Source organism: Oreochromis niloticus, linkage group LG18, assembly GCF_001858045.2.
Source record: "Oreochromis niloticus isolate F11D_XX linkage group LG18, O_niloticus_UMD_NMBU, whole genome shotgun sequence".
NCBI lineage: Eukaryota > Metazoa > Chordata > Actinopteri > Cichliformes > Cichlidae > Oreochromis > Oreochromis niloticus.
In genome coordinates, this window is record NC_031982.2 from 11472822 (window position 1) to 12538052 (window position 1065231).

Consider the following 1065231-nt stretch of genomic DNA (forward strand, 5'->3'; position numbering starts at 1 on the left):
ACTGGTTATTTTCTCTTTCAGACCCAGAGATGGTTGTGTGGGAAAATCCCTGCAGATCAGCAGTTTCTAAAATACTCAGATCAGCCTGTCTGGCACCACCAACCATACCACATTCAAAGAGTTGCCGCCATGTGATTGGCCGATTAGATATTTGGATTAATGAGCCATTATACATAGAGTGGCCATTGAGTCAGTCTTAATTCAAACACACACAAAAAAAAGCAGCATAGTCCAATACCAAATTTTATTCAATTACAAGGTACAAAACAGCCTCCATTCAAAAAAAAGAAAAAACAAAAAAAAAAAAACCAATCACAAATATGTATAAATAATAATCTTACATGATCAAATATATGATTGGTTTGCATATCAACCAATATCTAATAAGTCACTGAAACATTGTTCACTGAAACAAAGAAGAATCCAGTATTCTTGATTGGAATGTTCAAAACTTCACTTGAGTATCATTTTATCCACTCCACTGTCCAAAGAAAACAAGCCTCTCTCCAGTCAGATTGGTTATGCAAACAGAGGAAATATTTCCTCTGTTAAAGAGTGAAATAAAGAAGTGAGAGAAATAGCAGAATTTAAAGAAAACTGGTTTGTTCTAACAAATCCATTTTGTTCCCTCATCTGTCAGAAAAACCAACCCGGACGATTACCGCGGTTCAATACTGAAAGGATGAAGAAGATACTGAAGTAACAACTAACACGAAATAGGTTTACATTCTCATTCACAGGAATTTTTTTTCCTTTTAAAAACACAGATGATACAGCTATTACAGGAAAATAAGCGCTGGTGGTGTCATGGAAACATGCATTTTCTCATAAGCATTTATTGTTAACAAAAAAAATAAAATAAAATAATAATCCCTAAGGTTTCGCTTTTTGTTTATGTTGCCCTTAAAGAAAATCTTGGGATCCCTCAATGAAACTAATGAGTTAGCAAAGCCACAGGAGGACAAAAACACAAAAAAACAACCAAAAAACCAAAACTTTGGCACATGGACAAAAATCCCTGGGATATCTAGCCAAGCCAAGTGATTGGCTTTTGTGGTCACTTCAAATATATAAAGAAATTACAGAAATACAGCTCATCATGATATGTGTAGAGATGGGTTTGTACAAACAGGGGTAAGAAGACATTTTCGTACAATACTAAGAGGATATGACCTACAAAAAAAAAAAAAAAAAAAAAAAAAAAAAAAAAAAAAAAGGTGCAACATCCTACTGATATAAAAAAAAAAGATAAACCACCTTTTCTGTCTCGCAGAACTTGCCAGCCTTACACAATCACACTTTCCCTTCCTCAGCTCCCTCGAATCTTTTAATAATCTGTTCCGTCATCTTGGTACACCTGCTCCTCTTCCTGGTAGCCTTGGTATCCCTCGTCTTGGTAATCTGGGATGTAGTCACGGACGACACCTGCTCCATTTTCATCACCTGGAATCTCAGTGGCTTTGGGACAGTACTTGGCATCGTAGATCTGCCGTCCCAAGCCAAAGTTCTGCCCGCTCTGGTTAGCCCCTTCTCTGTATCCCATCTGTAGAGACATGGTGCTGTTGTCACACTTCTCTGTGCCCAGCTTCTGGTCGTAAATGGCACGCCTCGTTCCTGGAGCCGTCATCCCAGCCTGAAGTGGAGACAGGAAAAGGAAAACTGTCAGATTTAGTGGAATTCTCCCCAGCTTTCTTTCCCCCCCCTTCCTCTCCTCCTGCCTGACAAACACGAGACTGGCCCCAGACATTTGGCCACTGGGCTAAAGAATACATGTCATTCATCTAGAAAAGATCAGCAACACATTAGAGGATCTGTTGGGGAAATCAAATGCTACCCGGCAACCATTTATTTCCACTCTAACAACAGCTGCCATGGTTTCAACAAACACAGAGCCACAATGTCATTAATGTACTCACTGTAACAAAATGACCATTTTTATAAACTGAGAATATATATTGATGTCAATCTATCCTTAATCTGGTATTCTGCTGATGTGTTCAAATTGTTTCCTTAGTCTGTGTCGTAATTTGTTATGGCAAAAATATAACAAAAGACTTCGCTCAGACAGAGACTGAGCGTGAGCTTTGCCTTTTAGATAATACAGGAGTTTACAGCTTTCTACAAGACCAAACATGACCGTAGTTTACAGCAGGCAAAGAACGCCAAGGACAAGCCATAACCAGTGTCCTGAAGCTCATTTCTACTGCAGTCCTTTAAGAATGCATACCTGACTCGCCCCTTTGTTGGTTCCCATCTGCAGACTGATGGTGGTGTTGTCCATGGGGGCCTGGACTGGAGCTTTGGGATCATATAAATGCCTCCTGGTGCCATAAGCACTCATACCTGCCTGACTGGCACACTTATTGGTCCCCATCTGAAAAATAGAACAATCACTTGTTGTATATAAATGATCAACAGTCATAAAAGACCAATAAAGAGTTTTGGTGTAAACTGTTGCACAACATCACTACATTTCTTGCATTTTATTGTTTTAAGCAAGCGTGGGACTGTTGATACTGGTGCAACACTAACCAAACGTGTTTTTAAAAGTTTTGAGTAAGCTGTTCCTCATATTTACACCGCTCTCAAATTGCAGTCAAAGTATTTCTTCATTGCTTGAGAAGTGCTTGTGTTTACTCGATACCCTTCCAGGTAATGGAGGGGGAAGGAAAGAGAAAGCAGGGAGGTTTAAGCATCAGCGACAATGTGCAGCTCTCGCACAGAAGAATGCTACTCAACATGAGATCATCATGACAAAGCCTTGTTTCACAAGAGTTTCGCCACTTGCAGCAGTGAGCTCAGCTTTGCGAGCACGTAGCCCGCCTGTCAAAAAGCAGCCAGAATGATCAGATCATTTAAAAAAAAAAAAATGAAAATATAAAAGAAATTCTAATTTTTAAGTTTCTGATCTTTAAATTTGAGGAAAAACAAAAAAAACCCAAGTTTAGTCCCTTGACTGCATTTCCTTTTAAAGCCCTGGCCCCGAGTTTCACTCTGAGAGCATCAGTCCTGTGATATTACTGACACTGAAAACTGTACCTGTAGGCCAATGACACACTGTCCAGCCTTCATCTTCTCCTCGTCAAACATCCTCTGCTGCTTGTCCGCATACTTCACGCCAATGTCAACCCGCGACTGGCAGCCCTTGGTCTTGGCCTGAGAGAAAAGGCGTTGTAGAAGATTTCTCATTAAACTGCGATCACTGCCCACAAAAAACAACCACTACCGTTTGTGATGTGACATTTTTAGAGACTCACCATGCTGGCGAGGGCAAGCAGAGTCGTCTGGACCTGTGTCATGTTGCCATTCTCAAACAGATCGTTGGCCTCGAAGATATCATGGGGCTTCAAGCCGTACACTGTGAGAGCTTTGATGAAGTTTGTCAGGTTCTCCAGCTAAAGCCACACCAAAGTAAACAAGAGCGACAGGTTTTAAGCCGAAGTCGGGCGATTATTTCTCTGCCTGTATCCTCTCATTAACAAGTTGCAGTCAAATATTTTTATAAGCACTAACTATTAAGAAACCAGTTTCAGATAAAAGCAGAAGCAACACTGCTAATGTCCAAGTATAGCCATGACGTAGCATGATTCAGTGCACTGACATCCTCAGTACAATGCAGGGAAGAGGCAAGTCCAACAGCTTGCTGCACTTCTAGCGTCACTGAAGTGCTCCTGCTCACAAGTCTGCCGCGCCCTCAGTTAGCTAAACTAAGTGTCAGACAAACTCACCTGGTGCCAGTTCAGTGCCGACTGGTTGATCTTTTTCACAGAGCCTGGCTGCAGTCTGTTAATAAGTCTGCAAAGAAGAAGAAAGAACGGGGAAGAAAGAAAAAAAGAAAGTGAGCTTTCCAGATCTGTGTGCATATTAAAAACAGATGATCGAGGCCCTGGTGGTTTAGCGTGACAGAACTTTGATGTAGGCTCCGCTTACTCGCACAGGATGACTCCGTTTTTCAGGCCTTTCTGGAAGTCTGGGCCGATGGAACTGCCGGTGATGTCTTCGATCCAGATCCTGAGCTCCTCTTCCTTTTGAGGGTCGTACTTCTGTGCAATCTAGTTGGTAACAAAGGTCAGAGGTCACATGTGTGTTCTGCAACCAAGTGGGTGGCTCTTTTGAAAAACAGTAGATGCATTCACACCAGCTTCTTTTGTCAGCAGTGGAATAGCTCGCCCTGTCCTCAATGACCTCCCACTTCAACACTCTTAAGATATAAGAATTCTATTTTTCTCCAGCTGCTGATAATGGAGCCGCGCAAACACCAAGGACCGAGGTGATGATAACCAAAACACACACCACGAAGATTTCAGTTTTAGTTGTTCGTTTTAAAAGGTTCATTGTGACTGCATGAGGCCAGGCTTCATGGTCATCCCCACATTTTCACTTTGACCGACTCCTACAGACAGAGTTTGTCAGATTTCATTCTCATAAATGGCGACTCCACCATGACCACACACACACACACACACACACACACACACACACACACACGGATATCCTGTTTGGTAAACTGTAACAAAGTCACCGGAGGCACAGGAAGGGAGCTGCTGTAGAAAGAACAGGGAGCGTCAGTTTTTAAGGGGCTTAACGTGGTCTGCTGAGGGCGTCACGGTTGAGGCGTTACTCTGATTTAAAAGCTTTACCGACCGATGCAGAGCATGAGAAAGAGGCCATTCAGGAGAAGAACCGGGGTCATGTAAACAAACAGCAGTTTCATGAGCCAATTCTGAAAGGCGGACAAATGGAGAAAAGTGACCTAAGAGTTAAACAGAAAAAAAAAGAAAAGAAAAGAAAAAAAAAAAAAAAGTTCTGCGTGCAAACTCACAACCAGCCAACAATTTTTCCCTGTCCCCGAAGGCAATGGGAAACTAAACCGCAAAAGTAACCTACTATTTACATAGAAGCAGGCCGCACACAGCTCACAGCTGGCTGTGCTCTTCAGGAATGCCTGTCTTCTAATTAAATTCCCTTCATCCAGTTATCCGCATATTAAAAGACAACACTGACCATTTTAATTGCCCGCAAGGAATCCGACACAGATGTAATTTCCAGCGACAAGCTGAACGCGAGGAATTCAGCCCGCAGCGCTGGGATAAAGGGAGCTGAATGAAGCGAGAAGGGCGCCGGATTGTGTCTGTGTGCCGAGCCGATGAATGAATGTGCACAGAGATAAATAAATAAAACCGTTATTGCAGTGTATCAGTGTGAGTTTGCGGATTAATCTTACAAGCAAAGACTGTCTGTGTTCATCAGTTTGTAAGGAGGAGGGGGGAATAGGTGGAATTTAAAAGCCTTAAATGCCTCACATTTTAAGGGTGAGCTACGTCACTGACGGCAGGAAATACCACTCTTTAGTAGCCCCCCCCCTCTCTCCTCCTTCAAGGACGCCTGTGGTAACAGACAGAGGAAATCTGCATGCTTTCTTTACGTCAGCCACATGTTGTTCTGCGGAGATCTGGGGAGGGGATACGACCCTTTCTTTCTCCCTCTCCCCCATACAAGGGTACATCCAAAGAATGCAGAAGGGGAGGGGGGTGAGGTAGAGGTAAGTTAAAGTGCCCTTATATGCGGGTGTCAAGAGAATGAACAGAAGGCTAAGGACAGATCTCCAGGACGGATCAGCTGTAACACTTGAGAAAAAAAAAAAAAAAAAAAAAAAAAAAAAAAAAAAAGGAACAAAGTTAGAAAGATTACCAAAAAAAGAACAAAGTAACAGTCTGCTTCCCAATAACAACGAAATGGACAGTAAGACACATTTAAAGTACTTTTAAAGAAGGGGGGGGGCAGTTGGCGAAAAGTGATGTGCCAACGTGATCAGGCTTGTCACCTCTGAGGTTTTAACTCGATCCGGCTGTGTCCAAATAAACGAGCTGCTTTCCTCATGAAGGTCCAATCAATAAAGTTACACATTACCCAGAACTTGCGGAGGGGGTATCAGTCAACACCTTGATTTTTCACAGAGTGAGAGGCTGAGGAGGAGAGGGGCTTTGTCCCTGCACTGATCTGGCACGGTGTGGAGAGCAAAGTTAAAGCACGAAGAGCAGCGTTACACCTTACCGCACGAGGGGAAGTGGGGAAACTATTCTTGCAGAAACCACGAGAGCACAGAGAAGCAATGAGAACGGTGGCATCCAATCCGAGGGCTAACAGGTCAATTACATTATCTCCTAATGCAGGTCACAACGCAGGGCAGAGAGCTGCACGGGCGGAGGAAAATGCTGGAAACGGGTAACTTTTTTTTTTTTTTGCCACAACGACATGCTTGTTTGCCAAGAGGGACAACGCCCATGGTGTGATTTTAAGTTAAGTCTCCTGCACGAGGAGAGGGACTAAGGAGGTCCAAGGTGTCTAACTAGACCGCAATTTATTTCTTTGCAAACTACTCACACTCGACCAGAGTTTAAACATTTATTTATTTATTCATTTTGCGACTTAAATATGTATAAAATATAGTTTTAAATCTTTTTATTCAAACTCCCTTTCTATCCCCGCTGATTACCTTTTAACCTGAGCGCCATATTAAAATGGAGGCCAGGTGATTCTCGCGTTACGAGAGAAGCGCAATGATGAAGACGAGAAAAGTTCAATGCGACTTAACTTTATATCGGAGAGAAAAGTATGGCCACCTACCTTGTTTTTCACTTCTGCGGATAACCCATAAGCCGGACCTTTGTTAAAGGAAGACATTGTCAAAGTGTTGAGATTTTTCCTTTGAGAGTGGCAAACAATAATAAAAGAAAGAGACTTCGACTTGAGGATAAAAACTGCGCTAAAATATCTTCGAGTTTGTCTTCCAATGAAACCTCGGAGTGAACTAAATACTTCCTTTCTCTTTTACGGCCGCCAATTAGAGCGCTCCCACGGTTTCTGTCAAAGAGTCTTGATTCAAGAGTCAAGATAGTTCACCCCCTGAACGGTTCGTCCCGGAAATGACCCTCCGAAGTTTCTAGGTGTTTTTTGTTTGTTTTGTTTTGTTTTAATCGCAAACTAGCTTAAAAAAAGTGATTATTGAATATTTAGCACAATTTCATACAGGTGAAGAAGGAGTTCAGTTTCGTGTGCTCTTGGTTACGTAACACAGTCGTATTTTTTGTTTATCTTGTTTTTATTTTATTTTATGTGTTTTGTTGTTTGTAACTGCAACGTGTCTGGGTTAGCCGGCATTAAATTGCTTGAGCTTGCAGAAAGACTTTTAGGATTTTAGCATTTTTTGTAGTAACTAAATACATTAAATATGGGGGGATTAACTTTGGATTTCCAGTTTCATTTCGTTGTTCTTATCTTGCAAAGTGGCTTTACATATTTTAGTATAGCTCAGATTCTCTAAACACGATCAGGTTTCAGTTTCATTTCATTAGCCGTGCTGTTAGTTTTAGTTTCTTTCATGGCTGCTGTTTTCACAGGTGATATTTGGAATAAATATCATTATAAAACACTTTACTCAAAGTCAGGTACATGTCCAAATCTCAGTAAACATACACACCAAATACTCTTCAAGCTGGTTATGCCAACAAATTTGGCCAGGCTGACAAAGATTGAAACTGAAGATATTTCCTGTATACTTTTTTTTAACTTTAGTTTTGCAAGTATACAGCATTGTTTCAGTTCACTTTTTATTTATTTTACTGTATCTCATACCCAAAAAATACCTTTTTTCCTGAAACCAGTAGTCTTTTTTAAAAATCTTGGCCACCTTGTATGCACATCAGATTTTTTTCTATGTGAATAGACATTTTATAAGCATGTGTCCTACACTTAGAAAACTGTGTTATGTGTTATAATTATGATATTTATTTATTATAAATTTGTATTTAAAAAAAAAAAAGTTTCTTGTAATCCTCTTAAGATAGATAATCCTTATAACAGAAACATCTATCAATTTTGTTCCACTTATCCAGTTGAGGTTCATGGGGACTGGAGGCTGTCATGACTGTCGTGGGGTGAGAGGCAGGGTATAACCTGGACAGGACAGTGATATGTGGCATGGGTTGAAGCTAGAGTACGCAAAGAAAACCCACAAAGAAAAGGAAGCTACACACAAAAAGGCCTCAGACCCTCTTGCTATGAAGTGACAGTGCCAGCTGCATGAAACAGTTTTCAACTAATATGTAAAAACAACCCATTAGATAAAGAGCACATATATAAATAATTAAGCAATGCCTGTCATGAGTTTAGAACATTACATACTAAATGTATTTTTAGGCCTCCATTCAAAACGCACTACTGCACTACTCAGTAAAAAAAAAAATGATTTAAGCAACAAAGCGAGAGAGGGGACTTCTCTTGATAGTCCTGTATACTCTTCGTTCCACGCTTCGTTAATCGATCCTAAGCTCCACCTTTCCCCTTCTCTTCCTTAGGTCGCGATTTATATCAAAAACTCCTTATATGGAAGGAAACTTCCCAAATTCCTGAATAGTGGGAGTGAACCTCTGGTCCCACCCTGCATACCAGACGTGGAGAGAGGACGAGACAAATTGTCGCACTTTTTTGAGTCATGGTCAGGGGGGAGAAAAAAGTTATTTGGGAATGAGCTACTGGGCTGACGTAATGTCGGTGGTGTGAGGTTTTCAGATAACAAAACTTCTCCTGGCATGTCAGCATGTGTGAAAGTCCAGGATGTTATGTAAGACGTATCTAAGACAATGTATTAGTGGCGCATGGTATAATTTAAGCTGGCAGTGAGCTGGACAGGTCAGGGGGTTTCTTTCTTTATCTTATAAAGACCAAAATACCCACAGAGCAGAACAGAAACTCGTCTGAGTCTTTCTGGGAAATAGATGAGCTCTAAGAGAAGCTCATGTAAGAGAGAAAAACGTATTTTACTGCACAATAGGCCGCTTTATGACAGTGGTACATCAGATTATTATTGACTCCATGTGACACCGACGGTTCCTCCCGACATGAAGACATGCTGGAGCCCATCAGTGTTACTACCTTTACTCATCGGATACATCTTCACTTTCTTTCTTCTTCAGCTGATGTCTTTGGCAGCCCCTTGAAAAGTTTGTCCAACATATACTGTAATAAATATTGTAATAAATAAGTTTTGAAATCTGGCCCACCGACTGGGGACAATTGCACTGACACTATTTTCCATCTTTCCCAACTATCCATCCAGTATCAAACTACTTCCTTTCAGAGAGCACTTAGCAAGAGTGGGAAGGAAAAACTCCCTTTTAACAGGAAAAAGCTCCAGCAGAACCAGGCTCAGAGAGGGGCAGCCAACTGCTGCAACGGTGAGGGAGAGAGGACAAATGACACACTGTGGAAGACAGCATTGATTTATAAGTATGAATATGCGGCCCAGGGACCCAAATTAATCCACCAAAGCTTTACTCTTGTGAAAACTGCAGTTAAATTATTAATACCTGAAATATTTCAATAATATGCACCACTGCGGGTGGATTATAAAAAAAAGTTTCATTCCTAAAAACTCCTTTCCACTGTGATCCATAAATATTAATGTGCTTGCAATGACAGTAGACTGAATGTGGAAAAAATAGAGATATTGTTGAAAGTACAAATATTTTTAAGATGTGCCTCCTAATAATTTGTGCTGTAAACAGATGTTTGATTAACTTTTAGAATGCATATGTGATTGAAGATGAAGATCTGTGAGTTATAGTTATAAAGGTTTTCATTGAAATTGTGTCATATGTAGCCTGTGAACTACAATGACTTTCACAAAATAAAAATAAATACTTTGGATTTTTTTTACATTCTAATCCAAGTGAGATTGGTTGGGAACCAAGCAATCCTCAGTTGGTCACTTGGATCAATTATTTGGATATTTGATGAGACAAGTTTCTTGTATTCTGTTATATTTTTCTGCAGTTCCCATTTTCAGAGGCTCAAACGTAATTGGACGGTTGACTGAAAAGGAGTTTCAGGCCAGACCTTTTTTTCTCATCATTTCATGGCAAATTGAACAGATAAAAGATCTGGAGTTGATTTGTTGATCTTTCATTTTGCAAGCCTGAAAAACCCAACAAACCAGTCAGAGATAGCAGAAAATTTAGGAGTGGCCAAATAAACAGAGCGCTTCTTAAAAAGAAGGAATTCATTGTCGGAAGACCGCAGGAGACATCTAAAGTGCATGATAAGATAATTATTTCCATGGTTAAAAAAAACCCAACTACAACATTTAGACACGTGAAAACACTCTCGAGGAAGTAGGTCTGTCATTATCCAAGTAATGTAAATGCACAGGGTGCAAACATCTGGTTACACTCAAGAACAGGGAGGACTTTGCCCAAAAAAGCCTTCACCGTTGTTTGGATTCACCTTTTATGATGGGTGAAGTATGCTGAAAGAAAGAACAGCCCATGATCCAAAGTACACCATGTGTTGAACACGGTGGAGGCAGGGTTAGCGCACGGGCAAATATGTCTGCCAATGGAAGTGGGTTGCTAGTGTGTACTGATGATGTGACTGTTGACAGCAGTAGCAGGGTGAAATGTACAGGGCTATGGTCTCAGTTGCAAAACTGTTTGGGCAGCACTTTACAGTGTGAATGGATAAGCCAAGGAAATAGGATAGTCTTCAATGTTCAAATCAGTAACCTGATCTCAACCCAACAGTGCGTGCTTTCAGGTATTAAGCACAAAACTGAATGCAGAGACCCACAAACAAGCTACAACTGAACGCGGCTGGTTTAAAGGCAGTAATGAACATCTCTGGGGAGGAAACATAAGATTTGGTGATATCCATGGCTTCTAGACTTCAGACAGTCATTCCCTGCAAACAGTTTTCACCCACATATTAAAAACTATCCTGATATTTAAAATTATTTAGTTGTCCAATTAATTTTGAACCTGAGAAATTTGGGGAGAGGGTATATAAATGGCTGTAACTCTTCAACATTTAATGCAAAATTGTTCTAGAATCCACACTGAAACTATCCTATTTTAACCTGAGCAGAAGAAAGCCCCATAAAATATCAGTGATCTAAGCCCAGGTGTATCTCCTCAGTGTCTGAGCATCCTCCTGGTCATAAATACAGCTGGATTTCTTTGTACATGTAACAGATGATTACGTCATACAGGTGTGTGGCGAGCTTATTGAGTGCGAGGGTAACTGCACCAGAGGGCACTTACTCATCCTGCTGTCTGATGTGACTACATCAGCTGCCTGAGTCATAGGAGGAGTGACGTAGGCAAAACATTCTTTAGCCTATTGAACATGTTGCAACCCAAAGGCAATCAGAATTACAACCGGTAGGTGCCGAAAAACTGTTGCTTTAAAACACATATGGCCAGTTTAAAAGGGCTGGATTATAATTTTAGACTAGCAAAATGTACTGTTTAATAACAGAGGACCTTTTGTAGCGTGGGCCCAGTAAAATTATAAGAATGATTGATGAATTTGAACCAATATTACTCTCGTCATCTTACATCTCTGATGCAGACAAAGAACACACATGGACAATGTGCACCCCCACATGGACAACATGTGTAAATGCACCAATTAAAAGTCCACTTTCAAACAAAAGGCACAAACAGTTTAGATTAACTTTTTTTCTCCCCAATGCACGCGACCATAAAAGACCTGACGGCAGCCAAGATTTAGATCTTTTTATTTTTCAAACAACTGAGAGATGTTAAACACTGAACAAATAAAGATGCCCCCGTCAAAACTCCAGAAAAAAACAGATTCTTTTCAACCAGTTGTAGCACTTTTCCATTATTGCCAGCGGTGTTGTTGATGACGATGTGCAGTTTCTCGTTGTCTGCAGCTTCACCCCCTCACTAGATCAGCGCGTAGAAAAAGTAACAGAAAACGGTGCATATACCAGCGTCAGATTGATCGTGGGGATTTGGGATTCTTACGTACAAATCCAGCTCCAGGCAGGCGTGTTTTAGGCGGAAGCAAATCCAGATTTACCATTTTGTTTTTAAACCAAGGCACATTGGTAGGTAGGAATGAATGACCAAAAAGAATGCATGGACAGAGAGGCTGCACAGAAGCCAATCTTCAGTTAAATCATATGAGAATTGTGGTAGCGATCAAAAAGGGAGTTGAACTGAAGTACTGTCACATGGAAAACGCCAAGAAGATCTGATGCGCACAGCAGACGATCTGTATTTCTCTCTTAAATGTTTGAATCACTATTTTGAATGGGAGCAAAAGAAATGCCACCCTCAATCTGCAACTTAAATGATTTCTAAAGCCTTGAAAAAGCAGCTTCAAGAGCCGTAAATGTGTCTGAAATTCGTATTAATCCATGGGCACATTGTGGGAGAATCAGTCAGTTCACACTCGAATGAATGAATCAGTAAAGAAAATGACCAGCAAGTCGTCAACTTATGTACAAGTGCATAAGAGGTCTCAATTCTGTACATTCACTAAGGCGGTATAAACTCAGAAAAAAAATATATTAGCAAGGAATTTCAGAAGGCAAACGATATCTAAAGAAACAGAAAAAGTTCCAGCATTCAAACATGTCCTTGCTTTTGTCACTGAACAACACCAGCAGCTGGGACATTCTTTAATATTTCAGAGAGAATTAGTGGATGGAAACATTTGACTGCACTATGTTTTTTTCCTTTTTGCATTAGCACCACACTACTTTGATTTGAAACAGTTACATTTCCAGAAGAATCTTCATGACCTGGAACCTTTTAGGAGCTGAGCTGATGAGACGAGACAGAGAGAGCGGAAGTTGGTTGAAGGGTGGAGTCTGGAATGTAAATAACCAAAACAACTAAACAAATCTGCACCGGCCAGTCTTAAAGAAAGGACGGCACGTGGGCCTCCTTTAACATTTAAGATTCAGCTGAGAGCACAGTGACGCAAACAGAAGAGAAAACAAAAAGAATCTATAGTTGTTGTCGTCTTTTTTTTTTAAACATTTGTTTTGATGAACATCCCATAAATGAACTGGTCAAAAATAAATAGATGTATATATGATAAGAAGTTTATAATTTACTCTTTTATATCTCACATAAAGCTTCTTGTAACTGCCAAATATGTTCCAGTAACTTCAAACCCTGGACATGTTTGGCTCTAACTGTGCTAGATGAACTCTTATCAATATCTTTCTGGGCACCAACATGGTGGTCTGTGCAGGACAGCTAAACCCCAGCCTTCCCTCAGGTTTAACCCTAGTTCAAAACTTCTTGTTAGAAACTAAACAGGTTAAAAAAAAACAAAACAGCATCATCCCAGTGTGCCTCAAAGAGGGGTACAATTCATAACATTTAAAAAAGAAAAATCTCACATTGTTACACCTGTTTGGCGGATCTGGGATAATTCTGTCTTCTTTTTTTGCCTTTATGGTTAGCAGCAGTACTCTGCAATACGGGCCTAATTCCTGTGGCTTTCAGTTTGAAAAATAAAACAGAAACAGCCCTTGATATTACAAACTCAACTAGTCTTTTAATTTTTACACTTCTTTTATACCAAAATCTTAATAGATTATCACAGAAAGAGGAAGAGGCATGGGGGAGTGGAGTTTAGCAGGCCTGATTTTTGCCAAACTCACAGTGAACAAAAAAAAATTAAATCACAAAGTATCTCGTCTCTGTGACGAGATGAGGAAAGGAGTGGAAAAGTACTGCAACCTTCCCGTACCCCCTCAGTCTAGGCAAACGTATGGCAGGATGTTCAATTTGCTTTCATCCCCGTGAGGGTCCAGTGATATGCAATCTGTCCAATCGTACCAGGTGCCCTTGGTGTCAAAAACGCCATTCACCCCCTGCCAGTGCTGTGTGTGTATCCTGTCCAAGTCCTCATCTGTCACGTCCCGGCTCACGCCCGGTAAATCCCCTGTCAAATTGTCCGTTTGGAGAACGTGCATCTTCCGTGACTCCTTAATTTCCTGTTCTTCCCTTTTCAGATATTCCGACATGAAAAAGTGTGCACTAGGGGCCTGAACCCCCGAGGAGTTGAGGACATTGCTCTGAAGGTTCAAGTAGGACTGGATGATTTCATTTCTAGACAGCTCCTTCCAGTTTGTGTGGTGGAAGGGGTTAGGGCTAGGACCTGGGACTGCGGTGGTGGCAGTGCACTGTTGTACAGTGCTTTCAGTTCTCTGCCTAGACTCAGGGGGGTCAGGAGTGGGTGCTTCATCTGTTTGAGAAGGTTCTTTATGCACCAGAGGTTTAATCTGACCTGTGACCGGGTCAAACGTTAATCTGCGTTCTTTTAACCGAACGGGTTTAGTGGTGTCCTCCATTTTCTGGCCATCTAAGTTGACAGAGTAATCTCTAGACCTGTACTTCCTCCTTTTATGTTCCGAATTTGGTACCGTTGTCCCATCTGCGTCATCAGACACAACCATAGCTCCCTCAGACATCTGTCTGTGTGGTTCTGAGTTCTGCTGGGAGAGAGAAGGTGAGGGGGAGACTGATGGGGATTCCAGTGTTGCAGATATGTCTTGTGATGGGCAAAGAGAGGAGGCTTCTGAACTGCTGGCCCAGTGCATTGAAGACCTATTAGAAGAATGTGGCAGCTTGTCAGCATAAGATGAGGCCGGGGATGACACAGTGTGGGAAAAAGATAAGGGAGAGTCCCTGGAGGAAGGGCTTGGGACCGGCGTTCCTTTTGGTGCATATGCTGAAGAGCGCTTGGTCATTGTATCTTGCTTCGTACTCCTTGGGCTGGTAGTGAGACCACGAGGACTTCTGGCTTGATAATAGCCCCCGCCTCCTTCATCCAATCTGGCCTGTTGCTGCATCACAGCAACTTTAATCAAAGAGGAAGTGCTGGGTAGTTTGGCCACCCCGGGAGAGCTGGGGCGAGGCTTGACAGCATTAACAGGAATTCTGTTCATTTTATCATTATCAAGGTGCTCAACTCGAGATCTGTCAGGAGACGGGACAACCTCCTGGTCAGGGAGGGCATCCGGACTGCCTGCGATCCCATTGGTGGGTGGTGTTGAAACAGAGTTATCATATGGGGACATTTTGGAGATTTTTTCTTGCAAGTACACTCCACTGTCTCTGTGCTCTGCCCGCCGCTTGCGGCTGCTTGATTTCTCAGCTTTTGGTGAGTACGTGTTGTGAACGTCATTTCTGATTTTGACTTCAGGGACACCTTTCCCTGGCACAGAAATGTCAGAAGGAGAGGCATCGGTTCTACAGGGATGAGAACTGCCGTTGGTAGAGCCAGGAACACTTGCAGCCACAGGTGGCCCAGGTTCAATCAGCTTTTGCCAGTTCCTCAAGAGTTTCTTAGCTCGTTTAGCCAGGTCTTCATCCTTCGTCTTCTTCCTCACATCGTTGATCAACTTTCCTAGTCGAGTTTCCTACGTTAAAAAACAAGCACTAGGATTAGAAACACCATTCAGTTAAACAGTCTGATATAAAACAATAGCTAAGTTCAGTCAACTGTCTTACCTCAAGTGCTTCTTTGGTGATAGGATACTTTTCAAGGCAGGCAATTACTTCCAGTACAACCACCATATTGCATATCTGCAAGGATGATATATAGAGCTTCTAAAACATCACAGTCACACAAAGTGTATATTACCCAAAAATTACTGCTTACTTAAGCAACAACAAAAGAAGCTGTTAATGAGAATTACAATCACATTTATAATATTCTAGAAAGGCCAATGCTGGTGACAATTCAGTGATTAGCCAAGAACCCTGCACTAATGCTAATCGTGGAAACTCCCCAGAAATTAGACAAACTCCAGGGAACTGAATCGTGCCTGCAACGTGTTTGAGGGGCAAGTTAGCTTAGAAGTTAGCAAGGGGAGGGAGGGGGGCATTAGCTTGTCTGACTACTGCAAAAGCGACAAAACGACGTTGCAAAGTAAAGATGGAAGTGTCAACTCACAAAACCTTCCCCTTTGTAATCATTATAACAATAGGGTAGCATATAGACCAAAAGGGAGAGCACAAAATAATTAACTTTACGCGAGTTTCTAATCTTGTTGACAAAGTCAAGCGGAGCTCAAGTGTCTGTGAATCTGCCTGTGCTAGCCGATTTAGCCGCGGCTAGCATTTCAGCTGAGAAGGAAGGGTGGACTGTTTCCTACAACGTAGCTTTAGCCGCTGGAGCTAAGAGTTTGCTAGCTCCCGTCCATGGCTTAGTAACACGAGATTTTTATTAAGATGAAACAGTTTAGGGTGAGAACCAAGTACGAGTTGAAAATAAATTCAGAGTGGAATAGGAATTTGGGAGGAAATTAAACAGATATTTTTCTTTTTAACGTATACGCCAAACCCGCTGTGGCTAAGTTAGCCGCTAGCATGCTACACGCCAGATTACGGTCTGTCCAGGGTAACGCTGGTAGCTAAATTAGCTTTCAAGCTGTCAACTCAAGTACCCCCGCCTCTAATTCCAACCTAAAATATACAATAAGAATTTTGAGCACAGGAATATAATTATTTAAGAGTTGTCGGGCGAATTCTCATGTCGAATTGCCCCTGAGTGCAGGGAAACAAGCTAACTTCAGCTAGGTAGCCTGCTCGCTTTAGCGCACTCACATTGCTCTGACTGTCGATGGCCTGCAGCAGCCGTTCCCTCATCTGCTGCGGGGTTGCTGAGACCGTTGTCATTGCCTGTTCGGTGCGATCCGGAGGATGGAGGGAGGAATCCTCCAAAATGAAAACCGGGTGACAATGATGACTCAAAAGCCGCTTCGGGAACACGTCAGGCGTCCGTACAGCATATTTTCTGTCGCCTGTAAGGTAACGGCTCGGCTTATCTCACATGGAGTGGGGAAATGTGTGAGCTATGTTGCCCGTTTGCTGCTGCCTCCTCGGCGCTCTCGCAACTCACTACCAGCTGCAGGATCGTTCCACGGCCTCCTGCTGCATGCCGGGATACGTTGTGTGCGCTTTGACGTCTGCACGTCCTCAAGTAAACATACCTGATACACTCAGGGATGTGCAACACTGCAGGACTCCATCTACTTGTGGTTACACAATAAACACTATACAGCAGATCATGTAGTATGTAAACGAATTACCCACTGCCCTTTAGGTGACCCCTAAATAACAAATAATGATACTTTTATAAAAGAGATTTGTATCGCAAAATCTAATGGTTTTCCAACAGGTTCTTGCTTTGTTCAAAATTGTTCGCTAGTGTCAGAAGCTTGACAGCAGCTAGCCGCATCCCCAAAATACCAAAGCTCCCCCACGTTAACATCTCCAAGACAGATTTAATCACAACCACTTAGTATCCTCTTTTAAAGTGTCAAATTTTTTGTTTTGTTTTTTTTGTTTGTTTTGAGCATTAGTTACGCACTGTGTCGTCAAAGCTCACCCTCTGTCAGGCATTCAAATAAAAGAAACGTGTGTGTGTTTATCGCAGCGAAGTACAGTAGTTACTCATGCCTAAAATCTATCCTTCTATATTACAGCATTTCACCAGTAGATGGAGTCCTGCAGTTTCTAAAACAAAGGATACATCAAAGAGCACAGCCTGTCCCTGTCCATGGGAGCAAACCAGGGCAGGCATGGCTAGATTGATGGGGGCATCAGATATGATGCAAGAATGACTTTGCTTTAAATGTGAACCACTTCCTTAGGTAGACCTTGCTAGAACCAGGTCAGGCCCCTTTTTACATTCAGAGTTGTCGTATTTCATCACGGCACAGATTCAACAAGGTTTCTCAGAGATTTTGATCCATATTGACATGATAGCATTACACAGCTGCTGCAGATTTGTCTACAGCACATCCATGATGTCGATCACGGCAGCAGAATTTCAAGACATATTAGACCCGACAGCATTTTTCCAATATGCTATTATAGAATTTTGGGGATTCTGTGTGAATCATAGCCTCAGTCTCCTGTTCTTAGCTGGGGTGGCACCCGGTGTGATCTTCTGCTGCTGTCGCCCATCTGCTTCAAGGTTTGATGTGCTGTGCGTTCAGAAATGCTCTTCTGCATACTTTGGCTTCAGTGAGTGGTTATCTGAGTTACTGTTGTCTTCCTGTCATCCTGAAGATGGTCTGGTCATTCTCCTCTAACCTTTGACACCAACAAGGCATTTTAGCATTTGGGCATTTTAAAAATGTTTTTAGTTAGTTTTAATATTTTTAAGTAATATTATATGAAGGGCATGTCCCAGAGACAAAATTTAGGATAATCAGTATAGGTATTATAATTTTTAAAAATGCACTTTTACACAGCAGTTGACTCAGTTTTATAGACTGTAGGCAAGTTAGGATAACAAAGCTTATCCAATAAACAAATAGGAAGGGCATTTCTTCTGTATTTAGTTTTTATTTTTAATGAACATTTTATTTCACATCTAGTTTTAGTTTTTAGTTTAGTTTTAGTTAAGGATAATCAACAATAAGAGGAGACACATTTAGGGTTGTCTGTTGTAACAAAATAGAATTAAAACATTTCATCTCAAACTAATTTCTTGACAACCACAGCATAATCCAATCCACGCAAAGCCCTTTAAACAGAACACATTTAACTCATAGAAAAGACTGTCCTCTCACCACCAGTCTTAGCTTTAGTATCCATCCCACATAAAAAAAGAAGAAGTAGAAACTCATTAAAACTGTTCGTGCGGAAAGAGTGGGAGAGGCAGGGCAACTGAAGTCCTGGAGTGGGTGAGAAAGTCTTAGTTATGCCAGTTATGGGGGCTGCAAATACCATGAAACTACTGCTGCACGTCTTTGTTTTCTAGTATTTTTTGGAGTCAAGCTAATGAGAAAAAAAGACACAATACGAGAAATCAAGTGTCTTGGCTTATTCAGATATATTTATTTTCATCTCATTTACAAATAATAATGCAAAGATACAAAGACAGAAGCCTTCACACGAGAAAAATACATCAGGTACAGTTCAAACGGAAAGCCCCGCCCCAAATCTATAACGTCGCTCACATTTACAGCCAACTTGGATTATTTTGGTCCAATTTTAACAGTTAAAATAGAAGAACAAGGTTTGAACCAGTCGCTTTTAAAGGGTTAGCTCAAAAAGAAAAAAGTACAGACCCGCCAAGCTCTGCTGCAGAATGCTAGTTTTGCATATTATACGAGCATAATGTTTCCTGTTGCTGCGAGTGCACTACAGAAACATAGTGCACCTCTTCACGGCAGTAAAATGCATTTGCAGTGTGTGGAATAGTTTCACTCAACTTAAAATACATTGTAGAACGTTTTAGCTGCCATTGTGTGAGGCTTGAACCAGCACTGGGCCGTCCTCGAAATGCACTCACAGGATTCATAGCTGTGGGCAACACACTGAGTGACCTTACATGACCATGACTCTGTTTCATCTTCCTGATTCAGCTTGTGTTTTAACAGCTTGTGTCACAGAGCCACTATTAGTCTGACTGTACAGTATTTGTATGTGGTTTTTCTTACTAGTGTTATTTCTCGTCGTGTCCATGTTATGTCTCAGTGGTTTTTTTTCACTACAAAATACGATTTCACCACAAATTTATAAAACATAGGCAAAAATAAATGGTTAGTTTAAAGCAAAATACGATATGTCAAGATACTTTGAAATTCGGCATCATGCAGAAAATAGATTTCTCATCTAGTGGACAGGATATATCAGTCATTTTTTTAAAGGGGACCTGTTATGCTCATTTCCAGCACCACATTTAAAAAAAACAAAAACACTGCTGACTCTTCTAGAGTAGACGTGCAGGATTCACAGTACAGAATAACCCCCACGTATCTCATAGAGGGCCCTGGTGCAGCTTCTCGGGTCATCTTTTGTCTATGCAACAGGCTGTTTTAGCTCTTCTTAAACATACTGAACAGGAATCTGTCACATACAGAAGGTTTGAACGAAAGGTGGGTGGAGTTCAGGCCTAGTAGTTGGTGCATTGTATTGTAAACTCTCTTTGGACAAGTCACACACACAAAAAAAACAAGCAGGCATGCAGGCGTCTGCACGGGCCTTCACACTCACTGTCTGATGATGAAAGTTGCGTCACTGGGACCCAAGCGGCCCGAGTGACATCAAGTATAAAACCCACAGACACGTTTTAGAAATCAATTTCATAGTGATTTCACTTCCCAAACAATCTGTAGGCCTATGCCGCTGGGGACTTTGATGAGCATATTAAGAATATCCACTCTCAGTGACATCATACAGAGCCAAGAGTAGAAAAAAACTAAGCATTTAGGACAGGCTTTAGATTACTTCAACACGCAATAAAGTAATTACTTTGGTCTTGTTTATAATTAGTGTCTCCCATTCTAAGAGCAAATATAACTGGAAGGAGATGCATAACAGGTGCCCCTTTAATTCATGTTGTAGAAATCAGTAATTGTGTCCAACCTAAAAAATGACTTTGTAGATAAATATGAAATAATTTGAACTATAATAGGATCATTTGAGGGAAAAAGAAGATGTTTTATAACAGTTTAAAATTTATTCTCTTACTTATGGCTATCTTCTTTTTTTTTTTACCTTTGGTTCAACTGTTGATTTTACTTTAAAAAGAAGGAGAAAAAAGATACAGTGCTGTAGACAAATCTAGTCTGAAGTAAAGACCAATAGAATCTAAATAGTCTAATATGTAACAGGAAGTGGAATTCCTGCAGAATAAAAGTTTTTCAAGTAAATGAAAAGTGCTTCAGGGGCCTTGAAATGCATATGGACGAGGTCCAAAAGAAATGTCAGATAACTCTGAATTAATAAATAATAATATTGAAATAACTGTTCAACATTACTGATTCACTGTTTAAACCACAAAATTGTTTAGCTAATCTACACTGCAAGTGGTTCTACATGCATGTAGTCTGTTTTTCCAGATACAGTATTTAACTCAGCTGAAACATTTTAAGGTAGAGGAAAACAAACGTTGCTCTGCTGTAAACTCTTGTCTCTGTAAACACTGGTGCGATACCTGAACGTTACTGCTTAAAAAAGGTGGCAGTAACAGGTGACACATCAGTCAGCGCTTATCTACATGAGCACAAAAAGTGTTAAAAAAACAACAAAAAACAAACAGAAATAAAGAACCCACAAAAGATGTCAGGCTCACTATAAAGTCTGGAGGTCCAGCAGAGAATATAGAGCCACAATGACATATTGCAGCACAGTATTTCTCAGTGCATTTTCTTACTTTGACATCATATCACATAAAGCACGAAAAACATTGTTCCTACCATACAGCAATATACAAAGCTAGTCTATAGATTTACCATGACATAATCAAAACTCTGTGTGGGTGTTCCACAGGAAATAAGCGCATACTGGATATTGCGGTATAAAACACAGTATCGTACGACGGCTTCTACATGTGCATGAAAGGCTGATTACCACATATCTGATGCTTTTAGGCTTCACTTAGCAGTTACGTAGCCTATACACGATGCAGAATCAAAGAGAGACAAAAGACGAGTTTAACAAACAAAGGGGAACAAAACAACACGCTGCTCAGACAAACAAAACTGACCTAACCCTTAAAAAAAAATAAAAATAAAATAAATTTTTAAAAACAAGCCATAAAGAGAAAACACTTAAGGAGATTCGTGCAGTCACAAAATTATTAAAATAGAAAAAACAACCACCCCACTTTCCCACAGTGATAACTAGAACGCAGGATCACTGACAAACATGATGCATCTGAAATATTAGAGTTTTGTTGTTGTGTTTTTTTAAGGAAAAAGCTTAAAAATCTAATTTTAAGATTCAATCATAGTTTTGTGTTGCATGACAATAAATATGCTGGCACAGGGGTCCTCAACACACATCGACAGACACAATGTTTCAGGAACATAACAGCCGTTTTCATAGTGTGGAATAGTGTCCTGGGAATGAATCTATATCTATTTTAAGAGCCTTTTGCATTTTATTCTACCTGCACTGAACTGCAATATTAATTCTGCAAAATACTTTTCAGGGACTGACTCATCCCATCTGGCACAGTATTACAATAACACTTACTGCAAATGTCCAATGCACTATTTTTGTAACTTGAACCGTGGTTTGTTTGTTTTTTTGTGCTAATTAATAATTTATTACAAACATCTTCGAGCATTGTTTGGTTTTCTTTATTCTGACATGATGCAGTCAGAGCTGCAGTGACACGACAGACACACCTGTGTGCAAAAAATTTAGGAAAGAAAAATGTGTAACAGTATAACAAAATACTCACTGACTGAGTAAAAACTCAGCTTTCTTCAATAGATTTTTTTATAGAAGTTTTCAAAAATAACTATAATTCAATTTAATTTTTCAATTCTTTTTTCTTCTCCTTCTTCTTCTTCTTATTTTTTTTTTTTTTACAAGAAGGCAAGTTTTTATCAAAGACAGGACAGACAGGTCCAGTGCACATAACAGTCACGAGGGTAGGTGGGGACGGGGGGTTTGGTATATACACTCTGAGAAATCAGTGTTTTAAATAAATGCATAAAGTGCAATAATGAGACACGTTTCTGAATGAACTCAAAGGACCCATCTACTGAAACACGCACTGATTTCACGGAGGAGTTTTAAAGCACGAAAGCATACGACTACGAGAGCGACCAGAGCGATACGGAACGAACCGATAAAGGGCACGGACAACACGAGCGCTACGAGAAAACGGATACATAGAGTCGCTGTAGCGCCAGGGAAACGAGCAAAGTAACACATAAAACTTAAAGCAGGATGTCATATCCGCTTTGGGGAAACAATATGTGTCCTTAAGGACATAAAGGCTAGTTATGAGAGGCAATGAGGATGACAGGATGGCAACAACATGGTTGTACAGATGTGACCTAAATACATTCTCTTTGTATCAACAATTCTGTTCTATTATAGAGGCAGTTCAATTGTCTGGAAAAATATATATATTTCAACTACGCTGAGGTCACATCTTTGGGAGTAATCCTGTGTGCCTTTTTTCCCCCACCATCTCTACACCTCACTAGTCTGAAAGAACAGAAACAGTTTCAAAAGTAACATGGCACGGTCACCGTGCGTCCTCTCAGAATCCTGCACGCTGCCTTCCTGCGTATAAGGGTTCGATGTGTGTGTTTCATTTTACAGTCCCAAATCGATCACTGTAGTTTTGCATAGATACCGTTACGCAAACTCTAATCACATTCTGTACATGTAAAATATAAAACGAAGCCTGTAAACATCTAGCTCGTATTCCTCATTTATCCGTTTAGGTGCGATAAATGAAGGTGAAAAATGATATGGTAGTGACGACACAACGGCGGATTACGTAGGCCAAACCACCTGTAAAAATTACTCCATCCCTAAAATGCTTCTTTGTTTTTTTTCCTTTCTTCTTCATCTACATAAGAGTCATCTTTGCATGAAAACCAAAATGTAGACGCTATTAAGGCAAAACAAGTATGCACAGTGATTTGTGATTTCATGCATAAACTGATGACCGCCACTGACTATGATAAAAATCAAAATTCAGCATTCCCTAAAAATAAATGAGCTTGCAAAAAAAGGGTGACTCATCGCCTCACCGGGGCTTCCATTACAGCTTGGCACAGAGAGAGGTTAAGCTCAACAGGTGTTTCCTCTGAGTCATCAAGCTACTCTATGTTAACAGCCGTGCGATCGCTATAGTGTGATTTATTACGGGTTTGCTCTACAGACATAGTTTAGTCAGTCATTGATGGAGAATTAGAGACCGGGCCGTTTATGCCCTCAAATTTTCATTACGCTTCCTCGAATAAAAACCGGGTATATCATCTAAATCGCAACAGGATCCATCAGTCACAAAAGGTAGTGAGAGAACCATTAAAGGGAAGCTGGCAGCAGTCTTTAGAAACATTTTAAGAGCTCATTTGTGGGAGTCGATTGGGTTGGTTGGTGTTGAATTGATGCTCAGCCCAGATGAGGCCCTTGATCAGCCTGATTCTAGATATCTTCTCCTCGGAGACCCTCGGCTTTAGGTAGCAGAGTTCACACACCTGTTACACCCGCTGCTTTTGTTACAGCCTGTCAAGGCGAAATGCGTCCTCGGTGGCGGGATCGGTGAGGACCATGTCCGGGTCATTCAGCATGTGCAGGCCATCGAGCGTCAGCGGGTCGATTTTCAGATCGTCCAGCGGGAACTGAGAGTCCACATCAAAGCTGACATCTGTGGGCAGCGAGCCAGTCAGGTCCTTGGGCAGGCTGGGTGGAGACTCTCCACTCACTGTGGAAAGACAACAAGAAATTTAAAAAAAAATAAAAAATCAAATACTATTCATCTCACTGAGGTTTCTGAGGGAGAGAAGGAAGGCTAAAATTAGAGACGACTTCAATGAAAACAAAAGAGGAATGCAGAGGAGTGTGGGTTATGATTTGATAACAACTTAAGGGGACATCTTGGCATCTTAATTACATATCTAAGTGAAGCTGATTATTAGGAGGGCTAATTTTTTAAAAACTATTAAAGGCAAAGCTCAAGAGGATGGTTATCTTTGAATCTACATGCAGATAAGTGTTATACCTCTGTGCAGCATGTTTAACAAGAGGTATCATTCTAGTGATTGTATGTCAGTTTGGTAGCCCGCTACTTTCATACTGCTCAGAGCATAAATAATCAAGTTGGACTTTCATTTTTTATCCTATGATTTATGCCCGATTTAGACTTCTGTGGGAAATCTACATCGCAACTTCCATCATAACGGCAACCACCTTTTTATCCTTGATGTGCAACTCGTGAGAAATGTAACAACACGTCGACTGAATGACGTGGCAAATGACAAAAAAGACATATTTACTGTTTCATGAAAAATATATAGCATTTTGAATTTGATCGTAGCAACATATCACAAAAGACCTTGTATGGGAGAGAAAAAAAGAGAGGATGCAGAGTTTCTCAGCAGTAGAGTGGGGCAGAGGTTCACTAATCTGCAAAAAAATGGCTCAGGAAATTGTCAAACTATTTCAGAATAACGTTCCTCAGTGTCAAATTGTGAAGACCTTGAATATCTCATCATGTACAGTGCATAAAATCATCAAAAGATTACAAGAATTTTGTGCGTTTGTGTGTTTGGTAGAATGAATAATGAACGCCAAAATTAATGCCATTCTCATCATCCCAAGCTCTTTCTCTTTACTGCCTATTAAATTGGGAGCAGCTGAAAGTTTTTTCTCCTTAGCGTGTTATTATTCACATGCTTCATTTTAGCATTTTAATTCAAATTGCTGTTGCTTCCAACCAGTTTGATGCATTAAAACAATCCGGTAATCAACAAAATCTTTGTGAAGCTTCTTCTGTTCAGACCCACAAGAAAACATGAATGACAAGCGTTCCTCCAGACTTGGATCTAACAGTTCTACACTTTAGAGTCTGGGTTTCTGCCTTAACAGGCCACTTGCTGCATGACTTGAGGAGCCGTGTGAAGTGTCGAAACAGCACCTGTGAGAATGATGTTGGGGATGTTGCCATGGTTACTGTATCCGAGCTGCTGCGAGTCCTGAGGGTTGCAGTGGCCAGTCAAACCCATCATAAGAGCCTGGGAGTAATTGAGGGTGGAGTTCTGGTTGTACAGGCTGTCAGAGCTGATGGGGGTCTCCATCATGTTGAACTGCTCCAACTGGCAATCCCAAAAGAAAGAAATAATGCAACAAGTCCCTGAAGTAGGAGAAAGGTAAATGCAGGAAAAACATGCAAAGATGATTGGTTTCTATCTGACACAGACAGAGCGTGTACCTGCTGTGAGAGCACACTGGCTTGAATGGAAGGCAGCTGCTGGTCGTAGAAGTCTGCAAACACGCTGCCCAGTATGGAGTTATGCTGCAACAACAAACAAGCAGTGATCTGTTTATTATAGATGCAGGTCAAAATTACAAGTGCGCACCATCAATATGAGCATATATATATATATATATATATATATGCTGCATCAAGGCTTCAGACATAATACATTAAACATAAAACACGGGATATACAAAACAAGACAGTCAAAGCAGCTAGAACACTGCAACATATCACAACATCTGAAAATGTGTGTGTGGGGTTTTTAAGTGTACAAATGCCCACCCAGTTTGCATATGCCAACACATTTAGTGTTTTTATGTGAATGATGCACCATCAGTGTATTTATTTTTGCTTTTGTGTTTAAAAAAAATAATCTCAGAATTACAGGACTGTCTAGGCAATAAACTACCAGATGTTTTACTGGAATTTTACACATTTATCATGTAGTTTCACTGGTCTGACCCACTAACGATCAAAGTGGGCTGCATGTTTGACACCTCGGGTCTAAGCAACCAGATACAAAGGCTTAGAATAATTAGCATTTTTTATATGCCTCTATAAAATGCTTAATAGCTGATTTTTTTTCTTGAGGAGGCCATTACAAGTCTTTGAGCATCTGCCATGAAGTTTTGCACATTTGTGTGACATTACTGCAGCACAAACCTTCCTTTAACACAGGTTGCACGTGTTCTTATTTACAGAATTAATTTTATTTGCACAAAAAAGATTTAAAATCTGCAAAAAATAAAAGAAAAAAACAGTTGTAGTAATCTGCAGATATGTAAATAAATATATTATATGATAAAAGAAATAAACAAATGGCTTAATTAATCACACGACAAAATCCTTCAATATCAGCTGCCGATATCTTACAGCTCTCTGTATACATAATACACTGAAATGCAAACCTGCCAAACGCCCAAAATCGTCTACGTAAGGACAACAAAAGGAAAGCCTTACATGAAAAAGGAGCATCCTCTCCTGCCTTCTGGCTTCCACGTTTTAATTAACACAAACCAAACAGGATGCAATGTGCATTAAAATAAAGGGAATCACTGAAAATGTAATCCCCTCTGTGGCTTTAATCTCCCCACCACCGACTCATCCAGCGCAAGCTAATTCTCTCGAAATTCCACATTTGCATGTCCTCATCGAATCAGCAGCAGGAATTCTCCCGTTTCATTGTGGCCTCTTAATGTATAAGTAATTGGATCATATTCTCAGTCTGTGCTCCTCCTAGTTCGAAACCACATTATCTGTGTGCGCTGCACAAGTCCCCACGGGGCAGACCAGGATAACAAGAGAACACAGACTGTCAGTTGTGGTTTGGCCTGTGGATAACCTCGGGCGGGACTACGAGCGAGCCACTTCAGCTCTGGAAAGACCCGAGTTGGGAAAGCAAACATATAGAAATGCACACACAGCATGAATCAACTCGGTCACTCACCACTCTCTCTCCACATCTCAAACACACAAGGGCACGTTTAAAATTCAGAAACTACGACTTTAATCTTTGGCCCAGTAAAGGCCTACTAGATGGCACTTTTAAACGTGTGATTCAAGACAATACTTAAGAAAAACACTTAGCAATAGGCGATTAAAAGATTATCAGCACTACCTCTTGCAAATCTGACATGCTTTTACTAAGTCTCACACACATCACTGACAGCCCTAATCCATGTTTGCCTTGGGCATGTTCAGTTTATCTTAACGCAGTACGCTGCAAGGAAGGTTCAGTTTGCACAGATTAAACCCCGATCAGCAGCTTCTCCTCAAAAATCCTTCGAAGGGGATTAATATCTCCCTTGATGCTCACCCATTCCCCCCCCGTGCTGGTGCAAACCCACAATAAACACAGAGATCTGACAAACATAGGAAAGAACAAAACAAACTCCAGTTCACAGTCTAATAAGCAAGACTGGGAGGGAAACGGTGGAGTTGCGATGCAAATACCACAAAAAGCAGCAGAGGAGGAGGAAGGTCAGGGACACGGCTACATCACAAAACACATCAATGACACTAAGAGACTGCTTAAAGAGACTGGTGGTCAGATCTGGGCAAAACAAGAGCTGCTCAGGGTTCACAGTTTGTCAGCGCTTAATGTGATCATTCAGATCAGGAATATAACAAACTTTTTAATGCACATTTTCTATGTGTATATTATTAACTTTAAGTACACACAGACAGCTTTCTCCCAGAGTATTTCCTTCACTGCACTGTTTCACTTCCTCTTATGTCAAGCATGGAAAACGCATCAGTGATTCATAAGGTTAATGATGCTGCTGTGCATGTCGGTAGGCTCAGACTCAAAGAAACCCCAGGATTTCCTGCTATTGCTCGTAAAAATGTCAACTAATAGAGGCTGCACTGTGTTTTATCTACTTATTAGATACTAATAGATATTATTCTTTTATTGGCTTAAAAAACACAGAAAGTAATCGTGTGTAACTACGTAAATAATGACAATACAATTAACTTAAGGGGGGAAAAATGCTTGTTTTGATGTTATGGGTCTTGCTGAAGGGCTCGCTTTTTATTTTATCTTTTTGCCCAGATCTGTATCAACAAGAAAAAGCTGCACGGAGTCCTACTCAGCAGAGATAACCACAGCACTACGATGCAAGGGACGGTGACGTTTATACAAAGCGAGCCAGCAGCTCGTTCAGTCCACACGCCCTTACTTGAGGCGAGCCTCCGGGTGAGAAGCCTTGATTGGAGACGGGAGAGGTTGGAGATTGATTGGCAGAGGATCCAACCCTACTGCGGTACTGTTGAAGGGACGAGGCCTGATACAAGAGGATACATTTGAGTTATTCACACTGGAGGCCGTCTTTTTGTTTCCCCCCATCGTTCGTTGTGTGTAACTCTTCTCCTATTGGACAAGGAGCTTTGGTTAACCATGTCTGTGGTGTTTTTCTTGCAGGAGACTGGGGATCAGAGGAATATTGAACCTGTATATACTTGTAGCTAATGCTGAAATGTAATTAATATGATCACAATATGTGACGAGTGATGTGTAGACCTCACATCAGTGGAGTAGTAGCAAAAAAAAAGGTGAAAGACTGAAAACTACAGGGGATTAATTAGTAAGAATATCGCTGGAAATTAAACCTGAGCAAGTGAATATTTTAAAAATAGTGACCAGGGAAAACCCACTCTGCTATCTCTTGTTCTCTCCTATCATCAGATGTTTTTTTATACTATCTAACAAAATAAAAAAACATCTAAAAAGTACTATAAAACCTTCCAAGTAAGCAACAGATACGCCATCAAGTAATTAAGATTTATCAAATGAGACTGATAATGTGTAATCATTTACAAGTCAACGAGGAGTTCAAACCTTTAAACTCCTACCACAATAATGGTAGCATGAGATGAGAGCGATAAAAAGGAGTTCAAGGTCTGTGGATAGAGCTATAAACCGGTGACCTGGTCAGTGGTGTCGAGTAAACCTGTTTGAACTCGCCTGAAAATGAAAGAAGGTGATGTTTTCCGTGACATTACTTTGACTGTAAAATGATCAAACATTTCCTTATTAGCGGTTTAATAACAAGAATACAAGTCTAAGATCCAGATCCCAGCGAGCTTCCTCTGCGTTTTCCGTGACCTCACACTGCACAGTCTTTTACGGAGATGAGGAGAATGTAGGCCACTTCATTTCTGGAGTAATCCAAACACATTCCCATCGCAACAGTGGAGCGAAGCAGCGAGAGCCAAGATCTGAAGGAAAAGCAGCGCCTTACAGAAGCTTTCACATTCACTGATGTTTTGCGAATCTCTTTGTGCATTTTTTACATTCTGCTTTAGTGATTTTTGGGGGGGACTTGAACTCTGCAGAGAAACAAAGAAATTCTGGGACTGCAAAATTATGGTTTTGTATCATAGTTAAAATAACAAAGAAAGAACAATTGCACTGTCACACACGGTCCTATTTTAATGTCTTTTTTTGTCCCCCAAGCGAAACGTCTGTTACAAAACACACTCTTGGACAACTTCACGTCACAGCTGAATCTCTACGATATCAGTTCTGATTGCTTCGACGTGGCAGTGTGTTTGCGAAACCCCGAGCCCAACACGTTAACACCGTCTGAAAACTGTTCTTCGGGAAAACTGGGAACCAGCCAAGGAGAACCAGTCATCGCTGGGTTGTTGTTACAGCAAATCAGCGAGACACAGACTGCTCACCGCGTTCATGTCGATGGTCATGTTGGTTTGCGAGGACGCCTGGTTGTCTGATGGGGAGCAGGAGTTCACCGAGGACGGCAGCTGGACCAGACCCGCCTGCTGGAAAATAAGCAGTGGACTCATAAATAGATAACTAATCTTTAAGCACCACTGTATAATTTTAATGCTTGCTTATCACACACGCATTATATTCATATCTTATTTTATTACATCTTGGCAGATATGAAAACACATCAAAAGAAAAAAAAAATCACATAAAAGGCTACAAGTTGCCTTTTAGGTGATATCTTTAAGAGTTTAGATTTTAGAGTTTTATATGTTTTTGTTGAATTTTATTGTCAAAGTTCATGCCAAAATGTAAAAAAGAACACATATAAACTTTCTAGGCAAAGGTGAAGAGTCTGACCTGACTATGCACAAGGACTGCTGTACTGACATTCTCCTGTAAAATTTCTTTTTTCCCAGACCCTGAGGCAGCAGGGATATGGTTTTACTTTTGGCATCCGGTGCCTTTTGACCCTCTAAGTAAATCGTTGTGTATTTTTTGTCAAACTGTTATACTTGCGTCTCATCTGTTGTTCTGGGAGTTGAGACACACGAACAAAGATTTTAGCAAGTTAGCGAGATCTCTGCAGGTGTTTTGCAGTTAGCCTTGGGTTCTTTGTACCTTCTTCAGGACCGCGTGTATTCGCACTTGCCGTGATCCCAATAGCCCCACGTCACTATCTCCTCTGTTTATTTCATTGTGGACCGATGAACGCCTAGATTCTTAGAAATGTGTCTGTAGCTTTTAAGAGGTTTGTGCAAAAGCCCTAGCGAGAAAGCTCTTGTGACTGAGTCATAGTTATCACAAGAGCAAACTCTCTATGGCTTTCTTACTGAGAACAACCTCAACAACCCACACTTCTAGTCTCATCTTCATAATTGGAACACCTGAATCCAAACAGCTTTTGGAGAAGCAATTAGCAGAGATTCATTTATTTTTTTTACAGCCTCTGTGATGATAACTCAGTATGTTGAATAAAGACGTGGAAAGCACAGTTGTTGGGTGTGTTTCTATTTTTAGTCAACTGTGGCAAAAATGAAGATCTGCTCAAAATGTAACCAAAGTAAATGAAATAAAAGCAGACGTGACAGGAATATCAGAGGGTTTGCAAAGTTTTCTTCCAACTAACTGGTAACTGAAATCATCATAGGCTTTATTATTTATTTGTAACCTTATTAAAAAAATATGGTTATAATAATTCATTTATGAACTGCTGCTGCTATAACTCTGGTGTGGTTAGTCTCTAATTCCATCTCATTAAACATCTCAACAATAGAGAGGTGACTGACAGAATCACAGACAAGTAAAAGTAAGTAAGTCAAAGTAAGTCGAATATTCCCATGAGAGCCAAAAGGCATCATCGTCATTAAATGCAGTTTATCTATTTTCCCCTCATTTTTCATCTTACTCACTCATTCACAATCTGCCACATCTGGATGCTATCAATCTAATTAAAAAGGAGCAGCAGCTGCAGATAAACATTAAGTCTGAGATCTTAAAGTCTGGCTAACGTCAAAGTTTTGTAATATTCTTTTTTTTTAATGGGCTGTGGAACAAAAATTTTCATTTCAGTTAAACATGAATGGCTTCATGATTACAGTTTGTTAGGACACATGTTCAGTAACATTTAACATAAAGCTATAGTTTCAAATGGTTTAGCATTCATGTGATAAACAGAGATAATATGTATGAACATTCTTAGAATGAAAAGAATGAAAACATTCATAAATCCAAAATTATTGGAAGAAGTTGGAAAGACTTGGAGATTAGCTGTACTTGCATTAATAAACATAATCCCGAGATTGGAGGCTTAGGGAGCTGACAGACTGATGAAATAGAAAGCAGACCACAACGCCAGAGTCACAAACTGAAACACAGCAACAGGTCTGTAAAGGAATGGACTCGATCCTAACTTCCAGTGAAACTTCCTGAGGTCTATGCCACGGCCACTGAAAATTCAGGACTCTGATTGGCTGGAAGACCCAGATTAACTTTTACTAAGTAAATTATTTCATCAATTCCAAAATTTAGACTTAACTTCAGATGATAATGACTCATTCTCTACTACTACCAATAACAAACATGATCAGACGCTTCTCTGTATGTTGTACATGACTACAATTTTAAAAGCGTGACAAGTTCGAGAGTGTGATTCGAGTGTGAATCCACTGCAGCTACTATAGCGGACCCAAGAAATATAATTCCTTATAAGGAAAAGTTTGAGGAACGGTTGCGGCAGAAAAGAGAAAACCGGAGAGGAAATGCAACCAAAACTGCGAAGAAAATGAAAAGATGTCCACAAACCCCGGGTAAAAGCGAGGGAGTGCGAGAGAAAGTGAGTCAGCGCCAGGGGGAGGGGGCAGCGATATGCAACATCTGCACTGGCAGCATGTTGTGTAGGAGAGCACATTGCTTTGTGTTGTGCTGAAAGTTTCCCTTTATCTCTTCGGCTTCAAATAACTCTGACCTAAGGTGATAGACATTCTAAGAGGAAGTGACTAGCAGTGATGTGGCTTTAGCTGTGAGCAGAAACCAAGTTAAACTGCTCTCAACTCTGAGGTGATTGTTTGAAGTAACTAACAACAGGGCAGGGCGACCAACTGTCAGCTGTAAAGCGGCAGTCGGTGAGCGAATTGCTTCATATGCAGATGGACTAACGCTCAGCCATCCTCTGGATGTTTAAAACGGGTAAATGAAAACAAAAGGAGCCACACGTGTGAGTTAAAAAACTGCTGTTGACTCATTCACTGATTTTTTTGGCAAGTGGTCATAATACTATATAAAACTGGATGTTCGTACATATGAATGAGATGAAGTATATTATGTTTTGAGCTGTGGCTTTGGATAGAAACTCACTTGCTGGTTTGGGTGTGTCTGGGACGACGGCTGCTGGCTGAAGAAGGCGTACTGGGACAGCTGCTGCTCCAGGTTCATGGCATTAATGGCCGCCTGTTGGGAGCACAGCACTTTATATGACAGAAACCTCAAAAAGCATTCATTTCACTATTTGTAGTCTGCCTTATTATAAATCATGACACTGTTTATATGTCTATTAACGTACAACGTTTTCCTCTTGAGTACCTGGGAGAGAGTGAGAGGTGGAGTTGTTGGGGAGAGCTGCAGGTTCTGGTGCTGGTGGGAGTCTCCTGCGTTCAGGATCATAGGAACCACATTATCCTGCCCGGCCTGGATTTCCATGGCTACTGTGGGTTGAGAGGTGTTCACTCCTACCCAGCACAAGAAAACAGTTTCCTTAAAGACTCAACCTTACACCAAACAAGTGGCAAATGCTGAAATGCAAGATTCTTCATATCCTGCGCATAACTGTAAGATATGTCCAGAGAGAACAGAGCAGAGAGTGCTTATTACCACCTTGTGTGTTACCCAGAGCCTGCGTGCTGCTCTGGGAGCCGAACGAGGCGGCAGCTGGGTCGTCGTGGTCGAGCGGGGTGGGCAGCGGAGGAGGGAACTGGATGTTGGTCAGATCGGGAAGAGAGCCGCCAGTGTTGTGGGCTGCTGGTTTCATCGAAGCGGTCAGCTGCTGTTCTGGAGACGGGAAAATGCTGCAGAAAAACAGATGGGTGCCGTAAACTCTCCAGTGATGACATGCTCGATGTACTCGGTGATGAAATAGCAGAACCGCCAACACCAAGTAGCTTATTCAGATTACTTGGAAATGTCTCTCAAGGCAAACAAGTCCAGAGATATTTGGACTTCATGCATTTGGCCCATGGTATTTTTGCAAATCTTTTGGCTCCACACTCTCATTCCTTTGGCAGTTGAGAGAGTCAAAATGAAAATGTTGAACTACTGTCAGATGCTTTCAGTTCAAAACTATGCTTTATTCACACCCATTCATCAGATTTGTGTAAATACGTACCTAGCCGAAGCTTCCTTTCTGGATTTAAACACTATATCGTAACAGTGAGACCAAAGTGCCCCCCCCAAAATATTTACACCGAAACATAATTTCATTGTGTTACTCAGACTATAGAGGAAGGTATCCTTAGACAACCTAAGACAGTAAAACTCACTGGATTCCAGGAACTTTGCAGGGCTTGGATCTTGAAATGTTCTAAAGTGGGAGAAAAAAGACAACTAGTGTATCATGAAGACCGGTGAGATACTCAAGTGAAAAACATTTTGTGTGAAGATTTACTTTTTTGCTGTCCCAGATATGTTTCTGTCCATCTTCATCCACCTCTTGTTTAATTGCTTCAGACCCCGGTACAGTGAGTAGGAGGACTGGAGAGAGAGAGACAGAGAGAGACACAGAGAGAGAGAGAAATGGAGAAATTAAAAAATAAATCTCCTCAATCTCTTGGATCTACAGATGTCCCGCCTGTTGAAGCTCATAATAACTGCCTTCATTTAATGAGATCAAGTGAGTAAGTGCAGTCGTTAATTTATGTAGCGTCAAGTCACAACATATATATACATAAATTTATATATATCCAAGCACTATTGCATTGTAAGATACAAACAAGGTACCCAGCAATTCCCTTTGAGTAAGCACTTGGTGACAGTGAGAAGAAAAAGGTTCCTTTAAAAAAGAGGAAAAACAAAACCAAAAAAAAAAGAAAGTAGACAAGAAGTGTGACATTAGTAAAAGAAAAAAGAATTCTGAATGGAAATAATGGGTAAAAGCACAAACACTTCTCCAAGATGATACATACAAATTCAACCAAAGTGCTTCTAAAATTGACATAATTCCCCTCACATGGCCATTAGGAGCGAAATTCACATGGTACTTGAATGCACCCCATCTTCACAGCAATCAATTTTCCTCCTCTTGCCTTCAAAGCCGCATTCAAACCCTTTCATCATACACTGGAGGGCGCTTCCACTGAGTCGTCAGGAGAAAGCAACAAAATACCACAAAAACTAAACAGGATCACAAAAAACAAAAACAAAAAAAACCCCCAAATAACACTGAATACTGCAGATAATGCAAAAAAACACTCATTTAAAAAGCACAAATAGACTAATTCAAGGCAGAGCTAACAGCTCATTTCATGCAGGGTGTCTGTATGAAGTGAGCTGACACACACCACACTAATGAACATGTCTCTCACGCTACATGGCGAGAACATCTTTGAAATCTTGCGTACCTCGTTTTGGCTGCAGCTCCTGTGATCCTCCAGTGAAGGAGGCCTGCTGGGCAGGAGTTAGTGTGCTCTGATGCAGTGCTGAGTCAGAGTTTGTCCTGCAGCACAAGAATTTTAAACTCACATAAGGCGATCAACCCGAACAGCACAAAAAAGTACATAGTGGGCAACTACAGCACTGCGCGACAACAACATTACGTGCAGCAGTCAGTTATTTTTAAATGTTAACACTGGAATACGGACAATCTCATAGTTTGCAGTGTAAATATAAACATTTTAATATTTTTTCTCAATGACAGAAATCTGTGAAAGTCATTAAATATGTGACAATGCAGAAGGATTTCACAGTCAGAGTGTTAGTCTTGTGGGTCTTTCCACTCTGAATGTGTCTTGCGTTATTATCTGAACACGCTTCTTCATGACAGGTGAAAAAGAAAATGTATTTAGTTGCAAGAAGGCCATGCCGATACATTGTGTCATTATCAGAGACTGTCTTACCTCCTCCAACTAGTATCAGGTGGCGGCGAGAGATATACTGAGCCATATGGACAGCTGTCAATGTGACATCGCAGGTTAAGAAATAACAGCTGGAGAATGAAAGCCTTGGCAGAATCAGTGTACTCTCTTCTGCGAATTCAAAAAATAAATAAATAAATAAAGCACTGTGCTTGGTGATCTTCTACAATACAGGGTACACTTTCATTATCTGCAGGCTGAAGTCTTTTACAAAAATGCCCACAAACAGTTTGATTAAGATCTAAAAATCTGAAATCAAGAAGTGCTTCCACTTCAAAACCTGGCTGAATACAACAGCATTATTAATAGGAAGGTGTCAATAATTGCTTGTTCGGCACTGTATATTTTCCAATAATGCTACCATGGAGGAGCATTTAAACACAAATGCATATATTAAGCTTTAAAAAAACAATAATACAGTTTAAAGATTTGCATTGACTTCTGCTGGAGAATGATGAGAGCCCGCAGGTGGTTTCACTTATACTGTGTGATTAGTCCTGCTCTCAGAACTGTGTGGGTGTGTGCAGACTATGGTTTATTAACATCTCCACGATGCTAATGTTCAGCTGTTGACACCATGTTATTCCCAGCCAAACTCCTCCCAATGAATATTTATCATAATACATGAAATCTCTGTCTGTCTGTGCGTTGGTTTCTTTGTCCACCAACTCCTCCGAGACCATTAGAAGATGAACAACCAAACCTTTGCACACAAGTTCATCTTAGGCCCCGGAAGGTTCTTATCTATATCAGATACTGCGGCATCATCGCACTGCCTAGCAACCACCTAGCCACAGTTTAAAATGATCCATTTTTTAGCACTTATGCACCTTATAAAAGCACTGTATCGTTTGTATTTCACAACAGTAACATTTAATTTGTATTCGCAAAAGCTAAATTATGCATGATACATTATGATGGCATCATGTTGCCCCGCAACCACCTAGCGACAGGCTAAAATGACCTGTTTTTAGGCTTCATGCGCCTACAGCAGTTTATGAGAGATTCCTATCGTTTTTCATTTCAAAGCTACTTCTCATTCGAATCCACAAAAAGCTGAAATATTCATGCCTAGTAAGCACCTAGGAATGGGTTAAACTGACCCATTTTTAGGATATAAACATGTTTGTTTGTTTTTTCTCAGTGTGATTAAGTATATAAGGCTTCCAACAGCATGAACAGGCCAAAAAATACGGTAGCATGGGGCATGTATTGGTAGGATAACATGGTGTAAATTCCTAATAATCTGCAGAAATGCCACCCTACTGCTCCTAAAGAAAATTTGACCAAGTCAAGTTCTGACCAAGCACTCTGATTTAAACTGAAGCTCAGAAACCAGATAAAACCAACATTAAACAACACTTCACCCAACAGGCGGCACAAAAGGATATCTGCCGTCCGTGTTTGTCAACAGACAGGGGTTTCCGGTGGGGCGATGTGATGCGGTTCCGGTCGCGGTAGACTCTTTCCACCAAGCCGTGGTGTCGTGTCGACCTGTTCATGTCGAGCCCTGAATTCTGACAAACAACGACAAGAAAAAAAAATGTGTAACGAACTGGTCAAATTGCAAACATCACCTTCCAGCTCCTCACCAGCCTGCAGTATTAGACAGAGCTGAATGTGTAGCAATAACAAGAGAGTTTCTGAGGTCATTAATCTACAAAAAGCACTGCGGCAGCCAAGGTAGTCAGCACTTTACCTCAGTTACACTGCTCTTGGCCAGCAGAGAATAAACATTTCCTCTGAGCATGTAGCACAGGAATGAAAGGTAAAGTGGCCCGGGGTGAAAAGGACCACGGAAGACTGGAAAAAGAAAATCTGAAATGTGTGCATTATGTTCTACGCATGTTCTTCAGCTTGTTTGTTTGTTGTTTTTTTGTAGGTTGTTATTTCATTGGCAAAGAAAATTAAAGCTACAAAACTGCATTACATTTTAGGTTTTTGTTTATCATTCCATTTGTCTGATAGGAAAACTATTCCGTGGAAATTTCAAGGACAAGAGCTTTTTAGCCCACATGTCAGATGTTTTCTGTCTTGGTGTGCAGCTTCAGTGCCTTTCAAGCAAGAGACTGTTTCCAGCGCTGGCTGAGAGAATGAAAGATGGAGCAGCTCTTCTTTCTCATATACACAGACTGACACACTAAGCAACACAGCAGTCGCGTGGCAGATAGCACTGATGAGTTTTTCTTTTTTTTCCCCCCAAATAAAATGAAACCTATTATTCAGAACAAATTACACACAACCTCCTGACCCTTTTCCCCTTCAATTTCTAACATTCATTATTATGCAATATCAGTTTTAAGGCTTTCACTGACGACTGACATTTCTTTTATGTTTCTTTCGACAATTAATGCAAATCCTTTCCTGCCACCTTTGAAGCTGCTCCTGAAAACAATTTAAAGCAATAAAAAAACTTCTGCTTCTGTTCACGTTGTTGCCGAGTGCACTGAACCCCAGCACGAAGCTGTGGCTCCCTGCACATAAAACACACAATTCAAATTTGGTGTGACAGACGTGGCTTCGAGAACGTTCTTATTACGCTGCGGCAGCAACACATAAACTTCAAAGTTATTGCAGGATTGTGTACACAGTGTTTATTGGACAGAGCTCTGTGACTGCGTCGAGCCACGCTACAACCGTATACAAACCTAATGTAGGCTGTGGCCTTGGATACTCACACTGCCTTCTACACTTTACTCTAAATAAAGTATTATTTTTGTTCATATACTGCTTACATAAGTGACTTACACAAAGTATGTGACTTCCTGCACAAGAATATTTAGTCCAGGGAAAAAAGAACCTCAGGATGTCCAAAAAAAGCAACCAGTCAATACTGCAGGATATTACTTACCCATAGAGATTGGAAAAAAGGGGGGGTATTTATTTATTTATATCACACATTATATTTTTGCTGTTCAGGCCACAGATTTAATTAACCAACACCAGGAATATTTCAGTTGATATGTGAAAGGCAAAGGAAAGATAAGCAATCCTGTACCTGAAAAGGCACGTCGATAGTGCTGTTTCCAATCTGATTGACGTTTGGCAAGGATCCTCCATAGTACTGCCCACGGTTCTGCCCCAGCTGCAAATACTTGGTCTTCTGCAGCTGCAACTGCAAGCAGAACAACATCAGGTAAATCAACAGGCATTTATGGGAAATTTAGAAAAGAAATAAAAGGGTTTCTCGCTCGCATTAAGTCCACACTCCAGTTACAGCGACGTAATAAATTAGCTATTAACACCCCACACACCTAAAAACAAGACCAGGCCCGTGATATTGTTAATAACGAGAGCTGAATATGATATCCTGCTAGAACATTTTCTTTTTAAGTTGAATGATTGTTTAATTTAAATTAAAGGACTGTTTCTGGATTTTTCTTAATTTTTTTGAAGTGCTAAAAGTGAGACTTGCTGATTTTAGCAGTAAAGGAAAGGAAGATCGAAGTGATGGACAACTAAAAGCTGTTTAATTTTTTGACAAATTTTGTTGCAATTTTGTTGCTAATTTAGTGTCAAATTTAACGGATTCTGTTTTATTTAGTGTGAATAGATTATGAATGCCATGGTGGAAGCAAAGCAGTATAGATATAATTCAATATGCGCCTGTCTTCATTTCAAAGGAAAACCCTCCAAACTGTCACTCCAGTGTTTATTTCAAAACAGCCTCCTTTTCCGTATCCAATCAGAGAACCCATGACCAGTCAATTAAATTGGCTTATGCAAGCCCACTGCTTACTGTTGGCAGGGCAGAAAATCTAATAATAACAATTACTATGCCTGCATCAGTGGTGTATTTTGATAAGCCTCCAACCTCAGAGTATATTTCTTTAACTACATGACCGCGGTGTCTGATGCAACGGATTAGATACTGTAACAACAGAATAGGAAGTCTGGGTCACTTTAATCACAAGACGCCATGTACGGAGAGAAGCACAAAAGAAAAATCAGAGTAAGAGTTGAGCACAAAGGGAGGCAACAGTGTGAAAGGGTGAAACTCTAAACCGAGGCATCCTTCCAGCATGTCTAACTCTGGCTCAAACAAGAGCTACCTAATGTTTGTCTTTCCATTAATGACTGGAAAAGTGCATCCTCCACCAGTTTCACTGCCCCATCTCGCAGTTTTGAAGAAAGCGATCCGGCTTCACTCTGTTTAATGGGTTTGCTCATACTCCACCTCTCCACTGGGTTTTAATGATATTCAGCTTCAAGTTTTTTGCATAATCTTACTGACAGCCAAACACACAAACAACTGATTGCATACTTAATGAAATCTTGATTTTAAAAAACGAGGCCACAGGCCTCCACTCAAAGGGGACCAACCTGTCTAGACATACCATCTAAAAATATGGAACTATAATAATAAAGTCATAACTCTGACGCAACTTATTCTATTAGTTTCCAGATAAGGACGTGTTTAAAGGTGAAGCGTAGGGAGGCCATTTTTCTTAACATGTTTTCCCAAACTGATGGTTTTTGGTCATTTGGTTACATGTAAATTTTCCATGTTGCATAAGTGCAATGTAAAACATTACATTTAAGTTACCTGTTGAAATGAAATGTACTTGATTGGTATATATTCAGTTAAAACCAAGCGATTTTTAAGTGTGCCCTCACTGGCCACTTGTTTAAGGTACACCTTCTTAGCTGGTTGTTCATGCAAAAATCTAATCAGCCAGTCACAATGCAGCAACTCAGTGCATTTATGCATGTAGACCTGTCAAGTCAAGATCCTTAAATTCAAACCAAATGGGGAAGAAAGGTGATTTAAGTGATTTTGAACGTGGTATGGTCATCAGGACCAAGGGAGCTGGTATTTCAAGCTGAGATAGAAGATACAATAACCCTGAAAAAAGAATTATTAAAACCAAACTGTGCAGAAGAGCATCTCTGAATACAACATCTTTGAATCTTGAAGCAGATGGGCTACAGCAGCAGAAGACCACATTAGGTGCCAGTCCTGTCAGCTAAAAACTGGAAACTGCGGTGACAAATCACACAGAGGAATTAATGGTCCAACCCAGCACCAGTAAGGTGTACCTAACAAAGTGTCGGGTGAGTACGTATTCCTAATAATATTTTTTTTTTTAAGCAATACACATGTTTAGAAGTTTTTAAGTCACTACAGTCTGCCATTGCTGTGTGACTGTGAACCAGCATCTACGATATCTACTGTTACATTTTATTATCGATACTTCTGCTTTTCTGAATGCTTTTTTGATTCTAGAAAGACCTTTAAGTTGCTCTTTATCGTCTGCTTAGCAGAGGCACACACACAGATTCAGAGAAACAGAGCTTAGATAGGATCCCGTTTGTGGTTGATGCTTGCGATGATGTTAAGTCCATCATATTTCCACTCAGCAGCGGTCTCCACTGAAGCCCTGCCTCCATAGGATTTATTCTGGAGGCCCGTGCTGTATGTGGCTTAAATTCCACATAATCTGCTGGCCTTCATCTTTGGCGTAAATGTCACTCATGTTGCAGTGCACACAGGCCTGAGGACCCGTCAGACAAGTTTACCGCGGTGTATATGCACACAAACACACACACACCTTAACATATATCCCTGTATGCGCCACGATTTTTTAATTCATTTTTTAAAAAATATGTCAATGTCTACGTTCACGGATCATATCATATGCTTTAGGTTAATCGCTTCTTATCTAAGCCCACGAGATGAAGGGAAAATCGCGGTGCTGGACGCGCGCTGTCAAACACGCATGCACGCCCCTTTGCTTTACACTTGCGTGGGACAAAAATTGTAGCCAATAACTTTTAGGAAAGATGGACCCGCAGTACGCATCTACATTTGAGGACCGCTACATCGTGTCCGCTCAGCTGGCCGTCCACCGACAGGAGAAAATCGGCCACAGCTGGCAGGAAGCGTCGTTTGTTATTGTTTACCTGTTCTGCGTGCAGCCGCCGCGCTACAAATGCCTATTTGACAGCTCGCTGAAAACAAACGGAGCGCAGACAGGAGGGAGGGAAGGAAAAGGCAAGAACCGGTGTCATTACCCTCGCTGCTCGGGTTATGCTCAGGTCTTTCATCACTTCTTCAAACGCCGCCGTCTCCTCCGCCTGCTTCTGGTTATGTAAAGCGATTTTCTCGCTGAATTTCCGCGGATTGTTCGAAGTCGCCATGTTTCGCTCTTCTGCTCCGTTTTCCTTCAATGGTCAGCGTCAAGTAACACGGAGGGAGGACGCACAGCTTCCGGTTAGAGAGGCGGACACAACGCAGAGCGTAAAAGCGGAATACTCAACCTTTTTTTTTAAATAAGGCAACGTTTACCTGCTGTGCCTTTATCCTGAATGAAATGACTTTAAAATTATTTTTAAAAAGGTTTTTACAGTGTCGTGCAGGCCAAGTGGGCTTCCCATATTTGAATTTACTGAGCACAGGTGATAGGTGGACTGACTCTAACTAAAAAAAAAGAAAAAAAAAAAAAGCAGGACCCAGTATGTGACTTATTATTACAGGAGAGCCACAGGTGCAGGATCCCATGAAGCCTCTCCAGCGTCCTAACAAAGCGCTGTCTGATCTTGCTGACACTTATCAAACATGTTAGTGTGTGGGGAGTGAAGTCCGCACTGGGACTCTGGGACTACCTAAATCAAATACAGCCATTAGTGTTAAAAGCTTCAAACACCCTAAAACCGTCGTTACTAACCTGCCGAGGTAAGAAAGGGACGGCATGTGAGCCTAAAATCAACTTCCGGCCACCGTGTTTTTAGTTTATTACCTATTAAGCCGTGCTGCCAGATAACTTAACAAACATTTACTTTTACTTGATTAAAACCAAACGGTTTACACATCTTTTATTATGAAATCTGCTGGTTTCCGGTGTCCTCGGGGAAGGGAACGGCAAACTTGACACTTCTCCCTGGTAGGCTTTGCGTGGTCACGTCGCCGCGCGGGGGTGTTGTGGAGGCGCACCGCACATCTGGACTGCGGAACCCCCGCAAAAATACACTATTTAAGAAGACATCACTCTGCGCGTGTCCCTTTAGATTTCTGACAGTGTACTCTACAGAATTATTATTATTATTATTATTATTATTATTATTATTATTATTGTGTCATTACTAGAAACTGCAGCTGTCTCACCTTATTTGTGGAGAAAGAATTTGTAGTTTGGGTTGACTTTAATGTTCATGACTTGAGCCTTGAGTGAGAATGTGGAAGTCTCTGAATCCCCCCTGGGAGATCCTCTCCTTCTCGTTTTCCCACTGAGCCGATACAAAAGCTGTACGGACTACACAGTCGCTGAAGACAAACGAGCTTTTTGTGAAAAACAGAGGTGGTATTTGTGCCATCGATGACAAACGAATCAGTCTGCAGGGGAAAGAGAAAAAGAAAAGGTCTTTGCGTGTCCGTACCTGTTTCTTGGCTGCATTGGGAATTTTAATTTCACTTGCACTGCTGCAGCAGCAGCTTTTCATCCCCTCTAACAAAAAACCCCCCAAAAAACCAAACAAAGAACACCTCTGAGTTTCATTTATGACTCCGTATGGAGTGCAGTGAAACTACCTCACTTGCAGATTGAAATTCGCACGAAACTCAAAACATCTGGAGCATTAGTTTTGTTTTAAGGATAAACCCTCCTAATTATTGTTTCTTGTTCTCAGGCACTAAAGACACAGTGGAGCTGTTTCACCTGCCATTAAGAGGAGTGTAATTTGGTTGTAATGTAACCATGGTAACATAGGAAAAGAAGTGACTCCAGGGCAGGTGGAGGATAGGAGTCTGAGCACAGGATTATTATTATTTATTTATTTTTATTGCTCAATAAGCCTCCAAGGGGCAAGAGGCTTTAAGTTGGGCCTGTTTGTAATTCCCTTTTAAAATAGGGGGGAAATGCATGTGGAGGATTTCTGTATCCAGCTGTCCTTTGTCAGATATTGTTAATGTTTATCTAATGCAAACATGCTGCGATGACAATAACAGCCCAGCATGCAGCGACATCTCAGCTTTAGTGCACAGCTGAAAGAACGTTTCACTTCACTTTATCGGGCAGAGCTCAAAGTCTGAAAGTAATTTTAAACATCTACACCAAATTTCTCACTCTGGCTCCGTGTTGTTCACAGAACGCTGATGAGATGGTAACAGATATAAATGATATAGAGTTTAGTGAATCCCATAGTCTTTGATAAGTAACATTTTTCTGTCTTTCGTGCTTTGCTCCTTTAATGTAGTTAGACCTGTCCTGAAGCATAATGCTGACCCAACAGAGTGTACTAAGGAGGCAAATATTAATTATCAATAAAATAAGAAATGTTTTCTTCTTTTTTTTTTTCCAGGTATGCCAAGCCTGTTTAAATGTTACCAAATCTGCCTCTGAAACACCTCCAAAAACCTTAATCTTTTAACGAGATATAAAACATATGAAGACCATATGAACTAATGACCCTGGTCATATGAACTAGTGACCCTGGTCATATGAACTAGTGACCCTGGTCGGGTCACTAGTTCATAACTGGGTCTTGGTGGACAAATGGATTAAACTTTTGACTATAATAATATTCTATATCTGAACTCAGTCCATCTAGTAGATGAAGAGTTACAATGCCAATGCCACACTGCCTGTTCTCTATCAAGATGATCCCACACGCTTTTAATAAACTTGAGGTCCGGGCTCTGAGGAAGCCAGCCCATGACTGATAGTGTTGCATTGTGTGTTTTTCTATACAGATATGCTTTTACTGCAATGACTGGGTTTGGGGTCATTGTTCTGCTGAAAAATGAAATCATTGCCATTCAGAAGTTTTACAGATGGTATTGTATGGTACATCAAAATTTGATGGCAATTTTTTCCCTTCATAGGCTATTTCTAACCAAGATCGTTGGTTGACATTGACTGAAATTCAGCCCCAAACCATGACAGAGGCTCCACCGTGTTTTATAGATGGCTGTAGACACTGTTGCGCCTCTATCCTGTCGATGATTTAAACTAAAAATGTTACATTTGAATTCATTGATCAGACCTGTTGACTCTGATTGTCAGCTCAGGTGTTGTAAAATTTGGCTTTCTCTCTGTTTCCCTTCCTTAAGAATGGCTTCTTGACAGTTGCCCTTTCTAAAGAGGTTTTAATGAACCGTAGATGGATCCTCTGGACTGGACTGCCAAGGACCAGCTGTATCTATCAGTTCCTGTGTCAGGTCATTGTTGGATTTTTTTTTTTTAACTGTTTCGTAAGGTCATGACTTTCGGATACTGCTTATCTGCTGTAGATATTTTTGTTTTGCCTTTTTAAATTCCTGCTACTTCTTCTTTCGTCTTCCACTCGCCCAGTTTCCTCAAATTTTTTAAGGAAGCACTACACGACGTGTTGAGATATGCCATTTTTGGCTGATAGTGTTTTGGGAATCACTTTGTTGGAGCAAAATATTATTTTATCTTTATCAAACTGTGTTATCTTCGATATTTTACAGAGATTCAACAAAAGAAATGAGAAAAAAAATGGTTTTGTAACAGGCTGCTTGTAACAAATTGCCCAATTATTTAATTTAAAAGTGGTTCCTTGTTTTGTTGGCTGTTATGTATAGACACAACACTGGTTAATCCCTTCAGTTAGATGGTTTTTTGTGCTTGAATGACATCATCATGAATGATGTCACTGCTAAATGGCGTTAAAAGGATCTCCAAAAATACTACTGGACTAAAAAAGCAGCCAATTACCAGAGAAAAACTTTAAGACTTTCTTTCTGAAGAACTATCGCTCAAGACCACTTTAAAACTACAAGAACGTCTGGCTCCTTGGAAAGAAAATGTAAAGATAAAGTGAAAGCATCTTTTTGTTTTCACATAAAAAGTCAGGTCACCAAGGTGCAAAAGTAAAGACATTCTGTGCTTAAGTAGAAGTACAGATACCAGTGTTGAAAAATACTCCGGTAAATGTTGAAGTACTGATTCAAATTCTTCACTCAACTAAAAATGACAAATTACAGGCTGTGAAATGTACTCAAAGTAAGAAAGTAAAAGTAGCTCTTTTTCTACCAGCTATTTTTTGTTTTTTGCAAAGCTAACTGAACCTTGTGCTGTATTAATCTAATACTAAAATACTATCAGAAGATGGGAATAAAAACTTAGCTTGAATTAATTAATTAGAACAACAAAAACTGGGAAAACAAGTAAAATTTTGCTTCTAAACAGGAACATTGGTACGGTCAGGGGTTAAAGTGAGATTCAGTGGGTGGAGGAACTCGAAGAATCGGAATTAATGACTCAACATGGGAAAAAAAGAAGACAACTTGCAATAATTTCTACTGAGAGCACCAATAGATTTTCTTAACGAACATGCTGTGTCCAGCTGACCTGCTGCTCTTTGTAGATTTATACACCTGAATTAATCAGATGTCAGCAGATGTTTTTTAAGTTTCCCTGGCTGACTTCCATCCTCTACCACTGACAGGATACTGTCTATACTAACTTTTTACTAGACGCCCAATGTGCACCAGTCACACACACTTTAAACCCATCACAGTGCAGCAAACTAACCTGTTTATCCTGCACTAATCTGCAGAGGATGTTCATGCAACCTTTAGATAACACAGTTAGCCTACCTCAGTTTGTTTTGCACAATGTTTCACAATATGAAAAACCGTAATGTCACATATCCAGACCCAAGATCTGATTTAAAAACATGAGGACCTACATTTAAGCTTTAACGTTCCAGTTTATCAAAGACCACTGAGCTTGTTACCTTTAAATATAACCTCTCTTCTTCCTCTCCTGTCTTTCTTATCTTTCTCCATCTCTGAGTGCGGTTAGCTCTTTCTTTTCTCTCCCTGTCAAAAACAACAGCTGGACCTTTAGCTAGCAGATAAACTGCTAAAAAATGTTACTGCCTTTATGCTCACTTGTCTTCTGTGGGAGTAGTCAGATGCTGAAGTACCACAACTTATGGACATCTGCAGTCGTCCCGGTGCTGTACCAAAACAAAAGAAAAACAGAAAAAGAAAATACAACTCACTTTCACCACTCACTTTGGCACACGATTGTGCCTCTTTGGTCTTTTTATCCTCTGGTGACTAATAAGCGAACAAGATTTTCATGTGTTACTGTTTAGGCTTAGATTTGACGTTTGAAGGCCAGTGACCCCCTTAAATGCCTTAAAACCAAAAGTAACGAGTGTGTTTTGAAAATGTAAGGAGTAGAAAGTACAGATATTTGTTTAAAATTGTAGGAAGTAAAAGTAAAAAAAAAAACTACTGAAGTACAGATACCTGAAAATTTAACTTAAGTACACCAATAAAGTATTTGTACTTTGTTACTTCCCTCCTCTGCAGGTCACAAATGTCAATAGGGTTCTTCCTCTGGGTAACACAAAAGTAATCGAACAGTTATTGAGACTGACTCAGATAAACATTTTTAAAGCCTTGTCACAAGCTTGCACCCTTAAAGAGAGTAAATTGTCATGTAAGGCACTGCAGGCAAAGGCAAAGCAATGAACACTGTGTCCCAAGTGTTTGTGTTGATTCAAGAACGCAAATTTAAACTTGTGAGTGGTGTGCGGAGGTGTTTCAACAGAGCTTTTTAAGGCAGCGTGACCTTTGTTGGTCGAGAGAGACAAATAAAGGGTCTTCCAGTTGAGTTGGTTCAGATAGTGGCAAAGTAGCAGCAGAAGCTTAACGTAGCGTCATTAATTTACAAGTTATTAAGGTGTATGGTCAAAGATCCAGAGTCAGAATTAAAGTGCAGAGGTTATGAAGCATGAGCGTGTTCTGTATGTGGAGTCTAAGACTGACAGCAGGGGGAGGCAAAGGTCCTGTTGAACCAAGTGGCAGTTTTATATCTGGTCCAGTTTATGTCTGTTAGAGAGTGTGCTGGTAGCACAGTTTCACTTTAACGGCATCATGAGAATCCCTTATCAACACACCTTGAAGGGTTTACATCTGAGAGAAAAGGGAGCAAAAGAGTTAAAGTTGTTTTTTTCTGATAAGTTGAATCACACAAAAAAACGACTTTTCTGTTGGGTGAATTTGAGACTTTTTGGAAAGAGAAAGAAAGAAGTATCAATTTAACCTAAATTCTCTGCTGTTCAAAAGACAATATTCGTCATAATCAACCAAGTGAAGCTAAAGATGAAGGTACTTCAGTAGTCAGGAAGCAGGAAGAGTGTACGCCTGTTGAGTCACAAAGTTTACTATCACACTTTTTTTAAGCTCTTGTCAGCAGCTATCTATTTTCAGCCTGAGCTTTTACAGGAAATATTCTAGTTTCGTCTGTTTTGCTCAGTTCCATGATTTCAATAAAGGGAACTTCGACAAAGCTAGCGAACGGTGCTTATGATAAGCTACATGATTTCGCTCACGACGCAGACCTTGACCCACAACACTGAAGCAGCACTTCAAGGTAATATGAGTGTTTTTATTGACTTAACCTCTGCTGCTTGACTTGGCTTACATAATCATATTGATTTAACATGTCAACTTTGACTGTTTTGTTCATTTTAATTCATTTTTATTGTGTTTTTTAAACTTGTATTCTTAATCATATATTTAGAATGTTACATTTTAACAGTGCAAGGTCTTTAGTTTAGAATCAACCTTTAACTTTCCATCTCAGCTACACTGCTAAACACTGTCTTGTGCTGTAGTTTGACAGATTATCACATTATCGTTTTAGCCATGCTTTTTGAGCCATTTTGTTTCTTTATCCATAATTGCAGACCATGTCTACCAATGGCACAAACGGAACAGTCGGTGGCAGTTCCTCCAACTCTTCTACAAATCTAGGAGTCGGGCTTGGGGTCTTCTTTTTGCTGCTTGCGATCATAGTTGGTGTGATCATTTATAAATTCTACGGTATAATCGCCAATGTGATGCCGTTTAGACAAAGAACAGTGCAAGAAAAGGAGGATCACTCAGAGACCCCACAAGCAGATCCCCATGAATATACTGGTATGATTCGAGAGCAGTCAATAGGACAATCTCCTATCTATGAAAACCTGAAAACTCAAACTGGTGGCTACAACATGGCAGCTTCAAACCAAAGCAGGTGAGCTGCATTAACTGTTCTTTTGTCGTGTAGTTTTTTATAAAATGTATTTCTTGGAACACTTATGAAACTGCAGAAGCTCAAAAGCAACGGACGGAAGTGGATTAAGAAACGGTGTGTTTGTGTGTGTGTGTGTGTGTGTGTGTGTGTGTGTGTGTGTGTGTGTGTGTGTGGTGTGTCAGTTTCCCCATTTTGCACAATCCTGTTGTAATATAGACAAATACAGAAACCCAAAGACTCTTACAGTTTGGTTTCTATTTTGTTTCTCAGCGATTTTGCCTAACGAGACTGTTTTCCGTCACATTTACTGTTTTTTTCAAAGGTTCCCAGTCGAACCCGATGACGACGTGTACCTGCAGTGCGACGTCATAGATGAGGGAATATACAGCAATGACCTCATTCTCACAGACTGTCAAGAAGAAGACGTGTACGTTGTGCCAGATTAATCACGGGACACATTTGTAGAAAGGCCTGCGTATTTTGCTCCAGTTGTTGTATGCAGCAAGCTGTCTCGTTTGATTTCTGTCTCTGTTTTTGTATAACGATATACAGCTAAAAGTCAGCGTACTGCTACTGCTGCTTTTTGATACAGACTGACTGTAAACAGAACTTACTGGATGGTAGCAACATGTCAGTGTTATCTGTTATCTCCCATTTTGGAGGAGAGTAACAGAACTTTTTTTTTTTATTATTTAATCCACTCCCTCCTGGTACGATTATCTATGTTACACATCTTTGATTGCTACTATTATTGGCACATCTCATATTACAACCATGCTGGAAAACACTGTACAAATTTTGACAGCAGTCCAAGGTAATCAACTTTGTGATTAGATTAGATTGGTTTATGGCGTTCTCTTGTAGTTACAGATGAGGCTTTACTTTGACCTTTGGAGAGAAGTGTGGGCAGTCTATCTGAGTCATGTGTGTTCAGTATTGTCCTTTTTCTCTCACTGGAGATTCTTCACTTGGTCCTAAATCAAATCTAGAAACATTTAACTTGTGTTATGTTCTCAGTATTTTGCTAAGCCATGAGTCAGATGGCTACAGATACAGCAACCGGACCCTTGAAATTCCCCTTTCTGTGCAAAAAAGTGTAACTGCACACTGAATCCTTCAAATATCTTCATATGAGAAAAAAAGAAGTGCAGTTTCAACAGTTTTTCATCAGTTTTTCTGCCGGAGTAACAAAAAAATAATACTAACGTGAAGAAATAAACGTGTAAAATTACTGAAAATGTTCGGGCAGATTATTGCAAAGACTGTCCTGCAATAATAAAGCAAAGTCATTTTATTTTTTAGTTTTGTTGTTTTTGTTTGTTTGTTTTTTATTGTGGACTCGCTATAAAAATGCTCTCAATTTCTATCAATTAATTGTTTTTCTATAACTTAATTACTTTAGTGCAGTCTAAATGGCCATGGGGGAGGTCTTTATCGGTAGTTAAAGCTGTAAAACCAACAAAAATACAGCGAGAAGTCCAAAATCAATGCTCTCCTTCACATTTTCCAGTGGGGCCGGATTGGAGTCTTTGGCGTTCCAATTCTGGCCCCCAGGCCTTCTGTTTGACACCCCTGGCCAAACACAGGCTGCAGTGGTTTCTCTGAATTTTTTTGTGTTTGAATAAGGAAAACTATTTTGCTGACCAAGTCATCATAAAATTCAGCAGCAATTTAAACTAAAGGTCATCTTGTTATGGAATAGCAACCAGCGGCAACACCAATCATTTTTCATATCACGAACATGATATCATACTATATTTACCCTAGATAAAGAAATATGGGTGCTTTTAAACATGTTACCACGGACGGGCAGACACACACGGCACCCAAACTTTTCTCTGTGGTTGTTGTTGCTAAAGCAGATGACTCAACAGTTTGTTGCAGTTACACACAGACACAACTCTGCATGGTGAAAACATTACATGCTTTAGACCTGATAAACTTAAATAATGTTTCAATATACTAAAACTTTTATTTAAATTAACAATTAAAAAAGGACAAGAGCGTTAAGTGAGAAGCTCGATGGCTCCCACATGATATATTTCTGGGATTTACTCTGGCGTAGGAGTGTATAGGCAACCGAACAGATGTGTGGGATTTATTACTCCAGTTCATGCTATCACACTACTGAGATAAGTTCATGGAGATAAGATGCAAAGAGCAGAATTAAAAAAAAAATTCTTATCACTTTCCTTTAAAATGATAAGCCAATATGAGGCTTTACAAACAATATATTAGAAACCAAAAAACTCATGATTAGTAGTAACTGCTACAAAAAAAAACACGTTCAAACACTAAAAAAGCAGAAAACATGTGGTTTATGCAAAGGCAGGAAAAGATGCAATGGTCAGCACTATTTTATCTAGTCTGTGGGTTGTCGGCTTTTTCGGACGGGAGGTCCAGAGAGGATGTGAAAATCTGTCGTTCTTTTTACAGCTCGAGCCCAGATCTGCATGGATTTCAGAGAGCAATTGAAAAATGAAAGCCACAGAATAACAAGTGAGGTTTGTGATTGTGTTTGGAGCGGTAATGTGTGAAAATAGACTGGGATGATTATTTTTAGCTTTGGTTCCAGTTATTCTGGCGTTAATTTCGCTGATTGTTTTCCAGGTAGGCTATTTGAGGATCCGAAGGAAGGGAAAGCCCAGACAAAAGCCTGTGTGTCTCAGGCCACGCACACACACAGAGCACGGTTTAGTAAATGCTCTGCTTGCTTGTATCGTTTGGGTGGAATGCAGCTCAAAACCTTTCAGCACATAAGAATGAATGGCTTTCCATCCATTCACACACGACTGTGTAGCAACCCTGAAGATGTCATCTTTGAAACAAAGCGTTAACAGGACAAAAGCAAAGAAAAGAATGAGCAGTGACTCGATCGAGAGGCCTCACAGATGTTCCAGTAGATCTGCTTAATCATCTATTAACTCAATGAGCTCAGTATGTCCCACTTTTTTAAAAAGCTCAGTCTATCGATCGCAAAGCAGCATGTGCTCCTGTTTAACTGACCTTTATCCCTTTCGAGATAAAAAAAAAAAACTATAAAGCACTTATTACAGCCAGTTGTGTCATTTCTTGGAATAATTAAACTATAAATACTTCAGAGCTTACTACAGATGTCAGTTTGCTCACTTTTTACCACAGCCTCTGTTAATATTTCTTTTTCACCCTAAACCTTGAGCTGTAATTATTAATTCAGGGTTTTTTAAGCTTCTTTTAAGTTATTTTTCAAGTTATTTTTCTTGTTTCGATCATCATACTTGGCTCTGCGTCTCTCGCGTCCCCATTAAATCTTTTACTAAAAGGAAAAACTCATCTCAGCAGCATTTTATTACCAAATATTGCAGGTAGAAAGCTTGATAAACTGATGATTTGACTCCTCTTCACTCGTTCACATGCTGAACAAAAAAAAAAAAAAATCAATTTAAAAAATGGAAAATGTTTGTTTTTCTATCAAGACATTATCCATTTTTTAACAGATTTTTTTATATAAATATCTATAAAATGCATTTTCCTTGTCAAAGCAAACTGGATTTTATATTAAGTTTATCCCTTATGTTGTTTAACAAGATGACACTAAACAGAGCGCCAAGGTCATTAAGGAGAGCTCAACACTATCTCTTCTTTACAGCCTGATTTCTCTGGCACGCCTTGACCTGACTAACCTGAAGTGGCTGATAGTGTTTCTCTACAACTCCTTCTGCCAAAAAAAAAAAAGTTTTGCTGCAGTTTGAAACGTAAATAAAAAACATAATCCACTGACCTCCAGATCATTAAGTTAATGGACAACATATGACTAAACGGTAGTTTTCCATAGTTTCCACTTAAACTGAATAGTGATTACATTACTTGTGTGGTTATTCAATCACTTCAAACGCTTTTTTTGATATTTTGATGTTGAGACTGTCAACACCTTTGGCCTATAAAAGAAAAGAGATGATGTCTTTTTTTAATATTATCTTTCTATTTCATCTTTTATCTTTTCTAATGTAAATACACCTCTTTGACAAGCCCTGCTCCCTTTTCTTTCATCCTGACCGCTGTGAAGACAAGCCTAGACAAAAGCCTTCAGTCAGGCAGCCCCCGCACACTTGTGTGGTGCGGGTGCCAAAGGGCGGCCCTTGCTCAGTGCTAACAGAGTGACATCATCGTGGCTGAACCTTGTGAGCCTAAGGAGGGATTACGAGTGACTAGCTCCGCTGACAAAACCCTTTGAATTTTACCCGTGAGCTATCCGAGCCAAGGCTGATTTAGAAAGCTTTTGTTGGTATTTTTTTTTTTTTGTATTATACTTTGTTATTTGTACGACTTGCATAGTACATTATCAGTTTGACATTTTGTAGCAGGGGCATGTTTGCCCCCGTGTTGCATCAGTTCTTTAAACAGGTGGCTGGGAACTGAGACACCCAGCCGCCTTACTTTCCAAATGCCAAGTATTTTCTCCTAGGATTTCAACTTTTTATTTTTTTTTTTTCATTTCATAACTTGCCAACTGCCTTCGCTAGATGAGAGATCTGGACTTCAGGCAGGCTGGTTAAGTAGTTGCACTCTTTTACAGTGGAGGCAAGGTGTTACAGTGTGCGTTTAAAGGCTCATAGACAATGAAATGTAAGAAAACATACTTTTATTATCACAACTTTAAGTGCAGCAGTTCAGCATAAGCAACATTCATTTTGGTATTTCCATATGAACTGAAATGTATAAGACATCAAACAAAATACAAAAAAAAAAACTCACAAAATCAGAGAATCCGGTGCAATTAAATATTAAATAGTACTAAACAATAATGTAACAAATCAAAAACAAGGCAACACAAACAGTACCATAAATAGACTTAAATAAATAACTAATAGAAAATGTTTACAGGCACACGTCTATCCGCTTTTTAAACTAATGGATAACTCTGATTTTAAATGTAATTGCTTCGTTAATACTCATTGAAGACCTCCGTTTTTTGTGTTTTTTTGTATGTAACGCTTTAAAAAAAAAAAAAAAAAAAAGACAACACACTCCAGAAAATACACTTCTTTAAATTTTGAAGAAGTGGTTAGTTGCATTTTGTTCTCAGGCACAGTAACATTTACTGACAATAAAGTCAGTGAAAGTAGTCAGTGTCAGTTTTCCCCTGCTGTCGTAGTGCATGAGGACCATGGGCTCGTAGGCTGCTGGCACACAACAGGGGTGAGGTGTCCCTCCTTTGGTGATCTGGTGCAGCCGAGACTTGACCTGAGTGTGCATGCTTGCCGGCTTGTAGTTGTGGGGGCAGGTGCCATCGCAAAAATGCATGGTGTATTCGACTGGGGCTACAACCCAGTCTGTCCAGCCGATGTCTTTGAAGGACACCGTGACTGACTTCCGGCAGCACCATCCTGGTTCATCGCAGTCATCTTGCTTGTTGGAGCGACGCTGCCTCGTCCTCTGGTTGGCTTGCGTGAGGTCTAATTCCAGAGAAAAGGTCGGCTTGAGGGCCTCTCTGTTAGCCAACCGTACATCCACAACCAGTGGCTTCCCATTAGTCCCGAACCACTTCTCTACCTCTGGGATGATGTCCAGGTAAACATCTTGAATGTTTGAGATATTAGTTTGGGCTACAGAGTCAGTCCAGGCAGCTGGCCACACCGCTGGCTTTCCCCCATTGACTTTAATTTTAATCTCCTCCCTTGCTTCAGGCCTCACTGAAGTGAGTTTACCCAGAACCTGTCTGGAAATCTTCAGCTTTGCTCGAGCTACAGTCAAGTCATTCTGAATATTCGTATTCTTTTGGAAAACAGCTCTGTACCACCGCATGCTTGGACCTGAGTGTGGACCCCTCCGAAGCGCTTTTACTGGTGAAACTAAAGAAAAACACACACACAAAAAAAACAACAAAGAAAATTAGAAACAAAGTTGTTAATATTCTTTGATTATTACATTGTGTCATAGAATAATTGGGAAGGGGGAAATAAAAGAAATTCTTTACGAAACTCTCCTGTAATTGGTTGTTATTGATGACACTAATAAAATGTCCTCAAAGTATAGCATTGTGTACAAGGTGTGCCTGTCACGCTCATGATTTCTAAAAGCTTGGAGGAATGTGTTTGCTTTTTTACACCACTGTTTCATGGCTATAGATTCTATTTTAAGCTACATCAGCCTTTATCAGGAATGTGAACTATTAGGAAAGATATTATTCATAGTATTCGTAACCACATTACTATAGCAGGTTTTGCAAGTACACAGTGTTAAACCTAACTATAATAAAGCCTCATTGTCTTCTTCTTGTAATCAAACTTTCTAACCTGGCTTTTCACATCACTATTACAGCGACTATATAAGGCTCAAGTGGGCGGCCCCGTCTAACAGAGTTCTCATCTGTACCTGGAAAGAGCACAGTGGACATGGTGGATTGCGAGTTTTCCCCCATTGGCTGGCTGGAATTTCCTCTTATCTCCCTTATTTTTCTCCTGTAGAGCTGATACATCTTCCTGAGCTCCTTTTTCGAGGCCTTTTGGGTCGGTCTGGGCTCCACGTCCATACCCAAAGAGCTGAGGATCCCTGTCTTCACAGCCTCCAGAAGCAGAACTGCCTGGCTGTCCATCCTCTCCGTATCAGGTGTGTTTTCGTGGGCCTCGTGAAGCTGGCCTTCGCCTGAGGTGGAGGCGAGGAGCAGCAGCGTGCAGGTGACGAGTGGGAGAATCGTGTGGGAGATGCACATGGTGAGCCAGCCGGGTAGGTCTGATTTGTGAGAGCAGCAGCAGTGAATGGATAAGGTTTGCCTATGCTATGAACTAAATTCCTGGCATGCCTTCATTTATAGTGCTCCTGTGTTGCCACACCCCTGTTTGGTCAGGTGAGCCTGTGATGGGCTCATCGAGAGCCATATGTCATAATATGGTAGCGTTTTGTCTTATGTGATAACAAGATGTCAACTATAATATCAGAAATGTAAGAAAGACAATTTTTAATCGTTTGCATGGTTTTTTGTTTTATCAACACACAAAGGGAGGCGACAGCAGAAATGGGATGAAGAGATTTTGGGATAAGATTTGGTTACGTCCACCTCAGCATGATGAAGCATTTGAATTTCCAGTTATTCATTACTTTTCACAAATAAATGATCCACGCGAACCACTTCGAAGAAGTCCAACAGAGTTATGCATGTGATAGTTTAATGACCCTCGCCAGTCTGTGTCTAAATGTTTTCAATGCAGCTGTGCCCAGTACAGTCAAAGGTCAAAAGCAAGTTCCAGCTGATGAGAGATTCACCTAACACGGAGCTCAAAACCTCAGCTGTCCGAGCTGCTGGCCATTATCTGGCAAAGCCGATTACACATTTTCAACAGACCACATGCAATTAACAAAGGGATACAGTTTATTACGTCTATATCAAGGCTCTTAATGTCGAGCACCCTAGAGAGTAAATGTCTCAAGGTTAGATCGAAGACAGATAAAAGAACAAAGAAGCAATCAATGTCAAAACAGGGAACTTTCTTAATCTGCCATGACAGCAATCATGTGGTCACACAATAGACATAAGCTTAAATGTGTATTTTTAGCACGAAATGGATCTGCATATCTGATCTCAGCCTCTTCTGTCCCCTGCGTTGAACAAGAGAGCAAAAATGCTGCAGTTTCCGTCGCTGGTGATTGATAGGACAGACCAAAGAAGTAAACAAATACATCATGGAGCTCTGCCAAGACCTTATCAGCATGTATAATTCTCACTTCGGTCAGTAATAAGGGTCAGTGCACTGCCAAGCATTCTCCCCACCCTTATAATTGCGGAGATGTGTGCGACTCTCTAAACAGTGAGTCACCAAGGTGATGAAACAATCATGTGCTTTCCCAGGTGAGTTTTTTCCGGATGAAAGCGAGTGAAAGGTGTAAAGTGACTCACGCTGAACTGACACCCTGGTTTAATCTGTCATTAAATGTTTACGGTCTTCTCTGTCTGTCTTCATCTATTGTTAAGTGAGATAGAAAAAAAACCCTCTGACTCATTTTGTCAGCATGACTGAGGAGTTTCAGAGTACTGACAGTGAATTTCATGTCACACACTGCCCAGACCTGATGCAAAGTGTCATCAGACAAGACCAAAATGATGTAAAAGTATGTGTGTCCTTCTGTGTGATATATATACACACACACACATATGTGTCTGATGACACGTTGCATCAGGTCTGGGCATCAGGTTCGAGCTGTGTGTGCGTACGATGAAATTCACTCTCAGTACTATATATAGCTATATTTTACATAGCTACATATATATAAATACATAAAATGTATTTGTATATGTTTTACAAACCCTCCAGGCACAGAAAAGTTTAATTCAGCAGTAATTTCGACGGAACTGCACCCATCTCTCTTTTTGTTTGAAAAAGTTTTCACAAACAATGTGACAGTGGATCATACATGTATAGATAGATAGATAGATAGATAGATAGATAGATAGATAGATAGATAGATAGATAGATAGATAGATAGATAGATAGATTTTAATTTAAAAAATAAATAAATCATGTTAATATTTCATAACATGATTTATGACAGTAACCCTTGTGGTGTCCTCTGGTCAAAAATGGTCCCTAGGTGAATGGCAAACAAGTATATGGGAATCCCGAGGACACCACACGGGTATTAATAATCATATCTGTAACTGAAACCAGTCCCATAAGAAAACGTGGTGAAGTTTTCAACTTCTGACAGCTTGCGTATTGACTTACTGCACCGTGGCGCCCCCTCGTGATCGTAAAGCTACACTACAGAATTTAATTAGCTAAGTGAGACTGGATTTGGTCAGGAGAAGGAAGTAATTGTTAGCATAAACCTGAACCCAAAGTTGAGCCAGACCAGTATTACAGAAATGCTTTCTGTTCCAGATGTGAAATGTTTGCTTTATCTAACATGTCTGGGATTTTTATCTCTAAACTGAGAAGCAAAAACCAAACTTCACAAATAGTTTTATAGACAAACTTCAGTCACCTTTTCTTTTTCATTTTTTTTGTTTGGTGATAGTTGTTCCGTGTGATTCCCAAACTCCTGAGTGTACGGGAAGTTTTATCTCTTCCTCTTTACCTTTCCTTTGCAGTGAACAAAAATAAACTGAGACTGAGTAAAAAGAGATACGGATGACTGGTGCAGTACAAAGATGACTTCGACGGAGCTCCAAACGCTTTCACGGTCAGTTTGGACAACAGGCCAATGCGCAAGAGGAATTCTGTGTGTTTCCAGTTAAATTAGATTCAAAGAAAAATGAATCAGGTGAATACAACAGCAGGCCGAGCGTCACAGGGAGAATCCACCCATCTTCAGTGTCTCATGGTTGGAAATCACTTCCTTGTAGGATTATGGTGTGCTTAGGCTGTAGTCTTGTTTGCCGAAGAGAACAGATTTAAAGAAAGGCAAACAGAAAACCCAAACACATTACTGTTTGTCTGTGATCACCATGGCTGACTGGCCGCAGAGGTTTAAAGTCAAAGACTTATAGAACACGAGGAAACAATTTCAAAATATTTAATTCAAAGGTCTAATGCTTTAAATCTGCCACAAAAATTCTGAAGCACATTTAATTTTAAATAAAAAGCTGTTTCGAACAAATATGAAAAAAAAAAAAATGTGAATATGTTTTAGTCAGGTTTTCACACCTTGCCTCCGTGAAGCAATCACACAAAGACAAAACAACACACCATAGTGTCAGTCACTGTATTCAGTCACTCAGCTGAAAAAAACCCCAAACTTCATTCTGACACAGTAAGTTTTCACTTTTAGCTGTTTCAAATCAACAGTGAACTTCACGGGAGAACAAGGAAGGGTTCACATCCCCTCCCCTTATGTAAACTCATGTGTTACATCACAGGAGAAAAGATCGACCATTGTTTTCTATGAAAAAAACAAAAAACCCCAAAACAAAAACATCATAGTGTCACTGTGTGACAGGCACAGATCAGTCCCCGCTGTTCAGCTTGACTTGAGAGCTCAGTTGTTGCGCATCCTCTCACTATTAAAGCATGATTCCTCCAGGCACAAGCTGTTATTTGGCATGATGGTGTTTTTTTTCCTTTTTCACAAGCTCACGAGAAACATCCTGCGTGGATGGCAGCATGCGGAAATGAATGGAGTGCTCGTGTTTCATGGGAATTTTGGTGGCAATAAAGAAACGTGTCTGTTTCACACCTGTGTTGAATATTCATAAATTGTTTTTATTTTTATTTATTTATTTATGGGGGGTGGGGGGGTCTTGGGTTCTTATGGGTTAAAAAAAAAAGGCCATTTAGCTGCAGACAGTAAGGCGGTCAGCTTTTTGACAACTAGATGACAGAACGTCGATAACAGGGTCAAAGCGCCAACCCCTCTCTTCATTAATAAGGTTAACAGGCTGCATCTCTTCCCGGTCGGGTGATCAGCTGACTGGAGGACTGGTGGTGGCCACCTTTTGTGGTAGGTCGTGCAGCTCTCCCAGGGGAGGAGAAGGAGGAGGAGCAGGAGGAGGTGTTGATGGTGGTGCAGTAGAAGCAGCAGCAGCGGGAGGGAGGAGGACTGTATCCAACGCTCCCGGGGAGAGGACGGAGCGCAAGAATGGGCTGACTGACCGGGGATCCGCCGTGTGCTTTCGTTGTCTTCAGTGATGGATGAGCCGAATATCCTGAGACGCCGCGGTCTACAGGTAAACGGAGGCTGGCTGTCATGACAGCGCGCGGTTGTGGTCGTTTCTGGGGAAACGAGATTAGATCAAAGTGATGAGCCATTTGCCGACAATGCAAAGCATTGATGTCAGCTTGGCTTATGTGGCGTGAGCTTATTTTCCATTAAAAAAACAACTTTCACCGTTCCTCTTTAGATCTGTGCTTTATCGATTAGGTTATGTGGCATCGTTAGAAATTATTATGTGCACTGAGCATCTTCCCCATGCCCCGTGGGCATCCTTTCAGAAAAGGTGGAGTCCCACGAACCGTAGCAACGGGGACACATAATAAATTTTATAAATGTAAGGTGTGTATATCTGACCTGACCTCACTACTACTTAGCTGTGTGTTTATTTTGGAGCTCTTTCTGTGTGCTTTGGACAATCTGGTTGCCTTGGTGATCTGGAGCACAAAAGCCAATGGTTCCTGGAAGACTGTCAGAAACATCTTCTCCTGGGTGCCATGTTCATTTGAGATGTTCACGGCTAGAATAATTAAGTGTTTGTTTTTGCTCCATTCATGTCTGTATTTTCTGAATTCATTTAGTAGGCAAAGCTGCATTGTGTCCACCCAGGGTCTGATGAAGCAGTAACACTGATCATCAGTCCAAACTGGGTGTTTCCATTCCCTTGTCTCTGTTTATAGTAACTGGCCTTTTCCCACCTTGCATTCATTGAATTTCGATGAAGTGAAGCCATGCAGCTACAATGAAAATAATGGTCATGGTGGAAATGCTGTTTCAGTGCACAGTTCTCCCTTTTTTAAAACCGTCTTTATAGTCACTTTCTCAATTTTCAGACCGTTGGAGGTAATGAAAAAAGTGCAGGTAGTCTCAAATTCTGTGCACAGACTCTCTCAGTGTGACACGGTGCCACCCTGTCCTTCAAATCCTGACTGGCAAGAGCAGTTTTACAGTTTTAGCTGAAACTCACGGGCCGAGGATTTGCAATTAAATGGCTACAAGGCCCACTTGTCATTGCCAGAAACTAGGCCATTCAGCAGCTAATGATATTTACATAGTGCCGATGAAAAAATAAATAGGAGTGACACAAAACAAGGCCACCAGGAAAAACAGCGTTATTATTAGCACCTTGTGACTGTAAGAATGAAATGTACTCCATACCAGTGTATTCAAAATGATAGGTGTCCTCCTTGACAGGAAAAGAAGACCTTTAAGATGGTGATAACTGCATTTCAAGCCAGTGGTTTCAGAGCAAAGGTGGAAGATGGCCCCACCATCACCATCACATTTTTCTCAATTCAACCTTTCCCTCTTCTCTTATAGAAAGAACTGAGTCTTCCTCGCAGGGGAAATCTGTAAGTATGTCATCTGGGCAATTCTGTGCATCTTTCCCTCTTTGTCCCCCTTTTGCACCTTTTTTTGTACCTCAAACCAGACCAGTCAGTTGTCTGTCACATGTGGGCTTTATTGTGCATGCATGCTGCTTTTCCTGACGGTAAACATTTACTTCTTCAGATCCTGAAGTGCAGGAACTTCTTAAAGCACCTAAGAAATTTGGCTGAAAGATAGAGCAGGCTCACCGCCCAGACTGGTTTTATATAAATGTTAGGAGGGGGGAAACAGAGGAGGAGAGTGGGAGACATTGTAGGTCTCAGTGTGAGAGAATCAATTAAGCCACTTCTTCTTTTACTGAAAGAATCCAGGCTTTGAATCTGTTTTTAGTTGATTTAACATCCTAGTGCCTATATCATTGTATATTATTAGCTGAACTGAGCAAGCAAGCTGAGCAAGTTCTAACAGGTAACTGCTTAGTTGTGACTGTTTATTTATTTTTTGGCAAATGTTTGACCTGCACAAAATTCATAGGTTATTACATCATCGTTACAGCTCATTTCAGACATTACGAGTAGAGCAGCAGTGACACATTGGCGTGCATGAAGGAAGTTACCTGTGAATTTGCTGCCAAACAGAAGCCGTTCTGGTTAAAAATGAATAAATAAATACATGTGACTCCAACTTGTCCAGGGACTTTCCCTGGAATGGGCTAGAGCTGAAGCCAAGATAGTTTCAATAGCTGGGAATGAAAGGAAATATCAGAATCACTGAATAATATATATTCATCCCAGCTGACAGTTTCAAAGATCTTTAGGAGCTAGATGTGTTTGTGCTGCTTACCTACACTTGTCCCACTGCCAGTATGGTGTTTTGAGACAAAGTGATGTTTTTGAAATAAAATCCTTTGTATCCCATTGTCTCTGATATCTGTTGGCCAAGTCAGGTGATTTCATTAAGGCTTTTCTGTTTTCTAATATACATCTATATGCATATATTGCTGTATTAACCTTATACAGGACAAAAATGAGCACCATATAAGTCCTGACATGGGGCAGTCTGTGTGTGTGTGTGTATAAAGAAGTTAATTTAATATATTTATCACAGGTAATACCTGTATTTTAAAATTTAAGAAAAAAGACTTAAACTCTCCGAACCATTGTTTTATATAGGCTTTGAAATCAATAAAAGTCGCGAGGGTCCCAATAATCGCTATTGAAAAAATGTTACCTTCAAGACTATCGGACGCTCTGAAAATAGTCTTTCTAATTTTGATATAACTTGTTGTCAAATGTTATATTTATTGTTTCTCTTAAAAAAAATTAAAGAGAAAAATTAAAAATAAAATAAAATAAAAGATTTATCGTTGAAAACGCGTAATTCCTTAGATTTTTGGACCGGATGGATTATTTGTGTCATAACGTTTTTAAAACAGTATTTCCGACAGGACGTGAAAGCATCAGAAGTCCCTCCTCCTGCTGGCGCGCGGCGATGCGGCTGCGCGTTGCAGCAGAGACGTTGCTGTGGTTGAAAGTTTCTGTCCCCAGAATAACACTTCACGTTTTGTCGAAGCTAGTTATCGGTCGATAATGTTGCACCTCGTGGGAGACGGGCTGTCTCGGAAATTTTACTGGTGACATTGAAAAGGAGCAGCGTGACCATGGCCGTCGCAGTCGCTAGCACCACCGAGCTGCCCTGCCCGGGGTCTGGGGTCAGTCTGTATCGAAGAAGCAGAAAGGAGTTTGTGCCTTTGGAGTCGACGTACTAGCCTAACGGCGACTATAATACCAAATCGACAGGGGAGACTGTTTACCGCGATGCCCCCTCTTTAACGACAGGATACTAATTCTCATATCGGATCGGATTTAGCGGTCACCTCCAACATGTCTGATCAAAACTACTACTGGACCGTGCTGCCGAGCTACAAAACTAGTTTTGTGACCGGGGCCATGATGAAAAGATCGAAAAGGTAACAAAATCTAAAGCCTGTTTTTAACTAGAAAAATCTCCTTGAATATGGAGAGGAATGTTAATTAGCCTCGACCAAACTGCTGCAAAACGTCTGGGGTTTGTGTGTTTGTCATCGGCTGTGCCGTTCAGTCTCTGAGAAACAGCAATTTGTTGAACGTCGTAATTTCGACCTATTTGATTCAAGGCGCTTAATGGCAACCTCCACACTGTCTGCTAATATAGCCGCTTCACAGCTCAGACATCTGATCCCTCCGGAGGGTCTGTGATAGCCCCTCAGCATGGCACTGTATGTGTCGGTTCCATCCGCCCTAGTTTTTGTTTCCGACAGAGAAACGTGGCCATTGTAGACTGTTGTGTGTATGTGTGCGGGCAGGCTGCATTGTCTGCTGCCAGCTGTCGCATAAAGCGACACCAGGGCCCACTGCTGATCGGTGCACTGATGCGGTTAGTGGGACAGTAGTGTTGTAAACGTGCTCTCATCAATCAGATAAATCCAATCAGCTCTTAAGGTGTCTTAGCCCGTAATGCACTCAAGATGTCTTTGGCAGTCAGTGAGTTCATAGTGATCTTAAATTGTGGCGTCTCTACCTCTCATCTCTTTGTCATAATCTGAACACATAATTGTTGGTTTGCTGGCACAATTTGCCTTTGTTACAGTGGTGTAAACCGCAAAAGCTGCAGTTTATATTGCAGGATTTTAAAATGTAAATGTACTGCTATTGAGTGAAGCTTCAGAAGACCGCCATTAGCACACTGAAAACATAGGCTGTCTGTGGAATGTCAAACTATCCTTTCATACAGCTGGGAGGTCATGCATCAATCAGTGATGTGGCCGATCCACCACAGTGTGAGCTGATGAAATTGGCTTCAGTTAACAAATGCAGCAGACATAGTTAACACGCAGCCCTGTGTTTCAGTGGCCTACATTCATCATGTTTCATGTCTTCCTGCAAGATCCCTACAAACCATTATTGTTAGTCCCAAATATCAGTCGTCTTATGACTGCTAGCTGTTGATGAAGCGCTCACGTGGTGTGCCAGTGTGATACAGTGGTGCTCTCATATTTTTTTCTGCACAGGTTCTGGAGTGTTTTTGCTTATATTTATTGTTTTTAACAGGAGCAAAATGGAGAACCTTCACAGTGTTTCTGTGGTTGGAGGTGTACTGTAGACAATTTGAAGCCCAACTCTTGGCACACGTCGACCCTCTCATCCCTCTGTTGCTGTGGCACTTTGAGTCTTTTTGGGTTGAGGGGCCATATAGTCTGTGAATCTGCCTTTGCACCGACCCAGAAATGTCAGGCTCTGTTGTCGTCTCAGCCCCTCAATTATTTTAGGTCACTGCCAGAAGGAAAGGGAGACAGGATCTACTTCACCGATATGAAACAGAAAGCATTGAGATCACAAACGGGGGGGAAAAAACCAAAGTAAACTGAAAAGAAGCCAAAACTATAATCTTAATGAAAACCTGGAGTTAACACCTGCGTGCAGAAACCTGCAGGCACCAAATACAAACGTACAGGAAATGGACAAGATAACACTGGTACTCTAAAGTAATGTCATACTTGGACTGGTAAGCCAAAAAGGCATTAGGTTGTTTGCTTTACTCCAAAAGCTGCATCAAAAGAGCATTTTAAACTCTACAAATATATGCGAATTTGAAGAAAACCAGCCCAATGAGCAGGAACACTGTTTGTAAATTGAAACCAAAAAACCAATCAGGACAAACAACACGGACCAGCTTCAAAAGTACCAGCAGAAGTGAAACAACACTTCACAGCTCACACAGACCGAAGTACAAACATGTGGACGGTGTGTCATGGCCTGCTCAATTATATCAGGGGTCACTTGGACCATTTTATTTATTTCCATCATGATAAAACAGCTTTCCAAAGTTCTTATTGTCTAATCAGGCTGTGCCAGTGGTACTGATAAGTAATATATATCCCTTATCTCACATGACAATACTCTCAGACGTCATTGGATCGTACCACACTGCTCAATCCAGACTTCACATTATTTACTGATTAGAAGTGGCTAAAAGAAAAAGAAAAAAAAAAAGTTTAATTCCTCTAAAAATTAGAGCAGGTAATGTGTAGTTAGCGCTAATGCATAAGGAAGAAGTTGCACTCAAGTTGCTTTGTTTATATATTTACATGCAAACATGTTTGTTGTCATGCATGCATGTGTATGTTTGTATGTATATACATAATTACAGTGGCATTACTAATGTCAGCACATCAAAAAATATAAATTCAGAGGCTGATCGAGTTTGATTTTTTTTTTTTTTTTTCCACAGATAAGATTGATAAACAAAGTGTGCTTGGATCATGTTTGTTACCACACTGCATAAAACAGATGTTCACTCTCTTCTGTTTGCCGCTTTCCACTCACAGTTCCCGTAACAACAAGAGAAGGAGTTTGGCGGTCGGGACCCCATCGCCCACGCTGTCACGACCGCTTTCACCTCTCCCACTCGCCACAGGTACTTGTGTTTCGGTTTTACCCGTTTGTCTGCTCGCCTCAGTGCGGGGTTGATTGGATTGGCTCATCAGAATTCCTGCATTTAGCCACCGCTGATTGCGTGTGAAGCAGAGAAGTTACAGAGGGTGGAGTGGTGAGGAGAGCACAGGATTGGCTGTCTTATGTAGGATCATCAGTCTCAAGTTTGTTTTGATGCTGTATGTTGTGAAGCAATCACTAGTTTACCTCTAGTGTTTTGTTTTTTTCCTTCTTTCTCATAATGTGCCCACAGTAGAGTGCAAAAGCCATACAATGCTTTTCCTTGTGGTAATTTTTAATGTAGCCCCCTCTAGCTTTCCTCATCATTTGATCTCTCCACTTAAAAAGTGCCATTCCGTGTATCCCCCTTTTTTTGTGATTTGTCCTCAGGGACAATGGAAGTCCTTTAATGACCTTTTTAGCAGTATGCAATATGGTGTGATTGTACCACATACCCCCTGCTGTCTGTTGACACAATCCTTCTTTGATTAGGACAGGACAGGAAGGGCCCTAGATAACTTGTGTATATGCATCACTGTCATTAAAAGATTTGATTGTTTCACTTTGAACTTGTGAAGGAAAACCATCTGCAAAGTTGACTGTTGCACACTGATGGTGTAAAACATTAGGAAGCCAGTCCAGTTATTCTGCATTTAGTAATATGCTTGGTTTCCTTCAGCTTCCTCTCAATTTTAAAAAATTTTGTTTTGTTTTGTTTCCTCAGCTGGTAGCAGTCCTTCAGAAAGCCCCAGAAATGTCTCTGCTAGCTCTTCTGCCAACTTCCAGTTTGCCCGCAGGTAAGAATTAAATGAAATGCTTTTTAATATAGTCTTGGTTTAAACCACTCAAGCTCAGACACATCATTGCAGTAGTTTCTTTCCCATAAAAACGTCAACTGGAAAATGACTAAAACAGACATTGCAATGAAAAGTACTATAATGGACTGAAATGGCAGCAAATTAGATACAAAAATAAGATATGCATGTCAGTGGAAGTTTATTTTCATTCTTGGCCCACTTCAACTAAAAATGAAATCAGAAAAAATAACCAAGGGATCTTTGGTTTGGTGGAAACTGTGTGCACACAAAATGAACATGCCCTGGCTTGTTCCCTTTGCCCCTCAAATCGAGGCAGTGGAGAACCATGTCTGACCAGCTGAAAGCCCCCAGGGTCACTCACTTACTGGACGTGGGTCTTGGCATTTGTCAACCCAATTAGGAAGGCGATTTGGTGCGCGCACTCATTACTCAGGGCTGCTGTGATTATGGAGGAAAACTGCAGAGCTTGCCTTCTCATCACGCCTGCCGTTTATAGACTCGCTGGGATTTAGAGGAACATTAGCTGCAACCGGCTTCCTCAGTCAGCAGCGGAAAATAGTGTGGTAGCCTGTCTCTAAGAAGACTTTAGTAAGGAACAGCAACATGTATACTTGAATGTAGGATTTTCAAGAACACTGTAGTTTAAATGTATGTGATGACCGAGTGTCTCAGATGTCACGAGTTAAACTGCAGTGCAGTATGCCATATTGCACCATAGAGCTCAGGGACGCAGAGGGGAAGTCTTCTTAGAGGACTGCCTTGTGCAGCTCATCTAAATTTATTGACATTTTTAAGCTGCCAGAGTGTAGACAGATGCTGTGACTGCACTTTTGACAGCTCCACTGGGTTTATTTGTTATTCACAAAAGCTGTGTAGCTCTGCTTTTGGTGCAGTTATTTTTTCATGTGAACATGGAGTAGCCTTGAAGAGTAAGGACGACCAGCGCTCTGGTCCACTCTGATTTATTTATTTTGTTCCTTTCACAACTAACCCATTGATTCCAGTATTGATTTGAAACCTTTGCCTTTATTAGTGGCTTCTTATAGCAACATGATACAACATGTTTTGGCACATATCAGATAGGGACTAGATGAGAAACTATACATGTAACACTGCTCGCTAACCCTCAGATCCCTTCGTTTTCGCTGTCACCTCTAATTTAGCTACATGTCCCCAAGAGCTGGTTTCTCAGAGAAACTTCATTCGACCATCTTTTGTTGCCACAGATAGACTCCTTGAAGGAAACTGGGCCACTTCCTCAGAGTGTATAGGATGGAAAACTATTGGGACAGTGGAGATTTATTTATTTATTTGGTAGAGAAAGGTTCAGGGTTTCTGCAGTGTTAATGAGTGCATTGTGTGTCTGTGTGCATAGTGAGAAACTGTCTGTAGGTCTCAATGCTGCAGTATGATAGCAGCTTGGCAGGTGTTCAGAAACAGCAAACAACCACTGGCGGGGAGTTCTGTCAGACTAACAGGACTGTGACTTTGACAGGCAGACTTAATCTGTCACTGTCATTAAACAGTGTTTATTTTCTCTCTCACTTCATGCCTCCATTCGCCCCTTCTTTCTCTCTGCATCTCTCGCCTCCATTCCCTTTTTTTGCATTTGTGTAGTCAACTGGCCCGGACTGAAAGGTAAGAAAATAACTAATTGCTGTTTCTTCTTCTTGCTAAGACTCAAACATCAAATGTTGTCTGTTGGCCTTTTTAGGCTTTGAAGATTGGAATGAGTCAACAGGATGTAAAGGTTTTCATATGAGCCTTCACTGAGCAGCTTGTTATTTGTGTGTGCTTGTTTGTGTGTGTGTTTTTTAGCAGGGCGGATGGGCGAAGGTGGTCGGTGGCATCTGTTCCCTCCTCTGGATACTGCACAAACGCACCGAGTTCATCAGTATCTGTAAGCGGAGAAGTATCTCTTACTGTCTGTCACCTCTTTCCATCATTACACATTCAACCTCTCTCTAAACCACTACCTTGGGGGCATTTAGTTCTCCACTTTACAGGACTGTGGTGTCTTGCAAACTTCCGATGCTGACTGAGCTGTAAAGCCCATCAGGTTACGCAGTGTCATAAATCTGCCTATAAATGATTGTTGATTTTACAGTAGACCAGGGATGTCAAACTCATTTTACATCATGACCTACATACACATCTAAAGCTGGCTGGACCAGTGAAACTCCCCATTCTGTTAATATAAAGAAGTTAACCTACACATTTAATCTCAGAAAATAAAAAAGGGGGCAATTTCAACTGTATTCCTCTTTTTCTACATGATAACGAAATGCTCTTGTAGTACATGAAATAAATGTGGTGGGATGACTCTTTGGCCTTAAATTGTAAGAAACAAATAGTGATTTTACATATAGTCTAAAATTACAGGGGGAAAAAAACTGTCCAGGCTATCCTGTGATTATAAAAACAAAGATTTTATTAATTCACAAAAAACGTGGACCCATTGTTTAAAATGAAAGAAATCTCTGTAGTAAATAGTGGAAAAACAAACAAAACAGTAAAATATCTGACATTTAATTGTTTGTCTGTTACTTAATTACTTTGGTGTGGTATGACACAGGGTAGGTCTTTATTGTTAGCTAAAGCTGTAAAACTTGTGAAAATAAAGTTTTAAAATTTATGCCATCCTTCACATTTTCCAAAGCCATCCTGTGGATGGGATTGGAGTTTTTGCTAGTCCACTTCTAGCCCCCGGTCTTATGTTTGAGACCCCTGCAGTAGACCCATATAGAGAGCAAAAAAGGCCCTTTCCTAAAATGCTCCACATCTTGACCATATTTTATGATTTTGATGCAGTGTAGCACATAAAGTCATAGTTAAAATGTTTTGCAGTGGTACAAATTATGCGTCTCAGACACTTTTGCAGCTTTGGGTTTTATTTGCATTATTTTGTAGCTGTTTCTTTGATATAGTGATGAACAATCATAAGTACAAGAATTGACCATACTAAAAATGTCATAAGACCTTCCAGCAGTCCTGGAGCAATTTGGTGACAGTATGTGCATCGTTCAGCATAATGAAGCGCCATGTCACAAGGTCAAAAGTGATATCCAAGTGTGGGAATCAGAATCCAATTAAAAATCTCTGGTCTTTAAAAAGCAGATAGACAAACAGAAACTGTGCTCATCTTCGTGCACTGAAGCAGGAACGGTTTGCCATCGATGAGGATTTTGGCCTAGAAGAAGATTACAGGCCATTTCTGTAACTCCACCGAAAATTGTAGAAGTTATGAAAAAGAATGGTCAACACTGTAAATATAGAATCTGTGCACACAACCCTTTTTAAAGTTATATAATACATTTATTAATTTAAATTAATTAAAAAAAGTGTATGAATAATAAAATTGGTGCAACTGCCAAAACGTTTGGCTAGGTCTGTAAAGATTTGCTCATCACTCTGTAGCTGACAGCTGGTCGCTGGACACTGCAGGCTTTGGTTATGTAGATAACGTCCTCCCCTTTTACGTCAGTGTCCTCGCTCCCACTGAATGGCACTTCAACAGTTTGTTTCAGAGTTGAGTAGTTTAAGTCTGTGGGACAGTCTGCTAACTGTCCTACTTTTGTCTTCTCCCTTATTAGGAAGGCGTCGCCACATAGCGGGTATCTCGCATGTTTGATTGGAGTTTTTATCCTGAGGCAACCACAAGGGGAATTTTTCACGGATCTTTCACGTGAAAAGCAAAAAGTGCTGTTCCACTGAACCAATCTTACCACTGCTACCTGTAATTTTTTACCTTTTTTAAAAATTTATATATTGTGGTTACTGGTCACAAAATCAGTGCTAGTCTCTCGTGAACACCACTTTAAAGCAGTAATTAGCCAAAAATATGAATATTAATAGAATTGGCTTGTGTTATTTATTGGCTAGTTTTGCACATACAGTATAAGGAAGGAATAATGAACAAAACTGCCACAGTGGTTGTGAGATATTTTAGAAGTAGCATCACTATTACATAGCTCGTCAGAGTGACTTCAGTGTATCTTGTTCATAGAAAAGGAATGTTTGCTGTGTTTTAGCATTTAAAGAAAAAAAATCTTACTGACTCACAGTTTAGAACTTGAACTTCACTTTAAACTTTCACTCGGCATAAACAGCAGTAGAGAAAAGTTTTGTGGTTGTAGTCTTTGGTTGTTTTGTTTTTTTGCCATTTCCTTTGTGAGAGCTTGTCTTTCTCGGATTGAGTTGCAGTCGACATAAATCCAGACTAACTGCGATCTCCTTGGCAAGGAAGCAGACTGCCAACTTCTTACAACTAGCTTTTAAGTCTACGGGGGGTTGGATGATTGTTTTCGTTACATCTGCAGAGCATTATTGCCGCTTTAAAGTTATTATCGCTACAAATTTATGTGACATTTTTGATTATAATTAGTTTCACTGATACAGTAAAGTGGTTGGAAAACTCCACACTTACAGCTTCGGGCACCGGTTGGTTTATAAAGCAGCTGACTGGAGATGGATGCTGGTATCCTTTTTAATGACTCAGGCAGCCATAACAGGATACGTCCAAGGATGATGAATCCCTCCATCATCGACCATGTGTAATATTTTCCACCTTGGAGAGGAAATGAGAATGAATCCTCAGATGTCTTTTTCCCAAAGTTTTCCTGGAATTATTGAAACAGTATTAAATGTGGTAAAAAGTAAACTTCTTTTTTTTTTTTTAAGAGAAAAGACAAAAGTTTTCTCATAATGGTATATTTCTCTACCTCCTATTCAACAACAACAACAAAAAAAACTTGGGGAAAGGGGAAACCAAAACACAGGAGGTTGTGTGAATTATTTACCATGTGTCCATCATTAAATGAATGACGTCACACCGAGACAAACTGAATTGATCTCAGCTTGTCCTCTTTTGACTGAGGGGAAAGTACGGGAATAATAAAGCTTATCATTACAATAATACCGGTCCTGTTGAAATTTGCCGTTTCTTTTTCCTGGATGACATCACAAACGAGCAGTGGCTGTACCACATCATTTCCCTACTCAGCTTTTCCTTTCAGGAATACTGCAAGCACACTTTGTGCTGCCCAGCTATACCTGTCAGCTGTTTGCCGATGTTTTCTATGGTGATTATTAGGATTTTATCTCGAAAGCCATCACCGAATTTGCAGTTGGCTCAAAAGGAAAACAATACCCAGCTCCTGCGTCTCTGCTGAAATTCTGTATGGCCAACCACATGGCTTTGAGACGGTGAAGTCAGCCCTCCCTGTACAATGCCTCTTTCAGGCCTGCTGTCAGTGAGGTCTTTATGCAGCTCTTAGTCGATTCTGACAAGTCTCTAGTTTCCTGCTCAGCGTAGCCCCTCCACCCCACCCCCACCTTCCTATCACTGCTCTGTCACGTCCTTGCTCTGTTGCTTTCTTTTCTTTCTTTCTTTCTTTTTTTAAGTGTCTCACTGTCTTGCTCTGCTTTTCTTTCTTGTTGGCTCTTCTGTTTTTCCTCTGGCCAATGAGCCACTCTTCTCTGCTCTTCCTGGGATACACAAGATCCTAGCCAAATGGGAGTTCTCATAAATTCCAGGCAGTGTGTCACACATCCTGACTTGAAGAGGAAAAAAAACAAAGCAAAACATTCACACATGCGTGGACGCCATGGCAGTAGATGCTGCCTGTCTCCATGTGTGCTGCGTGAAAAGGGCAAAATCCTACTGAAAAATGCTTTGGGGTATCTGTAAAGTTCACTGAGTCTTTCTTTTCATGTAGGAAGGGATTCATGATGTTTTTTGCATCACAAATCAACTCTGCATGTCCATATAAGGTGGTGCATCTAATTCAGATCTGTAGTGGAACATGAAAGTCTTTAAGACTTTGGGTATTAACAGGATAAAGAGTGAGTCTGAGAGAGCAGACGTGTGACTCTTAGCAGAGGAAGCCTTTTAACACAGGATGTTATATAATCAAAGCACAGCCCCACCTACGTATGAATATTTAAATAAAAATAGATAAGCGTGATAGTGGCAGTGGTTGATTGCTTGTTTTGGTTTTTATTTCTTTAATTTAAAAAAGAATCAATAACTGTAACTTAACCATTGACCCTACTTCCCTGTTGTCCCCCGTCCCCCCCCCCCCCCCCTTCTCCACTTTTCCCTCCCAGTCCTCTTCTTCCCAGGAGTTGTTGCACCAGTTGCCCTTTCAGCCCACGCAGGAGGATCTTCACTTCCTCTTCAAACATTTTCCAAGCCCAGAAAGTGTGGCAGATGAAGAAGGAGCCCACCCCACGCCCCCTGTCAGGGTCCGCTCACGCAGTCTCAGGTAGCTTTCCTATACTATATGCTGATGCAGCATATAGACTGTCTCTGTTACACAAACATTTCTGTCATACTTCACTGGGCCGTTTGTTTTGAAAGGGTGGAACCGAAATCCCCCCTGACTGGCTTCAGTCTCGTACAGATTTAATTATGTGCTGCAGTAGCAGTTGTATACAGCAGCTCACCACACACACCATTTAAGCACAAAGATAAAACTGTTGCGCTATTAAAGGCTTGTTATACTAACTGTACATTCTATATACCCTTACTTTTCAATTCATTAGATACACCTTAATAGTACTTCATTGGACCCTCTTTTGACTTCACAACTCCCTTAAACGTTTCATCGTTTAGAGTCAACAAGGTGCTGGAAACTGCTCAGAGAATTTGGTCCATATTGACACGACAGCATCACTCGGTTGCTGCAAAATTGTCAGCTGTGCATCCATGATACAAATCTCATATTCCACCTCATCGCGAAGGAGCTCCATTGGGTTGAGATCTGGTGATTATAGAGGCCATTTGAATACAGCGAACTCTTTATCATGTTCGCACCAGAAATCGAAACTCATCAGATTGGCATCATTTTTCATCTGCTGATGTTGAGCTTATTTGAATTGTAGCTTTAGTTTCCTGATCTTAGTTGAAAAGAGTGCCACTTGTTGTGGTCTTGTGCTGCTAAATTGTAGTTTCATCGAGGTTCCTCTTCACTGGTGTGATCATATGTGCCATATTTAAACAGTAGTACAGCGAATGTGGGAAGACTGTGCTAAGGTTTAGTTTGCACCTTAAGTAGTTGTAGTTGCTCTTTTTACAACACTGTAAACATGTATGTGAATGAGCACTGCCCTGTTTGGTAAGGCTGCCACTCCACCCCAGTCTAACAAAAGTAGGCTTAATGGTTTTTCAGGAGATATTTTGCACATGATTATAAAAAGATAAATTAAATACTGTCTGGAAAGAATATGGTGGGTTAATTATTTAATGTGGCTCTGGAAAAACCCTCTGTGCCATTTATGCGTGATCCCCTGGATTAGAATAAAACATTTCCTCATCATTTGGCATTGCTGGACCCATCCCTCTGAATAGCTGCAATGGCAGGCTGTTTTGAGGTTGCTGTAGAGTTTTTATGACAGGCTGGGGAGGATTTTGGCAGCATGTTGATGTGGTTGCTTTTTTGGTGACGTGTCCATGCCTGTGCCACATGCAGTAATTCGCACTGCATGTGTGCACTAATACTCTATAAATACATCTGGGTAACTCTCTAGCAATTACACCGAGGAGAAAACTCCCCCTTGGGTTTCACCTGACCTTTGCATAGTTGTTAATGATGCATCTAAATCAACAGCAGCTGATATACAGGTGTCATAGTTGTTCTAAATTCGCTCTACAAGTTGTGTAAAAGGATTTCTTGCCGCCCCAAAGTAGTTCCGAGTGGTCTGAGCAGTTGCCATTACCCTGAAATAAATTCATACCGCGTGTGCAACTGTTGTGGTTACCCAGAACGAGTTCATGTCGCATATTGACATTATTGTCATTTTTAGTATGCAACGTAGTGTAAGGGAGCACCCAGGACTGTTATTTTTAACATTTGTGCTGACAGTATATTGATTTGGAAAGTGTAAGGAGGGTTTAAAAAGACCCCCACGTGTAACCGAAACCCTCTGGGTGCGACACGTGTGGCCGTGGATGGTGCACATGAGAACCTGATCTGAATTGTGTCAAACACGCTGTTTGTATGACCTAGAATGTTAGTAAACATTTTCATTATTAATGTACTCATAAAATGTTATAGCTTGTTGTGTGTATGGCTGTTCAGTAAAGCTATAAATGTTGATTTTTAATCTAATGCTTCTCATCTGTTCAGTTTGTCACTTAATTCTGTTGTTTTTCATTTTATTTTAGTTTGGTCTCCATTATTTGTTAATGGCATTTGTGCAAAAAAATATTGACATTTGTAATATTTTTATCTGTTGTTTTTTTTGTTTGTTTGTTTGTTTTTTTGTGAAGCCCTGGACGGACCTGTGGGGTGTTTGACAATGAGATTGTCATGATGAATCACGTCTACAAAGAACGTTTTCCTAAGGTAGCTCCCTTTCTGTATGAAAGTTTCATAATCAAAGTTAAAATCTTCAGCTGCTCACTAAATGGGTTAGAAATGAATGCAGTACTGGTTTAAACGAAGGCTTTCATTTTTGTTTCCCAGGCGACGGCCCAGATGGAGGGTCGGCTGCTCGACATCATTGCAGAGTGTTCCCCGGACACCGCTCTGCCCCTGGCTGATGGTGTGCTTGGATTCATTCAGCACCAGCTGGTGGAGCTCGCCAGAGACTGTCTGGACAAGTCCCAGAATGGCCTGGTGACCTCCAGGTACTTCATGGAGCTGCAGGAGAAATTGGAGAAGCTGTTGCATGAGGTGGGTGTCTCTCATCTTTAGTAAATGATTTTTCATCTTTTTCATACAGAGAATTTTTTTCCCTCTTCTTTTCTTTTTCTAAACAGTCAGGGAGTGTTGGTTCTTTCTAAGATGTTTCTAGCTGGTGTTGTTGTTGGTAGCTCAGATTGCCCTCTGGGACATTGCATGCTGTACTGTAGCAGCACGGAGGACACTGAACATTGAAATGAAAATGCCCATTTCCTTTGCTCTTATTCTGCCGATTCCACTCCATCAGTCAGTAATGTTCTGTCATTTTGTGTTATTACATAGGGGTGTGCAGTGGTCAAGTGTTCAGTTGTGTAATGATTGTGTATTCCACAGCAAAACAGTGGTGTAAATTGTTATTTTCTCATATAATACTTCTTTAATTAGTATATTCTTTGTGGCCACAGAAATTGTTTTGACCCTCCTCCACATGCTAAAATGCATATGTTGAGTTGCTTGCTAGTGTTGCTTTTTCATAAAGGTGTTTACAATCTTTTAAAATGGATTTTTCTATGTTTAGCAGGGCAAGAGTTTGTTTTAAACTGACTGCTGACTAATCGCACCTCTGACTGTTTCACCACCTCTATCATACACTTTCTGAACCTGCTGTTTGATCAAGGCAAGGCGCTGTTGGACTTAGATAAGCGAGAATGAGTGTTAAAAAGTCAAATGTTTTTCCATTATTTATAAGCCTGGCAGAGCATGCAGTGAGTATTGATGCAACATGTTGAAATACCAGCCCTTGAGCCTTTGAATCACCACCAGACAATGTAAGGGGATGAAATGGATGCTAAAAATATCAGCCGACAAGTGCAGACAGCTCCTTTGGATGAGTTGTGGTGGCTCATGGCTTGTGTCAAATGGATTAGGTCACTATAATAATCCATCACTATTTGTCCTGTTCAGGCGTATGAGCGCTCAGAGAGTGAGGAGGTGACCATCATCACCAAATTGGTCAAGAAGATTCTCATCATCATCTCCAGGCCTGCCAGGCTGTTGGAGTGTCTGGTAAGACTCAATGACAGACGCAGTAATAATCACAGGTTCACGAGTGACGTAATAACACTATGTCCATCAGCTTAGATGCATGTGTAAAAGTTGACTCATACTTGATGATGACATCTTGTAGTAGCGATTAGTTTGTGCAGTAATAATAACCCAGCTTACCATTTACTAAGCCAATACCAAGTTCACCTTGCTAGCCAGGGTCTGTTGTTAATAAGGTGCCAGTGATGCTCCAGCTTTACAGGCCAGAAAAAAAAAAGCCCAGATTGGAACAGAAACATTTTTCTGTCATTTTTCAGCATTTTTTATTGTAGTGCAATGTTTGATTCTTCTTTTCCCGATGTAATAGTTGAAGCTTTTCTACACATTAGGTCAACAAAGTAATGTATATTTGAGTGAAACCTAAACTATGTCTTTCCTTTATTTTTATTTTTATTTTTATTTAATCCAGGAGTTTGATCCAGAGGAGTTTTACCAACGTTTGGAGGCTGCAGAGGGTCAAGCCAAAGTAGGACAAGGCATCAAAACTGATATTCCCAGATACATAATCAGCCAGCTGGGTCTTACCAGAGACCCCCTGGAAGGTGCAGATTTAATTTTTTTTTTTTTTTTTTTTTTTAATACTTTCTACCTCATTGTTGCTTACTTCAGATAAATTGGAAAACCTTTATGCGGTTAGCTTAAATGAATCATTGTGAACTAATCTCGTAATATACAGTGACAGTTTTGTGATTTAACTTGATTCTCACTGGCATTTAATGAAGTTGGATCTGTTTTGTCTGCTGCCGTTACAGAGATGGTTCATTTGGAGCATACTAGCCCGATTCACAGATCAGCGAGCAGAGAGTCTGATGACACTGGAGAGGCAACATCTGCACAGGTATAAGCTTACATTAAACGGTTATCAAATACATACAGTGAACTCTAAAGTGACCCAGGAAGAACAGATGGCGCTCATGTCTCACCTATTTTAAAAATATTCCGCATCCTTTAGAACAGATTTATTTGCTTTAAGATTCTCTTACTAGTTTTTAAGTCACCGAGTGGCATGCTAACAGTTCGACTCTCAGGCAACCTTTGTTGATACGGTGTTGATTTCTTAGGGTTTTTTTTCCATATCTGTCACACATAAATGGCTCAATTTACCATAAATGATCATCAAACAAATTTTATTACTGAACACTTCTAAACCTACCTATCCCTGTGTGAAAAAGTAATTGCCCCCCTTAAATAACAAATTAACTGATTAACCACATTTTTTGAAAAACTGAATTTCATTTCACAAGCTACACTCAGGCCTGGTTACGGCCAGACCTGCTGAAACAAAAAAATCACTTAAATAGAAGCTGTCCACCAAAATGAGACAGGCTGAAAGATCTCAAGAAGCAACACATCATGTCACGATTTAAAGAAACAGCCGAGGGGAAAAAAAGTCACTGACATCTGCTAGTTTGGAAAGTTTGCCAAAGTGAACCACAGTGTGAGCCATTATCCACAATGGAGAAAACTTGGAACAATGGTGACTGTTCCCAGGAGTGACCTGCATTGAGGACTTATCACAAAAAAAACTAAAACATCATCTAAAGACATGCAGTCCTCGGTTGCCTCAGTTAAGGTCAGAGGTTATGATTCAACAATAAGAAAGAGATTCTACCAGAAAATCCTGAAGGAGGATGTCCGGCCATTAGTTCATGGCCTGAACTAAAGATCACCTGGGTTATGTACCAGCACAATGATTCAAAACACCCCAGCAAGTCCACCTCTGAATGGCTCAATAAAACTAGGGCTGCCACGATTAGTCGACTAGTCACGATTACGTCGACTATTAAAATCGTCGACGACTAATTTAATAGTCGACGCGTCGTTTGAAGCTTTGTAAGATCCCAAAAGACGCAGGAATAAGTAGTAGTATTTAAGAGTGTAATAACGGACTGAAACAGAAGATGGCAGCACTGCATGTACAAGGATGCCAGCTGCCGTTAAACCCCGAAGAAGAAGAAACTGTGTTCCAGAATTCATAGCGCGGCCCAGCGCAGTTGTCAACAATGGCGGCAGCTAGTTAGTTTTAATATTACAATTATTATTCTTTCTGGGTCACAAAATAAACGTTTAACATATTTTCAGGTGTACATTTTACGTCCAATGGATGCATGATCTGATTAGTCGACTAATCGCAAAAATAATCGGTGACTAGTCGACTATCAAAATAATCGTTTGTGGCAGCCCTAAATAAAACCAAAACAAAATAATAAACAGAGCAGATACAATAGCACCTTTGCACTTGTAGTGCTTGAATCCTAATAAAAGCTCCGGAGTGGCTTAGTCAAAGTTTGGGCTTCAATCAGATTGAGATACTTTGGTATGACCTTTAACAGGCCGTTCATTGGATGGTTCATGCTCAAACCCTCCAATCTGGCTGAAATAAAACAATTCTGCAAAGAAGAGTGGGCCAGAATTCCTCCACAGCAATGTGAAAGACTCTTTGCCACTTATAGCAAACACTTGATTGCAGTTCTTGCTGCCAGGGGTGGCACAACCAGTTATTAGGTTTAGGGAGCAAGTGGTGCTTGGTTTTTTGTTTGTTTGGGGGGGGGGGGGGGGGGGGGGGCTTTTTTCTTTTTCTTTTTTTAAATACAGGGCCAGGCAAGTTTCGATACTTTTTTTTCTTCTTAATGAATGAATGAATGAATGAAATCATAATTAAGAAAATTTGGGTTGTCTTTGTTTAATATTAAAATTTGTTTGATGTGAAACATTGAAGGTGTGACGCATATGTGAAAAACCTAAGAAGTTCGGAATGGGTAAATACCTTTCCACAGCACTGGATGTATTAGCAGGTTCCCAAAATCCCAGCCTTCAGCCTTTCACTGTGTGGATTTGGTGTACTCTTTGCATCATTCTTGTTGTTGTTTTTTTGTTTTTTAAATCCCTTTTCTCTAGCACTTTAGGTTGCATGCATGCATAAAAGATGCTCCAGTTGATAAAACAGAGCTGAATTGTGTCTGTGACAGGATAAACTGTGGTGGGTGACGGACGTGAAGGCTGTGGCATATGCACCGAAGAAATGTTAAATGCCATTTGGCAGAGCATGCAGATTATTCTTGATTCAATGCTATTTAAGTGGTGAATGAAGCTCTCGTTAATACGAAAAAAAGTCCTCCAAAAGTAATGCAGCAGCTGTAATTTTTTTCCTCCCCTCCTTTCTCTTTCTCTCTCTTTGGGATTTGCGTGATTCAGAGCCGTGCAGCCTGCACCCCTCCTCGTAGGAAACCACTGGAGAGCGACTTTGAGACTATAAAGCTCATTAGCAACGGCGCCTATGGGTGAGTAAGACAGACTTTTTTGTTTGCGTTTGACTGAGTCAGTCGCACCGAGAACCACAGAGATCTAAATAAAAGCGGAAACTAAAATGTGGATGTGTTTTTGTGGTATTTTTGTGTTCAGGCTGGAATTAGTCAGGGCAGTTTCATTTCCAGTCTGAACTGATATTTACCACTATGTGATTCCCACAATTGATTTTTTATTTTTTTAAATTATCTCCCTGCTTTCTTCGTTGATGATTTCTGATTGCTGATTATTTATTCTGTCTCTCTTTGTGTTGTCATTGCCTCTCCCCTTCCTTTTGCCTCTCGTCTCTCACACAGGGCCGTATTTCTGGTGCGCCACAAAGAGACACGTCAGCGTTTTGCTATGAAGAAGATCTACAGGCAGAATCTGATCCTTAGAAATCAAATCCAACAGGTGTTCGTAGAGCGAGACATCCTCACCTTTGCTGAAAACCCATTTGTGGTTTCCATGTTCTGCTCTTTTGAGACACGGAGGCACCTGTGCATGGTTATGGAATATGTGGAAGGTACAGTTGGCTCAGACTGTAGACACATAGAGACACATGCACACCAAGCTCTTATATATCTACCATACGAGGTACACCTTTAAGTCTAAATCATCTGACCTGACAGCCTCATTTGTGTTTTTTAAGGTGGAGATTGTGCCAATCTGTTGAAGAATATCGGTGGACCTCTGCCTGTGGACATGGCCAGGATGTATTTTGCTGAGACTGTCCTGGCTTTAGAGTACCTTCACAACTACGGCATTGTACACAGAGACCTCAAACCTGACAAGTGAGTCAGGCAAACGGATGAACAAGGAGAATATTCTCATTCCTTTTTTCCCCACCATATTTCTTATGAATGCCTTCAGGCAGCACTAAATAACTTAAAAGCTTTCATCATTTTTAAACTTGCAGTGATCTGTAGGGAGATGGAATCTTTCTGAAGATAGAGCAGAATATTCTTACACTTTGAGTCTTTGATATATTTTTTTTCTCTAAAGATGAAATTCCAGTGCTTTGAGGACGAGCATTTGATGTAACATGAAACATTTCTGTGCTTCCTTCCTTTGTAGTTTGCTGATCACCTCCATGGGACATATTAAACTGACAGACTTTGGACTTTCAAAGATTGGCCTTATGAACATGACAACCAACTTGTATGAAGGACACATTGAAAAGGATACTAGAGAATTCATTGACAAGCAGGTTTGTCTCTTCTCGCTTGTCTTTTTTTTCATGCCTTCTGATTTTGAGCTTATCTAAAATCCACCTTTCCTCTTTAACTCTTTTTCTTTCTTTCTTTTTAACCTGTCTACAGGTGTGTGGTACTCCAGAATATATCGCTCCAGAGGTGATCCTGAGGCAGGGCTATGGGAAGCCTGTGGACTGGTGGGCCATGGGGATCATCCTTTATGAGTTCCTAGTGGGCTGTGTGCCTTTCTTTGGAGACACACCAGAGCAGCTCTTTGGTCAAGTGGTTAATGGTAGGAAATCTTTAAATTGAACTCATAGTTATTTATTTTTATACACATAAATCCAATCCATTTGTCTTCCTCTCGAAATTCTGCAATAGATCTCCGTATTTTGGCACATCAGTCCCCTGAGCTTTGTAGATACATTTAATCCCCTTCGTTGCATTCACTCCTGTGTTCAGATGATATTATCTGGCCGGATGGAGAGGATGCCCTGCCAGCTGATGCTCAGGACCTTATCACCAGACTTTTGAGGCAGAACCCTCTGGAGCGCCTAGGAACAGGTTGGTGACAGCATGATTGCTGATGGATGAAAAACCTTCTCTGGGGCTCGGGACGCACCATGGTGTGACTCTGAGGTGGCCAGGAAAAGGCGCAAACATGCTTTTTGTGACAGATGTGTCACCGGGTGTCTTACGAGGAGGTCATAGTCTGCACAAAGCCTCATGTGGAGGAATTTAATGTTAAGAATTTACATAAAGTTGGCACAGGAGTAAGGATTGATTTGAGGTCTTCTATGTGTTTATTTGACAGATTATTCATTAATAGAGTTTTACATTAACCAGACTTGATAAAATTGTTTCCCATAGAGACAGAGAGGTCGACGAGTTCACAGTAATCAATAAGCTCTCCGGAGCTTTCTGACTTGAATATTTTAGACTTAGACATATTTCCTCTGTTTTGACTTCTTTACACTTTACACTTTGTTTGTGTTTAGGTCGCTGTATGGGTTAGCACCTCTTTACTTTTCAAGCCTTTTAATTATGCACACTTTCAAAAGATCATTAAGGTCACCTGACCAGATGCTTTTGGTTGTACCAGGAAGCTAGTTAAAGCACAGATCAGGCCTTTGCTGTAACTGCAGCTAAACTTTGAAGCAGTCTGCTACACTTCAGTTATTTTACAACTCATTTTTACTCTTGACATTTAATGTCTTATTGCATCCCATGTTGCACACCACTACAGCACTAAATGCTTGTTTTTAAATTTTCGTATTAATTAACTTGAATTAATGGAAAATAGCAGCAAAATAGTTTTACAATAAGCTTAAACCCAGAGACCAGGAGAATGGAATGAAATTCAGTTCAGTTTTATTTATATAGCACCAAATCATGACAACAGATGCCTCAAGGCGCCTCAGTGCAACAAAGAGTCTGGCTGGGGATCAGACAAGCTCAGACTCAAGTCTGGGGACCTCGATGCCCATATTTGAGTTTTATAACTTCTTTCTCCAGGTGGGGCCACTGAGGTAAAGATGCACAATTTCTTCCTTGGCCTGGACTGGAACGGTCTCCTGAGGCAGAAAGCTGAATTCATCCCGCAACTAGAGAGCGAGGAGGACACCAGCTACTTTGACAGTATGTGGATTTACTGACTGTGAGCCTTTTATGAAGTAGACGCACTGCATTGTTAAAAACCTGTGAGGAGACGCTCATTTGGAAATGAGCTCTCAGAAAATGGATGCTTTTATGAGCTAAATTTGTAGCAATGCAGCATGGTGGTACTTTTAATTTGGATAGGAAACTGCTCCCAGTTTGTGATCATTTATTGCATGCCACCATGTTTCCCTCCAGCCCGATCAGAGCGCTACTGTCATCTGGGCTCAGATGACGATGAAACCAATGATGATGAATCATCTCTGGAGCTACGACAGTTCTCCTCTGTAGCCCACCGCTTCAGCAAGGTACTCATTACTACTCATGAGTTATAATCAATATTAATACCTGGTTCATGGAACAAAGCGAGACTCTTTGTTTTGGTGTTGTCCTTTGCTTAATGAAATGGCTCTGGTTGTTTGTAGGATAAAAAAATCCCCTCTTCTTTAATCCATGCCACCTTTTTCCTCTTAAACTTCAGGTATACAGCAGCACAGAGCACCTGTCCACCTCCACTCCATCCAACCTGAGCCTGTCGTCATCAGACCGAAGCCACAGCGAGGAGAAGGAGGACCGATGGGAGGGCAGGGGAGTCCTTTCCCCTGGCGACGGACACAAACATTTGGCGAGTGGAGACAAGAGGGCAGATGGACACAGGGGGAGGTGAGAGCATGGAACGAGGGAGAGTGATGTCCTTATTATGAGAACAAAACTATCACAGCCCTCTCGGTATTCACAAAATGTAATATTCTCTCATATTGGGTTGAAGCGTTACCTATTTCAAAAGGGCAATTTTTATAGACGTCTTTTCAGTCGTTTTGTATTAAACCAATGAGCCATTCTAAAGTTCCCCCAGTTGGATGTTTCCTTGCATGCATGTCAGATGGAGGCCTTTACATTGCCCACGGGTGTGAACGCAAGTGATATATCCATTCAGCATGTACTGAAGCCTCCCTGTGTGGTGCTGAATGGAGCGAACCATTAAACCATAAAAGAGAAACAGGATGTCTGAGAAGAAAATTGATAAAAACCCACAAAATACCAAATAAGCTCATTTTGCTGCAGTTTTCGAATAAAACATTTAGGGCTGCAGCTATTGATTATTTTATTAATTTATTAATTTAGTAATTAGGGCTGTGCGATATGACCAAAATCTCATATCCCGATATTAAGACATCTATCGTCCGATAACGATATAAATCACAAAAATGTAACATTTTCTGTAAATTCTGTGAATGTCGAGCAGCTCGACTTGCGTGAAGTGTTTCCAGCTGAGCGTCGCGTACCTGGAGTCGAGTGTTTTAACTGATGCATGAAACGATACATTTTTAGACATAAGTTGTAACAGCCGCCGTTTTCTTTGTGAGTATTTATCACACAGCGTGCTGCGGGGAAAAGCCTGTTCTAACGTTTGAGTCTAAGGTTTATTTTTTAGCACCTGACAGCTCTTTTTTGCTTCTCATCCGTAAATACTCTGCATCTTTCACGTGATTCAGTTTATTTTGAAGTCTCAACAGGATCTTGAGCTTTATTGTGAAAGGTTTATGTGGAAAATAAACAAGCAGACATGCGGTGGTTTTACCGTGGTTGTTGCTAACGACAACGCATAAAAACAAGCGCTTCTCCGTCTGTAGTGTGGTTATATAAAATATAAGAGAAAGAGAGAACTTTAGGAAATTAATATAGCCACTACAGTGACCATCAAAATAATGAAAAAATATTGCCGTAAACAGTTTATTTTGCGACACCACGAAACAAACGATAGCGTAAAATGAAACGATAGACGTTTTTATATCGTCATCCGATATATATCGTTATATCGAACAGCCCTATTAGTAATCTATCAATTATTCACAAAAGCTTTGACATAAGGACACCCCATGCCCCCCTTTAGATTTGCCGATGTTTACTGCTTCCATATAAAAAGGACAGCACGAGTCACCCTTCAGCAAGCTGTATAGTTTAAACATGCTATCAGTTAAGTTAACAGTTCATCTGCCTATTTTAATGTAGCTTTACTTCTGTAGCTTTTCTGCAGCAGATTTTTTGCTGTGTAAAATAAATGGTGGTGGATGAAGCGGCCTTTCTTAATGTCTGAGTTTGTTGATCAGGTGCTTCGATGAAGGACTCTCGCTAGCTGTTTCCCAGTAATGGTTTTAGTGGTGATTACAGGAACAGAGCTGCTGTTTTGGACACTAGAAACACTTTTGTCTTTCACTAAACCTGAGCTCAACATCTCGGTATCAGCCTGTTAAACTGAGTCAGCGTCATCATCACTATTGTTGTTGTGTTATCAGTCTTTTTGTTGAAAAACGGCGCCCTGTGTTGGCTTAATGTTAAACGCTTTTGTTAAATGTTAAATCATTTACCACAGAGCCGTGTGCATCGAAGCAAAGAGAGTGCATCGAGGATTTTTTTATTTTATTTTTTAAATAATTGAGTCATTCACATTACTCAGTGACTTGTTGCAGCATTAAAAGTAATGCACTTTTTTTTTTAAATAGTGGCAGTTCTTCTTGTTTTTATTGTTGAAAGACATTTATTGTGTAGTCAGGAAGAAACTGTTGCTTACTGCCCAATTTCTAAAAGAGAAACTTAACTAAAATCTGCATTTTTATTGGACCTGCATTTTACCTTTACCTTTCTCAGTCTCCGTCCACGTGCGTCATCCAGCTCCTCACAGTCAGAACGCAGCACCAGCCCACTGGTAATGAACAACACCCAGAGCTTTGACATCATGCCTCGAGTTGCCATCCCTGCTGATGAGGAGGGTAAGAGTATAATAGAGTATAATAAATGCAGAAACTATCTGGTCTACTTTTTTTTTTTTTTTTTTTGCTGTTGTGAAACACCAGTACTCACACACTGTACCCACTATTGTAGATGGAATGGTTTCCAACCTGCGCCGCATCCGTCTCCGGAGCAACAGCACAGGTACGAGGCCGTCCTTCAGGAGGGGGGCATCTCGACGCATCGCACATCAGTTAGAGACCCCAGAGAAACCCAGGTCCCCCTCTGGAAAAGTCCCCAAGTCTGCGTCAGTCTCCGGCCTCTCACTCATCATTACCCCAGGTATCTTTACATGATGAATGCATTATAGAAAGTGTTTGGAATTAAAAGAAAATGGTGACAAGAAACGAGTGTTCATGTGTTCACAGTGCCCTCTACAGCCTAATATTGTGTAATTTACACACACACAAAAAGCCAAACACATTATTTATATTGAAGTCAAGATTAGAACAGTGTTTGTTTGGTTTTAATTACTGGATACAGCATTTTAAAAAACGGTAGTCCTTACACCTTATAAAGACTCAGCTTCTTCCTGCTTCTCTTTTGCTCCTCAACTAGATGACTCAGGAGGTCCTCCTACGAGCCCCAAATCTTCTTTGTCCCTATCATCCAACCCCTCGTCCAGAGACTCGTCTCCCAGCCGCGATCTGTCCGTCAATGTCAGCTGCCTCAGGCCTCCGGTGGTTATCCACAGCTCTGGGAAAAGGTTTGGGTTTGCGCTGCGAGCCATCAGAGTCTACATGGGAGACAGTGACGTCTACACCGTTCATCACATGGTCTGGGTATGTGATCTTATCTGGTACTGACTGACTAGATTTAGACTATATTGGGAATCAGAAGCATAGATGTTTAAATAACTTTATGGCCTGGTCCTAAAAGTGAGTGAAATCAGCATCACCAAACTCTGCAACATGCAAACACTGAGAGACTGTTTACTAGTTTTTAGGTATGCTTAGGAAATAGTTTCCAGCACATGGCAAAGAAATTGTGCCATCTGCTGGTTTCCTGTTGGAATATGTCAAACTTTGCTTTTTTCTTTCACTGAACTGAGGTTTTAAACAAAGCTTATGCAATTTGGTATGATTCGTTTTACATTTTTGTGATTTGACAAATGCAACAGCTGCTTCACTCAACCAGAAAGCCAATAGTCAGACTCATAGAACCCAAAAAATTGACCCTCCTCACCCTTTTTAAAAAAAAGCCTTTTTAAAAGCCTCTTCATAGCCTTTCACTTTATAGGAAAATGTGTGCTCGCTGGTCATAATTTGATGGACATGGGCAACAACAATACTCAGACAGGCTGCTGCATGTAAATGATACTTAGTCTGTACTAAGAGGCCCAAGCAGCCAAAAAAATATTCCCCACACCATTACACCACACTGAACCATTATTACAAGGCATGATGGATCCATGCTTTGTTGCGGCCATATTCTGACCCTACCATCTGAACGTTGCAGCAGAAATTGAGACTCATCACCCAACATTTTTCCAATCTTCTGTTGTCCAGTTTTGGTAAACCTGTGTGAATTGTAGCTTCAGTTTTCTGTTCAGGAATAGGAGTGGCACCCACTGTGGTCTGCTTCAAGGTTCAGAGATGCTCTAATTAGTTTCATATGAGTCTGTATATACCTTAACACTCACAAATGCTTGACTCTCATCTGGTCCTGAGGTGGGGTTGAAAATTGTAGGTGCATTCACTGTCAGAGCCCTGAAGCTGTAGGACAAGCTGCCTGATGAAATCAAGTCAGCAGAGTCAGCGACCTCTCTTAAATTTCTTCAAGAAGCATACCTTTATTCATGAAACCTTTATGCTGCCGTGATACTTTGTTGCTATACGTGGCATTTTTTTTCACACAACAAGTTTAAACTAAGTAAACCAAAAACACTAGTTTTACTAATTGCATAGGTGAAACACAGCAACAGCCATTTAGATTGTTGCTTTACCAGTAATTGTGAGGTTGTGTGTGTTTGGGTCTAGTGCGTTGAGGAGGGCAGTCCTGCACACGAGGCAGGATTGAGGGCAGGTGACCTCATCACTCACGTCAACGGAGAGTCGGTCCAGGGTCTCGTTCACACTGAGGTGGTGGAACTTTTGCTTAAGGTATGTGGATAACTTGATACTTTGATAATCTTTCCGTGCATATGTTGCTTTTTTAAAATGATCATTAAAACTGTCAAATTAAAGAAAGAATTTAAATAGAAATTTCAATTTTTTATTTTATTTTATTTTTCTGTGACAGAGTGGCAACAAGGTGACCCTTCAAACCACTGCTCTGGAGAACACGTCTATCAAGGTTGGACCTGCTAGAAAAGCGAGCTACAAGGCCAAGATGGCCCGGCGGAGCAAAAAGAGCAAGAGAAAGGACGGACAAGACAGGTACACGAGGCGAGAATGAAATCATACTGAAGAATCTGACATGTTTTACTCCTGCTTGAAGCCTCGTGCTAGATCTCAGATAAATAACAGAGTTCCTATTTGCTGATTTTGCAATTATAAAGTTGGCAAATGGAAAAAAATTTGAGATTTTTTTCATTCTGCAAGTCTGATTCTTGCATTAAAAACCTTAAAGCCTCCGAAAAGCTTTTTGTAGGACAGACAGAGTGATGCTCCTAGAGAAGCTTTGTTTAGCATTACAGTAACACTAGTTGGCTCCTGTCTCAGATTGAAATGATGTAAATTTGCTTTTTTGGGTTTTTTTTTTATTAATTTACTTTTGTAGCAGACGACGCAGCATCTTGAAGAAGCTGTCTAAGCATACACCGCCTCCACCCATGCAGAGCAGTCGCAGCTTCTCTTCGGGGTTCCACCAGTCATCTAGTGACAGCCTCTCTGGCTCACCAACACAAAGCCTCTCTCCTGGGCCTTCAACACCTTGTCGCTCCCCAGCCCCTGACCACTCTGGAGGTGAGAGAAGAGGATGATAGTTCTTGTAGTGATGTAGTTGTCTCTTTCTGGAGAAAGTGTATCCACTAAATCTAAACTCTTTTTTTCTGTTAGATTCAAGTTCTTCTCCTTGCTCCAGCTCTCCAAACTCGCCCGTACCGCAGGCTCGTCCCAGTTCTCTTCACGTCTTGGGTCGCTACACAAAAGCTGGTCGTTGCAAGTCCACCAGCAGCATCCCTCCTTCGCCTCTGGCCTGTATCCCACCACCCCAATCTCTTTCTCCCCAATGCTCGCCATCTAGCCTCCCAAGTCACCCCAAGTCCCTGCACAGTTTTCACGGCAAGACTTTGTCACCTCCTACAATCGCTCGTCATTCTGTGCGTCCTCGCAGCGCAGAACCCCCTCGCTCACCGCTGCTCAAGAGAGTTCAGTCAGCAGAGAAACTGACTGGTGACAAGATGACTGGGGGTTACCACGGAGATAGGAAGGCTTACAGCACCCGACGTCACACTATGGAGGTGCCCTTGTCTGAGGGAGAGGGGCTGGAGGACCTAGACGGAGACACCGCTACAGGGTTTGTTTGCGTAGGCGAGCACGGCCGCCAGGGCCTGCACATTGGAGGGCAGAGAGGCCACCAGGACACAGCCAGCGGAGGCATCGATCACCACCGCTCTGCTGCCTTGCCACAACACCGCAGCACCAACAACCACTCAAAAGAGATGGTGGTGATGAGGAAGCTGGCTCTATCAGAGCGCAGAGACTCCTTCAAGAAACAGGAGGCGGTCCAGGAAGTGAACTTTGACGACTTGGAGGAGGCGGCTCTAAGCCCCACGCTTCCTGTCACACAGTCAAAGGCGTTCAAGGCATCCTGGATCAACTCGTCACAGTCGGAACCCAGCGGCAAGCTGGGATCACAGGGTACCACACCGCAGAAAACCAAGTCAAAAGACAAAGAAGGGCGTTAGTTGTTCTGTTTTATTTTGCAGGGATCGCAGGTCAGAGAAGATGAGGCTTTGACCTGCTATCGTACTTGCATTTAAAGGCCTTGCATGTGTCCAGAAAACTGTGACCAAGTCCCACATCATCACAGAAACAAAGAACAGTCTGCATTTCTCAGTACTACATGCATCCTCCAACACTGTTAACAGATTAATGACTGCCAAACAATGTTTACTTCAGAGTTGCTCGATTTCTCTCTCGGTTCTCAAATCACTGTGGCGCCTCTAACGGATGTAATTGTAAATATTTGTTGTTTTAAATGAAGAAACTTATTTATGACTTTTTAATGATTATTTGTTTTTGTTTTGTTGTTTTTTAGTTTGTTTTTTTTTTGTTTTTTTTTTAAGTTGCTAAAAATGCCTCGGACGCTTCAGCTGTTCTAATTTTAGGAAGTGCACAGGAGAAAAGCCAGGCAACAACTTCTCAGTGTGGTCTTAGTAGGTGGGGAGGGAAAACAAAGATAATATTAGTCAATATTGCAATATTCATATGATTCATTTTTTTTATACTGTTGTGCGTGTGTGCGTGTATGTGTGTAACGGGGTGTTGTTTCATATACAGACTGTAGTGTTCATCCTGCACTGTATATGGTAAAAAGTTCCATAACACGTTTTTTGCTGCCTCTCTGAAGAAATCTATCATGCGGATTGTGATCGTGACGATTCGGAGTCATTGTTCCCAAATGCAGGGCATGTACAAATCGGGACAAAAGACAAAAAAAAAGAAAAATGACAACATTGCAGCAGTTGTCAGCTAAGCTGTGGCGCCAAAGCATGGTTTAGCTTAATAATAGGTACTGTAGTTGTACGTAAGAAGCCTCATGTATGCATGGGCTCTACCGCCACTGGCTGTCCTGTTTTTTTTGTTTTGTTTTTGTATCAGTGCTGCCACTCATCTGTAAGTTGTTTAAATTATAACCTGATCAACACGCAGGTGTGTAGATAAAGCTTTGTGGCTACCTTCCCGGCTGCTGCATCCGACCTCCGATACCTTTGTGAATCTAACCTCCGTCCAGCTCCTTACAAGCATAGTCTAGCAGAAGTGTTTGCACAAGTCGTAGCTGCCGTGTAACAGTGAGAGTACATTTATCTTTCAGGGTGATCTCTTTCTCTGTGGGATTCAGAAATTGTACAGTGGATGCAACAAACAAATCTGGGTCACTTGGCTGTTGTTTTTTTGTTTTTTATGTGTTTTATGGATGAATGTTTACATTTCAATGCAAATATCTGCGTGGACTTGAGTGGAATCTGTTAAATTATTGTATGGGGGGAAAAAAGAGAGGGAAGGCGCGGGAGAGGCAGACCTGAGGCCCTGGGTGGATGAAGGAATGAGTCAGTGGTAATCTCCTTTTTGTATATTTTGATATGGAAACAGTCTTGTTGCAGTACTAATTACCTATGCTGTTGTATATCATATAAACAATGGTGGACCTTATAACAGCTATCAGTAAAATGTAAGGGTGGATGGACTCGTGTAAGATGTGAGTTAAGTGGCATGGCTTTAATCCCAAGTTGCGATTGACTTTAAAGAGCTGTGCGTCTTTTACATCCCATTAAATCTCCACGGTTTTACTCTAGATTTTGAGAGCTTGGAAGTTTTGTTGGATAGGCCTTGAATTCTTGAGTTTGAGGCTTTCAGCTTTAAAACTTGTTTTTTATGGTGAGATATAAACAAATGGTATTTGGTTTTCCATTATGTACTCTTTAACTAGTTTTTACTTTAAAAAACATCTAATCCTGTTCCTGTTTTTGTTTTTTTATTAGTAGTATTGTTTTACTCCAAGAGCTGTTTGGATTAGCAACTAAAAAAAATCAAACGGAGTGGTTAGAGAAAAGGAATTTGTTGATTGTTCCTCTTTTTGTGAAGGCTCACATCTATGTTTTGCAGTCAAGGGAGATTTAAATAAGGGATTTCTCAAAGAATTTCAGCATATTGAACCATGAATAAAGGTTATGAGGTGTGAATGAAAACGTAGACCTTTTTTCACTGTACTTTAGGAAGAAATGCGTGTGTATGTGGGTTTTATCACTAAATTTCTGATGCAATATACATTTTAATATGTTCTTAGTGTTGAATCGTTTTATTTTTCATTGTAGTATCCCATGATGTTTGTTGGGTCACCCTGTTAAACTTTTATAAATCAGGCGCAGGTCTCAGCAGCAGCCCATCTTGCATCAAATGAAGCATCAGAGTGAACTCCTTGTCTCTGATCAGCTTGTGTGTTCATGTGTATGACAAATTCACTGTAACAGCCCCCACCCTTCACATTTTTCACTTGTGTTTTTGTATTGGTGTGCCCCACCACCATCACCACTCAACCCCCTTGTCTCTACGTGGCAAACTGCCCTTTGTGAAATGCCTACCATGTGGGTATCTGGTTCAGACTGGTGTGACATTGTCTGTTGTTCTCTTGTCTCAACAGTGCTTGAAATAAATGAATTTCCAGAGGACTGGAAAGTCCAAGACGACAAGACGTTGCACTTGTCATTTGTCCTCATATAATAATATTTGCACATTTACAGTACTGTATCAAAAAAAAATTTCTTACTTCGTGCACACATTTCTTTATTATTTGCTTCCAAGGAGACAAACTTTCTTGTAATTCTTTAAGTGCTCTGGAGCAATAGTTCTCCTGGATTTCTGAAGGTCTTTTCAATGTTTTTCTTTGGGCGTTGGCTCCTTTTTTTTTTTTTTTTTAAATCATTTTCAGTCCAGTCCTTGTACCCGACCATTTTAAAAGGATTTTTTTCTTTTTCCAGTAAAAAAAAAAGACATCTAACCAGTGTTGTGAAGCTAAAAACTTCGTACATCTCAGCAGGTCCTTATAACATTTGAGGAAACTGGAAAGTGGGAGACAAAATAAGAAGCAGCAAATCTAAAAACTACACTAGATGAACCTGAAAATCATGTCCTTAAAAATGGGAAAAAGTTCCTCAAGGCCTGACACAGGACTCAGATACCTCTATCCCTATCCCACTTCCCTTTTAGTTGATCCATCAACTGTTCACTGAAACCTCATCAGAGGCCAGCGAGTTGAGTTGAATCCCCTTGATTAACACAAATCTATAAAAGACTCCTCCACAGTCATGGCAGCATGTTGGCAATCTGTCTGTATTTATAAATTAGAAGTTTTTTGCAAACCTCCAACAACCTTCCTTTAGTGATTGCAGTCTGTCCAAGACAGACTGCAACTGTTTGTGGAAAGGTTGCCTCCTATAAGGTGAGATGAGCCCTCTTGTTCATAGTATTCCCAGAGTATTTTCATTTATTTAATAAAATAGCAATATTTGGTGTTCCTGTATGCAAGTTGTTGCGATACCATACTGTACAGATTTTTCCTCCACCCCTACTGCCAATGCAAAGTGAAAGTATCCCTGGGAAGAAAAGCTAACAGTGGAACACTATCAGTCATGGAGCCTGGACCTCAACATTATTGAAGCAGTGTGGGATAATCTAGACAGCCAACATCCAAAGAAGAGCTCTGAATCCCGGAGAACTATTCCTAAAGACTACTTCAAGAATTTACAAGAAAGTAGCTCAAGAGAGTCAATGCTGTGCTGAGGAATAATTTATATTTGATGATGGTCAAGTATTACAGCACTTCTATAACGCAGTATTTTCTGCAGCAGTAGGCACGATTGATTGGACTCATTTTTGGCCCTGAATTCAATATAAACTAGTCACAAAGCTACAAATGTTTAAGCAAGCAGATGAGCTGAAAAGGAAAGCTTTGAGAAAAAGTGAGATGTGGTTTGCAAAAACAGGGGGAATATGTCCCTATTTAATCCCCCGTGGGATTAGACATGGATTTAGCGCGTGGTTCACCGCTTTCTTTTTTCACATGAACACATTTCTTTAGTTTAAATACAGCTCAAAACACACGGTTTGGACACTGTCTGCTTCAAATTTCCGTTTTTTTGTTTGTTTCTTTTTTTCGTCTCCGAGCCTGTTCGGTGACCCCCTCACTGATGGTTCGGACGTTTCCGCTCACGTTCGTCACTTTCCGCGCACTCTTATATAGTTCCCACGCGCCCTCCTTCCCTGCACCGTACTGAGCTGGAAAATGGCTGTGTGTTGGAGCAGGGAGTTATGAACGGGAAAAGAAAGAAAGAGCGAAAAGAAAGACGCCGAATTAAGAAGTGAACCAAAGGCTTGCTGGAAGTTTAGAGCTCACCGAGAAGCCGTCGTCTGCAGACAAGCCACCACTCGGACTCTTGTGTGCGACTTTTGCTCCGAAGCCAAAAGTGCGAAGAGTCAAGAAATATCCGCGGTGAGTTTTTCCAAGTTATTGCACATTTCCAGTACGGCAGCCACTGTACTGGAAAATGGTGGAAGCGCTGCAAGTGTGCTCCGCGCACGCAGCTCCACGTTGGTGACTTGTGTCCTACTTTTAAAGTTTAAAGGAGACTTACTGTTTTTTTGTCGCGCTCGTGTGCGTTTCTGTGCTCTTTGCGGTGAAATGTTAACTTTAATTCGCCCTCGCGCTGCGCTGCTCGGTGCTCGCGCTCGCTGACGTACAAATGCCGAGCAAGTTTTTTAAGCTGCTTCAAAGTTTAAACTGTTTTTCCTGGCTTATTTGTTGACGTGAAAACGATTAAAAATGACTTTAAAGTTGTCAAGTTTGCCAGAATTGGTGCTAAAATTTTCTCTAATGTCAGTGGCTCATTAGTACTGTTTAGTTGTATTTCAACGCTACTAAAAAGACCCATTTGCAGTATATTTGCAGTGTACTCCCTGTGTATACCATTGCTAGTATGTGTTACTAGTGTCTTTACCTTGGCTGCAGACTATGGGAGGTCTAAAGTAGCTGAAGGCCTGACTAGATGCGTCTCTTACATCCCTGGTTTAAGGATTTGGCATCCATCGAGGAGTTAATGGAAATTGTGCCACTTGCATAATGAGACAAGCCACTCAACTGTGCTGAGACCCCGCACCCCCCTGTCTTGTAATTATGAATCGAGCATTATGCAACCAAATGTCAGTCCTCCATTTTATGCTTTATCGGTGTGATGCATGACTTGTGGCAAAGCTTTCATTCTTCTCTCAAATGTCTTGAAATGCTCTGAGTGACTGGCAGGGCTGTTGTATTTAAATGCCCCCCCCACCCACACACACACGCGCACACACACGCGCACACACACACACACAAAATAAAAAGAGAGAGGAAAAAGTGGAGCTTCTTGAAATGCCAAGTGACACCTCTCAGAGGGGGTGAAGAAAACCTAAACTAACCTCAAGTTCCAGCAGAGGCACTAAAGCTGTGGTTATATTTGTTTGATGTCAAAGTTAAACTGAAATGGTCCTGTTTGATCAAAATAGCAGCAGAGTTCGTCTTTAAGGACAGTTTAGTCATGCCTCGCCTGGAAATACTGCATATTCTGTGCCTTGCGGGGTTGTGATTTTTTTTCTAACTTCCCAGAGACATTCATGAGTCTACTTTAAGTCCTAATCTATCACCCTCCCGACCACAACACACCGGACACAAATCTTATTGGTCACTTGCAATTATCTGGGACTTATCTTGTGCTTTCTCCTGCAATCCAGCAATAACTTGCATTATCAAAACTTCTTTATTGTATCAGATTAAACAATGATAGTCGAATAACTGCACTCCCTCACCGCAAAGTCAATTTGCTAAAGGTGGAGTTTGGCGAGTTATTGCATCAGCAACCAAATAAAAATGGCTCCTTTTAGAATTTGATTAGATTTGTTGTCATAAATGTAGGCTGCAGTATGCTACCTGCATATTACCAATTTTCGATCAAATGGAGTTGGTTATGAAAGGGTTTGGGAGCTTCTTTTTTTTTTTTTTTTTTTCTTTGAGGAGTAATTCATGTAGGTGAAAGGCACGCATTATCTTGTTTGTGTCTGGTGTTTTCAAGTGATGCAGACTTTGCAGGTTTATCAGATTTGATTTCTTTGGTGAAGTGGAAATGTTTAAATCCATAATCTTGACCAGATGGATTGAAGTTATCGCTTCTGATAAATAGACCGTGTCCTCTTTAACTGTGGAGCCTTGCAGCATAGTTGACTTCCCTGAACAGTGCAGTCTTGGTGCTAAATAATCTAGCAGATGTTTCTATTTAGCAAAGTGAGCTTTTCGGCTTCATTTGCAACAGATAGAATTCAGGTGAACGAAACTGGAATCATAAAATTCGTAAGAACCAATTTTATTCTGAAAAGTTAGTCCTCGCAGGCTCCAGTGTTGTTGGCCCGTCCTATCTGCCTGTGGCGCAGCAGATTTTTCAGATCCATGTGGACAGATGGCCTGCGGCCAGACTGCATGCATGGTGGTTCTGTAGTCAGTACTTCCCCAGCAGGGCCATGAATTGCCAAAACATGCATACACAAATACACTGTTTGTGCCCACATAAATGTCTGAACTTTTGGTTGCACTGTTGTGATTATAAAAGTTTTAAAGAGAAGAAATGATAGTAATGCTTATGAATAAAAAAAATCCCAGAATTTTGTCTGTGGAGCAGGGAGCGATCTGTAATGTGACGTGTTAATCAATTGTTTTGTTTTTTTAAGCTTAGGGTGCATTCTTAAAATCCTAAACTCCTCACCTGTTTTTAAAGAATAATTATTTGGTCAGACGGGTTTCCCTTGCCACTCTCAGATGCGGTAGTAACTACTTTCTTTCTGGCCTATATGGATGTAATCAGTGTTTCCTTATTTTGGTGACATGGAGATGTGAGGGATCTTGCCAATTAGCAATCTCTCTAGTAGTTTTAGATGGTTGTCACCTTTTGAGGAGCTTTTATTGCACTGCTCATTAAATTTCCTTTTTGTTTTCATTCTCTCAAGAAGATTAATACTACAAAAAATCATAATCAGCACACTGCAGGTGAAACTAAATGCAACATGGTGTTATACATTCGGTGTAACAGCTTAAAATGTCACACTGCACGTCTGTTTGAGGGGGACTAAACCAGCTAAAGGACATGGACATGTGCACATCCAGTATAAAAGCACTGTGTCCACCGTGGAAGTGTTTAAATGTTCAAAAAGATGCACCTTCTAAAAGTAAAGCTTCTTGAATGTAATACACTTTCTCAGACATGACCACTGAGCTGTTCAGGTGAAAGTAGTAAACTAAAAATGGCATATGGCAATGTTAGCCTCATGTGTCTGTTATTTACCACAACTGAAATAACCTGATTACCTATTACATACATTTATTTACTGCGTTAAATAAAAAAGGTCTTAATCATCATGAAATCATCATTCGCTATGACTGAAGTGATCAAAATTTGCATTTTGAGTGTAAAGAAGCTCCCCAGCATCTAGATCTACATGGAAACTAATCTACCAGTTACAAACAGTGTAATTACTAATAATCTAACAATTATTATATATATTTAAATCACCATCATGGATTGGTCCTAAGGAAAAGTTGGCTACAGTGATGCTCTACATGAACATTTCTATTCTAAATGTCATCCTCAAAAACACTATATGGGCAAAGGTGCTGGGCCAGCTACACGTTACATCTACAGGAGCTACTCAGCCTGGAAATCCTTCCCATGAAGCTCGCGGCGCACAGTTTCTGTGCTGATATTAACAGTAGAGGAGGTTTGGAGTTCTGATGATTTATTTTATACATGTGTGGTAATGGGACTAATAAAAACCTGAATCCAAAGATTGGATGTGGCCCAACACTTTTAGTCCTTGTGTTGTGTATTGACAAGTCGCGGCTGTTCTCTCCTCTGTCTCTCACTCTCTCTGAGTGGAAGTTGTAAACAAAGGGGTTGGGATGTAAACAGATGACAGCAGATGATGATGCTCACACTGTTCTGCAGTACTTGGGTTTCGGGTAAAAAAAATAAAAGGGGCAGCTTTGTCAGATTAAACTGGAATATAACCAAACAACGAAGCAATGTGTGACCACAATCTTCGCTGGGAGGTGAACCCTAGCAAGGAAGAAACGAGGGCTACTGATGGTTGGATCACCTAAACTCTTCAAATTGATCTGATATTGACTGTGTTTGCAGTTTCAGACATGTGTAAAGTGCTGCACATTTAAAGAATCGTTTCATTAATGAGCAATCGATTGACGATTTCATATGGCACCTAAAATACGCCCGAAATATTTGTTTAACTTTGCCTGTTCAAAGTGCGCACAGTTTATACAATTATCTGAAGACTTTCTTTAGTTAGACTAGTCAACTAGTCAATTTTCTTTCGCTTTATTGGCAAATTAGTCATCATGAACATCAAGTTTGTTTACTTTTTGTTAAAACCGATGACCAAAAAAAACACAAAACAATGATAATAACATGAAAAAAATAAATATTTGTTCACATTTGAGTTTTAGCACATGCCTCTGTACTTGTATATAAACATTAGAAAAATTAGAAAAAACAACCAGTAAATAAATAAAAGATTACATCTGTTTAAAATCCACTGATTCGGTTACACAAACCGATTTTACAAGTAATGGTGATGTAAGGATGTGTGGCATTTTGATCCTCGAGCAGTATCAGTGATGCCTTTAATAGCTTATTTGGCATTTTATATACGCGTGCTGGTGCAATAAACAGGTCAGCACTGTGCTGGCTGACTAAACACATCATTTGATTTCTTTAGAAAGCAGACTTCAGTTTGTAGGTCTCGATTTAATCACACCAAGAATAAATACAATATATAAAACGTCAGTTACTGTTTAAAAAAAAAAAAAACAAACCACACAGTGAAAGACTAATAAATTATTAGTGATTTGTTTTTAGTAAGTATTTTGTATTATTTATTATTTTCTTTTTCACTGTATCCCTCTCCCTGTGAACTCAGAAAAACAAACATCATCTCCTTTCATCCCATTGCACAATTTCACTGTGACTCACAGAGTTTTCTCCAATCACACTTAGCCTTGAGTTTTTCCATGTTTTCTTTTACATCTTTCTCCCAGGGTAGCTGCGCTTGATTTAAATCATCACTTCAATAAATATTACAAACAGTCATCACAGTTGCAAAAATGAAAAAAGTCAAAGGTGCTAGAAAAGGTGGAGTTGTTTAGGTCAGATGTTTTATCACTGCCTAGATACATTTTCTAATATTAGAACATTTCCTTGATTTGCCCGGTTTCTCTGGTGACTGGGGAGCACATGGCCAGAGCAGCAGCCAATCAGAGGCCGGGATTAGCTTTCCCTCTCTCTAGCAACAGTGAGTTACTTGCTGCCTATTCATTAATTATTTTCCTGTGGTCTCCCTCAGCCGTTTGGACTCTGCTGATAGCAAACTGCTCCGTCTCTCACTCTCTTTTCTCGCTGCTTTTTGCCGCTGTCTGCTCAGACTAAACGCAGAGTCTTAAAAAAACAAATGGATCCACAGACACTGAGCTTTCCAGCCGCTGCTGCTGTGCTGAACTGTGAGCTACTACAACACTGCCAGAGTAGGACGGGAACAGAGATGACTCCTCTCTCACCTTGTGCGACTTTTTCTTCTCTGGAACTAAATACTAAAAGAGGACTGGTGAATAAGAGTGCTCTGCCTTTTCCTCTACCTCCTTTTCTTCTTGTTTTTGCCGCTTTACTGCAGCCGCACTCGGACTATAAAGAACTAAAACATTATAGCAACTGGAAAAACGGCTGGACTTTTTCGCTGGCTGAGGATCGGGAGGGGGGGGTCAGTTGGAGGCAGGACTCTTGTGTGTTTGGGGGGAGTGGAGAGCAGGTGGAGAGAAGAGGGAGGGAGTTTAGGGTTTTGGGGGGGGGGGGGGGGGGGGTAATGGTGGTGTGAGGATTGCGGGCTGTGGTTGGGTATGCCAGTGCCACGTGTCTAGCCTGGCACCTCTTGCTTCTCGACTCGAAGGATGTTGGACCGAGAGTCTGGCTGAGCCTGTCCGGCTTCCCTCTGAACCTAAAGTGGGGTGAGTTTTGCACTGTGCAGCGTTCTGTTATCACAGTAACTCTTGAACCTTTTTTATTAAAAAGACAATGTCCTTATTCACAAAGCTTTGCAGTGAATGTGCGTTCGCTTTCGGAATGTCGAGGGGGGGTGGAGAGGATAATCTAGACTAAGGTTCAAAAGCATGCACTTTGGCATTCAAGGCTGCAAACTGGACGTTTCGGTGAATTTTTTATGCTTTTACCCAACTGTATTTAAGCGTCTGCAGTGCATTACTCAAAATACTGTCCATTTATGGACATTTATGAAACGCTGGTATAACATCGGGCCTCGCAAACCAGGCCTGTGGTTATTGAGATTTGGACGTTTTGGAAAATTGCCCCAAATGCCTTGTTACTGCCATACCACGATGAAACTTCCATCAGTCGTTGTGCCACTTTCACCTTCACTCTCCACCTGCTTCTTTTCCTCTTTGACATCACGTCCAGGGAGGTTAGTAGGACCATTGTCCTTGATTGGTCCACAGACCACAGATGTCGTACTTGATCTGGAAAACATAATCTCTCTTTCTCGCCCGCCCCGTCTCATCTCCCAGCATAGTTGCAGTTTAGCATTTAGCATTTTTAAATTTCAGCCGCTCGAAACTCGGCCAAAATTGCCCATTAATTTTTCCACGATTTACTGTGGATTTTATAATCAAGTGTTTCCAACGTTTACTCCCAAAAAATGTAGATTTTTTTTTTTTTTAAATTTTTGGTTGATTGGCCGACAGATTTCATTTATTTACTTTAATCAAACCTTTAATACTGATAATATTTAGCATTTTAAGACTGTTGTGTCGCTTTTATAGGATATATATTGCGCACTTGCGCTTGGCATTTAATTGGGCCTTGCAATCGGCTTTATCAGAGGACGTTCGTTACATTTCCATGGACTGACCTTTTTGCTATATGTGGAAGCTATGAGATAAGTGACTTTAAGGGGTGTAATATGAATTGTGATGGTTCACTGTGGTTTCTCAGTTGGCTGTCCATTCAACGTTCCCATCTGAAGCAGGCTTGGTACAGTAGATTTGACAGAAGTCGAAATATTTCTTAGGCAACACAGAGCTACCTTTTTTCTCTCTGATGGAGAGTGAACTGTTGCAGAGGGTTCTGCACGTTTTAGAAAATTCCGGTCGCCCTACAGTCGAGGTGCAGTCCTTATTTTCCTTTGCATGCCAGTTCAGCTAAAACCCCTTTTTTGGGGTTCTGTTAATCGTACGTGCTGTTGTGTGAGTTGAAGGGACGTTTATTTCACAGGAAAACTTATTGTTCCTGTGGAAACTGTGACGAGTCAGTTAAGGCTGTGAGTGTGTGAATGTAGAGTGGAGGGAATGGAGGCTCCTGTCCAGGGACCCAGTCTGCTGTTGGTTATGACGCAGCAGCATCATCCGAGCTCTCTGTCCTAACCGAAGACTGCACAAATGCATGGAGCTGTCGCAGTTCGCCATTTTCATGCACCGCTTTAGGCTTCGTTTCACATAGATATAAGCCGCTTTAATTATCGCCATTTATCGAATAGATTTGACCTTTAATCCCATTTTTGAATAGTTTTTTTTAAAATAATTTTATTTACTTTAATTTTTTTCGAAGTCTTTTTCCTAATTTTTTTCTTAATTTTTGCCCTTTTTATTTCCTACAGGTCGGTCATTATTCCTGCCCCCAAACATGTGGGATATCTGAAAGAGCCAGAGAGGATTAGAGACCTTCCCACCCTGGCACTCGTCCGCCAATCAGGCCACTTGATTTGACCGTGGAGAGCCAACGACACGGGGCCCGTCACTGGGAAAACCCTTTTCCAGGCTGTTCCAGTAGCACCCAGCCAGCAGGTTTTTGCTGCTTGAAAAAGCATGTTGCCAACGATCTCCCTCTGCTCCATCATCTGGCTCAACCGGGGTATCAAGCTGAGGAAAGTGCACCAGTCCACCAACACCGGTCAGGTGTAAAGCCGCTGCCACTGCAGACACAAAAGCAGCAGAGCTCCTCGTTATTAACTTTTAAAAATGCTGCTGAGCTTCGGCTGACTTCCCCTCCTTTCATCCCCCCGACCCTCTAAGCCACTGTACCAACACCAGACTTTAGTAACTCAGCCACAATTTTGGTTTCGGAGGTGGATTTCTGTCTAGCCTAACCCTGTTGTTACAGCGGGACTCAGGCCGATCCTAAATCCTCGAAGCGGTGGCCATTTTACTTTTTGCCTCTGTCACAAAATGGCGGCGGAAGGTTTCCAGTATCGTGCCCTCTACACGTTCACCAAGGACCAGGACGAGGACTTGGATCTGCAGCCTGGAGACATCCTTACAGTTAGCAAGGCCTCTCTGATGTCCATGGAGAACTACCAGGAGGGTTGCGTGGAGCACCCCGAGCGTCTGGGCTGGCTCCTCGGGTACAACGAGCGCACTAAGCAGAGAGGCGACTTCCCAGGGACGTATGTTGAGTATGTGGGCCCCATCAAGATGGCACTCCCATCGAGTCAGCCAAGGTCCCAGCGGCCCCTGCCTGCAGCTCCCAGATCAGAGTCGACTCAAGGTAGGGGGCACTATTTAGATCATTTTCTTTTTTTTGCTTTTTTGCTTTTTTGTTTGTTTTTAGCAGCCAGTGGTGAGACGCTCACGGCACATCACTACTGTAAACTAAAGGTGGCCTTTAAAGTGAAAAAGATAATATAATAACAATGAGAAAAGAGTGAGATGTCATTAAATTTTACTTTGTGGCATTTTTTAAATATCAGAATAATTTAACTTGCACTTAGGGGGATGTGAGCGCCTAGTCGGGTAGGCGTTTAATCACTGATCCCCTTGCTCGTGAGTGCCAGACATGCTAGCTGATTAATAAAATAAGAATAATTTATTTAATGTACAAAAGAAACTGTTTCAGAGATGTTACAATGCTGCTGACCCTGACACACAGTTACTGCTGCATCCTGCGCAGTTGTGAACGAGTAAAGGTGGAACGTAAACAGATGATGCTAACGAGCGCTGTTCTGCAGTAGTTTGATGTAAAAACCAGTGGCTGTATTTTGGGCGCACAATTTGGCGACATTTAAAATATGATTTAATTAATGAGGAAATGATAAATGGTTTCATTAAGCTCCTAAAATATAGAACAATTTTTTTGGCCTTTGTTTAAATGTGTCCATTTAAAGTAGTTTTAAGTGTTTCCTGAGGGTTTTCTGCCTCTTAGTCAGCTAGTCTCATTTTTTTCTCGTTTAAATGTCTAGCCAATTAGTTGACAAAATATTCAGTGTTAGTTTGTTAGTTGGCCTTAAATGTGCAGAAAATATTGATGCAGGAATTTGCAAAATAATAGTTTGTTTATTTTGCTTGCTGTTACCTTTTAAGACATGTTTGGTAATTTTGAGCTTTCTGCATTTGTTTTTGTTTTTTGAGGTGGGAGCTTTTTGGTCTTTGTTTGATAAGACAGTGGGGAGAAGACAGGGAAACTGGGAGAAAGACCAGGGGGAGACGCACAAACCTGGTGCTCCTTCATTAGCCTTACAGTGTAGAGATTTCTTGATTATTTTTTTTTTCTTTTTTTTACGTCTAACATTTAAAATCGTCTAAAAGTTTTCCTCACAAAGTTTTAAAAGAAAAACACAACTTCTCGCATGCCCAGCTGTTAACAGCGGCTAGTTTGGTGTACTTGATGTTTTGATAAGGCTCTCACATTTGGCAGTGACCGCCAGTTGACCCTTTAATCTATACTAAGTAAGCTTTACCTCTTTGTAAGCGTAGCCAACTTAAGTCTGCGTTGAATAATAAAGGGCTAATCCATCGACTGACAAGACTCTGTCAGACTCTACTGGTCTGGTATTGATTGTGTCTGTCTTTGCGGCTCTTGACGCAGGAAAACTTGTCTCTGCAGTGCACAAAAATGCATGCCTCTCTTTTGCTGTGACCCCTCCAAGTGTAATCAAGAATCACAAAGGCTGGAGGGCCTGTTGATGCTGTTTTCAACTGGACGTGCCTGGGTTAAGGATACTGGGAGGATTTTTGGCACTTTGGACAAACTGATGTTTTTATAGGTGTGTTTTTAGTTTGTACAAATGAGGAGTTATTCAACAGTAAAAGGAATACAATAGCCTTTTTTTACTCAGGGATAATGCTCTGCTCTGTCACACTCCTCTTCACTCCCATGGCTTTTATTAAAATGCTGACATTTATTAATAATGCTAAGAATCTGCTCTGAGCTGCAGCAGCTTCCAAGTCAAACATTGACTTGGCATGCACTGGTCTACCTTAGCAAGCTCAAGTTCAAGTAAAACTTTGATTTGTGACCAAAGTTCCTCCACACTCCCAAGATTTCCATCAATTTCTTCTAATTTGCACTTCATTGCTTTTGGCTTCAGCTGGTTAATTTATTGCTTCCTTGCATGGGACGCCAGAGAGAAAGGTGTACACAGCCAAAATAGATAAATAAAAATTTTATATCATTCTCCACATAAAACCACACATTCCTCTCCTTATTCTCTGTAATTCCTTTTTGCTCTCTTTTTTTTTTTATGACAGATGTGCTAGTACCACTCTGAGCACGTAGGCTGTGAACTCTGAATTACCTCTGGTGTATCCAATTGGCTGATCATGGTGTATGGCAAAATACACAGGGCGTCATTCAACTAGTCTGATTTTATTTCTCATTTTTCCTGAAAATGTTTTTAAAAATTATATCATAGCTATAGCACAAATGTCTGCAGAATTATCAAATTAGATTTTTTCATGCAGATAGTTAAATAAAAGCCGAGTGAAGGACATGAATTGGGGAATAAGCAGGTAAGGACATACTGTAAGTATCCCCGTGCTTTGACTGACAGTGAGACAAACCAGTTGGGCAGCTGGCGCTTGTGTCTGTGATTGGGAGAGACAGGGGCAGAAGAAGCAAGTGAAATAGGGGGAGAGAAAGGGGGGAGGTGTGGGTGAGAGGGAGGCAGGGCAGTGACTGAAGGAATGGTACTTTGGCTCAGCACCAAAAGTGCATTGTACATTAGAAATGGCCAACTTTACAAATATCATCTTCATTTCCCTGAAAGAACAGAGGCCCTAGAGTTGCTGTGAATAGAGCTATTGTTGCTGTGGCACCATTTGCTATTCACAGAGATGGTAACATTACCAGTACCAGGCCTGGTGGTTAGGGGAGTTGACTGTTTTACAGGCTTGAATGCAACTAAGAACAATTCAACCTCACTACAAGCCGTTAAACTATAATTTATTTGTGTAGAGCACAACAAGAGAGGTCATGGCTTAAGTGAAAATTATTATATGCGATACACTCACCTCTTCTCTGTAATCCCTACTTTTACAGCTGTTTACTTACTATAGTGGCTAGCTAGTCATTTTTGAGCATAATTTTAGACTATAAAACAGGGGTGTCAAACTTAAGGCCCGGGGCCAGAATCGGCACGGCAAAGACTCCAGTCCAGCTCACTGGATGTTTTTGGAAAATGTTAACAAGGGCATAAATTAATGGACTTTAAATTGTGTTTTCATAAGTTTTCCAACTTATCCTACTAATAAAGACCTCCCCCACGGTCATTCATGCTACATCAAAGGAATTAAATAATAGGTAAGCAAATAATTTAGTGAAAAAACAGGAACTTTTATCTATCTAGTATAGAATGCATGTTTTCACAATGTATCCACACTAAAATAAATAAGATTTTTTGACTGGGAAATTTCTGTGAATTAACAAAAGCTTTCTGCTTTTTAATTAAAGGGCAGTAATTTTACACATTAATTTCCTACAAATTAAGCCCAAAGATTCATGCTGTTGATGTCTTTCATTTACTACATCATCATTTGTTTATGGTGTAGAAAACCTGAGATGTGCTGTTGTAATTGCTCTACTATTTCCTGTATTATAAATGGGATTAAATATGCAGTTAAACTATGTTACAGCGACAGAAAGGAGATTTTTCACTGGTCTGGCTCACTTAAGATCAAATTGGCCTGTATGTGATCCACAATATAAAGTGAGTTTGGCTCCCCTGCTCTAAAAGCTATGTTTGTATTTATATGCATTTATTTTTTTAGGACTAAGTCTGTAATATGTGTCCCTTGCTCTCCTCATGTGTGTACAAAGTGGTTCATTTACACTTGTATGGTATTTTTTTGTTTGGTTTTATTCAGATATTTGGATTTAATTAATTTGAACACTGCACACGGCAGCTGGAGAGGAAATGTTTCAGCCTCATGCAAAAGCTTGTAAAATTCTCAGAACCCAAGTGTATTTCTTTTATCAGAAGTCCTCCTGTTAACCATTATTTTCATCTCCATCTGGTGAAGGAAACCAGGTTACGCATTTGCATTCGAGAAACTGGGTTACCGTAGAATGTCGACAACAACTTGGCTTAAGTACATGCAAAAACTGCGTCATTGTTTTTCAGCAGTAGCGAGTGAAATGCAAAACGGAGATTTCTTGCTGGCTAAAATATGCAAACAGCTTTTCTGCTTTTTAAAGTGACATTGCGAGGGTAGGCTTAGCAGATGGTGTCATATAGAGTGCAAGCATTTTGTACCCAAAAAGAAACAGGGGGACTTCGATAGACTAACTGACTCACACTCCAGATGTTCTGCTCTGCATTTTGTTGTTGAGTTTATAGAAATTAAATGTAAACAGAGAAAAAATGGACTCAAGATATTTCTCAACCTGCGACGGTAATGAGTCTGAAAAAAGATTTTTTTTTTTTTTTTCCGCCTCTTTGCCTTGCTTCTCTCCTCTCCCTGGCCTCACTTTAACTGCCTGCTGAAGTGAACCATGGCTTGGCATTTTTGCAAACTCCTCCCTTGTTCTTTTACTCGCACCCCCACCCCTCTCTCCTCCCTCGTCCTCCTTCCATTTCTGCAGCCCTGATTCACATACTCGTCTGATAGTGTCTCTGGGCGGCTATAAACCATGTTCACGAAGCCAGTTCTCTGAAAGGAGAGGCCTCTCCTCCTCACTTTCTCTGCGCCTTACCAGGAAAACACTTTCAAAGAACCCACACGAGAAGGGTGGGAGGGGGGTTGAGACAGTAGAAAAAGACAATGGGAAAGTTATGAAGAGGCTGGAAAGGGAGGGAGGCACGGGTTATAGGGTAAGCCAAGGCCACCCTATCCAACTGCAGATATAGAAAACCAGCTGTACTTTCTTTTCTTTGCCGATCGTTGTGGTATTCTGCAGCTAGAGAAATTGTTACTGCCGTACAGGAGAACTCATTTAGGTGTGAAATTGTGTTATTGACAGATTAATAGCTTCAGTGGCTTCAGTAAACCAGAAACAAAGTTGGTAACTGTAGGAAAGAGTAAAAGAATTTCACACCGTTTATTTTACAAGAACTCAACAAAAGCATCCACAGTTTACTTTGTGGGGATTTTATTTCCTTTTTAACAAACGTTAATCGTATTCATTTGAAGGAAAAAGGAATTAAATGTTAATTTAATTATTCAGTGCAGGGCCTCCGTGTATTTTGTAGCATGTATTGATTGACCTTGTTGACTGGTGAAAGCACAGAAAGATACTAAAGTCGTTCGAATTGGGGTAATGTGTTTGTAAATGACTGAAAAAGTCACTCAAGATGCTGTGGGAAAAATAAAAAAACGGAAAAGGAAAAAGAGAACCTGACGAGCTGTGCCCACTCTTTATATCGATGGTGGCTGCAAATGGATTGACATAGAAAGTTTAAAAAAAATTCTGCGTATTTGTAGTCGATTCTAGCAGTTGTTTTTAAATTTGTTAATAGTGATAAATGATTTGGTATCTTTGATCTGTTTGATTGTATCTTTAGGAATTAACAGCCATACAATAATAAATGATCTTGCAAAAGCATTAAATATAATTTTCAGTTTTAGAAACTGTAGCAGTGTGCACTTATGAGAAATTTGACGTTACCCAATAATAGTGTCTCTTTTCTCTTAGTACATGATGATGTACTCTGTTTGACCACGTTCTCCAAAACTGACTCAGTCCTCAGACTCCCATTTTCAAATGTCCAACTTTAGAGCATTAAAAATCGTGTTTACAGCCTGGTGCAAGACATGGTCTTAGAAAGTTTCCCTCTTTTATAAAAACTCTGGATGAAGATTTGTTTTGTAAATAAATTAGCCTCTTGCTTACTGTTTGCGGCGTTGCCAATTGGATTTACAGGTATCATGATACAAGCAGCACATCAGAGTTTTTCATTTTTGAATTTTTCATTTTCATTTTTGAGCATTTTATTATTATTATCATCATTATTATTATTATTATTATTATTATTATTATTTCAGTATTTTAGTCTTAAATTACTGATATCTGTGCCCAAGGCTGCGTGATTATGGCCAAAGTAATAATCATGATTATTATATTTGAGATTAAGATCAGTTATTTCCAATGATTATACATTGAGTGACATGGATATGAATAAATTACATACCACGAAGTATTTCACAGCTGTGAGACCCCTCTTTTTTTTTTTTTTTTTCCCCACTGCGACATTTTGCGTGCAGTGCAGGTGATGCCCCTTTGGAAAAATACTTGTGTAAGGTGATAAGAATTTTTTTTTTGGTCCAATAAGTTGAAGATTTCCCTGAAACATTCGTTACACACCGTGTTTAGTGGGCACGCATATTTAGCCAAATTGAGTGTGAGTGGTTGGTGATTTCGGTGCGTCTTTGTGAGCTGGATGGATACAGCTTTTTATGGTCATCCGAGTCAAACTTAGCATTGCATTGCTTTTCTTGGCCTTCGTGCATTAATTATACTGCAGTTTGTGGTGTGTTTCATGTGCTTGATTAAGTTAGTTATGTTCCTTTGCGGCACAGACACACAGCACTCTTTGAATATGATTTTTCTTGATTAAACTTACTTGCCCAGTACTAACATTACTACCAAGCTCTTTACCTTCTGCTGTGCCAGACGTTTGAATATTGTTGTACATTTGTCTTTTGCGGTAGTGTCAGACTACAAACTTCAAGCTGCCCTGTAGCTTGCTCAGCATGCATTGTAAATATTGCACAGTCATGCTCATTTAGTTGTGAAAAAACAAAATTGTGATTGAGATTAAAATTTGAATAACTGTGCAGGCCTATCTGTGCTGTTGCAGTACACCTGTAAAGGTTATAAGCAGCTTGCTAACAAATCTAGCTGGCGTTAGCTGATAACTCCATCCTCTTATCTAAATATGGTAACGTCTAGCTCCAAATGAACATTGTGGTCCTAACATTGAAGCTACAACGTGCATCACATCCAAGATTATTAAGTGGTGAGAAGGTGGCTGTGTTCATCTTTTATGCTATTTGTGTTGCACGAAACAACTCCCAGTCAGCCTACTCTTATGGATTTCACAGAAAGTGTCTTTAGTGCCATTTGTGCTTCTTCCCAGTATTTCCTGGAGGCCAGTAAAACCAGACTGAGCAATGAGAACAGATCACCTTCATTTGTTGAGTTTTCAGGGGCTCACTACTACACGTGTAGCTTTGAAATATGTTGTGACAGAGGAGTGGATGGTGTGCCCAGTCATGATGCATTGCCTGTCAACATAGTTGGAGTGCAGTGAAGACATGTAGCGGTGAAACCCGACCAGCAACTTACACAGTGTTACCCACCATCTGTGAGCCAGACGCCAACTGGCCCTGTCACCACTGCACATAATATACGCATTCATGGTATCACTGCCATGGTTCAAAATGCGAGCAAAGGCTATCCCAAAGTTGTTGTTTTTTCATTTTAGCCTCAAATATTAAGTCCATTTGGAAGCAAATCAAACCTTTTATAGGAATGGAAACATTTAAGTTAGGCTTCGATACCGACCAATGGCAAGTGTTTATCTGGGGTTTGAAGTTTACTAATGTTGGGAAACTCAGACGGGCAGAGTTAGTCTTTCGACGGCTAATTGAAACCAGCAGTTTTACTTTATTGAAACCAATAAGCAAGGATGAAGCAGTTCAACCTTTTTTTTTTACTTGCAGGTCGATAGCGATAGTAGGTGTAGTTGCAAAGTCAACAACGCTCTTCTGGCTCAATAACTGCAGAGCTCCAAATCTCCTCTGACATTAAGATCAGCACAAGAGCTGTGCACTGGGAACTTCGCAGTCGTGTGGGTGGCCCAGTGCTTTTGTCCATTTTAGGTTTAATGTAAATAAATTAGGCTCTCTGATGAATTTAAAAGTGAACTTACAGTATGAATAAAATATATTTAGTTTTGCTCTACGTTTCAAAAGCACATTTACTCTTCATCACTTTGGTTGTGGTATTATAAAATGACATTTGTTTTAAAAAAAAAAATAATGAATGCTTTTCTCTCTTTCTTTTTTTCTTGTGAAGCTTATCACATATTATTGTTGCTGTTGGACTTGAAAGCCACACCCTAACTTAAGCACTGTTCAAGAAGACATTAACCTGAAACCAGCATGAAGTGTTTTGCATGAGTGTTAGGCTAAAGCGAGGAAATTCCAGAGGTTTAATTCGACCTGGGAATTCATGCTGTACACGGAGAAATCTCAGCTTCTGACACTGAGCTCTGAGAGGAAGAACGCAGCACAGCCAGCTACATATTACATAAGCACACTGATCGAGAAGATATCAAGCAAATATTATGCTTCACATAGCTTTGCTTTCTCCAGCCTACTCTTGCCTGTCTTAGGCTTACCTCGGACTGAGCGAGTGAGTCAGTGCAAACATCCAAATACAGGATTTGCAACACTGATCTGACCTTCAAATTGTCAGCTTTGTGTATAGAAAGGTGGTTACATTACACACAACACTGTTTTTGTTTTTTTTCTTACTTGCACACATCTAAACCCGACTGCAAACCAGATTAAAAAAAAGAGCGAGCTCGATGAGAGGGGGACAAGGCTGCAATCCAAAATGGCCAACAAGTATAAAGAAGACGAAGCGCTGTCGGTGCCTGCGAGAGAGCTGGAGACACCGTTAGGCAGAGTTTCCACGTTTAAGCCGACATGGTGGCACAGAGCGTGAAAGAAACGGCGAGAAAGAAAAAAACAAGAAAGAGAAAAGTCAAATAAAAAGTTAACTTAAAGAGGCCTAAAGGGGGTTAAAAGAAAAAGGAGTAAGAGGGAAAAAAATCCACTAAGAGGAAGAATCTAGGAGAGCAAATGAGAGAGAGTGAGTGAGACCAAGAGACATCGAGGAGCGGGAGAGAGAGCAAGGAATGTGCTGACGCGGCGTTTCTTGTCTGAACTCCCCAAATTAATAATCAGCAGCGGTTTAGCCGAGCCGTGCCAGGAACAGGAGACTACTGCCAAGCCCCAGCCAGGCCAGGCCCTCCCTGCTCCCAGACCCCCCTCCACTACCCCTCCTTTAAAAAAAAAGGAAGAAAGAGAAGGGGGGAAAAAAGAGAGACCCAGCTCACAGGCCTGTTCTGGGGCCGAATAAGAGGCGCTGCCTGCCTGTTCTAGCTGGGCCGAGCCTGGCACACTGCCACAGGGCTTTTGCTTGTTCAGGAGTTTTGATTAAATCCTTTATTGTGCTCCACTCACGCAAAGAGCTAAGGCGAAACACTGAGCAGGACGGAGTGAAGGGGAGGAGAGAGAACGAGAGCGGGGAAAAGAAAAGGGAGAAAAAAAGAGGGGGAGGGAGGGAAATGGGATCTCCCTTTTTTTTTCTCCCTCTAGCTTTCTCCTTTCCTCTTTCTCTCCAACTGAAAAGATGTTTGATTTAGTCTGTGGGGAATTGTAAAGTAGATAAAGTTTTTTTGTTTTTTTGTTTTTCTCGCTGCCTCTTTTTTTCTGGTGACCCCTTTTACTTTCACTCCTGCATGAAATCCCCTTTCTTCCTTTAGTACAGTCAGTAAATTGTTCTGGAGTTATTGTCATATCTCATCATTCAGATTTGAGGAGGACAATGTGTCCCAGCCTTTGACATTTCTGTCCATTTTTAATTATTTATAAGAAGTGTTTTATTTTGTTTATTAAATACTGTGCAAACAAATGCAAAATAAATAAATCCCACGGGGCTTTTGAAAATGGCTGAGCTTGTGAAATAAATACCCAGTGTAAACTCCCATTATGTTTTATTGTGTTCCTCATAAGTTTTGTATATATTATGAGCATATTTCGTGCTCTGCTTCTCTAAGCACTCGTACTTAACAGCGGGGTTTGTCACTGTAGCAGTGTGACTGAGATTTGTGTTGTTTCAGCTGTTCCCGTGCCGGACCTGAGCGAGCAGTTCACACCACCAGAGACGGCTCCCCCGGCCCTCGTCGGCCTCATACAAGCCATAGAAAAGAGAGGTATATTCATACAAACCAGCCAAGATATTCATCTGTTGTCTGTCACGCTGCCTCTGCTGTCTTTTCATCTACGTGCGACTGTCTCCCTCTCGCCATCTGCTTCTTGCTTTCATGCCAGCGTTTGCACATGTGCAGACATGCAGACAGTCGCACAGAGGTACAAGTGCTCTCACAAGCTCATGCGCATTCACATTCAGTACATATAAGTTCAGTGTGGTTTAACTGAAAGCAGACCCGCTAAGAGTCCTGCGCAGTGGGTTTGATTCACACCGTGTTATTAACAAATAGAGCTCGGTGGGACTCCATTCACAGTTTTGCCTTTTTTTTCTCTCCCTTCCTTCTAACTTTCTGTGTCATTCACACCAATTCACAAACTCTTTCATGTACAGAATGTTAAAAAAGTTGTGAAAAAACTGCTTCACAGCTTCTTACGGCTTTTTGTTGTCCAAGATGAGCCGTTTACCCTCATGTAAGACAAAGAAAAGGAAAATTGTAACGGCGGAGGTGCAGGAACAAATCAGACATTTTGTCTGTGAATTGAGTTACATAGTGTTGGATAACCAGACAGCTGCATTTAATTTACTCAACATTTACGTGTATGCTTGGAAAAAAATCCAGCATACTGGTTATAATAATATAATAAGTAGACCGAAATACATAATATACAATTTTATGCAGAAATACTGGGACTTGAGAGCGAAACGGCTAATTAAAAGTCAAACTAATATTTATTTTCTTGGCTAGATAAATAAAATAAAACATACTTGTCTCACATGTAATTTTAAACAATGTATCAATACACACAATACAGTCAGTACTAAGCTTCGTTGTACCATATTTACTCTTATCAGCGGGCTTGTTGTTCTGTTTTTAAAAAGTATCAGAGTATAGAGAAGAGTATATTTTATACCTAGTCTAATATGTTTAGAATTGGGATATATCCTTTGCGAGTTATTATCACTAACGAAAAATATAAATTTAATTTTTTTTCATCATCAGAGCAAGAAAACCGCAAAATCCTGGGGGAGAGCACGATTTTCTACTCACAGGGCTCTACAATAAGCTGTTTGTCCAAAAAGAAATTTTATTTTGGCAAAAATGAGTTGAACTGAAACGTGATGATTAGTGCTGAGAGTGAAATAGATGAGATGACCACAGTTTGGAAAGAAAAAAAGTCCCTGAATCCCCAAAATTAAGAAAGCAATGGATAACTTGAAAAGTTAAGTCCACCACTACAAACATGTGAGCCCTTCTTCGGTCTTTAAGATGTTGCTTTTGAACTTTGTGGGCCAGTCACATTCTCTGTGTTGTTGGATACAGTACTGAACTGTCACGTATTTACAGACATTCAGCTAGTAATGACACACATTATCATTATTATTTTTAATTGTTGTTCTTGTTGTTGTTACTTCTAGATTTCATAGTTACATTGCGCTGCCTTTTCCTTCTTTTTCCATTTCCAGCTTGTTGCACTGCGTTAAATTATCTAGTGCAAGTCCACAGCCATAGAGTCAGAAAACTATCTGTTACTACTTCTCTGTTTTCCGTCTAAATGTGTCCTCTTTGCTTCTTTGTTCCTTCTGAACACATCTACTAAAATTGCTCTTTCTGTCTGTCTCAGGTCTGGATTGCAAGACGTTGTACAGGACACCTAGCTCCTCGGGTTCAGATAGTCCAGTGTACAGCCTGTGCTCTGGTGAGTTACATTTGTCATTTATCTGTTTTAGTCATTATTTGATCCTTTTCTTTAACAGAACTTGGGTATATTTGGGATGGTTTCTCAGCCTGCATGCTCTTCAGCAGGTCCAATTCAGTGATTTAAATAAGAAAATCCACTCCAGAAAATAACTGAAACAACACAAAAAGTCAGAACAAATTAAAAATAAAAGATAATTGGAAAACACCAAACTAATATAACTTTTTACCTCCAAAAAAATCCTTTTGTTGGTCTCCAGAAAATACAGTTGGTGTTAGGCTTCGGGGCTCGTTTCATAACGGAGAAGTGGAAAAAACACCAAACACTGACATGATATGTTCTTGTGTACTTTCCTTGATTAAACTGCCTTTTTATTCCTTAAACTTCTCCCCGATGCTTGGTTGAGTTTTTTTATTCTAACAAACTGCACCTTTTGGTCTTTTGCTTTATGTATTGATCATCCAGAGAGTGACGTGGTTCAGAGGGATCTAGGTTTCCTGTCTGAGGGCGTCCTGCAGTACCTGAGAGACCTTCCATCACCTGTCATCCCTGTCTGTATCTACCCTCACCTACAAACTGCTCTCATGCAGCAGCAGGTCCTACAGCAGTCAGCAGGTACATCAAATCACAGATCGAAAATCTTAAAGTTGCCGCTTGTATTGACTGAGCATGTAGTTTTTCCAACAGGGACAGCGTGTCCTCTTTTGTGCATTTTTTTTCTTTTTACAATAATGTTAACAGTACAAATTAAATATTGTGCAGCTGCCTGCTAAGGGGAGTGAAGTTTATGCAGGTGCAGTATGAAAAGCAACCCTAGGACCCGTTTGAAACAGTCACTGGTGTCTGCGTGATGAATTAGGCGTTTCAAGAGAAAGTCAAGTTTGCACAAGTTGACGTTCAAACATTGACAGCATGACTTAAAATGAGTGTTGCCTTAAGCTTTAAAAAATGAATCTAAAATCCCGGAGTATTCACCGGAAAATCTGCAGCACACACAGTTCGCACTTAATGGGCTTAAACGTGAACAAAAGAGCTGCATTCAGGACCTTATTGTGCCAAATCTCTTTCTATTATCAGCGAAAGAACATAATTAATAAAAGGTGAAACCATCTCACACTGGGGTATATTCTTGTTTGTTTTATTGAAATGGGCTTACATGTAACTATAGGAAAAACATACGCAGAATGACTGATTAAGATGGAGATTTTAATGGGTGTAGACAAAATGGCAGTACAGTGTTACAGAACAGCACACGCACAAATGAGCTGCTGCTGCCGTTGTTTTTGTGGACATAAAGGCACCTTTCAGTGCTTCAGTGACTATAATTTAAGCGAAAGAATTGCACAAGGACTAAACTCAGCCTTGTGCGCTGCTGTTTGAGTTCAATCTGATGTCAGCATTGAGAGAATGGAAGCAGGAGGGGAAGCTCCCTGAGGCATGTTAGATATGCTTCAGCTGATTCTCCTCCGCACAAAGGACTCTCTGATTTCATTTTTGATATATATGTTTGTCCTGTTTTCAGAGACATGCACTAACCACATGCATTTTAACTACCAAATACAATCAAATGCACTTCTTATATTCAGTCAGCTGTAATAAAGCTACACAACTGAAGCCTGCACAGTTATTCACGACGTTCATGCCCCACAGATGGTGCGGTAGCTGGAAGCCACAACAGAGAAGTCAGCCTGGTCCTTGAGAACTCTACCACCGTCCCTCTCCATCACCGTCTCACCCTGCAGTACCTCCTCACACACCTGGCTAAGGTCACTCAGGCACAGGCCAGCAATGGCCTGGATACAAACACGCTGGGAAAGATCTTTGGCCCCCTGCTTATCTGGACCAGCCCCTCTACTGCTTGGTAAGTAGGGTTTTTTTTTTAACTTTCATGAAACAAATGTGTAACACATATGTAAAGGTGAAATGATGATAAAGAGTTAGCAAATCTAAATCTACATGTTGGAAATTTGAACTGTTGAATGGCAGGTTTCCAGTGGATGAGGAGTTCCCCGCCTTGGTGGTGGAGAAACTGCTGATAGAGAGAACTACAGGTCAAGACCTCACTCCTCCAGGTAAGTCATGTTGTTTTAAGACTGCTTGGATCCATTCCTTTATTATAAAATACTGCTGAAGGAGGTCCGGGTTTCTGATGTGTTTGTGTCTGTTTGCAGTTCTCCCAGCGAAGCCTGTGAAGTCAAAAATGACACCATCAGCCATGACAGACACGAGCAGCCTGCTGAATGATGCCGAGTGGTACTGGGGCGAAATATCCAGGCAAGTTCTGGGCTCATAATATTGATTTTGTTTGATGTATTATTTAAAGAAATGTCTGATTAAATGGACACTTGTGACAGATCCATAAAGATTTCGATGTTATTGAAAATACTTAAAATTAGTGAAATCATGTTAGTATTTTGCTCTTAAATAAGAGGCAAGGCCTCTTTTCTTAAAAAGCAACACACATTTAATGTTTCAAACGTTTTTACATACATCTAAAAACTTAGCACAAACAGTAAGTTAATTTGTGTTTGGTCTATTATTGCTTTGTTGTAATGATGCTTCTGGGCAATAAATATTACACCATTGGAAACTTATTTATTTTCCCTTAAATGGTGCCACATTTTTAATGAAAAATTATTTGTGGGTCGAGCAGCAGAGTTGAGCATGTGGCAAACTTGCTTAATCTTCTCTGCCATTTGCAAACAGCTTATTCTGCTACTGCCTCTTGTTTGAGGTTGTCTAGAAAAAACTGGTGAAGAAACATATTAGTAATTCAAGAATTTATTGGTTTAACAAACAGGGTCCTCAGTATCATGTTGAACACCCATACACAGCCACAGCTGCCTGGTACCCCTCCTCTGGCTGGTCACCAGCTTGGTCACACACTGCTGCAGGATGACATCACACAGCAGTCGTGGCTTTGTGTAATTAGTATTGTTACAACAAAGAAATAGTCGACCATAGACAAATTTGTCAGTTTATGTACAGTCTGCAGCAGCTCCTATAAGCTTATAGTGAAAAGTAACTAGTGAAAGTGTCAGCTGCTGATGTGTCTGCTAATGGTCTTTCATTTCAGTAACAAAGTATCTGTCTTTTTTCCCCTAACCTTATGTTCTTTGTGACTTTGTGTGATATTCTTAGCTGAGGGAGAATATTTAGCAAAAAAGCCAGACTCACCTTCTACAAGCTTCACTCATAGTCTTCCAGACTTTGTTATACCTTTTCTTTTCTTTGCAGTAGTTGCTTAACCTGTACTTTTGATGATGACAGTATTTAAAGTATCTGTTCTGCAGTGTTAACTTTCAAAAACTAGAGTCAATCAAAATGCTGAAAAAAGTGGGACATCTGATCAGCCTAGAAAATAGTATGACCACTGGGGGGTGCTGCAACACACAGAACCCAGTTCTTGCTTTGCCTCTTGCAGCTATCTTGATATGCTGCTGTATTTGCAGAGAGGAGGTGAATGAGAAAATGCGAGACACTCCAGACGGCACCTTTCTGGTCCGAGATGCTTCAAGTAAACTGGAGGGCGAGTACACTCTTACACTCAGGTAAAGTAACAGCTGTTCTTTAATACTGACTTCAGATTCAGTATAGCAATAAGAAAGTGATATATAGTAGAAACAAACCAGGCCTACTTGACAGACAACATGTATTAGTATATGTCGTCTTATTTACTACCCCATTCTCTTGGCTCCTGTCTCCGTCTGCAGGAAGGGGGGGAACAACAAGCTTATAAAGATTTATCACAGAGACGGGCGGTACGGTTTCTCAGAGCCTCTGACCTTCCTGTCTGTAGTGGAGCTCATCAATCACTACCGCCACGAGTCACTGGCCCAGTACAACGCCAAGTTGGACACAAAGCTTCTGTATCCCATCTCCAAATACCAGCAGGTGGGTGAAGCTGCACATTACAATAAAATAAATCAGCTGTCATCACAAGATGTGGATCATCCAGCTCATAATTTTCCCTCATTCCATTTACAAATCGAGAAAGATATTAATTAATAACACGCAAATGTAGTTGGTCTGAATCTTCAGTAAGTGGTGATCTTGCTGTCATCTGTTTTTCATGTGGTACAAAATCAGCTGGTGAAGGAGAACAGCATAGAGGAGGTGGGGGAGCAACTGAAGATCTATCATGAGCAGTACCAGGAGAAGAGTCGCGAGTACGACTCTCTGTACGAGGAGTACACACGCACCTCGCAGGTTTGAATAGCACACATACTGACACAAACAAGGGATGTGTTTCGGAGTATTATAAATGCTAAACTAGCATAGTGCATAGTGTTTGTTGATGTGATCAGTAACAATATGCAGTTTATCCTGAAGATAAAGTTGAACTGGATTGAAACGTCTCTCTCTGTCTCAGGAGCTGCAGATGAAGCGCACAGCCATTGAAGCCTTCAACGAGACCATCAAGATCTTTGAAGAGCAGTTTGAGACTCAGGAGCGGTACAGCAAAGAGTCTTTGGAGAGATTCCAGCGTGAGGGCAACGAAAAGGAAATACAAAAGTACGTTTGTATGTGTAATCCTATTTCTAGCGTGGCACAGATGCAAACAAAGCTTATATATTTAAACAACATTTTGGTGATTTGAAGGTATAATGTTGTGATTCTTGCAAATTAGAATCCAGAGCAACTCGGAGCGTTTGCAGTCTCGTGTGAAGGAGATCCACGACAGCAAGCGTAAGCTGGAGCAGGACCTGAGAGAGCAGGTGTCTGATAACAGAGAGATTGACAAGAAGATGAACAGCCTCAAGCCAGATCTCATGCAGCTTCGCAAGATCAGGGACCAGTACTTAATGTCAGTAAACTTTTATCCATGCATGAAATTGAACTTTACACATTCATATATTTGTTCTGTATACAGTTGTGAGAACCTTAATGTTGTGCACAGGAAGTAACCTGTAGGTCAGCATTAATTCTGTTGTCCTCTGGTTTTTCAGATGGTTGATGCAGAAGGGGACGAGGCAGAAGAAGATCAATGAATGGCTGGGCATAAAGAACGATGCTGATGAGTAAGTGACGGCTCGGCAGCTTGTGCTGTCATGAATGGAGGCAGCTGCACCTCTGAGAGTAATGAAGGCAGTAGTTAAGCTTATTGTTCTGTCCGGAGTTTCTTTCCTGCTTGATAGTTTTTGTTCATTGCATCTTCAGGTCCTTCTCACTGGAAGAAGATGAGGGCTCACCCCACCATGACGAGTGTACCTGGTACGTGGGCGACATCAAGCGCACCCAGGCTGAGGAAATGCTGAGAGGCAAATGCGATGGAACCTTTCTCATCCGTGAGAGCCAGTCACAGAAGGGCTCTTACGCCTGCTCCGTAGTGTAAGTTTGTGTTTAACTCTGTGAGGTCTAAAGGGCTTTTTCACACGTGTACTTTGTTTATGCTGGTCCGAATCATTCAAGTTTGTAAACTTGTAGCCTTTCCCCGTGATTTGGTTTGTTTTCACACAGAGAAGAATACAAGTGAACCAAAATGCGTCACTACCAACTACGTGAGAATGTTCAGTCTGCTCATTTTTTTAAGCTCAAACCTGCATCGTACACCTGGTATAGTTCGAATAGAGGTCAGATCACATTCACACCATAAACAAAGCGCTCTGGAGTTCATTTGAAACCGCACCGATATCACCTCCTCCGAAGGGTCTCAGTGTTGTTTTGATTCTCCCCCGAGTGCTTTTACTGTGATCTTATCTGCACAAACGAGCAGCACAGAGGGGGAAAATGAACCAGTTTGATTTAAATGGACTAAACAGCACAGGTGTGAAAACATGCAGTTAAAACATTTTTATTTATAATTGAAAATGTTTGGTTGTACCAAAAAATGTGGATGGAAATCACTTCTTCTTCTTCACACTTCTTTTCGCCACGTGGTCAGGAAATTATGTGAGAATAATTATTCTGTCACTATTGCAAATACAGGGCTAAGTTCACTAGTGTAGCTCTTTCTGAAGATAAGAGAATAAGTTAAGAGCAGTACCTCTAAAGGTGAATTATTTAGAAATTTGAATTCATACACAACCCAAAGTGTTTTAAGGTAAGAAAAATCTATTTTAAGATTAATCCAATCTCATAAAACCGAAATGCAGAAATTCAATTCAAATACATTAAGTTATAAAATAAAATTTAAAAGGAGGAATAACTCAAGTAAATTTTCTACAGACACTGAAGTTAACAGTTACATTACTGTTGGGTTTATGAAAGACTTTTGAGACTAAGATCACCTCTAAAATGATCTCTGTTCTTGTTTCTAGTGTGGACGGTGACTCCAAACACTGCGTCATCTACAAGACAGCCACGGGGTATGGATTCGCCGAGCCCTACAATCTGTATTCGTCCCTCAAAGACCTGGTGCTCCACTACAAAAATGTCTCCTTGGTCCAACACAACGACCAGCTGAATGTAAATCTAGCTTGCCCAGTCCTGGCCCGCTCCCAGAATCAGAACCAGCACCCCAGATGAATTATTCACCAGCAGCATAGGACACCAGCCAGAGTGGGAAAATTAGACATATGCATTGGGGGGGGGAAATGAACTCTGGACAATGCTTGTTCCTGTGGCAGGTAAAACAGACTCAATAGCCAGGATTAAAAAAAAGAAAAAACAATGTATTTTTGGCCAGAAGCTGATGCTAATTTCCCACACTGACCCCAGTCCAGCAAAGAGCACTCCTTGCTAACAGCATGGCTTCATAATAAGCACACTACTACTGATAACGAAGCACTGTACAGTTAGCCTGGCTGATGCAGTCAGTTAAAAGCTGATGAGAGTGGTGCATTAGCCAGCCACACTGTCCAGTGTCGGTTACGGAAAAAAGTGAGAAATTCACAAGAACATTCATTTATTCAGGAAAAAAGACTAAAATACATCAAAGGAAGGCACACACAATGGGGGGTTTTTCTAAATCTTTGAAAAGCGGAGAGACCAGATGGTGGGATGATGGTAGAAATTACAGGAGCCACATTTGGTTTTTTGGGTTTGTTGGTTTTGGGGGGTTTTTTTTGCCTTTAATGCGAGATAAATGTCCACAGACAAAGGCCCGATCTGTCATTCCCAGACTGCCTGCAAACTCTCCATAGACAAAAGCCTGAGCTGTCATCCGAGGAAATTACTGGCTTGCCTAAACCAGGCTGCTCGTTTCACACCTAAAGGCGGCTGAGAAAAAACAATGGGCTGGGAGTGTAGTCACTGGAGACTGGGGGGGGAGGGGGTGAAGAGGGTTGCTGTTTCAGGGTTTTTTGTTTTTTTTTTTAAAGAAAAAGATTGATTCAGTTAAAAGCTTGCTCAAGTGCCATAGTAATAGCTTTGAATGACCACAAGCCTGTGTCACTAGAATAAGGGGGCACGTCGAGGTTACAAACCGAAAGAGAAGGGGGGGAGTAAACGGTTGTCGACATAGACAAAGCTACAGCTTTAAACAAAATAAATACATACACATAGGTATATTTTTATGAAATGATCTCTATTTCCAACAGCTTTGGCTTGTTGCTCTCTTTCTCAGTGGGTGTCCTTTTGATCTGACGAGGTACAACGTACAGTGATTGCTGTATAACAGGATAAAAATGCATGGTACATATTTGGTATATTGTGAATATAGAATTGCTTTTTAATCACAATACACTAGATGGAGAGGTACATTGATAAATGCAGTTCCACGTGATTCAGGTTTCCTTTTAAAATGGAAATGGTGGAAATACTCCTGCGTCTCTTCGTTTCAGACTTCTTTCTTCATCCTCTGTAATACTGTAGCACCTGTAGCCATTGACTTAAGGCACTGTTAGTGCTCCTCCTATGTGTCTTGTTTCTATATGCTAAAGACACTTGCAGAGCATCGACCTATGTGATTATTGTATCTCGTGTACTGTATTTGCTTCATCTCTAGTTAGATTAGACTGTTTCCGTGGTACAGTGTCCTTGCAGATGTTTATTGTTTTGGAGGGTGTTTTTTTTTTGTTTGTTTGTTTGTTTGTTTGTTTGTTTTTTTATATGCAGATTTACTCACGGTACTTCTTCTCCCTTGCGCTCGACTGTTCATTTCATCACAAGCTTGACTCACAGAGCTGTAGAACATTTATGTACAAAAAGATAAAAGAAAGAAAGAAAGCAGTAATATAAATCATGTACAGTATATTTCAGACACACATGCAGCCTGTGTATGTGACTTTATACGGTTCCTTCACGGAAGATTTGCTATGCTTTTAGATTCTGTTTAAGGATGCAAATTATCCATTTTAATGTGAGCCAAATGAAGGATGTCTTTTCATGTAGCAAGAATGAAAAAAGAAACAGTCCTTTTTGCCATTTAGCATGACCTTGGCGGTCTGAGAGATTATCCGGTATGTTATGCATGGAGTCCTTCATTTGGGTTGTTGTTTATCTTTGTTTGTTTTAACTTGGATTAGTGGTTGAAAATTGTGCTTTTTGTAGTGAATATACAGTATTCACTGGCGTGTGGTCTTACTATGCACAACACGGTTGTATGCGTATAATATGTTTTAGACTTGGGTTCAGTTCCCTCCCGGTGATGTGGCAATGAATTTCTCCTATTTGTTTCTCCGTGTTGGCTCGAGGTGTAGATAGTACCGCCTCCGTTCAATGTCACGTTCAAAGCACAGCGGCGTAGATGCAGGGTTACTCAGTTATTATGTTCTCAATGAAAATGTGGAGCTGAAAAGAGGCGTCAAATGATGCTGCTTTTAAACTTGATTCATGTAGTTGGTGTTTTTTTTCCAGATGAACAAATATTAATATGAATCTTTCACATTTTTACATTTAGTAATCTGAGAAAGCCAAAAAGAAGAAAAACTATTTTTGTAGTGGGGTATAGAAGAGTCAGGGGTCATTAACAATAGAAAATGGGGAAAAATGCTTTTAAAATCTTGGTCTTATTTTGGTTCCTTTTTGTTGAGAGAGAGAGAGAGAAAAATTGACACGTTCTTCTTAAATTAGATATTCCTCTACTCTGCTGGTGATTAGTTAAAAGTCATCTCAAACAAACAGTGCTTGTCTATTTCTGAAATGTTCAGTTTCAGACATCAGGTAGCAACATTTTTTTCCCAGACATACCAACCCAGTCTTCTGATCAAACCTACCTTGACCTGAAAAGTTTTAATCATTTTGATTTCAGTCAGGACGAATCTATTGTACTGTACTTTGCACAGTTCTTGGCAAGTAAAGGACCCCAAGAATTAAAGTGGAGGTGACAGAGGTGCTTCTGATTAGAGGGCTATTAAAAAAATAAATAAACGTACGAGTGAGAAAGATTAGAAGTGCCTTTAGTCGTTGCGATGAGCTGGTCGTCTCCCTGTTGTCGTTGGAGCGTTGCTGCGTAAGACGATGCCACAACCACAACCACATGTTGTGCCCCACCGTTCACACATTTGTCGTTTATCAAAACAGAGGGGTATCTGGCAAACGAGCGTAGTTGTTGTGTGTGATTGTGCGTGTCTGTGTGTGCGTGTTAGAGCAAATCTGAGCATGTTATAGATAAGAGAGTGGCAGATATTAGCCGTGCCTCTTTGGTATTGCATTTATAGTTGTTACATATTCCTTCTTTCTGTAGTGGGGCCTGTACAGTAGCTTGGTGCACCCAGGCTAGCCTACTTCAGTGTTTTTGTTGGTTGTTTGTTTGTTTGGTTGTTTGTGTGTCTGGTTTGTTTGAATAAAACTCAGAAAAGATATAGAAATGTGAACAGTACACATCCGTGGCCCAGACCAGTTGTTTAAAGCTCATTTGGTAAGCTCTAAAGCTAATGCATGCAGCAGTTCTCAGTGTTTTGTATTAAGTTAGTGAACAGGTGATCTGATTAAATCATCCACCGTTATTCAGTTTGTTGGACCAACACTTTTGTGACTGCACTTTTTTTTTTGTTTTGTTTTTGTTTTTGTTTCACACACTCAGACTAGGGTGTCGCCCAACTACCGAAAACTAACAGACAATGGTGATGCTGAGTTGTTTATAGTGTTTTTAGTTGATAGTTATTCATTCAGTATATCAGGAATGATTGACATTTTCATTATGATATCAGAGTATACAGTGTACAGTATATGCTTTTGTTGTTTCGCAGTCAACAACTGTCTTGTAAATCTGATGCTTTTGACTGATTGCAATGTTTTCATTATAGAATTAGTTTTACTATGTGGACTGTGTAAACTCTGTAGTACTTTTCAAAGCTACTTTTAGGAGAGCTGCTAGCTCATTATGCAATTCTCATCTGCACAGCAGAAGTGTCCAGCTAAACATGAAAAACATAAATCTTCCTTAAAAAAGAAGAAGCTTCAGTTCATCCAGGTTTTCACTTATTCCTTGTGGTATTTAAACATGCAAATAATTGCAAGGTCACTCTTTCTACCTTTCTACAAGTGTATTGCACAACACCACAGGTGTTTTCAGTCTCATTGACACAGGTGTATAAAATCAACCAACCAATCAGTGTGCCTTTGCAAACATTTGTGAAAGAATGGGTTGTTCTAATAAGCTCACTGAATATGGTCATGGTGCCAAAAGAGGATATCACTGTTACAACACCAACAACCTTTGTGAAATTTCTTCCGTCCATGATATTCAGCCGTAAGTGTTTTTATTCCAAAGTTAAAGTGTCAGATCACGCAAAGTTACAGAGTCACATGGAGTGCATAAGTCACCGAGACTCTGCTGACTCAGTTACTGCGGTGCTCCAAACCTCCACAGGCATTAACATCAGCACAAACTCAGTGTATTTCAGTTTGCAGTGACTCTATACATTATCCAGAGTACCCACAACTTTCTTTTTTTAAAAAGTGATCCTATTTAATGTTCTTTGAGCACTACAAATGAGGTATTTTCAAACCTCCTTAAACCATTTTTCTCCAAAGCATGGGTCAGGAAAACATTACATTGTGGACCAGATATGGAAAAGGTGGCCAACTGTAGCGTTTCCTAACGAATACAATGGAACATTGTTTCCATTTGGTTGAGGACATAAAAGTGAAACTACATGCATGGCTTGATACCACAAGGAGTCAGTGAAAGCAGTGTCGGGGATTTTCAAGGTGATTTTGTGTAAAGCATTTCTAGGGAAAGTCATGCTAGTGGAGTCAAACTTTAACCCACAACTGGTTAGCGTGACACAAGTTAATGAAAAAGGTGGTCAACTTTTTAGTGTCTGAAAGAAAAATAGAAATGTAGAAGTGAACAGCTTCCAGCATCACTTGTTATGATGTACATTTTTGCAGTGTGCTTAAACACTTTGGTACGCCATGTTATTTACACGTTTATTGGCTAGCTGCAGTGAAAAGTGGTCGCACAGTGAGACTGGCATGAGAAGAGCAGGAGATGAAGACTTTATTGCGCTTTGACATGGAGTTGAAACTCTCAAACTCAAAGCTTTCATCCCGCTTCTCTATTAGATATGCATCTTGGAGCTTCTTGAAAAGAAAAAAACAACAAAAAAAAATTTCTATATGAGACATATTCATTCAAGGAATTAAATATTTTTTCATCATTCTTTGGTACACTGTAAATGATAAACCTTGAAACGGCCTCATACACAAAGCACATCTTTCACTGACTACAAAGAAACACATATTTGTTGTCTATTAAGGTTTGAAGAATGAGAGATACTAGAGAATAAATATTTTCAAATATATACTTAGATATCTATATTTTTGGATGATTTAATTCTGATTTGGTTGGCGCTTGAAACGAATCAGAACGAGGCTTTGATGTGAACACTTTTAGCTCCGTGGCTGCTTTGCGATCGAGCAGTTGTTGAAATGCAGACATATTTACTTACCCGCTGCAGCGAGCTTCATCAGGATCACCAGTTAAAACTTTGTGGTTACAGTCGATCGACATTCATGATTTTTACGCATGATTATCAGGTGTGTTCGGAGGATGAAGCAAGCTCATGTACATGTGTTAATATTTACAGAGCTGAGTCTATATGTTAAATGCAGTCCTGGCTGCTTTGCATTTTATTAAATATTAGTTGTTGGTTGTTTTTTTTTTTTTGTTTGTTTTTTTTTTCTTGTTTTGTCTTTTGGAAGACAGTTTTTGTTTGTTTGTTTGTTTGTTTGTTTTTGATTCTTTTTGTTTGTTTGTTTTTGTGAGTAGAGGCAGTGTTAAAAAGTTGCACCACAAAAGATGCACTCGATGCTGCTGCAGAGATCTGGCACAGATTGGACACTGATGCTGTAACAAAGTGATCCATCTTACCACTCGGTCTTACTGCGCCAGATCTCAGTGGCTGCTGAAGGTTTTTTGGGGGTGGGGGGTGGATGTGTGCTTACAGCCAGGAAAGAAAAAAAGAAGAAAAAAAACTAAACCTGATGCTGAGGAAGGTACACGACTCAATGGTTCACGATTGCTCCTCTACTTGGAACAATGATGGCATTAGAAAGTGATCTTTTATGGTGCCTTAGTATATTTCTTTCTATTTTGGCTTTTTAAAAAAGCTGATAGATTTGTCTGTCCAAGTGTTCTTTGTTTTGTTTGTTTGTTTATATCTTTAATGATAACCTTACAGAGCCTATAAAGAAAAAATAAGCTAGCTTGAATTTTTTTTCCTCTATACAGAAAACACAAATACAAATGTTTACAATATGTAATTAACCAAATAGTAAATATGCGTTTGAGAATCAGTCTGTCCCTCAAAGCGGCTGTGATAGATTGATTTGTATTTCTTTATTTCTTCTGTCATTTTAAACTTGAAAATGTTATGACTGCTTGTTCTGTTCCCCCCACATTTCACTTTGTTCCTCTTTTTTTAAATTTCCTGTGAACAGTGCTCCCTCTATTGCAAAATAGTTACTCAGCAATGTAGTTGAACTATTTGTCTGTCAGTCTTTCTTTACCTGCTGATTTCTTCACCTTACACTGAGCCTTGTATGTGCTGAATCCTAACTTGAGACCCTGTTGCATCTTTTGCTGTTTCTGCACAGTACGGTGAATTCGACTATGAATCTGACTGATGTATCTGCGGTAAAGGATTCAAAGAATTTCATATTGTGTATTAGTAAAAAAAAAGAGGAAAAACAAAAGCGCCACTTGGTAAAAATACTTGAGTACAGATTAGTACATAAGCGAAGATTAGAATTCAGGAATAACTATCTAAAGGCATCCTATTGTTGTTTTTTGCACTACGCAGCAAATGATAGTTGAATAAAAAGCTGAAACGATTGCTCTTTTGGTTAAGTAGTTTTTAAGACCAAAATTCAGCCAATATAGTCGCAGCTTGTTCAGCCTATGTGTCATTTCACTTAAAAAAAAAATAAAAAAAAAAATCTATCTATATATGCTAAGAGCAGCACTTTCATTTCCCTTTGTTTTTTAAATCTTCTCACATTGTCACTCCTCCGTGTGGAAAGTTGGCATTTGTTTGATTAACCTGATGTGAATGTTGTAGTATCGTTCACTGGTGTACAGTAGTTTATATTGCCTCACACTCGTCATGTTGGAGGCAACATTGACGGTGGTCCACGTTGCAACAGGCTGGGCAATGTTACACAGCAGCAACAATTTAAGAGGCATCACCACATCTTTACCCTAATCAGAGCACACATTGCATTGCAGCGTTGCCCACCGAGTTGCCTCTTGAGTCACCGCTTCAGCAGACATACAGCTAAAAGTTATAGTTAGTAAAGATGTGGCCGTCTCTCTCACTCAAAGGCAGTGAACAGATGGACTGTCAGATAAAGCTACTCTACACCAAAGTGCAATTGAAGGCAGAGGGAGCACTGTTGTTTCAGCCAGTAGGGGCCTACTGGTTGCAATGTGCCCGACCCAGATGCATGAAAAGATGGTTATTCTTCTTCTCTTGTGTTATCCTCCCTCCGTTTATCTGTCTTAACTCAGATGCGGCATTTCTTTCTTTCTCTCTCATGTACGGCTTGCTTCAGAGTGGTATGTCCTCAGACAGGTACTCTTTGATCTGTACGGTTATTTCTTTAGGTTAATGCAATGATTTTAAAAAGACAATAAAAGATATCTAAAATGCCATATGTTGTCCTCTTCTTTTTTCCCTGCCCATTTTATCCTGGTACATTTTTACATGTCTGTGTCCTGATTCAGCTTGGCATAAAACGTGATGGCACTGCATATTTGTAGAAGTACCAAGTATGCTATTCATGACATATCTATATAAATGTCATGAACTGGCTTGCTCAATCATCCAGGTATGGAAATGCCAAAAAAGTTAATTATTAACTATTATTAAAACACAAGAGTTTATCATTTTTTTGAGGGATGCAGAGTTCAAATTGGTGAAAATTGATGTGTGTCACAATGCTGTGTTTGATCTGTGTTGGATCAAATATGGTGGGCTTGATTTTTAGAATCAGTTTTGTTGTTATAAGTCAGTTGTTTAGTATTATATGCTATAATTCAGTGACAGCAACGAAGTGAAGTTCCACATCCTCTGGCTAATTGTTCATCTGATGATGGATGCGCTCCTGGATTTGCTGGGCTTCAAGTTCATGTGTTAAAGATTTTCCAGCAGGTGCATGGCAATATCCTCCATCCTCCTCTGAAAAAACTTTACCATCAGTTTAACTATAGGTTTAATCTTTTCTAGCCCAAATATGTTTTGCTACTAACCATCCACAGCAGTACATTTAGCTCCCATATTAGCCGCATGTTATGACACTCCACTTAGCATTACCGAGGAAAAAGTCAGAACCAGTAGTTCAGTTCCTATTGGTTGCCTACTTCCTACATAGAAAGAGAATAGAATCTTTGCTGGTTTTTAAAAGTGGTAGTTGGTCTTAATTTAAGAGTCGAACCCAAACAACTTAGCAATGAACGAATTTTAAATTGGATCTTAACGTTATTTAACATTACTAGCTTGTCACAAACTGTTCACATCAGCCTTGTCATCTCAGTGGCTGTCAAGAAGCGATTCTTAAGGAAAGGAAAGAGAAAAGACTGAGGCATGCCAAATGCATAAGAACCGGACTGAAAATCAGTGGAAACAGGTCTGATAGAGACATCCAAATGTTAAATTTAAACTTTACTGAAGCAGTGTGGGATCATTATGACAGAGAACGGAACAAAAAGCAGAAACAAAAGAGCTAAATGTCATTCAAGAGACCTGGACAACTATTCCTGAAGACTACTTAAAGAAATAAACAGAAAGCTGCCTAAGAGATTTAAGACCATGTTGAAAGATAAAGTGGTCATACCAAAAGTGGACTTGCAAGCTGTATTTCCATGCATGTTTGCACATTTTTTTTTTTTTTAAATAATTTGCTGCACTTAACTTCCATTTACCTGGCAAAATGTTGATGACATTTGTACTCTACTGTAGAAATGTGGGCATTTAAATTTGGGCAATTTGAAAGATGACACCATATAGAAGCGAGAAACTATGAGTTCTGTAATGTTGGTACAACCTGCAGGGATTCTGTTACTTCCTTTTTCATATGTTTGTATTTTATTTAAGTTAATTTATCAGTTTTACATCCACTGTTCTATTTCCTGCCAGCTTTTAATACCAGCTACTCACTGTGTCTATTGAGGAACTCCAACCTCCATATGCTTTCCCCTTAATTTTGGTGTAAGACCGCAGCCTTAAACGGACTTCTGTTTTGCCTCAGTTTCTGTATGCCTTGTGTGGACTTTTGATTCACACAAAGAATATTTGATTTTTTGCCACTCTAATGTGTGCTCTGCCTCCCCTGCCTGGGTATTTGGCCCTGGGCCTTCAGGCCGAGCCTCGTAACACAAACCACATTTCACAGTAAATATGGGAAAGGAAAGAAAATTTGGAATTCCCCTCCACAAAAAAAAGTTTGATTTTCAATGAAGTGAGGTGCTTTGGTTTTGCCAGCTACACCCAACACAAAATACAGCGCAGAGTGTCAGGAAGTTGAGTGAATCACACAGTCATGGCTCACTTCCCTGGTTTCAGACGAAAGCTGTAAGAGATCATGTGAGAATCACCAGGTAATCCTTATATAGTGCCAAAGGTTTGTGATGATTTTCTGCATGTCAACTCTTCTTGAGCAAGACCTTTGGACCGCCTCTGTTTTATAATGAGACAAAACAAGAATGACAACAATAGACAGGAAACTTCCCCATTCATCTGTTGGAAAAAAAACCCCTAACATATCTTAAGAGGGAACTTCTTAACCTTTACAGAACATGATAAGATTTAAAATTGGGATGTTGCATCGTCTTAAAATGCCCTTTTGAATCCTTATTGTAAAGTAAACATTTTCCAGTATTAGGTTTTAATTGTAGAGATACAATTTATGTCACACAAGTTACGGAATGTTCTTAAATTATACCTTGAAAACCTTTGTGAATAAAATAAATAATAAATAACTCATATATATATATATATATGTTTATTTCCTTTTAAAAACGTGTGAGCTATTGTGCCTGTACACCACGTTATTTTTTTATTGATAGACTTGAAATGTCCACGTAGTTAAATCATTGCGAACATCACGAACTTTAGGATGTGTAAACTTACTACACACTTGCATGCAAATCACATGGCACTTCTATTTCCTCAGAACAGCAGCAGAGACTTCGCTCTCTTTGGATGGATGTCTCCTAGTTACAAGTGACGCTTAAGACCACAGCCAATCAAAAAACAGCCAACCTGCACGAGGAAGCGCGGTCGAGTATTAAAGACTGGACCCGCACAGTTGTTTGTAGGTTAGTGTTGTGGTGCTAGCGATAGTTAGAAACAGTGACTTGGTTGTAGGTAAGGATGAAGGTACTACTGCTGCTGTTTTTGGCTTTTGGGTACGTCGGCTCCTCCGTGTACTCCTCATGCTCCCAGTCGCCATTAAACTGGTGTTCATCTGTTGGCTCGGCTGTTGAGTGTGGGGTAAGAACTTTATATACACATAACTTTTTATCAAGAGCTAATTTTGAATGGCTAGTTAGTGTCGACAACGTTAGCCACTTTCATAGGTACGACAATAGCTAAATAAAAGTTTCTATATTTATGAGAGAAAAAAAAACGCAGTGAGAGAAAGCGTAGCAGCACCAATGAGTGCGTCGCTGTAATGTGATATGCGGTCAGTTTTCAGGTAAACCCAGTAAACCGACCTGACCGCAAATAATGGTTTCCTCTGATAAAGACTTCAAAATTATAGTCTGAATGTGAAGAGGTGAAAAATTATCATGCACATGGAGTTAGCGGAGCCAGTCGCTTACAAAAAAATCAGTGTCATCCTTAAGTGTTGCCCTTTTCTTCATATTTTAATGACGTCACTGGTGTTATTAAGTAATTATTTGTAGCTAATGTTCGGTGTTCGCTAACAAATACTCGCTGAAACTCTGTAACCTTTTTTTGTCTTTGTCTGTTAACTGAACTTCGAAAGAACCTGTTATTTTTAGGTTTTAAGGAACTAGGAAGTAAAACTTTCAAATTTGCCAGTCTTTTCCCAGCTGTACGCTCTTTACATGCACCACTAAGCAGCCAGTTTAGCTGGTCTTACCATAGTTGGCATACAGTGAATAAAAGATATAGTCATGTAAAGGGTGATAGATTTATTAACAATATTACAATCACAATTAGACTACAATAAACAATATAAATATAATTCAAACTTTTAAAAACAATCTCTGCAACAACTTGATAGGTAATCTGTGTATGCTGTTTTTAAGTCATAAAAAAGGACCAGCAAATGCACATTTTCAACCTTTCTATAGCATTTTCAGCTGAAATTGGCGTGATCACAAGTAATTACAACCACATGCTATTGATGAAAAGTCATAGTATAACTCTCACTGATGCTGAGCTTCCTTTGGAGTCTTGAACGTGGTGGCGTTTTGAAGAAGCTGACCTCCCTGTTTTGCTCTTTGCTGTAGGTTTTGAAGTCGTGCCTTCATTCCAACTACACCAAGTCCCGACAGACAGACAATCCCATTGAGGTGGGGCTTTACTACGAGAGTCTGTGTCCTGGGTGCAGACAGTTTCTCGTTCTGATGCTCTTCCCCACGTGGGTCCTCCTGAGTGATATCATGGTTGTTAACCTGGTGCCTTTCGGCAATGCCCAGGTAAGCAGTCGGCCAAGCAGCTTGGTTGCAGGCTGGGATTGTAAATCTACCTTAAATATTTGAGTAGTGCATAGAAAAATCCTGTGCAAAAGCATTTATGGTCAAAGGCAACCCAAGAGTTGTCATCACTATATCTAACAAAAATAAAAAAATTAATGCAAGTACATCATTAGCAACTGTGTTCCATTCCAGGAGGTCAAAAAGGATGAAAAGTACGTCTTTACTTGCCAGCATGGAGAACAGGAGTGTCTGGGCAACATGATTGAGGTAACGTTCCACCCCAGACACACACCAACGGCTCAAACTGCTGAATAATGTGTCATGTCAGGTGTCAAAAGCATCTTGCTGTGTTGCTTTAAAATGCTTATTTTTTTTAAATGAATGAAATATTTGCTGCTTCTTTTTTTTTTTCTGTAGACTTGTTTGATGAACATGTCCAAGATGGCTTTTCCAATCATCTTCTGTATGGAGTCCTCCTCTGATGTCATCAATTCAGCCCAAGCTGTAAGTGTGTGTGTGTGTGTGTGTGTGTGTGTGTGTGTGTGTGTGTGTGTGTGTGTGTGTTTGATTTATGGAGACAATTGACTGGTCTAGACCACTTCAGTCCATGTCTTTTTTTTCTTTTTTTTTTTGGTCACTAATAAATTGCCGTTTCATGTCCCACCATGTTTGGTTGTAGTGTACTGGAGTCTATGACCCCAGTTTGAGCTGGGACAAAGTCATGAGCTGCGTCAATGGTCCTCAAGGAAACCAACTGATGCATGAAAATGCCTTGAAGACAGCTGGCCTGAAACCTCCGCACGAGTATGTGCCCTGGATCACCATTAATGGGGTAAGACTTTACTGCAGTAACAGCCTATCCGGCAAATACCATGGTGTTGAGTTTTACTTATATAGTGCCAAATCACAACACAGGCACGTAAAGGCACTTTATCTCATAGGGTAAAGACCCTACGACGTAAGCAAACCCCAACAATCAGACAACCTGCAATGAGCAGCACTTGGTGACAGTGTAAAGGAATAACTCCCCTTTAACAGGGGGGAAAAAAAAAACCTCCTCCTCTCTGACTGTTAGCTATTTGCCGCAACCAACTGGGGCGTGAGCAGAAAGGAAAAGGGAGACAGGACACAATACAAACTATAGAACAGAGAAGACAGAATTGAATGACATACAGCATGGAAGTGGACATTTTTCCTTTACTGTGTAAAAACATAATGAAGAGGTGACAAACTGTAAGACATCAGACTGGAATAGAGAAAGTGATTTGAAATGATCCAGATCTGATGTTGACTCTGTCCTTCAAAAGAAGCGCTGTTACTTTTTCAGTGATGAGTTTGACACTTGATCTGCCTCAAAGCCCAAATCTGTAAGTGAAAGAAAGCTGGGACTGATACATGTGAAGCTGTAGCTTTACAGGACCTCCAAAGCTTAAAGGGACATGCTGCGTCTTTTTCATGTGACATCATATAGTACCCTAACATAAAAATTGAAGTTTTGTCTAAAGCAAGTCACATGTGGATTGCAGGCGCGCCCACTTAAACCCCTCTTCTTTATTAGAGGTGTTAGTATTGGAATGTTAAACACTGTTTTTGCTGTTAGGAGTTTTACTATGTACCATACTTCCTGGACCAACTTAAGGTCTTCTTTTTGTATTTAGATTTCCAAAATCCATATGGCAATAGGTGCATAGTAAGTGTGCCTCACCTGATTACAATTTTGCTAAGATCACATGACCCAAGACTGACGGCAATCCTATTTATTTGGGATTCCTGTGAAAAGCAAATCAAATGCTAAATTCAGATCATCCACAATATGAGGCTGCTCAGCTCTATCTGTTGCATTTGCCTGTCCCTTTTTGGATATGGTCTCTCTCAGCCTTTGCACTTACCACTTTAGTCATTCACACCTTTCTTCCTTACAGTTATATGACATTGCTGTGACCTGCAATCATCTGCAAGTCATGCACCTAGCAATCTAACAAGAGGTCAATCAGATGATCTGTCTGTGACGGCCTCTTATTGCTATTTTACATTCCAGTATCACCAGGTTTAAGACCTAAAGTGTACTGCTAAGTGTCTGTTGCCTTAATAAACCATTCAAACTGTATAACTGAGGTATGAGAAGTTACTTATTTTTAAATGTTGGGAATATTAATTTTCATTGATTTGTAGGAGCATACAGACGACCTGCAGGACAAAGCCATGAATTCTCTCATCACTCTCGTCTGCAGCATGTACAAGGTACAGTCATCAATGTCTACTAGATATCTGCCTTGTAATTTACTTGAACTTAAGTTTTTATTTTGTTTTTTCAGGGCACTAAGCCTGCGGCCTGTGGGGGGAGCCAGATGCACTACAAAACTTACTGCCAGAATGTGTGAAGGAGCAATTCTGCACATGCCTGTTTACTAGCCAGGTGAAACCTGGCTAGTAAACAGGCATAGTAAACTAAAGGCTAGTACTAAAGGCTAGTAAACTAAAGAAGAAACACTGAGGAATGTCATCAAAGATTTTCTTTTTCTTTTTGTGTTTTTGCACTTTGTTTTGAATTTGATCACTTCACTTTTGTAATTCCAAAATATAAAAACACACGTTACCTTCTTAAGAGACTGTGTTGTCATTGAATTGATATCTATGGAAGCCATAAAATCATAAATGGCTTTTGTAGCACTTTGGTATTTGCCCTATTTAAAGTGTTTTTTGCTAAACTTTTTAAAAAACAGTTTAGATGGAGGTACACAAACACAAATCGTCATTTGTTAGAGGTAATAAACACACACACACACAGTAGGGTATTAATATCTTGTGGGGACATCTAATTGACATAATGCTTTACTTAGCCCCTAACCCTAACCATTGAAAATGAATGCCTAAACCTAATCATAACCAATTGTAACTCTGTGACTAAAACCACATTCTGAGTCTCAAAATTTCCTTCAAACTTGTGGGAACCAGGATTTTGGTCCCCAAAAGGGCCGTTGGTCCCCACAAATATAGTAAACTTCCAAGTTTTGGTCCCCACAAAGATATGAATACATGCTTACACACACACACACACACACAGTGTTGTCACAGTGCTGTATTAAAACTGATATTTTGAGTTTATTTACTAGATTCTTTGTCTTTGTAGTCTCCCACAGCGTCAGATTTAATGTTTAATGTAAATAGTAGGATAATGGGTAATCTAAAGCTCATGCCTAATGGCCTTGAAAACATGTGTCACAGTTGACCTTATACTTCACGTTCTGTTTGTTTTTTAAACCTGAGTTAATGTGGGTTTAGCATCAGGAGGCACAGGTTCATTAAAGTTCACAAAATCTCCTGAATCTTTAACACAGACTCACCTACAACTACAAATTTAAATCGTGTTCATGGAGTAAGAAAAAAAGCTTAAATGAGAAGATTTTAGGCAACAGCTTGATCAAACCCAGAGTTTTGCTGCACTGACTGGCAGGTCTGGGTATGCAAGGTCCACAGATTCTGCAGACAGATAGACTCACATGACTAATGGCCTGCCACGCAGCCTGTTCCACCGCCTCAATCTCTCTACCAGCATCTGCAGCCTCCACATACTTTCTGTTTTGGCGACTAATTGTCATTTTCCAAAACATCGGTTTACTACTACTACTAAGAAAGTTTGCTGTTTATCACCGATGTGATGACAGCTGAGGGTTTTGAAGAGGCGGGGAGACAGTTTGGTCTGTACTGAGTGACATCCCAGCTAAATGCTGGTGCCACAGACAACTTCATATCTCATCTCAACTATAGTTCCTGTATCCTCCTCGTTGGTATTTCCTTCTCATTTGTCTGGTTCCCAGTAGCTGAAAGTATGAGGAGAAATAACTCAAAAATTTTCAACTTCACAGAGGTAAGAGTAATAATTTCACGTTTAAGAAATTCGGCAACATCTATTACGCTTGGATTGGTTATTTATTTCATTTGCTTTCTTTTATGAACTCAAAAGAAAGTGAACTGGTTACACATTAGCAAAAACTAAATGGAAAGCTATGATGTGTGATTAATGTGGATTATGTAATTGCACTGCTCCGTGTTTTGTTTTCCTTTCTTGTTCCTGTTGCCAAGTAGTTGTGGGAACTTTAATGGGAGCTTGTGAATGAAAATAAGCAACAGCATTAAAGTATAAAATTGTGTCATTTAGGAAGGAAATCATTTGGTGGCAAAGACAAAGTTAATGTGTTGCAGCATAGCTTTCTCTTGATTGATCCAACTCATAATCCATGAAGTTGACACATCGGCCCCTCTTGTGGTGATCTTGGATAGAGACGGTCAACAATAAAACTCCAGAGTCTGTTGACATTTGTTTATGGAAAGGTGAAACTCCCAAGCAGAAGGAGAGATAGGGTCACGGGATACAGCGGCAAACAAGGACTCTTATCTGTTTCCCCTCAACGCTGACGCTGAAACAGAGAAGCCCTGAGAGCGAAATCCCAAACACTGTCTCCCTGTAAGAACCGTCTATTGTGTCCAAGGTGATAGTGTGTTTGGTCTCAGGACCTGAAATCAGATAAACCTTCCAAAAATAATGCCCGAGTTGGCTTTTGTGAGGCTTGTCACATTTTTAGTAGCGTCATAAAAACAGCCCTGTGCATGGCTTACCTTTAGATCTCAGCAGATGGTCTTTTTTTTTTTTACTTCACAGAGACTTTTCAAGAAGCTCGGGAAATATAAAAACTTCTCTCTGCTGGAAAACATGCAGCTTTCCTTTACGTATGGTTTCTGTGATATCCCTGCTAAAATGCTGCGTCTGTATTGTTGCTCTGTCACCAGTTCATGCAGTGCTTGTAATTATTGCAGGCCATAAACTATTAAAAATGCTTTTTAAGTCAACGAAAAGGCAAATCCAGTCTCTGAACATAATTTTCATTTTTCAAAGTAATAGCCCAGAAAGCTGCACATAAGCTAAATTATAGGATGAATGAATGCCAAGTACTTTTGAGTCAGGGTTTGCTGCTGAAAAGCACAGAGCTGCTGATTGTTGTGATGCATAGCAATCAATCTTGTTAGCGCCACAGCACATGCACATCCCTTTCATTTCAGTAAGAAAGACGAGCTGACATGCAAAGCATATGAAAGAAAATCAAGTTAACCAAGCAGTTTCCATTTCACAAAAATCTCATTTCTTGTCTGCAGTAAACTATAAATTTATGAGTTCAGTGCAAAAAGGCGAACAAGTTAAAAAGCTGGCCCCCCTTTATGTCTCCAATCTAGTCTTTATTAATGCAGATTTATCCTGTCTTTTTACCATCACACTCTTCTTTTTCTAGCTTACAGTTAGACGTGTATGCATATATCATCTCAGTAAAAAAAACAAAAAACAAATCGCCTGCCTTTTGTCTGCCTTACAGAGACAGTGGGATTCCTTAGACCAAACCTCTGTAGAGCCTCTCCAGGACTGTGATATCAGATGGGCTGTGAAGAGGCTCTTCTCGGGAAACCTGCAGCTGCCCAAGCTTTCCTGCAGACCCTCTGCTCAGGATGGCCCTCCGCCCGTCGCCCCATCGGGCCCTGCAACCTACAGGATCAAACACTCGAGAAGTTACGGGACTCTGACCAGCTGCATGTCCAGAGGCCTGTAAGTCACTGATGTTGAACATGTTTAGTGGCATTTTGCTAAATGAATTTAAATGCGCATACCCCAACATCACACATCCTGCCTCAAAAGCATGTTTGGGAACACATGATACTTCGGGTATCTCACACATGTTAAATTCAGTCTTTAAATATCCTCTGATTTCCTCTAGAAAGAACTCTGGAGTTTAAGTGTTCCCAAAACCAGCGCTCTGTGTGGAAAGGAGTTAATCTTTTCCTAGTTTCCCAACAGCTGGGCCCCTTCTCAAGCTTAATGATTAAAAATATATGTGTTCAGTGTGAAACCAGCCCCTGTGAAGCAAGCTGTGGTCTTGTAAATCAACACAGATTAACGAGTACTTAATGATCATCCGTTTTTTAGGTGGGTGGGTGGGGCTAATTGTTTATTTAGGTTGAAAAAAGCTGAGTTGCTTCTCGAGCATATGATTGAACAAAGTGTCCCGCTTAAGGCGTTGCGCTCCCCTCTGTCACACTGCTGAACAATTATCACCATAAAAGATCAGACAAACAAGGCTCTTATTATTGTTTCCACAACAACATTCAAGCTGCTTCAGCAATACATCTGTAGCAATTTCGGCCTCTCTAAACTTCGTGTGTGGGTGTGTACGTGTCTGCGTGTGCGTGTGTCGGCGTGTGTGAACGTGTGCCATCATTACGTCTCTTTTTCCACCTGTTGATGGAATCCGGACACATCTGTTTGATGTTGTTATTAGTTTTTGTGAACCTCACAGGTGATCAGCTGAACCCCTATTGGCTTCTTCTTTGTCATGTGATTCATTGTTGAGTAGCACCTCTGCAAACACTGGATAAGCTGTAGGTGGTGGTGGTTCAATGCCTGACTGCTCCAGTCTCCATGCTTAGGCATCCTTAGGCAAGATACTAACCCCAAGTTGCTCTACGATGCATCCATCAGAGTATGAATGTGTGTGAATGTTAGATAGAAAGCACTTGAGCAGAGAAAAAAGAGCTTGTGGGAATGGGTGTGAATGGGTATGAGGCATGTTGTATAAAGTGCTTTGAGTGCTCGGGTAGATTAGAAAAGCACTATATAAGAACCAGTCCATTTACCATTAATGAAGTAGATGTGCCACAGCAGCATAAGAGCACAGTGGGTGTTGCTGCTACATAAGAACAAGTTTTGCTTGGGCTTTCCAAAATTGGACAGTAGAAGTGCCGAGACATTCTGAGGTTATGGTCAGAATTTGGTGTAAACAGCTTGAAGGCATGATCCATCCAGCCTTGTATCAATGATTCAGGCTGGTGTCGGTGTATTTTAGAGTTTTAGAAAATTAATTTTGAAGTTTAGAGTCCGTCTAAAAACAGTGGGATACATGGAGGATCTTTAAAGGAGATGGATGATGCCAGCTGTTTTAAAGTAATCTGTGCAAACAGATGAATGACTGACTGATAATAGAGAGAAACCAAGGGGAAATGACAGGTAGAGTCTCTTGAAGAAATTTGTGAGAAACAGTGTCAACTGGGCAGAAAGAAGTGCACATATTAGAAACTATATCAAGGAGATCATTCCATCCATTCCTTTTTCTTTCAGGTTATTCAATTCAGGGTCGTGGGGGGCTGAAGCCTATCCCAGCTGCCATAAGGCCAGCTGGAATAGGCTTCAGTAGATAGGCATACTTCAGGTATCTCACACATGTTAAGGATCCGAGCGTGAACTGTGACCTGACACCATAGATCAGGGGTGTCAAACTTCAGGCCTCGGGGGCTGGTGTCCTGCAGGTTTTAGATCTCACCCTGGGTCAACACACCTGAATCATATGATTAGTTCATTACCAGGCATCTGGAGAACTTCAAGACATGTTGAGGAGGTCCTTTAGTCCTTTAAATCGGCTGTGTTGGATCAAGGACACATCTAAAACCTGCAGGACACTGGTCCTCGAGGCCTGGAGTTCGACACCTGTGCCATAGATCTTACTACCAAAAAATAAATAAATAATAATATAATAATTTAAAAAATTCACACTCAACGGAGCCAGTGAAGTAGGACGATTTTCCGGTTGACCGTGGTTAATAACTTCTTCATGTGAATAAAGTGAAAAGGAAGATCTGTATTTTCCCATCTCTGTTCATCTTTTTTGATGAATATAATCATTGATCCAAAGAGGAGGGATTAATCTGGATTTTACAGAGGCTGTGTTATCAGGATCTGATGTACACAGATTACTGATATTTGAACACAGCTGCAATGTTGAGATGGAGATATAAGAGAACTGGGAACCATGCTGCCAAGTTCTCATTAGGTGAATCCCATAGGCATTCAACCTATTGATTTCCTGTTTCTTGAGAGAGCGGGCGCAGGTTCGAATCCTACCTGTGGCGGTTGTCGCATGTCTTCCCTGCTCTCGCTCCCTCTGCTTTCTTGACACTCTTTAGTGTACCCTTTCAAATAAAGCCATCTTCATCACACAGTTCAGTGAAATGATTCATTCATTAATCCCTGGCTTCTTCCGTTGGCATGTCAATTCGTCCTTTTCATGCCGAACCACAAAAAAACCTCCGCTTAATGCAGTGTATCCATCTCTCTGTGTGTGTGTGTCTGTGTGTGTGTGTGTGTGTGTGTGATAGGAATAGCGATGTATGTACTGAGTAGAAAAAGTACTTTATGATGTTTGCATGTGGATCGATGAGTGGCCTATCATGCGAAACACTTTCAGTGGTCAATAAGAGCACTACATAAATGCATTCTGTGGGTCATCTCCGGTAACAGTTCTCAGTATTACAGTCACATTTGGATACAATTGATTGCAGCACGAGACTTTGCAAGCTGGAAAAGATACTCATTGTTTTCTGGTAAATTGAATTCTTTTGACACATATTATGCAACTATAAAAGGTCATAAGTTTTTTTTTTTTTTACTTTATAGCATGCTCTGCTGCAACAACACAACTGTAACTGTCTCTATCCTAGACTCATCAAACATTTTCTTGTAGGAGGTCAGGTCAGCTTGTAGTCAGTCTAAGCCCGGTAACACGTCCCATCAAAGGTGCTCTAGAACTTCGCCGTGAAGTTCTCACCACTTCTTGACTCACTCTCCTGCAGACTCTGCCGCTGTGCTGCAATCCCCACCCAGCGGGTAGAGCCTGGGGAAGTTGCACACAGTTGCTGCACACTCTCCTGCCAAAGACACTCTTTCAAAAGAGATTCTTAATGTCAAGATTTTTACTTCCAGGTTAAGTAAAAAGGAACTTCAGCTTTAACAGCTTTTTCACTGATAGATATTTTATTCACAATTGAACAACATGGCAAATATTAGCTCATTTTGGAATTTCATTCCAACAGCACATCTAAAAACATTGGAACGAGGGCAACAATTGGGTGGAGAAACATTTTACAGCTAATGAGGTTAACTGCCAGCAGGTCAGTGACATGATTGGGTATAAAAAGAGCATCCTAGAGAGGCAGAGGTTCACCAAGCTGCAAAAAACTGTGTCTACAAATTGTGGAACAACTGCAGAATAATGATCCTCAATGTAAAATTGCAAAGACTTTGAATATCTCATCATCTGCAGTACATAATGTCCTCAAAAGATTCAGAAAATTGGGAGAAATCTCTTTGTGCAGGGGACAAGGCTGAAAATCAATATTGGATGGCTATGATCTTTTGGCCCTCGGGCGGCACTGCATTAAAAACAGGAACAATTCTGTCATGGAACTGTGAGCACAGTTCACCGTGCCATCTGCAAATGCAGGTTAAAGCTCTATCATGAAAAGAAGAAGCCGTAATTGGACATGATCCACGAACGCTGCTGTCTTCTCTGAGCCGAAGATCGTTTAAAATGGACTTCTGTGGTCAGACGAATCAAAATGTGAAATTCTTTTGGAAAAACACAGACACCACATCTCATAGACGAAAGGGCAGAGGGACCGTCCAGCATGTTATCAGTGCTCAGTTCCCAATCCTGCACTTTGAACAGTGCTTAACAGTTTCCAGATGTGCAAGCTGCCCATTCCATAAGCATGTGAGTGCATTAGTGCCCACAGACCATCAATGCTGAAAGGTATATACAAGTTTTAGAGCGACATCGGCTCCCATCCAGACGACATATTTACAATAGCATTATATATTTTAGCCCGGCTAAACCACATACTTCATCTATTACATCTGCATGACTTTGTATTAGAAGAGTCAATTTGCTGAACTAACCTGTCTGCAGTCCAGACCTTTCACCAACTGAAAACATTTACAGCATCATGAAGTGAAAACTTCAACAAAGAAGAGCCAGGACTGATGAGCAGCTAGAATCATATATCAGACAAGAAAGAGACAACAAAAGACCAGCAGCTGGTCTCCTCAGTTCCCAGATGTTTAAAAGAAGAGGGGATTGGTGCACAGTGGTAAACATCGCCCTGTCCCGACTTTTTCAAACACGTCGCTGCCATCAAATTCAAACATTAGATGCGCTTTCTGCGTTCTGTTGTGAATAAAATACGTGTTTATGATATTTGCAAATCATTTCGTTCTCCTTTTATTGACATTTTACGCAGCATCCCACCTTTTTCAGCATTGTGTTTGCAAATTAAAACTTTGCAAAAACACTATCTTGCCAGCCTCTTTGTGCACGTACGGGGCCCTAAAATGCAGAAAAAAAACTTCAGATGCACTATAAACATCACATCTAGATTTATACTAACAGATTACTGCTATAACGCAGCACATAAAAAATAGGTGCAAGTACTGTGATGTTTCACTTTTATTTACTTCATAAATGTTTATATGACAGCAGGTATAAAGTAGCACGGCTACAAACATGACAGCAGGGATATCGAAGGACTAGAAAGCCTTTCATTATGTTCCCTTTCTTTGAAGAGAGCCATGTGCTCTCCTGTTTACCAGTTGGTAGTGCAGTTTTGATGGGATGCCAGAGAAAGTGTTTATAGAGAAGTCTTAGGATGCTTTATGGCTGACAATGCTGCAAATCTTAGGATAACCTTTCCCCTTTCCTTTCCTACATCATAGACATCAAATTTGCATTAAATAACTCCAGAACGGACCTCAGCAGCTTGGGAGGGATGTGGCTTTTTATGAAACATCTGAGGAAGAATGTTCTCAAAAGACAAACCATTTCCTACCCGGAATAAAACAGATGGTTTACAAACAAAGTGGATCTGGTGTGAGCTTTTTCTCCAAGTGTGTCATACTCGATGTCTGAAAGTGTCTGACGCACGCTTCCTGCTGGCAGCTGAGGCCTAAAAACCTGGAATTACAACGTCACTCTGAAAGAGAAGGTTGTAAGCATGCTCTGCCCACAGCAGATGGGATCTCCAGATGGATGTTTGGAGACAGTGAGTCAGCGTAATGTTTTCTATGAGCCCTGTTTTTTCTGGGTTTTTCTTTTTGTTCTTTCTGTCTTTGGCTTGCTTCATTGCGGGATAAACTTTCGGGTGAATCTCGTATCGAGAAACAAGCAGAAAGCCTTTTTCCAAACTAACAGTCATCCCATCCCAGACACTACTCAGTGTCAGTTATCATAGACGCAGTCACATGAGAGGCTGCGAGTCTGAGCCACTCTTGAAAAGTTGTAAGCAAACTTTATGCTGACAGAAGCATCCAGCTGATGGTGCTGCCTCGATGTCTGATTCTGTAAAAAGTGGGAATATCTCGAAACACACGAATGGGCTCAGTGTGAGGAACTCCGCTCCAGATGTGCCTCAGGAATACTTAAATCTGAATCTGATTGGGCACTGGGTAGCTCTTAAGCCTCTGCGGCTCTGAGAGTTGATGACAACGATAATAAGCCAATAATTTGGCTTTATTCATCTATTTATTTTGCTCTCACGATTGCACATCTCCAAGTGAAATAGTATTATTTCCATATTCCTCAGGGTAATGTCACAGTCCTCTTGGCTCCGGCTGGCTGTGCTGTAGCTCCGTCCACTTGCAGAAACACCAGAAATGTTTTGTTTCTGTGCTCGCTGATATCGTCGCATAGAAAAAAAACAAAACTTTAAGATGCCAGACAAATTGTGTTTGTGCTTTAATCTGCTGTTGCTTAGCCTGGTTCCAGTGACTGCTTAAAAAAAACATGTTTCTTTGGATGTTAAATGTTAACTAACTTTGGCTGGCGTGTGCTGAACAGGTGGGGTACAGAGTTAATAAAGGTGTGCCTGAAGGTCGGGTTAATGAGCAAAGTGAGAGTGAACCGAGACAAAACGACAGTAAATCACATTCTGAGATGAGCTGCAAAAGATTATTTGTCTCATTTCTAGATATAAAGATGGATAAGCAGAAATAACAGCACCAAATTTAATGCAGTGCAGTGCTAATGAGTGTATGCACACACAGACACACACAAAAGCTCTCAAGCAAACAATTCTTATTTCCTGCTTTCCCTAAACAGCTGTTGGTCATAGGTTCAGTCCTGTGTCAGATGTTCCACCTCCCTAGGTTATTTTAGTTACTCTAGACAGCGCCGGTGTTTAGTTATGAGTCCTTAATCACAGGAGGACCTTTTCTCACTCTCCGGCGATAAACAGAGAGATTGGGTGAGGGAGAAGATGTTGTTGCCTCTGGTCACAGATAGAGAGTGCCATCGTGACAGCACCCATGCTCTCTATAGCTTTTATCTACCTCTGCTTTTTATAGTCAGAGGCACTTCATGTGATTCTTCCTGGTGCGCTCAGAGCATGTGAAAGGCAAAGAAGCTGTCTCTGAGGAAATAGGCAACTTCACAACAGACACCTCGGGGAGTGCAGGGGGGGGAAAAAAAAAGCCTGAGTATGCAAAGTTGGGAGTGAGAGTAAGTAAGGTGAGCTCGAAGGCCAAGCCAGGCGACGGCTTAATGTTTATACACAGGCGGAATTTGGAAAGGAAGTAATTATGAAGCACAGTTTGAAGTTGATGAACAATATGTTCCTTAGGATTGCAAGGGAGAGAAGAGGGGGGAAGTAGAGGGATGGAAAGAGGGATAGAGGAGCAGAAGGAGGTAATCTGTCATGCTTCCACTCCCTGTAAATCAGACGTCCATATTTAGTTGGAAAGAGGGAAGGCCTAACAGTAATGTAAACAAAGCCTGGGGGAGGGAAGAAGGCAGGGAGAGTTTATCATCAACACTAATGTTTGAACGGCCAGCACGGCAGTCAGCATGGTCTTTAGGAAGAGACAAGAGACAACGGAGCTGATAGAGCACAGCTAAAGGTAGAGAGGTAGCTTTGTCAATATTCTGAGCAGTCTTGTCTCTTCCATTTTGGATTTTGAAAGCAGGTTTTTATTCTTGAGATCTCTGAGAGAATTTCGGAGTAATGATGAGCAGGCCCAGATCCGCACCCGTTTCATATGTCATGTCACAAAAAAGTCTTTAAACAAACCAGACGACAACATTTTTCAAAGGGAGAGCAAGCAAAGAGGGAGCGATCACCTGACCACTGACCGTCTATCTATTCATCATGAACGACCTGTGCTCCGAGAGCTCAGAGGAAGAACAGTCTGAAGTCGATGAGACCCCCCGGGAACAAAAGCTGTCCCGGCTTCCCGTGATTCAGCTCATGTCCAGGACCGTAGGGGGTTCCACGGGAGGATCTCCAAAGGTTTCACCCAAGGATTCGCCGCGCGGGTCTCCTCGAAATTCCCCGCTGCTCTTCAGGAAGCTGCTGATGAACCGCAGCATCAACCTCCAGAGGCGCCGCTTCACCCTGGCCCACACCCCCAGGTAGAGTTTATGACTGCGGCCAAGATGGCATAGATGACCGTTGTTGCACTTTGCATTATTCTCACTCAAAATAATTAAAAAAAGGTTATTTTTCTGCAGATTTTGAAGATGTGTTAATGTTAATGCAAGTTGTGCTCCAAATCCACCTCATTATACAAACTAGGATTCTCATCATTCAAAAGCCATCTATTCTTATCGAAAGTTCACATTTAGCACATCGTTTAGCCATGGATGATGCATATAGAGGGGGGTGGGAGGCTATATAAGAGTTGTTTGGTGCTCTTTGCTGTTCCTGTTGGTATTTGGTAAAGAAGAACAGTCTTATGGCCATCTTTACTCCACTTGGTTGGAGATGTTGATGCGTTTCAGTGTATTTTTGTCCAAGTGTTTCACACCACAAAACTGGTTGCCCTGAAGCTTATCTTATGAAAGTAAGACTGACCACAAGATGTGCTTATATTCATGCGTTTCAGTCATGCCTGCTCTCCTCTGCCAGGATAAAACTAGCCTTTGTTTTTGATAAGATCTAATCCAAATTTTGTTCTCATAATGTGCTTTTTTTTTTTTTTTAAGTTTCATTTCCATAAATAGACCTGCCCTTATTTACTGACTGCACATAGGTGCGTGGTTCCTGCTTGTGTTTAGCTTTTTCTTTTTTCTATGAAATCTGCTAATTATGGAATTCATTCACAGCATACCTGCTGATGAGCGTTGAGTTTATATTAAGAAACGCTTTTCCAAACCCGCTGTCAGCTTTAGTGCTGAATTACCTGCAGCCAGGAGTGTTTTTCCTAAGCTTTGTTCACCTTTTGCTTTCCATCATGTCAGTAAACACAGCTCAGCGACATCCTTGTTGTCACAGGATCAGCAGTTTGTTGTTCCACTTGTTAAGGACACGCTTCAATCTTTCAGCAACGTCTTCTTGTTTAACAGCCGCACTTTTTAATCGCTGCACTCGCTGCGAAAGCACACCTCAAACAACTGGATATTTCCTGCCAAGTTTCAAACACCTTAAATTTATTCTTCCGTTGCAGCGGTCATAAATCTCTTTGGAAACAACGCAGCAGTCTCTCTATCAGGCAGCGCTGCTCTGGTACCTGTTGATAGCTTTAGTTTTATGATCCGTTATTGAATCACGTCAGGCTCATGATTTTATTCTTTTCAGTGCAATTTAAACATTTACCTAGTCCCCAATTAGATTGCATTTGACCATAACTTCTCGAGATAGGGAGAATAAACAGGACTCTGACGGGACTGTGTATTTCTCTTCCCTCACACCTGTTGGTGTCTTCAAAACAAGAGCCTGTTGTGGAAAATTGTAAAGCACTTTAAAAAGCAAATGTCTCCAGTGTGTACTCTGAGCATATAAACACTCAGATGTAGGCACCATGCAAATTGGTGCTGTTGCACGCTGTCTCCAGCTTGTTGCACCGATGTCAGGCACATCCACCTCAGTGAAATCAGATTAAAAGCTCGAGAGAAACTCTAGCTGGTGCTGTAAATTCCTGCCTTACTTTTATTGGCAGGAGCATGCCTACGAGAGCCCGGTGCCCAGTAGGAAATCTAAACATGCAGCGTTTAAACGGTGGTGTATTTGACATTGGTGGATATGTTTCTATTTCAGAGTTTATTGTAAACTGTTTAATTGAGCTCAGGGTGTCTGTTAAAAATCTAAATATTAGAGGAAAAGAAGTCAAGTGGACTTCAAGGCTCAGTCTTGATTGTCAGATATCTGGAGGGCAGCGCAGATACTCAACATGTCAGGCTTTATTTTACACAGCTCTGAGGCCAGGCCATTGAGGAAGTTTCCGCCTGCAGTGTCACAGCTCAAATAAATGGATGGACATGAGTTATTGCAGGATGACTGGCAAGCAGGAAGAATTAAACAAACTGGGGGTCCGGCGGAAAATTAATGTCGCAGGCCGCTCAAATATAGAACGTACGCGCAAATTTATTTTCACTTTGTGTCTAAGTTGATGAAGTCTCTTTTTCCCCTCCAGAGACACCGAGTCAAAAGGATTTTTTTTTCCGTGAAAAACTTTTAAACATTCAATAAACTTTTTTTTGTCAAGCCAGCTCTGTGATGACAGGTTTTTTTTTCCATTCAGTGTTTCAGTCACGTTATCATAATGGAAACTAAAACTGTCCAGAAAACACAAACACGCGAATTATTGCTTTATTTATTGGGTGTATTCATTTCTCGAGCAATGTAATCAGTCAGGAGTTTTTAAAATAAATAAAGCAGCGTTATCATTTGCAACTAAAGTGGTTACAGTTTGCAGATCGCCGACTGTATTTCTTTTTAGACAACTGGCTGTGTAGACAGGTGACAAATTAAAGGGAAAAAAAACCCCTACAAAGTAAATCCTAGCACGGTGTTGTGCCAACATGATCTGCAAGAGCATTGTTCAACTCTCTGGAACTGATCCCTCCTTTGGCGCTTTGTTTTGATGATAGTACTGGAAAGCTTTGAACTCTCCCACAGGTGCTAAACTGCACTGAGATCCGGTATGAAAGGAATAGGATGTGATTGTTTTCATATTCAATAAACTGTTCAGGGATCCCTCAAGCCCTGCAGATGAGAGCACTTTCATCATGGAAGAGATTACTCCGCTCAGAATACACATTTTCATTTGTCACCCATTTATAGGTGATGATCCTGACTTATTCCTTTCAATTTGAGCCACTGAAGTAATAATCCTGGGTCACTACTTCCATTAAAACATGGGCACATTGTTTATTTAAACTTTGGGCTTCTGCTTTAGTCTTATGGCATATGGCTGCTCAACCTAGTGAGCTGCACTCGCAGTCCGGACATAGGTCTATGTTAAAATAGCAGAAGAAAAACGTGTGGCGACGTTGAGGATGCTCAACATGCATTTCCGCTTCTCTTCCACTAGAGGACATTAAGTTGTGAGATGTGGGCAGAGAGCCTCTCCGGAGGATGCGTTTGTGTTTCTCTGATGGATCTGTGTCGGGGAAAGAGACATTTCCTTTGCTGGAGTTTGACTCTGTGGGGACTCAAATATTTTTAGGGGGGAAATGAGATGAAAGATGTTTTTCTTGCCTGATGCTGTTGAGAAATGTTGTTACTGGATCAGAGAATTTTTCTTTTCTTTCTTTCCTCTCAGTCTTGGACTGATAAGTATTAAGAGTAATGGATGGATTACAAACAGTCTTAAGTTTATTGATGTTCCGGCAGAAAGTTTAGCAGCCTCTAGTTGTTTAAGTTTTGCATTTTGATTGTTTCTTTGTTTCTCACCTCTTGGCTTTCCCTGAGCAAGAATTCTTCACTTCCAAGTCGCTTCTTAATTAATTAGTTATTGGAGTAATGACCCCAAAAATGTTTCCTTCTCATTAGGAAATGTTTCCTCTTTTACTAGAAAACTTCTCTGAAATATTTCCACAATTACATGTTTCAGTGTACCCCCCAAAATAAAATTAAATAAATAAAAAAAGATGGATTTATATTTATGATTTTAAAACCATAAGAGCTCAATATTGGAAAAGGAAACCCATTTTTATTTTTTATTTTTGCTGCTGGAATGGAGGCAGGTCAATTTCACAAAAGGAAAAATGATGCACTCTTAAAATTCTTCTTTTTTTTACTCAAAGGCATCACTTTAAAAATTAAAAAAATACATTTTTAACACAAACTACCTTTAATATTAGTCCACTTTCTCAGGCAGTGACCATCATTGTCCGCACCCTCTCTCTCTGTGCAAGTTGCTCTCACTATCTCTCTCCCTCTTTACCACACAGCACCCTACCCACCCCTCTCTCTCTCTCTCTCCCTCTCTCCCTCTCTCTCTCGCTCTCTCAGGGGAGACAGTGTTGTTGTTTGTTGTTTTAAGCCCCGGTTTGGTCCCACCACTCTCAGGAGAGAAGAGAAGAGAGAGCAGAAGTCTGTTATGGCCCACTGACGGGGACTACATGGGACAGCCCACTCCAGGGAGCATCTGATGGGATTATAACACTCTTTCCAGCTTTTTTTTTTCTTTCTCCAACCAAGAATAACTCTGCTCATTCTGTTGGTAGTCCACTTTCACAGAGGCAAAACTGTGTTCAATGGGACAAGTTTGCGTTGAGGTTGTCGGACCTGACTTTTAAAGATAAAGAATACCTGGAGGTTGTTGGTGAGGAATTCGACTTTGACAGTTTGAAGCTCACTTGGACGAATTCAAGCTTGGTGTTTCCTATTTAGGAGTACGAAAGAGAGAGAAAAAAAAATACAAGAGAAGCGTTTATCTTGGCACATCTGTGGTGAGCCGAAAGGAGAACCAGTGAGGAATTAGTCCCAGATGAGCACTGACAGCTGACACCATCCTCAGTTTCATTAGATTTGATTTGGCCCCATACTTTCACATACAGTGAGGCGATATGCTAACTCGCTGTGGAATAGGTCTTTAACAGCCAAGACTCTTTGCCTTTTTAGGCTGTTCACGTGCACACACTCGCACACACTCTGAGTTGAACCTTTCTGATTTTCCTTACAAATAAATGGACATATCCGTTCAGGTGGGACTCAAACCAGAACAGCCAATCAATTTTTTTATGCACTTTGGTTCATGGATTTTGCACTGAGCTGGAAGTGAATCATTTCTAACAATTAGGTTTTAAGTGATAAACGCAGACTCAACAGGCCTGGCTTATTGTTGCTCACACTCCCATTCTTGCTCCTGTCAGGTGCAGCTGATGAGTTTTGCTGTTTTGCATGTTGCAGTTGTTTTGCATTCGTCCTTCTTGGATCTGTTTTTCCTGCTGCGTCTAATCAAGGGAACCTGCCTCCCGATGCCATAACTTGTGACGGCAGTCGACATAAAGGAATTTGTGCAGACTCTCTTTCTGATTCAGGACAGTATGGGGGTTTTGCTCGCACCGCAGAAGTTATTTTTCTTTATTGACGCAGAAGCTGCTGCTTTGACGATTCTCTAAACTCAGCCAAACTTTTTTTGAACCCGCCAATAAAATGATGAACAAGGATTCTCGCTTTTCAAGGAAGATGCACAGCAACTTCTCCACCCGCAGGCACTCATGCATTGGGTAAGTATCCAGTTGTGCGTCAGGGGTACTGTGATTGCGATGATCTTTACCGATGGGCAGTGAAGGCAACACGAGTTTGCAGACATTCAGGAAGTATTGGAAGCTGGCTTGTTTCTGTTTCTGGCTGTATATAAATATAAAACACAAGCTGATGGGTAACAATTAGACACCTCGTCTCTGTCATCGCATCATGTCGATCTGCTCATTTTTTGTGTGTATTTTTTCCAGTATTTACCATAGTTCATGCTTTAGGGTAAAATGTATTTGACTCAGTGCATGTAATGCTCAATCTGCACCTGTGTGCTGTTTAAAACTCTGGATTAACTTTAATCCAGTCTAATGCCTGTTAAAACTAACGCAAGTGGTTGTGTGTGTGCCAGAGCCAGGGGCTGTTGCTGTTGGGGTGCAGGCCTAGGGTGGCATGCTGGATCAATGTCTCTGTTCTCTGACGTCTCTCTTTGTCGGGGGACTCAAGCCAAGCCGTGCAGTCTGCGTTAGGCACGGTATCATCATCATGTGGTGCAAGACTTTTGTGTTTTATAAGAGCAAAGAAAGAAATATCGTTGTACTCTGGAAATTTGTCCATAAGAGTGGCAGATTTGGGAAACTTCATCTGTGTTTGTTATGTAGTCCTTTAAGAAGCCAGAGGAAGCAAATAATCTGTCAAATCTTACAGTACAATCGTGATAACTTGCTGGGGAGACTGATGATGAGAAAACACGGCGTAATTGGAGATGTGTGTAATCAGGAAAAATGTCACATCTACAAAATCTGTGAAAAAGACCATGGAGGACACTTTGTTATTCAATTTACAGACATAAAAAAAGCAAAAGAAAACAAAACAGAAATTTTAAATTGTTAAAATAAAAACTTTGATGCACACCGTGGGGAACCTGGGGACCTAAATGACTCCAGATGCAGTGGGGAGGGTTAATCTTCTTACTAAAAACACCCATTTTGGAGCTGTTGTGGACTTTTTTTTTACAGTGCAGTGTGCAGTGCAGCAAACTTTTCTGAACTCTGGGCATAAGGCATGTGCCTCGCGAGTGTCATCCGAACTCCTCCAGCTGTGAGCCTGTTTGGATCATATGAGGAGATCAAAGCAGGAGATTTAAGACCACAGCCAGAAATACAGAAGCACAGAAGGGAACAGAACAAGCCTCTATTCTCTTATTACCTGATTTGTACATTGAACTTTCTGATTGAAAAAAAAGAAACCCTGAAAGCATTTATGAAGTTTCTCTTTTTAAGCACAAGTAAAGACGGCGACGACTTTATTTATTGCGCGATGATGAGAAGAAGCCATTGCGACAGGAGTCATAGTTCTGAAATTAATTTAGATAGATATTTGAAATCTTTAGGAAAAATAATATATCTGCCCTCTTGCCCCACACACACACACACACACACACACACACACACACACAAACGCTGAGACAAAGGAGTCTGTGTTATCCAAATGTGACCATCACAATAATCACACTCTCATCGTCTTTTGTACTGACAGTACCAGGACACTATTCATCTTCCCCCCCTCCCCTTCACTCCTTATAACTTTCTCCACAACACACAACACATTTTTATGGCTTCTCTGGTCGTGTGTTGCATAAAAAAACCCCCCATCGTGTCGCTGCATTAAGCGAACATAGCCGGAGACGAGAGCTCTCAGACGGTATCATGAGAAGATAGTTTGAGGAGATGCCATTAATGTGAAGCAGGGAATGATGGGGAGAGACAGCGTGAGGTGAAAGTAATGGCTGACCGAGTGGAAAAAGAAATAATCTAAAGAAATGGGAGGAAAGGCACAAACGAGAGGGTGGTGAAGGAGCGATGGGGTGCCTGGGTGGAGATAGGGCGGCTTTTAGCGCACAGATAATGAGCGCAGTAGTAGGCTGAGAGACACCAGGCTCCCAGGCTGAAAACACGATATAACGATACTCTGTAGACATGCTTAGAAATGTTGGAAAGAATAAAAAGGAAAACAGAAAGTGCCATGTAAGGTCACTCAACCAAAGGTTAACAGTGTCAATGTCAGAGGTCCCAATATAGCTGCTCGTTCACCCCCCCCTCCACAAAAAACACACGCCCAGATTAGTCAATAGGGCCTGTGTGAAGCTGTGGCGGGCCGGCTGCTCTGTGCGTCACTGCTGTACTCCATATTTTCAGCATGACTGATTTCCCCAATCGCCTCCAGAGCCTCATCGATTCCCGAGCAGCGGCCTGGGACAGCACTAACGCTGCCGAAACTCAGAACCAGCTACTCTACTGTATTCACAGTGTGAGAGGACGTAACAGGCCTTTCTTTTATCCAAAGTTCAGAGAGGATCATTCGGCAAATAAAAACTAAGAATAAAAAAAAAAACAAAACAAAAAAAACTTACATGATTGTTTTTTAAGAGATTTATATCCCAGACAGAATAAGTGTAACTGTAGTTGTATCGGTACTCTTTGTGGCTGTCAGCACGTGTCATTAAGCTGAAAAGATGGAGTCATCAACAGTAAACAGTAAATACATATAACAGAAAGTTTAGATAATTACTGATGAATATTTGCATTTCTAAAAACACACAAACTGTTTTTTCCAACAGAAATCTGTGTGTCAACAATGCCAGGCCGAATGGTTTGCTACCACTAGAGGGGGAAACCGACTAAGTTATACTGAGACGAGCTGCAGAACGAGCGAGTTCAATGAAAGATTGGAAGCTGTGCTCATTTGATGGATTATAACTGTGTTTCTAGGCTTTTGTAGTTTCACTAAACAGACTCCGTGTTGTGATAGTGTAGTGTAGTGATGCTGTATTCACTATGTTAAATTACACATTGCTCTGTGTGACAAGCTTTTATTCTTTCAAATTCACTATTTTACTAATTTTACTACTTTTACTTCTGAAGCTCCAGACGAGTCGTTACACATCGAGGCCCATCGCTTTTATTCTTACTCAGTTTGAAGGTTTTAAGAGTCTAAAATAGTGCCAGACAAAACAAAACTGATCCTCACATGGACGCTTTTTACTAAGTGGCTGCTTTCCAAACAAAGGTCTAACAGTGTAGTTACAGGATGATCGGCTGCAGAATACCAAAGCTGAGATTTATTTATTTTTTAGTTTCTAAAAAAAGTACGTTTATTGTTCAGTAAGCCATTAATTTGCTGTATGTATGTGTATAACTATTTTTATTATTATTTTTTTACTGCAACAATTGTACCCACTAACAAACATGGACTTACTTATTGAATATGAGGGCCACATAGTCAGCCAGAGCGATGACGCTCTCCTTTCTGTCTGTGTAAAGATGTTTAACTACACATTTAATCCTTGTAAAGCGATCTTATTATTATTAAGAAACAGGAGTGCATTTCCAACAATATGTTTCAGAGATTCCACGTCATATATAAATGCTGCTGTAGGAAATGAAAGAAATGTGTCAGCACGACTGTTTGGACTGTAGGAAATAGATATGTAAAGTTACAGGAGAGAGTTCTGGTAACTCATTGGTTGACTGACTTGTAATTAGAAAACTAACACAAGGTCTCTATTAGCAGAAAAAGCTGTAAAACGTGTGAAAATACAGTTAAAAGTCCACATGTTTGAACCCTCGTTCACATTTCCTAAAGCCATGGAGTGGGCCAGACTTGAGTCTTTAATGGGCCAATTTTAGTCCCCAGGGCTTATGTTTGACATCCATCTCTTAGGGTGTATGCAAAGTTCATTTTTTTCTTATTTTATTTTATTTTTTAAAATGTATACAAAATTTTATTTTTTTATTTCACATCATATATTTCCCATATTTTTTATTCCATGATCACATCCTTGGTAAAGCAGCATTCACCTGAGTGTGCACACAAGCCCATGTGTGTATTAGTGTGAGTGTTGTGTGTATGCATTTCTGGGTTTTTCATATGTGTGCGGGACTTTGTTTGCGCAAGTTTGTCATCCGCCCAATCCTCAAATGAAATGAGCCTCAAAAGCCGGCCATCGTGCTAGCAGATGGCAGCCTAATGAATCATGAGGTGACACACTAGCCTTTACTACAGTACATGGTGTAGCATGACGCTGACATCACAGAGACGCCGATAGTTAAATATAGGCCACAAGCAACAGCCAAAGCCTGACACCTGGTGCTGCTTCTTTGTTACATGCTCAATATTTTCGATGACATTTAGGCTGTGAAGAAATAAGTTGAACTGCCTGTTTTTTGGGGAGGGGTGGAGTCAGTTTTGCAGTTCAGGTAGCTGTGAAGATGCATAATTGATCAGCAGCATGTAACTCCTTTAAAGGAAGCAGTTACTTTTGTGAATATTCCTTCCCGGTGATCCTGTTACATGCCATGTGTGTATGTTTGTGTGCAGCTGCTGTAATAACACTGCTAAACTTTGCTGTGCCAATCTCAGCCAACACATTTAATTTACGACAAAAAACTGTATAAAAGCTTTATTTAGAACATTTCCACTTGTTTTGACATAAAGTCTAGGTGTGAAGGTGTGTTCACACCCAGATGTTCTCCACCGGCAAATTTAGGAGGACAGCATGTGACTTCTAACATCTGCCTGATGCGATCGGCGCAGTTTACTTACAGAGCATTTCCTTGCTTCTACAGCGCAAGATATAGAAGAACAAACTGTTTGCAACCCTCGTGGCATCTGTTTTAATTTTGTTGGAATGAGATCATGATAAGCATTGAGCAATGAGAGGGCATTACTTAATTGCTTCTAAATCTTTTTTTGGAAACAGTGTGGCTTCCACACATACCACACTTGTTTGAATTTTCAATTTGAAGGTCATTTTTCACTTGATTGAAGCTTCTATCGTCTATTTGGACTAGATGTTATGCAGGTGTGTAGATCTGTAATCTCTGGATGACAAAGGCAAATGAAATGTACATTTCTTTGAGAATTGTGTCCTACAGATACTGCAATTTAAATATGTCCTTTTTTTGCATTCATTTAAACATAACTGGTTAGTTTTTTACAAATCAGAGACGGTGTGTTCACTGACAGTCGGCTACTTTGACACACAGTACTCCTTGATGACTTCAAAACAGCTCGTTATTCAAGAATGTTAACCATTCGTTCATGCGTCCAACACATGATGTCATGTGGCTTGCTTTGCAAATAGTGGACTATTAAATCCACCACTGAAAGTTCAGCCAGAATCTACCATTTTGCGAGTTCCAAAAGTGACCTTGTAACATCGATTCGGCCTTGGCATCCAAGCGCTTCGGAGCTCGACTCTCTTAAGTGGGGATGTGAAGACACTGAGCAGAACCAAACATTTAATGTCTGTCTTTCTTCAGACATCAAGTCTCTTCCACCACCAGTGACGCAGATTCATGAAACACTCTGAAATCCTCTGGTATGCTGCCAACCAGCAAGTGTGTGTGTGTGTGTGTGTGTGTGTGTGTCTGTGTGTTCATGTCCACTCTACATTACAAAGAACAATGCTCTTGCACCGTGTTGTATAAGCACTTTCAATTCTTCTAACTGCACATGAAAACAATTTTCCTGTCATGAAAACGTGTCAGAAAGTGCAGAGCCTGTAAAGTTTAATTCATAGCACAGCTTCATCCCGCTTGCATCAGGACACCGTTCATCCCACAGGGGATCGAGTCTTCCCTTCCATAAGCCTGGCTTGGACGCTAGTACAATATTTGTAGTGTATAAATTCACAAAGGATATTTGTGAATACAAGCAGGAAACTAGACCTAGATTAGTGACTCCTTCATCAAATAATGATGGATCTGATTCTAATACTCTTCCACAGTCGTTCCTGCTCACGGCTAAATTTTAATTCACCGTAGTCGGTGTGATTGGATTTATAAGCTGTGACCGTTCCTAGTTCAGTCTCGACGCAGCTGTAATGCAAAGCAGTATTGTATGTCTGTTCAGATTGTGGTTACGATTGGTCCTTTTTGTGTGCACCTCTTCAGATTTCCTTAAATGGAAGTTTTTCTTGACTACCGCAGACACAGAACCTTTGTATTATAGTAAAGGGTCATATCAAATACTTTGACTGAGCAAACACCGCAGTTGTAATTTGTCTGTGCTGTGTGTGTCTCAACCAATGGAAATATAAAGTTGTAATATAAAACCAAGGCGTATGAAAAAAAATGAAACGACCTTTCTGCATTTAGGGTAATAAGATTTTCATATGTATGTAGCAGAGCAGTGGTCCTGTGATGCATTTTAAACCCTCTGGCCTCTGAAAGGAGCCTGGTTCATATTAAAGGAAACTATTGAGTCTATATTGTGATACTTTTATTTCATTGCTTTTTCTTTTCCATTCTCACCTATTCTGTCCGTGCTAACGGTTGTGAATTCCATGATGATGAAGTGATGCTATTGATTAATTTGCCAATTTAATTGAAGCAAATCATAGCGCAGAATGAAGTGCAACGCCATTTATGGACATGTGTTTTGCGTAGCTTGACAGTAAGTCGTCATTCCTCGGGTCATTCTATGTCTGTCGGGCTTTTTGCTCGTCCGGGTTGTAACTGAGTTTTTTTGCTCACGATTCTTGCATTTTAAACAACAAAGTTATAGGCAAACACATTTCTAGCTAGCAGCAGGTGGTTTTGCAAAGATTCAAGTAGCTTGAAGATGTTATCAGCAGTGTCTGTTATCACACTTTTTAATATGTCATGTTGACTTGTTTTAAAATGAAAATATTGAAAAAAAAAGATTGACATAATTTCATTAACATGAATTCATTCTAATCTTAAAATAGCCTCTTTTGGTCATTTAGCTTATGTGCTTTCATTGAACTTAACAATGCAGTGCTGTCTTGTGCAACAGCGACCGTGGTTATTCAACTTTAAGATTTCATAAACACAAAGAGCAGGTGATCAATAGTGTAAACTAACCTCTTCTAAGGCTGGGGGCTACACAGTGGGGAAATGTTACACAGGTGCGTATGCAACAACCATATACACGGTGTGCAGCATTGCGAAAAGGGATTTTCTGAATGTCTTGACATAATGCTACAACCTTGCAGGATCGGATAGCCCAGAAAATTCAGCCCAAGGTCAGATTGTGTAATCATCAGAGAAACTTAAAAAAAAAACACCTTTGACCTACATTTGAGACTCTACCGTTAGCATGTTACATGTTAAAGTTCATGACAGCATGATTAGAAAAACAGACATGTCCTTTGGACAGATGAAGCCATAATGCACAATGTAGTGTTTGGCAAAAATTAAACACGGCATATCAGCACAAACATACCAACTGTCAGGCACGGTGGTGGAGGGGTGATGATTTGGGCTCATTTTGCAGACCTTTGCAACTTTGCAATCACTGAGGCAACCATGAATTCCTCTATATAAGTATTTTAGACTCAAATGTGATGCCATCTCTCTGTGAGCTAAAGCTTAGCTGAATTGAGTTACACAACAGGACAATAATCCAGAGCACAAGTGGTAAATCTACAACAGAATGGCTAAAAGAGAAAAGAGTTGAGATGGACCTCAACCTGATTAAAATGTTGTGGTGGGATCTTAAGTGAGCTGTGCAAAACTCCATGAGCTGAAACAGCAAAGAAAAGTGGGTCAAATTATTGTTGTGGAGGAATTTGATGAAGTCATATAGAAAGCAGTTACCTCAAATTATTGCAGATAAATGTGACGCTGAATCATGGGGTGTAAGTTTTTAAAAGGAGTGCATACATTCCTGTGAAGACTTCCTTTTTCACATGACTGCTGCAAACAGCAGTTTGGGGCGATCGTGGCTCAAGAGTTTGGCCTTCGCCTTGTAATCGGAAGGTTGCCGGTTCGAGCCCTGGCTTGGATAGTCTTGGTCGTTGTGTCCTTGGGCAAGACACTTCACCCGTTGCCTACTGGTGGTGGTCAGAGGGCCCGGTGGCGCCAGTGTCCGGCAGCCTCGCCTCTGTCAGTGCGCCCCAGGGTGGCTGTGGCTGCAATGTAGCTTGCCATCACCAGTGTGTGAATGTGTGTGTGAATGGGTGGATGACTGGATATGTAAAGCGCTATATAAATACAGGCCATTTACCATAATATTAATACTACAAGCATATAGTTAATGATAAGCTCCTTGGTTTACAAATAACACATGTTCAGTAATTAGCTGGACATGCTAAGAACTGCAGTTTGTGTTAGAGCAGATTAGAGGCTGATCGATTTATCAGCGGAACGACGTTATCAGCAAATATTCTCTATTTTATTTATTATGGCTCATAAATGCAAATGTAATGATTTATGGTATGACGATAACATCTTATGAGTGTTGATATTCTATAGTTTGTCCACCAGAGGGCACTCTGCAAAATTCCCTGTTGGCACCAACCTGCTGATCCAAGCAGAGTCGGCAGAACATAAATAAGTAAATGAAAAACTACACAAAACAACTCTGCTTTTGTTTTTGTGTCTGAAAAAACAGAAAATATCAGCTGATATATTGGAATATCAGATATTTAAATCACCAAATATCTGTATTGGTCCTAAATATCTTGTATCTGTTAGGCTCTAGAGCAGATACACATGTTGTCCATGAATTGCTTTCACTTCTTTCCTTGCAGTTTTAGTTAGTTTAAAAAAATATACTTATTAAAAAAAACACCACAGTTCATATCTTCAGGCTGCAATGCCCTATAGTCCAGCTTTAGCACCTGGTCAGTGGATACTATTACAATTAAAACTGATATTCAGTACCAAATACTCTCTAAATTGTAACAAGGAATTATCAAATTATTAATTTTTTTTACAAAGCTGTTTGTCCTCAAAGAAAAACACCAGATTTAATCTGTCTCTGTCTCTAAAATAGCTGCCTCGTGTCTCATTTTGCTGATTTCTTGTTAAACATTCTTTTATGAAAGTTTTCGTTTGGAGACAGAAAGTTAACCTAAGCTAAGGCTTCATATTTACTTTTCACATTTATGCTCTTCAAATACACAATCTGTTTAGGTCATGGGTGACCTTGCGTGTGCCTAAGCCTGTGCATGAGTACATATTGTGTGTGTGTGTGTGTGTGTGTGTGTGTGTGTGTGTGTGTTCTTCGTTCTCAGCAGTCTGTGTCCCAAGAGCTACTTATTGTAATACCGTATCACACTCATCCTGCCATCAATCTCTTTACCTAACACATACATGGCCTCCCCAACACACACACACACTGTGCCCAACGATCCTGCAGTGGTATTAAGATTGTGTAAGAGAGAGAGCAGGAAGGGGTTAAAATGTCTATAACATTTAGGGAAGGCAGGGACCGTGCTGGCTCTTCTCCCGCCTCTTTTCTCAGCTCTGACCTCACTCTGAAACTTGCTCCCCTTTAAGTCTAATGCATACACACACACACACACACGCAGGCACGCATGCACACACACACACACACACACACACACCTAGAGACACTTGTTGAGTCACATGCCTGCATACACACTTGTTCAGCAGTGCACATGCTCACTAACACACACATTTACACAACCAGCTTGTACAGCTCTGTGCACATTCTGTGGCACGTCTGAACAAAAAGTACACACACACACACGCAGATGACAGGACTACTGTGACAGACTGGAGCAGGAGAGCAAGTTTGTCCAGGGAAAGGAAATAAGTCTGTTTGTTCGGTGATTAAAGGTGTAGCAGCCAAAGGGGGTAGGAGGAAGCGCAGGGAGAGAAACAGAAGACGAGTGTGAGAGAGAGAGAGAGCAGACAGACAGAAAGGGAGAGGGGGAAGAGGGCAACAGTGTTGCGTTACATTTAGACCCAGAGCAAAGACAAGATGTACATGGGGGACCGATTAATGGAGCTCTGCTGAGAGTGATGAAAAGCTTTTTCTACAGCCTGCAAGGCAGACAGACGTGCAGCTGGGAGAGTGCAGCCTGGAGGAATTCAGGTGCTCAGGACAGATTACACTCAAACATTTATACGTATCATCCCAGAGAAAGCAACACTTCACCAGAATACAGGAGCGACAGCTTCGCCCGGGGCGGCAGATTCCATCGTGCCATTCATCCTGGCACTCCTCTGGAGCCGCTGGTCATAGAGCTGGTGTCCACTCCTGCCAGAGGTAATGCCACCTCCCGGGAAGCCGTGGAGAGCTGGACAGCCTGATCGAGCGAGACAGACGAGGAAGCGGGACGGACTTTACAGAGATGAGAGCGGCCACAAGCTGAGGAGAACCAAGAGAGGGAGACAAGCGGAGTCGCCGAGAAGAGGAGGGTGAGGACGAGTTACAGAGAGTAGGCTAAAGAAAAGATGAGTGTGCCAACGAACTGTGGGTTCTTTTACTCTGTGGAACGGAGTATCACAGTGCGGAGTGGGAACATTTGGGGATCACCGTGTGCTGTCAACAGGCCTATTGACATCATGCAGAAACGCAGGCGGTAATTAAGAGCTATGTTATTTACTCTCGGTGCTTTTGTCTTCCTTTTCTTCATGTCTTCTTTCATCTCTTAAACACACAGACATACACAGCGAATGTGTCATTATGCAGATGTGCATGAAGTTGGGGAGCATGGGTCTACTGGTAAAACTGGCTTTTATTGAAACCAAAGTTTATTTCCAAGTACCTAAAACACTGCATCGCTCGTAGGGTATCACTGTCTATTTCTTTCTTTTCGATCCTTATAGTTAAAACAGGAACATACAGGAGTGACTCTAATGGGATTAAAAAAACAATCACAAACCTCTTTTTTTTTACTGTATATCTGAATATGGAAGTGTTTAGACTGCAAACTGTTTTTATCAGCTGCGATATTTACAAAAACATTTTTTCTTTATCAGTTATTTTGGTCCAAATCAGCATTTCCTTAAATAAATTTTTTTTTTTATCACATTTCCTCTTCAGCCCTTTTCAGGCACTGTTCCAGATGAGAACAGTGCCCGCTGTCGTATCTTTTTTTTCATTATGAAGACATCTTGCAGCTTTCAACAAGAGTCAAACTAAGAGAGGAGAAAGGGCGTGTGAAAGTAATAGCTTTTGGATCATTTGAATATTGCAGTATATCCTGGTTGGGGGAAAAAAAAACAAAAATTCTGGTTGCCGTCCAGATATTTTTTAAATTCATAATTACCACCGTGGCTTAGAAAGCAGTACACAAGTCCAACTGTAATTTCAAATGTGTGTGAGAGATTTAATGCAGACTATACAGTGATGGAGTAGTGAAGTGGAGCAATTATGTAACAGATTTATATTAATACCTTTAAAACAAAAATGGCAAAATCGGAGAAAACACATCTAAACACTCTTCATTTTTCTGATGTCGCTGCTTTACAGAAAACCTGCTGCCCTTCAGAGATGCAGGTTTTGCATGGTGGCTTACTTAATTCATGATTTTTGCTGCTGTAGCAGTGAGCCGGCCTGTTTCTGTTACACATTAACAAAGTTTTCATGTGAAGGAAAAACGTCAGGATGTTTTTTCTGTGTGTCTCGCACATCGGTTTGAGAAATCCTGTTTCGTAACGCGATACTTTTTTCTCATTAAGGCTTATCTATCTGACATGCAGCTTGAATGCTGCTGTCCTTCTCATAGGAAAAATTCCTGCAGAACTTTTGTAATTTCACACATAATCCTCAGTGCCAGCAGGGAGGCTCTGAAGGAGGACTCGGAGATAAAGCCGTGTTTACATTACTGTCCTCTGTCCTGTTTCTCAGGCTGGGTCTTTGTTTATCAGATGTAACGCAGAACATTTGTGAGCAGTGGGGATTTTAAAGGGCAGTTGCCCCATATGATTTTATTGCTCTTGGGGGCCCATGCCAGGAAAAGCAACTGACTTCTACTCTTAAACAAGCAAAATTACCTAAAAATGTCAAACTGTGGAGACACTGGACGTTTGCTCATTACGTTACTGCTCGAATTACTTCCACCCGTGGATCTAAAAAGGTCAGAGCTTTACGAGCAGCCGTCTTTGCTGGAGTAGATCGGTAAATGTGCCCAAAGAGGGGAATCAGAAACCGGGAGGTAGAGATCTTTATTTGGATTGAGTTATTTTATCTGGGAGGTTGTACCGGTGATGCTGATGGAAGAACTGACTCTTGCTGGAGCCTGAGTTCCAATAAACGGCCTGTTTTTTTTTTCAGTAATTTGTTACAGGAAGTCCAAGCAGAGTAGAAACACATGAGATTATCAGAGACAGCCTTATGAAGTATATGCATTTATTTTATAATTGGTAGTATAAACCATTTTTATGCTCTTTATATCTTTTTTCATACCTCCCCTCTTTTTTTTATCCTCCCTTTTGTTATTTGTCAGCCAGTCCACATAAAGTAGATCACAGCTGATATCTATGGAGCCACTGTAGACACTGATGTCAGCCTCGGCTCCTTTTGTCTATAAAATATAGTCATGCATGAGTAGATCCCCACATAGGCATGAGATGAACTGACAAATTAAACCTGCATGGGGAGGAAGGATATAAATCTGCAGCGTTTGACATCAGACACCAAACTTAGAGCGTCTCATGTGGCCACAGTGCGTGATTTAAAGGCCAATTATCTCACTTAACTGCAGAAGAAAACATGAAAGTAGGCCTTCTACTTAGATGGATATGTGCTGAGGTTATGCATGTTTTTACATGTCTGTGAGCGCAGCAGATAGAAGGGTTGGTGCTTTTATGCATGCCATGCTATTTTCTTTAAGTTGGTGGGTGAGTGCTGACGATATTTTTGCGCCCAGTGGTGGTTACTGGTTTCTCCTTTCAGCTGTTTTAAACTTTTCTGAAACTTGGATAGATAAATTCTCACGCAATTCATGGGACAGTAGCAGCTCATCGGCGTGTAAAGCTTTTTTTATTTGAATGTTGTGGAAGTAATATTTGCCTTAAGGTATTAAAATAGCCTGTTAGGCACGTCTAATTTAACTATATTTGCTTCTATTTTGCTGAGATCAACATGATGGAGAGGGGGCCACTAAAGCTGTGAAGGTTAGCACCAACACCTCACATCAAGAAGGTCCTGTGTTTGAATCCGCCTGGATGGCTTCCTCCCATGGTCCAGAACTTCCATGTTAGCTTAACTGGTGATTTCAAAGTGGCTGTAGGTGTGAGTGGTTGTGTGTCCCTGTTTGTTAGCCCTGCAACAGATCGACGACATGTCCAGAGAGTACCGCGCCTCTTGCTCTGTGATAGCTGAGATAGGCTCCAGCCCCACGCTGACCCTGAGTTGAAGTGGAAAAAGATGGAAGAATTGGGTAGATTTATAAAAATAATAAGACCAAATATAAAAACTGGCAGACAGAGACTGCAACAAACTATTTTAATAATACAGAATTTCATCTTCAACCTTTCAGCATGCTGGGGCCCAGCTGGGAGCTTCACTTTTACTCCCTAGTCAAACTTAAAGCCAAACAGTTTTGGAACTTGCATGCAAGTCAAGCTATAGTAAAATAAATGCAACACTGTGGTAACTGTAGTTGCATTGTATGGCATGGTAACAATATTTCTGAGTCGGTAAAAGTGGTGTGACTTCATCCCTTATTATGGAAAAATAGATGATGGTGGTAATTCTTTTGCAGTGGGTCACAGTTAGTTCCTTTTTTACATTCATGGTGATCTCAGGGTGAATCCCTCACAGCAAACTTTAAAAGCAAACTTTTAAACTGGCCAGCGGAAATACCTGCAAAGTTAACCCGTCCTCAGCAGGACGTCTATGGCTCTTTTCCTTTGTACCTCTCGTGGGTAAAAGGTTTACGTTGTTATTTTTTGCATAACAAATCACAGAGCCCGCTCTTGTTGTCGGGTCGAAAATTAAAAGCTGGGTGATTAGCTCCATCGATTTGAGCCGTTTCTCTTCTCCCCCCCTCTCTCGAGCCCATTTGCAGGCAGCTGTGTGTCCACAGGCTGTTGATCTAATTTACCTCAGCCATGTCAGCAGAGGGCTGCGCACAAAATTAACAGTGACACGGAATATCATGCAGGTTTGACAGTGATGGAAGGGATGGAAAAATCCTAAAGATTATTTCTAAATAAACCACTGATGGCAAATACAAGTGTGGGCTTTGTTAGGTGTTTGGGAGTTATGCTCAGGGTAATTTAATATAAATTAAGTGCGTTACAATGCTGACAGTTTTGGCAGTAAAGCTGAGCTTTAGACGTGCGTTTTTAGAAACCCAATACTCTCCCCTGTCAATTCAACCTGGGAGGAGAGGAGGAGGAAAGAGAAATCTTCATCTGCCTAATTTATCAACGTCTCTAAGTGTGAATGTTGGATCCACACTAACGCTTTAGATGCCAACTCCTGTTAAGTAGTTTCTAGATAGATGTTCCTTGTTACTGCTTCATTTACGTACACAGACTCTTGTCTTTGAGATAATCGCACAACACTTGTGCCGGGGTCAAATATTATCTGACTTTGCCAGGTCACTGCGGGCTTGATAAATGAATCCAAGCTTTCAGTCGCCGCGCTCATTTGCAGAAGTGATTAACTCATCTTGTGCCCACTACGCTTCATAACTCTCACAGGTCCTGGCAAAGTAGAGGAGGTGTCTCAGCCAAAAGCCACTTTGTCGTAATAAATGTCTCCTGAAAGTGTTTCCAAAGCATTTCTTAATTCATCAATGCTTCCTAGTGATGGTGTGGCCCACGGGGAGTGAAGCGACATGGACCATCTGTCTCAGACGGAGGCAGCAGGTCCGCTGATGGGTTGCAGGCCCGAGGCGCACGGACGAGCATGGCTGTGAAACCGCTCTCTCACCTGTGTTTTTAAATGGACGCATGAGTTGCAGACTACTTAGTTTCAGTAGCCGGTGATGACCTCACAGGAAGATTCATCATGCATAGGTTACTTATATTTAAAGATGTGGCCTGTATGTGCACTTCAGTTTGTTACAAAGCATGAAAACCACACAGGGTTATGAAATTGTGTCATTTTCTCCAGGTTGCTTAATACAGGCTTGAAAATGTGGGCTTTATGACTGACTTGTGTTAAATAAATTATTTTTATTGGAAAAAAAGAAGCTTAAACTTTTTTGTCTTTACTGTCACGTCTATTTTATTTATAGCCTATAGTTATACCCAAAGTGCTTTAGAGACAGGAACATTTACATTCCAGGTCTCCAAAAAACACAGTTTCAAAATACATGAAAAGCTGAGAGGTGTATATTGTTGTGTTAGCAAACGGAGGGATTTGTTGGTCATTAAAATACGTTCAGAATTTACAAACTAATGATGATATTTTTAAGTACCTTATTTTTATATTTTTATCCAGCAGTCTGTTGACACTGTAACTGCAGAGACTGTGGATGCACATCCATGCAGCCCCGTACTGATTGTGTGCCTTGTAGGGCCTCTCTGCCTAACAATTACGCGACCAGGTTAGGTCCTTCCGGGTAAACGAGTCCCCTACAGTCTTTTGCAAACCTTAAGCTGGATCTTCTTTCCTCTTTTCTTATTTGTGCAACTCCAGACCTGCCCCCTGCACTTCACCCCAGCTGCCATTTTCAGTTTGTAGGTCGCTTGATGTCATCCTACATTTGTGACATTCGACATTCGAATGAGCTGTGAGTCGTCCCTGTCCCCGAGGGTTGTTTTCACCCTCCTCTGGTCTGAGGTTTGTTGTTAGCGATATTGCTTGTTGTTGTTGTTTTAATGAATCATTTTAATGTGGAAGCAATTACGTCTATGAGTAAAGCTGGAATTTAACGCTTTGTTGCCTGACTTAAAACTGTTTGTTTCCAACACTTGGCGTGATTAATAGTATTTTTTTTAATTCTTTTTTCTTTTGAGGTGCTCCTATCACTGTTCATTGCAGTCAAGTTTGTTTTTTAGAGGAGCGATGGCCACAGCAGCAGTTTTTAGACTTTTCCTCATTAAATGAAATTTGGTTGAAGTTAATACCATGAGGTGGACTTGCATTGAAGTGGCTTTTAACTGCATTGAGATACTGATTTATTTATTATTTAAAATCTGGAGTTGAAGTTAGAGGTTTTCCAATGCAAGGAGTCCTTTATGTATATGTATGACCCACTGTTCACTTGCAATTTAAACAACAGTTCGCACTGAAATAGAGGTCAGCTTCATATCTATCTTTTGTCAGCAAGATATCCACACGTCATTCTACAGCTTGTCGCTCTAACAGCGAGTTTCTCTTTTGGGGTTCATTCAAGGAAAGGCAAAGAGGAACATTTGAAGAAAAAGGAATGTGTTTGCAGTGACAGATTCGTTATGCAAGTTCATTTTCATAGATTAGGCACAAAATATGCAAAAAAAAAAAAATATCTGGGCAATTTGGCTGCACTGAAATTCTTGGAATTCTTGCAGCTGATAGCGCTTGTGTAACTGTAACTTAAAACCATTTGTTGGAAAAATGAGTATTTCCTTCTTCCACTGCAACTCTGATTGTGACACCTCACCACTGCTTACACTGTATCAGCTAACTGATGACTGACAGCAAGATTGTCCTCGGCAGTCATTTCACATTGTAAACGGAATCAGAGCTCCACATCTAGACTTTATATTGTTTTTCAAAGGAAGAAAAAAATTTGAGAAAGACAGCTGGGTGTGACTCAAGCCATCAGAGGGAAAGTCCTGAGGAACCTGCAGTGTTTTACCTCTGACACTCATTTTCTCTAAGTTAAATAAATGCTGTTTGACAAATGTAATGTAATACTGCACGAGTGTTATATATATATATGTATAAATCCTGTTATTTATTCACCTTGACCGTAATGAGGAGGGAATCCATCCTTCCAGACTTTGCACACAGTCATTTCCGAGCAATCAGTACTGGACCTACCAGAAAATAAGGTTGCAGCTATGTGACTTATGATACTAGATAGACTACTAGATAGTCACCTTCCAAGAATTTTTCCTTGCCTGCAAGAACCGTTCAGATTTTCCTTACAGAGATAACAAGAATAATCTAACAACATGCTAACTATATACTTACCGATACTGACTTCTAAACCCTTTTGTTGCTTGAAGTTAGCTGATGGTAAGAGTTAATTATAGTGCTAACAGATAGATTATTTGAAAGTTCCTCTACAGGACTATCTAGGATTGCCTCTTTAGAAAGCATGCATTGTTTTAGGTTAATAGTTAATCACATTAAACGTGAAGTCTTCTGTTTCCTTAACCAGAATAGTAACTTCTTACAGTATGTCTATACAAAAGCTTTTACATCATCTAGGAAATTGTAAGTTTACCTCTTCTAAGCCAAATGTTAATTGTTCAGCTGTTAATAATCTAAGTATAGGTTGGGTCTTCATTTTTTAAGGCAATGATAAGATAAGGCAAATGATTCTGAGTCCCTGTCTTTGTAGTGTGTCTTCTACATTGGGTTACACACTTTTAAAACCAGTTTTTACTGGTTCGCTTAATTCTGAACAGTGGTTAGACATCAGTAGTACCAATGCACGATGTCTATAATTAGCTCTCCTCTGTCGCTCAGAGGCTGACCTGCTGGGCCTGTTTTTGTTGGCTGTAAAGTGTGAAAATAGCTAAACGGTTATTGTTTGTGTTGCTATTCACAACTACTTTCTTAAGCAGTCACAGCTGCACTCTGGTTTAGATGTCTGTGCTGCTTTGCTGTATGGTTTGAGAAAGATCTACAGCTTATATAGCAAAACTGCTCTGTGTGTATGTTTTAGGAGGATTATTCAGAAACAGAGAAACAAATTCTTACATATTTAGCTTATTCAGCTAAATGCTAATTTGGCTTTTTGAGAAATACACGTTTGCTTTGTTGTTGAACGTTAGCTCAGAAGCTAACTTTGCTTTGTGTAAGGGGCACAAAATCTACTTATAAGCTCCTGTAAAACTCACTAATAAACATGTCCTATCAACTAAAACATGAGCCTCGAATGAGATTAAATACTTGTTTTGTTTGTTTTCATGCCAAGCTAAGTTTAGCTAGGCTAATTGTCATAAGGCTGTTCCTTTTTTGAGTTAATGGTGCACAAGTCAGTTGTCAGTGACACAACAGACAAGACGGCCGATAAGTTTCTTTCTCTTAAATCTGTTGTGAGTGCTTTTATTATACAGTCATGTGAAATGAGGAACATTTGATCCTCTGTGAAACACCACAAGCTTTTTTCAGTCAATATCAAAATCTCAATAGATTTAGTGTTCTCCTGTAGAAAATGTACACCCATAGACTCAGAAGCTTATTTTGGGCCAACTGAGATAGAAATAACTTACAGGCTTTTTGCATAATTTGTCAGACCAGTGTCTGATATTTATTTCACCACTCTTCCATGCAACATTCATTTAGTGATCTGACAAGTCAAAGAGTTTTTTTGTTTGTTTTTTCTGTTTGAAATCCACATTTCGCAGCATTTAAGTCCAGTCCTCTCCACGACCCCCTTTTCTTTTTGAGCCATTACTTGGTGGATTTTCTTGGGTGTTAGAATTTTTATCATCTTCAATTCAAGGCAAATGTCCTTGCATGATGTTCAAACACACTACTTTAACTGCGCCATATTTCAGAGCATGGTTGGGAAGGTGAATTGATAAGATGCACTCATGGAAAAAGGAAACATTTTCCATGAGACGTGCTTATTGTTTTACCATACTTCATTTAAGCCACCCACAGTGTATAACATAATCAGATTTATAAAATAATCGTGACATTGCTTTTAGAAAATATTTAGAAGATGCAAGAAACCAATGAAAATATAAGTGTACTTTCAGAGATGGATTACAGCTGGTGCTCCGGGAAAAAGGATAAGGCGATTGTGAATTAATCTAGCTACACTGTCGACATGTAAACACATACCACCTCCATCGGGTTTCTTCACAGCCAGATTCAGTAACGTGATGTTACAGAATAGAAGAAGAAGACGTGCAAGACAAACAACAGGGTGGTCCTGGCTGTGTGTGTGAAGGGCCACACAAGCGTCAGGAGAAAAAAAACACAACATTTATCCCAGAGCACAAACTGATGACTTATGTAATTCATACTCAAAATCGCCTCTGTGGATTTCTACTGTGGCCACTTTTACCACATCTGTTCTCCCTTTGTTCCCATTGTTCTGTGTGCTGAGCTACAGCGTGTGGACTCTCAGTTGCTGGTGTGAACTTTGTGGTCTCACTCAAGCCGGGCGGAGAATGTCTCTCGTGCCTCTAGTGCAGGCGAACCACGGTGTCATAATTTGACAGCATTGCTGCTTTTGTTTCACACTGACACATCGTCGCATACTAGAAATCATTTCAGATTATCTCCCAAGTATTACAAAAGATTTTCTCTTGCACGAAGCGAATGCTCTGTGCATCAGTTTATACGGCGTTTGAATAAATGTCCCAGCTCGTCGCGCAGCTCGGCTTTGGTGTAACTAATTCTACCTCTGGCTGTGTCACAGCAAAGGCCTGGGAGTGATGAATGAAGGTTCAGATGACAGCTTGCCCTGGTTTACAGGCCTATCTCGCCCTCGCTCTCTCCCTCTCTCGCTCGCTCTGCCCCGTTGCTCCTGTATTTTAATGCTCCCCAGATGGGATTGACGTTGCCATGACAGGCGGTGACGCAGGCGGGGTGTCAAGTGTCAGGGCCACTGACAGGTTGCCATCAATCACACTTGTTACCAGCCAGCCACTTAAATAACAAACATGGTAACACCTCTCTCTTTACACCTTTTTTTTTTTTTTTGACTAAAAGTCTTTGCCTTGTCCAGGAATGCTGGCTTCATTTGGTCTTTAGACAAGAGAAGTAATTAAGTGTGCAAGTGCATGTGCATGCATATCCACCTTTGAAGCCTGGTGTGCGACTGCAGATGCCAAATTAGGATGGTTCTATTTAACCATATCCAATCTCAAACAGGTGGCACATTACGCGTTTCAGCTGGCTTTTTAGCTTTTATATGAGATTTTATTTTCACCGTCTCTGCACGTAGAAAAACATTTCATGTTTCTTTTACAGTGTGGCAATAATTAAGAATAAAAGTAGCTCAAGTTTTTCTTCAGTGATTAATTTGATTTATCTGCAGAAAACTTCGTCTCTACCTCATTATTTTACAATGCATACAATGTGCAAGTTCAAAGACCCGGCCCAAAATCGTCAGAATGCATGTTTTGTCTGTGGTAAAGCTACAGTGATACAAATATCTGAATAATAAATTATTAAATGAATAACATGCCTCAGTTTTCTCTGTTCAGACATGCACATTGACCGGCTGTAGCACTTTCACTAAGGCCCAGCAGAGGGACTCTGTCCTCAGAGTGGATGAATAGATTATTTTAATTCGGCAGGAAGAACCTAAAATACACGTTAGCTATCACTCATCACCAGTTTTATCCGGACTATAATTAACACCTTCCCACACTAACAGGGATATTTTTTAAAAATCCCTTTTTTTAAATTCTTGGAGCAGAGAAGAGTGGAGAGTGGGAAGGGTGCCGGAGAAGGAGGAGAGGTGGGCAGGCGGGTGGGTGGGTGCCAGTTGTGAAAAACAAAAAGACAATGGAGGAGTCATTTCTGAAGACCAACCAGCCACAGAGCTTCTGTGGGAGCTTCCTGTTCAGACGATGTGCACACTGAGCCTGAACCTTGACCTTTGACCTCAGAATGCCTCAGCTGACAGATTTAATGCACATTTTGTTAACTGTATAGTTAAAGATCGTGCACATCGGAGGTGTGCAGAAAATACTGGAATATTCTGGTTTCACTGTTCTTAGTGTGAAACGACATTACAAGAAAAACTGTAAACAGCTTTTTTCATTTTTTCCAAATATAGAAAATCACAATTCAGCTGTTTAGAAAATTATAAAATCCGTAACTCACAACTTTACAGCCTCAACAGCAACTATTTTTTTCAAAAATAGCTGTTTTTGAGTTATTGTTTTACTTTATCACTTATTTAGATCTCCATCGCTTGTTTCCATGGTAACAGCTACTTTCCCCTTTTTTCTTTTTTTTGCTACATAAATTAAAGAATTTGTTATAAAACTGTATGAACCACAACTAGAAGATTGTGATTTCACAATGCAAAAATACTACGTGTTTTGTCTGCTGGGGTGCTTGAGTACGAGGTGAGCAGTGAAGTGTCACGAGTGAGTCAGGATTCCCTTCCCTGCACTGAGCTCACAACAGCTCAGCGAGAGATAAAGAGAGAAAAACTGGAAGTGAAAAAAAAAAGCGGTGGGGGAATGGCGTAGGCGGTATTTTGATCCGCGGTCTAATTTTAGCTCGGTATCGGCTTCAAATAGAAACTCCTCCATAAATATTCATGAATGGAGGGAAGAATCTGCTGCTCTGTGAGGCAGAGACGGCAAACAGAGAGCGAAAGAGAGAGAGGAGGGCTCTGAATTCTACCTGAAGGTTATTTTTAGCTGCAGTGTTGCCTTTCTCGATTCACATGCGAGCGGAGGTTAATTTTAGCTGCACAGACAGAGACGTGCGGAAATACAAACAGATTCATAATCAGAGCACGCGAGGAGAGCAGCGGGCGCAGCATTAATACAGAGGACACGATGAGAGAGATGGGTTAAATTGGAAAGATGAAAAGGTGAGGAGAGCGTGACCATCTCCCCACCTCAGTAATTTGAGATTAAAATACACACATTGTAGGCGTACATCATTGGGACTCATTGTTTGTATTATTTACACATAAAATTATGATTTATTTTTACCCCTTGCACACACAGCCAGTCTGTCATTCGTGCACGCTCACTCTAGCAGCCACGCTGGCACAGTCCCACTGTACTGTGTCTGACATTTTAGTCACTCGCACTTTCTTGGCCTTATTATCTGAGTCCCTGGACTTCTGTGATGCAGTCAGTGTGTCTGAATCTGTCACATGAACGGAGGGAAATCAGCTTCTGCTGTTATGTAATAGCCGGTAACACACCAACGTCTTGGGGGGGAGAGTACTGCAGAACGCAGCAGGCATGAGAGGAATGAATGCAGTGTTTTTATGCATGCCAACTGTAAAGGCTGGATTGTAGCAGCACAACTCTGCAAATGCCAAAGTTGGTCAATAGCTCATGGATTGGAGTAAAAGGTAGTCATTCATGGGGGCAGCAGATAGCTGTGGTTTTGCTCAAGTTGTGTCAAATGTCAAAAATGTTGACCATGTGAAAAACACATTATTACTCCCCACCTTCTATACTGTGCACTCACTGACCGCCGACTTTGTTAGCTACACCTCTTTAACTGTTTGTTAATGGAAACATCTGCCAGTCGAATGGCAACAACTTGGTGCAGGTAGGCATGTAGCCATGGTCACTTTGAAGCTGAACATTTAAATGGAGCATCAACTGCTGTATGCAACACAGTGTGCAGCGACTATATATGTTGTTAACGTCTTTCAATGTGTGCATTTTGTTACACTCTAGACCCCACACAGCTGCACAAGAATCTGATTTAGTGGTAATTTTATCACTGACATTTTGGGTTTGTGTGTTATTATTCTCTAACACTTTGGAACCCATACCTGCACCATGAGATTTTTATTTTGAAATATTGGTTTCCCTGTTCTGTTTATTTGAAAGGGATCAAATGTGTCTCAGCATCTGCCCTTGCAAAATCCTCCATGTTCTGCTAATGGTTGTTTTACTAAAGTGTGGATTTCTATTCTGGAGCTCCTCACGCTGTTCAGCAAAAGGAGATGCGTTGCCAAACGGAGCTGCTGGCCGAAAGTCTCCGAGGCTCAGAGCAACGCTGTGAGAAAGTAGAAATGTGGATCACGGGAGAAACATGCTTAGACTGTGAAGAAGGACCTTGCCGTGCCTTCGTTTGTTGTTTTCCTCTAGTCAGACGGTGTTTTTCAGGAGGAACTCCTCTTCACCTGACGCGGTGCTATTTTTAGGCTCGCCTCTCTCGTGTAACCCACGTCAGCACTGTGCTGCTATTTTTATCTCTGCTGTTCGCTCACAGTCGGGATTCATCTGTATGTACACGCGCGCACACAGACACACACACATACTTGTATCACGAGACCATCACATTATCTAAACAAAATTCGTGCCTTTACTATTGTTTCTCTGCATGATGATTGTGTAGCTGTGGAGTTCAAGTACGTCCAGGCTGGCTGCCTGACAGTCTCAGGTTTTGCTTGATTCGCTGTTTCAAATGCTATAATATCTTTTAATGTTCAATATATTAATAATGAAAAATGGGTCCATCCTGCCCATTAGCTGCTCTTTTTTGTATCACTCTAATGACACACTTAATGGATTTTAGCGGTTAGTTTTCCTGTTTATAAATCAGCTATAGCATTACACACAGCCACCAGTGCTGAGAGCTATTCTTCCTCTTTGGATCTCATCACCTCCTCATTTTGGTTTCAGTCTGACTTGGATGTGTTTTCTTATCCACCATTGTTGTTCAGCTTGAATTGTGGTGCTGATTTTAGCTTACTTCCTGAGCTGAGCTGAGCTCATATATGTCACAATGTCTTATCCTTTTTGTCACCCTTCTAAATTTGAATTTTGAGTTCTTATTGTGGTCTTTACTTCTATGTTACACTATTTCCTCTTCAAGAAAGGACAATATCAGAGTGAAAGCTTGTGTGATAGAAGTCCTTATAAGGTCTGTAGCGATGTTTTAGACATGGAATATTGCATCTTTTAGTAACTGTGTCCATGTTATTGTCACCAGAGGAGCACCAGTCTGGTTTACTTGTAACTGGAATTTTGTAAAAAGTTTGTCTGTCAATTTGGTCTGAAGGGAAATGCTTATTTCCACATTTATTCTCCCTTATTCTTTTTATTTTATGGCTGTTGCTTTTATACTGCCTGCAGCTCTTAATGGAGCTCGTTTTCTCACCTCAGTGCATGCTGACCCACTTGACCAGCCACTCGGTGTATTTCCAATAACGCTGTTGACAGCTGGTTTTCAGTTGCTCCTGCCTGATGCTGTAAGCAGTCACAAAGTGCTGAACTGTATTTGTGTGACAGACTCAGGGATAGATTCATATACAACAGCTGTTGTACACATGAATGCACAAATTGCAGATATTCTATGGGAGATATTTTATGGCACTGTGTGTCTAACAATGGAAAAACAAGCTTTCCAGGAAGCATGGACAGTTTGGATGGATTCATTTCTTCTATTTCCTTTCCTGAGCAAATCTACAAGCTGGTAAATTCCTAAATGGCCTCTTAAGCCATCTAACCTTAATAAATTCTCTTTGCATTTATGTCTTCTTAGTTTTGATGTGGAGAATGGATTGTCTGTGGGACGCAGCCCCCTGGACCCTCAGGCCAGCCCTAACTCTGGTCTGGCCCGACCGACCAATTTCCCTCACAGCCAGCGGAGGGAATCTTTCCTCTACCGCTCTGACTCCGACTTCGACCTTTCACCCAAAGGTCCCTCCAGAAACTCCTCCACTGCCAGTGACCTGTAAGTCTGCCAGTTGAAACTGTTAATCCTCTGTCTCTATGTATTGAGAGTGGCTTAAAACAATCCCTTTGGATAAATCCAATGCCCCGCCTAGGAATGTTGTTGCTTTAAATTTAGTAATCTGCTGATATCAAGTTCTCTAAAAGTAAAAAAAAGAGCTTTTTACATCACGGATAAAGGTTGTCAAAGTATCAACCGCCATTCCTGACGCTGTGCTTTTTATCCTAAAGGGATACCACTAGGATCACATGGATCATATTTGCATTTCTGCTTTTCTGTTCTTCTCTATCTGTTTGAGCTCAGAGGTTTCCGGGCTGGGGAAGCAGTATTGTGCCTCGATTTACGGGCTGGCTTCTTTACCTGTTTGCAGTTTGAGTTCTGAAGCCAAATGGCCTCGCAGTTTAACTATTTTACTTGTTTTTCATAGAGTGAAGAGGACTGATAAGAAAGATCCACCTTGAGAAGATTTAGCTTTCTCAAAGACTTTATTAGGACATGCTATGTATTGCTCGCAGCTGTTTTCCCATCACAAAGTGCTTGAATGTCAAATCTATTCCACTGGGATTCTAAAGAAAGGAATATTTTGTTTGTTTTTCTGTGTGTCTCAGTTACATCCCCAAGCAAGACATTATAGATTTCATGCTATCTAAAAAAAAAAAGAAAGAAAGAAAAACTTTGGTTTTGTAATTGAAGCAGTCACAGATCTCTTCAACCTCTTGCCTATCTGTTTTTAAAGGGAAGAAAGCTTGAAGCATTGGGAAGTCAACTGGTTGTCATCTCGGTGAGAAGAACATGATAAACAAAATAAATTAGGGCGAAAATAAACCCACACTGGCTCTGTCCCCTGAAGGCCTCTTCTGCATTCCCTCTGGATGGCTTCATGATCATTTCCCTCCTTTCTCCTGATGACTAAATATCAAAAACCTCTCTTGTGACCCATGTCAGGCTCTCTAAAACACCCCGTTCTCTTTTGTTTGTTCTTGCATGCGACGCTCAATTGGAGCGACAGTCAAGTATAATAACACACTTTTGTTTTATTTACTCATATTTAACTGTTCATAACGTGTCGCCCACCCTTTCCACCTCACCCAGACTGTTTCCTCACCGGCCTCACTAGATGCAGTGCATGTCTTTAATAACTTAGAATAAACTATAATAGATACGAGGAAGGTTTCTTTTTATCACTCTTTGGTATCACAGTTTAGGGATTTATAGTTGAGCTTCTCAGTATTTTGTGTTTCTTCATGCTTTTTTCCTCTTGTGTGTCTTTTCTGCAGACATACAGAAGACATGATAGTCACACCGTTTGCACAGGTGAGTCCTCTGAAATCTTTCCCAGTCAGCCTGTTTTACGTATTGTGTTATTTGAAAATTTGGCAGACGGTCAAATTAAGAAAAAAAAAAAAAAAACAGCCTCCAGATGGTATGAGACTGGGCTTTAGTGCTCTACCGGAACATCCCCTCAGGATCATGTTGGCCCTGCGACAGGATCAGCATCCCGCTGGTGTTGCCTAGCTCTTGCGTGGGATGTGCGTCACTCCTGTGCTCACTTTACACAGTGAAAGGAGCTGAGAATCCAATACTGCTGGATCATGCTGTTTAAGATATGCATGGTGGCAGATAAGGCTCATGCATGGATCAAGTCTGGACATCTGATACTCTGTGGGCTTTCTCCTCATGCTGAGTCAGTGTTTGGTGACAGATGCAGTGGCAGACGTGACCTAGAGGAGTGTCAGTGATGCTATGAAAACATCAGAAAGGGAGTGGGGGATGCCTTCGGGTAGCACATCTGCCAAGAGTGGAGAGCCACAGTATCAAATGATAGTCAGTGATTTGTGTTGAGAAGCTCTTGTTTAATGAAAGTGGAAGCTTTTATGAGCATTTAAAGCTACACTTCATCACATTACAAATGTGTCATTTGATGAACTCGTACATTCACTCCTTTGTTCCTGTCATAGGTCCTCGCCAGCCTGAGGACAGTTCGAAGTAACTTCGCCGTCATAACCGGCCAGCAAGATCGCACGGCCAGCAAGTAGGCTTTTTGGAGACTTCCTAAGTCTTTTTGCTCTTTCACCATCACACCTGACAAACACGCTGTGCTTAATCTTTAATATGCTCACTTTGGATGGTCTCTGTCTACAGAACACGATCTTCAGGCAGCAACCCACCATCCATGTGCAAGACCAGCCTCGCAGGTCGGTAGCGGTTTTGGAACGAGCTATTTACTTATTAGCCCAAAATACACACTGGTTAAAAAAAAAAACCTCACACACAAACACACACACACAGATGGCAAGGATATTAACACGATTAAATCTGTCAATTGGGAAATCTGGGTTACTGGAAACACATCACAGCTGTGTAATTAGTAAGTGAATGTTGTTCACCAACACATGAAATCCAGTGGTGGGCAAGTGTTCCAGCCATGTGCCTGTAATGATGAAAATATCAACACAGCAATGTAGGAATAATCTTTATTCTTTCACTGAGTGCTTCTAACTTTCTTTTAACTGCTTTTCATGTATTAAAGAGGATGAAATTATGTCTTAGTTACCTGCTTTGCAACACTTTGGTCAAAGTTTGTTGTATTTAAATGTGCTATAAATGAAATGACTTGACAACTTTGAAACTTTGAAAATGAAAGTTTGATTTTATTATCACAAATGCATTTATTTGTACCTCCTTTACAATGCACTATTTTTTAATGCTTAATGTAAGGCATGTGTAGCCTCATCCCATGGATACAATTACTATGAAACAAAATGCAGCTCGATATTTGAGAGGGAAATACAGACTTTCCTTCTCAAATATAGAAAATAAAAGTTTAGGAACAGTATTTGGGTACTTTTTTTTTTTTTTTTACATGTCCCCCCGAATGAAATGTAATATATACATATATATGTGATATACATACAGAGGAGCCTCATCAGCAGCTGGCCATAGAGACTCTAGATGAGCTGGACTGGTGTCTGGAGCAACTAGAGACGCTGAAAACCCGACACTCTGTCAGTGAGATGGCTTCCAACAAGGTACTTCAACAAAACACTAACACACTACTAATAGCCTGCTGGGTTAGACATTTAGAAGCTGGTAATCTAGTCAACTGAAAGACTGAATGAAAGTTTGTTGCTCTTTTGGACATTTCACACACACACACACACACATACACACACACATGAGTGAAGCCTGTTTGCATATTTTGTGGAAAACTGTGGTATGTGTGGCATATTCAGAAACACAGTGGGTACGTAACCAACAGGTTTTCCACATGATGGACACGACATGGTCCAATGAAAAATCTTGCAGTTGGAGAAAATGGATTAAGTGCAAGGTTGGGAGCTTAAACATCTGCTGTAGTTGTTTAAAAGACGTAAGAGGGTCAGAGAGATGGAGTTTTGAAGACAGGGTCCTCTGGTCCTGCTCTAAATGCAAGTTGGAAGCTTATTGGACTGTCCTTGTATATTTTGGAGGGCTTTTGGTATAGAAAGCACCAGAGAACAAACCTTGGAGGCTGATTATGCCGTTATTCCTGTATATGTCTATTTTTAGACCCCACCGCTGGGAAAGGTGCTCAATCTGCAGCCGTGCGGTCATTTTCTTCCAGCTTACTAGTGTCATTTCCCCTTTTTGAGATGAAATGCATCCGATTTCTTTTTAGAATGGATAATATAGACAGTACATGAGGCATGTTCATTTTCCTGCTTTATGAATGGATGTATTCTTTGGCTGTGCTTTTTTCCTGCCCAAATTAGAAAAGGCCCCAAGTACAACACTAAACCCAAGGATTGTGTGTGGCCTACTGTAAATACAATTACCTTCACAGATGCTTTAACCAAGCTGAAAGCTCATTAACACAAAGAATCCATCATAAATATATGAATAGAAGCCCCCATCTGTCCGCAGATGGAAGAAGCTTACATGCATATGATGATTCCCGGCATGCAGATAGGGACTAGAAACAGGGAAACACCCTTTTCCTTGAATCATATGCAGAAAAATGTGAATGAGTAGTGGGAGTGGGAGTGGAAGTGGAAGAGATGTTGCACTGGATGAAATGGAATCCTCACCGTGCATGCTTCCTCCATCCATCCCACTCCTCTCCCCAGCCCCCACAATTGCTGCAGATCAGTCAATGAGCTGCTTCAGTCACTGGGGAAGAATTATCCATGCCGGCCCTTGGGAACAAAGACAGGTGCATGGGAGGCTGAAGCGAACAATGTTTCTGCATCCCTGACGACCTTATCGAACCGCTTTGTTAAACTGGATCTTTACTGACCCTAGAAAGGGTCTTTGAGTAATCATGCAACCTCTTTTAATAACTCAGTTATTTATATGTGAGTAGGGTACTTAAGAAAGAGCTTTTTACATGCCGCATAGGCAGTTTTTTCCTCCTCTGATGGTAATTACTACCAAGTTTGAATTTTGTATAAAAGTGAATAAATCATCTTAACAGTAAGGCCACCATAATTATCCTTTAATATTTTCTGTCTGCTTCAGAGCACGATTCAGCTGTGAGTGAACTTTTGGAGCCTGCTTTAAGCATTTCTGTGTCAAAGCATTTTGTCTTTTGTTCCTCTGATTGTGTTAGTGGTCAGGGTAACCAAGTCTCTGTGGTGCGTGATGTACTATTTTTATTTTTGGCTACAAGAATGAACCCTCCTCCCCATCCATTCAAAGCTTTTCCTTCATACCTTCAAACTTGGTGCACATGGTGTGTCTCACAACCTCACTCTGCCCTGCCTACTGTGTACGTCTCCTGGCCAATGACGGCTCTCTGTTTCGCCACACGCTGCTGCAGCGGGTGTCTGATTGGCTGCTATTCTTAGGCATTTTTGAAAGGAGGTGGAGATTAGAGTACCCCATTCTCCCTCTGTTTACACACATAGTGAGCAGGCAGTAACTGAGTGAATGAGGGAGAGTCAGGGAGAGTCTGCCTTCTCTGCCTTGCATCCTGGCATCCAGCAGCATTCCCACATACATATGCTTCGATTCTCCTGTTCTTCCACAGATTTATAATCAAAGCTTCCGCAGCACTCGCTGGTGGATTTTTCTGAGACAGGCAGCTCTGTCGAACAGGCGTGTTAAACCTGAGAGCTCACTCGTTTTATTTTTGCTCCCATGCTTGACTTTACGCTGAAATGCCAGAAGTGACTTATTTCATCTCCATCTCGTTGATGTTCATTCAGGTGAGGAGAGGGGAGGAGACGGATGAACTGGGTGGGAGGGTAGGAGACTCCCAGGGGTTCACGTGTTGCTTGTTTTCTGACTTTCTCTGAGACTCAACACATCTTATATCAGTATGATCTGTGGCATCTGCTACCTTGTATTTGACTGAACCGTTTGCAGGTTTTGAAAGAGAGTGATTTTCTTGTAAAGTATTTCTTTTCTATGTTGTTGTTAAGAGATAACTGTTGTTCCAGCAGGCGGCTGAGTTGATCTGACCTAGTCTGTCCACAGTTTAGCAAACAGAGTGTTTGATCAAGCTCACTGATGCTTGCATGTGTTTGTCCTCAGTTCAAGAGGATGCTGAACCGAGAGCTCAGCCAGCTGTCAGAAACCAGCCGTTCAGGGAACCAGGTGTCTGAATTCATCTCCAGCACCTTTCTGGGTAAATATGCCGTCTTTGTATGCTACACACTGCTGCACATATATGTAAATATGCATGTAAATCACACTACAGTGCTCAGACAGGAGTAGTTGAAATGCATGACAGCAAGAAAGTTAGTGTTAGTGGTGCATGTCTGTTTTCACTACTGTTAACTGGATGACTTTCACTGGCAGAGAAACAACATGACATGGACATCATGTCTCCCCCGACCAAGGAGAAAGACAAGAAAAAGCGTCCTATGTCCCAGATCAGCGGTGTGAAGAAGGCCACCCACAGTCCCAGCCTCGCTCCTTCAACCATTCCTCGATTTGGGGTCAATGCTAGCCAGGAAGGACTCCTAGCTAAGGTGTGAGGACTAGTTCATTTGTTATTTCCCTGAGGCTAATTCTCTATTTCCTCCCGCATACTGAATGTTGTTTAATATACGTATTTATACTTTCTCACTGACAGGAACTCGAGGATATAAATCGATGGGGTATTGACATCTTTAAGGTCTCTGAGTATTCTGGGAATCGCCCACTGACAGTCACCATGTACACCATTTTCCAGGTACTACATCACAGCACACAGCGTACTGTATGGCTCCTGTACTTTATAGCCTCAAACACAGCACAGCAAACAAGTGTATAATGAATTTACTGAAGTCAATGAAGTCAATGAAGTCAATGAATCAATGACTTAGCAAACAATTGGTAATCAGTCATTTATCTTTACCTTGCATGACCCATCCTCTCCTCTGCTGCTGCAGGAACGTGATCTGCTAAAGTCCTTTAAGATTCCAGTGGATACTTTCATTACCTTCATGATGACTTTGGAGGACCATTATCATGCTGATGTGGCCTACCACAACAACATCCATGCTGCAGACGTGGTCCAATCAACACACGTGCTGCTGTCCACACCTGCGCTGGAGGTAATCGCTCAAACACACAGTCCAGGTTGATACCCTCACATACACACACACATACACACAAAACTAACTGTCTCTCTTTGTGTGTCATCCAAGGCTGTGTTTACTGATCTGGAGATCCTCGCTGCGCTGTTCGCCAGCGCCATCCACGACGTGGATCACCCCGGAGTTTCCAATCAGTTTCTCATCAACACCAGTGAGTTTGCTCGTAGCTCTGCGGGGATTATCTGAATGTGTGTGGGTGCTGAGTGTATTTAACTATGTAGCTGACGAGATCGTGATTTATTTTACATTCAGAGTGCTGAAGTTTTTTATGCCTTTTTGTCTTCAGACTCAGAGCTGGCCCTGATGTACAATGACTTGTCAGTGCTAGAGAATCACCACCTGGCTGTAGGCTTTAAGCTTCTGCAGGAAGACAACTGTGATATTTTTCAGAATCTCAACAAAAAGCAGCGTCAGTCGCTTCGCAAAATGGTCATCGACATGGTGAGTCAAGATCGTAAACGTGCAGTAGCTCTATCTCAGCTTAAGTTGTTTTTTTTTCCAAGGACTTCTGTTTGGTTTAATGTGATTGTTGTTCTTGCAGGTGCTCGCCACAGATATGTCCAAACACATGAACCTGTTAGCAGACCTGAAGACCATGGTGGAGACTAAGAAAGTGACCAGCCTGGGAGTCCTGCTTTTAGACAACTATTCAGATCGCATACAGGTGAGAACTCTTTTTTATACAAAGATAGAATCAATCTAATCTAATCTATATATTTGACATGTGACAACACCTGTTTAATTTGCCACTGCAGGTTCTTCAGAACATGGTACACTGTGCAGACCTGAGTAACCCGACCAAACCTCTCGAGCTGTACCGCCAGTGGACAGACCGCATCATGGTGGAGTTCTTCACACAGGGAGACAGAGAGAGAGAGAAAGGCATGGAGATCAGCCCCATGTGCGACAAGCACAATGCCTCAGTAGAAAAGAACCAGGTGGGGAATAACCTAAACCGCAAGCTTTCCCTCAAAATCAAATTCATTTATTTTTCCTCTTGATGCTGTTCGTCAGTCTAGATTTAGATTGTTCTGCTGTGAGGTGAATTTGGAGATCCCCTCTCTTTTATATAATGGGACTAAAAGGCACTGAAGTGGTCCTCAAAATACGTTTTATGATGAGAGCCTTATGTTAATGATAGGGAGACAGCATGTAAACATTAGCCGTATCTAGCTTCATGCTTCCTGTGGTTGATGGATGTAGACGTCAGGAAGAAAACTAGTTCGGATACAAAACTGCTCATGCTCACGGAAAGATGGACTTCTTTGATTAAGTCAAAGCATTACTGCTGAGTTTGTTATTCGCAGTCTTAAACATTGCCTTCTCTTTCAGGTGGGTTTCATCGACTACATCGTTCATCCTCTGTGGGAAACATGGGCCGACCTGGTGCACCCTGATGCGCAGGACATCCTGGACACGCTGGAGGATAACAGAGAGTGGTATCAGAGCATGATCCCCCACAGCCCATCACCTCACCCAGAGGGCCAGGAGGAGGAGGAGGAGGAGGAAGATACCTTTGCAGGGGAAGCTTCGGCACACTGTCGGGGTAGCGGGTCTGCTTCTGCTGACAAGTTTCAGTTTAAGCTGACCTTAGAAGAAGAGGGGGAGTCTGACACAGAGAGTCCACCTGAGGAAGAGGAGGGCCAGAGCAGCAGCAGGAGGCATGAAATCTATAGATCCGATTCGGCCTCTCCTGCATCGCGAAGGCTTCCCAAAATGCTTACAAGTGACTCGGGCAGGACGTTTTCTTTAGACTCGGAGAAAGATATGGCAGAAGAAAGAGAAACGGACGAAGGCGTCTCTGGAGTTCCACGCTTTCGAATTGGCACATAGCACCAGTCAATAGTTTCGACTCTTTCGACTTTCTTTCGTTTAATTATTCTTCATTTCAGTGCCTCGCCCTCTGTCACACCCCACCTTCCACTTCGAGCAAACGCCACCACCTCTGTTTTTCTGCAGATGGGGTTTAAGAGCAGGACTCAAGGTGGGGAGTACGGGAGTGCGGGAGGCTGTGGGGGAGGACTGAGAAAGTCTGCAGTTTTACACAGCAGTCACTTGCACTGGAGAGAGACAGATAGGCCCAGTCGCTGTTCCAGTAAGGACAGGAAATCTGTGTCTCTCGCTCAGACAAATTGTGGCTGAAGTTCCACAGAGACGATAAGAGGTTAGAAAAATACATGCTTTTCTACCAGCTAGCCTAAAGTGCGCTACGACTAAAGACAGACCTGTCTTCCTCTAACGGAGTATTTTTTGTGTGAAGGAAGCGAGGAAGTGATGAATGACCGCGAAAACACAACAAAGTCTTTTAAGACTTCTTGCCAAACTTGCAAATGCTGGTTTGCCTGCCTTTTGTTTTATTTTTGGTTTTTCATTTTTAGTAAGTTTTTTTTTAAAATTCAGTTGTCTGTTATTTAGATTCACACACAGTAAATTGAAGCTACAGCTAAGAGCAAACTTGAAAGAAGTGTAAGCAAATTCATAGCACAAAAAGAAGAGCTATGAAAGATTTTTTTTTTTTTGCAAGACACCTTAAATGTAGCAGATATTTGAAGTGACTCTATCACTGTGTTTGTATACATGCAGTGGCACTCCTTTCAGCTGGTGTTGCACAGCCGATTTAATTGTACTCAGCAGGCAAGTTGCTTTAATGATTATAACGACTGAGCTGGCACCGCATATTATTTTTCATGTTTTCAGATGTATTATTTCCATTTTTAATAATCTTTATGAGATATAGTCAGCAACAAAACTGAGCCAGGGTCAGTGTAGCGTTAGGCGCTCTAGGAGTTCCATCCAGAGCGATGTGGGCTGTGCTTATGGTGCCTCCCAGTGTCCACATGTGGAACTGAAGTTCTGGTACTGCGGTAAATGATTTGCAAGTTTTTACATTGAAAACATATTTAACTGTAGGACTACCCCCAAAAATGTCGGTTATTTTTCTGTTTTTGTTGCTTTATTGTTTGGATTATTTGTATTTGACTTGATGTTTGGCACCCATTTTATCAGTTTGCCTTCAAGTTTTAGCACTTTGCAGTTTTGTTCATAGGTAGCCTTCGTTTTTGTCTGTTTTTAAGGGCTCGAGCCAAAACATGAACTCATTGGAGGCTTTTGACTGAGAAACACTAACTAGCACAGACATCATGCAAAAAGAAAAAAAAAACATAAAAAGAAAAGAGAAAAAAACTCAGTGTCACAGTAGAGTTACGAGTACATTAAGCTATTAGAGTTCCATTATACTTACTACACAGCATCTACCTACTGAAATAGTGTTTTTGGTAACATCCACTAGCATAGATTACTGCACTAATGAGGGCAGTGTCTTGATGAGGTTGTAATGACAGATGTTAGCATCGCTGTAACTGTAAAAACCCAGGAGGTTACAAAGAGCCAGTTCCCTGTGCCTGAATCTCCCCTCTTTTTTTCCCTCTCATTGATCAATACTTTGCTCTCCACAGGGACACGCCGGTAGTCAATGACAAAACAAGTGCCAAGCAAGCATGACACAACCCGTACTGTAATTTCCATTTTGCCACTGGCTACTTTCCATCAGTGACTGATAAAGTTGGTTGATTGTAGCACCCAGTGTGCCAATCTGACCTCAGTGTCTCTGCTCCTTTTTCTCTCTCTCTCTCTTCAGTTGTTTCTCTGAACTCCTGTTCAAACCGTAACAGTAACTGATATTGTCTTAAAACAGTGACGTGTTTGTTGTCTGGGTGAATGAGTTTTCTTTCGCATTTTTTTCTTTTTCTTTTCTTTCTTTTTTTTTGAAGTATTTGCTAAAAAGAAGAAAAAAACTCAAAGCACTTTGTACGGTTCTCTCACACTTCTGCACTTTTCTGTTGACGGACGGCCTGGTAGTTTAATTGAATTGGATGAGCTGGACCATTGACGCTCAGAAGGGCTGAAGTTCCTTGTCTTTTCTTTTCTTTTCTTTTTTTTTTTGGTCCTTTTTATAATGAACTAATTGACTGTGCAAAAGAAGTGTTTTGTTGAGATGCGTGACATTAGCTGCTGGATTCAAACACTATGAAAGTAATGCAGAGAACTTACCAAACTCATCCTGTCGAGAAACTTTTTTATTACCATGAAACAGTGTAACTTATGTTTTAAATGTGTGACTGAGTTTTCTTTCTTCCTTTTTTTTGTTTTTTTGAAGCCTTATTTTTAACTTGGGATTTTTTTCTGGTCACTGACATGCTGGAGTAAAACATGTGCAATCCTTTCTGTAGCCGACGACTCAACTCTCAAGGATGCCTTCAACACTAAAGGACTATTTAACAACATTATAACCAGCACAACATGCAAAGAGTCAGTGTGTGTGTCTCTGCGTGTCACTAATTCATTGTGTTCTTTTTCCTCACAGTACTTTGTGTACAGTTTATTTATTGCTTCTGTATTACCTGTCAGCAACGATGTGACGGAGAAGTAGCTTTTTTTTTTAGTCTAAGGTTTTAATACTCACACGTAGTTTCATGTGTGAGAAACTTTTCCTTTTCACTTCTAATATAACATTATACATAAGCAAATACTCACTTTCACTTTTCTCTTGGTGTAAAAATTGCTGAGTGACAGATTTCCGTCTGGGTTTTCTGGATCACGTCCTATCGCCTGTCTTCCTCTGTCATCACTGATCTGATCGCATCACGTGTTCATAAAGGATCTCGGAGTACGTGCGCTCATCTGAAAGCTCTTTGACTCTTAGTGAAGATGTCACGTTGTCGAACAGTCTCAACAGCCAACCAAGACCAGTATTTCTGTGCGTGGAGATTTTTAGGAATGTGTGTCATAAACTGAAACTCTGCAGCTTTGACAATCCAACTCTGCTGTTTAACTGTGGGTGCGTTAGCCCTCTGTCCAACTAGAACTGTATGCCTTGCCAATAAAGGAAAAGCTCTTCACTCTGTGATGTCCCGTTTTCTCCTTTTATGAGAAAAGCAAGTCATAAAGATGCATTTATCACTTAAAGGAAATGAGTATTGATTACTGCTTTTTTTAAAAGCAGCTCCAAAGAGAATCCATTTCTACATGACACTGCAGACAAACATTGTTCAATGCTAATTTTATTTTCAGTTCTAATTTCCAAAGGGTGGATCTCGCTCTGTGAAAGCTCCAGGCTCCTGTCACCTTAAGTGGATAACAGATTAAGATGATAAATGGTTGTATTTAAAGACATCGTATCTTAAAGACCTTATAGTATCATATCACCCCAACAGAGCACTTCACTCTTGGACTGCTTGCTTACTTCTTAATATATTTAAAAGTAGTTTGAGAGGCAGAACCTTCACTTTCAGGCACCTCTTCTGTGGAAACAGCTCCCAGTTTGTAATGTATTTAGGTGATTCACAGACACCCTCTCGACATTTAAGATTAGGCTTCAAACTTTCCTTTATGATAAAGTTTATGGTTAGGGGGTGGATCAGGTGACCCTGAATAGTCCCTACCACTTTGCATTTATCATTAATTATTATTCATCTCTAGCTTTCTTTCACAACCTTTCTTTTGTCCTGTCTCCCTTCACTCAGCCATACCGCTGGCTTCCCCTCCCGGAACCTGGCCCTGCTCGAGGTTTCTTCCTGTTAAAAGGAAGTTTTTCATTCCCACTGTCACCAAGTGCTTGGTCATCGGGGGTTGTTTGGTTGTTGTGGTTTTCTCTCTTTTATTGTAAGCTTGCTGAATTACAACATAAAGCGCCACAAGATAACTATTTTTGTGATTTGGTGTCATATAAATAAAGCTAAATTGAATAAAATTTAATTGAATGTATTGAACTGAATGCTGAGTTTTGGAGATTCGTGCAAAATATGTATTATACAATGTAATAAAAATGTAGTAATAAAAACATTTTAAGAAACACAATTCTATACATCAAGGAGTGATAAGAAGAATATTTACTTGTGTATTTTATCCTACCTAAGTACTGCACCAAACTTTAATCAGTTCGAGACAGAATACCCAGTGGTACTTAGAGTTTTACTTAACTTTATTAAGCTACAGCATGATTTATGCATGTATGTTAACTCTCGGGTAACTCTCAAATTCTCGGAGTTTGTTTTATTAGAGCCTGTCCTCTCTTTTGGCCAGTTTAAGAAAGAAAACGCATCCAGCGCTGTATGGTCACTCTGGCAATGTTGAAGTCTTTTCTCTTCTCTGATTGGTCAAGTCTCATGCCAATCATTCTTACACTTAGCAACTGCTTATGCCGGAGGCAGCCAATCAAGAAGCGTAAGAGCTACTGCAGGTGCAAAGCAGGGCTAGCCGCTGCAGTGAAGCCGAGGAGAAAACACATTTCATGGTAAATCCCTGCGATTTTTGTTATTTTTAGACCTTGTCAAGTGTGACAGTAGCAGCAGAAAGCATGTGGGTTATAAATCGGTTATATAGTCTGAGATTTTGATAGCGTGTTTAGCCGTAAATTAAGAGGAGTAACCTTCATTTGACATAGCTGGGATGCTTAGCTAGCCCCTGCTGCCACATATAAATACTAGTAACAGTGGCTGTTGTGTTAGCATTAAAGGTAGGGATGCTAGCCGAATTCAGATTATTTATAGAGGCTAAACACCTCCGTTTTATCCGCAATGCGTTAATTTCGTTTAATCCCCTTTGTTACCTTTCGTGGTGGCTAAGGTGCATGAAAACGCGTTATAGTGTTACCATGTATTTCTCTAGCTAAAGTGAACCAACCTGTCAATTTCAGGCTTATTCTCAGCAGAGCTAAGATCCGGTGTTAATTGGCGGTGTGGTTCAGGCCATTTAAATTAGCGACGTGATATGAGAGGGCACTATTGTTTGTGCCGTTTCCAAAATACAATGCCCTACGAAGCACATTCTGGCCCACCATACGGGCATCCATAATTGGCTGTTCAGCCTAGGGCTTCACGCAGGTCCCAGCCCTCCCTGGATGGGAAAGGGTAGTCAGTTTAGCTGACGCTTAGCCTGCTAAGCCCTAGTACTTCCGCCCTCTTATCTGTGTGGAGTGGAGGTGTGCATTTCTTATCCAACCTGTGTTGATATGACGTAGAAACACTCGTGTCTGTGATCTGTTTTTGGCTGGATGTGACGCAGCATCTGGGCGAAACGGCATCAGTTTTCATTCATGTCCTGATACATCCAAGGCAGTAGCTTAATATCTCACGCAACAGACCGTAATGCCATTATCTAGCCCCATCAGGGGTATGCATGAGGCTGTTTTTAGTTATGATCTCATGTAAGATTGCAGTAATACCCTCTATCAGACCATCCTTGTAGCGCTGGAACCTTACACAAGTTTACAGATATATTTTTAGACTATTTCCTTTTCAGAACATATTTGTCTGCTGTAAGGCTCACTTGATACACAAGATCTGCCCTAAAAGAGATGTCAGCATGCGATGAAATGAGGCACATCTTATTGAGTTCATTACTGAAACTTTATGATGCTGTAATTGTTTCATCATATTATTTTCAGAGTTCAGGTACCTTCTCCAATAGAGTTGATCTCTGTGTGGTACATGCATTTCAGAGCTCTGTGCCTCAGAGTTGTTGACTTCCTTACTCAGACAAATGTTGGTTTAGAAAAAAAGAGGCTTCAAAGGATGTTTGTGGGTAATATAGATTGATTTGGCTTTTCTCTGCGTATGTAGTTTTCTTCTGATGCTTTTCCTGTCTGTTTGATCTGGTTAAAGTTTAGCCAGTAAACTGTGAAATATTTCACCACCTGAAGACTAACTGGAAAATGCATGAAAATTATTTAATTCAACATGTTAATTAATCAGTTATACTTTATCTTAACTAGAATATTAAGATAGTGGTGAGGCCTCTGCACCACAGGATCCATCAGAACAGTAGCTTGATGGAAGTGCTTGCTGGCCATGTTGATTGGCCTGCTGCTGACCTGTTTGGCCCAGTGACAGGGTTTCAATCGGCTGAGTTCACCTGAATCCTCGCTAATTTGTAGTTTTTCTTACAGTCAGTATTTTCACATTTAAATACCATCAGAAGTCTTTCACCAGACCATCTGATCACATAGTTTAAGGGTTTTACGCAGTGATCTGAATGAAAAAAGTAAAGTAAAAGCTCTTTAATGTGCCAGCATATTTCAGTTTGACAGATTTCTACTAATTTTTGCTGAAGGCTGGTAGAAACTATCCTCTTTCTCTTTCTAGCAGCACTGCCTACAGCTTGCAGGAGAGAGTCCTTAAAGCATGGATGTCAGACTCATTTTACATCGGAGGCCACATACAGCTCGCTTTTATGTGGGCAGTGAAACGTGTCTTTCAGTGTACCGAAAGAGATATGTTAATATAATCAGATATGTTAATATAAGAAAAAGCAGCACCATTTCAGATGTATGTTTCAGTTTTTCTGCATGACAAAGAAATGCTGCTATAGTAAATGAAAGAAATCTGCCAGTGTGACTCTTTGAGCTTAAATTATAAGAAGTTAACTTGTAAAACTACAGAAATCTATAACTTCATTACTTTGGTGTAGTATGAACGGCCCTGGGGGAGCTCTTTATTTGTAGAAAAAGCTGTAAAACTTGTGAAAATACAGTTAAAAGTCTTTAATTTATATCCGGCTTCACATTTTTGAAAGCCATCCAATGGGCCAGGCCTTATGTTTGACACTCCTGGTCTAAAGAGTGGACACAGTATTTATTTCACTACAAAAAAAATATATAGTTACTAATTAGTTTTCTGATATAGATTTACAGTAAATATAATACAAAATAAATGTGCTAATAAATAATTTTCTACTCTTGTAGATAGTCCTAGGAGTATATAAAGCAATTAAACTGGCTTTTTGTGGGTTAGTAAAGCTCTGATCTGCTGGCTCAGGGAATAGTGGGTGGAAAAATGTTCTGATGGGTACTGCACCAACCATAAAGTTTCTCAGCCACCAGCAGAGGAATTGTTTATTTAATTAAGGAGTTATTGTCATGAATACATGCCCTGCAAATTTGCTGGAAGTAAATATAACAAATACAACACATCTGCAACAAATTTGTTGGCGTTTTTTCAGGTTGCACAAATGTAGTTTGTAGTATTTTAAGTTGTTGTACTGTGCATACTGTAATGTGTTTCTGCTGTTTCGTGCAAAGTAACATTGCATGCTGTTTCCTCAAGCTTTTGTTCTTTATAACTTACTTATCCTTATCCTTGCGTAGATGGCGTCTGCAAATGCCACATACGGGCAGAAGGAGTCTACGGACCAAAACTTTGATTACATGTTTAAAATCCTCATCATTGGCAACAGCAGCGTAGGAAAGACTTCCTTCCTTTTCCGCTATGCAGATGACTCATTCACGCCGGCCTTTGTCAGCACTGTGGGCATCGACTTTAAGGTCAAGACCATCTACAGGAATGACAAGAGGATAAAGCTGCAGATATGGGTGAGAATGTAACTAATAGCACAAAAATAGTACTTGTATGTCTTTATGGAACACACTTAATTAACTCCTGTCAGTGTTTGATGGAAAATACAAGCAAATTTTATAATGGAATTGAGTTATGAATGTATGCGTGATAGGGTGAGTGAGACTTGCAGTAGGCACTAAGGCATAAGTTCCAGTACATTACATAATTTTTAAATGTTCAAACTGACATCAAGATTTTCTTATGCTGCAGAGCACACAGAGCAGTGGAGTTGGACAGCTGGAGAGCTAATTAAATTTAACCAAATGCAGCCTGCAGTGCGTACACGTTTATGATTTTTTTTTTAATGGTTTAAGTCCATATGACTGCTGCACACACTTGTCATTATATTTTTACATGATTGTTATTCTATATAAAATAACAGCAGATTGCAAATCCAGTTTCACAAAGTCAAGGTAGTCTATTTATCTGACTAATTATACTCATGGACAGATGGAGACGGCACTTACCGTAATCGTACTTGTTATACTTGTTTGAAGTCCGCCTGAAGGGCTCACACATAGTTGGTTCATTATTATGTAGTTTCAGTATAATTAGGAGAACGTTGACACCTGAGCGGGAGCTCACACTCACTGCCTGATCCAGTCAGATCCTAGCATGATCGTGGATGCCTAAACTATAACACACCTTTAACTGAAACTGAAACAAACCTCACAGTGATGTAAAAACGGGGATAAAAAACAGATCCTCACATGCAGCTTGATACTTTGTTTGAAATGTGTAAAATGATAAATCGATTTTGGGAATGTTGCCAGCTAACACTAAACATGAATTCCTCCAGCTTTTCAAACTGGCAAACAAATTAGATTTCATCATATTCAGCGTTATCATGAATTTCCTTTTTACCTGCTGACTGCATCCTATTAAAATACTGATTTTTCCTGCCCATCGTATTAGTGACAGTGGAGTCTGTCTTATCGTGTGTCGCTAATCAGTACCAGAACTGGCCTCTTCTGTGCCTAGATTCATTTTATTTGTTGTGTAAACCCTTGAAGCGTACTTAATACGAGCCATAAAGCCTGACACTGGAACCAAGTACTCATTACATGAAACACCACAAGAATGTGTAATGCTCATGGGAGTTTGGAGGCTCTTGCACAGCCACAAATCCATTGCAGGTGCCTCGTCAGTGTTCTTTGTCCTCTGCTGACAATAATCATGCATATTCTCAAAAATGTCTCTGAATGTAGGACACTGCTGGGCAGGAGCGCTACAGGACAATCACCACAGCCTACTACAGGGGTGCCATGGGCTTCATCCTCATGTATGACATTACCAACGAGGAATCCTTCAACGCTGTGCAAGACTGGTGAGGGACGGCTGATTGTCTGTGAGAGTGGTGACTCATTAAGCTGCAATCTTATTTTCTCTTAATTTGGCCCAGCTTTCCTTTTGAGTTCAGCGTATCCTCCATCTAAATTTCTGAGACGTACAGCTGTGGTTCCACTACATGGAGATAGTCTAATGATCTATTAGACTACAGTAGGTCATTATTTAAATCAGCAAACAAATGCAGGGATCAACTGTGATGTTAAAAATAACCGTTGGTTTTTCTAACTCCGTGTTTGCAACGCAGATGGAAGAAGTGTATGTCACCGCTGAACGAGAAAGAAACGCAGCAGATCGTATGTTAGATAGTTTTTCTTAACATGTTCGAAACCTTGTTACAAATGGCCAGTTACAGCCATGGTAGCGGATCCACACAGTTCTGTGTTGAAGGGATGTGTCAAAATATTTTCTGATTAAATTGCTTTAATGTCCAAAAAATGCTTGTGAGATTCAGTGAGTCAGAACATTAAACCATCCTATATTTGCAAACAGGTCGACCCAGATCAAGACATACTCGTGGGACAACGCTCAGGTGCTGTTGGTGGGGAACAAGTGTGATATGGAAGACGAGCGAGTGGTGGCTGCAGAGAGGGGCCGGCAGCTGTCAGAACAGCTGGGTAAGTCAGAATGAAAACTGGACTGTGTGTGGTGTTGTATCACTCTGGGTGTGTATCTCCCGTTCCCAAGAATATTTAAGTGTATTCCGATGGCCAAGTTTTGATTAGACTGTTTGTTTGTGAGGCTGTCGTTATGGGAGCAAACATAATGCTTCATATCTGTTTAATGTCCTCTTCAGCTTTGCTGCACTGCATCATTTCATTTGTGTGTGAAACTGATGTTTGCAGGAGGTTAAAGCTGCAGCAGCTCTGGCAAAGAAATGTTATTGTTTGATGTGTGTTTGGGCTTGTGGCCTTCATCACGGCCATCATAAAACATTACAGACAATGTTTTAAGCAGGATGAGAGGTTGTAAGAGTAGTAGTATAATACAGTGCTGTGCAAAAGTCTTGAGCCACTCCTCACTTGTTTATACAAAGAGCCAGACTTTCTTATAATGTTTAGAGTGCTCTTGAACAACAGTTCTCAAGGCTTTGTGAGTTTTTCTTTGGACAGGCACTTTGTTACTAGTAGGCTGTTGCAGAAACACATCATTTTTCACCATTTCTTCAGCTGAATCTATGAAAACTGCAAATGTTAACAGTTTGACAGACATAAAATAGTTTTTTCCACCAACAAGGTGATTTCCAGCAAGGTGATGTACAGTGTGTCAAAAAATGTTTTGAGAAAAGTGGACAAGTGGAGACCAAAGAAGATGTGGCAGGCCTAAAATGTCTGCAGCAGGTAAATCATATCCTTGATTATGTTGTTAAAAATAGGAAAATCAACACAGGTATGACACAGGACTTAAGAGATGCATCTGACCTTCCAGTTGATCGAGCTACCTTTTATTAAAAGCCTCATCAGAAATGGTCTCAGTGGAAGGGTAGCTGTCAAGAAGCCATTCTTAAGGAAGGAAAAAATGTTAGAAAATGCCAAGGTGTGCCAAAATAGACAAGAACATGTACACCGTTGGTCATTGATTGACCTCCCCAGAGCCCAGACCTTGAAAATACTGAAGCATTGTGGGATCATCTTGACAGATAACAGAACAAAAGCAGCCAACATCCAAAGATAAGCTCTGAATGTCCTTCAAGAAGCCTGGAGAACACTGTTTTTGCCTTTTTATATACTTTTTTCTGTGTATTTTTGCATGTTTCCCACTATCCTTGCAAAACATAAAGAAGTGAGGGGTGGCTCAAGACTTGTGCACACTACTGTAACTCTAAATTAAAGGCAATTAAGCAAAGGTATCTGCTGATAGTTTAACAGATCAGATCATCAGAGCTTAAGAAATTACAAACATGGAAATACACAAAGAAGCTAAGTAGCTGCAGCTGTGAGAAGGATGTTTTTTAGACTCTTAGACTATGAGGGTCAATCTCAATCCACCAGTCAAAGGGAGACAGGTTTTAGAGAAATGGTTTTAAAATCTCTTCAGTCTTCTGATATAAAGGAAAATGTCATCAGACTTGAGCTGCCTGCCTGACTAGTCTTGATATGTCCTGCCACGATGAGATCACTGGGTTAAGAGGATAAGCTGCACATTGAAACAATAAGTGTAACCACAGCGCGTCTGTCTCTGTCACCCCTTCTGCCAGGTTTTGAGTTCTTTGAGGCAAGCGCTAAAGACAACATTAACGTGAAGCAGACGTTCGAGCGGCTCGTGGACATCATCTGTGAGAGGATGGCAGAGAGTCTGGATAACAACGACCCCACCATCACCGGAGCTAAACAGGGCCCACAGCTCAGCGAGCAGCCTCAGAGGTCCCATCAGGATTGTGCTTGTTGAACACAGCTACACACACGTCTGCTGTCATGAGATCCACACACCTTGTTAGTTTTTTTTTTTTTTTTTTTGAGTTTTGCTTTCTTTTTGTTTGTTTTCATACCACACAGAGAAACTGCCATACATAGAGACACATGCAAGTTGGCTCTTCAGTTCTTCACCCCTCTCACTACACCACAGCTACTGTCCACATCAGCCAGTTCTCCCCGAAGATGTGGTTATTTTGTTGTCAGTAGTAAAGAAATTATGAGATTATGCATATTTGGTCAGAGAGGTAAAGAACATTTAACATGGTTACCATCGTAAAAAGTCTTCAATAGCTGCACACGCACTATAACAGAACTGCAAAAGGCCAGTTAGGCTAAGACTACATCATTCCTTATTTTTAATGTCTGTGATTGGGTTGAACTCTAAAAGGTTGTGAAGGAGCAGTATTCTCCTGCAGCCTCCACTCCCATTCAGCACCAATGCCTCAGACCTAAATAGATACCAATCATTTGGCAATTCTTCTACATTTATTTCCACTGAAAATATGTTTGTTGCTGTGTTGGTTGATGTTTTTTTTTATGTTTTTGAATTGGTCAGCTGTGGTTTTGAGCATGTGAAATCATCTTGTCATAGTTGTGTTTTAGTTTGGTGTCCTTACAGGGTTGTTTGAGAGCTCGTTTCTCTCTTTACTTTAGAGATTAGTGGAAAAATAGCAAGTTGTGCATATCACTCAACCAATCAAGACATCTGTGCTCATGGAGTCTAAAAATGCACTGCTCCTGTTGTTTAGGGAGGTTTTATACTAAATCAGATCAGAATCAGAAAGACTTCATTTATCCCCAAGGGGCAATGTAATTCATAACAAAACAAAAGTCAACAGAAAAGGTATGACTAATTTACTTTGATAACATTTTGCATCCAAAAGATTAACAAGATGCCTAATCTGGTTGAAATTCATACATCACTTAAGAGAACCTGTGCATTCCACCTTAAAAGATGCAGGTATAGGCATTTCTGAATTTGATCATATGGTCAGGTATAGCTGACTAATGTAGAAGATGCACATCCCACCATAGGAACCGTGGTTGTACAACTTCAAAAAACAAGCCCATGACTTAAGCTAGTGTGCACATGTGTCTGCCATATTTACTCTCCTGTCCTTAAAGAAATGGCACTGCACTCTGACCTTCTTACTGCTCTGTAATAACTCGCGGCTGGCTTATACTCAGCACCATGACAGAGAATCAGGAGCCTATTGTTCTCCTACCAAGTCTTTACCACTTCACCATTACAACACTGGAAACACCTGGGTGCAAACTTTTCATAGACATACAGTGTGTCAGTTTTAGTTTTGTTATGAAATATGTTAACTTTGAAAATAAGTGATTGTAATAGAAGTGCATTTCTTTATTCTATGAGTGTAGATATATAATTACTTTGAGGCCTGTCTCAGAAATTTTAAACAAATGTTTATTAGCAGACTCAGAGAGTACATTAATGCGGTGTTTAAAAAAAAACAAACTTTTTTGTTACTGCTTTTTAACACATGGGACAAAATAAAAGGATACAGGATCTATTTCGCTAACTGAAGAGTGTATAAATGTTTTAAAGGTGAAATGCATATATAATATATTAAAGTGAGAATGATTTTGGATATTGGATTCATTCCTGTGCCGTAGTAAGAGGTGCATGTCATTGATGTTTTTAATGGATTCTGGTTGACTGGATGGTTATCTGTATGAGCGGTTGTCTGATTTGAAAACCCATCTGTCATGCAGTTAAGGTACTTGGAGGTACCCGGTGGGGCTAAAGGTTTCAGATGTTAAGCCCACAGCCCCCTTCACATTGTATTACTTTCATTCAATGCGTACAATGTGCAACGTGCACTCACTAGAAAGGCATGTGATTCAGTGTGAGCACTGGTGCAGCACAGTCCCGCCATCTCCACCAACCCCCAGGTAGCCTCTTATGTCTTTGTAGATGATATTTATGTCTTTACGTATTTATTTTTGACAGAATATGATGTTTTTGAGCATGTTAAATGTTAAATTGTGACTCTTATTTCTTCCTCTCTTTCCGTGAGGCTCAAGTTAAGGGATTTGTTTGCTTGTGTATGCAGTACAAACCTGTAAGTCATGCATTCAGACATACGCTGAGGCATGCGAAGACATAGCTTCATCACATGAATTATTTATTTTGTATTATTTATAACTTAATTTATTTTTAGTGTTCTTCCTAGATTATGCATTGCATTCTGCACTCAACTTTTTAAGAGATGTTCAGTAGTATTCAATCGCTAAACTGTCCCAGCTTTTAGATGACAGTGTGTTTACAGTGCACAGTGTACAAAGCTTAAGATGATTCCTCGAGAGGAAAGTTAAACATTCCAGTGTAAAACCTCTGCTCATGTCCACATGACTTTGGTGGGAAGTTTGTTTGTCTTTTGATATCAGTTATGTAACTTTTAAGGCTAGGCTGAGCATAGAACAGTTTTGTTTTGTTTTGTTGACCATCATCAGCGCAGTGAAGTCTCGCTGAAAGTTTTTGAGCACTGTACTCGGGCGTTTGAATGTACAGTTTCTATGAAGAAGGTCTTGATGAGATGTTTAAAGCCAAAAACATTGCTTGTTGGACTTGTGCTATCAAACCTGTCTGGTAGTTTTTCTACTCTGTGCAGCAGCTCCAAACATCAAAAGTGTTTTGGGAATAAAGTGAATATGCTGAACACTTGATTAAAAAGTGATTCTTACCACATTTGTCCTTTTTTTTTGTTACTTTGCTTATTGTATCTTACTGCAGCTGTAAACATGCTAATAACTTAGGAACACACATCCTCCCGTTCAGCCGTCCTGCTCCTCCTCTTTCTTCACCCTGTTACATTTAACCTGTGTAAATACAAATTTCTGCCTGTCAGGCATTAGGAATGTGAATTGTGCTGTAACTGTGTAATGCCAGGTTTACTAAAAATAAGGAATCAATAAACAACTTCTCAAAGCTGGAGTTCTGTGTGGATTCAACAGCCTCTCCCAAAGTGCGGGTGATTTACAAGAAGTGCACATGTGATAGCTCAGAAATGGTTTAAAGTTGTACTGTGCCCAGCAGAGGGCACAATGCTACAGTGATGTCTTCATTTCTGCCCTTTGAGTTGTTTGACCATCTATGGCTTGATTCAGCTTCTCTACAGCACTTAATACAACACCCACAGTGTCAACTGTGCAAAAAGAGATATGTAGAAAAGATGTCGTGTAAGTTTAAACTGTAATCAGCAGGCTGTCTTCTTATTAAGAAACAAAACGTTTGAGCTGTAGTAATGTAGTGAATTTAATAATGTCTGGTAGACTCGTTCATTACACATGATACATGGAGTTTCTCAGCACATACACATACATTCATGGAAGTTTGGCAAGTAGAAGTACAAGAGTAGCCATCATAAAGGAAAGTACAAAGGTTACTGTACACAGAAGCGACAAGACATGCAGTGTTCATTTTTCCAAAAAAACAAAACAATGAAATAAGACCATATGTAAAATAAGAAATGTTTCAGTAAATAAAATATAGATATTTGTCATTTCTAAGTGCTTGTAAACAAGTAAGGCATTATATTACACAGTGGATGACAGCACTTGGTGACACCCCGGTGTTTTGGTTGCGCCCACGTTGAGATTGTCCAGCTTACACACAAATAAGTGCCACACCAGTTCAGTGGATTGCACTTTGCTACATGGCTTTCCCAGAATAAGGACATCAAAGTCAGTCTGTTTGCTGCAAAACACTGCAAGCTGTAGTCCCCACCAGCTTTCGTTTTCCAGTTGACCTGCAGCTCTTATCGAGGCCTGTTCACTTCCGTGTAAACGTCTCTGTTTATGTTTCCCAACCATAGCCGGGAGGATGCATCCACACTGGCTTCGCATTAAGCGTCTCATGAAAGGGATTTTCTGTTACACGGGGCACAAATGTTCTTTATAATGCAGGCCTGTATCCTCGGGCCACATTTGTAGCTGTAATAAACATCAATTAAAGAGCACCATTATTGGAATTAATAAGCCTGGACCTGGTTTGGTAAAAGCTGGCACCCGCTGCTAACATGGTTCATCACCTTCTGCTTCAGCTGGGCCACTTGCTCCCTGAGCACGCTGGCTGTGGAGGCCAGCTCGGTGTTCTGCGTTTTCAGGGTCTTGACCTTGTCCTCAAGCCGAGAGATCCTCTCCAGCTTTCTCTTGCGACATTTGGAGGCGGCTATCCTGTTGCGCAGCTTCTTTCTCTCCGCCTTGATGCGCTCTTGGTTGTCCATGTCGATGGGGGACAGAGGAGGACTCTCCCCGAAGCTCTGCATGTCCGGCACGGTCTGAGGTTCGTCCTTCAAAGTGCCGACAGACTGGAGTCGTGACAGAGCGGCCGCAGCGACCGCCTGTTGCTGCGCGGTAGCCAAATGAGACGGCGGCGGCGGGAAGGGAATGGTGTCCGTGGAATAGTTGATGGTGGTGGCTCCGAGCGGACTGGCCGCGTAGCCGTTCAGCGTAGTGTACACAGGGAGGTCTGATGCCTGAAGGCTGGCAGAGCCGGCTGCGCTGGATGATCCGAGGAGCTCCAGTCTGTCCACAGAGACGCACCCCGTCTCGCTCAGCTGGTTCTGCTTGTGAAGATCCTCCAGCGCCTTGACGAAACCTTCCGCGAATTCCTGCTCGTCACTGGCTGACTTCGGGTAAAGGAACTGGGAAGTCGGGTTGGTGGTGGTGGCGGTGGTGACTAGACCGTTGGACTGGATAATAAGTCGCTCTAGGTCCGGAGAGGTTAGTTTCAGGAGTCCTAAGTCTGAGGAGTTGAGAAGTCCGTCTGCGTCCCGGAGCGGGTTAGATTTGAGTTCGGAGTTCTGATTGTCTAGGTTCAGATTAATCTCCTTCTTCATCATCGTGTTCTGGGAATAGATACCGGAGACCGTCGAAGTATTCACCACGGTGCCTGTGTAGAGGCTTGTTTCCATTCTACACCCTCATAAGAGGGAGTGTTGAGCGTTAGGCATTAACGTTTGTTCAACAGTCACATCCAAACATGAGGAAATCAGCTGACTCTTACTTGGTGTAATCCGGTCTCCTTATCTCCTTTCTCGTCTTATCACTCAGTCGACCACTTCAGCTAAGCTGTTGTGCCTGTTGGGGCTCTGATGTGCCTCTATATGATATGGTCTTTTCCCGATGGCACGACTGCTATGCGCAGCGCCAGACCTCGCTCGCTTTCTAGCCCTAAAAATTCCATTATGTCACTCCAGAGCGCGGAGATTGGCCCAAAATGACGTTGGTTTCCGGTTCAATTTGAATAAGGGGCAGAGCCGGCCTTTATCGCCATGGAGACATTAGGTAAACTCCAAACAGTGCAATGCATTGTGGTTTGATGTCATAGCATAAAAAAGCTCAGGGTCGCCAGAAGTGAGCAGAGACTGGGCGGGGAAGGTGTGAGGGGCGAAGGCCAAGGAAAGGGAGAAGAGCGCAGCAGGCTCTGCTGAAAATGTTCCTCCAGCTCAGTCAAAAGAAGGTTTTTAATAGATAAAAATTAATAGAAAAGTGGAAGCAGAGCAGGCTTGCTATCTCGTTGTGTTGGTTAAAGCTTAAATTCAGATTACAACGTTATTTATTAATCAGACTGTGATTAGACCTGATTAGAGGCTCGGAGATCACGGTTAACTTTCATGCAAACCAGACTTAAGATGAGGTATTATGTCTCATGGTGTTCTTGGTTAAACTGAGCATAAACGAGAAAGGGGAAGGAAACGTTGAAAGTAAATGGAGGAAACCAGTGTGCACTGTGATTGAAAGTAACTTGTGGAAAGGTTAATGCCCTTACATGTCCATCAGTGGCTGCTGGAAAACAAACTCTATGTAGGGTGTTTTGCTGAGGTCTCCAAAGCCGCCTGTATTTGTTCAACAAAAATGCGTGCAGCTACTTTGCAATTATAATACTATTTTTTTTTAACCCACATGAAATGACTCATATGGCTGGCGAATGTACTTCAGCCCCCCCAGCCTCATAGAACAGAGGGGGATAAATAGGGAGACGTATGAGAGACAAATACAGCATCCTTGCAGTACAGTATATCAGCGAGTTGAGACCCTGCTGTCGAGCAAAACATTGTTATTCCGCCCACCCCTCAGCGGTGACGTCAACAGCCCGTCTGCATCAGCACCAGAGCAGAGAGGGCATCGTTAGTTTCCGTGGCAACAGAGACACGGTGAGTGACGCAGGCAAGACTGAAAGAAAGGTGAATGAGTTGAGGCGGGAGAAAAAGAGAGGGAGGGGCGGGGTAGCGACTGCAGTGCAGGTTGTGTAGGGGGTCCGTGGATTTGTCCTGTGCGTGTGGGTGTTTGATATGGAGATCAGTACTGTAGCCACAGCGCCAGTAACATGAATGAGATACATCTTGTGAAGCATTCACTTTATAATGTTTCCAACACCTATGGAGAGCGCATTTTCTTCATTGTGCCAGCCACACAGGATGCAGTGTCCAGAATGTGTGAGTCATTTCACAACCCAGGGGTGTGGACCGCACAGTGTAGCGAGAATGAAAAAAGAAGGGCTGTTCCTGCAAGGCAAAATTAGATTAGCCGTGACTTTCTAACAACAAACTGAGAAGAAAGCTTGTCCTCTACACTCAGGTAACCGACTGTGTCAGAGGTTGTGTAAGTCACGGAGAAGTGTCCTTTGACTTTGACTCTCTGGGGAGAAAGGCTCTGCAACACCCTGTGCCACTCACCGTGCGTCTGAGCAGCTCCACCGGAGCCGCTGGTTGGGGGTTAAATGTTCACTTTGGGGCTGGCAAGAAACCCTCCCTCTCTCCAAAAAAATAGACAGGGTGTTCATGTTTGTTATTCCCTTCAACTGAAACTTCTCTAACTTTAAATCTATAAATAGAAAACAGATGCTTGGCTTTCATTTTCAGTATTCCCGTGGCTCGAATTGCACTGTCTTTCATTAAAACGCATTAAAAAATGATTGTTGTCAGCTCCCTCCTGTCTCTGATTTATTTCCCGATTAAAGGGAGGAAAAATAATCCACAAATCCCCCCTTTTATGTCTAGTATGAGCTGCTGCGGAGAGAGTGAGATGCATGTCCAAACAATAGATGGCAGTATTATCCATACACGTCTTGTGTGCCGTTTCCTTTCAGCTGTGAATAAGAAGAAGACAGTACAAAGCGCAGACAATCCTGGGGTCCTTGTTAGTGCTCATTTAACACAGCTCCAGTCACATTAACCGAGGACAATGGCCAGTAAGAAGAAAATAGTAGTCACAGGTGAGAGCTCTTGATTGGTCAGAGGACTCGAGATGTGCACAGTGTGTCTGCAAGTCTTTTTTTTTTTTTGCAGTGCTGTTATATCTCAGAGTTCTTTATGTCTGAGGTGCACAGTTACTATTGCACTTGAGCTGTTGTAAATACATCATGAATGGATGATGGCTCTGCTTTCAAAGTTAACGCGCTGCAGAGAGTAATGTCGCTGTCGGGGATAAAAGATTTTGTCTCCTGGCTTTGATAATGTCAAAGAAATCACTCCGTTTCTCTTCACTGTGTCACGTGCTTGTACTGCAATTAATTTTTAACTTGAAGTAACCTTTACACTTTAAATGAAGAGTCCCCTTTTTAACATCGGTCCTGTACCTGCTCTCCATTAAAGATAAGCACTCTAGCTGTCTCTGTTGTTTGCCTCGCCACAGATGTGGTTAATTAGTTGGGGGTTTTTTTATTTGTTTTTTCTGCAGGGTTTGGGCCATTTGCTGAGCATGCCGTGAACGCCAGCTGGGTTGCAGTACAGGTAATCAGAGATTAATGATTAAGATAACGGTTTAATTTATCTCCAAAGTTGGGGAAGTCCTGCACTGAAGCACCGGATGCCTCAATAAAATGCAACAAATGAATACAAAAGAACACCATATACACTGGCCAATTAAATCTAAAAAGGGCCAGATCAGAGGCTATAATAGCCTGGCTCCAGCTTGACCAGGACCCTGAATTGAATAAGTGTAAATTTGTAATGAATGTATACGGTAAAATGGTTCAGTAAATTCACCAAAGGGCTTGTTATACATACAGCACGAAGCTGTGGATGAAAGGGTCTGTCACTTTGTGCTCATGTTGGTTTATTGCCTGTAAAGCAAATTGCAATTATCTTGTACATAAACATTGGGTGTGTTCACAGGAGCTGGAGCAGTTAGGACTGGGCGAGGCAGTAGATCTGTATGTGTGTGAGGTGCCTGTTGAATACCAGGCTGTTAAGCTCCTACTACCATCTCTGTGGAAAGGGCGTAAGCCACAGGTATTCAAAGAAATACACACTATTTTACAGATGGAGTTTTGTATGCATGTAGTACTATGCAAAAGTCTTGAGCCACTCCTCATTTCTTTACATTTTGCTAGGAAAACTGGAAATGAGTGTAGTGATTTAATTGAAACATGTGAAAGCACAGTATGCAAGGCAAAAACACTGTTTGTGTAGTTTTAACGTGACTACCTTTATTCTTCAACACAGCCTGAACTCTCCTAGGCAAGTGTTCTTGTTGGTTATTTCTTCAGGAATAGTTTTCCAAGCATTTTCTTTGAATGTTGGCTGCCTTTTGTTCCAGTCTTTATCAAGATGATCACACACTGTTTCAATAATGTTGCGGGCTCTGCGGAGGCCAGTCCATGACTGTGGCCATACGCTTTCCAGATGGTATTGAAATTTTGATTAGACTTGAATCATAGCAGAGCGTCCACCTTTTTACAGGCTGTAGACTCTCACTGTTGAACCTCTCTCCTGGCCTTCTCCATACTGACAATGATTTGAACCAAACATTTCAAAGAATGGTTTCTTGACAGCTATTTCTGATGCGGCTTCAGTAACAGTATATGGATCATTTCAATCAATTTTTTTTTGCCCTGCTGCTTTGAGCCTCCCCTTCTCTGCTGTCCTCAAAATTTGCACACCATGCAGAGAACTAGTGGGTTTTTTGTTTTTGGCTAATAGCTCTGTGGGAATCACCTTGTTGGTGCAAAAGTGCTTTTTATGCCTGTCAGCTGTCATCATTGGTGCATATACAGAAATCGAAACAGTAGTTCTTGTGACAGGCCTCTAGTAAATAAAGTGCCAAAATTTAAAATTTGGTGCTTTGCCAAGTGGTCTGAGTTAGTTCATCAGGAAATGGTCAGTGAAAAAGCAGTCAATGTTCAAAGAAAGTCTGGAGAACTATTACTCAAGGGGACTTTAAAATATGAGAAGTTTCCTTGCTGGAAGCAAAAGACTTTTGCAAAGTATGCAGTAAATGCCCTAATGAACCAGTGTCTCCTGTTTGATTTCCTGTGAACAGTTGGTGGTGCATGTCGGTGTTTCCGGATTAGCCACCACAGTCACTCTTGAACAGTGCGCTCATAATAAGGGCTACACACGTCCAGACAACTGCAGCTTCTGCCCGTACTCCCAGTGCTGCGTGGTGAACGGCCCGGATTGCATAAAATCAATCCTAGACATGGATACAATCTGTAAAAGGGTCAATGACGCTGGCATTGGCATCACTGTGTCCACTTCTGAGGATGCCGGAAGGTTCGTGATGCTTTTGAAAATGTTTCATAAATAACTCAGCTGCACACCCGTATATGGGTGGCTGCCTTTTGTAGCAAAGGAACACAATAAGATATCTTTCAAAGTAAATGGTACCATACAGTTAGCAAACATACAGTGTGTTTGCACAGCTTTTGTTTACACGTCTGTTCTAAATGCTGCAGTCGGGCCCAACAGACAGAATCCATAGCTGATAACAAGGTCTGATAAGTGTGTGTGCTTTGTCTCCTCTCAAAATAAAGGCACATGCAGACATTAATCTATTTAAATGCTTAAAGCCGATGTTGAAAACTGCAGTCGGGGATACCTCCATTACTGCAGAGTTGGCACACAGCCTTTGAGTGTATCTCCCATCAGTTCCTCCTCTTGACTTTTGCTACAGAGTGCAATTATTTCTAACATCCATCTACTTTGGCCCCTGGCAGGTACCTGTGTGACTACACTTACTACACATCTCTGCACCTGGGGAAGGGCCGTGCTGCTTTTGTCCATGTGCCTCCTCTAGGAAGGCCCTACAGCGGCAAGGAACTGGGTAGGGGCCTCCAGGCTGTCATACAGGAAATGCTGAAACTGCTGGAGGGGAGTCCCAGTGAGGAGGCGCAAAAAGGCACTAAGGACAGCAGTGATAAGCCTTAACAAAAGCTTGACCACTTTTGACTGACTTACAATATGAGGGCACGCACAACTGTCCAAGATGGGCCACTGGCTTGTAATGTTTTCATCTAAGGGAAGCTGTGTGGCTCCCAAACCTGCGACATCCAGTGCCAGCTGTGGACCTGGAGCTGCAGAAAATGAGGGCTTGATATTGACATTTGTTTGTCACATTTGTGCCTCACCTGGGTGTGGTGTCTTAGAAATATTATGGCTCTAACACTCCCGACTAGGTTGGTGTCTGGAAATTGTCATTCCCCTGTCGCTTTGCACTTCACCCACAGAAATGTGATGACTTTCAAAATGTGAACCTGGAAAAAATTGTTAATCTCAGGGAATATATTGCAAATGCAATTAGTAATAACTAATGTGATTAACTTAATTTGTCTGTCCTGTGTATGTATGGTAGGATTGCAAAGGAAAACGAATGGAACACTGTGTATAATTAAAAAAGGCTTCATACAGACTTGGTCTTGTCCTTGTTGATCTGAAATCTTTGGTCAGATTATTTATGAACTTGAAATGTCTCTTTTATTCTCACTTGCAAACTTTTAGACAGATCTTGATGTCAGTCATTAAATTCGCCATTTCCCTTATGCCGTTCCTCAACAACTGTTCATCCGTCTCTGTACAGCCACTTGAAATTCCGAAAAGTTTTAGGCCTGCAGTTTATCTTGAGACAGTGAAGTGTACTCGGTGAAACGATTAACTACTTCGTCACCTGTGCTGTCACGCTGAATTCTTTCATAGCTGACGTAGTCTCGGATTCCTGTGATGCTCGGCTGAGTTACGGTAATGCTGGGCGTGATTAAACAGACCTGCTGAACTTGTTCTGACCTGATGGATTGGGGGAAGGTGGAGAAAGCTCATGATTACAAACAACCTGCTCCTAGAATTCTTACTAATGCACTTTAAAAAAAAAAAAAAAAACCCAAAAAACCTGTTACTGATGTAAAACAGGTGTCAAACATGAGGCACGAGGGCCAGAATCAGCCTGGCAAGGGCTCCAGTACAGTCTACTGGGCATTTTACAGCTTGTCCTACTGATGAAGACATCACTTACAGCTGTTCATTTCACACAAAAGTAATAATTAAATGACAGAATTTCCTTTTTGTCACCATCTACAGCAGAAAGTTCGTTCTTTTACAATGTGTCCATAGTAAAAATCAATAAATAGGACATTTTTTGATAATTAAAACTTTTCTGCTTTATATTTACAGGACAGTGTGGGCAATAAGCAACCATAATTTGTTTTGGGGCTTTAATTTCCTACAATTAAAGCCCAAAGAGTCATGCTGACTAATTTATTTTGTTAAACAGAGCTGCATTTCTTTATCATGTTGTAAAACTGAGACATACTGTTAAAATTGCTCTCGTTTTCCTTATATTGAGATAACACAGGGATTAAATGTATGGTTGAACTTATTTACACTGAGTTTTCACAGTTGGCACTATTATGACAAAAGTGGACTGCATGTAGCCCCCAATGTAAAATCGTTAAAATACCACAGCACGAGAAAGTGCAAGGATTTATGTGAACCTCATGAATGCCATAACCTGGTTGGACCTCATAGCAATATATTAGTAACTGATAAAGTACAACAGTGTGTATTAAAACCCTATATTTAATTTAATATAGAAAAAAAAAACTATCTGATGTTGCAAATGACACGTTTTTATTGTTGCTTGAAAAATACTCACCTGGTGGAGGAACTACAAACTGTGTTATTTGGTAAAATGAAATGGTTCAAACAATTCAAGAATCATTCCTGATGTAAAACAGCAAACATTATACCTACCTCAGCATTTTGCCTGCTTCCTTTTTTAAAGAATGGCTGTTTGACAACTGATACCATTTCTGATGAGGCTTCAGTGAACAACAGATGGATCAGCTAAAAGGTCAGATACATCTCCCAGATCCTGTGTAAGGTCTTCACTGAATCTCTTCCTGTTTCTTAAGGACGTGACTTTCAGATAATGTTCATTTGCTGTAGGTACTGTTTTAGGCCTGCCACCTTTTTCCTCCACATGCTCAGTTTTCCCAGGCTTTTTTAAGGAAACACTGCACCCCAGGCAGAAACTGTGCCAAGTTTTTAGCTTATGGCTCTCTGGGAATCTCCTTGATGCAAGAGGATTTTATGCCCGTCAAACTATGCTGTTGACATGTTTATAGATTAAACTACAGGAATGGGAACAAATGATGTGTTTTTGCAACAGGCTGCAATTGACAAAGAGTCTAAAGACACAATTTAAAACTGGTTCTTTACCAAGTTGTCTGTTATGTACAGACAACACAGGTCTATCCTTAGATTAGAATCATTCTTTTGTTTGAATGGTTAATGTGTAGCTTAAAACAGAAAAAAACATCCTGTGAAAATGGTCAGGTACAATGACGAGACTGAAAATGAGCGAAAAAGCAGCAAATGTCCAAAGGAAAACTTTCTAAGACCTTCAAAAAACTGGAGAACTGTTACTCTAGAGCACTTTAAACATTACAAGAAACTCTGGTTCATTCAAAGCAGAACATAAAGAAATGAGGAGTGGCTCAAGACTTTTGCACAGCACTGTACTATACCAGTACTCTTACAACGTCTCATCCTGTTTAAAACAATGCAATGTTTTATGATGGCCGTGATGAAGGCCACAAGCCCAAACACACATCAAACAATAACATTTCTCTGTAAGAGCTGCTGCAGCTTTAACCTCCTGCAAACATCAGTTTCACACACAAATGAAATGATGCAGTGCAGCAAAGCTGAAGAGGACATTAAACAGATATGAAGCATTATGTTTGCTCCCATAACGACAGCCTCACAAACAAACAGTCTAATCAAAACTTGGCCATCGGAATAAACTTAAATATTCTTGGAAACGGGAGATACACACCCAGAGTGATACAACACCACACACAGTGTCCAGTTTTCATTCTGACTTACCCAGCTGTTCTGACAGCTGCCGGCCCCTCTCTGCAGCCACCACTCGCTCGTTTTCCATATCACACTTGTTCCCTTTAGATATTAAAGCATTTGAGAGCAGGTTCACCATGAGCACATGTGACAGACGTGGAAAGGTCTGGAGAAGCTGTGGAGAACATTTTGCTGCCAGTATCATTGTTCAGCACAACCAATTTAGTGGTGGGTCCTGGGTTCCTCCTGGTGCTCAACAATACCCCGCCTCATGTAGTGAGAGTATGCAGGCAGTTCCTGGAAGATAAAGGAATTGATACCACTGACTGATCTGACATAAATCCAATAGAACATCTCTGGAACATTATGTTTCAGTTCATCCAACGCTACCAGATTGCAGTAATGCCCTGGTCCAGATCTGGAAGGAGAGATCTCTCTCTAAAAGCATGGGATTTGTCAGGCATGCATACAAAGACGTGAGGGTTATACAACCTACTGAGTACCATTCTGAGTTTCTGCAGTGAAAATTTGGGCAAAATGCATTATCCTGCTGCATCATCACTGGGTCTTAAACACAAATGCTTTGCTGTTTTTACATTTTACACAGCATCCCAACTTTTTGGGAAAGAAACTTTAGTATGATCATAGTACTACCTAAAACAAACCAAGCCTACAAAAGATTGAATCTATACCTGATGTGTCTTTGCATGTTTTTGTAATAATCATTAGTAAAGTGTCCACTGTATTTTATTGTGTAAATGTATTGTTTTGTACATGGTTTTGTATGGCATTTTTTTTCCCATGAGTGTGAACGGTTCTCTGTCTCTCTGTGTTAGCCCTGCAATAGACTGCCAGGATGTACGCTGCCTCTCACCCTATGGCAGCTGGAATAGGCTCCAGCATCCCTGCGACCCTGAATTGGATAAACGGAAGAGAATGGATGGATGGATGAAGGTATCACAGATGCAGATGTTTCTGACAGAACAACGCTGTTTCGTTAGTGTTAACTAATAAGGACAAACAAATAAATTTTTAAATAAATAAAACCAAAACCTTTTATTTTGAAGGCATTTTCATGGGGCCTGCTGAAACTGGCAAACCAGTCCTGATGGGTTTTTCCCCTTTAAGGTCCTCCTGCTAGATACATTCAAAATATAATAAAAGTTGTGATAATGCAAATGTGCTTCGTGCATTCTTGATTTATCTTTAATTTTGAACATTTAATTTTAACGGTTAAATGTAGTGTAAGACAGTTTGTGGAGTCATAAAGTAAAGTTTGACAGTGCATAATAATAAACTTTTTGTCAAAGAGTATATATATTTATATCTGTAGATATATAGATATTTGAGCGATCAGTTGACACCTGTCCCTATTCTGTCGGCACCTGTCTTCTTGTCTCCTTCCCTTCTCTCGCTTCCTACAGGTGACTTCCTATAGGAGACAAGTGGTACTGAGGGATGAGAGGAAAGGAGCGGGGGTGGAGAAGACGAACGGAACGCCGCCGCGATCAAGGCTCCCCCTGTCTTTCTCTCTTGCCACCACTGTTTGTCATTTTCTCATTATTAGCTTGTCTCCGTTGTTCGGTTTGATCTGAAGCAGCAACAGTTTGTGGAATATTGTAGCAACAGCCAAAATACCGCTGACAAAAGGGTGAAAAACATGAGTGTCGAGGCGTACGGGCCGAGCTCGCAGACTCTAACGTTCCTGGACACCGAGGAAGCCGAGCTGCTGGGAGCGGACACTCAGGGCTCCGAATACGACTTCACCGATTTTACCCTGCCGAGCCAGACCCAGACTCAAGGCCAAACCCAGAGTCAGCTAGACGGCCAGGTTCGTGTGGTTATTCACGCCGTTTCTGTGCATGAATGAGGGTCCTGCTGTGTTGACAAAACGTGAATCAGCTAACGCTGGCTAACAACATCGTTAGCATCTGACGCCTTGCCTCCGTTACCATGCTTTTATTCCGCTAATGGCTAGCACGGCAGCTAGCCAGCTTAGCTCACGGCTAACATAGCTAGCATGCCAATATAACTAGCATGTAAAGCTACTGGACTTTATTGCTATATGAACTAAGACTGAATTTCCTGCGTGGTAGACCAGCAAAAATGCCCATACATATGTGCACCGGCAGTTATTTCTTTCTCTTACTAGTAGTTATATGCACTGAATACATTGTCACTGAAAAATAACAATCACTGGTCAGTAGAGGCAATTATTCTAATACTGTCAACAGTCCGTTTAATGATGGGACAGTATGACTGCTGCTGTGGAAAAATTACATTACATAAGACTTCATCGGTCTGGTTGACTGCCCAGTTTGGCGCCCATCTTTTCCAGTATCAGTTGACGATGTGTGATCCTGTGGCATATAATGCATAATGTCGACAATGAGTTTCATTTCATGACCCTTAAATTCGTTTGTCTCCTCAGGTCAATGGCCCTGATGGTGTGTTACAGAATGGAGACGACCCTGTTGTGAAGGCCAGCCAATTACTGGCAGAGTTGAACTTTGAGGAAGATGAGGAGGACACTTACTATACCAAGGACCTTCCTGTGCATGCTTGCAGGTAAAGGACCAGACTAATGTTTCTGAATTGCCTGTCAACATGTGCTTGTGTCATTTTATTTCGTTGCTTTATGGTCTCTGTTTGCAGTTTGGAATTATTGTGCATGCATTGTTGCTTTACACAGCTGTAAAAGGCTACAGCCATTTGATTTTTGGTTTTAATATGTCGGTTTGCCACACCAGAGGTCTTGCAGGAGTATAATTAGATTTCAGTTGTGAATCAAGTTGGGGAAGTGCAAGCAATTTCCCTGTTTTCTGGCTCTGTTCTGTGTGGTCTTTTATATAAAAATGCTGTGCATTTCTTGTTTAATTTTGACTCTTCTTCAGTTATTGTGGGATTCACGATCCAGCCTGTGTGGTCTACTGCAACACCAGCAAGAAGTGGTTTTGTAATGGCCGTGGAAACACTTCTGGCAGGTAAGATGCACTCACTTACCAGCCTCTTTTTGCTCTGTCCTGTGTTGGGTCTTAACTAAATAACTCTTAAGGGGATCATTTTACAGGTGTGCTATCCTTTAGTTAGACGAGTACAGTGACTGTAATAATGAGTTTCTGTTTTGTTGTGAAACAGCTATTAAAAATGGATGACTATAGTTTCATTGTTGACTTAAGGCAGAAGTCAAAGAAGATTGTTTGACTGTCAAAGGCCACTTAGGCTAATGTTTAATTTTGAAATCCAAAGTAAAGAACTGTTTAACCTAGTACTGTATTATTTCCTGAACTGCTACAGTTCAAACCAGACTATTGTGGATCAGCTCTGTCATACAAAGCGTTCCCTATTCATTCAGCTCTTTTAGTAAACACACACAGTGTATTTGCTTTGACAGTATAGGCAAATCAGGTTTCATAATTTCTGTCACTGCACAGTGGGGTTTTGTGATGACAATTACATGGTTAGAACATGTTGAGCTGAGACTTGGAAAGTAAGAATTATTAGTGTACTGAATGCACAGTCTTGCTTTTCTTCCAGCTAGTGCCTTAATTGCTATTCTACTCACTTGTAGCCACATTGTTAACCACCTGGTGAGGGCAAAGTCCAAGGAGGTGACCCTGCATAAAGATGGCCCCCTGGGGGAAACAGTTTTGGAGTGCTACAACTGTGGCTGTCGCAACGTCTTCTTGCTTGGCTTCATTCCTGCCAAGGCTGACTCAGTTGTGGTGTTACTGTGCAGGTAAGGGCAAAACCTGAGCAGCTCACTGTTCACCCATAGGGGTCATTTAAACAAATTATGTTTGACTTTTTGTTTTGATTTTAACACAGGCAACCGTGTGCTAGCCAGAGTAGCCTGAAAGACATCAACTGGGACAGCTCACAGTGGCAGCCTTTAATCCAGGACCGCTGCTTTCTTTCCTGGTTGGTCAAAATTCCCTCAGAGCAGGAGCAGCTCCGGGCACGCCAGATCACTGCCCAGCAGATCAACAAGCTGGAGGAGCTGTGGAAGGTACTGTCACACCACCTTTACTATGTAAATATTCCAAACCCACGGCACGAATTTGAGTGTGGATCAGACTTATCTATATGGTTACACTTAACCAGATGAATTTATACAGTTGTCTGTTATGCAAATAATGTAACGGAAATGTCTGCACTGTCTGTTTCATGTGCCTGCTAGAACATTAATCGTTTTTCCTCCAGATGTTTCTGACTTGTTATATTTGCAAATGTATAACTGTACTAAATACTGGCTTTGGTTCTATTCATGTGTTCAAATAAACTGACATTAAGGTAGTGAGCCAGCACACTTAATACAGGAAACTGAAGCAGCAAAATGGTAACGATCTATCATAAGATTTATGGAGTCCACTGTGCTTACATACCAAATTATCTGGATGTTTCTTAGTTTGTGGTGAAAAATACTAGATTCAAAGGAACCTGCCCATCTCTAAATATTTTTCGCTTTTCTATCCACATTTTTAATCTTATCATGCACGATCTGACGTGTGGGTGGGTGGGTTTGTTTTTTCTACTTGGTTTTTTTATTCCTTGGTAGGAAAATCCCACAGCAACCTTGGAGGACCTGGAAAAGCCTGGAGTAGATGAGGAGCCCCAACATGTCCTGCTTCGCTATGAGGATGCCTACCAGTACCAAAACATTTTTGGTCCTCTTGTGAAGCTGGAAGCTGACTATGATAAGAAACTCAAAGAGTCACAGGTAACAAACAACTTGATTACAGTGATTACAGTTTGTATGATTTCTTGTCACAGTACTTGGTGATTGCTGGTCACACAACAAGTTAGCTATTTGTTTTGTTTGTAAGTGAATTCTTTTATTTTTAATAATAGAGTTTCTTTCTTTTTTTACTGTACTACTTAAAAGCTTAGATTCATAGCCAGGGGGTTTCTGGATTTACTTCTTGAGGATTTTGTAACCAAAACGTCCTCATAGTTTTTATTGTCTATGATAATTTTGAAATTGGGATGAGCGTCATTGCTGTTTCTGTTGTTTACATTTAATATTTTTATAATAATATTTATATATTTATATATTCATTATAAATTTATTATTAATTTATTTCTCAACAGACACAAGACAACATCACAGTAAGATGGGACTTGGGCCTGAATAAGAAGAGGATTGCTTATTTCACCCTTCCCAAGACAGACTCAGGTATGTAGCAGTAGTTTCACTGTTAAGTTTACAGCCATCATTTCATACTATGTGACTTTGTAATTTGTGTGTGCACTCCTTAAACTTATTCAGTTGTATGATTTTATGATTCCTTGCATTCATTTTGAATATTTTTTTCCTTAATGTGCATTTAAAAAATATTTTGTCTCATCAACCGTTCTTTAGATATGCGGCTGATGCAGGGAGATGAAATTTGCCTGAGATACAAAGGAGACCTGGCCCCTCCTTGGAAAGGCATTGGACATGTCATCAAAGTCCCTGACAGTATCCTTATGACTTTGAATAGGCATACCATCCCCAAGCTACACACTACAGTTTAACCATATAATCTGTAATTTACACATTTAAAACCTACAGGTAAGGCGATGTGTGGATCTTTAGGAACACCTAGTGGCGGCTGTGTGAAACTACAACCATATAAACAAACTTGGCTTCCTTCATGCTCCAGTGTATTTTGGAAACATTTTCTATATTTAGACCTTGTTTATACAGGATCATTTCTTAATTTCTAGTTAACACTACATCACAAGTACAATCCAAGGCTGTGGATCGTTGCATTTTTAGTGACTCTCCTCCACAGTTTTAACATTTAGTGTTAATGAAACTAACACGAAGTAGAGACGGAATCACTTTTAGGTGTTTTAACCAGAAATTTAAAGCAGTGTTTGCATGACTTGCATTCAAAAATGAATTGCAGAAAGGCACAAGTTATACAAAACTTTCATGCAGACCTTTTTATTCACTTCTTCCAAATCCAAAACATTTCACGTTTTCAGCCATGCACTGTTGTGCAGCTGGGTTTTCATTTCATTAAAGTACAGAGTAGCTGCTGCTTACAATTTTACATGCAGAAGAAGACTTTGATTGTCCCTCAGTACTTGTGAGAGACCACTTATAAATTATTGGAATTTTGGACTTTGGGATGGATGTACGTTGAAAATGGAAAGTTATTCCTAATGGTACATTTTAGGTATCTATGAGTCCAATTGGGGAATAATCTAGGTAAGACATAGTGTCAGAAATTATATGTTTGCGTTACTACAGTACATATTGAAGCGTTAGCTGTTTCCTTGACCTTCTGTCTCAGATTATGGTGATGAAATAGCCATCGAGTTAAGGAGCAGTGCCGGGGCTCCAGTGGAGATCCCTCACATCTTTCAGGTGGACTTTGTGTGGAAGTCCACTTCATTTGATAGGTATTTCAAAGCTGTGCACTTTTGTATTTGATGTGATTAGTGCAATAAAGACCTGAAGCCTAAAGTTCTGTATCAGTTACAATAACAATGTTTTGTTAAAATGAAAAATACCTCTTTTTTCTCTTTTCAGGATGCAGAGTGCTCTGAAGACATTTGCTGTGGATGAGACTTCAGTGTCTGGTTACATCTACCACAAACTGCTGGGACATGAGGTAGAGGATGTGGTCATCAAGTGCCAGCTGCCCAAACGCTTCACCGCTCAAGGCCTGCCTGACCTTAACCACTCCCAGGTGAGTCGGAGAGAAGACGTGTTACATGACTGAAACGAGTTTTGCTTACTACCTGGCCTCTTGGACTTTGTCCCTGTCAGAGATCGCATGGATTTTTTTGTTTTGTGATGCAGGTGTACGCTGTGAAAACAGTGCTGCAGCGCCCCCTCAGTCTGATCCAGGGCCCACCTGGCACAGGAAAGACGGTCACCTCTGCCACCATTGTGTACCACCTGGCCAGACAAGGAAATGGGTACGAAACTTTACTGTAGTCTTTTTTGTAATGCCACCCCTCTGTTTTATTCTTTATTTACTCTACATTTAACTTTATGGAATATTGTAAAAAAATAACATAAAGTCTTTATGACCTTAATCCTGGCTGAAATAAATAATTAGAAAAAAGACCATTGATACAGTTTAACATTTGTCTTCCCAGGCCTGTGCTGGTTTGTGCTCCCAGTAATATTGCAGTTGATCAGCTCACTGAGAAGATTCACCAAACGGGGCTCAAGGTGGTGAGACTCTGTGCCAAGAGCAGAGAGGCCATAGACTCACCAGTGTCATTTCTGGCTCTGCACAACCAGACCCGTAATATGGACAGGTAACACACATCTATCATTTTTGTGCATTTGTGATTATCCTGTCTTTGCTTCTTTTTAAAGAGTTGGACTAGCCGTTATCGGTCTGTGCTTTAGTTTTACACAGTCAGTCTAAAACTGTTCAAGGGAACCACAATTAAGATTATAATGTTGCATTATAACAGTTTCTGTCAGAGCAGCACAAAATCTTTGCACACAAACACAACACTGATCTCACACTCTGATAAATGTGTTCATGCCTGCAGTATGCCAGAGCTTCAGAAACTCCAACAGCTGAAGGATGAGACTGGAGAGCTGTCCTCCTCAGATGAGAAGCGCTACAGAGCTCTGAGGCGCACTGCTGAGAGAGAGTTGCTTATGGTGTGTCATTTGGACTTGCTGAACAATAAATATGTCCTGTTTATGACAGTGCTAGGCACAGTAATGTGTATTCATCTATATTTCTTTTTTTGTTATAGTTGAGTTTGTATGATGAGACTTTCCATTAACTTTATACTAAAATATTAATTATCATTGTGATGGGTTATTAAGGAAAAAAAAACAAAAGTAAGTGATACTTCATCATAATGAAACTCAACTTTCTCTCTTTTCTCTTTGCCAGAATGCTGACGTGATCTGCTGTACCTGCGTTGGGGCAGGAGATCCTCGTCTGGCAAAGATGCAGTTCAGATCCATCCTGATCGATGAGAGCACCCAGGCCACCGAGCCAGAGTGCATGGTGCCTGTAGTCCTTGGAGCCAAGCAGGTAGGAGCTCCATAAGTGAAAATAACACTTGATCAGTAATCTGCAGTATTAGTCATCAGTTTAAACTGCTGTAATTTGTAATGATGTGTTTATTTTCTTTGTAGTTGATTCTTGTGGGTGATCACTGCCAGCTGGGACCTGTGGTGATGTGTAAGAAGGCAGCTAAAGCAGGTCTGTCCCAGTCTCTGTTTGAGCGTCTTGTAGTTTTGGGGATCCGACCAATCCGTCTGCAGGTCCAGTACCGCATGCACCCGGCCCTCAGTGCCTTCCCCTCCAACATCTTTTATGAGGGTTCTCTGCAGAACGGAGTCACTGCCGGTGAGATGGAAAGAAAGACATACAACCTTACATTTCCTCATTTCTTACCAATACAGAAAACTTAAAAAAAGTAAATAAATAAAGAGCTTTACCGTCTGTACATGCTGCTTTATGTGACACTTTGTGTTGGATATTTCTTTAAAGGCTCTAGGCTGTAAAACATTTGCATTTGTTTTTATGCTCTTCTGAAATGTAGTCATCTGGCAGCTGACTCATAGATGTAACACAGCCTGTCGCTAATCATATCAAGCTTATTAATATGATTATTAAGTGTACCAGACTGCACACCATAATCTGCGTTTGTTCCTTCTGCAGCGGACCGTGTGAAAAAAGGCTTCGACTTCCAGTGGCCCCAACCAGACAAGCCCATGTTCTTCTATGTCACCCAAGGCCAAGAGGAAATTGCTAGCTCTGGAACATCTTATTTGAATAGGTGCCAACTTTCTTGGACTCTGTTGCCTGTGTCTCCCTTTTAGTGTCTGAATGATGCCTGAAAATAGCAAATATTTGACAGACATAATTTTTCTGAATCACTTCGAACAATCCTGATATAAAGTAGATGACTTAGGTGTTCAGAAACATTGTATGCTTGAAGTGATGTCTCATCCGTTTATAGTCAAGGTTAATAGATTCCTGTGTTACTTCAGATTTTCTATATTCAAAAGAAAAATCATTTTACTCACTCTACTTGTTCATGCAGGACTGAGGCAGCCAATGTGGAGAAAATAACAACGAGGTTGCTGAAGGCTGGAGCAAAACCTGATCAGATTGGTATCATCACTCCCTACGAGGGCCAGAGGTCCTATCTGGTCCAGTACATGCAGTTCAGTGGCTCCCTCCACACCAAACTCTACCAGGTAGACTGAGAAATGTTTCATTCAAACTTCAAGTGAATGTTAAATTAATTCAGTCTAAACTAATGAAACACCTGAATCCTTAAAGGAGAGGCCAAGCACTTGTAGTAGCACCTACGCAGGACACAGGACCAAATGATTTCAGGCACTTGTGTTTAGTGTTGGAATAAAATATAAAATGCCTCACCCAAGAATGTCTTCATACTTTGTGCAGGAGGTGGAAATAGCCAGTGTTGATGCTTTCCAAGGGAGAGAGAAAGACTTCATCATCCTCTCCTGCGTGAGGGCCAACGAGCACCAGGGCATCGGCTTCCTCAATGATCCCAGACGTCTTAACGTGGCACTCACCAGGGCCAGGTGATGCAAGAAACCTCACCAGCTTTTTGACTCTAAACATTTAAAACCATCACTGTGAGGACAATGTACCCTAATTTGTTGTCTTTTGCTCTGTCGCAGATATGGCGTGATCATTGTGGGAAACCCCAAAGCCCTGTCCAAGCAGCCTCTGTGGAACCACCTGCTCAATTACTACAAGGAGCAGAAGGTCCTGGTTGAAGGCCCGCTCAACAACCTGAGGGAGAGCCTCATGCAATTCAGCAAGCCCCGCAAGCTGGTGAACACCATCAACCCTGTGAGTTTAGTGAGTGTGTGTGTGTGTGTGTGTGTGTGTGTGTGTGTGTGTGTGTGTGTTAGTTACATACACAGTTTTGTGTTTGTTGTTTTTCCGATTATGAATATTTGTTGCTTTGGTCCATGAAAAACTGGATGTGCACTTTAAAGTTTGCTCATCTCATAAACTGAGGACTAAAAATAAACCAGTCTAATACATCACTGCAAAGACACAAAGATGAGCTTTCTTATTCTTTTCTTTTGTAGGGTGGCCGATTCATGAGCACAGCTATGTATGATGCCAGGGAGGCCCTCATTCCTGGATCTGTTTATGATCGTAGCAGCAACGGTGCGATGTCTTTCTTACAGCATACACACCTTTTTCCCCCCAAATGAAAAAGTATAATTAACTAAGTGCATTTAACATGTGTTCTACTGCAGGGCGTTCGTCCAACATGTATTTCCAGACGCATGACCAGATCGGTATGATTGGCACAGGGCCCAGTCCCATGTCCTCCATGAACATCCCGATCCCCTTCAACCTTGTGATGCCTCCGATTCCTCCACCAGGGTACTTGGGACAGGTGAATGGACCTACAGCAGGTGAGAAAGTCATACATTTGTCATGCTACCTCCAGTTTCCTTTTAAGGCAGCTAGGAATTGTTTGATGGAATTTTGTTACCCGACTTGATCTACGAACAGGTCGCGGTGGCGGTCTAAAGGGCAAATCGGGCAGCGGAGGAGGTGGGGGAACTCGAGGTGGCCGTCAAAGAAACCGTGGAAACCACAGCGGTGGAACAGACCGCGGACAGCATGGAGGTCAAATGACTACAAGCCAGACTAGCCAGGACCAGGGCTCCCAGCCGTTCTCCCAGGGCCCTCTGACGCAGGGCTACATCAGCATGAGCCAGCCATCACAGATGAGCCAGCCTGGGCTCTCACAGCCTGAACTCTCCCAGGTTGGTTTGTTTATCTGAAAAACTGTTTCTGACCTAGTCCAACATTTGCCCAGATTTTCTCTTAAAAACATGTCCAAGATTTCTCTACTGCACGGAAGGAAATGAAGGAATAACTGTTGACTGATCTCTTTTTGTTTGTCCTGTTATAGGACAGTTACCTTGGAGACGAGTTCAAGTCCCAGATTGATGTGGCTTTGTCCCAGGATTCCACGTACCAGGGGGAGCGGGCCTACCATGGTGGTGTGACTGGACTGTCCCAGTACTAGACTGTAAGAAATTCCACTGTGGGCTAAGATGACTCACTAAAATGAAAGGAGTAGTTCAACTTTTTTGATTCATGAGCTTTTAACACATAGGTTAGCACTAACTTTAACTCTTAACACACATGCCAGAGCTAAATGTGCTGTTGTGTGGGTTTTGTTGCCCTTGCACATCAGGCAAGCTGTTTTTATCTTTATGTTAAGCTGAACTTACTAACTGGTTTCTCCAACTTTTTATTTAACATTTAAGAGACTTGGATTAATTTCAGAGTCTGCTACAATGTGTATGTTATAGTGCATTGAAAAGCTAAATGAATATTCTCTGAAACAAGTGTGTTTGTCTTGCAGGTTGCAGGAAAGGAGCTAGGCCTGTGTGAAGCTTAGTTCATTGGTATTTTAATCTGGGTAATAACAAAAAAGAACAAACATGGATACCCGTTTTCCACTGCTACAACCGAAGCACCACTGTGTGAAAGTAACAGGAGAGAGACCGTGAGAAACCAACCAATCACAAGAGTGAGAGCAAAAATGGGAGTAGAGCTGGACAGGACGAGAGCAAGACGGAAAGAGTGGGAGACTGGTGGAGAAGAGAAGGCACTGCTGCTCACACGCGAAGACATAGCAAAGGAGAAAGCTGTTGTCCTCGGAGCGGCGCAGTTGGGAAAGGTGAGACCTTCAACAGGTCGAGGAGGGCGAAAAGATCTGAGGCATTCTGGAGGGGAGAAAGGGGCCGACTGCGTCATCTTGTCCCTCGCGTGCCCCCCCAACCCTCGGATCTCCAGGCGGTGTGGTTGGGATTCTTGCTCCAAAAGCTGAGAAAGATGGAGAAGAGGTGTCTCACACAAGTCCTCCAAGCTAACAACAGGACGTCCACTGTGACTTGGAGTGAGCGAGAAAAATAAATGGAGACGCAGCTCTTGAAGCAGTTGACATGGCAACTTTTTTAAACTCAAAGCTTGAATCGAGGTTCTGCATTTGATCACATTTTTAAGCAACCGGGAGAAACGTTTGGCATCTCAACAGAACTCAGAACTCAGAAATGCTTGTGGTGCTGTGCCTCAGAGGTTTAAAAGAAATTTGAGGACTAACCAGTTATGGGTCATTTGCTTTGCTTTCTCAGCTTTGAGTTGGAAAGTTTTCTAAATAAAGGCTGTTTTCATTGAGGGTTTTCAGTGACGCAAGCTAGTGTAGTTGGCTGTCTTTCAAGACAGGTCTTTCCCTAGGTGGTCTGCAAAGAACAAAGTGGTGGAAGAAGCTCTTAAATGTGTAAACGTAAAAAAGAAAAACATTTTTGTCTCCAAGTCTGAGCTCCAAAGACCCGCGGATCGTGAGATAATTTTGTTTTTGTTTTTTTGTTTTTGTTTTGTTGTTGTTCTTTGTCTTTTTAATAGTGCAAAAGGACGAGTGAGGGCACTGTAACCAGCTTGTAACTGAGTAAAGCTGTCATTCTTTTCTGCTGACCCCTCCCCCAAAGCTGCTAAAGCTAGCAGATAGCAGTCGCCAAGCACATATAGCTGAAAGCGCCTGATAAGCCGATTCAAGAGGGCAGAACTTCCCAAAGAGCTTTGCCCTGAAGTCAGACGTCATAAAACATGCAGACGGTGAGACAGAGGTGTAAATGGTACACGTGGTGGAGTACTTGACATGAATGCTCACTGAAAAGGAGGGTGAAAACATGTAAGGCTCAACTGTACAACGGACAACTTGGTTTCACCACGTTGGACACAGAGATGTTTTGATGATGCATTTGAGAAGTCGACTGATGACACATAGAGGTTGCGCATCTTAGGTGAAGTTGCCTTCAAATTACAAACACATGTAACCCAAGTTTAACATTGATGTAGATAAACACCCCCAACCCCCCATTCCTCTTGATTTTCTTTGCTTTTTGTTAGTGTTTAACCTATAGAAGAGTGAAACTGTTAAAGCAGTAGTACAATCATGTTGAGGACAGAGCAGTTAGTTTGGTCTATGATGAACTTTGTATCTGTGTTTCAGTGTTGCAAGTTCTCGTTTCGCACTAGTGAAGCTTACATCAGTGTCTTTCACCACCTCATGTTGTCCATGTGATGCTAAAAGCTTTCCTTTTTATGTTGTTGTATCCACGATACTGAAGAACTTTGTCATCTTCTGAGTGGTAATGGCTTTGGATTGGCCACTCTGAGCCAAAGCCTCTTTTAATAATTTTAACATCCTGTTGTGGATGCTAAGAGGGCAGAGCGTGTGGTGAAGAGTGCTCAGGCTGCCAAAGAGAAAAGGCATCCACAGGAATGAAACCTACGAAGTGTGAATTATTTCTTTTTCTTTAATGCTACAATAGTCGAGTTACTAAGTAGGTGTGTCTTTATGCTGTGTAGGACATCAAATTAGTAGTCTCACCCCATTTATATATCTGTAGGTTTGCTCTAAATTATTCTTAGACTCCACATCTTCAAACTTTGAAAACTGCTCTGCTTTACCTTTTACATTAAAAATCACCAACATATAAAACATCTCAAACCTACACATGGTTTTTGCATGTTTTATGAGCTGAGGCTAACTTTTGAGTTCTTCCTCTGTACTTTTGCTGTGACCTTGTTTGGCTTATTGCTGTTTAAAAGCTGAAGTGAACAGTGTTTTTATGTTTGCTGCACTGTTTTTTGTTTTTGTTTTCTTCCCACTAACTGATCTTGGTACTTAAAAAGTGTGCTCACAAAAAAAAAATCTCATGTTAATAATCTTGGAAAATTAAAGTTTGCTTCTTTTTGCTCATTCAGCTTGATTTGAGTCTTATTTCTCCTGTGAGCTGAATCACTAGCATGTGAAGTTCTCTTTAATCTGCTTAAGAGGGCAAAACAACAGGAGGATTCTCATATTGCAAAATCTCATTACATCAATGGGTCCTAAATGGGCTGTTGTACGACTCTTCACTTTTTTTCTTTTTTTAGGTCAAGGCAGACCTTAAAGCTCCGGTTTGCAGTGCACACATGCAGGTAGGTGGGTTGACATAGTTACCATACCTGACTGTCACACACAGCTGGAGCGGGTGTTTGGAGGCTGCAGAGCCAGCAGGTGGTACTATACTGCCGGCTGTTGAATGCGAACAGCCGGCCGGATGAAGAGCCAAAAACTGAAGGGGAGAACAGAGAGGTCTGGCCGTACAGGCTAAGCAGTGAAAGAGGAGGAAACGGAGAGGTCCCGTGTTCTGTGGCAGGACGAAGATGGACTCGGAGCAGCCCGCGGTCACTTCAGTCATCGCAGTCCGCAGCAGCTCTGCTCTCCCCGGCTTCTGACTCTGCGGGCTGCTCGGAGCTGCTCGGGGCAGGACGGTGCCACTTGGCGGGCTGCAGCAGGCGGAGTGCAGCGCCTTGCGGTGAAACCTCCCCCCCTGGAGAATAAAGCATCTGGTAGCTGTGACTGAAAGGAAGAGGAGACCAAGTGGGACAGCAGCAGCAGTTTCAGGACGCAAAATATTGTTAGATAACAGACTCGACGAGGTTTTACACCGAAATGGGGTAAGCGCTTCTCTACCCATGACGGATTTAACTGGACTTTAAGTAAGAATTAAGAGCGGGGAAAAATGTTAAAGTACGGAGACAAACTTTCATGATTATTCCGGGGTTTTTTTCTGGTATAATTTTTATTAAAGTAATTAACGTTAACAGTTGTCTAACCAATCCTCAGCCTTTTCTTTAACAGAAAAGAAGTCTCGGTGATCTTCTAAGATGTTTCCTCACCACAGAGAAAGGTATGGCCATTTACCAGCTTGTCCTTTTCTATTTCTTCATTTTTTTTCACCCAGGCATTTAGATTTCTTGTACTTGCATGTGACCTTGGGATGGCAGACACTTTACATAAATGTGACACAAATACTTTGAGATCTTGTTATCAGATCAGGGGGACTTAAGCTTTGACTTAAAGCAATCATTTGTAGTGAGTTTAAAACTGTAGTAGTAAGGCTGCAGATGAACATTTATCACTGCTCTGCTGATGTCGGCTGTGGAGCACATCTGGAGCAGCGCTCTGGTTTCATTTCAGACTTAATGAATCTGTTAAATTAAGACATATTGTTATGTAGTCCCATGTGGCCCCAGCTTAGTTTATTTAAAACCATTTTCAGCTGATTGGGAGGAGAAGCATAGATTCTGGGGCCATCCTAGGGGAGCAGGTGTTACCATGAGAAAATCCTACTTTCACTCACATTAATGTAGATATTTCCTATTGCTGCCCCTGCTCCCTTTTTTATTAATCAGACTGTGTAGTGTTTAACATTTCTCTTAGAAGATTTAGATCAAAGGGTGTTAAAAGAAACCAGGTGAAACAGATTTTAGATATTGTAGTTAGTGACAGAGGTCAGAGCTACGCCTCAGGATGAACACACTAATTCCTGTCTAATCACTCCCAGGCTTTGTTATCATGCTTAGAGACCTCCATTAAGTAGGCCACCCCCCTCTACTGAGGATGAAGGTCAAGTAATTGAATTGTTCTGCTGTTCAGTTAACAGAATATACAGAGGGGGAAATAATTATTCGATCCCCTGTTGAATCACTTCATTCAACAAGAAAAATAAACATCACATAAAAGTTAAAATTGATTTGCAGATCAGTGAGTAAAACTCTTGACTGCTGCTATGCAGCTCGATGCTTCAGCTCCCTCCAACCGTTTTCTATAAGCTTGAGGTCTGGAGCCTGGCTACACCACTTTATGACCTCTTCTTTAACCACTCCTTTGGTGGTTTGGCAGTATCCACAGTTCATCTTCACTCTTCTGGCTGAGGGAACTAGGTTCTCATGTAAGATTTCATCTGTTTAGTCTGTTTCCACCTCTGTGCTTGTCTGTAGAGGATGGTGTTCTTTTGGTGAAACTCAGCATTTCTCTTCCAAAGAGCTCGATATCGGTTTTCTCTCAAACCTTCCCTAAATCGAGATTGTCACTGGCAAACTGAAGACAGAGGTGTACATGTGCTTTTTTGAGAAGGGGAACTTGCAGGTGCTGCAACATTTCAATGTATTTCAGCATCCTGTGTTACCAATGGTGTTCTTGGTGACTGCAGTTCCAACTGCCTTCAGAACATTAACACTCTCTTCCCGTGAAGCTTTGGGCTGATCCACCACCTTCCTCAACAATCATCCTCACCCCATTTGTCAAAATCATGCATGCAGCTCCAGACATAAAAACCTTATGTCTCCATTAAAATGCAACTACCATCAAAACTACACAGTTCATTTCTTTCAGCATACACATACATATACTAGTTTGACCACCTTTGCGTTTCAAATGTTTTCTGAGAGAGGAAACTAAACATGTTGACACAAACACTTTTGCAGCCTCTCAGCCTGTGTTTGTCCTTTTGGTTGATTCCCGGTTCGTTCTGTTTGCAAAGCGGTCCGTGTTGTTCGGTCGGATGCCAGATATTATGTGGCAGAGCTCGTCACCTCAGGCAAGGTGAAAGTGTGGCAGTGATGGGACGATATTAGAGTTAATAGCAGGTCCACCTTCACTCTTACCCATTTTATGTTCTGTGTAAGACTAACACTTTATGACTGTTTGACGTCAATGACCTTATTGACTGACTCATGGGCTTCATGGAAAATAAACAATAACATAAATATGACAGATTATTTAATAGTCCATTGACTTTCTGATAACTGGTTAGTAGCTTTATTCCCCTTGGGCTTAAATAATGACCTGTGTTTACCCTTTTCTGCAGAGGTCACAGCAGGCTGACCTTTTTGCTGTTTCCTGTCTTAATGAGGAAGCATAAAAGCCTCTGGCAGCAGAGGGTTAATGTGACTGAAAAGCAGAATTACAGCATGGCCTATTATCAGACTGGAACATGGTTGAAAGGGTTAGGCTTCTGCTGCTGTAGCCCATCTGCTTCAAGGTTAGATGTGTTATGCATTCAGAGATGCTCTTCTGCATAACTTGGTTGTAATAAGTGATTATTTGAATTAATGTTGCCTTCCAATCAGGGTCAGAATTGAAGCAGGCTGGCCATTCTCCTCTGACCTTGGCATCAACAAGCTTAGTGGATATTTTCAGACCATTCTCTGTAAACCCTAGAAATGATTGTGTGGGAAAATCCCAGTAGATCAACAGTTTCCGAAATACTCAGACCAGCCTGTCTGGCACCAACAGCCCCATTTTAAAAGCACCTTTCTTTTCCATTCTGATGGTCAGTGTGAACTATAGCAGGTTATCTCAACCATGTCTACATGAAATGCATCCAGAGAAACCATTGTTGGTTTTTGTATTTGCAATGAGGTCAGGTGTGACTGACTACCATGAGTAGCCAAAATAATGCAGTTCTATTGGAAATAGCTATAGGTATTAACACACATGCATTAAAGAATAAATGTCCTTTTTTGAACTATTTCATAATTTTTACCACATAGCAGCTATTCTAATTTGCATTTCTATACCAGTGACTGACAGCAGCGTCTTCTTGTGATACTCACTTTCACCCCTGCTGAGGAGAAAGGAGGGGTTAGCAGTGCTGCTGTTCACACCACAGGGCAGTGGCTAAACCACCTCCCGGCACCACTGACTGTGTTGCTTTGATATATTTACCTCGTATCCAGGATACATCGGAGCAAAACCTGCCAGGCGCAGATCAGAGCGTGGAGGGTGACGACTCGGGAGAGGGTTCAGAGAGTTCTAGTCAACATGCTCTGCCAGCTAACCCTGTTTGACTGGTGGATGACGCAGGAAAAATAGTGGGAGATAGCCAAAGGATGATTCCACATCTGTCCCTGGATGACACGGGAGACAGAGATGTCCTGTTATGAAAAAAAAAGAAAAAAAAAAAAGACGGATTTGTGTTTTTCACGCAAACAAGAAAGGATTTTTAAGCAAAACTGTTTTATTTGGGGGGGTTTAATGGAACATATTTTAATGGTTTGATGCTCATTTTATACATTTAGACTTTACATTCAGTTTCTTCAGTGCCAGTGCACATTACTGCAGGTCTGCAGAGACTTTGACATTCCCTTCTCACAGCATCTAATCATCATCCCTCTGTGACTCCTCCTTCAGGGAGCAGCCGATCTTCAGCGCCCGGGCCCATGTTTTCCAAATCGACCCCACCACCAAGAGGAACTGGATACCAGCCAGCAAGCATGCTGTCACAGTGTCCTTCTTCTACGATGCTACCCGCAACGTGTATCGCATCATTAGTGTGGGCGGGACAAAGGTGAGTGCGTGGGAAATTGGTGAAGACTAAATTTTAGATTCAGCAAAGAAGACAGATTAAAGATGGACAGGGGGAGAAACGATAATAAACAAATACAGATCTGCTGTCTAGAAGTAATAAATAAAAGATGATGGCTTTGGAATCAAAAGGGGCTTTTGAGGCTTTGAAATAATGCCACAGGTCTAAAAAAGCAAGACAAACAGCAGCTTCAGATTGAATTTTTACTCATCAACCACACTCCCACCAGAAGTCCTGTGAGGTGAAGAATTATATAACAAACTAAACCAAATCGAAGCTCAACACATCAGCAGCCAGAGCATCTTTGGTCCGGGCTTGTGGATTTAGATTAGGCGGGTGGGGAGGGGACCCATCTGATCTCATCTTAGCACCTCTAGTGTGACCCACATTTCTGCCTCCCAGAAGGCAGCGCGGGGCAGCAGTTGGCCGTTCAGTAGCCCAATCCTGCCAGGGCTGGTGTCTGCCTCCACAGTAATCTTCTCTGCCGCTGCTCCTGCTGCTAGAATCCAGCATGTTATGTCAAGCACGTCGGCACACAAACGCAGAGTTCATGTAATCATTGGTTGGAGGGGAAAGGGGTGGGAGGATGGGGTGGGGGATGCTTCTTCTTAAGCTGCCTGCAGTTCTAGTATTTTCAGTTCCATTACTCTAACACTGGAGATGACGTAAAATAAAAAAGGTTTATAAATAGGTCTGTTTTAGGTCATGTGTTAGGAAGGACAGAGCCAGCTTTGGCAGCTTCCCACAGAATGATGTGATAAACCTGGTAGATATGTTTTGATTGTGCAGCTGCTGCCCTTTTGGCAGAAGTGTGAGCAATTGCCGAAACAGGTCTCAAGGGAGAACGTGTGAAAATGGCATCCTGGTAACCTCCTATTAATGTTCATGCCAAACCAACCACTGATTTTAACAAACCCTGTTCAGTAATACAAATACAGTGGCTCAATACTCCAGTTTATGGCCTTGCTACTATATAATCTATAGCTGTGGTGAGGCTCTGATGAGGCCTATTTTCGATTTAAATGCTCCAGCAACAGTCTCTAATGTTGGTGCGCAAAGATTTACTATGAAATGTGAACCAAATGTAACAGCAACATATCCAGATGCTTGTGGAAGCATTAAAACTCTCAACCTCACTGATGGGAATAAACAAAGTGAGTAGGGACCGTGAGTGTCAGTGCTAAATTCCTAGACCGCCCCTTTCATACTGTGGCTGATGAAACACTTAACTTTGGAACACAGAGTTAAATGCCAAGCTGGACGCCACATCCCTGACATAGCTAAAATGCAAACCCTGTTACAACAACTGCACACATCCTTTAAAACATTCTGTTTATACACCAGTAAACAGTCTTCATATGGGGAGTTACATGTGCATTGAACATTCAGAAGAAGGTGTGATGGGGACGTAAAGAGAGTGTGTATGGTTTGGTGGGGCACACTCGACCTTCATTTTGATCCTGGTATGCTTCAGTTACTAATATCGATCTCGCTCTGCTGTGACTCCATCGGTGTGACTAAATTTGACCACAAACAAACACGTTAACACCTGCTGGGCGTCACTCCCAACCATGTCCCGCTTTATACATTCAGACATTACATTCAGTTCCTTCAGTGCCAGTACACCTTACTGTAAGCCTGCAGAGGGATTTTCCCTTTGACATGCTGCATTTTCTGTTTTACTTTAAATGGAAATGTAGTTTACAAAGGTAATATCATGCTGTATTTATTAGGATGGGAAAAATAGTGGAATTCAGTAGGAAAATGCATATTGAGGTGTTGTCCAGTTATTAAATAATAGATGGACTGGTACTTACTCTCTCCAAGTTTTCTCAAGGCTGTGAGGATATAAATTTTCTGCTGCGTGTATACATCTGGTAACAGTTTCCCCATCATCACATCCGGGTCCATCTCTGCCTGTCTGATTCTCAGTCGTTCCAGGCTGCTTCAAAGCAGAGAGTTGTATCAACTCCCAGGTTTGGAGGCATCAGCCAAGCCTCAGCCACTGAGTTCATCCACAGTTATCTCATCTCCTGACATAAGTCATTTAATTCATCCAATTGCTCCAAAGTTTCCTGCTTTGTCTCTTCATGTTGTTCATCATCCGGTTCTTCTCAGCATTCCTCCCGGTCCATAAGTTGATGCATTAGTTTATCGAGTTGTTCCTCCATATTCTGCCTCAATTTGTGGAGAGGTCATCTACGGTTAAAACTGCATTTTGATAAATTTTTAGTAAAGTAAGAGTAAAATGTTACCATTCACTGGTCAAATTTGTCATAAGTTATCATAAGAAATAAAAATAATAACTTGCAGTGCCTCAGTTAGAGCATGAAGTATGCTGAGAAGATGGTATATTGCCATAGTGTAAGAATGAAGACAGAGGCGCAGGCTGATGGAAAAATACTGATTCTGCTGAATTATTTAGTTTCGTCTGGATTCACGCGTCTGCTCCCAGAGACATCCGCTCTCTTCACCTGCACCTAAGGGGACGACCTCTGTTATCTCTTTATCTGCAGGCAATTATCAACTGCACTGTTACGCCCAGCATGACATTTACTAAGACGTCTCAGAAGTTTGGTCAGTGGGCTGACAGCCGCGCCAACACGGTCTACGGTCTGGGTTTTGCCACAGAGCAGCAACTGCATCAGGTAGGCCAAAGTACAGTACTTTTAAAAATGTGCCATCCATTTCTTGTAGAGGGTTTGTGCTGCATTGTCTAGGTCACGACTTGCCCTCTCCTGTAAAGTTTGCAGAGAAGTTTAAGGAGGTGAAAGATGCAGCTCGTCTGGCGCGAGAAAAGTCACAAGACAAAGAACTGGCCAACACTGCGCTCACCATTGCTGCTCCTCAGGTGAGCACCGTGCTTTCAGAAAGCATGAGCATGAAAGAAGAGCAAAGGTTTGTGAGTGTCACCGAGAAGCTGTAAATGCGAAACCTCTGTCATTCATGCAGTGACACATTTTTGGCATTTCAAGACTGAAATTAGATGATTAGATGAATGCACCTGTATTACTTGCTGCAGCTCAGCTATTAGACAGGGCCGCTGTGACTAAATCAAAGGAGGGACGGGGAGAGAGGGGAACGAAAAGCAAAAGAAATGCGAGCTGGGTCAGTTGTCTCAGAGGGAAGTGAAAGTGAGGAAAACTAGGACGATGGTAAAATTATCCCATGCTGCTCAGCAGTACACCACATTCACAATTTCTCCCCACAGCTACCCAGAAGCCTCTGTCTTGAAACACTTCTAATGATGAAAACGTAGTCAGCTCAGGGCCCTTTTTCATCAATAAAGAATAATCAGCCTTCAGTTACATCTGCCTGATCTTGAGGAACATGCCTATTTCCTTTTTAATTCTACGGCTGAGCAGGTTCCAAGTGACGTCCCTCATTCCCGATCGATTTAACGAACACATTGGAAGAGCCAAAGCTCCAGAAAATTGCCAACTGCTTCAATTCATTGTACTTGCTAAGTGGCACTGCACTGCATAACCGATCAGTCCGCAAAGCACGCTTTCTGACTGTGATGTGTTGAAAAGGTCGTTTCGTGTTGTGTGCTTCGTGGTGATATGTTCTTCTTTTCCGTTTTTTCCACCTCACGGATTTCCTCTGCAGTTCTCACAGGTGAGTCATTATTTAGAGGAAATGTAAAACACAAGAAATACGTGTGCAGGAAGCATCTTTATTTTTTCTTCTTGCCTCTGAATTTTATACATTTTATACCTTCTCTGATGGGCAGACAGCTCTAAGCTTCTCATTTATCAGACCAAAGCGGACGCTAAAACTATCGTGTTACAGCAGTCAGCCCATCGAGAACAAGACCGCAAAGAGAGTCATTTATTATTGTTATCACGAGCTGTATGGCTTTGCTTGATTTTATATGCAGACTTTGACCTGAATGGGATTTTAACATCTAAAAGCAGGCGGTCTCTCTTCACTTTGAATAAATCCATTTAATGCAGAGTCTGTTTTTTTATTTCTTAATAATTCTGCATTAGTTATTATGAGAGTCCATTTACTGATGTGTTTCTCAGGACCTCTCGGATGAACTCCAGTCTCCACCGGTGATGTGCGTGAATGGACCGGAGGACAAGCTGTTTCGCAGCCAGAGCGCAGACATCACCCTGTCTTCTGAGAAGGAGCGCATTAAAAAGATGCTCTCTGAGGGGTAACTGCACGCACACGCACACACACACGCGCACACATAGAAATGAAACCAAGGAAGCCTTGAAGTTTCATTACTGAGAGCTGAAACAGCCTGATTTCAAACACACCTCATGACCTTCTTCAGTGAAAAAGTTTTTCTAGGTAAATCTCGCAACTCGACAGCCATGCTGGTAATGCCAGGTCTTTGCAGCTCCACTATACCTGCGTTTGCATCAGTGCAACATGGCTAGTTTGATGTTTTTGCATTTAGCCATTATGAAGAGGAAGACTGGTTTTTTTAGAATATGAACAGACTGTATTTACAGATGCATACAGTCATGTGAGAATTGAATTTTTGGAAGTGCAGTAACTTAATTTGTCATCTCTCACATCATCGCGGTGGAATTCAGGCCCACTTTTCCTGATACCGCTGCTTCAGCTCATTAAGGCCTACAGGCCTGTTATGGTCTCACCTCAGCATTTTAATCAGGTTGAAGGTGGACTTTGACTGGGCCTCATGATTCTTTTCTTTTGCGTCCATACTGTTGTATATTTGCTGCTGTGCTTAGGATCAAGTTTTAGCTGTCAGCCTCACGTTTGACTCTAGAGTACTTTAATATAGAGAGCAATTCATGGTCGACTCATTAGCTGTAAGGTGTCCAGGCCTTGTAGGTGCAAAACAAGCCCAAATCATCACCCCTAACAGTTGGTATGAGGTGTTTGTGCTGACATGCTGTGTTTGGTTTCCTCCAAATATGGTGCTGTGTATTAGGCCTAACTTCTCCGCTTTGGCCTCGTCTATCTAAAACACCTTGTCCCAGTCTGCTGTCATGAACATCAGCATTTACCATCTAACCTCTAATGAGTCTGAGATGTAACTCTTGGTGTTTTTGAACAGTTTTGCACATTGTGATCTTGGGTTTCATTTTCTTGAGCATCCACACCTTAACACACACCTGAATGGTTCAAGGACATCCAGCATCTACTTGAGCGTTTGGACTTATAGGGGTCAGAGATTGAGCCACTGACATTCTGATTGGTCGATGACCCGCTCTACGTGGCGAACCCCAACGGAAAAATACAGTATAACAATCTAGTAGTTGCTGTAACCACGCACTGTGTTCTACAAACGGTCTTTGTAACATCATGAGGGTTTTTCAAATTTCAAGTGGACTGTGCTTCTGGCTGCACTTAACCAGGCAATCCATTACCTTTTGGTTCCTGAGTGTTATCATGGTTTTCATTTTTTCTGTGTTAATTAACGTCGCTGACGTCATTCAGTTTGTTAAGCTACTAAGGAAATGAACAGGCCATTATCAAAGTGTTGACTCATACATAACACTGAATGAGGCTTGGAAGCATCCCTCCATTCAGCCCTTTGAGCCACCCACAATGCTTTTATACCCTATAGTCCAATTACCACGAAGAAAGCTGCTCCTGAACGGTTACCATGGCAAAGTGTGGCCAGTTTACAACATCAAGCTTTGGAGATGTAGGACAGAGCAAAGGAAAAGGATCAAAGATGAAGAGAGCATATCAAATTCAATCATCTCATATGTCTTCTGTGCAGGTGGCGTAAAAGTGGACTCATGGAGTGGGAACAGGCTTGTCTTACTCGCTTACAAGTCATGCATTCATCAAATGTGCAGGAAATTCACTTTAAAGTCACAGAAATAAAGAAGTTTCAAGGTCACATCATTTTAAACTGGAACGAACGTCAGTGGGGACTGAAGAACTGTGATGGAAAGATGTGAAAAAATACACAAATCTTTATCTGTCATCATCATCTGTCATCTTCCGTTTGTCTTTTTCCTGATGGAAACAAACGTCAGCCTCAGTTGTTTTTTGAAGAACCTTTTCAACGTCACTTTCAGTCTCTTGATGCAGTCGGTCAGTTTCATCTCTGCTCTCCGGGTCGTGTTTCTTTGCTTTGTCACCAGACCTGTGAAATAAGTTTCAGTCTGCCCTTTAGGTGTGCGGCTGCAGGCTACAGCCTCCTTAACACTTGTGTTGTGGCTCTGTGATTGTGTTAACCAGGCCATCAGTGTTTCATCATGTTCCAGACTCTCGGCAGCAGTACAGCTTGTTTGTTACTCCACAACCAGCTATTGTGTTTAGCCTCATGTTGCAGTGCTTGACACAAGACTCGGTTTTAATATTGAAGTCATCAACATGTGGCAGTTTTGTTTATTACTAACACTGCATAAGCTTTTTTTACCCATAAAGGTTCCATATTTGTAAGTCCCCGAATCATAATCAGCTAAATTTAGCACCGCATTGTTTGTCATACAATAGATTAGTTTTCTCAATTTTATAAAGCGGGATACAGACTCAGATTTGACTCCACGTAATGAAATCTAAAATCTAAAAAGCGTTGTTGCTTTTGTTTTAATAAGTGACAGATTTTCTTCTTTGTAAGGAATTTTAACATTTTTTTTAAACTCTGATTGAAGGTTAAGGTCCAGCTCCCTGAAACAGCAACTGATGAAACGGGTCTGGAGCCTATCCCAGCTGCCATAGGGCGAGAGGCAGGGTGCGTAGTGTTGGATTTGACGTAGATGTGTATTGGTATTTGTGTTTTTCAGGTCTATTTGTGAGATGAACCTGGAAGCTGAGCTCTTCACTTTACAGGACAGCAACTCTAAGCTGGTGGCAGCTTTGCATGAAGCGAATGCTAACGTGGAGCAGTGGAAGAAACAGCTGACAGCATATCAGGAGGAGACCGAAAGACTCAGAGACCAGGTGAGCCTCAAGGAGTTTGAGGATGCTCTGATGAAGTGTGTTCACCCTGAAGTCACACCTATTAAATTATAGAAACATATGAAATACAGGATTTTTTTTTTTTCTTGTTAAAAGCGCTTCAATCCTCCGTCCCCGTGTTTGCTAATAGTAATTATTGGATTGCTGGTTTTGTGTCTTTATCTTTATGACTGCAACAAATCAAACTCCTTGCATCTGAACTGGAAAAACCCCCACTAAGAGTATACGTCACTACTACTTCATCAGTGATAAATAACCATGAGATCAATTACTAAGCTTTATGCCAATAATATCCAAAATTGTCTGGCACATGCTGGCCACAGATACATTTAAAAAAGCTGGGGAAAAAGTGTTGTTTTGCTGAGCTCATGCAGCAGGAGATCTGGATTAACTCTGGGACTCCTCCTGCGTGTCACGCCCCCATCTCTCCCCATGTACCTGTCTAAAACTTTCAGAATCTAATGAAGGCATAATGACCTAAAATAAACTTAAAATAAGCTCAACAGAGTACATGTTTTAATTTTGAGTACACCTACACACTGCAGTCTAAATTCTTCTTCCTCATTCCCAGGACTTTTTAACCTCCCACATTTTTATTGTGTATAGTAGCTTTTGTCTTCATAGCTTCTTTGTATCCCTGCACTCCAACTTTTATGTGAGACTATAACATCCCACATGTGAGTTTTACTTTGGATGCTTAAAGCAGAAAGTCACCTTGTAAACGAAGTCATTTTAAAGCAGATGGTTTGAAACTGCGTTGTAAAAAGAGTCATTTTTGTATGATGGAAGCTTTACTTTAAAGTGAGTATAGCAATGCAAACATCACCTTTCCTATAAATCCTGTTAATGCTTCCTAAAGAGTGCTGGAGTCGGACGCTCAAATTGGCTGAATTATCTTATTGTTTTATTTTATAATAATTTGTTTTCAATAGCAAAAAAGCAGATTAAAATATCTCTGTACTCTGGGTTTTCACTTTTCTCCAGTGGTCCAAAGACAAACTCAGAATTTCTCACTGCCTCACATCACCTCTTGTCTAACTGGCTGAGAAGACTACATCCACCAACTATAAGCACAATAAGGAGTTTAAAAACGGAGGGATTAGTTAATCATGATAACGTACCATCTGTGACCGCCTCAAAGTTGAGACATACGGTTAACAAAAAGTTAAAATTCTGAGTCTAAAAGCTGAGAAGTAGCTGTTTTCTCCTCTGGCCTCTGAAGCTCTTACACAGCTCTGCAGTAACCTGTGGAGTAGAAACTAATGGTTAAGGTCACACCTAATTATCATTTCTGGAGGTGTAACGCTATGTAACATGAACACAAGTAAGATTGCACAAGCAACAGAGAGATATTGCTGCAAGACTCGTCCGGGGTTGTGGGCCTGAGCGTCCTGCTGCTTTTGATTGGGTCGTCCTTTGCAGACACTTCATTTCCTTGTTTTGAAACTGGTTGTTCGGAAAAAGGAAGCTTTGCTGGTAACACACTCCATCAATCTCTGACTTGTGCTGCAGGCTTTTTCCCTCAGAAGCTTTAATCAAGGCGTTCTCTGCGCTGGTTGAAGCGGTTCACTAAGTACACGCCAAATTTCACGTTTCGCCACGAGGGAGTTCGGTCTAAACACCGAGAGCCTCACGAGGGTTTTACACTTGAATTACTTTTCAGGCTCCGGTGGATGCAGATGCTTCTGCCCTCCCTGTCCTCGCTCATCAATAAAAGGTATTTCCATGTTTGCTGGGAGCTGATTCCTCTGGGAACGACCTCGCCTCAGGCTGACATTTACAAACCTCTCTGATTCGATGCTTTAACACCTCAATCCCTTTCCATTATAGCCCAGCCTTACAGTATCGATCACTACTGTTTAATTCGTAAGCGCTCCCCTGGTATTTCAGCAAGAAACAGCTTTCACTATTTTGGTCCACATCGACTGATTAAATCATACAAGTGAGAACCCCGTCTCCTTTGGACCGAGCTAGTTCCTACTGTCTGAGGAAGGGGACCAGGTGGCTGAAAATGGTTCATGTCTCCGGGGTGGTGTGTGTGTGTGTGAGAGAGAGGGAGAGGGGGGTTTGTAGGACAGCAATATCCTACTTTCAATGCCCCAGTTAGGAAAAAATGAAAAATCACCAGAGGGAGTTGGCATCCACTTGTTTCTCTCTTTTTTTTCCCCTCCTTTCTTCTCCTCAGTCTAAAGCATACGCGGTTTAAAATAATCCAACGGGGCATTCGGGTGTTTTTAGAGGTGTCCTTCTGTTTTTCTTTCTAATTCATGGAGCTCAGATGAAATGCAATTCATTCGTAAAAGTGGCGATGTGCTGCTCTTCTCCGACTTTGTTATAATAGTAGAAATAGCCGCTTATTGTTGCAGATGAAGGCTGTGAAAGCAAACTGAGTTGACTGCTCTCTATGATAAGTTTCATTCTGTCTGCTGACGAGCTCTTTAGCTTTGATAAGAGTTATACACATTAAAAGATTCTTAATCTATGAGTTTTCCTGTTATTCACCTTTGCGTTTTATGTTGTTGTTAAAATCTTTAGGCACTTTATGTCTGGTGCAGTGAATGGGGCCTTTCAGTGTAGAGGGTTCTCCCTGGCTTCCTCCCACAGTGCAAACACATGCATGTTACTGTAGGTTAACTGGTGATTTTGACTGGCCATAGGCGTGAAAGTAAGCATGAATGGCTGTCTCTGTGTGTTATCTCTGTGATGGGCTGGTGACCTGTCCAGAGTGCATCCCATCTCTTGCCCTGGCACAGCTGGGATTGGCTTCAGCAGCCCTGCTTATCCCTAAATTGGATAAGCCGATAAGAAAATAGATGGATGTCCAAACTGAGTGCATCATCAAAACGTTCTGACGAATGCTAGAATAAAAGTCCTTTTAATGTTTTTAGCTGTGCTTCAGCTATTTTGGTTGTGTGTTTTACCTTAATCCAGACTGTAAAATTCAGTGGGATGGGTAACCATGTTTACATTTATTCCTGGTGAATTCCAATGTTTATGCAGATACTATATTAGAGCCACGCTTTGGTTTATATTTATAGCTTGACGTAGCAATAGTCATCAATGATTTGGATCAAATTTGGCAAAGCTATTCCCTTAGGATGGAGTGTCATAACTTTAGTGATCGCAGTGACATCATCAGGTCAGAAATCAGTTTATTTAGCTGATTATTAAGTACGTCACAGACTAATCAGCACATGATGAACACGGTAAACATTACACTTATATAATATCAAGTGCTAACACTGCACGTTAGCATGCTATTCTAAAGTTTGATCTCAGAGATAGCAGTGTGTCCACAGATTCTTGCTTAGCTGTATTAAATAATGTTATATCAGCTGTGATCAAGCCATAACCTCCACCTTAGACTGTGTGTATGTGTATTTCAGCTCTTAGACTGAATGGCATGGTGCAAAAATGTGTAACTTTAGTGCTCAGGGCTTCCTTTTCAGTGCATAGAAAGCAGTGCTGCTGTTTGTGTTTGCCCACCAAAGCTATTTCTGGATTGTACACATGGTGAAGTGCCAGCCTGCGTGCGAATTCGTCTTTGTGGCATTTTGTCCTCTTCCACAGCACTCTTACGAAACCAAGGCAGATGGAGAAAGAGGCGGATTGTGTTGGAGAAAAGCTGCACAGGATAGAGTGTTAAACTAGGCTGGATGGGCCGGCTGGAGCCTTTCTGTGTGGAGTTTTCGTGCTCTCTCTGTGCCTGCAAAGATGTCGAAAAACATCCATGTAAGGTTAATTTTAAGCTGGTCAGAGGTGTGTTTGTGAGCATGAATGGCTGACCAAGGTGCTCCCTACATCTCAACCAATCTGAGAAACCCAACCAAACATGAGGTCACTCTGATCTGCATTTCACATTGTCTTTGTTCTCATTATAGTTCAATTGTTTTAAGTAGACCAGGGACAAATTTGAATGAGACCAGTAATAGTTTAGACCAAATGAAAGCTTTTTAAAACGTTGTCCTGCATACACATCATTTCAATTCGTGTGTTTTGTAAGGTGGCTGACCTTGAAGCCCACGGTGGCCAAGGCCCCAGTGATCTGTTGAAGGATGAGCTGACCCAGTCCCTGGAGGAGCTGGAGGCCCTACTGAAGGCCAAAGATGAGGTTGGATATCTGCTAAATTACAAGGAATGACATGGCACATCACCAAAAACTGACTTTTTGATGAGTACCTTTCATTCATTCTCTAGGAAATTCACATTTTGCAAAGCAAAAAAGCAGAGTACCACGAAATGGAGCATCAGCGTGACGAGGCCATCCACAGATTACGGGTAGGAGTGACGTTTTTACAGTAACTCAGCATTTTTTCATTGCTTATTCGGTTCTGGTAAACCTTCTAATATTTCCCTGTGCCTTTTCTGTGTTTACCGTTCACTTCAGGAGATGGAGATGCGAAACTCAGAGCTGGAACGTCGCATCCAGAACACGGAGCAGAACCTGAGTAACTCTCTGGAGGACCGGGATCGATTGGATAGTGAGATCCAGAGGGCCATAGAAATTCTGGACATCAAGATCTTTGACCTTAACGACCTCCGCCAGAGCCTTGTTAAACTTATTGACAAATAGTAAGGGTGGGTGAAACATGGCAGAGTGCAACCTGTGAGAGAAATGGAAGAGAGGACAGGGGTCCCGGCAGGAAGCAGCAAACAAAATAAGAAGGAGCTGGTCCCGGTCCTCTTCAAGCACAAAACTCACCTCGGCTGCAGGAAGGTCTGTGTCACAGCAGTGACGGCAACATCGCGCAGGCGCTGACTCTGAGCAGCAGCATATATACGGTAGAGCTTGTCCCAACTTAACGTAACGCTTCATGTTGCTTTCGAGGGTAACACTCAGTGCAATAAACCAACTTATAAGGTAAGTGCTTAACAATGCTAGTCATTTAGGATTTAGAACTGGTGCTTCTGGTCTTTCATAAGGATCACCTTTGTACCCAAAATCACAATGCAGTGTCAATATGAACGATAAGAGGCCTTGTTTTTCATCTTTACAACAAAATGAGTCCATGCTTAGACACAAAGGAACTGAAAAGTGAATGCACAAGACAAAAAAAAAGAGTTTAGCTTATTTAAGAGCCCGCATACACCATATTTATTACTGGGTTAACAGTTCACACAGGTATTGTAGTTACCCATACGTAATCTAGCAGCTATATTGTGTAATGTGAAGGACCAGTGTTAGTTTTTCAACAGGAATATTCAAGGATAGTGAAGGCGTGTGCTTGTAGTTGTCGATAATATGGCTAATCTAGGACATGTAACTTGAATAGCAACAGCATCTAAACATTGACACCAAAGATCAAATGTTAAGAGCAGAGGGGGGAAAAAGTTTTCCGTGGCTCATCTTTTATCACATTTAATTTCTTGCATTAGGAAACTTTTGATTCCTCAGTAAGCTACTTAAGTACATGGTAGTAAATAGGAAATATTAAGCAATTAAAGTTAGCATAACAATGGTTTTCCAAATGATATAAATCAATAAGCTACACTTAAGAAGTAACCATAGGAAATTAAAATGCATCACTTAGTCTTACAGGTAAATATAAGTGACTTTTGAGCTTGTCCAGTCTGAATGATATGCTGTGCATCATCTACTAATAAAGCACTAACTTAGTAACTTATTTACAATAGCTCCGCATCTTAATGAACACGTTTCTCTCATCGGTGTGATGCATCTGAAGAAATGTAAGATGTTTTCTGCCTTCTGTTACTTTTGAGCACATTACCTTTAGCTGTGGACCGTATGCCATAGGCCTTGAGATTGTGGCCGTGCTGTATGAATAATTAAATATGTACAAAAAAGAAAAACTGAATGTCTACTTCAGAGTCTTTTCATCACACAGACTGTATCGTATGACATTTTTTAAGCCTTACTGTACGGAGGATGAATGTGAACAGTGATGTCGGCTCTCTGAGCCGCGTCATGGTGGTTTGAAAATAAAAGCAAACATTATGATCACTTTATGCAGCATTTAGTCTTTTTCTTTCTCGGGTTTGTTTGTTTTTCTTTGGTGAATATTGGATAGAAAATACTTGGACACTGAAAAATATGCTTGTATGAAAGGTTGAAAGAGATGTTTTGGAAGTGCTCTGAGTACTTAAGGAGAGTATAAGAACCAGCCGATGAGACTAACTGACCCAAAACCCAAACTCTAATCTAATACCGTTACCTGCGTTCAATAATGCTTTGTTATTTAAGTGACTCAGGTTCTTAGACAGCCTTCATCAGACTGTACCATGCATCAAACACATTAAAGCGCGCAGATGTTGAAGTACGAGTATAACTTCTGAGCACCCAAAAAGCTTTCGGTGTACTCTGACACACCCAGCAGTATAAATGACTAATTACTAAACATTACATTAACACAAAGCTGCAGGTAGGCATGCTGAAAAGCTGTAAGTTAATGTAGCCACTGCTCTATCCCTGAGCTAATGCAGTCGCACAATCAGATTGTTTTTTGACAGCACTGGTTACAGAATCCAGCCGTTTACTTCAGCTTCTTCTTGGGTCTGACGTTGTCGGTGTGTCCACACTTTGGAGTTGATGGCACGAGGATGCGGACGAGCATAGCACCTACGACAGATGGAGAAATGTTTAGGTTAATGAGATGAGCAATGACATCACTCAGCAGTAGATCGCTGCTTTCCTGAGGGCTGTGATATGTATCTGCTAACACACAACTTGGAGCCATCAAAGCTCTTTAAGCTCTCCCAGTCGACCTAAAATGTGCCAGATTTTGACCTAAAATCAGATTTTTTTTCTGCCAATTTTTCTTTGAAAGAACAAAATGATTTAATCAGCCACTCAGTAATAATTTAGCATTGCTAATATTGCATTTTTCCCTAAGATCAAACGTCATGTGTTTAAGGAACAACTAAAGTTTTTACTTCTTCAGACCTTTCCCATGCACCCTGCACAAAGATGAAATTGAGTGGAATCAATTTTTAAGCAATCCGCTCAAAACATTTTCATATTTTTATATCTTTTGCTTTATCCCCTGAACTCTGAGAATGAGTTCAGTCTCACTAATATTTGTGTGTGCTGGATTAGTATACACTGAGGCAGATCATCTTGTCGCAGTTGTACTTCTGAGCCAGCTGCTTCAGTGATGGCTCAATGATGCCCCCTCTCAGACGCAGGAGAAGGTGAGGGGTGAACTGAGAGAGAGAACGAAATGGGCAAATAAAAATTTATAGAATAGATTTACGCTAAATAGAAAAGTAGAAGTCCCGTTCTTAGTAGCATTGAAAATATGGGAATTAAGTCATCTATTTAAACACTATTGACTAATAAAATACAAGTCATCTACTGACCATGAGAAGCAATAAAAGAGAGAAGCTGAACTTTTTCTTGTGAACAAACTGGATGGATGTACTCACCTGAGTGAATCTTTCCATCCACCCATCAGGAGCTACGGACATTTTATTCCAAAACAAAGTGACCATGGAAAGACTTTCGCCACAGACCATAATACTTTTCGTCTCTTCTTCTGCTGGAACATTTGTAACTACGGGTGCTTGAAAAATCCTTCACAAGAAAGAGGTCTCACATAAAAGTGATATTATGGTCAATGAACCTTTTTGCAATTCAAGTCTGTGGAACTAATTAGTGTGGTTGTGGAACTCCGCCAGCAGATGGCGATGCACAACAGCGGTGAGACTGTTTACTCTACAGTACTGTGCAGAACTCTCTAGCCACCCTTATTTGTTTAAAGTGATCCTGGGAAAAAAACAAACAGTTCTCCGAGATTTCAAAGTTTGTTTGTTTATTTACAAATATTTTATTACTCATTAAATCATTAAAAAGGCACCTAACCTAATGATGAATCAGTGACTGTATAAGATTTGATTTTGTTTTTTGTTTTTTTGGGATGAACTAGTGTCGTGTCTACACAACTTGCCAACAAAGTAGTTTTTAATTGTATTTTTAGCCTCTTAAACACATCATTTGTTCCAATTTCTTTTATTGAATCTAAGAAAAATACATCTGGCCCTTTAGCTGATCCATCTGCTGTTCACATTAGATGGGGTCAAATCATTAATATGTATGATGAGCGTTATAGAGGGAGTTACTACAGGGTCTACAGGGAAACACAACTTCTGGCTGCTTTTCAGCCAGTGTTTTGGATCTTGTCAAGATGGAAAAGTCAGAATGACCTAATTTTTCAGAATGACAATGATCCCCAAAACACCATCAATGCATAAAAATGATGAATGATGGATCGCCCTCCCCAGCGCGTGGACCTCAACATTATTCAAGCAGTGTGGGATCATCTCGACAGAGAACAGTACAAAAAGCAGCGAACATCCAAAGAAGAGCTTTGAATGTCCTTCAAGAAGTTTCGAGCTGTAAACTTTTTCCTTACATTAATTTTTTCCACTTATGCGTGAACACATTTGACTAAATCGCTGCACCTCGTTCCCATTTTCCTCGCAAATGATAAAGAAATGAGGGCTGGCTCGAGACTTTTGCACAGCACTTTAATTCTACAGAATCACATATTGAAATATTTTTTTAAATCTTAAACAAAAAAAAGAAACAGAGGTAGAAAGACTAAATGATCATTTTATTTTCAGCATTTAAATGTAACAGTAATTTACAATATTTAAAGAGCACTTCTATCTATGCGTGAACATACATCAACCTGCTCTTTTGTTAGTAATCTCTGTTGCTTCGTGAGCCTAATAAATAAAAAGCAAACCGTGTGCAGTGAAGGCTACAGTGGACATTAGCAAGCACAAAACATTTCACATGAAGGCTGCCGTCCCTCTTCAAAGAGAGTGAATCATTAAGGATCGTTGTGCAGTGTTACTGAGGCTGAGCCGTGACTGCAGCTCAGGATTGTGCTTCCTGTGTGCTATGACACCTGTGTCATGAGACCAGCATTAAAGAGAATGTTTTCTGCTTTTATTTCTCACAGTTAAAAGTGAAGGACAGTAGAATCACCCGACTCGCAGACAACGCTCTGACTGAGCGTGCCCCGTTCACATTAGCAAAGGAAAACAACAGACGGAGAACATTTTTACTGAGCTTTACGCATTCTGTCCACCACAGACGACCTGTGGTTGGCCAGGTTGTTAAGGACACAGCTGTTGGTCAGCATAGACAGTTTGGAGTTCAGAGAGTCTTTACTTTTCTCCCAGTAACAGTCTCCTCCTTGGTCCTTGTTTTCCTCTCCCCCTTTATCCTCCTCTTCCTCTTCAACCTCACTTTCTTCATCACTACGTTCATCTTTTTCCAGCTGAGGAAGAAAACAGAAGGTTTCACATGACAAAGCGATGAAGAAGGTCCAAAAACATTTATTTTCTCGTGACCACAGGGCTGTGAATGAGGACATTAAGCTGATTGTGGTTCAGTTTTCTGGATGCTCCCTGTCGGCTGTTTTCATTGGACTCTTTGCTTGTTTGCATCAAGTGGTATCACATAAGAAATATAAATGCACAACAATTGAAAACATGTCAGAGAAATCCAGTGATGCACTATAGCTTCACTGCTCGTTCTCACCTTGCCTTTCAGGAACTTATAGACCATGCGCAAGATCAAGCCGGCCCAGAAGATGTGCAGAGCTTGCAGCACCATCAGCAGGATGTTAAAAAAGTAGTAGCCAGCAAAAGGCTCAAACACCTCCATGGACAGTACCAGGGTGGTGTGAATGATTCTGCAAGTAATCGAATAGCTAGAGTCAAGTTGCTGATGAGAGAGTTATCAAGCAATTTAATGACAAAAAAAGGAGATACAATTATCTCTTACTTGCTGGGAAAAATCACCAGCCGAGTCACGAGGAAGACCACAGCGAACACAACAAACAGGGTGTCACACGATTTCCTCCAGCCAGCGCCGTAGTTGAACATCTTTGCAGACTGCAGAAATAATAACCGTGTAATAAAGTCACATAGCAAATCCCAACAATAGTGCTATGTGGATATGAGGATTTAGATCATCGAACAAACTAAATGTTTTCAGAACGGGGAAAAACAACTCAGTCTTTAAGTCAAGCAGAGAGCAGAACACTAAGACTAACACTAAGCCTGCTGTTTTCTCATATTCAGTGCAAAAATAAAAAGCATCAAGCAGCTCAGGTTTAGAAGCACCTTATGTTGTTCACAATTATGTCTTTTGCTCAGGTTAACAAAGGTCAGTCAGCACTGCTAGCTATCATGGCACAATCACAGGATCCTTCTGCTTCCTGCAGGCTATGCAGAGGTCTTAGATAAATATTTTCTAAGAATAGCCTAAAGTGCAGTTTGAACTTCTGATTGTAGTTTGCACAGCCAGTTTTTCTCCTTTCTTTCAATTTTCTACATTAATGTAGGAGGACTGGCCAACGTGCATATTATATTTTTCAATATTCCTAAAAGGTTTTTTCCTGCACATGTGAAAAATGACCATTCACACACTGTAAATGACCTTTATTTAATTTTTAGAGCATAAATAAAAGGATCTGCAGGTTACCTCTAGCAGGATGTCAGAGGAGTCATGGAGCAACATGACCAAGGTGCCGATGCGAATGTAGTTGGCACAGTAGGAGAAACTGAGCAGGAAGATGGTAGCCAAGTGGTGGATGACCTGCTCCTTAAAATCCTGGTAAGGCAAACATACAGTGAGCAAAACAAAAGAACCATCAGATGTCAGCAGAAGACAGTCACTCATTAACCACGTGCTGGTCAGGTTTCTCATTAAAGCAGAAGTGAAGTGAGTGAAACATGAAATATGACCACATTTAGACCAACATCATCCTAACACCTAACTTCTGTAAAGGGCATCTGCTGTGTGAGGCAAGAGGAAATCTGGCAACACATGCAACTCAGTCAGCAGCAACTCTGGCACATCTAAAAGGGCAGTGCACGCAGTGAATCAGCTGCTTTCAATGCAATGCTTGCGTAACAAAACGGGGCGTTCAATGCACAAGCGCTTCTGTTTAAATAAACACTTTGCTACGTGTCGCCGGGCCTGAACGCAGCCTGTTGTGTAACATCCTCACCTTCCTCTTCACATCCACAGAGATCCGAAGAAGCAGAGAGCCATAAAATCCCAACTCCAGCATGTAGTACCAGTAGTGAGTTCCCTCCATGGGCTGAGGAGGACAAATATAAAGATGATTTTTTTAAAAACAAGTGGACTTTTAATACTGGCAGAACAGTAGGGAGCACTGCAGCCTACACAGGAACACCTAGAGGATTTGAAATGTATTTATAAGCTTTTCTGTTTATGAAAGGAAGGGAAACTATAATGAATGATTCAGGCGTGTAACTATCCTTACGCTTGCCTCCAAAGCCTAAGAAACTGAGCAACTCATTTTTTTTAGTCCCACTAGGCAGCATAATGGATCATTCTTTGCCTATAAACTACAATTTGATGGATTGAAACTATTCTCAGCCAAGACGATATTTTTATTTATTTTTTCATATATATATTTATCATCATTGTCATTTACAAAATAGGATTTTTTTAAAGAGTATAAAAAGTGCATCGGATGCCTACAGAGTGTGAAATTTCTTGTATGTGTGAGACGATGTGCGTTTTACTTTCCATTTCTCGAGATTTTTATGCTTACTTTTAGAAAATTGTACATGTATTTATCATAGACTTTTTATACACATAAGTCAATATGTATTATTATTAGTAGTATTAGTAGTACTAGTTCTAGTAGTAAATATGAATAGAAAATAGTCTAATTTTTCTAAATATAGAACCAGGATGGGTTAAATATCAAACTAATACAGTTTCATTGCCAAAGTTAACGATCAAGCGAAATCAGTAACCGGGTAAATGTGTGATTCTTTATAATAAGCCATTAATTATCAGGGCCTCCAATTCTTGGCTTGTTTAGATTTATTTAACCCCATCTTGAGTAACTGAATCTAATCAAAGTTACACATGCTTACACATTAGCGTGTTTTAGCACATTTTCTAACTTCATTTTCATTTCTGACATCCTGGTACTATAAAAGTAAATTGACTTAATCTCTGCAGTATGAATGGCCGTGCATGAATTTACTGTATTGTGCTTGTTTTACAGCTCCTCTGTAAAACAGGTTTAATTGGATTACCTACACAGGTTACACTTTCCACATAAATGATGAGATTTTCATAACGATTGTTTTAATGGATCGCACTCTGTAATGGAATTTTTGTAATGTAATGTTTTCACCTGAAGTGGATACTGCCTCCAACATTCCCTGAGGTCCCAGAACCACGGTTTCTGCACAGACAGGGAAAAATTTAGAATAAACCTGAAGAGGTGGAAACGTATGAAAGGACAGAAATAATGCCAACTTTCAGATTATATTAATTTGTTTTCACTTACTTATAATTTATGGTTTTAGCATTAATAGTAGGAATAAAATGTCAGTGCTGTAAAATGTTTTCACTCACATCAACCAGGCAGGACAATCCAGCCATGAAAGCTGTGAGATAGAAGAAGAACCTCCAACTGAAAGACAGCGACTGAGGTGAGAAACTCTGACCAATCAAAAAACATTTTAAAAATGTAACCAGACAAAGCTTTCGATGGTGTCTCTATTTAGAAAAGAAACTTGTGCAAAATTAGCAGAGTGAGCTTCTTGTGAGCTATTCCAGGATCGGTCATTGTGGAGTGTGGTGGAGGATGAAGGAACTCAGCTGTAACTGGACAAAGACGGAGGTGTGGAGTGGAAACACTTACGCAGCTTCACCAAACTTCTTGGTTTGACACGGCCTGTCTTGGTTCCTGCGACGCCTGAACCACGTCTCTATTTGTCTCTGCGTTTTGCCGCACAAAAGCATCAAGCTGACAATTTCACTCTGAAACAAAAAACAGCAAAGAATGAGGTGAGGTGGAGCAAGCGAAGCTCGAATGCAACGTAAAAACGAGAAGCACCACGAGAGCACAAACCTCCACCAGAGAGCAGGGCAGACTCTGGCCAGTGTTTACTTTCTTATTGTTCTTTTAAAACATACTTTAAGAAGTTTGTAGTGCAGTAAAAGTGCAACATGCAGGCTTCTATTTATTTGTCCTGTTCCCATTTTAATATATTTCACATCATTTTTGAGTATAATTATTTTATTATTTCTTATTAATGTTTACATATGTAGCATTCATTTCATTGTTTAGTGAAATCTGTTTAAATAATCTTGATCACATATTTATTTTGCTTTCCAAAAACAAAATAAACTCAGTCAGAAACTTTGTATATGTATGTAAACAGTATTTAAAAAGTTATAACCTGTTACTATATTGTACATAAAAATAATGTGATATTTAGAATAACCACATATCATTCCTTATATGTCTATATGTCGTCAGTGAAAACAATGGCAGCAAGAAACAGTTTTAAATAGCTCTATATAGCATTATTAACATGCTGACCTTCAGATCAATCTACAGAGGTCAGAGGTCAAATGTGACCTGATATTTCAAATCTTTATCTATATGTTGAAAGAATGTAACACTTGTAAGAATCGTAGTTTCGAAGTTACGAGTCCACGGCACTCGCTCTGCCCGACAGTACCCCACCAGCCTTTTACTGTTGCCGGGTAAAAATGGTGGACATAAATGAAGAAATGAGAGAAAGAATAAACAAATGAGAGCTGTGGAAGTTTTTCTTTCATTAAGCTTAAATCAACCTAGAATGGACCAAAATCTCACAGTGAGCTGAATAAGTGAGCCTATCTTTGTCCCTTATGGTGTTTTTATGTCTTTTTAAACCAATCAATGACCTTCTGTGGTCTTTAAAGAAACAGGAATGCTAGATTTAAAACCAATATTTTTCAGTATTTAGAGCAAAAGCAACTCTCTGTAATCTGCTGGACTCATTTCTATTTTATCGAAAAGATGGAGAACAAAGCGTGTGTATGACTCCACATGTGAGGTGGGTTTCCCACTCGAAGCATGGTTTTCCAGGAACATGCTTGTGTAACTATCCTGCCACTTGTGTTTTCTGCTCTGATCCCAGTGGCAACTAACAGGAGGAAGTAAAAGATATGAATGAATATTCAAGCAGCTTGAAAACCCATAAACCTCAGGGCAAAAAAAGGAAATTATCTGCTATTTATTGAGATTTATACAACAAACTAGCTGGTAGCTGGTTGAGGTAGAGCTAGTTTTGACTGCTTGGGGTTTGAATCAAGTAGTAGCCAGAAGCCCGTGAAAGGTCACAAGATGAACTTGTGGGGTTGTGAGGTGTTTAATGCTGTGGGGGAAAGGGAAAACAAAGTGCCTTTACAGACAAATTTAAATTTCAAATGAAAACACTTGGGCGGAAACATGTCTTTGGGTGACCTAATGAAGACCAAATGAAAGTGATGAGAAGTAAACGATGTTTTAATGAAGGTTTAATAACCGGTTTAATCATTTGAAACACACCTGATTTTCAAATTCAAAGACTAAACTGCGTGTGTGCATGCGTGCAGAGCCCTGCTCAGGCTCACCTGTGATGGCTGTCTGCTCCTCTGGGTGTAAAACGACTCCAGCTTCGGCGATGGGGCAGCAGTCACTTGTAATCTATTCTTCACCCCAAGACACCTGGCCATGGGTGGGGCAACAAACCTGAGGGCAGAGAGAACAAAAGGAAGCTTAGACAGAGGACGGGGGATACTCTGGTAGCCGGTCTGCAGTCACTGTTTAGCTGTAAATACAGCGCTGGGTGACCAAGTGTGACTGCACTTGCGTATGAATGCACTGTATTACCACTCACAACACAACAGTTAAAAATACATTAGGTTAAAGCATTGTTACAAACCTGCAGACAAGGCTGCTTTTATTAGTTAATCATAGCCATGCATGTTTTTTTTCCACTCCAGGAACATTAATATGAGATAATTTGACAATCTTAAGTATGATTAACAAGCAATTTGAGTCTCCTGACCCGTCTTCTGCTTGTTTGCTCACAGCTAATATGTTTAATTACCTTCATTTAGGTTTGAACATCTCTCATTTTCTCCCTCACTTCATTTCTGTTTATCTTCCTCTCTAGTTTCCAGAGTCTTTCTCCCCCCATGCTAACAATACCAGCTCCGCTCTCCAAAAACACAAAAACACCTGCTCACTGTCCCACAGCTCGGATCCTCTTACAAAGTCCTCTCTATTGATACTGTGGATGCTTGGCCATAGCCAGCAAATGCGGTGCCACTATTTTTTTTTCCAGTGGTGATAACGACTGATAACCTCAGATGAAAGGACTTGTAAGTACTGTTTCAGCTTCAGTGGAGTGAAATGTTTGTGTGCTCTGCTGCAGACCCTTCACTATCTCAAACACTCACTCACCCTTATCAGAACAAAGAAGGCTTGTGTGCTACCTTTCAAACATGTAGCGGAGGGCTACAAAGCCGAGGGCGAGGGGCAGAGCGATGAGAAGGTCCTGGGGTCTGGGGCGGTTGGAGTCCCCCAGCTGCTCCATGTCTCTCCAGGTCACGCCAGGAGGAAGCCAGTAGTCCTCCTTCCAAAAATCAGGCAGCAGCTCCATTTTTTCTGACGAAGAAAAAGTGAACATGGTGGACATGACAAAAGAAAAAGACTAGATTAGATTTACTGTCATTGAAAAGTATATAACTCAAACTGTGAAATTAAGTTTGGCATCTAATCTGAAGGGCAAATAGTATACAATATACAACAGACACGCACACACATATACACAAATACACAAATACACAAACCAATTACAATATGTACACTACAGATTAGAGGTCTCCACATAGTTAAGCTTGAGCCAAAACAAACATGAATTCATCCAGGTAAAACAGCAGGTGAGGGGTCACGTGAGAGAGACAGCAGATACAACAAGAAGAGCAGTATGTTGGTACATCCTAAGCATCCTATGATGCTATGATCCTACAACATCTGTCACCTCAACTATAATATTTTATCAACAAATCTATATTAATATTAATAATAATAATAGATATCATTCTTAAATACATAAAAATGCCCCACAATATGAGAATTCTTGTCCTACAAGATCAGAATAAATGATCCTATCAACTATAAAGCACGAGTCAGGAATAATCTAAGTGAATAACGATCTCTTTTAAATAAAGTGCAGAGAAATAGCCCACTGCACTTTAGTGGGTTATTTCCACGGATAAACGCAGTAAGCTGCAGTGAAGACCACCGAAAGAAACGGGATCCAGAGCATAAACCTACCGGCCAGGACCTCCGTGCGAATTGCAAACCGATTTAATGAGGCAGGAATCTGAAAGAAAATCCAGCTCAAACCGAGATTTCAGGCTGAGACCTGCGTGGCTGACGATGCGCGGCGGTGCTGCTGTGTCCTGAAGACGACGGCAGAAAATCCGAGCCGCTCGGTCATCATCGATCTGCAACGGCTGTTAAGTTAGACAGAGTTAAAAAAAAACATGAAGAGGGAAAAGGAAGCTGTGGGACAACCTTCAAAAGTAAAAGCCATCTGAAGAGCATGTTGTACCTTTTAGTGGTTTATTTACTTAGTTTTAGTTTTTCCCCGAGAAATTTATATAAATATAATTTTTAATTAATGTAAGCATATGTTATTAACATCTCATGCCTTTTAACCTATAGACAGCCAAATACTGTCTGGTCATGGTAGGTTTAAAAATGTAGCAGTGAACCTTTATTGTGAAGACTTCCGGTCTGCTCTGTCTGTCTGAATGATTGATAGCTGTGGGGGCACTGACGCACCAGGGGCGTCTCCGGCTCAGGGGGAATGATTCACGGTGTGAAGTGGGCTCTGTGGTTACCTTTTAGGTTATAGTCGGCGGGCAGACTATTGCTGAATGCTTGCTACAATTTAACCAGAAGGATAACTGGATAATAGCTGGGAAAGCAGGGATAGGGCTATTCTCAGTGCGCATGGTCTTTAACATATCAGGCCTTATAGTTGTTAACCTCTCATGATGTTCCACTAAATAACCATCATATGAGTAACACAAACTGGGGCACTATTCCATCTCATTGCACTTTGTTTTATTGTAAAAACTGTTTGATTAAATCCTTGATTGAATATCATGGATGGGAAACACGCCTGATTACATTTCCCTCTACTCCTTAGTAGATTATCCTCAAGGCAGGCTTCTCCCGGGTCACCAGCTCTCTCTGGGAAAGCAGCTCCAGAAACCCATAGCAACGAGCTTCGGAGGTGAGCACACCTCTCTGCACAGGCTGGCAGGCAAACCTTTTGAACTTTTACCCTTAACAAATACTGCCACTATGAGTTCAGGCCAACTTTAAATGGTTCACTTCTTCCAAAGCCACACTGCGGTCCTCCTCACATTATCCTCCTCCTCATTCAAGCACTGCAGACAACACTCCTCATCTCCCAAGATTAACAGATAACATCAGCACTGTTATGCAAATGTGCCGATCTTTATTGCCAAACAGCTCAGCCGGGGCGGTGTTGTGCACGTCACGCCTCAGGCATTAAGGTGCATTATTCGGTCACATACAGGTAAAAGGTGTTTAAATGATTTTGTGTGTTCGAGCAGTACGGGGAGAGTTTGTGTACATTATGCAGCAGACAAATTACTATGATTTGCATGTGGCTGGGTGTGGGCTGTCCTTCACTGAAGTGTATGTGTGTATGTATAACACCAGTGTACTTGTGTTACTTGTGTTAATGCAATATTAATAATATCTCTTTTTGGAGCTGCACTGCAAAGACTTGATTCCCCCTTTTTACGAGTCCAAATATTTCCATTATGTAAATATTCAAAAGTTAAGCTTTAGGTGTCAGCTGTCAAACAAAGAAATGAATGTAAATCAGTGGGATTCTGGGTACGTGCAGGTGTGTTTTTCTGTGTATTTAATGTTTGCATATTCAGGAAGGTTTAATCCCATCTGCATTTAGTTGGTATGTTCTTGAGCTGGAAAGAAAGGACCGCCGTTAAAAGGTCAGACGTGAAATATATTAAAATGAGAGTCACCTGAGCCAGATCTGAGGCAATGTTTTGTGTGTGTGATCCAGACGTATTTGCATGTTTGTGTGCAAGTGCATGTGTGTTTTTCTGCAGACTGTCTGTGGGGGGGTGAAGGGAACTGAATGCCTTTTTTGTGTTGGCAAGGAAGTAAATTATCAGAACTCAGTGAAGCAAAATCTGTCGAGCTCAGTTCGACACTAATGAGGTGGGGGTTGTTATACAGTGTTTCCAACCATCTGTTGGACTGCACCGGACTGTTTTGGTCAGGTTAGAGAAGTCTGGCTGCACTCTTTGTGCTAAATCTCTAACAAGTTCCCCACTGAGTAATTAAGGCTCTGTGTGCAGTTATATTGACTAATAAATTGCTGTGAGCAGTTCAGTTCAGGGAGATTCCAGCTGCACATCTCAGCTCTGTTCTCTGGATTTGGCTCAGTGGACTTTGAACTAAAAGCTAAAAGCACTGGATGAGATCATATATGCAGTAGCCTCTTAGTTTAATGTTTCCAAGGTGATGTTAGTAACCTTTCCGATGTTTTCACTCTGCAAAAGACATGGGACCAAATTTAATGATGACCCCAGCAGTTCCCATTATTGTATTGTATGTTCTTTACCTTATAATATAAAGTGCTCTGAGGTGATGGTTGCTGATGGATTGAACTGTCATAGAACAAGAGGCAAGGTAGACCCTTGACAGGTCACCAGTTAACCTAACATGCTGGGAGGAAGCCAGAGTGCCCAGAGAGGACATACAACCTCCACAGCAAAAGGCCCCAGCTATCCTATAGTTTCAAACCCAGGACCTTGTCACTGTGGTGCAACAGTGCTAACCAGCACTCCACTGTGCCGCCCTGGGGATCACAGTAGTCATTAGGATTAATCCTCTAGACACCCTGGTTGTCAGCAGTTCATCTAATGCTCACTCAAAGTGGTGGACCAGAGGCAGACAAACCCTAGATTAGTGCTGCTTTTTTATCTATACAGTACTATACAGATTTTCTATATTCTTTGAAGAGAGCACGGGCAAAATGAAGTCCACAGAGAGAGTCTATCATTTATCCTTCTGAATAAAGGATTGTAGATGACCATGTGGTGTTTCTGAAAGTTACACGTTTCTTATTTTCCATTTTATCCAAAGCGTTTCTGTGTGTGCGTTTGTTTGTGTGCTTCCTTGGTGCTGCAAAGCTGTTTGAACACATATTGTTGTTCTCAAAGTAACCAGGAGAGGTCAGAAACTGAAGCAGAAAATCTGACAGGAAGGGGAAAGCTGGAAGTAAAAGGACACCTTGGGGAAATAAATGGCATTGCCTTCAGGAAATACTTTTTAACAATTGTTCCACCTCAACTGAAATGGAGTCTTTTTAACCCATGGAAGGAATACTACTAAATTTCATCACGAGTCCAGCCGTCTCCCTGTAACCGAATCACACACTGAATGTCCTAAAACTCTTTGTTATAGCCACAATACAAGAAGGCAGTTTATTTTAAATTTTATACACACTACATGATCAGTTTCTAGCTGTTGCATAAGAAGAACATGACATATATAGATATGCACATGTGTATTTGACTGGTTGTTAATTATGTTAGCAGGATGGAGAGCTGTATTAGGCATGGGTGCATGCAGTGTTTCTACTGAGTGATGATGTCATTTTGATCATTTCAAAGTAAGAGTTTTAAAACTAAACCACATCTCCTGTCATACATGTCAGAGCTACGTTACTGTGCAAGCAGCTCAAAAGTGGTTTGTTTAGAAACTTAGAAAGAACGCCGCTGCAAATACATTTCATTTGGAGGTTCATCTGATACTATTAGGTTCCACCCTTGTGAATTAACCCTGTGTATCTCTTTGCAAGCCCCTAACTGATTATTCGATTGATGTCTCTCCCACTAAATCTTTCTGCTATCGATTTTAGCACAGCAACAAGGACGGCCTTTGCACAGGAAAAGTTCATGTGTATGAGTTAGTAGCTGACATGGATTTGTGTGCATGTAGTTAAGTGCAGTTTGCAGATCTGTAAATGAATTAGTGTTTCTAAAAGCAGGGCAAAACGAAAGCTTTTATTTCATTTTAAAAAGAAATTCCACTTTCATTCTTTCTTCTTCTTTTTTTTAACGAGCGAGTGTGCACGTCCAGTTAGTTTGATCACAAACAGCAGTTTGATATTTCATTAAACAGTCTTTAATCATTATGGAAACAGAAAAATCAGTGAAATATCAATACTAGCTGTTATTTATAAAGTCTTTCAGAGCCACGTTTCAAAGGGCTTTACAGTATAACACGGACAGAAACAATATAAAACAAGTAGCCAAAGGAGCAGAAACATTATTAGTATGAAATAGATCTATTTTTACAGGTACTGTTGAACAGATTTGGCTGGTGTTTCATTGGACGGGGCCTAAAGGCAAAAAGGATTAGCGGGAGGACATTGGTGCACTTGCATTTCATAATCAGAACTTTATATGACACACATTCAGTCAGAGCTGTGAGCCTCATAAGCCTTTTAAAGGGATGGTGAGGTGAAACAGCAAAACCTCAAAGAAAATTTAGTGATGTTTATTCATTCTAAATGTAGCTTTTATAGACATTGAATTTAGGACAAAGTCAATTTGAAAAGAAAAAGATATAAATAGAAGCTAAAGCTCAATTTCAGAAGGAAATCTAAATTATATCTTTAAAAACAGGAGCTTTGGTTAACTGGTCGATAACTTTACCTGAGGGTCATCGGAGTGGTGGCACAAATGCCACCAAATATCCAGCATGAGTCAAAGCTGATTTAGAAAAAAATCAAGTTTACAGTTTCAAGAAACTTAGACCTTCTTTCCCGATCTTTTCATTTAAACTAATCCAGCATTTTACCTAATAATCATAGAAAGGATATGGTTCTTTTTTCTAAAGCTCTTGCAAGTGAGGTTGTGTCTAAATGATTTCCATGTCTATCCTAAACTCATTTAGTTTCTCTCTTATTTGATCAGGACATCTCCTGCGGAGATCTGCTTTCTGGAATTTGTAAAAGAAAAAAAAAACATTATAGAATTATAAAATGACATGATGAGCACGAGTCATGAAGAAATGCGGAGATATGGATCATTCTCTTCCTGCAGCGTCTGTCACTGAAAGCACTGTACATAACACACTCAGATAATACATTAATGTCTGTAAAGTGAAATGGAAACAGGGCTTCTGGTGTTTCTGCTCGTTCTCTCTGCTGTGCTGCATTTTGCCCTCATACAGTTTCTGTTCAGTGCTTTCATATTGTTATGCAATAAGGACTGAGAGCTTCCTTTTACACCAGGAACCGAGCTTTTCACTGGGCATGGGTCGAACATCATTAGAACCTCCAAAAGATATTTCTCTCATCCCTAGCTGCTTGGACTGTTACACAATGGCGTAATCAAACTGTGCTCTGTCGAGACCTTCCTTGTGGTCTGTCCACGATGACGATGGCATGCTGCTGTAAGGATCTAAAATGATGCGGACACAACGAACCACGAGGAAGAGCAGCAGCAGCACGAGGAGGCCAACAAAACACAGGGCTGATCCTTGTTCTGGGTGCCCCGGCACGGGCTGCAGCACGGTGGGGCCCCGGGGATACCCCGGCGGAGCTGGAGAGGAAACATCATAGTCCATGAGCCAGTAGTTTGTGTTGCTCATCTCGGAAGTGAGGGAATGTTTTTGGAGATTATAATCACTTAACTAAATGACTGTTTCTTTGCAGTCAGAAGCTCTGAGGAGTGGCACTGCTCCACATGGTCGTCTTTGTTAATGTTTGTAGTTTCTAAACATGGAGGGAGCTCATGTAGTGAAATCTGGCAGCTATCAGCTGGCTGAGCTCAAATGCAGCGTTTTCCACAAGCCACAGGGCAACAGAAATAACACAGCACAAATTAGCAGTGCAAATTAATCAGTCCTCTGGTAAATGGTGTGGCAAGCTGGGGCATGCTCAGCGTGGTCAAATTAGACTGAACTGGCTGGTGTTCGCATGATCTCTTTTCTCCTACACACACTCATTTGTTCTCAAGAGATCTAAACAATACAAAACTAGAGGTCCCTGATTTAATTTATTGTGTGTAATCCTCCATTTATTGGTCAATATTTTAACCGTCATCCAATAGCAGCTCTCTGGAGGCCTTTATTGTAATTACAAAGTGAGTATAAATCTCAGCTGAGTGACTGAAGATGTCCCATGGATCAATCAAAGTGCCTGCCGGCTGGAAATGATGTGTGTCGTGCTGCTTCACAGAATTTTTTTTCAAATTGTTTTGACTGTGTCGCCCTGGTTACTGAGCAAAGCTTGTATTTTTGTGTCTACATCTTCATCCCGAGTCACAAGGAGCTTTTTCGTTTGGGGTTTCAGTCATCAGGATACCTAAGAGGAAAAAAGAAGCAATAAAACCTCAGTAAATTTCCAGTATGCACTTCCTGGATGTAGAGAAAACCCATTGATTCAGGATTCAACCAGGTTTAAATTTCATTTGTTTGTTTCTGGGCACCAAGTGAATATTTTTGGGGTTTTCCTGGCAGCACAAAAAAAAGAGAAAAAAGTTCATGTCAGAAAAGCAATCTCTCCTGAATTCAGATATAGCTTAGTAGAAGATAAATAAATCAGGCACTGATGAGGGGAAAGAAAAAGAAATATGGAGAAAACCCTCAGGGAGCTGCTGCACTCTTGCATGGATACACCCTGCAGAGCTTTAATGGAGAGACATTTTCCTGCGATAGGTGAATTCCCCCGTCAGCAGATTCTATTCCAGGAGGTTTCCTCTTCCTCCTTAAGACCCTGCTGATTCTCACAAAGACACGCTGATAACACTCTTGCTCACCCAATGATGGGACTTAAGGGCATAGTGAAGGTTTAATAGGAGACCTTTGGACACAATGGAAGAAAGTTCCTGCCTCAGTATCAATTATCAAATGGCCTGTGGTTGGATCAGGTCTGGACAGCATGGATTAGCCGTGTGTAGAAGAAGAAGAAAGGAGGCTAAATAGGCAGGACGGGCTCGGCAGTCAATAGAACACACATAAAGTTTACACGGCAGGACAGAAATCACTTTGAAAAAAGGCTGATAATGAAAACAGGGATTGCAGTTTTTCACCTTTCCCATTTTTTTAAGGATTCGATTGATTTTTAGCAGCTGGCTATAAACACAAAAGAAGATTAACTGGATTTAAAAGTTAAAGATTTGCTTTCTCTTAAATCCTTTTGAGCAGTTGCCCTGACAAAATATACTTTAACCAGTAGTTATGCAACACAACCAAAGTTATGGCTGTCTGGAGCTCAGCTTTACCAGTTTCCTAAATGCTATACTGACTATTTGCACAGCAGAGGCAGAAAGATGCATGAAGTAGGAATCACCCTGCACTTTGCATCCTTTCCCCACCTTTATTTAAATCAAGTCGTGAGACAAAGCACTGATTATCATATATGTGGGTCTGTTGCAGGTCTGAGGTTTCAAAGGGGTGACCAGAGAAGTCATGTTTTATGTTTTTAGGTCATTCCACAGCTCTGCAGATTAGCCAAGGTCATAATGACAAACAAACAGCAACAGATCCAAGAGCAAAGGTGAAAATTCATTTTCACTGAGAATCAAAGAAAACACAAAAGCTTTAAAGAATATAAAAGAATAAGCCACATCAATTTCATGGCTCACTGATCTTCATTGCGAGATCTGCTTTGGTTCCTAAACAGCACATAAATCACACTTTATTGCCTGACCATCTGATTTACGCAAAACGGCGAAATGAAAGCCTGGCGTGGACAGTTCAGGGCTCCAGATTTGTAATAAAATCTGAAGATTTTTTTTTTAAAAAGCAATAAAGCAAAAAAAGAGATTGATGAAAGCACTAAGCAGCTGTGCCAGTGAAATCTGACGACACACTGAGTGACATATGGCATTCCTCGTGCCTTTAATACCTGTAATACCTCCAATTTAGGCCTCTGGATTATGACAGCAGCTTTGAAAATGTCAAGGACTTCTACAAATGAAACGGATATTGTCTGAAAACTGAAGTAAATCCTTAAAGTGGGACTGTCAGACTGTGAAAAAGGGAAACAATCTCCATCCAGCAATGAGCACATTGCTGCTAAATCTGTGTTTGGTGTCATTAAGATGATTAAAGCCCTAAAACATCTTCATATTCAGCCTCTTATGCAATTACTTTTTTTGTTCTCCATCAAAAGGTAACAATTTTTAATGGATATTAAAACACAAATTATTTAAATGAATTTAAAAATGTGCAATTTTCCCACTCTTTTATTATAAAACAGAGTGAAATTAGAAGTTTTTAACTGAATTTCAGTGAAGGATTTTTTGAATGTAACTTCTTTTAAAACTTCTTACTTCACCGTAACTTTTAAACACTTCACAGATTTTAAAAATCAAAGACATCAGATGAACATTGCAGTGGTTTAAAAAGCTCTAATTTTCCAGGATTGTTGAGAAGTGAAAGAATTAACTTCCTTCGTATATATATTTTTATATATGTTTTTGTAGAATATATCACAAGATGAAAATCGCCTGGAAAATCGCCGTATTGTTTGCATCTTTGTATGACGTGTGAGGGGTTAAGGTGACCCCCTCCCCCATTAATAGTTCCTTTAAAACATTATTGATATAAGTAGCACAGAGAGGATTGAACATGTTTTAAAGGGTGTCATAAAGTTACACAAGAACTCACAAATCACCCCTCCTACTGTTTCTGACAGCTCACAGACGTTGCAATTTAAAAAGTTAGGCATGCAGGGCCACAGTAACTCCTACAAATAAAAGTTTAACGAAGCAAGCACAGTCACCATTGTCATGAAACACAAACTGGAGGACGATCAGAAGAGATTAGAACTTACCTTGAGGTGAGAACTGTGTAATAATGATGATGATGATGATGATGCAGCAGTAGCCGTTCAGCACCTTGGACAGCTCTGTGCTCACTCACGCTGCACGCACAGATTCAAGACTGAACTCTGCTTTCTCTGAGGGCTTTAAGGTCTCTTCAGTTTCACGGATCCGCCCCACCTCCCTCCCTCTCGGCCCACCAATGACTGCCCTTGTGCCATACACACACACACACACACACACAGACACACACATACACACTGTTTTCGTTTGGATGAGTAAATCACAACATGTGGCTTTTGAATTATATAAGAGGAGTGCGTGACGTGGGGACAGTCAGGGAGCCTAATAGCCACACAGCCATTATGGAACAAATGTATTGTTCTGTTGTTGTTTTGCTCTACATTTAAATGATCAAATTACCTCAGTGCTCCATGCCATGCCATTAAAAGGAGCTGCACAGAGAAGACTTGTGTTAGACAGCTGAAAGCAAATATTTCACTTTCATAGATTTGCATGTCGTTTTTTCTTTTTCTTAACAACTAAAAATGCACCTGAGACAAGTGCATCTGGCTGAACCACCAACAAACACGATGACATTTTGTTGAACGTTATCCTCCGGGGAATAAGAGGAGTAAAGACAAACATAGATCCACCACTGACCACATACCATCTGTGGATTTTGTGGGAATTTTGGTGTTTTAGCAACCTCAGAGAAACTTTTAATTATGACTTTTAGTTTTCTTCCACTGGGATGTCAGGAGGCTCAACTCCTGTAAATCAGCAAAAAACATTCAGTCATTTTAAGTGCAACAGCTATTCCTTGGGGTATATCTTCCATTTAAATGCTATTATCCCCTCATTGTGTGAGTGTGCGTGTCTCCCCGTTTCTGTTTTAATGTTGTTCACTGTACAGAACAGTTGACCAAATCTAATGATATATTTCTTATATTTCTCAACATCACAATAAATGCTTCATATTCCTGTCTGTTCTTTTCTATTCTATTCTTTATGTCTAATATTCTGATTAAAGCTCTTATGAAACAAAACATGGGTTATGAAGCTAGATTAGATTTCTTTTAGGTGATGTTAAGAGATCTGGGCAAATGTACAAAAACTGCAGATGAACACTTTTGTCTGTTTTGGACAATAAGACTATAAGTAGGGTTTGCCTCATGGATGACTGGTATTCCTTCTTTAAAAAATATGTTTCCTGTATTAAAATATTAGCGTTGACAGAGTTTTGTTTTTTTTAAATTCAGGGTGTATTCATTAATACCCATTCCTTTGTTATATTGTATAAGACGACATTTAAATTTGATGTCAGGTTGCGCTCCAGGTTTTGCTGACCTGCAAAAAATTACATGATCAAGAAGTGGAGCAAAACAAGCGGAGCTACCTGATTGTGCCTGTGGCTATAAGCTCCGAACTCACTGTGAGAAGTAATTAATTGACACAATTAAAACTCTACAAACACTGCTGCAGACTGTAGTCCATACACAGCCACATCTCCCCTGCCTGAGGCTGCATGGGATCTCCCAGTAGGTTTAATTAATAGTCGGTGGATTGTAACACTGCCCTGAAGGGGATCATAATCTCATAACAATGAGCAGTGCTCCAGCAGTGCACCCACTGTGGTCATAAATGGTAAGAGTCTCCAACCCACAAGATGATGAAATTCAGTGTTCATACTTTGCTACCCTTTCTTTCTATACAACTCAAAATCTATGCACCAGAATGCAAATCTCACAAACACGTATTTTGTAAAACACAGAAAACTTATCAAATGTTCAAACAGAGTCATTTTTTTTTACATTACCGTATATATATATATTTACATAAGATATTTTTTATTGCAATTTTCTATTACAAATATTAGCTCATTTGAAATTTGATGTCAGTATCTTTTTTTCTTTTTTTTTAGTTGGAAGGGGGCAACGAGATCTTTTGGCCCTCAGGCGGCACCGCATTAAAAACAGACATGACTCTGATATGAAAATCGCAGCATGGGCTCAGGAACATGTCCAGAAATCACTCTCTGTAAACACACTTCACCGTGCCATCCTCGAATCCAGGTTAAAGCTCTATCATGCAAAGAAGAAGCTATATGCTAACACTAAAAAAAACTGCCTTTGTCTCTGTGCTGGCGCTCATTTAAAATGGACTGGCAAACCAAAATGTGTAATTCCTGAGAAAGTTGAGTTTGTTTATCTGAAAAGAGTGTTTTCAGAAATGTTACACATTTCTGGGCTTTTCTTACATAAACATGACTCAATCTGGATTCTGATTTTATTTACGTTTTACACAGCATCCAAAGTTTCTTGGAATCTGGGCTGTACATGAAACACTGGGTCAATCAGTGTCTTAAGAAGAAAACACAGGCCACTGGTGCAGTATACCTTTAGCAGTTAGTCTGGGAATGGGTGGGACCCATCTCAATTTGAGGTCAAACCATATAAACGCCCTCAATAACGTAGCTTGAAGGGACTTTTCCCAGTAAGATACTCTCAGTATAGTCAGGGCTTTACTCTTCACTCATGCTCCACATTGAAAGAAAGTGCATGTCATACAGTTAATTCCAAGTATTTGGAGAATGACAGTTTTTCCAATTTTGCCTCTGTAGACCAACACCGTGGATTTTAAGTTAAACAATCGAGCTGTGACTGATGTGTAGACTTTCAGCTTTAACTCATGGGGCTCAACAAAAGTACTTCACACAGTCTATTTTCAGAGGCTCAAACGTATGAGGACAATAAGGACGAGCAGTTTCATGACCAGGTGTGGCCTTTCCCCTTCTTACTGATAAATCTGGCAGGTGAAAGATCTGGGTCGTTTTCCAAGAGTTCAACTTAGAAAATGACCCAGATCTGTCAATATGAGGCCCAAAGGTGATGCAAGGAAGCCAAAATAAACCTCAGAGAGAGCAAAGAGTGGCCAAATCTACAATCTGGTTCATTCTTAAAAAGATGGAATAAACTGCAACACAAACAGGCCTGAAAGATGACAGGAGACGACTAAAGTGTGTGATAATGTAATTTCCATGGGTAAGAAAAACAACTTCACATCATCTAGCCAAGTCAAGAACTCTCTCAAGAAGGTATGCATAGCATCGTTAAACGACGCCTCCATGAATGAAGGAATGTTGGCATGTATGGCTGCCAGAGTCACATAAACACTTTATGTGACTGCTGATAGAAGCAGCAGGATGAACTGCAACGTGTGCAAGGCTATACTCACTTCTCAGATCCAGGCAGACTTCAGTTAATCATGGATGAAAATCAAAGTCAAAGTTAAATACTTTCCAGTATTAGAAACAGTCCATATATTTAAGATAGTTTGTCCAGTTAATTTTGAGCCTCTGAAAATTTGGGTCTGTGTATGAAAGTGGCTTCAGATCCTAAACAGTTCATGAAAGATGTTTGTTTTTATTTTGCACTTCAGTCACACGTAGGTTTAAAAGAGTGACAAAAAAACTTACAAACCTATCTGTAGGAACATAATAAACCTGATAATGGCACCATAATAATTCTGACGTTTCGTGTATGGTTATTGGAGCTTGCGGAGTTCTCTCATAGGCTTCAGCTGCAGTCAGACAACCAAGGAGTCTCCAAAGAACTGAAAGAGGTTAGTTGGTATGAGGACATCCATACTCGTACATCACAACAGACAGCTGAGGGATCAGCCCCCGCCCGCCCGATATATTGACCCCGGGGTAGAACCTAATCTATCAGCCCCGTATTACCAAATCTATAGGTTTACCAACCAGTGTCAATAGGCATCTATCAAAGCAGGTCAGTTTTTAAAATGAGAAAGCAGACACACATAATGCGCAGACTTTAATTTACTCATTCGAGCACAAACACGCAGTATTCAGATGTGCTGACTCGGGGAGAGGCTGGATGAAACAAATCATAATACAGCGCTCTTTATTCTGCTGACTGACACAGAGAAATAAAGGAACTCTGAATACGTCGTGGGTCAGCTGTCATTTGCTGTAAAGCAATCTAGTCTGACTTGAACTATTAGAATTTCTCTTTATTCTGACAAAATAAAAACAGTATGTACAAGGACAGTTTTTACAGCAACACAACATGACTGAAACTGAGGTCCTGCCTGTGGCGCCTCTAACCTTGAGTGATCATTACTGCCAATATGCAAACATCACTATCTCTGAGGCAAAAAATACGTTTCTCCAAAGTGTGGATATTAAATCACAGAAACTTCACCCCTCTGACATTTTGGCATTTAATGTGGGATCATGAGAAACAGTTGTGTCTTGTTGTAATCACATTTTGACTGCTGGTGGCAGCAGAGAGTCCAAAACAGCATGGTTCCAGTTCAGAAAGAAAGACACATGCTCAATAAAACAATATAAAAAAATAATGTTTAAATATGAGTCCTCTCAACTGTCGTCTTCATAAATAAAAGTGCATGTTTTATGGCGAGTGTGTTTTTTTAATCACCAGGAATGACTCCAACACAATTGTCACATGTTTCTTTCAACACTATCACAACCATGTGATGGATTACACAACCAAGACTCATGAGAAGCAGAAGGCGAGCACGGTGTGGCCATCAGACACATCCATGACTTTCGGCCATCTGCAATAAACCGCCTCGTGCACTTTAACCTTTAATGGAAAGTGCTGTGCTTAAAAAACGCACACATCCACAAACTCAGAGCGTCTTTACAGACGAGGTACAACATGAAGCTTAAAGACATTCATTATGAACTGAATGAAGCTGGAACGCTACAGTACGATCAGAATGTGTGTAATCTTTACTTACATGAACAACGATATCTATACGTGTCAATCTACATTCAAGTTCAAGTTCTCATCGTCATCACTTATGTCTCGCAAAGCGACGTAAATGTAAACCAAACAGTTCAGCTGAAAAATGTGCAACGATTCCTCAAACATCAAAGCTGCCTCAATGACTGGAAAAAGTAAGGCGGTCCCATTTCGGCTCACAAGCACGACGACGCTGAATATAAGCTTACACTAATAAGTAAATACTTTAGCTTCATCACCTCAATTTCTCAATTTGATTTCAAGTCCCAGTAAACTGTAGTCTTGTCTCGGCATGACAGGGTGGACGTCGTTTGTTTTATCCTTGTTTTACTTTTTAGTTTGACCGTTACTCTTATGTAAAAACCAGCAGGAGCAAAGCAGAAACCAACACAGTGAGCACTGAAGGATCTGAGAATTTTGTTTAAATTTTCTGGTCGTCAGTAGACCTTCAAACACTGACACTGAAGAACATTAAAGCTCTTGCAGCTCTCATCCGTTCTTTCATGGTGATTTTGAGAATTCATATTTTAATATTAGGCCCTAAAAAAAAAGCATTCCTTAAAGGCCGGTTTGCTTTGACTGAGAAAAAATACTCTCTCTGTTAAACTCAGCTCAGTTGATCGCTGCTTGTTCAATGCTGTTGATGCTGTCTACACAGGAGGCAGCTGTGGTTCATCCACTGCAAAAACTGAAGCATATTTTTATGCTTTTAACATGCACTACAGTACCCATAATGCACTAGTCTCAACATTGCGCCCAAATCCATTCACTGAGGACACAAAAGTAAAACTGAAGCTGCTCTATTAAAGTGTCTCCTGTGCACAGATGATTCGAAGGTCCCCATCACAGTCAACAATTTCATCTTCCAGCTCCATTATTTAACCAGGATTAATGTAATTTAGGTATAAAACATCCCCCTAAAGACCAACAGATATCACAGACTGCATGTCCATTTTTCTCCACTGTCATAACAGGATTATTTACAATCAGCCCACACAGCCGTCCAGTATTGATGAGCTATGCAGCTTAGATGAAACAATGCAGGCTCCTGGCAGGTGGTGAAGACGCAGGTCCATCCACGCTGAAATTATTAGTTATGCAGTATATTCATACTCCAGTCAATCCAAAACACTGAGCATACCAGTACAGAAGACTGCACAGACAAACTTAACTGAATGTGTCATAAACTATCTCCAAAGTTAATTGGATCTACATGCCAGAGGGTGATCAATATGCACGCCTGCACATAAATCCTCTGGGTACAAATGGGGAAATGGTACTCTTTCACACAGCAGCAGGGTTTCCCTCTTCTCACTTTGTTCAACTTAATGTATAAAGGATGTGCAGCTATTCCAGGTATGTGTTTTTATCTCAGTTTGTGTCCCCCAGATGAGCCACTGTGCTCCTGCTCCTCCTCCTCTTAGAGGACCTGCTCAGTGCTGGAGGCAGAGATGTCCAGGAGCCTCCAGGCAGCACTGGGGTTCAGCTCCTCTTGGTCCCGACACAACGCCCACACGTACATCATCCTCATCACCTTCTCCTGTTGAGGGAGAAGAGAAGAAACAGTGAATTCCAAAGAGTTTTGCAGACTTCAAACTTTAAATGTAGTGAGTTAATAAATGATCTGGCTTATGATGATATATTTGAGGCCTCTAACACTGCTAACAGCTGAAATCCGATGATATCAGACGAGTTAATATTGCTGCATCAAACCCATAAATTTGAAAGACGTTTAAAAATGGGCCTCTGTTATAGCCCACTGATCTGATTTCAGCCTCTTAGTGTTGTTTACTTCCTAGAGGAAGCTTTGATGGTATCCATTAGATTCCCTATTCTAGCACGGTGATCGTGAGTTGACTGACCGGATCTCCTTCCACAATATCTCCTTTGGGGCTGCGAATCACCATGACAACCTGAGCCTGGAAGGTGATGATCAGCACAGGGCCCTGATCCATCATCTTACCCATCGCCAGCTGAAACACAGGGTGACAAAATGAACAGACAAATGAAAGGAGAAAGGGAAAAGCAGAAAACAGGGAAAAAGCTTTGTAATAAAAGCTGCATGATGGTTACCGAGCATCAGGGAGAGCACTTACATCTATGTTATCGATGTCGAGTACTTTAGACTGGAAGAGAAGCCCCAGAGCTCGGGCCTGCTGGATGGGGTGGGCAAGCTGACTGTAGGTCTGAGTACAAATACACATAACACACATCTAGCATTAAAACATGCTTCCCACATACTGTATGCCAGCTAAAATGCAATTACTGAAAAAAAGGATTATGTGTATTTGTAGACATCACAACTTAATAACTTCTTCTTCACATATGTCCCCTGTATTATGGCAACACCTGTAGAAACTGCTTTTGTTACTGCGTGGTGTTTAATAACTCACAGCTTCATAGCACCAGTCCTTTAATACCTCAAGCTCGCCACGGATGATCGCCTGCAGAAAGGACAAAGATACCGAATTATAGCTTTAAAACATAAAAAATAAAAATCTCACAGGTATGCTCAAATTATTTTAGCAAATCCCACATCTCATACTTAAATGAGCACAGTAAACTTTAGTGAATTCATTCAAAATCAGAACATGCTGAGATCATTTTCTGCTAATCTAAATCAAGACTTCAACTACACTCAGTGCTCTCCTCCTGATATAATCATAAACAGCATTTTATTTATTTATTTTTTTTACATAACAAGCATGTAAGACTTACAAAACTGTATCATAAGCTCTTGGATCCCCTCAGTTATCTGAATGATGTATTTAGCTGCTGAACTTGCTTTAAACTCAGTAATCTAACAGCTGAACTCAAACAGAGGACAGGAAATTCATTACTGGATCTGATCCAAACTAGAGTGAAAACTCAGGCTAAATGAACCAAGACTTTCATCAATTAGTCTCTTCCTAACCTCCTCTTTAAAATACCCCTCCGAGAAAAGCATTAAGGGAAACAGCGAGAGTGAAGACAGACACAGCCAGAGGCTGGAGGAACCCGTTTACCTCCAGTATGTTGGGGATGATGTCTTTCTCACACTGTTTGAGGAAAGAATCTTTGTCAAAGCTGGGGTCTGCCTTCAGGATCTCTGTCAGCACCTCGGACATTTCCGTCTTAGAGAAGAGACCACCTAGGAAACAAAGGCTAAAATCAGAAGCAGCAACAAAAATCACTCAGTACCACAAATTAAATGTGTAACGTCGAAGCTGGTGAATATCATCAAATATCTAGAAGATCTGTCAGCACCATGAAGCATGTAAAAAGGATTTTTTTTTTTTTTAATAAGGAGAACAAGATTTGAGGTCTGGCGAGAACAATCAGATAAAAGGCTTTTACAGAGAAAAGGAACTCCAAATTCAGGATTGAATGTGGTGGAGCATTACCTAGGAAGTCAGTGACTCTGTCAGTTAGAGCTCTGGATGCTCTGATGAGGGCATTGTCACTTTCGTCATATTTCATCTTCATCTCGAAGATTCCTGAATGAAACAAAAATGGAGGTTGAACAGATTAGACATGCCTCCACTGATTACGGCAGGTACATTCTGCACCTGTGCAAACACGCAGATCACTGTGCAAACACCTCATGACTGCACTTCATTATTAGCTGATCATTGAATCTACAGTCAACATTCTACTGCCCCCTGCTGCCATAAAGAGAAATTACATATAAAGACATCACACAAAGCGGAAAAAAACAGACGAATTTCTTACTGTTAAAAACTACGTTGTTGTCCTTGAAGTCCTTCCATTGCTGGGACCACTTTGAATCCTTGTGAAGGACGACACCCATGGCCTCTCTGAGATTTAAAAATGGAGATAATTCACCGCATCAGAGAGGTGGGTGTACAACAGCTGATGTCATTGGACTGGTTTTGAGATCTAACATTTACTCACTCGTTGGCCTCGAACACTCTGGTGTTGTCATCTGCACTTTTAGACGAGAAATCGCTCCTCTTCCTCAGGTGAGAAGGAGCCCTGTAAGGGCCGGCGTCACCGACATCTATCTCCTTCTTCATGGATTCTACACCCTGCAGAGAGTTTGCAGTTTTTAATTATAAACATAATCAGAGTCTAAACCAAAATTTTAATAAAATCCAAAAGTAAATTCAAAGTTTAAGCTGCTTCTAAAGAAACAGTTTCTAAAGAAAGCAGTAACAAAAAGCAGCTGAGGAAGGCTTTTGTAAACATTTTCTAGCCCAGAACGTAACAACTATTTGCCAAATATGACCTGAATTAACCAACAACTGACTGGTGTCTGAAATCTGCACGTATGTTCCCGTGAAGAAAGATGTGTGAACGACTAAATGCTAATATTCCAAAATCTCCCATTTTCTCCCCTGCTGTAGTCAAAACATCTATAAAGTCTGGCAGACACCTGGATACCAACAACAATGTACAAAAGATGAAGATGAGAGGCTTTAATTTGGACATCTATAGACGTCTCGTTTTGTTTTCTGACCTGTGAGATGGCCTTGAACGCGTTGGTCCGGCCCAGTTTTTCTCCACCCTTGGATAAAGACTCAGCAGAGCCTCTGGCTGTCTTGGTGGCCTCCTCCACACCTTCCTTGATCTTCTTCCCGATGTCACTACGACTCACTTCCTCGAGACTCTTTGATCCAAATGACACGCAAGCACACAGCAAGTTTCATTTTATTAACGATGTCCACGTAATGTTTTTTTTAATTGGAAAGCATTTTTAACAACATTATAACTTAATGTGAACTCTTAGTGTGCGATTCCAAATTAAATTATTATATTTTCATGTCGGGGCTGTCAATCGGGTTGGCCTTACCTCCTTAACGGTCTCTGATAGGGAGCCCAAGGTCTTCTTAAACACCTCTGATGTCTTCACTGTCTCTGCCTCTATCGATTTCTGATGAGAAATTTTTAAAAAACAACATTAAAATTCTAGAAAACTAATTAAATATAATAAGCTTGATTATGTTTATCTTTATATATAATATAAATCAAACCGGCTAATGTTCTTACATATTTTCTGCGGGCCTGCTGAAGGGCGTCGGACTCCTCGAGCCTTTTGGCCTCTTCTCTGAACTTCTTTATGTTTTCCTTCATCTCCTGATTCTTACTGAACTCCTGACGAAGGTTATCGACAAACTCTCCCAGAAAACCTTTCCGTCCTGAAGCATATCGCACCTGATGACAAACACAGAGAAGGACTTTAGCTGGACAAATATGTGCACCAATAGAGTGAACAGATTAAGCACATGCTGCGACTGGAACAATGAAAAAAGAGAAAAAAACCCAAACAGAATCTATGCATTGCTTTTCATAAAACCTTAAACTAAAAAAGGGCATAAAGATAAGTAAACCCAGGACTTTAAGTTAAAAGAACTGTTTAAATTAACAGGCACAACTCTACATTAGCAGTGATTTAATAAGTGAGTCTCTTGAGGGTGAATGGGAGGTGTTGTTGGGTACCTGCACAGCTGCACCTGGGCTCCTGTGCAACCTGTAATGATCTCCCCTCCACACTGAGGAGACCAGGGTCCGGGAGCTGAGAGCCAAGGCATTTCTGCCAATCAGCTGCAACAGACACACAGAATCAGTCAGTCATAGTTAGCTGGGAGCTAAACCGGCACGTAATACCATACTTCTAAAATATATCCCTTCATTTGGTGAAGCTCTAACATGTTCCATGAGTGCGGTTAAAACCTGGTGACTGAGACTAATGCAGCACATCATCATCCTGTCAATAAATAAATAAATGTCTTCCGCCCTAAGTGAGATATTTTCATCCTGACAAGGACAAATTCAATCATTCATGATCCAGTCTTAATAGATTTCCCCTCTAATTGCTAACATCTGTCCGTTATTTTATAACTTATTTTGATGGGTGTACATTTAAACATGAGAAATTAGGTGAAACATGCTGTGGCAGCAATGATCTGTTTTGGTGCGTTTTATCCTCTGCCTATAACAACGGCATACACACGCTATTACAATTTTCGACCCTTTCTAAAAACCACGAACGCACCATATTCGCTGTCTGTGTAAATGAAGCGTGATCAAGTCATTTATATTGAAAGGGTGGTTCGGTTATTTGTCAGGAGACCGAAGCTAAAACGAGTGGTCACCGCTGCTCTAATTAAAACTGTAACAGCTTTCGTGGTTTTATGGCAGCGAGGTCACTGATCATCTTTGCTCTAGTACCTGACTGCATGCAGGCTTCTAAAAGTCGCATTTTCAATGAAATGTGCCACTCAGGCACAGACACACAGAGTCAAAACCTGAATCAGTACAATGGGATGATTTTAAGACCCCAGCAGTTAAATAACATTAGTAAACCTCTGCCGTGTGTCTGATGAAACAAGGCCCTTTCTAACGGACATCTCGCGATCAACTCGCGTAAAACACACCAGAGTGCACACACTCTAAAGCGCGTTCACGTCACTGGGCATAAAGAGACTGATGGCAAAGCCTTGCGAGTTTATTCCCTTAACCAGAGAGTGGGCCCGAGGCTCGGCGACTGCAACGAAGGACATGAATCTCACTAACCTCGTAGCACCGACATACGGAGGCTGCCATCTTGATCTTGAAATGCGCGGAGAAGCACGTGCGTTCCTGCTGCGGCAGCTGACGCTGTGCTCGACCAATTGGAGCAGAGTTGGTGGGCGGGGGGCGGGGCGGGGCCAAGTGTCAGAAGGACATTAAAGGGAAAAGCCACCCAAAAAATACCCCCCCCCCAAACTATTATGTTTTTAAAGAAAAATCAAATAATTTATGTTTTTTAAAGATACATTTTACTGGTAGTTAAAACTAAAAATATTTGCCACGGCCTCATAGGGTCTAAATGGGTTTAAGGCGAAAGCACACTAACGTATGTGACGTGTAATCACCACTGAAGAATATGTGCAGATGTCTATAAAAATATCTAAAGACATAGAACATAACAATAATAAACAATTACATAAAATAAACATTTTATTTAAAAAAATACACTTCTTATCACATTTCTCTTTTATGCAAAAGAGATATCATATTATCTACAATATCTAATTTATCTACATTGACTTTTAGGTTATTTTATGTAAATGCACAGTCCCCAATTTCTCACTTTTTTCTCTCTCCATGCAGCATAACGTTTTCTAAAATTTAGCTTTCGAATCTCCTAAAATATTTCAGTAGCCAGTAATGTATTGTTGGTCTTAATTATATTATTGTGTGCTGTGAATAGTACGCCTGTTTTGCACACACACTCTCACACGCGCCACATAATGTTAGCATAATGTCTAAAGATAATTTAAGGTGCCTTGACCTTGTTATTCATTCAGAATTAAACACTCCTCTGAATGTGGGGACCAGATGAATGGTAGATATCTGCTGGCATGCCAGTAAAGCTCGCCCCCCGGAGGAAACTATGCGAACTGCAGGGACTCCTCCCCTCCCTCTGCAGAGTTGGGAGCTCTCCCCTTCTGCGGCCAGCTCGCCTTGACAGCCAACACTGGCGCAGAGTCTGAGTACAAACCTTTACCATATTTTTCTGGCATATAGCGAAAATTCATACCCATACTTTCCACACATCTTCTTCCGGAGACAAGCGCTGCAGCGGCCTCGTCTAGAATGGGGAACCGAGACGATGAATACGATTTCTTGTTCAAAGGTAAAAAAAAAAAAAAAAAAAAAAGAAAGAAAGAAAGAAAGAAAAGAAAAAGAAAAGAAAGAAAAAAAGATGACTGCATTCCCCTTTACACGGGCTCACATCGACTAAGCAGAGCTTTATGAATGCTTTATGTCTTACTGTGTCTGTGCTGTGAGCAGCTGTGTGCATTTATTTAAAGGAAACGGAGTTTTTTCTGGGAAACTGCCCGGATGATAGTCGGTTCGTGTTATTACAATATAATGCTGTCATTGTAACATTACAACGCCCGCAGTTATATTTATAGGTAAAGGACGCAACACCCTGCGCGTGCTCAGCTTTTTAAAAAATATAAATAACCGAGCATAGCATGATTGCACGTTGGAGAATTTCCACCTTTATTGGATCATATTTGATTTTTTTTCTCAATCCTGTTCATGAGGCTGATTGAAGGCCTATTAGCCTCTACCTCTTACTGATCAATACGCTTCATCGCCAGATCAGGATGGTCCTCAGACAGTCTTATTGACACTGTAAATGCAGAAGCTTAATGTCTTTTGTTGTCATGTCAGGCAGTGGGCCTGGTGGATTGTCTGAAGCGGTACCAGACTCCAGACTCGGGTCAGTGTTTATCTTCTCAGATGGATCCAGAATGCCTTTCTTTGATCGTGATATCAGCTCCTGTGGCACATTAACATCCCAGGCCTGTATAAGCCAAAAGGCCATTTAGATGTAACAAAGTATCCTCTGTGGGATGAATAGGGCATCTGCCGGAGGCGAGGGCTCTCTCTCTCTCTCTCTCTCCCTCTCTCTCTCTCTCTCTCTATGCTCCAACCATCTTCTGTGTACACGGCCGAAACAGGAAGGGCAAGGCGGCCTTAAACTGTCGATTCAGGTTTTGATGAAGCCTGTTATCAGCTTCCTGCAGCCCGGAGCAGCGTGATGTCGTCAGGGACAAAGTTCGGCTCTTTTTTCCGTTTGTCGAAGGAGAAGGAAAACAGAAAGGCTCCACCTCTGCTGCTCTGCTGTGCAGCTGACACCAGCTCAGTCCCCGTCCTCGAGCCTAACCAACCATGCACCTTAAAACAATGCGTGAACAATGTCTTCTCTGAGCTTCACGTCGTGCTATCGGTTTATACTCTACGGCTGAACTCAGGGGGCATCTGGTATCAACTTCCAGTAAACTTAAGGTGTTTGCAGCAGCTGCTTTAACGCACGTTTGTAATCCCTCTCCTGCAGATCCTGATGGAGGCTATTTGAAGATCAAGTTTTAAATCAGGGGAGATAAACCGAGTAAAGCCTGGTTACCTCAGTGCTCTCAGCGGTTTATTTCATATCACAGCCCTGGCTGTGTTTTACCCCGACTAACCTCTGGATTGGTGAAAAGTCACAATCATTTCAAAGGTGTGATAATGAGCAGTTTATTTTGTTTAGCAGATGTTTAGTATTTTCATCAGTGTAAAAAAAGGCTCTTATAAAGACTCCCATCATATCATGATAGTATTGTTTAGTTTCCTGGTGGTTTTATATAGAATCTTCACGCAGCACAACATCATTGTTTACAGTGGACCTCCCCTCAGGAAGTACAAGACCTGCAATCTTTTGTGTGGATGATTTTTTTGTCTGTACACAAGCTTTGCAGTTGTTTTGTTGCTACATGTGGCAGAGAACCCAGTCATATTACAGAGGCTCTAAAAAAAGAGTTACATAGAACTGCTGCACACTGCACCCTGGTACATTTATCAGGTATATGAAGGCAAAAAATTGATATTTTTGTGTTTAAATGTGTGATGAAGATAAACGAATCAGACACATTTTTAAACACTATTGAGTTATAACACTCTAAGCATCTTGACTTCAGTGTTTTATTATGTCATTTCTTTCATTATTCACAAATGATTTTTGGCCTTACAAAAAATAGAAAGCCCCAGGCTTCCACTGACACCATGATTTAGAGTCATTGCCTTATATCCATCCATCTTCTTCCACTTATCCACTTCAGGGTCACGGGGGAGCTGGAGCCTATCCCAGCAATCATAGGGTGAGAGGGAGGGTACACCCTGGAGAGGTTGCCAATCTGTCACAGGGCCTAACACATAGAGACAGACAGCTGTTCACACTCATACCTACAGAATCAAAATGAACCTCTTTGGACTGTGGGAGGAAGCCAGAGTACCCAGAGAGAACTCAGACAGGGAGAACATTAAACTTGGATTTGAACCCAGGACCTTGTTTTGAGGCAAAAGTGCTAACCACCACATCGCTGTGCCGCCCATTGCTTTGTAACATTTCCTGGATTTGACAACACAGGGCCCATCCCCTGCCTCTCCCATCCCACACTCCTACAATCATCGTCTCCTCTTTCTCTTCACAGTTGTGTTAATTGGAGACTCGGGCGTGGGGAAGAGCAACCTGCTCTCTCGATTCACACGAAATGAGTTCAACCTCGAGAGCAAGAGCACCATTGGGGTGGAGTTCGCCACGCGCAGCATCCAGGTGGACGGCAAGACGATAAAGGCTCAGATCTGGGATACAGCAGGACAGGAGCGCTACAGGGCCATCACCTCAGCGTGAGTCCGATGTAGTGTTGTGCACATGCATCCGCACGTCGCCTCTGCGTTGCAATCAACGAAGACACCATAAACTATACAGACAAGAAGACTTTTGTACAACAGTAACAGAAAGATCACTATTGTTGAGAATGTGTTTTTTTTTTTAATTAATACAAAAAAGAGTGGGGTGAAAAAAGTGTCTTTTTGTGGGCCAACAGGCAGCCTGGGAATTCACTCTTAACATCCATCTTGGGTCCTTCTACAGATACTACAGAGGAGCGGTGGGAGCGCTGCTAGTGTATGACATAGCCAAACACCTGACGTATGAAAATGTGGAACGCTGGCTGAAGGAGCTGCGAGACCACGCCGACAACAACATCGTCATCATGCTGGTTGGCAACAAGAGTGATCTGCGCCACCTCAGAGCCGTGCCCACAGACGAAGCCCGCGCCTTTGCAGGTACTGCTTCAGATCTTTACTGGGGTTTTTTAAAATAAACATTTGCATCACCATAGAGACTATCACAGGAACTAAATTTGAAATGATATGCATGATATGCTGCTTTGTTGTGGTGAAATGTTTCACTGTAAACAGACTGACACCAGAGTGTGCCTGCTGCAGAAAGGTTATTGGTACAGTGATGTTTTACTCTTACTAAATCTGTTTTCTTTCCCATTCCACAGAAAAGAACAATCTGTCTTTCATAGAAACTTCAGCCTTGGACTCAACAAATGTTGAAGAAGCCTTCAAAAATATCCTTACAGGTAGGTGTGCTTGTGAATGGAGGTTGAATGCCAGAGCTCCACACGTCACTAGAATATTAAAAAAAGATAAAATCACACACACAATGAGGCATGAAATATTTGGTTGATATGCAGTAGATTCAGAGAGGATGGTTATTTTTGGTAGGTTAACTTTTTTATTCTTTATAAAGGTTTTTTTTTTAATAATAAACTGTATTAGTCGGGTATTGAGTGAGGAGCTGTAAAACTACCTCCTCACATCTCACATTAGCACATTAGTGGTTGTAAAGGTAAATTATGCAAGCTTTTAGACAGAGAGAAAGCTGATGTTTTCCATTTCATCTTTTCGAAAAACAGAAATTTACCGCATCGTATCGCAGAAGCAGATTGCCGAGCGGTCTGCCCATGACGAGTCCCCGGGAAACAACGTGGTGGACATCAGCGTGCCGCCGACCACAGATGGCCAGAGAGGAAGCAAACTGCAGTGCTGTCAGAACCTGTAACCCATTGCAACGGTCCCCTCCTTACCTGGGTCAGTTATTAATTGAAATCGACAGTGTTGACATGCTTCCATCTGCTCGGGATGCAACGTTGTCTGAATCTGCACTTTTTAGAAATCAGTGGAAGCAGTTCCTTTATGCCACTAACGATCAGTCTCAGAGAGAAGTGTTTGAATTGATTTCAAGTTGTAATCTGACCCAGGAACAGTCTGCTACATTCGAGTGCAAAAACAGGACTGAAGGTACCACCTAAGCAGCTGCCACAGTTAACCCCGACGACGTAGCAGAATAGCCTTTCCTGACACCTTAGAAGCCTAGTCATCTGCCTGTTTGACAGTTAATGCAACACACTTGGAGGTCTGGGTTTCCAATCCTGTTTGATCTGTATCAGCAGTCCTGTTTTTGGGCTTCTCTCCTCCTCCTTCAGTCATCATCTCAAAAGTGGTTGTGACGCTGCTGGCGCTTATTTCATTTGTGTAAAATATATTCTTTTTCGGTTTTGATTTTGATAGCTTGTCTGCTCACACACATTATATTAATGCCATGAAATTAAATTTTACAATATTATTTACTGTCTCTTCTGTTTTTTTTTTTAGCAATATACACAAAGTGACATGTTGAATGTCTAGACCACTATCTCACTCCACAGTAGTGACTGCTGATGCATCAGTAGCCTTTGTCAGCAGGGTTTAACTTCTGCTTTGGGTAAAATTGAAGCTACTCTTTGTACATTCATTGGCCATTTATTACGTATACTTGGTCAACTGCTCGTTAAACACAATTATGCAATCACATGGCAGTTCATGGCAGCATTTAGAGCAGAGGTAGGCAACTCCAGGCCTCAACTGCCGGTGTCCTGCACGTTTTAGATATCACCCTGTGTCAACACACCTGAATCAAATGATTAGTTCATTCCCAGGCCTCTGGAGAACTTCAAGACATGTTGAGGAGGTCATTTAGCCATTTGAATCAGCTGTGTTGGCTCAAGGACACATCTAAAACCTGCAGGACACCGGCATGCGAGACCTGGAGTTGCCTACCTCTGATTTAGAGAATTGTCAGGATGACCTGCTGAAATCCAACCTAAGCATCAGAATTAGTGAAGAAAGGTCATTTTTGGTGCCAAACAGGCCAGCCTGAGTATTTCAGAATCTGCTGATCTACTGGGATTCTCCCACACAACTATCTGTCTCTACATAGATATCCAATAAGTGGCAGTTCTCTGGAAGAAAATGTCATGTTGAGGTCAGAGGAAAATAGCCAGAAGGCAACAGTAACTCAAATAAACATATCTTACAAAGTATGCAGAGGAGCATTTCTAAACACGCAGCATTTCCAACCTAGTAGCGGCAGACGAGCCCACCAGATGCCATTGCTGTCAACTAAAAACAGGAAATTTAGGTTACAATTAGGACAAGCTCACCAAAATTGGACAACAGCAGACACGGAAAATGTTGTACGGTCTGATAACTTTCAATTTGTGCTGTGATATTAGGATGCCAGGGAAAACAACATGGAAAAAATGGATCCATCTTGCCTCAGATCAACAGTTTAGGTTGGTGTTGTAGCTGTAATGGTGTGGGGATATTTTCTTGGGACACTTGAGGCCTTAGTACCAAATGATTAACAAAATGAGCTACATGTTGACTTTATGCCATTAAGAGTTAACACAGAATTAACACAGTTCTAAAGGCAAAGGGAAATAAAAGTGATCCAAGATGGTCGGGTATTATTGTAAGGTCTTGGCTGTACAATATAAAAGGCTTTGGTACTATATACGTAAATAAAATTGAACTGAATTAAAAATAAGTGTACACAGGTCTGAAAGAGTTATTTAAATTGTGTCATCTGAGTAGCTAAAAGAGGAAATCACTATTTAAGGTAAGCACTTTAACTCATTTTCAATCTGAAAAACAGCTAAACACATCTTTATTTGGTGGTGGTGAGGGGTGTCTAAAGACAGGTTGGGAACCACGACTGTATTACTTAGCAAATAAATATATTTAAAAGCATGTGTTTAAGGTCAAACCCTAACTATGGCATGAAAAACAGGTTCAGTGAACTTCCTTTCTGAAATATGGTGAAGTACAATATAGCCTAAAAAGGAAGTATAAATGCTTCAGACAGTACTTGAGTGAATGTACTTTCGATCATTGGTTACATTCACTGTACAAAGTGCACATGCAAAATTTCCCAACACAAACGTATTAAACAGGAGATCGGTTCACTTTTAGATTATGGTACAACTCACAGTTTATTCAGTCATCTTCTCTGTGGAATAAGAAAAAGAAAAGAAAAGAGCACAAAGATCACCCACATCCGAGTCCAGGAGTCCCTCATGTTTTATTGCACAATAACCCAATTTTCCAGGGGATTGCAGCAGGAAGACTACAATAACACAAAATACTTTGTCTAACAGATGCTGCATATATCGTTTGACATCTCAGAACACGTTTGCCTTTTTGGCCCTTTACGAAGCACCAGTCTGCTCTGATACACCTGTGTTTTTACGTTTCCCAAAGCTGTATTCTGCTCTTTTTAAAACTGCATCACTTATGATGTAAGACATTACTACTGGTCGTTGCTAGGCAGCTCAATTGATGAATGGTGCATTTACAAGTGGAGCAGGGCTGTTTGCTAATGCACTTTTATGACAGTAGAAGAAACATAATCCGATTAAAATGTAAACATGTTTCCACACCTTCAACACTCGTGTCCTGTATGTTACTGCACTGCCATCCACCAGCTGGAGTTAGTGTTATCCCATATACTACAATGCCCACTGGCCCCCGTGACAAGTGTGATTAATACACGAGACCTGCATCAACAGGAAAGTGATTTGGTTTGCACTCTTCAGACAGCAATGGAAAAAAAAAGAACAAAGAAAAAAAGCTTTTCCTGGAAAAATGAAGAAGGGTTCAGATTATAGACAAGGACAGTGGTATGAGCGAATGTCGCCCCCTACTTGTCAAAAGGAGAACAAAAGAAAAGATTATTCACAGAGACTTTGTCAAACATTTTTTTTTTTAGATTATTATCCTCCGCCGGGCTACTGCTTGCCCATTGTTGCAAAACAGCTAAATACGTAGTGAAGGGGCTTGGGGGAATTATAGGTAGTGAATATGTTTCATATTATACTGTAGTAGCATGCTGAATCAGTTATATCCTGCTACATTAGCTTGTGTCTTAGTATTTCATAAGTTTGTGACAATGACTTGAAGTCCGGCTGATTAGTCCATTATCCATGTGTCCAGGCATTCGCATCCTGGCACTGATGACAAGTTTGTTTTCATCAACAAGGACTCCTGAATGAGTTCAAAAAGTTCAAAACCACTTTTGTGGCTAGCCAATACCATAGTAGTTTACATCAAGTGCTTTAATAAAGAAAACAGAAGGGGGGAGAAATAAAAAGCAGTTCTTCCCTCAGAATGGTCCATATGAAGTGCAAAAGTTCATTAATATGATTAAATTTGTTTTTAGAGAGTGCTTCAGCGGGCTCTATTTTAAATATTCCACTTGCCCCTGCTCAGCACTCATACGATGGTCTCGTCAGTCATTTTCTTGGTCGACTTGGTTGGCACTGAGCGTTGGGTAGTGTGTGCCCCTTTCATGTCGGGCATTAGCAGGCGCACTTTCTGATTGGTCCTCCTCCACTCCGAGTACAACTGACAGTGATACCGAAATGACACCTGAGAGTGAATGAAACGAAATAGGGAGGGGGCGAGACAAGAGGTAACAAAGGACAAAAAGACAGACATCAATAAAACTGGCACAAAGATATGTGAGAGAGTAGTACAGATGCAGCACAGCAACTACTGCACGACAGGGAACTGAAACCTGAGTAGAAAGGCCGAGCTTTCAGTCAGTTTGACATTTTCAATAATGCTTTTGCTGAAGATGAAAGGAAAATGCTTCAAAAAAAGCCATTTAGATTACCAAAGCCTAGTTTTAGACCCTGTTAAAAACTCCAGTTAACGAAAGGTAGAGTAAAGCCAACTTATTGTCAGTATTCGCAATCAGCTATGCATGTATGTGCAGGCGTTCTGTTTCTGTTCCAACACTCAAATAAACTGCTCCAGGCCACAATATATTCCACATGCCTTCACATGTCTCCACATCTGACTGAAGCTGTACCCAGAAACAGTACTGTAATGTCTACAATAATCAAGGTAAGAGCAATGACCTGGACGTGTGCTCGACTTGGTATCATATCTGAAAATCTAAGCTCATTTTTTTTTTTTTTAAATATGTATATCTAAACTACCTTAAAAACACTAGGATCTACTTATGGGCAAAAGCCAGAGAGGGAAAAAAAACCCCAACAAAAACATTCTGCAGCTGGTTACCAGTGTCCAGAGGATGTAGATAGTGAAGAGGGCGATGGTGAGGGCAATAAGGCCAACAGCTTCAAGTCTGCTCTTCAGCTGCAGGTGGTCCTGTGCGCCCCTCAGACACAGCCAACCGGAGATAGCTGCCAGGGGTGTGATAAGAAGGAAGCAGGCCATGTCGCAGAGCAGAGTGCGCTTCTCACTGCGAGGCCCCGGGTCCTTCAGCCACTGCAAAAGACCAAATTGGGAGGGTCATTTATGCGACTGAATCAAGCACATTAAAGGATTAACTGATGTGTCTTAGATTATAAAAACAAATGTTAGCTTTAAAGAGGAGTGAGCTGCCTGCATGACGTAATTAATAAAGCCACTGAAAATGGTATTCTAACCGAACGCTATTCACATAAGGTCAAGCAAAACAATCCTCAGTACACGCAAATGATCCCACTTGCTAAACATGTTACTTGTTGGCACAGATACTTGATGGCTTAAATTAAATCTTCCATATGCTTACAAAGCTGAAAGTATCAGTACAAGGCAAACGAAGAAATAATCTCCTTGCTTTAGACAAAGCTCACTGGCATCCATCTCCTTAACCTCTTATTGAACCGAGGTTGGAGCCTATCCCACCTGACATTAGGGGAGAGGTGGGATACACCCAGTCAATCACAGGTCTCATAAACAGAAACAGACAGCCATTCATGCTCCCACTGAGCCATACAGTCAATTCAGAATCACCAATTAACCTAACAAGCGTTTGTGGACTGTGGGAGGCAACCGGAGTGCCCAGGAATAAACCCACACACTGACCGCTTTTTATAAAAAACCATAAAGAAGAGAAATGAATTCACACAGTAAAACTTTTCTAACCTGAGTGAGTGGCTGTGGTCGCCTTTCAATAGTGAACTCGGTGTGACAAAGTTCACAGTAGCTGGTGTTGGAGGATGACAGCCACTTCTCCAAGCAGCTTTTATGCACTTTACCCAGAGTGCCAGTGCAGTCGCAGGGCGAGAGCAGCGTTTCCCCTCCAGCTCCCTCGTGACAAATCCGACACATACCCACGTCACTGTGCGAGAGACAGCAGAGCATTGAAGACAGAAAAGTAACAATAACATATATAAAGTTTAATTACAGTACATTTATTTGGCTACCATGCGCGTTTCTCACTCCCTTACCTCTGTGAGCTCACCGCTTTGACCACGGTGGAAAGTGGGCGGCCATCTTTAGCCGTAACCTTGGCAATGTACTGGGCCTGCGCGGTGGAGTCAGTCTCCTCTGAATCCTTGGAGGCATCGGATTCGGCAGTGCCAGAATAATCACAAAGGGAGCCAGGTAGGTGACAGCAGCCTGACGAAGACATAGTCAGCTGAAGGTGACAGCGACGCAGATGAAGGCGGAGGCGAATTTGAAAGGAGCTCTGATCCAAAAGGTGATGTTCAACTCCACTTCTTCTCCTCCACCTACAAAGCTATCGCCTAGTGAATGCTGGAAAAGATGAAGACACAAAGTATGGTTGGCTTAGAGTATTACTTTATGCTCTTAATTTTCCTGAATATGAATAGTGATGGTTAGCATGGATACGTGCACATATATATGCACATAAATGTCTGGCCATAGGTCCCCCTAGCCCCTAGCTTTAAAAAAAAATGTCGCAGAGGAAAACAGAGAATTTAATAGTGAGTGGTTAGATTTGTCTGCTTTCACTGCCAACACTGCTAGCTCACTGGTATGCTTGATCTGCAGCTGGACTTTAGTCAAAATTTCATAAAAACATAAAAACCTTTTAAAAAAAATAAACGAATAACATAAACGCTTGTACTATATTTAAAGCTATTAGACTGCTGTATACTTTATTTATGACCAAGGTTGGCTACTTTTAATTCAATTCATCTGCACAATCACAGGCAGGATTTAAAGTGGCCTGCAAAGCTTTACAGCTATTCTGATTCAAAGCAGGCCTAGTGATATTATCCCATCAATTATTGATAACAAAAATGATTCTAAAAAGTATTTCCTTGGTTTTGCTTTTTAGTATTAAAACTTCATAAATACAAAAACATGTTGTAATAGTGTAATAAAATGCAATGTTAAAATACAGAATAATCAGAAAGACTGTAATAACCTGTCACTTTTTCTCATGGACAATAACACAGCATACCACAAACCACCACCCTATGTACACATTTAAACTGAAAATTGTTTTCATATTTATGACTTTTTGAAATGTGTATTTCTCTATATATACTTTTTGGTAGTTTTGAAACTTGTTAATATTGTTACATTTTCAGATGTTTAGTGATTCGTTTGTTTTTTCTCATCAAACGAATATTAACCCAGCCTCAACTTACATATAACAAATGTCATATGGTTTTCAAAAAGTGCCAAACGTGACATATTAGGTATTGGTGTGAGTTGCAGCCCTGAAAAAACGTTTGAATATTTTAGTCCAAAAAAATGATGTCTCTTAATAACTAGTATCTGGCTTCAACAAACTCTGAGGGCAGCACACTGCGGTGTAGATATACATTTCAGATAGACCTTAAGGACACTAGGAGTGGGATCAGGGTGGCCGTGTGTTTACCCATACCTGTCCCTGCAATCCCTGCAATGTGATTTGGTCAATAACGCAATCTTATGTAGCTGCCTTGAAAAAAACTAAAGATAAATCACAAAAGACAGTGTGCCAATATACTCGTGTATTTAAAGGTGCATAAAGCAAGCTTGCTGATGTTACCGTGATGACTTAGTACTGTTATCGACATGTTACACATCAAAGGCCAGATCAAAATCCGACTCTATTCCTGGTACATGACCGAGTTGCTTAAAATTTCCCAGCTGACATTAATTATGCCGTACATGTCCATATCCCCGATACAGTAACGCTAACATGCAGCGCCGACGAAAGCTAATTTATTTAATAAAGCAACGTACGTGTACAGAACATAACCAGAGGCCAGCGAACAAGCTGAAATATGATACTTGTATAGAAAGTCCCATCGCTGTGGTCAAAATCACAAACAGGCTGTAACGTAAATATACTCACCCGACGGCCTGCCTTTTCTCGGCTGGCCTTGGCCTTGGCCCTGCGTTGGCCAGACACAAGCTAGCTGAGCTAACTGGACAGCTCTAGCTACAAACTATGACATTGACGTCTAAACAGAAGCTGACGATAGAAGGGGATACAGAAGACGATCGTGTGCGCTGCATCCTCTCCATGTCTGGTAGTGCAAATCACTGGGGTAATTTTCTCTTTTTTTAGTGCGGAAAATACACGGCTGCCAGGATTACTGGAGTCAGCTAACGAGGCTAACTGACTAGCAACGGGCAAGCCTACCTCGGTATCCCTCAGCTGTGGACTGGTCACGTGACACAATGGTGCCTTCATCGTCATTAGCAATGTTTTAGTGCTACATGTTTACATACATGTTCGGGATAATAGGGATAGATGGAATATGTTGTCAGAGTGAGTGAGTAAAAGTGGGACTGCTGAAAAAATTGACGATAAAGGAAGTGTATATAATCACTTTTGTTTATTAACTCAAAGTCACTCAGCAGCACAAAGAAACTTAAAACGAAAGGGACAGATATTCCCAGCATTTTGTTGTGGCACAAACACCGTTTTATCGATTAGAAAATCAATCTAAATGCCCTACAGTTCCAACAATACAAGTTCTGAATGTACTTTTGATTAAAGTGTTTCAGTTTATTTTCCCTCTCGTTTTTCTTTTAAACTATCATTACTTGCTTGATTTCAATGACGGAACAGTTATTAATCTCGTCCTGGAAACATCTGTATTAAGCTATGTCAGAAAAAAACCGTTAGGTGGCAGCATTTAGTTAACCCTCTCAGATTGTTCCCTAGTCCACCGGTGGTGGCGCTGTTATTCCAAAATTTCGTTCCACGGAAATTTTAAAGGTTCGTCAGGGGTTTTGAGGAGGCCCTTGGAAAAACATGGGTAACGTTGATTTATGGACTCTAGGCTTGAGTGAAATGATAAAATATATGCGTAACAGTCAAAATGGCTTGTTCAGTTTTGCAGCTGAATCTTGAAAGCTAAACCAACCTGTGGAAACAGGATGAAGATGTGGTGCAACCAAAGAAATTCAACACTTGTTCCAGAAACAACACATAAAAATAGCCATTTGACACTTGCAAAAAATAATTCTGAGGTAGACTACTTTTATTGTTAAGTATCTAAAATTTGTGCTGCTCCTTCTACTTTTATAAAGAAAAAGTTGTTTTCTCCACTTCCCTATATTCATTCTCAAGTTAGTGCTTTGGAAAACCTAAGTGAGCATATAAATACCAGTATGATGCAAAATTGCTGAGCCACCACTCATTTCTTTATAGTTTGCTTGAAAGGAGTCAGATTTTCTGGCACATTTTAGATGGTCTTGAGCAATACTTTTTCAGGCTTTATGACTTTAAAAGGTTTTCTTTAGACTGGCTGGTTTTTGGTTGGTTTTTTTTTTTTGCTCTTTCTCAATTTATTCCTTGTCGCTGACTATCTTCAGAGGAATGTATTTGTTTATTAAGTCACTTACTACTGACCTATGAATCTTTCAAGCATACAAAAGTACATAGCTCAAGGGATGGACCAGTGTTGTGTCTACACATAAAAGAAAGCTAACCAAAGATCCAATTTTAAACTGTATCTCTAGGTGTTTCTTTTTCTGTAGTTGAATCTATGAAAAAGCCAAATGTAACCCAAAATTCCACAGACATGAAATAGAAATAAATATACATTTGTACACCAACAAGGTGCAAAAATACAATTTCAAGGTATTTGCCAAAAGCTTGACATGACAAATGACAGGAATTGCTGTGGTCACACCAAATGTTGTTTTAATTGTCAAAACTCTGTTTCTGCGTCATATACTCTATTTCCAGGTATGATTGCACATTTTTGATTGCTGCACGTATTTCCCATTTTCCTCGCAAAATATGAAGAAATGAGGCTTGGCTCAAGACTTTTGAACAACAATGTAATTTTAATATTGTGTATATAAAATTTGTGCATGACTTTAAAATACGGTCCATCTACTTTAGATAGTGTTTTAGGCCCGCTACTGGTTCTTTGTTTATTATGTTTGATTCATTCAATTCAATTGTATTTATATAGCGCCAAATCACAACAGCAGTTGCCTCAAGGTGGTTTATATTGTAAGGCAAACACTCTACAATAATAGAGAGAAAACCCCAAAAATCAGATGATCCCCTATGAGCAAACACTTGGCGACAGTGGGAAGGAAAAACTCCCTTTTAACAGGAAGAAACCTCCGGCAGAGCCAGGTTCAAAGAGGGGCAGCCATCTCCTGTAACCGGTTGGACGTGAGGAAAGGAAGACAGGACCAAAGACATGTGGAAGAGATCAAGAGATTAATAATACCTATGCTTAAATTCAGAGTTGTGTAAAAAGTTCATAGGTCAATGTTAAGTGGCTTAACAAACTAATCCTTTAAATCTTGACCTGCTACTCTTTTTGATTTTATATTGTTGACTATTTCATTTGATGATGTTTTACTTCTCTTAATTTATGGATGCTGTGATTTTTATATTTAATTGCTTTTAAGATGTCATTGAGTGCCTCGAAAGGAGCCTGAAAATAAAATGTTTTATTTTTTATTTATAAAAAAAGGTCAGGTACAAGGACTGGTGAGGACTGAATACCAGTGAAAAAACATTCAATGTCAAAATATGAGGAAATTAAAACATAAAGAAAGAGTAGCTTTCTTTATGTTGGTCCACTCTTGATATGTTTTGTTGTATTGAAACTATTATTCTTAATGTAATTCTGCATTGTAGCAAATTTCAAGACTGATACTCTGATTTTTCAATTTCCCAATATGGTGTAACCTAAAATAGCAGTGTCCAAATGTAATTTTTAACCTTTCTTTAAACAGAATCTATTTTTGTCACATCACCCTGTCTAATCCTCTCGATCGTTGCCTCTTCTTTTGAAACCAAACACTGATAGTGAAAGGGGTCTGTCGCGGTGATAGTGATGTCTAAGCATTAATGAGAGCGGGGGTTGTAACACATACGCACACACGCGTGCACACAACTCAGAGCCTTTCTATCATTTCCCACCCATCCATTTGGTCAAAGTTCAGCACAGATCATGAGATGCTACAGTACCTCTGTGCATGCATGGGATGTCATGAGACATGCATCAGTGGACTTTAACCCAGACCGACACACAAATGGGGTTGCAACTCATTTACTTAACATAGTTTGGTTGTCAAGTTAATTAGCTTTAGAAATTGGGTAGCCATGATGCTAAATTGTGTGAAAGTAACAGTTATATAACTTATCAGTATTTCTGAAATATGTATAAGTTATTAGTAAAAAGCTACTTTCAGCTGCTCCCTTGTCACAAGGGGTCGTCACAGCAGGTAGCTTTGCATGTTTGACTTGGCAGAGTTGTCCACCAGATCCTGACAGAGCCTCAAAGGGGAAGCTATTACTATCATTAAAATAATGTGTGTTGGTTCTCCTTGAGTTTTTGCAATAGTTGCTTGATTTATGACTCATTTCTGCTGTCATAAATAAAATGTATGCTCTGAAACAACTCTGAAGCATTTTATATTACACAGCAGAGATTTAATTTGTGACTTTATCTCAGCCATCAGAGAGAGAAGTGAGGTGTGACAGTCAGCCAGGGAGAGACAGACTGGTTGCATAACTTATTCACAGCGATTTGCCTTCAATAACAGTATAATTCAGTTGCTGCACTTCATTCTCGTGATCCCTTAAACTGCAGGCGTCCTCGTGAGTGCTAATGGAACGTAGTAATTTAGTTTCTCTCATTTTCTAATACGCTCTTGTCCTAATGAAAGGTCACTTGACTGCGCTGCCTTACTCACCATGCAAATCTATATTCGGCACCCAGGGAACCTGGGGGAATAGGTTCATTTTATGTTTGTTGACCAATTGTTGACATTTCTGCTGACCATTTAAGATCCTACAGTATTTTAGCAGTCTGACAGAATGGATTACGAGTTTGTGTCCAGAAGACAGGCTGCTTCCTGCAGTGCTGACAGGCCTTGGGATCACCTATGAAAACTTGCATAATTCCATATTCTTACAGGGTTTGTGTCCTTTAATTGAGGGCATTTTGTGGCTTTTAAGTTTTTTGCTTCTCTCTAACTATCGCTTACTTCTTCTATACTCAAGAAACATGACTGCTGTGGAACTTCACTGTACGCCATGTTTATCAGTGCATCAGAGTGATTTTGATGCTTTGTACTTTGTACTGCAAATATCGATTTAAAGAAGCAAATAGTTCTGGAGCAAATAAACAAAACATCATCCTGAAGCACGTTTGATCCTCGCACTAATTACAACTAAGACAGATCAAATAAACCTTCTGTGTTAATGTGCTTAAAGACAGAGTGGTTGATAATGCAGTAAATAAAAAAAACACACAACACCATTTACCACTGAAGTACATGATTTTAAAATAAGAAAAAAAAACCTTCCTGAAGTAAGTGATGAATGATAATTACAAAAAACATGGAATACTACAGATACATCTTTGTGTATGATTTGTACACTTGAATGCCCTTCCAAATTAAGGTCAAAGGTCATGAGAGAAAGACCTTGTTATTAATAAATATACACATTATTCTTAAAGAGATTCTGTTTACAAAGTGCTTTTTTCATCAAAATATTCTTTAAATATATAAATTTGAAGGCATTTATTGGACCTTAATGTTGTTTAATGAGATAAGAGGCAGACACTAAATCATTCTAAATGCCATTGGAAAGGTTACTCCATATAACCTTCCTAATGCAGAACATGACATTATTGGTTTTAATGTTTCCAGTGTGAATGCTGCACATGACTCCAACTTATCATACTGTACATCTGATTACAAAGCTATGTAGATAATGCCATTATTAAATCACCAGCTGGCTTTCAACACCATGCAGTTTTGGTTAAGACCTTCTGATAGAGAAAAGACTTCCCAGCTCATTTGAAAAAGACAAAACATGACTGCAAGTTAGAGCTGGATTGTTTGCTGCTCTGTAGCCAGCACTCTAAGACTGTGATTGAACTAGCCAATTTGTGTAAACAGATGGACATGCATGGCTGGAAATTAATATACCTAAACTTTACATATTAAATGTTACAAGTCAAATATGGAGTCTTATTAATAAAAGATTTAGGTCACCCAACTGGCATGCAGAGCTATACCACTATGAATTAATACACTGAACAATAATAAAGTATAGCTACCTTGGTATCATTGGTGTAGGACCCTCCATTACTATATATGGATTCATAAACAGTGCGGGAATATGACTGTTGTTTTTTTGTTTGTTTTTTTGGTAGTAAACATTATTATAAAACTGTTTGCATGTAGGTTGTCTGGTGGGTTTTTATGCTGATAATTGTGTTTGTCTGTCATATTTTGGTCTCGTGTCTGACTTTGAAGAGGTTCAATGAGACAAAAGCAAAAGCAGATACGTCTGAAATGTTTAGAGAACAAACTGTGAAAACGATCTCTTTTGGATGGCTGCACTTCAGCAACACGCAGTCCAGATTCATTCAGTGTTGAGCATGTGACCAGTGCATGATCAAGGCGGAGACAATGTGACGTTAAGTGCAGGGTGGCCAATGGCAGCGTGTGCTTCCAGCCTATGGTCGTACAGTACACACTATGAGCTCTGCCTCCTTCCTCTTGGTGCAGCGATGAAAGGAGATGAGACCGCGGATGTACTATAAAACCGTTTGTTAGACCTGAGACATTTCACCGCCAGCAGGAAGCCTGGTGAACCCGCACCTCCCCGCTGTTTTTGTCGAAGATAGAAAATATCTGCGTCAGAGGGGGACCTGAGTTAGCTGAGGGAGAGAGAGAGGGGGGTTTGTCGGCCCGCTGCAGTCTGAATCACCGGAGACTCGCCCCACCGCTGGTTAGTCGTCGACGTCGTTTGTCTGTGGACTTGCGCATCCTCTCAGAGGCAAAGAGCACCGGGAGGGGACGGGGAAAGAGCCGTTGTTTGACTACCCTGCGCTGCTTGGCAGGGTATGCTAAAGAATGAGCCAAAGGGACACACTGGTTCATTTGTTCGCTGGAGGGTAAGGCACATCAGTTTCCTCTATACATTTTACCTAATTTGAAATATATATTTTGAAACATGACCCCTGTCTGCTTTATCTAGCTAACTGGCCATTTATTTTTATTTTTTTAAGGCAGCGCGTGCGTGCCCTTCCAACCTTGGCGGTTGTGCGCACGCGACTGTCAAAAACGGTTCTAGTTGAACTTCCGGTTAACCTTTAAAATATGACCAGTGTTGCTGAAAGCATTCATGTAAATATGCCAGAAAGCACATTCGAGCTCGTTATTCCCAGACAGCACAGAGCAGCTCGCCTTTTATTTCATCGTCCTTTAAATGCCGGCTGTTTCTGCACAAGTGAGAGCCTTTTATTTTGATGACAAGTGGAATTCATTTCCGGGCTCGCTGTAGCTTTCTCTGAATGACTTGACCAAATGCATCTGCAACAACAGCCATTGACGCTTATTTTTCTGCTACTATTTTGTAATTTAAGAAGTAGTTGCATAATGCTTTATTTATTCATTTAATTTCTTTATTGTATTCCCCTTTAAATGAACATTTACATCTAATGCATACTGAGACATTTCTCGTAAACCCCCCCACAAATTTTCTGTCGGGCTCAGTTAAAGCATTAGATTACAGTCTTGCAGATATCCGTCTAATCAAAAAAGGCTTAATTTTTAATTTAAAATTTAATTTAAAAAAACAAAACAAAACACTTTGAAGTTTGTGTTGTGTAACTACTGGCTCTGGGTGGAAGTATGGTTTAAAGAGAATCTTACTGGAGAAATTCAGTTTCTCTACTGCTTTTGAATTTTTTGTACTTCAAATCTTAAAGTTGAAGCTCACACAGTAGTAAAGCAATGCTTCTGATTCATAGCTGCTTCTGATTCATAGTTCTGTAAAGAGGCCTGACAACCAGTTCATCAAGGACAATGAAAGCGCAAATGTGACATTTAAGTGGATTGGCCCAGTATAGATTTTTGTTTTAATCCATTGTCTTTAGTTTTAGTTCACTTGTTAATTTTTTTAATCTTCCCATTTAGTCTGTGACCTTCAGAATGGGTGATCCCACCATACCACAGCACTTCTACTTTATATCTCTTGTTATTGCTTTTAAATCTGAGAACTACCCAAGAGACTTTGAATCAGCTTTACCCAAAAACTTGAGCTGGAGGCCTCAGCCTAGTGCTGCCTCCCACAGCCTCGCATTAGAGAGGCACACATGCAACAGCCAGTGTTGCCGAGAAAGTAGGCCAAGGGTCACCGCTGCCTCTGAGCATGAATGTGGGTCGGTCTTTTGAAAGGTAAATATAGCTGGTGCTGCTCAAAAGAGACAGCAGCAAGAGGAATTCACTGCCAGGATGTCAACATATACTACCATACTGCCATGGCTTCTGTAACCTTTAGCCGAGTTATATAACTTGCAACTGCGATCACCAGGAAGCACTTTTCAGCTGTGCGGTGGTTTGGTTTTGAAGCTTTGTCTACATGTGGAAAGCACTGAGCCTTTGGTGAATGCAGAGGGGATCAACAAAAATGACACTATAACTTATGAATTATCAAATAATACACTAATTTATATCACATGAGGGTTTTCCTGGTTTTGTGTGCACATAAACACAATTTATCCCCATGGTTAGTGCAAAAAGGTGTCTGTAAATTAATTAATTAATTAATTAATTTCAAACCCATTTGATGGCTAAAAATAGGTTAAGTTTGACTAAATTAAACCTCACGCTAAAAAAAATAGTGTTTATTTAAATACTTTGAGAGGCCTGGTGATTTTCCTTTGGGGGAAGGCCAAAACCTGTTTGGTGGGCGCCAAAAATTTTTGTATGATGGAAAAAAACAGTCGTGATGCAGTTATATTTGCACACCTTGATGTGTTATGATATAAAGTGGATATATGTTTTTGTATTTGTGACCAACTTGGTTTTTGTTTATGTTTATCAAGTGAGCTAAACAACGATCTAATTTGATGACTTCTTATTCTGGCCTTCTCAGGTGGCAAAACTCAGCAAATGAGCTGCGGTCAGTTTCTTCTGAAATGAATCATGAAACCAGCTGTTTGTTTTCATATGTCAGTATCTTGGATATCACAAAACCAGGTCATGGTGTGTGTATGTGCCCATGCTCATAGATAATTTGGGAACAACAGATTGTGTTTCTGTTGATTAGTGTGTGAAGTGACTCTGCTCATGTCAGTAGAACTTGATTTTGCTGTTTTGTTTTTTTTTGTTTGTTTTTTTTTGGCATATTTGGTGCCACAGCAAACTTTTTTCCTGGTCTTGCTTCTGTTCTATTTTCTCACTTTTTTCTCAATACTTGCTGCTTCTTTTCTAGATGCGGTGGTACAGTGGGCGCCATTTTAACTTGTCCTCTGGAAGTGGTGAAGACCAGGCTGCAGTCCTCTTCCATTACACTCTACGTCTCTGAGGTTCAGCTCAGCACAGTCAACGGAGCCAGTGTTGCCCGTGTTTCTCCGCCGGGGCCTCTGCACTGCCTCAAGTAAGGAGAAAGATTAGCTGTGCCTAATTGGTATCCACTGAAATTAACATTATAAACAGTTATGATGCAGCTTCAATTTTTTCTTTTCTTGGTTTAAGTATTATTTTGTCCATTAGCTGGCTGCTTACATTTAAAAGGTCTGTGTAGGGCTGTTCGATATAACGATATATATCGGATAACGATATAAAAACGTCTATCGTTTCATTTTAAGCTATCGTTTGTTTCGTGGTGTCGCAAAATAAACTGTTTACGGCAATATTTTTTCATTATTTTGATGGTCACTGTAGTGGCTATATTAATTTCCTAAAGTTCTCTCTTTCTCTTATATTTAATATAACCACACTACAGACGGACAAGCGCTTGTTTTTATGCGTTGTCGTTAGCAACAACGACGGTAAAACCACCTCGTGTCCGCTTGTTTATTTTCCACATAAACCTTTCACAATAAAGCTCAAGATCCTGTTGAGACTTTTCAAAATAAACTGAATCACGTGAAAGATGCAGAGTATTTACGGATGAGAAGCAAAAAAGAGCCGTCAGGTGCTAAAAAAGACTCAAACGTTAGAACAGGCTTTTCCCCGCAGCACGCCGTGTAATAAATACTCACAAAGAAAACGGCGGCCGTTACAACCTATGTCTAAAAATGTATTGTTTCATGCATCAGTTAAAACACTCGACTCCAGGTACGCGACGCCCAGCTGGAAACACTTCACGCAAGTTGAGCTGCTTGACATTCACAGAATTTACAGAAAATGTTACATTTTTGTGATTTATATCGTTATCGGACGATAGATGTCTTAATATCGGGATATGAGATTTTGGTCATATCGCACAGCCCTAGGTCTGTGTGTGCATCTCATCTTATTGTAACTTTAATGTAGTGAGTTATTTTCTTCCAATAAAATGACTCCTTACTGGAACGTTGCATCACCGCAATAACAAACAAAACTGTGAAATGACTCAAACACTGATAACAGATTTATCTTGTTGCACAGTTCCTTTAATGTATGCACTGTGAGTTGCAAACTGATGTCAAATTGCTCCAAATTGAAAATATTTTCTTCAGGAATGCTTGGGCTTTCCTGGGGAGTGCGTTTATTTGGATTGCCAATGTGCTTCTTTTTCTTTCTTATTTTAATAGATGTTATTGTTGTTATTAGTGTCTTTTTTGCTTTTTGGTGGATTGATTGTTTGTTTGTTTGTTTGTTTGTTTATTTTAGAGAGCAACTCTAACCGAGACAAGAAGATAAACATTTAGGTTTCAGTGGTTATTTTCTTTGACATCTGTAGACAAAATCAATAATTTAAACCTCATGTTGACCTTATAGCTCTTTGGTTGTTTTTGATACTTTCTCCCTGAAACTTATGTAAGATATCCTCAAAGAATGGTTCCTGTTTTTTAGGGGGGGGTTTAAGTTGTTGTTTTTTTTAATATAAATCTAAGGCATCTTGTCATTGGGCATAGCGGAATTTTGTCAGAAAGATGAAGTGAGAGTGAGAGTAGAGGGGAATTCAGCATTTGCTTAGAACCTGCTGGAAGCTGATGTGGCTACTTGTAATTACCATTAACCACTGCAGGATTAGCAAGTAAATGTTCAGCTTGCCTTTATAAATATGGAGCTCTACTATTGTACCCTGGCAAGCTGCTATATGAGAGCATGTCAGAGAGCCTGTCACTCTTACGTACTGCATAATGCATAAGCGGCTGTGTGTGGAATTTTCCACTGCTGAATGGTGCGGTTAGTTATTTTGTAAATACTTTTATATTTGACAAGCCTCTTATGTTTGGTTCTGTATCACAGAAATATAAAATGCTTTTTATATTTAGAATATTTAGAATTGGCAGGCTACACAGGCAACATGCTGATCTTGCACTTTTGCACTTCCCTAGGTTTTGTTTTGTCACTAGTGGGGTTAGCTATAACGTTCTTTAACAACGAGCCTAAAAATGTATTTGTTCTGACTATAAGTCTGGGTTGTTAGTCAGCTGTCAGGCAGTGCTCTTTTCAGGATTTTGTTTAATAACAGTTGACTAATACTTCATTTGGAGAGATTGCAGCTCATGTGGCCATTGTTTTGGGCTCTGTATCGGTGTTGTGGCAACATAAGTCAACTTCTTGTGTTGTCTTCAAAATAAGCAGCCTCTTGCAGCAAAAATACAGCAACACTATTTCATGGTACAGAGTGGAGAAGGATAGAAGCACGAACTGCAGCATAGCTAACGAGAGGGGTGGGAGGACACACGTCAAAGTGGGTCAACGTGCAGTGTGGTGCATGCCAAGATCCCTTTTAGGGCGGAGGACACCTTCACTCCAAATCACGTGTGTTGTCTGGTTTTAGACCCGTTTCTTTCTTGAGGATGTGCCATTTGCTATAAATAATGAAGAATCAGATAACATAATGAATAATAATGAAATAATAAAATGAGGAAATCACATAAGTGGGGCAGAAAGGCAAAGTCTATAAATAGAAAAAAAAAAGTAGCTTATTAACTTCTTCCAGAAGGATCCGAGCTATGTCTTTTTTTCCTATGTTTAAATTAACTTCATGAAACAAATGTGCTTAATCTGATTTGTGGTAATTATGAATTCATAACTTTTATTAAACGTGAAAACAATTTAGATTACGAGTTATCTTTAAACCATTCACTGTATAATATACTCCAGTGTTTAAATAATGTACATGTTGTGTTTTGACTATAAAGTGAAATATTTCCTTATGTGTTTGCTCTTTCAACAGGTTAATTCTAGAGAGAGAGGGACCCCGCTCACTCTTCAGAGGACTGGGTCCTAACCTTGTAGGTGTGGCACCTTCCAGGTATGTGCAGTATTATCTGCAATAATGTGGGAGTGTTGTGTGTTAAAACTGCTTTATGATTTCTTTAGCAATAACACAGGAACAGAAACAGAGCCCAAAGTAAGGGAAATATCCTTCACTTCCATATCTTGCGTGTCATAACAGCATGAATGAGTAATTCACTTTTTTTTCTTTTTTTTTTCTTTTTTGCATAAGAAGCAGTTAGCTAGCAGCAGTATCATCTGCACTAGCACTACCCTGCTATTGGAATAAAGGCATGCCTGTGTAATTTATTTTGACATGTTTAATCAAACCCTATGAGACAATTATTTGGGGGAAAGTCTTCAGGCTGTGTTATGGGCAGCAGCTGAGCGGTTAAATTTAACTCGTGTGCTTTCCTATTTACTGCTGAAATACAGATAGTAAGTGCCTCAATCATTTGATCTGACTACTGAGAATAGGTTGCCAGTCAACCAGTAGTATTAGTAGCATCACAAATATTTCAGGCTGATGTTGTTCTTCAGCAGCATCACATAAATTCAAGTCTCCGAATCCAAAAGACAAATAAGGTTTAAAGTGAAATTGTTGATTTATTAAAAAGTTACAGTGTTATCAGCCGTAATAAACTCATTATGACCAAGTCAAAAACTGAAGTACAACTTTGTTCAAAATGATGTATTGAAATATCATTCAACAGCAGTCATTTATTTTCTTTAAAGATTTCTTTTTAGTATTTACAGACTTTATTTGACAGTACAGTGTAGAGGAGACAGAAAAGCAAAGAGAGAGTGGGGGGAATGACACAGGAAATAGTCTGGAGTGGACTCCAACCTGAGCCACTGCAGTGCCCTTCAGCATATTTCGCCTGGTTGGTCAGGTGAGCTGTAGTGTTGCCCAGTTGTGTGAACATTAAATACAGTGACCTGATATTTATTTTTTTTTATTCAGGCTTGCATTTTACACAGTGTAAAACAGCTCATATAAAATCTGCAGCCTTTATAACAAATACTGAATGAACAGGCTCAGGCTGAAGTGGCACTTGGATATGCCTGGCCTATGTTGTTATCAGTAAAGCTGCCCTCATTTCCAAGTAGAAGAAGAAAACGACAACAAACAAACCACAATGTTCTCAAATATAACCCTCAAACATATTTGTAGAGCATTTGTTTTAAACCAAGAAATGACTTAGGCATTTTTATTGCTTTAAGCATTATTTGCTTTTTTTTTTTAAATAAACAGAATGATTTAATTACATAATGTGGGACCTTAGACACTGTGATTAAGTGTGGTCATAGTAACCAGACTTGCTAATAAGCCGTATTGCTCTTTTTCTGTAACATAACTGTTGAATTTACTCTCATTTAAGTCAATCCTCAACGTTCCACACAGTAAGAAAAGTAAGGAAGTATAAATGAAGAATAAATTATGTTGCAGGGCATTAGAAATGAATACATCACTTGTTTTATAAAGAATTACTGACTGATTTGAATTTTTTTCTTTTAATATAAGCAGTGTGTTGTTTCCATGTTAATTTGTGATCAGTCACAATATTGAGAAAGTTGGCTTCATCAGCCTTGAATCTTTAGTTCAGTATGTTCTACAGTTTGTTCTATTTGCTTAAACCACAAAGTCTTAACACATTCAGGCTTAAATACAACAACAACAACAATCTTTATTTATAGAGCACATTTAAAAACCAACGGTATACCAAAGTGCTTAACAAAGAGCAAGGAAATAACACAAGTATTATAAGGCCTTAATAAAAGTGTGAAATTATGTTCACAGGAAAATGCCACAAATACACAATGGTAATATAACATACACAGCACAAATAAAAGCATAATAAAACACCAGTCAAAGAATGAGTAGGAAATTTAAAAGAATAAATCTATGCAACAACTGCAAGCATTAACAGGTAGAAAAGGCAAGATTAAACAAATACGTTTTAAGCCGTGATTTAAAAGATTGAATAGAATCAGACGCCCGGATCCCAATCGGAAGGTTGTTCCACAACTCTGGTGCAGCCAGGGCAAACGCCCGGTCACCTCTAGACTTCAGCCGAGATCTAGGCTGCACCAATAGTAACTGAGTAGATGATTTCAGAGCCCTGGCAGGAACATATGAGTTAAGGAGTTCCTTAAGGTAGCTCGGTGCTGTATTGTTAGTGATTTTAAAAGTAAGCAGCAAAATTTTAAATTGGATACGGTATTTCACAGGCAGCCAGTGCAAATCAGCTAGGACGGGAGTGATGTGGGCAAACTTCCTAGTTTTGGTTAGAATGCGTGCTGCAGCATTTTGGACTGTCTGCAATCTATGAAGGAGGGCAGAATGGAGACCAAAATAGAGTGAGTTGCAGTAGTTCAGCCTCGAGGTCACAAAGGCATGGATGAGCTTTTCCAGGTCTTTATGCGGGATATACTGCCTAGCCTTAGAAATAAGGCGGAGTTGGTAAAAACTGGATCTAACAACAGCAGACACTTGTTTATCAAGTTTAAACGAGCTGTCAAGTAACACGTCCAGATTCCTAGCAGTGTCAGAAAAGGAGCTAGTAAGAAAACCAAAAGCATCACGAAGTTGGCCACGAGGAACGTTACTGCCAAAGACCACAATTTCAGTTTTCTTATCATTAAGGATACAAAGAATACAATAACAGAAAGGAGCAGTGGGATTAATTGTGCATGTATAATATTAAAAACTCTCAAAAGTAGCATTCAGATTTACGAATTCTGACCTCACAGATGTTAGATGAATGTTACCTTCTGTTTTATTTTAGTTGACTAAAACTACAGAAATAAAAATAAAAACTAGACTGAATGAGAACTGAAGTGGTTTGAGTGCTCATAGAGCGAACTAAAGTGGACTAAAACATACAGAATGTACCTTTTTATTTTTAGGCTTTAAAAATGTGGTCACATTTGTCAACACAACTGGTCTCATGAGGCTTTGGTGCCTCTATTTATTGAGACTTAGGATGCCTACACAACTTTAAATTAGCTGCCTGCACAAAGTGTTGTTTATGTTGTGCTGACATTTTGCTCCTGACCCACATTATTCACATTATTGGTTTTAAGGAAACTAAACACTGATGCAAATAAAAACTAAAGCTACATATTTTCAGTCAATATAAACGGAAACATGAAAACCTAGAAACTAACTGAAAAAAGCAATATGAAAAACTTAAAATGGACAAAAAGTAAAAAAGCTATTCATCAAATATAATATTATAATTACTCTAGCATCAGATTTATGTTACTGAGGTATTTGTGGTCCTATGAATGCAAGTGCTGATGCACGTGGATGCAAGGTGCTCATTTCCTGTGTATATAAATGCACACTGTACGCATGCTGTAAATGAGGTTGAGCTGCCGCTCCTTATAAGGGTTCATTTGACTGAAATGTTGCAATTTAATAAATACGTAAGCAGTAAGTGAGACAAAGAGTGCAGGACTGTAATTCAGTTGCTTTCACACTGAGGAATGTCTGAAATAATGGAAGACCAGGAATGTGCATGTAAACCTCTCTCAATCACAGCAGCAGCACAATGGAAATCTGTGCTTCAAATCTGTGCGGAAATGAGAAGGTTCCCTAATTCTTAGCTTATCTGCCCTAACGTCTGGATGCAGTCAATCAAATTCCCATGAAGCAGCAGCAGCAGACGCCGGCCAGCTGTTATGCTTTCATCATGTGACAGCCACTGCTGTTGTTAAAATGAAGTTTCTAAATTAAGGCAGTTGTGTTTGTGTATAATCCCTCTGCCTCCCTGATCGTTCTAGTTCTCTGTAGTTACCGCTGTGTCACCTCCGACATCTTCTTCCTTTTCTGGTTAGTTTTGCGTATCGTCTGTATCATGATTTCATGATACTCTTTCTCTTCTCGTGGGTCTTTCACTCTTTGTCTGCCCTTTGGGTCCATCCACTGCATCTGTGTCTGTCAGTCCTGTGTTGTTGTTGTACTGAATGGCTGGCCATGACAGCTATAGGAAGTGCTATAGGAGGACGTTATTACATAAGAAGTGAACCTGATGAACTCGCTGGCAAATATGTGGTTTTCCACTGACTTATAGACAGGATATGACAACAGGAAACATGGTGGTTAATAGTTAACCCATAACCCATATATAAAAATAAATAAAACAACCTCAAGAAACCATTTTTTAGGGTTCCACTGCTTTGTGTTTTGTTGGAATAAAGAATAGCTTTTAAATAATTTTATTCAGTTTGTTTTATTTCATAACCATTAATGTAGAGAAGCATATTAGAATGCAGTTTAAAACAAATTACATTGGCTGTAACTTGGTGAAATGTTAGTATAAATAATTTAAAATGGATTTATGAGCTACTCTCATTATTCAGAGCAGCCAGATTCATTAGTGCTCACAGTACAAACAATACACTGATCAAAATGCCACCATTAGTGTCTGACAAAATAATTGTATACGCAGAATTGTAACAAGCAGCATTTTTTCGACTTTAGTATAATTGAATGAAACATCTTATTACTTTATTTATCAGCAGGCGGAGGTGTGAACTCCAGAGCTGTTGTCTGCTGTGATATTTAGGAAACGGCACTCTGATGCTGCAAAGCCTCTGACACTCAACAGTCCACCGGGCATGCTGCTGGCGTTCATTAACAACACACTCGACCCGATTTCTACACAGCTTGCACCACGAAAATCTCTCTTTGCTCATGAGCTGCATACATGCTTTCAGAGCCAATCATATCATTCGTCTACAAAGCGGCGTGATTACATTTTTGCATGCATACTCTCAAATCCAGAACGAGGGCTGAGAGCAGAGGTCACAGAGTTTAATTCCAGTCAGTGTTGACTAAATCCTATGATTTCATTTATAGAAGAGCAGCTAGAATCATGGGAGGAAAAACCTGTTTCTGAAGCACGACATCTGTGCATGTGCACACTAGAGAGGCACGTATTTATCAGCCGAACATCAGTACTGATGTGTATTTGACTTGTTGGCTGTTATTGGCCTGTCAGCAAAGAAAATAAGAAATGCCATTTACCGACAGCAGTGGCCAATGTGCATCTTTTTGTTCTGTGGTTTTTATGTGCGAGAACTAGCTTCATAAATGTGTATAATGACATTTTAAATGGCGAACAAGAATTTAAAACGCTGATTTTATTTATAGTGTTGTATAGTTTTAAAATTAGCTGAATTTACTGTATGTTCCCCATGTTCAGTTTGGGCAGTATTTAATCTTGTACAACTGAAATTATGTGTTTGTACTCAATATAGCTAACTTGTTAATCATTCACACATTAAATAGCTCTGCACTTACAGTCACAGCTAGTATGCTTTTATTTTATATTTACTTCCTGGACACGTCATTAACTTCTTTCCTTTCCTGAGTCTTTTGGTAATTAAAGTTCTCTCTCTTCCTTTTTAATCGTCACACAGGGCGATATACTTTGCGGCCTACTCAACAGCCAAGGAGAAGCTTAATGGAGTGCTGGAGCCAGACTCTACCCAGGTGCATATGGTGTCGGCTGGGATGGCAGGTAATGATTGCTCCTTCCCCTCCCCCTTTCTGTCTGTCTGTCTGTTTTATCTGCCTGTCCGACTGTTTGTCAGTCTGCCTGGGCAGTGTTTCTTACTGATGGGTTTTATTTAAAGAAAAAAAAAGAATTATTAAAGAATTATTCAGTTTTTCTCTATCAAACAACTTTCATTATTTTTTTTATTTTGTACAATTTAAGTGTCCCAGACACCACCCTTCCCCCAGACCTGACGCATGCTAATGCTAACTGATAATGTCTGTTTTTAAGTCGGCATTACTTAGCTATTTCTTGTATAGAAATATTAATATAAACAATCATTGATTTATCAGAAAGCACAATTTAAGCCTCTTGGGATCGAACTGACCTTGATTATTGTGTATGTCGAGATAAGTTATTCATGTCTTAAATAGTAGCAGTTTCTACAATATTTCAGAGTTCATCCTTTACTTTAAGGGGACCTTGAATCTGTAAGAGTTTAAAAGTTCTTATCACATTTTTTATTACATACCAGCTTCTTTAGTTACAGAAAGGAATTGTTTGCAAACTGGGCCGATAATGTAGTATCTTATCTCTCCATGGTAGTCTTGATAGTCCCCGAATAGTTGAGGAGACAAATCCTGATATCAGCAGTGCCAGAATTTCATGTACCCATACCAGATGAAACATTTCAGGCTGTAATTCCCCCACTGCTGATCTGTATTTGGCTTTATCTGTTATACAAAAGAGAAAAATGTTACGGTCCTCAAAGTTTGGGTTGTGCTTTCCTCTTCTCTTAGCCCCGCTGTCCCTCATGTACTTCGTTAAATTTTTTTGATTTTAATCCCCTCCTCGCCCTTCTTTCCTCTTTTTTTTTGTTTTCTGTTTTTTAAATTCTTTAATTTTGAGGCCTCTCCAGAGGACACTGTAAATGGTTTAACATCCCAGTTGTTACTTAAACAGTGTGGTCTGGGCCCCCCTCCCCTTTGCTCTGTGTGTGTATAGAGAAGAGAACACGGCCCCCAAAGGTCAACCGGGGCCCCTGGCACTCGGGCGGACACGTCAGGTAGCACCCCATTTCTTTACACTGGTATGATGAAAACCATGGTGATTTTTCTAATTAAATTCATAATGGTTATTCATTTTTAATGATATTAGCATTGCTTACAGCAGTGTGTTTGCTGCTGGTGTGTAGTTTTAGATTCATGATGAAGTTTATTATTCCTTAGTCTTAACACACACCTCCCCCTCCCCCTTTAACGTGTTTCATCAATACATTAAAGGTAAAGTAATGACAGTTTATTTTGTTGTCAGCACAAACGAAATGCTAACCTTGTCACTGCCACAGAAGGCTGCACTCGGTGTGTTTTTCATTTTGTGTTTTGTCATCATTCATCGACACTGAGTGCTTCAGTCATTTCTTTCCAAGGAGAACTGGACTGACGGTATTTTCACATTTCATGTGTTCACTTGTTAAATTAGTTGAATTTCCTGAAGACAGTTAATTACCTTAGCAGTTTAACCCCATCAGTATTGGCACCACTTAAAGATAAATTCATTATTGTTGATAAAATGCAGTGAAAACATACACATGTAAGTGATAAAAAGGGAACACATCAACACACATAGAAAGAGATGGAGCTTGGTGTTTAGTCTTTGTTTCATACTTATAACAGTTGCATAAATTTCTCTTGTAAATCTCAAAGAAATGCAGGTAAGGATATAAATACAGTCTGACTGTTACCACGCAAGTGCTTAAAAACTAGCTTTAAAAATTTCAGATATTTTAATGATGTTGTGGACATATTGTTGTGTTACTGCACAAATGTTTTGCTATGATACTAAATGTATCCCTTTCTCGCTTTTTCATCTTTATTGTCTCTAAGATTATCAGTGCTTATCAGTAACAGATTTAATGCGGTGGTCAATGCCAAAACCTCAGGGACAGTTAAAATTGATACTGATGCTGTAAATTCGTGCTCCGTTTTATAAACTAACTTTGTGAAGTCGATGTCTTTTATAGCTTCACTGCTCCTGCAATGGGAACTTTTCGTATGGATTCAAATCCCATTTCTTTACTTAAGCTATTATGACATATGAACTCACATGATCTGCTTCAGAAGCACTCTCACTACTGTAATTCTTAGTGTGGTCTACTTGATGTTTGTGGGAGTCGACTGTGATATTTTTGTTCCACAAAACTTCACGGCTGCAGTGCATGTGTGGAAGAACAGCTTTAGACTTAGGTTTCGTTTCAGCAGTTAATCTAAAGCATGCTGCTGTCCCTGAATGTAGGTCAAACCCCTCAGGAGAAATTGCACAGGGATTATTTGACTATTGAAGGATCATAATATACAACATGCGGCAGCGTTTCCATGTGCCTGGTGGCCTGCTGAGCCCAAGCACACACTTTTTGTTTTTAAATTTACATAAAATATAAGCGTTATTATGTTATTAGAAATTTAAAATTTGAACAAATAGTCAAATATTGATACTGATACTGATATTGATACTGTTTTAGACTAAACATTAACTGCTCTGTGTCATTGAAGTAAATGGTGACTTAATGCACTCCTGCTGGTATAGCATGCGCCGTTTCCTCATCAAGATAAAAGCTGGAAATAAAGTCCTGGTGGTCTTTCTCCTGTCACCCATATTCATGCACACATTCTGCATTGTGGTTGAAATATCGAGTGGATTATGCTAGCGCACCACATCCGTAAGTTAAGGATCATCCTTTTGATTTTCATACATTATTTCATTGTCATCAGTCACTTCATTCTTATCACATATTCATACAAAGTTTCTTCATTCCCTTTATCCCTGTCACATAAAGTTTTGAGTCTGTTACACAGAACGGCAAGGTTAGCATTTCCATCGGCCTCTCTTATTTTCAGACAATCAGTTTTAGGTTAGAAACTGATATTGGCTCAATGGTTATAAGGAATACCTCGTCAGTTTATTTATTTTTTTTATGTCTTTGTGTTCTTGTGATTTTTAGCTTGCTCTCATGAGATAGAGCTGGAGGCTTGGATTGGTTTGGGCCTCTGATTAGTCGTCTTATTTACTGCAAAAAATGGGGATAAAGTAAAAGTAATAAAAATGTAACACAAATTAAAGCAGTTTAAAGATGGGTAAATTATACGGGTTGGGGCACAGGGTTGGGATCATAGTTTGGTGAAAGATGGGGGGTGGTATGAGTCCTTCACCCCCCATCTCTTCTCCATCTACTTCAGAAAGTGGGTTGATGTGGGTGGTTGGTGGGATTTGGGGTGGATGTGACTGCTGCTTGTGTGTGACTGTGGTACAGAAAAGCCTGTGTCTATTTTAGGGCTTTACTGTAAAGCTTTCACCCCTGCGTGATTGGGTGGGACATCCCCGCCATCTGAGCCCCCCATATCTGCAGGCTACTAGCTGCAGCGGGGAGGAGCTGGAGGAGCTTTGCCCCTCCCTCGTGAGTACACGCCATAGAAGCTACTTCATTCTACTTCCTCCTTTTTTCTTCTTCCTCTTTTTGTTCTCCTCTTCTCTTCAACAGACCTGTGTAATCCTTTCTTCTTCATGCAGTTGCCTTAACATAGGTCTCTGCTGCATCGATACACTAGACGTGACTGAGGTCTCTTCATAGCCTTGCCCTGGTCTTAGCTGTTTTCTGCAAAAGGCCATGTTTTACTTCTCACTGGTACATCCGTTTACCACAGACTTTTAAAGAGACTTGGTGTCATTTCCTAATGATACAAAGTGCAGATTAATTAGCTTTATACCATACAAAGCAGGCTTTGCATTACTGTACATTATCTAGCATTTCTACTAATCAAGAATAGTTGCGATCAGTTACAAATTAAGCTAACATCTACCAAGTGTGTTGGCAGGCAGATAGTGAAACAGGGTTTCTCACCATGATTAAAAAGTAACGGCTACACTTTAGGCTTCCTAGCAGTGACTTTCCACTAGTAAATAATTAAAGAATCTCCTTTAGATAAGATTTTTCTTCACTATGCTGTAGTTGTGCTAGCTGTACTAGTATATGGCCTACAACCTGTCTGTAGTGTCCAGTCAAGTTAACCACTGGTTCATATTAGAATAAATATAAAGAACATGTGTTTTTAGGGACCAAGACTAAATGAGCATTGCTAACCATTATAGAAAATCTAGAGACTAATCAAAACTAAGGGTCAAACCTATTGTGTTGTGATGTTTATTTCTGTATGGGTAGATTTGTTTGTAAACACTGATTAAGGTGATGTGTACAATGCTATGTTAATAAAAACGTATGAGAATAAGTTCTAATTACAAACTCTTATTCATTTATCACCCACATGTAAAGGCCTAAAATGAGTTTGCTGCTTGCCTACATTTGCTGCTGTTTGCAGTTAGACTTTTTATCCAGATCCATACATTAAAAAAAAAAAAAAAAAAAAAAATATATATATATATATATAGACAGTCATAGCTGAAAGCTGCTGCCTTCATGCACTGTTATCTGAGATCTTTTACTTCAAAAGGAGAACTGTTTACCTGTTGTTTATATGCACTTGAGTAGCATTTCATATGAAGAGGATCAATAAGTTAACAGAGTAGATTTTTTTTGTGTCTGTAACTCTAAATATTTTTTAAAAAAATTCAGATTTCATTGTTATACTGTTGTCTGAATTAATGATATCAATATACTTTATGTAAGACTTGTAATGAGATTAAGTTAAACACCTCAGCCAGTTGATCCTGTTTCCTGAAGTGCTTTCTCTCTGTATTTGTACCATGTAGCTTAATCTAGTTAATTTTAATGTGTTCTTACAATGAGTGTCTCTGCCTGTGTCTGAACCTCTGACCTCTTCTAAATTTGCCAGGGTTCACCGCCATCACAGCCACCAATCCCATCTGGCTGATTAAAACCCGTCTGCAGCTGGACTCCAGGTGAGGAACCTCAAACCATTTTTCTGATAAGTCTAACAATGATGGAAAAATGCATGAAAATCTTTTATTAAACTAATGAGAGTAAATTATTCTGAAAGTTGTTATTGAATTTTAATTGAATGTGTCTGTGTGATGGCAGGAATCGCGGCGAGCGGCGTATGAGTGCTTTTGAGTGCATACGACGAGTGTACCAGATGGATGGCTTACGAGGTTTCTACAGAGGTATGTCAGCCTCATACGCTGGCATCTCTGAGACTGTTATCCATTTTGTCATCTATGAAACTATCAAGCGAAAATTGCTCGAGTACAAGGCTCAGGCCAGCATGGACGAGGAGGAGGAATCTGTCAAAGATGCCTCTGACTTTGTGGGGATGATGCTTGCAGCAGCCACCTCCAAGACCTGTGCCACCTCCATCGCCTATCCTCATGGTAATCTTCTCACTCACTTTCATATGTTGTAGTCAAAGGATAAGGGTCATAATATTTAATATTTCTATTGTACCCTTCCTCATACTAGCTGTGTCCCAAAACGTAGGCTGCATCCTCCTGAGGCCACATTTTTAGACTGATTATGTCACAGCAACGCAACGAAGGCTGTCCCAATTCGTAGACTCCTCCGAATGCGGCCGACAAATGCGTCCTCCTTTTCCCTAGATTTGAAGGATGGGTCGGGTGTATCCTCCGCTCGTAGCACGGCCCAGCCAATTCCAGTTTCCAAATGTGGCGGCAGCTACTTAGTTTTAACATTACTCTTATTAATTTTTCTGGGTCACAAAATAAACTTTTAACATATTTTCAGGCAAGAATGTAGCTGTGTAAACTTCAAATATCTGCTTGGTTTATCAAGACATCGCATATTTGCAAAAGTGCTCCGACATATTCGGAGACGTCTGTTACCCACCAGGTCGATAGCTAGCCGGGGGTTAAATAAAACTTATAAAAACGTATAAACTTTATTAACTCCTCGGGTTTCTCTGGGGTTTTCACACAGCTGAATAAACGTCAAACAGAAAACTGATTAAACAGAAGTATGAGATGGTCAAGAATTTACGGCAGTGTCCTGTTATATTTTAGATGGCAAGGAGCAGACGGCTGAGTTTATTAAACTCCACCGAGATAGCGGTGACGCAGATCTGAAGGCTACACCGTCCCATTTCACAGCCTCGCACTTCCGGCCTTCTCGGTCTTCGAAGGACCCGGCCCACGTACACCGCAAAGGCCGGGTCCCCTGAAGGATGCGGCCTAGGTTTTGCGACACAGCTACTGTTCAGCCTTAAGCATATTTATTCCCAGCAAAGAAGTAATCTTTACAAATGGATCCCGAGGGAAGACTTTTAGTTCAGTAAATTTCAGCACTTACAACTGAGGCGGATGTGTAAATAACAAATGCATAAAGTTAATTATCTATTTATGTGTTTAGTTCTTTTATTTTAAATAGTTTCCAGTTGTTGGAACCAAAATAAGAACCCTGTTTTTAACATGCTGTAAATTAAACATGCAGTCTGTACCATCACTCAAACAGGGGGCAATGAAAGCTGTGGTCACTGGGAACTATTTTCAGTCTTGGACTAATATTGGATGGTTATATACAGCACCAGGGACTGATTCAGAAAAAACATGTGATGCCTAAGCTGAGTGCAATGTTGTGGATTATTTATATTTTGTAATTGTTGCAGAATAAACATCAAGCTCTATGGCAAAATGTAGAAATAAATATAAGGCTTTTCTGTACTTGGACAAGATTTAGACTGTAGTTAGTCTGATAACTTAAACACTGGTTTTGGTTTTTCTTGCCATTTGTTGGTACAAATGGAATATTTATTAGTATTATATTTTTAAAGGACAGGTGAACCGTATTAGATTGGAAATCATTAGTATCCTGTATTAACTTAAAAATGTTTATAGATAATCTTATAATAGTAAGATTGTGATAATTGTGCTGAATAAGCCAGAATGCAATGCAATGTGAATAATATGTTTAGTTTTGAGTTAGTTTAGGTCGACTCACCACTTGTGAGTGGAGAGGAAAGGGGTAAAAATGCTCTACTTGTATTTAAAAATACTGCTATGACTCTCCACCTACATGTACAACCTACAGCTTAATTCCTGTTTGGATTGTCTGAAGTCAACCTGGGACAAAATCTGTATCTATCATATTGAGGGTAGTGAGTATGCCAAAAATGAATCATTTGGAGAAATTCTACTTGGTGTGTCTCATGAATGGGAAATTACACAACACTCACAGGCAAAGTCTGACATAGCCAGTGGCCAGTAGAATATGTAACCCAAATTTCTTCCTCTTCTCTAATTGCAGAGGTGATCCGCACACGACTACGAGAGGAAGGCAGCAAGTACCGTTCCTTCTTCCACACTCTGCTCACAGTACCCAAGGAAGAGGGATACCGGGCGCTGTACCGCGGCCTAACCACTCATCTCGTCAGACAGATTCCCAACACGGCCATCATGATGTGCACATATGAGGTGGTGGTCTATCTACTTGGCTGTTAGCCTATCATGAATGTCTCTGCTCTGTTTAAACATGGAGACCGTTAAGTGACTGAGAAAGATGACCTTTTGCTGGAAACGGTGGCTATGAAACGTCAAAATGAAGATTAAAGGAAACCTGAAGACACTCGTGTGGACCACAAAATGACAAATGGAAAAAAGATGAAGAAAGAGACAGGACCATATCGGCATCATCCCCACCAGCTCCCTTTGTTAGACTCCTGAAACGGATATAGAGTAAAGTTGGCAGAGGAGGTAACATGGCCAGAAGTGAGGAGGCACTGACAGGGAAGCCACAGAAACAGTTGGGCACCTTTTAAAGCTGTCAACTCAAAGTTTATGCAGTGTTCAGTGGCCTTAACAGAAAGGATTTAGCTGGCATCCTTCTCTTTAGACAGAAGAAACTTTTTTTCTTTTCTTTTTTTAAAACTTTTGTAGAGATACCGTGCGAGGAGAATGCTTGGAGGCAACTCAACTTGACAAGACAGATGAAAACTAAATGTAGGTCGCTTTGAGTAATCCAAAAATCTCTGTTTGGTATGTTTAGTCTGCACTTGCCTTAGTGCTGTGATACCCCGGTACGATTAACTGACTAGCAACTGAGGCAGGATGTTAAAAGGAAAGTTCGTGTGACGCAAAGACGTCCCCTGAGCCACACACCGTTGCACTACAGAGAGCGTGGCTTCAAGCATTCTCCTCCTATGTCCCCTAGAGGGGCTGAATCTCATACACAGCCATGCACAAACTGGCCAAATACAATGAAACACAATGATGAGCTTGTGATAGTGACTGTCACTTGAGCACATGCCTGTGACACTAGTCAGTGTTGATGAAGACTGTCAAAACGCTGGCCTCCATTCAGTGTTTTATTCCTCTGTGACGCAGTGCCTGGTGGTGACATGTTTTTGCTGAAGTTGGCCTTCACCGTTTCAGTGTAGCTTGTTTGTATCTTCGTTGTTCACAACAACCACCCAGCTGAAATTATTTAACTTGTTAGGAGCATGAAGCATGGGCAAAGGTATAAACACGATAAAACTTGGGTGTAGATTGGGATCACTTTCTTTGAAATCGCGAGTTTTTAGTCTTAGGCGGTCTTACTAGTGCACTATTTGGTAAAAATTGAAATCCGATCGTTTCCAAGGCCAGCTTTTGTCTCCAGTCATTGCTTAGGGCTTAAAAATCTTGGATAAAGACACGAGACCAACACGTCCTGTTTCTGATGTGAAGCATGCAACGAAACAAAAGGTACCAAGTATCTTCTATTAGTGTTGCAACTTGAATATAATGTGACGGTTCGGGGAAATATTGGAGTCGGAGCAGAGTGATGGAGTTTTATCACCCCATAGCCTGTTTGTATGTGAGTGTGTCTTTGTTTGTGTGTGTGTGTGTGTGTGTGTGTGCTTGAACAATTTACATGATCTGTGTGTCCGTGCATTTGCAGACCTTTGAGCCTGCATGTATAATAAATAATAACTACTCCAGATCTCCCTCCACTAACTATTAATCCTGCAAGACACTGGTTTGGAGTACGGAGAATCTCCTTTATGATACTGGGAGCTTTCATTCCCACTCTCATGCCAGTGCTTGCTTCCAGTGGCTTCCAACTGACCCGATAACATGCACTTTTGTGGCCTTTTAGGCTTGTGCTTTGCATTTTTATTGTGTGGACAGGTTAAACTTGTACATTGTAAAGGAAAAAAAAGTATTACTGTATATCAAAATGGTATTTTGCGCAACTGTTCCTAGAGCAGATCTATTGTACAGTTTAGAGTTGTCAGTAGTTGTGAAGGATGTCCACATGTTTGTAAATAATATAGATACTGTGTATGTATATCAAATGTTTTTTCTTTTCTTTTTTTCCCCACCCTTATGCCCGTTTCTGATCATGCTGTAGTTTGCATTAGCAAATGATTGTTTTCATGGCTTTGACATGAATATTGATGTTGCTTGACTGATTTTTCTTGTGTTTGTGTGTTGCTGTAAGCTGTCGCGCTATCACGTGCTTACACGTAGCTTGCAAAAGCTGCTCAGCCAATACAAAATGTAAGCATATGAGCCACAGTATTGGTTTGTCGTCCATCAAAGTGTTCCAGTTTGCAACGTTTGGATGTTTCTGTCATTTGGTCTGTTTACATTGTTTCGTACCTTCTATCAGATTTTGTTTGGTTTTCCTCAGTTTTTTTAAGAATATAAAAATGGAAGTTAATTTATTGTGAGCTTAAAAACTGGAATCATCTTTCTGTGATGGTACCGTTGCTGCGTAGGATGGTTACAAATCTGTTACGGGAAAGGTTTATTGGTGAAACTGTGAAGTTACCCGTTTAACTGACCACTTGAAGAGGTTCACGTAAAGATTACGTTTTGGTAAAATTTGGCAGTTATTATCTTTCAAATTGTGTTTAAGCTTTAATCAGAATTTCCCTTGAATACAGAATTATGTCATCTTTAACAAAGCACTGTGCTTTTCTCCAAAGTATTTTTCTCCAGTTAAAAGAAAAAAAAAATCTAATAATCGATGCATTGCTTTCTTGAACATTCATTTCCCTCATTTGCGTTGCAGCATCATTTCAGAGGCAAACTGAAGTGTTGTAACTTGTAATAGTTATTGATATTTAGTCTCCACTTAGTTGCAGCCCCTCCCCCTAAATAAACAAAACTAAACAAAACATGCTAACCAATTTTAACATCCCATGTTTTTCCTAAAAACACTAACTAGCTGTTTTTCTTCAGCTCTGTTGCAGTAATACCTGAGGTCATATTACCAAAGTGTGACATAAACAGACAACTGGACAAACAGTGCAAACATTTACATTTTGTTACCTCTCATTTCAAAGGCTGTATGCAATTTATTGTCTCTAGCCTGTGTGCTCGGTCAGGATGCAGACTCAAGCTGGGTTTACTGAAAACCCAGCTTGAAGCTTGTTCTTTTCCAGCTCAGTCATGAAAATGTTTGTTTTTGTTTTTTAAAGCAAAATTAAATAAAAATGCATTTGCAACTAAACCTGTATCTATTGGTTTGTTTTGTTTTTGTTGAATTTCTTGCCCTAGCTCCAAAAAGCAGCCGTCATGGGATGCTTTCATTCATGTGGATGTTTCTGTTGTCTTTGGATTATATTGTCCTGGAAAAACAGGCCCCCAGAGGTCCATGCTGTGATAGGTCAGAACTCTTTGGGCCTCTTGAAGGGAAAACTACATGATATTAGGCAGGTGACTATATGCACCATTTCAAAAATATTAGCTTAAAAATATTCCCATTCTTCTTTGAATGTCTTGTTTTGGAAAAAAAAAAGGAAACGTTCAGTTTTGTAAACAAAAATATCTAATTGGCCAATCACATGGCAAATTAATGTATTTAGGTATGTAGACATGATCAAGACTTCCTGCTGAAGTTCAAACTGAGCATGCGAATGGAGAAGGAAGGTGATTTAAGTGACTTTGATCTGAGTATTTCAGAAACTGCTGATCCACTAGGGTCTTCCCACACACCCATCTCTCGAGTTCACAGAGAATTCTCTGGAAAAAGAAAATATCCAGTGAGCGGTGGTTCTCTGGGAGAAAATGCCTTGTTGATGTCAGAGGAGAATGGCCAGACTGCAGGGGGGCAAAAATAACTCAAGCACTTTTTACCACCACTCCTGAAAACTGAGGCTACAGTTCACAAGGACTCATCAAAACTGGACGTTATGAGGATTGTAAAAAACATTCAGATGGCACTGTAAGAATTTGGCAAAAAAAACATGAAAGCATGGATCAGTTCTGCTTTGTATGGATGTAATGTAATCCCATGTAAAGCTGTGGGGGATATTTTCTGGGTGACTTTAGCACCAGTTCAGCATTATTTAAACACCACAGCCTGAGTATTTTTACTGATCATGTCCATCCCTTTATGATCACAGTGTACCCATGTTCTGATGGCTGCAGGACAATACACCATGTCACAAAGTTCAGATCACCTCAAACTGGTTTCTGGGGAAAATAGATCAAAGTCTCTGAGGAATGTTTCCAGCACCTTGTTGAATCTGTGCAATGACGAATTAAGGCAGTCCAATGCCAGCAAGGTGTACTCAATGAAGAGGTCGCTGAGTGTATAACTTTTATAGAAAAAGGATCATGAATGCACTGGGGAATACTCCGTCAACTGTTTGCATTTACCTATTTGCACGGCCAGGGGGAGCCAAATTTCTTCCGATGGAACTGATCTTTAATATTAAATTTCTGTTATTTCTGTTTTCATGTCATGAATAATATATAATTTAAGTAATTTAATCCCACGGTGTAAAATAAAAACAACATAATCTCTTCTATCCATCATGCTGAGGTAGATTCGACGTCGCACATATCCTGACAGTATACAGCACAAAGTGTCTATAAAATGTTCGTAAACGATGATTGAAATAATCCATCTTCGCGCTCGCTGGACGGAATAAAAAATGTCCCAAAGACATTAGTTTCTATTGATTCTGTACCGTTGTTCTATTTGGGCTATTCAGCACAACTAGCACAAGCACACGTGGCCCCTTTTTATGAGTGGGTGCAGATCAATCAGCCCTCCTCTGATTTACTTACACAAAATAATGTGACTCGACGTTACAGCAGCCGACCACATCACTTACTCTTGAGGTGAAATATCTTAATTGACTTCCAGTTAACAGCCTGCTGACCTGTTTGGTAATAAACATTCAGATGGAAACCACAATACAAGAAATCACATGAACCATGGGGGTAGCGATGCCTTCACGAACTGTGAGAAATTTAGAGAATATGTTAGCAAATTTATCTGCAAAGACAGTGTGTTCCGGAGATTTCATAGCACATATATAATGCTTTTTCACATTCTGTGTCATATATGTATGTAAACTATATATACTACATTACAGTATAATACATATATTAAAAGTGGATAAGGTTTCACACAGTGAGTGGGTCTGTGTAAAGCTTCAGAATTTTTTTCCTTTCTAAGATATCACCATGTCATACAACCTGAAACTGACAAGGCGGCAGTTAATACGTGAACTAAGTGACTCGCTTTTCTAAACACTGAAGTGGCAGCAGGTATCTGTTTACTTAAAGAGATGAGCTCAAATGGCTTTAACAGCATTTGAAATTTCAGTACAAGCAGAAGGTCAGTTTACAGGCTGAGTGGCGTAATTATTTCGAAGGACACGTCACAGATACGATTTAAACTGTTTTATAAGTGACACATTGAACTGTGTCAGTAGTGGGGTTTGCCATCGTTTTGTATAATATCATGTACTGCCACTTCGGGATTCCCAATTTACGAGCAGCACTTGAAAGCACCGTCTTGACCCAATCGCGACAAAGCAGAAAGCTGCGTTGTGGCTGAAGCGACCAATCGGCGCTCCTTCTGTGGAGTAAGCGGACTCCGGGTGCTTGGCTACCTTGATGTGTCGAGCTCCTGTTTACTACAACAAAGAAACCGTCGCTTAATCGCCAAAACATTATTAACAGCGCTGGAATAACGTTGTTGTCGTCAGCGGAGGAGGAGAGGTACTTCGTTTCTTCGTATCCCGCGGAGATTTCGCCCGGGAAAACTATCATTTGTGGACTGACTGAGGACTGGTCGGTGAGTGTTATCCCCGTGTATCCTGGACCGCCCGCAGGATTTGGGTTTCCTGCATGCGAGCAAAATGTGAGATTTTCTTTATTACGTGTCATCAGCCCTCTTTGTACTGTTGACTGATTGCACAAGTTTACATAACAGTACCCCAATTTAAACTTATAGTCATTGCTGTAGTTCAGTCGTGTGATAAAGTTTCCTCTGTTACTCTGCAGTGCAGTGACATCTCAGGGTGCATGAGTTCACCTGAGTGTCCACATCTTGACATCTCACCTCCTTTGACATCATCGCAGAGTACTCAGATGGAAAAAGTGACATAGATGATATCTGTGTTGCCTGTTTGTGCCTGTCTGTGTGTGACAGAGGGAGAGATTAGTGTAGGTCATTAAATGAGTACATGCACATGGTTGAAATGACAATAAAAGCCTCTTGACCTGACTTGACTTGACTTGACTTGAGTGATCGACATTTATATTAACGCACTAGGTTATTGTTTCAAAATTCTATATATAACCCCCAACTTTGAAAACATCCCAATAAAAATGCTGTTTTGATAGCGAATTTTAAGTGTCAGTTAGATTAATTCATCTTGTTAAAGTAACACCGCCTTTCCTCGCTACACTCTGATTTATCTGTGTTTTCACACCTTGACATTTATTAAGTTGGGTAAGGTGACAAGGACATGGAAGATGGAGAGCAGATGGTGGGAGGGGAGGAGAGAAAAGAAGGGTAGATGATGAAGGGTGAGAGGAGAGTGAAGGAGAGAGGAGAAGGCCCTGGAAACTTGACAAGACCAGAGTGCAAGGACACGTGTGCCTGGTGCAGTGTGTCTGCATATGGCTTTCCAACAAGTAATGCGCAAAAGTGTTGGTGTGGAAAGGTGGTCGGTGGAGTGTGCTTGTTGATGGATGACCTGTCTAAATAAGGGAGGGTGGGGGCTTGCGGAGGAGAGGAGGGAGGATAGAGAGATGAAGCAGAAGGAGGAGACAGAGCTTTGTAAGAATGACAGGGGGTCATTTATCTGTCTGCTGGATCTCACCAGCTGGTCACTACAGGAGATCAGACTGTTTACCAGCATTTTCCTTCACTAACTTCTTCCCTTCTGTTTCCTTTTCATCTCATATCCTCACTTCCCATCTCCTGCACTTTTCTTCTTTTCTTGCCACAGTTTTTTTCCTCCTGCCTGTTATCCTATTCTGCTTATTGAATTATGGACACTTGAGCTGTTTACACTTTCTGTGTATCTATCTATCTTGAAGCCTTGAAGCGGATGGGCTACAGCAGCAGTAGAGTCCACCGGGTGCCCTTCCTATTAGTTAAGAACAGAAAACTGACGCTACAACTGGCTCACCAAAACTGGACAATAGAAGACTGGGAAAACCCATCCATCTAGGCTGGTGGTGATGTAATGGAACTGGGGATATTTTCTTGGCATAATGGGATAATCCTTGGGATAATGCAGCATGTCACAAAACAAAATCATCTCAAACTGGTTTCTTGATGAGTTTACTGTTCTCAAATGTCCTTCACAGTCACCAGTTCTCAATCATGTAGAGCACAGGTGTCAAACTCCAGGCCTCAAGGGCCAGTGTCCTGCAGGTTTTAGATGTGTCCTTGATCCAACACAGCTGATTTAAATGGCTAAATTACCTCCTCAACATGTCTTGAACTTCTCCAGATGCCTGCTAATGAACTAACCATTTGATTCAGGTGTGTTGACCCAGGGTGAGATCTAAAACCTGCAGGACACCGGCCCTCGAGGCCTGGAGTTCGACACCCCTGATGTAGAGCACCTTTGGGATGCGGTGGAACTATAGATTCACATCATGGATGTGTAGCCGACAAATCTGCAGCAACTGATTGATGGTATCCTGTTAATATGGACCAAAGTTTCTGAGGAATGTTTCCAGCACCTTGTTGAATCTGTGCCACAAAGAACTGGGGTAGTTCTGGAGGTAAAAGGAGGTCCAACTCAGTACTAGCAAAGTTGTACCCTCGGTGAGTGTGTGCACGGAAATTCAAAGAGAGGTGCTTGGACAATTTAAACATTGTGCTAACATATGTGTCTATTGAATTCTTCAGTGACTTTTGAAAAAGTTTATTTTTTCCATTTAGTTACATAAAGGATTGGTGTTGCCTGAAATAGCTGCCTAGAGGGTTTTAGATTTACTTTTCTATCATGCAGGCTGATATGTACCATCCATCTTATTCTAGCGTTTGCTACAGACAGGAGAGATCACCATTTAACCTCACATTCACACCTTCAACCATCTCCAGGCTTCACCTGCACAAATCTAGAGATCGGTCGGTGATTCTCCAGTTGTTAAGAAAACTGTGTATTGCCTGACCGGTTGGTGAGTGATTTCTGGATGAAATCAGTTGCAGAAGTTGGCAAGGTGTCTTTGTCATTGCTTTGGTTGCTAGCAGATTGCTGCAGTCTACTGTAGTTTGCTTGGAAGATGCAGACTTGACTGCAAACACTTGGCAACTACTCACTGAACAGTAGAGGACCTCGGAAAAAGTGTGGCACAACTTTTACTTTGAAGGCAATTTTTTTTTTTTCCAATTCTGTTTAGTTCAATTCAGTTTTTTGACTTTCTAAAGTATGGTAGTCAATATTGAATGGGCTTTAATCAAAAGAAGTATGAAGAAAGGTGTACTTAAACTGTTTCCTGGTGCTTTCAGCTCTCAGGTGATTTTACTTGTTTACACCTGCACTTTAGGTTGCATTCAGAAGAATTTAATCCTGTACTTCCTATACATTTTCTCTCTCCTCCTTTGCTCATTCAGCTCTCTTACTTTTAATCTGTTTTTGTTTTTTGTTTTCTGTTTTATTCCCTGTTTTTCTCCTGGCTCAAAAAAGCTCCTTTTTATCCATCCAGAGGGACTAATAAGCTGTGTTATGAGTCAGTGTAAGGAGAGAGGCAGATGGGATTCAGCTTGTAGGCCCGATAAGGATTTTTTAACTTGGCTGTTTCTCATCACTCCCTGTCTTTGGTGTTTAAGCAGAACAGATAGTGTCTAGAATTATGGATGTAGTGGTAAAAATCACCCAGATTGAGATAGTGAAAGTTCGCTGTGAATCAAGATGTCAGAGTAGTCGCTTACTGACGGGTGACTTTGTCTAACTCATAAAAGCAACAACAGCCTTATTGCTCATTAATTAATCAACATCTTGGTCACAGAAGCAAATATTAAATCTGATTTTAGCTCATTTCTTTTGACAGTTGTTGAACATATTGCTCATCTGCATTCTGCACAGCCCCCAATGTGTCACTGTGCTCATTATTCGGTGAGACACAAGGCGATTTGGTGACAAGATAGACAACATTTTGTAGTCAGTATGAGCGGCTTTCCATCAGCCATCATTATTTTTAATTACTTTGTTTCCCCGCCTCTCCCACTGAGGTTGTTTTGTACCACAGCAGAGTACCACAGGAAGCAGGCTCTGACAGGAAGCAGACTCAAAGATGTGAACCTGTGAAGTCTCAAATTAAACTAAATCAAGGTTGAAAATAGATCACAGGACATAGCACAGAAGGTTGCGGCTCTAATGCAGAGAGTCGTGTTTTGGCAAACATGAGCAAGTGGTAAAAATTACGTGTTCTGAAATTATTTTTAACTTGCCTTTCTATGTACTGTTGCATGGAAAAGAATGTTGTATTTCTAATTGTACCTAAATGTCACATGTCCAAACTAAAAAGTTGGCCTGTTCGCAATGAATTATGTTATATTTTGAAGTCTCTAGTTTGGTGTTTTGGCTATCAAAACCAACCGGATGGGGAATGCACATCTTTCCCTAGCAACAGATAGGTAACCGTGTGGCCTCAGCGAAACGGGAAGCCATAGTATTACTTGGGTAACTCTAAACTGCTCAAAAAAATAAGGGAATAGTCAATCATCACACTATAAGCAAGTTTAACTTCAGGAATGCCAAACTAGCCAATCGGGCAAGAACAAGATGACTCCCAAAAAGGGAATGGTTTTATAGGTGGTGACCACAGATCATTGCTCTCTATCCCACCTGTTTTTTCTCCAGTTTTGCTTTTTGATAGTGTCTTTGTCACTTTGGTAGTGTAGCCTCGGCGAGGTTAAAGTAGCATGTTATGGATACCTTAGACATTATTAAATATAGACATAGTTTCTGTTTTGAAAAATAAAAATGAAGCCAATGTGTAAGTTCCCAAAAAAATAAACTTAAAATAAAATAAAACAATCTAGCTAAAGGCCAGCCGAAAGGCTGTCTGACTCGACCTCTTTAAAGTGTGTCATGGTCATGCCATGTTTCAAAAAGGATCATCTGTGGTGTGAAACTGCACGCACATTGGCCAACAAGCTTTCACTCACAAGTCATAGCCAACCAATGTGGTTTCAACCATATCTGCCCTTCCTCCCAACATTGATCTGTGTTTTTGCAACCAAGATAATGATGGAGGAAACGCTCAATAAAAGGCTTTAAAACACGACTTCAGAAACTGCTGAGTGGCATCACTGTACCTACATCCATCTTTTATACTGTCTGTGGATGGTACCAGCAGCCCATTTGTGCTGCACTGGTAGCACAGATGTTCCTGGATGGCACGTCCATGCGTGCTGTCAGAAAAACGTTTGCTGTTACTCCCCGAACCGTCTCAGGAGTGTTGAGGCGATACCAGGAGACGGACTGTTGCACAAGGACATCTAGACAGTCCTGTAGAAGGGCATCAATCTAGCAGCAGGACTGGTATCTGCTCCTAGAGAATGACCTCCAACAGTCACTTTTATTTTCATGAGCAAACTATCTGAAACAGACTGGATGAGGGCCAGATGACCTTTAATGGGACCTCTGGTCACACAGCACCATGCAGCTTGCCTGGCATTGCTACCAGAAAGGCTGGTTTGTCACTAGTGCTGTTTTTGTCACGAGCAAGTTCACACTGAGCACATGACAGACATTAAGGACACTGGAGATGCAGTGGGGAAGGTTATGCTCTGTACAACACTATACATTACTCATGCAGCAAGAGTAGTTTGGCAGTGGGTCAGTGATGATCTGGAGAGGTGTATCCATAGAGGGTCACAAAGACCTCCACCTATTAGCCAATAGTACATTGACTGAAGTCCTCAGACCCACTGTCAGACCTTATACTGGTGTGGAAGGCCCTGGATTCCAGCTCGTCCAGATTGACACTAACTTCAAGTGGTCATGGTGTGTAAGCAGTTCCTTGATGAAAGTTCCCCAGACCCAATCCAACTAAAAACCTCTTGGACACTGTGAATCAGCGCATGGAACGTTACCAAATCGTGCCACACACTGTCCTGGAGTTCACTGGGAGGAGATCCACTAATTCCCACATCCACTGCCTCATCAGGAGCATGCCGAGACATCGTTGGGAAGCACGTGGAGGCCATGCAGACTAATGAGTCACATTATTGCAAAAGCTGGATCAGCCTTCAATTTTTAGCTTTGACTTTTGACGTGATTTCGAAGGGTTGGCGATTTTAATTTAACAGCTGACCGTTGTTACACTATTTTGCTGCCAAGAAATTACACAGTGCGTGTCAGTTAAAATTTTCAACTTGAATATTTTATTCATAAAGTTCAGATGTGCGATTTACGTGTTCTCCTAATTTTATTTGAGAGTGGCATCATTTTTCTGCCAGGGAGCTTTCTGCTCGGCTAATTCATAGCTGTTAAGAGTCCTAATAGTATTGTGAACCTTTTATCTCTCTGCCTGTCTTTGGACAGCAATGTAAATATGTGCCTTTTTTACCCTGCCAGATGGAGAGGGAATAGATTTATATTCAGCAGCCTTTTGTTAAGTCACTCTTGGATTGCTGAGCTTACAAAAATGCTTACACACAGACACACAAGCCTATACTTTAACACACAGACATCACTCAAGTAAAAAAACTGCACTCTCATGCAGGGCTGCACTCTAAAGTCGGTGACATTAACCGCTGCAGTGAGAAGCAGACAGGAAGATGGTGTGTTCCTCCTGCCCTTGGCGTGTGCTTAGTGTTTAAATGCAGCAGTGTGTATGCACATTCACCTGTGTGTTCGCGCCTGTCTGTGCGTGTGTGTGTGGGTGGGTGGTATTTTGTGTCGCAAAAGTACTTGTGACTCACAGAGGCCATTACAGTGACAGGGTAACTCCAGTAATGGTGCACTTTACAGTCATATTGGCAGATTTCCTCCTTGTAGGGAATGTCAGGGATGCAGTCACAGTGCCTTATTTTCCTAAAACCATTGTGTGCATCTTTACCACAAACTGCACCTTAGTTGAATCACCAGTTTATCAGGATGCACACAGTCGATGCTTCTTGTCATTTTATTGTCATTTCAGGTGATTTGTGTCTGTTTAAGGGAGTTTGCTCTAATAAGTGGTCAACATACAGCCCTGACGAGCCACCCATAATTTCAGAGTCCTTGGGAAGAAAACGGGGAAACTTGCAGTCATTAGTGCTGTGACAAATACCTCGGTTTTCAGTTAATGCCCGCTCCTCGTAAACCCTGTCATTTTATCTCATTTCACCTCATCATGCCCTGTCTTGTCACGCATCATTTGGCTTCCTGTCACTTACAATCATCTTGTCTGACATCTTGTCTGATCTGATTGAAAGTTTGCTCCGTCTTGTGGTTTCTTGAGAGCCAAGATTGCTGCGTGGAGGAGAGTAGCAGTGTGCTCATTTACATATAAATGACGACAGCGTCTGAGATTCTGTCCTCCTGCTTATTTGTCATTTTAAGGTGATTTAGTGTCCGCGGGTTTGCCTGTGTGCGTTTCTGCTCAGGACAAATGTTTCCTTGTGTTGTTGTGTGTGTATGTGTCAGCTGAGCTTCAGTTTGCATCGGTGCGAGGACAATCGGCTCTGGATCATTTGCCTCATGCTTTTGTCTGACTGTGATTTCATGTCTTCCACGGCACTATCTGATGGCTTTTCCAGGAGGATAAAATCAATTTACTCATCCTGGAATGTGAAGATGGCATGTGATTGTTTTGTCTAGAGCCCCAAAACATCAGATAGCTGTGAAGAAAATGAAATGGAAAGAAAATCTAGAGGGCCTACTTACTAATGTTGGCTTCGATGACAGGTGATGTTTTGTTTTACTAAAAAGGGAAACGAAAGAATTTCCTGTCAGCGCCTTTCTTTAAAATCCTGGAAGGGTTCTCACATATCATCTCTGAGTGGTGTTGTAACTGGAATCCTTGCTGGCTTTGCCAACTATTTACTTTATAAAGTAAAAATAGACCAGACAGAATCATAAGGCCTAGTTACAACACATCACATTTGCACAAATATTGAAGTTAGATTTGTCCTGAGGCTTTAAAAGGAATGCGATTTATATAAAAAAAAAAAAAAAAAAAAAAAAAAAGTGCTGAGACACTTGTGGGAAATTCAGCCAATGACATGTTTTATTGTTAGTCTGTGAGGCTGTGGAATATAACTGAACCATGTGTGACAAAACAAGCGTAAAGGTTTGCATTTCTTATCAATAAAATGCACACGGCACTCAAGGAATCTGAAGGAGATTTCTGTGTTTGTCCCACCTCTGCTGCCAATGAGCCAGTCGCCAGTCAAACCAGGAAATACAGTCCTCACCCCTCGTTTCTAATTCACTTCCAAGGAACCAGACATGCCTCTAGTTTCTGTTTTTTAAGTGGTCTTGTGTAATAGTTCTCCACGCTTTCGGCTGCTTATTCACCCATCTTCAGTCCAGTCCTTACACCCGACCATTTTCAGAGGAATGCTTTTTTGTGTGTGTCTTTAAGCCACTTAAAACTGACCTAAGGAATCAATTACAAAGGCACCTGACTAGGGCGATGAACCAGTGTTGTGTCTACACGTAACAACAAATTGGCAAAGAACCAGTTTTTAATTGTATCTGTAGACACTGTGTTACTAACAGCCTGTTTCAAAAACATATAAAACTTTGACTGGCATAAAGCGAAATGTGATTCTGGAAGAGCTATTAGCCAAAAAACCTGGCTTATCTGAGTGTGGTGTGCACTGTGTGAGGAAACTAAAAAGTGGAGAACAAAAGAAGAAGAGGCAGGTCTGAAACTCTAGCCCAAGCAAGATGAATTGTGTTTGAAAGGCATGTCCTTAAGAAAAATCCAGCAAAGACCTGACACAGAGCCTGATGGATGCATCAGCCAGATCTACTGTTCACTGAAGCCTCATCGGAAATGATCTCAGTGGAAGAGTGAAGAAACCATTCTTAAGAAAGTCTGAAGTTGACAAGAATTTGACTGGAAATCTGTGGCAACACGCCTGAGGGAGTCATGAAGTAAAATTTGCCATCAGTATGTCTGGAGGAGGTCAGGAGAGCGGTACACTTTCAAACACAGTGGAGGCTCTGTCATGGTTTGGGGCTGCATTTCAGTCAGTGGTGTTGGAGATCTTTGCAAAATTGATAGAATTGTAAATGCATTTTGATCCACCATACAATAACATCTGGAAAGCATCTGATTTGTTTACTTTGTTTTGTTATTTTTAATATCTATATAATTTACTGATCACTTCATGCGTTTATATACCTGCAACACCAGAAATAAAACACTGTCCACAAGCGAGCACTGTTTTCCAATTTCACTACCTTTCCACAACCATTTGAAAGCAATATAAACACTTTTGATGTTACACATAGTTGAATGACAGCAATAACTAAAACGCATGCTGTTTTGAGGCTTGCGTCTAGAGAGCAAAGAGGTCGCTGGCATATCCAGGGAAAAGCTTTTAGTGAACATACTTGCATGATTCAAATTAGATGAATCACATCTAGGTCGACTCTTCATGTGAGCCTCTGTACATATTTGGGTTATTGCCCAAGTCTGCTTGGCAGATATTCTAACCTAAGAGGGAATAAACTGAGAGAATCTGCTTTTCAAATAATCACAAAAACTAATGATCATTGATTGTGACTGCTTAGAGTACAAGAAACATCTCTTAATGACTGCAGTATCTGTTAAATTAAAAATTAATTAACAAATTAAATTATCAGCTCATGCACTTAAATAGCAATGGGTAAAGTGATAAACCTCTCTCTATCAAATCAAGAGCTCTTAATGATGTAAACTCACATAACGAGATACCAAAATGATCTACAATCACTGCAAATTTTATTAAAAAAATAACAAGAATCAGGAGATATCTCCGTAAACCTTCTCCTTAAACATTACTTGTCCTTTCCGGTGTGTCAGCAGGTCATTGGCTTTGGTCGCAAAACTGCACAAAAGTATTGATCGTATCTGTAAATACTGCTGGTCAGCCTTTTTCTTTTTTTTTCTTTTTAATTTAAGGGCATTTCTGACTCTGCCTCCCACTTTCTCCCTTTTTCTCTCTTTGGCTCTCTCTGACTATTTTCTGTCCATAATTACAGAGCTCATGAAAGCGTTTAGAGTCTCATGAATATTTAAATCTTGGAGGGGAAGTGTCAGGGGAGACCCATGTGTGGCTGGTCTGCCCTAATTATGGAGATGGGCCTACACACAGACACGCACGCACACACACACACACACACACACATACGAAGACAAAAGCCAGAAAATGATTAAAAGCTCCCAATTTGAAAAAAAGTTAATATAGGCTTAAACAAAGCCTGCATTATACATTTAAACAAAGGTAATTCAGAAAAATGGATGTATGTGTACACACACGCGCACAGACACACACAAAGAGACATGTACACCCAGCAGGGAGATGATAATGGCACAGCTGGTTGTAGCTTTGAGCTGGCTCTTTTTGCTCACTGTGTTGTTTAACAGTAAGCTAATGATGGGCATGGGCATTGAAGAGTACTAAATGGGACTCTGTCATTGTGTATATTTGTAGCCAGCAGTCTGGGGACCGGGATGTTTTTTTTGTGCCGTGTCAAGTCATGACAAGGATGAACAGAAGTGTGACTCACTGAATGTGTGATGGACACTACTGAGTCAGGGGGAAGAAGGAGGAGGCAGTCACGTTTTTTGAGTGGAGAAAGCTTGAGGAGAATTGAGGAATGCACTGACAGACCTATACAGCAACACAAGAGAAAGGATGAAGGTGGAAAGTTAAAGTCTTTTATTTATTGTCTTAATTTTCCTGTTTTTATTGTAAAGCACTTTGGTGTACCGTTGGTCTTTTAAACGTGCTATACAAATAAAGTTGTATTGTTAATGGTGGTGTAAGGGGGAAGGATAGAGGGAGCGAGGAAATGAGGGGCTGGGTGGTGGATTGAGATATGCAAAAGGAAGTAAAGAGGGAGAAAGGAGGAAGGTGAATAGTGCGAGAAGGAGCTGAATAAGAAGGCTGTGAAGGTGAGAGGAAGACAGGTTTGCGTTTAAAAGAAAGAGGCTTGTATTGTGAGTCATTACAGAGTGGCAGAATGGTGAGGGATGGAGGTGACTGGTGAGAAGAGAGGTGTAAGGAAATGTGGGAGAAATATGAGAGACTTAAATGGCACACGAGGAGGGTAGGTGAACTGGAAATACACTGGAGTGTGTCATTGCCGATGGTGATGTATGGGTAAGAGTGAGAAGTGAGGGTGGTGAATTTAAGCACAAGTACAGCTTTGGTTTCAGTTCTGAAGTATAAGTAGGCAGGCAGATATGTACAGAACTGCATTCATTTAGGAAGCTCAGATACTGCCAGAGGATTGAGATCACGAGTTAAAAATGGTCTCTTAGGTCTCAGTTACACAGACCTACAGACTAATCGGCAACCATCTGGCAACAACAAGTCTTGAGGGCAAAATGAGTATTCACTGACTATTTGCAAGTGGTTGCCATAGGTTGCTGGCAGTCTCTGCAAAATTGATTGCTAAAGCCCCATTCACTTAGCCCTAGGTACTGGTCGGTGACACCTGGTATCCACCGGTCATTAGAGAATGTGTGTATTCCACAACCAGTTGGTGAGTAGTTGCTGGTAGTATGACATTGGTCACCTCTGTAAGCCTCTACGACTGCTTTGGTTGCTCGCAGGTTCCTACGGTTACCAGTAGTTTGCATCAAGATGCTGACTTGTCTACATATACTTGCAAACTACTTGCCAAACGGTAGTGAAACTAGAAATGGAGAACAACTGCCTTCAAAATAAAAGTTGCACCTTTTGAAATGTGTTGGTTTCACGAGTAACGCATGACTTTCACTTCTCTATTCCTGGTTTACCATGGCACAGTGGCATTTGGTGAGTGTCTGATTCACCCTGCAATAGCCAGGAATCTCCAGTAACCTCTTGCCAACCAGTCAGGGAATGCACATTTTTCCCTAGCGATCAGACGTTGCTATGGGCTCACTAGGCCTAAATCTAGTCTACAGTGATATCAGCCCGCTAGCCTCAGCTACTCTATAAGTGTTACATAACCTCCCAGATGGGCGACAGATTAAAAGACGGACTGAGATTAGGTGATAGCAGATCTCCAGCTCAGCTTTGGTGCTCCAGAGTCTCTTGACTTTGTGAGGAGAGATATCCAAAAAATATTCTCTCATACAGTGCATGTCACTTCTAAATCACGTACACCCATTCAGTCAGGTTGAGATCTGTGATTATGAAAAAAACTGCATACAATCCTGATTATTTTTCATGAAACTATTCAGTCAGCCATTCTCCAGTATATGATAACATCAGAGCCAAGACCCATTAGTATACTTAATATGGTTATGTATCTTGCTGTTGCAAGCTAGACCCACCTCCCAAATTTAGCATACTTATAAATGCCTTCTATATGACCTTTTTATGTATCATCATGCTTTAAATTATGTTTTGTTTTTTCTTTTTACAGTATTAGAGTTTGGCATTTTAAAGCTTTCGGTACCTCCAGTGATTTTTATTAAAGAATGTGCTTTAGCAATGCAGACCTTCCCTTCCACCACTAATCCATCCTGAGGATAAAAATGAAATAAGAACAACAAAGTGAATAGATTTTAATCAGCGGAGACTTAGTGAAAAAGAAGCTTAGAGCATAATCGCATTCATTTATATGAAATAGTGTTCACAGCAGGAAAAGTTAAAAAGATATGTAAGAATGCCGTGGTAGTTATACCCCATTGTGACATTACAGTCTTACTTGGGCAGTCACATGACGAGGTGTGAAAGAGTGGACAGTGAGTTTTGCTGATTTGTGCAGATGGGATGCGGAGTACAGCTCCAGAATGAGCTCAGTGGAAGGTTTCATGGAGGTGGACTGAAATGACACCTGACAGCAGGGATTTGACAATGCGATTGGCATGGGGCATGGCAAAACCTGATTGGTTGACCTGAAAAGTGTATGTGTCCTCTGTCAGCCAGCTGAGTTGGTAATAGGAGACTGAAGACTGGGGGGAAAAAACTAGACCTTTCCCTATGGCAACATCTGGGATGAAAGCCGAGCAAATTTTCTTGACAACTTACTAAAGTTCTCTTTCCTTTCTCATCACTGTTAAACATCTGCGGCAGACCGGGAGGATTTGACGTCCAGTCTTTTGAGCTCTGTGGTGACGACGGGAGATCGGGGCTCTTCTCACCGCCACCATGTGTGAGCTTTCATCAGGCCACTTCACAGCCCTCTGAGCGGAAACCGGACCACCGCCGGCGCATACTGTGAAAGCACGCTGCCGCCGCACAGACAGTGACGCACACGCGGGTATGATTATGAACGCAGGCAGACACACACAGACACAAACACACGTGTCAGCACCACTTATAACAGACCACAGTTTGATGAGGTGTGTCACCAGTCTGAGAGGAGTGGAGCCCACTCTGCATATGTGTGTGTGTGAGTGAGAGAGCGTTGGTTAGCAGTTAGTAATCACTTTATCACATAATTGCAATCACTGATCATCATCCGACTACAGACAGTCACTGCATTAGACGGGTTTGTGATGTCGTTCAGCATCTGTTTCACTCCCAGTGGAAGGCAGAAAACTACTGTGGAAACAATATCTTTCAGTGTGGTCCGCAGTCCCTGGCAGAGCCTTTATAAGTGTTCTTAAGTCTCCTCAGGCTTGGTTTCTGAGATTCCTGTTTTAATTTGGTGCTTTTAAATTTGAAGGAAGGTTTGTGCCTCTGGTTTCCATTTTTAAACCTGAGTTGGTGGACATATGTGAACCCAGAGAGGGGAAAAGTAGGGGTTACATTTGTCAAACAGTACATGTCATGTCAAATACATGCCACTCATTTCTCCCTTCTCAACAGTTTCAGCCATTAGTACAGTTCAGAAAAAAGGGAAACTAGTGAATTGTCTCTAAAGGTGTCACCAGAACCAATACTTAACCTTGCTGGGTACACTGTATCATTTAATATCAAAATAGATACTATTTTGGTATTAGTGTTGTCAGAAAAAATGATACCTGGATACTAATTGACACAAAAAACTACATTTAGATCAAACGCAACAGTGTCAATACCAGTGAGGTCTCTGCTGCCTCCTGCTGATGCAGAACTTCAAACCGCACTGCTGCATACAGGCACACAGCCCCTCCCCTCACTAGCAGCTGAACACATGAACAGCAGCACTTTAAATGTGCCAAAGCATTTTAAAGACTGAACCCCCGGTCTTTATGAAGAATTCTGAGAGGTCAATAAAGCTCCCGTTTCAAACACAATGAAGTATTAAACAGTTAATATAAATGATAACCTGGCCAGCACCCACGTTAACTATTAGTAGTTACCAGTGATGGGAATAACGGCGTTACAAGTAACGGCGTTACTAACGGCGTTACTTTTGTCAGTAACGAGTAATCTAACTAATTACTATTCCTATCGTTACAACGCCGTTACAGTTACTAACAAGAAAACGCGGTCCGTTACTATTTTTCAACAAACAGACGGTTGAAGCTGTGTTCAGCTTACCGCATCTTATATCAGTTGCACGGAAGTAGCTGTAAGTAATCTGGGCACTACAGCTTTAAGTAGCTGCGCGCTCCCGCGGACGGCAATCACGATCACTGTCTAGCACAACACCTGGAGCTCAGGGGGCAAAACAATCGCATGAGTGCTGCTGTTTGACTGAGGAAGAATAAAGTAGTCGTGGTAAGTTAATCACATGACCACTTAAAGACGAAGCAACACGGTGATATATACCAGTTTATAAATTGTGTCGATAGGCCACGTAAAACCAGAGTCATGATAAACAATATATACGCGTGTTTTTCCTCAATAGTTTCGCCACGTTAGCGCTAGCAAGCACCCTCTGCTTATGAGCAAAAAAACAAAACAGTAACGCAATAGTTACTTTTCAAGTAATTAATTACTTTTAGAATACTGTAACTCAGTTACTAACTCAGTTACTTTTTTGAAGTAGTAACTAGTAACTATAATTGAATTACTTTTTCAAAGTAACTTGCCCAACACTGGTAGTTACCCACATTAAGGTAATGGATTGCAGCTATGGATAATAATGTCTGTAATGTTAACGGACAGTGTTCATTTAATAGGATAACACAGGTGCTTGTGTTGCGTTTCTCTTAAAGTCCTTAACTGAAGCAGAGGAAATCCTTCCAGCTAGACTGAAATGGTAGCAGTCTACTTTAACAGCTATATGCTCAGCAATGACAATGTGGTGCCAAAACATCAGACGGAGAGGAACTAAATGGGGCTTTAGCTAAATAGATTTGCCCAAACCAGTTTGTTCGTAATTTTCCCAAAAAATGCATTCAAGTATTGAGTATTTTCATGGGTATGAGTATTACATTTGAAATTCTTGCATTTTGACTGGGTTAAATCTCACAGGTAAGGGTGAAGAAAAACCTGCACTGCACTATTTAAATATAAAATGTGTGATCATCGCTCTTTTGTACCTGTGTGCTGTTCTTAACTTAGGTCAGTAAATTTGCAAGGTATGGAACAGATGTACGTTTTTTTTGTTTTTTATTGAAACTGCCCAAAGAACATTTGATAAAAGCATTTCTAAAAGAAAGTTGGGAAACTGTTTCAGTAAAAACAGAATGCAATGGTTTGTAAATCATTTTAAAATCTATATTTATTGAAAATGTCTTTACATTTATTATTTATCATTATTATTATTTAAAATATTGAATATTGAACCTTACAAAACATTTTAAATTTGATACCAGTAACACACCAGTGCACGGTTAATGGTATCAGATATGATAGTATGGGTGTGAATTCTTGCACGTGTGTGGGTACCATGTTAACATATGATGACATGTACAGGTGTCGGGGTAACTTGCATTCAGAAACCATCTCTTATAAGGAAGTTCTGGACTCTTTTGGCAAGACGATGTTTAACCACAGTCTGCGTGTGTTGCAACAGAAAGGCTCTGTAGTAACAGTCCCAGCACTAAACTGGCATGCCTGCAGTCTAAACCGTTTACCCACATTTGGCAATAAAAGCATTTGGCCTGGCCTATAAAACAAAAAGTAGAACAAAGGGGGCCCTGAAATGCGGAGCAGATGAAATCCTGAATCAATGAAGAGAAAGAGAACATTTTACTTTTAAAACTTCAACATTTGGTCTCCTTAGTCCCAGGCGCCTACCAGTCCCTTTAGAGGTTTTAGAATCTGTTGAAGAGATTATCTCCCCTGGCCTGGGAATACCTGTGGATCCCCCACAGGGAATTGGAAAATGTTGCCGGGGAGAGGAACATATACACTGCTCAGTCTACTGCCACTGCCACCCAACTTTGATAAGCAGAAGATAAGAGATGGGTGCATGGATATGAATTCATGCCTTTAAGAAAGGAGACGTGCACCCCTTTTTATACACTCACATGTCTGCACATGTGCACCCAGCTTCCTCTACCAGTAGAATCGAATTCTCTGGGAAACATTTATTATGTATATATTGGGATTTTTTTTATGTTTTGCAAAACTATGACAAAAGATAAGAGTGGCTCAGGTTCACATCGAGCAGATATGGACCAAAAGTATCGATTGGAGTTTTGTCTGTTTGCACTTCTGTGATTTGTAAGATCTAAAACGGGTTATTTAACCATTTCCCTCAGAATAGGTGCCTGCTGTGACTAAATTGAAAGCTGTCTGAATGAATCGAAACATTAATGTTGCATTACCGAAAACCACATTGCTGAGCTGAGAGACACTAAAACGCTCCACAACTTTAGAGTTGGGTGATAATTCGGGGGTCCATTACTAACAGCAATCCATTTCACACGAATGTAATCAGTGCATAAACAACGATAATGGTTGAACATTGTACATGGTACATTGCTCGCTGGGGGACAAGCAGTGTAATTACGACAGTGTTTCTAAATGACCTCAAATATAACTTTGTCATTTTTGCCTGAAATGTGTCAGAATTCATGGTAATTAAGTTTAGCATTTACATAGACCTGTTATTTTCATATATTTAGGTTAAAACAACCAATATGAAGAATAAATAGACCTCAATTTAGCTTTTGAAATATGTTTTTCACACACTGACACAAATTTCAACAGTATAAAAGAAAGATTTTCACTTTGGTTGATCAGGACCAGTTGATGGCTCCATGAGTCGTATTTTAAACATTTGCCTAACAACCAAAAGATCCCCAGTTCAATCCATGGAGGAGACTCAGAACCCTTGCATCAGAAAGAGCATAAAAAAAAAAGCCAACTCAAACATGCAAAGCTACCCGCTGTGGCGAGCCCTTGTGAATAGGGGAGCAGCTGAAAGTAGCTTTCATAACCAGCTGGCAGAGTGTTACATCCTCAATCTTAGTTCTTATCTGTTCTTATAGACCTGCGATCTCTTTCCCTGCTATCTTCTGATTTGTTTAAGGGAAAAGAACGTACAGTTTCCTTGTCCAGTGTCCTTGCTATAAAATCGGTACTAGATAGGTTCTTCCTTCATGTGTTGTTAGCTGTCAGGTTCATCCGGAGCCTTGTGTTGTCTTTATTTTAGAGTTTGTAGAGTCACTGTTGTTTCTATTTTTTTTCTCTTTGTTCACCTTGTTGCTCAAGGGAAAAAACATCAGCGTGGTATTTTCACTCATCTTTTTTTATTTTTTTATTTTTTTATAAAAGCATTCAAGCACACACTAGACTCCATTTCATAACGAGTGTACTGCAGCTCTTGGAGAACACTCAGGACAGAAACAGTATGTCATCCTGTCAGCACTTTGTGTTTTACTGCTGACATTATTCTGGGTAAAACAAAGTTTGTGTGTTCAGAGAGCAAAAAAGGTTAAGAAAAACAAAGTAAAACGAGAAGAGGGAAAAATACCACTGCTGAGGACTCTGTGAAGCCAATAAATGTGCAGAAAGAATGGACAAATGGAGGGCAGATGCAAGGCATGAAGCAGGTACAGAGATATTGAGACAGACGGCCATTCAGCGATACAGACAGTTGTGAACCAGCTGTTTGTCAGCTGTTCCTCATCATCTTTCCCACGATGCAACAGGTGGTTGTATTCGGCCGACAGATGCTGGCAATTTGTGGCGGCGGGATGCAGTAAGTGCCAGTTCGTTTTTGGTTTTCTGGCTGATTTGTCTGCATCTGTAACGCATCAGAGCAATTAATTAATCAAGCATTTACTTTGAACCCATTTTAGGCAAAAAGAAGTTAAATGCAAGTTTCTGACAGTGTCTCAAGATTTGCTTCTTTGTTTTTTGAGCAAGCAAACTGGATATTTGGGGGTTTTGTTCTGTTGGTTGGCGAAGGCATATAACCTTGAAAACTTATCCTGGTTTCTAGACAAAATTATTGCTTTATGATTAAGAAAATAGTTCATTTTATAAAGACAGGAAAAATAATCCTTGCGTGCAGTCTTGTGGGGGTTGAGAGGTTTTGAGGATGTTTGTGCACACCTTCCATAATCCAGTCTGTCCTTTGTGTGGTTAAAGGATTGGTAGCTATTTGAAATGTTGGGTTATCCCATGCTTGAGATGGGAAAATTTTCCAATATGTTTTCGCTACCTTTTTAAAGAGACATTTTTTTTCCCCTTACAGTCGTCACATAAAAGAAAAACTCTGGTGTAATGCATCTTTTGTATACAGATGAGTGGCCTTAGGGAAATATTTGGCCCTGTCGAAGCTAAAGGAGAGGAGGGATAAATGACAGGGAGCTGGAGCGTTGAGGAAGGCAGAGGAGATATGGAAACGATGGAGCAGTTGATAGGGAGCTCATTATTCTGTTCCTATATTTGGCTCTCTATATTCTCCTCTCTTATTCTTACAGTGGAGACATCCTCTGTGTAGGCCTACAGCCTACTGAAATCTGTCGCCGGCGTGCTTGTATCTGTGCGCGTGCCTCCTCAGTACTTCTGTAGTTGTCATGGCAACATTACATCTTCTGGCATATGGTGGTGGTGGGGGGGGTTAAGTGGGTTTGATGTAAAAGGAGCCAAGGTGTTTTGTTTTCAGAAGGATATATTCATCAGTTTGACCTTTCCCCTCACCAGATCAGCAGTGTGAATGTTTGAGGTGGTTTCATTTAGAATTTTTTTATTTTTTGGTCTCATCTGGTTGCAGTGAGCCCCGCCTTCATTTGACTTGCCAGCACAAAACTAAACATTCACTTGGAGCTTGTAGTGTTTGAATGTTTACTGACACACTAATCCTCCACTGCCGCTCAGCGTTTTCTTTCTTTGTTTCTCGTTCTTGCCTGTGGAGTGAGAGGAGAGAGTCGATGCATACTGTCACCTGGTCGTTTTTCATTTTTACATTTTATTTAATTTATTAAATTTTCTCTTTAATTCCAGTGTTCTCAAATCAAAGTAAGCAATTGGTAACATTTTAACCAGTCTGTGTGTGTGACAAGGAAAGAAAGCTTTCCTGTGCTTTTCATTCATTCACAGTTTGTGTCATATTATGATATAGCAGCCTAGAAAGAGACAAAGAGCGGCATGAGTAATGTTTAAAAAGAATGTAAACCACAATTACCAATACTGATACAGACTGTCGAGAACTTTGAGCCCTGTCATCTCTCATCTTCCTTTAGCAGCCACAACCTTGAAACACAAACATTAGGGGTGCTCAACAGGATCTTGTATAGAAACTAGACTCTGAGTGTGCAAAAAGCAGGACACACATTCTTTCAAAACATGTATTCATTGCTGTAAGGAAATAGTAGTAGAAAGGTTAGGTATCAATACTTTCTCCAAAACCCAACGATAAAGAATGATAAAGAAAATCAGACAAAATGTTTTGCTATCGCTAAAAATGTTGACCTTCATGTTGACTGACTAATGAGTTAATTTTTTAGCACTTGAGTTGCACGTAGAAGAGCACGACTACTACTGTCCTTAACACAGAATGGACATATTTGACAGCCTTCCAACAGAGCACATAGTGCTGATCGGTTTTGCAACAATTTCCATTTTGCACGTTAATTGGAAATGGAAAAGGAATTAAAAAGGTTTACCCAGACAGCCCCATTGCACTGATGAGCAGCTAGATAAATCAGAATTTGTATAACCAGCGAGCAAGTTATGAACATGTGTGATAACCGTGTTTTAAAAGACTTGTCTAATACTTTGATTTGCTCATGAGATTGTCATTTGTCTCAATAGAATAATGGTTACATAATTATTATAATTATACAAAACCATTTTTTAAAAACTCAGTGGAATAGTAAAAAAAATCGATGGACTGCATAAATTTATATTAATTTAGTAAGCCTTTGGGAAACACTGAGAATTAAACGTTCCCAAACATTTGTGGTTTGGGTTTTTCCTGGCAGAATCAAGTATAATTTGAGCGTAATATCACTACCTTGGTTTCAATGCAATGGTAAAGATAGGAGCAGAGAAAACTGAATGAGTTGTAGAGTGATGAAGATTATTAGAGAGGTCAAAAATGGAGATGGACAGAGTGACACCTGCAGAGAGATGCTAATCCCAGAGTAAAGTGGATTACCGTAGCAGCCTGGTGCTCCCTCCCACTCTGTCTGGAGGAAATGGAGCTGCCGTAAGCTGCTAAGTTGCTGTGGGCTGAAAAACTGCTGTCTGTGCTGCTGTGTTCACCAGAATGCTGCTCGATAGCACTCAACACTAAAACTCTTCTTTAATCGTTCTGACGTCGCCTACGTGTCGATATAGTATCTGACTGTGTGGCTGCTGCCTCTCGAGTCTGTACCGCGCATGAGTTCACAGACACATTTATTCAAGTACCTTAGCAGAGAGTTATTGAACAACCTGTGTTATTGTCATGACTGAATATTGAGTCATGACAATACTGAATTTGACCCTTTAAAGCCTGAGCTATGAAATAATTGCCAGAAAATTAACATTTTTTTTGAAAATGGAGTGTTTAGTGAACCTTCTAACTCAGAGAAATCACCCTGATGATGTAGAAGTCTCAAAAACATACAAAAATTCATTGACCAAATATGATGCACTTGACTTTAAAGAAAAGCAGCAACATTTCTTAGCTTCAACAGTTCAGTTAATTTGCAGTGATTTTCTGTCTTTAGGTACAGTTTATGAAGCCTTTCAAAGACTATTTTTTAATGTTTGGTTGAAGAACCCTGTTTTTCCTGCTGTTTTCATATTAACTCTTTGCTTTTACTTGTATTTGCACACTTGCTGCTAGCTGCAGTACCTCGGTGTCTCCACTAATAGCAGTATTGAGTTAAATTTTGACTAGCTTGTCCCCATGCACATCACCACAGAGTACCCGTTTGTGTTAATAATGCACCAGGACACAGGGAAAGACATGGAAGGAGAAGATGACTGAGAGACATGAAAGCAAACTACACATACACATAACTTTGTGTATAAGAAAACTCAACAGGCTACAATTAATCCTTATAAATTATGAACAGTTTTTTAAAATCTTTTTGATCCCTGCAGTATTTTATAATTTTTTAAAATTATTATATGAATTAAAAACATCTTGTAGATCTTGCTAGTACTGCCTTGGACCAGGTTGTTCAGAGATGCTCTTCTGCCTAAAAGTTGTGGTTATTTGAGTTTCTGTTTCCTGCTTATCAGCTCGAAGCAGTCTGGCCATTTTCCTCTGACCTCTGATATTAACAACGCGTTTTCATTCAGAGAAGTGCTACTCATGGGATTTTTTTTTTCCACGCCATTCTCTGTAAACCCTAGATATGGTTGTGTGGGAAAATCCCAGTAGATCAGCAGTTTCTGAAATACTCAGACCGACTCGTCAGGCACCAACAACCATGGCATGTTCAAAGTCACTCGGATGACCTTTCTTAATTTTTAAGCTCAACAGGTCGTCTTGACCTGCACGTCTAAATATGTTGAATTGCTGCCATTATATTTGTATTAACGAACAGGTGTAACTAATAAAGTGGCTGGTGAGCATATATTACGGTGATGAACAGCAGTTGGCAGTCTTCAGTTGTCTTCAGTCCTGTGACCTTGAATCCTACAGTTGCACGTAAATATGTAAAAACATTGAGCGACAAAGGTGAAAACAACACGCACACCAAACTTGGGAGGGGGAAAAAAAAGACCCGTCTGTGGATGCTAACACTGCGGTTATCACAGAGTATGACAAGAACAGAGTGCGTGTCACCTGTTGTGACAGGGCTAATATCGCATTTTGTAAATGGGTCCCTTTGCTCAGTGTGACATGTGGTAAATGGAAAATATGGAACTCTGGGTTTGATGGAAGCTTTAATGGTGCTCTGACAGATTATATGACCTAGTGCGACACAGGTTTTGAATGCAGAACACAAAGATGAAAGACAAGGCACTTAGGAAAACTCAACATGCTGTAGTCTGTGTATATAAATATATTATTTATACTTGCTCAGATCAGTCCTGATAACTTTGTATCTGCGTCTCTGGTTTATTGATGAACGTCAACCTTGACGTTTGTGCTGGGCCTGACCTCGTCAGTTCCACGTTGAATACAGAGTCGATGTACGCTGAACACAGAGTATGTGCACTGTGACCTGGATTTCGTTTTACTGAAAGTCAGCATGTGGGAACTTGTGAACTCACCAGCCTCCATTTGAATAATTGTGCCACGTTTTATTTTACAGGAATGTTTTTCCATAACTTAGTGAAAAACTGCTTTGAAAGGTAGAGACTTTCCACAGTTTGAATTGATGTTAAAGTTCAGTAACGTAGTGAAGGAGATGCACTAAAGCCTGCGTGCCATTGGATTAGCTGTGTGTGTGTGTGTGTGTGTGTGTGTGTGTGTGTGTGTGTGTGTCCACTGATTACTTCTGTCTCACCTTTTGTTTTTATCTGATTGTCTGCCATTACTCAGAATTTGAAACAGCAGTTAAGTCAATGGAAAATAAAATGACTAGTGTAGGTTTTTTGTGGATTTCCCACTGACCACATCCATGTGCAGGTGGCACACACGGGTGACACGAAGACAAGCGTGAGACTGCAAACATCCCGTTGTAGCATCTCCAGCGCTGTCAAACCTTAATGCGATAAGAAAGATAAGATTATTCCACATATGACATGTTCATATGGCTGCAACACTCTGGAGATGACAAGTAGTCTAGAACTGTGGTAGTCTTAAAAACACATGCTTATCTTTGAGACACAGCAGTGTGATAAACAGTTTGATGTTGTGGACACAACCCTGTTGTTTTTAACAAGGTGCCGCATGCAGTAATACAGCTCTGATGTTCTTGACGTTGTAGCCTGAGCACACGCTGAATGTCCAAAGCCGTCTTAAGGTGACACTTAATGACTTCTTCCTTCAAAAGACTTGGTTTTCATAAGACATTTAATTGACTGGCAATACTGAAGTGTACTGAGGGCCTGCAGTCACAGATGAGTGTGATTTTTCTAGCTCTCTGTGGGCAGGAGACAGCCACCAATCAGACGCGGATCTGTGCATGTATATGCATGCGCATAAGTTAATGATTTAGGGTCTCTGTGGGATATAGAGACGGCACGTGGCAATGAGGGGTCAGCGGTGACAGACGCAGGCCAGCAGCTGTTAAAGAAAGGGAAGGAGGGAGGGTGCAGAGGGGAGGAATAAAGGCAAGTATAAAAGGAGGAGTGGCAAGAGGAAGTGCTGGAGTGATGAATGGCTGGGCAGAGCTAGAGGGTGAAAAGGGTTGTGATGAAGGGTTTGGAGAGCAAAACGACAATGAGGAAAAGGCCAGTGGGTGGAGAGAGGAAGAGACGGTATCAACTGAAAGGATCTGAAATATTTTGTCAGTCTTAGTTCAAACACATTAAGAAGGCAATTATAGAGGTGAAATGAGACCGTGCAGTCGTGCTGCATATGTTTGCAAACGTTCGTGTAATGGAAACAAGTGTTCACACATGTGATTGCCTGTGATGGTCTTAAGCCACCTATTATCCCAGGAGCAACCTCGGGGGATGAAGCTAAAATCTGTAGTTCTCCAAAAAAACCGGTTAAGGCAGCTTCAGGTGAAAATGGCCGGCTCTTCAGCGAATGTGGGGAGGGGCATGTTATAACTGACCCTTTTAAATTTGCACATTAATGAGAATGTGGCTGCTTTAAATGAAAAATGGGTGGAGACACGATAGTTATAGACGTTAGCTGTCTACTCCTGACTGTGGTGTTGGTGCCCCTTGGTGCATTTTAATGCAGTTAATTAACATAATACGGCTTACTGTGCAGCAAATTGTAGAAACAGAGCATCCAAGAAGCCTTTTTTTTTTTTTTTTTTTTTTTTGCGTTGCATCCATGTTTGTGTGTTGGACCCAAAAGGTGTTTGATACACTTATTAGCCAAGCCAGACAGCTTCAGCTGGTAACTTAGCATTTCACCATCTTGCTCAAATACAGTCCAATACTAGCTCCTAAAACACAGAAGGCAACTGGTCACGCGGGTTATGTCTATCTTTTATATACAGTCTTTTGTTGTTATTATTAAATAAATCCTTTTTGATCATTTTGTCTTGTTCTCACATGGAGATGATTAAAAGGAAAGAAGATCAAATATGGAATAAAAGTTGAAGCTTAATATGCCTTCATTTTTTATACATGCTAGTAGGAGGCCTTTTCATTACTAGCTTTCACCCATTCAAAGGTCCTAATAGTGCCATATGTCAGGTTTAGATATTTAGCATCTGAAAGCCACAATAATAAAAATACCTTTTTTCTTGCTTGTTAACTGCAACACGTTTCTTATCTTGGGGCTCTTTAAAATAAAGTCTGTCGCTGTCAACTTAACCTTTATAAACTGTTAAACCTTTCTGACAAGAGACTCTTGATCACTTAAATTTATTAAAAAAAGTATAAGTCTCATTTCTTCTGCACAAAACTGTAATATTTTGTTATAGGTTAAAAAATGATCCAAACAAAGACTGTAAGTTTAATGAAATTTCACATGTTTATTTTAAAATGAACAAAAAAGCAGATCAAAAATTTCATTAGAGTTTAGGGGCTGCACAGGTTTGGAAAACAAGGGTAAATAGTAGGAGGGAGCACGAGAGACCGAGTAAGGTTGGGAGGAGGATTGGGGGAAGGTGTGGAGACTAAGGGTGTGGCGTAAAGAATACGAGCTGGGTGTAGAGTAGGAAAGGGCACGAGAGAGTGGGTAAGGTAGGGAGGAGGCAGAGGGGTTGAGTTGGGGTGTAGGGGCAGGTGGTAAAGGGCAAGAGTCGGAGGGAGTGAGAGGGATGGGAACCAGGCAGAGGTTTGGGTTTAGATCTTCAGTTGCTGTTTTATCTTCCATCTTCTCGTCACTTTTTCTCTCGAGGTTTCCTTCGATCTCCTCTTCTGTCTCCTGCTTTTCCTCCTTTTCTTCCTGCTTTTTCTTGTCCTTTCTTGGTTTGTCCGTTCCCTCCTCTTCTCCCTCGTGGCTTTCCAATTTTTCCTCATGGGAATTTGTTTCCAGGGTTTCTTCCTGGTGGTCAGCATTGGGTGCAAGCTCCTATGTAGACAGAGTAAAATGTATTTTACTGAACTGTGACTCAGTCTGACAGAAGTTGTTAGGACCAAACATGACATTATGGTAAAGTGAAATGATAGCAGAGACAGCTCACCTGAAGGACGTTCTTCCATTTGTCCAGATTTTCCTGTAATTTCTCAAACAGAAGCTTGTTCTTAATTTGGAGCTCCTCCACTTTTTTCTTCTCCTCTTTCAGGCTCTTCTCGGTTGATTGCCACTTGCTGCTCCAGTGTTGTTCCCTGGTGTTTATCTCCATGTCTTTTATCGTCGATTCATGCAGGAGTTCTACCCAGGCTTTGGTTCGAGCTCTTCTTTTCTTCACACATCTTTGAAGCGCCTCATCCTTGAGTTTGAGCTCTTCTTGGAGCCTACTCACTTCCATTTTGTGAGCATCTTCAAGGACGGCAATCTTCTCCTTTAAGTATGCATTTTCCTCCTTTGCAGTCTTCAACTCCTGAGTGGCAAAATGGAGTGCATCTTTTAATTCTTGCACCGTTTCACTTTCAGCCATCCTGTTAGCTTCCTGCTGCTGTTTCATATCAGCAGCGCTCGTCTGCACTGCCCAAGATGCCTGAATGATAAAAACATGCACAGAGTCCATAGTTAGAAAAATCAATCAAACAGTGTGATGTGTGGCATTAGAAAACTTTAAGGCGACACAACAAAAAAGCAAAAACTGAGTCTTACACATGTTATAAAAACACAAATGTTCACAGAGTATTGTTAAAAGTGCTTACAAATGTTTAAGTAATAAAAATGAAAGTTAAACTCCAAAGTGTACTCTGCTTCCTGAAGATTATGAAAGCTTTAGACAAATTTTGAGCAGAGAATTCAAAAAAAGCTTTTGCTTGCTCACATGAGAAAAGCTTACCAGATTTTCTGAGACAAACGTTGGGTCCATTTGGGCTCAGGAAACACTGAAGAGTCGCTGTTACACTTGTTTAGCTGTCGATATTTTTCCAAAGCGTTCGTCGAGTCACAGCAAATAGCGAGAGATGCTTGTAGGTTCAGGTTGGTGTTTGGAAATGAAATCTCCAGTTAAAACGCTGCAAACACTGTGTTTGGAGAATCCTGTTCAAAAATCATCAGGTGATCTTGACAGCACTACCCAGGTGTTACCATGGAGCCGATGTTGTTTTGGTCTCTGTGTTCTTGTTGTTACTGACTGAACTTGAAGCTATTTAGCTATTTACTGTGATTAAAAATTAAAACTAGTTTCAATCAGAAAGGGTCCTTTGGGTGTAGCAAACTTTTCACTTGATCCTCAGGGGACCCCTGAGGCTTTCTGTCCTATACCTTTCATTACTTTCACCTCCAGCCTCACCTGAACTGTTTTGAGCCTTAAAATGTGCTGTGCAAAGATCTCCAATCCATGTTTTAATGGTGAATGGTACTTAAAGAACAGGGTGTAGGGGCTTATTGGTTTAGAGAGAGCAAGGAGGGAGAGCACTGAAGAAGAGCGGGAACGTTAAAATTGAGACTGTGGTAAATTTTCAGTGTTTAAAAGTAGAAATGGCACGATACCACTTCTGATATCGATATCTGCCGATACCGATATGAATATAGTGTATTTTGTAATCAATAAAACTGTTTTTTAATATCTTGCTGCATTTTGTATAAGTTTATACTCAAGTTTAAAAAAAAACACTAAAGCTATTCTGTTATACCTGTATGGAAAAAATACACTGCACCCAAAATATTTCATAGTTCAGCAACACTGATCAATCTAATAAACTTAAACCTGCACCATCCTCCCTATTCTGGTATTTTAAAGAGTACTTAGCAGAAATATTAAGCAACCTAACTAATAGGGTTGTAAACTCCCAGCAAAAAAAAAAAAAAAATAGGGAACCACCCCCCACCCTCCACCTCATGATGCTTAATCGACATAATCAACTTTAATTTGATGCAGTGTGAAAAAAAATGCACAGAAATCAATTATTTTTCAAGAATAATTAAATAGATTCAACTTCTTACTTCAACAGAATTGCAGACTGCACAGATGGTATCTTCCCAAAGGAAAAGGTACTATAGCTTACCAGGGTAAATTAGACTTAACAGTTACTATATACAGTAATGGACTTCTATACATTTTACATCAGATTAAAACTTTGGGTGTAAGATTCAGATAATTATTTATTAAAAGCTACATATTTTAAATGAGAATAAGAAAGAAAAGTATGTCTTAGGGCATTAACAGGGAAAAGGGGCACAATCGGCCCCCCTGGCTAAACTTTGCTAGATCCGCCCCTGCACAGTTACCAGCCGTCAGCTACGTAGAAAAGGATCCTGTTGTAGAAAGTAATATTAAATAAATTCTAACAACAACTTATCAAGCTTAAACGTGCTGCTGTTGTTTAGCCGCTGGTTTCCTCTTTCTGGTGCAAAGTGGGCCAAAAACAAACAAGACAGACGGAGTCGCGACAGAAAAGCCGATCAGCTGATCATCGATCAGTTTTATGATTGAAGTAGGGACAGGAGAGGGAGGGAGAGAGAAGAGGCAGTCGCTCCATATATCGGTTGTTAAGCTTAATGTGGGAATGCTTTACAAACATTCAGAGATGAACTTACACACTTGCTTTACTTCTCTGGGATACCTTTCTCAGAGATGAAATGCCGGTTTGGTAGCGATGCTCCAAATACTCAACCAGACCGCCGACAGGTCTCGCACCCCACAGCCGCTCTATCATGTGACGCATACTGCTCCGAGGTGCTAAGGTTATGAGCTGAGTTACGCCATGTTGCAAGTTTTGTGAGGTGCTTTCGTGATACTTAATGGATCGGATTACATTTTTTATTTCTCTCCGATATCCGATCCAGTAATTTAGGTCAGTGTCGGACCGATACGGATACGTAATATCGGATCGGTCCATCTCTATTTAAAAGCGGAGCGGCAAGTAAAATAGAGCTGTGTGAATATCTCATACTGGATAACCAAGAGAAATAGAGACAAATGTTTTACAAACAAATCTGGTTTTCAGATTCTGGGTTTCTCGGTTTGCTACCAGAATTTATATGAATAAAGAAATTTCCTGACTGTGGTGTTGGTGCCTCTTGGTGCATTTTAATGCAGTTAATTAACATAATACGGCTTACTGTGCAGCAAATTGTAGAAACCGAGCATCCAAGAAGTCTCTTATGCTCAGATCTTCTTTTTTTTTGCGTTGCATCCATGTTTGTGTGTTGGACCCAAAAGGTGTTTGATACACTTATTAGCCAAGCCAGACAGCTTCAGCTGGTAACTTAGCATTTCACCATCTTGCTCAAATACAGTCCAATACTAGCTCCTAAAACACAGAAGGCAACTGGTCACGCGGGTTATGTCTATCTTTTATATACAGTCTTTTGTTGTTATTATTAAATAAATCCTTTTTGATCATTTTGTCTTGTTCTCACATGGAGATGATTAAAAGGAAAGAAGATCAAATATGGAATAAAAGTTGAAGCTTAATATGCCTTCATTTTTTATACATGCTAGTAGGAAGCCTTTTCATTACTAGCTTTCACCCATTCAAAGGTCCTAATAGTGCCATATGTCAGGTTTAGATATTTAGCATCTGAAAGCCACAATAATAAAAATACCTTTTTCTTGCTTGTTAACTGCAACATGTTTCTTATCTTGGGCTCTTTAAAATAAAGTCTGTCGCTGTCAACTTAACCTTTATAAACTGTTAAACCTTTCTGACAAGAGACTCTTGATCACTTAAATTTATTAAAAAAGTATAAGTCTCATTTCTTCTGGACAAAACTGTAATATTTTGTTATAGGTTAAAAAATGATCCAAACAAAGACTGTAAGTTTAATGAAATTTCACATGTTTATTTTAAAATGAACAAAAAAGCAGATCAAAAATTTCATTAGAGTTTAGGGGCTGCACAGGTTTGGAAAACAAGGGTAAATAGTAGGAGGGAGCACGAGAGACCGAGTAAGGTTGGGAGGAGGATTGGGGGAAGGTGTGGAGACTAAGGGTGTGGCGTAAAGAATACGAGCTGGGTGAAGAGTAGGAAAGGGCACGAGAGAGTGGGTAAGGTAGGGAGGAGGCAGAGGGGTTGAGTTGGGGTGTAGGGACAGGGGGTAAAGGGCAAGAGTTGGAGGGAGTGAGAGGGATGGGAACCAGGCAGAGGTTTGGGTTTAGATCTTCAGTTGCTGTTTTATCTTCCATCTTCTCGTCACTTTTTCTCTCGAGGTTTCCTTCGATCTCCTCTTCTGTCTCCTGCTTTTCCTCCTTTTCTTCCTGCTTTTTCTTGTCCTTTCTTGGTTTGTCCGTTCCCTCCTCTTCTCCCTCGTGGTTTTCCAGTTTTTCCTCATGGGAATTTGTTTCCAGGGTTTCTTCCTGGTGGTCAGCATTGGGTGCAAGCTCCTATGTAGACAGAGTAAAATGTATTTTACCGAACTGTGACTCAGTCTGACAGAAGTTGTTAGGACCAAACATGACATTATGGTAAAGTGAAATGATAGCGGAGACAGCTCACCTGAAGGACGTTCTTCCATTTGTCCAGATTTTCCTGTAATTTCTCAAACAGAAGCTTGTTCTTAATTTGGAGCTCCTCCACTTTTTTCTTCTCCTCTTTCAGGCTCTTCTCGGTTGATTGCCACTTGCTGCTCCAGTGTTGTTCCCTGGTGTTTATCTCCATGTCTTTTATCGTCGATTCATGCAGGAGTTCTACCCAGGCTTTGGTTCGAGCTCTTCTTTTCTTCACACATCTTTGAAGCGCCTCATCCTTGAGTTTGAGCTCTTCTTGGAGCCTACTCACTTCCATTTTGTGAGCATCTTCAAGGACGGCAATCTTCTCCTTTAAGTATGCATTTTCCTCCTTTGCAGTCTTCAACTCCTGAGTGGCAAAATGGAGTGCATCTTTTAATTCTTGCACCGTTTCACTTTCAGCCATCCTGTTAGCTTCCTGCTGCTGTTTCATATCAGCAGCGCTCGTCTGCACTGCCCAAGATGCCTGAATGATAAAAACATGCACAGAGTCCATAGTTAGAAAAATCAATCAAACAGTGTGATGTGTGGCATTAGAAAGCTTTAAGGCGACACAACAAAAAAGCAAAAACTGAGTCTTACAGATGTTATAAAAACACAAATGTTCACAGAGTATTGTTAAAAGTGCTTACAAATGTTTAAGTAATAAAAATGAAAGTTAAACTCCAAAGTGTACTCTGCTTCCTGAAGATTATGAAAGCTTTAGACAAATTTTGAGCAGAGAATTCAAAAAAAGCTTTTGCTTGCTCACATGAGAAAAGCTTACCAGATTTTCTGAGACAAACGTTGGGTCCATTTGGGCTCAGGAAACACTGAAGAGTCGCTGTTACACTTGTTTAGCTGTCGATATTTTTCCAAAGCGTTCGTCGAGTCACAGCAAATAGCGAGAGATGCTTGTAGGTTCAGGTTGGTGTTTGGAAATGAAATCTCCAGTTAAAACGCTGCAAACACTGTGTTTGGAGAATCCTGTTCAAAAATCATCAGGTGATAGTGACAGCACTACCCAGGTGTTACCATGGAGCCGATGTTGTTTTGGTCTCTGTGTTCTTGTTGTTACTGACTGAACTTGAAGCTATTTAGCTATTTACTGTGATTAAAAATTAAAACTAGTTTCAATCAGAAAGGGTCCTTTGGGTGTAGCAAACTTTTCACTTGATCCTCAGGGGACCCCTGAGGCTTTCTGTCCTATACCTTTCATTACTTTCACCTCCAGCCTCACCTGAACTGTTTTGAGCCTTAAAATGTGCTGTGCAAAGATCTCCAATCCATGTTTTAATGGTGAATGGTACTTAAAGAACAGGGTGTAGGGGCTTATTGGTTTAGAGAGAGCAAGGAGGGAGAGCACTGAAGAAGAGCGGGAACGTTAAAATTGAGACTGTGGTAAATTTTCAGTGTTTAAAAGTAGAAATGGCACGATACCACTTCTGATATCGATATCTGCCGATACCGATATGAATATAGTGTATTTTGTAATCAATAAAACTGTTTTTTAATATCTTGCTGCATTTTGTATAAGTTTATACTCAAGTTTAAAAAAAAACACTAAAGCTATTCTGTTATACCTGTATGGAAAAAATACACTGCACCCAAAATATTTCATAGTTCAGCAACACTGATCAATCTAATAAACTTAAACCTGCACCATCCTCCCTATTCTGGTATTTTAAAGAGTACTTAGCAGAAATATTAAGCAACCTAACTAATAGGGTTGTAAACTCCCAGCAAAAAAAAAAAAAAAAATAGGGAACCACCCCCACCCTCCACCTCATGATGCTTAATCGACATAATCAACTTTAATTTGATGCAGTGTGAAAAAAAATGCACAGAAATCAATTATTTTTCAAGAATAATTAAATAGATTCAACTTCTTACTTCAACAGAATTGCAGACTGCACAGATGGTATCTTCCCAAAGGAAAAGGTACTATAGCTTACCAGGGTAAATTAGACTTAACAGTTACTATATACAGTAATGGACTTCTATACATTTTACATCAGATTAAAACTTTGGGTGTAAGATTCAGATAATTATTTATTAAAAGCTACATATTTTAAATGAGAATAAGAAAGAAAAGTATGTCTTAGGGCATTAACAGGGAAAAGGGGGCACAATCGGCCCCCCTGGCTAAACTTTGCTAGATCCGCCCCTGCACAGTTACCAGCCGTCAGCTACGTAGAAAAGGATCCTGTTGTAGAAAGTAATATTAAATAAATTCTAACAACAACTTATCAAGCTTAAACGTGCTGCTGTTGTTTAGCCGCTGGTTTCCTCTTTCTGGTGCAAAGTGGGCCAAAAACAAACAAGACAGACGGAGTCGCGACAGAAAAGCCGATCAGCTGATCATCGATCAGTTTTATGATTGAAGTAGGGACAGGAGAGGGAGGGAGAGAGAAGAGGCAGTCGCTCCATATATCGGTTGTTAAGCTTAATGTGGGAATGCTTTACAAACATTCAGAGATGAACTTACACACTTGCTTTACTTCTCTGGGATACCTTTCTCAGAGATGAAATGCCGGTTTGGTAGCGATGCTCCAAATACTCAACCAGACCGCCGACAGGTCTCGCACCCCACAGCCGCTCTATCATGTGACGCATACTGCTCCGAGGTGCTAAGGTTATGAGCTGAGTTACGCCATGTTGCAAGTTTTGTGAGGTGCTTTCGTGATACTTAATGGATCGGATTACATTTTTTATTTCTCTCCGATATCCGATCCAGTAATTTAGGTCAGTGTCGGACCGATACGGATACGTAATATCGGATCGGTCCATCTCTATTTAAAAGCGGAGCGGCAAGTAAAATAGAGCTGTGTGAATATCTCATACTGGATAACCAAGAGAAATAGAGACAAATGTTTTACAAACAAATCTGGTTTTCAGATTCTGGGTTTCTCGGTTTGCTACCAGAATTTATATGAATAAAGAAATTTCCTGACTGTGGTGTTGGTGCCTCTTGGTGCATTTTAATGCAGTTAATTAACATAATACGGCTTACTGTGCAGCAAATTGTAGAAACCGAGCATCCAAGAAGTCTCTTATGCTCAGATCTTCTTTTTTTTTGCGTTGCATCCATGTTTGTGTGTTGGACCCAAAAGGTGTTTGATACACTTATTAGCCAAGCCAGACAGCTTCAGCTGGTAACTTAGCATTTCACCATCTTGCTCAAATACAGTCCAATACTAGCTCCTAAAACACAGAAGGCAACTGGTCACGCGGGTTATGTCTATCTTTTATATACAGTCTTTTGTTGTTATTATTAAATAAATCCTTTTTGATCATTTTGTCTTGTTCTCACATGGAGATGATTAAAAGGAAAGAAGATCAAATATGGAATAAAAGTTGAAGCTTAATATGCCTTCATTTTTTATACATGCTAGTAGGAGGCCTTTTCATTACTAGCTTTCACCCATTCAAAGGTCCTAATAGTGCCATATGTCAGGTTTAGATATTTAGCATCTGAAAGCCACAATAATAAAAATACCTTTTTTCTTGCTTGTTAACTGCAACACGTTTCTTATCTTGGGGCTCTTTAAAATAAAGTCTGTCGCTGTCAACTTAACCTTTATAAACTGTTAAACCTTTCTGACAAGAGACTCTTGATCACTTAAATTTATTAAAAAAGTATAAGTCTCATTTCTTCTGCACAAAACTGTAATAATTTGTTATAGGTTAAAAAATGATCCAAACAAAGACTGTAAGTTCAATGAAATTTCACATGTTTATTTTAAAATGAACAAAAAAGCAGATCAAAAATTTCATTAGAGTTTAGGGGCTGCACAGGTTTGGAAAACAAGGGTAAATAGTAGGAGGGAGCACGAGAGACCGAGTAAGGTTGGGAGGAGGATTGGGGGAAGGTGTGGAGACTAAGGGTGTGGCGTAAAGAATACGAGCTGGGTGTAGAGTAGGAAAGGGCACGAGAGAGTGGGTAAGGTAGGGAGGAGGCAGAGGGGTTGAGTTGGGGTGTAGGGGCAGGTGGTAAAGGGCAAGAGTCGGAGGGAGTGAGAGGGATGGGAACCAGGCAGAGGTTTGGGTTTAGATCTTCAGTTGCTGTTTTATCTTCCATCTTCTCGTCACTTTTTCTCTCGAGGTTTCCTTCGATCTCCTCTTCTGTCTCCTGCTTTTCCTCCTTTTCTTCCTGCTTTTTCTTGTCCTTTCTTGGTTTGTCCGTTCCCTCCTCTTCTCCCTCGTGGTTTTCCAGTTTTTCTTCATGGGAATTTGTTTCCAGGGTTTCTTCCTGGTGGTCAGCATTGGGTGCAAGCTCCTATGTAGACAGAGTAAAATGTATTTTACCGAACTGTGACTCAGTCTGACAGAAGTTGTTAGGACCAAACATGACATTATGGTAAAGTGAAATGATAGCGGAGACAGCTCACCTGAAGGACGTTCTTCCATTTGTCCAGATTTTCCTGTAATTTCTCAAACAGAAGCTTGTTCTTAATTTGGAGCTCCTCCACTTTTTTCTTCTCCTCTTTCAGGCTCTTCTCGGTTGATTGCCACTTGCTGCTCCAGTGTTGTTCCCTGGTGTTTATCTCCATGTCTTTTATCGTCGATTCATGCAGGAGTTCTACCCAGGCTTTGGTTTGAGCTCTTCTTTTCTTCACACATCTTTGAAGCGCCTCATCCTTGAGTTTGAGCTCTTCTTGGAGGCTACTCACTTCCATTTTGTGAGCATCTTCAAGGACGGCAATCTTCTCCTTTAAGTATGCATTTTCCTCCTTTGCAGTCTTCAACTCCTGAGTGGCAAAATGGAGTGCATCTTTTAATTCTTGCACCGTTTCACTTTCAGCCATCCTGTTAGCTTCCTGCTGCTGTTTCATATCAGCAGCGCTCGTCTGCACTGCCCAAGATGCCTGAATGATAAAAACATGCACAGAGTCCATAGTTAGAAAAATCAATCAAACAGTGTGATGTGTGGCATTAGAAAGCTTTAAGGCGACACAACAAAAAAGCAAAAACTGAGTCTTACAGATGTTATAAAAACACAAATGTTCACAGAGTATTGTTAAAAGTGCTTACAAATGTTTAAGTAATAAAAATGAAAGTTAAACTCCAAAGTGTACTCTGCTTCCTGAAGATTATGAAAGCTTTAGACAAATTTTGAGCAGAGAATTCAAAAAAAGCTTTTGCTTGCTCACATGAGAAAAGCTTACCAGATTTTCTGAGACAAACGTTGGGTCCATTTGGGCTCAGGAAACACTGAAGAGTCGCTGTTACACTTGTTTAGCTGTCGATATCTTTCCAAAGCGTTCGTCGAGTCACAGCAAATAGCGAGAGATGCTTGTAGGTTCAGGTTGGTGTTTGGAAATGAAATCTCCAGTTAAAACGCTGCAAACACTGTGTTTGGAGAATCCTGTTCAAAAATCATCAGGTGATCTTGACAGCACTACCCAGGTGTTACCATGGAGCCGATGCTGTTTTGGTCTCTGTGTTCTTGTTGTTACTGACTGAACTTGAAGCTATTTAGTTATTTACTGTGATAAAAACTTAAAACTAGTTTCAATCAGAAAGGGTCCTTTGGGTGTAGCAACCTTTTCACTTGATCCTCAGGGGACCCCTGAGGCTTTCTGTCCTATACCTTTCATTACTTTCACCTCCAGCCTCACCTGAACTGTTTTGAGCCTTAAAATGTGCTGTGCAAAGATCTCCAATCCATGTTTTAATGGTGAATGGTAATTAAAGAACAGGGTGTAGGGGCTTATTGGTTTAAAGAAAGGAAAAGAAGAGCACACACATTCAAATTGAGACTGTGGTAAATTTTCAGTATTTAAAAGCGGAGCAGCAAGTAAAATACAGCTGTGTGAATATCTCATACTGGATAACCAAGAGAAATAGAGACAAATGTTTTACAAACAAATCTGGTTTTCAGATTCTGGGTTTCTCGGTTTGCTACCAGAATTTGTATGAATAAAGAAATTTCTGCTCCATGTCCACGTCTTTAAACTAAGTAGCAATAATAGTAACAGCAGGAAAATATTGTATTGTATGTTTTGCACTGTGAAGGATGAAGTACTATTAGGTAAAAAAGAAAGGGAGAGAAATGCAGCTTTAATTAAGTTACAAAAGAACAAAACAGTCAGGCTTGGACTTAGAAAGAGAGAAATGTATATGGTACAGGCTGGACAGTAAAGCTACCTGGCACTGATGGTGTAAAGTGAGGAGCCTGAAAGGGAGAAAACTGCATGAGTGCACTGCAAACTGAGATTGTGCCTCATTAAGTGAGCTTTCCTATAGTGAAACAGGACATGGTACGGTTGTGTTTTAATGGAGGGAGGAAGAGAAAGAGATATGGGAGGGAAATGAAAGCAGCAGATCACTGTCTGTCCCTCCTGCTGCCTCCATTTACCATCATTGATTGCGCAGCCAGTCTGAATTAACGCCTACCTGCTGTACTCAGATGGTCAGCACTGATGTGTGCAAGAGGGAAAAGGAACTGTGCACCGGTTTTTTTTTTTTTTCCCTTTTTTCACGCAGTATGACAGTTAAGTGTTGGTGAAGTTGTTACACTAGGGACGATAAATGTCCGTCTTCAAGGACGTATTCCTTCAAGATATAAAGACACAGACATCCCTCAGACATGAGGACATTTTGCGGGTAATTGCACCTTAGGTTCAAGGATGGGAGGTTAGTTAAAGGATGGTGGAGACTACTCGATATTGATGGCAGGTTGTGTGAACTGGTACCAAGAACCTCCAGGAGAAATCAAAACAATCTCAGTTTATTACTTTAGGAGTTATATGGGAAAACTGATGTCAATCTCTCGTCTGTCTGTAAAATATAAAGCTATAGCTCGCACCCAGCAAATTTAGATTAATAGAGAGACTGGTGACAGAAGACAGACAGCATCCACCTACCTCTAAATCTCACTAATTCAGATTATCTTTGTTTTGTTTAATTCCCACAAAACCCCAAATAAAAATAACTTATTGTGGTTTTTATAAGGATTATATGTGGGACTACATCCTCTTTGTGATTTGGATCCATATACAACAGCTGACTCTTATCTGTCCTCCATCAGCACACTTTTATCACCTTACTCCTGTCGCTTTTCCATCTGTACATAGTATTTCTACCGGTAATATCAAATATATATATATATATATATAATATATCTATATTACCCTGTCCCTTTGACTATCCTCACCCTTCACCCTGAGGCGGCACATTTCAAAACCCTTTTTCTCTCATTTCTCCCACTTTTGTTCCCCCCTTCCATCCATCCGTCTCCCCCTCTCTGTTGATCCCTCCCCCCTGGGCGATGTGGACAGTTGGATGGCTTTGTGTTTGACACGTGTGTTGGTAGGACACACACACAAATGCACAGGCACACACACTTCCAGTTTCTATTGTCAATAAGATGCTCAGCTGTGAAGCCCCTAGCCCTAATTGTGTGGGGTAAGGACAGTGCCCTTATTGTCCTGCAGATTAGCACATACGCACACCCACCCACACACACATGTGTCCTCAGACCCCATGGGGTCCCTTTAGAGTGGATGTGCCTTGAGGCAGAAAATCAGGGGCAATTTACGAAAAGGTCCAGTAGGGGATGGGGGATGTACCGCAGTCCTCAGCTTGAAGCTGTAATGTCAAACAGTTTCTTTGGTTTCTTATTTAGGATGACAGAAGTCAGTCTTGTGGTGTATTAATGGAAAAACATGCAAGAATTTGTTTCAGTGAAGCGTACTGACAATTTACTCAGTGGCGTTGATGGATATGAGCCCTGAGATGCAGAAAATGTAGAAAGCAGTTAACAGAAATCCTCCCACCCTGCACATTTCTCTTTGTAGCAGGATAAACATTAAAGTGATCAGGGCAATTCATTTCCTTGGTTTAGACACAATTACTTAAGCAATGAAATCTCTATATAGTATAATAAAATAAAAGAAAGATTGTGTGTTTAACACCTAATGTTACTTTATCGCTCCTTCTTGGATTTTGCATACAGTATGTTATTGCTGTCATGCTGGACAAATGCAATCAATTTTTGTGATCACTGGTTTGAAGCAAAGCCTCCCAAAACTAAAACCCGGAAAAGCCTCTTAGCCACGAGAATTAGGGGGCTGAGTTTGGGGGTTTGTATTTTAAATGCAAATTAGAAGTACATAAATTAAATAAACAAGAAAATATACCTTCACCTTGTGATTTGACGCACTGTGTTTACAGCTGATCCTAGACTATGATGACAAAACACAAAGGATTGCAGAAATTAAGCAACCAGGAGTTCCACTTTATTTCATGTGAGTATGTCTAAAAATAAACACAGGGAAATTCCAAAGTCAGATACACTTTCATCAAAAAACCAAAACAAAAAAGCTTTCTGTGGAAATGGAATCTCAGATTCTTTCCCAGATTTCTGACCTTCTTTTCTCACTCCTTCCTTGTTAGCCTACAGTGAGTGCTTACATTCAAAACCACTGACCTTCGGTGGATGGTATTTAGAATAGTGGCAAGTCAGTTAAGACGCTGGTTTGAGTAGATGCAGATGTATGAACACTGCTTGTGTAGGGCAAAGGTAATGTTTGTGACCCATTCAGGTGATCCATAGCCCCCAGTGTGTTTATACACATCTGTACATTTCCTCTTTTCCACCTCCAGCCTGAATGAAGCCAGTTAACTGGCTCTGACTTAAGTGTGTGTGTGTGTCTTTGTGTAGTAGTTCTCAGCACTCTGAGCCATGTTCATGTTAACATTTTAAAGCCTTTTTAAGCATAAGCAAGTTACACAGTGACAGCGCAAACTGGAAAAGGAGAATGTTCACCTTCAAAATAAAAGTTTTTAAAAATAGGTTTTAAAGCAAACATTCTCTGTTTTTGATTTGTCACACTTTTTGACTTTCACTAAAGTTCTGCTAGTAGTTTGCAGGTTTTTGCCGACCAGTCGCCATCTTCCATGCAAAACACAAGTGACCAGTTCAGACTTTTAGCGCTGAAACCAGTCACCAGAATATTTTTAATGTAGCACCAAAAAGCAGTCAGTTTCACCGCCAGGAACCACTCACCAACTAGTTAAGGATTACACATGTTCCCTTGTGACCAGAGGTTGTCAGGGGGTCACTGCCCAGTATCCAGGCCTGTGTGACTGTGGTTTACTATTATATATCTCTTTTAATCTGTAACTAATGTGTAAAACAGCAACTTGCTGGTTTAGTGGGCGTAATTACCAGACATTTCCTTGACTCTTAACAATGATGGAACATCTTGTAGAGACTGAAGAATTTTCAATCAGTCTCTACAAGAACATCTTGTAGAGACTGATTCAATCCCATAAAAGAATGTTTTTAGATAAAAAAACAAAAAAATAGAAGCTATCCAAAAGTTATTCATGTAATCTAATCTGATCTTTTTTTATCTTACACACATACTCACACGCTGAACAATGCATCAGGGACAACTTGGGGAGCCAGGGACCAATCTAGTCGACCCTCTCTTCCACCTGAGCCACAGCCATCCTTCTCATAAGCCATCCAGCAGTAGCACCAAAACCATTTTCACACATGAAATATAGACATTTCAGGGATAATACCATCTGGACATTGTCCCACATTCTGTGAAACTGCTATTTCTAACATGTACACATGAAATCCAGGGTAGTCCACTTCAGACGTGTTCTCACTACTGGAGTATTTCCACGCCCTGCCCTGGGTGAGAGGAGATGTCTGGGTAGAACATATTTTGTTCGCTGGTATTGAATTGCTACCTGCATTATTCTCACCTTGGAACAAATTGGTGCATTCTAACATCATACAAGTCTTTGTTGTTAGATATCGGGTAATGTCTAGTAAAATCCAGGGATGCAGTGAATGCATTAAATGGTTAAATTCACAGCAAAGCAATAAATATAGTCCCCAAAACTCTGAACTGTCCCTTTAAGTCTCATTTGTGTTTTCGTTGTGGGGTGGCGGTGTTGTACACGAACTCCTCATTAAACGTGACCTCACTGTTAGTTGTAGATGTCTGAAAACAAAAGTCATATAAACCATGATTTGCTCTCACACAACTCTGTTATTGCTAATTGCGCCTGAATGCCTGAGCTGACATGTGCTGTAATGATACAGTGGGAGACGTGTTGTTGTGGGGGTTTTAGTTCCCCGGTGGTCACGCCAGTCCTGGGGAAAGAAAGCTCATACAGGAAGTGAGCTGGCAGGGCCCCGGTCCTGCAGGATTGCAGATCCCCACGACTACATATGTGTTAATGTGTCTGCGCGTGTGAGTCAGCAAACACGTGTGTGCCGTGTTTTCTGAATGCCACACGGTGATGAGAGAAAGATCCGAGGACAGTGTGAGAGCTTTCTGGAATGTGCTTGTGTTTTGTCTGTAGTGCTCTATTTACTTTCCTGACTTCTTAATTGACTGTAGCTGCAGGAAAAGGCTGATAAATGAACATAGTCATCACATCACCTCAGAGTTATGCAGTAGTTATGCGGTAATTTGCAGTTGTGGGCAGATAAAGGAGGTGACAACAGGAAAGAGCAGCCGGCACAGAGTGTAATAGAGCAGAACAAAAGAGAGCGGGGGTCATCACCCAGACAGCACTGAATCTAATGTGCTAATTGCACACATGGAAAGTGGACAAAAAGGAACACTTGGTACTCAGCAACAGTAATCAAACACTGTGAAAGCAATTATTTATTCTTTTAACCTTCTTTTTAATCTTTTGCTTAATGGCTTTTGAATGTGTGTGGCTTTCCACGTATCTGTGCACGTAGGACACGACCTGCCTTTCTCACCTTGACGCCTGAAATGTGCACATGATCCGCTCGTGTGGCGTTTGCGGCACGTGTCGGGGTGAATGTGTACGTGAACATGTGTGTCTGTGTGTGGCTCCAGCAGTCGAGGCGGGGGTTGGTGTGGTTGGTTGGCTCTGTGTGAGCTCTTTGTGAGAAGTGGGGAGTCATGGGTGGGGGGGTTGTACCGGGTGTTTCTCTCAGCTGCCTGCTGGTCTGGTTGCTGTTGGTAACTTTGCTTGATTAGATCAATGGATCGGCTTTCAGGCCTGTCTCCCGCTCCCCCACCCCGCCCCCAGCTCTCCTCTCGGAAAGGCTGAAGTGGAACTGAAACTGGAGTGGTGCTAAAAGTCCGTGTGGAGCTGCGAGTTGCGGCGGAGAAAATCGTGACGGTGCTGCCTTGGAAACACTCGTCGGAGTTCGAGCACAAGTGAGTTGGGGGAAGGTGGGGGGTAAGAAAAGAAGTGATAGCCTCAGGACAGATAAGCTCCAGGGAGAGAAAAGAGGGAGGGAACAAGGGAGGGAGGAGGAGGAGGAGGAGGAGGAGGAGGGAGCAAGAGAGAGAGGTGGGAAGCTCTCAGAGGAATGAAGTCTCTCTCTCTCTTTCTGTCTGTCCGACTTGCCGGCTGCTGCTTCTTCTTCCTCCTGTCTTCTCGGGTTTTCTGGCTGCCGGCGACTGGCTGGAGGAGTTTAAGCTTGTTTTTCGCCTGCCTTTCGGATTTGAACATGGACTCGGGCTGAACAGCTACGTGCACTGAGCTGTGAGAAGAGTCAGTGGAGATTCCCCGTAAGCAGCTTGATCTGATCTGATGTCTACAAGGTGAAGTGTGTCTTTGCTCAAATACCCCGCTGAGAGAGATTGTTGCTATTTCAGGAGTGTGTGTACTTGTGGAAGAAACAGAGCAGCCTTAGAGCGATGAAGTGCTCTTTGTGACAGTTCATACAGGGATAGACAATGAAGGTTAAAAGTCGCTGTTAGTGTGATTCATTTTTCATCATGTTTACGAGAGACGGTGATGAGCCTACGCATTGCTGCTTTTGCTGGAAACATTTCCTTCTCTTATGGATGCTGCTTCACACTGAGCCTCTCCTCCCTCCGGCTCTCCCTCTTCTTGCTCACCTTCTGTCGCTTTTAATTCTCTTAATGGTCTCGAGGTCTCAGCTGGTCAGCTGGGATACCCCTGTGTGTGTATGTGTATTTGAGTGTGTCTGCTTGCGTCTGTGTGTGTTGGGGGGGGGTCAGCTTTTGTTTGGGAGAGAGACAGTTGCGAGTTCTCAGATAAACTACCTCTGGATTTCCCCCCTGCTCACATGCAATAAGATAGATCCCGCTTTCTATTTTTAAACACTATTGTTTGTCTATATATTTGTGAGCACCTGACTGCTCGCTCCGCAGTAGCGTTTCTCTCACTGTTGTGTTTAGTCTATGGATTGGGGCAGGAGGGCGTATTTGTGTAGTCCATTCTGGGATAGAGAGATAGCAGCTCTCCTTTCTGACTTTATCCTTTTGTTTTGTCAGCTGCTGACCTCTGTTTTCTCTCTCCTCCATCCCTTCCATTGTTTTTTGCTCCCTTAAGCAGCTCCCTCAGATCCAGATCCGTGCAGCTTTACTCCTTCTCAGCCGCTGCTATTTAACTTTTCTGACACCTTTTGTTGATTTTGTAATTCCTTTTTTGTCTTTCTCTTCTTAAAAACGGAGAGCAGTGGGGAGGGTTCTCAGTCTCATGCTGTGTCCCTCTCACTCTCTCTCACTCTGTGTGTGTGTACTTTTCTCAATCAGATATCCGAGCAGAGCACCATGTGAGCTGCGTCTCAATCATAAAACATACAGTTTCCATTATTTTGGTTTTGCTAGTCCAGATGTCTAAATCTCAAATATAACAAGTTGTTATACGATGCTGATCAGATGGAAATGTCAGGATGTTGGGCCAGCACTTTTGCCTAACTCGGATATCATAAACAACTGAGTGAAATGCCATGAAGCTTTGGTTGCCATCATTAGATCAAAAATGTAATTCAGCCAATATTTTTATTTCAGCCCCATGGTTATCAGCTGAATTTTGAGGTTTTTCCTCATTACCAAATGTTGCTTAGCAAAAATGGTTAGCCATAAGCTGCATCTAAGAGATGCAACTAGACGTCCTTCAGACATCAATTGTTAAGTGAAGCCTTGAGCTGGTCACAATGATAGGCCCGCCCTAAAGCGTGCATTGCATTATTGTCCTTTTTGACTAATGGGGGTGTGCATTAAGAGTTGAAACTAGCCATCAGGTCACCAGCAAAGAGTTTAATGGCTTCACAGATCATGGGAGCTGGAGGTCATTTTCCCATATGCTTCTGTAGTGCTGAGCTTTGTTTGCAGTCAGTAGTGTCGCCTCCTGCTGGTCAGTAAAAAGAATACAGATGCCAGACACTTGAGCGCTGATGTCACTTTTAAAGCCCAGAAGCCAATTTTTAGTTAGTGTGGCTAAAAGGGTAGCATCACTCCTGAACGTCAGCATGTCGGTATGTTAACCTGCTGTTATGGGTTTTTCTGTATTAGAATTGTAAATGCGCGTTTTGCAGGTTGACTAATTAATAAACTTTTAGCTCCAAAAAACTCCCCAGTGTTTCGTAGGTGTATAAACAGAATATCTGTGACTCAGAATTTTAGACATCATTACATCATGCGAGGTATATATGTTTTCAAAAATTCCTGGGTTGTGCTTTTACTTGTGTGGGTGTGACACGTTTCATCACACTAGTGGAAGTGGCTCAGCTAAGTTAGCGAGGCAGCAGCAGCGCATCATATTCACACAGGCTTTGATGCAGCTTCTTTACTGCTGGGGTTGTGAATCTGCCACAGCTGCCCCAGAAAGCTTTATGTATGGCATTGCCAAGGCCGTGTCTGTGTGCGGACACGTGTGTCCATATGTCTGCGAGAGAGGGGTGAATAGGTTCTGCATAGCTGTCCATAAAGGGGTGCTCAATCACTGTAGCACTAATGGTCTTCCCTTAGGGCGCCATGGATTTTTAAGGTGTTGCGACAGGCATGGAAGAAGCATAGCAGCTTAGAAGCAGACAACATCCTCTGCATTTTAGAGTTTCATAAGCTGGAAAGTACATCAGTTTCAGTTCCTAAATCACCCATGATTCTGTTTAATATTAAGGCGAAAGAGCAGAGCAGATTAATATGAATCGAGGAGGAAGATGTAGGAGATGGAACATGATTCATTAGGGAACGTAGTTCCAGACAGCGTCTCTGTAAAGTTAACTCTGTCAAGAGTTAACACACTCATGGAACAAAGAAGGAGAGCAAGTGGGAATCCATCAAAAGTAATGCATCAGAGATACAGTAAAAAAAAATGGGAAGAGGAAAAAGGCAGCCATTAACTTTCGCAGTACATGTGTAATTTTATCTGTGAGAGGGTGTTTGTGACAGTGAGCATGTGCACTAGTATGCAGCTATGTCCGGAGTTTTGCAACCTGTGCTTTTTCTGCTTGCTGAGCTTGCATTGCAATGCCACACGCTAAACGCCATTACAAACTGATAGGGTGTCAGTTCTGCTAGTCTCCCTGGATTTACTGGTACTGGAAGGCAGAAAGAGGGTAGCAGAGACAAATGGGTGAGGCAGCGGGAATGAGAGCTGAGAGAGAATTTAAGGAGAGTGTAGCAAATACAGGAAAGCTGTTGAAAACAGCTGTCTGAGGAGACAGTAAAGCGAGAGGGTCAAACCTACAAAGGGTGACTGCGATAGCGAGTGGTAACGTCTCTTTCTGCAGAAGCCTAATAAGTCCAGAGGTGTCATCAGCTGGAGGAGTTTAAAATCCCAGTCCACTGTCTCTGTCTGTATTTTGACATCATGTTAGGAGCCAGACGGTACAGTTTATGTCTGGCTCTGGCATCTTCAGCTACCCAGGGATTCCCTCAGTAGGAATGAATGTCAGCAATGTAGAGAGGATGGTAGTTTGTTTAATCTAGTGGGTACAGCTGTTGCTATGAAGAGATGCTGTATGTTATAAATGTGTGTTTGGGATTGTGTGTGAGTGCTGCTTTTGTACACTGTGGTGCCCAGATGTCCTCCCAGGAGTGGAAAGTGGAAGAAGTGACCATTTTGTGATTCATTTTCAGACGTCACGAGAATGATGCAAAGTTGCAGTAATTTGGAGTGACAGGCAAGGTTCACATTTGGGCCTCGGGTAAACCCCCGAACAAAAAGGCAAAGCGGGGTTGAGCAGAACAAAATCATGAGACACATGAAGTTTGTTTGCCTGCTCTAAAGCTTTACAATGTTTCCCGATAGACTTCTGTGGCGCTGCGTGGTGAATTTTACACTATAGAATAATTAATAGATATTTTAACTGTTTTTCTTTATTTTTTAAAGCCAACCCATTGACAGTCCTTCAGAGGGAAAAAACAGACACCTCAATATTTCAGGAGGAAGCTGCTAAATTTCGTGTTCGATAACTGAAACAGACACATGAACTTTGAGCTCGCTGCTCATTGTGTTTAAATTAATGCATCTGTTTGACTGAAATTGAGTCTGGCTTTGTTGCATGTCATAACCCTTTTGCTCTAAATGAATGAGAATGTCTTAAATTGGCATTTTGGCAAATAGGCTAATTTGCTTTCTTGCAGATGAAGTAAATTAAGATTGAAAACGCCCCTGATAGAAAATTACAGCGAGCAGCCTGGATAGTTGGCTCAGCATAAATAATAAAGCATTATTCCCTTTGTTATCTCGCCTCTGTGCTTGGAAAAAAAGAAAAAAACAATTGAACTAACCAGCTACTGATTACACTCCTTATATTAAACAGACATAAGTGGTGTTTGTGGCAAGGCAGGTGAGTAAGTAGATTTCCAAAGAATATAATAATATGATAATACGTATTATTTCTTCTGCTGTCGCTGTCTAGAGGTGGCTGTGACTCTCAGGCTAGACATTCATGAGTGAACCGATAATCAGGAAGCTATTAGCCGTTATCCTTTGTAAACTTCTGCGTCGTTTCTTTAAAAATCCGTGATTAACTGCCAAGCGAGCGCACACTCACAGTAAACACCGCCGCATTAAACACTGTGCTGAAGACTCGGGACAACTCGGTTTCTGTTAATCACAGTTTTATATTTAAACACAGTGCTCAGGGTTCTTGGCGTAATTTTTGTGGAAAAGCCCACAGACGTTTCTAGTCTGTTCTCAGAGGGTGGTGCAGCATGAGTGAGAGGTTCCTCAGCAGTTTCCTTTCCCTGTGTGTGAGCTGTCCCTGCATGCGTGTGTCTGTGTGTGTGACTTCAAAGCCTGTCTGCCCAGTCAGAGCTTGCTGGACAGTTTCAAATGAAACACAGTCCGTGAGACAGGCCGACACACTCACACGCACTCACACACACACACGCCTCTAATACAATGTTACATACTTACAGACACACACGCCTCCCCCAAGCTTCCAGGTGGCTGCAGCTTGTTAGTGGTACAGCAGGAGAAGCCAGATGAAGCCAGCCCACACCAGCTGCACAATACAGTCTGTCTGCCCTCTACCTGCCTTCTTATCTCATTCTTTTCCAACTTTTCACCTCGCTGTTAGTGGAATTTCTAGTTTCTATAGTTTTTTCTCTGTCTCATATCTTAAAGACGACTTTGCCGATCGTCTATTTTAGCTTTTTTTTCCGTTTTTCTTTCTAGTCTCTCTTCTGATCCTCCCTATCCTATCCTACCTTTGCACATTCCTTTCATATTAAAGGTAATCAAACTCCTAATTTAAATTTGTAAAAGAAAATTGGTATTTCCTACCACAATAGTGGCGGTGCACAGACACGTACTATTTTGTGACATTATAGATCAAATGATTCATTGACCAAGAAAACAATAATCATGGAGTTATTAGAAAAAACCTGCCTTCTTTTGCGTGTGTGTGTATTTGGCACGTGCGTTGCACTACGTCAGCTGCTGTCCACTCCATACCTGCCTAACTCTAACTGACTGCATGAAGGGATGAGTGCAGTCTTAAAGGAGCCAGTAGCAGGAGAAGAGGAAGATGGAGGGAGGGAAAGTAAACAACAGATGGTAGAAGCATGTTGCTGCTACTCGCAGCAGTATGCCAGCCCACCACCAGCCTCGTGCGAGGTTACTATGCAACGGTGACCGTGACGATATGGAGGTCAGAGGTCAAGTGCCTCCTTGATGACGGCCCCGTAATGCCACGCGCCGTGCCAGACTGAACCTGCTGAGACACGTGTATAAAGACGCTGAGAGAGCGTTGGAATTCATATGATGTTTTCTGTGGCTGAGGTTTGGCGGCGATGACTGTTGAAATCTTCCATGCAGCGTCCACCCTTAACCCACCTGCCAGCCGTGATGACACACACTGAGGCAGCTGTCTGTGCTCTGTCTGTTTGTGTGTGCATGTGTGTCTGAGCGCTGAGTCGTTTCATGCTGAGGAGTGAACTGAGTAGTGGCATACATTGGCTGGCATGGCTGGTAGGTGCCATGACCTTCACGGAGAGGGGAAAAAAGAAAGAGAGCAAGAGAGAGCGAGAGAACTGGAAAATGCATGTGGTCAAAATGAGACGCTTGTATTCGTGCTGTGGAATATCTTTCTGAGGACCAGCTTTAGAGCTTGGGTGTGAGGACTTTGGGGAAAATGAGGACATTTGGACTGATCCTGTGTGGAGTTAAAAGGTTTGAATTAGGGCTGGGGTGAGGCATTTCAGCTGTGATGGCTGAGGTTAAGCCCTGTCCACATACTATGAGAGTTTTTCACCATTGTTTTTAGTTATACCTTCCTTTTTTTGATATTGTTAACCTTTAGTTATTTTGCCATTCAGTCCCCAGTGTTAATGTTACAATCTTCCCTGTCAAGATGAATACTTTTGCATACTTACAGTTTAAAAAACCCCAAAAACAACTGAATTTGAGAAGCTTTTGTAAAAATATACTTTATTGAACTCAATGTTATTTTTTTAGGCTTAAGTAACTAGTTTGAGTAAAAAAATGAGACAATAGACCCTATTTAGAAATTTTGATACAGTAGCAGAGCAGTTTCTCATGTAAACTGTAAATAACAGTTTGTATTGTCAATAGCAGAACGAGGTTAGATCTTCGGTAGCTGCCTTTTGTGCTTTCACTTTTTTTGTAACATGGCGCAGTGTTGACAGGTAAATAAGGTGTGAATCACTCCTATTGAAGTGTGAGACACTCTTACCAGAAGAAGCGTCAGTTCATTTAACACACACACACACACACACACACACACACACACACACACACACACACACACACACACACACACACACACGTTGTGGCTTATTCAGGATGAGGTAAATACAAGCAGCAGACATGCAGGGAGCTGTGTGATTCACTTCCCCGTTTGCATGAAGTGTGGCTGACTGTTTTCCTGTGAACAGGAAGCAGAAGCTGTCGTTCCAGGAAGAGATCATTACGTTGGTTGAAGTGCACCGAACCTGCCTGTGTGTGTGTGTGCATGACAACGAGAAATCGTGTCTTTGTAGCAACTTTGCAGGCTGAAATAAGGGTTTCAGTTCGTTTACTGCAACAACTTTAAAAATAATTACTAAAATAAAAACGTCAATTTTTTGTCTATTTAGATGTCCAATTTCCAATTTATTTAGATGTGCGTAAATCAAATAGAAATATGACAGGAATGTTATAATGAGGTGACTGGAGTGAGAGAAATGAATGATTTGGATTCCCAAAGTGGAAGTGAAATAAAAAGAAATTAACTAAAATCTAAACTAAAACTTAAAGCGCCTACAGTGGAAACCGATTTTACCAATGAAAACGAAAATTGTTTCCTAAAAATGAAAGTATTAACTGTGGTTACAGCTCGCTCTTGTTTTATGTGTGTCACACACACGAGCGTCAAAGACAGAACTGGAGCCATGTTCCATCATATTTTACCAAACGCCTCGGCATGCAGGCTAGCTGACGTTTTCAACTCCGTTACACAGCGGATTGGAGATAAATTATTACCTTTTGCTTTGTTTGCCTTCTGTTGATATTTTTGCAGACTCAGGCAATACCCATTAAATTTGCATTAACTAAATGAGAGTGTGGCAGGTTCAGATCTGGGCTATGTTGCACAACTGGGCAATGTTTGCACGGCTACATACGTGTGTTGGCACAGGCACATGACTTTCTTGGGAGGATGCATAATGAGTCAGAGGAAATGCATGTGTGCTTGTGCCAGTAATTGTCCTGTTCATTGTGTATTTCTCTGAAAACAAAGCCACACAAAATCTGTGAAACAATCAGTTTTGCCACCCGTTGCCATCACTGTGCTTCTCTTTCGGCTCCTCTTCGTTTTCTTTCTTTTTTTTGATATCTGCTGACGACTGGTATTCATACCTCTGTTTTTATTCATGTTTTTTTCCTCTTCTGCTTCTCTCAACAGGAGTGACAGCAGCTCTGTCTTTCTGAAGAAATTTGTGGCATGAAACCAGATCACACAGGTCTCTCATACACCTCCTTCATCTCCCTTTACCACTCTCCAGTTAGAAACACACTCCTCAGCTTCACTGCATTGATGAGGTAACGTCAGGCTCCGTGCAAGAACCCACCTGCAGCGACGCCTCCTTCCCCTCTTCCTTCCTCTTCCTTCTGTCAGTCATTGCACCGCAGCCATGGGCCAAAAGATCTCTGGCAGCATTAAATCAGTAGATGGTCGCGGGGAAAGCGGTGGCTCCCCATCCTACCGACCCCTGACTCATCGCCGACAGCACCCTGAGCTAAGGGGCCCGGATTTCTTCAAACCTCCCAGGCTGGATCTCCTACTGGACATGCCGTGCGCTGGACTGGAGACTCAGTTCCGTCACGCGTGGAACACCGATGACCGGTCGCTTAACATCTTCATCAAAGAGGACGATAAATTAACGTTTCATCGCCACCCTGTCGCTCAGAGCACGGACTGCATCCGGGGGCGGGTCGGATACACGAGGGGACTCCATGTATGGAAGATCAACTGGCCTGTCCGGCAGCGAGGCACCCACGCTGTGGTCGGAGTGGCAACCTCCGAAGCTCCTTTACATTCTGTTGGGTACACAGCGTTAGTGGGGTCGGACTGTGAGTCCTGGGGCTGGGATCTGGGACGTAATAGGCTCTACCACGACAGTAAGAACAGGGCGCACAGCTCACTGCCCTCTTACCCTTGTTTCCTGGAGCCGGAGGAGTCGTTCACCCTGCCGGACTCTCTGCTAGTGATACTGGACATGGACGAAGGGACCTTAAGTTTTATGGTGGATGGACAGTATCTAGGAGTGGCATTTAGAGGACTGAAAGGAAAGAAGCTGTATCCCATCGTCAGCGCCGTGTGGGGACATTGTGAGATATCCATGAAGTACATCAACGGCCTGGATCGTAAGTAATCGCTTTTTGGTGACTATTTACACATTATGAACATAATCCAGCAGTAATGGAAACTACTCAGAGTTCATATTCACATGACCTTAGATTACCTACCTACAAAAAAATGCCTGATATAAAAAAAAAAAAAAGAAAAAGGGGAAAAAAAGGAAACCACTGAACTAAACTAATGTGGCGGTGTCGTGATACGATGCATCCTTTCGTGGTGTTGTAAGAATTTCAGTTTGTTGTGTCACTCTTCTGAGATTGCAAATCTGACACACTTTCTTTGGCAGCAAACAGGGTGAAAATTAGTTTGAGTACCACTGGAAGGAGTCCACGTGTTCTGCAACATTCATTATTCAGTACTCAGTACTGAAAGCATTAGTGTCTCAGCGGTTTGAGTGTGCAATTTCTAGTGTGTTTTTTTTCTTTCTTCTTCTTAAATTGAAGTGCTTTCGTTAGCGATGCTTGAAGCCGGCGAGGAGTCTTGAGTTATTTCAGAAAGACAGAGGTGTTTTCTAACAAAGCAGTCAGATGTTAGCGATGGATGCGTTGGGTTGATTTTGTTATATTTTTCAGTGATTTGGCTTTTTTCCGGCACTGAACGGTTCATCTGGCTGTAGAAGTGTATCATGAGCTAACGGTGTCTTTTAAATTGCCGTGGCAGAGCAGACATGTGGTGCACGCATGAAAAAAAAGAGTGGTTTAAAATACTCTTCTGCAGGTTTTTTGGTTTCGATGGGGTAAACAGATTGCTCGTGATTGTTTTCTTTGATCTCTGAAGTCTCTCCCACTGTCTGCATGTGCGCGGCAAAAGAGAAGAGACAGGCTCCCCCGTCACAGTCTAAACAGTAACGCTTTGAACATCTCGTTAAAAGCTCACTTAGACACACATCACGGACACTTACACGTATGAACACACACCTGCCAGGAAGGGAAAGGGTGTGTTGTGACAACAGGCTTATAATCTCCCTCCCTTTTAGTTGGCTGAGCCCTGTGGGTCTTATTTGATTTCACAACAGGGTGTGCTTTTGTGTGTAACCCCAACAGAAATCTGAAAGGAAAACCCGTCGCTCTCTGTAGTTTGTTACATCTCATTACTCTTTGCCCAATCTTCTCAAATTTCTGTTTGAATTTTTTTTTTTTTCTCTCAGAACTTCTCTGCTCTCCAGGGACACCATGACATCAAGAGCCCAGTTTCTCCTCTAAAAAAATAACAGGCGTAATTCCAGCTTTAAATTGGGGTTTTTTTTGCCTTAAAATTGCAGCTGGCCAACTGGAATATGAATCAGAAAAAAAACCCCTCTTGCCTGAACTGTAATTATTTTCTAGCCTTCAGTTTAACTCCTGTTATATGTGTGCGTTAAATCTTTTAATCTCTAACCTGTCACTATTAAACATTGTTTGACTGCTTAAAAGCACCTTACCTCAGACATTTTTCATTTATATAGAATATTGAGTCCGTTTTAAAGCACTCGCTTCTACAATCTTACAGCCTTCATGCTGTGAAATGAGGTTTGGCTGTGTGTAAAGCTTAATGCAGGGAGGAGGGCAGAGGCTCATCGTCGCAAGCCGGCTGGGATGTGTGTATGAGAGAGAGACACTGACACGGCATGAAATTAAAAAAAAAAATACATATTTTTGGTCAGAGTACAAAACAGAATGAAGAAGACTAAAAAAATCAGGGGATCTTGGGAAGACACTGGTTGTAGTGAGCAAGAAATATCCTAACTGTAACCAGTCACGGCTTTTTTGCTTCCTATTAGAATACAGTCTTTATTATACAGCCATGCATTCAGAATTTCCCAAACAAAGTAAATAAATCTCATGTGAATGTGTGCGCAAACACACGGAAACAAAAGCATGTTTGAGAGAGGCCTAAGGTAGGGGAAGTCCGCTCGGACTACCAAATCCGAAACAATTCATTCGGTTTCTGATTCCATTCATTTGTTGCTGAGACGTCGTTTTGGGTTATTAGCGCTCCAGGCGTCGCTCTGAATTCCAAACAAAGACAGCAGTGAGTGATATTTCAAGGGTTTAGTGAAAAGGTGAAGTAAACAGCCTAAAGCAGGGTCTCTTTGACGCAGGGCAGGCTGTGATTACAGTCTGCGCGGCAGCTTCTTTCAATATCAGTTTTGGATTGAATCGGCTCGTCTGCCCCGCAGATGACTTGAATAGAGAGAATGAAGTCATAATTGCTGTCTGCCTGTGAGTAAAGGAGTGTCTGTGTGCACGGCAAACCGTGATTGTGTGGTCAGCTGAAGAACAGACGTTGTTTCACCTTTTTGTTTTCTTTTTTTCACGGTAATCGCTCTGTAGTGACTGTATCTAATGAGCCAACCTATGAGGAGCCACTGTTGGGTTGTTTGTAAATTATTGTTGGAGGGAGAAACAATGCGACTGCCGGGTATTAAAAAGAGATTTGTAGGTGCGCCGTCTTCACGTCACCCTGTTTGCTTTTCTCATCACTGCGGCTCAGGTCCCTGTTGCTCTGTGATCGTCATTTTGCTCCACCTGAGATCGTTACTCCCATTCCTGCAGTGACACACCGGAGAGCGATGAAGCCAGCAGCACTTAGGCTCATGGCAGTTTTTGTAAGGTTGCACAAAGGGACCAGAAACGGATAAGTATGTGTAGTAAACACTAACGCAAATAACGGCTGCAAGAACTTCAGTCTGCATTGTCCTGCACATGTGAGCCCTCTTCCTTCAGAGGCTTCCTCCATAAACATGTGAACTGATCTGTTTGCCAGTTAGAGTATATTTAACTTAATAGATGCTATGTTACATAAACTACATATGCAGCTAATTTTTTTGCAACCATAAAGGACACTCTCCTTCTTCTCCTTGGTTCTTTTTCTTCTGCTCATAGTTGGGTTTTCTCTTGTCCTGTGTCTATAATTGTGCCAATTAGTGGCACTTTGATTAGCTAAAATGGGAGCTATAGCCCTGATATCTACCATTTTCTCTCCTGTCTTTGTACTCCAGCACATATTATGCAGAATGCCACTGCAAAATCTGGCAGTTTAACAGCTAATTTACAAACCACCCAGAATATAATTCCTTTTTTTCCTGAATAATTAAATGCAGTTTCCGGGCACATATTGCTGTTATCAGCTTACAAATGCAATTTCTGGGGATGGTTTTCACTACAGTTACTTGTCCAGAATTTCTTTCCTGCCGGTGAAGCCAATGTCTGCATGGTTTCCTCACGTGGCTGAATAGTTCCCCCGTCCAACAGCTGTCATATGATTTACCCATACAGACAATTAAGCTGACCAGTCATTGTTGCATCATGGGCTGTGAGGGAAGCAAAGGGGAAAACAGGGTTGAAAAGGGGGGGGGGGGGGGACAGGAGATAAGGTGGGAGGGAGAGTGACAGAATGGAAGAAAACCCAAGAGAGACGGTTACAGCTGAGAGAATTGGTAAAAGCAGGATAACATCTGCAAGTCGCAGCGAGCATACTGAAGTTTTATCAGGAGAAGGGTGGAAGCAGAGCGCAAAAGCAGCAAGAGAGAAGGGTTTGCACAGCAAGGGATGTGTGACAGACCCACAGCTGATCAGCTCTCTGAGCTGAAAAAGTTGGTATTGTTGGTATTGCAACACAAACCACAAAAGGCCACAAAAAACACATTAAAAATGATAAAAAATGAATCATTGTGCAGGAGAGGTTAGAAGCCAAAAGAGGCTTATGAGGCTGCTCCCTTTAAATAACAATAGTTAACCCAGAAAGTAGTAAGAAATGGTTAAAAGAATGAATTGTCTATGTTAGTTTGATAAATGTCTGCATACATTATTAAAATGCTGAACTTTTCTTTTTGCAGCATTTCACAGACACCGGCACTACCACAGGGTTTTCTCTGCCATTAATTTATACTTCACAGTCAAAATCACAACTGCTGGCTTATTCAGGATTATTCACATTCCAGCAGATCTGTCGACGTGAAGTGACCCAGTTTCTTTCTCCTGTAAGCCAGCTGAGAGCTGACACCCTGACCTCCCTCCCTCTCCCCTACTGTTTAGTCTGCATCACATGAGCTTACACACACCAGGTCAGACCTAAACCAGCTGCAGCCACCTACTCACTAGAACTTCACAACAGCGGTCTTAGTTTTTTTTTTGTTTTTTTTTTAAATTTGTTCATTTCAGGCACAACAATAAAGTTGAACATAAAGTGCACAAAAAACAAAAACAAACAACAAAATGTACCTGAAAAGGAGTGAGATGAAGAAAACTTATTAAATCCCACCCCTATATTCACTTATCAACAGAAACAATAAACTTCCCGCAGCTACGCCCAAGCAAAACAAATAGAACCTTCATAACTGAATACAGAATATATTAATTATAAATTGCGTTACCACAGGTAACAGGCAATAATAATTACAAGTAACAAACACACATACATATACATACATACATATATATCTACACACACATGTACATATATATACATACATACACACAAACTTTTTTTTTTTTTTTTTTTTTTTTTTGAATCCATACCAGCAATGGTAAGAGAACAGACATTTCAGAGCACACTAACACCATCATTGATTATACTGTGACCAGACCAACTGTTTGTAGAGAAATTTAAATCTATGAATATTTTTGCATTGTTTCAGTTGTAAACTCAGACTGTTCCAGATTTTCACACCACATACAGACACACAAAAACCTTTACGGGTTGTTCGAGTTCTGGGTAATTTGAATTGTCCAAAGCCTCTCACATTATAAGCCCTTTCTCGAATTTCAAATATAGATTGTGAATTTGCAGGTAGAAGTTTATTAAAGGCTTTGTATAAAATTATGGATGTATTGTAATTAACCAGATCCTGGAATTTAAGTAACTTTGCCTGAAGAAAGAGTTTGTGAGTATGATCTAGATAACCAGCCTTGTGAATAATACGCAGTGCTCGTTTCTGTACTGTGACTAATGGATTAGTTGTGTTTTTATATGTGTTTCCCCACACTTCCACACAATATGTAAAATATGGAAGAACCAGAGTACAGTACAGAGTACGAAGTGCATCTTTATCAAGGTATGGTTTCACTTTATTCAAAACTGCGAGGCTTCTGGAAATTTTGGTTTTTATGTGTCTGACGTGGGGTTTCCATGAAATTTTGTTATCAATTATGACTCCCAAAAATTTGTTTTCACTCACATTATCAATGGGTACACCTTCTATAGTAATTGGTAATTCTATATTATATTTTAAATTACCAAAAAACATTGCCTTAGTTTTATTTATATTTAATGATAATTTATTTATATCCATCCATTTTTTAATTAATTTTAGCTCCCTGTTTACGGTCATTACAAGATCGGTATAATCATCGCTACTGAAAAATATGTTAGTATCATCTGCGAACAGTATGAGTTTAAGTACTTGAGAAACATCAAAAATATCATTTATGTAAACATTGAAAAGTTTTGGTCCCAACACTGACCCTTGGGGAACACCACATGTAATACCAAGTTTCTCTGAATGGTAATGCCCTATACTAACATATTGTTCCCGACCCGTTAGGTAACTTTTTAACCAGTTTCCAGCTTTCCCTCGAACACCATATCTTTCCAATTTATCCAATAAAATTGAGTGATTGATTGTGTCGAAGGCCTTCTTGAGATCAACAAAAATACCGACTGCATATTTATTTTTATCCAGTGCATTGGTAATTTCTTCTACTGCCTCAATTATCGCCATAGAAGTGGTTCTTTGCGTTCTGAAACCATACTGACCAACATTTATTATTTTATGTTTTTCAAGGAATTTTTCTAATCTTGAATTAAAAAGTTTTTCTAAAATTTTTGAGAATTGAGGCAGTAGTGAAATAGGCCTATAATTGGTAAAACTGTGTTTGTCATTACTTTTGTATAGTGGTATTACTTTTGCAATTTTCATTTTTTTCGGAAAACAACCAGACTGAAATGATAAATTACAGATATATGTTAAGGGACTAGCAATGTTCAGAATAACCTGTTTAACTACAGACATATTTATGTCATGATGATCCATTGAAGACTTACTTTTACATTTTAATGTGATATTTATTACTTCTTGCTCATTTGTAGCTGAAAGGAACAGTGAAAAGGGATTTGGTTTTATATTACTGATATTTTCATTTTTTTGACACGGGATGTCCGCTGCTAGTTCAGGGCCAACATTTATAAAAAATTTATTGAACCCATCAACAATGTTACTCATGTTGTAATTTACACCATTTGCATCAATGAAATATTCAGGATATGATGTTCCAGAAGATCCTTGTTTAATTAAGTTATTTAACACATCCCAAGTTCCTTTTATATTGTTTTTATTATCATATAATCTTCTTCTATAATAAAGTTGTTTACTCGTTCTTATAATATCAGTCAATTTATTTCTATATGCTTTATATCTTTGTTCCACTTCTTTTGTTTTTACTTTGATGAACTGTTTATACAGATTGTTTTTCTTTTTGCAAGCATTGATAATTCCTTTTGTAAGCCAAGGACTTTTTATCTTTTTTTTCTTTGTCCTGTATTCGTTTACAGGACAATGTTTATTGTACAACATAGTGTAAATATCTAGGAAATTTTCATAAGCCTTGTCCACCTCTGACTCTTCATACACCGAACTCCAATCTTGTTGCGCTAAATCGAAATTGAAGGCATGAATTGCTTCTTCATTTATTGTTCGCTTTGCTATCGTAATCTTGGTATCTATTATTTTTTTTAAATCACAGTCATACAAAGTAAAAACTGGTAAGTGGTCAGTTATGTCACAGACAAACAGGCCACTATTAATTTGGAAATCCATGACATTAGTAAAAATGTTGTCAATAATAGTGGCGCTATGTGATGTTATTCTGCTTGGCTTTGTTATTGTTGGATATAGTGATAAGCTATACATCGTGTCAGAAAAGTCATCAATGGCTTTTATCCTTGTTGGGTTTAGCAAATCAATATTGAAATCCCCACAGATGAATAGCAATTTTTGGTTCACCGAAGAAAACACTTTTTCTATCCATTCATTAAAAATGTCAATACTTGAACTGGGTGTCCGATATATACAACTTATTATAACATTTCTCTTTTTTTCATTCATGATCTCAATAGTCAAACATTCCAAAATTCCATCAATAGCCATAGACATAGTTGTGACAACATTATATTTTATAGAGTTATGAACATATATAGCAACCCCGCCACCCACCTTATTTAATCTATTCATGTATTTTAAATCATATCCATTCAAACAGAAATCTATTCCTTTATCGACATTAAACCAAGTTTCAGTGATGGCTATAACGCTAAAGGGGCGAGAAAATTGTTGCAAGTAATCCTTAATGAAATCAAAATTAGAGTACATACTTCTACTGTTAAAGTGAATTAATGAGAGCTTCCCGTCTAGGTTGATTTTTTTTTCATATTGTTCCTGTGTGAAATAATTACAATTTTTAACAAAAGAAGAGAGAAAATTACTTTCAGAATCTATTTCTGGGTCTATTATATTATGCTCCTTATATTCACAATCTAGATCAATTACTTTCTGTTGGAGAATTGATTTCAACGTGTCCATGTCATTTCCTGGTGTAATTAGAGATGTTGGTGTATTTATCATTTTTGATTGTCATTAGAGTTGTATATTGCCTCGATACATTAGTGTCAGTTGTACTTGTCCAGGTCCTCCATGTTCCTCACTATCAGTACTTTTGCCTCTTCTGGTGTCCCGTTTAGCTTGATGAAAATCTTGCAGTTTGTTACCCATGTATGTTGTATTTTACCGTTCTTCTTCAGTTGCCTTGCCTTCCTCGCGATGTCTGCGTTTTTTCGTGTCAGATGCTCATTAATGAAAACGTCCGTGCCTTTCAGTTTGCGTCCTTGTTTCAGCAGTGCGACCTTGTTTTTCCGATTGACGAATCTCATAATGACGGCCGGCGGTCTGTCGCTCCTCCTGGGCAGTGGGTGACATGCTTCTACATGCTCCAAGTCCATCTCTATCCCTTTGCTTTGGAGGAAGGACGCCACCTGTTGCTCCACCGAGCGGTTCTCCTCATCGCTTGGCTCCCCGACGTTCCCGGCCACCGCGCGCGCATACGAGCGCGGCTTGATTTTAATACCGCTGATGACCACGTCGTTCGTACGGGTGTACTGCTCCAGCTCATCCACCCGCCGCTCGAGATCCATGATTCGTCTATCCTTCTGGGCATTTTGGAGGCGTAGCTGTTTTACCTCCTCCAGAAGCCCCAGAAGCAGCTCCTGCTGCGCCCTGACTGCGGCCACATCTCCACACAGCGCTCCGAGGGAGGTTTTTATGTCCTCGACCTCCTCTGGTGTTGGGCCTTTCTTGGGTGGCATACTGGGTAACCAGCCTTTCCAGTCCAGGGGTCCTTTTTATTTAACTGGCGAGCTAGCAGTTGCTGGTAGTTAATTCGTACAACTTGCTAGCTATCTCCCGGTTCTATCGATCGATAGAACTAGTAGGATGTTGGTTGTCCTCTTCTTAACCCAAGTCCTGTTTGCCGTTTTAGAAGTTACAAAAGTTACAAAAGTCATTGCCCGTTGATAAGCAGCGACTGTAGAAAGCTGTAGAAAGCTAGCAGTTCAATCCAGTGTCTTTTCCACAACCGGCCTCCGCCATTCCATAGTTGTGTCTGGGTTGTTGACATGAAGCACCCTAAGATCCCCAGAAAGCACGCTGTCCGTCAGTAGAAACACTTTAATTGACGTCTGGTTTTTTAGGCTCATAAATGATCAGGAATTCACTCATTAGTAGAAAATCTTTAACCTTTCCAGAGCTTTTATAGTAATAATTGCAGTTTTTGTTCAAGTGCTGGTTTATGAGATCAAAACAAAGTCGGCACAAACTCAGTTGCCCCCCCTTGTGATATTAAGTCATGCAGATTTGGATTTCTTAGATCTGCTGCGGTTTTGAGGCGTTCCTGTCTCAGATTTCTACAGGCGCTGCAATGCGGTGAGGGTTTTTTAAAATTGTGTGTCGGTAAAAGGACGGAAATGTTTATTTTTGAAAACAGAAAAGCAACGCGTCCTCAAGGAACTTACTACTTTCTATTGAAGTAGTTTCAAAGATCACTGTGAAGTCGAGCATTGTGGCATGTGGGAAATTTAAAGGTGGGTGTCATAAAACCGCAGCACATAAAATTAAACCCAACATTTTTAACTTGGGTACTTTAGCGCTCGTTAATTTCCTTATTATTTGGTTTTTGCGTGTAAATTTCACTCCAGGATGGATGGACAGGATGCCAGTATCTGAACCATTAGCATTCATGTTAGGAGCAGTCCATCAGCTTCCTGAGCTAGTGCGTGGAGTTTCGCACCAACTGCTGGCTGTGATATGTGGGTCACTGGGTTGGTGATTTAGCTTAACTTGGTTGCCAGCCTTAGGCTTGCATCCTGCTCTTTATGGTTCCCTGATATGTCTCCCCGTGCTTTTTACTGTCACATTTGCATGCATCACTGGTTTGTTTTTCTCCGTCTTGTTCGTTCGTTTCCCCCGAAGTGTTTGCTCCTTTGCACATTTAGCTATAAGCAGCTTCTTTGTAGCCCACACACTGTGGGGAGGGGAAAAAGAAGAAAAGTTATACTTTGTGCTTTTCTTTAAACAACCCCACACTGATTTTACATTCCTTCCAAATATTTTGATCATCCATAATTGAGAGAGCAGTTTGTTTTTGCACCTGCACTGCTAATTGTGCAAATTTTTTAGTGGCTAATTTGTAGTGCCTACGCAGTAGCTTAATAGCTTGTGCAAATTGTCTCAGAAGAAGCTACGTCAACAACTGTTCTGCCTAAATTGAATGTCCTCGGTGGCTGAATGCCTCTGATGTTCTGGGACTCTGCCTTTCTTGATATATAATATTAAGAACACCTCTGATTGGATGCTCTGAAACTGCAAAACAAGATTAAATGACACAGAAAAAGCTCAAATGGAGGTTTGAAAGTGCCTCGTGTTTCTTTTTCCATCCTCTGCTTTGAGATCTAAACACCCTCGGCTGCAGCGGGGAACGGTGGTGTCATCTCAGTGTGCTCACAATCAAATATTTAACAGCAGAGATGAGCAGTGAAGAAGAGAAGAAAGAGGCATAGAAAACATTAAAAAAAAAAACGGAGATAGACAAAGTAAAGAATTGGAGAAGAGCGGAGGGGAAACCAGCGACATGCGAGAGATAAAAGGCAAACAGAGAACATGAACTAAACAGAGCCTAAAAAGTGAGGATGGTGATTTTATTATGCTCTCTAGTGTCAAAGCTTTAAGAAAAAAGAGGCACTAATAAAGCAACAAGAGTGAGGAAGGAGAAAAAGAGAGCAGAATAGAGAGAACTGAATAGATAAATATAGCTAAAAAAAAAAAAGTCCATGGAAAGTGCGATGGAGGCAGCATTGAAATGTGGGAATAATCACAGATTGGCAGCTAGAATGAGGACTGACAGAGACAGGCTGATAAAAGGCAAAGAAGGGAAGGAGCGCTATTAGAGATGAAGAAGACGGGAGGTGTACAGAGCGAACGAGGGCCAAATTGAAAGTCATGTCGAGCCACTGGTGTCGGTTCTGGTCTCACAAACTGATAGATGATGTGGGAATCAAGGAGCAGCGCTGAAACCGGGTGCTAATGAAGAGCTCCAGGGCAAACGTCAGTCTGATTAGTAAAAGGACAAGTATTGGAATATGAATCAGTATTTTAGACATATACTCAAACACAATGTAATGCATATAATGGCATTTAACATTTTTAATCTTAATCAGTGTGAATATTTAAAACATTTAGTTAAAATAATCAGTGTACAGCTGTTTATCAGTGTACTTAGCTTATCTCAAGAGCTGTTACTGGGCCTAAAAATGCAATAATCTATGATCTCACAACAATAACCACTGGCTGGCTTTTATGCAGCTTCATTCACAGAGCTTTAGAGAGAAACTGGGGTAACCTTTTCCAAGCTTAAGCTAGTCGACCTAAAATAGCTAATGACCTTACCGGGGCTAACAGCTCAACTGCTGTCGAGTGGTGCCTTTGCCCGAGTCGATTATACAACTTTAATTGAGAATCCGAAGTCCGGCATCAGTGTTTCAGTTACAGCAGTGACCTGGTTCAGCTTCTGAACTTCTCAAAATAAGTGGACTATTTAAGCAGATCAGCTGCACTGCAAATTAATTGCTTACTTGTAAAACCAGATTAACTCGAGTTGTTGTTTTAGATGGTTTCAGACTCGAGAATGACTGCGTGTCTGCAGATCTGTGCTGCGTGTCTGCAGCGAGTATGTGTCTCCTGGCTGTTTTCTGTTCCCACTTTCTTTTTTCGGCTGCTTTTTTTCCTTCTTTCTGTTTATTTCTTTTTTCTTTCATTGATTCCATCACATTAATGGGCTCATATCGATCTACACACCCCCAAGACCAGAGCCGTGTACACCTGCTCTTACTAATGTGAGAGCTGCTTGACATTAATTTTGTGTAACTTAGTCCCGGAGATAAGGTCAATAACGGGCAGAGGTATTTTTTTAATTCAACACAGGATGAAGTGTTACACGTGTACTTTTCACCTTGTCCAGAACATTGGTGACATTTTGCAACTTTAAAAGCACAATTATAGCTTTTCTATAGCTAACTAATGGCAAACGCAGTCAGGGATCGAGAGATGAAGTAGTCTACAGCGAGGGGAAAAAAAAGTCTTAAATGCTGAATGCTTCACTGTGAATCTGTGAATAGTCACATAGCCAAGGGAGCCGGCGCGTTAACATTTCCCCACTGTACCACCAGTATGCGTGTTAAAAGCTCTGCTATCAGTTGTGTTGGTTTTTGTGTAAAACAGAAATGGCTCTCATGCTGAGAGAAGATGAGAGACAGACTGAATTACTGCAGAAAGAAATCACTGTGATTTCACACCTGATTATCTCCCCATTTATCTTGCCTCTCTGTCAGGACTGATCCATTTCCCCCTGTCTGTCCCATCCTGAGCTTTTGTGTGTGTTTCGTAAGGCTTTTTTTCCCGGGATGGGATACAGAACGCTGCAGGCTTTATTAAGTGATGGCATTTTGTCATTCACACAGGGGGTCACTTTTAAGTTAACAGTTCTTACATCTTCATCCAGACATACCCGAAACAACAATGGAGAGAGCCACGGTGTGCATCGTCACTAAAAGCAGGTGCGCCTGGCCCACACGAACAAGCCTCGAGAGACAGATTTGTTACTTTGTACATGTTCAGACTTGGTGAAGCTACTTGACGGCCTTTGGAATTTTTATGAGAAGGCGACCCGGGCGCTCATTCAGACATGGAGCCAACATAAGATGCCATCCTTTAGTGGAAAGCATTGCACGCTTTAAAAGGGGATAGACAGAACTGTAGAAACACACGAGTCCTCGTCAATTAACTTTTAAAAGTCTACTTTTAAACCAGGGAAAGGTCTTTAGGTGAATCAGTTGTGCTTCGCAGCCTCTTATGCAGCGCAGCACCAGCCACCAGACAAATTTATGCAAGCATGAGAAGCTTAGAAGCCAAAATTAGTTTTGAAAGCTCAGCAGTTGCCTTTTACAAACCCATAAATCCCATGTTTAACGCTGCCACAGACAAAACTATGACTGTGAGCCACGCTTTTCCCAGACACTGGAGCCTTGTTTGGGTGACATAGAAGAAGAAGGATATTACCTTAGACTGTTGCCTTTACTTGTAGGTAAATGCACAAAAATATTTGGGTGGGTGTGTTTTTTTTTTTCCACTTTAATAAAAAATAAATAAATAAAATAAACCAGAGGAATGATTTTGATACTTTAGTGTTCAGGCTCTGATGACTCAGAACAGCATTGTTTTCATTTATTAAATCTGCCACCAACACGCACACACAGTGAGGCCCACAGGTCCGATGTTATTAACAGGGCGATCCAATCACTCCCCGGCTTTGTAATGAAGGAGAGCAGTAATGAATGAGAGCAAGATAATCCTCCACAATCTTCGTCTCCTTCATTCTTTGTTCAGGAAGCTGTAGGCACAGCCTCTAATCAACACTTCAATTTGGCCTCCTGACATTACCAATTTACTGACAGGCTGGATTCCTTTTGTGCGCTCTCAGGGATTCAGTTCTATTTAAAGGTCTCTCGGCCCTCTCTCTCTGTGTCTTTTCGGCATTTTCCTCCCTGATGAATGAAACTCCCTCAGCTTATTCAACTGTTTATCAGTTCATTTTCTCTACTTATTTTTTGCGGCACTGCAGAACAACTGCTGTTGCGCTCCAAGCTATTAGCCGAGTTGAAGGTACCTGAAGGCACTGATAGTCCGAACGGCGCCATCTCTCTCGTTGATCTGGATGTTTCTCATCTGCTGTTTCCCTTGTGACATACGAAGAGGAGCTAAAGTCTGTCCGTGAACTCTCTGTGAACTACGTCCACCTGTTCCTGTTAAAAGCAAGCCGCACTGTTTAGATGACAAAACTTCAGATGTGTCCTGTTTGCACATCTTGTCAGAGCGATGTCATGGCTTTGGTCAAGGGGTTTGCATTAGTGTTCAGGAATCCTGGCCTTTAAAACAGCAGAGACGTGATGTAATGGATTAATTTTTATGCCCTTGGAATACCTCCTCTTAATGTTTCTAATCATGGAAAGTTGGCAGCTCTCACTTGGTCTTTAAGCAATTTCCCCATTCACACTCATGCAGTTTGCCACCTTCACACATGTGCAGTCCTCTTTTGTTTGCCACCTAGCAGCTTCACTGGAGCTGTTTTTGGGTGGAGTGCAGTCCTTAAAGTTGCCTCACTCTCATTTTTCTTTGACTAGCTTGTGACATTACTCATGTTTTCATAATTTTCCTGTCAGTGATTCAGCGTGCATCCGCTTCAAAAGCCAGGTCACTCATGGAAACGTAAATAAGCACTTACAGAAAACACATGTACCGTGGCAATCTGGTCTCCCTAACACTGTTTATAACAACAGCAGGTCCATAATCAGATTTCCCTCCTGCCCACCACCTGATTCGGAAAGAATTACACACCTATTTTAACTGTTACATTAAATTGAGATACTCTCAGGTCACATTGGAAGTTCGTTTTTCTCATGTACAAGCTCGTTAGGGAACAAGCTCATTAGAAACCTTGTTATGCCGGGGTTAAACGGCCACAAAACTGAGGCTGGGGAAATTAGTTTTCTCAATTCCTCTCCACGATTTCATAAACCTAGTTTTGTGTATACAGGACACGTATGAAATGAAGTTACAGCAGAAAACCGACTGTAACATGAGGCCATATTACTGAACTCTAAACTGTTAAGTTACCATTGTGATTCGATTTGTCTTTTTCAGAGGTGAATCATCTTATCTTATCGTGGATATCTTATCTTACATAAACTCATAAGCATCACAACTATCCTAGCTCTAGCTAGCCAATAGGCTGTCCTAACCTTTACTTTTCTACCAGTTAACATTAGTTGTTTGAGCCAGATGACGGCTCTTTTATTGTATTTCCTCAACCAACCATAGTGTCTGCCTCTTAATTTAGAAACCTATGGGAGACAAAATGTTATGTTTAGCAACTAAGACCTGCTTTAAAGAGGCTAACCTTTTTTTTTTTTGTTGTTGTTTGCACCACTATAAAGTGCAGGTAGCCACTGAAGTATTCCCCTAAACAACACGTGTCGCCACTCAGGCAACAGCGTGTAGTGTGACTGATCCATAACATGCTTACTTACATCGAGTACTCTAACAACTCTCATGCTGCTGTTTTGCTTTCATGAAGATGATAAAATATCAAAGCTCGTGCCAGGTTTTTATTTTCCACTCATTATGAGTTAACTGCATGTGTTGACTCACCAGCATCTCTTAGAGCAGCACTAATGCTGTAAGTCAAAAGAAACCCAGCTGCAATAATGCACTTCAGTACTTTTGCTTGCGTCAGTTAGGTGTATCAGCACACGTGTTTAAAAGCATGTGTATGACTCGGTGTGCAGCTGGTCTGCATTCTTCATTTGTTTCGTGCTTTTTCTGTGCTCACTGAGCTTTCAAACATTGTACACACAAGACTACCATTTGCTAATGTCTACAATTAGTGTCGATTTCACAATGAAATCCAACAACTGTTGTGCTCGCTGGTAACCTTGGAGACCAGCAGCGCATGCCTGTCGTGTATAAACTTCTCAGTGGCATTTCTCCCGCAGAAATGACTGTTCTGGCCTTTTGCTCGCTTTCAAAATAAATCCACAAAAAACAAATAAACACAGTTGATACGAAGCGTCGAGCTGCTCTCGACTAACGCAGGTCACCGTTTGATTTGATGCTTTCACAGTCGTAAAATTTACACCATGGCTTCCTTAAGTTGTTTTTTGTTTTGTTTAGTATTTTTTAATAAAAGTTGAATGACTGTAATATAATGATGCACTTGCTCAGCTTGATTTCACTGTGTATAGAGTCAATACAAGGTAATTCTTTCAGAGTGTTTTTGCTGATGCCCTGTCTGCCCTCCAGCCGAGCGCCACAGCGGATGTGTTCTTTCATTTCGTGGCATCAGAGATCTCGGGTGATAACATTTTTGCCTGCCCGCCCAAACATATTTTTTCTACTGTAACTCCAGCAAAACACCATAGAAAGTGCGGTATTTGTGGCTGTGTGACCTGTCGTGTTTTAAGTGCTTTGCTTGGGAACGTTGTTGAAATCTGCTGCCAAGCATGCAAAAATTGATGGACACAGAAAAACCTACGGAGTTGTTTTCCCACATGATTCAGACAGAAAATGTTTCTTTTAAGTGAAGAGGCATATGGGAAAAGTGTATTTGAAACATGTTCATGCCGATATTTCACTGATGAATTGTACTGTAGTCTCATACAGGAGGGAGTGCAGTGCAGACAAGTTTTTATACCTGCATATATCACTTGTATGTTAAAATTGAATTACACCAGTTTATTCAGCTTTATCTCTGTTGCTGTTTTCTTTTCATGTGATTTAAAACATTTAAATCTTTATACTGGGACAAAGTCTATATTTAATACCATAGATGCTCACCCTTCCTTAATCAGAAAGATCAGGCCCAAAGGTAAAGATCTCTTTACACTCGCTGCTTTCACTCTTCACTTTTCCCCCTCTCTATTCCTTCTCTTCCTCTGCTGCCCTCTATGTAACTCTCTCCTAATACAGCCCGTGTTTCATCTGTTACTCTTATTTCTTTAGTTATTCATCACTTCCTCTGTGTATCTAATTCACATTGCCCCGTGGTCCCCTCACCCTCAGCTGGGCTCTGTGCCCGGGCGGTTACTGTAGCTCTGCTGGCCGATCCTGCTGTGATCTGGTCCAAGCCCACACTGCTGCCCTGTCCTCTGTCATACGCTTTGGCTGCAGAAGTTACATTTGAGGAATAAAATGTTGAGTTAAGGCTGTCAGAGATGTGTAATCCTGCTTTAATTAAAGTGTTGTTTAGAAGTAGTTACTTAGTATTTCAGATGCTTGACTAAGAATATACCATCATGTGCTGGTGTGTAAACCGAATGGTGACTTACTCAGTGTAAAACACAGTGTGATGTAATTCTCGGTTCTGTAAATTTATATTTTATGTTCGGTTTATGACTCAACTTCCAAGAAGAACAGATAGTGACAAAAGTTTGTCAGTGCACTCTAATCTTGTGAGTGGGTGTGTGATGGATGGCTGTAATGGAGTAAAGATCCACAGCGGAGTGCATCAGAGCAAAAAAATAGCCGAAGAAGTCACCTTGCACTGAATCATTTTAGAGCATGAAGCGGCACCGTGGGTCGTCTCAGCTCAGCGGTGTTAAGCCGACTAGCGGATGACTTGTTTATGAGCTCGAAGCTAGGGGGAAGGTGAGTGAGTAAATGGAGACATGCCAGAAAAATTCTTGAACAGTGTGTGACAGGCCTGTGTGGCCTCACATAAACTACAGCTATATGCAGTATTCACTTGGTACTCGTCTCTTCCATTATTAGCTCATCTCGTTTATCTAGAAAACACAGCTAGTGTCTTTGTTTTGTTTGTCACTGCATGCAGGGATACAAGGCTGCATAAGCACACAGCAGTGCATCAGCAAAGAGGGGAAAGATGCAGACTCTCCTTTAGAAGAGGACAGAACCGCATTAATCAGATCAGTCGGACGCCTTTGCATTTACGTGAGCATTTATGTAATTATGACTGATGTGCGTGTTGGTTAGTAACAATTTCTTTTTTGTAGTTGGCAGAGTATCATTTTCAGCTGGGGTCAAATAAGTTCACAGGTTTTGTCTGTCAGTCTCTTCTAGACTGAGCTAATCACATCTTGAAAGCACCTTTGTACCAGTGAAGAAACAAGAATGGACTTCGGCATCAAGGTCAGCAAAAGCTGTGGCTTTTTTTTTTTTGTAGACTTGCTAAGAAAGACAAAAAAAGCTGCAACTTATGCACTTTGTAACATCAGGGTATAGGTTTTTGTTAAAGGGCCAAAGATATGGTTTACTAGCTCCTTGAGCTTACTAAGTTTCTAGGCCAGGTTATCATGTAAAAGTGTGTATCTCAGCAACTGTGGCGAGTGCCTTGTGATCATCGGAAGAAACAATAGAAAAAGAATATGAAAAAAATTAAGAGCTTTGATTCAGTTCACATTTTTTGTTTGTTTCTTTGTTATTCTGGTGGCTGCAAAAGTTTTAGCAGTTCTGTGAAACTTTTAAGTGATGAAAACGACTTCTGTTCAAAGGACAACGAGCAGTATCAGAAACCTCTAGGTCTTAAGAGTCCATTTGTCAACCAGAATGTGGGACATATGTGGAGACAAGGGGTGTCAAACTCACTTTAATTTATGTGTCACATACAGGCTGATTTTATCTCAAGCGCACTGCAGCTTGAGGTCAGTTAAGAAAAAAAAAAGTCTCAGCAATTCGTCTGTTTCTCCACATTCAGTCACTGTACTCGCAAAGAACCGATATTGGACGTCAAAGAAACACACTGACCTCACACCTCTGCTTAACTGTCTTACTTCAGTGTGGTATGGCAGGTCATGGGTAATGTCTTTGCACATAAGCAAGTTTTAGACCTTAAATTAACACTCTGACACCTTCTTCATTATTAATGACTTGCGACACCATGCTTTTTGGTGCAAAATACAGAGAAAGGAGAAAAAATGATGCCCTGCTTGTCTCAGTTTTCACACTTTTCACCCACCTTTGCAAAGCTAAACGTCTCAAAAATATGGTTTTAGATAGGAACCAAAGGCAGGACACTGAGGCAAGAAATAACAAAAAAAAAAAACCCTCTTAATTAAGCCAGCAAAAAAGATAAAAACTTAAAGCCTAAACAAGGAGCCTCAACATGATCCTAAACAAAGATCCTGAAAATAACTAGAGGGGTATACTACAAAGGAGGCTCAATAAAGCCAGGGTTTCCTACTCCAGTCAGAGATAATGGGCATCACAACAGCAATTATCAGGTTTCTCTGTCAAGCCGGGCTTTCTGTTTCAGTCTCTCTGTCTGCTCGCATGAATGGGGGCGTTTCACACGTCATATGAGTCTTCTTTCACACAAAATGATCCTTATGAGCGCCGCCTACTTCAGTCACAGATGTTATCAGGTAATGATAATAAAATGGTGTTTAAAACATCTATAAAGAACATAAAAATAATACAGCAACACAGTTACAAACAAGACAAAAGATTAATGCTGCCAGAAACCACAGAGCGATAAAATAAGCAATTGAGTTTGAGTTATTTTAATGGCGATTGTGCTCTCAGTGCTGCTGTTTGTTTAGCTTAAGTTTTTACATGACCAGCTCTCCTAGTCCTGTAAAAAGATGGGCACTTGTCACACAGAAGAGCTCAACATAGATTGCTAACCCATTAATCTTGATTCAAAGTAAACCCCTCTGAAGAGGACGATCTGACTACGGATACGCAGGGGATTAATTGGAGACTTTTAAAGGATTAGGCGTATTTGAACAAAATCAAAGGGTCTAAAAAAGATCAAAAGAGATGTATGGAGAAAACCAGCAATCACAGCAAAACAGGAAAAACTCAAATGTGAGATAATTAACACAGAGACGAGGCGACTAACGTTAAACGTTAGTTAAGGAAGATGCTACGTTAGATGTTAGGGAAACACTGTCATAGTCATGATCATGTCATTTGAGGTGAGCACTAGCATTTAAATACACGCTGAGCCTGTCATTGACAGTGAGTCTGTGCAGATATACTAAAGCTGAGTTTGTGACCGGGCTACAGCCTTATCGGACGGCACTCATGCCTGTTGCTGCTCGAGCGGAGCACATTCCAGCGCTAAAAGTCAAAAATATTTCAGCTTTTAGCTCACCAGTGCTGCACATTAAATGGGTTGTCAGTCGTTTCATAGCAACAGCAGTGGCCTAGACGAGTGCTCACCTCAAGCAGCTATTGGAGCCAGACAAATAAAAGGTGCAGAGGGTTATTTATAGCTCCACGTCATTCACTATATTACTATTAAAGGTGAACGCCATTACAATTCTTCTCTTTAATAATTTCACTTGTACTCTTTAACATTGCGCAAGCACCTCTTATGTTGAAGTGTGGACTCCTGACCAGTAGCGATCTGCTATTACATAACACAGATTGCGGATGAACCTTTCATTCACTAAATGGCAGCTATAGGTATTGTGTAATTCCCAAAACACTTTGTTCCCAGTCACCGTTTGTCTTGATAAGGAATTTCATGGCATATTTAAAGCTGATAGTGCTCACCCAACCGTGTGTCAGACTTCATCTTGTGCAATGAAGTCCAATAAAAATCATAACAAGGTATCAAATTCCAGATGAGTTGCAGTTTCGTCAGAGATGTCAACACAGAGACTTTGAATGAGGAACCTTACTGTGTTATCAAATAGAAGATTACTGGCAGCAGTTACACGCTAACAATTTTGTCAGCTCTAAGAACACTGCTGCAGGGTCAGCTGAAAGCTTTTATTGTTGGAGCGACTGATTCAAAAAGTCATGCTTTTTGGAAAAATAAAACTTTCAGTCGTGTTTTTTTTACTTTAGCAAGTGAGTTTGTATGTTAGAGCCCACCATTCATCCTGAAATAACTGGTTTTAATGGGCCTCTGACATTACTGTTCAGAGGTAGCAAGGAGGGTTAGTTTTAAAGCAATCTCTATTAAAAGGGGTTTATGACATTTCGTATTTAAACTCGTAAAGTCGATCACTGATAGATCGCACAGTCTGCCCGGGAAGAGGTGACTGCTGAAAGCATCTGGTGTAACGTTTGGTTCCAGTGAAGCTCTGTAAACACAAATCTCAGCGGCTCATGTCTGGAGACAGCAGACTTCTTGGACCAAATTAGTATCACAGCAGCTTTCTGTATCTAATTAAAAGAAGCGGCGGGACGAAAACAAATCCAGCGTCTGCACGCTCACTAATTAATACAGTGTTGAAAATCTTTGCATTGCTTCAAAAATGGCAAAGGACTGCAAAAAAAACCCCTCATTTTTTATGAATAGTTGGGTTGGATTTCTTTTTTCTTAACAATCTGAACAGTCTGGAGCTCTCCTAATGAAATATTTATCTGAATATGTGCATTTGAAATGGCCTTTTTTGGTCCTGCCTGGCGTCCTGGGCAGAGAGTGACCTCGCTGCTTACGGCACAAATGACCTTGCACGGCATCATGACTGCGAGCCAGAGATGAGAATTAACAGTCTGTCAGTCGAGGAGAGACGGCAATCCCCTGAAGCCAATTGACAGTTTGCTGAGATTTAATGAAATGGGTGGCACGCCACACGTCCCTCGGCTTAGGCCGAAAACCTCCAATGGAGTGATTGCCTCAATTTTATTTACAAATTGAAAATCTAAAAATATAAGAGGGGAAAATAATGAGAGCGGTGTTAAGAAAGCATCCTCCTTTATCAGAGTTCATCCGCTAACTTTTTCTCCGGATAGCAGAGTTGCTTTATTTGTGTCTGTTTACCCCAAGAAGGGAAATTGGATTTTAATTACTCGAGTGCTGCAAATATTTTTAAAATTAGGAAGTGTTGCAACAGTTTGGAGATGTACATAATTAGAAAAGCGAGGACTGAAATCACACAGTGTCTCACATTCCTGATGATTTTAGAAGCAGACTGGCATATGTGCAGTTATAACCAGTGGAACCAATGACTGACACACAATGCAAATGGAAAAACAGAAAAAAACACAGTATTTGTTTATTGACTTGATACCATTTTAGTCCATTAAATACACTCTGTGAGTAGTTTGACATTTTTTGGGACATACACTTCCTTCCCACTCTCATGTCTATACTAAATATAAATCTGAAGCCAGTTGGCTCAGCTTTGTGAAGGCGGTCTTTGTGAACGGCCTGTGGCTGTGTGTAAGTCTGTGAAGATCCAGATTTGTTCTCTTGTTTATTTCTAGTGGGTGATCACATGACTAGAGTTTTTGTTACAGCACATGAGAGTAAATGACCAGATGTTGTTGTTGGAGTTGGTGGTTATTGCTGCGTTAGGCAAGCCTCCTGATTGGACTTAAAACTAACCTTGGACCCCCACTGGGCCAACATGAAGTCACTGTTCCAGTCTTTATTTCAGTGTTCTCCTCATCCAGCTGCCCCCTCATCTTTTCTCTCTCCTCCTCTTCTTCTCTCTCCCCTCCGCTCTCAGAGCTCGTATCCCACCTCTCCTCCTCACTGCTCAGTCTCATCAGCTCCACCTCGACTCCCTCTTCTCTCTCTTCCCCTGTGTTTATCTCCCTCTGCACACATCCCTCCTTGTTCTCTAGCTCTTTCTTTCGGCTTTGTTCCTGCTCTTCAGCCTCCAAACTCGGCTGTTGTTCTGGCTCCACTTCTGCCTTTGTCTCTGCCGTCTTTTGTTTTCTCCTCGCACTTCCCACTTCTGTCTGTGCCTCGAGCAAAGCTCTCAGCTGCTGCTCTCTGCGTTTCCATTCCTCCTCCAGCCTTTGGTACATGTGAAAGGAGAAGTGCCACCCCCCGTTCTCCTCCAGCATATCCTCCACTTTGCTCAGCAGCTCTCTCACCTGCTGCTGCTCTCCTTCTCGTCTCCTATCCAGCTCACCTCCGGTGCTCACCCCTCGTGCTTCTTTGTCAGTTTTCTTTATCCAAGTCCATTCCTGTCTCCTTCCACTTCTGTTCACCTCCTGCTTTAGTCCCCCCTGCGTGCAATTAACAGCTGCCTTGTTATCCAGCACATGGTATCGATAGTGACATTTCTCCATCAGCCACTTCAGAGCAGGGCCACCTGTTTGGATGTGCTCCTGTACGCTGCGGCCTTTTTCTTTTAGCAAGTCTCCAAAAGTGAACAACACCATCGTGTGTCTCCAGACAGCAGAGGTGAAGATTTCCATCCTTCTCTCTACTGCTTTCCTCTCAGACTCGGTGAAGTCCATAAGAGGAATCACTAACAGAACAACGTGAGGTCCCTCAGTTCCACACAGCGATAATGCTCTCAGGAGTTCAATTTTCTCCTGTTTGGGAACAAAGTCCTCAGATGTTCCCCAGCCCTGTGCATCCACCACAGTCAAATGGCGTCCAGCAGTGACAGCACCAGCAGCTGCACTGGCACCTCCTCCTCTCGTGTCAAAAACCCGCCCTCGACCCAACAGGGTGTTACCCGTGGAGCTCTTGCCTGTCCTCCTGGGACCAAGCAGCAAAGCTTTGAGTGCGCGTGATGCTGTTGGAAAGAAAAGGGCAAGAAAACTTTGAATCCAAAGGCCTGAGTTCAGTGTGCTTGTTATAGATTTGTCAATTACTAAAGTCAAGAAAGGTAGAGTGCAGTGAGTGGCAGGAGTGAATCATACTCGCCCACTTGTAATCATATTTTACACCTCATATGAATCATATCCATTTCACTGTCTTGGAGAGATTTGAAACAACACTCAGGCTTTTCTGCAGTCTTTCTTCCCTTCAGTGTTTTGCACACCGGAGGTTTGTTACTAACAGACGCCTGCTGTTATCTTTAACAACAAAACAATATCTGAAAAACTAAAGCCCACTCAGTCAAAACGTGGTGCACAAATTCTGGTCTTAGATTTACCTGCAGAAATTTTTATTATTATTATTTTTTAACTTTTGTGAAATCTTGTCACAAATATGCCTTCTAGGATTGCAATTACTTACTTGCATGCATAGGTGTGTTCCACCTGCTCTCCATTGCTGGTGATTTCCAGATGTAGCTAGTATAATTTTCCTCCAGTGGTACCACAGCGGGGATTCCTGAATCCAGCTTCCCAGGATAAACAGCCTGTAACATGAAGAGTGTTGAGCAGTGCAGTGCAGTCGGGCAGAGCGGATACTCCTTCCACTTATGAACAGTTTGACAAAGGCACCTCCCAGTTTTTATTGCTCTCTTGATATCCCCGAGAATCATAAAACTGTCTAATCGTTTATGATTCCTGTCAGTTTGTTTTTAACAACTTTTTGTTGTTTAACTTTTGGTTTTCGCTGTTCGGTGGATTTTGAAATTTGATTTTGTGTTTATTTACTACACAAAGATTTAAATGCACAATAATGTACAAGCAGCGTTGTTTCATTACAGCATAATGGAGATGGTAAGCTTGCATCAATTAAATGTGAATGGCTTCCTGTATGTAGGGATGCTGCAGTAGAAGCTGCAGCACAATAACAGCTTGCACATGTAAACCTACGAATGTAGGTTTACATGTTTTACATGCATAACTTTCTAAAACTTTTTAATACTTAAGTTGATGCATTTTTACTATAAAGTCCCAAACTAATCCTTCGTATTACTGCTATTTTTGTTTTTGTCTTAGTAAATTATTAATATATGAAGTGGTAAACATCCTCATCACCTGAATTAAAAAAGATCATTTCCTTGACAGATTGCTCATCAGCTTACTCAGCCCGCTTGTTTACTTCCGTTTTGTTGTTTTTTTGTTTTGTTTTTTTACAGCTTTTATCATTTTACAGCTTGTTTTGATCATAAACCTCTCTGTCTCTGCTTTGTAATGTCCGGGCTCACGTGCGGTGCGTCTCTAACCTTAATCTGAGCACGTGCACCTCACAGATAATAGTGTACTCGGACTGTGAACACGTGCCTGCAATTTTCCGTCAGGCTGTGTTGTTTTTGTGCGTGAGCAGATGACACTGCGTGTAAGCAGCAACACTACTGATTGTTACAGTTTTCCATTATCTAAAGCTAAAGTCAGCACAGCTAAAATTAACATGATATCAGAATGATCAGTAATAGTATATTATAAGGCTCTGAAACCTGAGAAGTGCTGCATTTCTCCTTTAAAATGGTCTTGTTCTCAGTTTAGTGCCAAGTCCACTGGATGAGCATGGACTTGCTGCATTCAGCAGCATTTTGTGTTCTAGGTGCAAATAGAGGCGCAACATTAAAGATAATCAAGTGACGACATTTTAACTTTTCCTGTAAATCAGCTGATTTCTAAATTAGAACCACAGAGGTGGATTACAATCCCAGGTTAAATTCCACTGTTCAGTCTCCATCCCTTCTGTCTCTCTTACCTCTCTGTTTTTGCACCTGATCCCCTTTTTTGTTTTGCACCTGATGCTTCTGTGTGTGTGTGTGTGTGTGTGTGTGTGTGTGTGTGTGTGTGTGTGTGTGTGCTGGGGAATCCATGCTCTGACCTGAGAGGTTAAGCCAGTGAAGGATCAGCTGGGTTTTTAGCTCAGTCTGTTTCTATTAGGTCGGTGGCAAAGGAGTGCCTGCTGAATGTGTGCACGTGTAAGAACTCATGTTTGTTTACAGTAAGTGTCAATGCCTGTGTGTGTGTGTGTGTGTGTGATGATCCTTGAGTTGCCTTGAGGCTACAGGAACAGCAGCAGCCTTTTCCGCACGTATGCTGTCCCCAAACTTCCCTCGCTTCTTTTTTTTATTTGTTTTGAACTTTGATCTGCTTCTTCTTCTCCTGCTTTGTTTTTCTCCCTCTGTCTTCCTTCTTTTCTTCTGGCACACACACAAATACACAGCTACCTTCCTAATTGTGTATATAATTAGGTTAGCCTCTCTAATGAGGCTGCCCATCTTTGAAATTCTGAAATAGTGTTTACACAGCACATTACATCTGTTAATGTGCTAAGGCCAGGCACTCTCTGTCTAGGTTTGTTTAATTATTCAGTTGTTTTAAAAGCATTTATCCATAAGAAAGAGATTATGGACTCTGCTATAATCCATTGATTGGTTTGTGTTACAGGGAACGCCAGCTTTCTATTATCACAGCCACAGTGAGCAGTAGGAGGAATACACTGATATAGCAGATGTTGGTGTCTGAACCATAGAAACATTCCCAGTAGCACCAGCTAATCATTTATACAGTTATTCAGTCTTTTGGTGAATTTGTTATTTTTGTTGCATCTTTGGCATTATCTAATCTAAAAAGAGAATTTTTATATCCTTGTTTTCATTCATATCTTCATTAATTATTGAATAAACTGCCACAGATACTCCTTGTCATCTATTCTCTCTGGCTGAACCGTTCCTCTATCCATCCACTCTTTTAGGCTGGAGCCTATACAAGCTGTTATAGGACACCCTGTGCAGGTTACAATTGTAGCACACTCAGATTGGATATGTGTGTAAGTGATCCAGTGTCATCATGTTACTTAATAGGTTGTTGTGAACTGCACCATTTCACACCATTAGCACATGTTTTTGGCCACTGGGCTATTTTAAGTACGACTTTAACTGCATTTTATGAAAAACATGGCTAATTAGCTAAATGCTAACGGGGCTAATGGGATCAGTGAGACTAAATTGAAGCAGTAAGAGTTAAATTTCAAACTAAAAAGTAGCTAAAAGATGCTAAAATGCTATGTAGACTAGTTATTCTGGCTTGAAGTAATAATACCCTTAACATATCTTACGCAGGTTAAATGCACAGTTTGAAAAATCCAGAGTCTTTAGTCTCTTTACACACAAGGTTTGGGTCTCTTAATTTAAGATGTTCTTAGTAAATTATGCCATGATTTCCTCTAAAATTGGGATTTTTATGACTAAAGCCCGCCTTCCTGCAGTTCAAGGGGATCTGAGGGTCAGACAGGCCCACTGTGCTCTGTCCCTATCTATTTATCACTCTCACTCCGTCGAGTCCACCCTTCCCTCTTATCTCATGACCTCTTCACATCTTTCTCTGCTTCATCTACTTTGCTCTTTTTACCTCTTCTTCACCCCTTCCCCTGCTCCCTTTATTCCTGTCCACCGCTCTCTTACATCTTCTGTTCTTCCCTCTCTCTTATCTCTCTGCCTGCCTTCCCAGAGGAGACAGTAAACAGTGGATTTACAGTAATGGTAAAAAGAGAGCAGGGCTTAAAAAAGAAACACCACTGTGGCTTGTATTACCACCAGCTCCGCTGTACCGGCCAGCTCTGCCCACAGTGCCTATCTTTCTGCGTGACACTAATGTGGCCGGTAAGATGTGAGTCATACCACAGACAATTTAAAGTTACCCAAACATTTCAAGAAGGAGTTTGCTCTAGGAGGACTTCAGACAGAAAGGATTTTCACATCCTTCTCTCCTAAGTCTGTGTGGGACGGACTTAGAACAACTTTGTTTGTAGCCATTAGTCCTCCCACCCCGTTGCTGCCCCGTTTTTTAGTATGAAAGCGTTTTCTAACAAATTCTTCACGGATTGTAGCAACATTAAAGCATTAGTTCTGCACAGTGGCTTCTTTAGTGTGTCCTAAAGTGTGATAGTGGTAAAAACTGTTGGTGTCACACAATGATCTGGGGAAGCAGATACAGGATGCCACCAGAGGTACATTAGTAACTTCTCTCCATGTCTGAGAAGGACGTCTGGCAAAGTTCAGTTTCTAGTGTTTGAGTCGGAGAATAAAGAAACACCTCCCGCTAATCCTCGTCTTTGCTGTTTTTGTTTTTGTTGTGAGGTTTGAATCTGGTTATTTTGTACAAATTCTCTTTGTTGTGTCATAACGAATAATTTAAACCCACTTTCTCATTACTGCCTAGGCTCAGATTTGTCAATTGAAATATTTATAAGCTGTTTTTACTGCACTGCTCGCCTCCCAGAAGATCTAAGCAGGCTTTATATTTAATATTCTGCACTGATTTGTTCTACATACAATGTGAAAGTCACACTCTTGGGGGGAGCATATAGTAAAAGCAATGCACTGAGACTCAGACCGGGCAGGAAGCTGTGCAGCGGGGCTATTAAAACAAGGGAAGTATCTGATAGATCGGATTTTAAATGGGATAAAGATTCAGCGCCTTGAGAATCAATTTTTTCTTTCTGTCTCGAAACAGCCTCACACTTAAAGCTCTTTGCACCGTTTTTCCATGAGCTGCTTGCATGTCTAGTTGATAATGAGTGACAAAGCAGCTTCTGCAGAAGGTTTAGCCACATTTTTAAGACAAAATGACAATTAAATCATAAAAAAGAAAATCCTGAAGTGCAAGCTTCTGTGTCTGTGTGGTGATAATCTGCTGACTTTCTTGTTTGATGTAGACAGAAACTTGGCCCAATATTAGAAAGATTTAAAATATGTAAAAAGTAGTTTAACCCCTTGGCATATCTAGAACAGGGGTGCCAAGGCATCAAACATAAGGCTTGAGGAACAGCACGGGAAAGACTCCAGTCCGGCCCACTGGACGACTCTGGAAAACTCTGGACTTAGAAATCTATTTTAATAATTTTTATGGGTGCTTTTTTTTTCTTGGCTGATAAAAACCTCTCCCATGGCCATTCATTATACATCAAAGTAGTTAATTAAAAAATAAAAATTAAATGACGGAATGACTATTAAATGACTATAGGCTATAGAAATTTTTTTTCTTTTGGGCCACAATCCTGTTTTATAATTACAATTTTACAAAGTGTGGGAAATGAGCTGCCATGACGTTTTTGGTAATTTTTCACATTTATTTCTCACGTTTTAAGCACAAAGAACCACACTGGCACATATCTTTTATTTACTACTGCAGGATTTATTTATTTATTTTTATCATTGAAGAAAAACTAAGATATACTGTTGAAATTGCACTTCTTTTGTTATATTAAGACTTCTGTAGTTGAACTGACAGAAAGGGGAGTTTCACTGGTCCAGCCCACAGTTGATCAATATGGGCTCTATGTGGTCCACGATGTAATTTGAGTTTGTCATGCATTTACATTAACTGTAAAACGTGACCCTGAGATTGTAGTGTCTGCGTGTGCACGAGAAGTACTGCTGCAAAAACCACCGCAGAGATGGTTTAGAGTTCTTTGGTGTCTATGGAAAGATTCTGCAAATACTTTTACAACCTTGCCCATGAGCTCAAGTGAAGGTTGAGTATACAGACGGGCTTGATCTGGAGTGCATACGCAATCATGCTGTGAAGCGTGGTCACGTAGCGATCACGTGAACACTCATGGGTCAAAGATCAATATGTTGACAGGCCTTTGAAGTTTTTAGTTTTCAGGGATGTAAATATGTTTTTCTGCCAGAACCTCAAAGAATCTCATCTGCACGTTGTATGCACCGTGAATGTAAGCAACCTTACACAGCCTTTTCTACAAGGGGAAAATAGAAGCGTAAATTAGTAAGGAGGCTATTTAAATCAGAAAGTCAAAAGTTATGGTAATTATCTTCTGTATTAAAATGTACTTGAGATCACTACCCACCCCTGCCATGCACTTGACTGGACTTATTTGCCCTTGAGCAAGCTCAAAGCCTGTGCATGTGGATGGCAAAGACGTGTGTGTGCATTCTGTATTTGTTTTCTTGACACCGTTTGAGTGTTTCTGATCTTTCGTGATTTGGGGGATGTGTGTCTGTTTGCCACTTTGATTTCCTGCATTTGTGTTTCCCTCAGTAATGTGTGCCCTTGCATCTGTTTTTCTACCTGTCAACATTTTTGCAAGATAGAAAGTTTGTGTGTTTCCTTTGAGTAAATGTGTGGTTTTGTTTTCGTATTTCATGTTAACAGGAAAACAGTCTGCGGCTATGTGATAGTTTGGTTTTAGATTAGGAGAGGGGGAAAAACCCAGCAGGTGTGACATATACCAAGGGGTCACATTATAGAACTGTTGTTACTCTGTGTATATGTACACAAACTTAGGAGCAAGCTTTGGGATTTTGCATCAGCCCACATTTTAGCTCTGCCACCATGTGAAAACCTTGCAACTGCAAGTTTATTCATTTTCATATTGTATTGGCTTTAATTAAAGGATTAAAGGATTACATGCTCCTCTAAATTCTTCAACCTCTTGGGCTTAGAAAGCACTTCCTAAACAAACTGGATAATGATTAAAAACTGCACTGTCATCAGGCACAATGCAGACCTGTTTTTTTTTCTGTCTCTTGTTGACATTTTGAGATAATGCTGCTCTCACCCAACAGCAATAAATTCTTATATGCCAGGAAAGATCAAACACGGTGACCTTGGAGAGTATGAAGAGGATAAAATGTAGAGTGTGAAAGGGGAAGCAGAGAAGAGAGCAAGCCGAGGGGCTTCTCCTTTGCGGATAGAAGAGCATCGCTGGAGAAAAGAGCGGAGAGGTGTATTGTTACAGATGAGATGAAGCCGTGGCAAATGGAGGCAGGAAGACTTGAAGAGGAGACAAAGGAAAGGATCGTGTTTTAGTTAGACGTTTGCTCTCTGTGTAATGTGTGCATCTGTCTTCTCTACCCACTTTGGTTTATGCAGTTTGTGGCTTTACACAACTCAGTTAGCTGCTAAATAATGCTGGGAAAATAGCATGCAAGTATAAATGTGGTCACCAAAGGAGGAAATTTGGTTTCTTCAGTGACCACAACCCTACATTAGTGCTCCTTAACACTTCTGACATGCAGCCTTCTTAGAAGTCTAAGTATATGTGACAGCAACACTTACCTCAACTGTTATCAGCTTGTTTTATCATTATATATAGTGTCAGTTGTGTTGATTAGTACCTAGTTAAACTTCTGTGAAATAAAAAGTAATAGGGTTTAAAGAGTAAAGCTTGCTTATCTTGCCAATGCCAGTGTTCACAGCTCTGACAGTACATGCATGAACTCAAGAAGTCTTCTGTGTTTCCTGCGTTTCAGTAAAAGAAGCTTCTTCTCAGTTTCACTCATGATAGCAGAGCAGTGCAGTTACTGTATAAACGCAACCGGCGCTTTTGGCTTCGGTGGTTTCTTATATCACTTCAGTTTAAACGTACGCACTGGTACGTGCTACTGTAGCTGCTTCTGAGTCCAAGCTGTTTCAGCACTCTCTAATTCCTCACATAACTCTTTATCAACATTCAAATCACATGAAGTGATGTCACTGCACTGCCGTCCAAACTATTGGAAACAGCACTCAACTGAGTGGCTGTGTTGTCTTTGAGCCATGGTGGTAATAATTAAGTGTTTAAACTGAAGGCAAATGGACGTCTTAGCTCATGAAGGTGTTTCACCTCTCATCCAAGAGTCTTGTTCAGTTCAGTTCAGGTTGAACACTGATTGGTTGAAAAGTGACGGAAAGGGAACAACACCAAGAGTTCACCATGAACAGGAAAAGTGTGAGATAACATTTTTAAAAATATATCATGAGAAGCACAGATGGTGACTGCAGTGGATCATTTTCACTGTTTTTAACAATCAGTCCACCTCTTTGTATGTTATCACTTCACTCTTCTCTGCATCTGGCCAAATGACCAACAACAACATAAGCAGGAAGCCCACAGACCAGTTGTTTGTAACAGCAGTGTTAATTTGGCAAACTGTGAGTCAGTCTTTTGACTAAAATGTCATTTAGTTTTAGTCATAATTTAGAGAGCGAAATTCTTTTAGTTTTAATCGGAATACCGGAAGATTATAGTAGAGTAGTGTAAAAATTTGCACTGTGCACACAGATTTATTTTTCTGTTTATCAAATGCAAATTGTGTCCACATGTCTACCCTTCTGTTCCTCCCAAATGTTGACATTTCGTCGCATGTTCATGAGAAACAGGCAGCTAGTTGTACCCAGCCTCCTACCCCGTTTCTCAGTGGCAGATCAAATCGTGCACATCTAACCTTACTGCAAAAGGAGAGCACTTCTGATTGGATGACTTTAAAACTCAAGACTTGTCCCACCTTTCTACATAGCTTTGACATTATCTCTCCAAAACACTTCCATCTAATTTTTACTCCTCGACCAAAGTATCTGTACATATTATCATAGTTTGTGCTCGTGCATTAGTTTTTATTCAGCTATCGTGTTGTTTTTGTCAGCAAAAAAAAGAGGTTGTTGATGAAAACCATGACGTACTTAACACCGTGGCAGTAAAAAATGCCACGACTCTGCAGAACCATATTTCCCCCCATGATTCAATAAGGGTCGCATGAGCCGAGGTGTGAATCGAGTCGAGGATTTTACGGTCAGAGGAGCCAAAGTGTGGTCGCACCTCGGCTGGAACTCCCCGTTAGTCTTAAGAAATTGATGAAGATTCTCAGATGAGTGCCTCGAATTCAAATGGATAAGACCTTTGTGGCCCTTGTGTGGTGCTTTACCACAACCCATGAGGGCAGAAAGGGGACTGAGATGACTCAGTACATGGTGAAATAATGTAACACAAAAGTTGCATCCTGTTGGTTTCCTTACTGAAAAGCATAGTGGTTTGTGTGGGTCTGTGTGATGACAGCATCTTGTTATTGCAGCGTTACACTAACAAAAGCTTTAAGACAAACAAGCATGATACAGACATATCTGCCATATCGTCCACCAGATATTTGTTGGTTTTACATGCACAATAACATTTAAAAAATATCCATTAATCAGCATTAGCTAGTTAAACTTGCTTGCTGGATTCCAGTCAGAGCGAAATAAAAACAAACTTTTCCACCCAGATGTTAAATGTAATGTTGGAAGTTTTTTCATTTTCTGTCAGAACTTGTAGGCGTTACAAAGCTGTGTAGGTAGTCGATGATGCCATTTCCTTCAGAGCAGGCTCTCAAATGTGAGACAGCTAAAACTGTGGGAAACGCCCAAACAGAGTGTTAAAGCTTTGTTACCAGAAATATATTCAAAAGGTTTCACCCCCCCCCAAAAAAATAGAGAGCAGCTGCAGGTCACCGTGGTGTTTTTTTTTTTTTCCTGAAACACAATACTGAAAAGTATTTCTTCTTGCCTCAGACCCTTTTTTTCCTAGCTTTTCAGCATTCATCTGTCTGTCAGAATTTATTCAGCATCTGCTCGTCCCCTCAGGTCAGTTTTTACATCCATCATAAAAGTAATGCTGCTGTTGCCATCTTCACCCTCTCTCCTATTATCATTTTCTACAGACAATAAATTCTGCTCTCCATCGCTGTGCGCTGCATCTCATTACAGGCGCCATGTCCCACTGTGTGCCCCTATTACTGCTTGTTCCCATCGCAGCAGACCCAGGGTCTCCATTCATATCCATATAAAATGTCTAATCAGGGAACAAGTTCCAGACTGGCTGGGGTCACGTCACATGTCACATCAATCTGATATCTGCTAGTTACCTAAACCATCTCGCTGAATGTTCAACGAGGTTTGACATCTTTGTAGAAAATAGATGAGATTGTGGAGGAAATAAAAGCAGCTGAAAGGTTGCGGGTTTGATTCCCAGCGCACACAGTCTGTGTTATAGACTCAATTTAGAAAGCCGATCGCTGAAGGAAATCACTTTTCCAATGTAATTGGACTTCAGGTGATATATTGGCAATATTTAGCGATGATATTCACTCCTGCAGCGTTTCAAAGTGTGATTCTTCTTGTGTAATGACACAGAGGGAAATTACCTACTACTCACTGTCCACACTGAATCTCCTTATGAGCTTCTCTAAACACTCGAGGAGAAGCTTATAGGATAAAACATGATGGAAAATGTGTCATTAAGAATGAAATCTTGTCATTACTACACTAAGCTTTCCCACTGAAGTTATTAAGCCAAACTAATTACTTCTGTAATGCAATACAAGGCTATTATACACATCTGGAGGGCGTCTAATGATTTATGCGGCTTTTTTTTCCAGCTTATAGTAAATAGCAGCCGCACAACCACCTAGAGCAAGCATAATAATATGAGCAGGCACCTGTGTTATATCTCCTATTGAGCCCACACCTTTTGATTTATTGGACTATAAATACCTCATACACTGTAAAAGACAGTCAGTGTGATATGAATGCTAATGATACATGTACATTTACCTACCGGAGTGCTTAAAAAAATAAATTGTTACTGCTTTCAGTATTGTTTCTGTCTAAAAGCCTCCTCAGGCACCAGTGTAGCTCACCTGATTTACCTGTGTGCTGCAAGGCTGTTGGAAAATCCCAATTGGACCCTGGGCCATTTGTTTGCTCTCTTACCTTTCCTACCTACTCTGAAACTGTCCTGTCATTAATAAAGACCAAACATAAAAAAAATAATAAAATAAAAAGACCTTCTAGCATGTTTTGTAGCTGTAAGGCATTTTAATGCACCATGGTTATCATTCACCTGATTCACTGCCAATCTTTAGGCTTCATTGCAAAGGGATTAATAATCCATCATGTGTAACGGCTGTATATAAGGTAAAAGCAGTGCAGCGTTGGATGCTTCAGTTTATTGAAGTAAAAATGACTCCTCCTCGAGGTGCTTTGATTTCCGCTTGTTATTTAACTAACAGCAGCTAATTAAGTCTCTGTTGTAGCAGAGCAAAATTAATGGCACAACCAGTGAATATTTACTTCTTTGTCTGATTATTTTAAGACTTCAGGAAAGAGGAAAGGTACAGCTGACAGGGGCTCCCTCCGTGAGCAAGCAACAGTGCTGTTGGTTGGCGTCGTAACTGAAACTGCAATAAACAAGCCTACAAGCATGTACAAATTAATTGGATGTGGTGTAAAATTGCTGCCTTTGATAAGTGAAGGCGCAGATCCCACACACGTCTAAAACACACACACACACACACACACACACACACAGTTAACTGACTGGCATTCAAAACATGTTGTAGCCACAGTAACTGTCTCTTTGACATTTTCAGATCCAGTCTTTCGCGCCTTAAGATGACTCGAATACCCAAATAGGTTTTTGCTGGCAGAACAAATGCTGGGATGCAGATTGAGCCAGCTTCGATTTCAGTTGAAGGAACACAGAAGAATATAAGGCGTTCATATCACGTACGTTTATGGGATTAATCTTATCCGGGACAAAGTGGAGTCTCCATAAAGATAACGACAGTAACGATGACAAGACAGGAGGTTGCATATATACGTGACTGCGTTACATAACGCTCGCATATCCAAGATGCTTTATCTGTATCTATCCACTAATTCGCTGTAGCGCATAAATACACTAGCCGCCTGTTTTCTTAGCAACAAAACAGCACATGTCACAGAGGATTTGTCAGATACACACTTCTGAACTCATTAGACAGTGTGATCATCGCAGGGATTTTAAAGCCCACACCAATGTTTAACTCATGCAAAAAAACCCAAACATACCTGATCAGATTAGATTTCATTAGTTTAATTGGATAATATTTTAAGCCATATTTATATAAAGTCTCACAAGGTTTAGAAACTTTTTCTTTCTTTTTTCCCCAGCAGCTTCACTCTTTGATAGTTTTTGTCTTTAAAACACTGTTTTGTTGACATTTCCTTTACTTAAGTGCTTATTCCAAATACAATAAAGAATCCCGGTGAGTAAATACTTTGAGAAGATTTGTCTCATTATTCGATTCCTGCTGCAGAGACTGGGGGAATAACTAATTAAAAAGCAAGTCACAGTAAACTCTTTCTGTCTCTCTGGTCATCAGCCAGTGAGGTAGTAAAGCCAGCTTAGCATCCCTGATAGCTCTATATTTAGCTAGCTTACTGAGAACCTTCTGTGTTTGTTTGTGAGCTTTCAAACTGTGAATACATTAAAATCCAAAACAGTAATCTGAGCCACTACAAGCTGTAGTTAAAAACAAACAAAACATTGAAATGATGAATGAAGAAAAAGGGAAAATAATCAATTAAACATCAGTGCATGTAAATGTCACTTAAAACAGTTGCCGATGCTGATGCCGCCGCAGAACAGCGCTCATCTGCAGTGTCTTCTGTTACTGTAAGGCGAGCAGCTCTCATAATGGCAGAGTGGTCGAGAGTCAAACAGAGGTGAAAGTAGAAATCAGCGCCGCCGTCGTCATTGTGACTGCGCATAAGTAACACGCTGTTTTTGAGAGTGAGTGTGGATGGGCATTAATGTGACAGTTACACAGCAAGGTGTGGAAGACGGCCTGTCTGCTGTCCTGTTGGCTTAACCTTGAACATATTCATTCACGCACACACACACAGCTACAGAGGACGTGGTGGTAGAGGGCATCCAGAGTTTACAAGTGAGGTCAGTGTGTGTGTTTTTTGTCTTCAGTAAGAACAGCAGGGGGAGAGGCAGACTCACAGGGTAGCAGTGCTTTAATGTCTCTCCAGAATTTCTTTGCGTTGCACTTTACACCTTGAAATTATTGTGGGTATTAATTAAGCCTTTTTCTCTTTGGTGGAGGAGATGTTTCCAGTTTTGTGGATTATAACAAAAAAATGTAAGACCAAGTTAAACGAAGCCGTGTGGAGAGGTGAAGCATGGGGCGAAGTAAGAATAAATGTTGGATCCTGATCACTTTAAAAGTGCGAATTAAGGCATTTGGTGCAAGTCTTAAAGTGCCATTCTAATTTTTCCATTTCCATTCCTCTGACTCATGTTCCTGCCTTTCCTTCCAGTTGGTGCACTGATGATTAGCTGTCACTGTGTGGGGGTGCATTACTACTTTGAAAGGTGGATGCATTAACAGCACAATGCAATAAGCCATGTTTTATGTGACTAATGTTTCTTCAGGTGGAGGAGTTTTAGGATGGCTGTCTGACTGCAAAGTTAATTCCCCCTCCCACTCATGCCCCACTCTGCTCTACTGTATGATTAGGCCAATCAGATATGGTCATCAGCATTAACTGACACTGATGATACTGTTAACTCCGTGTGGAGGAAGGTGTGAGGTTAAGTTGTTCACATTCAGTCTAGACAGTTCATATTTAGCACTTCGCTAACCAGCAGTGTGTTTTTTTTTAAATTGCTTATTTTATATTTGACTGCATAAACCACGAGTGTCAAACTTTCCTCCAAGTTGCATTAGATTTTTTTTTTTAAATTTAAATTTTAGTCATGTCCTGCTTCTGAGATGCTGCTTGCACTGCAGAGCTTTCGTGATGTCGAACTTCATATCTGACTTTGTCGTTAAGTGAAGTCACATTTGTCTCTAATAATTCCCATAAAAGCTGTTGGTTCATTTCCTGTTCCAGCTCACGATATAGCGATCCTTTTAAATAAGAGGAGATATTCACTGATGGGGACATTTCAGTAAACTGGTGAAGGCGACCCAGTTTCTAATTTTAGTTGTGACATTTCTGACTAATATTTTGTTGTTACCTGACTGCCAGCTAACCGGGGTATGATTGTGGTATATTTGAATCCTTTTGAATCTTTTACCAATTGTTAATGGCTTAAGTATCAACATTTAGAAGTTACCAGCCTGTAATTATTGTTTGTCTGCAAGGCAGAACCCACAACTGGACAGTCTAATTGCAGCGTATCTCACCTGAAAATGAGATGATATGACACACGGAAATAACAACTGCATCCTACCTGCACCTCACACAACTTACAATTTATTCTACACGAGGTCATTGGTTAATATTCTGGAAGCTGCTGAAAGCTCACAACAGTGTGTGTTAATCTCTAGGGGCAAATACATTTAATATATCATATTTCTTTTTTTAATTCTTGACTTATTTTATAACAATAATGATATAACCAGTACATTAAATATAACTAGCCATTATTGAGGTCCAATAAATAGGTCCAATATTTTTAGGTCTAAACGTGATCGAGTTCATTACACATATAAAATATATATGTTCATATGTCTTAGACAACAGCAGCACAGTTCAGACAGTCTCCTCTCGTCCTCTGCTGTGTTTGTGTCGAACAGCTCAGACCGCCGCCTCCAGTATCCGTTACGTCCTTAACTAAAGCTGAAGGTCAGAGAAAAGGTTGACCAGGAACCTTGACTGTAGAGCGGATGTAACAGTGTCACACCTATGTGGACTAGTTTGAACTTTGTGCAAGATATGAGTGTATTTATAACCCAGCAGCCTGCTTCAAATGTGCTCTTAATCAGCGGGAGAGCAAGTCGAGAAGCATGTGTCTCTGTTTCAGTGGGTTTAAAGTAGTGGGCGTGTTTAAGCTGTTAGGAAGCCGTGTCATTGATGGCGTCTGCGTGTGGAAAGTGTAAATATTTAAAGGTGTGCATCGTCACCCTCTGTGACCCATTTCTCCTTTTTCTAATCTGTTCGTGTTTAACAAACATAAAGAGGTGTTATGCCTGAAAAAATGGCTGAGATGCATAAACCTGGACATTAAGCAGATGGTCATAAGGGCCTTTTTAAAGTGCAGGTCGTGTTTTCAATTATTTGTGTCAAATATGTTGACTTTCCTCTAACTTTAAACAAAATCTCTCCGTTTTCCCCTCTCCTCAGCTGAGCCTCTTCCTCTGATGGACCTGTGTCGGCGTGCGGCCAGAGTGGCGTTAGGTCGGGACCGGCTTCAAGAGATCGAGCGCCTTCCTCTGCCCCAGTCCTTAAAAAATTACCTCCAGTACCAGTGACTGACATCGGTAGAGCCAGCTGGGAATACAAGGAACATACAAGGAAGTCCGAAGATGGATGATTGATGCAAGCATGTCCACAGTAGGAGCGCCACGGCTCTTGCAGATTTCTAAAAGGATGGATATAAAGATGGTGTCTGAAATGACGGGGGTCAAACAAAGAATAGGACAGCACCAGCTTCTTTTGGATTTTGAGCTGCTTTTTTTCATCCGCTCAGAACTTGAAATAAATTCTTAATGATGGCGTCCCATCAGTGTCTCACTCATCCAGAATAAAAGCCCATCCTCAGATGGCACAGCGTGGTTAAGCAGTCGAAAAGACGGTGGTAAGACGACCACCGCCACCTAGTGACGGGAATACGAACAGCACAGAGAAAGCACACTAAACCCATCCACGGAGGCCTTTCTGACGTGCAGTCAGCGACCATTATCATTGCTGTTGGATCCCATAGAGAGTGTTCATGATCTCCACTGGCACAGGCTGCAGAGTCCAGATGTCCAAAAGGATTTTAGCACTAATGTTTTTATCAGATTGACATCGGGCCACGACCAAAAGCTCACACTGCATACAGAGCACATCAAAGTGTGGCTAACGGGCTCTATGCACAGTTTGAAGTCAGTATGCCAAAAGATACGTCCTGGCTTCAGGGAGACATTAGTTAACAGATAAGCCCTTTTCAGACATGTAGCATTTCTGGCCCTTTTAAATGGAGACTTATTAAGATATTCGTAACAACTATACACGCACATAATGTTCGTCACGGTATGAAGCAAAAGTGCTCTCTTGCACCGATAGTAAAAATTAACGTTGATGGCGGGGGGAGTCACCAGTTCTCACTCAGTTTTAAGATGTTTTAACATATGACAAATTTTAATCTACTGTTTGTTTTATGAGATTCAAGTAGGTATATGGATGTTTATAATCCTGCATGTGTGGAAATCAATGAATTAGTCGACTCATTTAACCAAACTGATATTCAGGCTGAGATTTCTGCTGATTTTTGTTTATGGTGCAGAATTTTCAAAAAGCTACTGTGCATATTTCACATACAGAAGAAGTTAGTGTCATAGTGATCACCCTGAAGGAAAGCTGAGAAATTAAGGACGATTATTATTTAATGTATAAACAACTTTAATAAGTTAGATTTAGCTAATTAACTGTACTTCACTGCCCTTTAAACTACAGATTGTTTGACTATAGAGCTCCCAAAACGTCTGGAGCAATGAGGCTTTCAGGTGTAGCAGATGTAGCTGACGATCACCAACAATAAACAGCAGCCTGTCATCAGATTTGTGGTTAGAAAGTGGAACTGCTCTGCGTGTCTGAAAGGGGCTAATCATGCTTGTTGTATTGGATTTTTTTTTTTTTTTTTTTTTTTTTTTTTTTTTTTTGATTGTTTGTTTTGTTTTTGTTTTTTACGGCACTGCGAACCATTCCTCACCAGACACTAGATCATGTATTACGATGTCATCTCACAACCAAAGTATATCACAGGAAGCTGCAGAGTGCACGAATGTATCTGCGAGCTGCAGGTCGCGGGCCGGACACGCTGTTGGCACGAAGACGCCACCTGCCGCTGTTTGTAGCACCCTGCTGTAGCTCACCGCGGGCGGACGGTATCCGTCACGCTCGCCGCACAACTGTCTTAATGACCACGAACGACAAACTGACAGGGGCGGACCTAAGCCGACTCGATCCGCGTCTCGAGGCTGTAGTAGCGCAGGCGATGTGCTGCTGGCTCATAATAGGATGCAGATGACCAATGCACAACCACACACGTGCTCACTGAAGACCAATCACGTTTTCTTTCCAATAAAAAGACTTAAGTCACTTTTTTTGGTTTGATTTTTTTTTTTTTTTACTCTTGAGTTTATATCCTTCATTAATATTATTATTAATATTATTATTGTTATTGTGAGTGTGGGATCTGACTGATGACGGTAGGAAGACGACGTTTATTTATAACAGGCTAGTTCTGTTTGTTTCATTAAACTGATCATTGATGGTTACATTCAGGTAAATTAAATGCAAAGATGCTGACGATGAAGGGAGATAGAAATTAAAAATTGTTTGCTCGATGCTGCTTTTATTATTATTAATATTATTATTATTTGTGATGGCGGTGGTCTTACCTCCTGTTTCTGTAGGTTAGGATGGGGGAGGAAAGGACCTGTTCACGTATGTAGTCGAATGTATGGACAGACGGTGCAGTTGAGATGTCAACAGACATGAAATGTGAATAAAAGCCAAGTGAATTTCAAAATAAATCTCTGTGTTTCTCTTCTTTCCTTCTTCATCTCGTAAACTAGGCCCGAAAACAGCAGACTGCAGGAGCGTTTACAGTGTTAAAGTCAGCCTAAACACATCTTACAAGAAAAAAGGTGAATAAATAAGGTGCGAGTCCGTTGGGTCGACAGTTTCAGCATCTTTAATTGCATCTCCGGGAGCATTTTATCTCCCAAGCAAGGCTTGGGTAGGGAAAAATTGGGCTGTTAAGTATTTAACTGTAAGTTCTTGTCAAGTGTGCAGTTTCCACTTGAGGACGTAAACGGCTAATGCTGTCCTCATCAGCTCCTGCAGCTGTAAATACAGCTCACACTCAGCCGGAGAGAGATACCGATGCCCTGAAACGTCCGGAGCACAAACACAAACATTACCGAGGCTCACTGTGGTTTTAGGCGTCATATTTCCGCTGCACAATCTGGAATCAGACTCCCACTGAAACATCATTAGGTCCAGGCTCACCATATCTCAGCACACAGGGGACTGTTTTGGAGATCAATGGCAGACAGACCATGTAATGATGCTCCTGCGTCATCATCCTGCCATAGATGGATCCAACACTTAGCTTAACAGGACATTGTGTATCCTTAAACACACACTCACAGACACTTTATGTCTAACAGCAGGCTCACCATCAGCAGTTTTATCTGCCTAATCAGTCACACATGAGCATAAATCTTGCTCAAGCTCCACAGCAGATCTGCTAAAGTTTTCTAAATATGAGACAGTAAATTGAAATAGACATCCCTGTGTGTATCTTACATTCAGAGACAACAATGCTTTAATTTAAAAATATATACATGTAAATTGTTGGATGGTTAACATTGTTATTCACTGCATCCTTGCAGTTATCAATAATTTCACTAACTAAAGTAAATTCCACAACCTCACTTAGACTGGCCTGGAGAGACTCACCTCTTTCATGGAAGTAGAAAACATGTGAAATGTTATTACAACAAAAGGCACTTCTCCATGATGGATTATAGACAGCAAGCCTTCCTTCTACTTTTAGATATTTCACTTCAATCTGCCCCCAAAGAATATCTTGCATCTCTCAAATAACACAAAAGTCATTCAAGATCAATTCACACAACAATTTCAAACTTGTGTAGCTTGGAAAATGACCTCATATAAACATCTCCAGTTCCACGTCTCTGCTCTCGCCAAGTGTCCGAGCAAAAGTAAAGCAGCTTAGTGTGACAAAAATCTGGAGAGCACAGCATGTCTTCAGTAGTAAAATCCTTTTAGCTTATACTAAAAAAAATATCTGACCTTAGAGGAATACAGTGCCTGCTGTATCCAGTCTGTTCAAAACATTTGACCCTCATGCTCACTAAAGCAGAGAATTGGCAACAAAGCTGCTGTTATTTTCTATTCTGGGACTTGGGCAGGAAGCAGAGGTGTGAAAAGGGTCCGCGACACAACACGCCTTTCCTTTTTTCCTCCCTGAGTTAGATAGTTTGGCCTCGGAGTGGCGATAAAGACCACAGGGTGGAGAGAAAATGTCTGATTAAAGTGGAGAGCTATCTGAATAAACAGCAGCGACATCCTTCAATATTTTGCTTTCCTGTCATCAGTTTTTAGATAAAAAAGGGACTCGCTGAACAAATGTGCTGTGGGAAACAAACATTATGTGTTGCCAATGTAGCTGTGCGAGCCAGAGCACTCATCACATAAAACTGTTATGACTATGACCATCTGGGGCTGCATGGGCTGTTTTGGCTGTGGCGCTACAGTGTTTTTCAGTGTGCTCATACCAACCCTGAATAAATTCAACACAGAGAGAGAAAGAGAAGAAGAAACTCCCACTTTGCCTTAAAGCAAGGAGAATGTCACTTTGTGGCCGGAAGAATAATAATTACGTGCATTCGCACTGCAGCCTCTCATCTACCCCAGCAGATCTGCACACACGCAGCGGTCCATTAGTGAAGTAAAAAACAAAACAAGGGGACAGGTTGAAACGAGAAGGAAAAGAACAGGGATGAGAAACAGGACCCTTTGCCTGATAACAGGGTTGATGTTGTTGCTATGGTGTGTGACACACATACGAGGGACTGTGTGCATGTACGTGCAAGTCTGTAAGTGCGTTGTACTGTGCAAGAGAAAAAAAATCATCGGAAAATTAGTAGGCAAAGCACAGAAACACACACATACTATATGTCCACAGTTTTTCCAGCCAACGCTGGAACCGTCCAGAAGGATGAAACTGTGTTAATCCTGTGTTTAAATATCCTAACCCATTCCAGAGGGTGTGTTTGATTTATGTGTCAGAGCATGACAGTTTTTGTCCACTTGGTTTCATCCCTCAGTTGTTAAAGTTGTATATCTTGATCATGGGTGTTAGCATATCCTAAGGAAGATGAACATGGTGTTGTCTTTGGATAAATATGGGTAACATCCATCCATCCATCCATCCATCCATTCATCGCTTATCCAATTCCACTCTGGCCAGGTTGTTGGGTAACAACAAAATTAAATTAATTTACAGTGAAAAATCCAATCAAGAGATCTACAGACTATGAAAAAAACAACACATATTTGCAGTAAAAGAGCTGAACAAAGTCAATAGCTATTAATTGCATTCTGGCCCCTCTGAGGTCCATTACAGTGTTATTGAACATGCGGTGCTCTTCAGTTAAGAAGGCACATTAAGCTACTAATTAGTCAATTGCATTTCTTCATCCTCAGGGATCCAGCACGTACAGAAGTGAACAGTCAGCAATACTGCGAACACCAAGCTAGAACAGAGCTGCAACTCTTTATATGCACAAGATCGTAGCGTTTAATAGATCCACTTTAATGAGTGCCGGTCGATGAAAAGCTCTGTGGGATCACCACTGACTGACCACACGCTGAGACTTCTGAACACTCTAGACTTCTTTTCTTGCAGGACTTCAAATTAAGAGCCATTTTAGGATGTTTATGAGACATCAAAGTGCCAACGACAAAAGTTAAACTAAAGCTCACACATGCCAACACATGTGTGAGCCTAACACAAAAATTAAGGAAATTTGTGTTTTGGGGCAATTATTTCTTTGTTGAAGTGATGCTTCTTTGCAATAAATCATATTCCGTTCCAAACCCTGTTTATTTTCACTTAAATGGTCCCACATTTGTTGAGCAGCAGAGTTGGGTATGCAGGTTCCACCCATGAAAAACTTGCCAAATCTTCTCTGCCAAACAGCCTATTCTGCTGTTGAACCTTGTTTTGAGCTTCTCGTACCCGCCCGGGGCAGACTATCAGGCGTCTGATTAGCACCTTTTAGTCAGCATCTGTGAGACCCTGCTACAGCAGTCAGTTGGTGTCTCCTCTAAGCATGCCACATTCTTCCTATATTTATTGTTGTTCTTTTGCACTAAATGGAACTGGAGCCTCGTCGTCTTGTCTCTCTATATGCTGAACTGTATATAGCAGAGATGACAATAAGTTTACTTTGACTTTGATTTGACTGATCTGCATAGAGCCTGCAAAATAGGCCAACTTCAAGCAGTGTTATTTGAAGTGAGCCCAAGTACCATCTCCAGATTGAAGAATGAGTTGTAATGGGGGATGTCAGAGACAGGCTGCAGAGTGGGCGTCCTAAGAAGACTGTTTCCTGACCCTGTCGGCACTTAGGAACAATGGGCAGTCTGCCACGGATTTGCTGTCAGGGTTTGTGGGATATGACATGACAGACGGCTCTCTACAAAGAAGATCTGGAACAAACTTCACAAAGCCAATGTTATATTCAGTAAGGAGTCCAGATTCTGCCTACAATAGTTGGATGATAGGGTTAAAAGGTGGAGAAGACGCAGAGAACGCTATGCTGATTATGCACTGATACGTTAACAGCTTTTGGTGGAGGAAGTGTGACGGTGTGGGGCAGCATCTCCCTCGCTGGAAAAAAAGCCTTTTGCTCATGGGAGGTAATCTCAGTGCAGAGAGATGTCTGCAACCAGAGGCAATCCCATATCTCGTCGCCATGGACAACCAAACTTTGACCTCCATGTTTATCACAGACTACCTCCAGAATTTGACTGCCTGCAGTACTGACCTCAACCCTATTTAATACTTGTGTGCTGTTTGTGCCAAACTCTTGAAGAATGGGATGTGATCCCACAGCAGTGTGTGACCAGCATGAGGAGACTGTGCCAGGCTGCTGTGGCGGTGTATGGTTTGTCCATATGCTACTCAGGCCCCTCTTTGCTAAATGAATTCATTTTTTAAAATGGCCAATATGTTCCTTGTTTCTTCAGACTTCAATCATCCAATCCAATAAACGACACCAAAGAAGAGTCAGTAGCAGAACGAGCTGTTTGGCATTGGCACAGAAGATTTGGCAAGTTTTTCATGGACACAGCCCACACACTCAACTCTGCTGCTCAACTCACAAATGCATTTGTCTTACAAATGTGGCATCATTTAAGGGGAAATAAACTGGCTTTCCAACAATATAAGATTTACTGCCAAGAAACATCGTTACAGCAAAAACCAAGTGTGAACTTCAGTTACATGTACAGTTTGGCTTTCTGCAGGAAAGCTGAAGAGTGGCTGTTTGTTTCATTTTTTAAAATATTGCAAGATAAGATTAAACTTACAACCTGTTTAATAGCGCATAAATTAATATTCGTATTTGTTCCTTTTTATCAGCCAACAACCATGCATGTAACAGTTTTCTGTTATTTGTGGAGTTTTCGCAGAACTGATCTCTCAACGTGCAGTCATTGAAAGGTGAGTCAGACCTTCCACCAGCAGGGGGCAGTAATGCTTCACAGTTGCGAGCTGAACCTTGTAAGATCGGTTTGTATGTATTTAGTATGTATTTGTAATAATGTGAGATTTGGTAGAGGGGTGAGAATAAAGTAAAAACAAGTAAAAAAATGTTGCATTGGGCGCTTCAGTCGATTTGTTTTCTTTGTGTACAGGCTGTGATCAGCTGACCTGCTGCTGCGCTGACATTTAATGCTATTTGCGGATTTAGCCAGCTGAAGTCAGATATAAGCAGATGTTACATGAGCTGTATGGCTGATTCCCAACTCCTGGATAAGACAAAGCGACTATAAAAGGTAACCAAGATTATCGGATCAGTGTTACCTTACACTGAGCAGCTACATCTATATTTTTATATACAGCACAAACCTGCTCCTGTTCTCCAAACAGCTGTTGTTCTGTGGCACAATCATTGCATCACGTTCAGAGCTGTGTCTCTGAACATTTTGTGCACCCCAGAGCAGCAGCAGCTGTCTCCCTCGCTCTGGACACGTACAGTGATTCACAACTGTTTTCAATATGTCCCAGTTGCACAATATTGCATCACTGAATGCACACTATCCCAGTCAGTGAGAATCTTTACCACAACATTTAGCTTTTTCTAATTCAATAAAAATTAATATTACACGAGTTTAGATTAATATTTCTCCATTTATTATGAAAAAGTAAAAAAAAAAACAAAAAACATTTTAATCTAAGAAATTGAACAGACAAGCAGCTGTGGAGCCGAGTTGTTTAGGGCAAGGTGCTTTTGTTTTTGTTGTTGTAGCGCCCTCTAGTGACCAAAGGAAAAAGCGTTTTCCCAATAATGGTGCCACCACTTTTGTGACATGAAGCTGTTGATAAGATATGACCTCAAAATCCATGTGATGCAGTTTGCCAAGCTGAGTCTAAACATGGCCTGTGCTACTTTTGGTACATATTCGATTAAATCTCCAAAAAAGTTATAAGAACATATATTCAATTTCATTTATATAGCAGCAAATCGCAACAACAGTCACCTCAAGGTGCTTTATAGTGTAAGATTAAGACCCTACAATAATATGAGAGAAAACCTAACTAACAAATGACCCCCGTTAGATGCAGCTGATTGCAGCACAGATTTTTTTTTGTATTTTTTTTCCATATATTTCTACTGTATTTCTCATATGCTGTGTTTTATAATTGTTTTAAAATGATAATTTATTCTATTTCATCCTTTCTATGGTTCTTTGTTTTTTCTGTAGGGGATCTGTTGCGGACAGCATGTTTCTTTACTGTGCATATGACAAAAACTGTGAAACCTGAAAGCCCAAATTTAAACAAAAACAGGCAAATAGCTCAAAAGTTACATGATAAAAATCGATCCTGTGGTGAAGCTAGAGTACTTAACATGAAAAACAACACAAAGTATTCAGGAAATGGTTTGACTAATAAGAGTCTGACAGGGTTCAAGCGGCTTCCACAGAGTCCGATGGTACAGGACACACCAGATGATGAAGGAAATAAAGGTTAGTATTTGCAATCACACCTGCACCCGCTGACAGAAACAGAAAGAGGCTGACAAAATGTTGTAGCATCAGCTGAGCGCTGCACCTTGTGGCGCAGTATGACCCAGCTCTTTTGGCATGTGGGGCCCAAAAACTACTGAATATGCAAAAATAATCCTTGCTAATAATCACCTGCTATGCACATGCAATATGTTCTGGGCAATTATATGAAAAACAGTCCAGAGATTATTTTAAGTGATGAAGACAAGGATCATTTCAGGAAAACAGAAGTGCAATTCAAAGGTGCAGGTAAGTGATTGAAAATTCAAAGTTTCCTCCAATTTATTTTGGGACCTTTTAAAAACTTGTTTCTGTGTGTTCAAACTGCTCACCTCGTGCATGCACCATTTTGCAGATTGAAAATCTATTATACAGTGCATCTTCCTTCCTTTTGGCTCAGAGGCAATTTGAATAAACACAGTGATTTCATGTGAACCCCACCTGCCTCTGTCTGTGTAAGCCTATAATGAAAACAAATGAAACACACAGGCAGCCAGCTCCAGCATGATGCATTCATGCAGCTGGCCAACACCTACAATGACAGCTCATTAATTATTCAATTTATCAGCTGCTCGACACAAACACACACACACAGTGCACATCAGGTCAGGTGTATAGTGTAGAGACAGGAAGGAGAGCTTTGTAGAGTCTAAAACAAATCTTTATTGGTCAATATACAGGAAGCAGTGGGATGACCACTAAAGAGAGAGAAATCCCAACCACAGAGTTTACAAAAAGAAAAAGAAACTGATATATAAAATAAGTGTCTTGAACATTTTTACAGGGTTTGTTATTATATGTAAAAGAACCTTTTTTTTAATCTTTAATCTTCAGAAGCATATTATGACAAAGAGGGAGGGACAAAGGAAACAAGGCAGTTATTTCACAATGATGACATCACAACCACAGGCCAACAGAAGGAGGGACAGGTGAGCAGGACACATAGTATCAGAGAGCTCAGTGAGAGAGGTCATCATAGATACTGTCCACACATGAACATGTGACCGGTGCTTTCCTGTGAGCAGAGATGGGAATGTCATGGTTCCTTTTAGCTTTTAAACAAACTGGAATTTGTCCGAGTGAGTGTTAATCTGTAATGATGCCAGTACAAAGAGGAATGACTGTAAGTGAAGTATCCACTTCTTCTTGTAGCTGTGGTGAAGTTGTGCAGGAATGTGGATATACTGTATAAGCACTGCTTCTTTTCTCCTAAATTTAGCACCGTTTCTGTCAATATCTACGCACGACTTCAAACGGGCGCTCCGACAACTTTGCACAATGAATTTACTTTCCTTTACATGAGGGATAAAATCAGCACGCTGACATCTGTGGGTGTCCTTTGCTTTGACATGAAAGGCTGTGTTACAAGCTGCAGATGTGGACTTCTGCAGCCAGTTTCACAGACACGCCTGTTGCAACTGAACAAAATAGGAAAGAAAATCCTACTTTGTTGGTTTTGCTGAAGGTGAGATCCTACAGTATATAACTCAGTATAAATTGTTGGCATCAAAAGCTATTTTATTTGCTCAAGGACGCCGTCCACGACATAAGACATCACAGCAGCCTGGCTCTGAGTCAAGTCCAACTAGATAAACTCGCGACAATTTAGGTGTTTGTGAAACCGGCAGGTCTAAGATGAGATGCTATTGACTGATAGATGGGAGGTGCAATGTATCTTGTTTCTGGAAAATGATCAATACTAGGCACTAAAGTCAGGATATTATAGCCTGTTCTGCATCAATTTTATATCTGTCTCGTATATCTGGAGTACCCCTGTTTCTGTGCACCGATCCTTTATGGTAGGTCCATAATTGCATAGAGGACTCCCTTTACTATGGATAAAACCAAAGGAAACACGAGATCTTAGTGGTAAACCGCAACATTTCTGTATCACTGCATGTGCTGAGTAAAAACCAAAGTTAGCTACTCCTAAACAGTAAACATTTGGGCCACAGCACGGATAGATCTGGCACACACACACAGATGCAAATGATCAGCTTCTAAGCTAATGGAAAAGTGACCGTTTTAGCTTCAAGATAATTCAAGGAACTCAAAGATGAAAGATTCAGTTCAAAAATTGATATTTCTACTTTGTTCTGTACATGCAGTAAATCAGGACGAATGTGGAATGTTTCTCTTTAGTGTCCAGGCCACAGAACCACAGACTTTAAGGACATCAAACGTGTTGTGGTTGAGAAGAGAGGAAACACAGAGAGAGAGAGAAAGCACAGCTATGTCCTACCTACTATCAAGGCCATGGGAACGCTACGTAAAGATGTTACAGATACATGAACTAGCTGATGCGTAGATGGATAGACCTTGCTGTTAAATTGTTAAAAACAATCAGTTTGATGGATAAAAGACTTAAAAGTAACAGAGGATAGGATACACATACTAAACACTGGGATAAAAGTCAATTTTAAGCTTGTGTTTCGTATCAGTGTCACATCATTTAAGATCTGGCTCGTGGCTCAGAGTTTGGGACTGAATTTATAATGTGCCCACATAATAAATGACTCGACTGTGCTTGTTTGACATATTTTTCTCTGCTTTACTGGTTGTGACGTGAATAATGATGCACACACAGACAACGATTTCCATTCAGTCATACGCCATGTTTGACTGTGTCCAGCAGGGGGAGATGTTACATTAAAAATGACAACATGGGAAGATTCGAAGAGTATTTTCCAGCAACAGATTGTAAATTATTTCATCAGAGTGTGTGTGTGTGTGTATACCTTTACAGAGCATGAAGGAATGTCTGCATGATACGTGTGTGCTGTGTGTTTTTATGTGTGTGTGTGTCCGATGAGAATGTGCATGAGTGTGTGTTTGTGCACATATGTGTTAATGTTTACATGTTCGTGATCAGTATGTTATGGAGGAACTGTCCCATCCGAGTTTACCCTTCTGCTTTCTCTCTTTAGCAGCTTCTCTCCCTTCATCATCATCCTCCTCTTCATCGGTGTTCTCCGACTCAGCACTTGTCACTCCTCCCACCAGCTCTTCCTCCTCCTCTTCTTCCTCCTCCTCATGTTCTTCTTGCCTTACCTCATCACCCAGAGCCTGAGGTCCTCCTATGTTCTAGAGAACAACAAACAAAAATCAGTGTATAAACGACACAACTGCAGGTACGTTCATACTGTTAACAAATACTGTTAATCTTCAGTCTTCCACTCTGTCCTTCTTCTAAAAAAATACCCTGATAATGGCATTAAATGCTAAACCACATCTTTCAGAGTTACCTCCATGGGGTTGACAGTGATGGTGAGCGCAGAGTTGTCCCATTCTTCCTCAGCATCTTTGACCTCATCTTCGTCCTCTCTCGACCCTTCCTGATGTGTGGCGTGGATCCTGTAGACTCCAATAACCACAATCACCACCAGTGCCGCGATACAAACCACGATAACGACTGTGGCTGCAGGAGGTGCCGATCCTGTAAAAAACAGTGATTAAAGTCATTATGCATTGGCAGACATACACATACAATAATAATAATAACAGTGGTTTGCTGTGATGCTCATAGTTTCCCTTAAGTTCTCTAATGATCCTGTAAAAAACGAATGAAAATGCTTTACATCGGAGTAACAGAGTAAAAGTAATCTAAATGTTCATCAGAATCATAAATTAGAAATTGCGGTGGGACCACAGTAGTGAGTGAATTTACAATTTTGCTATTCAACTGTTTATTTACTGTTATGTTATCTATCTTATGTATCTTATTTGTTAAACAACACAGTTAGCTAGCTTGCGTACATTTATCTAACATTTTTGGTTTTTATACTTTTAGCTATATTCTAACTGTTAGTTTTTACATTAAGCTAACTTCCTGATCAAAGCTTTCAATCAGTTGTTTTCAGATTAGTTTAGCTAATGTGTCCATGCCCCCCCCCAGCTTGCACAGAAGTACCCCACGGGGAACCTTTTTCCCTGGTTGGAAAACATCTCTTTAAAGGGAGTTCTTCCTTTCCACAGTCACCAACTACTGCTCATCAGGATACCTTCTTCTTCAGTCACCTTTCTCACTCACTATACGTTAATAGACCTCTCTGCATTGAATCATACTTGTCATTAATCTCTGGCTCTCTTCCACAGCATGCCTCTTATCCTGTCTTCCTTCTCTCACCCCAACCAGTCACGGCAGATGACCCCGCCCCTCCCTGAGGCTGGTCGTGCCGGAGGTTTCTTCCTGTTAAAAGGGAGTTTTTCCTTCCCACTGTTGCTGAAGTGTTTGCTCATAGGGGGTCATATGATTGTTGGGTTTTTCTCTGTATGTATTATTGTAGGGGCTACCTTACAATATAAAGTGCCTTGAGGCGACTGTTGTTGTGATTTGGTGCTGTATGAATAAAATCGAATTATTATCCCCTACTCATCAGCGGATCACCAGAATGTGAGATTTTCTGTTTAATATTACAATACAATACAACTTTATTTGTATAGCACATTTAAAACCAGAGGTAGCCAAAGTGCTTCACATAATCCAATAAAACACTAGTAAAGTACAAAGGCAGATAAGCTAGCAGGTGGGAGGCATTGATTAACCAAGCATACAAGTATACAAGTACGCAGAGTAATCTTATAGTAATCTTTACCTTACTACATAAGTGCTTAAAGGCAAATAGACCGGTTCTTATATAACACTTTTCAACTTTACGTGAGCATTCAAAATGTCTCATTCACACAAGTATTTTTCTATTGGCACACATTCTCACTCCAATGAACACATCAGGAGCAACTGAGTGTTCGCTACTTTAATCGAACCACCAGCCTTTCAATTAGTACACGACCTGCTCTACCTCCTGAGCCACAGTCACCCACAGGCGACAGTTGTTAAGAACCAGCACTTTATAAATGAACTGGACTCAATTTGTGTCTTACCTGACATGTGAGAGTTGAGCGAGTGCATCATGAGTGGGTGATGGATGGGTCTCATGTACTGGGATTGGACAGCCATGTGATTGGCGTGCTCCACAGGTGCCGAGTGGTGAAGAACACTGACCTATGCAGAACAAAGAGAAGAGGAAACAGGATAACATTGAAAGATAAAACAAATAAACCAGAAAAATAAGACAGAGACCCTGGGTAGATGAGAATGTTTATATATCAAACTCACCTCCAAATTGAACTCGTTGCTGGTGTAGCGACCGTTCAGCTCCGAACAGGTGAGTCTGAACCTCCTCTCACTCAGATTGGCTGGTCGCCAGTTCCTGTAGCGCACTTGCCTCAGTGCCTGCTCATAGTGAGCCATGGAGTCCACACCTTGTAACAGAAAAAGATTTATGCCTTACTAATATCTCTAACACATGTCATGAAGCAGAACTGCATATTGGCGACATAAATAAGCCTGTAATTAAACGACAGGGACATGTCTCAGGGACCTTTACATCTTTCTTAATGTATGATCGTCTGACTGCTGATTAAAGGGCACGCCATTTTCCAGATTTTTCCCTAAGATGAGGCTGCAGAAGGTCACACAGCATTGCCAGCCTACCATAAATTGATATTCCAGAGGTGGAGTTGGTGGCATCAAGGTGTTTTCCCAGCAGAGCACTGTGATGAATCTCTAGACTTTCTCTGTCTGGATTCAGTTCTTCTCCAATTACCAGAACATCACAGTAGTCCAGATTGTGCATTACCTCCATCACTCCTGGCCTGCGGGCTGCATGCATGCACACAAAATCGCACAAGCGTGAAAGCGTTTGAAATGATAAGATGTCAAATATCCAACACATATATGGTCGAATATAAAACACCTCAACAGAAAGAACAGCAAAAATGATTGTAAATTAACAAAAGCATCATTAAGATGCACATATAAGCTGAGAGCATCTATAACAGCCCACTCACGTCCACCGAAGCCATCTCCCTTCATTACTGTGCTTGTGATGTGAAGCTCTTTGAAAGGTGCCACACCCAGCGGGCCCCGGAGGTCGCTGGCAGGCCTGACGAGTCGATTAGATCCAGCAATGGTGATTCTCGGTTCACTGGGCGGCAGCACCATAACTACTGCCTTGATGTCTGGGATGGAGAGACACGTGTCCTCTCCAAAACACCTGACACACACACACACACACACACACACACACACACACAGAAGAGGAGAAGAAAAGGTTACAGGGTAGGACAGCACCTGTGTTGCTGCCTCACTGCTTACGTCTCTTGATTTTACTGCAGCGTATTTGCTTTTGTATAATTTAAATACCGCTGCACTGAATTAAAGGTTCAGGGAGCGACAGGGACATTTCTTTATTCCAACTGAACCTCACACACTTCAAACCTATAAGCACAGCAGACAAATAGTAAAACAGCAAAAATAAAAATCTTAAAGCATAAACAGTGCTAGGTTTGGTTGAAAATATTGTTTTTGTGTTCATGATGTGGAGAAAATATGTTTTAAAGGCCTAAAATTTTAGGGCTAGATAAAAAAAAAAATGTATCTGAAATACGTTTCTGTATCACCAACTTGTGGGGACACACACTGATAGCGTTCAATATCACTCCTTCAATTTCCAGCTTCAATCTCATAATCCTTGAAAATACTCTTCATGTACTCTTCCTTCAAGATTACCCCTACAACATTTCACTTCTGACGTCACTGTGAAGAAGTTTCAAGGCACCCCTCATTTCTTTATATTTTGCTTCAAACTTTTAGGCTTTCCGAAGGTCTTTCAAAGTTTTTCTTTGGACGTTGCCTGCTTTTTCACTCATTTTCAGTCCATATACAAAGGTACCAAACTCAAGGGATGACCCAGTGTTGTAATAGACAACTTAGTAAAGAAACAATTTAAATTGCATCTTTGGGCACTTTGTTACTAGCAGCCTGTCACAAACACATATCTTGTTGCCATTTGTTTAGTCGACTCTACAAAAAATGTCAACACAGTCTGACATAAAATAGTATTTTTGTACCAATGAAGTGATTTCCAAAGAGCTGTTAGCCAAGTGCTTGACATATCTTGGCGTGGGGTGCAGTGTGTCAAGTGGAAACAAAAGAAGAAGTGGCACACACACCAAAAAAAGCTAGAAATGGTCTCAGTGGAAGAAGCCATTCATAAGGGAGGAAACAGGAAGAATCATCTAAACAGAATGCAACCAACAACCAAAGAAGAGCTTAAGAACTATTATATGCTTTATTCCCATGTATGTTCAATCAATCACTGCACTTTTCATTGTCATGCACATCTTCCTAGCAAAATATAAAGAAATAAAGGGTTGGCTCTAGACTTCAGTGTAGGATTGCATGCAATAAAACCTCTTTTTAAGTGCTAAATGTATTTAGAGCTTTTTAAGATTATTTTAATTTCAATAATAATAATTTTTGGGGGCTGTAAGAAGGTTTTTCTTGCAGTGCTAATAGTGCCTGCCCATTTCACACCAGTATTAAGAAAAAACCTCTAACAGTTCAAACTTAGAAATTTATGCATATTCAATCCCTCTTAGCGAAAACCCGGTTTAGAAAATACGTTTTCAGGGGCTTTAAGTGGCCGCTGAGGTGCTTTGTTTGTGCAATCAATTTCTAGTAAGGCATCATAATTGATTACCACTTCTGAGGTTTGTTGGATTGCCAGAACAGGCTGGCAACAAAAAAGGAAAACTGGCAAGAATACCAAATTCTCCAGTGGGTTTGTTTTACCCACTCATCAAACAGGCCAGCTGCTTTATGAAAACATATACAATGCATATTAATTCAAAAGATTTTCTTTCAGTTTTTCCTGTTAAAAATCATTTCCGTTGCTTTATCACGAGAAAATCTTTTCTATTCTGGAGAAAAATTCTATGAAATGATGTGAATTACATTTTTATGTACAGTACTCGGTTTTATTGTGTTGTAAGTAGCTTATATCACTATAGAAAAACCCAGTTTCAACTGGACTTAAGCTGAATCAGTGTGATTCTGAAAGCAAGCATGAACTCTCACCTGCACATAAAAACATCCCACTTACGTATAAAGAAATGAAATCCACAAAAGGGGATGTTAACGTTTGAGGTCTCAGATCAATCTTGGCTTGTTACCTGGCTTGACCACATGGCCTGTAGTGCCTTCACTTTGAAATCTGTCTGGGTGTGTGTGTGTGTGTGTGTGTGTGTGTGTGTGTGTGCGTCCTCAAAGCAAAAGCTGATCCTGGAAACAACACTGCTGTGGGAACTACTACACAGCAGTGTGGTAGTTCCCACAGCAGTGGGTACTACCGCTGAGTACTATTTCAGTCTGTTTGTGTGTAGACTGTCAGCGCGACAGGGTTGCAACCCTTCAAGAAGCAGCCTCCAAGATGGACACAGTCCAACTCATGGATGCTGACAAAAGGGTGGCAGAAATCTCTGAACTTTACACCCCTGTCCAACATCGTTTTTAATTTAACGATATCAGGTCTTTTTGTACCTGTTGTATAGACAATATTTTAAAGATGGATATGGCCCAAGAAAATGTTGATAAGCTACTTATGCTGCCAGACAGGGCTTGTGACATGGAGAAAACACCCGTGGCTTTAAAAAAACACGTCTTAAAGAATTTTCTGAACACTGTATGTGTTATGTGACTACATATTGTTGTTTTTTCCCTATTCACGGACTGCAGATTCAACATATCTGCTGAGTGCAAAGGCGGATCTATCTGCCGTTATCTCGAGGAGCGCAGTGAAGTGTTGTCAGAGTCAGACAGCCTCTATTGTTGCTCCTGGAGCTCGCCTCACTTTATCGACCAGCACGAGTCTAAGCTGATTTGACCCGCCTGCGTTTGCTGCTCAACAAAGGAACAGGTGCTGCATGGCTGTGGAGACAAGACGTAAGACACGTGAACATGTACCACCACTCAAGCTAGACACAAGTCTCTCTCTCTCTGGGACAGTAAGCAATATCTATATATACAATCAAGCATGTTGCGCCCAACGTGCTACAGCTTAGAGCTTTGAAGCAGATCGGGGCAGACATGAGCCCCGTAGAGGAAATCCATATGAGTACTGGGATGTAATAATGATCCAATCAGAAACGCAGGAATGAGTTAGTCTCAAAGTAGTAATTCAAACATGGGTGCCACTTACAATTACCACTGAAATCTTAAAAAAAGACATAATCATAGTCATTATCACACAAGATAAAAAAGATTTTTCAAACGTTTCGTCTTAAAGGGAAAGAGAAAGTGAATTCTCTGTGAATTTGTTAAAAAAAACCCTCAGTTGTATCTTTTTTAGTTTGTTAACAGTTAACAGTTGGCGGTGCATGCACACTATATATATATCGTACAGGTACACATCATCTGTCTTGGTCTATGCAGGGGAAAATAAATAATCAGCCTACTACTTGTCTATTCCATCAACTACATTTAATATATAATGTAAGGTTTCGGTCTAGTGGTGAAAATTTAGAAAATATCAGCTCACCAAAAGATAACCGAATATAAATCCAAATTCATGGACCCGTTTGTCTGTTTGCAGTACTGGGAAATAATAACATGCAGGAGATTTCTGGACAAGTACTTGAAAGAGAGGCAGGTTGAGTGACTGGCATCATCATCCTGAAGTGCTGCTGCTACTAGTGAACAAAGTCAATTTAATCAAGTCAAATCAAATCAAAGGCAGAGATAGAAGCACAAGCAGAGAGAGGGGGAGAGAAGAGGGAAAAGATAACAAAAGCAAGGAAAATAGACTCTAGCAATATGGTCTTTGCAATCACCAGGGACAGCTGGCCTGCTTATTGGTTTAATAGTTTTTACACTAATGATCCACCCTACGCCATCTCACTGAGAGCTCGGCTCTGGCAGCTGCTTTGCTCACCGCTGTTTCTGTTTGTAGCTGTTTGCATTGCCTTTGACCACTACCCATCTTATGCTGACCACCTTGTTTCACATTTTACATTCGATTTCTGGGGATTTTCACAAACATTAAAATGTCAGAAAGAGTTAAAATCTTAACGTCTAAAGAAACAGGCAGAAATTAAAAAACAAAACAAAACGCAGAAGCCCACGACACATTAAATGTGCAGCTGCTCTGCACATCAAACAGGTCCCTAAATCGCGCCATTGCACACTGAATGTAAGAAGGGCTATCTAATTTTAACTGTTGGAGGGGGCGGTGTGTTGGTGCTGTGGTTAGCACAGTTACTTTGGGGTAGAAAGGTTTTAGGTTCGAACATGCTGGTCAGTTCATGCCTTTAAGTGGTGAGTTTGCTTGTTCCTTCAGTGCTTGCGTGAATATTTTTCTGTTGCCCCATTACAGCTGAGAAAAGCTCATTAGGCTAATGTGGGGTGACATACTTCAGTATGTTATCTAGCTAATAATTATATAGCCTGTGTACTGAAAACTACAGAGGTGTGATTTCCACTGCAGGAAGCTAAGCTAATGACCAAATCACTATACATGAAGAGATCTCAGGACAAGATTTAATGCTTCATGTTTTGACAGGTGGTTTTATGTCTCCAGTAAATGTTTGTGCACAAAACATCCTGAATATTCCTCCTGCATGAATAAATCTGGTCCCACGAGATTTCCACAACATGCGTGCATGCGTGCACAGCGAGTACCAGTCTCTCAAAGTCAATGCACCCCTGAGCAAGATGTTAACTCACAGTACTTCCAGCAGAGCTGCTCCAAAGCTGAGCTGCTCAGATATGAACAGGTGCACGAAAAGCTGGATGTTTAAAAGCCATGGCGTGTGTTTCGTCTCTTAAATAGCTGAGATAAAAACGCACTGTCAGAGTAAATGTGCACTCACTGTACTGTAGTGGTGATATGCAGCCGTCGGAGGCCTGGTGTGGGGAACTGGCGAGAATTGATGTAGGAGACCTTGGTCATGGCCGTGTTGATGCTGTCCACATCTTCTCCTTCCACCACCAGCACAGACTGGGCTGGGTTAAAATGAAACTGGGAAAAACCAACAAACGACTTGTTCTCATTCAAATTCAAATGTAAATCAATAATATGATGAGTGGAGGTTTAGAGCAGTTTTATCAAAAAGCATGTAGATGTGGACGTCTTAAATTCAACTCCATCATATTCCAGAGATAAGAAATGAAAGAGCTTTAACTTAAAAGCGGCACATAAATTAGTTATGGTGCTTTCCTTCTTCCTTTTAGACCAATGCAAATGCAGTTGGCTGTTACTGCGGAGAAATAAGTTGAATGTTTCCATTTTTTCCACGCACCTTTATGTCCTTAGCGAGGCTTTCAAGGGAGTTAATATCAAGGCCTTCTTTGCAAGCCTGCAAACAGGAGATAACCTTCTGGGTTTCGATGCGACCCGGTCGGATCGTCAGACCTGACAGGCTACCACGGAAGTACTGAGTGAACCTTGGGGTTGCTACCTCACCACCTGGTGGGGAAGAGAGAAGATATATGATATATGAGAGGAGAAAGAAGAGAAAAGAAGAGGAAAGTACAGAAGTAACAAAAGGGAGAGAAAGCTAAGTGAAAAAGGGGCTAAAATATTGAAAATGTGTGCTTTTCTAAGGGAAACATAAACAGAAACCATGGAGAGCTGTTTCTCTCAAACTTTTAGATTAAAAGAGAAACATGAAAAAAATTACATCAGCTCCAACATGAAAAAAAGTACTTTGATTACTTTGAAAATAACATTGCTCTTTAAATAGGTGTTTAAATAGGTTTCGGTACAAATTTTAGGTTAGGGATGTGAACTTTACACATACATTAAGTGCTGTACACTCTAGATAAGCAAGAAAAGCAGACATCATGACCTGCAGAATATAGTCTGCAGTATTCAAGGAAACATCGCAGGACGCAACAGAACAGCTGATTTTGACAGGTTGTCACATTGGATTTATGACTTTGACAGATGGTAGTGCGAGTTTGACCTAAAATGTTCTGCAACTGCCACAGCCGGTGGGAAATACAAACTAACCATTCATATAAGCTAAATAAAACCAGTAAGTGGAAGCCAACACCTTGGCACAGTCCTCTGTGTAAAAGGTATCACAGCAGTACAGGCTGTGGAGGTCTGTCAAGCCCTGACATCTTCTTAAGAGTGCACTTTTTTCATATGGAGAGCGTAGCAGATTTTCCTGTCAGCTCTGCCCCGTGGTACAATTTTACCACTTCTCATGACAGGTGTAATTTCCATACAGGTCTAACCCCCCCTTAAGGTAAATTACTTCCTGCCTGAGTCTTTCAGGCCAGTTATGGCTTACACGTTTGAAAATTCTCATAAAAGGTGACAGCTCCTCTTAGAGTAATGCAAAAATGGTGGATGTCGCTCTGTATTTGTAGTTCATAATATACCGAGTGTCACGAACAAGTATGTCACAGTAGCAATGAAATATTTACACAGTCTTTAATTGAATTATATTTCCAGTTTTAGAATTTGATCATTATTATTTTTACTGAAACATATTGATTTTATTTTATCTGGGAAAATTCCTTAACTTGTTTATTAACCCAGACAAAAACAGCAGTGTATGTATCAAGTGGTCCTCTACTGGTGCTTCTTATTCAGTGCTTTCCCATCTTTTCGTTTTCAACTGAATATAACTTTTTAGCATTGCAGAATACTGACTCAGCAGTTTTGTTATTTAAAGTTGCTCGCTCGTTTAGCAGAGCTAGGAGGTTCTCCTGGGACAGAGCTATTCTGTACAGAGGCGCTCGGGGGAATTGTAGACAGACACTGCAGATGATATTCAGAACTAGATGGCCTGCACAGGGCTGCAGGCATCTACTCCCTCAGCTCAGTCAGTGTGAATCATACAAGGGTGTATACATGTGGCGCTGAGAGAGAATGCTCAGCAGCAGTTCCTGCATCACATATCGTAACAGAAAATGTATTGTTGGTATCTGTAAGAGGAGGTCTGTATGACATGATTTCCTGACTTTAACTTTGAAGGAAGAAGATTAGTTGAATAAGTTAAATGAAAGCAGACATGCTTAATTAAACTTATAGATTTTGTTTCAATTAACCTAACGACAACCAAATCAATAAACCTTTGATTGATCTCGATGTGTTGTATGTCTGTGTGCTGTACTACCTCAGACTTTAGTCTAAAAACAAACAGGTTGAATCATTAGCGTTTAACTTTTTATAGATGACATAGATCACTTAAAATTATTCCCCAGTTATCATAATTCTACACTATTTCACATGAAAGAATACAAAAACTACATGCAAAAATCTTGATCCACCTCTCATTTCTTTACATTTTGCAAATGGAAAATGGACAACATGTGGAGCGATTTGCAAACAAACATGTGGATACAGTATATCAGACATAAAACAGAGTTTGTGCAGTTCTAACAAAATTGAAAATCAGTATTTGATATGACCACTTTTATTCATCAACACAGCCTGAACTCTCTTAGTCAAGTGTTCTCTTAATGTCTTTAAGTAGTGTTCAGGAATAGTTGTCCAGGCTTCTTGAAGAATATTCAAAGCTCTGTTTTGGATGTTGGCTGATTGGACTCTGCTTCAATAACGTTGAGATCTGAGCTCTAGGGAGGCCAATGCATGACTGATAATAATCCATAAGTATGTTTTTACTGTACTGGCAGAGTGTGGGATCATTGGGCATTGTCATGGTGAAAAATTTAACTTTTGCCAATCAGATGCTTTCCAAACGGTGGATCAAAATCTGGCCCTAATTTGCTGTGATCGTATCAATTTTGATAAGATCTCCAACACTGTTGGCTGAAATGAAGCCCCAAACCATGACAGAGCCTCCATCGTGCTTCACAGACTGCTGTGGACACTTATTGTTGTAGCTCTCTTCTGACAATTTAATGAAATATTTCACTTTGGGTTAATCGCTCTGTAAGACCTGTTGCCATGCACATTTTGTGTGTATTTCGGTGTGAAAGAAGTTGTTAATAATCAGATGGCTTCAAGATGGATCAAAATTTGATGATACTTTTCTCAGCACCACTGGCTGAAATGGCCCCAAACCACAACAGAGCTTCCACCATGTTTTACAGATAGCTGTAGACACTCAGACTCACATTTTGAGCCAAAAATGACAAATTTGGATTCATTCACTCCATAAGACCCATTTCCACTGATTTTCAGTCCAGTTCTTGTGTAACCCGGCATACTTCAGCCTTTTCTCCATTTCCTTTCCTTAAGTACGGCTTCTTGACAGCCACTCTACCGCTGAGACCATTTCTCATGAGGCTTCAGTGAACAGCAGACGGATGAGCTGAAGGGCCAGATGTATCTCTCAGGTACTGTGTCAGGTCTTTTATTGGATCGCCCTCCCCCCTGTTTCTCAGGGATATGACTTTCAGATACTGGTCATCTCTTGAAGATAGTTTTTTAGGCCTGCCACTTCTTCTTTTGCTATGTTTTTATAGTTTTGTGACACTTAGTAGATATATCACAATCTGTGTCTACAGTCACACAGTGTTCCTTCACATACAAAATGCAATCTAAGTTTATTTTCCATATATATCGGTGGACTCTTGTTTTCCTTATACATTTCTTACACTCAGAGCAGACATGGTGAGGACTGTGCATTTTGGAACACAGGTTGGTATAAGTGGGAGCAGAAAAGGCCTAATTTGCCTGTCCATCATCTACCTTTCTTTCTACCTGTGTAAAGGTTTTTCATCGCCAAGACATGTTTTCCTGCAAAATGACATCTCAACATGCATCTATTTTACATAGATTTGCACAATCAATCAAAACGAAATAAAAAAGAGAAGAGTACAATGCCAGGTACTATAACTAGCAGACCTTGGATACCTGAGTTGTGACATTTTGGAAACAGTAAGCAGGATCATTCAGAAAACATTTTTTTTAAATCATCTGGAGAGATCTCCAGATTGCAAAGACATACTCTACATTAAATTACACATTTGCCCTTGGACTGATGCTTTTAAGTACGAGCAAATATGTTTCATTCCTGTCTCAAGGTTACATTGTTTTCACTGTGATTCTCTTCCATTTTATTTGGGCAAACTGACTCATTAACGTGCTCTAGGTCAATACATGCGTATCAACATTAGAAAATGTTTGAATATTTCAAAAACCTGGATCTTGTTTGACTGTGTTTTCCTACTCAACTTTCTCCTGAAAGGCGCACACAGTAATCACACCAGTAACCGCACGTGTTTCATTCACTCGTGTTTTGCTCCCGCTGCTTCGCTGCCATTACTACGACACCTTGAAAGAGCAGAGCCATAATTAATGTTATTAGTTACAACTGCACGTTTCCTATTATGACAAGTCAAAACGAGAAAGGTCTGGTGGATTACCTCCAGTCCAAGAATACATGTTTCTTTGCTGCCTTCTCAAAGGATTTCAAAAGGAGTACATTATGCTGCTTTCTTTTGATTGATGCCTTTCATTTCCCACATAAAATCACCCCACGCTCTTTTTAAAGCTTCTTCTTTGCTAAAATTTCTGAATACTGTGAGGGCTGCTTAAAAAAGTCCACACCCACGGCCGTGTCGCAGATGAAATGAAATGGGACGGCGAACTCACATTTTCAAGCTCAACGACAAATTAATGCCACAGAAAACTGTTTAGACCCAACAACAGCCGAACCGTTCTCTGGGGTTAACCTTGTAAAGAAAACAACACGCATCTTCTTTTTGCTCTCGGGGCAGTGAAAAGTACAGTCTAAATGCCTTTTTATTCCACATGTCTCATCATTATGTTGTTGATTGTGGTGAAAGGGAGGATGGAGAAATGAGAGACTCTGAAAGGCAATCTTGCTCGCTAATGGCCTGCAAAGTTATCAGTTGCGGCTTAGTGAAGCTTAAAGCGGCTTCATTGGGATGTAATAGCTGGCAAAGTTGTCCTCCATTCACTCTAGCTAATCCTTCCTTCAGGGCTTTCTCTCACAATCAGAGATTCATGGAAAGAGGCGGCAAGAGAGGGCTGTATGAAGCAAGGAAGAAAATGATGACGACAGAAAGAAAATTGCAATCAGGCACAGGATGAAACGAAATTTAAGCAGCAACCAAAACGCCATCAGGATTGAAGCGTTGGATGATGCTGGCAAGGGTTATGAATGTGATTTAGGCAGGCAGCAAGAGAAGGATCACTACTGTCTCTTTCTCATATGAAGCACTTTATTTTTGTAATTATTCAAGTAATAAACATGACAGCAGGGTAGCTTTTATTCAGTCCAACGCGATCTCTGCACGCTCCCGTTCCCTGTCGCTGGAAACGACGGCGCAGAATTTCCTGTTTGATACCCGCTTGGCTTGTGTCACAGGAAACAGCTCGCAGGCCGGGGATGTAAATGTTAGCCTCTTTATTTATTTTAACGGGGAGTCGCCTTCTTTCTCGCTCTCTCCCTTTGTGATTCAAATGTAATTTTAAACATCTCTGGGCCGCTCTGCCTTTTTGTTGATGCGGTTTCTTTATGCTTATGATATGTTGTCAGCATTTTTCAGGCTGGTAACAACCGCACATTAAAAGAAAACATGTTTCTGACTGCTGCACCTGCAGTTTTCGGAGAGACTATTCGGTTTCTTGGAGCATAATGCATTTCATTATGCAATGCACATACTGTGAAATGTATTGCTTTCAATAGCGTTCCTGCACAGGGTAATTATGTCACATGTTGAGTATTACATAGTATCAAAATACTGGTAGCCAATTTCCTGCTTTATGGTGATATAGTGTGACAAATTCAATTTATTCAGCAAAATACAATCAAAAAATTATTGAGCATGCAACAGGACGCTCAAAATCACAGTTTAATATTTTCATAAAACTACTCTTGAGAAACTTAAAGGGAGAACAAACCAGAAAATGTTATGTATTTCTTACCTTGATACATGTATGCACACAGCACTATGTTAAAGGCAACACTAAGCCAAAAAATCAGAACAACATATCATTTCTTGTTTTTATTTCTCTCATTAAAAGGATGTATGCAGCCTTGAAACAACTAATTAACCCCAGTGCTTTTAAATAAAGCATTAAAAATGGCTGTCTTTCTATTCTTATGTGTGGTAAACACACACACACACACACACACACACTGACCTTGCCAGCAGGCGCCCACGGTCAGCTGCGTATCGATCTTCGAAGCGTGGATCGGCCAGTCATCCGTCACCAGGTAGGGTTCGTAAGTCACGCCATCCACAAAAAGAGTCACTGCAGGAAATTCCACGTTGATTACATAATAGTGCCATTCCTTGTCACAGATCTGTAAAGCACAGAGAAAAACTGTCATATCGCTATGCTGCCAGTAAATTATATGTCCTCTTAGTACGCACTCAAACAAGACAATAGGCCCGATTAAAACAGAAATGAAAAAGGGGCAGCTTTAAAAATACATTACTGAAGCAATTACACGTCTTTTTTAGGTTTTTTTTATTATTATTAGTATTATTATGGAGCGTATTGCCATGGGGGATTATGTTTATAGGGCTGCTGTTATGAACATGATGATGTTTACTCCAAACCCAAAAGCGCATCCTTGAATGCGCCCTGCCTTTCTACCTCCAATAAATGAGACGCATCAAATTCCTCTTCTTTTCCCCGGATCATTTGCTCCCTGTCGTCAGACCGCTAATGAGGTTTCTGTCTAATGAGCTGTTCATTAAAGGCACACGGTGAGTGACAAACACAGCTGTAGAAAGAGTCGTGTGCCACACAACTTTTATCAACCTTCACAAACATTCTCGATCATTTGGAGAACTTATAAAGACACAGCCTGTTCTCTCGCTTTAGCCTTTCTGTGTGGCGTTTACATGCTACATGGGCTCTCTTCACGTGCACAGTTCAAAGACATGCAGGTCTGCTTAACAGGTGATCAAAACTGAATGTAGATGTGAATGGTTGGATGTCTCTGTATGTTATTCCTGCCTGTCGCCATGTGACAGCTGGGCCCAATAGTGACCCTGAACTGGACGAGGGGAAGAAGCCAGTATGTGTTTATATTTCACAGATTGGAGCTTCCAAATAAAACATGCAATGACTCGTGTTTTTTAGCAGCAGCAACCAGCTTTAAAAACAACAATGAAATAATATTTTCTTTTAAGTCAATATGGTGAACTTGGTATCAAGTGGCTTCTTATTTACACATCGGAGAGAACGCTGCTTTAATTTGGAGCTGTTAGAGGCCATCTAATGAAATCTAATTTTTACAGAGGCCTTAAAAATGACAATACACCAGTGAATTCAAAAAATGGCTTCAACCTTGAAGAGCACTGCAATGCTTCCAAGAAAAGTCACAGCTGTAATTAAAATATCAATACGTTCTTAGCATATTTTATCGTGACAAGACTCTGGCATTTTCTCTTAGTGCATGTTAGGACAACCTGCCGTCCCGCACGGTGCCGAACAGAGTAAACAGCTATAGAAATGAGAACAAAACAAAGTTTCATGTTTTATGCTGTTAAATGGGGGAGTACAAGTATAGTTTACGGCCCAAAGCAATAATGGTACAAACAGCACTGCATGGGGCCCTGAACAACTTCTTTCACAAATAATGAGGCCACAGTGGCTGTTTTCTAAAATAAATATTCCCAAATGAAACTGCACTTTCTTTTAAAGGTTATTATTTCTGGGCACTTGAGGTAAATATAATTTCAAAGGTATTCAGACAAGAAAAGGCCAGACTGTTTTAGTTTAATCAGTGTGGTGGGCAGGATTTGGTTAAAGTTGGAGTAAAAGATTGGTTTGCATGGAGCAGAAAAATATCTGCTAATTTCAGATACGAAGAGAAAACATGACAGGTGGACGGCGGATTTCTCATTAAGGCCAAGTGGCCAAACACACAGACACGGAGAATAAATTTCTGCTTAAGTTTTCATAAAAACTAATGTAGACCAAACCTTTGTTGGAGCAACCAAGAATCTCGAGGGATTTAGCTTTCATAACATGATATGCTGACAGAAAGGAGAGCCCAGAAACCCCTCCTACCCACTAGACCTCACTTTTTAAAACCACCTTCAAATGTGATGGTTCAAGATGAGTTTTATTTGGATGTAGTCATCACAACCTACATTTTGGTAGCATGACATTCCTCACGTCATGCCTCTTTTCTTCTTTTTTAACCTTCGTTTACTGTACATTAAGTGAAATATTCTGGCAAGTCACCCGTGTGTTATTAACAATGACAGTGTATTTTAGTTTCATCATCTCATATTCAGGATTTGCATGGGTACTTGACTAGACAGGCAGAATGAATTGCCACTTTCATTTAGCCGCTGGTTGGCTGACTGCCTGCAGAGGTGAGTGCATGCCTCTACAATTATCGGCACTGTTTATGTGGGTGACTGTCTCCACTTATATGGCATTATACTGCATTTTCCTAGAGCTGTGACTATGTGGAGCTTATAAAAGCACAGTTTGGGACACCAGATGACTTACCCTCTGGGTGCAATGGCCACTGCCTCTTGGCTTCTATTGTGTCCTATCAAGGCTCTTTTCTATACTCTTGTCAATGATTACAGTTTGACTAGAGACAGATTTAAAGGGGAAAAAACATGCTCAAATGATGTTAGTTTTGTTATTGAATTTTAGCTTACATGTTTCCCTTTTGCTTTCGCTTAAACGTGATTGGTCGATACTGCTCAGACTACAAGCAGACGACAAACAGAAATCTGAACATTTCTGGTACAAAGTTTTGCGTCTTGCCTACAGACTGTATATATCTGTAGAAATATCAATGCCACGTAGCAGATGCAAAGATGCAAACATGCAGTTTATCAGGATTGTTTTAGCGGCTTCGTCACAGATTAGTAAAGCTAAGGATCATGAAAATGGCATTAGTTTGCAAATAATTCTAAATGAGTAACAAAACTCACTAGTAAACCTAAATCCTGGTAACGCTATAGTCAAGGATTCATCCTCGGGGAGAACAGATGGATATCTGCAATACATTTTATGCTGATCCATTCATTATTGAATTCATATTTCAGGTCAAAGTAGCAGACTGAACCACAGCACAGACATGAACAGAGTTAGCATGGCTAGAAATCCCTTCGGCAACTCTCCATTTCCAGACAAACTACGAAAAAGAAATTATGCTGTGTGGTGTGTTCCTGTTGCTTTTCTCTGCTTTTGATTATAATAACTGATGGAGTGGTTTCCAAACAGAAATAAAAAGGAATAACATCTATTTTTATATGCAAGTTTTCGAACGCATACACAGTGACTGCATGCTTGAAAAATAAATAGCACACGCATAATCAGACTGTATTTGAGAAATATCTCAGCACCAAAGAATGTAAAACTGATCTGAAACCTGAACACTAAAAAATGACACAAGAAAGATCACAAGTCATTTTGTTACAGATCAACTTTCTCGACTAGCTTCAGTGCGAAAATTTATTTGCACATATACTCGACTACTTCATCCAAGAAAGATTAGCTTCTGAATCCAATCTCTCACTGACTTTGTTTATGCAGCTGACTGTCTAAACTGTCTAAAATAAATCATGCTCACATATTTAAAATGCACACACACACACACACACACACACACACACACACACACACACACACACACACACATCATTAGCAGATACCATCAGCAATTCTCTGTTGCAGAGCCATGTTTGTATACGCATTGCTTGTCTGATGACATATTAGTTAGTGTGAGCTTGAAAGTACTTCTCCTCTGCATCAAAGTAACGAGACAATGAATGCTGAAACAGTTTAATGAGCTGGTCCTCGGGCAGGTTGCAGACCTGTTTAGGATGGATGCTATCATCAGAGCATTCCCACAACAGAAAGAGAGAAAATAGGAGAGACAGAGGTTGAAGTGCAAAGATATAAACATCACGTCTGCACTAACATGGAAGTTAAAAATGCATTTACAGTTTTCTTAACTTTTGGGATTTCCTACCAGGCTAAATTGGGGCATTTTTGGAAAATATTTTCCAGGTCGGTTACCTGGCAGTTGTTATTTTTGCAAATTTTTCCTTTCCTACTACCAATAAAAATAAAAAACTTACATTATATTTTTCACCCTGAATGAAAGAAACATAAGAAATAGGACATACAGAAGACAGAGGACAGACAAACAGTCCAATGATTCAAAAATCACTTTAACAACCTCCACAGAACATCTTTTTTTGTCGTTTTCCTCCATGAAACCCTTTTGAATTCATATGCACTACTGTTTGCAGAGGGAATGTGCAAGTAAAAGTGCTGATTTTGGCTTTTAGGTATGACACACTTTGAATATTTTAACCTCAAAGCTTATTTACATTATTGACACACTCACACAGGTGCTTTCACTATTTCTGTCAGGACTTTTTGTGCTTGCTCAGTTAGCTTGTTTTACATTTTTCACTTTATACAGAACATTTGGACATACCACTGCAGGAAAAACACGGGGTCAATGTCTTCCATTTAGCTGAGTTAGCTAAGGGTTTTTTAAATACTGGCTCACTGTCAAGGCTTACTGGGAACCTTGATGGCATAAAGCCATCATTAACAAAATTAGTTTCTCTTTTTTTCTGCTAATCCAAACCAATAGCTGCTATGAAGCAGTCTAACAGGAAGGAAATTTTAGTAAACAATTGTTTTATTTTTTAATTTAATCAGAAAGACCAACACATTGTGTGCAAAAAATAAAAGGCTTTGTTACAATGTGACTGTCATTTCCCAGCATTCAAAGCTTCAGCTTTTTTAAATAATCCGATTAAAAAAAAACCCCCACTTAGAGCGCTCCATCAATTAGAGAGAAAAATACGTGTGTTGCCTAAGATTATGTCCTTAATTGTTTTGCATAGATTCAAGGACTGTACAGACAATATCCTCTTTCTAATCATTTCTCTAGCACAGTATAGAGTAGGTCTTCTCTTCTGACAAAGGTTCATCTTGGAGACCGTGGTGACTAAGCCTTACCTTACTCAGCCTTATTTCCTTTGTAGAGAATATTACCATGCAGCAGCAGCGGCAGTGTTTTATTGCTGAGGATAAAACGCTGGAGATAAGCCAGTCTATCTTGTGGAGATCTGCCACGGTGTATTTACGAGAGGCTATTACATCCTACACATCAGCACAGAAGAAGGAAGATCTTAAGAGCCACTTGGACCTAGAAAATATTGCACAGTCTCAATTCAGCACAGACTCAATTGAGGTTTTTCACCCAGAAGATCTCTGGCAAAACAATTAGATGCTGCCAGCTCTGCGTTAGACCAGCTGCTAACGAGGAAAGCGGCGGCCTCGAATCTTTTATTTTTGGGCCAAACAGAGGTTAAAGGTTGTGTGAACCGGAATGAATTATTGCGCACCTTTTCTGAGGAGGACACCAAAGCAAAGTTTCACAGACAGCATTAGTGCTTTTTAGATCTGCTGACATCGACAGAATAATGAGGACGTTGTGCTGGCTGCTGAGGAGCCCTTTAATAAGGTCAAGTTTATTTCGATATACTGGAGAGGTTTCGGATGTGGGGACTTCCTTAAAATCTTATAAATATATATGATGGGGTTTTCATCTGTTTCAAGTGAAAACTAACCTTTTGTCTGATCAGATTTATTAGTACTTTAGCTTGTGTGATGGACAAAATAACTGTAGTACTGGGTAAAATAACCGTGGATGCTGGAAGTTGTGTTGTTGCTGTTGTTGTCGTTCTCTTCAAACATTCACCGGATAATTTTAGGAAGTCTAGTTTTTCCCCCAGAGCCCTCCTTTTCTCTACTTCTCATCCGGCCCGTTCTATGCCCTTTTGTCTGAACTATTTTTTCCCCCTCCCCTGTTTTCCCCACCTCCACCTCATCCATCCGTCATAACTTCCAGTTCCCTTCTCTTTCCCTTTTCATCTCTTTTGTTCCTTTTCGCACCCCTCTCCTCTGATCATCTCTTTTCTGACACAGATGCAGCACCGCACTTTTGATGCCAGCGTATTATGTGTCACCGTGGGAATGACAAGGGTAGTGAAATAAATAAATAAATGGCACAAAGCAAAAGAAAGGAAGAAAGGAAACGAGCTTTGCTAACATGCGCAATGGCATGCGCATAAAAAAACATGCAGTTTTCTGTGAAAGGGCAAATCTAGCAAACTTCTATGCAGAACACTCACTGAAAAAAAAACTGTCCAATTAAAAGAATACAGAGTTGCCAAGTTTTCCACAAGTTACAAAGCAAAGTGTGATTATCTAAAACTTCTAAACCGTCAGTTTCTACTTTGAAAAGTTTTGCCAAACTATATTAAAAAAAGAAAAATATCTGATATCTAATAAAGATCTGATTTGTGTTAGTGATACACCAAAAACAATGGAAACAAAGAAAGATATGAGGCTCGAGATTAAATAAGATCAATGCATAAAAATGTCAGATGCTTAAAGTGAATGGTCTGCTTTTCAGCATAATGTTTGAAATCTGCCTGTCTTTATCTTTATCTTTCCCCTGTATCTCCAGGAGCTCTTACTTGATGAATGAAGCAATATGATACCTGTAAATAATTTAAATTCTACCTTATCGCTGATGTGAACAGACTTTTTATGAAATGAAGGCAGGAATTGGAGAAGCAGAAGAGAACAGACAAGCGATATGTGTGGAGTGACAGGAAGTGGTAAATAGAAAGATGGAAGAAACAAGCTGTTAGTAGTACATTATGTAGTGCACTCACCATGTATGCAAAGTGCTCAATAAGAAGCATTAAGAAGCCTTTTTCTCACGCACACGCACACACACACACACATACACACACACACATATATACTCCTGCTATCCCTCACCCTCCGGCGCGAGCACACACAGAGTGCAAAGAAATTTACATTTAGAGAGATGAAGGGAGCACCTAAAGCGGACAAAGTCCAGCTGAGCTCTCAAATGAAGGCATTTGAAAAATAGAGGCTAGAAATGAAATAAACACTGAGAGTGTTTTTGCTCGAGGCAGTTCTTAACATTTCCTCAGTTGCTTACTGTCTTTTTCTGTTTTGCACTCTCAGAAAGGAACAAATGTACGTTTCAGTGCCAACTTGTGTTTGTCTATCCAAAAACATGCTGCCTATGAGTCCTTGCAGTAGATTAAATGGCAAAATGAAAGTGATCCATGGTAAATATGAGAGAAAACATGACATGAACTGAAAGAAATTATGGAGTCAGATTTTCTTTTAAATAAGTGCTCTCATCTATCACAAAGCGTGGTTACCTTGTCTTCTCACTCCAGATGCTTTTGCTTTAAAAATCTGGTCTAGCAGCAACGCCCCGAGGCTTCACGTAGGAAAATAACACGTGGATATACACAATTAGACGTAAAATTGAACATTTATTAGTCTCTTGTGTGTGAGATGAAAAATTCTCACACTCTGCATAGGCGCTATCTATTACAAACAGAAGGAGAGGCAATGCACGCCACACCACAACAACCCACACCATCCAATTAATCTCTCGGGAAACAAAAGGGGCCTTTTAATCCACACGGGGCAGAGAACAAGCCATGGCACGACAGGCATGGTGGAAACAGGCAGATAAGGCAGATAACTGTAGATGGTTTTAGAGACAAACAACAAGAGCAATTCTGCTCGAACTCCAGCATTCAGTCCTCATTATTGATCTCAGACATAAACAATAAATAGCAGGGGTTCTGCAGAAGTTGTGAGAGGAGTAATTGGTGAAATCGGAGAGCTGGTTTTGTGATTCACAACATGGGAGCTCTCACCATGCCCTGTCATATTTACAGTTATTTTGAATTGATGTGAAAAAGAAAAAGAAATCTTTTAATCCTTTCAAAATCTCACAACTATGCTGAGAAAAATACTGGGTACTTGATTCCCCTCTAACCCTTCTGTAATACAATATATTTTGTGCTCTCTCTATAAAGCATTTGATTTTAATGGACACGCTCTTGACTTTGGGGAAATATAGAAAGGTGTAGGTGCACATTAAAGCTCATACTCGAAAAATAACTTAACCTTTGTCATTCTTTGATTTCATGTGTGATATTTTCCTACCATTTTTGGCTTGCAGGAAATTTAAAGAGAGTGTTTCTTGATTTGTATAGGACTTGGTAAGAACGACAGCTGGATTGTACCGATAGGCTCTCCAGACTCGGGAGAGTGAATAATGTTCAGAAAGGGTAGTGATTCATCCTTTAGTCCATTACCAACACTGAGAAGTTGAAAGGAAAAGCAGGCATCCTGTGTGTGTTTGTGTGCATGGTTGTGTTCACATAAACTCATAAATAAGTCAGTGCCTGTAGATGCGTGCATAAAGGTTTCTGTCCAATGTGACATTCCTTCAGAGTATTCGATCGACATGGAAAATGGAAGCTGCTTTCTCTCCCCCTCGCTCTTTGCCAGCTTGCTTTCATCACACTCTACCCCTCCTCTCTTAGGCTCAGAATTGCAAAATCAATAGAGCTAAATGGAGTTGCTGCGGAAGCCATTGGGTGTCCTTTCTAAGTGCTGGAGGAACAAGGACAGTACGAAGCAGCTGTGACACTCCACAGTCACCTCTTCTTCTTCTTCTTCTTACCACAGTCCTTTTTCCAACAGCCTCCACTACTCTTGTACTCATTATTCACCTCAAGGCACTCTGGCAGTTCCTGTTCTTAGTTTAGTCTTTTTTAAGCACTATAGGCACTCTGAGATACTAAATAATAAGTATTAATATGCACTGTTAATATATAATACACTGTGTAACATTCAGCAGTGAATGTTAAAAATTCTTTTACTCGTGAGAAAGAAAGGCATGTGGAAGTAGAGCTAATGCTGAGAGTACAGACCTAATTTCATTATTTGGCTTCAGTGTGATTCAGCCTACAAGTGCATTCATGACGTAAATTGACAATGCATTGTCATCTGGTACAATCTATCTTTAGTGGTACTTTGTACTCCATGCAGTGAGCCGACAAGGACAATCTCTGGTTTGCTGAACCAGTTGATATGAAAGAAATGAAGCATACTTCATTATTTCATGTCCTCTGCTTACATGACATCTGAATCTAGGAGATGAACTTCATTGATCACTAAACAGTGATAGTCCCTTTGGCTTGTGAAGGATAACTAATAGGAAGATTAGTGGAAGTATGATTTACGTTTGAGAAGCCACGGTCATACTGGTGGTCACTCAGTCAAACCTTCTTCTTCTGACTTTAACAGTCGCCACAGCGGACCATCTGCCTGTTCCCTTCAACCACATCTTCATTGAAATCCACTTCAATCACCACTGTCTCCCTACTGGGAATGCTCTTTACCACTTTATCCAAATTACTCCAGAATCCCTCTCTCTTCTAACTCTCTCTTCTACTTATGGTGTTCACAGCCTTCAACATCACCCCTTCGGTTTCCAGCTTCAAACTCATGATCCTGTCTAACACTCTGTGCACTTCCAGAAAACTCTTCATACAACATTACTGCTACTCTATTACTTTTCCTATCCACAGTACTGTGCAAAAGTCCTGAGCATTTCTTCATTTCATTATATTTCGCTGGAGCAAGAATTACTTGCAGTTTTTTAAAGTGCTGAGCAATAGGCCTCCAGGCTTTCTAAAAGCCGTTTTGGACACTGGCCACTTTTTCAACCATTTTGAGTCCAGTCCTTATACCTGACCATTTTCAGAGGAATGTTTTTTTTTTTTTAGTTTAACCCACTTAATACGGGTCTATGAATCTAACTCAAGGTATAAACACATAATAGCAATTCTGGTCTTGACATTTCTGGTTCCAATCATCATCAGTATGTACTGAAGGAGGCCGTCCGAGAGGTACAGCTGTGAGTGTCCTACAGCCATCTGTAAAACACAGTGGAGGCTCTGTCATGGTTTGGGGACTGCATTTCTTTTTGGGCATCTTTTCAAAATTGATGGAATTATGAATGCATGGATTTTAATCCATCATCCATACCATCTAGAAAGCATCTGTTTGGGAACAGCTTTTTCAGCATGACAATGACCCCAAGAACACTGCCAATGCAATAAAAGCATACCTGGATAGAAAAACACACAGTGGAACACTATCAGTCTCGGATTGGCCTCCCTAGACCTCAGCTCTCAACATTACTGAAGGCGTGTGGGATCATGTTCACAGAGAACAGAACAAAATGCAGAAACATCCAAAGAAGAGCTTTAAATGTCCTTCAAGAAGCCTGGAGAACTATTCCTAAAGACTACTTAAAGAAATTAGAAGAAAGGTCAGACAGTGTTGAAGAATAAATGTGGCCATACTTGAAACTGCGGTATTGAATTTCAAGGAAGAAACTCTGCTTTTGCCTTATGTATTGTATTTCCACATATGTTTGCACAGTAAATAGCTGCACTGTTTTGCCGTATTCCTTTAAAAAAATAAAGAAATGATTACTGGCTTAAGACTTTTGCACAGTACTGTACACCATGCTATACCAGTGTGAATGCACCTCGATCTGCGTCTTTCCACTTTGTCTCCATTTGCTTTAGCGATACTTCCAGCTTGTTGTTAGTCTATGCCGTTATGTTCAGTACAGTAAAAGCAGAATGTTATTTGCAACCAAGGAATCCGGTTATGATTGTTTCTGTGTTTTTATAAACTTGTGGAAGGAAGTAACATCGTGTGACCTTAGCTGGAAACAGCCTTCTCTGTCACTGCTGGGAGGAAGTCCAGTTAAAGCTGCTGATTACAAAGTTTTGACGGGTGTCTATATGTCACTCTGTCAAAAAGATTTAAGTGAAGATCAAAGTGAGCGTGAAATTTAAAGCTAAGTGTGGTTTCACTAATGCCTGCAAAACAAAGGGCAGTGGAAGTAGCCCTCAAACCTTTTAACGCCCCAGTGCTGCATTCTTTTTAATTATGAGCTGCTGCAGCATGGCTAGTGTTGTTACTTTATTTCTCTGTGTGTGTGTGTCTGTGTATGCATGGCTGTCTGGTAAACATAATATTTTGATGGGTTTGGTCTGAGAACTAATTGGCATGATGGTCCCTGGTTGCCATCTGAAAAAAATCCAAATAGGGTTTTTTTTGTAGACGGTTGGCATCAGCCGTACTCACATATAAAATACTGTGTACTGCTTCAGGGCACAGATCAGATTTTGATATCTGTTCTTAAGTTTTAAAGAGGAGCATTTCTTTCTAAAATCACCATTTTGCACTTCAGTTCAACAATAACACATCTGTCTTTTCTTTATTTCAGTTCCATGCATGTATTTCTATTTCTATCTCCTGGTAAAACTGGTGGTTAAACTTACGCTCAGGCGTTTGATAAAGAAACATGACAAAAAAATTGCAGCAAATCACAGTCATAATCAGTACACGATAATCACAGAGCACTTTATTTTCTTTGCTCTGTTCATTTATGTACTCCTCTCATTAACCTCTGGTATTTCAGACCAGTTTCCATTTATATTTAATGAGAGTCTCTGCACAAGTGATTTGTAGTGGTAAGCAGCACCATCACAAATTCTCTTTGACTGTACAGCACACTCCCTCCATGGTCTTTTACAAGATCCAGCTAAAGGAGCAAATGGGATCCCCACTATCTGAACTATGAACTATATATATATGTGTGTGTATGTGTGTGTGTGTGTGTAGTAGCAAAGACTGAGCATGAGAGAGGTAATAGGAGAAAGATAAGAGATGCAGAGAGAATGAGAAAAAGCAAAGCAGAAATAGAACCATGTCTTGAGGTTGTTTGCTTGGAAAACTTAGCAATCTGCTGCTTGGGTGCCCTTCTCTTTGTCACATCCACCTCTGTGGGCCACAGGAGAAAATAACAGTGGACTGAGGAAAACACTTTTCAATCTACCTTTGACCTAGAACAAACAGCTACCTGGCTGGAAGGTACACCTGAGAAAAACACATTTTGTTGTACCTGTGACCTGCAACAAACAACTGTTCTGCCTGGAAGGTACACACCACCACTAACAAAGATGACTACCAAAAGATACACTGATGTTTGTATGAATGCAGGGAATTACCGCGTATGCCCTTACAATGCAAAAAAAAGTAAAAAACCAAGAAAATGAATTTGCATATATTTTTCAGTGCAAACCTACAGATAAAATATAAACCATAAGTCAGGGTTGAGATGCACCATTGCACACACACACCAAATACAAATCTCTTATAATCTGCTTTGTGAGTGGAAACTTCTGAGAACTCTCCATAATTATGAGGCATTTTCTAATAATTTCAAAATGTGGCAGATAAATGTGCCATCCCAAGAGTAAACAATTAGATTAGATACACAGCTAGCATTCATTATTACAGTGGTGAGCTGGGAGGGTTCACTGGGTTATCATCAAAAATATTTAGACATGAGGGATTTTATGATCTTTTATACTGCGAGACTTCCTTTACTCAGTGGTTACATTTAAGCCCAAACATAATAAAAAACCCACAAACACCATGCAGACCGACTAAAGAGACTCAAACGGACTCAAAATGGTGGCAGAGGGCGAAAACAACCCTTCTGATAAAATAATCAGATGAAAAATTGAACCATGTGAATGATTTAACTAGATTACTTTCTGGCTGCTTTCTTTCTGCACATATATTTGGGCGATTAAACTTCTGCCCTTTTCACAAAACACAAACTTTGCAGCTAAACTCAGTGGAAGCCTTGATTTCAATACAAACGCTTAAGAAATAAGAGCAACGTGATAACAACAACAACAACTGCGCCAAACAGACAATTGAGTGCTGAGTTGATTAAATGCGAGTTAAAGAGGAAAGGCAGCCTTTAAGGAAGGGAAATGAGTCACATATTCATGAGCTCTGCAAATGTCACACCGTTTCAGTAATGTGCACGCAAACAGACAATATGTAAATGCAAACACAATCTCCCAAAAAGTTGAGCTGCTGTTTAAAATGTAAATAAAATCAGAAATAATTTGAAAATTAAATGAACCCATATTTTATTCATGATAGAACATAGAAAACATATCAAATATTTAAATGGAGGCATTTTGCCATTTCATGAAAATATTAGCTCATTTTCAATTTGATGGCAGCAACACGTCGCAAAAAACTGGGGCAACAAAAGGGTCGAAAAGTAAGTGGTGGAAAAAAAAGACACATAACTGTGTAACTACACTTAGAGAAGTGTAGTTTATCAGAAGTAAAGATGGGCAGAGGTTCACCAATCTTCAAAAAAACTGCAAATCGTGGAACGATTTCAGAATAGCGTTCCAGAAATCACTGTCACAGTTCACCGTGCCATCCACAAATGCAGGTTAAAGCTCTGTCATGAAAAGACGGTGTATGTGAACATGATCATGAAACACCTCCGTTCATTTAAAATAAAATTAGAATCTTTATAGAAAACATGGACGCCACATCAGGAGGAGCCGGACCATCCTGTCTTCCTTCTCTCACCCCAACCGGTCGCAGCAGATGGCCCCGCCCCTCCATGAGCCTGGTTCTGCCGGAGGTTTCTTCCTGTTAAAAGGGAGTTTTTCCTTCCCACTGTCGCCAAAGTGCTTGCTCATAGGGGGTCATATGATTGTTGGGTTTTTCTCTGTATGTATTATTGTAGGGTCTACCTTACAATATAAAGCGCCTTGAGGCGACTGTTGTTGTGATTAGGCACTATATAAATAAAACTGAATTGAATTGAATTGCTTCTAATCAGCACTCACTTCAAAAGCCTGCATTTCTGATTTTATGGGGTAATTAGTGCCTATGGAATGGGCAGGTTGCGCATTTGGAAAGGCACAATCAGTGCTGAAAGTTATATACAGGTACTAAAGTAGCCTATTGAGGCCTTCCCTTCAGGGAAAGTCTTGCAAATTTCAGCAAGACAATGTTAAACCGCATACTGCACCTGTTACAAAAGCATGGCTTTGATTCTGGGCTGGGCCGCCTGCAGATCTTTCACCGACTGAAAACCTTTTGCACATTGTGAATCAAAAAATATGACAAAGAAGAGCCAGGACTGTTGAGCAGCTACTATCCCATACGAGACAAGAATGGGACGACTCTCCCAAAAGTCCAGCTGCTGGTCACCTCAGTTCCCTAATGTTTACAAACTATTGTTACAAGAAGAGGGGATGCTACACAGTGCTAAGCATAGCCCTGTCCGAACTTTTTTTAGACGTTTTTTTGGAGCCATCAAATTCAAAATCAACAATTTTTCTTCAAATTAAACACTTTCTTAGTTTCAATATTTTTCTCTGTTTATGAAATTTACAAATTATTGCATTCCCAAGTATCACATTGTTTTTGGGGAATTGGAGTTGACTCTAAATTTTCAATCAAAATAAAAAAATGTACATTTTACTATAGAGACTAAAACGCGCTATTGGTGTTCAAGAAATTGCAATTCCCTTGTTTGAATCGTGCCTATTTAACAGATCCATTTTTTTCTACTTAAATGGTTACTCTTCTTCTTAACCATGGAGTTCCACAAGGTTAAGTGACCAATACTTTTTACATTATAAATGCTAGCCTATGTCCTTTAAGATGCACATTAAACAAATATGTTGCAGTGTTTTCATTCATCTGTGCAATATCCTAAAGTGATGCTTAAGAACTAATTCCGGCATTCATTCTAGGCTGAATTATTACAATTCATTACTATCAGGCTATTCTAAAGTTCCCTGAAAAGGCTTCCAGTTAATCCAAAACACTGCAGCGAGAAAATAAACAGAAAGAAAAATAAGAATGTATTTCACCCATATTGGCTTCTTTTCACTGGCTCCCTGTTCAATCGAGAATTTAATTTATAATCCTTCTCATCACTTACAAGGTCTTAAAGAATCAGGCCCCATCCAATCTTAAAGACCATATTAGTCTAATAGGGTCCTTTCTCTCATACTCCAGGCAACTTGTGACTGCTAAAGTTTCTAAAATTAGAATGGGGGGCCTTGAATGCAACTCTTGCCAATGCCCTGTCAGCCTGGAAACAGCTCCCAGTTTGGGGAGGAGGCTCCCAGTAAAAGCCGCTCCATTTTTAAGATTACACTTTTTAAGACCACACGTTTTTGATAAAGTTTATAGTTAGGGCTAGATTCTCTGACCCTGAAGCATCACTTAGTTATGCTGCTATAGGTTGAGACTGCTGAGGTATTACATATCATTAAATTTGCCATCAGTCTGTTTTGCTCTCATCTTTTTTAACCTTTACCTTAAAGTTTAAAGCGCCATGAGGCAGATGTTGTGATTTGGTGCTCTGTAAATAAAACTGAATCGAATGCAACTCTCACCAATGCCTGTTTCAAGAGCTGCGGGGAGTAGCTTCCTTTTATCCAGATGATTCTCATCTAAGTGTCCCTGTCACTGATGTACCTGACCTTTAAACATCAGTTTGACGGTCTCACTAGCCTGACCCTGCGTTGTTCTAAACAGACAGGGTTAAAAACAGAAGTCGTTTGAAGACTAAAACTTTTTTACCTGCCTGCAATGCATTTTATTTAATGCAATAGTTACTGCCTGGAACATTCTGTGAGATTAAAAAAAAACTCTCTTATTTGCATTCTTCTGGTAGACGCAACACTATACTGCATGATGCAACTTTTTACCTCTTAAAGGTTCCCTGCAGGACTGAAACACATACCTTCAGTGCAAATTAGCTCAACAACTCTCCAGAGGCATGACAGGTAGTAGAGATCTGCTGCTGGGTGAGCTATTACCCATAACTAAACAGACTTTCCCCTTTTGGTCTGTACTTCTGTGTGAGTCTAAGTACGTGTGTAGGATAGCGGTGTCTTTTACTCTATTATATCATGAACCAAGCAGACAAAAGCCATGAAAGGCCTTCAGTAATTAAAATGAAAAGCCTCTCCCTTCCCTATAGAATGAATAAAAGCCCTTTATCTGCTCTACAGAATCACCCTGAATCTATATTCAGATTTAAATAGGACACATACTCACACACAAATATGTACTCCATACCTGCTCCAGTTTCCAGTGGAACTCAGCAGGTCTGAAAGTGTCAAGCTGAGTGAAATCTCTTCTGAGCAGAAACACCAGGCGGCAGTTGTGAACATACAGAGAATAATGGTGGCGGTTCATTTCTACAATGGGAAGACCAAGAAGAGGCATGGTCATACAAAAACATGCACACATTTTAATATGGCGCAGTTTTAAATTACACAAGGTTCTAATCAGCAGGTTTATTTCAAGGAAAATTGATGTTGCTCGTGTTCATGTCAGTAATTTTGTCTTTTCCTTCAGTTCAAAGATTGGCATAGAGTACAGCTTTTTACTTTCATGTCAAATGGGTTTTCCACATTAGTCAACTAAACACAGGCAGCCCAGTGAGTGTGGTCTGAGCCGCTTGCATATCTGCATTTTTTCCTTATTGACACATACCCGCACTGAGGAGCTGGTACTTAATGGTTTTTGGTGTTTTTAATGGAAGAACCAACTTTAGTCTTTCACTGGTGTGAAAACCAATAATTATTTAGCATATAATCACATAATAAAGATATTTATCACAAGGTTTTTAAGCAGTGCTAATGCTCCAGTCACACTATGGAAAAGAAGTGGTTGTAGACTGCAGGATGACCAAATTACCGTGACTGTGTGACTTAACTTCCAATCCCATTGCCTTTAAAATGCATACTTCAAAGACAGAGATCATAATGGACGTCTGTCTGAATTTTTAAGGTAGATGAAAATTATTTGCAAACATTTGCCAATCTGTCTGAGACTGCGATTGTTTGGCTGCAACATGCCTCCCACCAAGCGACCTGTGCAATTGCCTTGTGAGTGAAAGCGGTGAGTATTGCATGCTGAGCTGGTCACGGCAGCTATTTTCAAATAATGTAAAAAAAAAAAAAAAAATCAACCCAATCACCAGCCAACCACCAAATCTTCCGTGTTGCAGAGAGGTTGCCTTCCCATTTTTACTCTAGTGTGATTGAGCCATAAGATGTATAAAAGGGGCGATTGCTTCTAATTCTAATACAGTTTTCTGTCAGAAGTCAGAATTTGCTAATTTCATTTATAGTGTTTTTTTGTATTACTCTGCAACTCTTCAATATAAAAATAGGAACATTTGTTAAAAAAAAAATCAATTGAATATGATAAACTTCAGTGCGTTCATGCATTTAGGAACATATTATATACTTTTCATACATGAGTTATCAGTATAATGGCATGAAAATAAATGTGATTGTGATATGGCTCATCACCGGCCCTGCATATCATCTGGCACACCCAGGGGAGTGATGGGATTCAAAACATGGGCATTTTATTTCACAGCTGGGCCGCACATTGAAACTGTTGGTACTTTTCACATCCTTAAGCAAAAAGATTACAAATAAAAAGTGGTTTAAAAGATGCTGGTGGTCTACAATAAACTGCTCTCCAGTTTTGCATTACAAGATCAGGCTACTAATTTCGTAAGCTAATAAGCCATCTGTGAGACCATTGTGAGATGGAGATGGCAATGTGCAGATGGCTTGTTTAATTACACAGTTCAGGCAGCTCAGTTCGGAGATGCAGTGGGGAAAAAGTTTTAAAGAGCATTTGTCACTGTGGGCTTTGGTCTCAGCTTAATTACCCAGTTGTTTTGAAATGTTTTCTTTTTTTTTATTATTGATTTGCGATAGGGCTCATGCTTATGGTATGTTTTGCAATGTAGGACAAAGCACAAAATGTTTAAGTGTCACTGAAAGGTCAGTACTTTCCAGTAGTGCTGCAGGAGGAACATACTGGTCCTCAAATGTCAGCAAACTGAATCTAATGAAAAGATTAATTTGCCATTTAGTTTTGTGTAGTCTGGATCTTATAAGTGAGCACAGTGAAATTATTTTCTCACCGGTCTTGTCAGAGCTGCACAGTAAGGTTTCCTTCTCGGCTCTGAGTCCTGGACTGGGCCCGTGCTTCATCCATGTTGCTATGGTGAACTGGTCTGTCAGGTTTTGTGGCACCACGTGATCTGGGACATTTGCAGCCTGACGTCCATCAAATCTGTAGATAAGGTCGCTGTCTCTGCCGCTGTCCGTCAGCAGAGCAGCTGTCCAGTTTGTGGAAGGGCTGGGGGCAGGAAGGAGGTCAGTGCTGCCTGATGCTGCACCTGGAAGTCACAAAGCCATGATTAATAAATCCATCTATCTCCATGTAGCATGCAGTCCACTTCTATAGTCAACATTTATGCTGCAACGGAGACACAGCATAATTAGAAACTTCAATGCATTCGGTAAAGCTGCCATCTGTATTTGTTTTTCTTTCAATTTAATTTAATTTTGTGCTTGGTTGAAATGATGTGATGGACTGTTTTTAATTGAGTTTTGTTTCTTTGTTTCTGTGCTTTTTGAACACAGTGGGTGTTCAAAAAGCACAAAATGTTTAATGCACAAAACCTTTACAAGCTTATTTTTTCTCTGGTAAAAAAGTAATCCAATTACCTGTTCCCCCTTTCCGGCAGTAATTACAAATTAATAAAGTTACCTATCAGATTTGAAGGCACAGTTTCACAGGTTTTTCACATTTACTGTATAGACTTGCCTCAGGCTATTAATGGGATGTAATGTCACTTCAGAATAGTAAAATGGCATGCAGGAATTTGGCTTATTAAAATGCATCGAAGGTTCAGATGTCAAGAAGTTTTTCACTCTTCGAATTAAAGTTTTCCATGTCTCTCATTATTATCCATTTGAAATGTCACCACCCTATTTCAACAGGGCATCAACATTCCTCACTTCCAGCCACACTCCTTTTTTCCTCACCACAGAGTTTTTGCAGAGACTTTTCAGAATATGTTTCGCGGTCGCAGCCCTTTCCAATGTGATTTGTCTGCAGCTCTACCATTGCCTTCACACCAGATAAGGGACCTCCACATGTTTCCAAATGCATCTTGGGAAACAGCTGCTTGCTCCCAGTCCCAGGCTCATAGTCCACCCGTTTGTTCCAACCTGAAAGGACAAAATCACTGCAACAGTTTGTACACCTTAGGGAGTTTATTTAGTTATATCAGTGGTCTTATGCTGTGAAACTGAAGGTATTCAGTTGCTCTCTGGAGTTATCTGAATGATTTTTTCACCCCACATTACATAAAAGGAAATTATGCATCATGACACAAGTCGTAATGAGCTTGATATTAAATCACATCTTAGAAACAGGGTGGAAAGGGTCATCCAACAAGGTGTTTGCTCATATTTACTGAATCATGGTGGTAAAAGGAATTCATAACTTTGATTTTTCCTTACAGAAATCTCTGTGTTGGTGGTGGACACCTGGTAGCTCTTGCTAAACCTACACAATATGATATCAAGCCTCCTGAGAAAAATCACACAGAGAGAAACAGACTGTGATAAGGTAAGCAAAGAGAAGTGAGGGGTGAGGTGGAGCTTGTATTAATGCCAGAGAGACTTCTTCAAAAGAGCAGCCGCAGAGGCACAGCCGACCTTTACACACAGATGATAAATAAGGTTATGTGTACAGAGGACTTGGCCTGAATGCATCACTGCATTATGTTTTATTCATAAGCTACTATGGATTAATGGTTTTATATTAAGCTAAACGCGGGTTAATGGTCGTGCAGTATGGGCTCTTTTATGAGCCAAATTACAAAGAATAATGCAACTTTGATGAGGATGTTAGCAGCACACGAGATCAAGCGAGATTCGACATGATAACACTTTGATACCATCTGCAGCTCAAAAATAATTCTCTATTTTTCTCTGTGAGCAACAAGAAGAGTCCTCCAGCTCAGGGAGACATTTTTCCTGTCAGTAGTTTCATGTTGAGCAACGCTGGATGTTTTGGTATAAAAATAGACATGACTCCTGTATTCTTAAATTAGTTTTTTCTTTAGTCCTGTTGTGATAATGCCTATGACACGGAGATGACCTTTAGAAATAATTAGTGTTTCTATTATATTTATCTTGTGTAATGTTGCGCTCAATATTACACATCCCTCAGTAAATTACCCCATAACCAAAACCACTTGAAATCACACTATTTTTTAGTATTTTTAGTATTTTTTGTGTGATCTCTTTGGACTAATGTATGCTGTATTTAATGCCAACTTATGTCAAAGTGACTGTCGTCGCCTGAAGGCGTTATGTTGTTTTGGGGTTTTACATTCTCAGTTAATATATATGAATTTGTGTTTCTGTCTCAGTTTTACTGTTATTCTAGTGTTTGAGGTTTTTTATACTTAGTTTAGGCTTTGAAGACCAGTATGCTGAGTACATTAGTGCAGTATAATTTGCCTTCTGGCTCCTGTTCCAGTTTTAAGTGTTTGACTTGTATCAGGCCTTGGGTCCTACACTGTGTTTGTTATTTCAGTCTTTTCTGTATACGTTGCCCCCTCTGATTCATTTCTACGTCATATGCCTTTGTCCTCCAGTGCTTCCTTTTCTCTGTCTTCATGTTTAAGTTACTACACTTGTCTCCTTGTTTAGTTTGTGTCTTTTGGTCGCTTCCTGTTTTGCTTTGAAGGTTCGATTTCTTTCATGACCTGTGTCAGTTTTACTTCCTGTCCTCGTCTTCCCCTGATTACATGATTATCTTCAACTGTCATTCGCCAGTCAGCCCCCAGTGTATTTATAGTCCTGTCTTATACTTGTGTCTTTTCCCTTGTGTCTTCTCCTGGTTTCTCCTAGCCCAGGGGTCTGCAACCTTTTACACCCAAAGAGCCACTTGGACCCGGTTTCCACGCAAAAGAAAACACTGGGAGCCGCAAATACTTTTTGACATCTAAAATGAAGATAACACTGTATATATTGTTTTTTTATCTTTATGCTTTGTGTGAACAACTAAGGTCTGCTGCTTATGAAATCCATGAAGTGCTACAGAGAAAATTCAATTATATTTATGTAATCAACACATTTTGAACTCTTAAAGAAATATAACAAAAGGAAAGACACCCAGCTGAACTAAAATGATCCATGTAGCAAACAAAAACTGTTGTGAGCCGCCTCCCTTATATCGCCTTTGGGCTGTTGGAGCCTTGACCTGACTCTTAAAAAATAATTGGAAAAAAGCACTATGCTGCTGAAAAATGAAAAATAGATATTTGCAAAATTCTGCCTAAATATGTATTTTACCTGGTTAATGCGTGCGGCGGGGGCGTGGTCTGCAGCGCCGCTGCAGGGGAGGCGGACGCACCTGAGCGACACCCGCAATCACACCTCGCCGCCTTAAAGTCTGCACTATTTGTGCTGTTGTGTTGTTGGTGGTGTATGTCGGGCTGTGAGCTGAAAAGCTACAGCCGGCTGTATGCGTACAGCAACCGTGTGTGAAAAGTGCTCAGTAAAGAGATGCTCAAAAGCATGCTCATGGAAACATCGTCGGGTCTGCCGTGATTTGTTTACAATGGGACTTCTGCTCCTGAACCTCTGCGCACAGAGTCCGCAAATCGGGGCTATACGAAGTCAGTTTACGCAGGACTGTAAGCTGTCATCTGTCAGGCGTGAGCGGTGTTTGTCTTTAACATAGTTCACGGTGCAGCTGCTGACATAATGTGGATCCGAAGATCCATAATTGGCCTACCTGGGGTTGAAAGTCTCGATAAATGCACGGTGTTTCGGCGGGAATACCGGCTTCCGCGAGTGTGACTCTTATTTTGAGCGATGAAAAAATAATAGAATATAATTTTATTTTTATATTTCAATATCACAATAATCTTCCAATTTAGAACTACGAGTTAAAAAGAACTAACATAAATAAAATACACTTCAGCTAAATACTTCTAATTTATTTGCCCAAACCACGCGGAGCCGCACTATAAGGACTAAAGAGCCGCATGCGGCTCCGGAGCCGCGGGTTGCCGACCCCTGTCCTAGCCCCTTGTGTTTTTGGTTTCTGCCTGGTCTTTCTCATCATGATTTTAGTTTCCTGGTTTTAATGGACTTTGCTTAGCTTGGACTTTAATCTATGAAAGATCTGCTTACACCAATATTTTATCTATGGTAATAAACCGAATGTGAATGTGTTTTGGATCATGAAAAGTTACACTAAAGTAACTTAAACTGTTAAACTGTAGCCAAAGCAGTTCCTTGGTCAGAATGTATCATACGGAACTCAAACTAAAGATCTTCAGCCGTCTGAACACCGATGTAATCTCTTAATCTAGATCACTTTCATTTAGTTATGTTTATAGTACTTAGCGATCTGCTGGCTTCTTTTGCCGTCTTTGCAAGATATAAAGAAGCTACTCGGCTTCCCTGTGATGCCCCCCTGATGTTCATACCTGCAGTCTTCAAGGCTTGAAAAACCTCTTAAACCACCTCTGCAATTTTTTGTTTGTATTTTTTGTTTAAATACCATATTTCTCTCAAAATATACAAAGATAAGAATCTGCCTGAACTCAAGCAACAATGCACCATGTTTGTTGTTTGATCCAAAGTTAGATTTGTGGTGAATATTCATAGACTATTCAAAAAATAACAGCCGAAAATACCATTTATATGTTCTTCTCTTCATTCTCTTTTTAAACTTGTGTCCTTGGCTTCAGATTTAAGACAATGGTCATGAACTCTGTGTTTCTTGTTTGCTGTCATTGATGCACTGTCAGTAACACAAGCTTAAAATGTCCTAAAAATAGTTCAGAAAATAATAAGCCCCCCACAGGATTTTCTGTGTACTTAGAAATTGGCAAAGAGCAGGCTGGTTCATGGATAAATAATAGCTGTTTTGGCTTACTTTATCTTTCAGCCTTGCGAAACCTTTGTGAATATGATGGGGATAAATTTAAGCTCCTGATGGGTTAGATGTTAGATATGGTCATGGTAGATATAAAAACAACACAACCAACTCGGGCTAAAGAAACACATTCTTTAAGACAGAACCACAGCTACGTGGTACATTTTCAGGTTTCCTACCATCAGCTACACAGTAAGCTGTATACTGGTCAGATTAAAGCTGTAAGAATACCCATCACCTCTCTCCCTCACTGTAACTTTGTTTCTTCCTTTCCTCCCTTGAGTTTTCCTCCTTCCTCTTCCCCATCTCCCCTCTCTCTTCTTATCTTTCTCCGTCTTCCTCTTTCATTCCTGTGTGAACTTGACTCCTGAGATGCTGTCAGTGTTGACAGGTGAAGCAGCAGGGGAGACAGGCTGACTCGAATGCCAAGCTGCTGCCATGTTAAAGGAGGAAGAAAAAACCCACAATCTAGTCAACTTTCCCTTCGGAGGTTTTTTGTCAGGTCTCTGATTTCCTCGAGAGATGCTGATTCTAAAATAAGAGAATTCCCTTGAGGGAAAGGATATGCCGAAAAAACAGAAAACGCACTGAATTGCCTCCATCAATTTTGATGGCACTGCTAACATTTAGGGAAAGTGTGAGCATATTTTATCCAAATACAGATGCAAGTCAGTTTTGTCCATTACTGGCAGGTAAATTAAGGTACTACTTAAGTGACTGTTTCTTCATGTAACCTTGCCATCCAGGTTTGCAGACAGGCTTTACTTCAATATGCACCACCACATCCTCCTTCGCCCTCTTCTGACCACAGTCAAAGGCCGTCACCATAATCTTGTAGCTCTGCTGTTTGTCGTAACTCAGCCGCTCTGTGTTTCTGATGTTACCTGCGGAAAACAAAAACACAATGGAAATATAATTATGATTTTTCACCAGCGGAGAAAAAAAGCTGTTGTGCCTATTTGGCAATAACAAAGCAAGCAGCGCTTCCCACTGAGCAATAATTGGAAACGACTTGGCATTAAAGAAACTGCTCTTTGTACTTATTGAAGCCTTTTACTGAAAACTCAAGGTCCAGTAACCTTGTATTACATTTGAATATTAAAACCTCTCTGTAAATAGTCAATGTAAAACCGCACTGATGGATTATCTTCACCTGTCACCAGGGTAACGCTTTGAGAAGAGTATGAGAAAGAGGAGATGCCACAAGCCTGTACATTTTCAATAAGAGGCCTTGGATGCTACCAAGGCAAGGTTATTCACTGAGGTTACTATTTTGTAACTGTGTGACTCACTGCCAGCTAACTGTAAAAGATAATTATTAGCATTATCTGATCCAATTATCAACATTTCACATTTCCTGTGATGTTCTCTGTTAAAGTTCACGCTGGTAATGTACCTTTCTGACATAATGTCCCTTTATAGATAAGCCATTAACTGACTGCTGTCCTTAAGCTTTTTAAACGTTTGCATTTTATGATAGTTTTTTGACAGCTTGTGACAGCTTGATGCATACATATTTACTGATCTGGGAAAGTTGGCTTGGATTTGGAGAGGTTATTGTAACATTGGCATTAAGGACTGTGTCTTCAGACCCCAGAAGACAACTGAAACTATTTTTGTGCTGCATCTGGAGGCTTGGCTGCTGCCAGAGAAGAAAATCAGTTCAGAGAACAGAAAGACAGAAAAAAAGAGAAATGTCAGAGGAAGAAAGGCAAGGAGGTCAAAATCAGACAGTTTTTTACCAAAAACTCCAACAGTGAGTGTTTGATCTGCTGCTGGTGTGAAGAGTAACAGGGATGCTACTGAAATCAAACCAATTATTCAAAAACAGGTATACAGGGGCAGTTATATATCATTTTAAAAGCACAGTTTCCCTTCTCTGTTTATTAGCAGATAACCTTTCTCCAGGTGGCTGATTTAGAATTTTTTTTAACCCCTTTATCAGTTAGTTTAGTTTAGCAGTTTGGTATTAGTTTTTTTTAACCAAATGAAATAAAACGATGGAGTGGCTCGGAAAAAGTTTGGACGCCCTTTAAGCTTTGTAATGACTCTGCATCAATGTGACCTAAAGCAACAATCTTCATATTTTGTTTTTTAAAGAGAAGCCAAACAAGCAAATTAAACATAATTATTTACTTTACTTACTGGCCTAATATGAAGAGGAGCTGGGAGAGTTAAGTAAGTTAGTTAAACATTAAGAAGGTTAAAAATGAAGACATTTAGTGAAAAAAAGAGTTCTATTTAAATATGTTATATAAATACAATATCTAATGAGTCGTCATATTATTAATACTTTGATATTTTGTCCTGCACTGATTTTGAGTACTATGATGCTCTTTAAAGTACAGTAACAGTAGGCTGGAATATCCCTTTAAGGTTTGAAATAAATAGATAGATTATTAGATGATAGATGATTTCTAAAGCGCTATTAGCTGAAAACCTTACATAGTGAAGGAGAAAGTCAGACATGGCAGGCCTTAAAAAAATCTAAAGCAGATGGGAAAAACATGGGGGAAAAGCAACAGGTTCATTCCTCAGTTTGACAATGTTAGGAAATAATAAAGCTGGTCATACAAAATGTTGACTTTCAAGCTTGCTAGAACTGTACAAACTCTGTTTTGTCTTATATTCTGTATTTGCATGTATGCTTGCACATGTTACAAAACTCCCTGCGTCTTTCCCCATTTATCCAGTAAAACATAAAGCAATGCTCAGTATTATATATAAGAATAAATTATCCAATGGTCACTCTAAATTGCTAGTATGTCTGCACAGATCTAAGCAATATTATAGTAAATTATGTCAGTGTCAGCAGTCAAAAAGAATATGAAGTAAAATTATCTAATTTTATTTATCAATACCTAAAAAAAATTATTTCCTTACAGATGATTTTTCATTTAAAGAAGGATGAATGAGTACAAAAAGTAGTATCTGTAATCACAAAACAGGATGTTCTTTTCTAAAGAGCTGAATTTCACTGTAGCAAATATGCAACATCTTACCTCCTGTAACACTGGCTTGAAGCCCATTTATTTATACCAGTTTAAACAATGGTGCTTTGGGTTCAATAATTTTTAATTCTAAATTAACTGTCTAATTTTAAGATTACAGTTTACGCCACATCCATTAGCAGAACTACATGCCGCAGCCCATTTACGCTTCATCTTATCTTGCACTCTCAGTTCACAAAATTACCATTTCTCTATAAAGAAAGTCTAACTAATATGTTTCTTCCGAACAATAATATTGTGCCTGTAAGGGCTTTAAATTGAATGAGCCAGACAACGGTAAAAGACTGTGAGAAAAAGACCAGGAGGTTGAAATCAAAAAGTAATAAGACAAAATATTAAATATGACCCTAAGAGAGGGAGATACAGTAAAGAAAGCAGCGTATGTGTCTGTTTGGATTACACAGATCAGCTCAGTGTGGATGTGCAGGCTCAGAGAGACGGTAGTGCAAATCCCAAAGCTGAAATTTTATATAGGCAGATAAGCTCAGAATAGCACTTAATCAAAAATAAAATACACTGCTCCAGTCAAGTAGGACTGGCGTAAAGCCACAAAGGAACACGGGAAAACTGAAAACAATTTAAGAGGAAGGCAGCTATCTGTCAAGTAACTTTTGAGCTATGAACCGATAAAAAGCTACCTCATGGATTACAGTATTATTCCAATAAAAAGGAATATTTCACAATTGTCTGTTTTTCCCTTTTCAAGATGTATTTTATTGTTGCATTAACATTAATCTGCTGTGCAGACAGCGTTACTTTAAAATCATCCTCGATATTATTTCTTTACACAAAGTTGTTTTCCATTATTCATTTTAAAGTCTTCGGAGTATTCTCGGGCTGTCTCATGTTCGTCTTTGGCAGACGCTTCTACATATTCACATAAGTTCAACTGGCTGAGATCACAGTATTACATGTATGGCTGAGGAATAGTTTTCTTCTTTTCAAGACATTGAGCATTCTGTTTGTGTTCAAGTGGGACAAGAACCTGACAGTCATTAGAGTTAGAGTAACTGTATTGGAAATATAAAATATGTCTCATATGATAAAAATTAAAAATGTTTTTTCCAACAAAATAAGAGATTGTGCTACAAATACAGTAAGAGCCACTACTATATCAATATACACTATATTTTGTTATTCACCGAAAGTGTATGAATCTAATTGTCTTGTGGTTAACACATCAAAAGTGTGAAAAGGCCTTAATCCCACAAGGCAAGGTCAGTATGACAATAAATATAAATGTCTCCAGGCAAAATGCTTTTGTGCTCTAAATATATGACATCTAAAGTAAATTAACAAGTGCTATTAAATTAATTATTACCATAAACTGAGTGTTTAACAGTCTCTTTAAAAAAAAAAAGAAGAGTTAAAGTAGTTTAAAAAGAAGTTAAACAGCAAAGTACCGTAATTGCTTAGCCAATAAGATTGTGGTGTCAAGAGACAAGGAAGCTGTGGATGAAGATATTGTCAATACAAACTTGTGTATTAGTGTCTACAGTCAATTGTTTTAAGTATATTTCCAAGAAAACACAACAAAAGTCATTCCAATATATAAAAGTGGAGAAAAACACATTATCCAATTAAAGAACAATTTCTCCACTTCCCAGAGCTGGAAGCATTGAAATATACAATTCTATCAAGTGACTGTTAGTTTGTGTTTAAAGCAAATAGGTCTTCCTCCTCAACTGTAATGCAATGAGTAGAAGATATAACACATGCACTGGATAACAAGAAATACACTGTGTGACCTCAAAAAGCTTTAGAGCACAGATTACTTATGCAAGAACTGGAATGGTTTAAGAGGGACAGTCAGCTTATGTTTATATTGTTACCTATATGAATAATATCAGTATAGATGAATAAATAATGCTGACTATGATTTACTGAAGGTTACTTGTGAGGTTCCACAGGGTTCTGTGCTGGGCCCTATGCTGTTTATATTGTACATAAATGACATATGTAGCATGTCGAAATTCTTAATATTTGCTTTATTTGCTAATGACACAAATTTATATTTCACTGGGAAAAGGTTTAGAACAGCTTCTGAATATAGCAAAAGGGAATTAAACATTGAATGAGTTTAATATAAATTAATTATCACAAAATTTTCTGAAAGAATTTCACAAGAGTGGATCACACTACATTTTTGAGTGTGGTAATTCACTTTAAATTATGTTCGCAAATGTCCAACATAAAGGTCTTAAAAAACTGTAATATTACATTAACAATATCTTTAAAAGTTATATATACACATACTCTGTTGTTCTTTGAAAGTTTCACAATTACCTATTGTGTGAAGGTTTGGAGAAACACATCCAAAACACATCAATTCAGTTTATGTGCTACAGAAGAAAGCTATATGAATTATAAATAGATCAGATTATTATAAACCAACCAACAGACTGTTTATTAAATTGCATGCTTTAATATTTTATGACTTAGTTGATCTCTGCACTGCACCGATAATGTACAAAGCACAAAATAATCTCTTTCGAAGATGTATTCAGAGGCTGTTTCAGAGGGAAAGGTATGTTAAAAAAAGCAAGGTCAAGATAAATATTAAAAAAAAGATGTATATCTGTAAAAGGCGTAAACACGTTGAGTGATTGTGATAGGGAATTAAAAATCTGTGTCTGTTTAAAACTCGGGTCATAAACTCATATAACAGTGAGGTATGATTATCACTGTTTATGAAATATTAGTCTTTCTACTTGTTTAATGTTTTTTCTTGATTTATTATGTTCTTTGGGATGTTTCTGGTGATATCTAGCTAGAAAAGTGCATATTAAAAGAGCAGGTGTGAGTACCTAAAGCTTCAGCGTGAACCTATTCGGTCAATTCTTTATGTTCTTACCATTTAATTAAATCTTTTATCATCAAAACATATTTATTTTTCTAATTTTTTGTTTTTGATTTAAAAGAAATGTTAATAATGACCAAATTATTATTTTTTAATGTGATCGCTCCTAATCGTATCACTTTTCAGCCAGACAATAAGCCACACATGTACAAAAACACTTACCATTGCGGTCTATGGCAAATGGCGTCCCGGCAGTCACGATTTCATAGTTGCAGATCTGGCTGTACTGTGGTGAACAGTCCTGGTCCCAAGCTTCCACCTTTAACAACCAACATACACTTTAATCCAACACAAACACTACTAATAACATTGTTGCTGTGTACACTTCTTGTGGCATTGTTAGACCATATTCATTTATCTGTCATTTTAACAATAAAGCAGTGATAAAAATATAGAAAACTGATACCTGCAAAATGCTGTCATAGATCTTTCCTTCTGTTATTGATGCCTTGTACAAAGACTCCCGAAAGATTGGGGAGAACTCATTGACATCATCCACCTGGATGTGAACGACAGCCCTGGATGTAAGGAAAAGCAGAAGATAGAAGATGATGGTATGAGGGATTATACACTAGGTAAAATATGTAATTAATGTGGAGCTGAAATGGGTAAATAGGAAGACTAAGGCTAGGGAAGAAGCACAGATTTTGCAAAGCTGGGTTGTTGTTGTTCAAGCTTCAAATTTTTCTCTCACCTGTTTTTCCTCTCCCTACATTCAACTCTGAATGCACAATATCATCAGCTGGGAGGCATTAACGCAGCTCTCAGACAACATTTGTGCACTAAAGTATATAAATGAAGCAATAACGCAGATGTATCATGAAGTTTTCTTCACCGGTGACCTTTGCTGCCAGCAACTCCCACCGTATCTGAGCAAGCACATCTGGCTAATTAATGACATTAGCTTAATGAGGCCTATTTAGAATGTCATGCCATGATAATGTGACACACACAGACACACACAGGGTACAGTCTGTGTCATTCATCTCCCACTAAAGAAATTCATCACAGATCCCTGAGTTGATAAATTTCTCTCCATTTCTCGCTCTTCTCCCATAAGCGGTGTCTTATTTTAGCTGCTTGGTGCTTCTGACTGGAGAACCAGAGGGTTTGATTTGCTGCTGTCCACGCCAGTCTGCCTGTCTGTCAATCTAATTCACATAGCACCGCTACACAGTTTACAGACAGACATTATATTGACAAAGCATTAGGAGGACATATCTTCAGACATATCTGCAACAGCTGTGACTGCTAGAGTATAAAGAACTGAGAGACAATAACGACAGAAGAAAGGAACTAGGAAAGGAAAAACTCAATCTCATTATCACAGCTATTCTTTTTTGTAACTCCCAGTGTAATTTATGAAGGAATTTATAAATAGAGCTAAACCTACAGGAGCCTTTTTACTCGCATATTACACTTTTAGAATAAAATAAAGATTCAAATGAATGCAAAGCCACAGACATTGCATAAACACAGTACTGTGCCAAAGTAGTGAGTCACCCCTCATTTTATTTTAAATATTTCATTTCCAAGGAGCCAGACTTGCTTGTAATATTTAAAAGTGGTTTTAAGTTCTACAGACTTTTGAAAGTCTTTCAAAGTTTGTCTCTCGACATACTTTGGCTACTTTTTTACAGTTATCAGTCCAGACCTTTTTTCGGTCCATTTTCAGAGGAATGTAAATTTTAAACTGTATAAATGATTTTATAATTTCTTTAGTTGAATCCATAAAAAATGACACAGTTTCACAGGCATAAAATAGTATTTTTTGCACTAGCAAGGTCATTCCCAAAGAGCTATAAGCAATAAGCAGTCTGGAACGCGTCTGATTGACGATGGCTTCATTTTTTAACATGACAATGATCCCAGACACTGAACAGAACAAAAGGCAGCCAACATCCAAAGAAGAGCTTTGACTGTCCTTCAAGAAGCCGGGAGAACTATTACTAAAAGTTATTTTAAGAAATTGCAAGAAGGTTTCCCTAAGAGAGTTCAGGCTGCGTTGAAAGATGGTCAACCAAATACTGACTTTCAAACTCATTAAGTTTGTACAAACTCTGTTTTTAGTCCTATATGCACTTATTACCCATTACTACCACTACTGTTATCATTATTATTATTTTTATTACCACCTAAGAAATATAAACAAATCAGGGGTGGCTCAAAACGTTTGCACAGTTTGCATTTATGACAACGACTTTGTGCATGACAGCCCAAAAACTTTCCATCTTAAGACCAGTGCTCCTCACTGCAGGAGATGTTTTTCTCAGTTTTTTAAGCGCCGGAATTGTTTTGTTGTGTTGGTTTCCCAGAAGTTAATGTGACTCACTTGAGAAGCTGCCTTTGTAACTCTGACATGTATATTTTGAAGACAACATCTATTATTTGTAAGACGTTGTTTTGTCCACCCCCTATAAATCAGCTATAGTTGCAGCTACACAAATGAGTCATGCTGTGATAAATAATAACAGGCAGCGCCGTATGTGACAGTTTTAATACTACATTTTCATAACAGAGTTTTCAGAAAATATAAAAGGCACAAATAAACAAGACAGGCACTTTCTGAAATGTTTGGCACACTATAAAAAAAATCTTTAACATGATGACGTTTTATTGATTAAAGCAGAAAACGTTGCGTAAATCAATTCTTTGTCCGGATGTTTACGGAGCTGAATTGAATGCAGACACATGAACAGTCGCAGCTTGACTTACTTGTGGGATTTCTTCCAGTTTGCACCACTTGGGCCGGCCCCACAGTCATAGGCCTGGATAATAAAGGTGTACTCTTTCTGGTTTTCACAGTCCACAGGGCTACTGGCTCTCAGCACTCCTTCTCCTGATGTGCGATTCAACACCACAGCCTCAAATGGAGCATCATCGCCGTTGATCTTAAAGGCACAAATCTCCCCTAAGAGGAACAGAAATGAGGAAATGTTACATGTAAAACAATTACAGTCATTTTTGATTTTTGAAGTGCAAAGAAACTGATTTTTATATAGTTTCGAGCAGGACGGCATCAGCTAGGTGGCTAATAAAAATTTGAAAAGGAAAAATGAAAAGACGCAAAGATGAAGAAGACAAAGGCAACACAGAGTTAACATCTGCACAGCATGTGGTTCATCAGTGGACAGACACTGATGGGTACTTAACATGAAAGCAGTCAGCACAACTATCAGACCTACAAGCTACTGAAGTCCACATTATGTGAATAAACAACAAGAAAGCTTTGGGAAATATTTCTTCTCTCCTCATTCATTTAATTTTCTCTCATGCCACTTTTGGTAAAAATCTTATTATTTTGCTTTGTTTGTTTCTGCCTTTTTTTTTCTCCCAGCCATTTTCTCAAACACAGCAGTAGCCACCCAACAGCTCAGATAGTTAAAGATGAATCAAACTGCGGGTAATGAAGCAAAAACTAACAATAGACACTGCTGGCATTTTTCTTTACAGAATGGCTATCACTTCAAATTTCAGTCCATTTCTGGACACGGGAATCTTTGTCAGCATGAGCAGCTCACAAAAACACACTGCGGAGCTCCTGGGGTGTAGTTAAGAGAAAAAATAATTTCTGATTTGTGTCGAGCTGCGCCAGCTCAACAAAGGAGTGAATTTGTCCTGTCTGCAAAGTGTTTACACCACACTCTGGCAGTGTATTGTGTTGTGTGTTTGTGACTCTAGATTCGTCTGCGGCATTCATCCCCCGGCACAAGTGTTCATTTCAGGGATTTGGGAAATCTTTTTTGCAGAGGCAATGAAAAGCTGGTGTGCTCTGACCCTGTGCTGGCTGATATCTCAGAACAGAGTGGGACATAGAGGAAATGCCACTAACAAACACAAAGACAAAGCTCCCTGTCATCGCTGGCTTCTCTCCACTTTAGCTCCTCTCCAGTCTCATGCACACAGATCCTTTTAACCTGATTCAACTTTGCAAATCTGCTTTAGGGTGAAGCCAAACATAGTCCTCTTCAAAGTTTGATCCTTTATGAATTTTCAAGATGCCCCTGAATTGTCTTCCTTTTAAATTTTGTAGAAATGACAAGTTTCTCAATATCACAGTGGGACACAATTTGCATTTATAGAAAGACAATATTTGAAAAAGGGAAATAAGCATGTCGGTACATGCACAGGCAGGCCTATAGTCTCAGATGAGCCCAGATAGGGTGATTTGAATACAGTGCTGGCTTAGTGGTGGAAGAAGGAAAAGGTACTCCACTTAACAGTTTGGAGGTTGGATAGAAATACATTTTTTGCTCCATCTGTTTTGACAAATGCGTTTTTTTGGATTACATTTTAGACGAGAACCAAACAGAGCTTTATAATGAAGCGAGGAAAGAACGAGAGCGCGAGAGCGAAGGAAGAGGAGGAATAAGATGTGTCAATGTATATGTTAATGGTAATAACAGAGATTTCAAGCAGATTCCTACTTTGTCAGCAAGTACTTTGCACACACACACACACACACACCCATCCATGCAAGGATAATGTGCATACATATATAGACTTTCTTTCCCGCCACTTAGTTTGTTCCTCATCAGCAGAGGGAATGCTATAATTTCAACCGTCTGCCGTGCATGGATGAAATGAAGCCCAATCTTTTGGCGTGCACACCACGAGCGAAAAAGGGTCGGTTTTCAAAGTAAATATCCAAATGCATAGATTTTTGCTTCAGGGAGCTGGCCCGTCGCCACGGAAGAGAGGAAAATTCAAGAGTCAGCAAAAAATGGCTCGATAATAACAATCATCTAAAATAGATGGTACTCCACTGCATGCTTCAGCGGCATAAACTGCATCGACACAAAATGTCAAGCTGTCGGGGAACATGTATTTCATGGGATGTTAAATTGCCAATATAATGGAAAGGGACAGTAAGGATACAATTAATGAGAAAATGATTCCCTGCAAGCTAACACGTTGTCACAAGGAGCCAAAACAAATTTGTGCATTCCCGCTGCAAATTGCAGCACTTGACAGAGACTTTCATTTCTTTTAACTTTCATTTCTATATTTTGGGCTGCTCACACTTTCTGTTCAATCTTCATTTTAACCACATCAAACGCAGCTTGTTTAAAAGAAGAATTTAACTTTAGGTCCAAATGGCTAAATCAGCTCTTTCTGCTCCTCCTCCCAGATCGTCATCACTGTATCATCTCAATGGCCCATCATAAAACTGGCTTGACCTAAAAAGTTTTTCCAGAATGTATTTTTGAATCTTATTGAATGTCTTATAGTCTCTACTTCCTCCACTTCATGTACTGAGTTTGTAAAAGTTTCTAAACTGAGTTTGTGCACAAAATGTTTTGCAGATAAACCTGTTTATCACATAGTTTTCTGAGTATCACTTGTAAAGTGATAATGTGATAGTCTTTATGATAACTAAACACTGCTAAACAAAGTTCCTCTGTGTGTGTGTGTGTGTGTGTGTGCCACAGATGTAGACTTACTGAGAAACATTGTGTATTTGTGTGAGCCTTTATTCATAAGAAAAGTTGAGAGAGATAGCAGGGGAATCAGATATAACAAATGGTTCAACTGACCGAGATTCGTTTACAGACTGTTGCGTTGTCGGCTGCTCCCTTTAGGGGTCACCACAGTAGACCATCTGCCTCCACTTCACTCTATCCCTAGCATCCTCCTTTGTCTCATTAACCCTCTGCCCCTATATCATTCCCTACATCTATGAACCTCCTCTGAGGTCTTCCTCTTTGCCTACTGCCTGGACTCTGCATCCTTTGTGCAGTATATTCACTATCCCTCCTCTGCACATGTCCAAACCATCTCACCCATGCCTCTCTAGCTTTGTCTCCAAACCACTCAACCTGAGCTCTCCCTCTGATGTGCTCATTTCTAATCTTGTCCCTCGTCGTCGCTGCTAATGAAAATCTTCACATCTTCAGCTCTGTCACCTCCAGCTCCACCTCCAGTCTTTTTGTCAGTGCCACTATTTGCGAGCCATACATCATAAAAGGTCTGTATTAAAAAACATGTTACAACACTCCTTAAAAACTAGGAGTTAGAGACAGTGCCAGTTAATAGAAAAACAAAATCCAGATTAATGAAACGAGAATTCTTGAGTGCCTAAGAAGAAGGCAGCTGAACTTTGGGTTATCCCCTAAAATATCTAGGTTTCTCCATCAGTTGTTTAAGAATTGAAGATTTAAAAAAAAAGCTTTTTGAAACTTCTTTGAAGTTTTTTTTAAATTTTTTTTTACTGCTTTTTAAAAGTCAGCAAACTTTTTTTAGTGTTTTTTTAAGAAATCAGATTTGATTGTGACTCCATACATGCAGCAGTTCATTTTGATACTTCAAACCATAGGTCATAGGTTTCATCTGGAAGCTCGTAGAAAATTCACATTCTGACACCCAAAAACAGCACGCAAACAATCGTCACCTCCCTGTTGAAAACATCGCCCTTCTTTAGCTTCATAACGTAATGCACACAAGATTATGAAAAATTCAAGTAGTGACTTCTAAAGTACTGAAAGCCTTATATGAACCCACTTTCTCAGTCAAGCCTCAACAGAGAAACAGAAAATTCAATCATGTTAATTCCTTTTCTTAATCAAATACTGTTGTGACTCCATCTGGTGTGTCTGTGCACATTCGTCTGACTCTATGCAGAGCGGGAAACACAAAAGCTTTACTGTGACAGTGTGTGTGTGTGTGTGGGGGGGGGGGGGGGGGGGGGGGGCTGTAAGACCCTGATTAAAGAGGGTTTCTAAGCAGAGTATCAGGCGGTTTTAAGCCTCCATTCCTTCACTCTCTTGCCTTCAGCACTGATCTCACGGTCACCCTTGCCCCTCAAGTTTAATTAATGGATGGATTACACTTCATCCCACTACTGGCCCACAGATAAACTCCAACACTACACTCAGTCAGACCTGTGTGTGTGTGACTGAGTAGTGTTACAGTCCTCACGCCTCCTTATGCACCCAATCTTCTGCAAATTTTCTATGAATTAAGTACAAACATGCTGCCCAATATGCACAGTGTGCTCCAAAAAATACCCACTGAATAAAATCAGAAATCATTTTGAATGCTTTATTCAGTGTCAGATTTTAATGGGACTTCCTTCCTCCCTCTTAGCTATGGGTCTTTTTTCTCATGCAGAAAGATATGAGCTTGAGCTGTGTGCCTTTGGTCAGGTATCCGGTAGCAGTTTGCAAATAATAGAAATGCACTGAGAAAAGGGGTTTTATGTTTCTACTGTTAAATTAGGAACCTTGTAGCCTGCAGTCTAGCAAGGTCACCAGATCCTTGGTAACTGGTTGGATTTTTGCAACATTTGTGAATTTCATTGTAGTTATAAATTAGTTCATGAAGACAGAGCTTGCTCTGAATCACACATGGATGATTGTACAGTGACTGAGCAAACAATGTGCTATAAGTCTTCTGTCACTATAAGCTGTGAACTGTTTAAGCTGTTCCACCTACCTTCTTAGTAGAAAGGTAACTTGGAGTGGAAACTCCTATTCTAGCCTGAATGGATAAGTGGATTCAATATTTTGCCAGCTTCAGACTTACCAACTGTACTTTTATGGACATTATTTTAACCCCTAATGCTCCATCTGTACTCAGTCACCAATTTCAAAGCTATACAGTCTAATAAATTTGATATGATATGATATGATATGATAATGCAGTCCAGTAAATACCAGATGAGACAGAGCTCTGTATCTACACACATTAGTTTTATTGGAAATACACATCGAAGTGATTCAATATAAATGCAGTAGTTGAACATTATAAAGAGATCTCCTCTCCAGCTACTTTTATTTTACTGTTGTTGTTTTGAGAGAGTAGGGTTGGAAGAGCAAAATGCAAAAGAGAGAAAGAGGATGATGAAGGTTCATGGCCTTACAATAAGCCTTTCCCCGTTGGCATTAAGAGGATTGTCTCCGAAGGTTTCGGTGAAGACACAGAGAGGACACCGAGCACCTGGCAGTGGATGGGAGGCGATGTTATCAATATTAGTAGTGGCTCTTTTGTCGCTGGATTTTATAGAGATTTTTAGGTCCTCAGTCCAAGCTTTATTCCACTACTTCAGACTAAAAGACCACACTGCTAGAAGAAAGGCTTACTGATTAGAAAGTAACCAAGGCTTGTTAAGTAAGCTTAGTATTCGATTCACAAGCCTCCATTGGTTGGCATAGTGAATGAAAGCATCTCTTTACATATACTGCAAACAAGGACAATTGCGAAAATAAATCAAGAAGAGTTCTTACCTCTTTAAAACTGAGCTAAAATTACTTCTGAAATGTCTTCTAATGCAAACGCACCAGAATCGATTTTCTCATCTCACTCTCCTCCAGAAAATTCTGCAATAAATAGTCCCACTTTAAGGAGATAACAATCTCAGTGCTATAAATTCTTTAGAGCCTGTTTGGCACGCTGAAATGCAATAAAAAGCTCGGTATTCACACAATGTGCAGTTTGTCTCTGTGTATGGGTGAATCTATTTGCCACTTTAACTCCAAGTCAGTTAAAGAAAGACATGCAGGAGTAATTCATCAGAGTCTCCTTTAGATAGCCGGCCACTTCCTAATTGCATTTGGGAGATTGTCGCACCATCCACTTGACCTCAGGGTGACAAAGTAAAAGCTTACACAAATGGGACGCACACACGTGAATGCACACGCACACACACACATTTAGGTTATCTATTCACCCAGGACTGCTGATGCCTTAGACAACACAATATAGGAATGGGGAGAATTCATTATCAAAGACAATACACATTCATTCTGCTAGGGGCTTTGGAGGTCTGTGATGCAATTAGTGTTTATTGGAGCCTCTGAAGTTGTGGGATTGGAATTCACCAGATGAACTGTTGCTGTCAGTGAAGATGTAGCTGTGACTTTAATGCTGAAGAGGAGAGCATTTTGGCTTAAGTGCCTAAAACCATTAACCGCTGAACGGGGCACAGTCGCAAACATCTGGATAGCTGTGATAGAAAGATGATAGTTTGAGTGCTATATGCTTCAGCCGGGTGCTTTTACAGCGAACTTGTTCAGTAAAGATGGGCAGATGAAAAAAAAAGTTGAATTACATCAATAGCATAAGAATAGAAGAGGTCAAAGAAGTGGATTAAAAAGTAAGGCAGAGCGGGCAGAGACCCTGTAGGGGAGATGGAGGCGGGAGGAAGTATACAGAGAAATACCAGTGTGTGAGATAACTAAAGCAGGTATAAATAACACTACCAACCTCTTGAGTATCTCATCATGGTTCTACTCCTCCTCCTCCTCGCCACCTTCTCCTCCCCATGCTTCATCTCCCTTCCGTTGCAGCAGCTTTCACAGCGGTAAGCAGTTATTTAGCTCTTAACATCAGCACTCAGATGCACCACTCAGCCTTGCCCTCCTTCACCCCTGACACACCTCACACACACTTATGTGTCTACACTCTCACTCACCCTCATCACCTCCTCCTCTGCACCTCAGTCAGCTGCTGTTTAATATAGGTCACCAGCTAACAGTTTAATAGCTTCCTGCTCTTTCACTGATCACAGACGCAGCAGCTTATATTTAAACACGCTCCTGGCCAGGATCATGCTGCTTTACAATCATAATAATATATGACATTTTTTTAAGATCATCCATCCACCTTAATCACTTATCAATTTCAGGGTTACAGGGGCATTGGAGTCTATCCCAGCTGTCACAGGGCATCCCTCTTCACGCTGTGTGTCTCCGGGTTAGAACACAAAAACAGTGCAACACCGATCAATTTAAACCATAAATCCATTCAGCTTCTCTCTTTTTCTATCCTAACACCTTCAAAAGGCTGCAATTAAGCCTCACTAGACACAGGTGCTGCCCGGTGGCACGGTGGTTAGCACTGTTGCCGCACAGCAAGAAGGTCCTGAGTTCAATTCCACCATCAGGCCGGGGTCTTTCTGTGTGGAGTTTGCATGTTCTCCCCGTGTTTGCGTGGGTTCCCTCCGGGTACTCCGGCTTCCTCCCACCGTCCAAAGACATGCAGTTTGAGGGGATAGGTTAATTGGATAATCCAAATTGTCACTAGGTGTGAATGTGTGAGTGAATGTGAGCGTGAAAGGTAGAAAAATGCTGCCTAAACCAAACAAGGTTCATATTTTTGTGTCAGCCAAATTTATTTTAGTTAAACAGATCTATTATGAATTAGGACTGACAGAAACAACAGTTGAGCATTTCCAGCTTTGCAAGCTTAAAGAGTTATGGATGAAATCTAGTCATGTGAAAAATAAGGTTTTCATAGGACTCTATGTAGTACTGTTAAAAATTAAATGCCCCCTCCATCATTGTAGAAACACCTGTAGCAACAATATTTTAATGAATGTTTTTGTGTGTGAAACGATCAGTCTCTCACATTGTTGTCAAGGAATTTGGGCCCAATGTTCTTCAGACAGACAGCCTCACATGCTCATGGTCGACTTAATCACTGAAAGGTGTCCTGGCAATGCGGCTATAAAACAAGCCCAAATCATCATCGCACAAGGTTCTTGTGCTTGTTGGGCTTCTTCAAAAATGGTGCTATCCATTTTGGTCAAACATCTCCACTTTGGTCTCATCTGTCCAACGGACATTGTTCTAGAGCATCGAGAAGCCTGACTTTAAGGTGAATTTGTTTGGATGTCCACTCCTGGGAGGACTGCGGCATTGTGCTAACACACACCTGACCAGTTCATCAAACTGTGAAAAATTCTGCTATTACAGCGGTGCTCACACTTGCTGATGATCAATTAATCAAGTGTAACGGATTAACAGCACCTGGCTGTGCTTACCCTCTTAATGGCTTTGGAAGCAATAAGGGTGTATTTGATTCTTCACAGGACTATGTAGGCATCACAAAACCTGCTGCAACTCACCCTGATGAGGATATATCTGTACCAAAATTCACTGCTACCCATTCAATATTTGCTAAGACATTTCAAATGTCAGTAGTAGCAGAGACAGCGAGTCAGCCTCTGGCTGAATATGATACATAAATTGGCAGATGGAAACTCGACTGACCAACATCCGAATAAGCAGGTCCAGGTTGCTATCGTATGTAAAATCACTCAAGCATTTTCTTCCCCTTATATTAGAAGCAAAATACAATAAACTGAAGATAAAAGAAATATCTTCTTTTTCTGTTTTATAATTATAAAAGATTATTATAAATCTGCAGGAGACAGGAAACACTCTCATTAAAAAGAACCAATTCCCCGAAGCCAACCTGCTCTCCTATTAACCTTTTTGTACTGAACATCATCTGTTCATTATCTTTTCAACCAAATCACACCTCTTATGAGTGACATTCAAATCACTGTGCTTCTGTTTCTTTGTGCATTTTTGACACCCTTCTGCTGGGCTGCAGGCAGGCTAGTTCTGAGATAATTACAGATTTCCAGGTACAGCAGGGAGTTTCCATAAGCCTCTGAGCTGTAAATGTCACTGTGGCTCCGACTATGACCTCTGTCAGCTCAGCGGCACGCTGAGAAGAGAAGGACATGGCTCAGTAGCTTAGACACACTGACACAGATGCTCTCACAAACCTATCATGAACGTATTTCATGACTGTTAAATCACATTTTCATCGTCTCTGTGACAATAAACACATTAGTAAAAGCATGTATAGGAAAAGTTTAATTACGTGCGCCATACAGTCACCTTCAGTATTCAAACAGCTGACTTTGTTCAATAAATGCATGTTTGACATAATTTATTTTTTCAGTGGGCACATGCTACTCAGTGGCCAGGGTCTATGTTAGATCTGTAACTATTAAAGCTAAAAGACAGAGACCTGCCGGCCTCTTACAGGACTATTTAGTCTAAATGCTGGACACTTTGATTCACTTTGATCCCTGCTATTCATTGGACGTCAGTCTAGCTCACGTTGACGCAAGTTGTATAAAGAGCTTTGAGTGCTCAGAGTAAAGCGCTATATAAGAACCAGAACATTGGTGCACGTGACACAAATCCATGGTACATGCAATAATTTGTGCTTGTCTGCTGCAGCTAATAATTAACTTTTCTCTGGCCTTTGTGCTATCATCTTTCTTAAATGTAAGACAAGTGCATAACTGTCAAAGCCAGTTTAAAAACTGAACTGATGTTGAGATCCAGGAACTCTCAAAATATGGCCTGCACTCTCACTAAAAAGATAAAGATTCACTGTACAGGCAGCCTGCGCTATTATTTACAGTAGTTTAAGACTGGTGACTTCTCCAGGTTGTGCCCTGCCTTCACTATGTGGTTGAGGTAGGCTCCAGCCTCTAATCCTGAACTAGATGGATGGATGGGTGGATGGATGGGTGGATGGATGGATGGATGGATGGATGGGTGGATGCATGGATGGATGGATGGATGGGTGGATGGGTGGATGGATGGATGGATGGATGGATGGATGGATGGATGGATTTTGGGCAACCTACAGTAGTACTAATTGAGCACTGTTTAGATGCCACAGCATGCGTGAGTATGGTTTCTATCTTGTCCATCATCTTATGATCATATCTTCTTATGGCTGCTTCCAACAGGGTAGCACACCATGTCACAAACCTTAAATCCTCTCAAAACGGTTTCTTGAGCTTGACAATAAGCTTACTGTACTCTAATGACCTCTCAGATCTCAATCCTATACAGCATCTTTGGAATGTGGAGAAATTGGAGAGTCACATCATGGACGTGCAGCCGACAAATCTGCAGCTTTCATATGAGTATGGCCCGAAATCTCTGGGGAATGTTTCCAGCACCTTGTTGAATCTGTGCTACAAATAATAAGGCTGTTCTGAAGGCAGGAGGGAGTCCAGTCCAGTATTATAAAGGTATAACTAGTGAAGCTACTGGTAAGTATATATTAAGTAAGACCCACTAAAAGCACATTTTAATATGCAAGAGCATTTATTAAATTATCCTATCAGGCCTCTATAATGAAAGGGTTAATGAACAGCTGTCTTCTATTCCTTCATTTAAATGCTCTTTCTACTACTGGCAGGTCCACTATTAACCATCCTTTGAATTGTGGTTTTTATTTTCACTACAAATAAAGGCTTGTCTTTTTTACTAGATGTTTGTTTTGTTTTTTAAAAGATTTTTTGGGGCATTTTTGCATTTAGTGGATAGTGGAGTGGTGAAGATATACAGAGAAGTGGGGAGGGATGAGGGGAAAGAAACCCAGCAAAAGGCTGCAGGTCAGACTTAAACTCGTGTGGTCACCTGCAAAACCCACTGAGCTATCAGATAACGTACACTTATGTTCTGTGTTTTCTCTTTACTGTCCAAATACCTGTAGAGCTGCTGAATCTGAACACAGTTTTTACAAATAGAAGGTTTTACTCGTCAGCTTTTGCAATCTGTGAACAGACTGCACCATGGAAAACAAAGCAGATAGATTTATCCATTCCAGTTGTTTCTCTGTTTAATCTCCTCAGGCACTCTGTCTTCCTCCTATTTGGTGAGAACAGATACATAATCATTTTACACATTATGTTATAGATGTTTAACTATAGAACGCGTTAAAGCAAACATAACATCAATGAAATCTGACAGGTGGCAATTGAGATCCACAGGAGACCTTTTGCATGCTAATACACACTTATTAAAATGACATCACTGAACCATCAGTCAGGCGGGCCAGCAGGGGGGTCGCCTGTGGGGCGAGACTGCACGTACCATTCATCAGGAAGGTAAATTCAGAGAAAACATCTCAAGAGAAGGTAATGAGCAGTGTAGTTTTGATATGCTGCAGAGGTTAAGATAACCTAATCTGTCAACTTTCATTGATCTCTACATGCTGCTTATGTTAGTCGTAAAAGACAGCAGGCAATAGCTCATGCATGCGCCGCTGTCATGTTTGATCATTCGGCAGTTCCTCAGCTGAAGTAAATGTAAAAGTGTCTTTTTGTTTTTAGAGAGAACAGCTCCATTCATTTATACAGCCATGAATCACAGTGTGAAACTGGAACAGCAGTAACAATAGATTTGAGTTTTTCATAACTGTCATATCTGTTTTGTCTCTTGTGAATACTGTAACAGCATTTAATTAGCTAGACAGAAACACAATTTTCTTTTAAAGGAAAATAATGCATACGCACAAAGCACATAAATGCACATCCTGCTTGTGGAACATAGTTTGATCGGTGGCGTGTTAAAAGAGTCAACATCCCAGTTGGTTTACTTTGTTCTCTGCGACTGGTGAATAAGTTTTTACATAACATTTTAATCGTAATGTAAAGAATTAGCATAGAAAATACTATCAATTCCATACGATAGACGAGCATTTAATAGTTTAGTAGCTTGGACAGTTTGTTACTTTGTTATAGATAGATAGATAGATATAGAAATAGAAGGATATAGATAGATATAGATATAGAGATATGACTTCCATCCATATTTTGCCATTGAATGACTACCCACTAACACATTTAGTGATGTCTCACTAATTAGATCTCGTATGAAATTTTGTCCATTATGCCAAAATCCTCATATATAACACCCAACGCGCACGCACTGCGAGTTGACAGATTCATCACCTCATAGCGACAGCCCCACTCCTGATAGTTAAATGACAAGAAAAGGTCAGCAAAAGGTCTTAGAAGGGCAGGAACGGGTTGATATTAGATTGTCTTCATCCTTTTGTGCCATGGGAGGAGGAGGAACCTCCTTATTCCCATTCGTCCTCTTTTTTCATTTTGGCTTTATCCTCCCTCTCACAATTAGCAGAGACAAAGAAATCCTCAGGGGTGTAACATTAGATAAAACCTGAGAATGAATACTAATAACCTTACTGGAAATGATAAATTAGATCAGCAGCTGCTCAGCAGAGCTCCAGGTGGTTTTAACAGTATTAGCACACGAGGGTGCTCAGTTTTAGTTTTTCAGAGTACTTTTGGAGATATTAGTTTGCTGAAAGACTGCAACAACCTAAATCTCGCTGGAAGTGAGCTATCTTTATTTAATGTAAGTAAATGAGCATAAGCATCTCTGTTAAAAATGAAATGAAAACAAACTGGTGATTCATGCATTTATCTTTTTCATTGAGATTTACCTGAAAGTGTACACTTAAAGGGCAGCTGATCTGCATTTACCTTGAGTGAATATATGACATGGACAAAAGTACAGGGCCACCAAAAAGAGCTGCTCAGCCACGGAAACCCACACCATGAAGCTCCTGGTTTGGAGCCCTGCAGTCATTGAGTCAGCAGAGTGTTGGTGGCTTTTACTCACTATGCACCTCAGCGACCCTTGTGTAACTTCATGTGGTCTGTGAATATTTAATTGTAAAATTGTTATAAGAAACATCCATCGAGGAGCAACTTTTTCCTTTCTTACTTTGATTACAATTCAGAGTCTGTACTTTTTCACTTTTACTTGGGTAAAAAAGTTGCTTCAGTACTTTTACTGGAGTATTTTTTAACCCAGGTGTCTGTACTTCTGCTTACATAAAGAAAGTCTGTACTTTTGCCACATTTGGTAACAAATTACTTTCTTTGGCGAGTGATTAAGTAAAATGCTGCATTATGTAATACGGTGCTTTTTAAAAATAATAATAATAAGAACACTGTATTATTACTATTCTTTAATTGGTCTGTTTAGAATTTAAACTGAAACAGCAATCACAAATCATTATTATTCGATACTCACACAGACCTTTGGTGCTTTTCACTTTCTTCTTTCTGTTTTTAGTGGTGAGCCGAAAAAATTTCCATCAAGGATTCAAATTCTGGCGAGCGTAAAGTTGTGTGAAGGAGATGTACACTGCATATTATGTTCATCAAAATGAAAATGACCATAATATACAGGAAAATCCAAAGAATTGGGGTTTATTAAAAAATCTTTCTGAAAAACATGTTAATAAATGCTGTATGTGTGATAATGTTTGTGCATCTCCTGACCCAACTGACCCCATCTCCTCCTGTTGAGAAAGTCATAGAGTAAATACAGCCATATATGCATGCACTAAGATCATTTTAGTCAGAAAATGTCAATAACCACTCTAAAATATTTGCTTCATGAGCACTTCATAACATCAATACGTACACAAACTACCTTGCATTAATTCAGTGGCCAAGTGACATTGCCAAAGGATTTCTGAAATACTTAACATCTTCATGCAAGGTATTTGGATTTTGCATATTTTTTCAAAGTAATTTCCTACAACAGGGAGGGAAATTGAGTCATTTGCAGGTAGTGCAGAGGCAGGAGAGTGGTTATAAGTATATGTTAGCTGGAACTCTGACTTAGCTTTGTGCAGCACTTGACTGATGGCCGCCGCTGCCCTCATCCATTACTCTGTCACTTGTTTGAAATTGCCTTTCAAACGTTCTGGCACTTCTGGAAAAACTGGGTACTCCTCCTTTTTCTCCTAACAGCAGATAGAAGCCATGGTGCCATGCGAAGACACACAAAAATCGTATTTTACTTGCTCAGCTGTCAGATCCTGTGCGACCACTTCAGAGATGATTTAGCCATGTGCTGTGGACCGAATGTCAAAATGTGTGAAAAATACAATGAGCAAAAATAATTAGCAAGGGTAGTGGGGGGAAAGTGGGCACATTCGTCAACAAAAAAAAGAAATAAAAGATATTTGAATGACATAACTGCAGTTTTGACTGGATGGCACAAATAACACTGACTCACTCGGCTCAAGTGTGAAATTCTGGATTTTGTTTACAGCTTTCAGTTTATCCATAAGGTAGAAAATACAGTATAAGCTCACAGCAACCACAGGCAATGCGGCAAGGGCAGTCTCTCCTCTTGTCCTCTGCTCCGTCCCTGTGTGTGGGCTTGGCGGTGACATGACAGCTCATTCCTAGGCACTATTAATGACAGAGCTCGCCTTTTCTAGTGCTGACTATCATCTATCAACCACCGGCCAAAGCAGTCATCGCTCCTTCACTAAATTACAACCCACTGCATGAGACATAAAACTGGATAATGGGCTGAAAATTAGCAAATTACAATCATTACACTGCCATAATTGACCCTTGAGACCCATGTGCAGAAGTACACATCAGCCTTAAGGTAGTGTGTGTATGTGTGTGTGTGTGTGTGTGTGTGTGTGTGTGTGTGTGTGTTTGAGGCTCTTAATTAGGAGTATATTGGACCGTGAGGATGGAATCTAATTTACTGAATAGCAGCAAACCCAAAGCTAACTGGCAGTAAACAGGGAGTCTTAGACTCTTGACACCCTCAAATGATTTTGCTCTACTCTCTGCTAAAAGATTTTAAAACATAAAAACATGAAAAACAATATGAAAGGGAGAATTGTTAGATATAACAATGTACAGGGATATGACAGCCTGAAAAAGCAAGGCACAAATATATGTATTTGTATATGTATTATTTGTAATATTTCTTTTTTCTTTTTTTTTAACAATTACAAAACTCTGGAAATCCAAAAAGTTAGGAAATTATGACTTTTATAATGGTTCTTTATAACTCTTACAGTGCAGTTGAAGTCATGACAAAAGTTGTCAACTGACAGGCTGACAATTTATTAAAGGGACAAATGTTGCTGAGAAATAAGCTCCACTAATAAACCACTACAACACTTTATAAAAGCATCCTGTTGCTTTAATTGCATCACCGTGGCATGTCATTAATAGCCACAAAAGTTGCATTATATGTGGCATATTATAAGCTGTAATGTTGTCTAGCAAGAACCTACCGAAAGGCTAAAAAGACCAATTTTTACCATATATACAACATCTATCGCCCATATTTTTTTTAATCTTTTTTCATTGTGATTAAATATGTCTGAATCAAGGCTAATTCATGTTGTTCCAACAGCATGAATTAGCCAAACAATCGTGTAGCATTGGCATGTATGAGTTTTATTAAAACATCAAATTAAAATGATTAAAAATTAAATTCATTAAAAATAATAGATGATCTAATAAATCTAATCTAATAAAATGATTAAATGACAGACTACTTCAGTGAATCTTGTCAGATTCACAAACAGCAGAGGATATTTTTTCTTCTTACCTTGAGTAAAAGTGGTTCTGTACTCATATATTGTCCTGGATATTGAAGTACTTGTGTTTGTCCATTCTCGTCATATATGCTTATGTCATTGTCGTCGTTGTTGTTGTTGTTGTTTTGCATAGGTATCAAATAATGCATTTTTAATCAATTCAAAACGTGACACATGATGTTATCACATGATAGCATCATATGTAATATAGGCACAGATTCTCTGTTGATGCTTGTATTTATCCAGGAATAATCCGTATTTAGACATTTAGCCATCATCTTTAGTTGGTATTCCAGTTCATACCCATCTTAAACTGGACAGGGGAGAATTTTTTTCATATAAATATAAAATGATTTCCATAATTAGTCTTATGTCATTTAGACAAGATGCAAATTCAAGCACTCTGTGCCTGTGTCCCCCCCAAAATATTCAATTAGCCTATTACATGGACTTTTAATGAAAGTCCATGTAATAGGCTAACACTTGTGTGTATTTATTTATTTAATTGTTTATGCTTTGTCAAACCCTGCCAACGGTGAATTTACAGAGTGCCCTCTGGTGGACAAACTATGCAATCACAGCACTCGTATCATAGCTGAAGGGTGTTTCTCCCATCTCTTATTTACTTTTAAAATTTTCATCTATTGGCCGTCTATTGCGGTGTTACGACTGGCAAATTGCTAAAGTTTGGCAATAATGCCAGCCCACCGACAAATGAGTCAGACTCTAAGCAGACGTACACTCAAATTTTTCTAATTCAGCAGATTTATACTTGATTTATTATCATAATTTTTAATCAGAGTATAGAGTTATGTTTTAGGGAATCAAGTATTTCATATAGTGCTGGCTCATTCTGACCATAACCACAGCCTACCAGTTCCTTAAGAGAGTGTTTATATGCAGGGTCATGGTGGTTGGTCTTGTAACAGTACATACAAATATAAACTGTAACAGAAGGATTTCTTTGAAAAATAGGCAACAACATCAACATCTCCAGTTAAAGCAAGTCAGCAATTTGTTTTCTTATCATTTCATTCCTTCCGTCTCACATTTATCTTGGTCATTATCCAGATTATTGCAAGAACAGGTGACAGAACAACAGAGGTTTAAGTGGTTTACAACAAAAGAGAGGTGGGATGGCGTTAGGAGGGTGTAGGGGTCATGGATGATGGAGGATAAAGTTAGTCTGACTAATTCTGATATTGTACACAGGTCTAAAAGCCAGATTATCCTATTTTATGGTCGCATGAACAAGGGAAATGGAGTGAAGAAGATATGCAAATTGCTCTCTAATTGGCCTGTCAGGTTTCTGAAGCCCTGTCAAACCACTGTCAGAAAGAGAGAGAGCAGGGGCCAGAGCCAGGGAACACAAAGAATTACTGGATTAGTTTCAGCTGCTATTCACTGCCCATTTCATTAAGCAATTTCAGCTCACACCAGGACCATGGGTCAGTGCTCCATGCTTGAAGAGCAGATTCTTTCAGCTGTCATTTTGAGAAGAGAGGCAGCACATCTCAGCCCTGCCTTCCTCCTCCACACATTGCTGGCTCAATGAAAAACACAGATACTTCCAGTAAACAAGCATTCACGAGCTTCCCTTCACTGTAGATGGTACCAGGAAGGAATATTCAAATGTTGAAAAGGTGGCAAGAAAACATTAGGAAACAAAACGGTGAGCAACACATCCTCTTCCCTTTAAAGATTCAAAATCAGTTAAAGAAAAAGTCTTTCCTCCTCTTTTTCCCCTTCATCAATACTTCGACTAATAACGCCAGGGTAAGTTTGTGGAGCTGTGTTCGTAGTATTCAATACGTAAATTAATTTGGTATAGGTTATTAGTGAGTAGGGAGAGTTTTCTAAGCCCAGCTCATTAGCAGCTACAGTGTTACCGCTACATCTGTCAAGCTCTCTTTTCTCAAATGGCATGTGTGGTTTACTTGGATACTTGTACAAGATTTATCACTCAAGATTATGAAAAATTTAATTACTGAGTGAATTTGTAATTTCACACCAAATGACCCTTTTAAAGCGGCCTTTGATATCAATATATTTAAATATCTGATGGCTACGATATAAGGATGAAATACTGAAACTAAATGTGGATTTTCAGGCAAAAATTCAACATTTAGCTTACAGGCCCTGTGCAGCGGAAGATACAAAATAATGAATAAATAAATAAATAGGCTTGCTCTTAGGTTCCAGCATAAAGTTATCCAGTCATTCACTCTAAAGCATGAGGAAGAGCCAAAGATCTAAAACATTATGCTGAATCTTGTTCAAAACATGAGTTTTTACCGCCAAAAGTACACGAGGAAAGACTTTTAGTGTCACGTAAAACCAATGTATTTGTCAAATGTACCACTGTCTTAGCTAATGTGGAGTGAAAACCTTCAATCTAAAGAGTTTCAGTTTCCACACTATGGGAAAACACTGTATTACCTACAGGTATATGTAATCAATGTTTTTATGATTTTTTTTACACATCTTATAATCCTACAAACTTATGCTACAGCTGCAGTTGTTGGAGACTGTAGAACAACCAAAATGACTGTTATTGTGTGTAATGAACTTGCAATTTTGCAAAACTTTGAAATGGTTGCTTTGAAGATGTGGAATAGGTCTGCAACTATGGTGATAAAATGGCAATACGATGGGTTCAGTCTACAATCAGTCTACATACACTAAACTAATAAGATTCTGAGTCCAGCCAGAATCTCATAGACTTTAAACAAACAGATACGTAGTTGCTGCAAGACGGTGATTTAACTGCAAGCTGATGTGGGCACTCAGCAACCTTGCCTTTATATAAGCATATAACCAGAATACCAGATAGAAAGCCCTTCAACAGAGTCTCCTATTGCTAAGACACACATTGCAGTCAGGTCAGCACAGACTGATAATCAGTGCGATGATAAATTCTTCAGTTTTTTTATGGCACAGTCTATTTTACAGGTAATTATCTGACCCTTCAAGGCATGAATGTAAAAGCAGCAACATTTGTCCCTTTAATGAATGAAACACTTTTGCATTTAAAAAAAAGCTGTCACGGGTACAGCACACCCCATAGATATACACAAGCACACACAAAAACACACTCAAAACCTCAGCTCATTACAAGTTGGGCAGCCGCACACACACTAAAAGAAATGGAGAGTAATCGGGAAATTGAAAATCATCGCATAGTGTCAAGAATTGAGAGACAGATCCAGTGTAAAATAGAAAAAAATTGGGTAATAGGGTGATAATAGAAGGGTCTGAGTCCTTTGTAAAATCAATCAGAGGCTAAGAGGTTGTTTGACGCCGTGAGCAATTTGACAATGCATTGACGACAGAGCTCTAGTGGAGCATTACTGGATGTGTAATTACTCTGACCATCTTATATGGATCCAATTAGCTTCCTTCAACAGTGAAGAGACATAGCACTTCCCATGATATAAATGGAGTGGGTTTCACTGTTTGTCAGTGTTTTCCGATAAAAGGGTAGTACCAGATCGTAAGTGCATCTTTTCAGAAACAGGGCAAGAGCTGATTTACTCATTTAAGATGATTTGAGTTTATGATACACACGCTGCAGTTTCCTTGAAACAAACCAAGGATGAAATCAGCCTCATACCATAAACAGACTACAGCTGCTGAGCTTTAAATTCTGTAGTCAGGAACCAAAGGTCTTATAACCAAGCGCAAGAATGGGCAGTACAGTTAAACACAGGTGGGACATAAAGAGGAAAGAGTTTAATCCTTTATGGCCACTGACAACGAAACACTACAAGTTGAAAATATATGACCACCTGTAAACATGAGAACAAAAACCCACACATCACCTGCAGGCCAGGTGGCAATGTTGACTACTTTTACTTGTAAAGGCAACTTCTTACAATACTAGTGCTATTAGAAAATCCCTAACTATCAATACAGTAATGGATGCATTAAAAAAAAATCAATAATATTTGTCTGTTAAAATTAATAAAAGCCATAACTCATTGTTTTATATTTAAATATTTTGGATGTCTTTTTTGGATTTACTGGTGATTGTTCATGCTCAAAGTCTCTGAATAGGGCTAACACACTGAAATCAACCATTCACACTTGCAGCCAATTCAGAATAACCAGTTTACCTAACACTGTGGAAGGAAACCAGGGTACCCAGAGAATCGACACAGGCAAAGTGATAAAACATGTAAACTCCATGCAGAGGAACCAGCGAACCCAAACCTGGGATTTTCTTTCTGTGAGGTAACAGTGACCCCTGCATCGCTGTGCCACCCTGTACTGCAGAGCCTGCATCATATTTTATTAAATTTGAAAGCCTTCACAGATGATTAAAAAAAGCTGGAAGCTATTCAATCAGTTTTGTTTAGTGTTTATTAGAAATTATGCTCTGCAGACCAGCTGGATGGGCCAACTTATGGCTCTTGGGCCAAATTAAGCCTATAAGACATAAATTAAGTAGCACAGCTATACTAGAGTTCCACCTCCACTGTGGATTTGTGTATGTGTCGACAAAGTACACAAACTATATGGAGTTGTCCACTAATGCTCCATTATGCTCCAGTGAAAGTACTAAATTTTGACTGATAAGCATAACTACTCATCTTATCTCATGCATATCTTATTGTGTTTAGATAATTAAAACATTTTCAATTAAAAACATGCAAGATAACAGGTGACACTCCCAGTGGGTTTCTTTCCATAAGCAACAATTTTAATACTCACTTCATAATAACTCGGCTAGTGAGTTTGGCTTTATTGTGCGCTCTGTGATTACTTATGCAGGAGCTAACAGACACGGTGCTGACAGAATTAAATGAGTTTTTATAATGCTGTGTGCTAATGGCGGTTGCAGCAGAGTGAAATCCGGTTTGCAGGTGTCAAAGCTGAAGAGAATGCAGAATCTTTGATATTCTGTTTCATGTTCTGTTTCAGACCTGCCTCAGTGTTACCTCACAACTAAGCACCCACTGCAGAAATTTAACCATCGCACAAAGGCAAAGAGGACAGACAGAAGGAAGAGGGAGAACGGGAGAGAGCGAGGCAGACAAAGTGATATGTTCCTCTCGTCCTTAGAGAAACAGACACCTGCAGGTTTGATCAGACTCTGCCTTATATCCTTTGATGATCCATCACATCGTCTCTTTCTATTCTCTCAGTCTCATTTTCGCACGCACACACGTATACTTCACATCCTCATTTTTTGGATGGATCTTTGTTTCTCTCTTTCATCTCCTTCTCTTACCTCACCTTCTTTCCCCCCCAACATTTCCTGCCTCTCTCCCTCCTTCCTTGTTCCAATTTCTGTTTTTCCCCGCCACCTTTAAATGTTCACTTAGCTTCTGCTTCTTTGGGCTCCACTTTTTAATTATCATCTCTGCTTTAGTCACCTAGGTGCAGCTTTACTTTCCAGTAGTTGGTTTATGTAGTTTTGGATTTGGCAAACTGATCAAGAATTGTCTTGGCTTGAAATACAGTCTTTTCCTTTTGTTTCAGAACAGATGATAAATATTGCAAACACTGATACAATTAGGCAGCACATCAGTAGACTGTTATTATGGTAATATTTTTGCTGTACAAAGGAAAGTAATAATGAGGTTAAAGGGGACTGTCCATGGCTCACACAACAGTAAATAGCTGAAACTGAAAGGGAACCTATACAGACAGACTGATGGGGGGAACAGGGGGGCTGAATCTTCACAAACTGACTTTTCTTAAATTTAAAAAAAGGTATACACTCACACGCATGAGTAAGAATCATGTATGAAAGGGAACATGGACAACAAGTTTTGTTTTTGAAACATTTTCCAATTATAGTTATATAATGGACATGAACATAACGTGTAGACTCTCAGCTTTCATTTGAGAGTATCCAGATTCAAATTGGATGAAGGGTTTACAAGTGTTAGCTCCTTAACATGTGCCATCCTCCCTTTTAAGGCAGTAGTGGATGGTCGCAGAATGATTTCCATGGTTTAAGAGAAACCCTTTCACAACAGCCAACCAAGTGAAAAACACTCTGCAGGAGGCAGGCCTATCAATATCCAAGTGTACCATAAAGAGAAAACTGCATGAAAGTAATCACAGGGGGTTTACTGCAAGGCGGAAGCCACACATAAACTTCAAGAATAGAAAAGCTAGATTGGACTTCTAAAAACTGCTAAAAAAAAAAAAATGGAAAAAACATTCTTTGAACAGACGAAACCAAGATCAACCTCTACCAGAATGAGGGCAAGAAAAAAGTGTGGAGAAGGTGTGGAACACCTCATGATCCAAAGCATACCACATCATCTGTAAGACACGGTGGAGGCAGTGTGATGGCTCGGGTGTGCATGGCTGCCGGTGGCACTGGGACACTAGTGTTTGTTGATGATGTGACACAAGGCTGCAGCCGAATGAGTTCTGAGGCGTTCAGAGACATACTGGGGTACAACGAGGCTATTTATTGTTAGCGAATGTCTGTGCACACACAGCTGAAGGTGAACTTTTTGCTTGTTTGAGTCTTATCTCAGATTTAATTAAAGAGAGAAAGTTGTATTTGTTCATTTTTATAACCATTTTTTATTCCAGATACAGAGTCAGGATCAGTCGGGACCTAACAGATTCCATGAAAAATGTATCTATGTTTTGCACTATTCATTGGCCTCTACTGGACAATTAATTCTGCATGAGAGCAAACCGGGTCTCATGACAAGATGCATAAAAAAAAAACAAGGTTGAGTCCTGATCTCCATTATGGCTTTTGGGATTTTTCTAGTCACATTATTATGATTATTATTATTATTATCATTATTATTATTATTATTATTATATGTATCATTATTGTGGACACTGAACTTTCCAATAACTTAAACTTAAACCTTGACTAAAGCTCAAAGTAAAGCATTAGAATTTTTTTTAGCAGTCTTACTACAAAAAATGTAAAAGTTTTAAATAGTTACTTTATAGTTTTAAAATCATTACATGAAAGTATATTTTGACAGAATCCTTTGTAATAATTGTTTTTCCTGTGAATTTTAGCCCACTCTTGTTTACAGCACTGCTTCAGTTCATTGAGGTTTGCAGGCATTTGTTTATGCACAGATCTCTTAAGATGCTGCCTCAGTCAGGGTTAACGGTCAGAGAGACTGGCCTCAGAAAATGAGACACAAGCAGTTCATCATCACAAATAAACAGATGATGATTTTCTATCCAATATCAAAACCAACCCAACCACAGTAAACTTAAAGTAATAACTGGCTGCATGAGTGTCTACATGCAGTCAATGGGAATGATCAGACATGTTTTTTTGCACAAATAGTTTGCTTGTGATAGCCTGCTCTCACTGTCATTGTCCATCTGGCTTCTCTATTTTCTGTCATCTGTCTATTCACACTTTGCCTCTCATTCTCAAACTATTCGTGCTCCTTTAACCTGTGTGAGTCCTGCAGTGGAAACAATGTACCATAGTAGATTATTCTGGTGCCATGATGAATGGGAAGAATCTGTGTCTGTTGACTGTGGCCTTGAGATAAAGAGTAGGCAAATGAAACTGTCTGCTTGGCTTGCTGCACCCCAGAGTCCACTGTCACCATTCCTCATGCTAATTTGATTGAGAACGCTCTATCAGCACATACTCCTCGACCCACACACCTTTGCTCAAGGGACATGTAGGTGGTGGAGCGGGGTGTGTGGCGGGGGGGGGGGGGGGGGGGGGGGGGGGGGTACAGGATGCCATCAAGCAACATAGTAATAACAAATTTATCTCCAGGATGCCTGTCTCAGCGTATAATGTTCAAGTTAGGCCCACTGTGGGTAGTTTACATCAAAGTGAAATGTGGTGCTGCAGACGAGGGCGGGACAGAGCCAAAGACGAAATGGTGAAGAGAAAAAAACAGATGTTTAAACATGTGAGATGGGGTAAGAAGCGAAGGTGAGACATTCAGCATGATTAAAAATAAAGAATTACAGAAGAAAAGTACGTAGCAATCTTCATCTGTGTTTCCACATTGCAAATGATGTGGAACCAGAAGGATATCCCTCTCCTTTCAGCAGTAAAACGAAACCAGGATTGATGAGAGTGTATATAATGCGCAAGTGACTGGCTGTATATGGGCTTGCTAGGAGCAAAGCGTCAACATAGTGAAGTGGAAGAAGGATAGCTGGATTGAGAGAGAAAGAATGTGGCGCCAGGTGGAGAGAAAGATACAAATGAAGGTCTAGATCGAGATAAAAATTTGAGAGAATAGTTCAACTCCAAAGGAGGGCATTGTGTGCAAAACCCAGGGTGAGCTGTAGCAATTGCCAGGGGAGATAAATTGGGACAGAGCTGCTCTTTTATGGCCATTTTTTCAGTCTCCTTGGTAGCTATTGTATGGGTTTCATTCATTAGACCGTATGCAATGAAAAACATTCAGGGAGAGAAATATCACCAGTCAGCAGCCAGTGTACAGCTCTGCGTTTTCCTCTGGGGCAATATTTCACAAAGCTTGACCTTCTCAAGTAAACAAACCACATGTTAATCATGGAGAAAAACAATTACAATTAATTTCCTCTTTTGTTTGCCTACTTGTCACGGTGTCATTAAACCTTTACCGCATCATGGATTTGGTTACCAGGGAACGTTATGTGCTGTAAAATACTGTAAGGCTGCTTGGGTGGACAGAAACAATGTCTGGAAGCGGTTTCCTCAGTGTCTTCACTTGTAATGAATAAAATATGACTGTAGTTGCTATTGTTGCTAAATATATTCTGCGTTTTTTCTGAGGTGAAACTAAGTCTTCCTTTCCCCCGCAAGGGGATCGTTAAATCTCTATACAGTACGGTACATTTACAATGCAGATTCTACAGCATTTGGGTTGCACCATACAGTACTACACAACATGTACAATGTTGTTTAGTTTAAAAAGCTGTTGAAAATGAATTTCAGCTGTTTCACACTCTTTACAGTCAGCTGTATTTACCGATTATTTACAGAACAGCTCACGAGAAACACCGAAAGCAACAGAAAAGATTGCTTTGGCACAAACACGCACAAATAAAAGAAAACAGAAGAAGAAAAATAGCTGAGTATCAGTTTTCCATGGTTGTCAGCTCTGGGATTAATAGCAGCCATTTCGCCATAATGAGCTGTTAAGCGTTAGCTGCCAAAAGCCTCTTCGTTTGCCTTTGAGTCTCAGAATACTTTGTCTAATTATAACAGCACTCTCCGTCCCTTTTCTTCCTGTCACTGTCAGCACTGCTGTACCTGTGTAACGCCTGCCTGATTTTAGCTCTTGTTAGGCGATATAATCAGCTCCAGAAACTACGATCTGGAGATGAGGTTTATAATGATGTTGCACCATCATTATTAAATGTGTCACATGTGAGTGCTACACCCAGAGCATCCACGTCTATGTTAAAGACTGTGGTTTGTGTGGCAGCTCGAACTTCAAACACGAGCGCAATAAAACGTTAAACTGAACAAAGGTTGTTCCTGAGTTGTTTTTCACACTACCCGGGAGATTTTTACTGCACTACAACACAGAGAACTTTTTTTTCCCGAAAAAGTTACACTGAGTACTCAGTAACCGAACTTTCAAGTGAATGCAGATGCAGCAATCAGTTATTGCTAAAGGGCACATGCTAGACACCTTAAGGGTATTAAAATCTTTGTAAATATATAATAAACTAATTAATATTAAATACTGCAGTGGCTGGGATTAAAGCAAATGTATGATAGCGTAATACAAATAGCTTTAATTTAATTTAAATAGAACTGGAGCTGAGATGCTGTTTACTACAATGCAAATTCAGTGAAGTAAACCCTGCTTAAATTCTAGGTGAGTGTTTTAGTGAAAATGACAGAGCATTGTTTTGCTTCTGAAATAAATATTGTCATCATGAAACGCTGAGGAGAGATATATCCATATGTTTCAATATTTAAGAGCAACCTTTTGTTGAGGTTAATGGGGCATTTCAGCTTATGGGAAAAAATTGCCTCAGCAGAAGCCATGAAAAGATCCCTGCCAGGAAGACCGAAGGGGCTGTGAGAGAATAAAAATAAACCTATTTTCGTAAGCTTGAATACCTCGGTCTATGTGAATTTAAATTCATCAATCCTGGCCAGAAGTTTTCTGTTAAGTTAGAAAGAAAGGAAACTCTTTGATTTTTTTGATTTTTTGGGGCCATGTAAAGTAATTCTGCACAATGGCAAGAAAAAAATTGTTCTCTTTAAAAAGAAAGCCATTTGTTTTAGACTGCTAACTGTGATAAATGGAATTCAGTCTCCATGACAAACAGTGAGTACGGAGAACTGGTGGATCATCTGTTTTTGTCTCGGGGTGTGAAGTTGCCACAGTTGCCTGCACACAGCGCTGAAGCATCCTCGTCAAAGTCTTCTCTGTTTGTGCGTGTGCGTGTGAGAAACACTGTGTACTGTGTGTGTATATAAACATGCTGCATTCTATTAAAACGTGTGCAGTTTGCTGTACAGCAGATATTAATGTGTTTGTTATTTTGCATTTGCATTTCCTACCAGCATACGGGACCGGGGCATCCTTGTCTAGAGCTACCAGCGGAGGGTCCAGCAGCACTGTGTCCATGTTCTCTGTGATCACTCCATGATAAGAGGCTTCTATCCATGGCTTGTGCTTGTTGACTGTGAAAAGAAGAGGAAGGATGCCATAAATGATACTGTCTTAGTTTGTATAGCTGTGCTTGAGAAATTCAATGCACATTTTGTTCACAGTATTACTGCAAAGACATAGTGTAGCCATTTATACATTTCCCTAACAAGTAAAAGATCCCTGGATCCCAAGAGGAAATTCAAATCCCTTTGGGAATACATCAGGGAAAGCAAAAAACAAAAACAAACACAGAGCTACCCGCTATAGTGATGCCTTGTGAATAAGGGAGGAGCAGAAAGTAACAGCATTACTGCAAAGACTGGTACTTTCATTAGTACAATGCTATGTTCATTCTACAGTTTATGTTTATGTTTATCATAATGCGGTGAGTCACCTTAACAGACAGACTCAGAATGAGAAACGCAAAAGGATATAACCCTCCACTGGAGTGTTGCTTTTTCACAGGTGGCAAAAAGGAGCAATAAAAGTCAAGAGGCGAACAGTGTGGAAAGAAAATGTTGTTTGTTGGATAGAATTTATGATTCTTTGATAAAGCATTGCAGCAAAGCTGTAAACTACACTTTGACTTCCAGTACTGTGCAAAGTTGTGAGGTCCCCCTTATTTCTTTACCAGCCGCACTTTCTTGTAATTCTTAAGGTTGTCTTAAGCAAAAGTTCTACAGACATTCAGAAGATCCTTTTAGGTTTTTCTCTGCACATTGGCAACGTTTTCCCTCATTTTCAGACCCAAACCCCCAACCCTTTACAGAGGAATTTGTTTTGGGTTTTTAAAAAATTTTATTTGTCACATACACAGTCAAACATAGTACAATATGCAGTGAAATGCTTATTGCTTTTGAAGGAAAAGGACCTAACTAAAGGGATGAACCAGTGTGGTGTCTATGCTTAATAGATAATTTGGCAAAAAGAAAAAAAAATATCTTTAGGAACTGTTACAGGCAGCTTGTTGCAAAAAAAAACATCATTTGTTTGCATTTCGTTAGCTGAATTTACAAAAAAAGGGAAAACATAACACAAATTGAGAGGCATAAAATTGTATTTTCATACTAACAAGGGGATTCTCAAAGTTAGCTTTGCCAAAAGCCTGGCATAGCTTGGCACTGTGTGCATCATGTCTTTCAAAAATTGAGGGAAACTGAGCAAGTGAAGGACAAAAGAAGCGGCAGACTAAAAAAAAGCAGATGAACAGCATCTTAAAGTCATGTCCTTGAGAAACTGTGAAAAAATCCAGCAAAGACCTGACATAGAACATGAGAAATGCATCTGGCCCTTCAGTTGATCCACCTATTATCAGCCAAAGCCTCATCAGAAATGGTCGAGGTGGAAGGCTGACTGTCAAGAAGCCATTCTTAAAGAAGCAAAATAATGAGAAAAAGCTGAGGCACGGCAAATGTCAAAAGAACTGGACTTAAAAAAATCAATGACAACAGATCTGAAGGAATTGATGATTCTAAATTTGACTTGTTTGGTTCAAATTGTTAATATGTACGAAGGAGGTCAGCCCAACTATAAAGCACGGTGGAGGCTCTGTCACGGTTTGGGACTGCCTTTCAGCCAATGGTGGTGTGGAAAGTGCCGAAAGTGCCATCGTGGCTGAAAGTCGGCGACACGATGCAATTCAAGTCTAACTGGCAATGGCTTCATTTTTCAGCATGACACTGATCGCAAACATACTGCCCAGACAACATAAACTTAGAAGAAGAAACAATGAAACACTATCAATCATGTGCTGGCCTTCACAGAGCCCAACAACAACACTATGTGGTGCGACACAAACAACCTGCTGCTTAACACCGAGAAGACTAAGGAGCTCATCGTGGACTACAGGAGGAATGCCGACCCACATCCACCCATCCACATTAAGGGGACGGCTGTGGAGCGTGTGAGCAGCTTCAAGTTCCTGGGAGTCCACATCTCCGAAGATCTCACCTGGACGACCAACTGCTCCAAGCTGGTCAAGAAGGCTCACCAGCGCCTCTTCTTCTTGAGGACTCTGAGGAAGAACCACCTGTCCTCAGACATCCTGGTGAACTTCTATCGCTGCACCATCGAGAGCATCCTGACCAACTGTATAACAGTCTGGTACGGGAACTGCTCTGCCTCGGACCGGAAGGCGTTGCAGAGGGTCGTGAAAACTGCCCAGCGCATCGCCGGAGCACCACTTCCTGCCATAAAGGACATCTACAGGAAGCGGTGTCTGAAAAGGGCTGGGAAAATCATCAGAGACCCCAGTCACCCATCACATAGACTCTTCACCCTCCTGCCCTCTGGGAGGCGCTACAGGAGCCTCCGGACTAAGACCACCAGGTACCGGAACAGCTTCTTCCCCACAGCTGTCAGACTCCTGAACTCTGCCTCCTGACATCTGACCCACGTTAAACTCATGGACTGAACATACACACACCCACAACCACTAGCACTTTACCACTACTGTATAGTTCTGTGTAGATAATCATTCTGTACATACGATAATTTTTAATCCCACAACTGTTTATAACTTACATAGTTCACATTCTGTATAACTGTATATCTCAGATTTCTGTATAGTTTTTATTTTATATTTATATCCTGTTCATAGCCTGTACATAGCTTGTACTCACTACAGCCTGTACATACTTATAGAATATTCATAACATACTTCACACTGTGTACATTATAACATACCATAATAGACCCATTTCTGTAATATACTTACACATCTCTATTATTGCTAATTTATATTGTAATATATCTATATCACGACTAAAGCACTTTCTGGATGGATGCAAACTGCATTTCGTTGCCCTGTACCTGTGACATGTGCAATGACAATAAAGTTGAATTCAATTCTATTCTATTCTATTCTATTGAATCAATGTGGGATCATCTTGATAGAAAACGGAATAAAAGGCAGCCAACATCCAAAGAAGCGCTTTGAACGTTCTTCATCAAGTCTGGAGAACTATTAATGGAGACTACTTAAAGACATTAGAGGAAAGCTGGCCCAAGAAAGTTCTGAAGAATAACAATATTTGGACATAACAAATATTGACTTTCAAGCTTCTTACAATTGTCTGTTTCCCTGTTTCTTACTCTGTGCATCTCTATTTATTACTATACAATTTCTAGTATAAGCACCATGCTGTAAATCACAGGTTAACACAGATCACCATCACACATGCAGGAATTACTGATTCTTTAAATTGAACATTCTTCTGCTTCATTGCAGCAGGACCTCACAAATACACAGACACCAGCGTTGCACAAGAAAAACCATATGCGCTTGGGCACTTTTGTGTATCCACACACATACTGCATCTCTGGTGTACAAGTGTGAGTCCCTGCAGGGAGCTGGGATGTCAACCCGACCTTTCAATCCATTGAAGAGGAACACTTTGTCTCATGCCAATGAGCAGATGACATGTCCAGCTGGCAGTGATTTAAAATGCATCAAACTCTTCCTAAAGCTTTCTCGCCGCTTTTCATCTGTTTGAACAAATCTTAGTAGTTTTGTCCTACTATCCCATTTTCTCCCCCGCTTGTCACTGAATTGAGAGGACAGGGTCAAAAACTAGAAAATAGGTCTGAACAAAAGAAACACAAATTTAAAGCAACACATTTGATGTGAAGGAGGAAAAAAAAAACGAGACAAACACATTTTAAATTTGGTGAATTTCAGCTTGTGACAAAAGAGTGGCTTATATAAAAGCCTCTTGAACAAGTTTACCGTGCTTTCAAAGCTTTATTATTAGATTTATAACATAAAAGCAAGACCTAAGAATCTTCATCTATGTTTGTAATACATGACCTTTTGTGTTAACTCTTCGTCACATTTGTCTTATAATCTTTCATTGTGCTGCCAAGGATCTAATGTTTCTAGATGGCACTCCTACCATGCTGAGAGAGAGTACAGAGTGGATCATAAGCAGTGAAAGATAACCACAAGGGATGACATTATTCATGGAAGAAGTGTCATCTTATGCTCATGCAGTAGAAAGAAAGCACTGCAGCACACAGCATGACTCTGCTCTGCTGGAATGCGAAAAGAGAAAAGTGGAGGTCTGTTTTCAAGTGGTATTTAAGTATCTTTACTTCAGGAACATTTTACTTGTAATGCTGGATCCAATGGTGCATTAACCAGGACATTAAAACACATACACTTTTATAGCCTAACGCAGGTTCAGCCTGATCCTGAGTTTTTCAGATTTCCTTGGATTTACTCTTCTGTGTAAAATTACCATAAAAAAGTAGACATGAAATGAACTGAAACAATGTTACAGAGAGACTCTCGAAAACCATGATAATATTAAAGTGAAGTGCTGAGGTGACTATAAAAATGAGCAGTACCAAAGTGATTCTTCATTCTTGTGTGCCTGCACTAACCATGCATAAATACATATTAATCCATCATGCTCACACAGCATTTCATTTACATTTGAAGATGTCTTCAGTATGTCTAATAGCAGCCCACAGCCAGTTCAGTTTACTCATGGATGGCAAGTTCAATTTCTAGCTCAAGGTCTTACATTTATCCCAAACAAATTGGGTGGTGGCTGACACAGCAGTCTGATATTGGAGCTATATTTTAGGAAAAAAGCACACATCAGACCATGGAAATGGGCTATTACCAATACTGGCTTTCATGACATGAAGTACTGTAAAGCCATTAGTGATGCGTTTAAAGTATTCATCCTTGACATCCTTGCACTGAGCCACAGTAATGAAACAAAAATTGAGCTTGCATTCAAAGAGAAAAGAAAAGAGTCTGGAACAACTTTCTAGAGAAGATCAGCTAAACTACAGCAGCAGCTTTCTATAAGATAATTTCTCAAAGCTGAGAGCAATAAAGGCCTGTCTATACTTTCCATTTATGTGTGTTCTTCCAATGTCAATTTCATCGCTGATCCAAGTACCTTGTTGCATGTTTGTACAGACTGTATGCTCAGGAAAAACACAGGAAAAGCACAGGAAAATAAAGAATGTACATTAACACAAGTGGTGTTTTCTTTTTGCTTGATGAGCTGCTATAAACAAACATTGGCTCAGATTCTTGCTGTCATGTAGTCACAGTTTTTCATCCGTGAAAACGTGTCGACGTATCATTAACTGTGTGCATGAGAATCTGCAGTCCAAACTGGTACACACACACATATGCAAAGGAAATTATAAACTGAGCCTAAAGGGCTCACTTCTAAGCCAGAAAACAGGGACAGATTGCTGTTTTGATTATAATACTCTGTAGCTGATTTTGGAGGACATGTACGTACACGCTGGGGTTTTTTTTCCCAATGTTTGAGCAATTTCTCCACAAATTTAAACAAATATTATTGCTGTCATATTCTATAGTTCCCACCTTCTTCCTGATCAAGTGCACGAGACGACCTGCTGAAGTGCAGACGGGAAGAAAGGTGACTTTGAACATGGTGTGGTTGAGGGTGCCAGATGGGCTGGTCTGAGTATTTCACAAACTGCTGATCTACTGGGATTTTCCCCACACATCCATCTCTAGGGTTTACACAGGTTGAAAAAAGAGAAAGAATAAAGTGAACAGCAGTTCTCTGGGTAAAAATTCCTCGTTGATGCCAGAGGTCAGAGGAGAATAGCCAGGCTGCTTTGAACTAACAGGGAGGCAACAGTAACTAAAACAACCACTTATTACAACAAAGTATGCAGAAGAGCATCTTTGAATGTTCACACATGCAACCTTGAAGCAGATGGGCTATAGCAGCAGAAGACCACACGCGGTGCCACTCCTGTCAGCTAAGAAGAGGAAAGTGGGGCTATAGTTCTCACAGGATCACTAATACTGGACAAAAATAGATTGAAAAAGTGTTGCCTGGTCTGATGAGTCTGGATTTCTGCTCTGATATTCAGGGTCAAAATTAACATGAAAACATCCTGCCTTCTATTTATAGGTCAGGCTGCTGGTAGTGTAATAATATGGGGGATATTTTCTTGGCACACTTCGGGCCCCTTAGTACCAACTGAGCATTGTTTAAATACCACAGCCCACCTGAGTATTGCTGCACTATGTCTATCCCTTAATCACCACAGAGTACCTATCTTCTGTGACTGCTTCCAGCAGGATAACACAGAGCTAAAAATCAAACAACTGGCATGAAAAATCAAGACAGTTAGTTGTTGAGCTCCTTAAAATGGTATGTTACGGCACAGAGAAAAAGTCAGTAGTTCACCAAAGTCAGTGGGATTCATGCTTTGCATGTCTAAAATTAAGTTAAAATCATTGTAATAGGCCTGGAGCCCAGACAAAAAACAGTGAACTGAGCAACTGAGAGACAGACGCTGCCATCCCCAGACTCAGGCTTCCCTTTAATAAGGTTACATGTGTCAATGGCCACAATGTGCATGGCGTCTTTGGCCACTTCCTGAGATCCATCTGCAGCCATTACAGAATTAGACTTCACATTATGGAAGACTAATTGACTTACTAGAAGAAACAGTCTTAAAGTCGATCTGTGTGTTTAGAGCATTGTATAAAATCTGATATGACACTAATATAGAGACAGACACAAGAAACAAGATAGTGAGTTCCTGTAAATAACATTAGTGGAAAAGATTATTAACTTGTATCCATCTTGCTATTGAAATCAAAATATCTGTTGTGTTGTCTTCCCCTGGTCACTGAAGCTCATGAAAATATATTACTACAGGGACACAACTGGAGGATAATCTATATTTAATTTAAGTCCCAGCTCATATTGTAAGACACACTGCGTTAGCGTGCCAGTATTGATCAGTTTAAGTCACGTCAAATCTATTTCTTTTCACTGTGTGTTTGATTACAGGTGAAAGACATCTTTCCTTTGGCGACAGTAGAAAAAAAAGGCGAGACTACCACTACCAAGAGGTGATAATAATGATAAGAAGAAGTATAAAGCAGTATAAAATAAGTAGGAGGGAAATGAAGATAAAATGAAAAATGCAGAAAGGGATTAAAATGAAAAATGTCTAAGATGGTTTTTACTGATTCTGGAAGGCTTATTCTCTCATTCAGGACACTTTGAATCTGATGAGCTCCTTTTAGATTTGAGACTTGGTAAAGCTCCTATCAGAGAATCCAGACTGGTTTAGAGTTCATGTGTCCATACAGGAGGAGCTGGCTTAAAATATCACTCCAACACCGCCCGTCATCGGTGGGAAAAGTAGGATAATATAAACATAAAGTAATAAAGTATTACCTGAATGTGAAAACAGAAAAACAAATTAAAATTGAGAGCTAAGAAGAAGAAACTATAAGGAGGGAAAGAAAGAGATTGACAAGAGAAAAGATAACAGAAAGGAGTGGCAGGCAGGAAGGTGGGGTGAGGGAGAAAGAGGGACAATAAAGTGGTAAAAGAGAGGACAGGCACAGACAGACAGAAGAATAGACTGCTGCCTGTACAACCTTACAAATGTTTCAATTTATGCTCCTAATAAATTATTAAACTGGATTCCTATAGGATACACTGCCAGAGCTTATACATCATCGAATAACAGCGCTGAATCGAGGCAGCGCCACGTCTCTCGCAGAAAGAAAGAGGCTTCTGAGTAGGCCAGGTTTTTAAAATACATCCCTGGCACTAAAAAGAAACAGATTATCACTTACTGCTGTCAAAGTAAATTATACTGAGTCTGTTAAAAAGATTTCTGATTACATTTGTTGGGGGAAAAAAAGTTCTCAACTCTTCAAATTGTAAAATACTGTTTAAACTATACATTAAATCACATTTAGTGCTGATTTAAATACATCGCTTCTTTTTTTTTTGCCCCATCACCCTGATTCTTGCTTCATTAACAGAACAACAACAAAGACTTGTATCCAATTATTGTTAACTGGCTTCATGTTCATTTTACACAAATTAAGGAGCATGCAAGAGCGTGTTATTCATATTCTCGCACAAAGGAGATTACACATTAATTACCCACCTTTGAGAAAACAGCAACGCTGAGACTCTCCCTGACACCACGAGATGTATCACAATATTTAAGACTGTCTTTTAACTCTTGCTTTCTCTAATGAGGCAGTTAAACAAATCATCTTATTTTACTCTTTTATAGCGATGTGTCCATGTGGGAAAGTGTTTATGATGCTGTTAGTTTAACAGTAAAAGCGGGCAGAGAATTAAAACTGCGGACTCAGAGCTTTTCAGCTTGGTTAGAAAGTGATAATTGCTTCAGTGGTGAACAGTGGATCTCATTATATCACACTTCTAACAGTAATTGATGGCAGCTTAATAGCTTAGATATGTAGGAGTTTATGTCTGCTAGTAATAACCCAGCATGAGCAGCCATGATAGACAAGTTCAATCAAAGTCGTTAGTGTGCCTGAAAATATCCACAACAAAAGTCTTTCAAGTTACATTACCTTTATGTATATAATAATACATTTAAAATACTTAATTTATTACTTTATTTTTTTTATTATTATTATAAAAGATAATGGACAATATTGTTCATATTTTGCATTTTTACATTTTCATTTGATTATTTTTCCACTCCTTGAGGAAAAAGATGAATCTTTTTTGATTAAAAGGCAACATTTATAGTTTCCCCCAACTCTGCAGAGGACTTCAGTGTCCTGCAGCTCATTACTTTAGATTTACAGCATAAAACGTTTGAAATATTTTGTTTTGGCTCAAACTAACAGCTCATCTGGTACCTGCAGCTAATTAAAAGGCCCTGTTAAAACACTCTGTGTGCTACCTAGAGTAAACATCACACAAAGTTAACAATATTTTGGTTCAGTTTCAATTAAATTCATTGTGCCGATTCGCAATACTCATCTCCAGAAACTTTGTACTGCAAAACACATAATAGGGAGAAATCATGAGCAAGTCCCAGATGACTTTAGCATCTAGAAAGAGGCCTTTCATGAGCTCATGACACACCAGCATACACGACTCCGATTATAGTTCTGTATTACATATGCATATTACATATGTATTACATATGCATATGTAATACAGTACTTGTTTACTGACACGTTATCCAGCTATCTTTAGGCTTAAACTCAGGTTTTCTAGCTACACAAAGGTGACAACACTGAAATGCTATTGATCTTTTCCTGCAGCTAAAAATAACAGGTCCAACATTATCTACACCAGTTCAACTGCTTATTCTAATCAGCCTATAGCGTGTCAACTATTCAATGCCACCAGACACATAGAGATGGTCAAAACAACCTACTAAAGTTCAAACTGAGGATCAGAATGAGAAAAGGGGTGATTTAAGGGACTCCGACCTTGGATAGCTGTTGGTGCCAGACGAGCTGGTCTGAGTATTTCACAAACTCCTGATCTACTGGGATTTTCTCATACAACCATCTTTATAGACAATGGTATGAAAAATAGAAACTATCCAGTTCTCTGGGTGAAAGCACTTTGTTGATGCCAGAGGTCAGAGCATAATAGCCAGACAGCTTTGAGCTGATAGAAAGGCAACAGCAACTCAAATACCAATACAAGAGAATGTGCCAACACAACATGTCCAACCTTGAAGCAGACAGGTTGCTGTATAAAAAAAAACACACCGCATGCCATTACGGCTTGCTTGAGCTAATGAGTCTGCTCTAGTATTCAGATGTTTGAGTCATAATTTGCTGTAAATAACATAAAATCCTGCCTTTTCTTCCAGTGGTTTAGGCTGGTGGAAGTGTAATGGTGTGGAGGATGTTTTCTTGGCAGACTTTGAGCCTTTTAGTGCCCACTGAGCATCGTTTACATGCCACAGCCTACCTGAGTGTTGCTGACCATGTCCATGCCTTTATGACCACAGTGTATCCATCCAGCAGGATAACGCATCATGTCACAAGACTCAAATCAGCTGATTTCTCAGACCTGATTTCAACATGGCAATATTAAAACTTGGCATGGCAATATTATTAACTTCTAACCTCCGACCCCTCCTCTTCTCTGCTTTGACTATTACTTTTAACTTCACATGTACATGCGAACAACAAAACATGCTCACTCTTTCCAAAAGGCATGTCATAATATATACTAATACCTGATATTAGTCATAGCCTCAGCCAGTCTTTAATCATTTGAAACTACTTGGAAATGATTGTTAGTGTTACATTTCACCTCTTGGAATATATACATATATTTGCACTTCCTATAATAAGATTTTCCCATAGGTACACCATTCTTGGAAAGTAATCCCACCCAGAGGGACAATACACAAGCAAAATGCATTACTTGCTATTTAAATTAAACAACTCAGAGATTCATCAGTGGGTTCAGGAGACAGCTCTTGGAAACACCGGCACATAAACGAATGCAAAAGTTAAATTCAGAGAAGGGAACAGCACCAGTAGATTAGACATAAGAAACTCCAGTACCAAAGAGACAACATGACTACATTAGGTCTATAAGTACTGTGAGCATCGACGGTGAGTTTTACAGTCCCACTGCTGAAGTGTAAGCTGCAGTTAGCAAGTACAAAGTAATTAGGCATATTGACTGCAGCATCTAAGTTGTGCACTCGAAGCAAAAGTGGGTCATAGATGATCAACGCTTCATTTTCAGCGCATTAATTCTTCTCAGTTGCATTCTCTCAGGACCTTTCTGCCTTGTACAGTTGGATTTCCAGGCAATATTGTTGTTTTTTAGCATTGTTGATTTTTCCTTAACTCATTAAAACAGCCATAAACTCTGGTCTCCATCAAACAGGAAACATAAACTCCCTCACAACAGTAGTTATGAATACAATTAGTTCACGGAAATATTGATCAGATTTAGCTGTCCCCACAATTCCATTAAGACAATGCAATGGTTGCTTCCCAGTCTTAACAGCAGTATGTGAGATACAGATGTGCCATAATTGCTCTGCAACACATAATCCCTTCTCTGTCTGCTGCTGACTTCATCAAAATGAACCGATACAGAGAACAAAGCCTCTGTGTTTAATTGAAAACTCTTATTTTCTGCACACAATGCCTATAGGCATTCAAAAGAAACAACTGAAGAGTTGCAGTATTTGGACGGATGATTGTGAGATTGGAAAATAAAATAAAATGATAAATTTAATTTAAAAATGATGAATTTGAGATGAAAAGTTTCAATTTCTGGAGGATCTAAAAAGTGTGCAGGACCCCATGGAGAGATTATAGGGAGTGTGTAGGTGGAGTTATTTAGGAGTATTTTTGCTTCAAACAATTATAAAAGAGATAAATGAGATAAAATGTTGCTATGCTGCATTCATTTTTACAATAATAACTTTTACTTTGCCTGTACTAGAAAACCAGGGCACCCCTTTTCTTTACAGTGGACTGTTTCTGCCAGTCTTTCATTTATCTAGAGGAAGCAGAAGTTGCTATAAAGTTCAGGTGAACCTATGGAAAAACAGCAATGCTTCCTGGGCCTCATCACCCCTGTCTGCACCTGCAGACCTTCCATTATAGATGATGCAGCGAGGACCACATGTTACCCATTTGGGAAAGCTTGTTGTTTGGGCCTCATTCCTCCCCAGATAACCCTATGGCCCAACAACCTCCACTGTTATTTATTCTCATTGATTTATTTGGCTTTCAGCTGAATTGCATTTTAAGTTCAACTGTTAGAGAGAGAGTTTTTAAAGTTCAACGAATGTGATATTTCTAAATTTAATGAGTAATCATGACCTCAACCCTGCCCAAATAATAAGTATTATAGTTATAGGTAAACATTAATATGTTTTTGTCATAACTGAGGACTCCTAGGGTGCAAATCTAATGAAATAAAATATTATTCACATTTAAACAGAAAATAGAAACCACTGCTTTTCATGCTGGCAATATAATATTTACCAGTCTAACCACAAGAAGCAAAAAGGTACACCACAGACTGAAGGCCAGCCTTGACGGTAAAGACCCAAGGCATCAGATGACTATAAAAAGCACGGCACATAACATGCTAGGTATCGTAATCATTCAAAACCCAAGCAAGCAAACCTTCAACTTCATGAAAGCAAGCCATCTGTCTGAAAGTTTCAGGGTATCTTGGATGTCAAAGCAGCTATCAAGCCACCTTCTGTATGTACTTCATCATAAGCTCTGTGCCACAAGGAAATGATCGTCATTACAATTTAAGTTAACATTTGCTTAATGTCTTAGTTACTTTAAGCTGGGGCATTTCAGGACACTGCAGAAAAATAGATACTCAGGGGATCTCAAAATGCCAACTGTTTGCCTTTAGAGCACTTGGCATTCACTACAGGGAATATTAAGCCTCGCTAAAAGAAACTCAGTCTTCCTGTCTTCCAGACCCACACTCACTAATAAACCCTATTTGTTTTCTTTCTGGTTGCTCCTTGTTATTAATCATTTGTTGATTTACAGTATAATGAGAGAAGGGGGGGAGCATGTGTTAGGCCGACTGATTAGTTTTTGCAGGAAAACAAAAAAGATGCAGCGCTCTGAGTGACACCACACTGCCGATTAGTTTCACGGAGCGGGCCAAGGAAGAGGCACAGGGCAAGTATTGAAAAGTGAAAGTGGAGCGGAGGACAACAAAGAGCTAACAGAGGAGAGGATGAGGACAGTGGCAAAAGGAGAAGGAGGGAGGAGGCGATATCTCCATTAACAGAAAGCAGCAGGAGACGAGAGGAGCCACGGTGAGGAGGAATGGATGGCAGTGTGACGGACCGGATTCAATTAGAAACAGTTCCACTTTTGCAGACTTTGGATTCATGTGATGATCAGCCAACATAAAGAGTCTACAGTTTGCACTTAGTTCAACACGCTTCAAATGCAACAATCTGCTAAACGTCAAAAAACGTTAAATGAAAATTTCACACCTTGACTGGCTGGAGTGAATGATTCCTCCATCTGTTCAGGCCTAGATTTGCACATTCAATAGAAGTTTTAAGCCTGCTTTCCACTGAAGGTCTGAAAAAACGTGTTTCAGCACTTTTAAATGTGGTGGACCGGTTACATTTTCCACCGTGAAAACCCCCCCCCCAAAAAACCCACATGCGACAACAAGGCGAATACGAAATGCCAGCATATCACAGGAGTAAACTCATTTCATTTCCTGGTATTTCCTGGAAGCATCAAGTTTGCATTACCAAAATCACTCGCAGGAATGTAATTCTCTTGTGAGTCTTTTGAAATCATGGGTTTCTGCTTTGTTGAGGTGTTTTGTGTTGCTGTCAGCAAGGCCATTTCAGTGCAGACATTTTCTGAAGTTGTGAGGTTGTTCTTTGAGGAAAATAGAGGCTGCTGATGCTTCCAAAAATGCACTGACTGACGCAAAACAGGCCTCTCGTTCACATTTTGTTACGCTGAATAATAACTTTTATTTCATTTCTTAGAAAAATTATAGAAAAAAGTGATAATAACAACTATACCAATGTGTTTTAACCTCAGTTATAGATGCCTGGGAAGAAAAAGAGTTACAGTTGTGAACTTATCCGAAAACCCAAACAAAATTATGATTATATCACATGTGCAGAACACTTTTGTAATCAACTAGCTGGCTCCACTGTGCAATATAAGCTCACTGATCACCACAAACGAAACAAAGTCTCCCTGCTCTGCCACGCTAATCTGACATTTAAAACTCTGAGTGAATCCACTCATGAAAGTTGTACTCCGGCAGACATCTGTTTGGTTGCTGCTGCTCTCATCCTTTTTAGTGCCGATTTACATCTTAGAGGCATCAGCTGTGAGTCTGACTGTCTCGATTCTTGCCGCCTGTCTCAGATCTTTTGTCTGTCACTGTCTGCAGTGGTAAATATGTCATCTAGAGCCATTTAACCGTGGCTTTACTTTGCTTGCCGTCTCTCATTCTCACTACCTGTCACTGTTATCAGGGAAAAGATGTGAACTGTCAGTCTGATCACTTTGTTTGGGGTTTTTTCTTCCTGAGAAAGGTGAGGGCAACAAAAATAATATTTAACATTCATTGGAAATCCATGTTTACAGGTGGTGACAGATTTTAAAAATAGGGCTGCCAATCATTAAAATTCTGAACAAACTTAGAATCATTTTCTGTGCTTGGAGCTTCATTAACAAACTGTAAGTTTCTCAAACCCTTCCCTGCATCCCTCAATTCAGAAACATGAAACAACCTACATTTTTAATTAATCATTGACAATTAAAAATTTTGGGGGAATAAAAGGTCAGCATGATCACATGAGCAAACTTTAGTACTAGACTTTAATTTTACTCCATAAGCTTTTTTCCCATGGTCCCTCGCAGCCTGCCTGTAGTGTAGCGGACCTGCACTCACACTCCGTCCACTCACAGAACAATGCTGGTGTTATTTGTCCAAAAAAGAAAATCTAGTGACAATGTCATTAATTTGGCAGCAATGAAAATAAGTAAGTATTTGAATAGTCTAGCTCTAATGTGATTTAAGACCAAGAAAAACGCAGCAGACAGCACTGAAGTGTTTCTTAAGGATTTTTTTTTATTTAAAAACAAAGTGTACAACAGGAACTTAACTAGGCACCTTCAACCTGCTTCCTCGTGGCCTGTCAGCTCAGTTTCCTCTCGACAATCGCCAAAATCTACGAGCCCACCAGAGGAATAACGGATTGAAAAGAGCAGGAAGTATGTTACATCTGTCCGGGCAGCAAGATGTCTGATTCAATTACAGCAAAAAAATCTGTTCCAATAGTGCTCTAACAAGAGGGAGCAGGAAATTACTTCCACTGGTGTCCTCAATACAGCTCATAGAGCAGTGCAGTGACTACATGAGAAGGTCTGAAAGTGGTTAGTCTATTCCCATTGTGTAAAAGATGAAAATACATCCTAAAGCTGCCACTTCCTATTCTTCTGAAAAGAGCATACAGTTATTTTTGGATTAAACAGTATAATGCACATCACATTACACATGCAGTTAATTATAAAACGATCTCCAGTGTAAATGTGAATATTTCTCCGGAGCTGCTGACTGCTCGCTGTTGTAATAAAAATTAAATTTGCTGTCACGGGTCATGTGGGTGCCATTAGAGCGATATAAAAAAAATGTGTCCACAAAGCATCCTTCTCAAGGAAACAACACATTCCTCGGCTTAACTTGAGACATGATTTTTTTTCTACAAGTTTATCCATCCATATTCAATCACTTTGCAAAAATATGGGTGGAATTCCTTCAGAAGGCACATGTCAGCTTAAAGGACTTTAAATATAAAGGTGTAACATGTGGCTGGGAAATAGTTGCAAATCCACGGTATGGTACTGTGGATAAAGAGTGAGAAATCACCCCAGGGAGGTTAAAGTTGCTGGCAGAGGCACTTTTAAAGCGAGAGAAAAGCTTTAGTCATGGCTGAAGGGGCCTATAAGCCCCTCTAGAAAAGTACAAGTGTGAAAAACAGTTACTTTCCACAGAGGACTCATTTCGTACGCACAAACGTGCATGCCAACACACCGACACACAGTAACTTAACAAAACAGACTTAGTAAATACTGCACCACTGGGAAAGAAGGGTTTGGAGCTTTTAAGTACCATTTTAGCACCATTTCTCAAAAGTCTTCTGGTCATAATTATGTGTAATGGTGTCTTATTTTCAGCAAAGGACTAAAATAATCAGTTTTTTCCTCCCTCTCTCATTGCTGAGCAACACACTGATGCTGAAAAACATACCATCAGACGAAAATGGACAGTGATTCAAACGAAGCTGTCAGCTTCTCTCTCTGTGTGCGAGCGTGTGGATTTTATTTCACTTCTGCTGTCCTTTTTAAAACGTACACACCCTCATCATGGAAATTTGGGTCTTACAAGCTGAAGACCTGTCATGATAATAAAATCAGTCTGGAGTTCACTGTTAAGTTAAGCAATACGTATTGGCCCTAATTTGGGGAAAACATATGAGTGAAAGAGACAGATCACAGTGTGGTGCAGTTAGTGCGTCTTCTAAGCTTGATTTTATCAAATTTAGAAGACGCACTATTTAATATTTTGTACCACAGTGACTATAATGAACAAACACAGTTTTACAATTCTCACTGTAGAGAGATAAAATAGTAAAACTATTTACTAATACTAAGAGAGACATGCATTATATTGATTTTACATTAAACTGACTGAAAAGTTATCCAACTTGCATTTCAAACAAACGTTTCTGTCAGTTCTGACTGATTCGTGTTTCTTTCGTTTGAGCAATAATCAGCCTACACATTTGACCCTTGGAGCCTAACAGCTTGGGGAAAAAAGCATTTTATAGGCAGAATAATTACAGTCAGAGTTAATGCAAAGATGAAAGAGAGCACAGATTCCCCTGGTAAAGATACTTTACCAAGTAGGTAAAAACTGTGCTCAAAAATGTTTTAACTTCAGCAAATAAATGAAGTCTTATTCTAAGCTTTAGGTCAGTGGAAAGGCTGGTGAACTGTTTAACATCTGTAAAGCTGTTTGGGTTTAAAAAAAACTAAAAACAAGACAAAATCTTTAGGTTATTGTCTAGATCCTGAATTGATCTAGAGAGAAAAGTACTCTGAATCACTCTGACACATTCAAGTATTCACCCTCACATGATCCTGGTGCAGTCTCCTCTAATAAATCACAAGTTCAAACAACACAGTCAGTCAGTGTCAGAGTCGCACTGCATGCACTGCAGTCCTAACGTTTTCTAGACATTACCAGATGAAGACACATGTCAGACAGTCCGATATGACTGTCTGTCTGATGCACAGTAAATACGCAGGGAGTGAATGTGTGCCACCTCATGACCGCTCTAAATGCCAATACTGGCCAAAATACCTTTAGTGGCAACACTACAAAACAGACTTATGTCTCAACTTGGATCTGTAGACATTGTTGGATATTCATGTGTGAAGGAGACATCAGTCAGGCATCTGACAGACACAGAGCATCCTGCCTCATCCAGTGAATGAGAATGAATGTTATGACCTAGAGAGACAGTCCACTTGGTGACTTCCTTATCATTAATCTGTAATGCACTTAAGCACATTTCAAACATCAGTATAGTGCTGGGCATGTGTCCTGTATCTACAAATGCTGGATCATGTGTTGTGTGTTGCTATGGATATGCGATCCAAAAAGGTAAACAAAGGTGACCACCAAGACCAATACAGGTATATTTAATGATTTTATTTTTTTCTTGGAGAGGAAGTATTAAGTTTTAACCCGGTTTCAACTCTGTGCATTTTTTATGTTCACTTCAGCGCTACGTGTTTTCCACTGGCCCATTTCTCCATGCTTTCATAATAAACACTGCAGATACTATGTGGAGCCATTAGCACTGGATTGAGGCGCACACTATTGGAAAACTATTTTCTTAATCTGTTAATAAATATTTTAGTATTTCCTTCACTCTCTGTCTCCCTCTCTTTTTATACCTGTACTTTATGCCTCCAGAATACAAACACACAGGCTAACTCACACAGCCTAAGGCTACATCCAAACCACCATGGTAGAAAGAACCTGGGGTGATGGCCTATTGACTGATAGAGTTCAAGCAGCCCATGTAACTCTTGGTGGTTAGCCAGTCATTTCAGCAACAGCCTTGGGCAAACTTCTACTACTCTGTGTGTGTGTGTGTGTGTGTGTGTGTGTGTGTGTGTGTGTGTAAGCTGTGTTCTTTGCTGCAGACTGATGGAAAGCCCAGAAGATTGTGAGGGTGACGGGTAGGATGTATGACGCAGATAAAATGGGCCAAAACCAAACAGCACAACAGACAGAACCTATTGTCTGCTCTGCATCAGTGCCGACTAGCATCAGAGTTTGGGTGAAAGGGGTGCTGCCTTCATATATGTAATTAGTATGGCAAAGCACACTGGCGGTGTGTTAAATAAAAAGAGTGTAAAGTGCAAATGGGGTTGAAGGAGAGCTTGATGAGTAAGTGGAACAGAGACAAAGAAAGAAAGCGACATAAAAATGAAAGTGAATGTACAGTAACTGCAAGGAGACAGAAAGATTGGAGGGTGGGGGGATTTGTTACGGACCAGAAGCTAGAGCAGCAGATAAATCACCACCACCTCAGGGCACCAGAAGGAGGGGAGGGAGTTCAAGCTATGCCTCATGTTTTTAGATGATCCAATAGATGATGCAAAATTTAATACACAATAAAATATGGACAAGGGAAACATTATTCTGATGTCTAGTCCAATCCAATTTTATTTATAGAGCACCTTTTACAAAAAACACAAGTCTGACAAAGTGCTGTACAAAGTGCCAAAACACTGCAGAAAAATCATCAACAACAACATTAAAATGAGGACGTGTTTTAAAAATAGCCACCCTAACATGTGCAGGGAGATCATACCACAATTTAGGGGTAATAACTGAAAAAGCTTGACCCCCCCTCCACTCCCCGCTCTCGGTTTTCAGCTGGGTTTTTGGGACTGACAGGAGCAGCTGATCCATGTAACACAAGACAACTGGATCACACTGACATCCCTGCCTTCTAACCTGAAACTGCCACTGATCCGGTTATTATACATTGTCAGGTGTCACATGAAAAGAGTGAAAAGAGTAGGATTATATATAAAAATATCAGGAACCCTCGTGTCATAGCAGTATGAGACTTCTATCTTTTTACACTATCTTAAGTAGACACACTGATACATTTAATCCATATGACCACATGCTGCCACTACTCCCTTTAGCCTTAAGTACCAACACAGATAAGAGCACACACTATTAGGGCCTTAACCTCAATAGAGGATGACACACACAAACACTCTCTCTCACACACTGGAGCACAAACACAAACCAGAAGAAAACTTAATAGGCTTGTGAATGCACCCTGCTAGGTCAGTAAAAGACTGCAGACTGTTTGTGTACACTGTGTTTGCCCGAGACGTACACATGCCATTATTCATCCCCTTTCTCAGCAGGTTTGGCCTTTCATGTCTGCATAATGCACAGAAAGGTCCATTAATCCTTATGTTGATAGTAAAACTATATGGCAAATCTAAGGGTTTATGCTGCCACTGCACTAAAATATTGTATACAAACCTCCAGGCAGTAAAAACCTTTTTATTTTGATTTTCATATTCGGTACAAAGAAGAACCAATAAAAAGAAAGTGTCTTTTGCAGTTGTTGTTAAACAAGTCCAAGTTTGCAAAGTTGGCCAATGCCGCCCTGCTTAGGAGCCTTTGTGGAATCCCACAAAGCACCATACGCTTCTAGTGTAACTACCCTTTCTGCAAGTAACTTTTTCTTGTGTAGCCAAGTCTACTGACTCTAGCTAAGGTGTGATGGCAGGTTTTCTTCAGCCATATGCTAATGTTAATAGCTGGGAACACTTGTGCTCAAGTAACACAGGCACATCTCTTTTCAGAGCTCCTCTTTTATTTTTTCAAGAATAATTTGTGACTTGATTTATAGTCATTTAACGATATGCACTCTAGAGGAACTCAACAGAGAGAGGTATAGAGTTGAGGTCTTCTTCAAGTTTGAATTAACTGCAAGCCAGAACTGTTGGTCAGAAATGTCTTTTGTCATCAAACTTGAACCTACAGTTTTTGGTTAAGTAAGTAAGAGAAGAAGAAGAAAAAAACACCACAGAGGCTCTGAAAATGCAGGACTTATTGGTGCTGTATTTACTAAACAGTTAATACAACATTTTTGTAAATCCACCTGTATCAAAGCTTAAATTCTACACTTCTATCATACCTTTATAGTTTGATTTAAAATGCAAAGTGATCAAGTATATTACAAGATTGCAAAAAATTAAAAATACTTGTGGCCCCCAGTTCTACCTTCAGCCTCCTGGAAGATGTACCCATGTTGTTATTTTGAAAATCCTAGGCAACTTCCTTCTTGAGTTATTAGATTCACAAGACTTTCAGAAAACCTGACCTCTTACCTTGACCTTGAGGTCAATGTAAATAAGATTTGAACTTGTCCAAGACTTTTAGCAGATGCACCTATGGCATCAATTTCAAAACCCTACATCGCCTCGTTGTCAAGTTGTCACATTCTCAAACTTGGATGTCCATGCCATCCGCCTGCCCAGCTGGGTGACAACAACAGTACCCCATCAGCCTTTTACAGCTGAGGGGTAAAAATGTGTCATCCTCTAAATACTTGTGGAGCAGAAACCGGCGTGGCTGCTTTAGGTTTGAGACTTAATGTTGGAATAGCTCCTGTCAGAGAATCCAGATTGGTATAGTTTTAACATTTCCATAGAGCGGCTGGCCTTGGGCACACACACGTGTGCAATGTGTGTGTGCACGAGAGAGAAAGCAGATGAGACAAAAGAGAGGCAGGGAGGTTGGGCTGAGGATGAGCCAGCTAAGATCTATGAGCTGTCAGTAACACTAATCAGGCTTCTCCCCGGCACTTTTCATCTCCAGAGCAGCACCAGAAAGCGGGCACTGACCAGCAGTTGGTCAGCCAACTAAGCAGGCTGCCATGGCTACGGCGTTGGTTCAACTTTCCAGTCATAACAATGATGAAAGCAAACTGATTGAAGAATCATCAATCAAGTTTAAGTTTTGTTGTTATTTTAGCTGTTTTCTTCATTTTGAAAACTATGGGTGTCTGTCCTGACAATGGCTTTTTGCATTTTAGGTGTCATCACTGTTAAAAAGACAAACGATCACACGGGGAACATTAGGACGGTTTGAGGCAGTACCAGAGTCTTCCAACAATAACATGATGAATGGAGAATGAACTAACAACGTGAGAATGTGACAGAATGCTGTTTATGTTAAATATGCACACACACTGATTTCTAGTATAAAAACTCAAGAAAAGGCAATCAGCAGCTCCTCAGTGATGTCGAAATCAAACAGCTGAACCACATTCATGTTTTTGTTGTTCTAAGGTTGATTCATTTCCAAAACCTCTGCTTCCCCCAGCCGCCCTTTCAATTCACTTTCAATCTTCCACATTTTGCATCTGACTTTGTCAAAGTTGTCTGAATTACATTCGAAAGAATATGTCATTGGAATAAAAAGGCATGGGGGAGGAGGAGTGGGGGCCAAAGTAATCAAGGGAGCTAAAAAGCGTGAAAGTACCATTACTCATAATGCCATATACACATTTGAAAGATAAATGACTGCAATCCAATGGCAGCCCTCTAATACTGGATCCAGTTGGGTGGAAAGGAAGAGAAACACCTCCTTCCTCACCATGCTAGCGTTGCTTTACATAATTGGAGCATAAATGTTTCTTAAAACCATTCTGAGACAAAAAAAATGATAACACTAAAACATCAGCGTGTCTTTAACAAGTAATAACATATATATATATATTACTGTCTTGCGCACGACTTTGTTTTTTCATATTAGGAAGAAATGCGCAAACATACATCTAAATGCTGTATATATGACAAAAACAGAGCTTGAAAGTCAACATTTGGTGTTTATTGGTTTATTCTTTTATTTATTTATTATTTATATTATTTAATAATCTCATTTGCTCATCTGTTGGGTTAGGTGCCTCTTTTATTCTCGACTGATTCATAGGTCAGTAGAAAGGGGCTTTACGAGCAAAGAAAAACATTCCTCTGAAAATGAAAAGAGAGCTATTTCTCAAGACAACTTTATATGAATACCCAAAGTCTGGCTCCTTGGAAGTAAAATATATAGAAATGGGGGATAGCTAAAGACTTTTGTACAGTATTTTGTGTTATATAATATACAGCTTTAGCTGTGTTCCACTTTTTGTGTATGTTACAGCTATTTTCTCTGCCTTAGGCTGCACGGTACAATATCTATTACTAGACTTCGGTATAAGCAACATGTGATGGGATAAGACAACCAACTGATGCAGTAGAGTGCAGGCATGACAATGCGCTACTTTGCCTCAAGGCCTCTTCCTAAGAAAGTTACATATTGAAGGAATGTAATCTCAAATACAATTTATTTTGACAGTTTTGTCCAAATATGTTCTGTGTGTTCAAATACACTGCTTGAACCACACAGTAGTTGCAACACACCAGGATTTGTGTGCAGTGTTATCTCAGATTCCTGTGCACTGAACACATCACTTGTGCTCAGCATGACTCAAAAAGGCACTGAAATACATCCAGTACTAATGAGTTCTTAAAACTGGACTCTGCTCTTCATTTGCTTGTGTCAAGCAAACTAATTTCCTCCGGCAATTATAGTGATTTTTTTTTACAGATAGAGTAAAAACACAGAAAACAACAAATTTGACTCTAGGCAGATAGAGGACCTATCTGCACACTGTTCAAACTAAGTCTGTGCTATATAAAGAAATAGTGGGTGAAGGAAAAAAAAGGTTAAGAGAGAAAAGGAAAGGTTACATCAAGGAGACAGCACACAATCACCCTATTCACACACAGCAAAGAATGATAACAGCTACCTGAACCCATGGACAAAAGGGTTAAACAGCAACAAGTCATAACATCTGCCCTGCTCCTTATTCAATAATGCAAAAACCAGAGCTGTTTTATGTGTAATCAACATGAAGAGTAGGCTGAGGCCCGGAAAGCATCCTACGCAGTTGCAAAAACCCTGTGGCCTCTATTCTGTTCCCCCTGTCTTAGCTTGTTTGAAACTATTTTTCTTCCTGGCATGCAATTCAAAGTGAGAAAATATTTCTAAAGAAGCAATCATCTTTCATTGTTTATTTCTAAATATGCCTTGCATTTAATAACAACAGCCTTCCTCTCAGGAACAACAAAAGAAAATTTAAAAAGGGACTCGACTGGCATTCACTCTAACCTTATTGACCACTCAAAGTGCTTCACACTGCATGCAGTTTTTACACAGTACTTTAGTGCATCCACATTAAAAGATATGCACAAATGAAAACCTCACGTTTTTGTAGGTTTAACACTCAGAAGCGCGCTGGGTCCAAAAACACTACTATCGTCATTTAGAGTATTTGTCATGGATTGCGTAACGCGGGTTATAAAAAGCAGTTTCTCTTGACATGGGCATATGACACATTCACACACCTCGCAGTGTGATTTTACTCCCTTGGCATTTTTCAAAAGTTGTTTAGCTGCTCAGAAAGCTGTGGGAGTCGGGGAGAAAGGTAACAATTGCCAACAGCAACAAACTTTGACACAAAGAAAGTCGAAGTATAAAGAAAATACAGACAAAGAGGGAAGGAAGAAATAAGGGAAGTTAATTAGGAAGCCTCTACTTGGAGGGACCATGAGACTCACAAGTACTGAGAGTCTGAATAACAATCAACTGAACTAATGTCATATATATGGAAAACAACCTTCAGTAACACTGAGAAACATTTACGCAGTGTTACATCATGTTTCCCTCTGGGCTCAAACACAACAGCTTCCACTGCACCAGAGCAATGCCTGGGTCAGGGTTACAAATTAAACTCTATCCATGAAATTACTTCAGTGGCTTCAAAGCATCAAGTTTTCAACCTGAAAATCTTTATATTGTATAATAATTCCTCACTGGATCTGCTCTGTGCGACGAAAGTATGCTTCAGTACAGGTATGGCCATATCCTAGCAGGGGAGCATGTCTACTGAAAGTGGTTTGTTATGGTGGGCCACACAACAGGCTAAAACACTATTAGGCTATTCTGTCTTTTGACACAGCTCATAGAGTTGTAGTTGTCACAAAAGGAGAGGAGTCAAAGGACTGAGCTGACAAGTTGTTTCTTGAGGTTTTTTTCTCTTTCTTTTCTTAGGCTAGAAGTAGGGATATGGGATCCGATATGCCACGATTAGCCAATATAACGGAGATAAAGCTTTGTGAGCGGAATAACTAGAATAACAAAGTAAACATCAGTCAGATAAAGCATGAAACACTAGAAACCCCCAAAACTGTGATACAGCAGATACAAAATCCTTAAAGTTCATTCAATTCTAACTAATTTCTGAAATTAAAAAAAACATTTGGTCCTTAGTAGGTCTTAAAGTTAGATAAATACGACCTCAGAAGAACAGCAACACATATGTTACACCCTCACTGCTTCCATAGGAATTAAGAGGGTAAGTAGCAGCCAGGTGCCGCTAATCAATTGGACTTGATTAACTGATCACCAGTGAGTGTGAGCGCCTCTATAAAAGCAGACATTTTGGCAGTTTGCTGGTCTGGAACAGTCAGGTGCGCGTTAACACAATACCAGGGAGCAAAGACATCAACAATGATCTGAGAGAAGCAACTATTGCTGCCCCTCAGTCTGGGAAGAGTTATAAGAATATTTCCAAACTGTTTTAAATCTATCATTCTGCCGTGAGAAAGATCATTTACAAAAGCAAAACATTCAAGACTATTGCCAGTCTTCCCAGGAGTGGATGTAAATTTGGATCATGCAATGCTCAGAGAAACTGCAAAAAACCCAAGAGATACATTTCAAACTTTATAGGCCTCAGTCAGCATGTTTAATGTTAATGTTAATGAGAGTCGAATCAGAAAAAGACTGAACAAGTGTGGCTTGTGTGAGGGGTTGCCGGTAGAAAGCCTCTTTTCTCTAAAACAGCAAGGCTGCCATACCGTTTAGACCAGGGGTCCCCGACTCCAGGCCTCGAGGGCCAGTGTCCTGCAGTTTTTAGATGGCTAAATTACCTCCTCAACATGTCTTGCAGTTCTCCAGAGGCCTAGTAATGAATTAATCATTTGATTCAAGTGTGTAGACCCAGGGTGAGATCTAAAACCTGCAGGACACCGGCCCTTGAGGCCTGGAGTTGGGGACCCCTGGTTTAGACAAAAACAAACACATCATATGAGAACTTAACTCATACCAGCTTTCAAAGACAGTGGTGGAGGGTAATGGTAAATACCGCTTTTCCACTCTGAGCACTCAAAGTACTTTACACAACCTAATTCACCCAAGCGCTTTTTTTCTATGCTCTTTCTACGTAAGCACTTTCACACTCCAACGGACACATCGGACAACAACCTGGACTTAGTATCTTGCCCAAGGATATTTGGCATGCGGACTGGGGCAGACAGGGATCAAACCACCAATCTTCTGATGGATCTTTGCACCTTGTAGTCATTCAGTCATTCATAAACTGCTCTGTACACAAAACAGTTTTGAGTCAATTGTGAGTTCAGCTTAAACTTGGCAGCTTGAGAGTTAAACTTTTGTCATACAAGAGACAATGTATGCAAGCACAGCAGCAAATCTAAAACAGAATGGCTAAAAAAGATAAGATTCAAGGTTTTGCAATGACCCATTTAAAGTCCAGACCTCAACCTGAGAGAAGTGCTAAGTTAAGAGAGCTGTGCATAAATGATTGCATACAAACCTCAATAAATTGAACCAACGTTGTAAAGAGCGGGACAAAAAAATGTCTCCACAGTGATTTGAGAGACTGATGAAGTCATCTAGAAAAAATATTTTGAGTTTTTGCTTTTAAACCCTGTTCTATAAGATTCTGCATTATATTGTATTTTATAGGAACGCTCACATGTGCTGATGATCAATTAAGTGCCTTTGATTATCAGCACCTAGATGCTACTTACACTCTTAATTTCTATGGAAGCAGTAAGGGTGTAATCAGTTTGTCACACATTGCCTCAGTTTTTGCTGAATAAATAATGACATTGTGTAATATGTCATCTGAGATTGCCTTTAACTAATTTTAAAAAGACCAGCTAATTTTTGATACATGAAACCTTAGAAGTGAAGGAGGGCATATTTTCCTTTTCATAGGATTGTGTAAGCCCACACAGGACACTAACTATATTTTACAAGCCCATTTTTACAATATGGGGTTGGAAACTCTATTTCCTTCTCTCTCACTCTCAGTAGCATTTTTAAAACTCCACCCCTCTGGCAAAAACAGTCTTGCTTTCCCATCACAATGTGATCTCAGAGATGAGGACATGTTGTTTTCCTGGAAGAAAAACACTGGTCCAACACAAAGCTAACTGACCTGGATGTACCTATAGCTGTGTTTGTGCCAGCCTGTTACATTACAGAAAGATATAGCATGATTCATCAGCAGTAAAGGAACTGTAGCTGCAAGCCTTCGATATTTACCACACAGAACCCCAAAGCATGTTTTTCTTGATAAGAAAATAGAAGCAAAAGAAGCAAAAGTGAATTATAATTTATCTGGTGGCTCTGAGTTTTTAATGACTTTTATGACTATACCCTGCTCCTATGGAAAGCTGTATTGCATTATCAGGTAACAAAGTGTTTCTTAGACAAAGCCAAGGAACATTAACATGAACATAGACCTGCTAACGTATTATACTTATAGATTTTTGATAATGGTTTGTATTTATAGTCTTTTTGCCCCAGCAACAACAAATCCGCCCGTGTGTCTTCTATCTGAAATGTCCATATTTGGTTCTTTCTCTCTTTCTAAACATTAAAAAAAAGGTGAAAACTTCCATCCTGCTGGGCATCATCAAGCTGAAGGTGGGTAATCCGCTTTGCCTTTTTTTAAGTTAAAAAGCTTGCAGCAGCAAACAGTAGCACAGTGAAAACCGAGTGTAACCAAGAAATTAGATATCCAGTGGGCTTATTTCTTTATATGAGATCAGGCTTAGCTCTTTCTTCTAAAAAGATTTCCTTATTGAAAATGAACATGCAATTAAACATGACCTTGAGATCCTCAGATAGCTGCAGCTCCCCTAAAATATATGAGGGGAAAAAAGGGGCCACGGCACAGTGTGAAGACCGGTCAATAATCCGATAAGCAGAAGGACAGACGAGACAAAGTCAGTGACGAGTGACCCGGTCACACAGATGCAGTGTTCATCACCACAGAGTGCTTTATCCAGGGGAGGTACAGCAGTGAAGGGAACACAAGTATTTGAAGTCATTTTTCTCTTTCGAGCACCCAACTCTCAACCTCACAGTGTGGTATTAGCCTCCTCTCTGCTTGCACCCTCTGTTCACCAACTCTCTCTCCAATCTTTCCCAAAAATTACTTTCTTTGTGCTCTGACAGAGAGCACAAAGAAAGTAACAAAAGCAAGAGTACAGATGTGAGAGGAAAGAGGTTGGTGAGAATCAAAGTGGGGGGGGTTTAAAAGAAAAACTCATGTGCATATGTTATAGTGCAGACTGCTTAATTGCTTTTGCATAAGTGAGTGTTTGCACAAGTTTGCTCATACACTCACATTCATTAGTATCAAATCAAGCTGATCGATTCATAGTTTTTATATTTAAAAAACATCTGTTTTAAAGGGTGGGACCTATCGCCTTAACGAGTTTTAGAAACATAAATTATAAATGTATAAATTTACTGAACTATACTTTCACAAGGTGGCGAGTCAAGAAAACAAACACAACATTTTGGCTGATATCTGCTTTTGTTGTCAAACATTTATATATAAATAAACAACATATAATATCAATGCAGTAATTTTCTTTTGGTTGTCATTTCTTACCATGTAATCTCTGTTGGCTTTTACTGTACAGAGAATGGATGACACTGAACCCACCTACCGCTGAATTTGTCTCCGCTTAGAGCGTTCATTTCCAGAATGCATTATCAGGAAAAAGGAAATCGCATTCTTGATGCTCCGCATGTTTCAGGGGAACAAGAAAATGATAATGAGATCCAGTCTCTCGACGGTGGAAGTCTGTGGGGACTATAAGGTGGAACACAGACATGGCATGAGAAAAGTAAAGTGATGTGCTATTTCTACAAATAATCATGATATTTTAAGTCATACGTTATTTATATTATATTATTCCACAATGGAATCACAGTACCAATTAAATTCTGGCTTAAACCTCAGTCTCCGGCTTGTGGAGCAGCCCGTGACATTAAGTTGTGAAGATAAATTAATTTAAAAAACCTGCATTATTAATGTGAAGAATAAAAAATATATATATATAAATAAATAGTTTGTAACAATAATTGCTTGTTTCCTTTGATTTAAACAATATTTGCAATGTTTTAGAAGTTTACAATCCCTGCTCCTTTTTACTTTCATAAAGAATTTTTGGACTGTTTTTGGAGCTTTTTTAATTCACAATGATGGTTTGAGCGTCTATCTTTCTTCTGATTGGCTGGCTAACGCAAACCCAAGGTGTCAACAGCATGTGGGAGGTGCTTGATGACTAAAATACCATATTAAGGATATCCTCTCTCTTTCTGAAGTCATATAGTGTTTCAATCTGTCTCAAACCTCACATTTTGGCTCACAGGAGCTTACTCTTACATACACTCACCTCATTATATGAAACTCTGTTCATCTTTAACATGAGCATCCATCATTGTCAGGGTTTTCAACAATTTATGATCGATCAAATGAGTATCAACTGTGTGAGAAACTGTCAAATGAATCAATCGAGCAGTGCCGGCTATTCTTATTGACAGGTTTCCAGGCTTATATCTATAGCCAGTCATACACAAACTGAGGAAGGTAGAAATATCTACACAATACATGAAAGAGAATAGAAAAAAACTTGGATGATTAAACATTTTTGGCACTTTATTTTGGCTGCAACTGCATGTGAACAAAATGGGACGATGGTGCGACTCAAAACAAAGTTATTTAGCTGGTATTCATGCTGCTGTTACCTTGCACCTTTCTATAATTATGCTTAGCCTGCTGATTCATTCTGCGCTCCTGACACAGCAGCACAGTGGCTGTATTGCCGTCATTAGGACGTTGTGTTGGTGCACACTACACAGCATCACTGCATGGCAATTGACATAGTTACTTGATAAAAGGCATCGGGGCCAGAATCCGCATTAGTAACAAGCAGGGCTGGGGTTTTCAAATGTTTCAGTCAAATTAATTGCAGACACTGAATCATTGTGTAGTTGTAGTCTGATAGCAAAAAAAACTGCACAGATGACTCAAAAAGTAAAAATGAGGGAAGGCCAGGTTATAATAAAGTTTGGTTTGCAGACAATGACAATGCATTTGGTGCTGGCCGCGTAGATATGAGGTCAATTCAGGTCTTTTTAATAAGATGATTCCTTCACAGTGGAGCCGCATCTTAAATAAGCACAGCGATGTAGTCATTCAACAGCAATACTTATTCCAATACAGTGCCGGTGCATCAAGCTTTTAAATCTGACATCTGTGTCTGTTTTAGTCTCACAGCACAGAGGTCTTTAAATCCATCTCTGGCTGACTTCAGTTTATGCTAACGAAGACGCTGTGTAGGCTAAAAAGCTGACTTGACTTTAATGAGAAAAATGAGGAAGAGATCCAGGGACTATATGGTATCACTCTGTGTCTTCTATTGCATGTAAACAGGGACATGCTTTTTTTAAAAAAAAAAAAAAAAATAGTAACACTCTAGGTGCCGGCAACATCTAATTTACAGTTATTAAAAAGGTAAGACTCTCCCTTTGGCAAAAAAAAGAAACTTTTATAAGTGAATTTAAAAGAAAGTGGGAAAAAAGGAGTACCTTTGTGATTCCAGGCCAAATATAAAACAAGAAATTCCTATTAAACTGCCTGGATGAAAATGACTCTAGTCATGTGGTGAAAAAGTACGATACATGAAAGAGGTCAGAAATAACAATATGAGGTAAAATTTAACTCTTTACCGCTGCTAGAAGTAAAGCTTGAAGCTCGTTTTTGAGCTGGGCAGTTTCTGCTTACAGAACAAAATAACCGGATGTGCGTCTGAAGTTAGTGGGGGTTGGTCTCTGTCAGAATACGGGATTTTAATATAATGATATATTCTGAGGTGTCAAAACGCATCATTAAGGGTACGGGGGAGGTTGTCGAATGTCATCTTTATGGGGGAAAGAGTTAAAGGAGGTATTCTGCAACCAAGGTCAGAAGAGATTTCTAAAGAGAAAAAGGTCAGAAGGACAATGTGATAGAAACCACAGGAAAGAAAACAGGAGGACATAAAGAAGAAGGACTCATAAAATTCCTCTCACCGATTGTCCTCATTTCCTACCCCACCTGCACTGCCCCATCACATTTTCGCCAGCTTTGGCTCTTGATTTGAATTTAGACAGGGAACAGTGAGCAGAGTGCACGGCTGAGGTTTACAGCAGGTGATTTGTCCCCACTACCCTTGGAGACAGCCAGAGGGAGAGAATTTCTGTTTTCTTTTCCCCCAGCCAGGCTGGGCAGCAGACAGACAAGAAACAGAAAGGAATGCACAGGTGAGATTTGTGTTGTCAGGTAGCCTAGTTTCAAGATCCTGACAAGTGATTTAATTTGAAAAGGGGACACTAGTTGCATGTTATTCGTTCCTCCTCATTTCCTGCCACCTTTATATGATCGTCTGTTTGCTTAAAAGCAAAAGATGTTGTTTCATTTGTCTGACATTAAAGCATGTCGTCAAAAAAAGGGTGAAAAAACATTAACTATGTGTCCAAGAACAGTTAATTGTAAATGAGTCGATGTTTCCGTCCAGATGCTATAAACTGAAGAATTTGAAGGACTAAAGAAATAAAGTATCAGGACTTTATTTCTGTGAAGGCAAATTAGCAAATTAATTCTTAAGCCAAGGTCCAAAACATTTTAGTGGTCACTGTTATCTTGAACAATGACCACTAAAATCTAATCAGTTTCATCCCCGTGTCCTTTAAGAGTCACCTTTAGTCAACAACATCTAATCAGGTTTTCATTAAGTCCTCGTGATAAATATTTGCACCGATTTTAAGATATAAAGGCATAAAATTCCAAACACTTACCTTCTCACCTTGAGCCATCCAACTACTATTTGCAACTGTTCAATTTTAGGTTTTTCAAACATTAAACAAACAACTGAAAATATCCTACCCGATTCTTATGCTCTTCACCATCCGACAAGCATTTGCTTTCAAGTGTAGAGATTTCAGGTCAATGGCAGAGCTTAAGTATAATTTATTTGCTTTTACCACCACTTAGATTCTACTTCCAGATATTTTTCAAAGATAAATCTTTAAAGACACTGAAAGACATTGACACTGAACATAGTTTAGGAATGTTCTTTATGATTTCCTGATTTTTTTCCCTCTCACAGGTGTTTGTATTTTGTGTTACAGGCATGCTGAAAAGTGATACCTAACTGGCATAACCTATAGTTTTAGGTTCCACGTGAGGCTGGCTGCAAAAAGGGCGTCAATCCCCATAGACTCCAATGTTAAGATGACCAACTTTACAGCTTTAACAAGCGAATATACAGTCGGGTTCAGCCTTAATGTTTAATTTCACCCTCATAACAACTATGAGTGGAGTGAACTTTTTTTAACTCATTAACCTGGATAACTGAGGTGGGGCAAGGCCGCTTTGATAGAGCCAATCAGAGTCTGTCAGGCCTCATCTGTTCCTTTGAGTCATTAAACTGGACCTCTTCCCTGTATGTGTGCTGTTGGTGCCTTTTGGAGCATTTTTAATGATTTGTCTGACTATTGCTGACTGGCTGTGATACAGGCCCGACAAGAAGGTTTTGTTTCAGCTCTGACGAATGAAATTCTTGTATTTTATTAGCCAATTACTTTGTACTGTTTAGACATATGTGTATGAAGCGGTGTATGCATTCATAAAGTATCCAACATTTCCACAGCCAAAACACTAATGTTAAGTTATACGATGAAAACCTGTGACTGATATCACATGGGCTCAGTCCCATTTTTACATTGTTTTTAAAACAAACAATTTTACATTTTAATTTAGTTTCGCCTCCTCTAATTCAAAAACCTGTGCCAGAGTCCCCAATACTGCGCATAAGAGAAGATGGTTCAGCAGCTAACTGAAACGCATTGAATTTACACACTATGTGGAAATTGGCGGATAACACTGTATGAAAATTAAATGGGGTCATGCTGGTTTATAGTACAATGTGTTAGTTAATGAAAAAAGGAAAGATCTGGAGAAAGATACGGACAGAGAGAGACACTAACAATAAGAAAATGGACTAATGGGACATTTTGAACTACGCTGCCTAAACCAAAAGCTAACAATTGCTTAGGCATTTTAAGCCAGTCACATGGAAAACAGCCTGTCCATGAACCAAGGCTTTTATAATTGAGGGTAAAATAAGATGTTTGTTCTTCAGTGCTTTGGCAACGGAACAAGAAATAAAACATTTCGTTGTCTGTTTGATAGATTACCATCTGCCCACTATTCCCACAGCATGATTCTTCAATCAGGCACAACCATAGATCTTTCCAGATAAATCCCCCCTCTAATACTGTAAGGGGTATAGGGGAGAGACAGAGAAAACAAATCTAAAATCTAATTTAACTCACAAACAGTAGAATGTGTACATCAGATTACAATCAAATTGAATTTCCTCCTCCCTGTCTCCCAAGTTGCTTTTTTTCCTACATCCACGTGTACACAAACGGCGCTCAGTTTGTGTTACCTTCAATATTACAAGACATCAGTTGGGGCAGTCCATTGCTCCTTTCCACACAAGCTGAACACCCTCGTGCTTTTCTACGGTTTGGGTCTTCAGAACTTGTCCGGTGGGTCCAAATACCTTTGCAGATATAGCTTTCGTGAATACAACAGACACTAATCATTTGCAGGTAATTTCCCCAGGCAGGGAACTAAACTCATAGATTTCCCCTGAGGTGGCAGTCTGAAAATGCTCCTACTTTTTGCTGTTGCTGTTTTACATACTTCTTATCTTTCTTATGTTTTCATCATACTTTCCTTACTGCCCTCTGATAGACTCTAAAAACAGCAGAGTAGGTTTTATAGCCAGAACTCAAGACTGTGAGTTGTTTGGTTTGCATTAATAATTCAAAGTAGCTGATTTCAAACACATACTGTGTTTTGTGCATGCTAAGGGCTGTGATGCTCAAAAATAGGTTTTGGTAAGGAAACAAAGAATCTGGCGAATGAAACATGCAGTTTTTGTCTTCATTAAAAGTTGAACTTAAACTATGTGCAAAACATTGTTCGTTAATTGTGCCACTCAACAGAATAACAAATATTTATGGTTACAGACAGTTATGGAGTTAACTCCATTACCTATAGGTTCTCCCAGTGTCACCCAATTTAAAAAATCCGGAAAGTGTATCTAATGGCAGGGCCAGGAGATGTGTTTTTGCATGGAGTCTATGCTTTCCTAGCAGCTATGAACTGGCCAAATGGTTAGTCATTAGTGCACCCAATTCAACAACCATCCATCAAAATCTTTATGACAAAGGACTGACCCTGAATCATAATAATACCCTCACATACAGCATTTAAAATAAGCTATGAAGTCATAAATCTAAACTCTGGAAGCCTATAATCTTGTTTCTGTGCCCATGGATTGTGAAAGAAATTGAGCCATGACCTCACATTAGTGAGAACTACAGAGCTGGTTCTGTCTATTGCAGTGCTTGTATTGTTAAATTAGGCAGAGAATTGGAGACAGCTGCATACTTTATTTTTTGTTTTGTTTTCTTTTTCAGAGTGTACTTAAAAATAGCATTAACTTTCAGACAAAAGTGTCATCTCTCAGTCAGAGTTTATTTTCTCTCTCTGTCTCCTTCTCAATACCAATTTTGTTTCCTCATCTCTCTCTCTCTCTCTCACACACACACACACACACACACACACACACACACACACACACACACACACACACTTCCCTTCTTCTAGAAATATCACATTAGGGGATCCATTAAGTGAGAAAAGGAGAAAAAAAGCTGCCAGGGGACAAACTGTTAACACAGCAAGGTCAGCGGATAGCCATCTGACCATTATCAGGAAAGGTCACAACCATAAAGCTAATGTGTCTCTATGTGCATGTGTGGGGGTTTGTGGATACATTAAAATGGGGATAAATTGACCATTTTCACAGGGATGCATTATGGAGTGCAGAGACGCAATGGGTAATTTACACACATACATTTCTCTCAACATAATTTACCAAAGTTTATTCCTCAAACTAAAAGCTCTATCTTGTTCTGCCCTAAGTATCCGTCTGTGATGCCCAGATGAACTGACACAAACCAAGCTGTTAAGAGTCATAAGAGAGGATGTTGCTGGGGGGACAGGACCATTAGCAATCTGTGCTACTCTTTCCCAAGCTTGAAACAAAACACACATCGAACCCTTCTCTTTGACTTTCGAAAAGAAGTCATATTTACTCGCTTTTTTAAGCCACCATGAGTAAATCTCACTATATTGAGGATGATGACAAGACGTCTGCTTGTCATTCTTGTTGTTTTAAATGTGTTTACTTTTATTTTTGATTGTGATTTATGGATGCATATGAGCGATGGAACTCATCAGACACCCCACGATACGATGTTATCACAATACTTCACTCACAATCCGACATAATTGTGAGTGAATATAGCCGTTTATCACCATTTTCAACTCTAGTTTATGTCCTCCCCCTTTATATCCTTTTTATCCAATAAGATAAAGTTATCTCACTTCAGTTACTGGTTTTTTGCTGCAAAATTAGATTGTCAAGTGTACCAACGCTGTCACTAAAACCTGCCATAAATGTTGCAGACTTAGTCAGCTATCAGTCTGATGGGTCAGTTTGGCAATTATATGCAATTTGTTTCTGACAATACAATAATTAACTGTGATAAATCAGTGAAAATTATGTGCATTGCTGTTAAAATAGACAAAATAACTCTTACATTTGCACTCAGCACTTTTCCTGGTCTATCAGAATATAACCAGAATGCAGCAAGCTGGCAGTGTGCTCAAGTCGTGCTCACTGATAAAAACTCACTCAAATCGGTGGCAACATGTTGGCAATCTGCATTTTTTGACTTTCTAATGTTTACTTGACTATTCTAATATGCTGGATTTGTTGAATATCTATATATTTGTTTCCTGTATTTTGAATACTTAGTCTAGAGTTTAGTTCTTAATTATCTTATGGTTTTGTTCTCTTCCCTTAATGTTTCCCATACTCTTGTGTCTAGTTTCCCGTCTTTAGTTATTTGTATCTCCTGTGTGAAGTCAGTCACATCTCTGTTTACCTTTTGCCTATATCAAGTTCATGTGTCATCTAAGGAGCTTGGAAAGAAAAGCCTCTGGACTTCTTTAAGTTGCTTGAAGACGTTTCACCTCTCATCCGAGAAGCTTCTTCAGTTCTAGGGTCAAATGGTGGAAAGTCCCAGATTTAAACCCTGTGGGAGTGTCCCCCTAATGGACCCCCTAATGATCCTCTACCTAATCACATGAGCCAAAGTGTGAAAACGGGTGTAGGTCACAATCAGCCAAGGTTTTGAGTGAGCTCATTGTGAAACCTAGCCCCGCCCTATCATGCGATATCCTGAGGTCAGATGGCCCAGGATGTGAGTGGGCGTTAAGGCGTCTGGGAAGGGATCTCAGAACTGGATTATAGATGACAGACAGTTGGTGTCGTAAACCACCGCCTCTGTTCAAAGATGGTCGCTCCCAGTGGACATAAATGGCCTCTTTTACTCCTCTTTCAAACCATCTGTCTTCTCTGTCCAAAATGTGAACATTGAGTGACCCTAGAAGTCAGACGCTTTTCTTTCCAGGCTCCTTAGACTACAATGACCTGGATGACTGAGAACCTTCACAGACATATTTCATGTGTCCTGTGTTTATCCGTTTTTAGGCTTCCTGTTTTATTTTGACGGTCCCTTGTCTCTTGTGCATTATGTTCAGTTTGGCTTCCCCTGTCCCATTTTGTTTTTTTCAGATTTGTTCCTGCTATGTTCCCCAGCTGTCTCCGCTCCTTTAATGACCCTCCTGTGTATATATTGTCTCAGTCTTCCTTTTGCCCTTTTCAGAATGTCTGTTCATCCCCGTTTCCCATTGGTTCCTAGTCCTAGTTTATATTTCCACTTTAGATTCAGTAAGTGGCAGTTTTCTGTTTTCCTTTTATTTTGTGGTTTTCATACCCTGGACATCAATAAAGGGCTTGTTTTTGGGGGGTTTCTTCTGCCTGAGATTCTTCCTTTGGGTCATCTTCTCCACACACGTGATCTGCGTCCCTGCAGATTATCACGTTATTTGCAAACCTTCAACTATCTCTCTGAGAATGATTGCAGTCAGTAGAAATCAGACTGTTTGCAGAGAGAGGGCTCATCTCACCTATAGGTGAGATGAGCCCTCTTTTTTTGTAGTATTCCCAGAGTGTTTTAATTTATTTAATAAAATATTATTTGGTGTCCCTGTATCAATAATAATATTGCCACACAAAATATCGCAGTATATTACTGCATAATTTTCCCCCCTACCCAATGCATACTCATTTGAAGCACACGGCTTTTAATTACTTCTGTTACTGCTTTGTCTGAGGAAAAAAAACAATGAAAAAAAAAAGCTTGCAGACTAGAGTTACAGCTTTGCAGTTATTTTGCCTCCGCGAACAAATCAAGTTGCAGTTTGCATCCATGCATAATTAAGAATTCTTGACTTTTGGCTACAAAATCTATTTTTGTGGTGTAAACCAAATCCTAAGCAGCTCACCTTTGATTTGAGATCTTCCATACGTAATGAAAGTCAGGTAAGGTTGTTTCTGAGATTTTCTTTTCACAAAAATGGGATGGACCTGGTGTCACAGGGATCCTGACCTTTAACATCTACAATAAGTTCTTTCTTCTTTCTTAAGACATTCAAGGCACACTGCATTCATGAGAGTGGTACAGACAGAGGTGTGCACTTTTTTTAAAGACCGGGAAAGTAATCAGATTATAATTTTAATTAGATTTTCACTTCTAAAAGCCTGTAACAGCTGCCTGCAGCTACCTTTGTCTCCGGATCACCGGGAGGCTCTCACCCACTCGGCTTTCAGCAGCACGCAAAAGAGGTGTCGTTTGGTTGTCAGGTTCAGCTCTTCATGGTGGGCTGGCAGGGACCTGTAGTTGCCCCTGCTAGACGAGCCTTTTTGTCAAAAACACCGGCTCATCTGGGCCTGAGGCAGGATTCACACAGGATTCAAAACCCTAGCTTTTCATTTACTTTGAATCGGGTAACGCTTTGCTCACACTGCTTTTGCTGAAAGTCGAGAAATCCAACTTCTGAAGCATCAGCACCAGTGTCAGCCAATCACATCACAGTTATTCAAATGCTCCATCATTGCCTGTTAGGCAATGAAATCATGTTATGCAAAGAATGTGGCTGAGATGTAAAATGTGCCGGTGCAGCTAAAATGATATTTGATATTTACGTTAAAACATTCTCCCTGCTGTATATAAATGTTACTGACATACAGGTAGGTTGGCTAATGCTAACTCAGCTTGGCTAGTTTTATGACAATTTGTTATTATTGCTATTCCAGCAGAGATACGCCCCCAAATATCAAAATCCTACTGTCAAACATTGAAGCGGTGATGTGGGAATGGCTTTCTAAGTGATCAGATGATCCTGTGTACCAATATTTATTTGTTTAGCACATTTGTTGTATTTTTGTATTATGTTTTAAATGGTAAATATCAGTAAAATTACATAAATATTTGTTATAATTGGAAACTCCCAGTTTTTATATCATTACAAATCTACCCCATAAGTAAATACTCACAAAAAAACTGCATATACTGACTAAACTTTGCAGGACCATAAGTGTCTATGTATCAGCCTAAACTATGTGATACTTCAGGCTGCACATCTGCTGCGATACTGCGCCTGTGGTTTTATTTCTTTTCATTCTTCTATGCCAATGATTTGTCCTCAGCCTCCTTTATTCTGTTTAATGATCTATTTTCAGGCTCTTGCCTACTCTCGCTCGTACAGCATCGGCATGGGTGGCAACCCCACCATCTGTCCTCTTCACCCTCCTTCCCTGTTTGCTGCTTGCTAATTTGCTGGTTAATTATAGAAATGCAGGGGATCAGTGCAGTCTCTTCATAACAGGGGCTGTGTTTATTGTCTGTGGGACTTTAATGAAGTGATGTAACATTTGCCCTATAGGCCACTTACTCAACCAGATATTCACGCAGTGGATTAAAGTATGTATACATTGATAAGTAGCACTGCAGATTCTTTACTGTCAGCCAAGCAGGCATTTCCCAGGGAAGATCATTCGCTTCTGTAAAATTGCTTGGACAGCTAGAATTCAAATTGGTGCTGTGAAGCTTGTTAACACATCCGTGAAGTCCTACAGAGAGCTGCAAAAAACATGCAAAATAAAAACAGTGTGTACCACATTGGACCTTTTTTTGAGGTAAATTTTCTGCATTGGAACAGCAACAAATATGTAAATATTGTATTAATAGTCGATTTGAACCAGCGTGGACTTGCTGTCTGTGGTTACTGCTTCAAACCAGGTTTAGTGTTTAGCAAAATTATTGAATGTGTCTTTCAGAAATTAACAACAATCACTGATATCAAATGACTGGAAACGGTAACTTTGTCCTTAACTTGCTGGTAATGCCAGAGAGCTCCAGCTCCATAAAATCAACTAAGTCTACAGCTGTTTTTCAAGTAACACACTCTAGTTTATCCCAGAGATTAGACACAAATCTTGAGATTTGAACGTTTCGTTCTTTAAGGCATATATACATAAGTATTTTAAAGCCACAAAAATTGCACTAAACCATCCAGGGTTATTTCCCTCTTCTGATCTCTTTTGCATTTTCTAGTAAAACAGTAAAGAAATATATAAATATATATGTAGCGTTCGTTTTGAGCAGGCAAAACGAAAGCCATACCATAACCGCTTATAAAGCCGGAACTGACTTTTGCAATAACAATACGTTTACCAGTTCAAACACACCAAAAATATACACATTTAACTTTAATCATATACAAATGAAGCGAGTTTAAGTCATGGAAGGACCATCTAGTATTCAGCCCACTAAGCAGTCTTCTCTGCTGTAGCTGAGGTTATTTAGACCTTGGGTTGCAGGTGGGATGGCAGATGTCTGACAGCGAAGCTAATCAGACTTCCTGCTTGGTCTAATGGTTGAATAATTGTCCCGGGCTTAGCTGTTGTCTGATAATGCCCTATCAGACCAGAGTCGTCTTACAGAGCAGACAGGGATAGAAAGTAATGCAATAGGGAGCGCGGGCAAATTTTATTAGAGATGATAAAGAATGGATTCATAAGTCTGGATCAAAAATAGCGGGAAGCAGAGAGCTGCAAAAGAAAATGGCTCTCATCCTCTGACCTTTCAGATGGAGAGAAAGAGAGGGAGGAAGCGAATCTCATTGTGTGTTAGGAAATATTCCCTGCGAGGAATTATTGCCTTCCCTGCAGTTACATACAGTCTCAGTTGCTGGTGCTTTGTGTACAGCAGATGAAAATGCAATAATTATTCTTAATGTATAAACACTGCACCTGCCAACTTAAATAAACTTCATACTAATTACAAACGTATTATCTACTCCTCAGTTTACTGCCTGTATAATTGAAGGAGCTCTTCATGATGTGTATGATTAGCACATTAGTGGGCAAGCAGCAATAAATGTAGAGAGTCAGTGATCTTCCTTCTTCAACACGTTTAGATTTTTTTTTTCACAAAAAGCTGCGAAAACATTACAATGTTGACCGTGGATTTATGCACAAATCCTAAAAACCTGAAGAATCTGTTCTTTTCAATCACAGCTCAGGACCTCGAAAAGGACAGATGTTTTAGTTTCACCATGCTGAGTAGAACAGAAATGTTCCTCCATGATAAAAGCACATTAGAATCCTCTTACATCCTGGCAGCATGCCACCAGCTCCTTGATTCAATAAGACATTTCAAATTAGCTTAAAAGCATCTTGGTATGCCTGCACTGTTTTGTTTTTTAAACATTTCTGGCACCGAATATTTGATCACATCAAGTTTTGTTCTTTGGATTTTCTACAAAAAAGAACTTGACAGTAGCTTTGGTGCATTCGCGAAGAGCCTTTACACAGTGCTCATTGTAACACCCGGTATAAGGGCTGCTTTCTTCATATCCACCAGCGATGATTTGTGCAACAGCGTGTTATCTTCCTCCCCCAAACTAAATTTCAATTTATTTAATTTATTTAAGCACATCCCCAGCCTGTGTTTTTGGGATATTTACAGTGCATTTTGGGTAGGTTTTGAGGTGGCGTGTTGGTGTGCGAGTGTAAGTGGCTCTGCCACATGGCAGCAGTGAAAATCTATGCAGTCTTATCACCAGCTCACATGGTTCCCCTGCATTGTTCATGTTGGTTGAAAAGGATAGATGTGTTGCTCCTTTTCCTATATGTCTAAATGTGCTGTGTGTTTCATATCAACAAGACACCCTGTGTTTTAATCTCAGCGGCATTAAAATGAGCAGACAGATATGTTTTTGATATCTGCTACGCTTAAGCTGCAGACAGGCTTAATCAGGAAACCCATTTCTTTTAAATGATGTGATTTTTTTTTTACTTTAATTGTGGATTTTAATTCTCATCAAATGCTAAACTTCCTCAGTTTATTCTGATTGTCATAGTAATCCTAATCTGAGCAGAGGCATTTTAAAATGAAATACTGCTTACAGCCAAAATATTTTAAGTGTAGCATTTGTCAGAAGATTATTGAGCTCATGCTTTCTTGCATCTCATCAAAGGTGTAAAGTAGCTTTAAAGTTTTGTTCCCCGTGGTGATTCACGCTTCAGCAAAGTTCAGGCCGCAGCTCATTGATGCGCTCAGGCTGCCGGTGTTGTTCACTGAACCGACGGCCACGGGGAGAAAGCAATGATGCAAGATCAAAAGAGAACAAATCACTCTAAACTCTTCAGTTTGAACATAATAGGTAGCCCATGGGTTCAGATAAGCAGGTAGAGTCTGGTAGAGCTGGACACGCAAACGGAAACAAGATTTCTTTTCCCCCTGTTGAGCAGAACTCATTTTAGGCTTTTATTTCAATACACATCTTCAGACCAATTTATTATCATTTAGTAGACCCTTCCTTTCTTCTTTACTGTATTAATTCAATTAATCAGCGCTGAAACTTGGCAGTAGCAAGCTTCTGCATCCTAAGCAGCAGTTTTCGGCAGGATATGTCTGTTTCTGTCAGAGATTTGCGTCAGCATGCCAAATATCCCGCTTTTGTCTGTCACTTGATTGGCAATGCAACACATCTCAGCACCTTGCCTTGCAGGTGGTGTGCCCATATGGCTGCAGCTCCATTTTGCTCCTTTGGGCTGCGGTACAGTCCCAGGCACTCATGCTCATAAGCACCCGTGCCAAGTCAGGCTCCAGCAGAGGGCCCTGTTCCCACTAGTCCAGGTGAGGTTGATCATTCCAAAGGTTGCAGTTAATTAGGGGGTTTGAAATCGTTTGCGTCTGGCCACCTGCAGGGACCAATTTACCTCAGGAGACCTTAACAAGACTGACGGCTAACAGCTTCCAGGGTTATATGGCTATACCGAGAAAACTGTCAATGCATCTAGGTCTCCAGTGTGCAGCTGTGCCTAAACTCAATACCACCTTCTCTAATGTCAAAAGACATATTTGTATTTTCATGCAATCTGACACTGACCCAATAAGTCTTAAGAAAAAATAGCTGAAAGAGAAAGACGACACACTAAAGGCTGAATATTTACTAAGAGCTGGTGAATTTGTAAACTTTAATCAAGCAGAAATAATAAAAATGTGAATTAAGAACAGGTTCCAGCTGTGATCTGTCATTTGGAATTGTTTGTCTCCCAAACTTATCAATTCCCTTCATCAGTGCTGGCACGTTTTTCTAATAGCTACAAATGACAAATCACTGACGTCATACTCCAGTGGAGCTTTTCTGCACCTGAGTTCCATGCAAGGCTTTAATTTATTCTGTCTCTGCACTGTTTGATTATTTGATTAATCTTTTTTTTTTTTTAACTCCTCACAGGAAACCATTCTGACATTAAAATGTCTACAACAAAACAGAAAAACCCATATGAGAGATAGAACTACTGGTATTCGCACATTTATTCTAACATATGGATCTTTGCAAAACATCTACATACCTATACGTTAAAAATAAACCAATAAAATAACTCGTTTAGGTTGCAAAGAATAAACATCTGATGCCGTAATCCAGCTCTGCTGCAAAAACACAGAACAACAGTTATCTTTTACTCAACCGATAGGAAATAATCAAACCATCAAGGACCCGTGCTGCATGAAGCTTTTATCACTAGACAATTCATTATTCAGTCAGCACACTTAAACTTCTACAGTTTGGGCCATCTGCTGACCAAAAATCCTAAATATTTCAAAGGAGGGCTCAGACTGTAAATTGCTCTCTGTGGAGCCGAGATGGGTTGTGAACTCCCAGCCATCATTTCAATTACTCCACACCAAACTAACCCCTGGCTGGGCATGAGCATTGGGGAAAAGGATCCATGTTATGACTTAACCTTTACCTTCAGTTGTTCAGCCACTTTCTGTTCACTTATGTTCCTAATTAAGGTAGGATAAAGCCTCTCTCCTCTCCCCCCTGACTCCCACTGATTTCTCTCTTTACCATCAGCAGTGGAGTCTAAATCAGCAAGAGCTGCATCCAGGCCTACGCTACACAGCTGCTGTGACTTTACCACACAGTATGTGGTATTGCGGGTGGATAGTGCTCCATTAACCTCCCCCTGCAGCAGAAATCCAGCTTTGTGTTCTCTGCCACTTGACAGACAGAGCTGGTGATGTTTTTTGGTTCTTTCCCCCCACAATCTGAAAAACTGCAGACTTGTCAGCCTACCTGTTTTACTGTTTTCCCCATGTGGGAAAAAAATAAATCAGGAATCACTAAAGAAACCCTTAAACTGAATTTATGGCTGGACTAGTATCAACATCCATCGTTAACAGATCCCACTTTACATTTGATTGGCAGCTAGTAACTGCTTGTAAGTTTACATGCATCAATCATTTTTTTGACACAAAACCGATTTGTTATGTCAACTCTGTACTGTAAAAAAAAAACTAGAGTAAAAACTAAAATAACTGGAGTATCGGTTTTCTCCAGATTTTTACTCTCCATGAGACTGTAAAACAATCTGCTTGAGCTGTCAGTCTACTGTTGAGGCATATGTGCACCTCTGAGCTGCAAAGATGCTTTTTTCAGGATATTATCAGTGACAGCAGATGTAGTATTAATGTAGAAGTAATAGCTTTATGGTTTAAAGACACAGGATATAATTCTTTATTTAGATTTTATCCTGCAGGGGAATGGAGAGAGTTTCTCGTGGTTCCCCGTTGAGATAAAACTGGAGAAAAAAACCTCCAGCAGCATGATTTTCACAGAGGATGATGATTTCAGTGTGGCATCTCTCTACCTGCCTTTATAGCTCTCCTTTCATGGAGTGATGTTACTCATAAAGGCTAATGTTCTAAGACATTATCTTAAAAGCTGCCATATCAACTTTAGTCTATGGCTGCCTGAGGGGCGAACCATGGCCAATGTTGTCTGTGTGTTTGTGCGTGAAAACGCAGCACGATGGCTGGCTGTGGATAAAAAAACATTTATTTAAATGTTTCCAGATTTACAAAGATGAGATATTAATAAAATACTCCTTAACTCCTTAATACAACCTTTTAATATGATCTGTTTTGTAAACCAAAATGAAACTGAAAAAGCAATTAACAGAGAACTGAAAAAACCTAATTTGTCAAATTTTTTTAGCTTAAGGTTACTGTCCATAGCGACAAGTAAAACAACTGCCTGTGTTAAAATAATTTTCAGATTAAATACGAGATTTAAGAAACAAATTGAACTAAATTTGTCAGAGCTCAGACAAAACCTTAATTAGAAACCTAAAAATGAGGTTTGCTTCAAGGTTTTCATCTTCATAATCAGCATTTGGTTAACTTTATAATTTTAATTTTAACTTGGTTTCAGTGATTTCTTTAGAATGACCCTGAATCCTTCATAAGAGTCTTTAAAGATAGACTGCAAGGCTAGGTGTTTAATTTTATATTATAGTATAGTGTATAAACCAAAACTGATGGACCACACCGTTTACATTAGCAAACATTCTGTGCATGCACATGTTTATAGTCTTTATCGTTCCTGCGCTTCTGCCACACTCATTTTTTCTTGTCAAACAGTTAACCTGCTATTGTCAGGGTAACATTTAACTGAATGCAACACTGCTGTAGATAAAAACACATAGGAGAGGAGGGATGAGGAAATAACGTGTCATATTTCTGCAACAGTATTACTGTGTGTGTTTTCCTGTGATTATACAGTTCCTGCTTTCCTCAGGCAACAATGCAATCATCGGTCACCTCAGCTTTCTTAAAAAATTTTAGGTTGTGGTATTAGAAGTAAACATCCCCGTGCATTTCAAGTATAGCAATTTTTACAGTGATGTTGCATTCGTTTTTGTTTATATGCATTAACTTACCTATATCAGTGTTGCCCAGTTTTTATCTTTCACATACAAAACCAGTAAAATCGCTGGCAGAAATGAAAAATCGTTTCTGTTCAGTACACAGGTGTACAGAATGAAGTCAGCAAAGCTAAGTCTTTGCAAAAACTCACAAACAGTTAAAGAGTCAACAAAATGTCCAAAAAATAACTCCACCTTTCAAAAAATTAACTCAGCACAACTTGTGGAGGTGGTCATTGTGCCAGATTTTGCAACAACCTGTACCTGTCTTGACTTTTTTGGTGTAGGAGAGGCAGCACAGTACAGAGGGAGCGTTACACTGCATTCCTGCCCATTAGTTACGCAGCTGTTTCAACCAAATTTGAACACATCCCAACTTTACTAGTGTTTTCCCTTCATACTGTGAAAGTGAAATGGTTGAAATGGCAAAATAGTATAATATTAGCAGGACAGTATCACAAAAAGAGAACATCCTCTGTTATACACACAAATATATCGCACAGTGGATTAAAATATTGGCGTGTCATACATGCTGCACTGCATTCATTTTTATTGTAATACCCCGTGTGTCGTTATAGTCCAGTATGATATATTAGGGGTTCTGGGAGACGAATCGAGTGTATGGGCGACTCTGGGTAAACATCCTGCAGATGATAAAGCTCCTGCATCCAGCAGTAATCTATTCCTGGATAGGAACACGTTCTCTTTCTATTGGTGCAAAGTGTACGTGTACACACATTTACAAACACAAAGACGTACACCGCTATTCTTGGACGCAGCTAGACCGAGGGGCTGGCCCTGTCTGGCTGGCACTGCCAGCAGGACAGCTGACACTGCAGGTTGTGTGCGTGTGCCCATATGTTTTATGTAAGCTATAGGCCTTGAGAGCAAAAGATTTTTTTTGCAAAACGAGGGCATTTGGGGGCTGCTCATCACTTCTTTAAAACACCCATTGAAGAGTCTCACTTGTTTTTATTTATTAAGGGTTTGGTCTTAAAAAATAGATATGAACTAGAAGGTACCTCACAAATATAGCACAAACTTCTTCAGGTGTGCCCACACAATGGTGTATGAGTTTTTTGCTTCCCTGCAATACGACACTTGCAGTTAGTCCAGGGCCATGGGGTGCATTGGCCTAGATAGTGAAGGTGTGTGCAGAGCGCAGAGAAAAGTAAAAATGGAGCACTGGTTTCTCGGGGAAAAAATTAAATTTTAATGAAGTCAGAAACTTAACACTCTAATGCGCAATGACTCCATGCTGTTGTGAAACATGTTCAACACACCTCTCCAAAATTCAACCCAGTCACAGTCACAGATTTAACATCCTGCTTCCTAACAATGCAGTGCAATGAATTCTGATTAACAGAGGAACATTTACGAGACTGTGTTGTGAACAGTGATACAAATGCAAACACTGGTTTGAATGTTTTTAGTTAATATTCTTAGTTGTTCCCAATATTTTGAAAAGTTGGAAAAAAAAAAGAAAAAGAAAAATATCTTTAGGCAAAATAGCTCTACAGCAGAAATACTGTACTGTATGCTCTTTTAAATGAAAACCACACATTACTGGTTTTGTGTCAGGCATGCTTATTTACGGCTGGGTGATGAAATTTTGGTTGAAACAAGTTTGTTGATGTTGCACAGTCATAAAAAAATAACAGAATTAAAAGGATACCACCAAAGCTGGAGGCTTAAAATTCTCACCATGAACCTGTCTAGTTCAAGTCCAGCAGGGCGATTTGTTATAACATGCTGCCATAATAATATTTTTAAAAGGAAAATAAAATATTATTGTTTTTAATTTAATATGACTGTTTTTTCTTGCATTTTTCTTTACTGATCTCATATGTGGACTTTAAATACTTCATTAAACATTGGAGATGGTTAAGTTACCGACTGGTGATGTACGCTGAACCTGACACCTGAAACAAACACAGAATGTCACATCGCATTTTCAGGGGGATGATAAAATGAATGTGATAGATATATATGAAAATCTAAAAAATTTGGGATTCATAAAAAATCTTTAAAAATTACCCATTATTGCTATAGACTTTACTGTATTCGTGCAAAAATTTCCCTCAGATTGGCCTACCCGTTAAGGTAGCATATACAAAATATATGCATACAAAGTATCCTCATGCTAAAGTAAATAAATAAATAAATTCATGGTGTCTCACGTCAGGAGTATCTTTCTTTTTTCTTTTTCTTTTTTAGCATTGTGGATTATGGAATCAGGCAATACCATAATATCTGCACTTTAATAACATATCTCACCCTGCTGGCAATGCGATCAGTCATCTGCGATCCCACAACGGGATGATAGGATGATCAGACTACGAGGAAAATCACTAAATGACTAAAATGGACTGTCTTCCAAGAGCTACCATCTAAACAGAAAATCTACCCATACTTGGTGCTCACCAGGGGTTAATTTCTGTGCCTGGCTGAAAGTATTATCACAAGAAATAGGAGGTAAAGACAGAGGAAAGAAGAGGACAAGATTATTAAGAGGTCATTTGAGGTAATGTTGACAGACTGTCAAGGCAGTCCCCAGAGCATCCTGGGAGAATCTTGTCTTAAGTCTATATAATACCAGTTAAGTCCAGCCAAGGTTCTTTGACATTCATGGGTATCAGTGCTGCGAGACAACAGATTTTATCCCTCAAGCGGAAAACAGTCTTCTCGTTTGCAGAGGTGTAAGAAGCACAAAAAAATTCCACATAAGGGAACCAGCAATATTACTTTAATTACACAGCAGAAATAAATGAACAAAAGGACTCTGGGAAGAAATCTGGGCAGATAAAAGGAATGAAGAAGCCAAGCACTACAGTGAAAGCGATTAAGAAATGTTGCACTAACATGTTAAAGGTTTAAAGGAGAAAGCGCCTCATTTTGACACATTTGTGTCATCATTTCAAAATTTATTTTTTTATAGTAAGAGGGAATAAAGACAGTTCATGTTTTAACTTAATATTCCATTTCTGAGTTAAAATCCCTAACATAACACCAGAAGTTTCTGCCTTGTGGCTTGTTTTCCAAAGGAAATTATGTAAAAGACTCTTTAGTCTCAATGAGGATGTTGTGTAAGGGTGAGAGAGAACAAGAGTGAGTGAAAGACCCGAGAGTGGAAATAAAGCAAGAGATAAAGAAGCATGAGGGGAAAAAAAAAAATCAGCCATAAATTAAGAAAGAGGAAGCTCTAGCCTTATCTCAAGACAAGTAATTTTATTATCTATGTAAATGTTGTATTTCTCATTGTAGATCACTTATTTATGCAGAAGGCAACATGTTTTTTTCTGTAGCCTGTTGAAAATGATCAATGGCTCTGCTATGCACTCCTGCAGTTTGTTATTAATTTTCCCTCGCTCCTCTCAACCCTTCACCTCTGATACTGGAAGATATCAATAACACAAACGTGGCTTTTTAAACATCAACACTGCAATGAAGAGGGGGTTTATCAGGGAAATTAACTTTTCCAGAACAGACTGCCTGACAACTTTGTTAAAATGTCCAGTGTGCAAATCACTAAATCAATTTTTTGATTTATTTGATGTGCCTAAGGAATTTATTCATTGATAGTCAATTTACTGAAGGTAAATCTCCGTAAAGGAACGGATCAAAATCACTTGCTTTGAATAGGGCACCAAAATCTTTGATCATAGTGACCATAATGATGTATTATTTAAATTTACGATGACAGACATTCAAATGGGGTATACTTAAAGATTCGAAGTAATAAAATGAAAAATGGCAACTCTCCGAGGGTTTCTACCCGCCCCGCTGCCTGCTATAATAATATGCACATAGCGTAGGTCCTACGCCGTAGGACGCCGTAGGATGCCGTAGGACCTGTCTGCAAAAGGTTATTAATGAGAATCACCAATAATAAGCATAATCTGGTTCTGGCAAAACATTAATAGGAGCTTAGGTAATATTTGTTGCTTCCAGCTGTTTGGAGCAGTCTTTCCTTTAGGCTTATAAAATACCTGAAACTTTACTGTTTCCACACAGAGCATCAATAATTGTAACTATGTGTTAAACCCAACAATGAAACACGACTGCGGGAGATGATAAATTACAGTCTGTACTTTTCTAGAACTTGTGAACATGAGCTGACAAATACACACTAATACTTAGTCCCAGAGCTCCTCGATCATACTTCAAAAAAATTCCTAATTGGCAATCAAATCCACAAAAGAAAGCTTATGCAAAGTATGATAAAAAGGAAACTAATAAAAACAAATTAAAAGTTAAAAAGGAAAAGCAAATTAAGTTGTGGTTAGGCAGTGGCAGCATGCTGAGATGAAAAGGATTTTTTGTTCTATTTTTCTGAATTTTAACTCGACTGATGAGTGAAATAAACAGAGCATCTGCAAACTCTACAACAGCGAGACATTCATCACCAAAATACTGACTGATACAACCCAACACTCAGAGTGAAGGAACAAACAAAGGGAAGGAAACAGCATTTTAGGAGGAAGGAAGCAAAGTAAAGAGGGGGAAAGGATTATTTCTTTTCCTCTCGTGTGCTGTTTTGGTCTGCCTAACTCGTTCTTCCAGGAAGTGAAATCAAATCAGAAATCATTCAGTTGTCCAATAATATATTTTGCTCTTATCTTGTGTCAGACAGAGAAATATCACAAGGAAGAGAAATGCAAGAACACAGAGAAGGGTGTGTAGTTTGCATCCAAAATAGATTCGATATTTTGCCTTTGGGACATTTATATACAAATCAAAGGGGGCTTTTTTCAGTGGGGGAATCTGAGGTGTACATGTTGTTGTATATTTTCGGCTTGAACTACTGTATGTGCACAGGACACAAAGCTGTTTTCCCCTACCAGATATACCAGCAAAAAAAAACAAAAAAACCCTCAATGATCAGGGTGAACCTGTTATAAAAACAAATGCATTGCCAAAGACAGCTGCCCTTGTATTAACCTCACCCTATTATAAATCCATCCAGGTTGTGTTTTCCCCTAGAAAATTGCATCAAATTTGCTACCTGTACAGTTTAAAGATAGCAAATTAGATTAGGCTTGGTAACTAGATTAGGCTTGTTAGGCAGTCCTGTACAGTCAGCATTTTGCAGCAAAGCAAACTGGGAAATAAATAAATCTAAACAGGCATTGAAGGAGCAGCGAGCCTTTGGCAACCCACAATGAAAGTCTTATTTTCTTTTAGAGTGGCAACACTAGCCCAAGAAAAACTAACAGCCCCAAGCAGTGTCTGTAGTGTGGCTAGGTACATGGTCCTGCTAGCGGTGAGAGGGAAATTCTTGGCCTCCATCAGTGTTTAGCGGGATGATATGTGTCAAAATAACATCCACATAAATGCAGGACTCAAGTTATTCCCAGCAAAACACTATAAGATGATTAATGTTAGGAGTTTTTCCTCAAAAGATTAGACTTCTTTTTGGCAGAAAAAAACTGAACATCATTTCTATTACTTGGTATAAGATCAAAAGAGAACTCACTTTTAAATGCTCATATTTTGCTTTTTTTGTTTCATTATCTTCAGTCAGCTGAAAGCAATTACCACCCAAAAATAACTCTAATGGGAATTCTTATCCTTGAAGTGTGCCAATTTGTATGTGTGCGTGTTTGTTGAGAGCAACTTTTCATCTGCTTGTGCTGTCTATCTCTGTCCTTCTGACTCTTTGAAAGTCGAACATTGGATGCCCTTCCCATCCTCACAGTTTGTGCTGTCTGTCTTCCCACCACCTGCTAGCCTTTCTCTGTCTCAGTCTGAATGTGAGCCTCTCTTTGTAGTGTTGCAACTGTTGCTCTCATTTCTTTATAGGGGGATGGATTTATGCAGGAAAGAGCTGGACTCCAAGACTATTAGAATATCTATTAGTTTGAAGGGTATTCAGTTACAATTTTGGAATTTTGATTTTTTTTAATATATACCTTGGAAAGCTTGGATAACTAACATCCCTTTCACAAAGTCTTCAACATTATGTTTAATTCCATTTTACTGCTGCGAGCTGAGCAACTCTGTCAGCTTTTAATGTAAACATATTCTAAGATTCTTTATCTTATCTTGATCATTCTTTGAGCTGATAGATCATGTGCTCCTTTGTCCTCCATCTGTTTTCCTCTTTTTCTTATGGGCTGTAATGTCATTCCTCACTGATGCCTGAACCTCTTTTTTTACTTGACCCACAGCGAAGTGTCTCCGGGTAAAAAAATCTTCAGAACCTCCAATATTTCAGCCTGAACTTCACATTTGTTTTTTTGTTTGTTTGCTTATCTGATTTTTTGTTTTTGTTTTCATGTTTGTTTTGTGAACCCATCATCACTCTAGTGGAAACACTTTGGAAAGGTGCGCCTTTTGTAGCTTCCTCCTCAGACATTGTTGTTTCAGTTTCTTCGGTTTAACATTCTGCAGCTTCCTTGCCTTCAAGGTGCAGAATTCTCGCTTATAACACTGTCACCCCTTTCAATTCTTTACCTGGAGGAACATTTTTCCTTATATAGAGAACTGGGAGTTTGGTCGTATATAGTATGCAGATTGCACAAGCCTGTTGGTGTAGACTGTCTCTGATCCACTAACATACCCGTGTGTAAAAATACACACCATGTACGGTAAAAACAAATTAGACCAGTGCACATATTTCATGAATCGAACAGTAATTTTGTGTATTCACTTGTTTTGTCAATGAAAATATTAATAAATGAGGGCCAATCTCGTTTCTTAACGTGGGGATGTCTGGCTATAACACAGCATATGCGCACAAACACCTCATACCAGGTTTCAAGGACAGTGGTGGAGGGGTGGTTTGGGCTTATTTTGCAGCTACAGGACCTGGGCACTTCGCAGTAATTGAGCTGACTATGGACCCCTCCGTATATCAAAGTATTCTAGTATTCTGCCTGACAGCTAAAGCATGACTGAAATTTAACCTTACACCAGGAAAATGATCCTAAGCATTGCAGCAAGTGTACAACACAATGCCTTAAAAAGAAATGAAAGAATTAAGGTTTTACAATGGCCCACTCAAAGTCCAGCTGACTGAAATGCTGTGGTGGGATCTTAACAGAGCTGTGCATAAACGAATGGCCACAAATCTCAATAAAACAAAGCAATGTTGTAAAGAGGAGTGGGCCAAAATTCCTCCACAAGAATGTGAGAGACAGATAAAGTCCTACAGAAAATTATTACTTCAGTTATTGCTGCTAAAGCTGGCCGTACAAGTGGTTTAATCATGTGGTGAACTTTTTCATAGGGCTGCAAATATCATCCATTAGTGTCACAAAACAATCACACAAGGAAGGATTTCTGAAAGCTCACGATCTTTTCTTCCTCCTCAACATTTAATTTAATACTGTAAAACAGAACTGTAATATCTGATAAAATGACTACAATGTTCATAAATTGTGTTTCAAACTGTCTTTGTAATACATTTGACATTTAAAAACATAGAACAGTCCAACTATTAAGGCAGTTAATAATGTTATCATTTTTATTCACTTTCTACTTGATGTACAAAAAATATCACTGAACCTCAGCAGTATCTGAAATATACAAAGAGGGTTTTCATGGTTACTGATTATAGGTTTTCATGTAGCATTTATAAGTGGAAGCTGATTTTCATTTGAAAGTTTGACGTTTTCTCTCTTCACACAGCAATAAGCTGGCTGCAAGAGATCACGCTTCTTAAGTAGTGCGTTAACGGATCCCTCATGCCCCTCTAAAGCTAAGCTTCATTTCTTTTCTTTTTAATTAGCTGAAAAATTAAATACAATTTGAAAGAGCAATTGAAGGATCAGGTATTACCACTTGTGAAGTGAAAGGAAAGCCACGTTAGTAACTAGTTCAGATTAATAAGAAGCCCACTTTTGAGTATCAATCCAAAAATGGCCTTGTGAGTGTAAATATATATAGAGGAAGATGAGTATGTGGAGGAGAGTAAGACACCGATTATAAGTTGTTTATTGCTGTGAGACGGATGCCATGCTTTCCGATAACACACAAGGGCGTTTAAAGACATAGGTATAAACAACGGCAATATTTAAGACACTATAAACAAATTTTGTGAAAACTGTCACCCCTTTAACCTGAGTATTAGAAGGAACAGGTTCAGTAAATGTCTCTTGATGACATGATACACAGAGAAAAAAAGCCTGATAATATTCAGTTAAATGACTATGATCAAGGTAATCACAGCTGTTTTCTTTCAATGCTCCACAACAACTCCCGTGTCCAAATAGCCCATTAACTGCTTGAAATAAAATGGTGCCATTATCAGTGAAAGGAAGAATGCTCTGTATTTTCTTACTGTGTTTATGGGCATAAAAGCTGTGGGGTGACAATGTTTTTCATTCAGCATCTGCTCAAATTAGGACTTGAAAGATGTTTCAGTTTTTACCATTCCTGAATTTGATCACCCTCTCGCACTGTTTTGCATTAGTGATATGTAGCTTGGTGTTTGAAGGCTTAACAGGGGTGAAGCACGATGAATAGCTAATCAGTTTTAAGGCACTTAAGGCAAATGTGCTTCATCTATTAAAAACTCTGATAAGCTTAGACCTTTTTATGTTCTTTGCTTGAAGAGAAGGCTATGGCTGACTTCCAATATTCCAAAGTGATAAACTAGACGTGTACAGGAATCTCGTGGGCATGATTAAGTCATACATTTCAACACTGGGAGTGAGGCTGAATAATCTTTTTAGCTTAGGAAGATTCCTAACTGAGTCAAATGACCTGGAAGCATCTAAGTGGCAACTGTGATAAGAGCTGGTTGAATTATCTAAATGCAAAAAAAAAGTTATTTTGATGATTCCTATTTATTTGCTTTAGTATAAGATACACTGAACCCATCTTTAAGAGGGGAAAGAGATAGATTCAAAGCCTAACATATTACGTTAAGTCTTAGGTCTCAGTCACACAGGCATCAAGACTGGTTGGCAACCCCCTGGCAACTTCTAGTCAGGATGGAAAAATATGTTTTCCGTGACCAGTTTGAGAGTGGTAGCTTGCTATGGCTGGGTAAAATTGGATGCGGCACTAAAAAGCTCTAGGTGATTGCTTTGGTCACAAGCTGTAACTTACATATATACGATACAGATTTTTCAGGAAACAAAAGCAAACTAACCAGTCAGGAAAAGTTATCAAGACTGGTCAACTGCAAAGTAGAAGTTGTACCTTTTGAAACTTTAACTTTGAAGGTAGAATGGTCTCGGCTTCCAGTTTTACACACTTTGTCACGCTCGTCACATTTTTCAAGTAGTTAACAGGTTTTTCCTCAGTGAAAGCACGCAACCTCCCGCAACCACTTGCCAACTAGTTAGGAAATACACGCTACCGGGGCATCCATCACCAGTCTTTAGGCTTGCTTGATTGAGTGAGGCCTTAGGCACCTTTTACTTTTCAGAATTGTTGACATGAGTGGACAGGAACGTGAGGGACCAATATCAGTCTTATGACCTTTTCATTTCATTGTTGTGACAGTTAGAATGGATTTCTTTCTTTCTTTAAAATCTGCTGTCTTATTACACAATCACTTAGCCTCATCTACATTTCTGTTCTTCGACATTTCTTTGACCTCTCACAACTTTTATGATTGAGGGAACATGCTTGGAAAACACATAACAAGAATTGTTTTTAATATTCAACTACATCCCATTTTAGTTTAGATTGCAGTTTTTTTTAATTGGACTCTAGCTAACCTATTCTTTTCATCTATGAGATTAAATATGCAACATTTTACCCATAAAATCATACATTTACTGTAATGATGCAATGTTAACTCATTTACCCTTTAATGAAATTGGAGACATCAGTGATGCCTGCTATGATGTATGGTTTGGAGACAGTGGCTCTGACAGAAAGATAGGAGGCGGAGCTTGGCTAACCGGGAGGGATAGGATTAGAAATGAATATATTGGAGAGACAGCTCAGGTTGAGCATTTTGAAGACAAATCTAGAGAAGCAACGCTCAAATAATTTGCACATGTACAGAGGAGGGATAATGGATATATTGGACAATGAGTGTTAAAGATGTGGCTTTCGGGCATCTGGAAAAGACCTCAGAGAAGGTTCATGGACGAACAAAGATTGAATGATACTGGAGTTTTAAAAGTTACACATAATGTAAACCAGACCAGTTCATTTTTTTAAAGATGTATTTAAGGATAAAATCAGGAAATACAAGCCTATTACATGTAGAAGAAAGACAGAAATGCTTTAAACCAGATTAGTAATTTGAACTAATGGGATGGTAAAAGAAAAAAACTGTTCTGGAGTCAGCTTAACCATCATAACATTGAATGGTTTTTAATAAAAGATTAGAAGTCGTGGACATGGATATAATTTTACTCACATTTATTCTAAAATATTACCTTTGTAGAGTCTAAATAATAAAGAAATAATGAATACATTCTTTGCAGATATTGTTTCATAAGCTGAAAGGCTTCTCTTCTTCCAATAGCTTCTTGGTTTATTCAGGAAAAACAATATAAAGTCACTCAAAAAGCAGGCATATATTTGTGATCATAACAAAGCCTGATAAAAAATGACTTACTCTACCTGCGGTCTTTCAATAAAATATGCAGGCTTCAGATTTATTGTTTTTATTTAATTTTTTATTGCTCCATTATGTTACTTTTTTCAGTGCCTAAGTTTTCCAGAATGTCTCACAAATACCGTCTCTTGTGCTGTTGGCCAACACAGGTGTAAAAGGACAGATGTTGGTGGATTTTGCAAAAAGGATGGGAATTGCCATGATGAGCATATCCTTAAAGCAGAGGAACATAGGGTGACATATAAGATTGGAGGAAGATGCACACAGGTGGACTACATCTTGTGCAGAACGTGCAATCTGAAAGCAATACAGGACTGTAAAGTGGTGTCTGGGGAGAATATGGAAATCATGAAAAGGAAGCAAGTGGAGGTAGAGGCTAAGGCTAAATTGTGGAAGTTGAAGAAGGAAGAATGTCTCACAGACTTCAGGGAGGAGTTTAGACAGGTTCTGGGTGGTAGGGAAGTGTTACCAAATGACAGCTGAAGTCCTGAGCGATACCACCAAGAAGGTGTTAAGTGCATCCTCAGATGGAGGAAAGAAGACTAAGTGGCAAAGGAAAAGGCTTATAGTGAATAGAAAAGGATGTGCAGCAGGTTAGGATGATTCAGGACAGAGATGGAAATGTACTAACCAGTGAAGAGAGTTTGTTTTGAAGGAGCTGAAGAGTGAAGAAAATGACCAGGAGGATAGCATGTAATGGTGTAAAGTTAGTGAATTAGGAAGTGCTATGTTATTTATGATTACTTTCAACAGAAAGCCTTGTCTTTCAGTTACTTTGTAGACAATGGTTTTAGTTGACTTACATACATTTGACAAAATAATGTAGAAAGAGCCAAATGAAGAGCAGTGTAGGCACCAAGGCAGCGCAGGGCTGGTTCAAAGGTGCTGATTATGGTTATTAAGTATAGAATCTAAGTCGTCATTATCACAGAGCCTTAATTTTTCTGTTTATGTGTTTAGCTGTCCAAAGACAAGGAAAAAATATCAACATTTGAGAAGCCAGTATTATCTAAAAAATCAAAACACTGACTTTCACCATGTATTGCTACTTCAAAGAGAGAAGTGCACAGTATATAAACATTCTGCTAAAAAGCTGTCCAAGCGGAAGATGTGAGGACATAAAAAAAAAATTAAATGATGTTCTGCTTCGTTTCCCTCCAAGATTTTGCTGACAGAGCAACTCTACAGACAGGTAATCATATTCCAGAGCACCTGGAGGCACATAGCAGCACACTGACACTCTAATACTTTTCAGTAATGTAAACTGTCAACTAAGTGATTATAGTAGATGATGACTTTGACAGTACCTCCCCAGTTGGACAAGTGGTTTAACACACATAGTCAACATGAAGTGGTAATTTCCATCTCTTATTTTAAGCCTTCTTGTTTTCGACGCCAAATCCATTTTCAGAAATAATTCATGAGTCAATACTGAATAAAGTACTGCAGCATATTAATAGGTAACTTACAGTGAAGGACACCTATGCACTATACATATACTTGTAAAGAAGACTTTTACATAGTGTTTCATAATGACTTTTGTGGCTATGTCGCTGAGGGGAGTTGCAAAGTCAAAAACTGAAGAGGGCAGATGTCAGATATGGCTCAAACAATAACTGGTTTGCACTCCGCATTGATTAGCCAGGTGCACTTTAAACAGACAATAATGAAGGCTAAAAAAAATCTGTACCAAACATTACCAATGATAACTTAACTTACCGTGCTGTGCAAGAACATGTTGTCCATGTCTAAGTTTTTCCTTCACACAAAATGTCAACAAATAAGGTGCTGACTCCCTTGACTTTAATACCATTTTTATTAAAAATATCCTTACACTGTATTTTTAGCGCTCCAGTCCATATTATAGTGATTTTTTTTAACTTCTCTTCCATATTTCAAAACTATTATTAAAGCAATTTCCTGTCTTAGCGAAGGCTCAACTGCCTAAAGAGTCAAATTAAAACATGTCCAACTGGTGGTAGACGAACAGGTATGGACTTATTTTTGAGGCGAGCAAGACCTAACCTATACAATATTCATGGAGTGACAGCAGCAAGTGAGAATGACACTGGTTTTAGTCGCAGCCTCGGCAGACGCACCACAGACTCGACCATTAATCATTCAGACTTCCCCACCACCACACAATGCATTAGAGACTTGGTGTACAGGAAGCCAAGAAGAATACATAACATAGACTGTGTTTATGTATGAGAGAGTGTGTTTGTCTTACTGCTCCAGTAACACCCACAACTGTGTGATGAACATGAAAAACTGCAAGCGTGCACACACACACACACACACACAAAAGTTACAAGCACGTGGCACTTCTTTCACAAGCTTAGACACCACCACCAGCTGGATTATACCCGAAACTGCCAACACTTAAACAAACAAGCATTACTGTTCATCCCTGCATGCCGGGCTGTTTTTAGAAGAAGCAAAAGGTGGCTGACTGGGATAAGTAAAGACAGAAACATAAAAGAGATGCAAATCTTCAAGGCTAGGAATTCAAATTACTTCAAATGCCACAGAAGAATTTAGCGATACAAGAAGTTTCGAGATAGAAAGTCACCGAAAAAGAGCGAGACGCAGAGAGAGGGAGGGGAGAATGAAACGAGGGGAGGCGAGTGCCAAACAGGTGCAGACAGAATCTAACATTTAAAAGTATGTTTAAATTACTTCCTCCAGACAGGGAGGGGAAAAAAATCCAAAAACATCAGCACAGAGTAGCTCAAAACATTCTGTCCATTTGTTAATCTAAAAGCAACACATGCACATCTGCTATGTGGTCCTGTAGAACAACTATAACAACCCACGAAGCAGATGTGTGTGAGAGTCAAAGAGAATTAAAGAAAACAGAAAGTGAAAGAGAGAGAGAAAAGGCATCCAGGGGGCACGGTAGAAACACAACACAGGCTGATGCGACAAACTAGATCCTGGCTGGAAAAGACAGATGCTCAGAAATAGCGGCAGCCTCCACCTCGGGTGTGCCTGGCCCTGCCTGCTGTGACATTACCTGCCTACCAGCACATAATCATGATGAATCGCTCTGGGGCCTGGTACCAACCACAGACTGCTCACGCCGCCAAACAATGAGTGGCAATGGCAAACATGGCCACACCATGCAGCCTTTCCCCCCTTTATCTTCCTTCTCTTTCTGTCATGATTTTCGTGTTTTTTTCATTCCTTTGCTTATCTCTGCCTCTCTCCTAACATCTCGCCTTTCATCTGTCCTTGCCTTCTGTATCTTCTCCGCACTGTCTCGTTTTTAGGCCTCCTCGTCTTTGTTGGTCTTATTCTTTTCCTTCTCTTTGGTATTTTCTGACGCATCGCTGTCTTTCATTTCTTCTTTCAAAACACAGGGGGGCAGACACCAAAGAAAAGAAAGGAAGCCTGGAGGTTCAATACACAGAAGGACAGTTGAGGTGACTTGTGCAAGCTTTGGACAGTTTAATGATAGTTTGTCTGTTGGTATTTGACAATTTCAGCAAGTCTGCTGTACATGTGGATTGACTGAGGACTGAAAGGACTATACGGCAAATGTCAGCGAGCAATGACAAAGAATGTTAAACATTATTTGTTCTCCTTTGGATGTCTTCTAATAATATACAGTTCAATACTTTGCTTTCCAGTGGCAATCTGAACTGTAATTCTAAGCCGGGAAAGCCATATTTATGTGGAATTTTATTTAGTCTCCAATACTTTTTTCATGGCATTTGTTTTCATCACCCCTCAGCATAAAGTATGTGGGTAGTGAGGTTGATTCAGGAGGGATTTCGATATATTTGGAGTATTACACTTTCATAGTGTCATAAGTCAGAAGACCATGGAGGGCATTTTCAGAATTTAATACTAAGCCAAGTCATATTACTCTCAGCAGTTTGTTTTAATCTACCACAGGGATCAGGGTGGGAAAGAAAACATTGTTTATCATCACTTTTCTCCAAAAATCAATATCTGACAACAGGGATGAATTACATATTCTGCAATAACGAAGAGGGTAGCATCACCTCCTCCCCTTTTTTTTCTTAAATCATAGCATAGCTACAAAATTGACCTCATTTCTCAAAGACAGAAAAAAAACAGCACGGGACTAAAATAAGAGTCTGAATATAATGATACTAGTAAACAAGGTCTGTAAGAGCTGGTAAATCCAAGTCTGTGAATTTCTGTCAAGACTTTCCAAGCAATTACTAGTGTTCCACCTTTCACACTGCTCCTCTAGGCTGCTGTCTAAATAAAGAAATGATGCTGGAGAGGCAAACATCACCTTGAGAAGTAAACACCATAGATCTTTAATATTGTATGATGTTTCATCTTTGGCGCTACCAGTATGACTACTTTTCAGAAAAGTCTAAAAGGGACGACATACGTGACTTTCATCCAGCAGACTTTGGTTCAAGTCTCTCGGAGGACTATTTTTAAATTTAATCACCGATTGTTAAATTTATTCACTAAAGATACTTGGTTATGAAAAGATTATGGTTTAGGTAAAAAAAAAAAACATGGAAACAAACCTGTTCCAGTTGCTTAGTTTTAAAATGTATGCACCTGGAGGCTGTAATGAGGGTCTTGCACAAACAACCTGTTGAGTTTTTTTAAACAGAAGACAATCTCAGGGTAAAGTATGAAGCACAAGGAAAAATAACATTTTCAAGTCCAATTAAGGCAATTAGCGTTTACAGGCCTAGCTTGTAAGCATTGCTGCATTTACAGTATTGATGGCATCTTAAAACCAATTTTTGACCAGGCAATTTGGATAAAGTATAACTGTTGAGTGGCCATAAAGAGGAGAAGAGGGGCGAAGAGAATCCCAAATGAATGCACTGTGGTCAGTGCCCTCACTTTCACACACCTTACTTCTGTTTTTTCCATCGGTGTCCTTCTGATCCCCCTCAACTACCTCCTGATTTGCTTTAGAGAATCCCCAGTCTGCTCTCTCTAAATGTCTATTTTGGTCACATGTAATGAAGTGTTATTACAGGTTCGAAACTGCAGCAACTTCATGCTTGGAAAATGATGCTGAAAACAACATAACAGACTTACAATTGGAACACTGATCATGGAAATGTGCTCACAGTCAACCTACTGCTTACTAAATGTGCAACATATTTCAACATGTTGCAATAAATTGTAAAATTAAAGTGTTGCTGTAAAGTTTTTATTAGCTGAAGAGTTTCGTTTTCTCAACCAATATTGGGTAGGAGAAAAGCCTGCTCCTGAGTTTAGAGGAAAGTCAGTGATTAAGTCTATTTAAGTTTATTATCTAGAGTATGTCTTGATACATGCTCAATCATCCAGGTAAGGAAATCCTAAAAAGTTTATTCTGTTCATCTGGACATTGTGTTTTCAGTGGAAAAAATGTTTCATCACTCATCTGAGTTACTTCTTCAGTCTCAGCTAACTGCAGGCTTCCCCAACCTCAAAAAGGTCGCACACATGTTTAGAGTATGATGCCACAGTAAAAAGGTCAACGGGTTCAAGAATTTCCTTGTTCTCAGCTATTTTTCACACTATGACATGCCAGTATGGTGCTGGTGTTTTTTCAACTCAATACAATATAGTTATTGTCTGCTTGCAAAGAAAACTGACTATAATTGCAGAGGAAAAGTGCTACAGAGATACTGTGTGGGGGTGAGAAATCCACACACAAAGCTTTGGCATTTTACTGCCAGTTCACTCGTGAGTTAATTATGACAGGTAGACTATAGAAGACATTCTTTACTTTCATTATGAATTCTTGCCTGGCTTTTTTCTTTGCAAGACAGTCATTTCTTCAGTTTGACTGCAGAAAAGTATTTTTTTTAACCTAAAGAAAGATTTATTTTGTTGTTTCATGAAAACATAAAATAAATCTAAACATACGCTCTGTAATTTTATCAGAAGAATTCACTAATTGAGGTGGGAAGCGGAAAATGGTATAAATAGTACTTATACACTGACTGGATGTTTACCAAGGTAGACCTTGGTAGTACAAGGTTGGGCCTACTTTTGCCTACAGAACTGTCTTAATTCTTCATGGCATAGATTCAAAGAGATGCTAGATATATTCCTCACAGTTTTTGGTCTATATTGACATGATAGCATGTCTGTAGATTTGACAGCTGTGCATCCAGGATGGGATGCAAATCTACACCCAAATGTGCTCTACTGGGCTGAGATGTGGTGACTGTGGTAGCCATTTGAGTACAGTGAGTTCATTGTCAGACTCTAACCCTATCATCAAAATGTCAAAGCAGAAATCAAGACTCTTTACCTCTTCTTAGCTGACTGAATGGCACCCTGTGTGATCTTCCGCTACTCTGTCCCATCTGCTTTAAGGTTCAGTTACCTTCCTGTCATCTCAAAGTGGTCTGGCCATTTGACAAGGCATTTTCACCCAGGATATTTTCTCTTTTTTATTCTATTCTCTGTAAACCGTAGAGATGATTGCGTGGAAAAATCCCAGTAGATCAGCAGTTTCTGAAATATTCAGACAGCCCATCTGGCACCAACAACTGTACCATGTTCAATTTCGCTTAAATCACCTTTCTTCGTAATTGTGATGGTCAGTGTGAACTTCAGCAGGTCATCTTGTACATATGAACATGCCTAATTGCACTGAGTTGCTGCCATGTGATTAGCTGACTAAATATCTGCATTAACGAGCAGTTAAACAGGTATACCTCACAAAGTAGCCCGTGAGTGTAAATCGTTGCAACAACCTAAGCTTCACTAAGTAGCTTTACCAATATTACAGAAAGCACTAAACTCTAAAGGAGGAAGATTATAAATAACAAAATTATAACAAAAAGTTTGTCAGAACATGCTTTCGTCCAACACAGCACACCGGCACCTCACTGCGTTTCAATCAAAACAAATTAACAGCACATACTCAAAGGCCTCACATACACAAAGGCCTTACTATGTGTGAACTGCAAATAACACCCTCTTACAATAAAATTATTGTTTCATTTTGTAAATTAATTCAAAATGATGACTTTTAAAAAGTTGGAAAAACACACACACGCGCGCGCACACACACACACACACACACATAAAGCACCGTTATCAGAGTGTGCAAACACAATGCTGATTCTGCAGAGAAAAATAGGATTTTTTTGCTGACAGAGAACAGAGTTGTAATGGCAAAAGCTGTGAACCAAGAATAAAATGACAGCAGAAAATGCTAATGTAACAGAGTACGTAAAAATTAAAACTTGATGAGAAATGCTGCTGTGCTGACACAACCGTGGTGAGTGTCAAAATTCTGCTTATTCCACTGAGAGGGAGTTTCTGTTTGAATGTAAGAGTTAGGAGAGCTTGATAGTGAACCAACAGCAGAATGAACAAATCAGAACAGCCTAATAAACCCTATGCCCACACTTTATCTTTTATGTGTATTAATAGAGGAAACGTCATACCATTAAGTGAGTGATGAAATTAGGTAATTATATAATTATGTATGTTCTTGTTAAACAGTAACTAGGAATTGTCAAAAATTAAAATATTTGTGCTTCTGATTAACCAAAACCAACATTAGTGGATAAATAGCTTCGAAACTATTAGCAGAATCAGAATCATTCATTTGTGTGTCCAGGTGCCAACACCAGGTGCCATTTTTTGTTTGTCAAACCCCAATAAGTGTTCATTTGGTTGGAGCAAAAGCATGCACCTAAAACAAGACACAGCCCCAACTCTCCTCTGTGCAGTCTTTTTGTCCTCCGGCACACGGAGAGTTTCCTGTGACCAGGTTTCCAGAGTCGATCAGCAAATACAGTAAACACAATAAAAGACAGCTCTGTTTACTTCGATTCAACCTGTAAAACTTTTATGTGTTCACTTGCACCTCCTCACTGTTATAACTGGCAGTGCATTTTCTGTGTGTATCTGTGTGTGTTTGCACTGTGTGCCTCCTTGAACTTGCCAAGTCACCATAATGCAAGTACATACATATATCTATAATACACAAACACTGCATTACAAAGTGGGCTTTTCAATGCCTCAGAAACATAAACAATGGAACAAACACCACCTGTTCCCTGTAATAGGAATGATCATACTAAAGAGATGATGTCTAAGCTGCAGTCCACCTACCTCCACTATGTGACAATAATGAATACTGCCGGATGGCACATTCCTGCTGGTGTGTCTTAGTACATTAATTTACCGGGTTTGTCCAGACACACACACACACACACAACTATTTGCGCTCACATTCACACCGACAACCAATTTAGAAACACAAATTAACCTAACAGGCATGTCTTTGGACTGTGGGAAGAAGCCGGAGTACCCGTAGAGAAACCACACAGGCACAGGGAGAACATGCAAACTCCACACGGAAGAGTCCCAGTCGGCCTTATTAACTTTTATTAACTTGTTAAATCAAATAGAACACAATACCAGTTTAGCCATGAATTCTTCCATTACAGAGACAACAAAGGTGTTAGATAAAGATATGCATAATGACTCTAACCTTAGTAAATAATATAAATGCTGAATTTATTCCCCTCTAAGAGCGTCAACCAAAACTGAAGGCAGTGCTGCTCTTTCACACAATATTTCATTAACGTGGCTACGATTTAGAAAGGGTCTAGCCTTGAGCTTTGTCGGCTTTACTGCTTTAAACCAAACACAACTACTGTGTCAACACAACTACAGCTTCAGCTGAATCACGACTGTTCCTCTAACCTTTCAGCACACCTTCCTTTTACAGACACTGGACTTTTGATGTTGCATTAATCAACAAGATCAAAGCAACATTTTCAGGTAATCAGGAATCTTGTTTCTGTCCAAGTTACACTTTTATCATAAATACAGTCAAAAGCTTGATCACACTTAATCATTCATAAGAGTGAGTGTGTCCAACCTGTACATTATTAGACAACTGTGCTTTAAAACAAACACATGGTGTTCAATTAAACTGCATCTTCATCAAGTTAAACAGAAACCGTAACCTCTCAGTTTCAAATCTACTAGACGCAGCAGCTGATATAGTTATGCACACACCCAGAAACCATTGGCAATTTGGCTAATCACAGAGCAGCAAAGTAATAAAAACATTATTATTCAACATTAGATGAATAATTGTACAGAATTCATTTTTAAAACATTGATATTTCTCTGTTGTTTACCTCATGGACAGCCTATTTGTGTAGCACTCTAAGCCTTAAATTAAAGGGTTTGAACGTTTACTTGGTCTTCTTTGACCCGGGTTTGGGTCCTCAACTCTTTGAAGTGTAAATTTGAGAGGCAATTGTATTAAAGAGCACCTATCTCTGTTCAATAATATAAAAATGGCCCTTGATGTTTACTGCTGTGGTTATTTTTCTTTATATGACTTTGAAACTTGAGTGTGTTATTAGGCAGCTAAGTAAAATTTTGTGCCCAACAAGACTTTAATCAATGAAAAGAAGAAATCCTTTGATATTTCATCAAAGAGGTTATTGTTTTACGGGAGAAAATTAAAGTGGGAAAACTGCAAACTCGGTTGTTATACAAGAGAACATATACTCTCAAGTAACAAAACGAATCTACTTTTGATGTGCCTGTAAGAGAAATGTTCATTTTGTTTCATGCAACTTTAACATCGCAGTCTATTTGAGTTTATCTAAGCGCTGCAAAATCACAAGCTATTTCAGGACACTTTACACAGTGAGGTCAAACCTTACAAATCCAAGCAAAAAATTCAAGAAGCACATCAAAATTTGTCGGCGTCTCAGGCAGAGCTCTTGGTAAATAGCAAGTTGCTATAAAGGGATTCTGCATAAACAATCTATTATACACACACACACACACACACACACACACACACAAAGAGACACACTGTGCAAAAGTGATGCACGAACACACAAATTTGAACACAGCAATGTCACCTCAAAACACAGTTACATTTTATAACTACACCATCTAAATGATTTATAATGGCAGTGGAAGACAAGGCAAGCAAGGGGGATGTGGAGAAGAAATGGAAGAGGACAAAAGAGGAGACAAGAAAGGCAGCGACAGAGGCGAAAACAACCTCTCTGTAGTGAGGTGAGGCCCCAGACTGGCAGCTTTACAAAGGAAGGAGAAAATGGAATTTGAAAGTGATCTGAAGTTGGGATATTTGTAATGACACACACACACACACACACACACACATACAAAACTCACTCATAATGTGCTGCTAGTAGGAGAATATGTGGCAAAATCAATGACACAGATAGAGACAGGTGGGTTGGTGGAAAGATAGTCATAAAAAAAGGAAGACCGATAAAGAGAAACAGATAGCTCTTGTGACTGATGACTCATGAAAATTAAACCTTTCTTTTCAGCGACGTGCTTTCATTTCCCCTCCCCTGCTGTGATCCCTTTTTATTGAGTAGCAATTGTAGCTCCAGGTACACCTGGTGCATGCATCTGTGCGCGCATGCCGACTAAAGGTGTGAGCAAAAGCCCACAAACTCCCTCTCTCGCTCTTTCTTGTCTCTCCTTCTCTCTCGCACACACACAGAGTTGTGGTTTTTCTCAAGGTATTCTTTGTTTTCAAAGTGATTTGTTTTTCAGTCACACATTCAGCTGCCTCGTACACAAAGTATTAGAAAACCTAAAAGAATTTCCCTTGGCATGGCTTCCCAGAGCACCTATGATGTTGAACTGTGCAGTCTCACTTTGAGCCCACCTCACCCGTATCCCACAGTCATAACTCACGAAGGAAAATACAAGGATCTTTCACGGTCTCTACAAGAGGGAATCAGAAGCAATAAAAAAATCAAACATAAAGCCATTTCAAAGCATATAGCGATGCTTTGGACTGACTGTACAAGAGACCCACACAAGACAACTTGAAAGAGAGATGAAGGAGATGACTCAGTCGAGTTCGGGGTAACATGAAAAGAGCTTTGTGTTTGAGAGTGGGTGTGCATGTGTGTGTTTCTCCGTGTATGTGTGTGTGTGTGTAGGGGGTTTATATTATATTTGGTTGGAACTGAACACACACCACAATGCTAACACATTTTATTAGGTGTGCAAACACACTGCAGGCTAATAAGTTTGTATTGGAATAATAATTAAAACAGCGCGCAGTGGTGCATGTCTTCATAACTTCAGGCTTTATCATGAGTCACAATAGACCACAGTCTATTGTTTAATAAGGGATTGCTAGGCCTGTGTACATAGAGACAACTGATAACGCTTTACTGACACCGGCTCGTGGGACACAGCAAAGGCACGGCGTTTCAGTTCAAGTTGTAAGCCGCTGTTCAACATTGCTCTATTTAAATGTTAACTGAGGACAAGCCATTTCAACACTGGTAGTTTTGCATGGCTGTCTAAGCACTAAAAACACAGCTTACTTGAACTCAAACTTTGTTTACGCTTTCTGCAAATACTTAGCCACGTTTTCCATTTTTTCCTGAAAGGTCAACAATTGCACTTAAGGAAATAAATTGCTAAATTACAAATGCATCCATTTATTTAGTTATGAACAAAAACAGTCAAGGATTTATAATCCTACACTCTGGCTGGAATATAAACACAAACACAATCACTGTCACAATCAGCCGAGATGATAAAAGTATCACTTCGATGTTACTCTGCTGGCAAGGACTGTTTCAAAGGAAACTGCCACGCAGACGTGACACATGAGCACAAACAGAACGAACCTAAAGTGTCACAGGATTCATAACTGCTGCTCGCAGCTTTCATTCTGGTTCACCGCGCTAATGTCCAAAAGATTTATGATCATCTGACTTGAGGTACACACATTGTGCTATTTTTGAAGAAGCAGCTTGAGTCTTTTAAGCATGAACTTCCCCTGTGTTTGGAATCAGAATCAGAAAATTCAAGTATTTCATAATACGTTTAATTTGTTATTGATTTCATCTTTACATCTGAGTTTTTCTGGGGGTACGGAGGATTAACAGTAAACAGTGAAAACGATCAATGTGGGCACATCGAAGGAGATGATCGTGTTACCTTATTTGACATAAATTTGGATTTTATTGTTATTTTTCTGACCATTTGAAAAACGAAAATGCCTTTGGTGCTTGATGTAATTAAGTCCAAATTACTAAAACTGGTGCCTTTACTGAGGCCGACAAACAAATGAAGCCAATCTTGTGAAATGTGAGGTCCAAGTTGATTATATGTGTCATAAAGCCTCATATTTCTTATTTCTAACATATGCTTAGAGGATAATGAAGGAAAAATAAAAATGGATTATTGTTACAGTAGAAAATCTATCTGCACATTATTGTTCCTCTTTCATCTTTCACGCTGAGTCTCCTCTATAGCACCAGCTCAGTGGCTGCTAATTACTGTGTGTAAATAAAAAAATCAAGTGTTTACTTCCTGTACTTTTTAAAGCACAGGAGCGTCTAGGTGTGTGAATGCGTGTCACTTCATTAGTGAAATAACAGGGGAAAAGTGCAGGAGGTTGTCTTTCAGAAGTCAGCACTGCATGCAATGTTTATCCTCCACATATTGAGCCGTGTTGACCAGAAAGCCCCACCGGGGCCATTGGACCAGCTGGTGTAATACTGGCATACACACAGTGCTAAACACCAGCACTTCTCTCCCCTCACACCCGGACAAACACACCGCAAACACACACTGTTATCACCACGCATACATCATCCAATGGCAGCCCCTCCATTTCACTCCTCTCCTCCACCTTACGCCTCATCAGACATATTATAATTAGCTGTGCTGAGTAATTAACACCCAAATTAGGACATTATTTGCATATCTACCCTCATTTGCATATACTCTCTGCAGGAGTCAGACCAAGCATTCCTTCACACGTTGGTGCTCAGGACATTTTTAAGTCAATACCTAACCGTTACTGCGCACAGTAAACATATTGTACCTTCTCATTTAGAAAACATGATAGCGAAGCAGAGAGGTGAAAAGTTGAGGGGAAAATAAAAGAGCAGAAGTCAAATCTGTGCAAGCTACAGGAAAGAGAGCAAATATAAATGGGACCGAGGAGGTGGCCAGTAATAGAGGTAGCCGGGATAGAGTGAGAATCCGACACACGCCAAATGAGAAAAGGCAAAGTAAGACAGAAAGAAGACTGCCTCTTCATTTATACATCTCACTTAAGCCCATAAACCTTTGGAATTGAATCCTGGCTATGAAAGAGAGAGAGAGAGAAAGAGGGAGAGAGAAAGAGCGAGGGGGCAGCGCTACCTCTGGAAATCATAACGAAGGCTGCTCAAGCATGGAAAAAAGAAGTGAGAAGGAGAATGACGAAACACTTCTCTCTCTCTGTGACATTTGCCCTCTGAATCGCATCAGCTCAACGGAGCAGAACAGCGAAGAGTGATACAGAGTCAAAGGAAGAAAGAGAGAGAGACTGGCAGAGAAAACACAACCGGGAAGAAGCAGAGGGAATTAAAGGGAATAGAACGGGCATGAATGACAGTAAAGAGGAAAAGAGCGACAGGATGGGCAGAGCACTTCCCGCTACACATTGTTTCACCAGTCGTTGCACAGAAGAGGAAAACCTGAGTTATGCTTCTGCGTTCCACATCGCTTTCACGATTTATGTTCCGGCGGGGATAATGCAGCTGGATGGCTCTGTTGAAAAGACACCCATAAATCTGGTCTTGTTTTCAATTTCTTCCTGCCTTTCTCTCCCTCTCTCTCTCTCCCAGCACCCTTCAGATTCTCTTGGCGCTCATCTGCTCTGGTCTATTTTCCCCGACTTCTTATGTAAAGGTATTCAGCAGAAAGCCTTTGTTTCATGTATATAATGTGTTCTGTTGAGCTTGTAAAGCTTGTAAATACAAAGAAGCTGCACAGACGCACAAGAATGTAAAAGAAAAATCGCTCTTTGTCTGTTTAAACAACAAGCAAACATCCAACCAGCACTCTCAGGCCTTGATCTATTCTTCTTCAAAATGGTACTTCACAATACAACGCCTTGTCAAATGTTAGGACATCGCATTGACATTTAGAGACCACTTTTAAAGGCATTTCAGCTGTTGCATTAAATGTTTAGTAGATGATATTTGGCCTTCAGTCACTGTGCACTGCATTAAGGTCGGGCAATATTACTGTGATTGTCAAAGATGCTCTATTGGCGTTCATATTGTAATACCAAACATGTGCCGCTATAACTTATGATAACAGCGAGTGGAGCAGGCGAGAAACTGAACAGAGAAAAATGGCAAGCCCCGGTGGGAATGTGGGACTCTTAAAAGAGAAAAATGGGAATATTTTGCTAGAAGGTCTAATGATACAGATGAGTCAGCCAAAGAGCGGTATAGAGCAGTGCACAATAAAACCAAGGTATGCTATACCTTTATTAGCTAGCCAAAGGATGATATACTACTTTCTGGTTCTACACTTGAATAGCTTTTTTTTTTTTAAATATAAATGCATTTTCTTTCATGTACATCATGGCGTCTTTACTGAGACCAAAGTCAGATGATGAGCTGGAACTGTTACTGAAAGTATACGTAGAGGACAGATTTTCTGTGCTTGGAAAGAAAATATCATGACATATTAAAGCTGTATGGGGAGTATTATCCACTGCCAGAAAAAATATGGCAGTGTGGAAAAAAGTACCCAGACAAAAATAATAAAATACAGATATTTGCTTCATCTTTCAAAATCTCTTAGTTTCTGCAAATCCCGGCTAAAACCAAATCCTGGAGTGTTTTCTTTGTGTTGTGTCATCATCATTTTCAAAACTTCCACCAGGCATAAACTTACACTATGTACACAAAAACACTGGGCCACCTACACGTTGTCCCTCCAGGAGCTCCCATGGAAACCGATGCCGCGAAGCTCCCGGCACACAGTTTTTGTGCTGATATTAATGCCAGAGGATGTTTATAACTCTGTAGTTATTGAGTCAGCAGCGCGTTGGCGACTTTTACAGACTCTGATGACTCGATGATCTCGCACTGTAACTTTCCATTGTCTGCCATTTCATTGCTGAGTTTCTGTGGTTCCTAAACACTTCCACTTTGCAATAATACCACGAACAGCTGCTTGTGGAATATCTAGAGGGAAGAGATATCACAAACTAACTTGTTGCAACATTGGGATATTATTACTCTTATCAAACTTAATGAGCTCTTTAGGACAACCCATTCTTTCACAATTTGATGAGAAATTTGATGCAGGTGATTTTTCACACCTGCAGCAAAGGGACTAAAAACACCTGAATTCAAAGATTAAGAGCTTTTGTCCATATAATGTAGCAACACGGGTTGATATTAAAATGGATTTGTGTGGACATTCCCTAAGATAAAATTTACTGATTATAGATTCTTGCTTGCATGAGTGTCTGTTCCATTGTCTACTTTGCACTGAAGATTTGTTGGCAGAAGTGTGCATATGATGAGTGATATGAACCACTGACACTTCACTTCCCAAAGGTTCAAGATTGTATGACAACAACTTCTCCTTTCAAACCTTTTCCTTTTTTTCCTCACGTGCATCTGTGAAATTATGGTGTTAAAGCATGAGAAAAAGAAAAGAGAGCTACGACCCAAGCATGCACTGCATAGTCACCATTGACTCTGGATTTACTATATACGTAGCAATCAAAGCCGAGTTCACACATTTTATACTCACCTTTGAAAACTTAATGAGTCTTTGAAGTCTCTACAGAAAACAGCCAATTCTCTCAACTTAATCTAAACCTAGTTAGCTTTCCCTCTGGCTCCAGGCCATATGGAGGTCTTTTATAAACAAGAAAAATAATGATAATGTTTGGTTGAGCGCAGACAGCCAGTCAGCCCAGCGCTCTCACTCCAGAGACCCAATTAATACAACTGTAAACCAATGCTGCCCTTCATAGGCAACAACAGCCAGAGCTCTGTGTGTGTGTGTGTGTGTGTGTGTGAGAGAGAGAGAGAGAGAGAGAGAGAGAGAGAGAGGGAGAGAGAGAGAGCCGGAGAAAGAGAGATGGAGAAAGATGTGAGTATCACAGGGTGAAGACGTGATGGAATACAGCATCCCAACCACGGCTGCCCTCCCTGAGCACTGATCGATAATTGTAGACAGAAATCATCTTCAGATCACTGGCCAACCAACCAATCATCACCAACAACATAACTGCCATAAATGTCATGTTTGTCCTGCATTTCAAAGGCATCCAGGCCAAGTACAGTTGTTGAGAACAGAGGAGGTTATGTGAAGACCAGTTCAACAGCATGCAAACACCTGTCAAATGTAACTGAAGTCATGTCTGATACAACACAATATTAAACATTTTGTAGATTAAATGTTCTTTTAAAATGAAAAATTTTAATGTATTTTAAGGCTTTGTTTGTACAAAAATACACATTTGAAGAGTTAAAATTAAACGATTAGGCAAATCCATTAGCCATAAATTAAAATTATCATAAATGACCCCCTGATGTTAACGTTGTGGTTTCATATAAACACATTTCTCTTTTAAATTACTCAACGCTGGTAACTTCCAATTAACTGAACACCTGCCACAGTAACTGACAGCCAAGACAGGAAACCTCAGCTAACCACTGGGCAATAATTCATAAGAAAAAATAATTTAAATTCAGCCGAACTTCAAGACAGCTAAACCTGACTGCGAAGTTCTTGGACGGACGGCTGTCGCTCTCATTGCAAACTTGTGCAACTCAAACGCAAAAAAGGGTGCAAATATTTTCGAAGCCAAGTTTTTTTTCACGCTTTCTATTTTTTTTTTCTTTTTTGTTCCTACCTTTTCCACCGAACGCGCAGGAGTGGCCCCAGATAAGCCAAAACAGCAGAAATGGGACCCCGAGTGTGTGCATGTTTGTCGAGCCGTGAAGGAGATGTCTCTGCGTCCTGTCCTCTTCCAAATATCCTCGCTCACCTCCCGAGCGCGTGGATGTTCTCAGCTGGCCGGCCGCGCGACAGATAGTCGGCAGGTCGAGAGACAGTCAGTGTTAATGTAAGCAAAGAGGGAGAGAGAGGCTGGCGTTTAAATAGCGTCCACGCACCAACACTTCCGGGGGTTGCTTTTCAAAATAAAAGAAAGCAACCGACTGTAAAGATTGAAGCATTTCAAATACTACAACAGCACTGTAATTCCATGGAGTAGAAAATCTTTTTCGACAACATTTCCTTTATTGCACGGACCTAAAAATAGATTTGCAAAAATTTTGACAAATTGCACGCTTTTATGTTGGAAAAAAACCCCCAGTTTGGCTTTCATTTGGCAAACTTGACAAAAAATGTTTCTCAGAGAGAAGGAGCAGGAGATGTGAAGGGGGGGGATGCAGGGAGGATCTGTCTGAGAAGAGTGTCAATGTGTTAGTATTTTAGTGTCAAGATGGAGTAAGGATTGATAATGAAACCCCTGGAGCAATCTGCCAGTGACTAATGCAATGTAAATGTAACATCATGTTTGATCACTGGAGTGTCAGTTGCCACACCTTGCTGCTGACCATTTAAGTGTTTAGATTAGTGAGCAACCACGAGCATCTTTGAGTGAGGTCATTAGCAGTTACCCTCCCTTAATCATCTCAGTTATCTTAGATATGCTACATCTGGGAAATGTACGTTAATTAAGAAGTAAAGTGCATTTTCTTAGAGCTATAATCAAATGAAGCAGCTGCCACAGTGAGATGGTTTTCCAGCTGTATCCTCCTAACAAGAGCCTCTGAAGAGCACAGCTATACTCCCCCTCACAGATTTGAGTCTTTCACTTTCCACCCCGTGGCAGAATCACTGGTTTTCTGCAAGGACCACATGCTCTTCAATTACCCCCCACCCCCCCACACACATATTCCTGCTTCCTCTTCTGCTGGGTGTGGGTGTGTGTTCTGGGGATTAGAGGGAGCAAGAGAGAGAAGGGCAGACCTCAGGAGAGTTAAGAGGATAACAAAGACAGAAAACACACACATACAAGTCCAAGGAGGGCCACATTTACATGCACATGCAATTACTTACATGCACATGCTCCCGACTGGCTGTTTCCATGGCTAATGGGAGCTAAGTCACAGCAGAGCAGTGACAAGGGGGAAGATGGTGTGCAGGCTGTCCTTCTAATTGCGGTCAAGCCACCAGGTCAGCAATTATTTAGTATAGGGAAAGGGAGAAAATCACTGTGGCATCACTAAAAGACTGCTTCTTGTGTTATTGACAAATACTCATTTTAATCTTAATGTTTCACACAAAGTAGGTTTGGATCAATTTGGTCCTCTTTTTTCCTGTTTATGAGCAGTCATGGCATTCAACAGTTTATCAACAGTTTATCACTGCTAGATTATTCATGTAACTGAAAGAAAACAGTTGTTTCATTCATTAGGGGACTGGATTCTCACTGCAATAACTTAATTTTTACCTCAAACAGCAATAAATATAAGATCAGTGATAACTTCCATCCATTTGTGTGAACATGAACACATCTGAAACCCTCCTTTGTTGGTTTTAACTGACACACACTGCTCCCTATATGAAACTGGTGCAGTTGTCCCCACAGGAAAGGGCTTGCTCTATTTTTATAGTGATATATAACAATGGCTCGCTAAATGCCATGTCACTTCTTTGAAAGCTTACATTCTTTTAAAGTTATTCCCGTCCCTCCGCTGCAAAGCAGAGTTATTGGAAAAGGGATTTGTGGCCATTTTTGTAATCAGTTGCAGGTTGCTCTACAGACAGTCAGTTAGTGTTGTACAGTGCTCTCCACTTTCATCTGACAAGCAGTTTACAACAATAGAATGAAAGGTTACCTGGAGCTCATAGGTGTTTGATGCTGCACTGCTGTAAAGGTCAGCTTCTAATTGTAAGGTGTTCTGGGAAGATGCCGTCATTGCCCACAGATGCAGCAGCACTGAGCTTTGCCTAGCGCAAAAAAAGTAACACTGATCTTTAATGTGCATCTAATAAATGAAAAGGCAACGTTATTACGTTTAATTACAAAGACTTGTCAACAACTTGCACGTACTTCAGTACCACGGAGAGCTCCGTCGCTGTAACCTTCATCCACCAGGGGTCGCACTTCAGCCAGGTTTTATCTGCGGAACCTTAAAACAAGCGCCTCTCCAAAGGCGGGGAGGGGGGAGTGGTATTAGTGTGACACACTCGCCAAATGTCAACAATGTGAAAAGAAGGTAATGAAACGAATTATCGCTACTGCCTTTAATCACTGTGTGGATTGTATCACGCCTGCCTGCCTGTGCTGTTATTCTGTTTTAACTGATTAATCGCGTTACGCCTGGTTTATTTGTCCGCTAAGCTAGCGACTGTTAGCTGCCTGCTCAATGTCAAGGTGGACTGTCACAGCTTCCTCAAATGTTAATGGTGTTTTAACTTACTTCGTTAACTTCATTAGGTTACAGACTATGAGCGCACATAGGTTATTCAGCCTTAAACATATCATTAGAAACTTAGATTTAAAAAAGGGCATATTTTGCCTTGCCAGCAGATGTGAATTGTAGAGTATTCGCAGAAAAACACACTGTAGCGTTGGAGTGAGAGTGTGAGATCCTGCTTGCATAGCTTTATTTAGCGTTGATATTGTAGAAATGCGTGCAAGTGTACTAACTGTGAAAATGAATTTGCCAGATAACCTAGAACAGTCTGATTACTCTGTCAGAGTGAGGCAGGGTGCAAGTGTCCACATCCAAACTAAAAGCTTTCTGCAAAGAGGAAGTTGTGTTTCAAAAGCTTCCTTTTCTTTCAACATAGTGAGCTGGTAATTTGAAAGCGCTTCCTGAAGAGGACTTCCTGTTCAGCATCTTACTGTTGTTGTTCATTCATACCCAAAATTACAATTACTAGTTAAATACATCAATTTATATGGTGCACGTTTAACTAAAGGTAACTAAACAAACTAAACAATCCCTGACATGATTTAATATAAGCGCAGTAAGGAGAGAACATTTAGAAGAATTGAACATGATTTAGTGAAATATAGAAATTATTTTGTTTCGCCATTAATTTGCAATTAGACTCAGGTGACCCAGCATGGCAGAACGTAGTCCTAGCAGGACAGGATTTAGGATAGGACACACCGGATGTGTGGATACTGGTTGTGGTGAAGATGAAGATGAAGGCTTGCCTGAGTGACTTGGATGAGGTGAGGAGGTAGGTCACGTGAATGAGAGAGAAGAATGAAAGGGAGAATTACAGAAGAGCAGTGAGATTTAAAACATGTGGAGTGGAGGCTGATCGGCTCAAAGGAGGCAGGCAAGAAGATGATTGGACCAGAGTAATGATGTCAGCATTGAGTTTCACAGGAGAAAGTGGAAGCGATGCAAAGAATAGAAGAGCAGCCGAGCACCTGGTTAAGCAGGCAGATGAGTGATTACGGAGCTCATTGCGCAGGCTGTACTGTAGTTATAAAATATAAAGCTTATATTATTTTACAGAAAAAAATGTTTGTTTTTTAAACCATGGACACACTGTTTAAAAAACAGGCATTTGTATAGTAGATAGTGGGAAAAAAACACAGGTGGTGCCTTAACCTCCTGTGTTTGCATTTTGTATCCCCTACTGCCTCATTTGGCGTCCTCATTGGTGCCCTCCTGGGTACACACAGACCACAGAAGAGGGGAGGGAGAAGAACAGATGAAGCTAAGACTTTTCTTGGAAGGGAGGGTCTGGCTGATAAGTGATGTTGAGCATTTCTGGTTACCTGTGTTTAGCAAGTTTCCATGGAGGGGAATTTTTCTTCTATGTCCCTGCTTGGATACGCAGCGCCTGAGACCGTACTACCTCAGGAGGATTCATCCAGACTCTGCTGCTGTTTGGCCTTTTCTGGTTTGCACTTGCTTTTATCACTTAAGAAATGTTGTCCCACTTCGTCACTCTCTGAACTGGAGATTGTTATTTATGGATTTATTTGGATTACTATAATTCATTGTTCACTTGTACTCAAGTCACACTGTTGCTGAACAGCTTTTAGAGCTCTTCCTGGACAAGCACCAGCTCACATCAGTAAACATTTACACCCATTCATCCCCAGTGGGTCCCTGAGGTCATGTGATTAGGGCCTACTTGTTGTGCATCATACAAGGCTGAAAACTAAATGAGATGGAGATTTTGCTACAGTGGCCCCCTAGACAATGGAAATCTTTCCCTCTGACCTGATCTATGGACTCGAAACAACTAAAAACTCATCTTTTTAGACTTGCTTTTTTATTTTTATGTATTTTTTGAAATCCTCTGGTCTTTGTCTCAAAAGATGATACAGATAATACATTTTACTGACTTACTAAAAGTAAAAAATCCACACTCTGCTTCACATCTTCCAAAGCCGTCCTGTGGACAGCTGCTGGAGACTTATGTTTGAAATCTCTGGGCTAAGGAAATTTGTGATTCTAAATTAGCTGTAGGTGTGAATGTGAGCGTAGCCCTGAAACAAACTGGCAGCCTGCCCAGGCTCCAACCCAACCCTGAATTGGGTAGCAACAAAACAAAAAACGGATTTTAGTGTTATCACTGATGGTGCGTTTTTGTGTAGGCACAGATAGTAGAGTAGCGCATACCTTTGTGGCATCGGGCAAGCCCAAAATCCAGAAGGATTACTTTTTGCTTCTATGCTGCCAACAACTGTGGCCAGAGGCATTTTGTTGTCTTTGTACATTCATCCCACTCATGTAAGTGCTTCAAAATTTTGCTCAAACACTCAATCAAGGATAGAGTCATTACTCTTTTCATTGTCAGAGGTTGAGTTCAGTATCACCTCATAAAAACATTTTTTGACCTTTACTTAAGAATTAATTTCCTAATTAGGAGCAATTTCACACAGATGCCTATTAGAATGAAATCCCAAGCTAATAACATTTTAGATCTAAATGTTGAGATAAAGCTAACTACTCACTTAACTTTGGTCAAGAAAGTTGTTAATTTAAAGTGAAATAAATGTTGGCTGGATTCCTGGCAGAGTGAGTGGTGAGTTGGCTGAGCAGTGGCTGGTGTTAATTTCCCTTTGGGCTCTTTACACACACAAACATGGACAGTATAACAAAACTGCACTGTAGCTGTTTACTTCTTCCTGTGCCCAGCCTCAGGAAAACACTGCATCCTTTATTCTTTTCAGTGTTTCTAAGTGGAGTTGGTGTCCCAATGACAAATTGTTAGAAGATCGGAACCTGAGTGTTTTATTTTATTTGTTTTTTTTCTTCTCTGGGGTTAGACTGTGCTCATCTGTGTGTGGTGTTAATTTCTTTTTATATTACATGCAGAGGTTTCCAGAAGAGGACTGTTTGTCATTGCTGTCTTCCTTAAGTCTCATCATCTTCTGTCCCATCACGTGACTCTGGCTAATACTCTGTTTTACTTTCCTCTAAGGTTCTTTGACTGTGGTGTGAGAGGTTAAACCAAGATGGCCGCCCGCCGTGTCCCACTAGTCTTGTTAGCCTGCGGCTCGTTTAATCCAATCACCAACCAGCACATGAGGCTGTTCGAGCTGGCCAGAGACCACATGCACAGCACAGGTCAGATACAGACAACGCTACGTCCCCTTATCATTTGTGTATCGCTGTATCGGTTGACTTTAAAGAAAACCAGTGTCTGCGCAGCCTCTGTAAGATCTCCTCCATAAAGCCCACTGATTAATAGACTTTGTAGTAACAATTAATCAAGCAATGAGTAATAGTTATCCAGGCTCTCTGAAGGACTTTCAAAGCTTTTCTTTGGACACTGACTGCTTTTTCACTCACTCAGTCCAGTCCCTGTACCTGCCCAATTTCAGAGGAATGTTTTTTGTTTGTAAAACCTCTTCACCCAAGAGCCACCCTCTCAAGCACAAAAAGGCACCTAACTGAAGGGAAGAGTCTACACATAATAGACAGCGTAGCAAGGAACCAATTTTAAAATTTATCTTTAGGTACGTACATAATAGCCTGTTGCAAAACAGATCATTTATTCTCATTTTCTTAACTGATTCTACAAAAAATGCCAAATGTAACTGTTAGACAGACATAAAATACTATGTTTGCAACAAGATGGTTCCCAAAGAGCAAGTAGCTGTAAAGTTGGCATATGATGTGTATGGTGGCCTTAAAAAATATGAGGAAACTGAACAAGTGGATACCAGACCCAGACATGTCAGGCCTAAAAACTACAGCAGATGAACAGTATCTGAAAATCGTGTCCTTAAGGAATAGGTATAGCAGGACCTGAGAGATACACCTGACCCTTCAGTTATCCATCTACTGTTCATGATGAAGCCCCATCAGAAATGGTCTCAGTGGAAGGGTGACTGTCAAAAAGTAAAAATTGATGGAATTATGAACACCATCTGGATAGCATCTAATTGGCGACCACTTCGTTTCTTTTTCCCAAAAAACACTGGCAAATCAGTAAAAGCATACCTGCATAGAGAAACACATTGGAACACTATGAGTCATGGATTGGCCTCCCCAGAGCCTGGACCTCAACATTAGAATAGAATAGAATAGAATAGAATTCAACTTTATTGTCATTGCACATGTCACAGGTACAGGGCAACGAAATGCAGTTTGCATCCATCCAGAAAGTGCTTTAGTCGTGATATAGATATATTACAATATAAATTAGCAATAATAGAGATGTGTAAGTATATTACAGAAATGGGTCTATTATGGTATGTTATAATGTACACGGTGTGAAGTATGTTATGAATATTCTATAACTATAAGTATGTACAGGCTGTAGTGAGTACAAGCTATGTACAGGCTATGAACAGGATATAAATATGAAATAAAAACTATACAGAAATATGAGATATACAGTTATACAGAATGTGAACTATGTAAGTTATAAACAGTTGTGGGATTAAGAATTATCGTATGTACAGAATGATTATCTACACAGAACTATACAGTAGTGGTAAAGTGCTAGTGGTTGTGGGTGTGTGTAGGTGGTTGTGGGTGTGTGTATGTTCAGTCCATGAGTTTAACGTGGGTCAGATGTCAGGAGGCAGAGTTCAGGAGTCTGACAGCTGTGGGGAAGAAGCTGTTCCGGTACCTGGTGGTCTTAGTCCGGAGGCTCCTGTAGCGCCTCCCAGAGGGCAGGAGGGTGAAGAGTCTATGTGATGGGTGACTGGGGTCTCTGATGATTTTCCCAGCCCTTTTCAGACACCGCTTCCTGTAGATGTCCTTTATGGCAGGAAGTGGTGCTCCGGCGATGCGCTGGGCAGTTTTCACGACCCTCTGCAACGCCTTCCGGTCCGAGGCAGAGCAGTTCCCGTACCAGACTGTTATACAGTTGGTCAGGATGCTCTCGATGGTGCAGCGATAGAAGTTCACCAGGATGTCTGAGGACAGGTGGTTCTTCCTCAGAGTCCTCAAGAAGAAGAGGCGCTGGTGAGCCTTCTTGACCAGCTTGGAGCAGTTGGTCGTCCAGGTGAGATCCTCGGAGATGTGGATTCCCAGGAACTTGAAGCTGCTCACACGCTCCACAGCCATCCCCTTAATGTGGATGGGTGGATGTGGGTCAGCATTCCTCCTGTAGTCCACGATGAGCTCCTTAGTCTTCTCGGTGTTAAGCAGCAGGTTGTTTGTGTCGCACCACTCAGCCAGACGATCCACCTCCTCCCTGTAGGCGGCCTCGTCGTTGTCACTGATGAGGCCAATCACCGTGGTGTCATCTGCAAACTTAATGATGGTGTTGGAACCATCAGCAGGTCTGCAGTCGTGGGTGAAGAGGGAGTAGAGGAAAGGGCTCATCACACAGCCCTGTGGTACCCCGGTGTTCATTGTGATTGTTGATGAGCAGCGGTTATCCAGTCGGACATGTTGGGGGCGGTTGGTCAGGAAGTCCAGTAACCATTTGCAGATGAGGGAACTGATGCCCAGGTCTGTCAGTTTCCTGATGAGTTGTGAGGGGTGGATTGTGTTGAATGCTGAACTGAAGTCTATAAACAGCATTCTGGCGTAGGTGTTGTTGTTGTCCAGGTGTGAGAGGACAGAGTGCAGTGCGATGGAGACTGCATCCTCTGTGCTCCTGTTCTGGCGGTATGCAAATTGGTGGGGGTCCAGGGTGGGGGGGGAGACAGGATTTGAAGTGTGCTAAGACCAGCTGCTCTAAGCACTTAGTGATGATGGGGGTGAGGGCTACTGGGCGGTAGTCATTGAGGCTAGATGGGTTGGAGTTTTGGGGTATCGGGACGATGGAGGTGGATTTGAAGCAGGCCGGTACCACAGCGTGGGCCAAGGACAGGTTGAATATGTCTGTGAGCACTCCTGCAAGCTCCCCAGAACACGCTCTGAGAACACGCCCGGGGATACCATCAGGACCTGCAGCCTTGTGGACATTGATCCTGCTCAGCACCGCTCCTACATCGGTGGGGGAGAGAGTCAGAAGTTGGTGGTCTGGTGTCATGTCTGTTATGGTTGTGGTTGTGGGGTTCCCTCGCTCAAAACGAGCATAAAAGTTGTTGAGCTCGTTGAGGAAGGAGGCATCAGAGGATGTGGGGGAGGGTTTGGTGGTCCTGTAGTCTGTAATGGTCTGGAGTCCTTGCCACATGCGTCGGGGGTTGGAGTTGGAGAAGTGTTCTTCTACCTTCTTTTTGTAATGGTGTTTGGCTTTTTTGATGCCCTTCTTTAGATTAGCCCTGGCTGTACTGTAGGCGTGTGCATCTCCTGACCTAAAGGCGGTGTTGCGGGCCTTCAGGAGGAGACGAACATCCCGGTTCATCCAAGGCTTCTGGTTGGGGTACATGGTGATCCGTTTCTGGGTGGTGACACTGTCTGTGGTTTCGGAAATGTAATCCAGTACAGATGAGGCGTACTGGTCCAGGTCTGTGTGGGTGAACATATTCCAGTCTGTGTTTTTAAATCTGTCCTGGAGCACTGCGTCTGTCCCCTCTGGCCACACTTTAATTGTCCTCACAGCAGGTTTCACACGTTGGATGAGTGGTGAATACCGAGGTGTGAGGAACAGGGAGAGATGGTCCGATTGTCCAATGTGGGGGAGGGGTGTTGCTTTGTAGGCTCCAGCCTAGTTGGAATAAACATGGTCTAAAGTCTTGTCTCCTCTGGTGTGGCAGGAGACATGTTGGTGGAATCTGGGGAGGACTGTCTTTAAGTTGGTGTGGTTGAAGTCGCCAGCAACAATAAAAGCAGCCTCGGGGTGTTTATTCTGGTGCTTGTTAATGGCTGCAGAAAGTTCTTTCATGGCCAACCTAGCATTAGCGTCGGGGGGGATATATACTGCAGTGAGTATGATCGAAGTGAGTTCTCTGGGGAGATAATAAGGTCTGCATTTGACCATTAAAAACTCCGCATTAGGTGAGCAGTGACTCTCAGTAGTAGTGGAGTTCACGCACCAAGCATTGTTAATATAAATGCACAAACCTCCACCTCTGGTCTTGCCGGAGTCATCTGCTAGCCTGTCGGCTCGGTGTGTGTGGCGTCCTGCTAACTCGATAGCATTGTCCGGGCAGCTGTTGTTCAACCATGTTTCGGTGAAAAACATGACATTTGTTACTGCAGCAGTGTGGGATCATCTTGACAGAAAACAGAGCAAAAGTCAGTCAGAATCCAAAGAATAGCTTATAGTTCTTCAGGAAACCTGGAGAACTATTCCTGAAGACTGCTTAAAGAAATTACAAAGAAACCTGCCTAAGAGAGTTCAGACTGTGTTGAAGAATAAAAGTGTTCATACCAAACATTGACTTTGAAGCTAATTAGACTTGTACGAACTGTTTGTGCCTTATATGCTGCATTTCCATGTATATTATATGTATTTCAATGAATCCCTGAAACTATTTCCTAGCAAAATATAAAGGAATGAGGGGTGGCTCAAGACTTTTGCACAGTACTATATATGTGATGTATTACAACCCAACTATGCCGCTTTTCAGAGCTCTTTAGACTAGCTCATTGTTTATCACTTGTGGCCTTTAAATCTACTGTTTGATTGAGTGTCGCCCTGTCATTTGTCTTGTTCCTTGCCGCGGTGGCAAACAATCCCTGATAAAACTCCCTACGACCTTTCTAGCGCTAAAGAGCAGACATGCAAACTTTAAGACTAGCTGGAGAAGAGAGAGCTGAATACCTGAATACCTATGTCAAGTTGCCATAAACACAACTCCAAACGAATGCTAATGTTTCTCTGTGTCTGCCGCAAGCCAAATTAGGCTCTTTTTTTTTCAGCAGGCAGTGGAGGTCTTTTGCCACCTAGTGGCCAAAAAAAAAATCAATTGTTGCATCTTTTAAGACCCCAGTACGAAGAATCCCATACAATCATACAAACAACTAATATATGGCCGTCTCCGTGATTTGGAGGCTCTTGTGTGGAAAACGCTTAGTCACCCTAAGCTTTATGTTCTGATCTGCTCTGCCACACAATCCCAGCTTCAGCAGACACAGCCTCCTTATATAAATTCAGGACATTTACATCGTAAAGCTGCTCTGAGCACAGCGCAGCATTTCAACATGCAGGAACATTAATGCTCTTACAGTTTTCCCTTCGACCCCCTTACCTATGAGGCATCAGCTGACTAGCTTGAGGTTGACATTCAGAAATCACAGTAGATGTTTTTCCTCCTGTGTCTGATTGTTTCCAACTTTGTCAGCTGAATAAACACACTTTTTTCGAAAGCCTTATAATAAAATTGATGACGATTTGAGACACCTTGTCATGATCACCCACCTTTCTCGCTCCGTTATAAAGAGATTAATTGTCTTATTTGTCCTCAAATGTGAGATCTGATGAAACATTAATTGTATCAACGCCACTATCTCTGTTATACATGACAACTGCATTTCTTTTTCACTGTCATGACCCAGTTAAACTCTGTGAATCTTCTCTCCCCTCAGGCCAGTACCAAGTGGTGGGTGGCATTGTGTCCCCAGTGAGTGACAGCTATGGAAAGCAAGGCCTAGTACTGGCTAAGCATCGTGTTGCTATGGCAGAGCTGGCGCTTCAGAGCTCCAACTGGGTCACAGTTGATGAATGGGAGAGCCAGCAGCCAGACTGGACGGAGACAGTGGTCACTATGAGGTATAAACCATCTTTACTGCTGGAGATTAGTCTTGAAATAAAATTTAAAAAATCTTGCAATATTGTGCAAGAAAGTAAATGGTTGAAACAATTTTTGCTTTCTCCTTCCTGTCACCCTTTATGCACACACCTCACAGACAATTACATGCACTATCACTCAGGATACTGTGTGTACAGTCAGTAAGTCCCTGGCCCTGGTAATTCGATAGTTAATCAGAAACATTGAACTGATTGAAACATTGTGTTGTGTATTTCCAGTCAAAAAATATATCTCCTGTCATAATAACTGCTTCCTATAGCTAGAGAGTCTCATATCATGTCGTATGTATGATGTTTTAATTTGCAAGAAGATAAGATCATCCTAGTCTTACCAGCAGAGTTCGTAGGGATCCACTGTCCTTTGCTGCCCCTCTGTGAGCGCTTTATCATGCAAGCTTGGGCTGTTTATGTAAGAGTGCCACCAGGTTTCCTGCCTAATTTATGGTTTTAGTCTCTTGGGGGCTACTAGGCTAGACTGGACCCATATCTGGTCTGTTTTTTTTTCATGGGGTGAAATTAGGACCACGGGCTGTTAAATTCATTGGCCGACTGGGAACGGTTTAGTGGCAAAAGGCTGCCTGAGCGATGAATATGTTTGAAGAGAGGTGCTGCACTGAGCAAAAGGATAGGAAAGAGGCCCCACTGAGTATTTGCTCACTCACTAACACATAAGTTAACTGGACAGAATTTTCATATTTATTTGACTCAAGAGAACCATCCATCCATCCATCCGTACTTTTCTGCTTATCCAATTTAGGATGGGGGAGGGGGGGTGGGGGTGGCGTTAGCCTATCCTACCTGTCATAGGGCAACGGATAAGGTACAACCTAGACCGGTCACCAGTCCATTGCAGGGCTAACACAGAAAAGGACAACAATTCACACTGAAATTCATACCTGTAGCCAATTTCAAACCAACTGTTAACCTAACCCCATGCCTGTCTTTGGTATATATAGATATACCTACATACATATGTATACATGTCCTGTTGGATCACCCGGTTGTGTCCAAATTTAAATTGTCTAGCTGTTGATTTGAGCTGACGTCGCCAAATTTGAGGGTAGTCCTCCATCTCCAATATTCCATCCACTTTATGCAGTGTATCAGTACCATTGGAAGCAAAACAGTGCAGAGCATAATGTTACCATTACCATGCTTGACTGCTTGTACAGTATTCTTAGGTTTCAAAAGCTTCACCTTTACTACTCCAAACAATACCTCTTGTGATTGTGGCCAAATAATTAAATCTTTGTCTTTGTCTAACAATAAAAGTTTTCTTTCCTGGAGTAAAACTCTCTAAAACACTCCAGCAAACATTCCAGCAATTTCTTGAGCAGGATTGAGGCTGGGTGGTTCCTGATCATCCAAACCAGTTTCATCTCATCTGATGGTGACAGTCCGGGTCTTTTCCCAGACCTTGGCAAAGTGGTGTTCCATCTGAATAACTTGTACTTAGGTGCAGTTGTTTGAACTGATGCTCTTGAATCTACATTCATGTAGAAATGACTCCTAGAGACCTTCTCAACTTGTGTAAATCTACAAATCTCTTTCATCAATCTTCACTGAATTCATTGGAATTTCCAATTGTTCTGAGGATTGGTTATTCAAATTAGTGCTCAAATAAATCCCATTATGCAACAAGAAACTACCAGTTTTAGTCCATCGTGGTCACCAACGAGAAGTTAATAGGCCTTGTCAAGTCAATAGACACTGCAGAACCTTTATTAAAACCTTTAATAAATGGTTTTAGAGTGTATGCATATATTTGAGCCTGTGTGTATAATTTTGACTCTTTGTAGACTAGAGAAAATTCAAACTTGTGGACCCAGTTCTTGTGTTTTTTAAAGTCATTAAAGATGTATGCTGTACAATCGTTTCACCCTGGTAAAAGAACAGTTCAGAGGAATCATTAAAAGTTCCAAATTACCGTGATATTCGTGCCCACGATGAGTGGATGGTAACTTCTGACCACAACTGACACATATACGCACACGCCCAGTTGTCTCATTTTTGCTCTAAGCCATGTTTGCTGATCAAGCCATGAAGTGGACTGTTGTTATGAGTCTGTGAGCAGGCCACGTCACACATTATTCAACACATGCACACACTTTTACATACAGAACAACTTTAAGAAGCTTTGAATACAGTGAAGGTTTTCATTCATCTCTTTTAAAGGCTTTTCTATAAGTCGTAGCTATTTTTCCTTTTTCTAATCACTTCATTAAAGCTTTATTGACGTGTTTAGACTGAATAGTGGATTACCTCAGCACATGCATGAACGTTAATGCACAAAGCAGGAATGACGCACTGCACATGAATAAAACAACAACAACAAAACTGAAAGTAAATGAGGACAAAGAGGAAATGGTTGTATTCAGAAACACAAATGAAAGAAAACTGCATGTATTACCACATAACTGTTTAAAAAACAGTCTCAGTATCTTTTCTTTTTTTTTCCTTTGGTTGTCAGGTATCATTACGGGCGTATTCTGAAGGAGTATGAGCGGAGCGTGGGAATGCACAACAACTCGAGTAAGAGTCTCTTATTGTTAAAAACTTTGGATCAGCTTACAAACCCTTTGACCACAGAGTGTTATCGGGATTTTTATACAGTGCTGAGAGGTGTTTATATGATGTTTGTATTGTCACAAAACATGCATATTTTAAAGACAGCACCAGAAAATGAAATCTTGTCCCTTTATGGCTCCTCTACAGTGAAAATAGCATGGCATGGCCTCCTTAGGACTAGGAGAAAAAGCTGTTTTTATGGTCCATCATGGCGGCATGTTTGCTGTCTGCTCCATGGACCACCCATATCAAATATGTGGTACGACTCTTGCTTGTGCTGTTGTTGGTCAGTCAACCAGCTGCAGAGAAGAGCAGGTGCACAGTCGAGGTCTTGGAGGACTGCACAGGAGTGCATCTCAGATCTCTTCCCCCCTCTTTCCGACTGGAATCTTGTGTGTGGACTAACACATTTGTGGGACCATAAAACCAACATAACTCGTTCCCCATAGGTTGAGCACGCAACATCTTCAACCTCTGGTAGACTACTTTCAGTTCCAATACATTTGCATGGGTCACCTGGTGGGAGGCAGCCTGTTCTCCAGACAGTGCAGTCCCATTTGCACTGACTGTTCTCACTCTCAGACAGACTGTCAAGCATTTGCATATAATTACCACGTAATTTAGTCTGCACCAATGAGTACGACTTGTCTGCAACACTCTTCACAATAGGGGACTCGACTCGGCTGGTTGCCAGATGGTTGTATTGTGGTTATTTACCTATATAAAAGCTTGCTGAGCGCTTATGTCATTTTGCAGTTAAATTGCCATTGGGCAGCAACTGTTTTTTTTTTTTTTCAGATCTATTAAGTCTTTGTATGTGAGAAGGCTACTATTGCTCCTTCATTCAAGACTTTTCTAAATGAATTTGTATTCAACTGGATGTTTTTGTGTATGAAGATTGGCGATTTTTGGCAATTTATCACAGTTAAGTGCCAAATTATCAAAATAGATTGCTTCTAATTGTGAACTTGGGCCCATCCAGTTACAAACAGATAGCAGTCTTATTGCTGTTTTATTGCCATCTTGACTGATCAAAGTCGCTTTGAAAGATGGCAATAGACTCTGAGTAGTTGCAGACCTGGTCCTCGTCTTCGGGGCAACCGAGATCACAAGTTCATTGCACACAACTGCAATAAATCTGGTCATGCTGCATTCTCTGACTACTGTTTTTGCTAGTGTTACTGTAGTATTAATGATCCGTAGACTCTTCCACCGTCAGCTCAAAGTGAAACTTGTAGTATCTTTGAAGAGTGAAACATTAATCTCAGCCCTCTGCATCAGCTGGGCTTTGTGTTCTTCTGTTAAATGTTGAAATTTTTATTGTCAGTCTGTTAGCATGCTAACATTGCTACTAGAAATGGTGAGGATTCATTTTGAAATTGGGTTGATATTTAACCAGCCCTGCGATCGATAGATAGATAGATAGATAGATAGATAGATCGATCTTATAAATGAAAGCTAGCCAATTAGAATTCTTAGCCCATTTTCATGGGTTAACTTTGATTTATAACAGTGCATTTACAGGGATGCCTTTTGGGGTTTACTGCTTTTGCATGCCACGTTATATAAAGATGACACATTTTGTGAGAAACAAAAAATAAAAATGAACACAGAAACTCATGAAATCTAATAGAAAAAAAACAAAGCCGACAGAGCTTGCAATTGTGTGCAGAGCCTGACTATTTTGCAGTAGAAAGTCTTAGCTCGCCTGCTGCTTCAGCCTCCTTTTTATTGCAGTTTATCTGGGTTATGCAAACCTTCTAAGTTTTTAATGTGAAAGCTGAATTCCTAGAATAATTAGTCTTGTTATAATTTTCTTTAGCCTCGAGCGTCATGAATATCTAAGTTGTGTAATTTGTAGAACAAGTCCGTTTTAGTCATGTTGTGCATTTTATTTGCCCTGTCCAGGCGCAAAATGTTCACTTTCCTTTTCTTTGATATTCACATCACTGGTGCCTTCAATTTTTAAATTTTGCTTCCTATTAGTGTGTGGACTCTTTGAGGAGACAGTTCAGTCAAGTATTTTTTTTTTCTTTTTTAAGCTTGGTTGTGGACTAGGCAGTTGGCAAGAACCCACTGAACTCTGTCCCTGTATTCAAAAAGAGGAGCACATGAGGATTGTGTCACTCTTTGCTGTTGTGATTGCTCAGAAAGAGGACTGGCATATCCAGCTGCATGAGAACATATTAATTTGAAGTAAACCAATAGTGCTGGAAGGTGATTAAAATTGTGTAGATGGATATAAAAACAATGAATTTGGAGGGGTTGAAATAGACCCTTGCATATTTTAAGCCATCTCTGCAGGGAAATTAAACTGTGTTATATTTGTCACACCGTGTTTTATCGTTGTTTTTGTTTTATCATAAAAACTGGTTAGAAAGTGTGTAAATAGTCATCTTCTCTGTTTTATTCTGTCACCCCACTCAGATCCGTCTCCCCAGCTGAAGCTTCTGTGTGGGGCAGACTTCCTAGACACCTTCAAGATCCCCGGCTTGTGGCGGGACGACCACGTCGAGGAGCTGGTCGGGCATTTTGGCCTCGTCTGCGTCAGTCGAGGGGAGCTGCAGCCCGAGCGGGCCGTGCACGAGTCGGACCTGCTGTCCTACCACAGGCACAACATTTTCCACGTGAGGGAGTGGGTGAAGAACGAGACGAGCGCCACGGAGGTCCGCCGAGCGCTGAGACGGGGTCTGAGTGTGAAGTACTTGCTTCCAGACTCTGTGATAGAATATATACACCGGCACAACCTTTACACAGAAGACAGCGAGATGAGAAATAAGAGCGCGGTGCTTAGGCCGCTCGTTAAGCAGGCACAAGAGCCGGTAAAGAGTCTAGACGACTGATGGAGCCCTCGAAGGGTGAATTCACTCACAGATGAGGGCTTGTCTTCAGGGAATGGAAGCTCTGTTGGCCTTAGTGTGTTTTCCAGGCATCACTTTTTTTTGTTTTTTAGTAAGAAGCATCCAAACACAGACATGGTGTTTTCAGAAGTGATGCCAATACTGAGCCACATCTTCATGCTACATTTTTTTCCTAGTGATTTTTCACCATTCAGTGTTTTTACACATTGGACTTGATGGCAGTTCTATTAATTCAAATAAAATATTTTTTGTATTCCCGCCTGACTATTTTTTTTTCTTTGCTTTTGTCGGCCCAAGTCCCAAAAACACACACGAGACAAAAAAAGGCTGTAAAATGACGGCTGGGGTTTTTATTTATTTAAAACATTTTAAAAGACTTTTATATTGAAGTCTTATTTCCCATCTATGTGCCAGATGTTTATGTAGTTCACAAACATTTGTTGACATAGAGACAAATACACTCACTTTAACAAAGAAAGTCAAGACAATTCAATTATATGAAAAATTATTATTTTTTAAACGCAAGTTCAGACACAAAAGAAAAGAAATCATGAATAAAGTATGATACGCTTCACATATCACAAGTATACACTTTGGGCTGTTCAACTGCTCATTAATGTAAATATCTTATTACCCGATTACACGACAGCTACATGATGCATTGAGGCATGTAGAATAAGACGAATCAGAACATCTTCATTGATCCCAGAGGGAAATTCATGTCTGCATTGGCTCATCTGCTATTTGTATGAGAATTGAAAAGCCTGATGGCTGTGGGTGCGAATGACTTTCTCTATCTCTCTATTTTACAATGAAGGGAGAGGAATCTTTTTTTCCATAAAGATGTTGTAAAGTGAGTGATCAGAGTTGTTGAGGATGGCTTCTAAGATCTTTAGTGTTCATCTTTCCAACCATCTCAAGTGGCTCCAATTACAGAGACCGCTCTTCTCACCAGTTTGTCCAGTCTCCTTGCATCCTGATGCTGGCTCCCCAGTAGAAATTGAACAGCAGAAGATTGGGAAAATGTTGCCTGGATTTCTGCTGTGACATTCAAACAGTAGAATCAGAGTTTGGCATAAATAACATGAAAGCATCCATCCGTCCTTTCTTGTATGAACAGTTCAGGCTGGTGGTGGTGGTGTAATTGTGCCAGCGATATTTTCTTGGCACACTTTAGGCCCCTCAGTACCAACTGAGCATCATTTAAATGCAACAGCCTACCTGAATATTGCTGCTGCCCATGTCCATCCCTTTATGACCACAGTACACCTATTTTCTACTGGCTGCTTCCAGCAGGGTAACCCACCATGTCACAAAGCTCAAATAATTTCAGACTGGTTTCTTGAACATGAAAATGAGTTCACTGTGCTCAAACAACCTCCACAGTCACCAGATCTCAATCCAATAGAGCACCGTTGAGATGTGGTGGAACTGAAGATTGACATTATGCATGTGCAGCCAGCAAAGCTGTGCGATGCTTTCATGTCAATATGAAACAAAGTCTCTGAGGTGTCCAGCACCTTGTTTAATCTGTGCCATGAAGAATTAAGGCAGCTCTGAAGGCAAAAAGGAGGTCCAGAGCTGTACTAGTAAGCTAATAAATACTTAATAAAGTGGCCAGTGAGTGTACATCTTAGTTGCTAGGCTTCCAGGTAGTAGACTTGAATCTGCATCTTTTCTCTTTTTCTTTGATTCGTATTTCTTATGTGAGTGTCACTGTGGGTGTTTCTACCCAGCAGCTGCCTCTCCTAACAACAGCGATTCATTCTTGGCTCTATTCATTTTCACCATTGTCATCCACACACTGTGTCTGTGAGGCCCGCATTTCTTCCACCAAAGGATTTAAAGTAATCCTGACAGTTGCTCGGTTACGGGAGGTGTTTTCTCACTGAGACCAATGGCTGAAAGCGCTGCTATTCCATTGATACTAAATAGTGGCGATTATGATGATGGTGTGTGTCTTTGCCTGCCTTTCAGTCAGCAAAGGATTTAGGCGGTGTGTTGGCTGCAGCGCGCTGCCCAAAAGAGAGATTATCAAATTAATTGAGTTATTTAGGCGAGACAGAAGATGTGACAGGCATATTGTGCCACAGTTAATTGTTTGAGTTGGATCATTTTAAGCTCAGGTGATTCTCCTTTTGTGCTGTGAATATTATCCTCTTAGCATGCTGCATTCAGCCATTTTCACTTGCTCTCTGAGTGATTTCTTTTGTACTCATTTAGTCTGACTGTCGATGGCTCCGATATTTAATTTAGAAAAAAGAAAAAACTGATTTAAACATCATTGAAGCAGGCCTCACTTTATACAAAAGAATCAGCTTTCAGGCCAAATCTGACACACGTGGCTTCATAAATAAACAGGCCTGTGTCAATTAATAGAGGAGGCGTATTGATCCTAAACACGTAAGCATTCTCCAACATAAAGCACACAAGTGTTTACATTATGTAGATCACGCATACCGCTGGTTCCCAGCACAGTAAAAGCGTGGTGAGGATTGAGAGATTACGTGGTGTTGGCATTGGGAGGGAAGTGGGAGGTGCCAGCAACATTTTCCATTTTAAAAAAAAGAAGTGAAACCCAGCAGGGTAATCGGATTAAAATGAGTTTGGTTAAAATTGGGGCTTTTGAGAGTGTTTTCTGCACTCCATCCCCAGCAGATGTCCACAGCAGACCTCCTCATTCTCTGGAAGTGAAGAAACCAGCAGAGTAACAGCCAACATGGTCCCTAATCTGACCGGATATTGGAAAATGATTTCCAATGATAACTTCGAGGAGTATCTGAAAGCTCTGGGTGAGTTTATTAGTTCGCCAGGGAGTCAAGCCCAGAGAAGGAAGGCACAGATCACAAATGTACAGCTCGAAAAAGCAATGATGAAATTATAAACCTGATCTTTACAAAATCCGAGGCAGTTCTTTGTGTGTCCATATATGCATAAAACCTCACTGCTTCTTTGTTTTCAATTCATTTTTTGTCACCTTGCTCATGGGCCAGATGTAAACATTGCCATCAGGAAAATTGCCACCTTGCTGAAGCCTGACAAGGACATCGTTCACGAGGGCGACCACATAATCATCAAGACTCTTAGTACCTTCAAAAACTACAACATGGATTTCTACGTCAGCCAAGAGTTTGAGGAGGATCTGTCTGGAGTGGACGACAGGAAATGCATGGTGAGATTTTTTCCTTTTTGTGCTTAAATGCATCTGTAGTTAGGAACCTGCTGAGACTTTAGCTAAACATCACAGATGAACCACACTGCTGCCAGGTGTTGGAATCTTTGGCATTGACACACAGGAGTGCAGATTCTGTGGGTGTGTAAACTACTTCCACCCTTCAGCATAATGAGCAAATGGTGTTGCAAGAACTGGTTGTTTTATACAATAGCAGAAAAAAAAATCTACCCACTCATAAAAGTTTCCTCAAACTTTTCACATACTCTTATAAATTGTTGTAATAAGGAACAATGTCAAATGCTGCATGGAAAGAACTGGTCGAGGATAGAACTCATATTTAATCAGATTATGTCACTGACTGCTGAATAGGATCACAGATTATTTGTGCTCCCCATCGAAAGCCCTTTTTTTGTATGCTTACAGGCTGATTTTAGTTAAGCTTTAAGCTGTTTGGAGTGCCGCTAAGAGGGAAATTCACATGTTCGTGTGTAAAGATCTATCTGAATAATTATGGGAAATGGTGGGAACTGGGTCATTTATTCAGCTTATTGTATTCTGCATACTAAAATCAATATGTTCTGTTTTAAGAGTAGTAAGAGATCCTTCCCTGATGCGTCATGCTTTTTCACTCTGTCTCTCTCTGTCTTGTGATGTCTTGCAGACCACCATCACCTGGGAGGGGGACAGGCTGGTGTGTGTGCAGAAGGGAGAGATCGAAGGGAGAGGCTGGACCCACTGGGTGGAGGGAGATGAGCTTCATCTGGTAAGAAAACATCAGTCCCTGCCATGAATATTAATGCATTCAATTTAGACACTTTAATCCAAATCCAGAATGCCTCTCAGCGCTGTATGTGAAGAGCATTGATTTTTATGTGGGACTCTAGTATGAATTAACTACCAGCTCAAGCTGCAGTAACATTACAGTCTGTATGGAGGATTTCTGACAGTTACACAACCGACTCACAGCCAAATAATTATTTCCACTTAATTAAATAGCTCTGCTCACATATTTGATTCCCAAGTGTTCCCTCCAGATGCAAACTGCATGATTAAAAATTTAAAAAAAAAAAATGTGTGCATACTGTGAAATTAAAAGCCATCCAAATTCTTCTACTCCTGTAGTTGGCACCTCTGTCAGTCATTACGAGCAGAGCCTTCGAGTTAGCCAACAAATGCATCATAAATGCTTTTATAAATTCTGTTAAAGCGCATTTGCATCTGAAAATACATTAACGCAATAAGTAGCCCATTAGCGTTTTCATTAGCACAGCATTATCAGATTTTCCTGTGTATGATTACTGCCATCAAAGCTAAGCAAAAAATAATCTGCCAAGTTATTTGGTTTAAGTGATGCTAGCAGATGTTTTCAATCAGCTTCCCTGAAATTAGTTACAGTATTAGTGGAGAATTCCCCAGAGCCGGTTTGAGTGTAGAGCAACAGAGACCTCTGGTGGCTGACACATGAACTGCAGCTGAAAATGTGTATTAATTCAGTGTAAAGAGGGGCGACTTTTTTCAGGTCATTTGAAGGATTCAGTGTTCTTTTCTGGGTCAATAAGATTCAGCCATGTCTTCGGGAAAATAAATCATCTGCGATCAATAAAATAAAACAACATCAGTGATCTCTGTGTTACAAGGTTGAACGGACGCAAACCAACAATCTTGCCATGATTAAAGAGACCGCTCTCTATTCTTCTCGTTTATATCTTGTAATAATCCACAGTGCTGCCATATTTCATGTTTACGTGCTTATCTTGGCAGAACTAGATAGGTCTTTTTAAAATGAAACAAACTACAGGGTATTACTTTTCTTTTACTTTTAAAGCTTGAACATCTTTTTTCCTTGTTTTTTTTTTTCTTTTCTTTTAATTTTTAATTTTTTTAGGGGGGCGTGTAGTAGTGCAAGGTTAGCAGTGATGCCTCATGGTCCTGGGTTTGAATCCACAGGCCTGCAGGAACCTTTCTGTGTGGAGTTTTTTCACATTCTCCCTGTACCTGCATGGGTTCTTACCTGCGTCTTCCCACAGTCTGGAGACATGCATGTTATTTTAACTGGTGATTCTAAATTGGCCACAGGGTTCAATGTGACCTTGAATGCCAGTGTTTGTGATAGCTCTGTTTTTAGCCCCTCCCCCTTTACTAACTGCAAGTTGGTAATTTTTTGTATCAACTTTTATGATTAAAGTAAAGAAACACCACTTACTTCTGGTTAATAATGACACTAATCCTTGTCCATCTACTGCTTAGAGGTTCTCATTGGTCAGCATTACTTTCTGAATCTCCCACATGCCTGAATAAACATATCAAACATGTATTTCTCTCTCCAGGAGCTGAGAGCTGCAGGAGTTGTTTCCAAGCAGGTCTTCAAGAAGACTTAAAGCAGCTTTCATTGAACAGTCTGGCGCCCTCACCAAAAACTGGCTCAGAGAGACACATCAGGAACAACCCCTTCCTCTAACATACAGTCCGACTTTCCTTTTATCCCTCCGGCCTGTCCGTGTGTCCATGTTACTGTAGTGAATTCACCAAACACACGTTTCTGTTCCATCATGCTGTTGCCTTACTTTGCCAAAGGAATTTCTTTGTCGCACAAATGGGCAAGTTGACATATAACACCACAAAATCCAGTACTGTGTATTTGTTTCAAGGTGGGTGCTTTGATTAGCAGGTTTAGATGTGCTGGACGCATGCATAAGTGCCATAGCTGTAGCTGATCTGATGGGTGAGCCAGCTGGGAATGTTGTGGATGCAGTGAAGAGAAATGTAATGACTTAGTTTTCTAAATGATTACAGCTGAAGGACGATGGTAAGAGCAGAACTTGGCTGAGATTCTTAGTCTCCAGAATAAAAATGTTGCATGTATCTGTCCCAGTTCCTTTAAGACTGTGGCTGTGAAAGTCGAATCAATCAATAAATAAAGCCGTTCTAAACCATCCAGTGTATCAGAAGCTCTTTTGAGATGAAAATACCTCTTTTCCCATGCGAGAGAAATCTTTTTGCTTCCTCTTGCGAATGAACCAAACAGCTCAGGTCACATTTTGCTTTGAATCACTTAATCTGTCACCTCGCTTTGTGCCATGTCATTACCAATTGGGCATAATCTATACATGCTGTGCAACTCACTTGCTCATTCTCGCTGCTGCTTCTGATCGCGCTGCTCTTTTGACTCCTTCCTGCTGCTTCTTGTGCATTCACACACAGGCACCTCACCAGCGTATACCTGCAAGCTCCGTTGAGTTATCATTCCTCAGAGGAGCTGTTATTGATTTCTGTACTCTTGCTTTGGGTGGTTAAAAAAAAGGTTCTTTCATGAAGGAGTGAGGCGTCGACACAAAACCAGAGAAGCGTGTTTATTCTCAATAAATTTGTGGGTCTTCTGCTGAAGGTGGGCTCTTCTTAAATCTGAGTTTCAGTTATATGTGCTTCAATGTGATTATACTGTAGCATAAAACCTTCTGGAGGGGATCTCTGAAAAAAACAAAAAGGTTGGGTTGAACTTTATTAACCTTCAAACCTGTTCAAAGTTCAAATGCTTTGGTTGAGTTTGCCATTGAAACAGACCAAACAGTGTTAGCAATGGTTACAGAATAGCCTCTCCTGGCTACACATTGTATGCTGACCCGTGCTGCAAGTGTGCATGTGCATCGAGAGCGATGGTGATGGTACACTTTAACGTGGATGCCCACAGATGTGCCTGTGGTAACCGCCGTCAGTGACCGCAGAAAGCATGTCCTCCCCCTCAAAAATAACTGCCCCTGCCAATCCTCTTTAATCTATAAACTCACTTATCAATAGCACTGTGCCCTCATGCCCCCCACTCAAATAAAAGCAAGAGGAAACCCTGCCTCTTCCCCACTCCCTACACTCTTCAGTCCACACATGTCAGCTTCACCAGCTGCAGCCATGCCAGCAGACTTCAGTGGAAAATGGATACTGGAATCCAGTGAGAAATTTGAGGATTACTTGAAAGTACTGAGTAAGAAAACTTACATCCTGTTATGTTCAATTTTGGACTAAAATGTCTTAGTTATATGATTAAAGAAAGATTAAAAGATTTTAATACTTTTAATCTTTTTCTTAACAGAACAACCGTCTAATTTAGAGATACTTACTACAGATTCTTGCTGAGTAAAATTGATTGTGATTATACAGTGCTGTGGAGAAGTATTTGCCCCCTTCCTGATTTCTTAGATTGTTGCCTAGTTGTCACACTTAGATGTTTCAGATCATCAATGAATATTTAATATTAAACAAAGGTTACATGAGTAAATATGAAATCCAGTTTTTAAAGAATAATCTTATCTATTAAGGGAAAAAGTTATCCAAACATATCCGTCTCTCTGTGAAAAATTAATTGCCCCTTAAGTCGAATAAATGGTTGTGCCACGCTTGGCAGCAAGTACAGAATTAATGCAATAACTGGCAAAGACTTTTCACATCCCTGTGGAGGAATTTTAGCCCGCTCTTCTTTCCAGAATTGTTTAAATTTAGTTACCCTGGAGGATTTTCAAGCATGAATGGCCTGTTTGAGACATTCAGAGGTGGTTCAGGACACAAACTAATGGTCAGATATCCTGGAGTTTCTGGTAGAGAGCAGAATTCGTGGTTTTATCAGTTAAAACCATGGTTTTTATCAGCGTCCAAGTCCTGAAGCAGCAAAGCAGCCACCGACCATCACACTACCACCACCATGTTTAACTGTTGATTTGTTGTACTTTCAATAAAATGTCAGTTTTATTCCATATGTAACGAGACTAAAACCTTCCAAAAGAAATTTAATTTAACATAGGAACAGCTTTGATCCTTATCCTCTTTCTACATCATTCAGAAACAGCATTTTGCATTTATTCAGGTTTTCTTTGTCTGTGTCTATGATCTGAAACAAGTGTGATAAATATGGAAAAAATAAGAAATCAGGAAGAGGGCAAATACTTTTTCACATCACCGCAACACCACAACATATAAAATCACAGCTAGCTATATTACTAATATGTAACTAAGGAGTTACCACAGTTCATCCGCACTTCATCATCTGTTCCTCTTCAGATACAGCCTGAACAATCTTCTGTAATCTGCTCCTAGATATTGACTTTGCTACAAGGAAAATTGCCATCTCCCTATCTCAGACCAAAGTGGTTTTCCAAGATGGGGACAAGTTTGACTTCAAAACACTGAGCACCTTTAGGAATTATGAGCTGGCCTTCACTGTAGGGGTGGAGTTTGACGAGTACACCAAGGGACTAGACAACAGAAATGTCAAGGTAAGATAACCACTGGAGTCCAGATGTGATGAGTCAGTCCTTGCCCATGTGCGTCCAGGGTACCTGAAACAACAGGTTCTTAAAAAATGAATCCATCTTTCATATATGTGTAATTAGTATTCAATCCTGTATATTTCAGACTGATTTATAAGCTTATCAGCGTCAAGTTTCCTTTAATACTCTGCACTAGCTGATGCTTTAATGTTTTAAAAAATGAGCAAATAGGCCTATGATAAGTCAGTGCTAAAAAACTAGCATAAAAGCAAGGATACGCTGGTTAGTGTTCATTAGCCTTCGGGTTATAAACCCGAGCATGTGAGCAGCAGTGATATAAGCTTATCTGAACATGAAATTCCTTATCACAATGTTCAGTCAAAATTACATTACGCCAGCTAAAAACTGGCTTAACTGTTTAACTGTTGTCTTCAGAGTCTGGTGAAGTGGGATGGAGACAAGCTTGTGTGCACTCAGAAAGGCGAGAAGGCCAACCGTGGCTGGAAGCACTGGACTGAAGGAGACAAACTCTACCTGGTGGGCTGACAGTGCTTCTGATGTTTAGATTTTTTTATTTTTTTTTTAAAGATTTGAGACTGAGCTTGTGCTGAATGATAATAAAGAAATGTCTCCCATTAGTGGGAAGTGTTGCATAATCAGGATGTGACTGTTAAGTATAAAATGGCCAGCTATAACATTGTTCGGTGTTCTTTTGATCCCTCTGCTGAATAACATTAACAGATTTCTCTTCCTCCACAGGAGCTGACATGTGAAGGTGTAGTTTGTCGTCAGGTGTTCAAGAGAAAAGAATAATAAAGTCAATGCTTCTTAATGAACGTGACATGTTTTGTTAAATATATGAGCAGAATGAATCAATGCATAAAGGTGCTTTGAGAACAATATTGTATTTATATTGAACTTTTTTCTACTATTTTCCAACCAGTGCATCTAGCAACAGACAATGATGTGATAGTAACGGAGAAAAAATTACATATTTTTCATTTTTATTATAAAACGGACATAAGACTGAACTGACAACAAGGTTAGGACAATTTTCATGTTGCTTTCGAAACAAATAATTGACAACAAACTACTCATCTTAAAATATGACATTGGAAAGGCGCCCTGTTTATCTTATAGGCTAACCATGGATGGTGGTGAAGTTATATTTGTATAGCAACTGATATAATAGAATAAAAATAGACATAGGATATAGTCTATCCACACAGCATAGAATGACACCGTGGCAGCCTGACGACTGACTGCAGCAAAGCTCACGGATGTTGTCACGTCAGCACTGCCACAGCTCAACTCACGCGAGATTGCGTTTCAGGAAGTTCCACGTCAGTGTCCACTAGGCTGTTCACTGGAAAAACGCAACATTTGGACCCCGATTGAAACTGTTCGCAACACATTTCTCTGATTTTATTGTGACAACACGGGGATAAAACATGGTAAGAGACATTTTAAACGACCCAGTGTGTGTTTTTGTTTGTATACGTGCCAACTTAATTCTTTTAAAAAGAGCCGTGAATCAATGTCAAATAATAATATCTTGCAGCTAGCTTAGCGGCTAATTAGCTTGAGTTAGCACGAGAGCTTGTAGCTTACGGCCGTTTAGGATTTCCAACCTAAGCTATTTTTCCAGTGTTAGTATGTGGGTACATTTGTGTTGCGTTAGTTGCGCAGTTATTACTAACGGATGCACAGTTACAGGTTTAGCTCGATTAAACAAAATGTATTGAGTTGAATGCTAGCTGCTAATCGGTGCTTTGGTTTTGCTACCAGTTGTTGTTTGAAGCTTCATTGCTTTTAAGAAACACTTTAAGTTCAATATAACACCTGTACCAGGGCTTGGAAACACTGATCTTGTTCCGTCTTTTCAGCCTCTGAGGCTGGACATTAAGCGGAGGCTGACAGCCAGGTCAGACCGGGTGAAGAGTGTGGACCTTCACCCAACTGAGCCATGGATGCTGGCTAGTCTGTACAACGGCAGCGTCTGTGTTTGGAACCATGAAACTCAGGTACGAAGCCAGTGTGACAGCCGTGCCAAATTGCTTATATAAAAAAAGACTACTGACTTCACATCCGTATAAATGATCACTGATGTGTCTCATCCATATGTTGCAAACTATAAGCCGGCTCTCTTTTCCAGACTCTTGTCAAGACTTTCGAAGTTTGCGACCTGCCTGTCAGAGCTTCTAAATTTGTGGCAAGGAAGAACTGGGTCATCACAGGAGCGGTGAGTGATATTTACTTGTTTCTGTTGGGATCACAGCTCAGAAAAGTTAAAAAATAAAAAGAAGCTGAAAAATTCAAAGGTGCTGTATGTTAAATGAAATACTCCAAAAAGTTAAAAATGTTATGCATATTATAAACAAGACATGGCAAATGAAAACATGCTCTGGTGACTGTCATGGATAGGGTTAAAAGGATTGACCAGTATTCTTGATAACTTGGATATCATCCTCTTTTCTTACACTGCTTTCAGAGTGTCAAGTTCCAAATCAGCAACATTTCTGGTCCTGTGGATCAGCTTATTGCCCCATCAAACACAACAGAATAGAGAATGCCACTGGCCACCAGAGACTCATAAAACATCTTGTGAATCATCCAGCAGATATTAAAAGAGCTCAGTCATCTCAGAAAATAGATTCTCCTTTGGCACTTACTGTAGGGGGTCTTCTGTATTTTTATTGAAGTTCAGTTTTTTGTTATTGTGGTCATTCCCTGTGTCTACCCAGATCTCATGTATAGAAATATGAATCATCAGTGTTCTAATCCTCCCCAACAAGCTCCATAGTTTTTGCCACATTAAGATGCAGATTGTTCTGCTCACACTACGAAACAAAGTTGCCGCCACAGCATAGTTCCTCATCACCCTACCTGATCCCACAAATGCTGTGGTCTGCCACTTAAATAGTCAACTATCCAGGTTACTAGGGAGACATCTACCTGCAGCTAGTAAAAGCAACATAAGTGCTAAATAGTAACTTTTAAGTAATGCTTTTAAAAACTAATGATATGATTTTTTTAAGGATATTGTTGTGTTTCAGATGTTATGTGCAGTAAGTTTTTGAGGGAGTCACATGATCATATCTTATTTTCCAATGTTGTCAAAATCTTAAAATGATGTGTTTTCGAGTAGTAATTCAGCTTTTTTATTATCCCTGTGTAGGATGACATGCAGATCCGTGTGTTCAACTATAACACCTTGGAGCGGGTCCACATGTTTGAGGCACACTCTGACTACATTCGTTGCATTGCTGTCCATCCAACCCAGCCATACATCCTCACCAGCAGCGGTACGCCAGTAAACTCATGATTTCTTTCTTCATGTAGTTTTTTTGTAAATCTGTGGCATTCTGCATATGCTCGCTTCACAGATCATACTATGAAGAATTGTCTTTATTCAATGTATTTATGTGATCACACATGCATGACTGTGTTTTTGTGTCATTGCAGATGACATGTTGATCAAGCTTTGGGACTGGGAGAAGAAGTGGTCATGCAGCCAGGTGTTTGAGGGTCACACTCATTATGTTATGCAGATTGTCATCAACCCCAAGGACAACAATCAGTTTGCCAGTGCTTCCTTAGACAGAACAATTAAGGTAGGAGCCACTTGCGTTGTATTTTCTCACTTCTGCTACGTGCTATATCTGAGTCGTGTCTCTGGTGGTAATACTTGAGAAGGTTTATGATCTTTTAAGCACTTATGCAGACAAGGGTATCCAGTTGGATTTTGAACTGACAATCTTAAAATAAATTGTCAGCATTTAAGGTAAAATGTTTATTTTGTGGTGTTGTGTGCAAAAATTATGTTGTAAAATATGCTTTTCTTTTTAAAATGTCATCAGGCCAGCGTCTGCTTTTCAGGTTTTATACTATAGTGAAATCCCACAGGAATCTTTACTTCACTTGAAGGTTTCTGGAAATTAGTCCTAGGAGCTAAATGTTTTGGAGAGTTCTGGAGGAATAGTATATCTGCACCATGAATTGTGAACTGTGGGTCATACACTATTGTAGTTTCCTTTATGACTATAGATTACACATGCAGTTAAAAATTCCAGAAATATATGTAGTCATATTCTTGGGGTTCTTACAGGTGTGGCAGCTTGGCTCTTCATCTCCCAATTTCACTTTGGAAGGTCATGAGAAAGGAGTAAATTGTATTGATTACTACAGTGGAGGAGACAAGCCCTACCTGATATCTGGGGCTGATGATCGCCAAGTCAAGATCTGGGACTACCAGGTAGGAGAATTTCACTTGATTTTCCTAATGTTGTGATTATTTACTTGTGCTACTGCTGAAAGAGTTGGTTTAGTATTGTGTGCATGTGAGTGTTTCACCCATTCGTCGCTGTGTGTTGTAGAACAAGACCTGTGTTCAAACTCTGGAGGGCCACGCCCAAAATGTCTCTTGCGTCAGTTTCCACCCAGAGCTGCCCATCATCATTACTGGATCAGAGGATGGTGAGCAGGAATCCCACTCATCCTCACCTGTGCACCCACAAAATGCATCTTTTGCCGTCTCATTAATTATTGCTTTTCACACTGTGTTCCTTCTCCCTCTACAGGGACCGTGCGTATCTGGCACTCGAGCACTTACCGCCTTGAGAGCACACTGAACTATGGCATGGAGCGAGTGTGGTGTGTGTCCGGTCTCAGGGGCTCCAACAATGTGGCGCTAGGCTACGATGAAGGCAGCATCATTATCAAGGTGAGGGAAAGGAAGAGTGTTTTGACAAAGACTCGCTATGAATTTGAAATTTACTCATTTATAGCTGAATTTTATCAAGGTTATCATGTTTTGTAAATGAATTAATGTGTTCAAAACTAAAATCTATTTTCATCCTCTTCCAATCTAACTTCTTCTTCTTCCATCATCCACTCCCGGATAGGTGGGTCGGGAAGAGCCGGCCATGTCTATGGACACCAATGGCAAAATCATCTGGGCCAAACACAGTGAAATACAGCAGGCCAACCTGAAGGCCATGGGTGATACTGAAATCAAGGATGGAGAGAGGCTACCATTGGCTGTCAAAGACATGGGCAGCTGTGAGATTTACCCTCAAACCATCCAGCACAACCCTAATGGAAGGTAGACATACACTCAGTCCAGTCCTTTTCTAATAAATCCACAGAAATGAGCATCACAGATGTTTGTTTCTGGTCATTTTATAATAACATTTCTATCAGAGGAGCTTCATCTGCAGTTTTTCCGTTTACCAGGTTTGTTGTGGTGTGTGGAGATGGAGAGTACATCATCTACACCGCTATGGCTTTGAGAAACAAGAGCTTCGGCTCAGCACAGGAGTTTGCGTGGGCACACGATTCTTCTGAGTAAGTGAACATTTTAAAACTTAACGTGAGCGTAACTTTGCCCTAATCCTTTGCTACTCTCTTATTGAATAACATCTATATTTCTTTGTTAAAGATATGCCATCAGAGAAAGCAACAGTGTCGTCAAAATCTTCAAAAACTTCAAAGAAAAGAAATCGTTTAAGCCCGACTTTGGAGCTGAAGGTAATGAAATCTTAGCTGCCTGATGGCTTTGTGGTACTGGAAGTGGAAGTATGTTGGCTGTCTTCCTCACCAGACGTTTCCCTGTATTTCTGATCTACAGGTATCTATGGAGGTTTCTTGCTTGGGGTGAGGTCGGTGAACGGCCTGGCATTTTACGACTGGGAGAACACAGAGTTAATCCGCCGCATTGAGATCCAGCCCAAGCATGTAAGACTGGCTTTCTTCTACTGAGTTAGATATTTGTTCTCAGTCCTGGTCCCTGTTCAACTGTCTGGAAACTCTGTGCATTTTTAATTGAAGTCACCACAAATTACTTTTGTGCTTCTCTAACCTTATTTTTAGCGCTGGTCTATTTAAATAAGTTAGTGAGTGACTGCCAGAAGCTGTTGTCCAGTAATTCTAGTAGCGTTACCTTTTTCTTTCTTTTTTCTCATATTTTTCAGATCTTCTGGTCAGACTCTGGTGAACTGGTCTGCATTGCCACAGAGGAGTCCTTCTTCATCCTGCGCTACCTGGCAGATAAAGTCGCTGCCTCCCAAGAGAACAACGAGGGAGTGACAGAGGATGGTATTGAAGATGCCTTTGAGGTAGGTGTGTGGATGTGAGTGCATTCACATCCTTTGTTGGAAGTCAGTGTTCAGAATAGCTTAGCATAATGTAATACTTGATCTAAGAAATATATTTGACCTTTTATGACATGTTCAGGTCCAGGGAGAGATCCAGGAGATTGTCAAGACTGGGCTCTGGGTTGGAGACTGCTTCATCTACACCAGCTCTGTAAACAGACTCAACTATTACGTTGGAGGAGAGATTGTCACAATTGCACACTTGGACAGGTAAGAATACAGACTATTTAGGCTCGAGTTGAATAGAATTGCCCTCCCAACTTTATTAGAAACACAGTCCAGCAATGCGGAAACTCCGCAGATTATTACAGTAAATATGTAATCTACAAAAAGAATAAGCAGCCTCTAAAATTAGCCTTGGTGCTTTTTCACACCTACTTCCTTTTCTGCAGGACCATGTACCTACTGGGTTACATACCTAAAGATGACCGTCTGTATCTGGGAGACAAGGAGCTCAATATCGTCAGCTACTCCCTGCTGGTCTCCGTCCTGGAGTACCAGACTGCTGTAATGAGGCGGGACTTTGGAATGGCTGACAAGGTGCTACCCACTATCCCTAAAGAGCAGAGGACCAGGGTGGCACACTTCCTGGAGAAACAGGTTAGCAAAGGCGATTCATTCATCTTCAAATACAACTGGACTTTAAACATAAGCTGTAGAAATCTGGTCTATTAGAGGTTATTTTAATGGTTGTCTTTTGAGTTGTAAGTATGCTTAAGGCTTCAATTTCTTTGGCTCATCAGGGTTTCAAGCAGCAGGCCCTGGCAGTGTCCACAGACCCTGAGCACAGGTTTGAGTTAGCCTTGCAGCTGGGAGAGTTGAAGATTGCTTACCAGCTGGCTGTAGAAGCAGAAGTAAGGACACAGAAGCAAACGCAAACTCTGTATCAAAGGCTTGACCATAAATGTAATTTGATGTCACGATGGATCAGGTTTTCTGTCCAGTACATTTCTGATATTTTTTACTCTGTTCTCTACAGTCAGAGCAGAAGTGGAAGCAGCTAGCAGAGCTGGCTATTAGTAAGTGCCAGTTTGGCCTGGCCCAAGAGTGCCTGCACCATGCCCAGGATTATGGTGGCCTGCTCCTCCTCGCTACAGCCTCCGGTAATGCTGTCATGGTGGGCAAGCTGGCTGAAGGGGCAGAAAGGGACGGCAAAAACAATGTAGCCTTCATGACCTACTTCCTTCAGGGAAAGTAAGTGTGAGATGTATGAGCCTGCAGGGGCGAATTGTGTAATAGAATCGTGTTGTTCACACTGAAAATGAGGCTACCAGGGTCATTCATGCCTTGCTGCTGTGCTTTCTTCACAGACTGGATCAGTGTTTGGAGCTTCTGATCAGAACAAACAGACTACCTGAAGCTGCCTTCCTGGCTCGCACTTACCTACCCAGCCAGGTGTCCCGTGTGGTCAAATTATGGAGGGAGAATCTGGCCAAGGTCAACCAGAAGGTTAGTTACGTCCTTGAGATTTTTGTTTTAGCTGTTAAACTCAATCAGCATCAGTCTAGATATCTGTTCTTGGTCATGACCTGCATCTTCATTGTAGGCGGCTGAATCCCTAGCAGACCCTACAGAGTATGAGAATCTGTTCCCCGGGCTGAAAGAAGCCTTTGCAGCTGAACACTACCTGAGAGAAACCTGCTTGGGCACCACCAGGCCTGCTAAAGACTATCCACTTGTTACAGTAAGCTGAATGACTTTGGTCAAAATACTTAAATTATGCAGTGAGGAGACGGTCATTAAAGTACTCACTGAAAGTCCATGATGACTTAAGTAAAAAAGATGCTTAGTTTTGAGGTAAATTATCTGTGTTATCGCTAATATGGCAGCACTTCTGAATTTGTATCTGACATTTTCAGCCCAATGAAGACAGAAACATTCTTGAAGAGGCCCAAGGATACGAGCCCAAAGGAACCTTCCTACCTCCTGTCTCTAAGGTTTGCATACAGTATCAATATCTCAGTACCTTTTGTATTAACCTGATTACTGTTCATTGTTCTGTAGCTTCTGTCGGGTGTAAGAATGAATAAAAGCTAGAGAAATTAGTGCCAAGTACAATTTAAAATTCCCTTATTTAACTCACTTTTTTTGGCAGACACAAGATGAAGAGGAGGCAGCAGCTCCCGTTGCTGCGGTGACACCTTTACAGCCTGAGCCTGCTCCTCCTGCAGCAGTGGAGAAAGAGAAAGAGACTGAAATCTATGATTTCTCACAGAAAGATAAGGTAAAGACTTCTGCTCTTTATTTTTGATTTATTATGCTGTCAGTCCTTCTTCTAGTGTGGAAGTGATGACTTAGGTTTTATTCATACAAAACAACTTTTAGCACATACTGTTCTTAGTTGATGAAGTAAAAGCAAATAAATGGAACATTGTTTAAAAAAGGATTTTCCTTTTTGTTTGTGTCTCTCCGTCCTAGACTCTGGATGAGCTCGAGGTGGACCTGGACAACATGGAGCTGGATGACATTGACACCACAGATGTTAACCTTGATGATGACTTTCTCGACGATTGATTGAGACCTGCCAACAGTCTGCTCCCAAGCACTCTATAGAGCATATTTAAAAGAAAAAGAGACCAAATCCCTTTTCCCCACTTTTTTTTTCTTTTGTATTTGTCCGTAAAAATGTTATATTGTCATATCCGCCTACTGCAGTGTTTGAGTGGCAGATCATGATATCAGTGATGTTTTATCCTCAGAAGAAAGGTAGACAGACTCCCTCATTTTGTAAACCATTTATTGTTTGAGAATTTCAGAAAAACTGTCCACTGGGCTGTATTTTATTACTCTTTGCTTTTTGCTTTGCTTTTTTTTTCTGTTGTGGCAAGTGAACATTCATTAAGTCCAATAAACTGGTTTCTGTACATATTCACATTTGACTAAAGAGCGTCTTAATCTTGATAGTTATCGCAAAAATTAACAAATGCAGCTTTTAATAATGAAGCAATAATAAGTTCCTCAGCAGCATCGAGTGTGTCAGGGTCCAGCTGGGGTCTTTGCTCCTCATCTACAGCCACTTACTGCAGCACTGAGCAATTCCTGAGATGGTGTGGTGTACGGCTTGGCCACACATCTCTAACTTTTTAAGGAGTTTGGGTGGTTATAGCACAATCAGAATCAGTATACTTTATTAATCCCTAAGGAAATTATGTGGGTTACAGTTGCTCCAGTACAGTAACAGAAACATAACCACTGTTAATCTCCACTGTGCAAACTATTGCTCTCCAACCTCACTGTTCCACCTCCGCTTTCAACTTAGGATGTCATAGCCTCTTCCTCTCGCTGGCCTGAGCCATGCCATCCTCCCATTCTACTGCCAGCTGTATAAATTAGACAGACACACATGCATCACTGCATAATAAACAGCATAATAATGCATAATTATTTGAAAAATTCCAGTGATGCAAGTCTTGTAATTGTCAAAAACAAACAGGAAAACCTACAAACATCTTTTGGCAGCAGCAGCATTTGTGTAATTAACATTAACAGTGTCTCTGTTGCACCATGTAGGTGTGGCAGTAAGTCAGACATGACTAACATGCAGCCTTTACTAAGATTCAAGTTGTTACTCTCTGTATGAGAAAGGCCCATTGTGCATCTTCTAACTGTTTTGAACAGGTTAAACTACTTTATGCTCGTAAACATGTTAAAAAAACAAAACAAAAACACTTTTACTGCAGTGCACTTAAGTGCATTCTTTTAGGTTCTTTTCTGAGTATTGATACAATAACTAGCATCACAGAAAGCAGTTAACACTTACTCCACATGCACAAAGTGCAATATTAGTATGAAAAGATATCATTTATTCTCCATAAAGAGTACTTTTATCTTGTACTACTTTAACTGTAGCTTCAGACTTTTTAAACTGTTGTGTTGCTTTAACTGCATTGACAGTGTGTTTGTGATTGTCATGCTAAAAGAGTCATCTGTTGCCAATTAGACACTTTCCACATTGTGCTTTTCTGCGTTCATAATTCAGTTTTTAAAAGGCAGTGTTTGATACTTGATATCTTGCTTTGTTTTTTATGACATTTTGATAAATAGCAAAAGTAAAGATGGAATATTTTGATGGTTACACTTATAAAGATGTAATTTACAGCATTTGTTCTATTAAAATGCTATTATCTGTAAAGAAAGGACTATAAAAGTATGTTATCCTTCAGCCAGATGTATGCTATCTAAAAGTGTAGATGTGTTTGTGTGTAAAATCTCACTGCACACCTCAGAGTAATAAGACACATTTTTATCTGAAATAGCAGGTAAACACAGATGTTAATAACCACATTAATTACGGCTTTGTGCTTAAATACAGCATAACCGGCATTAATGTCGGTAACACCTGTCTGCTATTTCATGTGCTATAAAACATGTCTAAAGTGTGAACAATGGCCATATAATAAACTGAAGAATGTTAACCATGATCCACAGTCATAAATTAAGTTCTTTGACCTGCTGATGTGGGAAAAACAAATAATCTTGATAACAAAATTGAAATATTACTGCCTTTCAATCACTCTGATTGGACTTCTTCTCAGTCTGAGTGAGCTATGATAGCAATTACAAGGGGTCAGCAAAATTCATACACAAATAAAAATGTCGTTTGATTTCAAAACCTCTCCCTCCATGCCAATTCTCTGCTGTATGATGGGAGGGCCTACATTCCCCCAACCCCCTCCTTCCAGATTTAAAATGCAAAGGGGAATTTTCCATTTGTCTTTTGTGTCACAGCTGAAATTTTTAATTTCAGAGTGATTAAGATCCAAATTCTAAGAGAGTAAAATGATGACTGACAATGATGGTCTTATTCTTTGCAATCCATCTAAAGGTTTCAGCTGTAAATTGGAAACTTTTGAGTATAAACATATTGAAGCTCTGTGTAAGTATAACATCATATAATTGTGGGTGGTCTGTGGGGCTTCAAAACTGCTTAAAGGCCGTTTAATGGCCTTGCCAGAGCAGTATGGGAGCAGTTAAAGTGCCCCAGCTGTCCTCGAAAAGCTGTCACTCTCCTCCTCACCTGCGGAGGGCGCTCCTCCGAGACAGGCTTGGACGATTTTATGCAGTTTCGTGTGCAACAAAGTAAAGCCGAGCAGCTAGCGAGAAGGGAGTACGGACCCTTCTGAGATTGTTTATTTTTGCGCCGTTTTGAAACTGTTTTTCTCACTTATTTGTAAGGTTTTTGTGATATATTGTAGGTTTTACACAAACGGAAACTAAAGCAATTCAGTCCTGGGGCGGTGTTTGGACGCTTTGTGGAACAGCAAGGTGTTTTTTTAATAGAGAGTCAGACGTAACGTTAGCAAGCTGCCGTAAAGAAAAAAGAAAGGGGAAAAAAAAGGCAGAACCGGGCACTACGGAACGGGTCGGTCAGCCAGAGAGAGTCGGGTGGACCACGGCACAGCCGCAGCCGCCAGCGCCACGGGGAGTCGGGGCCCGAGAGGGAGCCTGCCAGGCCCTTGGCTTGATGCACCCAGTCTGCCTTGCCTTATCCGCAGTCCGAGATGGGGGAGACCAAAATTATCTACCACCTCGACGACCAGGAGACACCATATCTGGTGAAACTGTCGGTGCCGGCGGACAAAGTCACGCTGGCAGACTTCAAAAATGTCCTCAAGAAACCAAATTACAAATTCTTCTTCAAATCTATGGACGATGACTTCGGGTAACTGTTAAAGGGTTCATTGTGTTTAACGTGGAATCAGCATAGCAACCCGAGTCTGCTTAACCTCAGTCCAGTCAGATTAACTGTAACATATTTGTTACCTCGTGGAGCTGGCTTGTCATCACTTTTAAGGTTGCCTGTCTTTCAGTCATCAGCTAGCCGTTTGCTTTGCTGTTCCTTTGTTAGCTGCTAGCGTCCAGGTCGCATCGTTAGCAGGTCTGTTCAGCGTCCCGACCCCGTTTGTTTACATTGCTCGTGCTTAGCTTATGCTGTACTGTCTTACCAAGTTTGGTCATTTCCAGTGTCATGAACACTAAAAGAAAGCCTTTAATCGCATTTCAACTTATTGAAGACTAAATGAAACAAGGAGCAATTCAGAAAAGTGTTACTAACTAGTTATTGACGTTACAGCTGTCAGTTGCTGCCTAATGTATGAAACGCTTATGCTAGCAGGCTAATGAATGGGTCTAACCGGACACTTGGTGAGTGAGTGAGACCAGAAGGCCCCTGCTGTTGTTGTCTATTAGCCTAAGGAATGCAAAGTTGGACACAGGAATGCCCTGTTCATCACTCTGGCAGCTTTATGAGCGTGTCCCTTTGTGTTAAAACATGGCCAGAAAAGTAGACGTTTTATGATCCTCCACACTTTACCTTCTTCAGAGTTAAATAAAAGGGAGAAATGTACTTTTTTTTTTTTTTTTTTAAACACTCGAGCCAGGTTGCCAAAGTTTTTCTGGCTAAACTCAAACAAGGGTGGGGCAACAACCTAGATAGGAAGGACGAGTTTTGAAAGGATCCGCAGCTATTTGTGTTGTTTCAAGAGTGGAGGTGCATGCACTAAATTAGCTGCTGAATCCTTAAAGTCTAGACTGATGGTGTTTTAGTAACTTGTTAGACTGGTTTGGAGCCTGAGATCTTTACCAGGAAAGCCTCACTGACCATCAGTGTTCTCCCTGTCAAAGACCCGGCTAATCTTGACATCTCCAATACTCTGAGGCACTTGTTAAATACATGCCTTATTTGTCCTCTTCATTGTGTAACAAGGTGTTGTTAAGATCTGCCTGCCATCTGATCCTTGCAAGCAGGACTGAATGAATGGGAGGGTTTGCAGGAAATTCACATGGTTACATTTACACATGCCTTTTGTTAATGTATTTGCAGCAGTCTGTAATGCATTAAGGCTTACTTCTATATATGAAATGGACAAGTGAGCCATCTTTGGACTGGTTTTCTGTGCGTGTGCCAGTAGTGTCAAACATTTGGTTATTTTGAACATTGTCATTGATTCTTAATGTGTAAAACTGTCCCCAGTTGTCAGCGTCCGTCCTGGTTGGTGGAATATATTGTCCAGCTCCACTTCCTCTAAATGCACCCTCATGTTTTATTGCCCAGGGAGTGCTTTTGTGTTGGTAATGTTTGACTGAAACAAAGCCTTGTTCTCTTTACAGGGTGGTAAAGGAAGAAATATCTGATGACAATGCTAAGCTGCCCTGCTTCAATGGACGCGTGGTGTCATGGGTAGGTCCAAAATACACGCTGCAATAAAATGTATTTATTTATTTATTTTTTTACTGTTTGCTTGTGTGCGATAACTTGTGTGGTTAAGTGGCGTACATGAATGTGTAACAATGATTACCATCTGTTGGGCACTTACCCCAGTCATGCTCAAGCTTAGGGGGAGGCACTGCACATCTGTGTAATAATATCATTATCACATAACGATCCTCAGAGCAGTATACATACACTGCTTTTCCTAAACCTTTTCTTTTTCACTGTAAAATATCAATTTTTTTTAGCGTGTCCTCACACAGGCTAGTTGCCGCATATAGCACATACATGTACTTGCATGCAATTTCTTATTTAAAGCCTCTAAGCAATAATACGCCTGTCTCCACAACATTCGAGACATCTGGCGCTCGTGCACGGCCCTCCTTCCTCTCTTCTCGACATTGAAATTGGATTAAGAGCAAGTGAAATCACAGGATAGCCGGAAAATACTCCATAACAAAGGGCCTCACTGCAGGTCATCTAACAAGAAGATTGAATCTCACAGGGAGGAGAGAATAAAGCAGAGAGAAAGACTGCTCTGTGTCGTGATGTGAAAGGCTAAAGCACTCGCTTAATTTCTACAGTGTGGTTTTAATTATTTGAGCATCATCAACATGGCGTTATTGCTCCATTCTGGAGCGTATATTCCACCGTGCTCGTCCTAATGCGTCTCTTTGTTGTGGTCGTTTTCATTAGACTGCGCAGAGGTTTAGTTTAATGTGTTTAAAAGCCAGTTCCCCTTTGTGTGCGTTTGCTCCAAAGTGTTTGTTATCTCTTGAGGGCTGTTGATATGTTCCACGTACAGTCAAATGTTATTTCTGTTACAGTATGTCCATTTGTTTGTCTCCGCTGTTCATCTGTTGTTTCAGTGATCTGATTGATTATTCTCTGGGGTCCAGAGGCCTGGCTCGCTGCACATCATTTCATCACAACAAGCCAGCACCCTGTATCTCCTGTGCTGTGGCTCCCTTTAGTGCACACCAAAGTAGACTCTTGTGATTGTGATTAAGAGCAGAAGACTTTAATTTTAGCTATCTTGCCACATAGTAATATAGCTGAATTATTATGACAGTACAGGTGATTTGATTTGATATACTGATGCCCTGTTTCAGCACAACATATTTATCTTTCCAACATCTTGGCACTCACTCTGTTGCTGTACTTTAATTTAAAAGTTTAGACGTCACAGCTTGATTTCTAATAAACATGCACTGAACAAAAGAGACTTCTCAAGTGCATAATGGCTGTATATACAATCTAATTAAACCTGATTTTTAAAAAAATATTTTTTTACATTGGATTCTTAACATAGAGGTCAGCAGCCGCTGAATCTGAACTTTTTCAGCACCACAGGTTGCTATCGATGGCTACAGTTTCACACTGGTCTCATGTCATCGTTGAAACTTGTTTTTGCATGCAAATACATGCTTCATTTCTGATATGGATGACTTCCAAGATTCCACAAAACCACAGCAGGATTTAAGATATATTGTTTTGTATCTCGAGCTAACGAACACTAGAATGTGGTAAAAGTGGAAATAAATGCATGCTGGTAATTTAATTTCTGAGAAAACATTAGTTATGGTCCGTTGGAGCCCATTTTTTCCCCACAATTTGGTAACTTAGGCAACACTGTCAGGTACACAAACCACAAGTCTTGGCTTGGGCTCTTTCTTTTTCAACTCTCTGAATTCACAGCTGCTTTTGTAGAGCTTTGCTCTCTCAGTAGGAAACTAGTAGGAGGCAGATTAAGTCTGAATTTTAGCAAGAGACTGCAGTCCCTTTCTGCAGGAGATTTTGAAATGTTTGTGTGATACTTTTAGGAAGTTAGAGTAAAACATGACACACCATGTATAGCCTTTGAATGTGGATGTAAATGAAGGTCTGCTGCTCACTCGTTCTGTGTCTTTCTGTAAATTCTTCTCTCTGAGAGATACTCATCCCTCTGACTGACCTGACTCTTTGTCTGTTGGCAGTTGGTCTCTGGAGACGGCGCGCACACGGATGCAGGCTCGGTGGCGGATAGTTTAGAGCCGACACCACCTCTGGAGAGGACCGGGGGCATTGGAGACTCGAGACCCCCTTCCTACCAGTCAGTGAACTCAAACGAGACTTTGTGGACTTTGATACTTTATATTTTGTTTTACTGTGTGAATGAGAATGAAAGATATTGTGCTTAGTGTGTGTCTGTGTGTTTTTGAGTGTCTTGAATGAGTTCTTCTGTGTTGCCTAATAAGAACAGTAACAGGAAAGAGCAAATTGAATAAAAAAGTGTGATATCTTGTGACTGGCCTGGAGGAAAGAAAATCTAGCTTAATTCTTGCAGTCCGTAGGCTATTATTATCATACTTAAGCCCCTGGTTACTAGGTTTTTTTGTTGTGTTTTGTTTTTTAAAATATTTCTATCCAAAGAAATATGCTATGTCTGCAAGTAAAGTGTTAAAAAAAGAGACTTTTTCTATCACCACACTGAAAATCCATCAACACAACATCTGCAATTCTTTCCAAATATTCAGGTACAGATCGCTCTCTTAACCACAGTGAACCAGAGTAGCCAGCAATTTGATTCTTATAAAGCTCTTTTAATATAAACATTAGTTTTAGTGGCTGCTGAATAAGCTCAAATGCCCTGATCATGATGTTCTGTAACTCTGTCTCTCTTTAACACTCGCTCTCTTGTCTGAAGTGGGAAAGCAGCAAGTGGTCGGGATAGCCTGGACAATGACACAGAGACCGGCTCCATGGTGTCTCAGAGGAGAGAGAGGGAGAGGCCACGACGGAAACACACTAATGACCATGGTCAGAAAGAAACTTGCTGCTTATTCTTGTTCTTCATTGCACGTATCAGTGTTGTTTCCATGTATTTCACAACTTATGAATAACAGTTATTTAGTTGGTAAAAAGTAAGTGTGGTATGATTGACTTTAGACATGCAGTATCCTTTGATTGTTTTATTTTTCTAACTTAAGTTTTTCATTAAAAAACCTGCTGCAGGTGGGAGGCAGAACGGGTACTCATCGCGGGGCATGGGACGCGGAGGCGCCGAGTACGACAGCTGCTCGTCCTTCATGAGCAGCGAGCTGGAGTCCACTTCCTGCTTTGATTCAGATGACGATGATGCAACCAGCAGGTCAGATGTGTTATATAGCTGTTGAGCTGGTTTCTTGCAAAAAGAAGAAATGCGTTTGGCTTCAGGAATGCATGTGGAGTTATAGTTGATGGTTTATGGCAAAGATTAGTACTGTCTAATTGTGTGGTGGTTTTTGTGGTAACCTCAGGGTTCTGCTCCAGCGGTAATCTTTGCAGCCCACTGCAGAGGCTCTGCTGGTCTCAGTCTTTAGGCATCTGACGGGATGTTTTTTCCTGTTTAATCAGCTTCGAAAGAGCTGGATTAAAAACTTCTTACGTATTTGGGGGGTTTTCTGACGCAGAAAGAAATCAGTTTGAGTTTTTTTGTTTTGTTTTTTGTTGATCATGCTGTAACCTTCAAATGTAGTTCGATGCTGTCTTATAGTTAAAGCTCATTCTGACTTGTGGAACCGTTTTCCTTCTGACTTTCAAAGGGCTTCCTTTTAAACAATGTCTTTTTATTAAGAGTTTTTCCTTTATGCATATAAACAAAGGTTCTGAGAATAGAAGGATTACAGATGATTTGTACATTTGGGGTAATTAGCCATACAGTAAATAAAATATGTCCCCAGATAACATAGTCCCTGCAAAATAATCCTATTCATTCCCACCCAGGTCACTGCCCTAGACCTGTTCACCTGACATGAGGGAGTTGCACGCAGACAAAAGTGAATGCACCTGAAAAATTCTTATAGATTTTGAAATGCATTAAGGAAAGAGCCGCACATGCTTTGAAATTTCCTAGTACAGTTTTGGAGTGTCTTATTTTTTCCAGTTTTAGATATGAGGTCATATAACCACTGTTTGTGAGTGGGAGGTGCAGCGTCCCCGCCACCTCAGTAGAATTTGCCCTCCTGGCCAACAGGGAACAGAATGATAGCGCCTGTCTTTTAGAGACCGTTAGAGGCACCTCATTCCCGCTGATGCCAAACAAAGCAAGAAGGGGGTCAGGGGGCAGCGTCACACTGAGAATCCTGGACAGGGTATGGAAAACCTCTGTCCAGAACTGAATGAGACTGGGACAAGACCAGTACATATGGATCAGTGAGGCTTCAGCAGCTTTGCACATAGTTTCCTTTTAAGTAGGTAGTAGTATGGTTAGCTTTTGATTACTAAATTTATATGGTAAAATTAAACAGCAATTATTCTTACTGTAGACTGGAGTATTTTAACCCTGGTAACAAGCTTGAAATGGTCATGATGAAGCTATTTGTTTATTCATGTTCATAGAAACAACTTTCTGTGAGGCAGCATGACTGTGTAAGTAATGTATTTCAATTGGAAATATACTTTGTGTCTGAAGCACATACACTTGTTGGCCACTATGTTAGGTATACCTTGCTACTACCCATTTGGACTCTTGCTTACCTTTAGAACTACCTTTATTTTTTTGTGGCACAGATTCAAAAGATTCATCACAGTGCAGGAAACATTCCTCAGCAATAGTGGCTCATATTGCATCACACAGATGCTGCCGATTTGTTGACTGCGCATGATATGAATCTTCCCAAAGGGGCTCTGTTGGATTAAGATTTGGTGACTGTTGAGATCATTTAAGTACAGAACCCATTACCATGTTCAAGAAACCAGTTTCCTGTTGGAAGGAGTCATCAGAAAATGTGTACACTGTGGTCATAAACGGATGGACATCAGTCCAGAAACTTCAAAGATTAAATCGTGGCTACTTTCAAGGACTCCCATGAGACAATTCGATGTGCATCTGTTATTTAGTTATTTTTTATTTAATTTTAAATCATGTTTTTTGTTTTGTTTTTTTTTCCTCCTCTTCAGGTTTAGTAGCTCCACTGAGCAGAGCTCTTCTCGTCTAATGAGACGACATCGACGCCGGCGAAGGAAACCCAAGGCTTCCAATATGGACAGGGTGAGAACACTCTTAGATGTAAAGGATAATAAATTAACCAAAGTTACCTAAAATTATCTTCCATGTTATGTCATAATTCTGCTCTTAATGTATCTTTTTGCATTCCTCATAATTCTTGTCCTTATTTCATTCTTCAGTCTTCGTCATTCAGCAGCATCACAGACTCCACCATGTCTCTGAACATCATCACTGTGACTCTCAACATGGGTAAGTGATTCGCACAAACACAGGAGTTAGATGTTGAAATAAACAACCTTATATTCATCACCAAGCTTATGGAGTAAACTTCATTACTTACTTCATTTTTTGGAATATACTCTGTTCCTCCCCACCTCACAGAAAAGTATAACTTCTTGGGCATCAGTATTGTGGGTCAGAGTAACGAGAGAGGTGATGGAGGAATCTACATCGGCTCCATCATGAAGGGAGGAGCTGTGGCTGCAGACGGACGCATAGAGCCCGGGGATATGCTGCTGCAGGTGTGTATCTGTGTTTGTGTCTTAAGTAGGAGACTGATGCACACAAAGTGAAAACTGTTTACAGGTGAATATCTGGAATTTAGACAAGCATAGTGTGAGTGGATTTACACGTTGTAATTGAGACCATCACTTCTACTGAAATGAATGATGTCAAGGGTTTCTGTTCTTGTGCATGTGTCACAGATGCAGTTGGCTGTAATGTCATCGCTTGGCATCATTCTTAGTGTTTTTACTCTTCTTATACACATTCTCTTTTTTGCCAATTTGATTTGAATCTAATCTTACCATACTGTAAAAAATACTTCCCAGGAAAAGTGCTCATTTGGGACCCCATATTGATGTCATTCTGCAGTAGAACTGGAATCACTGTGGGGCTGTGAAAGTTTTATATTTCTGTTTATAGGAAAAAATGTAAATCTGGGGCTACTTAATGCCATATTGCTTTATCTCTCTTTTATATATCTTTAAAGCAAACTGAAGAATTGACAGTTTCCATTCCTTCCTGTCCACTGTATCGTCTTTTGTGATCCCATCCACCTGCATTTCCTCTCTTACATCCATGGCAGCTCTGTCTTCAGCATCCTGCTATAAATATACCCACTACCTCTCTCACATGTCCAAACCAGCTCTGTCTCTTTGCCTCTGAGCTGTCCAATCTGAGCTCTTCCTCCAACATATTAGTTCCACATGTGGTAGATCCAACTTGGCATCTCATTGGGATATTTTTCTGTTTTTATTGATGTAGGTGAACGATATAAACTTCGAGAACATGAGCAATGATGATGCTGTTCGAGTACTAAGAGACATAGTGCACAAGCCGGGGTAAGCGAATGCAAATACAGCATCTATAACACATGAGTGCAAAACAGACTCATATTTAACTGTCTGTGTCCTTTTTTACCAGCCCCATTACTCTGACAGTTGCAAAGTGCTGGGACCCAAACCCTCGGAGCTGCTTCGCTCTGCCCAGGAGTGAGTGGTTGTTCTGCAATAACTATACGCAATGACACATTTGTTATTTTTTTACTTTAAAGATTTTGTAGTAACCTCATTAATTTCAGCTGCTTTCTCTCTTTTAACAGGTGAGCCAATCCGGCCTATCGACCCGGCTGCATGGGTGTCCCACACGGCAGCCATGACTGGGGTGTACCCTCCATATGGCATGAGCCCTTCCATGAGCACAGTCACCTCCACCAGCTCCTCAATCAGCAGCTCGATCCCTGAGACTGAACGTGAGTCACATCACCCCCCGAAGCTGCCCGTTGGAGCTTGTCATCAGTGCACTTTTATCCCAAGCAACTTTCATCCTCCATTAACTCTTAGTCACAGTTTTCAGTTCATTTTCTTTTTATCACCACATGGTCTCCACATTTAAACTCTACCACCTTTTGAGTTTTTAATATACCTCTATGTACTCTTTTATTGTTCCTCTTTTTTTTAGTTTTCTTCTTTGTTTCCTGGTACCTCTTTATAGCCTACTTGTTAAAAATAAATACATTTGAGCATTTGAGGAAGAAAAACTCCAGGTTTGTCATACTGCTTGGAACATTCAGCTCTCCCCTCTGTGACCACCAAACCTCTGTTAGTAAGTCTCCGTGTTAAGTGCGGCCCTTCCCTCTCACTACATTCCTGTGACTATTATCTGTTCCAGCTTTTGCTGTGTTCAGCCTCAGCTACCATCTGCTCAGTAACTCGTGTCCAAATAGAGCCATAACTCACAACTTTCATGTTTCCTTTAATCTTTGGAAGTTTTGCGATGCCTTTTCTTTCTGGAGAAAATTTTCCTTTTCTCTTGAAACATTGTTTAACTTGCCTTTTACCTATTAGTTTTATTTTATATGTCTATAATTCACTTAATAGAAAATCTTAATGCCCTTTATCTTTTTACATATCCACAATGTATTGTGAAGGCAATTTAAAAAAAAAAAAAAAAAAAAATGAAAAGAAAAGAAATGAAAAGCCTATTGAAATGGAGGCAGATGAAAAGGGAAACTGTGATGCTGAGAATGGACTGAAACTCAGTGAGATTATATGTAAGATACATTAGTGTTCTAGGGAGGACATGTAATTCACTGTGGTCTGGCTCATCTGGGGGATTTATCAAATCCAAGTCAGTTGCAGTCCACTTCAAACAAAGATCCAGTCAAATCCAGTCTTGATTCACGATTAGAACAGAACGGGGTCAAATAACAGCCGAGACCACAGGAAACCAAATATTATTTGAGGCAAATTCCAAAACAGGCCAACATATTTTTTTTATTTATTTTTTTATTTTTATTTTTTTTAACCCCAGAAAACAGCACTCAGTAGTTCTTTAATTTTAAATGTTTTGGAAACAAAACACAATGTGGCTCAACAGTTTTATACTTGATGGAGCCGCACCTCTTTGTCCTTAAACCTAAATGTTTCAATTTGTGATTTAAAAGATTTAACACCACCCCCATGTTAAGTTGCTCATGTCCTCTTTCCTAGGATTCGATGACTTCCACCTCTCAATCCACAGTGACATGGCAACGGTTGCTAAGGCGATGGCCTGCCCAGAGTCAGGTCTGGAGGTGCGAGACAGGATGTGGCTCAAGATAACCATCGCTAATGCCTTTATTGGTACGTCTGTCAAAGTGAGCTTGACTGGGCTTTTAAAAAATTACTCTCACCAGTATTCGTGCACACAGACCCACATCTTCTCAGCTTTTAGATTAAGTGTTTCACTGATACCAAAGCGATAGCCAAATACTGCTTCGATTAATTCATATTTTTACATTTTGGACTTTTTTTTTCTTTTCTTTTTTTTTAATTCCGACAACTGAGAAACATTCAGCATGAGCTCGAGTTGCCTTTATTATACCAAGGTGTATTACCAGGTTACCAGAGCTCAAGTTTGAAAACAAAAATTGATGTTAAATTGAAGTATAGATTAACTAATCACCATCAGATATATGTAAAGTCGCCAAAAAAATCTTAAATATGATCAGCGAAGCTGTAGACTTACGATTTGATTTCTAAAACATGTGCTTCAGGTTCTGATGTGGTGGACTGGCTCTTCCATCATGTGGAAGGATTCACAGATCGCCGTGAAGCTCGTAAATATGCCAGCAATCTGCTGAAGGCTGGGTACATCCGACACACCGTCAATAAGATCACCTTCTCTGAACAGTGCTACTATGTCTTTGGAGACCTCTGTGGCAGTAAGTGGACTTTGCTCAATGATCTGCTTAGAGTGTGAGCAGTAACAGCAAGTTTCACAAAAGTTTAAGTGGGATGCGACTTGGAAATCTAACGGAGTCGTCTTCTCTTTCCCTCAGACATGACCCACTTGTCTCTGCATGATCATGATGGATCCAGCGGTGGTGCCTCAGATCAGGACACCCTCCCCCCTCTGCCCCATCCTGGGTCAGCCCCTTGGCCCATGGCCCTGCCATACCAGTTCCCTATTCCGCACCCTTACGACCTGCCGCAGCCCTTCCATGGTGGACCAGGAGCTGGCAGCGCAGGGAGCCAGCACAGTGGTTAGTGCAATTTAAATAAGTGCTCAACAGATAAATTTCAAGCACTTCATATAAAATTACAATGTTAATTTTTGCAGTTTCTACTCAAAGAAAAATCAAAATTCATGTCAGTAGCACACGGTTTCCCTAAAACTTTTAACAACTATGCTTCTACAAAGGTGCACAGCTCACAAGAGGGTAACCAGCCATTGCTGCTGAGGTTAATTAATGCTTGCTATAGCTGCTTTTTTGTGAAAGAGTGTTCTCAAAGACTTTATAAGCCTGTAGACAGATTCTGTGTGAAAGGGATATATTAAGTGATATTACAACATCTCTGCAGTGTTTTACATTTAGTTTACTCTGTTGCGCAGTATGAGATGAGAAAAAGTGTGGAGTTTTACCTCCACACTTTGAATTCACTTATAGGAACAGTGTATGTTTTAATAAGCTGACTTCAAAAACTTGAAGGACACAGCCTTGCTCTGTGAGTAGTGAAAAAAGGACTCTTTCCATCACCCCCCAAGTCTTCAGATGTTGGGGTTTCTGTGTTTAATATGTGTGGAACTAGAAAAGCAGACATTGTGGTTTAAGGTGCAGTTTCCACATTGAAAATATTTACTAACCAACAACAGCTGGGCCCACTGAGACAACATCTTAGATGCTCTGTGCTCATTTAACTTAAATGCACGGGTGAGTAGTGCACAAATTAGCAGGATAGAGAATGTAAAAGACAAAGTGTTGGGGTTTGGGTTTGCTTTAATATTTCTGGTGAAATTCAGATTTCTTTTCCCCCACGCTTCCAGTGTTTGTGCTAAGATTGGGTAACATCCTGCATCTCTCTCTCGCGCTCTTTAATAGACACAAAATTAAACTGACATGAATACTTTCCTGTGTTTTTGGATTTGATGACATGCATTGGACCAAAGCATCCTCCACAACAAGTTTCTTTTTAATCAGATAAGCTGTTTTGGTTTAAATTAATCACTCTCAGGAACTTGCCCTAAAATTAAGGAGTCTGAGTTGGATAATAAAATGAAGACCTGTGACTGCCTTCAGGAATAGCTAAGCTGTTTGGCCTGAATGCTCCGAGACTATGTCAGCATTAGTCATGCAGCTCTCCTCCAGAGTCTCCTGCAAACTGGGTCAGCGCTGCCTTCGTCATGTCATTGGCACCCAATTAGAAAAAGATGTGATTTTTATTTTTATTTTTTAAACATGCATCTCGCTTGCATAATAATTTTGCTCTTTTTTTCTGTTCACAGGGAGCAGCGGTTCTAACTGTAGCAAGAATGAGGGCCGAAAATCCGGCGGCAGTGGCAGCGAATCAGAGATCAGGAGCCACCGGGCGCCAAGTGAGCGCTCAGTGGCTCCCCCTAGTGAACGAAGCGTCCGCAGCTCTGTGAGCCACCGCAGTGCCAACTCCCACTCTATAGCTTATGGGCCTGGTCTTGTGTACGGCCCCCCTGGCCTACCCCCTCAGCCACCACACCTTTCTACAGCTGCACCTGGTGCCCCACCTGGCAGAGAGCTTGCCTCGGTGCCCCCTGAGCTCACTGCGTCACGGCAGTCTCTGCGCATGGCGGTGGGCAACGCTGGAGAATTTTTTGTCGATGTGATGTGACACCGGTTATAAAGACCTAAAGGCAGAAATGGAACCACCCTGTTGTGTACGCTGAGAGAAAATGCTCCTCCTCTCTTGTACTTTTTCTTAGTAGTTGTAGTGGCCATACTTTCTTCAGTGAAGAAACACCCCCCACCCTGCTCCAGATGGAACCAAAGCGCCTTTCTCAGTTTCCGCTCCACGGTGGGGAAGAGTTTTAGCGAGGACAAAGAGCAGGAGAAGGGAGGGAGGCAGTGGAAATGGTCAGCTGGGGTAGATGACTCAGTGCTTTTCCACATGGATGTTTTTCATTTGTTCTTCTTTTCACTCTTCCCTCCCCTCCTCTGGGTTCCTTATCTAACGTTCTCTGTCCTCCCCCACCCCTGTCCACGTCCAAACCGAGAGAGACTGAAGCCTCTTCCCTCCTCCTGTTCTTTTTTCCCCCCACTTGCTGACCTCTAACAAGAAAAAAAGAATGACTGAAAGAAGCTGAAATGAACACTAACTGTTAATCTTATTCAGACTTTTAAAGTATTTGCTTGACTTAAGAGAGAAAGAAAGAAAGAAATGTATGTAGTGCAAGAGAATTACAGTCCATACTTTGAGAATGCATTTGTTTTATTATATGTGTAGCTGGTCACAACTAGTTTCTTTTTCTTTTTAATGCTTAACATGAGCATTCAGTTTCCAGAGTCGTTTTTATACGGCACAACTACATTTTCGTCTGCTAACCAGCGAATCTTCAGACTGTCTTGTGATAATGTATAGTGGAAAAAAAATTTCTTACCATGACTTTCACACTACTCTTTTATCAAGGAAAATGTCTTTTTATTTATAAATATAGTTTTATGACTTAAATCTGCTGCTTTCTGTTTTGTGTGCTTGTGTATACCTTTCTGCAAAACCAAAAACTGAAACCTAGTGAGTTTTTTCTTTTTGCCTTTATGGTACCTGAGGTTATATTTGCATTTAAAAGCAGTGGACTGCAAACCGTCCAGGCGCAGGAATGTGAAGGTTAGGCAGTCTGCTGTACAGATGTGTGTGTGAGAATGAGTGAGAGAGAGTGGGGGAGCGCTGTGGGAGTGTGCAAACGTTCAGCCTGTGTACATTTGGACTTGCCCCAGACTGAACAACTCTATGCAAAATGTTCCCTGTGGTTTGAGGCGGAAACTCCTGTTGAGAGGCGATTCGGTTCAGTTTGGAAAATAAAATTGAAGTTGACTCTGCAGGACAGGGTAAAACAAGACCACCCATACTACCACCATGGAAAAAATAAACAAAATGCAATAGTGTTTTTTTTTTTCTTCTTCTTAAACTTCTTGGAGCCAATGAGAAATTGTCGATATTTAACAAGTACATATACATGTCAGCGCAATTCAAATCTATTGTATAAGGGATTCTAGCCCACTTTCCAGCTATTAAACATAACCATTACCTTCCGTAAAACGTGAAACGATAACTGGCCAGTAACCCATGTCGCTTATCGTATCGAGGCCTGGGTGCGGTTTACACATCTTTCCAGCCGCGCCTTTTCCTGTCACGGCGGAACGGCTGTGCGTAAGGACGGCGGGTCAGCTGACAGCTATCAGAGGACCAGGAGGAAGGAGCGGAATTAGCGGGCGTGTGAACTGGGAACCTACTGGATCCTGACATAAGCTATCCGAGGCCGAACGGGGAGGCAAAAGACTGGTGGCGTTCTTGAGAGAACTAGGGTAAGGTAAAAGACTGCAGTTTTTTCGTTAATTAGGGTAACTGTAGTCCGGAAACCACTACGGAAAGCCGGTGAAACGGTTTCATTTGTGAGTGATGCTAACGTAGCAACATTAGCCGCCGCGGCGCTAGCTAACGTCAATCCATTAGCAGTACCTAGCCTGATAACGGAAAGGACTCGTTTTTTCCTTCAAATTAAAAGCAAGGAAGGGCGCCCTTGTAAATATCTCTTATTACGTTATATATTACCCAACACTGTTGAATAACCCGTGCTGTATTTTTACGTGGCTAACTCGTCTGTTGTCGATGATAGTTAATGGTTCTCTTTAAGGTCTCGTCAAATTGACTGGTTTTCTTTTGACCGGAAGTCCATTTAAAATTCTGCACGGCTCGACTCCGGTTCGCTGAATATCACCGCCAGCTAGCCCGCTATCGTGAGCTAAATTAGCTAGCTTATATCTCACTCGGTGTATTCTCCATCACTTCGATCTTAGTTGAAGGTCAAGCCTCTAACCACAGTCAAGCCACTTAATAATATTTAAGACAAAAAAAATGGTAGCTAACCTGCCGCGCGGTGGTCGAGGGAAAAAAATGAAAAATATGAAAAATGTATGAACGTTAGGAAATGGCCCGAGTGAGCAGACATCTTGACTTCGCCGATAAATGGGCGATTAAAGCACTCGGCTTCTGTGCGAGGTTTATTCTGTCACGACTCGGCGGTGCTTTAACGAGGAGATATTTTCTCACTTGCGGGCTTATATCTGTGCGGTGGTTTTCCTCTGAATGCTGTTGTGTGTGTAAATGGTCTGGATTCTATCTTCGAGGAATGTCAGGCATGTCCTTCATCCTCTGTTTTCCAGAATCTTCATTCTTTAAGGAGGGCACCTTTCTGCAAGAATTAATCACCAAACGACAAAAAATGTCTTTAGAATATTTTTGATGATATTTTTTTATTTTAGAATATAACCCGATTCGGACAACACATGCCAGTAAGACGACACTTTAGTTAGGCCATCAGATTTTTAGCTGGCTGTCTGGTGGCATCCGGCGTCAGATTGGTAGCTGCTAATCTCTCGTCAATAATCTTATTTACTTTAGAAGAAAACAGGGAACTGTCTGTGGTGAGAGTAGTTGCAGTGGTTTTTAGCCTGTACGGAGTAAATAATGTATGTATGTGTGCGTGTCTTACAGAAAAATGAGTCACCACAGTAGTGCAGCTGCAGGATGTATCCATCTGGCTTTAGTGTGTGTGTGTGTGTGTGTGTGTGTGTGTGTGAGAGAGTGAGAAGGACGGAAAAAGCGGATGTGAGGGACAAATGCCTCTCTGTACTATTGCTTACTCCCTCACTTTTTTTGCTGCTTTCACTTCTCTACTTCTCTTCCTCCTTTTCCTTCCCACATATCCTGTCTTCATTTCTGTCTTTTCTCAGGAGGGCTTTGGTTTCACCATGGCAGGTTGGGATTGAAGAGCAGCCACAATGATTGGAGGACTGTTCATCTACAACCACAAGGGGGAGGTCCTCATCTCCCGAGTTTACCGAGATGACATAGGGTATGTTCAGTTGGGAGAAACCCCGCTCTAATGTTCCCAGATTTTGAGAAACTCCAGATCACTGAGAAGGTCCTGATGCAGTGTGGGTGGAGAGGCTGCAGTTGATCCAGGATGAGAGAGGATTATGTCTCTTCTTGGCTAAGTTCACACGTGTCTTTCCTGTTGTTGACCAAATACAAACCTGCAACGGGATTAAATTTAGAGTAGTGTTACTGCCTCTGTGTAGTACAATTTTTAAAATAATCAAATGTGTACAAAAATATTTATTATGGACTTGGTTTATAAGTGACTAAATACAGAAAGGAACAATTGAGGGGGAAAAAGTTATTCTTTTTCCATATTGTCTGAGGTAATGATTTGGTTCACTCAAGCTTATCCAACCACACCTTGTGTTTAAAAGATTAAGTGCATCTGAGTGAAAAGCTCTTCCAAATTGATTCAATGTTGACTCTTCCTTGAAGACACAAGTTATTAATTCTTACCATATGGCAGAAAGGCACAGAGAGGAAGCCTTCTTTTCCCTCCCCATAAAGATTGCTTAATATCCTGTAGACATTCATTTACTAGTCAGTGATAACATATTTTAACTTTAAAGTCTTCAGTCAAACAGAAGGTTACTCACTGGTGTCAGGAAATGTCTTAAACCAAATGCATAATATCTGATGTATGCTGAACTGAAATGTTCACTGCTTATAACAATACATAAGGTCAGTTAAATCTCGCATGTGTTTGGAAAACAAAAGCCATGAAGGAGTTCGTGCTGTAGATTCCTTAACATTAATTAATTAATCCTAACACGGAGTCCCAATTTGAAATGTATTTTGCAAATTTTGTGGAAATCTGTTATACAGACATAAAGTGTGACTCTAGGCATATCAGATCAGATCTGTTACTGCTGCACAGCTCATTTGTGAGTTCATGTTCTCCTTCCTCAAACTTACTTTCTGTGATTTTACAGAGAGTAAGTTTGATTCTCACGTTTGGAGTGGAAGATATACACCAGCTTTTTTTTCTTTTTAAATGTTTTTTGTATGAGAAAGTCTTTACAAAGCAACTTTTATGTTATTGGAAGACCATAACTTATCCTAACACAGCAGTTTTAAGCCAGTTTTGAAGAGAAACCTTTGACAGTATACACACCACGTTGTAATAATGTCCATGAAGGTGTCAGGTTGCCTACGTGGTTTCAGATGTGCCATGTAAGGGCTCCGCTTGGTGGCCAGAAGATTTGGCCACATCCCCTTTTTCTTCTTCTTCTTCTTCTTCTCCATTTAAACACCCCAGATAATACTTGTAAAATTATGTCAGGCAGGAACAGTTGCCTCATCTCATATTTGTAACACAACAGGAGATGGTCTGCTTAAAATGTATTTTCACTGTCCTACTCTGTTTGGTTTCGGTAGCAATGCCTGGGTGATGCTCTTCATCCATCAGGCAGCATGCGGCACTTCGCTGGACAAATACACGCTCAGTTCTCACACCGGGCCACCTGGCATGACATATATTTTGTACTAGGGACTGTTTAATGTCTGGTGTGACTTGGCGAGTGCTTGTAGTATCATATTTAGCTCTACAGAGTTACACTGAGAAAGAGTCACCAATGTAAATAGCTAAATTTGCCTATTAAATTCTGTGTATTCACATTCATTGACTGTTCTGAAGTCCAAGTAGGCTCTTTTCCAGAACTGAGAGACCAGGCCATTGTAGATTTACACAGTGAAGGTTGGCAAGCTGTAGAGGGACAAGTGTGTGAACTGATACACTTGTATTCTCCTGTTTTTGGGTCAAGAGATACATTTTTGGCCTTTTTTAACATTTAATCTATTTATTGAAGGCATGGTGACACCACAAACACAGTTGGGGAGAAAACGGATTGAATAGTAAGCAGTATGCTGCATTGCAGAACTGTTCAGTATGACCTGTTGCCTCGAAAAGCTGAGCCACTCAGACACCACTTAATGGTCTGAGTTGGCTACATGCAGTGTCATGCAGGGATCTGTATATTCAATCTGTGCTGTTTTTAGCAGGATTAGTAAAATAATAGTTTTTTTTTATTTTTCATGCTTGCTCCTTCCTTGTCAGCTGTAGCACAAACACAGCTGCTTGTTTTGCTTTCTGATACGCAGCGCTGCGTGTACTACAGATTGACAGTGAATAAGGAAAGGTAATGTCTTTGTATATTGTTTTCGTATTAAGCTTACAGGGGGAAAAAGGCCAGAGAAAATTCTAATGTCATGTTCTTGCTTCCACATTTCGTCCTTTATCTTTGATGTTGAGCTCATCAGCATCAGTTGCTATTGGTGATCCTCACTGTTGCAGAATGCAGGGTAAACCAGACATGGTACTTTGCTCTGTATTGTTGTTTTGACAGCTACTTTATGATCTGAGTTTTTAGTTGAAGCTGTCATGCAACTTGATTTTCTTGAAATAACAATTCGGTAAAATACAGTGGCATAAATGCTGTTGTGTTGTAAAGCACTAGATTAAGGAGCAGCATAATACTGCTGACCTTTTCCCAACATAGTCAGCTATAGTGATGGCATCATAATACCACCATGTTACTCACCCTGTCTACATGATGCACGAAAATGTCTCTTGTGCATTTTTGTCTCTCGTCTCCTTTTACTTCATTTGTGTCTCCTCTCTATCCTCTATCACCATTTTCCTCCATCTGTTCATCTTGGCCCCTGTAGGAATAGGTAAGAGATGCTCGAGCCTCTAAAGCATGACCTCTCCCTCTCATGGCCACCAATCAATGACCCCATGATCCCCTAAAGTGCATGCCCATTGACTCCACAGTCAGACTCCCGATACTTTCTCCAAGCATGAGTCACCCGTCATGCCATTACAGTGGTAAATAAACCACCATATACTGAAATATAACAGCAAATCAGTCATAGCCAAAGAACTTGGCCACTTCAGTGAATAGTCTTGCTCACAGTCAGTTCTGCTGATGCCTAAGCATGTAGTCTGAGCATGGGATATCATGGTTAGATGGTCCTCTGATCCTTTACCCTAATTATTGTTTTTTCTTCCCTTCATATAAATTGAACAAATGATTTTAAATATTCTAATGGCACTTTTGTAGATGTTAATAATGATTTTTGTGTATAAATTTAATAGATGGAATGATTTAAATCTGAAGCTGATCTAATAAGGTGGAACGTCTAGTTAACTGTGATATAGCTGCTGTTCAATACACTGACCTGGGTGAATTGACAGTTGATGTAATTGGAATTCGCTACATTTGAATTGCAAAAGTAGTCCTCCCCATTTTATTTCCTCAAACAGTGGATGGGGCATTTATGTACTTCAAATGCATAAGAAAGCAGAAATAAGGCTGCCAAACACAGGCCTAACTCCCTCTGTTTGTTCAGTGCAACTGTCATGCTAAAATACAATGCATTGTTCTCATGTGTTCCTATTTGCCCCAGTAGTTATTACATTACACTGTGGTTATGGAAGTGAGTAGTGATTGGAGTTTCTGTACATGGTTGTTTTTGTCAAATAGTAGGCTATTGCTCTGAACACACGTATTTGTGTTAACACACAGATGATGATTAAACCTGCTACCCACTGCACTCATGCTGTCACAGCTTTGCTTATTAAACATGAAATAAGTCATGAGGCAAAATTAACATTAGCCAACAAACCTTTTTACTCTATTTTAGCATCTACATCAATAAGCTTTGCAGAATGTTTTATTCCTTAAGATTTTTTTTGTTGTTGTTGGTTTGTTTTGCTTTTTAAGTGAGACATTTGCTTGTATATGCAGCAGCAACAAGACAAGATTGCGCGTAGTTATCCATTTATTTTTACATGGCCTGTATTTGACAGGCAGCTCTTAACCGCAGCGCTGGGCATCATTAGAGTTCAGCTTTTTATTTGGGGATATGCAAATATACTCAAATCGAACCACCTTCATGCTGTTGTACAGTAGAAAAGTAGAACATCAGTGTTTGAAAAGGTTTCTCTGCAATGTTGCCCTTTTGGTTAGCAGATACTCTCTTATCTACTTATTTTGGGGATTGTAAAGGTGGGAGATTGTGGCTGGAAAGGCCCTGAAGATGTTCCCGGGACAGTAGGATTTGTCAGTTCTTGTCAGAACTTGCTGCATCCCTTATACAGAGCCCTGTTATCTATAAATCCATGTTAATCATGGTTGAGTTTCGGCAATAAGCTACAGTATACTTTGTGTAGAATGCAATTCAGATCATTTTGCTCTTTTTTTTCTGCCTAAATAAAAAGACATTAAAATAAAGATCAGATTGTGCAAGATTAGCTGTGTGATTTCGTCAGGTTTTTTTTGTGTTTCTCTATAAATTTGAGTTAATTATGACATTGTTGCATTGATGTCTCAGTTGTCTCTTCATGGTAATTATCCCACTTTACACAAAACAACACCAACTTAACATGCCCCCTTTCTGTTGGTTGAATGTGTTTGTGGTAACTGTTCCTCTATTCAATGAATATATATGTTCCTGAGGTATTAAGAAGTTGTTTGTTATGAGTCTGGGCAGAGCTTAACTTGTAGTTATACTGCAGGAGTACTTTCACATGATGTCACACTGTTGTAAACAATTATCTCAACTTCCTCTCCTCTTTCTGTCTTTCGTCCTTGCGTCCCAGGCGTAATGCTGTGGATGCGTTCCGCGTGAACGTGATCCACGCCAGGCAGCAGGTTCGATCGCCGGTAACCAATATCGCCCGCACCAGCTTCTTCCACGTGAAGCGTTCCAACATCTGGTTGGCAGCCGTCACCAAGCAAAATGTCAACGCCGCCATGGTGTTTGAGTTCCTTTACAAAATGTGTGACGTCATGACCGCCTACTTCGGCAAGATCAGCGAGGAGAACATCAAGAACAACTTTGTGCTCATCTATGAGCTGCTGGATGGTAGGTGGTGATGAGTGCTCGTGTGAAAGATCAGTTAAATTTTCATAATATTTTTTTTTTCTATTATGGTAGAGTGTAAATAGTTTTATTTGGGGGGAAAAGAGGCTCCCTGCTTTAGTCTGTTCACTATGTTTGTGTCCAGGTTAAAGTCAAGGCAGAGTCAACAGGTTGTGTTTGGCCCTACATGTCCTAGTTTTCCCCTCTTACCCAACAAGCTATGTGTTTGTGTTTGTTCATACAGAGATCCTGGACTTTGGCTACCCCCAGAACTCAGAGACTGGAGCGCTGAAGACCTTCATAACCCAACAGGGCATTAAGGGACAGGTCAGTAGTAGTGAATGCTCCCTCTCTGACAGAACAAGGGTACACTCTCCATTTCCCAGTTAAATATACTACAGCCTAAGAAAGTCTAATGTGTTTGGGACTGGGACTAGTAATAACAACATAAACCTAATTTATTCCAGTACCACTAGAAACTCCTGGAGCCTGTTTCTTAATGCTCAATCCTCCCAAGTGAGGCAAACTGTAACTGTCGGTGTCATAATGTGAAACACTGGAAATAAAAAAGTGCATATCCACTTGTCATGTAGGAAAAATAAATAGAGGGTTAGCGGTTAATCAGTGTCATGATACTGAAATAAAATGTATAAAATTAAACTTGCCTTAAAATGTAAATAATTTTCTTCTTTTTGTTTGTTTGTTTGTTTGTTTGTTTGTTTTGTTTTGTTTTCCCTCAACTGCGACCTTTGGACACTTCAGCACCAGGTAACGGCATACTGAAAATGAATTTTATCCATGTGTAGATCCATGTTGATGATCTGAGCTGATGATCCCCTTTTGACTTTTGTTAGTAGTGATACATTTTCCCTCTCTGTTTCTCAGACAAAAGAGGAGCAGTCTCAGATCACCAGCCAGGTGACGGGGCAGATTGGCTGGCGTCGTGAGGGCATCAAGTATCGCCGCAATGAGCTCTTCCTGGACGTACTGGAAAGCGTTAACCTGCTTATGTCACCTCAAGGTGCGTTTATGGTGCCTTTAGAAAAAGTGACAATGAAAATAAAGTGTGCACTGTTTTTCTGTGAATTTATCATTCAAATCATGCAAATTCAAAATAATAAAGCAGATTTTTGTTTTTGTCTTCTTGTCTCGTATCCGACATTTTTTCCCAGCAGCAGTAGGTATTAACGTTTACAGTTGCAACTCATGGTAGAGATGATTATGGGTGTCTCAGTTACAAATTTCCAAAACATGGGTCCTTATGTTTACAAAGATTACTCAGAAAACATGTTTAGAAGTTTTACTGTTGTCTTGGAAATGCATGTATTTGATTTTGAAAGTGATAAACTCTAAACTTAACACTACTTGTTTTCATACTTGAGACATAAATTTTTAAGTAAGAGTTGAATAATGAGTAGCATCAGATCCCATGTGACGTCTTTGCCTAACATAAGCATTTCCATACAGGGCAGGTCCTGAGTGCTCACGTGTCCGGCCGAGTCGTGATGAAGAGCTACCTGAGTGGAATGCCCGAGTGTAAATTTGGCATGAACGACAAGATCGTCATCGACAAGCAGGGCAAGGGAGGAGCTTCTGATGATGCAGGGAAGAGGTGAGTGATACGCATTTTATTTTTAAAACCACAACAGGAAATGTCATTGTCCAAGTTTTAAAAGGTCTAAGTTATGCTTGTGTCTGTGTTAATATTGTCTTGCTTGCAACGACACAGGGTTTACAATTTCTTTTTCATTTTTCTTTCCTTTGGATGCATCTCTTTCTTTCCCTCTCTTTCTTTTCTATGTGCTGTACCTCAGTGATTTAGGGGGAGGAAGGTACTGTACTGACAAGTGTCCTCACCCTCTGCCACCTCAACGCACACTTACACCAGCTCCCGTCTCATCTCAGCCCTTTAGCAAATTAAGAATTTGTACATCTCATGCACTGTTGCTCACCACACAAACAAACAAAACAAAACACATCTTTAACGTTTGAGTGTGCTGCCTGGTGGTTGCTTTCCCTCTTTTGGTAGAATTGTTTGTTTGTTTTTTGCGCCCACACCTACCTGCTTGATATCTAATCCTTTACCCAAACACCTAACAGAGACTGTGATTTGTTTTAAATGCAGAATAATGACATTAACCTCAACCAGGTGCACATGTCTTGGTACTAAGCAGTTGTATCCCTTTGTGTACTCGTATGATAAACGTTAATTGAGGGAAAGTTGTAGTTTTTAGCTTTTGGAGACTGGGACATTGTACCTTTTTTGTTTTTCCTGTACTTTTTTAGTAGAGCTGGGCGATATAGGTTTTTTTCATATCACGATATGTTTTTTTTTCATTTCTGGCGATAACGATATATATCACGATATAAGCCAAATAACTATATTTGTAAGATTTAAATGTGCCGTTGCTCACAAGTAAAATGTGAAATAATCAGCAGCTTGTTTTGATTTAAATATTTATTTCCCATAATAAGTTCAACAGGGTAGATGTACTTAAGGAACATGAGAATTTTTCAGATAAATAAAGGAAAATATTGCAAACTACACAAAAGGCAGCCGCTAAAGCGTTTAAGTTTCAAAATAGAACAAACAAAACAGACCACTAAATTGTCAATTCCACTTAGAAACAAAATTTTAATTCTAAAAATAAATCTTAGTTCGTTTTACAGAAGAACAGACAAAATTGACTAACTTTTGTCAATATCAAATAAACTGAGAACTAAAAGGAAATTCTCAATCTCTCCTTGTTGTATAGCTTAGCTTTTCAAACAGTTTTAACAGTTACTTTAGTTTGACAAAAGCCGAATGACGAAAAGGGGTTTTAAGTCAATTAGCGCTTTCAGTCAGAGATTGAGCATGCACCGCTTTATTGTATTTCCAGACTTGCTTTCGGCACAATTTACAGTGCGCGCTACTCTGTTTTTTGTCAGACTTGAAATAGCTGAAATACCTTCACACTACGGAACTTCTATGGCCCTTCCATTCGACAATCTCTCCGGCATTGGAACCATCATCGGTTTTCTCTTCGGTAACCTTCGCTCACGCTCTCGGTTGATTTTTCTCTAGTCGGCGCACTCATTTCCTCCATTACCCGGGTGGCACGGCAGCTGGCTGCTTCTCAAACAAATACACATGTACGGCTTGGCACTTGTGCTGCACGTAACAAGTCACGTGACGTGACGCTGCGGCTGTGATTGGTTCGGCTCTGCGCTACTTAATTTGGATTGGCTGTTCTTCTCTTTTTTAAGAGGACAAGAGAGATGAGGCCTATCGCAATAGTTTAATTTTTCTATCGAGAAAAAGTTAATAATTCGCAATAAATATCGTTATCGTTCTATCGCCCAGCTCTATTTTTTAGTAATAAACAGGTGGAGTATTCTTTAATCTCATGTGGTGTCTGATGTGTTTTCTTTCCTGGTAGTGGGAAGCAGTCCATAGCCATCGATGACTGCACCTTCCACCAGTGTGTGCGCCTCAGTAAGTTTGACTCTGAGCGTAGCATCAGCTTCATCCCCCCTGATGGAGAGTATGAGCTTATGAGGTCAGTAGATGAAAATTTTCTTTCTGTTTTAGCTTTTTATTTATCGTGAAGTCATGAGAAATTGTTTGGCTCTAATGACATTAAAATCATCATTAATTTGCATGGATGAACACTGAAGACACCGACTATGCTTGTTTCTGCTTTACTAATTTACACCGTTTGTTCTCATGCCATTTCTTGCAGATATCGCACTACAAAGGACATCATCCTGCCGTTCCGAGTTATTCCTCTAGTCAGGGAGGTGGGCCGCACCAAACTGGAGGTGAAAGTGGTCATCAAGTCCAACTTCAAACCATCACTGCTGGCTCAGAAGATTGAGGTCAGCTGTTTTTCACGTTACTATCAACATGTAGCATTTTACTCAGAAATCCCAAGATGTTAAGAAAATAGGTTTTTCATTCTAAGAACTTAAGTCTGAGAAAATGTGCAGTTATGGGTCAAAAGTTTACCTGCTCTAATTATTTATTGTTTTATCGTCACTCCTCAGGTGCGTATCCCAACACCCCTCAACACTAGCGGTGTGCAGGTGATTTGTATGAAAGGAAAAGCCAAGTACAAGGCCAGTGAGAACGCCATTGTCTGGAAGTGAGTATCAACTTTGCTGCACATGGGAAAAGCAAATTTGCTTTTATGCTCTCTGAAAAATTGATGATTAACAACCTAATATCTTTTCTTTGCTTTTCCTTTTTTTTTTTTTTTTGGACTGAAAAATGCAATGTCTCACATCTTTCTCTGTGCTTGTTTAGGATCAAACGGATGGCTGGGATGAAGGAGTCTCAGATCAGTGCTGAGATTGAGCTTCTGCCGACCAACGATAAGAAGAAATGGGCCAGGCCTCCCATCTCTATGAACTTTGAGGTAAGAATGCTCATTGGAGTTGCACATGAGCCTTACTTCGCTGCCCGATTACTGATTTCTGAATGCTAAGTGGACCTTATTGTAGAGCTGCTAGCCATAAAAATGGACTCTGGATTAAATGCAATCCTACTATCTTCCATGCAAATCACATCCTGCTTACTATTTCCACATAAATACACTTCCTGTTGCAAGAACCTGCAACCTACACCTCCTTGCATGTTTTGGCACGTTTGTAACATTCCTCCCTTGTCCCTGCAGGTTCCTTTTGCGCCATCCGGCCTGAAGGTGCGCTACTTGAAGGTGTTTGAGTCCAAGCTCAACTACAGTGACCACGATGTCATCAAATGGGTGCGGTACATCGGCCGCTCTGGAATCTATGAAACCCGCTGCTAAAGTTGTACCCCCCCGCCAGGCAGCAAACTCACCACTTCCCCTCCCATCTATCCTGTTAAGATTTTTTTTTTTTTTTCCCCCCTCCTTTTCCTTCCTCTTCCTCCCTCAGCCCTTATCACTTCTCTCTCACCCCCTCCCACCTCTCCCTAACTAGGTGTTGAAGATTGAAATTTACATTGTCAAAGAAAAAAAAAAAGTAAATATGTTATAATGCACAGATATATGCAAAATGTGAACCATTGTATCGTATATATCTCGTTGTGATGAGTAAACATGAACCAGCCGGTGTCTGAAAGAAAAAGACGAGTGATGTGGGAGTGTCCAGGGGAGCAGACTAGAGGCTTGAAGGGTCCCCCCCCCTCCCCGTTGTGTTTATTCAGTGTTATTGTTCCACTATCTACTCTACACTTATTTAGAAGTCCCACATCTTCGAGTTATCCCTGCTAAGATGATTAGTAGCTGTTGTGGTTTAAAAAGAATCCTGATGTAGTTCCTGTATACAAACGTCTCTCAGTAGAATCTACCCTTTTGAATGAATTGACTGATAGGTGATCCGTGTTTTCAGGAGTGCTCATTCGGATCTCAAAAGCAGGCAGAGCAGAAATGATGATGTGCAAGCAGTTTGTTTTTGATAGATTTCCCTGGTATTTTTCCACTTCTCCTCCCTCACTTTTTTTTTCTGGCATTCAGTCAGTGAAGTTAAACCATAAGGGAACATTCCAGACAGTTTTTAAGCTTGACCATCATCATGATAAGCAAGTCGTGACCCAAATTCACACCCAAATTTAACTTTGGCACACTTGGTTTTCTTTGGGATTCAAAGACGAGGCCCTAGACGTGTTTGCGGTGAGGTGAGGTCTCCCCCTGGCGTTTGCTTTGCACCTGTCTGCTTCATGTTTGTAGCCCTGGTGACCGTTCTGTCCAATTAAATCTGACTCTGTAACCAAACCCACCTGCTACATGTGTTTTCATTTGATTGATGTTATTTTAGGCTGTCTGAATTCTATTGTACCAGTTTCCTTTTCTCATTGTTTGAAATAAGGATGGGCTTCTTTGTGGGAACAGCAGATTTTTTAAAATGCAGGTTAAATAAGCTGCCAAATAATGCAGTTGACATGGAAAATACTGAAAGACAAATGATGGCTCATGATCCAGAAATGCTTTGGCCAACAAGTTTAATACATTTTTCCTGCCTTGCTCTTTCTCTACACACAGGACATAAAACAAAATGACTCCAAACCGTAAAATAACACGATTAAAACACTTCCTGTTAAAACATTTACATGCCTCTTAGTAATAGTGGCTATTATTGGCTTGCCACTCGATCCTCCACCACCTTGTAGGTGGATTTGCTCTTAATGAGAAGTTCACACTGATTTTTAATGGAAAAGATTCCAGGAGAATCAAAGCTAGGCTTCCCAAAAGTAGCTCAGCACCAAAGTCTAGGCTGGATTTCCTCAAGGAATAATTCAGGGTGAGTACTCAAGTCTTGTTCAGCAGTTTCCCTCAAGTTCCAAGTAAGATTTCACCCACAACAACTCGTGCTTTTGGGAAACCAAGCCTAGAGCATATCAATCGACATCTGTCAACATTTATATTAGCGTCATCTTAACAGTATTGCATTACATCTTCAGATCACCTGTGATGTTTCAGTCACGGTTACAGAGGGGAGGGAAAAAAAACAAACATGATTTATCCCCAAAGATACAGGACATAACACACACAGGCTGGACTTAAATATTTGAGCAAGTCACATTGCTTCAGTGCAGGAACAATGGCTCTGTTCATAAAAGGAAACCTTATCCCCATACTTTGTGCTCGTCTTCGGAAACAATCAGTTCAGGGAGGGAGGTAGCTACATAATTGTGGTGCACACAAGCCCAGGTCGGGAAGTGGAAGTCCTGTCTCAAGTTTTTATGATTTGCTGTGTTAGTGTGCTTCCCATTAGGAGGCTTTATTCAGTAAAGAAACCTGTTTTGTGCTTATGAATACTTATTTGTAAAGATGGCCAACCAGAATGTTATGTTTTTGGATACATGGAAACTTAATAGTTGACATAATCATTGCATGTGTATTTTACTTTTTCCACCGCTGCTAATGTTGATTCTCTGCTCAAAATGAAGCAGCACAGGTGAAAAAAAAAAAATCTACAAAAATAAGCATTTAAGTATCTACATCAACATCTAAACTGTTGCTGTTCCTCTGTTTACGCGCTGAAAGGCGTCTAGTCGCAAACTAGTCTTCCAAAGACCGATTTCCCGTCTGCAGACACAATTTAAAAGCAAATTTATTACTATGTGCATTAAAGTCATAGCTTACACCAGATCTGTCAACAGGTGGGAAATATTGACAGAACACGTTTCAAACATGCCAGTTTAAGAGCTTTCACACACGAACATGCGCATACACTGACGAACACAGGCCCAATGCAGGCAGGCAGGCACACACCCACACATTGGAAAAACGCTGCTGTTTAGTAGAACAAATGTACTCTTAGATTCAGCTCACACTGGATCTGGAGTTTCCTGGTTATTTTAAAAATGAGAAATAAAGAGCCAGGTCTTTGTTTTGTTAGTATGAGCATGCCCTGCTGCATGAGCAGGTCACGTAAAACTTCACTTAATTGACCTGCTCTGACAACCCGCAGCCCGAGATACCCAACAGTGTCTTCGTGATTCCTCGGCTAACCTTTCTGACACCAAATTTGGGAGTGGCGTTCCAACACAGTTGACAAAAGACCTGCAAACCCTCCCGCCAAAGCCATAAAGCCATGAGGGGGGACCCACTCCTTATGCAATACAATGCTAACCTTAATAATACCGTGGTAGACGAGTGCACCGCGTGAAACATCTGTGACAGTGAGTGACTAAAAAAAAAAAAACAACGCAAACATCGAAGTGAAAGATAAATGAAACTTACCTGTAAAGAACTCAAGTGACTACAGGCATAACTTTAACTGATCCTTACACAGGAACAAAGAGGATCAAATTGGTTGTTTAAAAATTTTTTTAAAAAAACCAAAAAACAAAACCTGGCTGTTTTAACAACAGTGAAGTCCTAAAGGTCAAAGTAAAACCATAAAACAAAAACACATTTGAAGCAGGAGAATTCAATGAAATTCACGCTACTCGACAGCTCTGCTAAACTGGTAGCACTGACTGCGACCTGACGGCAGAGAGCGCGAACTAAGTCTAGTTCTCGTCGTCTTCGTCGTCGTCGTCGTCCTCGCTGATGAGGTATCCGCGGGCCCCGCTGTGATGGGGAGGCGAGGGGGGCGGGGAGGTCTTGGAGAAGAAGGGGAGACGGAAGGTGGGAGAGGGAGAGCGCTCCTCCCGGGTGGGGCTGCTGCTGGGGCTTTGTCTGGGGCTGATGGCCTGCAGCATGCGGCCACGTCCTTCTTTCAGCATGTGTTTCTGTGGAGGCGAGACAGAAACGGGAAAAGATGAGCTGATGATCAAATCAGCTGAATGCAGGAATGATGTGCTGTGCCGTCTGATTTTAAGTCAGTGTGACTTTTCTACATACAGCGGTAACAAAAACATACACTACACATGGTCCAGGTGGTGGTTTCTGCCATTGAGGAAACTTGTTTGTAACAGTGCATCATTTTACCATGTTTGGGTCTCTTGCTTTTATAGCTCTTTTTGATTGAAGTTACATAATTTACTTTCAGCTAAAGTTGTGTAAGAAAGGAAGGAAGTCAACTCTCAAAGTAAAGCTCTTTTTATGAGTCTCATTTCCTGACTGCTTTTCTCATTGTTACAAGTTTATATCTCTGCTTTAAAACACTAAGACTGCATTTAATTTCTACAGTACTATCATGCTACATATGGGAAGACGTGTGTTTTGGGACTCCGACCTGATATCAGAACTATGAGCTGAAAACTTAGATTTAAAAGTCCCAGGCAAGATCTTGGCCGAGACAAGTGAAAATAAGTTTGGATCTTTGCCTGCCTGTGAGTTCAAACAATTGAAGAACAAAATTAAATGTTCTGATTTGTAGATCACACATATTATGCACAATGGAACCGACTGAACTAATAACCTAAAATAAAGATAAAAGACATCTATGACTTAACAACCCCCTGGTAACCTCCAGTCGCTAAGGAAAAATGTGTATTCCCGACCAGTTGGCAACTGATATTGGTGATACAAAAGATGAGCCCTATTGATCATAGTATTCCCAGAGTATTTAAATAGATTTATTAAAATAGTGATGTTTTGTGTCCCTGTATTGAAACAATACCACGTCACTGTGAGCGGCTGGACAGCAGACACTTGCAAAAGTTGCACATTTTCCCCTCACACTGGTGGTTACTACATTGTCAGTAACTGGTCTACAGTCCTGTGTGACTGAAGCCTACTAAGTCATGTTATTTTAGTCTTCACCATTTCTGTTGTGTTTATGTTTTGTTCATTTACACCGATAATACTCTCACCTCGCAGATGTGTGTATCACTCGCTATAAAGCCTTCCTTTCAACTGAAATAAGTCTCCCAGACATTTAGCATTGCCAAAAAGCACGTTTCCAATCAAATTCCTCATTAAATAGTGTTTAAAGACCAAACAAAACCAGCATCCTCACCAAGGCTCCCTCAGGGCCAAACATCTGCAGGAAGTTTCCAATAAACTCCCTGGACTTCTCTTCCCATTTCTGAATGAGGTCGATGCTCTTCTCCTCCACCTTCTGGACAAACTCCTTGCTCTTCTCCTCTACGTCACGCACCTTCTTCTTCACCTTGTCCACGCGCTCCTGGAGATGGTACTTCTTCTCCTGTTAAGGGTGAACGTGACAAAGGAGACAGGTTAACGAACACATCCGCTGTCTGTTTAACGCGCGGTTAGAGCAAAGCAAAGTTTCGTACATTGATGAAGCTGACGTTGAGCTCCTTGGCTGTGTACCCTCTCTGAAGGTTGCGCCTGACATACACGTCATAGTCACGGACTATGCGAGTGATGACGTCAGAGGTGGAGATGCCCTCTGTCCGCTGGGTGGGTGCAAACATACCTAAAGAAAGCAGAACAAGCTGTAGCAATAAGAGTTTCTGGACTTATCCAATTTGATCCTCGTTTTCTGCATACCACATTCCTAATCTCCATTATGCTGTTGCTCACCAGCTTCTTTAATGTGCTTGTAAACATCATCACTGCCCGCTGAGGAGTATGGGATGTCATCGTGGGCCACGAAGTCAATCTGGAGAGGTCATTACAAGCAACACAGATAAACACAGGAGATTCAGATCTACAAACTGTACAAAAATAAAACAAAATAAAACAAACAAAACAAAACAAAAAAAACAGTAGAGAAAAAGTTAGCACTATAAAAATGTCTACAGTCTAAGTTCTGAGTGAAGGGACTGAAAGTTTCTAGTCGTGGTTTTTAATTCTGTGTCATGTACTCACACGATGTTTTGCAAGAAACTCCGGCGTTAACGTCCAGGGGGCGTTTCGCACCACTTCATCCACATAGCGGCAATGTCTGATCGCATCATATCGCTCATCCTCGTTCATCACTGTGAAGCCCTTGTACTTGTGAGTCAGGTCATCGCTGCACACTGACAGGAAATATTTAAAGTGAAGATTTAAAGTTGCTCCACAAAAGAAAGAGGCTTTGAAAAACTGATTTAAACAGAAGGGAAAGCCATAGAGACACAAAATACTCAAATACTTCAGCTGAGGGATTTACTGTGACTAAAGTTCAAGGAGCAACATGTAACAATCTCTGATTGCAGTGCCATTAAAAACACCACCACACTGTTTGTTCTTATTTTATTAGACAGTCGGGAACAGAATGTGACGTACGCTCACAGAGCATAAAAACGAAATGCTGAAAGAATATCCAGCTGTTGAACAACATCCAGCAGCTGACAACAGCAACACACACTCACGCTTACCTCCAACAATGAGATGTGTATTTGGGAAGAGGCATTTAGCCTGCATGAGGGCTCTGGCGTGACCTGAGTGGAAAAGATCAAAGATGCCATCTGCATAGACCCTCACAGGTCTTTCAGCTGGACGAACAGATGAGATAAGATATTAGGAGGTGGACAGAGAGAATCAAACAGTTCATTTTGACCACATGTGTAGATTTACTTAAGACTGTGGCACCAGAGAGACAATCAAAGTGTGAGAGATTTAAGCATTCAGACTCACGTGGTGTTCCCCTTTTGGCCTCTTCCATGCTGACTCTTTTGTAAGCTTTACTATCAGCTGGCTCTAGCTCATCTGCAAAGGGTGCAGGGTGCCTGAGCCCCTGAAAGAGACATTGGAGGAGAATGAGATGATATAAAGGATGAATTGTGCATTTTTGTTTTTTATTGAAATTAAATTCCTCACAAATATACTCATTATATCTAACCAGAAAACTGTCGTCATATCTTTAAAATGATGTAATTGCTCTTTCCTGGACTCTTACAGCATAAACTGATGTAGACATCAAGGGTGTTGTTCTTGTGGGTGAACGGATGACATTTCCTAAGCAAACATCAGCTGATATCTCACACTGCAGTATTATTGCTTAGGGCTCTTTGCATTGGTGTGCACTTTGTACAGCATTACACACAAAGATTGCACAGCAAATACGGTGCTGTTAAAGCACAAAGACTCACCACAGTACACCTGGGGATTTTCCCAAACCGTTCACCCTCCTCGGCCTCTCCATTGGAGCCATCTCTTCTTCTCTTTCTTGACAGCAGCAGTGTGCTGGAGCTTTGGGCCTCCATCTGGGTCAAAGGTCAAGACAAGTGCAATTTAAACACCCCACACTTCACATTCAACTCTTTTCCATGTCCTAGGTTAATTAGTAACACTTTATGTTAGGGGTATGAACTGTATACACAATATAATATGCATCAAGGACAGACTGTAAATTTAGACAGCTGTCGTGTTATGACAGGTGATATATGCCGAGTCAACTTTGACCCAGAAACTGGGAGAACACAGTATGAACCACCATGACAGATTCTCACATCCATAGAGATACAGGTCAAGTGAAAATTAAGCAAACACCACCTGCTCCAACATACCATAGTTTATTCCTAAACATACAGAACATTAACCCCATTCAGCCTTTACTTCGGATGCCTTGTGTGAGATCAAGTTAGCCTCGCATGTGGGAACATTAAACCCAGTGTCAGCAGGTCACCACAAGTGGGCGTATTTTTATACTCTATGCTCATAGACTTCAGCTGACTTTGTGATACACATAAGAGCTTGCTGGACGCCTTTCCACAACTTTATGGCACAGCCTGAGATATTTGGAGGAAGCTATGAAGGAATACTTCTTGCACAGATGAATAATTGTGTAGGTAGGATTTCAGCCTGCTCAGCAGTAACACACATGCACTAGACTGCATGAAGTGGTGTAGCTAATACTTTAAAGAGCTGATGCTTTTCACAATTTATCACTCAAATTTTTTTTCTTAAATATGTAATAATTATGTAAAGAATGCCCATGATAACATCCCCTCATGAGACTTCGGGCAGCTTATCTTATCAAACCAACAAGCTCACATTGTAAAAGTTATTAAACTTGCTTACTTTAAAAAATGATTAACGAGTAATCCATAGCCATAATGACAACCGAATATGTGTATGTTCATTAATGCAGAAGAGAACAAATATGGGAAGGTCTCGTGTTTGTATCCTGTCTGCTGTGTATCTATACCGTGGTAAAGCAGGAGAGTCTTTAAGTTTTAACGTCACATGACATTTACCTTCACGAAGACGTTACAACCACCCCGACAGTCACAATATAGAAAAAAGTCAAGTCTATAATATGAGGCTGCTGGTGTTATGGGTGGAGGCTCTGTCTCATTCCACACATTCCATCAAACCACACGTCATTAAAGTGGATATTCACTTTTTACAACTAACCATGGCACTTGTTTATAGTTTAGGATAATCCCAATTTATCCTTTTACTGAACACTAGTTCTGTCTTAAACAAGTTTTTATCTGTTCTCCCTTTATGACCACTTTTATGTCAGATTTATCTAACAAATTTATGCAAACAACACCAATACTTAAAAAACTTAATGCCTTATTGCATATATTTATTTCTCCTGTCATATTTCACACACTGTTCGGAGTACATATTGTGTTTTCGCTGTTTTGTTTTTATAGTTGTGTGTACTTTTCTTTTCATTTTGATAGTGATCTATTTTGCTGGGTCAGACAAAGCACTATGAACAAACACTATGAACACTATGAGCAACTATGTTTTCGGAAAGTGATACATGAATAAAGTTCAACACTGGTTGTTATTGTCAGTTGTTAATGCTCTCCAGATTTGAGAGCATTAACAACTGACCTAATTATCTGAAACTTTTGCAATAAGTTAAGAAGAGATGTAAAAGCAAAGGAAAAGGTTTCCTTTAACTTGCGATTAGGTCATAATAGCCCCCGGCTGGAAATCTGCTGCTGTGTCAGTTATGAAACTGTGACTCAGTACAATGAGTGAAGGACATGGCAGCTCAACGTTCCTGGTGGTGACAGCTACCTGATCCAACACTGGGCACTTGCACAAACGCCCCCCCTCCTGCCAGCAGCTGAACACTGGGACTGAGAAGCCCTACAGGGCTCCCACACACTGACAGAGAAAATTTAGATGAAGAGCGCATGTCATCATCACTGAAACTGACTGCTATAATAAGAAAGCAACAAAGAGGCCAATGCCAAGCACTGTGTGAATAAGTGCTTTGCAAATGAGGTACACGATAAAACCTGTAAAATGATTAAATAACACAATGCTTCTCAGCAAATCCAAGAAAACAATTTAATGTATTAAACTTGTAGTGATTACCAGTGTTTCAACCTCAACCTATAAGTTTAGCCTTCCAGCCTTTTATTTATTTAAACTTTATTCAAATTGTATTTTATTGCTTTGTCCAGCACTTTGATCAGTGGTTGCTGTTTTTGTAACTGCTTTATAAATACTTGGCTAGGCTAGTACAGAATAATCTTTATTTTATTTTAAGTTCTCAAAGCAAAAAGAGACTTTTCGATATCTTTTTTAAGCCAACTATCAGGCCAAAACCTGCATATCTTCCAGAAACACGTCAAAATCTCCCAAATGAGACACTGACTGCGGCATTGTTCCACAAATGACTCAAATGATTAATCATTGATTACAGGAAGTTACCTGTTCAGTTTCGGGTCACATCTAAGAATAGTAACTGTGTGGACATCCAACGCTGTCTTCGCTCGTACTGTAAGGTTTAAACACAGAAGCTATTTGGCCCCTGACGGTCCTCCGACCACACTTTGAACACCACACAGCATTTAACACAATGTTCCCAATGTCTAGTATCCCTGGGAAGTTATAATGCTGTTCAGTAAGGCTGCAGACACATGCAAAGTTGACACAGAGAGTGCAACAGGCATCTAACCTCAACTATTGACAGGAGAGACACCAACAGCTGACAGAGGGCTTGGTGATACTAGTTGTGAAGTACTGCCTGTGCCGACTTTTTCGCCTCTCACTGAAATTCCCAACCTCACTAGGCTAAAAATCTCGGCTCGTAACATTAGCTAACGTCAGGTATCTGTTTGAAGTTTCTGCTTGCTTACCTTTCGCTGTTTTTTCGGAATGCTGCCTTGCACGAGTGGGCGGCTTGCTACCCTCACAGTGCCAGCAGGCTAGCTGGCTGAAAGCAAGAAAGCTAGCTAACGCTACTAGCCACCCTCAGTTGCTAGTTAGCAATCTACCTTTTAAAGTTGGCCGCTTATTAGCTAACTTTAGCCGTTAGCTCGCTAGTTCGCTAGCACAAGTGACAACGGTAAAGATGAACAATCCTGTGCGTCCAACGTCCCAGTATTTTCTGTGTCGCTGTCAAAATACCGCATCAACCAGAAGGACAGACAAATCCTCAGCAGTGACAGCCTGTACTACAAGGCTGACAGGTCAACAACACAGGAACTACAAAACTTGGACATCCTTAAAGGAACTGGTACAACAACGGGCGCTTCCGTGACTGTACTCGACTGCCACCTACTGGAATTCTTCTTCTACTTCTTCTTCTTCTGATGTTTTCCAGCAGCTGGCATCGTTTTACGTTGCATCACTCCTTCTATATCTTTAGTTCGTCATTGTCCTTTCGTTCTAAGTCGTCCTAATGAGAAGATCCCTTTCAATAAATAACATTGTCCTTCTCTCTGTTGTGTCCCACACATAAGCATAATGTGTAACCCTAAACTTTGCACATCTCTTATCAGCTCTTTTGCTTCGTAGAACTTCTTGCACAAGATTAAGACATTCCACAGTTTCTCTTTCCTGATTACAACAACCAGTAGGATGCTTTCCAGCAGTAAAAAATGTTCAGTTTAAATGACTGTGTCCTGTTCTCAGCCTACGAGCGATCACTTGTTCTTTCCGATTAGAGTTCCTGCTTCTTATCTCTCCCACCTCCTGTAAATTCAGCTATTTACCTACACATCTCTCCAATGACTTTGACAGTTTGATAGGAATATCTGTGTTTTTTTGCTATTCACAAATTAGCAGGCGAACATTTTATTCTTTGTTTTGTGGTCTGTGATCTGCACTGTCATACTACCCTGGTTATATTCTTACACAATTTCCTATTTATCCTCTTACTCAAGTAAATAAAGCATTGTCACAGTATAAAACCTTCCCAGTAGGATATGTTACCATGATGAGTCACAATGACCAGTACATTACACAACACAGACATCACTGATGTTATCTTTAGAACTCTGCTTTTTATTCTCTAACACTATACATTTATTCTTACATCATGTTGATATGCTTAATTATCAAGACTGTTGTTGGCATGTGACTAATGTGGTAGTGACTGTCTGGATTTATGCAGGGCATACTGTAACTATGACAATCTAATCAGCTTAGATATCCACTGAATGACTATACAAAGGCTTAAAAGATCTGTGTACTGAACACAGTCCTATTCTGGTAAGTAATTCATAACCACCACTGAACAGTATTTTTTTAGCTCTATGTGGGCTGAGTAAAGGTGACTGTGGGGGGGGTCATCGGTGCAAGATTTTTTTATTTTATTCAACGGTTTCAAATTTCTTCCTGCATCAGAAAATTTGGTAATGATTACAGTCAAGTTGGCGTCAAAGTACGAAAGATATGGCACATTACATTCGGTGCTTTATCCCCATTTATCCCAGGTTTTGGACTAGTGTAGTTGGGAACTGATCCTCTTATGTCCAGCAGAGAGCTCCAGAGACAATGTGTAATTTCCACAGTAACCTCAAACACATGTATGATAACTGATACCTTGAAGAAAGTGCTGAAGTTGTGCAATGAAAGTGCTTGACTTGAAGTAAAAAGTACAGAGTGGATTATTCTGTGTTATACTGCAAGTAAAATCTTTCCCTCAAGTAGTGGGAAGAATTAAGGTGCCTAAGGGGCATTAAAGTTAGAGAAAGGGTGGGGGCAGGGCAGGACACTGAGGTGAAGATGGATTAGGCCAGTGACTCTGCAGTAAGCAGCCACTGCTTTTTCTTACATCTGAACCATCTTGTTTAGTTTGTTTCCTTCATGAAAAAAAATACATGTTTCCTGCCCAACTTACACCCTCTGCAAAACAGACTGATTTATGTTGCATGGCACGAAGTATGTAATTTAAGATTCCCAAGTACCTTTACCCTTGCATTTAGAGCATGATGTTCACCATTAGGCAGATCACTGTCTCCTTCTTGCACCCTTTGATCACAATCTGCTCTACTAGTTTGAGGGATAGAATTTACTCTGCTGCTGAAATGACAAAGACAGGACTGGCTGATAGACCCTGAGAAAAATGCAAATAAAGGACATGAAGGTTGCAATAAAGCAAATACTAATCAATCACCATAAAATTAAACATCTGGCTCATCTGAGGAGAGCATTTGGCCTATACAAACATGCTACACACTGAAGCCAACAGCCAATCACAAAAACTCTACGGTCACCAAATACCTGCTGCTTTAATATTTTATTCCTTTTAATTCTTTATCAAGCCCTTATCAAGGTGGAGCCAGGTCTTGTTGGTTCAGTATTCACAGCTGTACTTATGAAGATTAGACAAGAGATTAGACAAGAACTGTGAGGTTCAGTGGCAGGTGAGCATGTTTGGTTAGTAGTTAATAAGTAAGACTTTGCTTATAAAAAAATCTATTAGCACTGGCAGATGATATGTTTTTATAGGGAAGTTTGTTTTTTATAGACTGTAGCACTTTGTGTATCTTTTATGACTTTTATTGTGTTATATGTTCCTGTTTTATAGGCCTTTGTGAATAACAGCAGTGATGCATAAAAAAATATATTTAAAAAAATTATACCCCTAACCATATAACCATCCATCCATCCATTCACCCATATAACCATATAAATATAAATAAGAGACGGTTAGATGGGGATTCCGCCAGCAGGAGGCGGTAATGCTGTTGCTTTTTAACAGCTTTGTGTCCGACCCGTATAGAAGAAGAGCTAAGTGCAGCCAAGCGCTGTCTCTTCCAGCATCATCAGTCCCCCCTCCGTCTCCATCATCTCCCTTCACAGTTAGCGTCCAACAAACTGGGTTCTGTTGTTGTCTGTCTACGTAAATTTGACTTCTGACAGCAGGTGCGTTATTATACTCTTATAACTATGTAATTAGACACGCGTGCGGGGACATTAAATCAAAAAAGCTCGGCCGCTGGTTTGCGGGACGTTTCCGTTAGTCGGTTTATTGTAACAGCGGGCCCGCCGGCTGCCATGGAGATTAGCATGCTAGCACAGCTAGCCGCCTGTGCTGACATCGCAGCTGTTTATTAGATTAGAAACGCGTTTGACAAACGCCGGGCTACATGTAAACTCTTAACATGCTGAAAAATAAGCCAAGTATTAAGCCGAGGATTAAGAAAAAAGATTAAAAAGAGGCGCAGCAGCTAATTTTGTGTTTTATTCTGCGGTTATGACATTGGGTGGAGTAGTGATGAGCGTCTCGGCTGTGGTCACCAAAGAAATCAATGTCTTTGGATTAGGACACAGTGTGGAGATTTTGTGTGCAGGTTATTATTTAAAACGATGCTAGCTCTAACTTTTCACAGGCTTATAAATGAAAATTATATTATTTCTTGGATGAGTTTTGACTGAAGGAATGATAATACCCAATCTGTGCATTTTGTTTTTTTCTCTATTTATGAAACCTCGGCTGTTCGCGCTCGACTGTAACATTATGGAGAAAAGAGATAAAGAGAACATTGTTATCAGCAACTGGCGGGTGTTCACATGTTAGCAGTGTGATAGCCCCACGGCTACTTTAAATCTTAGTTCAAACAGCCAAACTGATGCACTCCGTTGTTAAGTTTCTAAGTCAAAGGGGAAGCTTAAATTAAGTTAGTTTTATTTGTGTAAACAATGGAAGATAGGAGTGCTTTCATTATATTTATTAACAATATAACTAGCGTGCACAATACCTGTAATTGGCATGTAATAGTATGATAGGGTGCATGTAAAAAAAAGTTTAAGAAGAAAACATGAAAAATTGTTGACAACATGATTTCTTAAGGCCAGTATAGATATTTGGTGATTTAGTATTCCAAAATTATGATACAATGGCCCAATCTTTTTTCCTTCCATAAACAGGGAACATAGACAGATTTCCCTAACATTGTTTATGTATAGTTTTTTTGTTTTGTTTTTGTTAATGTATATTTGTTAATGTGCTCGGCATTTGTGCTGTGCTCAGATCAGCTGGTTGTTGAGACTGCTAGTTGTTTTGTGGCCAACGGAGGAGCTGCAGAGTGCCCACTAGTGGACAAACTGTGCAACATCAAGACTCATAACACGGTTGAAGGGTGTTTCTACTGTCTCATCTTTACTTTTTAAATTTTAATTTATGAGCTGGTATAAATACTGATGCCAATAGACCAGGAAATAGCTAATACTTGCTCATAATATGGACTACCAATAAAACTTCATGAACAAGTTCTTTGAGTGACTGTTTAACAATTTCAGGGAAAATGGATTAAATGTCATTTACAAACACTTTAATTCAATTTTAAAACAAAATGTGTCAGAAGGTTTTGTGTATCAACATACTAGAAAAATAGCAGTAAATCTTCACATTCGAGAGTCTGGAAATTTAGAACAGTTTTAGGATTTCTTTGCTTGAAAAATTACAGGTAGAGTAATTGGCTATTAAAGTAGTTGTTCATATATTTTCCACAAGTTTAGTATCACGTTACTAGAATATTTTTTTCCTGGCTTTTGTCTTCATACTAAGGTCAGAGGTTAGTAGTAACCCCATTCAAACCCCCTTTAAACTAGTGAAGGTCTGCTGTTCACAAGTAGGTAAAACGACTGGACTCATATTTGTGGACCAGTAATTTGTTATGTGGTAACGACCTGCTCCATCCTGCAGCATGTCTGACAAGAGTGAGCTCAAGGCTGAGCTGGAAAGGAAGAAACAACGGATCGCCCAGATTCGAGAGGAGAAGAAAAGAAAAGAGGAAGAGAAGAAAAAGAAGGATGTGTGTAATAGCAACTATTACATAAATTTTGTAGAAAGGCAGTGCAGCAGTCAGACTGAGAGACTGAAGTTGTTTGTGTGTGGTGCTTTGTAGGGAGACTCTAAACGTGGAGGTGAGGCAACGGGTGGATCTTCAGCCGGCCATGAAGATTCAGACCTGGAGAGGAAGAGGAGGGAGGCTGAGGCTCTGCTGCAGAGCGTTGGCATAACCCCCGACGTACCCCACGGTAAACGCGTGCTGCCACCATGCTCCTGTTTTTTAACATTCACCTCCACTTATCTGCCATAACTTTGTGCTCATGTGCTTGATGGATTTGCAGCGTTTTCAGAGTTCTCTCTAAGCTCTCTGGTTCTGACTCGGTCTCACACTCATCGCTTTCTCCATAACACAATATGTGGATGTTTTTACATGTTTTGCGCATGACACCTAAAACCTGCCTGCCATTTATTTTCATTCTCTCTTCTCTCCCCTTTTGTCTGTCCTTTTGTGTTTTGTCCTCTTTACTGCATGCATTCACCCACTCATTCACACACTTCTTCTGTACCTCCCTCCCTTCCCTCGTTCACTCACTTACTCACTTGCTGTCTCCCTCACTCGCCCACCTGTCACTCACACTCTGACAAACACACACGCGTACACACACATTCGCAGCTCAGCCCCTGAGGGTAGTAACAGAAGATACATGTCTGTTTCACTACCTAGTCCCTGCCCCAATGTCTCCCTCCAACAAATCTGTCGGCAGCGATGCAGGAAGTCAAGATTCTGGCGATGGAAACGCAGGACCAAGGTCAGAGAGAGCAAGAGAGATGGGGATTGGTTGCTTATTCTCATTCTTTCTTATGTGATTTAGTCAGTTAAGTGTGCATTAAGTGCATGCTAAGTGTGGGTGTGTGTATTAACAAGTTTATTCTACTTTGATGAATTCTAAACTGTCTGCTCTTTGCTTTTTCACCAGCACGCTGATGTTTCTTAATTAACACGCACTTTTCTCTGTCTTTCTTGCTTTCCTTTTGCCATATCTCCCATCTTTAACATCTCTTATATGGCTCACCTTTTGTCTGTCTTCTGTGTTTTGTTTCATTCTCCTGTTTTCCTGCTCCTTCCTCTCTGTCACTTACTAACGATATCTGGTGGTTTGGCTGTATAAGGACATTGCATTGGGATCCTGACCCCTCTACTCTGCAACTCCACTCCGACTCTGAGCTGATGGGGTACTGCACCTCCTCTCTCCTTTAGCTTGTCTTCCAACTTTTATTGTGCTTTTTTTTGTGGTTTCATCTTAGATTTGTCCAAATATGTCCACGCATATATCACTATTTATGTCTGTACATGAAAAAAATTGGCATTCACTTTTGTTTCATACTGCAAACCCGTGTGTGCATCTGCTTATTTCTGCAATGTACGTGTAGACGTGGAGCCGTGAGGCTAGGCATGTCCAAAGTGACCCAGGTGGACTTTCTGCCGAAGGAAATGGTGTCCTACTCCAAAGAAACGCAGACACCCACGGAGGCAATGACACACACCGATCAAAAAGCAGGTAAAGAAACACTTTCCCAAACTTTCACCCCAGCTAAATCAAAACTGAGCGGTGGGAGAAAAAAAAGAATGTGAATCTGTGTTTTGCAGATGAGGAAGAGGATGAGGAGATAACTGCTCCTCCACCAGCAGAGGACAACCAGGAGGACAACGATGAGCAGGGTGAACAGCAGCAGGAAGGTAAGGAAAGACATTTGTAGAATGTAAGCTTTGTGTGAGCTGGCTGTTAACGCTGTTAATGGAAAAAATCCAAAGCCTGCTGGACGTAACCCTTGAAGCTCTTTTCTGAACTGAGCAGTTTCTGTCATATATCAGGTCTGCTTATAGAACAAAATGACTGAGTTTGCATTAAAAGTTATTGAGGGTGGTCTCTGCCTATGCAGCTATCCCTGGAAAAACCTGGAAATGATCATCAAGCCACATCTTTGTTGAGATATCATCATGTGTACAGGGAACGTCATCAAATATGGTGCTTATGGGGGGAAAGAGTTAAACTTTTATGGTTTTAGTGCTTTTTTTTAACTCTTTTCAGTATTTTCTAACAAATATAAAATGGCAAATAAGACGTCTGCGTTAATGATCAGCATTTACTCCTCTTCCTTTATTTCCACATAGACGCCCCCAAGGAGCTGACCGAGGAAGAGAAGCTGCAGTTGCTTCACTCGGATGATTTCTTATCATTTTTTGAGCGCGGCAGCAGAATTGTGGAGAGAGCTCTGGCTGAGCAGGTGGATGTCTGCTTCGACTATAGCGGCAGAGATCTAGAGGACAAGGAGGGGTGAGGCACATGACAGAAAAAAGTGTCAATGCTGTAAATAGAAATGAAGTGATTTCATTTCCTCGTGTCCTTTTTCAGTGACTTGCAGGCTGGGGCAAAGCTGGTTCTGAATAGACAGTTTGCAGATGAGCGCTGGACTAAAAACAGAGTGGTCACCTGTCTCGACTGGTCTCCTCAGGTAGGAAGTCTCATGTGTCCATAACAGCACCCTCAGTGGGAATTCAGGCTGATTCAGGCACACACGCAGAGGTTCACATCTAAGAAGTAACACCTAACTAAAATTCAGGAACTGTAATTATGTGTATGGCGACTGACCACTAATTAGATTAGTGATACTGAATGAATCTTACTAGGCATCATTGTTCCTTGTCTGTGCTTACTAATGACTGCTATATTTCTCTTAGTATCCAGAGCTGCTGGTGGCCTCATATAACAACAATGAGGACGCTCCACATGAGCCTGATGGTGTGGCACTGGTCTGGAACATGAAGTATAAGAAGCCCACCCCTGAATACATCTTCCACTGCCAGGTAAAAGATGCATTTCAAGTACAGAAGCTTCTCTTCTTTCCACTTGGAATAAGAAATACTTAAGACATTACTGTTGTCTCTCCACAGTCTGAAGTGATGTCAGCCGGCTTTGCAAAGTTTCACCCCAACCTTGTGGTGGGTGGGACATACTCGGGACAGATAGTATTATGGGACAACAGGAGCAATAAGCGCACCCCTGTGCAGAGGACTCCCCTGTCTGCAGCTGCACACACAGTAATGCACTGGACCACACAGTCTTTCATTGTCTACACACACTTTTCTTTTCCTGCATCTTTTTAATCTATGAACTGTGCACCACTGTGTGCAGCACCCAGTCTACTGCGTGAATGTGGTGGGAACCCAAAATGCCAACAACCTGATCAGCATTTCCACTGATGGCAAGATGTGCTCCTGGAGCCTGGACATGCTCTCCCAGCCACAGGTACACGAGATGTATGGACGCATATACAGACATGCAGACATAACGTCAATGACCTTTTTTGCTGCCACAATGAACACAGACGTAAATATGAGCTGTTTTGTCTGAGACTTTGTGCATTTTCCCTGCAGGACAGTCTGGAGCTGGTGTTCAAACAGAGCAAAGCGGTGGCTGTCACCTCCATGGCGTTTCCTCTGGGTGACGTTAACAACTTTGTGGTAGGGAGCGAAGACGGCTCCGTCTACACCGCCTGTCGCCATGGCAGGTAAGACCTTATAAAATGCCTGTATTTCTACTATAATAATGTATAAAGTCTCTGTACCCATTTAAGTGAGAGTGTTAAAGCGTTCCACGTTGGGGTTCAAAGGTCAGGTAGCAGAGCTGTCCTGTGTGTGTGTTACAGTAAGGCAGGCATCACTGAAGTGTTTGAAGGCCACCATGGTCCGGTTACTGGACTGAGCTGCCACAGTGCTGGAGGACCTGTTGATTTCTCTCACCTCTTCATCTCGTCCTCGTTTGACTGGACCGTCAAACTCTGGAGCACTAAGGTGAGACTGAATCAGTCACTTTTAGCATGAGTCAAGATTAGAACAGTTTCCAGACATAAATCTATTGTTTCTCTCTGCCACTTCCACCCACGCTTTCCCTTGTAGAGTACCCGTCCATTATACTCTTTTGAGGACAGCTGTGACTACGTCTACGATGCGATGTGGTCTCCAACACACCCTGCCCTGTTTGCTTGTGTGGACCTAGCTGGACGTCTGGACTTGTGGAACCTCAACAATGATACCGAAGTATGCCCAATTTTTTACCTGAGTTACAGAATTGACTTCGGATTTGACAGAGAATCCAAAGCGTACCTGAGCACACCCGAGCATGTATGCATCTGCTTCTCAGTAAGCTCTTGTGTGTATTTTAGGTTCCAACTGCTAGTGTGTATGTGGATGGGGCTCCGGCACTGAACCGTGTCAGATGGTCTCACACTGGAAAGGAGATTGCCACTGGGGACTCAGAGGGACAGGTTCAGGTCTACGATGTAGGCGAGGTGAGATGTCGGCTCCTTTTGTGTTTTCATGTAATGCCACAAATCCCCCCCACTCAAACCCCTCCGTTTACATGCATCTGTCTTCCTGCAGCAAATCTGTGTTCCCAAAGCAGATGAGTGGACCCGCTTCGTCAGGACGCTGGCTGAGATCAATGAAAACAGAGATGAAGCTGAGGAACTGGCCAATGCATGATGTTGCAAACCCCACTCACCCCCACACACAACCACTCATAAAATTCTCTCCAGTCCGCTACACCTATAGTACATTACACAGTACTGCCAGAGCTGCGCGCGGCTCTCTCTGGTTGCCAGCTTCTCCACATTCTACATTTGGCCTGAGGAGATGTGCAGAGCTAGAATGGATAGAAGTGGAAGCTTTAGATGTGTTTTTGAATGTCTCTTTCAGAGTTTTAGAGTACATTTGTAGGAACAATGAATGTCAGGTGTAGTAGTAGCACAGAAACCAGAGTAAGTTGTTGAAAGCTTAGAGGAATAGAGGAAAGTGATTTTCAGTGTAGATGTGGCTGCCCACTCTGAACTTCTAGCTTTGATAACATCCTCAGGGCTCCAGAAACTGCTCTTCTCCTGAGGCCTCAACAGACTCGTCTCTTTTTTTAAATATGCAAACCTTTGTACTTGCACCTTTTTATTACCGTTTAAGTGTTTTTACATGTTTTCCCAGACACGCTTGTGCACAGCTGGCAAATTTTGAAAAGACTGAAAATACGACACCCTTTTATTCTGAGAAGCACTAAAACAGCTAATGCACTCACACATAGATAGCTGGCCTGTGCAGAAGCGTGTCATTCTTACATTTTAACCACTACAATATTTAATATTTATCACGGTGGTTGTACTTATTTAAATATTTTGTGTATTATTTTAAAGACGCTGCTTTGTACTAAAAGTTTGAATTGTACAATCTTGAAATTAGCACTACGAGCTTCTTAATAAGCAAAAATATGTTACTCTACTTGGCTTGAATTTATTGACACTAGTACAGTGAAAAGGGGATGCGTTTTTCCTGTACCAAAGGTTAATGTTATTGGAAACATTTCCCCGACACATCCTCTTTAAGAGGAGCTAAATAAACTAAATGAAGTTTTAGATGAAGGCATGAAGCAAAAGTTGGAAACTAAGTTAACCACAAAATGGGAGTCCTTTATTTCGTTTTTTTGTCCATCCTGTTTTTCATTCCTTCCATGTTTGATGGATTCAACATCCTGCCTCACAAAGTTAACATTTAAAAAAAAAAAAAGAAGCTTAAAGCACACTGAAGCAACCACACCTGATGTAAAATAAGACAAGTGCTCTGCTTACACTACTTGTACTGTATTCTTCTCCATTTCTGTTCCCGATACAATGGATGGTTGCACTTTCCCATTGGAATAAAATTTGAGACATACTGGTAAAATTAAAACCATATGGATGATTTATTTCATTAAAATACAATGACTCAAATGAGATACACTTAATTTATTAATAACTAATTCTCTGCTCATGATTCTTCTTTTTAATCAAGAAAACACTTGAAAAGTTCTGTACATCAGTAAGAGTGATTCTCAGAGGCGAGGACCCAAAGCCCCACAGTGCCATAACATTACAGTTACTGAGCCGTGATGTTGACTGAATGTTATGGAGCTCTCTCGTAACATCTGGTCAGTACAGTTATACAATATGTACAGTATCAAACCTCCTGAATGAGGACAGGTTGACAGTGAAGCCCCACATACCATGCAGATCAATCTAATATTTTCTATACCCGCTGTCCAAGAAGAGAAGTCCTGCTCATACTGAGTATCAGATAGAAAACAAAATGAAAATCATATCATGAGAGACAGAGGAGTGCCCAAGGCTCCGTTTTGAGAAGAACAGAAAAGATGGAGCTGCCAGGAGCATACAGCCACTGAAGATTGAACACAGTCAGAGATTCTGGTCCCCATCGCTGTCTGCTCTGTTGTACACAGCTGCAGGCAGCTCTCCACCTCTATGGCTGGCTAGTGGCCACTGAAGCACACCTTTTACCCTGAAGAGAGTAATGGGCCAGTGGTGTTTGTTCCTAAGTCAGTGACCTCTGTTTGTGGAGTGTGTGCTTCATTTGTGTGTCTATCTGAGTGTCTGGCTCCTGGTAGTTGTGGAGAGGGATGATGAAATGATATGGAAATCGAGACCTCTACGGTGCTTGAGCTGGGTGATGTATGGAAGCCACACCGGACGACTTGAATTTGGGAAGGTGGAGTCCAAATTTATTCTCCACCCCAGCAAAGGTAGCTGCAGCCAGGCGGTAACCTCCAATGTGGTCCACATTGATGGGAGGAAGCTCTGAGATTCGAGACTTGGGTTTGGGTTCGGATCCAGACGGACGACTGCAGAGAGGAGAGGACATGACGAGTCATTTCACAACCAAAGTTGTTTAGCAACTTTGTAGGCATCTACTTCACAGTGACTAAAATGTATTTTTAATGGTTGAACCAGCCATAATACCTACTTAAATGGACTTCAAAAGGTCTGTTTTTTAATGAGACGGCCTCCCTTAGCCAACCCCAAAGGTTCCTTAGATTGACTTTAAATCTTTTCTACTAAAGATGATTTTTTTTTAAAAAGTGCCTTTTTTTTTTCCTAAGGGAATTTGTAAAAAATGTAACTGTATAAGGGAGCAAAAAAGGCAGAAGAATCACTTCAGAGATAAAAATAGGGTAAAAGAGTGCAGTAAAGAAAACTTAAACCACAAAGGACAGTGGTTGATTTAAGGCCTTTAAAGAGCAGCAAATTACAAGATTGACATGAAACATGACTCAAAATGTTTTCAAAAATTGGAACCCCCCCTTTCACAACTGTCCTTGTGATATCCTCATTTCAAATAAATGCCATCTCCTTTGATAATTTATACCTAATGTATCCAAATACTTTGTGGCACCACTCCAAGTCTCTTTTACACTGACATCTGTTACAATGCTGCTTTTCTGAAAATGTCTTTGTAATATAGCAATGTTATTGTGCTACAGTACACCGTTCTCTCTCTCTCATCACAGGAGCACTGACAACTTTCAACATATTTTTAAATACTTATATGGATACAAACAGAAGAAGACTTAGCTGGATACTCCTGTGTGTATAAAGGAGTATCCTTTATACACACAGGAGTATCCAGCTAAGTCTTCTTTTAAAAGAAAAAAGACAAACTTACTGTCCGCCAAAGTCAACGTAGAACCACCGTTGCAAGAGTTCATACGTCACCAGAGTCACACCAAACTGAGGAGAAGATCGGCACATACGAGCTGGAGAAAGGAAAAACAAAACAAAAACAAAAAACAGTTTATTTTAGTTTAAATGCAAAAACAATCAGAGACAGCACGTCTACTTGTCCAGTGACACACAGCCACACACCTCCAGCTCCCTTCCACAAAGCTCGGAAACCTTCCTCTTTCAAAATCTTCCTGAAGCAATCCATGACTCCAGAGTAGGTGGTCTGCCCTGCCCTCGCAGCAACTTGTAGACGTGTCTTAATGACATCAGCAGGTGTCACAAGGGAGGCAGCAGGAATACCTGGAAAACAGTTACAGGGAGTCGTGAAGATAATGTAAAACGTGGTCTTTGTGCTTTAAGTGGAAGTGAAAATTGTGCCTTTATTAATTCAACTAAAACTAAAAAATAAATATAAAAGAAAAACAGTATGCACATATGGTTTACTTTATAAATTGTAGCATAGATCAGATGGCATGCTAATACGAAGCACTGGCTGACTTCATGTTGTGAATTATAATCTGAGGTCACCTGCGATTGCTCCAGCAGTGAGAAGCTGCAAAGCTCCCAGCCTGCCTTGTTCATCAGCTAGTTGAGTCTTTGTGTGGGCGTACACAGGGAAATAGATGGCTGAGAAGGGGATGTCCCTTAAAAAACAAGCTTTAGCACCCTAAAAGGACACATTAAAGAGAGAAAAATGTAACATATTGAAAACCAGATGTAAAGATGGCATGTGTCCATAGATACAAGAAGCTTTAAGTGCAAGAATTTATTTCTCCACCAAGGAGGAAAGAATACCGTTTGTAATGCTACTCTCATGATTACAGATTGGTCTTACAACCTCCCGTCTGTTTTATACGTTTCAAAGAATGTTACCTTATAGAGGCCGAAGAAGCCCAGGTCACGGACCACACTCAGTGCACTGACTCGAGGTCCAGTGGTGATCTCACCTGCAACCTGCAGGCGGATCTTCACAATCTCCAAAGGGTTGGTAAAGATCACCTGAGAGGCTCCAGCCTAAATACACAAGGAAAGAAGGCAACAGATGACTTTTCCACGCATGCAATTTTAAATCTGCTCCTGCATCTCACATGTATGCAGCTCAGGGATGGGAACCAAGTTTTTTTTTTTCTCATGAAAAAGTATCAAAAGTAAAAATTACATCCTGATCGATCAATTACTTTGCCATTTCCTCGGACGGTAAGGAGTGCTGGGCCAATGTGTGTAAAGATGAACAACGCTATCAAAAACAAAAACAGAAAAAAGAACATGTTGCATTGGACATTCGGTTCACTCTGGGAGCAAATTAGCAGTGCATCCAGTGTTAGTAACGCAAGTCGGACTCTGCAGGCAACTTAATGCAGCAAATGTGAGGACTCCATGCATGTTACTGCACACACTCTTAAATGACTATCCACATTTTCTTACTGAATGCTCTTTGATTCATTCACACGCAGAAAAGATTTTAAAAAAAAAGAAAGAAAAAAAAAAAGAGAGAAAGTGGCACTCAGTACTTACACAGCCACCCGCCATAATCTCAGCGAAGAGAGGAATTGTGTCATCTTTTTCGGTAAACTTATCTCTTACAAAGTCATTCACCTGTGGGACAAAAACAAAAAAGGACAAACTCAATCAGCTTAATCTTACTTTTGTGGAGCTGCCTCAACATAATACCCTACTTTTTTTCCCCCCAGACTACTCTTTTCCATGTTGTTAGTAAAACTACTGTTGAAATGCTACAGATTGTGTACAGGCATCTTTATATGGTGGCCCTGAGAGGTCAAACCCACTGCAACTTAAGAAAACACCAACAAACAGAAAAAGACACAACAGAACTGTTTTTGGGGAGACGGTAACGTGACGGAACAGTTGCGGAAAACACTTTTCCATTTCCATTGTGTTTTGTGTGCTTTTGTCGCGTTTTTGTATTTAGTGGCGTTTACTTAAGCCAATGTATTGTTATACTACAAGAACCTTATCTCAATACTTACAGAGGAAGTCCCCCATTATCTGGTTTCTCTGTACTACAACTGCTAACAATTATCAGAGTTCCTACAACCCTGCTGTGAACCCTTTAACCTCTTGCTTTAGTTCAGGTACTCTCCAGCATTTAAGGAAACACTGAGTGATGTAACTGATTGATCTTGACATAGTGCCTCAAAAGTAACGGACGTTTTCAAAAAAGATAAAAAGGAAAAAGAGGACATGTAAATATTAGCACAGAAGGACTTTGACATTGGCTGCACAAACAGCTAAAAATAGAAAGATATCTCTAAACATTAAACACAGAAATGTACCACAAGTGAAGTCCAGGCTTTTTAACTCTGTGTGTGACACAGGAAATGGAAAAACCTTCAGTAAGATTTCCTCTTAACTACATAGAGGTTTCCAAACTACAGTGAAGCAATGTAGAGAGAACATGATGAAACCAAAATTGGATTAAAAAAAACAAAACAAAAAACCCCCCAAAAAACCCAGCAACCGAAGCAGAGTATACCCCGGACCCGTTTGGTCGTAAAAAGCCTTTAATAATGACAGGTACTCACTGTAAGTTTGATAGCCTTCTCAGGTGCCACACCTATGAGCTGAGGAAGCAGACCTGTGGGGCATTATGGGAGACTTGGTTACAGGACTCTCCTTTCATTAGCAATACTGGGCAAACAGAAACACGAAAAAAAGAGATAAAAGTATTTACACTGATTTTTTTAGCAAGATAAATTGGGTGTTGCAGATAAGAAAATAACATGAGTTGAGAAACGTATGACGTTCTGTGTAGAGACAGGAGGATAAAACAGTCAGCACGTGGGCCTACCTCTATAGAAGCCAAAGAAGCCCTCGTAGCGCAGCACCTTCTTAGCACAGTCAAAGCTGTTCTTGTACATCAACTCGCCAACAAAGGATCCGGTGGACCTCTGATTCTGCATACGAGTCTTTACCAAATCAATGGGGTACACAGCTGTTGCCCCCGTGGCTATTAAAAACAAAAAACACACCCAAAGTCAGACTGATTAGAATCCACTAAATGAGATAACAGGCTTTTGGTATGTGTCTGTTTGAAAGCACTGTTAAGATCACCTCCAGCAATGGAGCCCAGGGTGAACCTGTAGGCGGACTCTGCGATTTGGAGCCACACAGACCTTGAACCATCTCCGTGGGCCTGATGAAAAACACATAATATCATCTAAATTGTTTTTCATACTGTATTAAATGAAACATTGCACTGAGGTTTGAAAATATTTACACACAGTAAAATCTTGTTCTGGTTTTAGGTCAGTTATTAATAACAGGATGTGTAGCCAGCCCGTTAAAAGCATCCTACCTGTTTCTGGCTTTCAGCCAGGTGATAGGGCAGGCACCCCTCCTCTAGTGGAGCTATCCTGTCAATGTCAGCAAGGTTCAGGCGCCTGAAAAACATGGTCATTTCCCCATTATCAGCATTGTATGTAAATATCATTCAAATGCATACTGAATGTAAGAATTTGGGCATGAGTGTGTCTTTACCCAGAGGGAGAGTGCAGGCCTGATAACTGATAAAGGATGTCAATTTCCATAGGAGTGATCTGACCAAACTTGTTGGCTGCATGAACAAACTCCTCTGCAGATCAGAGAGGTCAGGAAGAAACACTTCAGTTAAACATCAGCATTTATGACTGTCATCCATGAAACATGTTATTTGAAACAAAGCCACAACGTCACAGTAATGTAACGATATGTGCACCTTTGGTCACGAGTGTGTCCTTCCGCGTGCCAGCCAGTGTGCTGTAAATCTTGCGAATTAGCTCCATGTTGTTCAGGAGAGAATTGAAGGCATTGAAGTAAGAGAAGCTGACCATGTGAGAGGTACTTCCTCCGGCAGCCTGGCAGAAAGAAAAAAGGCATTGCACATCAGGTACGGCTTTATCAGCAAGTTTTTTCTTTTAAAAATAATCTCTTCATGAGGTCACAGGATCAACTTTAAAATAATTGACATATTGTATAACTTTTGGAACTCCTGACGCTTTTAGGCCAAAAAGGTTATGCTTCAAAGTGGGTTATAATACCAGTCAGCTCTCCCTGAAGAGCCGAAACACTCACCGAGACAAGGTTCTCCTCCACAAAAGGGGTGAGCATGTGGTGTCTGATAGTGGACATAATGTCACTGAAGTCCAGGGCAGAGATGACACCATTCTTGTCTTTGTCCTTTTGGGCAAATGCCTGGCGTGCATGCTCCAACTGCAGCTCCTAAAAAAAGACATCGCAAGACAGTGTGTAAATAATGTAAATATAGTCAAAGTCACACAGTATGTCAAGAAAGGGAAACAAGGAAATGAAAGCATAAAAGGCACCCAACTTACCTGCAGGAATTGGGTGAACTCGAGGTAGTTGAGGTGTTTTTTGCGGTCGTGTCCAAAGTGCAGACGGATGAACTCACAGTTCCAGTTGAAAGGAATATGGTGGTGCACTGTGGTCTGGCTGAAGATGTCCTGGACATTTTCTGCAGCCGATACACATTAGAAAAAAAAAAAATCTTAGCAGGACTTTCTTAAACTTTATAAACAATGAGGTTAAAACATTTCATTTCTACAACAGAGTTTTGTGTGTGTGACATTGGAAAGGAAGGAGACACAGTGCATGAGAACAATTACATAAACTCATCCATGTGTAATGCTTAAGCCTAAGGAATAATCTGATTAACAACGTCATGTTGGGAAATTACTTCTCCACTGCAGGAAACCACAAAAATTTCTTTGCTGACAAATGGGAATGAATTCAGTGCAGCACAATAAAATCCATGCTGAAACATTTTGAAACTGCATAAAGCTCAATCTTTACGCGTATGAAGTGAAATAAGGCATAAATTCACACATACCGAAGGAAATGTCTCCAGTTCCAGACTTGTCAAACAGCTGAAAAGCTACTATGAAGAGAGCGTCCGGTGCACACAACACAGATTCAAATGCAAGAAACTCCTGGAATGAAATCAGCCTGCAAAGGTGTGTGAGTTTTAGAGAGAGAGGGGAAAAAAGAAGGTTAAACCTTTAAAGGCACCATTAAGAGATTAAAAACTCTGGAATGAAGCAAAGGTGAGCTCACACAATAATGGTTCAAGGAACAATAAATTTTCTCAGTTTTATCACCCCTATAAAAAAAACAAAACAAAACATGGTCACTATGTTTCTGTAAGAACTAGAAGGCAAGCCGATGACCGACAGAAACACCATCTGTCATTTCTGATTTTTTTTAACAAAGTCACTGTGTATTTTATCTTATCTAAAGTAGCTGTAATAGCAATCAGACATGTCTCAATAAATCGTCAATTAGTGCTGATAAACTGAGAGCTTGTGTATGCACAGGGTTTTTGTCGGTACATACCCGTCCTTTGTGGTGTCAGCCACAGCAGCAATGACCTGAACAGTTTTGGGGTTGTGGTGAATCTGTGTATGTAGTCCTAGATACTTCTGGACAAAGTCTCCTGGGGTCATGAACCTCTCTCCATCCTTGCCCTCTACACTGGCATACTGAGAGGAGAAAGAACATACCATCATCTTGGATACCTTACAAGACATGCTAAACAAATACAGGTATTGCCCTTTTGATTCATAAGTTCACCCAATCCACCAGTATAACTTGACATTACAGCTTTTTAACCTAACCAAAGACCTGTGTGCCCACAGTGCTTGGAGACAAAAGTGGAGCATGACAATGACTACTTTCACGTGGATAGCGCCACATGTTTTCATTTGGTTTTTTGTTTTGTTTTGGTTTTTTTAAATTATATACACGCCCTTCATACAACCTCAAAGGAATTGATGTCTCCTCCCGGGAGCTCACAGGGACACTAGCAGTGGAGAACAACAGTGTGAAACTACACACACTTTGTTACAGATGCAGATTATTAATAAAAGCTATCAAGTTAACCACCCTGCATCACTTGTTGGCGTCTTACCAAACTGTAATGACTATTTATGCTGCACCTGAACAACCAAGGTCACGAATCATGCAGCTACAACATGACATGTCAGAGACACATTTGTACAAGCATGAGCAGGCACACGTGGACTAATGTTTTTTGGCAGGAGCTAACTTATTTGACCTTCTGTATTGTCAGTGTGCTAAAAACTGCTGACCGGCAGGACAACCACGCAGCGGGTCACACACTCTCCACGCAGAAGACATTGGAGAAAGCTGAAGGTTAGCAAAGTCTGCTGTTACCACAGTCTCTCATTACATCACACAGTTATACACGGACATGCAACTAAGTTCAGCCTGATCGCTTAACTGAGGTAACCAGGCTCGGTGAGCAACCACCGAGTATGACAGCGTGACACATATTGATAATACGAGCAGACAGCTGAGGAAAAAAACATATTACACTTCTGCAACGCTGTACCAACCACTCACATCCGCTGTTAGTGACTAAACAAGAATAAACCACAACTGACGTTGTGCTTTAACTTCAGTGAGGAAAAATAAAGCACTGTTTGGCTAACTAATGAATGTGCCATTCAGATACACCCCGGCTATGCTGTAATTTAAACCCCATGACACAAGTTTACAAGCTCATTCACCAAATAAAAACAGTTCAGACTACACCCCCCCTTATGCAAATATGCATAAGATGACATACAGATTTTGTTAGCGCTTACCTGCTGGAAGATTGCTTTAAGCTCACTTGGGTCCCCGCGTTTGGTAGATTGCACCTAAAACAGCACACACCGAAATAACGATGACATTTTCGAAAGTGCTTTTAAAACACCAACAAAGCAGAAGCAAGTTTTGCAGGCGGAGAGCTGGACATAGCATGAAGCAAAGCGAGCAGAAAAAAAGAAGCTTTAGGGGGTGATGTCTCCTTGAAAGAGTCCACTGCCGTGAAGGAGAACCGACCCACTGCGGCAAATACATAGAACCAAAGCACTGCGACGTGGCGTACATTTAAGTTGAGCCATGTAGGAAAGCCCACCAGCCAACAAGCCAAGCCCTTCTACAAAAATCTAAACTACCGTTATCCGGTAGCCAGCTAGCAAGCACACACTACTCATGTGAAAAGGACACAAACCGTTTCAATGTTACGCTTTAAATCGGGCAACGAGCAACATGATGAGAGCAAACTAAGAGTCGACTGCTGTGAAAAGATGGGAGTTCAGCTAGCGGTAGTGATTTTGTTTAATCACTGCAGTAATAGTAGTCCGATAGCTGTATAGCATTGCATCGCTAACTCCGGGCTTCGTAGATGTCTCGTCAAGGCCAGCCGCTGTGCGGCAGCTAGCAGGGATGCTACAGCGTCGGTATACACCGAGCCCGAGACAGCCTACCCGGAAGGGAGCAGAAAGGCTAGCTTCGATAGCTCCTACACAAGAAAACGAACAGAAAACATGCAAACACGGCAAAGTAGAGGTTTGAAAAACGCTAGGAGAGCGATCCACAAGTCACCTTGACCGCCATGCTGGTTTGACGTCAGTACAGTGAGCGAGCAAGACGCAGCGCTCGCGCTCAGACGTGTAGCTACAAGTGTCGGAAAATGAAACGAAACAGCGCGCGCTTTGAAAAAAACAAGGTGCGGCCAGTAAATTGGTTTAGCTATCAATCTGTGCCAGCTCTGAGACTCCTGTTACTGCGGTTAGTAAAAGTACTGCACTACTGTGACTATCCCACTGCTAATACTACAAATACCACAGCAGCTAGTAATACTGTCACTTTAGTTGTTGATGACACCCCCGAGCTACACATTGTTGGAACAGATCAATAAAGAATGTTCATTATAAAAAAATAAATAAACAACAACAAAGACCTCTGGGTTTGAATTCTGCTCTAAAAATATCTATGAATTCAGCCCGACTTTATTTCGATGTCCTGTATATGACGTAGCAATTATTTATTTTCATGCTTAAAAAACAAAACAAAAAATACACTTTATTTTACTTTTTGTTTGTTTGAAAATAGATAAGAGTTTATCTCCCTGACCTTGGTGAGGTGTCCTTATGAGAGATATGAGCAGTGTTTGTTTTCACTGATAAGGCAGCTACCTGCTACAGTATCTCCACTAGCAGTCCTATTATGGCATGTTATCTGTATGTGCTACGATAATTGTAGAAATGTCATCTGCTCTATACTGTAGAGGTGTTCACTAGAGTACAGTACGTTTAGCCCTATTGTTAAATAGCACAGCTACATTACAGAGTCAGTCACTGAGTCTGTGGTTTGTATTATCAAAGTCTACCTATTATCAACTTAAATCTTCATCTGATAAAGAGGCGGCTTTTTCAGCAGAAGCCTCAAAAGCAGAAGATGTTAACAGTCATTAATGGATGCAGCAAGAAAGAGCTGGCACATCCATAACAGGCCAAACAAGTAGGCATGCTGTAGGACAGGGAAGGTAAGTTCAGACATCACAATACCAAAAACCACAAGTAGTTTATTTCTTTCTTAACTTTTCATAGTGATTCAGGTGACAATTTTGTTTAGAGAGGGCTTTAAATCACAGGAAACATCAAAACTGCCATAGTCTGTCTGAAATGCAAATCCACGCTCACACAGGGAGAGGAAAGAGAAAATAAGAACTAGGAAAGATTGAGTTAAAGATTGAGGTAAACTACTAAGCTCACTCTACAACTGACATGACTAACCTTAACTGGAAAAAACACAAAACTAGGAATAAATACAGAAATGTCTTTTTCTTCCTTTGGCTGTTCCCTTTAGCGGCCACCACAGCAGATCACCTGTCTACATCTTACTGTTTTCCTAATATGCTTCTCTTTAACATAAACCCTGAATCTTCTCTGTGGTCTTCCTCTTTTCATCCAGTCTGGTAGCTCCATATTGAAGATTCTTTATCTCACTATCCTCTTGTAAACCTTCCCTTTCACTTTTGCTGGTATCCTTTTGTCACAAATCACCTCTGACACCACCTGCTCCACCCTGTCTTTACTCTTTTCTTCAGTGTACCTTCTGTTGCTTTGGATTGTTGACCCCAGAAGTTTATTCTTAACAACCTCTATTCCTTGCAGCTTCACTGTTATACCTGTCTCCCTCTCATTCGCACACAAGGTATGCTCCTCCAGAGCATACCTCCACCTGTCAAATCACAGTGTCGTCTGCAAACATCAACGGCTGCAGAGACTCTTTCCTGACCTCATCTGTTTGCCTGTTCATCACCATCGCAAACAAGAAGGTGTTCAGAGCAGATCCCTGAATTAATACCAATCCCTGCTTGAACCTATCTGTCACCCCTACCGCACACCTCACCTGTGTCTTTTTGTCATACATGTTCTGCACCACCCTCACATGCTTCTCTGCCACTCCTGCCTTCCTCATACAATACCATAGTTCCTCTCTTGGCACGCTATCATATTCCTTCTTCATTTCCATATGGTTTCTTTACAATGTGGAGAGGCTCTGTCTACACCTTCTTTTCTTTTATGCTAAGTGCACTGTGTGCATTTTCGAGTCTCAAAGTGAACTAAACAGAAAGTCCTGAGACTTTTAACCTTACCTTCAATAAAATAAAAACCAATGGAATCACACAAGTTGTTTTACAATCACAGGATTACATAGACAAACACAGGGTTCACTCTTTGAACCACATCAGCTTAAATGAGCATATGAACAGGTTTGACCACTTTTACACGTGATATTCTCATTTCCTTGTTTACTACAAACACTACTTACCAGTAAAACCACTTACTAGTAAACTCTGCTGAAAACCTTTACCAGTAAAACCACATTACATGTGCGACAGTGAGGTGTGGAGATGCTTCCAGACATGTTTGTGTGTTAATATTTTACACAGCCGTTTTTATCATTTCACTCTTTTCTTCTAACTTATACATGTCTTATCCACCCATCCATCCATCCATCCATCCATCCAAAAAAGAAGTACTGTCCTACCTGCAGGACATGAGGTCATAGACTCAGTCTTTATTTTCCATATTCACCTACATTTTATTTTGAAGGACAAAAATATTTAATCACAGCAGCACCATCAGGTATAGATTTCCATCAGCAATTTGTGCAAGCTCCAACATCGCGCTTGTCAGGTTGATCTGTATAGGAATCAGCTCTACAGATAATCAGAGCGCCCTCTAGTGACATTATAGAGGAGGTGCCAGATTCACAGGCTACTGTAATTTACTAACAACAAAGGAGTGAAAAGATTTTACTATTAAGATTAAACAACTGCATATTTATGGATTTCCATTTGTTTTTTTAATAGTATTTTTTGTTATTAAAAATTAGATTTCACATTAAGTTTTCTGGTTTCAGTTTTTGGTTTTAGTAGTGTCCATTGTTAATTGTACTTTTAAAAAATGATCTCTAAAGTTATAATTTAAAGACCTTAGCAGGTCTTAAAATGAAGTAAAAACAACCATCAAGAATTACACAAAGAGGACAAGAACAAAGACTTTGAGACAAACTGAATAACAAAAGGTGACACTTTATTTTGTCTGATGCAGATCTGAAGAATACAAAAATCCACTGGGAAAGGAAAACTGAATCCAGACAGGAAACTCACTGGAAGGAAAACAGACGCTGTGAAACTAAACAAAAATAAATATCAAAGAGTCCAGGAGACAGAGAGAACAGTTCTGGAGGTTGACCTTCTAGTGACATTACAGGGGAGGTGCCAGCAGGCTACTAGTAATTAGTAGCTAAGAGATTTTACTATTAATATGAAAAGAGTGCATATTTTCCATTTGTTGTTTTCTAATATCAGCTTTTAGTTATTGCATGTTTTCACAATAATTTTTCTGGTTTCAGTTTTTGTTTTTATTAGTCTCCATATTAATTGTAGTTTTATTTTTTATTAAGGTGATAGTATAAAGACCTTAACAGGTCTTAAAATTAAGTAAAAAACATCCAAGAATTGCACAAAGAGGACTCAAACGGAGACTCTGAGACAAACTGAATAACAAAAGGTAACACTTTATTTTGTCTGATGCAAATCTAAAGAATAAAACACACAGTACAGAAAAGGCCTGACAGAAGTAGAAATCGAAAGATTTCAAAGACTCTGGAAAGAAAACTAGAGAGAGATGTTTCTAGAGAACCCAGAAAAACTGCCAGGCTACTACTGAATGACTTAATTAAGTCGGGAATTGCAGTCTCAAAGATTTCAATCACTAGAACCCTGCACAGCAATGAACTGAGAGGTTTCAGACCAAGAAAAGCTCTGCAGAAGAGACACTTTCAAACCAGACTGAAGTATACATTACCGACAAGCTGGAGAAAGATACTGGAAACGCGTCCCTTGGTCAGATGAAACTAAACTTGAGCTCTTTGGCCACAGAGATGCTGCTTATGTTTGAAGAAAAAAGGGAGAGGGGTACAAGCCAAAGAACACCATCCCCATACTGAAGCACCGTGGTGAGAGTATTATCCTGTGAAGATGCTTCATTTCATATGGAAGTGGAAGTCCTGTCAGGGTCGAAGGAATCATGAAGAAACAAGGATATGTGAAGATTTTGAAAGAAAACCTCAAGCAGTCAACATTAAACCCGGGTCTGGGTTGTCGTATTGTCTTTCAACACAACAATGAACCAAAACATATGTAGCTCCTGGTGAGGAGACCAAAGCTAACGTTGTTGACTGGCCTGCACAAAGCCCCGACTTCAGTTCCACTGTAAATCATGTTAAAAACTATATCAAACAGAATTGGATATTAGCATCAGTGGAGCTAATAATTTTGACTCTGGTAACTTTTGTTTTTAGTGAAATAATTTTGTTTCTGCGTGCAGTAAAATCATGTGAGTATCCAGAATATATTAGAAAAAATCTATTAACAGCCCCTTGCTCTGTTTAACAGCGCTTGGGAAATACTTTTCAATAAAAATGTTTGCTTACGACAGCCGAGCACCACGTGACTCTTTAACCACGTGACCTCTGCAAGGAAAGCATGGCGGCGCGCTGTTCAGCAGGACTTGCAATATCGCCAGGTACAGCGCTGAAGCCTTTCTCACTCATTTTCCAAAATACACACACACTATTCATTCATTCAGCATCGGCGAGTTCAGCATATGAAGACCGCTTTAAACAAGTTCACGAGTTTCATTTGTTCCACTTCACTTAAATAATGAAGACTTAAATCTGAGTGCCTGGGAATAAATTCTAAGAGGCTGCTAAATTTCCAGACCGCCAGAGAGACACAAAAAACCAGTGACACCTTTACGACCATCTAGAACCAAATTAGATGTACCGTTTAACCTGCACGTCTTTGGACTGTGAGCGCAAAGCCCACGCAACGTGCAGCATCTCAAACATGGCTTTATCCATACATTGTTTAAGGTGACTTTATTGAAACACCTGTCAGTAGAATTAAGCCCAGTGTAAAATAAGCATATAAGACGCTTAATATAACTGCGAACTGAAAATACAAACAACAATGAACGTATCCCTATTTAGGCTAAAACGGCTCAGTTGGTATACATGAGATAGTACAGGTGTACCTATTAAAGTGGCCACTCATTATTTGTGGCCTCCAAATCTTTTCTACACAGAAGGCTGGAAAAGCTTTGTTTTTTTGACAAGACATTAACCAGGACCACAGTGCTTGAACACTGTATATGCATAATGTTCACATAGATAACCAAAGAGATACTACTAGTTACAGAGAATTTCAGCTCACATGCAAACATCCAAAGTGATGCTGACCTCCTCCTTCATAAAATTCATAATGGATGCTTTTGTTTTGTTTGGGATGTTTTTGGGGTTGTCTGAGTGGTGCATGCCAGGGAAAGTTTGAGAACCACTCTAAAAATCAGTGGGTTTTTTTTGCATGCCTGATACAGCATGCAGTGTAAAAGAAATATTAGTCTCCTCTTCAGCAATTATTAGAAACAAAGAAAATGTGCTGAAAGTCTAAACTTCTTAGCACTTAATGAACCCTTTTTCAATTAAGAGGGCTCTCTTCATCATTGCCTTATTCTTCTTTTCTCTAGGACTGGCCAGTTTTCTGCGCAGAGCTTGTCTGGGCAGCTGTAGTCCCCCCCCAGGCTCGCTGTGTCAGCAGCATCGACGTTTCTTCTGGAGGAAGTGGAAAAGTTCTCACAATGTAGTTCGTCCAGCTACTGTCAGGCCCGCCTATGCAGTACCCAAGGTACAAGTACCCTGCCTAAAATGACCCCTTTATTAGCTGAATCAACAAAGATGTAGCTGGAACAAAACACCAGATGTTGTAATCATCTGAACTTCTTGTGATTCTGCTCGACATGCTGAGAGCAGTGTTTTTAATATCAGCAGTTGCAATAGAATGTAGAAGCTGAAATGTTTAACATATGCATATAGGTAGGTTAAGGGTCATCAGTGGAGATGAGGGATCTTGGGACTAGTTTAGTTAGGTTAATTTAAGTTTTATTTTCATGGTCAATTATGTCAACTCTTACTAACTTATGAGAGCTTTTTATATTATTCTACTGGAGTTTTTCAGTTAGGATTAAACACATGTTGGATAAAATGTACCAGAGGTGCAGTAAAAATGAATTAAGAGAATTAGAGGTACTCAGAATGAGAAACACTCTTAACATCTGTCATTTGAGGAGTTTCATCATTGCTTTTGGTTTGGACTCCAATCTCTAAGAAATAACTTCTTTTTAAAAAACCTTTATATTGAACTTACAAAACAGACTCATCCTTAACATCCTGTCCTGCCTCTGCTCCCTTCCTGTAGCATATTGTGCAGCCTGACTATGTGCAGACTGGACTTGTCCCAGAATGGCCAGACTACATAGAAATCAAAGACAAAGAGCAGATCGAAGGCCTGACTAGGGCATGTCAGCTGGCCAGACATGTGCTGCTCCTAGCTGGGCGCAGTCTGAAAGTAAGCATATTACTGCATGCCCTGTTTTTGTTCTCATGCCATCGAAAACAACACAAAGATAACAGCTTGTGCCTTTCAGGTTGGTATGACAACAGAAGAAATAGACTTTATCGTGCACAAAGAGACAATCAAGCACAATGCCTACCCGTCCCCTCTCAGATACGGGGGTTTCCCCAAATCAGTCTGTACATCTGTGAACAACGTGGTCTGTCATGGCATACCTGACAGGTAAATGAGTGTTTCATTTCCTTTAGAATACTTTCCTTCCTTTTACTCTCTAACATTTAGTAAAAAACAACATTTAAATGAATGGTGGTAATATAATTCTTTCAGTATTACACTTTTGAATAAGATTTCATTGTTGACATGTCCTGCAGTCGGCCACTTGAAGATGGAGATATCATCAACATTGATGTAACTGTAAGTTCACGCCTTTCATAATCACCCAGAGAAACTCATATACCATACTGCATGTGATCAGTCAGGCCGGCAGTAATCTAATCAGTTATCACTGCCTCTTCCTGATAGGTGTATTTGGATGGTTACCATGGTGACACCTCAGAAACCTTCTTGATTGGTCAGGTTGACGAGGTTGGGAGGCGACTGGTGGAAACCGCCAGGCGTTGCAGAGATGAAGCCATCGATGCCTGCAAACCAGGTGCACAGCTTTGTGTTATTGGAAATACTATCAGGTACACACATACTCATCAACTGCATATCACATACAGTACTATTTTTCTTTCTTTCTTCTAATATTTTTCTGTACTGTTTGCAGTGAAATAGCCCATGCCAGTGGCTTCCAAGTGTGTCCGTATTTTATTGGGCATGGAATAGGCTCCCATTTTCATTGCCATCCTGAGATTTGGCACCACGGTGAGTTTGAGTCTGTAGTCAAATGTTAAATATCTCTGTGAGGTCATAAGATAGTGGGCTTCATTCAAAAACACGCTTTTGGTTTTATCCAAATTCACTTTTTATTTGATGTTTGCCTGTGCTGTTTCCCTAATTTGATTCACTAAATTAACTTAAAACGTCTTCTCTTCTCAGCCTGATGCTTTTTCTTTGCCGTCACTATTCTTCTCCTTTATTTTAGCTAACGACAATCACATGACCATGGATGAAGGGATGGCTTTCACGATAGGTAAGTTACACCTTACAGTCTCTGTGTGCACATTAAGATGATGCTGTTTATGAGTGTAGGGTTACTAATATCTGTTCATGTGTAGAGCCTATACTGATGGAGGGGTCTGCAGAGTTCAGAATCTTGAAGGACAAGTGGACTGCAGTTTCTGTAGATGATAAAAGGTACACAGTGCACAAATGAAGGCCTTTTTTTTAATGACTTGCTATTTCCTGACTTTCAGGTTTCGGTTATTCTGATTTCTGTGCAGATTTATTTATTTAGCACTTTAATTAGAGAAATTTAGATGCTGGTATTGCTATTTTTAACCTCTGGAGAGCCAGACCTTTTACAAACTTTATACTAAACTAAAATAATTGTCTGCTAGTTCCATAAGCTGCACCCAAAAACATCAAAGCTATTCCCCTAAATGTTGATCTCTTCTTTTAAGATCTTACATGTTTGTTTTGTCCTGCAGGTCGGCTCAGTTTGAGCACACAGTGGTTATCACAGCGGACGGTGTGGATATTCTCACCAAACTGCCAGAAGAGACCAGTGCATCAACCTGATGAGCCCTAGAGTGCCTCAGCTGAAAATCTACACTACCTTTTGGGATGACAAGTGGAAGAAATAACAGAACATATTTTAATCTACACAGTTTCTATCTGTAAAGTGAAAAAAAGGGCTCTAGTAAATATAAAGAACTATCGATATTTAAGTTGGCGTTGGAGTAGATCTTATTAAAGCTCGGTTTTGTGTATGAGTGAGGATTTTTAAGGTATTTAATTTAAACCTCGTTGGTTTGCTGGATCACATCATTGATCTATTTTTCTTTTTAACATGGTTAAATTTGAGCATGATGCAGTCCTCATTACAACAATACCCGTATCTATTCTCTCGAAGACTTTCCACAGATTTAATGATGTCAAAAACCCCACATTTCAGCTTCTTTGTATATTTTCTGTAAAAGATCTCTCATTGTCCTTGAAATGCAGTTTCAAAGCCTTTTATTGTGATTAGGTGTCAAAATTCCTTTTAATTCTGTATTAGAGTCATTTACGATAATTTAGCGAGACTTTTGAAACACATGCATGAGATACATCAGATAAGGTTTAGTGTGCTTGTTGATGACTGACGTTCTGTGGAGGATGGCCAGCAGATGGCAGCACACACCATCAGACATTGTATTATCAGCAGGTTTCTCATGTGCCAGACTGATTACTTAAAATAAATAATAACAATAATAATAATGATAATTTGCTTCTGGCCCCAGGTTCACAATTGTAACTTGTTAAACATAAAAGAATCAGTCTTAATTCAGATTAATCTATTTACAGGGCCAGAAGTTTACTTCACTTGACACACACAAATATTTTTGTTATATGGTCATAAACTCTTAACATCTTTGTTCACTAAATATAACAGATTCACTCACTGCACACTTCACCAACTTATGCGGTGAGTGGGAGAATTTGCACAAACAAGAGGTTAAAAAATTGTGCTTGAGGCTTTAAATTCCAGGCATAGCAAAATCCTTTTGTTTCACATTTCAGATTCCTCATCACTGTCTGTATCTTCTGTCTCCTTAGGTCGATTTAGCAGAGAAGAATAAAGCAGCATTACAGAGCTGTCTTCTCACATGTTTGAGTGTTTGTACATTATGCGTTGTTGAAAATGTAAAACCTCATAATGCTGCTGTAATTGAGGTGGTGTGTTGAACTGATGATGCTTCAGGGAGGAAAAAAAGGGAAGAGCTACTGGATTTAAACCTGCCAGAGGGTGTTTTCACTTCCTGCCAGCGTATGATGTGTATCTGTGTGCCCATACCGGTGCCACCTGTGGGCGAGGCAGGAAGGATTAATCAAATAAAGGTGTAGTCTGCACATGTCCAACCAGGAAATGATTCATGTCATTTTAATTGATGCATGACACATGATAACAAAACTATATCATAATCATTTTTATGATACATTTTTTTAAAATAAAGAAAAAAATCACATGTAACGTGGCAAAGAAAGCTTTCAAAGAAGTGAAGTGGTGTTCTGTTTACTGTAGCTCCCCCCCCAACAATTCATCTGATTTTAGCGCAGGGTGTGTTCAGCTGTGTGTGTGAGCTGCCTGTGAATCAGTTCAAGAGTGAAGTTAACAATTCTTAGTGATTCCCAAAAGCATGTGATTCATTTAGTATAAAGCATGACACAAATCTGAAAACAATCTTAGAAGGCAAAGGGGACAGGGGGCAAGGATCAGATACAAGTGCAAGCGGAGGTGAGTAAGAGGAGAGGTTTTAGGGAGGAACAGGGAGTGGCAGGCAGAGGTGTTGGTCTCTGGATCTGAATACTCTGTTCTTCACATTCTTTTCCTGCAAGTTGGGACTCATTCCTGATCTCCGTATTTGAACTGCAGTTTTCCCAATAAATCCCTGCTCGGTTTTACATTTCAAATGGAACATTGACTATTTAAAAAAACAAAAACAAAACACTTTCTATTGTTAAAGATGTGAAGTCTGTACTTTACTTACAAGTAAACTGTGTACACATTTGTGTGGCAATGCTACACCTGAGATCTAGAGAAGTTGAACTTGTTTGCTTTTTGCCACATCATCATGTGACCGTTTGTGAAACTCTTGATATGATTATAGTTCTTATAATGCAAGAGGTGGACTTTTGTCAATAGGATGCCAAAGTTTCTTATCTGTCTATGTGGGGAAAGACTGTTTTTTGTGCAATAAAGCAACATTAATCTTGTCTTAACTAGATTTGGTGTGTAGCACATGTGAGTTATGCATGCAGAAAATATTCTCTGTAATTAAAGTATTTGACAAGACCTGTTGCAACACTTCATATTTCTGGGATTTAAAGCCAAAGTATCAAATATGTTTAAAACTGAAAATACATGTTTGTAGTCAGAAGCCTGAATCTAAACCAGTGCTTTTCCTAAGTTTTAAATTTTTTGTTTTTGAGCTTCAGTTAATGTTTAATGTAGTCACAGAAGCTCCTCATCTGGTCAGCACCTTCTGGTTGTTGAATTCTGACATTTCGTGTGCTGGGTCTGCACTGTGCAATTAGATGCACTTTTTTTTCCTGCAGACACACTAATGCTGAAGTTAAAGGCACATCTGACGCTCATATGACATCTGCATTCCTTATTCTACATCATGATATTTACCGCCTATTGCACAAAGTTGTTCTGTCACAACTGTGGAAGTAGATTAACGTGTTATGTTTCTCAGACTTTCTCACATTCTGTCTGTGCATGCCAGCATTAATGTATGTGTGTGTGTGTGTCTGTGCGAGACAGCCAGCCTGCGATATATCACATGTACCTGTGAGGATCACCGCAGAAATTCTTGGTTTTCTTGGTGCCCTCTGAATTTGTGATGTTAACACAATGATCTATCATTTTCAGACTTGTGGAGGCAGATCTGTCTCACTCGCTCATGCACAGATGGCGTTTATTGAATCTTTCTGACTAAGAGTCTCAGTAGGGACTTAGTCAGAACACCTAAAGGCAAAACAAAAAGAGCTGAGTTTGTTGCTCGTTACTTGAACATTCACTGTACAGGACATGTAACTACATGATGACATCGATGGAATAAACTCAGCTTCTTCAGACTGAGGTTGCAATGAGGAAAAAACAACTTAAAACAATTATTTTAATGTGGTTTAGCTGGGAATTTAAAGCTAACTATGAGAGTTAATACATTTGTAGAGCCACAAAGTTGGTGTGTTTGTGAGCACTAAGGATTTATGTGTGCAGGTTGGGCTGGGTTTGTTATCTTTGTGTTTGGGAATTAGTCTCATTTCATTTATTTGTTCTAACTCATGTCCCATCTTCTCTTTATTTTTAATTTTTTAAAAAGCTTCCACACCATCAGGGCAACATGAATGTACCACTGCCAGCAGGTATTTGTGCAAGCGCAGTCTGTCCTTAGGATTGTAGGTATTTGGTCAAAAACTACAGTCCTGGTAAAGTCAAACTTACTAGTTGGATCACAGTTAGATCCCAAAATTACAGATGTACCAAAGGCAGTTCCTCCTACAGCTGCTGGAATATTTCAGTATAATCAAAGTGACCTAGCAAACAAAAAAAATGACATTGTCACCCCTTGAGCTAAAATTCATCCACATATGTTACCTAAACTACTGTGCAAAAGTCTTCAGCCAACCCTCATTTCTTTATATTTTGCTTCAAATGAGCCAGACTTGGTCTTGAGAAACAGGTCTCCAGACTTTTTGAAGATTTTAAAGTTTTGTGTTTATTTGTTTACTGACCTATAGCTGCCCTATTGCATAACCATAAAAAGACAACTAACTCAAGGGATGAACCTCAGTTGCACCTACACATAACAGACAACATAGCAAAGAACAAATATGAAAACGTATCTGCAGGGGAAAAAAAAAATCTACTGTTCACTAAAGTCTCATCAGGAGGGGTCTCAATGAAAGGAGGTCAAGAAGTCATTGTTAAGTTAGAAGGAGAAAAGGCAGAGGTATGTGTAATGTACACTGGGAATGCGTGTATGCATGTCTGGAAGTGGATATATCCTTACCATGGGACACTAGGCACTGAACCCTAACATTATTAAAGCAGTGTGTGATTATCTTGACAGAAAAGTCAGCAACATCCAAAGAAAAGCTTTGAAAAACCCGGAGTTGAAAAACACTACTATATAAATTTTATGTATTGTCCTGAAAAGAGACTTAATTCCTTATTTTTCTATATGTTTTTAAACATCATCAAGGACAAACTACATTAATTATTATAAAATTGTCTCTATAGAGTATGTGTGTCAAACGTTATAGTTAATCTGCAAGAAAGTAAACTGGAGTCACCAGACTGACACAGGGAGGGTTTCCATTTGATTGATTTAAGGTGGAAAGCTTTCTCTTATGACCTCTGCACTGTTTCATTGTGAGGAATTCTTTCTGGCTTTCCAACAGAGTAGGAAAAAAAAAAAAATGAAAGAACCAATTTTGTGCTCTTGAGCCACAGATAAGTGGCTTGATCTGCTTGGCTTCTGTTTTTCTCGTTGTCCTTCCTGTGTCTAAACATCCAAAGCATGCTGTCAAAATAAGAGCAAGAGTGCAGTGTTATGTGTCTGTGTGTAGATGGTATGTATCGCCTGAGGCGGCTCCAAAAGGTCTTTGATAAATGGCCTCTGTCTGCCTCTGTTGTCTTCTGAGATGCACACTCCCACATAGGCATTATTCCCAAAAACACACTGGGAGCTCAATGCCCTGCACAATGCTCTCTCACAATGTCTCACAATGCTCAGAGAAACCAGTTATAGAGCTTAAAGCAGTGGCCTTTCAGCTGTGAGTGCATGGGCCTCACTAGGAGGTGTGGACACATTTGGGTAAGGATGGAAAGGCTTGAAAGGAGAGCAAGCTTCCCATTTCTTTATAAATCAGGGGAGAAAAAAATCCACTAATCAAATTACCCAGATTTTTATTTACTTCAATCTACACATGGTAGTTCAATGAAGGTGTTCTGTCTTAACCAGAACACTCAGGTTACCCAACATTTTTGAAGCACACCTGGACTCATCAATGCACAGCTACAGCCATCTTACATTACATCCCCTGCAGGACTGGGACATGACGTGTTGCTTATTCGGAGAAAAATGCATAAAGGTAAAGCCGCTAGCGTGTTGAGATTGCACTTACAGCAATTACTTCTTATTGACTGTAATCAATACACTCATCGAGAAAGATCAAGGATCTGTTACAGCCTGCACTGTGAGTGTGTCTTCATCTCATAAGATATGCTAAGAAATTGGATCAATGCTATGAATAAAAGATGCCAGCTAGAATGCGGATTATTCATTTGCACTTACAATATCATTTGAATGCTTGCATTAAGCAGGTTAAGCATATGTACCTCCTTATGAACTCAGGGAAAGTGCAGAGAGTCGGTGTGCTGCAGTTATGAAAGATCTGCGGGTTGGTGTGTTTGTGAAACCGATGTTTCTCAGTATCCCTAGGCTACATGTTTCTACAACACTCATCGTCCTCAGCTCAGTGTGCTACACCCACAGGTGCAGCTTAAGAAGTGTGGGGTGTGGCTTGGACAAGTTCAGGTGCTGCATTTGGACTTGCGTGTGCCAGAAGTTTGCTATCACTGCCATTTTTCTCCTCCGGCACCCGGGGGAAGGGTTTTCCTGTTGGAACAGCGAACATGCTGTACCGTACACATGACTAAGATCTTAATTGTGGGTGTAGATCATTAAGAAAATATGCTATGTGTGTCAGCATATGAATTGTTTTTCTAGAAAATTTCCACATTATTGTTATTGTTGATCAAGAAAATCACTGACTGTTTAATGTTAGCAACAAATAAACTGAAATCATCATTTGAAGATGGATGCGCTGGTGAGATTGTACGGGACTTGTGCCCCTCTATTGTCAGGACAGTTTGTCACAAGATTGATGCTCAATAGTTACAATAGACGCAATGTGTGAGCTACACTCACTGGCCATATCATTAGGCACATCTTGCTGGTACCGCATTGGACCGCTTTTGTTGTCAGGACTGCATTAATTCTTCATGGCACAGATTCAACAGCATGCCGGAAACAATCCCCAGAGATTTTGTCCATACTAACACGATAGGATCACACAGTGGCTGCAGATTGTCAGCTGCAGATCCATGGTGAGAATCTCCTGCTCCACCTTGGTTATGTCTTTCTATAGGTTAAAAGCACTCTGGCCATTTTACTCTGACCTCTGGTATCAACAAAAGTTTTTCACCCAGAGAACTGCTGCTCACTGGACTTCTCTCTTTTTTTGTACCATTCTCTGTAAACTCTACAGATTGTTGTGCAGGAAAGTAGATCTGAATTACACAGACTAGCTTGTCTGACTCCAACAATCAAGACACATTCAAAGTCACTTAAATCACCTTTCTTCTTCATTCTGAGTCTTGGTTTGAACTGAAGCAGGAGTTGCATTAGTTACTGTGATTGGCTGATTAGATAATTGTGTTAAAGAGTTGAATGGGTGTATCCAGTGGAGAGACCAGTGACTGTAGGACAGTAAAGGAGAAAAAGAAACAGCATGTAGTGAAATATGTGAAGTAAAGAAAAAAATATAATAAAATCTTTATGAATTTTCAGCAGTTGCAAAGTAAGACTGAAGGAGAACAGAAGTTGAATGAAAACATAGAAACACGAGAGGTAATGAGAACTGCCACATATAAACACAAACACACTTTAAACATGAAGGTTTAGTATCAGAAAAGTTCAATTCAAGGCAAAAGTGAACTAAGCTAACCCAAGCTGCTTTGCTCCACACACTCCCGCTCTTATCAGTGATAAGGCTGACTGTTGTATCCGACCTTCTGCAGTCATAAATCGCTGACGGTTGCCCAGTTGGCATGCTCACCTTAAAAGCTCTACTGTACCAAGACAAAGACACAAATATAAAGTTGGAAGGCAGATGGACACATGATTTAAAGATTCCACTAGATTAAGAATGAGATTTTGACGTGATAATATTATCAGCTGCCAAACATGTGACTGACCAAGAGAAAAAGAATGTTTTTAAACGTTGATTGAATTAGTCTCTTCTAACATTGGAATATCAAAAAAAGTGCACCTTATGTTTACTAAAAATCCCCCAAAATTAGGCTTTGTAATGTTGAACGATCCGATCCTCAATCAATTTTTCTTATTAATGAAGACTTAAATGAACAATAGACCTGTACAGGAACCACATTCTTCTTCTGCCCTTTCCCCTTTCTGCACTCCATTCCTCCATTATTTGTGCCTTTTATAGTACAGTATTTGGGCAGTTTCTTTCTCCCTCTCCCTCCCTGTCTGCCCTCTTTCTCCGTGGGCAGACAAAGCCGCCGTTGTCTGCTGATATGCTGCGTTGCGAGGACAAGCTTTGGGTCACCGTCTCATGGAATGCCTTGAAAATCATCTGGTGACAGAGTCCACTAATGTGTGGGTCTGTGCCCGCTGCAGTCTCTGGCTCCTTTTGAGTCATCTAATGATTCATTACAGAGGACACAGGCCCCAGGGTGATACTATCTGATCAACAGTGCCAGAAAGATTGTAAATTTAAATTGTGGATTGTTGTTGTTGTAGAGGCCTGCATATTTCTCTTTTTTCTCTTCCTGCGCTCCAACATTGTATGTTTCTCACATGCTGTTCTCTCTTCTCATCTGTCTCTTCCACTCCCTTGTCATTGTGTTGCCATTGTCTAGACTGTGCAACCAGTGCCAAGAGGAGGAATTAGTATCTACTTATAGCAGCATGTTTCACTCTTCCTCTCTCCAAAAGCTGCTGTCTCTTTCTTAATTAAATGGATGCTTGAAGTCGGTAGGCTCAGGCACAATTTACTCTTATGTCACCAGATATCTTGACGATCTTTTCCCACTTGTGGGATTTTATGATGTATTTTGTTTTTGCTGGTTTCCAAGGGAGCTCACCAGCAGGCTTTATAATAGTGTTATACAGCCTAATTAGAAATTTACTATCAGATGCTGCCATTGTAGGCACAAGCACTATTTTTCTTGCCATAAATGCGTTTTTAGGCAGACTCAGGCATTAGTGGCCCAGTTAGATTACAGTATTGATCTACTGGAAACTAACAACAGACTAATGTTTCCATCAGAGTTACATTTTGGCACGTAAACTGCATTTGAAGCAATCTGAGGTGTGGTAGGATGGGGTGGGATGTGTGGGTGCATGAGAGGTAGGAGGAGCGGCTAACAAGTGGACAGCGTTCATTCCTCCAGCAGCAGCACTCAGTCGCACTCTGCACCTCCTGCACTAAGGAGTCACTTCTCAGTAGTTCAAGGAAGCTTCGCGTTTTCATGGAGGGCTGGATCACCTGTGGACTTTGGCTAATCGCCTTTCTCTCTAGCTGTGGGCTACTCTCGGCTTTCAACTTGGACACCGATAATGTCCAGGAGAAGACCGGAGACCCCGGGAGCCTGTTCGGCTTCTCTCTCGCCATGCACCGGCAGCTCCTTCCGCAGGATAAGAGAATGTAAGTGTCAGAGTTTTGCTTTTAAAGGATAAAATGTCCGGAGGCTGTTAATTGAATTGTTTGGTTTTTTTTCTTGAAAGAACCTTGGAAACACACCTCAGTGTGTTTAAAATGAACTCCAGCATACATATAATTAAATTATTACTGCACAATACACACTTTAGACGGCTGGAAGAAAACAAAATCCGCCTAAAACTACTTTTGAGAGCCGCAGACCACAAGTGAGTTACCTCAGCAGCACCGCAAGTAGGTCAGTGCGTGATCAGGTCAGGTTTGTCGCAGGTACAAAACATTTCCACCAACAGCTTCTTCTTCTTCTTCTTCTTCTTTAGGCCACACGAGCTCTTATAAGTTTAACTCGAGGCCCGTCTTGCTTGTTAATATTTTCTTCTTCCAGGTTACTTATTTGTGAGGTTTTTTTTGGCGCTCCAAGGCAACTTTTTGTTCACGTGCACGCGGCGCGCGTTCACATTTATCCTTTCTTGTTGACTTCAACTGGGACCCAGCCTTGGCTTTTATGGGGGGGCAAAACATCTCAGTGAATCACTGTTGGTATTTTCTTGGGCACTGTTTCAGAGGGGACTGTCACCCTGCATAAAGGACAAGTGCCATCAAGTGGTCACCGATTGGAACAGCCTGGTTATAAACTGACCTAAGAGCAGATAACTAAGACTTTTTTTTTTTCCCTCTGAAGGCTCATGTCCTGCTTTATTTTAAACTGCACGGTAGTCTCAGCCGTTGACATTTAATTTGCATTTAATATACAAAGACATTTCACAATCACACCTAACCCAAGTGGATTAACTGATTACTTCACTTTTATATCTGCCTTGATTCTAATACTAATGAAGGTGTTACAGATTACCAGCATTAATGTACTTCCTAGCTTTACATTACTGCTATACACTCTTGTGCTAGAAGGTAGTTAAACAGACAACCAGGTTACACATGAAAATCTGCCCTGTCGGAAAAAAGCGTCTCTGTTAGAATTTGTGTCTGTAGCTACTTACATGTACTTACATGCTTCAGGCAGCACTATATGGTTTGACAATTTCAGTCATATGATATGTTGTTCAGTTTGTATTAGGTAATCTAGAGTATTTGAGTAAAAGTTGTCACATTTTAACTTTTAACTGTACATTACCAGCGGTGCAGACAGCGTAAGTGCCTCCCTCGGGGACTAAAATGTAATCATAAGAATAATATGTGTAAAGTGCATCTCTTAACTGTCTTTTTCCACAAAAAGAATCAATACTCAGGCATTCCTATGTTTTGATTAGATAAAGTAAAATTATGGTTTAAGTTCAGTTAACTTGTGTTAAACACCACAGGCTGCAAGATTTCCTGCACTGTACGCCCAGCAGTGATTGAAACCCCTAGGTTTTATACCTTCTCCACAGCTGTTAAATACACAGTTTAAACTTTACACACTCCTGCTACTGCTGCACCTTCACACACACACACACACACACACACACACACACACACACACACACACACAGTGCCAGTTTCTGTCTTAGCTCCAGGCTAAATGAAAGACACATGGTGATCTGCACGAGACTGAAGCTATAAGCTATCACCAAGTCAGTTTCAGGTTAAATACAAGAAAACAGAAAAGTGTTTAAAAAAAGGGGAAAAAAAATACTTGTATGTAGGAATAATGTAGAATGAACTGTTAGTGGAGGTGTTAGATGCTCCAGTGTTGGATGCTCAGGCAGTTGTAACTATTTTTCAACTGCTCTGTGAGAGGGAAAAGAAAACCTCTGAAGCAAAACCATAAATTAAAATATGCTGACTTCTAACTATCAGGTGCACGTGTACGTGTTGTGATGTGTGTGTGTGTTGGAGTATAAAGCCGTGTCTGTTTTTTGCAAATAACTGTTAGAGAAGTGTGCGCTCACTGTGGATGCTGTATCTGTGTGTCTGCACTTGCATTCGTGTCCCGACAGTGGATGTGTGTGTTCATGCGAGTGCCTGTTTGGTGGGTTTTAATGGTGCTGATGCATGCTGTGGCTGAGCAGTGAGGCGTTGCCTTGTTGTCAGTCATTTGGAAAACTGTCAGAGAGCTCAGTGTGCTGCTTGCTTTATACATTCCTGACCTGGGGCAAAATAGGGATAGATAGATAGATAGATAGATAGATAGATAGATAGATAGATAGATAGATAGATAGTAGGGCTGCCACGATTAGTCGACGAGTCACGATTACATCGTCGACGACTAATTTAATAGTCGACACGTCGTTTGAAGCTTTGTAAGATCGCAAAACACGCAGGAATAAGTAGTAGGATTTAAGAGTGTAATAACGGACTGAAACAGAAGATGGCAGCACTGCATGCACAAGGATGCCAGCTGCCGTTAAACCCCGAAGAAGAAGAAACTGTCCCAGAATTCATAGCGCGACCCATCGCGGCCCTGCTCAGCTTCCAACAATGGCGGCAGCTAGTTAGTTTTAATGTTACTCTTATTATTCTTTCTGGGTCACAAAAATAAACGTTTAACATATTTTCAGGCGGGAATGTAGCTGTGTAAACTTAAAATATCTGCTCAGTTTATCAAGACATCACATATTTTCAAAAGCGCTCCGACGTTTTCGGAGATGTCTGTTACCCACTAGCTCGATAGCTAGCTGGGGTTGAAGGCTCACTAGAGCCAGTGAGAACACCGGACTCCCGGCAAATCGTTTTCAAACCCACCGCCGTCTTTCGCTACTCAGATTAAACATGATATATAAGTCACTTAGATAACTTAAAAATGTTATTGTTTGGCTTTTTTCAGTATTTTATTTGTTCCTGAGTAAATTGGTTTGGCTGAGATGAAAGTTATAGATTTTACACAGCTGAATAAACGACGACTGATTATCAGAAGTGTGAGATGCTCGAGAATATACTCCGGTGTCCTGTTATATTTTAGATAGCAAGGAGCAGACGGCTGCGTTTATTAAACTCCTCCGAAACAATCTGCAAATTTCATTTAAATTCAATAAACTATCATCTTGTCTTTATTTTTAGTTAGCACATACCTTAAACACTTAAAGCTGTAAGATAATGATAGTTATATAAGAGCAGATGCATGCTGGTGCAATAAGCTGTATGTTTTACGTTCAATGGATGCATGATCTGATTAGTCGACTAATTGCAAAAATAATTGGTGACTAGTCGACTATCAAAATAATCGTTTGTGGCAGCCCTAATAGATAGATAGATAGATAGATAGATTTTATCAAAGTTCATTAATATCCATTCCAGAAAACTGTGTGTTAATGTGTTGTTAGTGTGTCTGTACCTGTGTACCCCCATGTTTGTCTCCTCTGGGTGTGCACTATTAGTCACAGTTCTTTGCAAGCCATGCATGCCAACTTGTATTCAGACTTATTTATTTCACAGTGTTTATGCCCTACAGGTATCAGTGTTGCAAGTTCCTGCAGGAGAGGGCAGGACCTGAATATGCATGTGCGCACACATCTGTATGTGTGTATGTGTGTAGCATTCCATGCTTCTTCATAATTGCCAGATGGAGCTGTCTGTATAATAAAGTCAAGAGGGAAAGCACAAAATACATAAGTGGAGAGAGGAGGGAGAAGGAGGAGACCAAGTGAGAGTTTAGGGTATTTTAAGAGGTCGGATCGAGTGTGAGAAATGTGTGGGAGAAAGTAAATGCATATGTGTGTGTATTTCTGTGGGATTTGTGAAATAATATGACTCTGGAGAGATGGAAACATGTAACAAGAAGAGTAAAGAATTTAGAAGCAGGCTGTAAGTTTCAGCAGTTTCAGTGATATTGTCAGTGTCTTGCTGTCAGTGTCTTTTTAATACCAAATCAACTCAGTGTGTTAGTGTATGTGGGCTGTGTATTGCGTAAAGAACAGATATGAGAGCCAGATTCCCCTGAGGATAGTTGTGGTTATCCAACATCAAAGAGAAAGGAGGGGAAGCTGAAGAAAAGAAAGAGGTAATGGCTGGAAGAACCCTGAGAGGAACATAAATCAGGTGTACATCTGGGCACCAAATACAAGCATTTTTCAACCAGTAAGATTCCGTGAGCTCGATGCTGGCAGAAGGATGGAGAGAGAAGTTGGGCAACATGTCGTGAACCTCTGTATCTGAAGGTCATTTGGAAGTAAATGCCTGTAGTTGATAGGGTGCCACTGACTGTTACTAGGCAACGGGCTGTGTCCTAAGCCGGCAGCCAGTTCACTGCTGTAAAAAGAAAAAGAAAAAGAAAAGACACACCTCTCTCAATGGGACTTCTCTCCAGTGGCTTTTCTAAACTATCTGTTGCGATACACAGGACGAGCTGATCTGTGTGTTCAACTGCTGCCTGTATGTGTGCGACCGTCAATGCACAGCTGGACCCAAACACACACACACACACACACGCTCTCTCTTTTTAGTTGTCTTAGTTCTTCCTGTGGTCTGTGTCGTACGTCGGGCCTTCCTCCCCTGTTGGTAAATGATTAGATAAACAGCCGGGTCACTGTCAGCGAAGCCACCAATCAGCTGTATCACATTTCCTGACACATTGTGTCATGTGACAAAAAGGTTATAATGTGCAGCAATAAAAATAATTCATATTCTTTGCTAAATGTTTTTGTGTTTTAGAAATTTTGCAGTAGACTAACGTCACTTTCAGGTCCCAATTAACCCATTATTGTTAGTTGGATTTACTCCAAAGGAAATCAGCTGATTGAGTATAGTGTATATATATAGATTTTTTAAAATCTCCTATTCATTCTTATTACTTCTTGTGTCCCAGAGGATACTGGGAGCGGATATGCATCCACTGGAATTCACTGTTAGCCTCCGGTTTTCTCTTTGAGGTGATGACTCACTAAAATTGGGCTCATTGCAATTATTTTAGTGTGAAAACACGTTTTCTGTTTTTTGCATAGTGAGCTTGGAGCTGGAGAGTTGACTCCAGACTTTGTGGTATGAACCGTCAAGTGTCATTCACGTCCCCTTATAATTTAAAAAAGGCTGGATGGGACACTTAATGGGTGGATAACAGCAAAAATTATAGTGTTCTGGTTTCTGAAACAAGGCCAAACCAATCCAGCGGTTGAAACAGGATAAACAAAGTGTACTTGTCCGTCGTGCAAAAGGAGCCTACTGAAGAGAAATTTACTCCAAATGTACGTGACTATTTGGACATCTATCTGCCAATTTTTGTATGCCATAAATAGTTGTGATTACCCATCACCCTTGCTGGAGTTAGTATTCATCATGATTTATACTGCCTCAGTAGGCTGGCTGTTTAGTTTGACATCTACCATTTTCGGTGTTGGCAGCCGGTCTGTACAGCTGATATGATGGTTTCATAAAGCCTCAGCTTTTTACTCTGCTATATGTTTCAGGATGGCGTTTGTATCTGAGAATGCTTTGTAATTCAGCTAAAATGGCTTTTCTTTATTTTATCTGTGGATGACAGTTTGCCGGACGACCTTAACTCTGAAGGTCAGCGATCAGACCAAGCAAGCTGGATAAAGATGGATCATTGTACTGGCAGTGCTTTACTCCGTCTCCCGTGAAAACCTGTGCAGAGTTTAATTTTCAAAGGATGACATTGTTGACTTGATTCACTTTGTAGGAAACCCTGAGATCTGGAGGCCCATCATCGATGGCTGAGTGTGGCATTTTCCCTTTTTTTGGACCATAAAGGCAGAGTCTGTATATGTGTGTGTGCAATCTTCCACAGCAGGCGACCTGAAAGGATTCTTTGACTGAGTTTGACTGTTGACTGTGAGGACATGGAACATCAGTTTTGTGGCGGATGTGCATATGTGTTTGTGAGTCTGTGTGTGTGTGTGTGTGTGTGTGTGAGTATCAGTGGAATGTGTGATCATTTTATGTGCAAGTGAAAGAAATCTTAGATTGTTCCTCATGCTAATAAATGTATGTCAGAACAGAGTAACAATGAGTGTTTGATTGTGGTGCGTATGGGCCCGATTCATACATGCATCTGTTGCAGGCTGCTGGTTGGTGCCCCGAGAGCAAAAGCTTTGAGAGGTCAAAAATCTGCTGTGACAGGAGGGCTCTACAATTGTAACATGAGCTCCCCAACCAGTGGCTGCAACAGGGTTATCTTTGATAATGATGGTGAGACATTAGCTGACATTTGAGCATTTTTTCTTAATATGAATTTGGTCATTTCAAAGATTAAGTCGAGTTACAATGTCTTCTTTGTGCCTATTTTTATCCCTGTGTAGAGAATAAGGCCGTAGAGGACAAAGAAAACCAGTGGATGGGAGTAACAGTCAAAAGTCAGGGACCAGGAGGCCAAGTTGTGGTAAGGGTTTTTTTTGTATCTGAACACAAATTTAATTTAAACTCATTATTACTGTTTAGTTGTTCAAACAGATGGTTATTAATGTAACAACTAATCGTTGTCTCTCCAGCAAAGCACACCTTAGTCTCATTCACTGCACTTAACTGTGTCTTCTTCCCCTGGTAGACCTGTGCTCATCGCTACCAGCGCCGGGCCAATGTGGGCTCACCGTTGTTGGAATCTCGTGACATAATTGGCCGCTGCTACGTGCTGAGTCAGTCATTAAAAATCAACTCATTTGAGAATGGAGAAGGAGGTGCATGGTATTTTTGTGACCAGAGGTCCAGAGGCCACGAGATGTTTGGTTCCTGCCAGCAGGGCCTCTCTGCTACATTCGACAAGGACTACCACTACATCATCTTTGGGGCTCCTGGAGCTTACAACTGGAAAGGTAGTGTGTATGCATATGTTTACTGTGAAATGTAATAAATCTACTTTGTATGGATTTTTTTCCAGCTATCAGAATAGAGGAATGTGAGGATTATTTCAGTCGATACTTACAAGCCTCCCCTCCGCTTTTGTCTTGAAGGTATAGTACGCGTGGAGCAGAAAAATGACACTTTCATAGACATGGGCATCTTTGATGATGGTCCATATGAGGCAGGAGACGAGAACCAAAAGAACCCTGACCTGGTCCCTGTTCCTGCCAGTAGCTACCTGGGTAAAAACTTTAACTTGACTGTGATTCCAGTCATTCGCTTTATACAGAGACACATTTTCTAGCACTTCATGGTTCTCTGATTATTTAAGGAATCACTTCTTTGTCTCTTTGTGTCAGGCTTCTCCCTGGACTCGGGTAAACGTTTGACTAACAAAGGCCAGCTAACAGTGGTGGCTGGAGCTCCCAGAGCGAACCACAGTGGAGCGGTGCTGCTGCTAAAGACAGGTGGGGACAAAACCAACACATTAGTTGAAGAGTTCTCACTAGAAGGCGAGGGGTTGGCGTCATCTTTTGGCTACGATCTTACGGTGCTGGACCTCAACAAGGATGGGTGAGTGATGCCGGATGATGCAAACAGCAACCTCCAACTTCTGCACCGTCGCTGTTGCTACTGTGGCTTTACTCTAATGAATGTGCAATGCTGTTTTTTTTATTAGCTGGGAGGACATCGTGGTGGGGGCACCACAGTACTTTGAGAAGGATGGAGAAATTGGAGGAGCTGTCTACGTCTACATCAATAATGCTGGAAAGTGGAACAAAGTAAAACCCACCAGAATAGATGGACCCTTGGACTCAATGTTTGGCCTGGCTGTAGAAAACCTGGGAGACATCAATCTGGATGGTTATGATGGTGAGCATGCAATAGTTCTGCATATACACCTATACTGTGGTATGCTAGTCACTCTTGATATCAGCAGAAATACATAACCACCCTGTTGTTGTTCTTCATGCCAGATTTTGCAGTGGGAGCTCCTTATGAAGATCAGGGCAAAGGGAAGGTTTACATCTACTATGGATCAGCTACAGGACAAATCTCTCCAAAAGCCTCACAGGTACAGAATAAACACCTGATTTCTATCTTTCTGCTCTCTTGTTATGCCTCTTAGTTGTGACAGAAAAGTAAAGCCAAGCTGCCAAGTGCTCAACAAAGGGGAACAGTTATGTTACTTTGAATAAGTGCCCTGAAATGACATGTGCTTTGGCTTGGCATTATGAATTCGCTGACCCGAATTCACATTTTTATACCCAGATTTGAGCCAGCACTCTGGACTTCTCTGAAAAGTCATCAAGCATAACTTTAACCAATAAAACACGATTTTCTGTTCATGAATTGAAGTAAATAACTATAATTTAGCATCTTAATTAAAATAATTTTTTTAAAAAGATAGCGTGCTGAAAGTATGTTTTCCTCCTCCGTCAGGTGCTGCCTAGTCCTACAGGAGTGAAACAGTTTGGTTACTCCTTGGCAGGAAACATGGACTTGGATTATAACTCCTACCCTGACCTGGCTGTCGGATCCCTCTCAGACTCTGTCTTTGTCTACAAGTGCGTGAGCTGGCGCATGGATCACATTGTGTTATCTCTCGTCCTGTTTGCTTAAAAGCTCACCGAGTCGTCTCTTCACAGAGCCCGTCCGGTTATTGACATCCAGAAGAAAATCACAATCACACCAAAGGAAATTGACCTCCTCACAAACAACTGTGAAAACAATAGCAAGTTCTGGTGCGTGTCCCCAATCTATTATTGAATTTCTACATTTCTTCAACACTGAGCTGTAAAACTGTGCTCTGTCTGACTGTACATAAATTGGATTGTGTCCCCAGCTTGACTATTAAAGCGTGCTTCTCCTACTCTGCCAATCCTGTGAGTTATGCTCCAAAACTGGGTAAGTTGAGGCACAATTTTTTTTCTCCTTAGTTTACAACAATCTTCATTATTGCATTTGCTCCCCTTATTATCACAGCAATACTTCACTTTCACTTACACTCTTTCTCTGTTGCATCCAGAGGTCAAATACACCCTTGCGGCAGACACTGAAAACAGGAAGAATAATCTTAAAACCAGGGCGGCCTTCATTAACGCCTCCCCCGGCAGTAGCCATGAATCCTCAGGGACCATCACTTTGGACAAGAAAGGAGTGGAACAGTGCATTGAACGACAACTCGCCTTGCAGGTATCGAAGGTTTCTGCATTCTCTTGCGATCCAAGTTAACTGCCGGCGGCGCGTAATGCTTTGTAATGTTGTCGTGCTTCAGGAAAATATTCGAGATAAGCTACGCGGGATCCCCATTGATGTGTCTGTGGAAATCGTTGGTGGCAGACGTAAACGCAGACAGAGCTCAGGTCCTGGGCTGCAGCCGGTCCTGGATGCTGAAGCGTCAAAGCCAACTCGATCAGTGGTGTGTGTGTGCATCTTATTCAGTTTATGTGATGTCTCCTCCTATTCTGTGTTATTTCTTAAATGTGAAAATGTTGTTTGCAGGTGGAGTTCATGAAGACCGGTTGTGGGTCTGACAATGTGTGTAATAGCAATCTGATGATGGAATATCGCTATGGCCACTGGAACGATGAAAACTTCATTCCGTTACCAACGTAAGATTATAAAAACACTTTTCTTTCTCTCGTTTTCTTCTTTTTAAAACTTGATTTAAAATGCTCATCCTGAGATGCGTTCGCCACGCTGTTTCCCGCACCGAGCTGTGAAAGATGTGCACACTTGTCATCAAACGGGCTCACGGTTTGTGTGTGTTTGAAGGGAGAATGGTGTGCCGGTGCTCTCACTCAGTAACCAGAAGGAATTCGCCTTGGAGGTCAGCGTGAGCAATGCAGGTGGGGATGATGCGTACGAAGCCTCCATGATCGCTTCTTTTCCTAGCTCCTTAACCTACTCTGCAACCCGCGTGCCTAATAAAGTAAGTGTGTCTGATAATCTCTCTCTCACATACACAGACACCCACTTTAGTTCTGATTTGGACTTATTATTGATTTCAGGTAAGCTGCCAAGCCAATAGAAATGGTTCTCTGGTCGATTGCGACCTTGGAAATCCCTTTGAAAAGGACGACAAGGTGAGCGAAAAATCACAGTTTGGCACCATCTAATTCCCCTCCAGATGTATAAATATTAACACTTAATAAAATAATAATAATAGCACGGAATAAAATATGGATCTCTGTATGTTTATAGACCACCGTCTACATTATTTTGGGTACAGCTGGCATATCCTTCAACACCTCTGAAGTAGAGGTTAATCTTCAACTGGAAACGTAAGTACATCCGAGTTTGTAATGCTGCAGCCCCAACTGCTAAATAACACTGGTTGCACCTGCAAATGCAATAGCTACACTACTGGAATATAACAAACTTAGTGTATGTATGTTAGAATAAAATTTGTAGTTTGATATCTGTGTAAATATTGTTTCAACAGGACTAGCATCCAGCAATTAGCGCCGGTCAAAGCAAAGGCAAAGGTGGCCATTGAGTTACAGCTCTCTGTGTCAGGGTAAGAAACACACGCATATACATAAATGTGCAGGAAACACATAGATGTGCACCGACTCATGCTGGCTACTGTGTATTTTTCCTTGCAGACAAGTCACGCCATCTCAGGTCTACTTTACTGGAGATGTCAAAGGTGAGACGGCTGAAAGTGACGATGGCAGTGCCATCACACATCACTTCAGAGTGAGTACAGGAAAAGCAACTAGATCGTTTATTTATTTTCCTGAATTTATCGTTAATCCAACAATTTTGTGTTCCGAACGGGGCGAGTAAAAACATTTTAACTTAACTTTTACTACTTCCCGTTTTTACAGATAATCAACTTGGGAAGGCGTTTGACTGATTTCGGGACCGCCACTCTCGATATTGACTGGCCAAAGCAGACATCGGATGATAATTGGCTGCTCTACCTGATGAAAATCAGCGCCACGGGAGTGGATCAGATAGAGTGCACACCTAAAAGTGAGATCAATCCTCTTCAGGTAAAACACCACGTTGATGTGTCATCGCCATCCTCCCATGAAAGAATTTATAAATGTATTTTATTTTGACAAGATGTTGAGTTAATGGCAATAAACTAAATACATTTCTTTTCTTATTTCAGAAAGAAGTTAACACAAGGATGAGGAGAGAAGTCTCAGGCACCCAGGAGAGTGATGAGGGCACTATTTCCCGCTTATTGGATAGCAAGAAATCAAAAACTCTGGTAATGCAACCTTTTTTTTGTTCTAGACGATTACATTATTTTATGCACCTTTTCAGCCAGCTGAATGGCCATTTGGCAGTAACCTTGTACTCCCTTGTCAACAGTCTTGTGACGATGGGGCAAAATGTGTGAAGATAAGGTGCCCTCTGCGGGGCCTGGACAGTAATGCAGCCATCATTGTTCACTCTCGCCTCTCGAAAGACACCTTGGTCAAGGTAAGTGGTTGTACTCAGTTGTTATCTCTGGATTGGAGGTTTTTTCCCTGCTGGTGGAAATTTAGAAATAAAGAAATATCATATGGGTTTCAGGGGTTAAAGCATCTTTATTGACATGAATCTCTACTTTTGTATTTCCTTTGATTTGATTCGCCTTTTCTTTAAACAGGCTTATTCCAAGTTACATCATGTGGAGATGATAGTCAACGCCGCTCTGCACCTTGATAACGTAAAGAACACTGTTCTGATGAATGCTAATACACAGGTAATTGAACATAGCGACAGATCTTACACAGTCCTGTGCACTCTCTAAACATAAACCCTGAGTTTTTGTACAGTATACAGAAAACACTATGACATCACGTTTTGCCACTTCGCTGTGTTCCCTAGGTGAGACTGACGGCCTTCCCAGAGAGGCGTGAGGCTCGGCATGGGGGAGTGCCGTGGTGGATCATCGTGCTGTCCCTCCTGTTCGGACTACTGTTGCTGGCCCTGCTGGCTTTCCTTCTTTGGAAGGTAGGGCTAGAGGAAAACAGACCCTATCCCAGTAGTCCTACGTTTTACTGATAAAGCCTTCAGGCTTAAATCTGTGAACATCTAGCAGTCTGTAAAGCACCTTGTACAGAACAACTGTCACTATTTATTATAGCGATTGCACATTTTCTAATAATTTGCCTCTCCTCAGTGTGGAGTCTTTGGGAAAAAGAATAAAGATGACCCGTCAGACAAAGAGAGACTGACACCAAATGCATAAAAAAAACGAGAAAGAGGGTAAAATTACCCAGCCTGTCATGACTGAGTGAAACCTTTTTTTGTCTTGCTCCTCCTTGCTGCAAAAGGGCTGCTTTCTGGTACCAGGCAGGCTGTGGGCAATTCTCACACTGTGACGTGCCATTTAAAAAACAAAGTGTGTATTACTACCTGCATGGCCAGGGGAGGTGATGGCTGATAAGCAACGACTGTTTCTTAAAGCTCTAAGGAGGATTCGGGGTAACTTCTGCATCTCTATGATTTCATCCCCTTTTCTGTCTCCAGTTTGTTTTCTTGCTATTACACCTGCGCTCACACGGTCTGAAGGTTTCTTTCACTCTACATTTAAAAACGGGGGACGCTGAACACCTTTTCTTCCTGTATAGAGGAGCGCAGATGGCTCATCTACGCCTCTTACGGGATTAATTGCATTTTGGCACCTGTGAAAGAGACCGATGACAAACGTCTCAAACCGCTTGGCTTTCTCTGAACGTCTTTAAACGGCCTCGTTCTCAAACCGAATACTGAGTTTTGTTTTCCCTCTTTTCTCTGCAGTGTGGCTTTTTTAAACGTGCCAAATATGAAGATAAGGTTCCCAGTTACAACGCAGTTCGAATCAAACGGGAGGAGAGGGCAATAAATCCTGGAAATGCTAACTGGGAAAACCTGGAAAAGAAACCCTGGATGACAACTTGGCATGACAATGAACGCTATTCTTAACAGCCAATGAAACGCTACAGATTTACCCTCGCTTACGGATGAACTCCAGTTTCATAAATTTCCTGCTGCCTTGCCTTTGTACAGTGAGGACTGTAAATAATCAAATGTGTTTAAAAAAAAAAAAAAAAAAAAAAAATGGGATCAAACATTATGCTTCAGGGGCTGATTTGATGTTTAATAAGTCTTCATGAATCACTGGAAGGAGATGCGCTGTGTGGGAGATGGTCCGGCACAACAACCATCAGAGCTTTGGTGCTTGTGTTGTGGAAATTCAGTGTTGGGGTTAAAATGTTTCTGAATGTATTGCACAATTTTTTTTGTATGTTTTGGAAAAGTTCGTATTTATTCTCACAAGGAGTTTCTTCTGTTACACGCTCTACAGACCAAAGAATCATGCAGTGCATACAAGTGACTTCTTTTTCAAAAACTAAAGCTGTATTAGCTTCCCATATTTTTTTAAATCTACCACACATCTGCCTTTAAAGTGCCTCCGACTGACAGATACTGCAGTTTCTCTACAGTTTGAGAACTTGGGCTGTAAATATCCACTGTATCTTTTCATCATCTTTTAAAATTACTACATTGTAACAAAATAGGAGAAGCCAGACAAGCAAACAAATAAACTTTTTTTTTTTTTTTAATATCCGTGTTCCCTGGGTGTGATTACATTGAATGAGCATTAGCAACAACAAGATGCTGAAAGCATTATTTATTAAGACATAAAAAACAACATGTACAGCAAATACTTGAATGCTTAAATCAGCACTTCATTAAATATTAAAATAAGGATAAATTATGACAAGTTTAAAAAAAAAAAAAAAGCATACTGTAATATGGTTAATTCACACTTAAAGGAAGACCTAGCAGACAAGTGCTGTGGCTTTGAACCTTAGCGCTGATTTGAAGACCAAAGGTCTCATTCTTAAAATCTACGGCTGTGTTCAGTCGATCTAGACGTTTCTATTAGTTCAGTAGAAGTAAGTGCATTTCTGATTGTGAGAGACCACAAACACACACTCATGCTGGTGTATTTCATCTCATCTCATCTCAGTCTTTCCTTCACAGGAGAGACTCTGTTCTTACAGTTTTTCCGCTGCGTCTTTCGTCTTTCAGGGGCTTCCCCTCGCTCATCATCCTCGACTTCTCTTTGCCGTCGCTGTCCACGTCTACGTTTTCTTTATCCTTTTCCTCCTTTAGCCTCTTCGCTCCTCTCCTCTGGTCCTTCTCCTCTCTCTTCCTCATTTCCTTGAGCTTTTTCTTCAGGGCAGAACGGTCGCTTTGACTGCACACGCCCAAAGCCTGACAACAGAAGTGTGTGTTTAAATGGGGGACTGATGATTTGGTACACATGCAGGTTTGGACCTCACACAGGAGACAGACTTCACATTTAACAAGACGCAAGTTGAAAATTTGTTAGTATAAAACCTCAATCACTTGGACTATTTGGTATCAAGGCTACTCTGTTGTGATTACTAAGAAACACTGCAACCAGCATAAAGAGCAGAGGTTTAGACACCTTGTCCACAATAAATCGTCCTATATAGTTAAACCACAACACAAAACAACCAAAACATTTGGTTCCTGCCCCCAAGAGCAGTAGCTCATCTGCTCACCTTGAGTTTCTCGCTGTCCATGTTGAGAAGCTGTGTCCCATCCACACCCCTGGCGGCGAACTCTGATGTGTATTTATCCATGTTCATAGCGATTAACCACAGACACACCTGCTGGCTGTTCCACTCCAAGACGGGTCGACTTTGCCACTGATTGTTGTTGTTCGTGGGAACTGGGTCATCGTCCAAAGTCTGAGGGGCATGAGAGAATATAGCAGGAGAAGGAAGCTATGATTAAAGAGATTAAAGAGCCTGTGTGTGAAAGCTGGACAGAGAAGGCCCGGGGGGGGGGGGAAGCAAAGAGTGAAGAAAAGAAAGGGAAGGATAGACTCACCTCAGTGGAAGAAAAGGTGAAAGTGTGAGAATGTCCAGAGAGGGAGTGATCAGACACATGACCCACCATACTGGAACAGCCCACTGGAGAGCCAATACTCTGGAACCAACAGAAACGAAACTGGGCTGCCTACATAGTTCATTATCTACTGCATATGTACAAAAGCATGCGAGCCAATTTGAAATGGAGTTTGTTTGTATGAGATTGCTCTCCAACAGAAAGCTGAGGCAGGAAGAATGGGCCACACTGAGAAGGTTGTGGTTTTATTTTCTTACCTGCTGTCTTCTCCCTGAGGTGGTCAGGTACGGCAAACTGCTGCTGGATACAGACCGAAGTCTCTCCCGCCTACTCTCCCCTTCCTCTTCCTTTTCTCTTCCTCTCTCTCCGAACCAAGGAAATGGCAGGCAAGAGGGCATGGAGGTGACAGAGCCTGATGGAGAGACTTCAGCGGGCTCATCCAACAGGTCATCACTGGATGCCCTGGAGAAGAGCAGTTATGCCCTCATTAAAAACATATGCACATTTTTTGTCAAGAGCAGTAGGTGTTCAAAACAGATGTTAGGTTCACATCTTTAAAAACATTTCCTCCCCCCATATTAGTGTCACCACACCTCTTGCTCACAGACGTCCTGCTGCGTTTTTCGCTTCTTCTTTTGCTGAGAGACTTGCGAAGGCCACTAAAAGAAATAGTAAATAAGAAGCTTTAAAGAGTAAATACAAGAAAAAATATAAAAAAATACCACCAGCAAAATTTCACTCAGTGCCATATTCAGTCTGTTTGGCAAAACCATCAGAACTCTGAGGCTGAAGAGCAATTTAAGGCTTTAAATTTAGAAAGTGTGAGCCAAAATAAAGATCCGCCACCTGAAGTCGGGAAATTTCCTTTTGGATTTTCTAGAGGTGGAGGATTTGCTCGGTGAGGACGGGGTGGTATCCGTGATGTAGATTGGAGGGGTGAAGACGGAGTTGTTTGCAGCTTGAGGACTGAAGGCTGGGAACGATGAGGTGCTGGACATGTCGCTTCTACTGGTTCGGATCGCTGTGGGTGCGGACAGTGATCGTCCCTCTTGTGCTTTCTGGGCCCCTTCTTCCTGTAGTGAGAGAAGACATGAGCACAGCTAGAAACGGCATCTCTTTCAACCCCCGTTTTATTTAAAAAAAAAACAAACAAAAACCCCCAAAAAAAAAAATAAAAAATTAAAAAAAAATTGTTCATTACCCCTTTTCTGAAGCTCTCTCTGAGTTTGTCTCGTGAAGGCGGGTGCCGCTTGGATTTCTGGGCTAGCTGAGCCCTGGCTTTGTGAGCGCTGGAGTCTAAACGGCTGGTATCAGGAACTGGAATCGACCAGTCTGCGCCTGAGACAAATGCATAAAAGCCTATTTAAATTAAATAATTTTCCATACTGAAGTTGCATTAGACAACTCAAAGCGCTTCAAGTTCCTCCACTTCTGAAGCTAGAAAAATAATAAAAATATAGTTTATCATCAGTAATCTGTAGAGCCAGCTGCTGAGTCAAACAGACATGCAAAGACACTTCGCTGTCACCAAAACTGATGCTTACCGGTGTTTGAAGTGTCAGTTGAGTGGCTCTTTCTCTCAGGTATTGGCTCTTTTCCCTCTAGCTGTGCAATCTGTGATACACAGTGAGAAACAATGACTACAGAGAAATGTCAGGATCAGGTAAATCCTCAAAGCACTGAAAAGCCTCCCCTCACCTGGATTTGAAGCTTTTCAATCGTCTCTCTGTGCTGCCTCTCCCTCTCCTCCATTTCTCTCCTCAAATCTGCCTCCCTTTTCTCCCCCTCTTCCTCTCTTAAAAAAAACAAAACAAAAAAAAAAACAAACACATTAAGTCACGTGTAAGACACCTTGGTGCAGTTTTACTAACTTGCACAGCCTCTCCAGCAACACTTTTAGAGAGTTAACAGGATTTCATGAGTACCTGCTCTGGTATTCTCTGACCAGTCTCTTGGCCTTATTGTATTTGATCTCCAGGCTTTCTGATTGGCTCTGGGCATCAGCCAGTCGCTGGCTTACAACTCTGCACAGGGTCTGGGCCTCTTGCCAATACCTGATAAACAGAGTGGGATTCATTAGCACCTTATCAACCCACATCATAATCTTCATTGTATTTATCAACAGTCTCCAATTGCAGCCTTTAATCTTCATGCCTGCTCCGGCAAAATGCTTTTCTATTCCATACGCTCTAGAAAAATATCACAAAAATGGGACAACGCATTGAAGCTGCTCAACCGTACTTCTCTAGTTTGTCTGCTTTGTCCTCTCCATCCTCCACTCTTTGCTCCAAGTCAGCCTTCTGGCTCTCCCAACAGGCCTGCTGCTCCTCCCAAGCCTTTAACTGAGAAACAGACAAAACTATATCTTTATGCAGTACAAGCATGTCATGTGCACAAGAAGAAAAAATGTCTTCCCAAAAAGGGCCTTCATGTTGTTAGATCATATGCGTCAAGACACATTTGTTGGAAAAACCGCACAGTTCCTCTTGCTTTATTTGTGCCATCAAAGCTGTTGAAGTAGTCACAAACTCAACACAGTTGGAAAGAAGAAAGAGACTTCTTTCAGAAAGGCTTTCACCAACCCAGTTATGTCACAGTGGTGATTACTTCAAGGCAAAGGCAGAAAAAGCAGGGCTTGACGAGGAGTGCTGGAAAGCAGCCATGTCCTAATAACTCCACTCTGTGCCGTCTCACACACAGTTAAATGGGTCAGATGCTTCCAAATTTGGATGCGAAGGTAGTGTATTGAAGTGAGTACAGTTATTGGTTTGCGAGTGAGAGACTGAGAGCCTCAACCTCAACTGAGTGACCTACCTGTTCTTTAGTGTGCTCAAGTTGGGTTGCTTTGCTTCTTAGTTTGGACTGAAGCTGTAAGCACATTAAAGAGCAAATTCATGAATAAACCTGGACATTTTAACAATTACAAGAAAGGATGCAGACTTTCAGTATTTCTTTTGGTTTTAGAATATGAATCCAAGCTAAAACGTCTGGTTGAACACAGAGTACCTGCTGGTATTTGAGGCAGAGCTGGTAGTTGTCTAGACCTGAAAGAGCGGACACATCCTCCTCTTCGCAGTCGTCATCCTCCGCCTCCTCTTCATCGAACACCGAGCCCTTCTCTGATATGCTGCAATCATTGTCCTCCACTCCTCTGCCATCTCTTTCTCTCTTCATATAGACACACACGCACAGTTAAATTGAACAGAAACAGTTAAAACAAGCCAACCTCCCCCACTTCTACAAGAGGACACACCTTTTTGCTTTTATCCATTTCCAGGCTTTCATTTATCAGTCGTGCCACCTCGCTCTCCACCCCCTCCTTCTCTCGGCCAATCAAAAACCTGCAGGAAAAACACAAAACCCCCCCCAGAAATCAATCACAGGTGTGATCAATCACTCCATCTCATTACACACCTGTGCGGATTGTGTTAAATTGTGTGTTTTACAGCATTCTGGATGCTTTTTTAATTTGCCGACTGATGGCGGCTCTTTCAAACCCTAAAGTGCACCTGAGAGAGACGAGGAAACACCGATGTATTCTTTGCCTTTCATCAGCTGGTGTGACATATAATCGCTGCACCCCAGGATTTGCCATTTGGCAGCCGTGCCCCCTTGCTTCTCACTTTCTCATCCTCACTAGGAGGAGCTATCCGACTTGTCAGGTGTCACCAATAACATTAATGATGGCATGACAACTAATGCCAGTCAGCAAACACGGATAACAAGTGCAAAAGTACAAAGGCGACCCCTGAACTAAAGCAGCCGACTGGAAACGGATTCGTCATTATTATTTACTACCGGGTTCTTCCTGCTGTGGCGTGTCAAAATGTATTCTGAGTGTTGGTGGTACGCTGTCATCATACGCTAGTATAGCTGCAGGCGCTGACTTTTTTTAAACACGCTCTAAATGTCGGTGCATTTACAGACACTCAGATTATCCAAAAATGTTGGATGCGATTTATAAATGTTGCTTAAAAGTTTGTGTCAGAAGAAAAACCCCAAAACATTGCGGTGTGCAAAGACAGACCACATGTGGGTGTCATGAAGAGGAAATAATGAGCTGATGTGTTCATTTCTGGCATTTAAAGATTTGCCAGATGGCACCCAAAACCTACAATATGAGGTGCTTAAGTGTTTATTATAAAACAAATAAAAAAAAAAAAAAAGTGTTACTATTAGTGTTTTTCATTATGATCTGAAGGGCTGACAGACAATCCTGCACACTATGGCAGACTTAAGAAAATCTTAGACAGTACTGTGAAGTATATATTATGTGTTAACTGAATTAAACTTGCAAATAAAATATCACCCTTATGATAAAATACTAAAAATATCTGAGAAGACTTGATTTATTCATAGCACTAACATTGTTTCATCTTTATATAACTTTTAGATATCTTAGGAGGCCCTGTCACTTATCTTTGCACATTATTTTTAAAGTGGCATATCAAAGAAGTTCACAAACACACTTTTATATACTGTTTACCAAAAAAAACAATGCTGGAGCCCGCATGCTTTGTTATTCGTCTAAGGCAGCGGTCCCCAACCTTTTTTGCGCCACGGACCGGTTTGATGTCAGACAATAATTTCACACACCGGCCTTTAAGGTGTTGTGGATAAATACAACAAAATAAAATGATACAACCAAGACAAAAACTGTGGTATTTTCTAAATATAACAATAAAAGCAAATTCACTGTGTAATTGTGTAACTTTATTAGCAGTGTCCTCCTGAAATGCGCCAAAAACATTGAGAGTAATGTCCTCCTCTCTGCCCCTTAGTGCCCTTGGGTCGCTATGGTAACGCGTAAATATTTCTTTCAAAATAAGACACACAACTACAACACGGGAAAAAGAGCCAGGGAAACCGAGTTAATGATAAAAAACCCTGAAAACCATAAATTTCACACCCGAGTCTCAACTCTTGCGGCCCAGTACCAAACGACTCATGGACCGGTACCGGTCCGCAAAAATACACAAAGCTGTTCAGCATAACAAGAATCAGGACGTGTCACAGACAAGAAAACTTGCTGTGTGGTAACTTACTTGACCAGACCCGATGTGTTCTTAAGGACTGTGGCTGCAAACAGCTGGGAGACTCCAACTAAACTCACTCCATCCACCTCCACTATCTGGTCATTCACCCGAATCCTTACAGAGATAAACACATACAGACTGAGGAGAGTATCTACCTTTATCTTGGTTTTATTCAGAGAAAAAAAAATAAAGACACTAAAGCTAACCTTCCATCCTTCTGGGTTGCTCCTCCTTCAGTGACTGTCTTGACAAAGATGCCGAGTTTTTCCAGTCCCTGGTCAGCACCTACACCCATCCCTATGATGCTGATGCCGAGTCCATCTTCACCTGGAGGGTGTGGGAAAAGAAGACATTAGGAATTTATCCTTATATTAGCTTTATTAACTGCTAAAAATCATTAGACGTTAAACATAACAATCAGAGGAGAGAGGAAAATAGATGCTCATACAAACCCTTTTTTATTTCCACTGGAAAAACATCCATTCTTTCCACTCTCTTCTCTAGCTCAAACTCAGCCGAAGCAGACACTGGGTCAATATCCTCATTGTGTCTGTCGTACTCTGCATTAGAATAGGTGTTGTACACCTGAAACACACCATTCAACATGCAGTTAAGAACTCAACTTAGATTAACATTGATGGCAATTTTAGGCTAAATAAAAATGCCTGTTTTTTGGGAGGTTGTTTTGCATTCTTATCTAGTGCATATGTTCACCATGGGCTTACTACAAAGAGAACCATCTGCAGCTATTGACACAACAAGACCTTGTTTATACAGACAAATGTGGTTAGTGCCAGAGTCAGCATTAGATCGAGTAAATGCAAAGACTTGAGCAAACTGTACCAACAATTACAGGATTGCAAAACATCCAAGTGTACACACACAACTTCTATGTGACTTTTACTGATGCCACACTGACTACTGCTACGGTAGTTTGTTATAAATCGATCCAGATTAATGCCACGGGATCTTTTTTCCGGTGTAAAGGCAGCTCTGAGTCGAGCGCTGACAGAGGGAAGCGTGTGGAATCTTGTCTTTCCTCCTCCCTTAATGGGTTAGAAACATTGCTTTGGGCTAACACCTCGCTTACTCAGATTCAAATAGCAGCTGGAACTGACAGTCACACAAATCTACGACAAAAGAGCTTCTTAAGTGCATGACTTTACAGACCTTAAAGCTTTCAATAAAGTGAGCAATGGTAGCCTGCAAACCCTTAAAGTTTGCGTTATTTTTCACAAAGGTTTCCCTACCTTGATTGGTGCCGAGCAGAACCTGACCTTCCTCTCGGCAGATCCATCCTCATTCTCCTCGTCGGAAAGTTCAGGCACACCGGGAATTTCCTCATACTCCAACAAAAGCTGGTTTTCCAACTCTTGTCTTGGCGGAGTGGAAAGCTCTGGATGGGACTGGGATTCCTGATCATATGCAAAAGCCTTGTTCTCAATGCCACTGATTAATGCATCTTCTTTTTGGGCCTCCTTGCCGCCTCCTGCTTCAGCGTTTCCATCACTACCTCCTCTTAATGCTACATGCTTGACCTCCTCAGTGGCAAACTCCGCTTGCAGCTCAGGTGTTCTGCCTTCTTCCTTCCTACTTTTCTCTTTCCCATTTTCCTTTTCTTGACTTTGTCTACATTCCTCCACTCCACCTTTGCCCTTTCCCACAGCCTTGTTGTAAACTTCCTTCTCTTCCACGATGACCCTTTCCTTCCCACCAACACTTTCTTCTACCACTGCATCAGTCATTTTTCCCCTGTTGCCTCCTTCTTCTGTTGACTTCTCCTCAGCCCGTGCTACGAACTCTCTGTTCTGCTCCTCCCTTTCACCCTCCCATTGTTCGCTCACCTGCGGATACTTGTCTCTTCCGACTTCCCTGCCATCCTCCGTTCCTCCTTTCGCTTTCATGCTCCCTGACAGCTCCTTCTGCTGGTCTCCTGATGAAATGATTGGTCCAACATTTCGTATTTGTAATACCACCCCGTTTTCCAATTTGTAAGGTCCTGGTGTTTCCACACTAGGCTCCTCAAACACATCATCCACTAAGGACTCTTCACCTGGAGCTATGCTAATATATGTCACTTGATCCTTAATCCAGCATTTATTCTCTTTCCACTCCTTCCCTTCTTCATTCTCATCACTTTCTGATGACTCGTTTTTTATGCTGACCAACTCTGCCCGAAGCGTCTCTTCAGGGGTCAAGAAGGGGTTAAGACAGGATGCTTCTCCCTCTGTTTGTGATACTTTGATTTGATCGTCTTTGTCAAAATGGTTGTACTTGTTGGATGCATCGCCAGGAATATCTGAGACGGGGGATTTAGGGCACCTTGTCAGAGAAGATGGTGTAGAAGGCTTCAGCAAGGAAACATTTATGATATGGTTCATGGATTTGTCTTTATCTAAGCCATCCTCTTCTGTGTTCCTCCTTTTCCCATTTCCCTCTTCCACCTTTTCTACATTGTTGACTTCTACTTTCCCATCTTCCATTCCCTTGCTTCCCCTGGCAATCACAGGTTTTGAAACCTGGCCTCCACCACCTCCAACTTCCATCATCTTGCTCTCAAACAATCTTCGAGTTACAGAGAACTTCTGTGCCAGAGCAGCTCGGTCAATATCTGTAATTTCCTCCGCTCTGGATGGTTTATCTTTCAGGGAGGATTCTGGGGTAGAAATATTTGTTGTTACAGTGCTCAGAGCAGATGAGGAACTGATGACTGAACGCCTGGATCCAGGAAAAGGCGAAGTCTGGAGCTGTATGCTAGGATTTTGGGGAGAAAGAAGCACCGTGGAGCCAGAACTTGGCACTGGGCTGCTATCTTGTTTCAACTGCTGGCTGTCCATTTGAAGAAAGATGTTATCTCTGATTTTGGTCCCCCTGGTGCTGTGGATTCTACCTCTGCAACCTGTGCTACCACTGGTGCTGGTGCAGGACATTAGGGGCTCTGACAGGCTGGACTCCAGCTTGTTAGGGTGCACAGCAGAGCGCTGGGCAGCAGCAGCAGTTTTGGTCCCTGGCTGTAAACTGGTCCCAGTGTCGAATGAGCATTTGATAGCATGGAAATCAGATTTGTAAGTTATCCTGTGAGGGGAGGCACTTCGGCCTTTGCTCTCTGTCCGCATCATTGGAAAATTTGGAGGTTCTCTGGCTAAGAGAGAAACTGTTGACAATCTGAAGGAGATGCTTTTCGTAGCTAGACAAAGCACCTGGGGAAAGGCAAATGTTTGAAGACTTGCTGGTACAGTGAAATGGTTGCAATAAGGCAAGATATTCTTGACAAAAGCTGGTGGTTTACAAGTTTACTGCATTTGTGTGATGACAGCAAACATTAAAGGCAGGCTCTTGGTCTGGGAAGTTCATTGTCATAAGATAGACTCCAGATTCTTCAATTCATTATCACCACCACAGTGAAAATCTCCTGAAAAGCACATTAAGAATAGCTCAATAGGCGTACAGTGCAAACAAACATGTAATAAATAATAACCTTTTTAGGTGCCTCAAAATCTATAAAGCATCGCTCTGTCCTTAAACCCTTGAATCAAAGAAGAAAACAAAACGCTAAGCCTCAGTAACTGACTGAGACAGTGCCAGGATTAAGAGCAACACATTTTTAAAACAAATACTCACTCTTTTATCGAAGAATTTCAATCGCCAGAACAGTTTAAAAGATAAAAACATAGCATGTAGACGTTTTTGTATATCTACTTGACACAGGTATCCACAATTAGACTTGTTTGCGGTCCCTTCTAGGCAATCACAACATTTACGTTTACGCCCTGTCGAAAAAAAGGATTGAGGGCGTGTGAACGTAAGCATGCGCATTTTTGCACTTCTAATGTCAACGACAGTCTAAATCAGTTTATTTAGATTATTGTTTCCTTAATGTTTTAAGCAAAAAAAAAGAAAAAAAAAGATCCAATTAGATAAATTAATTAGTCACATTAACTGAATCTGGGTTCAAGCCCGGGTCAGTTTTGCCTTCTTTTCATTGCAGCCCTACACCCACCTGTCTGACAGCATACTGCAAAACAGTGTTTTTCTTGGCACGAGACTTTTTCTCGGACTAACTGTGACTAGCTAAAACTGTCTTGCAAAAATTAAATCGTAAATTTGTCGCTCGGAGCTCGGATTTCACGACTGCATTTGAAGACAGCAAAGTTTACCAACCTGGCGAGTGTGCGCGCGCAGTTTAAAGGTCGCGGGCTCCAGCGCGTTAGGGCTCGTGATCCAGCGGTTAGCTAAACTACAAGAAAGTAACTGGAATATTAAAGTAATAGCTCTTTCTCTACACTGTCCCCGACAGTTTCGTCTTACCATAAAAGTGCTGCTGCTGTCAGTCGGTGCTGACGGCTCCCTTGCTGAGATAAATACAGACAGATGGCGACTCATGTCTCTAAATACTGTAAATGGATTATCCCCCTGTAATCCTGTGTAAACTACTCCAGTAACTGTGTAGCACTGACGGTGAGTGGGTACCAGCCCTCGGGCATGTTAGCCTACATTTAAAGAGCCAGTTGTAACATCTGTGCCCTATAAAGTATTTATCTCCAGTGGAAAGTCTTATTTTGGTCACTAAAGCCTATTACAGTCCCATATTTAGTGGTGGTTGTTAACCATTGTGAGGCTAATAATGCCATCTGTTGTAATACCTGTTTTGTAGCTTTCCCCCATATTATTGCATAATGCTAAACATAGTAGTTCTCTCTTAAACTTCTACCAAGCATGCAGATCTGTGCTACATCCACTTACCTTCACCTGTTTCCTGCTTCTCAGCATCACTGCCAGGGTTGCTGTCTGTAGTAAAGAAAAAATGTCACTCTAGCAGAGCCTCTGTTGGGCTCAGAGGCAGGCTTGGTGTGAATATTCACCTGTGTGCATGATGCAGGTTGGTGCAGTCAGCCAGATCTCCCACTGTCTACCTGTGTGTGTGCGTGAGGCAAATGGGAGCAGTGATGCAGCACCTGTGCATGCTCCTGCCTACCTATGTGTGTCTGTGTGATGCCAGTGGGTGAGTAGGTGCAGTACCTATGTCTGTCTGAGAGGCTGGCTTGTGTGGCAGATGGGCTGGACTGGATTTCAATGGACTGGACTGAACCGTGCAGAGCCGGAGAGTGGTTCTGCTTGCTATGACCTGGATCTGACAGGAGACTATTGTCCCAGGTGGCACTGGGACCTAGTTGATATAAATACTGGCCAATCACAAAAGCCTTCTTCTGAATGAGGCTAACCAAGAGAGGGAGGGAAAATGAAGGGAAGATGGAAATTGAGGGAGTGATGTCGCGGTGGGCGACAAAGTCAATTTTGAGAGGTAGAAAAGTGAGCAAGGCAGAGTAAATGAAGACAAAGAATGGAGGCAGAAAATTTAACCTGGAATGTGAGAAGCAGTAGAAATGTAAAAGACTGAAGAGTAGAGAAAACGGCAAATTGTAGGTATGATAAATGCTGTGAAGTGACAGCAAGCCCCCTCTGTTTTACTCAGCAGTATTTCGGATTGATCGCAAGTAAGATGAGAAATACAGAGCCCTGTTTGTGCTGATAGCGCTCAGGTCACCTTGACTTGTACAGGAGTTTCTGTCTTTCTCTCCTCAGATTGACATAAAAAAAAAGACGGTTACAATTTAGACACAATAATAGACCCATCAGTACTTGTGTCAACACATAGGTTCTCTTTGCAGCAGTGCTATTGTGTTTGTGGGTTTGTGGACAGTACTACTGTACGGCTAGTGTGCTGCTAGTGTGGAAAATGGAGCTAAACAATTGCTGTCAGTGTCTCTGGAGAACAGATTTGTCACACACCAGCACATTTTCTTTGTTGTTCTTATTGAGCTTTTATTTCAATTTCACCTGTTTTGTTGCTTTATCACAGATTGTATGTTTCAGTATGTATCCCAACATTTCAGCTGATATGCAGCATGAAACTGCAGCACAGAAATTGGATGTGGACATATATTTACCATTAATAAAGCTGTTCTGTTGTTAGTCCACCAGAGAGCACTGACGGCTTTATTTCATGACCTCAGTGAATACAGTCCTTTCAAAATCATGTAGGGATTATTGTGCATATTTTAACTATATATCCATTCATCCATTTTTAAAAGTCTAAACTTACTCTGAATATAAAACCACAAATCCAGAAAAGTTGGTACGTTGTGTAAAATGTAAACAAAAACAAAATGCAATCATTTATAGGTCTCATGCTCCCATATTGTATTCACACTAGAACATAGAAAACATGTTAAATATTTAAACTGACAAATTTCACTACATCATAATGATGGCACTAACATGTCACAAACAAGTTGTGATGGGGGAAAAATACTAGAAAAGCAAGTGGTACTAAAAAAAAACAACAGGTGGAGGAATATTTTACAGCTAAGGAGGTTAACTGGGAGCAGGTCAGTAACATGACTGGGTATGAAAAGAGCATTGAGTTTCTCAGAGTTTCTCAGAAGTAAATTTTGGCAGAGGTTTACCAATCTGCAAAACAAATGTATATATAAATTGTTGAACAATTTCAGAATATTGTTCTGTAATGTAAACTTGTGAAGATGTTAGAAGAAGCCGTATGTAAGCAGGATCCAGAAATGCTGCAATCTTCTCTGAGCCAAAGCTCATTGAAAATGGACTGAGACAAAGTGGGTAACTGTTCTGAGGTCAGACAAATCAAAATTTTTAATTCTTTTTTGAAAACACTGGATTCCACATTCTCGGGACCAAAGAAAAGCGGGACTATCCAGCTTGTTATCAGCACTCAGTTCCTAAGCCTACTTCTCTGATGGTTTGGAGGTACATTAGTGCGTGTAGAATGGGACGCTTGCACATCTGGAAAGGCGCTATCAACGCTGAAAGGTGTACGCAAGTTGAAAACATCACATGCACCTATGTGCGCTGCATCTATTACAACAACGTTGTTTCATAGTAGAAGAGTCCGAACTGACCTGCCAGCGGTCCAGACTTTTCCCCAGTTCAAAACATCATAAAACAAAAAATACAAAGAAGACCCAGGACCATTGAGCAGCTAAAATCTGATATCATTTTTTTCTTAAAATGTTTTTCCCTTAGTTTAAGCATTTGATATGTTTTCAATGGGGCAGCATGGCGGTGGGATGGTTAGCAACATTCCCTCGCAGTAAAAAGGTCCTGGATTCAAATCCATCAGTGAGGGCCTTTCTTTGTGCAGATTCAAGATTCAGTGTTTGTTGTCATGTGTACAGAAGAAATAGCATTTCTCTATGCAATGAAATTCTTCCTTTGCTGTCCATACACAAATGCCAAGTTAGGTAAGGGTTAAAGGAACAAGGTAAATAAGGATAAAAATAAGACAAGATATTTAGAAAAATGAGGATAAAAATTAATGAAAGACAAATAAATAAGTACAAAAATAAGTAAGTGAAGACAAGTGAGGTAAGCAGATGTCTATGTAGATGAGTTTGCATGTTTTCACTGTGTCTGTGTGGGTTACTTACTGCAGGTACTTTGGCTTCCTGCCATGGTCCAAAGACATACATGGTGATAAATTTGTAGCTGTGAATGGGAGCATGAATGGTGGTCTGTCTCTCTGTGTTAGGCCTGCAATAGACTGGCAACCTCTCCAGGGTGTAGTCTGCTCTTTCCCTTATGACTACTGGGATAGACTCCAGCCCAGCCATGACCCTGATGTGGATAAGAAGATGGATGTTTTCTGTGGTATATTGTGAATAAAATATGTGTTTATCGAGATCTAGATTTGCAAATATTTGCATTGAGGTTTTATTTAAGTTTTAGACAACATTCCAGCTCTTTTGGAATTGGGGTTGCACATTTATAAACCCCAATTATCTCTGAAACACCTATCATCGAGTACTGCTTTAATAAACAGCAACATCATCGTTATTTAAACAAATTAGAAGTGACTGGCAGATGGTTTTACTATAATAGTTGACTGTATCGACTGTGTGTTTGTGTGCATGTGATTGAGTGTGTTGTTGTGTAGGCTGCATTTGGCACACAGCCTTGCCCCATATGGTTGTCTGTTCAGTCAGCCATATTTAAAGATTCCCAGTTTCATGAGGGAATTGCCTTCTATCCTCTGAGCATTTAAATGCAGACTCACACATACACACATTCTCTCCTCTCAACTCATATCTGGGATGAACGCACAAGTTGGCAGTTTAAATGAACAAAGCACGATGTAGCAGTGCCGCTGCACTGCAGAATCCCTTTATACCGTGCTGGGACATAGTCTCACGTGTCCCTCAGGTGGCAGTTTTTATAGATCAGCTTGTGAGTGTATAAATATGCACAGTGATACTGTTGTATTGCATGTGCACACTGCAGATGTCTCATTTTAAAAACATAAGCAATAGAGATCTAATCCTGTGCTGATGAATATGAAGAGCATAAATGGCAGAGTTAAGCCTTTAGATGTCATTAGATCAAACATGAAAGATGATAAAAGATACCGGCAATGTACCAGCAATTTATTGTAAGCTACAATAACAGTGTTACAATAAATCCTTCACAGAGTATAAGCTTTACAGTACAAAACTGTCAGCTGTGTGGTTGCCAACAGTGTGTTATTTTAAAAGTATCAATCTCTATGAAGATGATATTACAATAAAATGTGTTATCACCCGACCACCCGACACAGGAACAGTTTCTTTCCCCTCGCCATCTCCCTCCTAAACAGTTGACCTGTCACACTGCTCCCCACTGCCAGACTGCAACTGCACCTTATGTACATTCTGTAGTATTCATTCCACCTCATTTCATTTCTGTATTTTATGTACATAAGTTTAGTTATTTATAGTTGGTTTACACAGCTTTGTGTATGTATGTGTATGCATGTGTAATGTATATATAGACGTGTGTGTGTGTGTGTGTGTGTGTGTGTGTGTGTTTTACATTGCTGTGCTTGATAGCCACCATCTACCGGAACCAAATTCCTTGTATTTGTCTGCACATATACTTGGCCAATAAACACGATTCTGATTCTGATTCTGATTCTGATTCTGATTATACTGTACATCTCTGTCCATAAAATACCTTATGCTTAATAGGGTTGTGATAGATGTTATAATACTAATACTACTACTGTAATACTTTAATACTTAATAGGTCTCCATGTACTCTATGTAGCTGTAATTTAACTTTAATTTCCAGGCATTTTTGAAAAGAGAAATATTTAAAAAAAGAGCACTACCCTTTGTGAGACAGCTGGCACACACACACACACACACACACACACACACACGCAGATAGTCTGGTGAAAATTTCCTTCACCCTCCAGTATTACTCTCATGCGTGTTGAAGTGCCATTTTAAACAGATGCATTAAGGCAAGCGTAAACAATTGCGCGCACACACATACACACACACACTTTCAACAGGTGCACACATTCACACATTGTAATTAACCTGATGCAGTAGAGTTAATATTATCAGTTGCCAGAATGAGGGGAGAAAAGAGGGCCCATCATGGGATGGTAACTCTCTCGTCTTCCTCCTTCTGTCTGACCTGCTGTGGTTTTTCAGTGCAGTCAGTGAAAATGGAGAAATTCCCTAAATTCCTCTTGCACCTCTTGAAACTAAATACATAGAATTCCTTGTATGAAATCATACATGATCCTGGGTGGATTTTCACAATAGGGATCAGAGAAGAAGATGGAAAATGATGCACTGTGTGAGTATGATGAGTCTGAAGAATCCCCAATAACAATGCCAGCCTCTGCTCTTAAATCATTGCTTTCTGGGAGGATTGTTTAACTGATGAATATGCTTGATATTTGTTCTAGCATTATCCTGTGTTATAAGAAAATAGCTGTGATGTCTGAGAACAACTGTTAACACTACTGGATGTTTAATTTAAAATCTAAGCACTACATCTACATGAATGTATTCATAAATCACAAATTCCAATGAATACAAATAAGTTTTAAGTGTAGTTTTAAAAGACTTAGAAGAAGGTGCAGATCTGACTGTGGGGGTATTGCTGCTCCACAGTTTGGGGACAAACACACTCAATCTTCTCTAAATTTGAATCTGGAGCAGGGGACAATCAGAAACACTTGGACCTGTATGGGAGCATGCAGGAGGTCAGTGATGTAAGAAGGAACCACACTATGAATGGCTTTGGAGACAAACAAAGCTCTACAATGTAGTATGTATATAGTCTGTAGACATGCACTACCCTGAAAAAAGTTCAAGCCCCCAACCCAATTAAAAAGTATAGAATAAAGATAGTTTTAATCTGTACACAACCACTGCACTGTGAAATAAACTTTTTGCATAGTATTATTGTTGTTATACATGCTGCATCTTTTTATTTATTCCTGCCCTCTATACTTTGCTGCTGTAACAACTTGAAATTTCCATTTCTGGTACTAATAAAGGCTAACTCACCTTATCATATCTTATCTTATCAATATTTCCTTTCTGTCTTCACACACAGGTATCTGCAGGAGACTAACAGACTAATAAATTGGGGTCCACCCCATGCTGCCCTATGGTGACATTTGAAGAGACCTGAGCTAATTAAAGACTGAAAACAGGGATAGTTAAGGGCCATCTTGGTTGCCCTTTAAACACATTCTTGCTTGTATAATATTATCTCACACAAAATATGCAAAAATGTGCACAATATCTATCTATCTATCTATCTAGATAGATAGATAGATAGATAGATAGATAGATGAACACACATCCTGTAGTTGTGTGAGGCAGAGGGGCGGGGAGGGGGCGCAGTCGGAGCTCACAACCATTAACGACCACCGACAACCGGGAACCCTCCTCCGGTAAGCATCACAGCGTCTGGTGACACACACACACGCACACACACAGCCGGGGAAGATGGTCGCGGTGCAGACGTCCCCTAATTCGTCCCCATCGGCGGAGTGGATCTGCTGCCTGGATAAAAGGTGGGTGAAAGCACTACATGACCCAGTGCCACGCCGCGCATCCCCACACAGCAACGATTGTGTTGTCTCTGCCCTCTTTCATTCATTCGCGTCAACGTGATTAATCGGAACCGGTGATCGCTGCGTGTGCAGTGTGTGACTGTGCAATAATAACGTGATACGCCTCATTTTGTTTTAGTATATTATCGCTGTCATTTCACTAAATAGACACCACTTGTCGCCCAGTTGTACAGACTGCAGTGCATAACAATACACACCGATTTTTTTTTTAAAATTCCTGTTTTTGTATCTCCGGTCAAAAAGGCGTTGGTGGCTTCGAGGTTCACTGTGGTGTCTCTGCACTGCATGGCTGATGATGAGACGCACATGGTTTATCTCTGCCTGCTTGAATCAAATAGCCATACATTTTTAAAATACAACTGTGGCGTGTATGCTAGTGATTTGAATAAAATACTAGAGGCCAGCCAGCGCAGGCAGTGTATTTTTTTCTCTCCTCCTCCCGTTTATCTCACGGTGCTGCATCAGGCTACGTTAGTCTGGGCTGACTGAACAGATTAGAATAACCGAACATCCAATTCACAGTTTGTCTATCAACAGCTCAACAATCCAAAAGCTGCAGCGATTAGAAAATCGTTTAGTCCACACTGTGCCTGCCCAATTAACAGTAAAGCTCCCTTACTGTGCTGAAAAAGCTAAGGGAGAGAGCTCGAATAAATAAACACGATGAAGAGCAGCACTACAGTAATTACTCTAGATCATAGGTAGTGACATATATGACATGCACAGCACAGCTCACACACACCCACCCACCCACACACCTATCTGACACATCCTCACATTACCAATGGCAACCTGAAGCAACCATCTTGTCTCCTAATCCTCACCTGGAATAAAACTGAGTGGATAAATGCAACTATTTGTCACTGATAAGGGTATTGACAACACGGCATTATACTTTTTAACCAGTTTAACTATTAATTAGTCCTTGGGTTATTTTGGCAAGTAATTGATCGGAATATAAATTGTCAGAAATTAGTGAGAAAGGCCTCGTAGCTGTCCAGAAGCCCAGTTGGCATCTTCAGATTTACAGTGTAAAAATCAATGAGTTGTTACCATGAAAGACACATTACCACCAATAGTCAACTCGAGATGCTGGCGCCTTTAAAATCTCTGAACATTCTTGCTTAAATATGTTTTACAATCTGTAATAATTTAGAAATTGTTTAAGTTCCAGATTGCTTCAGTTTTAGTTGCAAATATTTTGAACAATTTGCTCAAAGTAGCGTATGCTTTTGTAAAAATTCAAAGGGTGGTGTGATCTTTGTTGTGGTCTGGTGAGCAAATGGGGAATATGATTGGTTGCAGACTTACAGCCACTCCCTATTTAAGAGGGCTTCTCTTTGGCATAAGCCAGTAGCTTGGTGGTCTATCACAGAAACACTGCAAATAAATTTGGTTTTCCAAGTTTAGCGATTGTGTTCTGTTTGCAGCTTTGATTGAGTGTGTCCATCTCCTGCTCATATATCTCATAAAATAAATGTGCAAAATGTTTTTGTTTTGTTTTCTGTTTAAGTCATTGTGCTGAAAACATCTACCGAAATTAAGGCTAGAATAATTATGTTGGAAACTTAAAGTCACCAGTATGCAGTATTAGCTGGATGTTCATAAAGACACTGGGAACTCTGCAGGATCTTACTGTAGAGCACTCAGTGCTTTTAAGCTATCCACCTCTTATTCAATCAATATCCAGGAGTGTGTGTATATTTGTGTGTGTATGTGTGTATGCGTGTTTGGGAGCTTTCATCTATGCTAACTGTTGATGTGAGCAAGTGAGGAGTGAGAGGCAGAGAGGGGAGGAAGGTGAAAGAAAGACAGAGGTTAAGCTATGACTGTCTGTAATATATCTGTCCGAAGACATTTATTGCCGGTGGCTGTGAAGTATGTGGGATAAGATCTTATTTGCTTTGTTTTCTGTTGACCCAGGAGTTAAATAGATGGTGCACTCAACGTACACACAGCACCAAGCCAGATCCAAGTTTATATTTAATGCCTTTTTTATTGCAGGAAAATATTTTTGTCTAGCACCAGGGTGACATATCAAAGTAGTAAGTCTTAGCAAAAGCAATTCCTCATAGGTGAAAGGTATAAGTGCGCGTATTATGTAGGCTAATTTGCAAATCTTGCAAAGCTTGATGAGTCATTTCTAACTCTAATTGGTCATTTGAATGCGAAGTGAGCAGGGTTTATGCTACTCAGTGATTTACCACCATCTCTGGTTGTTAGTGGTGATGCAGATGAGTGTCAGAAGAGGTTCTTGCATACAATCACATAATCGGTGTTGCAGTAATGTATTAATCCACCAGGCGAATAAATCTGTTTGTTTTGAATCTGTGTGACACTTTGACAGGCTGCCACAAAACAACCTCTGATTTATTTGTCTGTGAACAGTGAATTTTTCCAGATGGATGTTTCCTGAAACAATCTGCAGAACCTTCTGCTGTCTCTTGGTTTTTGTCTTCAGTGTGTCACGCTGGTCGATTTGTTAATCCTTTGTTTGTGTGTGTGTGTGTATTCGCACACGCCATAATTTGTGCTTGAAAGCTGAGATCTCTGCTGACACGAAGAGTGGGGGAGGGAGAGGGGAAGGCTGACAAAAGGAAGAGGTCGAGGAAGAGAGGAGACGTGAAGGGAGAGTGATAGAAGGTGAACAACTCTCAGGTCACATTCTTCTCTCACCAGCGGGGGAGGCAGATTCCTCCCGACAGGAAGCGAGTGAGCAAGCACAGGTTAGTGGACAAAAGGGAAAGGGCGAAGACTTAACCAGGGGACAGTAACTTACAGAGCCGAACAGTTTTACTATAGACGCATATGTGAAGGGTGGTGTTTGTATTACCCATTCAACCCTGCAGAGTTCACCTCCCTGTCTCTCCCTGTTGTAGTGTGGGAGCCCACCTGTCTCAACCATTAACCCAGCCTACTCTGGGATATGACACCCTGTTGAAGCACCAAGGGCCAATACACGAGCTGTAGGTGGATGAGTCAGAGACCAAAAAAAACAGAAAGTGAGAGGAAAAAAAAGACCCACCTTTAAAAGCTCTGAGCTCGTGGCTGATATGTGAATGGAAGATGGGCTGTGCAATGCAGCCTTTGATCTGTTTTTATTGTGACAAACTCTTCCAGGTACACGGTACAGGTACATTTCATTGCTTCGTGACCCACGTGCTCGGTGTTTATTACCACACGTACCTACATGTGAGTAAAGTGGGAGTCACTCTTGCCTTTGAGCTTGCAGAGCAGACGAAAAGGGATAAATAGGACGTTTGGTATGTGTAAGTGGTGGCACTAAATGCACCAGGAATCTGTGCCTCTAGTGAAAGGGAGAAAAATGGGTTGCATTTGTCCCTCTCAGTCTTGCCTATCATGTTCTAAAAACGGGCAAGTCTTGAAAGAGGAGGAAGAGAAAAGTAGATGGAGATTAGAGAAAGGTTTAGAAGAAGCAGACAGAAAGGAGCGAGAGCTGGGAGCGAGGGAAGAGGAAGGAGATGAAGCAGAAGAGGGGACTGAGAGCCTCTCATCTGTGAAGGAAGAGCCCACAGTGCATTAGCTATTCTGTATGAACACACACATATATGCACACACAGACACTCACACACACGTGCAAAGATGAGTCACTATCAGGAAAAAAAGGGAAAATAAGTGAATGAATGGTGCTAAGTGCAGTGTGTTACTCTGAGACATTTTGGCTTGGTATTTTTGCACCACCACGTCTCAGAACAGACTGTTTAAGCTCGCAGATCAAACTTCTGTGTGTGTGCCTGCTTAGATGTCCAACAATGACTTAGTTGTGTGTGTGTGTCTGCTCAGATTTAAGCGCATTAGAAAAAGCAGCAGTACAAATGAGATCTTACATCAACAGCCTGTGGGGGGCCTGAGCTGAGAGAAACGGTGCCTGCAGCTCTTCACTGTTATCACTAAGACACCAGGCAGAACAATGAAGACAGCGTGCTCTCGCACAAATATTCATAGATAATATTATAACAATAGAGCAGCCTTCATACTTAAAGGGCAATATCGCTGCTTTCTCACGGTTTAGTCCATTGACTGATAATTGCAACTGTCTAACATGACTGCTAGTCAAAGCATACTGCAGGATTTTGATTGATTTGCTATCGTTCAGGCTGAAATAGACCTGAATAAGATAGATAATCCATCACGCTGAACAAGTTACATCATGCCAATTGTTTTTTGCATAACCACTTATACACCTTTTTAACGCCTCGTGTGGGTTTAATGGTGGCTCTTCCTCTGCGCAGGCCTTCGGAGCGCTCGGGAGAGGACGTGGATATTATTCTGACCCGACTAAGAGAGGTCAAAGCCTTCCAGAGGTTCCCACCTCCGCTCCTACTGCAGATCTGTGCCTGTGCCTTTTATGAATGCCTGGAGAAAGGCATCACGTGTACGTACACGCACACTCACAAACACACAATACTGACAGGAATGTAAAATGATGTCTTTGATGCTGTCGAGTTTAGTCAGGCTCTAAAGGATTGGAGGAAATCATCATACAGTATATAATATACCTCTTTGTCTCCTAAGGAGAGAGCACAGTAAGACTTATGATGCACTGGAATGCAAAAATGTGCCTAACCTTCTTCAATGCCTGTTTTTAACTAAATTGTACAATACTAATATTATTATTATTAATTGTTCCTTGTATTTGCTTTTACTTTTGATTATGTTGCTTCATCCTCTGTGATTTAGTTCCACTGTGTGTCATTTTCCCCAGCTCTCTCCACTTCCCTGATACCACTATATAAGTATAAGTATACAATATACTTACAGGAGTAAGTATATACAGTGGTATCCTCCCATTACTCTGTTCCTCTTGCCCTGTTGTTTCCTAGATCCAGTGTGTTTTATATGTTTTCCATTTGGACTTCATGCTTTGTCTTTTTGAATTTTCTGCAAACAGAGGATTTTAAATCAATCAGCCAATATGTGATTGAAGCGCAGCTTTAATTCAATGGGTTTAACAAAAATATTGTGTCAGCTGTTTAGGAATTACAGCCGTTTTTTATTCACAGCCCCCGTTTTCAGAGGCTCAAAATTAATTGGACAGTCCACCGAAAAGCAGTTTCATGGCCAGTAGGGGCCTGTTCATGTAATTTCATGACAAATTAAACAGACATAATATCTGGATTTGATTAAAAGTCTTGAATTTGCATTTTATAGCTTTTCACATTCATTTTAAATATGAAGCCCAAAGAGTGTCAGTGCCAGTGAGGGAGGCCATCATTAGGTTTATTTTGTTTTGCTTTCAGTCTATCAGAGTGATAGCAAAAACGTTAGGGGTGGCCAAAGTATTAATGTGGTGTAAAGGAGGACTGCATTGACCAGCTCAGGATACCAAAAGGCCTGAAAGACAACAGAAGGCAATTAAAATGGATTATGATAGAAGTATTTCTATGGTTAAAGCCTCAGTTATACTTTCTGCGTCCATGAGTCTGAGAGAGTCCAAGTGATTTAAGTAAATTTCATCATCAGAAGATGAGCGCATGTGTCTGTACACATAACGGATTATAATCAAGGCTTATGAAAAACAACGTCTAGCCAAGTCAAGGACACTCCTGAGGAATAGGTGTATCATCTAAAAAATGTTAGGGCATGGGTACATAAGGCTGACAGTGGAACTGGGTCACTATAGTGTTTATTGATGGTGAGAATGCTGATAGATGATAGAAGCAGCAGGATGAACTGTGAAGTGTACATGGCTGTACTCTCTGCTCAGATTTAGAAAAATGCTGCAAAACTGATCCAACAGTGTTTCACAGTGCAAATAGTTAACGATACAAAGTATACTGCAGAAGCAACCCGAGAGTTTCTCAAGGCAAAGAAACTGGATATTCTTCACTGGCCAGGTTAGTCACATGATCTCAACACAACAGAGCATGCTTTACAGTTGCTGGAGACTTTTAAGTCATAGAGAGAGAGGCACAAACAAGCAGCAACAGAGGGTGGTTGCAGTAAAAACCTAAATAGAGCATTTAAGGGAGGAAATACAGCATTTGGTAGATTTCTGACTGAAAGGATTTTCATCCAAGTGTTACAAACAGTCCTTGTGTTTAAAGTCATGTTAGTTTGTCCAATTAATTTTGAGCCTATGAAAACGGGGGACTATAAATAAAAATGGCTTTAATTCCTAAACCGTTAATGCAAATTAAAGCTGAAAGTCTGCATTTCAGTCACACCACAATTGTTTGATTTAAGATTCACTGCAGTGATGTAGAGAAGCAAAACTACAAAAATGGTGTCTTTGTCCAACAAATTATGGACCTAATTGTATATCCAATAAATACTTTTATTAGTGTAATTTAATGATCACAAACTCAAGACAATATTTAATTCAGCTAGTTTAACACCAAACCTTTGCTACAAGTGTCAGCGTTTTGCTTATTTGAACTCAAGTCAATTTATTTTCAGTTAAAGATAAAAATATTTAATAGGCTTTCCTTTATAGGTGCATTTATAACTTTTTCACACACATTTCTGTTTGTTGCAAATATATTTATTATCCGTTTATCATCATATCAATAGATTTTTGGGTTATGTCTCTTTCAGCAGTGATTGTGGTTTATCATCAGATGGCAGGGCATGTTTTTCTGAGTGCCTTTGTCTTAGTGACGTTTTTCATCAGCTCTCAATGTGGTTTAATGTATTTTACTGTACGCAGTGTTTCGACAGGGAGACATTGGCACCAGCTGGTATGCAGTCCTTTCTGGCTCCCTGGATGTCAAAGTGTCAGAAACCGCCAACCACCAGGTGAGAGTCATGTGATAAAGTTCAAGTCACACTGAGAAACACACATGAATAATGACTTGGATGCTTTTGGATTCTTTAGTTTCCTTCCTATTTTCGTAAAAATATCAACCATGAATGTAATGTGACATTCGTGGTCGATATTTCCTAGTGCTCTCATATATTTTCTATCAAACAAGATCCTTTGTAAGGGGCTTCTACTCTGTCTCGTATGTTGGCGAGCTGACTTTGTTCGACTCTTTAGCCTCCATTTGTGCCTCCCTTCCTAAATATACCAGAGCAAAACTGCCACTGAGAATTTTGGCTTCCTCCTTACTTTAAACCCTCACTGTGAGAGCGTGGAAATAGAGTTATACTATACATGTAGTGGGGAAGAATGACAAGTGGGAGGAGAAGGAGAGAGGATTTGCTTCGAATGAAAGACAGCGATAAGAAGCTCCTCTATTGTGAGACGTCCTTTTCATGTATGTAGCCCTAAAGTGAAATTGGTGGCCTACTTTCTGTGGCTATATTTGAAATGTCAGTTTGGACAGCTGAAAAGGTTTCCATAGCAAGCAGTGTATTTGTTTGAACCGCTAAGCAGTGAATATGCGCGCCTTGCTTCCCTCTAGCCTGCCCAATTATATACAGCACCAAGAGATGTTTGTCTTACAGTAAACAGCAGTTGCTCATATTTGGATTTATTTGCATTCATTTGCACATATTAATCTGTCTGCTTTCCATGTCTGTCCGAGTTCATTAAAATAACCTAATACACACTGCTTGTAGCTACTGCTGTATAATTTCACTGCGCGGGGATGCACTATGCTGCTACAGAGCACATTTGCTCAATAACAAATGCTCGTCTGTTATAGAAACACTGTAACTAAAAGTTGTCATGTCTGTGTGCAGGATGCAGTCACAATTTGCACGCTGGGGATTGGGACAGCCTTTGGGGAGTCGATCCTGGACAACACGCCGCGCCACGCTACCATTGTCAGCAGAGAGACCAGCGAGCTGCTCCGGATCGAACAGAGGGAGTTTAAGACTCTCTGGGAGGTGTGACACGAGATGGAACTTCATGATTCTGCATGAACTCCATTGTAGAAAGAGCTTCGCTTTTGAGACTTTTTATTGTAATTGTGCTTTTAACCACAAGAGGGCTGTCCACCATTACGGTGCCTTTTTGCAAACCTATTAGTTGCACACTTTGGGTAACTGCACAGTGATTTATTTAAAGTATACACACAGTGACAATAGTGAGAAAAATCTAAACACGATTAGTTAAATGATTCCTTTTTTATGTCTTTTAACTGGATTCACATTTCCTGCTTGGAAAAATACGGGTATTCTTAGACTTCCTTTAGCCTATGAGTTGATAACAAAATATTTTAATTCTGAGAAATATTAAAAGGATGATTAATAACATTTTAAATGCAATCTAAATGTTGTTAAGCTGCTGTAGAGAGGTTAATCTGTTTGAATAGGTACAATTTTTTAATGGATATGCTTAATAGTTTCGGTTTCTCAAACTAAAATGCTATATACAATCCTAAAAATGCCATTACATTTTATGTTTAGGCAGGTTACACAGATTCCTGCAATAACAACGCTGCAAACAAAAGGATCTACTGTAATTCAGTGATCTGTATCTGCATGTCTGAAGTAAAGTTTTCTGCCTCGGATGAACTGTCACATTTCTCCAGTGAGGCAGCCATCAAAACAAAAAGCCCAAGGACAATTCTTTTAAGAAACCAGAAGATGCTTACTAAGTTTTCAGAGTATGTTTTCCCTTAAAAAGTGATTTACGCACTTTTTAAGGGAGTTTGCATGCTCTCCTTGTGTACTGCGTGGATTCTCTGCTGGCTTCCTACCACAACAGCACATGACATGCACATGAGGTCAGGAGATGTGAATGTAAGTGTGGTTGTCTGTCTTTGTGTCTTGGTCCAGGGTGTTCCTCCTTCTTTTGCAAAGTGACAGCTAGGATAGGCTGTAGCCATAATACCATATACTCTATACTCTATTGGCTGCTTTTTTTTTTTTTTTTTAACTCACTCTCAGTCCAGTCCTTTTACTGTACTATTTCCATGTTTTTATTTTCTTTGTTTGTTAACAATAAGAATCAAGTTCATGAAGTTAAACATTAAAAAAGTAGCTAGCTCAATGAATGAATCAGTGTTGTGTCAACAGACAACTCACTCTGGTACTAGCAGCCTGCCACAAAAAATAGATAATTTCCTTTATATACATTTATTAAAAAAATACCAAAAATTACATAGTCAAACAGGCATAAAACAGCATTTTTGCACCAATAAAGTGATTCCCATGAGCTATTAGCTGAAATCTTGGTAGATCTTAGCCTGGTGTGAAAATTGTCCTAAAGATTGTCCTATATTACAGGAAGGTCATGTCCTTAAGAACAAATATGTCAAAAACAGTACCAGAGAGCTGCCTCAGACCCTTCAGCTGAGTTATCTGAAGCTTCATCAGAAATGATCTAAGTGAAGGAGAAGGTAAGTCAAGAAGTTATTCTTCAGGAAGGGAAACAGGAAAGTTAAGCTGAGGTATGCTAACTCACAGAAGAACATGGTGGAGGTTCTGGCATTGTGTTGGGGCTGCATCTCAGCCGGTGGTGTTGGGATCTTTTCAACATTGATGGAATTATTAAAGCTGAAAAGAATCATCAGATTTCAATGCAACAGCAATAGCAAGTAATAGATTTGGTAATACCAGATATTGACTTTCGATCTCATTATAGTACTGTGCAAAAGTTTTAGATAGGTGTGGAAAAAAAGCTGTAAACAAAAAATGCTTTCAGAAATATAGATGATTGTTTATTGGCCCCAAATGTATTCTGCAGCAGAACAACGACCCCAAACAGACAGCCTAAGTCAATATCAAGTATCTTCAGCGTAAAGATGAACAAAAAGTACTGAAAGTGATGGTTTGTTGTTTGTTTGTTGTTTGATGTGTGTGTGCATGTGGTATTTTATTGTGTGACCCTCCTTGGTCAGCTTTGTGTGCTTTATAAATAAAATAAAAATAGGATTTGACAACATATGTCATTTTGAAGATGTAAAAGCTCACAGTCAGTTGATATACGGCGTGTTGCAAAGAGTTACTATATCGCACAAGCTACTAGTATGAACACTCACACAGCCTTGCCCCGAGAGATTTGGCTTTGTAGTAGATGCCTCTCTGTGGGCCTCCTTGTTGGAGTTACAAGCTCCATTCACTGTTTCTCTCTCAGAGAGGAAGTCGTGGCAGAGCTGGGCAGCACTTCACTGTAACGTCACAATGAAAGACTGTGTGGTCTGAGCTGCTGTTTGGTCTGACAGGTGGTTATTTTGTATCGCACAATCCAAAAAGCCCACTTTTTTAGTTTTTCTCTTTCCGACCCAGACTATGGTTCTCATCTCCATCCAGTGATTGTGAGAAAACAGTTGTTTTTTTGATGGTCAGAGGTTCTTATTTTTAATGAAACTGCAGGTAACTGACAGTTTGGTTATAAAAAATGACTAATTTCTGTCTGGTGTTTTTTCTTTCTTAATTTTTTTGGCCTTTAAATCAGATTTTAGGACCCCTCTCGCAAACAATTTTATCGATCACATTGTTTTGATTTATCTGGTCTAAAAAAAAAAGACTTTTTCCCGTGTGACCGTGGATGAATTGAAATTAAATTTACTCAAATGTGATTCCTCCATTTTGTGCTACAGGAACACATGAGACCTAGATAAGACAATAATTGGTTATTAAAGCGTGTGTGCCATCGTATTATTCCGCTCGTAGAGTGTGTGTGCATGTGTTTTTTGACTAAGTGCACTCTGTCTGCCTCTCCGCTGTCTATTTTAAGGACAGTGGACATAAAACAGAAAACATGGCCTGAGGTTGTTGTCTTTTGTTCGTTTTTTTCCCCCAATCTTATCTCCAAAATATGGCTCTCTGTGTTTTATGTGTGTGCCCGTGTGCAAGGACTAATTTGTGTGCGTGCGCTTGTGGTGGAGACTAAAAAGCTGCAGGATGAATGCAGTCATGTGTTTGATGAAAGGATGAAAGAAAAAAAGCGCTGCTCCATAATTCTAGTAAAATTGAGATCAAAAAAAGTGTTTGAATGGGAAATAGCCTACAGACATGTTTTTATATGTAACAATTACTGCTAATAATTAGTTGGTCTGGACTGTGGTTACTTCATTTCTCTTTTCTGATTTATTCCTGTGCCCCTTTTCACCTGCTCTACATTTCTAATGCCAGCTTCCCCTCTCTTCTATTGGCCACGTTTCTTTTGTTAGCCTCCTTCCTTTCCTCCTCCTCTCCAACACTACTTCTGCCTTTCCCTCCTCTGACTACTACCCCCTTTTCCTACACTAGAGTAGCTCAGTAATACAGAGACTCAAATCACCCTGGTAACCTGTGAGAGAAAGTGGCTTGGTTCCTGGCGTGATCGCAGTGAGAGAGGGTGAGTGAGACGGAGGCAGACAGTGGGGCGACTGTGTGAGTGGAAGGGAGGAAGAGAGGGGAGAAAAAAAAGGAAGAGAGCAGCTTGTTTTGAACAGGATGCTATCCGGTGGCGTGTGTGTGAGTTGTAAAGGAGCAGAGGGCAGCTCTCTGGGGTTTCAGTCCCTTCAGTATTAAGCAGCTGAGTGTGTTAACTCAGGTGAGTCGGACTCCTTGACTTTAACTGTGTCTAGTATGTAGTGTGCATAGGGGCACTGTGTCACTGTAATCTTTGCTTGTATAGTTTTTTGTTGTTGTTGTTTTTTTACAGAATGAAACTCCCTGGAATCACCTTTGTGCATTTTTTACTATTGACATGAAATGTTTTAGCTTCACTAGCTTCTGGATCGAGTGTGTGCAAGAAAAACACGGATGGGGAAGCGTTTGTGTCTTTAGGTCAAACAGATGCTCTCTCTGTTTCTCTTCCAGTGTGTGTGTGTGTATTCCTGGCAGTTGTCAGAAAGCATGGGTTGCTTGATAATGACCTTGCAGAAGAGCAGTGGCACATTCAGACACAAAAGCTCTGGCTCCGTGTGTTTCATAGTCTTTGCTACAGAAATGTACAACTGTAAGAACAGCATCTGTACACATCAAGCAGTCTAACCCTTGTTTAAATGCAGTGTGTGTGTGTGTGTGTGTGTGTGTGTGTGTGTGTGTGTTTGTGTGTTATATAATGTTGTTCTGCATGTAAATGATCTTGGTTGTACAAAGGGCTTTGTTTTGAGGGGCACTTTTGTGTTCAAGCAACATTGTGCGCTTTAGAGAGAGAGAGCTGGAACAGGAATGGGTTTTGATGTTTAAAAGATGTTGGTGCTTTATAGATGATACCCTGCTAGAGGTGTTTTCAAGACTGATGTGGCCTCTGATGTGTGTTGCTCTTTAGAAGTATCGTCAGAGTCTGGCTGCACTGTTGGCCCCTCCTTATGGAGCCATGGAGAGTGGATCCAACAATGACAGTGAGTAGATGCACAAGTGGACACACGGGAATAGAAAAAGACACTCTGGGTGTTGCTTAAATGTTTATTCAATGAACGTTTTTATGCATACAAACATATTGCAAGTAATAAATTGGAAATGTGCAGCAGATGCACGAAAAAAGATGGAGACTTCTGTGTGATGACTAAAAACAGGAAGCAGGAGCTTTCCTTCCCAGCCTGTTAAAATGATGGATGAGTCTATATTGTGTATATGTAAATATAAAATGGTTATGTTTCTGTTTTTCAAGTTGCAATACAGTGCTTTTTTGCTTCTGTGAAGCAGAGCATCCTGCTGTGCTTTAGCATTAATCTTTTTTTTTCTCCTCAGGACTCACAGACAAAGACAACATGAATTCAGACTCTGCAAACAAAGCTCACAACAAGGTAAACGTTTCCTCCTGATTAGGTTTTCAACCTAAATGAAGTTCTTAGATTAGTTTACTGTAACTAAAAAATGAGAAACAGGCTCAGCCTTAAGTTACAGAAAGCATGACTTAACAAACCTCTAGACCATCATAACCTGACTAAAAAACCCACTTTTGTCACTGCTTGTCAAAATATCTCTAGGCAGAAGTTTCTAGACAAATTTAGAACTGTGCAAAAATCAGCTGAGCAGTAGTTTTTAATGTTTGAAGCAATGCTATTAATGTATTTTGAGCTTAAATATTTTCCAGGTTAAACCTTTATACATTTACATGTGCAGTTAAGACTCCTGTTTTTCCATTTTCCCATTTTTCGAGCCATATCTACACTGTTTGCAACTTGAATGGTAAATTAAAAAGATGCAGTTAATTCAAATACGTAAGTAAAATAAGTAAAAATAAGTAGTCATTACATCAGCTCAATGTTTTGTTTTTGTTAACATCCGAAACTGAAAGTAACTTGAATATTTCTCGGAAACATGTCGTAAACCGGTCCACGGGGGTCATAAAATCGAGCTGTTTTTAACGCTGCATACTTTCATGTTTGTGAATGAACCAGAGTGCCAGAATGAATTTTGGAAGTGCGTGTATTTTCTGAGGAGAGACCGATGATGACTCACAGCTGTGATGCTCTGTAGTTATGCTAATGTTAGATAATGCATGCACACAGAAGAAAGATCCCATCTGCCCAATTAAAATGCCTTCCTTTGTTGTTTTCAGAAGCAGATGTGTATGCGTGTGTGTGTGTGTGTACACACATCTGTCATTTTCCCTGCTGTCTATGCAGGTGCGGTCTATAAAGGATGTGTCTGCTTGTATGTGCTGTGTGTTTTGATACAGTTTTACTGTTTGAGTGATCCATAGTATACGTGAGCAGCATTCAGAATTTTTTGCATTGATTAAATATAAAACCTGAGCTGATCTTTATCTAAATCATGATTATAGACACACACAATATAAGCAAACTGATGTCAGACAGTTTTTGCACACACAATTCAGGCTACTGAATTCTAAATGCTACTTGTTCTGTGCTACTCAAAATCAGATTCTCAGTTAATGAGATTTTAACTGTGAAGCATGGCGGAGGGAGCATTATGTTAGGGCCTAATTTGCCAGCTGAATACTTAGCCGGCTTGCCGTCATTGAGGGGAACAAGAAGGAATTAAAAAATTTTATTAATAAAAGTTTTACACGAGCATGTGAGGGTGGTAGGCCATGACATGACACTAAAATGTGCAGTCAGCCATTTTTTGAGGTTATTTAATAGAAAAAAGAATGTTGTACTCATAAATATGTTTGATCAGTGTGTGATTATGCCCAAAAAACGGATGCATTGTCATAAAATTAGAATTAAATCATTAAAAGTACATAAAGGTGGGCAATAGTTTGTGGAAGCCGCCTTGTTGCCCAGCTATCCTGAATAAAGTGGCCAAGATGGACATCGCCGTTCTGAATAATTGCATTTAATACACATATACATATATATATGTAGCACACCAAAGGTAGAGGAAAAGAGAAGTGGTAGATGTTGTGTCATAGAGTTGTTTATGATTATGCACTTAAATAGGGAGGGATAAGAAACCAGAACTCAGTTAACAGCAATCTGCAATCTATTGACATCTAGCGGTGATATTTTAAACACTCTAACTTTAAGGTTGAGTACTGCAACAATAACAATAACAAGAGGAGAATTTATCTTTTGGAATACCTGTGTTGTGATCTTAAGCAAACTGAGATTTTGTGGCTGTTTAACCAAAATGTCCCGTAAATATCGATGAGCAAGAGCAGTTTTATGGGCGCGAGGCTCCAAAATGACTCTTCATCACCGTGCAGAAGCTACAGGAAACATCTGATGGTTATTGTTGCTGCTAAACAAGTTACTAAACTCATTTCATTTCCTGGCCTGCACTGTGAGTGACTACTCAGTGTATCCAATAAAGACACAAATGTGCATTCTTACTTGAGTCAGATTGCGATCGGACCACAATCCTGGATAAATAATGGTTCCCAAAATTCTTCTTGCCAACACACACCACTTGAAGCTTGACCAACAAAATTAACAATCAACATGATGGATTTTATCACAGCCTTATTTTACAAAAAAATATCAATCTAGTCAGTCAGAGCTTTAGATGGACTAGATGAAGTCACCTAAGCCGATGTCCCTGTGTTCTGCAGATCCCCTCAGAGAAGCTGCAGAGAGCTGGAAAGGTTCTCCGCAACGCCATCCTGTCCAGAGCCCCTCACATGATTCGAGACAGGAAGTATCACCTGAAGACATACAGGTATGTGGGTCTGCAGTTCTGTTTGTATTTCTGTGTGCTTGCAAGTGCTTGGGGAAGCTTTCTGTGGATGTGGTGTTGATTTACAGAAAATTACATTAAGTATTTTTAAACCTCCCCACAGTAAATATACAGTAAACAGTGTGTTTACATGTGTATTGCAGACAGTGCTGTGTAGGCACAGAGCTGGTGGACTGGCTGGTGCTGCAGAGCGCCTGTGTGCTCACTCGCTCCCATGCTGTCGGGATGTGGCAGGCACTACTAGAAGAAGGGGTGCTAAATCATGGTAATACTTAAGTCTGATGTTTCTCATCATGCATATCGTTGGGTTCATTTCTTTCCGTGAGTCATCTTAACATACTAAGTCAATTCCCAAACCTCAAAGCAGCTGAAAAGCTGGGAGACGTTATTCACACTCCACGCGTAACTTATCGTTTAGAGCGTAAATTAGAATAAAGTGTTATTGAAACTTTGAATTGCAAATTAGTTTTAGACTAGAGCCAGTGTGTCTCCATTTGACTCTGCGCTGGAATGTGAGTTTTGAAAGCATCAATCATCAGGGAGGGTTTCTCTTTGAATGCTAGAGTAAGAATTAATGAGTTTCCAAGCATGGATATAAAATATAAATTGAATCCAATCTCAAAGTCCTTCACTTCAAAGAACATGGCTGAAATGTTCTGAGATGAGAAAACGGTTCATCTGTATGCACACTCGTTTATACTGATGCTTTGACTGTGTGCTTCTCTGCTCTCCAGTGGACCAGGAGCTCGGTTTCTATGACAAATACCTCTTCTACCGTTTTCTTGACGATGAGGAAGAGGACACACCGTTACCTAGTGAGGAGGAGAAGAGGGAAAGTGAGGAAGAGCTGCCCGAGACCATCCTCTTTCTTGCCCAGATTGGCCCTGATGCACTGCTGCGCATGATCCTCAGGAAATCGTCAGTATTATTATTTACTCTTGAAATACAGATTCAAAATACATTAAAAGCAACAATATCTGGCAATATATTGTTGCTTTTTATGCAATAATTAACATTCCCTTCCGATACCAGAGTGCTGAAGTGTTCGCTAATTGAACCCAGTCATATCCAATCATACCAACATTCTTCATATAAAGTACTAAGCATGTGAAAGAATAGGCAGAGATCATCTGTCATAAGTAACTTTACTGATGTGCATGCATGAAGTCTTTATGGTGACTGCATCGCTCCTTTGTGTCTGCAGGCCTGGTCAGAGAACAGGCGATGACCTAGAGATCATCTATGACGAGCTGCTTCACATCAAGGCCTTAGCTCACCTCTCCAACACTGTGAGTCAGCTGGTGTGCCACTCTTTTACATACACTGTACAAGATGCCAAGAACATTGTTAATACATCAGAACCCCACATCACAATCTTTTCATGTTTAAAAATGGAAGAAGAAGAAGCTGTTACACTATTTATCTCAACAGTGTGGTGCTCAGTCTGTCCTGTGCTCGCAGGCATTTTCCATGTGCAGAATTAATTAAATGTGTACTGGCTCCAGAAGTACTTTTGTTGTTCTTTTTTTTCTTTTATGCAATCACATTACTGCCATTTGGAAATGTATATTACACCATTAATAGGTCTGTAATAACTACAGAGATTATGAAGGTGTATTTTTATTTGGCAACAGTAATTTACCTACTTTTAGGTCACTTTTTATAACCTTTAAAAACCCTGATCTGGGCGTCTTCGTGTTTAGTTTCCATTTTTGTCTGCAGGGCAGCAAAATCCAAGAGTTTTGAAGCAGTTTGTTTTGGTTTGCAGGTGAAGAGGGAACTGGCGAGCGTGGTGATCTTTGAGTCACATGCAAAAGCTGGAACTGTGTGTGAGTCTTCTTATGTCACAGAATACGTTTTTTCTTCTGTTAAAAGGTGGATGGTTTTTCAGTCTGTCAGACAGCGCTGGTCCCCTGTGAGGACAAGTTGAGGCAACTGAACTGAACCATCCATTTAAAAAAGGGTATCTAAGATTACTCCAGACAAAGTATTTATAGAACAGCACATCTATAGAACAGCACTGATCTATGCAGCAAAAGTTGCATAGATCAGTTTTTAAATTTCCATTAGTGCTATTGATTGCAGTGCAGTCTTAATGTGTATCTAATCTTTTAGCAGCTGGAGCATGCTTATAGAAACAGCCATCAGTGGATTACTCAGTAACACTTTATAATTCGACCTGTGACTAATTGTCCTGTAACTAAATGGAATTTCGATGCATTTTATTTGAAATCACAATATAATTATATTTACTTACAGATACTTAATGGATCATGTATAAGTCATTTTATGTAGTGCATGAGTAGTTTTAAAATGTTCTTAAAATTGTGTTAAATATTACTTACAGTAATTTACAGCTATATTGCAGTTTTGTTCTGCGGTGTTAATAAGGTACTGCTCGACAGTTTGCATATACAGAGAACACAGAGATTTTTTCTTTTCTTTTTACTGTGAATAAAGAGTCAGTGATAATGTGGTGCTTGCAGCCAATTTTAAACTGAAACTCTAAATATAACCTACTCCTGACCAGGTTATGTGTTCAGCAGACGTTACCACGGTGACCTAACCAGGTTAAAAGAGAGAGCTACCTTCATTATAGCTAACCCATTAGCCTCCTCCTGTACGACACCCATGTAGAGAAAATTATATATTCTAAAAGGGACGTCTAAATTTAAAAATTGTGTTTGTGACTTGAGTTCTGACTCTAAGAGGGGAAACATGCCTCACAATTTGAAAAACCTCAGGTGTACAGAATGTGTGTGCTAGGACTAATATGTGTTTGTTTTTGTTACCTTTCAGTGTTTAACCAAGGAGAAGAAGGCACATCATGGTACATCATCCTGAAGGGCTCCGTTAATGTGGTTATCTATGGAAAGGTATGTGGGTGCGCTTGAAAGGCTTCCATCCATCTACCTGCTTATGTTCTTCAGTTTGATACTTCAATGTCGTTCTAGTTTTCTGCTTCATTTGATGATATTCAATCTGAATGTAATGGAGCAAAACATGCAGCTCATCAGATCTGCAAAGAGCCGAGCCGTTTTGTGCACCCTGTAGGGCTGGGAAACACCAGCAGTGAGTTTGGCAAACTCTGCATAGCTCATCGTGACTCATCACTGTGATTAACTGGCTTAGGGGATTGTACTCATACACCACACAACCAGTGTACAGACAAATACGCTGCGCGCGGATTGATCACACATGTACAGAAATGCAAAGATGATTCAGAAAGTTACTTGTCCTTTCTGATATTTTTCTTCAGATCTCAAGCTTGTAAACTGAACATGTGCCTGAGCTAGTTGTGTATTCATCTGTGTGTGTGTCAGGGTGTGGTGTGTACACTTCACGAGGGTGATGACTTTGGAAAGTTGGCCCTGGTTACAGATTCACCTCGGGCTGCATCCATCGTCCTGAGAGAGGACAACTGTCACTTCCTGCGTGTGGATAAGGAAGACTTCAACAGGATACTCAGGGTAGGCAGACAGTTATCCCTGATCTGATCGAAGATCCGTGAAGAAAAAATGGTGGAAACATTTAGTTATTAAAGCCAGGATCTGCTTTCATCCTTCCCAATGACTATAAATAAAGAACTGATGCAAGGCAGTGGTACACATGTGTATTTGTTTCACGTAGCAACCCTTTCTTGAAAAATGTGTCTGTATTATCAGGATCTGAAAATAGGGGAGGGAAAATATGCATCATCCTCTGAAGCTGTGTAAAGCAATAATGTCTCATAACGCTTTAATCGCTCATGACGCCGGCGCCCCTGTGATGTTTGTCTCCCTCCTTTGACAGATGAGTGGTACTGCACTCATTTTGAAATATTCTGTTTCGCAGGATGTGGAAGCTAACACGGTGCGTTTGAAAGAGCACGATCACCCTGTGCTGGTGTTAGAAAAGAGTCCTCGAGCCTCCACACTGGGAAACATAAAGTATGTGTTTGGGTGTATACACACTGTACCTAAAAGTACTTTAAAACTGTGTTCGCAGTATATGTGTATTTCTCTCTATTTTATTAAAAATGTTTGGGTTTTTTATGTGATCCTTGGTGACCTTGGCAGGTACACTGTGATATCAGGAACTCCAGAGAAGATTCTTGAGCACTTCTTGGAGACGATGAGGATGGACATACATCACAGTGACCCAGGTAGCAGAGCTGAATGCACAGATTAATTTGGGATCATATGCTGTCAGGATAGTATATTGCAGGATACTCATAAACTATAGCATAAATTATGAATTATTGAAGAGTGTCTTTTATTAAAAAATGTTTCTAATGTGAACTTTAAAACAACAAATTGATAATTCAGTATTTTCTTTACTATAAAACACAATATTAAATAGGATATTCTCCTGTGGTTTGAAACGGTTTGCTGTTAAAAACAGGATTAAAACACGTTTCAGGCGTTTACATGAGTCTGGGTTAGACTCTGGATTAGTACTATCTACTGACAGGATGAATGCATTAAAGATTAAATATCTGTTCGTTTCTTGCTACTGACTCTGCTTCTTCTCGTGTGTCAGACCCAGCAGTGGATGATTTTGTCCTCATGCACTGTGTCTTCATGCCCAACAGCCAGCTGTGCCCTCTACTCCTGTCACAATATCCTTTTTGTCTTTAAAGTCTTTATTTCCTTCCTGCTGTATCTAAACTGTGTGTTTAAAATAAATAAACAGGGCTTGTGTCGGGTGCATAACCCTGGTTTTCTTCACGGTTTGCTGCGTAATGTAACAACACTTCCGGCGCCATTTTTAGATTGTGAAGCATCAGTTTCTGCTCCTGGAAGTGCTGAAGCAGCAGTTGAGCAGCTGTTCCCTTCACACCTTAGTAACAAGTTGTAATCCCAGTTGCACAGGTATTTCTTGCCTAAGCTGTTGTAATAAGTTTAGCACTGTTCAGTTAACTCACTACATCCCGTGCTTTGTTCATTTTTTTAACATAATGAATGATCTCAAAACTCACTTTATTTTAATTAAAGCTGGTTGAAAGATAGTTTTTTTAATTGAGCAGAAATGAAGATATAGATATGCATATACCTCTGTGTCTATTTACTTTAATGGTTCAGCGCTTTTCTATTTACCTTTAACCTTACGCGCACATACCATGTGACATCTCCGCCTGGCTCTGAACAAGAGAGGTTGGAGTATGCACTTAACAGTAAAAGGAGAGCCCTGATTATGACCCTGCGCTGGGCAAACACACATACCTACCTAATACAAGAGGAACCTGCTGCCATCTTTTTCCTGGAGGTGAGCACGAGGAGCCTTTCAAATGTAGTAAATCACACAGATCCTCTGCATAGTCTGAGTGGTTCTTCCTCCCTGTCTCCGTAGGAGTTGTATGGAAGTCTATCCAATGACTCCCGGATGCTGAGAGCTTTGAAAGATTTGGTACCTGACCTGGAGAAAGTCGTCAAATTGCAGTATGTTTCTGTGGGCTGAACATTTATTGTCATTGCTTTATGCACACGCCAAATTCACTGTATCGCTTTTAATTTTTTTCTTTAGCTCCGAAGAGGCCAAAGCAACAAAAAAGGTACATCTGTTATATAACTTTTGATAAGATTTTACAGTCCGCTTCACATGTCGGCTTCATCTGTAGTTATCTGGATGCTGTCATATAATTTATTCAACAGAAGACCCTAATACGACAGTTCAGCAACGGAGAGGAAAGGCTGCAGAAGAAACAGCCAATTAGAAATCAAGATGACAGTAAGTTCTGTGCACATGTGTGATTTATGTATTTTTTTTCCTCCTCATGTTGAACCTGAAGGAAAAAGACATTTTGACAGCAGTTTGCCAAGTTGCCTTGGAATGTGCTATTTAAAGTGGATTTTCCCATTTTCATAAGACAGATTAGATGAGAATATTCCCTTACCCTGCCTGTCATGCTGCCACTTGTGTTTGCACAAAAGGTGTGACAAAATCTTACGGACAGGTTGACAGCAACGCGATTATTTTCCTGTCATTCATGTGTGTGACAGCTGGCTGAGGCAGAGAAAGACCCCAGTCATCACTCTAACAGAGATGGAAGGGCTAACTTTAAAAAAAAAAAAAATAAACTTTTGATTTGATTGAAATGAGCCGGCTTTCATATTTGAATAATTCAGTCTGTGACTACAAAAAGGCAAAACCTTCAGTGGCTTTGTGAGCTTCCTGCTTCTTCATCTTGGAAGCAGCTCTTTGTCATCACAGATCAGGAGCTGTCACATACCATATCATTGTATTAATTTCACGTGTGCGTGTGCAGTCCTGTTGAAGGTGTACTGCAGCGATCACACCTACACTACAATCAGGATTCCCGTGGCAGCGACGGGACGAGAAGTGATCAGTGCTGTGACGGACAAGCTCGGCACCACCGATGAGCTCCTGCTGGTCCACCTCAGCTCTGCGGGTGGTAAGAAAGCAGATCATCTTAAACGTGGACAGGCGTTAACTTGCAGCATCATCTACTCGTAGATGATCACTTTTGTGTACCTTTTTAATAATTTGCACGTGATGGTGTCTTATGTGGCTGTGAAAGTGAATCTGTCCCGATTTTTGTTACAGAAAAACAAATCTTGAAGCCAAATGATGTATCGGTGTTTTCTACTTTGAGCATCAATGGGAGATTATTTGCCTGCCCTCGAGAGCAGCTCAACAGTCTGGTAAGAGAGTAATGTTATGAACTATGCTGTTATTAAACTGCATTACCACCTAGAATTAAATCTTTTTGCAAACATATATAGAAGATACAAGAAATACACTTAGTATTTAGTAAAAAGTGGCCTCTAAGCAAGAAGATATTGGTTTTATATGCTGAGGGAAAAAAATTAAACTGTGTTAGTGTTTGTTTCTGTGCGCTTCAAGACTCCTCTTCCAGACCAGGAAGGGCCCACTGCAGGCTCCATGTCAACTTTTGAGCTGATGAGCTCCAAGGACTTGGCTTATCAAATGACAATGTTTGACTGGGAGCTCTTCAGCTGTGTTCATGAGGTACCCTGCTCACCTTTGTGTACATTAAGTGCTGCAAAGACTCTTGTTTTAGAGTCAGAGTCAATTCTTTTTCAGCAGTTTTGCTTTTTCACAAACTGTTGTTAAACTGGCAGGATCTCTCAACCTGCTCCTCTTCTTGTTTCCTCTGTCTTCTTCCGCAGCATGAGCTGCTCTACCACACGTTTGGCCGCCAAAGTTTTAAACGAACCACGGCTAATCTAGACTTGTTCCTGAGGAGGTTCAACCAGGTCCAGCTGTGGGTCGTCACTGAAGTCTGCCTCTGCGGACAGCTCAGCAAGAGAGTCCAGCTCCTCAAGAAGTTCATCAAGATAGCGGCACAGTGAGTAGGATGTGACTGTTAATGTGACGCACATCACTAAGTGAAGCATTTCTAGCAAACAGTAGAGGAAGCTGAGCTCGATGTTGTTGGTTTTCACTTTGGTTTCTGCTTGCGTGCGTCTGTCTGCAGCTGTCGAGAATTTAAGAACCTCAATTCATTCTTTGCCATCATCATGGGGATGAGCAACCCTGCTGTGAGCAGACTGAGCCAGACGTGGGAGGTAAACTTTATTGAAAAACTGAATAATCCGTGAACGGTTATGCTGTGAACCAGATCTGCATGCTGCTGTTGCTTAAATCCTCGATTCACTGAGATGCCATCTGCTTTTCCTGACAGAAACTTCCCACCAAGTTTAAGAAGTTCTATGCTGAGTTTGAGAACATGATGGTGAGTTTCATTTTCAAGTCTATTGAAATTCATTATGCATAAACTGGAGACTTCTAAGACTTCTGTAGACTTCTGGAAATATTTTTTTTCTTTTTAAATGTCTCTGGTTTTCAGTGATGAGTATTACAAACAAAATTAGGTTCAAACCTGTTGTCTTGGTGACAGATGCACAAAATAATGGAGGGAAAATCAACTGCATGGCTGTTCGCTCACCAGCACCTTCATTAGAAAAAACCTTACTAATACCAGGTTGGACTACCTTTTGCCTTCAGAAAAGCTTAAATTCTTTTTGCCGCAGATTCAACAAGGTGCTGAAAATATTCCTCAGAGATTTTGGTCCATATTGATATGACAGCATCACACAGAAGATTTGTACGCTTCACATCTATGATGTGAATCTCCCCTTCCACCACATCCCAAAGGTGCTCCATTGCACTGAGATCTGGGGAATCTGGAAATCATTTTTCCAGTTTCATCATTTGAGCTTTCTGATGTGATTTGGTATCCCTGCTGGAAGCAGCCGTCCCTTTAAGTGGTCATAAAAGGATAGACATTGTCAGAAACAGTATTCATGTATGCTGTGACTCTTAAATGATGCTCAGTTGGTGTTAAGGAGCCCAAAGTAAATATCCTGCACACTTTACATCACCATGCTGAATTCTGACTAGCATCCTAGAAGTCCTAGAAGGAAGTTTGTGCAGTTTGTGAAATACTCAGATGAGCCTGTATGGCACCATCAACTAGACTACTATATCACTTAAATAACCCTTCTTCATTCTGATTCTTGGTTTCAATTTCAGCAAGTTGTCTTGACCATGTTATCATGCCTAAATGCATGAAGTTGCTGCCATGTGACTGACCAATCAGATATTTGCTTCAATGGGCAGTTGAAAGGCATACCTAATAAAGTGGCTGGTGGCATAACAGTATGAGTTTTAAAGAAAGAAAGTGATCTATAAATGTATCTAACACCAGAAACTTGTTTGGCAATAGGACCCATCAAGGAACCACCGGTCCTACCGACTTACTGTTACCAAACTGGAACCACCGATTATCCCCTTTGTGCCACTTCTTCTAAAAGGTATGACTCAGCACAGGGCTTTACAGGGCTTTAGGAAGTACTTATTGAAGATGGAAGATTTTGGTTGTGCTTCATTTTAACCTATTTCTTTACAGATATGACATTTACACATGAGGGCAACAAGACATTCATTGACAACATGGTCAATTTTGAGAAAATGGTGAGTTCCTTTTCACAGAAAGAAGAGAGAGTATGTTTTATGCATGCAGTTTTCTTAGTGCCGTGTTGTTCTTCATTCATGTTTGCAGAGTATCTAAAGCCGTTTTCTGTTTGTTCCGTCAGCGTATTATAGCAAACACAATTCGACAAGTGAGACACTGTAGAAGCCAGCCATTCAGTAAGTCTGCTTATTATTCATGAGCACACTTTTATCCTCTAATCTGCTGGCCTTGTAGACAGACTGTAAACAATCTTTCCAGTCAATGTTTTTTTTGTCTGCTTTATCTCTGCCTAATGTTAGATCCTGACATTTGCCAGCCAAACAAGAATCAAGCGGAGGTCCGGGGTTACGTTAGGAAGCTCTGCGTGATTGACAACCAGAGGGCGCTGACGCAGCTCTCCTACCGGCTGGAGCCTCGGCGGACATGAGCTCCAGATCCTCCACCACAACGCCTTCTCTGTGACGTTAGCATAAAAAACTATATAAAATAAATCAACACAACAGTAGCAAATCGCAGCATTCAGTGACTTTAGTGTTATTATGGACTATTAAGGACTGTGCCGTGAAAAGCCTCTTCTCCCTGAACAAACAGAAGCCGTTCAGCTGCTCTCTTGTCGCCGTGTCTCAGTCAACAGACTGAGGGTTCATATCGTACTAATTATTACTGTTTGGGACCTGTTAGATAGAACTGTAATGTATAGAACTTGAATCAATATCCTGCATGACTGAACTTCATAGACCTTGTGTTCTATACAGTGGATTTCTATCAGAGTGTCCTGTAATGTCGTGCTACCCCAGATGAGCCCTAGTTTACAATAAAGTACTGTACCTGCCTGTAGAGCAAACCGTTCTCTCCTGATGATCCCACTCATAGACGCAAAACACAGGAAACCCCACAAACTGTAGTGATCGAGACTCTTTGTTTACCCTGGTCAATATTAAATCTCAAAGAGCATACTTACTTTATAATCTAAAAAAGTCTATAAGGACCTTTGAAAATCTGTAGGATTTGATGTCCTTTAGGTAAATATCAGTGTCCATTAATTAGTTAGACACTTTAAACCTACTTAACAGAGTATTAGTCGGATTAAATCCTTAATGGTATTACCGGCAGTGTTCAAATGGGTCACTGTGGTATTTATTGTGAGTTTTATTTGGAATTAGGGTGCAGCCAAGCGTATAAACCATCCCGGATATGTTCTGCTGTCAGTTGCAATGTCTTAGATTTGGACCGACTGCAGCTACTGAGTCTAACTTACACTTTGAGGGGAAAATCTTGTCATCTCTACCAGTTGTGTTCAATCCATGTAATTTTATTTTTGTATATGTGCGTGTAGATTTTGAGTGCGTTCTTTACAAGTGTCATTCATTTTGCTTTGATCTCAGGAGCTTTTGCTGTGCTGGTGTGTGTTGAGAACTGCAGCGAGGCTGCCTTTTCCCAAAGCAGCCTCTAACTGTACTCTGTGTAGTCTGCCTTGTAAATAAAAATAGCTAATTTAACAGTTCTAATGGTTTGGTAACCTTCTTGAGACTGTGATATTTCAGTGCGTGTGGTGGAGCTGAAGGGATGATGTTGTTGGAAAGAATATCCAGCAAAAATCCAAAATATTTCAGCCACCACTGGAGAAGCCCGCCGCCGAGCTTTTTGACTTCACTTGACGTCTGAAGACAGGTACGCCAACACACGAGGCCTTAAAAACTAAAATGTGACAAAGACTGGCATTTGCTTACATGTGACCTCTGTGAAATACAGGAACAGGGAGGCACTAGAGTGGGAACTGCTCAGTGTCATCTGGACTTGAAAAGAGCTGATCCCAGGAATACTACAAATGAGATAAACTGTAGTGTAAAGAGTAGAGATTTCATCCGCTTCCTAGGAATGATAGAGGAGAGGAATAAGTGAAGAGGTCAAAACGGTTGCAACACTTGTATGATAGAGGACAATGTTATTGCCAGGCCAGTGCATTTTGATTTGTGCCACTGACTTGTTCTCTACACTACAACTGCAAACTGAGTTGTGGAGTTTGCCAGACAGGAGGGTACTTTGCCACCGGGATGTTGCAGGACTTTGTCTTTTTGCATGTCATTGCTGTAAATTCTGTTGAGGCCTGTGTACAGTGGGTTATAGCTTTAAATATTTCCGCTTGAATGGATCATTTCTGAATATTAGAAACAGAAAACAAGCAGCGCTGAGCACAGTATTGAATGAGCAGTGACGGGGATTCTTATGGATCCCAGACTTTTTATATTCACCAACCTTTCATCCAAAAACTGAACTGCAATGAAATACTTTGTCTTTAAGTTTCTACACTGAAATTGCATGGCGGCGAATAACGTTTGCATCACAATTTCCATTCGCCATCTGTATTTTTAAACTAATCTTTAGCTGTAAATTTTTATCTCTTCAAGCAGCCGGTCTCTCAAGATGTTGTTTATTTTATACAGTGCATTTGTACTACGTGTTGTCATGATTCACTACGGCTTCTAAGAGCTGCTGGCAGGGTTTGTCGTGTTTTATTTATTCAGTGAATCACCACGAAGTCCACATTTGTACTCGATTACAGTCAACAAGTGACAAGTGTCCCTAACTTCCCATGGCTGATCTCACCTGTCCCTGCACGGTGATGTCAGCACAGCTATCCTGCTTGTTGATGTCAGTGGGTCATTCCTGTCTGGTTGAGTAACACGCCGGCCTTGCCTGGCTTCTCTGGTGAGTGTGTGTTTTTAGCTGCAGAGAGTGTGAGCGGATAGATTTAGGCGCATAAGTGGCAGCAACAACCTTGTTGCTAAATGATTTACACTATGTCAGACGCGCTATAAGCCAGAGCTGTATGTGTGTGTGCATGCAGAGCTTTATATAGCCACAGTTATCCAGGAAGAAGGAATGCCCGGGATGCCAATGACCATATTTGAACTGTGTGTCTGCTGCAGACAGACTGCACACACTGACTGCAAACTGTAACTTGCACACAGTCAACACTCACTTCTCCCTCATCTTCAAGCTTGTGTGTGTTTGGTGTGTGTGCTCTGTGTTGTAGTTACACTGGATCACCACTATCAGGCAATGTAATACCTTGTCTGGTAGTGACAGTTGACTTTTCCTCACTCACAGGGAGCAAACTTCTCTCTCTCTCGCTCTCTCTTTCCAGCACTTTCTGGTTTCTTCTCCCTGACAATCTGCTCTGCTGACTGACAACATCCACTCTGGCCCTGTGGAGGAAACTACTTCACTTCTCTTTTGTGTTGTTCTCCTTCACTTGCTCTCAGCTCATCCGTGACTTGTATACCTTCGGGATAGCGGTTAGGTAGTTGGGCAGTCACACTTTATTGCTGCGCGCGTGTATGTGTGTGTGTGTTTGAGTGCGCGGGAGTCAGTCAGTATGCCATGTCGTCCCCTGGCTCGTCGTTTGTGCAGATAAAGCATGAGGACTTGCTCTTCTACGAGAACTGTGGTGGAGGCAGCTTTGGGAGCGTCTACAGAGCTCTCTGGATATCCCAGGACAAGGAAGTGGCTGTGAAGAAGCTTCTGAAGATCGACAAAGAGGTAAAGTGGAGACACGCACACACGTAGACCAATCACACACATAATTTACAGTAGTCATTAGGTATTTCCTCTCCTTCGTGGGACGTTACTACTCAAAACTTCAAAAACGGTTACTTTCCACTCAATACCCAGATTTGGAGCCAAAGCCCCCCCATTCCCCCACCTCCCCCTCTCTTGTTGTCTGCCATTGTACATGTGTTTATCTTAAACATACCGCTTCTCATGCCCCCTCCTCCTCCTCCTCCTCCCACTCTTTGTAGATATAGCAGTTTTATTTATGCCTGGACTCCCCTGTTCCTCCCATTGTATGTTAGGGTGAGGTGAGTAGTACCTCGAAGCTTAATTCACTTCAGTTCAGGCCTGGGTGTGAGTCTCCACAAGTATGAGGCGGGCTGCATGATTTCCTGCCATGTTAATGATCCCGGGCTGGTAGAGGCTAATGGGTCTGCGTCAGGAAACTGAAGTTGGGGCCTGTGGGTGCATTAATTCACAGTGTCAGATTTTATATAATATAAAAGCAAGTGCACACATACATTATAGAGAAATAAAAGGTGGTGTCACAAGTGGGCCAACTTCATAAGATTACACAGGGAAGAAATTTTGTCGGTTGAGCGACTTCTCTGACACACAAAAATACACAGAGGGTGGGCAGGCATGCATAAAACTGTCTGCATAGTTCATGTGTAAATACAAGTTGATGGATAATGTGAGAACTGCAGCTTCATGTGGAGCCTTCATGCATCGTTTTCCTGCAAGACTTTGCACAAACTGATAGCGTTGCAGCAATAGATGAGAATAAACACAGAATGATGAATTTCTCTTTGGAAAAAAAAAATATTTAGAGAGAAAATATTTCGCTCAATGCTCGATTGGAGTTTATGTGTAAATCCATTTCACTGTTAGTTTGTTATGTTGCTTGGCAAAAGTTACATATTCCACACATGCAAAGGTGATGATCTAGATGTTATTTCAGATTTATGGCCTGTTTACTGCTGCAGGGTGGAGGGTTTTTGTTTGGATAGCTTGTGGAATGGAATAAGTTCCGACCTAAGCTCAGGAATCCCGGAGAAGCAATCAGGATTAACTTTAAAACTGGTTTTAACATTTAGGGTTAGCCTAACACTCTGTGATTAATGATTATTAAAAGCTGTGCTCCTTTGTCAGTACTGTAAAACTTAATTAATGAAGGTGATCATACTTCTCTGCTTCTCTTTTTCTTGACCCCTCATCCAGGCTGAGATTCTCAGTGTACTGAGTCATAAGAACATCATTCAGTTTTATGGAGCCGTGCTGGAATCTCCCAACTATGGCATTGTCACAGGTCAGACTCGGATTGTGTGTATGTGTATGAGTGTGTTTTTGAAATTCATATACACTTTCAGATGTTTTTGTCAGTGTAGTTTAATGCTTAAATTTAGACGAGATGCACAAAATGAAATGTGTGTGACTATCCTTGGGGTTCAGGTGTAATATAAGTATGAAGTCATTATCAGGTCAAGGTCTGAGGTAAGTCGTAAAAGCTACAGAATACAGTCAGGGCACACTGTGCTGCCATCTAAAACTGCACGTGTATGCGTGTGTGTGTGTATATTGGTTTAATTGGTGTGTATTTGATCCGAGGCGGAGAAAGTTACACACGCGTTAACACATGCTCTGATGGCCGGCAAGTGTTTATGTGTGTATGTTGAAATATCAGAACATACTTTGAACACTGGTTATTGCGTTGATTCCTGGCAGGACATTTGTAACTGAGACCAGCATGTTTGGATGTGGTTGTAATCCCGGTTGGGTTTATATGGTATAGATAAAGCACTGAAACACCACCAGCAATGTTTCTTGATGCCTAATGCTTACTAATATATCAAAAGTAAAGTAGGTATCAGCACATTTTGATCTCTGTGTGCAGATGGTAACATTCAGGCATTTATTTCTATTTTCACAAAGTTACAAAGGCGTGTGCTCTACTTTCTGTCTTTGATCTGACATTAAGTAGCAAAATGGAAAAATTCTCACATATTTTGGATTTAACAGTCAGGGCAGGATGTGAAGGTTGAAGGCGTTTCCGATGATTTGAGGCAGCTTCTCACTGTGTATGATTTGTGCCCTGCTTAACAGTGGGCTGTAGTTCTCACAAATTGTAACATACAACTTCAAGTACCAAGTTTATTTCACTTGTTTAAATAGCAATGAATGGTTTTGAAGATGCTGTAATATACACTACTCTAGACTTTATTATTTAAAATAGTGGTTGTTGCTGATGAGATTAATGGAGGCTCTGTTTTACTGGTGCAGAGCTATAATTTTTCTTACTAATAACTCCTGTGCTTCCCTACGATTTTGTGTCAAAAATGGCTGCTGTGAAGAAGATCTGTCATTTGAATGGCTGGCTCTTTTCAAGATACTTTAACAAAAAAAAGGAAATAATTGATTATTTAACAAATAAAGAAATCAGTAAATAAATAAGCCAAGCACAGTGTGTGGCAGGTATTTAGGTATTAATTCATTTTTAAATACATTTATATATTTGACATTTGAGTGAGGAAGGTCTAGGCAGCCATTTCTGAGTTAAACCCCACGACACACTGTGAATGAGGCACACGGTTTTAGGATGAACTGGATTTAGATTTCTGTGGTGAATCTTTGTCCAGTCTACAATGATTCTGGGTCATTTTTAACTCTCAGTGATACCACAGTGTTTGTTTGAGTTTGGGAAGTGAAGAAGTGTTTGGATCTGGAAATAGTTAATGACGTCTGACTTAAGAGGCGGAAGGTTGCGGGCTGTCTCGATGTGATGTGTAGCTACATTTCTACGGAGGCGCACATCAGTTTATGGCATAGGTTACGTTGTTGGGTTTCAGAGGGATTTGTAGTTACAAAGTACCTACGGCATAGATTTAACACAGAATAACTCTGTGGCTCTCTAGCAGCTGCATGAAGCCATCATGTCAATATGGCCCAGAATCTCTAAGGAATTTTTATATGTTTTATGCTGAAGAATTAAGGCAGCTCTGAAGGCAAAAGGAGATCCAACGTGGTACTCGCAATGTAACTATTAAACTGAATGTTTGGCTAATTAGGGTGACAAAAAGAGAAACTAATTCATCCAATAATAAAATAGGATTTTTTATTGCTTTATGAAAAAAAAAAGTATACGTGTGTGTGTGTCATATAATTGTTTCTCAGGTCAAAGGTCAAACTCAGAGTGACATACTAATATAAAAACTGTCCTTTTTTATAAATTTTTTCCCTTTTAATCAGTATACTTGTTGACTCATTTTACATGATGCATTGGTACGCATGATTTTTCTTGTCGTTTGTCATAATGAAAATTGTTTGTGTCTGTCTGTGCTGTACTTGCAGAATATGCTAGCGCAGGGTCTCTGTATGAGTACCTCGCCAGTGAGCAGAGTGAAGAGATGGACATGAACCAGATCATGACATGGGCCATACAGATAGCCAAGGGTAATAAGGAAAAATAAAGATGATTCAAAACTGGATATGGATATAACAGGTTATATACGAGAGAAGATCTACAGTCTCTAACACACCCAATGATGTAATTTTAGAGATAAAAATTTTAAACATTTATTTTTATATAATTTTATAAACCATTTTAGTATTTTGCCATTATTTTAGCTGATTTTTTGCTGAAGATCTTGTCTCACACATACGTTTTAAGGTCAGTTCATTTAATAGATTTCTGCATTAACTGAAACTGATCAAAAACAAATGAAATTGAAACCCAAACATTGAGTATTGTTAGATAATTCCACAAAAACTAAATCAAAGTGCTGTAGTTTTTTTGTTTTGTTTCTTTTTAAAGAAGATACAACATTAATAATGATTGGTTTCCTCGTAGGGATGCATTACCTGCATGCAGAAGCTCCAGTCAAAGTGATTCACAGAGACCTCAAGTCCCGAAATGGTAACACATAATTTAAACCCCATTCTGATTAGTTTTTCTAACTTGCTTTTGGTACATGTGCCCAATCACGAGTCCTGAATGTCAGGTATTTTCAGTGTTGTGCACCATTAACCGGACTGTATAATGTGGTCTGTTTTTCAGTGGTAATGACAGCAGATAAAGTGCTTAAGGTTTGTACCTATAGTGTATTTATAAACAAAAAAAATGACACATATCTTGTGGAATTTTGTGCATCTTTTTAATAGCGTCTTTCTGTTGATATTTCAGATTTGTGACTTTGGAGCGTCTAAGTTTCTTTCCCATACCACCCATATGACAGTAGTGGGCACTTTTCCCTGGATGGCTCCAGAGGTCATTCAGAGCCTGCCTGTCTCTGAGACCTGTGACACCTACTCCTATGGTGTGGTGAGTTGGCAGTACTGTAGGAATATCAGTATTTTAAGATCAGGAATAAGTCTAAGAAGTAGCAGTCAGTGCTAGTGCTGTAATTTAGTGAATTACAAGTAGGAGTAGAAGTACCCCAGGGGGTACTTTTGCGGTAGTCATGGGGCATACTGACGGATGAGCGCTACTAATCCTAAGAAACAGAAATTGCAATTTAATTAAAGAAATGTGCAGACCAGAGCAGGTTTAAGCAGTAAAGTTAATAGTTAAGTGATAGTAATAAACCACCGAGAGGGACTCATAAATGATTAAACTAGATAAGTGGTTAAATAAGTATAAATAAGAGAATAAATAACTGAAATGCAGTACTATGCAAAAGCCTCAAACCAGTTCATTTCTTTCTTTCTTTGTTTTTGCTTGGAAAATGAGAAATGGGTGCAGTGATTTATTGATACAGTGTGTACAGGCAGAAACCGAGTTATAAAAAAGTCAATGTTTGGTATGGCCACATTTATTCTTCAACACAGCCTGAACTCTGTTAGGCAGCTCTTTTGTCATTTCTTTAAGTAGTCTTCAGGAATAGTTCTCCAGGCTTCTTCAAGGACATTCAAAGTTCTTCTTTGGTTGTTTCTGCCTTTTGTTCTGTTGCCTGTCAACATGATCCCACAAAGCTTGAATAATGTTGAGGTCCGGGCTCTTGGGAGGACAATCCATGACTGATAGTGTTTCACTGTGTGTTTTTCTATCCACCAGGTATGCTTTTATTGCATTGGCAGTATATTTGGGATCATTGTCATACTGAAAAATGAGACCGTTGCTAAGCAGACACTTTCCAGATGGTGTTGTGTGGTGGGTGAAAATCTGACTGTGCTTTTCTGCAGTTATAATTCCATCAGTTTTTACAAGGTCCCACTGGCTAAAATGCCCAAACCATGACAGAGACTTCACTGTGTGTTAAACATGTTTATACTCACTGTTGTACCTCTATGCTGACCGAATCTCTACATACAATTGGAACCCAAAATATCAAATGTGGATTAATCACTCCATAAGACCCAATTCCCATGTTTTTTTTATCCCAGTTCTTGTGTAATTTGGCATACCTTGGCCTTTTTTCACTGCTTCCTTTCCTTTACAATGTCTTTTTGACAGCCACTCTTCCACAGAGTCCATTTCTGAGGAGGAACAGCAGATGGATCAACTGAAGGGGCCAGATATACCTTTCAAATCCTGTTTCAGGGCTTTGCTGGATTTAACTTTTTTTTAAGGACATGACTTTTAGATACTATTCATCTGCTGTAGATAGTATACAGTAGTACTTGTCCAGTATTGCAACATGTTTGTTTTTTTTAAAGGATAGATGTATACTATACCGAGATATGGCAAGTTTCTGGCTAATAGCTCTTTGGGAGTCAAATATTTCATGTCTGTCAAATTGTATTTTCTTTGCTATTTTTGATAGACTCAATTTAATCTAATTTCTTTAGTTATGTGTTTTTTTTGTGACAGGGTGCTAGTAACAAAGACACTGAAGATACTATTTAAAATTGGTTCTTTGCCCTGTTGTTATGTGTACTGGTTCATCCCTTGAGTTTGATACCTTTTTTACGAGTGATTCATAGGTCAGCATTAAGAGGCTTAACCAACCAACCAAAAAAATGTATCTGAGAACGATCAGGTACAAGGAATGGACTGAAAATTAATGAAAAGGGAAAAGTTGGCAAAGAAAAACTCTGAAAGAACTTTAGACAGCCTGAAGAACTATTGCTCCAAAATTACATGAAAGCCTGACTTTATGGGTGGCTCGAGACTTTTGCACAGTACTAACTTAAAGCATGGTTATAAAGTTATAACATTTGCAGCTGTTAGCTAGTAGTATGGATAAAAGATTGGGATGTCCTCTTAAACAATGAGTCACGGTTAAATTGAGTAGTAGCTAAGACGTTTGGGTGAACGGTAACATGATAAAGTTGCAAATAATCTGGTGATAACATAAAAATTTCTGGCAAATGCAAAGGTCAGATTAAAATAATGCAGAAAAAACTGTAAAACTTAAGTAGAGCACAGTGGCCTGAACACTAACAGTTTTTATACTCTTTCCAATAGTTTCTCACCTCACGTATCAACAGTACTGAGGCCATGTTGTTGTCGCTAGTGACTGTATGCTGTTTCTTTGCATTAAGCGAACCAACACAGTCTGTTCTGTGGCCAGGTGCTATGGGAGATGCTGACTCGGGAGGTTCCATTCAAAGGTTTCGAAGGGCTGCAGGTCGCATGGCTGGTGGTGGAAAAGCAAGAGGTAACCTGCACATAGACTTCGTACATACATGCGCACTTTTTTTGAACATACTGAAAGCATTTAGACCCACCAGAGTTTGAAGCAACTGGAGGCACAATGTGATGCTCTCATGGTTTCCACTGTGAGCTGGTGAGGCTAAGGCAGAGTATTTTTAGGCCTGATGTCAGTTCTCTGCTCTTGTAAGGCCTGGATACACAGCAGTGGAGCTTGGCCAGACTCCCCCTGGTTAAAGCCTTTACGAGCGAGAGAGGCAGACAGAGTAAAAGAGAGAGAGAGGGGGGAAAAGAAGAGAAGTTTGCAGTGATAGGAGGGTCGATTCTTTGGGTTTATGAGTGGTAGGGGATGATGGTTACGCTGCATCTGTGTTTCAGTTACTAAAGTGACCGAATCCCCTGTAAGAGAAACACACACCCCCACACACATGCACACATACACACACACACACACACACACACACACACTCAACAAAACAACACAGAGAACATGATTCCTTCGTAGCTGCTGGCTCGTCTCCAAATACTCTCCCTAAATAACTCTCTCTCTTCCTCTTTCCCAGTCTCCGTCTGATTTTCCCTTTCCATTGCTACACCTCTCTTCCTGACCCTTCAGTTCACCCTCTCTCCACTCTGAGTTGGTGATATTTTAGGATTAATCCCCAGGGAAACTGTTTCCATTTACCGCATTGTACTATGGAGATGTCTGGGCCTATGATGTTCAAAGGGATTGGTTTTGTAACTGCAGTTTACACAGTACAAAAGAAAGATATACATGGACCCCCCCTCCCCCTACATTTAGCTCATAAACACTGTGATGGATTGTAATTTGCTGAAACTTGGAATTATAAACCTAATATTGTGAACCTATAAACTAGTTTCTTCTGAGATTAGTCCTAATTTCAAAGGACATGAACATGTTTTTCCTTGGTCAGCTTTTCGGCTATTTCAATATAATGCACACAGTTTTCTGCTAAAGTTAAGACATCTCTGTTCACTCATTACTCATTTCAGTTCTGTTGAAAATTTCAGTATAAGGGTGAAAGGTTTGGCACAGTCTCTTCCCCCAAGCACTTAGTTCTGGATCTTGATATATTCTTTACTTAAACGATTTCTAATCTCTCAGCGTATAATATGGAGAAACGAGCGACACCATTTAACACATAGTAACCAAATGACAGGATTCTAAATTAAATTCTATAGCCACCAGAGCTGGTGAAGTTTGTTAAAGTTACTCCAAATCTGTGTCATCCACATAAATGTTAAAAGAAATATTTTCTGCGTTTTCTGAATAATGCTACTCGACAGGAAACTGTGCAGAAAACTGGAGCAGTAAAAGTATATAAGAGATTGAGGTTACACTTTAGTCTGTTACCTAGTGGGATTTTTCTAAAATGCCGTTTTCTGGTTTTCAGAAGAGGCAGGACTATTGCACATTTGAAGGAAGGGTGAACAATGCTGGTTACCATGGAGTTAGTAAAGGCTGGGGGCTAATGGTCCCCAGAGTTTACTTTATTATGTCAAAGGAGCAGGTGGAGGTCTTTAAAGAGGAATAATACAGTAAAGTTTTGGCAGAGTGTTGGAGTAAAAAGAATCAGGAACCGAGGTAAGATCCGCAAAGTCTCTGGTGTTTGAAAGCTATTTTTCTGACTTGATTTAGAATGAAATGTAATGTCAATGCTGATATCACCTCAGATCACACAGATCAGATCAGCTTTTGGTTAAATGCTGTGCATTTCTACTTAGCAAATAGAAGCATCCTCACATGCTGCTATTACCATGCATTGTCATTACGGGGAAGGCATCAAATTGCAAAGCTCCATCCTTTTGTACATGCTCACAGAGCCAAATATAAGGCTGCAGACTCTCATTCTGAAGTTGTTGAAGTAGTCAAACGGGTTGGCTGCTTGGGAAACACATTAAATTGTGTTTGTCTAGTTTTTAAAAATTCAAGGTGTAGTTTATATCCAAAAAGTGTTTTTGCACAACATTATGATAAAAAATGTGATCACTTCATTATTTTCCTCTATTATACAACTGTAAAGTTTCATGATAATTAGTGTAAAAAATCTTGAGTTTGGGCCAAAAGTGTGTGTTTTGCAGTCACTTTGACCTGATCACCAGATTCTAATCAGCTCAAACTTGAATGGATGGTTGACTAAATGAAAACACTCTGGTGAGTTAAGAAAAAAAAAGGGGGTGGTTTCATTTGTATAGTAATTATTTTTTATATGTGCCTGTGTTATTGTGTCTGGCTATCCAGAGGCTGACCATTCCCACCAGCTGTCCAGCAAGTTTTGCAGAGCTGATGAGAAAATGTTGGCAAGCAGACCCAAAGGTAAGCTAAACTGACTCAGGGCACAGTGATTAATGTGCGGAAAAAAAGTTTCATATAGCGCACTGAATGCTTTCAAAGATACACGATCATATCCTGTGTGTACAAATGTATTTACAGGAGCGTCCACAGTTTAAGCAGGTGCTGGCAACCCTGGAGACCATGGCTAACGATAGCAGGCTACCGGACCAGTGTAACTCCTTCCTACACAACAAGGACCAGTGGAGGTACACACACAAAAAACACAGTCTTGTAGACATCCAAAAGAAGAGTGTAACTGCACTGTGTCAGAGGGATCTCCTGACGTTTTTAAGTGTATGCTATAAAGTGTTGTTCTCTTATGAGGCTGACAAATAGACTCTCTTGAATGCGTGTGCACACGGTAGATCCCAAATCCACACACGTACCAGCATGTACGCTCGCTCACATACATGTATACATACACAACTCTGTGGACTCTGAAGCTCAAGGGAGAAGCTGAATGTGTGACCCTGTACTCTACTTCAGTCTATATTAAGCTCACTGGAAAGTAGCCATGGAAGAGATTCCTCTACTCCTCCACTCTGCCCTCACTCCAACATGGGGAGAAAGAGACAACGGGTGGGGTTGGAGGTGGTGTGGGGTGGTTGAGGAGAAATCAAACTGAAGAGTTGAAGAGGAGGAGGAGGAGCAGAGGTTCAGGGAGGAACAGAAATGTATTGTGTGAGTGTGAAATCTAAAACACTGAGCGAGACACAAACAGCAAGGATAGAGGAAAACAAGAGTGGACAGATGAGGGGAGGTTGGGGGAGCAGGGGAAAGGGAGAGAGGGGTGGCCAATGGAACAGCAGGAGGAGAGAAGGTGCAAAATTCTGTGCATATTTAACATGAGTACAGGAAGGCAATCAATTCTGAGTGAAGTTTTAGGTATGGGTGGAAAAACTTGGACAAGCAGGGAGGAGAGAGCGAGTGAAGGAGGTGAAGGGGTGGGATGAATGAAAGGGGAAGTATGGAAGGAATACAGGAGGAGGTATGACTCTGCACATGTCTATATTTAGTTGCCGTGAGAGATGATTGTGTTTGTGAATGCAGGCTCATCGACAGCCAATCCAATAGTGACCTCTTGTGGCAGTGGAGAGTACTGCATCAAAAGACGACTATAAAACAATGTTGTCTTCTGCTGTATAAAGTTAACTACTCACAACTGCAAACTACTTCCTCGAGAACATAAAAATATTTTAATGTTATAAAAAATGAAAGTATCAAGTGAATGTAAAATAAAATTCATGAAAGAAATGAAAATGAATTGTAGTTTCCAGTGAGTATGCCTCAGAGGTCATTGCAAAATTCAAAAAATGTTGAATTTAATTCAAAGGTAAACTTTCAAATTTTGTATATTCAATATACATAAAGTGAAAAATGTCTTGTAGCTTATGAAAATCACAAATCTGGTATCTGAAATTATTAAAATATTAATTATAATGTTTACGATACAGAAATTACCAGCTTTTGAATAATATGCTTATTTATGCCCTCAGTATTTTGCATCAGTGTGGCTTAGCACAGATTCAATCAAGTGTTGGCTCTGCTGTGGTGTTATTGAGGCCCAGGTTGCTGTTTGTATTTTTGGGTCTGGTGTTTCTTGCCTTCCTTTTTTCAATATTCCAGGTGCTTGATGAGGTTCAGGCCAGACAAGTTGGCCGGTCACAAACAATAACAGTAATAATAACACCGTAATAACACGCTCAGCAAACCATTCAGTCGTAGTTTTGGCACTATGGCTGGGTGCTGCTAGAGGTCCTTCTGCAAACCAACCTCTGTCTCCATAAAGTTTGCCAGCAGGTGGACGAATGAACTGCTCTAAAATCTCTTTCTGACTGTCTCATGTTGACTTTGGATGTAATATAACATGGTGACAGGAAACCAAACAACGTCACCGACACCAGCAGATGACATGGCGCCCCAAATCAGACTACTTCGAACACCTCGGATTCTTGGCTCCTCTCTGCTCTTCTGACAGACTCTAGGAACATGATGTCCAACTAAAATGCAAAATTGAATTTCATCTGAAAAGAGGACTTTCACCGAGTTCTTTTTGTCCTTAGCTCAGTTAAGACTCTTTTGGTGTTGTCTCTGCTTTCCTGCAGACCTCTGTGCGTGGTGGCTTTGGATGCACAGAAACCAGGATCAGTCCACTCACTCTGAATCTTTCTTAACTTTTTGATAATTTTTTAAAGGGTGCGATCATTTGTGCTGCATTTGCACCTTTTCCTACTACAATGTTCCCTTCCAGTCAGCATCCCATTAATAAGCTTTGATACAATACTCTGAAAGGCCAGCCTTTTCAGCAAAGGCCTTCTTATCCTCTTTGTGGAAAGTGTCAGTGACCGTCATACGAACAACTGCCAAGTCAGCAGTCATCTCCATGATTGTAGTTGTGTGTACTGAACTAGATCGATAGTTGGTATAGCAATTTACTTAAAATGAAAGCATTCAAATAATCTGCGGTACTGGATTTCTGATTTTCATGAGCTATAAGTCATGAACATCAATATTAAAACAAAAAGATTTGAAATAATTCACTTTATGTGTGTTGAATATATGATATATGACATAAATTAAAAATAAAATGAACTTTTTCATTATATATAGTTTATTTAGATGCACTAGTAGCTGTTTTTAGCAGACTACATATTAATTATTATATTCTCATTCTGAATATAGTCATTTCTCCTTTAAAATCTGGAGTTAATCACTGACCACTAATGTTTTCATATGTACAAATACTTTAGGTGTGAAATTGAGTCAACATTAGAGCGCCTCCGGAAGCTAGAGAGGGAACTTTACTCCAAGGAGAAGGAGCTAGAGGAGAGAGAGAGGAGGCTCAGACTGTGGGAAGAGAGGCTAATGGAGAGGTCCAACATGACTCCTAGCCCCACCTCCCTACTCATGGAGCGCTCAAACATCTCACCGGTACGCAAAACTTGCCTGTATATCATTTATCTCAAACTGCCATAAACAAAAATTAACTGATACCTTTTTCATAATCTTGCCCTTGTCTCTATCAGTTCTTCACACCGATGTCCATCAGCTCCTCGGGCTCGTTCTTCCGCTCACACTCTCAGGACTCCAATAGCGCTGGGGTCAGCAGTGCTGGTGTCAGCTCTCTCCTTCGCACACTCAGCAACGGAGACACAGAGAGGGGGAGCAGTGCGGTGCTGGAGAGAGGGATGGGCTCGCTCGACAGCACGAGGCTGCACGCCATGTTCCGAGGGTTGCAGGGGAGGTTAGGGGAGGAGGAAGAGGAAGAGGAGGGTACCCTAGAGGAGAAAAGCTGGGGACAGAGAGACAGAGATGACAGTGGGAGTCTGGAGGGAGGAAGGGTGCAGGTGACACTCAGGAGCTTCCCCGGTGGTGTAGTGGAGAGGGAGGAGAGGACATGGGAGGAAGGGGACAGGGAGAGGGGAGGAATGCAAAGAAGCAGGGTGACTACTATTGTCCGAGGGTACTCGGGGGGATTTGGGGAGGCGGAAGGAGAGAGGGATAGAGAGGGAGGGTGGGAGATAGAAAAACTCGGCGACACGCTAGAAGAGAGAGGGATGGAGGGTGGTCTCGAAGGAGGGAGGCTCCCAACCATGTTCAAAGGTCTCCATGGGAGCATGGGGGGCTTTGGGGACATGCTGTCTTTAGATATGGATGAGATGGGGGAGATGGAGAGACTGGGTGACATGGACATGAACATGGGCGACCTGGGAGTGATGAAAGTCATTGGGCACGGCGTCAGAAGTGAGCTGGGGGTCAGGGGTCGCAGGAGTGACATGGGAGTTGTAGTCCAGGGAGTGAGAGGAGACGTCAGCGAGGCCATCAGCCAAAAGATCAGGGGTGAAGTGGGTGTCGTCGGTCACTCTGGGGTGCAGGTGAGCATGCGGGCATCGTCTAATCAGAACTCTGTTAAGAGCTGCAGCGTGCGGCACGGAACCAAGATCAACATGGCTACCGCAGCCATGGACATGATGGAGCTCGACTGGTCCGACAGTGATTAGATGACACCTTAGCAGAAACACGCACAGAAAACACACACAGAAATACACACCGAGGCCAAACTAGAAAGATTTTGACTTGTAAGCACATGCAGCATCTGAGCTACAGTATGTGCGATCTCCTGTTAAAAAAGAGCTGGTATACACACATTTTTTGTTAATTTGTTTTTTAATTAAATGGACAAATACTACACCCATGTGTACTGTGAAGTGGGAAGGAAGGAAAAGGCAGTTTGAGGTTGTACTGTCATGTTGTCAGATTGGCTTCACCTGTGTAATTTAATGTGCTATTAAAACTGATGCATAACATACTGTAAGAGGTACAAGTGTAACAAAATAAGACACTTGAACGCCGCTCTAATGAGGCAGCACTGTCTTTGTTTTCTTTTTTTCTTCTTCTCCTGCTTATAGAGTATCTTGTAGTTCATAGATATGATTTGTCCCAAACATGCTTTGACTTTCAGTTCTAACTGTGATCTAGTGTGTGAAGTATTGGCATTTTTCTCTGTACATTTTATCATTTTTCAATAAAAAGAAAAGAAATCTTATTACATTCCAGTCATTTTGCGCTACTAATAAGTTCAAAAGGGACATCAGGAGCACTGAGGACACACTGCATCTTCACTGAGAACTCTTACACTTTTTCACACACTGAGTAGAAGAGCCAATCCAGCCAGGACCCATTTGGCAGGTCGCTCCCTGGTTTTTAGACTGAAAGTCCAAACATACGTGGGTCCTCTGATCTTGGTCTTGTAGAGGGGACACTCGTAGATATTCCTGGTTTCCTGACGGTCATTGGGTACAGCTCGAACTGAGATAACAGGCATGGCTGGGGTCAGTTCCTTTAAACGAGCCTCAGTTATCACTCCGGTCTGAGTGTCCCATCTTGCACCTGTAGTCGGGCGTAGGTGAAGAAAAGAGAAGACTTGAAACACTTTTGGGGATTTTTATGGCCCCATTAACTCTCCTAGCTGCTGTTCAAGGCCATATCTGCTGCTCCTCCTGAGAAGTAAGTCTGTTTTTTGCAGAGTATCATGATGTTGCAGTGAAATTTTCACTTAAATATGTCAACTAATCATTATATGCTTATTCTATCTAGAAGTTATAAGCAAAAAAATGCTTTATAGAGTCCCGGTGATCTCTGATCATCAAATTCCAATCATTAATCCTTGAGCCCAAGTGAACGGTTTATGCTAAACTTAATGAAATTCCCTCAAGCTACTTTGAGATATTGTGACAACTGTCCCCAGTGCAAAGGCACATACACACAGTTAAATGTATGATTTTATTTGAACTAAAACAAAGACAAGGAGAATTATGCACAAAGAAGTGGCCTGTGGCTCTCCAAGCTGCACCACAATAAACAGAAAATAAGTGGCAGTGTTTCTACCTTCCATATAAAGTCCATACACATATGCACCCTCCCTGGCCGGTTGGTTGAACTCTTCTTTAAACTTCTTGGTCACATCCACGGTCAGATTCACTTTATCAAGAGGCCACTCATTCTTACGTGCCAGAGACTGCATCACAGCTGGAATGCAAGGACACGATGAAATAACTAAGAATTAGTTAGAAGTCAATGTATTAGTACAATTTTTCTATATGCTGTAAATGAATTTTACCAGTGAGGAAGGACTGTGGGTTGAACAGCCCAGATAGCCAGACAACACTGGGCAGAGACAGGTCCTGAGTCCAGCTGTCAAGTTCTTTGCAACGCTGCATCACGTCGTTATACCTGACATCAAATGAATAGACAGAGACAGCTGTTTGGATGATGTCAGTCATGTGGAAACTATATAGGGCACTGTAACTCGACTCTTCACTATACGAAATGTATAACAGTACAATACCTTGGCTTATTTAATTCCCTTGTACACTATGCAAAATTGCATCAGCTGAAATTAAATGCAGAGTCTTATATAAGATTTGGGAAATCCATCCCCTGGAGAAAGAAAAACACACCATATTGCCAGGCTGTAAGTTGAGGGGTAGGCAAGCTTGGTCCAGGTATCTGGGACGTTGTCAAAGAACAAGGCTGCCTGTAGCTTCTCCATCTCAGAGGACATGGCCAGTTCACCCTTTGAGAGAGCAACAGTATAACTGCACAGGTCAGAATTTATGCATGTAGTAATTTAACATCAGTGAGACATTAACACGTGACCTCTAAAGCAGCAGTGTAAATACTGTCAGAAACTCATCTGAACACATTTTTGCATGAAGAGTAAAAGCTTCTTTGATTTCTCCTGATGCAGGCTTCTTTTCATCCTTACATCATTTGTTTGACACACACTCTGCTGTGCTGACAGTCTGTGCTGTGATGCCTTCTGTGTTTATATATTATCCAGACTAGTTTTCTACTTCTACTGTAAATACCCATTCAAACACACAAAGGTGTCAAGCATACCTTGAGTCCAAGGTCAAGCTCCTTCAGCGAGCGGCGTATCTCATAAATGAGTGTGTTCATGCGCTCACATTCCTGGAAGCACACCAGGATGTATGGCGATCGTTCAGCTGTCTTGGAAGTGATGTCGGACATGTTGTACTCCTCTGGCAGCTTTTCCAGAACTTCATCTAAAATTGATTTCACCTGGATGTGTGTGGAGCAAATATATAGTCAGTCCAAGATGTTGGATTTACTAGTTTGCTCATTTGTATCTTGGTTCTCCTAGAATTAGAGAAGTTAACTGTGTTCCTACTGTGAATAATTTAAACATTAGATGAGTGAACGTATCTGTTTCTGTACTTTTTATCTGTTTTATGACTTCACTGGTCACTGGTTTTGATCTATAATTGTCTTTTTATACCTTCCAAGAAAAAACCCCCCCCTGTACATCTACCTTCTCTTCTAGTGTTTGTGAGGTTCCCTCTCCAATCACAACATCAGGGGACTGCAGCTCCAGCAGAGTGTGAAAAAGGTTATCTGATGTCACTGTCAGGAACTCAATTTCTGCATTGGGATGCAACCCATAGTGCACTGGGCTCTCATGGGGCAGCATCTCATCTATGAAATCATGGTAGCCCTAGAGATGCAGAGTAACACATTCATTTAATGAGCTGTACAGTCAGAAATATTTAGTACACAAACTGGCCTTTAATATTCATTTACATGACAATATTTTTTCAGGGTTTAAGGTACAATAGTGCAAAGTAAACTTTAATAAAAAACTACTGGATTTAACTTACCTGATAATCCAGGTTGGAGGGAATGACAAACCCCGGTGCCAATGCAAGCTTCCGGTCAAACTAGGAGACACAAAACAGAGAAAAGTATTGTTAGCTGTAGGACTCACATACTGTACAAAACATAAAATTATTCCAAACCCAGACGGCAAAATTCCCTCGGTCTGGTGCAACTGGTTGCCAGGAACTCATGCCAGTATTTTTTAGCTTTTATGGACAGTCTATAGTAAAAAAAAGTAGTCAATCTGCTCTAACTGGAGCTGATTTTCATCCCAAAATGGCCCAAGTCTGCACAAGAAGAGCAGTTAAATTTGGCTACCATATAATGCCTGCGGAGAAGCCTGTTCTTTTTCTGCAGAACACAGCCAGGTTTGCTGGCACACTACGTCCGTGTTTTCTTTTACTGTCACACACACAAACCTGGTTGGGCTGCATGTATTCTTCCAAATAAGTTCTGCAGAGGCGTCTGTCCCAGTCATCAGTGATGTGTCCTCCATACATGATTTCCCCAAACAAATACCTCAGGTCCTCCCATGGCACCTGTGTCATCATAATTATAAAAATCACTGCCAAGGCAATCACAACCCTAATTGTCCTGTGGCACCGTCACTCGCAGCGCCACTGACAACCTCATACATCAGTGTTTCGGTCATCCAGTTATACACCATGCTTCCTATCCACAACAACAACAAAACCCACCTGTGCATTAGCCTCCAGGTAATTGTAAAGGACATTAACTGATATAGTCAGATCTCCAGTGCTGAATGGATACTTTCTGTTCCAACCCTGAGGCCCAAACTTCCTCCTCTCCGCCACACAGGCATGAAAGTAACAGAGAGAGAACAGGATGGTCTTAAACTCCTGCTCACGGCTGCACTGATCCAGGATATCCTGGAGAGAAGTCAAAACAATAAGTGAATTGATAAATAAATCAAAACAAATGCACAAAGAACACAAGGAAAGAAAAAAAATCACCTGGTCGAAGTTATCCAGAGCAGCATGTAGATTAGCATGCATGCCTGTAGGAGGTTCATTGGTGATCTTTATAGCATTTTCCAGAATTCCCTGAGTAAAAAAAATAAATCAAACTTTGATGTCACTATTAAAGTGTGCAACCATAATGCAGTGAATGAAATGCTGGTATAGGTTAAGACAGCTGTGAGAATAAATTCATTGTGTAGATGTTGCATTAAAGTGTTAAAGTGAGACAAAGTGTGACTTTTCTTGCATGCTTGCTGAATCTTTACCTGTGGGATAATGTGTTCTTGGGGTGTAGATGCCGGCTCAGCGCTCATAAACACTCTGTAGTCAGGATGGCTGTCTTCACAGCAGCGCTCTAGGAGCTTCTCAAGCGCACCCAGCCAGCGAGCAACCAGATGGATGTTCTGCAGGGAAATGGAAACACATAATCAAAGCTCAATATACTGTAGCATACTCCACAGGCACTGTCATGCTGATTTCTTTTTCAGATTCTCCCCATTCTAACATGAGAAAATGTGTTTTGTCTATTAAAGTAGTTCAAATAAGAGCATCTTTCTTTTAACTGGACCTGCAATATAACCCAGTGACCCTCCTTAGCGGCCTTTTCCATGGCGATTTCAGCCACAGTCTCCTGTCCTTGACCCAGGGAGACATTGTGAAGCTTCCCAAGGTCAATAGTGAAGCCCAGCTTCCTTCCTGGGAAAACAAAGGACTGATTTTTTATGTGCTAACCTAAACACTCTGTTATATAACTGTCACTGAACTGTAAAGCAATGGCTAGACACTTAAATTATTAATAAATCAACACATTGCAGTATACGATCAGGCAATTGTGTTTGGATGCATGCAGCTTTCTGAACAGTACCCAGTGATTCGACATCTTTAAGTGGGTCCACTCCTGGGGAGAGGATGAAGAAAATAGGGGAGGAAGGACCACTTTCTCTAAAGGACTTTGCAAATTCAGTCTTTCGTCCCTCTGTATACTTCACACCGAGCTTCTCTTCAACAAAGTTCCTAGGGTCGGGTTATATTGACATAAACGAATGAACAAACACAGCTTTTAATAGTCCTTATATGGAAACACACCTAAAAATTAGAAAAGACAAAAACACAGTTAAACAAGCAGGAAAACAAATCCTCATCACCTTAGAGCATAGGTCATACGGTCGGGCCTCAGGGCTCTCATCATGATCAGTTTCTGCAGCGAGCTTTTTCCCTTCCACTCCTGAGGAAACTTCTCCTTCTCGGGACACTCTGACTCCACCAGCTTCTTCCAGCGCTTGGGTGAACCTTCAATATCCCGATCCAGACCACGAAACTCGTCAGTGAAACTCATAACCTGGACCGATACAAGGGAGAGAGCAGTTTTTGATTTGCACTGCAATTCAAATGCCAGCAAAAATAAATGCTGCGTGTATGTGCCTGTGAACCTTGATGGCGCTCCATGCCGAGTTGGAAAGAAAGTCAAGTGGGCTGATGTAGCTGTGGTCAATGTTAAAACGCAGCAAGAAGTCCAACTCTCTCACAACTATCTCCTTACTCATCAGGAGCAACTGAAACAGGGAGAACACAGTCAGGGACAAACACAGTCTTTCTCTAACCCTTCCACAAACACATACACACCTGGAAGGCCAGCTGTGCTGTAAAGGTGAGCTTGTCTCTCTCAAATAGTCCCCTGCTGATGTAGTTGAAGGTGGAGTATGTAACACAGTCTATGAGCGTGTTTACTCTGCTCTTTACGTCGTCACAGGCTTCTGCCAGCTCCACTGCTTTGTGGAAAACAACGTTAAAGGCCTGAGAACAAAACGACAAATCAGTTTGTAGGATGTATTTGTTTGCTGCATAATTTCACATAAATTTGGATATTTTACATCTTATGTTATATTCAGTTGTTGGTTCCTAGGTTGTGTTCAGGCCCTATATTTACTTCTGGTTACCTTGAGGCTGAACTGGTACATGGGGTTGATCTTGTTAAGATCATTCATGATAAAGTAGAGCAGAGAAGCTCTGACAGCAACAGGGCGATAGTGTTCTCTGGCTTCATTTATCTTTACTTCATTAACTTTTGCTTCCAGAACCTGCGAATGAGAGATGACAGAAAAAAGAGAAAATATGAAAGGGAGTAAAAAGTAGGTTAACTTGCTGTAATATTCCATTCATGTTACTGCAACGACGCAGACATGTAACCTGATACCTTCATCTCAATCTCAGCAGCAGTGTGCTTTGTGGTCTCAAGCTTCTCCACCAGCACATTGTCACCAAGGAAGTTACTCTCTGCAGCAGACAGCCGGGTTAGCAGCTCGTCCTCCAGAAGCTTCAGCTCAATCTTAAACATGTTCTGCTGCTTTGTCAGTTCACTCTGTAGGAAGACGATGCAAATATATAAAAAGAAGCATACATGGAACCAGAATGATGAATTACATATACTAGACTTTACCAAGAAAACCAAAACCTGCAACAGAGATGAAATAACGCCAGCTGGCCTCATTAAACGATGAACTCCAACATGAGCTGGGACAGCTAAATACCAAACAGCAAATCGAGACTGAGCACACTATTTCCAGTCAGAAAAGGTAGATTGTCCACTCCAGGTAGGGAATTAGTTGCTGCCTGAAGTGGAAAAGTTCAGGTAACTTAGGTCTTGTACACAAGGGAGAAAGGAATTAAGTGGGAGATTGCATACTGCCCCCTTGAGAAGCAAAAGGCAGTGGTTGGGGAGAGGGAGGCCTTAACGTGTCTTAAACACTTAGACTGCTGGTCTCGGACCCAGATAGGCAGTACAAAATGGACACACGCATCAACAGAGAAATCCATCAACTGTTCCACTCTACCTTAAGCTGCTCAAGATCTGGCCTCTCTTGATTCACCACCTGGGCCAGGAGCTGGTCCTCCAATCCATCTCTGGTCACTGTGAAATTAATGAGGGTGGTCTGGGCTTGAATCTCTGGCTTATAGTGAGGATTAGCCAGCTTAGTGTGGAGAATCAGTCTGAAGGCTGGATGGAAGAAACACTCTTTGTCTCCAACCTTTATACAACTGTAGCAGCGGGACAAGTAAGAAGAAGAGGGTGGAGCGTGATAAAATGAATGAACCCAGTGTCATATGAATGATCTGCTATACATGGAAAAGTGGCATTGGTGAGCAAGTTGTGGATAAGTGACGAGATCCTTACTTCCTTACACCCCACCCCCACTCCCTTCTCTCCTTTCTACCTTACCCACTCCCACTCTCTCTCCAATCTACCTTCTCCCCATACCTCCTTAGACCCCCCCTTCCAATTATCCTCTCTCTTTACCCACTCTCTACCATCCCACCCCCACCAGCCTCCTAACCATTTTCTCCTTCTGAATTTACCCACTTCTTCTTCCTTCTGAGCCATAACCCTCAACCCACCTCCTTTGCTTTCAACGCATAAACATGTATCGAAAGGTTCACAAAACCCTACAGATAGGACTGAACATAGATCAATACATTTCTGATGGAACAAATCAGCTCTGTTCATGTGTTCATTTTTTAATAATAATATGTGAAAATTGATTGAATTCTCCTGGAGTCTTACAGTTTTTTTTCTACATCATGTTTAATCTATAACAACATCTTTTTTTGTAACTTTACTGGCAGATTTTATTTTTACAAGGCTTTTATTTTTCAGTGTCCTTATCTGCTACTATCTGCCCTGATGACTAGGTGAGTACTTAACCAAGTAATGCAGTACTTCTTCAAGGAAAAAGCTTTCCCTTAAATTGGGCTTCATTCACAAATATCTGTGTACAAATTTAGTCCAGTTCTTAAAGCACCTGCATAAAGGAAAAAAACTCAATGACAGCATTTCTGTGTGTTACCTGCCCTTCTTGATTGTGTGTCGACCCAGAAGGGGGTCAATAACAGGGTCAATCGTCTCCTCGAGGTTCTCGATGAGGACAGTGTCCCCTGCCACTACAGCCTGTTCAATAACATCTACATATCTGTAACAACATTTAAGATTAATTGATAAAAACTGTAGAAACTGTAGCACTGTTATTATTTCTGAATTGCTACTAAACAAATTTACACTTCCTTGAGCTGTGGAGGTCTCAAGCAAGCATCAACAAAGGAAACACTCACCCTCTCTGCCCCAGACTGACAACCTTGAGGCTGTTACCATAGCGACTCTTAATCCATTTGATGCCCTGCAGCTGAGGGTCGATAAGGAGAGGCCAGCGCTCACCTGCAACAATAAACTCCTTATTTATACACGGAGATGTGCTAAGAAGAAAACCTAGTACCGTAGCGTTTGTAATGTTTGTTATAAAAAGCCAGTTAGACTAAGTGAAAAACTCCACTCACAGTTAGTAAGTATGGTGGCATTCTGGGTAGACATTTTGTCTCCTGGTAAGCCTTCATTGTTCCACTGGGCAACCATTGCATCATCAGTCAACATCGACACTGGATCTAAGCCCTCTGTCATGGGAATGGGGATCTGATAGAAACAATGGTGTGTGTTCATTAGAGAAATAAGACACAAGCTGTTGTGGAACGGCAAAGATACCGGAGGGAATAACTGCATTTGCAGAAGAAAATTAAAGGACATATCTCAGTGTTTTAAGATTTTAACCTTCTGGCTGTGTAGGAACGGCATCCAGAGGTTGTCCAGCAGCTCTTTCCTGTACTTCTTTGAGAAGGATCCGGCATAAGAGATGAAGGCTGCGGTTAGAAGGACGTCCCCACAGAGCGTTTCCTCCTGCTCATGGTACTGAGCCACTGAGTGAGCCCAGCGCACGTTCTCACTCTGAAAAACACACACAGATACAGTTGCTCTGGGTAACACTCAGACAGCTTTTTAAAATGGTCTTGAGCAATAGTTCCCCAGGATTTCTGAAGGTCTTTCAATTTTTTTCTTTGGACATTGGCTGCTTTTGAATCTTTAGGCTTGTTGTTCCTAGCAGCCTGCAAAAACACATGATTTGTTTTCATGTCTTCAGCTGAATCTACCAAAAATGCAAAGATAACACAGTTTGACAGGAATAAAATAGTATTAGAGCTATTAGCCCAAAAAACTGGCAGCAGCATGGTGTGTAGTGTGTCCCTAAAAAATTTGAGGGAAACCTGGCAAGTGGAGGGCAAAAGAAGTTGCAGGCATTAAAAAAAACTAAAGCAAATGAACAGTATCAGAACAGTGTCCTCAAGAAATAGGAAAAAATTTAACAAAGACACAAAACACAAAAACAATGACACAGGATCAACTAGCCCCTAAATGAACTGTTCCTTGAAGCGTATTCAGAAATAGTCTGAGTGGAGGGGTCGCTGAGACTAAGAGGTTTCCCTTCTTAAAGAGGGGAAACTGGGGGAAAAGACTGAGGTATGCCAAATACACAAGAACTGCGCTGAAAATCAGTGACAACAGGTCTGATGGAGTGATGAATACAAATGTCACATTTGTGGTTCAAATGATTACTTAATTCTTCAGCGTGACAATGATTCTCAATGCAGTAAAAGCATAAATGGATAGAAAAACGCACAATTAACACTATCAGAGCCCGGACCTCAACATTATTGAAGCAGTGTGGGATCATCTGGACAGAACAGAACAAGAGTCAGCCAACATTTAAAGAAGAGCTTCCAATGTCCTTCAACATGCCTGGAGAGCTATTCCTGAAAAATACTGGATTTTTTTGAGAGATTACAAGAAAGCCTTCCTACGGGAGTTCGGGCTGTGTTGCAGATAATAAAGGTGGTCATAGCATATAACAACTGTACAAAGTCTGTTTTTGCCTATACTGTATTTACATGTAGGTAAGCACATTTTTAAGTAAATCACAGAATCTATTTCCCTTTTTCCCAGCAGAATATAAAGAAATGAGAGGTGGCTTATGACTTTTGCACAGCACTGTAAACTTACCTCTAGTCCTTTGACCAGCCGATTAGCAAGCTCTATTGTCTTGTTTGTGCGGTTGACCTCTTCCTGAAAGCGAAGTTTCTCTGATGTTGCCTTCTCAAAAGCTATTTTCAGAGTTTCCAGACTACTATCCAGCTCCTGAGAAAGGAGAAAAGGGAACAGATGAAAATATTATGAATGCTGGCATTTGCAAATAACTAATTAATTTTGTTGTCAAGCACCAAATAATCCAATCTGTCCAATTTAAACAGACGTACAGCTAGTTTTTTCCGCAGGGCGTCTAGCTTCTCAGCAGCCTCAGCCAAATCAGCGTTAGCCTGAGTCAGACACATTCTCTTCATCTCTACCTCGCAGAGCACCTGGAAACAAGCACATCCTTACAGCTGAAACTAAAATACAGTATAACCTTTGTTATAAGGAACATCATCCAAAATAACAAACAGCTTGTCTAATCAACATATTCATCAAATATTCTTCATATAATCCTATAATAAAGAAATAAGAGACGAGATGTACTTACAAAAATCTATCCAAGGCAGCACAAGTTTTGGGGAAAAAGGCAAAAAAACAAATCAAACAAACAAAGTGTTTTACACAGAAAAAAAATATAGCAAATGGATTAGCCTGGATGACACTAACTATATGTGGCAGATGGTTTAGATGTTTACCTCGTGGAAGCGGATGATGTTGATCACCCATGCACAAAGGCCCGCAGCGGCAGAGGATTTCTGTTTTACAAAGTCAGGGTTGAACTCTGGGTCACTGAGGTATTCATCTCTCACACATCTCACCGTGGCCTCAGGGATGTTCTCTTTGTCAAAGTTTACCAGAGCCTGCAGGAAGTCATCCACCTGCACAAGCATTTGTGTGCAAACGGGTGTGCGTTACATCAAATGGTTTCAAATTAACAAAATATTTTTCAACATTTTTGAATTCTAAATCCTGAGTCAAAAAGTAGAATTAACTACAAAAAAAAAGAGTGTGAACATTGCTTTAGTTGTTACTTTTTTCAACCAGCATAGTGCCTCACAGAGGTTAAACCTCTCTTTAAAAAAAGAGTGTTTGAGCCAAGGTGGTATCAACAACACAGGATACAGGAGATATTAAAAATATGAAAGAACCCTATAATACAAAAATTAAATATGAATGGGTTCATCAAAGCATATCAGATTGAAAAGTGCAAACAGTCACAGAACAAAATAAGTGCAGTTGCAATCAATATTAAATTGGAGTTGTGCAAGGATGAAGACTAAAAGAGAAGGTCGTGCTTTAAATGTTAAATATTTTTATCTCAGATGATTAGAGAGATTTTTTTTTTGGTTTTGTATTCGTTTTATGGTTTTCATTCATCCATTTATTTTTCTAATAGTGTATCCAGTTCAGGTTTGCAGTGGGACTGGAGCCTATCCTAGCTTTCAAATGAAAGGTTGGTACACGGACAGGTCACCAGATCTACCATAACACTAACCTAAAATGGATTTACTTTGGTGGTATCAAGCCATTAAATAAAGGAAAACTAAAACCTAAAAATCCTATCACCTTGCTCATGACCACCTTGGAAGCTTTCCAGCTGCGATCTTTGGGGATTCGGCCTTGAGGAGCCAGTAGCACTAGAACAGCTGCTGAGACGTTGGTGACGATGGCTGGAGGGTTGGGAAACGTCCTCAGCTCTGTCAGGTTTAACTAGATCAAACAGATGCACACGAATGCACAAACGCCCACATTTTTAATCAGGGGCCTGAGCTCAGGACAACTTTATTAGATTTCTTTTATGCTTGCAATGGACTCATAAAATAAATTGAATGAAATGAAGTAAAACTTTATGTGTGTGCAAGTGTTTTACTCTGTTGAGTGTATTGAGAGCTGTGTTGGCTGCCTGTAGGGCAGGTTCAGCCTTCGCCAAGTCCTCTTCAGTCTCCTGTTGCTGTTTGGTCACTTTAGCTTGGATTGCTGCCACCTGAATCACAAAAATACAACACGCGCGTGTGTGTGTATGCTGTGAATGGATTGCTGAAAGTTTGGCTTGTTTCTGACCTATGTTATTACTTCTCTGCCCTCTCTTCTCTAATGGCCCTCTCATTGACAAAGTGGTTTAAAATGAACCTCAAAATGTGCAGTAATTCTGAAAATACATGGCTTTAAGTGTGTCATTTTGCTGCTCGAGAGGCCCTAGAATCACACTCTTACCCTCTGCTCCTCAGCATCAGCTACAGCTCTCTCTTGGTTCAGCTTGTCTGTCTGTTGTCCTATTTTAGCAATGAGGGCTTCGATGTCCGTGTTTCTCTGCCACAGCTCTACCTCCTGCACTGCTAACTTCGCTTTGAGGTCCTCCACCTAAAGGAAAAAAAAAAGTAAGAACAAGAAACATTGCACTGGTGCAATGTGGTGTTATTTTCCCCCTGACCTGTGACGCCGTAGTCTGCAGTTTTTGAAGTCCATTCTCTAATCTTTCCATCTTCTGAGTCAGCTCTGTGCGTTTCTTCCTCAACAGGTTGCCGTACAACTTCATAAACTCTAGGAAACTCTTTGGTGTGGTATAGTTGAAGTGCTTCTCACTCTGCTGGTATTTGACACTCACCTGTGAGATGAATTCACAACAAGAAAACCAAGAAATCATATCAAAGAAGACATCAAGTGGGGTCATCGCTCGCAGTGCTGTGCCGCAGCTCTTACCTCATTGACACTCGTGTGAGCGTAGGAGATGAACTCACTGATAGATGCCCTCACATTTGGCTGCACAGTATGAACACACACATTGATTCACTTCACTGAGAGAGTAAGAAGAACCTTCTTATTTGATTTATTCACATAAAAGTAGCTATAGACATGTGTCTAAGTTAATAGCTATTTTAGTTCCTGTTTATGCTTATTAGGTATCTATTATTTGAAACACTTGCATAATCAGTATCAGAGTCAGTACTTTTAAAAGCAGCTTTAAAATGTATGACAGAATTTAAACGCGAAGCACCTCCAGTCCAGGTATTTTCTCTATGAAAGTAGAGCTGACGGACTGCAGAGCAAGCTGAGGCCAAGAGTGGAACCAGTTTATGGCTGTACAGTTTACTAGGGCTGGAAACTTCCGTGCACGTGTCCTTAACGTGAATCCAACTGGAGAGAAACATAAGACGACCTGGAGGGCAGAAAGGGTGACAGAAGGATTTGGTGAGATGACTATCAACACTGATCATTACATCACAGTTTCTACGTGGTTTACATTATAGACCTTGAGCTGTCTTCGTATCCTTTCGATGAAAAAGCTCCAGCAGTTGTCTCTGGTATCTATGAGTCCTAATCCCCTCAGCTCCATACGGATTGATGAAACAATCATATCTGCTTCTTCATCACTAAAAAGGTCAGGAATATCCCCTAAAAATGCAAAGAATGCGAGCTCACTGTATATTTGTTCTTTCTTATATAGTCACTCTTACTTGGAGCAGGTCTATGTGACCAAATGAGCCTTCTCTGCTATCTATTCAAATGCACAACTCTGTGCTGTCAAAGCCACTGACACCATCCAAAAATATTTTTTGCAGAAATGACATTCATTTCTTAGATCTGACAGCAAAAGACAGCTATTAAAGCAGAAATCTCAGTTATCTCAGTTCAGGTCTGTGTAGCCAAACCTGAGGCCAGCATGTCGTTGATCAGCACCAGGAAGCGCTCATCTGGAATCTGGGCATCTGTGTGAAGAAACACTGTCCCAATATTCTTCACCCCCACCTTTATATACAATGCAGCTATGTCACTCTGCAGACAAGGGTTGCAGCAAACACAAAGCAGGGAAAAAAAACATCCCAAATCACTCAAAACAGATGTGTTATGATATACAACCGTGTTTTGCATGTGGAAGTGCATATTTACTTTGAGGTCATTGATTCCATAACCTTTACGCAGCGTGATCTGGAAAACCTCCAGCATGCTGAGGAAAGCAGCCAGTCGACACAGGCTCTGCTTCCCACTCCCACCAACCCCAACCAGCAGGGCATTACCATAGGGGGCCTCCAGTATACGACTGATGCGACACCTGGGCACAAACACAGAATTGATGGTGTGTTTCTTGCCTGTGGTTTACATTTGCTTTGTAAATTCTTTTTTGTGCATGTTAGTTTGTGTCTGTGTGTGTCTCTTACACATGCTGGATCGCTTCTTCAAACAGTACCAAGTCCATGACAGCGTGCAACTCATTATAGTGCTCTAGAGCATCAGCCAGTGTCTTCTGGAGCTTCTCCCAGTCTGAAGCCTGACAAGAAAGGAAAAATAAAACAAATAAACTTGTCTCTCTTGAGGAAAGCCAGCACTGCTCCGTGTCTACGTGGTACATTCCATATACAATGAAACTAAGATGCCACACACATATCAAAGACAGGCAATCTTTTTGCTAGCGACAATACAGTCATCCTCATTTCTGGTTTCTGTCAGAGCAGATACGACACATCTGCCACATCTGTGCCAGGAGGCCACTAAATAAGTATGCTACAGTACTGATTCAAGTGATAAGCAATTAAACTCCCATAAAGTATTTGACTACACTCTTAACTCTTATTTTAAACTCTATAAAGAACTTGGAGTGCAGACTAGCTTGTGTGTGTATGAATGTGTCAAACCTGGTGATAGCGAGGCTCTCCCACTCCCTGGGCAAAGTGGCAGTACACCAAAGGCTGGTGGATAAAGATGGACTCATCTATTCCCTGGAGAGGTTGGCAGGACAAACAAACAAGAAAATACTGAACATGCCATAGCTGACTTTAATACTAAATACCAAAAGCATCACTTCTGCGATACCTCTTACATTTTGAAACATTTTTAAGATTAAGGTCGCATTTTAAATCGCCCATGTCTTACTTCGAAATATCTCTTGCCAGTGTCCAACAGGATTTTATTAAAGAGTTCCACATCTTTTTCTTCCATCAGTTTGTCTGAGTAGACCCTGGAGCTCTCATGAAGCCACAGGTGCACCAGGTCCATGGGGTAACGGATGCTTTCTGGCAAGGCAAACAGGATGCCCTATACAGAAATCGTATTAATAAACACATAACTATGCCACGAGAGAACTTTTGACACCAGATTTTTCAGTTTTTCAGCATTAACATTCCTACAAAAGTAAAATATAAGGCAAGCCACCACCAATGACAGTTTTGCAAATGCATTCATATGACGTTTTTGTATTTGCTGCCATGAGTGAAAAAAGGAGTCAACAGCATGCTTTTAACCAGTTCAAGGAAATGATCTTTAACAGAAGTAAGTATTGTTTCAGTTATATTTTTATGTTTTCATTTTTTTCTGGATGACTGAGAAAAGTGTGTTACCTGAAATATGTTGGAAAGGTCTCGCAGATTGAAGATATAGTGGAAGCGTATGGCTGTAGGAAGAAAGTTCTGGCTCATTTTCTGGTGCAGGCAGATAGCTGCCTGTTTGAGGAGAATCAAAAGATAGTGACACAGAAACAGATGAATGTTGTCTCAAGTCAGGTTTTAATACAAATGAATGCTGCACTAGCACTGTAAGTGTACAGTACCTGAATGAGAGTTCCAACTGAGCGAGAGACCCCGTAGCTAAATCCTCCCTGAAGAAAGTGAGCTGACAAGATGCTGGAGAAGATGGTAGCTAATGCATCAGCACTGGGGAAATGCACTGCAAACACTGAGAAATGCCTCTGAAATGGAGGCAGTAAAGATTTTACCAACAGGAATCTGTGGCTGGACCCACTTAAACTGAGAAAGTTGCATTCTGAACTACCTTTAAAATTTTCTTATTAGCTAAAAATGGTTTCTGCATGTCTTTGAAACACAAAAGAAAAACAGGCAAAAGAAAACATAAACATGGTTCCCTTTGAAACAAATTTTCTAAATACGTATTCAATGAAATTATGTATAAAGCCATAGTGATCAAGTATAGTTTCAGTAGATATGAGAATATTGATAATAATATTTACGAACAAATACAATTTACGCATAAAGAACTTGCAAATGTGTGGCAGTACCTGCAGTCTGGGATTGATAGAGAAGCTTCCAGCTGTTGGGTTCATACAGGTGATATACTGGCAGTTATGGATTTCTTTCAAAATCAGCCGCTGTCTGTCATACCTACAGTACAAAGATCTGTTGGTTAAAATTCACACTAAGCACTAAACTCTGTGTAACAGTTGTGTACAGAGTAAAGATGTGTAATTGTACACTTTGGCAGTATGAAAGCAGTATAAATACGCGAGTCCATCACGTGCATCTTATCCTACCAGTGGCTGTAATCAAGGTGCTGGCGGATGAGCGTGTGTGGCTGGACAGTCCCATAAACATCCACCTCAGGCATGTTGAGGTCATCTATGAAGTAGATAAGTCTCTTGGCGGTGGGAGGACCAAATTTACGACCAGCTTTCTTCTCTAGAGGTTTCTCCAAGACGCCTGGAGTACATTTAATACACAAGACAGTTTAGGAAAATGACAAAGTGACAACAGTCTTCACAAAAACTCACTGACTGAAAATCTAAACAATTTGAAGAAAAAAGAATTGAAGATACAGGGAAACTCAGTTTCAAAATTCAGAAAGAAAATTGATGAAGCCTGTGCCATTCAGTCAGTATGAATAGGCAAACGCAATTAGATATTACCACAGCAACATAATGTAAAGACAGGAAGCACACATATCTCAGTAGAAGCCTTTTTTTCAGATTATTAGATTTGTCCTATTATATTTCATATTATATTATAATATGTATTATACAATTTGCTATATTAATAAAAAAATACACACGTGAAAAAAATCTGTTTGTGTATGCTCATTTCAGAGATCCTTACGCTGGAGCATGGCAGATGTGGTGTAGTAGTTGAAGGGAACTTTTGCTACTATATAATCCTCCTTCAGCTTAGCGACTTTATCAGACACCAGAATAGTTTTTCCCACTCCTGCATTGCCCACTAACATGATAGGTTTGCCTCTCTGAAGCAGAAGGTCCATGAAGTAGGTGAGACAGATGGTCTCTGGAGTGTGGACAAGCACCGTCTGAAACAGACAGCGGATGAGCGCACTGAGAGATCTAAATCAACATGTAATGATTATACAGGACACTCTGGCCTGCTGTAGACAACCACACGCATTCATTAGTCTAATAACATACCTGTAACGGAATATCAGGCTCCAGCTCAAATGGCACCATCTTCTCACTCCACGGAGTAAACTTTTTAGTCTCAGGGTCAATGAAATAGTCAAAGACGGTCCCTTGTGAGGGAAACTTTACGGCTCTCATCTCTTTGGACCACCAGCGGCTAAATTCAGCACGGTAGTCATTGAGCTATAAAGGTAAAACACTGTCATTATATGGTATAATAATGTGAATTATCTGATACGATTAGAAGAAACAGTTAGTCACTACACACATGATCTTGAAAGAGAGCGCCTCCAAAAGCCCAGACACAGGCAAAGACAAAGTAGATCTCATAGAGTTCTCTGGGAGAATCGGCTGGAGTGTTGTCCTCAATCAGCAAGCAGTCCAACAACGAGCACAATGTCTGATTGAGCAAAACACAGACATGCTGCATGTGACTGAACAATAACAACAGAAAAATATAATATTATAGCTCCGTAGGCTGCATTTGATATCCATAAAACCCTACATGTACCTGCACCATGCTGTTTTCTGGAATGGGTGTGATGGTTTTCAGGTTGCAGCGAACTTGTTCCAGACAGTATGGCACGTACTTATCAAACAAAATAGTGAGGTTGGCTCGCTCTGACTGGGCTTGCCGTGTGTCGATCCAACTTGTCACATAACTGAAAACACAGTAAAGGCAGCTCTGCTAACCAAGATAACCTTAAGAAAATCAAAGAAACGGAAGACTGTGATTTCACGCGTGCATTTAAGCATTGTGTTTGTCTTACGAGCTCCAACCCAAGTCCTGTGGGTTGACATAGAGTATTCCTGCCCTTGACACTGTAGCTGGAGTAGCAGCCTTCAGATGAGAGATCTCAAAGAGAAGACGCATGGACGAGGACAAGCCGATCCTCTCGTTACTGGCAAGTGTCAGAACCTGGAGGGAAAAGCAGAAGGAGTGGAGCTCAAGCATTGGTTCAAAAATATAAAGTATGCACTAACTTAATGACTGGCATCAGCAGAAATGTATATAAATATTAATTACTTATTTGGAATTTGGTTAAGTTAATACAAAAAGAACGAGACATATTCAAACTCCTGGATGAAAGACAAAAATGTAACATTAGCAGAATGCAAACATAGAGATGATCTCTCACCTTATTGTCATCCATAACTGTGTTGAGTGACTCGATCCACATAGGGTCAATATCCCCATCCAGAACAATCCATTTGGGTCCATCATGGCCCACCGAGGTCAGCTCTCTCATGGTAGAGGAGAACAGGCCTGTAAAAGGAAACAGTGACACATACAATAGTAAATCCATTTTTACATACTAAACCATCACTGCAGCAAAAAAGGTATTGAATGCAAAATTGTGAAATGAACTCGTAATGAAATTATTGCACACGAAACCTATTTAAACGGGCTGTGAAATAGAAAAAGTGCATTAACTTTCTAATTATTTCTGAGAGGAGGCTTTGGAATAAATTATGGTCTTGGCACCAAAATAAATCAGACTTGACAGCGACCCAAATTCTGGAGGAAAAACTGGTTCTCTTGATCATCATTTATTGCACATGAAATCCTTTGTATAATCCTCCTGCTTCTCACCATCCTTCCACTCTCTGGTAGCAGGGTGCAGGTATCCAAACAGCTCATCTGTGGTGACAGCTTTAGGGTTAATATCATTCCATAAGGGCTTCATCTTCATGTTTGCATAAGTCCTATGAAGAGTCTTTAAGATCTGATAAGTAAACAAGATCATTTATATAAGTGGTTTAATTAATATGTTTGGACATATTTTGGGTACAAGAAGTTGGATCACACAGATATTTAAAAAAAAAACCCCACATAAACAGTTTTAAAAATGTTCATTAGTTGAGTTAACCTGACTTTTTCCAGTACCCGGTCCACCAACTACAAATACAGAATGTCTAACAGCCAGCAGCTCCTCCAGCTGGGTCACCTGCAAACATGGAATCACATTAATGGTGGGATTTCTGAAAAAAATACTCTAAAATACTGCAAGTTCACTCAGAGAGATGTCTCATCTTACAATAAAAAAAATACAACCAAAATTATTAACAGCTAGTTTATGTTACAAACCACAAAGCTTTATATATTGTTCCTCTATTGACCCGTGGGAATTATGCATTTTCCCCAATTTAAAATTAGCTCAGAACTTTATGAATGTGTTAGTAAAGTGATAAGTATCTGGCACGTTGATTTCAGATCATCCTTAACTATCATTGCTCATATGTCACTGAAAAAGAAGCAGTTTAACACTTAATTTAATACTTCTATTAGATTTTAAAGATTTTTGTCTATTAAGTCACTAATTGAATGAACACAATAGGAGGCAACTGATTAGTGTTTATATATTGGAAGCTTTATGAACTGCGTGTCTGTATTTCCTTATTCCCTGCAAAAAAAAACTAAACAGAAATACTGCAGGGAAAAATGGAACGAGGAGCAGCCACAGTGAACTGTCAGATGAAGAGCTGCAGGTGACAGACTCCACCTCCAGGTTCACAGCGAGGTAACAGATCCTTTCACTGTGCTCTGCTGTCTGCAGACTCAGGCCATCCACGGTACGAAAACCTCATCACGGTGCTCACAGAATGATGGAAAAAGGTAAATAATCACTTGACATTTTAATTATAACAACTGTTTTTCTTTTTCCCACAATTCTGAGAAATCTAGAATTAAACTTTGTTCACCGTTACCAGCACTAACGAAAGGTGTTGCCAAATAAATGAGGAATTAAAACCAACTATAGTATATAATAAAAACACAGATGAACCTTAAGTATGAAATTTTCCTCAGGCTGCAGACGCAGCTCACTGACTGACTGGCGAACAGCATTTTCTAGCTTTGGGTCTCTCTTCCTGGGCACATCCAGCTGTGGAAAGAGGTCACTGATCAACCCAAGGAAGATGGGAACATCACTCGTCACGATCTTAGGAAGGTTGAAGTCTCTAAGAGCCCGCATCAACACCTGGTGAGACAATGTTGGGCGCACAGTTTTGATGAGGCAATTTCTGATAACCTCAAATTTCTGGAAACAACCGTGAGAGCTGAAACACTTCAGTGTAAAGAACAGCTCTCATTAGTGATCGCGAAGAGATACACACCTGTTCTTCAGGTCTGCTACGCTCCTCTCTCTTCAGAGATCCAGCCACAACCAGCACTGATTTGATAGCCCGCAAACCCCAATCATAATGATCCTGACAAAATAAGCAATTTAAGTGCTTGTGGATGTTATAATAGAAGGACACAAACAGCAGGCTTAAGCTTAGAGATAGTAGTCCACACAGTATAAGCAAAAATAGTATTTTAGTATTTTTATTAATTTACTATATTCACTACATCACACACAGAGGAACTGGAATATAAATAGGAAGGTTATGGTGATTAATCTTCACACCTAAACACAAAACCAGAATCTGATGAATGGCACTACCACTACTTTGCATTTTAATAAAAGCTGGACCACACTTCTGATGCCTATAAGAACGTTGACAGGGAAATTAAATTCCTCTTCTTCCCTCCACTCATCAGAAAAACCCCCTGAAGAAATAGTCAGAGTTCGTTCAGTTTATTGACAAATTGTTTGCATGTACGCACTTGTTTGGATAGCAGCTCTTTACAAAGAGTGTAGAGACTGATGAATTTGCGTGCCAGTAGCCGTGCATCTATGAATCCTTCAGCCACCAACATGATCTCACAGATCAGTTCAAAATCTGGGATCACCATCGCACAGGGCCTGAGCATTTAGAAAATTAATCAATAAATAATCACATAATATCTGACATTTATTTATTGCACCCTAAAGTCTCCTCTTTGTCTCATATCAGACCTGAATAGAGCCTTGAGGTTCTCTGGGAGCTCTGCTCTTCCAGCATAACCTGGGTTCAAAGTGATGAAGATTCCTACTGTTGGCTTCAGCTCAATCTCCTCCCCCAGAAAATGAAACCTACATACACAGCAACAAATGCATGCTGCTACATGGATGCTTAGAAAATATACAGAATGGATTAGTAGACAAATGTATAGATGGTACAACATACATGTCATTATTTCCACATAATACCTCTGTTTTTTGTTGCGTACAGCATCCTGTATAGTCTTGACTTGCACAGCTACCACAGACAGAACGTCCACTGAGATCCTGTTGAATTCATCAAAGCAACCCCACACTCCTGTCTGAGCCAGGCCCTTATAGATGTTACCTATAGACTGGAGGATGAGACGCTATGGCTGAATGGTGGAATAAATATCAATAAACAACATAAAAAAAGAATAAATGTGACATAAACGGGCACTAGAAGAAACATCTGTGCAGTCCAGGTTACCTTGTAGTCCATCTGTTCAGAGCAGTTGAACACATATACCATGATACCCAGGGAGCGTCCAAGGTCCTTAGTAGTCTCTGTTTTACCAGTGCCAGCTGGGCCTGATGGAGCACCACTCATAGTCAGATGGAGGGACTGGGTCAGGGTTATGTAACACCTGTCATGGTACGGTTGAGATTTAAATCACAGGAGAAGAAAGTAATAGATAATTTGGATTAAATCTTTGCACTTACATTTTGCATGGGTGCCTACTATCACGTTCTGCACAGCTTGACTGTAGCATTAAGATGGTAGGGCTAAAGTAAAGCGGCCTTGTTTGTAGATGCAAAGCAAGTCTAGTAATTATGCATACCCTTACTCATATCTAAAAGTCTCCCTTTAGAATACAAATCATTACTAATGTATGCATTCTGTATACTTTTGCAAAGGTTTGGCTTACAGGAGAACATGTATGTGCACATACCTGTCAGTGAGTGGAGTGATAACCAGTCTGTTTGTATTCCCCAGGTATTCATAGCTAAACTGGAACTGAGCGTCACAGATATTAATGTAACAGTGTCTCATTTCTTCATCCCACTGATGCCGTAACTGGGACAGCCACGCAAATGCCTGTCCTGATGTCACCTTAGAGACATACAACAGCATCAGGATGGTCTGCTAACTAATGCAAAACTCATTTGAAATAATATCTAATAGTCGCAGTACCTTTTGAGTAATGAGACTGGCGACCACATCTCGAGCATGGACATCAATAGTGCAGACAGTCATAATTTTCTGTCTGTCTCCAGGGGTTAAATCGCCAAGCAGCATGTGGATTAGCGAGTTGAGCTGTGTGATCTAGAAAACCAGAATTCAGCAGACATCACTGACAAACACGATCGCTATGTTCACTTACCAGCCTAATAAAATCTTACATTATGGAAGTACCTGTTTCTTGTTGTAGTCCTTGAGAGCTGTCTCAAATCCTTCCTCCACCCTCTCAAAAGCAATGCCCACATCTGTCGCCCACCACACCTGACTACCAGTCAGCCCCACCTGTTGATGGAAGGGAAACAGACATGTACAACAGATAGCTTGCATGTTTATAAAGTTAAAATGGTAAATCTACAGACTTTGCATGAACAGACCTGGGCTGGGTAGTCAAACAGCCACTGGTCTCGGGGTTTGTCCTCATAGGCAGCTACAGCTTCCTGTATCTCCTTTCGAACTGTACAGCGCATGGTGGTTTCTAAAGCACTTAACCAACACTCTGCCTGAATAAAAAAAATAAAAATGTTTCAAAAAAACTCTAAAATGAATTGCATGCAATATCATATATTTTTAAAATTGGGGAAATTATAATACAACAACTCTGTTCACTTATTTCTATTTATACTACACTATTAAAAAAAGAGACAGTGAGTTGTTTATTACTACAAAACCATAGATAGTTATAAGTCAGAAACCAGGCAACAAAAGCTCTGTGGTATATGCCTATAAAAATAGGAAATAGTAGTATTGTGTTATTATGATTGTAGTCCCTTTGCGTTTCATCAAAAAGCAAGTTTTGCAACCCCGTAAATCATAGTTCATAGCTGAGTGTAACGGTGCTGATGTACTTCCACAAACAGAAACCGCATTTTGTTTTCACAGTACCTGTCCTTCGCAGACACAGGGCTCAGAGAACGAAACATATTCTCCCTCTCGACTGTACATCCCTATCGCAACTGCCTCTCCCTCCTCCTCCCCTCCTTCAGCCCGGTCTGAGTCCTTGAAGCGAAGATCTGCTATATTGTCAAACAGCTTCAGCAAGTGTCGGGTCACCTGGAAAAAAATATACATGTGTACTCAAAAGACAGACTATTTTTGAGTTTGGTTTTATAGGCTATGATGTTAACAAAGCTCTGACGTTAACAGACCCTGATGTCTGATAAAAAATCAAAAAGAAAACAAGATTTCTTTTGCCTTTCATTATAGTGTTTTTCCTTTTTCACTTTTTCCACTCCATAACACTGAAATATGGTTGGTATATAATGTACAGATAACCACAACGTGCTAAAAATCTCTTTATAGATTCTTTCTAGAAAAACATGATTAAAATGTAATCTCTCACCTGTCTGGGCTGTGTTCCCTTAGACACAATCTCCAGTAGATCGGAGGCAGAGACAAAATAAAATCTGGGGAATGTCAGTCTCTTGGTCTCCAGGTATTCAGCAAGGGCCTTCTCACACACAGACAGCCTCTGCTGTAAGGTTTCAAGGCTCTCCAGGAAGCCAGGCTTGTTGGTCACATCTACCACGTTACTGTTCTGAACCACCTCAGTCATCAAACTCTGATTAAAACATACAAATAAATCAAATGAAATAAAGGGAGAAATGCAAAAAGACATGCGGAAAGTATGTAGCCAAGCACGGCACTATATGTAGGCAGAGGTACGATTTACCTGAAAGTCAGTGTGTATTCCCTGAAAGCGTTCAGCATCATTGGCCAGCTGGCAGCGGATGTCATGGCTGTTGGTGAAGATGCTGTTAAGATGGGCCCAGGTCCTCTGGACAGACATCCAAGATGAGATAACAAGGTCTGCCACCATCAGCTTCCTCTGCCATCCACTTACTTCTGCCTGGAAATACTCTATGTACTTACTCATCAGGATATTCTGCAGCTGCACCTGAAAAGAAATGAAGCAGTAACTTTAAATGGCAATTTGTACAAAGAAGCCCTGATGAGCTGCTCTTGAAATTGCATGAACATATTTTATATTCCCCATTGCCTATGCATTTATATAATCAGTCTTTGAGGAGTCAGTAATAAACCCAAGCCGTTCATACTAAAACTATATTATGGATCACTGGGGTGTTAATATTGCATTTTGAAAGAATAAAGCAAACTGCATATCACATTCTGCAGTAGGCAGGCACACCTGGTTGTCCTCCAGTGTCTCTATCAGATTCTCATCTGCTTTGAGCAGAGGGGTTCCTGTGCTGGCATGAGTCTCATAGGACAGCAACATAATGCTCCATGTCTGGGTTATCTCTGCCAAAACCTAAAAACCAAAGACAAATAAGTGACTTCACAAAGGCACCTGTCATTTAAAGACAACGAAAAAACAAGCAAAAGCGTTCGTTAACATCTGCTCATTCCTATTTGTGTATCATTATTTGTGAGTTCAGCTTTCTGAATCTGCTCATAAATATCTGTTCTGAGAATATGATGAAAGTCTAGTGAGTGCTTAAGTAATTAAATAATCCATCCATCAATAATCCATTACTACAAGACATATCACACAGTAATTGGTTGGTCTGGCGTCTTACCTTCTCAATGGCCATTTCTTTCACAGCCTTGTCTACTATGTTTTTAACCTCATCCTCCACACGATGAAGTTGCAATTCCAGCAGGTCCCCCAAGGTGGTGCCCTCACCCATCACAAACATAACCTGAAGATTTAAAAACAAAAGCAGACTATGGGTGTGATCAGATTTCAGATAACTGGGTTCATCAAATCTAGAAAAGTGTCTGCAGAACAATGAGAGTACACTGTATGAAAACTAAAGCCAAAGAATGGATTAAACCCCACAGAGTGGCAAGTATAATATACCATGAGTAAAACTGATGAAAAGTTACTGAACAAGAAGAGCACTCGGGGCAAAGACCAAAGTGCTAACAAATTTAAAGAAAACTGTATGAGGACCAAAATTTAATGGGCTGTTCTCTTACACATTCTCCACTCCGCCACCAAGTTTAATGAAACTTGGACTTGTAACTTTTGGGTAATCTCATTGACACACAGACAAACAAACAAAATGAAAAATGGCCAAGCAGATGGTATGAGAGACTGTAGCAGCAGCAGCAAAGATATTCTCCTACCCCAGTGGTGTTCATAAGCTGTTGCCAGTGTCTCTCCCTGACAGCTGAGTTTTGCAGCTCGTTGACAGCTCTCAGAGAGGTCAACAGGTTTTTCACTGTTGATTCCAGACCCATATAGACATCCCACACTCGCACCTCCTTATCCAGCATTTTCATCTCCTTCAACAGACGACAGACATACTCACAGTTATTGAAAAGGTACTCTTTTTTCAAACATGAAACAGTTAAACTGAATCAAAGTTCAAGTATTTATCCACAGAAGAGTGCTATACTGTACTTTAGCAAACCGCCGGAGTTCCATGTCCATCTGCTCAACGTTGATCTCTTTCCACGGAGTCTTTGTCCAATCCTCTATACTGGTCTACGATTCGCAGGAGATTAAGTGCATCATTTGATTATTTTGCATGCAGTGACTCACTATGGAGACCCTGCCTTGTATTAAAAAAACAAACTAGCATATTTGTATTTACAACCCCAATTCCAAAAAGTCAGGATGCGGTGTAAAATGTAAATATAATAAAGTGTTTAGAAATTATGCAACACTTTCAGAATAATGTTCCTCAACTTGAAAGAATGTTTATTACATGGAAATCCCTTTCTGTGAGTCAAGTTCACTGTGCCATCTACCAATACAGGTTAAAGCTCTATCATGCAAAGAAGAGGCCACATGTGAGCATGATCCAGAAATGCTGCTGTGTTCTATTTTGAGTTTGTTTTGGATTTGTGATTCATTCTTTTGGAATTAAAAGATTTTCAGGGTTTTAGTTCTGTATTAGTTATTCCTGAGTCCTCAGTATTTCCTAGTGCCTATGAGTTCTCATTATTTATATTTCTTTGTTTATATTTCTACTTCGTGGTTCTTGATTATGTGAGTACCTTTTCTGTGTCTGGTCTGCCCTAGTCTCATCTACATGTCGCGTCATCAGTATTTCAGTGTTTTCAACGCTTTCTGTCTCCCTTGTCATGTTTCTGTCTCTCTGGTCTTCCTGGGTTCTACCTGGTTTCCCAATCTCCGTACCAAGTAACTATGTTTTCATTCCTAGTCCTCATGTTCATGCTTTCCTGTGCCCATAATCTTCTGTGTTTCATCCTTTTGTCTCCCCAGTCAGTTATGTTTCGCCCTGGTCCCTGCATCAAGCTCGTATGTCTCTCTCTCAGTTTTGCTTCTTGTGTCTGTTTATTTAGATTCTGTTCAGCTGTGTTTCCAGGTGTGTTCAATCTGCCTTAATTCCCTTCTGTCTATATATTGTCTGCATCTCTCTCTGTTCTTTGTCGTGTCTTCCATCATGGTGTTTGTAGTCTCTGTCAGTCAGTTTAGTCAAACCCCACCACTGCCCACATCATTTTGCTTTTGATTTCTGTTTTTTTGCTAGCACAACAAAAGCTGTGATATTAAAAAAAAGCTGTCCACTCTCTGCCTGCCACAGGCCTCAGTTCATGACATGATATGTTTCTGTGTCCGATAGTGAATAAAATATGGATTTGTGATATTTGTAAATCACTGCCTGTTTTTATTTACATCAGGGGTCCCCAATCTCAGTCCACGAGGGCCCGTGTCCCTGCAGGTTTTAGATCTCACCCTGGGTCAACACACCTGAATCACATGATTAGCTCATTACCAGGCCTCTGGAGAACTTCAAGACATGTTGAGAAGGTAATTTATCCATTTAAATCAGCTGTGATGGATCAAGGACACATCTAAAACCTGCAGGGACACCGGCCCTCGTGGACTGAGATTGGGGACCCCTGATTTACATATTACACACCATCCCAACTTTCTGGAACTGTGGTTCAACTGTACCTTTACAAAGACGACCATATCCCATACTGCTTTGACAAGTATGATGTCAGAGCGACACTGCCGCAGCTGCTTGTATTCTGGGAAGCTGACCTCAAACAGATCAGCTGTGTCCTGCAACTTCTTCATTTCCATCTCCATCGTAGCTACGCCTCGATTACACTGCAGGCGATTTTGATATGTTATTTAAATTTTCTTTAATCACACACTGTGTTCTACATTTGAAAGAAGTACTGTTAAGATTTCTCCTTTAACAGACACTAAAAGAAATGTGCTGCCTGCTCACCTTATCAATAAGCTTATATGGCTCCTCCACACTGATTTTAAAGATTGACTCTGAACGAAATTGTTCTCTGAACTCATGCTGTTTGACCTAAAGTATGAAATCATAGCAAATTAAGGATTAATGCATATCTGCCTCCACCTCTCCGTCTATCACCTTACAGACACTGGAGTGTGGGTTTCATATATAATGCAGGAAAGAAGTTTTATGTGTCAGATATTGAGCTCTTTGTAAGGGGTTGCCAGACTGACATCCTACCCCAATCACACAAAGCCTCACCTCAAACCGAACACATTTCCTGCGGATAACTGAAACTTCATTTGACTGTAGCGGTGCCACCTCATGTTTGACCATGAAGGCAATTTTTCTGACACTTTTCCACTTTTCCGGCAGCTCCTGTGTTGTGTGGGAAAGAAGCACTGATAACTGTACATATCGCCTATGATAAATGAAAAAATGTGTGTTTTTGAATTGGTTCACACTTCTAGCTGTGTGCAGACACTCTCTGGAAGCTGCTGTCCGTAGGTCTTTAGAAGTTCAGTGGTAGACTTGAGCGGTTTAAAGTGCTGTTCGTCGCTGATCTGTCTGTCTCGTATGGCCATGAGGTGTCCCATGATTTTCACAAGGCCTGCATAATCGCCATCTGACACCTTGGTAGAAAGGCCACATGCTGTGTCCTGGACAAACTGGGACAATTCCCTCACACTGTTAAATAGAGAAGAAGGGAGATGAAGTGAGGTTCCAGAGGACTGGTTTTAAAAAATGTCTTTTAAATAATAAAAAAGTTTTATTTATTTTGACTTTTATGTGTCTCACCTCTGGTTCACGTGGTTAAGAAGGTGCTCTTTGAACATCCAGCTCCACTTTTTAATGACATTCATCAGTGTGTGCTTGAAGGGTCTGATATCTAGCTGTAGCCAACCACAAAACACCCTTCGGTCCTCCATTTTGCTCACTCGCACATACAGAGACTCAAACAGATTGATCTGAAATAATGAATAATTCAGTTATTATTGTTGTAATGCTTTCCAAATGTGAGTGAAATAAACCAAGGTTAAAGCATAAATGGATCACAAATGTTGAACACACTTGTTCTTTAAAGTTGTCCAGGGTGGGTGGGTTCTTTTTTAGTTCGTAGTCGGCATACAGCTCAGCTTCCTCTGTACTTAACGCGTGTCCATAAAGTAGGAACTGTCTCATAAATTCAGACCTGTGAATTTATGAGACAATTTAAAAATTATTTCTGTACTTGCTAACAATAAAAACAAATCAGTAACAGCCACACACAGCTGACCTGTCATCAGTCCAGAGGTAGCGGTAGCTAGAAAATGATGCCTGGTACTCCCTGACCTGTAAATAAACACTTTCACAACTATTCGCCTGTAAACTTCATAAAATAATCTTCCATATGTGACCAGAAAAAAATGTCACTAACCTTAGCGACAGATGCGCGTGCCCGTGAGCGGATTATGTGGCACATGTCTGACAAATCCTCCATTTCATTTATGTCACACTGCAAGATGGAAAATCAAGATTGCTTATAATAAGGGTCTGTTTACATGGAAATATATGTATGTATATGTATATGAATCTAATCTGTGCGGTACCTGGTAGTTACTCAGCTGTTTGTGACTTGCCACTCTAGGAATGAGGGAAGCCATGCTTGTAATGTTGCACACCATCTTATCCACAATATCATAGAAGTTACCAGTGTGGCTCAAGTCTAATGAAGGGTCAAAGGTCATCTCATTGCTGTTGAGAACCAACTGGACTTCAAACAGAGGTGTAATACGCTGAGCTGCATCTGTGTTGTCCATGAGGTACTGCAGAGAGCAGCGTACTGCGCTGGTGAAGCCTGCCAGGATCATCCTGTCAACATACTCAGTATAGGCATGCCACTCACTGCTGTCGAGATCCGTCACACTGAGGAGAGACTGGTTCTCCTGAAAATTATGTGTTGAATGAAAAGTTTCAACACCAAATAAACATACACATGAATATGGGTTGTATTAACATTTGCAATGTGTGCGCATCATCTCTCCAGCATAGAGATTAATACGATGAATATACCTGCAGTAGTTTGTGTATCTGCTCCCCTGTACTAGTAATGAGAGCATGCTGTTTGGAAACACTCTCTTCAATGTCAGCGAAAACGAGGAGAGGAGAGTCACGACTCTTTCTGGTAATGAAAGCCCGGTTGCTGAATTTACCCATCAAGGCTTGGATGGCTTCCACATTAGCTTTGCTCTTCTGGACACGACTAGAAATGCTCTGGCGATGGCAAAAACAAGGAGCAACAATTACAGGCAATAATTATGTTTCCGGCATCATGTTGCTTTTTTTTTTCAAGTGCTTGCTGTAGAGTTGAAGCGCTCTGAGATAGGGCTATAATTAAGAAAACTAACTTGGCCCACACACAGAGGATTCTGGGTTTCATGCAGACAGGCAACCACTGGCTTTTTTTTTAATAAATCAGCCCAAATGTTGACAGAGACAGTGGTTATTCTACTTAAAAAAGGAAAATCACTTAAATATGCTGCAAAATAGTGTCAACACATGTACTGAAAAACTCACCCATTAATGCAGGCACTGCCTTGCATCTTTTTGTTTGCTAGAAGTTCAATACAACATTTGCCGCATATTTTCAGTACCTGTGCCAGGTCTCGTGTACTCTGAATGTAGTCCCATAGGTCATCCTGAGCCCACGTCAGTTCCCCGAGGGCCGGATTCAGCTGTCGTCTCATCCCATCCATCTCATCTTTGACCAGTCCCAGCTCTACAGCTAGGATGGTGCTGTGGAGCTGGTTGTACCACTGGGTCACCAAAGCCAGTGTTTGTGTGTACTGCATAATAAAATGCAGCATTAAAACCCCAGCATATTTGTAAAAAACATGCTTTCTAAAGAAAGCTGTCAAGTCCAGTAAACTGCTTGAGGGTTAATGACCTACCATGTGTAGTCTCTCTCGTTTAGAATAGAGATGAAGAGCTGCTTGGGGAATGTTTTGGGTCTTCAGCATACCCAGATATTTCACTTCTCTTAGCACAGATGCTAACTGTGGAGAGTGACAACAAAAGAAAGTACAAACTGATTTCCATAGATTTTTGTGCACGATTTTGCAAGTGATATCAGTTACTTTTAAACACCTTCTCATATTTTATATTTATGTGTATCCATTGTTTCCTCCCATGGTGATTAATTATACTAGTAAAATATACTTCATCTGTTTATCAAACTGCTGTTGCTACTTCTGGGGAATGTTTCACAAAGTGTGTTTAGTGGACAGAAATGTGAGTTTATTAACCTTGAGTTGAAGGAAATGCAGAAAGAGACACTAGTTTAAATAATGATTTAGCAGAGAAAAACACTCTATGTGCTCAATTTGATACTAGCAGGTTTTCTTCACAAAACCTTGAATTTCTCTCGATCTCCCTCCTGCAGAGCTTAAAGAAGCAGTCTGACAAGTCATTTCACTTCTGATCTCATACAGTCAAAATGACTGTGACTTCTACATTTTCACCTTTACTTGCCTCTATGTAATATCTTTTATCTGTGTTGTGTTAGTAGGATAATATTTTTAAAGTCTGTTCAAAAATTAATCGTCTTTGGGCTTACAGCAGGACTGAAGTTGACCTGGAAGAAGCCCGTTTCACTATCCAGTGCCAACAGTGGCTCCTTGAGGTGTGTTTCACAGATTTCTTCAAGCCCCTCGGTCCACTCTAAGAACATCTCCTCATCACGCTGGTCTAAAACCTCAAGAACGCGTTCACACCTCTGGAGGACATCTTCTGCCTCTGCACAATCCAGGGGCCTGGAAGAGAGAGAGAGAAAGAGATAATGCAGGAAAAGAATTATACAGCAAGTGAAGTATAAGTCATTTATATCCTGTAAACATGTGACAGAAACAGTAAAATAAATAAATTCTTGTAATGAATATGCCAAAAGCAAAAAAAAAGAAAAAAAAGTGTTTATAACCAAAATACATATTTTAGGTACACACTGTTATTCGGATGATTAAATACAGGGTACAAGAATCTGAAATATTAGTTACAGCTGACTGCTTAAAGCCTTGAATGTTTGACATCCTTTTAAATCTTTAAATAATCAATGGACACAAGATATTTTTTTTCTACTTTATTTGGTTACTGCAAATTATAATAATAACATCAGTGGATCTGCTGGGTTTCAAAACCCATGTATGTCAACTGAGAAAGGTAAAATGTTATTGATTTAATACCCTTAGTGATTAATAACCAAGTGCGTTGGAACAAAAAAATACCCTAAAATCATCCTTATTGTGTTTATTAGGTAGGTTCTTACATGTGGGGCAGCTGGCAGAGGTTACTCCTGTGAGTCAGGATCCGGCTCCGGAGCTCCTGCGACCATTTGAGGTTACCGGCCACTTGAGGCATATTCTTTCCCAGGATCGCAAAACCTGACTGCAGCTGAAACACAAGGTTTCATTCCATTTGGCTGACAACTTAATCTTTCAAGTCACTTTGAGTTAACACTCTCACACGACGTATGTGGACCCCAGTGCCATTTGTGTCATCTCAAATCTTCTGCTGTGGCTACAATTAACATGTAATCCATGCAAACTATTTATGAAGCAGCTGTTACAGCACTATGTTTCCACTGTAATTAACGACACTGTTCTCGCTGGGTGTAAGAGCAGTGAGCTGTGGATGTTTACATTTATATGCAAGTGTGCAAAGGCTCTGTTTACATATTTGTAATAATATTCATATTATTTAAATTAAGCTCCCGGTATACAGGAAATGTATTTATTAGCAGTGCCATTTATTTCGTGAATACCAGCTGGTGTTAACTTTATTTCTTTCACAGTGTCCTGTGTTTAACAGCACTGTGCTGGGTCCAAAAACTGAAGATACAGAACAATCCCAAATGAAAGCTCATCATTTTGTTTTTCCTGTGTGTCAGACAATCCTACATTGTAAACATATAAACATATAATAACTGTAAACGAAAACATCTAATAAGCAGCACATGTGCTTAAACAAAGATGTCTGGTTATTTGATTAAAAAAATGCCTAATGTGCTTGAGTAGGATGGTTATTAAAAATAATAACCAAGCATTGTAATCTTAATTACAACCCTTGTAATTTAAAAAAAAATCCAATCTAAAATCTCTTTGGGGCAACTGAAAATCAAATTATGTATGCAGGAAAAACCCAGGTACCCAGAGACATTATAAAACTCACTGCTAAGACAAAAATGAAGTGTTTTAAATTGCTAAACTTGATCAAACAGTCAGTTAATACACACATAACACACACAGACACACGCATAAAATACGGCAGCTGAATCGTGGCGTATTGTGAAGCAAATGTGTGTAAGTAATTAGGAACATAAATTCAATCCGTCTCACCCCATCTTTGTGTTGATCAAGTATAAACTGGCAGTGGCCTACTTCCTGGCTAAACATGTCCAACAGCACACTGTAATTAGGCGAAAACAGCTGGTGGATTCTGGGTCTCTCAAGCAGGGTGCCAAAAATCTTCAACAGCTAGATGGAACACAACAGCAGCTTTGTGACATTTTGTACATTCAAGGCACAAAACATCTAAACAGCACTAGTTGAAATCCCCCAAAACGACCAAATGATGCTATTATGTTAACTTGCTAAATGTCTTACACTTGCTCCTTTAAGTAAACTACTAAATGACCTTTAAAGGAGTAAGAGGCCTACCTTAAAGGCTGACTTCAGGCTTTTGGAGTGCTGAAAGGCCAAATTGAGGACAGTTCCCAGCCTTTGGTCAAAATCTTTGTTCTGCTCCAAGAAACGCCTGTAGTGGTTCACAAAATCCTGAGAAGGCATTAGATAGGAAATGATGGGTATTTTGAGAGGCTTTTGTGATTAAAAAGCTTTGATTCAATTTAAATTATTAGACAATTTCATTCCATAAAATTCCTCCTTAGCTCATTTAATCAGTATTGACTGGATTAACACATACTTGAGAGAAATATATTATAACACAGATCAATTTCTGATCGAGTTCCTGTTCTGAGCCACGCTGGAAACTGTTGTAAAATATCCAGTAAATTAAATATTGATGCGCTGACTAATAATGACTCCTGCCACTCGTTCTTGTGTGTTGCTTAGCAACTACTCTGCTTTTCTACCTTTCAATTATTGTACTGCTGGGCAGAAAAATAAAATATAATTGTTATTTTTTATTATTTGCCTGTGCCAGCCAATGCCACAATTAAAGAGCAGCGTGATATTAAAAACAACGGCAACTCTCTCAGTAGCTCTCACGTCATTAGTGCAGTCCAAGGGGTCATATTTGCTCTCTCTAAGGGTCCGCCAGCGGTCATGAAACTCCTCACTCATGCTGAAGACCATCTCACTTAAGATTTTCCCTCTGGATCCACCTAATTCAATTTTCTCCAGCTTCAGAAAGTCCAGTGCTGTTGCAAAAAGTTCCTACGAGTGAAACGAGAAAAGACAGTGATGGATCAGCATAATATCGTGGAGCTAAAGTTCAAAAATATACATTTTCATGCAGATTTACTTGATTAAAAAAATGCTCAATCCTTTATAGGAGTGAGAGATGTCGATTTTTCAATTTTCCTGGATAACCAAGGTACAGACCTCGATCATAAGAAGCCTTTCCATGATGCAATCTGAGCGTTTAAACACAAGTTTCGCTGGAAAGTCCCAGAGCTTGATGCTCTGTGAGTGTTTGTAATACTTCGGGATCTGCTCGCGGTAAGTGTGAAACAATTTCTTGAAGGTGCGCAGAACTGAGATGCTTATCCGTACTCTCTCCATCCCTTCCTCAAGCTCCATCTTAAACAATTCTTCGGGGATTAAATAGGCAAAGGCCTGTATTCAGACACAAAGTCGTTACAGAGATAAATTTTTAATTCCTCTTCCTTCGTCTCCTTTTCATCACATGTGCACAGACATGCATCACCTGTACCTTTTCAATGATCAGGTTGCAGAACTCCTGCAGGAGCACCACCATTCGCTGTGGAGTGCAGTAGTACTGGGAATGACTCCAGATGAGGCAGAGCGTGTGAAAAAGAGGAGGTAATAGTGCATCCACCTGTGGAAAACTCTTCTCCTCCAAGTTTGTAATCAGTCTCCTTAGAGGGCGTAGATACAGATCTATGTCTTCTGCTTCCAGCACGGCTGTGATAATTACATCCACAAGTATCAGTCGATAACGTGAACATAATGGGGCATTTATGGTGCTCTAAAAGGTGTGATCTCTGATTACATTTATTTAGCACCAGTGTAAACATGATAGCTGCACTTCCCATGATTGTTAAATGAGCATGATGAGACAGAAAATGCAATGAAAAGGCTAAATATAGAAAAAAATAAGGTTCTGTTAGGGTAACGATGCTGTAAAATTCTGGGTTCAGTAAGCATAAAGAAAAATTAATGCTTGATCTGTTTCTTAAATTAAACTAAATGGGAGCTGGAGCTGTTAGATACTCGTGACATGATGACAAAACAAATTAATAAGTCCCGATGAACGAGAAGTAATGCTGATCTACCCTCATTGACTTTGACGCAGACGTCCTTGAAGGCGGAGTAGTAACTGCTCTTGACTCTTCTCAGGATCTCCATGATCTGCTCCACTTTAGAGCTGCGGATCTGGAACCAAGGAGCTCATATTAACATGCACATTCAGCTCCCACCGATTTATTATTTCAAGAGTATAATAAATGTACAGGTTTTGTACAACATTGAGAACTTTCGTCATTGCTGCCCTCTCTGTTCAGCTGTATTGGTGGGCACAGGAACACATCTCAACATTAAGCATCGCATACAATGAATATAAAGTAAAATTTTATTAGTTGTCAGTTTTCCTGCTCTACTGTGTATTGTGATTCCACGAGAGCACCCCAGCATGATTCACAGCTCTTTAAATGGACCGAAACAAGCTGACTCTTTAACCTTCCCCTTAAACGTCCCTTCTGGATGATCATTCTCCAGAAGTCTGCCATTGCTTGTGAGCTGTGCTGTCTGTACTTTAAAGGTGGCTGGACCTGTAGCAGATGACTATATAAAGAAATCCACGAGGAGCTGATGTCAGCTCATTGCAGCAATAGAAAATAACAAGTGGAAACTCAGTATTCAGAGCAATCTGGAGGCTGAGCTTTGGCTCACGGGGACTACTTTTATATACCTCTACTGTTATTTAACTTTGGACACATTTAATGAACATAATGTGTGTTTTGTTCTTTTTTAACTAATGAATAACACGAGTCTTATACTTATTTTATAACGTCATACTTGTGACTGGATGCCCAGCAGGTTTTCCCTCTGAGCTGCCCAGAACTGGAGCTCCACGCTGGGGCCTGGGTGGTGTCCCTGAAGCAGCATCATACCAGAGTCTTTCTTCAGCACACTCCATATCTGTCCGGACCACTGCACAATCAGAGTTTCTATAGAGTATAACAAGCCACGGTCCAGTGGCCATCCAGTGTGGCTGAGAGGGACAGAGTGAGAGCAATCAGTCTGGATAAAAATAGAAGTGAGCTAGTGAAGCTATATGTACAATAGGAACACTACAAATGAGGTATTGTATATTATTTCTCTAGGAAATTGTAAATGTCAACCAGCGTTTACCAGTGCCTTTACGCACTAGTTCTTTTTAAAGGTTATGCTATGTTACATTATTCAATTACCTCTTACTCCATACATTCTTCAAAAGTCTGACAATAACCAAGTATGTAAACCCTCACTCTTCACTATTAAGCTAATATCAATAATAAAACGAGTTACTGTAGGACTTTTGCGCTAATGACTTAACTCCACTGCTTAATTAAACTTTGTCAGACGTAGCTTCTTAACTGACGCTGCTGTGTTGAGGGCATTTTCCAAGTTCCTCAAGGTCTCAAGGTAAACTTTAGCTAACATGAAAGAAAAACATTCCGCCACTGTGCAGCAATTTGTCTAAACTTGACTCAGGGAGAAAACAAATATGACAGCTGACCCTGCTTTTTCACTTTCTGAATCCCGTCTTTTGTCTTGTTTCTTGTAAAACACAAGGACGCCCACTTTTCTTGTAATATGTCTGACAAACGGTGAGGCAACGGAACATTTTCATCGACGAACTTGACCAGAAAACAGCCTGTTTACCAGGTAAATGCTCCCCATGCCCTGCCCCTTTCCAGCCTGAAATAAGGGCGGCAAATGAAAAGTTTTACAATTAAATTATAATTAAAAATAACCTGTTAATTCCGAGACACATTCACAGCCACTGCAACACTTTAGCTCTATTTGAAAAAATTCCCAACATTCTTAGCTACAGTTTGGCTGTCTGTGTATTCTGACACCACCGACCTGAGCACAATGTCCTGAGGTCGTGCCCTCTCCACGTACAGGGGTAGGGGCAGCAGTGTTCGCCCCTCGGCTCGACCTCTCAGAGTGACCACCTTGCTCCTCAGCTTCTCCAGGTGCCTGTGGATGTCATCAGACACCACCCTCGGCCAGGCCTCGTGGTTGAGACCGTTGGATAGCACACACACTAGCACCTGTATGAAGAGGTGTTCAAAAGGTAGCTATACACGCACACATATTGTACTAGGACACATACACAGAACGTACCAGAAAAACTGTAAACCAGAAAATTTTGCATCCACAGTCAACATATATGAAAATGTGCACTTGTAGACATCCTACACCTGAACACACTACCCAACCTCAGATATGACAACAGGCAGGTGCTCCATTGGGTATCCAGGTACTTCTCCCAGCCTGAACTGGTGTCTGAATCCTTCTCGGGAAATTCTCTTCACGCCCTTCTTCAGGACACACAGCAGCTTGGTCTTCCACGGCGGGGACGTCTTCACAGATGAAAAAACAGTGGGAATGCTTTCAAGAACATTGAAAGCACTAGAAATAAGTAGCGACTTATTTCAGAAAAATGTGTATATTAGATGAAGTGCAGATTACAAACCCAGGAGTTTCTGTTAAACACCTGTGTACCTGTATACCAGCTTTTTTGTCACATATAGGAACTAAATTCACTAAAGATTGTGAAAATTTGTGTATCATCACTGTTCCTCTTATCTTTACCTCAGAGATGATAGTACAGACAGTTTGCCCTATTAAATATTTATTCAAGACTGTTTTTAGAATTTTATGTACCTACCAAACTGACTCTGGGTGGGGAGATGAAAACAACATTTATAAAAGCAGGTGCTTGAATTTTTCATCACTTTTATCTGTGTACATATACATTTATCATTGTCCTTCTGTGCATTTATCTTACTTGAGCATCCCCTGCATGCAGTGTCCCTCCAGGTCCGGTGAAGAGCAGCAGCCTGTTAGTCCAGATGTGGTCCAGAAAATCCAGTATAATCTTCTGGTTCTCATCAGCACCAATGAAGCGGTTCCACTTATCTGTCTTCACTCGCAGCACATAGAAGGCCTGCTCCCGAAGGAAGTCCACTCTCTCATCTGACAAAACCACCCCGGCTTTGAGAGTGGGCTCCTGGGAGGCACGCACTCCCCCAGCCCCTCCGCTGCCTAAACCTCCACTGCTGCTTCTCATGCTGGTGGCTTCAGCCATGAAGCTCTTAGCGAGCAGGAAGCACACAAAAATGTGTAGAGGAATGTGAAGTAAGAAAAGAGTATCACCTGCAGTGAGGTAACAGGTATGTACTTACCAGTACTTTTTGTCAAATATCTATAATAACCTATGAAGCTATAAACAGGTATTTCCCAGCACATAACATGGATGAGCTCTTTCTACTCTCCAAACTTTTCCTTCTCTCTTTTTCAGGTATGAAAAGTGATACACTTCTTGATGGGCAGGTGACGAAGCACTACGGACAGCCTTCATTACCCTGAATGGAGGTGGCTATTTATGTAGCCTGTGTGCTCTGCAATCCTATCCTGTAACCTGAGCCTTCAGAGGAGGCCCAACTGCAGCAACTACTCCAGTGCAGGTAATGTTTCACCTTAAATATACATATATATTGATGTGTGATGAGCTTAATATTATTAAGAAACTCAAATGATGTAATTTATAGTATAGGTGTGTCTTAGGGAAACAAAACATACTGTACAGGTTTCTCTAAAGAGATTCTTATTTTAATAATAAAACAAAATACAGAGCAAAATATCCATTCGACTAATTTATCAAAAGTACACAGCTTTGTTTATGCCCTCTTCATCTAACCTTTGCAATGTGTATCATTGCCACCTGGGGGCAGTTTGGTACAGTGCTTCTGACAGCATCCTTCTTTCTGTAATCCAAAGTGACCCTAGCCATGACATCCTATTATATATGTTATGCCATTTATGTAAAAATGTGGAAAAATGGGACATTTCTCTAACTGTGTTACTTAAAATACCACAGCAATGATTACCCTTTTAAAGATCTTGCAATTTCTGAGTTTAACATTAATACAAAGATGTAATCATATCCCAATTTCAAATGAGCTGACTGCAGAGTCTGACATTTCAGTGCGGTGCTAACCTTATAGTTACTTATGGCAATGTAATATCCACCAATGGATGACACAAGCGTTCTTTGAACAGAAGGCTGGTTGAAAAGTGAAGTTTAATTAATATTTTACTTTAATTACTTTATTTTTTCATGGTATATACCTATTCCATATATCCAGTCCATGCATATGACACATGGTGGTTTATATCTCTATTTTTCAAGCGTCTGTTTTTAACCACCAATAATCCACTGCTCTCCAAAGGAATTTGTCCTTTCTGTAATCTGTTATTCCACGTCTCACTGTGTTTGTGTGAGTAAAACCATGTGTGTGCTTTCATGTATGCGCTTTCACACGCTCATTTTATATGTGCAGCTTGAATGAATGTCCTTGTTAAGTGAAGGTGACGTTTTTGTTGGTATTAATGTATGTATGTGTGATTGAACGTGTAGGGGTTTTGTGTGTGTGTGTGTGTGTGTATGCCAAGCCAGCGCCAAAGGCTAGTGAGGGTGTCCCTTAGGTTTCTCCACACACTGTATCTAAGCCCATTTGAGCCGGCTGACAGCAGGAGCATGACTGCCCATCTCTCTGACCTCATGCCCAATGTCAGCTCTTCTCTGCAGGGTTGGAGGGATGGAGGCCAGAAAAAGAGATCTTTGGGCAATAAGGGAGAGGGAACCAACGGAGAGACAAAGGAGGAAAAAAGGGTGTATGGCGGGCTGGAGAATGAGGAGAGGCAGTAAGCACACAGAATACAAATGAAAGCGAGAATGGAGTGATGAAGCAGTAGAAGAGCACAACAGCAGAAAAGAGATACGCACTTAGGGATAAATATTAAAGTGTACTACCGAACACTGCTGAGCAATCTAAACAGGAAGGGTAAGACCACATGGAAGAAGTATCCCCAGGCAATATTTAATCTCCGTGCTCTTGACTGTAACTGAAATATCACCTGTGAGTGGATGTAATATTAGTCTCCAGTGTAGCTTAAGAAAGCAGCTAAATTCTTTTCTTTTTAAATCTCTGAGCAATGTAGTTTTAACCTGAAGCATCTCCCTCATTTCTTTTTTCCCCTCCACTGTTTCTGTACCTCTTTTCATTGCTCTCCCCATTTGTCGTTGCCATGGCTACGTGTTGCTTGACAATCAGGCTGCCGTTCTTGAGCTTCAGCTGGGCTCACTCTCTGCCTCGCGTCTCAACCACTCCTTCTGCTCCTGTCCTCATCACGCTTTTCCCTGTCCTCACCCAGGAGGAAATTACATGTAGATGAGCTCGAGGTTTGTGTATCTTTCAGTCACGCGCATCCACACACACACACACACACACAGGTGCGCATACACACAAACACACGCACTTAGAAAATGATGACCATCATCTCCTTGGGCAGTGTAGGAGTCTCAGACGACTGCACTTTGGTACTACTCACCGTGGCTTTTTTCATTTTGCATTTTAGTCTCTGGGCAAAATCGACGGATTCATTTCAGAAGCCGTCGGACTCAGGGGAGGCTGAGAAATGTATGAAAGAGGAGGCTCGAGATGAGAAAAAAGGAAGACGTGAACTCAGTGAGAAGAAAGTCACTGGGAGAGAAACTGAGACAGTGACAGAGATGGCTAATGCGGACACTGTCAGACATACACACATATGTAATGACTATTTTGAAGCTTTCCTCCTGTTGCTGGCTGGCTACCCATGAAACCCCACCACGGATGGCGGTTGCCATGTATGGGTTGTGTGTGTCCAGATGGTGCTGACCAGATGTCCCTCCCAGGGAAGATGAAGTAAATGGAGCGATTACAGTAATGACTGGCACACACATCTGTCTCATACCTCTGCATGGCTTCCAGCTCTTTTCGACACACACACATGCACGCACAGGTGAAGGCACACAATAGCACTACTTACGAGAATCAGCAAACTCTATAATGATGTATACTGTTATACTGTAGAGTTTTGTTTTTCTTTTCTTTTATTAATTTAAGCAGCCTTTTGACACCTCAAGCACCCTAAAAAGAGCGTAAGTCTGGGTGAAATGTAGCTGCTCTTGTCAAGGTTACTTTGCTTACTCCTTCTGAGCTCTTCAGCCTAACCCTACGTTACAAGCTCGCTCAACTCTGCAACTTCAATATTGTCCCTTTCATCACTCCAATCCAACCCACTTCAAAAACTGCCCCCTCTTTCGCGCCTGTGTTTTTTTCCCCAAATGTCTTTGGTGTTTTCGTCATATCTGAAATGAGTCAAGAGAAGAGGACAATTCGGACGAGCCAGCAGGGGCAGATGGTCTCTTTGTAGTTAGAAGAAAAGGCAGAGTGTCACCAGCAAGCGCTTCCTTATCAGAACCTTTCTTTGTTCTGCAAAGGTCTTTCTCCTCTGTCTGGACTCAGTGATATTTGAGAGGCAGGTCCGTGTACACAGGAAGGGGTTAGAGAGCATGGCCAATCTCCCAGTGTATGTGTGTGTGTGTGTGTGTGTTTAAGCCCTGAGCTTGTGCTCCTCTGAGTATATCAAGTGTGAGCGTGTGCAGATGCTCGTGTTTTTTTTGCTTTTAGTTCTGGGGGAACCCAGCACCTTGTGTCCAGAAACGCTGAGTCCATGCTGACCACTTCCAGGATATTGTTCACCAAGTCAACACTGTGAAAGAGAACACCCTTATTTTGCTGGCAAAGTGCTGCAGTGTCCAATCCAAAATCTGCACATACAGCATTTTCTGTGTTTAAAAAAACAAAAAAACCCCAAACAGCATTGTTCTGTGTTCGAGAAGGGGAGTTTTATTTTAGAGCGATTTCACCTGGGGGTACTCTCAGGAGACTCATTAAGCTTTGCTGAGACAAAGAGATGCACTGGAATTTAAAGTTATGGTAACTTCGCCGAGTGGGAGGGGATGGCGTTGGGTTCCACTCATGCTAAAATCCTGCAGATGGGGCTGTTTCTCTATGAGGCTCCACAGAAATTCCCCTGGATTGTCTAAGCTAAATATCCACCACGTCTTATCTTCTTGTTGCTTGTGGCTGCTCATATAAGTCCTATGCTTCACGTCAATAGCTGATTTAGATTTGGCAAGTGCACTGCATGCCTATATTACTGCACGTTTTTGCGCTGATGGTAACCAGCACAGATTCAAGCTATGACACACACACTGACCGCTCCCTTGGTGTTTGCCTTGGAGAAAAAGTATTGTTTGTATTGATTTATCATCATCTGCTCACCTCAGAGATATTAAGACCATAAAACAATAAAAGAAGAATGAAATACACCTGGGTAACCTCTCGGCAAGTACAAATGACAAAACTCCAGACTGCAGTGGGGATTATATTTAAGAGTACAAATTCTGGAAAGATGATGAAAGAAGGAGAAGTAAAATTTCTATTTCTTACTGTTACTTTAATGTTTACCAGGATGACAATAGTAAAGCTTTTAAGCTGTTCTACGTTAAGACATGTGCTTTATTTAAAAAACTGTCCTGCTGTGTGATTAGATAAAGAGTAATGGCATAATGTAGCCTATATCTTTTTCATGCTCAGTGGTTTAGCCAAATGAGGTGAAAGGAGAAGAGCGTTTCCATGGTTCCATTAAAATATATCTGAGGACAAAGCAGGGAGTTGAACATACTGATGCACTAACTGCAGCTATCCTCCTTCCAAATGACCATACTACTTTGTGTGATTTGGCTGCCACAGTGCTTGGCCGTCGCATGTGTAGATGTCCTAATGAAGGTAGACGGAGAGGAAATGATAGAGTGAGGTCTCACTCTGATGAACAAAATCGTGGGCCATCAAGTCTGATTGTCTGTCATTTTGGTGCCATTCATTCATAATTGTTGCAGTGGCCAGTTTAATGTTGCATGTAAGTTAACTGTGGTGGTATCCATTGTCCTTATTATCAAACAGACCTTGTTCTTCCAGTGTTATTGTATGCAAAGTGGATGTCATTGTGCTGAAATGCTTCAGGAAACTCTGATTTATTCTTAGAGCCAAGAAGACCAGGGCTTCAGCAGCTAGCTTGCAGTGTGTTTGGTTTGCTGCTCGGATTATTAGGATGCCGATACATTTTTAAAATGATTTTTTTGTGTTGAACTACCTGAGAGGGACTCGTTTGACAATAAAGCAAATTTTACTCAAGGACAAATCTGCAGGATGGATTTTGTAACATCACTTCTGAGTAGAAGTTTCTCTCTCCACTCAAGAGACCTTTCCGGGTATCTCACTTTTATTCGGAGTGGGGAACTGGAAACTGGCTATACAGTCCAGCAGCTTGGTAAGTGTGAGAAGACTTGCAGTGAAATAATATGTTGAGTATTATCTGATATATTCAGTGTTTTTTGGTATCTAAATGAGTCTCCTGAATTTAATTTTGGTGATTTCTTCACTTTTTCTACAGTGCCGAGTAAAAAAGGTCCATTATTCTGGTTTATGGGAAAAATCTGACAGTTCTACCAGCCACATAATGTTTAAATTATTCCATTACCATTCTAGTGGACTTAGCCTTACATCAGTGGGGATGATGAAGCCTGGTTACAAAACATTGAAAGTCTCACAGTGTTGAACGTGTCTTTCCAGAAAGATAGAAATTGAGATGATGCATGAAAACACGTGCGCACACAAACAAACAAATAGATTAGGCATTGATCAGGGTTAAGCTTTGATCTCTGTGTGAGAGCATGCCACGTCCAATCGATAACTTTAATTCAGCCTCAAGTGTGTGTTTGCATGATTCTGTCTCCCACATCTCTCACTGTAGCACGACTATTTGCATGCACGCAGACACACACAGTTGTATTCTTGCTTTTCTCAACCCTTACAGAATTAAACACACATACACATCAGCCTGATTAGGTGACCTGCAGGGGTTAGGCCTAATGACAAACAAACTCAGCGTGTGCACAAACACTTCAGCTGCTCAGATGAAATATAGATTTTCTCCTGTCCCAAAAGCTGATGGGTATTAGCTGAAGGTTTGTGTGTGTACGTTCGCTCGTGTGTAATCTTGTTCTTCAGATTACGTTGTATGGAAAAAGGAGGCACGAGGGAAAAGCATGTAAGTGATTGGATGCTGCTTTGTTACTGTTAAAGACCCTCTCTCCAGGGAACAGTTGGCTAAATAACAGATTTTTTTTTCTGCCTGTGTGTGTGTTTGTCTTATAGAATAATAGGACTGTTATCTTATCCTATGGGAAATACATGGACATTTTTCACTGATTGCAAGACTCTAAGATTATTCAAAATCTTCCTAATGAGAGGATATCTGTGTATACAGCATTTGTTCTTGTGTGCTTAGTATTTTATTATGCATGAAAAAAAACATGTGTGCCTCCAGCAGAATTGAATTTCTTTCAGTGGCCTTATAAACATTTTGTACACAAACTGAATCAGACATATCATATACTGACATACTGTATATGCTGTTTTTGTGCATGCAAAAAGCCAGCTTTGATTACTCAGATACCTTTGAAGAGCATCTTACAACAAAATGGAAAAACAATGCATTAAATTTTACTTTAAACAACCAGTAATTCAGCAAAAAGCAAGATCTCCTGACGCACAGGCAGGCTGCTTCTAGCCCACTGTAAAACAACCAAGGCATTCCCTGACAGCATGCCAACTGAATGGCACAAGTATACACCTTGTTACTCCATATTATTCAGCATAAATGCCGTAGAGTAGTCCAATGACATTCATATTCATATTAGGTTAATTACTTATTCTAAACTGGCTGTAGGTCTGAATATGAGTGTGAATGTTTGTCTGTCTCTCTGTTAGCCCTGTGATTGACTGGAGACCTGTCCAGAGTATAGCTCACCTCTGACCCTATGACAGCTGAGATAAGCCCAAGTTCCCCCCATGAGCCTGAATTAAAAAGGTGTTTAAGAAAATTAAAGGATGGATGAAAGGATGTAGTTGTCATGGCCCAGTAAACACCTCCTATTTTTATTTATAAAAGGCTCTTTACAAACCCATTTCTGTCACTGTGAAGTTGTGAAATGTTCCACGAGGTGTTTTTTTTTATTGTTGTCGCTGTCCCTCTGTTTTGAAAAGTGAAAATTTAGCATATGTATGAAAAAGTTTCTGCATTTGAGGTCTTGCCTTTGTTTAGATACAATGTTCAGGTGATTTAATCACCTTGCAACATGATTTCTTTCTAAACCACTGACTTTAAAAATCTTTTACATGCTGCTTCGTCACAATTTCTTACTATTTAAGCTTCATCAGTTAACATTTCAAATGATTGTATCATCAAAATGACTAGCAAACAGATTACAATGAGTCATAACTTTAATTATATTGCATAATGGGCTTCTCTTTCATAGCAGTCTGTATTCTCTCAGCTTCTTAAATGAATATCTCCTTTTCTGAATGAAACTTTTCAGATAGTTTCAGTCCCTTCAATATCACTGTTGTGAAGTTTTTAATGTCTTGTATCTGTGCCTATAACTATGTGCTTGTGTTTGAACTTGCACCATCCCAGCCTAGGTTAAACTAAGTGGCTGTCTGGCACAGGCATTCTTTGATTATCTTTATTTATTCTCCCACCCACTGTTCCTCTGTTCACACACACCCCCACCTACACAATCACACACACACCTCCTGCTAAAAAGCTAATCTTTTTGTGCTAATGAAAGGTATTGGGTTTCCTAACAGGCTTTTAAAGGAAGGTGATGGATTGAGGGATAGATGGATGGAGGGAGGGGAGAAGGGACATGCGGACAGGAAAAAGCGAGCGGGAGGTGATGTGTCAATAAGCACATCAGCGTGATCCCTTTCAGACTGTGAGGTGTGCATATACTGCTAATGTATGCATTCATACCCTAACACACACACACGCACCCACTCATGCCTTTAGTTGCTCATAAATCTCCGGGCAAAGCATAAAAGCAGGTCTTTTGGTGCCAATACGCTGAGAGATGAATTGTAGGCGATGTCTCCACCTTGACCAGCGCTATGATAAATGCCCGAAGGTGCATATGCATGCACTTCAATGTATCACATTTGGAAGTTTTAGCTCTGTACAGAGAGAAATTCATTATGTGATAATTTTTGTTTTCAACAAAGAAAGACACGTCTTCCTTTAAAGCAAACTCAATCCACAAAGAAATGATTAAAATATGGTAATTAGGAGTGATATTGTTAACTGATGTGTTGTTGTCCTTGTGTCCTAGCTGGATTTAATGATGTGAGAATAATGTTAATGATGCAAATGATAATTAAAAGAATTATTCCAGGACCTTGGACGGTTTCCAAACTGAAATGATCACTGCTGTCTTGTTTTCTCAGTTTTCCTCCTCATCACCTTTCTCCAGGTGAAAGACTCGGGGTTGTATTGGGGGTTCCTGCACTTCTGCTCTTTTCCCCCTTCTAATAAAGCTGATAATCATTTGTTTCCCAATCACATTAGCATGCCAGTAATGAGAGGGGTAAGTCAACCATTAGAATATGATCCATAATTCATTGTTGACTCCCATTCATTACCCCAAACTCACTCCAGTGAATGTTTAATAAGAGTGTGTGTGTGTGTGTGTGTGTGTGTGTGTGTGTGTGTATGAGTTGTGGATTTGTGACTTTGCATCTCAGTTGACATCCAGGGTGTTGAGTGCCAGTGGATTGTTTGTGCTGATGGAAATTTACATGATGGACTCTGTAATCTGCTTTTTCCCATATGCATTACGTAACTTATGAATGACGCTACCAACAACTTTAATTGGAAATATATGCAAGAGTGCATTACTGTGCATCTGTTTATGTGTGTATGGGTCTCTCCTGCTCTCCCTCTCTCTGTCTCTCACTTTCTGTCTACCCTCCTGTAAGTGGAGCAGACAGCTGTTATCAGGCGCTGACAGCATCCTCCCATCAACTCCCTCCTTCTTCTGTCAGTCACAGTATATTGTCACCAAGTCACCATTTAAATAGCCCTTTTCTCCTCTATTTACTCAACTAAATGTGCGGGGTGTCCGCACATGCATGCATGCATACAAAAGTGAATAGTACTCCCCTTTCCCTCCCGTGCTGTGATCTCCTCTGCTTTCCCAGACTCTCCCCTCATCTTCTCTCTCTCACTTTCTCTGGAAAAAGACAAACACTGCAGGTTGATTAATACATAAGAATTCCCCAAACACCTTCATTAGGTTCCCTACACTGCAAAATTACTCCCTCAATAAATAAATAGTTGTTAAAACCAGCTGGAACATCATTAATGTCCGGCTCTGTGCCAGAGGAAAGTTGCCTCAAGTTGCGTGTGTGTATGTGTGTGTGTGCATGCATGCCTTTTGGCAGCCAGCTAATGAGATGCCTATGTTTCCCTCCATTAGTAGTTTATTAGATAGCATGGGTCGCTGAGGTTTGTAAAATACAGTAAGCTTAATTTAGCACATTTGGCACTAGAGGGGCATAGGGGACTTAAGGAAGTATCGGGGCCATGAATAACTGGCATAGCTTGGGATGTAAATTAGTTGACCATAGCCATCCTGTCCTTCAGATAAGCATTTACTTTTTAAACTGCCTGAGAGGTGCTGATGACTGTGAATATAATTGTGTAACCAGGACTTGAACCACCCTATGAATGCTACATATTTTTGTTACTGCTTTAAAAGCTGCTAATCTGTGTTATTTTTAATTCTTGTCAGTGGTTACTGTGGTTGTGCTGAACCTCCCAGAGGTCACACTGCAATCAAAGAGAATCACCAATGCTGACATTTTTTAGTTTTTTTGCTTACTTATTCTATTAAGGGGGCAGACTTTGTGCAGATGGCAGTCTTTTATTCTAAACAAACAGCTGTTGCTGCCGTTGCTAATGTGTTGAATTATTCACCTTCTCGGTATACTGCTCTCAGGAAAAGACCTACCTGACACTGGATGTTTAAACAGAAAATGCTGCAGAGGCTTTGATGATTTGGTTAAAGGTTGTAGTTCTTTTCAGTGTGATGTTTTAGAGAGGCACAAAGGCAAGGTGGGTGGTTATGTATTTGTAAGTAACATACAGTGCACTATATCTTGCCATTTAATTAGCATATAACATGCTTACACAATGCAATGTATGTTTTTTGCACACAGTTGGTGGCACATGTGGCCGAAATGTTATACAATGAATTTTTTAAATCACATGATTTGTTTTGTAATACATGTAATTCAAGGCTAGGCACAACAAATACAGCTCTGAATAATGTTTTTTACTCTGATTTTATTCTGAAGCATCCAACCAGACGTGATTAATTATATATATTTATTTATATTTTATTTATTTATATCTCCAGGGCACTGATGCTTCTTATAAGTTGGCCCACTTGCTGCAACACTGTCTATTGTTTACCAAAAGTTACACCTCCATAATGCATGCTGTGTCCAGTGAGCAGTGTTCTATAATTGCCATCCAGCCATCCATTTTCGCAGCAGCTTATCAAATTCAAGGCCCCGGGGCGGTGGAGGTGGGTGGGGTGGCTCGCGCCTATCCCAGCTGTCAAAGGGCGAGAGGCTAATTGTGGCACAATGAATCCTGCTTTTGCGTAGCTCATGTGTATTGTAGGAAAGTCTGGGTAGCAGTGCGATTTATTTGTTTATTTAATGACGCAGGCTGACAGATTCCATGGCAAAGCAGATCATATGTCAATTCGAAATTGCGAAACTACAGTTGCTGTCTAGCAGTCAAGCCCCAGCTCAGATCTGTGCTTAATGCAGCCTTGATCTTTAGACCTTTAGCTCAGTTCAATTCAGTTTTATCTGTACAGCGCCAAATCACAACAAGTCGACTCAACGTGCTTTATACTGTAAGATAAAGACCCTGATTCAAAATGTCACATTTATTTTTTTATCCTTTTAGATAGATGTGTGAAATTTTGTTTCTGTTATGCTATGAACTTTTCATGTAATTTAAGCCACTCAAGGTGTTCCTGTTATAGCTTCTTCACAAGAATTACGATGGATGTGAGGTCACAGCGACCTTGAACTTTGACCATCGAAATCAGTTCATTGTTGAGTCTAAGTGAACATTTAAACCAATGTTACAGGAATCCCCTCCAGGTGTTGCTCCCCCACTCCCAGGCATAATGCCTCTAGCCAGGGCTCCTGGCATAAAAATGTTTTAATATATACGGTAACAATCTTTGTAATAGAGCTAGCTATTCTAATGGGCACCAACCCAGAAAGCATTAAAAAGGTATAATAAATTCTTCTTTTTCTGCCCTTTTTTGTTGCTAAGGACCGTTTGTTATTATGAAAGAAATAAAGAAAGATACCACCTGATTTTCACACACATTCACCCAGAGACGCACACAGAGATACACACACACACGTACACAATCATTTATAGCTACTGTAGCAGGTAAGTGACAGATAGACCCATTTTCTCCTCCGCTCATGTAACCTTTTCTGTCTAGGGCTATCAAAGGTCACTCCGTCAGTCTTGATTTACTGTAGAAGCATGGTACTCTCGCTTCTTCTCTCTCACTTACTACCCCCCTCCGTTTATATCAGTCTGTCTCTGTATATGCAGTGTATACACCCTGTAAATACTCTGTGAATTCACTATGCTAGAATCAAGTGTGAAGAAGCCATTCTCCCTACAAAAAGGAGAAAAAAAAAATCATTACATGAACGCAGCGCAGATTTAATAAACAAGTTGCATTACTGCATGCATGGCTTTGCTCTGTTCATTCATGTCACCATTTTTGGGACTTTCCATTTTGTTCATTTTTTTAAATAACATTTACTTATATGACATCCAAAAAACCAATACTTCACCATATGGATAGATCTTCTCGTGAACTATAATTTTTTTCTCTTCGTTTCCTTCATCTCCTCAAAGTTTCTTTGTGCCGCGCTCATTTCATCTTGTAGGTTATTTGTTGTTCCCGCTATTTAGCCCTGTTCTTTCTTTTGTACATTTTCTTCCACTCTTCCATGTGCAGATCTTCTTCTGGAAAAAGACGGGGACATTGTCTTCTTTCTTACAACACGTTATTCAACTGGAAGAATGATTGGTACAGTCTAAAGCAGAGGCAGAAAGAGGCGGAATTTCAATTCGAGCTTTTTTCCCCCCCAAACCGAGCTCTTATTTCACTGTAATAGTTTCATTTGCAAAGTGTGAGCTGGTCTGACACCACACTCCTGTGACGCAAAACCCATGCGTCATTGTGCCGTTAATGAGAAGGATCAGGCTTGAGCTCAGAGTAGTGCAAAACTCTTTCATGCACAAAGATTTACAATGGTTACTGACTCTGATGTCTGGATATGGGATGAAAAAAAGTATGCACCAGGATCTATACAATAGGAATGGATATGTAATGGCAAGGAACAAAAAAGACTGTTGTGTCACATTATCGTTAGACGCATAAAGCTGCTGTATTGTATCCTTACATCTGTATGGGAGGGCTGGGAGAATGGATGACTTTATTGCTGGTATTCTGGTTAGACTAACTGGGAGGCTTGGGCTTGTGTAAAATAAATAACTCCTATCTTTGTCAATTACTACGAGCTGAACAAGGATACTCTGGTATTAAGGATGGAAGGAAGAAAGACAGATGCATGAGTTCTTGTATAAAGCAGCTGGTGAGAGTTTCAGGAAGAGTAAGCTCACTCGAGCCTTGGCTTTGTTTGATATAAACACCTTTTTCTATTGACAAAGCTATAACAGTATATCTGTTTTAAGTGACCTGGGGAAAATGCAAAAACCTCATCTCATGTTGATGGAGTGCTGTTTGCACTCTGGCAGAATGGGTAGAGGTAAGACGGACTAGATGAAGGATGGGAATAAATTTAGCATTATTCATCCTTTGATGCCTTTGTCTCCCCATTGCATCGCCTTCTCTGATGTCATGCTTCTCTGCATCTCATCTGCATCCGTTCGTGTCCCATTTGTCTCTTTTGACTCCTCTCTCAGGTTCGTTGGCATCGTGAATCCTCGGATTTTCTTCTTTATTACCTAATTTCATCATTTTTCCCTTCCTCGCTCTTCCCCTGCCTTCTTCTTGTGTTCTTTTCTCCCCCTCGTCCTTTGTGAGACTGTTATTGCGGATCAGTCAATATTCACAAGGTGTGGCAGAGGCCTCCGAAGCTTTCATCTTCATAATTAACTCAGTTCCTCATTCTGCCCCCGTAACGTGTTTTTGTGAGAGGAACATATTACTTTATTTTAAATATGCCCCGGCAGCATCACATTAAAAGGCTCTCCTGGAGCTGTATTGGAGAACCACTGTTCACTTAGCATATTGATTCATTAGTTGGATTTTTACACACAAAGTCTGCCCCCTTTTTTTTTTACCAGTAGATTTAAACATGTTGGCAGTTCCCTTTGTGGCTGCATCAGGCACTGTGAGTGTGTGCGTGTGGGTGTGTGGGCTGCAGTGTGACTGTGTACATAACTGTCAGGAGCTAAGTGCTTTGAAGTTCATCATGCTGTGTGGCGTTTGGAGAGAACAATAAGCGAGTATTAGACTCTCTTGTTAAGCCTTCCCGGGAACAAACAAGAGCAACAATAGAACACTTGTTGAGTCTCTTCCTCATTGAAATTTCCAACACAGAGTTACATATAGCAGCACGGTGCTCTATTTCTATGCATTTTCATTGTAACAGTATAACATATTGATGGATTACGCTGTTTGTTGCACATGCACTGGATTTAACCCCTGTTGTTCATTAAAAGAGGATGCATATGACATTTATAAAGAGCTCAACTACTTAACAAGGAGCTGTACCCACAAGCCCTCCCTCCCTGTGAGTTACTATCCCTTATAGGCCGAAGTGAGTCTGTGAAAAGGCAATACAGCGGAAACGCGGTATTACACCATTTAGGCCTGATACATTTACACCTAATCTATGAGAGTGTTTAATGCGAGAGCTGTCCCATAAATAACTATCAATACTTCTCTTCATTGTGGTTATTATTATTACTGTGAGCTTTTCCGTTAGAGGGCTCCTTTTGCCAAAACCCATCTACGAGGCAAAAAGGGGCAATCTGTCACTCTGTTTTACAGCCTTGTCTCCTGAGATGGAAAAAAAGTGCAAAGTCCTAATATGAAAATGCATATTTAATTCACATAAAGGGATAGAAACACATTTTCCTCCTCCTTGTAAATTTTACGTGAAGGACGTGCATCTTTAGATATGATTCAGTGTGACATTGCAATAGTGCTGGGTAACCCTGTCTCCCGGAAATCATGTTTCTCCACATCCAAATTATTTTCCCAAACGCACAGGTGCAGCATAATCCCTGGTAGGATTATGCTCAAAGGTGTTTGAAATTTTATTTAAACGAGTGAGGCGTTGTATTTTTGAACTGCATCAGAGTCAAAACAGTGTGGTGTCGGTGGATAGCAGGGCTGCACAGGCATCACATTTCTGTTTGTGGGTTCAATCACTCCAGACACTGTGGAGTTTTTCTGAATTAAACCACAGCCTTTCTCTAACCTTGACTAAGAGCTGTTAGTAACATAAAAATGCTAATAATGCTTCAGGTACTACAAGTTGCTTTTGTGTATATTTACTCTTTAAATGTATTAAACTCATTAACACTATGTTATCTGTATGTTATTGATTCCAAATGTATCTGATTTCTGATTTGGCCAGTATGGTAACTATTCAAACTAACCAAAAAACTGCAGAATATTAAAACTCTTCCTAAATGAAAGGGTTGTGGTGCATGTTTGATTGTCTAACAGCAGCTGATACCTCCTCCCGCTACACCTTCCTGACAGCAGAACTGCACCCCATACTGTGTCAGATGACAATTTTTCGTTCTTTCAGCTTTCAGAAAAGAAAAATCTGACGTGCTCACTTCATGCAGTGATTGACTAGATGTGTAGGGTTTTTTCTTTCTACACATGAAACTGCTTTTGTGTCAAGAAAAGCTTGTCTGAAAATGCGGGCTCACATCCCCTACTTGTTCAATTCGGGAAAACAAAGTCATGCTGTTTTCATGTCACCTCAACAACCTGCACAAGCAGTGGTCCTTCCCTGACCTTGGCATTCGCTTTGCTCATCTGTCTGCTGTTTTGGTGCAGAGAACATTGCACAGGTAGGAGGAAAAGCGGAAAGCGGAGGTGGAAGGCTTATTTCTGTAATCACTGAACAAGAAGAAAAAACCCACACCTTTGGCTGAAGATTTAAGTAGCACTGGTCTACAGCCAGAATGCTCCTGGAATAAATGCAGTCAGTGGGACTGAAACTGATGCTTTAAATTGTTGGTTGGCTCTAGTTTTCATGACTGAAAACCAAAGGTTGTTACTTGAAACTCAACCCTGAATTTTGTCAAAATGGCCCAGATGGGGATAGGCACTAATTTTGCAGTTAGCCAGTCTTATTTCTATTTGACCTCTTGACCTCGAATCTGACATTGGATTTGACCCTTAATACTACAAATTACAGTTTTTAAACATGTTAAAATACACCACAATTAAGATTTTACATTTTCTTTCTCTGTGTGCCATTGAACATGCTGGAACTTGCTCTAGTGATATCAACAACTGCATTTCCTGTGTCTACATTGTTAAATAATTAAATATGTTTGGCTGTGGAAAAACCCAAAGTGAATATACAGTATTCTGTCATAGTAAGCCTTCTGTAGTTCTCCAGTTTTAAGTGCATAAAGAAGAAAAGCTGTATATGGTCACAAAGGAGAAGTGACCGTATACAGTATACAGCTGAGAAGCCATAAGCTTGCAATCTATTATTAATACTCATCCAGACAAACCACATAGGTGGAAATGGCAGCAAATCAGCTTAATTTTCTTCACATTTGGATTAAGCACATCCAAAACCACAAAAAAAGCTTTTTATCTCTGAAGCAAGCAACTTCTAAAAAATTAACAACTAGTGTAGTGTGTTTATGCATTCAAACAGCAATATCATTTACAGAAGAAGCCTCTTTCCATTTGATGAGCTCTTGTTTCATGTGTTGTCACTACAGTTAGAGAGAGAATTCTTTACAGTACATTTACAGTATTTTGTACTTTAGATGGCTGTCTTCCTCTTTCGGCGTCTTCGTGAGTCATAGTAGCAGTTACACTCTGAGTCCCCCACACAGTAGTTGCAGTTGCAGGCTATTTTCCCAAGAAATGTTTCTTACTAAGTGAAATGAACTGTATCTAACTGTATCAGAGCTGTTTAATTCTCTAAATGGTAAGGAAGGAGACTTAAGTGCTTCATGTCTTATCTCATTTGGCATAGGCTAAAGTAGACCATCCAGGTTCTGAATGAAAGAATTCCTTATCACCTACACTGGACATTAAATATCATCCCAGTTTCTTAGCAGGAAATATAAACCCTGAGGTGACTTCACCCTCGCTGTCTCCCATTTACATTGTTTCTTCAAGGTTAGACTTTATGTCAACACCTTTCTGTCTCTGCTTTTCTAATTTTCTCTCAGGCTGTCTGTCTTTCTCTTCTCTCTTTCTCACTGTTCCTACCTCAGATCAATGGTCTGAGCGACTATAGTTAATCTTAACGGTCAGGGTATATGTGACAAAGTTTAGATGTTTTGTCTGTGTGTGTCTGTGTGCGTGTCTAGTGCAGGTAAAGTATTGCTCACTCAGCACTGTCCTGCCCCTTGGGCACTACCACACGCCTGCCTGCCTGCCTCCTATCCAGCCACAATCAATTTCACAATCCCAAGCACGTGTGCACACACACACACACACACACACACACACACACACACACACACACACACACACACACACATAAATAGAGAGCAGTTTTAATGAAACAGTTTTAAGGACAAATTTGATTTTTATACGAGTATATAAAACACTGGAACAAAACAGTGTTAAAATGTAACAAAATGGCCTATCTCTGACTGATTTGATCAGTGCTATCAGATAACAATATTACCAGATATAACACCGAGGCTGATTGTTTAAATCTTATGAGTGTGTATGTCTCTGTGGGTGTGTCGTGGCAGAATTTGGTCCTGGTAAGACCTGCTGGAGCACAAACTACCAAAAAGAGCAGGTGTCTAAATGTCTCTCTGTGGACATATTCTGTCAGTGCAGCAGCATTAAAACTATGCAATATACATGTCTGTTGGTGACCTTGCCGTTCCCAGTTTATGCCCCGACCCCAATTCTATGAATGTATTTATGAAGCGTCTTCATTAGTGTATCAGGACATAATGTGAATTACACCTGTAGGGATGAGCTGTAAGGAATCAAATTATTAACTTTTTTCATAGTGAATCATTTTGGTTTAACGCTGACATGAATGCATTAATGCTGTTGTTTGATCTAGTCTGATAAAAAAAGTGGTTTTTGTCAAGTAGTTACTTTTCAGGTACGGCTCCTATCGATGACTAATGTGTGATATTACTGAAGGTCCACAGTGAGTGAGAAAGTAGATCTTTAAGTGAAGACGTCCCAAAGAAAAAAAATCAACTTTAATGCATTTAAAGAATTTTGGTAGTCTAAGTATGTAGTGTGGAACTGAAAAATGTGTCCAAAGTTTTATAGCGATCAGGAAAAATATGAAATACTTTGGCAGGTCAGTCTCAAAGACTTTAAATTTATTTTACGTGTCAGTGTCATTTTAGCAAATCTGTAATCTGACTATTTTATCCATTTTTTTTTAATACTTAAAAGTATGCATGAAAGTTAGAAATGGGATTAGATACACAGTTACGATCCAGCATACGCTGATGAGCACCACAGTTAGCATTTGATTCTAGTGTTTGTTCATCTGAGTTTGTGAGTGTACAGTGAGGCAGCTGCAGCATCGGCCCTCTGATTTTATGATTACCACATTTCGTGTTTCCTGCCCATAATTGTAGACTATGTCTTTGCATATCTATATTGGTCTGCGAGTGCGCTCAGCGTGGGCCCTCGCTCCAATCAGTGTGAGATTTCACTGTAGACAGATCTTGAACACATGTAAGTGAAAAAGAGCCTGATGAACTGTAAATCTGCCTCATCCTCAGGAAGAGAGAAATGAAGAGGGAGAGACCCCACAGTGTTTAGATGGCATGGGCCAGGTGGTGTGAGTGAGTGCTAAGGGAGATGAGTCAAAACTGTGCGTGCGTCCGTGAGTGTGTATGAGGTGGAGTGGGGGTGGCATTCAGCAAGCACCTGGTGCTGACAGGCTCTATTGAGACTCTGCGATCCGATTCAGGTTCAGCCCCCGATGCTGCTTTGAAGGGCCTTGTGACAGCTCATTTCCTCTCCTCTCCTCTCCTCTCCTCTCCTCTCCTCTCCTCTCCTCTCCTCTCCTCTCCTCTCCTCACCATGGGGGTCCCATCATTACCTGCTGATTACAGAGCTGTCATTCCTGACAAGCTTGCTGATTGGAATGAGTGTGGGCGTGTGTGCTCACTCGTGTGCCTTGCCTCTACCCGTGTGTAATGCCCTTTGTGCGAGCACACTTTCCTCAGTCTATGCATGTGCCTTCACCCATCTGTGTGGGCACCTGTGATGGGTATATGTGTGCAACTATCCCTTACCCTGATTATGATTGCAGTGTGAGTGTGAGGTGGTGCTCGGCAAGAGAAGGGGAAAGAGGAGGAAGTCAATCTTTTGTTCTAAAAGCACACTGAAAACTTGCACAGTGTGGTCAGGTTTTATGTTCCAGGTCTTTCTTATTAGTATTCAGTGTTTAAATGATAAAAATTGGTGCTTTTGGTGTTTAATTGGTATATGTGTTCTTTTGTGCAGCTAATTAAAGATAATAACAGATTACCACCAATTGATTGTTAGGATTTTTTTCACTTGACACTAATTTAGAAAATGCATTTGCCATACTGTCGAGTAACGCTGTCTCAGGTAGTATCTTGTAGACCAGCTATGCCACACCTGCGCATATGTGATTTATTACTAAAGAAATGGAAAAAGAAATGTGCAGGGTGTAGTTCACGTGGAAGTACAAAGGTTGAATGTAAATGCAGCATTAAGTATCTCTCACAGGGGTTCCACTGATTCCTGGGGCATTAATGTGTGCCACAGCAAGGTCATTAAAAAGTGCCAGTGAAGGGAAGTGGCCTGATTGGTTGTTTGACCTTTAAAGGGTAATTGCCACTTTTAAAAACTAATAAAGATTCTGTGAGGCTGAAAGGAAGCAAACCCATTTTACAGGAAACAATAACCCCAAACAATAAATGTATGTTTCTCCATAAAAACAGGGGACAAGTTATTGGGGAATGGCTCTTAAAGGGAATCAAAGTGAAAACTGCAGCTTTTTTATTTCTTTCTCTGTCCCCTCACCTTTAGCTCTTAAATATTTCAATCATATAAAGTCTTCCTCCTGTACGTTGTAATGTGCAATGTTCTTATTAATAGCAGAGGTTGCTGCATTTTGTAAAAGTTAACCCTTGAAATGCCTCGGGTTGTTAAAAGACGGTTTCTTCAAAGCTTAATATCCACTTTTTCAGAGTGCTAAAAAGGGAATGAGAGATTTAAGTAAAAAACTTATGACACTTTTACTGGCTCTGAGTTAAAAGGTGCCCTCTATTCAGCTAGCATGAAAGTCCAACTTTGAACAGCGGCATTTTGGAATATAGATTACTCTCAGTACCCGGACCATTGTCACTTCAAAGCCTCTTGTGCTCACAAGCCTTAGAAATGGTTACTCGTAAAAGAGGAATAAAAATAGAGTGATATGAGACTGGAACCAGGGATGGTGATGGCCTGAAACCTGAAGTGCAGGACAGGATAGATAGAGGAATTAATGGAATTAGTCAGAGAGCTTTAAGGCACCTGAACTCTTAAAGAGCACTGAGTCATAGAGGAAACAGACAACACAGAGAAACATACAGACATCAGGCATAAAAGAAAATGGAGTGAGGTCAAATGAGACATAGAGAGAGGTAGATAAGATAATAGCAAACTTGTTAAGCTTCAGTGAACAGGACAGCCACGAAAAAAAGAAGTGCAAAAATTGCAAAGGCTGACAAAAAACATACACAGCAGAAAAGAAAACATCCACTAGCCCTAAAAGTAAAAAATATATAGAAAAAAATGAAACTAAATAGCTGAATGAGAGAGAAATGTTCACAGAGTGCTTGGTGACAGTTGTGTTGTCCATGGATGGTATAACTCTTCAATGACAGTGCAATAATTACCACCTAAGTGTTTCTCCTTAAATGTGCCCATGACAAACATCATGACAGACCACTGACACTGCCATCACCAGAGTGAGTAGCAGGCACCCCGAGGTGGTGATTCAACATCATTAGTGAACATGACTGGCTGTGGGCATTAGAGACGCAACATTACACCACACCATGCCTGGTGCTAATGATGTGGAAAACTAGATACCATATCTTCACTTGCCATCCTTCACTCACCGAATCCTTTTGAAAAAAAAAAAGTGGAAACCTTGCAGGAAAACTGTAGACAGAAGAGAGAGAGAGATGTGCCTTCGACGTAAGTCTTGGGTTTACGTCTTTATTTGTGTGTTTAAAAGTGTGTAAAGCACATATGAAAATAGAAGGAAATAAAGAAAACCCATATATAATTTATGGGTTGCTTTTGTCTTCAGGCTTTCAGGTGTATTTTTGCAAACCCCCATATGTAACAGTCTCCTTCTTCTTTCCTAATCATAGCACATCACACACAGGTAGCCTTCCACGGTGGCTTTGTGAGCTCCTCTGCATCTGGAAGTAAGCTGGCTGTCTGCTAGATCTGCCACTAGATATAACATCTGGGAAATGGGTAAAATGGTGGAAAAGCCTATTTTCTAAAAGACATCACAGCAGGGCTCACTTATCTGTGAGGACTGATATAGCAAATGCGTTTGAAGGTGTGCATTTGTGTGCTTGTGTGAGTCTGTCTGGGTAAGTTCTATAATATTTCAAGCCAAAGATACCTCGTCTACGTGTGTATGTGGGCGTGTGTGTGTGTGTCCCAGGGAGTGTGTGTGCATGGGAGCATGCCATAGCAGGCCACAGTGAGCACTCCCACATCCAGGCTATCATCATCTCACCTCCTGCTATTATTACCACTTCTGACAGCCCACTCCTGACTAAATTAATTTCCCCCTCCTTTCCAAGTGCTCATCCCCCCTGCTCAAATCTCTCTCCGTCTGCCATCACCACCCTGACCAACGCATTTTTCTGGCATTTACGCTCATCCACTTTCTTTTTTTTTTTTGTTCTCCCTTTTCCTCTGTGTCTGACAACGCAAGGAAAAGCCGGTTTTCCACGCCATTTTATTCATTTATACCTCCTAAGAGGTTGCTATGCCTTACTGAGATGTGTCTACATCGAGAATCTAACGTATGCTGGACATACGCCTCGCCCACAGAGACAAACAGAGCAAGGGAAAAAAAGAGAAAAAGAAAAAGCAGAAATTGAGAGAAAAAATGGAAGGGAGGCTGCAATTGTTTGGAAACCAATTGGTTGTATTCACTTTGCAGAAACCCATTTGCACATCATTTCCATTTTAAAGCGGAAGACAAAGACTTAGATGGTGGCTACGCAGTGGTTTGAGCTTCTGTAATTTACATGTTTTCAGGGTCTCTTTGGAATATTTTTTCATTTCTGTCACATGCCTGTTCCTCTGGAAAACCCACTTATGACTGTTACACACGCAAATCTTAAATAAAATTAAGTCACAGTCAACTAAGAAAAGGAATCCAGCTCAGACAATTAGACACGCCATCTGTCTCGCCTTCCACCAGTCCCCTATGTGATCGAAGTAAATATCAGCCAAGTTGGTTAAGTAAATGCCACCGACCCTCTGGTTCTCAGTTTAGAAAGGATGGGCGATTGTTAATACGGTCGTATTGTCTAGTATGTTGATGTATGGGAGGACTCTATCTGGTGATGTTTACCGAGAAGGGCAGAGGGAAATAGTTAGCTTGATTAAGCTGGGACATATGCTTCAGTCACAGCGAAGAACCCAGAAAACTACACAAAACAACAACAGCCCTGAATCACAATGAAGACGCACTCATTTGCCTTCTGCTCACAGAGGATGCACAGGACCACACAAGATTTGTTGCCTTCTGTCTCCGTAGGCACTTTGCGTTCTGGCGTGTAGCTTAAGATGCAGCTTTATGACAGAAAAGTAAGTATTTTCCTGAGGCGAGGCAATACATGCCTTTATTTGTGCTCTTTTCATATTTTAGTGACTCACCGTTGAACAGCAAATTGGAAGAAGTTGTTTGCGGAGAGTGCCAGAGGCTCACTGCAGTGTCATTGTCAAGGTGGATCAGGGCTTGTGCTGATCAGCAAGGAGGTCAACAAGGCTGATCAAGTGCAATTATGTTACGTGTTGTGTCACGAAGTTGAGTAGTGTTTTAATGAATATGTCGATTTATTTATGGAAGATATCGCTGAAGTGTGGGATCGTATAACGTGAGAGGAATTTTATTACCAAACCAAATTAATTCAAACCATTGTTGTCAGATTTTGTGAGAGATAATAAACCTTATTAAAACCAACCAAGAATGAAGCAAGCGATTTTTGCAAGTCACTATATTTCGAGTCATTATGCACTGATTACAAAAAAGCCACCTACTATGATATGATTCAAAAGAAGGCAGGCACAAAGTAGGATAATAAATTTCTGTTACATAGCCCATAGAAAAACAAAAACCTTTCCTAATGATGCAAATATGGATAATTTCCCTCTTGACCTCTTCCAGCACCCCCCGCACTATTTTTTCGATTGCTCCTTGGAAGTCCTCTCAGTGCATAGTCATCTCTGATTTCACTGCGTCATAGTGACCTTATTATACGTCAAGGATCATCACTGGTGATGAGGTGGCATGCACCACCTAACCCCGTGGTGGTGGCCACATTGCACATCTTTTTTAGACACACCAACACAGTTTTCTCTCATCAGCCCCACTCTGCCCTGCTCACCAGATTTCTCTCTCAGCGACTTTTGAAAGGTCACTGTTTCGACTCTGTATGAAATCCAGGAGGCGTCACAGTCGCAAAAGCACAAGTGGTCCGAATGAGACATCCAGGGAGCGATCTAAAAATAGCAGCTGTGCTGGAACCATTGCAGAAGTGCCCAAAGAGATTATCTTGAAGGAAAAAATGGACTAAAACTTAAAAATGAGATTTTCTTTTCTTTAAAAATGGGTGTACTTCCAGATCTATGATTGTACAAGGTACACTGGCGTGGGGGTGGAGGTGGGCGACTCTTCAGTTCTTTAGAAAGTCTTCACTAAAACAGTGCTGTTTCTCCATGGCAATGCATTCCTATATCTATTCTTTATAATGGATATTTGAGTACCAGAAAGCATAAACTTGATTCTGATCACATCTATAAAAACTGTGTCTAATCCCATTCTATATGTTGTATAATATATATTGTTTTGCCTTACCGTGTTCTTTATCCCTTATTTTCGCCTTATTTCCAAATAGCGCACTGTCTATATATTTCCTTCCCAACTTATATATTCCTGTACTTCCTTGGGGCATTTTTTCTGCCCTTTCTTTCACCTCTTTTCATCCCTCTCTCCATCACAGCATCCTGAACTGTGATGAATTAACCTTTCTGAGGAACAATGCCATTACAAGCATGGGTGCATCCCACTATGCATGTGTATGTGTGTCAGCAAGCGCGTGTCGTTGGGTAAGCTTGTGTGTACATGACAAACGGCGCACACACAGTCGCAGAGAGTCTTCCTGGGGGAAAACAAGGATACAGCCTTTTGTTTTTGCTCTTGTTTCAGATTACAGTTTGTTTTATTAATGCTATGGTAATCTGGGATCCCCTCCCTGTCTGGGTGTTGTGCTTCTCGAAATGGAGGAAAGCTCAAAGGAACCCACTGATCTAAGCAACCCCAGAGATTTTGTGCCACTCAGGCAGTTTCTACCGTGTCAGTCTTTCATGGAGGTGGAGGAAAGTGGCTGCTGGGGAACTGCAGCAGACAATACGCTTAAAACAAAGGCTTAAAACTCAGCGGAAGCAAAGGCCCGACCCTTACGTTGCTGCATGGTCAACTTGTTTTTCATTATATGCTTATTTACACCGCTGTTTTCCACTTGACTGAATGAATGCTACAAAATGCCTGCACTAAACATGTTGCATAATAATGGAGGTAAAAAAAAACATAGTGATTGTGTTGCTGTCCCGCTGGAAATGTCAGTCAGCATTTGATTTCATGCTTCAAGAAGATTTCACCCAACAAACAATGCATTTAACCCTTTATATGACTAATTTCGGCTGTTTTCGGAAACGGCATCTTTATTTAAAAAAGCAAAAGAAGCAATACTTGAAGTGAATCCTGCAGATTATTCACAAGCACTCTGATATGTACACAGAATCACATGTAGCACATGTTAGCACATAGAAATGTACATACTTACACAGTTTGAATATTCCTTTGTTTGTTTGTCTCTTTTTTCTTTTCTTATTTTCATCTCTCCATCGGGTCTTCTTTTTCTTTCACCTGCAGGAGACAACCTATGAAATATTAATTATGATGCACTATCAAGACTATGTGCCTGGCCTACTGAGAAGCCCCTGTGTGTGAACATGTGTGCCTTTCTCGGGGCTACTGTTCTGCCTGCTAATGACCACTGTTTTTCAGACCTTTGCCCTTTTTCTCTCTACTCTTGTCTGTCGCTTCCTTCTCTGCCCCTTTCCACCTCTAATCTCGTGCCTCATCCTTCTGTTACTTCTTCCTTTCTCCCACTTCTCCGCTGCCCAACCGCACATGCAGACTCAAACACTAGCCTCGAGCACCGCTTACCCTTCATCAGCGCAAACCAAATCTTCCCAAAACTCTCGTGTCTTAGCTGTCTCTCTCTGTTTCCACTTTGTGTCAGAGATTATGTGGTAATGAGGGTGTCTTGTTTGTAGAGCAAGGCCTTCCTAACCCTGCTTCTTTTGCTCTCTCTCTCGCATGTCGTCACTCTCTCATTCTGTCCTCTCCATCTGCCTTCCTCCTGTTTCATTAATTACAAGTGTACGTGGTTGTGTGTGTGGGCCAGAGGTGACCTGGGTGTTAATGTGAACAGAGAGACCTCAAGGCCTGTTTCAACTGGTTTGTGCTCAAATGTATTTTTAAGTCATTGTGGAATTTTACATGACTGAGTATGCGAGGGATGGCAAGAAATGAGCCTATTACAAATTTTATTAGAGATGACTCTCTGTTTATATGTGTATAATTGTGTATATAGTGTGTTGTAAAGCATACCGTGATTTAAAAAAGTATTGGCCATCTTCCTGATTTTCTACTTTTTTGAATATTTGTCACACTTTGTCTCCAGCCACACCGAGGCCTGAGTATGGCCAGACTTGTTGGATCAAGAAATCACTTGATTTAGGCTAAATAAATCTCAAAAAAAACAACACATCATGTCACAATCTATAGAAGCAGCTGAGAAACTAAGTCATTGACATCTATCAGTCTTTAAAGGGTTACAAAGTTAACAAGGACTCCAGTGAGAGCCATAATCCATAGGTGAAGAAAGCCTGGAACAATGGTGAAGCTTCTCAGCAGTGCCTGGACTGCAGTACCAGAATTACTCCAAGAGTGCATCGCTCATCCAGGAACAACCTCACTTGCCTCACTTAAAGTCAGTGTTCATTGTCCAACAGTAAGACTGGGATAAAATGGTATCCATGGGAGAGTACCAAGTTGGAAACCACTGCTGATCAAAAAGAACACAGAGGCTCATAAAAAAACATCTTGATGATCTCCAAGACTTTGGGGAAAATATCCTGTGGACTGGCGAGACAAAAGTTGAACATTTTGGAAGCTTCAAGTCCTGTTATATGTGGTGAAAAACTAATGCAGCATTTCATGAAAGAACATCAAACTGACAGTCAAACAAGGTGGTGGTAGTGTGGTGGTGGTTGCCGTTATTGATGTAGACATGAATTCTGCTCAGTACCAGAAAATCCTGAAGGAGAATGTCTGGCCATCAGTTTGTGCCCTAAAGCTCAAGCACATTTGGGTTATGCGGCAGGACAACGATCTGAAAAATACCAGCAAGTCCACCTCTGAGAGTTTGAAAAAAAAAGGTTTTGGAGTCGACTTAAGTCTATTAAGAAGCTTTGGCATGACCTTAAACAGGCTGTTCACATTCAAAACCCCTCTATTGTGACTGAATTAAGACAATTCTGTAAAGATGAGTGGGCCAAAATTCCTCCAGAGTGATGCTTGAAATGCTCAGTTGCAGTTGTTGGTGCCAAGAGTGGCACAACCAGTTATTACATTTACTTTTTCACACAGGGTTAGGTAGGTTTGCATAACCTTTTCTTTCCTTTAATAAATGAGATCATACTTGGAAAACTGCATTTTGTATTAAGGTTATCTTTGCCTAATATTAAAATTTTGAGTATCTGAAAAATTTAAGTGTAACTAATATGCAAAAATTGAAAAGTCCTGGCTAGACAGACACTTTTCAGAATACAGTTGGACAAAACATTATTACAAGAGAAACACATGAATGGACAAGTTTTTTGATCAGTCATCTACATTAAAGTATCTGCCTATATGTGATGTATTGGAAAAATGGGCATATAATACTTTGCTTTACAGCAAATAAATTATTTTTTTAATTCTTTTCCATTTTTTGTTGGGGTTTTTTTTTTCAAATGAACTGAAGGTTGTCCTCTTAAGGAAACCTATTTTTCTCTTCTTTCAATTACCTCATTCAAACCCATGTAAAATAATTCCTGCTTCTTAACCCTGCCTTCCATTGCTCCCTCATTTTCCATACAAATATACACGGCATTCATAGAGGCGGTGAAAAGATGTCCACATGTAATGTGTTTTTGAGTGAGACAGAAATAAATGGTCTTTTTCAGTTACAATCTATTATCATGCATTTGAATCCTCAACAAGAGCCCGGCCCAGCGTGGTAGAAAATGTCACCTGTCACATTAGATGATAATTGTGCCAAGATGAAGGCAGTGGAGACAGTAGCCCTGCTAAGCTTTTCAGCTTGCAATGTGACTGCATTAGAAATGCACATGCGGGATGAAGGGTTTTGCAAATGGCTCCCCACATAGAAAATTAAACCCTCACTTCATGTGTTCACTTGGTTGGAAAGATTCATGCGCTGTATGTGTCTTGAAAAGAGAGGCTAGAAGGATAGCAATGTGTACAGTGTAGCACATGTTTTAGAGGCATATAGATGCATGTTGCCCTTTGAGCCAGCTGTGCAACGAATTCCCATGGTGCTCATGGTGACTGACTTCTGGTGGCAGATGACTATTAGTGTCTGTTTGTGTGTGCAGGATGGTGTAAAAATTTCTTTAAATGAGGCCATCACCGTAAAGAGAGAAGAACACAACCTGCAAAGTAAAAAGATTTCTTCATACATACAGTACTGTGCAAAAGACTTGAGCCAACCTTCACTTCTTTATAATTTTCTAGGAAAATGAGAAATAGATGGAGTGATTAATTGAAACATGTGCAAACATGCGTGGAAGTAAATGAGGCAAAAACAGTGCCAGACTTGTTGAAGGATATTCAAAGTTCTTCTACAGAAAACGGTATGAATAGAAGTAATGTCTTTCTTGTGTCAATGTAAATTTGTCTATGTTATTGTGTAAATACTTATGCTATTGTGTACTTCACACACATGGAGAGATACCAAACTGCCTTTCATTAGGGCCCGAGCACAAAAGTGCGAAGGCCCTATTGTATCTGCTCTGTTTCTTATTATTATTATTATTATTATTATTATTATTATTATTATTATTATTATTATTATTATTTCGGCAAATGAATCGGCCTTTTGAGGGCCTAAACATGCTCGAAAACTCATGAAATTTTGCACACGCGTCAGGTCTGGTGAAAATTTACGTATTTTAATGTCCGTAGACATGTCCAGGGAAAATTGGCTCAGTAGCGCCACCTAGAAAAATGAGAAACGCGAGCCCCCGAGATGGGTATGACCTACATGTATAAAACTCGGAACACATATCTAACGTTCGGAGACGCACATAAAAGTCTATTATGGCCATGTCCTAAACCCAACAGGAAGTCCGCCATTTGGAAGTGAAGGTGACATTTTGGCTCTAATTTTGCCATTTCCATGCCTCGAACTTTTGCGAACTCCTCATTGGAATTTCATCGTACAAGCTTCATATTTGGTCAGTGTCAACTACACACCTGGGCCATGTTAAATTGCGGAGCTTTTGAGTTTTCGGGTTACTGTGAGGCCGTGGCGCCACGGCGAATTTTGATGACTCGCCATGAAAATCTTATTGCCTCTCGTTCTGTCATACATTGTCCGACCTTGACCAAAGTGGACACATATGATAAGGCTCCACCCCTGAACATATTTCAACTGCCATATTTGACACCAGGGACAGCGCCACCTAGTGGGAACAGGAAATGTCATGTTTTACACTTTGGGGTACAGTATTGTAATGGGTGACATCTGCAGCCTCAAATTTCTCCAGGAAAGCCTTAAGGAGTTGGTCTTGGGTTACAGAGAAAACTGTGAGTTTTCGCTGAAGGGTGTGACCCCAGCAGCATGGCGAACATTGAGGTCTCGCCATGAAGAAACAAATTAGTGTAACTCAATGAAATCCAATCTGATCAGTACCAGATTTTACAGGGATGATGTCAGACCCGCCCTGAACAGATTGATATGCCCATTGTCAGGAATACGTAGAGCGCCACCTAGTGGCACCAGGAAATGTCATGTCTTTCATTTTGTTGTACTGATTTTCACAGGTTCATCGTGGCCACCTCAAAAGCGGTGAATATCACCATCAGTCCCTCTTGATGCTTCAGTGAGAAAATTGTGACTATAAACTGAACGGCGCACCCTGGTGGCAGCGCAGTTCACCATGAAAGATGAAGTGGCTTTTGAGGGGCTTGAAAAGTTTAAAAAGTCTTGAAATTTGGCGCACACCTCTAATGTGATGAGGGATTTCTTTTTATATGTTCATTTTCCTTGAACAGCGCAAAATGGCTCCACAGCGCCCCCTACAAAATTTCAAAACAACAGCCCCTGCTCTGTGTTTTATGTATGAGTTTGAAACCTGGCAAGCTTATTGGAGATATCAAGATGTACAAAAAAGTCTCTTGGAGCAATATCCCAAATCCAACAGGAAGTCAGCCATTTTAAAATTAATGTGTAAATTTGGCGACATTTTCCCCTCTTTTCAGGCCTCATACTTTGACGAACTCCTCCAAGGGATTTCATTAGATTTACGCGATCTCCTGTGTGTGGAATCTAAAGACCTTTGTGATGTTAAATTGCGAAGCTTTTTACGTTCAGGGAAACGGGGTGGTCATGGCGGCACGTGGAGTTTCAATCACTCGCCAAAAAGCAGTAACCTGCTGTCGCTCAAAAACACAATGTCCAATCTCTCCCAAAGGTCGCAGGCGTGATGAGACTCGAGCTCGGAAATGTTTGTTATGCCATTTGTCAGTAATGGTTAGAGCGCCACCTAGTGGGACGACTATAATAATGGTTGAATGAGATGAAATTTTAGCTGGTGGTTAAATGCATGAATTCCATCAATGTGACATCAGATCGGAAGCGCTGGTTTTAGGTGTTGGGCTTGGCTCGACGTGCCGGGGGTGCGAGGGCCCTCATATCGCTGCTTGCAGCTTTAATTGTTCTTGTAACAGTGACAATAAAGAGCCATTCTATTCTATTCTATTCTATTGTATTCTAAAGAGCCAGATGCATCTCTCAGCTCCTGTGTCAGATCTTTACTAACTTTCTGCCCGCCTATTTCTTAAGAAAATTAATTTGAAAATCTCGTTCATCTGCTGTAGATAGTCTTTTTGTTTACATGTCTTTGTCAAGTTTCCTTGAATTTTTAAGGACATGCACATAACTTCAATGACAAGTTCTCAGCTAATAACTTTTTGGGAATCACCTTATTGGTGCAAAAACACAATTTTATGCCTGCTAAACTGTTATCTTTGCCATTTTTCATAGATTCAACTAAAAAATGAAAACAAATGATCTGTTTTTGTGACAGTCTTAGTAACAAAGTGCTGAAGATACCATTTAAAACTGTAGACACAACATCGGTTCATCCCTTACGTTAGGCATCTTTTTTGTCCTTGAATGATTCATAGGTCAGTGTGAAGTGGCTGACCAAACATTTAGCCAAAAACGGTCAGGTGCAAGGACTGGACTGAAGATGAGTGAAAAAGGATTGGCATTCATAGAGAGTGTGAGGGTCAGGACAGACTGGAGCTGGTTCTGTTGTTTTTTCCCTTTTCTTTTTGTCTGTGAGCAGGTGTGCTTGGGCCAGAGCTGCATAGCTGAGACGTTTCACTCAGCTGTGCCTGATCTCCCTCATCGAGGTGGTGTGCTTTTAGAAATAGAAATGCAGTATCTCGACAGATGCTTACTCTGGATGGCATTACCCTGATCCCAAGAAACATTGTGAGGAATCTTGGAGTCATTTTGGACCAGGATGTGTTCTTCAATGCATGTACTGAACAAATATGTAGGACTGCTTTCTTCCATTAGTCCAATATCTTCAAATTTAGAAACATCCTCTCTCACAGTAATTCTGAAAAACTAGTTCATGTGTTTATTGCTTTTAGGCTCGACTACTGTTATTCTTTATTATCCTAGAGTATTTCAAAGTAGAATGGGAGGCAGAGCCACTCACCCCCAACCAGTCGCGGCAGATGGCCGCCCCTTCCTGAGCCTGGTTCTGCTAGAGGTTTCTTCCTGTTAAAAGGAAGTTTTTCCTTCCCACTGTTGCCAAAGCGCTTGCTCACAAGGGGTCATATGATTGTTGGAGTTTTCTCTGTTTTCTTTGTATTACTGTCAGGTGTGTACCTCACAATGCAAAGCGCTTTAAAGCAACTGTTGTTGTCATTTGGTCTATATAAATAAAATCACTCTAGTCTTTGCTCTAACGCCTCTGTTTCTAGTTCTAACCTTGTTTCTTCCTGTGATATTTCAGTCACCCTGTTCTCTCCTGATTCGTGGAATTGTATTTGACTTCCCAGAAGAACTTCACCCCGCACCCTGCACTTTTCATGACTAATACACCTGGCTTATCCACTCACCTGGCTGTCCTCTCTCCGCTGCCATCTTGTCTCTCCATCCTGCCCTCTTTCAGTAACCGGCCTCTCACCTCTTGTCAGTGTGACATGTAGGTGCATTTGTTTGTTCCTGTCATTTTATTTTGATACTGCTTCTTTGTTATTTCTAACTTTGGCTCTGTCCCTTTATCAGATCCCTCCTTGATGTGAAAAGCCGTGTTTTTCCTGGTTTCACACTATTTTTATTCTAGAGAGGTATTAAAGGGTTAAATTAAGAATCACACCCCAACTGTACTTGCTATTAATTATTTATTTTGTGTAATATAACCATGGTCTATACTCTAGCTACCCCAGACTACATATAATAGTCCCACTGGAGGTTCTTAACCTGATGTCTTTAGGTACTTAAGATATATTTAGCAGCACAGTTATGGCATAATGGTGAAGTTATACCACTCACCTTGTTAAGCTCCTCCTTGTGAGGGGGCAGGAAAGCACACAGTAGGTAGAGAGGTGCTTCCTCTTATCCACAGCTTAAGATAATTACACAACTCTTTTTTTTGTTCAGTGAAATGCAGACGGTTCCCTGTTAGATTAGTGTAGAGTTAACTCACAGCCCTGAAGCATTTTCCTGCTGTTACCACTGAATTAGAGAGAATGACGCAGGTTGTTTTGGCCAAGAGAGACGTGTGTTCCTTCTGTGTTTACATTTGGAACCAGCAATAGAGGCTGCAACTACTCTACTACTACTGACCCAGTTAGGAAGCGAGATATGGAGATAGATCTCTTAGGGGAAAAGTTTGCTGTAATGGCTTTCATTCTCAGCTCTAAATGAAAAGCGCTGAAATAGCTTCTCATAGACCAAAATGCACACACACTGTTATCACACTCTTAGTTCATGTTTAAGTCGTGACATTTCACAGCTCTTTTGCTTACATCCATAAAGATTTTGCAAATTCACTTCACCCCTTGACTCCTATCCTTAGCAGCAACCCACTAAACTGCATCTGAAAAATGTCCCTAGCCATTTGTTTGGATTCATAAATGAAAACCCCAAAGTTACTGTGTTTATACAGTTGTGTTTTCGGTGTACAGCTAAGCCAAACCCCTGCAGAAAATGAGCCGTTGTTTACAGTAATGCACTGCAAGTCTTTATTTCATGAAAAAGAACAAAAGAGAAATTAAACAGTGGAGGTGGCAATGTGCAGAAAATACACCTTTTACTTGGCTAGTCTTACGACATAATTGGCTGGTAGGGCATTAATTATCAGCTGCTGATGATGCTTTTGAGTTGAGTAACATAGGCTTGTCCAGCTGATTGCATAGTGCATAGTCTCTCATATAAGACAGTATAACATATAACAAACAGAAATTAACTCTTTCTTACTATGTCAGGTGAATTCACCTGCCCAGAGTTCTCAACTGGATGTGGCATCAGCTTTCTCATAAAGAGCTGGCAAATAAAAGACAGACCATATCCAGCATGATTTTCACATGCACCTCTGTCAAGTACTGTCTAGATCATTTTTGTCTTCATACTACTTGTGTTCATTCCTTCGCCCTACAGCGACTCTCAAACAATATCTTCAAACTAAAAGTAGAGGCAAGAGGAAGCATAAATAAGTTTGAGTATAAACTGTGCAAACATGTCCTCACAAGTAATACACACACACACACACATTACATTTTGTAGCTGAGTATATGGCGAGCCAGATAAGCACAATCAATGCTGGCCAATTATCCTTGCTGCTCTACGTGATTAGCTGTGCATCAGAGTGCCCTCCCTGCATTTATTTGTGTGATGTGCTTTTTTGATAGCTTAATACTGAACTGTTTCTGCATAAAGTGACCATCAGTGTTCTTCATTATCCGTTGGGACTTGATGAAGGAGCCTTGGTGTATTTTTCTGCCTACTTGATGAAGTGTTTGTGGTTGCAGTGTTCACGCCTAAAAGCTGATATGCATGCAAACAAAGTAATGAGTCTTCTGATGTGGATGATACAAAGCGTAATACTCATGATGTGTGCGGGGTTTTTTTTCCCCAAGGTGTTGAACACCTTTGGAAAATGCCTTTGCCGCTCTGCTTTTCAAGGACAAGTGTCCATTTGCACTCATGTCATGCCCTCATAACGGAACATGAAGATGATAAGGTCAAGAGACTCCCAGCAGACTGTCATGCTGTTTGTAGCCAAGGTCAACATTGCTCAGTCTGTGTGAGAATAAAACACAACGAGACAAGATGTGTTAAAAGTCTAAGAGAGATGAATTGTGTGTAAACTGAAAGAAATGATAGTTTGCATCTGTTTCTAGAAAGAGGGAGAGAGAAAAAAAACGAGGAGAGGAAAACAGACAAATGAATCAGGGTCATCCCTCTCTTGCTCTCTTTGCTCGGGGTGATTCATGAGTTGAACACCTCAAAACGGGGCTCCATATTTAATATCCTTGAACGCCTTTCCCTTCTTCCCTCCCCTATCACATTAGCCCACATCCATTCCCTACAGTATAATGTTCACTGAATAACTGCTTTTACTGCTAGTTTGGGTATGATACCGTGTAGGAGGCGGAGAAGGTTAGACCAGGAGGCCAGGATGAGGCATGCAGGAGGAACTCTCTCATGAATTATGGATAGAAACAAAGGTTCTGTGTAAGACTTGAATATGAATGGCCTCCCCTGCAGTCACCTGGTTAGATCAGTGCTCATACTTACACCTCAGGGAGGTGCTTTGAATGTTAACTCTCTCTTTCTAGTAGGAGGTCATTACACCTGTTCTGATAACTTATTATAGGTGACTTGCTGTGGAAGACTACGTCTAGGTGCTGTTAGGTGTTCTGGAGAAAAAATGGCACTTGCAACTGATATTTTAATATACCAGAGCATACCCTGCATTGAGCTGCTGCAGCAGAGCTGGTTGTGAATGGTTTTTTTTAATGGTTTTTTTAAATATTTTTGTCCAGTGGTTCTGGTTAAAAAAATATAAAAATGGTTTACAATATCAAACGTGTCTTCTGTCTTTAAAACTCAGTGTGAAATTCGGTACATAAAACATGGACGTAGCTTCCAGGTCAGAAAAATTATGCGAGTGCGGAACTGCCTTAAAACCGCATACTATTTGAAGGTCACCAGATGGCGATGGCTGTAGTTGTGGTCCCATTGAAATCTACAGGAAAACGGCTTTCTGACTTGACCTATCCAAACACTTTCCTGCTGAGTTTATGGTCTCAGACAATCGTTTTTCATTTCATATTGAATAGAAATCAGGTCTTTTTGTAAATCTTGCATATATGATGTTTTGGTATGAAATGTCACAGCCATTGGCCAGTGAGAATAAAGTTTCATACCACAGTTTTCTTTTTTTTCCAAACCAAGATGGAAAAGGAAATTCTCATCTCAAGGCTATAAGAGGCTTTAGGTACTTTGGATGATGTCAGCTGTGACTACGTCCATTTTTTATACCCTCTGTGGTTGTTTTTCTTTGTTGCTGTGTTTTTAGTTGTTTAGTTGTTTCAGGAGCTCAGAGTTGGCTCACTTTCAGAAACTTTTTCTTCACTCTCAAACTGATGACTGCACTTACTTTTTTGGTAATGAACAGTTTCTGTTTTTAAAAATTAGACTCATATATCACAAAAACATGAAGCAGCAAGCGGATCCCCCTATCTTAGTAAATACACATGCACGCACACACACAGGCAGGCACACAGACGTGCACAGATTCAGACACAGGGATTAGGTTTTTTTGGTCAGAAGCCACTGATTACAATATGTTTATTGCTCTACAAGCCAACTGCAGAGCTCTTATCAAATACACACACAAACACACACGCACACACGCACACAGAGTTTTTTTGCGCTGCTTGTGAACTGCAGAGTTCTTATTAAAAATTGATCTTCAAGCTGTTGTGTGTCGCTGCTTCGCTGAGGAATTCATTACCGCCTTGCCATGCACCGCTGTAGCTCGCGCGCACGCGTGCACATACAGACACACGTGGAAGGCGCGCACAGTGCAGACGCTCAGCATGCCCACGAGCGATCTCGACCTGCCGAATAAAACAACACCCTTTCATTTAGAATATTTGCGATGCAAACAAACAAATGCTCCTCTGGGAGAGAGGGTGAGACAGGCTGAAAGAAAATGATGAAGACAGACAGACCAAAACAGACACAGGATGAGGAGAGGAAGAAGCAAACGGGCATCAAGATGGTGTGAGGTTGATGAGGAGGAAGGCACGATGACAGGGACACAGCCAGCGAGGAATGGGAAAGAGCAAAACACTTTCCTCATCAGATTGTTCTTTGATGGCAGCTGTTTTAAAGGGAAGTTTGCCTGTGTGTGATGGTATACACGCCTCTCTCTGCATTTCACCCCCTCCTCCCGATTCTTCTGTGGCTTCTCCTCCCCTTCTCTTACCGCTCTTTCATCTTCTCAAACCCACTACTTTGACAAATCATTCCTCCATCTTTTTTCATCATTTTCTTCTCTCCATCCCTCTCCCCATCTCAGTCCGCTCTCTGTCTCTGCCATAACGACCTCTACTCTCTTCACCTCGCTCATCTATTGCTTAAACCTTCTCTCTTTTTTTCCCCCCTTCAGAACTGTAAATGTGAACAAACAAGGCGTGAGCAGTAGAAATTGAATTCTGGTTGGATGATTTGCTCGATTTTTACCCACAGTTCTTGTGTATTAACTAAAATGATCCTGATTGAAATTCAGCACCATGCCCTGCAACCTGCCAAGTGTCCCTGAAAACCTTGTTCAGAGTGGAGTGCAGATGAAGACACACATACACACACATGCACACAGACACACACATCGAGATAAGGGAAACAGAGACAATGATGAGAGGGACCAATCGGTTTTTCTGCCTGTCTATTCTCCTGCCTGTGTGTCTGTCTATCTCCTTTGGTCATAATGACCTCTCCACATGATCAGTGCACCTCAAAGAATAGCTATTCACCTTCTCCTGGCACTGTCATTTTCTTTCTGGCTGCCACTTCTAAGTCACTCCCTTTTTTCTGTAAATCTCACTCTGCTGTAACTATTTCATCTAGTTTCTGTTTTTCTGTCTTATTTTCTGTCTGAGTTACTCGGTTGGCCATATTACATCTCAGCATCTCTGTAATTTTCTTCTGTCTCTTTAATTTCACACGCTGCTCTACCAGTCTGTAGCCATCTTGTAATATATATACACACACAAAAGAGTGAAAAAAATCCTTCACATGTAAAGTTAGGTCTATGTGTTTTTGGATGATGACACAGTTTTGTAATTTTGCTTCTGTACACCACCACAGTTGATTTTAAATCAAGCAGTCAAGATGTGATTAAAGCTTTAGTTCATGGGATATTCAAAGTATTTTAATATGTGTTTAGGAATGACAGACATTTATGTACACACTTCCCCATTTTCAAGGTTTAAAAAATAATTGGGCAACAATTTCATGACCTGGTGTGACCTGGCCCGTTTAATTTGTGGCAAATTAAGGGAAACAGAAGATGTGGAAATGACTCCAAGTGTTAAACTTGCTTTTCGTATCTTTTCACGGGCCGGCAGTATGAGGCCCAAAGACTGAAAAACTCAAATAAACATATCAGCAAGATAGCAAAATCTTTTGGAGTGGACGAATCTACAATGTGGTACATTCTTAAGAAGAATAAATGCATTGGCCAGATCAACAACACCAAAAGGCCTGAAAGTGGAAATAAAATTCTTTCCTTGGTTAAGAAAAATCCCTTCACAATATCTAAGCAAGTCAAGAACTCTCATGATTAGGTAGGAATATCATGGTCAAAGACTACAATCAAGAAACACCTTTATCAATGGAAACCCTCAAGAACAAGAAGGCCAGATTGTACTTTGTCAAAAAACATCTAACAGAGCCTGAATAGTTTTGAAAATATCAAACTACACCAAGATGAACTTGTACCAGAATGACGGGCAGAGAAAAGTATGAGAAATGAAATAGCTCATGAAACGAAGTGTAACACACCATCTGTCAGCCACGATGGAAGCAGTGTTGCGGTATAGGCATGTATAGCTGCCAGCGGAACTGGGTCACTAGTGTTTATTGATGTGACTCCTGAATGAAGTAGCAGGATGAAGTGCACAGGGTTATACTCACTGCTCAGATTCAGACAAACACTCCAAAACTAATCGGACACTGCAAATGGTTAATGAGTCAAAGCAACCCAAGAGCGTCTTTCTGTGTGGAGTTTGCATGTTCTCCCCGTGTTTGCGTGGGTACTCCGGCTTCTTCCCGTAGTCCAAAGACATGCAGTTAGTGGGGATAGGTTAATTGGTCAATCTAAATTGCCCATAGGTGTGAATGTGGGAGTGAATGGTTGTCTGTCTCTGTGTGTTAGCCCTGTGACAGACTGGCGACCATGTCCAGGGTGTACCCTGCCTCTCGCCCTATGACAGCTGGGATAGGCTCCAGCACCCCCCGCGACCCTGAAGAGGATAAGTAAATGGATGGATAGTTTGTCCAATTATTGATAAAATCAACTGTGGTGATGTAGAGAAACAAACAAACAAAAACAATAAAACTAATGTCTCCAGAAAGTAAATTTAAGAAAATCAGAGAGTTTTTATTTGGCACATGTTTTCTAGCTCTTTAAGAGAAACAGTGTATTATTATTTTATTATGATTTATGATGAAAAATGCCTCTTCCTCCAACATGAGACAATTTACAGAGCTGCTCAAATTTGGATTTTCTTTTTTATATGAATGATTAAATTGTTTGAATCCATCAACAGTTTATGAACCCCATTAGGGAGTACTTGACTTTCTCTTATCTAAGAAAATGAAGTCATGTACTGAGTGTGTATCTGACCAAAGATCTTACACCAAAAATCTTACACCAGCAACGTGGAATTGTTTCTTTAATAAGTGTGTTGTTGATTTTGAATATGCAAGCACACTGACCCACACATTTTCATAGTATTAACTTTATAGAAATTCTGGGCTAAAGCAACAAGTGCAAAGCTGGGCTCCACCTGAACTGCCCTTATTGTAAAAAAAAGATTGCAATTGTAGCTCTCACAGCAGCGACCGAGCCTCAGCTCTTAGATCTCCTTTTGCTCCTTTGCTTTGAGAATTTATTTAGTACAAGATAAGCAAAAATAATCTCGATCACAAGCATATTCATAGTCTTGTTGGATTTTCATAGCATGCTTTTGATTTTGAGCTGATTAGGAGATTATGAAATGGATGCTGAAGCTCTTTGGTTTGTTTTATTACTACACATTGATCTTTAGTGCTGGCTGCATGCTGCATTAGAGCCGCTGCTTATCTACAAGCCCAAGGGCGTGGGAAAATCTACCAAGTCAACCTCCAGCTGATTTACAGTTATGGAAGTCAAACAGCATCAGAGCTTCTCTGAGTGCAGTTCAGTGATGTTTACCACTGCAGTACCAGCATGAATTAAAGTGTACACATGTGAATTACGAACAGATACTTTTGCCACTGATGGACGATTAATAGCACATTGGCCACTGCATCTGTACATACACTAATGAGTCACAGCATAAAACACACCTGGATGATACGAGGTAGCTCTACTCATGCTTGACTTTGCTAGATATGGGCACCATGTGGACATGGGTCCTTTGGTGTCTGACAACAGGAAATTGGCAGACGGTGGATTATTTGGATTATTTGGGGCAGTGAATTATTTGGCTTGCTGGGTCAGGCCACTGTGGATTGGATGCTCAATCATATTTGAGTATTGGGAATTTCGAGGTAGAGTCTTGGGCTCTTTGTCATTTTCCTTGGGTTGATCCAATAGTTTTCACAGGATGGCAGAGTGAATTGTCCTGCTGGGGTGTCTGCTTCTATAACATCCAAAAGAATGCCAGTCTTCCCAACAAACATTGCATTGTAATCAGATTATCAATTTTATTCACTTCAACTTGCAGTGTAACACATCTGCGTGAGGTTTACAAAGTTTCACTAGCTATGACCACATCCTCATGTAGGTTTGACAGCATTTCTAGTAGATAATGGCAGATGGCTTGAGCATGAATTAAGGCTGTGGTTTGCGGAAGGCCTCACAGGGGACTGGAGGTGGCTCCTCATGGACTAATGAGAGGTGAATGAATTGAAAAAGAGAGGGAGGGTGGGGCTCGAAAATGAGAACAAACAGTTTTTAATGCAGGGGTGTCATATGTGAACCAGAAGGTGGTGTGTATGAGGTGTGGTCCTGCTCCTGAAATTCAGATATATTATCTCAAAAGATAGGAAGCCTCACCCAATAAAACCCAGTAAAACCGAAACACAGTCCTAAGTTTTCTAGAAAGAATCACCAGCCACAAAAACTTGAAATTCTTGTCTTCTGCTCCTATCTCTATCGCCAGGATTTTTGCTTAGCCACCTTGCCCAAAATAACTTTGGTATGCAAGCTTTACGGGGATGAATATCCTCAAATTTTGGAGCAGTCAGCTCATAAATATTCCACACTCTCACCGATTTTAATTTCACAGAGAGCAAGTGCCATTTAGAGTTTTTGTGCACAGATGAAGGAACACATTTCTAATGTTTTGGAGACTTGCGTTCTTCAGTAAACAAAGCCTTTCCAAGTCTTTTTCTGTCTGTCAAAGAGAGATGGAAATCACCCAAAGGAGAGGCCCTGGCATGCTAAGATAATAGGATATCTGCTTGTCTCTGTGTTGGTTTTGGTCTTCGCAAGAGCCAAACCTGCCGCACTAAACACTTCTGAATTCTTCCTTCATGAAATATGGATTTGTATACAGGCGGGCACAAATGCTAATCACTGGGCAAGTGTGTAAGTGTGTGTGTGTATATCTCTTTGTGCACATGCGTAAATGCTGGTGACTTTGTGTTAAGTATGTGTATGCGTACGTGTATGCACATGTATGTGTGTATTTCACCCAGGCCGAATTAGATTTGGGTTCCGAGGCGAGAAAAGGAAGAGACGCATGGAGGAATTTAGCTATGAGGCTCATAAATAGTTTAGCCACCCAGAGCAGATTCATCAAGTAGCGTGAGGGATAAATCATATTCCTCCCCTCCTTCCTTTACCCCTCCTTCCCCTTCCTTGGCTCCTGTCTCACCCTGAAGAGAGGCACGGAATAAAAGATGCTACATGGTAATCCTGAGACTTCAGAGAACCTAATACCTACTTGTGTTGCTCAGATCCTTGATAGGCATCTAACTGCATGCTCCAAACTGCTTAAGTTTTAGATATGTGCTTGCAGATGCACATAAATGTACAAAACTGTGCATCCACTTATGTACACATTTTGTACCAACACGTTCAGTGCACTTTCTAGCCTTCTCTTGCCTGTGTCAGGGAATCTGGCATCAGACAGTATTGACACTAATGAAAAATCATCATCTACACGTAGGTTGATATACTCTAGTTTCTCCTCTCTCTCTCTAAAACACACACACACACACATTCGTGCTGACATACCGACTTCATGCAGCAGACCTTTTCCTGTGAAGCATGTCACGTAAAACCCGAGCAGTTCAATCGATAGTGATATGTTGCTCTGGATTGTCCAGTGACGTGACAAATATCCCTGTATGCTGCTGCGAGCAACAATTTCCCCCAAATTGAAAGGCCCTGAGGCCCTTTAGGCACTGGTGTTATTTGGCTGCTGTTTTCCCCTCATGGCCATCCAAGAAGGATGAACCTCTCTATATATCATCTCTGTCTCTTTGGATAGAGCCCAAGCTCCATCACCATAGCAATGGGTGTTTAGCCTACATCCCAAGAGACATAGTCATTCCGCAGATTGCCTGAAAGAATGAGATTGTGTGTGTGGCGGTGGGTTTTGAGGCTTTGAAAGTGTGTGTGCATACGACTTGTGTTCCTGCTGGTGTTGCCTCCATTTGTCCGTATGAATTATAGATCAGAGTAGCCGTGGGATTTACGATAAAGGCCGAAGAGTCTCCCAGTCACACACCTGAGCCCTGTCGTCTAATTTGAAGCAAGTGGCAACAACTTTGAGGCAACCTGTTTCATAGCAAAGTGCTGAGATGACCACATGACTTTCAAACAATGTATGCTTTTCCAATGACTCTCCAGGTAGCTTGTTCTTCACCTCTGCCCTTAATGTCAAATGCATGCAAATGTATTTCCATGCGTGACTCATATCCCCTGCCCCCAGTGCTCTCTAACCTGTACTATCTCCTCTCATTTCTTTAGCTCCCTGTCTGTTTCTGTTCCTCTGTGCTCCAGAGACACTGCTTTCTCCAAACTGCAAGCTGTTTGCTCCTTCATTACTTCATTACTTCACTCTCTCATTCCTCTTCTTCCCAGTGTCTCTCACAGGAGGACTACAGTGGGTTTTCATTACTCAGCAAGCCAATCTTAATCAGAGCGTCCTTTGTGTGCTCTCATTAGCTCAAACGTACATAATCCCAAACAGATGAATCCAGGTGAACTGCAAGAAGAAGAAAAGTAGAAGAAAGTGTGTGTGTGTGTGTGTCTGCAGTCAGATCCCACATTTAACAGTCTTTGGCCTGCTGGCTCCATGGAACAAAGTACAGGATTTCTGATTGCACCAATGTGTGAATAGCACAAATAATAGTCCCGTGTATTCACTGCTTGTAAGCGGGTGTCATGTGCCCTGCTCCTTTTTCTTCACAATGAAGTATTTGCAACAGTGCACATCAGAATATGTGGGAAATGTCTGACAGTTGTCTGAGAAATTGTCCAAAGTTCATGTGCGAACACACCTTAACAGGGCGGCTCATACTGGAATAAGCAGTGAGACATCGCACATATTATAATATATAATGTGGAATATGTTGTCTTTTCCCTGAAACCCATTAAGTTGTAGTTGCTGTCTTGCTTATCTGCGTGGGCCTGTGGGAGAGCAAAGCTGCCACACAGAATACCAAGTATGGGTACATGCATATTTACACTTCTCCTTGTTTTCTGTTTGCAAAGAAGCATCATCGTGGAGGCTTATTGTTGAATCAGGGAGATGATTTCAAAGGCTGTATCTTTATACACGCATTGTTTTGAGGCTGAGTTACCTGTAGCACAGCGTCTTTGTGTTTTTGTGTGTGTGTATGTGTTTATTTCATTATTATTGTCTACTTAGCAATTAATTTGGGAGAATATAAAGTACTTATTTTCTTGCATGTGCCTCAGAAACCTCACTGTGTTTGATTGTCTTGAAAATGGTCTTGAAAATGAACTACACACACAAATACACACACACATATGAATTTTATCTCCCCTTGTTTGGAACCTCCAGAGAAGAGACACTCTGTAGCTGGCTACCACCTTACCGCTGAGACAGAATCTTGTTTAGCATTTAGATTGGCCTGATCAACCACCAGTTAGCCACTGTGTGTGTGTGTGTCTATGTGTGTAGGCATCTATGAATGTGTGCACCAGCACATATGAAAATGCATAGGCTGCTCTGTTTTGTGTGCATGTGTGTGTGTGTGTGTGTATGTGTCTACGTGTGTCTGCACACCTTTGTGCGACAACTTTTGCTTATATATTGCACAGCGGGTGATTGGTTTTTGTGTGTATGTGCACATGTGTGCATGTGTGTGATGAGCCATGGCTAACAGCACTTGGTGAGCACTCCAGGCCAAGGTTGCCAATGAGACTTAGTGAGGCAGTGAGCCGGGGTCACACAAAGTTACACATTAATCTTTTAGAGGAAAACTTGGCACCACCATCACCAGAGTGCACCACAGCTTTACCGCACAAGAATTCCCCAGCACCATCTGCCTTAACCCTGATCATACCTGCAGGTGAAAAGCTAAAATAAAAAAGAATAATCATAATCATAATACTATGCAAATTAAAATAAAACAATTTTATGTGTTTTTTTAAAAAAACGTTTTTTTCGGGGGGTAAATATATGTTTGCTATGATCATCCCTTGTGTGTCTGATGTGCAAGGGGACTATGGCGGTGCTTTTCTCCAATCAATAATTGATGGGGGATTTCAATAACACTCAATCACTCAACTGTATTTAAGGGAGGAGGTTTGTAAAGGTTAATGGGATTCTGACTACAGGCATGCACATGCACACACATACAGGGTTAAATTGAGTGTGTGTGTTCTCGGCATCCCCGGATGTACATTAAAGTTAAAACCCCATAATTTAAGATTAAAAACATCATCTGTATGTGTCCAAGCACATTGCACTGCCCTGCAGTTGGCCACACACTATTTGTCATAATACCACTGGGTGTTTATGTGAGTATCCGTCCGTGCACGTGAGTGGCACTGCCTCTCACCTCTCTTCTACCCCGAGTTCAACCAGAGTTCACAGTCTCCCCTACGCCACTTAATGCGTGTGCTGAGGAAGAGAAAGGGAGACACGGCGATACTGTGTCTGCGTCTGTCTTCCGTTCATGCCTCGAGTCTCCCCAAAAGCCACTTACGAGCTCACAAAGTTATAACTGTGTGGAAAGAGACAATTAGCGTGTGTACGTGTGTTCACTTTTGTGTTTATGTCCTGCCCAGGAGTGCGTGTCGGCGTTTGTGACAGATGTCCGGTCTCTGAAGACCTGAGGTTCTGCGATATTGTTGCCCCTGAGCGTCTGTTTTATAGCTCACTATGACATTATGGTTTCAGCTCTATTTCCTTCTATTACACAGCTGACGGATGTGCGGTGTTTGACAAATTACATTAGCTTCTTTTAATACTGCTCCAGAAGAGTTCCACGTGCTTACTACAAAGCAACCGTCCAACTTCTGTCCTGTCGTTCGTGTAATGCTTTGCCACTGGGTGATTGTGAGCCAGCCAGGAAAGGTGAGTATGATGCATTTACTCTGTGTGCACACATGTGTGTATCGGGCTTAAATAATTCAGCCCAGAGGTGGTTTGCTGGTAATGGTGCACCCAAAGTGAGCCCGCCTTTCTCTTCCTTTCAGGAAAACACACATCACCACAGTCACAGCGATGCGCACCTGTTGTGGTCTGTGGGGAAGAAGGCAGTTGTGTGTTGATGTGCATGTGACGGTAGCAGTGTGCAAACAGGACGGAGAGCTAAAGCAGATTTGACAGGCTGTCCACAGCAGTAACGCCACAAATGGCTGCTTGGATGGAAATATCTTCATCATCCCGAACAAATAGGCTGTCCCTCATTCCTCCAAAAACTCCTGCAGGGAGTCTTGCAGGGAGACACTTTTTTTTGGTTCTTTCTCCCAAACCATCACTTACTTTTGTTTCCATACTTTCTGTTCCTCTGGACTGAGAGAAACCCCACATTCTGCATATGCATGTGTGGAAAAATAAGTGTATGTGTGGGGGAGATCATAAGTGAGGCAGACACGTGGCCTTTGTTTGAAAAATGAAACTGCTCTCAGCTGTATAATATTACAGCAATAGAACAGCAATCAGACGTTAATTGAATCTGGGCTATGACTTTTCTGTGTTCTTACTCAGCTGAGCGTCTCTCCAATTTTCCCTTTCTGTCTCCCTCCCACTCTCCTCCGTTTCAGTGACTCTTATTTTCTCATTTCTCCTGCATCACCAGCTAGCTCACTTTCTAACCATCCCAAACATGTATGTAGCGTGATTCTTGTTTTGATTTTCATCTCCTGCATCCTGACACCCCCTCGCAGCCCTATCTCATTTGAACTAATATTGCAACATTAAGCGTGGTCCCCTCTTCTGTTTCACTTCTACCAGTCACATTTCATTAAAAGGCCCTTTGGTGAAATGTCACCATCTCAACTACCCTTTGACGTGGGACACTGATTTCAGAATCTGGACTGATGGGTGTCTTTGTGCATGTAAGTGTCCTCTCATGCATGTCATGGAATCTGCACACTTTCATACTGTCTGTTGCTCTGCGTCTGCATGCCTGTGTGTTCATTTATTCATTCTAACACTAAAGCTAACACTACTTATTACACGACAATATGTGTGTGTGTGTGTGCGCGTGTGCTTCTCCTCCTTCACAAAAGCGGAGACTATCTATTCAGCCTGACCTTTTCCTTAATTGCTTAGTTTGGGTTCTGTCGCAGCTCATTTCAGGAACAGCGGTCTCCCTAAAATGACTTCTGACTCCCAATTGTCTCCGGCAAAACCTCACTTTACCTGTCGCAGGAGACATCCCACAGGCCCAGGTTTGAGCAGAGATGCAAAGGCACACATGTACACCGGGAAAACCAGGAAAGTAAGGCAATTTGTTTTCACTGTTACTCAAGGTCATTTGAAAGTATAGATCACACAGAATGGGGTTTGATGTAATATCTGCATCCTTCTTTCAGTAGGTAGTACACCTTCAGTATCTTGCTTTGTCATTTGTGCCTGGACTATTTTCTTATTATCCCTTTTTCGTATGCTCCTTTAAGGGGTCACCATAACATATCCCCAGTATCTTCCTCAGTCCCACCAACCCTCTGCATGACCTCCCTCACTACATCTATGAATCTTCTCTGTGGTCTTCCTGTTTTCCTCACTTTCTTCATCATCTTGCCACCTCTGAACCTGGCTTCATCCTCTACTGTTCCTTTGTCTTTGGCCAACAGTAGTAGTTTGCACTGGCATCTTGGTGGTTAACAGCACCACTGCCAGCTGCTCAACAGTTCTGGGTTTTCTTTGTTGTATTTTTAGTTGATGATTCAAATGTTTTCAGTTGGCGGAAGGTCTGGACTAAGGTCTGATCTGGAGTCTTCTACTATGAAGCCATGCAGTATGGAGTTTAGCATTGTCATTCCCTGAAAAAAGGTTCTCTAAAACTTGTATATACCTATCAGCATTGATGGTGCTTTTCCAGATGTGCAAGATGCGAATTCCATAGGCACTAACGAACCCCCATACGACCAGAGATACAGGCTTTGAAACAGAGCGCTGATAATAAGCTGGATGGTCCATGTTTTCCAAATATCAGGAGATCTGATTGTTAATGATCTCGTACTACAAAATCACAGATGGTCGTTGTCTTCTTTCTCTTTTTCAGAACTAATTTCTGGTTTTAATGTGTTTGAGTCACTCCTGTTTTACAACCTGTGTGGCACAGGGTAGCTTGACAGGGTTTTTGCAGGTAGTCTACACTGAATTTGCAATGGCATTGGCGATGGAATTTATAGATTCATGCATACTAAACAAAGGCAAATGAGATGTGCTTTTAAGAGTTTAATCAATGCTGGGAGAGCAACGTTAAAAATCTAATTCTAATCAGTTAGTTTAATTTAACATCAATGCATAAAATGTGGTGCAATTAAAGGGCAGCGTAGACTAAACAGGCAAAGTTTATCTGGAGGTGATTAACTGAATGCAGTTTTTCATTATTCAAATCTTTGAGATATTTGGGTTACTGTTCTGCTGAATCTTGCCATTTTTGCACAAGATCTAGGAGACTTTTTTTTCCTTTGAAAAATGGCTTGGAGGAGCAAGTAGTAATCTCTTTAACTGCTCAGACACTACAAGAATGAATGTGTATACTCTAATAAGGACACATTTTCAGGCTAGTAGAAGAGATATTTTGAAAATGGCAGACTGATATGGGCCATGTGCTGTGGTCAGTTTAGTGAGCTGTGAAAAGAAAAATTTGAGATTGCCTTGTTTCTCTATGTTATTCCGTTTGCTTCAAATCGAAGAGGCAACTGTTTCCTCGATCCCATCATCTAATAAAGTGAGCCTAAAACCACTGCTTCTCCCTCTTAGCCCACACGGGAGACTAATCAGCTTGCACTTTATTAACCTTGTTAGGTGCACCTGTAGCGTGCCAGCTCTTGGCACAGTTGCCAGCATTCAAACCAAAGCACTCCACATAGCTGGGAAATAATGGCGCAGGTGTATTATAGGGTTATCTGAAAGACATTAATCAGATGAAGTATGATCTAAATCTCTAGTTTATTTGTATAAATTACTTAATGTTTACATTTGTGCTTAATTAATTGGTCGATTTAACTGTTTATTACATATTTAAAGCTGGCCTTTAAGATTGTACTTGTAGTCTGAGCAGAATGTGTTCTCAAAGAACTACAATGCACTATCTCGGACATATTGTCTGGGCTCTAGTTGACTTCTCTAAATGAGCATTTCGGCGCTGCCAGCCTACCTAGGCTTTCCTCGCTATCTCGTCTCTTCCTTTTTCTCTGTCTAGCTGACAGTCTAATTGTCATGTGGGCAGCCTCTGCTGCATGGATTTAGTGTCGCGCTTGCCTTAATTTAATTGAAAAGCTGCGGAAAGGAAGGAGGAGGGAAAGGAGGGTGGGGATGAAAAACAGATAAATAAAAAGTGGAACCAATCTTTGCCGGGTGCGCTGGGCGGTAAAATGGCTGTGTGTGGTGAATAATGCATGGGGGAGATGGATAGGTCTGTGTGGTTAGAGCCCAGGACTGCTGGCGCTTCATTACTGAGGTGTTTGTATGCTGATGCTGTGATGCTGGTTCCTTCGCTCTGTGACAGAAAAGTGGCTGCAGAGGTGGCACCTCCCTAAGCTATTGCATATTTTGTCATTTATCCCCTCTTTAGGCTTTTTTTCCCTCCCTCTTCTGTAAATTTTAACACTTCATTTCCCACAATATTCTTCTCTCTTGCCTTATATGCCTTAATTATTACCTCATATGCTCAGATGGGCAAATGCACGCACACACAGACACACATATACACAGAAACAGAGCTAGTTTATGGGAAAAACAACCTCTGGGACAAAAGAAAAGTTCTGTTTTTGACCTTTGACACATGCTGCTCCTGTTCTGTGTGTCCTACAACTCTTCTATAACAGTCTCCGTACATTATTATTTTAACTGTAGAGGTCCAATAAAAACTGGTTGGTATGTTTGTTTTAGCTTTAACCACAAAGGTCGTGGGACATAAAGGCTTTTTAACGAAAACCATGATTATATTCCTAAACCTAACCTTATTAATGTAATGCTTAACTCTGTTGAAACAGTGACTAACAAGATAAGAACAAAACCAAAAAATAAAAAAAAGCTTTGCCAGGCAGGTGTTGAAATCTTGTTTCATGGTTGGGTTTGGTTGTAGTGTTTTTTTTTCTTCACAGGAAAATTGCATTGAAATTTGATGAGAATGCATTAGCGAATATAGGCTGAAGAATTTAGGTCCTCTAAGACCAAAGATGCCTGAAAAGGAGTAAAACGAAACAGTGATGTAGCAAAAAATATCGCTACATCAGTGTAATATATAATAATAGTGTATTATATACTAATATATACTAGTGTAGTATGTAATAGTGTTGTCTACTTTAAAGAGAAAGAAGAGAGCTGAATTGTTCTTGATACATAGATCCACACAAGCATTGGATTGTGTTTTTTTCTTTACATGATGCACTGATATTGAAGCGCAAACAAAAATCAATCTCAAAAAAAAACTTTTAAAGCTCTCCAATATTAATATGAATACAACCCAGTGGTTTAATTTATAGTAAACTACTGTACAAAGAAAGCAGGTGCTGTGTTCTGTTTGTACTCACTTTGTTTTCAGTACTGTGACTGTTAAATTTGAGCAGGGAATACTGCATGTTAGTCAGACAAAGTAAACACCTCACAATGCAGAAGGTACTCTGGAGATTTTTGTTGTTTTGAAAATCCAGGAGAGGGGCGAGGTTGCGTTATTGTTGTTGTCTGTCTCCCACCTTTTCTGCCTTTTTTCACATGAAAGAAAAGCAAAGATGTAAATCCAAATATAGGGGAGGATGTCATTTTACCTCAAGCTCTGATTGCAGAGATTTTGATTTTAATTATCTTGGGGACGACAGCGCGTTACGTAGCTATCAATAGCTGGAGCAAATGTGGAAAAACAAGTCGAAATTTTCCCCAGAGGTTACTCCCGGGAGTAGAAAAACAGTGCAATTTGATTACCCCGTACGCAATATCAACCCTTATGCACTCATGTTACTTTGACTTACAAAAAAAGAAAAAAATAGAAGAAGAAGAAGAAAAAGAACAACTCAATTTTGTCTTGTAGCTGTGGTGGGATTTTGTGAGAACCTATTGGTATGCTATGTCAAAGCAGCAGGTATCTGTAAGGACAGGCTTATGGTGTTCCAGCATCCTGTAATGTATTCCTTTTCATTATATTCAACCTCCCAGCCTGCTCTCATCAGTGGATCAGGAGTGTGCCGTCTTGGAGGCATACTGAGATATAATTACTTTCTAACTTGTGAAGAGCAGAGAAAGAGAGTGGCAAAGAGGCAGGGGGAGGATGGAGGAATGAACAATGAAGTTTAATTATGCTTTATGGCAACAATTATGGAAAGAAAACAGTAAGTCAATAGGCAGAAACACTGCCTCATTTTCTCTGCTGAGGTGGACTGGGTTTTCCATGGGACCTGAGGCAAACCAAAATAAGAAACAGTCAAGAGGAAACAGAGAAAAGAGGGGGAACTATGCTGGATCGTATTTATTAAAGAAAGAGGAGAACTGGTGCAAACTCCATCTGCAATCCCCCCACTGCTCCTCCGTACTTCCTCATGCAAACCAAGAGCACTGCTTTTGTTAATTGCACCCTTTGCAGGAAATTAGGAGACCGTAGTGGACTCCACTTGTAGTCTCTCCACCTTGACACCTCGTAGGTGTGCAGTTTTGCCCTGCTCTGAGAATTCAAGGAGCTCCACATGCTGCATAAATCCTGCCACTTATTTCCAGAGCGCTGGGATCACTGGGTCACATTTGCAGTGTTGCCTACATACAAAGTCGCCCACACAAGTACACAAGCACACCGTGCGCTCACACACACGGACAAACACTCGCTCAATCAAGGGCAGATTAATTAAAGGGAACAGTCTAATTAGTGCCATTAAGGAAGGAATAATAGAGAGGCTTGTACATGGGGATAAGAACAGAGGCAGGCTGTCAGTGTGTTTATACACACACACACACACACACACACACACACACACACACACACACACACACACACACACACACACACACACACAAGCAGACATGCTTAGACACAAATCCCCATCTCTCCTACATGACTTTTCTTTTTTACCGATGCCCTTAAGAATAAATAGTGCATCAATTTGTTTGCTGGTGTTTACCTGTGTTGAATCAATAATGCACTGTGTAACACATTTGAGAGGGCACAAGTCTTTTTCTTTTTCGCTCCATTGTTCACCATCGTGCCTCTTTCGTGTCGGACCAGAGCAGACAAAAGTGGACACAGCTGAGTTTTTCAATTGCCCAAAAATGCCTCGTGGACTGTTGAACTCAAGCGCCAAGGAGCCAATCAGTAAGATGGTTTCCAAATGCAAATATACAGTTCAGACTGCACAAAAGTACACATGAATACATGCACACACACACGCGCACACACCTGGGGTTACAAGAGGCAAAATTTATACAAAAAGTAAGATGCCCTGTAGCAGAAAAACCTCTGAACGCCCTCCTCTTTCTTTTTCCTCCCCCTTCATACTCTCATAGAGGCAGACATGAAAAAACAGAGCGTCTCTGTCTCTCTCACACACACACACACTGCTGATTTTATGCTAAAGGCTGCATAAATATGAATCAGGGGTGACAATGGCGTGCAGAGTGGAGCCCTGTGCATCCTATTTTCATCATTTACCTTAGGCTAAATGGATTTGGAACACCGTTGGATGGCTCACCTCTCACATCGGTTTGCCTGCTTAAATGTGAAAAATGGTACAGTTCCAAACTCAACCTTACTTCCTTTCATTTTCCCCCCCATTCTCTCACTCGCCTCCGCTCCAGCACTTACTACCACTGATTCAAGGACTCTTTGGGGAAAAAAAAGATGACCAAAAAAAATTGCAGAGGTATTATCACTAAAGTAATATGCATTCGCGCCAACGGAGGTGGTTGATGTGCACACATTTCACTTGCAAATGGAGTAGAAGCGGCATTAACTGTTACAAAGTGACAAAAGTGGCTGAAAAAGTTTTTTTTTTCCCAGTTTCATGGTGACTCGTAAAAAAAAGTTGTTTGCAGTAACACCGTATTAAAAATGTTTTTCACCCAAATTAATGAAATAATTTTTTTATGAATGTGTTGGTTTTTGCTGATTTATTTGGAGTCTAACATGTTTGTCTCTGAGCTTCACCGGAGTGTAGTGAAGGTGACTATAATTTAATGTTTAGAAAAAAACTCTATAATGTCTTCCTTAGTCATCTTTCCCTTACTTATGCGTCTGTGGGAGTGTTTTTGTCATTCTCACCTCCTTGTTTCCACTAACCTCTTCTATGCGCTTGTCCTTTGTTGGAACTCTTTACCCTTTCTCCCAGGTCCTCTATTTCTCTCCATGACTCCCTCTCCTTCACTCCCTCCTGATGGTAACATGTTTATCCATTATTGATATTCTGACTGGGCTCACTTCCCGCCCCCCTGTCGCCCCACTTTCCTCCAGCCTGCCCTACTTCACCAGAGTCCTCATGAGACACACACACACACAAATGTGCAAGTTTGTGTGTGAGACAAAAGTTGTGATAACCTTGAGTGTTTGTTGAGGGGTTTGTGTGCTTGCGCGCGCGCGCGTGTGTGTTCAAGCCAGTGAGACAGAAACAGGGAGACTAAGTGAGAGTCCACAGGCAGCAAGAGCAGAGTTCCTATATTTAGGTCCATATAAGAGACTGTTCCCGGCATCCAACTGTGCATACACAAGTCTCAGTAATACATTATTCTCTCAGGTATTTCATCTGCGACCCTCGCAGCTCTGTGGTGCCGTCTCTATGTGCCTTGTGTGCACATACATGCAGCTTCACATGCATTAAAAACCGGCATTTTTTCCCTAAAAACAAGCCTTTCGCAGTTTTTAAAGTTCTTTCTCCTGTTTGTTTTTTTTATTTACCTGTGAGATTTATGTTACATGATGAACAAAAAATGTCTTTCAGTAGACTTTATGAAGCCTTTGAAACATCAACACATCTTTGGGGGTTTACTGCAATTAACAGCTGACTGCCTTTTCCTTTTATACTCATGGGTCTGTGTGCATGGGCTGTGTGTGCGTGTGGATCATGGAAAAATGAGAAAACATATGAACATACACCATGCAACACATACACCATGCAACATACTGACCGACATGTTCACACACACCCACTCCGAGGCCTTTGATAAGCCAGACTGTGGAGTGTATTAACTTTTTGATTCTTTGAAGAGAAAACATAAAAAATGTTTGTTTTGCTTGGAGCAAAAGGTTTGTTTGTAGCTGTCACTGGATTTGGCTCATTTGGGCCCTCCCAGTTGTGGGCTGTTTTTGAAGCTCTTATCAAATAAAGATTTCACAGCTTCTGCTTTTCTCTAGCAGCAGATTGGCGTTAAGCTCTATTGAATCGCCTTCCACTTTTATGTACATAAGCTTTGTGGTGATGTGTTCATTCGTCTAAGTCTGGTCTCCTTGAATGTCCTCTGTAAGACTACATTTGCACTTGAGTATTTGCTGAATAGATTAGTAATATTAGTGCATGCCACACACACACACACACACACACACACACACACACACACATTTCGTTTTATGTGTGGATATTTGTCACACTTCATCAAACTCATTTTGATAATGTGAGTAAATACAATGTACAGTTTTTAATTGATCACTTCATTTGTTAATGCAAAAAAAAAAAAAGCTATCCAAACCTTTATGACTCCAGTGAACCACAGTGAGAGCCATTATCCAGAAATGGACAAAACATGAACCTTCCCAGAAGTGACCGACTACCAAAATTGACCCAAGTGCGTGCTGACGACTCGTCCAGGAGGTTACAAAAGAACCACAGGCCTCACTTGCCTCAGTTAAGGTCAGAGTTCATGATCCAACAATAAGAAAGAAACTGGGCGAAAATGGCATCTGTGGGAGAGTTCAAGGAGAAAATACTGCTGACCCAAAAAAAAAGAAAGAAAAAAACATCCTAATGGTTCCCAAAACCTTTGGGAAAAGATTTGGCTTATGAAACACAAGTTGAACATTTTGAAAGGTTTGAGTCTTGTTACATCTGGCGTAAAACAAACGGCATTTAATAAAAAGAACATCATGTCAGCAGTTAAACATGGCGGTAGTAGATCTTGTAAGTATATGTTGAAAACAGAAAAAAGGAAGGGGGCAAATACTTTTTCACTGCACTGCATGTGCGAGTGTGTGTATAAATGTTTCCCTCATGCTGACTTTTAATTGTTGAGTGCTTCTGAGAGTGTGTGTTCAGTTCAGTCCAAAGCAATTGATCTGCAGAGTAATGATTGGTGAACAGTCCGAGGTCTTCAGAATCACTGTCTGAACCTTTTTAGAATTACCTCTGGGAGCACTGGCGATGATGACGGGAGTAGGAGACCGAGTGAGAGCAAATATGTGCAAAGCACAGACGTGTGAGGCTCATCTCATGGCAGTAAGAGGTTTCAGAGGTTCTTAGGAGCAGATGGGTTTATTGCTTATTTGTTTGTGTGACTGAAAGAATACACTGATCCCCACTGTGAAAGAAAAGCTCAAAACTCAACAGGCCATCATTTGGTAAATCAATTATTACCTTTGAAATGTTTTAATATTTTTTTCCAGTTGGTATGTACTAGATCTTAAAAATATATAAATATAAATAAATTTTAAATTTCTTTGAAAAAAATAAAGAAAACATGACTTCTAAATATTGTGCAGAAGCCCTGCAACGCACTGTTCAGTGTGCCCAATGACAGCTGGGATAGGCTCCAGCCCCCCCAGAGCCTTGAACTGGATAAGCGGTAGAAGACTGTGAAGAACAAGAAGTGCACGGTCTGTATGTCTAGTATAAAGGTAGCAAGTGTTCGCAGAGGCAGTGTTTTTATTTTGTTTGTGCCACAGATTGGAGTTCAGGTCACTTTGAAGATGTGCAGACTTTCTCAGAAGTTGTTAAGCTATTAAGAGGAAAGCAGCCCAGTGTGTGTAAGTTTGTGTGTGTGTGTGTGCCGCAATCCAATCAACAGCTGACATCCTTGTGCAGGGTAAAGGCCAGAAACAAACCCTCACACACACGCTTCTGAGTTATCAGTGCTAACAAGTACAGGGGTGCAGTGAGCTCCCAGCAGAGTTGCAGGCTTTGAAACAGCACAACGTTCAAATTTGAACCGATCCAAATCCAATAGATAAAGGTGAGAACTGATTCGGTGTGTCTTGCGAAGTGACGATGCTCATTTCAGGGGTATTCACGCAAATGGACTTGCATACACAAGCACACAAACACATTCGCCTGCAAACACGGGGGAAATGAACATCATCAGTACCTCCAGCGGTAAAAGCAAATAGCTTTTGCGTCGTTGTTAAGGTATCATCATTTCTCTTTCTCTTTTATTCCTTATCCGTAAAGAGATTACATCGAAAAAAGACGGCAGATGAAACCGTGGAGCAAAAGAGCAGGGGGAAAGGGGATAGAAAGAGCGACTGTGCCGAAATGAAAATGGGAGATTACCGATCGACGGGTAACACAGGATGAATATTTGATTCAGCCTTTTTGTGATGTTTTCCCATCTGGAAACACATAATGTTGTTATATTGGTGTGTTAAGAACAAGCAGCGCGGGGAGGTTCAACGCAGACGCGGAGGATTATTGTTAGATAGAACATTTAAAAATCAGCAATTTTGAATGTTGCTGGGGCACCGGAGAGGCTCTGTTGGTGGTATCATGGTGAAATTGTGTTTCATCTAACAGAGATTTCAGTGTTTGTTCCCTTTTGAATCAAATAAAGCCTTTGGGGCATTTGAGGCACTTAGTGCTGAACCCTCTAAACTACCACATTGTTACTGTAGCTTCACACACACATATATAACTAGTGTCAGTGTGAGCAATACTTAGAAAATTTAGAAGATAAACCAATATCAACTATGGTACTGATTTAGAAGGGATTTATTACACTACGTGTGCATTACTGGGTTGAAATTACTGCAGGATAAGGATCATGTCCTTGTACTGGAGATCATCTGTAAGCAGTGGTGCATGTCAGAGGGCTGATGACATATTAAACATTGATGCAACTTTGAAAATAACGTATTAGGAGTTTATTGGCTTTGAGAGGTAAACGCTGGCAGGTGTGCTTGTGTGTGTGTGTATATACAGACGTGCAGAGACACACTCACCAGACATCCCTGTCCTTGTAATTGCTCCTCTCATTGCCCCAAGGCACCGTGAGCTGGCATATAAGCTATATAATAAAGAGTATTATCCTGGCTGGTAATGTATTCCTGCCTCCTCTAGCCTGATGACAGCTGGAATTGAGCACTGCGTGCTGCAGAAGGTGATCCACACTAAATTCCTTTAGGCAGCTTAGAGGTCTGTGTCATAGTCCTGACCTTCTCCTGACAACTAGCATAATGAGTTTTGGAATAGCAGCATCTTTCATGAATGAACAAGGTTGCTATTTAGGTTATTACTTTGAAGTCCCTACACCTAAGGCTTTGATTTCAACCGTCCAGGAAACCTCTGCATCTCTATATCCTCTAGAGCCAAGTTCGGCTGAGACAATTGAAAAAAGCAGAAACTTCACTTCCCCTTTAACCGTATTTTCTAATCACAGAAGTTAAGCGAGATCAAGGACTTTGAAAAAAAAAAAAGTGCACAAACAAAAGCAGCAGCATGCCAGTCGAGGAAAGTGATGTGTCCCATTTTGCTCTGATCCGTGGCATCAAAATCAGCTCCAATCCATCTGTCAAGTTGTAAAGGGAGCTGTAAATAGAGTTTTCCTGCCACTCATTTTGTATCCACCTGTACTTGTACAGCTGTGCTTTGACACAACGCGGTGCTTTTCCAGTGGAGCAAAATGCCTGCAGTTTTGGTGATTCTTTGATCTGAGTGAAGCAAACTGTCAGCTGTGCCAGGTTGAAGTGTTTGGTAGTGTTACAACGGAGAGACAGGTGAAGTCAGCCAGAGACAGTGGAAATAAAGCCACAAATAATAAATCCACTTTTTTTCCTTGGCTGTAATATGTTGCTACTCTACAGTATATAGCAGGACAGCTTTCACGGAGCTGTGACAGATGGAAATGTAACTGGTCACTGACTGTATATAAAATATGTATGCTGTGACCTTGATGCCAACCATTGGTTATTGGATTAGACTTAGAAGCCTCAAGTTTGGCCAAGATGGCAAAACATATTTTGCAGCCAGAAGTGACCATAAGGAGGGAACGTGCAACATTATGAGCTAACTGGCTTAACAAGGTGCATAGATACTGTATAGATAGCATAAAGCATGAATGTGGCTTCTGGGGCAGAAAAAAGTGTGTTAAACCTGCATCTAATCTGGAGGCCACCGAATGGCGATAGCTGTGGTGGCAAAAGAACTTTTAAAGGTCCTATAAAAATCTATGGGAAAGCATAGACTGGAAAGCAAATTGGTCAACTATGTTGTTTTTTAAGTGCTCTATAAATAAAGTTGGATTGGAATTGAATTTATTTGATATTTAAAATGCTTCAGACTGCAGCAAACACTGTCAAGAGGTTCAATTCAATGGTTTGAATTAGTTAATTTTTTACGATGTTTTGTTCATGTTCAACAACTACAGTAGTAATTACACTGATGTCTTAATCGCTTAAAGCCCATCTAAACTATTATCACATGCAAAGCCTTTGTTAAATTTGACCCATCAGGTTAATAATTTCATAAAATGTTTGCTAGTTTGAGTCACATTTCAGTAATTTCATTATTTGCATTTGTTGTCAAAGACAACTAAAGACAGTTTAGCCTCAGTTTTTGTTAGAGGCTTTTTCATCGCGTGCTTTGAATTTTAATGTCTTTTAAGCTGAGGGAAGATTTAGATGGCTGTCATCAGGAATTAATCCAGCATTCATTTCTGCTTCTTCAAAGGGAGACCCAGCTGAAAGTCACTTTACCGCTACATGCACCTGCTGTACCGTGCAACTGCCTTTAAAAATGCTGTTGATAATTCCCTGTTTTGCATATATAAATATCAGCGAGGTGGTCTTCATAGTTTGGGATTTGTGTGAGCTGTTTTAATGATGGATCTAAATTCAGGTAAATGTAGTTTAGAAATATATATAGATATATATATATATTTGCAGTTTACATTTCATTGCACAACAGGAAGTGCAATTAAATCAGTTATCGAAGGAATTATTCTAGTAATGTTATTCTGTTATATAAGTCGATATGAAGTCTAAGAGTATGTTACACTTATTAATCTACTTTGACATTTAGCAAAGCATCAACACAAAACATGAACTGTTGATAAGTATCAGTGGAATCCTAAAACAGCTTATACTGTAGATGGTAAAGTCTGATAACTTGCCACTGTTTAATGCAAAATAGATGATCTCATCTAATTTACTTCTTAAATAGAACAGAAGAGAATGTTAATCACAATACAGACAGCTTCAGCGGTTAAACAAGGTTTTTTCTGCCACTGGTAGATCGTAATAGATGAGGTGTGTAAAAAATGATAGTGTAAAAGCGAGCGTGGCTCCTGCTGTATTCTTCAGTGGTCTGAAGGTGTATGATTCATGCACCATCACGCTTTTTGTGTCTGTGTGGGCTAATGTTTGTGTGAGCAAACTGATACCGGTGTAAAAATGCCCCAGCGGTATACTTTCGATGTGTATAAAAGAAAAGTGCTGGGTGTTTGCGAGGAGAGAGGGGGAAATGCGAGAGAGAAAGTGTGCGCGTGTGTGAAAGAGAACAGGGGTTATTTAATGATCAGAGCAGTGTAATTACCTCCCAGTGTGTTTCAGCCTTTTAGATAGATGATTATTCAAGGGGAGAAATCTCATTTGCATCTTGTACAGTAATATGTAAAAGTGTTCATTCTACACTAAATTAAATTGCCACATTGATTTTTTTCCCTCCCCTTACTTAAAGCACTTTTTTGTCCTTTTTCAGCAGAATTATGGTTTTTAATGTAAATTTATCTGTGAGCCACAAAAAGAGAGAAGACTTTCTACATCCATCAGTTTATATCTCATCGTGTCTCCGGGGTTCAACTCGCAGATCATTAACAAGGTTTTATACTCTGTACTTTATGATAAGGAGCCGGGAAAAGAGACACCATGCAGGGAACCTGTGTCATGGCCTCGCTAAAACTAGGCAGGGAGTACCAGTGAGAATGAACAGTTTCTTGCCATAATTATCCAAACATCTGCAGTACTTAAAACTGCATGTCCTCCCCTTTTCACTCTCTGTAGTGTTAGATTTCACACCAGCCACCCACACATACATACACGTAGACTTACACACACCTACACCTGCTCTTACACACACACACACCTCCCCTTGGCAAGTGCGCGGCTGGCTATCAGTCTCTTCAAAGTATGAAATCAAGGACCCTACTTTCATTCACAGCACCTCCAATTACAGTGGGAATGAAATAGCACAGAGTGAGTGTAATGACAGCAATCTAAGCCGTGTGTGGGGAGTGGAGCAGCACACCTTACTGAGCTCATGTCACATTTGTTGCTGTGCCACCTGGGGACAAACGGAGAGCCAGAGGAAAAAGAAGGATTCAGGGGGGAATATAACATTAGGCTTTATTGGATTGTCAGGATAAGAATGTGTAAATAAAGGTGGAGAACAGAGGTGTGGTGAGATTAAGAAAAAAAATAGAACCCCAGGATGATTGACAGCGAGCCATCTGTTGATCTTCATGCTTATTTGTGTTGCTCTGAGCCTTTCCCCTCCCAGCTAGTCCCCTGCGTGGCTGACTGGGGGTCAGCTGTGACTGATAGTCTGCGCTCCTGTTTTCGGCTGACAGATGGGCGCAGGGACCGACTCTGGTGCAGCCTGAAAAAGGATTCTCCATGCCTCTGTGTGCTGCCACAGCCATTTTACGCAGCTGTCAGTCACAGACAGCATGGTTGACGTTATCAGTTGTACTGCGCTTAACGGTGGAGGTCTGCTCAGAACTGCTGCTGGGTAGGAGTCAAATGGCAGAAGACAGTGAGGCTGGGAGGCGACGGAGAAGATGCAGGCACAAAGCAAATGTGTAGAAGTGGGGGAAAAAAAAGGGTGAAGGTAGGTATGAAATGGAAAATGAAGGAGAGCTATGGCATGTTAGATATGAGTGCAGAGTAATTAAAATGACATCAGACGGCGGGGCCACTAACACTGTCTCCTTCTGTAGACGTACACATAATGAAGATGGCTTCCAAGGCCTTTGGCTCCGCACCAAGAGCAGAGGGGCTAAAGATGAAGTACAACAAGAGAATCAATTCACTCCTCCCTCCTCTCTGCTTCCACTCAGGGAGAGATTTACAAGCCAAGTTATGACAGCATACAATAACGGCAGCCATATTTTACTCCTGCTGTCAGACAACAGCATCCGTGGCCAATCAAAACTACCACAAAACCAAAGTTGTTATCTCTGATGGGTGTGTGTGTGTGTGTGTGTGAGCACACATGCATGCATGTGTTTGGGTGTTGAAAACTGCTTGTCATTGCTAAATGTGATTGTGCCACACTGAGTTGATCCGCTCAATTTATTGCTGTCAGAGATAAGGGATTCTGAGGATAAGGAGACTTTTATGGGAAACACATTAGAAAAATAAACACCCATAAAAGAGCCGGTTTCAATCACTCAGAGATAAATTGAATGGAAACATGATCGGGAAATGCAGTATGCTCTTAAAAGTTCACCTAAGTCCTAAAGACGGGGCAAGGGAGATGGAAAAAGGAAAGAAATATGAGCCCGCGCAAGAGAAAATAAGGGATACTTTTTGAGCCTGGACAGCCAAACAGAATGAGGGGGAAAAAAAGAATGAGAAGAGGAGATGCAGAGAAAAGGAAAAACAGCAACCAGAGAGTTACTTAAAGCTGGATGAAAGTGTGCATGGATCAATAGATATGGATGTGAATAGGGAGACTTTTAAATAAGGCTCTCGCTTGTGTCCTCAGATCCTGTTTCACAAAGAAACTCAAACTCTGCAGATCAATACCCAGCTCATCTCTCTGGTCTGAGTCCTGTAAAGCCTGTAGCCAGTGGCTCCTTTGTATGCCACTGTCTGTCTGTTTGTCTCTCACAGCACTTGAAACCCACTCAAACAGTCTCTTTATCTTTGCATTCCCTGGTTCCCTCAACATCTACACCACCTTTGCTCATTTACTGCTTGTTTATCCATTTCCCAACAAAGTAACCATCTTTCGAATGACTGCCAAGCAACGATTTGCCATATTTCGATTCCATTTAAATACATGCCAGTTCTGCTCTTCTCTATGGCAGTTTGGTATAACAATGGCAGTGCGCATTTGGGATTCCAGTCTGTACCCAATTCAAGACAGAAAAAGGCTTTATATAATTGCTGTTTTGACATCTGGTATCGGGTAGGACTTGGAAGCCTTTAGAAGCATTTTGGTAGTTTTATAGTCCTGACAGCAGTTGGATTTGCCATGAAATTTTGTACACACATTTAATGCCACCCCCAGGATGAAATCTAATAGCTGGCTTGTCATATAACTTTTTGCATTGAGCGCCATTAACAGATCAGATTTTTAGATTCATCCTGTAACGGCCAAAAAGATTTAGCTTGATATGTTGATACAGATATTTGTAGATATGGTGAACTTAGAAAAAAAAAGCAGTGCTAGCCAGCCAGTTGCCTGCTAAAAAATATAAAAAATAAAATAAAATGTACAGAAAGGATGAGACAAAAACATAATTAAAGAAGACAGATGTCATTTAATAAAAGACTTATATTTGCAGTACAGACGAACACACATTTTTCATTAATTCCTGACCAGCTAGTGTGAGTCATCGACAGCCCTGGGACGTCTGTTATTGAGATGCAGAGAGGCTGCCAATGGTTAGTTTAAACTGAGGCTGTGCTCCACTGCTTCACAGTAGCCTCTGGTCATGTGTGCACCGATACTCCGAATATGCTACATTAGAGCTCTGTTTGACCCGAGGCTTTTTGGATTTTGCTAGGTGTATGTGTGCGTAAGCACAGGTGTGTCAGCATGCACTCCTGGTACTCAAGAAACATTTTATTAGTCACATCTGAGTCAAACAAGCAAAGAAGCTGTTTGTATGGACAAAAAAAGAGTGTTTCGTTACACATGTGCGCGTTTCTCTGTGTGCAAACATACAGATGTAAGGCCATCTCTCTGCCCGCTTTCTTCCTTGTTTTTCTCATTAGTAAAAGCGGACCTCGCTCGTCATTATGCTGTGGCGGTCAGTTCCCACTGTGCAAATGTCACCAGAGCCCTCTCCCTGTGTCACCTCTGTCTGCTCCCTGCTGTCCGCTTTGACACCTCTGGGACCCTCCATGCCCTTTCTCTGACAAGGAATCCTGATGAACATGGTATACACACACACACACACACACACACACAGACACACACATACTTTTGCACATGGGCATACAGACTCACTGATGAAAAAATACACAGATACGTACACATTACCATACTAGATGACACCTACGATGTAGCGCATTGTGCCTGTGGTAAATCTACTTCACACTCACAACAACCTACCTACACAACAAATCCAGCATGGCCAAATTAACACTGTCAGATTTGATTTCAACACTACTGTCGTGTCTATATGGGTCCACACCAGAGAGTGTTAATTTAACTCTTTTTGGAGAGTTGGTATGTTAACTCTGATTTAGTGTGAAATACCAAATCTGTCTGGAGTTGATAATTTAAGACTTATTAACACTAACTAGAGTTTATATATTAACTCTCATAGAGTATTTTATCTTAACTACATGAGAGTTATCTTCTAATTAATTCTAAAAGGTGTAAATTTGACTGTTCTGAACTTCTTTGGGAAATAAACATTTATTAAAAAGAGCCAACGTTTTTCTGAAAAATATTTATTTTGAACTGTGCACCACAATTTCAAAACATTTTCTAAAACATGTAACAATATGGAACAATGTACATGCTCTTGCTTTCATTAGAATATTGTGTATTATTGTAGTGTCTACCTTACAAAATAAAGCACCTTGAGACGACTGTTGTTCTGATTTGCGCTGTATAAATAAAATTGAATTGAACTGAATTTATCAAAGGCTCTTTACTCTTTTCTTCAATACGATATGCATGTCCTCCATTAATCACTTTGTGGAACTTTAATGTACTTCTGCACCCCCCCATATTCCACCCATACTGTGTGGAGATTCAATAAAAATTAGTTGTGCAGTAGTTAATTGTGCAAATAATCTGGTAAACAACTGCAGCAGTAAAAAAGAATCATTTTGAGCCATAACTTGTGTAAAGTATTTTTTTAAAGACAAGTCTAGATTCTAGATCCATTGCCCATATTTAAAGGCAATATTATACCCAGAACACATTTGTTAAAATGGTGCTCTCTGAAACAACTGAAGAACACAGACAACAGTTAATGCTGAAATAAACATTATGCCAACATTTCACGATTTAAACATTGTTTTAGCTGTTTTTGAGTTTGAAAATTTCACTGAATATTCATATGCAAACTTTCTTTTCAACACTATAGTATTTGCCTGCAAACAATACATTTCAGCGAGCTAAAGCAGATTATTATGCTATCACCGAGCAACATGGCTAATGCCTTTCGCACAGCTTTACTTCAGCTCAAAAAAGCCACAGAAGTAAAAGATGATAATAATGATTAAAACAATCTCAGAAAACAAACAACTTACCAAGCGTGACAAACAACTCAGAAATATGGAGAGTAACATGTTCTTCTTGCTTTAGCTTCAGTCAGAACCTGTGATGCTGGGGGCGGAGTCTGTGAGTTTACTCTGTTAGCGTTGTAGCCCCTTTAGGAGTTCAGAGTTCAGAGGTCAGGAGTTAATATTTCCATTGTAACACCTCCAGATATGATACAGAATCACTCATTTTTAACACGATTTTAAATAATATTATTTTACACCTCAGAGTTACATGAAAAGAATATGGCTCTACTTAGAGTAAAATTAACTCTAGTTTTGCACAGTCTACTAACACCAAAACATTTAACACTTTTAAATTTGCTGTGTACTATACAATACAATACAACTTTATTTATATACAGTGTTGGGGAGTAACGGAATACAAATAGATGAGATGAGGGCACTGACTAGTTGGGAATTAAATAGGTAAGTTTTCAACCGTGATTTGAAATATTTGATAGAGTCCGAGGCACGAATAGTAGCAGGAAGGCTGTTCCAGAGGTTAGGTGCACCTGAGATAAAAGCACGATCACCTCTGGTCCTCAGCTGAGACCTAAGTTCCACCAAGAGTAATTGACCTGATGATCTTAGCGCTCTAGCTGATCATTCAAGTGACATGGGAAGTGTTATGACCACAACAAAGATCTGACTAAAGACAAACCTAAATACTGCTTCTTATTGTAGCTGACTATTAGCACCATGAGTTAAATGGTATTGATGTGCCATGTGATCGCGATGCTTTCAGTAGGACTGTTGTATCCTTCCTGTAGCAGTTTACAGTATAGTCTATTGTAAAAACATTTTATTGCCATGGAAGACTCAAGAAATGTAAACTCTTCAGTTAAATTCAAATAAATACTCATGTGCAAAGTGTTAAGGCAAATGTGTGAACCACCTGCCACTGGAACACAAACAAAGCAGTAAATTTGGGTAAGACCACTGTGTAATAACAAAAACTAACCATGTCTTTTTACTATTTTTAATTTACTTTTTATATAAATAAAAGAATTTATACAAATATGTAACTATACGAACTTGTGTTTAATTTAAAACTGAATTTCTCTTATTACTGTGGCCCTTCAGGATTCACTGGTTTAAGGTAAAAATCCTACAATGGTAAAGAGAAAAGTCTGACTATGAGCAAGCACTTGGCAACAGTGGGAAAGAAGAACTCCTTTTTAAGAAGAAGAGATCTCCAGCAGAAGCAGGTTGTGACCAGTTTAGCAGTGAGGCAAAAGAAAAGTGAAGAAAGGAGAGACAAGGACAAAACACAAACTGTAGGAGAAAGAAGACAAATGTTCAAGACATAAAATGCACTGGGAGTGAAAACAAGGGAACAACATGAGTGGAGGAGAAATGGGAAGTCCCTCAGCAGCCTGAGCCTATTTCAGCGTAACTAAGTCTAATTAAGTATTTTACTGTCGACATAAATCATATCTTTATAATAACACATCAAAAAATTAGTAATTCAGCATGATTAATAAGATTAATAAGACACATCAAAACTAAAATGATAAAACGTGTTTTCTGTTAGTCGGTTTAGAAAGAAAAATGACTAGAATGTATGTTTTGTTGTTGGATGAGCCTTTCCTGCCTATATTATGCCTTCTTATTTGTGTAGCCCTTTGCTATGCTTACAGGCTCCAAGAGCTTTGCGAGAACGCCCACAGTCTGATAACAGTAAATGAAAACGACATTGCCGATGTTAGACTGGCAGTGACAACAAGGGGAAAAACTCCCACAACAGCATCAGCAGGAAGTAATAGATCCTGTGCTCTGATCTTCATGTGCAGAGAGCTATTCTTGTGGTGAGCCCCGAAAACTCAAAACTGTAAATAAAACTATATATATTTTTAGCTCTGATTATGTATTTTCATAAAGCGGTAACTCTACAAAGCAGTTATCTAGATCGTGTATATAAATCCGTAAATCCATACCTCAACAGGTCTTTTCATTTTTGTGAAGTTATTGCAGTTATTGCACAAATGTGTGAACGTTTAAATTTCTTTTTTGTAGGATTGTTGGTACTGAAGTAGTTTTTTGCTGCTCATAATAATTGGGCTGAAGGAGGAGTGTAAGGCAGCTTTGACCCCCGCTGGTTGCTAAAGGGAGTTGTTTGACTCCGAGCTGACCAAGCCTGGCTGCTCGCCAGCATGCCCTTACAGCAGTCTGGCTCTTGCCTTCCATGTTGTTCATCTCTGTAGAGAAGCTGCTCCTCAGAGGAGAGTATATAAGACAAGAGAGCTGTGGGGGAAACCCCGCTGTGCAGCAGTAGAGTGTAGTTCATCTGATGAGAGGATTTAGAGATCAGTAGTTAAAGCGTTGTAGGTGTGTAGGCAGAAAGCTGGAAGAATGTGAGAGTTGTTGAAACAATAGCTTGTCTTAACAGCACCGTGGTGTTGAAAGATAAAGACATGGTGTTTGGCACATGTTTACCAAACCTTTTTGCAGTGACAAATCTATATTTTTCTTGTTGCGCTGATCCCCTATGCAACACTTCAGTGCCCTTCCAAAATATGCCTGTCTGGAATTAGCTGATGTTTTCACAAAGCCTCACAGATACGAAATAGTGGCATGGCTGACAACAATCTGACGTAAATGTCGGTCCATTTGCTCTGGCAAAATCCCGCTAGATTTTCCTACGGGTTCTAAATTAACTGCTGGAGATTGATCACAGTGTATGCAAAGAGTCACACACTGATAAAATGCAGCCTACATTGTATGAAAAAGTATTTGCTCTCTTTCTGACTTCTAGGTTTTTTGGATATTTTTTAAACTTCCATGATTCAGATCATCAAACAAATAAACAAAGACAACCTGAGTAAACACAGTCATTTCATTGTTTCATTCATTAAGAGGGGAAAAAAGCTAATTGGCCCTGTGTGAAAAAGCAATTCTTCACCTTTGTTGAGTCATGAATTAACTTTGATTAACCGCATTTTTCGGAAAGCTGAGTTTAATTTCACCAGCCACAGGCCTGTTGATTTAAGAAATCACTTAAATAGAATCTGTCTGACAAAGTGAAGTACATTAAAATATCTCAAAAAGCAACACATTATGCTACAATCTATTGTAAAGAAACTCAAGAAGGGTTACAAAGCTATTTCTAAGGCTGAGAGCCATCTGAGAGCCATTATCCACAAATGGAGAAAACATGGAACAGTAGTGAACCTTCCCAGGATTGGTCGGCCTGCCGAAATTACTCCAACAGTACATCAACGAGTCATGCACTGCTAACAAAAGAATCTAGAACATCTAAAGAGCTCAGTTATAGTCAGAGTTCATGATTCAACAATAAGAACGAGACTGAGCAAAAACGTCCACGGGAGATTTTAAAGGTGAAAATCGCTGTTGACTAAAGAGAGCACAAAGGCTTGTCTCACATTCGCCAAACACATGAAGTAGTGTTTGGATAAAGAGTGCTCAGGACGAAAACTGAACTTTTTGGAAGGTTTGAGTCTCATTGCATCTGATGTAAAACAAACGCAGCATTTAATCAGTTTCTTTTAAAGCTCAAGAGTGCTCAGGTTATGCAGCCGAACATTGATATGAAACACACCAGCAAGTCCACCTGTTAAAGGTCCACAAAAACCCCAAAATGAAGGTTTTGGAGTGGCCTAGTCAAAGTCTAATTGAGATGCTCGAAAACCCTCCAATGTCGCTGAATTAAAACAATTCTGCAAAGAAATTTGGGCCAAATTGCCTTCACAACGATGTGAAAGACTTATTGCCAGTTTTCACAAACACTTGATGGGAAGGGTGGCACAACCAGTTATTAGGTGTAGAGGGCAATTACTTTTTCACACTGGACCAGGTAGGATATCTTTTTTCCTTTAATAAGTCATTTAAAACCACATTTTGTATTTATTCAGGTTGTCTTTTTTTAATATTAAAATTTGTTTGATGATCTGAAACATGCCAGTGTGACAACTCAGGAAGGGGGCGGATACTTTTTCGCAGCACTGTAGGCTATCAGTATGGTTAGCAAAAATATGAACACAACAGTTGAAAAACTGTTAAGAAACACAAAGTGCATGAACTAAAATCAGAAGTATTACTGGACTTAAATGAGTGTTAAATCAGACAATCAGGCACTCAGCATGACTTTACTTAGTCGTCCTTACACAATGTAACTGCCTCCACCAACACTGGACTCTGTTTAATAGGAAATACTAAAAAATAAAACAGAAACACACAAACATAAAAAAAATCCTCTTGCAGAATTTCAAATGAGTTAAAAAAAGAAGGAAAATATTGAGATCAAGGACCTTAACACTAAGGAATATACTGATCTCATTCAGATGAAGATAACTGATCAGTACCACTTCTTTTTACAGTCTTTGTATTACTGTATGTTTTTAGCCTGTGTAGTCTGTATTGTGTGTTATCTGTGGCAGCACCAACCAAATCATGCCATCAGTAGCCATTGATGAATGTGCTAGAACTTTGAGCCCTACACTTAAAACATCAAAAGAAAGAATGCAGTAATTGCAGGTGGTGTGTTCAGGGTCAATTATCCATTGAAGTGAACATAAAGGAAGAGCAAGTGTTTAACACTGTATTAAGATTTTGTATAAGTCATTTAACCTTAAGCTTTAGCCAATTATGAATTGCCCTGTCATGTTTGACCAATGCTACTGAACGCTGTTGTTAGGACTGTATTAATTGGACTCGTCAAAAGCCATAATTTGGTCACCGTGAGCCTGCATCTGCATCCCAGGAGAGGTTATCGCCAGGGATCAGAACTGAATGGTAATGAGGCTGCATGGGCAGGAGAGATAAACCCAGAGACACGTATGTATGAGAAAGAGAGACTGTTTTGTTGTCTTTGTGGGTGCATGTGTGTTGCAGAGGTACACTGGAGGCTGTGTGTGTGTGTGTGTGTGTGTGTTTGGAATTTAAATGATGACACCACCTACTGCGGAGTACACTATTGTTCACAAGCACAATACATTCCCTTCACGTTTTCCTTTTTCCTCCCCCTCTTTGGGTGTGTTTATGTATTTGTTTTAATCCCATTATGGAAACACAAATCTGTTCACATTGTCACATTAATGATTGTTAGCGCTTATTTTGGGGGCAAAACGCTCCTCTACAAAAAACATTTTCTTTGGTCTAATCAACATAGCTATACACAGCTACGTGTAAAGTATGTGAAACGGCTCGTGGTGATTAAAACACAGAGCTCCTGCTATTTTACTCTGATTAATGTGTAATGCTGTTATTCATGTGACTGGGAGCATCGGCCAGCTGTTTGCAGTGAAAAGGCACTGATAAACGAACTGTACACATGCTGTCTGGCTCCAAATGCTAAATAGTGTAGTTACAACTACCTGCTGAACATAGTGAAGGATTTAGTTGCTAAAAACCAGTATATTTATCTCAAGAGTTGCTGGAGACTAAAACATACCCTATTAAGTTGACATTCACTACCTGAAAAGAAATGCTTAAGAAGTAATTTATATCTGCCAGATGTGTAAATAGGTAACTGCTTGCTATAAAGTCAAGCTTACAAAAGCTTAAAAAAGTGGATTAATTTTCTGTGCATTTTAGTATGCAGGAAATTCCCATTTCTGCTCATCAGCAACCCACAATATTTAAGTGAAGACATTGAAAATAAATATTTTACATGTTCATGGCCAGATAAATAATTTGTTTTACTTATCCTTGAGCTACATCTAGAGCCTGATTGGAGTGTGATAAACTGAAATGACTGGGTGCAAATTCCAAGGAGCTTTCCATGGTGTACCAAAGTGTTTGCAAAACTTTTTTTGTCTTTTGTAAAGTCAACTCATTAATTGGAAAAAGACAGATTTTGTACCTTTAATTACCAAGAGTCCATGAGTTCTAGAGTTGGACAAAGTTAATGAATGAACAGCAAGGGCTTTAGGTGGCCAAGAATCTAGTGATTAATCAGACAGAGATTGTGTGCATAGGCTGAAGAACCTGCTTGAAGGACAACCGTCTCAGCAGCAGACATCAATCAGGACTTTATGGTACAGTGCCCATGCATAAGTCTCTTTTGACTTCAAGGTACCTGACAGCCTGCTCAGTTGATTAAAGAATTCCAAGATCACGAGAAAAAACATTCTCTTGTCTGGGGAAGACGAAAACTTTGCTCTGGAGGGACTTCTGAGCAGCACGAACAGCGAAACTGGTCAAAAAGAGTGGAGGTTGAATGCAGAGAAATACATGGAGAAAAAGGTCTGCAGATCTCATTAACCCAAGACTGGGTCAGCAGCTTACCTTTCTGTGTGATTTCACTGAAGCATAATGCCAACACTGTGCTGAAATGGCTTCAGGACTGTCGTCAGCATCAGTAGAAAAACATGAACATGGCACTTCACAGATGATAATGCAATCTAATGAATCTGGAGAAGATAAACTCCACAAATTGAGGTGTGCAAGCTTATATAGACTTACATAAGAGGACTCAAGGCGGTATTATTATTTCCTCTCTGAATTCACTGCATTGCAGATTTAAGGGTAAGGTTAGAGTTAATATTTATTTCAGGTCATGAGTGATGAGTTTTGGTATTAATGGGTGTGATTGGGATAAGTCAGACTCTAGGGAATGATTAAGAGCCAATAAAAATGTGCCATGTGTCAAAACAACCTTGTGTCAATTGAAGAATTGCTAAGTTAATCTTTGCATTTCCCGCAAAAAGTTTTGCCTTCTTGGAGACAAATCTGTTACTCCAGCTGCACAGTTCGGGTTAACCCCTCCCATCCATAAGTTATGTTATATTGAGAAACCAGAAAATAATGAAGATCACCTTATCACAAGGACTTTTAATTTCTGGCTAAATTACTTAATCGTGGGTGAGTGGAATCATTAGATTGGATATAAAGCCTTGGTGCATAGAATTTTGCTGAGTGTTGACTGTGCGAGTCTATAACATCAGTGATGCGAGGGCGGTGGGGAGGGTACATTGCTGCCACACACATTTACAATAAAAAGTCAGAGGAAACATGCACACACAACGCATTGATTTGTTTGCAGCTGCTGTTTGCTGTTATGGATCGATACGACACAATGACCAAAACCTCTCTTTCTTTTTTCTTTCTTTTTTTTGCTGTCATCAAATGAAACATAGCTTATAAGCTCAAAATGTATTAAATTACCTGCTTTGTGAAAAAGAACGTTGATGCTTCTTTACTGCAGGTTGGGCTGTTAGATGGGTTTTCAGCAGAGTCAGCTTATTCTAAATAATTTTTCTTGTTCCAAATCTGTACTCTTTCCACACAATTCATTCTCTTGATGCTTTATTCCGTCCAACAATCATGCATACAAATAACATGCATTCCCTAAATTTGATCAGGTGTCCTCTCCAGCTTCAACTGTGTGGCCTTAAAATCGGCTCTTACCATCCATCATGCTTTACAGCACATCAGGCATTACAACAATCTGGGAGCACCTAAGAGAGGCAGGGAAATTCTGAAACAGCTATGGTGGGAGGGAGAGGATTAAAAGGAGCAAAACAGCAAGGGAATGTGTGTGTGTGGAGGGGTGGGTGGAGGAAAAAAATGAGGAGTGGGGGGGGAAGCATCAACCTTTTCTAATCAATATCCATTTCCCCGGGCTGTCATGTTGTTGCGAGAGTGGCTGTTGCATTACCAAACAGAGAGCGTCTGATCCTAAATAAAATATCACCTTCAATGCAAACCATCCCATTCATCTTCATTTAACAAACGCTCAGCTTTTGGCAATACCTTTTATGCACCCTCCCTGCCACAGTTAGAATGAATATGTCAAAATGACAGTTCCTGGCACCTGCGTATGGGAGCATTTCTTCACGGAACGACACTTGACTGTTGGTGTCATTATTGCATTGCACAATTCATGCAAGCAACATGCAATTTCATTTACAGTTTATGACTTATGAGCATATGAACAGTATATTACATTAGAATAGTTTTGCTTTTTATAATGCATTACTGTGTAGTAAATCCAAATAGGTTTTTTTGTGTCTGCAGGGCGTTCAATTCAATTCAGTTCAGTTTAGTTCAGTTCTTTAGCGCCCAATCCCAACAACAGTTAAGTTATATTGTAAAAGGTAAAAACCAAGTAATATTCTGGATAAAACCCCAACAATCAATCCCCTGTGAGCAAGCACTTTGCGACAGTGGAAAGGAAAAACTCCCCTTTAACAGGAAGTATCCAGCAGAAGCAGGCTCAGGGAGGGGCAGCCATCTGCTTCGGCTGGTTGGGGAAAGAGAAAAGAAGAAATAGAAGAGAAAAAAAACGCAAAAGGAGTCAGGACAAAACACAGACTAAGGGAGAGAGAGAAGAGAGTGAGTGTATGCTGTCATTATTTGCTTTATTGGTAAATTCAGTAAAAACACTGTATGACATGCACTTTCTGTCTGTGTGTGTGGGTATGTGCTGTAAGTGTCCTAATGACACAACATCGGCTTAAAAAAACTGTTTGTGCGTATAGCTGCGTATGTGTCTGCTTGTGCATATCGACTCCTTTAAATACATCTCGACTGACAGCTGACCTTATCAGCAGAAAGCAGGACCTAATTTGTGTGATGATAAGTCTGAGAAAAATATCTGAACGCACAAATTGGCTGTCCCCTCTCTCTCTTCTCCCCTCCTGGTTTTTCCTCTTTTCCTCTCCTTTCTTCCTCCGCTCTCTGTCCATCCTGAGTATGAGGAAGGTATTATGTAAATCATCTGACTGTGTATCAAAAGAAAAAAAAGAAGAGCATAATGTCATTACTGACATGCTGTTTGCTTCCGTGATTCTCATGGCTCTCTATCAATAGGGTCTCTGTAGAGGAGAAGAAAAAGACAGACTCCTTTGGACTGGTTCGCCTCTCTGTGTGTATGTGTAGGGTATACTGACTTTTAAAGTACTGCACTTGAGTTTAATGCGAATGAGAAGAAAATTGAGTTTTTCGGATGCTGTGCAGCAATTCTGCTCATGTCACTGGCAGCCTTTCTCTGATAAGTCATTGCAAATGCCAATATCACTGATCAAATTCAGCTGTTATCGTTGCATGCATTAAGATTTCTTTTCTAATAGCAATTTAGCTGATGTCTAACTGCAACTTCACAAGGTTAAAAACTAGCAGTTGCAGGCCTGGGAATATGCTGAATGTTGCATCTCTAATGAGATTTTGCACACCTGCAGTGCATTTAGTTTGCACAGGGTCTCTAAACCATTCCTCTGTATACCTTCCTGCTCTCCTCATTTGCTTTTTCCTTTCTTCACAAGTGGGCTTAGCACATATTTTTAACGACGCGAAGACAAGAGCCTCTTCTGGTGGAATTAAAAAAAGAAAACAACCCCAAAAACATTGGTTTGGGTGCATGAAATCAGTTCTGGAAGTCACGTTGAGAATGCAATGCAGCTGCTCCAAGTGGGATTACGACATGATTTTAATGTTTGTTCAGTATTCCAAGAACAAAACCGCACAGCAGAACAAAATCAGAGTTTGGCTGTAGTTGTAGCAACAATAACAAAGGACACAATGGAGGCTTAACCAGTTAACATTAACACAGATTTCAGTTGGGATAAACACTGTGGTCGGGCATCCTGACAGGGAAGAGTTTAGCTGTTGTTACTAGTGTTTATGTTTACTTAACCTTTTCATCGTCATTTTTCAGTGCAGATCGAGGTGACTAGAAAAAGAAAAAGAAAAAATGTGTGGACACATGAGGTCTAAACTGTTTTTAAGATACACTGCAGACAGAAAAAAGAAAGCAAAAGAGCCCCTCATGTATGAAAGCACTCATTTGTCCGTCTTTGCGCTCTTCTCCTCTCTCGTGGCAGCTTGTCGCTCTGCACTCTGATCTGTGGGGCAGTGACAGGACCCTGATCCTCAGAGCTGCATCTCCACTTCAAGTGCTGAGGCAAATGACCCGCTACGGGGCAGGAGGGTAGGACAGAGGATTATATGCATGCAAGCACATGCAGGGACACTTGCGCATAAAACTATAAGAGGGCTTGCGAGGTCTTAACTCGTCCTTGAGGTCTGCCCCGAGATGTCATCTCCTCCAGCAGGCAGTTGCTAAGCAGTCCATTTCAGCCTCTAACCCTGCCTGGGGCCAACACCTTTGAATGGAGTACTAATGATGCCTTCTTCATGTCTGCGTTTTACTCCCTCTATTTCTCACTGCCTTTATTACTATTTATCTATCATATTTACCCCTCATACTATACTATCTCTCAGTTACTGTACAGTTTTTGCTTTTCATAGCATTTGTTTATAACGCTGCCCGTCACTGCCCGCACCTGTTTAATATTCTTGTTTGTGAGCATGTCTGTAATTACGTGCACAGCCTCCCATTTGCAGCTGAACACATCTTTGTAAACCTCAGTGTCCATTAACATTGCATTTACTGTCTCTGTATCATTAAGGACCACAGACGTGTGTCCTAGTAAAAGACTAGGACATAAACTGAAGTGATGTAGCCACGGTCAGACTCACATTATTCTCTGTTCTATTTCCATGGCTGCCTGGGAGCCTAAAAGCCTTCATAAATTACACTGTTATTTGGGTCAAACCTCTGTTAGTAAGCACGTGGCAGATTTAGAGCCTCAACTGCCTACCCTTAGCTGAAAATTTGTGCTGCATGTGTGTATAACCATATTACTGCACACGCACACATGCATGCACAAAAAAATGCACTGTTGTAATGATATAAACAATGAACATTCATTCATGTCACACACAGTTCAACAGCAAGAAACAGACGGGGAGAACAGTTTAAATGTTTTTTTGTTTTTGTGAGCAGACCACAAGAGGAGTTGGAGTCAGCAGTTGCACAATGTTTTAGGAACCCATCTTGTGTGGTCAAACATCAACTATCCCAGCGTGTGAGCTCAGTCCATGTGGTTATGGATGGTGTGTGTGTGCGCGCGCGCATATGTTGGTGGGCCTCCAAAGTCGCTGTTAGTTTTCCATGACATTTTACAAACCCCATGCTTGTGGTTTTACACTTCAAAAACCCACCGAGAGTTATTCCTCTCTCAAACTTATAATTTGACTGTCCTGCTGTTTTTTTTTCTTTATACCTCATTTTCTTCAATTCTACTCAAGCTGCTCTGCGATTGTGTGCGTGCTATTATAAAATGAATGGGATGATTTAACTGAATAGGTTGTCTGAAAGCTACATTGGTTTATTACTTAAACATTGTTAGTCACTGTCTATTAAAAAAAAACTTAACCAGAAGGCTGTTAACATCATGTTGCCATAGCTGCAGTACACAGACAGCTTTCGGGTGCAGCACTGAGTTGTACGTTGTCAGAGAGCAATACATAGTCAGGGTAAAATGTGCATTTTAAAATGTCTTTTTGGATACAGGAAATCATTATGCCACCTGTGTGTACAGGTAAATTCATCAGTATATCTTACTGATTTTAACATTAAGGTTGGAACATGTTCACGAATGCTGGTTTTTACCTGGTATAATGTTTGTAATATTAATCACTAGTTTACCATGTTAATAATTAGCCCTAAACAAAAGTTTAGCATGTCTTCTTCTTCTGTTGAATGCTCCTATTAAGAGTCACCAGATGATCATCTACCTCCATCTCACTCTATCCCTCGCATCTTTTTCTGTCACGCCAGTTCTCTATATGTCCTCCTTCAGTACATCCATAAATCTTCTCTGTGGTCTTCCTCTTTTCCTCCTGCCTGGCAGCTCCATCTTCAACACTCTTTGTCCTTTATATTCACTATCCCTCCTCCGCTCATATCCAAAACGTCTCAGCCTTGTCTCTCTAACTTTGTCTCTAAATCAACCAGCCCGAGCTGTCCCTTTGATGTACCGACTTCTGATCCTGTCTATTCTGGTCGTTTCCAATAAAGGTTAGCAGGTATTTACCAAAGTATTCAAACTTTTGACCTGACTGTGGCACCAGATGGGAAAGCATGCCACAGTCAGAACCAGAGCAGTAGATCTGGGGTCAGCTAAAAATTAGGATTCTCACTGGAGACATGAAAACTCAAAACCAGAAAGATGCCAGTGTGTAGATATTGTGTTGTTTTAACAGTTTCCTTCTTCATCCAACCTGTAATCATTTTATATGCAAGAATCCGAAGATTTAAATTGTACTTAGATTTAATGCTTGAGATAGCTACTTTGTGAGACGTGACATTTTAAAAAAAGTATAATATAAACAAATAAATGAGAATAATTGCTAAAGTTCAAATGAATATTTATACGTGGCTCAGATGGTCCTGTAGAAAGACTTATGTAAAAGTAGGTTACTGAAAAAACAAAACAAAACAAACAAAAAAAAAAGTAGGTTACTGGGATGGAACTTCTGTTTGCAGTTAAACTTTTTTTTATTTCCTTTATTTATGTATTTTTTTTGCAGGAAAGGCAGTTTTTATAGTCAAAATTTACATTTACATTTACATTTCCAACACCATTTTAATGAGCTCTGATTAGCAGCACCTCTCAGCCATGCTTTCCTTTTAAGGCACTGGTCAAATTCCCAGAGCCATCACCAATCAATCAAAAAGTAGACATGCCCACCTGTCAGTGATGGCTGTTATATTGATGACAAACTGTAGGGAGTAGGAAGAAGAGGAGATATGAAAGAGGAAAGCAACCAAATCAAGGTAGTCATTTATATAAAGAAAAAAAAAATCCATACATCCCCTTAACTTCACCAAATCCTTCATGTAATCAATCATAGCTCCTGGCAGGGTAAGAATAATACCACAGCATGGAGACAATTGTGTAACAAAGGCAGCTTTTCCAGCCTAATGATGTTTTTGTGAGACTCTCAGCTTCAAATGTTTCCAAACTGAGAGTAAAATGTTGAGAGCGTTCCATTTAAAACTTTGGAAAATTTGACAGACCGCTCCGTATGTCTGGAATATCATATTGTGGTAGCTACCCAACTTTCTTCAAACGATCAAAGGATCACAACTGTTACAAAGAAATACTTTATGATGGCTCTGATACTTAGTTTATTTAATTGGGATTCTGGTGTGCTATGACACAATCGACAGCAAAACAGTAACGCTGCAACAGCTGCTTCTGCAACACTGTTACTCCATAATCATTCCAGATGGGAAAAAAATAAATGATTGTAGCAGTTGATGAAGATGAAACAATAAAATAAAAGCAGTGTGTATGTCCAGGCTAATGCACAGAACACAACCATATTGTTTTTATGCCTATTTTGCAGTTAAGACATTACAGAGGGCCGCAGATAACCTTGTTTAATGGGCTACAGAAATGCAAATAGTCATTTGTTGGCCCCACAGGTTCTGCAAATCCATTTAATTTAGAAAACAATACCTTTGGATGCCCCAGCAGTAAAACTGCTTCCCCTGGCCCAGCCCCAGCACAGGGAGGGGGTTGCTCCTCCCTGTAACACCAAAGCTTGATTGATGGCACTTGAAGAGCTGTGTTTGATTATACGGGATAGGAGAAACACATAAATATGTGGTGTGTACAAAAGAACTCTGATGTCTCTGCACCCCACAAACACATGTACACACGCAAGAATCAGACGTAGGAAATCATGCAATGTACTGCAATCAGCTGTCAGACACACACACGCACACACACACAGTTTACGAAATGTTTTGCAGGAAGGCAGAAGCAGGCTTGTGCATTTCTGAGTGGGAAGATGTTAGACGTATGTTTATGTTTAAATAAATAAGGCCTCTAGAAACACCATCACCCCGCATGAATCACTGGATCACTCTATGCCTCTTTTGCCTCGTGTGTGTTTAGATTTCATAGATCAGAACATGTCACCTTGCTACACTAGGATTAAATTGAGATTTTCATCATTTTTCTGTGTCGATAGAGAGCACGGTCTGAGCGAGAACAAGTTCGCCTTTGGTTCGACTCCCGTTTGAGTCAGCCAACAGCAGTTCAGCATGTCAGGTCTGCCATGCATTAAACAGTGATTTCCACATCTGTGAAGGATTATGTGGTCAATATTATCTCAGTCCTTCCAAACCCCTCCAAGTTTTTCTTCACCTTTTTTCTTTTCCCAAACTCAAATGTTATTTATTTATATCTGCCTCTGCTCCATTTCGAAATCTGTTACTGATTTGGAGAAAGGGGTTCAATAAGGCAGAATTCATGCTGATTTTGTGTTTCTTGTTACCTGTTTGGCTTGAGTCAAAATAAACAGCATTAGAAAATTCTTCAGTTTTTTGTTTTATTTGTGATAATCATGGATAGATTACAAGTCAACTTCAGGGCACAGTCTCTCTTCTTAGGGGGGTAGTGCCTAGTTGTCACCATTGTTATGTCTTTTTGCCTATATATAGTCCTTTCGATTTTGCTATATTACAGTATTGCAATTAAATTTCTTGGAGCTGGTAATTATCTAGCAAGTGGGAGTTAGTGTGTCAGGCAGGTTGCAGGTAAGTGTGATGCAGGCTTTTCTAGGAGGATCTCTGGGTAGTAAAAGGACACAAACAGGTAAGAACAAGGCTGATGAACACTGACCAAACAGGTAAGCAAGATCACAAAGTAAAAGGCTTGAGCTACACTACCACCTGAGTAGGATAACAATCTGTCAAAGAGTGGTGGATTGGTGGAGACTGGGTTTAAATACTGCACTGACTGATGATGGAAAACAGGTGAACCCGGCAGGGGTTTCCTGAGACCACACCCACTACTACAAGAGATTGATTGTTCACGCCTAAATTCACTGAGACAGGAAACAGAAAGAGAACAACAAAAGGGGGAGAAGACTGAGAGTGGCCATGACAGTTCTACCTGTCACTGCAGAGCCTTTGCCTCTGTGTAGTTTTTATCTCAGTGTTTCTCTGTTAAATGATTTTCATTGCTTTATCAGTGAAACTCTACTATTTGCTGTGCAGCTCTAATATGAAGGAAAAAAGCTGAAATCACAGCCCTGTCAGCATCCATTTTCTTGTTCTACTGCATTCACAAGAACTTGTACACACACTCAGACCATGACGCAGACATACACCCGGGGTGGCGTCTCATTCCTGTGGCTGATGAGAGCAGGCATGATGGGAGTGAGGCATGTAATGAGATTTATAGAGCTGGGCTCACTTTTCAAATTCAATCAGGAACTTTGATTACTGATGAAAATTTGAGACAGGAAATCGCTTTGATAGCAAACTAAAACCTCATGAGACAGAAGAGCACTGATGTGTGCATGTGTGTTCAGACCCGGGGAATACTGAGCCTGTCTGAACTTGGCCATATTTGATTAGAGCGAACACACGCAATGCAATCAAGAGCTGCAAAGCAGGAACTTCTGTGATTTTTGCCAATGACTGATGAAATCTTTCTCGTGGATCAGATTTTATCTACTTCTCCCATTTTGGCTGCACAAACTCAAATACTCAAAGTAAATAAATAATGTTAAATGAAATTCTGTAAAAAGTCTAATAACTTTACTGAATATTTTTAGTTCCTGTGAGATTTTTTTACTGCTTGAGTTAATCTAACCACCTTTTTAAATAAAATAAAATAAAAAATTTGACCCATTTTGTGGAACAGAATAATATTTTTCCACTTATTTCTGCCATGTGTCTGCTAAAATCTGCACTTGCTCTTTGTTTTTTTTGTAGCATCCTGAGTGGGCGTATTGGGGAAGGTCTGGGTTTGCAGGAGCAAATTAAGGACGTTGACAAATATTATGCTCATGCTGCAATAATGACGCGTTCTGCTTTTGTGCCATTATGGTTGAATCTCAGTTGCTCAATTTGTGCTTTATTTCACTTGACATTATAGCAGAGCTGTGACACCATGACTTCAGTGGGTTAGTGGGTTGATGAGAATCGTGTTAGCACAGAATTTGACATGTGCAGAATGAAAATTTGCTCTTTGGAAAAGAAAATCCTCACAATGCATTGTTAAAGAATGACTTAGTCATGTTGGTGAAGTAAAAGAAAACCAAGTCTTATAACTGATAGTATTCTATATAAAATTGATCTCTTTGCCTGACCCTTGGCCGAGGTGGTGGATCTATCGATGTTTGCTCCTCTGTGTTATATTAATGTCTGCTGTTGCACATGAGGGGACACTCTAACCCACACCTGACATCATGACAGAGGAGCCCAATTACCATTCACAGGGGAATGTGTTTCCATGTGTTCATGTGTGTCTGTGGATCACACAAAAAAGACAGAGAGGGAGAGCGACAGAAACAAAGGCAAAGACTGGAGATGAGAGATAGAGTGCTTGTGCATGTATGTGATACAAATATGACAGGCTCATCAGTCACCAATGGCCTTTTAAAGTGTTCTCCATAGGGACATCTGACCTTTTCACATGATGCCAATAGCAGCTGCATGATGAATCAATTCTGTAAACCTTTGGCTCCCGGTAGCCTCTGTTATCCAGAGTAAATACGTGAGATGACGTTCCGCCTGCAGAGACACCTGGAGATTAAAGCCCAAAGTTATGGATCTGCCTTCAATGGTGAGAGGAAACCCATGGTGATAGCAGTAAGACAGAAAGAGGCAATGAACCTCAAATAGAGGGCTCCATGTGGAGAAAAGTTTCGGATGGATGGGTGGCTGTATAGATGGATGGAGGTGAGGGGAATTAAAAAGCTATGAGAAGAGGAAAGAGCAAGAAGAGGAAGATAATGGGGGTAGTCGAGGTCAGAGAACTGGCCACAACCTTTCCGTCTGTCTGCACAGGATGGATTGGAAGGGGGAGGAAAAAATGGGGATGCACAAGGGCAGCAGGAAGATTAAGAAGAGGGCAGTGGGAGGAGATAGATACTGAGGAAATGGCGAACAGGGCCTGCATTTTTTGCATGTCACGCCTTGTGTGTGTGTGTGTGTGTCTGTGTGTGTAGGGATGGTTGAAAGAGGGAGACGGAGTGAGTGAGCGATAGGGGAATACGGAGCCCAATATGATGGGCTAAATGAGGTGTAATGGTGGTAACATAGAGTGACAGCAACTGGGCCAGTGCATTAAGGGGTTAACCAAGGCCAGAAGTCACTGACCTTCCCTTTCCCCTGAGACAGAATTATCTCTCAGTAAGGAACACACACAGCACACACACATTGATAATGAAGATGTGGTTGCTGGGCTGCTGTATTTTGCCATTCAAGAATGTTATGATGGGAATTTCACCAGCGCTATCACCATTAGAGCAGAGCTAGGGACAAAAAAACCCCCCAAAACACACCTTTGGATTTGCCAGCCATGCATGGATTTTATGGAAGGCTGGTGAGATGCTCACCAAAACAAAATTTTGTACCTGCACCCTTTGGTACACATACAGAAAAATTACCCTTTACAGTACTTGCATCTACAGATCATTTATATTTTTCTTGTTCCACTGAAGTCTTATATGGAAAAAAACTATTAATGGAGCTGATTTCTTTCATCTGAAACCTGTAAGTAGTATGTGACAGACAAAACACAGACTAAATCCTCAGTATTTCTAATATAATAATACACCTGGACGTTACTTTAAGTTAGTTTCCTTATATGTGATTTTAAACTGTTATATTAAAATGATTTAGGCAAAGATTGTTAAAAAATAACATCTGCAGGTAATGTATATAAGTCTCCCAAGACAACAACATCAGTAATAATGTGTTAGAAACCAATAATAAAATATTCAAAATGAACAATAATGAGATAATGAGTTATATGTTACATCTGAATATAACATATAAAAACTTCCCCTCATCACTGTGGCTTTGGCTCAGGTGGTAGAGTGAGTTGTCCACTAATCAGTACTGGAGGTTTAATCCCTGAGCCAAATCTTTTGGCCAGACAGTGAAACCACTGAACCCAAAGTGTCTCCCAGTGGCAGGCAAGCACCTTGCCTTGAAGCTACCATTGCTCTCTCTCTCGCTACGTGTGTGTGTGTGTGTGTGTGTGTGTGTGTGTGTGTGTGTGTGTGTGTGTGTGTGTGTTTGAGAGAGAGGGAGAAAGGGAATGGGCAAAAACACTGTAGAGCACTCAGGCTGTTAAAACGTAAAAACGTGATATAAGTGCAGTGCATTTCCCATTTACTACTAATTGAGAATTTAATTAAAATGGATATGTGGAAAACATAGTTTGCCATGTTAGTTTATCCAAACAATACACTTATTATTATAAATCATACTTGTATTAGTATGATTCATAAAACATGACTTAATGTTTTATGAATCATACTAAGAAAACTGATTGCGATACCAGTAGAAATATTGCTTTAAGTTTGTTTTTAATTGATGTCTGTTTTGAAATTTTACTAAAAAGCAGTGCTTGCCTTGGTTGTCCTCACAGAATGCATTTTATATAAAAATCTCTCTCTCGCCCCCTCTGGGGTAATATATGTTTGTTCTTCAAGCTTAGGTCCTCCACCTGAGGCCTCGGAGTTTGAGGGTTCTGTGTAGTATCTTAGCTCTTCCTATGATTGCACGCTTCTGGACAGAAACCTCTGATTGGCCTGGAAGCTGTTGGAGACACTCTTATAGTTTTGACAATTTTTCTGGCTTTTGTGGTTGCCATTCCCACGTCTATCACAAATGCAGTTTTCTGCTTCTTATTGCCCAACACTGTTTCTGGTTGGTTGGCCAGCAGTTGCTTGTCTGTCTGGAACTCACCTCTACAGGTGAGTTCTATACAGACTTCTAGTCTGTATGTGGCACTGATGTTCATGCCAGCCGCTTGGTTGTGCCTCTCAGTGCTTTCCCAACTTACATGTTGCTACTATGTGGTTGGTTTTTTCTTGGTACCTGCATCTATGGGTCTGATGTTTAAGGCCTATTCTTGTGCTGCCATGATCAGAGCCTCTGTACTGTCCTTTACATTGGCTTTTTCTAGTTACTTGTAGGATTTCTTGACGTCAGCCACTTCTTCTGTCTGTCAATGCTACATCCCATGCAGGGGCTTGGTCATCCATGATAGTTCTTCCTCCTGTTACTCACCGTCAGTCTTCAGCTGTTTGAGGCTTTCTTGAAACAGCTCATATCAGGGGGCCATCTTAATGATGTGTTTGGGGATGTACAGTGTTTCATCCTGGATTGTGGCTTATTTTTACCATTCAGCTGGTTTGTCAGCCCCTTCTGGAAGTATTTGGCTATGGATAAGATTTGTGCATCTTTATCATGGTTCATGTTGTGGGAAGCCTAAGTACTTGAAGTTGTCTTAAATGTTTGCTTGCTTGTCTTGTTCACTCCCAGCCTACAGTTCGATGTCATTCATGTATAGAAGGTGGCTGATGGTCGCATCACTCCTGAATCTGTTTATGTAATAGTGGGGACAGTGCATCACCTTGGTATAATCTTCATTTGTTGATGATTTGTGCAATTGCCTTAGAATTGGCTTCCAGTCCTTAGCAGTCCAATTGGGTTTCTGATGAATGCTATTAGTGCACTATTAGCCTTCTATAATGCCAAGCACTCCAATACCCATGTCTGTCATATACTCTAAGGACCTTGGAGAGAAAAGCGTCTGGACTTCTTTAAGTTGCTTCAAGCAATCTAGGCGGGGGTCAACTTTGTCCAATTGATCTTAGAGCCCTGTTGTACTGCTTTATCAACCAGGATCTGGCTTGGTGTTACTTCCAATATCTGAGAGGAGCTTCTATGTTCTATGTTGTGAGGGAGATAATCAGCTGCCGTGATCAAGATTGTTTTGCCCTGTGTTAAGTAGTCTGGATGAGTAGCTGCTGTTAGTAGTTTCCTTATTTGTGGTGCTAGGTGACCACTGACTTCTGTTAACTACTTTAGCCAGTAGACATGAATCATGTTAGGTCCTGGTGCTATCCAGCCCTTCATAACGAAAACTCATTGTTGGATGTCTGCCTTTTTAATGTCGCTCCGACTCATGGAAGGTGCTGTGATTGGATCTTAGGTCCACCAGCCACTTGGCACTGGTGTTGTTTGCCATCACCGTTGTAGATATTTTATTATACTTCCTTTTCATCCAGGACCTGTCTCTCATGGTGCCATCTTCTTCTTTGATAGTGGCTTCTAGCCTTCTTCTCCATGGGGAACTTTCTCTACATGCAAGCTTTATATTATATCCAAGTGCTTCTAGGATTACTGTGGCAATATATATGAGCTCATTGGTTTCAGTGTTACTGACAGTGGGGATGGTGTGTTGAGCAGTGTTCACATCAGCAAGCATCTACTGTAATGGGACTCACTATCAGTATATATATCAGGCTCGATAGTGTAGTGGTAGCAACATTACTGTCATTACTGTCAACACATACAAGGCCAAGGCTGAGAATATGGAATCAATGGAATGCCAGCCGGCCCAATGAGATGTTTTTCATGCAATATGTGACAACTATAAATGAACCGAAAGCCATCATCTACACCTGCCCAGAAGCACCTAGTAGCTCAGTTCAATAAGTAAAATAAAACGTTAGATGGATGCTGGGACTGCATTTTTTTAATATAATATTTGTAAGTGTGTTTCAATCTTCTCTGGGATCTTTTCTCTGAGGGAGCAAGACAAGCAGGAAATGTGTTGAAGAAAAAGACACTGCAGGCTTCAGGTGAGAAATTAGAAATATTAGCATATTTATTACAGCGACATGAAAGACATTAAAATGCCTACACCCTTTACAACAAGCAACGCAGAGGAAATTGGCATGGGGACAAATAAGCCTTGTATGATGGCCAAACAAAGAGAGAGAGGAGGACAAAGAGGGAGATAGAGAGAGTGCTAAAAGTCTCAGATGAGAATCACTCATTAACATTTACGATACAGACTTTGTGGAGAATGGATACAAACACTGTATTTAAGTTCAAGCAAACCAGCCCATGTAGCTAACCTTGACATGGTGAAAAGTGATAAAAAACAGGTAGTTCAGAGTAGAAACCAAAACGGTTTGTATGGCATAACCTTCTAAAGTGAGAGTGCTGATGAATAAGTGGGTCAAAAAGAGGACAATGTCAACAATTCACCATTATTTTGCAGGCAGTAACATAATGTTAAAAATGCAAGAGGAATTTGGCACTTATAAAGTAAAGAACTGAAAGCCAATCATATTCATAATCTGCAAATAAATAACAGCACTGTGATTTTTCCCATCCACTTTTACAGATCTTCATGTATGACGGTTCTAATAGTATCTACTTAAAGGTATGGAAGTTATGATGGTACAGTTTGAGGGGGCCTCTGGGATGTTATAAAACCAGGGTGTTAATGTGAGGTCACCTTAAGAACACAGATAAATACACTTTACTCTCAATATCCCCTGTATAGGGCAACAAAACAGAAAAATAGCTCAGAAAATAAGGCATCTAAAAGGCCAGCGGTCACGGGTAGTCCGCTAGAGTGAAATCATAGAGTTAGCAAGAGTAGAATGAACAGTTTCAAACTCTGAATTTGCATTTTGTCTGCGGCTTATGCTGAAAAAAGCAGAACAGTTTGTCACACCTCTATTTTACTAGTTCTAAAACATTGGGGCCGAACAACACAATTAAAAAAGCAACTTTTTCACTGGCAGCAGAGCGGCTCAGATTTTATAACTATCAGGCCTGTGTGGATTTCCATTCTAGCATGGTGCATGTTACTAACTGTATTTTTGAAATGTTAGACAAATGTAGGCTTCTGCTTCAGAATAACAAAATGCTAAATTATAACCACCAGGGGCACATTTTATCTGTTGTAGATAACTAATCAATTAAATTTACAGGTTTAGTCAGAGGCGGTACAAAAAATGAAGATAGCTTCTGGGTCCGAAAAGGACTTTAAATCTGCATTCTATTTATTGGCCACTGGGGCTGATACTGGTGGTTGCAAAAATACTTCCAGTCCTAACCTCAGGGGACAGTTTCCTCAGTATGAGGAACAGTGACTCATTTGAAGGCATACTGAATACAATGAATAGTATAATTTATTATTATTATCCAGAATATGATCGCTGGCTAATGACATGTGATTGACAAGCCATTAGCAAATGAGAGTGTGGTTTTCACTCATTAAATCCAGTTTAAAAATGCCAAGATGATGATGAGTTAAACACACACCTTGGGGCTTCAAAGCAGAACTTCACGCACAAAAGTATGTGAGAGCACATTGGCTACGTCCATCTTTTATACCGTCTGTCGCCTTAGCTGAGGTCACTCTTGGCTAACTGAGTTTCCAGGTGACTTCCCAACAGACAATTTTGAAAGCATCTGCAGCCACATGTGCTGATTGGACATATACATGTACTGGATTTAAAATACCCTGTAACTCCAGAAAATAAAGCAATTTAGTAAGTAAAAGATGTACTTCTTAGCCTCTGAAGTAAAGTGTTGTTACAAAGCTAATAGATAAGCTAACAGTCACAGCTCACTTACATTAATTCCGACAAACATGCTGCAGAAACCATTTCTTACACTTTTATTCTTTTGCTCTTGACTTTAGGGAAGCAGCATCACCCTTCATACTCTTCACCCTCTAAAAATACTCTTACACCATGCAAACTACCGCAGCATGTAGAGAAATGCAACGCTTGACAAGTCTGCTAAGCTCAGGTATCATTTCTAGGGTAAGGAGAGAGCAAATGTTCAATCTGTGATATCAGATCCAGATTTAAATTGAGGAATTTTCGTGTTAGACTTTTCGTCCTTCCCTCTCCTGAACAAGCATTTTTTTAAAAAAATTGTGTTGTATGCAGTCCAAGGTTAAAAAAGTGCATGTAACGACTCTTTAAGGTGGATATGCAAATGAAACCAGTGTATCAATAAAGAAAGTCCATTCTACTCATCCTAACGCTATAGTAGAAACTGCAGTCACTCTCACCTGTCAATAAAAGCTGAAGCTTTGCACCATGCTACATTCCTTTGTTCAGACCAACGTATCACCTTCACCTCTGTATGACCCACCCCTGAACGAGAACTTCAGAAATCTCTTTTTCACAATAAAAGTACATCATAGTCATCATCATTGTTATCATTACAAACATTCTAACATTGGAAATCAACACTGTACATATTTTACACTATGATACAATCATATATTCTGTACTTTATGCCACTGTTGGTCCTATGGAGTACCACAAATATTAAAACTGGGTGCAGAAATACACTAAAAGCGGGTTCAGTGCCATTATTACAGTGTACACAAAGAGGGTCCCTTCATATATTACTGTATAATTATTGTGATAGTTATTGTGATAAGCAGCAGTTTCCTTCTAATACAGAAAAAAAATGCTTCTTTACATTATGGGTATTTTTTTGAAATAAGGGTGTTCAAAATGACAGATACCAGGGAAGTGATAGAGTACAACACGCACAAATCATCTTTCTTTTTTTAAGTCAAATTTATCCTCGTTTGGTGGCACAGCTGAAAGTCAACACTGCTTCTATTTCATTTTGCTGAAAAAGGGTCCAATGCTTCTTTTCATCAAGCAGACTATTTGGAAAACACAAACCACTGTAATTATTCCAACTGGCCTTGTGTAACCATCCAGCCACGGGAACTGATGAAAGAAAACCATACAGTTGGAATGGTGGGTCATTATTTAGATGAACATTTCAAAGTTACTGTACATGGCACAACACTGGAAAAACAAGTTATACGTCCTTAACAGTGTCAAGTCTGTCACGACGTCTGTCCTGACATCTGTCTGCATCAACTTTGCTCTTCACAAAACACTATAAACTTCTTAACATACCTGAAATACTGGAAGGCAAACTTCTGGGCTGAAGTGTTTGCAACAACACCATACTATAACACCTGTGATAGACTGCTGTTTGGAAAAGACGGCGGAAGAGTAACATTTTCTCTGTGCTAACTGCACCGTAGCTGTTTCTGCTGTATTCTCTGCTGTTAGTTAGGTTGTACTGTAATTGCAAGAGTACTTGCAAACATGCACTGGCTGTAGTTTTTATGGAAGTGTGTCTGGGAGCAGTCACTAAGGAAGCCCTGGTCTTGGTCCAATACACTATTTAAAAATGAATCATAGTTCCATCCTATGTGAGCTAGCAAATCTATATCCCTCTCTATCTCTAAAGGTCCAGTTTTTCAGTTCCCCTCTCCCCAAACCCAAACATTCATTTCATTCAAAATCTTGGCTCATTCACTGGCTTTCTGTGTACAGAGAGCAATGGAAGGGGCCACACATGTACTAAGTAATTACGTCTGTTAAGGTTGAGCCTATAAACCTCACCAACAATACAAACTTTAGGTCCATCTCTATGGTTGTGAGACACACAGCCCATATAAACATATATCTACACATGTACATACCGTCTGACCCTTTTTAAACTCTTCAAGGTGAAAACTCAAAGCCAACAAAATGACAGAAAAAACAACTGTACACCTAACAGACAGTGATATTATATTCTAATTTGTTTTTTTGTCATTTCTTTTGTTTAAAGTCTTTTTCCCTCCTCTTTTGTTGACTTGACACGGTGTGAAATGATCAGGGATGCTTCAGGTGCAGCCTTGCTGTTGGAAATGTGTCTCTTTGATGCTCCATAATGGTGACCGTATTGCTGGGACTCTGAGAGCTAAAGCCAGAAGTGCCCACCAAGGATGGTACAAATGGGGAAACTGCGAGAAGGTGAAGGAGGCAAGCGTCCATGTCGTCTCCATCTTAATGTGTCTCAAAATCCAAGAAGCCCCAAGCTTACATCACAACTCTGTTGCTGTGGGGAAACTCTTAACAGGAGCATCCAGTTTGACTTTGTCTCCTCGTGTTTCTGTAATGTTGAAAGTGTTATACTTGGACGTGCGTCCCCTGGGTCTGCAGGCTCTGCACACTGGACAAAATCTTCTTCTGGTGGCCAGCCAGGGACACTCCCATCTTAGCCAGTTCACTAGATGGAAAACACAAAAAAAATACAGGCAAAGTATTACGAAGATATTTTGTTACGAAGAAAATGCATCTGTTTTATATTTAAAATACCAAGTTTCATGTCCAATTCACTGTCTTCACATTCAAACAACACCAAAGTAGATTGTATTATTACTCATGCTGAAAATCCTGCAAGTCTGCACCTGACACTGATGTAAAGGATAGAGTCCAAGCTGACATATCCAGCACTGGAAAAGTTCTCCTTGTAGTGGCCCATCTTGATAGCATCTAACCACTCATCCACTGTACTAACACTGAACTCTGGCGTGGACGGGTCCTCCCTGCTGGGATTAAAAAAAACACAAATACAAATTCAATGAAGCTTTGGCTGGTTTATGGCTAGAAAAACAGTTTGTTGTTACTGCCGAAGTCAATAATTTGTAATTGGACACAGATTCGTAAAAATAAAAACTATTCGCATCAGTCTTGGTTCTGCCGACAGAATCATTATAATTCTGCAATGACCGCAGCACGACAGCCTCAAATCCCCGCTGAAAAGAGAAACATAAACTTTAAACCCAACCATTAGCGGGTAAGTATGATTAATGGTTTATCATCTGCTGCCCTCACCCAGAGCAAGTTTATGTGGTATTACTTGTAAAACCCTTGACTTGTTTGCTTGCTTTCTTTTCTTATAAATTGTTAGAAATGGTCTATTTGTCATTGCAAACTCAAAGGTAACAAAATCTTTTTTGCTAAAAGAACTTACAATATTCACTTACATAGAGCAGTATATGCTTTTGTGTAAGCCTGTGTAAGTCTTTTCGTCTTGTTACATAGTTCTCTGAGTCTGCTGTGTTCTGCCTTTTTTAGAGGTTTAGATTTGTTTTTTCTATTGAGTATGTTGGAGTGGAAAGGGATTGGAACATCTGCATGCTGTTTTCATTCTGAGGGTTAGCTAAATGCCTGAAGTTACAAAATGCAAATGCACAAATAATTATATTCAGTGGATGAGTGCAATATAACTGGGGATTAGGGGCATCTACACTGAATGTGAAACAAGCGCGAGAGTCTGTATCAATAAATTTCCATTTCATAAATACGGCTTTGTTTATAAAAGATAATAATGTTCTTTCATGTCACCTCATTTACTGCTTTGCACTTTGTACCTCTACTCTCCTACAATTTAATCCAGGTATGCCAAGATTTATCAGTGAAATTTGCAGTCATAATTCATATCTTTCTCTCACTGACCATACTGAGCTGTTTGCCAGCTCTCTGAGACTGGCTGGGTTTCTGATGAGCTTGTCCAGGATTGTGACAATCTGTGCAAACTTTGGCCTGTCGCTTCGCCCCTTCTCCCAGCAATCCAGCATGAGCTGGTGCAACACCACAGGACAATCCATAGGAGCAGGAAGACGGTAGCCTTCGTCTATTGCTTTGATCACCTGCATGGGGAGAGGTATCGAGTTCTATGATCAGTACTATACAGGAAAAATGTAAAATGTGTAAACTTGTTGTTATAGATAGAAATTTTACTGAAGACTGAAAAAAAGTAGCTCTTTATCGCTGGCAGCACTGTGTAAGTGCACTAATTTGATTAACACCGAACCTGAGACCGTGTGTTTATGTGTGACTCACATCCTGGTTGGACATCTCCCAGTAGGGTCTCTCTCCGTATGAAATCACCTCCCACATGACAATGCCGTAACTCCACACATCACTTGCTGAGGTAAACTTCCTGTAGGCTATTGCCTCTGGAGCTGTCCATCTGATGGGGATCTTCCCTCCCTGTAAATGGTCCCAGAGGCAGTCAGCATTTATTCACATACTGAATATCAGCCGCTCTGGGCCCACTGCATCGTGCTGCCAATAATAGAGTGAATACTTCAAGGCTGTTGTATTAGCGCTGTAATAAATCAAGATACAGCAGAGTACTGTAGAGGCGAGAAAACAAATTATAAAATGGTTGCTGCAAAGAAGCCTGGTGCAGTGCTGTTTTTAGGAAACAGAGCAGGAGAGGTTATACACTAACTGAGCTAAGCAGCGCTCTGCCTTAATATGACAACAGGGGTTAATGTTTGCTCCAGTGTTTGTTCTTATACTTGTCTTTCTTTTTTTCCCTGCACCGCCGCCCCTGCCTTTGTTGTCGATCCTCAGATCAAAAGGATTCATATAGCCCACTGTATAGACACAATAGGCAGCAAGAGCTCGCGCTCTCTTTCACTCTGACACACACACACAGACACATTGTACCTCTATAGGCTCCGTTCAGCTTTTTAACATGCGGCAGCTGCCTCTGCACCACCTAGCATCCCCCATCTCTGCTCGGTCAAAGTCAAATAAAAGGCAAAGCTTCCAAGTCACTCTGCACTGTACTTTTGTTTCCTCCACCTCTGTACACACCTACCGCACCCCTTTATCTTCCTCCTCCTAACTACGCTTACTCCATCCTTCTGCCGCCTTCCCCCCCTTTCTCTCGCTCTCTGTTCTCTTCCTGGATCGTCTTCGTTTTCGGGCTCTACAACCCCCACCTACTCCCCCCTGCACCCCTCAGTGCCTGCAGCTCTCCATCTACGTCTCCTGACATCAGTAGGAGTTTGTGTGTGATTGCAATAGAGCAGTCAGCGGCTGATACACTCCTCCCAGGGCAATGCTAATGCCATATTAAAAATAACATCCAACCCTTCCTATGAATATGAATAATGCCATCTCCTTGTGGACATTTTAGATGAGTTACTCCGCAGTGGTTTAACTTACTGACATTTAAGTTTCTCCATTCTCTCCGAGCTCAGTGAGAGGATGCTCTTGTTGCCAAAGACTACTGTGATTTGACTTGACAGCATGGGTTTATGTTATTGGCTGTGAGTAAAGCCTTTGTAGAACAATGTTCAAAACACACTTGCCCAGTGCAGTATAATGTGAAACTCTGTATATTCAAGACATTGTCTTTTTTCTTACTTATTAAAGTTTGAGCATGCATCCTTGAAGTCTGAATTTGGCACAGAGAAGGGCCAGTGAGGTCACTGCTGAGAATACTGGGAATGTGGAGAGGCAGAGTGCCCACTTTGCATCTAAGACTGTATTTCAGTAGCACACCGTGCAGTAAAACTAATTTGAACTTCCTGAAAGAGGAAATCTCAATAGTGACGAGTGCATGAAAGCTTTTCGTCTACAGTGTTTTGCCTTAGCTGGCTCCAGCTGCTGTTATGACAGCAGCACAGTGTGAGAGTGTGTCTTACCCTTGTAGTGTAGGCGGCCTCTGGGTCGTCCTCCAGAACTCGGCTCAGGCCAAAGTCGGACACCTTACACACCAGGTTGCTGTTCACCAGGATGTTTCGAGCTGCCAGGTCTCTGTGCACGTAGCTCATGTCTGACAGGTACTTCATACCTGAAGCGATACCACGGAGCATGCCGACGAGTTGGATCACCGTGAACTGGCCGTCATGTTTCTGGAAGGAAGACCAAAGAGAAAGGTGGATTAAATTGTGCCCAGTTCCAGTATTTCTGTCCTGGGACTCCACTAGAGAATCTTTACACGAGTCGCAGTTCAGCGTATCTTTATTCATCCTTGTTTTTCTTTTACTGGCCATTTATGCAACCATCAGTTTATCCACTGTTTTAGCTCTTAATGCCTTTAAAAGCCCACTTTCTTCTGATTGGTAGGCTTTGCTGAAACATTTGTTTTGGGGCAGCAGAAAACTGGTAGATCCATAATACTTGGATAATATTCCCAAAAGTAAAATTTAACACAATTTGTCAAACTTTGACAAATGGCAACTTTTTAATATCCATCCCCTCATGTTCAAATAATACATCGTATTCATAATACGAGCAATGAATACACCAGCAGGGGTGTGTTCAGTAAATTCCATTGCTTACCTGCTCATTGTAAAACATGACAGCCCCACATAGGCTTAAATGTCAACTGAAGTGGAAAACGTCTGCTGTCAGAATATATGAGTAAAATGTCATTCTGTGGTCGCCAAATGACCAGTAAGTCCCAGGATTTAAGCTTCTGCAGTGTCAGCAATACACACTTAGCAATTGTCCTGGTGTAAGGCTGTGAATCTCTTTTAGATCCAGCTAACCCCACAGTTTGACCTCCCTTTGGAGCATGGCAAGCAAAAGATGGATGTCGCCTTCCAGGGATCAATGGAGGATCACATAGAAATCCAACTTGCAGAGGATTGGACCTGACAGAGGAGACAAAACTTTCCTCTCAAACGCTGACCGCGTGCCCATGCAGAGCTCACTGGATTTCAGATTTGAGCTGTCTTTGGCAGAGAGTGGAGGCCGTTGATCGATGATGGTCCAGCTCACCTTCCTGCGCCAATTATTTCTGCCCTGGGCCAATGGTCCCCGTTAAAAAACCATTCATGTTATCAGTCACCCTCTCTCCTTTATATCAACTCTCCTTCCTCTGTCTCTTTGTTCTCTCCATCCATCTTTGTCTCTCCTCAAGACTGTGTCTCAGAGAGGGAGAAACTCTGTAATACTTTGATTCAGTCTCGATCTCTCCATCCATCTTCCTTCATCTTTCTGCATCTGTGCCTCCCCTACACCCTCTTCCTCTATCGTTTCTTTTCTCTCTCTCTCCCTCTCTCTCTCTCCCTCCCTCGGCAGCTGTGGACTAAGTTAATTAGCTGGTGGTTTTGTGAGATGCTGATTGATTGGACTGTCTAACAAACCTACAGACTTCCTCTATCAATCTGCCCACCACATTGCATTGCCAGTAAAGAGGAGGAAGAGTGGAGAGGACAGGGAAAGAGAGATGAGACAAATGCAGGCCAGAGAGGCTGACAATGAGATGAATGAAAGAGATGAGAGAAGCAAGAAGAGGGAATATTAGGCTAATTTGGGCATGTTATTTTATAATAATATATTTTTTTTTGTTACCTCAAAAAACAGAACAAAAAAATTAGGAACTTAATGGACCGTAAACTATAACCAACTATAAAGATGACTCCATGTTTATACTGCTCCCTGTGGACACGTTTAGGACCCTCGCTACAGTACATGCTCTCACACAAATATGTGTGGCTGTGTGTGGCAGTCACACTGTGCCCGAGCCATTTTTTTTGTTTGCTTTTACTGTGTTTTGCTTCAGTGTTGCTGCCAGGATTGGCGTCTCTTAAGCAATGGGCCTATCATCACAGCCTTAATGGCTCTGAGCACTGCAGTGAATTTACTGCCTGACAAACAACACTGAATCTAAATCTGTTCAGCTGGGTGTATGGAAACCGGGTTTCAGCTAATTTAGTACACAATCTTTACAACTTCTACTATATTCCTATTTTGCATTTGTAGATATCACGATTAAACCGATACATTTTAACATTTTCATAATGCTATCTTTGCCATCTGAGTAGTTCATTAAAGTATTCAATCGATAAAATACAAATATTCACATAGAAATCTGTTACTTAGAGTTAAAACAGAAGCCACCACTATAGTTTCATTGTTGATTTTAATATATATCCTGACAGAGCAAAACGCACAAAAAGCAATAAAATTCTTTGTTTTATTGCCTACCAGTCAGCATTCGGATGCAGTATTCCCCTCTGGAATATGGACACTAAGTGCATTTCATTGACCGATTATCAAAAACTGTGTGAGGAAAACATTACCCATCTAAATGTTTCTGTTTGCTTTTCTTTTTCCCCCCACAGTGTTTCTGTTTGTGCTCATAACATGACTACAAACCCTTCTTAAATTCTATATATATTGCACCCATGACGACAGTGATATTATCCTCCTTTGACTGTACCATTAAGTGAAAATGTGTCTTTTTTTATTAAAAAAATGTCAGGTGTTTCCCACCTTTTACACAATAATAAAGAACATAATAATTTTAGATTCTGTACAACAAAAGTATTTACAAATATTTTGTTGAAAACTACTTAAAATAATTCCACCAAAGTAATGTTGGTGGAATGAATTCTTCAGCTTTAAGAGATGAACAACAACTTAAAATTTCGATGTCTTTTCAGCTGGGACATCGTTTTCTTTGTGGCATCTGTAAAGACTCGTGGCCCTGACCTTGGAAGGAAAGATGTATTCCTTCCAGCTGAGCCGTGACTCACCTTGAGGAAAGTGTCCAGAGATCCATTTTCCATGAACTCCGTTATGATCATCACTGGCTTACCTACAGAGGAACATTACAAGACAGCTGTTAGTAAGGCTGAGTTACAAGGAAGAAATACACAAACTATAAAGAGCCGAGGACAGAGAGGAGGCAGAGTCCACAGCTGTGGCCAGCCGTTCCCTCCGTCTCCGTCTCTCTCTAGGGGATAGCGTGGCATGTCGTCATCAGTCACACTGACAGCTTCTAATCAGCCCTCTCCATAAACGCCAGGAGATAATTAGAATAGACCAATCCACCAGAATATGTGTGTGTGTGTGTGAGTGAGTTTAAGGGGGCCTCCTGAGATCTCATGAATACTAATCAGCCTCAAGGGAAGGGGGTTGTGGTTGGATCGCTGTGCACCTGCACCTGCATGAGTGTGTGTGTGTGTGATGAAGGCGTGGGTTGACTGACAGGCCCTGTGCACTATGGTCCCCTGCATGGCATCTGGTGCGGCTTACAAATGATTAACAAAGTACCTGCAATCACATACACACCCATGCACGCACACACGAATACCAAAAACTGCAGTTGTCCGTGCTTTAAGGGGGTTCTCCCTTGGTACCACCCCCTACAGTCGAGCTTTGCCAATCACAAACAAACATACAATGTGCAGTTACAAATGACTGCGCGTGTGTGTATGTAGGTGGGTGTGTGAGTAGCTTGTAAACATGATGAATAGGTCACATTTCCCAAATCAGGCCTCAGAGATGCTGGGAAAAAAAACCTAAGGGAAAGATAAACGAGGGAAAAAGTATCTTAAAAAGAGTCTTTCTTTCTTTCTTGTATGCATCGAAGTACTTAGCTCAAGTAAGCTCAAGAAAGACAAAAACCATTGGATCAGAGAAGATGGGGAATGATGGAAGGGTGGGATCTGAAAGCAATGAGGAGACAGGAGGAAAAAGGAGGAAAGGAAAGTATGGATGAGCGAGAGAAGAGAAAGATAAACAAGAAGAAAGGGAGAACGGGAGCAGGGGAGAAGAGACGAGAGGAGAGGCGGAGGGATGGTGGGAGGACGGGTCAAAAGCATGTCGTGAAAAGGCAGGAACAACACCACCGAGGCCTACAGTAAGATTGTAGGTAAAGACAGCAATACATCACCTTAAATGAATTCAGTATCTCACCACAGCAAACACACACACACACAAACAGAGTCGGCCGGTCTCTGGTGGTGGTGTCTTCTTTGACAGTAACATTAGTCTCAGGGATAAAAGTGAAAGAGAATTGGATTTTCTTCTGCTGGGGGTGAGGACTGCTGGTCACATTTATCTCCACACGGGGCCTGTGTTGTGTGTGGCCTATCGCTGTGCTTGTGTGTGTGTGCGCGTGGGTGTGTGTGTGAGAGAGAGAGACAGAGAAAAGGAGAACTGAACTCTGGGGTGAGACAACTCAATGATGACTGTCTGATTTCAGCTCAGATCATAGGTGGAGAACGTACGCGTGCGTCTGCGCATGTAAACGCCGCACCGGCAAAAATCTGATCCTGAATGACGACTGAAAGAAGTGCTGACTCTTCATACCCTTTTGTTTACCTGCACGAGATGTGTTTGTTTCAGTTTTTGCGCATGTTTAATTGCACTTTGTGGACTCCATAAACGTGAATGCATGTATGTAATTCTGTGACAAGCATCTGTGCATATGGTATTCTACAAAGCAGACAGCCATGAAATGGAAAAGAGCTGTAAAAAACTAACCCTAAAAACCAATTATGTGTTTGAGTGTGTGTCTGTGTGTGCGTTACGTGGGTGTCAGCAGCATGTATGTATGTTACAAGTGAAGACTGCCCTCAGGTTTGCAGTCTTGGAAGCGGTCAAGAGTGAAGCACAATGAAACACATTCATCCTTTTGTCTCTGCCTTGTGGGCCGTGTTAGCCTGGCATGTACTCACACACACACACACACACACACTGCTATCACTAGCCATCATCTGTACACCTGCCATACAGAATTACCCCTCCAACTCTAAAAGATAACAGAGGTTACCAATGAAACGGCCACACACACACACACACACACACACACAAACAAACACACACACACACACACACACTCATGTTATATATTAGCTCACTTCGTCTATTTTTTGTCAGGTGCTCATGCAAACACACGTGCACACATACACACACATACACACTCAACGGTACAATGAATCCCTTTTACTTCTTGCAGCAACTTCATCACATGCCATTCACACTTCACTTCAGCTCGTCATGGAGCGCTCTCTGCCAAATTTTCACAGGCGCTCCTCAATTTCCTCCTGAAAGCGCATAATTAACTAATCACATTCATATTCATTCGAATTTATTGCCTTTCATTGGCTTCAGAAATAACACATCCGTTTGCAGAGCCGAAAGTGCCTCCCACTGTATGCACGTACGTGTATGTGTATTTTAGTGCAGACTGCAGATTGGGTATTGATGTTTTGTGTGCTTTAGTGTGTTATGAAATGGATCAGAAAGGAGTTTGCTCTTATTTTACATCACTTTATTAGGTGACAGAAGAAAGTGTTGTCTCTTCTCTCTCCGGGATAAAGGTGGGATCATTTAGGCGCTGCACGCATGTGCGCATGTGTGTGTTTGTGTGTGTTTGTGTGAATCTGTGAATTGCCGTGTATATATGAAAGTGATAGAGACAACATATATACACTCTATCTGGCAAATTACATTATGAGAGGCTGTTTCTGTGCGTGTTGGTGCGAGCGTAAACGAAAGTGATAGACTCTGTGTGTGCGCCAGTGGGCCGCATTACCGCATTATTGAATGAGGCGGCCCAAGGTACAAACGAGAAAATGAAATAACTGCTGTATTGATTAATGTTAAGGGTCTGAACTAAATTATACAATGCTTTTAACACAGGACAGATCTCTGTTCTGGGAAGAGCCACGCGAGGTTGTGGGGGAGCGGAGCAACAGAAAGACAGAAACTCAATAACCTTATCTCCTCTCTTCACCTCTCCTCCTCCCTCTTTGCTTTCTCATCTCCTCTCATTTCCTCACGTTTGTCTCCTCGCCATCTCTCCTCTCCTCTATCTCCTCCCTCCTTTCCTCAAATCTCTTTGCACATCTTCCCCCCATCACCCTCATTTATTCCCAAGCCCCATCCTCTTTCATTTCCTCCCTCTTGTATCCTCTCTCATCCATCCATGCCCCCTGCTTCTCTACATCCCGTTGTCACCTTTTCTCTTCGGTCCCCCTCCTGCTTCCCCGTGTCGTTGTCTGTGCAGTCCAATCTACAAAGCTACATGCATATTCAGAATACTTTCAAAGAGTCTGACAGGAAATATTGAAACACCTATTGTTCAGCGCACAAAGACACACAGTTAAAACTAATCACTAGTTTCTTCAAACAGAAGACGAGAGGAAAATGTGGTTTTGCAGGGTTTAACAGCACCTTTGTAGAGCAGCCTTTTTTATGTTTGTGTGTGTGCGCGTGTGTGTGCATGTGTGTGTGTCAGATGAGAAGGACTTCGGTAATTGAGGGTTTTCCAAATGGGCCAATTGTTGCAGCGATTGTAAAACGCATAGAGGATGGATGGATAAAATGAGGGACGGTGGAGATAAAAAGGAGATAAGGAGATGGAGAGGGGCAGGGAGGAGGGGATGATGGGATGGGGGCAGATTGCTGCACTTTTCTGATGTGCAGCGAGACAGACAGAAAAAAAAAGAAAAAAGAGCATTTTTTCCCCTCCTTTTCTGCATGTGGCCCTCTAATTAGCATGACAATAGCAGCAATCAGGTGACAGACAGCAGAGCAGGTTATTAGTGTGGCACATAGGAGCGGATGAAGGCTTATGAGGTTTTAAGCAGTGAACACATTTGTGCACGTGCACACATACACACACACACACACACACACACACACACACACACACACTGATAGACAGAATATTGTGCCAGAACTGTGCCAGATTTGTTACTACTACCACAACTTTGGTTGAATCAGACACACTTTTACTAAAGATACTTATAATACTTTTACTATTGGCACACCACAGCCATTTAGATAATTAGTACAACAAAGGCTACTATTGTACTTCATGTAACAACAAGATCAAGAGCACCAATGCAGCCAACGGTTAACATTACTCCGGTCTGCACTGTTGAAACAAGAAACCCATTATCCAATTAAGGATCAAAGGAAAATTATGCTGCAGTTATTAAGATAATTTAGTGATTCCTCAAGAAAAATATTACATCATAGAAAACTAATAGTGTTTGAATTCTGGACTACTGGCAAGAAAAAAAAAACAGGTAAAAAAATATGATTTTAGCCTTGAAAATGGAAATAATTATTATCAGGAGTTCTGTTGCAGTACATTCTGTAATTTTTATAAGAAAGTATTGTGCAGTACAACACGACTCCCTTCAAGTTTGAGCATACGAGCCATGTAAAGGACAGATTTGCAAGTGTTATCTATGTTCCCATCCAGCTCTTGGCATTTCTTCTTCAGCTCGTGCCGATGCCTCGCCTTCTCCGTAATTACACCTACCTACTCCTACTCAAACCGATACTCCACCTTCTACTTGTAAGCCTGCTACTGTTTACACCAACACAAACGAATCCAGCACACCTGAGTCCAGATCAGCTGGGGTCAGCCTGTCTGATTAGACTCAGGGTGGTGTAAAAGGACCAGCTGGGGCTGCAGAAAAGGGCCTGAAGGAATTATTGACCCATCTCAACTCTCACCCCCTCGCTCGCACATGCACACCCGGGGCTGTGACCTGTGAAATTACTGCTTTGCTCGTGAGATTTGTTTCTGAGGGGCTCTATCAGCTTCTCAATGTGCCGTGAAGACAGGTGAGAAGGGAGACACAAAGTAATATGTGTAGAAGAAGGCGAGCGCTCATTAAATACACCTGCTAAAAGCACGCCAAAATCGCTAAAATGTATTTTTACATTCGAAGAACACTACGAAGTAATGAGTGCTTGATTATGTTAAAGCAAATCACTTGTCAAGTCGTTGCTCAGCTCTTTAACCGTCTCCCGTGTCAACCCCGCTAATGTCCTCTGACCCAAAACGTCAAGGATTTGGCAGTAATTCTTCAATTAATTCAGGTATTTTAAAACAGAATAGTGGCAGTTACTGGAAAAAAAGAATGCTATAATTACACGTTTACATGTTACATGTCTCTCATGTCTGGAAGAGCAAGAGAGATAGACACAGACAGAGAGAGAGAGAGACAAAGAGAGTGACAGCACAAGAAGAAATTAATAAGAAATGCAGTGAAGTCTCATTTGTAACATGCATGCTGTTGAATATTCATGGGGCCAAAAACACATCCAATTAACTTTATGAATTATTAATAATCACGATAAAAGGCCGTGTATATGCACTTGCTCTTTGTTGGCCTGAGCTGCACTGAACAGCTTGGTGTGGTGGACTGAAGATCTTTGTTTGTGTCACTAAGCAGGAAGAGGAGGGAGTCCGATTAGGGGAAAAGCCGAGGCTTATTTTGGTGCCTGTGTCTTTATAAATATGATGATTCGCTCTATTATTTGCTTGTCTATAGACCTCCCTCAAATATCTGTCAGATCAGAAGAAGCTTTCAGATTGAATCTATACTGTGCTATAATGCAGGGGAGCTAATTGTTAGGGTTGACACATTTTCAGTATTTGTTATTGGGCATCTTAACCATTATAACGTAACTGTTATCCACTGCTGTGTGGCACAGCCAAGAGAAATATTTCTGTAATGACAACTCTTAATTTGTAAATTAACAGTTAATTAAATTTTAATAAATAAATATTTAATAATCGATAATGTTAATTAAACAGGAGTAATTCATGTTACTTTGTCATGTAATTAAAAATCATTTATTTTAAAACTTTATGTTGTACTATATGTTAAGTAGCAATCAAATTCTGATGACATCAGCACACATACTTTAGTGTTTTTGTTAATTGTCATTATTATCATTTTGTTGTAAAAAGTTATTGTGGACTTGTTTATTTCCCATGGGGGGGTCAATAGGCCACAAGCAAGCAGCACCCGAGAGAGATGGACAATGTCATGACAATAGTGAGATGGGTGTCAGTCATCATTGATCTTCATTCATTTATATAATGGTGCTTGGGCTCTTAAAGTCACATTTTAACACACTGGTAACCTAAGTGTCATTTCTCATCCCACAGGGTCACGTTTGTGAATGGGTCTATTTTGTAAGTGAAAGAAACAAGCAGGGAATAAGCTGGACAATTATTTTTAACTTTATCTATCCAAATACTGTTTATAGATGGATTACACTGTATTTATTAATCCAAGGTGCTTTAAACATTAGTTGCAGATTTACAATAATATCTGATTTATTATAGATGATTTACAAGCTAATTATTAACTAATTTGATTACGATGATTAAGAATTAGTTCATTGTTTGTTAACATCCAAATATTAACTGAAGATGAATCAGCTATAAATGTGCAATTGTTGAGAAATGAAAAATCTTCTTAACTTTAATGCCTCCAGCCACTAACAAGTGTGAATGATACTTATTGTATAACAGTTTTGCAGAAATCCAAAAGTTGAAATTATGATGGGGCCACTGATGTAAACAAAATATTGAAGATTACTAAGGCTACAGTCTCAAAGAGCTAGAGACAAGGAAAAATGTATATTTCCCAAATGGTTGGCAATTAATTTCTGGAAAATCGATGGCTAAAGCCCTAGCGATTGATCTGTCAGCCCAGTGCAGAGACTTTAATGCAGCTCCATATACCAACCAGTGCAACCAGTTACCCATAGTGACTGTCAGCAACCTACTGCAACCACTTCCAACAGTTAGAGAATATGTATTTTTCCCTAGCAACCTGTGGTTGCCAGGGGGTCGCTGATTGATCGCTATGCCTGCATGACTGGGCTGAGCAACAGATTTCATAGTGAAAGCTAGAAACCTCCAGCAACTACTTACCAACTGGTTAGGGAATATGCATTTTTCCCAAGCCTGTGGTTTCCAGGGATATACCCACCAGGTCTCTAAGCCTGAGTGATTGAAACCATAGTACAAAAAAAGAAAACATTTTCTAAAATTAAAAATTGTGACATATAATCAATAAAATCAATAATTATCTGTTGGCTGTCTGCTCATAGTCACATGTATATTTGACATTTTTCTTTATGGATTCTGGTTGTGAACCTGTCATAAGGGCAGATTTATCCAGACATAGCAAGAATCAGGATTTCCTTCGAATTGTTTTGATGAATCCTTGCAGTTCTTTCAATCTTTGGGCTCAAAGGCATTACGTCGATAGAGATAGTCAGCTGGAGGTGTCCGTGTAGTATTTTCACATTTATCTGGGTAAACGTAGCATTTACGTTGTCAGACATGGAGTGAGAATGATAAAGAGAGTGAGAGAAAGAGAGTGCTAGAGGGTGAGGAGATGAGAGTGGGATTAAGTGAATGAGACAGACAGCGAGAATGGAATAGAGCGAACCGGGGGAGCCACTGAAAGAGAAGGATGGACACTGAGTGAGAGAGAAAGCAGCAGCGCGAGATAGGGGTCTGAGACAAGAGCCGAATAGATTTCGAGAAAGATGGGGTGAATGATCGAGAGAGCGTGGCTCAGTGATAACCAATCAACTATCTTGTTGTACCAGCGCTGCCTTATCTAACACCAACACACGCACTCATTCTAATTTGCCTAAAAACAATCATGTGAAGTAAACAAATGGTCATTTAAGAGGAGGATGGTTACATCACATGCACACTGCCATGCGTCACCGCTGTGTTACCATGGTAATGGAGCTTTTATCTGATCCAGGGTCAGCTTCGATTTACATCACTGACAGCTCTGCTGAGTCTCAAACAGGTGTGTGACACACAGAGATCAACACAAGAGAAGGGAGAGGGGAGTGAAGGGTTCCTTAAAAACACAATCGAACCAGCCACAAACAGAATATTGTAAAGGCTTCACAATGTTGCCTTCACTTACATCTCGTGACGACGCCCTCCAACCTGATGATGTTCGCGTGGTCAAACTGTCCCATAATGGAGGCCTCAGACAGGAAGTCCCGCCTCTGTTTGTCAGAGTATCCTGCTTTCAAACTCTTGATGGCAACGTAGATCTCTCTTTTCCCCTGCATACGCAGCCGGCCACTGCACACCTCGCCAAACTCTCCTACACGTGTGCACAGACACATACACTGAGTTTAATACGGTCTTTTATTGACTCCTTTTAATCCTTAAAATTAAGAAATCATTTAATCCTTTTTTCTTTTATTAAAGTAGTCTACTGCTGGGGTTTTTTTGCCAACTCACCAGCTCCAATGACTCTCTCTATGCGAATATTGGAAGCATCTATCTCTTTGGCAAAGTCTCTGACAGCCTGGTTGGGGTCTTCGTAGGTGTGAGGATGGATGTAAGTCCTGCTGCCTGGAAGCTTGACTGCACAAGTGGAAAAGTGAGGAAATGGGCACAGAATTTAATTTGCTTACAGCTTAAAAACATGTACTGTAAGAAAATCAGGCCATGTTGGAGATATGGTATGGAATATGAAGAAAGTTCATGGAATTTTTATGGTAGTTTGGGAACACTTTCCTCAACACTGACTTGGTGTCTAAGCAGATATTTGTACAGTGTAAATTCGTGTTGAGACGGGAGCTTGAGTGTGAGCGCTTTGTTTGAGTGACATTACAAATGATTACATAATAATAAACACATATCTACTTTGTTAGCAGTGGTGTGAAAATGACTCAGAACTTTAACAGGAACCCATAAGGAGCTTCGCTCTGCCAGCAAACATTTATGCAAGAAACTGTGAAACAATGTGGTTTATTCGCTTAGGATGTGAAAAAATTACAGATTTATGTTCTGGTTCCAACTGTTAAAGTTCTTACTGTACGTTTCAAGATTTGCAAACAAAGCACGACTGCTTTACATGTATGTGAAAAAAGAAGGGGTTAATTCTGAGGACGTTGTCACATTAGTGCTTGCCTTTGTTCATTTACTGAAAAATATTCCACCATCTGTTTGTTGTTTACAGCCATAAATACACGCAGTGATATGATTCATAACATGTGGGTGGGAAGTCTGGTTTTAAGACAAATGACATGCAGATAATATTTATCTAATATAATTTTATCTGGATCTGCACATGCTCGTGTCTTTACCTCGCCCATGTTGGAACTGCATCTTTTCTTCATCGGGGTCTTGCTTGGCTTTGATATATCCACAGTGCCTGAAAAAGAGATCATTTGAGTTCTAATGCTGTACAATAAATAACTCTAAGCACACAGTAGTGACTATTTTTTTTCACCGCAGTAATGCCACCATCTTCTACACCAACAAAGGACATGCATACTCACTGGCCACTTTGTTAGGTACACCTGTTCAGCTTGTTAATGCAAATATGCAATGAGATAATCACATGACAGCAACTCAGTGCATTTTGGAACATCATCATGACCTGGGGAACTTTGAACGTAGCGTCAAAATAGGGAAGAAAGGTAACTAGGAATTGAGCAAGAATGGACTGACTACTCTTGGTGAAAATGTCGTTATAATGCCACTGGTTAGAGGAGAATGGTCTGCTTTGAGTTAACTGGAAAGGAACAGTAAATCAAATATTCACTCACTACAACCGAGCCATGCAGAAAAGCATCTCTGAATGCACAACATGTGGAAAAAATATGTGGAGGTGCCACAGATCTCAGAGCCCACCTAGTTTTTCAGGCAGTTTTGAAGGCAAAAGCGGGTCCAGTCCAGTACTAGTAAGGTGTACCCACTAAAGTGGACTATGGAGTATGTATGTAATTTGCACATATCTGTTTGCTATTTTAAATCAACGTTATTTTCAGGGAAATCTCAAACTGTGCATCGTTGACAGTTTTCCTTTTGTCTGCACACACCTCTTTCCTCTGAATAAAAGAAGGCTGGAGGAAAAAATAAAAACAACCCTCTCTGCTTCCAGCGTTCATTGCAGTCCTCCTCTCTAAGCTCTTATGCTCGAGGTTAGAGAATGAATGTGTTTGTATATGTATATGGCAGAGATCAATGCACTAAAGCACTCCTCTGTACCTTCCTATGGACCCTTCTGGCCATCAAGCACCGCTTTTAACATTATCCGTGGCCACACACACCCACATTTATGCCCTTTCCCCAGCCCCCTCTGGGCACCCTGCGGCAAGGGTCAGCCCAATGATCAAGACAAAATATTGACAAATTGATCAGCTCAATCTTGCACTGCAGCTGTGAGGAAGTGTTAACTTTTTCTGTCTTACAGACCTCGCGGGGGAGGATTTGTGTTTCTGTGTGTGTTTGTGTGTTCCTGACAGAACAGTGTATTTTCTCTCCACTTTGTTGGTCGTTTGCCTCAAACAGTGTTTAAGAGCTATAATCAACCATAACACTGTCTCTGAGATTTATGGCACCTTTAAATTTAGATCAAAACTTCAGGACAAAAACATAAAATGTAAAAGCAGTATCATATAATGGTTCACTAACCACAACATAAATACCACATGGTTTCTATTTTTCTCTCCTCCTCTTTCATTTCAAGGTAATTTACAATAAGTGAATTTGTGGATGTTTATTTATTTGCTTTTTCTTTGCTTTGTATTCTTTAGTTTATTACTATAATCTAAGAGGACTGCTAAAGGTCATAGGTCTCCCCTCCTTTCCTCCCTTTTATCACATTCTCCTTGAGTCTTGTACAGGTAAAGGAGGACTTAGCCAGTATGTCTGTCCGTCATGAAGACAAATTGATTTGGGCTCAGGGCCAGGAGTAAGAAATCTGAAGCATAGACAGCACGCGATTTAAGAAAGCAGTGGAGAGGAGGACGAAAGAGAAACGGAGACCGAAAGAAACAGCGAGCTGAGATTTGATAAAGCAAAGGAGAGGAGAAATGAGATAAAGACAAAAATAATAAAAGAGAGGACTACTGAGGGAAGAAGAAATAGTGATGTGCTCTGACTAAGAATGAAGCACATGGCAACAGAAATGCAGAAAGGTGGGGTTCCACTAGGCTCAGAAAATCTCAGTCATTTGGTGTTTAATCCTTGTGTTGATTTTACACAGCTGAATGCATGGTATAACCCAGACATCAATAAGCTGTCTTGGGAATACACACAAACACATACACACTTAACGGCAGAGACTGGTTACTGGTATTTGAGGATAAAGAGGAGGGGGGCATGATGTTCTTATGAAATGGGAGGTGGGGCCCACCTGGTTATCAGCTGAGCTCAAGCTAGCTGAGCACCAAGGGACTGTCATTACCCCTTGACTCACACTCCCACACACAAAGAGCTTTGGGGCATGCGTTTAAAACATATGGGGAATGGGTACATGGGTCACACCTCGACTCTAGCTGTGATAATCTCGTGGGGATGCGTACACACACACACACACACACACACACACACAAACACATACGTGTGTATATGATCAGCAAAACACCAAAACCAACGGTTGAAACACCTCCGGATCACTCTTTTAGTTTGTAACCATGTGTGCATGCGGCATATCTGTGAGTGTGTGTGTCTGATGGGAAATGAACACATTTCCATAGTAATTACAGAGCAACTCATTTCTCCTCTCCAGTTAGAAGTGTCATGAATCATTAGCGCTGCAGTTTTAAACACGGTGCAAAACCTGACATGGCTGTGGCTTTTGTTTTCCCCTGACAGCTGTATCTATGTGTGTGTGTCTAAAACAGATATTTAATATCTTCAATTAAATGAAGCTGACCTGTGATTGCGCTGGAATAAGACCTTTCCATTTTTTTACTTGCTAATTTTAGTGATTTTTCACGTTGCACTTTTATACGAAAATTTAAGAATAGTAATAGAAAAATTGCACAGCTGAAAACAAGCATCGCACTGTCGATACTTTGCCACGTTTAAACAGTTCAAACAGTTCATCTGTTCCTCCAGTCGAAGGTCATTTTTTCCCCATATTGTAGATAACAGCCTGATCTGTTCCATCCATTGATCACAGCTAGTATTCAATCCTAGCATCTGATGTGGTGTGGTTAAAGTCGAGAAGATTTACACAAAATCGTAACCAAACAGTATCTGTTTTAACAGAGTGAACCTTCCCCCCGTCTGTTTGCTCTCAGCGTGTTGGGTTTGGCGTCCCAGTTCAAGAGCTAATAAGCAGAGCAGTGAAGGACATCACAGAATAGCACAGCTTGGGGTTCTTTAGTGGCTTCACAACTTAAGTTAATTTTGTTTCTCCTTCCAGGCATCAACACGGTGGTACACACTTTCAATGATTTATCCACACACAGCATCCACCCACCTTTCTGGCTTAAATTATTCATTTCCATTTTGGAATCCATCTTCTTTTCTTATCACTCACTGTGGCTTAATTAACCAAATCTTAGAATATCAGTCTGAGATACTGTGTGCTGTAGGTTAAGATACATTTCTTTCTCTTTACAAGTGATACAGGAGTCAAGGAGATGATATAGTTGTGTTATGTTTTATAATTATATATACACTGACCAAAAATTGACTGAGTGCAACTGCTTAAAACACTGTGTTGCCAGTGAGGTACCCTTGTTCAATTACTAGTTTCTTGCCGCATGGATTTACCGTACGTTATGAACAATCTGGTGCAGGAACAGACTTTATAATGAGGAAGTCCTCCTGGATTTCCACTGGCGGATCCTCGATCATGCTGTACTGCACTGTGACGTGAACGCTCCTGCGCTATACTTTGCTGCGTCTGATTTAAAGTACACCCACCAATCACGCAAAAAACACATTAATGGACTTCTGTATCAGTATCAAAGCCGGGCTCTCACCTTTCTCTCTGCCTCTCTGTTCCACTTCAGTGAGGACAACAGGCTATCCCTGTCCTCCAAAGCCACACACTCCACATTTGCATATCAATTTGCTTTTTAATATAATACTCTGTCACTCGAGACCCATTTGTCATTCGGCGAGCAAGCTTCTACCCTCGCAGAACTCCATCCATATATTATTTTCGTCGTGGCCCCTCCCCGTTTTCTTCCCTCTTCCTTTCCCCCGCTGCACTTTATCTCTCTGAGGTGTTAAATTCTTCCCTAATTCTGCCTTTAAGTGTCCGATTGCCAACATGTCCTCTCTTTCTTCTTTTTGTTGCAATCCATTCATCCTCTCTGAACAGGCCCTGACTTGTGCTCTTTATGTAGTTGTGCTGCTTTCTTTGTCAGAGAGCAAGATTCACCACTAGGAGCTGGAAGGGGGGATAAAGAAAGATATAAGGAGAAGGAAAGGGAGATTGAGAACGAGAGTGCTGACAGGCAAGAATACACAATAGGGGTCCAAGCCTGCATACCAACTAACAAGCAATCAGATGGAGGGGAAGAGTGAGGCGAGACAGGAAGGCAGCCGTAGGAATAGAAACTCCAAGGTTAACATAAGTGATGTGGACAGAGAGCGGGAGAGCAGGGGCAGCGTTTGTGCTGCAGCAATCTGAGCTGAAGGTAAAGTAGAAGAGAAAGAAGAGACGGCAAACGAAAGGCGGAAAAGTTAAACAGATAAAGCAGCAAGGAGAAGTAAAATCTTTATGAGCAAAACAATGAAGAATGGAAACAATCCAGTGTAGGCTGTATGAACTGGGGATACAAGGAGACATGAAGAGCGGGATCAGAACAAACTGCTCTTCAGCCCTTAAGGAAAGAGAAGAAAGAGAGAAAGAATAAAAGACTTGATAGACAGATTGAGAGCAGATGACAAAAAGAAGAGTGTCAGGCACCAGTTTGGCTGCAGGACATGTCCTGAGAAAGAAAGAACAGCATCTATGTGTCTTGGCTAAACCACAAGGTAACAGGAAAAAAGAAGATGAGAAGAACTGGAGAAATTAAGGAGTCGATTGGACAAATAACAGCTGTGTTTACTTCATCTTATACATCATATTCACTCAGTTTTTATTCATCCACGCATTCCTGCTCTAAATTAAAGAAAGCCAGATCATTTCATATTGTTATCATTGCAGATTATTGCAGTGTATGATGGAGAGGACACTCCAAAAAACCCGGCCAGGTTTTCAGTTCATTACAAGACAAGCAGAAGATATATCCACACTGAAATGTACTCAAACAGACACTTTGGGGTAGTCAGCCCACTTGACTCTGGGAAGGTAACAGAGCACACAGAGGTTAACTCATGTGGACACGAGTTGAATGCTCGATATCAGACTGTGCCGTTAACATTAATGTGGGCTAAAATATCAGACCTTCCGATGTATGTATCCGTCTTTACTATTAAAGTTTAAGTGATACATCTCTCCTCAGGAGGTCAGGATCGTAAAACCTGTAAAATCATCTGGCCTCCTACATGGATTTTGCTTTGCATGCGGGACATATGCACATTTTAATTTTTCTCATTCTAATTTATACTTTAACCAGTTTTATTTTTGTATATAGTTAGCTATTTAATTACAATTAAATAAAAAAAATCTCAGCATTTATTTTGTTTTAGCCTTCATTTGATCACTGAGAAAATATGGTTAAAAGTCATTACACAGAGGTTCCTAACACATTACACACACTACACTAACCCCTGCAGCGCCCTGTTCCAATCATTGTGTTCCTGTGTGTTTGTAAGTCATTTTGTCCTCGTTCTGTATATGTCTTTTTTCAGTTGTTGTCCTGTTTTGTTCATAAATAAAGTAAATCAAAAACCTTATTTATTTATTTTTAATCTTCATCAGTATTTCACAGTAGCCCAAATATAGATGCCACATGTGTATGAGTGCAGGAAGTGTGAAAAAGCAAGCCCCCGTCTTTCTCTGATATTGTCAGTGTTATGCCAAGTCTTCATTTTTTGGTCTATTAGCCTCGGGTTCCATTGCTGCTTCCCATTTTCCCCTCAGTCTGACTCCAAGCTATTGAGAGAAAGCGAGAGGGAGACAACACCATCAACAGCAAAGAGCTGTGCTGATTTGTGCTTCCTCTGATAATTGAATTAAGTAGTCAGTGATTCTGCTGTCATTTTATTAGACTGGGGCTGGACTGGGCTGCTAAAGCTCATCAGTGCAGTGTGGAATTAGGACAATGACCACTGTCAGATATTGATTGTGTCCTCTGTTCTGTAATATGTTGTTACAGAGGATGCAATAGCCTGCAGCTCGCAATAAGCTATTTTGTCAAAGAAATTATCTAAACATTGAGTGAGAAAAAAAAACTTGGAGGTGGAAGCGTATGGAGCAGCAGAAATAGGAGAGAGACGAGTTATAGCGAAAGAGTGAAAATACAGGCAGGGTGGAGTGGGTGGAGATGAATGTCAGGGGTGATTTGTGAGAGAATATCGGGAAGAGTGAAAGGGAAGGTTTACAAGCTGGTAGTGAGCTATGATGTATGGTTTGGAAACGGTGGCACTAACAAAAAGACAGGAGGCGGAGTTGGAGGTGGCAGAGCTGATGATGCTAAGATTTTCATCTGAAGTGACCAGGAGGGACAGGATTAGAAAGGAGTATATCATAGGCACAGTTACAGATTCAAGGCTGAGATGGTTGAAAGAAAAAGTGGAGAACAGTGCCACTTGAGAAAGAACCAGACAGGGAAGCAAACAGGCTGATCAAACGAAAGGAAACTTTGGCCGGACAGTACGAGGAGATAGATTTTTCACAAAAGGCAGAGAAAGTTCGAAGGGATGAGAGCGATGCAAATATAGGTGGTGGAATAACCTTGAAACTGAGCAGGACAGAGCCCACTCTTTGAAAAAGTATAAAGAGAAGGTCCAAAGACATAAACAAAGTAGCAATGTGAGGCGAAGAGAAGTAGCCAATGTTGTAACCTTGGACTAGTTTTAACTTGAACTTGAATTTTCGGGGAGAAAATGACCAGCCATCTTTTATAAGAAGTTAGAAGTCGGCTGTCAACTTAAAAATGGATACACTCGAAGGTACGGAAGAGTCCAAAGAGGATCATTCATGTAAAAACTGCATTCATTTCCTTTCCTCTCTTCTCCTCCTCATCTCCTCGCCTGTCACCTCCTCTCTTCCCTCTCGTCACCTCTCATCTCCTCTCCTCTTTCATTTCCTGTCTCTCCACATTATTTTCCCACCGCTAATCAGAATGACTAGAAAAATGAAATCAGTAAATCATTAGTCACCCCTCCAGCATGACACAATGAAATGACACATCTATCCACACACATAAATAAAAAACACCCTGCTGTGGGCATCTGCTCTCGTCATTACTCATGATAATGGTGATTCCATTTAATATCAAGCTATTAAATAAAAAATAATTACTGGGAATGAAATCAATGGATTAAATTCACTCTCATTATTTTCGCAGCAAAACCGAGCCCCGTTCGCAAACCTGAAAGACGCGCACTGCTTGAGCGCCGACAAACACTGAGGTGATTGTGGATAATTAATTGAGTCAAAGCAGCATGGAATCAAAAAACAAAACAAACAAACAAAGACAGGCTGATTTAAAAAAGTTAGTGAGCGTCGATGAACAGAACGAGCGAGTAGGATTTCTTCTTCTGGCTCTTTCACTCTCCATCTTGGCTGCATCTGGCACCAGCTCAGCACTCTCTGACCACAGTGTAAAAAGATTTACTCAGCTCGGGCTAATTATTAGGAAGGGGAAATGATTAGCTGAAGAGTTATGACTAATAAATCTGTCTATGTTTCATTAACACCCTGTTTGGAAACATTTCATTCCGGTGTCTCTCATTAAAGAGAGTGGAGTCGAAGAAGGAAAGGAAAAAGAAGGGAAGGGAAAGAAAAGGTAGGACGTGAGGGAATCCTAGCTGTGAGGTCTGAAGCCGCGCTTTGGTAACGGGTGTAATGTAGCTGAATCTTTAACAGGCACGGTGAAAGGTCAAATTGTACAGGATGCAAAAAGAGAGGGAGAAGCATGTCATCTGTATCATTAAGTGAAGTGCATTTTGTATTTGCAGAGAGATCCGTGTGAAACTAATTTCCCTAATGATGTTACTACACCGACGCAACTTGATTAGGTCATGTTCGTAATATGTGCGCTTATATGTGTGTGTGTGTGTGTGTAGTGGATAAATGCTTTTAAATGCACCATAAAACCCTGGATGAAAACAGTTTTTGGGGTTTTTCAGATGTTTATAGGGCATTTGATCAGTCCCACTGCAACATCTGCTCATTTGCATAGATCCTGCCTGATACATTCTTGCACCTGCGGCAACTAGCTGCTGTTATTGCACTGTTTGCACGCTACTTTCTAGGCATTCTGCAGACAAAGCTGTATTTGGCTACACCCTACAGCTTAGCTGCATTCGCCGAAAGCGCCGCCATCCGAGCAATACATACAAATGACACCCTTGCATATGTATACACGCCTGTCGCCAAACCTGGCCTGTTTTAGATTTTTACACAGAACCTTCTGGCTAACAAACCATTATTAATGTTATTATTGAGCAAACAGACCAACAGCACCCACAGGAGAAGCTGCATTGGCTGATTTTAACCTCAACCAAATTCACCGTTTGGAATTAGCAGGTGTGTTGCTTATGCCTTATTTCCTGGGGTGGGGGGCTCTAATTTTTTTCATTTTTTCCACATCCAAACTGAATATCTTAGACTTTTTTTATTTATTTAAATTACTTGAGGTTTTCATTTCAGTTTCTCACAGCATCTTTGAAATACAAAAACAGCCCCCACCCCCCAACACGCTTATACATTTTTGAGCTGTTTTACAGTCAATTAGCGTTGTAGATCTTCAGCCTCCTTCTCTCAATGCGTCTTCACTCTGCTCTCTCCCCTCTCAGCAGCGTGTTTTCATTAGCACATGCCTCACGTTTTTTTCATCCTTCCTCTCCTCTTTTGTGTCATTAAGTTTTTAAGAATAACCCTGGGCTCCACAACAGATGCTGTGGTGGTAGAAGAGCTTACACGCACAGACACGATTGCACATCAACAGGATATGCTATTGTGTTTGCGAGGTAGAGCTGTTACCGCTCTCTATTAGTGAGACTGAAAAGTCTTTCTCCTACTACGACAGCTTACTTTCCTTTGTGTTTCCTTCTCGCCGCCTTTCACCTTTTGTTATTCTGTACTCCGCTTTAAAAAAAAAAAGGTTCCTTTCTCAGGAATATGATTAATATATAACAATGAAGATGATAAGATTCGAAACACTGCAAGATGGCGATCAGCAGATTTCTGTTAGATCCCAATTCAGTGGAAAAATAACAAAAAAACACAGCTTTGGTAAATAACAGTACGTCTTATTTTGAAGTTAGATTCGAGTTGGTTCCTTTTTTTCATATTTCTTTTGACGTTTTCTTTAACAGATTGTGACCCTTGACTCCCTGCCGGATGTCTACAGCTCTGACAACAGATGTGCTCCACGCAGGGACAGACTACAGACGAACCAACTTAAAAAAACAGGCATGACATAGATGGAACAACTTCACGCAAACTTCTCGCCAAAACTCCCACTTTAAAAACATGAAAACAGAAAGAATGGAAAAAAAAGGCACGCAGGAACCTGGCATATAACCAAAACCTGCGGCTGTTCGGAAAAGGAGACGGTTGTGAGGCCGAAGGATCATTAGAGTGCAAACAAAGTAGAAGCACAAACACACACACACGCACACCGATGCTGAGAGGCAGAAACTGTAGCATGTTTAACAAGGAACGAGAGAAAGTCAGGAGCAGCGGAGAGAGCGTTTTCTGAGTGAAAGGCCATCTGCTGAATCCGTGGCTATGCCAGTCGCTTTCTAGCTCCCCATCGTTCCCACCTGCCAGCCTGCCAAAGCACCCTCAGGAGGACAAAAGCACCTTCGCATTTTGCACACTTTCGCACACAAACACACACTGTAACGCGTGTACACGCCTCGCAATAATGGCACGCACACAGCAATAGCGGGTGTGATTTGTCAGCGCAGTGCTGTGTCTGAGGAGCTTTCGATGTTTTTCCATGTTTTCCCTCCTGCGGTAACAATAACATAACGGCACTTTAATAAACGAGAGCAGGACAGAATAGAATAGCCGCAAATCAAACCGTTTATGAGGCTGAGCTGTTCAGCACGCAGCCAGCAAAGGCTACAGGAAGCCTGTATGTGCTTCTGTGGCTGTGAAAGTTATATTATAGTTGAGCGATAGGAAGCGCCGATCACATGGTTCAAAATATTGTCAGCATTCTGGGTTTAGTAAGGCCCTTTTTACACATGGTTTTAAAATGTATTACTAGCAATAAGTTTAGAAGTTGACAGTTAGGAAATAGTGCCGTTTGCACCTGTGTCATCATGATCCTCCAAGGACTTCCTTACTGTATATGTCAAAGAGCCCCTGTGCATCCCTTCATTTGCTGTCTAGTGCCAGCCAAGTTCCAGGCTTGTTTAGCAAGAGCTATAAAAGACAACATAATGTTTTGAGAAGAAAGGTGTGATTTATTTCAGCATCTGAGACTGCCATTTGTCAGGGTGCAGGATAAGATGAAAAACAGCCACCACATATGGACACATTAGCATTCATACCATGTTAAGAAGTTGGATCAAAATGCATTTCTGCGGTTGCTTGCATTTGTTCTTAGCGCCGCCCACTTGCGATCTGACTGCACTTCCATTCAATTTAGTGATTACTGGGGGAAATTATTTACACAGCGAGTAAAGGTTGGGGAGCTATGGAGAAAAACGCACCACACACGTCTCGTGGAAAATCAATCAAGAACAGAACAGGAAATGAAAACTGAGGAGCCAAAAGACGTTCAAAATAATGAGAAAAGCAGAAGCAGAGAGAGTGAAATTAGAGAAGAGAGAATCTGACTGATTGACAGATACGATGGAACGGGTGAAAAGAGAGAAGAATGGACAACACAAGGAGACATTTGAAAAAATAAAAATGTTCGCCCAATTCCTCAGAAACCTCAAGGACGACACTCTTATTGCACACAGAAGTGCAATCGCCCACCCATCAGCTCTCCTAGTCTTACTCCACGTCTCTCTCTACTCTTTCAAACTCGCTGGTAATCTGCCTTTTCATCTTTTACCCCTTGCACCTCTTGCCTTCTTCCCCTGGCTCCCCTTCTTCTTCCATCTACTTTTCTCTCCTCCTCTTTAAAGCCCACCTCCTCTTTCTCTCTATCTCTCACACCATCTGAAAATGTAGCTCTCTTGTGGCTCAAACATACTTCAAATGTACTCCCCCCCCCTTTGCTGCAGCCTGTCATTCTCGCTGCCTATCTAATATGTTTATTCTCCACTTGTGTCTCTCCTTTACCTCGCTTCTGTCCATCTCTCTCCCCCCTGAGCTCTCTCTCTCCCGCTCTTGTCTCTCTAGTGATGCAGCTTTGATCCTCACTTCCTTCCCCAGTTACAAATGCACTCCACCTATGCACGCATGCACACAAACACACACGCACACACACTCTTGACAGGTGTACAGATGTTGTTTAATAGAAAGCAGTAATCAACACTGCCTTCTCCCCGGCATCCACACCTCTGTGAGTAAATGGAAGAAAGACAGATACAGAGAGAGAGAATAACAGAGGAAGAGAGGGAGACCTTAAATTGATGGCAGTGCATCGACCCCTCTGTAAAACCTAGTTAACACCTCGCCAGCCTGTGAAACCCGATTAGACAAGCGGGAGTGTGTGTTTGTGTCATCGCGTCGCGTTCAAAGCACAAAATGTTGCACAGGTTGTTTTTCTTTGCAGACGGACAATCCCATTACAGGCTTCTGATTAAAAAAATGTTGATGCAATCCTGTTCACGTGCCTTGAGTGCAGTGTGCGTCTGTGTTTCTTTGCTGATTACCTTCCTCTTACTCAATAGTGAATAGAGCACTCAGCTTGATAAGCAATCACCTGAATCAATACTAATCTTTTTAGCGAGAGTATGTGCATGTTTGCATGGATGCATAGTTGCGGAGTTCTTAAAATGTGGCTAATCTCCTGTAATTTGAACTCATACAGGATAAACATTTAATTACAGGTACAGTGAGTCACGAATGCCTGTCATCCCTGCTTTTCTCCCCTCATCCATTTCGTCCTCTCTAAAGAGCCTTCTTCTAACTTACATCCTTTCATCTTCTAGCCTCTCAACCAATCTGCATTCTTTTATTTTCCTTTCTTCTTCTTCTCTCACGTCCTTCTCTTCTATGGCCTTCTGTGAGCCAGAGCATTACCAGCAGTCTAACCTTCAAAGAGAGTGATCATTGAAAGTCCATGCTCTTCACATACAGAATAACACGGCCTTTAGTTGGACTTTGGCGCCTGTGTAAATGTCAAAGTTGGAGGCCCTGCTTTGGCACACCCATGCGTAATCCCTCAGAGACAGACAGAGAGATATGAAGAGAGCTTAGCTTGTGTGTGCATGAATGCACATGTTCATAGGGCTCACTGAATTTAAGTTCAGTCAATTTCAGCCTAAATCTTCTTTGTTGGTGACCCAATAAAGTACAACTACTGAGAATATAGCTGTCTGGAGTTTAGCTCATTCGCTGTGTTAGACTGGCCAAAAAACTGTATCCTATCAATTTAAAGGGTAAAATTTCTCATATTTTATGTTCTTTTTATCCTCAGGCAAGCCCACTGGTTCATACTGAACAGGGGAACTGTTTAGTCAGAAATATTATATAATTTTTTTTTTTTTTTAGAATAACAGTGCATTTCTTACAACTATTGTTATTCCAAAGGAGTAAATATTGTGAAAAGAACTTGAAATTGTGGCCCATTTTCAGCTGCGTTTAAGTGCGCTTTGAGCAGCACTGTGTGAAACTGACTCCAAATAAAGTCGCCACATTCAGTGTATCAAATGAACGTGTCACCCACAGCAACAGTGTAGCTCATAACTGTGCTTTTTAATAGTTGTTGGACAACAGTAAAGGTCTGTGGCCCAGCGAGACACTAAGATGTACCAGGCTTTGGCTACAGGGATTATTTCCATTACATTTAAGAATGGTGACAAAACGACATAATATTAACAGGGAGGTAATTGCCAACCCCTTCTTACTGCTGGCCCTACCTTCCGCTGACAACGAAGCAAGTCACCAGGAAGATGAGGAGAACAATTCCCCCTGCGATCGACACAGCCAGAATGGTAGACTGATTAGGGTCCCCTATGGCCAAAACATCTACAAAAGAGAAAAAGTGAAGACTGTTATTTAAGCAAGCATAAATGAGATTGGGAAAAAAAGTCAGCAATGTTTTCTACAGGGGGAAATTGACAGAAGAAAAGAGTAAGGAAGGCTGGGAGTTAAAAAGATAGCAAGTGAGAGTGAGAAAGTGGCGGGGGAGGATAGAGATAGAATGAAATATGATAGCAATAGAAAAAGAGGTAAAAGACAGAGGCTGAGGGAGACTGAAAAAAGAGAGGGCCGCAAACGAGTAAAGGAGAGAAAGGGAGGTGGATGGAATAGTAAGTAAGGTCCTTGATGAAAAGCGCTCTCCCTCTCTACATTCCCTGCGAGGGTATGAGAGTAGACGTGAAAGCTATTCCCATTCTTCTGTGCTGTCCAAATGGATATGTTAACATTGCACATAACAAGGCTACCACCGAGAACTTTCTGCAAAGATGCATCGATTTTTACGCCACACCAATCGAGCCATTACTCAAAACAAATACCTCATTTATCTGGTTTAGCTAAGCATGGGCAGACATGTGCGTCTGAGTGTGTATGCACAGTATATATGTGTGTGCTTGTGCGTGTGTTGAAGAGGCAAATTAAAGCTCCAAGGTAAGTACAGATAAGCATTGATCTCCTGTTATATTTTGTGGTGCACACGTACTCACCCCTTCTTTAACAATCAATAGAATTGATCTAATTAGATTACTGAGATATTGGATCAGCTGCATTAGGCAGATCCTGTATTTTAGAACACTGAACTTGACTGTGAACCTTTATTTGAAGGCACAGTAACAGCTCTATATACCTATAAGCATAGATGTAGTGAGATCAGAATTCTCCGCGGGTTCATCAGCTGATATTCTATAAAGTACTGAGTATTTTGGAGTATTTTGCCCTCTACTATCACCCATAAAGAATGCATAATTTGCATAACTTGCATAATTGTTCTAATTTTTCATGTTTTATATAAATGCTTTAAATATTGAGATGTATATCTTGCATTTACTGGGAGCCACTTAAAGGACAGAAATGGTCTTTCACATCAATAGGCATTTGTTGCAGGACCAAGTTTTTCATTACTTTAATTGATTACTGAATGACTTGAACTGTCATCCGTATGTATGCTATTCGTATGTCTTCCAGACAGTGTATGGTGCAGTGCCAACCATTTACACATGTATCCCCCTCTACTTTCCTCCACTTTGTCTTGGAATCATTGATCATGTTGAAGAACACATTACGCAACCTCTAAAGTAGAAAATCCGAGCACCCACAATAAAGTGATAATGAAAATGAATGACCCCAACATTAACACCAACAACAACAATAAAAAGAATGGATGAACACGGGGAATTTGAAAACATCATGACAGAGAAGCAACACACAGCTGTTTATGAGGCCTGAACAACCTCGCTGAACTTAACCAGGTGTGGATTTTCCTTTGGTATATATTCCTAGTCTATTAAAATCTAAGTATAAGGCATCAAGCTGTCCAATCAAGTTTTCATCCGAACTGCTACAAAATGCCACGTATTTGTCATTCCTTCAATTTAATTTTTGCCTTTTATGATGACTGGAGATGTGCCGTTGGATCGGAAATCACTGGATATATATATCCAGTGATCCGTATGAATCAAGATTTCCAATCCAACGGCACATCCTTCCTTGTGAAACTGGCTTGTCTCCCTTTTACCTGATAAGTATTCCACAAAACTTTCGAGCCACTGGTTCAGATACATAGATGACAACCTATGAAACTGCCAAGGTGTCTCTGTCTGACAGCAGAACTGAAGAAGCTGTTCGGATGAAAGTGAGATATTTTATAACCATACAGTCGATTGATTTAAACAGCAGGGATGACTTCAAATCTTAGTACACTTGATATAATATGGAAGTACATTTTGCTCTAGAGGTAATCTTTGTCCCGTATTTTTTTTTTTTTTACCAGCACTTTTAGATTTCTAATATTAAGAATGCATACTGCATTTGAAGAACAGGCGTGTATTAAACATGGACTGGCTGCTATTCCAATTTTCAGCTGACCACATGGAAATTTAGTAGGAGGAAAAGAAACAAATCAACTGGACAAAGTGGGACAAAACAGCTGGGAGGAAAACTGAAATATCCGATTCCCTATAAGTAAAAAAAATCTATTATTCCTTGTTTTACTATACCTTCGTGACTTGTTTCCAGCTCAATCTCTCCACCGTAGCTCCCATAGCCCCCATCAGTCCGAGCCCGGACCCTGAACACATAGGTGGTCCCAGGTTTGAGCCCTTCCACTGTCATCATGTTGGAGCGAGTCTTCAGAACTGTATAGTTCTGTTCTCGTTGGTTCTGGAGCAGAAAAAACGAGTGAAACAACGAGTGAAAAACGAGAGAAAATCAAAATAGATGATATCAAGTGCCCAAGAAATTAAATGAGCTGAATATACAAAACCTCTAAAGAGGTTTATACAGAGCAATATACTAACAAAAACAGTCTGAAAATAATAAAAACCTCAAATTGTTGAATTTAAATGCCTCCAGGGTCCAAATACACCTCACTAAGTTTTAATTTGTTCATCGCTGGACCATTTGGTGGAGAGGAAATGGCGTGTCACAAATTTAGAGGATCATCATTTAGCCTGGAGAAATAGTTTGCTGCTTTATAAGAAAGCCCTCCGCAAAGCCAGAACATCTTACTATTCGTCACTGATTGAAGAAAAGAAGAACAACCCCAGGTTTCTCTTCAGCACTGTAGCCAGGCTGACAAAAAGTCAGAGCTCTACTGAGCCAACCATCCCTTTAACGTTAACTAGTAATGACTTCATGAACTTCTTCACAAATAAAATTTTTATCATTAGAGAAAAAATTACCAATAATCATCACACAGATGTAATATTATCTACAGCTACTCTTAGTACCATCGATGTTAAGTTAGACTCTTTTTCTCCAATTGATCTTTCTGAGTTAACTTCAATAATTAATTCCTCCAAACCATCAACGTGTCTTTTAGACCCCATTCCTACAAAACTGCTCAAAGAAGTCCTGCCATTAATTAATTCTTCGATCTTAAATATGATCAACCTATCTCTAATAATCGGCTATGTACCACAGGCCTTCAAGCTGGCTGTAGTTAAACCTTTACTTAAAAAGCCATCTCTAGACCCAGCTGTCTTAGCTAATTATAGGCCAATCTCCAACCTTCCTTTCATATCAAAAATCCTTGAAAGAGTAGTTGTCAAACAGCTAACAGACCATCTGCAGAGGAATGGCTTATTTGAAGAGTTTCAGTCAGGTTTCAGAGCTCATCACAGCACAGAAACAGCTTTAGTGAAGGTTACAAATGATCTTCTTATGGCCTCTGACAGTGGACTCATCTCTGTGCTTGTCCTGCTAGACCTCAGTGCTGCGTTCGATACTGTTGACCATAATATCCTATTAGAGCGATTAGAACATGCTGTAGGTATTACAGGTACTGCACTGCAGTGGTTTGTATCATATCTATCTAATAGACTCCAGTTTGTACATGTAAATGGAGAGTCCTCTTCACACACTAAGGTCAATTATGGTGTTCCACAGGGTTCAGTGCTAGGACCAATTCTATTTACATTATACATGCTTCCCCTAGGCAACATCATTAGAAGACATAGCATAAATTTTCACTGCTATGCAGATGACACGCAGCTCTATCTATCCATGAAGCCAGGTAACACACACCAATTAGTTAAACTGCAGGAATGTCTTAAAGACATAAAGACCTGGATGGCCGCTAACTTTCTGCTTCTTAATTCAGATAAAACTGAGGTTATTGTACTCGGCCCTGAAAATCTTAGAAATATGGTATCTAAGCAGATTCTTACTCTGGATGGCATTACCTTGGCCTCCAGTAACACTGTGAGAAACCTTGGAGTCATTTTTGACCAGGACATGTCCTTCAATGCACATATTAAACAAATATGTAAGACTGCTTTCTTCCATTTGCGCAATATCTCTAAAATTAGAAATATCCTGTCTCAGAGTGATGCTGAAAAACTAGTTCATGCATTTATTACTTCCAGGCTGGACTACTGTAATTCACTATTATCAGGAAGTCCTAAAAACTCGCTGAGAAGCCTTCAGCTAATCCAAAATGCTGCAGCAAGAGTACTGACAGGGACTAGAAAGAGAGAGCATATTTCTCCTGTTTTGGCTTCCCTTCATTGGCTTCCTGTTAAATCCAGAATTGATTTCAAAATCCTGCTCCTCACATACAAGGTCTTAAATAATCAGGCCCCATCTTATCTTAATGACCTTGTAGTACCATATCACCCTATTAGAGCACTTCGCTCTTGCACTGCAGGCCTACTTGTTGTTCCTAGAGTATTTAAAAGTAGAATGGGAGGCAGAGCCTTCAGTTTTCAGGCCCCTCTTCTGTGGAACCAACTTCCAGTTTGGATTCGGGAGACAGACACTATCTCTACTTTCAAGATTAGGCTTAAAACTTTCCTTTTTGCTAAAGCATATAGTTAGGGCTGGACCAGGTGACCCTGAATCCTCCCTTAGTTATGCTGCAATAGACGTAGGCTGCCGGGGATTCCCATGATGCATTGAGTTTTTCCCTTCCAGTCACCTTTCTCACTCACTATGTGCTAATAGACCTCTCTGCATCGAATCATATCTGTTATTAATCTCTGTCTCTCTTCCACAGCATGTCTTTCATCCTGTTTTCCTTCTTTCACCCCAACCGGTCGCAGCAGATGGCCGCCCCTCCCTGAGCCTGGTTCTGCCGGAGGTTTCTTCCTGTTAAAAGGGAGTTTTTCCTTCCCACTGTCGCCAAAGTGCTTGCTCATAGGGGGTCATATGATTGTTGGGTTTTTCTCTGTATTTATTATTGTGCTATCTACTGTACAATATAAAGCGCCTTGAGGCGACTTTTGTTGTGATTTGGCGCTATATAAATAAAATTGAATTGAATTGAATTGAATTTATACATGAGCATCTGTCAACTCTCAAATCTTTTCCTCTGCACACTCCAAAGCATTATGCGGTTACTAGTCCCGCTTCACTTCGTTCCTCAACTACCTTGTGGGTGTGCGTGCACTTACATACATGTGTGCAGGAGGATGAATAAAGAATAAGTGTGTCTGTCAGTAAGCTGATTCCCTGCAGAGAGGCTGATACTCTACCTAATGGAAGACACTTTACAACACGGATTAACACCGTTTTACTGGTAATGCCTGCCAGCCCACACACACACACATGATCAGATAGCGTGCACGCACACAGACACACAATCTTGTTCCATCGTCCACACGAGGACACTCATTAATCTAATGCAATCCCAAGCCACTTACCCTGACTTAGAACATCAAATTTCAATGCTTTGTCCTAATCTCAATCTATTTCTCAACCTTTTTCTAAAATAAACTTTTAACCCTAAAAAAAGCACCTATGGGGACTTGTTTGAATGCTTGTCCTTACTGTGACACAAGTCCCCATATGTTGGTAAGTATTTAGGCTTAAGTCCCCACCTGAATATAAAAACAAGCTCAAAACCCCCACACATACAGAGACTCAATTTCATCACCTCATCTACGTTTTACGAGGTTTGTTCAACAGATGTTTGTTTAATTAGCTTGGCATGAACAGTGAAGGAGACGTGAGGCAGTGAAAACATAGAAAGGGAGAAACTGAAAAAAGGCATTGTAGGTGTTTGTGATGAACAAGTCATTAGTGACATACCCTAAAGCTGCAGTACAGACAACAAGAAGATTAGAAAATATGTAGTGTTACGGGGTACTCGAGATATTTTCAGCTGCGCATGATGACATTTTGGGAGAAATACTTGTTTAGGTAAGACAGTTTACCCCACTTGTGCATTTTAGTGTATGTGTAGGTCTTTCTCACCTTCTCATAGTAGATAACCTCATATTCCACGATCACTCCATTGGGTCTCTCTGGGCCCTGCCAGGCCAAAGTCACACTGTCCTTGCTCCGCCTTTCCTTCAACACTACGCTGACTATTTAAAAAATTAGAAAAAACAAAGGGAGAAAGTGTGAGTAAAAGAGAAAGTAGAGCTCTACAAGACAGGCTGGTGCAGGACCATGACATGAGAAGACCCATACTGCAATATGTCAGACATTTTATTGTGTTAATGAAACAGCTTACAAGATGTGTGACACTCACGTGTATGTCATCTGCTCATGTGATCAGTGCAAACCCCAAACCCTACGACTTCCGATCTATTCACACATCGGAGCACATGCTTGTGTGGTTTGAAAGTGTGTTTGCTTGTGCAAATGTGCGCATGTGAGTGTGTGTGTGTGTGTGTGTGTGTATGTGTGTGCATAGTTGAGAGCGACAATCAAGGCACGTGGGGATTTTAATGAGGTTAACAACCTCCTACACCCCTTTCACCTTCCTCCCACCTCTCATACGCAGCCGTAGTATGAGACCTGAAAGAGATCGTCACCTTGCTACACTTCTGTTACGCAGTCCCACCGTGTGACATATGCAAATATGATTGCACACGCAGGCAAGGGTGCAAAGATGTCATTTAGAGTCAGAGTGTTAGAGTGATGTTTCACATCAGTGTTTATAGTTCTCACATAAGCTTGATGCTATTTATAAACAGAAGATGTTCAGGCCAAAGAATATGTTGTTTTTTATTAAGTATTTACTGCATATTAAATCCCCAAATGTCTTGAAACATAATAAATAATACTGTGAAAGAGCTTCCCGGCATCAACAAATACATTCATATTCAAATTGGCATGTCTTTGTTTAGGACGTGCACATGTTCTCACCTGTCTGCGATGTTGTGACATTTATCACGACTTTTCCTTTGGGTGTTGGACTTAAGGCTGACACTCCATTCTCACTCTCAACTGTGAAGCTGTAGTTGGAGTCTGGCTCCAAGTCGGTAACCAACACAGTTGTTGACGATAGACCAAAGTTCCTGGGAACAAAATGGACGTTGCTACCGCATTTTGTGCACTTCTTGCCATCACCAGAGCACTTTGTGCAGTTGAGGTTGTAGATGATGTCTCCTCTGCCTCCAGTGTCTCTGGGTGGCGCCCACTCCAAGGTGACGCAGGTTTCATTGACAGTTGAGATGGGATTCTCAGGAGCAGATGGAGGACCTGAGAGAATACAAAGGCTCTGATCAGTTTCTGTATCTTTTTACTATTCATTATTTATTTATTGCATTTTTAAAGTTCCTTTTTAAACTGCTTTGACTACACTAAATCTAGTGTAAAGGTTTCTAAATGGAAACCTTGATGAAACTGTACACAGCATTGGTTAACCATCATTGTCACTGCCTTCAACTGTTGCTCCGAAGGACTACAAATGCCCCAAATCTCACAGGTTACAACTGGATTTAATAATGCACATCCAAATATATAGTCATCTATAAAATAGTATTACAATACATGTGGCACCCTGTTAATTAATCCAAGCTATTCTAGCGTTTAATTGGTGAGAAGCATGGCATAAAACTGTCTTTATCAGAGCCCCTCCTTGAAATATAGACAAACATTATTTTTTGAAATATCCAGTCTTTCAATGCGCATCGTCTTCATGCTCATTACCAAATTAATTGCGATTTCTATAAAGAACAGACATCACGCTGATTAAATTACAAATTTAATAACTGACTTCAACCACGAGGTGCATATTTTTCCAGTCTGTTAATTAGCTTTGAAATCGACAGTGATTGAAAGAGTTTGGCAGATTGTTACATCGAAGAATAATGTATCATATTGCACTTTCCAATTTCAATCTTAAACCTTTAAAGAAAATTCGTATAATATTAAATAGCCGATACTTGACTGCACAAAGATTTTTTACCATGTGAAATTAACTCACACCCTGAGAGTGCACTGCAGATAATAAATAGTAAGAGGACAATGATCTATGGAAAGTGCCCAGAGTAATTCTCACAAGTCAGTTGCATTTTATGATTTAGGTGGTTAATATCACTCTGAGCTTCAGCTGAAATGATTAGTTTATCACACTGTCAGTAATCATTCTCAAGGAACCAAAGAAAGTTACACGCAAATGCTCTCCATTATACCTTTAGATGGAGTGCATTCTTCTTGAAAGACAGATTAATATAACATCCAGAGTTAATACATTTGAATAATATCTTAAATGGTTTTTGTTGCATTTGAAGTAACATGATGAATTTCTTACAAGGACAGGACCGTTTTGTCTCTGAATGTACCCGAGTTCACAAACTGGGCTTTGTCACTTTAATATGTACACTTTTATGTGGGCTGTATTTTGTATATTAAAAAAAGAAAAAAAATCCAGAAAAAAGGAAACAAAAGCACTTAGCAACACTTGTGTATATATGTGTTTAAATGGATCAAGAGGTTGCAAAAACTGGATACAATCGGTTGCATAAAAAGAGCAGTTTAATGGTAACATTTACATTTTCAACACCAAATTTAGGAAAATATATTTTAGTTTTCATTAAACTCTTTTAAGACCATGGATACCTTATCTGTGGAAAGGTCAGTTCTGAATGTGAAGAATCCTTGAAACACAAACAAATCATCAAGGTAAGCTATTCCTGTCGCATGAGAACCACTCATATAGAAATCCCCGACTGTGGTTACTCACAGCACAGCAAGGCGCCAGTATTTCAACCATATGGAATTTGGCAGTACATTCCTATTCATGCTGACATCTCATCAGGGTCCTGGCTGAGCCGTGAGCCCCAGGGGGGACCAGCAGAGCTTGAGACTTTCTTGATTGGCCCTCCCAGTGCTGAGACCCGACAGCATGCGACGGAGCCCCTACTACGTATAATTGAGGCCGTTGGTTATAAATCTTCTAAAAGAGTGTGCTGACTTATTCTAATTCTGTCTTTTTTTCTTTTCTCCGTCCTCACTTCCCTAGGCCGCACTTAACTGTCCATCATCACCGTCGGTACTGATCGGCCTTTTATGACACTTAGATTATATGCCTCTGATACTCAACGATTTCCCCCACTGTTCTATTCTTTTCTTATGTCTCGAGTGTCACTCTCCATCTTTCCATGACTAACTCCCTCACCTTTTCTCCTTATTTTCTCATTTTCCTTCCTCAATCCTCCACAGTGCTCTTCACCATTCAAGAGAGATGGCGTGCGCGTGTCTGCCCATACATATTTGAACAAACCGTTACTCATTTCCAGCTGATAACACCTGTCACATCTCACCTGCTACAACGATTAATGAGTGTAATCTACCATAACTTGATAATGGGTTTGAGTATGAGTGTGCATGCGTGTGTGTGTGTGTGTGCACGCGTTCCTCCATATTTCTCAAGTTCAGTCTCTCTCCTCTGCCATGACAATGTCCTTTCCCGCCTCCACTTCCCTCCGTCTATCTTAATCTATCTGTTTCTGTTTCTCCTGCACACTCAATCATCCCCCATCTTTTTGCGTCCTCTCTGTGTCTTTCCATGACTATGTAGCCCAAACCCTCTGGCTGTATGTGTGTGTGTGTGTGTGTGTGTGTGTCTACGTGTAAGAGAGAACGGAAACCGAAAGAGAAAGCATTTGAACCACGTATCTGTGTGCTGTTCTTACAGCAAACTGATTACATGAAAAGTAACTAAATAATTTCATAGCCCAACAATTATTTCACTAGTGAAATGTATTGTGAACTAGTGAATTGTAGTGAATATTCTGATTGTGATGGCTTGAACTTTCTGACAGTGTTTGAATGACTCACGTGTGCAAGCCGTTGAGCGAGGGTCGTTCTCAGCACGATAGAAACCTTTCTCACAAATGCACTCTGTGGCTTGTTCCTGTGGGGAGGAGCTGTGAGGGGGGCATTTGGTGCAGTAGGCATCTGTAGCTGAAGCTTTGTAGGTGCCAGGTCTGCACGCTGGAGCGAGGAAAGAAGATGAATATGGAATAAGAAGTTGTGCCATTGCAACAAACACAATACACAGTCAGCATTTATCAACCATAAAGAAAAGTGTTGCAAAACTGTTTTGCTGTGAACACTTAAACACAAATTTACTATATTGTTGTTTGTAATGTGATGATAAAAGCTAGTAGTTGCAATTGTAGCAGAAATCCCTGCCTTGCTACAATGTGATTGTCTGAATTTGGCTGGTTTGGACATAATTTCTGTCAGTTACTGTGACATTGTACAGGCCAAAGAAATTGCTGAGCTCTGAGAACAAAGCAGTGTTGCTAGAGAGACAAGAAATACACACAATCAGATGACTACTTTTGTTTTTATCTCTCGATCAAAAAATCCAAACAATCTGAATTTATGTCTGCACGTGTCTCTCATCTGCCATGAAGTTTTGTCATCAAGTCCCCAAATCTCACTTTTAAGTTAACATGGCTATCATAATTTATATACACAAATAATACAGAATTAAACTTGAAGGCTGCACATATTAAAGAGAAGTCAGAGAAAAACTTGCAAGTGTCCTACCCTTCTTCAAAAATGGTTATTGTTTGTCCAAGTTCTTATTTTGACTCTTAGTTATGTTTTAAAGTTAAGGGTGGTCAAGTGTATCACTGCACAGTAACATGAGTGCTGGTGTTGCCACTCTTAACTAAAACTACATTATTAACCCAGTTTGCTTCCTAATATAGACTTTGTAAACAACACCAAATGAACACAAACCACATTTTGTCCCTCTCAACCAAGTAACTGCTTTGCCTAAATGTAACCAAGCAGTTTCAGTCTCAGTGCAAAAAACATGTGAAAATGAAAGCAAATGGTACGACTGGAGCTTAAAAACGATCTCTTCGAGACTTCTTAATACATACTTTTTTGGCCTTTTGCAGTAGAAATAGTCTTATATCTCATTTAAAGATCAATATGATTGTTTGTTCAGATAAGATGGTTACAATTCTACAACATGTACAAAAAAATACAACCAACGCAGTAAAACATTTTTCTTTTCTTCTGTTTTTTTTTAACAGATAGATACTACAGATACAGGTGGGTCACAGAATGTGCCATGCAGCGCTCGTGGCAAAGAACAAGAAAACAAAGTTTGATTTAATATGTTGTGACAATAGGTCTACGTGAGCGCCTTTCACATGAGGCTAAAAGACTGGTGTAACAACAGGGTTGTACGATACAATAACACAGTTCAACAGCAGATCAACTGTCATTCCTGTTATATAAGCATTAGATCTTCGGGCAACCAAGGGCTCAAAAATATATACAGCCGCAGTCACAGCGATAGTTACAATAATATAATATGAGTACTGGTAGAGCTGTTACAGTAGCTGCACATTAGTCATTATGTGGAGTCATAAAACTGGGGAGGGAAAACCGTGATACCGCTCAACGGGAGCAACCTACTGTAATAGACTGGGGACGTGAATGATTTCCCTTTTGCATCCTAGGCAGGAAAATAGAATTCCTGACTTTCCCTTTGGTAATCTGAATATAGATTACGCACGTATTTATTTATACATTCATAGTCCTGGTATTCCCATTATTGCGAGGCTTTTTCTGCCACGGTGGTAAATAGTATTACAGTATACAAAACTCTATGTAAGGAAAATGAGGGTGTCTCAAATGCAATTTGATAGGTGTCTGGTGTGTGTATGTGCACGTTTGTGTGGATATGTATACGTGCGGCTATGAACAGGTTGGATCAATGATGCGACCGATTCCACCAGGTGCTGATTGCACGTTCGTGCACCAAGCGCTCGTGTGTGAGAAGGTGTTAAGTATGCAGCGTGTGTGTGTGCGAACGCATGTGTTCGCCTGCTGATTGCTTGTGCTGCTGGTGAAGGTCACGGATTTAATCAAGCTACGCGTCACTTGTCCCAGAAAGGCTGTATATTACCACGCTAACACACACACGCACGCATATTCAATGCCGCGGTTAACCTGCAGACAGCGGAATAGAAAAGTGGCCTAAAAGTAGTGTGATTTCTCACTGTGCAGGTAAGTTCCTCCACCTGGATGCTGTGTGCTCACATACAGACAGTATTTTTAGGTAAATCATTCATCATAGGGGAGCAAAGTCCACTGGCACAATCCCCAAAAGACCTGAGAGAACACTGGAAAAAAAAAAGGGGGATGTGGGTGTGTAGGTGTAAAAATGAGAGAAAGAAAATGAGAAAGAAACGAAAGGAAAATAAAGGGAGTGGTAATTCTCAAAGGGTTTCTGCTCTCTTTCCTCCTTCCTGTCAGCCTTTAAGGTAATGGGTGCCTATGTGCTGTGCTGGTGACTGTGTGTGTTCCTGTTGGCTGGGCCGTAGGAGCAAGGTGGAAAAGCGTCTTTTCTCCTGGGGGGGACGTTGCATCCGGAGAGTCCTGGCTACAGGCTCTAGCCAGCCACAGAGGCACAAAGGGCCTCAGCGGTAAAGGACAGACAGGGCACCCTATGCCAGCCTTGGCACACATACAACCGCCTGATCAAAAACTTTGTTCAAGAATGGTGACTTGGCCAGTCTGAGTAGAGCTTCCTTATCCTCATGTGCTGCTTTCTACTCCCCTTTTCCACCTCTTTTACTTTCAAAGTAACCCTTTTCCTTCTCTCTCTCTCTCCTTTCTCCCTCTCTCTGCTTCTCTCGCTACTTTTCTCAAGCTACTCCCAGTGTGTGCCCCATGGGAAATATGTTACTTGAGTTGGTTCCCTTATGATTAATGATTTACCACAGATATAAAAAGGGACAAGAAGCCTGAAGCAGTAAGACAGTGATCACATAAACATACACACAAAGCAGACACACACAAGAGCAAAAGTTTAGACACAAAAACTATGTCGTAGAACTATGAGCTAACTCCAAATTAACATTTTCCTCAGCTGACAGTGTTGTGTGTGTGTGTGCGCGTGTTTTTCAGATCTGTGTATGCATTTCTGCGTATGATAAAGAGTGGCCTCAGATCCAGTGTCCTATTAATTATTCATGTGGTCACCAGAGAGAGTCGGTGTATTTATGCCAATCGATAGCTCTTAGATATGATATAGTACTGCTACTCAAGACACACCCTCAGTCACCATGCACTGATTGAGATGGGAACAGCATAACTTCTTCCTTTGGGAAAAACACTGTACACAAGAGATGATTGAGTTCTGTTCCACTCCACAACTTATTGTTTTATAGGACCACAAAAACTGATTAGTTCGATAAATCTATTATAAAATGCCAGAAAAAAAATAAAAATAAACATATTGCAGTTTCCCAGGGCCCTTTGAAGTCCTGTGTGTACACAAACTCCATAGAAAAGCTATTCTTAGCTGCCAGGTCTCAAAAGAGTTGCCACTGCTGAAGTGCCTTAAACCTGCAATTATGCACAGGAAGTGACTCCCTTCCAGCTGTGCAGAAATCTTTGACAAAATGACTTTACGTCTTCAGATTTAATACCTCAGTAAAAACTTTCCTAGTGTTTTTGTGGTCCCAGTACCCAGTTTCAAATCTTTTGGAATATACAAAGTGTTCATTTTGTATATACACAGTGATGGAACCCTTCACGTACCCCCTAAGTGCCCAAGAATAAAATAGGTGATTAAACAGGGTGTGTTTTATGGGATGGCAACCTTGCAATCGATAAGCTGTTGTCATATGAGCTTGTGGTGTCTTCAGTTTCTCAGTCAGAGCCACTTCTTCTCTTAACTTACAGTTTCACAAACTATAGCCCAAGGTCTAAACTTCAGACTTGAAACGCAGGAGTCAATAAACAAACAGGTCCATCATCTATATAGTGTTTATAGGCACTCAGCAAAATATATATTCATCAACAAAGAATTTTCATCCTCTGACTTTTTTAGTATCTATTAACTCATGGTTTTGGTTTATTTTCCTCACAGTCTGACAGTTCTGGTTCACTCCCAGCACCCATCAGCCTTACTTTCAGCCCAAGGAGACAGTTGTTTTCAGTTAACAGGTAGTGCGAGGTAGTTATAATAATGGGGTTTTATAAACCCATTGCTCAACACCAAATGACAGACAGTTAGCAGCTAAAAAAGCCAGTAAAGCATTTAGTAGATGAAATAGCAAACACCTGCCTCAGGAATCGCTGGAGGGAAAAGAAACGCAAATGTTCGGCTACAACAGTTCATCAGGTGATCAGATTCTTGAATTACTTTTTCTCGTGTTTGCATTCAGCATATAAGACTCTTTTCGTACAGATTTTCGAGGTTTAACGATTAAACCTGAGCAAACGCTCCTTGAATCTCATAAGAAAAAAGGAAAACTGCCAATGTTCACATGCCAGAAGCTGTGACAGTTTGTGACCATTTTTTTCTTGACAAATGACTCAAATCGTCACCAAAATAGCGGTTAACGTCCTCTTTACTGACAAATTACATGCGCGTTTGTTCCCAGTCACTTTCCTCCTTTTAGTAGGCATAAAATGAATGCGCTGTGTTAGAACAGTGGTTCACAGCCTTTTTATTCCTTCCCTCGAGGATGAATATATTACAATCTCATCCCACACTTCTGCACACGTAGCCTTTACAGTCAATTTAAATTATCCTGTTCAAGGGTCACGTATGTATGGAGCTGGTTGACTTTGTCTGTGGGCAAAGCTCTGACCTATGCCGTGATTAATGATTCCTGGCAGCTCTGATGACCCCTCGAGCCAGTTCAGGATACATTCTAACACGTTAGCTGTGTTTCTGTATGAACCGCTACGCTTCAGCAGTGATTAATTGCTTACACGAAAAACAGAAGCTGCTGACTGCAATAGTTCGGGAAATGTGTTCCATTAATGTTCAATAGGTCCTTTAAAGATTTAGACGCAAGTGTACGCACAGGAACGCAAGCACGATATCTCACCGTCAGAATCATTACACGCTAATTACATTCAACCAGGCGCTTCTGAACGTATGCAAAATCACCTCCGCTGCATTCTTCTGACACAAACACTTCCTCTGGTTGACGGTGAGTGCTCTCCTCCTCTTCACTTCCCTTACAAAAGTTTAAGTGCTAATTGCTCCGTTCGTTTGCTTACTGTCGCGCTCGGTTCAAGTCAAATATTGGCTCTCGGCCGGCTTTACCATAAAGGGCAGAAAAGAGGAGAAAATTGCGCGTGTGTTTGTGCATAGGTGGGGGGTACACTGTGTGTGAAAGGCCGTGTTCAGCTGGGAGGAAAGTTGTGTAAAGCTTGCTGGCCCATGGGAGATGAGCTCCATAATTGTCACCATGGCAACAGCCTTTCAAGATGGAACCCTTCGAGTACCCCTCAAGTGCCACAGCTCCCGGAGCACAGAGCAGTCTGTGTTCGAGTGAGAGTGTGTGTCTGTGTGTAAGTGCGTGTGTATATATACACATCCCCGAGTTGAAGCCAGCTACTTAAAAATTGATACATCAAGCGTCAGTGGAGAAATCTGACAAGATTGAAAGTGACGTCCTTTATGACCACCGGGGTCACATCTGTAGGTGGGTTTGTTTGTGTTCATGTGTACATGCCTGTGAAACGTGTTTTCAGTCGAGCTGACATTGTTGTCACACAAAACAAACCTCAGGAAGATGGTCAAAAATAGCATACGTGAAAAAAATTATGTGCAAAAAAAGAAATGAATAAAAATGGCGGCCATCGAGCCAGGTTTACGGCGTGCTTTACACCAAACGTGTGATACACAAAATAAAATACACAGTTCCATTACATGCTTAATGGTGCTTCACTATATAAACACATCATTTTGATTAATTGATTAACTGGAGCACAGCAAAGAGTGTGTACCTTTTAACAGCGGCAGAGGAGCATAACCCATGTGACTTTATTAACTGAAAATGTGCCGGTGACGTAAATGATTTCACACGTTAATAAGTGGAAGTAGCGTATGAGGTGTTGTGTGCGGTGTAGGGTTCTGTTTATAGAGACCAAAGTAAAGTGTGTGTGGAGCTCTGTGCATGTGTGTAGTAATGAGGAGATCTGTGTGAGATAGAGATGTCAGCATCCAGAGTCCAGCCCCCTGCTGAGATCCTCTAATCCTTAATCGGAGTTCATAACAACATTTAACACCATAATATTCGCCATTACTACTAATCCTGCCCCACACATGCACACTCACATAAACACACAATTCCTGTGCAAGCATTCTGGGTTAAGAAATATCCCAAAGAAAGAAGGTATGTGCCTTATTATAAAGTCAAGTTTGACACAAATCTATATGAAATTATTGGCAAAACTGTCACCTGCAAGCACAAATTGCATTGCAGAGTGCATAGGCTTATTTGCAAACACACTAAAGCTGACAGCAATGCTAATGTGACTCTTTGTTCACTAGCATACTGGGATTCAGCGCGCTAAAAAATACATTTTAATGACTCATTCGAATATTTGTAGACTCTGATTTTTTAACATCAGAGAGATTTACTTGTTCTAGCAGGAAAGGCTACTGAAAAAACAATATATTGCAAATAGGAAACAAACAGAACAGACGTTGCCAGTATCAAGGGATACTTGCTGTACATGCATTTAGCTGCATAATTATAATAAATGAAGAAATGCCATATGAGATGAAAATCTATGTGTATAGACAGTCCATCCCACCATAGAAAAGGTGTTAAAATACGCTGCCAAGATGTTTATGATGGAATCTATTTATTTACAAATGTAGGACTGTACGGAAATACGAGGGATATGGCTTATAGAAAAACACCTCATAATTAATCAGAAGCATATCTGTTTTCTGTGAGTGGCAGTTCTGGAAATGCTCTGCTGTTAAAGACACGGGCCTTGAGGTTTTAGTGTACAGTGAGTTTACACTACTGACACCCAGTTCAGCTGCTACTGCTCAACACATGTGAGGGAAGCTCACAGTGGGGTTATTCTTAAAACTCTGATGTTTTCTTTGAAAGCACATGATGTATAGCAGCAGTTGCTTTTAACCGACTCTAGCAAGTTAGGATCACATGTTTGCAGAGCGGGCATGATCCGTGACCACATGGAAGCCATAGACCTCTATGATTGATGCCTCTGGACAGACCCTTACTCTATTTATGGCGTCTTACAACTTCTCTGACACGCGCGCGCATAAAGGCACAAGACCACAGTGGATATGAAATGGTTTGTGATGTGCAGTACATGAAGCACATGAGTACACCCAGGCTGATTTCTGATCTACTCTCTGTCCCCTGGACATCAGCCAATTACTGAGAGCGGCCAAGGGGAACTACAGGCTGAAGCCCTCTCTCTCTTCCTAATTCTCTCCATATCTGTCTTTTTTCGTCCTTTCTTTGTTTCTGTTTTTCTCTAACTTTCTGTGTCCCCTACTGTCTGTCTACTTATGTTTTACTTCCATTCTCACCATCTCTATTTGATTCTCATTATGTGTGTGTGTGTGTGTGTGTGTGTCAGAGAGAGAGAGAGAGTGAGAGAGCAAAAGAAAGACTGCGTATGTATGTGTGTCTTTATTTCCCAGTGGGCTGTCTGTCATACTTTGACCCTGACCTTCTCCAGAGCTCTTGCACAAATATTTACTCTCTCGCTGACAGGCACACACACATACACAAACCGCTCGAAAAAAAAGAGAAAAAAAATCAGGGAAAGAGAGCGAAAAAGAGAGAGCTCAATTTCAGTACAATTAAAGCAAACCACATCTACACAGAAACGCACTTTTCTAGTGGTAACCCAAGATGATGGCTCGCTAATTTTGAGCCTGGGTGATTATCTTGCCGTCTAAAAACAGATAAAATAGATCCCAGGTGCATGTGTGTTTCTGTGTGAGCGGGGGTCATGGGTGAGGGACGGAAAGAAAGAGAGGGAGAAAGCATGACAGGCCAATAGAAGTCTGCTGGGAGTTTGACTCACAGTCTGAATAACTTATTCTTCTGTCTGTTTTGCCATCAAGATAAAAGGCTGTAGGAACACAGCATCTCCTTTTGAACAAAGCCCACCAGACCGACACCAAAACACACACAAAGAGCAAACTTTTACTATTAACACACAACTTTTTGCCTCAGTAGGCACGTGCAGCTTAAATATCTTCATTAAAACATTACACACACACACACACACACACACGGCAGTAAACGTGCCCACATCGGCCGGCCCCGTGACCAGAAGAGTGTGTGTAGGAGGGGCAGTGAGCCTCCTTTACTCATCCACGTTATTTTCAGTTCATCACTCTCAATAATTCATTTTCTGAGGCAGGCAAGGAAAGGAGAGCCCTGTGGCTGTTTCTCTGTGTCAGTCATAAACACTCTGCCAGATGTACCTGTCATGTGGGACGCCATATTTTCACTGCCTTTAATCTGTGTGTGGGCAGTGGATGACTTTGTCAGCCAAACTCGCAGCAAATCGAATTGAGATAGCAGGAAAATTTGCACTTGTATGTTTCAATCTCTTTCAAAGTTGAAGACCGCAACATGTTTAGGATTTATAAAGAGCTAGCACTAAAGCAGCAGGAAACAATGTTTAAGCTTCCTGCCTTCCTCAAGGTCACACTGGATCAAAAAAACGTATTTAGAGTTAGTTTCTAAGTGTGTGCTTATTTATGATACTTCTATTTCTGTGTGTGTGTGTGTGTCTGTGCTTCAATCTATATCTGAGAGATATAGAGTTGCCTGGTTAAGAGTAAAGTGTTCCATAAATACATTCCCTATATGTATGCCCCTTACTCAAGGTAAAGCAAGTCAAGGCTGTCACGCACAGAAGATACAAGCCATGGGAAAAATACCAATGCATGTTTTACATAAAAAAAATTGCTCAATTCAGTCCTGCAGAAGCTTTTTATCTGAATAAATATCGACAAAACAATTAGATCTTCAGCCAGATCTACAAATGAAGCAGCCTTGAAAGCTAATGACACTCGTAGACCTAAATGATGTCCTTTTAGCATCGGAATGCAGCTGGGTGCCAAGAAGCCACAAGGAGAGGACTCTGTGATTCATGCTGCTATTTTCAGCCTAATTTAAATGATTTAACCTCAAATTGTATGTTTGCAGTTTGTTTGTTGGAGATGTTACCCTCTTGTTCTTCAACAATAATTCTTTATAACCTATAATACATTCACGAGTACAATGAAACAGTGTCCTTGGGTTGTCCTTGTTGCTCTTGGAAAATAAAATAGACAAACACACACTATTAGAAGTTTCTCACGGTATACTGAAGTTTTTCGAAACTTGATCACCTATAATATCGACAAAAACATTTAGGTGTGATTATTAGGTAAGTTCTAGAGGTTTAAGGAGGATCTATCACGTTCTCATTTAGTCACACAGAAAATTAAGTTCAATTCAGCTTCATTTACAATATGTAGCACCACTTTACAACAACAGTCCCCTCAAGGCACTTTAAATTGTCTGGTAAAGACCCTACAATATTAGAAAGAAACTCCAATGACCACATGACCCCCTATGAGCAAGCACATGGGGACAGAGGGAAGGAAAAACACCCTCGTAACAGAAAGAAGATTCTGGAAGGACCAGACTCAGGGACGGACACCCATTTGCTGCGACGGCCAGTTGCCAGTTGGGTGTGAGCAGAAGGAGACAGGATAATAGACACACTATGGGAGAGAGTGTTTAAACACAGTAATAAACACACACCTCTAGTGCAGCCTAAACCTTTTGCAAAATAACGAAGGGATGTTCAGGTCACCGGATCCAGCCCTAACTATAACGATAAGGAATGTATTACTATATATAGTTCTGTGCCTAATCTTAAAAGTAGAGTGTCTCTTTCAGGAGAGTGGCCTGATAGCTGAAGGCTCTACTTCTTATTTGACTTTTAGAAACTCTAGGAAATGGTATAAGATAGTAATGTTTTTGTATCCAGTTTTGCCAAGACTCCATGAAAAAGTATTTTTTTCATAATGTTGACAAGCAGGCAAAAAATACTGCGTTCTCCTTTTCAGACCACTGACATTCACCTCTCCCTGCAAATTCTTTGCCTCGCATCTCTTCCCAGAAAAAGGCAAATCATTTCCAGCAAACAGTTTTTACTACCTAGACAAGGCGTCGTTCAAGCCTACAGGCATCGCTGAAAATTTCTACCTATACCACTACAGCAGCTGGCCTGGAAAGCAAAGAGAAAATTAATGATGGAACTTTGTGCTTTGTTCTTGCTCTTTGTTCCGTCTAACGCTGCAGCTGAAAAGTCATTTGGAATTTTGTGAATGCTACCTTCTGGCTGTGAAACAATAGTACAGCTGTAATAAATAGGAAAGCAGCAGCGAATTGAACTACATCTGTACACTGGAGCTGAGCAACAATGCCTGTGCAGTGCCAGACCTATCAACCTGACAGGGTGATCGTACATCTGGAAGTAATCCATAAACTAGAAAGAGAAAGAGGGAGGGATGAGGGGAAAGGGTCAATGGCCGCCTTCCTGTTCCTGAGCTTCCTGTTCAACAAACCCACTGGCTACGTGCAGGCGCCTTTGATTTTAAACTGAGAAAACTGGAGACTGATTCAAGACCATAGAAATGTGAAAATTATGAACTTTCCCATGAGTGCGCACATGTTTATCCCTAACTGGAACTCAACGGCATATGGAAGATGCCAATTAATGGGAACTGTACCCAGAGGAAACACACTCTCCCCTCTATACCTCTCCTCTCTCTCTCACTGCTTCCATCTGTGGGGAATAGTGCTAAATAAGGACGTGAAGAGTTGAAACATGCGTTAACAGTTTCTCAGTCCTTGGCCTGCTTTTTCTCTTTTCCTCTTAGGGTTTGTTCACACGGTTCAACCCACTGCACCAGACTCAGCCATACAATGTCCCGTCACTTCAAAGCCACCTTTATGTCCTCTGGTTTTGTTGCTTCAAAAGGCACAAACGCCACCTTGGTGTTAAGGTGGCGTTTGGCAGCTCGTCTTATGTGTGGCGAGTGATCAGCCATCGCAGAAGAAGAGCTTTGCGACTGTGCATGAATAGACACTATCTGGGTCAGTGTTGTGTGGGTATGTAGATGGGGACTACGTGTGTATGGAGGATATAGCGAGAGCCTAAGCCTTTGTGATTTCATGTCATTTATTCAAACACAAAAGAGAGGAGATGAGAAAGAGGGAGAGGGGAAAAGGGATGGAGTTAAGGAGGGACATGTGAGAGAGAGGAGATAAAGGAGAATAAAGGAGTAATGAAGGAAAATGTGGCTGTCATTAACCAAATAAATGAACAGGGAAGTCAGACAGCCAGTGCAGCAGAAAGGCACGCACTCGTACAGACAGGCAGAAGGACAGAAAACTGGCCTCCACTTGGCACATGTATCCGTTTGTCCTTTAAGAACATCTGGATCGTAATAACACCCTGCTTCCTAACACTTCTGGAGCTTGCTGCCCCCGTGCCTGCAGCAGCGTGCACACGTACACTTCATATACTGTATGCACACAAAAATCTTCTGACTAGCTGTCTAAATCCTTCTGTTAGCCGCCCACTACCTTCCTATCCGCACCTACATGCTCTCAAGCTCCCTGAGCTGCCAGCATGAGAGCAGCAATGAAATAAGAGGTGTGTGTGTGTTTGTGTGTGTACATGTGTGTGAGACATAACATACAGTAGGGAGCTCTTGACCTTCAAAAGTCTGTATCTGATCAAAATAAAATGCTTGCTTTACCCACTGCTTCAACTGTCCACATTAGCCATTCACACATGCACACACACCCACTCTTCTGCTGTTGAGGGTAGAGGGAATAAAAAAAAGAGGTACTGAGCTTTCAGCATACACATGCGTGCACACATAAACACACACACACAAAAGCTCAGTCTCTTTCATAGGTGTGAAGATTAGCCTTTCCCTGTGTCTGCTCCCTCTTTAGACCTTTCATTATGAAGGGAGGACTGAAATCCTCTTATGAGATATAAAGTGTAAAATTCTATTGTACATATGCTTCTGAGCATTATGCATTTTCCTGATACTTATGCATGTCCAAAAGTCTTGGAATATCTCCATGGAGCCCTTTCCCCAAACGTCTGATGGGTCTGATTCACTGAACGCCTGAGTCGGGAGGATTTTTATTTATGCGTTGACTGACTTTTGGACACTATGTATGAAAGAACAAATGACAAATTTGTTCCAATGACAAATTGGATCAACAGCAATTTGTCTTTATTACAAGCACTTCAAAAAAGCTTTTGTTTGCAGGATTCAGTTGTTGAGCAAAGATTTCAGTTTTGATCTCTTTGCATCCTCAGTGATACCAAACATGGTTACCTCCATTCAAAAATGCCCAAAAAACAAACAGCTTTGCATATAAGCACCTACATAACACCTGACATGTTTTACTATTTTGTTTATTCATCGATTGTAAGAAATCCATCCATCCATCCATCCATCCATCCATCCATCCATCCATCCATCCATCCATCCATCCACTGTAACCCCAGGACACCTGGGACAGGCTGTCACCTCACTTCTCTAGACTTTGAAGTGGTGTATCAAGAGATATAACAAGTTATTTATTGAGTTTGAGAAGCTTGTGTAGGGGATTTTATTATCTTTGATTAATTTTCAGTCTTTATGCTAAGTTAAACAGTTTATACTCTTTTATTAATGAGTCTAACGATTAAAATATTCTGTGTAGCAACCCAGTGTCTCTGTAGTGATAAGTGATCAGATAATTCACACCAAATCAGATGCACATTGGTCTCATTCCTCAGTATTTCGCGCTTTGGTTTCGATCCAATTGGAGAAGTGAAAAGAACAGCAGGAGAGCTGAGTGGAATCAGTATGAGGAGTGTGGTGTTACTTTGAAAAGTTCCTCTTGTAAACTACTTCATGGCAGCATCAAAAACGCAAATGAATAAGACAAGGGGAAAAAAAAGACTATCAGACAAGTGGACGGACAGACGTGTGATGCTGACCCGTATTATTTTCAGCTCAGAAAGAAGGAGAGAAGAGGAAGGCAGGAAAACTTGCGTTGAGATGACATGTGTCTGCCCTCCTTCAATTCGTCTCCTCCATCTCTCCACATCTGAGGCAGTAATTGGTGCTGTCAGACCCACAGAGAAGGACAGAGCACACGAGCGCACACATAGATGACACAGCTACATACATACACACCCACACACACTCCTGCCCTTCAGCATGTACCCCCAGGGCTTAAAGCAGGAGAGGTTTGAGAGGAGTATTCACTACATCCCCTACTAGCTATGAAAGACAGAGACAACAGGAGAGGGCAAGGGAGTATGCAGTGAAAATAGAGGGGATAGAAGAAAACAGTGGCAGACAGAAACAGAGAGGGCGAGCAGGACTAGAATGCACAAGAGACAAAGGCACATAGAATAAAGAAAGCAGGAGAAGGAAAGAGGAGGGAGTGGAGGAGCGAGGCTTTGGCTACGCAGACAGAGGCTTCTGCATGGGGTGGAGAGAGACGGAGTTGAACTGACAAGGTAGTGCGAAAGCTACACAGAGGGAGAGAAGGAGAGAGAGGGCGATTATGCAACTTCAGTAGTGACAAAGCAGATGAGTATGATTTCTTGAGACTGAGCAAAGGAGTTAAAGGCCATTGCAGCAACACTGCTTTTAGTGCATGGCTGAAAACAGAGTGCATCCACTGCCATAGCCAGTAACCTGAATCAAAATTTTTAATGAAGGTGATCTAGGTCAGTACTAAAGGTTAGTCAGTTCATTCTTGGTAGATGGTCCCTTTTGTGTTTAAACTTTATATTAAAAGCCCCATAGGTTTCTTGTTTAAAAAAAATAGAGGGGGTATAAGACAGTGTCTTCAAGAATGAACAATCAAGAATAAACTTTCATTCATCGTATTGGTTATCACAACATGGAATATTTTAGTCTATGAAAAAAAATGTTCCAGGGACTTTTGAAAGAAATTCCTTTGAAAAGTTGATACCTCTAAAAGTATTGTTTCTTGGGTCTTTCTCAGAAACAGAAGGTGAAGGTACCGAATTACACAGTTTACTTCCAGGAAATCTCAGAAGAAATTATTCGACCTGTAAAAGTAAAGCAAATAAATCTTTGTCCCTGATTTTAATGACTGTCTTTAATAGGACTGGATAAGAGTGAGTGCCACAGGCAAGTTAGCAAAAGCCAAAAAGCATTACCGTTAATTTGTTTTGGTCCTTTAATGAGATTTCCAGGCAATAAAAAGAACATGGAGTCATATATCATCACTGTCGCATTAATTATGATAACTCAGTAAAAATATATCAAGATGATAGAAGACTGTTTACATCTCAACCTCGTGGTTTGTTTTTGCTTATGTTATTCAAAATTAAGACCACAATTCCCATGAATACCGCTGTATCCCATTCCACAGTCTGTTGATATGTGTGCTGTTTATCCTGGACGACGTATTTCCCTTTTTGTCATGAAACAATCTGCCGGATTTAATCTAGTACAGTGCCCTCGATTAACAAGATCAAAACACACATATCCATACATTTAAACACACTTAGCTTCACAGTCTCTCCGGGGAACGGGAAGCATTGGGTTGGAAAAGGGAAGAAGAGAAAGATGAACCCATGATCTATAAATGTTTAACAAGTGCAGACAGAGGAGATAAGGGCTGCTAGGAGGAGAAGTGAGACAGAAAGAAAAATGGTGAGGTGGAAAAAAAAAAGAAGACAATGGCAGAGGAGGCGGGTGGGGAGCAAAATGGGTGGCTTGTCAAAGACGAGAGGTGGAGAACAGTCCCATAATAGAAGGAGACATCACAAAAAAGGTTAGAAAATAGACAAGGGGAGGGGAAAGAGACAGAAATTGTGAAAAAAAAAGCTGTAATTGGAGGTGCCTGGTGTTTGTCTAACACAGAGGGGCTAGTAATGATTCCATTAGCGCTTTGCACCGTGAGAAAGAAAAAGACAGAAAAACAGAGAGAAAGGAAGGCAGAGGGAAAGAATGACAGAGAGAGAAAAAGAGAAGCCAAAGACAAGGAAAAGATTCACAGGGAACACAGGACGATATAACGGTGAATGTCAAAGGTGCTAAATGGTAGAAAAGAAAAAAACAAGCACACGCAAAAGGAACAAGAAGGAAGGAGAGAATTGAAGACATCCATTAAATGGCTCGCTCACTTGCGCTACAATGACAATTACAAAATGCCCTCCTGATGCTCTCCCCCCAAACCTCACCTCTTCATCTCTTTGTGTGACAGCAAACGAGAGCGGATGATTTAAATGCATTAGCAGAGTGTGTTTTCCCTATGGAAGACCTCCAGACCTCCAGACTGTTTCAGGCCAGGAACCTTTTGTTTGGAGCTGATGCAGAGCGCTGAGAGGACCCTTTAAAAGCCTGGCTGTTGTTCTCTCAGGAACACATTAAAGTGCAACGTACTGAGTTGATGTACTTTTTTTGTTGTGTGTCCTCTCATGTCTTTTGTGAATCCGCTTGCTAAAATGAGGCTGATTACGGATGCAGCCGCATTAGCTGGCTAAGTGAATTCTGACAAGGTAAGGTGATAGTATGAAAATAGAAGCATGTTCGTGCAAACGCAGCACAGGCACAAAGTTATTTAAAACAAAAGAAAGCCGGTTTCCAGGGAGTGAATTTTTGGCATTATTGTGTTTGGCTGATATGTTTGGCTGACACTCGTGGGACAGCGAATTCTCCTGCTGTATGAGGAAATTTCATTGCTATGCAAATCCTTCCCATGATCCTACAAAAAAAAATGTTTTTCCTAATACCGAGTAGGTGGCGCAGACATTCCTGCGGGAGAGAAGCTCCAATTCACCACAAAGGAATTAAAATCTATTGAAAATTTTTATTTTTTTATTTCTTTTTTGTTCCCAGAATAATTGCTACATATGAGCTGAATACAGAAACCTGGCTTTCCTTCCCATGTTGAACGCAGTGGACACCTGTTTTCCCTGCATCTCTGGTGACCCTAACCTATTAGACATGGGCCGTATACATTTCCTGACATGTGACCTCAGACTGTCAATAAGACTCCGTCATTACCTCTGCACACAATTGCAGCACACACACATACGTGCGCACACAAAAGCTAGACTGTTTAGACTTTAGAGTTTAAGCCAGCTTGTTAAATGCTCCTTTATTACTCTATTTATTCTCTCTGGAGTGAGAAGAGTCAAGAATCTAGCCGACGAGGTCACGGAGATCACTGAGGTCAAGCACCCTGCTGTGTCAGACTGGCTTTAAATAGTTTTTAGTACTGTGACAAAGACCTGCATAGTGTAATCATCTGCCAGCCAGCTCACCTGTCAAACAACTACAGTGTGTACGTTTACAAGACGGACATGTAGCTCAACAGTCTGCGTTTCATGATTGAGATGCAGCTCAAGTTCTGCCACAATCTGCGCACATAGTCTGCAAACTGCAGAGTACAGCTTGTTCTTATTCACTTGTCTCTAAGGTCCAACTGCCAAGTTTTCTGGGCGTCTTGGCTGCTGCTTCTCCCAAACAACTGAAATTGCATTATGCGCACCGATTTCAAGTCTGCAGTGATGAATATCTATGATTCCATTTTCTTTTCGGCGAGGAAGTGAGCCCGTAGGGACAGGTGACAGCATGAGCTTAATACAGCTTGCTCACTCAAACGCATGCATGCACAGTATGTACACACAAACTCACACATACTGCACACACCATCTGGGGAGTTTTACAACTCAATAATCTGCTTCCTAAGGCATACCTTTTCCTCCCCTCCTGCAACACAACACACATCAATAAGCAGTTTCTCACACACACTCATACTGCTCGCCTCTACTTGAGAAGGGAAAATGAGACGTTCAGCTCTGTCAGACACACACACTCACACACACACACACAAAAGAGGAGATGCCTTAAAGCAACTTCTACTCTTTCCTCTACAAAAGCTGTTTTCGCTGTATTGTGAGGGATGACACACGCACACACACACACACACACACACACACACACACACACACACACACACACACAGTAAAGAAAAAAACGCATTCACACAAAGTGTGTCCCTAACCTAAATACATAGAGTCATTGTCATCCCATCCTCTGTTTCACTGCAAAATTCACTACAGTGCATCTGCATGCAGAGGCAGCCACATAGATATGTGCACACTTTTATACACAACACCACTTCCAAAAAAGTGGGGACACTGTGCAAGATGTGAATAAAAACAGAATAAAATAAACCGGAAATCTTTTAAAACTGCTCACAGTACAGCATAGAAACCATCAACCTTTGAAAGTGAGATACTTCAGTGTTTTGGGAAAATATGAGCTTAATTTGAATTTGATGGCAACAATGTGTCTCAAAAAAGTTGGGACTGAAAGTAGCAGCAAAATGGTGCAGCGAGAGTGCTGACAGGGACTAGAAAGAGAGAGAGCATATCTCTACCAAACTGCCTTTTCTTTATTGGGTCTCTTTTAAATTCAGAATTCTCATTGTTTGCAAGGTTTTGAATAATCAGGCCCTATCTTATCTTAAAGACCTCATAGTATCGTATCACCCCCATTAGAGCACTTCACTCTCAGGCTGCATGCTTACTTGTTGTTCCTAGAGTATTTAAAAGTAGAACAGGAGGCAGAGCCTTCAGCTTTCAGGCTCCTCTTCTGTGGAACAGCTTCCAGTTTGGATTTGGGAGACAGACACATCTCTCTGCATTTAATCATTAGTTATTATTAATCTCTGTCTGTCTTCCACAGTGCGTCTTTGTCCTGTCTTCCTCCACTCACAGCCAATGGCAGAGGTGTCCCTCCATGAGGCTGGTTCAGCTGGGAGTGTCTTTCTAGTAAAAGGGAGTTTTTCATTCCCTCTGTTGCCAAAGCGCTTGCACATAGAGGTCATCTGATTGTCGGGGTGTTCTTTGTATTATTGTATGGTCTTTACTCTACAATATAAAGCACCTTAAGGAAACTTTGTCGTGATTTGCTGCTACATAAATAAAAATTAATTGAATTGAATTGAATTAATCACCAAAACATGTCAGCACCACACTTTTTCCTCATTTGTCCTGTCTCTGTCTGTCTCTCCCACACAAATGCACAAACACTTGCACACTTACATTCTGTCCCCTACATGCCTGAGGACCCCAACCCCACTCACGTTGGCACATGTCCTTGTTCTCCTCGAAGCCTGGTTTGCACACACACCTCCCGATGGGAACCAGCCATCCGCCGTCTGCACTGCAGTACATCTTGGGAGGCTCAAACTCCTCAGAGGCGTTCACACACACACCATGCACCTCAACCAGTGCCGTTTCTCCACCCGTTATTGTGTCAGGAAACTGGGCCAAATTTAGCACAGTGAGTGGACATTTCTTGTAGAAGACCCTCACTGAGACCAGAGCAATGCAGGCGCCCAGGTCCTGGAAGGCCAAGTAGAAACCCTTTTTACTCAAGTTGTTGATGGTCCGCACTTCCGTGTTTAGCTTCATGACACGGTCGCCAACGTCCACCTGTAAACAACAGATATGTTTTACATGTGAGTTTGGTGAATGGGATAATGCAATCTTTAGCAAACTGAGAGCAATTGAAAGTGTTCTTATGCTCTCTCTGTGTGAGTATCCATACCTGTGTAAAGCTCTCATCTGCAGCAATAGTGTCAATCTTGATGTACTGACTTTCCTTGATAAACCACAGGTTTGCATTGTTGGACTCATAGTAGTACATGTTGAATGTCTGCAAAAACAAACAGCATCCATCAGCTTTCGGGCAGTAAAAATCAAAGTTATCACACAAGACAGAACGACGCACGGTTAACCGAGACAGATAAAAAGTATGAGTGGGTCCATCCAATGTGAAATTTTAACAAGGCATCCACTGTTCTGCAGCTCTTCAGCAGCTTGTCTCCATATCTCAGTGCATCTGTCTGGATTGAAAGTCAGCAACGCTGTCTGCAGCTTCATGAGAGCGCAGCTCTAAACTGTCACATTAAGCCCATTATTTATTCTGGAGATGTAGTAAGACTGAAAGGCATATAAGGGACAGACGAACTGAAATGTATACAGAACAGAGCAGTGTTATAAGAGAATGGAGGGCGGGAAAAAGATTAATAAAAAGAACGAAAAAAGCCTGTAGAATAAACTTTGATTTATTCTCCAGCTATTGCTTCGTGTTATTTTTCTGTGTTTCTCCGTTTGTGTTTAGTATTCTGACTGGAAACGGCTGAAAAATAAGTTATTTTGTATTTTTTATAATACAAAACTACCACTAACTACTATACACACACTTCCTTTTGACAGCGCTGTTGATAATACACATGTTAACAACCTTCATATAAGAACAGGAAACACACAGAATGGTGAGGCGATGGTCTTAAATATGCCTTAAATCCTTAAATGTACTTCCATTCATACAGTTCACAGCACAGCAAAAATAAACTGCAATTAATGTGTCTAATTTGTAAATGATTTACTTAGTGGTCTAATTAAGATGTATCTACTAAGTCACACATTCGAGGAGTCAAAGAAAATGCTGTAAATGCTGCCGAGCACAGTGGATAGTCACAGAATATTCTGCAGGAGTGCAAACAACTGCAAACAAAAAACCACTCTACTTGAAATATAACTTACCCGTGTGCTATTGATCTAAAAAAAAAAAAAACACTGAGGAAATGTATTCTTTTTTCTTCTTACTTCACACCAAAAATATTTCAAAGAGCAGACAGCTACACAGCAGAAGCCGTGGAGCCTATCAACACTCAATGTTTTGCTCAGGACGAGTGGGCAAACGGGCAGCATAAATGCAACAGGAGGCCTTAAACACAAACACACACACCAGTTGCATCGGCATTTGTTATCTAACCGAAAAGCCCACATGCTGATCATCTGTTTATGAAGCTTGCTTGTGTGTTATGCTTGTGTGATGCAAACCTCTTTGCAGGTACCAGGGACCCCAGGCAGACTGTTACAGTCTCTTAGGGTGAACTTGATCTCAATGTGGACGCGCTGCGCTTCTTCCCGGCTGATGTGGCGCGTTCTCAGCCAGTTGTTTTGGTTGGCTTCCATGACGTTACACACCTGGTAGGTCCTCATCGGGGTATTCCTCTCATCCATGACACTGATCTCCTCCCACTGAGAATAAGAAACAGGAGGTAAATAGAGATGATTTATAATGACGTTTTTATTTGCTAGTTTAGCTTTTGAAGCATATTTGGGACATTGCATATTAAAATAATTCCATTATTTAGCTTGGGGGGAAAGAAAGAATTAGGGTAAAAGGAGAAAGATTGCATGAAGCTCCAAAGAAGAGGGAGGGAAGAAAAAAGGAAGAAAATGTGACATGAAGAGAGAGTGAAAGGGGAAGTAAGTGGATGAGTGATGAGGGGATAGAGGAAGGAAAAGAGAAGTGATGAGGGCTGCTGAGAAGTATTTGTGTTAAAGGAGAAATCTCTTTAACTAAAACATAAATTTCAAATCAAAGAGCAAGTGAACGTGAAACTGAGTCAGGGTGACGCTCAGCAGCACTGGGCCCAGGCTGACAACAGCACCACTCCCTTTCATCGTTAGCGCGTGGACAAAGAGGATCTCAGTTTAAAGACTGGTTACAGGGAAACTGGGTCTAAGTTCAATGAACTGTGGTTTAGTGCAAAGCAACACTGCTCTGCAAGTTCTGTTTTCATGTCTGGGTGACTATGAGTGATGATCTGTGTCAAGATCACTGAAGGACTGTCTTTGTCTATGCTGCACGTGTTCGCAAAGTGGGTATGTTTTTCCTGAAGTGAACGGGCGATTTAACGCTTAAGAGGTAGACGTGTGTGTGAGACGTGCAGAGAGAGAGAGAGAGGAAGACAGAGAAGGAGAAAGAGAAGGAGTAGGTAGGACAGAGCTACTTTGTCTCCCATCATCTACTACCATCTGTTTCCACTTCTGACTAAGGCTGTAATTGAGAACACTTCTCGCATGAGCAGGAAAACATTTCTATCTACTCACACATAGACAAGCACCCACATGCGTATACCACTCTCAGACAGACACACAAAGAAAAAGAACATTTTTATTCCTTAAAGAAAAGGAAAATAAACCAATGCGGTTTCAGTGTCTCAAGATATCTGATCCATTCAAGAGGAAGCTAACTCAATTTTCTTTGACACACACACACACACACACACACACACACACACACACACATACATACAAACTGGATAGGCTCTAGTTTGTGGTTAGGGTTGAAGAGACCACCATCTTTGTTCTGAGCTCCTGTCATCATCTTAAGGCTGAAGCCTTTAAGCTCCAGAGTGACGAGCACATGTTACTTGCACATTCTCGTTACCCAGCCATGTTACACCATACTACAGTATACACAAATACGCTAACCTGTGCGAAATCAACCAACAGTGGACCCAGACCACGACCCACCGAGGTAAACACCAATTATCTCTGACACGTCCCAAAAGTCCAGAGAAATAAAGAAGAGACGGGCAAGGAAAGAGCAGAGTAAGCAGCAAAAATGCAAAGAGAAACTTTCAGACAAGCAAAGTCCAAGCTGAGGTTGAATTCTTGAGGTTAATCTGATGTGACAGCCCAACAACCCGGCAAAAGCCTGACGCATTTCACCTCGAAGTCCTGAGCACTAAAACAGAGCCACATAAAAACACACATTCTCACACACATTTGCGCTCACTCGCCAGCTCTCCTGTGCGCTCAGATGCTTTTAATCTCCACAGCCTCTTCTACTGTGTATGAATTGGAGCTTGAACAAAACCAGCTCTTTCTTGATCCTGACCTTAACAGTACTTCAGCAGACAGAGAAATTCGAAGAAGAAGAAGAAAAAGACAAGAGAATAAGAAAAGAAAAAGAAGAAGAAGAGGCAGAGGATTGTTTAAGCTGCTACAGTCAGCTGACACAAATGTCCCTGACAGCCAGTTAAGAGTTTGGAGATTATACACAGCATAAAGGACGTATTACTGGGCCCGTGCTCGATGATTTTACGAACGCAGCGGCTGAGACTCGCTGTGATCAGCTGCACTCGATTCAACTGAAAGAACAAAAACACAAGACTGGGGGAGGAAAAAAAATGAAGAAAGACGGCGAGAGAAAGAGAGAGAGAGGAATGAATGTTGGTAAATAACAGGCACGGCTGGCAGCTAAATAGATCCATCTGTGCAGAGCGGAGACCAGTCGGACATCACAGGACGGTCACACATACCCACCCACACAAACACACAAAGCTGAGTCCCCGGGGAGGGGTGATTAAAGCATTTATGGCAATAGTCATTGAGGGATAAAAAGGGCTTTATAATGTCTTTGTTTATTTCTTTGTAGGCAGAGATTGGAGTGGCTGGATTGCTGCCACTTCCTGTTGAGCAACTTATTTCCCTGCTTGCAAAGTGTGCTCGTTGTCACTTTTGCCGGGTGTGAGACGCAGTTGTGCTTAGGAAGTTGAGAACAACCGGGTTTTGCTCATTTGCTAATGATACGTCACACAACTGAGAGAAAGTCTCCTAAAAATACAACTGGGGAAACGTTGGGATAGGCTCAAGGGTTTCAGCTTTCTCGTTTAGGACGCACAAACACACATGCACACACAAGTTATAACTATTGCCAGGGCTTTGCTGGCTCAAATTGAAACCCTCCTCCCTGAACTCTTAATCACCTCGGCCAATCAGCGCAGAGCCAACTTGATTGCTTTGAAGTGAAGCAGAGACGTCGGCTCAGCGTTTAGGTTCAACCATTCACCGGCTTAACATAATATCCCTCCTTCTGCAATCATCTGATGGGTACACCTATGAGGACATAATTGGCCGCCAAACTCTGGAACAAGCTCTGGCTTAGCGAGGGGGAGAAAAAAAAAAGGACAAATGACAGGGTAGGGGATAAAAAGTTGAGAAAAAATGGCAGGGGACCAGTGAGGGCTGGGGAGCCTCTGGGGAAGCCGAGAGGCAGTTGGGCCTCCCATTTTCAAACATCATTAAGACATATCTGTTTTGTGTCCCTCGCTGCTTTGTGGTGACAGAAATGGGTCGCTCCACTCAGTCTCAGCCACATCCGGCCCTGCACGGCTTGGATTAAGCGTGACCCGTGAGGGTCAAGTGTGATTTTGGACTAATTCAGGTAGACGTTGGCCTGATATTGGTGGGAATTGCCTCTCACTGAGAATAATCCTCAGGTTTAAAGCTCAAAGGTCAACTAGATAATCCCCCTGATATAAAACACAAGGCATTCTCACCACCCTTGCACATTTTCTCTCCTCTCTGAGTCTCTTATCGCTCTCTATTTCTTCTCTTCTACACAAGTCAGTAAATCTTTACGACATTCATTTTCAGACATATGCAGAATCATCATAAACAAACAGCACTTTTGCCAGCACGATTGGCAGCCCTTGTCTTTTAATGTTGAATGCCACCAGCTGAAAATTAAATAGATATTTTGCAGCTTTACAAATAGAGATACAGTCCGTGACTTGAATTGTGCAGAAATTGCAAGCAGTAACATCTTGTGGCGAGACAGTTTTAGCTTTATTGGATCTTGTAAGAATAAACTTCCAGTGGAAGGCCAAACTGTGCCAGGAGCTACTGTGAAGACTTAAACAGTGCTGACGTGGTGGTTTCCCTGAGGATAGGTGGCAAGGTAAATGCATTTTTTACTCCAAGGACCATCACAATGAAATAGAAAAGTAAAGATTCAGCAACTGTAAAACTTTGGGCTAAAAGGTTTAAAGTAGTAATTTGGCCAATAGCCTGCCTTAAAAGTTTTTCTCAACCAAACAAATTTAGAAAAAACAGAAAACCGATTAAAGCAAGTAACAAAAAACATAACGATAAAGAGCTGACATGAGTTATGTTTCAATCTCACTTGCTTAGTGCTTAAGTGGATAAGTACAAAGTGGGATGAAAAGTGATGCGAGACTTCAAATAAAATTACTTATATCAATTATAAAAGTTTGCCACAATTAAACTGTTGAATTTCGGGTGATTTATAGTGGTTACACTTTGCAAGTCTCTCGTTTTTTAATTTTTGAGGAGTCCTTCAGTTGCACTCCCTTTTATTTGCTCTGTACCTGATTACCCTCAAAAGTCAATAAAGAATAGATTTTTATTTTTGTGGCAACATCATAGCTCACTGCAGAAACTTGTATATTTTCTTAAATTACCAGATGAAAAAGAGCGATCCAGGTGGGAGATAACGTCGGCTCCGTGCACCAAACGACCGCATGAGAGGGGCAATGAAAGCAAAAGATTTTACAAACTAATTTCCGTGATCTGATTAAAGAAGCTGATAAAAAGTAAAGACTCTAAACACTTTTATTTTTCCAAAGTCTCGGGTGGATAAAAGGAGGCTATATTTATAGTATTTATTTCACAGAGGTATTGTGTGGAGACCAGCGTCTCCCCATCTGACAGTCAATGAAAAAAGATATTCAGGATGGGGTACGCTTCACTTTCCAGCCAACACGTTTCTTTGAGGGTAAACTAACAACACGTGTTCACCCCAACCTGAACTACATATTCAATAAAAGTAACTTAAATTAGATTGACCTGCTTAGTTTAGCCACAGATGGAACACATTCTGCTCTTTCTGCAGGGACCGCAGAAAAAATAAAAACATCCACAAACATCTACAATATGACCGCACAATAAGAGCATTTCAATTAAGCGAACTCGATACCCTTGATTGCCTGAGAAAACAACTTTGCCTGGCTCTGCACACATCAGCTGCCTCTCCACTTCACACAACCATGAAACCGCGTGTGGCATCCTGCAATTTAACACACTGATGCTGAATAGTGGAGAGGGAAGACGAGCGAGAGAGAAGTGTGACTCAAGAGGAAATAAAATTAATTCAGTGCCATTCAACACCTCCTGCACTACAGTGACATACAGAATCCGCTCTATTGAATGCACTTCTTCATTCTTCCTCTATAAGCTCTTCCTCTTCTCACTGCTCTGATTCATGATAGCTGCACTCCAAACTCCCGTGGTCCCCCATGACCAAGAAAATCTAGTTATGCAACACACCCACCCTGTAGGCACATGTACACAATGCAGAAACGCTAGGATGCAAACGCCATCTCCTCTTATGTAGGAATATTTGCTCCCCGATCGTGTCCCTTCACTCCATCCCAAAAATCGCAGCCTGTAATAAATGCAGGCTCCAGCACCACAGCGTTTTCAGCGTAGCAGAAATAATTTGTAAATTCCCACTGAAAACTCCCGATTTAGCAAGGACGGCTTATGAACCCAGTGCTCTCTAAAACACACACTCCAGTCCTCCTGCTAGCTTTGAGTCCTTGCCTCTTCCCCTGAAATAATGCAAGCTAACATAACATGCCATCAGATCTTATTTTGTGCCAGATCATATATATATGTGTGTGTGTGTTGCACACTGCAGGTACTCACCCCCTCATTAGGATAAGCCTCCCAGCCCAGATCGGCCAAAGCTGACATTGAGTCCAGCAAAGTAACTGTGACAACACAAGGAAGATAAAAAAAGAAAAACATGTTAACAGATACATACAGGACATTTTTGTGGCATTTGTTGATCCCTGCCTCCTTAAAGAACGACTGATGTTTTCCAGACATGGTGCGGCATGTTTCTCTCTTGAATGTATAACATAACATTATGTCGCATTGTAAGTTTTCCACAAAGACACTTTCAAAATGTGTTCCACAAGGGCATCTTTTGTTGTGTTGGAGTACACCAGCAATGGAATCAGAAGCACTGGTGAACCTATAATTTTAACTCCAAGATTACTGTGGTTGCGCTGCAGCTGTTCCAGTTCAAGGGGACACAAAGTCATTCAATAAAGTCGTAAGAAAGACTGTATTTTACAGTTGAAATTGGCTTCAGACAATATAGTGAGTAGTCAGACGAAAATGCTGGTTACATGTTATATATATTTTCTAAGGCTCACTTTTAAAGTTCAGTCGGTGGCTAGAAGGAGATTATTGTGCTGTTAAGTGCAGGAATAGTACAATAATAATCTGCTTGCCTTTTGATGCTTTATTTTAAGTACATTAGTTGTTATTTGAAGACGTGTGCATGTGTGGTTTACTCTGAATTCAAGGTGCTGTTTCCAGTGTGTGGTCTCTGCATAACAAGAGGAAGTAGAGGGGGGATGCAGGAAGGTGAGAGTGAAAAGTGAGAAGACGCTGTGGCAGGCTGACCTATGGGAGGCACAATGAAAACCTGTTTAGATTGCACAGCACGGTTCTGCACCTGTGTGTGTGTGTGTTTATCACTTGTTAGTAGAGCCTGAGCGATATAGGATTTGTAAGGCTCATACTGATATTTAATTATTTCAAAGTGTGATACATTTTTATCATATTTTTGTTTCTTCTAGACACGTCCCTGCAGATTTCCCTGACATTTGTAATGTGCAGTTATTTAGGAGTTCCTATTAAGAAAATATGCCACAACAATTCATGGATTGCTCTTTTATGCGGTGCCAGACTCTTCCAGACTTGCAGAGAAGTTGCAGCATGCCCTCTTGCAGGCAAAGTATGCAACATCAATGCTCATAACATGGTTGAAGGGTGTCTCTTCTTCATGTTTCTAATTTTCATTTATCAGCTGTTATAAATGCTGATACTGGCTGATACCAATGTATCGCCAAATTGCTAATACCACAGATATATGTTGGTGGTACTTGCTAGTGCATTTATAGATGTGTGGCACTGTTCATTCTTGGCTCACTCAGGTCCTAATCAAGCCTTCAACACTGCTGACCATCAATATTTAATCAGTATCCATCTGCAGAGACTTCTGCTTTGCTCTTTCTTCTCTCTCTCACATATTGTGTGTGCTTCACAGGTTATCCTACCTCCGTGAAAAGGTTTGAATGTATGCTTTAAATCCACAGATCCAAGATCAGCTGTGTGAGTCGCTGATGTGACACAATTTAAACAAGCAGCATCCCTTTTAAGCAGCGCACTTTCATATTCACTCCAATTTTTATAAGGTAGCAGCAGTGACCTGGAAAAACTATTTACCGCTACTGTAAAGTTTGCTCTCCTGAATGCAAATGAGGCTAATCGCTCAATTGAAAAGGGCTGAACGTGTCTGTTTACAAGGCCCTCTGTGTATCCATACTGCTAGTAGGTATAACAAAGGGACTGTAAAATTGGTCCAGCCTCCTCTTTTCCTTCTCTTCTCTTCTTCTTGCGCTCATGCTGCTCATCAGCTCTAACTGAAACCCAGCCGTTCCCCTCAGCTCAGCACACTGTGTGACAGCAGGGAGGCGTGTCATGCTGTATTAATGCGTGTATATATATGTGCACTGTGCGCGTGTCATAGCACACATATCTGCGTGTGTCTGCATGCACTTGCACAAAGCGGTATGCGAGTGAGAAAACAACCACAAAGAAAGCAGCGCGCATGGTATAATGAAGCCGAGAGAGGCGCTGCACAGCGGAGCCGGGGTGAGAGAGAGATAGATTAAATGAGAGGGATGAGACAGAAACAGTGGTGGAGAGGTGCTGCGCAGCGAAAGGTCAGACGGAGCCTCCAGCCCATGGTGTATTTAGAGGAACTAAAGACCATTTAGACTGCTTTGCTCAGTTCATGGGCTTTGGAGTGGCACAGAGAAATGGGACATAATAGTATAATAATATATGATTTCAGAATCCAACAAAGAGGCACACATCCACGCACACACACACGGGCACACACATTATTTTCCCCCACACTCTCATATCTCTGCGCGAAGATAAAAGCTTCCTATCAACAAGGAATTTAGCAAAATTGCCTGTTTCAAATACAGGCAATTATGAATTATGTGATATTCTCTGTGATTCACTTTTAGTACCGTTTCATGTATTTCACAGAGACTATAACTGAGTACAGCTTTGACAGTTGTAAAGGGTCAATTCACCCGAATTACAAAAAAAGACCATTCATCTCCACAACACAGTGCAGATGATTGGACGATTAAAACTTTAAATTAACTCAGCTGAAATTCTGAATCACCGTGTCTGTCTATAAATAAGTTACTTTGTCTGGATAAAATACAGGTCACTGTGTATTAATTTTCTTTCACAACTGCTTTCGACCAAAGGAACTATCTAAATAAAAAACGTTGATAATATTTTGTGGAATATACATGGAATTTGTGGAATTTGACAGCCAAACTGTCCTGTAAAAGCCCCCTAGTCTAAAACTTGATTCTGCCACAGACAAGTTCATGTTATTATCTAAATTTTGAGGGCTTTTTTTTAAAGTTAGCATTATTAAGTAAACATTTTGAGATATGTAGTTTGAATTTGTGAGATAATGACCACTGAATAATAGTTTCAAAGGTTGAAGCAAACTTCCATAACCTGGTGACCTTGAAAAAGAGCAGGTTTAAGACACTTTAATTATTGTTGTGTATGGAATTAGCCTAGCCTAGCAAACAGCTAACTGCTAAAACTTACCAGTTAACATCTTATGGGCCAGATTTATATAGCATATAAGCACAATATCCAAACAGTGCTCATAGTGTTGGTTTGTTTTACAGGCAACGTACAAAAGTTGCACTATTTTCTAAACACAGCCAGAGTCTGTTTATTTCAAGCACAAAAAATCATATCCTTTTTTTCAGTATTAGCAGTTAGCATTAAATTGCGGGTAACAAACATCATTAAATCGATCTTCTTGAAATGTTCTGTCTTTGTAAATATCAGCAGTAACTAATCCTTTTTTATGTCCAATTTAGATTTTGGCTGAAACGTGAAAAAAAAATATTTTGTTTGTTTTTTGTAGTTGCTGTTTTTTTTTCTCATTATAGCAAAATATGTCTTATTGTTGTCTAGTCAGCTAAAGGATTACTAAGTCAATACATAGACCTGCTTTAAAGCCATTTTGCAGCCCACTGGGAAAACACAACCACGTAAACCTACAGATCAACACTTTTTCTTTTCTCCCAACACCTCCTGTCAATACCTCTTATCACTTGTAATCATTGACTGGACACATCAATAATGTATTAGGTATAGTTTCCTGGCTGCTGACACAGCCAGCATGCACAGACTATACTGTATGCATGGCTGTGTATCTGTACGTGACGTGTGTCAAAGACAAAGATGCAGAGAAATTATGTAAATACATTCCAGTCTTCCCCAAACAAACGCAAAGCCACGCCTCAGTCTATCTAAACACTTTCATCACGTCTCATTTTATCTCTTCTTCCTCTTCTCAGGGGAAATTGACTGAATTGTGTGTGAGTGTGAAATCTAAGCTTGGGCAAGACCTGCCTCGGCCCAGAATAAAAACTCAAAGCTCATCACTCAGTCACTCAGACCAGGTTCATATTTGATCTAATGACTAGTCTCTCTCTCACACAACACACAAACATGCACAGGCAATCTCCAGGTCGTGAGCAGCTAAACATTACAGCTGAACATCTTCCAAGTGTGGAGAGACCACGTGAAAGCAAAGAGACATCTACTAACAATACACCTTCCGGGGGACCCAACAATTTCACTCACGGACACACAAACATTACTTTAATTGTCCGAGGCCTTTGTCAGAGGACATAAGTGCACAGATCTGTAGTGGTGCACATGTGACCCGATTACTGTGAGAGTTGTTTTGTTACAGAGAGACAAGCTGTCGTATTGATTTTCAACACCAGACTGTGAGGTTTACATTCTGAGAGTGAAAGATGAGGAGAAGGTGGGGGTGGGGGTGGAGGGTGTGAATTTGTGAATTAGAAATTCCTGTACAAAACCAGTAAAACACTGAAACTGCAACTACTTATAGAACAATGCGGAGAATGTGCAAAACGTTTTTTTTTTCAGTTTCTTTGTCTCTTCATCTCCTTCTGTGTCTGTCTATTTTTCCTTCACACTCCCGCTTCCTCCCTCTGTGGTGTCTGTCTCTCTCTGTCTTCCTCTCTCTTTCTTATTCGCTGTCTTTTTAGGTCTCTCGACCGCTCGCTCACTGGATGGTATCCACCGCTTCAGCTGGGCTGCACGAAGCTGTGATCCACCTGCCAAGAATCAAACAGCACTGCCAACAGCCAGACTGGTGCACAAAGAGACCAGGATGCTTGCACACACACACACACACACCTTAAGACTGTGCCAGTGCCACAAAGAGAGAGACTGCACAATAAGACCACCACACAGACTCACTCTAGAGGACAATATGTGACTACATAATGAGTTTATAAGATCCTTTTCATCTCAGAACACATCATATTAAACTGAAACGAGTAGGCTTAGTGGATCCTGAAGAGTCCTGCTGACACTACATTAACTATGCTGATATCTCACTGTCTTCTCTTTCTATAAATATAAAACCCAGGCTTTTATACTTCTGTTTTGTGTTATAATAAAAATGTTAATCACAACTTGTAAATTCAAACATACCTGATAAATTCAATTGCAAAGTCAGAAAAAATCTAATGGGAGATAACTGAGATGCTGCGAAGCTTAAGCAAGCAGCGGCTGCACTTGAATGAAGTTTTTAGAATTTTTCATAAAACCAGTCAGTTCCAATATGATCATCACAGGCTTAAAAAAACAGCAATCAAACAAACAGCATGATCCTAGCACAAACAGTAAACTGACTAATTCCATCTTTTATATACAGCCTACCTTAGATATTTCCCACATGACTGAATGACAATGTTTTCTCAGGCTACCATAATCAGTTGTCGTAACTATATTATAAAGGGGTAATAACTGTTACCTTAGCTCAACAAAAATTGTGGAAACAGGGAAACAGCTAGCCGAGAATGTAGAACCATTCCTTTGAGTTCAACAAAATGTCAATAGGCTTTAAGAATGCAGGACAAATTTCTCAACACATAAAACAGCTAAAAAAAAAAGAGCATGCACACACACACAAACCTTTATCCACGCTCCACTCCACTGAGAGTGCAGTTCAACGAGTAAGAGCGTTGTCAGGGCAACAAATGAGCTGATGGAGAGCAGGATGAAGGAGTGGGAAGACTTGAGCCCTGAACTTTAGGAATAAACTGGCGTCACACCAAGACTGCTACCCTTGCTGTCTTTTCATCAGCCCTCTCTCCAGTCATTCACAAACCACCAGAGGCTCTCAATCAGCCCTGTACTTTTCTCTCTCCATCTGCTCTCTCATCCTTGTGCTCATGCCATTTTATTAAAACTGAGTGATACAGTATATCCTTTGTATCCTTATCTCCAGTGACTTCCTGGCATTTTGTTATACACAACATCCCTTTCCCCTGTTTTTATGTTTCTATTGAATGTCACACGGAGGCAACGGTGAATAGAGTCAAGTATTTATAGCTTTATTTGTCCTGAGCACCCTGGATGCAGAGCATGTTAAGATAAAAGTTGCAGCTGTGAAGGCAGCACTCTGTTGTGGTGGATGCCGTTCAAAATATCTCTATTATATAATCAGCAATGACAAGACATTAAGTCACTCGACGTTCACTATAAATTTTTAATGGATTACCTCATAGCTTCGATGGTCTGTTTTAACCTTATGAGCTAAAAGCAGTTTTCCTTTTATAACTGAGACACATGAACATCATTATGTCACATATGGAAAAGTTTTTAGTACATTTCAGGCAATATTATGTGCCCTTTATGGATGTAGCGTTTAATTATTTCTTTTATGAAAGAATCCTCAGAAGAAGAATGTTATATTTTCTTTATATGTGATAACTGTCTGCAAACCGAATGGATCTATGAATAATTCAGCTGATTTGATTTAAATTCTAATCCCGATCCTTCATTAAGTCAGTTCTGTTTCTTGCTGCTTTCCCACTATGCATCTGTTCAAATAACTTATGTTGGTTTACTACACTTCAACAGGCGCAAAATTAAGTCAGCTTTAATCAAAGCCATCACGTCAAAAGCGTTCATTCGCTCTGTCTTTATCGTGAGGCTGCAACAATTTCTCTATTAAAGTGATTCAGCAAAATCAAACAAAGAGGCTTGTTGCATTCAAATCAAGCCATCTGCAGAAAAACAAACCTGATAAAGGACAGAAAACCTACATCATTTATCTAAAACCTTTACTGCGTGTGCACACTGTGTGGGTGAACTCTTCATAATGCAGAATCACCTTTTACCAAGTAAAAATGTATTCAGTTAAATGTAATTTTATTTATATAGCTTCAATTCACAACAACAGTTGCCTCAAGGTGCTTTATATTGCAAGGTAAAGCCTCTACAATATTAGACAGAAAATCCAACAAGCACATGACCCTCCGATCAGCAAGCACTTAGCGACAGTAAGAAGGAAAAACTCTCTTTTAACAGGAAGAAACGTCCAGCAGAACCAGGCTCAGGAAGGGGCAGCCATCTGCCACGACCTGCTGGGAGTGATGGAGGGAGAAAAGAGCAGAGAGACGGGACAAAAGGCAAACTATGAGAGGAAGAGCCAAATTTTACTTTAACTGTTAATGATAAATATAGTAGTAGTGTATAAATACACAGGGAATGAAAAGAAATGAGTGAAGAAGAAACACTTAGTGCATCATGGGGAGCCCCTAGCAGCCTAAGCCTATTGCAACATAACCAAAGGAGGGTTCAGGGTCACCCAATCCAGCACTAACTATACGCTTTATGAAAAGGAAAGTTGTAAGCCTAATCTTAAAAGTAGAGAAGGTGTCTGCCTCCTGAATCCAAACTGGGAGCTGGTTCCACATGACGGGCCTGAAAGCTGAAGGCTCTGCCTCCTGTTCTACTTTTGAAAAGTAGAGGTTGAGTTAGCAGCCATGAGACACATTTTATAAGGAGGTCACGAATAAGGTCAAACAATGTTTTAGAAAACATAATTCAATGCAATCACTTTTGTGAAGTATTCATTTATTTCTTTATTTTTTTATATATTTAAAAAGGGGGATTTGAATGGGTAAAAAAAGCTCTAGCAACCTAAAAGGCATATCGTGCAAAATCCCCCCAAAATATTAAAATATTCAAGTATGTGATAAACTTCAGCTTGTTCAGCTTGCACTTTTGGAATTACATTGTAGCAGAGGGCAGATTAGCCTACTCTGCTATTTCACAAACTGGAAACAGTAGCAGGACAGAAACAATGATATTCTGACAGACTATGACAGGAGCACTGCCCTAGTTTGTCGCTTGAAGAGGCTCTGGAGTGTGAGCGTGAGGGCGTGCGTGCGGGCACGGCTTCGTCTGTGCATGCTCGTCGAATGCTTACGGGGTTGAAGTGTGACACCGAGTCAGATCCAGACACTTGTTTTCTTTAATAAGCTTCTTCCACCAGTATGCCAACAACTCATCAAGGGCAAGGGACGGCAAACACACAGACACACACACACACACAGTGATGTGCACACACAAACAAACGCAAACCAGAGACCCTGAAAATTCAGAAATAACCTGCAGTAGAAACAACCACAGAAACATGCTGTATGCCTCCACATGTGTCTCACACACACTGACACTGTGGGGCTGATTTAAAAATGCTTTTCTTCTATTTTGTTCTTGATAAAATACAACATCTGCAAACACTTCCATGCTTATTTCTCTCCTTTTTTTGCTTTTCTGCTTCTTGTTGATCGTTTTTTTTTGTGTGCCCTGTTAGTTCTTAAAGACATTCCTGTTGATCAGACAAGAGCACAAACACACACATTCACACACACACAGACAGGCAGCTGTCACACAGTGGTTGGTCACAGGAGGGCAAATTGGCCCGGACTCTCTGGGGTGATCCTCAGCAGTCGAGACAGAGGAAATCACATGTCAGATTAAAGCGTGCTTACCCAGGTTTTCTACTGATGTTGCACCCGGCCAACTATCAACACATGCACACACATCACTGTTTGTCTTTACCACACACACAGTAGATGCCTAGCAGGTTGCGTATCTGTTACAGCACCTTCATGTGACAAACAGAAAAATCAGATGGAAGTAAAACAACGACTGAAGTTAAAATGCTTCAGCAAATGTTGTTTGACGTTTAAAACAGGTAAAGACACTGTAACTACATTTGATCAATTTCAAATTCAAGGTTAGCTGTGTCAGTATTTTCTGGAAGCATTCCAGCTGTTTTGCTCTCAGACGCTCATCTGCACAAAAAAGAAAAAAAAGAAAAAAGTCTGAAGCATTGGCCAGTAAAGATGTTAAATCAACGACTGAACCAAATGCTAAGATGTTTGCTTGCAAAGCTGGTTAATGTAGCCTTTCACAGCCGCAGCAACAACCACAAAAAAGACAGAATATGAGAGAGAGAAAGGAGTGAGGAGACACGGAAACAACCTAATTCAATTTAGCCAACAATAAATAAATAAATAAATAAACAAAAACGAACATATCCGGGACGAAGCTGTGTGTGCGAGTGAGGAAGGACAGTTAGAGGGAAAAGAAGGAGAGCTTGAGCGTGGTGGGTAGACGGTAGTCAAGGCCCAGTGATCAGTAATTTGACCAGCAGTTAAGGGCTTGTTCGTATCAGAGAGGGGGAAGGGGTCAGCAGATGTGGTGGTGGTGGTGGCAGAAAATGGGGGAGGGGCCTCATAGCCAAACTTCACTACAGCCATCACACATCGCAAGCCGAGGAAGGCTTCCTTTGACATTAATGAACTCGACATCCGAAGGGAATCATTCAAGCCTAAAAACTGTTCATGTTCAAGCCTCAGCTGGTTGAGACTTGCACATATTCATCCTCGTGGTGGGAACTGAGATAAAAATAAGCTCCTGTCTCACAACACTTCTGAATATAAAATACAAAAACAGCCCATATCATTTCCAAAAGCGAAAATAAACATATGGATACACTGGAAATATGCATATGGCATTCATAATTTAGATCCTTATCTTGTCTTTTTTTTTTTTAAGAGCTGCTTGAAAGATCTGTATCTTGTTTCTCATACATGAATTCACCCTAGTGCTAAAAGAAGGAATGGCTGTTTTTGTGATATTGTTCTGAATTGTAACATGAATGGAAAGTTAATGAATACTTAATATTATTTTTTCTATCTTTAAAGGAATAGACTGAAGAACATCTGCCACATTCACATCTGTACAACACACATAAATCCCAGTAAATAAAAATGATGGTGGACTACATGTTGGCAGTGACCTAACTAAGAGCAACACTACTGCACAGCATAACCATGCTTAGCCATTTTTAGACTTTACACACACAGACAAAATAAACAAAATAAATACAGACAGACATAATGCATTAATTTGGGGAGTTTAGGGGGTCAGACCAGAGTGGAGTTAAGCTAAGCTGGCTAGCTTCTGGCTTGAGCTTCATGTCTGGCACAGAGACTTGACACTGATTTCAGTCTTCTCGTCAGACTCTCATCAAAAAGGCAAATAAGAATGTTTAACCCCTCCACCTTTGAAGCACCACGATAATATTTAAAAAAACTACTAGGTTAAGTGTAATACAAACCCTCTTAGCCACCGATGACTAAGTAAATGACTAAGTATAACACAACACAAAGGCTCTTGTGGGTGCTGTTATGGATGCTCTGCTCAGTAGGGCTCAGAGATATGCTTGAGCTCTTCAGCTGTTTTTTTTAACTACATTCCCCCGTCTGGCTTTCTTCTTGTTTTCCTTATGCATTTTGCTTTGTCTCACACTTTTTAAAAATCCCAGTCTCTCAGCCTTTCTCTCACTCACGTACACACTTAAACACACACAGTTAAACACACACAGCCTCACACACAATGAGTCCATGAGGTGAAGCGCGCACAGCAGAATCATTCTCTGTCACTGAGTTGTATTTATAACCCCATCTATCAGCCAGCCCCCGGAATATGTGCCACTATTCTCTGGACCGAGACCACCAAACTGCCCCCCAGCCATGCATTAAGATAGGATAAGTGTGGGAGAGTGTGTGCACGCGTGTGTGTGCATAAGTGCTCACACATCCATTCGCGCTCGCGTGTGAGCCTTTGTTAAGCAGTTGTAGGAGCTCCACCTGATTACAGAAAGCGTACGGGAGCTCCCACCTCACCGTTACACTGGAGGTCAGAGAAATAGAGAAGGAAGAGGAGAAGAAAACAAAAGATAAAAACAATCAGGGACAAAGAGATGGAGGCCACGAGGGAGGCTGATAGAAAAGAGAGAAGGGCAGATATAAAAGACTGGGATTAGAGCGAGCTCGGAGTGGAGGCAGAAAAGAAAAACAGGAGGGTGCTCGCACTTGCTGCTTTCCTCTGCTGCTCTCTGATGAGAAAGGAGATCTATATCCTCTTCTGTCCAAGGTCATGGCTGTTACATGGGAGCAGAGCAATCTCATGGACTCACGCGCGCGCACACACACGCGCGGCCGCACATCGTGAGGTATGGTTCTGCCGATAACTACAAGCAGCCATTATAGATTAAAGCAATTAAACCAGATGAGACCTTTGACCCAACATTATACCACAGTCAGGATCTTGTGTGAATCATAATGTGGATGTGTGTGTGTGTGTGTCGAAGCAGAGGGCATGCTTTACATATGCTTGCCTCTGCACTAACTGCTCACCCCCGTGTTAACCTTAAGAAGCAATACAGCAATCTCCCACAGCACCCTAAGGTCAATTCAATTTTTAAAAAAAGATTCAAGCGTTCCCATGAGCAATTACAGATTACAGTAAACCTCGAGACTAAAAAAAACACTCGGTTAATTCATCTGTACGTCCACTTGCACGGGGATTTACGCTTTAATATGAAATTAAATCAACATCCAGAGTTGGAATGGATAGAAGCACGGGGGTTCCTTATTTTCTAGGAGCGAGGAGGTAAATTTAGAGGCAGAGAGGAAAGACACAAAAATAGAAAGGTGTGATAGTCTGCTCCTTTCCCCAGCACGATTCGGCACAAGAAGGATGAGAGAGAGAAAAATCGCAGGGAGAACTAGGTGCAAAGCAACAGGGAAAAGAAACAAGACATGTTGTACCTCTGCATAAGAGAGGATACAGACTGAGAGCAAAGAAGGGTGGGAGATGGTACGGCAACCAAGGGGGGAAACCTGTGAGCATCCACCCTGCTGTTACATCAGTATGCCCTCGGGGTCCAGACAGAGGGAATGGAGGGCTCCCTCTGCTGGTGCTCAATAACTCACAAAGTCCTTTGCTTCCGTTCACTGGTGATAACAAAGACCTTCAGACCAGTTTTCTCACTCTTTTGCTCACAATTTATGAATGAACCCATTTCTGCAGAGTCTTATGGGCCCCATGGAGATGCGATTACAGCAACAATTTCAAGCGGTTCTTTCAATTTTACCAAAGCCCTGTGTTACGACAACCGAGTTTCTTGTAAATGCCAACCAATTTTGGAGCGGATCAATAGCTCTGGTGGTAAACTAAGCCTTGTGACAGCTTAACACTATTTTTCCTGCTAACGCTATCATCTCTATCAAAGGGATTGTGTTCTTAATTGAGCCCTGAGAGCTGTATCTCTCCTTTTATGACAGCCTCGCTTCTAGTACGAGACAGACTCAGAGGGAGGATTTCCTGGAATAACACGACTACCGAGAGGCGTGGGTGGAGAGTATGCACACTTATAGGCAAACACAGGGTACGCACACGGACGCACACACACATAGACACACACACTGGCACAAAGAAGCACAATCCCTTAGCTAAGCACGTGCGGTCACAGCAGGAAAACTGGCAGGCCAAAAGGTAAAAGCGGGCCACAGAGTAGCTGACAAAAGTGGCTTCGTTGGATTACTGTCCCACTGGTGAACGTATACACACACACAGACCAGACACCACACACGCAGATACCGGCAAATGGAGCAGTGGGCTTAATGGTGCCAATTAGGCCAATAGTCTGAAACAGCAGGAACTGACTGGAGGATGACTAACTTGTAGCACATTATTTAAAAAGTGCATTTATAAGTAATGAAAACCCTCTGACCCATCAGTCACCCCACATGAACATGATCCACATGTGCCTGCAAACATTCACAGCGGCTCACATGCTTCTGTGTTTATTTATCGAAATCAACAGGAGTTTCCTTTGGCTTCCAGATGGTTTCATCATTCGTGCTCTTTCCACTGAATATTTCAGCAGTGTGTTAGTGTCTCCCTCACATGCATTGTCTCCTGCAGTTAAAAAACCCTCCTGCTCCTCCACTCCATCTCTACTCTCCCTCTCGTCCGCTGCCTATCTGTCCTTCAGAGCCTTTGTTCTGCGTGAACTCCTCCGGGCTGTGACATACATTTAGCAGCAATGTATGTACACTCAGCTTATACTGTTAAGTCAGCCGGAGACAGGAGATCCCATTTAACCTCAGTGGGGCCTGTCAATGTATGAGTGTCTCAGAGCTCACTGTTTAATCTATGTAAGCCTGAAGTTGAGGTCGCTCCGTATCCTGTATGTGTGTGATAGTGATTGAGAAAATACAGAGAAAAATAATATCAATGAAAGGCAAATCATAGTGACAGGAAAGCTTTGTTGGGCTTCAAAACAAGACTCAGTGGAGCTTTTGGGGGAACACTGAACAACATGATTCACAGTATGACAAGTCACAGCTGTATCATCTCCAGCCAGACTGTCTGACAGCCAACAAGCAAAACAACACCACAGACTTCCAATTTAATCCAAATAACCTGCTTCATAAACTAATAATTGTTTTGTTTTTTGTTTTTCTGGCTATGACTTTAGCACATTGATCTGCTGTTTTCTCCATTTAGTGCAAGTTCAACTTCCCTTTAAACAAGCCAGCCCCCATGTTTCAACCCAGCAAGCAGTCAGGAGGAGTTAGTAAGTAAATACATTGGCTAATTTCAGGCTGAGCATCGATGTTAATACAATAACCGAGAGAGGCTCAGCAGCAGCGTGTGACAAATTTAATGTAATTGCTGCTCCTCATTTGCAGACTGAGGCAGTGGCAACAGTCCACGGCAGAGAAGAAAACATTTATCAGTACGTAATAATAATGAAGATATCTATAATTAAGAGGAATTTTGACAGAGATGCCAATGCTGCTTTGGCATAATCATTATAAGTTAGTCTTCTTTGACGCAGGGAAAAATAGTCCACTGATTAATAAAATGTCAGAAAGTGACAAGTCGACCTCAGCATTCTCTGGATGATACACGGTAGGTTTGCCTGCGCGTATATGTCATAAAAATTTCATGTCAGCATGCTCGGAAAAGAAAAAAAAACGTGACGAACACTATTTTTGTCTCTCTTACTCCCTCTCTCCGCTTTCCTTTATGCATGATTTATAAGCAGCACTTAACGGGAGTCTCCGCCGCTGCGCTCCGCTCCTTCCCCGGCGAGTGGAGAGCCGCGGGATGGGGCTCCCCATCCAACAACTCAGCGCACGACCAAGTCATCTAAACTCACTCGACTTTAAAGCTCCACGAAACACGTCGGGGGCAAAAACCCACCTTCATTCTCCGGGTAATTCCGTAAGGCTCGGCATGGCGGAAAAGCGTGGAAAAGAAGCAGAGAGGACAGGAGGGAAAGGGATGGATAGATCCACAGTACGCGTGGTGATGCCATTTTTCAGGCTGCGCTGCGCCCTCGCTGCATCCCTGTTCGCCGTGTCGAGTCGGTGAGCGCAGCCTCGCGATTGAGGCAGGGAGAGAGAGCAGAGAGGACGGGAGAGGAGAGAGAGAGGAGGAGACGCTGGGAAGGAGGGTCCACAGTCAGCCAAGTTCTGTCAATCAGCCGCCTGGCTTTTTGGGTGATGTAAAAGGCCTGTGGAGACTCTGTATTACACTGCAAAAAATCAACATATGATAATGTGATTTGGCTTCATGTTGACTTTTATGATAAAACATTACAAGCGGCCGTGACAGAGTAAAATTTCAAAGCTAACTGAGCGCAGTAGCCTTCATAGTTGTGCTTGAATAATAATTATTGGCTAAAATGTCACAGCAAAACCAAACGTCATTCATTCCTGTAAATCCAACTTCGTAGATCTTGAACATTTTAAAGATTATGTATTTATAGCAAAGACACGTTTATCTAGCTCACTGTTTAGCTCATTTATATTAATAGCAATACATAATTTGACATTTGTCACCGGTTATATTGGTAATGAGAACTGTAAGCACTGAAAAATAGAAGCAAATTGGCAAACCCCAAAGAGGCCTCGTTTATGCCTATTAAAAATGGTGCCAGATTATCCAGGTGAGATAAGTCATTCAGTTATGGAAAATGCCAGAACAATAGTCCTTGGCAGAGCAAACCATTACAAAGCCAGTCATCTCATTACTGTTTGGGTAACATTGTAGGAAATGCTGTCAGCTATTTTGATAAGAGTCGTGGCCTCACAGTGATTACTGTACAGGTATCAGCTCGGCCTCTTTCTCTCCGTGTGTCTTTGCCCAGTTCCTGGTATTGTTGCTTTGGAAGCAACCAGCAGTAGACAGCATTGGCATGCACAACAGATCTCCTTATGGAGATTTATTCAGCCCATATTACATGTATGTGTGGGCTGGGTATGTGTGTTGGTAAGTCTTGAGCAAGCTGTCCTTAAACATGAATAAATAATGTGTTTGGCCTGTCATATGAAACCTGAGGAAGAGCTGAGAGTGTGCAAGGTCGACCTTTCTATCTTCCACTTTTTTAGCACGTCCCACTGTCAGAGCTGGTGGGACGTGCCCCTGCAGTAAAAAAAATGGCAGTTTTTCAGTGACATTTCACCTCCTGAGAGTGTCCATTTATGTTTGTATTCATATACAGAATTTGAATCATGGTTTTAAATTATTTCCCTGAAAATCAGACATCGTTTCATGGGAATATGGCACATATAAAGTTAAAGTTACTACCAGTAAAATGAGACCTGTGATTATTCTGAGCCATTCAATTCATATTATTGGCAATAGGGCTTAATTGGAACTACTAAATGCAGTGTCACAAGAAAAATGCTCATTTACTTTATTGCTAAGAGGTATAAGAATGATGGCACTCTCAATTATATCAACCTAACTTTGTTATGTGAGCTTTCAGAATATAAAACTTCCTAATAATTATGGATTCGAGTCAGACGGAGAAAGGCTAGAATTTTTCCTTACATTTGGGCTTTGTGCTGAACTAGTGCTGTTGGTTACATTTCAGAAAGGAGAGTGGCATCGGTATTCTCATGTAACCCTTTTACGAAGAAAGCAGATTACCAGACTTCCCCCAAAAAAGACTAACTATTCCTTAAATAGCGTATCTGTGTACATATTCTTGGCACGTTTCCCTCTTTGAATTCCCAGTGAGAAAAACTAAAGCAATCTCAGGTGACTTGTAGGTCACCTGATGCGCTGGGATTTTTTCCCCCCCTGTGGAGCCTCCAGGCAAATGTGATGTAACCATCCCCTGATTTATTGAAGGATCATGACCACAATTATATTTGCCACGGGTAACGTTCTTCTATCACGCTTCTATCCCAAATGAGGCTCCTGAAAGAGCTATAAAACTGTCAAACATACCCTGATTTATGCTGAAATTCTGTTTTACCTCCTCCCAGCCATGTGTGCGGCTTTGCAATTGTGTTTTGGCTTTTGTGTTTTTTTCTCGTTTGTGTGTGTGTGTGTGTGTGTGTGTGTGAATCCACCACCTCCACACATTTGTTAAGGCTCCAATTATGATGATGATTTGTTCCTTGCAATGGTTTTACTTGGATGACCTAATTTCCTTATTGAGTGTGGGAAGAAGAAGAAGAAGAAGAAATCTTCCCCTCCTTTTACTCACTCCATCTCTGTGCTTTTCTTCCACTTCTCCTGCTTCTTCTGCTGCCATGATGCTGCAGCCATCCATGCGCTGACAAAACAGTGCTGTCATGACTTCCCGCAGCGATGGAGTGACACAGCCCCTCAAACCCGTGTCGCCCCCCCTCCACCACAGACATGCACACATACATGCACCCAAACACACACACATCTTGCATGCTTTGTGGAAGACTCTGGTTTTGCATAATGACACGCCGAGGACACACACACACATAGACACACGCTAACACATGCAGTGACAATCCACTGACAGAGCTGACACTAGTCTAACAAATGTTTGAAATGTTGTCATGTGTTTCTGTATGCCTTTATGCTCATGACTCTATCTGCATCCGTCTCCGTCTTCTGACACCTTTTCACCCTCCTAACTTCACATGCATTTCCACAAGGAAGTACGGATTTCTTCGCAACTTTCTTTCTCTTTTGACCTCTAGATTCTAACCCTTCACCCTGATTAGCCCGACTGGGTCAGCTATTCACTACAGTGGTCCACTAACCAGCCAACTTATTTCTGTGCCGTTTCCTTACAAACAAATAAACACACTGTTGGAGCGCTCCCTTTCTAAAAAAACTGAGAGAAGTGACAGACTCGGATTAGCACAAAAGGCAGTGAAGCAGGAGTGCGTGCTGCATGCATGTGTCATTGGCGGCGATTGCTTGTTTGACAAGGGAGCAGAGGTGATGGCAGGGTCGTCTGCCTTGCCAGGAACTCCCCCGCTCACCCTCCACACTCTCTATATACACACCCCTTACCCCTATTCAAAGCCACTCACTCATGTGGTAATGTCTCCATTGTGACAGCCTGAACGCTTTTTGGGCAACAGCTTGGTGCTGGCATTTGGGCAGAGGCATGTGTGCGCATATGAGCCTGTGCGTGTGTGGCTGCGTCTGGCTCATCCACCGAGGAATCTGCCCATGCAGAGCTTGAAGCATTGAGTTTTCTGCCTCACCCCGGTGACAAACTGAGGGGGATTTGGAGGACAAGGGATGGGAAACCTTGGCAGCTTCAGGTACTGAGATTAAAGGACACCCCCCCAACCCACGCACACGCACACACACCTATATATCTGCACTCACACATCAATTCATCTCACTCCATTCTTACTTTCTGATGCTGCCACCAACTCAGCGAAGAAGGCAAAGCGATTCGTCATGTCAGAGAGCCCTGGTGTTGCCATACAACAAAAGGTGAAAGGGAGTGTGGGAAAGGGCTGGTGCACAAAGCCCTCCCTGCCCCTGTCTGTCGCCCTGTCTCGGTTGCATACGCGAAGCTGAGAGCCCCTTCAGCATCCCCCACCCTGTAACACATGAGGCCCCTATCTGCAAAAACACATCCAATCACCCTAAACCAGGATATATACACTTCCATATCTCAAGCTTGCTTCTGCTGTGGTATCCCCTAGTTGAGGCATTAACACTAACACAGCCAGGAGGGGTTTCTATTCTGGCCACTAAGCCTAAATATATATGTTCATAGATAGTGTGCCAAAATATCTCAAAATCAGGTTTCAGCAACCTCTAAAAAAAAAAGAAAAATCCTTTAACTCGGGCCAGACAGCCATTCAGCGAGAGATTGAGGGAGGGGAAGACAGTGGGACAGAGGGAGAGAGAAAGAGATAAAAACAGCTATTCAGGGAGAAAAATCTGCTGGTGTCCGTCAGCTCTGCCCAGAAAAAGGGAGCAGGAAAGAGAAGGAGGATCTCCTCGAGACTGACGCCAGCTTTGCAGACAGAGAGGCAAACAAGCAGACAGACAAACAAATAGAAGGGCAGAGCGAGGAGGATACTGCTCACACTCTTCCAAATGTCTTGTCATCTGGGCTTTATTTGTACCTGATTTACTCGGGTTGCTCGCAACCAAACTGTTTGGGCTACAGACGCACACACACACTGACGAACACGCGTAGAGTCGTGCCCAGTCGTAGGCAAAGTGAATACTGTTTGGCATATAGCTTAGAAAGTATATGTACTGTAAGCCTGCTGGGGAAAAAGCAGTCCATGTCTTCCCATCTTAATCGTGTCCTTCTCAAACAAAGGACTGATTAAACAATCAATGAAAACTGACCTTGCCTCCCTGTATCACATTCCCACTGGTGCTGACCTATTAGCCAGCGATGAGAAAACATGCAGATTTGCCAGCAGACGTGAGCAAAAATTGAAATAACATTTGGGATCAAAATAATGTTTCCTCCAAAACATTTTCTCACTGAATAAAGGAAAATCTGTCTTCGTGTCGCCTACATTATCTTGAATACGACAAAAAACAAAAGGGAAAGAGCCAGAGTGTTTATGTTACCAGCTTCAGCCAATGTCACATCATTTTAATAGTGCTAATGGAAAGGGAAATGAATGGATAAAAGGTAGAATGGAGTCAGCATGATGCATTGGAGCGTCCCCAAACACTGACAGTGTCTTGGCAAGAGAAGAGGTAGAGATGCCCAATTCGGAGCTCCTCTTGCTTGCTTAGTGCCAGATATCAGTGCAGTGGTTGATATCAAGCTGAATATGAAGAAATTTAGACTTCACTGTCATACATACATTATATATCAGTCATAAAAGCTGCCAATTGATTTCTATGCTGTGACTTTTATAGTGGCTGATCCCTCAATGAGTTACTATTTTGTACACTGTTATTTAAACCAGTGAAGGCATGGGCAGCGCTGCCTCTGATGGTAAGATTTTCTTTCCTTGACTATAAATATTCTGGAGTCATAAACAGCAGATGTATTTCACTCTCATGGACAAATATTAAAATGTTTTGCTACACTTTTTTTCTTGGGTTGGGGTATTTTTCTTTGTGGCCACCATTTGGACAGTTATAACACAGTTGTTTGTGTGCATGGAGACACTGTGTGTACTTACTATCATGTTTTTGCAACAAACTTTTATCCGGTTTTTAACCATCATATGAAGCACAATTACCTGATCCTTCTTGCCCAAGTTTCCATGGTCTTTTTGTAAAAAAACAAAAAAACAAAACATGTAAATGAAGAGTCATTGTTTTGTTTTGTTTTGTTTTGTTATCATTTCTATCCTTGTAATGATATTAAGAAGTTCTCCAGTCAGAAACTGTCCTTGGCACAGCAATGTGTGATGGGAATGTTGGAGAAATTTGTTAGTTTGTGTGTTAACAAACATTACTATTTCATTATCACAAAAACTAAATAAAGTAAAATACAAGTAAACATACTGATTTATTTGGACCTAACAAACTGAAAAGGGTAAGTTAATGTAACGCGATTAAAAACAACTGATTACTGACACTCTCGCTATGTCAGCTTTGACGTACACGGGGAGGCTTTTACTTGTGATAAGATACCAAGCTGTTGTCAAGTGAACTGAGATGATTTAATTTCACCCACCTCGGTCTGTTCCACTCCATGTTTGAGGAGGAACACAGGGCATGAAAAATTTCTGCCGTGACAAAGACCTTTTGCAGATGTCATCACTTTTGATCATGAATTATGAAATCATTTGTTTATAGGTGTTGTTGTGGGTTGTAACTGGTCTTTGAAGCGTTTAAATTTACTAATTATGCTTATTCCTCATTTCGTATTTGTGTTCTTGAAATTAGCTTCACATGATTCGCATTGATAATAATACACTGGAAGACTTTTTAATCAGAGTATAAGGTCAAGTCAGTTAAACTTGTGCAATATTCATTTGATCAGCTGAGTAGAAGTGATGTTGATCAGTTTCAGCTGAAATTACCAGCATGTGCGTTCGAGGGGCAACAGTGAGACAGCCTCCAAAACAGGAATGGTTTTAGAGACGGAGACCAGTGACATTATACCCTCATCATCGTTTCTGACAGTTTTTTTCACTAGTGTTGCATTTGGCTGGGGTCGCTACTTGGAGATAAATTATCTGAATTTCAGGAGCGGGACCACGCCTCCAAACACGCCCCTTCTGGGTCTTATCTATACATGACCCCCCCAGTTCTACAAGCTGCTCGTTCTCGTTTTCATGCCCCTCTCTCCCTACCCTTTTTTCAATTCTTCCTTTACTTCTCATGAGTACATGAGAAGTGAAGTACATCTGCCAGGCCTGGGAGCTGCCGCCAGTCCCCATCGAGGCCTTCCCCAAACCGCAGCTCAGTTCTTGGTTAAGCCATTCACCTTTATCTACTAAAAACCGCTGCCAAACCTAAAATGATGATGTGGGCCCAGCTAGTGAATGGTGGCATGAGGCAATACCTGGACCCTACAGAGGTTGCATAGGTAGTCTAACTCCAAAAATCAGAAACAGACTTCATGAGGGTGGCCCAAGGGCCCACTGTCCTCTAGTGGTCCCTGTGCTCACTTCCCAGTACCATGAAGCCCGATTAGTATTTGCCATAGACTATCAGAATTGGCAAGTCTGCCACTAGTGCCCTGTGCTTTTCATTGATGAGAGCAGGTTCACCCAGAGGACATAATGGGAAAAGAGTCTGGAGAAGCCATGGAGAGTGTTATGCCTGTAACATTGTTCACCATAACCGGTTTAGTGGTTGGTCAGTGATAGTCTGGAGGAGGCATATCTATGGTAGAACACACAGGCAAAGGCACCCTGACTGCCATTAGGTTTAGAACAAAATCCTTGGACATTGTCAGACCCTACGCTGGTGCAGTGTGTCCTAGGATCCTCTTTGTGCACGACAATGCCCGGCCTCATGTGGTGAGAGCATGCAGGCATTGACAGGAGGATGAACGAACTGATACCACTGACTTAACCCCACCCCACGCTCGTCTGACCTAAATCCAAAAGAACACCTCACTCCACACAGCGCTGCCTCGTTGCCCCACAGCGTCCAGGAGCTCAGTGATGCCCTGGTCCAGGTCTGGGGGGAGAGCCCCAAGGACCCCATCCATCGTCTCATCAGGAGCATTCCTCAAAACAACAACTTGGGGATCATACAAAATACTGAGTACCATTTTGAGTTGCTGCAATGAAATTTCCGCAAAATAGACGAGGCAGCTACTTCAGTTTTTCACTCTCATTTTTAGTGTCTTTGAATTCAGCCCTCTGTAGGTTGATCATTTTCATTTCCATTAAATGATATGACATCCTTTGGTTCCTAACACATTACCCAGTCCATATCAGTATAGATATCAAGCATGATTTCTTTTTCCAGTGAGATCTGATGTGTTTTCAAAGTGTTCCTTTTTATATATGATTATATTTATCCATTCATACAATTTAAATATTTCAGACTGCATGACAAACTGAATGGTGCTTGAATCAAATGAACGAAGCAGGGAGAAATGTCTACAAGTGAAGAGTAAATATGCTCGGCAGCCTGGTGTCTCTCAGGTGTTAAAGCCACATTAATCATTTTGCCCATTTAATGGCAGTAAGCAGCAACAGTAGCAGGGTACATAATATTATTGTATTACAGGTAGCACAGAAACCTTCCTGCTGCGCTGACTTAATTCGATAACGTGAAGTGCAGACGTACAGAAAGTCTCTCTGTTTGACTCGTGCACGGCAAAACAAAGAGCTCCAACTGGCTGATACCCTTTCAAAAAAGAAAGATATTTATTTCAAAGTAACTAAAGGTAAATACATGTTTTCTAATGAAGTATGAGGTGTTTCGCATTTTCCCCATTCACAATAATGAACACAGAGCAGAGGCACATGCTGGTGTGATTTGTCACCATCTCCCTAGGCCTACACTAATGGACAGACACTCTTTGTGTGCTAAACAAATTAGCTCCATTACTAAGAAGCAGAGAAGGGTGAGACAGACACATAGGGGGAGAGAGAGAGAGAGGTTTAAGATAAGGGACATGCAAGGAAATAAATGTAGTGAAAGGTAAGCATAAAAGGGAAGGAGTGTGGGGAAGTGATTCATGTATTCTATACGCTGAATAAGTGGGAAAGAAGTCTTATCTAACACCATTTTGTGTGAGTGTATGTGTGAGCCAGGCTAGACATCTAAGCACTTCGAGCCCTCGTGAGAGAGGGCAAATGTGCATTATCGTCCATCCATCACTCACTCATTACTCATTCACTTACTTACACTGAGAAACACTCGCACATACACACACACACACGCATGCACACACACACACACACACCCACATACATGAATGCTGATACGCCCTAATACATGCACTTAACACCAGACTGGATGCGAGTGAGACACATTTATCTCCATACAGCTGCGTGGAAACCATTCTGAGTGCATTTGCGAATGTGTATATGTGTGAGCGAACGTGATCCGCCAGGTTTCAGGTCAAAGCAATTCTCTGTTAATCTGATTGACAGGGAGACACCCTCGCCTTCTCCCTCTTCTGTCTTTTTCACCATTTATCACCCATTTTCTCATTTTTCCACCCTTCCTCCTGAATACGTTCCTCCGTTCCTTTTACAAGTTCTCACCTCTTCCTGCCCGTTACACGTTCAGTCGTTCAGTCGTCGCGCTGCTTTTCAGTGTCGTGCCTGTCCTCGCCTCCTCCCTCCTTTTTGCTACTCTTCATCATCCTCCCTCCATCTTGTCTCACCCTCCCACTCCTTTTCAGGTAATTTTTGTTTGTTTTTTTTTGTTTTGTGCACTTTATGTTCAACATATGTATTTTGTTGTGCCTGAAATGAACAAATAAATGAATGAATGAATGAAATGAAATGAATGATATAAACACATCATTCTGCCTGCACCGTGATCGCATTACCTGTGGTAACACGGCTTATAACCACAGCACCTCTGCCATCCGGAAGTGTGTATGTGTGTGTGGAAACTCCTCAATGCACGCTTGTGTAAAAATGTGCCCTGAATGGTCAAAGTTAATGGAAAGCGAAGCACAAAGACTTTCCTCTCATTGATGGAAGTGCTGTAGTGGCCTTGAATCATTTCACTGGAATTACTACAGTCACATATAAAGTTGTATTAAGTGGAAGGTCATTGCTTTTCAGTGTTAACGTTCTGCAGCACTATGGAGATATCAGCTAGACCTCACGGAAAATTAAATCTGACTGAGTACATTTGTCACATGTCATCCTCACTCTCTCTCTTTTCACTGTTTCTATTTCTAATTAAGGCATTAAAACACTCCCATATGGTATAAGAGGTGGAACACATACTGAGCAGTGTATCACATAGTAAACACATTCACAACCTGCATTTATTGGACACGGAGATGGGAATGTTGGTCGGATAATTTTGTCCTTTCAAAAAATTTGCCCAAAATGTGTCTACTATTGGGTAAATTGTCAACAAAACTTGCTACATATACTAGATTGCAGTATACTAGACAGCTGCAACAAAATGACAAGGTTAAAAACTGTGATAACGATGGCAATAACTAAAGCTGTAATGATCACAGCACAACATCTTTGTAAAATATCCTTCAGGGTATCCTCGTTCACCGGCGCTGTTTTCTCAGAGTTTTCTATTTCATTCAATAGTTTTCACGGGCTAAATAGCAGTCCTTGTAACGTGCAGAGAGTGAGGTTCATTTACGTATCTGGCAAAGCAGCCCTTTAAGAAGAACAGCTAAGAGGGAAAACATCAAAAGAAAGCAAAGAATCTATATCGATCCTGTGAAGTAAAAAGACCCCCCGAACCACCACAGAGTCTGTGAAGACTCTGAGGAAAGATTCTGAAAGTAGGTTTTTTTTGTTTGTGTGCATTAATCTTTGGGTAAATGCAGGAGTGAAACTGACATGGAGGTCAGAGTATGCTGAACCTCTGCACCTATAAGGTTAAAGCTATTGTATCCTAATCAGCAGAGGTTCCACAGCTCTGGCCTAACAACGTCTAACCCCTTGTATGGACGTATTTGAAGTGCGAGTCAAAGGTGATAATGCAACCAGAAGTGCAATACTCACACAAATTGGCTCTTGTTTAGAGGCTAAAAAAGAGAAATGCTTTGCTGGTGTCTCCTTAGACATTATCATAGTGATTTAATGATATGCTGCAGGCCTCATTTAAACTCTTAGCAGCTGCTTGGGATCTATACTTCCATGTCGCTCAGCAATCAATATCCCTTACACACACACACTCGCACACGTACTCATACCCTGGGAGGAATTTCTTTTATCGGGAAACATCAGATCAAGCTGATACACTTGAATGGCTATTGGGGCCAGATTGACTCACAGTGAGGGGACTCAGGATCAATGTTTTTGCTCGGAAGCCAAACTCGTCCGGTTGTTTTGTGTGTGCGTGTGTGTGTGTGCTGGAGCGTGTGTCGAGGGAGTGTTTGCCTGCTCAACCAGCTGTCTGCTTATTCATGGCATATTAATATTAAGATGGCAGAGGCGAGGATCAGAGGACAGACCGGCAGCTCCAGAACAGGCCGAGCGCATCCGTGGACTCGCCTGACAAGAAAGGCCCCTAGCTGAGCTCTCCCGCTGGGTTCAAGAGACAAAGACAAGTGCCTGTGTTTCCAAACATCAGCCCCTCTCACCACTCAGAGGTCAGGAACTTGAAATAATCTAGCTCAAGCAGGAGGGGCCAGGCTTCCCTTGTGCACACGCAGACTTACAGACACACACACACGCACACACACACACACACACACATTTAGGGATTAAAGCTTTGATACGACCCTGCTTAACCCAACAGCGGAACAAATGGCGGGGTGTCACAGGGGAAGAGGGGGGCTGAGGGAAGAAAGTTCTGAAGGGTGGGGGGTCTACGTGGGCAGAAAGACAAAATATGGCGGTGTAGGGGATTATGGCAATCAAGGGGCATGTGCTCGACAGACAGATATCTAATGCATGTTCCCTAACAGACTTCAGAAGAAGCAAGAGGGTGATATGGACTGAATGGACTGTATGATCAAAGCAGACAAATAAAGAGAGGATGTAGAGACGGGGGAGACCTTGATGCAGTGAGTTATGAATGAGCTTTGGTGGTCTAAAAGCGACTTGTGCTCTTTGATCTGCCTCTAATAATGTTTCTCAGACACAACCTCATCTGAAATGCCACTGCCAAAGGGAGACAAATGTCTGACGACCAGATACAAAAAAAAATCAATCAGTCGATTCATCAGCTGTCTGCGCGCTGCATCACTTTTTTAAGCACAACAAACCGCTCGACTCTATTTGTGATGTTTAGAATAGGAAGTCTAAATTATTCTGGGCCCGCTGACATTTTTTGGCCTCACGCTATACTGAAGAGGAGAATAATGTCAGCTATAGCCTAGGGGTTGCAGTGGCTGTATTTTTTGCCACTCTGGTCTACTGGGCTAAATTTGGATGACTCTCTCAGAGCCTGTCAAGTGCCAGCTTTCATTTACTCACTGAAGAGAAAGCACGCCATCTAGTGCACCAGTATGAAAGCTCACAAGTCAAAAAGCAGATCACACATTAGAGCAGTACATCAGTGTGTGTCATCTATGGAGAAGAAGTGACGCTTTACTAGAGTAAGAAAAAGATGACTGTAGAGTAAGATCTGTGCTGACTCATTTAAGTTCAGTTGCAGCTGAGAAGAAAAGTTGTGTCGATGATGGCTCATAGCACGTTTTATTTACTCATAGTTGGGAAAAGTTGAAAATTAGATGGAGTACTGCAAAGACAATTATTTATCCTGTGGAGATGACAACAAGGTAGGATGTGAAGAATTTAGGGTGCAAATATATTTTAAATCTTTTGTAACTTCCAAAAATCCCACACTATTTTAATGGTGTACCTCAAATTTAATAAAAATGTGTGTTATCTGGTCTAATCTTGGGTTTTTCTCATCTTGGGGAACAGCCAAGATGATTTAAATGCCACATTATTTTTATTTTTCACAACTTCACACTGGGATCTCCTGGAAAATACACAAAATGAAATGAAGAATGAATGCAAATGCTGATGTTGTCCTCTCTGAATGTTCATATATTACTTTACAATTACATCAACAAAGAAATAAATATTCTTAGACTTGGAAAATAGTATTCACCCACTCCTGATTAACACCACAAAACACTCTGGGAAAAAAAGCGCACCTCCCCCGCTGGACTAATGGGCCCATTTTTCCAAATCTATGAAGAGGAGTGGACAATTTGCTGTCTATAATAGCACAGGCCAAAAGAGACAGGTTACTCAGGCGATGAAACCCCACTCCATCTGAAATGATCATGCTGGATCAGCTGTGGCATTGCGCGTCTCCCAACCGTGAAGAACTGCGAGCCGAGCGCTCCTATAATTAAAGCGCTTATTGATTAGACTTTGCGCTCCTGCGTCTCCTGGACCGTGAGCCAGAGGCACGGGGCGGGTCGGTCACTCTCACAGACATTCAAATCACCCCAGAGCCACAGGGGCAATGTCTATGCTAATGTCTATGGTAATAAAGCCCCCAGTTTAAGTCGATTATTGATGCTTTCTCTAAATGGACGGTTGATCCACAATTGAAGCTTTATGTGAACGGGTCAATAGCAAGGAGATTGATACCGGGCATGGGGTCAGTTTCATTTCAACCTCACCGGTTTCAGGAAATGAATTGTGAATTGCTTTGTTAATTGGAGTATTAATTGGAAAGTAAATGACATTTCTCAATTCCAAGTGGGATTTCTGTTCGTCCCCTGGCACTGAACAGAAATATACAATATCCATGTATAAAGGCCCCGGGGAAGAGGTCAGAGACCCTCATTTGCTGAGGATCAATCTGTCGCTAGTTTTAATTCAGACATTTCTATCCTTTTTAATAAGTTTTGTCAAATAGTTTCTGTTTTTGTGCACGTGTGTGTGTTTAAGAAGAAGACAGAGGGGGAGAAAAATGAAAAGAGCATAAGAACATACAGAGTACTGCGAGTCCCAAGGTAAAAGTCAACAGGAGAACTGGTCTTACATATATCTGGACCAGACAATAACAATGGTTGATGGTTGATGGACCTCTCGTGGGCGCTGGTGTTGGGGCCAAAGCAGAGCATCGTGCAATCAGTCTGAGAAAGGTCGGCGTATTGATCGGTGCGTATGGCTCCACTGTTACATATCAAAAACATCTTTGCTCTTCCCAACACTGACTTGAAGTGCACTGCTCTTTACAACCGTCCGTCCCCAGACAGCCATTCTGCTTGTGAAGCTGAGGCAACATCATCTTTTAGGCTCCAAACCCAGACCTATAGTTCTTTGTTACCACATTCGTGGCCTTTATAGGAGTTCCCCGGCAGTATTTTCTTATTTGTGCTTTAGATAAATGGAAAGATGTCTGTTTGATCACAATAATGCTGCAAAAATTAAAATCTTTCCCACACTGATTAATATAAGTCCTCAGTGTTGGGTGGGGGAGATTAAAATTAAACCTTGATCTATCTGGAGTCGATTCTTCATCAAACAAAGAGAGGAGACACAGCCAAAAATACGCATCTGATGAGACACTTCTTTAATTACTGGTGTCATTTCCATTATGCCACTCAAACTGTGTCTTTGCCTGTAGGTGCTCTGAACTGTGCTCTAACCACTGATCTGTGTCATGTGGGAAAACTCTATTTTTTCACCCCGGTCTGATCCCACACACACTTTAAGAAACTGGCACAGAAAAGTACAAAGAGAGCACGACCGTGCATGAGTCATGACGAGGTGTGAATTAGGTCTACGCAGTAGGATGAGAAAGCAGCGGTTTGAGGCACGGGTTTTTGGCTTCCTTCGTCTTTTATTTGTATGGCTTCTGAAACAACCACTGCAATTAATGCAGCTTCACTGTGCTTCACGTGTGAATACGTTCTTAAGTAGGCCCTCATGTCCACGTATAGGGGCATGACAGTGTGCTTCTCATTCCCATTTGCAGTCGATATTGGATGAGGATATGAGAGTCGGTATTGATTGCAATTTCCTGCAACGCTACGTTCCACTCTCTTGCTTTATCAGGAGACTAATTCCTATCAGCTACGCTGTCGGCCAACCAACAGCCTTGGCTGCTGCCCAGGACAACAGCTAATGAATAAGAGAGGAGTGAATAATCCAGTGAGGCATTTCTCCTCTGACAAACAGGTTGCTACGGGGACGATAATGATGAGTCTGGGATATTGGCTGTGGGGAAATGTGTACGTGTATTAGTGTGCATCAGCAGCCAGGTTGCGTTTGTTTGCATGTGTGCCTGTGCACTTTTGTTAGGTGGATGTGTTCTTCAGTATGTGTATTTGTAAGATGTTTGTGCTCCGTGAATGCTTGCACCAGTCAAGTCTTCACTGATTTTAATGGCAAGATGTTTGGGATGTCAGACATTTGTGTCCCTTGGGATTTGCTGTTGTTGTGTGAAGTCATCAAGGGCATGAAGCCGGTATTTCCACCCTGACAGCAGCTGGAGAGCCAATCAGGTGTTTATTTTTGCTATAATTGTGGAGCTAAGTAATAATGTTGTCCTTCCTGAGATGCATCAAGGTCCAGGTATACAGTTAAGGTTTTACTTTTTTGTTGTCTTTTTTTCTTTTCCTACCAGTTTCAATAGGAGAATCTCTTTTAAAAAACATAGCATTTGTTTTAGTGGACTAAATCCACTGTCCAAACCTTTTCTACTACATTCACTTTTTTTCCTTTCAAATTTCATCCCTCTTCCTGTTTTTTGTTAGTTTGAGTTTTAAACCGAGTTGATTATACTATAAGTCTCTGTGGCTGAAATGCTGCTTTAAATCTCTAAATATCCTGCTGCACACATTTCGGATGCCTACTCTTTTCCATACCACTTGCTTCCTTCTCCCCAATGCAGCATTTATCCTTTCTTCTTAGTTATTCTAGTTTAAAATAAAACTGCCTACAATATCTCTCATCAATAGCTGCAACCCTCTTTGTGTTTTGACTTAGTGTGAAAGTGACAGGGACATGCACGGCACCCATAAAGTGATTCAAATGCTTTTATTTTTGTGTTCATGCTGGAAATAGTTCTAATGTAACCGTAAGTTTTGACGTGGCTTCCAATATTGCAATAGCCAAAAATCATTTCAACCTTCTGTTGGGGGGGTTGCCAAAGAGGGCCATTAACCAAAGTGTAGTTGTGTTGTTGATAACCAATTCAAATTCATTCAGTCACTGATATTAATTCACTAACTGACTGTGAGAAAAGTGAACAGTCCTAATGAAATCTGTTAAAGTTTGTGGCTTGTATCACCTTGTAGCTTTAGTGATTAGTATCTCTGTGCCTATGCACACTATATGTACAAGTAGTTATGATCATGCATGTGTGGTTTTACCTCTGAGCGCTATATGTTGTATTATGGGTTGGCATGCGGTGAACAGAACAGTTCCTATCTTTTCTGTTTAATTTTAGGCTGTGCAGACCATTTGCATTCACAGAATCGAAGCTTGACTTCTGAAGAACAAGCTTAAAGTGTAGTACTGAAGATGCAGTCAAGTTTGGTTGTAGCCGCTCTTCTCTGTTTCACCACCTGGATGAACTCAGTCCGTGCAAGTGAGTACTACAAGGAAGAAATAGCTTTTCATTTACTTTATGGTCTGACTGTTTTTAAGGGATAAAATTAATGCAACTTTTTCGGTGTGTGACATTTTCAGCCCCTATAAGCATAAAAAGTTGTTGTGTCTCGTGGTCCAAAACCAGAGTCCCACTTGACCGAATTGTGAGTTACACCATTCAGACTGAAGAACACTGTCGCCTCAAAGCAGTACTGTAAGTTTATAGACAGCTTCACACTGTATTGAAAAATATATACTTGCTATTCATTCAAAGGTGTTGGCCAGCTGTTGTGGGCAGAGTTTCCTACTCCAGTCCGAAGACATGCTTGATAGATTAACTAATTACTCTAAATTGACAGCAGGGTTAGATGTGAACTTGAATGCTTGTGTTCATATCGCTTCAGATGGTATTAATGTATCCCTCTACTGCACACATTTTAATGTTACTTGATAAAAATGCCTCCCCATCATTTATTGGTGAAAATATTTTCCTGTTGATATGCAACACTAGTAACAAATTCTACAGAAAGCTATGAATTTACAGATCTTTTACACAATGTTAAAAAAAACCCATTAAGTAAAAAGAAAACTCATAGCATGACCCAATAGAAACAAATTAAAGAGCTCACAAGGTTGCTTGCACATCTCAGAAATGGAACTGGGAATGAATAAGTAACAGATGTAGGACTGAGGAGCATAAGATAGATGCTCCAGCCAAAGGTAAGGCCACCTGCTCAACGGAGACCTAAAAAAAAAGCAAATACAGCAATACAAAACTCAAGCGCAAACTAGTGCCTTCTGTGATGATATCATGTGAAATTTCAAAAAGCAGTTATTCTAACCTGCAACAATCCAAATGACTTTCAGTGTACCTATAATCACAAATAACTGACAAATATGAAAAGTGAAGTACTGTCTAAACAGATGTGGATCATAAGTGACTATATCATTTTACCAAATTTTCAGTGTAAGCAGAAATACAGGTTTAAACTTCTGTATTCCATTACACCGTTTTAATAGAGCAAATGCTTTGAAAACCGTTCACAAAAATTCCAACAGATCATTTGTAGGGTTTTCTGGTTTATAGTGGATGATGCTGCAGAAAAGGTTTACAAATTCACTGTGTACTGGAATTGTAGATTTACCACCAGATGCAATTGTGAAATGAACTATTATTGTTATTATCATTATTATTATTATTATTATTATTATTATTATCCCGTATCAATTCTTATTGGTTGCACTTTGAGAGTCACCACCCTCTCTAAGCAGCATATCAAAGAAATTCCATTCATCCAAAATAATAAGAAGCTGTGTGGTCAAATGTTTGTGCATGTTGGAGGTATTTCTCCACTTTTTTGTGATCAGTTTTGAGGTAATTTAACAAAATAGTAATTATTGCACATATTACACAGAACACTTTTCTTAAAAGTAATGCAGTGTGTTACATTATTACCTCAAGGAGAAAGACATACGTTATACTAGTCATTATGTTGCTTTCATGTTGCTCTGTAAAATGATCTGAATACTGTCTCATAATTACCAAACAGAGATATAAACCTACAGGCTACAGCCCAACACACCAAATCAAATCCCTAAATTCCTAATGAGAACATATCTAAATCTGATTGTACCTACCAGTATATACAAATAATGTTAAAAAAAATTTAGGCATAAAGATCAAATCACCAACTGTAGTGAGAGTGCAAGAACTGATAAGCGGGATCAATAGGCAGGCAGAACTACAAGAACTGGTTCTTGATTCCCATCCCAACAGAGGTAACCAATGTCTGTGTCTTCAAACTTAAATGAACATATCTGTGTTTGATTAGAAATAATGTCAAAATTGCACTACAGTGTCATTAATAACTAACAATTGCAGATTACAGACCGTGCTTGGAAAGATAATTTTCACCAACCCGACGCTGTGTGGACAAAAATAGCTATTCAGAACGTGGACAAAGAAGTACTTGAAAGAGAAAAAGAGAAAAAACTTTCATAAGCAAGAAGTGAAACTTTTTAGATCAAGAATCTTTTTTGTGATTGGTTCCTGTGTCTAGATAGGTACAGACCATCTATCTAGACACAGGACACAAAAAATGAGAGAACAAACAGGCTTGCTGTGAGGCCTCTAAATCTGATTGCACCTGCCAGTATATACAAATAATGTTAAAAATGTATTACAATGCCATTAATAGCCAACTGACAATTGCAGGTTACGGACCGTGCTTGGAAAGACAATCTGTGCCAAACCAGACGCTGACTGGACAAGAAAAGCAATTGAGAAGTTGGACAGGGAGAATTCGCAAAAGGGATTCGCAAGTGACATGACACCAACAAGATCCACACCAGCAACATCCACAACAGCAACATCCACAACAGCAACATCCACACCAACAGGATCCACACCAGCAACATCCACACCAGCAACATCCACTGCATCCCCAAACCTGAAATGTATGGATGGGTATAAAACAATAAAAATCAAATAACTTGAATGTTTTTATATTGTCTTCATATATTAAATAACAAATAAAGAATCTAACCCTCTAAGCAAAGAGATGGTCCAGGAAAAGTTTCTTAAAAACTGAGTGAGAAAGAAAAAAAAGGCCTTTCATTCACTGTGTGGTCTTTCTTCAGGGTAAAAATTAATGTGACTTTGTCTGTGTGACATTTTCAGACTTTAAACCTGCAGAAAGCTGCTGTGTCTCATGGTCCAAAACCAGAGTCCCACTTAACCGAATTGTGAATTATACCATTCAGTCTGAAGCTACTTGTCGCATCAAAGCAGTACGGTAAGTGTTCATAAAACCTCCCACTGTATTTTATAAATATAAATACAGCACATGCAGCATAAAAATTCGTGGTTCAAAGATGTTAGCGAGCTGGGGTTTTTTCTAGGTGTTTGTTTCCCCAGTCCAAAGACAGGCTTGATTAACTATTCACTCTAAATTGACAGCAGGTGTAAATGTACATGTGAATGACTGCCTGTCTCGGTATTGGTTCTGTGACAGACCGGCGACCTGTCCAGAGTCCACTTTGCCTCGCGCCTTAGTCTGACTTTGGGCGAGAGCACTTTTCCCAAACCTGAAATGTATGGATGGGTATAAAATAATAAAAATCAAATAACCTGAATGTTTTTAAATTGTCTTCATAAATTAAATAACAAATAAAGAATTTAACCCTCTAAGCAAAGAGATGGTCCAGGAAAGGTTTCTTAAAAACTGAGTGTATATTGAACTTGCAAATGTTCAAAAATGAACATGTTAGAAAAAGAATCCTTTTAGATGACAAGCGAAACTTCTTCATTTAACTGCAGCACAGTCGCCCTCTTTTCAAGTTCTTATCACTACCATGACCTAGATGACCGAGAACGGACTTCGACAATGTAACACTAGGTGTAACTGAGAGGGAACAATTTTGCTATAAATATTAACTTTTATTTTATTGGGCAAGTGAAACTTTTTAGACAAAAAACTCTTTGTGGGACTGTAATTGGCCTAGAAAAGCAACTATTACCGGTAATACTGAGAGTCAGGAGAAACCAGAGCACAGAGAGAACATGCGAACTCAACACAGACCTTGCCCAGATTTGAACCCAGGGCCGTCACACAGTGAGGCAACAGAGCCAACCAGCCTCTCTTTCTTTAAACTTAACATGTACCAAATACCCCAGTATAAATTTAGAAATAATGTCAAAACTGTATTTCAGTGCAATTAATGACTGACCAACAATTACAGGTTACGGACCGTGCTTGGAAACACAATTTGCGCCAATCCCAACGCTGACTGGACAAAAGAAGCAATGGAATGGGTGGACAAGAAGAACGAAAAAAAAGCACTAGCAACATCTGCACCAACAACATCCACACCAACAACATCCACACCAGCAACATCCACACCAACAACATCCACACCAGCAACATCCACACCAACAACATCCACACCAACAACATCCACACCAGCAACATCCACACCAACAACATCCACACCAGCAACATCCACACCAACAACATCCACACCAACAACATCCACACCAGCAACATCCACACCAGCAACATCCACTGCATCCCCAACATCAGGAAACATCACTCAGAAGGACAAGGAGACAGGGCAGAGCCTGATTATGTTTTGTCAAATACAATGCTGTGTAGTTCCATGGAATAAGAACATGTTGTGTCCCACTAACTAGCTAAGCAGCAGCAACAGTAAGTGATATCACACCAGCAGCGTTAAAAACACACACACACTTAAAGACTGGCAGAATGGGGAAAGAATACAGGGAAAAAACCAAGAGAGGAAAAAGGGCAAAGACATGAAAAGACTTCAAAGTTGCCATAATCAGCAAATGTTGCTCTGTTTAATTAAACCCATCATGGTATGTGTATAAATACAGATTTTAATTCTACACTGTCTTCTTATTCATGCTTCTCTGTTTTGTAAACATTTTTTCTGTGGTCTTTGCATGCATTGCCCTGACCTCTTCTACTATATACAGCACAGTAGTCGCTCACTTATTTCCTTTTTCAGATTCACCCATCATCTATTTCTTTGTCATTTTAAAATGAGACAGTTACATTATTGGTCTCCATGACTGGTTGTGAAATGCTGCTTTTATGCTCTAGGACTGGCATGCGCTGCCTCCTGCACACACTATTGATGCCTACTCTTTCCTGTATACTACTTCCTTCCTGCTCTCCAATACAGCTTTTACCCTTTCTTCTGCTTTGTTCTACTTTGGTATGAAATAAAACTGCCTGCAGTCTCTCTCACGAGCAGCTGTGAGGGACGTCACTCACATTTGTACTTATTCTGAGAATAAAAGAAACACGTATTTAACCCAGAAATGTATCCAAAAACTTTGTTTTGTTTATTTGTTGGAATTTATTCTAATGTAAATCCAAGCTGTGACACATCTTCAGATGTTCTAACAATATGTTGACACGATTATAGTTCATAGTAGTTTACAAAGGGGACAATATCATTGTCCTCTTAAATCCTCTGCATTTCCAGTGTTGAATTATAAATCCTGTTCTGCTCCTGACTGTGAGGATGTGGTTGATGTTTAAAGTCAGTTTCACTGCATTCCACATGCTAAAACTGTTGATTTCTTGGTTTTAATTGTTAATTTAAAAGAAGGAAATAAAGCTTAACAGTCCCGCGATGTTAGTCACTACACACCCATGCAATTGCGAAAAAGGGCCAAAAATAAATGTAACCTCTTGTGTGGGCATAGCATGGGCGTAAAGGGCTACTGACGAAGGCTTAGCTGAGAACCACCCTTTCATGTACGATTCTGTGGTTGACAGCGGGATGAAAGAGGTGACTTAATTCTCTCATAGATGTTTTAGATAAGGATTAATCAAATTCAAACACTCATTGAATTCAATTCACTGATTGACTGTGTGAAATCCCCACTGTCCTAATTAACATTCAGTATTAATTCACACTCAAATTCAATGCTTCTTTAAGCTAGCAAACTTTTCAAACTCGTAGTGACAGTGGAGGCAAATTGTGGCTTTCAGAGTGAGCACAAAGGGAAGTGATGAGTATCTCTGTGTGTGTACAAGTAACTATGTTTATGTGTGTTTGTATTTCTATACGCTGCTGTTTGTGTTGCATTGTGGGGAGGTCTGTGGTGAAAGGACTGTTTGTCATTTTTAGCTTATAACAGATGAAGTCAATATTTCCTCTCCCCACTACGTGGCCGTAGTGACTATCCCCCCATGATGAAAAGTCTGGGTGGGGTGGGGGAGAAGCGGAGGGGCTTATGTTTTATAAGAGGCGAGATCAAAAATTTAATGCTCAGAACGACTGAGAGAACTTCACGAGCTGGAAACTTCATATACCCCACGCCTGCTGCGTGAGCAACACTGCTTTGATTCGACACTCCGCTATCTGATCAGAAAAGGAGTAAGATTACTGAGCAGGCTGTAAAGGTTTGCACTGACAGAATCAAGACTCAACTTCTGAAGAGCAAACCCAAAGCGGAATACTGAAGATGAAGTCGGGCCTGGTTGTAGCCACTCTTCTCTGCTTCACCACCTGGATGAACTTGGCCCATGCCAGTGAGTATTGCAAGGAAAGAAAAAAAAGGCCTTTCATTCACTGTGTGGTCTTTGTTCAGGGTAAAAATTAATGTGACTTTGTCTGTGTGACTTTTTCAGGACCTGCAGAAAGCTGTTGTGTCTCATGGTCCAAAACCAGAGTCTCACTTGACCGAATTGTGAATTATGCCATTCAGTCTGAAGATACTTGTCGCATCAAAGCAGTACGGTAAGTGTTCATAAAACCTCACGCTGTATTTTAACTTGTATTTTAGTAAAAAAATTTTAGTAAAAATAAAACATGTGTGGCATGAAGGTTCTGGGTTCAAAGATGTTGGCCAACTGGGGTCTTTTCTAGGTGTTTGTTTTCCCGTCCAAAAACAGGCTTGAGTAACTAGTCATTCTAAATTGACAGCAGGTGTAAATGTACATGTGAATTACTGCCTGTATCGGTATTGGTCCTGTGACGGACCGGCGACCTGTCCGGAGTCCACTTTGCCTCTCGCCTTAGTCTGACTTTGGGCGAGAGCACTTTTCCCAAACCTGAAATGTATGGATGGGTATAAAATAATAAAAATCAAATAACCTGAATGTTTTTCAATTGTCTTCATAAATTAAATAACAAATAAAGAATTTAACCCTCTAAGCAAAGAGATGGTCCAGGAAAAGTTTCTTAAAAACTGAGTGCATATTGAACTTGCAAATGTTCAAAAATGAACATGTTAGAAAAAGAATCCTTTTAGATGAGAAGCGAAACTTCTTCATTTAACTGCAGCACAGTCGCCCTCTTTTCAAGTTCTTATCACTACCATGACCTAGATGACCGAGAACGGACTCCGACAACGTAACACTAGGTGTAACTTTAGACAAAAAACTCTTTGTGGGACTGTAATTGGCCTTGAAAAGCAACTATTACCGGTAATATTATTGAGGGTCAGGAGAAACCAGAGCACAGAGAGAACATGCGAACTCAACACAGACCTTGCCCAGATTTGAACCCAGGGCCGTCACACAGTGAGGCAACAGAGCCAACCAGCCTCTCTTTCTTTAAACTTAACATGTACCAAATATGCCAGAATATATTTAGAAATAATGTCAAAACTGTATTTCAGTGCAATTAATGACTGACTAACAATTACAGGTTACGGACCGTGCGTGGAAACACAATTTGCGCCAAACCCAAGGATGACTGGACAATAAAAGCAATGGAATGGGTGGACAAGAAGAAAGAAAAACCAGCATTAGCAACATCTGCACCAACAACATCCACAACAACAACATCCACACCAACAATATCCACACCAACAACATCCGCACCAACAACATCCACACCAACAACATCCAAACCAGCATCCACACCAACAACATCCACACCAACAACATCCACACCAACAACATCCAAACCAGCATCCACACCAACAACATCCACACCAACAACATCCACACCAACAACATCCACACCAACAACATCTGCACCAACAACATCCACAACAGCAACATCCACACCAACAATATCCACACCAACAACATCCGCACCAACAACATCCACACCAACAACATCCACACCAACAACATCCAAACCAGCAACATCTGCACCAACAACATCCACACCAACAACATCTGCACCAACAACATCCAAACCAGCATCCACACCAGAAGCATCCTCACTATCAACATCCACACCAACAACATCCACAACAACAACATCCACAACAACAACATCCACAACAACAACATCCTCACCAACAACATCCACACCAACAACATCCACAACAACATCCACAACAACAACATCCACACCAACAACATCCACAACAACAACATCCACAAAAACAACATCCACAAGAACAACATCCACAACAACAACATCTACAACAACAACATCCTCACCAACAACATCCACACCAACAACATCCACACCAACAGCATTTGCACCACCAACATCCACACCAACAACATCCACAAAAACAACATCCACAACAACAACATCCACAACAAAAATATCCACAACAAAAACATCTACAACAACAACATCCTCACTACCAACAACAGCCACACCAACAACATCCACACCAACAACATCCACACCAACAGCATCCGCACCAACAACATCTACAACAACAACATCCACAACAACAACATCCATAACAACAACATCCATAACAACAACATCCACAACAACATCCACGAAATCAAAAAATATCTCTCTGACGAAGTGCAGAAGAGGGAAAGGACAGAGGGAAAGGGCCAGGAGAGGGAACCAGAAACGATCTGTCTGAGAAATCACAAAGAATTTCAAACTTATGCTAGTCGGCAAATGTTGCTCTGTTTTATTGTACTCTTCCTGCTTTATTTCATCAACAGTACCTGATAAAAGTAACATTAATCTCTCTATATATTACCATATATTCCCATTCTTTGTTTTTATATTGTTTTTATGAACAGAAATGTATTTTAAAGTTTTCCCACTTTTAACTGCCAATAAAGCACTTTCCAGCAAATATTGTGTTTTTGTCATAAACAGTTAAAACAGGATTTATTAGAATTATTCATACTCTGGTCGCTGTCGTTGCGCGTACCTTTAACTGCACACTAACCACTAATGTTTGTCAAATGAGGAAACTCTGCTTTCTGCCTCAGTCTGAACCTACTCACTCTTTATTTACTGTAATAAACTGATTTTAATTTAACCCAATTTCTCTCATTTTAAAAACTGACTCGATTACATCATCAGTTTGCCTAGTGATGTAATCATTAGTATCAGTCTGCTAAAACTTCTCAGACTGATGCTTTTCAAATTCAATCACTCACTGATCTTAACTCACTTTCTCACTGTGAAAACTTTCCACGGTTTAAATTACCACTTTACATGCCACCTAAAATGCAGGTCACCTGTGGCTTTCAGATTGAATATAAAGGAAGTGGATTAATCTGTTTCTGTGCATGCACATAGTTACGATTATTTATGAGTTTGTATTTCTGATGCTGTTTTACTTGTTGCATTGTTAACAGTTTAATTATAAATGATGAACTCAGTGGTTTTTTACCCCACTGTGTTGGTAAAATGAGAACAAGCGGAAAGGGGTCTTTTTTTTATTAGAATCAACATCAAAACCTGATTGCTCAGAAAGACCACACTAGGAAATACCATGAACTCATGCACTGCATCTGCCATGTGAGCAAGACTCATTCGATTCGATGCTCTGATAAAAGCTCAGGGAGGCACAGAGAATATTTAACAGGCTGTGAAAGCTTGTGCAGACAGATTTGAGGCTCAGCTTCTGAAGAACAAACCTAAAGCGGAATACTAAAGATGCAGCCCAGCCTGGTTTTAGCCACTCTTCTCTGTTTCACTACCTGGATGAGCTCAGTCCGCGCAAGTGAGTACTGCAAGGAAGAAATAGTTTTTCATTTACTTTATGGTCTGACTGTTTTTAAGGGATAAAATTAATGCGACTTTTTCTGTGTGTGACATTTTCAGCCCCTATAATCATAAGAAGTTGTTGTGTCTCGTGGTCCAAAACCAGAGTCCCACTTGACCGAATTGTGAATTACACCATTCAGACTGAAGATACTTGTCGCATCAAAGCAGTACAGTAAGTGTTCAATAAAAAACCTCACACTGTATTTTAACTTGTATTTTATGAATATAAACACATGTAGCATGAAGGTTCTGGATTCAAAGCTGTTGGCCAGCTGGGGTCTTTCTAGGTGTTTGCTTCCCCTTTCCAAAGAGATGCTTCATTATTATCTTCACACTGTTTTTAAAAATACATAGATAACAGGCAGCACAGTGACACAGAGGTGGGCACGACAGGTTCTTGGTTGTAAACTGCTGGCTGGCACTGTGTTGAGTTTTTTTTTCCCACATTGCTTCTAAACCGTGCTTGTTCGATTAAAAATGGTAAATGGTCTGTATTTGTATAGCGCTTTACTAGTCCCTAAGGACCCCAAAGCGCTTTACACATCCAGTCATCCACCCATTCACACACACATTCACACACTGGTGATGGCAAGCTAAAAATGACTATAAACTTACAGAAAGTGCAAATGTGAGAGGGAATGGATGCCCGTTTCTTTCTGTGTTAACTCTGGGATGATCAGCTGACATCTGACACTGTGCTTTTCGTTCAGTCAGCGGGGACAGACTTTAACCTCACTGTCTTCACCACTTAAAAAAAGGAATAGATATAAATTATTAAAGTTTATACACTCCATCCAACTATTTTAAAATAACAATAAAATGACAAATAAATGACCTATAATATAAAAACACATTTTCCTGTGGTGATATCCAGTCATTCAGAGAGCTTTGGTTATACATGTTTGACTATTCAAATACAGTGTCTGTCTTTGATTTTCACCACTATACCAATTAAATTGGCCAGTTGGGACTTTAGTAGTCATGTCATTCCTAACAATCCAAAAACCTATCAGCAGTTCTCACTGAAACCTCTTTGTACTGAAGGAAATTCTTTGAAAACATATTCACAGGAAGGCCTTCGAGTTTCAGAAACCACTCTGTAAAGAGATGCTGCAGGGAAAAATGTTTGATAAGCAAATTTACTGTGTATTGAGAATGGAAATGTTCAATACAAACTAACTGCATGCCACTAGATGCAATAGAGGTGAAAATATTTTTTTCTTAACTTTTAAAAGCAAGAAGTGAAGCTTTTGAGAATCAAGAATCTCTTTTGTAAGAGTGTCCTGGGTCTAGATAGGTGGTCTGCACCTATCTAGACCCAGGACCCACAACATGAGAGAACATGCAGGCTTGCTGTGAGGCCTCTAAATATGTTTGCACCTACCAGTATATACAAATAATGTTAGAAATGTATTACAATGCCATTAATAGCCAACCAACAATTGCAGGTTACGGACCGTGCTTGGAAAGACAATCTGTGCCAATCCAGACGCTGACTGGACAAAAAAAGCAATTGAGAAGGTGGACAGGGAGAGGTTCACAAGTGACATGGCACCAACAGGATCCACACCAGCAACATCCACACCAGCAACATCCACTGCACCCCCAACATCAGAAAAGATCCCTCAAAAGGATGTCACTTTGGGAAAGGACACGCAAGAGGGAGGAACAAGGAGCAGTGAAAATGTGTCCGAGAAATCCCCCCCAAATTAAAGCTTACTAAAATCAGGAAATGCCACTCTACTTAGCTTTACCGCTCTTGCTATATTTCATCATTAAAGTTAAAAAAAAGGAATAATATAGCTACATAGTATAATATAATATATATATATATATAAATATAAATGTCAGTTTGTCATGTTTCATTGTCATAAATATGTTTGTTTTAAAAAAGTGTATATTTAAAGCTTTCCCACTATCAATTAAAGTTACTTTTAAGCAAATGTTGTGTTTGTTGTAAATTATCTGCACCAACAGTTAGTGAGGAATGTTCCTGGGAACTCTCGTTCTTACTAAGTCTCTCTGTTTTTGTACAAAAATGGAAATAACCAATGTGCAGGACGGAAGCCAATATAGAAATACAGCTAAACACTGATAACAATCTGGAGATGTGCATCATTTACATCACTAGGGCATGGTAAACAGATGTGTGCCAGCTGTCAAACTAACCTTGCACCAATAACCTGTACTAAAAGTTGAGTGATAGTTTCAATGCCAGTCTAGGGGTTAAGTGAAGGTGGTATGTGTGGTTTTGATTTTTATCGCTTTGCCTTCGCCAATACCCTCAACACAGCTCTACTAACGAGTCTCTTCACTTTTCTTTTCACTTGTTGGTATAATTTTGCCAGACAATAACATCACCAAACAGTGCAGTGCAGTGTGGCAACAATTAACAACTACTAACCAGATGTTAAACCAGCTAGCACGTCTCTGTCTCCTCCAACATGCTGTTCAACCAATCCAACAACAACATGCTTAGAGTAGTACCACTCGAATCTATGCTGCTAATCACTGTCCTAATCACTTAAGCTAGCTCAGTTGCCTCACCTTAATAATTGCCAAAGTTCAGTGTAAAACTTACCTAAAATTATAACTGATATATCTTTCACTGTAGTTATAGGTAAAGAGGAACATTTTTATTAACTGACCAACGCGTTTCAGCTTGTGGCCTTCATCAGGGTCATGATGGGTCAGGATGGTCAGGATGACCCTGATGAAGGCCACAAGCCGAAACACGTTGGTCAGTTAATAAAGTTGTTCCTTCACCAACCCTTAAGTGATGCTGGAGTTCCTGCATTGTTTGTTTCTCATCCTCTCCATGCACCTTGGAAGTATGTGAAGTTGTTGCTATCCTTTCACTGTAGTTCTAAAATTAATATGCAATGATGTTATATATTTCCATTATGCAGATTGCATAGTAATTTTAAAGAAAATTGGACATCACATGGTCTGGCTTAACAGCTTGTTCTGATATAAAGCTGACTTACGCCTAAAATAGCAGAGAGGCTCACGTAAGGTGTTAGTATCAGGGTGTAAAACCTGCAGTGTTTTTTCTTTCTATTTTGATGCACAAGTCAGGTTCATGCAAACAGTCTACTTGTTAAGGACGTGCAGAAGAACAGACACATCTCTGACTGATCACCGTGATAACTGGTGACATTTGCTACTCACGTACATCCGAAAAGTGTAGATAAGCTAATGTTATAGCTAGTAATTTCATTTGAGAATTATCAATTTCACAATCTGTATGGGTTTTTTTCTCTTCAGCCTGATTACTGTGACGCACATAAAATGCCACAAAAGCACCTTTAAAATTCACAAGCATTGGTGCACAGAAACCCACAATACAAGTACATATTATAAGATGTAAACATGCATTATATTAGTTGTATATTATATGTTAACATGTAACTTTTCCCCCTTATGACTGTTTGTTAATGGAAGACTAGTTTTTTCCATGAGTAAGAACAAAATGAGATAGAAAATTCAGAGTAGGTGTTGTTGCTTTCAGCATGAGCATAAAGGTTTTAAAAGTTTAATTGTGCTGGGGCAATTTTTATTTAAATATAGGTAATATTCCTGCAATATTTTTGCATTTATGTTTCAGGGTTGAGTTTGGTTTTCTCTGAAACTGGGGGCCTGTGACACCACGCAAACCACCACATCCTGAATACACTTGAGCAGGTGGGATCCTTATGAGTCTAGGCTTGCGGGGTCTAATTTAGCAGAAGGCTAATATAGGGGCTATTTCCTCTCTTCTAAGAACATTAGGCACGGTGTTACAAAATGTTTCAGAAGTCCGTGCAACATGAAATAGCTGACACAGATAAATAGGTACAAGGGCATGTGTATTTATAGGAATACTTGAAAACTTTGTCATACTTTTGCATTAACAATAGAAAAAAATACTGTGTGTGCTAGGTGACAGAAGAGAGATGAATATGGATATAAATAAATGAGAGATTTTAGCATCTTTTAACTGACTGTTTTGGTCCTACAGCGTGCGGTTTTGAGTCATTCCTGCATTTGTCATCTACCTCCACAAAGCATGTAATGAGGCATTAAAAAGGATTGAATCAATTCCATTGATAAAAAGTGAAATCTTTGGGGGAATGAATTCTAAAATTATTTCACATTTAAAGCAGCATTGATCTGGCCTAAGACCTTACCACTTAATGTAGGTTAAAAAGCATTTCAGGAAGTTGTTCGTAGAGTTGGGGTCAAAAGGCGACTCAGGAATCGTGTTGATGCAAAAATTAACTTTTGACTTCCATTTGTTATTAAAACTGATAAAATAAGTAGGTCGAAGTAAAAGGTTGGACTATTGTCTTCATATAATCTTACGTCTTTTTGCCTGCATGAGTACATATTGCTATATATCCTCTAGTATTCTGCACTACATGTGCATTTTGTGGTAGACCCTCAAAGGGGAAACTGCGACCTCACGTAGTTCTTTTGGCTCCGTGCAACATGTGAGTATGATTTAGTCACTGAGGCATAGGAAGATATTCACTGTCACCTTCCTACTGCACATGCATGCACCCACATAAGCATTCGCAGTTTTATGAAAAAGTGTGAAAAATAATCCAATACAGTATAAAATAAATAAAATTTCACAGAAATTCTTCTGAAACCTACTGTAAACTGAACCGCGCGCAGTACTTTTTGACTTGACGGCACATGAATGTGACAACTGAAAGAAAAGCCTTAGCGCCAGTGGTTTTTTCTTGCAATGTTTACGCCAGGCTTTTGTTTAACTACGGCTTAATTTGTAGTTTAGGGTTTTTGCTTAAATGTTTAACAGCTCAGTCATGCAAATAGCAACAATGGCGGACCACTAAGGTGGGTTCAGGGCTGGGAAAAACCCATTACTCTTTAGTGCGAGTAAAATGTCTCATCGACCTCAAACGCTCTCCACTCTCAGCCCCTCAGACCTCCCCCAGCTCTAGCACACTGAGACAGAGCTGTACTTTCTCTTTCTACCCACACATAGTAAGCGTGGTTTTTAATAGCTTTTTTTTTTTTTTTAATCACACATCATTGTGTTAGAACACCGGAATGGAGGAAACATGATAAGTAAAGCCCCTAAAACTTCCACCTGGTCTGCCTGAAGCCCACCACCTCTTAGTAAGGGACATGGAACAAGGTGACCACTAAAGAAGCAAAAATGATTAAACTGTCAATGCAAATGACTCAGCCTAGATCGTGAGAAGATTCAGACTTTTGATCAACAAAAATGTGTCTGTTTTGATGTTTTGTTTGTGGTTTTAATTATGATTTATGAAAGTGGCTTTAGAGACAATTTGGACTTAAGTCTATTTTTATGTATTTAATACTCCGTCATTTTACCTCAAAATATTCCTTAATAATACTGAAAATTACATATTATACCAGTTATCTATGACTGCAGGTAATGGGATAGTTAAAATATTAGAAATATTAGAAACATTAGCTCACTACTACACTAGTTGGCAGGTCATCTGGTCAGTTAGTTGGTCGACATGCCTAAACTGAAAACCATTGGCTGGACAATGCCCACTCTTGCTTTCATATTGAGAAACACACTGAAAACCTTCATTTTATTCATTTGAATTCTTCCAAAAGAGACACTCATTTAATACATTTGCTAAGTCTTTACTCTGAATCCTTCCTGTCTGCACTCCCTGAACAGTGCAGACTTGAGGATGGACAAGGAGCATTTGGGCCTGTCCGTGCTGAGTTGTGCGGATTATGATATAATCTGTGTACAGTCATGGTAAAAAAGAAAGCCCCGCATTGATCAGTTCTAAAGTTTTCTGTATCAGAACATTTAAAAAATTGTCTAGTCCTAAGCAGGCCTTACCTTTAGGTAAATACAGCCTCAGATGAACAACAACACATGACATTTTACACTGTGTCCTTATTTATTTAACAGAAACTTGGACAACACAAAGTGCATCGCATTATTGTGGCTTGCAGAGCCACCCTTAACCGCAATAACTTAAAGTGATCATTTTCTGTACTTCCAGTCTGCCACATCATCGTGGAGGAATTCTGGACCACTCTTCTTTACAGTGTCGATTCAGTTCAGTGAGGTTTGTGGGTATTCAGTTATGCACAACTATCCCACCACAGCATTTTGGTCAGGTTGAGGTCCGGACCTTGACTAGGCCACTGTAACACTTTGATTCCTTTCTTCTTTTAGCCATTCCTTGTACATTTGGGCCTCTGCTTGGGATCGTTGTACTGATGCCTGACCAAATTTCGGCCAAGCTTTAGCTGTCAGACAGATGGTCTCACATTTGACTTGAGAATACTTTGGTTTACACAGGACTTCATGGTTGACTCAGTGACTGTAAGGTGCCCAGGTGCTGTGGCTGCAAAACAAGCCCAAACCATCACCCCTCCTCCCCCTGTACTTGACAGATGGTATGAGGTGTTTGTGTTCATGCGCTGAGTTTGGTTTTTGCCAAACATCCCGTTGCACATCACGGCCGAACATCTTCACTTTGGTCTTGTGTTGAAGATTGAGTCTTGTGGTTTGTAAAGGCTCAACTTCGCAAAGCCTCCTTCCGTTAGAATTTATTTAAAACTTCCCCAACCATATTAACAGTAAAATGCTTATCATCCATTATTCCATCATTGACAGTCTATTTAGTAAATGTATAATAAAGCCTACTAAGCCATTGGACATCACACTTACTTTTACTTAAGCAGCATTTTAAATCACGTTTAGAAACCTTCTAGTAAGGTTTCTTTCTCTATTTTAGTAAAGACCTTGCACTATAAATGTTTTAGACCTGGCAGATCTTTTAGATGTGGGATTTTTTTTGGATCACTTCTCTGTTTTAAAACTCTCTAACATCAGTGCTGAGGGTGATATTCCTCATCGACTTAGCCATCTTACTAAAGGAACGTTTTGGTTTTGTCATGTTTTCACGAAGATGAGACATTTAGAAACATCAGATAAGGAGGTGAAGAAATGCTCAAGATTTTATCTTTTCTCGCTGGACACACCTAGACGCACCTAGATGCAATAGTAATCTTTAAAAAAAAAAATACAGTCATCACAATATAGCAATTATAGTTTGATAGCTTTTATTACCCAATCTCAATCCATATCATTTCCAATATATGGAAATATACAATAACAATTTATTTACATATTTACATGCAGAAATCCAATGAAGACATTCAATGTCATATTAACGTCACGAAAGTTAGATAAGGTATAAAAATAAGCAAACATTCAAGGTCCGTGGCAAAATCTGTAGTTTAAATAGTAATGTCAATTTTGGGTGAACGTAGATATTGTGTCACTATTTCTTTCCCGTGATATTTTGTTTTTGCCAGTTTTTTCCATCAAGATAGGCCATGCTGGCCTGCGTCCATGTTTTCGTACTGTTTGAGCAGATTCTCCTGCCACTAATTGTGGTGAATCTGTTGAAAATCACAAAAACAGAAAATTAACAGTCATCAAGGGAAGAATATACATTAACAATTTGGGCTCAACATTTAAAAAAACTTGGATACTTTAATATTGGATCATTTTTCTGACTTACACCACTGCAGGTATAGAACACGACGGCGGCTGCTGGATGTAGTAACTCTTCAGAAGGTCTCGATGGATTTGGGTGTTCGAGGTTCTCTGACAACAACTTGAAATCCCACCTTGAAATAAAGACAAAAGATTCCAGTGTTATCATCGGCATGATCCAAATCTAACATGAAATCGTGCAAAACGAAGTCAATATTCATCCATAGAAGGGTCCATGCATTACCTTGAGCAGCGGCTGTGGATACCATGATAGCTACAAGCAAAAGCGAGATAATTGTAAGTCCCTTCATCGTGTGGCCGTAGCTGAAACAGATTTGACTTTTGCACTGCTCTGCAAGCCCTTTTAAAGACCACCGACACATTCAGCATTCAGTTATTCCGCTTGCAGCAAGGTGTGAAGCACCCACAGATACGCAACGGCTGGAAAGTAGTAGAACAATTTCCTCCCACAACAGCTCACCAGTGTTGCACTTTGTTTCTCCACTCTCATCAACGGTGGTCTGAGGGTGTTAATGCATTTTCCACTGCAGTTAAATGTGGTCTCTAACGATCATTATAATTTATTTTCATAATGAAAATTATATGGAAAATACCTGTAGCTACAACATGAAGATCTTAGAAAACCCATCTTAACAACTATGGCAAGTGGATATGATATATTCCTCTTTGTTTCTTTTCATTTCTAATTAAAAAAGTGATTTGTTGACTCCTCCACATAGTTTTATTTCCATCATCAAGTGACAAAGAAGCTGGTAAAATATATAAGTACTTTGTTAAACTCAAAAGAATCTGGAAAATGATGTGGAAATAAGGACTTTAATGTAACTGCATATGTTATAGTGAATTCCTCTCACTTTCTAGCACGGAAGCTTTCTACTGTTAGGTTTTTGAGGTGAGCGTTTCTCTGTGCGCTCACTGCCGACGTACTCATTTCTGCAACCACACTGCAGAAATACATTTCCCTGTGTCGGTGTCATGGCATTTAAGAGTATATGTGAGGTTATACTTAAATCCACACTCATGCAGTGATGCTGGAAATGTTACATCATCCTACTTTAACCTATATGGTTTAAGGTCATCTATTCTTTTGGAAGAGGAGTTATATTTAGCTCTGTTTAGACTTTGAGTGTCATGGCTGTTGTGCAGTTCGGCAGTCATGGTTGGAGAAGATATGGATAAATGTTATGAAGTGGTAACATCTCTACAGCAGGTCACAAAACCCCACACCTGGCATCAGGGAGACGTGAGAGCAGTCATTCTTTCACAAAAAGAGAAAAAAATCTTTAAAAAAAAGGAATTTAGTTTTAATTGAGGTGATACTAACACTAAACTGAACAGTTAACATCCTCATGAATGTATGGAGGCTCTGTATATTTACAAGGGTTAGACCTACCAATCATACAGAGTGGTTAAGGAATATAATAAATTGTTGCATTTTTCCAAGTTATCCATGGAAGGGTGCTGGCACTTGAAGATATCCGTCAGAAAAAGGAAAGTGTCATGGTCCTGGGTCTTTTGACCCAGCTGTTTGTGCTTTTTATTATTATTATGATCTTGTGTTTTAGTTTGTTCTGATTATGTACTGGGGTTTAGACTTTTTAGTTTTTAGGGTTTGGTTTCTGTGCTCCCTCTGTTTAGTGTCTGTCTCAGAGTCCAGTCTGTTTATTTCCTGTTTTATTTTGAAGGTCTGTGTCTGATGTTAGTGTGCTCAGTGTCGCTTCCCTTGTCTCGTCCTACCTAATTACCCCAGCTGTGTCTCCCTCCTGTTTCTCATTCCCTGATTGTTCCTGTCTAGGGTCTCCATATGTGCGGACCCTGTGTCTACTTCTGCTGGAGGGTCCCAGGGGCCCGTCCAGCCTGCAGCGTCACCACCTGCGTCTTCCACGCCGTCGCCTGCAGTGTCATTACCTGGGTCTTCCATGCCATCGCCTGTCGCGCCATCCTCGTCTGGTCCTGCCTCATCTGGTCCTGCAGCTGCCATGCCATCGTCTGGTCCATAACCTGCTCGGATGGCCCGTTCATGTCTAGCACGGCCGGCTGTTCCAGGTTTTCCACATCACCGGCCACTTTCCTGGCCCCGGCTGTACATCATCGCCGTCATGGGCGACCTCTTGAACTGCATCGCTGCAATCTTCCACGTGGCCGGCCTCCACACCTGCTCAGTCAACGGCGCTGCCTTCTGCGCAGCCGACCTCGGGACCTGTTTCAGCTGAGTCGCTGGCGCTGCTTTCTGCGCGACTGACCTCTGGATCTGCTTCACTTGCGTCGCTGCTGCTGCCTTCTGCGCAGTCGGCCTCTGGACCTGTGTTGCCTGCGTTGCCGCTGCTGCTTTCCGCACAGTCGGCCCCCTGAACTGTTTTCCCCTTGGTTCCCGTGATACTGACCTCTGGGTCAGCCACTGGAACTGTACAGACTTCTGTGCTGTTGGCCCCCAGGCCGACCTCCTGAACTAATTGCGAACTGTTTCTTGGCTCCAGTTTCTTTCTTGGACTTTTGGTTTTGGACCCATTTGTGCTCCTGTTTTGTTTCTTTGGACATAAGTTTCGAGCCCTCCATCCTTGCCCCCCCCACCTCCCCCACCTCCTCTGGTCAGGTTGTTTTCTGTTTTACGGACATTTTTGTTTTTCATTTTGGCCTTTACTGGAGCCAACCCCTGGGGAGGGAGGGGGGGGGTTACTGTCATGATCCTAGGCAGGGGCAATTCTAGGATCAGAGCTTTGGGGGTGCTGAGCATCCAGACAGCTGCCCAGCCAGGCGAGATAAACTTTACTTGTCATGATGAGACTTCTTCCCTGTCTCTGTCAGTCCTTGCATCCTTAAATGTCTCCATATATCTATACCTTTGTTGTTAAAATATTACGTGTGTCACACAAACAGCAAATATTGTCAAAAAAAGAAAGAAATCTTTGGGAGTGCTTTGATTCATTTCAGGGGTGCTTCAGCACCTCCAAAAATGGGCTAAAAACGCCCCTGGTCCTGGGTCTTTTGACCCAGCTGTTTGTGGTTTTTATTATTATTATGATCTTGTGTTTTAGTTTGTTCTGATTATGTACTGGGGTTTAGACTTTTTAGTTCTTAGGGTTTGGTTTCTGTGCTCCCTCTGTTTAGTGTCTGTACCATGTCTCAGAGTCCATTCTGTTTATTTCCTGTTTTACTTTGAAGGTCTGTGTCTGATGTTAGTGTGTTCAGTTTCACTTCCCTTGTCTCGTCCTACCTAATTACCCCAGCTGTGTCTCCCTCCTGTTTCTCATTCCCTGATTGTTCCTGTCTGTATTTAATCCCTGTGTTTTCTCCTGCTTGTTGCTGGTTTGTCTGTGTTGTTTCCCTTAGTCGCCGTTTTTGGTCTGTTTTGTTAGTTTTTCCAGTTTATCTTAGGTTCTGCGCTTACCACCACCTCTGCTGTTTGTACCGTCACCATTAAAATAAAGCTCACTCGCATCAGAAGCCGTGCCTGTATCTTGGATCCTTTATTAAATTCCACAGGGCTTGCCGTGACAGAAACAAAACCAGCAGGGGTCAAGATGTGGTACCCAAAATCTTTGACTGACATATCAAGACATCTAAATGTTTGTATCCAAATGTAAAATGTTGTGATTTTAACAAATAAATTGTAAATGTGTTTTATGCAGATGTTAGCTTACATTCACTTTTATACATTCTTAAGGAAAAACACCGATGGCCTGTTGAATCATAGCTGTGTTTTCTAATTTAAAAATAGTTTATATTATAAATAAGTGAAATGAGAATATATATATGATTAAATGTCCAATTGGAAAATTAATTTTAGCTGGATTTTATATTCTCTGCTGATGCACAAACTTGCACAAATCTAGTTTTTGCTTTTCTGGCACATTGGCCCCTACTCAACATGCTCCAGTGACAATCTGATTCTTCTACCCCAGGTCAGAGAGATTGTGGTGCTGTTAGTGTGGCAATGTAAGCAGTGTAATATGAACTCAAACTTATATACTTCTGTGTAACCTAAAGCTCATTTAACAAATGTCCGGTGGTGGTTGGTGATTACCTGTGCAATGTTGAGATGGCGTTACTGTACAAGAAAACCTTCCAAAAATCAATGTATAATGTTTCATGTATTAAAAAAAAGCAAAAATGTTACATTTTTTTGGTGGAAGAAAACTGAAATCAAAGCTTTCCTTCTCACATCACAAGATACATCACTCATGAAGAAACTACATTGAATACATGTAATAATTAGCATTTTAGAGCCCTTTTAGGTGAGTGTTTGGTGAAAAAAACTGTCTGATTCTGTGTCAGTGAGGTTATTGCAGCTGTGCTCGCACACATTACTTCTCACCTTTTACAAACACCGCAGGGATTTATAGAAAACCACTGACACACAGCCAGCTGAGGGAAACAAACCAGGTGTCAGTGACTAATTTTCAGCAAAATTGCAACTAAATGGTATGTTGTTATGCTTTAGACATCTCAGCTTAGCAACAATCTAGCTTTCTTAGATGGTCTAAAGCTCTGAACTTTAGACCATCAAAAATGGTTTGCAAAATTTTGACAGATGTTATGTGTTGAAGATGCAACAGTATAAAGAAATAACCAAAATGAGGCAAAACAGACTACATGAACTTTAATTTGTGAAGCTAAGCCACCTGTGTCCACTGCTGACTAAAGACACTAAAGACACACACACACACACTCAAATCTGTGTAGAAGTAAAAGAAAAGTTGAGACAGGGATGCTTCGGCAAACTGATGACTGCTCACTTCCTACTTTCACATTAAATTCATTAATTCTGTTGTATTAAAAAGGATTACGAAGGACATCACAGCTGCTTCCTAATTTATATAAACTCACTGATGTGTTAGATTATTGTCCTGCAGTATATTGTACATTGCCAAAACACGGTATCATGGTAGACACACCCTCATTGGTGTACATCTCATGACAGCATTGTGTTATGATGTATCTCCTACTGTATGTACTTCCCACTCCTAAATCTTACCTTACCTCTTACGAGTGACAGATCATAAAGCAATTATTTAACTGTTGTTCATAATGTTTAACCCAGCATATTATATTTGATACATATAGTTTTTGTATGAAACACCATCAGTGTTTCTCCCCCTTGAAAAACCAAAATAAATTCCATAGTAGTCGGTTTTTAAGCAATATATTAAAAAAAACAAACAAACAAAAAAAACTCATATCAGATATTTATGATACAAATTAAAGCTAAAATATTTAAGTCAACATTGGATTATTTTTTTTAAATTATCAGAAGGTTAAATAAAAACTCAATTTTCCCCCCAAAATTGAATTTTCTGGCAATAATTTCACTGTTCAGGTTTTAAAGGGTTAAAGGCAAAAACAATGTTTTTAATTTTTAACAATTTAGTGGTACATATGTGTTTCATAATTATTATTATTTTTTTTTAATAATTCAGCCATGTTTGTTTTACTTATTACCCTTTATAGAACAAAGAGCTATTTGTTTCACTGGCATAACACAAAAAGCACCCTGGACATCGGCATTATCTCGGTGTGGCCGGTTATTTTGTTCTTGCCAGTTCTTTCTATCAAGATAGGCCATGCTGGTCTGCGTCCATGTTTTCGTACTGTCTGAGCAGATTCTCCTGCCACTAATTGTGGTGAATCTGTTGAAAATCACAAAAACAGAAAATTAACAGTCAACAAGGGAAGAATATACATGAACAATTTGGGCTCAACATTTAAAAAAACTTGGATACTTTAATATTGGATCATTTTTCTGACTTACACCACTGCAGGTATAGAACACGACGGCGGCTGCTGGATGTAGTAACTCTTCAGAAGGTCTCGATGGATTTGGGTGTTCGAGGTTCTCTGACAACATCTTGAAATCCCACCTTGAAATAAAGACAAAAGATTCCAGTGTTATCATCGGCATGATCCAAATCTAACATGACATCATGCAAAAACGAACTCAATATTCATCCATAGAAGGGTCCATGCATTACCTTGAGCAGCGGCTGTGGATACCATGACAGCTACAAGCAAAAGTGAGATAATTGTAAGTCCCTTCATCGTGTGGCCGTAGCTGAAACAGATTTGACTTTTGCACTGCTCTGCAAGCCCTTTTAAAGACCACCGACACATTCAGCATTCATTTATGCTGCTTGCAAGATGTGAGGCACCCATAGATACGCACACGGCTGGAAAGTAGTAGGACAATTTCCTCCCACAACAGCTCACCTTCGTTTCTCCACTCCGTCTCTCTCCAGGGGCAGATCTAGAAGGGTGGCATGTGCCACCCTAAAATCATCTCTTGCCACCCAAAGTGCCACCCTAGTTTTGCATATGACAGTGTTGTTTATTAAAATGCGACCACATTAACACTTTGAGCCTTGCTACAGTGAACAGTGAAGATAAATCGTTCAACTGAATATATTGCATAGTGTTACCCCCCCACCCTAATAACAAGTGGTTCAGTCCATAGTGAGCACCAGCTTTTTTTTTCTTGTTTTCACTATAGCAAGCGATGCCTATGATTGTGCCAGAGCACATTTTGAATCAACACCATGAGCATTTCAGATTTCACAGAGTTGGCTGTAACAGTCTGAAATGGAATGAAGGTGAGTGTGCTGTTGTGTCCCCCCAGAGGGGTCCACGGAACCCAGAGGGGTGTATATGTGTATATACTCATCACTGGTGGCTGGAGGTAATTCTTTTGTTGTAAATATTCACACTTCAACAATCTTAGATCACTTGCTTCAGTGGGTTTGTTTTAAGGATTAAATATTTTTGTTGACATTTTCAATCAGACCAGATTTCTTCTTAAGTTATAGCTATTATTATTATTATAACCCTAATTTATAATTGGGGTTGGATGACTGAAATAGTCCAACCACTTGGGGTCAGGGGATTAGCCTCATTGGCAGAACTGCCATTTATGGCATTCCCTGCCAATCAAGCTGAATGGCAAGTAGGCACTAAACATCACTGGAACTTCACGCCAAGCTAATATAGTTTGTTTCGGACAGTTTGGCAGCTTCTGCTTTGTCTTGCAAAAAGGAGCAGATACAGGTACGCCTGCTGTGTTGGTGCTCTCCTTTAGTCCTGTTCAGTTCTCCCTGTGTAGTGGCACATATCCTGGTATCAGCTCCATACACTTGAGACTCTGCTGGAAGACAAAGCAAACCTTCTTGTGATGGCATATATGGCATATATTATATTAAAACAAACAACCATTTAATAATGTGTAAGAGATCCTTCACGAAGAACCTACATTAAATTGCATTTTAGAATCATTTTAGTTATGTGTTTAGAGTAAAATTGCTTTCTGTCTGACTCTGTGTCAGTGAGATTACTGCAGCTGTGCTAGCACACATTACTCTCACCTCTTTTATTCTGCCACCGCAGGTATTTGTTAAAGTCTATAAAAAACAGACACAGATGGGTGAGGGAAACAAACAGAATGTCAGTGACTCATGTTCTACAAAATATTAAAAATTAATCCAGAATGGCAATGTTGCTTTAGACATCAATGCAATGTTTCACATTGTTAGCTTTATTTTGACTACTGTTGAAATATGATGTATTATAGATCCACTAGTAGAGAGAAATGACCATAATGGGGCAACAAAGCCTACATGAACTTTGATTTCTGAAGCTGACACCTGTGTGTACTGCTGACTAAGTAGCCAGAGATGGGAAGTAACCAAATACAAATACTGTACTTAAGTAGAATTTTCAGGTATCTGTACTTAACTAGATTATTTATTTTTCTGACAACTCTTTACTTTTACTCCCAATATTTTTAAAGCAATATCTGTAATATCTTTTCTCTTCCTGGCATTTTCAAAACAGACTCGTTACTTTAGGTTCATTTAAAGCGTTTATACTCAGGGGGGGTTAAACCGGAAGTACAGCAGGTATGTCCGTATGTTGTGTTTGCGGTACTTCAGACTCTAGCTAGCGCAACAGAAGGGGAGGAAGCATAAAGGGAGTGAGGATTTTTTCAGGTGGCAGGTATTTTCAAATCACCAAACACAAAATGTTTGCGTGCAGTTTGTCGTACAGTGTGTTGCTGGCTAAAGGTCCAGCGGCTATGTTTCACAGGGATAGAAATGACTGAGAGATAACTTCACTCAGAGATGGAGGAAGATGTTGGAAGACAGACAGGACAGGAGAGGAAGAAGAGCGGTTAGATTTAAAGGTAAGGACTACTCAGTGATAAACTGCAGATTTAAAGGTTACATGTGATGTCATAATTATAATCACATATTTTATCTGTATATGATGCGTTTTAAGTGATGTATTTTCATTTTGTGAAAGGTCCTGCAAATCAAACTAAGCTAACACTAATACTAACTTTGTGTTATTCAAATGTTGCATCAAGCATCAAGCAGGGATGAATTTGCATTTAAGCTGATTATGGTTAGATTCAGTCACTGAATTCCAACTTTATACCAACTGTATACTGTCTAGTATAAAGATAGTATAAACAGTATAGTAGCAGTGTAGGGAATGGACATCGGCCATAATAGCTGTGAATCTGCTGAGATCTTGTTGAAATCAGCTGTGTATATCCACAAATAGCAGTACTAATATTGTTTTATATTATGTTAATATAGCACAAGGTTCAGTTACCTTTTTGCAAAAATGATTAGTAGAATTGTCCTTCAAGGAGCTCATTTTTACTTTCTTACATTGAGTACATTTCAGAGCCTGTACTTTTTCACTTTTACTTGAGTAAAGAGTTGCTTCAGTACTTCAACTTTTACTGGAGCATTTCTAAACACAGGTGTCTGAACTTCTACTTAAGTAAAGAAAGATTGTACTTTTGCCACCTCTGTAAATGGCACATATGGACAGGCCATCCTGAAGGAGCTGGTTTGCTTGTGCAACCTGTGCCGTTGCCGATGCCATCTCATACTACCAGTAGTGAGAAGGACACTAGCAACAAGTGAATCGTCACTCAGGAGGGATAAGGAGAGAGTAATGGTCTGTGGCCACCATTCCAGTTTTTAGGGGGTTGTCATGTTGTTGCCAGTGTGGTTTATTATTTAGGACAAACTGACAACCCTGAAGTTGAACACAGTGTATTTGATCTTACATGAGAATTATTATCTAAGTACTTTTTGTTTTTTGGCTAAACACACATTTGTGACATTTGTGACATTTCCTGGCATTATATCAGTTCACTCTGTGCAAGCAGTGGGGAGTCATGCCACCCGTCTACAATGCTGCTGGTAAATTCACCGATAGATACTTGTGAAACACATGTGGGATGAGGTGCCACGTGGTGCTGTTAGTTTCGGGTCTGATAAAGCAGATTTTGAATAATTGTGTGGCTGCCCCCAACTGTATGTGCCTCGCAGTGACTTTGTCACATTGTCCACAGAGTAATTTCTGTAAGTCAGGCTTCTCTGTGCATTTTTCAGCAGCTGTGCCAAGTGCATCTTGAGGACCGCATGGTTGTGAAGTTACCAGTGCACCGTGGTCCTTCCTGTTTCTTTTAAATCTCTGGAAGTGTCAGTGGTGACTCAACTCCACTCAGGGACTGCTTCCTTATGATTAACCTAAAACAAAAGTTTTAAGCTCCAACAAAAGTTGGAGCCCATAAAGATATGGCACAGCACATAGCAGTCTGGCTGGATTCCTGAATGATCACATGCAATGACACCTATAATGAAAAATAATAATAATGGATTTCATTGTTATATTGGGAACCGTGGTGTTGGATAAAACCTGTTTTTTGCAGCTTCTTATGGTCATGCTTCCTTCCTCATTGTGAGTTATCATTTCTGCTTTCCTTTGACAAGTATTTTTAACATTATTGAAAATGACCAGATCTAGTGAAGTATCCCATCAGCTGACATTACTGTGAATTGATGTCATTGTGTTGTAAAACATGTTGCAGAACCAAGAACTTTTCACATATTTAGTAACTCTTAATCTCAAAAGTCTGCTCTGAATCTCAGTAAATGAAAAGAGTGCGTAGATGTGGGTAAAAGAGGGACGACACGCTGCACATTTTGTGCTGTAGCTTTTTGAGATCTCATAATATTTCACTTTAAATGTTGAAGTTAAATGGCGAAATATCTTTTAGCATTTTGAACCATTTATACAGCTATTTCTGAAGAGGACAACTCAAGACTGAGACCACTGCATTTATTCATTTCATTAAAAAATACCTCACAATATTCTTGTTAGTGATATGGTTATATGTTTAATATGTTCAGGCCACACAGTGGTGCAGTGTTTAGTACTATTGTGTGATATTAGTCAGCTGGGCCTTTCTGTATGAAGTTGACCTTTTCTTCTTCCATCTTTGTGTGTTTCTTGTGGTTCCTCTGGTTTTGCCCACAGTCCAAAGACATGCTTGTTGGGTCAACTGGTGAGTCTAAATTGTTCTAAATGTAGTTGTCTGTCTCTCTGTTTTAGGTCTGCGATGGGCCGGTGATCTATTGAGCCTTAAGGAAGGACATTCGCTAGCAACCTAAAAGTCCTTGTGTAATAAATGCTACATTACAATGACAGCTTGGTGAGATTAAAGTGAAGTGGGGGTAACTGAAAGTTAGGAAGTGCAGACAAGAGGATCTTCTGTAAAATTATAAAAACCTGTATTTGAAAGCAGTTGTTTCATTTATAACAATGACAGTGGTTCCCTGACCAGATTAGACTTAGGGATATCAGAATATCAGATTCTAATGAATGTTTCTGAAGTACAAAACATAACAAATACTACAATCTGAATTCTTTTTTCACGAATAATCTCCTAATTGAAAGACTAGTGGTTTGATCTTTGTTCCTTACACATGAACCACAGGTCAAAGCCCGCCACTGTCAACTGACTTACATAGTTAGGCTATATTTAATAACTTTTCTATTTACAATCAGCACAATTTTATATTAACTCACAAGGTAAATAAGTGCTTAACTTTGGATGAAGTCTTTGCCATGAATTTATGGTTAGAGATTTGACGAGGTTTCCCTAAATAGTGGCCACAGACCTCTTACTTCCCTTTAAGACAGGTAATCCTTAATGAACAGAAATTTCATATTAAAACGTAACATTTAAAATATCCGACCTATTATTTAATATTAATAAAAGCTATGGAGAGCAGGTTCATTCATTCTTCTTTTGCTTGCAAAAAAAGCTTTTAACTACAAACTTGGTATTTAAAATAAAAGTAAATACAATACAATACAATAAAACTTTATTTATAGAGCACATTTAAAAACCAATGGTATACCAAAGTGCTTCACATAAAAGACAGAAAATAAGACATAAATATTATAAATACACACGGTCACCTCTAGACTTCAGCCGAGATCTTGGCTGCACCAGGAGTAACTGAGTAGATGATCTTAGTGCTCTAGCGGGAAAGTACGATCTAAGGAGTTCGATAAGGTAGCTCGGGGCTGTGTTGTTGATAATTTTAAGCAGCAGTATTTTAAATTGGATGCGGTGTTTAATATGTAGCCAGTGCAGGTCAGCTAGAACACGGGTAATAGAGGCAAACCTCCCAGTTCAGGTCAGAAGGCGTGCTGCCGCATTTTGAACAGTTTGCTGTCTATGAAGAAGGGCAGAATGAAGACCGAAATAAAGGGAGTTGCAGTAGTCCAGCCTAGAGGTCACAAAGGCGTGAACAAGCTTTTCCAGGTCCTTATGCGGAACATAATGCCTAGCCTTAGAAATGAGATGCAGTTGGTAGAAACTAGATCTAACTACAGCGGACACTTGTTTATCAAATTTAAAAGAGCTATCCAGCAACACGCCCAAATTGTTAACAGTGTCTGAGAGGGAGCTGGCAAGGGAACCAAAGGCATCACGAAGTTGTCCGCGAGAAATATTACTATCAAATACCACGATTTCAGTTTTCTTATCATTTAAGATAAGAGAGTTTCCTAAGAGCCATTCTTTGACCTCACACATGCACTCTTGAAAGCAGTGCAGAGACAGAGGAGGATCATCAGCTAATTCAAAGTAGATCTGTATATCGTCAGCATAACAGTGAAAAGCGATATTGTATTTCTTAAAGATTGCGCCTAGAGGGAGCATATACAGTAAGAAAAGAAGAAGGCCCAGCACAGATCCTTGAGGCACGCCACAGCAGACAGGTGCAGCGGAGGAAGAGCAGGTGCCCAGGTTGACCGAGAAGGAGCTATCGGAGAGGTATGATTTAAACCAATCAAGGGCGACACCTCTAATGCCTACAGTATGCTCAAGCCTCGCTAATAAGATGTTGTGATCCACCATGTCAAAAGCCAAGGATAAATCCAACAGAACTAGGACCGCAGAGCGTCCAGTATCAGCAATTAGAAGAAGATCATTAAGGACTCTAAGCAACGCTGTTTCAGTGCTATGACTTGGTTTAAAGGCAGACTGGAATTTATCAGTAATGTCATTCACATCCAAATGCGCCTTGAGTTGTGAAAGAACTATCCTCTCGAGAATTTTAGGCAAGAACGGGAGCTTAGAGATCATCCTGTAATTCACATAATCATTATAATCAAGGTTCCTTTTTTTAAGAACAGGCTGGATACGGCATGTTTAAAAGCTGACGGGACGCAGCCAGAGAGTAAAGAAGAATTCATTAAAGATAAAATACTGGGTCCAATTATGTCGAAGCATTCTTTCACTATGCGAGATGGGAGGATATCATATATGGGATTAGTATTATTCAGTTGCTCAACTAATCGCTTAAGAGTAAGGAGTGACACGGGCTCAAACTGATAGAAGGTTGATGAACAACCAGGAGTAGAAACAGGGCTCGACACTAAAGGAAGCGAGGACTTAAGAGAAGAAACTTTATCTAAGAAGTGATTTAAAAATTGTTCACAAAGAGCCGGAGAGCACACCAGCGGCATATCAGGACGGGGATTGATCTCTGAATTAAAAATTTTAAATAGCGTTCGGGGGTTGTGACCATAAGCCAGGATCATTTTTGATAAGAAAGCCGCTTTGGCCATTTTAGCAGCAATTTGAAATTTTGAGCGGCTGGCATGTAGGATTTCATAGGATACCTGGAGTTTATCTTTTTTCCACCTCCTCTCATCACGGCGGCAGACATGTTGTAAGGTGAGCGTAGAGTCGTTTAACCAGCATTGGGAATTGGTATTAGGGTCCTTAATTTTAATAAGTGAAGGTAAATAAATGCTCCAATTTGAATATGTTATTAACATTTTATAAGAAAAAAATATAATGGTAGGTTTGCATTTTCTTTTTACTTTTCCTACTTGGTTAAATCTTGAAGAATCATTGAACAAGTTCAGACATGTAACTTTACTTAGAGATGACGGAATTACCAAATTTGGATGGAGGATGCTCGGAAATCGGTGGTTTATGGTGGAACCCTTAGGAAATGCTTCCTTCCCTTTTCCTTGTACTTGCAATAGCTGTCAGCATCAGAAAAAAAAGAGGGATAAAAAGGAAGATAGACATTGTGTCAAGTGGCGTTCATGATATGACGCGTAATTGCTTAGATCAGCAGATTTAACTAAAAGCTTATTAACACCTGATTATTAGACAAAGATTAAAAACTGAAAACTTTAATTTCAGGTTAAAGATAACCGTTATCTTAATGCAAATGCCCACCAACTCAATTTTTCCATGCGCCGTTCTTTCTTACCTTGTTAACAGTAATACTGTGGAGTGTTGCTCAGCCGACACAGATGAGTAAAACACTTAAGTCAGTTTATATACTTTACTTCATGTTTTTAACTGCAATTTAACACATTACAAAGACTGTAATACTGTGAAATCAAGCATAATAAACAAAGGTTATCAAGTGTCCTACATGTGCTTTATGTTGGACCAGAATAATTATCAGTGGATTACTGCAGATGTGTGTTATATAATTTAATTTGCAATGCACATCACTTAGTTATTTACTTATTAAAGGTGATGTTAAGAAAAATAAAATAAAAAGTCATGAACATGATTTCTTAACTCCTGTGCGAAAGTGGTGATGAAATTTATTTAAAAAAAGGAAATGAGAGTCTCAGTGTCACCCGAGTCGTCCTGTCCCCCACCCTGATGCAAATGGATACTGTAGAAAACCCAAAGACACAATTCATCCGGTCAGTATGGCCCGCTTCCTCTTTTTTCAATGGGATAAAAGCCAGAGGTCTGCTGCAGGGAGTCAGACTTCTTCATCTGCAAGATCTACAGGTCAGCTCCTGCAAAGAACCTCAGAAAGATCTTACACGATAACCATGCAGCTGTGCATCAGAAGACTCGCATGCCAGGCCTTTCTCGTCGGGGTTCTGATAGTGGCCGCAGCCGCTGGTAAGTTTCCCGTCAGACTCCTCCGCTCTATTGTTCTTATATTTATATTATAGTTTTATCTCTACAGTCTTCTGCTGTGGCTGTCATTACTTGTAAAGAAATGTGTTTGAAATTCTGTTTTTGTTTCCTAAAAGCAGAGACCAAGACAAGTGATTGCTGCAAAGTGGTTAGTCTCAGTCCCATCACAGCTCCCATCATTGGCTACAGGGTGCAGAAGAAGAACCCACCCTGTGTCAACGCTGTCGTGTAAGATTTATCTCCCTGTTTTATCAAAGAAAGACACGATTAAAACATTTTCTTGGAAAAGCAAGTTTATCAAAGTAAGCCGAGTGAAAAATATGGGCTCAAGTTTGAGTTTTTTCTTTTCTCCACCCAGATTTGAGACAACAGAAGGGGAAGTCTGCAGCCACTGGAAACAGGACTGGGTATATGAAAAGATCAAGGAGCTAGAGTGAGTATGCCTCCTTATCTCAGCTTGTTTCCTGTTTCGAGAGGTTATTGGTTTATTTGCACATAATGTTGAGGTATACCACAAGCTTGTTTTAACCATTATCCACCGTGTTTGTATTTTACAGGCAAGCACGCAGAGCAAGGAAGACTGCTCTTAAAACTACTGCCTCTACCACCACTACTACTACCACTACTACAACTTCCAGCCCATAGAGAGCATCCTTCTTCATTCTAAACAACTACAAACATTTGTTTTAATCTTAAATAATTTAATGCTTTCTAATGTTATCTGTATTTGATATTTATAATTGGCGGTATTTATTTTTTCTGTTGTCTCTTTTTCTCTATGATTTTCTGCCTGTGATAGTTGTTTGCTCTGTGCAGAGACACATGGCAGAGACACATCTTTATGATGAGAAATGATGAGATATGGTGTTATAAATAAAAGGACTGATCCTGTCATCTGTCCACAGTCTTTTTGTTATTCTCACCAATTATCCGGTTTTGTATTAATTATCTATAAAATGTAATCTTGTCTAAATCTAAGCTCATAATTAACATTTCTGACTTTACTGAACACATTCATTGAGAACACACCAAATATGTGAGCATGTTACTGTTCATAATAGTAATCAGGAATTATTTATTACATTCATATCAAATCCCTTAGTGCTTATAGTTCTTCCCACGCCTCGTGATACACAGAGAGACAGAGATGGACTATATAACTGTTACCGTTTGATTAGCATAAATAGATTAACTTAAATTGATATATAGAAGCAGATCATTTCAAAATGTTTTATGCACCTTGAGCCTATTGTAATGACAACCAAGGTGTATGATGTACCTGACTAAGGTATGTTGTTTTAATGATTAATCCTGCCATCTAGTGGGTGCTTTGATTGATAGCCATGTTCTTTCAGTCGATCAAGTGTCTCATTGAGGGACTTACCTTGTCAGAATGGCAGACAAACCCTTTGAGGTGTACACAATGGACTCATGCAGTACCATACAAGTAAAATACAAACCATCTGCCTCATCTATGGATGTCCTGTCACTCAGTGACTGGAAAATATTCCCTAAATCGATGACAGCGTTTCCATCTAAACTAAGGATATTGCACGTTACAGGAATTGTTTTTAAATTTACATTATGGTGATACAATGTTGTTTGATTAAATGAACACAGTAGAGTTTCACTACTGTGAAATAAATTCATGTATTCGTGAGAAATGCAGTTGGTATATTTTAGGAGATTCATTTGGTTACGCAGCAAATCTATTGACTTGAATGAAACAAAACAGATGTTCATATAAACATTTATTGACAGACTCATCAAATAATCACCATCATTTGTTTAAATCTGTTCTTCTCAGTTTTGATACTGAGTGCTGAGGCTGAAGAAGTTAAGGGATAAAGTGAAAGATAAGGTAAAGCACGGTTTATCCGTTTTTCAAGAGATAATATCCTCAGCGTTAACTTGATAGCACACAAGCTTGAGATTCTTTTAGACTAAGATTTGGAAAAAGAAATTTTTTAGTCTGGTTTTTGCTAATAACTGCTTTTAGTGCTGTTAAGGAAAGCCTCTTTTATGCAGAAAAAATATCCACATCCATCGCCAACTGAAGCGTTTCCAGTTTTCTTCACTGATGTTTTACCTCCATCTGAGCTACCCTTGGACATGACCAGTTTTGAACTAAAAAATAAGTAGTTCTCACATGTGAGATTGATTATGCCTGCACAGATCTTAAGCAACATCTAATTGATATTTAAATGTGAGTCAGCATCTCATACTGGAGTATTTCCAGAGTTTCCCTCACCCACTCAGCTTTCAGGTTTGCACACACCTGCTTGTTTGCAACCATGTAGAAACTATAACAGCGAGACACATAATCGCAATAACATACTATGGCCATTATATTCAAATATTATAAAGAGAGACTTAGATGTTGCAGGCAAAGTTGGATGGCTTGGAAGAGAGAGTATTACGTGATTGCCTCAATATGGCAGTTATCACTATATTGGACTTTGTATCCCTTGATACAGTTCAAAGGCACTGGCTTCATATTAGCTTGTAGCTTGCAAAGCATGCTTTGCTCATATGGGCATCTGATGCACACACACATGCACCCACAGGACATCATAAAGATATCATCAATCATATTGGCATTATTGACTGACCAAAAGTTAAATGTGACAGAATAAAGTTAAAGGCAGGCAGAACTGAACTTAGCATGCCCAGTATGAAACAGGAGAAGGGACATCAGGGTGACCATAGCTCTTGGAGCCATGTTGACAATACAAAATGCAAACGTGGCAGAACATTCAATGATATGACCTCTGCACATATATATGTAGAGTCACTGCACTACTGATGCTTTTTTGTAGCCTGTGGCTCCTAAACTGGGGACAGGAAGCCCAGTGTTGTATCACGGCAACCAATACTGCAAATTGTGCACCTTGGTTACAATTTATACATGTATGCTATTATGCAACCCTAATAACACTGATGCATTCAGTTCATATTTCAGCAAATATCAGCACACGACTGCAACTTTATCTCTCAGTGTGTGTGGCTACTTAATTACACCTAAATGCAATTTGTTACATGTGATAATGTCTTATAGTGTTGCAGTGCTACAAAAGAAAAAAAAGACTGGCATAGCCTTATTCATGCAATAGTTTGGCATTGTAGCATAAAGCAGCTGTCAGGATGTTTTACATCACCAGCAACTTTGAAATTGTTTTGTGGTTAAAACTCCCCGCCCCCTTCCCCTGGTTACCGTGACCTATTTAGTGTGCCAAAAGGGGAGAACTCAACTCCAGTGTCTTCAAGTAGTAAATGCTTTCTAGCATACAGTTTATATAAAAAACAAGTTGTTAATAAATAGATGCGAAATTAACACCTGAAATCAACTTCTGCAATATTTAGACAAGAATTTCTGAATGTTTTGCAATCAACAGGAGTTTATTTGCACCACATGCTCTATGTGAGTGGCCTTTTCAGTGGGAAATCAGGAGTGTGAAGGCCAGCAACACATTACTACCACTTTTGTTGAAAGGAATTCATGGCCTTGCTCAAGGACACTTCAGAAGCACACATGCTTTTTCACACAGTGTGGAGACAGCTATAGAGAAGACTACTACTCGAATACGTGTTGAAAGTTTTGCTTGATTAATAAACATGCTCTTGCCAGAAACTGCTTTTTCATGTCCAGCCTCACAGAGCAATTTACGCAGTTTTCATGGTAAATGTTTTTCCTTTTATGTGTCTTTGAGTATAAAGTAATTCAATCATTAGAGAGCAACAAAATGCTTGAAAATTCTTTATTTTAACTATTGTTCCTGCACAGTGATGTCTGTTATAAGTAACCCGATTATAGGTGAGTCATCATCTTGTCTGACCTAGTATTGACTGTTGTGAGCTTTGTGCCATTATGGTTTGCCTAACTCCTGCCCTTCTTGAAACGTTTCCTGGTTTGGCAACAAAAAGCTTTAAGGAGGACAGGGTGACACACATCCAGTTTAGAACATCACACATACAGTGGCTTGCAAAAGTATTCGGCCCCCTTGAACTTTCCCACATTTTGTCACATTACAGCCACAAACATGAATCAATTTTATTGGAATTCCACGTGAAAGACCAATAAAAAGTGGTGTACACGTGAGAAGTGGAATGAAAATCATACATGATTCCAAACAGTTTTTACAAATAAATAACTGAAAAGTGGGGTGTGCGTAATTATTCAGCCCCCTTTGGTCTGAGTGCAGTCAGTTGCCCATAGACATTGCCTGATGAGTGCTAATGACTAAATAGAGTGCACCTGTGTGTAATCTAATGTCAGTACAAATACAGCTGCTCTGTGACGGCCTCAGAGGTTGTCTTAAGAGAATATTGGGAGCAACAACACCATGAAGTCCAAAGAACACACCAGACAGGTCAGGGATAAAGTTATTGAGAAATTTAAAGCAGGCTTAGGCTACAAAAAGATTTCCCAAGCCTTGAACATCCCACGGAGCACTGTTCAAGTGATCATTCAGAAATGGAAGGAGTATGGCACAACTGTAAACCTACCAAGACAAGGCCGTCCACCTAAACTCACAGGCCGAGCAAGGAGAGCGCTGATCAGAAATGCAGCCAAGAGGCCCATGGTGACTCTGGACGAGCTGCAGAGATCTACAGCTCAGGTGGGGGAATCTGTCCATAGGACAACTATTAGTCGTGCACTGCACAAAGTTTGCCTTTATGGAAGAGTGGCAAGAAGAAAGCCATTGTTAACAGAAAACCATAAGAAGTCCCGTTTGCAGTTTGCCACAAGCCATGTGGGGGGGACAGCAAACATGTGGAAGAAGGTGCTCTGGTCAGATGAGACCAAAATGGAACTTTTTGGCCAAAATGCAAAACGCTATGTGTGGTGGAAAACTAACACTGCACATCACTCTGAACACACCATCCCCACTGTCAAATATGGTGGTGGCAGCATCATGCTCTGGGGGTGCTTCTCTTCAGCAGGGACAGGGAATCTGGTCAGAGTTGATGGGAAGATGGATGGAGCCAAATACAGGGCAATCTTGGAAGAAAACCTCTTGGAGTCTGCAAAAGACTTGAGACTGGGGCGGAGGTTCACCTTCCAGCAGGACAACAACCCTAAACATAAAGCCAGGGCAACAATGGAATGGTTTAAAACAAAACATATCCATGTGTTAGAATGGCCCAGTCAAAGTCCAGATCTAAATCCAATCGAGAATCTGTGGCAAGATCTGAAAACTGCTGTTCACTAATCTGACTGAGCTGGAGCTGTTTTGCAAAGAAGAATGGGCAAGGATTTCAGTCTCTAGATGTGCAAAGCTGGTAGAGACATACCCTAAAAGACTGGCAGCTGTAATTGCAGCAAAAGGTGGTTCTACAAAGTATTGACTCAGGGGGCTGAATAATTACGCACACCCCACTTTTCAGTTAAAATTGATTCATGTTTGTGGCTGTAATGTGACAAAATGTGGAAAAGTTCAAGGGGGCCGAATACTTTTGCAAGCCACTGTACACAGACCATGTTTGATGGTATCCTACAGCAGTTTTTGCCTCCATTACCAGTAGGGGGCAGTGTGGCCATTGATTAACACCCACCAAGACTAAATCAGAATCAGAAATACGTTTATTTGCCAAGTAAATGCGCAAACACATAGGAATTTGGTTCAGGTAGATGGTGAAGCTACATCTAAATCTTATATACATAAAATACAGATGTACAGACAGAAATGAAATGAATACCATAGAATGTACATAAGGTGCAGTTCCAGTCTAGCAGTGTGAGCAGTGTGACAGTTCAGCTGTTTAGGAGGGAGATGGCAAGGGGAGAGAAACTGTTCCTATGTCGGGTGGTCCTGGTCTGCAGGCTTCTATACCGTCTGCCAGAGGGCAGCAGGTCAAAAAGTCTGTGTCCAGGGTGTGAGGGGTCTGTGATGATTTTCCCTGCCCGTTTCCTAGTTCTTGAGAGGTACAGGTCCTGGATGGAGGGCAGTGGGGCGCCGATGATCTTTTCTGCTGCCCATACAGTCCGCTGCAGTCTGCACCTGTCCTGTTTAGTGGCTGCACCATAAGCGATAAAGTATATGTGGTCACTTATTATCACCCACAGCAGCACGATTGTTTGTAATGTCAGCAACAAGAATCAATTTATATATGTAAAATATATATATATATATATATATATATATATATATATATATATATATATATATATATATATATATATATATATATATATGTATATGTTTTTTTTTTTTAAATTATCCTCACTTTCTTTCTGCATATATAGTCATATGCATGTGAAATACACAGCATGTTCTGATAAAGAGTAAGATGGCATGACTCAATAATTCCTGCTAACCCTCCATAAAACACAGCCTCTTACTATCCTGTCTTATTGAAAGAAACTTTTTATGGACAAACTTAACTGTTCTAAAGCTGAAACAACTGTTAATGAAAAATATCAGATATAATTTTAGTGGTTTATGCTCTTTTTTTCTTTTTTTTTATGTTTATAGTTTATTGACCAAAGTATTAACTAGTTAATTCAGTAAGTTAATACCAGAATAATCAGAATACCCTTTAAATTCCAGAATAACATAATGTCTTAAAAAACTTTGTCTGATCTGATAATTAATTGTTCAAGTCTGACTATTTATTGCTCTTTGACAGCTCCTACTAGCCAGCTGTACCTGCTAAACTGTTTGTCTTTTGGAACAGAACCAGCTGCAAGAAAAGCATTTAAGTATAAACACTGTAGTTAAAATATGAGCAAATTAATGCTGTAGGTACGATAATCATCCTATCTTTTTAAAAGAAAAAGATCTAGTTCAACTCTTCTTTTGTAATTTTTCTTACTTATTGAAATCATAGAAGCTTACTGAGCAAGTTCAGACATGTAACCGTGGATGGAATGACCAAATTTGGATTAGAGGACACTCGGAAATCTGTGGTTTTTGGTGGAAAGCCTTAGGACTGCTTTCCTTCCCGTTTTCTATAATAAACATAACTGTCAGCACCAGGGAAAAGGGAAGACTAAGATACATGTCAAAATTAAAGATTTCTTTGTCATCGTAAAAATATATACATATGTATATATATGTATATAAATATATATATATATATGTATATATGTGTGTATATATATATATATATATAAATAATAAAATTCTACACACTACCTCGAAATAAAACACAGATTAAGTAATCATCAAAACACATACATATACACCTCAAGATGTTCACATATGTTTAAGATGTGAGTAAAAGGAGTAAAGAAAAATGATGATACGGACAGCGAGACAGTGGTGAGGTGTACAGTAGGAATAACAGATGGGTTCAAAGCGGGGTTGGGATCACATCAGGGATCGACTCTGAGCACTTTCCTGTTTGCAGTGGGGATGGACTGCTTTATAAGTGCCAGCCCATTTACCAAGTCAGTAGAAGCAACACAGAGAGTTCCCCTCCTACAGGGCAGATGATGTCTTTGCAGTCAGTTTGTCACTTCGTTATTTACTTTATGTGCGTAATCAGAGTGTGGTTTGTGTTAAAAATGTGGGTGGGGGGTATGTTTTTGTTTTTCCCATGTAAATCCCCTATCCCCCACAGCAAACTGAACCCTGCATGTAAAAACTAAATAAGAGTAATAGCCACGAACACGAGTGCTGAAGTCCTCTGTCAAAGTCATAATGAAATCACGTCAAACGGAAATGCAGTGTCATCCAAGTCATCCTGTCCATCGCCCTGATGTAAACAGACGCTATAGAAAAAACTAATACGGAATTCACCCAGTCAGTATGGCCTGGTTTCTCCATTCATGAGATAAAAGCTACAAGTCTGCTTCAAGAAGATCAGTTTTCTCCACCTACAGGATCTCTGATCAGCTTCTACAGAAGCCATACAGCTGTGCATTAAAAGCATTACAGTTTTAACTACAGTTCTCTGCTATGGCTGTCATTACCTGTCAGATAATGCAAGGACTGTTTGTAATATTGAACAGCTTTATTGTTTCCTAAAAACAGAGATCAAGACAAGTGGCTACAGCAAAGTGGTCTGTCTCAATCCCATCACAGCTCCCATTATTGGCTACAGGATGCAGAGGAAGAACCCACCCTGTGTTATATAAGATTTATTTCCTTATTTTATCAAAGAAAGTTGGAAACGCGAGTTTCTGAAAGTAAGCCAGGTGAAAAATATGGGCTCAATTTTGAGTTTTTTTCATTTTTCCACCCAGATTTGAGACAACAGTGACTAAGCCTTCTTATCTCAACCTGTTTCCTGTTTCGAGAAGTTATTGGTTACTTTGGATATTTTGCTGAGGTATACCACAAGCTTGTTTTAACCATTATCCACTGTATGTGTGTTTTACAGGCACGCACGCAGAGCAAGGAAGACTGCTCTCAACTCCAGCTCACAGAGAGCATCTTTCTTTATTACAAATAGGAACAACTACAGACATTTGTTTTAATTTGAAATAATTTTAAATGCTTTCTAATGTCATCTCTATATTACCGTATTTATAACCAGTGATGTTTATTTTTTCTGTTTTGCCTTTTTAATATAAATTTCTGCCTATGCTATGTGCTTGCTCTTTGCAGAGACACACGGTATATCTCCATGACGAGAGTAATACAGCTGAGACTTGTATGGTGTTTGTCATAAATGAAATGACTGATCCCATCATGTATCCACAGTCTTGATGTTATGTGATTTTCTTTGCTCAGTTAAAACTCCCTCACTTGACTTCACTGAACACATCCATAAAACAGAGAAGTAATGCTTTGAGAACACACCAAACCCAACATTTGAATGCAATAACAGCTGTTAACAGTTACACTGCTGATGGAAAAAGTAAGCAATTTGACATCATTCTTCCCTCCTGAACCACTTATCAGCCATCTTCTTAGGATGTCAGTGACTTTCTTGAGGTTATTCCAAAGCATTTAAGTCTGGGCTCTGTCAGATCTCTCAAAGTGTCGTTCTGTAGTGGATTAACTTCAGTCTTTACAGTCATTCTCCTGCAGCGAACTTCTACTGAGCTTCTGGCAAAAGAAACCACAAAGCATGATGCTTCCTCCTGGGGTATTTTCATGTTGCTGTGAGGTCTTCCCATGTTTGTCTCATTTTTGTCAATCTACTAAATCATGTGAGTACTGTTGTAATGTGTCCAGCAGTTGCATGCAAGCTTCAGATGCATTTTTTAGCTTCATGGTGTATGTGCAACCCTGAATTAGGATTTATGTGAGGCGGACGTTTGAAGAGACAAGTCAAATTATTCCTTTAAATCTCTCTTATTCTATTTGCCTTTTTTAGCTCACAGCAAAGCATCTGTAATACATGACTAATAACAACTGGTTTAATGAAATTGTGGATATAAACTCCTCTGACTTCTCTCTGTTTGGGAGGCATAGACCTTGAAAAAGAGAAGAGACTTGATTTTTTTAAACGATAACTTTATTTTTAAAATTGCGTTAGAAGTACTTAAGCTTAGGTTAGACAACTAATTTCTTCCACAACTGAATGATTTTTAAATATGAACAAGAGCACAACAAAAACTGTGTAATTACATCGAATACATGATGATGTTTTAACCCAAATTTGTACACGAAGATAGAGCATCTCAAAATGTTTTCATGTCCTTGTAGCGAGACAATCAAAATCTCATGATGTAGCAGACAATAGTGTGTTATTTTCAGATTCATTCTGCCCTCTAGTGGATGCTTTAAGTGACTGCAGTGCATATTCAGTCAAAGGAATGTGTCACCTTGCATGACTGGTACACCAACCTCTTGGAGTGTTAATCTGAAATAGCACAGGAAACTGCCTCCCTAACAGCCATGTCATACATTTACATGAGCTCAGAGATCAGTATTGCTCATCGAAAAGTTTTCACCGTCCAACACTTAAGTACAAGTGCTTAAAGTGTATGCCATGTACCTAACTTAACCCGTCTGTGAGTCTTCTCTCATTGATTGTTTGGAAAATATTCTCTAAATGAAGGATTTGGTAAGGACGTTGCACGTTACCTGAAATATTTTGTGAAACTGGTTAACAAGTTCTAAAGGCACTGAAATAACTTTAAAATCCATTCAGTGAAAGTTGCATGGCGAATTTTAGTTACAATGTTACAATTTGACTAAAGCAACGTAGACAACAGCGTTACATTACCCTGAAATAAATTCATTTACTTGTCCAAAATGCAATATATGTATATTTTAGGTCATTAATTTGTTTACGCAGGAGATTCGTTGCAGTGAATGAAACAAAACGTGTTTTTGTAAAGATTTATTGAGAGACTGAAGAAATAATCAACATTTGCCTCAAATCTGTTCTTAATACAGTTTTAATACAGGAGTACTGAATTTAAACCTGAGGCTGAAGAAGTTAAGAGCAAACAGTAAAGCAAAGGTATTACACATTTTGTCGGTTTTTCAAGGGACAGTGCCCTCAGCGTTAACTTGATTATAAATGCTTGAGTATCTTTATAACAAATGTATAGGCACACTGGGTAATTCTGCATGGCGATTTCTTTACTTCCAGCTGTCTAAGGTGACAACGTGGTTTTTGCTAATAAGCAGTGAAAGCCTCTGTTGCAGATCCACTTCCATCACGACCTGAAGCATTTCCAGTTTTCTTCACTGAAGTTTTTCCTCCAACCGAGCCACCCTTGGACATGTTCTTCAGTTTTGCGCTAAAAAATAAGTAATTCTCACATGTTATATCCCCAAAACAAAGCCCCATTCATTCAAATTCATTATGCTTTTCCAGATCTTCAGGTGCACATCTAAGCAGCCCCTAACTGACAATTTAAAGTGAGTAAGCATGTCATACCTGAGTTGTTCGAGGAGTTTTTTCACCCAGTGAGCTTTTGGGTCTGCACACACCTGCCTATTTGCAACCGTGTAGAAACTATAACAGTGAAACACATCATTAGAGTAACATAGTACTGAAGCGTATTCATTTATGCTGCATGTATATGTGTTGGTATATGATAAATAATATCATATGCCAGAGTCTCTGCTCGAATACTTTAATAACTCAATTTAAGGATTTTAGATTTTAAAATATATTGTAAAACCTAAAATGATTTAAAACCTATGATTCATTTTGATTTTAATATGAATCAAAAGTTTTGTTGGATTAGACTGATTCAGAATAACTGCAACTTTAATTACATTTTTATTCATAATTTAACAAAAACTGTTAAAAATAAAAGTCTTATTTTTATTTCACAAGAATCTGCAGAAATGACTTTTATACTTCTTGCCACCATTACAAAAAAACAAAAAACTACCAGTGTCTTTGGAATATTTTGGAATAGATCCAATCCACCCCGTTAGTCCCCACCAATCCACTTGCAAATGTTTGGAATGCTATGACTGTTCTAGTCCAGTATTATAATGAGTGATTTAGAGGTTGCAGGCAAAGTTGGATGGTTTGGAAGTCAACATGTCTTACATGATTGCCTCAATGCGGCAGTATTCATAGCCAGTTTGTTCTCTGTATCCCTTGACGCGATTGATGGACACTTGCGTCTTACTGTAGCTGGTACAGCAGGCTGTACGGGCACCTAATGCACACACAGACACAGATGCAAAGGCACCAGATCATTAACATGTCATCTTTGAGTCTTTATGTCATATTTTCATTATTAACTGACCAAAAGTTAAATGCAACAAAATAAACTTACATTCGGCTGGAGCTGGACTAAGTATGCCCAGTATGAAGCAGAGGAGAAGAGCCGTCAGGGTGATTGTACCTCTCAGAGCCATGTTGACAGTGCAAAAAGAGTGGCAGGAGACTCACTGACTACATGGTCTCTGCACATATATATACTTTTTCCACTACTGATGTTTTTGCACCTTGCGGCTCCTAAATTGAGGACAGGAAGCCCACTGTTGCATCATGTTGCAACTTTGCATCTTCATTACCAATTTAGTCATGTACCCTGCTATTACGCAACACTAGGATTTGTTTATGTGGGATGACATGGGCCTGGTGCTCTGATGCAGTTAGTTCATATATCTCCTTTGGCTCTAATATGTATTTATACTTTCTGCATATGCATGTTATACTTTCTGAATAGTTGTACACTGAAGTTCTTCATATATGGCACAGCAGATTTGAATCGTTATATAGCTTAGCTTTACTTTGATTTCTCTTGATTTCATGGCTGCGTCTTCCTGTGTGAGTGCATATACCCACATGGCTACATGCGAATGCACGTGAGACTCGCATGCGATATTCCTGTTGAAGTCCTAGCAAAACACGACTGTCATAGGCTTTGTCGTACAGTACTTTCACATTGTAGCTTAAAGCGGTTGTCTATCTTGGGTTTTTGATGTTATCAGCAATCTTGGGATTGTTTTGTGGTGAAAACTCAAAGTGTATGTAAAGGTTGTCAAACTTCCCCGCCCCCTTCCCCTGGTTCTGGTTAGCATGACCTATTTAGTCTGCAGAAAGCTGACAATTTCAGATCTCGCTCAGCTGACCTAGATAGGTGCAACAGCTTCAAGTTGTAGCACATACAATATGTATACAATATGTTTCAAAAACAGCATAAACAGGCTGTTTACAAGTACGTGTAAAAATCAACAGCTCATTACAGTAAAATACTGATATCTACTGTATTTTATTTAGGCACAAATATGAATGTTTTGCAATTAACATGAGTTTATTTGCACCACATACTCCATGTGATTGGCCTTTATCAGTGGGAAATCACAAGTGTGAAGACCAGCCATGCATTTATATCCAGTGCAGTTGATAGGAATCTGTGGCCTTGCTCAAGGACACTTCAGAAGCATAAATGCTTGTTGACCGCTACTTGAGTAAGTCTTCTCACTGAGTTAACTGTTAGCTGTTTGATTAACACATGTGCTCTTGCCGGAGGCTGGTTTTTCATGTCCAGCATCACGGAGTAATTATGAAAACGAGTCATTTTCATGGTAACCATTTTCTTTCCCCTGAAATTTATGTGTCTTTGAGCATAAAGTAATTCAGTAATTCGAGAACAAAATGCCTAAAATGTATTTATTTTCACTGTTGTTTATGCATGCTGATAGCTTTTATAAGGAATCTGATGAGACGGTTAGATGAGAAGTCATCTGAAGCCTGAAGTCGTGATCCTAAATTAGTTCTGACTCTTGTGAGCTTTGTGTCATTATGACTTGCACAACTCCTGCCCTTCTTGAAACCTTTGCTGTCCTCCTACTTGGCAGGCTGACCCACACATCTAATTTAGAGCATCACACATGCACGGACCACGCTTGTTGGTGTCCTCCAGCAGTTTTTGCTTCCTTCTTTTATCCCTTTATCCATAGGGGGCACTGTGGTCATGGCCCGTTGATGGATGCCCAGCAAGATTTAATAAATAGAAATAAAGCAAATCTAGCCACTTTATGACCCACAGCAGTACAATTGTTTTTCATACCACCAACAAGAATTGCCTTGTATCTGTAAAATTCAAATTGTTCATTTTATTTTTTCTTTTCTGTTTTTGTATAAAACATGTTGCGGGGTAAGCGACTTTTCTCAGCATATTTTTATTTGTGTCATTGAGCAAACGAAATGAAGAAACTCTCACGGTACCAAAAGTAACCGTGTGGGAGTCACCTACATATCAAAATCAAAATGAGTCAGGTTCAAATCAACACAAGAATTAAGGTAACTCATTAACATCCCACCTTCTATTTCAACCTCTCTGTTTCTACACATGTAGGCGTTTGCGTGTGAAATCTGCGGCATGCACTGATAAAGGGAAAGGTGGCACGATTAACTGAGCAATGTCTGGTTTAACAGCCTAATCCCTGCTAATCCGACATAAAACACAGCCTCTTGCCGTCCTGTCTCCTTCACTTAAAGAAAAACAAACGCCTTCCTGTGAGGTTACAGCCGCACTGAGTCTTTATTACAGAGAATTTACTCATCGTTTTTAAGGACCCAGTCAACTGTTTGCTTGAAATCACTCTAATAGTCTTTCATCTATAAATTTATATTGTATTTTCTTTTTACACATTATTGAGAAAATTAACCAGTTAATGCAGAAATGCCAGGATGATGATGATTATTTAAGCCTAAAAAGATCCAGATAATTGTTACACCTTGAAATTGTTTTCTTGCTCAAAAATATTAACTACTGTATTTCATTGTATTAAAGTAGAGTTGTGTTCAGGCGCCATGCCAACTATTAGTCCACCTCTAATTGGTCGTTGCTTTTTAACAGCTCTTACTATCTGCCTCCACCTTCTAAATTCTCCATAAAATGCTCAATAGGCAGTGCATACAATTATATGCCATTGCACAGGTAGTACAGAGTGTTTCTCACTGAAAAATGCTTGCTTTATGTGACTTGAAGCATTGTTTCTGCAGCTACAGTGAACAGAAAAGGTAACAGTAGCAACATAATTCAAACAACCCTGTGTTACAGAGAGGATTTAACAATTTCCTCACGGGTTGATCACTGTAAATACCGCCTTTTTCAGTAAAGTAACTCCTTCCTTATATTGTTGTCTCCTGTATCGCCCTTTTCATTTTTCTGTTCGGTTCTTATATCATTATTATTATTTGCTAAAGTGCTGTTATTATTGTAATCTGTAGTAGTGGTTAGTTATGTGAAATTCAGGAAAAATGGTTGCTACCTCTGTAGCAGCTAATTGGGATCCAAACAAACCAGAAACAATTTAATGAGATGCAGATAAAGATCGTTTGTGATTCTTTTCAGTTTGACTAACTTTTTGCTCAGCTAGTTTTTGTTATTAGTCATGCTTTATCACTCGTATATACAGAAACCACTTCTTCACAGTCAAAGGGCACACACACACACACACACACACACATAGATATATATATATTCTTATATCATCTTCTTTTTATAGATGTATGTTTGGTGATTGTTTGCTTTAGAGTGGGTGTGAAGTAGACTTTTTCTCCTCCTAGGCCCCTCTCCTTCATTTTGAACTCATGCTGGTGGACAGAGGACAAGAAAAGAGCGAAAGGGAGGAGAGACGAGAGGGTAAGGGGTGTTGGTGGGGCGGGGAGTGAGGTGGGGGGAGGGTCACCATTGAGTTGTCCACCCACACAAGGCTCCCTCTGGTCACTTGCGTGGGTTTAGGCCGAAAGAAGGGCGAGGATGCACGCACACACGCGCGTGAGCACACACACAAAAAGAACAAAACGGCAGCTTTCTAACCCCAAATGTCAAACGTACCAAAGTACTTTGGAATAAAAGCATTTTAAATGAGCAAAAAAGAACTTCCTCGAATCAACAGAGAGGGGGCATTGTCAGGATCCTTAAAAGCACTTCACAGCAAAGATGAGTTTAGCCAGAGAGAGAATCGGCAGAGAGATTAAGAAAAAATCTCCCAAAGCTCTTGGCTGTGGCATGATCTTCAAAAAAATCATCATAATTAGCATCGTTCCAGACTGTCGAACCCGTGAGGCACGAAAAAAACAATGCACTCTTCAATATTTTATTGCGTTATGGTAAATTATTTGATGTGTAATTAAGTGAGCCCGGCAGATTCTGTCCTCATCGTTTTCCTCCTACATGCCATCTGCCCCGTGTGTCCAGACTGTGGGTGACTGAAGTAGCTGCGGGGGGAGATGAGGAATTATTGTGGAAAATTATAAGAAAACTTGTGATGTAACAGTCTGAGTTACACTTTTGTTGTTCAAACCAACACTGCAACATCCACGGCCTCCAATAGAATGAGTAGTAGAAGATGAAAAGGGGGGGAAAATATAGAATTAGAAGACCTCTGTGACTCTAGGAAGCGCCCAGAGGTATTTTAGTCTGGCAGAGCTAACTCCTGGCCGGGGAGACTCCGGAGGATAGAGTGAGCCAGAAGAGGTGAAGCGAACAGAGGGGAAGCGAGTAAGTTGGTAGAAAGATGAGTATTTTTAGGGTGGTCTGTTATCTGTGGAGACGAGGGCGTGCGGTATCAGAGCCGGGTCATATCGCTGAGGGGGGAAACAGCACGGGCTCTCGGCTGAGACGATAGATAAGGAGGATGGGAACAATGAGTTCTTTCTCTGTCTCTTGTACATGCATACACTCATACAAAAACACACATGCACACTAAAAAACAAAAAACAAAAAACAAAACAACCACATCCACAGGAAGATACACCATAGCTTCACTCATACACGGCTTCTCGCAAATACTTAGAAACCCTCAACCGTGTTAAAAGATGGTTTCAGAATGGAACCAGAGAGCTGTTACAGGTGACCCAAGAGTGTGTATTTACTCTAAAGAGTGTACAACAAAAACCAACAATATTGCAGAATCTCTTCACTGCACTACTTATCTCGCTTTCTTGCAATTTCCCTATCTGTCTCTCTTCTATTGTAGCCCTCTTAAGATGTAAATGCCAGCAGAACAGATGGATGGAGGGAACATCTCATCACTCTGACACCATGTTTATGCAATCACATGCAAACACACCACACAAACACACGCGCACAAACACATATACACACCATAGAAAGATGCTGATGGAGATTTCTTCAGTCATCAAAGTGAGCACATGATGCACAGCACACATACACACACACTTTTGGTGTTTTTGATGAAACCTTCTGTTCGCTTCTTCCTTTGTTGATACTGAGCACGCGTGCGTGGACACGGACGCACATCCACACACGAATTGAGTAATTCGCCAGACTAGCAGCTGTTATGGAGAAAACCGGGTACCAGCGAAACGCCTCTGACATGCTAATGACGCTCTGTCGACCCAAGGAGTTCAACCACACACGCTCGCACCATACAGATTTAGAAAATCTGATTATTATCTGTCATATAACCCCGGGAATATCAGCCTGGTTGTGTGAATATTAAATGGTTTTAGCTCCCAGTGCGATGTAAGCACTCTGTGTAGGACTGCAAGCCAAATGAAACCTTAGCTCGCTCCAGGAATATCTTAGAGAGGCTTTGAGGGAAGATCCCTTTTCAACACCCAACCACCCCCCCACCCCCCACACGCACACATACACCACCACCACCACCCACCCACCCAATCAAATCCTCACTGGCAATGCGCTGCTCCTCATCTCTCTTCCCTGCTTCTTTTGTTCATCTCTCTCAGCCGCCCACACACCTACCGTCCCTCGGGCTTTTCTCTTAACACTCTCACGCACATGCACAAATTTACATTTGGCTACTTTGTATGTACTTTGCTTAAATTTCTTCCTCTTCTCTCTGTTCTCCTCATCGCTGTTTGACACTTGGCGATTCTGGATGTCTTTAAATGCTGGTTCTCATGCGCTCATACGCTAACAAGCGCCTGTATCTAGTGGTCAACAATACAGATGTGTGGGCAGGAGCCATCTGGGGCCTTGCAGGGAACAAAAAAGCGTGTAGGGATGTGTGTTTGTGTGTGGCGTAGGGCTAAGGGCCAAACGTAAAGTAGGGGTTCGACGCAGGGGGATCTTTGTGCAAACCCCCCTCCAGAAAGCTGTGATTCTCAGGGGAGAGTGGGAAAAACATTTCAACCGTCATCAATCAAAACTTTGGTGACACAAATGACCAGAAACAACGGCGCATTCTCCATCCATGTCACCATGTCCCCTCCGCCTCGCTGCCATGTCCCACCCACCTGTGCCGCTGCCCCATTGGCCTTCGCCATACGACGCCCAATGCCATTGGCTTGCCGGTCCCCGAGCGAAATCGTGGTCCCCTCTCGGCTAATTGGGCCTTTGTGATTGCGCATTCTATCGTGGGCCTGGCGAAGAATGAAACGTGAAAACGCTATTATGGCGGGTGGGGGAAGAGTGGCAGGTCGATGCGGGGAGATCGTTTTTGCCGCCTCAAAGTGCCAGATGCTCTTCCTGGGTCCATTATGATGCCACACAGGGCTTTGAGATGGTTTCGGCGTAGCAACTGTGCAGACACAAAAGCAAGATGGAGACCGGCTCGCACAAACACATACTTGCAAACGCAGGCACGCACACACTCACACATGAAGTCTCACATACAGTGAGTCCCAAAAAAAGTCCCGAAAACCAGACAAACACCTGCCATTTAGTGCTCTTTGTTGCTGGTCTTCAACAGGGGTTATCAGAGCTTACCTTTGTACGTGTTAAACAAGGACTGAACACGGTGGAGCAAGTCTTTGCTTCACCTTTTGTTGTTAAAATGGACGACAGAGGAGAGAAAACCAGACTGAGTCGATATAAATCGAAGAATTTACTTCTTCGAGCTGCGCGGCCCCTCAGCAGTGATTCCTTTCCAGGGTCTCTGAGAGAGGGAGCGTGTAGGAGGACAGGTCATGAGCCTGGCTCTTTGTTCGCTCCATCACGCTTACACACAAGGCCGGGCTCTTGAGCCTTTTTGTTTACGAGTGCTTTTCTTCTTTAATTAAGAACATGCTCATTTCTTTACATCCATGTGGGAGTTGAAAAAATACTAAAAACTGTAGCTGACAGACGGCAGGGAAATGACTGAAGCTCCATCAAACCTCCTGTTCTCAGCCTTAAAATAACCAACAGCCCACTGTGAAATGATCCTGACCATTCTTTGGGTTTCTCCTCCTTCACCCAGCAACCATCAACAACAGGTGGCGCTGTAGTCACATTCATGGGTGTTTCGCTTCTCAGGACAAAGGACAACCTCAACTCCAATCAGGCACTTCAGGCCTTTATCAGGAGAATGTGACATATTCATGTTTTGAAATGCACGTGACTATGTGATTATTTTTTAAGTGCAGCATTGTGACGTTTATGGCCTCCTGTACCCCTGCTGGCCCTCCTTTGGGTTATCACTGCTAAATGCCACTTCTGACGTGCGCCAGACAGCTTCTACTGACTACAGCGTTCATTTTTTTCCATCATTATATTTCTCAGATTAGGTGTTTTAAAGTGGGCTGAGTAAGTTTTGTGGTCGAATCAGTGAAAAACGTCACAATTATTTTTTAACAATTTCATGCAGCTTAAATTTACAGCCAGAGGGAAGTTATTCTTTTTAACTAATGTCACCCGTTTTTAAACACAGAAGCTACAGATCTGCATTTGCCTTCTTGGAAACAAAGATGCTGAAGGATAACACACCGACGCTCGTATAGTCTAGAGAACAGTCATTTGCCTCGTGTCATTTATCATTACGGGAAGCATAGGAAGTGCAGGAGACCGCCCCAGTACCCACTGCTGCATCCAACTCGCGTTCACACTTGGTTTCATTCAAACACTTTTTTCCCACCGGGATGGAGCTGCTAGAGCGAGTGCGCGGAGCCGACGGGGAACGCACACGCTTCCACGCTGCACACATGGCTGCAAATCTGTGGCGAACGTTTTCTTCTACTATCTGGATATTAACATTAGTTTCAAGTTCGAGAACAAGGATTTATCCGCCAAATGAAGGTAAGCAAGGAGGGACTCGAATCCGTGTTGCTTGTGTGGCACAGTCGGGTCTTTTTTTTCCGCTCTTGCGAGCTGGGAGAGATCCTGCGTGCGCTCAAGGCGCGTCCTAGGATAGCAAAGAACAGGGACAAATCTGCAAACATCTAGAAGAGGAAAAAAAGTTGAACTCTTAGATATCTTTGTAATATTTGTGCAGTCCAGCTGTGAGCTTTTTCTTCCTTGAAATATTTTTCATTTTTCTTCTTCTTTTTTGTTTGTTTCTTTATGTTTGTGGATATGGTCATTGTGGCGAACACTGTACAGCTCGGCGTTTTTGTTATAAACTGTTAAACCGTGGAATTCATAGTTTTTGGTTTGGGGTTTTGTGCATGAATAAAGCTCTGAGCTCTCAAATCAACAGTTTAAAATTCTGTGAAATATATAAATGTATGTGATATTAAATGTACATATATGACTCTGTGCAGTGGAAGTAAGATAAAATTTTAAACCTAACAGTGCCAAACCAAGTGACGCCTGCTTTTACTTCCATAACTGTTCACAGCTTAACCATCACTTACTTCTCGTGAGAAGTCTGTCAAATTAATTTTCTCTGCTTAAGAGCAATTTAAAAAAAAATATATATATTCCAGACTGGTTGTCCTGAATCCACCTGCATGTGTGTGTGTATGCAATTTCAGTGACCCTGCTGGATACCAGGACAGTGCCAGGAGAGCTGAAATGGGCAGCCAGTCCTTCAGAGGGAGGGGTGAGTGGGAGCTGCCTGTTCTTTTTTCTCTTTTTTTTCTTTATGAATACACTGTTTACAACCTGCTCTCTCTTTGGAAAACGCACTCACACACCCTCTCTCGTTCCTCACACGCGCACATGCACACGCTCGGTCTGGAAACTGTAAATAATCATCCCACAGATTTTGAAATGTGCTGTTGTTCACCAAGCCTAAGTGCTAATATGAGACTGCTGCCATTGCGTTTGGCACAAGTAAAGGCATAAACCAGCTTGGTGGTGGGTGTCATTTTTTAGGAATTTTTACTACCGTGCAGTTGCCAGAATGAATCCTGGAGATATCTGTTTCAGATTTGATCTTCTCTTTGTGTTTTTTTGTCATTGTCGTGATCTGCCATCCATAGTTCTTCCTCTCTTTCTCTCTCTCTCTCTCTCTCCCTTTCTTTGTTGTTCAGTGTCTCTCTTACCTCTTTTGTTGGTTTAAGAGTTAGTGGTGAACTTGACTGTTATTTCTTCACTTGCCATTGCCCTTATACTCTCACATGCTGCTTGATTGACAGGGTCCTGGTCTGCACGCACTGAGCTTTTGATTACAGGCACTCCCCCCACCTTCCTCACCCCTTAGCTACACACATACATACATACAAAACTCCATTTCTGTATGTTTTTTTTTTTCTTCTCCCTTGACAGCTGCGTAGGCTGACAAAAACTCTGAAGGAGACTAGACACAGAGACATCATACCCCATGTCAGCTTTTATACAGCTGACTTCCTCAACCCGCAAAGACACTACAACAGCGCACAAACGCTCACACTATGTGGGCTTGTGCACACGCTCACACTCACACAGGCCCACATTTTCACACACTGTACATAAAGAAATGCGTGGCTTACCAAAGATCAGTCTCGATTAGATATTCCAGGCCAATAGAAGTGCTGATACATTTTGAGTATTAAATCAATAAAGAATGGGCTTAAAATGTACATAAAACTGTAAAGGCTAACATATTTACTGCACCGCTTGCAAATCACCCAACATATACATAATATTATTATTAGCTGATAGCATATAGGCAATAAGCCCACATTAGACAACGAAATTGACTCTGATGGCATATCGATCAGTCTAAAGACACACACTGACACACAAGCATGCCCTCCTACTTCAAACACACACACACACACATTCTTCTGTCATTCCTCTCGCTCTCTTTTTCTCTCTTTGGACACGCTGCATTTAGTGTGTATACAGCTCTCACTAGCAGGGAGAGAGCAGATTATTATTCAGTGGCAATAAAAAGCCAATTTGGACTTGGGAGGCTCAGCGGTCATTTGAAGGGTCACAGTACAAGGCAAATAATCGGCTCTATTGAGATGGATGGTGCGGTGAAGGTTGAGCCTGCTTCACTCGTATGGAAATGTGCCTGCAAAAACCTTGGAGTCGCAACAAATCTGAACCACCGTCCGCTGCAGAATATTGATGCAAGAATGAGCGTTAGCCCGTGAGGCTTCACACAGCAGCGGTGAATCACAGGGTGCACACTGGCATCTGAAAGTTATTTTGTATATATGATGACTAGAAGTACCTCCCAGTGGACAGGCAACCTAAGTTTTTCACAGTGTGCACTTTTTTGCCGGCCATCGCTGCTTATATGTGTGTGTGTGTGTGTGTGTGTGTTTAAAGCTTGTGCCTACGCTGAAGAGTTCAACTTTATGCGACGTATGCAGTCAGTTTCAGTTCACGCCAGCACAGTATGAAAATCAACTTTCAGACACTTTAACATTGCTGCCATCACAGCGGCTATTTAGATGCTTTTGTCAAAATTATATAACAGCCTGCAGCTGCCAGCATGGAAGGGTTTTGAAAACCCTTCTCTGTTGGTGCATTGTGGGAAATTGAACTGGCGTGTCATCTGAAATTTGAGTGCCAGCAGCCTTTTTAAATGACTGCTGCTTGGCAAATGACTCTTTTATTTAAAAAAAAAAAAATCAGACTATCTTGAATTTGGAGAAGTTTTGGAAACCTGTTCTCCACATGACAGTTACATTTAATTAATATCAAGTCATTCATCAAGGCAACTTTGATGGAACATCTGCTTCAGTTCATTTCCAGTCACTTCAAAGTCGGGCTTCATGATGTTGGCCTGAACTAAACGCATTTATGGAATGTAGTCTAACGCCTGTAGGCAGCAACATATGTCTTACATGCACAATCATTGCTCTAACTAACGCAGTAATACAAATGTGCTTGTTTGAAGTGGGAAGAGGTGAGCATTATGGATGAGAAGAACATCCCCATCAGGACGTACCAGGTGTGCAATGTCCTAGAGCCCAATCAAAACAACTGGCTGAGGACAGACTGGATCCCTCGGTCCGGAGCTCAGCGGGTCTACGTCGAAGTCAAGTTCACCCTGAGAGACTGTAACAGCCTCCCAGGGGTCACCGGCACCTGTAAGGTACGTGAAAGCGTGCTGGTGAATGTATGGCCTGACTGCGGTAAAAAGTTTTAACAAAACAGCAAAGAATTCTGATAAAGGGTCTGACCTTTTTTAATATGTTAACTCTCATGATAATTACTTAATGGACAGACTGCCGCTAATGGACCTTTATTTTATATTACAGCTGCTGTTTATTCAAGCACAAACCCCACTTTGACTCATTATCATATTAAGAGAAAAGATGAGTGCTGGTGCTGACGATAAATAGGTGCCTCGGTCTGTCCCTTTTTTTTAAATTCCCCTTTTGTCTTGTAGGAGACATTCAATCTGTACTACCATGAGTCAAACGAAGACAGAGAGAGCTACATCAAAGAGAGCAGCTTCATTAAGGTGGACACGGTGGCAGCAGACGAAAGCTTCACCCAGGTAACACCGAATAACTGAGTCAGGCTTTGAGTTCCCTCCTCCACTCAGTGTAATTTGCTCCTATGTGGAAAATAAACCCCCCCAAAAGCACTTAGCTGTAATGTTTTTATTTGTTTTACAAGCACTTTTATCTTGGACGTCCGTTTTGCTGTCCCGGGAATGTTGGCAAGGTGCGTTTGCCCAGTCTTTGCTAAAGTGACTTACATTCTAATCTTGCAGGCCGTAAAGCTTATTTCGCCTTAGCAATCAATAAAAGTTATTCTGAATCGGAGCCAAGTGCTGAAGATGTGGAGATCAGCGGCGGTTCAATTGAAACGCCCACTTTAAGTTGAACAAGCAAATTGAATTAATAAGGGGTGACACGGTTTACTGCACTGTTTATTAATGCAATGCTGTTTCCTCTCAATTCAGGTGGATGTTGGAGACCGCATCATGAAACTGAACACAGAGGTGCGAGATGTAAAAGTCACGACCCGGAAGGGCTTCTATCTAGCCTTTCAGGATGTGGGCGCCTGCATTGCTTTGGTTTCTGTCAGAGTTTTCTACAAAACCTGCCCGCTCACCGTTCGTAACCTGGCAACATTTCCCGACACCATTACCGGGGCCGACACGTCCTCCTTAGTGGAGGTCCGGGGGTCCTGTGTCAACCAATCGGAAGAAAGAGAGGAACCTAAAATGTACTGTGGTGCTGATGGAGAGTGGTTGGTTCCTATTGGTGGATGTCTCTGTAACCCCGGATATGAGGAGAGGGGAGGTGCGTGTAAAGGTAAGTGGTGCTGGCTACAGCAGAGCTACTTCTCTTTTACGCACTCCTGAATTAATGTGTTGTCACTTTGAAGTTTAGCATCTCTGTGAACAACAATCACATATGTGCTCAGCTTAACAAGCTACTCTGAAAATATTGATATTTGGTTCCTTTCGTTTTTAAAGGGGCACTCGCTAGCTTGGCAAATGTGGTTTGGACAGGACTACATAACAAATTTTATTCTGTTGCAGAAACAGTAGACAGTAGCACTTTTTTAGTGTTTTGTAAGGTATCCAACTGAAATTGCAAATTACACAAAAGAACACAAAAGAAAATTGACACCATTCAAAATCTAATGATATTCAGATTGCAGGTAAGCTGAGAACAGAGAAAAGAGAAAGGATAGGTCATTCTGAAGGTAACAAAATCCATTTATGAACATCTTTAAACAAATTAATGGATTTTCTTTTTCTGGTGTTTCCGCTGGATACTTAGCAACTGCATGGCAAAGTCAAAAAGTAATGTGCACCGTGTAAAAGTGTAATTTTCACTTGATTTTTAGTAAAAATTCAACAACTTTTAAAATCAGTGAGCTTTAGTGGTGCAGTCCTATTACTGGCCTGCTCAGATCAACAGGATGGCATGCACTGGGAGCATTTATCTGTATGGGCACATGCCCAGCCATCATTTAGAGTGGGTTAAATTAAGACCGATCTTTTTGCAAGTTGAAGTTCTGCTTTGTGTACCGAGCGCTAAGGTCTCCATATGAGGTGTGCTCGCATAACCACAGCCATCTGGACAAAAATGTCTTTCTGTCGCTTACAAATTTGGTCTGAACTTTACTGTAACAAATATGCAAGCTGTTCACACCTTTCACCGACTCACATGTGGCTCGGATGACGTGTAATATTTGGAAGTGACTGTTGTGATAGTGAAGACTGCAAATGTCCGCGCTTATGTGACAAAGTGGGGTGAACGGGGTTCGACAGACTTAGTGGAGACACTTTTATGACATGGCTCGACTCCCTCCATTCATGTTCACTCAAACACACAACACACAAACACAGATGGACAGACACCAATAGAAGAAGAGCCGTGGTGGACGGGGTGGGGGTGAACGATTCACTGATGTGCTCCCTCGGTTTTATTTATGAAGCCCATCCCAGCAGGCTAATTGTATAACAAACAGACCCATAATTCAAAGAGAAAAGAGGGGACACTGAGAAAGAGAAATATACAGAGATGGACATAAAAAAGAGGGATGCGTTGCCAGTTGGCCAGTTGGTGATTAAGAGAGAAAAAAACATGACTTTTTTCTTTGCAATGAGAGATGCAGTTGCCAAAATTCTGTATGAATATGAATAGTATGTGTCTCAGATGTTCTCTGAAACCGTCACCCAGCTTAGCTCATTTGTTTCATCTGAAAGGAGGGGGAGGTTTGTGGGGTGGTCCCTGAAGCCTGAAAGATGTTCCTCCTCAACTAGATTTAGGAGAGACCCTTGACTCTGTTGAACCTCCAGCAGATGTGAAGTGCCATCTATCTATCTGCTGCTCTCTTCTTCATCTCCCTACTCTCTCTGCCTGTCAGGTTGTTGGCTGGGCGCAGCTGCCTCAGTGGAAATTCATCAAGGTCTGAATGAATACAGAATGCATCTCGCCAAAACCTCTGACCCGACTGAATTAGACAGACACCTTAACTCTTCTCCTATTTTAAGTTTAAAATTTGCAGAGAGAAACAGAACGGGAGGGCGTAGCGGGATGGAGGGAAGAGAAATAGATTTCAGAAGAGATTAAGATGATCTGTCTCTCAACATGTCACAGACACTAAGAGATTTCTGGATCATGTAGACTCATGTGCCATCTCTGAGTCGGCACAACGCGTTCAGGTGAAGACAAAACCAGGCAAACTAACCTTGGCTGGCAATACGTCATTAGAGGCTGTGCTCATTTTGCACTTGAAACACAACCATATGTCTCAGTTTGGAGTCTTCTCTTAGCACTGCAACTTACAGCTGTCATGCTTGTAAGTTAGAGTTGTCATTTAATGCAGTAATGTTAGAACCCTGACGCACGGGCCTAGAGACCTGTCTAAGATCATCTAGCAGCCACCAGTTGGAAGGAAAAATGTATATTCACTATGAAATTGATTGCTAACACCCAGTTCATGCAGGTCAGCGACCCTTTTAAGTACTTTTACTATTGATAAATGTATATTCTGAAACTGGTTAGGGAGTGGTTGCTTTAGGTTGCTGGCATCAAGTGTTACACAAACCAGAAAAGGAGCCTTCAAAGTGAAATTTGGGCCTTTGTAATTTGTTGTTACACTGATAAGGCACAAGTTTGCACAAGTTTGCATTGCACTTTTTCCAAGTTTCAGTACAACTTGGAGAGGGAATTGGGTGTATTTGGAAGACAAATCCGCATCTTCCATGCTAACTACAGCCAAGCGTGGCAATCTGCTATCAACCAAAGCGATCACAAGGAGGTTTTTGGTGCAGCACTCTTTTTGCAACCAACTTCACCTTGCAGCAACCACTCACCCACTTGTCAAGGAATAGAAAATTTGCCACAAACCAACCAGAGATTACCGGGGGTTGTGACCTGTTTCTAGGCCTGTGCAGCATTATCTCACGTTGAACATCAGCATCTTAAAAATGTAGCTAGCTAGCAAGGATTAGCATTAACAACATTTCTCTTAATGCTTTAAAAGATTTTGATGGTTCATCCCTCCTGCTATACAAGCTCAGGTGACCGTTGATGGGTCACGCTCAGGTTTGAGCGTTATCACTAGACAATCCAGGTTCTCGTAGTGCACTACATGTCGGTGTGAGTGCACTGAAATGGCAGCTGTCAGTGTGGAAGTATGAGGTCTGTGATGCAGTAAAAGAAAAATAATTCACACAAGCAAGGATTAGTTTGATTACCTCCTAAATAACTCCCACTTTCTGTTTTTGCATGAGTTTTTAAGGTGTTTATAAAGACACAGCAGAAAAATCTAGTCTTTGATAGTAAAACACCAAACAAGTACATTTAATTATAAATGTAAAATCTATGCTTGCCTGCTGGAAATGTTTCATAGTTATATGTCTACTGCTTCGATGGATTGTTACCCACATTAATATTATCTGCAGGTGCACTTTTGCACTGTTAATGCATTTAAGCTTCTGCGACAGTTGCGGTTAATTTAAACTGAAACAAGTGTAGATTTAAAGGAGTAAAATGTGAGAAGTTCATTTTCAGTGTTGACGCAAAATAATGAGGATGGAAAGGATGAGCGCAGAAGCTCTGGAGAGGAAGAAGGGATTAGATCATGAATGGGGTGAGAGAGGGGTTGAAAGAAGGCCACTGACAGCAGAAGGCATCAATACAGAGCTCCCCCTCCCCTGCTGGGGGTTTGTCACTCGGTGCAAAGGGGGCGAGTAGAGAAACACAAGAGAGAGGGAACTCCCCCTCTTTCTAAACCCTTGGTTAAGACCGAGGTCATGACTGAGCCTTATGAAGACGTCAAAAACTTTGGCTGACAGCCACACACACACACTTGCAAAAAGAGTTGAGTCGCACAGAGCGGGGTCACGACCGAGGTGGATGAAGACGTCAAAAGTTTGACAGCTGCGATCCGTCTGGGAGGATCGGAAACGAGGGAGGAGAGACAACAGAGAGAATGTGAAATGTGAACGGCTGAAGAGGTGGAATGAAAGCGGAGCCTCCTGCTTTTTGTTTCACCGTCTCTCTCTCTGCTGGCCTCCTTTTTCTCTGTCGTCCGAATCTCCTCGATTCTGCTCGGTGCCTGGGAGGGTTGGAATGTTTCTGTGTGCGAGCGTGTTTGCATGTGTGTTCCCTCCGTCCAGAGAGATTTCATGGTTGTGCTTCTTTCCAACGCACCTGCAGTGTCTCGTCAACAGCAGAAAGCAGTTGGACAGAAAGAGGCAGAGGGAGAGACGGCGACACTGAAAGAGAGATGATAGAAAGAGCAAGCGGATGATAGAATGAGTGCGTAATCGCTGTATTCAGTCCCTCTAATTACTGCATCGCATTTCTGGACTCCGGACATGTTGGACTGCTGACTTAGAGTGTGTGTATGTGCGAGTGTGAACAAGTGCACGTGTGTGTGTGTGTGTGTCTGTCTGTGTACTGTATCTCTGATTTTCTGCCTAACAAAGCCCTCCTTCCAATATACTCACAGTTTGGAGGACTGCCCAGGAATGCCTAGAGAAGAGTGTGATGGGGCAAACAGAGAGGGAGGAGTTTGTGTTTCTGTGTGTGCATGTGTGTTTGTGTATATGTGCACATATGGCAGGTGACGAGGCAAAGACACTGGAATAGCACGAGTGATTGTTTGAAGTGAGCCAAACTCAGGTGGGGGAAATGCTTTGCATTCCTCCATAACAATCAGAGTGCGTGTGTGTGTCTGTCTGCGTGTGTGCTATTGTCTGCCTCTCCCAGGTTGTTCTTAATGTACAGGAGGTTTGCCAGCTTCACCAGGCTGTGTTGTAGCTCCCTGGCATGGGCACAAGCTCCGCTCTCCCTCTCTGTCTTGCTCCTATTATCCCTCCTTTCGCTTCTCCAACTCCTCTCCCCGATCCACAGTCAGGGGGTGGGGGTGTTGCTGCTGCTATGGTGGTGGTGGTGGTGGTGGTGGCAGGGGGTGATGTGTGTCTGATAGGGAGGGGGGGTTATTGTTGCAGAGTCCCTTTCACATGCTAATGTTCAACACTGTTGGCTTTAGGCAGACACACACTCACAAATCCACACACTTCTCGCTTCAGACCACCAGTTTATGTGAATATTTAAATTGAGACAAACTTCAAGCTGCAGGCTCGTCTCTCCGCTTTTCTGACATTTTAAATGCAATCCAGACTCCATTGACCCTGTAAAATACAAGATAAAATTGGCTACAGGGGAACTTTGATTTTGGAGCCAGGCGGTCCATTCTAGGAAGTCGTACACTTGAAAAAGATAATCCGATCCTATCTTCGGCCTCACCTCCAGTGTTTCCGCCAGCATTTCCTTGGGCGTTAATTAAAAAGGGGCATGACCCCTGTGATTAACAGCGTCCCTCCTTCTCGCGTCTATCAATCCGTCAATCCATCATTCCCTCCATCCATCACGCAGACAGGTGTCAGACCGGAGCAGTGAGGGGTACTTCCTCCATCTCCACCCCTCTGCTGGGAAGAACCAAGGGACGATGACAGCTAACACGGGGTCAAGGAGAATTCACGCAAACGCACACACACCCTCACACACACACACACGCATGCATACAGTGTGCCGACGAGGCTCTTAGTTAGATTTGGAATGAGCTGCATTTGCATTTTGGGTAGCAGAAGAATGCATATGCAAATGAAGACAATGCTGATAGTAATCAAAGGGCACCTTCTCCTGCATGTCTCTCCCTTCTCCCTCTCACTTCGCCTCTCCCTCTCTTCATCTCTTTATCTTTCGCTTCTTGTCAGTGTTTTTCTTGTGCTGCCTCTCCCAGTCAACCTTCCCAATCCTTTACACTCTGTCACTTTGTCTCGCTTGTCTCAAGCAGCCGAACAGCTGATTGCTTTGTAATTATCGTCCTGTCTAACAGGCAGAATGTTAATGTGCCCACAGACACACACGCATCTTTTTTTTTTTTTTCAAATTTCCACCTTATCGGTAAGAGTGCTTCCCTATCTCCGCCGCTTTACCGGTCAAACCCAGGCTCTCGCGCGGCCTTCGGTAGCGTAGGGTTAATGTCGGGTTAATGACACCCTCATGGGCTCTCATTCCAGGTCACCAAAAACCCACCGTCCTCCTGTAACCGGTGCTAAAGGAGACACAAAAGGCTACAGAGAAAAGAGAGAATAGAGACATAAGAGGGCGCTGAGGGAAGTTTATGGCTTCAAATACTTGCTTGCTTCTTTCTCTCCCCCCTTCAGCGTGTCGTCTTTGTTTGAGAGGAGGATGGAGGATTAGATGGGACAGAAACAAAAAGCAGTGTGCTACCCCCCTGGCAGATTCTTGTTGAGCCTTGTAATCAACCTCTAAGTCCTCCTCAGAGGTTCAGATAATTTTCTCTGTCTTTCTCCATTTAATTCCTTGTCTTTTCTACCCGTGGCTTGCTTACCTACACTGTTGATAAAGGAATGCGGAGAACAGCTGGAGAATGACTGTATTTTTATCTTGCACTTTATTGTCTAAACTGCCACAACACGATGAGTCACTCGCCACATGAAAGCCGTTCTTATCAGCCGTGAGTGTGTTTTATGAATTTACAGGTTTCGACCGAATAGTTTTCAGCTGTGTGTGCTTGTGCGCGGCACCCCTGGTATCGATATGGGGGTATAAAGAATGCCAGCCAATGCTTCAAAGGTTTCTCATGGCTTGATACTGCGAGAGGAGAGCGATGTATGGAGAAGAGTTATCGGAGAAAGACAGATAAGTGGAGGTCGAGGAGGAAGTGCATGGGGAGGGAAGGAGGGAGACTGTGAAATGTGAAAGGGAGGGCAAATGAGTGCGTGAAAGAGCAAATCTGTGGAGGCTGACACACAGATGGGGCAGGATGGTTGGTCTGAGTAGATTACAGAGGAGACTTCCTCCCTCTCATCTACCGATGAGTGTCATAAAGCATACTAACGCACTTAAACACAAACACGCACGCACACACACATCATTCCCAGATTCCTATCCACTCCCACTGGGATGTCTTCATCTCCCCGTGGAAATGTGAAAAGGGCTGGAAAAAAAAAAAGCGGAGAACTGGGAAAGACGGTGGGATCGAGGAAGGAGAGTGAATAGGGTGTGATGATGAAAAAAGAAGGTGCTGAAAAAATGATTGCAGTGGAAACAAATAAAGGATTTCCTTCTGAAAGTAAAGAGGGAGAAGAAATTGCTCTAAGCAGCCATGCCTTGCCATCTCTTTTGCTTCACCAGTGGATGTCAAGCAGTATAATTATGCACTCATTTATTGTATTGTTGTTCTGTCAATGCATGAACTCCCTGGTATACAGAGAGAAGATGTATCTCCCTCCGCTCTTCCTCTGTCTCTCTCTCAGCCCCTCTCCTTCTCTGTTTCTCCTCTTTCATATATTTAAATGTCAATTATATTTGTGTGGGCTGCCGGCACTGAGGAGTTTTGATGTATTCAGTTCTAGTGTTTCTGGTTTCTGCGTGTGAGTGGGAGCTGATCAGTAAGTGTTCTTTTAGGTGTTCCTTTCTTTGCTCATCAAAGTTAAAGATAAAAGAAGTCAACGTGCCCCTCCCCCCTCGCGCTGGATCTGTTTCTCTCTCCAGATATTTTCTTAGCAGTTGTTTGTCTTCGGATCAAAACGCTGTCCAAGGAAAAACCTACTCCGCTTGTCAGTTTGAATTTTGCAAAGGCTCTCTGAGCATTCAATACAGGCGAAAACAAAGAACTGTATCAAGGGTTAGGACCTTGGAAGTAAATGTTGACAGCACTAATTGCAGCCTGCAGCGGGGTGGACTTTAACTCCTATAATCTCATTAATTATTAATATGTTTTTAAAGATATCTTGCACAACGTTTCATACCAAAAATTATTGGGTGTATAATACATTCAGAATGTTTTTCACTGCCTATAAAGAATTAAAAAATTTCATTTCAAATTTATTAGAATTTATGAATTGAATTGATAAACTGATTTTTAAACTAGATGTGTCTGCATAATGCCACCTGTTTGACTGGGCGCACAGTCGGAGCCAACATCAGAGCCAACTGCATAAATCCCAGACAGGTTAGCACTAAAACAACACAATTATTTTCTCCGCTTAGATATACAGCCCTGTGCAAAAGTCTTAAGCACCCTTTATTTCTCTATATTTTGCTAGGTACATGGTAAATACTAAGAGATAGTGCTTTTCTACTCTATCTGCAACCTCTGTTTTACACAACACGCCTCGTTTATACAAATACATTTTTATGCTTAAGTACTTTCCATATAACATTTAGACTCTGATGGATGCATCGGAGAGCAACTTGGGGTTATGTTGCCCAAGTCTGGAGCAGCCAGGGATCGAATAACCAAACTTCTGAATAGTAGATGACCTGCTCTGCCTCTGAAGTTACAGCCACCCCATGGTGGCCATGGTGACTGTATCGCAGGAGGTAGATATGGGAAATAGGTGCCGTGATTTATTTATTTAAAGATACTTGGAAATACCGTATATAAGAAAGTTTGTGCAATTCTGACAAGCTTTTACTGCATCGGAAGTGTGTTTGGGGTCATTGTCATACTGAATAATCAGTTTGTTGCCAATCACTTTCAAGATTGTCTTGCTTCAAGGACCAAAATCTGAAATTCTCACTCACTGTTGTGAAACTCTTCTGTACATATCAACAATGATTTGAACCACAATTTTAAATTCAGACCTGTTGCCACTGATTTTCAGTTCAGCCATATCAGTATTTTTCAGCTAACAGCTCTTTATGAGTCACCTTGTTGGTGAATTCTATGTTATGCCTCTCAAATTGTGATAATGTCTTCATAGATTCAACTAAAGAAATGGGAAAGAACTATGTGTTTTTACATCTAGGTTGTTCTAATGATAGAATATGAAATTGGTGCTTTGCCAGGTTGTCTGTTATGTCTAGACACAACACTGGTTTGTCCCTTGAATTAGGTGCCTTTTATTCTTGAATGATAGGTCAGTGTTAAGTGACTTAACAAACAGAAGATTATTTCCCTGGAAATGGTCAGGTAGAAAGACTGGACTGAAAATGAGTGAAAAAGCTGCCAATGTTGAAATCCTGACACATTCAAAAGGCCTGGAGAATAATTCCTCAAGAACACTTTAAAAAATGACTAGAAAGTCTAACACACTAGATTCAAAATACACTTTTGCACAGTACTGTATGCTGCTGTGCTGTGTGTTCTTTGCTGGCTGTATCATTCTTTTAGAGTCACCTTTGCTAACATCAGACTACATGGACTGGTCCAGACAAGCAGGGCACAACAGTTGATCATTTTACTTTGTATAGTGGATCATACAGATTTTATTGCGTGTCTACTCTGACCAAGGGTATATACAAATATCTTGTATTTCTGTACTTGGCATTTGACGTTCACTTTTATGCTAATAATCCTAATCTCTCATTAGATATAGCCATGACAGCAATTTTTTCACATGAAGACATCAGACAATGACAGAAGAACAAAGTGGGGATTTCATCTGAAGTTGTCCTTTATTCTTTGTAGCACATAGCAAAAATAGTGAGGTTCAGACATGTTCTCACCTCTGAAAATACTCATTTACAAAGCAAGGGTGGTGCCTCGGTGGAGCGGGCAGGAGGAAGGTGTGATGCATGAGGTCAGCGTTTTTATGTTACGAAGTAGTGGACCAACACAGCAGTGCTCCTGGAGCAATACTAATGCAGTTTTTTGTGCTCTCCAAAAAATACTGTTCATGTTTGAGTCAGTGCGGCCTGTTTTTATCATTGTTTTTTTAATGCAGATGTTTCAAATGGAATCTTTCTTTCTCTGTGTCTCTGCAGCCTGTCCTGCTGGTTTCTACAAGGCCAAGTCTACAGATCCAGGATGTGCCAAGTGTCCTCCACATAGCCACTCACTCAGAGATGGGGCAACTATCTGTGATTGCCATGCTGGATTCTTCCGTGCTGATACTGACCCTCCCTCCATGGCCTGTACCCGTAAGAGTACACACGCAGACACAAACGATACGTGTATGCGTTCGCACAAACAAAAGCAATAAGCACAGCCGTCGTTACCCAAAGTCTATATCTCTACCAAACAGAGGGGCACACAAATGTGTCTGAATGCCACTCCTGTTTCACAATCCCATTCCTTATGACTAAGCCACCATCTACATTCTGTTAGGGAGTGATAACTAAAGACATCGGGAAGTGAATGAATGCTTCTACCCCCCCCCCCCCTCTCCCCTCTCGCTGTGTAAGTCTATGAGTAGGTTCTGTGTGACAGACTTGGTGGCCTTGGTTTGTGTCTCTTAAACTTAATTATGCCTATATACAGCACATGGTTTTCTTGGCCTGGGAAAAGTAAAAACACATACACACAATTTCTCAGGCACACATACAAAAAATAAAGGCCACAGACGAAAACATCAACCCCATCAAAAACATCTCACAGCCGTATGATTTTCAGTCTAATGCCAGATGTCTACATTTTAAGCCGTGCCAGAAGCCCCCGCTCATTCCGTTTACTTCCACATTTTGAATTCGCAGTATATGGTTGATTTCATTTATGCTTATGCCCCCCCTCCCCTCACCCTCTTCTTTCAGAGCCACCATCAGCCCCACAGCAACTCATTTCAGTGGTGAATGAGACCTCAGTGGTCTTGGAATGGACCCCCCCTCATCGTTTGGGAGGAAGAAGTGACACAAGCTACAGTCTGGAGTGTCTCATCTGTCAGACTGGGAGCCACAGCCACACTGGTGGTAGAGCCATTCCTAGGAATCGCAGCATCTCTCAGCCTGAGGCTCAGCACAGTGGGCTGGGAATGCAGTCAGACCAGGGGATTGTGGGACCCGAAGCTTCTCATCTAGGCAGAGGTGTCTTCCAGAGCAGGCCTGGAGATTTTCCCCGGCCTGGCTCTGGCGGCAGCTCCGTCTCCAGCTCTCAAGTCTGCGTGCCCTGTGCCTCAGATGTGCTCTTCTCTCCCGGTCAGACGGGCCTCAAGGCCACCAGGGTGGTGGTGAGCGAGCTCAGGGCCCACACGCACTACACCTTCATTGTCCATGCGCGCAATGGGGTTTCCCAGGCCAGTGGTGCAGGGGCAGCACAGAGCGTGTCTGTGAGCGTCACCACCAACCAAGCTGGTGAGAAAGAGAAGTGTTTGTTTGTGATAAATCTGTTTGTCAGATTGTTGACTGTAACACAAAATCTGCTTATAGATGTTGTCCGTAAGTGGGTCAGCACAATACAAGCCGCTACTCAGTGCGTGCGAAGGCCCACGGGGAAGTTAGGTCGCATGAGTAAAGCTCAAAACTGTAGATTGCACAAGGAGATATGCACAAGATAGGCACATGCTCTGCATGTAGGTATACTGCATCTGTGTGTACTGAAAGTAGCATCCGCTGTAAGCACTTTAAAGCTGTAAAACATTGGCAATTTTTCCAGTGGTGATAGGAAGTAAAGGTACATACTGGTTTGCAGTGAATGGAAAAAAAGGTTTCGTTTGAAAATTGAGAAGGTTCTGGATAACGTGAGAAGCAGAAACATGACAGCCAGTGGGGCTAAACCTCTCTGTATGTGTGGAATTGTATGTGAGAACGCAAATGTACCACACAATGGGATATTTTAATTTAGCTACTTGCAAGAATGTAGCAGGTAATGATCTGGAGGATTCAGAGTGAGCCAGCGGTCCTGCCTCCTGCCCCTCTGCATCCTGCATGCTTTACTTAGGAATACTTTGTTTAGCTCCTTACTTAAACAGAGTATCCCGGTAGTGAGATCACATCTAAAAGCAGACTACTACTTTTAATGCCATCCTGGCTTCATTGTCTCACGTTGTTCAGGCTTCATGTGTGAAAACTGGTTAAGTTGTTAATGGAGAAACACACGACAAGGCCCGTGTCGTGCTCTCTTCCAGCCGGAAACTTGTTCTCTTACTATCACTGTCACAGTTGCCATAGTTATTACTCTGTCCTCCTACACCTAACAACAGCTGAATTAATTATAGGGGTGTTTTCAAGAGGATGTCAGAAAGCATTCTGGAAAATGTAAATCACAGACTTAAAAACAAATAGAGAGTGTTGGTTAAGGGGGAAGCGGATACAATAAAAAGTAAATCGCCACACTTAAATAACTGAGCAGAATCGTGTCGACACTCAACAGCGCCGGCGTACCAAAGGGTGGGATTTTCCCTTTTTTTTGCCCTAAAATGCTTAACCGCAAAACTATTTGAAAAGTCACCCACATTTTATGAAGTGTTTCATTTTAGTTGTGAAGGTGTCAGCTGGTGTGTGGTGTTCCTCGCACATGCTCTCCATTAGTTTTCAGCGTGTGCTTTTATTTATTTCTTTTTTTCATGCTGTTACATCTCAACTGTCATTGGTGTAAGTCTTTATGGTGGCATTTAGAAAGCAGCGCACCTGCCTGGTTCCAGGTGCCCCGGGGAAATAACTTAGCTGCGTGTGCACAGCATGAGAGCGTGCCTGGGATCTGTCAAGCCCAACCTGCACTACCATATGGCTCGATATCGTATGAGCAGCCACAAAGAAGGACAAAGAGAGTTAAAAGGAGGGAAATATGGAGGGATTTAAGGGGAGAGAGAGTGCAGAATGAAGCTTGTCTCTGTGGAATAGGAAGGAACGGGATGTAGGTCAGTTCTCGGGTGCACTGGGTCAATGGGACTGTTGATAAACAGCCATTCTGAGCTGCGTTCAGTGATGCCAAATTATCATACGGTTTACCTTAGAATCAGCATTAGAGCATATTCAGTTTCTCATTCTGCATATATGTTAGAATAATGCTCCTCAAACTTTCTTTAAATAATGCAAACTATTTAAAATATTTCAAGGTCAATATGATGTAAAAGCCAGTCAGTGTCAGTGTCAGTTAATAAAAATACAAACGAGTGACTGAAAAACCGTTACATTTTGCATTTACCGATTGCAAAAGTGGTGGAAAACCACCAAAGACAGAGCCGCAGTTTCACTGAACCGAGACTTTCTTGTGGGTTGCACCTCAGATTTAGTAACAAACAGGGACTCGTGCATCACTGAGGATTTTTGTCATTTTCTGTGCCAGAGAGGCAACTGCAGCGATCAAACTCTTTTCCAGGCACAGTCGGTGTCTTTGCTTTGTTTTGATCAGAGTCATTACACAAAGGGAAGCTTAGCACAAATATATGGATCACCTCTTTTTCTGTGGTGTCTGTACTTGTGCTACGCTTGAAACTCCGTACCATTTTCTTGATTGTCGTCTGTCATTAAATATCTGTATGTGGTTCTGTGCTCACAGTAGACGGGATTGTACTTGGTGCTTTTTCCTTCTGTGAGGTATAGCGGCATTTGAGTGAAAATAGGAATATGAAAAATAAAATGTAGTTCAGCGAGCTTTTGTTATTGAAATAATTACGGCTAAAATATGTTTGGCTCATATGTCATTAAAGTACCATTTAGAAAAAAAATTATACCTCCTGCAGTACTCTGAAGTACCCCTAGGGGTATGAGTACCATTTGAGAAACACTGGGTTAGACTATTGTCTTTGTATTAGTTCTCATCATGTGTCTCTCCTCTCAGCACCCTCTCCAGTGTCGTCTATCCAAGCCACTGATGTCACCAGGCACAGTTTGTCGTTGTCGTGGCAACAGCCGGATCGACCCAACGGGGTCATCCTGGAGTACGAGGTCAAGTTCTATGAAAAGGTGAGCTGCCCGCAGGTTAATTCAGCTCAGGCAGCTGTTTGGAATGTCAATATGCCGGCTCGCTGTTCGCATTGCACTGATGGTGAGGATGGATTTGCATTCAGACACTGAATAGATACCCTTCTTTTTGTCCTGTCTAATCAGGATCAGAGAGAGAGGTCGTACCGCATAATGAGGACCTTCTCTCGGAGTGTCGATGTCACGGGTCTCAACCCCCTCACTGTTTACGTGTTTCATGTGCGTGCTCGCACAGCTGCTGGATATGGAGAGTTCAGCGCTCCCTTCGAATTCTCCACAAATTCAGGTATTCAAACAACGCGTTCAGTAGTGGGAGTTTTAAAAGAAGCAGCTATCAGTTTTTGGTTGGTGACTTCTGTGTCCTTCCTCGTTAGATCCCTTCCCTCTGATTGGAGAAGGAGTCAACTCTGCCTTCCTGCTGCTGTCTGTCAGCGGGGTTGGAATTTTACTGCTGATATCTGCAGCTGTCTTCATCATTAGTCGCAGGTATATATACACACACACACAGGCACACACACAGCAACACAGACATACAAACACAAAAGAACCCATCCAGTAGTCATACACACCTATAGACTTGTTAGGCCGGCTAGAAAGTTCTCATCAGTGCAAAGCTGACGTCAACATGAGTGCAGCCTTTCTGTTAACTACTGCTTCTGACCAAACTGCTTCAGCGCACACAAACAACAGCCACAGTTCCCCTGCTATTGTGGGCCTAAATAATGTGTGTGTGTTACCTGAAGCTTTTAAAAGGGATTAAAGTGGAGACAGTGATAATCCCTTTGTCCCTGACTTGTCATTACAGTCTCTTCAGCAACATAGCATGTGTGTCAGCTTCCGCTGGCGTGCACCCTCGCCAGCATGCGCAGATGCCCACACACACACACTCACGCACACACCTGCTCAGACACAAAGGTGTTTTTAACAGTCTCTTTGTTTAATGGAAAACACCTTTTATCTTGCGCTACCTGAGGCGTTGTGCCTCCTCCCTCTCTCGCTTAAATGCTTTGATCTGGTCGTTCTATGCTTTCCTGCAGCCCGTTGCTCTGCCTTCCTCATTGTCACTGCTTTCCGTTGCGGCAAATCCTTGAAAATCCAGCGAAAGGCACAGCCCTGCTAGAAGAGAAAGCACACAAAGTTAAAAGCAGTGTGACACACATGGCCTTTTGTCAGGTCAAATGACTAAAAATCACAGCACAAAAGACCCAATGAATGAAAAAGATGGCTACGGGCTCACTTATCTTCATTGTCTGTTCCTCATTTATGTGTCATCAGGAGGAGCAAGTACAGTAAAACAAAGCAGGACTCGGAGGAAGAGAAACATCTTAACCCAGGTACTGCATATGTGCACGTAAGGTCTCGTGGATGCTGTTTCTCCGACTATCCCTTCAGATCCACCTGCACATCTTATACACATACCAACAAAAGATATTTACATAACATATGCAGTTATACAACAATTTCTCACCCTCCTCTGCATCCCTCCTTCTCCTCCTTCATCTCGTCTCCTCTCCCGCATCTCCTACCGTTGCAGGAGTGAAAATCTATGTGGACCCGTTCACCTATGAAGACCCTGATCAGGCCATCCACGAGTTTGCCAAAGAGATTGATGTCAGCAGTATTCACATTGAGAAGGTTATTGGCATGGGTAAGCCTGGCATCGGTGCTCGCGCACGCTCACAAACCCACACACACATGCTTACTTGGCGCTGACGCTGCTGTTTTTGCTATCTCTGTGCGTGTGTAGGAGAGTTTGGGGAGGTGTGCAGCGGTCGGCTGCGTGTGCAGGGGAAGAGGGAGATCTACGTGGCCATCAAGAGTCTGAAGGCAGGATACTCTGACAAACAGAGGCGGGACTTCCTGTCTGAGGCATCCATCATGGGACAGTTTGACCACCCGAACATCATCAGGCTGGAGGGTGTTGTCACGAGATGTGAGTAGTGCTCAGGCTAGAACTCAGTGTGGGGACTTTGCCTGATATTTATAAAACTCTTTACCTCTTTTAGGTAAACCATTGATGATCATCACAGAATATATGGAAAATGGATCTCTGGATGCATTTCTTCGGGTATGGGCGCTTTTATTATGCGTATAGTAGTATTTAAAAAATGTGGTGAAAAAGATTTAAATCACAGATGAAATGCAGTCATTCATGACTGTACAGCTAGCTGTGGGTGTCTGTGTTAACTTGCCTTCCTGTCTCTGCAATTGTACCATTTCAGAAACATGACGGCCAGTTCACAGTGATCCAGCTGGTCGGCATGCTGCGCGGCATCGCCTCAGGTATGAAGTACCTGTCAGACATGAACTACGTGCACAGAGACCTGGCAGCTCGAAACATCCTGGTGAACAGCAACCTGGTGTGTAAGGTGTCCGACTTTGGCCTGAGCCGAGTTCTGGAGGACGACCCAGAGGCCGCCTACACTACAAGGGTAAGACACACTGTTATTTTCCTCATGTTAAAACAATGCTTTGCTTTTAATGATTGCAAATTCATTATTCTTTATCACTTACATATTTCCAGGCTATATATATGTGCTATCACATCTTCAGTTCACACATTTGTTGTTAAAGGCGGCCAAAGAGCTGTAGAATTCGTCAAATGAATAGACGCCGCTGAAAGAGCGAAGCTTAGAGCAGTAAACATTAGCAGTGAGGAGGGTTTTTCGCCCCCGACTGATTAAATGAAATCATAAAAAACATAAATTATTCAATTAACCAGTGTGACTTTTACTGCTGTTTTAGGAGGCCACTGGGACTTATCTTTCTCCTGGGGGGAAAATCCCAATCAGATGGACTGCTCCAGAAGCTATAGCCTACAGGAAGTTCACCACAGCCAGCGATGTGTGGAGTTATGGTATCGTTATGTGGGAGGTGGTTTCATATGGAGAGAGACCCTACTGGGACATGAACAACCAAGATGTGAGTAATTTTAATATTATCGAATCCATGCGATGCTTTGCAGAAAAAAAGAAAAAGAATGCTGTAATTCTTGATATGTGTGAATTATCTTGAAAGTAAAAACAATGGCTTATATGATGTAACACAAAGCTGTGTTTTTGGACATGTGATCAGCTCTGAAGCTAAAATACATATCCACATATACTACAGCTTGTGAGCCACAAGCATTAACATTAATTAGAATTTTCACAAACAAGTTGTGAGCTGTGACTTTCTCTAAAGTCACATTAAACTTTTGCTAATGTTCACACAGGAAATGGAGCTTCAATTAACCCCGTCTACATAACACACCCCACTTCTTTTGCATATTTCAGACAAAAATAAACTGTCCTCTGTGTACTTCTCTCTGAGCTGTGTCTTTGACCTCTGTGCTGTTTGTAAAATGTGCAAAATTTTAGTTTGAGATCCTCGGGTTAGTTGAAAGCAATCAAAGGACGTTTTATTGAAGATAAATATTAAGACTTATATGCATTGGCTGCTTAGAGTCATTCCTCAGCCAAGCCAGGCAGTAAATGTGTTTTTAGGACTCTGCACCAGCGACAGACGCAGCTGGAGGCACTATGTTTTCTGCTTTTCCATCCATCATTAGTCTCTCTCTTACTTGTTAACATGATATCTCAGGAATGCCTTCAGGGGAATTTTTTTCAAGTCTGGCACAAACGTTCAAAGGTGAAGGTCACTATGGCGGGAGAGGATTTCATTACATATGTTTACTTGGATTTAAGGGCGGGCTGATTCGATTAGACTGATTTTCTGGATAAACGTCACTGTGACCTCATAGAACAAGCTTTTTGGACATAGCTCAAGAATTCATACGCTAATTACACTGAAGAGGGTAAAGAGATGAAGTGATTAAATTATATATCATCATGTGCTGCAAATGTGCTTTCGGTGTTGTAAGCCGGTAATAGAAGGGGAAATGGATGTAAAATATAACTTGATCTGTTCGAGGAGATATACAGAGTCGGCTGTACTTTGTAAACTTTTATCGACATATGAAGAAAAATCGTGTTACAGAGTTCATTTGGAGTAGCTTAAATATCTAAGGTGACGTGTGGACATGTTTGCAATGTGATGGATTTCATCTGCAGCACTGTTTGGACATTTAGTTGATTTTTATTTTGTCCAAGTGTTAAAAGGGGAAATTAGCACAAGCAGAGGTGCACTATGCACTTTATTAGCTTATTTTTTGTAGTGCATAGATTTATATTATAAACTTACTTCACTAACAGAAACAAGTGAACTTTGTTTTTTTTTTTTCATGAATATCCCGGCTATACTTTTCATACCAAGACAGGTTTTGACTGAGTGTGTTGCAGACACGTGCTGCTTGATATCTGCACTGCACACAGGAAAATGCAGAGCTGCACACATCTGCAGGAAATTAAAATCAATCGCAGTTAGTGGTGAGACGACTTTGGGAACCGCTTGGAAAACAGCAAGCGAGTAATAAATCTTCAGGGAGAAGAATTTGCTTTGCTATTCGTGAAGTTTAAACGGTAGTCGCACGATTTTCATCATTTCCTTACAAAAACCACAGATTTATTTAAAAGTCTAAAAAAGAAGTGTTTTCTGACAGTAAGTATACACCACAGCATTTTTTTTTAGCTAAGTGACTGTACAAGTTTTAGATGGGTTGCCATAATATTTTACCCAGATATTTGTGGTTCACAGAGAATGAATCATAATGATATTTGTCATCGTTTTTTTTCTGGAGCTGCAGAAAAGCACGAGCGGGTCAAAGTTTGTAACTAAATGTTTGAAAGCTATCATCCAAATTTAAGATGATGAACATGGCGAACATTACACATTGTCATTAGGTAGATTAGTGTAGCGCCCATTCAGGGAGAGTGTAACCCGGGTTATTTGGCTAGAATTTACATGACAGGCTGTTACCATAAAAGCTAACAGATAAGCAACTAATGTTACTGCTTTGAAAGGAAGGACAATTAGTAAATGGACGTTTTATGCTTCTTAAAAAGCAACACATGAACTGTGTTTTGCATGAGGATAATTACCAATGCTAACCAAGTCAGCTGCTAAGTAATCAGGAAAGCTCATCTTATAGCTTCAAATGGCCATTTAAACATACACAGGTGCAGTTTCACGTTTTCTTGTGTTTGGTCTGCGTTTAAGAATTTTCACATGTGACCAAATTTTTGGAACATCTTGGGTTTTGGGTTTTCTGATAACAATGTGAAACCTTTTTTAGGTGATCAAAGCAATAGAAGAGGGCTACCGACTGCCTGCGCCCATGGACTGCCCTGTGGTGCTGCACCAGCTCATGTTGGACTGTTGGGAGAGGGATCGAGCAGAGAGACCCACATTCAGCCAGATCCTCAACATGTTGGATAAACTCATACGCAACCCTGGGACTTTGCGCCGGACAGGAGGGGAAAGGTACTTACAGTGCATGAATGCAAAGACAGAAATTTCCACAAGCAAATTAGCAATTACATGCACATCCACACATATCCACATTCATACTGTACTCACACCCACTCCCACATCTTTATGATTTTTTTTTCTTCAGTTATGATTTCACACTCCTATTTCAGTCCCTTGCCACCACCAACCTGCTGTTTTTTTCTGCACATATAGACCCACAGGCACAATACTGGAGTCAGGGGTGGGTTCGGAGGTGTGTGTGTCGGTCATACCAGAGATGTGTGTGCCCGAGTGGTCGCTGTGTGAGTGGCTGCAGTCCATTGGGTTGGAGAGGTACAGAGACACCCTTGCAGCAGCGGGTTACACCAGCCTTGACAGTCTTCTGGCTCTCACACACCAGTAAGTGTACCTTCATGTGAAAATGGATTGAAATAGGAGCCACTCTGGCATTAAAAATGTCTTAAAAATGGAATCTGTGATTTTTTTTTAAGCATTGGGCATAATCGAGTTAAAACTAGCAACAGAAACCCACTTGTATTTCTGAATCAAAATTCAGTGTCATGAAAAGCTGAAACAGGGTGTAAGAAATTTATTTATTCTGTATAATCGCAGCTTTCATTCTGTCCTGTAATATTTAACGCTTTAATGATTTCAATGCTTATTAACTGAAAAACATCAGTGATGATCCATCTTACAGTCTTTTTAAAGTACCTTCAGTTTGTAAGCCTTGTTCAGTTTAACCAGAAACATAATTAGGGGGGAAAAGTGAGTGATAAAAGCTACTCACGACTATAACATTACATCATTTAAAAAGCTAGTGTCACCTCATAATCTTACAAATGCTTCTTTTTGTGTTAATTGGGTGTTCTCATTAGCAGCGAGTTTAGCTCACACGCACTCTTAATGGCATTAAAACAAACCTGTTTTGCATTTGTAGACTGTATATAAAAGAAGGATGCAACCTTCTGTGATGAACGGTGATGAGACAAACCCAGCGTGAGGCACAGAGGCAGGGGAGGTATAAAACAAAAGAGCCTTTGTTGGCAGAGAGTCTAAAAGGTAAAAACTAAGCGTAAAACTAGAACCGAGCAGAAACAGCTGAGATTATAAAAATGCGTCGTGACGGGGAAGAAGACAATGACTATAAATACGCTGTGAGCTAATTACACAGCAAGACACAGGAGGGAGCAGGATAGAGGTGGAAATAATGAATCCCAGGTGAAACAAAGCAGGAATAAATAGAGAATCACAAAGATGGAAAGAAAAGAGATAAAAACTAACCTTCAGTGTTAACTAGGGATTAACCAAGCAACAAATAATACTGATAAAAGTAGAAAGACAACGATACACAGAAGGCATGAGTTAGTAGGAAGAGAGAAGGGAGAGGGAGACGCTGGGGGGATTATAAAGGTAATAAATGAACTCAAGAACCAGAACACAAAATCAAAACAACCCAAAACCAAAGGAAGTTAAAAACTAAAAAAGTCACAAACTTCTCAAAACCATGGGACTGAGACACATCCATCCATCCATCGTCCTCTGCTTCTTCACTTCAGGTTTAGCTCTGAAATGCTGGATTCTTTCTAATAGTCAGCAGCGTTCAATCACTCCAGTTGCAAAAAAGCAAAGGTCCAAGTCTTTTTTCTAGATTTACAAACCTGTAAACTGAACCACTAGTACGAAGACTTTTTTTTAACAAAGAGTGATGTTTATTTTGTAAATTTTAGTCCCATTTAAAATTAAAAGGCAGAAATGTTTTGTACGTGGCTACACTCCAACTGAGAAATCATTGACCAGCCCGTTCTCACTCCCGAGGTATAATATAGTGACTTTCTCCGTTGGGCATCTTTCTTCGCCTTTAGACAATAATTCTGATGGCAAAAGAACCAAACGGGACAGGTTAAAAAAATAATAATAAAAAAAAATATATATATAGTGACGATTTGTCAAGTCCCGAGGCGTTCCTGAGGAACGTGAAAGGTGACCTTCTGCGTTCTTATGCTACGCGCCGGGTTATGGATGACATCCAGTAGAATGACGCTCCCGCGGTAATACACATTCCAGCCATGTATTCCAGCCCTAACTCTAACCTTTTTCCCTAACTTTAACCAAAGCGATTTAAGTAAAACGAACATATATGTGTAGATTCATTCCAAAAGGTTCTCATGTTTCCTCATTTTTCTGACCTCGTAATAAAAGTTCGTATTGGGTGGCAGGAAGCGCATTAAACTGACAATTTGTCACCTAGCGTAAAATGTTACGCTTTGGAAGTGAGAACGTGTTGCACTGACATGTAAGCATACAGTGTCCTCGACTTCTAAGCCACACCCACTCCTCACTCATCATGTCTGCTTTTTTTTTTTTTTAAAGCAAGTTGGCGATCATTTTAATATATCAAGCCCTGAAGATGGGAACCCACAGACCAATTCACATTAGACATCACATTAGCTGCAGTGGCCATCTTTTATATACAGTCTTTGTTTTATTAGTGGTTTCTTGATTACGTTGCTTCGTTTTGCTGCTTTACTCTTTTAGTGCTGGGAGACAATGGTGTTTGCGGTGCAAAGGCATGAAGTATATTAAGCAACATAAACTCTTCATATTATGGCTGTAGTTTAATTGATAGACCGCTGGCCTGTTATTACCCAGTGATTTAAATGCATAGTTGAGCAGATGCGAAACCCTAAATATCTCCAAATGTTTGTGTGTGGTGAAAGTCAAAGTGTCGGTCAATTTAGAATAAGTAGGCTCGTGATCAAAAGAAAATAACAGCCAGCCTTATCCCTTAAATACTGCATATTGTGCCTTTGTGTATCTGAACATTTATCTCTGTCTGTGCACCCACAGGGAGATGGACAGACTTGGAATAATCACACCGTCACATCAGGACATACTAATTGCTAGTGTGCAGCAAGAAATATTCTCTCAAATGCAACACATGCAGCACACTATGGTTCCAGTCTGAGCTGGCGAACGGATACAAACCTGTTTCATTTACCTCATCTGTGCACTTTAGAGGGACTTTTCACCAGTGGAAATACAAAGGAGCGGCGTAAAGTAGAAACGCAAAGCGAGACGGAAGAAAGGAAGAGAGAAAAGCAGCACTTTTTGTGAACTTCCATCCTGTGGAGTTTTCTATAAACCGTGATCTGGACGTGGTCGCCGATAGCGTTGAGCTACCGGCAGCTTAGACTGAAGCCTCATCCTCTTATCCAGTTTCACTTCTTCTCCTCTTTTCTCATCTGTTTTCTGAAGGCTGACATGTGCATAAGCAGAATGGCTTCCAACCTAGTTTGTCCCTTTGGCTGCTTTTGTGCTCGACTTGAACAAAATGTATTTTGTTTGCTCGTGTGTCTGTGTTTGTGCGTGTGTTTGTGCGGCGTGCGTAGCGTGAGTGCATCCTACATCGAATCTCCCTCGTCAAGATGTCAGCTATCATTGAATAACCTTAATATGCAACGTTAAAGAGGGAGCGGGAGAAGCCGGAAAGAATGTATCATTACGAGCTCTTACTAGTTTCATACAGGAGGATGATGCTAACCAATTGTATGATTTCGCTTGTGTTTTTCTTTTTTTATATTCATGTTTTTATTTTAAACTGTGTGAAATTTTGATTCTGTTGAAGTAGACATTTAGATTAGGATGTTGTCCATCGGTGTCCGTGTACTTGTCACTTGTTTGATGCTAAGAAATAGATACATGAAACAGTTTGTTTATTTATGAGCTTTTTTTTTTTTAAATCTAGTTTGTGCATAGTAAAATAGAAACACTGAGAAATGTTGTAATGAGTGCCATATTGCATTGCAATAAATGCCAAACCATCAGTGTATGTAGGCTTTTAATTGTGTTTGAACAGAAGTTTGGAACTGTAAGATATTTAAAGTCCACTGTAATGCACTCTCCGGGCTCTTTATGTTTATAATTTCTCCGTTTTGGCAGAAGAAAGTGTCCTCTGTGAAAGTCGAGACTTAGTCAGAGGTGCCTGTAACAAGGAAAACAACTCCAGAAGAACACCCAGCTGAAAGTCTGCTGGTGTTATCGCACACAGTGTCGCGTTTGAGTGGGTACGAAAGAGAAAAGAGACACAGAAGAAGAGAAAAGAAGGAGACAGAGTGGGAGAAAGGAAAAGCTGTGAGGAGAAAACAAACTTAAATTAAAAGAAAATTAAGAGTGGGCTGTCACCAAGAGCGTCTGTGTGGACTCGTGCTTTTTTTTAATTTTTTGGTTTCTTTCTTTCTTCTTCAGTTTTTTTTTTTCACTAAATTGGGCTGAGCCTGCAGTGCAAACATGTCAAATCAGCAAACATCTGTCTCCCGCTACACCGCCACACAAACATACACTGCATATATATGTGTATACTGCGACACACACAAACACACACACCAGGGAGTTGATTGGAGGAACTCTTTGATATATATATAAAAAAGGCGAAGATATGATTGGGTCTCATTCTGGCAAAAAATGTCAATGTTTTTCCGTCCTAATGAGAGTTGCCTGCGCACATACAAGAAGCGAATACACACACACGACCCCCTGCCTCCCTCTCAGTACGTCCAAATCACACACAGCAAGCAAAATGCTGATGGTGGTTAATGAGGCGGAAGCCTCTGAGTAAGAGACAGAAAGAGGAAGAGAGAGACAGAGGGAAAGAGTTGTGTTGGCTCGGAGCAATGAAACAGGCAGCTTTCGTCAAATAATGAGACACTGACACCACATTTAGCAGGTAGCCTTTTGGAATGATGCATCAATGCACTGAACTCTACCTGGAAAAAAAAGAAACAGAGTAGCAGCTGTCTTATTAAGAAAAAAAACTCTTCAAAGGACGAATAAACTCAATTTCCACTGTTTCAAAGTTGGCTGCATGGATGTAGCACGTGTGACTAAGCTGGTAGATGTGCTCTGCAGGTGACTCTGTTGGTTTTGTCGTCACTTGGAAATTTGAATCCTGCTGATTTTGGTGATTACCTGATATTTCCTATAGTGGCGCCATCAGGCAAAGGCACAGGAAAGAGCCTCTCTCGTCAGTCGTTCCTGTTTCTCTCCCTTATCTCACTTTTTTTAAGTAATGAAAACACTGTATCTCAGCTTCAGTCATTCCAGTCCACTCTTACGACATCATTGCTAAAAAACACAGTCTGACTTGTTCCTCGCTTCACTGTGTTGCTTTTAATTTGAAATCGTCGCGTTATTAGCCAGATGTCGTTTTTCTGTGTCAATCGCAACTTTTAAACCGTAGCACCCTACTTTTAAGGTTTCACGTGGCACATCAACACGTTTTAACCTTAAGCGCATCTTTTCAGACAGTTTCATCGCCACTGTGGAAAGGTCATGTTAAATTAGCATCAGTAGGTAAAGTCAAAACTTTACTGCCAGTAGGGCAGCTGTTTATTAGTCATAGGTTCAGGAGTTTGAGTCTTCTTGGTTTGTGAAATGTCAGCAGCTGTTGAATGGACAGCGATGAAATTTAATGCAAACATTGTAATTCAAAGACGATGTCATCTTTTGGTTTTTGCTCCAGTGTCAGCATGTTGATCCTTTCCCTCTCTGGCTTTGACCAATTAACTCTTCTTGTGTTGTGTTCAGTGTCAAGCACAAACTGTTAGCATGTCAAAACACTAAGATGTGAACCATCAGTACGTTAGCGTTAGCTTATTTAGCTCTAATCGCTTTAAACCCTTGAAAAGATTCGCCTTTGCATATCCAGAAGTCTATGACAAAGTTTTTTTAGCAAAGATATTTCATGCACCACTTTAAGGTTACATTTTCATTGCATTTATTACAATAAAGTTCTGCCTGTAGGCCTTCCAAATTGTCATCAAATTGATCAATCACAGGGATAAAAAGGACACAGTTTAGTGCTGAATCCACATTGACTGATGGTAGAGTGAGCAGTAGATATTTTAACCCTAAAAGACACTCTTGTTATATTGAGAAGGGCAGATCAAATTGAATCTTTCTGTCTACGTGTCTCAGTGGGAGGCAATTGTGGGTTTTTGTCCCTAGATTAGGGTGGGTACAGAGCCGGCTAATCCTACCCGCTCTTCCATGTGGGAGTGGCAGTGGGGTATCTTTGCTGTGCAGCCAGCCGTAATCTAATAGGAGCGAGATCGTGCTTTGTACACGGGCACGCTCGCTCACGCACAGCTGGAGACGCACAACACAAAGTCTAGATTTGTTTCAGGATTAAAAGCATCACCTCAGTAACTGACATAGTGCCACAGGCATTCCCACGGTAAGCCCGATGAGGTTGCCTCTGTGTGCACATGTGCATGTGAGGCCGTGAGCGTGCCAAGCGTATGCGTGAATGCGGCTGTATTTCTGTCGGCTGCTGTTGAGCGTTATATATATAAAAATCAGAGAAAAAAGGAAATGAGCGGAGGCAAATTTATGTACACACTCACATCCAGACACACAAACTCGCAGCATTCAGTACCACTGGAGAAGCAGCTGCCTAAGTTGGCAGCCCATGTCCCTCTCATTATGCTGGCCAGTCACTCGTGTCCTGGCTCTCTCTCTCCCCTGCTGCTGCTGCTGGACAGGTAGCATCTGACACACATTAGCCTGCTATTAATAACTTCTGTTGCAGCCATTATCACACACTTAGGGAAAACGATCCCCAGGGTGCCATTTTTGCAGTGACATGCATTAAATATCTAAAACCACCTGATTTTCTCTGAAGTTCTGCAAGCAAAGCAACCTTTTTGTAAGACAAGACTCAGTTTTGCTTAGATGTAAACTCTTGTCAGTTGCAGTGCAATGATTCGATTACCCCTTTGTGTCTTTTTTAAATTAGATTTTATGCCTTTTTAATGAAGATAGTAGCCACCTTAGGATTAATCCAGGATGTCTGTGAGCTCAGAAGTAAATACTAAGGAATGTGGGTGGGTGTGGTCCACGGACCTCACCCAATAGAAAGGGAATACCACGGTGATTAAGATTAATCCTACAGGTTCGGACAATCAACACAAATACCATCACAGGATCTCCACCATCAATATCCTGTGGTGCCTCTTTCTCGGGTTCTTTACAACCTGATTCAGTGTTGACATTGTGTCTGTTCAAATTTAGGCTTTATTGGGTCATGGAACAATATTTCTTACAAGGATCATGGTGTGTTAGGTTAGCCTATATGTTTACCCTTCTTATAGATGATGCCTCCAGGATTGGCAGGAGGTCAAGGATTCAACCCTCAGTGCAATAAACCTTTCTGAGTGTATAGAAACATATAGAGTGAATTGGGGTCTTAGATGGATTTGACTGTAATACTGTTGTTGCTTTTGTTAGTAACTTACTTTATTAGGGACCCAACCTATGATCACAGGAGCAAGATTCTGTTTATTATAGTTTTTCAAAAAGCCTTCAACATCTTCAAAATAGCCCACCCCCCAGAGACTAGTAACTATGCTACTTTTTACTAGTAACTATGCTAAAGTCAAGAAAAAATACATTACATAAATGTTACATATTAATTTGCATGTTACTGAGTAAAATAAGTATTTCATCAACAAGCAAAACATGACTTTCTGGAGAAATCCTTGTTCTTACCCATAGCAGAGAGGTGTTTCTTGTAGATGATCACCAGGTTTGCATAAATCTCAGGAGTTCCTCTGCACATAAATTCTCTAAATCCTTAAGATTTCTTGGCTGCTGCTTGGCAACTTGAAGTTCCGGGGACTGGCTAGGCCACTCCATGACCTTAATGTGCTTCTTCCTTATCTGCTCCTTTGTTTCCTTGGCAGGATGTTTTGGACCATTGCAATGCTGGAAGACTCACAAATGATCTACAGTGTTCTGGTTAAGGGAAGGAGGTTCTAGTCCAGGTTTTACAGTATGGCACACGGGCAGATTCATTGTCTCCTCAACATGTTGCAATCATCCTGTACCCTTAGCAGAAAAACAGCCCAAAGCATAATGTTCCCTCCTCTGTGCTCAACTCGACTGAACAAACTTAGAAATTCAGCAGGAGACCAAATCGTTATTTCCTCACATTAGTTCCACAGTGACTCACTGAGCTTTTTTCTGGCTGAGGTCTCTTCCTGTTAAAAGGGAGTTTTCCCTTCCTGCTGTCGCCAACTGCTTGCTCATAGAGACTCATCTGATTCCTGAGGTCTTCTCTGTATTATTGTAGGATCTTTACTTGTCAATATAAAACACCCTGTGATTACTGTTGCTGTGATTTGGTGCCAATTGAATTGAATTGAATTGAATTGAATTGAATTGAATTGAATTGGATTGAAGGAGGAAATTGTTTGAATAATTTGAATAAATCTGAAACATAACATAACATAACCATAACATATAACATTTGTCTTATCTGGAATAAGTATGGAAAAAATCCACGTCGCTCTCCTATATCTGCTACCCATGCACCTCTAGAGAGAAATAACCAATGAGAGCTGGCACACGGAAACATACAGGACTAGTCAATCATCCAGTCCAGAGCTTCAGCAATATCTGATTTAAGACCAGGTGGATGAGGGAATGCTTGTCTGACTCTGTGTAAGTAGGGCAGAGGAGAAATGTAATAAGTGATAAGTGGTCAATCCAATCTCGCTCTGCATGCATCTTTGTGCCTCTATGTGTGCAGTGCATTCGTCCATGTTAGTCCATTTTAATATACAAGCAAAACCTTGACAGCTCTGCAGGCTTCTAGTTTTGATAAAGCTCCACAAAAGTACCAAGCTGGATTTGTTTTATGTTCCACCGCAGACCACGTTAAATTGCCGAGAACCCCACGAGCAAAAGAGACAGATTAAGAAGACACGGGCAGAGGCGAAGCACGGCAGCACGCTGTCAGGGAAAGTTTTGTCCTTCATCAGCCCTCCATCCCTCTATTCATCCATCTCATTAAGGATGGCTAGATGATCAATAGGAGAGAAGCAGTAGAAGGGGATTAGGATTAGAAATCGATGGCTTTGTTTTCTTCAGCCTGCCAAAGATAAACACTGCCTTAAGACACTGTCAACGCAGTGGAGAGCCTTTCAAGGCTTTTCGTGTGTGTGTGAGAGGGCACAGCATTCCCTCCGCGTGGACGCGCAGACATCTGTTAGCAGCTTCTCACGCCAAGTTAAAAAGAGATGTTTCGATCCCTGCCATGAGACTGGGAAAAGGGGGAGATGGGCTCTGATCCAACTTAGCGGGAATCTTCTACGGTAAGATTCAACCATGACTCTAGCTGGGATTTTAGTAGACTTTTCATCCAGCGCACTTCATCACTCCATTGTCAGCAGTGTTGAACTGTGAGTGGGAGATACAGGTTATGCATCACAGATCAGAGACTGACTTCACATCAAGTCACCATTTCAAGACTCTCTCAGAATAGCTGGAGATGACTGATGAAGAGGTAGTATCATAATTTGCTGGCTGCAAAGAAAAGTGATGCTCCTAAAAACCTGAGTGGGCTGCAAGGAGTGAGGCAAGGCATTCTGGGTAGGTGAGGCTCCACCTCCCACACAGAGATTCAAAAACATACCCCCTGCTTTGATCTCTCTTTCTCTGCTTTCTCTCTCTGCTCCTCTTCTTCTCTCTTCTTTTCACGTGCGTGCACACACACACGCACACACACACACTGCACACTCACCCTGTTTGTTCTGGCTTTCGCCCCTCTCTGCTTTGAAAGAACAAAGCCATTTGTTTATGTTTCCTGCAGATGAAAGCTCAGCTTTGTGATGGCCCATTCACCCCAGGTACAGATGCTGCCGCTCCACCGTGTTTCTTTAAATCCATGAATTATTTCGAAATATTTTTAGTTTATTACTCCTCGTCTAAGGTTTATGTTTCATTCCCCAGCCTCTTTGTTTATTCTTTTGGTGATAATCACCATGATAATATTACTTTTCAAAGTCACAGGTGTCTGATGTCTATCCCAGTCTGCATGCGAGCAGAAAGCAAGGAGAGGAGCAGAAATAGATTGGCAACGAAAGATAGTCATACAGTTTCCAGTGCATCTAATATGCATGTGATTGGCTTTGGAGCTTACAAAACAGCCTCAAGCGGACATTAGGAGAACATGCAAACTCCAAGCTAGGAAACATCATGCAGGTCTGATGCGACTATTTCACACTAAAGAATAATTTTTTGCGTTTTAGCGCTAATCAAGCGAGCCCATTTTTTATCTAATGAAGACACATTTCTACAAATGGTCAAAAATATAGACCTGGGGTTTAAGATTCAAGAAAACCCCACCAATCAAGAAAGCCCTTGGTGACAGTGGGAAGGACAAACTCCCTTTTAACAAGAGCAAACCTGAAGCAGAACCAGGTACAGCCATCTGCCACAACCAGTTGGGGGTGAGAGTGATGTAAGATGTAAAATAATCACTTGAAGAGAAGATAAATGTAGTGAATTTTAATGAGGACTCTTTCCATTGCAGGTGAATGTACAGCAGTGGTACAGTGTATGTACTGGATCAGTGCACAGTAAACAGTACCCATGCCTGCTTGTGTTACTGTGTGGATTAGTAATGTTTTACCAGTACATGTCTGACTGTTATGGTGCTCTATGGAATAAAGTACTGTTCACTGTTCTATCAAACTTTGGCTACACAGATTTATTTTTTATGTTATTTGTTCTCACTTATAATTTTAAAAAAAAGCCTGTCTGCCCCTCTGTACATCTGGTCTTCACTCCGTTTGGTGGTTAAAAGTTGGTCACTTTCACCAAAGTAACCCCAAAGCAGAGGTTCTCAACATGTGAAAATAAAACTGGGAAAACAAACAGACAATAGTCTGATGATGCTATCACGTTGACCTGCATTTCGATAGATTCAGCATGTATCTTTTATTTTTTTTTTGTTTAAATGATGCTCAGTTGGCACTAAGAGGCCCAAAGCATGCCAAGAAAATATTCCCTAAACCATTACAGCACCATCAGCAGCCTGAACCATTGATACCAGGCAGGATGGATCCATGCTTTCATGTTGTTTATGCTGAATTCTGACCCTATCATCTGAATGAACTTGAGACTCGTTAGACCAAACAATGTTTTCCAATCTTTTATTGTCCATTTTTGGTGAGGCTGTGTGAATTGGAGCCTTAGCTTCCTGTTCTTAGCTAGCTGGAATGGCGCGCTGTATACTTTCCTGCTGCTCTAGCCCAGGTGCTTCAAGGTTTGACATGTTGTGCATACAGAGATGCTTTTCTGCATACCTTAGTTGGAACGAGTGGTTATTTAACTTGCTCTTGCCTTCCTGTCAGCTCAAAGCAATCTGGCCATTCGCCCCTGACCTCTGGCATCAGCAAGGCTTTTTGGCACGGAGAAGCGCCACTCACTGGATATTTTCTCTTTTCAGAACATTCTCTGTAAACCCTAGAGATGGTTGTGTGGGAAAATCCCAGTAGATCAGTGGTTTCTCAGTTTACTCAGACTTGGCTCATTAGATATTTGTATTAATGAGGCACTGAACAAGTGCACCTAATGAAGTGACCAGTAGATGTGTATATATACGCACACCCACAAACACACACACAGAGGCTTTTTTTTACTCGCAAGGTTAACTATTACAGAAAATGCCCAGCCTCACTGCAACCTTAATTTAAACCTTATTCTAACTTTAGCTCTAAAACCAGGTCTTAACTCTGAAACAGGCTGCCTTTGCTTAAGGTGTGAAAAAATTTGAGCCAGCCAAAATGTTCTACCTTTCACAAAATTTCATCGCTCTGACAGGCTGGACACTCAAGACAGCTGCACATGTTTTCATTTTCTAAAATGTATTTTTGTCTTTGGTTTCTGGTGACAAATCACTACAATCACACACCTAGCTGAGCAGTACTTGAGAAAGCTGCAACCCACAGCCTGAACAGACAGTTTTTTTTAAACAGGCACAATCACACACACATTGAGCAAGTGTATCCTTGCAGCTGTCCTCTTTTTAAAACAGTATCTTGATGATTGCCTGAGTGGACAGTTGTGAAATGTAGCTACAAAAACATGGCTTTAAACATGGAGTTAGTTGCACTCAAAGAATCTCCTTTTGGCTGAAAATCAGGAAGTAGGCATTAAATAGGATGGAGAGGGGGGGGGGGAGGGTGTGTGTGTGTGCGTGCGTGTGGACTGAAAGGTAGAAGGACAAAAAAGTGGAAAATCAAGAGAGGGACAATTTCATTCTCGGACAATTGGGCAGGTGGCTGCTGATCCTTGTCCATCACACATTCCATCAGTGCCCGACATGCCTGACTTGTCAGCCTGACTGACATTCGCAACTCTGGCCCACACAAGCACGCAGCAATACAAGTGCACCTGCACCAGCAGTCAGCAAATTCACTGCACACTTGATTATATTTACTCTGCACTTTACTTGTATTTTACTTTTTCTCAAAGCAAATGTGTTCACATACTTACAAATTAAAGGAAAACTTGAACTCCGAGGCCCTTTTGCCGGCATGATTTGAGTCCACGTGTCCCCTTCGAGGAAAGAGACTCTGCTGAATCCAGCGATAAGCTTTATCCTGCGGCGAAACATTTCTTTCCAGTGACAGCAGTCTCTTCCGAGATGACGACGCTCCCATTCATGAGGCACGAGGGGTGGCTTGAAGAGTGTAAAAATGATGTGAATCATATGCTTCAGCATTCACAGTCACCAGAACACCTTTGGCAGATTTCTGGATCTCTCCACCGCCATCGTCAAAACACCAAATGACTGAGTATATTTTGTAAGGGTGCTGTGTCATCTCTCCAGTTGTGTTACAGACATTTAGATAATCACTATTAAAACACCTTTATGCTCTTTTATCCTTTAATTTGTCACCCATCTGTGTATAGGCTACACCCAAGTGCGTGCTGTAGTTCAGTATATTTCCTCAGTACTTTTTATGCTTATAATTAGCGTCACTCTGTCTTTCCTCTGTTCTCTGTTCATTTACCAACACATTATAATGGAAACCAATCTGACCAGCATCACTTTATGCAGACTATCAGCTAAAATTTCTGGTGAGCTGTTTTGGTTGAAGCCTTGTCTCTTTAGAATGGCGTCGCATTTATAGCAGTAAGTCCTCTGCTGATTTATGAAAATAAACACATAAATACAATCTCCAGAAAAGCAGTCGAGATGTCATATCATTATGTTTGCATGCCTTGAAATGTCAGTGTGATGTGGAGGATGTGTGGCTTTAAATACAAGCCCCCCTTTTATCATCCATTAGAAACACAATCAAATGACCTATAAGCAGCTGATTTTCTGGTATATGTCTTTATGCAATTTAATTCTACGGTTCAACTAAAAGGGGTGAGAACACTCTGCGATGTTTCAGGCACTGAGAATTCCTTTTCTGAGACACTCTGGTGCCATCTAGTGGACAACTTGTTTGTGATTTAAAAAACAACAACAACAAATTACACAATATGATTTAATTATATTTTACACAGTGATCAGCTACAAACACCGTTGCCCACAACGAGGCGGGTTAACTTCAAATAATACAGTGATATGGTGCAGTGGTGCTTATGGACACAGTCAGGGGGTCAAACCTGCTTCAGCAAGCATCACCGTGTGTGTGGAAGAAGGATAGTACTGCTTGCCTTTTCTTGGATGCTTCAGTTCGTACTTTGTTTAATTTGGTAAATCTTGATAAATCCGGGGTGGCTGAAGACTCGGGCGATTCGACTCTTCTCGCGTAGCCAGCATGCGTGCAGCTGCTTCGGACTTTCATGGCCCTGAACAGCGATAGCAACTTTTCGACAAACAAAAAAATATTCGTTTCCCAGTCACACGTTATACGCATGCAAGCACATGCACAGACAGAGACATAAGGGCACAGACGTAGATTCATGTGGTACAGCACACACAGATTATCAACAATTTACAAAAGACCTTTTTTCTCTCTTGACCTTTTTGAATATGGAAAACGAGTAAGTGCTTGGCTGATTTCTTGTTTAAACTGCTACAAAACGCAGTTTCTCACAGTCGTATATGGATTTAAGAGTTTCTGTGTTCTTTCAATTGTTACATATTATCAGAAAATATACGATTATACCTTAGTTAAGATCAGTAAGGCAATTTAAACAAAACCTCGTCAGATCAGAGTTTGACGAGTGGACTGGAAGAGAGAGAACACCGTGCACGCACAACACCCACAGCATCACCTGTGTTTGAGTGTGTTTTCGACCAACAGCTGACGACAAGATAATAAAACACACATAATTATAATAAAAAGACCTCAGCCACTGGTACACCGATAAAGTGCTAGGAATAAAGTTACACACAGCTTTGACATGCCTCTAGTGAAAAATACAAATGGACACACAAATAAAGCATGACGTAGTAAAGTCGGGTAGAGTCAAAAACAGAAAGAAGTACCACGTACAGTATGTCCATATTGCATAGCCAGAGCTGGAGAGAGTGATATCTGGACTATGTTGCTTCGCCTGCCTCCAGCCGGCAACCTGATTCTGGATAAGAGGCAGAAGATAAACACGTGGAGGTTTGGTATATCCGCAAACTTTGGGATCAACTCTAGAATTTATCACGTTGTGTTAGTTGCACAGAGAGCCCCGTTTTTATAACACTGAAAGTATTCACAGTGCCCGCGTGATACCTCCACCAGTAAGATTGTCCTGGAGCTGATGCTTTAAAATGTTCACGATAATACTGTAAGATTTTTGATTGTTTCTTCGGCTCAGCGTAAATACTTCCAAAAAAAAAAAAGTTCGCTCCTTTGGTTTTTGTTGGCAAAGCAAGCTCTCACATGCAGCTTGGCCAATCAGCGTTGACTCTTCGTAGCGTCCTGGTGGCTTCATCATTACAATCTCACAGATGACCTCTGGCTGCACCTATCGATGCTGCCTCCTCTGTGAGTTACTGGAGAAAGAGTGAGAAAGAGAAGATTAACATTAGAGAGGCTGGCAAAGCAAATGCGTCCACTCGTGTCTGTTCTGTGATTTAACTTTGACTCATGAATGAACCGTACACCTACTGGCCCACTCTCCCCATCTGAGCCCCGTCTGGACTCTGAGCTGCAGTGCAGAGGAGAGTACACCCAGCTCCGATCCTCCTGAGTCTGCTGTTACCAAACACAGCCGGCAGAGGGCAGCGCAACAAGGAAGAAGAGCAGAGGACTTAAAACTGATTTGGGAAACAGAGCTCTGCAGAGACAATCCCTATTCCCGGAACAGTTTAGAGCTGCAATGTGCAATTTTGCATGTTGTGGCTTCTGAAGGTGATGCACTTATAAACATTAAAATCAGAATCTGAAATAAAAGCCTCGTCATCAGATCAAGCCATAGCCACTCTGTCCACATGATGCAGATCAACTTTAAGGGCGACTTCTCCAACTTCCAGCAGCTTCTCTATAATTTCTAAATGGAAACTATGTCTGTGTGAAGTAGATGTTACTTCCCCTCTTTGTTGCTTGTAAATTATTTCGTTGCTGCTTTTTTAAAGTCACAAATAATTAATGTAATATAGAAACAGCTTTTAAAATGTTCAGCGCCATGTTCATTTACTGCCTCAGAAAGGATGATTACATTCAAAGAGGTTCAAAGAAGCTTGAACATCACTAAAAGCACAAAGCAAGTACAAGTTACAGTCAATTAAATGTAGCACAAAAAGTAAGGACATTTGTGTTTGGTTGATTATTTCTTTGTTGTAACAAAGAAATGCTTCTTGCCAAGGATTTACTGTTGGAAATCCTGTTTCTGCTGCCACACTTGTAAGGAAAATGCATTTGTGGGTTGAGGCCATGAAAAACTTGCCAAATCTTCTCTGCTAATGCCAAACAGCTTATTCTGCTGTTGACTCTTGTTTCGAGCCTCTGGTACCCCAGGTGCTCGCAATCAATTGGCTGATTTGTACCTGATTGGCAGCACCTGTGAGCATGGACCCTGTTGCAACGGTCAGTTGGCGTCTGCATGCCACATTTGACTGGTCTGGATGGGATACTTGATTTTATGTTCCACAAAACTAAGCTGCATTATTTGGAGTGAACCTAAGTGCAATCTCTAAATTGAAGGATACAGCCGATATCTGCACAGCTCCCACTGTCCCAAGAACATGAATAAAATCCTTCAAGACCCATCTCACCTTGGTCATTTATGGATCTGAAACATCTAACTTCAGGCAGACGTTTCAGATCCATACTGACCAAAACAGACTAAGGAACAGCTTTTATCCCTCAGCCATCACCACGCTGAATGCTGCTAGATTTTAGACAATCAGATCCAATACCACTTTGATGTACGATGTTTACATTGTTACAGCACAATCTCATGTTTACATATTAACATCGACACCAGCAAATGGGGACAAGCGCATATGGAAACGATTGGGTTTGTTGGTATCGATATATTTATGTGTGCATATATATATATATATATATATATATATATTTATATATAAATATATATGTATGTGTATATATATATATATATATATATAATTTTTTGTTAATTTTATTTTCATTTTATTCTTTTTCTAGAGACCTCAGTTTCGTTGTCCAATGTTTCATTGTTACAACAGCAATATAGATTCTCACCCTATCAGCACTTAGGAACCACAGGCATGCATTTGCCCTACATAAGTGGGACATTTTAAGGGGAAAAAACTGGCTTTCCAATGGAATAAGATTTATTGCCAAAAAGCATCGTTACAACAATCAAATCTTCAACCAAACACACATTTATCCTTACCTATTGTACTACGTTTATTTAGAGGTCCAGAAACCTACACGTTCCAACTAATCTTTACTACCAACAAACTACATGACATGCAGTTTTATATGCAGCGCCCTTTCTTGTGACATCCGCATGAAATAAATCATAGCAAACAGACTTTGCTTTATTTTACCTTCAAAGATCATTAAGCAGCTATGTGTGTAACAGGCCCAATGGACCAGTTACTACTAGTGTAGTCTAGTGTGTACGAACATCTCCTGGACTAATGCACAGCTAACTACTTTGATGGTGACTTACATTGTAACTTGAACTAGAGTTTAGTTTACGACGGCCAAGAACTGGAGAGTACACCCAATATCTGCCATCTGCATACTGATGAATGGACACACACACATGGACACACGCATGAAAATGAAATGATCTGAACATAAAATTACATGGAAAAATAAGATGCATGAGAATATAGAAGGAGTTATAAGAGAAACATAAAGCAGAAAATGTGGAATGAATGGAAGAATGCAGCAAAAACAAACAAAATCCCACAAAGGATAGAGCTGTGAGTGAAGCTGAGAGGAGGAATGACTGCAGATCAGCAGCTAAGAATCATGCTGTGCAGAAAAGGCAACAATCAAAAAGCATGGACGGTGGCTCCTGGCAGCCTCATGCTTCAGTTGAAATAAAGCATTTTGAAAAGCAAGAGCATTTCCTATAGTGCGTGCAAACAGACAGAGCCCCCTCTTCCCCCCTCACCATCACAACTCTACCACGCTGTCCTGACTGGGCCACTGCAAAAGACCCAGCAGATCAACGACAAACATCAGATAAAATCATCTTTACTCCCTGAAAATGGATTTTCTCATAAATCAGCTGTATGATCATGTGGTTTGTTTTAACTCTTTTAAAGTGGTTAGTATCTAGTGTGGAATATTTTCTGCAAAACAATAACCAGAAGAATTGGAGCGCGAAAACGGGGGAACTTACAAAGTATATGTCGGAAACCTGCACCTCCCCATCCAGTGAGTTGTGGCTGCTGGAGACAGACAGCTGATTGCGCGACGTACGTGGTGACTGCTGACACACCTGGGGGCTTTGAGGGACAGAGGAGGGGGGCGTCGATGGCAGGTGGTGAGAGGAGTTGTGGGAGTAGGAGTGAGAGGATGCCGGACAGATGGGGGTGAATGCTGATGCAGGAGGAAGGGTGGAGCTGTTTGGACCTGTGGATTGTACAGCAGAATGACAGACTGGAGAAGAAAGGCTTAAAGACTGAGCAGAAGCAGGAGATGTGAGTGGTTTGGTGGACGGACGGATTGATGAAGTAAGTGCGGAGGATGAATGCCCGCTGCACTGAGAGGTGGTGGAGGAGGAGGAGGACAAAAAGGAAGGAGGAAGGGTGGAGGATGAATACTGAGAGCAGGGGTTAACAGAAGGAGGAGTGGATGACATGGATGATGCAGTGACAGGAAGCAGAGGATCAGCTGCTGGATGGCTGGATGTGGGGATTTCTGTCATCTGTGTGAGCTCCGTGCTCTTTGGGATTTTACTGCATGAACCAAGACATAGAAAAATGTTAGAATAGCACATATGAATAAATGGAAACCATCCTGGGATTTTCATTTTCATCTACCTGAGCTCCACCTCCACTGTTATAGTGTCCTGGCGTTCACCGTGCACCTCAACTACCTCTTTTAGTGACCTGAAAGCAGACCGAAGCACAGAGCAAGCATGACTGTGGAAGAACAATATCATAAGAGCAGATTAGATATAACATTTTATAGTCATCAGATATTCTCACCTGGAAATGTTTGGTGAAAGCATTTGCCTCCTGTAGCGAGGGTGCTCAGGTGTATCGAATGGGGTGGTGGGTAGGGAGTTGTTTGATGACAGAGTGGTAGCGATAGATGCTGTGGTGGCATCTTCAAATGAAGGAGGGGTGCAGGGCGGTTCCTTCCCTGAGGAGCATAGTTAGGTAAGAGATCATGAGCTGTGTGCGCGAAAGAGATAAAAAAATGAACAGGACATAAATTCTTTAAGAAACAGAGAGGCTGTTTCTCAGGAGGCTGTACCACAGAACAAAGATCCATCTACTCCTCTCTGAACCTCTGATATCTGAACTCTGCCATATGCTTGCAGTGGTCCTTAAACTCAGTTACCTGCCTTTGTGCTCAGTAACACTGTGCATCCTTTTTTAATCTCTAATTAAGCCACCAAAGAGCTTAACTTAACCGTAACTTAGGTCTAAAGCATATAAAAGGAAATGTAATTGAGTTTTAATGTCACCTGGTCAAAAAACTATGTGCCAGCTTTTTAAACAGGGCAAAAGAATGTGTGAAAAGAGCATTTTCTGACATTTAATATTGGTGCAATCAGAAGTAAATTGCTACAAATTGTTACAAACATTAGTAAATCAGTTTGTGCACTTCATTTAATATTGATTTTAATATACTCCTCTCTATATTTTGTGCCTTGAGAAAGTAACAGGGTCAGTGGCAGTCTGCTGCACATGACATGTGACATGTACAAAATTTTTAATTTAATTGTCTTCTTACATTCTTGATCTTACAGGTCTTAGAAAATTTACATGTGTTCCCTTATTTACTGAACTAATATTATTTCTGCTATTGTTGTGCACACCTTACATTGTGTTTTTCCTGTGTTTGCTTAAGCACATCTAGTCCTGATTTGTTACTTTTAGTTATACTTTGTTTCTTATGCCGCTTTGCTGCTGCTTCATTTCTGCACATTAACAATAAACAATAATGTTAGATTTCTTTTATTTAATGAGAAAAGGAGCACTCAGCTGCAGACAATAGAGGATGTCAGTGTCAAGATTAGAAAGCTGTGCTGTGAAATCCAGCATCACCATTGCAACTGGGCTATTGCTTTGCTGTATTAGCTTTTAACTTGGTGTAAAAAAAACAACAACAAAGGAGATGTAAGCTTTTTTAAGGAGCTTTCTAACACACAAATCACAACAGTAGTTGCCTCAAGGTGCTTTAGATTGTAAGGTAAAGACAGAGAAAGCCCCAAGAATTATATGACCCTAATGAGCAAGCGGTTTGGCGACAGTGGGAAGGAAAAACTTCCTTTTACCAGGAAGAAAGAAAACCCTTAAAGGAAACCTTTGTGCACCCTGTGGGAAATATTTCTCTGTTCTTATCAAGTCTTTTTTTTTTCAATTAAAGCTTAGAAAAGGTCATACCATTGTCCTCCAGCATGGGGAAACTGCGAGCTCCTCTTAGGTTCTCCAAGTTGTCCAAGTTTTCCGGCCTTTCATCAGTCAGTGAAGGACGCTGCCCCGTCGAGCTGGCTCCTGCACTGGACTTGGACATTAGAACCCCTCGTCCTCTCTTGGATGGAGACGATCGCAGTGCTGTAAATTCAGCATACGGATTACTTGGACTCGTTCCCTTTATTAGGACCACAGGAAACACTACAAACTGCGGCCTATGCACATGCATGAACTCACAGCAGCTCTTCTTGAAGACAACTGTGCTACAGAACTTGTAGAACCTCTCAGCGTAGAAGCTCGGTCTGTGAACCGACACGGTGTCCTGTGGGAGAATACAGGTCCCAATAAAGAAAGAGTGAAGATAATATATATAAACATTTTCTATCCTTACTATATGCCGTAAAACAAAAAACAAGATATGGTTTAGAGTGGTCTGTTGGGCTTGGATTCAAACTATTTCATAATAGTTACATAAAAGACACTCACTCCATCATGGATGAGGGACTTCCAGGAATGCTCCAGTTTCTTGATAAGCCTGCCAGATGGAAAAATTCAATTATTTATTAGCACATATCTAGCAGTTTACTGCTAAATCAGTGGCTAATATTGGCGACATAAAGCAATCTTCCCAAATTAAAAAACCCCCCAGAAATCAACCATTATGTAGATCCTCATTCCTTCCACCTACATATTATTATTAAATGACTTTGCAGCTATTTAAAATATGACATGCTTGATGAGTTAAGTAGTTCCCAGTAAAACACTAAGGGTTTGAGTATGAACAGTGCGTTTTTTCTTAATAATCTTCCCAGAACTGTGCTACCTCTGCACCCACCTATGCCTTAGTTGTTGTGCTTTCTTCAGTGGCACACTGTCTCACATGTAACACACACTGATCACCTACCTGTAGGACTGCAGAATGTCGATGATTCCAATGAACAGCAGGAGGCGCTCCCCTTTAGCACCCATAGCTGGAATCCCACCCATACTAAAGAGAGCAGAAACGTTACCCTGTGTGTATATTTGAGATGAGGATGAGGAGAGGCTTTTTGAAGTGCCGTCTTACGTGTCATCCTGCTCCAGAGTGTCCCTGCATGTGGAGCCTCCCTGTATTGACTCCATGGCACTGGAATACAAGGATCTCTGCCCTGCGGGCCTTTTTTCATCCCCTCCTTTGACGGGTGAGCCCTGAGACTGACGCTCTCTCTCTGCTTGGGTCTTGTTGTGGACCCCAAGCAGCAAACTGTAGTCCATAATCTTAAAACTCTCCAGAACCTGATGTTAAACACATAAAATGCAATAAATATTTATGAAAACTTTGTGGAAAATTATGAATATTTGAGTATGGATTTAATGTTAGAGCCTAGCAGTAGGTGACATTTAAGCTTTTTTTCTGCTTTCCTTAAATTCTTTCATGAAGTACCAGGAAGATGTGTGGTTGGCTTGGCTGCTAGATGCACAGTGTTAATCTACTTTTACAAAGACCAGTTTATCCAGCTCCTTTCTATTCTCCCTCTTACCAGGCAGTCTCTTTGCAGCGTTTTGACCAGAGCGCCGTATGTGTCCTGGTCCAGTGTGAGGCCTTCAGGAATATCACTCAGAAAGTCCAGGTCTTTAAAAGTGGGTTTGGACTTCTCTCTTTCCTTCTTGGATGCTCGCCGCTTGTATGTTGAGCCCTTTAAGTCGAACTTGAGGTGCATGCGCACGGAGCGTGGTAGAATATTGTTCATCACAACCACTCTGATGTTCTTTCCTCCACACTGGACACAGTAGAGGCCAAAAAACTTTGGCAGTAAAGTCCGGGGGTTCTGGTTCAAGTTCTGGAGAGGGATTTATAAAGGGAGAGAGAGAGAGGCACAGGGAAGAAAATGTGGCACATTAGTGGTTAATTTTGGTTGCAATCTGTGGATTTCAGTACCATGCACATGCAAGACAGTGTGACTCAACACCAGGCCTCAGCTCATGCTTGGTCTTCACCACTGTGTCCGTGCTTCACCAATTAAGGAGTAACTCCTTGCTCTCACCTATCACAACACCACCACCTCCTGACATCACCGCTAACCTGGGCCAACCACGGAGGTTTGGATTAAGAGGATAAAGGTGACTCGAAGTTTCTTTTGCTGGTCTGCTCTGTGGCATGTGCAGTTCAAACCCAAAGCAAGATTTCATTCTCCAACTCCTAACATATTATCACACTTATGGAAATCATTCATTTGGCTTACTTTCCCAAAATGATTCTAATGGATGAGATACTTACCATGTAGTATCCAGGGAGCAATTTCTGCAGAAACTCAGCCTCTTTGTGCAGCACAGTTTTGATAATAAACTCATCATCACGGGTCACGTAGAAAATTGAGCCACTAGCTCCTGGATTTGACAGCTCAATCAGTGGCTCATTACACAGAGAATACTAGACAGAAGCACAGATAAGACACAGAGTACAATTTAACCTGGTGCATTTCCTCAATTCAAACAGTCTGACTCTACGATCTCTGGAAATATGTTTTTAACATGCAAATGCTACAAAAGCGAACTAATTCATTAATTTCATATCATGCTTGTGTCACCTGTTTTGACTGAATAATGAGATAGTCAGAAGTTCGTACAATATTCATTATTGTTGGGTGGCTGCATGGCTTTGCTCATGTTTGAGCCACTAGAGCTTTCCACCATCCAACCAAAGGACTAATGCATCTACCCACTCAGTCAGCATTACTCATCGGCACAAAAAAGAAACTATGTGAGTATAGACTGTTGAGATTACTACAAATTAATGCTGTATTAGTCACTCAAATGAACTTACTATCTTTACTGTTGCATTCATTTATCTCATGAAAGTGTGCAGAAAGCAGGGATGATGTTTCACCAAAGCTCGTTAGGCTTTAGCCTAATAGAGGCATTCCAGTAGCATCAGCAAACTCCTCACTATATCTGACATCTGAGGTATTTGAGGTAATTCTCTGGTTGGAGGCTGGAGAAATGAGCTGAGAGGTAAGCGCGTACCCTTTGATTGTAGCTAATTTGCCTCACATAGGAAGGCAATTTTCTATGGCTTAGCTGACAAAATGCAATTATCTCATTACTCCACCCCTCCACTGGCAGCACAAACACATGCAGACACAAAAACAAACCGCTCTGACCGTCTGCTGCCACTAGTTGGAATTTTAAAAGGTAGGCTTTAGTCAGCTAATCTCCCTCTGGCACAGGTAGAATGTGAGCTTAAATGTGCTGCTGAGAACACGCTCTGTCACCTCATGTGCGTATGCATGTGTGTGCACACTGACATGCACAGTGTGTAAATGGTCGCGCGACTGAGAACTGTGACCTTGATCTTGACCTTGACCTTGGGCGTGATTTGAGTGGAAACTCATTAGGTTATCGTTGTGTTCAGGTTTTACTAAAATCTGACCAATGCTTTAGGAGGAGGAGTAATTCTTGTAAAAATGTAAAGGTGCTCACAGCACAGCAACTATTACTTTGACCTTGAGCACAACGCAGGTGATGATCATTATGTGTAAGTTTTAATACATTGTGACTAAAATTCTAGGACAAGACTGATATTTGAATTGTGGAGGACAAATGATGGATGCCTTGCCATGTCACATGATCTTCTGAATTAAAAATATTGCTTTATTTCTAATAACCGGTGGAAATTACATTGACATACTGCACCCACAATTATGATAAGTCCTACTAATTGAATAATATTCTAGCTTAACACTGACAAATAGCAGGTTTTGGGCAGGATTATATAGTTTGAGCCAGACAGTTAAATTAGAGTGAAATACTCTGAATGAAGTCACACATTTCAGTCAAGATGACTTTAGTCAAAAGAGTCATTTATACTCTTTTGTTCTAACTTGTTCTAACTTTAGAACAAGTAAGCATAAATGACCAAAGACATGACTGAGTCAGAAACGGCATAAAAAGGAGGAGCTAGTGTGGAGGTGGGTTACAAAGTGGCTTGCAGAGACAGTGACAATTGTAGGCAGGCTAATGCAATTTAAATAATGTGCTTTATATGAGATTTTCCACTAGGATGTGTAGAAGGATATTAGCTGAAGAATTGAGACTGATGGCTAAGCTATGCTATGCTATCTTCAGTTTATGCAAAATTTTAACTGCTGATCCCAAATGTGAAGGAATAACAGTTTAGTTACACTGTAATTTAGATGATACTTAAATACACTGACTGCATTGTGAGTCATCAGAGAAAATAAGTATCTCACCAGGTAATCATCTGGTCGGATCCCAAAAAGCTCTCTGAAGTAGCGGAAGGCCACAGGGGCGTAGGTTTTAAACCTGAAGTCTGGGAAGTGGTGGGCTGGTGTGAGGTTACTGCCTTCGCTGTATGGAGTAAAGTGCGACAACAGAAAGAGGATAAGAAGCAATATCTCATGGAAATTGTATGCACATCCACTGATATGAATGTACCTGGGGAAGAAGATGCTTTCAACCACGTAGAAGTCCTGCATGAGCACATCTCTCTCGGGCTTGGAGCTGAGGTTGCCAACAGTATATCCGATACCCAACTGGATGGCACCTTTCAAAGCAGAGGAGGTTGTCTGGAGGCGGACAACAAAGAAAAGAGCAACAGACCAAGGTGTGGGTGGCAAACAGTTGAAATCGTGATGCCACGAAAACCTACAAACAGTATTAAGAGACAAACAGGCAAAAAAACAAAACAATAAAAGAAAAACCTTCTTGTATGTCGTCTCTCCAGAGGCATCGACCCTCCTGTGGCCAATCTTCTTCTCATGCCCTTGGCTTGATCCGAATGGGGACGGCATCTGTCACAGATAATGTGTATTATTCCCATGAAAGTTACATTGAAATGAACTATTCAAGAAACAAATAGGAGAAGGGAACGAGCAGATGCAAGACACAGAGACAGGTGAGGGGTGTAGAACATGAAGCAACAATCGCACCTCTGTTATTTGAGCCTTCTTGCTTGAATCTGTGGACAGAGGCAGAAAGAAGGAGAGAAATGTGTAATAGTGCCCACATCTGTACATTACTCAGCATGAGTTAGTGTGCACCTCTAGCTTTAATATCAAGCTAAATAATTAGCCCCAAATTAGACTGAAAGCACACGTCAAATATCCTAAAGTAAAAGAAACAGCCAGACTCATCCTGCGGATGCTCTGGATCCTAGTTCAGAGTAGCAACATAGACTATAAGCACTACATGACAGTATGCAACATCAGCTCAAACTTTATTTATTTTGTAGGTTTTAACTCAAAAAACTTTATCTGCAGAGCTTGAAAACAGTCTAGCAGCATTGTGATTAGCATTCAGTTCCACATTCCTTGGCTCAGGGTCATTTCATTTTAGTTCGTTTAAAAATGGAAATGTTCAAACGCTACTTCTGCAGCATTTATTAATCTTGTCAAATAAATTGGTGTTTAAACTCACCGCAGAAGAGTTTAGTCTCTACAAGTTAAAAATTGTTTGATAATCCAGAAAGAAAAACAAGATACTAGATGCAGTGAAACTGTCTAAATCAAACTGACATCCAACTGTCAGGCTGCTGCAGCGTACCGTCTGTGTTTTCTATTCCTGGATCAGTGAGATTTGTAGAGAGAAGGTAAAAACTCTATTGGATTGACTTCCTTCTTAATCTGAGTGCTGCCATTGGCCGAGGTGTCCAGATCACATCACCGACCAATCACACGCAAGGATTAGGAAAAAATCTTTCCAAGCGACAGGAAGGACGCAACTAGGCTGTGTTTGTATGTATTTAATAGGATGAGAGAGCAGGAAGCAACTTCATGGTAACTTTCATGTTGTATGAGAGTCAAGGTTAACAAAGCATTGCTGAGATAATGCATGAGAAAGCCATGTTAAAGTACACAGCAGACACTGCAGCAGATGTTGCTGTGAGTTAATCATGACAGAGCAGTTTGCTGATCACATAATTTGATGACGACTCTTCAGACTGCAAGTGTGATCTCAACTGTCATAAACTTAAACTAACATGCAGAATATTTGATTTAACAACAGTAGGGTAGCACACAGTCCTCCAAGGTCATTAGTACAAGTGTATTCTCCTCTTACCGACTCTTTGCTTTACAATAGCAGCTGTTCACTATCTCAGTGGGGCGTTTGCTGAGTAGCTCTAAACACAATGCACAGCTGAGGCTCACAGGAGTGTCATTAGTTTTGCAGGTGTTTGCTCATGAGTAGAAATATTCCTAGGTTACAGTTACAGGATGCAAACAGTTAATGGGGTTCATCTTTTAATAGCAATTGTTAGGACTAGAGAAAGATTTTTAAGACTGACGCCAATATTTGGCGGTTTAGAAATCCAATATATCAGCAATTATTTTCTTCTTTCCAACACATGAAACATAAATAGATCTCTCTAACATTTATCATGTGCAGTTACTTATGAGTTCTTGTTAAGATGATATGACAACACAGTTTAAAAATAATCTTGTTGGTGTATTACTTGTTTATGCTCAGCTCAGGTACCAACATCAAAGTGCAAAGTGCCCTCTGGTGGACAAACTATGCAACATAACCACTCATAACACGGATGAGCGGTGTTTCTTCCCTCTCTTCTTTACCTTTGTAACCATAGTGACTCCACTAGCATTTATTTTTGGTCACATGTCATTTGTGTAACTTATGCTGTTGATTTATAATGCGCATCAGGTTATATAATACAATTTTGTGATTTTGCATTAATAAGTTTTATAATGACTATTTATCTCAACATACGTTTATGTTTAGCATTATTATTTTTCATGGCCCCTATTGAGAAGTAATTTTGGTTCCTACTTTGCAGTGTTTATGGTGGGATTGTTTTTAGAGTGCAAGATTTTGTGTGTCAGGGAGACAACAGAGAAAAAAGCTGTTCTGTTGGTATTTATTATAGAAGATATTTTTTAAGAGAAACTAAAGCCTGCCATAAACCCACAGCCAAAGAGATTGGAGGACACTACCACGACCGTGACACTTTTTAAATTTGTATTTTTCTGATATAATAAATACCAGGATCAATATATTGAAGAATAGCTAATATGGGCTGGTCCATCGCTCTGCAAATATATTGGTCAGGCACTCAATTCAAAGCCTAAAAGGTGAACTGTGTAGTGTCAGTGAGAATGTCAGGGGATCACCAAAGGTGTTCATCCTCCGGAAACAATTATTGGTCATTACAATCAATCCAATATGTGTTAGACAAACTGACTGATTACAACTTGACATCACCATAGGTAAAATCGAAAATGCTCAATAATTCTTTTGCACATACACACAAAAAAACATTATTTTAACACGTGATGCGCACGATTGCACAAACAAAAATAAGTGGATGCTGATGAGTTCAATGATTTCTTTGAGGGGAGGTTGAGTGGGCTGTTTTGAGTGGCAACGGGACAAAAAGTTCTGCCTTTTGTCAGGATGTACGCACCTGTAAACTGCAGATTAGTACTGCAACAAAGCCTCTCAGGCAAAACAATGAGAAGGAGTATCCTGGGGTGGACGTGCACACAAAGAGTCTCTGTGGGATTAGGGTCAGGCTAGAATAACGTGTCACTGAGCTGCAAGCAATAAACAGGACAAACCCCACTGTGTCATCTGAGATTAGTATGTGGGTGACAGGCTACCTGTAAGATGAATGTGTAATAAAAGAGTTTAAAGGACATGTGCAGTAACTGAGAGCTCACTGAGGTATTCTTGTTATGACATATTTTGTGTCAGTGTTGAGAGAAATATGCCTTAAGGGCTGTGCGTTTGATGGCAAAGAGGATTATAGCTTTCCCTTATCAGCTGGGGGGAAAAAATGGTGGCCTGTTGCTGTGACATTAATGTGACACTAGACACGGGGGTAGATTTTGATGCTCTTTGCATACAGATATATTTTGTGAACCACTTACGCCTGAGCATGCACAGAAAGGAAACTTGCAAAATTAAATAACAAAATTAAAATGGCATGGCATGCTCTGTGGTATGTAAAGCAGTGGTGGCCACTGCAATGCCTGAAAATGATACGCATTTAAGAGATTACTGTGTGATTTATGTTTTAATTCCACAAGAGATTACATGAGGCACTCTCCAGATTTAGCTCGGAAGAGGACCAGACAGATGGCACGAATTATGAAGACGGAGAGAAGCGGAGGAGAATAAAATGACACCTGAGAGAGACAGAGAGAGCACACAACGTTAACCAATGGATGCTCAACAGCTGACGGTGTGTTTGTCAGCGTGTTATTGATGATGCATATACAAATGACTGCTGTCTTGTGTTTGCCCTGCAAGTAAACACTTCCACGTACTCATTTGGGCAAATTAACTTTCATCTCAGCTCAGCTTTATTTGGTCTTGTGGGAATGTGTGGACACATCCCTAATGTGCACCTTGTGCTGGTGCCAGCCTGCGGTGAGTCAGTGGCATTTAAAAAAACACAGTGACTTCAATCTTGAGTTATTCAACCCAGCAATCTATTGTTTAGTCCCACACTTTAGTGGGATTACCCTGGGCTACTACTCTGTGGATCTGTTTTGGTGTGATTTTCTCGTCTGTGCCTAGCTGTGTCCACGCACTGTTTGCAGGGTAGGATGCTGCCCAGCTATGCCCAACTTCCCGGGTTAGATCAGCTTTCATAGGCGGCTGCTATTAATAAAACCGCCCCCCAAAATGATGGCAGTTTGACAATTTCACTGAAACATACGAACCAGGGTCCCCGAATTCAAGCTGCATAGATGGGCCAGCGGCCGCTGCCTCGCTCGGGCTGCCGTCATCCCCGGTTCCCGCAGTCCCCACTTCCATCTCCCGGACGGTTCCTGATCACGATGCGCAGCAGTGTCCTTCCTCAGCGGGAACCAGATGTTGCTGGATGCAGAACCCCGGTCCGATGTTTATTGCTATAAATGCCCACCACATAACTCCACGGATGCAGGTTTTATCGCTGTGGAAGTGTAGCGGCGCGGGCATGCTCAGTGCCAGCGGTGCCGATCATCTCTGCCGCTGTTCTGCGTCATCGTCATTATCACGCACCGGCTGGGGCGCGTGCCACTACAGCGTGAGCCCGCAGCTCAGCAAAGTAACAGCAGGCCGGGATACACTGGAGGAAACGATAGGCCTGTACGTGTAAGGAAGAAGCTGCTGCTTCAAACTTAGAAGGGTGGCATATACGTCTTAAATGGTATATATTATATATTAGAATGTGAAAATCCCCTAAATGTAAATGGAGTCAACAAAATATCCACAATAACACAACCTATTTATTCTATCATTATCTCTTCTAAGAAAAAAAAACAAAACTATTTTTAGGTATAAATGAGACAAAGTTGCCCAAAATAAATAAAGTATTTTAAGGACATAAGTTGGGGGTGGATTGACTTTATTCTCAAAATGGACACGAATAGTTGTTTCTTAATGTGGCCCTAACACTCCGTTATACAGTTCATCTGCTGTAGATCTCTTTTAAGGCCTGCCACTTCTTTTGGCTTCCACTTGACCAGTTTCCACAAATTTCTTACACTGCACACTATGCCGGTAAACCTTTGTTTTTTTTAGTTTTAGGAATGACCTCACTGGTGAAAAACAAAAAACTACTTTATGTATTTAAAGCTCTGGGATTTTCCATAGATTCAACCAAAAAAAAAAAAAAATTAAAACTGGGTCTTTGCTTAGTTTTCTGTTATGTGTAGACAACACTGGTTCATGAATCATACTTAAATGATTCATAGATCAGTGTTAAGTTGCTTAACAAACAAGCATTCCTCTAAAAAAGGTCAAGGACTGGACTGAAATGACAACAAAAAAAACAAGGCCTTCAGAAAGCCTTGAGAACTACTTGGAAAAATATAAGTGTTAAAAAATGCTGTGTGTTTCAAAGCTTTTACATACATCAGAAATAAACAGACACTTTTAGCAATTTAGAATTACCACCATTGACTTCTGTTGTGCAGGTGTATAAACAACATCAACACAATATTCACAACTACATTTATTTTCTAATTTCATTATATAAGCCATGATTTTCAGGTACAACATTGGGCCCTTTGTCGATTTAAGTGCAAACAATAATATCAGTAGCTATGCAGAAATCTATTAAATTTATTGCCTTCTGTCAGTTTCATGTGAAAACACAATGACACATGGACAAACTTGTCAAAGTAACATTCAGAACAGAGGGTATTTGTATTGGACTGAAAAAGCAATGGCTGTTTGGAGTTTGAAGTATGCTGTGAAGTGCCTCTACTTTGGTTAACCAGTGGATGTTCTCTCTTATGGTCATACAAGGTTTAGTGTGAGTGGGCTCTGGAGATAAGCTGCACGCAAGGGATCATCAGGCCTTGCCCCACCCAGTGCTGGGTTTACAGGCAGGCCGTCACTGGTCCAGGCACACAGACACAACCCTGAAGTCCATAAGAGAGGTCAAAGGTGAAATAAACACATGGGAGATGAGACTATTATTACAGGTACGTGGGCAGGTCCTTCTCCACCACCTGCACAGAGAAACAAGTGCAAATGTTACTACGGCAGAGTCGAAGAATAGCAGCAAATACTACACATAACACACAGATAAGTGTACTGGGCAGACCAGATGGTTACAGAGCTGGGATGCTGAGTGATGAGACGCACTGTGCAAAAGTCACAAACAACCTGCTGTCTCAAAATCTGAAGAGTTTCAGTCGTCCTCTGACATGAACATCAGCATAGAAACTGTGCACAGCGCCTCTTGGCCATATATATTAACAGAAATTACTAGAATATGCACACAGAGGTTGAAAGCGTCTTATACCCTGCATCCTTCAAAAGGTGCTGTATTCTACAGAATGCACAAGTATATATTGGGGAAAAGTGTAGTTGTGGCTTACACTGGGATCATCTGTTGGGCCATATCTCTTCACCACTTGTCCTTCTCTATTTATAAGAAACTGGTGAGAAATAAGAGAGCAATGAAAAGCATTAATTTTCAAATGCAGTTGTAGTTAAAACAACCACCCCCCCCCCCCCAAAAAAACAGCATTAAGTACTGAAGAGCATCACAGTAAGAGTTCTGATTGTATTAGCTTAGTTACCTTTGTGAAGTTCCATTTGATGTTGCTGTTGGGAAAAAAAAAAAAAAAAAAAAAAGTACAAATGAAAACCATACTGCAAACATTAAAAGTCTGTTGTTTCTTTAAACTGGAATTCTGTGGATTTACACTGATGTGCAGATTTTGCTGTTGTTTTTTGGCTACATCGCCTTTTATCCTACTCCCAGTTAAAACATACAAAAAAAATATCAATAATTATGCAAATCCCTGTATATGAATGAACATTAGATTCCTACATTTTCTATCCACAGATGTGAGTAATGAGGATATTCTGCATATAACAAACAATAGTGGACATTCTGTATAGTAACATGATCCATTCCTTTACCTTATTTTGTCCCTGATACCTTATGCATTTTACTGTATGATTTCTTTGCCTGCTGTTATGTGAATTTTGTTCTTTGTTGGAAGGAAAACGTACAAAACTCAGTCAAAAAAACAAAAACTGATGGTTTTGACATTCCTTGTTGAATTCATCTACAATGCAGCAAAGTGTAGACAGTGCAAGAAATGAAATCATGTGAACTTCTTTCTACAAACTCAGCAGAAAAAGACAAGAAGCAGGGAGGATGAAGGCGGCGGGATTAAGTAAGAGCAACTCCCATTTCAGGGTAAAATGACATCATGCCTGCCTGCTGTCTCAACACCGTGTGGAACATTATAATAGTTACAAAATACTTTAAACTCAGTCCGTTCCATGGCTACAATTTTAAGCTACTACACTTGAAACTGTGTAGAAACACAGAATTTCTATTTATCCATGATCAGGATTTCAGTCACAGACGTCACTTATGAGATTACGGGTGACACAGGAAGATTTTGTTGCAGGAGGACATGAATGATACAACATTAACATTGTCACTGTACACTTTTAAAAGACAGACATATTGCCAAGAAACACAGAATAACTTACTTTCCCAGGGTTCCCTTGCCTTTGGGTTGAGCCTTCATCCACTTCCACAGAGGGTGAGCGTTGTCTCCATTCACCTCAATCTTACTGAAGAGATCAAACTCAGCATTGTAACCTTTGGCAAACTCTTTAATCTCTGCTTCTGTCCCTGGTTCCTGAATGCCACAAAAACAACAAACAACTACTAAATTAAGCTAGAAATGTTAGCATGCACAGATATAAATATAACCAATTGGAAAATAGATCCGAAGTATGCAACAGTCCAGCACGCATGTTTGGTACAGAGTGCAAATCAATTAGTACGGTCTCCTCAATGCCAGCCCACTTTATTCACACAGAACAGTGAAACTGACTCGTGTTGCATTTATGGCCACATAAAAAAATTTGTTTGAGAAAGCACATAATAAAGAAGGCTGGAGCTTATCCACTTTACCTGTCCTCCAAACTGGTTGCATGGGAATCCCAGGATGCGTAAACCTTTCTCAGCATAGGAGGCGTGCATTTCCGCTAGCTGAGTGTAGTTTACCCTGGTCTTTCCTCATTTAGAGGCTACGTTTACAATTATGCACACATACCCTCTGGCAAAACAGAGCACAACGTGAGGTTAAAACGCTAATTTCAAGCATTAACTACTGGTGCCAAGTGGTTGATCGTGTTAACATTACTTTTACCTGTATTTCTCCAGAGACACCTCATTCCCGTCTATGTCCTTGGCAGAAAACTCATAGATGGACTTGGCACTGCGCCAATCTCCCACCTGAGCACACTGCACAGAGGTGAAGAAAGGAAAGCGTACATGAGTGAGTCTGTGTGGTTAAGTAACAGCGGAGGATGGGTTTATTACAGGGAAACCAAGTTAGTCAGTGCTCTCAATGATAGGTGCACTTTGGCCCATGTGTGTCACCATTCACGTCTCCGCCCATGAGTTTCTACACATAACAAGTTTAATCTGTAAAGCCAACATTTAGTACCTTTACACAAGCCTGTCTCTAATAAGCAGAGGAGAGGGTGAGGGGTGGGAAGCTGATTAAAACAAATATCTCCAGTCAGCCTTCGTTTTAATTCCCAATTGCAGCTTTAATCGCTCTAAATGAGGAACTAAAATGATTACACAAAAACACGGACTCTCTCTGACGTTAGCTTACATCACCTAGCTCTCTTATCACCGGGGATGACTAGCAACTTTGGAGGTTTTCATCTTCATACAGACAACCCAAGCATTGTAGCATCACAAAATACGTCTATTTTGAGCTCGAACAGAGTCCGCTGTGTGTAGCGATTCAGGCTAAACCGTTAAATGGCGGCCCTGGTCCGCTATAAACACAGCGCTTGTGTTTATAGCGGACCGGTTTAAGCTAGCGTTAGCAGCTGCAGCAACACAAACATCGGATCCATTTATCTGTTGCACTGCGGTCTAAAAATAGCCGCACTAAATCTTTTACAGCGGATATAAGAAGACATATTCGCGTTTTTTAGACTCCTGACAATATTAAGCAAGGGACAGGTGTCATCTGTGCCATGTCTACTTACCATACTTCTCACTACTCCCCTGCTCCCCACCAGACTCAAGACTGCGGACGATCTCCACAGCCACATGGTGGACACACTGATCACATGACCTTTTCGGGTCTCTGGCTCCGCCCACAAAGAGCCTAGCAAAGGGGTTGGTGCTACATGGGTTCAGCTGTGATTTTGTAAGCACAGAATATCCTGCGTAAAATCATGCAAATACACAACCCTAACAAGCGACTGCAGCAGCTTCCTTCTCGCTGCGCGCCTGAAATAACTTTAGTGCATTGCATCCCATTACAGCGTATTAAGCAGACATTATGGCTTGTAAAGTAGACTTTTTTTTTAAATTAATCAACGTTAATTAAGCCTTACAGGGCAACATTATTCAAATGGACCTGATATTTACAATAACATCCATAAATTTCCTCACCCTTTTGTAAATCAAAAGTGAATCAAAAGTTTCAGTTTTACATTTCTGTATTAATGTAGGGTCTTTACCTTACTATATAAAGTGTGTCGAGTCGACTGCTGTTGTGATTTGCTGCTATATAAATAAAATAAAATTGAACGTTTTCATCTTAAGATTGTCATTTTAGTATTCCTTTGAAAAAATTAATTGAAATTGCATCATCCCCAGTTTTCCTCTACAGGAGTTTGTTTCTAAAAGAAATACTGGCAACGGCCAATGCTCCCCGTCAGACTTCTTGTAGACACATTTATGATATTAATTTGTCAGCACAGGTGACTTCTTTCTTGAGTTACCACATTCATTTTCAGAGTTTCAGAGAAATTGACCTCTGACCTTGATTTTGACATTTTGACTATAGTATCCATTTTATCAGAAAATATGATCTCTATCTTGACCATGAGGTCACAGTCACTAAGATTCAGACTCTGCACTGATGGCATCAACATTGCCTCATTCTTGAGTTCTCATGTTCACAAAGATAGATGTCCACACTGCGCTCCTGCCCACCCAGTTGGTTGATGATGATACGCCATCGTCATCAACCAAAAAAGTGAGTGTGTGATTATAACAGATGTGTATATGTGGCCTATTTACTCTTACAGTAAGGACATTAGTGATCACCTAAAGCTCGACATTCTCAATCAGTTTCTGCGAGAGAGAGCCTTAGATTCAAGTTGTAACAAACACCCACAAGAAGAATGTGCTACAAAACTGATTCAGTGCTCAAAACAAGGACAGACTTTGTTCCTTCCTACAGCAGCGTTAAAGGCTGAGATTTGTGCTTACTCACTCACTGGGTAACAACTTGCAGTACGGACCACTCAGGGAATACCTCATTTAAGTTTGTGTCTAAATATGTTTGTGAAATCGGAAAGAGCCAGATGCCTTGGATGCACAGCCTTGTCACAGCAACAGAGACACACTGATTGTCCATTAGAGAAACTATAATAATGCAGGATCACCTCTTCCAGAGATCACATATATATTTTATTAATTGCTGTCAAGTTGTCTTTTTTCACTACTGCCACACAGTGACAAGGAGATGGGAGAAGTCAAGTTTAAGTCATGACATTGGCATATATATGTGTGTGTGTGTGTGTGTGTGTGTGTGTGTGTGTGTGTGTGTGTGTGTGTGTGTTTACTTTGGATATTGAGGTGTGTGGGAGATGTAGAGCCTAAAAGATGGGCGAGACTGTGAGTAGTGCTGGCTTAACAGACGCCGTTGAGGCCTGAGGTGCTGTCACTCCTGACTGCTTATTTTTGTAAACGATACTGTGAGAAATGGATAAAACACTGGACTGAATGTGTTTATTCTCTATCATGAGCATACTATATTGGATAATTCATAATACAGCCTATTTTACTGTATGTAAACACATGAAAATATTAAAGAAGTAACTTATTTTATATATAAGGAAGTGAAGATCTGGAGGACCACTGGATACCTACACTCACTTAGCAGATATACACTGATCTAATACTTGACTTTTTTAAAACCATGTGAGCCTATAATTCATGAAGTCCAGAAAAGCAAATGAAGAAAAAAAGCCATAGTTTCATTATTCTTCCAACAGAGGGCACTGTGCCATTGTAGAAAAGTTTACTATGTTCAGTTGGTAACTTTTAAGTCCTGGAAAGAATAATGAGATTTAAGTTGAGAAAGAAAAACAAGACTGTGGTTTATGAAAATCATTTTTATTTTTAGGCTGGTGGCTTATTCATTTATACCTTTGATCCAGGACTTGAAATTGTCTGAAAAACACTGCAGTGGTCTAATGTCAGACCCCTTAAGACAAAGTTTTGCACCTTTAATTTGGATGTGATCCTTCCTCAAACTAGTTACTGGAGTTGGCTTTAAAACACAAAGGAATAACTTAAAAGTGTAAATCAAGAGGTTATTGTTTACAGAAAAGTTTGCCTGTAATTTCTTTTTCAAATAAAATGTTGTGTGTCATTTTACTGGATTAATAAAAGAAACATTTTATTTATTTACTTGCTTATTACCACTTGTGAGTTCTGTTTTTTTTAATACAATGCGACATATCGGTGTTATCTGTTACAAACATAAAGATGGATTTACTATATTTCCACTGTATTCATGAGATCTTATTTAATGCAAAGAAAAACTAAAAGCTAAAAGTGTAGAAATGTGATCATGGACTGATAAGTAGGATTGTGTTATGTCACAGCAATATAACTGAGTCACCTGAGCAAAGAAAATCTGTAACATTTCCAGTTAGTTACTTTTATCTGCAATATGTTTAATGAGCTGATGATATGGACTAAGAATTCACATTTTATAAGGCACTGAATGATTGAGATTTGACACATAGCGGGCATGTGGGCATAATTTCTGGCACAAATGGAGCCTCATAGCTTAGAATTTTGATTCGACCAAATTGGCTTGATAATGAGGGCAAAGGACGGCCTTGCATAATTGCAAGGATTCCCATGCAAACCTGCCGTTAATATTCCTGCACGGCGTAACGCTCAGTGAGTTTGGCTGATGTGGATGTCTTCAGAGGAAAAAAGCTTTTAATTAGGGTATGACAAAACGCAGAATCCACCACAGGTTTCCACCTGAATCATTTGAAGACCATAATTAAGCACCTCACATATAGCCAATTAAAACTTGAATCAAAGGGGTTCTTCCGTAAAAGGAATCAGTAGCATCAATGTGGTGTGTGTGTGTGGACGCTGTAATTAGCTGCTCTGCGTGTACTGCCGAAGTGAATGTTTATGAAATGATACAGTTTTCTGGTGTGCAGGTGGTTTGGGGTTTTGTTTTCTCCGCGTAGCACTGCTGAAACAAATTAGTGTGTAACTGTGTCACATGAACTGTGTTCATTTATAATACAGTGTCAAGCTGAGACAATATTATGCACAATGCATCGCTCCAGGCTGGACAAATATCCTGAAATATTGTTAATATGTATCAACACCTGTTACAGACAAGCACACACACAAGCAAAGAGAGTCACAAATACAGGTTTAATCACAACAATGGGGGATAATAAGGTCACAAGATGACATTTCAGACTGATGCATGACACAAGTCATCCTAACGACTGTATAACGAGCTCGATATGGTTTAAAAACCTGATAAATAAACGGTTTATTTATTTGTTTGTTGACTGTGGCAAAGAGGTTGCTCTCATCTGAGGCAGAACTAGGCAGCCAGCCAACAGCTGCTTGTTATAGGTCAGATATTCACAAATAACTAGGCATGCGTATGGAAAATCTGTGTGCAAGTGACCAACATAGCATTGAGGCAAACCGATTACAGCACGTTTTCAGCTGAAGTTTGGATGGAAAAAGTGAAGGCGAAAACTGCATATGTCCCTGTGTCAACTAAAGAGGCTAATAAATACAAGCATGTAAAAAAAAAAAATGAAGCTAGGATTGAAAGTGTGAGAATATTTTCACTCCATCAAAGTCTGCACTGCACATAGTTACCCCTGGAAAATAGCTGTCCATACATGTATAATGTAATTACAAGTGTTTATAAAAGCAACTTTGCCGTTATTTGCTGTCATTTAATCATCACAGAGTTATGTTGGGTCATACGCCACAGAACCAGACAACCCTGCCCTAATGATGAAAAGTCATATTTGTGGAAAAAATGAGAGATAATGAATAGGAAACGACAGAGAACACAGAAGAACAAACAAGTTTCACATTAAAAAAAAAAACAGTTGCCTAGAAACAACCTCTGCTAAACCTGACTCCCCCACCCCCCGCAATACACACACACACAGCCACATACACACACACGCGCACACGCGCACACACTTACACGCAGAGCTATGTGCACCATGGGAGATAAGATCAGATGCTTCAAGAAAAGTTAGGGTTATTTCTCACTGTTCCTAAGCAACAAGTTTGCAGTTTTCTTGCCTTCACCCTATCTCCATCGGCTCCGCTGGAGATTAATAGTCAGATATAAATTAAGTTGACCACCAAACTTTATGAATTTCTCAGAAGTTGACTTTATTTTTTATTGGCACAATAAAAAAAAAAACTGCATCACCTCACTTGGACCGCTGAGAGTTAGAGAGGAAATTAAGAGAGGGGTCTTTTGCCTTTTGTTGGACTGTGACTTCAGACTCTATATTGTGCTGATTACAGTGTAGCTGGGCATGATGTGACGGCTCGATCACAGCATTCTACATCAAATGTTCTGGTATTTACTGGGTTTAAAATTTGTACCCCAAATGTGCAGGCCAGCTAACATTCCCACAATGGCCTTTGCTATTAATTTGGAGTATGGAGGATGTGTTATGAGGGCCCCACGTGTGCCTGCTATCATACCCCAGTTCCTTGTAAGGCATAGGATGGTGTTGTAATTACTATCTGAATATGCACATTACTCTCACAGCAAAAAAAAAGTATCATGCTGAGAAGGGACCACTCACCAGAACACCTACACCACCATGCCACATTCTTACATGTTTTTGGAATACAGAACAAAAGGAGTGTAATGGAAACAGATGGCAACCTATATTTGCATTGGCAGAGAATCTTTTTACATTTAACCCTCACACTCTGAGGGGTTTGGTTGGCAAGGCAACATGTTCTGCAGTCTGTTTCCCACGACTGCATCTCAACAGTCCAGATCAGCCTGCTTATCCATCTATCTTCCTGGAGAGAATAGGAGTAAGACCAGGCAGGCATGCCCTGCGTTGAAATGTTCGACGTTATGCTGATAAGCAACTGGCAGCCAGCTCACTGCATTTCGCTTCAATAGCTCTTAAATTTTTCTCCAGGATCAACACCTATAGTTTCATTTGCCGCTGCCTGACATTCTATCAGAAACCTCAATCTGACTTCAGCATATTATGGCCTCACATGTCGTAAACATAAAACTTCAAGGGATTTTATTTTCCTAAATGCTTTTTTAAAATAACTGGGCAAAGACACTCTTGCAAGGCATTTTACAGAATATCTCGAGCCTCGTTAAAAAAAATATAAAGTGTAGCGTATTTGCTGGTGGCCACTTCAGGTTTCCAGCAGCCTCATTTGTTTCCTCAGTTTGGGGACATTCTGTTTACCCGCTAAAGAAGGCAACAGCAACAACAAATAAAATGTTCTTCTCACATTTCATGTGTTGTCATTATTGCATAAACATATTTGTTCAGAACTGGATAAATCTGGCAGAACTGCAGTAAAAGACACTTAACGAAAGCATGTCTAGAGACGGCAAAACATACAGTTAATACAGTTGAGAAACAAACAAACGCTCAGCCATCAGATAAAAAAAAATGTGGTCTAATGAAACCAGAAATGAACTGTTTGGCTGTAACTGAAAGTGCTATGTCTGGAATCCAGGCACAGCTCATTAACCATTTAACATTACCCCACAGTGAGGCAATGAGGCGACAGCAGTGTTGCTGAGTGGCAAGGGCGTTTGAATGCGAGGTACAGTGGACGTGAAATGAGAACCATTTCATATATGCACACTGGTGCTGACTGATTTCCAAGACAAGCCAAGTAAGTCCTAAAGTCTTAAAACCTGGTAAGACTTTGCAGTAAAATGTACACATTTGGCAAATTTGTGTAGCCTTTAAAGATTTGACTAAAGCATTTTGCTTTTCCTTGTATTGTTCAGCTTCCCCTTTTGTGTTCGTGAGGATCATTTCTAATTTAAAGCAGGTGTCAAACTGCACTTTTATGGAACAAGTCGGATGAGCCAGTTTCCTTCTTATTAAAACAGAGGGAAAGGAATTCCTTCATTTTCATTATTACCGCTCTCAGAGGTGAAGAAAGGCCTCGTGCTAATTTAGAATCTCACCTGACTGCTGGGTTTATGGGCTCGTTTCTCACAGAGTGACACCGATATGTCTGAAACAAGCTGCAGCAGAGTAGAAGCTCAATCGCAGCCTGTTGTGAGATAAATGACTTGAAGGAACAGATTTTTCCCCCCTAAAAGTCAATGAATCAATGAAAACGGATACTTTTTTTTTTTTTGTAGATTCACTATGACTCAAAGAGAGAAACTGAACACGATTGATGTGATAGACTATAGAGAAAGTGCCTCGGTTGGAAATGTACTCATTCGGATTTGTGCCATTTTATACTATTAAGCTGCGTGACGTGCTGCTGGCTATCACAGCACCACAACTCTGCTCTTTTAAAAGGGGGATGAGTGTGTCAGCAATGTCACAAAAGGGAGCGTAATACACCAGTGTTCACCTGCTGCCTCACAGCATGACTTACCTCAGCAGCTGTCTTTAAATGAGGTCTTTCTCTTTCATGTCTGTTTGTTGTATTTCTTTTGCTTTCTTACTACTGCCCCTCTGCTTTAAAAAAAATATTTTCCTCAGCATTAGTCTTTCCTTGTGTCTCTATGTGTCACGATGTCCCTGTTGTGTGTTTTTATACGGCAGTGTGTCTTTTTCCTATGATATTGCAGAGTAAAAATGAGATATAAGGAGATTTCTACTCAGGTTTTTAGCAATTAATACTTTAACAATGTACAAATGGTTTATCTATGAGTTATTTTTCTTCAAATGAAAAAAAAAACAAGTTATTGCAGCACAGACTCTACATTATTCGGTTTTAAAGAAAGCAAATTGTTTGAATAAGCTGAACTTTCACTTATTCTTAATGTAGTCTGGTTCAACCACCTGCTTAGATGAAACTGAAGAAAATGACGCGGTGGAACATTGGAGGAAAGTAATATCAGTACATTCCACCCCTAGCCACCTCTGTAAGACCTCTCCAGATATTCATGCAGGAATTAACTTGGTGAATATCAAAAAAGACCCCATGGAGCTGTTTGAGCAGATTTATTATTTTGTGTTTTAAAGGTATTCAAACTCTGCTGCACAGAAAAGGTTTCTTTGCTATAATGGGAAGATAGGAAGATAAATACAGAAAAAAAGCACATACAAGAACAATATATGCAAATCAGCTTTATTAAGAAAAGCAATAGGGTTTAAGAAAAAAATCCATGTAAGTGTAGAATTAAATAAATGGGAACCATCATAAAGATATAGTTGTAATATCATTGAAATGCAACCATGTATTGTTATATATGTTGCATAGTGATTATATTTACTATATAATGATAAATATTAAATATGATATTTTGTGAATTAACAAAATTGTCCAGTGACTTTTATGTCTTGCATTACTGGTGCCAGAGGCATTGTGTTTTCGTGTTCACTGGTGTTGACAGCTTGAGAGGATTTCTTTTAATTGGTCCTGAACTTTCACATGGATATAATCGTGAAATTGTTTGGACGTTTGTGGGCAAAGCTCTAAGATCTAGTCAAGGTCACCGTAACCTCACGTCGTAAACTAATGTCAACTCTTACAAAGGCATCTTGAGGGAATTTCATTACAGCTGACACGATTGTTGAGATGAACGAGTGGAATAAGCTGATTAAAAATATCGTCACAAAAAAATGGATGCAACAACTGTCATGTCACCCACTGGTTTGTGAAGCTATAAGTTCAGAATTTTAAACACTGTATCTTGATTGTTTTAATATCAGTGTTGCTCTTGACATAAAGGACACCGTAACCTGCTTTATCACACGTTTGACTCTAAACTGCATCATGATTTACTACATGAACTGAAATACTGTATATGAGAAACTACAACAGAGATCATAAACTCATCAGTTTACAAAGGTATCAAATGAAAAAAAATTTCTTGTTTTTTAACTTCACTTCTTTTTCAAAGCCAATCTATGTCAGTTACGACCATCCTTTATATACAGCCTGTGTCAGAACTGGTAGGTCAAGGTCTCTGTGACCTTAAAATGCACATTTTTAGATATAACTTAATAAATCATCTTATTACATCCTTGCGGTCAAAGTTCAACTTCAACACTCTTCTGGCCATTGTTGAATGCCATAAAAATTTGTCAGATTATTGACTGATTGTATTATTTTCTGTATGACTGGAGTAATTCTTGTAGTCCTTATACTGAGCCTTTATATGTGTTCAGTTTTAACAGAGATGACTGTTTCATAATGGGGATTATTATGAACAATGCTGTGTCCTTTTGGCATCACAAGCCACTGAGTTTATTTAACATTTTATATGCTTATATATAACTTAACCGCAGAACAGATGCGCCTTCACGAGGTACTTAAGTATCTCGAAGATGCTATTAAATGTACAGCACAGAGCATCACCGCCATCACTCAGGCTCTAAGTTTTATTGTCTGTTTTCTTCTTCTGCATATGGAATTACATAGCAGTTTGTGGGAGCTGTCATCAGCATGGGTTGGATTGCAGCGAGGAATTCTGCAGAAGCTGTTAGACCCATACCACCAGAGACATGAGTAATTACACACTCCTGTGGTTATGAAGCATAACCTAGTGAGGAGGCATATATTTGCCATGCTATAAATAAAACTTGATTGAAAGGATAATTATTTGGAACACAGAACATGGATTAAAACAGGCCCTCCCTTGTATTGTCACACTTTCAAATGCTTGAAGTGTACTAGTCAAAATGATTTCTTTTTTTTACCGCCCTCTTCTCTTTCTGTAATTGTCCACAGCTGACATGGTGTAAAGAGTGGACGATGGAAGGCTTTGACAGGTGGAGATGGTCTGGTGGACTTGACACAGACGCTGTGCATACAATTTCAGGAATTTTTCTTTTCCCTCTCTCTCAAAAACACACATGAACATACTGGAAACAATTCTCTGAGATTTTAGTCCATGCTGACACAATAGCATCGTGGAGCTGCTGCGGATTTATCAGCTGCAAGGGATTTGCAAGATGCAAATCCCTTGTTCCACTACATCCCAGAGGTGCTTTATGTGATTGAGTTCTGGTGACTGTGGAGTCCATTTATACACAGTGAACTCAGTGGGATGTTCAACAAACCAGTTTGAGCTTTCTGACATGGCGAGTTACCATCAGAGTATGAGTATACTGTGACTGTGACATGATCAGCAACTCAAGAAGGCTGTGGCATTTAAACGAATCTCACTTGGCTCTATAGAGCCAAAAGTGTGCCGAGAAAATATCCCCCACACCACCACAGTCACTAACTGTTGGTACAAGGCATTCGTGTTGTTTGATGTCAAAGTCTGACTATCATCAGAATGTTGCACAACAAATCAAGATTCATCAGACCAGGCAACTCTTTTTTTTTTTCAATTTCCTGTTACCCAATCATGGTAAGCCCCTGTAAATTATACAGTTTAGCCTCAGTTTCCTGTTGTCAGCTGACAGGAGAGTACCTGGTGTGGTTGGGCTGCTGTAGCCCAACTGCTTCAAGGTTCACCATGTTGTGTATTCAAAGATGTTCTTCTACATACCTCGGCTGTAACAAGTGGCTATTGTGTTATTACAGCCTTTGACCTCTGACATTAGGCAACAACAAGGCTTAAAAACACCTTTTCCCCCATTCTGATCCTTGGTTTGAACTTTAGTAGCTTAAACCCCTGAATTAAAGCTGAAAGTCTGCACTTCAATCACATCTCAATTTCTTTTGAATTAAACTGTGATCAGAATGACTCACCTAAACATGTACAGTACAAAATATACACTTTCCCCCCAGTTTTCTTCACACATCAGTGCTTTTTGCACTGCTAACCTTTCAATGTCCATGCAGCTTTGTATCATAACCTTACTGTTTCACTCATACAGCATGGTATCATCAGCAGCTTGATTATGTTCTGAACTGAAATCCTCAGTCACCAAAGATTGGTTGGTCAGCTTTTCCTAATATATTGGATTAATCACACAAATGAACCACAATCATTAAATGTTGGGCTACTGACTACAAATTCCTACCCTACTGACTGATGGATCCTCAACAATAACCATCTTTTTAAGTCACTTAGCTCTTTTCCCCCTTTCATCCTCACATACTAAATCAGAGTAATCTGAGCATGCTCAGCCACAGAGCATGTGTCACGTGTTCCACAGAGCATGATTGGTTGCTAATTGCTGTGTGGAAACATCTGTACCTGTGCAGAAACATCTGCATTCACTGCATTCCCTCACTCATTTATTCAGATTTATCATTCAGGTTGTCATCTGTCTGTGCACACAACCCACGGAGGGAGATGTGTAGGCATGTCCATCCTGTATCAACAGTCGCTTGCATAACAGCCGCAATAATGACACGAAAATGAGAGTTTTCCATGGTTTTTGAAATCACAGTGAAGAACCTGTATAAATGCAAGCGAGTTATAGGTGCTTCTTATGGTCAAAATTTTGGCAGGGGAAAAACTAATCCATTAAAATCATAATACTGATGATGATGATGACATCCAAGTTAGCTGGCACCTGATAAGTCTCCAACTGTAGTTTGTGGGAGTGCGAACAATATAAATAAACACAGGGTCTGTCGTGCTAAGTGTGGCCTGTTATTGTCTCACCACCTTTAGGTCCTCCTCCATTTCCAACACTCTTAAAGCCAGGCCGGCAGTGTGAGCACCTTAACAGAGAAAAGGAGACAGCAAGGACACTGAACCTTTACACGAAAGATTGTTAATAAGATAGCAAAAGCCCTGCTGGTCACATTTACCAAACGTGTAGGCTTGTCTTAAGTCACAAATAACAGTTCTGCACATGAATGAGTCAGTGCGTATAACAAGCCAGACAGCTAGAAATAAAATATAAAGACCAAAGAAAGACATTTGGGTTGAATTTATTCAAGTGTGTGTAGGCTTTTTAAAAAAATCATCCCTCTGTAAAGCTTTTTACCTTTGTTGATTCTTCAAGCTTATCTTATAATATGACAGGTGCCGCATTTCTCACGGTTACATCACACACACTGTAACAAGACGACTTCTGTGGGTTTTGACAGGGCCTGTCGAGAGAGATGATTTAAAGGATTCTGACAAGCAGGTTTTCCCACATCACCTGAGACTGGAAATTCATGTTGGATGTTCCAAGTGGTGAAATGATGGTCACGCTTCAACAACTGACCAAGTCCTCCTAGTTTCCGTTCTCACTCTTCTCACAACATTTTATACAGTTAATTTATTGATTTACCACTTGTTTCATCGTAATGCTGAAAACAAAGAGAGAAAAGCAAATATTGGAACAATCTGATTAGTCTGACATTCCTGATAAATTTTTAGTCCCACATGTCGAGTGCCATCTAATTAATATAGTTCATTTTACTACTTCATAACATATTGTACATTTTGTGATATTTTAATGTTAAGATCAATCGATTCAGGATATTTTCAACTAAATAAAACCTCATTAGACAGTCTTTTACAGAATTTTGGTCATTGGTGTGTTGCATGTGAAGTGTGCAGTGGATCACAGTATGTACATTCTTCTTTCTTTCTTTTGTCCCTAGCTGGCGGTGGGCAGGGGAGGTCGTCCAAGAAGCCAATACGCCGGTGTGAGTGCCCTTGGGTTTCTATTTTGGTCAACGATGCACTTCCAGGCCTTGCGATGTCTGGCCTTGACCTTTGCTTGCTTGAGGGTTAGACGTCGTTGTTTAAGATAGTCTTCAATTTTGCTTTATCCAAGTCTTCTTGGGCGTGCCACCCTTGATTGTCCAGTGGGTGCTGCTGCAGCAGAAGGCGATGCGGCAGGGGATGGTTGCTCATGCGGCAAATGTGACCAAACCATTGCAGTTGTCACTTCTGGATCAGCTCTTCCACCGAGGGTTGATGGTGACATTGACTACGTATCGCGCTGTTGCTGAGACGGTCACGGAGGGATACTCGGAGAATCTGATGCGAACAGCACATTTGGAAGACCTCAAGCTTGTTGAGGTCGTGCTTGAGGTTTCGTATCCATAGAGAAGAATGGGCAATACCAGTGTGGTGTGTGGTACAGGTGGATTTTGATGAAGAGGGTAACGTTTGTCTGCTTTCAGATGCACCATTGGAGGGAGGCGAAAGCCGCCGCCGCTTGACCGATTCTTGAGCGTATTTCTGCCATTGATGCCTCTTTCTTTTCTTGCACCAGATAGCTGAGGTATTTGAATTCCCACACTAGTTCAATTTGCACGCCTTTGAGATGCACAGTAGCTGGTCACCTGTCAGTAGTAAGGACTTTGGTCTTCTCGGCACTGATCTTGAGGACATTTGGTTGAGCAAGTTGGGCGACGTTGTCGTATGTACATTAACCGCCCACTTTATAAAGTACCTGGGTTCAGCTGCTTGATAACACAAACATCTAAACACATGGCAGCAACTCGGTGGATTAAACTATGTAGACATGATCGAGAAGACTTGCCGAAGTAGAACCTGAGAATCAGGATTGGGACAAAAAGTGATTTAAGTGGTTTTGAATGCGGCACGTTTGTTGGTGCGTGATGGGACTGTGTATTTCAAAAACTGTTGATCTGCTGGGATTTTCCCACACTGTCATCTCTAGGGTTTACATAGAATGATCTGAAAAGGAGAAAATATCCAGTGGGTGGCAAATCTCTGGGTGACAATTCCTTGTTGATCCCAGCGGTCAGAGGAAGGCAGCAGTAACTCAAATAACCACTCATTACATGCAAGGTATAGAGAGGAGGGTCTCTGAATGCTCAGGATGTTAAACCTGGAGCAGAAGACCTCACTGGAGGGGGAGGTCACGCCCGTCAGCTAAGAACGGGAAAATGGGCTCACCAAAATTGGACAACAGTAAATTGGAAAAACACTGCCTGGTCTAAAGAGTTTCAGTTTCTGCTGTTACAGTCAGATGGTTGAGTCAGACTTTATTATAAATAACATGAAAGCATGAATCCATCCT

The 1065231-nt window shown here is 40.7% G+C and overlaps 45 protein-coding genes and 7 long non-coding RNA genes across 109 annotated transcripts; 26 read left to right on the top strand and 26 right to left on the bottom strand.

Moving 5' to 3' along the window:
- Nucleotides 1–229: 229 nt before the first annotated feature.
- On the bottom strand, nucleotides 230–6684 carry cnn2 (calponin 2). The gene is made up of 7 exons (XM_003437764.4): nucleotides 6628–6684; nucleotides 3931–4052; nucleotides 3729–3795; nucleotides 3258–3395; nucleotides 3040–3156; nucleotides 2228–2374; nucleotides 230–1633 (listed from the first exon to the last, which is right to left on the bottom strand). The coding sequence occupies exons 1-7, from the start codon at nucleotides 6682–6684 to the stop codon at nucleotides 1328–1330; spliced, it is 954 nt and encodes a 317-aa protein (XP_003437812.1). The 3' UTR covers nucleotides 230–1327.
- A 4874-nt stretch (nucleotides 6685–11558) lies between these two features.
- crsp7 (cofactor required for Sp1 transcriptional activation, subunit 7) lies at nucleotides 11559–16826 on the bottom strand. Its single transcript, XM_003437763.5, has 3 exons — nucleotides 16437–16826; nucleotides 15339–15413; nucleotides 11559–15247 (listed from the first exon to the last, which is right to left on the bottom strand). Exons 1-3 carry the CDS (start codon nucleotides 16506–16508, stop codon nucleotides 13577–13579), a joined length of 1818 nt encoding a protein of 605 aa, XP_003437811.1. The 5' UTR covers nucleotides 16509–16826; the 3' UTR covers nucleotides 11559–13576.
- Nucleotides 16827–18659: 1833 nt separating this feature from the next.
- crtc1a (CREB regulated transcription coactivator 1a) lies at nucleotides 18660–41702 on the bottom strand. 4 transcript variants are annotated; one of them, XM_013269828.3, is made up of 15 exons: nucleotides 41452–41702; nucleotides 38435–38551; nucleotides 36828–36953; nucleotides 35419–35480; nucleotides 34924–35018; nucleotides 33972–34057; nucleotides 33847–33887; nucleotides 33185–33375; nucleotides 32894–33039; nucleotides 32669–32761; nucleotides 29767–29862; nucleotides 28263–28367; nucleotides 25534–25617; nucleotides 25240–25417; nucleotides 18660–24027 (listed from the first exon to the last, which is right to left on the bottom strand). In XM_013269828.3, exons 1-15 carry the CDS (start codon nucleotides 41575–41577, stop codon nucleotides 23822–23824), a joined length of 1752 nt encoding a protein of 583 aa, XP_013125282.1. In that variant the 5' UTR covers nucleotides 41578–41702; the 3' UTR covers nucleotides 18660–23821. The 4 variants fall into 4 exon arrangements, with proteins under 4 accessions (XP_013125282.1, XP_005476137.1, XP_025756347.1 ...); XM_005476080.4 differs by having other exon boundaries at nucleotides 29767–29865; nucleotides 41452–41696; XM_025900562.1 differs by lacking the exon at nucleotides 28263–28367 and having other exon boundaries at nucleotides 41452–41696.
- A 5619-nt stretch (nucleotides 41703–47321) lies between these two features.
- Nucleotides 47322–49735, top strand: LOC100694729 (uncharacterized). Its single transcript, XR_001223968.3, has 3 exons — nucleotides 47322–47789; nucleotides 48106–48434; nucleotides 48757–49735. It is a non-coding gene; the product is annotated as an uncharacterized LOC100694729 (long non-coding RNA).
- Nucleotides 49736–52858: 3123 nt separating this feature from the next.
- Nucleotides 52859–56860, bottom strand: gdf15 (Growth differentiation factor-15). The gene is made up of 2 exons (XM_003438005.5): nucleotides 54789–56860; nucleotides 52859–54265 (listed from the first exon to the last, which is right to left on the bottom strand). The coding sequence occupies exons 1-2, from the start codon at nucleotides 55123–55125 to the stop codon at nucleotides 53496–53498; spliced, it is 1107 nt and encodes a 368-aa protein (XP_003438053.1). The 5' UTR covers nucleotides 55126–56860; the 3' UTR covers nucleotides 52859–53495.
- A 1815-nt stretch (nucleotides 56861–58675) lies between these two features.
- On the top strand, nucleotides 58676–90689 carry mast3a (microtubule associated serine/threonine kinase 3a). 8 transcript variants are annotated; one of them, XM_005476083.4, is made up of 28 exons: nucleotides 58678–59073; nucleotides 60378–60409; nucleotides 64753–64841; nucleotides 65583–65655; nucleotides 67294–67314; nucleotides 67495–67576; nucleotides 71785–71942; nucleotides 73949–74024; nucleotides 74145–74354; nucleotides 75267–75368; nucleotides 75817–75949; nucleotides 76160–76245; nucleotides 78603–78688; nucleotides 79010–79218; nucleotides 79345–79486; nucleotides 79770–79902; nucleotides 80015–80180; nucleotides 80351–80452; nucleotides 81404–81526; nucleotides 81743–81852; nucleotides 82026–82207; nucleotides 84194–84315; nucleotides 84428–84616; nucleotides 84893–85116; nucleotides 86314–86436; nucleotides 86576–86712; nucleotides 87056–87240; nucleotides 87334–90689. In XM_005476083.4, exons 1-28 carry the CDS (start codon nucleotides 59035–59037, stop codon nucleotides 88182–88184), a joined length of 4185 nt encoding a protein of 1394 aa, XP_005476140.1. In that variant the 5' UTR covers nucleotides 58678–59034; the 3' UTR covers nucleotides 88185–90689. The 8 variants fall into 8 exon arrangements, with proteins under 8 accessions (XP_013124741.1, XP_005476140.1, XP_013124740.1 ...); XM_013269287.3 differs by lacking the exon at nucleotides 67294–67314 and having other exon boundaries at nucleotides 58676–59073; nucleotides 67498–67576; nucleotides 87059–87240; XM_013269286.3 differs by lacking the exon at nucleotides 67294–67314 and having other exon boundaries at nucleotides 67498–67576.
- A 1550-nt stretch (nucleotides 90690–92239) lies between these two features.
- Nucleotides 92240–125987, top strand: pik3r2 (phosphoinositide-3-kinase, regulatory subunit 2 (beta)). 2 transcript variants are annotated; one of them, XM_005476086.3, is made up of 16 exons: nucleotides 92240–92488; nucleotides 99748–100634; nucleotides 110215–110307; nucleotides 111929–112003; nucleotides 112469–112618; nucleotides 113654–113864; nucleotides 113990–114075; nucleotides 114175–114277; nucleotides 115456–115554; nucleotides 115717–115897; nucleotides 116093–116212; nucleotides 116376–116518; nucleotides 116634–116810; nucleotides 116953–117024; nucleotides 117164–117334; nucleotides 118264–125987. In XM_005476086.3, exons 2-16 carry the CDS (start codon nucleotides 100316–100318, stop codon nucleotides 118469–118471), a joined length of 2208 nt encoding a protein of 735 aa, XP_005476143.1. In that variant the 5' UTR covers nucleotides 92240–92488; nucleotides 99748–100315; the 3' UTR covers nucleotides 118472–125987. The 2 variants fall into 2 exon arrangements, with proteins under 2 accessions (XP_005476143.1, XP_005476144.1); XM_005476087.4 differs by lacking the exon at nucleotides 92240–92488 and adding an exon at nucleotides 97958–98086.
- A 2606-nt stretch (nucleotides 125988–128593) lies between these two features.
- On the top strand, nucleotides 128594–132609 carry ifi30a (IFI30 lysosomal thiol reductase a). 2 transcript variants are annotated; one of them, XM_025900453.1, is made up of 8 exons: nucleotides 128594–128826; nucleotides 129816–130004; nucleotides 130197–130271; nucleotides 130422–130508; nucleotides 130684–130836; nucleotides 132177–132245; nucleotides 132320–132429; nucleotides 132481–132609. In XM_025900453.1, the coding sequence occupies exons 1-7, from the start codon at nucleotides 128707–128709 to the stop codon at nucleotides 132383–132385; spliced, it is 759 nt and encodes a 252-aa protein (XP_025756238.1). In that variant the 5' UTR covers nucleotides 128594–128706; the 3' UTR covers nucleotides 132386–132429; nucleotides 132481–132609. The 2 variants fall into 2 exon arrangements, with proteins under 2 accessions (XP_025756238.1, XP_003437809.1); XM_003437761.5 differs by having other exon boundaries at nucleotides 132320–132609.
- On the bottom strand, nucleotides 132359–135795 carry LOC112842910 (uncharacterized). The gene is made up of 2 exons (XR_003214952.1): nucleotides 135660–135795; nucleotides 132359–135537 (listed from the first exon to the last, which is right to left on the bottom strand). It is a non-coding gene; the product is annotated as an uncharacterized LOC112842910 (long non-coding RNA).
- On the top strand, nucleotides 133787–184004 carry pde4ca (phosphodiesterase 4C, cAMP-specific a). 8 transcript variants are annotated; one of them, XM_005476088.3, is made up of 17 exons: nucleotides 133787–133872; nucleotides 135371–135597; nucleotides 172347–172538; nucleotides 173275–173319; nucleotides 173816–173852; nucleotides 174497–174570; nucleotides 174681–174733; nucleotides 175455–175567; nucleotides 178053–178146; nucleotides 178320–178492; nucleotides 178597–178695; nucleotides 178895–179059; nucleotides 179153–179252; nucleotides 179388–179542; nucleotides 179643–179765; nucleotides 179857–180039; nucleotides 180434–184002. In XM_005476088.3, the coding sequence occupies exons 1-17, from the start codon at nucleotides 133834–133836 to the stop codon at nucleotides 180932–180934; spliced, it is 2373 nt and encodes a 790-aa protein (XP_005476145.1). In that variant the 5' UTR covers nucleotides 133787–133833; the 3' UTR covers nucleotides 180935–184002. The 8 variants fall into 8 exon arrangements, with proteins under 8 accessions (XP_005476145.1, XP_019203253.1, XP_005476146.1 ...); XM_019347708.2 differs by lacking the exon at nucleotides 173275–173319; XM_005476089.4 differs by lacking the exons at nucleotides 133787–133872; nucleotides 135371–135597 and adding an exon at nucleotides 142413–143278 and having other exon boundaries at nucleotides 180434–184004.
- Nucleotides 184005–185280: 1276 nt separating this feature from the next.
- On the top strand, nucleotides 185281–195213 carry rab3aa (RAB3A, member RAS oncogene family, a). The gene is made up of 5 exons (XM_003437760.4): nucleotides 185281–185393; nucleotides 188244–188468; nucleotides 189702–189820; nucleotides 190333–190457; nucleotides 192038–195213. Exons 1-5 carry the CDS (start codon nucleotides 185391–185393, stop codon nucleotides 192226–192228), a joined length of 663 nt encoding a protein of 220 aa, XP_003437808.2. The 5' UTR covers nucleotides 185281–185390; the 3' UTR covers nucleotides 192229–195213.
- Nucleotides 195214–195513: 300 nt separating this feature from the next.
- On the bottom strand, nucleotides 195514–197483 carry LOC100693920 (transcription factor jun-D). The gene has a single exon (XM_003437759.5). It carries the CDS (start codon nucleotides 197192–197194, stop codon nucleotides 196250–196252), a length of 945 nt encoding a protein of 314 aa, XP_003437807.1. The 5' UTR covers nucleotides 197195–197483; the 3' UTR covers nucleotides 195514–196249.
- A 1876-nt stretch (nucleotides 197484–199359) lies between these two features.
- On the top strand, nucleotides 199360–202914 carry LOC100693123 (pyroglutamyl-peptidase 1). Its single transcript, XM_003438001.5, has 5 exons — nucleotides 199360–199497; nucleotides 199962–200014; nucleotides 200399–200515; nucleotides 201546–201778; nucleotides 202222–202914. Exons 1-5 carry the CDS (start codon nucleotides 199467–199469, stop codon nucleotides 202430–202432), a joined length of 645 nt encoding a protein of 214 aa, XP_003438049.1. The 5' UTR covers nucleotides 199360–199466; the 3' UTR covers nucleotides 202433–202914.
- Nucleotides 202915–206833: 3919 nt separating this feature from the next.
- Nucleotides 206834–219112, top strand: LOC100693655 (regulator of nonsense transcripts 1). Its single transcript, XM_003437758.5, has 24 exons — nucleotides 206834–207185; nucleotides 207786–207922; nucleotides 208249–208338; nucleotides 208926–209093; nucleotides 209183–209363; nucleotides 209913–210074; nucleotides 210446–210530; nucleotides 210717–210815; nucleotides 211639–211747; nucleotides 211878–212037; nucleotides 212151–212269; nucleotides 212453–212617; nucleotides 212861–212975; nucleotides 213217–213360; nucleotides 213465–213678; nucleotides 213994–214111; nucleotides 214379–214535; nucleotides 214747–214889; nucleotides 214989–215163; nucleotides 215409–215490; nucleotides 215583–215744; nucleotides 215845–216101; nucleotides 216251–216370; nucleotides 216710–219112. The coding sequence occupies exons 1-23, from the start codon at nucleotides 207015–207017 to the stop codon at nucleotides 216365–216367; spliced, it is 3330 nt and encodes a 1109-aa protein (XP_003437806.1). The 5' UTR covers nucleotides 206834–207014; the 3' UTR covers nucleotides 216368–216370; nucleotides 216710–219112.
- Nucleotides 219113–219307: 195 nt separating this feature from the next.
- LOC100693392 (homer protein homolog 3) lies at nucleotides 219308–236416 on the top strand. Of its 5 annotated transcripts, none has more exons than XM_025900119.1 (11): nucleotides 219308–219897; nucleotides 220040–220088; nucleotides 223376–223532; nucleotides 226067–226198; nucleotides 226297–226401; nucleotides 227160–227168; nucleotides 227579–227712; nucleotides 230276–230432; nucleotides 234454–234561; nucleotides 234648–234728; nucleotides 234838–236416. In XM_025900119.1, the coding sequence occupies exons 2-11, from the start codon at nucleotides 220066–220068 to the stop codon at nucleotides 235021–235023; spliced, it is 1092 nt and encodes a 363-aa protein (XP_025755904.1). In that variant the 5' UTR covers nucleotides 219308–219897; nucleotides 220040–220065; the 3' UTR covers nucleotides 235024–236416. The 5 variants fall into 5 exon arrangements, with proteins under 5 accessions (XP_025755904.1, XP_005476152.1, XP_005476154.1 ...); XM_005476095.3 differs by having other exon boundaries at nucleotides 219308–219855; nucleotides 220025–220088; XM_005476097.3 differs by having other exon boundaries at nucleotides 219308–219855; nucleotides 227600–227712.
- Nucleotides 236417–238999: 2583 nt separating this feature from the next.
- On the bottom strand, nucleotides 239000–246776 carry LOC100693121 (ceramide synthase 2). The gene is made up of 11 exons (XM_003437756.3): nucleotides 246575–246776; nucleotides 245731–245902; nucleotides 244864–244981; nucleotides 243119–243237; nucleotides 242830–242887; nucleotides 242606–242656; nucleotides 241436–241528; nucleotides 240907–241035; nucleotides 240205–240314; nucleotides 239959–240112; nucleotides 239000–239695 (listed from the first exon to the last, which is right to left on the bottom strand). The coding sequence occupies exons 2-11, from the start codon at nucleotides 245895–245897 to the stop codon at nucleotides 239477–239479; spliced, it is 1218 nt and encodes a 405-aa protein (XP_003437804.1). The 5' UTR covers nucleotides 245898–245902; nucleotides 246575–246776; the 3' UTR covers nucleotides 239000–239476.
- A 12200-nt stretch (nucleotides 246777–258976) lies between these two features.
- Nucleotides 258977–266591, bottom strand: LOC100692578 (mitochondrial import inner membrane translocase subunit TIM44). Its single transcript, XM_003438000.5, has 13 exons — nucleotides 266463–266591; nucleotides 265386–265490; nucleotides 264936–265100; nucleotides 264739–264819; nucleotides 264406–264555; nucleotides 263841–263974; nucleotides 263658–263743; nucleotides 263330–263422; nucleotides 262952–263076; nucleotides 262340–262390; nucleotides 262043–262132; nucleotides 261809–261919; nucleotides 258977–261486 (listed from the first exon to the last, which is right to left on the bottom strand). The coding sequence occupies exons 1-13, from the start codon at nucleotides 266490–266492 to the stop codon at nucleotides 261367–261369; spliced, it is 1341 nt and encodes a 446-aa protein (XP_003438048.1). The 5' UTR covers nucleotides 266493–266591; the 3' UTR covers nucleotides 258977–261366.
- A 755-nt stretch (nucleotides 266592–267346) lies between these two features.
- LOC100692846 (ras-related protein Rab-11B) lies at nucleotides 267347–271905 on the top strand. Its single transcript, XM_003437755.5, has 5 exons — nucleotides 267347–267567; nucleotides 269918–270113; nucleotides 270361–270554; nucleotides 270779–270859; nucleotides 271196–271905. Exons 1-5 carry the CDS (start codon nucleotides 267528–267530, stop codon nucleotides 271339–271341), a joined length of 657 nt encoding a protein of 218 aa, XP_003437803.1. The 5' UTR covers nucleotides 267347–267527; the 3' UTR covers nucleotides 271342–271905.
- A 1757-nt stretch (nucleotides 271906–273662) lies between these two features.
- LOC100702058 (E3 ubiquitin-protein ligase MARCH2) lies at nucleotides 273663–279038 on the bottom strand. The gene is made up of 5 exons (XM_003438210.5): nucleotides 278710–279038; nucleotides 276842–277151; nucleotides 276537–276732; nucleotides 275685–275894; nucleotides 273663–275027 (listed from the first exon to the last, which is right to left on the bottom strand). The coding sequence occupies exons 2-5, from the start codon at nucleotides 277024–277026 to the stop codon at nucleotides 274872–274874; spliced, it is 747 nt and encodes a 248-aa protein (XP_003438258.1). The 5' UTR covers nucleotides 277027–277151; nucleotides 278710–279038; the 3' UTR covers nucleotides 273663–274871.
- A 5291-nt stretch (nucleotides 279039–284329) lies between these two features.
- Nucleotides 284330–305948, top strand: LOC100692307 (solute carrier family 25 member 36-A). The gene is made up of 7 exons (XM_003437999.5): nucleotides 284330–284752; nucleotides 287077–287241; nucleotides 289981–290058; nucleotides 295452–295552; nucleotides 300376–300442; nucleotides 300582–300871; nucleotides 302757–305948. The coding sequence occupies exons 1-7, from the start codon at nucleotides 284712–284714 to the stop codon at nucleotides 302948–302950; spliced, it is 936 nt and encodes a 311-aa protein (XP_003438047.1). The 5' UTR covers nucleotides 284330–284711; the 3' UTR covers nucleotides 302951–305948.
- Nucleotides 305949–308279: 2331 nt separating this feature from the next.
- On the top strand, nucleotides 308280–397532 carry LOC100701786 (SPRY domain-containing SOCS box protein 4). Of its 10 annotated transcripts, XR_270016.4 has the most exons (6): nucleotides 308280–308531; nucleotides 320922–321108; nucleotides 356814–357775; nucleotides 374738–374856; nucleotides 374976–375054; nucleotides 395137–395217. XR_270016.4 is itself a non-coding variant. In XM_019348245.2 (4 exons), the coding sequence occupies exons 3-4, from the start codon at nucleotides 357043–357045 to the stop codon at nucleotides 374896–374898; spliced, it is 894 nt and encodes a 297-aa protein (XP_019203790.1). In that variant the 5' UTR covers nucleotides 308280–308597; nucleotides 320922–321108; nucleotides 356814–357042; the 3' UTR covers nucleotides 374899–375020. The 10 variants fall into 10 exon arrangements, 9 of the variants coding, with proteins under 9 accessions (XP_019203790.1, XP_019203789.1, XP_019203793.1 ...); XM_019348245.2 differs by lacking the exon at nucleotides 395137–395217 and having other exon boundaries at nucleotides 308280–308597; nucleotides 374738–375020; XM_019348244.2 differs by lacking the exon at nucleotides 395137–395217 and having other exon boundaries at nucleotides 374738–375020.
- Nucleotides 332645–334333, bottom strand: LOC109195686 (eukaryotic translation initiation factor 5B-like). The gene is made up of 3 exons (XM_019348242.2): nucleotides 334100–334333; nucleotides 333323–333799; nucleotides 332645–333210 (listed from the first exon to the last, which is right to left on the bottom strand). Exons 1-3 carry the CDS (start codon nucleotides 334127–334129, stop codon nucleotides 332674–332676), a joined length of 1044 nt encoding a protein of 347 aa, XP_019203787.1. The 5' UTR covers nucleotides 334130–334333; the 3' UTR covers nucleotides 332645–332673.
- On the bottom strand, nucleotides 337023–338692 carry LOC109195685 (eukaryotic translation initiation factor 5B-like). Its single transcript, XM_019348241.2, has 3 exons — nucleotides 338478–338692; nucleotides 337701–338177; nucleotides 337023–337588 (listed from the first exon to the last, which is right to left on the bottom strand). Exons 1-3 carry the CDS (start codon nucleotides 338505–338507, stop codon nucleotides 337052–337054), a joined length of 1044 nt encoding a protein of 347 aa, XP_019203786.1. The 5' UTR covers nucleotides 338508–338692; the 3' UTR covers nucleotides 337023–337051.
- LOC109195687 (eukaryotic translation initiation factor 5B-like) lies at nucleotides 341402–343098 on the bottom strand. The gene is made up of 3 exons (XM_019348243.2): nucleotides 342859–343098; nucleotides 342082–342558; nucleotides 341402–341969 (listed from the first exon to the last, which is right to left on the bottom strand). Exons 1-3 carry the CDS (start codon nucleotides 342886–342888, stop codon nucleotides 341433–341435), a joined length of 1044 nt encoding a protein of 347 aa, XP_019203788.1. The 5' UTR covers nucleotides 342889–343098; the 3' UTR covers nucleotides 341402–341432.
- LOC102081336 (GTPase IMAP family member 4-like) lies at nucleotides 378726–381164 on the bottom strand. Its single transcript, XM_013270765.3, has 2 exons — nucleotides 380807–381164; nucleotides 378726–380360 (listed from the first exon to the last, which is right to left on the bottom strand). Exons 1-2 carry the CDS (start codon nucleotides 381054–381056, stop codon nucleotides 379177–379179), a joined length of 1434 nt encoding a protein of 477 aa, XP_013126219.2. The 5' UTR covers nucleotides 381057–381164; the 3' UTR covers nucleotides 378726–379176.
- A 6938-nt stretch (nucleotides 397533–404470) lies between the features above and the next one.
- On the bottom strand, nucleotides 404471–548894 carry clstn2a (calsyntenin 2a). Its single transcript, XM_005476102.4, has 18 exons — nucleotides 548678–548894; nucleotides 477487–477609; nucleotides 451779–451974; nucleotides 449470–449581; nucleotides 449226–449322; nucleotides 443927–444076; nucleotides 439271–439456; nucleotides 438361–438618; nucleotides 436488–436609; nucleotides 420762–420924; nucleotides 414967–415133; nucleotides 414538–414686; nucleotides 409678–409883; nucleotides 409322–409489; nucleotides 408944–409089; nucleotides 408709–408829; nucleotides 407073–407263; nucleotides 404471–406911 (listed from the first exon to the last, which is right to left on the bottom strand). Exons 1-18 carry the CDS (start codon nucleotides 548748–548750, stop codon nucleotides 406696–406698), a joined length of 2844 nt encoding a protein of 947 aa, XP_005476159.1. The 5' UTR covers nucleotides 548751–548894; the 3' UTR covers nucleotides 404471–406695.
- Nucleotides 548895–550928: 2034 nt separating this feature from the next.
- Nucleotides 550929–574676, top strand: LOC100691765 (uncharacterized). Its single transcript, XM_013268778.2, has 12 exons — nucleotides 550929–551054; nucleotides 554239–554384; nucleotides 559695–559878; nucleotides 562388–562449; nucleotides 564913–565327; nucleotides 568002–568138; nucleotides 568340–568518; nucleotides 569183–569284; nucleotides 572317–572497; nucleotides 573604–573782; nucleotides 574212–574313; nucleotides 574536–574676. The coding sequence occupies exons 2-12, from the start codon at nucleotides 554273–554275 to the stop codon at nucleotides 574587–574589; spliced, it is 1707 nt and encodes a 568-aa protein (XP_013124232.1). The 5' UTR covers nucleotides 550929–551054; nucleotides 554239–554272; the 3' UTR covers nucleotides 574590–574676.
- On the bottom strand, nucleotides 565407–571829 carry LOC112842761 (uncharacterized). The gene is made up of 2 exons (XR_003214778.1): nucleotides 571645–571829; nucleotides 565407–566387 (listed from the first exon to the last, which is right to left on the bottom strand). It is a non-coding gene; the product is annotated as an uncharacterized LOC112842761 (long non-coding RNA).
- Nucleotides 566731–571454, top strand: rbp1.1 (retinol binding protein 1, cellular, tandem duplicate 1). The gene is made up of 4 exons (XM_003438208.5): nucleotides 566731–568138; nucleotides 568340–568518; nucleotides 569183–569284; nucleotides 570849–571454. Exons 1-4 carry the CDS (start codon nucleotides 568066–568068, stop codon nucleotides 570897–570899), a joined length of 405 nt encoding a protein of 134 aa, XP_003438256.1. The 5' UTR covers nucleotides 566731–568065; the 3' UTR covers nucleotides 570900–571454.
- Nucleotides 574677–575072: 396 nt separating the features above from the next.
- copb2 (COPI coat complex subunit beta 2) lies at nucleotides 575073–582805 on the top strand. The gene is made up of 22 exons (XM_005476103.4): nucleotides 575073–575230; nucleotides 575663–575800; nucleotides 575932–576018; nucleotides 576955–577081; nucleotides 577242–577390; nucleotides 577885–578031; nucleotides 578153–578252; nucleotides 578357–578499; nucleotides 578681–578880; nucleotides 579012–579122; nucleotides 579217–579305; nucleotides 579406–579512; nucleotides 579749–579892; nucleotides 580011–580141; nucleotides 580324–580531; nucleotides 580675–580785; nucleotides 580911–581125; nucleotides 581242–581380; nucleotides 581478–581615; nucleotides 581791–581868; nucleotides 582027–582155; nucleotides 582350–582805. The coding sequence occupies exons 1-22, from the start codon at nucleotides 575228–575230 to the stop codon at nucleotides 582443–582445; spliced, it is 2790 nt and encodes a 929-aa protein (XP_005476160.1). The 5' UTR covers nucleotides 575073–575227; the 3' UTR covers nucleotides 582446–582805.
- Nucleotides 582806–584961: 2156 nt separating this feature from the next.
- On the top strand, nucleotides 584962–598574 carry LOC100700965 (segment polarity protein dishevelled homolog DVL-3). Its single transcript, XM_005476104.4, has 15 exons — nucleotides 584962–585593; nucleotides 587042–587111; nucleotides 589118–589233; nucleotides 589828–589940; nucleotides 590136–590271; nucleotides 592062–592152; nucleotides 592290–592359; nucleotides 592492–592631; nucleotides 593377–593453; nucleotides 593536–593603; nucleotides 593714–593863; nucleotides 595104–595235; nucleotides 595649–595816; nucleotides 595934–596137; nucleotides 597379–598574. Exons 1-15 carry the CDS (start codon nucleotides 585433–585435, stop codon nucleotides 597735–597737), a joined length of 2055 nt encoding a protein of 684 aa, XP_005476161.1. The 5' UTR covers nucleotides 584962–585432; the 3' UTR covers nucleotides 597738–598574.
- A 670-nt stretch (nucleotides 598575–599244) lies between these two features.
- LOC100700525 (adaptor related protein complex 2 subunit mu 1) lies at nucleotides 599245–611611 on the top strand. 3 transcript variants are annotated; one of them, XM_005476106.4, is made up of 13 exons: nucleotides 599245–599433; nucleotides 600857–600978; nucleotides 605608–605873; nucleotides 606115–606197; nucleotides 606633–606638; nucleotides 606756–606891; nucleotides 607338–607482; nucleotides 607685–607702; nucleotides 609293–609412; nucleotides 609596–609731; nucleotides 609900–609997; nucleotides 610159–610270; nucleotides 610529–611611. In XM_005476106.4, the coding sequence occupies exons 2-13, from the start codon at nucleotides 600905–600907 to the stop codon at nucleotides 610661–610663; spliced, it is 1329 nt and encodes a 442-aa protein (XP_005476163.1). In that variant the 5' UTR covers nucleotides 599245–599433; nucleotides 600857–600904; the 3' UTR covers nucleotides 610664–611611. The 3 variants fall into 3 exon arrangements, with proteins under 3 accessions (XP_005476163.1, XP_005476162.1, XP_003438252.1); XM_005476105.4 differs by having other exon boundaries at nucleotides 599247–599428; XM_003438204.5 differs by lacking the exon at nucleotides 607685–607702 and having other exon boundaries at nucleotides 599250–599428.
- Nucleotides 611612–611821: 210 nt separating this feature from the next.
- Nucleotides 611822–620645, bottom strand: pcyt1aa (phosphate cytidylyltransferase 1A, choline a). 2 transcript variants are annotated; one of them, XM_003437995.5, is made up of 9 exons: nucleotides 620233–620645; nucleotides 617272–617385; nucleotides 616817–616916; nucleotides 616558–616674; nucleotides 616067–616218; nucleotides 615779–615857; nucleotides 615529–615671; nucleotides 615249–615437; nucleotides 611822–614076 (listed from the first exon to the last, which is right to left on the bottom strand). In XM_003437995.5, exons 2-9 carry the CDS (start codon nucleotides 617383–617385, stop codon nucleotides 613855–613857), a joined length of 1116 nt encoding a protein of 371 aa, XP_003438043.1. In that variant the 5' UTR covers nucleotides 620233–620645; the 3' UTR covers nucleotides 611822–613854. The 2 variants fall into 2 exon arrangements, with proteins under 2 accessions (XP_003438043.1, XP_025755835.1); XM_025900050.1 differs by lacking the exon at nucleotides 620233–620645 and adding an exon at nucleotides 619805–619825.
- Nucleotides 620646–623091: 2446 nt separating this feature from the next.
- Nucleotides 623092–631458, top strand: LOC100690967 (cytoplasmic dynein 1 intermediate chain 2). Of its 4 annotated transcripts, none has more exons than XM_005476107.4 (17): nucleotides 623092–623248; nucleotides 625032–625140; nucleotides 625234–625366; nucleotides 625792–625927; nucleotides 626289–626351; nucleotides 626550–626677; nucleotides 626767–626856; nucleotides 627292–627454; nucleotides 627533–627632; nucleotides 627859–627984; nucleotides 628072–628218; nucleotides 628313–628426; nucleotides 628555–628688; nucleotides 628827–628971; nucleotides 629077–629217; nucleotides 629343–629468; nucleotides 629560–631458. In XM_005476107.4, exons 2-17 carry the CDS (start codon nucleotides 625033–625035, stop codon nucleotides 629659–629661), a joined length of 1956 nt encoding a protein of 651 aa, XP_005476164.1. In that variant the 5' UTR covers nucleotides 623092–623248; nucleotide 625032; the 3' UTR covers nucleotides 629662–631458. The 4 variants fall into 4 exon arrangements, with proteins under 4 accessions (XP_005476164.1, XP_005476165.1, XP_003438042.1 ...); XM_003437994.5 differs by having other exon boundaries at nucleotides 623093–623248; nucleotides 625843–625927; XM_005476108.4 differs by lacking the exon at nucleotides 626289–626351.
- Nucleotides 630883–640286, bottom strand: LOC100700247 (calcium-binding mitochondrial carrier protein Aralar1). Of its 2 annotated transcripts, none has more exons than XM_003438203.5 (18): nucleotides 640122–640286; nucleotides 639338–639391; nucleotides 638064–638209; nucleotides 637561–637676; nucleotides 637046–637185; nucleotides 636786–636932; nucleotides 636430–636568; nucleotides 636213–636306; nucleotides 636031–636115; nucleotides 635787–635868; nucleotides 635524–635682; nucleotides 635258–635310; nucleotides 634230–634310; nucleotides 633588–633728; nucleotides 633243–633381; nucleotides 632856–633014; nucleotides 632656–632746; nucleotides 630883–631834 (listed from the first exon to the last, which is right to left on the bottom strand). In XM_003438203.5, exons 1-18 carry the CDS (start codon nucleotides 640131–640133, stop codon nucleotides 631642–631644), a joined length of 2031 nt encoding a protein of 676 aa, XP_003438251.1. In that variant the 5' UTR covers nucleotides 640134–640286; the 3' UTR covers nucleotides 630883–631641. The 2 variants fall into 2 exon arrangements, with proteins under 2 accessions (XP_003438251.1, XP_013124668.1); XM_013269214.3 differs by lacking the exon at nucleotides 640122–640286 and adding an exon at nucleotides 639748–640115.
- Nucleotides 640287–644412: 4126 nt separating this feature from the next.
- Nucleotides 644413–649515, top strand: metap1d (methionyl aminopeptidase type 1D (mitochondrial)). The gene is made up of 11 exons (XM_019348456.2): nucleotides 644413–644431; nucleotides 644534–644620; nucleotides 645623–645780; nucleotides 646351–646500; nucleotides 646580–646728; nucleotides 646878–646920; nucleotides 647029–647192; nucleotides 647276–647373; nucleotides 647594–647641; nucleotides 647727–647805; nucleotides 648099–649515. The coding sequence occupies exons 2-11, from the start codon at nucleotides 644581–644583 to the stop codon at nucleotides 648187–648189; spliced, it is 1020 nt and encodes a 339-aa protein (XP_019204001.1). The 5' UTR covers nucleotides 644413–644431; nucleotides 644534–644580; the 3' UTR covers nucleotides 648190–649515.
- A 6828-nt stretch (nucleotides 649516–656343) lies between these two features.
- Nucleotides 656344–670094, top strand: itga6b (integrin, alpha 6b). Of its 2 annotated transcripts, XM_005476112.4 has the most exons (26): nucleotides 656344–656619; nucleotides 662585–662712; nucleotides 662823–662902; nucleotides 663068–663332; nucleotides 663471–663602; nucleotides 663720–663933; nucleotides 664040–664233; nucleotides 664338–664435; nucleotides 664804–664928; nucleotides 665010–665105; nucleotides 665207–665268; nucleotides 665390–665556; nucleotides 665639–665782; nucleotides 665866–665975; nucleotides 666139–666295; nucleotides 666375–666449; nucleotides 666568–666647; nucleotides 666809–666883; nucleotides 666972–667065; nucleotides 667197–667364; nucleotides 667487–667588; nucleotides 667693–667803; nucleotides 667973–668068; nucleotides 668194–668319; nucleotides 668489–668574; nucleotides 669109–669247. In XM_005476112.4, the coding sequence occupies exons 1-25, from the start codon at nucleotides 656444–656446 to the stop codon at nucleotides 668555–668557; spliced, it is 3144 nt and encodes a 1047-aa protein (XP_005476169.1). In that variant the 5' UTR covers nucleotides 656344–656443; the 3' UTR covers nucleotides 668558–668574; nucleotides 669109–669247. The 2 variants fall into 2 exon arrangements, with proteins under 2 accessions (XP_005476169.1, XP_005476168.1); XM_005476111.4 differs by lacking the exon at nucleotides 668489–668574 and having other exon boundaries at nucleotides 669109–670094.
- Nucleotides 669968–680014, bottom strand: LOC100690157 (neurabin-1). 4 transcript variants are annotated; one of them, XM_019348112.2, is made up of 19 exons: nucleotides 679893–680014; nucleotides 677522–679683; nucleotides 676724–676856; nucleotides 676478–676598; nucleotides 676281–676385; nucleotides 674489–674576; nucleotides 674242–674403; nucleotides 674050–674103; nucleotides 673477–673577; nucleotides 673161–673289; nucleotides 672934–673030; nucleotides 672780–672849; nucleotides 672437–672594; nucleotides 672082–672308; nucleotides 671829–671894; nucleotides 671493–671697; nucleotides 671218–671316; nucleotides 670887–671075; nucleotides 669968–670572 (listed from the first exon to the last, which is right to left on the bottom strand). In XM_019348112.2, the coding sequence occupies exons 2-19, from the start codon at nucleotides 679388–679390 to the stop codon at nucleotides 670333–670335; spliced, it is 4113 nt and encodes a 1370-aa protein (XP_019203657.1). In that variant the 5' UTR covers nucleotides 679391–679683; nucleotides 679893–680014; the 3' UTR covers nucleotides 669968–670332. The 4 variants fall into 4 exon arrangements, with proteins under 4 accessions (XP_019203657.1, XP_019203656.1, XP_013125535.1 ...); XM_019348111.2 differs by having other exon boundaries at nucleotides 676281–676409; XM_013270081.3 differs by having other exon boundaries at nucleotides 672437–672573; nucleotides 676281–676409; nucleotides 679893–680012.
- Nucleotides 680015–686982: 6968 nt separating this feature from the next.
- On the top strand, nucleotides 686983–712598 carry LOC100689894 (rap guanine nucleotide exchange factor 4). 3 transcript variants are annotated; one of them, XM_025900601.1, is made up of 30 exons: nucleotides 686983–687159; nucleotides 691473–691615; nucleotides 693890–693978; nucleotides 694867–695013; nucleotides 699335–699407; nucleotides 699757–699812; nucleotides 702029–702135; nucleotides 702297–702418; nucleotides 702888–703071; nucleotides 703358–703442; nucleotides 703922–703982; nucleotides 704953–705029; nucleotides 705477–705623; nucleotides 705988–706082; nucleotides 706212–706297; nucleotides 706675–706753; nucleotides 707250–707400; nucleotides 707485–707573; nucleotides 707659–707686; nucleotides 707787–707862; nucleotides 708401–708547; nucleotides 708700–708797; nucleotides 709000–709125; nucleotides 709287–709465; nucleotides 709595–709685; nucleotides 709802–709852; nucleotides 710846–710933; nucleotides 711029–711093; nucleotides 711216–711270; nucleotides 711394–712598. In XM_025900601.1, the coding sequence occupies exons 1-30, from the start codon at nucleotides 687092–687094 to the stop codon at nucleotides 711519–711521; spliced, it is 2991 nt and encodes a 996-aa protein (XP_025756386.1). In that variant the 5' UTR covers nucleotides 686983–687091; the 3' UTR covers nucleotides 711522–712598. The 3 variants fall into 3 exon arrangements, with proteins under 3 accessions (XP_025756386.1, XP_025756387.1, XP_013124080.1); XM_025900602.1 differs by lacking the exons at nucleotides 686983–687159; nucleotides 691473–691615; nucleotides 693890–693978; nucleotides 694867–695013 and adding an exon at nucleotides 696105–698413; XM_013268626.3 differs by lacking the exons at nucleotides 686983–687159; nucleotides 691473–691615; nucleotides 693890–693978; nucleotides 694867–695013 and adding an exon at nucleotides 698420–698611.
- Nucleotides 712599–714081: 1483 nt separating this feature from the next.
- On the top strand, nucleotides 714082–728140 carry LOC100712512 (mitogen-activated protein kinase kinase kinase 7). Its single transcript, XM_005476118.4, has 11 exons — nucleotides 714082–714637; nucleotides 715871–715958; nucleotides 717998–718099; nucleotides 718497–718562; nucleotides 718704–718732; nucleotides 718830–718967; nucleotides 721159–721245; nucleotides 723502–723576; nucleotides 723694–723800; nucleotides 726345–726525; nucleotides 726621–728140. Exons 1-11 carry the CDS (start codon nucleotides 714479–714481, stop codon nucleotides 727593–727595), a joined length of 2007 nt encoding a protein of 668 aa, XP_005476175.1. The 5' UTR covers nucleotides 714082–714478; the 3' UTR covers nucleotides 727596–728140.
- A 63-nt stretch (nucleotides 728141–728203) lies between these two features.
- Nucleotides 728204–764779, bottom strand: dnah9l (dynein, axonemal, heavy polypeptide 9 like). Of its 3 annotated transcripts, XM_013270477.3 has the most exons (91): nucleotides 764675–764779; nucleotides 764316–764506; nucleotides 763263–763458; nucleotides 762521–762620; nucleotides 761938–762149; nucleotides 761607–761840; nucleotides 761271–761438; nucleotides 760701–760817; nucleotides 760380–760517; nucleotides 759311–759435; nucleotides 758606–758801; nucleotides 757941–758045; nucleotides 757644–757835; nucleotides 757063–757263; nucleotides 756600–756935; nucleotides 756428–756505; nucleotides 756287–756342; nucleotides 756082–756202; nucleotides 755809–755978; nucleotides 755475–755697; nucleotides 755272–755388; nucleotides 754996–755082; nucleotides 754713–754871; nucleotides 753189–753272; nucleotides 752912–753070; nucleotides 752359–752481; nucleotides 751968–752090; nucleotides 751491–751715; nucleotides 751161–751379; nucleotides 750704–750871; nucleotides 750196–750321; nucleotides 749996–750103; nucleotides 749774–749905; nucleotides 749532–749692; nucleotides 749069–749225; nucleotides 748807–748952; nucleotides 748573–748728; nucleotides 748341–748479; nucleotides 747848–747940; nucleotides 747517–747711; nucleotides 746602–746679; nucleotides 746325–746457; nucleotides 745870–745997; nucleotides 745501–745649; nucleotides 745242–745392; nucleotides 744999–745130; nucleotides 744740–744913; nucleotides 744420–744624; nucleotides 743861–744026; nucleotides 743609–743711; nucleotides 743144–743281; nucleotides 742935–743036; nucleotides 742471–742632; nucleotides 742233–742316; nucleotides 741759–741868; nucleotides 741490–741652; nucleotides 741252–741375; nucleotides 740852–740994; nucleotides 740597–740758; nucleotides 740302–740361; nucleotides 740033–740206; nucleotides 739816–739962; nucleotides 739472–739585; nucleotides 739168–739311; nucleotides 738297–738479; nucleotides 738149–738154; nucleotides 737886–737987; nucleotides 737632–737766; nucleotides 736348–736521; nucleotides 736080–736212; nucleotides 735858–735960; nucleotides 735596–735718; nucleotides 734585–734789; nucleotides 733948–734112; nucleotides 733691–733831; nucleotides 733377–733547; nucleotides 733184–733306; nucleotides 732899–733092; nucleotides 732619–732767; nucleotides 732322–732449; nucleotides 732020–732157; nucleotides 731748–731837; nucleotides 731472–731663; nucleotides 731193–731312; nucleotides 730776–730835; nucleotides 730430–730612; nucleotides 729997–730179; nucleotides 729555–729670; nucleotides 729215–729327; nucleotides 728983–729123; nucleotides 728204–728484 (listed from the first exon to the last, which is right to left on the bottom strand). In XM_013270477.3, exons 1-91 carry the CDS (start codon nucleotides 764702–764704, stop codon nucleotides 728237–728239), a joined length of 13131 nt encoding a protein of 4376 aa, XP_013125931.2. In that variant the 5' UTR covers nucleotides 764705–764779; the 3' UTR covers nucleotides 728204–728236. The 3 variants fall into 3 exon arrangements, 2 of the variants coding, with proteins under 2 accessions (XP_013125931.2, XP_025756385.1); XR_003215027.1 differs by lacking the exons at nucleotides 728204–728484; nucleotides 728983–729123; nucleotides 729215–729327; ... (6 more) ...; nucleotides 732322–732449; nucleotides 732619–732767; XM_025900600.1 differs by lacking the exons at nucleotides 735858–735960; nucleotides 736080–736212; nucleotides 736348–736521; ... (66 more) ...; nucleotides 764316–764506; nucleotides 764675–764779 and having other exon boundaries at nucleotides 734585–734661; nucleotides 735596–735614.
- Nucleotides 763973–765919, top strand: LOC112842950 (uncharacterized). The gene is made up of 4 exons (XR_003215031.1): nucleotides 763973–764114; nucleotides 764357–764529; nucleotides 765268–765631; nucleotides 765760–765919. It is a non-coding gene; the product is annotated as an uncharacterized LOC112842950 (long non-coding RNA).
- Nucleotides 765920–826080: 60161 nt separating this feature from the next.
- LOC112842949 (uncharacterized) lies at nucleotides 826081–827829 on the bottom strand. Its single transcript, XR_003215030.1, has 2 exons — nucleotides 827742–827829; nucleotides 826081–826455 (listed from the first exon to the last, which is right to left on the bottom strand). It is a non-coding gene; the product is annotated as an uncharacterized LOC112842949 (long non-coding RNA).
- A 20358-nt stretch (nucleotides 827830–848187) lies between these two features.
- On the bottom strand, nucleotides 848188–929712 carry epha4b (eph receptor A4b). 2 transcript variants are annotated; one of them, XM_005476120.3, is made up of 19 exons: nucleotides 929498–929712; nucleotides 915614–915678; nucleotides 910148–910348; nucleotides 908847–908954; nucleotides 908380–908731; nucleotides 890222–890377; nucleotides 887303–887638; nucleotides 886403–886515; nucleotides 882706–882868; nucleotides 880429–880537; nucleotides 867657–867724; nucleotides 866806–866931; nucleotides 866480–866665; nucleotides 858512–858573; nucleotides 855668–855877; nucleotides 854067–854216; nucleotides 853680–853873; nucleotides 852629–852766; nucleotides 848188–852447 (listed from the first exon to the last, which is right to left on the bottom strand). In XM_005476120.3, exons 1-19 carry the CDS (start codon nucleotides 929610–929612, stop codon nucleotides 852348–852350), a joined length of 2952 nt encoding a protein of 983 aa, XP_005476177.1. In that variant the 5' UTR covers nucleotides 929613–929712; the 3' UTR covers nucleotides 848188–852347. The 2 variants fall into 2 exon arrangements, with proteins under 2 accessions (XP_005476177.1, XP_005476176.1); XM_005476119.3 differs by having other exon boundaries at nucleotides 852629–852769; nucleotides 929498–929711.
- Nucleotides 929713–950784: 21072 nt separating this feature from the next.
- Nucleotides 950785–956564, top strand: LOC102081935 (eotaxin). Of its 2 annotated transcripts, none has more exons than XM_005476544.4 (3): nucleotides 950785–951218; nucleotides 951318–951426; nucleotides 956070–956564. In XM_005476544.4, exons 1-3 carry the CDS (start codon nucleotides 951152–951154, stop codon nucleotides 956332–956334), a joined length of 441 nt encoding a protein of 146 aa, XP_005476601.1. In that variant the 5' UTR covers nucleotides 950785–951151; the 3' UTR covers nucleotides 956335–956564. The 2 variants fall into 2 exon arrangements, with proteins under 2 accessions (XP_005476601.1, XP_013124383.1); XM_013268929.3 differs by lacking the exons at nucleotides 950785–951218; nucleotides 951318–951426 and adding exons at nucleotides 954322–954577; nucleotides 954679–954793.
- Nucleotides 956565–961938: 5374 nt separating this feature from the next.
- Nucleotides 961939–962552, bottom strand: LOC109195463 (uncharacterized). Its single transcript, XR_002057058.2, has 3 exons — nucleotides 962382–962552; nucleotides 962163–962271; nucleotides 961939–962040 (listed from the first exon to the last, which is right to left on the bottom strand). It is a non-coding gene; the product is annotated as an uncharacterized LOC109195463 (long non-coding RNA).
- A 5139-nt stretch (nucleotides 962553–967691) lies between these two features.
- Nucleotides 967692–968021, bottom strand: LOC112842917 (uncharacterized). Its single transcript, XR_003214961.1, has 2 exons — nucleotides 967908–968021; nucleotides 967692–967785 (listed from the first exon to the last, which is right to left on the bottom strand). It is a non-coding gene; the product is annotated as an uncharacterized LOC112842917 (long non-coding RNA).
- A 2229-nt stretch (nucleotides 968022–970250) lies between these two features.
- LOC100699978 (uncharacterized) lies at nucleotides 970251–977318 on the top strand. Its single transcript, XM_003438202.5, has 5 exons — nucleotides 970251–970325; nucleotides 972557–976406; nucleotides 976541–976652; nucleotides 976783–976857; nucleotides 976982–977318. Exons 2-5 carry the CDS (start codon nucleotides 976205–976207, stop codon nucleotides 977067–977069), a joined length of 477 nt encoding a protein of 158 aa, XP_003438250.2. The 5' UTR covers nucleotides 970251–970325; nucleotides 972557–976204; the 3' UTR covers nucleotides 977070–977318.
- Nucleotides 977319–986651: 9333 nt separating this feature from the next.
- Nucleotides 986652–988231, bottom strand: LOC100699713 (C-C motif chemokine 20). Its single transcript, XM_003438201.3, has 4 exons — nucleotides 988072–988231; nucleotides 987840–987951; nucleotides 987213–987290; nucleotides 986652–987072 (listed from the first exon to the last, which is right to left on the bottom strand). Exons 1-4 carry the CDS (start codon nucleotides 988151–988153, stop codon nucleotides 986949–986951), a joined length of 396 nt encoding a protein of 131 aa, XP_003438249.1. The 5' UTR covers nucleotides 988154–988231; the 3' UTR covers nucleotides 986652–986948.
- Nucleotides 988232–995046: 6815 nt separating this feature from the next.
- LOC100711706 (ephrin type-A receptor 4-A) lies at nucleotides 995047–1022593 on the top strand. Its single transcript, XM_005476123.4, has 19 exons — nucleotides 995047–995736; nucleotides 996414–996481; nucleotides 998717–998914; nucleotides 999212–999322; nucleotides 999734–1000088; nucleotides 1009545–1009700; nucleotides 1010310–1010846; nucleotides 1013275–1013399; nucleotides 1013544–1013703; nucleotides 1013792–1013903; nucleotides 1014693–1014751; nucleotides 1014952–1015065; nucleotides 1015165–1015350; nucleotides 1015424–1015485; nucleotides 1015640–1015849; nucleotides 1016163–1016339; nucleotides 1018591–1018778; nucleotides 1018980–1019165; nucleotides 1021614–1022593. Exons 1-19 carry the CDS (start codon nucleotides 995580–995582, stop codon nucleotides 1021729–1021731), a joined length of 3279 nt encoding a protein of 1092 aa, XP_005476180.1. The 5' UTR covers nucleotides 995047–995579; the 3' UTR covers nucleotides 1021732–1022593.
- A 9502-nt stretch (nucleotides 1022594–1032095) lies between these two features.
- LOC100711435 (phosphatidylinositol 4-phosphate 5-kinase type-1 gamma) lies at nucleotides 1032096–1047634 on the bottom strand. 9 transcript variants are annotated; one of them, XR_003214935.1, is made up of 18 exons: nucleotides 1047282–1047632; nucleotides 1043529–1043557; nucleotides 1043301–1043390; nucleotides 1043035–1043165; nucleotides 1042830–1042947; nucleotides 1040858–1041010; nucleotides 1040121–1040420; nucleotides 1039667–1039875; nucleotides 1039505–1039588; nucleotides 1039087–1039135; nucleotides 1038838–1038922; nucleotides 1038571–1038741; nucleotides 1037164–1037320; nucleotides 1036996–1037064; nucleotides 1036353–1036911; nucleotides 1036122–1036156; nucleotides 1033676–1033759; nucleotides 1032096–1033560 (listed from the first exon to the last, which is right to left on the bottom strand). XR_003214935.1 is itself a non-coding variant. In XM_013270625.3 (18 exons), the coding sequence occupies exons 1-18, from the start codon at nucleotides 1047373–1047375 to the stop codon at nucleotides 1033558–1033560; spliced, it is 2460 nt and encodes an 819-aa protein (XP_013126079.1). In that variant the 5' UTR covers nucleotides 1047376–1047633; the 3' UTR covers nucleotides 1032096–1033557. The 9 variants fall into 9 exon arrangements, 7 of the variants coding, with proteins under 7 accessions (XP_013126079.1, XP_013126078.1, XP_013126081.1 ...); XR_003214934.1 differs by having other exon boundaries at nucleotides 1033676–1033762; XM_013270625.3 differs by lacking the exon at nucleotides 1036122–1036156 and adding an exon at nucleotides 1035669–1035743 and having other exon boundaries at nucleotides 1047282–1047633.
- Nucleotides 1047635–1048542: 908 nt separating this feature from the next.
- LOC100711165 (phospholipid hydroperoxide glutathione peroxidase) lies at nucleotides 1048543–1052238 on the bottom strand. Its single transcript, XM_019348264.2, has 7 exons — nucleotides 1052095–1052238; nucleotides 1051236–1051330; nucleotides 1050998–1051142; nucleotides 1050568–1050719; nucleotides 1049637–1049661; nucleotides 1049433–1049492; nucleotides 1048543–1049060 (listed from the first exon to the last, which is right to left on the bottom strand). Exons 1-7 carry the CDS (start codon nucleotides 1052158–1052160, stop codon nucleotides 1049028–1049030), a joined length of 576 nt encoding a protein of 191 aa, XP_019203809.1. The 5' UTR covers nucleotides 1052161–1052238; the 3' UTR covers nucleotides 1048543–1049027.
- Between the last annotated feature and the right edge of the window lie 12993 nt (nucleotides 1052239–1065231).

Coding starts and splice junctions, on each gene's coding strand:
- LOC102081935 (XM_013268929.3), top strand. CDS start 954,511: ATGCAGCCCAGCCTGGTTTTAGCCACTCTTCTCTGTTTCACTACCTGG. Junction 954,578..954,678: donor GATGAGCTCAGTCCGCGCAA/GTGAGTACTGCA, acceptor TGACATTTTCAG/CCCCTATAATCATAAGAAGT. Junction 954,794..956,069: donor TGTCGCATCAAAGCAGTACA/GTAAGTGTTCAA, acceptor CAACAATTGCAG/GTTACGGACCGTGCTTGGAA.
- clstn2a (XM_005476102.4), bottom strand. CDS start 548,750: ATGCACACACTCGGGGTCCCATTTCTGCTGTTTTGGCTTATCTGGGGC. Junction 409,884..414,537: donor CATATCACCACTACAGTACA/GTGAGTGCACAT, acceptor TGTGTGTGTCAG/GTGTTTTGGAGAGGACACGT. Junction 409,490..409,677: donor GGGAGATGGCTTCGGTGGAC/GTGAGTGGGCTG, acceptor GCATGCATGCAG/CCCGCAGGCCAGGAGTGATG.
- mast3a (XM_005476081.4), top strand. CDS start 62,270: ATGTCTGATCAAAACTACTACTGGACCGTGCTGCCGAGCTACAAAACT. Junction 67,577..71,784: donor CACCGAGTTCATCAGTATCT/GTAAGCGGAGAA, acceptor TTTCCCTCCCAG/TCCTCTTCTTCCCAGGAGTT. Junction 85,117..86,313: donor CCGTTCATCACATGGTCTGG/GTATGTGATCTT, acceptor GTTTGGGTCTAG/TGCGTTGAGGAGGGCAGTCC.
- LOC100693920 (XM_003437759.5), bottom strand. CDS start 197,194: ATGGAAACAAGCCTCTACACAGGCACCGTGGTGAATACTTCGACGGTC.
- LOC100700965 (XM_005476104.4), top strand. CDS start 585,433: ATGGGGGAGACCAAAATTATCTACCACCTCGACGACCAGGAGACACCA. Junction 587,112..589,117: donor ATGGACGCGTGGTGTCATGG/GTAGGTCCAAAA, acceptor GTCTGTTGGCAG/TTGGTCTCTGGAGACGGCGC. Junction 596,138..597,378: donor CGCAGGGAGCCAGCACAGTG/GTTAGTGCAATT, acceptor TTCTGTTCACAG/GGAGCAGCGGTTCTAACTGT.
- LOC100699713 (XM_003438201.3), bottom strand. CDS start 988,153: ATGGCTCTGAGAGGTACAATCACCCTGACGGCTCTTCTCCTCTGCTTC. Junction 987,952..988,071: donor TAGTCCAGCTCCAGCCGAAT/GTAAGTTTATTT, acceptor TGTGTGCATTAG/GTGCCCGTACAGCCTGCTGT. Junction 987,073..987,212: donor AAACTCCTCGAACAACTCAG/GTATGACATGCT, acceptor CTTATTTTTTAG/CGCAAAACTGAAGAACATGT.
- pcyt1aa (XM_003437995.5), bottom strand. CDS start 617,385: ATGGAGGCCCAAAGCTCCAGCACACTGCTGCTGTCAAGAAAGAGAAGA. Junction 616,219..616,557: donor TACACATCTCATTGTTGGAG/GTAAGCGTGAGT, acceptor ATTTCCTGTCAG/TGTGCAGCGATGACCTGACT. Junction 615,438..615,528: donor TCAACGTCAGCTTCATCAAT/GTACGAAACTTT, acceptor CACCCTTAACAG/GAGAAGAAGTACCATCTCCA.
- LOC100693121 (XM_003437756.3), bottom strand. CDS start 245,897: ATGGAGCTGCTGCCTGATTTTTGGAAGGAGGACTACTGGCTTCCTCCT. Junction 243,238..244,863: donor GGAGCAGACAGCCATCACAG/GTGAGCCTGAGC, acceptor TTTTTGTTTCAG/AGTGAAATTGTCAGCTTGAT. Junction 241,529..242,605: donor GGAGGCAGTATCCACTTCAG/GTGAAAACATTA, acceptor TGTCCTCCTCAG/CCCATGGAGGGAACTCACTA.
- LOC100700525 (XM_005476106.4), top strand. CDS start 600,905: ATGATTGGAGGACTGTTCATCTACAACCACAAGGGGGAGGTCCTCATC. Junction 609,998..610,158: donor GAGAACGCCATTGTCTGGAA/GTGAGTATCAAC, acceptor GTGCTTGTTTAG/GATCAAACGGATGGCTGGGA. Junction 610,271..610,528: donor CCATCTCTATGAACTTTGAG/GTAAGAATGCTC, acceptor TTGTCCCTGCAG/GTTCCTTTTGCGCCATCCGG.
- gdf15 (XM_003438005.5), bottom strand. CDS start 55,125: ATGTGCATCTCCCACACGATTCTCCCACTCGTCACCTGCACGCTGCTG. Junction 54,266..54,788: donor GTCCACTGTGCTCTTTCCAG/GTACAGATGAGA, acceptor GTTTTTCTTTAG/TTTCACCAGTAAAAGCGCTT.
- LOC109195685 (XM_019348241.2), bottom strand. CDS start 338,507: ATGGACCCAACGTTTGTCTCAGAAAATCTG. Junction 338,178..338,477: donor CGTTTGTCTCAGAAAATCTG/GTAAGCTTTTCT, acceptor TTTATCATTCAG/GCATCTTGGGCAGTGCAGAC. Junction 337,589..337,700: donor AATGGAAGAACGTCCTTCAG/GTGAGCTGTCTC, acceptor CTGTCTACATAG/GAGCTTGCACCCAATGCTGA.
- LOC100691765 (XM_013268778.2), top strand. CDS start 554,273: ATGGCCGCCCGCCGTGTCCCACTAGTCTTGTTAGCCTGCGGCTCGTTT. Junction 559,879..562,387: donor GAGACAGTGGTCACTATGAG/GTATAAACCATC, acceptor TTTGGTTGTCAG/GTATCATTACGGGCGTATTC. Junction 569,285..572,316: donor AGGGAGATGAGCTTCATCTG/GTAAGAAAACAT, acceptor ACTTATCAATAG/CACTGTGCCCTCATGCCCCC.
- LOC100701786 (XM_019348245.2), top strand. CDS start 357,043: ATGGGCCAAAAGATCTCTGGCAGCATTAAATCAGTAGATGGTCGCGGG. Junction 357,776..374,737: donor GTACATCAACGGCCTGGATC/GTAAGTAATCGC, acceptor CACTGCATGCAG/GGATACAAGGCTGCATAAGC.
- LOC100689894 (XM_025900601.1), top strand. CDS start 687,092: ATGGTCGCGGTGCAGACGTCCCCTAATTCGTCCCCATCGGCGGAGTGG. Junction 709,686..709,801: donor GACTGAGCCAGACGTGGGAG/GTAAACTTTATT, acceptor TTTTCCTGACAG/AAACTTCCCACCAAGTTTAA. Junction 710,934..711,028: donor TGTGCCACTTCTTCTAAAAG/GTATGACTCAGC, acceptor ATTTCTTTACAG/ATATGACATTTACACATGAG.
- LOC100690157 (XM_019348111.2), bottom strand. CDS start 679,390: ATGATGCGGACAGAGAGCAAAGGCCGAAGTGCCTCCCCTCACAGGATA. Junction 676,599..676,723: donor TCCAGTGGAAATAAAAAAGG/GTTTGTATGAGC, acceptor CACACCCTCCAG/GTGAAGATGGACTCGGCATC. Junction 670,573..670,886: donor TGGACAGCGAGAAACTCAAG/GTGAGCAGATGA, acceptor TTCTGTTGTCAG/GCTTTGGGCGTGTGCAGTCA.
- LOC100712512 (XM_005476118.4), top strand. CDS start 714,479: ATGTCGTCCCCTGGCTCGTCGTTTGTGCAGATAAAGCATGAGGACTTG. Junction 718,733..718,829: donor CAGCAGATAAAGTGCTTAAG/GTTTGTACCTAT, acceptor TTGATATTTCAG/ATTTGTGACTTTGGAGCGTC. Junction 726,526..726,620: donor AGCGCTCAAACATCTCACCG/GTACGCAAAACT, acceptor TGTCTCTATCAG/TTCTTCACACCGATGTCCAT.
- rbp1.1 (XM_003438208.5), top strand. CDS start 568,066: ATGGTCCCTAATCTGACCGGATATTGGAAAATGATTTCCAATGATAAC. Junction 568,139..568,339: donor GGAGTATCTGAAAGCTCTGG/GTGAGTTTATTA, acceptor CTCATGGGCCAG/ATGTAAACATTGCCATCAGG. Junction 568,519..569,182: donor TGGACGACAGGAAATGCATG/GTGAGATTTTTT, acceptor GATGTCTTGCAG/ACCACCATCACCTGGGAGGG.
- cnn2 (XM_003437764.4), bottom strand. CDS start 6,684: ATGTCTTCCTTTAACAAAGGTCCGGCTTATGGGTTATCCGCAGAAGTG. Junction 4,053..6,627: donor CCGCAGAAGTGAAAAACAAG/GTAGGTGGCCAT, acceptor GTTACCAACTAG/ATTGCACAGAAGTACGACCC. Junction 3,796..3,930: donor AACGGAGTCATCCTGTGCGA/GTAAGCGGAGCC, acceptor TCTTCTTTGCAG/ACTTATTAACAGACTGCAGC.
- LOC102081336 (XM_013270765.3), bottom strand. CDS start 381,056: ATGATTCTCGGGGATATCAAGAGAGCAATAAAAACTGGGAGGTGCCTT. Junction 380,361..380,806: donor GAACACACCTATGCATGCAA/GTAAGTAATTGC, acceptor TCTTTCCAACAG/CATCACGCGCACTCAAAGCT.
- dnah9l (XM_013270477.3), bottom strand. CDS start 764,704: ATGGAGCACCTGCCTGTTGTCATATCTGAG. Junction 743,712..743,860: donor CACCTTGATTACAGCCACTG/GTAGGATAAGAT, acceptor TTTGTACTGTAG/GTATGACAGACAGCGGCTGA. Junction 733,548..733,690: donor TGTACCAGTTCAGCCTCAAG/GTAACCAGAAGT, acceptor TTTTGTTCTCAG/GCCTTTAACGTTGTTTTCCA.
- epha4b (XM_005476119.3), bottom strand. CDS start 929,612: ATGGCATCACCACGCGTACTGTGGATCTATCCATCCCTTTCCCTCCTG. Junction 910,349..915,613: donor AGGCTTATCCTAATGAGGGG/GTGAGTACCTGC, acceptor TCTTATTCTCAG/TGGGAGGAGATCAGTGTCAT. Junction 886,516..887,302: donor TGTCACAACATCGCAGACAG/GTGAGAACATGT, acceptor TTTTTTAAATAG/TCAGCGTAGTGTTGAAGGAA.
- LOC100711435 (XM_025900398.1), bottom strand. CDS start 1,047,375: ATGGAAGTGGGGACTGCGGGAACCGGGGATGACGGCAGCCCGAGCGAG. Junction 1,039,136..1,039,504: donor GACATTCTGCAGTCCTACAG/GTAGGTGATCAG, acceptor TCCATCTGGCAG/GCTTATCAAGAAACTGGAGC. Junction 1,037,065..1,037,163: donor CTTTCACCAAACATTTCCAG/GTGAGAATATCT, acceptor GTCTGCTTTCAG/GTCACTAAAAGAGGTAGTTG.
- LOC100711706 (XM_005476123.4), top strand. CDS start 995,580: ATGGAGCTGCTAGAGCGAGTGCGCGGAGCCGACGGGGAACGCACACGC. Junction 1,000,089..1,009,544: donor GAGGGGAGGTGCGTGTAAAG/GTAAGTGGTGCT, acceptor GTGTCTCTGCAG/CCTGTCCTGCTGGTTTCTAC. Junction 1,015,066..1,015,164: donor TGAGAAGGTTATTGGCATGG/GTAAGCCTGGCA, acceptor GTGCGTGTGTAG/GAGAGTTTGGGGAGGTGTGC.
- LOC100692846 (XM_003437755.5), top strand. CDS start 267,528: ATGGGGAACCGAGACGATGAATACGATTTCTTGTTCAAAG. Junction 270,114..270,360: donor TACAGGGCCATCACCTCAGC/GTGAGTCCGATG, acceptor GTCCTTCTACAG/ATACTACAGAGGAGCGGTGG. Junction 270,555..270,778: donor CGAAGCCCGCGCCTTTGCAG/GTACTGCTTCAG, acceptor CCCATTCCACAG/AAAAGAACAATCTGTCTTTC.
- crtc1a (XM_005476080.4), bottom strand. CDS start 41,577: ATGGCGACTTCGAACAATCCGCGGAAATTCAGCGAGAAAATCGCTTTA. Junction 35,481..36,827: donor TTGACAAACACGGACGGCAG/ATATCCTTTTGT, acceptor CTGCGATGTCAC/ATTGACAGCTGTCCATATGG. Junction 32,762..32,893: donor CACCTCTCACTCTCTCCCAG/GTACTCAAGAGG, acceptor TGCTCCCAACAG/GCGGCCATTAATGCCATGAA.
- LOC100693655 (XM_003437758.5), top strand. CDS start 207,015: ATGAGTGTCGAGGCGTACGGGCCGAGCTCGCAGACTCTAACGTTCCTG. Junction 207,186..207,785: donor AGAGTCAGCTAGACGGCCAG/GTTCGTGTGGTT, acceptor TTGTCTCCTCAG/GTCAATGGCCCTGATGGTGT. Junction 212,618..212,860: donor CAGACCCGTAATATGGACAG/GTAACACACATC, acceptor TCATGCCTGCAG/TATGCCAGAGCTTCAGAAAC.
- LOC100692578 (XM_003438000.5), bottom strand. CDS start 266,492: ATGGCAGCCTCCGTATGTCGGTGCTACGAG. Junction 265,491..266,462: donor CCGTATGTCGGTGCTACGAG/GTTAGTGAGATT, acceptor TGTCTGTTGCAG/CTGATTGGCAGAAATGCCTT. Junction 263,423..263,657: donor CAACAACGTAGTTTTTAACA/GTAAGAAATTCG, acceptor TGTTTCATTCAG/GAATCTTCGAGATGAAGATG.
- metap1d (XM_019348456.2), top strand. CDS start 644,581: ATGGCGGCGCGCTGTTCAGCAGGACTTGCAATATCGCCAG. Junction 646,729..646,877: donor TGTCATGGCATACCTGACAG/GTAAATGAGTGT, acceptor CATGTCCTGCAG/TCGGCCACTTGAAGATGGAG. Junction 647,806..648,098: donor GTTTCTGTAGATGATAAAAG/GTACACAGTGCA, acceptor TTTGTCCTGCAG/GTCGGCTCAGTTTGAGCACA.
- LOC100693123 (XM_003438001.5), top strand. CDS start 199,467: ATGGCCAGTAAGAAGAAAATAGTAGTCACAG. Junction 200,015..200,398: donor CCAGCTGGGTTGCAGTACAG/GTAATCAGAGAT, acceptor GTGTGTTCACAG/GAGCTGGAGCAGTTAGGACT. Junction 200,516..201,545: donor GGAAAGGGCGTAAGCCACAG/GTATTCAAAGAA, acceptor TCCTGTGAACAG/TTGGTGGTGCATGTCGGTGT.
- LOC109195686 (XM_019348242.2), bottom strand. CDS start 334,129: ATGGACCCAACGTTTGTCTCAGAAAATCTG. Junction 333,800..334,099: donor CGTTTGTCTCAGAAAATCTG/GTAAGCTTTTCT, acceptor TTTATCATTCAG/GCATCTTGGGCAGTGCAGAC. Junction 333,211..333,322: donor AATGGAAGAACGTCCTTCAG/GTGAGCTGTCTC, acceptor CTGTCTACATAG/GAGCTTGCACCCAATGCTGA.
- rab3aa (XM_003437760.4), top strand. Junction 188,469..189,701: donor GGATAAAGCTGCAGATATGG/GTGAGAATGTAA, acceptor CTCTGAATGTAG/GACACTGCTGGGCAGGAGCG. Junction 189,821..190,332: donor TTCAACGCTGTGCAAGACTG/GTGAGGGACGGC, acceptor ATTTGCAAACAG/GTCGACCCAGATCAAGACAT.
- ifi30a (XM_003437761.5), top strand. CDS start 128,707: ATGAAGGTACTACTGCTGCTGTTTTTGGCTTTTGGGTACGTCGGCTCC. Junction 130,272..130,421: donor GTCTGGGCAACATGATTGAG/GTAACGTTCCAC, acceptor TTTTTTCTGTAG/ACTTGTTTGATGAACATGTC. Junction 132,246..132,319: donor TCGTCTGCAGCATGTACAAG/GTACAGTCATCA, acceptor TTGTTTTTTCAG/GGCACTAAGCCTGCGGCCTG.
- LOC100692307 (XM_003437999.5), top strand. CDS start 284,712: ATGAGCCAAAGGGACACACTGGTTCATTTGTTCGCTGGAGG. Junction 295,553..300,375: donor GGTGTCGGCTGGGATGGCAG/GTAATGATTGCT, acceptor TAAATTTGCCAG/GGTTCACCGCCATCACAGCC. Junction 300,872..302,756: donor CTCCATCGCCTATCCTCATG/GTAATCTTCTCA, acceptor CTCTAATTGCAG/AGGTGATCCGCACACGACTA.
- LOC100702058 (XM_003438210.5), bottom strand. CDS start 277,026: ATGTCTTCGTCAGGCTGCTGTCACCTACCTGGCTCCCTTTGTGATTAT. Junction 275,895..276,536: donor GACCACAGCCACTCACTCAG/GTTAGAAAAGTT, acceptor GGTCTTTTGCAG/TGGCTGAAGGACCCGGGGCC. Junction 275,028..275,684: donor TCTACATCCTCTGGACACTG/GTAACCAGCTGC, acceptor ATTCACTCTCAG/GTGTCATTTCGGTATCACTG.
- LOC109195687 (XM_019348243.2), bottom strand. CDS start 342,888: ATGGACCCAACGTTTGTCTCAGAAAATCTG. Junction 342,559..342,858: donor CGTTTGTCTCAGAAAATCTG/GTAAGCTTTTCT, acceptor TTTATCATTCAG/GCATCTTGGGCAGTGCAGAC. Junction 341,970..342,081: donor AATGGAAGAACGTCCTTCAG/GTGAGCTGTCTC, acceptor CTGTCTACATAG/GAGCTTGCACCCAATGCTGA.
- LOC100693392 (XM_025900119.1), top strand. CDS start 220,066: ATGTTTCCTCACCACAGAGAAAG. Junction 226,199..226,296: donor CAGAGCAGCAACTGCATCAG/GTAGGCCAAAGT, acceptor TCTCCTGTAAAG/TTTGCAGAGAAGTTTAAGGA. Junction 230,433..234,453: donor CCGAAAGACTCAGAGACCAG/GTGAGCCTCAAG, acceptor GTGTTTTGTAAG/GTGGCTGACCTTGAAGCCCA.
- itga6b (XM_005476111.4), top strand. CDS start 656,444: ATGGAGGGCTGGATCACCTGTGGACTTTGGCTAATCGCCTTTCTCTCT. Junction 656,620..662,584: donor CTTCCGCAGGATAAGAGAAT/GTAAGTGTCAGA, acceptor CATCTGTTGCAG/GCTGCTGGTTGGTGCCCCGA. Junction 668,069..668,193: donor TGATGAATGCTAATACACAG/GTAATTGAACAT, acceptor TGTGTTCCCTAG/GTGAGACTGACGGCCTTCCC.
- copb2 (XM_005476103.4), top strand. Junction 575,801..575,931: donor TTTGGAACCATGAAACTCAG/GTACGAAGCCAG, acceptor TCTCTTTTCCAG/ACTCTTGTCAAGACTTTCGA. Junction 579,306..579,405: donor GCCCGACTTTGGAGCTGAAG/GTAATGAAATCT, acceptor TCTGATCTACAG/GTATCTATGGAGGTTTCTTG.
- LOC100700247 (XM_003438203.5), bottom strand. Junction 638,210..639,337: donor TTAAAGCAATCTTCCAGCAG/GTAAGCGCTAAC, acceptor TTCTCCTCTCAG/TATGCCAGTGTAGAGGGCAA. Junction 636,116..636,212: donor GGCCTGCACTCTCCCTCTGG/GTAAAGACACAC, acceptor CATGTTTTTCAG/GCGCCTGAACCTTGCTGACA.
- pik3r2 (XM_005476086.3), top strand. CDS start 100,316: ATGGCGGCGGAAGGTTTCCAGTATCGTGCCCTCTACACGTTCACCAAG. Junction 100,635..110,214: donor CAGATCAGAGTCGACTCAAG/GTAGGGGGCACT, acceptor GTGTTGTTTCAG/CTGTTCCCGTGCCGGACCTG. Junction 113,865..113,989: donor ACCAGCCCCTCTACTGCTTG/GTAAGTAGGGTT, acceptor GTTGAATGGCAG/GTTTCCAGTGGATGAGGAGT.
- LOC100690967 (XM_005476107.4), top strand. CDS start 625,033: ATGTCTGACAAGAGTGAGCTCAAGGCTGAGCTGGAAAGGAAGAAACAA. Junction 626,678..626,766: donor ACACACCGATCAAAAAGCAG/GTAAAGAAACAC, acceptor TGTGTTTTGCAG/ATGAGGAAGAGGATGAGGAG. Junction 627,455..627,532: donor GATCTAGAGGACAAGGAGGG/GTGAGGCACATG, acceptor GTCCTTTTTCAG/TGACTTGCAGGCTGGGGCAA.
- pde4ca (XM_005476088.3), top strand. CDS start 133,834: ATGAGGAGAAATAACTCAAAAATTTTCAACTTCACAGAG. Junction 173,853..174,496: donor TAGTCACACCGTTTGCACAG/GTGAGTCCTCTG, acceptor TTCCTGTCATAG/GTCCTCGCCAGCCTGAGGAC. Junction 178,493..178,596: donor AGGAAGGACTCCTAGCTAAG/GTGTGAGGACTA, acceptor TCTCACTGACAG/GAACTCGAGGATATAAATCG.
- LOC100699978 (XM_003438202.5), top strand. CDS start 976,205: ATGGCCCGCTTCCTCTTTTTTCAATGGGATAAAAGCCAGAGGTCTGCT. Junction 976,407..976,540: donor GATAGTGGCCGCAGCCGCTG/GTAAGTTTCCCG, acceptor GTTTCCTAAAAG/CAGAGACCAAGACAAGTGAT. Junction 976,653..976,782: donor CCCTGTGTCAACGCTGTCGT/GTAAGATTTATC, acceptor TTCTCCACCCAG/ATTTGAGACAACAGAAGGGG.
- crsp7 (XM_003437763.5), bottom strand. CDS start 16,508: ATGACAACGGTCTCAGCAACCCCGCAGCAGATGAGGGAACGGCTGCTG. Junction 15,414..16,436: donor CCATCGACAGTCAGAGCAAT/GTGAGTGCGCTA, acceptor TCATCCTTGCAG/ATATGCAATATGGTGGTTGT. Junction 15,248..15,338: donor TCACCAAAGAAGCACTTGAG/GTAAGACAGTTG, acceptor TTTTTAACGTAG/GAAACTCGACTAGGAAAGTT.